The 1,153,433-nt window shown below is 44.6% G+C and overlaps 1 protein-coding gene across 3 annotated transcripts; it reads left to right on the forward strand.

The window, feature by feature from the left end:
• Positions 1-71,556: 71,556 nt before the first annotated feature.
• On the forward strand, positions 71,557-903,932 carry HSPBAP1 (HSPB1 associated protein 1). 3 transcript variants are annotated; one of them, XM_069224670.1, is made up of 10 exons: positions 71,557-71,645; positions 85,442-85,563; positions 233,994-234,068; positions 398,102-398,290; positions 445,946-446,127; positions 493,703-493,839; positions 562,049-562,220; positions 749,364-749,447; positions 874,975-875,085; positions 901,859-903,931. In XM_069224670.1, exons 3-10 carry the CDS (start codon positions 234,020-234,022, stop codon positions 902,375-902,377), a joined length of 1,443 nt encoding a protein of 480 aa, XP_069080771.1. In that variant the 5' UTR covers positions 71,557-71,645; positions 85,442-85,563; positions 233,994-234,019; the 3' UTR covers positions 902,378-903,931. The 3 variants fall into 3 exon arrangements, with proteins under 3 accessions (XP_069080771.1, XP_069080772.1, XP_069080773.1); XM_069224671.1 differs by lacking the exon at positions 85,442-85,563 and having other exon boundaries at positions 71,565-71,645; positions 901,859-903,932; XM_069224672.1 differs by lacking the exons at positions 71,557-71,645; positions 85,442-85,563 and adding an exon at positions 213,090-213,159 and having other exon boundaries at positions 901,859-903,932.
• The last annotated feature ends 249,501 nt before the right edge of the window (positions 903,933-1,153,433 follow it).

Genomic DNA, 1,153,433 nt, shown 5'->3' on the forward strand with positions numbered 1-1,153,433 from the left:
AACATCTGTAGCTTGGGTATTGATAAGATCAAAAAGTTCTGCTACAATTCTCGTAAAAGCTATGAAATCAAACAGTTCATCAACTGTAAAACGAGATATGCTGTTTACATTGTAGGATGTGGATGTGGTAAAATCTATGTTGGCAGCACTGTAAGGCCTCTCAAACTCTGTATACAAGAACATGTCCGTGCAATTAAGAATAAAGACATTAGATATCCTCTGTCACTGCATATGTTGGAACAACATACAGATGACAATAATATCTGGTTTTCTGGGATTGATACGTACCATCAAACAAAAGAGGGGGTGACAGAGAATTGACCCTGCGGCGCAGAGAGGCAGAATGGATATGCCACCTACGCGCCGTGAGTATGGGCCACAATACAGATGAAGAATTCCATTAGTTCCTTTAAATAGGCATCGTTTGTCAGGTCTTTGTTCTCTTTTTTTCCCCTGTTGGCTAAATTCTATTTAGAATTTCACAATGTTAGGTTTTTTTTAATTGGATACTCACCCTCAATTGATGGTGGTCCATAATTGTCATATAACCTACATAGATTTAGTATAGCTGACACCAGTTCAAAATGTCCGACGCCTTTATCCAATATGGCGAATAATTTCAATGATGCTATGGTCGCTATAGTGACGGGTATGTTTCCTGTGTTCTATTCATCACAGATTATCTTTCTCTTCTTACTTTGTAGGGCTTTATTAAAATCTTTTTCAAGCCCCAACAATGTTTTATCAATAGTCTTCCTTGTTTTGTCACCTTCTACGTTAGTGATTACATCTTTTTAAGATGGCTTACACTCCATTTTAAAATGATCAGTTTTTTGTGGCTCTTCCTATGTCATGTTAATATAACATGGCATAGTTTGTAAGCTTTACACTATAGGGCTTTATTGTAAGAATGTCTTAGGCTCCGTTGGATCTCAATATAGTTGACACCAGTTCAAAATGGCCGACGTATTTATGCGATATGAAGAGTAATTTTATTGTATAATAGTCGCTATAGCAAATTATATGCCTCTTGGGTCCTGTTTAGTATAGAGTATCAGTTTCTTTTGACTTTTTAGGGCTTTATCAAAATTTCTGTTAAGCCCGTATAACGCTATATGGATCCTATACATCTGTTTATAGAATGGATGACACCATTCAAAAATGGCCGATCTGTTTACCTAAGATGGCGACTATTCTCATTACAGAACGGTCGCCATAGCAATGAGTATGCCACCTGTGTCAAATAATCTCCTTACCAAGATTGCTAGGGTTTAAAAGCGGATGTCAAGCTGGGCTCGGTTTACTTCCTTTGCCGACAGGGACGGACATGGTTGATCCCTTACTTTATGGGGTAAGCAGCTACTAATTGATTGCAATTTCACGTGCTTCACGGACCTTTCAGGCAGTATTATCGATGACTAGGCATTTAATTTTAAATATACCGCAAATGCCTTATCTTTGTAAATGTCATCCTGTGGAACATTGTTTTGTATTATGTTTATTAATTCCCTCTCCCATTGGGACTGTTTTGTAGTGATAACACAAATTAATAGCATATTAGTATATGTGGGGTGTTAGAATTTATAAATATATGTTTTTGTCCAAGCACTTGTAGGTTTGTGGGGTTATGGTTTATGAGTTGTGATTTTTTGTAAAATAGAAATAGTTATATTTATATATTTATTCATATAATCTTTGGTTATTATCTTTAGATCGTAATTTCTCGTGTCTTTTTGAAATTATATTATGGGTTCTTTTGATAGTCTTTCTTTGTGGCATTTTTGGCCATTTATGTAGGGCTATTTGTTTTTGGAGTTTGTTGACTTCTTTTTAAATTCTCCATCTTTTGAAAATTTCGAAAATATTAAATTTATGTGTGGGTAGTCTATAATTTTTGGCTGTTCCTCGTTTTTCAATCCGTGGGATATTACATAGTGTTGTCATTCTTTTTAGTAATAATAGGTTGGACATTTAATTCCAATAATATGGAAAGACAATCAATTTAAAGACCATGCAAATATAAGGTATGACGTGTTTGATATCATATTTATTTCTTTACATATAAAAAATTTATTTTTTCTTTTCAATAAATATATTGTTAAAAATCACAGAATGATGGCGATATTATAAAAATCTTTAGAACTATGTAGACTATATCCTTTTTTTAAAAAAAACTGGTGTTTTGTATTTTGTTTTTTGTATTTTGTCTTTGTAAATATTAGCAATATGTGTCATGTGGTATATCAATATATATGTCTCTATCGATTGTATGTGTGAATAACATTCCTGGTAGCATGTTTCCCTTGTCTCTTATGATTATGAGTTCTTTTTGATTATAAGTATGTGCATTAGAGGTGATTTTTTGTTTTTGTATGCTCTAGTACATTTTTTGGTTGTTTAACTATTTTTGTATTTACTGTGTCTTATCTGTCCTGGTGTGATATATACATTCTTTTTGTGTTACATTTCAGCCCTGAAGAAGTCCTTTTGTGTAGGACGAAACGCGTTGGCTGATTGCTTGTGTGTTCAAGAAAAAGCAATAATAAAAACCGAAGATGTTTAAAAGACAACGTTGTGTTACTGGACTTTACTGACTTTGCGAAGTGGTGCACTATTCATATCTTTTTGTATGTAATCCTTTCAGGATTGCCCCTTTGGTGGCAGGTGCAGTGATTTGTGCACAGGTATAGCCATAGATATTGGGCGACAATATAGTTCACAGAGTTTTAATATTTATGGTAGTCTAAGACAGGTGCATTCTAAGGTTTAACCCGCCACCAATTCAGTAGCAGTTGAAGGTTTAGGGGAGACTTTATTTCAGGAGGTCTGGGAACTGCCTTTCAATTACAAGTGTATGAGTGGGGAAAAGGAAGTCTTTCCTAGCGATCGCAATGGTGAAATTTCTGTAAGCCACTCAATGATTCGTAAACAGGTACCATTGCATGACGTATATAATGTATCTGCAGCTAATTTAGCCTGCTACATGAAGGGTATTCACGTTCCTGTGATTTGTCCAGTGTTTCAGCTACTTTCAAATGGTAGTTACTTGATGCTGAGTGAACAAGACTGTTGTGGGATGACAGCATGTGTCCCATATGTGATCTCTTTTCCCAAATAGTGACCTACTGTGAAAATGTGTATCCCCCAAAGCATGAGATTAGAGTAGCAAACTTGTGGCCTTCTATTGCTATGTTCAATGTCAACCTCTACAAGCTGAGCAGGCTGAAAGCATTACTGTTTCAAAAACAAGTGGCACATCTGCCCCTGAAACCTACGACCTACAAGTAGCAAAATCGTCAGCGGAGATACAGTTCCTCTTAAATAAAGCCAAAGGGTGATGGAGATGCCACCAACCCAACTGTGCTGTGAATGCATTATGCAGTACTTTGAAGTACTGCGGTTGAAGGAACTAAACAAAGACTGTTCATTGTCTTTTTAACCAGTATTCTATTGTGTGAAGCCAGTGTTCCACTGCCTGAGGTACCCTTTTGAGAGTGCACTGGAAGCGTGTCTTGCTAGCAACAGGTATTTCCTACAGACATGAATCTGCTGATGTTCCCGTTGAGGGTTAATTCATGGAGTTGTTCTATGAGATTACAGTTCCTTCTTGATGCCTTCTATGAGCCACCTTACAGGAGAAAGGATGCTGTGGCTCCAGGAGTTCTTTCTACTGGTTTGTTCACTGTGGTCATGGCACGTAATGCTGCCTCATCAACTGCAGCTGAGGCCTCGGATCACATTTGTTCCTTTGACCTTCTGGATGAGGCTTTAGTGGTAATATCATCTGCAGATGTGGGGTCCATTTTGGATTCCATCTTGACTGATGTTTTTGATTACCTCATGCTGAACTCCAATGACTTTTAAATTGGTCCTGTTTTAAATTCTGATGTTTTAATTGGCTGCCTTTTTGATCGGTATGCTCTGGTTATCGATGTAAACATTTTTAAGGCATTTTAAATTTATAATGATTACTATTTTAGATGGGTTTTAGAATCTGTACTCCATTACTGGCCAGGAGAGGGTGTATTGAGGACCCTTTTAGGACCCGGGTTGGTCAACCCTGTTTTAGCTTAGTTTTACCAATTTGTGTTTTTATATACACATTTCATTCATGTTAGCAAGACTGTTTTTAGGAAGGACCTTTATACGTTTATTAGTTTGCTTTATTCTAGGAAAGCAAGGAGCTCATTTAATCAGCTTTTGCACCATATACAATCAGTACATTCTGTCCAAGGCTATAGAGAGTGGTACACAATATGCTAGTTGGGGTGCCCACAAGGAGACAGCTTCTATCACCAAGACACAGTATTCCTTCAGAACTGTAGTCCCAATGTAGTATGGGCTATTATATAAACTGCACACTGTTCCCAAGGAGGGCAGAAAGCATTCCTGCCATAACCATACTGGGACTCATACTGCATGACATGCAGCTTGACTGGCACTGATCTGTCAGCCCTCTGAAAGGATTGCCATCTACACAACAGACTAATTCCTGATACTCTATCTACGTATAGGGCTGGGGCTAATTTCTAAGATCTGGACAGGCAGAGGGTTACAAACACTATGGTCTCAGATATGGACATGGGGTTAGGTAGGAATTTCTAGAACCACAAGATATAATATACTATATATTTTACGTTCATGCCACTTGCACGAAGGAGGCACCCGTCGTAACAGAGTTTGGCAGTTTAAGTGGTGTTTGGAGGACTATTGACATATACTGCCAGAACCACCATAGCCGGGGAAGCACTGTTTATCTGCCAACGATTGGGACGTGACAGCACGGAAGGGCATTAATCACCAGATGAGTGCCCTCAGGTAACTGGGAGCTTCCTTTCGGCACTATATGGAAACGAAAGGGAGGTAAAATGAGAGAATCTTTTGTTACAACATGACACACTTAAATAAAGGGAACATTGGAAAATTGGTGAACAATGAGCGCAGCATATGCAAAGACACTATGATTGAAATAATTGCTACTTTAGTCACAATATAAAACTGAAAGTAGCATACAATGATGGCGGTGCTCGAATCAAACAGAAATATGGAGAGACTGAAGTCCGTTCTCTTTGGTGACTACACAACTAATTTGAGTAAACTATTTATGGATGTGTGCTTTTACTTTGTAGGAGCGTCACTTTGTAGCCAGCATTTGAAAAAGGAAATGTCCGAAACGCGTCATGCTTGGTGATTGGAATAAAATAATGAAACCAAACCCGGAGAGTGCTTCTTGGTTTCTTTGAGGAGAGCCATTTGTTATTTATATATATATATATATATATATATATATATATACACACACACACACACACACAAACACACATACAGCACACACATATACAGATATAGATATATCTTTTATTGTTGCTTTCTGGAGTTTTGGTGGTGTCGCTACCATAATGTCATTATTAGGGTCAAAAAGTAGGTTGATTCCACTTCCTGTGATGTCATTAGAGGCTGAACGTTTGTCAAGTCCACTACCTCTATAATGTTGGTGAATTGACACCAATGTCTGTATCCTCCAAATTTGTCCACAGACCTATCTCCCCCACCCAACCTCTTTACTTGCTATGGACCTCAGGATTTTTCTGTTTCAATTTGAATTATTTTAAAGCTCTACATTATCTGTATTTGGAGTGTGTCTTGCTGGAAAGCGTCTGGCCTAATTTATCTTTAGGGACATATGATAGTCCTTAGTCCTTCTACATTGTCTAGTGATGGTAAGGCTAGACACTGGAAGCGCTATGTCCCCGCTGTAATCTAGCTATGGGCTTGTAACCACATCCATGTCAAGCCCATCAGTTTGGTTGGTTCCTGGGCTTGCCTTTTAAAATGAGCTTGATTTAATTAGTGAAAGGCATGCATACGTCATGCCTTTTCCGGTGTTTAGCCAGCCTCGAGTGCACTGGTCAACTACTGAAAACATACGAGGCTCCAGTATGGTTTCTGCACAATTTTTTCTCTTTATTTCGTAGGCAGCTCGATCTTGCTGGGCAGTAGTAGAGCGCTTTGCATTAAGCACGGTCAGAAAGTAATTATGCATATAAGGTTGTGTAACTTGCAGGACACTGTCCCAATACCGTCACGACTGACTCTAAATTTCGTTCGCTCAGATGGGTTATATGAGAATTGCTGATCTGATTAATATTAGTAATCATTTTTTAAACATGATTCCATTTGTGGTGCATACTTTAAAAAGGTCACTGTAAAACACGAGCCCCGACTTTATGCGAGTTGTGCAAGTTTGATTTTCTTCAAGATGGCTTGCCCGTAAATGATTTTACGCGCTCTCAGCTTTGAGTTTTCTATTTTTTTACAGCTCAGATTGATCCGGCGACTGGTCATGGTGGTCCTTTTATAGCAGCGAGATTATAGTTAGCGTTATTCAATGCGTAATGCAAACGCTGTGACGATCCATCCTTCAAAAGCTCCAAGGTTGCTCGGAAATCTACAAAAGCAAAGCTAATACATTCCTTCATCGTGAGCGCTGATTGTGTCTCTCTGTTTAGCTGATAACGTTTTAATTAGTTCGCCTGTGTTTTCATATATTTTCATGTAGCATTCTTAGTTTGACAGGGGGTCCTGTGTTGCTGTGTCGCATTCATCTGTTTGGCTACTTACACCACCCAGTCCTCACCTGTCCACTCTTCGCGATTTATAATATGTATACTCCTTGTTATGTACATATAACCCCTTGCACTGATCTCACCGTCTTCCTAACCCCACCGCAGTATTGGAAGTGAAGGGCCCTCGGGCTAAAGAGATAGTATTTGCCAAGAATAACACAGTTAGATTAATTGGTGATGCCTGGTTAGAACTCCAGGCTTCACGGCTGCTGGAGACCACATTCACGTCTCTTAAAAAACAGTGGCAGAATTACATTTACATGGGACTCACTGCAACAGATATGTATTTGAGGGGATAAAAAAAAAATAAGCAAGTGTTAATACTGTCAGCTCTGTTCACAAAGCCGAAGGGTCGAGTTATCTCTTATTTGCAAGTTGCCCATAGATGTTAACCAGTAATTAATTGATCCACTAACCATTCTCACCTGCAATACGAACATGTCCCATTGGCGGATGCAGAGCAGGGTATTTTACTTAGTTAGGAACAGTTTTCCCAAAAGAGGCAGCTTGTGATCTTAAGATGAGAGCCCGAATTCCACTGTATAAAAATATAATTCTGCTGTCGAGGCGCTAGATAGTGGACTGTAGCGGTGGGACACTAACTTGTGTGTCCTCTAAGTCTTTAAATGTGATTTGTAATGAAGAAAAACACTAAAAGACCTTGGCATAGTGTTTTGACTAGTATTGTGATCAATTACCTACCTGTAATACACTGAAAAGTATGATGACAGAGCTAGTGAACGCCCGGGAGTAAGCAGGACATTTTTCATTTTGCAAACGCACACAAACTTTCGTACACTTCCATCACAACAGTCTTACACTCCCATATGTGGCTCCCAGCCTCTCCCCGCATGATCACTGTTGGACCTGGCCCTTTTACAGGGTCATTCCCCAGACTTTTTGCTTTTTGCCTCTTATTTTTCTGACTTTGTTGGCTGACATTTTGACTCTGAGCACTTTTCCACTGCTAACCAGTGCTAAAGTGCATGTGCGCTCCCTTACAAAATTGGTATGATTGGATTATACCCAATTGGCATATTTAATCTACCTATAAGTCCCTTGTAAAGTGGTATCCCTATACCCAGGGCCTGTAAATTAAATGCTACTAGTGGGACTGCAGCGCTGCTTGCGCCACCCACTGAAGTAGCCTGTCAAACCTATCTAAGGCCTGCTAGCGCAGAGCTGTGTGTGCAGTTTTCTGCCACAGGGACCTGGCGTCTAAATTTACTTGTCAGGCCCAGAACTCCCCTTTTACTACATGTAAGTCACCCAAAGGTACGCCCTAGCTGGCCCTTTGGGCAGTGTGCCATGTATGTAGAAGGCAGGACATGTGCCATGTTGCGTGCCCTTTCTTGGTAGTGACAAACAGCCTAACTTGGTGTCTCACGGCTGTGAGTGCTGCCTCCTCATAGGATTGCATTGAAAATGCCCTGCCTTATGTGTAAAGGGTGTTGTCTGATTTATGAGGGGTAGCGTAGGCATGTTTGGTATGGCTGTGATAGTGGTGAGAAATGCTGCTCGCTGGTGTAGGTGTATTTTTTATTACTATCACAGAAATGCCACTTCTAGAAAGTGCGCATTTATCCGTGCTTATGACTTTGGTGTTTTGCAGCTTGCCTCCAATCCACGTCTGGGCAGACTGACAGTTGGGGCTTTGTGAATACTTCTCAGACAGCCTGAACACAGGGAGGGTGGAGGTGTCACAGAGGTGCATCTACATTTTGAAAAGCCTTCCTGGGCTGAGAGAAGGGAGAGGCGGGCGCACCTGCATTTGTAAAGACTGTGCCCTGGCCTCACACAATAGGGTTGTTTACCCCCCACTGATGTTTGGAGCCTGTGCTGAAAGGAGAGAGGGGCACTCCCAGAACCAGTTGTAACTCGCTGGAACCTCCTCTCCCTACCATTGTACGACATACTGTAAACGCAGTATAAGTACAGGGGAATTTTCCCCACAATCTGAACACTCTTGGAACTTGAAACTGGACACTGAACGCTGATGAATGGACTCACCAGGAAACCACCTTGGACTGCTGCTGCTGTGCTGACCTGTGACCTGCCTGGTCACTAGGAGGAACTGCCACCATCTGCACCCCTTGTGCTGGCCTGTAGCTGGGCCCACCAGCCCTGTGTTTCTTCTTGTTTTGTTGTTCCCAGGGGCATGGTGCTGTGGCCCCTGACCCCTGCCACGATCTTGACAGCTTTGCCTGTAGCGCTGTGAGAGCGCTCCTTGGTGCCCAGGTGCACTTTGAGGCACCTTCTTTGTCTGCAGAAGATCACCGCCGCAGCCCGGGCTTGTAAACGAGCCCACGCGCTTTCAAAAGCGCTCTTTTGCCTGAAATCACCGCCGCGACCCGGGCTTTTAACTCTTTTCTTTAGCGCGGGGTCCGCGCTGTGTCTTGTGCCCTCAGGGCACGTAAACAAGTGAAACGGAGCAAGCGTGCTCCTCATGGCGCCCCCGAGGCACATCCCGCTTTTGGGAGCGCCCCTGGGGCACAAGCCGCCTTCAGTTCCTTTAAAGAAGCCTCCCGGCGGCCCGGGAGCAGCTTCCTGCACTCGCGCACCACATAGGGTGCGGGTGAGTGCCTCCTCGGGCCCCCGGATGGGTCCGAGCTGCAAAGAGCATCCCAGCAGGACTCGGGGAAGGCGCGGGGATCGCCCCTTCCTCGGCTCTGCAGTTGGAGCGGGATGCTCCGGTTTCTGCATCTTATTCTGGCCTTTTAGGCAGCCACGCCGTGGACGAGGGCGGCTGCCTATTCCCAAGCAGGACACGGGGAGAGAAGGGAATTCCCTTTCCCCCGGTCACTGCACTAGGGGCGCAATCGCCCCTAGTACTCGCATCTTTTGTGTATTGGGCCCCCCCCTTTGGAGAAGGCCATTAGAGGCCATGGGGGCCCCACAAGGATCACGGGTCCCCGGAGAGGCCCGTTCTTTTAATTGTAGAGGGGGTGCAGACCGCCCCTCTCTCCCAAGAGACCTCAGAGGCCCCCGTTTTGCGCATAGGAGTGCCGGGGGCCCCATTGTTCGTCTCTTCATTACAACCAGGTACTTTTTAGGGAATATGGGCTCTAGGAGCCTAGTATAGACCTTACCTGCTTTCATAATAGTACATATATGTGCTGATGTGTCTTTTATGAGCGTGACAAGCTGATATGTATTTTTATGACTTGTGATCTGTTTTCTAATGTTCCTTTTATGGGTATTTAGGGGCTATTCATGACAAGTGCATATAACTCTTATTGTAATTCCTGACTACTGGTTATGTTGCAGAATCCTGAGTACTTACGTGTTCTAATGTGACAACTGCATATTCTTGCAGAGTATTAGTAACTTGTGTAACGATCTGACAGCTGCTAAGGTAGCAGGGTATTACTTACGTGTAATGTTGGTCTAATTATGTTTTGTGCAATACAGATTATTTTTACATAGCTCAGTGTTGTGTTTACTTTGTGGTGTACATTTTGCGTCACGTGTTGTGCAAACGCTTTGCACATTGCCTCTGGGATAGGCGTGACTGCTCATGCCAAGCTACCAAGGGGGTGAGCAGGGGTTATCTTGGATGTGTAACTCCATGGCCTGACTAGAGTGGGTAGGTTCTGCCAGGCCGAGGTGCATACCCTAGCCAACCGGAAGCCCCATTTTTAACAATCACCAACTGCAAAATTCTGTGTCAGGACCGGAGGCTCCTATTATGCTTTTTTTACCTTTACTGTAAAATTGAGCAGCCAATCACATTTAATTAAACAAAGCTACATTTCCATATAAACCTTATGCCTCACATATCACATGTCCCAGTCACTATAGAGCAACCCCTAAAAGTACAGTCAACTCCATTTTGTGCTCTTTTCTTTTGTTGCTTTGCAGGCAGATAAGTAGTTCTATGAGCTTACTTTATTCATGTTCTCATATATTCCATTGTTTTACCACTGTTTAATTCATGGGTACTGAACTCAGCAATGATTTCCAGGGATTAGTGGTGATAAGAAGTTAGTGCAGCTATGTACTCAGCCACTTTAATGTTCATTGGCGCTGTCATCTGATGCCAAATTTGCTTCTGTGGAGTGGGAGCGGCCTATGCCCGTCCTTGTGACGGACGTAGTCCTATTTTTAGGGTTGATCGCAAAGCGGTCTGTCCCTGGTGTAATCTCTCTATGGGCTTGTTGGGTCGAGCGCAAAGCACCCTTCCCTGGTGTAAGCTCTTTATGGGCTTGTAACCACGCTCATGTCAAGTCCATCAGTTTGGTTGTTTTGTGGGCTTGCCTTTTAAAATTAGCTTTATTTAATTAGTGAGAGGCATGCATACGTCATGCCTTTTCCGGTGTTTACCTCCCTCAAGTGTACTGGCCAACTACTGAAAACATACAAGTCTCCATGTTTTCTGTATGATTTCTGCACTATTTTTTCTTTTTATTTCGTAGGTAGCGAGATCTCGCTGGGCAGTAGTAGAGCACTTTGCATGACATCAACCCTGTTACATGGATATTTGCACTTTTGTCGGTTACATAGATAATTGCACTTTTGCCGATACGTTTCACCCCGAGTGAACGTCTGTGTCCTTTTGTGTGTTTGCTTTGCGCTCATGGCGGCTGTAGGCTCACTTATGTGAAACTGTTTTACTTTTTAGTTTATGTGGCAAGAAAAGTCCAGCTAGGAGTTTACAACGCTAATAGCTTTAACTCGAGTAAACGCGAGACCCATTGCATTGCAAATGCTTGTTTATTTTGCAGTTTTATATGGCGTGAACTCATGACTAGGGCGTTGGAGTGCTTTAGACGGGCGCCAAATATATTACACACCGTCAAAGTAATTTTTTTAAGCACACGAACACCGAGATTAAATGATTTATCCAGAATCACAGGATGTAGAGCTGACTCCAGGGCTCAAACCTGTTTACTCAATTCCAAACTCAGCAGCACCGTCGTATTGTCACATACTCTCCTATAATACATTGAATGAGAAAAACTGATAGTTTTGCCAAGTAGAATAAATACGCCTTTTATTTCATAATAATTTGTTTGGTAAGCAATATGTTTTCAGATATTTCAGAAACATGTTTACCTGCCTCTGATCAATTGTCTGGGGTGGGTGACAGCTGGATTTTGGAGATTCCACCTAGATAGCCACACACAATGGGAGCTTAGGTGTCACTTGATGGGCTATCCTGGCACAATGGGAGGGAGGAGTTGGACCCAGCTTCACTTACACCTGAATAGGGTGTGTCCTGTCTCCATACAAAAGGCTACATATCTCCCCCCATGAGTGAGTCTGGAGCTATTGCAGGAAGGGCAGTGAGACTGTGCACTTCAAAAGCCTTGCTTTAAAGCCTCCCCCACTTCATAGGCACCACAGGGTATGAGTGCTAAACCTCAGACACCATCACTTCAGTGCACTTCTTGACCTGTGGATACTCCGCCAGGAAGAAGAACTGCTGTGCTGCCGAAAGGATTGCCATATGGTTGTATGACGGAACCGCGCATGCCAGTACCATGCATAACTTTACAATGCATTCATTACAATGCATGCATCTTTACCACACATGCCTTCACCACGCAAACAGTTACCATGCACATGCATTTACTACGTAATGCTTTTACAATGAAAATGTAAGTATTGTGCAGGTAAATATAAACCATATATATATATACATACACACATATTTGTACTTTTTTTTCACTTAAAAAAACCAAAAGGTTGCAGGGACAATATAGTTAGGTTCACATTTTACTCACACAAAACCATAGAAATTCAGCAGTTATAGTTATGGTTATCTCAAGTAACTATAGCTCATGTCCTAGGGCAACTATAACTTGCCCCCCCCGCCATGCACAGTTTTCTCATCAATTATTTTACTGCAAATGTTGCAGTAATATTATCAATGATGTCATAGAAGATGTTATGAGTGATATTATATGTGGGGTAATTAGCAACGCATAGCGAGGGCGCGAGTTATAGTTCCCTTAGGGCACGAGTTATAGTTACTTGAGATAACCATAACTATAACTGCTGAATTTCTAATGTTTTGTGCAAGTAAAGTGTGAACCTAATTATAATAACACTGTAACCTTTCGTTGTTTAAGCAAATTTCTATCCTTTTTTAAATTATACTTCTTAACTGTAACATCCTTGTCACCTTTGTTTTTTTCAGTGAATTCCGATGTTTTTTTAACATATTATTAATATTTACTTACTTTACATTAATCCAATCACTGCTGCACACAGCATTCGGTCGTGCACGTTGGGAATGTCGGCCAGGCCCTGCAACCACCTTCCTATAAGCCCCTAACCCCGCCTGGCCATGTGCCACATAGGGCCCCCTCTCGGCCACCCTCTCTACCCGATTTGGGCCCCAGAGCCCCTATCCCCTAGGGCCTGGCCAATTATTGAAAGATGGAGGAGAGCTGCTTGCCCCCCCTGGCTCATTTTGTCCCCAGAGACCCCATTCCCCAGGGTCTGGCTAGCTAATAGATGGGGAGGGGGCCGTGTGGACCCCTCCCTGGGTCGATTTTCACCCTAGGGAACCCCAACCCTTGTTGCCCGGCCAATTAATAGAAGTGGAGGGAGGCTGTGTGGACTCCCTCCCATGGCCTATTATGGCCCTGGAATCCAGCTAACAGGAGGGGGCACACGCAGCCCCATCCCTGGGCCAATATCGGCCCCATGGACCCCATCCGCCCTCGGGCCCAGCCACTTGTACCTGGGTGGGCACCCAGTGTGTATTGATAGTGCGTGAGCTGGCAATGCTCCTGCACCAGGAAGCGGCCCCAAATGCAGCTCCCTAAGTGTGGGAGCAATCCTTTCATTTGTTACCCTGCCCGCATGACAGTGGGCAGGGAAACAGATGAGAGCTCTGCTCTCAATGAACAGGAGCAGTTTTCCTGCTCCTGCTTTCTGGAGCGGAGTTAGTGTTTGCTCTCACATGGAGCTGTCACAGCTCCTGCCAAACAAAAGCAAATTGCTATCTCTTGAGGGTGGACACCATGGAGATAGCAGGAGCCGGCCAGGTGGTGGTCCCAAGGGCTACTAATAACTGCAGGAGGGGGGGGCACATGGCCCCCCACCTTTGATCTCACAGGGCCTGCCCCAGGGAGGTGGTGGTCCCCGGTGCTGTATATGGCCACCCTCCCACTTCTATTTTACTTTCAGGCCCTGGGAAGGTGGTGTGCACCAGGGCCCAGGGGGTCCTTGTGATCCCCCTCCAAATACTGTTATCACACCCCGAGGAGGTGGTGGTCCCCAAGGCTCACAACAGCCCATGGTGGGGCTCCAAATAGCCATAGCAGGAGGGCCCCATGGACCCCCTCCTTTTTTTATATCCCCCTGTGCCCCCAGGACCTGGCAAACACAGGAGGTAAAGTATAAACAAGCATGGTTTAATTGTTCAGCAGATTTGCAGATGGTCTGTAAATTCTGGTGATTTCTTTAAAAAAAATGCTTTTTTGCCTTGGCGGGATCCCTGGGGGACCCTAGCACCAGAGCTAGGGGGTCAGGGTATTCCTACCCTGCCCCTTTTCTTTTTTTTTCAATTTGTTTTAGGACTCTGCTGAGTCTGAGTCCCAAAATGGCTGCCAACACTTCTTTGTTGAAGTGTTGGCAGCCAATCAGATCTCAGCATGAGATCTCTAAAATCCGCAAAGGCTCAGTGTCCCTAGATATGCACATTTGGCTTTCCTTTAATTACTCAAAAATGACAGAATGGATTTACACCAAATCATAAAAAGAATGCTTCCCGGAGCAAGAGCTAGCTTTCTGCTAAATTTGGTGCAATACCATCTAGCAGTTCGGGCTGTAGTCGTGTCCAAAATCCCTTTAGGAAATTGCATGGGTTAAACATGTTTTAGGACCTCCTCTTTTTCTAGTCCCCCACTTGATAAATCACCTCAATGGAACAAACATGGTGCAGCGATGGCCATCTGTTTTGCCCCCAGCTATGCCAACTTGTTGATAGGCTGGTGGGAGGAATAGGTGTCCACCACTCCTGAATTTCAGACTGACAAGAGTTGTCAGTACATTTGGATTAACATTGAAAACTACATTGTATAATATTTACAAGGCCCTTTGTCTGTAAAAAGTCAATGGTTTTAATGTGATTTTAACTTCTTTTTCTTATGTATTTTTCCTTAGGGGGAGCAGAAGGGACACTCTGAACCTTGATAGAGAAGAGAGGCTGTATTGGCTGAGGAACTTTGCCAAGCTCTTCTTTGGATATTTTCTACTGGGCGGTCTGTTTATCTTTGTTATTGATGCATTGAACATTATTGGTTGAACTTTGGTTTTGAGCACTGATTCGACCATATCTTTCAAACTCTATTCTAAGCCCACTGGAGCGTTATGCCATTATACTTTATGTAGGTTAGAACTCAGTACCCAAGGGTTATAATAACCCTTTTATTTGGTTCATCCTGCCCACTGAATTCAAAACTGTAAGTGGCCCCTTGAGGAGATAGGATGTACTTTTATATATTTTATATATTGTTTATTCTTAATATGAATAGAGTATAACTGGAGTTTGCTCTCTGGGGGCGGTATACTAAGTAAGAGGAGGAGTGGAGTCATTTCAAAATAGGATACCTTACTTAAATAGCCCACCTGAAGTAAGTCACTGAGTAGATTCTACTATGATTGAAAATGCATCTAACTGTATGCTTTCTCAATGTAACATTTTAGGAAGATGTAATGAACAATTAGTATCATTGCAACATGATGAAAAATATGACATTTCCTGTTTATTGATGTGAGATGTTTTATATTATACATTTCATGTTGGTAGTCTTATTTAGTGTTATACACAGTCCACTTCAATATGGCTGACATGATTGGTGCTCCAGAGATATCCTTTCAATATAAGTCTGTTTTTTTATGTTTATCACTATTACGTTTGCTTTAAAAGATGTCTCTCAGTGAATATTTGTACAAGCGTGATCAAGGCTGTTGTGCCAAAACACATTGCTTGTGTTGGATACCTATTAAAAAACTTTGAATGCAGAGCCCTGAGTGTGCGTGTTTCCTCGTTAGACTAAAGACAACAAGAGTGTTGATAATAATTGCTTCGGATCTGCCAGTGAATCCACGCAACACACCTGAGAGAAGGCAGCGTCTATCAGTGGATTGGTAATGGATATATCTATATTTATATATCTCTCTCTATATATATATACATGTATATATATATATATATATATATATATATATATATACATAGAGAGAGAGAGAGAGAGAGAGAGATATGTAGCAAACTGTATACAATTATTTATTATGCATTATTTATCATTATCTGGCCATTAAGCATTTGCATCACAATGATGGTAATGATTATAAATAACTCAGAGCGAATGTTAAGTAAGCATCAATCATATTTCCTCACACACCTCTAAACTAACAGTTTTTTCACTGTCACAAAATCTCTAAATACTGTCACAATTTTTATTAGAATGGCTGTATTGGTTTATTGAGCTTTAGTTATGCCAAGTCCTGTGTAGTTTCCCTGCATAGCTTATGCTGTCCTGATGTGAGCAGTCTTTTTTCAGTCATTTACCATCTTTTTTCAGCAATGGATCCATGTTCCTAACCACACTCCTATAATAGTGCTTTATGTACCTGTATCCCTACTGATGTCTTAAGTAGCTACCAGAGAATTACTCATGCTCGACTCCAGCTTTGCTACAAAAATGTACAAACAATGAACCTTTGAAGAAGCATATAGAAGCTCTGGAAGTTAATGATATTTCTCTTGCTTCAATCCAAGCCAACTCTTTACATGGTCATTGTAAGTAATTGAGTTATTGGTTGAGAGGGGTGACAACTGTACTCAAGTAACAGCAACAATTCTTGTCAGGGTGAACCATAAAAGTCACTAAATTAACTTGTGCTTAACCCTTTGGTAGTATCGCGTAAACTGAGCCTGGCACAGCTCTGCATGGTTTATTTTCCCTTCCAAGGGTGACACGGGTGAACATAGTCCAATGCATCAGCGCTGAATGTGAAAGGCAGGTTATTGTAGTCCCGCAAAACCCCACCCAATATATAAATGAGGTGGTGTTAATGTTTTGGGGTTACTAACAGGGAGGTAGTAATCCAAACAATTGTTCATTAATGATTTAAACATTCAAGGTCTCTAGAAGCCTAATAGAGGAATATGTATTTCAACATATTTATTTTGAAATTGTTGTTTTAAAATGCAAGGATCTAGTGCACATAATATTGGTAACATCTCGAAAGTTAATAAAAAGCAGCTAAGCTTTTCAGTAACAGTGAAAACACGGAAAAATCATAGTATCAAAATTTATAGCCCACACACCCTCACTGTGCTAGCTCTAAACACTATGCTAGTTCTAGCAGATGAATAAATAATAAGTCTGAGTTTTGGAGGTGGTGCGCATAGCTGGACAACAGGGCTTGTTTTCTGTTTGGAATAGCTTGTCAGCTATTTCGAGCACAAGGCTAAGAGTTAGGAGATTGTATCTATGTGAGAACACAAACCTGGCACATTGTGAAGGCAGAATTAAGTGCTTTGTAGAGCTTCGGGAGTCTTGTTTGAGGATCGTTCAGTCGGCATGGAATCTGGTGCTGTGCTCATCTGGATCTGTGACCTGCATGAAGTTTCTCTCCTAATTAAGTGGTCAAGTGACAGTCCTTATATTCTGAATCCTATCAGAGATTGGAATTTCTGAAATAAATTGAGGAATTTCTGGCATGCATCAAGGAGTGCATCCATGACATTTCCTTATGGACATATAAGGTGAGAGGACGTCAATTCAGACTACACTATTTTACCTGTGAACTGTATATGACCTTGAAAAAGGCACTTGACCCAGACTCATGTAACACTGGGTTTTTTCCGATTTCTATATCTGAATGACTTGACACTTTCACAATTCTTGGAAAGATAGACACAGATGGCATCTGTGCTAAAGGCAGACATGTTGTTGATTCTGCATAATTTGAGGAAGAATGACAGCCTCCATTGTCAAAGATGGCATCCTTCATTACCTAGGATGGATTTGGGATGAAAGGTAAACAAGCTGGACAGGCTAACTAAAATGAAAACTATAACTAAAATTGAACTTCTCTTGTATATGTTTCAGAGCCTAAAGATAAATTATAGTGATTAAAATAATAGCATTATGGAGTGAAACAGTCATAAAATGTATGACATTGCTTGAATCATTTCTAAGCTAAATAGTTACTAAATTATCACTGACTGTGTTTTTGATTGAGCTTGTTTATCAGTTATTCATTATACATTTACAGCATAAAAAGCACATGCATTTGATGATGTAGCAATTCATCACTTGTTACATGTTCAATAACACATCTTCAGCTTGAAATGAGAAAGGGGTCTCTGCTCTGGAAGACATGATCCCTACAACATTCCCCTTGATAAAAAAAGATGCATTAAAAAACATTCACTACAATGTGCAACATTGTATGTGAAGAATATAAACAAGGGGTTTATGCGCAATGAAAAATAAAAGGGGACTAGACAAATGTTTTCATTTTCAGATTATTATGGCTGGGTCCAAAATGAGAAAGAAAAATATAAAGCAGGCAAAAAGTTTAACTAGACTCATCAAAACTCCATTTAAAATAATTGTTTCAGTTGCTTTTGTACATAGGGATGCAATCTGGTCACCTTTTTCTCTTTCCACTAATAATGTGGATCTGAGCTTTCTACTGAATTCAAAGGTTGAATTTTGTTTTAGTCTTTGGTGATGGTTTGTGAAAACAACACAGTGGTGCAAATAGAACAGCAGTTGTTGGATTAGATAGCACAGCTCTCGATTTGAATGTGTTGTATAGCTATTTTAGACACGTTATTTTAGCAAATTAGGCCTGCCGTTGTGCACCTTAGACCAGTTACATTTTATTCAACATTGTTTTATTTTTCTAGCATTAGCCACATTTGCAGTTTTGTTTATTTTCTCTATCTAGTTGTTCTTTCTTTTGGGAAAGCATCACATTCTTAGCAATGCATTAATTTTACTTTGTGCTTTCCTCAAGGTAGCAGTCAGATAGGATTGCCGGCAAATGTGGTACGCTGTGTCTCCAACATTCACAGAAACATTCACATCCTTACATGGGGACATTTTCCTAGAACATCAATAGTTTTATTATGAAAACACTTCTCTGTTCCCTACACGTTAGAGGGAGATTCCGGCCAGATGACCACAACTGCATGCTTATTGCTGAATGTCTTCGCTACAGCTGCTTGCCTAGACTGCCCAATTCCTGATGGTGTCTTTCTAAACAACAGGCTTTCATGTTTAGGTATGGGGGAGGATGTCATCCTGGGGGGAAACCTGAAGTGCGGATTAGGGCTTATCACGCTGTGCTATAACATAGGTTAGTTAGAAAACAACTATACCATTCCTAGTAACAATATGGTGGGACTGTTTTTGTCTTTCACTCTCCTTGTCTCAATTTTGCTTCTAGTGTGTTTTATCATCCTAGTTACTGCAATGCATGCCATTTTATCCAACAGGCAGTTACTTCAATAAACCTTATCGAACTATACTCTGTTTCTGTTCTTCTTTGCATGTGTTAGTCTAATAAAACTAGGAGAAAGGGATGAGATCTGATAGATCACGATTCCCCTGACGAGTCCTCTCTGTCATGCGCCGGGTTGCCACAATCACCCCTGCTCTGGGATGGAGATGAGGCACTGCCAGTTGGCTGGAAAAACACAGATTGGGCCGACAGGTGTCACATGGTGTGAGATTGCACTCCGTACCCTACACTTCAGGTGATTCCGCCGCCCAAATCCACTAGTCTCATTAGGATAATGAGAACCTATGCGACAAATGGAGCAGAGAAAGCACATCATTTTCCAATTTTGCTGGAGCAGAAGAAGCACATCCTTGCTGTTGACAGAATCTGATGAAGAAGAGATGTCTTGTGACCTTATTCTGGCAAGAGCAGGTTTTGGAACTGCTGGTGGATTCGTATTTGGTGATTTTGATGACCCAACAACTTTTGCATGCTTCAGGATGGGCCACTGCAGTGCAACAGTTTAGTGCAAGATATGTGTTTGAAATTGTTCCTTTGCTTGTAGATTGGCAAAAGTCAAACACTCTCTGAAACTAGAATGCCACAATAATGGCACTGCTTCTCTGTAGGTAACTGTATTCCATGTTGCTTGTTTAAAAAAACAAATTGTTGTACAACAGGGCACACAAATCAACAGGAAATCCAGTCTTTGAAAGTATTAAACTCTCAGATGGAAAATAAGATCTTTGCAACAAAAAAAACGTTTTCTTGGCACTTGAGGTTAAAATAGCTTTCTTGGAATTTAGGTGGTGGCACAAAAGCAGTCAGGCTTAGCTTGGATGCAATTGTAAAGTATTTACACAGCACACAAACGGTGATAAGGCAATAACACAACACATGAAAAAACCCAAACCAATATAAAGAAACAGAGGAAAGGTTAATAAATAAAATAAGACCAGAATAACAACAATCCAATCAGTAGAATAGGAGTTATGAATTTTTTAAGTTTTAGTGAAATCTAGCTCTTAAAAGATCAAAGTGGCAAACACAAGTATCTGGCTGTGCAAGACCATGGCAATGTCAAAAGTGAAGGCTGACCCCAATGGTCTCAGTTTACCTTCGAACTTAGAAAAGTAATTGAAGAGAAGTCCAGCGGGGCAAGGCAGCAGTTTTGAGGAGTCATTGTTGCTGGAGGTCACTGTGAAGGCTTTTACCTTTGGACTTAGACAACTGTTTGGGAGTCTAAAATCTCCAGAGGGATGAATCTGCAGACTGTAGCCAAAGTGGGCAACACAAGGCTGTTTACCTTCCCAGCGCGGTCCTGCTAAACTGGATCTGCTGCTGCTACGAAGAACCTAACAGGAGCTACTGCAGAGTCAGGCCAACCAACGACGCATTTCAGATGCATCGGCTGGCAAGTAGGTCACAGTCCCCTGTCAGTTCTCCTGGAAGTTTTTCTTGAAAATGTTTCAAGTCCCAGCTTTTAGGGGTGGGCAGGAGCAATACCACCATTACCACTACCATGGGCCCAGGACCTCTGACAGGAATCCGCTTGTGGGGGAGGGATATCAGGACTCGCACCAGCACAGTCCAGTGCAGGATGTAAGGTCTAAGGACTTGCTCTGTTCTTGTAATTCACACAGAAGCTACAGCCACTAGCCACTGGAGTCACTTCTCATAGTCCTGGGTTCAAGGAGATTTTCTAGTCCTCCTTCAAGCAGCAAGGCATTGCTTTAAACAGCAGGTCAGTACTCTTGTGGCTGGGCAGTCCTTCTGTAGAATTACACGGTATTTCACAGGTCCAGGAGTGTACTGAAGAGGTGATCTGGGGGTTCAATGTTTATGCCTGGTGTCAACTTTGAAGTTGGTGGATTCCCTATTATACCAGCACAGTTGGTTCTGAAAAGTGTGTTCCTTCTCCTTCCAAGGCTCCTATATGTCTGGGGTGACAAAAGACTAATCCAGGTTCCTTTGTGTGTGTGCTGGAGGCAAGCCCTTTGAAGTATAACTGGGGCAGGGAACAGTTCTGTCACCAGCCATCCTGGCAGGATGGCCCAACCAGCCAAAACGTAGTACCCTTCTGTCTCACTATCTGGAAGGAATACGCAAAGCCCAACAGCAGACCCAAGACACTGGCAGAGACACAAATTGTTAGGACAGAACAATGCCAACTTTCTAAAGGTAGCATTCCAGAATTGTGACTTAAAGTCAAGCTCTACCACTAAAGAGGACTTTAAATTACAATTACTTGCAGTCTAAACATGATATCTCGACCTGCTCTCAATCAAAAGCTAGCATTTAATACATGTAATCAGGTAACCCAATATTATCCTATTGGAGAGCTAGGCCTTGCAGTAGGAAAAACAGATTTGAGGTGTTTTTTACAACTACACACGTCCTACTTTTTAAATACAATTCACCCTGCCCTATGGGCCCTTAGTGCTTACCTTAGGAGTGACTTGGCAGTTGAAAATTGCACTATAGGATGTAGTGGCAGGCTGGAGACATGTTGTAAAAGGCTATTTTAGTGGGTGGCACAATGAATGCTGCTGCTCAACAGTAGCATTTAATTTACATTCAAAGGGGTATCCCTAGTGACCTGTACTAGGGACGGACATGTAAATTAAATGTACCAGTCAAACGTAGGCCAATTGTACCACATAGTAGGGATAGTGCACATGCACTTCAGCACTGGTTAAGAGTGGTGAAGTGCACAGAGTCCTAAAAGACAACAAAAACAGGTTCAGCAAAAGGAGTGAAGGCAAATGTTTTGTTCCGACAAGGAAATCAGCAGCATGGAGTACACATATTCAGCTGAAACAAAATGTAGGGAGACTCTAGCACTCTACTCGGACATGCTTGGCTATCTGAACTCAGCAAGCACTAGATGCTCACATTTCACAAATGTGATGCTACACAAGTGCAACCAGTGTTCTGGTGCATAAACTGTCCTGAAATCATTTTGGACGTACATGTGGAGCAGCCCGCAGTGACTTATCTCGACATGGAAGCAGTTGTTCAACCAATTCACGAGCACAAGAAATAATGCAAAGCAATGCATCTGTCCCTTGTACAGGATGCTACCTAGGATAGATCAATATCACCGGTGGTGCTTTTTTGACGCAGCTCAGGATGAGTGGCTTGACTTGCTGCTCCCCTTCAAACCCTCTGGAGAGAAGCTGCAAATACCATTGAGTGCTCAAGATGAGCAACCAATTGCTGGTGCAACAAACACACCTATTGTCAAATATTAACATTTGTTGTATGGTTTTCATAAAGATCACACATAGGCTGTGTGTGCACCTGAGGACGTTGACATGTCCACTGACGAGGAATTAACTCAACAAGTTAGTTGACTGACAAGATTTAAAATAATATACCACAGAAGTTTGAATGAACTATATTCTTTTTTTATAAGACTTTTTTAACTTTTTTCAGTTTTAACATATATTTTTAATCTGGCCTATTCATATCATCACTGGTATGTTTTTAATTCCCAACATGTATACAGCATTCTAGATTGATTACAAAATAGATCAATTGAAAATATATTTTTCCATTTATTTTTATAATGTATTAATTGCCTATATTTTATGCTTCATTTTACATATTTGATGTGGAATGGTTTCTATTTTACGCACATAGCTTGGTTAAGTATATATTTTATCTTAGGTATTTTATATCTCTGAAATATTAGAGCATGGACTTTCCTATATAATATGTCCATCCTTGTTTGTTAGACGTGTCCCCTATAATGTCACATTCAGACATACATGCCAGGGATGACGTAAATTCCAAAAGGCCGATTCCATTTTATGCAGATCTTGACTCCATTTGACTAATGGAGTTCACCATCTTTCCCGTTTATGCAGAATCATTGTCATGTCTGCTATTAGATGGAGATATTGCCTGACTTTAACCTTTCTAAGAACTGATCAGGCTTCAAGTCATTCAATTGATTACACAGATACAACCATTAATACAACTTTTGTCTGGGTCAAATGTCTACTTTCTACAATGTCAAGGTTAATTAATAAGACATATAGGGGGTTATTACAACTTTGGAGGAGGTGTTAATCCGTCTCAAAAGTGACGGTAAAGTGACGGATATACCACCAGCCGTATTACGAGTCCATTATATCCTATGGAACTCGTAATACGGCTGGTGGTATATCCGTCACTTTACCGTCACTTTTGGGACGGATTAACACCTCCTCCAAAGTTGCAATAACCCCCATAGACATATAACCAAAACAGTGTAGTCTGAATTAACGTCCTTTTACCTTATATGTTCATAAGGAAGCATTGAAGACGCATACATTTATGCACATAATCTATGTCAGACATTCTAAATCTTATGTCACACTTTCCTATTTCTGATAAGATTTGGTATATAGGGACGACCAATTGAACACTTCAGGAGAAGTCCTTCTCCCAAATTATTGCTCGAGATTCTGCCACAGATGGCTTTGCCTACTGACAGTGCACTTTGCGGATGCTACACCTCGCCTGAAGCCAATAAAACTAAATCCAGTGGAGGAAGACTGCAGCGTGTTTGCCCTTCACTGGGAACACTGTCTTCACGTCTCCGCTGATAAGAACAGCCTTTGCTGTCAACAAAGTATGCAATGCGTCTCTCCTCCCTAAGAAACTCCAGACTGCAAGTTGCTCTGCCTTCCATGCTCTTAGTGTAGCGCATAGAAGTAGGCATAGGGGTGTCAGGTTTTGGATGACATTTTAAAACATGCTAGAAATATTCATTTTATTCTTGTTATTTATAACATGCCTTCTTGCTGTTTTTATGAAATACTGTCTTGTGGTGTTAAATGTACGGAGAAACAGATTGTTCCTGTAGTAATAAATGCTTTTTTACTTAAGAGTGTTCATTCTTAGTACAGTGTGTGTGATACCGTGAATAATGAAATAAGGTTTATTAATGTTTCCATGGTGCCCCTGAACCCTTTATGGGATTGTTAGTAATCCAAAAGCAACAATTCTATCTCAATTACATACTGGACATTTTGCAGGGCTAACAATAACCTGTCTTTCACATTCACCTGTTGGTGCATTGAACCAAGTTCACCCCTGTCACCTGTGGAAAATGACTCCTTGAAGAGTGACTCCAAAGTCATGACGTACACAACAGAGGTGACCAGGTAGAGAGAGCAATATCCAACAGTTATATTTACCTGTAGCCACAGTTACAGCATGCCCCCCAGAGAAGTAAGAAGTTTTCCCTCTCTTTTAGTTAGCTTGGATGGTGTGATCATGATGTTTTAACAATAGGGTGGTCAAACACATATAATGCATTACCAATAAACCAGTCCATCATTCTAATCCCTACGTCTATTGCATGTATCCCAGAATTTTAAGGAGAGTTATGGTTTAATGCAATCAGTCATGTCTGAATGCAGCATGCATTATTATCATACAAAAGCCTTGCATAATCAAACCCTCAACACTTAAACTGACAAAGTGGTCCTGGTGCACTCTAGATCCATGCTCTTCTCTCTATGGTTCCTTCCGGAGTGAAAACAATACCTCCCACATGAACCTTCTTCTGAATAGAACAGGCCTTAACTCCAGCAGCCCAACTGCCTTCAAACCAGTTGCCAATGGACTCTTCTATAGCAAACTGGTCAAAACTTGTCCTGATTCAAGTTTCAACATTTCTCGATTTCAGATCACTAAACTGGGTTGTATTGGAATGGAGTTCATAATCCACCTTCATCAAAATATGGGGTGACCACAGTCTGTCAATCTCAGAGGAGACTGCTGTCTTCCTTATTAATATCTCAGTGACATTTGTCACAGTACACTACCCGGTTCTACTACAAAAGTTTTAGCAACTCAGAATTCAAGGGACATTTGGAGAAATTTGTATCTTCAAAGATTACATTTATCCTCCCTCCCACTTTTCAAGAGTGAATGAGGCAAACCACAAGGCTCCCCATCTCACTACGCCTCCTCTTTATTCCTGATCTGAGTCCTCTGGTGGACAGTATCAAATTTCACAGCCTCACCTGCTAAACAGAGGCTGAGAACAGGCCGATCTAAAGCTGAAGAAATCTTAAGTTAGACTCATGTGCCCTAGACTGCTGTTTGCACCCAGTGGCCCCAGGAACATGCTAAAGATCCAACCGCTTAGTTAGAAATCTCAGAACATACCTGAATTCTGATCTCTTCCTTGTCCCACACATCACCCTTCCTCTTACCATACCTCCAGGATCATAATAGATATTTTCCCCTATCACAAATTCCAGATTGCCATTTCCCCATGTCTGCCCTCTCTAGATCCTGCAAGGACACTTTACTTTGTGGGCATCAACTTTCCTACCACATAGACTACAATGGATCCAAAACTCTTTTGCCTGACCTACTCTAAATACAGACCAGAAATTACACATCTCTATTGCTTGGAGCTCTACATTGGCTGCAAGTGACCAAGCCTTCTCACTTAGTGATATCAGCATAAAATACCAGTTTGGACACTGGTGGAGCATACTGTTCTGTACAGATCAGGAAATTCTAGAATTGCCTCCCTATTTGGACAGGAGTACTCTTCAACCACCTAAAAATTGCAATAAGCCTTAAAACTCGGGTGTCCACTCCTCATGTGTAAACTCTTTTCTACTTCTTCAAGAACCAGTAGTCTGTTCTTTAAGCAGGCTCCTGTCCTACACATGACACCAAACACATCGCACTTAGGATACGCTATATCATACACTCCACCAACCCTTTGCCTGGTATTCTGGAAAATTTCATCAAAGTGGTTTAGAAACACCACTATATTTCTGAAGCTCTGCAAAATGCTACATACAATGCAACATAGCATGAGTCCTTCCAATGATATTAAACAGGGTAAAGAAACAACCCTCAAAAGCTCCTACAAATTGTTTGTGTACAATGGAAAGTGACTTACAGTTAATGTGCTCATTATCAGTACACCAAGGGAATTGTTTCAAAACAAGTTAACATATACACTGGCATGTGGTACTGGTCACGAGCTAGACACATTTTGAATTAGATGGAGTAATTTCATGGAAATCTGAAGTTACCTAGGATACACACTGTTACGGTAATGCAGCTTTAAGCAACAGCACAAAAGAGATGGGGGGTGGTATCTCTAGAAGAAAAGAGCTTTTGTAAAACAAATGTGCTTAGAGGCATTCCTAACCATTTTGGGGGTTTGCAGGCATGCACTAATTACTGGACCAGAACCAAGGTGTTTGCAGCCTTTTATCACTGATGTCCCAGACCTGCCCTAGTTTGGCTGCTGCAGAATGAGCACCAAATACTCCTTCTTACTTAATGATTGGGGACACCTGTTATAACACAAATGAATTTCCATAAGGAAACACTGGGTTCTGACAAGGCACTACAGGTAAGGAAACAGTTATCTGTAAAGTCAAACCACAGGTGCAGACTCACATTTAGACGTGCAAGTACTTTACTGTGTCTATGACCCCAGAGGCCAGAGTCTTAATGGCACCTGGGTTCTTAATGGTTAGAAATTAGGTTCACAATCAAAATCTTAACCCCACATGTCTTTGAAACAGATTTAGTTAGCCTTTACCTGCTCCTGGGCGATGGGTCCGTGGTGAAGTCCTCATTGCATACGATGCATGTGTTCCCACCTTCTCCTTCGATGCTGCTGGTGGAGCCAACTGGTGAGCCCTAATAAGGATGAAACTTGCCTTGGGTTGCTTGTATTCTGGTTCAGGGAAGACCAGGCCTGGCAGCTTGGGCTGGGCTGTTTTCAATGGAAGAGGGCCATGCCTGATTTGCATATAGCCGGGTCCAAACTGCGGGGGCATGCTGTAAAAAATAACAGTGGGCTGCGATGTGGCCTCATGTAACTACCAGTGGCCGATATTAATTTTAGCAGTTCATCCATCATTCATTTGTCTACTTCAAATTAGGCTTTTAAGCACTGCAATTTGATAGGTGTGAGGGGGGAGATTGTAAACTCTGTTGTTAAAATGTGAAAATGTCTCTAAATAAGGACTATCTCTTTTTCCGTCCCCAATTACTCCTTCAATTTGGCTTATGAGGGTCAGCTGCAGAAACCTCACACCTCTTTGTGCCTTTGTAGTGGGATGAAGACAGTCCCAGTATTATCTGCTGTGAGAAGCATCAGTCTACTCAAAGTTTGTCTGACGAACCGTCTGGAGATGACTCTTGAAAGGAGAACCACCCCATACTGGTTCTTTAATTGCAGACAGAGGATCTATTTAAGAAATTGGGTTATTATTTGAGGAGGTAGGTGCCTTGTCAAACTGAACCACTAAAGTCACTAAGTAAACAAGACCTCAACCCCCTGGTAACTATGGCTCAGTAAAGAGAGGCTTAACTTACAGCCAATGAGTAAACTTTTTACGCAGTACTCATACAGTAATATAGTATAAAAACAACACAAGAAAAGCCCCAAAACAATTTAGGACAAGAGAGAATATTGTAATAAATAAAATGACACCAAAACGACAAAAAGGCAATCAGTAGAACTAGAGCTATAAAATGCTCAAATTTAAAGTAAAACATAGTGCCAAAAGTGTTCAAAGCAAACCTGGAAGGTGGGGGCAGAGATCTGGTTGCGTTAGATCGAGAAAAGGGTAAATATTAACCCACAAAAGCTGATGGTAGGTATGCTTGTAATTTGTCTAACCATTGGCAATCGTTCAGGGTAGCATCCCAACCATTCTTTTGCTCACCATGGCACCTCAGTTTGGACCCAGCCATATGCAAATCAGTCTTGACCCTGCTCCCCATGGGAACAGTGCAGCCTGAACTGCCAGGCCCGAACCGCCAGGCCAGGTCCTCCCTGAACCAAACACAAGCAACCCAGGACCAGTTTCACCCTAGTTATGGCATCATTAGCAGGGTACACCTTGGTTCCAGTGACAGTGCACATGGCCAGACGTGGATCATGCCAGACTCTTTTTTCAAACACAGACGATACTCAAATTGTTTTTTCGTTATCATCGGCACAGAACCAAGGTCCCTTCAATCTTAACTGTGGCTTGAGGTTAATCACCACTTGGATGAGTAACAACTTGCTCAGGCTGAACGGAGATAAGACGGAGGTGATGATCTTGGGTAAGAATCCCCAATTTTGGTGTTCCCAACAGTGGTCCGGGCCCCCTCCTACTCCGTCTCCCAAAGTTAAGAACTTGGGTTTCTTACTGGATGTAAATCTTTCCATGAAACCTAATGTGGTGAAGGTGACCTCCACTTGTTTTAACATCCTCAAACGGATGAAGAAAATTATTTGGATTCTCCCTCTGCCATCTTAAAAAACAGTAATACAAGCCTTAATCCTGTGTAGATTGGATTAGTGTAATATTCCTTACGTAGGCATCGACCAAGCTTCCATTTGCCACCTGTAGACTGTTCAGAATGCTGCTGCAAGTCTTCTGTTTCATCTCTTGAAGTTTGCTTCGACTACCCATCTCCCTCAAGAGCTTCATTGGCTCACAATCTGGAAACGTATTCAGTTTAAGTCATTGTAATATGTCTTTAAAGCTAGAATGGGAGCCTTCCCTCACAACATTCAGCAGCTGATACTGCCCTATTTGCTGTCCCGCCCCTAAAATCCCAGCGCTTGGCTCTAAGTATATGCCCTAGGTTACACTTAGTCTGTATATGCGGCCGTCCGTTTTGGGTCCCAAGCTTTGGAACTCCCTTCCAGTTACCTTTAGGAATTGTTTCACACTCCTTGCTTTTCACAAGAACCTGAAGACATGGTTATTTCAATATGGGAGTTGACGTCCACTGTTGGAATGGCCTAGCACCGGGAAACCCTTTTTTTGGTAGCTGTGCGCTTTACAAAAGTACAATAATAATAATAATAATATGACAGGGTAGGCATCCTTTTAAGTTAGTCACGTTCCAGGGCAGAGCCCCCAAGCCATCTTGCCAAAGAAAGGACAATACCTCCCCACTGCCAAAGCTCATTGTCCCTGCCCTGGAAGCAGTTTGACCCTCATAGCAGGGAAGCCAGCAGCAGCAAGGTTGAATGCTGGCAAAAGGCTCTCTAGATGCTTTAGCAGGAAAAATGTAACTTCTGCTTCTGAGAAGGTAGGCCTTTTTTTAAGTTAATCAAGTTCCGGGCCACAGGCCATCCTGTCAAGTGCACAAGAACACTTCCCACACCCAAGACCTTTTTTCCCTATCCTGGGAGCAAGTTCACACCTCATTCATGCCTATTCAAATGTTAATTACTGGCTGACAGAAGTGGGAAAGTGAAATGCAGGTTTAGCTTCTATGTACTTTAGGCAGAGAAAAGGTAAGAGGTAACTTTCTAAGAGAACCTTTTCCCTAATAGTAATGAAAAATTCAATTTTAAAAATTAAATTGAATAAAAAATAATTACTTAAAAGAGCCCTTACAATACTGCCAAAGAAAGACAAATCTCAAGCTATGTAGTAGCTATTACACACCACCCATTAGGAGGACCCACATTTATCACGGCCATTTCCAGCTAAGTCTAGTATGTAAAATAATAACTCTACAGAAATATGGTTCACCTACACTTGCCCCCTGAGTTCACTCCCATTTTTATAGTTCGAAATGCGGTCCCACCCTTGGCTTCTCACAACTAGCTTGATTTAAAACCTACCGTAGTCCACTGGTTAAAGAAAAATGCAGTAAAATTATTTTAGTTAGGATTGAAAGGGTTGGACTTGATCCAAACCATCCCAAGGATGACTGTGTGGTTATATGTTTCAAGAACCCAAGGTTTTTAAGAACTCTGCTGCAATGCCTGAACCACCTGGTCAATTCATCTGCTAGTGTCCATGCCCATTCTGTGGGGTATTTTTACAGGCCAAACCCTGAGAGTTCCTAATCGTGTGCCAATTCTGTACCCGGTCCAAGTATGGAAACTCGGACAGATATAACATTGAAAAAAAATGCTTTCTGGCTTTCAATTTCATTGAAGAAAGAGTTTGTTTCTTCTAAAGTCAGAAATAACTGCCTTGAGGACTTTGAGTGCCAATAATGTAAAAGCAGATCATTCAGACTCTAGATTCACCGGCCACTCCCAGACAACCCCTTGTACTTGGGGTGGGGGGGGGGGATCTTAGATTTCTTTCATGGAACTTAGCAGAAGTTCGCATCAAATTCTCCAATTCAGACTGGCTGATGTTTATTATGAGTATGAATTAATATGTTTTCAAGAGACCTAGATGACAGAACTTTTTTTGCATTGATGGTTATCACACCTACTGTAACCTGGTAACTCCCTCACCAGCCCGGCAGGCGTAGGGGTGTGTGGTTTTCCTTGTTTCTGTTAAACTGTCTGCTATTAAGGCCGAAGTAGTTAATGCACTGCTTGGTTTCAAATTTATTTTTGAGTCTACCGGGAACTTTTGACCTGATGCTTTTACATTTTATTATATTATTTTTGGTCAGAGATCCATTGAGTTGGCTGATGAACTAGATTCTTGTACTATGGGTTATGTCCTGGGAACTAGCCCTCAGTTTTAACTGTTTGGGCAGACGATTTTTATATTTCCATTAGTACACTAAGTGGTTACAAAAGATAACAACATAACACATTTTACAAATACCCTCTATGTGGAAGCAATAAACAGGTTAGGAGTTAAAAATCAACCGCTGTTTGCAAGTGAAATGAGTGTTATGCTGGGCCATTTGCCTTCATAATTTAACTACCACAGGAGCGAGGACCATCTGTCCGATCCCTGTTGAAACAAACTCAGCACACGAAAGCAGAAGTTGAGCTTCTTCTACGCAACTGCAACTAAAGTCATTGGCTGTGTCCCCTCCTGGCATACAAGGGTTGCAACCCACTATCGCACATGGGCTACAGCTTTTACTGCACAGGAGACATCTCAGGGATGCACATGGCTTATTTCACGGTGGTTCTTCTTTGGCCTATGAGTGTCTTCAACTTTGTTCGCACACATTAAGAACCTGATCAGTGCAGCAGTCGATCCCTCGCAGAGGGAGTCCACACGACAGGGCTCCTGAGTGGACATCACTCCCCCAAACACTCGCCTCTTCCTCACAGAGCACCCTGGTCTTGGAGAGCAGGAAGGCACTCATGGTTTCCCTTTGTGATGTCCCCTCCACACAACAAGGAGACTAGTAGGCTAGTCCTAGTCACAGGCACAAGTCTTTCAGAGATTCCCCTCCTCACAACCGGTCTGGCTGCTTGACAATATTTAGAGTCTCAAGCACCACTTCCTATAGTTCATTTCCAGACACCAAGCCTTGAGAAATTTACTAGCTCACTGGTGAGTCGGATTTTATTAGGGTGAGCTATTTTTATGGCCTTTTGGCTTGTTCTAGAGAGCTGAGAAAGAACATGTGCCCTAACAAAGTGATTGAACAATAAAGATGGCTTTACATTTTGTGCGCTGTTCAGGCCAGATAGGGGCTTTACATTTTGTTTATATCTTGTCACATTTGCTCTGCACATAAGTCAAATGTCTGCTTGTTTCTTCATACAACCTGCTGCTTATTTTATGCTGGATGTTGGTGTTTACGTTTCTTTTTCCAGCTGCAATCTGCACACTTGGTGATGTGTAAGTGAAACATATTTTTGATGAAATCCAATTTCCACACATTTTTGTCCATGTGCTATAAAGGTTTATGAGCAAAACTGCATGTTATTGGGAATGTTTGTGGCCATTTCAATGGAAAATGAACAGTCTGCAAATGACAGTGCACTATTCCATTGTACTTTATTAATATATGTATTCAACGTTTTTATACATGAACTGAGAAACCTTTCTTCCCTAGCCCTGTTTACAATACTATTGGTGAACTGAAAGGCAAGTCAGGGGTCATGTGTACCAAATAAGTGGGCAAGATTAATTTTAAACATGGAGCAAACGTTCAGCCTACCTAATCAAATGAAATTTTTTTGAACAGTAGTAATGCTTAACTCACATACTTGAAAGTGCTCTCATGTGATAAGGAAGAAAAAGGCAACTTTGTAAAATAAAATATTTGCCAAGGATCACACAATTTGAGACCAGTTTACAGATCAAGTACATTACAGTTTGGTTGACTAGATTATTCTAGTCAATAGACCTGCAAGACTGGTAACTTTCTAATGATTTTTCGAGGCCTAATGTGGCTGTGTTAAAGCTCACTACATGCCTGAGGTCCATCCTGTGCAAACCCTTCATCTCCTTGCTTGGCAAGGGTGATGAATAAAAGGTAGGCAAGAATATAGACTAGAAGGATTGGGGTCACCACCTTAGGTAGGAAAAATGTGACAGTTTAGAGGACTAGTTTATCTGGGGTGAAGCACATGAAAGTAGGCTGGACTCTGAAAGCCTGAAGTTTTTTGATTCTGCTGACTGACGATATAGCAACCAAAATACAGTCTTCAATTTGAACATAAGTCAACTGGAAAATATGCAGGGGCTCAAATGTCGTGTCCACCAAAAAGGTCAAAATTGAATTCAAGTTCCATTGTGGCATAATAATTGGATTGGCATAAACAGGCTCATCAACCCTTTCAAACATTTTACAACCAATGGTGACTTGAACAAGGAAGGTCTATCTGGGAGACATACAAAGGTTGAATTGTATCAATGAGAGGGCCTCAATGATTCCTTTGACCTTGTCAACTGCACAGCCTCGCTGTGCCAAAGGTACAGCAAATTGCAAATTATTTACCAGTGTCGCTGTCAAGGGATCAATACACCCACTGACGAACCTGTTCCATCTCCCTACATAGACTGATTCAATAAAGTGGGAACATGCAGAAAGGATCACATCAACCACCTCCTGTAGAAGTAAAAACTAACTCAGATGGCAAGCTCAGTCCCCATCCATCACAGTGTAGAATCTGAAAATTAGGGTGCAGGATTTCCCCCCTCCCAGACTGGAATTAGAGGTATAACTCTGAGTGGGAGATGAACAGGAGTGCACACTGAAAGGTGCCATAGGTCTGTGTATAATAAACTCATCAGTCGACCAGAGGCAAAGAGAATGACTTGGACTTTGTCCTAGCGAATCTTCCAGTGAACCAGAGGAATCAAGGGTATGGGAGGAAAGGCTTAGTGAAGCAGAAAACTCCCTGTCAACTGAAACGCATCCCCTAAGGCTCCTTGCAACGGATGCTGGAAAGCACAGAACTTCAAGCAATGGGCATTCTCACAAGTAGCAAAATGGAACAGCTGAGGCATGCCGCAAAGGGCAAATAGATCTCAAAGCAACTGCAAATGTAAAAACCACTTGAGATTGAAGAGATGACATCCTTTAATCTCCTTTAGTTTTTTCTCCGACCATCATGGACATCCAGTGGTGGGCAGGATACACCAACACCCGCACCACTAGAGGTCAATAATATCTGACAGCTGGGTTCTCCAGATTACCCAAAGGGGCTATTTCATCTCCTTTGAGACCACCCCTTTCCTCACACTTGTCTATTTACCTAATTAAATATGAACTGCATGCAGTATGATATGTAATTGCACGCAGGATGTTTGATGGATTGTGGGCTTTATTGAGTTATTTTCATTCTGTCTTCCTTTTTATATTTATGATCCACCCAGCTACATAGATATTGGTGTTGCGATTTTGGTTTGCAAGATGGAAAATTTGACAACCTTTGGGTTTAGCGATGACCAGTTTACCAAACTAATAGGACAAGAAATATCAGGAGATAAGTCCATTGTGGTCTTGAAAGTGAAAGATGATGAGTGGACGAAGCTAATGAATCTCAAGAAGAAAGCAAAGCGGACTGATTCTTGTTCATGAGTATTTAAAATTGTGCATTATTCCTATGGGTCCAGGAGTTGGGAATGTCCTAAGTTTGTTTGTTGAGATGTAAAAATTCTTGGAGAAATGGTCACTCATCTCAAGCACATGTTCGAGGCACGGGATGATTCTAATAGTGGAGACAGCAAGGGAGCTGATTATTATCTTAAACTAAGAAATAGGAGAGTTAGAATAAAAATTGAAAAGATCACACATATTGGAAGAGGCAAAAAAGAAGTTGGAGACAGTCAATGCAGAAATAGACTTGTTAAATGATTACATCCTGAAGAGTACAGGAAATCTTATAAAGGACATAAAGTTCTTTTCTCAGGACCAAGTATATCCATACCCACTGGAAGTCTGTTATACTGTGAGCAGTCCCAAATAAAGTACAGGGAACTACAGTTGGAGAATGAGGCAAGTAGTCACATTTTCAGATTCATCTGAGTCAGATGGAGGAAGGGGGTTAATTCTTTTTAATCATTATGGGAATAGGCAACTGCAGCAATCCTCCAACAGAGTTTTTTCAGAAAACAAAAGGGGAGGATTTTGGGGATGGTCCCAGAATCTTATGATGGGCAGGTACCACAATATGGACCTGTTACACCATTATCTACAGACATGTCAAAAACATTACTGGCAACCATAGAAAAACTACCCGAATTCAACCTATCGAAAGTAGAAGTGGAGCCCTGTGCTACTGAAATTTTGACTAAAGGTTTAACATTTGTTCCAAGCCACAGGGTACACAAATTTGAACTGATGAAATAACTTCAAGCTTTCTTTTGGCAAGTTCATTTTAAAACAAATCTGCTAATATAGATTACTCTCTAGAGGTCAATGTGTCAGGGTGCAAACCTGCATCAGAGGTTATTCCTAGCCTGGACAAATTAGACCCTGAAGAAGAGATACCTGAGAAGATTGTGATTAACAAGATTAAAAAGATTCTGGACCAGAACATAATTTGTCAAAGGAAGAATATTGAGTCGTCACCAAATTACAACAAAATGGGCAAATCATTATCAACCCCAGTAACAACGGTGAGGGAGCGGGCATTAGTCTGTTTTACACTAATAAGTACAAGGAAAAGATGAAAAAGATGAGAACTATGCTTTCTGTCCCAAGCATTATAAAAAATCAGGGGAGACCCTGTTCAAAATGTTATCCATTGAATCAATAGGATAAACATATGAACTTTGGAAGAGGACATCACCGGTCGCAGGAATTTGCTTTCCTCAATGTGAGCCATTCTAGAACCCTTGTCATTTATGGGGTACCCAATATACATACGAACAGTTAACCCCCTGCTTTGTCCAATAGTATCCACTATTGGTTTGGCCATGGAGCTCCAAATACATAGATATCTTTATGAAACCTCTGATGACTACTCATATCCTGCGTGAAGGACAAGGGCCATATGATCTCCAAAGTGGAAGGTATACAATTTAATCTGAATAGGAAACTCTTGATCATGATGGACAATGAGACACTCTATACAAACATACTGCAACAGGAGATCGTGATAGCTGTTAGTACCATATTCACATGTGAGACCCCAGATGGCTCTGTGACATTTATTTTATAATGCCTGGAAATAGTACTGGGACAGAACTATTTTAGGTTTGACGGAGAGTTATCCAAACAAATAAGGGATGTCAGTATGGGAGTCTCTTGTGCTCCTAGTGCGGCCAATATTTAGCTTCCAAATTCGGTGTAATTCAGTCCAGTGGTTCGAGCTGTAGTCGTGTTCAATTCTCCTTTGGAAATTAACATGGGAAACACATGTTTTTTTACCTTCTTTTTTCTTGGCTCCCGCTTGAAAGATCACCCCGTCACTTTCCGTGTGCAATAAAAATCACTGGGGCCCCGAAGAACCTAATCCCACACAAACCATGGTCATTCTGCTAGCAATGGCAGAAGGATGTCATCTTATAACAGACATATACCGCGCCCTTCACTCTAATAGACAATTGCCGCCATTGCGGATTGAATCGGTCTGGCAGCAACGTAGTGAAGAACTTATCACCCCACTGGAGTGGACAAGAATACATGAGGCGGTAAAGAGCACAGCCATTTGTGCACGGTTCAAGCAAATACAATACAATATACACATGCAATATCTCTCACCACACCGCCTCCACCACATATATCCTTTTAGGAAGTAAACTTGTCCTAAATGTTGGACACTGGAGGCAGACTTCTTACATATTGTATGGCACTGCCCTAGAATGAGGGACTTTTGGGGGACGGCTTTGGGGGTCCTCAGGGTGGTGACCAGCTGGGAGGTTCCACAATCGATTGAGACTTGTCTTTTGGAGATACTCCCAGAGAATGCCAAATAAAAAATGAAGCTGGCGTTATGAGATTCTGTGTCTCATAGTAGCCAAAAGACATGTAGCCATACACTGGATGAGCCCTCACCCACCAACAAAACTAAGTTTGACAAGGGATTTAATAGAGTGGGCAAGAGCAGAAGAAGCTCATATGCAAAAAACAAGATGAGATACAAATGCGCAAGAGAGCCTCCTGGAGCGGGTATCAATGACATACCATAATAGAAGAGACTACCTCTAGTCAGGGTGATGAGTTCAAGCCTGGAAGGATCCAGGCAACACATGGTAGAATACATCTCGGCTTCGACATCAGGCTGCAAAGCACCTAATTACGCACTTAAATAGTCAGCAGCAAAGGATGGGTATGATAAGAGAGATGATCGCCAATGCATAGGCTATGCCAGGGGATGAGACGAAAAGAAGTTAGAGGAGGTGATATGCCGATTGTACCAGGTTGATGTATAGAGTGCATACCTCGTAGATTGCAGATGGACAAAGAATTGTGCATATAAATGATCGATGGACTGTATTGTGTTATTATATGTTAAAAAAAATTAAAAATACAAATAAAACCCGAATCACCAGTGCACATTTAAAAAAAAATGTCATGAAGATTCGTCAAGCAGTGCCAAAGATATAGGCAAGTCAAAAAAACGTTTTTTCTATGGAAACATGGTCCTAACTATAACTACGTTCTGACGACCACCAGTAGGTTTATATATATATATAAATACATATATACTATGTTTCTTTGGTGCAGTTCATTGATTTAGAGTAACCAAGGCTACTCTCGTTGTGTGTACCCTGACAAAGGAGGATCCCTTTGTTTCCAGGACTAGACCACCAGAAGCCCGGATGGCCTTAGTTGAAACGAAGACAGGAGATTTAGAGATGAGTTGCATGTGGTGCAAGGTTATACAGCATAAGGAAGGTATTTTCGGACACTGAGGCTGTGAGGAGGCTTGTCTCCCCGATTAGGTGGCATAGTTACAATTTTCAAGGTGGCTGTGGTCTATTGTACTGTGTATGTTATTTCTTCTATAGTGTGCTGGTTTTTCATTAACTTTTGTATACTTGGTGTTTCATATTTTGAGGTGCTTACACTAGCGGCTACGGGAATGTTAAGATGTGTATTGTGTCAATTCCATCCCTTTTTTATATATTCTGTAGTATTTCTTAGTATTTCTTACATTTGTCACTGCCCTAGCCATTCTCTGATTTCATACTGGCCGTTCTGTGCCCTGAATAAGGTGTACAGCGTTTGCCCTGCAATACCTAAACACACGGCAGCACATCATGATTATTATTATTATGTAAATGACTACATGAAATCAACGAAACGTCACAACAATCTTACGATATGGATGTGTACATAATTGGGGGACAATAAAGAAATGAGATTTTTTTTGTTAATACATTTTTATTTTTTTGCAAAAACTGAAAGGAAAGTCCACAATAAAGTTCAACGTGCGCAGATATCGGTGGGAACTCAATGGGAGCACACAACATTGCCCATATCAAGACATACAGTCTGTGAAGCACCAATTGTGTAACAGTAAGAAAAGAATAACATACTGTTCGCAGACCATCACTCCTTAGTTCATCAGGGCCCATGCAATCTCCGAGCTGGAAGCAAGTTTCGGGCCACCCTCCACTGACCCCGTCCCATAATACTCCATCCAAAACCCCAATATCCTGTGAAATTTGCAGGGGCAGCCCCTGCTGCGGTAGGTGATCTTTTCTGCTGCCATATAGAGATCCATGCCCCTCCTCCATTCTCGGATAGTTGGTACATCTGGTGCGCCCTACAGTCTGGCTACATCCCTCTTAACCACCACCAGGCCCAGAGCACTAAATAGGAGCTGAAAGCACAGGACGTCTACACCGTTTGGGATCCGCAACAGGATAAATTTCAGATCAAATGGAGGGCAACCTCCAAAATAGCTATGAGTTCTGAGATTATCTCAGTCTGGTATGCCTGTCTGCAGGGACACCCCCAAAGTCTATGTAGAAAGTCCCTTATGCCCGCATTGCAGCGCAGGCAGGTCGGTGTAGTAGCCCTTCCTATATTGTGTAGCCTGCACTGATCTGATATACCCGGTGTAATATGTTGAACTGGATCAGAGTCAGTTGCAACTTTATGGCCACTTCCCTAGGGTGCCACAGCCCAGCCTCCTAACGTATGTCTTCTTGCTCCCCTATGTCCCGCTCCCATCTCCCTTTAAGTGGACCCAGAGAATCCGGCATGTTGTTATTTAGCATCTTTTAAGTGGGGTTGTTGCTCCTCTCCCCATCTCTTCCATAAGTAACTGCCCTTCTAATGGGGCATACTTTGGATTCTCCGTCCCTGTCAGCCCCTCAGCCTGCCAGGCATGTCACAACTGTGAGTATTTTAGAAACTGGGTCAGGTGCAGATGGTAGTCCCATCGACAGACTTTAGGTCTCCATTCTCCAGGATATCACTTATTGTAGAAATACCAGTTGTGTCCCAGGCCCTAATTTCCTGGAGTTTTCCCTATTTTATCAAGCCATGTTCCTGTCCAAAGTGGTGCCTCCTGCATTTTAAGTGACACCCTAGTGTGACCCTCCCTGCCAGATCAGGGACCTCAACTCCCCTTCCAGTCTGGTGAATACCTCCTGTGCAATATGGCAGTATGTGTTCTGGAGAACATACGGCATCTTAGGGAGTGTTATCATCTTAAAGAGGGCTGAAAAACCAGAAAGGGAGCACCCTGCTCACACTCAAGCATACAGTCAGCCCCAGTGCATCATGGTAAATGCAGTACAAGTTTGTTTTTAATCCATAAAGTAAACTAAAGTTTTTCACCTTAGTAGGTCCTTCTCAACCATGCTAGCAGTTTTCCCACTTTATCTCCTGTCTCATATAGGCGGTACAGTGTGGTGTGCATTTGTTTCTTCGCCCCATCCTGTGCTAAATCTCAGTATTCAGTTTGTTTCACAGTGAGCTGTTGTGGACCCTGGAGCCCCTCCCAAATGTAGGATCTAATGCTCCAGATCCTCAAGTTCTGGTAACTCCTGTTTCTTCTTCTGTGCAATCAAATTTTGCACCCTATTGCGAAGCACGTTCTTGCATGCCTCCCATAGTGTCACCTTGCAAGAAACGGTTCCCTCATTTTTAGTGACGTATACCTCAGTGTCAACTCTAAGGCACAGGGCCACTACACATTCTTTCAGGTCCCACACATTCTTTCAGGTCCCACGCATTCAGCTTCCACCCAGCAGTCCTCCATCCCCGCAACTGCCCAACCTGACTAGCAAGGGGGAATAGTCCGACATTCGGCTTGTCAAGTAGTAAGCCTGTACGATATTCCCAGCCTCTTCTGCGGGGGTAAACCCTGTGAGCCCCAGAAAAGTAGGAGTACCATCTATCCACAGGGTGTTTGTGTTACCACAAACCAGACAGACCCAATGTGTCAGTAAACTGAGCCAATGCTGTGGCCTGGGAGCAGTGCAGCAGGGTTCCCAGAGCGGTCAAGTTCTGTGGCTATGACATTGTTAAAGTCCCCACCCAATATATGTAATGTAGAGGTCGCCTCTAATAGGATGTTAGTGAGCTTTGCTAGAGTAGATGCTTGCCGTCGATGTGGGGCATAAACACTAAGGAGAGTCATTTCAGTCCATCCCCACTGGCTGTGCACTCCCACAAATCTGCCATCAGAATCCATCCAGGGCTTAGTCACCTGGAACGGTAGGGTCTTTCTAATAAGTGTGGCCACCCCCATAGACCCCGATGTATAACTTCCATGTGCTAGTGTAGTGGAGGCCCCTCGACCCGGGAATCAACAGTGTCTCCCCAGCAAGCGCCTCTTCTGGAGGAAGACCCCGTTGGGTTGAAACCTTTTAAGTTATTGGGCCTCTAGGCGGCGCTTGACAAAATAACAAGAAGATCCCCCATCAATACCCCCCCCCCCACACACACACCACTGTCTCCCAGCGCAAAACCCCATTACCATGGTAAACTGTGCACAAAGAGAGTATGAAAGGTCAGTAGCCCACCACCAGCCTGAACTCAAAACCCAACAGTAAGAACACTCAAAATTATCAAAGGATCACTTTCAGCACCACCTGAGGGCTTAGTAATATTCAGGTAGTTTCTGTCACCTCTGACTTCAGCTTGCTTTGCCTTCTCAGCTGCAATGTTCCCCTGGATTAGGCACCTGTTCTCACACAGGAGAAGACTGTCTCTCACTATTGTGTTCTAGGATGGCAATCGCCGCAGCAAGTGAGTGAGTACCTTCCGAGTTCGACGTCACCTCCCCCTCTGCGGAATCATGAGAGATGTCCCCCGGAGTTTTGTGTCTTTTATGCTTGTTTGATGTCAGTCTGAGGCCCTCGTCCATGTCGGAAAACACACCAATTCGTTGGTCCTGCAGTGTCACCGGCAGCAGTTACTGCTGCCCCGTAACGTTTGCCACCCCTTTTCCTCCTCACCAACGCTCCATTCTTTGCCTGGCTCCCTCATCACAAGTGGGATGTAAGCCGGTCCACCCCCCAACCCCCACTGTCAGACATGGACGCTTCTTCAGCCATGCCCAAGCCTCCTCTGGTAAGTAGAAGAAGACTGATTTCCACTGATAAAGGACTTTTAGTTTTGCTCAGAACAGCATATATTGTAGCTAGATGCCCATAAATTGGTCTTCACAGAGTCCAAGGTGCGGTGCTGTTTTTGGATCTCACAGGTGTAATCTGAGAACACCAGGATTTTGGAGTTCTCATGGCGAGCTTCACCTTTGCGCTGGACCTCCCGTGGAATCACATCGCGGTCCAGAAAGTTTAAGAATCCAGTAATCACAGGCTGTGGAGTGCTTGGGGGTGGGGGGAAGGGTCTCACACCCGGGGTGGGGGGAAGGGTCTCCCACCCAACGCTTTGTGCACCTTTTCAATTATAAAGCAGGAAAAGAACTCTTCAGGAGGGAGAGTTTCCCTCAGCCATTGTTAAAAAAATGCTCCCATAGTGGTGCCCTCTACCCACTTAGGGAAGCCCACAAAGCTAAAGTTACTGAGTCTTCCAACCTCGATATTGCATCCTTAGCCGTGGCACGGACACCCGCTACCTCCGTCTGGGGGCTCTGGACCACATCCTCCACTTCCAAGATCCCGGAGGAGACACTTCAGATTGTGCCTCCCCTATCTTTCCCTCCAATGCCTCCCGGGATGACTGGAGGGCCAGGAGTAGCGCTGGCATTGTGGGTAGCTCCGCTGGGGGAGCCACTACTTTAGTATAACAATCCATTTTCCCCCATCTCGGGTGCTTATGGTCTTTATCCTTAGCCATCGCTCTTCATCAGTCCCACCACACTGGTGAGAAAGTCAACCAATAGGGCCCATTACCCCCAAGGCTGGGTTATCGAGCCCAGGGCAGGCGCACAACACTACCTCTGTAACTCCAACAAACACTGACCAGTCTCAATGGTAGCTGCCAGGAATTCAGTGTTGCCCTGCCAGGCCATTGAACAAGGTGCTCCACAGAGGTAGTTGCCATATTGGACCCAAGTACACACCATCAAGCAAAGAGAGGAGGGAGGAGGGGTGAAAATGGTTGAATGTTCCAATGGGAGAGGGGAGAAGACTGCTGGGAAAGTGTACCATCCCTGCCGTCCAGAAATTCACCATCAGGTCAGCCCACAGGCTCCTAGCCAGTGCCCTGCTCTCCTGTTGTTCTAATCAATGCTGTAGGCCCACAACACCATACCTCTCAAGAATATCTTGCCTCAATACATGTAAGGAGAGGACAATGCTTGGCCTGCACAACCTGCAGGGAATTCCCCTTACCACCATGTTCTGGGATGGGGGTACCCCCTCACCTGTAAGCAGGGGTAGGCTTGACTGTCTTTCTGCCTGCCAGTTGGGCCCCAGACCCCAAACGTCAGGCCCAAGTCTGCTGTCACTGATGTCCATGGCTGGGCATCTGGGGAGATCCTGTCCCCGCTCAGCAAAAGGAAGGTAAAACACAGCAAAGCGTATTGGTCCTGCAGGGGGCCTCCCACCACAGCTCCCGAGAGAGCCCCACCAGCCTGCAAGACGCTCTGGGTCCTAGCCCCCTGGATAGCTTCTCCAATCTGGGGCACCACACGACAGCCTTGGCTCCTCTGTCAGCTCATACCGCAGGCCCGCTCTCCTTTGCTGCCGACTGCTCCTCCCAAACGAAGCGTCGTCCCTTCAGAAGAGGCACGGCAGTAAAATCAATCGGGGGAGGGGCTCCAAACAATGTGCCACCCAGGAATGGGGGAGAATCTGCCAGTCGTTTGTGCAGGTAGGGTCTGGCTACACTGCCTCCTGTATTCAGGGCCTCAACTAGACCACATGGCTGGCTCACCAGTGCGGCTCCGAGAGAGTCCACAGTGGCCTCCTTCCTCAAGGTCAGATATCAAAATGAAGTGGGGTTGGGAGAAGGAGAAGAAAGGGCTGCCAAGCTGGTGTGGCCCCGGGATCTTGAGGGCACCACACGTTCCGCCTTGGCAGCACCACAGCTGCTCAGTGTCGGCCCGCAGAAGGGCTCACCGTCCGGTTGGCACCATCTTTATGGGAGTCGATGCTTCAGCGGCCTGAGAGTCAATTGCCACAGCAGGTCAGTTATGGAGCAAAAAATGTATTTCCAGTCACTTTCCAGAGTGTCAGGGACAGAACTGGCGTATTGTTGGCCAATGGAAAGGCAGGCTATGTAATGGATGCCCACTGGGCTGCCGGAGCTCACTGAGAATGCAGCTAAGTGGCCATTTGCTGGCCACACCCTGAAATCAGTTGCTGTTGGTTATCAATGAGAAGAGGTCAATATGTATACCTAGATATAACATCTAGACACAGGACCTGGATGTAAACACAATATGTTTTTGACAATCTAAACAGAAAAATAGATTTCTCTTGGACACTGTTAATGTACATGAGATTCAATGACTGTTTTATTGATATGGTGTAAGTACTTTTGTGTGTGGTATGAATTTATTGGGTTTTTAATGGGATAGCAGGGTGTAATACAGTGAGACAGTGATAAATGTTGTATTTGTTTTATAAAAAATTTATGAAATGAGTTGAAGTACTTTTGACGAGGTGGGATGTTGTTTGGCTCTTTTTTCACCCCTCCACCCATGCCACCCATATACAATCGGTTGACGGAGAACCACATCTCATTACTCTGCCAGGATGTGCAGGCTCTCTTGGGCAAGGAAGCTGAGGTTGCCAGCATCAGAAGTAGGTCATGGTTGTTATTTGTGATACTTTCTTGTTCCCAATAAAGACAAAGGCATTTGTCTTATTCTAGAATTGTGCTCCCTCAATTTCTTCCTGAGAAAGGAGAAATTCAAAATGCTCACACTCGCTCAAGTACTGTCTGCCCTGGAACCAGGAGACTGGATGGTTGCATTAGACTTGCCGGAGGCATACTTTTACATTCCAGTCCTGCCAGCCCTCAGACCTCACCTGCGGTCCTTGGTCGGCGACAAGCACTTTCAATTTTCCGTGCTCCCTTGGCCTTACCAGAGCCTGACAAGTATTCACCAAGGTGATGGCAAGGGTTGCAGCTCATCTATGGAGATCAGAGGGCCAGTCTTCCCCTATCTCAATGATTGGCTGTTGCATGCAGGTATTTGTCTCCCACCACAAGATGATAGCTACCTCCTGCACCTGCTAGGTTTCACTATCAATGTGCCGAAGTCACATCTGACACTTTCTCATTAGAGTTGTTATGGCCACAGTGCAGAGGAATCTCTCCAACTTTGTTCAGTTATCGGAGGGCATGCAAAAGATCTGCAGTGGTGGCTGTCGAACCACGATTGGGTCAGCCGCAGACCCCTCTTCCTTCTCCAACCAGATACGACAGTAGTGACAGATTTGTCACTCCAGGGCTGGGGCAGCCATCTGGAAGTGGTGGAGGTCAGAGGACTCTGGGCTCTAGCTGAATCAGGACTCCAAGTCAACCTGTTGGAGCTCTGAGTGATCCAGTTGCCACTGAAGGCCTTTATACAATCCAACAAGGGAAGGCTAGTGCACGTGTTCACGGACAACACCACCGCCAAGTGGTATTGCCACAAAAAGGGTGGAGTCCAGGACCCTTTGCCAAGAAGCTCTACGCCTCTGGACATAGCTGGAACATCAGGGCATTTCCCTGGTGGTTCAACACCTGGCAGGCTCATTGAGTGCCAGGATGGACAAACTGAGCGGTTGATGCCTAGAAGTTCACAAGTGGCATCTCCATTCAGAGGTAGTGCAAAGTCTCTTCCAAGAATGAGGAGAGCCTTGGTTAGATTTGTGTGCCACCACCAAGAAGGTTCAATGTCTGTTGTTCTGTGCGCTGGAGTTTCCAGGGCAGATGCTTTTCATCTAGAGTTGAGTTCAGGCCTCCTGTATGCCTTTCCGCCAATATCATTCCTGCCCAGAGTTCTCAAGACGATCAGGAACGATCAGGCTCAAGTCATTCTTGTGGCTCTGGAATGGGCAGAGAATATGGTATCCCAAGCTGCTGAGCATGTCCATCGGTCCTCCAATCAGGCTGCCTCTTCGGGAGGATCTTCTGTCGCAACAGCAGAGGAGGGTGCAGCACCCAAACCGATCAATGCTCCTCCTTCATGTGTGTAAATTGAGCGTCGACAGTTGACATCCATCGACCTTCCACCCAAAGTCTGTAATGTGTTTTTTGGCAGCCAGGTACCCCTCCACCAAGACAGTATGGCCCTCATTCTGACCTTGGCGGGCGGCTGAGGCCGCCCGCCAAAGTCCCGCCGTCAGATTACCGTTCCGCGGTCGAAAGACCGCGGCGGTAATTCTGACTTTCCCGCTGGGCTGGCGGGCGGTCGCCTTCAGACCGCCCGCCAGCCCAGCGGGAAAGAGGCTTCCACGATGAAGCCGGCTCGGAATCGAGCCGGCGGAGTGGAAGCTGTGCGACGGGTGCAGTTGCACCCGTCGCGTATTTCACTGTCTGCGCAGCAGACAGTGAAATACATGTAGGGGCCCTCTTACGGGGGCCCCTGCAATGCCCATGCCAGTGGCATGGGCACTGCAGGGGCCCCCAGGGGCCCCGCGACCCCCCCTACCGCCATCCGGATCCCAGCGGTCGGACCGCCGGGATCTGGACGGCGGTAGGGGGGGTCGGAATCCCCGCGGCGGTGCAGCAACCTGTGCCGCCGTGGAGGATTCAATGGGGCGGCGGTACACTGGCGGGAGCCCGCCAGTGGTGCCGGTCCGACCGCGGCTTTACCGCCGCGGTCGGAATCCCCATTGGAGCACCGCCGGCCTGTCGGCGGTGCTCCCGCGGTCCTCCGCCCTGGCGGTCAAAGACCGCCAGGGTCAGAATGAGGGCCTATATGTCTGCTGTAGGAGCAAGTTGGTGGCATGGTGTGCAGAAAAACAAGTTGACCCCCTCTCTGCTCCTCTTTCACAAGTTCTCTTGTTTATTCTCACCTTAGCCTAGCAGGGCTCTGCTTTAAACACCTTAAAAAGCTATCTTTCTGCCATCTTGGCATTTCTGCGGTTGGCAGATCAGCCATCCCTGTTCCAGTCACCTATTAGATATAGGCTTTTAAAAGGTCTCCAACACATTCCCACCTTCTCCATTGATTATGGCTCAGTGGGACTTCGTCCTGGTTATCACCCATCTGATGTGCGCTCCCTTTGAGTCACTCCTTAACTGTCCTATAAGACTATTTACCAATAAGGCAGCCTCTCTTGTGGCATAGCATCAGCCAGGAGGGTTAACGCGTTTCAGGCGCTATTGCCACAGCCACCTTATATTACATTCTATCCGGGCAGCTAGCCCTTCAGTCTTGAGCGTCTTTCTTACTGGAGCTGGTTACTCCCTTCCATGTAAGCCAGTCTATCACCCTGCATAGATTTACGGTCTGCCTCATCCCTCTAATAAAGAGGAGCTACTCCACCGGCTAGACCCAAAAAGAGCACTGTTGTTCTACCTTGACCACACAAAAAAATTCAGAGTCGATGACCAAATGTTCATGGGGCATGTCTGAGTCCAGAAAGGGAAGGTGGTGCAGAAATGGACCATTTCACAATTTATCGTGCTCTGTTTCAAAATCTGCTGCACACTGGCCAAAAAGCAACCTCCTGAGGTTGTGCATGCTCATTCCACCAGAGTCAAAGTTGCGACCTCTGCTTTAACACGCAGAGATCTGGTCCTGGACATTGACCAGGCAGCAATGTTGGCGTCTCTGCACGTTTACCAAGCACTACTGCCTGGCAAGTAAGGGCTACAGGGACAGGCATTTTGCCCGTTCGTTCCTGCAGGACTTTTTAGTGTGAAATAGTTCTGCAGACCCACCTCCGGAAAGGTATGGCTTGGATATACTATTCTAAGGTATTGAATCTGTGTGTAGAAGTCTCTATCAGATGAACAAGTTACTTACCTTCGGCAACACCTTATCTGGTAGAGACTATCTAGCTGCAGATTCCTCACTGACCCACCCATCCTTCCTGCTCTCCAAATGGATTTATAGAGTCCGGGCTGTTCTCCTTTCAGGGTCCTAGTTTCACACATCAGTGGCCAGTATTCTTTGTGGCTCCACGCTTCTGGCATAGAAAATTGTACAAAGAAATTGACTGAGCGCTGTGGTGGTGCCTATACAGGCACCAGGCATGCCAATTCAGGCGTGGACGATGCAAAAAAATTTCAGATCCAGTCTGACACCTGGGGATAATTCTAAGGTAGGGAATCTGCGGCTAGATATTCTCTACCAGATAAGTTGTTCTTTAGCACTTTTGTGACTATTTGAAAGAGGAATCTGTGGTTGCTGATCCTCTGCGCTTATTGTATAGTCTGGGTGTCTGCACCGCAATAAGAGTCTTGGAAGGGGTCTAAGTATCTTGATCATCAGGGTGAGAGTGAGATCTAGATAGACCTCTTATGGGAGCCAGCCAGGATGGCAGCCACAAGTTTTTTTTTAAATATCCAGTGTGGGGCATATTAAGACTTACTTTTCGACTTGGTGTGAGGAGGTTTAAAGGGCAGCACCCAGTCCACAGGATCCCTGTTTAATGAGCTGTTCCTTTCCCTCCTAGGAAGGGTGGAAACGGCACAATATCTGAAATAGCCTATTAGGCTCCAAGGCTGCTGAAAGTGCCCTGCTCTCTGAGTCTACCGAGTGGCCTTGATCCAAGATTCCAAAACCATTTCCTTTTGAATTATGTCACAGTGGAAAATAAGGGACCCTTGGGTGCTACAATGGAAAGGGGTCAATATAAATTTATAATCAACTATCAGAGTACTTAAGATCTGCCTTTTTTGAGTGAAGGTTAGTGATAAAACCGTCAGAAGGGGCATCAGGGGCGGCTTCTTTGCAATGACGAAGGACCATCGCCTTCCTGGCTAAGCCAGGAGCTGAAAGATAAAACTATTTTTAATTATTGTTTCATCTATTAGCTGCTGGCTCAGCCAGAAGCATATTTAGGGAGGGGGGGTTGGGCCACTGGAGGCTGGATGAAGAGAGGGTGCACCTAAGTGCGCATGTGTGTTTGGCCAGCTGTCTTAGGCTGGACAAACACACATGCGCATTTAGGTTTCTCCAGCCTGGCTGTGTAGCACAGCCGGGCAGGAGAAACTAAACAGACCCCAGGGTTGTGTCTGAGCGGCAGTCCAAGCCGCTCAGACCAATCGTGACGCTGCTTTCATGCGCGTTTTAGCAAAAAAGAAGCACCAGGATTGCTAGGAGCCTGAGCTTGTGTCCAAGTGAATGCTGGGGCACCACATCAACGGAAAGAAGAGGAGCAACGCGGCAGGAGGCAATGGTGATGGCAAAAGGTACCTTTTTATATTTTTTTATGACCCCCCTGACCCTGTCCCTCCCCCCCATCCCTCCCCTTGAGATTTGTGGCCTTTGCCGCTGAGTGGGATGTCAGTATAGAAAAGGAAGAACAATCCTCTTGAATTATAATCTGACTCTGTTAATACAGGCAGTACTTTGCACTGATGCCTGAGAGCTTTATGGAAAGCAACGCTAGACGAACAGCTCAACTTGAAAATATGCAGAACTGTCAGACGCTTGCTCAGCAAAGCTGGATTCTTTAATGTTACTGTTCATCAGCAATATCTATAGGACTTTTATGGGTAATGTAGCGGGAGAAGTCTGCAGGGAAATATCAGCCTGGTAGTCAGTATGGTATGTGAACATAAGGAGGCAACAGTGACAGAGGTGGGCACGAATAATATGTGGTGTGCACCACAGAAGCGGGTGTTTGCTTTGAGCTGTTGTTTGAAACAGTGGCTGGGTGGCAAGGTAAAAATGGGACTCCGCTGCTTGATTAAGACTTTCACTGTGGTGAAGTGGTGGAATGTAATTTAGGTGGGGGAGATGGATGTGGTGTCACCAGGGGACAGACATGCGCACTCGATAGCACTGGGCCTAGGCCCAATGACAGGCAGCACACACGAGAGACACTAGTTGTGTGCCAAGCCTCAGGAGGGATTTTAAGAATCCCATCCCCCCGAGTCACAGCCTTTATTGCCTCCACCACATGACCCTGGTACAAAACACCTGGAGTCACGATTACAGGGAGGGGGAGCTATACACCCCTGCGGGATGGATACAGGTAGGCTTCCCCTCAGTCGAGCACTTGTTACGTCACAAGCGCACCATCCCCAGGACCACATTACATTCCTCCTTTATTTCAGAACAATCAAAACAACTTGGAACATACTCACAACTCAGTTCCCCTTGTTATGGTCAGGAGGGGGGTTTCACTGATGCACTACATAGTCTTTTAGTCATAGAGACGGGGCAAGATTGCACCATAGGTGGTAGCGAGTACGATCGCTTTTTCCTTCGGGCAGGACGGGGTCCACGTCTGGCTAACTCCCGGGGGTGCTGCCCAGGCAATCCTGAGTCTAGTTCCCTTCACCCTCCCCCTCTCAACTCAGTCAGATGTGGACGGAACCGGCCAGTCACTGTCTGCCTCCGCCAGTGCCGTCTCCCAGGTCTGTCGAGTTGCAGGGAATCAACGGTGAACGAAATTTCTTGAAGTGTGAAACAGTTGTCGACACCACTTCCGCTCCCCATTGAACAGTCACTTTGGTACACAGCACGTGTGTAATCATCCAAGGGGATGTTTCAAACGGCAGTCGAAACTTGTTCCCTGAGTATCGATCTTTGAGGAGCACGTAGTGTTCTACTCTGAGGGTCAATGGCCGCGCTCGGCGATGTTGGCTGGCACTGGCATTGGACTTTTTGTGTTTGGCGAGGACCCGTTGGTCATCCAGAGGAGCTGGGGTTCATTTTGGGTGATGAGGAATGGAGTCTTGTACCACTTGACCCATTAAGAGGTGTCCAGGGGCTCTCCTGTTGTGGAGGAAGGTGTCTGGCGATAGTCTCTCAGGAATAAATATATAACCCAGTCGTAGGGCGGTGGGTGATCTTCCAAGATTTGAGATACTCTGCCATCTCGTGACTTTGGAATGGGGGGCCATTGTCAGTGCGCAGTTCATTGAACAGGCCATAGGTGGCCATTATCTTCTCCAGCTTGGGGACTATCTCCTGAGCTCCTTGGGATGATAGAATTTCCACTTCTGGCTATTTGGAGTAGTCATCGATGACTACTATTGTGTACCTCCCATCAGACAGGCTGCCAAAATCCAAACTGCACAGATCCAGGGTTGTTGTGGTCCCGCTTCGGTGATGACGGGTGCTGGGGCTGAAGTTGCACTAGTGGCTTGACACCAGGGACAGGATCTCACCAACGTCTCCACTTGTTCCTCCATGAGCAGAAATCATACTTTCATGCGCAGCCTGCTCTTTGTCTTGACCATCCCTTGATGTCCGGCATGGGCAAGTTGAATCACTTGGCCATGAAGGCTGGCTGCCACGACAAGTTGGTGTCCTTGAAGCAGACATCCGTCCAGTTCAGCCACCAGCTTGTGGTGTATGTGTTACTGGCTTTCCATGATGCTTCATGCCTCAGTGGACTTCTGGGTCCATTTCTCCTTGAAACAGTGCCACTGATTGGTTCTAGCAGCTTCTAAAGCCTCTTGGAGGCACTCATCATGGGTGGTGGCTTGTTTGACTTGGTCCACAGAGATGAGCCGGGGACGGGACAGTCACCCCATATCGGATCTACTCCTCCGTCTCCCTGGCTTTCCCTTCTTCACCAGGGGTCGTAGTCCTAGGATGCTTGGAAAGGTAATCCGCCGGGTTGGTGGAGCCAGGCTGATACTCCACTTGACAATCAAATTCTTGCAACGTAGCATCCATTTTTCGATTCTCAGGGGTGGTTTTGATGCTGTTCCCCAAAACAAGGGTGATGAGGCGCTTGTGGTCAGTGGTAACTACAAATGGCCGGCCACAGACATACAGGGGAATGTATCGCCACCACCAGTGGACAGCAATGGCTTCCTTCTCTATCGAGGAGTACCGCTGCTCTGTTTCAGTCAGGGATTGGTTTGCAAATGCACTGGTGCCCATTCTCCTCCTGTTGGTCTCTGCATCAGGACTGCTCCAAGTCCTTTTGGGCCGGCATCTACAGCGATGGTGGCTTCAGGGGGGTCATAGTACAGGAGGGTGGTGTCAGCAGAGAGGGCTTCTTTAGTTGCTGGAAAGGCATGTCCTGCGCTTCCTCCCAATGCCAAGGAGTGGACAACTTTAGTAATTCCCTAAGAGGTTGTGTCAGTGTGGTCAGATCAGGGATGATTCTTCCACAGTATTTCACCATCCCCAGAAAGCTACAGACTTTTGATACTGTGGTGGGGGAAGGTAGCTTCTTTGATGGTGTGTACCTTTTCGGGGTCAGGAGCGATTCCATCTGACAAGAACGTGTATCTGAAGAAGCTGATCTTTTGGGTGAGGAACTCGCATTTGTCGTGTTGAAGAGTGAGCCCAGAGACCCTGATTCTCTGGAGGAATCCACAGAGGTGGTGTCAAGACCATGTCCAATCACCTGAACTCCAGGTTCCGCGGGAGCTAAGAGAATAAAACCCTCACCCCTAAACACTATTCTCTCGTATCTGCAATGAACAGGGAACAATCAAATAGCCTCCGAGGGAAAGGGATAGGGAACAGGGATTTGGGAAGGGAAGAGAAACAAAAGACTGGTTCACAAAGGAGCATCACTGTTGTTCCAAGAATGTTGCTTCAGGGTTTGGTGCAGGAATTCTAAGACCAAAAACAAATCAAAAACAAAAGAACTACAAATATCACAGAGTCTTTCAGCAAAATAATAATTATTATCATTCGATTGGGCAATCACCTAGTCTTTCAGCAAAGTCAAAATAATTATTAGTGCTCGATTGTTTAACTATTAAGCACGCTTTTGTAACTCACAACAATATTGTTATAAAATCAAACTTCTGAATTTGTCTTTTGTTGTTTGTTTTCACACAATCGACTTGCTCCAAAACAATCAGAATAAATGTTTAAGTTTGCATAGATATCGAGCAATGATTTCAGGAGTTCACAGCACTTAACTTCAATGCTGCTTTAAAAAATACTTCTCAAGCTGTCTTTGGAAAATAGTCTTGTATCACAGGTTTCTAAGCATCGACCAATGTCTTTCATAATGCACCAAAAGGTCACTAACCTCAAGAAGGCTGAAAACAGGGAGATAAGAGGGGAATTACTCATGAACCGACTTCTCCTGGAATGTTTTGATTATTTGAGGAAGATGGAATACTGCTTGTAAATTCTCCAGCCGCTGTGAAAGTAATCCGCTCCAGAGAGGGAAGCTTCGATAAAACCTTGCACTGAAAAGACGACTCTTAAAAAGAATCACAGAACTCCAGCTGAACCGGGAACACCTGCGAGCGAAGGAAGACTCAAAGCCAAGCACAAGAAACACCTTGGAAGTTCTATTTGTAGACAGGTGTGCTGGTGATGAGTCATCAGTCATGAGGGTTGTGGATGCTGTGCTGGTGATGAGTCATCAGACACATGCTGGTGATGAATCATCAAACACTTCTGATGATTCATATGAAGGAATTTGATGTCGCCATAAACCACTTGGCACACAGTTCACATATGGGACAACACTTGCTTTTATCAATATAAACAAACATGCAATGTAATATTCGGTCTTCAGACGGAAGATCATTTTCCTCACAAGTTACAGGGAAGTGCTGTGCTGTAAACACATTCATGACACATTTAATCTTTTTTCATACATGCTGATTTATTTTGTGAGGGAGCAGCAAGAAGCGTGCATGTGTGAGTGAGAGACAGGTGGCTTTTGTTCTCAGGTATGGATTTTGCGTATATTAGAATGTCACCACTGCCATTTATAACTCCTCAGAGGCCACCAAGGATCTCTCAGATAGTGTTCTGAAAGACTTCAGTGGCACCTGGAATGCTGAAATTAAGTCTGAGAGACCACCTGAGGCCAACATGGGTCAAAAAGGTGGTTATATACCTCAATGTTTCGGCTAAGGTGAGTCGGTGGTACCCTGATCTCAGGTCAACTTTGGAGAACCAGCATGCTCCACTTAGTTCTGCCAGCAAATCATCCCCGGTGGGACTGAGATGGCGTTCCCTTCGGATTGCCACGTTGGGCAGCCGCATGTCCACACATATGGGTACCTCTCCAGGTTGCTTTGGCTTTCTCGTTACCACAATCTGGGACACACACAGGGTGGGTCCGGACACCTTTTCGAAGTGCCTTCTGAGTCTAGTTCTCTATCCACTTGAGGTCTTAGGTGGAATGCGATTCTCCAATGTCTCAATGCTACCGGTTCTACAGTCTAGTCGATATGGAGTGTCACTTGTCTCCCTTTGAGGCATCCGATTCCTTGGAGCACTTCATGAAATTCATCAACAATGTGGGTCACTCCTTCCTGGTGTACTCCAAAGGCGAAGGTCACGATCTTAAGGACTTCGGCTGTTTTGCATCCGAGCAGCATGCCATTGCCTTCTTCTGTGACATAGACAACTGAGTTGTAGGACTCTGTTCCATGTGAGATGGGGGTGTGCAATTTCCCTTTGCTGGCCAGCAGCCAGTGTAGTCCGTACGCCAAGACTCTGACTTACGTCTTCTGAAGGCACAGTGGTGGCTGGAGTTACTGGAACATTTCACGGAATAGCAAATTGATAGATGCTCCAGTGTCTACGGTGGCTAGTACTGAATGGGTGCCTACGCGTATGCAACATTGGGGAAGGTGATGTTAGGTTTGCGTTGTTGTCTCTACAGTGAATACTGCATGGACCGTGTGTTCAGCCTCCTCGTCATCATCCATGTCACTGTGGAGGTCCACTAGTGTGTTGACACTCTGCGGGGATGCCCCTTTTTTGCTGGAGTGGCATACCTTTGCAAAGTGGCTGTTCTTTCCACAGGTTGCGCATCTCTTTCCTTTCGCTGGGCAGGCGGCGGGGCGATGAGTGGGGCCGCTGCAGTATTCACACAACTTGGGTGCTGACCCTTGTCTTGACGGTTTCTTAAGAGGAGACGTTGACATGACAGCGCTGACGGGTTTCATCTTTATGGTTGAAGGGCTGCTTCCATTTGAGATACTTGAGCTTTGGATAGCTCTTTGTTTCTTCCCATTGTGAGGATGTCTGCTAGGGATTTCCCCAGTTCTTCCAGGAGGCGCTCTCTGAGTTTTGCGGACACGCAGCCCTGAATGATTTGACCTCAAATTTCATCACCTTCATCGGCGAAGCTGCAGGTGCTTGCCAGCTGTGAGTCTTGTGTAGAACACATCAAGGGATTCGGTTTCTTGCTGTGTGGCTTGCCTGAAGATAAAGCGTTTGTAGTCCTTGTTGACCATGTGTCAGGAGATTACCCATTAAATCAAATTTCCACAGGAGCAGATGCCTTTTACCTAACTCCCTCCAACAGATGCGTGCTCAGACTTTAACTGATTATCTGAACCCTGCATCCATTAGGGGGGAATGGGAATGGGAATAGAGAAAGAGAGACCGCCTCCAGTTCCAGTTCCAGCCTGTGTTTCCCACTTGAAGATAGGATATTCGGTGTGTGCTTCTGTAACCTGCACCCTTCCTCTTATTGGGATTTCTTTAAAGGAAGGACCTGCAGTAAGGTGAGAACAGCATAGATAAATACATTCCTACTGTGAATTCAACTGTTCAGCCATTCACATTCACTCAATTCTATTGTTCTCCTAACCTAGATCTTTTGAGAGACTAGCCCCTCTCTAAGAGAACTATGTTAACTTAATATCTTCTTTTCTCCAGGAGTCAGAGGTATCCAAAGTTCTCTGGAGAACATTTAAAAGGTTCACAAATATGCACTCTAATAATGTCTTTTACAGTAAATGAAAACTCCTTCTCAGGGTTCAGTTTTCTCAATCACAGTCTCTAGGAATTTGTCTGAGCACTGAGGTTTGTCTCCAAGACTGGCAAGTCTGCAAGGCGAAGAGTTTTTGAATATATATGTACATATATATATTGGCAAGTCTGGAAATCATACAAAAGGATTCCTTACTGCAGTTGCTTGAAGTTCTGTTAAACCAAAACAAATTCTCCTCAGAAGATGATAGCCAGTTGTTGGAAGAGATTCAGCTTCTCCAGAAGGGAAAAAGTAGCTGGTGTGCACACCGTAACAAGAAAAAGAATGAATTACTCAAAACTGGAAGAATTCTCTATGAAACGAAGCGCCTCAGGAACACTGCTCATTCTCCTCAGGATGACAGTTGAAGTGCACAGCTCCCAGAGAGAAACAGCTGGAGGGTAGCTTCAGCAAGAGACTAAGGTAGAAACACTAGAGCGCTGACCTCACAAAGATTTGCGGCCACCATCTTGAGTGGCAGTCAAACTCGAAGAAGCTAGTTCTAAGAACAGCCTCTGCAAGAGTCAGCGGGACTGAGGATGCCACTGCAACCAACGTGGGTACAAGGAAAAGGGGAATCGTTTTTGCTGAGGAAAGAACTTAACAACACTGGCAATAGTTTTCCTGACACCATTGGTGAAAAGTACACGTTGAGTGCCGTTACGAGGGTTGCGTGTGTTTCAGGGGTCGCTTCTGGTAGCGTCTTGGATATGCGGTGCAACTCTTTACCTCCTAAGTGAAGGACCATTACACATTTGCTCTCATCCGCGATCTGCATAGAATCAAAGTAGAGGGTCACCCGTTCCACCCAATCTCTCCATCTGGACGCTTGAGCAGACGGGGCACCGTCCATGATGAAGGGCTCTACGGGAGGTATGTTGGCCATTTTCGGGTTTCCCTTTTGGCGCATGCGTTGCAGTGCGCAATATCAGTCCCTCAGCATGCGCACCATCTCCTTACCCTGGGTATCTTGGATCCTGGTTCTGTGTAGTCTTGGGGTCGCTGTGTGATGTTAGACCATGCAGTGTGCCGGTGTAGCACTGAAGTAAAGGTGCTGGCTTTATTGTGCTTCCTGAGGTGCCTGTGCAGGGTTACAGTGGGGTTGTGTTGGCGGGTAGTTGAGGCTGTGGTCTTTGTGGCACTGTATTGTGGAAGAGGCTCAGTACAAGATATATTGCGGTCGTCAAATGATGCCTCATTGAAAGGTGCTATTGAAACGGCAAGCAGTATAGAGTTATCAGAAAAGTATGTATGGGAGGTTTGTGGAGAGATGCTGAGAGTATGCAGGTAAGAACAAAAAAGAAAAAAAGAAAAGTGATTCCATTGAGGGTAGTAGGAATGATCAAAGGAAGGACAGTTGTTAGTGTCAGTGGCTGATGCTACTGCATTTTTCACTATCGACCTTACAAGGGCTTATCACTATGTAGGGTAGAACAAGAAATCTAAACACTGTACAGCACTTATCACCCCAGAAGGAGCATTCCAGTACTAAAAGAATGCCATCTGGTTTAACCAGTGCCTCTGTTGTCTTTTAAAGGATAATGAATAATATCTTGAAGGAGACAGTGGGTGCAAGGGTGTTCCAAAATGACATACTAGTTTTGGCAAAGATATAGAAGGCCATGATATGATTTTAGGAAAAATATTGTTGATTTTTCAAGATTCTGGTCTTACAGTCAAATGGTAAAAGTGTAAGTTGGGATGGTGAAGTTCTCTATTTGGGGCATAAAATATCAAAGGATAGTGTGATGCCCAAAACTGACCATGTGAATGTTATTGTGAGTTCACTTGTGCCTGTGAATCAAGAGCAATTTTTGGGCTGCACTGAGTTTTACTCAAAGTTCATTCGAAATTACTTGAGTCAAGTGGAACCTTCACCAAGATTGTTAAATTTTAAAAAATATACAAGATTTGTGTGGGGAATGGAGAAGAGTGAGTGTTTGGAAAGAGTCAAACTGAAATGGTCAACGATCCGTGTCTAAAACCTTTTATTGATGCATGGGGCATGGATTGGGTGCTGTGCTGGTCCAAAGAAATGATACAGACAAAATGGATTGTTGCATATGAATGTTGTTCATTACTTCCGGACAAAGAGCTGTTGAACATTTCTAAACATACTTGTGGGGAAAGACGTTCTTAGTGAGAACCGATCATAAGCCTTTGGTGGAATTTATTGGCACCTGGTGGAGGAAAGTCAATGACACCATGGTGGTTAGTGTGTTCAGCGCCTAAGCTGCAAGCATTTCATTATGCTATGGAGTGTTTGCAAGGAAAATTAAATGTGCAGGCTGATGGATTATTTAAGCTTCCTTTAATTGCTGATGAAGGAATAGACTTGGAAGTTGAAGAGCAGTATGAGGTAGCTGTGACTTATGAGGATGTTGAAGTAAGTGTAACGAGGCAAGGTGGTATCTTAACAGAAGCAGTTTGGAGGGGGTTTATGTTAGTCAATGAAGACATGGAGTTATTGATGAAGTATATGAGGGATGGTTGGCCACAAGAAAGAAAGGTGAATGTATTGCTTGCAGCAAAATCAGAGATGAGTTGATGGTGAAGAGTAATGTGATGAGTGACAAGTTGGTGTCTCCTGTAAGCATAAGAAATCAAATAAGCAGTATGGTACATGACGAACATTGTGGTATGTCTGGAATAAAAAAGAAAGGGAGGGAACATTTTTGGTGGTATGGTTGCGAAGATTGTCAGTTTGGCTAAGAGTTATCAAGTTTGTGGCTGTAGTGATGCTCAGGCTAAGGCATGTCATTATGCCACTGTGTCCGGTGGAATGGCCTGAAAGACCATGCAGGAAAGTGGCAGTTGATATAATGGGTCACATTCGCTTTTACTCCAGAAGGAGTTGTTTGCTGTGATTGATTATCACTGAAGATGGCCCAAGGTTCGTATGGTGGATTATTATAACAACTGAAGCTGTGCTACTTTTTTTGGAAGATGTGTTTTGCCACAAGGACATAACAGAACAGTTAGTGTCAGACACCGTTATTCAGTTTACAGCAGAACAAATGTAGCAGTTTCTAAAGAATAGTTGTATAAGACACCTGTGTGTGGCTTTAGCTTAACCAGAAGCCAGTGGTTAAGTTGAGACATTCAACTGTGTAGTAAAGGAGTAATTTCAGGCGGCACTGAGCTCTGGATTGTGCTGGAAGAAGACTCTGGGGTTCATTACAACATTGGCGGGTGGCTACCGCCGCCCGCCAAGCTGTAACCGCTGTGCGGCCGCCAATGCGGCCGCACTCCCGCGGTGCCCATTTTGACATCCCCGCTGGGCAGGCAGGCGGAAACCAACTTTCCACCCGCCGGCCCAGCGGGGATGTGGGCCGCAACATGGGAGCCGGCTCCAAATGGAGCCGGCGGTGTTGCGGCCGTGCGACGGGTGCAGTTGCACTCGTCGCGCTTTTCACTGTCTGCTATGCAGACAGTGAAAAGCCGCACGGGGCCCTGTCAGAAGGCCCCTGCACTGCCCATGCCAGTGGCATGGGCAGTGCAGGGGCCCCCAGGGGCCCCGCGACTCCCCTTACCGCCAGCCTTTTCCTGGCGGTTCAAACCGCCAGAAAAAGGCTGGCGGTCGGGGACTCGTAATCCCCTGGGCAGCGCTACCCTGGCGGATTACAACCGCCGGGGACATTGTGGCGGAAAACCGCCGGCCCCGGCGGTGCGACCGCAGCGCTACCGCCCCGGTCGTAATATGCCAGGAAGCACCGCCAGCCTGTTGGCGGTGCTTCCGTCGAAACAGCCCTGGCGGTCTTGGACCGCCAGGGTTGTAATGACCCCCTCTGTGTCAGGATACTTCAATTCGATTTCCTCAGAAGCAGAAGATAACTCCTCTGTCCCGACCCGAGCTACTCACAACGAATTGTAATCCTTCGTGCTGAGTACCCCGGAGGGGGAAAGGGGAGTGGGATTGTAGAGAGACTGCCACAGAGATGATGAACGTCAGTACTCAGTCTGCCTCTTCACGTCTAAGATTGGATGCAGCACCTGCAAGAGTCACAGTCGCAATTACTAGGGACATACAACATCAGTTTTACACTTTCTACTCTTAACACTTAATTCTCTTTAATTCTATTATTTCTTCACTCACCCTGAGTTCTCTGTAGCCTTGCTTCTCTCTATGAATGATAAGCTCTTCTTAAAAATGCTTATTACTGATTTTGGAAGAACTTCTCAACCTTTGTTAGAGATTGGTTTTATGTTGCTATATGTATATATATATATATATAGTTGGTGATAACGCGTTCTCCAAATCAGCTGATGTTAGTTGGTTTCTACTTTACATTAGAGAGTTCAATTATGTGTATTGCATTGGTAATTCTTGCTTGTGAAAGTTTGTTTCTCCTGTCTTATTTTGACTTGTGTCAATACTTGTATTTGTAAATGCTTGTTTATTAAAGTTCGTTTCTTCTTTCGTACTTCGACATCTGTTGATAACTTGTATTTGTAAATGCTTGTTTATTAAAGTTAGTTTCTCCTTTCTTACTTCGACATCTGTCGATAACTTGTATTTGTAAATGCTTGTTTATTAAAGTTAGTTTCTCCTTTAAACTCTACTTTGGTTTATTACCGTCGCATTTGTAAATGCTTACTTGTTAACATTCATTTCTCCGTTAAACTCGGCCTTCGTTTATAACCTTGGTATTTGTAAATACTTGCTTGTTAAAGTTCGTTTTTCTTTTGACTTTGGTATCTTAAACAGGAACCTTGTAAACATAAGGTTTATTCATACATTAAACTCTGTAGCCTTGCCAAACCTCCACTGGAACGGTCTACTATCAAACTCCTCGAATAAACCTTGACAATATTTATCACGTTTTCTGTAAAATAGTCTTCAAGGGTAATTTTTCCTCATAGGAGTTTCTGCTCTGAAGCACGCTCTCTCTCCACACAGCTGATTCCTGTCAGACCTCAGTTGAAGTGCGGAGCTTCCAGCTGGTGAGCTCGTAACCTAGCAATCAACCGATTGCAAGACTAGAACTGTAACTAACCTTCAGGACTCACGACGGCCATCTTGAATCTTCTCTTCTTGATTCTTCCTTTGAAATAAGCGCAAGATTACTCTGCAAACCTTCTTCCAGTTTGGGCTTTGCTGTCTCCACTGTGGATATCTCTTTGCTTTTCTCAAGCATTTCTTTGATTTGATTTGGCAAGTTTGTGTGGTCATGACACTCTGCAAGCAACATGGTTGTCCTATTGTGCAACTCCTAATGCAATGACTGGTAAGTCGGCAATTTAAATAAAGAGAAGAAGGAAACAGTTGACCGTGGTAGTTGATCCACAGTGAGGAGGGTGAAAAGAGTATGTTAGTAATGTGGATTTGAGGGAGAAGGTGAAGAGTTAAAAGGAAAGAATCAAACTGCGTTTGATGGCAGAAGAGAGTCTCCAATTGTGTTTATCAGGCAGAGGGTTAGGATGAAGAAAGATGGCATTGTAGCAAAGGGATGTGCAAGTTCCTCTAGTCCTCAACGATTAACTGAGTGATGGAATCAGCTGTCAGAGATAAACATGGTTTTGTCTGGCATTTGTCTAGAGTTTCAGTGTGTCAAGGAAAGGAGGTGCTATCGACAGAAGTGATGAGCAGGAATTTTCCTGCTTGTTGATGATCAGGAGGTAGGTTTGATGAAGGGAACTCAGATGAGAATCAGTGGCAGTGCTCCTGCAAGTGGTTTAAAAATGTGTTAAGCTAATTTGGTTGGTGTGGAAAGGAAATGTATGCAGTTTGTACTTTATTATTTTGTTGTTAAGGGAGAAGATGTGTTGAATGCTGGCATGTAAAATGGGGCTGTGTATAGGGAATACAGAGCTTACTGTTGTGTGTGGAACGTATAATCTTGGAACATGGAATCTTGAGGGTAAATGTATAATTGAATGGGATGCCAGTTAGACGGTACGGAGTTGCGACTGTACAAGTTGTATTACCTGTTGCTTTGTCACTTGGAACAAATAAACAGTACTTAGCTGTACCAAGTAGCAGGAGCATTTCCTATGTTGCCACAACCTGCCACGCCCCAGGACATCTTAGCCAGAACTCAGAACATTCAAACCAGACCTTAAGACACATCTGCCAGGCCTCTGAAACCACCAGCTACTTCTATGGACACACCAGCCATTCCTCTTAATCCACCATCCAGGCCTCTGAACACACTAGAATTCTTCAGATCTTGGTTCTCAGATTGCTGAATCCACCAGACTGACCTCACAGTCTGTAAGCCAGGGCTCAGGACACACCAGACTGGCTTAGAGACCCAATTACCAGTACTCTGGACACAGCATCAAGATACTGAGCCTCATCTTTAACCCTCTGGACACAAATGCCAGTCCTCTGCACACACAAGCCAGGCACTGGAACCCACACTGGGATCTAGCCACCCACCAGTCAGTTTCCAGGAAACACCTATGAGGCATAAGTACTAACAGCTAGCCCTCAGGGCACACTAGTGCAACATGAGGAGACACCATGGACACCGGGTCTATGGAAATATCAGCCAGACCTCAACTTACACCACCCATATCTCACCACTTTACAGCTACATCTCACCACTGAGGAACCATAGATCATCACCCACCAGCCAGGCCTCTGGATGCATCAATCAGGACTCATACCTGTAGCCAGATCTTGCCAAACACTAGCGAGACCCAGGAACACACCATCACCACCCAAGCCAAAGGACACATTAGCCAGTACTCCAAGCACACCAGACAGAACCTCGAACACAGAAACCAGTCCTTTGGGCACACAAATTGTGCTTCAACTTCCACCAGCCAGATCTAACCAATCAGCTGCCAGTTGTCACTACTCATTGTCACACAATGCTACCCATGAGCAAGACCCAAGTACTCACCAGCCGTGCCTCAGTAAATACCAGTCAGGCCTCCAAACAGAAAAGCCAGGCATCAGGCATCCATACCTGATTCCTGCCACGCACCTGTTGATTCTCAAGACACACCAGCGAGGCTTAAGGATAAACCATCCCGATCCAACCCTGAGGAACATGGGCCAGTCCAGTGGACACACAAACCAGACCTCAGCATCCTCCATCAAGTATGAACCACTAGTCAGCCAGACTGTACAACCCAGCAGTGACAGACATCGCTCCCTGCCACAAAGAACTTGCATCATCCTACCCACAAGGCCTTGCAAGGTGCCAGAAAAGTCTCAACAGCCGCCATCCAGGTCCATGGATCCACCAGCCAACCGTAACCATTCACAAGCCACAAGCCAGGCGTAGGAACTCACCAGCAAGGCCTCAGAATCCACTAGCCAGGAATCGTCACTCATCAACCAGCCCTTTGGGACACACAAATTAGGTTTAGGGCCTCAGCAGCCAGGCTGCAGGACACATCACTCAGGCTTCTGAACCCCCATCCCCAATGTCAGGCATCAGAACCCACCAGTCAATTCTGAGGACACACCATCTAGGCCTAAGTACATATCATCACCATCCAGGTTTATGGACACTTCAGACAGGCTCTAGACAGACAAGCCAGGCATCAGGACCTCAAGTTATTGTCACCTACCAGCCAGTTTTCAGTGCCAGGCCTATGGATGCAACAGGCAAACCCCTAAAAAACACCAGGGTAGCTGTAGGACACCCAAACCGGGCCTCAGCTTTCTCCAACCAAAACTCACCACTCGACAACCAGATCTTGCCTCCCAGCAATGAGATGGATCTCCCCCCCCCCAGCAGCCATACTTTGCCTGCCCAACACACATGGCATTGCAATCTAGTAGCAAAATCTTAATACTCATTCACCGTCTAAGTCTATGAACCCACCTGCCAGACACTGCTACCGACAAACAAGGCTTAGGTACTCGTTTGCCAGGCCTGTTGGCACACCAAAAAGAGCTTGGCACGTAGTGGCTGGGCCTGGAAACACACCGCCGGGACTCAGGATATAATATATAGACCTCTGGACATCTCAGGTCTCTGAACAGTTGACATGGGTCTCTGAACAAACTACTTGGGCTTAAAATAGCCAGGCATGAGAACTGCTGCTCCTCACCCCAGCCAGCTCTTAAGGCACACCATCCAGGCCCAAGGATAAAACAGGCTTCAGTACTCCTGCAGCCAGACAACAGAACCCACCAGTCGATCCTCTGGACACACAAGGCAGGCATTCAGGCCTATTATGGACACCTCTGCCAGGCCTCTGGACACAAAGCACAGGCATTAGAACACATATCTAGAGCTTGGCAACCACCAGTTAGTTCTCTGGATTCATGAGCTACGCCAAAGAAAAAACATCACCATTGAGGCCTACGGACACAACAGCCAGGCCTCTGAAAACATCAGGAAAGCCCCAGGACACACAAACTGGGCCTCAGCTTCCACAGCCCAAATCGCACCACTAGTCAGCCAGACTTTAGACCCATCAATGAGGCAGACCTTGTTCCCCACCAATCAAACCTTGCCCTCCCAATGCACAAGATGTTGCAATCTACTAGCAAAACCTCTACTTGCACCACCCATACACACCAGCAAGACATTGTCGCCAACCAACCAGGCCTAGGGACTCACAGGTTGGGCCTGGAGACACACAAACTATAGCTTGGAAAACTGGCTGGCCCCCTGGAAAACCAGCTAGGCCTCAGGGCCTCTGAACATACTACCCCAGCTTCAAGACCTATCAGCCAGGCATGAAAACCCATTCTTGGACTTCCCTACCCACTAGCCGTATCTCAGGATACACCAGTTAGGCATCAACACACATCACCCAGTCCCAGCGACTCACCAGCTTGGCACTCACCAATCAGACCCCGAAACACTCCAGCTAGGCCTTGTGATACACCAGCCAAGCTCAGGCCTCTAGAAGCATCACTCAAGGCTCTGAACAAACTACTCAAGACTCAAGACACCCTTGCCAGGCCTAATGCTTCAAAGAACACACTGGGCAAATCTCAGGACAATTGGGCAAATCTCTGGACACACCAGACAGTTGTCTACACACCATCCAAGCATCAGAACCTAAAGCTGGATAGCCAGATGTTAGAACCTATAAGCAGGCCTCATGAAATACCAGCCTGACCTAAGGGAACACCTGCCATGACTCACCTGCCCATCACCTTCCAGGCCTAAGGACACTCCAACCAGCCCTAAGAATACACAAGCCAGACTTTGGGATATATCAGCTAGTCCTATGGACACAATAGCCAGTCCTCTGGACGTATCACACCAGCCTGTCCTTTAAACAGACAATCCAGGGCACACCAGACAATCCTCTTGGAACACCACCCAGGCCTCAGGGCTCAAAAGCCAAGCCCTTGGACAGACATATCAGCCAAACACTTGAACCTACTGGCTAGACTTTGCCCTCTACCAGTCCAGCTTCAGGAAACATCAGCCAGACATTAGGACCCACGAGCCATGCTTCAGTATCTGCTAGCCTGATGTCAGAACTCATCAGCTAGATCTTGACACCTACTATTCGGATTTCAGGGCCAAGCACACTGACTTCACGATCCACAGGTCGAATCTCAGTTCCCAGTAGCAGGACATCAGCTTCTCGAAGTTCAACATGATTACCAATCTGCCAACCCTCACCTCCAAGAAGCCAAAACATTTCTCCAACCTGGGACCAACAGCCTCACTTCATGACCCACCAGTGACTATTCCTAAAACATTGGAGGAAACACAGATATAGCATTTTTTGTTATTTTTAGCATAAAATGCATCCTTGAGCTCATTTTTGGAAGCAGGAACGCATTATGAGCTGAAAAAGTTGAGAAAAATTACACACAACAGTCACTTGCGTTATTATTAGCCTGTGTCGTTCCTGTACTCTTGCAATTGGATTTTTACTCAAACATAATCTCATTTACACAAAGTGGTGTAATTTCTGGTATTTGTGCAACAAATGTAATGTGAAATGCCAGAAAGTCAGTGAGATTACACCATAGTAAACATATTTGCCTGGACCTGCTTGTCATCCGACAAACACCCTGCATCCCAACAGACCAGCTTGTGATCCACCAACCACACTCAGAAGTCTACCATTCACACATTTGGATTTTCATTGCACACCCCCATCATATCATCCAGACTTCAACATTCAGACCCCATCATTAAGTAGCCAGACCTCCTCATCCACCAACTGGACCTCATCAACCAGACCTTGCCTCTCTACAAGCTATGCCACAGAATACACCAGCCAGACTTCAGCACCAATTAGCCAGACATCAGGAATTACAAGGTGGATGCTATGACACACTAGTCGGATGTGGGAAGCTACCAACCAGAAAAGAGCTCCCATTAGTCAGACCTTGTGTCAACATGCCCCAGTCAGGCTCATAACCCATAATTCTGACAGATCTCTCTGCCACCCACCTGACCTTGTAACAAGGCGGACAGGCCTCACTAGCAAGCCCAATGGCTTACCAATCAGGCCTCAGAGTATCCAAGACAGGTCTTGAACTTGTAACCCATCAGTCAAAACTCAGGGCTCAAGAATCGAATTCCAGAACCACAAGCTTGATCACCACTGACAGTAGTTTGGCATCAGCTCTCAGCAGGAAGATCACAGCATCCACCAAGATCCATGAACAGAAGGTCAGGTCACAAGAGTTACATATTTTGACACCCAACAACCAAATCTCTGGCCTTCTGCCTGGCCTTGTCTCTCACCAGCAGGACCTCACTGCCATCACCCAAACTTGATCCAAGTCCTCTTAGTCTTGGCCCTTCTGTCCCAGACCGTCCTTCCCTCCTCCTAATGATCCTCTTAGTCCATTTCTTTTTGGTTTACCTTTTCTTAATCATCCAAGTCCTGATCCTCTTACGTATATTCTTCGGCCTCATAGTGGTCATCCTCCAGGAACCAATCCCTCTTAGGAGCTTAGTACTCCTAAACCTGTTGCTCCTAGTCCTTACCATCATCCTACTGCTCAACTACCTCCTGGGGCCCCAGTAGTTCTACCCATGTGCTTGACATACATCCACATTCCGCCTTGAAGTCAGCCAGGTATCGCCTCCAAGCTTATCACTTAGGTTTTGTTAGCTGTTTTCTTGGTTCTTATGCTGAGGGAAAGTGTTGAGGTCAGAAAAAGAGAGCTCAGTAGAGCATTATTTAAATAATTTCCTTCTTTTTGTTTTGCTTTGCCAGTTCTGAGGAACATGTCTATATCAACCAACTGGGCCCATTTTTCCTCAGCACCTTACCCTTTCTATTAAGAGCCATGGATAACCCCTTCACATGATTTTGTCATCACCCTTCCATGGGACCCTAAGCACTCATTTCTACTATGGCCCCATCCCCCTTCCCCAACCCCAAACTAGACCCCCTCCCCTATCTTTAAGGCCATTTCCGCAGCCCTAAATTCTTGTTCCCTTATATGTTCTCATGTGGGACCTAGGAGCCACCTCTCTTATTTCACTCATCTACTGCTTTTGTAACACTGACAATACGTTTAGTTCTAAGGGCCATCTGGTGGAGGTGGGTTGATCCTCACAATCCTCGCTTGCTTTCTTCATCCCTCTCTTTTTCAGGACCTCAGCAGCTCTGTCTTTTGAGGGGGCTCAAAGCTCCTTACCATGGAAAACATCAAGAGTTTTCAAGTTTTTCAGACCCCTATGCAAGGAGCTCACCTAGACCATTTGTTTTTAGAATTCAGGCACTGTTATGTAATGTGTATTTGTAATGTGCGCATATCACCCAGAGGGTATCCTGGTACCTAGAGAACAGGGTTTTGCCCTGGATGGGGGCCTATTAAAAGAGTCACAATTTCTGTTTTTTTTTTATTTTTATTGTAGGACTGAGCTGGCAACTCTACTTTGCAAGGGGAGGCTGTTAAAGGCTTTAGAAGCTAAGTCCAAGAAAGAATGGCTGTAAGCGTCTTCTCTTCAGATCCAGGAGACATGGGCGAGCCGAAGGCTCGTGAACAGATGATGTCTGGTGGGGGGGCGGAAGCTGATGTGGCTGTTCAGGAAGGCAGGTCCTTGGTTGTGTAATGCTTTGTATATGAATGAGAGCCATTTGTGATAGGAAGCCAGGGGAGGTCTTTGAGGTGTGAAGGTATGTGGGTGAGATCTCCCACAGATTAAGTAGGAGTCTGGTTGCCTCACTGTGGTAGACCTAAAGTTTCCTGGTGAGGTGTGGAGCAATTCCAACATAAAGGCCCTCATTATAACCCTGGCGGTCGGTGCTGAAAAGGCGGTAATACTGCCAACAGGCCGGCGAAGAAAAAAAATGGGATTTTGAGCTTGGCGGTTACCGCCATGCAAAACCGCCACTTTCACACACCGCCTGCCAGGGTGCTAACGACCGCTGGGCTGGAGACTTCGGTCTCCAGCTCGGCGGCCGTCACTAGACTGCCGGCGGTATCAGGACCCCGCATACCACCATGGATTTCGTGGCGGTACAAAACACCACTTGTTCCCTGGCACAGATTGGGGTCTCCACCCTCCCCTGAGTCATCCCCCAACACCCACGACCCCCCTACAACCCCCCCAAAGGTGGTAGGACCCCCCCCACACCCACTGAAACCCCCACACACACCCCGCACCCCCCCTACATGCACGCTCACACCACTCACACACATACACGCAGACATACATGCACACATACATACACGTCACATTTCCCATACACACTTTATACCCCTGCATGCGTACACACACTCACACACACCCTCTACACACTCACACGCACACCCCCATGCACGCACACACCACACAACACCCCTATACCCCCGTCCCCTAACGGACGATCACCTTACCTGTTCTGGTGATCCTCCGGGAGGGAACGGGTTCCATGGGGGATGCTCTGCTGCCAGCACCCCGTCACCAGAACACCGCCACGCAGAATACTGGGACGTTATTTGGTGGGTGGTGTTCTGATGACGTGGCGGTGACGGTGGAGCAGCCTCCACTTCACCGCTGACCGCCAGTATGGCTGCTGGCGGCTCTCCATCCGGAAAAGGGAGGAGGGCTGCCAGCAGTCATGATATGGTTGGCGGAAGACCACCACCACTGGCGGTCTTCGGCCCGGAGGTACCTCGGTGGTCTTGGAAAAAAAACACTGAGGTTAAAATGAGGGCCAAAGTGTGTTGCCGTAGTCCAGTTTACTGGTGACTGGGGCCTGAGTGATGGTTTAATGTGTGTTGAGCAAAGCCATTTGAAAAGTCTCCTGAGGAGTTTGAGGATGTGTAGGAAAATATCAAGTTGATGGCTGGACATCCATATTTGGTTGTTAATCACAATCCCTAGGTCGTGGCTTAGCTCGATTGAGTGGGTGTGGTCCTAAATATGAGGGCCACAAAGTGGAGGATGGATGCTGTTAGTGGCAGCAATGAGGGCAGTCCAAGTGCAGTGATTCTGTCTGAATCCAGATTGAGATGAGTCCAGGAGGTGGACGATGTGGAGGTGGTTGAATAGTAATTTTATGCTATGTTTTTTCCAAGGCTTTTGCTGGGTAGGGTAGCAGGGACATGAGCATATGGTTTGCTGAAGCCCTCAGATCTGCTGAAGTTTTTTTTTGCAAAGATTGGTAGTTTGTTTCCAGCTGTATGAAAGGGTGGTGATGGTAAAAGAGCCGTTGCGTGATGGTGAGAGGACAGTATAGATGATTGTGAATCCTTTGGTGAAGTGAAGTGTAGGTAGGGGGTCCAAACGTGCTCCCGAGTTGATAGGAAGCATGTGGCTGGGTTTCCAGAGAGATGATGGAGGGGCAACAGGTCAGGGAGGTTTCCAGTGTTTTCTCCTCATTGTGTTGGAAGGCTGTGAAAGTGGAGGGGTCAGGTTAGGGTTAAAGTTATCATACATTGTGCTGAAGTAGTGAGCAAGCTGGGAGCAAACTTCCAGTGAAGGGGTGATGGTTGTGGAGTAGGTGTTGGTGAATATACATTGCCTTATGAAGAAGACTTCCTTCAAGGTATTAGTGCTCTTGTGAATCAATTGAGTAAGGGCTGAACACTTGGTGGACATGAGCTGATGATGGAAGTGCCAGAGGTCTAATTTGTGGGTCAGCTTGCCATTGCCATCTCGGGTGTGTCTGTAATGGCAATGCAGCTGTTTGAAATGGCATTCAGGGAGTCGAAGGTCATCAGTTTACCAGCTGGCTAGGGATCTGCTCCATGAAGTGGTGGTGGTTTTGATAGGAGCCATGAGGTAATCCAATTCTTGAAGTTGGGGACTGATCGGGAGAGGTCGTCTTCTTGGTGGCTCAGGTGGTGGGTATGGAATTTGCCAATCAGGTTCCTCGGAGACCACGTTCCAGTTGCCTCAGGAGGTCCTGGTGGGTGCGATTCTCTGTTGGTGTGTTGGGTGTAGGTTAAAACGAAGGAGGGAGAGGTTGGTCCACGTGAGGTGTGTGGGCTTGTCTACTGTGATAACGGAGAAGTTGGCAAAGACAGGGTGATGGAAATGTCCAGACGTAAGTGGGGGTCCTTCACTTGTTCACTAAGTCTAAGAGTGTTAAGGTTTTTCAGCAGGTTTTTGGTTTCTGGTCAGAGTGGCCCTCCAGGTGGAAAATGATGTCCACAATGGTGTTTTATGAAGTTGAACTTTGAGCCAACGCACCAGAAAAGTAGGTCTCCTTCTAGGGAGCCGTTGCTCGCAATGCTGAGATTAAAAGCCAGGTGTTCAAGTTGCTTGCAGGAGTTTGCTGAGGGAGCAGTTGATGTTTTCCTTGTAGATGACTGAGATTCTTCCTCCGGATTTGATGGTTCTGGTCTTGTGATCTTGTAGCCGGGAAGGGTGGCTGTTGTGATGTCTGTCGCAGAAGTAGGTGTGAGCATGGTCTAAGTGAATAAAGGTAGGTCCGAGGATAATTCATGCTGGATGTTCCAGACTTCAATGTAGTGTTTGGAGGGAGCAGGCCAGAGTGGTTAAAGTTTGGCAGTGTCATGTGAGGAGGGTGTGCAGAGGAAGGGACGGAGTGCAACAAGGGGTGTGCGCTGGGAGAAATGTAGGTGAAATGGCAAGTGGCTCAAGCTAACGCATTTTAGTACCGAGGAGGCCAGGCTGCAGAGCATGGATGTCCCAGGTTCAAGGCGTGGAGGGCTGCAGCAGTGTAAGATTTTGGGCTGCGGTTGGCAGGTGGAGGACCAGGGTTCCTGGCTCTGGACGCGGACTGGCTTGCTTTGATACCCCCCCACTAAGATGTTCTGGGAGGTGAGGAGAACCTGGGCATGGTCAGAGATTCTGGGCAGAGCAGAACAAGGGAGGGAGATAAAAAGCAGGTGAGTGTGGGTCGCTAGAAGCAAAAAACTGCAACAGGACAGGGAATAATGGAGAACAAAGCAGCAAGTGAGGCTAAATCTGAAAGAGGCAGAAGCAAAAAAAGTAGGAAAAATGTAGGCAGAGTGCAAAAGTGAAATCGGGTAACAGTGACATCTAGAGAGTAAGGGAAAGCAGTTCAAGTGGAAGGAGTGCTGAAAAAAGAGGAAAAAGTGTCACCAGAAGAGCAAACGCACAAAGAGGCAAAGGTGGAAAGCGGCAAAAAAGAGCATGCGCTCAAAGATGCAAAAGATGGAAGTCTGCAAAAAAAAGTACATAGAGGGAGGGAGTGGTAGAGTAAGGTGAAAAAACAAAAAACAAAGGGGCAAAAAGAAGGAGCAAATGGAACAAAAAAGCAAAAAACGAGGAATAGCAAGCCGGGCGGTGGGGAGGGGATGCTGTGGGGACCGAGGATTGATGCAGCAGATCAGAAGGGGGGTCTGAAAGAGCTGGGCCAGTGGGCCAAGGCATCGGTTAAGCGATCAGGCAGCACCTTCTCAAACGGAATGTTTAATGGGATAAAATGTACTATAGGCCCCAATACAAAGACAAATATTGACTAGGTGATTACGTTGGTAGCTCACAAAACATAAATATGAATCTCTAGGGAATCGTCCACACTTGTTTCCCCAGCAAACCCCTGCTTAGCAGTTCTTAGCACCCCATTTCTTCTGCTACCTGTACCCAACATGAGATAGGTGGGTGGCTGGGAAAATGGCTGCTGCAGGTCTAACTGGGCCCTCAGGTTGGTCCTCAGTTCCTCCTCTAGGGTCCAGAATAGATTTAGGTCGAAAACCTCTTCTGTAAAAAAAAACAAAAAAACAATTAGGCTGCATTTCCCCATTTTATTTCTAAATGCCCCTTTACTGTTTCTCTAGCGCACTCAAAGTGTTCAAAATTCTTTATTGCTTTTATAGCTAAAAAAAAAAAACACTTCTCTTTTTACGCTAGCTATAAATACGTATTCGGGGAAACACATTATTTTCCTCATGATATAGAACTAATCCAATAATTATGCATGTAAAAGAATACAACTCTACAACTATATTTGTCATTTTATACAGGCAAATCCCTCTTAAAAGCTATACACGATCATTCTATCCTCTGTATTCATGATTCTGCTGGGCCCTCCAAACAGAACCTAAGATAGTGTAAATCACCAAAGGTTTATTAACAATCATATTTTAAAAGGCAACATCGCGAATTAACCACAATCAGGCAAATGCACATAAAAGGTTAGAGACTTGTTTTATATTGCGTGCCAGTGTGCTGTTAATATTGCTGGATCCAAGTGAGGACCATTAAATTGTAAATTAACTGAGCATAAGACACCTAACCAAACAGAAAAATAACAAATTGAACACTTGGGCTCCGTCTCCACCCCGTTGCCTTTTGCTAATCCCGTAGGTCCCCTCAATAAACTGAATTGCTACAGAACCGAGGCCACTTATTTTTTAGACCGTATGTGGCTCTGTGGACCTCTTCAGCCCTATGAGCCCACATGCTTCAAACTTGACCATTAAGGAGCTGCAGTAATACCTTATATTTTTTTGCGAGAAGCGCCAGTATCACTGAGCGCTTCATACCCCCTAAAACACCTGTTACTGAGTTCACCACGCCACCTAATAAAAGCCTAGGCTGGCTGAGACCCGGACAAGAGCCTACACGATGTTCAGCTAATCGGTGAAGGATTTATAAATGCATTCACAGCCTACAACGTGCCACCTTCTCCCTAGACATGCTTCAAGTGAAGGCAAAAAATACAAGAATAATAACCAGCGAACTACGATTGACAACTGACTGCAGAAGCACAGTGGTCTCCTCATCCAATCAATGCTTTGGATTTCTGTGCAGTCCACAAGGATTGGATGAGTTTATGTGAATGTCCCAATCCTTCTTCTCCTTACACATCGGGAGTCCCGCCCACTCCCAGAATATAACCGGTGGTGGGATTGGCTGCCGTGGCACCCGGAACGAACACATCATCTTTTTAAAGCTTTAGACTGCTCTCACGGACGATCCGTGTAAGTAGTGGACAAATGGATACCTTATCTGCGAAATAATTGTTATATAAATAAGCGAAAGTTAATTTCCTTCGCATTTGAAAGTGTTTCAGAAAGAAAATCACCGAAACTTTGCAAGAGAAATCCAAGTGACAATTTGCTGGGCTGTGTATTTTAAGTAGGGAGTGAGACTTGTATTTTGGTTCTTGCCTAGCTTTCTGTTGTGGTTAGAGCCATTGCTACCGTGTGTACTAGAACGTAAAGTGCGCTTTGTGCCAGACCAGAGGTTGCCGTTGTAGCTTGTTTCATTTACTAGCTTCTTATTTGATGGTTTTCCTGCTTCTTTTTGTGTCTGCCCCTCCCCTGGAGAATTACTTCTTTATCATGTTACTCATTGGTTGACTTGTATCCTTTCACTGTTCACATTCAAGAAATACTTTGTTCTTTAGTCAACGAGTGGGTATTGGTTTTTTCTTGGTCGTACCTGGGTTTTTATTTTCCGCCTCACATTCATTCCTCCGCATTCTCCTGTTGTGCCTCACACCCTTCCTGACAAGGTTGACTTTATTGTGTTGCTTTTGATTTATTTTTTCAATTTAAACACCCTTCCCCCACCCATCTCCCCCCAAAACTAACTGCTCGTTGATCTTTACCACCCCGTTCTTGTTTAATAATTCGATGTCAGGCTCTAGGCAAACTATCTCGCAAGCTCTGATTCATCTGCACCGTTTTGTGTTAACCAGGGCTTTAATAAGACCAGAATGCCCAATATGTTTGTTTTGGTGACTAAGGAATATTTTTTTATTGTCTCACATCTTGGTAGGCAGCAGCCCTCTTTACCTTTGTGTGATTTCCTTGGCGGTGGATTTTAAAGCCCATTTTTCTACTTCGTTATGCTTGGTAACTTTGTCTTGGACCGAGGGAACTAGGCCGTCCACCTTCTTGAAGTGTGGACAAGGCTGTGGATGGCCCTGTGCGCGCACACACTCACTCACCTTCCCCCTCTTGGAACACACTCTACCCTCCTCAAACATCCCCATCCTGCATCCAGCCTGGACCCCAGTGACCTTAAGGGGCAGTTTATGTGGATTAGGGATTTACCCAATAAGAAGTGTACTAGGCTTGTTTTTTTTCTAATCTACATTCTGTCCTTTTCCTTCACTAACATTTTTTTTTACCCATTAAATCCTTGCTAGAATTGAAAGCCTTCCAGCCTTTCATGAGACAAAATAAACGCCCAGACCTCCAAATGCTGCCAGACTGCTCTGTCTCTGTGAGCATACACTGGTCTATAGGAGACAATGTTTACTCAATCACTGAGGGCTCTCTTAGTTGTAAAGAAAACATAAGTGCACATAAGGACGCCATCATAGAGGAATTTGGACTACAATTCAACTTGGTGATTGGTGAGCTTTGTGGGAGATGTGCTCTGCCTCTTGTTACTGACGTTGTTTATATAGCTCTTTGCAAAAAAAAAATTTAAACAAACTTTATTGAGTTTTTTTCTTGCATGTAAAGTAAATTAGCACTTGTATAGCGCACTACTCACCCGTTAGGGTCTCAAGGCGCTGTACTCATACCGCTATGGAACCCCTCCTGGCTTTTCCCTGTGAGGCGCCCACTCCTGAGCACCCCCAGGGTGAAGCCAGGCATCCAAGCGCTGTTGGGGCCGTTGTGGAGATTAAGCAAGCTATTGCCCAGAGTTGCAGAGTGGGACCCATGAATTAGATTAGGCACCGAGGCGAGAATTATCTGGTCAAGGGGAATTGAGCCCAAGACCTGCCGAAGCGGGACTTGAACCCTGGTCTTGAGCCAGATCTCTGCTTCAGGGTCTGCCGCTCTAACCATTGAGCCACACTTCTCCACAATAACATGACACATAAGCATCCGTTACAACACGTTCAGTTTTAGCCCTCAAGGGCACATTTAGCATTATCCAATACCCCAAGAATTGGGGTGACAGAGCACACAGTACATATTAGCAAAGGTACTTGAGGCATACATAGACTATGTATCATCATAACACCAAGACTATAACAGCTAGAACTTAATACTATCTGTATCTAACCCCCCTACTCCCCATCCTAACCCCCAAAAAACCACCTGCTACATAGCAATGACGGTCGATTTAAGTATGTAACTTGGATATTTATTCTTGGCTCCTCCTCAGTAGCTTCTCACACCACTGTTTTCATCTCCAACTGTCACCCCCTTCAATTCCCCACGTCAGCATACAACTCTCCTACCTCATAGCTGGCCATGAGAGTTCCATGCTAAAGCTTATCTTTCACCCTAACACTACACTTCTTTTCCCTTTACCAACATTTTGTTTAAAAAAAAAAAACCTTAACTAACCAGGAATTTAATCTCACTGCTATGACCAACAGAACATATTGTATAATTATACATTACAACTTTGTATTACTTATTACATATTAGTTTCTTTACCAAACAAAATGATATATAACATTTCCTACAGAACTCAACTATTGTAATGAGCTAAACAGACAAAATTTATCCGTAAGAAAATAATCTCTGAATTTAACAGGTGGATGTATGGATCTTCTGTTTCTTTTAACCCTCAAAGGATTTCCACGTCCAATATTTCCATTATTCAAAATTTCTCGCACATTTTCCAAATGTCTTTGATCCAACAAACCTGAATGAACTTTATGCAACACATTCCGATCCTCTCCAATACTTTCCTCAGACTTCAATTCCCACCACTGTGCATCACTGAATCAACACTCTAGATCTTTCTGATCCGACACTTTATCATTTCCTTGACATTTTGCTAATCGACGTAAATGGCAGACTCGTCCATCACTAAGTTTTGCTAATTGTGTAAGCATTCCACCACCTGCAGAGGTTCTGTAAAAAGTTTTTCACCTTTTGAAGCCATACCCACCTTCTTAGACTTCACTCAATCATCTTCATTCAATTAAAAATTCCTTACTTCATGTTTGGAATCCTATTACTTCTTGTTTACTTGTAGAGCCTTCTGGATCTTCTCATTTACCTTCTCAGGGGACCGCTACACTTTTTTTTTTTTTTTTTTTTAGTTGAACTTATCCAACCATCATTACCCTTAATAAAAGGCCCCCTACTTCTCATCCAAACAAACTGACTATATCCAGGAAGGGGTGGCGTCAAACAATACAACCATAACATTTTCTGTAGCTCTTGTTTCCAGTCATTCTAGTAATTTGAATGGCATCCTTCACCACTCCATTAAAACGCTCCACTGCTCCATTAAATGCTGGATGGTACACAGAAGTATTAGGATGTTTTATGCCATTCCTCCTTAAATAATCTTCAACCAATGTACATTTGAATTGTAGTCCATTATCACTCGACGCATTCTTTGGTAGTCCTTCTCTTAAAAACATTCCATCAAAAAACTTAACTGATTCAGCGTCAGCCCTCTGCACAACATACAATTGCCCCATTTACTGAAATAATCAAAACAATGATATCAACATTTTCAGACAGTTGCACTAGTCCCATAAAATGAACAGCCACCATGTCCCAGGCCATGTTGGGACACTCAATAGGAATCAATTGAGGTCTCATAGTATTCAAACTTCTTTTCGAATCAGAACACTTTACACACTCATGCATGATCCTCTCAATATCCTTATCAACACCAGGTCACCAATACATATTCTTTACCCTTCTTTCAGTTCTCACAATTCCAAAGTGTCCTAAACTGATAATCTTTTCTCTCAAACTACTGGGTGGTACTAGTGATTTCCCTCTTTCTACAAAATTTCTATCACAACCCAACTCATTCCTCACCTCCCAAATTCCCGACACTCTTTAACCACAGCACCTAGTATTTATAAACTTTTTGACAGATTGTAAAATGTCATCCTGCTCAAAGTCTTTAGACAACTCTTCCTTAGCAGTCAGTTTCATCTCATCATCTTCTACCCATGCTACTTAAGAATCGTTCCAATCACTGGATGCTACTTCCACCATAGGCTGGGATAACTGGCTTAGGCAATCCACCACCCTTTTTTGTATATCTGGAACTTAAGTTCCTTGATAGTTAAAATCCTGCAATCTTATCAACATTTTTATTCTTCCACTCTTTTTTTTAACTTTACTGTTACTCTAGTTTTCAAATAACATCTTTCAAGCTTCACCATTCGCCCATAGTCTCTCTTGCACCATCTTATTACTGGTGTGCATAATAATTTGATCAAATTAATTAATCATGTAACACCCCAAATCTACAGTATCTAGCCATTTTCTTTAATACCGTTACATAGTCATCGCTTTTTCCTTTAGGTTCTTGTTTCCTGTGGAAAAACCTATACTTATCTGTGGCAATACAAATATTAGGTGCATAATAGGTTTCCAAATCGTCCAACGCATTAAATTATAGCTCAGTTGCTTCCTCATCTCTAATTTTTTTCTGTCCTCTCCAATCTGGCAACTTCATTTGTGGCTAACCTGGACTTGGCAGAAATGGTACTGGTAGGGTTAGTGTAAATGTTTGTGCTGCACACATAGCTTTAATCAATGAAGATTTGCTCTTTGGCTGGGTATCGGCGTCACTTCTCATTCCAGTCCTGTAAACAGCCTTCAGATTGCTTCAATAGTAAATTGTTTTTCTTTTCTTTCTACTTTTCCTGAGACCAATTGAATGCTGCAAAACTTATCAATGATATATTATTTTCACCTTCCAAAGGCGAAAGAATTACTTCGTGCTTTTGTTGTTATGCAATGGCATGTATTCCAGCTATTTAAAATGCCGGAGTCACCCAACTTCTTAAAATGATGTCCTAACCAACTGTTCTCCCATTTTCCAGTGGCAGTTGTGCACACATTCACATCTATCACTGCGCTCTGCCCTATTTTCTGCAAGCAATTGTGCACACGTTCACGCTTTTTAATTTTTAAAAAAAAGTATTCAGCCTCAAATCTCTTGTAAAGGTGCACATGCTGCGCTCACCTTTTTAAGTCAATCGTCTTACACAGGGGTGTGGAATTTAATAAAATATATACTTCTCCATGTAACAGGTTGCTTCATAAATCTACTTGCCCTGTAAAAAAAAAACCAAAAAAAAAACACTTGTCCCTTTGGTGCTACATAGTACGGCAACAAATTATAGCAGCAGTTTAATTATACATCATGATTATAGCATCTCTGAAGCTCATACTATAGTAGGATTTGAATAGTAGCAATTTACTTATATTGCCACTATTCTGCTGATATACATATTGAGGCTGGAGGTAGCAGTAACTAATAGTTTCAGGGTCTGACTGCCCTGTTGAGTCTGTGCAAACCTACTAACTTGCATGCTTTATGTTTTTTCACCATCTCTTGTCTATTAACCTTTCTCATGCTGAGAAAGGTTGAAATTTTACTCCTAGTAAAGAGAGAAGTAACATTTCTTTCAGGCTTGGGGGAAAAAGTGGTTGGAGGGAAAGTGATCTTGTAAACGCTCCACAGATTCATATGAGCGAATCTACAGTTGCATATTTGCTTGTGCTGAAATGCAACTCACAAATATTTTGTAAGAGTATGATTTCCTGGCCTACTTCTGTAAATTCTTGTGACTTCATGAACGCTGTAAATCTGCACTAATGCAAGATCATAGACCATGGGTGCACTTTTCTGACTTTCTTTAAGAATTGGGCGCCTAATTAGGTTTGGCATTAACCAAGACCTTTTGTTTTTTATTAAAATTCTGTCCCTTTCTTTATTTCGCTATTGACTGGCTTCACTGTGAGTGACAGCATTCTGCTCTTTCACAACGAGAATTTCACCACTTAGAGTAGTTTTATTCAGTGGAAGAATGTTGTGGCAATGTGTACTCTTTGATAAAACATATATTTCTTTTACTTTTCCCATGGCAAGGGTCCGGCAGCTCCCAGAACTAAAAGGTTCTACAAAAACCATGTCAAAACAAGGCACACTTTGAGAACACCAAAAGGGTGACCACCGATGTTAGACCTTTTGGATTTGCCAATGCTTGTTTATTTCCATGTTTCCCATAATCCTTTTGAAATCAGCTACCCTGATTTTCAGTTTTATGAATATTTTTTGTAAGTACTAGCATGCATCAACATCTTTTACTAAATAATGCTTCAAAGATAGGATACCTACAATTTCTCAGTAGTTCAGCAAAACGATTTTTTTTCCAGTTGCATTTTTTGTGAATAATTCATTTGAAAGCAAAGAATTATCAGTGTTGATTTCAAGATTCTGCAAATATTTGCATCTAATCAGAGAGCATCATGGGGGCATTATGCGTAGCCTCGTATTGTTAAGCTTTGTAAATGTGTATACAATTGTATACTGGAACCACTGTCAGTAGTGCAGTTTGAGGCTTACATTTTACTTGGAACACTCATCCCAAAACTAAAGGCTTTACATTAATGAACCATAAATACAAGTTCAAACAGCATTAACATATGAACACAAATATTACGTTAATTGCAGACTTATCCATAATGTACTGTAAACTGGCAGTCAAAGGGTTTGTGCCCCAGGGGGTTGGGCCTACTTTTCCCAAGGATAAACTAGACATGAAAACTTGTTGTCCTTCACCCCAAACAATAGATTCTCGGCGTCAAGCTATAGTAATTCCTCATCCCTGTTATAGCATTTGTGAGCTTCCATATACTTGAGTAAGAGGTTAGCAAGACCTCCTCCCAATCTTCTTCCTTTAAATCACCCTGCAGCACTCGGTCGAAGCATCCTTGCTTCCAACCTTGGAGATTCCGCTATGGAAACATAAAATTGGATGTGTGCAATTCTGGGATTTTGCTGTAATGAATTTTGAGGAAACTTTGAGGTTGGTGCATCTGTAGTCTGTGATCACACATTGGAAAATACATACAATTCATAATATACAATTTTTTATTTTTTGATAATGTTCTTATTTTCTGTCCCAGTTTTGCGTTTTTTGGAAATATGATGGATGTTGAAATGGAAACAAGGTACACTCGGTATGTAGGACTTCTCCTGCATGGTCTATAGGGTCTTTCAACTATTGCATGTTTAGCTCCTATATAATGATTTGTGGTCTATGGACTTTGACTATCACAGGGCTTTTCTCTTTGAGGCCTATCTCTATGTTTTGCATGGATTTATGGTTGTTGGAGCACACTTTCCATAAACTTTTGTCTTACAGTTGTTGGAAAAATGATGTTCTGTGGGACACCAGGTATTTATTTTTTAGATAATTCTTGTAGTGTGCCTTTTGTCATTTGGTGTTTTGAGGATCAAAATTCTTAATTATTTGTGATTTAATAGAAGAGGTTATTTAATACTATTTTTTCGTGTTACCATTCTATCAGCCTTGAAAAAGTCCTGAGACCGGACGAAACACATTTCGGCTGAAGCTTACATCCATTGGCTGCGAATTTTCAAAGTGTGAACATTTTAGATCTGTTCTCACTTAGGAATCAAATTGGACATGAATGGCTATGTTTTTCACAAATTGTTTATATTTTTGTATTTGTATGTGATTATGTATTTGTAAATATGTATATTTAACAAGATATGTTATATATGGTATAACTGAATATGAACTAGTAAAGACAATAACTACTTCTAAAATATACACCCAGGTGCCTTTATCATTGACTTCTTATTGTATTTCCTTTTATATCGATACATTCTATGTAAGGATTTACTTGACCTTATTAGTTATTAGTTATTATTTTTTATAATTAGATGTTTAACATTTGAGGTATGTTGTGCTTCACTATTGTTTTGTGATTAACTGGTTTTGCCGTTTGATTCCAATGTATACATGTTGGCAACAGATGTATTATACTGTATGAGCACCACAAACACTTACAATCTGAACTGAGAATTTGAGGAATGTGCAGCTAAATAATCACTATTGCCTTTTGTATTTTCATGTTATATAAATTACAGTTTGTACTTTCTGATAGAAGACTATATTGTTGATTTAATTTTCCTTGGAAAGGCTATCAAGTCAGAACATAATGGACATATCTGGGGATGAAAGAGATAAGATATTCCAAGACATGTTTTCACAATAAATTAGAAGGGAGGAATGTAGCCCAATCAGGTGTGAAACAACCAGAAGACCTGAAGAAGAAATACATTCAGTTAGAAAAGCTTTGTAAACAAGAATTATCACGTTGGTGGGATTTCAACAGTACTAAAAAATATATAACAGATAAGTAAGTCCCACTGGGATTGAGAGTAGTGATTTTACCTTCATTTGATGACTTATCGCCCAAACATATGCTAGACTGGAAACAATTACTCTTTGAGGCATCTAAAGGTATGATGGTAATTTTGATAGAACATGCAGAAGAAAAAAGAGTTTACTGAAAGAAATACAAGAATTGGAATTAGAGATTTTAACTCTATTTTTACCCGAGGTGAAAATAAAAAATGATAAGATTTTAAAAGAAGTTCTGGATAAACACCAAACATACATAAATAGTACAACAATGACAAAGATACAGAGGGATGACAAGGATTATGAGAATGGACGGGTCTATACATTTGCAAGAAAATTTGATGGTATTATCACCAAACCTTATAATAACAATTTACATGATGCTAAAGAGATTTTGGGGAGTGAGTGAGATTTTTCCATTACATCAGAGGAGTCTGAGGCAAATAAGCAAACAAGTGACAATGCAAGTGTAACCTCGAATAGTGACCAAGTGGCCTCTACAAGTTTTTTTACGTGAAGCCAAAAGGTATCGGCTGGGAAACAAAATAACATTTTCCCATCAGATTGCTCCAAAACAAAAAAGGGAACATGCAGGGGAAAAGGAGACACAGAGGGAAATCTAGCTACATCGGTACAGACCAGGGCTGCCAAGAACAAATCTCAAAACAACTGACAACAATATGCCTTCAGGATGGAAATGCAACTGGAAACTGTACTCAAGAGAACAATATTTCCATTGTAAATATATCTGACTGTGTATTAACAGAGAAACAAATGACACAAGTCCAGATAGACCTGTTCAAATTCTTGCAACAGCTAAGCTTAAATATTTTTCTGAAAGGGGTAACACACAATATATGGACTTAATGGAGTCATTACCTAGTAGTTACTAGCCAGGGGCGCCGCACACAGTTTGGGAACCCACTGGCTGTAGTTTTATCGTGTCCGAACTAGACATAGCTAAGTGGTTCCCAAACTGTGTGCGGTGCCCCTGGCTAGTTTTGATGGTGCACCAGGGAGCCGCGGCTCCCAGTTTGGGAACCACTGAGTTACACAATAAAAGATATTGAGGACATGCAGATTTTACTTTCCTTGGATGATGTGGATAACAACGATTTTGATCGGCAGCAACTGTTTGAAGATTTAAGAATTAGACAAGATCTTACCCTTGATAGTGGACTAAAACCTAAATCTACTTTTACACCTATTCTGTCCACTGATAATGTCATTGATAGTTTTGGTAGGTTGGTTAAGGAGGATCTTAACAAACTAGATGTAAAGATCAAAAAGGGTAGACCTTATATGTCACACATTGTAACCCAAAGGAGAAATTGGCTTTAAAAGAACTATGTGACAACCAGAGGTTAGTTGTCATGGAAGCAGACAAAGGGAGCAACATAGTGATCCTGAATAGATCCGACTATATCAAAGAAATCAATCGACCATTGGCAGATATGACATCGTATGTAAAATTGAAAGGAAATTCGATGATCCATATTGTCCAAAAATTGGGGACCCTATTACAAATGTGGCAGGAACAGTGTTTAATTTCTGATCTAGAATGTAGATATATATATTAAATGCATATCCTAGAGCACCATGTCTATATGTCTTATCAAAAATACATAAGAATAATACATCACCTCCTGGTAGACCTATTAAATCAGGGATAGGTGCACCCACTGAAAGACTCTGAGTATATTGACAGCTACTTACAGCCAATTGTCAAAAATGTCCCCTCTTGTTTGCAGGACACGAAGGATGTCCTCTTGAAATTGGAGGACATAATATGGGTGAAAGAGATGACTTGGATCACAATGGTTGTGACATCTTTATATACATGTATACCCAAAACCATAGGTTTCAGCATCACATCTAGAACACACAGACATGCTGCTACAGATGATCGATTTCACATTGGAAAATAACGTATTTACACATGAGGGTGAATGGTTTCGGCAAGCCCAAGGAGTAGCAATGGGTTTGCAATTTTCACCATCTTATGCAAATTTGTATATGGGCCGATTTGAAGAAACACATTTGGCAAAAGGGTCCTCCCCATATGACTGAGCATATTTTCTTCCTGGGGGAGATACATTGATGATATATTGTTGATTTGGACAGGATCAGAATCGTTGTATTTTGTAATTACATCAGTATTAATCATTTCAATATACAGATGACTCATGAGTATAGCAAAAACATATACATTTTCTGGATTTGGAAATATTTATTAAAGGAAATACAGTTCAAACAAAACTTCACTGTAAACAGACTGCATTCAATGCATTATTACATGCAAATAGCTCTCATCCTAAGACCCAAATATCAGCCATTCTGTTTGGCGAAATGATCAGAATGAAAAGGAACTGTAGTGAAGTGGAAACATGTGAGACTGAGTTGGACCTTCTGGAAAATAGGTTCTTGCAAAGAGGATATTCAAAACATACTATAGTGGCAGCCAGAAAAAAGATTAATACAATACCTAGGACATCTCTATTGAAAAAACAAAACCGGCTTAAAACTAAATCATTATGGAAATATGTATTGTTTTGCACCCCTTTTAGTAATAACAGCCAAGATAATGATAAAAATCTATGCAAACATTGGAGTATTTTACGAACAGATTGTACCCAATCGCACGTAATATCCTCTAAACCCAAAATGATTCACAAGAGGGGAAAACAATCAGAAATCTGGTTTGTAATACTTATCTGCCTCCGATCAAGGAAAGGACGGAAACTTGGCTCTCGGAAAAAACAAGTAGATTCTACATAATAAGTCACTGTAACATGTGCAATATAGCTTTACACAGAACTCTGAATTTAGTTTTAATGGAAGCCATACATATAAAATTGAGACGTTCATAAATTGCAACACTTAATATGTTGTATATTTACTACTAGGCGAATGTGGTCAAATATTTGTGGGCAGCACATAAAGAGAGAATCGAGGAACACATGCGCTCATTGAGAAATAATGACCCCTCCTCCCCTATAATACGGCACATAAACAAGATACATCCCACTTCGGAGATTCCAGTGATTAAATATGTAGGTATTAGTTAAACTCCTGTGCATCCTAAAGGTGGGAACAAGATGATGGAATTGAGAAAAAATGAGGCAAGATGGATAATTAGATTAAAAACTACAGAATTGGGGATGAACATAGATGATGAGAGGCATCACTTTCTGTAAATGTTTAGACAATATATGGTGAGCAATACAAAGGTATATGGTGGACACATTTGATGTGACTTATGATTCATGAATAGAGATATCTATGGAGGGATTGACATCTGACACCAATTTAGAAACTCAAAATCCTTTGTATAATCCTATTGCCTACGATAACAAGAGGTAATGAGAAATAATATCAACTAACAGTACTAATCCCTTATATCTAACAATTAGGAATTTCAATATGTGACTAATACACAGATGATTATGACTTAGACATAATATAGTCCCTTTCTGTTTTTTCTCAAAAGGTGACATTGTGACCATAAGATATGAGGCACAATGAATCACTTGTGTGTCTAATAAATAAGAATTTCTATATGTGAATAACATATAGGTGGAAATTTCTAATGCATTTTTTTCTCTTTATTTTACTTTATGACTTGGACATATTATTAATATATATATATATATATATATATATATATATATATATATATATAATGTTTTTTTTTTTTTTTTTTGCGCTTTCTTGAAAGGTGCCAATGTGACCATAGGATATGAGGTGCAATGGATCATCTTGTGTGTATATTAAATAGGAATGTCTATATGTGATTAACACACAGTTGCACATTTCTAATGCATTTTTTCTTTTTACTCAGTTGTGACTAGGACCAAATATAATTTAATTTTGTAGACAAAAAACAAAAAGGTAGTAAATGGCAAAAATCACACGTCTGAGTGGTGTCCGCAGTGGTAAGTATGCAACGTGGTATGATATGAATAGGTGCGCACGGCCAAATGCCCTACTACGTGAAGGCACAGTATAGTGTATAAAAAAATACACAGCATATAATGAACAAAAATGACCACAGCACTCAACAATGTACAATTTAAGAAAGTACAAGTGAAAGCTTGTATGTAGCAGTTTAATTTTGTGTCAATTGTGATTTGGTGGTTATCAGGAGTAGGTTGACCATGACACTGTGACCACTAATAAGATGGTGCCTTTCCAAAAATGGGGATGGGTTCCCTGTTAGAACAGATTCAACGGTACTAGAAGTTTTTTGGGGATGCGTTGCACAGAGGATTTGATGATAAGACTAATGTGGAGGTCCCGCGCTCTTCTGTTCTTATTAGAGAGTGAGGGACATGTGTAACAAATTGTTCCTACATAATCGATTGAGCGTTCTTAAATCTGAAATAGGGATTGCAGTATACATAGTATAAAATGTTTGTCACATCAAGTCTTTTCGCTATAAAAGAGATGAATGAAGAAATGGATAATTCTTATATGATCCTTGCATGTTCAAATATTGTCACCACATTTACGACTGATTATTTGAACTTTCCACCGAATTGAGAACGTAGGAGCTGTGTCTTGATTGGACACTGTCTTTGAAATGGACGCAACATAATTGCTTTAGGATTGCTCATATGCACGAAGTATGCTGTGTGGGGTCATTATTAGAGGTCTAGATTAATAGGTAACCACGCTTGAGAGTGCTTTTATTTCTATTGAAGATTGTTGATTAAAGCACGAGTGTATAAATATGTGGGAAACAGATTTAATAACAAGGTTTAGCGCGCGTATGATTAACGTGTAGGCTCTGCGCTCTTCCGCTTTCGATAGTTACGGAGGGTGATGCACATGTGCGATAAATTGTTCCTATATAACCGATTGAGTGCTTTTTTAAATTTAGATTGTAACATATATAGTATGAAATGCTGGCTATATCAATTGTTTCTGCTACAAAATAGAGGGATGAAGAGATGGATACATTTGATATGATCCTTGCCTGTTCCAACATGGCGACCACATTTATAATTGGTAATGTTTGAATTTTCTGCTACAAGGAGAACGTAGAATTTGTGTCCTGATTGGACACTTTGTCCTTTAAATGGACGCGCGGCAAATGCTTTAGGTTTGCTCATATCCACGGAGAATGCCAAGTGGGGTCGCAAGCAGAGGCTCGGACACATAGGCAATAACGCATGAAAGCACTTATACTTTTCGTTGAAGACTACTGGTCAAAGCGCGATGTGCGAGATTTCTTCTTAAGCATTCTAGATTTTGAGTATAGTAGGAGGATGTATGGTCTTTGTCTATTCTTAGGAGTTGTGAGTTGGGGTTGATATACTTAATACTATTTTCTCGTTAGCGGAGATGGTTAGTTGATGTGAGGTTCTGCATATAGGGAACATTCTCATGGTTAGGAACAATGTCACAGAGGTTAAAGGACAATGCATTTATAGGACATAGTGGAAATGGAGATATGATTGACACGTAAACATTCCTGAAATTATGTGTCTGGAGATTTTAATTTTTTATATGACTAATATGTTTTGATATATAGTTTGGTGGGTCAAAAATAAATTAATTTGTTAGAAAGAACTATTGTAAATTTTAACAGTTTACCTTAAAGCTGACTTTCATTCTTCTGTTGTTCGCTTTGTTTAGATGTGTGCCAGCAAAACACTTATCGTGTACATTCCAACCTTGGAGACTCCAGTATGAAAACATAAAATTGGATGTGTGCCATTCTGGGATCTTGCTGTAATAACTTTTGAGGAAACTTTGAGGTTGGTGCATCTGTAGTCTGTGGTCACACATCGGACAATACATACAATTGATAATATGCATTTTGTTTTGTGGATATTTTTCTTATTTTCTGTCCCAGTTTTGTGTTTTTTGGAACTATGATGGATATTGAAATGGAAACAAGGTACACTCGGTATATAGGCCTTTTACTGCATGGGTCTTTAGGGTCTTAACTGTTGCATGTTTCGCTCCTATATAATGAATTGTGGTCTATGGATGTTGACTATCACAGGGCTTTTCTCTTTGAGGCCTATCTTTCGGTTTAGCATGCATTTATGGATGTTGGAGCACACTTTCCGTAAACGTTTGTCTTACAATTGTTGGAATAATGATGTTCTGTGGGACACCAGGTGTTTGTTTTTTAGATAATTCTTGTAGTGTGATGTTTGTCATTTGGTGTTTTGAGGATCAAAATTCTTAATTATTTGTGATTTAATAGAAGAAGTTATTTAATACTATTCTTTCATGTTACCATTCTATCAGCCTTGAAAAAGTCCTGAAACAAGACAAAACACGTGTCGGCTGAAGCTTACATCCATTGTCTTGGAATTTTCGAAGTGTGAACATTTGAGATCTGTTATCACTTTGGAATCAAATTGGACATGAATGGCTATGTTTTTCACATTGTTTATATTTTTGTATGAGATTATGTATTTGTAAATATGTATATTTAACAAAAGATATGTTATATGTTATAACTGTGAATATGAACTAGTAAAGACAATAAGTACTTCTAAAATATACACCCAGGTGCCTTTATCATTGACTTCTTATTGTATTCCCTTTTATATCAATGCATTTTATATAAAGATTTACTTGACCTTATTAATTATTATTCTTTATAATTAGATGTTTAACATATGAGGTATGGTGTGCTCCACTATTTTGTTTTGTGATTAACTGGTTTTGCCTTTTGATTCCAGTGTATACATGTTGGCAACAGATGTATTAGTGTATGAGCACCACAAACACTTACAATCTGAACTGAGAATTTGAGGAATGTGCAGCTAAATAGCCACAGTTGCCTTTTGTATTTTCAGTTTACAACTAGACGTGATCTTGCTGCTTCTTTTCGCCCAAAGATTTTGGAATCTTCGATGTAACTTTACACTGACATGCACACTCACATACACCCGCACATGCACAGTACACACACTGTCACCACACCCACACGTCAAAAACACACACAGAAACACAGCACCGGCCCAGTCACACACAATACACACAACATCACAACAAGACCAAAACCACACTATCAATACATTGGCAAGCACTCACAATAGACACTACCCAGGAGCGCATCACACATACAACACAACATGCAACCAACTGGGAACTAACACCCAATCACACAACTTACCAGTCTATCATACCGTGCACTAAACAGGCACATGCACACAGAAACCCATCACAGCAACAAACACTTGTCACCACAAACACCACTCAATACCATGACAACAACATTTTACATGCCCATCACCCAACACACACCTATTACTGGGTGACAAAAGCTCTGCACACAACCTCACTTACTGCCCAAACAATGCAGGTACCACAAGCACCACACACAGATAAATAGTGACACACAACCAATGTCAGCCAGGAACATCTACCCTAGGAAAAGAAATGTATGACAAAGATGTAAACTCAACACCAACAACGGGTTGGTTATAATATATTTAGAAAAAACTAATGTAAAAGTCAAAGGCCATAAGCCTTTGTACCATAGGTGCAAGTTTTTGTTCACACAATGCACATATGGGTACCTCAAACTTGACTCCTGAATGCCGTGTAACCTCCACAGGTAGGGGCATCAAGGGGGCAGGCAGACACCTCAGGTATTATCTTGTGGGAGAGATGAGGGGGGTGGGGGCATTGGGGCTTAGGCTTGGGAGGGGGGTCCTTTGGGATTTGGCCTTGGAGGGGGTTGTTTAGGCTTAGGGGAGGGTTGGGTTTTCTTGGGAGGGGTAGGCTTCTTGGTGGGGGGGAGGGGCATGGATACTTGCTGGGCAGATAGGTGAGGCCTTGGAGGTGGAAGGACTGGACCTGGGGAGGGAAACCGGATGTTTAGGAGTCTCACAAGGGTGAAGGTGGGGTAAGGGCAAACTCTGAAAGGAGAGCTTTCTTACACTGGGATGGTCATAGCAAAAAGGTTTGGGTGTAGAGGGAGTCGTTGTCTGAGGTGTTTGTGTGGATGTCTTGGGTGCATGTTTGTGGGAAGTATGCTTGTGGGTGTCCATTGGGTGGGTGAGTGAGGGTGTTTATGTTTGGAATGAGGGGGGTTGGTGGTGGGCGAGTGACTCTGGGGTTGTGACTGCAGGCATTGTGGATGTGCTTCATGTAGGAGAGTCACTGGTTGTGGTGTCTGCAGGTGTGGTGACGGGTGGATGTCTGAAGGTGTGCTGTGGTGGTGTCTGTGGGTAGGATAGGTGTAGTGGCTGGATCTGTGAATGTTGGTGTGGTGTCTGCAGGTGTGCGGGCTGTGATGGTGGGGGTGTCAGGGCAGGTTGTCACTGTTGCTGTGTGTGCATCTGAATTTTGCTTGTGTGCATGCCGGTGGTGTCTCTTCTGGTGCTTATGTTTGTCTGAGCTAACCCTGGATGTTGAGGTGTGTCCATACCTGTCTGTGTGCTTTGGCTGGAAGAGGGGTTTGGAATCGGTAAGAGGGGGGATGGTAGACAAAGGGTGACTGGCTGCCTTCAGTGTAGAGGCCAGAGCCTGAAAGGATCTCTGTAGGCCGGCCAGTGCACCGTGAATGCTCTCCATGAATGCATCACTCTGTTGTATCTGAGTTGCCAGTCCCTGGATGGCTTTTGCGATGGTCGACTGACCCACAGAGATGGACCTCAGGATGTCAATAGCCTCCTCACTGATGGCAGCAGTGCTAACAGGGGCTGGGCAGAGGTGCCTGTGGCATGGAGACGCCCACCCACTTGTGTGAGCGGGCATGGCCAACTAGGTGGGGAGCTACAGGGAGGGTGGTGGTGGAAAGGGGGGTTGTGGACGGAGATGGTGTTGGGGTGCTCCCAGATGGGTCCGCCACTGCCAGGGAAAGTCCACTGTAGGAGGATTCTGAAGATGATGACGTCAGGACTGGAGGCCCCGTGGCCAGCAGCTTCCTCATTCGGCTGTGCCCCTGTCTCCTTTGCTGCCGAAGCTGGAAAACAGAGCGAGAGGTAGGGTCATCACATTCTTTTCATACACTTACATCAACCTATACACATCATGATCATTACATCTAGGTGTACTACACCCCCAAGTAGAACTAGGTTGGTGCCAACATCATGGCACAACATACAATCCACACCCCTATATAGCAACTTTCACACACCACATAAGTCACCTATTTTACAACAATGCCATCCCATCAGTACAGCTATCACACTAACCACTCCATCTCAAACTGACATGGCAACTTGATTTTGGGTCCCTATCCACAGCATCATTGTACAACAACAATCAAGCTATGGGAAATAGTGGTAACATTAATTTCCACATAGCACAGACACCAAATCTACACATGATCATAACATGACCTGATGTCATGTTCCCGGAAAGGAACCTCATCAAATTCTAAACACAAGACCGCATGTAGCATACAAGCCAAGAACATTTCATGTCGGTGTTTACAACCTTCAAAATTGAAATGTCTCACATGCACTTCTCTATTTGGCATATCCAAATTTGGAGTATGAAGGAGTCTAAATCCATGATACCAACACATTTGTTGTAGAAAAGGATTATATAGACTTTGTGGACCTACTCGTCTTAGTCATTCTCCACCTGAAAACAGTCATGTACACTTATAGGGGCCTACTTTGCCCAGAGGATTTACCCACAGACAACCGCAGGTAGCATACCAACACCTTTAATACAATGGACACCTGTCATGTGCATGAAGGCAACATACCGTTCAACTAATCATGATGAGTTGTAACATCAATAGCCCATTATTTAAGTGGGAGCATCGCTCTCCACACTTTTTAGACATGAGTAATCTTATATCCTTATACGAAAATTTCAATGCCATAAACCACTTCTGAGGTTACCATGATGAAGACGTACACCTTGAGGCAAGCCAAATGACTGACTACACATACCATTCCACCAACATGTGAATGTGAACTACCACACCTGCAACACAATTAAGCCAGTACAAACAAAAGGATTCCACACAAGCCTTCAAAACATATAGCAAAAGTAAATATGTTTAAGTTGCATCACAATGTTGATATATGGCAGAACCTAACAATGTACACATCATCTTGGCAAAAAACAGTGTAGATTGTACCTATTAATAAGATGCCTTGGCATATTTTGGATGCCCACAACACATTGGATTAGGAAATTGCTGTGTAGCTACTTACAATCCAAAGAACATGTATGTGGTACTAATATTCTGAGCTCTTATATCAAGGAAATGAGTTGCACTAGGAGACTAGTTATACCACCATGGTTTCCAACGTGCATGATGTCCATTCTGATGAAACATTACAGGTACCAATGTATAGTCCTCACTTACCAATCGGGACACCTTACAGAGTAAGTGTAGCAAGTGTGGCATATGAAATGTCAGATTAAGATCACAGCTTCACAATACGTTGACACTCATTTGAAACCTCAGGAATAGTAGGACTGTTTTTAACTTGTCATACTCTATGTTGCACTTGGAGTGGATCAAGTGGCATTGGAATGGATAGAGGGCAAAGACCAGGACAACTTACCATCGGGATATTGGAAGGATCTGTAGGTGGCAAGGATCAACCAGCAGGGTTAAGCAGAGCAGTATAGTGGTACACATATGACACAGTCACATGTGCATCATCATATGCTTATGTACAGAAGGGATAACCTAGGTGAATAATATGTCCCTATACACAATACTATGTGCGCACCTGTGTACCAAGGTTGAGGACTGTACATCTGGGTGTTCCTAGGAGACATTTTACCTTTTGCACTTACCACATTGTCACAGCTTGGAGTCTTTCATATCTTACTCCTACCTGGCAGAGGGATGTAAATGAGTATAGTCAGTACTTACCCCCTTGTGGCTGCTGTGCTACCCACAAATGCCAATCCAACTCGTGTTAGGCCATTAGGGGGGAGTCAAGGGCCAACCAGCACCCCTTCCTCCTTGAGAGGACATCCCCAGCTGGGCCTTTGCTGTCTTCTGGGTCCAGCATCTCCGGTCCTCCCACCCCTTCCTACAGTGAGTGCTCCATTGGCTCTGGATCCCAAGGGTCAGCACTTTCTTGGCAGTGGCACACCAGATCCCCTTTTTCTGATGGGCGTTGACCTGAATGGATGACACAGACGAGGAGAAAGTCATGTCCACATGCTTAATTCCAAAACAAATAGGCTGAAAACTTGTTAGCGCAAGTAGCCAAATATACCCTTCCCCACACTTTAAACTCTTTTTCAAATTACCATCTGCAGTCAGGCCATATGTGTAGTGGAGTCAGGCATACACCATGCATTACCAGTACCAGGTGTTGGCTAGAAACATATGACTAGACCACAAGAATGTCCTTAAAATGATATATCTCAGCAACTATTTGTCACACCAACATTATTGTTAATGCTGTAATGTCTATTTGTAGAGCAGGGTACATACATCACACACCACCTACTATGTATCAGGGGTAATAATCTTTCTATGCACATGTGCACATGTCCTTCTACCCACACATAATAGCTCATTCCTTCATTGCTGCACATTTCATCTACATCATCATACACTCTACCTTTCACCCATTGGTATCGCATTGGGCTCGCCTGGTCCTCTGGTGCACCATATAGCGGTCTATACATGGGTAGGACTTCTTGTACAAGCTTGCCCAGCTCTTCTGGAGAGAAGACAGGGGCTCTATGACCTGCAGAACATGGCATGATTGCTCCCATAGGCAGTACACAGCAGCTCAGGTCGTGGAGGTCTTGCTGTTGCAGTGTCAGGAGTCAAGTGAGGGATTCTGCAGAAGATAGCGGTCGTGCCTGCCACACACAGGACCGTCACCGCCGGTGGACGTCACCATTGGCCCAAGTCTGCCAAAGGCAGCAATGTGTTCCAATGGCAGTGTCCACTGCAGTTGTAACCGCCTACCGCCATGATGACATCTGCGGGCGGAGTCGGGTCACTTCCTGATGTCCAGTACAGTAGGTCAGGCAGCTGCCATTTTAGGGCTCATATATGTACAATGAAGTAAAGAAAGGTGCGTAATTTCTTTTAAAAATCGTATATACGATAATGTGTTAAGTGCTGGCTTTCTGTCTACAAGTATCAATGTGCATGTCATTAGCAGAAGTGAAAGGTATTTTGGGTTATGTACATGAAACAGTGTTGTCACTTTACTAATGACAATTTGAACATAGTATAGGTGCAACAAATGTGTTACTTATCGACTAGGTTGATGTAACTTTTAATGTCAGTGACCTGTATCTCCGCTTAAAGAACATGCAAGGGTTTAGGGGATCTGAATACAGTAAACTTTCATATTTTGCCTAGCTATGTGCTGAATACCACATATTCACTGTTTCATGTGACTTGATTTAGAAATATTTGTCATGTTGGTGTGATCATACTTCTGTATAGATTGAGTCATTCACATACGTTCTGGTGTTGCCCACATAGTTACCCTGGCCTGAGGAGAGAAAGACAACACCCAGTTTACCGTCCACTAGCAGACCTGCAGATTATGGAGGAGTGACATATTATCCAAATATATTGTCTGGATAGGCATACAACTATGGATCTATATAGTCAGTTGGAGCCAGATCTAATGCCTGTCATTCGGAATCCCAGTAGCATACTTCACATTATTCAAGTCATGTCAGTGCTGCACTTCCTGGCCACTGGGTCCTTTCAAACTACAGTGGTCCTAACTGCAGGGATGTCTCAGCCCATGTTCAGTCTGGTTTTAAAGGCTGTATTGTCTGCATTGTTAAAACACCTGGACAACTACAGTAGATTTTCCCTACATGAGGATGTGGCCCATGTAAAGGCAGGTTTTTATACTTTGGGACACATTCCACATGTGGTTGGAGCCATAAGTGGCACCTATTTAGCCTTGGCCCCCCAAGTGCTAATGAACAGATATACAGAAACAGGAAAAACGTTCTCTCTATGAACGTCCAAGTGGTTTGTTTGGCTGACCTCGACGTTTTACAAGTATGTGCAAAGTATCCTGGATCAGTCCATGATTCCTTCACTATGCCGAACAGCAATATGCCACTGCTGATGACACAACTATACACAGAGAGGGCCTGGCTGGTTGGTAAGTCATATGTTGTGTGTAACTTTTTCCTACTACCATATATGTAGATGTCCAAGATTAAAGTTTGGATTGGTGTAACTATACCTTACAGGGGACTCTGGCTATCCAAACCATCCGGGTTATTGACACCAGTGAGGTACCCAACCACGCCAGGGGAAGTCTGCTTCAGTGAGGACAAGGTGTGTCATGGAGTGGACTTTAGGGCTCCTGAAGGCAAGAATTTGCAGCATAAACAAGTCTGGAGGAGCCCTCCTCTTCTCGCCCTACAAGGTATGTCAAATAATTGTTGCCTGCTGCATGCTCCACAACCTTGCCCTGAGATGTCTGATACCATTCATACCAGATGAGGGCGAGCCAGCAGAGCTTGTGGATTGAAATGCAGATTTGTCAAGTGAGGATGAGCATGATGATAATGAAGCTGGAGACATCCGGGCAGATGTCATCAATCAGTACTTCAACTGACTCAAGGTATGTGATGTTACAATAGAGATTCCATGGGGTATTGTTGAGGTTACGCGTGCCACGTAGTGTTCTTTTTACCACCATCAGTTAGGTCTTAAGTGCCTCCAAAGCCCATGACTCAGATACGCATGCAGATTGTTACTTGGAGTTGTTTACAGAACTGTTATGTGTATAGTCTATTGTTTCAAAAATGCGCAATCAAAGTCACATTTGTAGTTTTGAACTGGCAATGTGATGTATGTGTTCCACTCTGGCCTATACCTTATCTTTGTCCATCACAGTTTTGCAGAGTGGCTGTTTGGCTCATCCTCATTTGGCAATCTCAGACAGTGAGGAATTGCTGACTGAAATGAGAAGTGGACATGGATTAAACCAGGTAAAGTCTAGCATGATATTTGTGGTGCGTGAGTTTTATGCCCAGACTGTCAAAATTGGATTGAAGTGTCCTAATCCACAATCCGGTTTGGTATTGGAGGTGGCTCGAATGGTGCCATGTGTGTGTCCATTTGTGTCTAACACATGTCATAATGTGGTATCCAGATCCCCTGCAATCATTATGCTTATGTGTTTCCTCATTGCAGACCAATGTGCATGTGTCTGAAGACTGACATTGGTGAGTGGCAAATTTACAGATACCTGTCCATGGTAATTGGAAGGTTCGGTGACTGGGGAGATTAGTACTGACCTCTGTCTGTTTCATGGGGTATGGTCATTTGGAAGCTAAGCTTTGTGTATGTGATAAGGCTTTAGCTGGTGATACATTGAACCAATCTGTCTGCCTCCTTGGATGGTGAAAGACAGACATGTCCCTAACATCTGTATTCTGTGGATTGGTAGTGAATAACACCTAAGCTGAAACACTGAAGTTCACAGCAGTACTTCACTATGTGCTGATTGCCATTCTCCAAATAAGTATATGGAGATGTACAATACCAGTGATTTGTGTCATGTCTATCTTACAATCCCAATGCTATATGTATCCAGGTTATCTAGTACGTGTGTGATGACCATAACAAAGGTTTAACATTGGAGAAGAACGTTTTGCTACAATAGGTGTCACACATGGAAGTTGTATAGGGTTGCTGCATCACACTTTCACAGGATTTGTGGTTAACTGGTATTTATTGGGGACTGCACAACATAATGAGTGATTTGAAACAAAAATAACACAAAGTTAATAGTGAAGGGTTCAATCATGGTGGATGAAATCATCAGGGTAGCTGCTACACCATTTGGCAACGCAAGTTCAGTGCCCTTGCACCCTAGGAAAATGGAGTTATGTTTCAAGGGGAACCAATCAGGAGAAGTTCACTTCCTGGTAGTGGGTTTGGTCTTGACATCTGCTCCTGGATGTCTGGGTGGATGTCCACGGTTGCAGGGGGGGGGGGGGGGTTCTTCTGCTACAAATCCAAAACTTGAAGAAGCCTTTTCGCTTGACATGGACTGCTTGTAGTCCTTTTTTTTTTTTTTTTTTTTTTTTACATCTCCATGTTATTAAACAACTCTGCATTTGTTTTTGCTCAGTTTTATAGCCACCTATATGTTAATTATTATTGCCATTAGGACTCCATGTTTTATGATGGACTGCATTTGCATTGGGATGGAGTCGGGTCACATTATTGGCACTTCTGTAGTACACTAACTACACTAGTGTCATTTTGGTACTTAACTGTAACTAGTACAGTGTTATATGTGTATGTTGTCTCATTGATATAAAAGTGATTTAAATCATTGAAACACATATCCTAATTAGGTTCGCAGGGGCCATACTTGTGCTAGATTTTTCAGATTGGCTCATTACATAAGGTGAATTTGTAAACACATTCAACCAAAGGGGTATTGTGGCCATGAGTAACGGCTATTTGTTACTCCCCACAATGGAATATATAAGTTATCACGCAATGAATATAAATAAAACATATTTACCCAGTACACAGTTTGCCCAAAATGTGGCATGAATTTAACCCTTCTTACTTTGGGCACCTTGCGTTACTGGGAGCTCAAGTATAGTTGCTCAGATAAAGAGGAAGTGTCTAAGCCTTGAGTTATTTTTTAGGACAATTTTTTGCAAGAATAGATGCTGTTTGTATATGTGTCTATATTTTCTTATTTCGAAATTGAAAAAAGTAATAATGGAAACTACATTTTTAGCTGATGGATAAGTTGTTTCATTTTTTGGTCTCACCTAAAGACCTCTTTAAATTCGTTGTTGCCGAAGACCTATTGTCGGGCTAGTGGCATTATCCTTTTTTGTGGGAGTGCTGTTTACTGCATAGTTATAATGGATTTGTCACAAACATACCTCCTTAAGTGGCATGGAGATGCCCAGACGTGTGTCCCATGCTCACTGTGTCACTGGAACCAGGCTGTACCTAGCTGATGAGACCATAACTAGTGTGAAACTCGTCTTGGGTTGCTTGTGTTTCGGTTTAGGGAGGACCAGTCCTGGCAGTTCAGGCTGCACTGTTCCCATGAGGAGAGTAGGGTCAAGTCTGATTTGCATATGGCTGGGTTCAAACTGAGGTGGAATGGTGAGCCAAAAAACTATGGGTTGGGATGGTACCTTGAATGATCGCCAGTGGTTAGACAAATTGTAAGCATTCCTCCCATCAATTTTTGGATGTTTCATTTACCATCCTAAGTGGCAGGAGTATGCCCAGGCGAGGGTCCCATGCTCACTGTGTGACTGGAACCAAGCTGTACCCAGCAGAGGAGCCAATAACTAGGGTAAAACCGGTCCTGGATTGCTTTTGCTCTGTTTCAGGGAGGACCTGGCAATTTGGGCTGGACTGTTCCCATCTGGAGCATGGTCAAGGCTGATTTGCATATTGCTGGGTCCAAACTGAGGTCACATGTTGAGCCAAAGAACAATGGGTTGGGATGCTACCCGGAGCGATGACCAGAGGTTCGACAAAATTGCAAGCATTCCTCCTATCGCTTTTTGTGTTTTTTCAAAATCCGCACATGGCCTAATTTTGAATGTTACCTGGGAAGAATAGCAGGTACCAGGGGAGTACTATTCACCTGTGGAACGGAGTCCATTTATCCATTTTACGATTGACAATGCTGTTAACTTTATTGCTAGGTGTATGCCCCTACCACATCCAGCTTCAAGTATTTTCATGGCGTGCTTAGGAGCCCCACTTCCCCTTTGTATCTGATCCCATTTCCATTTTTAGGTTGAGTGTAAGCGTACAACCTCTTGTATACTTTTAAGTATACTTCTTCTGTGGGCTTCCAGCTATTTCATGTGTTAGTTTCAGTGTCATTTAGAAATCCTTGCTTGCTAGTGGACAGTCATGCCTCTTTGTCCCTCCTTCTGTGTGGGAGCAGGGACCAACTACTCTATAATTACGGTTTGTCATGTTTATCTAGTCTGTAGAGGATTATTATTATTTTTTTTTAAACTTTGCTTCCTGCTCCTGTCCAGGGAAGCTTCCCTTTTCATTTGCAGAGCATTCTTGCTCTGAGGTTATCTGTAAACAAGGCTATAAATCAGACTTTTATCCTGATCACATTTGGTCTTTATGGGCTCTCTTCACCCTCTCTCAGCTGCCTGGCTCCAGCCCTTCTTTGGCTTGGATTTTCTTTACCACCTCTACCAGAGCTCCGCAATCCTTAGAGACAGTGCCCACTTCTGCTCTATACTGGGAATCCCACTCGCAGCTCCATCAGTGCACCTCAGTTCACACACTCCAAGCCCTCAGCAGTGCCACTGCCAGGAACACCACACACGCCATCTGCAAGAGCACTTCAGATTTTCCAGTCAGTACACTCTGCTGCTCCAGTACTATGACATCAGGCCCAGCTCCATCAGTGCACCTCAATTCACACGCTCCAAGCCCCTCAGCCGTACCAGAATCCCACACACTCTGTCTGCCAGAGCACCTCAGTTCTTAGTCAGTACACACTGCTGTTCCAGGACCGGTACCTCGGGGGGAGGTCCATCGGTGCACCTCAGTTCACACACTCCAGGCCCCCAGCCATGTCAGTGCTAGGAACCCCAGATACCCTGTCTGCCAGAGCACCTCAGTTATTCCAGTCAGTACTCTCGGCTGCTCCAGTAATCTATTCTTAGCTGCCATCTTTATTTTGGAGGGTCTGTTTCCCCTATCTCACTCCTTTCTTTCCTTTACTCTGTTTACTCTCAATGGCTTCTTTCTCCCCCACTTTTCTCTTTGCAGCTCCTAAAATCCACATGTTAACCATTTTGCTCATTCTTCCAACTGTTTATTTCTACTCTTCTCCCTTTTTTATTTCCCTCTTTCTCTTGCTACCTTCTTTTTCAAACTTGCAACAACTTGGTTATTTCTTTCCTGTTTTGTTCCTCTTTTTTTTCTTCATCAGGCGTCCCGTCTTTGACTTTTTTTCTCTCATCTTCATTCTTTCTTTGTCTTTTTTGCTCTGTGTTCCTACCAAAATTCCAGCCAACCATTTTCATTTTACTCCACTGCCCATGACACCATTACGAGTCCTCTCTATCTTTACTCCTGACTCCCTCTTTCTTTTCACCTTCCAGTGGTTCCCAAATGATATTTTTGTAATGGTGTTTTGAGAGTTACACTTTAATGCCAAAAGTTTATTTCTGATAAAGGTTTATACGATTATTGTATATGTTTTAAGATAAAAGAAAAAGGTAATTGGAAGTGATTTAGTCAAATGCTGGGCCACTGGAATTATATGGCAGGAAAAGTGAAATTATGTGAGTCAGGGTTGACCAATTTATGTGGCAAGAAAAGTCAGTTATGAATTTACAATGCCAATAGCAGTAACTCAAGAAATTGCGAGACCTATTGCATTGTAAATGCTTGTTTTAAAAACAATTGCCATCCATTTCCCTCGTATATCATGAATTACCTCCTGGAGACCATTGCCAGAATTTTGGGAAGGATGTTTCCTATAAGTCAAAAAATATCTCCAGTTGACCAGGGCCAGCATTTTGTCATGGGTGCCCCCTTAAGCCAAAAGTTCAGTGCAGTATCCCAGGGCCAATCAATCAGTATTTGTAAAGCGCGGCTACTCACCCATGAGGGTCTCAAGGTGGGTTTTGTCTGAGGTACAGGGGGAGGTTGTTCTAGCTCTTTGCTGCGGTGTAGGTTAAGGATCGTCCTCCGGCGGTGGTTTTGCAGATGTGAGAGAGGTTGGCCTGGGCCATCTGGGCGGAACAGAGGGATCTGGTGGGGGTGTGGAAGGAGGCGCAGTGTTTCAGGTAGGCTGGTCCTGCGTTGTGTATGGCCTTGTATGTGTGGGTGAGAAGCTTGAGGGTGATTCGCTTCTCGACCGGTAGCCAGTGGAGGGTCCTCAGGTGTTGGGAGATGTGTTCTCGGCAAGGGAGCTCCAGAATGAGTCTGGCGGCAGCGTTCTGGATGAGTTGTAGTTTTTTGATGTTCCTGGTTGAGGTGCCGGCATAGAGTGCATTGCAGTAGTCAAGCTTGCTAGTGACTAAGGTGTGGGTGACTGTCCTGCAACAGTCTGCTGGAATACATATGAAGATCTTCTGAAGTTTGCAAAGTGTGTGCCAGCAGGAGGAGGCGACCGAGTTTGCCTGGCTGGTCATGGATAGGAAGGAGTCGAGGATGATTCCTAAGTTGCAGGCGTGCTCAGTTGGTGCGGGGGGGGCGCTGACTGATGTGGGCCACCAGGAGTAGTCCCAAGCGGAGTTGGCGTTTCCAAAGATGATGAGCTCAGTCTTGTCGGAGTTGAGCTTGAGGCAGCTTTCTCTCATCCAGGTGGCGACGGCTTACATTCCTGAGTGTAAGTTCCTTTTGGCCGTGTCCGGGTCTTCAGTGAGGGAAATTAGTTGTGTGTCATCGGCATATGACACAATGTTCATACCGTGGCTTCTGATGGCAGCAAGAGGGGCCATGTGAATGTTGAACAGTGTGGGACTCAGTGAGGATCCTTCGGGACTCTGCAGTTGACTCCTGTGGGTCTGGAAGTGTAGGGCGTGGGTCTGACCGTCTGTGTGCCCCTGGAGAGGAAGGAGTGGATCCATTCCAAGGCTGTTTTGCGGATTCCTATGTCATGAAGTCTAGTGCGCAGAGTTCTGTGGGAGACAATGTCAAATGCTGTTGAGAGGTCGAGGAGTATGAGTGCTGTGGTGTGGCTGCGGTCTACAAGTAATGTGATGTCATCTGTGGCTGCCAGGAGGGCTGTCTCTGTGCTGTGGTTGCCGGACTGGGAGATGTCCAGGGAGTTGTTGGCCTCGATGAAATTCCGTAGTTGTGCATTGATTACTTTCTCCAGTATTTTGTCGGGGTAGGGTAGGACCGGAAATTCTTTCGTTCTGATGGGTTGGCCATAGCTTTCTTCAGGAGAGGACTGATTTCAATGTGTTTCCAGTCCTCAGGGAAGGTGCCCATGTTGATGGAGCAGTTGAGTGTGTTCCGTAGCTCGGGGACGATGGATGCGCTGGCCCTGATGTATATGTGGTGTGGGCAGGGATCCGAGGGGGCTCCGGAGTGGGTGCTGTTCAAAATGTTGACTGTTTCTTCTGTGGTGAGCACTGACCAGCTGTAGATGGTCTGGGAGGGTTCTGGGGGGGGTGGGTTGGTCACAGGTTCCGTTGCCAGGATTTTACGGGAGGAAGCTGTTGTAGATGTTCTGGATCTTGTTGTGGAAAAAGGAGGGGAGTGTCGCAGAGGTCCTGTGACAGGGGGCCAGAATTTTTTTTTTTTTTTGCTATGAATGTCCCCATATACTAAGAATTACTTTAAGCATGCAAGGGTATGCATTTTGGATGTTCCCAAATGCCAAGAATTACCTTTAGTCTGCTAGGGTATGCATTTTGCCATGGGTGACAACACCGGCCATATGCCATGAGTGCCCTTCCCTATAAGGTAAGGCTTACTACCTGAGTGCCCAGGCCAGGAACGCACTTGCAGTCATAACAACAACTGCATGGTCTTATTTCGACCTCATTTTCTCGTTTGACACTGTTCCATGCAGCAAGAGAGATATCATTGTATAATCCTAAATTATGGCATGAAAGTTCATAAAGATTTCAGCAACTGCTGAAACCAGTGAGCACTGTTAATCAAAAATCGTTGTTTTATCCCACCTATAAAAAGGACTTGCTTATGAGATTCTTCTCTGATATATATGGCTGAAATGCTTTAGAATTTTCATGTTTCTGTGTGTGGATGCAGTGGGGATTATCGCAGGCCATTTATTAATTAGCTGTAGTAGGTCATGTTTTGGGTGGAGTCCGGGACCTCGTGGCTGGCACCAGCAGTAGAAAGGGTTATCAGTAAGTATGGTACAAGAGGTTCAGCACTGAAGATCTGTTCAAAGAAGCCCCAAAGCTGAAGGGCAAGCATCTGGAACAGTCTTTAGAAATGGGGCAACCTCAAACTATTGGGGTTGCCCTTTCTTTGTGTGAGGAAAGATGTGGTTGAGTGGGAAGAATTACCCGCGCTACAGTCACTCCTCTCCCAATAATAGGGAAAAGGAACTAAAGAAGGTTAAGAGGGCCAGATATTCAGGGAGGAAGATACAAATTGGGAATACTAGCAGAATGGAAGAAATGTAAAGAATGTTGGTCTGTACTATCTTTAACTAGATCCAACATCAAATAGTAACATCTTCGTGCTCCCTTTTGATGAGAAAGCGTGGCTGCAATTATTTTTTGTTTTTTTTATTCTGTTAACTATTGTTTCTTTGCTTGTATTTTATGGCTTCTTTTTACTGTTGCCTGTTTTTCTTCCTGGGAAAAGGGGTGGGGGGAGTTGGTGAGGTGTCTTACTTCTTCCTCCCTTAGCACCTGAAGCCTGTTTATTGACAGCCATGGCATGGATGTGCCATTGGCCTGCCAAAGGCGAGCCTAATTGTGACCATCCGCAGCTGACCAAGGCAGAATATGTTGCCATACGAAATGGAATTTGAGAGATTTTTATGCTTATTCTCCTCCAAATATTCTCTGCGTGGCTATATTATTAACACTTATAATTGTAACACAAGTTCACTCAAGGTGTAAGATAGCAAATATTGTCCATTCTAGGTGTTATGATTGTGGCAAAATGTAGGGTCCTTTAAATGTCTTGTTGTTAACATAAAACCAATGGACTGACTATTGTGCTTCACTAATAGAGGATTTGGTCCCTTTGAATTGTGCAATAAGTAGGACTGCAACAGGAAAAGGGGTGGGAATAGTATTCATATTTTAGCATGCTGTTGTTTAACAAATCAGTAGTGAACATCATAAACTATTTGCTTCTGACTGAAACTAAGATAATATAAAGGAATGTCTTAAACTGCAAATGGTTCTTATTCTTTCTGACATAGTAGAAAATGATACTCAAGAATTTGCAAAAAGGGAATCAAACAAAGAATGCATTAATATTGCCAGCTGCTTTCCACATGGTAAAAATCACCACTTGCATAGGTTTCTATTAGGATTTCAATAGCTCGAGTTTTGGATCACACTGGTTTCAAAAAAACTGTGGAAATGTTTGCACATTAGTAAGCACCATTTAAGGATATGCTTCCTTCACAAACTCTCGTAAATTCTTTCTCTAAATATTTTTTATAACGAAGAGTTCAGGATTAGAAATTTAATTGTAAAGTAACATATCTCAACTCCAATAGGTACACACAACCATAGACCTTATCTCACTGAGAATAGACTGCCCTGTGACTCATTTACAGTGTTATCGGAAGCAGACTGTCTGAAATTTATGTTGAGCAGTAGACTGGACTGATCCTGAGGACTCATGCCCATGTAAAATTATTCTAAAAGACAAAGAGGAAAACTGTACTTGTCTAAGTTACTACATAGCTCTTTATCACAAGGAGTGGTTATGACAGCAGGGGAGTGAAATTCCTATTCCCAATGCCCAGGACATATTGTTTGTGGTCAAGGAGAACAAGTTTTCATATTTATTTTGCCCTTGGGACAAGTAGGCCCAACCCCTGCAGCACAAACCCTTTGGCTGCCAGTTTACCTTACCACATTATGGATCAGAGAAGGGTGTTGTCTATAGTAAAGGTAACATTTGTGTCCATATGTTAATGCTGTTGGAACTTGTATTTTTAGTTCATTAATGCAAAGCCTTTATTATTAGGGTGAGCGCACACTAAGGAAAACTTGTAGACTCGACAGCATTATTGATAGTAGTTCCAGGATACAAATGTGTACGCATGTTTGCAACGTTGAACAATATGAGGCTACGTATTATGTTCGTAGAATGCTCTCTGATTAGATGCAGAGATTTGCAGACGCTTGAAAGTAATATTGAGGATACTTCGATTTTTAAATCCAAACGTTCGTTAAAACAATGCAATGAGGGGAAAAAGGTTTTGCTAAGCTGCTGTGAAAGTTTAGGTTCCATTTCTTTGAAGCATCATTTAGTAAAAATGTGTTGATGCATGATAGTCTTTCTAAAAAAAAAAAAAAAAAAAAATATACCCATAAAAAGAAACATCAGTGCAACCAGTTTTAACAAGATTATAGGAAACATGAAAATAAACAAGCATTGTCAAAGTCATTAGGTTCATCATTGGTCGTCAGCCTTTTGGTTTTGTCAAAGAGTGTCTTGTTTTGAAATGGTTTTTGTAAAGCTTTATTGTTGTGGGAACTGCTGGGCCCTCACTGTTATAACAAACATTGGCAAAAACAAAAATATTTTTTGGTCTCAAAATGCAGCCATTGCCACAGTAGTTCCTAGCATTGGAAAAAAAAAAAACGAGTTTGTGTGCTGATATGCTCCTTGTGAGAGGCCACAATGCTGTCACTCATAGTGAAGCCAGCAATAGTGAGAAAGACAGAACAGTAACAAAAACAAAAGGTCTTGGTTAACACTAGACCTAATTAGGGGCCCAATTCTTAAAGGAAGTCACAAAAGTGCACTCATGATATAAGTCCTTACATTAGTGCAGATTTACGGCTCTGATTTAGCAAGAATTTACAGAAGTAGTTCAGGAAGTGATACTCCTACAAAATATCTTTGAAATACGTTTTAGCTCAAGCAAATGTGTATCTAGATTTGCTCATGCGCAAAACATGTTGAGCATTTCAAAGTTCACTTCCCCCCAATTACATGTTTCCCCCAACTGTTAGGAATACATTCCTGAACTTTCTCAGTATGAAAAACAATAAAAGAAGAGCTGATTAAAAACCCCTAAAACATAAACGTTCTTAGCCATGCACAGCCTCAAAAAGGCATTCCAAACCTGAAACTATTGCTTACTGCTACCTACAGCCTGTGGAAGGGTGGAAAAAAGGGATTTGCTAGTATTTAAACCCTACTATAGCATGAGCCTTGACATAATCAGAGAGGCCATTATCAGAGCCCTTATATAATGAGATTGCTGCCATAATTTGTCGCCACACTATGTGACATCAAAGGGACAAGTGGATTTTGTTGCAGGACAAGTAGATTTATGAAGCAACCTGTCCCAGGGACAAGTAGATATTTTATTAAATGTATCAAGCCTGTGACAGACTATCAGGAATTTATAGTGCACCGTTACTTTGAAAAGCCATATTTAAGTCTTTCTGATCCAGGGAATGTTTTACCCAATTGCCACTTCTTTATTGTGCCAGACTCTTTAAAAGAGCGGTAACTTGGAAGAAATTCCCTTTTTGGTCACTATTCAGCCTACGTATGTCTTGGTTAGGTCAGGGAACAGCTAGTGTGGATGAGTTGTGGTGGATGAAAGACCATTGTCAGAGCACTAATCTTATTGGATCTAAGTGCGTGGATACCAGCAACCATTGTCTATTCATCCAGGGACTAGAAGAGCTACAAATTGGAAATTCACTTCCAAACTGTATTTGTTTCTTTCTCTCAGACTGCAAGCTAGCGAATCATGTCTTCTTTTATTTTTCTTTTTTTCTTTTTTTAAAGGCAGTGTCCACAAGGATCCTTTCTCTTCTTGTTGTTAAATATTTACATGCTACCTCTTGCTCATCTGCCTCTTCCAGCAGATTTTATCATATTATTGCATAATAAGTTTGTTAGACATATATGCAGATCGATATTCAGATTACCACTTGTAGGATAAGGTAGATATGAAACAGTCTGTGCAGCGAGCATCCAGGTTATGTTCCATTCCAGAATCATTCTATTGGAGGATACACAGGAATTTTCTTAAATTCATTCCTAAACAGATTGAGATTTTTTGGCCCTAAATGAGCCTTTGTTGTCAAACCTTTTAAGCCTTGGCCCAGTACCCTGGACATTGCAACATGACTGCAATAGACAGAGTTTGTGAGCCTAGGCTCCTCCTTTGCCTCCTAAATTGTTCCCTGTGGAATGCTAGCAGGACATTGTTTATAGCACCACTTGACTGCATTGGGGTGAATGTTTTGCTCAACAAATGTACTTTCAGATAGATAGATGCACCCTCCCTATTTTTTCTCCACTAGAGTCTATTTGTTACGGCCTGCAGAAAGTTTCATGTCCTCCCACAAAGCAGCCTTAGTGTAGTTTTAGCATTGAGTTGCCCATCTGATCCTGAAAGCAATGGTAATTTCACTTTGGGAGATTGACATTGACTGGAATGCTGGGGAACACTTAGGTAGTCCGAGTGGAAATGTTAAAGGCAAGAAACAAAGACAAGAGATAAATGTCAATGAGAATTGTAATTTATTCACACACAAAAATAGTGGGGGATACGTCTAATATCTTTGGTTCCAAACTTCTCACTGAAATCTTTGAAAAGAGTTAAACGCTCATCTGACTAATGGCGCAAGACAGCAGATTAGATCTACAGAAGAGGAAATCTTGCAGGAGATGATCTGGTGTAGCCTTTTTCTGGAATTGTTTCTTCTTCATTCACTGGAAAAAAAGACTCCCTAGATGGACACAGAAACATATTTGAAGAGGTGGTGCAGATTGGGGTGATATGTAGAAACAAATGCCAAAGAAGTTGATGGAGACGTAGACAGAAGGAAATCAGACATTAAATGGATTTTTTTTAATAAAGTCTCTGCGACCACAAATAAGATTGAAGGACTTTCTTACGGTATGATCTGCTTGTACCATTCTCTGGTATACAAAGTCTAAAAAAAAATTAAAAAAACAATACATGTGTTCCTTTCTTGCAGAATGACGCTTAACATGCAGTACCAATGCCTTCTCAATGCCAAAAGCTTGTATAGAACGGGTACATTCACAGCTGGACTATGGCATTTTCTCCAAAGCAAACGATCCCACCTAAGATACAAGAAAATAAACAGATACTAAACGTGATGGTCACAGAATTGAAGCTGTGGCTTTTCTAATTCGAGAATAGTAGTACCTTGAAATCCTAAGGAAAAACTGAATTCTTGATCTGACACCAACTTAAACGTCTAACATCCCCTAAGCATCAAGACTCGAGCCCTAGTTGGCCTTACTCACTATTATGTTACCATGACTTAAGAACAAGGTTGGACAATGGGTAGGCTGATGCTATAGTTTGAAAGTCCTAATAATAGTTTTTTTTTTATAGCCAGCAAGTTTTTGAAGAACTGAGTCATTGTTCCTTGTGCAAAGCACAAATTTCTTAAAAATTCTCTGAACCTGAACTAGTAACACCCTCAAAAGGAACTCCTTTAACTCCACTGTACGGATGAGAGTGGACAGGGGTCAGTCGAGAGCCCTGATTATGTTGGACTTGTCGTTGCCTTCAACATGGTGAACCATAAAATTCTTCTGGACAGATTAGCTGAAATTGGAGTGGGAGGAACAGTACTGAAGTGGATGGAATCCTGTCTGTCGACTGATGTCTGGCTGTTGCTTTACCCCCCTTACTGCTCTGACTTTAGAAGTTTGCATCAAAGAGTGCCACAGTGCTCTGCGCTTAATCCAGTTCTGTTTTATGCCTACATGAACCCACTGAATTCTCTGATAAAGGCTCATGACATTACACTGGCCAATTATGCGGACGACACACAGCTAATCTTGTCCCATAAAAATGGCCAGCAAAACTTGGTGGTGGCTTTTCAAAAATGCATACTGGACATAATTAACTAGATTAATTTAAATTCTCTTATATCAAATGGGGATAAAACTGAATTTTTATGCTGTTCGGCAAGCAGAACCCCTATGGAATTTCTCCCTAACTTCTGGCCTTTTCTAACAGATGAGGAACTGCAACCATCTAGTGCAGTGTGTAATCGTGGGGTTCTATTTGACACACTATCTTTGGAAATGCACGTCACCAAAGTTGCAGGCATTAGCTTTGTACTCTTACGGAGTCTTAGGAAAGTGCTACCTCTCCTAATCACTCATGCTAAATCCACCATTATGCATAGTGTTATATTTGGCAGGCAGGACTTTTTTAATGTTCTATTAATCGAAGCCCCAGACTGCACAGAGTTCAGCTAAACTGGCCCTAAATAGACCCCGCAGATCTTTGGCGTCCAGTGCTCTGAGACACTTGCACTGGCTCCCACTGTGGCTGAGGATCACTTTCAAAGCCATGTGTATTGTGTTCAAAACCCTACACGGCAAAGGTTCTGTGCAACTACGACAGAGGCTGAAAATCCTCTCCTCCGGAGTACTGCTAATCCTGGAATGCATAAACAAATTTCATAAGAGCAGACAAGGAGGCCCTGCTTTTGCAGTCAAAGCAGCCCAGATTTGGAACACAATGCCTCCCAATCTGAGATCAGCAACCAAATTGTAGCATTTCAGGAAAACTCTAATGACCTGGCTCTTTCCTAAATAATACTGTAATCTAAGAAAGCGTACTCTTTTAATTGCATATATGTCTATCTCCTTTGTCAGCAGTCTGTGTCTCTAAAGCCCTTAAGGCCAAGATGCCAGTTTTGGCGACAGCTGCCCTTTATAAATGTAATAAATAAGTAATCCTCTGTTAGTACCCAGGTCATGAGGTAGCCAATGAAGGCATAAATGGGCCAATTCAGTGACCTGAAAAACTGTTACCTTTCTTTCGACCTTTCCTCTTTGTTGTTTTGCCTATTAAACAATGACTGCAAACGTTCTTTTCAACTACTCGACAGCCCCAATAGATATACCTGTTTTTTTCAGTTTGTTAATTTGATGGTTTTTTCCACTGTAAAGAGGCTATGTTAAGTATAGACAGTGCTAGTGTCCCTGTATTGGATGTAATCATTAAGTAACCCCCCCCCACTGGTTGTATGGACCTTTGCTCGTCTACAATGAGAATTTAAAAGGAGCAGTCATTTACCTCAAACCTTCATAAACAATAAAAGCCAATTGTACTTTATACTAGGCAATACACAGAAGTGGTGTGAGTGAAAGGGTTTTAGTAACAATTCTAGTTAATCAGTGGTCTTCTAACTTTTTAATGTTGCGCCCCCCACCCCTCTTCCTAGCATATAAAAAACATAATTGGGGTCTCCCCAGAATTTTTCACAATTATTTTGTTAAATAGGCAAATTTTAAATATGTCTACACTTATTTTAACATTCCAGTTAAGTCCAGTCACGCCTTTTTAAAAATGCAGTCAAATACATGATTGCCACACATACTGTTCTAGTTAGCTGTGCCTTACTAATGTGCACAAGTATCCGCAGTGTGATTATCAGAAAATTGGAGGATGCATTCAGGAATATTTGGAGTCCCTTCCCTTTTGACCCAACCAGATAGAAATGACAAAAGAGGTTACTGATGGCCCAATTATTATGGGAGAGTTATTTTGCATAAACCTTTGCACTTTATATTTGAAGGTGTTTTATTTTCAAATAAGATTTGCTCCAACGGTATTGAATTATTTTTCTTTTCTTCGGTACCTACATTTTTTAATACATGTTTTATGTTCCGTTGTGCACCGAAGACTAACAAGCTGAAGAATGCTAAATAAAAAAGATTACTTGCTCATAGGGAAATCAACAAGAAGTTTGACTGTTACAAAATTGTTGGTCTGCTCCATAAAAAGTGTACCTCTCTTGTGACAAATATGCCACCGCTCTTCATGGGCTAACCGAAAGGGAAACCAGGCGTTAACCCTAAATTGCAATGCAGCTAAACGGTTCAGTTGAAAGGCATGGATACATTTGACTGATTCTTTTGGAACCTTAACAACTTGAAAAAGAACAAGCATGTTGCAAAGAGAAGGTTTCCAACCAAACCAGGTCACCTGAACCCGTCAGTTGGACTGGGGAAATGTCATTTAAATCACCAAATGATCGACATTCATCCAGTAGGATGGAGCGTGGTGTAGCTTAGCCCTATCAGGTTGTTTCAAGTCAGCGCTGTCAGTGTCATTCAGTTAAGCCTTTGTGTGGGCCAAGCCATTACGGGTATCCCGGAGGACACCAGCATGTTGGAGATACGGATTCCTCATATATACGACTTGAAGACATCCCATAAGTCAGTGGTTCCCAACCTTTTGACTTCTATGGACCCCCACTTTGTCATTATTGGAATCCGGGGACCCTCCACTAAGTCATTACTGAAAGCTGGGGACCTAATCTATTAATATTATTTAATTTTCTAAGCAGTCGCAGACCCCCTGAGGAGGCTTTGCGGACCCCCCGGGGTCCCTGGACCAAAGGTTGGGAACCACAGCCATAAGGTATCCAGATTGCATGACGGAGCTTGTGTTAAGCTCAAAATATTTAAGTAAAGAGTCATGGAATTCAGAGTGGTAAACGGCATCTAGGAGAGCAGTGCTGGAGAAGTACCATCGCCTCTCCAGTCCACCCCATACAGTATCTTCAGCACCGTCTTCACTGGAGAATGGTCCAACATAGTCAATCCACAGGGTGGCCTTCGCATGTATGAGCCAGTAATCTGTGCATGTCCATATTGCATGGGATGCTGAATAGAATGTGTATCCAGTCATGGTAGAATGTTTGAGGGGCCATCGCTCGCTGAGGGCACAAGTGTCGGTAATATTTTGAAGGACTTGCAAAGCTTGCGGTTTGCCGCCTATGTGGATGCTGGTGGAGTCCAGCACTGGATTGCGTACCATCTAAGATCCCCTCCAAGCAGCACAGTGTCCGCGTCAAAGGGCCCCATCAGGTATGAGAGTTCCTGAAAAAAGGCCAGGTCATCTATGTTTGAGGTGTAGACATGAATGAGGAGGAGATGCTGCCCCACCAGCGTGCTTGCAGTGATGATGTATTGCCCACCTCTGTCAATAAAATAGGCTTGATGGCTAAAAGGGAGGGAACATGTGCTGTAACAAGAGAAATATCTATGGTTTCCCCAGTGAGTTGCAAAGGTGGGTGTAGCTTGAGTAGGGAGGTGTCTCTTGTAAGTAAGCGATTTTCACACCGTGCCTAGTGAGATATGATAGGACTTGTCTTCCTTTGCATGGATTGTTGAGGCCACCTATGTTCCACGTCATAAATGTAAGCTCAGCCAGACGGTCCCGGCTCATTAAAGTCGTAGTCATGGAGGAAGTTGTGAGTATGGCGTTGTATACATGTAATTGACCATATCCCCTTACTGACAACTAGTAGAATAAAAAAGAAGAAACAGTACTCAACTAAAGTCCTTTTCAGCTACCCCCTCCCCCCCACAGCCTAACCAGCGAGTCCCAGTACAACTCAAGAAACAAACATAAATCCCAGCATTTGCAAGAGAATGTAAGTGTACAGGTTACAGGAGAATTGTCCCAAAAAGAATCAAGTCAGGAGACATAGGAAAGGAGATACTGTCCAAAACACATAATGCAATACTCAGGCAGACAACTGCTAGAACAGCCCAGTCTGGAGGAAGTGGGTCGGTGCTCACCAAAGCATCTAGATCAGGGGGAGGTAGCGCTCTAGGGTGGCACGGGGGGAGGGGAGTTACACTTGTTAGGGCCCTGTTGTTTGCAGTAGGTCATCGCCTCAGCTAGTGTATCACAAAACTGAGCCTGGCCATTGGCAACCACACGCAGTGTGGTGGGTACAGCATGCCATATTTCAGTCCCTGCTTGCAGAGTGGAGATTTAACATCATTAAACCTGTGTCGTGCCTCTTGCACAGTTAGTGTAAAGTCAGATTAGAATCAGGTGGCAGAACCTTGATATTGCAACAGGCCTTATTCCCAGGCCAACCAAAGCAGTGTGTCCCTATTTCTGTAGTTAACCGGGTGTGTGACAATAGGGCGAAGAGGGGCCTCGGGTGGAGGCCTAGTTTCTATGGGCTCTCTACCACAAAAGTGGATGTGAAGGTTTGGTGGTCAAAGAGTTCCATAAGTAGACGTTCAACAAAATGGTCAGGGCATCCCATGTCGGTAGACTTGGCTATTCCCATTATACGAATGTTATTTCTGCGTGATCTCACTCTGAGGTTCTCATTTTTAATAGAGCATCTCCTCAAAGAAGTTGCTGTATTTCCAAACATTTAATAAGGGACAAGGCACCATCCACCTAGCCGGATATACGTTCCTCTGCGTTTTTACCTCAGAAGGATTCATATGTTATTGCTATGCGTGACTCTTTTCTAAACGCCCAACGTTGAATATGGTGATGGGTTTAATGTGGTAGAGATTAAACGCTAGAAGATTGCTCTTGCCATTCTTGATGTTGACCTTATTTTGTTGGAAATTAATCTTCATGCAAATGCTATTTTTGTTTGAATTTTGGAAAAAAACAGCAACATAATAGAGACTTTTTGACTTGGGTGCGGAGTTAGCCAGTGGTTATTGGGTAGGATCCGATGTAGGCTCTCTGGCACCATTTTGTATTTCTTTTTTCAGTTGAATAACCAGTATCCCACCTTTTGTAGGCTTTGCTATCCATGGATAGCAAACTGAAGCAGTTTGCACCTGAGGTTGTTGTAGGTTGTACAGTATAACACATTAATCCTATTGAGTAATCTCAACATCCAATAAGATCTTTTTCTTTTCAAATAAATACTTCTTTATTTATAGTATTATCTTAAAATGATGAACAATAAAACAGTGCACCTCCATAAGCAGAGATCAGTTCTCTAGCCATTTTGTACTGCTCTTGTGTAAAACACTACAGTTAAGTTACATGAGGATCAGTGGACAGTGTTGGACTCTGGGGACACGTTTGTGAGCCCATGCCTATCCTTTAAAACCTTTTCAAACCTGTTCTCATAATACGGCTATGTTTATGGTCCGTAGTTAACAGAACTGAGTGGCAAACAGTAACTTACAATCATCTCCTCTATGTCTAAGTTTCTCAGTGTCATACCAGCATTGGGAAAGGGGTCAGGGCTGAATAGGGAAGATGGGTGGGTGATGGAGCATTTTAATGGGTTTGAGTCAGGCTGCTGAGAATCTGTACGAAATGTGACAAAGCATAAATTGATTTTAAACTCCAAAAATGCAACACTCAAATGTAAGGATTTCCAGCCACAGAAAAATGGTTTAATTGTGCCAATGCCCTGGATGACATGGTCAGAATTCAGTTTCTTATTAACATGATGGTTGTAGTAGTAGTGGTGACGGCCAGAAGGGCAAGAGTGAGCCTGAAGGAGAAAAAGAAAGAGCAGAATGTTTAAAGAATGCATGGAAAGAGACATTGAAAGGGGGAGGATAGGGGCGTGACAAAGGAGCAGCGATCAAGTTGAGGCAAGAGAAGAGCAGGTATTGGGACTAGCGGAGGACATGAGGTTGGAGGTGAAAGTGGCGAAAGAAAGAGGGTGAAGCAAGGGAGGAGGAGGAGCAGAGGTGGAGGGGAACCAAGGAGCCAGGACCCAGGCTAAAGGAACCCAGCAACAAACGCAGGAGGGCTATTGGGTCTTATACAGTAAAAGAGATTGGTCCTAGGCAGAAGGACTAATGGGTAGATTTGGCGAACATGTCAAGGGGAGGAGATAAACGGAGGAGGTGAAAAGTGGCAAGGAGAACAGGGAGTGGAGACTGGGGTTAATGGGGAGGGATGTGATGGGTACTGGGACAGGGAAGAAAGGGCCAAAGATGTTACTAGGTGGGACATGGGCCAAATGTGGGTCGGAGACATCAGGAGAAAGACACAGGTAGGAGAAGGAGAGGCCATACAGAGTGTGGGAGACGATAAGGCAAAAGGGTAAGCATATAGGGGATAATGAGGTAGGTGACTGGGTGGCATGTCGGGTGGGACAGGGGCCATGTTAGGGGTAACGGGAGGGAGCAGCTGAAGGTGCAGCGAGAGAGCTAGGAGGGTGGACAGAAAGGTAGGACTGGGAGTGCAGAGGGAGAGGAAAGTGGGTGCCCAATTGGTGGGGGCTGGCAGGGTTCATGGAGGTGGGGTAAAGACCAGATTAGACAGATAGGTGGAACACGATGAAGATGAGAGAGTGAAATAGAGGTGGATGGTGTCAAGCACTAACCTGTTCGTCCCATTGAGACAGTGTTGACCAAGCTCCATGTTCCCAATTCCACCTAAACATTGCATGCCTTCCACTTAAATACACGTTTAAATTACACTGAAAACATAGGGTTAATATCAAGGATTACGGTTCATGTTGCATTACTATGAAAATATAGGGTTAATCAATAGCGTTACACTTAATGAACAACCGGCTTATCACTGTTATATCACAGCGTAATTTTGAGCATGGCCAAGATAAGCTTCAGGTTCGTTTAAGCGCCAAGCACAGAATGTTCTGCATCACCAGCAACAATGTGAAATACTGCAAATGCCACTTTAAACTCAGTGATAATAGCTGTATTCACAGTACATCGTATCGCTAACAACAATAGTAATGCCACATTAAACTTGGCGATAATACACGTATTCAGTTTATTGTTTTCATCATAATTGTTCAATAGCAACTCCTTTCTGTGGTATAATGCAAGCAACTACAATAAGCGTTATAGCATGACAAGTGGCGAACATACCAATGAACTGGAAAAAAAACCAAAGATGTGCCCTTTTAGGCGCATCACATCCTGGCACATTCGCTTATCAATTTCAAGTCCGCAAGTATCAAGTTTTAGCAATAAAAGTTCTTAAAGCACGCAACACATTACTGCCTTTTTTTAAGGGTTAATTCGCTTGGTCTCTTCTTCCAGAAGTGGCCTCCAAGATATTGGACGGAACAGAATGTGAAGATCAAAAGTAGAGATTCCTTTTCTGCAGCCGATGACCTTTACAGCAATCAATTCACTCAGTCTGGGCATAGTTTAAATGGCTGCTGCACCTAGCCACACCCAGTCTGAGTCGTAGGGATGCTGGAGGATTGTGCAACACGTATTCCCAAACCGGCATTGGGCCCTGCAAACAAGCATCGGTCACTACAAAGGCAAATGAGTAACTCAGATGTTTTTTTTTTTTTTTTACTGGGGCATATCCGGGTTTGCAGGCCCGACAGACGAATGGGGAGCAAGAAGGGGAGCATTTTAGAAGGACGTGGATTGGGGAGGAGGTTGGTTGTTTGAAGGGGAACATCTGAAAATGGTGAGGCACAGAGAAATAAAAGGGATAGGATGATGGAACGAAAGGGATCAAGCAGGAGAGAGAGGAGGGAATGGGTGGGAAAGAGGTGTCAGAATGGTCTGAAGTTGGTGATAGAACAAGTGGAGAAAGAGCATAAGTAGAGAAGCAACCACATGCAGTTGTCATTGGGTTAGATACAGTCTGAAGAGGTGAGTCCTTAGGCGGTAGCGAAGGAATAAGCTGTAGGTTTGTCCTGATTTCTGCAGGGAGAGGAATCTAGAAGAGAGTGGCTGCTCCAGGAAATCACTGATTCCGCGCATGGGAGGTTTTGTAATTGAAAATTCCCAGAAGAAAAGGTAGTTTTTGCTTCTCAGGTCTCTCGTGCCCTCAGATAGCTTGAGAAGCATAGCAAGTTAAGAAGTGATGCTTGAGTGGACTAAATTATAGATTAGAACATCCAAGCTTAAATGGCTAGTTTACAGAAGTTTGAGTCTGGAGACACAACTGTTATAAGAAAGGTGTCAAGGGCCTTGGAGTTTGGTGAGAACAATAATGTTCATATCAAGAAGGTTAAAAGGTTTTGAAGTGGACCCAACAACCTGGGGTTATTAATGTTGTATATAAGTACAAGCATGAAATTGTAGTTAGTCAACATCTCTTCTTTTAAGGTGTTTAAAAAAAAAAAAGATTTTTTTTAATGCTCACTGACTTAGTAAACATTTTGAGCTTCCAAGTCAATAATAAATGTTCTACGATTCTATGTTTGCAAATAACAATCTTGATCAAAATTGTACCCTTCTTTTCTTTGTGGGCCTGTGCCACTAGACGAGAACAGCCCAAATACACCATACCAAAAAGAATATTTTCTCATTTGACTTTGATTGATTTTTGGTATGGGTGTAGTTTCTGTATTTGGGCCTCGAGTTGACTGGCACCCAAAGTCACCTACCAAAACCAGACATTTCTGAAAACTAAAAACCCAGTGAAGGCCTGGGTGATGTGGATTGCCCTATGTTTTCCAACTCATGATGCTCTGGAAATTTAAAAATGTGTCTAAAATCGCAGTTCACCTCTATGTAACGTAGAGTTCCAGAATGTGTGAGGATCAACAAATGTCTACCACTCAGCATCCCACACCTCTCCTAATAAAAATGGTATCCCACTTCTGTGAGTGGACCTTTTGTGTGCAACATAAAAGCCCCCCAAAACACACTGTGGAAAGAGATTTTTCTTCTGAATTCAATCATTTCAATCATTTTGTGGTCGGGTTTAGTTGCACTGTTTGGGCCTGGGTCGGCTGATATCCAGGGAAAGCTACCAACCCCAGGCATTGCTGAAAACTAGGTACTCGGGAGTCTATGGTGGTGTAACTTGTGTGGTTCCCTTTACATTTCCCTACCCAGAAAGCCATGCAATGTAAAAGTAATGGGGGTAAAATTTAAATGTGTCATTTATATGACAGAAAACTGTGGAACTTCCAGTCAACAGAAAAATTCCCACTATTCTGGGTTACTCTCAATCATTACATTGACTAGAACACCACACTGCCCATTAAACAATGAGGGGAAAAAGGAAATCCACTTACCATTGAAGACTGTTTGGCACAGTGTATAACAAGAAATTAGAGAAAGGCCAGCTTGGAGGGACATTCAGGACCGTAATAATGGCTCTCCCTTCATACTCCACTTTGGTATTTGCTGCATCTTCGAGTTTGAAATTCCCTGTAGGCATTGGAGAAATGTAATCGGCAATGTGATCATCATATAATCTAAGAACTTTCTCTGACACCTAATGTTTGGGTCAACCACTAGCGCCTCAACTGCTGTTTGTCTCAAACATTTCAAAATCCAGGAAACTCGATGTGTTCACTGGAAAAGTGGCTTGGTACATATTAGAAATTGGGTCTCTAGTAGTCAGAGGTGTGCACCCTGTCCAAGTAGGGACCACAATCCTTGTCAGGGTAAGTCATTACACACCAAATATTAACCTGTGCTTTCTCTGGTAGCTTGGCACAAAGCAGGCAGGCAATGTGTAGAGTATTTGTGCAACACCTAAAACAATAAAACTCTACACAAAAGGATACCACACATAGTAGAAAAATGGAGCTTAATTTGAAGAACAAAACGGCAAAAATCTAGTAAGTAGAAACCGAGATAATAATTTGTAAGGTTAAAATGCAATATAGTGCCTAATACACCAACTAATGCTATCTGGTCGAGCTAGACCAGGTGAGTTCTAAAAAGTCAGGCTGACAGCCTTGGAGCACGGGTCAAATCCAGGGATCAACCTTGTCTTGCTGAAAAAATACCTTGTTGTGCCATCGACTGTGCCTGGTGCGTGGAGCAGAGAAGGTGATGCGTTTATCCTGTTGGATGTAGGCAATATGTTAGTTCTGAGCCACAATCCAAGATGTGTCGTCAGTGGTTCCTTAGCGATATAGGCAATGTGGTGTTGGCAATCTTCGTAGCTGGCAATGTGATATCATTGTCTGAGTGGCTGCCCCGATGCATCAGTGTCGAAAGGAGATGCTTTGATTCCAACCAGTGCATCAACGGTGATGCAAGGATTTTGCAGTTGCAGCACTTTATACCCACATCCAAGGGACCAGGACTGGATTGGCACAATTTGGCACTGCACGACTTTTAGCAAGCAAAGTCCTTTGCGTTTGTCGGATGAAGGGAAGTCTTTAGTGTCCCTGAAACTTCAAAACAGGAGGCATGCCCTTAGAGTCACTTTGGTTCTGGGGATGTAGATATGCAGATCCAGTCCTTCTCACTCCCAGGCAAAGAGGACAGCAAACAGCATGGCAGGCATAGCAGAGAAGGAGTCCAGCAAAGTGATAGTCCCTTCAGCAACACTGCAGTCCTCCTTCCTGACAGAATGTCCTCTGGTCCAGAAGTATACTGATTTGGTGGGATGAGAAGTCCAGTTCCTATACCCAGTGGTGCCTTTGAAATGGAGGAGACTTCAAAGAGAGGCCTCTGAAGTGCACAGAGTCCCGACCCTGCCTGTTCTGGCTCTAGACTCACTACAGGGGGTTATGCAGCTCCTTGTGTGGGATCAGGACTCTGCTGATTCAGGTGTAGGTGTCAGCTCCTCCCTCCCATCCTTCCCAGTATGGGCCATTGGGATGTTGATGGTAAATCATTCACACCTAAGCACCCTTGTATGCGGCTGTCTGGAGGGGATGCACAAGAGCCCAACTGTTACCCACCCAGACGTGTATTCAGAGGCAGGCAGAAGGCAAGGTAAGAAAATGCTAACTTTCAAATAGGTAAACAGCAAGGACCCCTTAGGAACCAATTGAACCCACCTATTGCTTTACTTCATACCACAACATACAGCATAGACCCCAACTTTAACAAAGAATCCTTTATTCTGTATCCAAAATAGATTAATTACTTCTCTGTGTCAACATTTACAATCCCTCGTCGTAACAACACAAAAAAGGACAGAAAAAGAGTATCAGGTGACAGAGAGAGACCGGAGAGAAACAATACCGTTTACCGGTAGATGAAGACATTGAATTTAATCGATGTCACATAGAAAGTTTCTGATGTGAACTGGCCTGGAGAAGAAGACTGGGAGTACTAACTATTGCTATTTGGGAATGGAGCTGTGGTTGCATAAGATTGATGGAGATGGATGTGGTAATTCAGTATGGAGTTATATGGATGACCCTTGTCGTTTAGTCCTGAGGAAGACCCGTTGTGGAGCTGGGAGTGGGCCAAAGAGCTAGAGGGGGTCGAAACGTTGACGATGATGCTTCAGCCTGGATTTGTTTTTTTTCTTTAGAAGGACTAAAATTGAAGATTGAATCCTATTCAAAATATTGTAGTGATTCAGAGTGATAAAAGAAACAACCAACAGGCTGACACACATAGTTTTAACCTTACCTTTTGAATTATATTGTGGGAGATTGATTATTCTTTGTCTTTTCTAATATTCACGAGCACTTGATCCAATTGCACTCTTTTTCTGTCCTACTTTTTGTGTTGTTACGATGGGGTGTTGTAAATGTTGTACATAGAGAAAGTATTAATATATTTTGGATACAGAATAAAGGATTGTTTGAAGTTGGGGTCTATGCTGTATGTTGTGGTATGAAGTAAAGCAATAGGTGGGTTCAATTGGTTCCTAAGGGGTCCTCGTTGTTTGGTAATAAGGTTTCACCCAGACCCCTTTGGGTTTTATGGGTTACCCGCTGTGGTTTGTAATATAAACTTTCAAATAGGTGACATTTTCAGAATTACACTTCAAAATCCGACTTCACCATTAGTTGTGGTTTTAAATTGGGATTCTATAGACACCTAACTTGGGGGGGGGGGGGTGTCCCATCTCTTCCCATTTGGACATTACACTTATAAAATGTAATGAGGCAATCCCAATGTTAACCTATGGACAGAAAGGCCTTGCAGTAGTGAAAAACGAATTGAGCAATGTTTCACTACCTGGACATGTAAAACTTAAGTACATGTCCAACTTTTTAAATACACTGCACTCTGACCTGGGGGCTGTCCCGGGCCTACCTTAGTGGTGACTAATATGTATTTGATCCTAGCATGAGGTTAACTTGCCAGGTTGAGATAAAGATTAAAACTTCACACACATGCTCTGCAATGGCAGGCCTGAGCCATGTTTAAAGGGCTGCTGAAGTGGGTGGCACAATCAGTGCTGCAGGCCCATCAATAGCATTTAATTTACAGGCCCTGGGCAGAGGTAGCACACTAGGGACTTATAAGTACATTAAATATGGCAATTGTGGCTAAGCCTATGTTACCATGTTTTAAGCAGCGAGCATCTGCACTTTAGCACTGGTTAGCAGAGGTAAAGTGCCCAGGGTCCTAAAGCCCACAAAAACGGGGTTAGCAAAACAGGAGAGTCGGAGTTGAAAAAGTTAGGGGAAACCACCCAAAGGATGCCAGGTCTAATCGAACACCACAAATGCATAAAGAGTTTTTAACTGTTCTATATGCACGGCCAACTTCTTGTACCACACAGTAGCCTTACCTGCAGCAATGAAAGGCTGCAGCCTTTGGTCCACCTCGTCCAAACCAACGGGTTGTAGTTAAGATGCAGGTTGATTTGTGGACTTCCTCAACTTTACACTAAGCTGTAATAGGTAAAGAGTCTCTCAGTATATATGCTGATGAACATATGGTCATCTCATCTGTCCTAATATTTGAGAGCAAGTAGATTGTTACACCGCAAGGCGCTTTATTGATTTTTTTGTATGTTTCTTTTAAATAGGTGTAATGTTGTTTGAGTATTGGCCACTGATGTCATGTCACACTGCTTTGCACCTGTCTTAGCTGCTTATTGTCACTTTAGTGGTCACTGGTTACAGATTCCATTTTGTGTTCAGCTTAGCTTTGCCTCCACGGTAAAGTATTTTTCCGTGAAAACATGTTATGCAATGTGTTTTTCTACTTCTACGTGTTTTTCTTCTCACCGAAGAGCTAGGGCTGGTACATGACATGTAGGAGGTGAGCAGTTAGTACGATAAGGCCGTAACAAGCTAGTGTTTATCATAGGCAAGAGAACAGTTTGACTTTGAAAGGCATGTCTCAGGACGATGACCAGCTCCCGACACATTCCTGTCAAGGTTTACCTAAACAAGCCAGCATTTTTTAATATTGCCATCTGAGAGAGAGGGCTTTCTAGAAGGTTCTCTCATGATTGTTTAAGATATAAAAAGATGGCTCTGCTCAGTAGCGGTGAATTCCGAGACCTCTGTCAGGATTGGACTTCAAAGGCCTGACATTTTGAGGATCTCTTTCTCGCAGTTGAACAGGGGTCATCTTCTTGCTGGCATGAGAAAGATGAAGCGTCTGGCAGGCCCTACGGTGCTTTGCATTGCATATGAATATATATCAATATATGTGTTTGGATCTTTGCCTGTATATATTTGCTGTTTATAGATTGAAGACTTTTTATTCATAGTCTCACGTTGTTGTTGCACATTTTGGAAGTATACTTTTTACTATTCAAACCTTCCTTCACGAACCTTGCAAAAAGCTATAATAAATGTCTTCATCAGATTAAGAAGTGCATTCCAGAGAATCTTTTCGACTCCTTTCAGTGTGTATATCTTGGCTCAGTCGAAAGTGAAGCAAAACAAAAGGTTGCTTGAGAAATCCTTTGTGCGCTGCAAAAGTGGTCTCTAATCATAATGCAGGTGAAATTAGAGGTTGCCATTTTGGGAATAGTTGACCAGTAAGATGCAACTGACCGCTTCTTCACTACTCCTATCATCAAAGTGAGATCCCAGTATATTTTGAGCTTGCCAGCATTGGTTGGAATCCACAGAGGAGCTCAGGAATGGGACTTACAACTTGCCTTGGAATCCCACAAGAAATGTTCAGCAAGTAGATTTGTCTGTTCAAAACTTTCTTCCATGAAAAGGTCATCCAGGAACCGCTCAAAAAATGGATGGGCAAAAAGATGGCCATGCTTACTGTTCATTCAGTAAGACCAATAAATACTGGCAGGACAAGATAGAACATAATGAAGCAAACCCACCTTTGTCTGCTGCTAGGTATACTAGAAGTACATGAACAGCTGTTATTTCAGCTCCGAGACCCAAGTGGTGAACATATGCTTTTGGAATACACATTTTGTTATCAGAGCACCTTCTCCATGCTGATCATCTAATGGAGACACCTACTGCAGCTGAACCTTTTCATCTGCATCTGAACTGGATTCATCCTCAGTAGATTAAATATTTATAGAATCGTGACTGCTTGAATCTTTGGCAAGATCATCTACTTCAGATGCACGCTATTTGTCTCTCCTAGGCCTTCAGGTGAATTCCATTGATATGCTGGCCTCCTCTGATTCTATCCTACAGTGGCAGAAAACCGTAGTGAGGAATTTTCCAAAGAAGAGCAAACTCTAAAAACAGCAGAAAAACTTAACAAAAGTTTTTCAGCCAAAATAAAACTGGAAACCGAAACAACCACAAACTCCATCCACAACGGTTGGACCCTGTAAATGTACAGAGGGCCGGCTTTAGGGTGGTGCGAGCGGTGCCACTGCAATGGGTGCTGACCTCAGGGGGGCGCTGTGTTAAGCAATAAACTTATGAAACTTGTGATTTAAAAGCACCTGCTGAAAATGTTCTTGTGTCTAACCTTCAGGAAGCAATTAAAATGTCAAGCTAACTCATGTGAATAATGTTCTTGCAAGGAAGAGAGATGGGAGCTTTGTCCAGTGGCAGTGTTGACTTGTCATGAAGTAGCATAGAGGGTTAATGTGCCTGAAGCAAAGAACATAACTATATTTTATGTGGGTAGCTGAGTGGATTAGTAAAGCCAGCCTTTATCAGTGCTTTAAAACAAATGAAATGTATGTGAGAGAGGGGAAATGGAGAGATGAGGGGCACTTTAGCCAGTTGGTAGTGAGGGATTCTGAGGAGGTAGTCATGGGGCGGGGTGGATTGGGGGGGGTGGTGCCAAAACAGATGGTCGCACAGGGCGCCACCAGTGCTGAAACGGGCCCTGAGTGTACAGATACTAAAGGCTGCACCTTACTTTTGTATCTTCCCTCATCCAAATCAATGTCCATGGCTGTTACACCTTGTGCATTGACATTCATATTTAAAAACTGAGACGGATGCAAAAGCGGGGATTTCCACCTCACAGACATCACTGTCCAGGCCTGAATAGCATTTTACAAAGTCACAACATCAGCCAGAGATACTGGCCCAATATTAAGGTAAACCATGTGGGAGAAATTCCCACCCAAGCCTTCACACCCTCTAAACATCGGCCCAGCAAGATCCCAAGTGAAATATCAGCAACACAAGTTGCTTAAACACACATTCAGAAGTTTTAATCTGCGTTTTTACCATTGTGCACACTGTTTCAAATCCAATTGAAGTATAACTATATAACCATATAAATATAACATACCACTGAAGAAGATAGGAAAAAAACACCTTATGTGCCACAAAAGACAAGTTCGCAGTAGCGAACAGTTTCTGCCAACAAACAGCACTTGCAGTGACAATGTTGAAAACCACAATGCAGAGAGAAAAAATGATGTTCAAGTACAGGCACAGCAGGCAATGGATTGAAAAAAACGTCACAAATTCAAATACAGGGTACATAATGGTAGGGAAAAAAAAACGAACAGCAATATGCACCCAAGGTAGTCAAAAGGAGAAACATGAATAAAAATAATGAGTCACACAACATACCGGTGGGAGTGAGGCCCCCACGGGTAGTCTGCCCTTAAAGTAACAATTATGCCACAAAGGCGTTTGACTCGCTGGCGTGGAAGTATTTATTTGCGCTGCTTGGTAGGGTGGGCCTGAGTGCGCAATTCGTTAAATTGATTTGATTGCTGTACACAGATCCTGTTGCTCGACTGCGGCTGAATGGCAGTATCTCTGACCCGTCAGGGTTGCCCCCTGTCCCCGCTACTTTTTGCAATAGCAATGGAGCCGCTTGCAGCCTTTCTGCGACACCATAATAACAGAGGGATGCCGTTCCGGCAGCGGCCTATATTAATCTCGATGTACACTGATGATATTACGTTGTATGTTCGCGAGCCGAGCAAGAACCTAGACGTTCTGCTTAACGAGATTGTTCGATTTGGCACCTTTTCTGGCATAATAATCAACTGGTTTAAATCGGTTGTGCTGCCTCTTACTGCGGGGACGGCAAGCTTCTTGTCCCAATATCCTATTGAGTGGGCTAGCGGTCCAGTCAGTTACTTGGGAATCTGGCTGAGCTGTGATGTTGAAACACTTTGGTTGTCTAATTATGGCAGGCTAGTAGCTTGGCTGGAAGACAGGATCGAGGTGTGGCGCTCACTGCCGTTGTCGCTTATAGGGCACATTGCTATTGCAAAGATGGTTGTGCTGCCAAAATTTCTGTATTTATTTGTGAACCTTCCTCTGGCACTTTTTGCTGGTTTCCTGCGGCGCCTCCGTTCGGCCCTGATACGACTGGTCTGGGCAGGTGGGCAGCCCAGGATTGCTTGGGAGAAGCTGATGCTGCCGTTTGAACTGGGTGGCCTTGCTGCCCCTGATTTGGAGCTCTATTATTATTGTGCGCAGGCCCACTTTGCGTACTATTGGAGGCGCCCCGTGCGCTACCTACCGCATCTTGCGCCTCAGAGCGATGCGGTGTGGCTCAATAGGCTGCCGCGGGTCCTTGGGTGTTTGTCTCGGCCCCAGTCCCGTGGTGTGGATACAGTGGCGTGCACCTCCAGGGCCTGGGTGGCTTTGTTGCACCGGTCTGAGACATGTGAGCCCTTTGCTCCTGCGATGCCGGTGCTGGATGTCCCAGGATGTGCAGCTGCGGGACTTCCTTAACGGCTTGGGTCTGTCTTCTTTGGGAGATTGGTTTGAAAGGGGGGCGGTTGATCTCTCTGGAGGCGGTGCTTGGAGAGGGAGCTGATAATGCGCTGCATCGGTTATATGTCCTGCGAGTTTATGCGATGCTCTGTGCGCGATTTGCGGGTCTCCCGACGACTCTGAGGACCTGCCAGGCGCTGGAGATGTTGTGGTGTTGAGTCACCGCGCAAACTCATTACTAAGCTGTATGGCTGTCTGCAGGAACAGCAGAGGGACATTGCCAAATCTGCTAAAGCCAGATTGGAAATGGACTTTGGAGAGTGCATTTCTGAAGAAGTGTGGAAGAAATGCTGTGCACACATGAGAGCACTATCGCTGAATTATCGGCTGCGGCTTATTCATTTGAAATTTCTACATTGTTTATATTACACCCCTCGAAGTCTCTACGCTATGGGGCTGCGCGCGGATGCGAATTGTGAAAGTTGTCGCGCCCCTGATGCTGATTTTCTACACTTGGTGTGGAATTGTGGGGAGGTGCGCACCTTTTGGCTGGAAGTGATGCATGCGATTGCGGAGAAGACTGGCTTGGATTTGCCCCTCTCCCCGGTGCTGGTGCTGCTTGGACTGGTGGACGGGGTCCCGTCGTCTTCGCGGAGACTGGTGGGACTATTGCTGCTTTTGGTTAAGCGCAGAGTGGAGATGTGTTGGGGGAGAGGCCGGGCTCCTCACGGGGCTGACTGGCTGCAAGATGCGGCGTTGTCAGAAGCAGTTAACAATCTTTTAGGAACTGGTCCCTGAGGGCTCCCGCCCGAGGGACATTTGGGCACCCCGGCGCTCCTTTTTGGAGTCTCATAAATGAAATGCTGTGGGCTTTTTTGGTCGGCCACGCACATGGAGGATCAGCTTTGCGTTGCCGCTTGTCTGCACCATGTTAGTTTGCTGGGATGGATGGCTGTGCTGCCCTTGTCCCTCTCTGCCGCACTTCATTTCTCTTGTTGGCTGCTGACCTGTTTATTTCTGCCCTGGGAGCATGGTAGCATTTAGCCTATATCCTTGAGGTGTGTTTCTAATGTTAATCCCAACGGCTAGCACACGTTGTGTTGGATGGACCCTGATGTATTGAGAATGATGGGAATATTTCCCTTACTACATCTTATCATTGACTGGCTACAAACAATTGACGCTTGGACACTGCCGGGATTGTCTGTCTGTATTTGCCCTGCTCCTGGGCTTGTTATAAGTTTATCAAACTAAATAAATAAGTACATTTTTTTTATTTTTTTAAGTAACATTTATAATCATGACTCGGGTGAGAGGAATGTCCTGATTGGGCCCCTACCCCTGCCATTAATAAAAAAAATAGCTACTTGAGGTCTGGTCGCCATTTTCACTCCCCGGGGACCCAGATCTGTGACAAATATTGCAAATCAAACCTTGGGGAGTAGAAAACAAAACTACTGGGCTACACGGCAGGTAGGAGAAAGGCATGAGACATGGGGTGCCCTGGCCACCTGCCCCAAAAATCACTTAGCAACTGTACAAATAAAAACCCTGGCAGTCTAGTAGCTATTTTGACTCACTGTGGGTTAGATCAGAGGCAAATCTGGTCGATCTGCCCACAGAGAAGCTGGGACAATAAATACACAATGGATATGATATGGCAAGTGAGAGTAAGGCAATGTGACTGGGCCTCCCACCTACCTGTCATCAATCAAAAGAATTATCCATTTTCGGGGCAAATTAAGGGCAAACCTTGCAAATCAATCCTTAGAGAAGTAGAAATATAAACTGCTATGCTCCCATGGCAGGTAGAAGAAATGCCTGTGCTTGAGGCCCCTTTCACCTCTGCCTAAAAAGAAAGAGCACTTTTCGGACAAAAAAGTTTGATGGCCTTCCAGTCCTTGGGCTACAGGTTGTGGACAGATCATGCCTGTGTGCCACCAGGGAAGCCAAAATACTAGTATTATATTGAAGGTGGGAATAAAGCCATGTAGCCACTGGCCTCTCCCACCTGTAAGTACACAAATCTAAATTGATCCCTGGTGTCTAGTGGTTTCTTTCAAGTCACCGGGAAGCAGATCTCATCGATTGCTAAACAGCTTTTTCCATAAGACCGCACACTGTATGCTGACATCATGCAATCCCAGCGGTAGGGCCCTGAATGGTAGCGTAGGTCTCTTCCAGTGCTAACCCAGGGTGGCAAGCAAAGGGGACTTGCTTTTGGTTTGCGCATATCAGCAACCTAGCAGAAGACCTCAATAACTACAGTGGCTAGTAACCACCTGTGCCAACACCCTGTACCCTTGCAAACAGAAGCAAAACATCAAGAACACAAACTCATGCCTGCTGGTACGCGGAAGAACTCAGGATGAGCAAACACTACGTAGAATTGGAATGCAAGTGTAGTGAGCCAGAAAGCCACAAAGAGGTCTTCAAATTAGCCTTGAGGTGCAGCCAAAAACACATCTTGAACACCAAGCAGGTGACCCTAGCAAACAGCATCAATGTCAGCACCAACAGCAGTAAAGATATCTCCTGCTTCATCAGATTTCACCACACCCAAAGCCACTACCAGCAAAGTTACCCCAACACAAAAGCTTTGCAACTATGCAACTCAGACTTTTTCAGGAACAAAATCACAACCATATAAAACAACTTTGACCCTCAACCTGACCCCCTTAGTCGTGCCGCTGATCTGACAGTCAGAAGGAGAATGCACTCTGACTACTTGGAACCCCATTACCACAAACCTGCCAGCCACAACTATGAAGCCCATCGACTCTGTAGCCCCATAGACCCCATGCCCCCTACGAAGGACTTAATCCCATCAGTGAAGCCCTCACTCTCATCCTCATTGCCTCCATAGACACAGCCACATTCCAGGAAGCTGGGAAGCAAGCAGTGGTCAACCCCATGCTAACAAAGTCCTCAGCAGACCCAGCCAAGCTCTCAAATTACTGGTCGCTCTCCCTACTATGTTACTCAGCTAAGGTCTTGGAAAAAAAAAAACACCTATCAGCTCCTTCACACCACACACTTTGGATTTAGACCAAACCACAGCACAGAGACTACGTTCATCGCAGCATCAGACAACATTCATATGATTCTGGACAGAGGAGAAACTGCAGCCCTCATCCTGTTAGACCTCTCAACAGAGTTTAATGGGGTCCGCCACCCCATCCTCAACAGAACACTACTAGAGGTTGGCTTTCAGGGACTGATCCTCCAAAGGAACAGAAGAAAATGATAGAGCTACTATTGAATACCACTATATAAATATATATAGAAAAACATCAAGATATGAATATAATAGGAAAATATACTGTATGTCAAACTCTTATTATCATTTATGTCCCAACTGAGGGAAACTAATACAGTACAACAAATGGGGCTCTCCATATAGGGGGTAGTAGCTAGTCAATAGAAGGTAACGATTAATTTTCCACGTTTTAACTATGTTACCACTTTGATACATGGGTGTAATAGTTCTATTATATAGAGTGGAGGTATATATACATCTCCAGATACTATGCAGACAGTAATTACCTACATTTTGATATCATGTAGATAGCTATTACTTTCTGTCTATTGTTTTCACAGTGGACATACTTGTTACCATGATGACAGTATACGATAAAATAATGGAGCCTGCTATGTGAAGAAGTGGAACTCTTATATCAACTTTTAACCTTTGGAGGTAATGCTAAGTATAAATACAAGGGAAAACTGTATAGATATATAGATAGCAGGTGGCCCTCTCCTCTGTATAAGTAATTATCTTACATACTTGCCTTATAGATGACTGAGCGCTACAAGTAGTGGTAATCCTAACAAGCTGTGGAATTTGGACATACCACCTATGAGAATTAATTGATTTTCACCTGAGATATTTGTATATATTGGTTTGGAAGGTAATGGCTTATAGTAATGAAACAATGGGATACTTGGGAGTTAGGCATTATAGCTCACTCTTTGAGGGAGAACACTGTGGTCTCTTTTTGGGTGTTTCATGTTTGCGGTATGTGTCCTTAGGCACTGTTGGTGGTTATTTATGTTTTATTGCACCACATATTCTTTTTTTTCTTCTTTTGTTTTCTTCCCTTTCGTACTTTTTAATATTTCTCTGCATGGTGTATGTGTATTCTTGGGTCATGACTTGTATTTATATCTACACGTATATTTACATGTTTTTAGTGTTTCACGCTTGTGGGGTAAATTATGTAGTATCTTTCGATGTGTGGATTACTTGTCTCAAGGACCTTTTTTTGCGTTTTTGTGTCTTTTTTTGTATTAGACATCCTCCATTGATATGGTGGCATCCTAAAGAATTGGTGTATTGCTCTGTGCGCCTGTCCCTGCTGTGGTTTCTGTTCCCACACAAAAACTTTAGGCTTGGAACCGCCCTGATGAAGGTGGCCTCCAAATGGGAGGAATACCGAAATGCGCGTAGGCTCTAGATTCCTACGGTTCTTTGGACTGATTTGCATTAGTATAGTGCTTCATATTTTATATCTTATTATATGTGAATTAGCAAATTTATTGTTATAATCTTTTTGTTTTTGTGCCAATATGTATTTGATGTGAGATGTTTCATGTATTTAATTTTTCCTTCTGTATAGGTCTTTAGGAACTGTGGGCATGAGGTTTATGACTTTGTATAATTGAGTTTGTTGTTGGGTTTGTTTTCTGTCTGTGGGTGGGAGCATTGAGGATCTTTTTGTATTTAGTCTTTATTTGGACAGTATTGTTTCATTTCTTGTTTTGTTTTTTGTATATTTGTAATGAAATATTGATGATATAAGGTTTTGATCTTATGATATATGATTTTTTTTCTCTAAAAAATAGATTTCTAGTATTGTATTGGTTGCCCTCAGTTGGGACATAAATGATAATAAGAGTTTGACATACAGTATATTTTGCTATTATATTTATATCTTGATGTTTTTCTATCTATATTTATATAGTGGTATTCGATAGTAGCTCTATAATTTTCTTCTGTTTCAATTATTATTTCCCTGGATGAGCTACGCCATTCAATCAGGGACCCTCTATAGCTTTTTCTCTTACTGACCCTCCAAAGGGTCTGCTGATTTCAGCGGTCCGAGATCTCATCTGCAGAGTACCTCAAGGCTCTTTAGTCAGCCCCACCATCTTCAGCATTACATGACCCAATTGACTAAAGTTATCCTGGCCCACGACATCAGCATCCTCTCCCATAATGATGACACGCAACTCCCAGACAAATTTCCTAACGGAAAGAACAAATTCACATCTTGCATGTCCGAAGCAGCCACCTGGATAAAGTCAACTGTCTCAAACTTATCACTGACTAGAGAGAAGTGGTGATCTTCAGAAAGGGTGCCTCCCCAGGTGACTTCAACTGCTGCCTACTGATCTCAGACCCACTCCCAACATAGGTCGCATACCAGAAACCTAGGGATCTTCATCAATAAGAAGCAGAACATGGGTCCCCAGGTCCATGCCATAACCGGATCCTCCTTCCACAATCTGAAGGTGTTAAGAGAGATATTCAAATGGCTACCAAACAGCACTGTAGGGTGGTCTTCCAAGCCCTTTTCACCAGCAGGCTTGACTATGGGACCTCGCTTAATGCACGAATCACCAAACACCTAATGAGAAGAATACAAACTTCCCAGAATGCAGCAACCAGATTTGTCCCTTTCACTCAGGACACGTCGTCACATCTGAGGGAACTCCACTGGCTCCCGATACACATGCACAAGCTATTCAAGCTCCTCACCCACACATACTAGGCACTACACAACACAGATCCAGCCCACCTGAATAGCTGATTACACTTCCACCAACCATCTAGACACATCCTGTCAGCTGGACTTCTACTAGAACACATCTCCACATTCAAAGAAGCAGAACCGGAAGTTGAGCCTTCTCCTACAGTGCTCTTAAAGCATGGATCTACCCCCCCACTATATGTTAGAGCCTCCTCTTTTCTTGGATTTTGCAAGAAGCGTAAGACTTGATGTTTCGAGAAATCCTTCTCCTGGGGCTAGTATTACACACCTGCACAGCGCCACAGTACCCCATGGATGATAATGCACTATACAAATACACATAGCATGCTCTAGGTACCGGGAAAATATCATCTTGTCTTTAAAGATCTAGTGGTTACTTGTTACTCAGATGGGAAGAAGTGGATGCTGTAAGTTACATATTCAAAGATTATTGAAGCATGGTTGCTGAGTTGCTTAATGGGAAGCTTCATAATTGCTTAGAATTTGCACTTTGTGATTTCAGCATGAGCAGTGTTAGAGCAGAGCGATCTGACTGGATACTCTGACCGCAATGTTTGAGAGTTGGTTGGGAAGGTGACAAAATCCTTAGTGAGCATCAGAACAAGAAGACCAAGTTGTTTGCAAGTATGTGTAGTGGTAAGTGATGGGACTGTTGCTGAATAATAGTTTTTAAGAAAGGGAAGCGTGTTCTACTTTGACCCTCTGTTGTGTGTTGCATGTGTAAGAAAAACCAAAGAAAGAACATTTTAAGCCAGCTGCTGACCGAACCTCATTTCATTAGGCTAACCATAGACCGGATATCTCAGGGTTGACTTTTCAAGGCAGATTGACTTGGGTCATTTTAGGGTACTAAGAGTAGTAACCTCCTAGCTCCCTTTCGCAGGGGAAATTTGGTGCCAGTGCTTTATGAGACCTAAAAAGTATGACAGTCAGATCGTAAAGTAACAACTTTGAGTGGATTCGTGGGTGCCTACATTTTGGGTAATATGGAGAAATCTCTCCTAGACTGGTTAAAGGTAAGGACAGGTCACAGTGGTGATGTGGGGATAAATGTGGATTTCCAATCCTAGGACTGTACAGAGGCTTTTCTGAAAGAAAATATGGACCTTTAGGTTTTTAAGTGGCGTTCAAAATGAAACCCCAGAAGTAGTAGCACCAGGTTGTAAAACCTAAGGGAATGCTTGTCATTTTTACCCTAGTACAGGAGTAAAGCATACAAGCAGGTCTAAGTAGTGTACATCTCTGTTTTACTTCACTAATGACCAAGCTGAAGCACTCATGCACTGACAAAAATCTCTGGTCCAAAGAAGACATTTATTATTTCACTACGCAAGGTTCCTAAAAGGAGTTTAGCATGCTGAAAGCACACGTTTAAAAATGGTCTCAGCAATGAAATCAAAACATGCACCAATGATTCTCCAAATATACACAGCAAATATATGTATCTATATTATAATGCAAAGCAAATAATGAATTAAAAAATATGCATCACCATGAGGCAAGGGCAAAACTGCTTCATCTCTCTACTATTAAGCATCAGATCGCCAGATCCTAGACTCGATCAAGGAGAGAGAGATCAATTATCCTCACGGGAAGGATGACACTCCAGCATCCTGGATATGCCTGAGATCTGCAAACACTCTCTGTCCCCGGTCCATCTGGTCTCAGCGTCTTATACTTTGAACAAATGAGAGGAACATTCTAGACCTTCCTCTCACTGCAGATGTTTATTTAAAAAAATGCTGATTGCTTTAGGCCAGCTTTAAAAATAACACGTCGGGATTTGGCCACAATCCCAAGGTGCCAATTCAAAACAAGACCATTCCCTGTCATCTTAGTACACTCTTATCAGCCTAAGCCCTTGGTGGGAAAGAACACAAATAAATACACGTGTGCATTGTACAATGTGGAAAACTACTTGCAGCTTTTAACGTGGCAGTGGCGAATGCTAAAATAAAGTCAATAGGCAAAATGAAGTAGGTGGTCACTAATGTGAAGGTGTGCTGCTAGGCTAAGAGCAACATGGAGTCAGTGGTCAAAACTCACATATCATCACAATCTCTTAGTACAATGTGCTATGTTAATTCCTTTCCCCCAGAAGAGTTGGAGGCAGGGTGGGGTGGTTCTACATATGATCTGGTGCGTACAATGATGTAAGGGTTGATTTTTAAGGAGTCAATATAACCTCAGCAGCTCCTTTGTATATAGGATATTGAGGGTTAAGGAGGCACACATTAGGGGTTAACTTAACCCTATAGTAGTGAATAAAAGTATATTGCTTAGTTGCATACAGAAGGGTTTCATCATTATGTAGGAGGGTCTTTTGATCCCACCTTTATGAATACTTAGGAACTGGAAAATGTTGATGTATTTTATTGTGGTCTGACATGTTTCTTGCCCAGTACAGTAGATTCTGGAGATGGTGGCTGAAGAGATGTTAAACTTAAAGTGTCATTGTGTTAACTGCTATAATGTTATATTTATATACTCTGTGAGCCTGGAGACTTAAAAGTTCCAAATTGTGTATTTGAGTGGTAACATTTTTAGCAGAGACCATTTACAAGAAATTATCATATTTGGACCTTGAATTTTAGGGCTGTAACCATAATATATTATCGGAGTGAGGCTCAACAGGGGTAGTCAAAAATGAACCAGGGGAAAAAATGATCAACTTTAAGTCGGTGAGTGAATGGTTGTCTACTATGCCTAGAACAAAAGTGAACCAGGAGGTCTCAGGGAGTTATGAGACTCTAAGCATATATTGTGATGACCAGGGAGTAGTGAGGTTTTTCTCAGGTTTAAGAATTGAGCCATTGGTAGGTGCTATTACAAGCAATTCTGTATTTAGTAGATTATTTCAGATTGTGGCCTGTCATTCAGGTCTGAATCCTGTTAAGAAGCCACAACAGTGCTTCAGTATCTTTTTGGGAGGTGGCTTTTAGGTACATTTGGATGTCATTAGCATAGACGTTTTGAGAGATGTGTGAGTGATTTAGATGAGAAGCCCAAAGTTCAATATACAAGTTAAACAGCATCAGTGAAAGTATAGAGCCTTGTGGGACTCATTGATGAAGGCTTAGCTCATGGAAATGAGAGTTGGCTATTTTAATGCACTGACCACTGTTTCCTAGGATCGGCAAGATCCATTTGAGGACCTTTCCATCCATAAAAATCCTTTGTTTTGCGAGTTGTTATAAATAGGAGTAGTTCAGTGTCCAAAGATGCTGACAACCCAAAAGAATGAGAAAGCTTGTGTCTTTTTTGTCCAGAATGTGTAAGGCGTCTTTATTTTTATTTTTTTATTTTTTTGTGGATTCAATCAAAAGTGTGCTCTCAGCTACTTGTGACTTTAAGCTCTCAATAATTTAAACAAACATCATACTCGTCTGCGCACTGATTCATTCGCCCCACTGACTCATTCTTGCATTTACCCGCTAACCCATTGACAATAAATTGTATGCACAAACTCACTAAGCTCCTGCAAGATAAATTAAAAGGAAACCTGTATGAGAGACGTTTGCTTGCAATAAATAAATACTAGAATATTAAATATAACCATGGGTGCTAAGTTGGAATTTGAATTGTATTGTGTATAGTATATCATGTTTTTGAAGGCTCAACACAGCTGCCATGTTGAAAAGCATTGTGCAGAGCATCTTCTAAGGGAAAAACAATAGTCCACTTTGCCAGTTTTCTACTGACAGATGGATTACCGTCACCAGACCCCTTGCCTCCTGTAGTACACTGAGATTTTGTGTAGCACAATCCAAGTCTTCTGACCTTAATACGATGTAATAACAAGCCACTCTATGCTTTAACATACAATTTTCACAATAAATAAGTCAGGCCTGTAGGCTTTAAAACTAACTTTCAACATGATCAACACAAGCATACCTGATTCTGCTTATACTTTTCTACAGTGCATCCATCAGTAAAAAGCAAATTACAAATATGTACAAAATGTACGTTTAGCAAAACAATATAGAGCACCTTCTGATCGGCCCCCAAAAGCATAACACAATGTAAATATTCTACATGCATGGTTTGCAATAGGGTGAACTGTTATAATGGTTTGTTTATGTACTTTGTAAGCATGGAATCTTTATAAGGTTCTAAATGATTAGTCTTAGTGGTAACATTTCAAGCTGGGAGAATACCCCCTGGCTAGCTGGGAATGAAAAATGCTTGTGTTGTAGCTTGAAATAAAGACGTTATCTGGTAAAGGAGATGAACCTTGATCGTTTTACAACAATTTTGGCAACAAACTGGTGATCGAGGAAGATCCACGCTGATGAGGAGAGTGACCTGTGATGAATGCGTCACACAGTGAACCGGTGTTTCTTGTTTACTAGACGTTACCCTGTGAAGGTTTATCATTTGTTTCAAGTCCCGTGACAAACTCTGGTGAGGTTTATTGACATTTTCGGTGGATTTGTGATTGATTCATGACAGCACTGAGAGCAAGGATATAGCACACATGCTCTCGCTATTTTACATTCAGCTCACTTGCTGAGCATCATGATCCTGCGTCAAGTGACATGCGTTTCAGTGCACAACCACTTGTGCGTTCCAGGGTGACACACAAGTAGCAGCTGTTAGACCTGGCATCCTTGGTGTCTTTTTGCTGCTGCTTCCTGTATTTTTGACTGTGTGGTTGACTTCGTTTTTGCCGGTTTTGGTGCTCTGGGTACTTTCCACTGCTGACCAGTGCTAGGGTGCAAGTGCTCTCTGGGTAAATTGTATTGGTGATTGGCTTTTCCATGATTGCCATATTTGGTTTACTAGGAAGTCCCTAGTAAAGTGCACTAGAGGTGCCCAGGGCCTGTAAATCAAATGCTACTAGTGGGCCTGCAGCACTGATTGTGCCACCCAGATGAGTAGCCCTGTAAACCTGTCTTAGACCTGCCACTGCTGTGTCTGTGGGTGCAGTTTTGCACTGCCAGTTCGACCTGGCAAGTGTACCCACTTGTACTTGCCAGGCCCAAACCTTCCCTTTTACTACATATGTCACCCAAAAGTTAGGCCGTAGATAATCCCACAGGCAGGGTACAGTGCATTTAAAAGGTAGGACACGTACTGGTGTGTTTTACATGTCCTGACAGTGAAATACTGTCAAATTCGGTTTTCACTATTGCAAGGCCTGCCTTTCCCATAGGTTAACATGGGGACTGCCTTTAAATACCTTTTAAGTTCAGTTTCCCATTGGGAGCAGATAATGATGTGGAGTTTGGGGTCTCTTAACTCACAATTTAAAAATATACCTTTTGGTAAAGTTGGTTTTTAGATTGTCAGTTTGAAAATGCCACTTTTAGAAAGTTGGCATTTTCTTGCTTAACCATTCTGTGCCTCTGCCTGCCAGTGGAATCCACGTCTGGGTCAGGCTGACAGTTGGGCTGTTTGTGAATTCCCTCTAGACAGTGACACAAAGGGCGCTGGGGAGTGTCCTGCATATCCTGATGAGTCTCCTGGGCTAGAGTGGTGAGGGACACCTTAAAGGGCTGTGCCTGTCCTCACACAATGCAGACTCCGACCCTCTGGTGTGTCTGGAGCCAGTCCTGGGCAAGGCAGGGTCTTAACAACAGAGACTTTCCTTTGTCAACAACAGAGACTTTCCTTTGAACTTTGCCTACTTCAAAGGCTGAAATGGGTATAACTAGAGGACCCCCAAACCCCAGATTTTTGGAATACTTCTGGATCAAGAGGAGCTTCTGCTAAGGAGAAGCTGGAGGAGGAGTACTGCAGCTTTGCTGTGTGTGCTTTGCTGGGTTGTCCTGCAGTTGTTGTTTCTGCCTTGAAGAGGACAAAAACTGGACTTTGCTGTGTATCCTGCTTGTGTCGTATCTCCAAGGGCTTGGAATGAGTTTGCCTCCTGTTAAGAAGTCTCAGGGACAGCAAAGGGGGTCACCTACCAGCCTCTGGGTTCACTTGCTGTGGACCCTAACTAGCCAGGTGGTGCCTATTCCAGATTCTGGGCCGTTAGGAGTGAAAGCTGGTGAAAAACCAAGTGCACCGACGCCGGACGTTGCTCTGACTGATGCCACGGCCTGACTCCACGACACCGCCTGCAACCGAAGCCATGGTCCCCGCTGGAGTGCACTGACCCCGACTGACATCACAGGCCTGACGCTTCCACAGCCCCGCCGACGTCCCGTGACTTTGTGAGTCCCGAGTGCCGTGTCACCAGCGTCCGTGACATCAGACTCTGCGGCGGTGCCTGCAGCTCTGTGGCGTGACCACAGCCCCGGTGGTCATCCCACCGTGTCTTGACTCGCTGGACATCGACCCCGCCGGAGCGTAAGGAACCAACGATTCGCCCTGACATCGCCTCATCTGCACTGCTTCGCAGCAAGGAGCCAACGCTTTGCACTGATGCCTCAGCTCCACTATTTTGTAGCACCCGAACCGACGCCGCACCAGATCCAGTGACTCCACGCTTCCCCAACTCCATTCACCGGATTGGTTCCTCACTTTCGAAAGGTACTGTACCTGGGAGTCGGTGCGACTCTGTGACCGGTGCCATTGGTGTCAGATTGTTAGGAGCGACTCCGTCACAACGCCGTGATAAGACCGCGATAACACCAATTTGAAGCATTTGTGTTTCTAAGTGCTATATTGAAGCTTAGTCTTGGAAAATTCAAAACTCTGCTTGTGTATTTTGGATTTGTCATTTTCATCTTGTTGTGCTCAGATAAATATTGGTTATTGTTCTAAACTGGTGTTGAGTGCCCTGTGTTACTGTGCGTGATGGTACAAATACTTTACACATTGCCTTTGAGATAAGCCTGACCTCGTGTTCCAAGCTACCAAAGGGGTGAGCAGGGGTTATCCTAGGTGTGTAGCCCCCTTACCCTGACTAGAGTGAGGGTCCCTGCTTGGTCAGAGTGCAAACTGACTGCCAACCACAGGCCCTATTTCTAACAGTGGCTATTTTGGATTTGGCCAAATGCATACACCGTGATGTGCACACTGCTTTTACCACATGGTTTTCTGCATGGAGGGAGTGAACAGGGAGGTGATGTGCACACCTTAAAATTCTTTCAATACATAAAGTAACATGTCTCTTCAGTGCTTATAGTGACATGCACACATGTTTATTGATTCCTGGTGGAGAACGAGGGTATACAGCGATGTCCACACATTATAACTCTTAAACTGATGGGTGTATCTTCAGTGCACATGTGAAAGAGGGATGACGCATTATACCAAGTGCTGTGCTTTTTGTAATCATTGCTCATACCTGTACCATTGTTCTCAACTGGTCTATTACATATTTATTTGTGGCACTTGCTATACAATGGAATATTTTAATTCATCTATTAATCTAAGCCTTCTATAATTACTCCGGCATGCTTTCTCTCTTGGGTAGGTCCGCTCCCTATTGAATCAGAAAATTGGTTGGCCATGTTCATGGACTATTTAGAGGCTTTAGCTAGTCAGGGCTTTTAATCTTCAAGAAAAAACACACCGTAATTAAGTGCCTTAGGTAAAGAGAGACACTGCATTTTTAAGTACTTAACCTGTGCCATTGGAACAGGATGGCCAGCCCATCCAGCATGAATTTAAAGAGTCCTATCAAAGATTGGAGATTCGATTTGCCAAGGAGATAAATTTAGCTATGTTGAGGTGTATGTTTTATACTCAACTACAGAATGTGGATGAATCTATTGATCAGTTTGTTGCAAGGCTGAGAGAACTTTCAAAGACATGTCAATTTGCTGTCATGACAGATGAGCTGATCCGTGATCAACTTAATGTACAGTGTAAAAGTAAGCAAATGCAGGAGAGACTGTGCAGCAAATAGCCTATCTGTTAAAGATGCTACAAAATTGCTAAAGTCCTAGAACAATCAGACACATGTATACAGGAAATGTTGAAGAAAGACGGGCATAGTTCTGAAGTTTCAGAAGTTGATGATACTACAGAAGCCGGTGTTGTGATAGGAGCAGTAAAGAAATCATCTACTGTTCTTTCAAGGGCAAAGTGCCTGCTAAATAATTTAACAAATGTTAAAAGGCGTGGAAGTGCATATCAAGGATCAGACTCAAAATCTTGCTTTGAACAAAGAATGTAGGAGATGTGGTCATCTTGGCCATTTTGCTGGGATGTGCAAAGGATGAGTTAGGAATAAGGGGGCTGTGGTGTCAGAAGATTTATCTCCTGTTAATGTATCAGTAGAAAGGGTTTTAAGAGTGAGGAGTGGGGAAAGTGAAGCAGGGGAAGAAAGGAGGGAAAATAGGCCAAATTTATAACAACCAATCATGAATTCTAAATTATGGTGGATTCATAATCTATGAATACCATTATGCCAAAAGAAATGTTTGAGCATGAGTGGCCAGGTATGCCTTTAGAACCTAAAAATAGGTCTAGTTAATTTTCATGGTGAAACTATTGATATTTTTAGTTATATGCAAGCTCTTGTTTGTTTTTGAAAAGTGACCGTGTGGGGAAGGTGTAGGCAGTGGAACATGGGCCCCCAATACTTTGGTGAATGCATCAAAATGACTTGTATGTCATCATCATCATCAACCCAAGAGCCCCATATCAAATAATGGTGGTGAAGGATGCTTCTGTTGAGGAAATTGTGAACGAGTGAAAGGTGTGTTTTATGGTAAACAGTTAAGAAGGTATGTACATAAGAGCATACTCCAGCCTCACACAGTACCTGTCCAACATAAGGTGATTGTGGTTCACAGTGATGTAAACAAAAGTGTTGGAGGAGATGCTAGAAGAAGGAATTATTGAACCAGTAGAAGCATCTAGCTGGATTTGTTCTATGGTTCTCAAAGAGGAGGCTGGTGGATATTTGAAGCTTTGGTGAGCTCTCAGATCATTGAACCAGAATATTGTGGTAGACCCTTTTCCTTTACCCACTGTTACTGAATTGGTGTTATTGCATAAAAGAAGAAAGTACTTTAGTTGAATTTGAAAAGTGGCTATCATCAACTCAAACTTCACAAAGACTCCTAATCTCTTACAGCGACATTACCGTAAAAGGACCTTTCGATTTTTCTTGTATGCCATTTGATTTGACTTTGGCAGCAAGTGTTTTTCAACGTTAGATAAGTGAAGTTTTTAAAGGGTTAAAAAATATTGTTTATTTACAAGATGATATTTTTATTTTTGGTGAAACCGTTGAACAGCACAATTTAGAGCTTAAGCAGGTGCTACACAGGATTCTGATGTGGTCTTATGTTAAAAAAAAAACAAATGTAAGTTCTTGGAAGAAACGATTGAGTATTTAGGGTATACCATTTTCGGAGAAGGTGTTAAGCTAAAACTGGATTTGATAGAACCTATTAACTTAGCCTCTAATCCTTGGAAAAGGATCAGTTGGGATCTTTTATGGGGTTGGTTGAGTATTATTTGAAATTTGCTGACGAAACTGAGTCTTGGAGCGTCATTTAGGAAAGGGTGTAATTTGTCATTGGACTATGATCATCAAAATTGTGTTGATTCAATAAAAAGATTTGTAGTGCTGGAATGTTAGTACACTTTGATTCCAAGTTAAAGTCTGTTCATACAGTGGATGCTTGTGTAACTGGTATAGGAGCTATTTTATCTCAGCTTCACGTAAAGGCTGAAAAAACATGTGGTGTTTGCTTCTGGGACACTGACTAATTCAGCTGCACGGGGATCTGAATATTATCAGACCTAACAGTTGGAGATGCAATTTGTGTTGCATACTGAACATAAGTCATTGGTGAAGATGTTGCTTACGAATGGGGCAGGTAGAGGTTCGGCCAGACTTGCTGCCAGGTTATTACAGAAATATCAATACGAGGTTGCGTACATTCAAGGTCGAAGAATGTTTAAGAACATTTTTTGTCAAGGTTTTCTGTGGATTGGTGTTTAGTGAATGGTCCAGCTGTTTTAGATAAGAGAGTGAGGGGCAGTAGCCTCTATTCAGAATGCTATTGTAGGAAGTGAAGGTGTGTTTATGGTTGAGGTTCATGAAATGAATGCAGGTGCCACTTTAAAGGAGGTTTTCCTTTTAGTGGCTTCTGATAATAGAAGGGCGAATTGTGCATCACTTTAGGTAAGACCTTTAATTAGGATTTTATATGCACTGAACATGTGTGTAGAAAATGTGCTCATGAGGTGACCGGCGTGTGCCACCTTTGGTATAGAAGAATAAACTTATTTCCTTAGCTCATGAAGGTAATCTGGGACAAAGTTGAACACAACAAAGACTTAGGTGATGTTTTGCTTCACTAATGAGCAAGCTGAAACACTTATGCACTGACAAAAATCTCTGGAATGCTGTTCTTAGTCTAAAGAAGACATTTATTATTTCACTTCGCAAGGTTCGTAAAAGGAGATTAGCATGCTGAAATCACACGTTTAAAAATGGTCATAGCAATGAAATCAAAACATGTACAAATGATTCTCCAAATATATGTATCTATATTATAATGCAAAGCAAATAACGAATCAAAAAATATGCATCACCATGAGGCAAGGGCACAACAGCTTCATCTCCCTCCTATTCAGCATCAGATTGTCAGATCCCAGAATCGATTGCGGAGAGAGAGAGATCAATTATCCTCACGGGAAGGATGACACACCCCAGCGTCCTGGGCATGTCTGAGATATTAATTACTCTCAGTCCCCAGTTTATCTGGTCTCGGCCTCTTATACCTTTGACAAACAAGAGAGAAATTCTAGAACCTCCCTCTCACTGCAGAAGTTTATTTATTCAAAAAATGCTGATGGCTTTAAGCCAGCTTTAAAAATAACACGTCAGGATTTGGCCACGATCCCAAGGTGCCAATTCAAAACAAGACCGTTCCCAGCTGTCTTAGTACATTCTTATCAGCCTAAGCCCTTGGCAAAGAACACAAAAAATAAAAACATGAGCACATTCTACAACGTGGAATACTACTTTCAGCTATTAACGTGGCAGTGGCTAATGTTAAAATAGTCAATAGGCAAAATGAAGTTGGTGGTCACCAATGTGACGGTGTGCTGCTAGGCTAAGTGCAACAGTCAGTGGTCAAAACATAAATATCATTATAGGTGGTGGCCAAGTTTAGACAAGCAGGTGACTTATTGGGTTGAAATATGTGAGATTGGTATGGGAGAGACAAGACTTACGGTAGGAATTAAATCTTCAGCAGGTCACATTACTAATTGGGGCAAACGTTGGCACTGTGTGTGTGTTTGGATTTTATTGGCCCGATGAATGAGCTCAGAGGAAGAGTATGAGTTTGTGTTGGTTATTATTGATGTTTATTTTTAGTGAATATTCATTAAATATTTGAGGGAAATTACCACAAGAATCACTGTTCAGAGTTTAAATCCTTCATACTTATAGTAGATTATAGCCTCCAGTTTACTTCCAATGAAATGCACACTTTTCTCTCCTTTTGGAATTATGCACCATCGCACCTCTTTGTACAAACCACAAGCCAATGGTAGAGCAGAGAGAGCTAATCGACTGGTAAAGGGTACTGTCCAAGTGACATTGGCCAGTGGTCATGACCTTGGAGAATCTGCTCTTGCCCTGGTCTGGGCTTATTGTACCACTGCACATGAAGCTACTAAAAAATTGCCCTTTAAAATAATGAGGGGAAGCATTATGAGTACCAAACTAATTCCCTCTTGGTTGAAGGAATGGTAATTGAACAGTGGTACAATAGATGAGCCTTCAGAATGTAGTAAAGCAAGGGGGAGGAGTGCTGTAAAAATTGTCAATTGGATGAAGATTAATTGTCAGATTTAAATATTTGTGGATGGAGTATTTTCTTTTGGCCTGGCAGAGAACTTAACTTCGGCCAGGCCGAGACTACTCCGCTCACCAAATGTAGAAATGACTGCCAAGCTGGCGGTCATTTCAAAAGCATTGGCAGGAACTGCTGTCACAGAGGTTGCTGTCAGCGCTTTTTTATTTTTTTTTATTTCATGCACAGCTCCATCAACGTGATGGAGCTGTCCGTCAACTGTTTGTTTATTTTCAAAAAGAAGATCCTGAAGTGGGGTTCTTTTTTTTGGGGGGGGGAAATAAAAAAAGGTCCCCTTGCCATGGGAGTTATCCCCTGTGGTGAGGGCGGCATTAGACAGTTTTCACTGCCAATTACCGCTGGGAGTTTTCCTGGCGGTGATGGGCAGTGAAAACTGACCTCCAAGCCCGCCCATTTAAATTAGGTCGGTGGACATAGAGGTCTGCCTCTGATGGCCCTTACTCCATTGGGCAGTTGGAGGGGTGTACACATGGCGGAGACTGAGTAGTCTCTGCTATGTTTACACTAATGGTCCATCCGCATATTAATCAAGTGGACGGACCATTATTTTGGTGGTAAGGATAATCTGTCATCATTGAAGCAGAGTATCATTACCACCACCACCACCATATAAATCTGGCCCAAAGTCTGGTAGAATGAGAAAAGGATTATCAAAATGTAGGGTTCCTTTCGAAGTTAAAGATATTTATCAAAACTATGTGGTACTGTATAATGGAGAAGGGAGGAATCAAAGGAGAGCTGCCTTGTATCAAAGGAGTGGTGAGTGTAAAGAAAGATGTAGGGGATTTATGATGATGAAAGAGGAAGATTTGGTTTTGAGTGAGAATTTATTGAATTCATCTTAAGTGGTGGTGGGGAGAAATTTTTATGTCAGGAATAGACAGGACCGTGTTCTTCTCAATGTATTGTGGAGGAAAGATGTAGTAATCGTAGACGATCCAGCTATTTGCAAGATTATTAGTTGAAATATTTAAAAATGTTAGTGTGTAAAATGCCAATTTTGTTTTTGACCATCATCGCTGCCATCTGGGGGCCACAGCAGGTCTGCAAGTCCCAGATTTCTCTTCTTCCGGGACGCTTCTCCTGCAGCTGGAGGCACTTCCTACGTCATGCTCATATAGTGCTTGCCTGCACCCACACCACGGGCCGTCATAGCTGCCATCCGATGGCCACAGGGGGACTGCAAGTCCAAGACTGCTCTTCACCTGTGATGCTGCTCCTGCTCCCTACATCACGCTCAAATCACGCTTGCCTACACCCATAAGCGAGGGACCATCACTGCTATCTGTCCCAAACTGCTCTTCTTCCATGACACTGCTCTTGTGCCTGGAGGCGCTCCCCATATTGCGCTCAAATAGCGCTTGCCTGCACACGCAAAGGAATGTCCCCAGGTCAAGACCGGGGCCGTCCTCACCCGCATGAGGCCTGGCTGGGTACCCTCTCTTTATGTTTGCACATCCTGAAATGAGTGACTGACTCGTAAGTTGAATATTCCTTATACTTATAATGTGGACCTTATACTTATAATGTGGAGTTCACTTTAAATACTTTCAGCACAAGATCGGTCTAGTGAATTGTGTGTGGTTAAGAATGGGGAAGCATAAGTCATATTTAGTGAAAGCAAATGCCAAGAAACCAGCTGATGTGGCCATTCTACAACTGGGAATAATTCTACCCTGGAACATATTGATCATTTAATTAGCGACAATAATAAGCACCGACCTTGCTAAAGGGGGGTAATCCTGCTATAAAAACTAAAGCAAAAGTCCCAGCAATGTTCAACAAGAGAACATGGGAAAATGTAACCGAGGAAGGTTTACTGGTTGCTAATCAAAGAGAACCTATAGGTAGAGCCAAAATGGCTTTACCAACCACTTTACCATTTACTCCTAAGGTTACCATTGTTGTGAATGTTCCATGCACAAATAGATTTACAGCTCTAATGAAGGAGGCTACATCAAGCCCATATTTAAAGACCGGGAAAGGAGCTGCGTGGAGATCCCAGTCATGCTCCCGTAACAGAGGCGGAGCCTGTGGGAGGGACGCCCAACATGGCGGCGGAGGCTCCAACAGCAAGACATGAGGCAGCAGCAAGATGGGATGTCTGCGGCCAGTGGCCCAAAAGATCAGCGGTGCAAGCATGTGGTATTACAGTGGTGTGGTACAGGTGAGCGGGGAAACAGTCCTGCGATAAGATGGCACGACGTTACGCCGCTGGATACATAACCCTGATACATCATGGATGTCAACCAGCGAGACTACTTGTGATAACAGCGCGCCATGCACATCACCGGGAGCATATTATACATGTTATAAGGAGCAGTGAAGTGCTGAGGGGACTGTCTGACTGTGGAGGTATTGTACTGACTTAAATGCCCTAACCTCCACTAGCAGTACGGTGCCGGAAAGAGATATAGTTATCGATAGAAGACAATTAATGAGAGACAACAAAAGCAACAAAAAAAAGAGCACCACAATCTAGCTTGTTGGCGTATGAAGGCTGGTCACTGAAAGCTTTTGGTCTGCTCTGTCTGTGTAAACAAAATTCAGCAGACGTTTTAACAACAGTCTCCTGGGTCCCAGCATGTTTCTCTACCTCCAGCAAAGTAACACAAAACACAGTTTTAATCTTAGCACAATGTCAGCACATCTCGGGTCAGTTGGAGCACGCTCCTTCAGTAAATTTCAGCACCTATTCCTATTTTATTTAAGGCGCACAGCGCTTCCTACTGTCAAGGCACTACTTGTAACTATCAGCAGACATGGATGAAGAGACTTTCAAGGGACGTGTCATTACAAGCGTGAGCGGTTAGTAAGACGTCTAAACCTCCAAAGGCCCTTAAGGCTTGTGACCCGCTAATGCTTAAGAGCAGAAGAATGAGTCTGCACCCAAAGCATGCAGGCAGTGGAGCTGACTCAGGGGGCCTGTCAGACCAAAATTCAGATGTGACAGTGTCTTTATAACCAGCATCTCCCTCTCTGCTAAATTTAAATTTGGAAGGAAATATCGCCACTAGTAATAACTCCTCCAAAGAAACATCACTGCTATATATAACCACTAGGCATCATGAACTCAACATAATAGATAAGGCAGCCACCAAAATAATTGATGCCTCCTATACAACTGAAGCAACCACCAACCAGATAGCCATCGCAGAGGGGACTTGTTTCTCAGTAGACCTCGCAGCAGCCAAGACAGCCAGAGCTATCCTATATTTGGGGGCAACATTTTGAGCTAGAGCTTGAGGCCTACACAGGCCCAGTCACCCAGACACCAACATCAACATTCACCAAATCTGTCCAGGGGGGGTTTGGATAACTGGATACAAGTAGCTGGCGTTCCACCGTAGAGTCGGAGCCAGAACAGAATAGGAGGTTCAGAACAAGGTCCAAAAAGAGAGATGGTGAACTCTACAGTACAGGCTCTAGGGGCACTTCTGACTTGATCGAGGCCTCAGGACAAGAAATGGGACTAATACTTCCCTCAGCGTCTTCAGTTGAGACCTTATGACAGCAGATACTAAGCGAGATCTGTGCAATGAAGCATTCTCAGGAGGAAGCCAACAGAAAGACTAATGGGCAGATGAATGATTTTGACTACCAACCTTCAGAATTTGAATACTAGAATGGTTTATGTGGAACAGAGAGTCTCCGAAGTCGAAGATTATAAGGTCAAGCTGGATCCTGCTTTTGCCAAACTACTGCTCCAGCACTAGGACCTATGTGGCAAATTCGGTGATTTGGAGAACAGGTCATGGCGTTCAAATCTTCGCTTCATTGTCATACCAGAGGGGCTTGAAAACAGGACTTCAGATGTAGCAGTAGTAACTGAATTGATAAGCAAGTATATTACCCCAGACACACCTTCCAAGGATTCAGGCTTCACCATTATGCATGCACATTGTGCACCTTTCACCCAGAATCCGAACTTACAACATACAAGAACTATTTTTGTTAACTTTGGCGACGACAGAATAAAAGAAAAGTTACTGTCTGAGGCTATTTAGGATAAAGGTTATCACACAACTGATAATTTCTCATTCAGGGTGTTTTCAGATATGTCTATTATGGCAGCTGGCAGATGACGCAAATTATACTGCCAATATGTTGGGATTCGCTTTCCAACCCCGTAAGCCCCCTGCCTCGGTGCCAAGACAGTACACCATCAACTAGGCATTTGAAGGGATGGGGAGTGGTTGGCTGTCTCCCCTTGAGGCTCTGAACCGGTGGGGGGGGAGGAGAGGGGGCTGCTGGGAAGGGGGGAGTGGGGGCAGGTTTAAGGTTTGGGTTGAAGGCAGCACTTGTGGGGTAGTTGGGGAATAGTATGGAAAAAAACTGAGGTACAGACAAGAAATAGCTGTGACTAAGATCAGCTGGTTCAGTAATACTGGTTGTACTAGCACTGTAGTGGAGGTCAATGTTCACAGGGGCTGAAGCAAGACGATGATGGTAGGCAACAGACTGACTAAGAGAATGCAATGCTAAAACTTAAGGTTATGTCCTTTAATGCTAATGGAATGTCAAATTGGCGGAAAGATGGCAGGATGTTAAAGTGGCTATGTCATTAAATTAAAATGTCAATACTGTAATTCTTCCTTTTTTTATTCAATAATGTTCTGATCAGAATCAATAGCTCCTCTTTAGGGAACTGGATTCCATTGTCTGGGGCTTTAAATGGAGGAATATAACCCAGAGGCTGAGGTTCTCAACCCTACAGCTCGATAGAACCCAAGGGGGTTTGGCATGCCCCAATTTTCAAATCTATTGCCAGGCCCATTGCAGCATGTTTGCACACTTTTTGGATGGTAGAGAAAGCTTGGAAATGTTTCTATTAGATAGGATGATTGTGAAATCGCAATAAATCTTCCAGCATTTATTAAAACTATGAAATTGCAACAAAAAAAAACTTGCTAGAAGTACATCAATGCACTCAAGAAGAGGATAGAACTTTTTTGTAGAATGTATCCAGGACCACCTGGTTATACCTTTCTTAAACAGGAGGGTAATTTTTTTGGTCTCAACCCTTCAAGTTCTGTAATAGGATTGTGGAATAGTATAGGTTTCAGAGAGCTGAGTGATTTCCTAGTCAGAGACCGAGAATTTACATGGGAGGAGGTCTCAATATGTCTGGAGGGTCTGGGATCTAGATATTTTTGATTAATATACCAATAACTAGTATACAAGAACACCCAGCATGGAGGGCCCTAATTATGACTAAACTAGTCTGTGTAGGAAACTGGTTTGGATTACTAGGTGACCGCTCAGCTTGTGAATTCATTACGGATTTTCGGGAAACATTTGCGAGCGAACACAATGCAATAGCCAGAAAGAGGATTGGCAGCTAATCTCTGAATTAGGACATAAATCTTTAAGGGCAGCTAACTACAAAAGACTGTCATTCCTGTCCTGATGGGTGGCATATCACACTCTCGAGGTTCTACATGCAACGTTCCCATCAATTTCAGAGCAATGTTTTCATTGTCATCAGGAGTGGAATATTGGCTCCATATATTTTTGGATTTTCCCAAATTGACCCCGTTTTGGTGGGAGATAAATAAGGCAATAAACAGTAGCTTAAACTCCGGGATTGAGGTTGAGGCAGGCCAAGTCTTGTTTGGTGTTTCTAAAAAATCACGGGAACTAAGTAAATATGAGCAATACTTTATCACTATCGCTTTCACAGTAGCCCGATTGTTGATATTCCAAAACTGGCTGACTAAAATAGTTCCAGTGTTTCAAAATTGGTGGAATAAGATGTTAAGAACTAAGAAGTTTGAGGAGGCATATGCAAAAAGAATAGGGAGTAACAAATGGTCTACAGCCATATGGCAGCTTTTTGGAGTATCTTAAGCACCTCGGTTCTGGTTAAGTTAAGGGTAGCTATAGTACAAGCATTTGAATATGTGGTCAATACATGTTCAATATACTATCTGAATTACATAATATGATTAAGTAAATTTCGTAATTCTCTTGGATTGACTTGGGTGATGGGATGAAGACATAGTACATGACCTGCTAAATTAGATGAACGATTTCTAATTATGTTGCACTATATAATGCTATCTATTTACATGTCATGATTGTAATGTTTATACCTGAAATTAATAGAAAATAATTTAAAGTAAGGCTGTATTTAAATTCTGTTTCAACCGAGCCCTGTGATTACCCTATATCTTGGGGGTGTTTTGTTACCAAAGGAACCTCTGATACTACAGCGGGGACTGATTTGCGGGCGGCTTTGGCAGGCAATAGCTTCCCTGAATTACTTTGTAAGCTTGATTAACTTAAGCTTCTGATATCTCGGCTGCTAGACCAAATTGCCAAGATAAATGCATTTGATAACCATTGTGGTCATACTTGCTGTTTTTAATTCTGCAATTCCTTGCAAAAAGGACACCGCAATTAAGCCTACTATCAGAGAAATTTAAGTAAATGTGCTGGTTGAAAGTAAAACTATAACTCCTCATATACCTCAGCATGTTCATTCTTGTGGATTCAAGATGTTTAGTGTGGTCACTGAGCACAAGATTAAGCAATGGACTAGTGGTTTACACCAGAGGAAACCCCAAGTAAATTATATTTCCTATTTGCATGAGACTAACTTGCCTGGGCTTGCACAAGTTTTTAGACCGCCTCCAATTCATCCACGAGTATCTAGGCCATATTTAAATTCAAATTTTTCCAGTCAACAGGTTCAAAGTCATTTAGTGCGGCAGCATCCCATAGATCTTTTATCAAGCAAGAAGGCACTGTTTATTTAATTTCAGTACCCAAGCTTGGGTGCCTTTGAGGATGCAGTTTCTCTAGTAAATAAAATGATTTATTGGTTCTGGTTTAAACTTGGTTCTCTCTCTTGTGCAGCCTGATATAATATTTGCCAGAAGAAACAGTGATGAATCTTCACACATGGATTATGTTAAAGTGATATTAAACAGCAAAATATTGGTAGACAACTTGATAAACTTTGAACTACGCACCTGCCAACTGTTAACACAAATGTCTTAATTAGAAATTTTAATTAATGTTTGTGTTCTGAATAATAAATTTGGTAGAAAATGAATAACATAGAAAGTAAATGTGCACGTTTGAAATTGTGACCTCGGAGAATGGCCACCCGTATTTACGAATTGTATTAAATGAGTGATTAACATACATGAAATATTGAAAAAGTTATTAGATTAATGTAGATATGCCATATTAAGAGTCCTAATCTATGTTCTGTATAATTGTAGGCCTTAATTTAGAGAGTGTCTTGGCCTAGTCTTGCCAGGCCTCATGCAGAAAGCTGAATTTTTAACATCTAATGGAAAAATGCTGACAAAATGAACTGACCGTGAACTGCTCATTGTTTTAATAAAATGCTTAATTGGAGCTTCTGTGAGAACCAACGGACAGGAGATGATGTCTCTAGTAATGTAACTAATAAAATGTAACGTGCATGAGATGTACTTTCCCAGGACTCGAACAATGAAGACACACACTGGAGAAGAAGATGCAACGTTTTTGATACCTGACAAGCCGGATGATGAGAACATCGTAAAGCGGACCAATCAACAACATGTGAACTGTGAAATATTAGAATTCATAGATATAGTACATAGACGCTATTGGTTAAGATAATAACGGATGACTAATTGACCAATTGGAAATTGGGGGATAGTCTGGGTGACTTTGATATAACAACGTGACCGAGAGAAGAGCGTTCAGATGTTATGGGAGCGAGACTGCGAGGTCGTAGAGGTGATTCGAGATTCTGTCATTGTGCTCATACTCTCTTTACTGAGAGCCTGATGTGATGGTTATCGACTGATGACCTGAGGACGAAGACTGACTCTGTTGCTGATCCATTCCGTGGATAGGTAGATATGAAAATGTGACTGAAATGCATTATTGTGCCTTTCCTTTCTAGGTACCAGGTGCGCTGTCTAAATAGTGATCTTAGCTAGATGGTTTTCTAAATTCTTGTTTTCTAAATTGTTTTGCATGAAGCCCCACATGCTGATGCTAATCTGGGTTAGATCAGGGTTTCCTTACATGACGTTGACAGATTATTGAGATAAATGGTTGACGGACTGCTTTGCTGAACTTCATGACCAGGAATGACTTATCGTCTTTGGTATTTTTATTATTGACCTGTGTCAATGCTTTAAGATGTACTCTGATGCAAGCTTTGATTAGTTCATGTTTTTGGTGTCTTCTAACAAATTGATGCTGGGTTTTTATTTGAATTGAATTGTGTTTGAATTAATCTCATGACTTAGTATTGTAATCAATAGGGAAATAAAATTACTAAAACGTATACTGAGGTGTGGTTATTCATGGCTGAAAGGTCATGGTATGATTATTACTTTTATTGACTACTGAATGATGATTTGATTCATGGTCCTAAATATTGTGCATTGATTACTAAGAACATTGGTCACATCATAGCTAGGATACTCAATGCAAAGCAAAAGGTTCATCGACCTATACGCGTCACCTTGTAAGTTTACTTATTAAGGACTGACACGCTACCACTACTTACGGACTCTGACATCGAAATAAGGAAGCACCAGACTCTATTACCGGTCTACAACCCATCTTAGACAATCTTATTGTGTCCCTCTCAACCCTGTTTTAAAGGCCGGTATCTCACTGATCTCTTGGAATGTGGCTGGTGTCAAGTCAACTTACTAAGTAAGAATGGTTAGCCTTTATAGGGGCTTTGATGTTTGCTTATTCCAGGAGACCTGGGCAACGGAAGAGGTTTTTATACATGGATTTGCTACCTATAATGTAAGAGCTACCCCGCCTAAGAATTCAGGGCAGACGGTAGGAGCCATGATGATTTTGGTTAAAACTGATGTGGCCTTCACTCACCAGTTTTTGAATATTAATTCTTTTGATCTGATGGGTATAGTGCTTACATTTCCAACTGGTTTCAATTTGATGGTATTGAATATGTATGCCAGGACCAAGCCAGTCTGTAGTGATTCACCAACTGTGGCTCTGTTGGATGAGCTGATTGTGCAGTTCCCACAAAAAGCCAAAATACTAGTAGCTGGTGATTTTAATGTCTCATTCAAACCCTCACAATTTATTGGTATGATAATTGAGAAGGAAGATGAGTAATGGGGTATTCCTAGTCTTACTGGAAAACTGTATCATCGGTTCTCCAATGTTGCTTTGAAAATTGCATCTTTAGTTCTGGGGGGGGAGTTTGAGTGCTTGTAATGTGAGGACTTGCCCTGACCCAGGAGCTTTAGGAGATGGAGGTAATCAATTGCACCAACAGTGACTGTAACCCTCTGAACGTTGTCTTAGTGGGAAACGATTTTAAAAGACTTTCACATACTCATTTTACTGTTGTACCCGAAACTCTTGTGGCCAACAATCGCAGGAGAGTTTCCTGTCCTAGTGTCTTGGCAAATGTGAAACTTCATGCTGAGATTTATAATTTGTTTGTACATTATTTGTCCAATTATGAAGATATTTCAGCTGAGGATGTACCTATATTAGATCTTCATGCCAACTTATTTAAAGTCTTAGAGTATATTTTACAGACTCGCAAGAAGTTAATAACCTCCTCTAAGGTTCCTCAATGGTTTTTAGCGGATTGTGGATTGGTTAGACCAGTGGCGGCTCCTCCATTGGGGCCGAGAAGCGCCCTCTGCCCCTGCCAGCAGTGCGTGCTGCAAAACCTTTAAACGAAAACAATAATAAACTTTGTTTATTATCGTTTTCTTTTAAACGGGCGGGGCCATAGGGGTGACGAGCAATGAGTGCACTCCCCCTCACTGCTCATGTATGTTTGATTGTCCCTCTCTGACCGGCCAAACATACATGCACAGTGTTCTCTCCCGGGCGGGAGAGAGCTGTTCTGAGCAGCATCAGGATTGGCCTAAGGGCTGGCTGAGAGCCTGTGCCTGCCTGCAGCAGAGGAGCAGCGTGGGAGTGGAGAAGCTAAGTGTTTTCTCCTTTTTTTTATTTTTATGTTTATTTCCTGTAAACCCAACCCCTTGCGTGCTGTCCCACCCCTTCTGAGCTGCTCCTGGGTTAGACAAGTATTGAAAAAACACTATCGGAGGGAGTAATCGTTTGGATATTTGTGCAGCATGCACCCCATTGCCGACGCCAGTCTGGACTGGAAGGATAAAAATTGGCAACATTTGCGCCAGGCTTTTAAAATAAACGATGGAAGGACCTTTTGGTACACGATTGCTCATGGTTTACTCGGAATACTAATCCCAGACGTAACTTTCAACCTGAGAAGCGGGTAGAACATTTTGGAAAACTGTATGCCTCAGATCCTGCAATTAAACAGTCTTGCAGTGAGGTGAACAACTGCTCGTACAGCAACAAGCTAGAATGGGGAGATGATCAGTATACGAAAGCATTCTGTACCTAACATTGTTTCTGCCATTGATAGTTTGAAGCCCTCAAAGGCACCTGGTCCTGATCGTGTTCCGGGTGATCTGTATAAATCAGAACCTTGGATGTGGGCTTTTTATGCAAACATGTTATCAAATTCTGTAGCAGATAGATTCCAAAAACATAGAGGGGTGAAGAATTTCCATTTTTAAAAAGGGTGATTCGGGCTGCCCTAACTACAGGCTGATCAGTCTAACAGATTATTTTTGTCAGACAGATATTGAATAAATTACAACATACGACGGATAGTAAACCGATATTGTCCCCACTCCAGGCAGGTTTTCGTGCTAAGAAAGTCACTTTAGCCCAATTTTCCCTTTTATATTGGAAATATGCACCACTTAGTAGCCAAACATGATTTGTGGCATTCGTTGATCTGCATGCAGCATTTGATTTGTCCCCACAAGAACATTTTTGGAGAGTGTTAGTAAGCAGGAGGGTTTCAAAAGGTTTAATTGAGTTATTAATTAGAGTGCATAAAAGAAATTATGCATAGGTCAGAGTGGGTGACAATGGGGAATTGACAAAGTGCATTTCAATCTCCCTGGGGGTTCTCCAAGGGTGTGTTTTGGCACCCACCCTGTTTAATTGATACATCAATGATGTACTTAAGGAATTATTAAGGTGTGTTAATGACTCCCCTACTTTAAATGGGATTAAAATACCCATTCTGATGTTTGCAGATGATTCCTTATCAATATATAAAACCTTGCAGGGTTTACAAAATCTGTTAGATACATTTTTGCAGTTTTGTGTGGACAGAGGACTGGAACTCAATATATCCGTATAATTGTGATTTTGCGCCATCCTTTTGTTGATACTATTTCTGTATCATTTTGCACCAAGTACTTTATTGCCATTTGTCCTCTCAATGATAGTGTGAACAAAGCAGTTATGACTTAAGTCAATTGCTCACTTTTCTTGCTTCTAGACTGTTCGTTCGTTTTAGTCTAATTGTTTTAGCCAGTTTGACTTGATCCCTGTGGGAGTTTTAGGGCAAAATGATTATGCAGTAAAAATCCTTAGAGATTATATTGATGTGTGAGACGTTTTGCACTATTGTACTTATGTTTGCATTTCTGTGATTATTACAAAATTAGAGATTGTTCTATGTGTAATATTTGTAGATGTGTTTTAATCAGATGTTTTTCTTTTTTGTCTTTTATTACTCATCTATAACCGAAGATATTTTAATTTTTGTAGTACTACATTTTTGCCATGTATATTTGTCAACTTTGATGGTCAAGAACCCGAATAAAGTATGATTGATTGAATTTGTTTTTTGATAGTGTTTTTTATTTTATTTTATATTTCATATTATTGTCCTTAAACTTTTCTGTGTGTAGGAGGATGTGTTATGAGTTGAAATTCATGTAGTCTTTAAGCATGGAATCTTTGTAATGTTTCATATGATATGTTACAGTGGTAACATTCCGAGGTGGAACACTTAACTCCTGGTCAGCTCGAAAGGTTGTGTTGTAGCTTGAAATAAAGACGTTATTTAGTGAAGAAGTTGTAAATGGATCGTCTTACGATATTAATCAACCCCAGCATTTTTGCTTACGATGTTAATCTGTGATATTCCATGCTTTAACATATTATATCAACCCATGCTCAAAGGTCTACACTGAAAGGTTTATTGCCTTCAAGGTATGTTTTCACAGTAAGTGAGCCAAGCTCTACTGCTTCTTTCGTAACTGTTGATAAAATCTGATCAGAACTGGGACTTCTGTCATAACATTTCCCAACGAACCATACAGGCTTATATCCTTGACCTTTAACATGTTGCCATACCAACGCAGGTCTAGTGGAGCATAGGCTTTCCCAAAATCCAAACCATGCGCTCTTTCTCATTGCAAGGAGTCACTTTCTCCCTGGTCCAAGTTTGTAGAGAAAGTGATCGTTTCGTGGGCGGAGCCCAAATCTCTCCCTCAGGACTTTCTCTTAAAGCCGTTACCCTTTTTCTTGGGCTCTCATATGATATTGGGACAGCTGTGCTGTTAAACCAGATCTAAAATCAGTGAAGCTTTACTGGTTAAAAGAATACCACCGGAAAACTACACAACAATAACGTGTTACACATTGTGAGTCAATGTGTTCTCAACTGCATCGAGGCAATCTCAATGTTCGCATGAGGACTGTTTTAAAATGAAGGTTTCCTTCATTTCCCAAAGTGTGTCCTAAGAAGTAAGGTATGGACTTATGCCCATTTTCGGTTTTCTAAATGTATTACACATTTTTATTTACAGCTAGATCTTTGTACTGCAGCAGTTTTGAGCTTGAAAACTCAGCATATGCTTAATGGGCAGTCGAGTGTGTAATTTATGGTGTGTTCTCTAATTAAGCTGCACTGTGTTCCAATCTCTACAACTCGCACAATTATTCAACACAAATATTTCTGCCAAACAGATGGCCACTTGTTTTGAAAGTATGTATTGTTACATTTATTCACATGGGATTATGTTGAAAAACATCAGAATGTAGATGTTGTAAATCATGCTGCTGAGATTAATTTGCTTGCTCTAAAATACAAATGCAGAAGTTCAAAATGTTGAACAATTATGGCTCTAGTGAGATTTCTGTAAGTGAATGAGCGTTACTGGGTTTTCTATACTACTGTATTTGATATGCATGAGACATGCGTTTTAAGCAGATGTTTTCTTTGTGTGGTATTTAATTAATATTTAATTGATGTCAAGAATGTTCCCAAATAAGAACTTGTGTTGTTGGGAAAGAAGTCCCAAGTGTAATTTTTGAGACTATCAAAATTAGGCTTCATTCATAGACAATACAGTTGGAATATGTACTCATAGTATTTTTGGACAATATTTCTTATGTTAATTGGTTCCTGTGGTTATCCGCCTGCTTCTGCTCCTACCGCATAGTTAGTAATTGCTCATGTAGTTGTTTATCTCACGGTGATGGATTTGGCATGTTGCTCAGGAAAGAATCAGACTTTGACTCCCAGAGTCTTTTATGGCATCATTGCTTGTTATATAATAGAATGCTACGGATTGCCCAGGAAATGCACCATGTGCCTTCTTAAAGCAGTGTGCATTAGGCCCAATTGCCTTTGCACAATACTTCAAACACCAGCATAGTACGTTTTACTTGCAGAATTTAATATGAACCCCATTGTTCATGATTATACCATGTGCTGCAGGCAAGGGCAAATAATTACACCAGCTGCTCTCCTAACTAAATTGCCACTCTTTTCCCAGCATTATCGTCTCCTCTTTCTCTTCCGTGCTCTCACCAAGCATAGTTTACCTTGGTCTCGCAGCAGGTTTTTTTCACTTTCTCAAGGCCAACCATTCCATAGTGCATCAAATCCTTTTTCATCCATATCCTGAAAGTTAAAATGCACCTCATCAGTAGAGTCTAGTAAAGGTGGTCTAGTGCTTGTTTTTTATGGTTTCTTTAAATAGTTTCTTATCCAAATGTGTGAGTCCTGTGTTCTTAGCCTGTCGCACGTAGTTCAGCTTCTACCCATTTGTCACCTCAGTGACCCAGACCTGGACAGAGGGAGCCTTGGTCGGTTGCCACATCATTGCTGTCTGCTTCTTCCCTGCTGACAGTGAGGGTTACATATCTATTCTACATTTTCCTTTTTTTTTTTGCCTCGGCATCAGAACCAACAGACATATCTAACATGTATAAAACCTTTCTAATAACTAGTGATGATACCCCTTACCTTACATTTCCAGCAATGTTTTAGCTTTCCTTACTCCCACACCAAATAATAAAAACTAACTGTGGCATCAATGTGTGGCATTCAGATTTTACGTTTAGAAATATCCCAATCAAGTGCTTTGGTGTCAAGTATGTCTGATGCGAATAATGAAATCATGTATATTTATAATAGACTTTCTTTAATATTTTAGTTGTGTGGGGCACGGCGGCTGCCCATTCTACATCGGTTAGCTCTTTTCCTGTATCCCCTATCCTTTTCACCAGAGGTCATCTAATTGCGTTTTAGTCGTTTCTCTTGTTGCTACTAGGTCCAGTCATGCTAAGTGTGGCATGATGACATGTTTCTTGCCTACACCCACTGCCAATACACTGTATTTCCTGCCTTTCCTTGCTCCACGTCGGTCCAACTGCTTGTGTTAACGACCCTTGTACTGTACACTGGCCCACTGGAATGTCACACGTTTGACAAAGACTGTCATATTTGTATAATTTGACTGGGTTGTAAAAGTTCCTTATTACTAACGTACTGGTCTTTGCACAAACATTTGTCACTTCTGTGGGTGATCACCTGGGACTTGCTGTGATTCCTTAGTGGCAGACGAGGTGTGAAAACAGTAGTTGTGCCATCTGAAATTAGAAACAAGTCAGATTACAGACTAGATTCTGTGGTGTGGGTCTCTTCAGAGTTCAATACCAACAGCTAGCAGTCTACCCCCTGTAATCAAGATTGCAAAGTTCAACAGCAGGAACATGCAGCCCTCCTTCACACATGTAGTTGAAGCTTCTAGAACATCACCTTCTCCATCGTCCTCCCTTTTCAGATTTGTCGACAGGGAATAGATTTCTTTGAATAAACTGCATGGGATTATTAAGGGATAGTAGCCAAAAAAAGGAGTAGCAGGAGCTTTACCTCTGTGATAGTGCCATCCTTCCGATCATCAACGGTGGTACATGTTGCCAAAATACTATTATCCCCACAGGTAGTGCTTCTCTGGTATTGAAAGTGTATCCTTTTATGATATCTTTTTGATTGGTATATGTGGCTACCCATATACCTAATTGTAGTGATCTTCCGTTTCAGCCCAGGTAAACAATCTTGCTTCCAGTGCACCAGATGCAAGATCGGGACAACAAAACAGTGTCTGACCATTTTTACAGTGAGATTCAGGTTGTGGTCCAGATCCCTGAGGTAAAGTAACAAGCCATCCTCTTATAACAGAACACTAACTGCTTCCAAGCCAAACAGATTCTCCTATGAGTCCCTCCTTATCCCATTGGCCAGTGGCTTTATTGCCAGTATAAAAAGTATGGGAGAAACAGGATGTTGCTGTCGTGTTCCCCTTCCCATTTACCTCTGAACAGATGTCAACTAACCAGCATGTACCCTTGCTGTGGAACTTCATGTACAACTATTTTAGCCAACTCATGAGCTCTGTCCCAAATCTCACGCCATCAAGCATTGTAAATAGATATTCTTAGAGGAGGGTTTCAAATGCTTTTTCCATATCAAAGGAAACCACTACTGATTGCATGTTATCCTCAGGAATATTAGTTATCAGATTGAAAAGCCTTTGCAAATTCAGGGAATTATTGCAACCTGTTACAGATTGTAGGAAAGTACCATCTTGCCTGGCATGTTACCCCCATATTTCACTGTATATATGTTGTTTTAGTGTATGTGTCACTGGGACCCTGCCAGCCAGGGCCCCAGTGCTCATAAGTGTGCCCTGTATGTGTTCCCTGTGTGATGACTAACTGTCTCACTGAGGCTCTGCTAACCAGAGCCTCAGTGGTTATGCTCTCTCTGCTTTCTAAATTGTCACTAACAGGCTATTGACCAATTTCACCAATTCACATTGGCATACTGGAACACCCTTATAATTCCCTAGTATATGGTACTGAGGTACCCAGGGTATTGGGGTTCCAGGAGATCCATATGGGCTGCAGCATTTCTTTTGCCACCCATAGGGAGCTCTGACAATTCTTACACAGGCCTGCCACTGCAGCCTGAGTGAAATAACATCCACGTTATTTCACAGCCACTTACCACTGCACTTAAGTAACTTATAAGCCACCTATATGTCTAACCTTCACCTGGTGAAGGTTGGGTGCTAAGTTACTTAGTGTGTGGGCACCCTGGCACTAGCCAAGGTGTCCCCACATCGTTCAGGGCAAATTCCCCGGACTTTGTGAGTGCGGGGACACCATTTCACGCGTGCACTATACATAGGTCACTACCTATGTATAGCACCACACTGGTAACTCCGAACATGGCCATGTAACATGTCTAAGATCATGGAATTGTCACCCCAATGCCATTCTGGCATTGGGGAGACAATTCCATGATCCCCCGTGTCTCTAGCACAGACCCGGGTGCTGCCAAACTGCCTTTCCCGGGGTTTCACTGCAGCTGCTGCCAACCCCTCAGACAGGTTTCTGCCCTCCTGGGGTCCAGCCAGGCTTGGCCCAGGAAGGCAGAACAAAGGACTTCCTCAGAGAGAGGGTGTTACACCCTCTCCTTTGGAAAAAGGTGTCAGGGCTGGGGAGGAGTAGCCTCCCCCAGCCTCTGGAAAAGCTTTGATGGGCACAGATGGTGCCCATCTCTGCAAAAGCCAGTCTACACCGGTTCAGGGATCCCCCAGCCCTGCTCTGGCACGAAACTGGACAAAGGAAAGGGGAGTGACCACTCCCCTGACCTGCACCTCCCAGGGGAGGTGCCCAGAGCTCCTCCAGCATGCCCAGACCTCTGCCATCTTGGATTCAGAGGTGTGCTGGCACACTGGACTGCTCTGAGTGGCCAGGGCCAGCAGGTGACATCAGAGACTCCTTCTGATAGGCTCTTACCTGTGTTACTAGCCTATCCTCCTTCCTAAGTAGCCAAACCTCCTTTTCTGGCTATTTAGGGTCTCTGCTTTGGGGAATTCTTTAGATACCGAATGCAAGAGCTCACCAGAGTTCCTCTGCACTTCTCTCTTCACCTTCTGCCAAAGGATCGACCGCTGACTGCTCAGGACGCCTGCAAAACCGCAACAAAGTAGCAAAGACGACTACTGCAACCTTGTATCACTTCATCCTGCCGGCTTTCTCGCCTGTTTCCTGGTGGTGCATGCTCTGGGGGTAGCCTGCCTCCTTCTTGCACCAGGAGCTCTGAAGAAATCTCCCGTGGGTCGACGGAATCTTCCCCCTGCAACCGCAGGCAACAAAAGACCACATCACCGGTCCTCTGGGTCCCCTCTCAGCACGACAAGCGTGGTCCCTGGAACTCAGCAACTCTGTCCAAGTGACTCCCACAGTCCAGTGACTCTTCAGTCCAAGTTTGGTGGAGGTAAGTCCTTGCCTCCCCACGCTAGACTGCATTGCTGGGTACCGCGTGATTTGCAGCTGCTCCGGCTCCTGTGCACTCTTCCAGGATTTCCTTCGTGCACAAAAACCCTAACCGCGACCCTTGCAGCTAGCAAGGCTTGTTTGCGGTCTTTCTGCGTGGGAACACCTCTGCAAGTTTCTTCACGACGTGGGACCTCCATTCTCCAAAGGGGAAGTTTCTAGCCCTCTTCGTTCTTGCAGAATCCACAGCTTCTACAATCCGGTGGCAGCTTCTTTGCACCCTCAGCTGGCATTTCCTGGGCATCTGCCCACTCTCGACATTGTCGCGACTCTTGGACTTGGTCCCCTTGTTTCACAGGTACTCAGGTCTGGAAATCCACTGTTGTTGCATTGCTGGTGTTGGTCTTCCTTGCAGAAACCCCCTATCACGACTTCTGTGCACTTTACACCTACTTTTCAGGGTCTTGGGGTGGGCTATTTTTCTAACCCTCACTGTTTTCTTACAGTCCCAGCGACCCTCTACAAGCTCACATAGGTTTGGGGTCCATTCGTGGTTCGCATTCCACTTTTGGAGTGTATGGTTTGTGTTGCCCCTATACCTATGTGCTCCTATTGCAACTTTACACTGCTTGAATTACTTCCTTTTGCTATTACTGCATATTTTTGGTATTGTGTACATATATCTTGTGTATATTTGGCATCCTCATACTGAGGGTACTCACTGAGATACTTTTGGCATATTGTCATAAAAATAAAGAACCTTTTATTTTTAGTATATCTGTGTATTGTGTTTTCTTATGATATTGTGCATATGACACCAGTGGTATAGTAGGAGCTTTGCATGTCTCCTAGTTCAGCCTAAGCTGCTCCGCTATATCTACCTTCTATCAGCCTAAGCTGCTAGAAAAACCTCTTCTACACTAATAAGGGATAACTGGACCTGGTACAGAGTGTAAGTACCCCTTGGTACCCACTACAAGCCAGGCCAGCCTCCTACACAGATCCGCTCTGATCCTTTTGAACCTGCGTCGGCAAAATACTCAATCTGGTTGCTTTATCCGGTATTTTGCAATCCATGTTTAAGATGAACAAACATCTGTTGATCTTTTGTCCAGTGGATCTTCCCCTGGTGTGGACAGTATCACCAGCTGCCTGACTGCTTTGCCACCATTTAGAGGCCTAAACAACAATTAGTGAATATACAGCTGAACTTATCATGAGCTTCTGTTGGCAGACCACCTAAATCAGACAATTTGCCATTCATCAAACTGTTTATAGCAGCCCATTTTTCAGCAATGCTAGAGTAGGCCTCCATGTTTTTTTTACTGTGATGTTTTCGGTGTATGCTTTCCTACATCCTGCATGCAGTGCTCCAGTTAGTCAGTTATACTTGCCTGATGCACAGTGTAAAGATCAGTATAATAAATCACAAGAAGGTGTTTTTTTTTTTTTGTGAGCATGCGCTGGTGCAGTCTTCCTTTCCTTGTACCTTAGTTCAAAGGCACAACCCAAAAGGACAAGAGAATGGAGTCCCTCAAGAACCAGCTCCAACTGGATCAATATGAGACCTGCACTCAGGCAACCTATCTCAAAGGGGCCCCCGAGGGCACAAGCGAGCAGTTTGGTGACCTCACTTATGTGGGGTCTATATCTTGGGCCCCAAGACTAATGTGGCCCCACGCAAACCCTTCAGCTTGTCAGCTGTGTATGTATGTCATGAACCAAGCACTCATCGTGGCAGAACAAAAGGCAACCACAGACGCCGCAATTATGTCAACCCTTCACATCACTAAAGGCGAAAGGTCAGCATAGAAGCATTTACTGCCCTCAAAAGTTGGGGGTGGGCGGTGTCGACACCCTAATTTTGATGCCCAGGGCCCCTGGGACATCCTCAATGAGGCAACCTCATGAGAATCTGCAGCGCCATTCAAGGTTTGTAACTAATAATCATTAAAGACCTAGAATATGTAGCCTTCTTAGCAGCAAGAAAGGCCAACATAAGCGAGTGCACTGAAGTTTACTCCAGCAGCACAGAGATAGTGCAGTTAGTGTTGTCCAACTCAGAAGTACTGGAAGACTGGGGCATAGAGCTAAAAACGCTAACAGAGTAAAATATCCAACCTTTCTCATTCCTCTAAGAGAAAACAATAAAAATGCCGACATCTTGATGACAAACTCCCGGGCAGGCAACCAGAGATCAGTTCTGCAATGCGCTAAGGTGGCATCCCCCACCTTCACAATGGGGCCAGGAGAGTTCACAATCCCCACTGCCAGGGCCACCCATAGCCCAGGCATTGTAAGGAAGGGGGCCTGCAAAACGAGGAAGCCAGCAGAAATACACTCACCCTTCGATTCCGACAAAACTTTGCATTGCAGGGATAGATCTGGAACCCGCTTTGTCAAAATAATCCCAACCACACAAACTCTGTCCAAAAGCAAGTTGGGTACAGTGCCTGATTTGTAAATAAAAATGTGCCAGTGCCCAAAGCCCTCCTCTTAAACATGCGGCTGCTGCAATTAAGTGTGCGAACGCGGAATACTGAGGCAGCGTAATCCTGAAGCAATCTTGGGTCTCTTCAATCCATTTAAACCCACTCTCTGCCCCTTCAGCTCACTCTTGCAGCTTTCTGCTTTCTCCCATTGTGACGCTTTTTCGTTTTTCTCTTCCTTCAACTTTCCTATGTGTCTTTTGCTCGCAGTCAATGCTTGAGGCAGAAAAATAAGTGCAGGCCCTAAAAAATAAGTGCTGGTGCTCCATACCGGAAACAACAAGCACAAATTAAGCCCTGGTTGGGTAACAAACATAAAATCCTGGAATATTGTGGGGCAGGTAAAATCGCTCAATATCCTAACTTGGAATCCTTTTTGAGGGACTTCAGCGTCATCTGCCTACAGGAAACCTGGAAAGTAGCCAAAAATCTGTTAACTGGGTTTCAAAAATTCCTAAGTCCAGCTGCAAAAGCAAAGCCCAAAGGGCACCCAGAAGGAGACTTCTCAAACTACATAACCACATGCAAATCCTTCAATGCTAGAAACATTGACCTGCAATCAACCCACATGTTACCAATCATTATTAAAACTGGTTGCTGGAACAACCATCCGTGGCCGTCAAAATAATAAGCATTTACATCAACCCAAATACAGCACATAAACCGCACCTGCTAGACAAAACGGAAAACAAACTGTTATCCTTAAGAGACTTCTACGAGAACGCCTCCTGGATCAACACAGGCTACTTTAACCTAAACATGGCCAACCACAGTAAAAGAAGTTTCAGAGTCTGGTTATCCCACCACAAGAATTGCTTTTTAGGGACATGGACAAATGTGACCACTCTCTTGTAAGATTCCTTTGCGGTACTAGGGCTGAGATTGTAGATTCCCCAAAGACACCCCAATGAATCCCAGTGACATATCAAGGAAATCTGCTTCTACCCTAGACTACACATTTACTTCAATGACCATCTTCAAGTACTTCCTAGACTTTAGTCTCGAGGTGGGATGCAAAACCATCATATACAAATTATGACAATAGTGAATAACAATTATCGCACGACGCTGTTACAGAAGATAGGCGAACAGGACCCTGGAAGCCATTTACATCGCGCAAGATGGTCCTACATATGTATGAAGAAATATGAGGCATGGAAAGCTAACTCCCCATCCGATCAAATGATCCAGGTGGACATAATCACTAAGTGGGAGGCCATGCTGACATCACTAAGGAACCAGCCAGATCCCAATCGACTGTCAGGGCTGGCCCACTACCAACCAAAAAATGTTGGTTCACACAGGCCTTAAGGCAAAAAAGACAACAGCTTAACAAAACAGCCAGATTCCTAAAGAGACAACCGATGGGTAACAGCCCTATGTGCACTTTTTATGAACTAAGAAATTAATATAAGAAAGTGGCATGGGAAGAAAAGCATGCGTACTCAGACCAGGAATGGATCAAAATCATGGAGGCTAGTAAAGAAGGGAACAGCCGCCCCCTGTGGTCCATCATCAGTCAAGTGGAGCGCGGGGCACTGGGATCCAAAGTAACACAGTGCTGAAGGGAAAGTGGACCAAGCACATCTTGAACCTCTACCTCAGCCCTGATGCACCGAAACCCATTCCTCCAAGTTGCAAGTCAACCCCATTCTCCTTTGAAGTACAAAAGATTGAGGAACAACTCCAACATTGCAGACAAAGTGGTGCTCCCAGACAAAACAGCCTCCCTGCAGGAGTACTAAGAGACAACCCCGTCTTTTGGTCTGGCCTGCTCTGCAATCTATTTAATGCCAGCCTCATAAAAATCAAAATCTCCGAGTCCTTGAAAGGGGCAATTTTTCATCCAGTCTACCAGAAGGACCCCTACAGGAACCCTGACAGCTATCAGTTAATCACACTGTTCAACATTGCTGCAAAAATATTTGCGGGTCTCCTGCTAGAGGAACTGAAAGACTGTAATACCCCTGAATCAAACTGGCCTTCGGTGAGCACTTTGGACAACCTGATAGTATATTTTTCCGCTAGCATAGCTAGTGCTAACAAGAAAATGGTCTTATACACCTGCTTTGTGGACCTATCCAAAGCTTTTGACTCAGTGGATCGAGACAGGTTGTGGGGGAAGCTAGTCCCTCAATATCCTGCCAGATCGGTTAAAAGGAATACAGCTTCTATATTCAGATAACTGGGCAAGGGTGAAAGTAGGCGGCAATGGAAGAGTGTCTGCCAAAATTCAGATATACAGAGGTGTCAAGCAAGGTTGTGTGCTAGCCTTGATGCTTTTAAACCTTTACCTGACAGACTTGTGCACACAACTGAACACTGCTAGCTCCCATCCTCACAAACTGGGTAATTATCCCCTGACAGCATAATTATATGCAGATGATATTGTCCTATTGAATCTTTCAGGCACAGGACTTCAAAAAGTGCTAAACATCTTCGATCAGTGTTGTAAGACTAATGAGCTGTTGGTAACCCTGGAATAAACCAAGGTAGTGATCTCTGGCAAGCGTGAATCAAGAAAAGGAAATGGCTCTGTGGGGATCAACCAGTGGACAGAAGCGGTAGCTATAAATATCTTGGTGTCTAGCTCCTGGACCGCTGGTCGCACCGCCTGCACCTAAAACACCCTGAAAGCTAGAATGGGCCCCAACTTGCATCAGTACAAGCCCTGTCTACGAAACTGCAAAGTCCAACCTGGTGTCCACTCCTCACAGTGATCACGGCAAAGTTCCTGCCTGCCTTGGCATACAGCCTGGAAATATTTCCCAGTAAGTTCAACGACTTCATGAACATTGCCCAGAACAAAGTTTTTTGCCTTCTCGTCCACCTTCCACACAGCTCCTCTCCAGTGCAAATCAGGCTGGAATTTGGGTTACAAGACCAAGCATTAGCACAAGTTGGGGCTTTGCTCAAATATGCCTCCATGCTAAAAGAGGTGCAACCAAATTCACAAAAGGCACTGATTTGGGAAGAAATAGGCACTACTGCACAAACTCTTCAAGAAATTACTAAACAAACAAGTCAAGCTGCTCTCGTGGAGCAAGGACAAAGACAAGTTCAGAAAGCGATCTCGCACATGGATCACAATCAACACTTATAAGGCTCCAACAAACAGCACAGTCTTACATAGCAGAAATATTAAAGACGGTAAAAATAAAGGTGCTCCACGTCATACTCTGCCTACTACCTTCATTGGATGCTGCTCCAAAATGGCTTACACCTTCAAATAGTGGAAGATGCAGACTTTATGCACATTACTAGGAAGACCTCCTACACATTCTTTGTATATGCCCCGCACTGTTGCCTTGGCGAATGTTGTATCTTAAAAATATCTTCAACTCCAATGGTATTAGATTGTGCCGGCAGGCAATTTTGTTTAGTCTTAAAGCGTTGACACCTCAATGCATGGGTTGTTTGCCTAAATATATTTTAAAAACCGAACACCTCTTAAAACATGCAACAAAAACCAAGATGGGTGACCAAGCCACCTGCTCTGAAATAAACACCGTCAGCTCCGGTCACACGAGTAATGGACACAGCTTTTCTTCCAACTGAACTTTTATTACCCAGTCACTGGACAGGACAAACTATATTTTAACAGCCCTTTTTATACAAGTAATTAACTCAGCGTCTTTTTGGATGTTTGTCACCTACCTCCCCCTGAGCTGGTATAATACACCTTTAAGTAGCTTGATGTTGATTCGTATGTATTACAGTATGCCAACAGGTGTTCAATATGTCAATATGGATTACTTCGTCTAACAATAATACCAATTTATTTGATGTTTTATGGCGCTCTAACGCTTTTTATGCGGTGATTGCAATAACTGTTATTAATTGTGCAAATAAAGTATAAATTCAAATTCTTGTACCTTAAATGGATGTGTTTGGATACCTGTCGAGGGCAGTCACTCTAGTACCTGTCCTGCTTCCTCCCACTTGTTCCGTTGGTTGGTGAGCTAGCCCCTATAGTTGCATTTGTTCATGGGAGCACAGTAATTGGCTCTACGTTTTAATAAGTTAGCATTCATTTCTTCAGAGGAGGTTTTTGTTTGAATTTCTAATGATCATATTTCATGGTCCAACTGTGTAGTCTCTCTAATAAGTACCATTTTTACAGAAGATATTTTGATTAATTTTCCCCAGTGCACCACCTTCTTATTTTTTTTTATTTTTTTTTTTTATTGAGTTTTCAGAGATACAAAGAAATACATCACTGCATGTATAATAGCATTTCAGTGTACAATTGCCAATCCCACGAGCTAACAATGAGGTGCATCTCTGCAGTACCATGTGACATATGAAGCATGGTATTTCGCAGTATGGCAACATGCTGACACTAATGTCTTAATCGGGTGTATAGGGGACAATAAAACTTTATATTAAATATAGAGCCGATCCAGTCCATAAGGTCAATTGCGAGGCGTCACAGGCTCCAATACCCTCTTGTCATGTTGTGCTGTCATTGTGTCAGGGGCGTCCTGTAAGTTGTTGGCACAGCATCTGAGCACAGGTATTTGTGCTGTGGTAATTCCCTTATACTATGCCTCTTGAGTGTGGGGCGAGCGCAGAGCATCCTGTATCTGGTGCATGGAAGGCTATCTGTACCTCCAGCCTTGGTCTACCAGGGGGACTGTATGGAGGCCTCTCTCCTCTTCCAAATTAAGTATTGCTTCCTCAGTTGTCGCCCAGCACACAACCACCACCTTCTGTGTGGCGGGCCCTCCGGGGACTTCCAATGTCTTGCTGTGTTTCTGCAGGCAATACCTAGGGCAAGGTCGACTAACCTATTTCCGACCTTCCTCTCCTGCCACCTAGAGTAAAAGACAATGAGGCAAATACCCTCTAACCCTTATGACCAGGGTAATAAATGTGTTTTAAATAAAGGTCAAGGCAAGGGGGAAGTAGCCTAGATTTCCACGGTAAATAGATAACTAAAGAAATTCTCTGCGTACCAGTAATGTAACATCACAAGACATTTATTACATCATATATTTCTTTGGTACGCAGAGAATTTCTTTAATTTCTTTAGTTATCTATTTACCATGGAAATCTAGGTTACTTCCCCCTTGCCTTGACCTTTATTTAAACACACACCTAGAGTAAAGGCCCAGCAGGCAGATCTCATCAGTGCACATGTCCAATCTGTCTAGTGTCCTTTCCAGGTCCTCTGCCACCTCCTGCCTGAAGCGGCCAACCACTGGGCAATTCCATACCATATGTGCAAAGGTGGCATCGGTCACGGTGCACCTGGGGCAGTAGTGGGACTGGGTCATCAACATCACATTCGGCCTATGTGTTGGGAGGTATGTAGTTAAACTGAGTGCATTTAAACCTTGTGTTTCTCCATACCTTATGGATGTTGGTTCAGTGTTCGTGTCCACTCTCCATCTCTGACAGGTCTACCCAGGAGTCCTTACCACCTGGTAGGCCATCTGAGGTCTCTAGGATCAGCATTTGGTAGAGCCAGCTGATTAGTTGTCATCCGTCCCTAATGGTGACCAGAGTCTGCAGTGCGTAATTTATTGTAAGCTCATGGCCTACCTCTCCCATTAGATTTTGCAAAGTGTGTGTAAGCACCCCATATATAAAACTGCGTGCCTGGTAGCTCACTATCACCAAATTTTCAAGGCTGCTAAGGTTGCCCTTGTCATATCTCTCCCAGGGTGTCAACACCTGCCTCCAGCCAGTCTCATATTCCTTGTCTCGTGAAATATCCACCTCAAAGTGTAAGCAGCTCCACAAGGGGCAGCACTTGCGTGTAAAGCTTATTCCCCTTACTCCTGTACAGCGCCCTGCAGTGCAGGCCAATAGAAAATAGTTTGTGCTTCTGGGCCAGGTCCAGTTTGACCCTCATGAGCAACACCATGAGGGCTTCCTGCTTACAGGGCTCACCAAACTTACCTAGTTTGTGAATATTCCGGCCCTCCAGCCACCTGGCTTGCCATTGCAACTTTGCTGCCAGATAGTATGTTTCATAACTGGGTACCCATAGTCCTCCATATTGGGTTAGCAGCTATAGGCTGTGAGGCGCCGCCCGATGTCTTCCTCCATCCCATATCGGCTATTGTAATACCAAATTGACGTACTTAAGTCCAGTCTGCTGAATCTATATCGGGAGACTGGCAAAATAATATATTTTGGCAAGCTAACCATCTTAGACAGGGCAATCCTGGACATGATAGGCAGCCTCAGGGTGCATCACACTGCCACGCAGCTCACATAAATCTGCCCACAGGTTACCTTCCAGGAGATCTGCGTCTGTATGGTAGGTACAGACCCCCAGATATCTAGGAACCCTGGGTTCCCATCTAAACCCCTCGTGGCAGATGGCTACTGGGGCTTCTTGTTGGTCACGCCCCTCTGGGAACGAATGTGTCTAATGCCACTTGGTTCACAGATCAAGGACTCTGCCCAGTTCCTCCAGATACTGCATGCTCCAAGGCACCCCTGTATCTGCGTTTCTGAGATAAAACAGCATGTCATCTGCATAGAAGGAGACCACAAGTTCGCTGTCCCAGAGCTATGCCCATGCCATCATTTTGGAGTACGCAGGCGAAAGGCTGTACTGCCAGAGCAAGTTGCAGCAGATATAATGGGCGCCCCTGCCTAGTGTACAGATGGAACACTAACACCTTCGATATGGGCTTAGACAACACTCACTCTGGCTCTCACTCCTGTGTACAGAAGTGCTACCCATCTGTCGCAGCCAGCTCCAAGTCCCATTTTCTTCATGACCGCTATCAAGTAATCCCAGTGTAGGGTATTGTAGGCCTTACATATAGCAATTGACAGGACTACTGCCGTAATGTAGCGAGAATGCTCTGTCCTTCCCAGGATGCTATACATTTTCCTAGTATTGAGCGAAGTATTGTGTTTGGGGGAGGAAGCCATTTTGGTCAGGGTGCACTAGATGATGTAGGTGCAGTAATAATCAGTTAGCCAGTACCTTGCTCAGGATTTTATAATTCAGGTTTAGCATGGAGAGGGATTTTAAGGCTGATACCTCATGCAGGTCCCTGGGTGTTTTGGGCACTGATACTATTAAGGCATCTCTGGAGGATTCCGGGAGGCAACCTCCATCTAGCTCTGTAGTGTTATTCTCTACCAGTTTCAAGGGTCAGCAAGGTTTCATAAATCTGGTAGTACTCCTCCAGTAAGCCGCCTGTGTCTGGGCTTTTCCTCCACGCAAGTTTCTTTATCGTAACCCATTTTTCGGATTCCATCACTAGGCCTCCTAGGGATTTGCCATCAGCTGGAGTCTCCTGCTGGAGCTGTGCATGTGCCAGGAAGGCCTCTATCACCTCTGTCAAGTCTGGGCTTATCGCCCAATAAAGCTCCTGATAATATTGGGTGAACACCCTGTGGATCACTCTTTGGGTGAAGAAAAGTGTGCTCGTCGGCCCTGTTATACCTGTAATAGGGCTCCCCAGTTTCAGTGACTTGGTCAGCTAGGAGAGTAGCCTGCCAGCTTTGCCGCCTTCAGAGTCTGTGGTAACTAAATACTCCTGTCTATCTCAAGATCATAACCTTTCCAGAATGGCAGTGTGATTTTATTTTTGTTCCCAGCAGTCTGTGTCGGAAAGATGGGTCCGCCACAAACGCCCTCTCTAGCTGTCTCATTTCCTCCTTCAGCTTAGCCAGGTCCCCTTCCAGTGATTGCCTTTCACTTACTGCCAGCCCAATGCAGCACCCCCATGTCACTGGCTTGAAGGCGTTCCATTCTACATTAGTGTGTGTTGCTGTGTGCCAGTTATGGTGGAAGTAGTCTGAGTCTATAAGCGGGTCCGGGAACATGGGTTCCTGGGAGTGAGACACTCTTAGACCCATATGTACAGAGATTCCCATTTGTGATTCATAAATTGCTAATCATCAGAAATCGCAATTTGGGAATCTCAAATGGGAAGGAACTAAAATTGAGATTCCCTAATCCTGATTCCTATGAAAATTCTGCCTCCTGGTGCACACATATGGTGTGTCCTGAAATTACACCATCCCATGTGAAACCCATGGCCACGGAGGATGGGAGCAAGGAATCATGCTCCAGAAAACGCAAAGTGAGGTTTACAGAGAAGGACCTGGAGTGCCTGACAGAGGAATGTGTGGCCCATATGGATCAGCTGTTTTGGAAAGGCCTCCTCTGTGCCAGAGAGCTAAAAGGTCTAGATATGGACCACCATCCTGGAAAAGGTGAACTCTCTAGGAGTCAAGCAGAGGACCATCCCTGAGATATGCAAGCACTGGTACAACCTTTGGTTGCATACAAAGGAGAAGCTGGCTGTGGGACGTAGAATTGGTGGTAAACCCCCACAACAGCCCCCTTCAACTCCCATGGAGACACTGATAGAGAGGACCCTGTAACAAGAGAGTGGGAGTAGATGACATCGACTGCTCCAATACAGCAGGCACCAACCACAGTAAGTCCACTCTATTTCCCTTCACTTACCTAACAAAACAGAATATTAATAAATCAATGTAACATACACACAGCATGATTCAGTCCATTGAGATGTTTGCTGCACGTTGGGAGTTGTAGTACACATCACCTACTTGCTGCACTGTATGCTGAATAATATCCCAAACATATGCCTGCCACATTAACAAGTCACAAACACATGTAACGGAGGCACAACATCATTGTTGCCAATATACCAAAATGTATTTACAATAACTATTTACATCCATTTACACCGATCACAGCCCAGACATGCCAATATCCAGTGTAGCTGAAGGACCGACCGACCGACACTGATGTGGTCTTGCAGCATACAACACCACCAATCCATCCATCACTCCAACTCCAAATGTCTGGAAGGCAACCATCTCACAATTGCCAGCTTTTGAGAACAGTGAGGGTCAATCACAGAGCAGGACCTCTACAACATCAGAGGCAGGACACACTCACAGGGCAGAGGTCAAAGAATAGCTGTCTGTACAGATAACCTGTCAGATAACATGTAGGGTAGTGCTTGTGTGTCTGATGGGTTTGAGAGGTTCATCAGTATAGCGGCTGCAGACAGAACAGATAAGGACAGTTAGTGGACAGTTGCAATGTATGTCTACATCGCTGCAAAACCTGGAGAAAGGTCAGGACCGTTTGGTGGTAGCAATGGAGAAGGAGCACCGTGTGAAGAAACAGTGGCACAGGCAGTACCTAGCAAGGTTTGATTCTTTCACCTGTTCCCTCAACCACCTGGCAGTAACCACAACAGTGGTAGCAAGCCGTACTGTAAAAATACAGACTGACATGGAGCACTGCTGTCAGGACGTTGTACGTGGACTTTTGCAAGTGACCACAGCCCTACAGAAAATCCAGAGTCACAACCTCTTTTTTTCCTCAACATCCTGCCCCCACCTGAAAGCAAAGAGGGCTCTAGCCTCAGTACCACATCCAGTTAGGAGGCATGCAGTGCCAGGCGGTCACACAGGTCCACTACTGGGACTGACATATTACCAGTTCCACCACCTAATGTTACAGACAAAGCACCAAAACTCAGAAAAAACGGAAGAACTGTGCACTCAGAGGAATGAGTCGCCTTTGTTTTGTTTTACATTTGCTACTTTTATTGTACATATACTATCTTACATTTGTTACTTACACTTATGCATTATCGGTGTCACGGTTATGCACCAAGCATTGGCATCATGTGTGATGTCTCATTATTTGAAAATCTAAATCATCTTACCTCAGAAATAGTTGTTTGTGATCTCTGTGAATCATACATTACTCTCTGCTGCCCGTGTACCCTCCTGTTGAAACTGTAGCGGTGATAACTCTTCATCAGACTCACTTTCTGGCTCAATGGGGGTGTTGTACAGTCCTTTCCGCAGTCCATTATTGTGCAGTATGGCACAGGTGGCTACGAATTTGAAACATGTTTCTGGTTTGAGCAAGAGGGCCCCACCGATTTTGTGGAGGCACTGGAAGCCGGACTTCAGGATCCCAAAGGTCCGCTCAATGATGGTGTGCGTTGTGTGTGCAGTTGTTGTGCCTCTCACTTCTTCTCCTTGGAATGAGATTTGGTGTGATTTACCAGGACTGTAAGGGATATGAAATGTCACCTAAGGAGCATGATAAATAGCGCTAGCTCACATTAAACACACAGTGGTGCTTAATGTATTCGTAAAGTGTGTAAATATCTTACCAAGTAGGAAACCATAGCCATATTCCCCCTGTGCTAGTCAGTTGTGAATTCCACTGTGGTGGAACATGAAGGAGTCATGGGTGCTACCTAGGAATCTGGCCACAAGGTCTGCAATTATACAGAAGGCATAAAACACTACCTGCACATTAAGTGAGTATGTGCTTTTCCTGTTCATGTAGATGTATTCTGCTGCTGAGGTGGGACATATGGCAATTTGTGTGCCATCTACACAGCCAATACATTGGGGAACTGTGCTACCGTGTAGAACATGAGTTTGGGGTGCTGCAATGATTGGGGGGTATTCGGGAAAGTGATGTATTGATTGATCTTGCTTACCATGAGTTCAAGGAACCAGTGGAAGAACCTGAAGAAGTCACTTTGCGACACCCCCTGGCCACTGCTATGACCCCCTGGCAACTGGCCAACACCAATAGGTGTAGGCAACACAGTACCTGCACATGTGATTGTATTGCGTTACTTCAGTGCGTTGGGGCCTGTAGCTGAGGGCTTAACTCCGCTATTAGATAAAGTATTACCTGCCTATACCTATCAATAATCTCCTTCTCAAACAGGATGACTGTCACCCTAAATGTCCTCTCCTGTCTCCGCCTCCTCCTGCCTCACCGCCAAAACACATTCTCATCGCCAACAATATATGGCCGCCATTGTGAGGAAGCCTGGTGCATTTTAGGTGCCTTCTTATAGTTTACCTCTGGTTACCACCTGATCCACTCCAGTGGTAATTGCATTTCCTAAATGCCCAATTAGCATTTAGGAAATGCTCTGTACATGTGGTTAGGAAATTGCAAATGGGAAATCCTTATTTGTGATTTCCTATTTTGCAGATCTCAAATTGCAATTTCTACTGGGTAGAATTAGCAGATTCCGATGCCACAGAGCCTTTTTGTACTTTTGGAAAGGGAGTTTCATAATTCTTATTGGGCCGAAATTATGATTCAGCCTGTTAAGAAATTCAAAATCCTTTTGTACGCCTCCATGTTGGAACAGGAGGCACATGTCTATTCCAGTTAGCACATATGGTTATGGTCTGAGATCCTGTGGACTAAATGATGTCCATGACGCACTCGTCCGGGCCTCAGGATCACACCAGTTTATCCTGGCGGACATGTAAGGTATGCAGTGCTGAAAAGTAGGAGTACTCCTTCCTCTTCACATTTCTTTGCTGCCAACTTTTGTCCAAGCCCCAATGTTGCAGCCAGTCTCAAAAGTGCCTGGTTGTCTGTACTCTAGGGGAATCCAAAAGTGGTGACACGGACCTGTCCAGGTCTATATCTAGCACAAATAGTCCCTCCCCTGATCATCTGGCTATGCACATCTAGGGACATCACTGGGACCAGGAACTCTAAGATCTGAATTTGTCCTGTGTTTGGGTCATAGATGCTCCCTCTTGTCAGTTGCAGGCCATCAGGTCTCCCCCTCCCAATCACATACCTGCCCTTCTTGTCAATATTGACCCCGAGCAGTTTGAATGGTGTCCCCAGTCATACCCATATCTGGGCCGCCCTGGCAAAGGAGTAGCCTGTGGCATATGTTTAGCCTCTCCATTGTCTTAGCAATTTGGGTATTTCCCCGTCCATCAGGTAAATCTCCTGCAGGAAGGCCACGTCTACCCCTCCGCACTTCAGGAACGCCAATATCTTGTACTTGTTCCTGGTTGAGCCATTCCGTGCACATTTTATGTGAGGAAAGCGTATCTAGTCTCTCTCTTTCATCTGTATGGGTCACCACATGGGGGCTATAGGCTCCTACCTCCACGGTGAGCTGAGAGCCATGTCCACTGTTGCCAACCCTTGACCTGTTAAGTGTATGGGCCCTTATCGGAGAAGCATGTAGTACTACAGCTGTCCCTAACTCCCTAATCCCAGGTCTGAATGACAAAAGTCATCTGTCCAACAGTCCTATGTGCAGTAACCAACACAAACCAAATCCCTGCATCATCCTTGCGGGTGTTGAGCTGGGGAGGTGGCAGCTAATAGATAGTGCAGGGTGCCTTCTCCACCTCCAGTCCCTCACTGTAGGAATGCCATAAGATATACCTTTTTGATTCTTTGGGCTCATTACAATCCATCATGTCCTGGACTTGTAATGGAGCGCAGCGTACTGCTTCCCAGCAGTCGCTGGAGGAAGATCGCTGAAGAGCAGCAAAAGAGGGCTGTTTCCACCGCTGTTGCCTGTTTCAGTTCTACGTGGCGCCTCCTCCCCTCCCCCCCCACTGCAAATGACATTTTGAGCAACCTCTGATACACCACCTTGATCACCTCTCATTCTGTTTGTGACCTCCCCCCAATTCCCGGGCCCCCTTTTACGTTAAAATATTCAACTATAGATTCTGTAGTCATAGTCCTATAGGCAGTGAGGCAAAGGACTGCCAGTTACATATACTAGTTGGCCATACATGTGAAGGGAATACACCATTCTACTGTCAACAACGGAACACTGTGGTCCGAAATCTTTATAACAAAAGTAAAATTTTACTTCATGTAACCGTTTTGTGCTGTATATAAAGAAGGTGTTCAATTGAGTGTGGATGTCCTACAATATAAAGAGTACTCCCTGCCCAGGAAATGTTTCACCTTCCAATATCTGTCAGATTCCAGTGCAATTCTTAAGGTCGATTTTTTTATGAATGGAGTTATGAACTGTCCAGTTATACATTAAATATACAATTATTACATGTTTCCCGGAGAAAATCTAAATTCTAGGTGTTTAGGGCATACAAAAGGACCATCATGATTGGTTACCCCGAGGCGGAACTCTACCACCAGTTACTGGCCTTCCCTTTAATCCAATCATAGCCAAATCAGTGCACTATTTGCATATTTTAAGAATGAGGTGTGAAGTAGTTGCCCTTCCATTTCTTTCTTTTTTAAACGTTTACTGTAATTTGAGTAACAAGAGAGCAACGTCAGTAATCATTACAGTAAATGCAGTTACACCTTGCTGGTTATTTACATCAATGACGAAGTACTTCAAATTATGATTCGTGGGGCAGCAATTCAAATCGGCCTACTCGACCATAAGGTAGGCATATACGCATTATGAAAACATTGCAGATTGAAGTACAAAATACAACTACAGTACATACTAGCCTATAATATCCATTTGCCAGTGTATTGATACCTCTGATAGCAATGTCTTCTATAATTATAGTGAGGGCTATTAAAATTATGGGCTAAATTAGAGTTGAGTAAACTACGGGGCAAGAAAACGTATTTTTGCAGCCTTACGCGGCACATATTGTGATACGATAACCTCATTATTTTGTCTTGTTTTACAATTGTTAACTCTGTCCAGGCATTGGTTGCACCTCAATTGTACAAATTTAACAGCCAAATATAGCAATAAGCAACAGAAAGGTGACCAGTCAACCTCTGCAGAAGGCCTTCCACTGTGTGTCAACACATGTTGATGTGTTTTTAGTAACTTTTGAACCATTGAGCTACATAACAAAACATTTGGCCCTCACTACGACCCTGGCGAAAGGCAGTATTTTGGAGAAAGGTACTGCCAACAGGCTGGCGGTACCTTTTCCCAAAATATGACATTGGCGGTTTGGCTCAAGTGTGCACTCTGCATAGGTTGAACTCCATGGGGGGTGGGTGGGGTCCTCCTCGATACGGGGCTGTTAGTGGGACTGGTGGGGGCCCCACTGCCCTCTCTACCTACCTCTCGACTGCTGGGACCCCACCAGATAAATCATGGAGGAAGACAGGCTACCCGAGGCCCAGCCCACTCAAAGCCACATAGACAAGTAGACAAGTACACAAGCCCTGTAGGAGTTGTTGACAGAGTTCCCATCGGTGGTCACACCGGTCCCCGCTGACCACTCAGCGTTCATTCTACATGCGATCCAGGACTTACGATCCTCCCTGGAGGGGAAAATGGGTGTATTAAAAGGGGATGTCTTGCTGTTGCGGCAGGACCTGCTCAATAAGACTGCAAGATTCAAGGATAGCAGATACAAATTACTATTTCAGGACTCTAGAAAATCGTTCCTCACCTTGAATCACAGGTGGAATACTCAGAGGGTCGCTCGAGACCGAATAACATACCAGTAGTGAGGGTCCCAATTTATGACTAACTGGTTGAAAACCTGATTGAATACCTGGGTGCCCAGGGAGGAGCTGTCTCCTTGTTTTGCTGTGGAGAGGGTGCAAATAGCCCTAGTGCATAAGCTACCACTCAGGGGGCCTTGCCTCATAATTTCCTGCATCTTTAACTTTTCTGACTGCGATAAGATCCTTAGGGCCTCTCGGCTACAGGAGAATCTGACATGTGAGTCTGAGCAAGTAGTCAGGGAAGAATTATGAGCGCTCCAGATCCAATTTATGCTGCTCTTTCCAGCACAGCTGAAAGTAATTTATCAGAATAAGGGGCCAGGCTGGGGGTGGGAGCAGTTGTCCGCATTGATCACGACACACGTGGAGGAGGCACCATTCTGCAACTGGCTTGTCGGACACTCCGGAGCCCTGTCGTTCAGATCCCTCGACCCAGACTTAGGAGGTGGGGGGGACTGCTCTCCTCCCAGCTGCAGTGGAAGCTCAGACGCTCTGACATTCTTTCAATACTTGGGCCTATCCTGGAACTATAATCTCGCCCTTAGAGTAGATGGGCATATGGGTGACCACGTGGATCCTCCTCTCCCCTATAGTTCTCTTTTCTCGTTACCGATAGTTGGTTGGGGAATGGCACGAAGGAACAGTGGGTTTGGTTGCCCAGATGGTGACAGTTTCTAGTTTATTCCATGAGAGGTACTTCATGTTAGAGGGGTATGGAAAGGCGGGGAGGAAGGATTTGGTTACTATTTTGTTTTCTTGTTTTGCTTACACCTACACCAGACTTTGAGCTCAAACTCCGATCCTTCCATGTATGTCAGACTCTTTCCATCCAACCATAAACACAGCCTTGTGAGACGCAATGACGGCGCAGGCTAACACCGATACACCAGGCATTGTTTGTCTTTTGTCCTGGAATGTTAACAGGATTCTAGAGCCCGTCAAGTATGGTGTGATACTGAGACGGGCCAAACACTACACAGGCGATGTGCTCCTTCTGCAAGAGACCCACCTCCTGCTCACTACATGCCCTTTTCTCGCCCGTATGGGGTACATGCAGGTGTTCCATCCGGACTTTGTTTCAGGGTCAGAGAGAACAGCCATAATGATCCATCAGCGTTGTTCTTTGGTAGTTGATAGGATATGGCATGATATCTAAAGCCAGTAAATAGAGTTATCTACCCTTCTCCAATTAATCCCATCCACCAGCTAGCATCTATGTCCCCCACTGCTCACAGACAAGTTTTTACATATTTTGGGGGCCCTAGTGATGCAATTCCTGACAGGGTGCTGGATTCTTGGGGGAGATGTCATTGGGGTGGCGGACTGGGGAATGGCCCAACCTTCAGAACAGGGGCCCCTGACCGGCAGCCGGCCCCTGTTGCTCGATTTATCGAGGCCATGGGCCTGGTAGATAAGTGGTGAATTGTGCACCCAGCGGAATGTAGCTATACCTTTTACTCCAGAGCCCACAAAGTCCTCTCCCAGCTTGACTACTTCCTAATACTTGCTACAGAATCCAACAGGGTGCAGGCCACCCACGTACAGACTTGTGGTCTTTCAGACCATTCGCCCTTGGAGCTGCATATTGGTCTATGGCACTAACGTTTGGGCTGGCGCCTGAATGCTTGTTGGCTTCAAGACGCCAGTGCCTAGACTCACATCCATTGCGTGGTGAAGAGATATCTAGATACCAAAATTGGTACAGTTGAGTCCCCGGAGACCCTTTGGAAGGCTTTAAAGGCCACTGTCAGGGGTGATATTATTGTCTTTGTCTCAAAGGCACAAGAAGCACAGGCAGATAATGACTGACTTGGAGAACTGCATAGCCAAGTAAGAGATAGCTCATGTGGCGTCCGGTTCCCCTACTGTTGTGAGGGGCTCCCTATAACAGCAAGATGTACTTTGAGGACTTCATATGGATTATGCCAGAATGGCTTGGCTTACTACACAGAGTATCTCTGGTATCCCCCTATTAGTGGGGAGACAAGACCAGCAAGATCCTGCACTGGCTTTGCACTAACACTGTACGTACCTATTGCATATATAACAGACGAAATGGGAGTCGGGCACATGAGGACACAGTTGTTGTCCAGTGCCATGGTACCTACTACACATCATTATATGATCGACCACTAAAATGGAATCTTGCGGCCCTCCAAGACTTTGTGAGAGACTTGCCCATGTGCCCCCTATCATATCAAAACAGGGATTTACTGGATGAAGACATTACATATGAGGAGTTGAGGAAGGCCGAAGCTCAGCTCCACTCAGGCAAAACCCCATGGCCCTAATGGGCTACTGGTGGAGTACTTTAAATTATACAAGAGATTACTTTTGGACCCTGATGGAATATGTTCAAGCAGGCCTAAGAGACAGGCACACTTGCCTCTGACCGCTGTCAATCCAATATAGTCACCATACCTAAGCAGGGACACCCACCAGATGACTGATCATTTTACTGCCCTATTTCTTTATTAAATACAGAGGTTAAAAGTTCGGCAAAACCCCTGACTAATAGGCTACATTTCGTGACCCCCACCTTAATCCATGCTGATCAGTCTGGCTTTTTGGCTAAAAGAGTCACACGGCACAGTATTCAACGGGTACATAATGCACTGACACTAGCCCATAGGAGATCACACGCTCCTGCTGGCTAATTTCTAAAAGACATTCAATTCTGTCCGATGAGACTACCTGTTTTGCCTGTTGCAGAAGCTTAACTTTGGACCTGCATTTATATCCTGGATGTAACTGTTGCACACTGACCTCTGAGCAAGAGAGAGAGTGGGAGGTTTACTCTTCCAATTGCCATTGCACAGAGGGACGATGCAGGGCTGTCTCCTATTGCCCTTGTTGTTGTGATTATGATAAAGCCCCCAGCGGTGTGGTAGAGGGTGAATGCCTTGGCGAGGGACGCCAGAAGTCTCTGATAGGATCACGTTATACGCCAATGATGTCCTCATTTTCTTGGACGACCCTCCCTAACTAGGGTCCTCAAGATCTTCATATTCTGGGAATATTTGTTGTTTATTCTGGGCTCATTATTTACAAATCCAAGTCCTCAGTGTAACCCATGGCGTGTACCTTGGGGGTATTGAATTGGGCTGCAGACTTATGGGTCCTTCTGGAGGGCTTGCCGGTGCCTAGGAGTGTACATGACCAACACAGGCCTGGGAATGGACTATCCAACCCCATCTTAATGGGCCTATCCAGGATCTGGGGATTACGAGTCCACATCCGCCAGCCTGTCCATGGCAGTAAACACCACCATGGAAAGGCTGACGGTATGGGAGACTCGGGGGGGGGGGGGGCCTGCAGTGCCCATGCACTTGGCATGGGCACCTCAGGGGCCCCCATGCACAGCCCCATTGCGCATTCCACTGCCCAAATTATGGGCAGTGGAATGCGCGGCGGGTGCTGCCGCACCCGACGCACCTCAACATTGCCACTGGCTTGATTACAAGCCAGCTTCAATGTTTTGGTGACTTTTCCGCTGGGCCGGCGGGCGAAAACGTTGTTTCCGTCTGCTGGCACAGCGGAAATGTCATAATAGGCCGCCAAACATATCGCCAGCACTGGCGGTATGTTGGCACCCGTGGCTTCGGCGGTCTTTTAAAAAGACCGCTGAAGTCGTAATGAGGGCCATAGTTTGGGGTCAAGGACAATGTTTTTTCATGTTTATTTTGTCCTTAGGACAAATAGTCCCAATTTCCTCCAGCACAAAGCCTTTGGCTGCCAGTTTACAGTACGTCATTAGGGATCAGGGAAGGGCATTTTCTGCAGTTAAGATGAGATTTGTCTATATGTCAATTCTGTTCAAACTTTTATTTGTGATTCATTAATGCAAAGCTTTTATTATTAGGATCAGTGCTCTAAAGAAATGTAAGCTAGGACTGCACTCCTGAAAGTAGTTCCATTATAAAAATGTGTACAGAGGTTTGGAAAGCTTAACAATATGTTGCATAAGCAATAATAAGCAATAATATGCTTAAGCTATGTGTAATGCTCCAGAATGCTCTCTAGTGAAATTCAAATATTTCAAGAAGCTTGAAAGCAAGTTTGATTCTTTATTTTCGAAATAAAATGTTCACAAATAAATGCAACTAAGAAATAAAGTTTTGCTAAACAACTGTGAAATTTTAGGTACCATTTATTTGAAGGGTCATTTATTAAAATGTTGTGATGAATGCTAAATAATTCATAATTGAAAATCAGTGTAACCATTTTTAAAAAGATTAAGGGAAACTTGAAAATAAATAAGCATTGACAAAGCCAATACATCTGACATTGGTGGTCAGCCTTTTTTTTTTTTTTTAATGTGCGTCTTGTTTTAACATGTTTTTTGTAAAACTTTGTTGTGAAAGCGCCCTTCGCCATTATAACAAACATTAGCAAAAAGAAAAACAATATATTGGTCTAAAAAAGCAGAGTGCTCAGAAGTCACTGGCACTGAACAAAACTACTTTGTGTGCAGATATTCTCCTTGTGAAAGAGCGGAATGCTGTCACTCACAGTGAAGCCAACCAATCGAAAGATAGATAGATAGATAGACAGACAGATTTCCAACCTTTCTCAGTATGCGAAAAGATCAGAGAAGAGCTGATGAAAACCCCTAATACATGCAAGTTGGTAGGTTTGCACAGATTCAAAAGAGCATTCCATCCCTGGAACTATTGCTCACCACAACTTCTAGGCCCAGTGTGTGATCTGAGGAATTGTGGCAAAAGAAAGAAATTACTAGTGCTGAAACCGTACTATAGTATGAGCCCTGGCATAATCAGGCTGTTATCAGAGCTCTTATGTAATTAAAATGCTGTCATCATTTGTCGCCTCACTAATTGGCACCAAGGGGACAAGAGGATTTTTGTATTTCATGACACATGGATTTATGACGCAGCCTGTTCAACATCACAGACGATTTCCCTCCCCCCTTTGCAACTGAATGGTGGTGTAATGTGGGAAACCTCTCATCAGCATCTTTTAAACAGAAGGACCCCCCGGCACATCACCCAGCAGGCACAAAAATGGCACTCCAGATTTAGCAGGACTCTTACCAAGTCCTGGCTGGAAGGAACGCCTGACAAAAGAAACCCCGTTATGGTATGGGACCCGACTGTCACAGGTTACAGCTTTAGAGGGCTTTAACTCCTGGAATGTCATAGTAGTCACAAGGTTGGGAGATGTCCTTTCAGGATCTGCAAAACAAAATCCTTTCTGGAGCTGCAGGCAGAATATGATCTACACCGTTAACAATTTTTCAGATATCTGCAATTAGGACAAGCTCTCACTGAACCTATCAAAGGACTCTCACACAAACCGGAATACAATCACATAGAGACCAAAATACTTAGAGAAGATCTAACCAACCACAAAATCTCACAGATAAATCGAACACTAGTGATTAATACCGCAGACACATTTGATCAGTTGAGGCCTGGGCGGGGGACCTGGTACAGCTCACAGACTACGAATGGATAGCCCTGTGCCTCTCCCAGAGAGACATCGATTTGCTCGCAGTTCCACTTCATACAGTGAAAATATCTACACAGGGTTTACTACAGCCAGGAGGGTTTGTGGAAGATGGGGGAGGTGGATATATCGACTTGCCTATGATTGCAGTCTGAAAGGGAAGACTTTGTCTGCATGATCTGGAAAATTGCTTGACTGGGCCCGTTCTGGGAGGGCGTATTGGCGTGCCTGGAAAGCGTGTTGGGATGAGTGTTTGCCTCGAGACCCTAAGTTGGTTGTCCTACACATAAGAGAAGAACTAGATTGTGACAGATACCGCACTACCTTGCTGTGGCTGGGGCTGGTGATAACGAAAAGGGATATCACCAGGGCCTTCAAGGATAGCAACCCCCCACCATTGGAATGGTGGAAGAAGGGGCTGGACCATTTTGTGAACATTGAAATATCCACATACAAGTCCAGGTGTTGCCCTCTTAAACATAATAAAGTATGGGTAGCATGGTGCCAATACAGAGCCATCGTACTGCAGAGTACCAAGAATCCTGGTTACTCCCTGGAGAAGGAGATTCAATCTTACAGGGCTTCTGAGGGCAGGAACTGATTCAAGGCCCTAAAGGACAGGAAAGAAGACAGTGGTGTTATGGCGTCTGAGGATGGATGGTCTTGAGGAGGGATAGATCATGTATTTGTTCCTATTCTTCTCCTCACTAAAATGCAAGGTTAAACGGGGAGCGCAACTGTTTACTTCTTTATGTACTATCCTGCACGTGGCGTCTGGTGTATTGATGATGCAAAAATCTGTAAAATATTGTCATTAAAAAATCTGCTCCAAATCTTTGACGTACAGCAGGATGGCATCTGCATATTAAGATAAGACAACTCCCTATTAAATAACAGACTGCTGTTAAAGATACTCTCTCTGAAGATGCATGCCAGAGGCTCCAATGTAATAGCAAACAAAAACCACGTAAGAAGCTCCTTGACATGGATCTCTAAAGATTGTGAAACAGAAAGATAGGTGGGCATTTACTCTGACACCGGCCTGTGGTTCAGAATACTGAAACGACCTACAATACACATTATTTTCGTCTAAGCAGATGTCCAGACTACTGAGACCATAAAATTCTACTCCAGAGAGTCAAATGCCTTTTATGCATCCAGGAAAACTGCACCAACTTTAAGATAAAGGCATAAAAAAGCAATTAAGCAAAGATTGAGCATAAGTTTTGCCCTGTTGTTTTGGTAGAACTGAGCCCGAACTATGTGAAACTAGCCTTGCCATGACAGTCTTCGATAATATTTTGGTATTCATGTTCATTAGTGTGTGTGGTCGATTGAGATGCATCTTTTCCTGAAAAGCAGAGCAATATAATTGCCTTGCGCAAAGTCCGAGGAAGCATACTGACCTTCAGTTGCATGAGCAGTAGATGAAGGGCAGTATTTCCGAGTATTGGTTGCTAAAAGTTTCTTGTCCAACTGTCACTGCCTTACCAGTGCTAGATTGTTGTTCGGGGTTTCTGTTTTGTGCACTAATAATAATAATGATTTATTTTATATATGAATACATATGTAGGTTAAATTAACACTTATGCATTTGAAACAAACTTCCTATGATGTTTGGACGTATGTTTGTTGTTGTGTTTTGCTTATGCCACATTTTCATATAAAATCTATTTTTTAGACCAGATGGATGCTGTCTATGCCACACAGTCCCTTTTCCCACCTTGCATACAGCTTCTCCCCAAAGATACTGCAGAGCACTGTCAAGCTGATGTGTTGGAAATAAACTACACTGCTATGTTTACAAAGCTTTTGATTAACCCCTTCGCTGCCAGGCCTTTTCCTCCTCAGGTGGCAGGCCTTTGTTTGGCTATTTGGGGCAGTTCGCGTTTAGACCCTTAACTTTTTGTCCACATAAGCTACCCACGTCAAATTTGTGTCCTTTTTTCCCCCAACATCCTAGGTATTCTAGAGGTACCCAGAGTTTGTGGGTTCCCCTAAAGGAGACCAAGAAATTACCCAAAATATAACAAGATTTGTGTTTTGTTTTTTTCAAAAACATGGGAAAAAGGGCTGCAGAAGAAGGCTTGTGTTTTTTTTCCCCTGAAAATGGCATCAACATAGGGTTTGCGGTGCTAAAATCACCACCTTCCCAGCTTTCAGGGACAGGCAGACTTGAATTAGAAAATTCAATTTTTCAACACAATTTATGGCATGTTACTGGGACATACCCCGTTTTTACTATTTTTTTTTGCTTTCAGCCTCCTTCCAGTTAGTGACAGACGTGGATGTGAAACCAATGCTGGATCCCAGACAGCTAAACATTTCTGAAAAGTAGACAAAATTCTGAATTCAGCAAGGGGTAATTTGTGTAGATCCTACAAGGTTTTCCTGCAGAAAATAAAAGCTGAAATAAAACAAATATTGAAATTGAGGTGAAAAATACAGCCTTTTTTCTCCACGTTTTACTCTAACTTTTTCCTGCGATGTCAGACTTTTGAAAGCAATATACTGTTACATCTGCTGGACTCTTCTGGCTGCGGGAATATATAGGGCTTGTAGGTTCATCAAGAACCCTAGGTACCGAGAGCCAATAAATGAGCTGCACCTCGCAAAGGGTTTTCATTCTGTAGTGGGTATACAGCAATTCATTTGCTGAAATATAAAGAGTGAGAAATAGGTATCAAGTAAACTTTTGTATTTCCAAAATGGGCACAAGATAAGGTGTTGAGAAACAGTGGTTATTTGCACATCTCTGAATTCCGGGGTGCCCATACTAGCATGTGAATTACAGGGCATTTCTCAAATAGATGTCTTTTTTTACACACTGTCTTATATTTGGAAGGAAAAAATGTAGAGAAAGAAAAGGGGCAATAACACTTTTACTATTGTGTTCCCCCAAGTGTCCCGATAAAATTGGTACCTTACTTGCATAGGTAGGCCTAATGCTCGTGACAGGAAACGCAACATTGACACATCACATTTTTACATTTAAATCTGTTGTGTTTTTTGGAAAGTGCGTAGCTGTGGATTTTTGCCTCTAGCTCAGCCGGCACCTAAGGAAACCTACCAAACCTGTGCATTTCTGAAAACTAGACACCTAGATGAATCCAGGATGGGGTGACTTGTGTGGCTCTCACCAGGTTCTGTTACGCAGAATCCTTTGTAGACCTCAAAATTGGGCCAAAAAACACTTTTTCATCACATTTCGGTGACAGAAAGTTCTGGAATCTGAGAGGAGCCACAAATTAGTGCTCGCGAAAGGAAATGCCCAAAAACACTATCTGGACGCATCAAAATGATAAAATATAAAAACTACTTGTTTTTGCGGGTGGAGGGGGGGGGGCACCTGCGTTTTTGGTCCTGGGCTCAGCAGACATACAGGGAAACCTACCAAACCCAGACATTTCTGAAAACTAGACACCTGAGGGAGTCCAGGGAGGTGTGACTTGCGTGGATCCCCCCAGTGTTTTCTTAACCAGAATCCTCTGCAAACCTCAAATTTAGTTTAAAAATCTAATTTTTACCACATTTCAGTGTAGGATCACTGCACCAGGACACATTTCCTACCACTCAACGTTCTCCTCAGTCTCCCGGTAAAAATTATACCTCACTTGTGTAGGTGGGCCCAAGTGCCTGTGACCGGGAAGAGCTAAAAACATGTCGAAATTGAGGGGGAACCAAAACGGGTACAAAAGGGCAGTTTGGAAAAAAAAAATTTAGGCTGACAAGTGGGGCAGAATTTTTATCGGTGAGACAATGCTGGGTGGTAGGAATTTTGTGGATTCCTGCAGATTCCGGAAGGTCCCATCACAAAAATGTGGAAAACAATTTTGATTTCCAGCAAAGTTGGAGGTTTGCAGGGCATTGTGGGTAACAAAATGGTGCGGGTGCATGTGAAGCACACCGCCCTAGACTCACCTAGATGTTTAGTTTTCAGATGTGTCTAGGTCTTGTGGATTTTTTTTTACATAGCAGCGTCCCAAAGTCCAAAAGGTGCAGCACTCACCATTCTAAGTGGGACGATTTTGAGAGTTAGCCAAGCTCTCATGGCCCAAATGTAAAACTAAAAACCCCAAATAATCAAATGTCCTCTTGCTTGCTGTGGGATAAGATGTTTTAGTGTGCGGGGGAGAGCTGAAGGTCTGTTGCCCCCTTCAGTTGGGGTGGGGGCATAACCATGCAATACTGATTGGAAGCCACCACCACACTTTTTTTTTCTTTTCTTTTTTTAATTCCCTGGCATCTTGTAGACTTTCTGCCACCCCCCGCCCCCGGGGTGTGGATCGGGGGTAATTGCCCCATCTGGTGGGCAGAACAACTTTGGCCCCCTTTATTTGGGGTGGGGGTATGGCCATACCCCAACCCTCTTATTTTGGAGAAAAAAAAATATTCCCTGACCTGGTGGGCTTCAGATGAGCCTTCCAAAAATAGGCCAATAGTGATGTGCCCCCATGGGGAGTGACCCTTGCCCAAGAGGCTGCCCCCCAAACCAAATACACACAAATCCCTGGTGCCTAAGTGGTTTCTGTCCCCAAGGGGAGAGACCCTTGCCTAAGGGGTCGCTACCCTTATGCCAATTTCATAACTTAAAAAAAAAAATCCCTGAGGTCCAGTGGCTTCTCCCGCCCCCCCTGTGGGGGGCAGATCGGCCTAATCAATGTAGGTCGATCTGCCCCGGGGGGAGGGAGGGCAGAATAGGCCTAATAAAAATGTTGCTTCCCCGGAGAGCTCCCCTTATGACTCAAAACCAAAAAAAAAAAACACAAAAAATAATCCCTGGTGTCTAGTGGATTCTGCCCCCTGGGGGCAGATCGGCCTAATCAATATAGGTCGATCTGCCCCTGGGGGTGCAAAAAAGGCCTAATTATTATTGGCCCCCTGGGGAGCAGCTCCCCTTATCACACAAATAAAAAAATACAAAAAAATCCCTGGTGTCTAGTGGGCATTTTGATGCGAAAGGCTTTCCTTTCTTTTGATGTCCCTGCCTGCCCCCTCCTCCCGAGCGGAAGAGAAATGCTTAACATTTCTCTTCCCCATCATGCTTCCAGCGCGATGGGAGGTGACTTCTGATGAGGTCAGCACACGATTGCGTGCTGACGTCATCAGACGTCACTGGGGGGGTATGGGGAAGGAGGGGTTAGGGGTGGAAAGGAAGGAAGGGGAAATGATTCCCCTTCCATCCCTGCCTATGGGAGGGGGTGGGAGGCCCACAGGGGAGCACTAGGACGAGGTGGTTACGTCTGTGGCACCTGAGCGCCGCACCACTGGACGTAACCACCTCATCCTTGGCACCCAAGGGGTTAACCTTTACTGTTCCTATGATTTTCAGCGTTTAACAAAGTCCCTTCTGCAGCCTTCTGTTGTGATCATTAGTCTATTCATTCGCTGAAATTTTCATTTTTCAAATGTTTCCTGTCATTTAGAACATCTCCAGAAGGCATTAGCATAGGGGGTGTTGAATACGTTTTTTGAAATGGGATGTGCTTGTGCATTAAGGTAATAACATGTATTTTAGCTTGTGTTTGATTTGCTAAAGAAATATTTTTTGCTCGCACTACAGTGGTTTTGCAGTTTCTCTAAAAAGTTATTGAAGAATAGTGTATAAAAAAACCTCGATTTTATGAATGAGCCAGATTTTTTTAGAAGAATTTCCTATGCTGCCAGGGATGCTATCCGATTTTGTTCTAATTGTGCTTCTCATTTGGGACCAAATTTTGTTTTTGATTTTTACATACTCATCTCCATTGTCCATTTCAGCAGCATCTTCTCACACTCATTGTGCCATTTTCCTGCTGGGGGCCCTGCCCCCAGAGAATGATCCGACCTTGTGTTCAGTAGAGTACCCGCTTCCACCTACCAAATGCATAAATTATGAGTGTAGCTAATAATGCATTATAAATTGTTAAATAACTCATGCCGCTGCACACTCTGACACAGAGCTCAGGCAGCAAAGGACATGAACTGCATAGTAGACAAACTTATCTAGCAAGAAATCAGGAACTGCATTAATGAATACTCCCCAAGTATAGGTTGGGAGTCAACTCTATTAGGAACATGCGTCTTGATAATTGTGATATACGAGTCACATAAAAATCCCAGAACTATCAGACACAACGCTTTGCATCTGTGAGTGGCTGTGTGTGCCGGAATGGCAACCCATTACAGATCAGTATTGACACATCACAAAAGTATATGTTGTAGTAGGAGAAATTCTGGTGCATCCTCCAACTTTTACTTAAATTCATGTTGCTTAATTGAATAACTGATTTTCTTGTAGAAGCGCAACATAAATCTCAGGCCCATTTAACTAGGCCAAGACCTTCCTACATTCTATGTGTCAGTGAAACCCCTAATGTTCCAGGATGTTAGCCAGAATACTAGCTTCCAAGCGATGTTCACTGCAGTCATTTCATAGTGATTTTGTCTTGCTGACTACCACCTGTCTGAGCAAAGAACATAGTAAATACCTGGACTGCAAATGCACCTGAATCAGCAATTAATGCCACAGTGCTGCAGTATTCCAAATACCATACCATCCCCGTCCCACACTGAGATCCTCAACCTCATGTTACCAAACAATAGTATAGTTGAACAGAAAGCATAAGGATGATGATACACACAAAGAACATCTAGAGCCAGTAATCTGTTCTGCACACCAAAGCAGAGAAAAGGCTCAGCACCTTCAGACGTAGGATTACAGCTCCATTCCCTTCACTACCACTGAACCAGATGTATTCTGTTTTGGGCCAGTGACCGCTATTAAGCAGTAGTCATCCAGACCTTGCTGTCACAATGCGTAGGTGATCCAGCTAAACAGTATGGTGCCCATAGAGCAGTCAGTTACCTCAGCATCAACCACGTGTTTAAGCCCTCTTTATTACTATGCACCACGACAAATGTTATAGCAAAAGTCCAACTTTCATCTAGACATATATGCCTGTGACACCTAATGCGGGGGTCTACTCCAAAGAGGGTGATACACCACAGGACCCACATTATCTCTGTAAAGGACGACCAACCCTTATAAGACTGTAAATAGCATTGGGGTGTCAACCCAATACCCATTTGGGCTCACCTAAGAGGGGATTATATGGTGTGGTAAATTTGTGTGTCTGAGGTGCTTATGGGAGGTGTAGTCTGTATAATGAGCCCAGCACCTATGGGGCCTGCAGTAAAGAGTACAGTCATGTGAAAATACAGCCTCAAATGGAGCCTGGATTTATCATTATTAGTTGGCCTACGTGGGTGTCGGGTAAAGAAGGCCATGTGGGTCAAGGCACGTCCAGTGACAGAAGCGATAAGCATTTAACCGTAGATACAAAAATTACTACTTGATCAGTGACCATGCACAGTGTTGTTGTCAGTGATGTCCTTTCAGATGTTTTAGTTATGTTATCAGTGATGTCATAGAACATGTGATGAGTGATGTGATATGGGAGGTAATTAACAGTGTGTATGGCTAGGGCTCAAGTTATAGTTACTTTAGTGCAAGAGATATAGTTACTTGAGCGAACTGTAACTGGTGAATTTCAGTGCTTATCTTAGTTTAAAATGGTATGTTTTAACTGCCATTTTCACCTAATCAGAACGTCCCTTTAACCTTTGTTTTTTTCAGTTAATTTCAAAGATTCTTTTAATGTAAAGTAACATATTACAGTTCCTAAGTTGAATTCCACTTCAGCCTTTGCATTAAAAAATAGGAATTCACTGGAAAAAAGCAAAGTAAGAAGTCCAGATTTCCTTTGCCATGTGTGGCCTGGCCCAGTCCCCAAGCCCCGCGGTCGCCCATCTTCGTGCCGAGCATGGCTGAGTACTTCATTTAACAATATAAAGAGTGTCATTTTAAGTAAGGCAGACTTCCTGGCTTTTTTCAAGGGCTCAAAATTCCAAAATATAAATGTAGCTGGATAATGGATGGATAGATGGTTGGATAGATAGATAGATAGATAGAGGTTAAAGTGTCATAGTCGGATGTTGTAACAAAGTAAAAACTAATGTTTAAATACCAAAAACCCTCTCAAATTGACCAGTTATAGCTAGTCAATTGACCAGTTATAGCCAGTATGAGCTAACTATAACTTGCACCCCACCATGCAGTGCTTATGTGTTACATCACTCATGAAATGTAAAGTGACATCACTGATGATATCTCACATGACAATACTGACGGCATCATACAAATATTGTGACACTACACCTCTGAATAATATTAAATTCCTTTTAATGAGATTCCCTCTTAGAGACTTCACATGACCCGCAATCTTAAGTCAAGAGGTTGAAAGGGATACATTTGCCACTGTAAAGCCACCTTCTTCCAGGCTCCAGGGACAAAGATCTGTAATTTAATAAAATACACTACATACACTCCTGGGACGGGCCTAATGGCATACAACCTTAGGAGTTCACTTGTTGCTTCTGGGGCACTGGCCTTCCCTAGGAGTAGTTTAAAAATTGCCAAGCGCAGAGGCAACCACATGCTGCTTCTGAGGCACTGGCCTGGGGGGCTAAAAAACAAAAATGCAGACCGTGCAGGGATGCTCGCTTGCTGCTCCTGAGATAGTAACCGTGAGCCTTATTCCTTGTATTCCTTGTAAAGAGTGATGACGCTCACAGTCCTCAGGGTGTTGGGGATCACCTGGGACATGTTAAAAAATTAAAAAAGGAAAGGGCATTCTTTATATGTTTTTACTCCTCTTCAAACGTGCGAGTTAAGAATGACTCGGGACTTCCGAGATGACGTGAAAATAATACTGCACCTCCACTAAAGCCACTAATGTTTTGATAAATATATATATATATATATATATATAGTTAGCCTGGTACATTTCTTTTAAATGCAGTGATCTCAAAATCTACTTGATGGCTTTACATCAAATAAAAAACAATTTCTGTTTAAGTTCTACATTTATGCCAAGTTTAGTTTGAATCCATTCAGTGGTGTTTGCTTTATATATCAGCAACATTTCCTATAGGAGCTAAAATGAGAAATTATGCACTTTTTTTATGTCCCCTTAGCTTTTTTCTCCCCCCGTGGACGGATCCTCACAAAACGTACCATACTGAAACTGAGTCATAGATTGAAACGTTTTTGTGCAAATCCATCGTCATGGTCCAAAGTTATACACAAAAAAAGCCTTTTCAATGTAAACCATGGGTGAATCACAACCACACAGAGGCGATTGCCACTGTATAAAATATATATTATATACAAGCATCTGCACAGAGTATAATGTACTATTTATTACCATTGTTGAGTTGAGGGAGGGGCCATGACTCGAAGGTGAGGCCTGTATATCCGTTTTATTCCATGGCATTTTTTATGTAAATTGGTTTTATCAAAATATATGTACCAAACCCAACATGCAAAGGGTTTAATTTGTTCAACAGGATAAAATTCTGAAGAGATATATGAACACTGGGAGAATGTTCCCTATGTCAGGTACTTGATACATACAATCTGTGAGGCAATAAAAAGTGTTTTCCCCATGACAGTTTTGCTAAACTGAGGTAATTAACTTAAATTTGACATCTGCACTGTAATAATAAAAGTGTGAGTGTGGTTATTAGTACAATTGCTCTACAACATACTATTGGTCCACATTCATTTTCATTGCCATAACAGAAATATATATGGTAGAATCTTGTCGATGTGTAAGGGAAGGGCATAATGTTGCATCTGAATTAATTAAAGCAATAGACCTATAAGAGGCTCATCATTCCATGCCGTTACGTCTTTCGTGCAGCATAGGGATCATGACATCTGCTCTTTTTTAGCACAACTCCTGTATCCAAAAATGAATTGAATAGTTTTTTTTTTTTTTAAACTGTGTGGCCTATTAATGTCTTGTAAAACATTAGTGTCCTGGAGCTTTATGAATCTTCTGCACTTTGGCTGGTGAATCTTTACTTTGTGACAGGACCCTCATTTCGTGTGTATTGTGTGTGTGTGTGTGTGTGTGTGTGTGTGTGTGTGTATATATATATAATATATAAATATTATTTTTTTCACTGATAAAACCTAAGGTTACAGGGACGTTATAATTAGGTTCTGAATTTAGTCGTACAAAACCATAGAAATTCAGCAGCTATAGTTAGTTATTTCAAGTAACTATAACTCACACCCTCGCCATGCATAGTTTTCTTATCAAATGAATACTTTTATTGCAAATGTTGCAAGGAAAATAACAGATGCCATAAAAGATGTCATCAGTGTTATAATATGTGGAGTAATTAGCTATGCATGGCGAAGGCGTGAGTTATAGTTACCTTAGAGTGTGAGTTATATAGTTATTTGAAATACCTCTGACTATAACTGCTGAATTTCTATGGTTTTGTATGAGTAAATTCAGAACCTAACTATAATGCGCCTGTAACCTTTGTTTTCTTCTGTGAAATTCTATGTTTTTTTAACGAAATTTTAATTTTAATTACTATGTTAATCCAACCCTTATAAATACCCAACCCCTGCGCCACGCATGGCCTTTGGCTGTGTGCAGCAAAGGTTGGCCACAGGGCCTGTCTCTATTAGTGGATCTGTGAGTGGTTGCGTGAGTGTCTGAGTGGGTCTGAAAGTGTGTGTGTGTAAGTCTTATGAGTGGGTCTGAGTCGGCGAATGAGTATCGGAGTGGGAGTGGGAGTGGGTGTATGAGTCTCTGAATGCATGTATGAGTGAAGGAATGAGTGTTTGAATGGGTCTGTGATTTTTTTTTTTTTTTTTTGCATCGCCTTGAATAATCTGGAATAGTCAAGAATATCCTCGCATATTTAAGGTTATTGGAGAATATTCGCTAACATCATGCATGATGAAGAAAAATCATTTTGAACCCATAATTTGACTCTAAAGCGCTCCTATATCCACACCCCGAGGTTCAGGGTATCTCCACCCTGACCTCTTATACCACTTATCATTTCTATTTCCATCCCCCAGGACCCTCTCCCATAACATAAAATGCCAGCAGCAACTTTCTAGTCAGGTTGTGGCCAGCAATTTACAGCGCTTCTATTAACGCGCACATTTGCAAATATTCGTGATTTATTTGAGGCCAGAGATATACAAATTTGGATTTTCCTTAATTTCTCGTAAACTAATGAATGGATGTACACCAAATATCTGAAAGGATAATCTGCGTACTGAAAGCTACTCTGTTGCCTAATTTGGTGTAATTTTGTCCAGCGATTCGGGCTGCAGTTGTGTTCAAAATTCCTTTGGGAATTAACATGGGAAACACATGCTTTTTTTACCCCAACCTTTTTTTTTCTCAGTCCCCGCTTGGCGGATCACGGCGAAACTTTCCATGCACAACAAAAATCACGGCACACTTTTTTTTGTTAATTTTTGTGAAGATTCATCAAATGGTGCCAAAGATATAGGAAAGACAAAAAACGCTTTTTCTATGGAAGAGTGGTCCTAACTATTACTGCTTACTGGCGAGGTAATACATATATATGGATTTCTGGTATGATTACTTCCCTTAAGAAGGCAAGTCCATTTTTTACCCACTCGGACTGCAAGGGATGGATAAAATTGTCTGAAAAGAGTCTTTCTTTTTTTTTCCTTCTCTTTCACTGGATAACTCTGATCACGTCTCCTGATCCTTCAGTATGAAAGGCACTATCTTGATGTCATAAAGTTGTATGTTTTGTTACTCGTTCAATACAATAGTTGTCTATTGTTTAAAACCTTTTTTTCTGCTATGGCTGTTAAAAGCTGGGCTTTCGGTGCTTTCATTCAAAGCAAATGTATTGCCCTCCCTGTTTGCTTTCCAAGTTAATTTTTCATCTGACAATTTATTAAAGTTCCATATACCTTTTATTTGAGCTGTTTTTACTTGAACACGTCCTGAATCACAGCTTTATATGCCTCCCATACCCCCCAATAGCAACTTGTCAATTATTGTTGCAGTTGAAGTATTGCTTGGCCACCTGTCTCAGATCCCAGGATCTTTACGTATGACATTAAGTTTCTAGCATCCTTGTTTTTGTTGTGTCCTCCATATGTTTATCTCTACTGCAATAGATATGTGATTTAAAACTGTTATGTTGTTGTCCGTTTATGCTCCCTTAAGTTTTCTAGCTGCATCTGCGAGTCCATAATGTATCTGTTTGTGTATGTTCTATGGACAAAGAAAGAGTAATCCCATCCCACTCTTGACCCTGTCCAGTGTTCTGCTGCTTTGTTGGCTTGGTTAGCACTAGAGGAATACTACACATGTACATACATAATCTTCTGTGTGTATCACACACAACTATTGAGTAAGCCATGTCCTTATTCTACAAGATGCTGTACAGCACGCTGTTTCATTTTCACTCCCAGGGTCGGCTCCCCTGAATCATATTTAAAAAAAATAAAAAAATAAAAAAAAAATAAAGGGCACAGTGAAGTACGAGATCCCGGCATGTGGCTTTTATCAGTCTTCCTGAAGCAGTAATAAGGAACAGACTAAAACAAAAATCCTGTCTGGAGACTTCCACCCCATGAACAACAGAAATTGCAGTCGCAGACCTCACCCCTATCATATCCCAAATGTCGGTGCTCAGGAAGAGCTAATCAGCAACCCTTTCCTAACAGGGCCCTCACTGAATTTCTAGCAGTGGTTTGTCTCCTACCCTCTTCACGTCAGTGTTTTGGTCTCCAGAGTCCAGCCACATTAATGTGGTCCATACACTTCCTGGGGAAGTTCTAATCCACCCTCCATCTTGTTTCTTGCTAAGCTAGGGGCCATCAGAAATGGATCCCACTCGACCCAATACCTAGACTATCATCACACACAGAGTTCTAAATCTGTACAGGTGCCACATATCTCATGGCACATACATACACACAGATTGTCAGTGCAAAGATCTAAGGCTCACCTAACAGCCGAAATTCACATGAGACTGCACCATGCTTTCCTTAATACAGAGAAAAAACTGTCTTGTCACCCTATAAATTCGTACACTGAAGGTATAATGACCCCACTGTTTTATGTGACTCACCATGGACATGTACAGTGGTCCTATGCAAACTATGAGGTACACTGTTTGCCCCACTAGATCACACAAGATTCTAGACCTCTCCTTACCAGAGACAGGCCTAGGCCTTTGCGTATATGCTAGATTAGAGTGGGCCAATCACCTAACAAAAAGTCAGGATACCAGTTTCACATTATTTAGTTGGCCACTCAGGACAGGCGTACACACCTATTTACCATTCAACAGATATGCCTGTACAAACACCATGCAATCCTATAGTATGCACAGCCATGAAATCTTGATAGTACTAAAGGATAAGAAAATGTGTTCACAGATGAGAGAGAGAAAGAAAGGGAGAGAGAGCATGGTGGAAGGGAGGTGACACAAATGTGCAGGCAGAAGTACTAAGTAAGATGGCAGTAATGAAGAGGATGGGCTCTGTAAGATATGCTGATGTAGGATTTCAGGAAGATTTGGGGACTAAAGCGGTGTAACTGTCTAACAGAGTAAGGGATTGCAAAGAAAATGTTATAACTCAGGCCACTGCCATGTACAGTTTTCTCATCAATAATTCAATTACAAATGTTGCAGTGATATTATCCATAATGTCATAGGAGAGGTCATGAGTGATGTAATACATGCGGTAATTAGCAGTGCATGGCGAGGTCACACATTATACTTACCTTAGGGCACAAGTTCTAGTTACTTAAGATAACTATAAGTGGTGAAGTTCTATAATTTTTACTGAATAGTTCACGTAACTATTATGTTACGTTAACCTTTGGAATTTTCAGTGAATTTCTAAGGTTCTTTTTTTAAGTAATATTTTATCACCATACCTAAATCCAATCTTGTCGCACACGGCCAAAGGGTTGGCCACGGGACCTGGCCTGCAGCTCGCAGACAGGGAAACAGACCGTTTACCGTGGGTTGGGAACAGGACGACATCACCGAACTAGCCCCAGGGGATGGGGGACCCTGGGCCAATTTATGGCTCTGGTAGGTGGACCCTGCGGCCCCTCCCCTTTAATTGAAAGATGGCCCTGGGGGTTTGGATCCCCGGGGTCTCCTGGTGGCTTTGGGTAGGGGCTTGCGGCCCCCTCTTCTTTATGGAATTAACAGTCTTGTGGTGGCTCGGGAGGAGGGTGCCCCCCCCCCCCCCTCACCTTTATGAAATTATCAGCCCTGGGGGATAGGGTCCCCAGTGTCTCAAGGAGGCTTGGGGAGGGGGGCCATGCGCCCCTTTCTTCTTAAGTAAATGCTGTGCCTCCTCACACCCCCACCCCCCCGCTACCAGCGGCACAGGTCCAAGGGGGGATTTAAATGTGCTGGAAAATTAATTTAAAAAAAAATACTTTTTTGGCCCCAGGCAGGTTCCAAGAGGTACCCCACCACTAGATCTTAGCGAGTCAGGGTATCTGAACCCTGCCCTCTTATGTCTTTTTTTTTTTTGCATTTTTCTTTACACCCTGGACCAAAATGGCTGCCACCACTTCCTTGTTGAGGTGGTGGCAGCCAATCTGATTGCAGGATAAGATCTGTCGACTCCATAAATCCTCTGCAGTGTGATGTATACAGGTTTTTTTTTTACTTACATTTTTACAAAACTACTGAATGGATAATCTTTCTGAACCAAATTTGGTGTAAATCGGTTCAGCAGTTTAAGCTGTAGCTGTGTCTAAAGCACCTATGGAAAAATGAATGGGGGGAAAAAGCGTTTAGGTACCCTCTCTTTTTCTCGTCCTCTGCTTGACGGATCACCTCAAACCTTTCCATGCACAAACTAGTCAAAAAGTAGCACTTTCTTGGAAAGTTTCATGGAGATTTGTCAAACGGCACCAAAGTTATTACAACACAAAAAAGCATTTCCTATGGAAACACGATCCTAACTATAACTACCCAGTGGCGATTGTTACTGGGATAGATAGATAGATAGATAGATAGATAGATAGATAGATAGATAGATAGATAGATAGATAGATATTAGGCCCACCCCTGATTCTTCATAGCCCTCTGAGATCCTGGAGACAGGCCTAATGTCCTGGACACTGACCTTAGTCCATGTCCTAAGGCGGCACATTTGGTGTGTCCCTCCAGACCAAAGAACCATGCTCTGGGTCTCAGAACCTTTCACACAGCGTAGTGTACGGTGCTCGGAGACATGCCTGTCCTTACATGGGGCATAGTACCACGAGTAACCTGTCAATTTTGCATCTCTCAGGGACATGCGCTGTGTACCTTCCCTTTGTTGTTCACACTCCTCAGTAACTTTTGAAGTGCTAAACAGACGAGTAGGGCATACGGTTTTCTAATTGAACATGGCTCAAAAATATTGCAGTGTGAAAATTCTAGATAGTTTTAAGTAAACTAGTTCAGTTGATTGGGAATCAATTCTCTGTTTTATTCTGCCATTCTGTTTTTTTGTCTTGTACTAGCCTGCTGATGTGCCGCAGGAACTTTGTCGCTATTTTAGCCACTTGTAACTGTACAAGCTGTTTTCCCCTCCGGTACAGAGTACATTTGAACTGCTGGGTACGATGGTAGAGCTTTGCGGTAGAGTCAGTGAATGTTACAAGGAAACCAATTAACAGGGACCTAGATTGAAACGCCTGCCACACTGAGAATTATTAATGTTCTCTTTCTTTTTGTCTATGAGCCACTCCATGTTTTTCAAACTGGTCGTGTTCTTTTTTGGCTCAATAAAATGAAATGCTTTTCGGTTAATAGTCTGAGCCACCGTGCAGGAGGGCTGCAGGAAAATAAAACTGTGAGAAATGTTTATTTTTTTATTTTTTTAATAACATATTTTACTGAATTTCTATAAGCCACACAGAAGGTAAAATAAACAAGCATTTGCAATGCAATGGGTCTCGCATTTGTTCAAGTTGCCATTTGCGTTGTAAATTCTTAACTGGACTTTTCTTGCCGCATAAATTGAAAATAAAGTCTAAAACATTAGTTGACATTAGAGAGCCTATTCAAAGCCCTGCAGCTGCCATGCGCGAATGTGATCGTTTATCCGTGTAACAAGAGCAGTCTGCAAGGCGGCAACAAAACTGCCCAAAGGTGGGACAAACGTAAATCATTTACCAGTGATAACAATTTATGTTTGACAGGCAACCCCACAAATCCGTGAAAGTGCTGGGTGTGAGGTGGGCGTGGTTAAAAGCCCACATTTCTTACAACAGGTCAAAGTGCTTGCACGCTCGATCTAAAAATGAAGGACATTTAAAAAACATGCACTGTGCATGTAACTGAATCTGATATAAAGGGGAATCTTAACCCAGCTGCAGTCAGTGAAAACTCGGGTTTGACACATTTCTGGTGCTGAGCCACTTTAGCAACTGCACAGCAGAGAGCTGTGCAAACTAGCTAACCACTGCACTGTGAATGTGTGCAAGCAAGCCACCTCCTTCTGAGGATGGGTGCAATCTTTGATCTCACTCATCCCTATGAAAGCTCCCATATTCTCCTCAAAAGAGAGGTGCACAGTTCCCTGGTGCAAAGAGAAGCTGTATAGGCTGTGATTGGTGATAGGGAAGCACTGAAAGCTCAAGCCAGGCTTGATCTAGGAGCCTAGCTCCTGCTCAGCTCGGAGTTCTCTTGGAACCTTGAGCCAGAACGAGCTGAGCTTTAAGGGAAGCAATGTAGCTTAGGGTTACAGCTACCAACCGTGTATCATGGAGAACGGAGTTCAATTCGCCAGCACGGGATCAACAAACGGGAACATCTGCCATCAATCCCAGCATCTCTGCTTGACCAAATTGTGTGATTCTAGGTAAATACTTTATTTCACCAAGACTCCTTTTTGTTCATTATCACATATTGGAGCACCTTAAAATACATATGTGCTTCACAGAAACCCTCTCTTGTGTTTGATTTACTGGCCTGTAAAGTTGGCCTATCTATAATAGGAATCTAGGCAACATTTAAGATATACCTGACAACTGACATGCCTCTTAATTCATTGATAGCTTTGTTGTCAGGGCATGAGAAAAATGTGTCTCAGCTCATGGATAAAATTCTCACTTTTAACAAATACTTTTAAAATATTTTAATGTATTAAGGTAACATGCTTCCACATGTTGAAAAATATACACTCTTGAATTTTGAAGACACATTATTATAATCTAACGTGAAGTTTGGTGGATGATTTACATACCAAATATTTGCAGAGCTCAGCTCGTGGACAGACGTTTTTGGCCAGCACTGATCCTTGACTTGGCTTTGGCTCATTTCGCGGTTAATTTTTTGGCTCGTCCACTTCTAATCCTGATGCACTGCCAGAAATTTACCAAGAAATCCTTGCTCCTACTTTTATGGGTGGCTAAAGCCCCTCCTGGGAGTAGGCTGTGTGTAAATATATCTATTTAACTGGAGACCCCTAGAGTTCATTGCGACCCTTTTTAATCCCTTCTAAAATGCCCTCATTTGTGTGGAGTGAAAAAATTAGACCAAATATTGAGTGGATGGTGGCTTGGCCTTGGTATGCTGCCTTGCAAAACTGGTTATTCCGAGTTTGCAAAGGGCGCAGAGCAGAAATGGGTGCCAAAGTCAGTCCTTTGAAGAAAAAAAAATCTGGACATCTCTGGTCTGTGTAACCGAGCTAAGCGGCGAAGCCTAAGGGTTTATGCTCCCCACCAAACCCACACTCTCTCCTGTTGGCTTAAGAAGGATGCTCCCTAAAAATAAATTCTTAGAAAAATCAGTCCAAACAGTGCATTGTACAGCGCATTTCTTCAAATATATTGGCTAAGCACTTTCAAACCTAGGTCACCCGTGGCCAAAACAGCCCTAAAAGAAGATTCTTAGCTTGCAGTCCACTACAAAAAGACACAATGTCCATATGGTTAGTTCGGTTCTGAATGCACAACCTCTAAAACAGGGGCATTGATTGTATTCAAGGCCTTGGGATTCTAAAGAAACAGGTTAGGTGTCCTTCTGTGAATTTTAGCTCCCCCACACTTTCTGATTTGTTAATTATTAGGAAGCCAAAAACTCTTGTTGAAAGTCTGCAAAGAGTGTTTGAGTGTCTTATATAGAAGTAGATAGTTTGTCAATTCTACTTTTAGTTGCGGAGAGCATATACTCCTCATAGAGGAGATGTAGCCTTGTGGCTAGAGCTCATGACGTCGGAACCTGGAGATCCTGGATCGAATTCCATGCTCCAATATTGCCTTAACATCATGTGAATCTGGACAAGTTCTCGACCTGTAAGATGTATTTGCGTAATCCCCACTTGATATACATGAGTTTATAGATTGTCTCCCTGCCCCCTCAATGTAACATACAGTGCTCCACTGCTTCAGAGCTCTGTTTGCACTATATAAATACCCATACATACATTTCTCTTCAATCTCATGAGAATGTAGACTGTAACAAATAAAATTATTGCACAGCGAGTGCATTGGTACTCATCAAGTAAACGCATTGATTATTTGACTCCAGTCCTTGTCTGTGGTAGAAATGCGTTCGTCAAAATGGTTCCATTCTCTGTCATCATTTATTTTCTTCCAGACATGCCTTAAATTATTAGAATGGCAATAAAGTTCACACTAATGAAATCCAAGTTCAGAGTAATAGGAAACAGAATGTGTCAGTGCTCTGGAGATTTGCTGAATAAAGTTTAAAATGGTCTTTGTTTTAATCTGTACCTTGTGTTTGAGGGGTTCATTCAAAATGTGCAATCTTATACAGAAAAAAAAAATAGGCCAGCAAGTAACTATGCCTTATGTTTCCTGAAAGCCTGGTAATATTTGTAACACCAAAGTGGCCTTTGTTGTCAACGGATGAATTGTTTGTCACACTCATCTTCAGAAACCCCATCACCACGTTCACCCTTCCTGAGCCTGGAAACATGCCACTATTCTTTCCCTCTTGAAGAAACCCTCAGCAGACCCGAAAAAACTGGCAAAACACTGACCTATCTCTCTGCTTCCTTACCCAGTGAAATTCCTAGAAAGATTTGTCAACAGACCACTATTGGACCACCTCAAAGAGAACCTCCTCCTTGACCCCTCCTAGTCAGGGTTCAGGCCCAAAACTATAACACCATCCTGCTGTTCAATAAAATACAACTTCTTCTAATAAACAACAGATTAAAAAGTTATGATGGTCCTTCTCTACAAATACGTCGCACAAAACTCTAAAACTGGCTTCCCAACAATGCCCCAGCTAGGTTCCACAATGTCTACAGCTGCAGGTGCCAGGATACTTTCTCAGGTGTTATGCACACCATGCAAATACATGTAAAATAGTGTGTATTTCCCATTTAACCAGTTATAGCTAGTTTCTACAGGCTCCAGATGGGCAGTAAAGATTTTAGAGGTGAATGAATTGTAGAGGAACACTGGTGATTCTGTATGTACATCACAGATGCTTTGGGACTGCTAAGCAGAAGAGGCCTCACACATGCAAGAACAGAGATGGGATGTGCCATCCACATCTTATGATTTATGACAGAAAATGTGTATTGTGCAGCAGAGGCCAATGCATTTTAAAGGTAGTGGGGCAGGTGGAGTAGGTGTGGGGGGAGCGAGCAGGGGGTTAAAAATAAAAATAGAAATAAAACTTACCTGGTGCTGATGGCCGCCTCGCACTGGACCCAGCAGCTTCAGACTCCCTGTGCAATCACTGAGCTGCTCTCGTGCTATTACCAAGCATGAGAGCAGTGCGGGGATTGGCCTAGGCGGGCTGTTTACCGCTTACTCAGGCACAGGGAGTCTGTGCTGTTTCTCCAATCCAGCTGTCAAACCGGGTTGGAGAAACCTAACTGCGCATGTCTGATTGGCCTGCCTAAGACGGCCTGCCAAACAGAGATGCACAGTTAAGTGCACCGCACTTCCCCCTCCCGTGTCCCAGCCCTGCCCCTACCTGCACAGGCTGGCTCAGCCAGCAGCTGAAAATTAAAACAATAGTAAAATATTTTTATTTTTCAGCTTTTGGCTCTGAGCCAGCGGTGCGACACTCCTCTGCCATTGCGGAGGAGCCGCAGCTGTTATTGTGTTTGAGGCTTGTCAGTGTGACTCACTGTACACAGTGGGGGCCTTTGTGGGTTCCTAGAGGATTATCACAGTATAGGGACATTCTTCCTCTCTTGCAAATTGTAATGGTGTGCTTTGTAACCGCTCCTGCTTTTTCAAAGCACTGAGTGTTCATCAATTGAGGAGTGCAGGCTGTAATCATCCTTCACGTCAGACTCCTCTTTTTTGGACTTCCTTTATTTCCATTGCGTATGCAAGATGGTGGCATTGAAGGATGAGTAACTACATGCTATTCCTGATGTACCTTTCACAATCTATTACTTTTTGAGGGGTTGGGACCAGAGCCAATGGAACTATACGGTTCTGCAGCTATGGCGTTTTCACCACAATTATGGATTTGCCTCATTTTCCACATAATCCATCACCTGCTGCACAATTTGCAGATATTAATCAAAAACACATTTTGTTTCTAGCTCAAACAGATCAAAAATTACTAAAAAAGCAGTGATGTGTGTTGCCACACAGTGGAAGGCCCTTCACAAATGTTAATGGGTCATCTTTTCATAGCTTATTGCTGTTTTGGGTGTTAAACTGAAATTAATGATGTGAAAGGTTTGCTATTATGGCCTTGTTAACATGGGTAGAAATTACTAAATAATAATGCAGTTGGAAGCCAGAATGCGTAAAGTGGGACGAAGGAGTGAGTATGTTTATTTTTTAATATGCAGCTGAAAAGGGGCTACTTGTTTGAGACGGTGACCAGGCAAATCTCCTCAAAAGTAAGGATTTTTTGAAACCGTCTTTATTGAGTTTAAATCATTACTGTCATTCATAGTCTGCAATTGCCATACAATTTATATTTGGAGCACACAATATGTTACTAAGCTCATTAAATTTCAGTGATATTTACTTCGACAATATGGTATGAATAAAAGATCCATATAATTCATAAAAGAAAGAATGATATATAAACATCAAAAATAAGGATGAGGAGGGGAATTCAAAGAAATGAAGATGACCGTTATATATTCTGAGCATTTGGTGATACTGGTGCTGGACTGGTCCACACTTAAAAATACTACATATAAATTCATGAACAAAGAAAGAAATTGGGACATGAGGCCTGGAACTAACTTTACTTCATAGGACTGAAAAGACCTTCCCATATAGACATCGGCTGTTATCAAGGCACGTACTTGATGGCCACAAGGCCATAGATATGGAGCCAAAATCACAAAGCTATTTGCCTGGACAACTCTAGAGGAAATATCCTTTTTACAAGTGCAAAATCGCTTACTGAATTCTAAAAAACTGCTTTACACTTGTAAAAGGATTAACTCCCATGAAAATATTCGAGTGCATAAATCTGCTCACAAGGGCCTGTAGTGGGCGTTCCAGGGCTGGATTACCCTGTGACTTAGTGCACACTCACAAACATCACTAACTCATCTCCGACCCGTTACTACACTGGAAAAGGTTGGAAATTTACAACTAACACGAGCAGGAGTAAATCTTTTTCAAAGGTGAGAAGGGGTTAAATCACCCAATATTTGGTGATGATGTCGAGAGAAAGATTCTCCATCGGAAAACATTTTCCCCAAGGGAAAATAGAAAAGAAAGTGCTCAACAGACTTTCCTTGGGCAGATATGAATGATATTTGCAATGGAATTCACAAAAGTTTTCCAGGAATAGAAACCTTGGATTGTTGCAGGTTTTCAGGAGTACTTGTGTTGAAACTTTGCGGAACATCATAAATCTGAACCCATGCAAAATCTGGCTTGTGATTTTCCCAAAGAGAGATATTCATGGGGACAGACAAAGCAAGTTTCAGTACAAACGAGACGATGGCTGCCATGAGCGTGAAGAAGACACGCAAAAGGAAACAGAAGTTTGCTTGCGGTGAAACGTATCGGCAAAAGTGCAATAATCCATGTAACCTGCAAAAGTGCAATTAACCATGTAACAGGGTCGATGTCATTCAAAGCGCTCGACTACTGCCCAGCGAGATCGCACTGCGTAGAAAATAAAAATCAAAAGTAGTCCAGAAGCCATGCGGAAAACAAGGAGCCTTGTATGTTTTAAGTAGTTTACTGGTACTCTTGAGGAGGTCTAAACACCAGAAAAGGCATGACGTGCACATGCCTTTCACTAATAAAATCGAGCAAATTTTAAAAGTCAAGACCACGAACAAACCAAACTGTGGTTCAAAGCCCACAGAGAGATTACAACAGGGGCCAGAGCACGCGCTCGACCCTAAAAAAGCTGTCAAAATAGAGAGAAGAACAGAAATACCTTATATTCATCTTTAAAGTTTCAGGGCTCTTAATTGCAGCTAAGCAATACCTTGAAACCTCTCTGTAAAGCACTCACAGACAAGGTCACGATGAGGTTCAGGTTGTGATCTCTGGACGAATCCTAAACTGTATTTCCCACGTGTTTGCCATTTGCATCTTTGAGTTAAAGACTGCCGCCCACCAACGCCCCCCCCACCCCCCCCCCCCCCCAACACCCCCCCCCCCACCCCCACCTTTCCAACCCGGACGCTCCCCGTCCTTCGTCCAACCACATCTCGCATATATCAGTTTTACAACGTCCCTCCATTGGTGGCCTTCGTTCAAGCTGACATATTTTACTCTATGGGCCTTGGTGATATTTTTTATTTGTTTGCAGAATGCGGCAGCGGATACATGCAATTACTTTTTTTTTGCAGTTTTCGTATCTGCAAAGTATCTCGCTGAATTCCTAGCGAAAGTTGAAATTTCGCTATCAGTTTACTGTTATTTTTGGAATGTACTTCAGTCTACTCAAGAATCTCAAACTCATGAACACCGTGGAATTTTGCAAAGCATAACAGATCTGCGACAAACATGGCATTTCCAACGCTGCTTGACATTTCTTGATAGGCGAACTTTGCATCTTGCACGCTTTGGCAACCACTATTTCTCAGTCTCTTCTGGATTTCTTTTTTTTTTTTTGTGTGTTCCAGGTGTTCTCGTGCTAGTTTAACAACATGAAGTCCTCAGGCTCTTGGCCGTTTAAATGTCACCGTCTTTGACTACCATTTTAAAATTCAGTGGGACCGAGCTTCAACTTCGTGTTCTGTCTGGTAGAAACGTGCCTGGGATCCATGTTTTTTTTTTTTGTTGTGGCTCTGGGGCACATTTTGAGCGTAAAACCAATTCCCATTTGATTGCCATCAGGACCTTTGTTTTACCTTAGAAAAATACCAGCGATGCAATAAAACTAATACACAATTAAGTGGATTTCTAAATGCCATGATTTCTGAATCCCGTCTTCCCAGTACAGAAGTCTAGAGTGTGCGGTTCAGTGCTTTACTAACACTGACATTTGACATTCATTACCGCTAGTGTACAAATTTCTTTTTTCCAAAAATATTTTTAACTGTACTTTCAGCAGCTCATGGGGAAAAAATAAGTATTAGTTCCCTTAAAAACCCAGATTGACCCCATACAGACATGTCCAGCTTATTTATCTTTGGCATACCTTGTCTTTAATCTTTCACTGAACTAAAAGGAAGCCGTGGGAGAGTTTGGGAAGCGTAGGTGAATATCCCTGAACAGCTCATTTAGTGTCTGTGGATACTAGCAGGCGACGTTTAGGCATTTCACGTTTTCTGAGGTGGCAAGCACATTCATCTGTTGGGCTACCAGAGTATTGGATGTATCTGTGTAAGGCTGGTGGCCGAAGTTCCCACTCACTGGCTTCTTGATGCTTCCTGCTGAGCAGGTCTGCAAAGTCATTGTCCTCCTCCGGGAGATTCTTATACGAAAGGTGAATGTTGTGACGGACTGCCCAGTGCCTAAATACCTTGTGCTAAGTGAGACAGCTGACGGGAGTGTGTGCCACCTTGCCTGTTCATGTAGTAAATGTCGGTTTTGATGAGGACTACTTTGTCTCGAAAGACTTATAAAAAGGCTTTGAGAGCTACTTGAATGGTTAGCAGCTCCAAGTAGTTAATGTGGTGATCCTGTTGTTGAGAGACCCACATTCCCTGGACAATCATGTTGGTGAGATGCACACTACACCCTGTGAGAGATGTTTTTGGTGATGGCCACTTGCAACAGTGGTTCAGCAAAAGGCCTGCATTGCAACACGTAGCTGCTGTTCCACCTCTGTAGAAAGGAAAGGACCATGGCATGTACCAGCACTAGATCTCCCCAGTGACCCTCTGCTTGGGACCATTAAACTGTGAGACACTCTTGGAGGGGAAGCATATGAAACCTTGCGTGTGGAACAGTGGCGATGCATGAAACCATCATCCCTAGAAGGCACATGACAGCCCACACCGTGAGCTGACAATTGGGCTGAAATAGAAGTAGCAGCTGCTCAAAGGCTGTGACTGTCTGCTGGTTTGGGCAAGCTTGTCCCCTTACTACAAAGCAAAGGTATCGTTGATGAGCAGGATGTGTAGGTTTGTGGAATTAGGTGGTTCTCGATCTTAAGGACATCATGAAATTGCTCTGATAAAGGTGGGAGATGACATCCTGCAGAATTAAGGGGCCTTAGATGTAGGATGGGCCGGAAAAGAGCCATCCTTCTGGGGGATGAGAAACTGGAGAAAGTAGACACTGATCCCTTGGTGTTTGCTTGGGGACCCTCTTTATGGCACCCTTGTGTAAAAGGGCATACACTGCTTACTGAAGGAAGGTGAGTTGTTCTTTGCTGAGAATGTGTGTATGGGGTGGGATGCTGATAGGAGTTATGTGTAGTTCGAGGTAATTGATGTGTCATATCGTGACTGGAATGGCAACAAATTGGCTGTATGTCACTGGGTTGCAACTCTGACTGCCACCGTCTTGGCCATTGTGTCATTGCTTTTGCTCTCCTTGTCTGGAGGAGGTGCATCCCTGGTGGTCTGGACAGAGGCACCCTTGCAGACTGTATGGAGGACCCCGCACCTTGATATGTGCTGGATCTCTAGTAGAGGACTTAATTCAACCCTCAAGGTCACTATTCTTGAGAAGTCCCTTAAAGTTATCGGGAACAGATTTTAACATGTTGTTCAACATGGGGAGGAATTAGATGATGGTTTTGGATTAGGAGAGTGTCTCCACAAGGAATTTGGCATTATTCTGAGTGACAAATGTCTACATGGTGAATGGCTGCAACTCTCTGAATCACCTCATGATTGGCCTTAGTGTCATCGGGAGAGGGTGGGGCTTCACTGGGTAGTGGTCTAGATCATGGTCACATGGATTCACATTATAGTTGCCCCATGGTTCATTAGTGCGCCCGTGACCTGAGGTACAGTCGTAAGGGTCAAATGGGCTATAGGTGCTCCTGGCTGCCAATATAAAGACTGGACACCTTTGGTGACTCAAGTGGAGGCAATGGGGTGATGTGCAGTGGTGGTGGGAGAGGCATGTGGTAATGGAGGTAGAGGTGGGCTCTGCAGCAGAGGAAGAGGACTGGTAGCTCTGTCCTTACCTTCTTTTTGATGCTGGCTTGTGGAGAGAAAGGCTTGGAAGAACGTTCCCCTCGAAAGCAAGTCTCCTCTTTTGGGGAAGAGCTTCCAGAGGTGGAGGTGGTTTCCCTGTCTCTGTTACTAAGTGGATAAACAGGCACTTCTGCCTGACATCCAGTTCTTGTAGAAACCGCTTGAAGATTAGGTCCTGGATGTCCCTATCTCAAGACATTGACGTATCTTTTCTTAGCAAACGTGCTCTGGGCCTGACACCTGACTAGGCTTACTCTGCCTTGGCCTGGGACTTCTTTTGGGCCCTGACTTAGTGATATGGGCCTCAGGGACCAAAGGTATACTTGTGACCGTGGGCATGATCTTTGGTGAGAGGGGTGGTCTTTAGCGCCGGCTCAACGCTCTCCATTTCCTTGTATCTAGATTCGCTATATGACACTGGCACCATAGTGGCTGCTGTTTCCTTGACCAGGAAACTAGATGGGCTGGTGTCTTCCTGTTCTTTGGTGCCAGGGAATATTCTTCTTTAAAGAAGTCCAGGGTGTCTCCTAGGTGGTCTGCTGGTACTTCCTCTGGTGTGCCCATTGCCAAGTCACTTTTATTTGATCCTTTTGGATTTGAAGGTGAGGCACGAGGACAGGAGAAGTCATTGTGGTTTAGGGACTGGCACAAAATTCATTCCTCATGTTGGTTCCCCCCCCAACACACACATGTTTCGAATGACAGCATGGGCAATTTCGAAAGGATGTTGGTTTCATTACCCACACAGCATTCTCTGGTGAATGATGGCTGGAGGCAGTTCTCGGCGCCCGAGGGCCATGAGACCCTTGAGGCGTCAACAGTGGTGTTCGGTGCTGCCTAATGTGTTCACTCGTTGGGTATTCAGAAGTGGAAGGGCTTGTTCAAATCCCGCGCAGTGGCCTAAAAAATTAACCAAACCGGGCTGATGAAGACATGTTCAGAGGAAGACAAACTCAGAGTTCACTCGGTGCACACCAAAACCTGATGGAAGAAAAACAACAATCTAACATGGAGTTGGTGCTCATGCGTAGTGTGCAACTACATTAGTCACACCATATCTCGTTACTGACAGACTTCTGTGAAGCAAAACAACTTGCTAATGTCTGAGCCCAACACTAGACGACGGGACTATGCTGAGCATGTGCATCTACAGCCACACGTTATGTACAGACTGTTGTATAAAATGTCTATATACTGTAAGTTCATTAATGAAAAGGCTGTAGTCTGCTAAATTCCAGTCGATTCTGTAAACATTTTTTTCCTTCCATGAAATTATAAGAGGAAATTAAGTAATTCGCAACAATGTTTCATCTCTTCCACTGCCTTTATTTTGCCTTTTTGAAAGACGGTCCCTGCCTCTTTTTAGCTTTTATGTTCCCCCTTGTTTTTTTTTTAGAAAAATGTGAAGATCTTTGTCTGAGAAAGCTCAGTGAGATGAGTGACAAGTGCTGACACTTGTATGTTATCCTCTAGCCATATGTTCAAATATTGATAGTGGCGACTCCATCTGTAATTCTTTTTAGATCAATAAACAAAGCTCCTTTGAGCTATGAAAGCTCTGCAAAACTTGTAGGTAGCAGTGTAGTGTAAAAATCCAAAGCATAATAAATATTATAAATGCCATATAGTTCTGCCATTAAAACATGGAACCTAGGAAGCAAGCACACGAGCCTAAAATAATTTATATAACAAATGAAAAACATTAAATAGCTCTTTTTTTCCTCAGATACTTCATAATTCAATATTTGGCATCCTCCGTAGCACGTTAGAAGCCATGTAGCCTACTGCAGGCAGTATATCTATCATTACAGGCCCTCAGGGGGAACTATTTGTTGTTGCCAGCTCCCTGCTTCTCTGGATTGCCTTGTTCTGGGGGTCATCACCCCACTGCCAACTTACCACTGGTACAAGGTGCCGATGTACCCCCAAATGTTGTAGGTCTTTCAGCAGAAGCCGCTTTTGATTTAATTGTGTGGTGGTACCTCCCCTTCTTTGTTAAGGGGAAAAGGTAAGCCCAAACAAACTCATAAAAGTGAAAAATAAACTAGAATGTTTGTTTCTTTTTTCTAGTGTTATGATGCATTTGAGCTTATTTGTCCACCTTGAGAAAGACAGGGAGGGGCCAATGCATTGTGGCAAACAGAGGATATGAAGGTAGCCATGTTACTCTGATCTGCAGGGCAATAAAGTTAAATATTGTCCTCATAGTCCCGTGGCTCAGACCTATAACCGCAAGCTAGAGTGCAGGCAATAATGTTTAATTGAGGCAAGCTCATTAAAATAGGGAAAATTATTTTGCACCTGACAGTGAAGTGGGGTTTGCACAGAAGCTTGGATGGTGTGCTGGAGCATAATTGCAAACACACCCAATTCAAACGGGAGACTCATGTTTTTGGCTCTATTGTAGCTGTCTCCTGCCAGAAACTGCATTGACTTCAATGGAAGTCATTGGGGAAGAGACCAAAACAGAAGAATCTGAGCATGATGACCACAAGCTAGGAGAGAACAGTGGACAGCTGTTTCGTTGGTTGTTCTGGCAGGCCAATGCTTTGCGTGATGGCATTGAAGGGTGTGAGGTCGGAAGGTGATGGCTCCTGCAAAGGCTTTAAGTCGGGCAGCTCCCAGAGCAAAGGCGACTCGCTGGACTGCTTTTGTTGTTCCTGCTGAGGTAGAGATGGCGCCTGACTCCATGATGTTAGAATCTCAGTGGTTGCAGCTCAAGACCGCTCTGATTTTCCATCTACTGGCTCCAGCAATGGCACCGATTTCCCTCTGCCGAAACAGGCTTCTCCAGCACAGGAGAGCAAGTGCCCTCTGCTGGCACCCAATAGTATAGTGTTCTGAGCCTCATTGCAACAGGAAAATTCACAGATGGTACAGGCTTGATGGTCGCTGGTTCTTCTGAGTCTGGCAATACGGCAGAAGTTAATGCCAAGGAGCTGATTATCATGGCTGAAGTCAGAGTTGGAGGATCGCCTGCGAGTAATAATCCTTACACTTTGATGGAAACACTGGATACTCATACTAAATGCCTCTTCACCCCCAACCTAGTTTCTGATCCTGGAATGGTGTCAGGTACTTCCACAATAAGTGCAGCAATCTCCTATCCCAGCCCTCAAAAATCTTTGCGCCCTAATACACTAGCACACAACTGCATGTTTGTGGTGCTGTGGAACGGTCTGAATGGCTGCGGCAATAGTGGAAACACCCAACGTGGCAGTGAAGTTGGAGGAACTGGCTCAGGGGGCAAGAAGCTGGATGAGCAGATTGGGACACTGGGAAATCCAAAATCCGGCAGGTTGGAGGACAATACTGAACCTGATAAGACTTTGTTAATTGGAACTGTAGTGCACCACACTACAGGATAATCTTGACTTTTTTTTCTCTGATAAATTATTAAATTATTCAGATGATGACTTTTCAGACCCTAAAATGGATAAATATATGGGTAAGCAAAAAGCAGAAACCGAGAGACTCTCAGGGACCTGTTCAAAATATGCCATTGAGACCAGCTTCTAATTATGGCAGCTGGATAATGACTGGGCGTATTGTGAGAGTGGCACCAATGAGCTGGAACAGAAATTGCATTGGGATCTGTTGACTGATTTCGCACTTTCAGTCTTTGAACTCTCAAGTATTTTTGCAAGAGCCGGGAAAACGTAAGAAAATTAATAAGTAACAGGTTTAATTTTTTCCTAACTCAATCTCATGCCAACGATCTCTTGGAACAGTTGTTCAAGTCCTCATTTGTAGACACTGACAAAAATAATGACTCTAGGGAAGGGCAGTGAATGAAAATCTTATCTGGGATATCAGTTGGGGAAAGTTTTGTAAGGAGATGGGGAGCAGTATGGGCTTACAAGGGTAAGTCGCAGGCTGGGGCAGGTGGTGGGGCAAGTCTCTTGCCTCAAAACTAGGGGGGGTGGGATTGTTTCAGGACTGGCTTGCGGGTGGCTTTTGGTTTGGCGATGGATTGAGTTTCTTCAGTATTTCTTTTTTTATATCTGTTGGAAGGTACTCAGAGTGGTTGCTATTTATATTATCTTTCTTTGGAACAAGCAAATTAAATAATATATTGGGCCTGATTCACAAAGGTAAATCTAGACCAAAAGTTTAAGTTTAGACCAAAAGTCTAACTTTTCTTCTAGTAAAGGTAGACTTTTGGTCTAAACTTAGACTTTTGGTCTAAGTTTACTTTTGTGAATCGGGCACTCTATCTGTACAAGAGTTGTGGCTATTAAGCTGGAATGTCAATGGATTACCATCTTCCTCAAAGATTCAAAAGATTAGGCATGGATTGAGAATGATTGGTTAATTGCTGGTTTGCTCTCAGGAAACTCATTTGACTAGGACATAATCATGTAACTTTGAGGGATTAGGATACCAGATAATGGGATGTCTGAATATGAGAAGCCAATTAGAGCTGTAGCTATTTTAGCAAGAGGTACCTCCTGCACATGTACAAAAGTACAAATGGACAATTCTGGGCAGTGGGTCATTATGAGTCTCAGCGGGCAAGAGTATGAGCGTGTTGTGTTTACGGTCAGAATGAGGATGACCCAAAACCGCTGCAACAGCTTTTTGTTGAGTTGCCCATGTAGGGGGATCTGTTAATTCTTTGTGGTGACATCAACATGACTATGCTTTCTAAGATTAATGGCTCAAATAGGAGTAGTGAGTCCCTGGAAAGTGCAAACACGACCAGCTTTGCATCATGTGGTAAGCTCATATGGATTAATTTATAGCTGGCACTATACATATGCTGCACCACCTGTCTGTACATATTATTCTGTCATAAGGACTCTCGTTTAATAGCAAGACTGCTGGATTTGGGGTGGCAGCACCTCTGCTTGTAGGCGACTGAGTCACTCCCACACCAGTTAGACAGCCGGGAGGGTTGGGCCGACAGCTGCCAACTGCAACTCACCCAAATGCAAAAGGTAATTTGTGGCAGCCTTGTTCATGGAACTCTGAAAACCCCTCAGGGAAATCGTGGTAAACAAGCCTTACCCTTTTCTCTCCTCGTACAAGTCTCTTACACACATAGGCACGAAAAGAGATGCAGAACAGTTTTCAATATGTTTATTGAAAAGACTGCAATCTATGATCAAATGTATGAGCTGCAATGGTTAGGATAATGAGGAATAGCAAAATCCGGATTGTGAAAATCAGAGATGTAAATATGAACAACCCCAACATACTGCAATGCCATGGTTAAACATTTCCTACCTAGACTCTAATCTCTATCTCTTAGTGAGAGCATGGTAATGTAAGCCAAATCTATCCATGCTGTGTCCATGAGAAGCCCACCCCTGTTACCTTGGTACAAGGTCAGGCATTCAGTCTCCAGATCAGGCTCCACAGAGACACAAAGGCTGAGGTCAGCTGTAAACCGGCAAGCAGCATGGATGGAAAATCCAGGATGGAACCCCCACTGATACCCTTTGTCCTACAAGATGTTTTACAGAGGACATCTTTGTTTTTGCACAGAAGCCTAATGCGGGTATCTACCTAAGTGCTGGACTGTTTATGTAGTCCTGTAGCAGCAATACAAAATATTATTGTGTGTGCCTTGCATTCTGTTTTTGTGAATCTGGGGTAAAACAACACAATGCAAAGTATGTCATCCATATCACTGATAGTGACACACTCGCATAATAGTGACGTATTATGAAAATAAAAACATTGCCACTAAAACAAGCTTAACTAAAATGAATAAAAATGAAAACAGAGCAAAATATCTGGGTAAAAGGGCACAGGCTGCAAGCCTTACCTAAGCCACCATTGAGCCCAGGCAGGGAACTACAAATGGACCTACAACAATTCGATTCCTTATCAGTGCCATTCTTGGATCGGCAAATGCTTAGCGCTATTTTAACTTGCCTTTTTTCATGCATATTGCCTGCTCATAATCAGTTTCAGACCACAGTTGCACTTTTAGTGGCAGATAGAATGGATAAGTCCAAAAGATTAACATTTGATAGCTCTCTGTTGACTGATGATGCCTAGCCTCCTTATATGATGGAGACTTTGATCACTTTTTTTTTTTTTAAGAGAATCAAGTTTCCACATCCCCAGTTGTCATTTGAGATACTATGAAAGATGTAGTGCATGGTGCCACAATAAGCAATGTCTCATCAGAATAAGTAGCAGATCGAGAAGATACATTTTTACATCAGGAGCTTCTTCATTTGAAGTATATGCATTAAGTTAAAAAAAACAGGTTGTGATTAAGGAGATATATCACAGACCCCATAATGTTAAAGCTAAGATCCATATGTTAGTGTAGGATAAGGTAGTGAGGGCATCTCAAGCCACAAAACCTACCACCTATAAAAATAGTGAGGGTATGGGGTGCATATTAGCATTACAGGTTCAGGAGAAAGCAAATAAGAATGCTATAGCTGCTATTAGACTCAATATATTGCAAAGGGATTCCAAGTGAATTTTGTGTCTTTCAGGCATATTATGGCGAGTTATATGAGGAAACGACTGTGACTTCCCATAGAGATATTAATCAATTTATATATCTATATCAATATAGATATATATATAAAACAACCGTTAACCAGGGTTAGTACCTGAGGCTGATCGTATGGCTATGGAATCTGCAATCATGGGGATATAAATTCTCTGGACTATTAAGCTCCCTACAGGGAAGGCGGTGAGCCGGACGCAGTACCTTCAGAGTTTTATAAAGCCTTCTTGAATATCCTTCTGAATCATTTTTGCAGCTTGCTAAATATGTTGAGGAAACAGGAGAAGTATCCCAGTCTTGGTGACAGACTTGTGTAGCCATATTTCTGAAGAAGGGGAAGAATCCACAGACTTGTTCCTCTTATCGGCAAATCTCTTTATTTACATGTGATGCAAAAATGTTTGCTACAATATTGGCAAATTGTATTGCTCCTAGATTTGTGGGGTGTGTGGGCTTGTTCCACATCGAAATATGACTCCACATACTAAACTTGCAGTAGCAATATTTGACAAGGCTAGTGTGCTGGATATTCTGGCTGGGATGATTGTGCTAAATGCTGAAAAGGTGTTTGATCGGATATCCTTCAACACTTGCCACTATTGAAGTTGGTGGTCAAATGTTAACTAAAATCCAAGCTTTTTATTCCAACCTATCAGCTCGGGGGTTTGTCTGTGGTGCCATGTCTTTCAAAGTGGCCTTTAAAACAGGAATGTGTCTGGGGTGCCCCCTGATCCTGTTAATATTTACGCTTTACCTTGAAGCATATTTGTGCCATTTAAGTAACTTAGTTGCAGCATTGATGCCAAGAGGTACCAATTGCACCAACAGCATAGCAGCATATGAAGACGACATGGCAATTTTCACATCCGATCCATCTACATCCACTCTGGCAATTGAACATGAAGCTTCAACATTTGTGGTGTTGTCTGGCTACAAATTTAATATGTCTAAGACACAAGCAAGGTCAGAGGGCAACAAGCGTTATTTAGAGTCTACTCGGTATCTGGGAGTTCGGTTCTCCTTGTGGTTAAGGATATTGTATTGCTAAATTATGTGATATTGGTAGAGAAGTCAAAGTGCATTTTTGAATACTGGAATAGGCTACCTCTAGGTCTTATTGGGTGCTGAAATCTGATTAAAATGGTGATTCTCCTTTAATTTTTATATTTATTTAGAGCTATACCTTTTTACTTAACAGCACCTTTTGTTTCCTCAGGTGGAGGAATCACAGAGTCAGTTTATCTGGCAATGCAAACACCCATGGTGTTCAACTCGGATTTTACAACTATCAGAGTATAAAGGTAGTTGGTCCCTCCCGAATTTGATGTTTTACTTCTGGTTATCTTTTTCGAATCGATTGTCCCAGGTGATGAATTTTCATTAATCATGGTACTTATGGTTTTATGTTTAGAATCTGGCCCCGGGGTACGGTTTCATGATCCTTCATAATCTAAGCAAACACATTGTCTGTTCAGGTACTCGCACAGGTCTGGAAAAAACTCAGATAAGTTGACAACTGCTTCTGTTACACGTTCTACATCCTTATTGTTCAGTCTGGAATTTCCCACCTTTCCTCATGATCTCCATATGAGAGACTGGTCTAGGTCACGTTTGTAATCTCATGGTCAACTGTTTGGCAGTTTCCAGGTCTTCTCATTCTCAGACCCAGTTTGTGGTTTCTAGTACAGGTTTCTTTGAATATCTGCAGATTAAAACATTTTGTTATAATCAAGGACACGAGGATGCTGAATAGCATACCTTGTGTTGAACTTTTGTTTGGCATTTGCTGCAAAGGGAGGATCTATACATTTTATAAGTTACTAATTATGAATCCACCAGATAATCTAGTGGTTTTAGCTTAAATGTTCTCGCAAATTGTCTACACAAATTGATGTTCATATGATTAGTGCACCTATTCTTTGAATAACTGGTTTGTTAAAACATCCAGGCTGAATATTTTCGTTGTAGAGAGTCAGGTGCAGATATAGTGCATATCTTCTGTTGTAGGGTGATATTTCAATACTGGAGAGGCTTTTTGATGAGATCTCCCGGGTTATTTGAAGTCCTGTTTACCCCTGTGCCCAGCTGATTATCCTTGTTACCGCTGATGTAGTTCCCTCAGAACTGAACGATATTACGTTCTTTATGATTGTAACTGCTAAGGTTACCGTAGCCTGGCAATAGCTCAAACCAAATCCACCATTGGCAGTCAGTTTTTATAAGCAGTTCGTAGATATTTGTGAGCTAGAGTTGTCCCTTGCTCTGAAAAATCTGGAAAGAAAATATTTACAGCAAATGTAGGACTTCGTTGAGATGGATAGGGCTGTTGGCTTGTGAGAGGATTTTTGATTTTTGATTTCTGTTTTTAGCAGATGATATAGGATCTGACTGTGGGGTCACCTCTTTCTGTTATTTTCTTTTTAAGCAGTTGCCTATTATGTGTTATGGTGCTATCACTCTGTTTCATTATTTTTGTAGAGATATGCCGAAAATCCACAAAAATAAAGTCAGTGGGAAAATTTGTGTCCCGATATATTTTTTTTTCTTCCCCAAAAGCTCCCTCTTCTAAATGTTGGCAAGTATGCTGGAGCTGCATAAAAGGGACCTCTTTTGTTGCCTTTCCCACTGCAGGGCAGATAGAGAAAATAGAGAAACATAGCAGCAAACTGATAGTTAAATCTCTAGACCAGAATTTAATAGGGAGATTTGCTATGACTCTTAAGGGTTTTTGGTGGCCATCTATGATAAACATAGTGGATCTGACTAGAAGGGTGGGGTAAGGCGAGCTGCTTCCCATTCCTCGTTTGTAGTGTGGTTCGTAAGCTGTCCCATCCAGCTCTGTGCTTGGAGAAGAGTAAAAATCTGAGACAGGTGCCTTCGACTAGGGTGATGGACGTTTTTTCCCTGAGCGCTAGCGGTTTATACCTGTAGTTAGTGTTGTGGTCCAACAGGCTCTACAATGCCGTACATTATTTCCAGAGAACAAGAAACATGTGGCTCCACAGGCTCTCTAGAGCAAGATGTCCATTGCAGATTGTGCTTTCGAAAAGGGTCTGGACAGTGGTTAACCAAAGGCATTGATACCAAAGAGCCAGATGCTGAATCCCTTTCTGAGCACAAGGAGGAGCGGACGGGCTTGATCACCTATGCGAGCAAAGCCTGACTTTGCGATAACTGAATGAAGAATATAAAATGTCCTTTCTAACGTGAAGGAAAGTTTCAATTTTGTTAAGGACACTGAGGCTTGGTTTATGCATTTCTCCTTTAATTTAAGCCCAGCAGCCCAATAGAATAATAATAGCCAAAAAAACGAAAGACTACAATTCCCTTGAGTCTTTCAGATCCAATGTCCAAGTCCACCAATGGCCTTGCTGCACCTCGTATATAGACATCATCAAGGAAAGGCACTTCCTCTTTTTTTTCTTCCTGTGATCAAAAATCTTGTTCCTGTTCCGCTACTAATCAACAAAGGAAAATTAAAGTGTAACTTACAGATGCTAAGGCTTCTGTACAAGCATCACAGTGCTCAATGTTTTAACACATCTCACAATACTTCAGGTTATTCTGAAAGAATAAAATATTCAAAATATACTTAGCCACACAGAGTATCAGCCTTGAGTGGGTAAGTGGAGATACAGAAGTAATGGAGGGGCGGATAATCCTCACCTCTGTGCCCTTAATGGAATTGAACCTTTCCTTCTCGGTAGCCTGGAGATTTTGCATTCTTTGTCAGGAAAGGAGGTTCAGATTAAGCAAGTTTAAAGTTGATTAATTTCCAGTGAAACCACACTCAAAACAGAGTTGAAATACAACTCCTTAAAAGCAGAGTCAGGGACCCAGTTGGCTGCATTCAAAATATCCTCCAGACAAACACCTACTGGAAAAGCTTTTGAGGCTATAGCCTCCCTGATGGAGTGAGCTCCGAAAACAGAAGTGTTTATACCTGCTTCTTGCATGACCCACTTCACCCAGCATGTGATGGTTGGAGTGGAAAATGCCTTAAAACGCTTTTTCAAAGCAATGGGAAGCTGAGACATTCTGGAGGGCAAAACACCTGCGTCACAACTTCATCCACCCTTAGGTATCATACCACACATAACTTTGGATGCAAGGGAAGAGCTGGGTTTTGAACTACTCTAGTATTAGATTTAGTTATCTGTGAAATGGAACCCCTTCTGGGGAAAAGATTCTGGCTGAAATATCTAGAGCCTTGACACCTGAAACACGTTTGAAGGATATAAGACATAGCAAGATTGACAAATTACCTGTAAACCTTTTCCTCGAAAGGAATTAATTGTCCTGCCCGGATTCTAGAACTTTAAGGACTGCATCAACATCCCATAAAGATGAATATCTGGGGATAGGCTGTCTGTATAACCTGATCCATCTCATCACTCTACACACTAGAGAGTGTTCCCCTGCTGGAATATCCTGAAAGGAAAGTGGAATGCGGATATGGTTGAGCTGCATGCATTGATGGTCCTGTAAGCCAAATCTTTCTCAGCTAACTTCGATAAGAAATTAACTATTGCAGCTACATCTGACCCCACAGGATCAAGACTCCTTCGCACACACCAATGTGACCACCTGTGCCACGTGGATTTGTACTTCTTGACCTTCGCATCTGCCCACACTCTTCTGATTGCGATAATCCAGGACCTGCCATAGTGACCTGTAATCTTCTACACTGTCAGTAGGAGAGTCCCTGCTTGTACCAAGTGGTGCAAGTTGTCATGGGCATCCTTCAGCAGGTTCAGCATCTGGGGCAGGGGGAATGGAGAATCCATAGAAAGTTCCAGAAGAACTGGATACCAGAAATGCAGTCTTCAAAGTGACATCACCAACACCATCTCTGCTCATTGTCTCCTGACTTAGACAGTCTGCCTGCTGACCATCGAGAAAGGTGGAAAGGCATATTGCATCATTTGACTCCAATCCTGTAGAACCGCATCCATGGCTTCTGCTGAGGGGGTCTGGACCCCAGCTAAAGAAGTGCTGGAGTTGATGATACAGACGCGGGGCAAAAATGCTGATCTGGCATGGCTCCTATCTGTTCATCAGAACCTGGAAGAGAGACAGGTCCAACTGGCAGCAACTCGAGTCTTTCAGATGTCTGGAATGCCAGTGCACTGTCTGATTCACCTTCCCCGGAAGATACTCCATCATCACTAAGAGCTTGTTGTGCAGGCAATATTGCTAAAAGTCTTTTGCCAGGTTCACCAGTACCTTGGAATGTGTTTCTCCCAGGCGTATTATATACTGCACTGCTGACACAATGTCCATTTTCCAAAGAATGGAGGAGGACATTTTGTTCAGTACTAGACTCCTTACTGTGAAGGAACCAGCCAGCAGTTCCAGGCAGTTGATATGTAAAGTTTTTATTCTTCGTCTGACCAGGGACACCTGTTATCTCCACATTGGGCCCCGCATCCTAGACAGCTTGCATCTGATTCTATGATAAGATCTGGGATAGATTCAAATATGGCCCAGTTAGGTTGCTCCTGAGATACATTGCCTTTAGTCTCTGCAGGGTCCTGTAATGTAAGAGTGTCGTTGAGATTCTGTGGCTTCATGGATCTGATGCTTCAATTTGAACTGAAGAAAACGACAATGTGGAGGAGAAATCAGGAGTGTTGGATATGCATCCTTGAGGTCTAGTCATGCCAACCAGTTGTTCGGCTAGAGGATATTCCTGATTAGGTGCATACCTTCCATTTTGAGCCATTTGTTGAATTGCCTCAGGAATTATGACAGGACAAACCATTTGTCCTTCTCCACCAGAAATAAGGTGCTGAGGCAACTCCTGGGATGAAGATATGCTGTGGTTATAGCTCATTTCTCTAGAAGACTACTCATCTCCTCTATCAATTGGTCAGCCTCTTGTGAGAAGGTCAGAGGTAAGGGATGAAGCCTTTGGTGTGGAGTTCAAAAGAACTCTATATGGAACCCCTGCACTGTTTGAAGAACCCATGTAGGGCCTGTCAGGGCCCTCCAATTGTGTAGGAAGAAGCGTAGCCTGCTCCCCACCTTTGCTGGGAAAGAAAGGGTACTGCTTACTGTAATCACCTCATGGGGCGTTGGCGGCCCCTCTGAAGGCACCTTTGCCAATTCTTCCTCATCTGGTATCATGAGTGGCGAAGAATCTGCCAAGTCTCTTCTGGTCCTGCCACTGCATTGGGTGTTTGGTTTACAGTTTGTCGTGGGCTGTGTTGCAGAAACTGCTGGGTGAGTGCGCCCTGCCTTTCCCAGCCCCTCCAAAAATCTTTTGGCCAGAAACCTTCCACATCGATTGTTGCACCCTGCCAAGGGAGGAAAACGTAGTGACAAACTTGGAAAGCTCTTTGATGAATGGGTTTACGAATAGGCCGTCTTCCATCACTTGGCGTGCCTCCGAGGTGGCCAACTCTCTCAGTTTAGGGTTGATTTTTATTAAATGTGTCTTTCTGCGCTCTGTGAAGAGGGCACAGTTTGCATTCCCCAGAAAGCACAGGGCATGGTGAGCCGAACCTGAGAGAATATCTGAATCTATGAGATTGCCAGTTTCACAGGCTCTTCAGCCTTATCCAGAGTCTTTGTGAGAGGCCCCAAGACATAGTGCCTTGTCCTGGCAGGACTTCCAAGAGCGATGAAGGCCTTTCTTCGGGTCCTTGGTAAATTGTGTTATAAAAATGGCCATTTTTGAGGGGCGTGGCTTGAGCGTCAAGATGGCGGCCGCACCTTAAAGGTGCTCCGGACCCCTCCGTCAGCCGCTCGAGAAACGCGCACAAATCAGCCCTCCCCGGAGGAGGGAGAGACGGAGGAAGATCAGGGCAGCCCCCGGGGCAAAAGACTTGTAGTCCGGAGTTCGCAGACTCAGGGGGAGCAGAGAACAGACGGAGCGTCCCGCACTAAATGGCGGGCGCTCCGAGCGCATAAATGCTGCTGGTGAAGTGACGATGATCGGGATCACGAGTGACCGGCCTGGAAGAGAAAGAGAACCATAATGACGGCGCGCAAGTCCGACGATACTTGGCAATCTGAGGGGGAGAGAGGAGACCCTCGGCATACGATGTCTCACGCCCAAATGGCAGGAGCGCAGAAGACGGGAAGCGACAGAGCTTAGAGACCTCGGCTGGGTGAGGCCCGTACCTCTGTGAACGGCGGGGGCAGCACCGTATCGGAGGGACTGGGACGAACCTGAGGACCCGGAGAGTGCTGGAAGCGCCCCGAAAGACGAAGGCAGGTAGTGGTGGCCTTCTCGCTGCTTCCTCCTCTTCCCCTCTGCGCTGGTGAGCGGCTGCTAACCCGCCCCTCTCCCCCCCCCCCCCCCCCCCCCCCTTTCGGGACATACTGGGTAAGACGCCGGGGGCCTTGAAGGAAGGGGGGAGCGACTTGTCTTTCCCCCGTGACTAATAATCCTCGGTCATTGGGAGATCAAGATCAGGGGGTGTGAGGTGGACGAGGTGAAGAACGGATCCTATCGGCAAGGCTGGCATGAAGAAAGACTAAGGCCCTTGTGACCAAAGGACGAATTAAGACACACCAGCGGAAGTGAGCACAATGGTAGAAATGGGCACTCCAGCAGAAATTGAGGAGTAAGCGGCATGGAAATAACCCACAAGCAGGCCCAACAAGGTAGTTAAAATGGGCAAAGATAGGCAAACCCGCCCCGCCGCGGCGCAGACACGTATCGACCAATTCGCCACGGGGCCCAGTGGAGCCTCGAAAGATGACAGAAAATGGCGAAAGAAAACAAACCGGGAACAGTGACCTGGCAGCCATTCTTCAAGCAATACAGTCCTCCCAAGAGGCGGTGGAAGGCAAAATTGGAGAGGTAAGGGTGGACGTGGCCCTGGTACGCCAAGACCTTCGCAACGCTACAGCGAGGATTGCAGAAACGGAGTCCAGGATCTCCACGGTGGAAGACGATCTGGCGGCCCTCAAAACACAGGTATCAACACTAACAACTCGGACAGCGGAACTATACCGAAGGGCAGAAGATGCTGAAAATTAGATCCCGCCGCAACAACCTCAGAATTGTGGGTCTGCCCGAAAACACCGCTGCATCCTCCCTGGCCATATTCCTGGAGGACTGGTTCCGGTCCTGGCTGCCCCCGGGATCTTTTGACACCCTGGTTTGCGATGGAACGCGCCCATTGGGCCCTGCAGGCCAGACCCCCCCCAGTCTCTCCACCAAGGCCAGTGATCCTTAGACTTTTCAACTTCAGAGACAGAGATGCGATACTCCAAGCGGCAAGATCAAAAGGAGACCTGCATTGTGACGGGACCAAAGTTATGGTGTTTCCAGATTACACCAAAGATGTTCAAATGCAACGCCGCTCGTTTATAGAAATTAAACAAAAACTAAGGGCGATGGAGGTGCTGTACCGTCTTCTCTTCCCGGCCAAGCTAAGGGTGGTTCACAGGAACAAGACCCACTTCTTTGAATCCCCCGATCAGGCCCGGAAGTGGCTAACCGAAGAGGTCCCGATGGGTCTTAATGAGGGAGAGCGGCGGCTGGCAATCTCCGGTCAGCAAAGGAGCAACCAGCCGCGACAGCCCCGGGGGTCTCGCCGGAGAACTCGTTCCAGGAGGCGCAGGGAAGGGGGAGAGTCGATCTCGGGTTCCCCCTGAGGCTCCGCAGAAGATTCAACCCAATGGCCTGGGGTAGAAGTGAGACCGAGAGACAAGGAAGTGAACCGGAGCCCCCTGGATCCTGGAGAGCAGCTCCCCGGAATAGTAGATGACCCTGATCTCTCACAGAGTCCAGTGATGTGAGTCCTCCTCCGGAGAGAGGAAAACTGGAACAGAAAGGCCAAAGACCAGGAGATGGTCATGGAACTTGGGTTCAAGCATTACAAAACTTAACACTTCTTAATCTGCAAAAATGGAGGGGTCCACCATAGCTCAGACACTAACAGTTATCAGCTCGTTAAGTTTGGGAATGGGCTGTTGGTATTGGGCGACAGATGCTTCTGGGGGGAAGTATGGGGTGGGATGGGAGTTGGGGGACTTGTTTGGTTCTATCCAGCCAACAGGCTGTTGTTATTGTTCTGTATAGTCATAGGTCTATGGTCTCCACTACCGGCCGGGAACAATAGTAATAGGACATCCAGACACAGAAACACTAGGAAAGAACCAAGGGAGAAATCACTGGGGTCAGGGTACGGATGGGTGAGAGGGGAGGAATGGGGATGACTCACATAATATCATGGAACGTCAACGGGCTCCTTGACAAGATTAAGAGATCAGCAGTACTCACTTACATTCATAGACATAAACCTAACATACTCCTGATGCAGGAAACACATCTCATGGAGAGTCACTGCCCCTTCTTAGCCCGCAAGGGATTTGACAGGGTATTCCATGCAGGGTTTACGAGAGGCTCAAGGGGGGTTGCTGTACTGCTGCATCACTCCCTACCTTTAGTGGTGAGACAAGAATGGAGAGACCCGCTAGGGAGGTACGTGGCAGTCTCAGGCATGGTAGAGGGCCAGACAATGAATATTGTGAGTGCTTACGCTCCCCCAAACATGGTGCGTAAAACCCTAGAAGATCTGACAAGGTTATTAGCAGAACTACCCCCTGGGAAAACGGTAATAGGGGATGACTTCAATGCAGTCCCAAACCCAGGACTAGATACCAGAAGGGGACCCTCAGCTCATAGACAGGCATTGGCCACTAGTCTGGAAGGATGGATGGCATCAACAGGGCTCTGCGATGCATGGAGGGCGTGGCACCCGAGAAGCAAACAATTCACACATAGGTCGGCAGCCCACAGCACACAGTCCAGAATAGACCTGGTGTTGGTGTCAGCCAGGGAATGTGGACACCTCTCCCACATCGAGATCCTGCCGCAGGGGATCTCGGACCACGCACCGGTTCAGCTCAGGATGGGCCTTGCCGACCCGCTGATTCGCCCCATATGGAGACTAAATGCATGGCACTTGCAAGACGAGGAAGTTGTAGATAGCTTAAGGGTGTCGTTGCGCGATTACTTCAACACTAATGAGGGCTCAGTGAAATCGCCGGGAACCCTATGGGCTGCAAGTAAGGTAGTAATGAGAGGGATAGCCAAGGGCCTGATCCGTGCTCGGGAGCGCACTCGCGACTCCCGAATCACTCAACTGGAAGCTCTTGCCACTCTTCTTGAGATAGAACAGGAATCACACTCAGACGAATAAATAACCAGAAACCTCTTGCTGATTCAGGAGGAAATACGTAGTCTATCCCTAGAAACGGCAAAACACATGTGGCGCGCCTCCACAGCTAGAGTATATGGTTGGGGTAATAAAACAGAGAAACTATTGTATTGGTTGATCTCCCAAGAACAGGCTCCCCGAATCGTCCCTGAGATATGCAATGAAGGAGGAGAACGAGTGGTGGAGCTCCAAGAGGTGGCCGAAACATTCGCCGAATTCTATAAGGCCCTATACCGAGCAACAAGTCCAGAAGTTAGGGACTCCCCAGACGGGTTCCTGGCGGACTCTTCACTCCCGGTTCTGCCCACTGTGGATGTACGGCCTCTGGAGGAACAGTTCACGGAGGCGGAGATAAGCGAGGCCATATCGGCAATGGGGGTGGGGAAAACTCCCGGACCCGATGGGTTTCCCCCAGAATACTATAAAAGACTCAAAGGGGAACTGGTTCCCCACCTAATGAATCTCTATACTGAGGTGGACCAAAAGGGCTTCTTTCCAGACGGACTAGACATTGCCACCATTATTATACTGCCTAAGACCCAACCCCCCCCCCTCTCCTGCGCTGACTACAGACCCATATCTCTCATCAACAGTGAAGTAAAGATCTATGCCACAATGCTGGCCTCCCGCCTAAAAAGGGTGATGCCCTTACTGGTGCACCCAGATCAGTGCGGCTTCATGACCGGACATAGCACACGCCACTGTATACGAAGGCTCCAGGTGGCTCTTGCAGGGCGGCACCGTTTGCCCCAGCAACTGGCTCTCCTATTCATCGACTTTGAAAAGGCATTTGACTCAGTTGACTGGGAATTCCTCTTCGCGGTGCTCCGGCGGGCCGGCTTTGGGCCACGGTTTCGTAGACTGGTTCAGGCCTTGTATGCCAGACCCATGGCGCGGGTCAATGGAGTCTTGTCCTCGGCCTTTCCGATACATCGGGGAACACGACGGGGTTGCCCCCTCTCCCCTCTCCTCTTTGCTCTGGCCATTGAGCCATTGGCGGGAATGTTGAGAGAAGATCCGATTTATCAGGGTTGGAGATGGGGCCCCTCTTGTGAAGACCGAGTGGCCTTATACGCGGATGATGTCCTGATATATATATGGCGGATCCGGGAGTGACCGGACCCCGAAGCTTCCAATTACTGCGACACTTCGGGGAGACCTCGGGGCTCAAAATGAACCCGTCCAAATCGGTGCTGGTCCCTCTGGCGCAGTCAAGAGATTGCTTTGACTGGCAGAGGGCGGTTCCACTGCGTCGGCTAAGTTTTAAATACTTAGGGATATGGGTCGTGCTGCTCCCTGAGCTGTCCTGGTCCCTGAATCTAAACCCACTGGTGTCTCGTATACGGGAAGACCTTAAGCATTGGCATTCACTGCCTCTGAATATTCTGGGCCGTATAGCCCTGTACAAGATGATGATCCTACCACGCCTCTTATATGTGGTCCAGAACTTACCATTTAATATCCCACGCTCGTGGTTTAGAAAGCTGGATGGAATCACCACCTCCTTTATGTGGGGAGGGGTGAGACATAGAGTAGCAGCCCGGAACTGCCGAAGAGAAGTTTATGACTGGGATTGGGCATGGCTGACCCCTACCTGTACTATCTGGCGACACAACTCCTGGTGGTGCATGATTGGTTCAACAGAGGTTGGTCAGACCCAGCATATCAGGTTGAATTAGACGCTTTAGGATATCCCCATATCCTAGATATGTTATATGGGGCTCCGATCCCCAAGGGTCTAGAGGCCATCACCAGAGCGGTATTCTTGGCATGGAGAGCGGCTCTAAGGCATACTGGTTGGAGCAAAGTGATTACCCGGCAAACACCGCTATGGCATGGCAGTTGGCTGAGAGAGACGGCCAGGTTGGAGGGATTCGGGAATTGGGACACACTGGGAATATCCTTGGTTGGGGATGTATGGAAAGGAAGTTTGATGAAGTCCTTTCAAGAAATGCAGCAAGAGTTCCAGCTATCCCCGAAACAATTCTTTAAATACCTCCAGCTCCGACATGCCCTTACTAGGCACTTGAAAGAAACATCCCAAATACCGGAGTTCAACCCGGTTGAAGCCAAAACACTAATGGGCAGCCTGGGGAGGAAGGGGGTCTCCCAAATCTATAAAATGCTGACCACAAACGCACCCGGGGACCTAGACCACCTTAAGAAGGGTTGGGAGAAATGGGTGGGACCACTTGAAGAGGAAGACTGGGTGGAGGCACTGATGGCCCCCCGGACGCTGGTGGTGTCGACGAGGTTGAGAATGACACAATTCTACTTCTTACACAAAGCATATCTGACTCCAGATAGAATGTACAAGATGGGTGCCCTCGGTTCTAGTCGATGCCCAAGATGCAAAGAGGACAAAGCTGACTTCTATCATATGATATGGTCCTGCCCCGTGATTCAGAGGTTCTTGAAGGGAATAAATCAAGAGCTGAATAATGCCTTGGGATCATCACAGGTACTGACCCCCAAAACGATACTATTGGGGATGATGAGTGACATGGAGGGGTCTAGAACAGATAAAACATTGGTTGGAACGGCGACTGCGGTTGCAAAGAGAGATATAGCAGCCGCTTGGAAGAGTACCAAAGTTCCCTCCATTCAGAAATGGAAAAGGGGGTGGACTGGTGTGCAGCCCAAGAAAAAGTGGTGTATGAATCAAGGGGATGCCCTCATAAGTATGAAAGAATATGGGGGAAATGGGTTGGACTCCTAAGCTAAGTAAAAGGGGCTCAGACCAAGTGTATACACATGCTCCTCTCTTTTCTATCTTTGTCTTGGCAAACTGTAATGAAGTGACTTTTTATGGATGCCTCGAGTATTTAATTGCTAGATCAGAATTAACTGTCCAGTCGGTGTATAATAGACCAAGGTTTGTAAGTTATTTGTATATTTTATTTGTACCCTTTTCTAAAACAATAAAATTTGGTTATAAAAAAAAATAAAAAAATGGGCATTTTTGGGTCAATTTTAGGGGTAGTTGCTGCCTTCCCCACCAGATATGGTCTATGGCATTCTGCTTTGAGCCTTCTCCGAACCTCCTTATCCAAAGGTTTTCTAATGCAGGTGCTCGCTTATTAAGCTACCTTCACCACAAGGTAACACGGGTAACCCAGTAACACAAGTTGAAAATGACATCAGGGTTGAACATGTCAGAAATCAGCCAACTCTATAGGCTTGGCATCATCAGTAGAATCAGTCCTGGGACGTTTGGGGCTCTCTTGTGGCCTCCACTGTCTGCTGGGGCCTGTTTCATCCCCAGATTCAGAGTTGTCAGAATCTATTCTGGCATAATCTCCGTAAAGGAGAAAAATGTCATCATCAGGGGTAAACCGAGGAGTTTCGGCTTCCCGACTAGCTTGGGCCATCCGCTTCCTTCCTTCAGGAAGGCTAGAAGCATCCTCTCAAAAGCATCAAATGGTGGAGGGTTTTGCTACCCCTTAGGAGCCAACTGCTTTCCACCGAATGCACCCCAGAGTTTCTTTGGCCCCTGTGGGGGTGAAGTGGACAGTCTCCTATCCTTCTTTGTTTAAGGTAGGAAATTGGCTTTGTCCGCCAGCAACAGTAGTTGTCTATTAATAGGCACTGATGCAGAAGAGATGGCTCGCTGGAAAGAAGCATCTAGTACCTCAAGTAGTCTTTCATTGAGAGTTAATAAGACCTGCTCCTCCTCCACCGTTTCTAGAGCCTGCTTTTGGGAATGTACCATTGCATTTGTTTATTTAGGCAGGAAAGACCGGGTGTAATTTGCTAAGGCTTGATGTAGAGCGCAGCCCAGAAGAAAATTAGAACGACCTTAGGAAACCTAATAAGGGAAACTCCACGGCCACAGTAGCCGTCAACTGGAGTTTGCATCAGAAAAAAAGGTAAGAAAATAACCTGAGGCCCTGCAAGCTTAGAGGCAAAAAGCTCTCACCACTGCATCAATCAATTGGCCAAAGAGCAGACCTGCAAGACCCGCAAGATGCCTGACAGGAACTTGTTCACCCTCTATTGGTGCCGAACAGTCACTAACCCTTGGAATGGATGTGGTAGAGATCCCCACCCCTGTGGCCACTGGGAGCTCAGACACTGCACGATTAGGCCACAGACATCCGAGGCAGCACTTAAAGTGAAAACAGAAGTGGTCGGGGGAATGGGGCGATCGTGAACGGAAAGGGGAAATGAGAAGTCGGCAAGGGAGGAGGGAAAAGATTTTTATTGCTCAATCACGATATCACACAGTGCACCAACGCCCCCCCCCCCCCGACCCCCCCCAACTGCGATCCCAAACTATAAGAAAGCTTGACAATAATAACAATTCCTCAAAACATTAGACAGTCAGAAAGGAAAGGCACTTACCTGGCTGTTGCACAGCGAAGAAAGAGGAAGTGTCTTGCCTTGATGATTTCTATATATGAAGTGGAGCAAGGCCATTGGTGGACATGGACATTGGACTTTAAAGACTCATAGAAAATTTAGTCTTTGTTGGTTATTATTATTCTGTAGGGCTGCTGAGCTAAAATAAAAGAAGGAAAAATGCATAATCTGAGCCTCCGGTCTTGACATATAATTAGAATACATTGCATCAGAGGATATGGGTAAGCCTCTGGAGTCACCTATTTGAGGAACTATAGCAAATAACAGTGTTCTTTAGCTATTTTAGCCATGTTTTAGACATGTTGGTTTTAAGTTAAATAGGCCTGCCACTGTGCACTTTAACCCTGTTACACTTTGTTCAGCATGGCTTTGTTTTCTAGCAATAGCAATATTTGCGGTGCTGTTTTCTTTTCTTTATCTCATTGTACTTTCGACTAGGAAAGCGTCACATTCTTAGTAGGGCAGCATTTATTTCACTTTGTGCTTTCCCCAAGGATACAGTCAGCTAGGGTTGCAAACAAACATGGTATGCTGTGTCGCCAACATTCACAGAAGACACACACTCATATGTGGGGACATTTCTTAGAATGCCAACTGTTCTATTTTAAAAACACCCCTTTGTCCCAGACACGTTCGAGGGAGATTTCAGCCAGGTGACTACGACTGTATGCTGATTGCTTCGGTGCAGGTACTTGCCTAGACACCCGGACCCCTGATCCACATGGGGATGGTGTCTCTGTAGACTACATGCTTCATCCTCCAGGTATGAGGGATGGTGTACCCCCATAGGCTTATTACGCTGTGCTCAGACAGTGAAGGTAGGAGAAATATATACATCACTCCTAGTGACAGTATGGTAGGATTATTCTTGTGTTTTACTCTGTTAGTTACTTGTTTGCTTTTATTGTGTTTCATCATCCTAGTTACTGCAATACATTTCTTTTGATCTAAGATGCAGTTCCTTCAATAAATCCTTATTGAACTATATTCTGCCTCTGTCTTCTTTGCCTGCATGAGACTCTTGGTAACTGAGAGAAAGGGATGAGATCTGATTGACCACGATTCCACTGAGGAGTCATCTTGTCATGTGCCCGGTTGCCCCAATTATCTCGGCTCGAGAGAAGGCGCTGCTAGTTAGCTGGGAGAACCCGGATTCGGCCAGCAGGCATCATGTGGTGTGGAATTCTACTTAGTAGCCACAATCCATGTGATCCTGTCTCCCAACTCAAGTAGCCTCATTAGCATAATGAGAACCTACGCGACAATAGAGGTTGAATTGTTTATTGCTGCAAAAGTAAAATTAAAGTAAAATTAGTGTGATTGGAAGCTCTTTTTTGTGCACTGCTCCCATTACATTCATTTGAGCCTCTATTACATACCTCGGTTCGATCATAACAATCAGCTCATGTTCTAAATGCATGCATTCCATGCTGGAATACCCCTAATTCATCAGGAGGCATTACTTCACAGGCCCTACTTCGGAAGTCACTACATTGGAGTTTCATCTGGAGGCATTATATCTCACATAAGTAATAAATATGTTATTATAAGTCGCAGTTGGTAATGTGTAGTTAGGTCAAAGTTTCCATATCAAGAGTGTTTTCGTTTCACTAAGTCCTTTGGTGCTGTTTCAAGAGTGTGCACAAAACTTTTTTTTTAAAATAGTTATTCCACCTTGGCTCTTTCATGGAAAGGTTTGCACTGATCCGCAAGTGGGGACCCAAGAACAAATGTTAGTAAACATATTACTGAACGTTAACAAAAAAAACACTACATATTCACTGGAAAAAAACCTCACATATGACCTCACATATTACATCACACATGACATGTTCTATGATATAACTGTAACTGGTGAATGTCAGTGTTTTAACTTACATTTTCACCTAATTATATATATATTATTGTTTTCATTGAAAAAAACAAAGGTTAAAGTGACATATTTATGTGTTGGAATTAGGCACCAGCTAAGGTTAAAAAACTCCAGTTATAATTTAACGAACTAACTATAACTTGTACCCAATCTTTGAATGCTAATGACATCACATATTACATCACCAATTCGGTCACAAAAGAATTTAGTGCTTACACATTCCTAATTTTATTGAATTCTGTTGTGAGTAGAAACCTTCCCCAAATAGATTATCATCTGCTTGCAACTGGACCCTTCTGATTGATTACCTGCTCTCTTATTAGCTGCACTGTGTATTTGAACACAATTTGGCTAGCTTAATACTCTGACTTTGTGAAATTTGTTGAGATGTGAGGCAACACTATACATTTCTAATTCATGGGTCTGTGTAGTAGTACTGTAATCAACAGTCAAATATCAACTTGCAGACTGCAAGATATTGATGTGTACACTATCTTCTACATAGGGAAATGTGTAGTTAAAATAGTAAATTTACTTTCCACTGTGTTTGCTTACCATGGCAATAGTGTGCAAGTTGACAGCTTGTACTCTATATTGCTGCAGATGGATAGAATAATAAATGTAATAAATGATAAATTGCTCCAAAATACAGGGTCAGCATGTTGCAATGCTATAAATCGGAAAAAATGACATTTCAAATGCATATAAATTGGTGATCCAACCACAAACTCTCGACACGCATATAGTTCAGGCGGTCTCACATTTTTGCAGTCCGAACTTTGTCACCATGTAAATCTACCCCTCGATATATTGAGACATGTTTAGATACATACGCCAGTTTTACTTAGGTTCCAGTAGTGCAAACCTTAATTGACAGCCAAATCACAGGCGCATCATTTTATGGGCACTCCCACCTCCCTTTAGAGCAACACTCAATCAGCCATATTTGTACATGCAAGAGAACAAACACATCTGGAAAGCAGGACCAATGTTATGAGCCATGGTTCCCCAACAGAACCTTGGGAAGGCCAGGAAACCTACTTGCTAAGACGTACAGCGGTTCAATCATCCCCAGCTATTAGAAAAATAGGATACTACTATCCTTATTCATCATCTAATGTGGCTTAGCGTTAACATCATCTGCAGTTTTGAAACCACCTCACAGAGGATGTACGTACAAGCCTTAATAAAAGTTAGCTAGTCTCCAGCACAGTTAAGAAACTGCCAACACTTGGTATCTACTCCATATACCCTGATCTGGCTTATGTTGTATGGGTACATGGCATGCTTTGTTGACACCAGCAGTGCATAAGCAAGAGAAACCGGAATACCTGATGTCAATCAATCAGTCTTTTTAAAGTGCATCACTGTCACATCTGTGTCCAAAAGCCAGATCTTTAGTTGCTTTCTGAAGACTGCCAGGGAAGGTGCTGTTCGGAGATGGATGAGGAGGTCATTCCAAGCCCTGGTGGCGACGTTGGGAAAAGCGCAGCCCCCACTACGGGAGTGATAGATGTGAGGGACATGCGCATGGGTGAATGAAGTGGGGTGCAAGTGTCTTGAGGGAAGATGGAAGTTCAGATGGTGATTGATGTAAGAAATTCCTTATTTGTGGAGTGCCTTGTAGGTATATGTGAGTGTCTTGAACTGACAGATTTTCTGGACAGGGAGCCAATGGAGTTTCTTGAGGTGCAGAGTGATGGGGGTGTGCTTGGGGAGATTCAGAATGAGTCTGGCTGTCACGTTTTGTAAGTCGAGGTGGCTAGTGATGAGAGTTTGTTCTACGGTCTTTCTGTGGTTTTCTGGAATCCATCTGAAGATCATTCAGAGCATGTGGAGGGTGTGGAAACCGTAGGAGGCGACTGCGTTTACTTGTTGTTTCATGGTCAGTTGGCTGTCCATGGCTATGCCGAGGTTGCGTGCGTGATTGATCAGTGTGGGAGAGGATCAGAGTTCTTCGGACCACCAGCTGTGGTCCCAAGCGGAGGTGTTCCTTTTGAAGATCAGTACCTTTTGTCGGAGTTCAGTTTGAGGCAGCTATCTCTCATTTAGTCAACTACATTGATCATGGTATTGCAAAAGTTGGTTTTGGAGTTAGAAGGGTCTTTGGTGAGCGAGAGGACAAGCTGAGTGTTGTCAGCATAGGAGATGATATTCAGTCCATGGGACTTGATGTTGTCTGCAAGAGGGTTCATGTAGATATTAAACAGGGTCGGACTGAGGTATGATCCTTGGGGGACGCTGCATATGATGTTCTTGGGAGCAGAGGTGAAGGAAGGAAGATGGATGCTCTGGGTGCGTCCTGAGAGGAATGAGATGATCCACATGAGGGTGTGTTGTTGGATGCCGATGTTATGGAGTCTATTAATGAGGATGTGGTGGGTGACGGTCTTGAATGCTGCAGACAGGTCGAGAAGAATTGGGGCTACTGTTTCCCCTTGGTCAAGGAGGGTTCTGATGTCGTCTGTTGCGGTGATGTGCGCAGTCTCGATGTTGTGGTTGGCCCAGAAACCGGATTGTGATGACCTGGTTTCGTTCTAGTTGGTCGGTGAGCTGTTGTTTGATGGACTTATCAATTACTTTGGCTGGATATGTGAGCAGGGAGATCGGCCAGTAGTTCTTGAGGTCGTTGGGTTCAGCAGAGGGCTGCTTTAGGACGGGTCTGTCCTGTGTGCTTCCAATCGTGTGTGAAGGATGCTGTCAAGATGGCAGCGTTGAGGAGGTTGGTGAGTTCAGTGCTGATTATGTTGGATCCAAGGTTAAAGAGATGGTGGGGGCAGGGGTCTGTGGGTGCCCTGGAGTGGATAGAGGACATGATGGTTGTGGCGGTCTGGATGTCGATTGTGGACCAGGTGGTTATAGCTGGGCTGGAGTTTGTTGGTAGGATGAGGTTGTAGAGGCTGAACAAGTTGGGTTGAGAGTTGAAGTTGTCTGGCAATCTTGCTGTGAAAGTAGTCGGATAGTGAGTCACAGAGTTGGTGGGAGGGGTGTACTGTATTTTCTGTGGCAGTCGGGTTGGAGAATTCTTTGATTTTGAAGAGTTCATTTTTGTGGTTGACTGCTGTGTCAATGCGGACTGCGATGGCTGCTCTTTCAGTCTCCTTGATGCTTCTGTGAAAGCTGTTGAATACTGTTTGGTGTGCTGTTTTGTCAGAGGGGTCCTTGGAGATGCGCTGTCCCTTTTTGAGTAGAAGGCAGTTGTGCTTGGTGGTTCTGAGCTCTGGGGTGTGCCAGCTGGCTTGTCTTGATGTTCTGTTGGCTTTTGCCAGTTTCAGAGGGGCAACTTTGTTAGTGTATTTTCTGATACAGGTGGAGAAGTTGTGGACTGCCTGGTCGAGGTTGGCTGATGTCGGGTGGGGTGGTGCTGAGAGCCTTCGTCCATTTGCTCTCTGTTACTTTTCCCCATCTTTGGTGGGTGGTCCTTGGTGATGGTGTGCTGGGTCTTGGAGATGGTGAAATGGACGATAGAGTGTTCGGTCCAGGAGAGTTCCATAGTGTGGGTGAATTTGATTCTGACACTGGAGGAAAAGATGGTGTTGAGGGTGTGTCCGGCTTTGTGGGTGAGTTTGGAGACCAGTTAGGCAAGTCCGATATTGTTAAGGTTCTCCAGTGGGGATATGGCGTTGGCGTCCTTGGGGTTCTCGATGTGGAAGTTGAGGTCTCTAAGCAGCATGTAGTGGAGGGAGTTGATGGTGAGGGAGGAGATGATGTTGCTGATAGTGTCACAGAATGCTGGCCTGGGTCCTAGTGGTCTGTATGTGAGGGTAACTCTTATGGTTGTCTTGGCGTCTGAGTGTAGTAGGAAGTTGAGGTGTTGGGTCGTCGTCCCTGGCGGAGCATTGGATGGTGTCCTTGAATACTATGGCGATTCCTCTGCTGTGCTTGTTGGGGCGATCCCTGTGTATCATCCTCTAACGGTCGGGGGTGACAGTGATGATGTCAGGGTTGAAGCCAGGGTTGAGCCATGTTTCGGTGATGAAGGTGATGTCTAGAGTGAGGGTGGTGATAGTGTCTCAGATTTCCGTGGCGTGTTGCTGAGGGAGCGGGCGTTGAGAGGGATTCAGTGTAGTGGTTCTGGGTTGATGGTGGTCTTCTGTGTGGTAGTGGTGTTAGGTCCTGGGTGGGTAGGTGGTCCAGTGAGGCAGGAGAAGCGGCAGTAGGGGCATGTGAAAAGTCCTTTAGAGGAGCTGAGGGAGGACGTGCAGCCACTGGAATCTTGGCGTCCGGTGTTGAGGACCAGGAGCTTGCCTGTAGAGTGGTGGCAGGTGGTGGGAGGACTAGGTGCTGGGCACAGTCCAGGCGTGTACAGACACAGACAGGCTTATCTTTGCGGCGCAGCCTTTATTAAATAGGCCTCAGGGAGGGATGCTGGGGAGGCGGGAGCCAGGCAGAGCGGGAAAGAGCAGAGTGGGAGGTGGGAAAAAGAGGGCATGGGTAGAGAAGCGAGGGGCCTAGGGGTAGGAAGCCTGGGGGAGGTCTGCTGGTGCTTGTGGCAGGCACAGCGGCCTGCTACCAGGATCAACTGGCTGTTGGCTGTTACTGGCTGCTTGCCCTCTCAGGGCAGGAGCAGCTCGGGCAGGTGGCAGAGGGGAAGGCAGGAGGCTTAATGTCCATAAATCATAGTTCTGTTGATACACATGATGACAAGTGTTGGACTATGTCAGCTACTGACATCCACATCCCTACCAGTGACGAGGATTAACAAATTACCCTAACGCTTCCAGCTCACCATCTCTGTCTGCACAGACTCGCGTGGTGTGCAACTTTGCAAAAGGCAGAAGAAAGCTGTAACATGTCTGGTTTCACAAAATCTCACGTGGTTATTCTTGTGAAAGAAGCCCACCCACACATACAATTGCCACACCAAAGTGAGGAGTAGTACATCAGAAATGAGCGTATATCGGCATTTGATTAAACAAACCAATCCAAACACACCAGTACTGTAACACAGCTTAGTATTATCAGATGCCCTTGTACAGAAGGACATGGTCAAACAGAAAGGACCTCACCGGCATGTGTATGTTGTCCAATGATCTCCCGAATAGAAACATTTGAGCTGACCAGTGATCTTCCATAAGAGGACCATTAGATCGCATTGTGGATGATTAGTCAAAAGCCTCAGAGGTATGCCTTTCGCATTTTAAGGCTGACACACAGAGAGTCCACGCTGTTGTAGAAAGAGTGGCTCCATTATAGGAAGGGTCCGAGGTTACAGAGTCAAACATGGGTAAACATAAATCTATAAGTTTGACTTCTTGCTTCTTTTTTTAACAAAGTTGAAGACCAGTGAGATGGTCAAATATTCTACATTTAACAAGGGCCAATATGGGTGAGTTAGAATGTGGCTGATCAAGGAACATCATATGCCCAACAATATTGTATTGGCTTCCGAAACGGAAGACCATGTGTAAGGTAGGATGAGGTAGGCTGTTGCTGAAGATAAATGTATGCATATTGGCCTCCTATTTATGAAGCATAGCAGCCAGCACAGTCTCAGCAACTCGTAATACCTCTTCATGCAGCAGACCAAAAGAACTGCTGACCAGTCACACTTGTTTATGCCAATAGCACAAAGAATATACAAATGTAAGTGGTGAATACAATGTCTGTTCTAACAATCTTAGTAAAATCTGTCCATTAATGATGTTTCTTAATAATGTCTTTATCTGACGTTCAGTAATCCGCTGCTGCCTTCTCAACCACATCTATTCCGTTTCAGTGCCATAGTCTAACATAATCAGGAGCATGCAGACTGATGACACTTTCAACATGAACCAGCCTTCCTTGGACACAGGTAAGTGATTGCATGATTCTGCCTGCTTTTCCTGGAGTGCCATTGTGCAAAACGTTACAAACGTGCCTAAGTAAACATCAACAAAAATACATATCTTTGCTGGATTGTAGCGACGTAATGTTGGCATAAACGTTTTCATAGGGTACAATAATCAATCCGGATGTATACGTACATTTAATATGACAGTTGTGTCTTTAACGGTATAAGTGTAGAGTTCAAATTTCTTCTTCATATTCACAGGTGTCCATCGGTCAAACGTAAAATCATTGGACCCTTTTACTCATGGGGTTATAATTGACTGTGTGCACAGATGTGAAATCTGATTGCTTCACCTTCAGAAACATAAAACTACGCCAGAGACTCATGTGACAAAAGCCTTTAAATTAGGGAGAAATTGATTGAAACACATGAGCGAGCGGAGTATGGCTTAATATAAAACGAAAAACATAAAGACTTTGGGCAGGGGCCCAAAGTTCTGTGAGGAGTGCCTAGAGTTTAGAGAGCAGCCCGCCATCAGCACTACCGGGGTTATGGAACATTAAGGCTGCCTAGTATTGGTTCCACTCAGTGCTTAATTTGAAAATTAAAAGGTGCCGGTGCTCAAAGCTCTCCTCTTAAACACGTGGCTGCTGCAATTAAAAGTGCAAGCACATACTACTGAGGCAGTGTAATCCTGAAGCCACCTCAGGCCTCTTTAATCCATTTACAGCCACTCCCTGCCCGTTCAGCCCACTCTTGCAGCTTCCTGCTTTTCCCCTTTCTGACGCTTTTTCGTTTATCTCTTCCTCCGTCTTTCCCACGTGTCTCTTACTCGCAGGAAATGCTTGAAAGCTTAGCGACGGCCCTAAAAAATAAGTGCTGGTGCTCTGCACCGGAAACAACAAGCACAAATTAAGCACTGATTCCACCACATTCCGATTTCTTCCTTCATCCTACACCTCTGGATTTCTGTATTTCAATCTTGAAAGTTTCCTTTCTTCTTTCGCCCTTTATCTTTGATGGTCTGGGTCTAAATGTGATGGTGAAAAATAAGTTCCAGTACCCTGGTAACATGGTACAATTTGAACATTGCTTAAGCCCTGAATTTTAATCCAACTCGGGTGCTGGGAGCATTCACAGATATCTGTGCATCTGTTAAAGTTTATTTAACTTCACTAAATCAGCATGATCGAAATAAACCAGTTAGATGGTTTGATAAAAGATGCACTGGTGCCCATGCTGAACTTATACAGCCTTAAAGGCCACTCCAAAGAGTCAGATCGAAGTTAAGAAGTGCAGAGCCCAGTATAAAGAGGCAATTGCACTGAGGAAAAAGATGAATAGAGAAGAGGTGTGGGAGAAGTTAGTGGACGCCTCAGTTGCGAATGACGGGGCACAGCTTTGCAAAGTAGTTAATACTCCATTCTTTGCTCCAAATACAAACAAGGGCATTGAGGCTGTTATTCTGAAACATAGTTGGATCACTCACTTAACAAAGATGTAGTCATGCAGTGGGGATGACTGTGAAAGATGTGACACAGGTGTCAGAGAAGCCTAACTACAAGGAAGTGGTTATACATCTGAGTGAGGTGATGTGATATTGGCAATCAACAGTTCACTCCCAAGTAAGGCCGCAGGGCCAGATAGCGTCCCAGCTGATATTTTTAAGAGCAATGTGGATCTTTGGGCACCAATTCTGGTTGATGTTTTTAGAGCTGCTGTAACCACCTCTCCTCCTCTAGCTTGGTCTAAAGCTACTATTGTCCCAATTTTCAAAAAAGGCGATTGGAAAGATCCTGCATGCTACTGTCCTATCTCTTTGATTGACACTACAGCTAAATGTTTAGGCAGGATTCTTCTAGGTCGTATGGAATCATGGGCACATGACTACAGTATTCTTTCTCAGGTGCAGTATGGTTTTCAGAGAGCAGTGGAGACGGTTGACTAATGCCTGAACCTCCGTTTGTTAGGAAAAATGTATGTAGGGGCTAGGCAAGGATGCTTATATCTGGCGTTCATGGATCTAACTGCAGCATTTGATAATGTCGTCAGGAGTAAATTATGGGCAAAAGCTGATTAAACGAGGAGCAAATCCTAAGATCATGCGCTTCTTGGCACAACTTCATTTGGTTGTGGAAGTGAAGGTCAGATATGGGCTGGAGGGAGAATGTTTTATGTTAGTGGCCTAAAGGAAGCCCTAGCAGGAGTAAAGGTGTACTTCCCGAGATCGGTGGTAGACCACAATCTGCATTAATGTGTGCTGATGACTATATTCATATGGCCAGAACAGGGAGGGGGCTCCAAAAGCTGCTAAATACATTTGTGGAGTTTATGACATCATTGGTTCTGACCACCAGTAGAACAAAATCTTAAACTATGGTGTGCGGCTGCCATAGAAGTAGGGTCCCCTGGTTCTATATCGAAGATACCCATCTGAATTGTGTAACCACATTCACCTACTTGGGAGTCCCCTTTGACGGTGAATGTAAGTTGAACCATCTCAAAGAAATTAAGGTCACGCAATATAATCAGGTGGTGGTAGCGCTGCACAACTTTATCACCAAACTGGGTTGTGCTCCACTTAAACCAATTATTACAATTTACAAAGCAAGGCTTACATCAATTGCTATATATGGCGCAGGTGCTGTGAAATATACAGGTGCACTTACTCTGCAAATAAGGGAAAATAAATTCCTGAGGAGCCTGTTCTCACTTCCCACCAGTGTACCTGCTTTTATTCCAGGTGAGGAACTGGGAATTCCTTTTATAGAGGACATGATCAAGTTAGCCCTAGTATTTCTATGGTTGTCCTTATGGACTAGACTGGAAGTGGCCCTTACCCAGTCACTGATTTTGGACTGTATAAAATTGGAACGGTTGCAGAGGTGCACATGGTTAATGTTTATTAAGGAAACGTTGGGCAGCATTAAGAGATTAGACCTATTTACCAATCCCAGGTCCATAACTAAACAGGTTGTTGTACTGATTAAAAATGAGTTGCATGTAAAAATCTCTGAGGATAGATGGAGGTATAATTTGGGTAAAGGTATGGTGGCAGCATATCTCCCTTTATGTACTACTCCGAAAATGAAGCCTTAGCTACTAAATGTTCCTCGTCATTATAGATTTTACTTGATGAGGTTTTGGTTGGGTATGGCTCTCTTTTAGGTTGCTTATCCTTCGAAGCTATATCCCACTGGGGGTTTATTACACTGCTCATGTGATTGTCGGACAGCGCAAATGCAATTGCATATGTTTCTATTCTGTGAATTACACAATGACCAAAGAAGGGCCTTATATAATCCCATTATTTATGTTCCTACACATCAGGACGTTTAAGGGAGCAATCCATTATTTACAGCTACTACAATCCAATATGATCTGTGTTGCTAGCTATCGTTTAATTTTTTTGGTTGTAAAAGAAGAGAAAAAGTGGGGAAATTATTTATAAACGTATGGAACTGTTTGTTAGCAAATTGCAATTTTTTTTGCCGTACATTGTTAAATTCAATATAATTGTAATGGACAGTCTCAGTTAGTAATGTCATGTGATTTTAATTCATAAGCCTTTTAACCTTTTAATCCACCTGAGGATTTTAATTGGATTTTAATTTGCCTAATTAAGTTATGTATTTAATGTAATTTTTTGTATGTGTACTCTTTTATGGATTTTTATCAAAATCCGAATAACGATTTCTTTGACTAACAAGTACAGAGTGACGAGACAAACCCATGAATAGACCCACGCAGCACAAGGAGTCCTAAAGTACTCCAACCAGGCAAACCTTTCAAGACAGGCATTCCCCAAAGAGAAAGACTTCTTTGTGAAGGTGGATAATCCGAATGGCAGTCGTGATAGGGGGTCAGTGCCGGCACCTACAGCCTGTTATCCATGGTTCTCAAGTTTTGTTTTTGTATAGACCAACACCTCTTTGTTTCCTGTAGTACAGTGATTGGGAGATCTCTGGCGGTCTTAGTCCTGCTACTGAAACTTTTGCTTGAATTTGATAACATTGACAACTACATTTTTGGGGGTGTATCAGGCAAAATCATTAATTAGCTTACCTTTGAATGTAATTTCAACAACTAAAACTTCTTTTTTGTACCCCATTGTAGAAGTGCCTGTTAGAAATGAGGTCTCTCGTTGGCAGTCGGTTTGCCCCCTGTCCAAGTAGGGACCCTCACTCTAGTCAGTATAAGGGGAATACCCACTCACATAACCCCTGCTCCCCCCCCTTGATAGCTTGGCATGAGCAGTTAGGCTTATCTCAGAAGCGATGTGTAAAGCACTTTCACATAAAACACAGTAACACAGTAAAAACAGTACAAAAGGACACCACACCAGTCTTAGAAAAATAGCCAATAAATATCTATATAAAATAAGACCAAATAAGATAAAAATCCAACATACAGTAATAAAGATATGAATTTTGCAAGAATTACTTAAAAGTACAGTTCCTTGAAGTCGATATCTCCACCTGGGGCTATCACGGCGTTGTGATCAACAAAACCAATAGTTACGGCCGGCTGTGGCATTGCGTGCCAGCTATGGTGTTGGGAAGACCCGCAAACAGTACCTTTGGATTTGCAGGGCGTCGTGATTCTCGCAGTGAGCTCCAGAGAGTGGCATCGCTGGTGTTGCAGTGTCGGTTCCGGAGTCGGTGCAGGGGTCGTCGGCGCCTTGAAGTCACACGTGTTGCGGATCGAACTCCAGGCTGATAAACTCAGGAGCACTGGTGTGGATGGCGTCTGGGCTGTGGTGCGAAGCGGGACAATGCGACATGTGGTGCCTACAGGTCACAGTGCAGGCAGAGGCTCGGTGACAGCTTCCAGCGGCGTCAGTGAGACCAGGGCTGTGGTGTGAATGCGGGGCGGTACGACGTGCGGTGTAACCAGGTCACAGTGCAGGCATTGGCGTCGTCGTTGCTGAAGTGCTGTCATCTGTAGGCCCAAGTCGACGGTGCGGGGCGGGGCGGGCTCCGTGCAGCATTTATGGATCGCGGTGCAGACGGGGACATCTGTTGAGGACACTGGAGTCAATGGTGAATGTGTTGGTGGACAAGGGCTGTGGTGCGGAACGTGCTTTGTGTTCCTCACAAGCAGTGTCCACAGGCCAGGGTGCAGGCAGCAGCACCGGTGTCAGCAGGAGCGTCGTCAGTGTGGATGCCCAGGCTGCAGTGTGAGCAAAGTGATGCCGGAGTGCAGGGCCCACAGGACACGGTGCAAGCAGCAGCCTGGTGGGGCCATCAAATGGCGGCATTAGTGAGACCAGGGTTGCGGTGCGAAGTGGGACAGTGCAGCTCCGTGTGGCGTCGGCAAGTCACGGTGCAGGCCAGCATCATCTGACGGAGTTGCAGTGGATTTTCTTCTTGAACAGCACAAAAAAGAGTTTCCAGTGCTGTAGGCAGATGAAACTGAAGTCTTTGAGATCCCTGAGACTTCCAACAGGAGGTAAGCTCTACTCCAAGCCCTTGGAGAACTTTCTCAAGCAGGATACACAGCAAAGTTTGCCTTTTGCTCTCTTTTAAGGCAGAAACAGGAACTGCAGGCCAACCCAGCAAAGCAACACAGCAAAGGGGCAGTACTCCTCCTCCAGCTCTTCAGCTCTTTTCCTTGGCAGAGGTTCCTCTTGATTCCAGAAAAATTCTAAAAGTCTTGGGTTTGGGGTCCAATACTTATACCCCTTTCTGCCTCTGAAGCTGGCAAACTTCAAAGGAAAGTCTCAGTTGTTTGCAAGATCCTTTATTGTCCAGGCCAGGTCCCAGACACATACCAGGGGGTTGGAGACTGCATTGTGTGAGGACAGGCACAGTCCTTTCAGGTGTAAGTGACCATTCCTTCCTCCACTCTAGCTCAGATGGCTCATCAGGATATGCAGGCTACACCCCAGCTCCCTTTGTGTCACTGTCTAGAGGAGAGGTGTAAGCAGCCCCACTGTCAAACTGACCAAGACTGGGAATCCACAAACAGGCAGAGTCACAGAATGGTTTAAGCAAGAACATGCCTACTTTCTAAAAGTGGAATTTTCAAACTTACAATCTAAAAACCAACTTCACTAAAAGAGGGATTTTTAAATTGTGATTTCAGAGACCCCAAACTCTAAATTTCTATCTGCCCTCAAAGGGAATTTGCACTTTAGGGATAATTAAAGGCAGCCCCAATGTTAACATATGAGAGAGATAGGCCTTGCAACAGTGAAAAACAAATTTAACACTGTTAGGACATGTAACACACACCAGTATATGTCCCACCTTTAACATACATTGCCCCCTGCCCAAGGGGCTACTTAGGGCCTACCTTAGGGTTGCCTTACATGTAGTAAAAGGGAAGGTTTGGACATGGCAAGTGGGTACACTTGCCAGGTCGAATTGACAGTTTAAAAACTGCACACACAGACAGTACAGTGGCAGGTCTGAGACCTGTTCACAGGGCTACTCATGTGGGTGGCACAATCAGTGCTGAAGGTCATTTAGTAGCATTTGAGTTACAGGCCCTAGGCACCTCTAGTGCACTTTACTAGGGACTTACTAGAAAATCAAATGTGCCAATCAGGGATAAATCAATCACCAATACAATTTATATAGGGAGCACTTGCACTTTAGCACTGATTAACAGTGGTAAAGTGCACACAGACAATAAACCAGCAAAAACAGCATACAGTGTACCATAACAGGAGGTCAGAAAGCAAAAAGAGAGGGGAGACGTGCCAAAAAGCTGTCGGGTCTAACAGTGCCATATATTCTCTCACAGTGCGTCAACCTCTGCCCTTTCTCCCTCTCAGCATCCACTTGGATATCTCCTCCTGCTGTTTATCATCTGGGATTTTCACCTTTATTTACAGAGGAGTGCAGGCAACAGACAGCTGGTCATGAAGTTGGTAAGAGATTCTGACTATCCCATTTACTTCTGCCTGCAAGACGTTTATGCGTGTATGAAAAAAACTGCCTATTTTTAAACGAAATTCCCACCCAAACACCTTTGGTTCTCCCAACCTGATGTTCCGGGGAATGCCTCACTTAGCCTGAGACTGTCCAACTTTTGGTGGTGTTTTGACAAAAAAGCTCCTGTTTAAGAGCCTTATCTGCAACGTTGCAAGACCTACAGCTTTCACCTTCACATCAATAAAACATGATGCATTTGTCTCATGAAACAATGATAAGCTCCTATAATTATCAACATTCTGATTATCCCAGATTTACCACTGCCTTTACTTCGGACTCACAAAGCTACAGACTGACCAAAAACAACCAATAACAAAAATATGCCTCCCATTCTGGTTTTCAGTTTGAAAAATATAAATTACATTTATCAAACCTCACTTTTAGCAAACTCCGAAGTGCCTGCATTACCTCGGGTGTAGCCCACATCTAATTCAGGATTTATTACAAAAAATATTGGAATGAGGACCCATACTACCTCTGTGTGCACTTTAAAGAAAAAAGTACCATCCGGCCAAGACCCTTCGATCCAGCCAGGCCAATCTCTTTGTTGTCACATCATCTAGAAGACAGTAATTTGATGAAGAAGAATGCTGGGCTAGACTGAAAGGTATGAAGCCAATGGTATCACATACACTGACGACCGTTCCAAAATTAGGAAGAATGTCAAGAACCTCCTTTTTGAACGATCCTTTTCCCACCAAAAAAGTGATTCTCTTTTCTCCGCTTCCTCTTTCTTATTCCTGCTGTCTCTGCATTTTCCTTGTTTCTTTCAGTAAGAAGATATTTACCCCAAACCTCGCAATTGGACCTAGCTAACGACCCTTACAAAATTGAGGGAAATTTGGACTGTTGCCCCAAAATGGGGGTTGATCTAATTTCCCGGTAGTTTTGTCCTCATTTCCTACTATCAATTCCAACTATCTGTGCAGTATTGCTAACTCAAGTTGTGGATCTCAGTAGGATGGTTATGACAGTGCTAGCTTTATACTTGTCTATGTTTATCACTCCTTTTCTCTTACTTGGCTTGGCTTTTATGACAGCAGGGCACCCCCAACGTCGCCAATTAAGCACATCTTTATAAAGTCAGGCCTTGCTCACAGCATAATCTTCATCAGCTCTTATAGTATGCCAGTAGATGACAGTTTGATGTTTGAAAATTATTTTGATGAGGGACTGAAGTAGTTCATATTATTTCCTTCTGATTGCCTTGCTTATTTCTTATCTGAATTGGGAGAGGAATGAGATACGCTAGATTGGCATAAATGTTTCCCGCTTGTCAATGTATAATTTCTGTTTTCTGACTTCAAATAACCATATTTAAGTTTTTGTGTAAAATGAATGAGTTTTTACTCCAATTATCATTCCTAGAATTTTGCAGTGTTAGCTTTTACATACTGCTCACATGAAAACAGCTGGTAAACTGGAAGCTAAAAATATTCTCAGTGCTGCTCTTTTTAGCATAGAAAAATACCACGACTTTGTGTCCAAGAAACCCTAGTTAGAGTAGAAAACTATTTATTCATTTTTTTCAGTCCTCTCATATGATTGATTACAAATAAAATTGTAACTTTTATGCTTTTCTTCATTATTGAAGGTCTAGGTGCTTGGCCGCACAGTCATGTATTATTCGCAGGAATAAATGTCTATTATGTTTATTTAGAAAGTTGGGGAAAAATGATCGTAGATTGGTATTGTACACCCACGAATTCCATCCCTCACAGCGAGTCTCAAACTAATACACTTTACAAAATAGAATTACTAATGTACCTCACTTGAAAAGAAATATGAGGAGAGGCAGAGCAAATTCTGCCTGCATTTGAGACAAAGGACCAGTGTGCAAAGATTATATTCACAATAAGTGACCTCAAATTGCGCATCAATTTTTTCAGAATGCTATCGATTTTGCGAACCGACCTAAGTAGAAAAAGGTCAGTTAACAAAATACCGAATTGCCCCGTGGTGGTGGGGGGGACATATGCAGAAAGGGCTGCGTAAGTAATATTAGTTATGCAGGTCCCTGGGATGGTGGATTGCATATCATCCCTATAACTGCTTTTCAAAATGGAAACTGTTTTTTTAAGTAGCTTGTGTTTCTTAAAGTAACCAGCGCTGCTTTAAAAAAAATCGTTTTTGGAAGACGTAAGATGGAGCGGGCAGCGGTTCCCATAGGGGCAAGGGGTCCTTGGGGGAGCGCATAGGGGGTCATAAACCACTGATACAATTCCTTTTTCACTCGGAAACAGGCAGTGTAGACCCCTTTCACGTCCCGATTTGCGGTTCGGAAAGGATAGCAAAAACCCTTCAGACTTGTAAATTGACTTTTTTTTAAAATAATTAAAATCCCATGGCGGTCGCAAAGCCTAGAAATGTGTGAATCGGAGGGTTTGCTATTGCAAAAGGACTTTGTACATCAGCTTACATAGTTGATACCTTAACTCTGAATGTTCTTATGGGCAACAAAACAACAGTGTAAGAACTCTGGGGAAAAAAACACTCCTTATGGTGAGATATGGAGAGCCAAAAGCGTTTCATTAAGCATTTTCATTTTTCCCTTTTATTATACTTTCTGAATACTTTTGAAACCTTGTGAAACTAAGAAAAAAGGTCCCAAGAAATGTGAAGCATGAAGTTGGAGGCCAAATAACACACCGCGCTGGCATTCTTAGCCCACGTCCATTGAGTTGCCTTCTTTCCTTTTCTCAGATTGAAATGCATGTCTTCATCCTTTCTTTTGCATACCAAAGCAAATTTGCTCTTCATGCCCCTGTTTGTTAATCACATTGGGGTTTGTCCCCATCATATTGGCATTTCTTCTTCTCTCATTCCCTTTTTACACTCCAGAGGTTAGGAGTGGATGCAGAATGCAGACTTAGAACGTAAGAAGATTGCCACAAGTAAGTAGGTATTTCAGCAAGTTTCAGTTCTTCCTAAATTTTCCGTTGTGATTCTGGATACTTCAGAACAGTGTTAACTGGAAGCCCAGGGTCTGACCTTTTGGTTCTGTTTTGATGATTTTTGACCGAATAAATGTTTCTTTATTTTAACCTTTGCTGTTTTTCCTGAGGGGAAGAAAACTAGCCAAAAAATCAACAGGTTTTCAGCACAGTCTGCTCTGTTATATCACAAGGGATTGATTGAAATGCATGTCCTATGGATGTCTCCTCTGTTCCCCATAGTCTCCCTTTTCAATTTGGACCAAAATTGTCTCTCAAGGTTCTTTTTACACCGTTGTCTTAGGAATGTGCAATTCCCCATCTTACTGGTGTAGATATACCTGATTCCTTCACAGGCAGTTGACACTGTCCAGGTATTGGAGCACTGTACATGTTATGCATGTACGTGCAGTATATCTGAATTGTAGTGGGGGAAAGTAGTGAGATACTAACTTTGTAACTATTGTGGGTGTAGGGGACCCCTAAAGATTTATGCCCCAAAACACACGGGTTGATGAATCAGAGACAGTGTTAAAACTCAATATGAGGCAATGTGCCCCCGAGGTAAGGCACCCACAGCACATCAAAAATAGTCATTTTAATAAGGGGTCTACTCAATGATTGAGTTTTGGATCTGATTAATAGGTTTCATTTAAAAATACAATATTTGTGGTATAGAGTTGATACAAAGTAATTGCCATAAAGGCTCTCAGCAAATAGAGCATTACAGCGTAGAGCACAATTAGAAATATCCTAAGTCGTAAGTGAGGAGCATAATCAAAAATGAAATGGACTGCATCCCTAGGAGCATAAGAAAATTCTTAATCTCTCATCTCCAGAATCAAGGGTATGTATATACACTTTTCACATGTTAAATTGTTAAAGCTGCTAAATCATCATGGCAGGATCAAAAATGTAACACTGTCGGGAAGTCCGAGCATAGTTTTATTAAATGTCACATTGCCTTAGCACTTAAGCACTATCTCAGCACATGAACATTGATTCTTCCCACTCTATGCTAATGTCATCCGGCGATGTCAGGACAAACTAGTTACATGAACTACACAAACTATTTAGACTGAATAGAGAACGGTGATCTAGTAGAAGGTAATTGAGAAAAGATACTGTTTCGTAATCCAGCTAGGAAAATGTAACAGAATACAGCAGAACAATGTTAATGGAAATAAACAGGACTCTGCTTGACTGTATGCTGCACAAATAAAGAACTGTGAAATTTGGAGAAAACAACCACTGTGAAAAAGATGGAGTTTATTACCAAATTGCGACCTAGTTAACATAAGCTACAAAAATACACTTATACAAATCGTAGGAAATTAGTTTTACATATAAAAGTTCAAAATCAGTGTCTACATGTATAATCAAGAGTAAAATCACACTTTACACATTGTTAATAACGGACAATAATATAAATGCACTAAAAGAGTTTAACGTTATTACAACAAAAGTATCGCAAATCAATTATATACTTGTTTTCACAAACAAGAAAGAAGAATCTCAACAATTTAATTATTAGGCTCAGGGGTATTTAAAATGGTACCATTTGAGCATAAGCCATATAGTTTCCTGGCTTGGGTATAGTTTATGCCTAATTTACAGTGTGTATGAAAACTTAATGTGCAGTGAATATCAAGTAACCTTGGCAATATATGCAGGTTCTTCAGGTCATACTGCTATTTATCTTTTTGTCTACCTCTCATCAAGTGATCTCTCAATCTCTCTATCTTTTAGAAGAACTGAAGTTGGAAGAAAGTTGTTTGACTGATTTGTTATTGGTGGCTTCTCCATAAATATAAAAATTTATGTTTCAGTTTCTAATTAACTTATTTTCATAAATGAATAACAGGGTGTTTAATAATGTAAATGCATTATTAGAGTGATTCTGAAGACCACTGGTAAAAGGTTGTGTGGGTGCATGATAGGCATATGTTGATGTACTAGGGTTTATGTGTGGCTGGATGTTGGTGCTTGTGAAATTTGTACTTGCTAAATGTGTTCATGTAACAAGGTAGGTGTGTTGTCCTGTGGTTTGTCCTGGATGTTTTTGTGTACTATATTGGTTGTGGAATTATGATGGTGGGTATGTTGTCATTCAATGTTGTTGGTTGTGTGGATGCATGATCTTGGATTGGTTGGTGTAGAATGCTGGTTGCATGGATTTCTGGCGATACATACGTCATTGGATGATATTAGATGTGTTGCTAGCTGATGGATCGCTTAATGGTTGGTGTATGATTTGGCCCCTGCCCTGTCTGCTGCCCTTCTCGATGCCCCTCTCCCTCCTACAGCTGCCAAGTGCTTGCCCCTGTGGAATCCTTTTGTGCTCCCTCTGTTGCCCTTGCTAGCCATCAGTGTCACCCCCAGCCAACCCTGCAGCCCCACAATGTGTTCACACCTGACCTGCAACCACTATGTGCCCCTGCTTCTTATCCCTGCCCCCCTTTCAGCCCCTCTGTGTGTCTCCATATTTGGCCATTACAACACTTCCATGTGTCCGTCCTACACTGCATCCCGTCTCTGTGCTCCTTTATATTCTCTATTTGCACCCAGTCTTCTCAACCCTAACCATATACTAATGCCTCTCCTGCAGCCCCTTTCCGCTGGCCTTCCCTAGAATTGTAGCACTTCTGTGAGCTTCCATTCTGCAGCATGGGCAAAGACTGCAGGGCTACCTTGTAACATAAATTGCAAGCCAAACCTATTGATTTTGCCTCTATTGTCCTTTCTAATTCTACCCTGATATTTGCAAACATTGGGAGGGATTTTTACAAAAACTTAGCCTGAGGATCTGCTGGTTGCTTCTATAGAAACCTGTATTTTTAGGGTTCAGTTAAAAAATATATATCTTTCTTGATGACAGTGAGCATTTGTGAAAACAATTTATTTATTTGAAGATGCTGCTGCGACATCAACTGGAGTTCAATATAACTCCCCATCCTAGCAAGGATGACACCTTCTCCCTGCCCTAGAGTGAGGGTAGAGCTTTTAACAATTCCGACCCCTGTCTCGCCCAAAGTCTGGGGATTTTGTATGCCATCTTGCACCCCACCCTTTCCATGCTTAAAGTTGATGAGACTTAACACCAACATTCATATTTCTCGGGGGAGGCTTGGAATGACACCCCTCATCTTCAACAGTGGTAATAAATAGCATATTACAGTCTGCACATCTGGATATATACTTTATATATAAACAAGGTTTGTCTGGTAATTGTACAGTGTGTTGTGTTGTATTCAGACAGGTGTTGGGTAAAATTATGTGATAGAATAATACATTTTTATAATAGTGCTATAATCAGAAGAAACACACATATATGTTTGGTACTATAGTCACCTCTAGGACAATGATATGGTGTAGGTAGTTTCTGATAGCTGTTCAAGCCAAATAAAAAAAAACTACTACAGCTGATACATGGTTTGTCACAAAGGACTTTTTCAAGGCTAATAATGTTTTGAAGGTAAAAAGAACTGTCCAAGTCTTATGTGAGCATAAACAAATTTATATTGTACTAAACCTATTATGTGAAGATTTATCTAGAATCCAATCAAATGAAATTGTAGTGGAGGGAGTGTTGTAGGTGGAACCAGTCAAGAACATTTTTATGATAGTCTGTATTCCTGTCTGTTATAGCGGTTGTGATGCAGAGACAAGGTCTGAGTAGCAATATAATTTGTAGTCTGGTGAAGTAATATGCGTGGTACTTAGCAATGCATGGGGAAAGTGCTAGCTAAAGTTACTTTAAGGCACAAGGCCTAGTTACTTGAGATAACCACAACCGTTGAATTTCAGAGGTTTTGCTTGTTTAAAATAATATCTTTTAACTGACATTTTCACTTAACCAGAACGTTCCTTTAACCTTTGTTTATTTTCAGAGAATTACTAAGCTTTAAAAAAAAAAAGTAAAGTAACATATTACAATTCCTATCTATAATGTAATAATTTAACCTTTGTTTTTTCAGTGAATTTCTGTTTTTTTTTAAATGTAAAGTAAAATGTGGATTGCAGTGGGTGGTGTGGGGTTGAGCGCAGGGCCTGGTCCAACCCCCCAGCTCTGCATGGCCTTTGGCCACAAGTCCGGCCAGGCCCTGCCTCTAACCCTTTTAAGCACCTTACCCCGCCAGGCCCGCACTTCCATAGTGCACAGCCCCCACAGGCTGACCATGTGATGTTACAATGTAAGGGGTGTTATTTTAAGTAAGGCACATTTAATGACTTTGCCAAATAGTCAGAACACCAAAATATAAAAAGTAAGCCTATTGGCTTCATCATGGGGTCAGCATATCAACATATGTAAAGCAAATCTATTATCTTTGACAAAAAATGACCAGTAATTCTAATCAAATATATATTTCATTAATTCACACACTGCGGGGAGTCCAATTTCATTAATTCAACGTCCGGGGAGTCCATTGTACGTCTTACGGGCACAAGAGTGGGCGCACCACTCCTTCGAGCATCAGGAACGCACATGTCTTCCTTCTGTTGAGTTGTGAGCCCGAGTATCTATTGAAATCCTCCAGCATCTGGAGCACCTGGGGTAGCACGGTATTCCCATTTTGTACATAAATAAAGAGATCCTCTGCATAAAGGGAGAAGAGGTGTGGAACCTTTCCTCTATATACTCCCTACTCCTGTCCCTTGGCCCTGAAACTCTCTGCTAGTGGCTCTATGGCCTTAGCAAACAGCAAGGGGGAGAGTGGGAAGCATTGTCTGGTCCCCCTGTAAATATCTTAACTGGTGGAAATCGTGTGTTCAGTCTTTACCCTTGCTGTAGGGTGGGTGTAAAGTAATTTAACCCATCCCCCCCAATCCGGTCCAAGGCCCATGTGCAACATCACAGCCTCCAGATAGTCCCATCGTACTCTGTACTTTTCCAGGTCCACTGACACTATCATTGCTGCTGGGTCAGGCAGGTGTGTTTGGTTATACAGTAGCATGTAGAGCCGTTGCAGACTGTTTGACGTGTTCTGCGCAGGGATAAACCCACTCTGGTCCTCATGTCTGAGGTCCCTCATATGTGGGAGCAATTGGTTCGCTAGCACTTTGCTAAGTACCTTAAAGTCAGTGTTTAGCATTGAGAGTGGGTGATAGTCGGCAACCGTCGCCTTGCCCTGTTTCCCTTTGGGCAGGTGTATCACCAGTGCCTCACCTATTGGAGGGAGGCAATTGTCCCTTCGCGTAGGCCTCCATGTACATTTTTACAAGTTGTGGTGTCGGTGCTCCTACAAATCTTTGGTAAAATTCTGGGGGGATGCTGTCAGTCCCAGGGGTTTTCCCCGTCGCCAGATCTCTCATAGAAGTCTGCACCTCTTGCATGTCTTCCAGTGCCCCTAGTTGTTAGCTCTCCTGTATAGAAAGTGTTCTCAGATGTAGGCCCTCCAGGTAGTCTTATAGTACGCCCACCTCTGGCAGCGGTGGCTTGCTGTATAGAGTCATTTAGTAAGATTTAAACTAGTCATTAATATGTATCTGTGAGTACAGCATAGGCCCATCCCTAGCCCTCAGGTGTGTGATTGGCGTGCCTCTGCTTTCTGGTTTAATCAGCCAGAACAGCAGCCTCCCTGCCCTCCCCTCCTCTTCGTGTATCCGGTTCGTGTGCGTTTTGTAATCATGACATCTAAAGCGTTCAGTTGCCTCATTGTGTGCTTCCTGTGTTTCTGAGAGCTGTCGAGGAGCCTCCGGATTGGGACCTAACTCCGATCCCCACCTGAGTAAGGCTTTTTCTAAACGAAGGATGTCAGCCTTCAGCTCCCTCCTGATCCCTACCGTTTGTACCATGTAGTGGCCTCAGACCACCACTTTCAATGCCTCCCATTCCACCCTCTGAGTTGATGCCGTCCCGGCATTGAGTATAAGGTATTCTGTCAGCTTGGCTGTTAAGGTGCCCCTGAAGACCTAGTCTTCCATGGCTCTAGGGTACAGGCGCCATGTCGGGATCAGTGGAAGTTTCTCAAGTGTCTGCATTGTTATTAGTAACGGACTGTGATTGGACACTGTGCGCCCAAATATTCTGATTGTATGAAGGTACTGCTGATGCCAGCTGTGCAAAACATATGGTTAATCCTCGTGTGTGTTTGATAGGTGTGGTAGTAGTGAATTCCCTACAGAGGGGGTGCTGAGTCCATCAAATATCCTCCATGTCCCACCTAGAATTCCACATCATCAAGCCCTTTGCCACTCTAATTGTTGCTGCCCCTTGCACATGAGGAGTAGAGCGGTCCAAGACTGGGTCAGAGACGCTATTGAAGTCTCCCCCCAGAGATGTGGGCAATCAGTGTATCTAGCCAGCTGGGCTGACAGGGTGTGGAGAAAGGTGACCTGGTCTTGATTGGGGGCATATATGCTCCCCAGCACTATTAATCTTCCGTACAGGCAGCCCGCTACTAATGCATACCAGCCCTCCTTGTCTGTGTCTACCGGGATAAGCTCAGAGAGTACTCCACCTGCACCCACACCAATGCTCCCTGAGAGTATGCGGAGTAAGTAGTGGCAAACAGTTGTCCCCGCCAACATTTATGGAGGCGGTCAGCTTCCACCTTAGTGAGATGTGACTCCTGAAACATAGCAATGTGGGCTCCTCTGCTCTTCATGTATGTCAGGATGCTATGGCGCTTTGATGCGGTGCCCATCCCCTACATATTCCAGGACATCAATTTAAGAGTAGTATCAGCATGCATCATGGTTCTATTATGTCCCCTGGCCCAGGTCCCCCATCCACCTCCTCCCCCGATCCCAACCCCACACACCAGTTATATATTTGGGCATCAACAATAACAATAACAACAGGACTATTCCATCCCCAACTCCCCGTCCCCAGGGCAGTGCTGCAACGGCCAACCGCCCAAACCAGTGATGTCGGTCTGTGACAAGCCATCTTCTTCACTCTGCTGGAGTAATCCAAGAGCGAATGGGGGGTGTTCTCGCCATGTGACATCTCAATAGTGTTGATTTTCAATGGTGTCCGGATCAGCCCAAGCCCATATGTGGGTTTCTGCTCCCTTAGTAGGAGGTCTTTACAATGTTGAAGATAACATCTGCTAAAGAATGTGTTCTGCTGTCTGACATGTCACGTGTGGGAGAGAGTGGGAGATTGTCAAGTAGGCTTGCAACCGATTCATGGTCAGATGAGTCCTCCATCTCACGGGCATCTGTGTGGGCATTTTTGTCTTTGTCTGATGTGGGCGACTCTGTCAAGGGCGCAGCTGCCCTAATCGCCGCATGTTTTCCCTGACTTGCTTGCATTTGTGTTGGCCAAACTACTCTGTTGTTTCGGGGCTGATCCCTGGACCAGTGTCTTTCTCCGGCGTCAAGGTGTCGTGGATTCATGCAGTCCCAGGTCATCCTTTCCGGCTTTATACGTTTTGAGCCAGGTCCAGGCTTCTGGACTCAGGCAGAAATGGGTGTGGCTGTCCAATTTTATCTTTAATTTTGAGGGAAATAACAGGGAATAGCGAAGTCCTTCTGTTCTTAAGGCCTTCTTCACTTTCATGTAGGACACCTTTTCTGCCTGCACTGCTGCTGTGTAGTCCGGGAACATATTGACTCTGCTGTTCTCCACCTCTAAAGGGCCTGTTTCGTGTGCTCTCTGAAGTAGTAAGTGCCGATCCTTGTAGTACAGCAGCTTGGCCACAGCCAATCTGGAAGGTCTTCCTGGCGCGGGAGGTCTGGCCGGGACTTTGTATGCTCTTTCCAAGGCAAAGAATGGTGTGAATTGTTGCTTTCCCATAAGCTCTTTCATCCATGGCTCCCGGTAGGCCACCATGTCAGTGCCCTCTAAACCTTCTGGAAGGCCTATGATACGTAGGATATTACACCAGCTTCGGCCCTCTGCGTCTTCTGCCCTGTGCCCCAGTCTCTATACTCTGTCTGTGTGGTGGGCAAGTTGAGCTTGCTGCGCCTGATGCGAAGTGCCCAGCTCGGTCAGTTCTTCCTCTGTGTTTTCTACCCTATCTGTCAATTTCCGGTGATCAGTTCTCAGTAGGCCCAACTCGGCTGACACTTTCTCCATCCCCTGCCGGAGGGTGTTCTTAGAGTCCTCAATCGCCTCTAAGATCTTCTGTTAGGTGTCTTGCATTTGGGTGGCTGGGTTGCCATCTGTGGCGTCATTGTTCTGGCACTTTGCCTGTACTCTGGTCTAACCGCACTTGACTCCTGCAGTTTAGGGCGTTGTTTCCCCATTAGGATCCCTCTACAGCGTTTGACTGGTTCTAGCCTGCATATCCCCGCACTGGTTGTGTGGGGTACCTCTTGCCACCAATTTTGGTCCCCTCTCTGCTGTTAGGGACTCCTGGCTTCCCAGCGGTTCTTTCAGTTCCCCTACAGCGTGAGGCCTCTGGGGTTCCGACATGTCCGCTCGCACGTCTTCCCAACTGCCTCTGGTTGCTGTTTTTAGCCTCGCAGTTTCCTGGTCAGGTGGGTAGCCCCTGCATCCCTGAATGCCCTCGCCACTCTGTCTCACTTGGGTCCGCGGGGGTGCTGTTCCTAGTTATGCCAGTACTGGCCCTGTCTGTCGCTCACCTTGAAACTCTGGCCAGCATCCAGTTGAGCCCTGGTGAGATAGGGACCCTCATCTTCGTGATTCCAGCTCAGGGTGTTTGAATGGCAGCTGAAGTGACAGCACGGAGCCACACCCCTCCATGAGGTATCAGAAGCTTCAAGCCCCTTAAATTGTGGTATTGAGGCACAGCATTGCTATGGTTTCAGTGGGTAGGTGCGTCTGCCGGCCCCTGCCTTCACTGCGAGTAGGGCGCTTTCTCAGCATGCAGCCCCCTCACCCTCTGCTGCCTCTCCCCTACCCCACAGATCTGAGGGGTGAGCTCGCTGCCATCAACCACTCTGCTCAATAGGGCCATTCCCAGAAAGCCCCATCGATCGCGCACCACCCCCGACATGCCTCACCTCCCGTGTGATGAGTGTCCCTTGCCCCATGCGGTTCGCTTTCGGCTCGGTGCTGCTGGGGATGAGGGGTGGGAGGTGCGCTGTTCCGGAGGCCCGCTCCGGTCCCTTCAGTGGATGTCGATGTCACACTTCTTCTCCGGAGGGTCCCAGGAGCCTGATACCTTCTTCTCTCCCTGGGGCTGGAAGCGTTGGGGCGCCAGCAACGCGGCTGCGTCCGCCGCTTGTGTCCGGCGCCCATGGCTGTTTATTTAGCACTGCCTCACACCCGCCATCTTGGGCAGCGGCATCGACATGGCTCACCGTGTCTTTAGTGTGGCTGTACGCCTGGCGGGGCGGGAAGGGGTCGTCACCAACCCTCCCTGGTTGGCTCTGGCCTCCGGCGTCTGTGGACGCTCCTGCTGCGTTGTTCTACTGGGAGCGGCACCGGAGTTTGCTGGATTCTCAGAGGGCCGGTCCGGAGCTACTCCTGTATGCTGCCGCCATCTTTGGCAGTTACCTACCCCCTTTGCCCCCCCGCTAGCCTCCCACCACCACAGGCTGAGTTATTGTAAAAGTAATGCCCTGCAAAGCATTATGGGACAGGTTTCCATGCCACAAACATTTTAATATGTTGAAATGACTGTAATGCTTAGAACAGCCCCTAGAAGACCCCAAAATGAAAATAGCATTTGTAAGAAACATCATGTAACTGTACAGTTAGCCCCTAGAGGACATAACCACACAAAAAATGGAAGAGAATAATGCAGTGCAACCATATATTTAGCCCCTAGAGGGCATAGTACATATTCGGGGCTAACAGACCTATAGCAATGATATTACACACAAGGCCCTTAAAACACAGGCTACTTCCAGCTGTAAAACAAAAGTTCCAGCCATGAGAAAGGTTAAACAGACACTGAATGGTGGGAGGAGTTATTATTTTGGGGTCCCCACTAACCCAAAGATGAGATGATGTAGACAGAAAGAAAACATTGTTGTGAATGTTTTGGTGGTGATCCCATTGTCCTAGGACCACCACAGGCTGAGTTAGGAACAAAAGTGTTGTGAAAAAGAATTCTTGCACAGCATTATGGGGTGAGTTTTCGCGAGTGCAGTGAATATTGTAGTATCTGCTTTCTTGCTGTGCTGGGAGAGCCACTTTCACTTCGATGATTTCTGTTTTATGTAAAGCATTGACGATTTTCAAGAGTTTTAACGCACGAGCCACAAGAAACAACTCTTATTAGGCAACTGTGAACAATATGACCAGCACTCGAGTTCACACTGTTGTGCCTGTTCGTGCTGTGAGTGCCATGGGCGCCATGCAGCACGAAGGGGAGAGAGAAAAGAAAAAAGTTCGCAATCTGAAGTATGTGAGCAGTCATGCAATAATCCATATACCAGGAACAGTCTGCAAGGCGTGACAAAAATAGAATCAAGGCAAAACAAATGTAAAGCAATTACCAGTGACATCAAGTGAATTTAGAAAGGCAAGACCACTAATGAGTGAAAGTGATGCACGTGAAGTGGGTGTGGTTAAAAGCCCACAATACTTACAACAGGTCAAAGTGCTTGCGTGCTCCCCCTAAAAATGAACTCTGACTGTGCTTGTTACACAACATCTTATCCTCGGTCAGATGTGCTTCTGTCTTCTTGGTTTAGGATTCTCCAGTTCTCGTTTGTGGCAAATTCACATATGGTCCTTTAAAGTGATTCTGTGGCCACAGAATGATTTCAGGACCCTTTTAGGAACATTACAGAGAGCAGCATGTAAAGGAGTTTAAAAACATCGTAATTTAAATAGCAAGCTAGTGTTTGTTAACCTCACTGAGCGAATACATTGTCACCAGCAAAAAAGATTGAACAATACCGTCCAAAGCTTTAAGGCTCTGCACCGGAGGTAAATGGAGTTCGTGGGTGAAACCCTAGCCCAGAAACATGGAAAGTGCTAGCCAACACAAAAACACCAAAGTCATGAGTCCGACTAATTTGGTTTGGAATACTCAAGGAAACTCGTGTGAAACCTCATGCCTGTGATTTATGTGTAGGGCCGAGAAAGTAACACATCTTTATTAAAAGCAACCCCGCCAACCATTGCCGAAAAACACTACCTTTTTTATATAGAGAAAAAATTCTTCTTCAGCAAGACATAAGGAATAGGTACCACATGTGGAAGCTTCGCGCACACACATGCATTTTGTTCAGTGTGGGCAAAAGCTGTGCGGAAACACTGCTCCACACTGTATGCTGTAGTTGGCAGAAGAAAATGTGAATGGCAATGATACAATGGGTGGAGAGAACAGGATGAAAGCCCCTCAAAATAAGTACATTATATATAATTTTAGTAAAACCAAAGTTTTTGGTTAACATCCGACGTAAAGTGATGCTTTTTTAGCATCCATTTTGCAGATGCTTTTGTCAACTCTCGCTCACCGGGTCATTGTGACTGAAGGACACACCCAAAGAGCAAATGAAAAAAATGTGAGCCAATGTTCCTGTGAGTCATCCGAGGTGTAATTGTCACTTTCCAAGGCTGCTAAGAAAAATAAGCTAATAGCTCAGTGCAAAAAGTGTGTGGAGTGATTCTGAGTTGTCCAAGTACGCAAAGAGTACAACTTAGTTTTAGCATGTATTTACTTTCAAGTGGCATTTAGAACACTGCATTATTTTTAAAGTGCTACTTTTCATATGACTTCTTAACCTGAAAGATAACTACATTGTCTTTATTTTATGACGCCTGCTTTGCTCATTGTGCTTTACATAGACACTGAGATCTATTTATCTACATTCACGCTACTGTAAAACTGAAACAAGAACATCAGGTTTTCCCTGGCAAACACATTATCAAATAGATTAAAAACCATGAAAAACGAACTATATGATAGGTGACCCACAGGGGCTTTAAAACTGACTAGTGTCTTTCTTTGATGGCATGTTCATATCATGGATAAAACTTTTATGTTGTACTCATGGGAGTGGGTTCCTGAGGTAGAGGGTCTACAGTGAAATGACAACACTTTATGGTGCCTCTTTAAGAGTGTCTGGCCTTATTTGGTCTTTGATAATTTATTATAAGGGGACACATTAGAGGTTCGATAGACCTTTTGACTCCGCTGAGAGTGTTCCACCATGGACAGAAAATGTACTCATGACCTAACCAACAAACATACAACTGGTTCGATAAACCATTACCAGAAAACTTTGAGTCAGTAAACTTTACACACCATGACCCATGTGGCAATGAATAACCGCACCTTTTGGTAAACTTGGAAAGTTTATTTCCCTAGATTAACAATGCTAATATCATGTAAAGTAATCTTAGTACCAAATGATAAACACATACAAACAATACAGACTGACCAAAGCGGCGGAAAAATCTTAATCTTATCAAAGCATTTATCATTAAACATTCAAGAGTTTGCGTACAAATTAATAACATCAATAATTGAACAGTAGAAATGGCATACATCTAGACCCGACAGGTGAATAAAGTTAAATCTTTGTTAATAACATTTGTTAAACATGGACACTCTAACCCTCTAATTCGAATAGCATTTTTGGGCTTCGTGCAAAAGGAATAATTGGACAAAAGTTAATTTGGAAAACATCTAACTAGGGCTCTAACAAAATAGTGGTTGGTACCTACAAGAAGAGAATAAAAATCTATAACAAAGACAATTGCGTTTTGTTATACCTCTCCTGAATGGATCAGCAAGCTGTGACTTCTTCGTCAGTTGGACATCCGTCTGGTCAGCGTTGGAGGGGCAAGTGAAGGGGATTGGCTCAGCTACAGTTGGGCTCTAAGTTAACCAAACCAACTTAGAAAGGGCATCATGCTAAGGAAACAGCATCAATATCAATAACAAAATTACACAATGGGGCTAAGGGTTAGGAAGAAAAGACATCTGGAACTGCGCTGCTCCTTGTAAGTGCAGTCAGGCTAGGTTAAAACCACAAAGGCAGTTTCTCGAGTCGTCATTGGTCAGAGCATCATCTGTTCACAATAGAAACAATAAACATTAATTATTAAATCTATGATATAGTTAGACAGTTTGATGTATAGTATAGTTTGATGATTGGCTCCTCTTCTCCCGTTCCCATCACCAGTTTCGTCACATAACTTTTTAATTACAATCATAACTCCAGTCAGAGAAGCCATTGTCACGTCCTGGGAACTTCAGCTTCTCACGCACCAAAGATACAAATGTATCCGTAGGTAGTACTTCGCCTTACAGCAGACAGTTCTCACAAGAAAGTTTAAAACATCAACTAGTTTAACGTTGCAACATTACAAATCTATTAGGTCAGCTCTGTGTGAACAATGGACAAGTAATTTCTAATGAGACAAAACATTTGCAAACATTTATTTATGACATGAAGCTTAACATGAGGCCTTGTCGAGTAGGCCCTAATTTCACAATCACTCTATGCCTAGTATGTTTAAGCAAATACACTTCATTAATACATTAATATGGTCCACTAAATACATCTAGTTCTGCATTTGCTTATTAATCCTAAACAGTTAATATTATTTCTTTATTAATGCCGTACATGATATGGTTGCCACCTGCCACCTAGGTGGGCACAATTTTAAAACGCTTGATTTCTCTATATTAGCGTAATTCATGTCAATTCTTAAGTACTAATCAGTAGAGATTTGTTACTAATAAATTCAGCTTTCAAATCCCTCTTCTGATGACTAAGTGTGTCAGACACATTTTTGTTCATCTAAAATGTTGTTTCTTCATAACATCTGACGTTTTCCCTCCTTTTCTAATTCTCATCAAAATCTGCTTTTTTACTTTTCCAATTTAATTTCTTCCCTCCTGTGGTCATTTTTTGTTCTTTGTGTATACAATTTGTAAGCTCCCATTATATAAATGACACAAATTATAATAAACACTGGTTTCAATATTATCCCTAGGATACAATTTCCCAGGTTGCCCAGCCAATTTCCCACAGATGAAAAACTCTTGCCAACCTTTTCCCAAACTGCAGGATCTTTTAGAACTTCTAAGTCAGACTTGATGTTAGTCAGATTGTTAATAAAACTTTTAACTCCTCTACTATTATCAGGCATATACGTGCAACATTGTGGCGATTTCAGTATTTTACAGACTCTGCCCTCTTTTGCTAAAAGGATGTCTAACGCAAGGTGGGTCTGAAGAGTCATAGAACGTACTGCAGCCATTTCAGTGTCCATTAAGACCATGGCTCCAGAAAAACTAGTCAGCATGTTATCTATAATAGTAGATAACTTTTGAATTTTCATGGAATTTAGAATATCTCCCACTGAGGGAATAATTGCCCCAAATGTGCCAGAATAAGATTCTCTCTTTGGTCTAGCATGGTGTAATTCATTTAGTTTAGGTGTTTCGTTCACTTTCTCAAGTTGATAAATCTTTGGAAAGACAATTCCCAAAAAACATGTGCCATACCATCCTCTTGGAAGACGGTAAAAGGCATTTGGTCCACAGCTGTAATAAACCCCAGGAATCGCTGGGTCTTGTCCATTTAGCATGAAAGTCCATTTACTCTGGAAAAGAAATACACGTCTGCATTCACTCGTTCCCACAAATAAGGTGTCTGTTCTGGATTGTGGTCTGTATACACAAAGCTTTCCTACATATTGTGCATCTAAAGCTAGCTTCCCCTGTGTTTTAGTTTCACTAAATGTTTGGTCATTTCGAAGTGTCCTTTTCACTAAGCCATTATCTATTTTCTTCTTCAATACCTATCTCCTGTCATCAGCTTGATCTAAGAAACTCTTTTCTACAGGTGAAAGCAACCATGTGAGGTTGTTCCTGTGTGCGTAAGCTGTGCCAGAGGTTAGTGTAGGTTCAAAGAAGCCTTTCACTAATTCTATATTCTTTTCCCTGGCTAGACTACTCAAGTATTTGATAATAGGAACAAAAGAAAACACTAAGGTGGTCATTTTGACCCTGGGCGTTCTCACCACCAACAGGCTGGCGGTGCAGACCGCCACATCTTCAATCATACTGCCACGGCGGTCGGAACTGCCGGGCCGGAGATGATCATCTCTGACCTGGCAGTCCATAGAAGACCGCCGCCGGTATTAGGAGCCGGCCCTCCGACATGGATTCTGCAGCGGTACCACCGCCACGAAAACCATGGCGAAAAGGCTACCAGTGACATGGAATTCCTTCCCTTTTACTGGTAGATGGCTCCCCCCCCCCCCCCAGCAAGCACTAGACCTCCCTTTCCCCCACCCTCCCCCTTCAGCCACATCGCCCCCCAAATACATGCACACAGACACCCGCACACATCACGCATACACCCATTCACCAACACTTACAGGCACTCACACACATCCATACACGCATTCTCAACTACATTAATACACGCATTCAAGCATGCATAATCACACCCATCCAAACATGCATACTCGCGTGCTGTAGGAGGCTGGCCTGGCTTATAGTGGGTACCAATGGTACTTACACCTTGTGCCAGGTCCAGTTATCCCTTATTAGTAGATTAGTAGTGTTCTAGCAGCTTAGGCTGATAGAGGTAGCTATAGTAGAGCAGCTTAGGCTGTACTAGGAGACATGCAAAGCTCCTACTATACCACTTAAATCATATAGGTACTATATCACAAGAAAGACATTACTCAGAGTTACTAAATATAAAGGTACTTTATTTTAGTGACAATGTGCCAAAAATATCTCAGAGGATATACTCCCTTAGGAGATAAGTAAAATACACAAAATATACACACAAACCAAAATCAGGTAAGTAAATACACTCAGAAAGTAGTGCAAACACTGTAGAATACAATAGGATGCAATAGGCCTAGGGATAACACAAACCATATACTAAGAAAGTGGAATGCGAACCACGAATGGACCCCTAGGCTAGTGTAGTGTGTAGAGGGTCACTGGGAGTGTAAGAAAACACTAAGGGTGTCCAAGATACTTTACCCAAAGACACTGTGGAGAAGTGTGGCACAATGGTTAGAGCGGCAGCCCCTGATGCAGAGATCTGGCCTGGGACCAGGGTTCAATTCCCACCTTGGCGGCTCTTGGGCTCAATTCCCTTGAACCAGATAATTCTCACCTCGGTGCCTAATCTAATTAATGGGTCCCAATCTGCAACTCTGGGCAATAGCTTGCTTAATCTCCACAACGGCCCTCACAGCGTTTGGATGCCTGGCTTCACCCTGGGGCTGTCAAGGAGTGGGCGCCTCACAGGGAAAAGCCAGGAGGGGTTCCACAGCGGTATGCGTACAGCGCCTTGAGACCCTAACAGGTGAGTAGTGCGCTATACAAGTGCAAAGTTTACAGTTTACCCTGGAAAGTAGGAGTAAAGTACTACTATTTCCCCAGAAACACACTAGAGTTGTGATAGAGGATTTTGCAAAGACCATAACAGACTGCAAAGCACTGAAGATGGATTCCTGGACCTGAGGACCTGCAAAGGAAGGGGACCAAGTCCAAGAGTCACGAAAGTGTCCAGGGGAGACAGGAGCCCACTAAACCCCGGATGAAGGTGCAAAATGGCTGCCTCCAGGTGGAAGAAGCTGAAGATTCTGCAACAACGAAAGGTGCTAGGATTTCTCCTTTGTGCAGAAGATGTCCCACGGCGTGCTGGAGGATGCAGAGTTATTTCTTTGGCAAAATACCGCAAAGAAGCCTTGCTAGCTACAAGAGTCGTGGTTGAAGAAAGAGGTTGCTGCCCGGGCCCAGGAAGGACCAGGATGTCGCCACTTGGAAGAGGAGACCAAGGGGGCCCTCAGCAACGTAGAGAGCCCACGCACAAGAAGGTAGCACCCACAGAAGTACTTGAACACGGGTTCAAGAAGTCTGAACACGGCGGTCGTCTCAACACTGCAAAAGAGGGTCCCACAAAGCCGGAGACCAAATCAGGGAGGTGAGCATCGCAGGACAGAGTGCTGGGGACCTAGGCTTGGCTGTGCATGAAGGATTTTGTGGAAATTTGCACAGAAGCCCTTGTAGCCGCAGTTCACGCGGTGCACAGGATTACTGTCTGGAGAGGGGAGGCAAGGGCTTACCTCCTCCAAATTTGGACAGTTGGACCACTGGCCAGTCTGGGTCACTTGGGTCCACTACCTGTGTTCCAGGGGCCACGCTCGTCAGGATGAGAGGGGTCCCAGAGTACGGGTGATGCTGAAGTTTGGTGCCTGCTGGAGCAGGGGGAAGATTCCGTCGACCCATGGGAGATTTCTTCATGGCTTCTAGTGCAGGATGAAGGCAGGCAACCCCCAAAGCATGCTCCACCAGGAAACAGTCGAGAAAGCTGGCAGGATGAGGCACTACAATGTCTGTGGTAGTCTTCTTGCTACTGTGTTGCAGTTTTGCAGGCACTCTGGATCCAAGATGGCAGAGGTCAGGGACACACTGAAGGAGCTCTGGGCACTACCCCTGGGGTGGTGATGGACAGGGGAGTGGCCACTCCTCTTTCCTTTGTCCAGTTTCATGCCAGAGCAGGGACTGGGGGTTCCTAAACTGGTGTAGACTGGCTTATGCAAGGAGGGAACCATCTGTGCCCTTCAAAGCATTTCCAGAGGCTGGGAGGGGCTACCCCTCCCCAGCCTTTGACACCTATTTCCAAAGGGAGAGGGTGTAACACCCTCTCTCAGAGGAAATTCTTTGTTCTGCCTTCCTGGGACTGGGCTGCCCTCCCAGGAGGGCAGAACCCTGTCTGTGGGGTGGCAGCAGCGGTAGCTGCAGAGAAAACCCCAGAGAGCTGGTTTGGCAGTACCTGGGGTCCATGGTGGAGCCCTGGGGATGCATGGGATTAGCACCCCAATACCAGCTTTGGCATGGGGGGACAATTCCATGATCTTAGACATGTTACATGGCCATATTCAGAGTTACCATTGTGAAGCTACATATAGGTATTGACCTATATGTAGTGCATGCGTGTAATAGTGTCCCCGTACTCATAAAGTCCAGGGACTATGTGGGGGCACCTTTGCTAGTGCAAGGGTGCCCTCACACTTAGTAACTTTGCACCTAACCTTCAGCAAGTGAAGGCTAGACATATAGGTGACTTATAAGTTACTTAAGTGCAGTGAAAATGGCTGTGAAATAATGTGTGCGTTATTTCACTCAGGCTGCAGTGGCAGTCCTGTGTAAAAGTTTGTCTGAGCTCCCTATGGGTGGCAAAAGAAATTCTGCAGCCATAGGGATCTCCTGGAACCCCAATACCCTGGGTACCTAGGTAACATATACTAGGGAATTATAAGGGTGTTCTGGTGTGCCAATTGAAATTTGTAAAAGTGGTCACTAGCCTATAGTGACAAATTTAAAGGCAGAGAGAGCATAAGAACTTACATGCAGACACGCACTCACTTCAACATTCTGACACTCATACAGCCACACATTCATGCACACACGCAGACACCACACACTCATACATGCACACACAACACCCCTGCCGTCCCACCCCCCTCCCCTTCGGACAGTCACCTTACCTGTTCCGGGGAGGAGGTCGTCCAGCAGGGAAGGGGCGCTTCCACTGCTGGCAGTGCCCCACCAGCATGACACCACCAGGCAATATTATGGCCCATAATATGGTGGGCGGTGTCCTACTGGCGGGGCAGGGCCGGTAGTGGAACCGCCAGCGAGCCTCCGCCCGCCAGCACAACTACGGCTGGATTTCCTCCCAAAGTGTGGCGGAAATCAGGGAGTACCTGTGATATTGTGGGCGCGAGACCGCCAGCACTGGCAGTCTTCTGGCTCCCGCGGCTTTGGCAGTCTTCATGGAAGACCTCCAAAGTCATAATGAGGGCCTAAGTCATGATTTGAGTAAAAATACTGTATGTCTTCTTGGTTATAAAACCTTGTAAATAAAATACTGCAACTAATTCCATACATTAGTGGCAGGCTATGATAGGCTATTCCTTCTTCCACTGATCAAGTAAGTTGCGTGCAAACATAACTCTCTCACATTCATTGTCTCGACATATTCATAGAGCAAGCATAGAAAACATTAGAGGAAAGATTCCTTGTGAGTTATCTACATGCAAATATATCTCATCCTGTTTAAAACCTGTCTAATTCTGTAAGTGTAGTAGTCGTTTCTAAAGAAGGTGTGTGATTAGTTTCAGCTTTATTAAGAAAGCTCATGCTCGCAATCAATAGCAAGCATGCTATCCTGCAAACAATTGCTAAGCCAATACCTATGTATTTACAGCACCTATTGTTTCTAACCTGCTTGTTGTGGTTACTCATGATCTGTAAAGAATCAGAAAGTAGAAGGAAAAATTGCAACTATGCAGCAAAACCGAAAAAAAATCTTCGGTCTTCTTTGCAGTTATTTACAGCTTTTAGTCTCTTTTCCAGAACTTCTGTCAAAAATCAGTAACTATTGTCAAAATCGGTTTAGCAGCAATGTGAAATCAGTTTTCAAAGTCCTTTGACATTGTTTTAATGTCTCTTTCCTTCCACAGTTTTACAGAATTTTCTCAAAGTTCCTTTCATGGACCAACTTCACGTGCCAAAGTATTGGCCTGGAACCTCACAATCAAAACAAAATGACAGATATTTGCTTTGCCAATCACTAGTTGTTGTATACGCCTGCGTAGCTCCGATTTGCAATTCGTTTTCCTTTCAGTCTTCAATTTCCTCTTAATTCTCCATCACTCAAATCTTCTCTTCTTATGGTGTCTACCTCTTCTCCGGTTGTTGACAATGTGACTGAGTCTTTTCTCTTAACTTGCGACCTTGTCTACTTGTCTTCTTTCAATGTTCCCTTTGTCAAACCTCTTTTCAGTGCTGGGTTTACACTCCTCCTTGTTCTGCAGGATTTTGACTTGATGTACCTGCAATTGCTTCCGTAGGAGTCAGATCTGTTTGACTCTGATCCAACTCAACCCCTTCCACCAGGTCGGTGGGCTGCTCTGTCTGATTTTCAAGATCATCTGCTTCCGGGAGAGCCCTCCTATGACTAGACTCTCCTGTTGCCTCAGTTTAGAGTGGTTCAGTGCTAATTTCCAGTAAGTCCTCCAGCTCATCTCTTACAGGGATATCTGGATTTTACTCTGTCTGCTCAGTCTGTTTCTGATTCGCCAGTTTCCTTGTCTGCTTCTGGAGTTTCTCTGGATGATGTTGTTACTTTCAACAACTCTTCTTCCTAATTCAAAGGACAGGTTACTTTTTGAGTTTGACCGGCATGTACCCGGTTTGGCACTCCTGCACACTTCACAGCAGTAGTAGTAACTAGTACTACTTGGTGATGACCTTTCCACCAGGGCTCCAAGCAAGTCTTCCTCACGTGTTTTCGGATCACAACCCAGTCTCCAGCTCTCAGGTTGTGACTCTGATCTTGGGATGGCTGCACAGTTGTGACCGCCACCTGATGAGAAAAAAGAATGAACCACATCAGCCAGACCCTGCAGTAATCCAACACCATATCATCTGTTATGTTTACAAGAGCATTGTCAGGAACCGCTGGCAACCTCATTGCTCTGCGCATGAGGATTTCATGTGGAGACTGTCCAGTTTTTCTGTTGGGTGTATTTCTCATACTCATCAGAACAGCATGGCATCTGGCCACTTCAGATTCGTAGACGCACACATCTTTGCAATACGTGACTTCAGGGTACCAGTTATTTGTTCTACAAGCCCTAATGCTTCAGGGGCATAGCAGGCTGCTTAAGGTTTAAGGTTGAACATAGTCATTTCATTACTTCATTAATGAAGTGACTTCCTCAATCTGATTCTAAAGAAACCAGAAAACCAAAACGTGGTATCAGCTCCCTAAGCAATAATTTAGCTACAGTAAGGCTGTCATTCCTACGCGTGGGGGATGCTTCAATCCAGTGACTAAAAATGCAAACAAACACCAACACATATCTCAATACTCCATACACAGGCATTTCGATGAAATCCATTTGCTTTCTGCTGAAAGGACCTCCAGCTCTCCCAATATGGCTCATGTTAACAACTGTTCCTTTACCTACTTTCATCTGTTGACTGATGAAACAACGGTGGCAAACTGCTTCGGCAACCTGTCTAAATGTTGGATCTTCTCTTTGTACTCATTTCAATTTAACACACAATTTATTTTCTTCTTTGTTAACATTTTCTTGCAAACTCTTTAATTCTTCTAGGTATCCACAACAGTCAATGCGTAACTTGTACCAACTTCTTCTGGCAACAGTTCCCATTTATCTTTCGAACACATCCAATTCAATGTGCAAAACTTTGCGACTTGATCTGCAGAGCCATTTCCCATTGAACCAAAATCTTGCGATCTCTGATGTGCACTGCATTTCACCACAGCAATCTTCTCAGCCATTTGTAAAACCTGTAACAAATCATGGATTCCGTCACCATTTCTAATTGGTGAACCAGAAGAGGTCCTGAAACATCTCTGTGAACTTAGCTGGACAAAGTTGTGCACTATTCCAAATCCATACTGGCTGTCTGTAGAAATGGGAAATTTAAGCTGTGCAGAAACATGGCATGCCCTAGTAAGAGCCACCAACCCAACTACTTGTGCAGAAAATTATCCCCGAAGCCAGGAAGCTTTGAGTATACCAGAAATTGTACACACAGCATATCCTGCTTTTAATGTTCTCATGTTATCTCTTAAACAGGAACCATCAACAAAAATGATTTGATCATTTTCTTCCAGTTGGTTATCTCAAATGTCAGGTCTAGGTTTTGTTCACAATTCAGTAACCTCCAGACAGTCATGTTCGACATCTTTCAATTTGTGAATTTCAATATTTTCTTTTGGAAGCAATGGTGCTGGGTTGAGCATTGTACACCTTTTCAGAGTAACATTTGGGGACCCCAAAATTACAGTTTTGTATCTGGTCAATCTAGCATTTAAGTGCTGTGTTTTTATTCGGGTAAGCATAACTTCCATGGAGTGAGGAACCAAAACAGTTAAGGGATGTCCCATCACAAAGCTCTCACTCTGAGTGAGTCTCAATCCAACCACTTCCACAGTTGGCAAACGTCCCGGCAAAGCTGCTGTGACTGGGTCCAAAATAGCAGAAAAATATGCTACGGGCAGTTTACACCACCATATACCTGTGTCAAAACAGAAAGAGAACATGCATCACGTTCATGACAAAACAACATGAATGGTTTTGTGTAGTCAGGCATTCCCAAAGCCGGAGCTTTACACAGACTTTCTGATGGATACAACTACCTGTGGATTCCTCACCTCATGAATACTCCCATGGCGCCAGCATTCGACGGAAATCTTCTTACTAGTCTCTGCACGTCGACGAGGACGTCACTGTCTCGCACGCGACGCCGTCTGACTTCATACAGGCAATAAGAGGTCCTCGACGACGTGCGGACGTCAGTTCCCTTTTTTCCGTGCATTCGAAACGGTTATCTTCGAGGGAGCAACTGTTACTCTTGCGGTTACAGTGTATATCTTGCTGCGTACTCTTTCTCTGTGGAAATAATGTCGCAGAGAAAGTCTGGATTTAAGCCTTGTCGTGAGTGTGGAGGCAAGATGTCGGTGACGGATCCTCATTCCGATTGCCTTTGGTGTTTGAGCTCCGACCACGACGTCTCGACTTGTGATTCGTGTCAGCACATGAATCCGAAGGCCATTAAAGAACGCGAGGCGAAGCTGTTTATGGCCAAGTCAAAGGAGAAGCATCACAAGAAAAAGTCTTCTCCAAGACATCGGCGTCATCGAGACTCCCGGCGCCGTAGAGAATCTCGGCGTCATTCAAGGGAGGCTCGTTCCAGGTCTCCGGATCGGCGCCGGAGGACATGGGAGGTCAGCCCCACGGTGACGCCGCATCCTTCGACGCCGTTGCTCTCTCCGACGTCTCCAACTTCGCCTGGACAGGCGTCGGTGATTGAGGTATTGGAGCCTCAGGTGTTTTCTCCGGCGCAGACGCCGAGGCCGGCGTCGGGGTCGCCTCCGAGTCAGGCACCCCAGTATCCGGCTTTTCCCACCCCTGGAGCCGATAGTTCCGCATTCTTGAATGCGATGTATGCCATCTTCCAACAGATGGCTCCAGGGGGTGCTCCGGCTGGGCCTTTGGCCTTTTCTTTGGGTGATCCTGCGCCTCTTCGGCCGGCACCCTTTATGCCCTTTCTCCCGTTTGGGAACGTGGGCTCGGCGCCAGTGTCGGCGCCGGTGGCCGCTCCGATGGCTTCGGAGGGATTGGCCCCAGGGATTTCCATCCCGTCGACGTCGAGATTTTGGCCTGTGACTCCGGTGGGTCCATCCGTTTCATCTGCTCTTCAGTCGGCGCCGAAGTTACCTGTGGCGCCGGATGCGGCGTCGGTGGCTTCGGAAGATCGGCGCCGATCTCCGACTTCGGCGGAGGTGTTGTCGACTCCGCGGATTGAGCAACGACTGCATTCAAGGAGGCGTGCTCTCCGGGTACTAGAGGAGCAGGAGTACCAACGAGCCCTAGAGGAAGGAGAGCTAGAGGACTCGGGTGATGGGCTGCGTGGACTGGAGTCGGCCAGTGGGCTGGACACTTCCCCTGAGTGGGACCTTTCGTCCCCGGGGGAATATACCGAGGAAGCTGCTTCCTTTCATACAGTGGTACGGAAGGCAGCTAGTTTTTTGGACCTGCCTTTGCCGGTGGTGGGGGCGAAACAAAACCTTTTGACAGAGGTGTTGCATCCGGCCTCAGCCGCGGCGGAGCCTCTATTACCTTTTAATGACGCTCTGCTGGATCCGGTTTTAGAGGTGTGGAAGAAGCCGGCATCTTCCCCAGCAGTTCACAGAGCCGTGGCCAGGAGGTATCGGACGGCTCCAACTGATCCTGGTTTCCTATCTAGGCACCCTACGCCGGAGAGCTTGGTTGTGCAGGCCTCCTGTTTGTCCAAGTCAGCGCCTGGTTCTTTCCCGACGGTGCCTGGGGACAGAGACTCAAAAAAGCTAGAGGCGCAGTCGAAGAAGATTTTTTCGTCCTGCAGTCTGGCGTTAAAAGCCACTAATGCGACCTGTATCCTGGGGAGGTATATTCATGCTCTGATGGATGACATCTCCTCTTCGTTTACAGAGCTTCCCCAGGGTCTTTTGGATCTTGTCTCTGATGCCCAGGCTGCTGCGACCCAAATTATCCAGACGGGACTGGATACCACCGACTCGGTAGCCAGAGCAATGGGCACAACTGTGGTGGAAAGGAGACAGGCCTGGCTCCGTAACTCGGGCTTTTCGGCAGATGTACAGTCCACATTGTTGGATCTCCCGTTTGATGGGGACAAACTGTTTGGGGCTAAGGCTGATTCGGCCTTGGAACGTTTTAAGGAGAGCAGGGCCACGGCTAAGTCGTTGGGACTCCAAGCTCCTTCTTCCACGGCCTCTTCCAGATTCTTCAGGAGGTTTCGTGGATTTGGGCGTGGCTCTTCCTCCTCTTCCTTTCGGGGAAGATATCAGCAACCTGCCTCTTCCCATCCCTATAGATCTTTTAGGGGGAGGGGTAGGGTCCGCACCAGGGGAGCCTCTCAGCAGCACTCTGCCTCTTCCTCATCCTCTGGCGGGGTGCAGCAGGGGAAGCAGCCTTAGGCTTCCACCATTTCCCACTCACTCCTCTCCTGTAGGGGGAAGATTACAGCATTTTCTCACCAAATGGGAGACTGTTACGTCGGACACTTGGGTTCTCAGTGTTGTGGGAAAAGGCTACACCCTTCCCTTTCGGGAGTTTCCGCCCCTCATCCCGCCCCGCCCTTCGTATTGTTCACAAGAATACCTCCTGTTGCTAGAACAGGAGGTAGAAGTCCTCCTTTTAAAGGGCGCGGTGGAGTTGGTCCCGGAGCAGGAAAGGGGTCAAGGAGTTTACTCAAGGTATTTCCTGATTCCCAAGAAGGATGGTCGTTTGAGACCAATTCTGGACCTGAGGATCTTGAATTGGTTCCTCAAGCAGGAAAAGTTCAAGATGCTGACCCTAGCACAGGTGCTTTTGGCGTTGAACATGGAAGACTGGATGGTGTCTGTCGACTTGCAGGATGCTTACTTTCATATCCCGATACTCAAGTCACACAGGAAGTATCTCCGGTTTGTGGTGGGATCGCAACACTACCAGTTTGCGGTCCTTCCGTTTGGTCTTACTTCAGCACCTCGAGTCTTCACGAAGGTGATGTCGGTGGTTGCGGCAGAGCTCAGAAGGAAGGGGATAGCAGTATTCCCTTACTTGGACGATTGGTTGATCAAAGCCAAGTCCCCGGAGCTTGTGTTGCGTCATCTGCAGTCAACAACCCAGTTGTTGTTCGACCTGGGCTTTTCGGTGAACGAGCCCAAATCTCACCTGGAGCCCTCTCAGCGCCTCCTGTTCATAGGGGCAGTACTGGATACGACATTGGGTCGGGCCTTTCCTCCGCCTCAGCGGATTCAAGATATTCAGGATTTGGTTCCAATGTTTCGAAATGGAGCGGTAGTTCCAGTCCTCAAGGTCCTTCGTCTGCTCGGTCTTTTTGCCTCCTGCATTCTGTTGGTCACGCATGCTCGCTGGCACATGAGGGCTCTTCAGTGGTGCCTCCGAAGGCAGTGGTCTCAACACAGAGGGGATCTAGAGGGTACTGTCAAGATCTCCAGAGATGCTGCTGTGGATTTGAAGTGGTGGATTGCAAGCAACAATCTTTCACAAGGAAAACCGTTCCAGCAGTCGCCACCAGTGGCCACAGTCATAACGGATGCTTCCACTCTAGGGTGGGGAGCTCATCTGGGGGATCTGGAGATCAAAGGTCTTTGGTCTCCAGAGGAACAGATTTTTCACATCAATCTGTTAGAGTTACGGGCTGTACGTCTGGCTCTCAAGGCCTTCCTCCCTTCCCTTCGTGGTCAGTCGGTACAGGTCCTAACGGACAATACTACCACGATGTGGTACATAAACAAGCAGGGAGGAGTGGGGTCGTACCTTCTCTGCAGAGAAGCTCTTCGACTATGGTCCTGGGCAAAGGACCATCGGATTTGCTTGATAGCAAACCATCTGGCCGGAGTCTTGAACGTGCGTGCGGACAGTCTCAGTCGCCACTTCTCGGCAGACCACGAGTGGCGTCTCCATCCAGATCAAGTCCGTTTAATCTTCCAGAAGTGGGGGTTTCCTCGGGTAGATCTGTTCGCCACTCGAGAGAACGCGCATTGTCCGTTGTTCTGCAGCCTTCAGTATCCGATGCAGGAAGCGTTGGGGGACGCGTTTCAAATGACCTGGTGCGGCCAGTTGCTTTACGCGTTTCCTCCCATACCCTTGATTCCTCGAGTATTGAGGAAGATTCGCCAAGACCGGGCTCTAGTATTCTTAATAGCTCCGGATTGGCCAAGGAGGGTGTGGTACTCCGACCTTCTCCAACTCTCAACGTGCCCGCCGCTCCGTCTCCCTTTCAGGGCAGACCTCCTCTCGCAGTCGCAGGGGCAGGTTCTACACCCCAACCTCCAGAGTCTGCACCTACATGCCTGGAGATTGAACGGGGCAACCTGAGTTCCTTCTCTCTCCCGCCTGAGGTAGTGGATGTTATATTAGCGGCCAGGCGACACTCCACTAAATCTATCTACGCTAATAGGTGGTCTAAATTTGTTGCGTGGTGTGGAGAGAGGCAGATTGATCCTTTACAAGCTCATCTATCGGACGTTTTGTCTTTTGCTCTATCTCTGGCGCAGAAAGGTTGTGCAGTGGCTACCATTAAAGGTTATTTATCGGCCTTGTCAGCCTTCATATGTCTTCCAGACCAACCATCTTTATTTAAATCCCCTATTGTTATCAGATTCTTGAAAGGTCTTCTAAATCAATATCCTCCAAAGCCATTCGTTATGCCGCAATGGGATTTGTCCTTAGTCCTGACTTTCCTTATGGGGTCCCCTTTTGAACCTATGCATTCTTGCCCCTTGAGGTATTTGGTTTTAAAAACAGTCTTCCTGATAGCTATAACATCAGCAAGGAGAGTGAGTGAGTTGCAGGCCTTATCAGTAAAACCCCCTTATACAACTTTTTATGGGGATAAGGTGGTGTTGAGGACCAAGGCTGCTTTCCTCCCGAAGGTTGTTTCACCCTTCCATTTGGCTCAGGCAATTACTTTGTCCACGTTCTATCCTCCGCCTCATCCTTCCAAAGAGGAAGAAAGACTGCACCGTTTGGACCCAAAGAGAGCGTTGAGCTTCTTTATATATAGAACAAAGGATTTCAGGCTGGAGGATCAGCTGTTTATTGGATACGTGGGCAAGAGGAGAGGAAAGGCAGTCCACAAGAGAACACTATCCAGGTGGGTTGTTCTTTGCATTAAAATATGTTACTCTTTGGCAAAGAAGGATCCTCCTGAGGGCATTAGAGCTCATTCCACCAGAGCTAAGTCGGCCACTTCGGCCTTAGCCAGAGGTGTTCCTGTGGTCGACATCTGCAAGGCCGCAACTTGGTCGTCCCTTCACACTTTTGCAAAACATTACTGTTTAGATTCTGAGGTTAGAAGGGACGGCCATTTTGCACGGTCAGTGCTGCAGGATTTCTTGGTTTGACCATTTAGGCACCCACCGCCGGGCGTGGTACTGCTTTGGGACTCTATTCATGAGGTGAGGAATCCACAGGTAGTTGTATCCATCAGAAGAACGAGTTACTTACCTTCGGTAACGACTTTTCTGGTGGATACATTAGCTACCTGTGGATTCCTCACGGTCCCACCCGCCTCCCCGTTGCCTTTATGGTCTTGCCAAGTAATCCTTGAGTGCGCTCCTCTTGATCTTTGAGGGTGCAATAGATGTATATATATAATATATTTATATATATATATAGGTATATGTGTATATATCTTTATGTATATACTTGGTGTGTGTATATATTTTAAAAGAGAGAGTTTTATATATATATATATATGTACATAAAAAGATTTACAGTTATTCATACAATGTGGTGTATTTTTACAATATAATGGATGTTGCTTTGTTCTTTCATTGCATTGCCTGGTTGTTCTCATGCACGTAAAAAATGATTGGTACTGACGTCCGCACGTCGTCGAGGACCTCTTATTGCCTGTATGACGTCAGACGGCGTCGCGTGCGAGACAGTGACGTCCTCGTCGACGTGCAGAGACTAGTAAGAAGATTTCCGTTGAATGCTGGCGCCATGGGAGTATTCATGAGGTGAGGAATCCACAGGTAGCTAATGTATCCACCAGGAAAGTCGTTACCGAAGGTAAGTAACTCGTTCTTCTCTCAACTCAGTAAAGGCTTTCATACAAGCTTGGTCTAACTCTAGGGGGGTCAGTAACCTTTTTGTGAGTCAGTTTCTGCAGTGGTTTGGAAATGATTGAGAAATTGGGAATCCACTGGTGACAATAGTTCACAATTCCCAAAAACATTCTGAGGTCTTTGTGTACCTGGGGAATTCATCTGTAGTATGGCAATGACTCTTTCTCTAGCTCCCTTTTCAAGTTGATGTCCCAAATATTTTACTTCTTTCTGACTGTACTGCAATTTTGCTGGGGACACTTTATGTCCGTAAGACAATAGTATCTTCTCTGCATGCTTCCTTCATTTTTGAAGTGGCCAATAAATCATCAATGCACACACAAACATTGACTGGAAAGGCATTTCCAATGTCTCTAGGTTCTTCTTCGGTACCTGATTAAAGATGGACGGGGACTCTGAGAAACCTTGTAGAATTATGCACCACCAACATACACAATCAAGGAATTTAAAACAGAAAAGAAAATGGCTATCCTCATGAAGAAGTTCAGAAAAGAATGCTTGAGAAGTCCACTACCGTGAACCAATCAGCATCACATGGGATCTGAAGTAATATCACTGCTGGATTTGGCACCACTGGACAACATTTAATCACAATATCATTGATTTTCCTTAAATCCTGAACAATTTGAAATTTTCCACAGGGTTTTCACAATCCCATGATAGGAAAGTTACATGGGCTGCTCAATACTTCTCTTAAAGCACCTTGTCTTACAAATTCTGCAATTATAGGTGCAGTCCCTTCAATAGTGTCTTGTGTCATATGGTATTTAGGAATCTGGAGAAAATCTGCATTTGGCTAGACTGGGACTTTAACTAGCTCAACTCCTCTGATTAGACCAGTGTTCTTCCCTGAAAAATCCTAAACTTTAATCTTAACTGTTCCTTGTAGGATGGAAGGAAGATCTCGTACTGTAAACTGATCAATGGGTATTCATTTATTGATTTACATTCTGTTTCCTCAGGCTGATCGTCTTTATCATTACTATTTGTTTGAATGGCAATCCCATCATTTGAACAGGTAATTGAACATATTGTTTTGCACAGCAAGTCCCTTTCTAGTAAATAAACCGGACTACAGTCACAAACTACAAATTTGTGTAAGCCTTTGAAATTTGCACTTTTAACTGAAACTGGTTCTGTAATCCGGTTCATCAAATACTTATTTGCAACTCCCACGATTTGCACTGTATTCCCTGAAAAGGGTACGTTAGGGACTTCTGCATATCTTACAGTGGAACGTGTAGCTCCTGTATCGACTAAGAATGAGACTTTTTGAACCATTACCTTTCCCTTCACATATGGAACCTTTTGGTCTACTTCTAATGAAGCTGCTAACACACATTATTCTTCTTCATCTGAAATCTCACCCCTAAACTTAACATTCGATTCATCCTCACTGAGTAATGGATTTTGGTGTTATTACTGGTTTTAAACCATTGACCTGTGCCCTGCTGAGGAAGCATCCTCTGTTGCTGTTCCATTGGGTCTTTAGGTATCTGAATTTGTTGCCTAGGTACCTTTGAACTTGGGGTTTTATTTGGTGTGACTGTGGCATCTGTAAGCCTGGCATTTGCATGTGTTTCCTGGGCTGAGGACCTCGCACTTGATCCACATTATTCTGGAAATAAAAATGTTGACCTCTCATTCTTGGTCCTCTTATTTTTGAAAAAGGATTGTTTTCATTCGTCTGTGCGACAACACCTTCCTGTCCTATCATCGGACACTCCCACTTCCAAAGTCCGAGGCCAACGCAAGCGTGGCAAGGTAATGTCCCTTTCAATGTCTGCATATCATTCTGAGTAACTACAGTGTTCAAGTCGACACCATAGTTCACATTTCCACCACAACCTCTACATTGCACGTTATTCTGAAAGAACATGTTTCCCTGCTGCTGCTGCGGAAACATTCCCTGCATGCCTGATTGTGTAGCATTAATCTGCATCTCCGTTGCCTTCTCTTTCAACTTTCTCTGCTTCAATTCAATCTCATCACTACAGTACTTGGCATATTGCAATACTTCATCAATCAGCATTACTTGCCAGCAAATCAAATGACTCTTAATCATCGAGCTAATTTCAGGTCTCAATCCTTCAACAAATCTGAACACAAAATTAATCATGTATTTCGGCTCAATTGTTTCTGTATCACTATAATGTTTGAATGCCTGCAACAATCTCTCGAAGTATGCATGTATGGACTCCTTTCCTTCTTGAGCTGTCCTATCTATTCTCTGCCAATCGATATTCTTGGGAGAAATTCTTGTTTTCAAAAACTCAATCACCTTGTAATAGTACTTCATTACATCATGAGATGGTGCACCTGTAAACGGATCTCATTGGGGGCTCTCTCGTTAGCCAGTCTACACTCCTTTTGCATTCATCCCACAAATCAGCTGGAACCACTATTTCTAACAGGGTATTCAAATCTTCCCACATCCATTTTGCAAGCTTTACAAACCTGTCTTATTTTTTTTTTTTTTTACCATTTCACTGGCTTCTCTCTCAATCTCGGGTAGTCATTTGTAAATGACAGAATGTCACTTCTACTCCAAGAGACATGTACAAAATTCCCTCCATGAATTTCTCTCATTGGTAATATTTTTACTGGATTGTCAGTCTGCTGCACACTAACAGTTAAATTCAGACTCCTTTTTCTTCTTGTCCCGTTTCTTTATCCATCTGCTTTCCCATTTATCTAATGCTCCCCATGTCTGAATGCTCTGGATTAATTCCCTAGTGTGAATTTTCATTCCTGGTATTCTCATGTTCTCAATATCTTTTGCGTCAAATTCTAACCTGTAACTTCTTCTCAAATGCTTTGTTTTCTCAATCTCTGTTGTATTCCTCTGTCAGGTCTGCTATTCTCTAGTGTACAAGTCCTGCTTTATTGGTAAATATTTAGCACAAGAAGTGCAATTCATCTTCTCTGTATGAGTCAAGTCTGTTTAGCTCAGCTGTTCCCTCAGTTAATTTCACTACTTCTAATTTAAGGCTGGTCGCATTTAATAGACTTCCTCCATTTGAATCTCCTGGAGTGCTATTCAGTCTTTCCATCCATTTGTTTAATTGCTGGGCTGTCAAAGCTTGTAATGAGATATTGTTATTACTTAGATTGAGCACTTGCTGTAACGTTAGACATTGAGCCGCTGGGGTAATCAAAAATGGGTTAGGACCCATGTCTGGTCTCCCCGGATTATTCGGTGGAGTCCTGGAATAATTCAAGTCAATTACTGGACCTGTCATGTCAAAAGTTTGCCTCATCGGAGACATAACTTGTGTATTTACATTGAATCGCTCCATTTCTATACTTGAATTCAAAATGTTCTGCTCATTGCTTTTATTTCCCTAAGCAAACAGTGGTATGATGGGACCAATTGTAACAGGTACTGACAAGGCATCTGGACTCGTTTGGACGTTTTGATATCTGGAGTACAATACTCCTGTTTTTTGACTTGTCAAAGCAGATTTATTAGTCTGTGACACTGTTATAGGGGTGTTTCTCAGGATTGTCTGGACTTGCATTGGGGATATCAAATTAGTTGCTGATTCTATTTGAATCAATTTCAGTTTCTGATAAACCGGTCTCATTTGGGAATAATGTTCTGTCTGCATCATTAAACTTGTTGCAGTATTTACAATGGGTACATCTGGATAAATCCTAGGTATATCAACCTGCGGCGTAGGGGCCTGAACTCTGGAAATGGTAGGGATAGTACGGTTAATCAGTACTTGGCTTTGTGTCACTTTAGCTGGTACTGGAGCAGTAGGATCGGCACTAGTACTTGGACCTGTCTCATGTGCTGCATATGGTGGGGGGGCGACTTCTCAATAATTGCAAAATAAACTCATCATCATCTGATTCTTCATCATAGGTCAAAGACTTTCTTGACTCTCCTTTGATTGCTGTTCCTTTACCTCAGAAGGATACGAAACCTTTTTGGCTTTCTGTTTGGCATTGCTCTTATTTTCTTGTGTAATTGCAGGAAACATTTTAATTCCCTGTAAAGTCTCAGTTCTCCATAATTTCTGCTCACTATCCCATCTCACTTCTAAGCCTTTCTCATTCTCCTCTCATATTTCTGTTGCTGTCTGGCCACTAACTCCCAAATAGCTAATGCTTCAAATTGTGCAGGTCTCAGAGGGTTTTTTGAATCATACAGTACTCATATCAAGTTCGCTAAAATTCTCAGATTAAAGGTTCCATTGGCAGGAAACGCTAAGCTCCCTTCCTTTTCTGTATCTTTGCACCCTTGTTTTACCCAAAGACATGGCACAGCTCCTTGTTCTTCAAATACTATATATGCATGGGTGTGCATTCTGGCAGTGTAATGTCTCCTATTGTAACTGGAATGGACGCCTCTCCCCTTAAGGCACTTTTTAATGCTTTGAAAATTGTCATTTTCGAATTTAAGCTACCCTTCAATCAAACCAGGAAGTAGATTTCAATCCCCAAATCCTTTTTGTTTGCCTTTCTCAACCAATAACTCTTCACGTTGTCCACCAATCCGTTTGCAGCTTTTCTCACCAACCAACCTATCCCAGCGCGGACCTAGTGACGTGACCTTCAAACGTACAGCGGCTGACAAAGCCCTCAGGATTATCTTCCTCAAACCAGATCCACACCAAACTAAACGCAAATATCACGAGCACTAAAGAAAAATTAATACACCAAACTTGTCTATTTACTATAGGTAGGAAACACAATCGCTTCAGAAACCTTTCTGAATTTCCAACTGCGACTTTTAGCTCTAACAAATACTCCTTCGATCTCAGTTTCCCTGACTTGCAAGCAATATTCGACCAGCAAATTCTACCCTCTAATGATCATCAGATGCTCCTAGTGCACTTAGGAATCAACAAATCTCCGTCAAAACTAACTCTCCTCGAACACACAATCTGAGTTTGTTAATCACGCCTGATTGACCTATTAAACAGACAAATTACAACATCAACCAAGTGTCTTCAACACTTGTTACTCAATACTTCAAAGTCTTAGACCACGCAGGGTCTGTATACCAACAACCACATGGGCAATTTTCTCGAGCATAGAGCGCTACACACAAATGAAGTTCGATGACTTCCCTACATACACCCTTTGGAGTATGCACACTCCCTAAACAACTGCATTAGAGTATGCAAACTCCCTATTACTCACAAACATAACAATTCACCTGCGATTCGCTTAAGCAGTGCAAGCGCAAAACGTATTCCATTCACAGTCACACTAGGAGCGCTGAGAACATCTTCAACCAGCATTGGCAGAACCCAGGGCTTCAAAAAAGCCATCCTAGAACTGAAAAAACATTGCAGTCTCTTATGGAGACGTAACCATCCATCTGTTACCAAAAACTACCAATAACTGGGGACCGCTACAACTGGGAAACCATGGTGTCTTAAGGAGACGTAAGCATCAGTTTCTACCAAAAACTGTGTGACTATTTACTTTATCTACGACTGGGAAACCACTGTGGCCTCATAGGGAGGTGTAACCATCCGTTTCTACAAAAAAAATCTGTTATATACACAGAATGTACTTGTGACCTAACCAACAACAATACAACTGGTTTGACAAATCATTAGCAGAAAACTTTGAGTCCGTAAACTTTACACACCGTGAACCATGTGGCCATCACACCTTTTTGGTAAACTTGTAAAGTTTATTTCTGTAGATTAACAATGCTAATATCACGTAAAGTAATCTTAGTACCAAATGGTAAAGATATACAAACAACGCAGACTGACCAAAGTGGCTGAAAAATCTTAATCTTACCAAAGCATTTATCATTAAACATTCAAGAGTTAACGTGCAAATTAATAACATCAGTAAATTAACAGAAGAAATGGCATACATCTAGACTCGACAAGTGAATAAAACCAATCCAGTCAAAAGTTAATTTGGAAAACATCTAACTAGGGCTCTAACAAAATAGCGGTTGGTACCTACAAGAAAAGAATAAAAATCTATAACAAATTTATAACAAAGAAAATTGCATTTTGTTATACCTCTCCTGAATGGATCAGCAAGGTGTGATTTCTTCTTCAGTTGGACATCCGTCTGGTCAGCGTTGACAGGGGAAAGTGAAGGGGATTGTCTCAGCCACGATTGGGCTCTAAGTTAACTGAACCAACTTAGAAAGGGCATCATACTAAGGAAACAGCATCAATAGCATTAAAAAATTAGAAATAGGGGGCTAAAGGCTAGGAAGAAAAGACATCTGGAACTACGCTGATCCATGTAAGTGCAGTCGGGCTAAGTTAAAACCACACAGGCAGATTCTTGAGTCGTCAATGGTCAGAGCATCGGCTGTAAACAGTAGAACCAATAAACATTAATTCTTAAATCTATGATGTAGTTAGACAGTCTTTCACATGTCGATGATTGACTCCTCTTCTCCCGTTCCCATCACCAGTTTCTTCAGGTAACTTTTTAGTTGCAATCATAACTCCAGTCAGTGAAGCCATTGTCACGTCCTGGGAACTTCAGCTTTGCACGTAGTACATTGCATTACCGCAGACAGTTCTCACAAGAAAGTTTAAAACATCAACTAGTTTAAAGTTGCAACATTACAAATCTATTTGGTCAGCTCTGTGTGAACAATGGACAAGTAATTTCTAATGAGACAAAACATTTGCAAACATTTATTTATGACATGAAGCTTAACATGAGGCCTTGTCGAGTAGGCCCTAATTTCACACTCTATGCCTAGTATGTTTAAGCAAATACATTTCATTTATATGTTCCACTGATAAATCTGGTTCTGCATTTGCGTATTAATTCTAAACAGTATTATTTCTTTATTAATGTCATACATGTTATGGTTGCCACCTAGGTGGCACAATTTCAAAACCCTTGATTTCTTTATATTAGCTTAATTGCTGTCAATTCTTAATTACTAATCAATAATGATTTGTTATTAATAAATTCAGCTTTCACAACTCTGAACTGCTGATCAAGATGAGCAGCGTCAACTGCAAGTCAGGCACAACTCACAATCGCTTAGAGAGCTGTTTCCAGTTTGATGCCATCAAAAATAGTGGTAGCACCACTAGGGTAAAACACATGTCTGCCCTCATCCAAATGCATGGCCACTAGACGTATGTGGCAACAGAGGGCCAAATTAAGTGGCATAGTTCACTAAATCATGCAGCAAGACAAGGGATACTGTGCAGCACAAACTGCAGAAGTGTTGTTTTATTTTCCCTTCTTAACAACGAGTAATGCTTACTGAACAAAGACATACCTCAGTAACACCAGTTAACACCTGAATACAGCAGTCAGCAGTCAAAGGTGGCGAGCCAGCCATTGCAAAAGATCTACTGCTGCATGGAACAACTTTTAGGCACATTTAGTAAGTAGTGTTTTAGAAGTCTGAGCTAGAAGCACATCTTTTGTGAAAGCTGCACATCAGACAGCAGAAGGTGGATTGTGTGTTAAATTCTTAATTATAAACAGGGAATTATGCAATTTTGTGGTCTTAGCGTTTTCCACATTGTTTTGCCACATTTGCCAATTAATTCATCATGTGCTGCTTAATCTGCAGATTTTACCAAAAAACGTTGATTCTGGCTGAATGGATCAAAAGTGTTTCTTTTAAAGCACAGCACAGCGTGTTGCCACACAGTGGAAGGCCATTTGCAAAGATTGACATGTCACTTTTTTGTTGCTTAGTGCTGTATTTGGGTGTCAAACTGGTGCTAATGTGGTGAAGCCTTTGCCCAGATAGTGTTAACATGTATGTAAATGCCAAAATGGGACAATACTTTTAAAAAAAAAAGAGGCTGCACTGTTTGCCTCTTCTTGCCACTTGAGCAATATAGTTCCTTCTCTTCCGCATAATTCCTGTGGCCCTCTATAAGGAAAACATTGCAGATGTGTATAATTGCAGTGCCCCCTGCCCTTAAAGTAATTCGCACAGTACAAAACATGCAAATGGAAAAATATACTCTAAAAACATGTAATTTAATAAATTTGCTCTGAAAATAGCACATGAATGGGCTGAAGTGGTCCTACACGTGCTTGTGTCCATCGTGTGAGATGGCAGAAAACAGTACAAATGTATGAGGAGCGAGAAATGAACAGCGCTGAGTCCATAAAAAGAGCATAACAGAGAGGGAAGTGATCTGCCACCCCAGTGTGCTCCTGGGTTAAAGTGATCCCACGATGAATGGCGCCATAATCCGAATTTACCTGCCCAGGTACAACACCAGTCCTGCAGATGGCTTCTTATTTCAGTTCTACTGTATTAGGCTGCTGCAAACTGGAGCAGTTGCTCACTTTTTAAGCCTGTTGTACTTTTATCGAATGTTTCTGTTTATTTCTCCTAAAACTAACAAAAATGAAAATACTATTAACATTGCGTACCCTCTGGTGTCAAAACTACCACCTTCCGTCCATTTTAGATAAAGCAATTCAACTCCTGGCATAATTGTTTCCAACAATTATCCGCGTTTGTGAAGAGCTCTGCTCTAGACTCCAAGAGAATTGGCGGACGTATACAAAAGTTAACTTGTCTAAAGTTTGTGCTCAGGCAGCCAGTCGTGATTGCTCTCTCACTCCTCCTGCCTGTTGTGTATGTATTCAGCACTAGGCATTATCCCCATCAATGAGTACATACATGCCTAATTGAAAAAACAAAACAAAATGTTACATGACTACTGGTTATGTCACTAATTCTCTTTCTTGCCCATTTGGTATACTGTTGCTCACTCTCACTGCCTTTGCCAGGGGTGTGTCACTATATATATTGCTAAGACTTCTCCAGTTGCCCACGGTTTTGGTGGACGTGCCCGCAGCATCCTGCTGGCCCATAACTGAGCTGGTTAGTCCTTATTATAATGTACACGTCTGTCTCACACATACACGTACCCTTTACGCTACCAGACCCTGCATCCCATAACCCCCAAGTAAACCTCGTGGACACCACACACGACATGAAAACAACTAAATATACGTAATTGAACTTCAGCAAAAACGTTGTTCTACCGAGATCGACTGGGTCACGTCTGGAGCAGGGCTTCTGGCGTCAGGTGTGTCACCGAATATTTCCCACATGATCCGCGCTAATAAACACTCAGCCACGCATAAATAGACGAGTTGCACGCTCATCCAACCAGAAAGCGCAAAGAAGTGGTATCAACAGGAGGGGAAGCGCTACACACACACTATACAATGCAGTAGGTGCGTACCTTTTTTTTTTTAAACACTTCCCGAAAAAAAAAAAAATCTATAGGTTCTAACTTTTGCGAAGTTTACTTCAAAACTTACTTGAACTTTTCAAAGATAGTACACGGCAGATTACCGGCCTCAAAAAATCATGATTGCAACAGGATTAACAAGCATTCAAGGAAGGGGAATACAGGGAGGAGTTAGGTGGTGGGAATGACGGGCAAGTCACGAAAAGGAATGCAACGCAGGAACAAAAAATGTTCGCAGCATCTATTAAACTTCAAAGCAGTATGGTCGTCCCAGAGCGCTGAGAGGCAAAATAAACGATTTCACTACCTGGTCGTCATGCAAAGCGCTCCAGTATCACTGTTCAAGTTCGCGCTGCATTAAACTTGTAAACTCCACGTCCGCCATGATCATGAGCGCGAATGAGAAAGACAAAATACAACAAGCATTTGCAATGCAACGGGTCTCATCTTAGAGCTGATCGCGTTGTAAACTCCTAACCCGACTTTTCACCTATCGGGCAAAAGTGCATTATGTAGATAACCCGAAAAAGTGAAATTAATTATGTAAAGCGCTAGACTTCTGCCAAGCGAGATCGCGCTCGTAAATGAGAGAAAAAGAAGTCCATGAGCACGATGGAAAACAGCGAGCCTCGCATGTTTTCTATACTTGGTCGCTGCGCTGGAGGAGAAAAGGCATGACTTATGCGTGCCTTCCACTAATGAAAGCAAGCAGATTTTATTAGGCAAGCCCACTAGGGAAGGAACTCCGAACATGAAGAGGTTTTTGAACAAAATACACAATTATTTCAACTCAGGAAGCAAAGAACGGTTTAATGTGTCTGTTCTGAAGTTATTGTAAACAGAGGGCCAGTTAGTGAAGCATTAGCTGTGGGCTTAATCATTTATCAATAAAATAAAAGCCCTCATCAGGTGGATTGTATCTGAAAAGTTGAGAAAGGAAAAGACTTGTTGTTGAGAAAGGAAAAGACTTGTTGTAGACAAAGGAAAGACTTGTTGTAGACAAAGGGAGGAAGCCTTTGTTAAACACCATTACGAGCTGGAGGGCCAGGTTTAACTTGCTAGAAATGAAACATCTGGATTCTTGGCTGGATTCTGGATTGCATTAGCTTTTGGAACAGATTGACTCACCAAGAATTTGAAGGCCTAAAATAAATACCAGCTTTTAATAAGTCCCCTGACAGTTGTAGAGATGCTAAAATCACCAGAAGGCTGCCCTGCTGTAGAACTGATGTTGCATTCAGATAGTGTTTTCATAACTCAAAACACATAGGGAGAAACACTGGATGGAAAGAATTTGTTTTCTCCAGATGAGACACCAAGTCAAGCCACTGTCAGTCAAGGCTCTTGCTAATTCATTAGCGGGCCCCATTTTAAAAATGCACAGCAATTGGAAGACTATCCAAACACTACAAAACAGCAAGCTGCTTTAAATAGCGACTGCCTGCACTCCTGTACTTCCATTTAAAGCACTGTCAGTAGCCGATGATCTGTTCAGTGTCTTTATAAATGCAGTGTGAAAAACGAGCTTATTAGATACTCATTCAGCGTGCGTTCCCCACCTTATGCCATGTTTTTGCTTCAGATTTCTGAAGGCAAGTTATTCGAGTCGTGCTTGGTCCTGAACATGGTGAAATGCAAATGTGATTGTTAAATTGTCTTGCCACCCATCTTGTTCATTGACTGAAACGGGACAGTTTTTAAACCAGTGCTGTCATCGAACGCGGCGGAATTCTGAAGAGTGGTTTTGAAGCAAAAGCCTGGTCCTCAGGAGGCGTCCCCGTCAGCTATTTGTTAGGTAATATTTGTTTTTCAAATTGGCGTGATGAAGTGTGACTCGAGCATAATAATGAAAACAAACTAGTATTCTCGACTCCCTGGCAACCCTTTTTCTTGATTTTAGTGATAGGGTAGCATATGTGTAGCGTAGAAGACAGATCCCAGACGATATCACGTATCATTTTCATCAGTTGATAGTCCACTGAATTCAATTAAAGTAAGTGGACTCATTTGAAACCTCTGTCTCTTCTGTTAACTAGCGATAATGTTTATCTCAAAGCTGTTCCCAATCTGGATTCTGGGCCAACCACAGCACGGAAACCGCCCTCATCGCAGTCACCGACGACATCCGAACTCTGCTGGACAACGGAGAAACAGCCGCCCTCATCCTCCTCCTCCTCCTCGACCTCTCGGCTGCCTTCGACACCGTCTGCCACCGCACCCTAATATCCCACCTCCGCTCCACCGGTATCCAAGGACAGGCCCTGGACTGGATCGCCTTTTTTCTCTCCGACCGCTCCCAAAGAGTCTACCTCCCGCCGTTCCGCTCGGATCCCACCGAGATCATCTGCGGCGTCCCACAGGGCTCCTCGCTCAGCTCGACTTTCTTCAATGTCTACATAAGCCCCCTCGCCGACATCGCACGCAAACACAACATCAACATCATCTCCTACGCCGACGACACCCAGCTGATACTTTCCCTCACCAAAGACCCAGCCACCGCCAAAACCAACCTGCAGGATGGAATGAGACGTCGTAGAATGGATGAAACTCAGCCGCCTGAAGCTGAACTCAGGCAAATCGGAAATCCTCATCCTCGGAAACACCCCGTCCGCCTGGGACGATTCCTGGTGGCCCACGGCCCTGGGCACCGCACCGACCCCCTCAGACCACGCACGCAACCTCGGATTCATCCTGGACCCCCTTCTCACCATGACCAAACAAGTCAACGCCGTCTCGTCTTCTTGCTTCCTCACACTCCGCATGCTCCAAAAGATCTTCCGCTGGATCCCCGCCGACACCAGAAAAACTGCGACCCACGCCCTCGTCACGAGCCGCCTAGACTACGGAAACACCCTTTTATACGCAGGAATCACCGCAAAACTTCAGAAACGTCTTCAGCGAATACAAAACGCCTCTGCACGCCTCATCCTTGACGTACCCCGCCACATCTCCGCCCACCTGAGACACCTGCACTGGCTACCCGTCAACAAAAGGATCACCTTCAGGCTCCTCACCCACGCACACAAAGCCCTCTACAACAAGGGCCCCGAATACCTCAACCGTCGCCTCACCTTCTACACGCCCACCCGTCAACTTCATTCCACTAGCCTCGCACTCGTTGCCGTCCCTCGCATCCGCCGAACCACTGCAGGTGGGAAATCCTTCTCCTACCTTGCAGCCAAGACGTGGAACACCCTCCCCGCCCACCTCAGGGCCACCCAGGACCACCTCGCCTTCCGGAGGCAGCTCAAGACCTGGCTCTTCGAGCAGCAGTGACCCCCACCCCCTAGCGCCTTGAGACCCTCACGGGTGAGTAGCGCGCTGTATAAATATAATTGATTGATTGATTGTTCCCATTTGGACCGCTAGAGCTCCTCACTCGCTTCTGCCTCCCCCCGTAGGCCTCAAACAAGAAGGAAAAAATAAATACCTAAGCTATAACCCTAGTTACACGAAGCACAGAAATAACAAAGCGACCCCAGTGTATCTCTGTTAATGCAAGAGTAAAGATAACGCAGCACAAGTCTCGGCGTGGTACCATGAACGATTAAAAGCTGCTAAGTGATAAATAAACACTGGCAATGCCAATAGTCTTGTTTATGATTCAAAGTGCCTTTTGTGCCACTGATAGTTTTAGCCACTCAATAAATCATCATACATGCACTCTGTCACTTATCTTTGCACTCATCCATCCATTTATGCATCCTCTGATTCATTCTAGCGTTCACCCTCAGACACAGCCACAAAAAACACACAAAAACCTCGACAAGCCATCTAAACACATCAAAAGGTTTGCCCAGATGTGGGTCCCTTGCTCACTGTGCCACTGGACCAAGCTACACCCAACCAGAAACCACAATCAGGGTGACAGTGGTCTTGGGTTGCTTGTATTCCAGTTCATGGAAGACATGGCCTGGTAGTTCATGCTGGACTGTGTCTGTTGGTGCAGAGTCAAGACTGATTTGCATATGGTTGATCCAAACTGGGGTGGCGTAGTGGGCAAAAGAGTGATGGGCTTGAATGCCACCACAAACAGTTGCCAGTAATTAAACTTATCACAAGCATTCCTCCAATCACCTGTTTGGGTTCTTACTATGCTTAAAACCACCCGCTTGGGCATTCAATCTTCGCAGGCATAGATCTCCAAAGCATCAGACAGGCAATGACGCATAACTTAGACAAAGCACCTCTTATATTTTCAAAGGGTTGCTGCAACATCTCTCGCCTAGTTGCCTCACTGTGTTTAACCAGATTCAATATCAGTGTCTAGGGTGTGACTGGGAGGAGGCTGATGAGTACCGCTCAGACCCTGTAGCACACCTCCCTCCATGCGACCAGGTCCTGCAAGAACGAAGGAGAACCTTCTGTATATCCTACTGCCCGTGTCCAGTTGTGATCCCTTGCACATGCTCAGAAAGCTGACACAGACTCCTGGTTTTTCCAAACATGTTTAAGCAGACCAGAGGGAGGCTACAAATGGAAAATAAAGCCCTCTTATTCCCTTGGCCACAGTTTGTGCTGATAAAACTGCAAACATAAGACACAGGTAACAGCTAGAAGAAGGAAACATCTGCCTAATCAAATAATGTATACATAGTTTCCAGCATGTGGGTGGAGCCAAAGCCCCTCTTTCGTGGTGAGTATCATATATTTGTCTGGCAACAGCGGCACTGTCAAGCCAGACCATAAAAACTGAGTTTATCCAGTATTGGCTCTTTCATGGATTCACATGCTTGAATCTTTCCTGTCGTCGAAGTGGGAGTCCCGTGGTATCCTATAAAGCGCTACATAACGATAACCATAATAACCATAGAGTTGACAATGCAAACAGGCCTAAATTTGCTAATCTGTCCATGTCATTTTTTTAAATGGACCAAACTTGAACCATAGCCAATCAGGCGACAGCACCCTCTAGAACACTCCAAAGAGAAGCTCACTTCCTTAGATTTTCACTGCACGTCAAGTGTGAAGGGAGTCTTTCTGAGCTCTGTTCAGTTCTTTCCACAGTTTTCTTCAGAGAAGGTTTGGACTGTCTTTGTTTCCAAATTATGTCTGATTCTAAACGCCTCTTTTGTCCACCTGTGGGGAAAAAGAGTTCATGTGGATGATACACATAAAAACTGTATCTATTGCATTCACCCTACTCGTAAGGCAAAATAACGCAAAATCTGTCGTACCTTCCCACCAAAAACTCTGAGACACAGAGAAAGAAGATTGTTGCTGTGGCTATAGAAAACTAAAGCCCAGAAAAATCATCTGATGACTCTGTTCCTAAATCTCACAAGAGGGCTAGATCTCTTGAGGGAACTGAGGAGAGCAGGAAATGCCTCAAAATCCATCATCACTCTAAGGAGTCAAAAAAGAGAGAAAAAGAAAAACAACCCTCTTCAGAGGTAGCTTCATCTGCTCCAGCTACCCCCTGTAAGCCACTAAAACAAAATGGCAAACATTTACTGCTGTTTTGCCATAGACGACGAAGCCACCGTCGATTGCAACATCGTCGACGACCACTGTCACCACTGTATCGTCAACGAGACCATCCATGTCGACGACAACAACATTTTCCACGCTGGTTCCAATTTCATCTGCGAGAACCTCAGAGACGTCTAAGACTTCGCTGGTGGCGCCGGCGACAGCATCACCACTGGTGACGCTTCCCCCATCGACGACTCTCTCATCGACGACGCTCCCACCATCGACGATTTCATCGTCGACAGCCTCACCGTCTACGGTCCCGCCATCGTCGGTACGACCATCAATGCTGCCATTGACGAAGATGCCGTCGACGAGGATCAAGATGAAAACTTGCCATAAACCCACCATGGCATATGCAGCAAACATTTTCACCTCTTTTTCCAAGTCACCTTTTAGACATGGAGGACTCGGATGATGAAGGACCTTTTGGACAGGCTCATAGTCCTTCAGAACTCCATGTGAAATATCAGGAAGAGTAATATTATGAGGATGATCAAGGTCAACAAGTTGAGGGATACTATCGAACACCCTCTACTCAGAAATATGCTGAGCACCACTATAATCCGGACTAGTATCGCCTGCAGGAGCAGGCATTTATGCCTCATTCACTTACAGAGGATCTTCAGGACATGTTGGCGGATTACAGTTAGCGTTTTCCTCCACAGATAGAGGTACCACTATCTACTCTGCCAAGTACAGCTTCTGTTCCGCCACCAGAGATTCCACCTCCAATAACACCCAGAATGATGCTGCCACCACACGCTGTTCCTCCGCCTAGGGACGATCCTTCAACATCTGAGGATGAAGCAAGGGAAGAAGGTGAATTACCATGTCAGCATGACGAATGGCAGAGTTATGTTATTCCTACTTCGTCTCCTCCTCAATACGCCACAGCTGATTCCCCTCCTCAAGACATTGGGGGGTTTCATTCTATTATGGAAAGGGCAGCAGAGAGATTTCATCTACCCATCACAGAGAAGCATTGCGATTGCTTCTTGTATGATTTCAAAGATCAAGCGCAAAAATCAGAAAGGTCTATTCCTATCATTGACCACCTATGGCAGGATGGCATCAGGATTATGAAGAACCACGCTACGGTGCCAGCGGTCCTGCCACAGATTGAGAAGAAATACAGGGCTCTGGATGATGCCCCTGCATGTCTCCCAGGGCACCCTCGGCTGGACTCTGTGATATCACAGGCTGCACTGAGACGATCTAAAAATCCAGCAGCCCCTATCTCAGTGCCACCAGATAGAGATGGTTGATGCCTTGACATGATAGGCGAAAGGTTTTCTCTCGTCTGCCGTTACAGTAAGAACTGCTAATGCTTTGGCTATCCCAGCACGCTGTGATAGGCAGATGTGGTCTGATATCAAGCCTATGATTGATCTCATCCCTGAAGAGCAGAGGCAGGAAGCAAAGAAGATCTTTTAGGAAGGAGAGCGAGCCTCTTCTGAAATTATTGACAATGCCATGGACATAGCCTCAACTGGGATTCGGCAATTTGCAGGCGCTGCTGTTCTGAGGCATCTGGGCTGGCTGAAAGCCACTTCATTTCGACCTGAAGTGCTAACAAAGGTTTTGGATATGGCATATGACGGGGATATACTTTTTGGCAAGCATATAGATGAGGCCCTTCTTGTCATTAAAAAGGACACTGACACTGCTAAGTCCCTTGGCTATTTACAGTGTAGAAGGCTACCTTTCCAAGGGACAAGGGGACGTGGCTCTTCCTCCTTTAGAGGATCTTACTTCCGTTCCCAGCTGTTTCAGCCTTACCGGCAATACAGACCATCACAGTAGTATCGCCAACCAACTATGGCTGGTTTCTCAAGACAAGGAGCCCGTCGGAAGCCTTCGCATCACCCCAGAGACACAGTTCGCAAGCAATGACCCAGTAGAAGTACCAGCTACTCACCTGTTCCAGCATCAAGTAGGGGCAAATATATCCAGATATCTCCACAATTGGAAAACTATCACCTCGGATCAATGGGTGTTGGACATAGTGGCTTATGGCCACATCCTAGAATTCACTATCAAGCCGCCAACCACTCCCCCAAAAGGGGCGCACCCTCATCTTCACTTTTTGGAAAAAGAGATCAAATTAATGCTTCTCAAAGGAGCAATAGAAAAAGTGCCAATGGCTCAGAGGGGGAAAGGATTCTATTCCTTTTTTTTCCTTGTGCAAAAGAAAACAGGGGAATGGAGACCTATTGTAGATCTTCGGCATCTCAACAAGTACCTCCTCAACCAAACTTTCAGAATGATCACTCTTTCAGACATATTAAATCTCCTGAACAGCAGAGAGTATATGACATCTCTAGACTTGGACGCTTATTTTCTTATCCCCATCCATCCCAAACATCGCAGATATCTTCGATTCACAGTGGCTTGTACTCACTGTCAGTTTCGAGTCCTTCCCCTCGAGCTCAGATCCGCTCCTCGCATATTCACCAAGTATCTGGCCCCAGTACCAGCTGCTCTCAGGAAGCAGGGTCACCAGGTCTCTCCATACCTAGACGAATGGCTTCTGAAGGTGTCAACTACGCAAGGAACTTTAGCAGTGACAAAAGATTGCATTAGTCTTTTTCAAAGACTAGGTCTCATGCTCAATGTCAAAAAATCTTGCACAATACCCACTCAGAGGATGACTTTTCTTGGAGCTATCCTGGACACGCAGCTGAACAACGTTTTTCTTACAGAGGAACGACAGGATCAGCTAGCATATCTGGCCCAAATAATATAAAAAATAAAGTTCATTTCAGTGAGGTCATACAAATCGCTCTTAGGTATGATAGCTTCCACCATCAACCTGGTACTAAATGCACGTCTCAAAATGAGACCGTTGCAGGAAGAATTGCAAGTTCAGTGGAACCAATTGCAAGGTTCGAGGATCGTATTCTTGTTACGCCAAAAACGATAAAGGCATTGGGCTGGTGGGCTCACCAGTCTCATCTTTCTAAAGGCCTCACATTCATTCCCTTAGTCCCACAATTTATAATGACCACAGACGCTTCCATGGAATGATGGGGAGGGCATCTCTAAGATCTTCAAATCCAGGGTAAATGGTCAAGCCACCAAAGGCTGATGCATATCACCATTCTGGAACTCAAAGCCATCTTCTTCACGTTGTAAGCATTCATCCTGAGGATAAAAGGGTCTTGAGTGTTGGTGCGGACAGACAACACAACCAGCATGTATTATATAAACAAGCAGAGAGGCACAAGGTCTTTAACACTTTCACAGGAAGCTCAGGTACTATGGCACTGGCTCACAAAACACAATATCTCTCTGAGAACCGAGCATGTTCCAGGGGTGCGCAACACGCTGGTGGACGCACTCAGCAGGACCAACAACGATTGTCACGAATGGGAACTGAATCGAGCCCAACTAGACAAAATTTTTGCAACATTGGGGAAGCCAACTCTAGACCTATTTGCAACGAACGGCAATAACAAATGCTGATTTTACGCAAGTCTGTATCCCTTCCCAGAGTCTTGGGGGAATGCCCTTTCGATACGATGGTCCGGGATCTATGAGTACGCTTCCCCCCCCCCCCCCCATCCCATTGATTCCCAAGGTCATAGCCGAGATGAAGAGGGAACCTTGTTGCCTAATACTAATCGCTCCCGACAATGCTGGTACACGGAGAATAACTCCAGAATGTAGAAGTATACTTTCTAAAGTGAGAACAGACAGCACAAACAAAACGTATTGATTTAAATGGAAACAGTTCTGTTGTTGGTGTCAGCAGCACAGCGTACACCCTTATGAGGCCTCTCCGGAGCAAATTTTACCCTACCTGTTAATTCTGGCAAAATCTGGGCTCGTGCATTCCTCAGTGAAAGTGCATTTGGCAGCAATTTTCACATACAGACATTCTTCAGACACGGCCTCGCTTTGCTCGTCACGTCTTATTAAACAGTTCATGAGAGGTTTATTCAGAGCTTTTCCTCCAGTAATGTTGCCTCCCCCTGAATGGCACCTTAATGTTGTACTCTCACAACTAATGAAACCTCTGTTTGAACCCATACATAAAGCAGATCTAAGTTCCTTACATGGAAGGTAGCTTTCCTTCTAGCGATCACTTCCACCAGAAGTGTCAGTGAAATTCAAGCTTTTACCACACAACAACCTTTTCTGTGTTTTACTGACGATTTTGTTATTCTCAAGACAAATCCAAAGTTCATTCCTAAAGTTCCTTCTCAATTTCAGATTAATCAAACAGTTATTCTCCGGACATATTTTCCTAATCCGACATCTCCAGCGCTAATCTTAGCACTTATTACTTTCCTATGGACCTTGGCGTCCGGGTTCTTCAGTAAAAAAGACAACGGTCACAAGGTGGCTATCGGCAACTATTCAGTTCTGCCATTCTGCAGCAGGAAAACCTCTACAAAGACAGCCTTGAGCGCATTCAACAAGGGCAGTTTATACCTCTGTGGCTCTGGTTGCTGGGGTTCTGCTAGATCAGATATGCTGTGCTGCTACTTGGAAGAGTACCCACTCCTGTGCAAAGCAAGGTTGCCTTCAGGCCTCACATAGGACGGATGCGGCCGTGGGCCAAGCAGTTTTACGACCCCTGTTCCAGAGGTGAGCCTCTTGGCAATGCAGAATTTTGTTTTCTATTGCTATTTTTTATATCTGTTGTTCTCGTATTTTCTGATTACTGTTACAAGTTCAGCATCTCTACATACAGTATGGTCTTACTATGATTGGTATATATACTTGATTATATGAAATAAAAAAATAAAAAGAGAGAGAGAAAAGAGAAACAAAATACTTTCATTCCTTCCATCCGCTTCAATTTTACTATACTGCTTGTTATATGGATTCAAACATGTGAATCTATGAAAGATCTAATACTGGATAACAAATTAGTTACTTACCTGTAACTGCAGTTATCTTTCATAGATTCACATGCGACCCACCCTCCTCCGCTTAGAGGCTCCCTTTTACTGACTCAGGTAACATAGTTCACTCTCACGCTTAAAATCTGAGGAAGGGAGCTTCTCTTGGGAGTGTTCTAGAGGGAGCTGTTGCCTGATTGGATATGGTTCAAGTTTGGTCCATTTAAAAAATTTACACGGACAGACTAGCAAATTTAGTCCTGTTTGCATTGTAAACTCTATGGTTATTGTTATGTACTGCTTTATAGGATATTGTGGGACTCCCACTTAGATGACGGGAAAGATTCAAGCATGTGAATCTATGAAAGATACCAATACTGGATAACTGCAGTTACAGGTAAGTAACTAATTTCTTATCCTACAATGTAACTCTTCATAATCATTTACTAATCTGTACACAAGAAAAAAATCAAGCAGGTTTTTTTTGTCATTATTCCTTTACGTTATCAGTACATGTGACTTAACTATAAAAAAAATTATGATATGTTGTTGGATTGCTTCATAAACAAAAAGCCTACAAGAATTCATGGACCTGTTCCCTACCATTTGCATACATTCTTTACAGCCATGCACATGTTGTAAATCCAGTTAATGCAAGCCACAACAATGTGTATCGCAAAAATCATTCTTAACTTGTTTCAGCCAGGGGAAACACTTGAGGGAGTGCTTCCTCAGAACTGGTGTACATTTGGCATATATACTTTTTCCTGGGGTACAGAACCTGCTGTGACAGTGGTAGTTATTTCTGTACTAATTCACTGTAGGGTTTACAAAGTGACCTGGTTTTTCTTAATTCTATATTTGATCGCAGTGAAATGTTACCACGACATAAGCAGGAATAAGCTGGAGTTCTACTTCTTTCTTCAGTCTTAAAAGCATGGGACTATTTTGCCACATTTTGAGTTACCATAAGTTACTTAGAAAGATAAATGGAGCAGTAACAGTGAATTTTAGTTTTAAAACATTTTTAATAACTTTTGGTATTCCTGAGCGCTCAGAGGGTGAATTTCTCATGCTATTTTTCACAGAGCAAACATTATTAATAAAAATGAGTAACCAAAACGTAAAACATAACGTGTTCTAAAAGGCCTAAATAGAGAAACGTGTGTTCGAAAAATAAAACATGTATGTTTAAATGTGGTTGACATGGTGTCATTCACCTCGAGTTTAATGTGAAGTAATAAATGAGTTTGAAAATGTATTTTGATGAATTATAACCACATGTATTGCAAACTAATGATTTTAAATTATTATTGAGAAATAATGTATTAAACGCGGTTTGATTGTTTGTTTTATTCTTCATGTATTAGCATTAGTAAAAGGCCTACGTTTAGTATTCTTCCAGAAGCACAGTGCTGAAATGGTATGCTGACTTTACTGAAACACTTTTGAAAACATTGTTTATTAGACATCATATTTAAAATGAACTTTAGTTTGTGAAAGGAAGCAACCTTAGCTAAATGTTGTGTTCTGTGCTGCTGTTTTTAACAATGTAATTATTACACGGAAATTGCAGTCAGGAGAGGAGTGTGAACATGACCCTATATTGGAGAGAAAACACAGAGAGATACAATTGAAGCCCAGATTAAATGTTTTGGCTGCATACTATCCCACCTCATAATCTTGTCCAACAGAAGCACAGCTGGTAACTTTTGGGACTTTAATTTAGCAAGTTTCAGATGATGTAAGTCAGTTTCTGTTTAGCTTTCGGTTCAGTCAGATTCTGTTTAGCTTCTGTTCAGTTCATTTCTGATATTCAGCTGTTCTGTCCAGCTACTTATGATTTTAACAGTTCAGATACATCAGGCCCATATTACTGAACTGTTTTCCCTTTTCATGTTCCTGATGCTAACCGCTGAAGACCTGCTGTTCCTGTGCTCAGCTGATGAAGACTCTAGAAGCTGCTGTCTCATTTAGGAGAAGTATAATCAATGTGCATTTTTTTATTTTTTTTCGTTTGCAGGTTTTTCCCTTTCGAAATCAAACCACATTTCTGTTAGCTCCATAGCTAGATGTTTTTCAAATACATTATTTTTCTTATTTTCAATTTTTGCATGTGACAAATCCCAGCCCACATAGGCTTTTCAAATTAAAGGTTGTAGCTAGAATGTTTGACCCAATATTTGATTAAATGTTTATTAATTGATTGTGATTAATTCAACTGCACAACTCATGAATTCTGTTACTATTTTCCCAAAACTTCTGATGTTATTTTGCATAATTCTTTTGGAGTGTTTAATGGTAATTGTACTTACAAGATTGAGATTCTTCAAACATTTTGGACAGCCTGTGTTATTTCTTTATTGCTTTCATTTGATTTTGCGCATCATTTACGTGACCTTAGCATTGTCAATTTAAGGGCAATCAATCAAATCATTTGTAAAGTGCACTACTCACCCATGAGGGTTTTAAGGTGCTGATGGGGGAGGGGGGCTGATACTGATCGAACAGCCAGGTCTTGAGCTGTCTCCTGAAGGTAAGTAGGTCCTGTGTCTGACGTAGGTGGGTGGGAAGAGTGTTCCATGTCTTGACGGCGAGGTGGGAGAATGATCTGCTACTGGCGGTCGTTCTGTGGATGCGTGAGACGTTGGCGAGGGCAAGGTCAGCGGAGCGCAGCTGTCTGGTTGGGGTGCACAAGGAGAGCTGTCTGAGGTATTCTAGTCCGGTGTCATGTAGTGCCTTGTGAGCATGGGTGAGGAGTTTGAACGTGATTCTCTTGTTGACAGGGAGCCAGTGCAGGTCTCTCAGGTGGGCTGTGATGTGGCTGTGGCGGGGGATGTCCAGGATGAGTCGTGGGAATGCGTTCTGTATGCGTTGCAGTCTTTTCTGGAGCTTGGCTGTGGTTCCTGCGTAGAGGGTGTTGCCGTTGTCGTGTTTGCTGCTTACTAGGACCTGGGTCACCATCCTTCTGGTTTCAGTGGGGATCCATTTGTAGATCTTCAGAAGCATGCAGAGGGTGTAGAAGCAGGAGGAAGACACGGCGTTGATTTTCTGGGTCATTGATAGTGATGAGTCCAGGATGAATCCCAGGTTGTGTGCGTGGTCGGTGGGTGTCGGTGCGGTTCCCAGTGTGGCAGGCCACCAGGAGTCGTCCCATGCAGAGGGGATGGAGCAGAGGCTGAGGACCTCAGTTTTGTCAAAATTCATTTTCAGGCAGATGTTCTTCATGCATTCGGTGACGGCCTTCAATCCTTTGTGGAGGTTGGTTATGGCGGTGCCGGGGTCCTTGGTGAGGGAGAGGATCAGCTGGGTGTCATCGGCGTATGAGACGATGTTGAGGTTGTGGGATCCAGCAAGTTTAAATGTTTAAACTTTACTAAATTGGTGTGGTGATTCATGACCACATAGGTCATGGTGTGTATAAATTACTGACTCGTATATTATTATTGTTGATGACTATTGGTTCTCATTGTTTGATTTGATGATCTCATTACTCCTCTCTGAGTCAAGATTTGAGCCCGACCTCTGAGGGTAGTAGATATCACTGCCGTATTATGTTCCACCTTAGCCTAATATTAGGAGGTCACACGCCCACACTATAAGGGAAATTTACAGGTATAACGGCTAGCAGTTTCCATGCTACCCATAGGCCCTCATTACGAGTTTGGCAGTCTTTTGGCCATACTGCCGTGGTGGCGTCCGCCAAAAGACCACCAGTGTTGGTGGTATCCTGTCCGTTGTATTAAGAGGCCCCAATGAAGTCTGCCAATAAACAGCCACAAATCTGACACCGCCAAGAAACGCAGACGGGAAAGAGGTGGTTCCATCCCCAGCACCGCTATGCCGACAACTTTCTGCCCACCATATTACGATCCACAAATCAGCACAGCGTCTTTCCATGGTGGAAAACCATTGGTGGTCTGAGCCACTTTGGACAGAACACACTCCTGTCAGGACACACCACCACATTGGACAGTTCGAAGACCCCACACCTGACACACATACAGATACCAGACACACCCACTCACAGCACCATATAACACACCCTACACAACCCACAAGCCTTTGCATCTAAAACCACGGATCTAGAGCAACCACAATCACAAATCTAGCATCTACACACTAGCGGCACATATACACTTCACACTCACCACACAACTACACCACCAACACTTTACACACATCACAACTACACACAAACATCGCAACCTACCAGCACTCACGACCAAACACCCCCACCCATCAAGCACCCTACACTGCACCCTAAACACACACACCACCCCCCACCCACAACACAACCACCATGTCATGTCAAAAGCACCCACGCTTCAGTGACGATGAGTTGAGGGTCATGGTCAATGAAATCATCAGGGTAGACCCACAACTCTTAGGAGCACAGGTACAGGAAACCTCCATAGCCAGGAAAATGGAGTTATGGCAGAAAATAGTGGACCGGTTCAACTCGGTGGTCACCAATCCACGCACAAGGGAGGGCATCAGGAAGAGGTGGAACCACCTATAGGGGATGGTGCATTCCATGGCGTCCAGTCAGTAGTTAGCGATACTGAAGACTGGCAGTGGGCCCCCACCTCCACCCCAGAGTTCACATCGTGGGAGGAGAAGGTCTTGGACATCCTACATCCTGAGGGCCTGACTGGAATACCTGGAGGACTGGACTCAAGTGCAATCACTACGACTCCCACAATGACTCCCACAATGCACTAGCCCATCCACATCCATACCTGCAGTGTGCATGTCACATCACACTTCTTGCATGTATGACTATTGCACTAGCTACAACAACTGGATGCTTCGACTGAGGACCACTACATGGCAATGACAGCAATACAATGGCACTACACAATGCCAGAATAGCCCAGACACAGCACGGTCACCAATCCTAAGCGCCACAAAACCAGGCCTAATACACAGAAATTGACTAATCCTGGCCTTGGAAGTAAGAAGGTATACTCCCTGCACAACAAGCACAGACAAAACAAAAAAACCTTGCAAACACACATACCCCCCTCACATTTGGACACCATGTTGCAATGTACAGCCATTCCCACTCACATATACCAAGCCAGAATGCCCACCAGCTTACAGGGCAAACCACTCATGTGAACCATCACACAGGAACCGAACCCACCAACCCAGCAAATGTGACCAAGCCTGATTCACAACAACCCCCAAGGAGCATGGTGCACATGTCACTATCCACTATCCACAAACAGTGTTAGCTGTGCTGCACCTGTCAGTGCCATTGCTGGAAATCAAGACAAGCCACTGTATGTATCAGACTGACAGACAACCATACACACCTCCAACATTTAACTCTCTCACACTCCATCCACAGGTACCCTTGCCACAACCACCACGGAGAGGTTACCAGAGACGGCCAGCCCTCCTCAGGATGAAGGCCCCAGTGAGGACAATGCAGCTGGATGTCTGTACACTGACAACCTACCTGGCCCTCCGGGACCCCTCGCAGGTTCCACCACTCCCTACCTCACCCTGCCCACATCAACCCCCCCACCCTGTGGCAATAACATCTCCGCCAACCCTTTGTCCCCAAAGCTATGCCTCAAGGAATGTTCATGCAACTGTGTGCCCCACAGTACAGGGACATGGGTCCACCCCTCACACCCAAGACAATGAAGGTCCTGGTGAAACTGGGAGTGGGCACACCATGCCAGGGGGTGCAGGCACATGGGGATAGGGAACCTAAGAGGGAACCTGTAGGCCAGAGGACAGGTCAGCTAAGAGGGGCCAGGAAGCCATCTCCCAAGTCCTGGGAGCATATCAACTATCCTAGGACAAGATGGGCCAGATCATATCCATGTTGGGGAAAACCCAAGGTTGCAGTGGATATACCACCAGGAGGTCATGCAGCAGTGAGAGCCCCACAATGCCACCATGGCCTCCATTGCAGGGGTGCTCAGGGACCTCACCACCATCATGAGTGCCTCTCCCACTCACCAGCAGGCCCCTTCCACTAGCCACAGCACACCTGAGCCTTCTACATCTGTGGCTGCTAGTGGGATGGAGGCCCTGCCAGAGGAAGCACAGGCCTCAGGCACCCCTGCAAATGTGGATATCCATCCAGGCATCCGGCTGGAGCAGATGCCAAGACCAAACCCAGTGCCAGGAAGTGACCCTCTCTTGATCACTCTCCCTTGTGTGCCACTGAGACATCCTGTTGACTGTTCAATTACATTACTCAATTTTCCTTTGCCCATGGACACTGGACCTGTGCTACCTACAGCTGTGCCACCTACTCGGAGGATTTAATCTCCCATGACCCCACTCACCTGTTTGCCACTCTATTCACAATAAACACTGTAGATCACAGCTACTGCATATGTGTCTTTATTTGTATGGATACAATTGTATGTTTACCAAATTGTCAATGTGGTATGGGCCACAATCCAACAGGCAGTGAAATGGACTGCACAGGGAGGCATCATCTGCAGCAGACACTGTACAACAGATATGTGCCAGGGCGGATATAAGGGAGTCATTAGTCTTGCCACATACCACAGTAAATCCACTCATCAAACCTGCAAAAATACCATAACAGAGACTACCATCAGGGTAGTAGGCATGGTGCCACACAAAGCACATATATAGCCCATAGGTGACATGCCAAGTGTAGTAGGCAACAAAACAGGGCACAACGGATAATACTTCATTACCAGTTGCTGGACATACATCACAAAAGACTGCAGATGGCACCTCTTATGTGCAAAATCCCACTCAGTGAACAGTAATCAAAGGATACTGAACATGAATGGCTCAAGCAATAGGTAGGAGAGACAGAGATCAACAGTGCACAGTCAGTTGCTGGAATGACATGAGAACAGGAGAATGCAGGGCACATAGCACAATGCAGGCCTGTCAATAGGAGATGTGAGTCTTGCAACCTGCATAGAGTACACATATTAGAGTTGAGACATTTCAACTCGGCACCTTACATGCAGTCACTCACCTCCCACAACACACACATAGGGTTGGGAACACATTACACCACTACTGATATTTGAAATCAGGAGGACCATTGATGCCAAAGTATGTTGAAATGCCAGACATGCAGATACACAGAAAACATACCTGTCTGTTACTGGAATTGCTGATTGAGCTCAGCCCTTGAGTCAGCTGCACCTTCCTCAAATGCCTCAGCTTCCATTTCCATTCCTGCATCACCATCCACTGGTCCAGCTGCCTCCTAATCAGCTAGTAAGGTTATCTGTCGTCTAAGGGCTAGATTGTGAAGCCTGCAGCAGGCCACCATGATCTGGCACACCTTTTGGGGACTGCAGAGGAGGGTACCTCCAGAGACGTACAGGCACCTGAATCTGGCTGTCAGGAGGCCAAATGTCCTTTCTATTACACGCCATGTCCTGACGTGGGCCTCAGTGAAACGGTGTTCCCCTTCAGTGGCAGGGTACCTCACTGATGTCAACAGCCTGGTAAGGTTAGGATAACCAGAGTCACCTGTGTGCACAGAGATAGGACCTGTTACAGGACAGGTACATCCACAGGGAATATTGAGATTACAGGTGCCATAACAGGGACACACATCCAAATGCTTACATACCAATGAGCCAAGCCCTCTCCCTCTGTAGCGGTTCCATCATGTGTGGGACATTGCTGTACCGCAGAACGTAGGTGTCATGCACAGATCCAGGAAACTTGGCTATAACTTGGGAGATGTACTGGTCTGCCACACACTCCACCTGAACATTGATGGAGTGGTAGTTTTTTTGGTTCCTATACACCTGTTCATTGGCACTGGGAGGGACCAAGGGTGTATGGGTGCCATCTATGGCCCCTGTCACATGAGGGATGTGTCCCACATCCTAGAAGTCTGCCTTCACATAGGCCAAATCCCCTTGTTGGAAGAACCTGATGTAACTGCCCTGCTGTTTCAAAAAAGCACACAGTGCATCCTTCAACACAAAACTGAACATGGGCTGTGACATCCCTGCTGCCAAGCCCACTGTAACCTGAAAGGATCCTGTGGCAAGAAAGTGTAGCACTGACAGAACTTGAACTGTGGAGGGATGGTATAGGGATTATGTATGGCAGGCAGCTGATCTGGCTCCAACTTGGTAAATAGATCCATGATGGTCTGACGATTCAGACGATAGGTATGTATTACATGCCTCTTCTCCAGGGTTGCAAGGTCCACTAGCGGACGGTACACTGGTGCATGTCTCAATCTCCTCATGACAGGGTATCTAGAATGGAGAGGAGAGATTGTACAATGTGATATGCACACCACACATGTTAGCAGAACATATTAATTTAGCACACTCCTAACAATGTAGACATGCCACACACTGCTGACACATACTATTTTGGGCATGCTGAAGCGGCATGAACTCCACCCTTGAAGCACATTGCTGCCCCGATCTATAGTTTTACGTACATCCCATGTGTCATGTTCCATATGTGGTACACTGACCTGTCCTGCACTGAGCATGTATGCAGTCATGCCATATACCTTTACAGTGATAGCACCAATCAACCAATGAGTATCTGGACATGCTGGTCATTAGACAACCAGCCACATAAGGTCACTGTGTCATACATGTATGTGCCAAACCATGATGGCACAACCGAGGCCTACTCTGCATACTGCTGAAAAAGGTGTATGACACTCTTAACTTGCTGCATCAAGGCATGATCTGTGCATAAAATGGCAGCCCCCGTCCTGCAGCACTGGACAGGTGAAAGTGACCTAAGTCCACCAGCGTATGTCATCATGGCGGTAGGCAAATGCAACCGCAGTGCAACTTCTCATTGGGTAACATTGCTGCCTATGGGGGACTGGGGCCAATGCCGATCACCGCCGGCGGTGACGGTGCTGTATGCAGTGGCCCTGACTGCCATTTTCTGCCGCCTTGCTCACTTGGTTCCTGACACTCAAGCTAGCAAGCAAGACCTCCACAGGCTGATCAGCTGTCTACTGTCTCTGAGAGCCATCATGCCACGTCCTACAGGTGACAGGGCCCCGGTCTTTACCCAAGAAGAGCTGGAGAAGCTGGTAGAAGAGGTCCTACCCCTGTATGGACAGCTGTATGGGGCACCAGAGGAGCAGGTGAGCCCAATGCAGTCAGGTTTGATAGGGGTGGGTGTGAGGGTGAATGGCATAAGTGTGGCAGTCTGGGAGTTATGGCATGCAAACCTTTAAGATTGGTATGTGTGGGCATTTGGTGAGTCTGCAGTTAATAGTCCACTGCTGTTGGTATGGTGCCAGTATACATGACTTTCTCCTTCTGTCTGTGTCATCTATGCAGGTAAACGCCCATCAGAAAAAGGGGATCTGGCGTGCCATCGCCAAGCAAGTGCAGACCCTGTGGAGCACCCATTGTCGCAATCGGTGGGAGGATCTGAGACACTGGGCCTGGAAGACCATGGAGGCCCAGATGGGGATGTCCTCCCTGTCGGACCCTGACCCCCCTAATGGCCCGCATTTTGGCAGTGGCCTACCCTGAGATGGATGGACGTTTGAAGGCAGCACAGCAGCCACAAGGGTTGAGTACTGACTGTATCCTGGGACGTAGCTATCCTTAATTGGGGTTGGGTGCTGTGACAGACCGAACAGTATAAAGGCAACGGAGAGGTGTGGAATTGATTAGGTAAGTGGTTTATTCTAATTAATTGGTGAACATAAAGTGTTTATAACACAGGTGGGGTTGGATTTTCCCGGACTTGTTGCCTTGTTCGTCTGCTTCCCCGGATTGGTGATTTCTTCTATTTTTCTTGTTGTCTCTTTCAGGTTGAATGCTGGCTTGCCCTCTCGGATGAATCCAGGACGACACCGGAAATAGAAGGACAAAACGCTCGGGTAAGTATGAGGCCTATAACAGGGTTCTCCCTCTCTCTCTCTATCACTGACTGGGGAAAAGGTAAGAACACAAGGAGGGGGTTGGTGCCAGTGAGGAGTTGGGGAAATGATGTGACCATAAACTAAGATTGGTGGGGAAAAGTGTCTCACACGTGCTGGTCGAGGTGCCCCTTTATTACTCCTCCCTTTCCACCCCTCCTCTATATCCCCTCCCCAGTCCTTTTATTATTGGTGCCCCTTTTCTGAGTCCACAAGGACCGTACCTTGGTTAGCCACGACCCTCCGGGGTCGTGGCTGGTGTTGTGGCGGTCCTCCTGTTGCTCTCTCCTTCCAGGGTTGTCCAGCTCGAGCTCCTCGTGATCTTCAGGAGTTGCTCGTCCTTCCGTCCTCGTTAGTTTTTCCTTCAGGTGTTCCTCTTCGCTGGCTGTCTCCTCCGGTCTCCTGCTCTCCTGCTCTCCTCTCTCCTCACGGGACGCTCTCCCTGTTGCGGCGCGTTCCCCTTTTCTCCTTTGCCGTGCCGGGAAACCCTAATGGTTTCCCCGGCAACGGCATTCTGCCAGCCTCGCTCTCGTCGCGTTTCCCCGACAACGGGGAGACGCGGAAGTGACGTATCGGCACCGTCCGATACGTCACTGGTATCGCTCTGTGCCGGGAACACCCGGTCACAGGTGCCTAAATGTATATTTTGTAGATATGCCCCCATGCTTTACTGTCAGTGGATTTACATTTCCCTGTTCCATACCTCCCCAAATCTGTAATGTGGAGATGCACTAATGAAATAGGCACATGTCTGATTCCATCCTGGCCATACAATGGATGTGAGTGTCAGTAGCACCCTAAGCATTGTGTATAAGCAGCTCCATACATCTGCATTAGTGCCTCTGAGGTGCCAGTCCACTGCTGTCTATGCAGGCTACCTGTATATGTGACTGTGTGTCTCTCCTTCCATCACTGGGACTATGTAAATCATGTACTGTCTGGTATAGACAGATTGTGGGGCTGGCATTACAGTTTAACCACAACACTGCCAGTCATGGGACAGGAGTACTGGTCTGAGAACTGAGTAGGCATATATAGTTGATCTGCTGACTGTAGGGCATGTGTGGTTAGGCAGCTTGGAATACTCATACATGTAGATTTGATGAGGTCGGATTGCACACATGTTGCATACCTAGGAGCAATACTTGTGGGGGTGTGGGCTTCCAAACTATAGGTTGGTACTGTTGGTGGTAAGTGCCCTGGGAGATCCCTGATGTGTCACCATGGTGTGCATATGGTATGTATTACAAAGCCCTAGCTTGTCCTCTGCTGCACTGCGGACTGACTGCCTACATCATGTCGACATGGATAGTTGGGGGCACTTCTGATGGCTTGTGACTCTTACAGCTTAGCTTGACTATTAGGTTGTGGCAGATTAGGAGTGGTTTGGGTATTGCATGACACATGGCGTGTTGATGTGGAGAAATATTGCAATCAGTCTTCTCAGGCTGCTTATGTGGAAATGGGATGTCTCTTAAGTGTACTGGCAGTGGTGTTTGTCCATGTGTGCCTAATGCAAGCACATATTTACCATCTGAGTTGTGTGTCGTCTGGCCTCAGTGACAGGTTTAGCCAGTTGTTGTATGGTGTGTGTGTGAGGGTGGAGCTGTCATGGTGTCTAGTCCAACTGGTGTAACAGCACGTGTGGTTGCATCGGAAGTGTTCCATGATGTGGTATGTCTGTTCCAGAGGCACATCTGTTGTGACACTGCACTCAGTATTAGTATGTTTTACATGTGGTACCATGGCCTATTGTAGATGCACTTAGCAGTATGCTGAGTAGTGATATGTGTTTTGTGTCAGCAGCTCTGGCTCTGTGATGGAGTCTAACTACTCACATGAATAAACCACACATTCACAAAGTACACGTCTGATGTGAAGTGTTTGGGTGTCTGACTGGTAGTAGCTAAATCTTAGCTGTCCTCCATTATGGAATCATTATAATGAGTGGCCAGCGATGTGTAAGGACGGGTAGGTGGTGTGTGCTCAGTGAGTGGAGTTGTCTTCACTGTAAAGGACAGAGAACATGGACTAATCAAGTGTTGTCACTGTAGAGGCCTGCAGTGTTTTGTTGTAACAGCTGCACATACAAGGGGTGATAGGGGAATGGAGAGGTAAGATGTGTATTCAGGCATAGTATTGATAGTGCATTCAGGGCATGCTATGGCAGCTTAAGAGGGCATTGGTTGGCATCATGGGGATGAGTCTAGTGGTGCAGTCCTACATAGGTACTGCCGTATGTGTGGGGGTTGCAGACAGGTGTGGGTAGTAGTGACATGTCATGACATCATGTAGGTAATGTGTCTTTGCAAATGAGATTGCCTAGCCATGATATGTAATGTGACAGATGTACATGTTGAGCTGTGTCAATGGGAGGTGTACGGTAACCATTTTGCCCCCTATGTCTCTCTCTCCCTCCCTCTCTCTCTATTTGTGGGCATTAGCATCATCTGGCAAAGAAGGGGCACCCCGGTACCAAGGAAGGTGGCTCCACCGACACCGAGAGACCCAGTGGAACAGAGGGTGAGTGGAGTGCCTCGGTAGACCGGATCCAACACCTCATCTTTGGAACCCTACTCCAGTAGACACTCCGTGGCGATGGCGGACCCATCTGGTACCACCCCAGCACCTCTGCCGTCTCTGTAGCTCCCCACCTAGTTGCCTGTGCCCATTCACCCAGGAGTGTGGGCGTCTCCTTCGTCGCAGGCACCCCTGCCCCTGCCCCACTCAGCCCTGCTGCCCTCAGTGAGGAGGCTATTGACCTCCTTACGTCCATCTCTGTGGGTCAGTCAACCATTATGAATGCCATCCAGGGACTGGCAGCTCAAGTACAACAGAGCAATGTGTTCCTGGAGGGCATTCACATTGCCGTGGATGGCCCCCAGAGATCCTTTCAGGCTCTGGCCTCCTCTCTGACAGCAGCCAGTGTCACCTTTGTCTACTGTCCCCCCCCCCCCCCCCCCCAACTACCTCTTCCCAACCCCAAACCCCTCTCCCCATCCCTATCCAAAGCACACGTACACACAAGCATGCATCCACTTCAACAGACAAAAGTTCCACAGACAAACATAAGCACCACAAAACCCACCACCGGCATGCACACAAACAGCCACCTGTGGACACACCAATAACCACTCCCTGCACTGACTCCCCTGCCTCCCCTCCCTCACAGACACTACACCAGAAACACCTGCATTCACCAGACCACCACAATTGTCGGATCCAGCCACCAGTCCCATCTTACCCACAGCCAGCACAATATCAGAGCTGCAGACATCCACCCCAGTCACCACATCTGCACCCACCACAAGCACCGACACCCCAACATGCAGCACATGTACCATACCTGCAGACACCACTCCAATAGACACTCACCCATCCACCATGGCATCTCCCAGCACCTCCTCCCCCCTCCTCCCAAAACACCTGCACTCACCCACCCAACATACACCCAGTACCCACAAGCATTCCACGCACGCACTTGGACCCATAACATCCAGATCAACACATCTGACAACCACTCCCTCTCCCTCCAATCCCATACACTTTTGCCATGCCCACGCCTGTGTGCCTAAAAAGATGTTTCTCTCAGAACTGTGTGGAAGTGTTGACTGGTTCTGTGGTGTTGTAATGTTTTTTTGTATATTTGTGTTGTCATGTGGAGGTGTGCAGTGAGCGTGGTTGGCGAAGCGGTTGTGTAGTAGGGGTTGTGATGTCGTCATGTGAGTGGGTGTTGTGTATGATTGTGTTAGTGGCGGTGCTGTGTTGTGCGGGTTGGTGTGTGCATGGCACGTGTGTAGTTTGTGTGTGTAGTATGTGTGTGTGTATTTGGGTGTGTGTGTTCATATGTGTGTGTGGTGTGGGTGTGTGTGTGTGTCCATCACAAGGCATCCAGGCTGTGTGTGTTGTATGTGGGTGTGTGCTAATGCCTTTCCCTCCAGTGTGTGCCAGATGGGTGTACTTACGGTTGTTGTCTTTGTCACCGTCACTGGTTCCGGAGTCGTTCGAGCAGGAGCAGTGGAAGGACTTCGAGTTCAGGTTCCATGGTGGCTCCAGGCAACTCTGTGTTCCAGAAGGTGGGTGTTTCCTTTTATAGAGTTCGGTTCTACCAGAGTTTCGGTAGTGGTGCAACCTCGGCAGAAACCCTGGCGGTGTGCAGCCTCGTAATATGTCTGGTGAAACATGCTCCCTACTGGTCTGAAGGTGCTTACCGCCATCCGCGGCGGCCTGACCGCACTGGTGGTACTGGTGGTGTATTAGCTGTAAACTGTTGGGAAGACGGCCATTGTCATAATTTGGCAGACTTCACCACAGGGCCGTCGACGGTATGACCACCACTGCCAACATGGCCGTCCGGGCACTGCCAAACTCGTATTGACGACTACAGTCTTTTAAGTGCCGTTGGGCAAGACTGTTTCCAGAGCACAGCTGTTGTCTGGCACCATGTCATGATGTAGACTTCAGTGGTTTTTGGTCAACATCACTAAGAATGACTGCACTAATAGTTCGCTTTTCCCCAGAGTGCATTCTGCTACTGGCTGAAAAACCAGGACTAGTCTTTCTTGTGAGATAGACACAGATCATTACTATATGGCTAGATTGTGGGGGATGAATATGAATGCAGACAGAATTAGAAACCTTATAGAATTTGTTGCAAAGGCTTAGGACATTTTCATGCAATGAGCTTGTAATAAATTGACAAAGTAATCGTAATGACAAAATGATACTGTTTATGAAATTAACTGATGTTTTAAAGAGCGTTAGTGCAGAATGAGAGACGTTATTCAAATGATTATTAGATTAATCGTCCTTAATTATCGGTGATTAAATGTAATAGGCAATGAAAACCATCATTGGTAAAGCTAATAGAACTGGCTCTCGCACGCAGAAATGATGCTTTCATTTCGTTTTTTTATGAGACAAGCAATTGACAAAAAGTAGAAAAAAAGAATAGCGTGTCACCCCTTAAACGTTGCGAAGTTTGCAATAACAATTGTAATTTTAAGAATGAATTAACCATTAAGTCACTGTAATAGAACAGTACAGCTTCATTCCAGCAGATCACTGTACTTAGAACAGGCGTAGAAAAACGTTTTAGTTCACATGCGCATCACAGAAGCATGCTATTCGTACTAGTGCAAAGAAAAGGTACAATTCGGTTTTGAATTGGTGTAACCTGAAGACTTTGAGCCTGTTTTACATTTTGGCGGACTTGCACAGACCAGTAGGTGAAGAGGGCTTAACCAAAGTGTGTGTGTGTGTTTGTATCTGTGCTTGTTTATATGTATGTATTTAATCCATGTGTGTGTATCTTAATAAATATATATATATATATATATGTGTATTTTATTTATTACATAAATAAAATATACGTGTTTGTTTATATGTATGGATTTTATTCATTGCATGAGGCTGGCCTAGAGACTGCTGAAGCGGTCTCAAAAGCAGATTGAGAAAAGAGTCCTGCAGTTCTAAATAAACAATCTCTATTTTAATGCTAATGATACTTATCTATTTATTATTACAACCCCCTTATATACAGAGAAACAGGATTATGGCAACAGCCATGGGACAGGTAATGAATTTTGGAAACCTCACACACATCGATTTAACAACATTGATTATAATAACACTCATTCCTAAATTTTTATTCATTTTAAAAGTCATAAAAATATCACATGCAAATCAAATGCGGTGCACAAACAAGTAGTCATTGCCGGGGGAAATAGTTTACAGTGTTATGTTTGCACTGAACAACTCAGGAGCTATTGCTAAACATGTAAAATTCCTTCTGGACTGTGCAGTGCTGCACCATTAGCTCTAGGCCACAGATGTTCTTACTGTAATACCTTCCCCTTCACATCATTTTGTCCTACCTTGATATTTACCAGCTCCGCCAAGGATGAAAATCTGGTTAAGGTGACGAGGTGGCAAAGCAGACTGCCACTGACAAGGAGGGCACTTCCCATTGCTGAATTTATACAGGAGGTTGTGCGTTGTGGGCCTGCACTCAAATTTGGGTTCAAGATCTCATTTTTCATCTTCAGATGATGGCCCTACACAAGAGGGAATGGCAGTAAAGGAGAAAAGAAAACGGTGACAACAGGGAAACGAGCATTGACAAAGACAATAGGTCTGACGTTAACTGCCAGCATTTTGGTAATTCTTGTTTTGTTTTGTCGTAGTTTTTTGCAAAACTTTGGGAAGCTGCTGGCCCCTCACCAGTCTAAAAACAAACAGTAGCTCAAGTCAGAAATGTTTTTTTGATCTTGAAAATTATGCGTTACCATAGTATTCACTAGCACAGAAGGGAAGTAGTTTGTGTGTGGAAATGCTCGCTGTGAAAAGGAGGCATGCCCATAACTTGTACGGAAGGTAGCCAGTGTTGAAGTAGGCTGACACATTGCCCCTTGATGCACGCTGGAGTAAATGTAAAAAAAAATGTGAATGAGTATCCTTTGGCTCCACGGATTCCGCGGCGGCACCCCCGCCATGAAATCCCTGGTGGAAAGGATACTGGCGACAGGAATACTAATTCCTGTCTCCATAACAGGACTCCCCACCACCCCCTCCATGTAGGAGGCACCCCACCCGACCCTATCAGAAGCCCCCCACACCCCCAAGCAGCGACACCCGATCCCCATACTTACCCCCACACCATTCACGCACATGCCACACTTACATACATACACACACACACCCACGCTCATTCACACACACACACACACACACACACACACACACACACGGCCACAACACCCCTCCCACCCCTGCATAGAGGCATTCACACAAGCACACAGACACACACACACATGCACACAAACACTCACAACACACCCCCACCACTCCCATCCATTCACCCCACTGCCATTCATGCACATATAACTCAACCCATCGGAAGATCACCTTACCTGGTGGTCGCGGTGGTTGGCTGGGAGGGAATGGGGTCCACGGCACTTGGTCTGCCGCCAGCACCCCACCAACACAACACCCCCGCCATATTACAACATTGTAAACGGCGTGGCAGTGTTATGGTGCCGTGGCGGTGGTGACAGAGCAAGCTCCACTAAACCGCCAACCCCCAGTATGGCTAAGGGCGGCTTCCCCGCCAGATAGTGGCAGAGAGCAGCCAGCAGTCATAATATGGCGGTCTTCAGACCGCCAACATGGGCGGTCATATGACGGCGGTGACCGGCAGTTTACGGAATAGACTGCCAAAGTTATAATGAGGGCCTTAGTCCCTTGTAATTAAAAAAATAATAATATAAAGGGACAGGGTAGGGATACCCTGCCCCAAGGTCCTGTAAGGGGATCCCTCCGACAAAAAAGTAAAAATATATATTTTTTTTGAATGGCTGCTTTTGCAGTTATCCTGCGGGGTCACAGCAAAAAATAGAAAAAGGCCTCCTGCCATTTTTTAAAATAAATTAATTGAAGAGAAGGGCATGAGTGGTGCCCCTCTCCCTGTGCTGATTTTGGGCACCAGGGAGTCCATCCACCGCAGCTGGGTATCTTAATTAAGGTAAGGAGGGGGGGCAGGTTGGCCTTCTTCCTGAGCCGATGGCGCCTCAGGGGACTCCTGTCCCTGGTGCCAACTGCAATAATTAAGGGGAGGGGTGAGTGGCCCGCTCTCCACAGGCCTTATTAGACCCCGTGAATCCTGTCCCACAGGGCAAAATTCACTTAAAGGCCTCTGGGTTTCCATCCCCCAGGACCAAACTAAACTTTAAAGAGAGTAGTGTCTTGCAGTCCCCCTCTCCCTCCCTAAGCTTGTTAAGGTCTCTGGAATCCCCACCTCCTGGCTGCTTCAATTACAGTATCCCTGGAGTCCACCTCAGGGACACAGTTTCCCTGTCTGCAAGATTGCGGGCAAACAAATGTATGTGTACTTAGCAGGAGCATTTTTAACTTTCCCACTGGGTGGGAGAAAACATGCCTTCCCTCCCCACAGGAGTGTGGGCAGAGAAGGCATATCTGCTCTCACCTGGTTGGAGATGAAAAAAAATGCTCCTGCTAAGTGGGGCAAACTTTTGTTTCACTGCCAGCGCTCCTGCTGGAAGGGAAACACAGATTGCTCTCACCCAGGAGGAGCATGCAGAAAAAGAAATTCATGCCGGACGGGAGCAATGCCAGCTCCTGCAGTATGTGGGGAGCCGGCTGGAGCCTCAGGGTCCCTCGGGGACTCCCCTCCAGTCACTAACATGCTGCTTGGTGGGTCCCCTGAGTGGACACTGGGGCACCCACCTAAAAATAAAACAGGCCACAGGGAATTGGGTCCCCAGGGCAAAAAGAAGCTTGAGAGGGGGCCTCCCATTTTGAAAGGAATTCTGTCCCAGGGTTGGGGTCCCTCTGAGTTAGTAGTATTTGGGTACGGAGGATGCAACCCCCCTCATCTTATCATAATTGTTTTGGCCCCAGGGGATTGGGATCCTGTTGACTTGGGTAGAGGGGCTGTACACCCTCTTTCCCTTAATAAAAAAAAAAATGCCCTAGGAAATGGAGTCTGTGGGGGCCACTAGTGACTCTTGGAGGCAGACTACTCCCCTCCCTCATCGATAATTAGACTTTGACCCCTGGAAATGGGGCACCTGGGCTCATTTGGGCTCGTGGATGGGGGTTATGCGCCCCTCCCATAAAATGAATGTTTTTAGCTCCAGGTGATGGGGTCACCCAGGCCTTTTCAGACTTCAAGTGGTGGCTGTGCGCCCTCTCTCCTAATATATTTGTTGGCCCCGGCAGATGGGGTCCCTGGGACAAATAGTAGCTTGAAGCACAAACCCTACTCCTAGCAGTTTTGAGTTGGCCAGGTCCTGCTGCCAACCATTCTCACCCCTACCTTAACACAGCGGAAGGCCATGTGCGGCATGGGGTGGTTGCCTGTGAGGATCTGGTCGCAAGCCAGGCCCTGTGGCCAACCCCCTGAGGCACACAGCCTTTCACTGTGCGCGGCAGGGGCCGGCTTTACATATGGCATAATACTTACCTTTATGATAAAATAAAACAAAAACAAACTAGAAATTCACTGAACAACCCAAAGGTCAAAATAACTTTATAGTTAGGTAAACATTTCAGTGACAACATAATGTTTTAAACTGAAAAACAAACACTGAAATTCACCAGTTATAGTAAAAATTATCTCAAGTAACTATAGCTCATGCCCAAAGGTAACTTTATCTCGCACCCTTGCCATACTCATCTAATTACCCTACATAGTACATCATTCATCACATCTTCTATGACATAATTGATATCACTGCAACATTTGCAATAACATTTTTTTTTTTTGCAAACATATTTATTGATTTTTAAAAAAAAAAACATAATCAAACAACACTCAGAAAACAAAAAGGTGCAATAATGTCCACCTACACCCCAAATCCGGCTTCCAACTATGACAGGAAAAACACTTAATACCACGCATTATGAATTAAGTCTCCCACCATAGGACACCATGTTAAGGCAGTTCCTTTGCGTTGTCGGAAATTCCAACTCCATTATAGTTTCCCATGACCTTCGTCCATTCGTTTTTAGAGTCTACACCCGATCCTGCGGCTGCTCTCTTACTCCCCCGCAGTCCTTTCCCCCACACCTGCTTGAATTTCCTTGGGAAACCTCGCCCTTTGTAGACCAATTTTTCTGGTTATGGCACACATCTCTCTCTCAAGCCCAGTCTTGTAATCTTGGATTACCGCACCCTCCGATTTCCCAGCGATATCTTGCTTTCCTAGGAGAAACCTCAAGTTCCCAAGGGTCTCTGATATGAGTTGAGATCTGAAGTCCACTACACCCCCAATATTGTCAACTGAGCTTGAATGTGATTGGCTCCCTGATCGTCATCACCAACCGAACTTTTATGCCCTCTCAAAACAAGTGGATTTTGGGACACACTCATATTGTATGTAGGAAGGACCCTCTCAAGCCACAGGCATGCGTCACTCACCACCCTATCCATCTTGTACAGGAGTGCCCTAATGTAGTATATTCTGTGAAGGATTTTAAGTTGAATTAAACAAAATCATGGCTGAATGGACACATCCCCTGGAAACTGTGGTGCCTCCTGCCACTTGTCATCCTCCAAATTGCCCATGTCCTCATGCCACATTAATCGCAAATGTATTTGTTCCCCCGTTTGTTAGTCATGAGGGTCTTACAGGTTAATGAGATTGCTTTAACCCTTATATGATCATGTAGGAGCCCTCTCTCTGTTGGAGACTCCACCACTGTTTCTTCATCTGGTGCAATCCTTCCCCTCAGGGCATGCTTTAATTGGCAGAGTTCGCCTCCCTCCTTTCCGGTCTACAGCCACCAAGGCCATCTGTGGGGTCCCCAAGGATCCTCCCTCAGCCCCACCCTTTTCAATATCTACATGGCTCCTCTTGCCAACATCATCCGCCTCCAAGGCCTCACCATCATTTCATATGCTGACAACACCCAGCTCATCATCTCCCTCACGAGGAACCCATCTACTGCCAAGAATAACATAAATGCTGGACTCCTCGCCATCGCTAACTGGATGTCAGTAAGCAACCTCAAATTGAACTCGGAAAAAACCGAGATCATCATCTTCGGTCCCAACAAAACAGCATGGAACGACTCTTGGTGGCCCAACACCCACCACCCACGCACGCAATCTCTGCATCATACTGGACTCATCTCTCTCCATGACTCAGCAAATCAACGCCATATCATCCTCCTGCTTCAACACCCTTTGCATGCTACTCAAGACTTTCAAATGGATTCCTTTAGAAACCAGAACGGTCACCCACGCCCTCATAAGCAGCAGACTGGACTATGGGAACGCCATCTACACAGGGACCACAGCCAAGTTTCAGAGAAAACTCCAGCGAATCCAGAACGCAGCTGCACGTCTCATCCTCAACCTCCCTCGCCATGAACACATCTCCACCCACCTCCGATCCCTACACTGGCTGCCCATCAACAAAAGGATAATTTTCAAAATCCTTGTCCATTCTCACAAGGCCTTCCACGACACCGGACCGGCCTACCTCAACAAACGAATCAACTTCCACAAACCAACTCGACAGCTCCACTCCGCCGCCCTCGCTACAGTCCCCCGCAACCAACGCACCACCTCCGGCGGCAGATCCTTCTCCCACCTCGCTGCCAAAACCTGGAACTCCCTCCCCACCAACCTACGCAAGACCCAGGACCACCTAACCTTCAGAAAGCACCTCAAAACATGGCTTTTCGAGCAGTTACCGCTCCCCCCCAAGCGCCTTGAGACCCTACCGGGTGAGTAGTGCACTTAAGAAATTTGTTGGATTGATTGAGTATTTATGAAATTGGGAGGGAGCCACATCATATTTTTTTTTAAGATGTGTGAACAGCACCATACTGTTCACATCCCATACATCTCAGAGCAATGAGAGGCCAATGAGGTCCCATACTCTAAACCCTTGCAGGATTGATATCGCCTCAAGTTTTGTGCCCACCCATAATGTGATTTTGGGGTTCAGCCTCTTCCCCAGCCCATGTCCTACACACCGTCTTGGTTGAGATCCGGGGTATCGGGTTGATTTTGCCACCATAAAGAACATGAAGATATCCCTTCACTCCCAGGATATCTCGGCTGCAAATACCCACTCTTTCACAGTGCTGACCTGAGCGGCATCTAAATGTTTGTAAACATCCGGTAGGTCTATCTGGCCATCACACGTAGACCTTTGAAGGATGCGGAGTGCAACTCATGGTGGTCCGTCCAGCCCGAACAGTGTCCTCACACCTTGTGAAAGAAGGTCTCTAGTATCCGATAGGGGCTGTTTTGTAGGAAATAATTGAGTTTAGGCAAAGTAATTACGTTTATCAGTGCCGCTGTACCCAACAGGAAGAGTGGGAGTGCCCTCCAGTGCTTGGTATTAGTTTTAAGTCTGTGCAGGAGTTGCGCCAAATTGTTCTTGTAATGAGTGGGTCCGTCCCTTGAAATCCAGAGACCCAGGTATCGGAAACAGTCACATACCACTCTGAGAGACATTGGGAGAGTTTCTCAAGCTTCCCGTGACCTCAGGGGGAACAGGAATGATTTCTCCCAATTGCTACCTAGCCTTGCTTATCTTCCATATATCCTAAATATTTCTCCCACTCGTGCTAGTGACTGTTCCAGTTATGCTAAGTATAAAAGGACATCGTCAACATACATCTTGGTTGACAAGACGGTAGTTGGTATCACTTCCGTTCGAGCCAGGCCCAGACTTCCAATACAGAGGTAAAAAAGGATGTGCCATCTTTGTCAATGATCCTCAGTTTCACTGGGGAACAGCAAGGCATAACAGATGTCAAGGCTTCTCAGATGTTTTTTGACCCACAAATAGGACCCTCTGTCTTTGATCTAGCACAGTATAGTCTGGAGAGATGTTAACTTGTCCCCCTTCCATTCACGGGCCCTGTGTGTGTGCTATCTTGAGGATAGTATCTTGATCCCAGAAGTTACGTAATCTGGCTACAGTCACTCTTGAAGGCTCCCCTGGAGATGGTGGTCGGCCTGGTGCCATATGAGCATGTTCCATGATAAACCATTTTGACGTTTTCCCTTTCAGCACCACCAAGACCAGACATTCCTCCAGAAGGAGGTCCATATTCAGGCCTTCTGCCCTTTCTGGCCTCCCACTAGGAAAATATTGTTGTGGCAGGAGGAACTCTCAACATCCTCCACCCTCTCCTGCAAGCGAGCCACTTAGCTCTTCAGCTTTTGTAGTTGGATGGTATATAATGACACTGCTGGGCAGGTAAGGCTAGTGTAGATTCTGTCTCTGCCATGTGGTCCACCAATTTCCTATGATCAGTCTGGAGGAGGTTTAAATCTTGAGTGACTGCATCTATTTGAATTCCATGGTGGTCTTTGTATCTTTTATAGCTGCTAGAATGGTGGTTGTGTGGGGTTCCAGATCTCGGTCTGGTGTATTCACAATTGAGTGGAGGCACTCTAAGCCTGAAAAGGTATTGTTTTGACTTGTTTTGGGTGCTCCTTTGTGTCTGGAGAAAGCTAAACCTCTCTGAAGAGCTGTAATTCCAGTGAAACACAGTGAAACACGCCAGGAGTTGCTTTTATTTATTCCAGGTTGGCGTGGATGGTATTTTACCAATCCAAAGCTGAAATTGTGCCTGGCGTGGTAAAAGGCTTTTGTCATTTGACAGCTCGGCATGGATAGCACTGGCTAATCACATGCTTAAAGACTTTACTGTATAAAAGGGCAAAAGACTTTATCCCTTTCTAGGTTGGCATGGATGGCACTGTGCTAATCCTTTGCTTAACAGCTTTGCTAGAAAACCAGACATTTGGGGTGAGCAAATTTAATTTCACTGAAGTTGTAGGGTGCGCTATATAGGAGCTACTTTCCCCCTAAACGTGAGAACTACCTGGAGTACCTAGTTTCCATAGAAAAAGTGTTTTTATTTTGCTAATAACTTTGTGCCCTTTGACGAATCTTCACGAAATTTGCAAAACTAGTTCACACCTGAGTTCAGCTGCTTTCTTGAAAGTTTTGTGCTGATTCTTCAAGTTGGGCCATGAAAAATTGGGGGGGAGGGGCACCCAAACACATTTTTCCCATGCAATTTCCCTTAGGGGTTTTAGACACAACTACATTCTGAACCACTGGATGGAATTACACCAAATTTGGCAGAAAACTAGCTGTTGGTCTAGAAAGAGCCATTTTGGGGATTTGGTGTAAATCTGAGCCTCCCCCCACCCCCCAAAAAAAAAAAAGAAAAGAGGGCAGGATAGGAATACCCTGACCCCCTATGATCAGGGTCCTCACCTGGGCTAAAAAGCATTTAAAAAAAAAATGATTTTGCTCTGAAACTACGGAAGATCTGTGGATCCCCGTAAATAAATAAAAAAAAACAAGTGCAGTCGCACGCACTTGCATAAACTTGGCTCCTGAATGGGCCAGGTCCAGAGGGCAAAAACTACTGTTTATATTTGGGAGGAAGGCGCATGCGGCCCCCTTCTCAATGGCCAGTCTTGGCCGTGGGCACCTCCACCTCCCAGGGCTTGGCCTATATATAAGTGGGGGGCACGTTATGCCCCCTCTTGTTTCCATTAGGGCCCCCTCCCGGGACCATTTACGGCCCCTGGGACCACCACCTTCCTGGATCTTGGCCATAATTAGAATTCAGCCATATTCGGCCCAGGAGACCCCCTCCTCCCCGGGGTAGACCCTGCAAGTATAAAGGACGGAACGCCCTCTTGGAGCCATTAATGGCCCTGGGACTGCCACTCCCCCAGGGCCACCTTCCTATGTCCTGAGGAGCCCACCCTCAGGACACGATTGTTTGCTGTAGCTTAGTGGGATCTTTGACAGCTCCCACCTAGCAAGAGGAAAAATAGTAAGTCTGCTCCGAGCGGGCGGGAGCAAGACAACTGCTCCCGCTTTCAGGGAGCAGACTTCATCTGTTTTCATGCCTGCTGTCAACCGGGCCGGAAAACAGCTGAAACAATTGCTCCTGGAGTTAGGAAGCAGCATTTGCCATTTGTTAATTTGCTTATAGATTCGGCACAGTTTGATGAATTTGCCTGAAAGATGGCATACACTTAGTACATTAAGATTACTATTGGCATTTTCAAATTTGGCATATCCATAGGAGAGGGGCTAAAAATGTTTATTTGAAAATATGTTTGGCACTGTGTGATAAGTAAGCACAAAATATGATAGAAGCTAGGATAGATAATTTTTCTATTTGTATGTCAAGTTTTGTGCTAATCTATAAAGGGTGGCATGATTGAAGGGGAGGTCAATAAAATTTTAATTTCATTATAACTTTGGTGTTGTTTAGTCAATTTATGCCAAGTGTAGCAAGCCGTTAGCAAGCAATAACCAGTGAACATTTATTTGATTTTGTCAGGACCCAATGAAGATGCAAAATTAAAGGCGATGGGGTGGTGATGGTGTAAAAATACTTGCAATCTAATAATAACTGTGGCAATGTTTAATGGATCTGCAGGAAATCTGTCTACGATTTTGCATGCTTAACATTCTTTTAGGTAAAAAACAAAACATCCATTTAATAAAATCGGCACTGTGTGATGACTCCGCACAGAATTTAGCAGTTAGTTAAAAAGGTTTTTTATTGGTATGTCCAGTTTTGGTCTAATCTATCAAGCGTGGGGGAGGTATTAACATTTTGTTTATAACTTTAGCATTGTTTGAATCTGAAATGGATGTGACCTGCTTTTGGTAAATTGGTCCCAGAACAGGAATATCAGATTCTGTGCAGATCTAATGGGGGTGGGGTCCGGTTGGGGTGGCGGGGAGGGGGAAGGGGGGGGGGGGGTGAGTTAAACAGGGTGTTTAAAAAGTTTGATTTATTAATAACTTTGGCACCAACTGATAGATTTGCAAGACATTTGTCAGAGATTTAGCATATTTAGACTACCCTTTGTTTTCTCAGTTTTGTGCAGGCCCCTCATTTGGAAAGGGAATATTATAAGGGAAGGAGTAAAAAAAAAAAAAAAGTGTTTATCTGCTAATAAATGTGTCATGATTTGATCAATCCATAAAAATGTTGGCAGTTGTTTAGCAGGTTTATCTTACTGTTGATTGTGCCAAGTTTTGAACAGATCCAAGGGGTGACAAAGATAAACGGGAGGACAATAAGTATTTCATTCAGTAATCTGTATGACATTGTTCAGTTAATCTCCATGAAATTTGGCAGGTAGGTAATTAAACTCGGTGCAAGGACAGGCAAGCCATGCAACATGTAACCAACCCCAGCTGCACACACTTGAAGGTGGCTGTGATGTGCACAGCGCAGTATGGGTACATGGCAGGTCCGTGTGCAGTGTGGTTTGTACATCCACGGCAGGTTGGGCAGAGTGCAAGGCACTGCGAACAAGCCCCGCAGCACACAACCAGAGGCAGTGCAAATAGTGGATTTGGCAGCCAGCACTGAGTTGAAAGTTTAGTGTGTCATAAAAAATCAGTTATAAAACACAATTAATAACTGAGTTATGTTTGCGGCTTAAATTTGTAAAACCACTAAAATTCACCAGTAATCTTTAAGTATGCACATATCATAACCCATGATTGTCCCACATATTGTTATCCTGTTCGATTTATTGTTCATGGCAGATCGGGTACAGGGCCTTGGCCACCTGTGAACAACTTCTGCTGCGCATGAATGAAGTGTGTTTGCAAAAGAGGTTGGCTTCCTACAGAAGGTTATGTGTGAGGCTTGGCTACAGGCCGCTACCCATACAAAGAAAATACTTTTTCAGCCTTATTTTTCAATTTCTGTTCAGACCTTTACACAACGCAAGGTAGTGCAGCCATCTCGTCTCTCCTCGAGCGCTTGTGATTTCTGATGCTCTAGCGGCCTTTTACACCACCGTTTGTTGCAAATTTAGCAAAACGGTACTTACATTTTAAATGGTTGATTCTGCTTCAGTATGTTCCAAATTATATTTATGGTGCCTTGTTGCTAGCTGGCCTTCTGTGCACATGTCCTGCTCCATTTTTTATTACTAAGCCCAGGTTGATTTTAATATTAAACACACACTTGCACCTATAGAATTGGTTTTACATGGGATTTATATGATTTATATTCTATTACATTTATGTGCCTTGTGGACATTCAGTAATAGCAGATTCTTATATATAACTGGCAGAAATACTATCCTTGCTTACATTTCACTCATTTTGACTTGCTTTACTAGCCCTTGTCAAACACAACACCACACAATACCACACCACTCAACATAATTCTGGTCCACACAATTCCACTTCACTCCACATAATTCCAGGCCAAACCACATAATTCCACTCCACGACACACAATTCTACTACACGCCACATACATTCAGTGCACACCACAAAATTCCACATCATTCCACACATAACTCATTGCCACGCCACATAAATCCCTTTCACACCACTCGACAACACATACCACTTCATATAATTACACTCCTTGACAATTCCTATCCACATAATTCCAATACACATTGCGCCACTCAACGCCACACAATACAAGCACACACAATTCAAAGCCAAACAATTCCATGCCACACAATTCCACTCAAACCCACACGATTCCACTCCACACCCCATAATTGCAATCCACACAATATAATTCAACATCATTACACATAGTTCCAATCCAAGCCACTCCACATAAATCCATACCATACAACATAATTACACTCCAGCGCTATTAAATGTAAACTCTCCAAATAGCAAGGTTGCATACTCTTGAATCCACCCCTGACCTCTTTGATACACTGCCAGACATTCTATGCCCCTTTAGCTCTCTTTTGTGGGTTCCTGCTTTCTTCCTTTGTGTTTTTTCCATCTTTCACTTCCTTCGTCTTTCCCCTTTGTGTGTTTTTCCCTCTCTTGCTTGCAGAAAAATGTCTTCTCACTGGCAACCACTGGATCAAATTAAGCACTGGGTGCTGCCCCTCGTTCACCAGGTCTTTGCATCCCCAGTGTCTTAAGATCTCACTCTGATGAGTTGATTAGTTGTGTGTGTGTGTATATATTTGTTTGTGGTTATGTATATCCCACCATTCAATGTCTTTTTAAGCTCTCTAATAACTGGAACTTGTGTTTTACAACTGAGAGTAGTTTGTGTTTTAAGGGCCTTGTTTGTAATAGTATTGCAGTAGGCCTGCTAGGCCTAAAAAGGTCTAAAGCACTACACCCTGTAGGGTGTACATATATGGTTATACTGCATTACTTTCTGCCATTCTGTGTTCATGTCCCTATGCCCTCTAGGGTCTGACTGTATGGTTGCCTGAACATGTTTCTTATAAATGCTATTTTCATTATGGTGTCCTCTAGAGGCTGTTCTGAGCATTACTGACGAGAAACTACAATATTTGCGCTCAGAACTTTGCCCCATAATGCTTTGTGGAGCATTCCTTTTACAAAATCTTTTTACCCATAACTCACTGTATGGTGGGCCTAGGACAGTGGGACCACCATCAACATTGTGAGCATGACATACTCTGTCTAGGGCATCTCTGGGTCACCACACTAGGTTGGGAGGGGCACAAAATAATAACCCCCTCCCCTACCAGTCAATGTCTCTTTTTTTAGTTAACTCATGTCTGGAACTTTAGTTTTGCAGCTGGGCATAGTTTGTGTTTTAAGGGCCTTGTTTGTAAAATTATTGTAGTACTCCTTCTAGGCCTGAAAATGTGTAATGCACTACTCCCTCTGGGGCTAAATATATGGTTTCACTGCATTACGTTCTGCCATTCTGTTTTCCTGTGGTTATGCCCTTTCGGGTCTGACTATATGGTTACATGACAATGTTTCTTACAAATTGTATTTTTATAGGGGTGCCCTCTCGTGGCTGTTCTGAGCATTACTTTCAAGACACTACAAATATGCTGCACTTGGAAACTCGCCCCATAATCCTTTGTGGGGCATTCCTTTTACAAAACATTTTTGCTTTTTCTGTGTAGGTCATTTCTGGATCCCCAGACTAGATTGGGGGCACCCCAAAATAATAATATAAAAATATAATACATACTTGCAATAGTTTCATTTATTTTGCTGAAGATTGAGAAAAAATGTAAATAGAAGTGCTTTAGTTATATGCAGGGCCACTGGTATTATGTGGCAGAGAGGACCAAATTATGTGGTAGGGTTGACCAATTTATGTGACAAGAAAAGTCGTTATGCATTTACAACACCAGTAGCTCTAACACGAGCAAATGCAAGACCTTTTGTATTGCAAATGCATGTTGGTTAGCATGATCATTGCAGGTGTCTGTGTGTGTGGAATAGTGTTGTGTATTTGTACTGCTGTCAGGTCACAGCCTGTATCAGAAAGCACTGTGAATATTTAAGTTATTATTTTAAAGTGCATTACACACAGCATAAGATGGTCTGCTGTGGAAAGTGCAAAAAATGTAGGTTTAAGTTAAAAGTGCTTTCAGATTTTATGTTGTAGTAATACACAGTCGGACTGTCGCATGTAGCCTTAAAAAAACAGACATTCCAGATCTGAACTAGTAACACCCTTACATTAGCTTTCAAAACGAATAAATCTTTATCACCATGAAGCTTCAAGTAACTCCATCAATTAAAGTCAGAACTGGCCTCTAAGCAGCCTTTTAATTCCCAAATTAACCAGTTGAACAGGTTTACTTTTCCTTCACGTAGAGTGCATCCTGACAAGAAAGATTTTTTTTATATATTTTATTTTTTTATGTTTTTTAGCTCTCTGCCCCTCCCTCTGCTCCACAGCATGCAAGTCATCCCCCACCCCTTTCCCTTTCAGTCGAGGCCTCTTAACTTTCGGAATTAACCATCCTGGGACAGTTATCTTTTAACAAAAAGAGTATGGTGACTGCTTTTGTTAAATTAAAAAAGTGTGGGCATATCCTTACCCCTACAAATTCTGTCCACTTTGAACTCAGCATGTTAGAAAACAACAACACATGCACGTATATAACCGAAGGTTAAAGTGGAACAATAATTTATTGTTTTCTTTGGTTATAACACAATAACATATGTTTAAAATAAAGTAGAAAATCACTGTAAAAACACAGTTAAACTCGAATTATTGTTCCAAATTGAAACTGATAAACCACTAAAATACACAAGTTGTGGTTAGGAGCGCAATCAGTAACTCACAGGCCAAACGCCCTGCTTATGACCTCAAGCTTGCACAATTCTAAATGTGGACAATGTCATATGCTAGCACCCAGCAGGTTTCTCATCACCAATCTTGATGCAGCCCTATACCAATTGCAAATCCCGCTATACTCTTAATGCTGAGCAACCTTCAGTTAAATATGATGAACTGACAACACAGCCCCCTCTTTGCCCAACTATGTTTGAAAAAATCTTAGTGCCAAAATGGTTTTATTCCCATGCACTTAAACTTCAAACCATTGGTCTTCATTTTCATTTTGGCGCCAATCCACCATGACTTTGTCGCACCTCCTGATTCAGCATAATGTAACTTTCATTGGCTCAGACTATGCCCTCAGCACCTTCTGCTCCTTCTGGTATTAGCCACAAGGCCCAGATCACTCCCATCATCTGCTTTCTCGAGTCCGCCCATTGCTGCAAATGAACTGTATCCCGGATCACTAAGCAAGTGGGAGCTTAAGGCTCCAAAATGGCTTTATGTGACACTGAACCAATATTTTATAAAGAAATCATAGCCTCTCCAAAACCCATTCTCATTCTAGTCCTTACTCTCGCTTTCTCTCAATCTCTCTCACTCTTAACACAGTAAACAGAGTACTCCTACTGGTGGCTTTGCCTCATAATTTTCCTCCCACATAATAAGCCTCGTTAGAAACACACTCCATGTGCCCTTGCCCACAATGATGCCCACCCATTCTGCTTAGCCTGTTGCCTTCCCTTTGACAGTTCCTTTGGAGCTCATCGCTTTTCTTAAAACTGCCAACATCCTGCGTATCTTTCTTATCTGTCAACCGACTAGGCACTGGCCACATCCAAAGTCCTGTCTTTCCTCACCACACTTTTAGTCTACCCCCTGTACTACCTACCAACAGTCTTTTCAGCAGTTGTATAACTTCTTAAAAAAAAACAACCAACTGACTTCCCTCGCCTTCTGGCTACACCCTCCACTCTCAATGTCGGATTCTTTTCCAGAACTCTGCAGTTTCCAGTGTGCATTAGGCTTATGCGCAGTCTCTTTATAGGCAACATACTTAATCCCTTACAAGCCAACATTATGACAATGTTTTCGAGGCTGCCCGCCCACATATCCAACAATTCCCTTTGATCTCTATCTTCCTTAACATCTCTTAAAACTGTCCTTCACACTGCCTTGCTAGCACCCTCACCTCACTATTGGCATCTCTAGCATAGTGGTGACTTGGTCTCATCTGCTTCTCAGATCACTGTTTCTCTGCTCATCTTGCTAATCGCACCCTCCCTTGCATGCACTACTGCCAGCAGATGTTCCCAAAGGCTTTTTCTCGGTCACTCTTTTCTCAGTAAATATATTCTCCCATAGATATTACCCCTCCTTTGTTAGGGGCGAGTCTGTGTATCGCTTGCGCTGTAGTAGTTAGAAAAGGGCTCGGAGCCCCACCCATGTCACGTCAGTGTCTTTCATTGGTTCGTGGGCTTGCCTTTTAAAATCTGCTTGCTTTCATTACTGGAAGGCATGCATACGTCATGCCTTTTCTGGTGGTTAGCCCTCCTCGAGTGCAGCGACCAAGTACTGAAAACATACGAGGCTCGCTGTTTTCCTTCCGGTTTGTGGACTACTTTTTCTCTTTTTTTCGCAGCGCGATCTCGCTTGTTTAGCAGCGCAATCGTGCTTGTTTTTTTCCATTTAATGAGGCAAGAAAAGTCTTGTTGGGAGTGTACAACAGCTAATAGCTCTAACTCGGAGAAATGTGAGACCCTTTGCATTGCAAATGCTTTGTTTTTTTCCTGTCATCCTGTATGCTAATGAGGCACAAATCTTATGTTGACCTCCATTTTCTCCTCCTGCCTTCAAAGCTGTATTTCTGACAACATGATAGCCATTTGACACAGTGTGGCCCTTCATTATATGTTCACCCTCTCCAATATTTAGATAATAGGAAAGCTTGCATCTGCTTCCTGCCACTGCCATTCTTTTCCCGTCTAATGCCCCAACTCTTTCCCCTATGATCGTAAACTCTAACACGTGCTGGTGGTGTTCATCTCTGTACTTGGAAGTCCAGTATCAGTTGCTTAATATTGGGAAGATCCATCTACTTCTACTCTTCCTGACAGGCAACTGGCCTAACTCCCTGGTTGTTAGAAAATTAGACTATTAAAAATAGGCTCCTGTTTAGACTGCCACACACTAATCAGTTTATGTGAATTTTCTTTTCTTTACACGTTCATTGTTGTAGTCTTCAAGGTGGCCTACTCCTCTTCTCCTTCGTTCCTAATAATCTCTCTCACCACTCCCGCAATAAACATTTTGTTTCTTTACATTTCATCTACGCTGACCCCCTCCCCTGGCAAGTACGGCCTGTCAATCTGCAGTCAGTTTAGTCTCTTTAAATCAGTGCTTAATTTGTGCTTGTTTCCAGTGCAGAACACTGGCACTTATTTTTTGAGGGCCTGCGCTTATTTTTTTGTCTCCAGCATTTACTGCAAGCAAAATACACATATGGGAAAGACAGAGGAAGAGAACGATAAAGCGTCACAATTGGAGAAAGCAGAAAGCTGCAAGAGTGAGCTCGGGGGGGGGGGGGGGGGGGCAGCTAGTGGCTTTAAATGGATTGAAGAAGCCCGAGATGGTTTCAGGATTACTGTACATTTAATTGCAGCCGCCCCTTGTTTAAGAGGAGGGGTTTGAGCACCAGCACATTTTTATTTACAAAGTAAGCACTGCTTTAGACGCAACAACCTCCCTTTTGGGCTACAGGGCATAGACCGCAGACAACCCACTCCACCACTTAGTTACTCCGGTTTATGCCAGCCCTTTCCCCCGTGTAAATATGTAATTTGTCTGTTCACTTATAGTTTGTTGAACAAGTCATCAACCCTCAGGTCTCATTAGCCCTCTGACCAGCGTTTCCCTGAACAATTGTCATTCTTACAAGTAAAGATTTGAGGCAGAAAGTTCTTATTTTCTTCAGTTTATTTTATAATTAGATAACTATTGCTTAAGAGAAGCAGAAGCAGTCTGGAAACAGTTGTCTTTCAGGAAAAGTGCATTTGCAGATAATATTGCTGTCACTTTGAGAGAAAGTGTAGCAGCTCGTTAAGGCATGTTGACACAGACCTCTTCTGGATGAATGCCGAGTGTCATCTTGAGTCATTTTGTCTATGGTATGTTCCCATCTCATCCATAGCCAGAGGGGACAGACAACCTAATTAAGGAGTGTAGGCGTTGAGGTGTTGAAGGACAGGTCCTACCTTTATATCCTGTGCTGTCTGTACTCTGTCAGCAGTTCAAAATCAGCTGCTTCTGAGTGACAATTGGTGTTGTATGTTAGAAAACTAGTTCCAACTGTCAGTCATAGGCACTGATATCCATTCGATGTCCCTGCTGCATAATGATACATTCGTACATAAGGATAAATATACATTTTTTGTTTGAAAAATCTTTAGTTACAGTGAGTTTATGGTTATGATTAGTTATAACACCTTAACATTTGTTTAAGCAGGTACAGTTATTTATGGGTGTGAATGAAAAACAGGAATTTGTCAGTTTTCCGGAGCCTTTCAATCCATAAGTCACAAAACGGGCATGCAAACTATAACTCGCACATTTCAAATGCAGTGCTCCGTCTGACCCACTTGATGTGACAGATGGCACACATGACATAGACTTTGCTTAGGTTAGATGACTTATCTCTACTTATCACATTAACACTGTTAATGAAATGACTATGACTGTATTATTTAATGGTTGGAGTAGGTCATGTTATTTCATGAGCCTTTGCTTTTAGGTATTGTTACTTATTGGTATAAATATTGTGAGACTACAAACATTGCATTTTGTGTATGAGTTATGGTTAGCATAACTGTTTTGCGAGTAATTGGTCTTGAAATTAAGAATAAATTAGACATTTCAGTGCCTTTTTGAGGTTAATTCAAGGACATTTGCCGTGGTTTTTTAAAAGTAATTTTTAGAGTTTTTACAAACTTACGTTAAGTGCTCTAAAATAATCTTAATCATAACTTCACTTTAACTGTAGTTTTTTTTCAGTGAATGTCTGGGGGTTATAAAGACATGCTACATCCAGCATTCAAAATTGTATTCCCTAGTCCACTTTGCACAGCCTCCTATCCTGTGCAGTATCAGTAGTCTGCAGGTCTTGATCTTAAGCCTTCGAAAAGGCCCTAAACCCACATCCATATGATAATTATTGTGCATGACCTTTGGCAGCAAAGATTTGGCTGTGTTGCCTGGACTTCGACCAGGCCCAGTTTCCAACTCACAACAAGGGTTAGACCACAAGGCTAGGTCTTTGGCCAGGCCCTGTGCTGAATCTGCTGCAAGGAGCTTTGCAAGGCTTAGGAGTTAAAAGACAAGTTCTTTCATTGATCATTGTGGGTGTTTCTCAGAAGAACCTTTTTTTACTTGCATTTTTGGTGCTTTTTATTCTGAACTGTGCTAGAGCCCAAGTGGTAAATAGCCAGTTGGGAACATGAGACCATTTTTTTACCTCATGAATTTGTTTAACTGCTCTTTCATTTTCTCATTTTCAATATTGAGACTTTGTTAGCTGCACCAAATGTTGATTTTTACACTGCGTAGAATACAATACAAAGATACTGAGGACATGGTTTTGATCCTCAATTGCTTCATAACCTCTGCAGGGCAGGGACAGCTTCTTTTGTTCCTGTGTCTTCTCTTGACATTGTTCATATACGGTTTTGCACACTTCTCTTGTTTTGGTTTGAGGTAACTTCTCATGGTTGGGGTTCTAAAATAGTGTGTGCCCCATTTTCCTTTATTGAGCGTTATTTCACAAAGTTTTCTCATCACCCTTCACACATTAATATTTTACTCTCCAGTGACATGGGTGAAGACCTTCCAGGCTGCAGTCTTTAATAGTCTCTTTTACTTTCCTCAGCTTCCAGTGTACAGATGACTTTTTTCTCTTCTTGCTTAAAAACAGATGACATGTCTGCAACCTCTTTGTCAGCTGAGTTAGACATGGTGGTAAAGTCTACACCAACAATATCCCTGAGTAGTAAAAGCCCCCGTAAAATGTATTCTTATTCCAGCTCACACCTAATAGGACACATTTAAGGGGACGTAATTTAGTTTTCGAATTTTAAACAATGACGAATAGGTTACAGACTTTATTTTGAGTTGGTTGACTCAACAAACCAAAAATGTGCCCATAGTTCTTTAATGTGGGAATTACTGAGACCACAGACTATAGAAGGGTTTATGAGTTCAGTGTTTGTAGTCTAGCAAGACTATGTAATGTGAATGCAGATGTCCTTTGTTTGTCTGGATCTGCAAACCTTGGTAGGAGTTCAGACCCTATTTTACAGACTAACGGTCCAACACACCACTCTACGATACTACACTCCACAATACAACACACCACTCCACTGTTTAACAGTTTACTCCTCTGTACGCTTCATCACTTCACTCTACTCGACTACACTCTATTCCAGTCTACCATACTACTCTCTATGACCCTATCATACGCTCCTTCAGTGTACTGTACTACACTCCACTTTGACACTTCATTGAGTGACACTCCACACTGCAATTTGAAACACATTTTTATTAAAAAATAAAAACCATTAACATACAATGAAAAACACAAAGGTTAAGGATAACTTAAAGTTAGAAATGCCTTATGTATTTTTTCTAGACACGCCGAACTTAAAATACACAAACATGAAAAGTTATAATTATAAGTTAAATTCATAATTTATGCACCACCTTCGAATTACTATAAGCCACACACCTTTGAACAAAGTCTTGTCACCTCACTCGCCATACTACATTAACTATAACACAGGCATTTTCTATTCACTCCTTATACCTACATTACTTGTAGCATGTGAAATCATAGCATTCATAACAACACTTATAACTTCTCAAATGACATTATTTGTCACAACACACTGCATAATAGCGTGCCGAGTTATAGTTAGTGTTTGGTTAGCGAGCTGAAAAGTGTTTGTAACAAGGTCCTCTACTTATAATAATTTGAAGGTGGTGAATGAATTGTAAATGAAAGTTATAGCTATAACTTTCAAATTTTTAAGGTTTCTGTAATTTAAACTTGGTTTGTATTGGGGAAAATATGTTTTCCTAACTATAACTAAGCTAAAAGGCTTTAATAAAAATGTTTTCAATTCAGAGTCCAGTGTCTAAAGTAGAGAGGTGTTAGGAGGAGTGTCGTACAGTACGGTAGAGGAGAGTGTTGTAATGTCTGTCATAGACTGGAACATTGTAGATTGGGATTGAGTGGTGTGGAGTGTAGTAGCGGATCATACAGTGTATTGGGTGATGTCTCATATAGTGGCGTCTAGTAACATAGACTGGAGCAGCAGGTTATACAGTGGAATTGGAATGGTCTGTCAAAAAGTAGAGTAGGGTGTCATAGACTGTCATAAAGTGAAGTAGAGTGTTTTAGAGTGAAGTAGGGTAAAATAGAGTGTCATAGAGTGAAGTATCATCAAGTGGAGTGTGAGTGGACAGTGGAGGACAGTGTTGTTGAGTGGAGTGCCATGTCATGTAGTGGAGAGGCGTATCATAGAGAGATGTTGGGTGGCATGTCGTCAAGTGTAATACAGCGTAGTTTGGATGTGAATGACCGTAGAGTGGATAAGCATAGAGTGGAATAGGGTGTAGTACAGTGTTGTAGAGTTGGGTTGCAAACAGTGAAGTGGAATATCAGACAGTGGAGTGTAGTACACTGGGTAGAGTGGAATAAGGTGTAGTAGAGTGAAGTATAGTGGAGTACACTCAATTGGGTAGTGTATAGTGGAGTTAAATGTAAGAGTGGAGTGGCATGTTGTGGACTAGTAGCATGGAGTACAGTGGAGAGGCGTAGTATACGGTAGAGTACAGAGTCGTAAATTGCAGTACTGTTGTAGGGTACTGGAAAGTGATGTAGAGTCCACTAGAGCAGGGTGGCATGCAGTCTAATTGATTTTAGTAGAGTGGAATGGTGTACAGTACAGTGCACTACGGTGTGGTACAGTGGATTGGCATACAGTGTTATAGAGTACAACGGCATTGAGTGGCGTGGAGTGGCATACAGTAGAGTGGAGAACTGTGTCAGTGGAGTAAAGGGGGGTGCAGTGGCATACAAAGAGTTTGCTCATGGTGTTGTATAGTGAAATCGTGGAGTAGAAAGGAGGACAGTGGCATACAGTGCTGTACAGTTGAGTGAAGGGGTACAGACAGGAGTAAAGTGTCAGAGAGTGGCATACAGTGTAGTAGAGTGAAGTTGTATTGAGTACAGTAGTGTGTGAAACAGTGGAGCTTCGTAGAGTGTATTGTTGTATAGTAGCATAATGAGAAGTATTGTACAGTGGAGCAGAGTTGAGTGGAGTGGTGTAATGTAGTGTGGAGCACAGTACAAAATAGTGTATTGGTGTGTTGTAGAGTAGAGTGGCATTGAGTGGAGTATACTAGTGTTGCATAGGCTGTAACAGTTATAAATTGGAGTGGGGTCGTGTACAGTAGAGTGCTATGACGTATAGAAAAGTGGTGTATAGTTGAATAAAGTGTTGTACTTGTATGGGCATAGAGTGGAGTATAGAGTTGGACAGGGGAGTGTACGGGGATACAGTGGAGTAGAATGTTGTTGAGTGCCATGAAGTGTGGTAGAGGTTTATAGTGTGGAATTATATAGAGTGGAGGAGAGTGTCATACAATGGAGCGGCTTAGAGTAGAGTGGCATAAACTGTAGTGGCACAGAGTGGATTACCTTAAATTGGAGTAGCATACAGTGAACTAGCATACAGTGGAATACTGTACAGTGGAGTGTATAAGAGTGGAGTGGTGTACAGTGGAGTGGCATAGAGTGGAGTAGGGTACAGTGGATTACCGTAGAGTGGGGTTGCATACATTGAAGCAGCATAGAGTCTAGGAAACTGTTACAAACTGGAGCACTCCTCATTTGGTATAGTGGAGTGCTGTGTCGTACAGTGTTGCAAACTGTCATAGAGTGGACTAGAGTGTTGTACCATAGAGTGCATGGGCATGGAGTTGCGTGCAAATTTGGACAGCGGAGTGTACGGGAAGAATCTAAATAAAGTGGTACAGAGTGTAGTAGATTTTTGCCGAGTGGAATCAGTGGTGAAGAGTACATTGGGGTAGTGTAGTGTAGAGTGGAGTTGCATAAAGTGGAATACCGTAGAGTTTAGCAGTGTAGACTGGAGTGGCATACAGCGGAGTGGCACAGAGTGTAATAGCATATAGTGTAGTGGATTGCAGTAGACTGGCGTAAAGTGTAATATCGTATAGTGTAGTAGCGTACAGTTGATTGGCATAGAATGAAGTGGTTTAGACTGGAGTGCTGTATTGTGGGGTAGGGTAGAGTGTAATAGGGTACGGTGGAGTGGGGTAAAGTGGAACACCAGACAGTAAAGGGGCAAAGATTGAAGTTAAGCACAGTGTAATACCCTAAAATGAAGTGGCGTACAGTGGAATAACGTAGAGGGTAGTACAGAGAAGTGTGGTAGAGTATAATAGTAAAGAGTGGAATAGCGTAGAGTAGACTGGTGTACAATTGAATGGTGTAGACTGGAGTAGTGTACAGTGGAGTGGTGTAGAGTGAAGTAGCATATAGTGGAGTGACACAGCGTGGAGTGCCGTCCACGGGACTAGTGTAAAGTGGAGTGGTGTACACTTGAGTGGCGTAGAGTGAAGTAGCGTATACCTGAGTGGCATTCACTGGAAAAGTGTAGTGTGGTGTACAGTAGAGTGTCATAGAATTGAATAGTGCATAGCGGAGTAACATACAGTGCAATGACGTACAGTGAAGTGGTGTAGACTGGAGTGGTGGACACTGGAATGGGATAGAGTGTAATAGCATACAGTGGAGTTACGTCCAATGGAATAGCATTGAATGGAGTGGGGTAGAGTGGAGTTGCATACACTGGAGTGGCAAAGAGTGAAGTTGTACACAGTGGAGTGACATTCAGTGGAGTAACAGAGTGAAATAGTGTAGAATGGACTGGCATACAGTGTATGGCGTAAAGTGGGGTAGCATATACTAGAGTAGTGTATAGTGGAGTGGCACACAGTGGATTGGCATACACTGAAGAGGTATAGAGTGGAGTGGCATACAGTCTAATACAGTAGAGTAAATTGGCCTATAGTGGGTTTGTATACAGTGTAATTGTGTAGAGTGGATTGGTGTAGAGGGGAGTGATATAGCACAGAGCTGCGTAGAGTATAATAGTGTATAGTGGAGTAGAGTACAGTGGTGTGGGGCATTATGGAGTAGTGTAGACTGGAGTGGCATACAGTGGCATGCAGTAGGGTGTAGTAGCAACAGCGGAGTGGCGAACATTGGAGTGGGGTCCATTCAAATAGCGTAGAATGAAGTAGCATAGAGTGCCATACACTGGAGTGGCGTGGGTTGGAGTATCGTACAGTATATTGACATACAGTGTAATAGCATACAGTGGAGTGTTCTAGAGAGGAGTGGCATGCAGTGGATTAGAGGGGAGTGATGTACAGTGCAATAGGGTTGAGTGGAATTGTGTATAGTGGCGTAGCATCCAGTGGAGTGACGTAGACTGGAGGGGCGTACAGTGGCATTGTATACAGCAGTGGTTCCCAAACTTTTTTGACCCGTGGCTCCCTTGACCTTTTGGCCATTGGCTGCGGCTCCCTGTTATGGCACTTTTTTTGACGTGTGGGGGGATGTAAGCCAGGATTCGGGAGCACTTCCATTTTTCGTCCTAAAAAATAATTGGGATGAAGCCGATAAAGGGCTTCTGCGATAGGGACTTGTCTTTAGTGACTTGGAGTATGCACTGCCAGTAATCTGCTGCTGCAGGCCAGTGCACAACATTTTTGTCACGCTCTTTCTGCCTGCCATAGCGCTTTCTCCTCGTTCCTGGCAAGTTAAAATAAAAAAAGCATATTAGCATTTTTGATCTCAGATCCTCCAGCACCACACTTGGAAGTCCCATATATGACAATAGACCTGATTCATGCCTAAAGGGGAGAAATACATTCTCCTGATTCTTTTTATTTAATCTCCTGCTTTCCTCTTAAATGTTGACATTTTTGTAATTTCATGATTACCCTCTTTTCTTGGGTAGCTGCAGAACAAGGACGGAAGTAACACTCTATCATTGTCCTGATTGGGCCTGACCCTGCCTAAATGGACATGCTCTTTATTTATTAGGCAAGACATCATGTGCTGGTCCAAACCACTCCAGACGCTGACAGCTGTGGCTTCCATTACATCCCCACATGGCATTCCCACATGGGTTACTCAGGGCTGCAAATGCGCATTACAAAACCCTTTTTGCACTGTGATTCTTTCTTTTTCATACTACCGTACAGCTCTGTTTCAAGCATAACATCTTCAGAATGGAGCCGTATGGTAATATGAAAGAGAATGAATCGCAATGCTAACAGTTCTTAATTTGAGCCAGTGCCTTCCGCAGGACTTAATTTGAGCAGGTGGTTTCCGTTTTTCTGCATCAGACATTTAGTAAGAGCAAAAGATACATATGGGAAACAAGGAGGAAGATAAAAGCTAAAAAGCATCACAAAGGGAGAAAGTAGAAAGCTGCATGAGTGAGCTGAAGGAGGAGGGAGTGTCTGTAAATGGATTAAAGAGGCCCGAGAAGGCTCGCACATTTAAATTCAGCATCCGCTTGTTTCAAAAGAGAGCTTTGAGCACCATCACATTTTTATCTACCAATTAAGCACTGGGTTTCCAGTGGGGGGCACGGCACTTATTTTTAAGGACTGGCACTTAGGCCCATATTTATGAAAAGTTTGTGCCACATTTGCATTATTTTGTGACGCAAAAGCAGCACAAACTCACAAAATATAATTATATTTTGTGAGTTTGAGCTGCTTTTGCATAAAAAAATGACGCATATGCAGCACAAACTTTTCTTAAATATGGGCCTTAGTTTTCTGCATCAGGCATTTACTGTGAGCAAAGGCACATATGGGAAAGATGAAGGAAGAGAAGGACGGAAAAGCTCCACATTGGGAGAAAGATGCAAGAGTGAACTGAAGGGACAGGGAGAGGCGGTAAATAGATTGAAGCGGCCCAAGATGGCTTTAGGATTACTGCTGCCTCAATGTTCTGTGCATGCATTTTTAACTGCAGCAGCCACGTGTTTCAGAGGAGAGCTTTCAGGTACGTTTTTATTTATAAATAATTAAACACTAAGTGGAAACAAATCAAACTTGAATGGCTTTACAATTTACTATGTAATACTGCAAAACCCTAACAAGTTTGATTTATTTCCACTGTGATTCTCTCTTTTTAGGGTCGAGCCATCGTTGCATGCGCTAGCGCATGCGTATCGCAGTGAGACGCTTTTGTATTTAGAAAAGGGCTCGGAGCCCTGTCAACTTCACGTCAGTGTTTTTTATTGGTTCGTGGGCTTGCCTAATAAAATCTGCTTGCTTTCATTAGTCGAAGGCACGCATACGTCATGCCTTTTCCGGTGGCTAGCCCTCCGCGAGCGCAGCGACCAAGTACAGAAAACATGCAAGGCTCGCTGTTTTCCATCGGGCTCGTGGACTTCTTTTTCTCTAATTTACGAGCGCGATCTTGCTTGGCAGACGTCGAGCGCTTTACATAGTTAATTTCACTTTTTCGGGTTGTGTACATAAATGCACTTTTGCCCGATAGGTGAAAAGTCTGGTTAGGAGTTTACAACGCGATCAGCTCTAATATGAGCAAACGCAAGACCCGTTGCATTGTAAATGCTTGTTCATACTACTGTTGGGCTCCATTCTAAACGTAACTTGTCTTTAGAATGTACAGTGGTATGAAACAGAAAGAATTGCAGTGCAGATAAATCAAACTTGTTAGGTTTTTGCAATGTTATGATGTCTATTGTAAAATCCATCAAGTTTGGTTTGTTTCCACTGCAAGTCTTTCTCTGTCATACTACCATGCAGCTTTGTTAGCTGTACCGTAGTATGAAAGAGAGACTCGCAGTGGAAACAAATCAAACTTGATGGGTTTTATAACTTACAACATAACATTGCAAAACCCTAACAAGTTCGATTTATTTCCACTGTGATTCTTCCGTTTTCATACTGCTGTAAAGCTCCATTCTAAATGTGATGTATTTTTAGAATGGGGCCCTACGGTAGTATGAAAATGAAAGCATTTCAGTGTTCCCTAGAAGTGTGCAGCGCTCCTGGTGAGTTCTGATGGCGCACCAGGGAGCCACGGCGCACACTTTGGGAAACACTGGTACACAGTGTAATAGAGTGGAGTCTCGAACAGTAAAGAGGCGTAGAGTGCAGTTCCTTAGAGTGGAATAGTGTATAGTGGAATGACTACAATGACTTGGCATACAGATATGTGTGAAATTTAACACAAATGTAGATTATGGTGAGCAGAGTAATACAAAACTGAGAATTGCGCTGCCTCACATTTCTCCATATTTATCAATCAACGTAGGGTCATGCATGGTGGCATTGCGTTCCTATATAAAACTGACCTAAGTATTGCATTGCCAATGTGACAACATGAATGACACAAGGGTACCACAATACAGAAATACAGCTAGGCCTTAGATATATTTTGGGCTCTGGTATACCATGATAACTGTGCAGTATACAGTGGTATATGACGCTGAACAAGCCAGTCTATAATTTGGCAATGGCTTTTCCTTAGAGAATGAAAAGGCAGCCATATTGTTTTTACTACAATTTGGCAGTGTTCAGTGTTAGGGCCTTAGACATAGGTAAGTAGCAGGCCCCTACCTATGGCCGCTTTATTTAAGTGGTAATAGTGAAATTTATTTTAAAGTTTACAGTTGTGTTCTGCGGTAGTTTCATACAATTTCGTTAAATTTTGAGAAAGTACCGCACTGACAGAGATCACTAAGTTTAAATGCATTATAACTAGGGCAACTGGAATTATTTGATTGTGCGGCCCCCAAATTTTCCCATAAGTATAGACTTGCCGCATTTGACACATAATCCATCATCAGCTGCATAATCTGCAGATTTTAACAAAAAAATATTTTATTTCTAGCTCAAACAGTTCAAAAGTTACTAAAAATGTGACAACACGTGCTGCTGTACATATTAAGACTCTTTGCAAAGATGGACTTGTCACCTTTCTGCTGCTTATTGCTTTATTTGCATGATAAATTGGTACCAATGAGGTGCAACCAATGCTAGAAAGTGTTACCAAGTTTAAAAACGATGAAACAATCAAGGAATACTATTACAAATGTGCTGCATTAAGCTGCATAATTTGCCTTTTCTTGCTGCATAATTTACTCATCCCTGCCGCATAGTTTGGCCCCCTCCTGCCACATAATTCCAGTGTCTCTGATTATATCTTACAAAATACTTACCCTACTTACCTACAGTGTCCACAAAAAGTATCTGGGCACCATACTGTATAAACCTGCCGGATTTCATGTAAATCCATTCAGCCATTTTCAGGCTACACCAAATAAATAGTTTATGGAAAATTCATTGGGGGAAAAAACACATTTTGGGGCCCCCTTTTATCTTTGCACTGGCTTAAAGATGTACCCAAAAACAATTACATCATCTCAAAATTTAGAAAATGCTATAGGTCTGGAAAGTTTTGTGGTGATTGGTCAAACAAGTGGAGAGTTATTATGGAGAAAAGATCCGAGGAATTCCTATGTCTGGGAATTCGAACTATAACAACAAAGTAGCATTTGGATTTAATGTGTTTTCTTTCTTTTCATCTATTGTATTGGTTATGTATTTGCTTATTGGTTTACATAATCACATACCATAAATGTGTCTTTCAATTGTTCATGATGTAGTAATTCTTAAACTTTACAAATGCAGTCTATTATATTTTTGGGCATCCTTGCTACTTGTAGGATTGTGTTACATAAGAAAGCCAAGTTAACAAAAGTCAATCATTGTTATTGTTATGAAAACTGATTTTATTTTTTACTACTGGCCAATGATCATGCCGGCCAAATAATAGTTTGTGTGGCTCCCTGCTAGGTCACTTCTTAATTTTGTTGCACAGGATGCATAAATAACATCATTTTGTGAGCCAGAGAGCATGCAAAGAAAACTTGTGTAGATTAGGATGTATTTGATTTGTTATGTATTTATTTCTAGGTTTCAATTAGCAAGTGACCATAAATGGGTGTTTCAGTTGTTCATGTAGTAAATCTGAAACTTTACACATGTAGTCTAGTTTATTTTGTGGGGTTCCTTGCTACATTTACCAGTAGTCTGCCTCAACATATAACACTAAGTTGAAAAGCCTTATAACTAACGCTCCCAGGTTTCTGTTTTTACTGATTTTTACATATAAATACAGACATAATTTTGTATTTATTTTTAAAAGTGAAAAAATAATGAAAATTGTGCTTCTTGTGAGAGACTTTTCAAGCTGTCTTTCATGAATTGCAGGCACAAACTGAGCAAATGGGCATGGGGAGTTGAACACAGGATGAGGTTTCCTTAAATACATGCATATGTTAACATATACCTGTAGTTCAACACTAATTTGTACCTCAGGTTGTAGGGTTTTTCTTATGGGTGGTGCTCAATTTGCTAAAACGTGACAGGCATTCATGCACAAGCAAAGTTATATAAGAAATATGCCATTGTACGATTTCATTTATCCTCAGAACGCAAAAAAAAGAATAAATACCAAAAAGATGGCCACAACATAAATATGGATAGATACAGATGGAAATCTTTAAAAAAAAAACACCATAAAACCGGGAGCACTACTTATAACCTAAGAAAAACATATAATACTTACATGCAGTACACAAAAGAATCATCTGAGCACCCTAATATCTAATGCTGCCAAATATCAGCAAAATCCGACTGACTGCTTTCACACTACACAAAATAAAAAAGTCTATGTAAATTGCATTGGATTTCAAGCCTGTTTTGGGCCCCCCCTTTTTTCTTTGTACCCCCTTGACCAAACGCCGCAAACTCTGACAGTGAAACTCTGACAATGAAACGGGAACAGTGGGTCTGCAAAGTTTTGCAGACATTTGTCAAACATTTGTCTCTGGTCACTCTAAGTTTAACTACAGAGTGGCTACTGCCACTCAGTAATGTGTGTGTATATGTATGTACATGTATGTATATACATATATATGCGTCTCTCCTTCTCTATATATGTGTGTGTGTGTGTGTATATATATATATATATATATATACTGTATATATATATGTATAATTTTATTTTTTCTTCTTCACCAAACAACCTAGAGGGAAGTTATAGTTAGGTTCTAGTTAGGTTCACACAAGACCATAGAAGTTCAACAGTTATAGTTAAACTTATCTCAAGAAACTCTAACTCATTGTGGTACTGAAAATTCTGGACCCGTGTTATAAACATCGTCGTATCACAACGATGTTGGTATCAGCAGACCGAGAATGATCAGAATAGTATGCACAAGCATTGTATTCATATTCGGGTAACAAAATCACCCGAATATCAGAGTTTCCGTCTTGAACCCTCGTGTTCCATTTAAACGACAGCCATTTATTGATTGCCCTCACATAGGCCAATGTCTAATGCTGAAAACGAGTCTGAAGGACACGTACACCTTTGCTGACTCCTCTGTGACCTGGGTAAGCTGACTCCACTGCCTGAAGCCAAACCTGTTCGGCCAGTTTCTTTCCCAGTGGCCGAATGAGATTAGTATCAAGGCACAACACATCATAAAACCTTTCATCACACACAAACCATGCCTAATCTTACACACACCTGTCTCTCTTTTTTTCTTTATGACTTGCTTTACAAGGAGGAGGTGCCCATTTATATTGGGGGTCCGTCGATATCTGATGAAAGTACTAAGCCTTTCTGGTTAATTGATTGAGGGCTGGACAAACTGAAATATGGGCTTGTCATCATAAACCTGCTATTTCTTTGTAGTGAAAATATGTGAATGGTCAACTGTAAAATAAGAAATGTTTGCCTAAAGCATAATATTTTGTATAAAAGAGAAGGTTAGCTTTGCAAAGGGAGCAGTCTCCTGAGAATATACACTGTGTTGTACTTCTAGGATACCTGTTACTGGCTGCAGCCAATAAACAAGATCTTTGACTTCACCAAGAAGACTCTGTGTTTCTGTAGTCTGAAACAGGAAGGACTCAAAGTCTTAGGGTGTGTTCCCTGGCACCGCTGGGTTCTAAAAACCCAGTACTTCATTTGGCGCCCAACGTGGGGCGATTTCAGCGGTACCAGTCCAAGCCAGAGGTTCGTGAGGAGCTTCGTGTGAAAATTCTGGAGGAAGGCCGCCACTTCATCGACCCCTGTATGTCGACGTGGTCCGAAAGTCTTTGCTGCGAGGTTCCCCGCTTCCTGACGGCTACGAAGGACTGCTGCCCTGACTATCGCCCTGTTTTGGACCCTTGATGATTTGGTATAGCGAAACGATAAACAAGGCTTCTGGTGACATCATCGATACCTCAGTTAAGTATAAGTGGAGCGTCTCCCAGTCCTTAGTTTGGTTCTTAGTTTGGTATCCCCTTGGGATCTTTGATTTGGAACTTGCAAGTACCAAAGCCGAGGGATTCGTGTATTCACGAGACTATCGTATTCGATAATCCTTTGAAGTTTGAAGCTAGACTAGAGAGCGAAGATGCCTGGTCTTAGCAGATATGGAAATTTGTTTTGTCTTGGTTATAATAGGGATTCCCGATTGGAGGACTCGTGTCCGGTTCCTCCGATTGGAACTCCAACCTATGAACTATATGTGAAACATGGCATAGGCCCCATCATATATAATGAAGTATGGATCCGATACACCAGGAAAGATGGAGTTTTGAAATGGGCCCAATATGGTAGTTTTGACACAGAGATTCTGAATAATCTGGAGGTTAAACTTTTTAAGTAGAAAGCCCGGCCGGCGATGTTTGACTCTTTCCGCCTATGGCGTAAGGAAGCCAAACAGAAGGAAATTAAATTAGCAAAGAGAAATAAGAGGGAAGAGGGTATCTCGATAATGCAAGCTGCCATGCAGTTTAAAGATGATGAAGAAGAACAGATGAATGAGCAGTTGCACAGGCAACGTAAATTAGTGACCGATAAATGTTATCCAGTTCTTCCGCTTCTTCAGCAAGATGCAGCAAAAGAACTTGAGAAAGATCCTTTAATGTCACACTTGTTGAGTTCGCCACCCCCTTATGCGCAGAATGCTACAGCACCTCCGCAACCTTTAGCTGTGCTACCTCCGGTTATTGTGCCTCAGGTTCTTCCACAGCCGCCAGCTCCTTTTCAGTTGGCTTCTACTACTATGGCGCAGCCCCTTCAAGGGCCGCCGACTTCGCTACCTGCTCCATCTGTACCTCCTACGACTTTATGTACTACATCGACTGCCTCTTCTGGTGTTCTTCCTGATACTGCCTCTGCGTCTGCTTCTGCGTCTGCCTTGCCTCCCTCTGTTTTTCCTCCTGTTCTTTCATCAACTTCTCCTTCTGTCCGACAGAGAGTGACAGATACTGTTGCCAGCCTTATATTTCCTCTCCTTGGGTCGTCTGGTGTGACCCCAGATTCGGAGCGTAAACAGTCGCGTAGTCAACTGCCTAATTCTCAAGAGAAAGAAATGTTGGACCGTATGGCGCGTAAATGGGTTGTTTACCCTTTAAGATACGATGCAGAGTCTGTTATGGATGTCTTCCGTCAATGGGGAGCACCAAAACAAAGATACGTTTTTGAGAAAATGTGTGTTTTCCTTTGTGAGGAATTGGAAGATAATGATTTGGAAACAAATCCGCCTGATTTGTGCCGTGTACGGTTTGAGTTTACAAAGGGCACGATTGTGGGTCCCGATGTTGACAGCAGTTGCGACGTTGTTGTCCTTTAGGAATAAGGATCCTTCTCAGTCATTGTTCCAACATGACTCCTCCGTTAAAAAAAAAGGTGCGACAGTACCCAATGAGAGAAGTCCCTCCGGTATGGAAGGACGCTGTTGAGGCTGATGATGCTAATCACATTGATGCTGTCCCAGCTCATTTTCAGCGTGTTTGGGTACATGTTCCGTGGAAGCGAGCTGAAGTTTTAGCCCTTAAGCAGACTTTGCCTGATCCCCGTAAGAACCCTGCAGGGTATTATAAGGAATTATCACAGACTGCAGACTCATGCATTATGAATTTAGCCGACATAGACATGTTATTTGGGAATGTTGTTCCACAGCCTTTGTGGGGATTGATTCGCCATACAGATCATGCGCAAGAGTTAGCTGACTCATGGGTTAATATTAGTGCTGCAAATGATAGACAAGTTGGTGGTGCCAAGCCTGAGCCTTTGGTAGCAGAACTACCTGCTATGATCATTACTTACATGAAGACTTTAATGCCTGCGATGCGTGTGAATTGGGATAAATTGTCTGCGTGTAAACAGAAGAAAGATGAAACAGTGTCTGATTTCTTCACCAGGTTTGAAGAAACGTTTATCGACCACAGTGGTCAAGATATGAGTACAGAAGGTGGTCAACGGTTGTTCGTCGACAAGTTTGTGCACAACTTGCTTGCAGAGCTGTGTAAGAAATTGAAGGATTCAGAGAGTTCTTGGGCCGTTTCCTCTTCAGCACAAATATTGGCTACTGCACAGTACTACGAAAATAGGGATAAAGATGAGAAGGATAGAGCAGACAAGAAAACTAAAGAATTAAAGACGAAGGTTCTTTTTCAACAGGCGTATCCGCCACGTGGTGGTCAGAGTAACTATCAGCAACCTCAACAGTTCCAGAGAAACTCGCAAAGGTTCGAGTTTTCTCAACCACGTGTTCCTGTAGGTCCCAATCAGTGTTCATATTGTAAAGAAGAGGGTCATTTCAAGTATAGTTGTCCTATTTTGTTACAGCGTACGAATGGTGCTTCTGGCGCAAGAGGTCGAGGTGTTCAACAAGCTCCTAGAGGTAGAGGACGTGGAAGTTTCCCCCAGAACACGTGTTCCTTTCCGTCTCAAAACTCAATGAATAGTTTTGACCAGCAACATAACGCGTCTGGTAGGATGGCTCAGTACTATGCTGACGACTACTATGCAGAAGATGAGAATCTGGAAGGTAATAATTGCTAGGACAGCCATAGACGAAGAGAGGGAGTTTTTTTAGTTCTAGTGGATCAGAATGGACCTTATGTTAAGGTGATTACATCAGGTGTGTCGGAGCCTTTTCTGTTAGATACTGGTGCTACAAAGAGTTCTATTATGCACTCAAAACTCCCTGGCGCACCTTTGTCTGGCGAGATGAATGTTTCAGTAGGTTTTTCTGGCGCCCTGGTTAGAAACCCGATTTCTAGTCCTATGTCCCTTTCTGTTGGACCTTGTGAATTGGAAGCACCCCTTATTCTGACGACAGGTTGTGGTGAAAACTTGTTAGGATTGGATTTGTTGAAAAGATTGTATGAGACATTATACTGTTCTCCTTCGGGAGTACAACTTACACTGGGTAGGAAAGTGGTCTCTCCAATGTATTTGTCGAAGGATAAACATCCGACCGAATTGTCGTTTCTTCCTGATACCATTTGGGCTACTGGTCCTAATGACGTGGGTCTGTTGGAAATACCGCCTTATGTTGTGACATTGAAAGCCAATGTTAAATTACCACGCATTCAACAATACAAGATCTCTAGTGAAGGTGAAAAGGCGTTGCTAGCGATCATTTATGATTTAATTGAAAAAGATGTAATTGAAGAGACAAGAGGCAACGTTTGTAATAGTCCTGTTCTGCCTGTTTTGAAACGTACTGACCCCTCTAAGCCACCTGTTTACAGGCTCGTGATTGATCTTAGAGAGGTAAATAAAATAGTTGTGACACAGTTTCCAGTTGTTCCTAATATCACTGCCCTATTGACTATGATTCCAGCTTCCGCCACCTGGTTCTCGGTGATTGACTTAAAGAATGCTTTCTTCAGCATCCCGATTGCAGAGGAGAGCAGGGATATTTTTGGATTCAGTTTAGGAGGCCGACGTTTCCGCTTCAAACGCGCTCCTCAAGGCTACTGTGAAAGTCCATCAATATATAGTCAGGCTTTAAAAACACAGCTTGATGCAATTGTTTTACCTGACGGCGCTACCCTTATTCAGTACATTGATGATTTGCTAGTCGCTACAGATACTGAAGAGATTTGTAAAGAAGCCACCTTGTTGTTGCGTCATTTGTCTGATTTACATCACAAAGTGTCCCTTTCAAAACTGCAATATTGTCGACAAGAAGTGACCTACTTAGGTCATCTCTTATCGAAGGAGGGAAGGAAACTGACCTCAGAAAGAATTCAGGCAATTGCAAAATTGAGTGTGCCAAGGACACAGAGAGAAGTACGTGCTTTCTTGGGCATTACATCATACCGCAGACCATGGATACCAAATTTTTCTTTGCTGGCCAAACCTTTGGTAGCATTGACCTATAAAGATACACCAAACCCCGTTCCGTGGTCTGAAGATTGTCAGAAAAGTTTTTCCGAATTGCGTAATGCATTGTGTTCGGCTCCTGTGTTGGGTACCCCCGACTACAGTAAGCCTTTTACACTGTATGTCCATGAGAAAGAGGGTTGTGCATTGTCAGTGCTGACACAGTCTTTTGGAGACAAGAAGCGCCCATGTGCATATTTTTCGTCAACTTTGGATCCGGTAGCTAAAGCATTGCCGAGTTGCTTGAGAGCCACAGCGGCAGCAGCTGTTTCTATTCGACAGTTTGCTGGGTTAGTGATGAATAATATGTTGATTGTGATGGTTCCACATGCAGTGGACACGTTGTTAAACAGGACCAAGACACAGAATTTAACTAGTGCTCGATTGTCAGGTTACGAGTTGACACTGTTAGCGAGTCATGTGCACATAAAGAGGTGCAATACGTTGAATCCAGCCACGTTATTGCCAATTTCAGTAGAGACAGATGATGTTGAACAACATGATTGTTTTCTTAGGACAGAAGAAGAAACGAAAGGGAGAGTAGATCTTAAAGATACTCCTCTTGTAGAGTGTGATGGTACCTTATGGGTGGATGGTTCATGCTTCAGGCTTCCGAATGGTGATACGACTGCAGCATATGCTGTCACAACTTTGCATTCGATTGTTGAAGCTGCACGTATACCACATAATTCAGCTCAAGCAGCAGAGCTGATTGCACTTACTAGAGCGTGTGTGTTATCGAAAGGAATGAAAGTGACCATATATACCGACAGCCAGTATGCGTTTGGTGTGGCCCATAGTTTTGGACGATTGTGGAAAGAACGTGGGTTCCTGACTTCACATGGAGCTAAAATTCAGCATGGTCAGTTGGTGAATGAGCTTCTTGAGTCACTGACCTTGCCATTACAAGTTGCGATTGTGAAATGCAGTGCCCACAAGAAGGTTACTGATGATGTCGGTCGTGGCAATGCATTTGCTGACGAAATCGCAAAAGAAACAGCAAAAGATGTGATGAATCGAATGTATGTTGCAGGCCCCGCAAGATGGGTTGGTGACGTTGGAATATGTGAAGATACGATAGAGGGTGTGAAGTCTATTCAAGCTGAAGCTTCAGAGAAAGAGTTGAGTGTGTGGAAAGAAAGTACGAGTAAATTGGATGAAAATGGTTGTTGGGTTGACTTGTCAGAACATCAGCGATGGTTGTTACCCGATGCGTATGTGCTTGCAGTGGTGACAATGGCTCATGGAATGGCCCATATCAGTGTGAAAGGGATTTGTAAGTTGTTGGCTCCAGTATGGCAAAATGCTGGAATTCCTAAATGTGCAGAGAATGTGGTCAAGAATTGCATGGTGTGTCTGAAATACAATCCTGGTAGGGGAACCCCAACTCCAGCTGGTCATTTTGCGCCTCCAACGTATCCGTTTGAGGTTTTGCAGCTAGATTTCATCCTCATGGAAAGGTGCAACAATCTGAAATACGTACTCGTTGTTGTTTGTGCCTTTTCAAGATGGGTAGAAGCATATCCCTTAAAAGACAACACTGCCTTATCCACAGCTAAAGCCCTTGTCAAAGAATTCTTCCCTAGGTTTGGAATGCCGAGAATGGTCTGGAGTGATAATGGGAGTGAATTTGTGGGTCGAGTGATGAAAAAAGTATGTGAAGGGCTAGGTATCCAGCAAAAATTCCACGCTGCAAATCACCCCCAATCAGCTGGACTAGTAGAGTGCTATAATGGCACGCTAAAACTGAAGTTGGCAAAGATACAAGTGAGCTCTGGTCTTAAATGGCCTGATGCTCTGTCTCTAGCACTCCTATCAACAAGAATGACTGTGCATTCGCGAGTGGGACTTAGTCCCTATGAAATCGTGTTTGGCTGCCCGGCCAACATATGGGGAGTGCCAAGACCAACAAAATTCAGTGAGATCGAACACCCAGTACTGCTTGATTATTTGTATGAATTGATGGCTAAATTGCGTGTTCTACACCAACAGGTTCACGATACTCTGCCTCAGGTCTCTGAAGCTCCAGGACATCTTATCGATCCTGGATCATGGGTGCTGGTCAAACACTTCCAGCGGACAAAGAATGACCAGCCCCGTTGGACCAGCCCCTACCTCGTCCTTCTCTCAACAAGATCGGCTGTTCGAGTGGAAGGGAAAAAGAACTGGATCCACGGCGTACATTGCAAGAGAGTCCCTTTTCCTCTACCGTACGACCGGTGGGTCCAGGAGGGGATCGCTGACTCTGAGACTGAGCCTCGTTTTTTGCCATTTAGCGATGCACGTGTAAAAGGAAAAATTTCTGAACAAGAAAGTGACAATAATTTGCAAGAAGCTGTGCCACCGTCAATTCGATTCAACACTACAGAGCCTGAACTCTTGTTCCAGAACCAGACAGTTCCTGGAAAAAGACGTTATAATTTGAGACCAAGAACTAAGGACAAATAATTTTTTCCCGTTCCTTTGCTATTTTTCTTTTAAAGTGCAGCTCTCTCATCTGAGAAACTTTCTTAATTTTTTTTTTTTTTTCTTTTCGAACCGCCATCCGGGTTCAGCTGTAGGGTCGTGGTTGCCCAAGTCTTTGGAGTGCAGCTGAAGACGTTAGGTCGACAGTTCTGGTCGGTCTAAGGGAGTTGCCCTGGACTGACAGAAGCATTCCCTAGCATAGAACACCCTACCACCACGAGCAGCATTTAGAGAGGATGGAGTTTTTCAAGAATGAGAGACCTGCCAGACAGATGGACTTTAAAGCCAGAATGGGTATAATAATGACAAAGAAACGATTTTTGATATTATGTATTTTCATGTTGCTTGGTGTAATGACGTTTTTAATAGGATATGTTTTATTCTCTTTTCAAGTGACATTTGCACCCATTACTCAGCCCATACCTCCTTCTACTGTTTTCTCGCATTCTTTTCACCCCCTGCCTGAACACGAGTCTGCCAGAAGATTAGAGTTTGCCAACAATTCATTCATTCAGCTTCTACACCAACACCAATTAGTAGTGAACACAACTAACTGTTGGGTGTGTGGTCTTATGCCTCATACTACTGATAAAGGTATCCCTTATCTGGTCCTGCCTTTCAGCCATAATGGTTCTGTATGAGCATATAGAACAGTGTTCATATACGCGTATGAAGCCAACCCCCTACGTTCTGTGAAAGATAATCCTAAGAATAGTGCTCTAGCTAAGGGTATAGTAGATATGATTAGGGAAAATATTTCCTATGAGACTATCCCGAGAGATGAGACACTAGCATATATTGGATGCAACATAACAGGATATGGAGTTACTCTGAGTGGGAACCAGCGAGCAAAGAGATCCTCCCCGATTTGGATTGTACCCCATCAGGGTCACCTATGTCTGCAAGGTAATGGCAAGAATCCCAGAGCTCAGTTAGGGAAAAGTATCTGCACTGAAACCTATGTTTTTGCATCTCAGACTTCTCCTTCGTTCTTAGCAGCTAAGGGTACCTATTTCATCTGCCATAATAGAGCCTATACATGGTTGCCTCCTGACTTCTCAGGCACATGTTTTGTTTCGTTCCTGTTACCTCCCACCTACACGGCCGCAGCAGATTACCATAAGACAAGGATAGTTAGAGGTGTCATAAGTAAAGAAGACACTACAGGATAAGAATTTGGAGATTTCGTAAAGGGTTTTCTGCCGTTTTGGGGCCCTATGGTTAACAGCAGGAACATAAGGCAATTGACAAAGGTGGTTGAATCCACGGTAGTTGAAACCGCAGGTGCCCTTGGTAATTTGACTGCTGAGCTCCAGTCGGATCGCCTTATGACTCTTCAGAACAGGGTCGCATTAGACGTCATACTTGCAGACCGAGGTGGGGTATGTAAAGTGATCCAATCAAGTTGTTGTGTTTTCATCCCAGATAACGCTCCGACAGTCTACCAGGCCATTTCCAAACTGCATAAGATCTCCGAGTCTATTCACGTGGATAAAGGAGATTGGTCATTGATGGGGTGGTTCTGGGAGCTGATATCCGCCTGGGGATGGAAGACTCTGGTAGTCATTGGGATGATCTTAGCCATTCTTTTCCTGTCCTGTCTGTGTGTATAGTGTGCTCCTGCAATATGTGGCCTCTGTGCTACATCGTGTGTAAGGAAACCTGTATCAAGGGACGAGCTAAGTAATAGGATGATGCTACAGCAACATCTCAACGACTTTATGAATATAGACCTGGACTCAGATTAGCGCGAGTATAGGTTATTGCCTATGTAAGGGCAAAAGGAGGGTCTGTGGTACTGAAAATTCTGGACCCGTGTTATAAACATCGTCGTATCACAACGATGTTGGTATCAGCAGACCGAGAATGATCAGAATAGTATGCACAAGCATTGTATTCATATTCGGGTAACAAAATCACCCGAATATCAGAGTTTCCGTCTTGAACCCTCGTGTTCCATTTAAACGACAGCCATTTATTTATTGCCCTCACATAGGCCAATGTCTAATGCTGAAAACGAGTCTGAAGGACACGTACACCTTTGCTGACTCCTCTGTGACCTGGGCAAGCCGACTCCACTGCCTGAAGCCAAACCTGTTCGGCCAGTTTCTTTCCCAGTGGCCGAATGAGATTAGTATCAAGGCACAACACATCATAAAACCTTTCATCACACACAAACCATGCCTAATCTTACACACACCTGTCTCTCTTTCTTTCTTTATGACTTGCTTTACAAGGAGGAGGTGCCCGTTTATATTGGGGGTCCGTCGATATCTGATGAAAGTACTAAGCCTTTCCGGGTAATTGATTGAGGGCTGGACAAACTGAAATATGGGCTTGTCATCATAAACCTGCTATTTCTTTGTAGTGAAAATATGTGAATGGTCAACTGTAAAATAAGAAATGTTTGCCTAAAGCATAATATTTTGTATAAAAGAGAAGGTTAGCTTTGCAAAGGGAGCAGTCTCCTGAGAATATACACTGTGTTGTACTTCTAGGATACCTGTTACTGGCTGCAGCCAATAAACAAGATCTTTGACTTCACCAAGAAGATTCTGTGTTTCTGTAGTCTGAAACAGGAAGGACTCGAAGTCTTAGGGTGTGTTCCCTGGCACCGCTGGGTTCTAAAAACCCAGTACTTCATCATGCCCTAAAGTAACTATACCTCGCTCCCCCGCCATGCACAATTTTCTCATCAATAATTTTATTGCAAATGTTGCAGTTATATTATTAATTATGTCATAGAAGATGCTGTTACTGATGTAGCATGTGGGTTATAGTTACCTTATGGCATGAGTTACAGTTTCTTGAGATAAGTTAAACTAGAACTGTTGAATTCCTTTGGTTCTGTGAGTGTAAAATCTAAACCCAACTATAATGTCATTCTAAAGCTTTAGGTTTTTAATGAGTTTCTAATGTTTTTTAATGCCATTGCCTAACTATAACATCCCTCTAACCTTAGTTTTTTTCCAGTAAATTTCTATTTTTTTTAATGTTAAGTAGTGAGGATGCTGTGCATGAGGTACCTTTAGGAGTAAGGCACCAAGAGTAGGAATTTATTGACGTCAGCGGCAAGAGCAACCACCAACTACCATCATCCTATAACACACAGAAGGAGTCTAGAGGAGATGCCATCTATAGACACATAATATAATAGGTAGCCATTATCAACACAGAACGCAAATTTATTGTAACCAATGCAAAAGCAAGGATCATCAACCAATAGTGACAGTGAAAGAGATGCCCACTTTCCATGTGCATTATTGCCAAATTGTACCAAAGCTGAGGTATTTACCCTAGCCTATGATGTGAGGGCATATGTTGCATTCTTGTTCCATTCTGGCAAATTAAAGGAAGCTCAACTCAAAATAACACGTAACAGAATCCACTAAAGATTATATGCACAGGGTCAGTACAGGAGACCAGTTGTGAAACTGAAGGTCAAAGGCTATGAGGTGCAATGTTTAGTTAAGTGATGATTCATACAAAGATGGGATTGCAAGAGTGCTGCCTGAACTTCGCTACAGACATCAAATGACAGGAAAAGGTAGAAAATGTAGTGAGTGACTCCTGCTCAAACAGAGGGTGAATTCAAATGCAACAAGTGACTGACGTTATAATTGAAGAACAGTCACTGGCTGCATTACATAGGATGTATGCAACTCTGAGAGTCCGCTTGTTTAAGTGCCCTGGAACATTTGGTGATACCATGGCAGCTACAATGTTCCAGTGACATGGTGTACCTATCAAGCAAACATATAGCATGTGAAGCCAGAAGGACCTCAGTGTCGAACTACAGACAGCGGAATAATCTTCAGCATGTTCTGTGGGGCGGTAGCACACAACTAGCATGTAATGCAATATAGCAAAAAGTGGGTATTCTGCTGACCTTCTAGCACTGTGTCCAAAGCGGGATCAGCCCAATGAGCGTCGGCGACATGGAGAGAGGACTGGGGCAGAAGTTGATATGTTTGATAAGTATGTCAGTTATAAGCATGCTTATGTGATATACATATGCTGTTACGTTATTACATATGATGTAATGTTTTTCGGCATGAAAGATTAGACTTATTACCTAAAGCTAACAAATATTTAACTGATCTGCTTAGCTCTATGAATGTTCTTTTAGCAGAGTGTGAGATCTACATTGAAAACACTGCCAATTCTTCTTGCAAGAGAAAGAAGCATGGACAAGTGCAAGAGGTTTTATCTTCAACCATCTCGCCATCCCCATGAGCATCAGCAAAGTCATATCTGTCTATTATTGAAAGGATTATTGTATTGTAGAACAATTGCAAATCTTTTTGACTAGTGTTACTATTCATAATGTATTCTCCACTGTAGCATGTGTGACTACGTCCACCCCAACTCGACCTTCAGACTTCTTCAAATGGACATGCTCTTTGTATGCAGTATTTGTAAAGGCCATTTTGGAGTTGGTGTTTTACTCCTTCTAGCTGAAGCATAATTCCATGTTGCTAATGGGTAGGGACAGGTCGGGCGGGTAGATCAAGACTGGCATTCCCTGGATATGTGAGGGAAGCAGCAAGCAGGTTTGCTGTGCTGTTTGACCTCTATTAGGGTCGGGGAAGAATGCAAGTGGTTCTGTGGGTGTTCTCTCTGTGCAGAGGGGAGGTTGGGAGTGAGGGTCTGATTTGTTGTGCATTTGGGCCTCTTTGGGGGCCATGTGAAAGGGCACACAGGCGAGACAACAGGCACACGATGGCTACTCTTTCATGCAGGAGGAGTGTGGAAGTAGGCGGGTGCCATTATGCACTGTCTAGGGGTCAGATCAAGTGAGTCAGCAGGAGCTTTCTGGAGGGATGGTCAGTGGTGCAGGTCTGTGCTTCCAGTAAATCTCTGGAGTTTTTCTCCCATGCTGCAGTGCTAGCAGAGGAGCTCCTTTTCCTTTGCAATGCAGGTGGAAGGTTTTTTTGCCATCCCCTTCACGTGCTCCTGGGACCTGGCCTACCTGGGGGCTAAGGTTTAAACTAGTGCAGGAGGTTTTTTTTGGCTGAGATTTGGGGATTCTCTCTGATGTTTTCACAGTAAACATTTTTTAGAAATGCTTTTTGGCCCGTGCAGGGTCTCTGGGGGATCCCACCACCAGGCATTATGGGGTCAGGGTATTCCTTCCCTCCCCTTCTAATTTTATTTGCATTTTTCTTTGGGTCTCTGTTGAGTCGGAGTCCTAAAATGATTACCAACACTTCCTGGTTGAAGTATTGGCAGTCAAGCAGATTTCTGCATTACTTTTTTGGGATCCACGAGCTATCCACATGCCTAGATATAAAAATTAGTTTTTTTCTTTAAAAACATCAAAACTACTGAATGGATTTACACCAAATCACAAAAAGAGCCCTTTAGGGTCCAAGAGCTAACTTTCTGACAAATTTGGTGTAATTCTGTCAGCGGTTCAGGATGTAGTCATGTCTAAAATCCCTATGGGACATTGAATTGAAAAAATGCATTTTGGGACCCTCGCCCTTTTTTTCCTCAGCCTCTGCTTGACGAAATATCCTGAAACTTTCAACACAGCAGTTGAAGTGATTGGCAAACTAGTTTTGACAATTTTGTGAGGATTCGTCAAACGGCACCACTGTGTTGTGAAAGTTACGTCAGAGTTTCCATAGGAAGCGCATTTCTGTGTTTTGCTAATAACTTTGGCATTGTTTGACAAATCTGCATGAAACGTTCCAGAACAAAACTTAATCCACCTCTGTTTATCGGTTAGACGTGGCAGCCAAGAAAAAGAAGGGGATACAAACTGTGTATTTCTCATGTTAATTCGCATACGAAACTTTGCTCTCTTGTACAGGAAACAATGGCTAAAAGGAATTACATCAGAGGTTTTAAAAATGTTTTTCTATGAGCCTCCTGTAAGCAAAATGTTTTGAGGTTGGGCCCCAACCTCCAAAACTTTATATCAAGGTTTGATGGAGCATGAAGGACAGGGCTGAGTGCAAGGGGGAGAGGCTCATTAGATCATTTCAGATGTACTTTTTATATAGCTCATAAACTACACTAACAATGCAAATGCATCAAACAAAAATAGTTGTCGCACCAGAAATGTTGTTTCCCATAAGTGAGGTGCTGTAAACATCTCCCAGTCTTGGGCCTTAGTGCAACTGTACCTGCTGCACATGATAACTGAGACCAGAGGTGCAGGCTATCTCCTCTGTCTCTTTCACGCCTTCCCCACCATGCCTGACCATCATGCCAATCTTCAAACGGGCTCTCTGTACCTTTCAGAAAAAATGAGGTCCTCCATGTTGTCTCCCTGTTTTCTGCAAGGGTGCTGCTCGTCCTAATGGTAGAATGGACAATAAGTTCCCATGCTCCTTTTTTTAAAGTTAGACATAATTGTGATGAGGGCCCTTCAGACCCCTGGCCCCACAGGCTTCTCTGATAGCTTCTGACCTGCATAGAGGGGAGTCTCCTCTGCCCTTTGTTAAAAACACTGGACTTCCAACTTGCCGCATTCCCCTCTCTGCTATCTCTCTGAGACCAAACAAAAGTATCTCTTATGCTTCAATTTTCCCCTCCAGTGGGCCCTAATGCAAGCAAGGAAGCACAGTAAAACAACCATAATTGGGATTTAGTTGGCTTCTCATACCACTGGGCAATGGTGCCACTATACCTGTGGCACCAATTATACTTTCTGCCCCTCTGTGGTAAAAAGCAGCAAGGGTGACGTGGTCTCTAGTGCTAGCAAGAAAAATTCCACCTAGCATGCTTTTCCATGATAAAACAGCCATAACTTGCACACCTGGCATCAGTACCTACCTGCTGCACTAATGGATTGCCCATTTGGCCCTTCTTTAAAAAAAAAAAAAACTAACATATATCGTCTCGGAACTATAAATGCTTACTTTTAGGTGCTCTGTCTGAAAGCATAGGGAAGGGTGGTGGTGCAAAGAGCTAAAGAAGAAACTAGCTTTCTCACCATTGGTTAATTGATTGGTTTGCATAAAGAAAGGGCCGCTGGAATGGTGATATTCAGCTGCAGCAGCATTTTCAGTGTAGCTGTGAGTTTGCCACATTTGCTACATTACCCATCATCTGCTGCATAATCTGCAGATTTTAACAAAACAATTTGATTCTAGCTCAAACTGATCAACAGTTACGAAAAACGTGGCTCCGTGCTCGGGAGCAGTGGAAGACCCTTTGCAAAGACTGACTGGTCATCTTTCAGCTGCTTATTGCTATATTTGGGTGTTCAGCTGGTCCTAATGAGGCAAATGTTTCCCCTGCATGTGCATAATTAATTTTACCCCAAAATATTGGCTCACGTTCTCTAAATAATAACTGTTATGTTTCAGTATCAAACACATAGTGAAAATAGATAGGTAGTCTAATTGACAAATTTGCTCACTGTATAGTTCGATGTTTTTATGACATAATATGTAGCGTTTGAATCATGTAGTGTCTGTTATTCTGAATGAGGGTGAATGCATGTGTACTACAGTGACACAATGGTCAGCTTGTTCGCTATTGCTTCACCATCAATAGGATTAAGACAACATGTCGGTTCCCACTGCGGATACATTGGTACTTGCCCAACTGAGTGCTGAACAAGTGCCTTACTTGTTATCACGTGGTGCTGGGCCCTTCTCAATGCAATGCATTCTGTTACCACCTCCCGGATTGCAGTCCGACTAAATAGTGTACATGTGAGTTTTTTCGTGTTACAGAATCAAAGCTGTGAAATAGTTCGTAAACAGGTGCAGTGGGAGTTGTCATGCCGAGGTAGATTGATTTTAACCCTCGGTAGGTCCGTCGGGGATCCATTTCGAAGTATCTCAGGCCTAGCCAACTGGCACAGTATTGAACAGTGTGACTGCATGTGTAGTTATTTTTATCCTTTCTTAGCTAAATAACGAGCTCCTCTTCATATTGGAGCCTCATATACAGGACAGGTTAGTTTAAGAACTTTATTTTGGACGTATACTTAGAAAATGTGCGTATTAAATAGCGTATTGATTTATTGATAGCAGTCTGCAAAGATGTACAATCCTTTTCTAGTGAAGCACTGCCAAAGGGAACAATGATATTTATAAACTCGGAATTACAGTACAGTTGAATGTACAATTATTATAATGGTAAGGAGAACAGACTTGCCAATTCATCTCCCATGCCTCTGATCTATTTTAATTACTAAAATCTCTGCGCTTGACCGCATGAGTTGGCTTTGAAACAAGATGCCAGCTAATAATTATTCAGCCGTTTTAAAATATTCCTTGTATAAATATATGCACTAAATCCTCGGTGAAAAATTAAGACTTATATATAGGATGGATGTATAAAACATGATGGTTTTACTGACTACTTTGAAGAAAAAAAATTGCCAAAAGAGAAGGCCCAGAACTCGTGAATAGAGGCAGTGCAAATCTTTGGAAAACATGTCAGAATCTGCAGAAATGTTTTCATATTTCTGTGACAGTAGTTAAAATATGCAGGTAAACTTCAGAAAGTCTTCCATTAAAGTATTTATTACAACTTAACGATCTGTTGACAAAAACATTGAACTACAGTACATCATATTATTTTTGGCATTCCTGGATGTTTTGTAAGCAAGCTATTTGATTTGAATTATGTCCGGCTTTTCCAACATAAATCTCCTAAACCGCCGTCCTGAGGTTGAGATCTCTGCTTTCCTCTTGTATATCTCTTATCAGCCTCACTGACACGATGTTACATTCTCTACCGCCTCACACTACTCAGACATTCAGCTGTTTGAAATTGACCTTATTGATATGGCATAATCTTGATGGGGCAGAATACAGGTTGCTTTATTGAAGGCATTGCCTGGTGAAGGTTCTACTCTGTCCATCGATTTATATTGAGAAAATAAGTTATATAGCGCCTCATGCGTCCATGTCAAGGGCTGGTACTGCTGGTTATGGCCACATGGTTCTGATGGGTATTTTAATTGTGTAAATGGATCATTCCGAAGGGTATGCTCTTTCATCTGGTGGGCATCCGATTTCCTGTAGTTGGTACGCTTTCTTTCAGCTGGCACACGGATGCTTAGGTGCAACACCATTCAGTGCAGTGGGCACGAGTTTTTGGCTAAAGTTTCTGATGGCTGGAAGCTTCTGCCCACTGTGGTGTGCACGTTTCCATCAATTGTATCCATTCAGCATACACTTCACTGGCCTTTGTAAGATACTGGTAGCCCCAATATACGCTTGGTACACTATCGGGTGGGTGGTTTGTCTGATCTTAAATGTTGATGGTCTTATGTGGACACATCACTGTTGAAATGAAGTGAAGATATACCAACTTGAATTGTTTTGTTTTTAATTAATTGTCTGCTCGCATGTGTGAGTACGAACCTTTGGATCCAGCTTTTAAACATGTTCAGTTGTCAGCAAACAGTTTGTATAAGACATATATCCCATTCTGTGGTTGGTCTGAGTACAATATTTGCTGCGTTTTACACCTCACCTTAGATATTTGTTAAAATAATTGGTTCAGAAAAACCATGATGATTTATGTGCTCCACCAATTTTGCTAGTCGCACAATAATGTTTTGAGGTTGTAATGTACTCGTAGCTGATAAACAAATTGTATCTGTGGCTGATGAAAGATAGATATTGTCTGCGAAAAACCTAAAATAGTGATCTGCTGTTGGGTTAGGCTGTGTGCTCGGACTGAAACTTCAGGACAATGCACTGCTGTTATCGATGCATGCAAGTGCCTTATTTTAAGTTCACTTCGTTTAATGTTAGCCACAAATGAAAGTGTTTCTAAAGCATTTCACTCGGGTGATGCATGATACTGTCAGTCACCGACACTCAAATACATGTTTCTAGTCCCAGTGGTCTACCCCTACCTGTCAATGCATCATAATGTTTCCACTATAACAAAAAAGGACCTGCAATGGTCCCCTTAAAAGTTTGTACCAACATCTGGACCTATTGGCCAATGTAATTGTAATTTCTGAACTAGTCATTCGGTTTATTTTTATCAGGTGTGGAGAAAATCCTCAAACAAGGCCAACCCCATGTCACTGGCACTAGGTGAAAAATCGATTGTGTCTAACATATCTATAGAGAAGAGGCACATTAAAAACATTCACATTGTATCCTTCCTCAGGGTGTCTAGAGAGCATTCGAAAAATTCCACACTGGGCAGAAAACACCCACACACAGAACACGCATTGGAAATGCCAGTGAGGCTGGCTTTAGCAGCCAGCCTTTCTGGCAATTATTGTTTTATTCTGTTTTGGTTTTTGGCAAAACTTTATTGTTCGGGAAGCTGCCAGGTATCAGTCAGTCTAATTCCCACTGGACTAGAGGTAAAAGACCTAGAGATCGATATTTTTCTTCTTGTTACTGTCGTATTCCTCTGATCATATTTCACTTGGCCTCACAGTCGATTCTGGGCCTGCTCCTGGCTGCACCTTCCATCCCTGGTAAATAGGCTCAGTGGGCTTCTTCAATGCTATCAAGTAGTCTATTATTAACCGATCTCTAGGACTCCGACCTCCAGCCATTGGACATCGTCTTTGCTTAGCAATGATGAGCGCAACACCCACGCTTGCTTTTTTAACTTCAAATGTGCCGCTCAGTTTATGCCTATAGTTAAAAGCAACTATGGTCCAGTGGGGTTCACATTCCAGGAGAGATCCAATGTATCACACATGAATCCTCCTTTAGAATCAAGCTTTTCTATGAACGGTCGTCAACTTCTCAAATTATAGGAATACAGTTGTTTCTGCTCTGTTCATAATACGTTACATTTTACTTTAGGGAAGGCATTTGCTTTTTTGAACTTTGCTATACCCGTCTATAATATGAAAAGCATCTTATGAGCTACTATTCAATGATTATGCACAAAATAGAATAAAGTGGTTAGGGGATTTTTGGTTGCCCTAGGAGGTCCTTTTAACATTAGGTGCTGTGCGGAAGGATGGAAAAATCTTTAACATTTTGAAGAATTTTCCGATTTCTTACAATAGCAGTGATTGATAGCAAGACAACACCAAATAGGTGTGAGGTCTCCTGCAGGAAAATTTTAGTTATTGTGAATGTATACTTGCCACCAAATTAGAACATTGTCAACAAGCATTTGCAATGCAATAGGTCTCGCATTTTCTTGAGTTAGAGCTATTGGCATTGCAAATTCAGAACTGGACTTTTCTTGCCACATAAATTGGTCAACCCTGCCTCATAATTTATTCTTTTCCTGCCATATAATTCCAGTGGCCCTGTATATACCTAAGCACTTCCATTTACCTTATTCCTCTATCTTAAAACATAAACAATTATCATATAAACCATTATCAGAAATAATCTTTTGGCATTAGACTGTGATGCACAAAACACCATAACGAAAATATAATTTGGGACAGATTGGCGAGTGAAAGGAAAGAGGGAGTCGGGAGTAAAGATGGAGAGGACAAGTGGTGTAGTAACGGTTTCATGTGCCCTGGAGTAAGAAATGGAAATGGTTGACTGCAATTTCGGCAGAAAGATACAGCAGTAATTAGAGTTGAGTGAGCTCTGTAGGTCTCTGGGCCCCTGTGCCACTGCACCTGTTGCTCCATTGATAAATAGGCCTCAAAAGAGAAAGCGGATGGGACAGAAAAAGAGAAGCGAAAGGAATACAACAGACATAACTAAGAAAGAGAAGGCGTCGCAAAGAAATAAAAGAAATAAGGGAAGGAAAGAACGAGAAAATGAAAAAACAACTAAGAGAAGTAAACATGTCAGACAAAAGAAAATAGGGAAGGCGCTAGCAAATGAAAGACAAAGAGGGAAAAATAATGAAAGAAGTGTGAAAAATAAAAACATTAACATTAGAGAAAAAAAGAGATGGTGAGAGAAATAAGCAGTGAAAGAACCAGGGCATGTATGTACTGACACATTTCCCGCAGACACAGAATGGAAAAAACACTTTGACACTTTAGGCCCTGACAAGTAATTTGTGGCTTCCACACACAGATGTGAAAAAGAGGGATTTATAGTAAAATGTAAATTGACAGATAAACATAAGAAAAACACCATAGAATAGACACATAGAGTGAAAGGAAAGGGCATATAAAAAGGCAAAGAAAGAATGAAGGGAAGAGAGAAAAATAGTGAAAGAATGAACACTTGATGAAGAAAAAAGAGAGGAACGGAACAAAGAAAGAAATAACCAAGTTTTTTCAAGTTAGAAAGAGGAGGTAGCAAGAGGAAGAGGGAAATAAAAAAAACAAAGGGAGAGGAGTAGAAATAAACAGTTGAAAGAAAGAGCAAAACTGTTAACGTGAGGGTAGATAAAGAAAACATTCAGAGTGAACAGAGTAAAGGAAAGAACGGAGTGACATAGGTGAAACAGACCCTCCCAAATAAAGATGGCAGCTAAGAATAGATTTAATTAGCTCCCCCACGTCCTCAAACAGAAGTCCGAGTGTGGAACAGCAGAGGGAGCTGCAGAACAGCAGGAGGTGCATCAGCAGAGTTGTAGGTGAACCCCAATACAGCAGTATTGGGGCACCTTAGACCAGGATTGGGGGTATAGACAGAGCTGTGTCCCAGACCATTGCTGGAATACCAGGAAGGCAGCGGGTCAGGAAGGAGAAATGGAGTGCTGTGTAATTCCTGGTATTGGAATAATGGGGCGCTGCAGGTTAGGGTTGAGGTGCACGGACAGTTGTTTGTGGGCTGCAGTACTGGAATAGTAACAGACACACAAGGTTAGAAGTGATATTTCTTAACCCCTTATTTATTTATTTATTTTTTTGCCCCAGGGAGACACGGAAGCTCTTCCGTGTCTTCCCCCCGCCCCCCACCCGTCCCTTTGTGACGTCAGCGTGTGATATATATATATATATATATATATATATATATATATATATATATATATATATATATATATATATGTATATATATATATATATGATTTGCCACCAGTTGTCTTGCAGTTGCAGCTTGCGTCTTCAAAGCAATGCACATACTTCAACTGACGCTTTTCAACTGTAGCTTTTAGGCAGCAATAAAAAAGTCAAGTAAGTATTGTGACTATGTTTCTGCTACAAAAGGGTCAGACTTGTCTAGTGGCAGTTTTAGTGCCATAAAGAAGCGCAGAAGGTTTATATGCCTACTGCAAAGAGCAAATCTGTATTTTATGTAAATAGCTGAGTACATTAGTAAAGTCAGCCATTACCTGCGCTATAATACAAATGAAATGTATGTGCGGAGTGGAGGGCGGCTATGGAGAGATGAAGGGCACTTTTGCTGGTTGGTAATGAGGGAATCCGAGGAGGGGGGAGTGGGAGCACCAATAATGATTGTTGGACTGGGCGCAGGAGGTGCTAAAGACTGTGACGAATGGTATGTGACAAGGTGTTTTTTTGAGTGTCTTGAAAGAACGTGCTGATTGAGGGAAGAAGCGCAGGTAAGGTGGCCTCTACTGTTGCACGTATCTCACACACACCATCGATTTTGTGACTGTCTACGTAGGCTAGTGTTTTAGAGCAACAGTTTAGCCAATAGCAGAGATGGCATCTTGATGGATGACTGCTGCCGGCACTCGGGTTATAGAGGACAGCTCTGACATAGGATCAGAGACTGAGACATCAGATACTGAGACAGAATCTGAGGGATAGGACAATGGCGCAGACTCTGGGAGTGATTTTTCAGTCGGGGGAGTCCCATTCGATAACTCCTCTTCCAGTACATTATGAGGGAGGTGAGGAGGACAGTCCTGCTGCCCCTTCGCAAGCAGTCTGTGCAACGGGGTAATAGTGGGTTAGCCCAACCCAGAGAGCAGGTGAATGCAGCAACAAGCAGAGAGAGAGTGCTCTCTTGGGAGCTCCCCAATTTAGTTCAGCCCCAAATTCCACCGCCCAAATCGTATTGTGGAGACATCAAAATTATCTATCGCAAAACAAACTGGTTTTCTAAGGCAGGCACCTGTATTTTTGGTCCTGGGTTCGGCGGCCATATAGAGAAACACACTACACCCAAACATTTCTGGAAACTAGACATTCGGGGGAGTCCACAGAGGTGTGACTTGTGTGGATTCCCCAACGTTTTCTTACCCAGAATACCCTGCAAAGCTGAAATGTTGAATAAAAACTACAGGAATATGCTGGGATCCACAAAATTCCTACCTCCCAGTGATTCCTCACCTGTCCTGATAAAAACACTACCCCACTTGAGTGCCTACACCTAGTGCCTGCGTCAGGAATGGATCACCCCAGGGTCAACAGCTGCCTCATGTAAGGACCAACATTGACCGTTGTGTGATCTATTCCTGTCCTACCACACAAGTGAGGTACCATTTTTATCGGGAGACTTGGGGGAACGCTGGGTGGAATGAAATTAGTGGCTCCTCTCAGATTCCAGAACTTTCTGTCACTGAAATCTGAGGAAAACGTGTTTTTTTTTTAGCCACGTTTTGAGGTTTGCAAAGGATTCTGGGTAACAGAACCTGGTCAGAGCCCCACAAGTCACCCCATCTTGGATTCCCCTAGGTCTCTAGTTTTAAAAAATGCACAGGTTTGGTAGGTTTCCCTTGGTGCCGGCTGAGCTAGAGGCCAAAATCTACAGGTAGGCACTTTGCAAAAAACAGCTCTGTTTTCTGTTAAAAAATGGGATGTGTCCACGTTGTGTTTTGGGGCGTTTCCTGTCGCGGGCGCTAGGCGTACCCACATAAGTGAGGTATTATTTTTATCGGGAGACTTGGGGGAACGCTGGGTGGAAGGAAATTTGTGGCTCCTCTCAGATTCCAGAACTTTCTGTCACTGAAATGTGAGGAAAACTTGTTTTTTTTAGCCATGTTTTAAGGTTTGCAAAGGATTCTGGGTAACAGAACCTGGTCAGAGCCCCACAAGTCACCCCATCGTGGATTCCCCTAGGTCTCTAGTTTTAAAAAATGCACAGGGTTGGTAGGTTTCCCTAGGTGCCGGCTGAGCTAGAGGCCAAAATCAACAGCTAGGCACTTTGCAAAAAACAGCTCTGTTTTCTGTCAAAAAAATGGGATATGTCCACGTTGTGTTTTGGGGCATTTCCTGTCGCGGGCGCTAGGCCTACCCACACAAGTGAGGTATCATTTTTATCGGGAGACTTGGGGGAACATAGAATAGCAAAACAAGTGTTATTGCACCTTATCTTTCTCTACATTTTTTCCTTCCAAATATAAGAGAGTGTGTAAAATAGACGTCTATTTGAGAAATGCCCTGCAATTCACATGCTATTATGGGCACCCCGGAATTCAGAGATGTGCAAATAACCACTGCTCCTCAAAATCTTATCTTGAGCCCATTTTGGAATTGCAAAGGTTTTCTTGATACCTATTTTTCACTCTTCATATTTCAGCAAATGTATTGCTGTATACCCAGTATAGAATGAAAACCAACTGCAGGGTGCAGCTCATTTATTGGCTCTGGGTACCTACGGTTCTTGATGAACCTACAAGCCCTTTATATCCCCGCAACCAGAAGAGACCAGCAGACATAACAGTATATTGCTTTAAAAAATCTGACATCGCAGGAAAAAACATAAAGAAAAATGGCTGCTGTTTTCAGCTCAATTTCAATATTTTTTTATTTCAGCTGTTATTTTCTGTAGGAAAACCTTGTAGGATCTACACAAATGACCCCTTGCTGAATTCAGAATTTTGTCTAGTTTTGAAAAATGTTTAGCTTTCCGGGATCCAGCATTGGTTTCACACCCATTCCTGTCACTAACTGGAAGGAGGCTGAAAGCACCAAAAATAGTAAAAATGGGGTGTGTCCCAGTAAAATGCCAAATTTGTGTTGAAAAATGTGGTTTTCTGATTCAAGTCTGCCCGTTCCTGAAAGGTGGGAAGATGGTGATTTTAGCACCAGAAACCCTTTGTTGATGGCATTTTCAGGGAAAAAACCACAAGCCTTCTTCGGCAGCCCTTTTTTCACATTTTTTTGAAAAAACGAAATTTTCACTGTATTTTGGGTAATTTCTTGGTCTCCTCCAGGGGAAACCACAAACTCTGGGTACCATTAGAATCCCTAGGATGTTGGAATAAAAGGACGCAAATTTGGCGTGCCAGTGTTGCCGAGTGTTAGCATGGAGGTGCTCTGATGAAGCTGTGAGTGGGGCCCATTATGGGAGTGCCATTGCTTCTGAACTACAGAACTGAGGAGTCCTGAAGGGCAAGAGAGAGAGGGAGAGAGAGAAAAAAAATAAAAAAATAAAAAAACGCACAGGCACAGCTGAGGACTTGGAATGTGTGAACTGAGGTGCACTGATGGAGCTGTACCCGAGGTCCCAGTACTTGAAAAGCAGTGTGTGTGTACTGAGTGGAAGAACTGAGGTGCTCTGGCAGACAGCTTGTGTGGGGTCCTGGCACTAGTACAGCTGAGGGCTTGGAGTGTGTGAACTGAGGTGCACTGATGGAGCTGCCCGCAAGGGATCCTATGCCCTTGCTCTCACCACAGGGAGGCACACTCCATAAAGAAATTCCAAGCCAAGGAAGGGCGGGAGCCAGGCAGCTGAGAGAGGGTGTAGAGAGCCCACAAAGACCAAATGTAACCGGGATAACAGCTAACAGCCTAATTTATAGCCTTGTTTACAGCTAAGCTAAACTTAGAGCAAGAATACTCTGCAAATGAAAAGGGAAGTTTCCCTGGACAGCAGCAGGAAACGAGAATAAAAAAAAAAAAGTCCTCTACCGACCAGACAAACAAGACAAAACGTAATTATACAGTAGTTGGTCCTTGCTCCCACACAGATAAAGTGGGAACAAAGAGGCATGACTGGCCTCTAGCAAGCAAGGATTTTTAAATTACACAAACTCACAAATGAAATACCTGGAAGCCCATAAAAGAAGTATACTTAAAAGTATTCAAAATGTCATGCCTTATGCTGGACCTAAAAATTAACTAATTTATATGCTTAGTCCTGGGAATTGGATACAGATATCCAGCAGCCCCTATATTATTATTAAGAGATTTTATTATAAAAATGTCACTTTCAGCTAACACTAACAGTAAGCAGATTGAAAGTGAGAGAGCCTTGGGTGTCGCTGGGCAAGTTTTGGCTCAAGTGAAGAGCTCCCTCATAGTAAAGAAAGTAGGATGTACCTTATCCAGACTCAACTAGTCTGTCATAAATGGTAATTCGATTAGCAAATGCCACGCTAAGAGTATATTTGATAATGAGAGAAGAACCTCACTGATTGATTATGCAATCATATCCTCTGAATATTTTTTCTATAGTAATAGATTTGGTGGTGAGGAACAAGGAGGTTAGTGACCATAAACTGCTTCAGTTAAAAAATCACTATGATTTAAGGAATAGGGATACATGGGTCACTAGCAAAGAAATTTAAATTAAGAATCAAAGATGATCATGTGGTCTCCTAAGCTGATACAAGAAGCCGAAAAATCAGTATCCGGTTTATCAGTCGAATATGGGCCTCATAACCATAAGGAGATTCTTCAAGGCTATGGCAATCTGATAAAACATATAAAAATCTGTTTGGATGCATTCCAAGCCCATAATAAATCGTCATTCAGGAAATCATATTGTAGCAAAGCTTAAGGTGTTTTAAATAAGAGAATAGGGAAGGCTTGAAAACTTGCCCCATTTAAGAGAGATGTAACAATCAAGTTAGTGAGAAAACAACATTAAAAATCCATGCAGCTTGAAATGGGAAAAGATGTGCAGAAGTTATTGTAGCCTTCAAGAGACCAAGAATCAGATCTTTTGGAACCTGATAGGGAAAGCATTGAGTACCACTAAAAAGACTATTGCTAGTCCCATTGGGTAAGAAATAGGAGTGAAATATATAACCACATTGTATAAGCTGAAAAAGGGTGGGTGGGGATGACTTTGTTTCAAAAGGATTTAGGGAATTGTAATGCTTTCACCTTATATTCAGATCTGGCACCATCAGTTAAGGAGGTTTAGAAATTAATTAATAGTTTAAGGAAATCAAGTGCACAGGGCCCTGATGGGTTGTTGGCACTGATGCTACAGACAAACCCTTCATTATGAGCCCAAGTCCGTACACCTCTATACAAATCTGTAATAAAAAAAAATGAAATCCCAAAGTCCTGGTGTGGAAGGATTAGAGTACCAGTACATAAAAAGGGCCCAATATATCTCTCTCAAAATTATAAAATGATCACATTGCTAGCAATACCTACTAAGAACTATGCTAAATTGCTGCTGAAGCATCTAGAGGATTGGGTTGAGGAGAAAAATATATTTCACAGATTGGTTTTAGGAGGGCTCACTTAACAAATGATGGATGCCTTACACTAAGGTTGCTTGCAGAGCAGCATTCTCTATATAAGCATCAGGGGCAGTATGTCACATATATTGATTTGTCGCTGATCGTTTTGACACCTTTGACCAACAAGGGTTGTGGAAATAGATGGTAGGTTGGTTGATTCCGGCACAGTTTATTTGCTTCAATAGTGAAAGTACATAACAATTCAGGGACACAAATATAGCTGGGGAGTAATGGAGCCCTCTCTCATAAAAAAAAAAAAAAAGAAACTCCAGACTGTTTACGGCAATGCTGCATGCTGGCCCCCCTCTTGTTTTCTATTACTATAGCAGATATACCAGGCTTTCTGACGAAAGTGAGGTCCTTCCTGCCAAGGCTGAGGCATGCTGAAATGCCATATTTATTTTATACAGATTATATGATTATTATGGATCGTACAATAGTGGGCATATACAGACTGTTGAGGGCCTTTGCTGATTACAGTGCTGAGGGTGACCTGATAATCAGTGTGTCAATAACTAAAGCTATGTATTTTGCCTTGAAACAGCCCAAAACATGTAAGTATAAGCTGTGGCTGAATGGGAAAAGGGTGAGTTTGTATCAGAGTATACATATGTAGGCATGAGTTTAAGCAAGAATCACAGTTTTAAGGACCACCTTAAATTGATGCAAGAAAAGGTGAGTTAATAAGTACCAGGTGCACTGGGCAGAATGTATAGGGAATTGGGGCATAACTCAGTGGGGATGTTGAGATTTGAAGAGTTGAAAATTACAAATGTATTGCTTCATGGGTCAGAAATGTTGGTAGAGAAATATATGCGACATTTGAAAGTAATCAAAAGGAATAATTTCTCAAGGGGGTCAGTCAACTCAGCATTATGCCTGGAGTTGGGTCTTCGAAATATAAAATTTAAATATTATCAAAGACTCCTAAATTGTTGGAGAATTGCAAAAGCAGTAAATGGTATGGTTAGGTTCATATTGAAGTCCTACTTTGAGGGAGGGTCCCCAGCACCATGGATGGTAAACCTAAGAAAATCATAAAGCATGTGGAGTCAAAGGGGGGAGTTTAGATCAAGATTAATGTCTGAAAGCTGATAGGAAGAAAAAAAATATTATCCTGGTTAAAAAATCAGCCACTTTAAGTGATTACATGGATTGTGGTCAACATCCACAACTTGCACATATGTTGGACTCTGCGGTTATAGGTTGAATGCACCAATATTTAAAAGACAGAAAAGCAAGGGGGACCAGAATATGGTTGATGAAGCTAAGATTGGGCAAGTGCCACAAATTATAATGCATTAATATATGTCCTGCAGTGCATGTTAAAAACCGCCCATTTTGTACAGCTGGAACCTGGTCATTGAGTCACTTACTGGTTGCATATCGCTTGCGAGACGCTGTTGTAGTCAGAAAAGAGCTTGTATTTAGAAAAGAGCTAGTTACAAAAGAGCTTGTTGCTTATAATTTGTTGGATTGTGTGGCACTCTTCTTTACAGCCTTGTAATTGGTGATGGCTGGCATTTAATCATTTCTATTCCTGTCCATGGCGCAGGGACTAAGTACTGATTGATGCATCTTAATCAGTGCACGTCCGCTGCTCCCGTTGTGATTGAGGTACTATTTTGTTCTTTTAAGGTCGAGCAGTGCTTTGACTGTTGTGAATATTGTGGGCTTTTAACCATGCCCACCTCACACTCATCACTTCCACTCATTTGTGGGCTTGCCTTTCAAAAATCCCTTGATGTCATTGGTAATTGCTTAACGTTTGACTTGCATTGTGGTGGTTTTGTTACTGCCTTGCAGACTGACCCTGTTACATAGATAATTGCACGATTGCCGATATACTTCAGTGTCGGTGAACTATTTTTTTCTTTTGTCTTTCCCCTTCATGCTCCATGGCAGCCATGGCTCTCACAGTGCAAACTCTATTGAAGGTATTGGAGCGCTGGTCACATTGTTCACATTGTTACTTAATCAGAGGCATTTATTTTGGCTCTCCCCTACACGTTCCATAGCTTTCCCAAAAAACACTTCTAATTGATAAATGCTTTCTATAAAACATAGAAATCGCAATGCAGCTCTCCCGGCACTGCAGGAGAGCCGATATTATAGTAGTCACTGCACTCAGGAAAAGTTGCCCCATAATGCTTTGTAAGCATTCTCTTGCAAAACATTTTTGCCCACAACTCAGCCTGTGGTGGTCCTTGGACAATGGGACCCCCACCAAAATGTTCAGCATGACACACACTTCCTGTTTAGGTAATCTCTGGGACCTCCTACGTGGTTAATGGGGACCCCAAAATAATAACCCCTCTCGCCATTCAGTGTCTTTTTAACCTCTCTCATGGCTGGAACTTTTGTTTTACAGCTGAGAGTAGTTTGTGTTTTAAGGGTCTTGTTTGTAATGTGATTGCAGTAGGCCTGCCAGTCCTGAAAATGTGTAATGCAGTATGCCCTCTAAGGGCTAAAATGTATGGTTACACTGCAATACTTAGTCATTTTTTTCATGTGGTTATGCTCTCTAGGGGCTAACTATATGGTAACATAACCATTTTCCTAACAAACACTATTTTCATAGTGGTGTCCTCCAGGGGCTGTTCTGAGCGTTAGTCTAATGCCAAAAGTTTATTTCTGATAAAGGTTTTTATTTGGTTTATATGATAATTGTATATGTTTTATTAATCTGTTCTTATTTGTTTTTGGAATTGAGCCAGCAACAGGGTTTTGGAATTCATATGACCAGACACATAGGACATATTGTTTGGGTTCAAGGGCAACAGGTTTTCATGTTTATTTTGTCCTTGGGACAAGTAGGCCCAACCCCTTGCAGTACAAACCCTTTGTCTGCTAATTTGCAGTCCCACATTATGGATCAGGGAAGGGCATTGCCCGCAGTTAAGGTGATTTTTGTGTCCACATACTAGTGCTATTTGAAATTGTGTTTATGGTTCATTAATGCAAAGCCTTTATTACTAGGGTGAGCACTCTAAATAAACATTGTAAGCTAGGGCTGCACTGCTGACAGTGCCCCCAATATGAAAATGTGTACACACATTTGCAAGGTTTAACAATAAGAGGCTTTATATAATGCACCCAGAATGCTCTCTGATAAAATGCAATTATTTGCACAAGCTTGAAAGCAAGACTACTGATTCTTTTCTTTCAAAATAAAATGTTCACAAAAAATGCAACTAGGAAAACACTGTGTTGCTAAACTATTGTGAAATTTTAGGTGCAATTTGTTTAATGCAAAATTTAGTAAAACTTGTTGATGCATGCTAGTATTCCCCCCACCCAAAAAAAAAAACAGAATGGAAACATCAATGTAACCAGTTTCTGCAAAATTATAGGAAACATGAAAATGAACAAGCATTGGCAAAGCCAATAGGTCTAACATTGGTGGTCAGCCTTTTGGCTTTGTCAGTGCGTATCTTGTTTTGACGTTTATTCATGTGGTACCATCATAACAAACATTGGCAAAAAGCAAAAATATTTTTGTCCTCAAAAAGCACACATTGCCACAGTAGTTTCTGGCCTACTACTTTTTGCCAGTATGCTCCTGGTGAAAGAGCAGATCACTGTCACTTACAGTGCAGCCAGTCGATAAATAGAGACAAAGAACTTCAATAAAAACAAACAGTCTTGGATAACAAATTAGGGGCACAGGTCTTAAAGAAAATTACAAAGTGCACCCATGGTATATGTCCTTGCATTAGTTCAAATTTACGTCTTTCATGAATTCACAAGAGTTTACAGAAGTAAACCAGGTAATTGTACTCCTAGAAAATAAATATTTGTAAACATTTTAGCAGGTGAAAATATGCATGTGTAGATCTGTTGAGGTTCTACATGTTCAGTTTCCCCCCAACCACTTTTATCCAGCCCTGGAATAAGTTTTACTTCTGCCTTTGACAGGAGTACATTTCCAAACTTTCTCAGTATGGGTAAAGATTAGAGAAGAGCTGATGAAAAGCCCTAAAACATATGTTAGTGGGTTTGCATGGACACAAAAGGGCTTTACAACTGTGCAACTATTGCTTTCCCCTTTTGCCAGCCCTAGTATTTAGATCTGCTGAAAGATGGAAAAATAAGGGAATTGCAAGTTTTCAAATCCTACAGTAGCATGAGCCCTGGCTTAATCAGAGAGGCTATTATCAGAGCTCAAAGGGACAAGTGGACTTTTGTTACGGGACAAGTAGATTTATGATGCAACCTGTCCCATGGGCAAGTGGATATTTTCTAAAATTCCACACCCCGACCCGCCAGCAACTCTGATGGTGGGGTGGTGAAAGTGGTATTCTGTTGGAATTACCATGGCAGATTTAAATTAGGATGCTAAATGGCAACGTTTTCATTTTGGGCTACAGACGGAGGAAGAAGGTCAATGGAAGTGCTTTAGTTATATGCAGGGCCACTGGAATTATGTGGCAGGAAAAGATCAAATCATGAGGCAGGGTTGACCAATTTATGTGGCAAGAAAAGTCCAGTAATGAATTTACAGTGCCACTAGCTTTAACTCAAGCAAATGCGAGACGGATTGCATTGCAAATGCTTGTTAACTTCTCCTGCCCTGCAAGCAGAAGGTGCCTAACTGACAAAAATGTGCTCACCAGGACAAATAAAATTGCAAAGTTTTATTTTTTTACAGTCTTCTTTTCTCACTTTCCACTCAGGTTTTGTTTTGTTTTTGCTCATGGGGGCTGTTGTCAAAAGATGACAATGATCTTGTTCTAAATATTGCAAAGCAATATAGTTTTTTTCTTATGTGTAATTTTCGTATGTGTAATTTTCAAAATTATGCTTTAACACATAATCATGCAGCCACCCAAGTCCACCCCACTCCAATCCAATCCGCCCCACTCCAATTCAAAACGCTCCCCCCAATCCACACCAATTCACCGTGCTCCATTTCTCTCAACCCACCCCATTCCAATCTGCTCTAATCCAACACAATCTGCCCTACTCCAGTAAAAAACATTCTGCCACACTCCAATAAAAAACAATCTGCCCCACTCCAGTCTGCTCGATTCCAGACCGCTTGCCCCAATCCAATCAACGGCAGTTTATCTCAATTCAACCTTCTCCTTCCCAATTCACCCTGCTTCAATCCACCTCACACCAATCCATCCCGACCCAGACCAATCCAGTTCACCCCAATCCAGCCCAGTCCAGTCTACCCCACTCAGATCCAATCTACCCCTCTTTAATCCTCCACAGTCCAACACACTCCCATCTAATCCACCACAGTCCAACCCACCCCACCCCACTACAGTCCAACCCAACACACCCCACTCCAATGCACCGCATTCCAATACAGCCCACCCGACTCCAGTCCAACCCACTCCACTCCAGCCCACCCAAATCCAATCTAACCCAATCATCCCCATTCCAGTCTACCCACCTTTCCAATCCAATACAATCCACCTTAATTCTCCAGAGTCCAATTCAGTTCACCTTAGTCCACCTCACTTAAAAGCAATACATGCCACACCACCTTAATCTATTCCACTCCAATCCATCCCACTCTACACCACTCCAATCCACCACACTCCACACCAATTGAATCCACTCATTCTAATCCAATTCATTCTACTCCATCACAGTCCACCCAATCCAGTCCATCCCTCCACAATCCAAATCACCCCACCCAATCCAATCCATACCATTCAGTCCAATCCACCTCACTCCATTCCTGTCCACCCCACTCACCCACTCAATTCAGCTCACCCCACTCCAATCCACCCCACCTCAATTTATTCCCCCTCTCCATCCACCCTACTACACCCACACCAATCCAACCCACTGCGCCCCACTCTACTCTAACCTACCCCACTCTACTCTAACCCACCCCACTCTAACCCACCCCACCGCACTCTAACCCACCCCACTCTAACCCACCCCACCCCACCCCACTCTAACCCACCCCACTCTAACCCACCCCACTCTAACCCACCCCACTCTACTCTAACCCACCCCACTCTACTCTAACCCACCCCACTCTACTCTAATCCACCCCACTGTACTCCAATTAAACCCACTCTACTACAATCCACCCCATTCTACCCAAGTCCACTGCACTCTACCCCAATCCAGTCCGTACCACCCCAGGTCAGTCCACCCCACCCCAATCCATTCCATTCCACTCCAATTCAATTCATCTTAACCCACCTCACTCCAGTCCAGTACAGCTCACCTTCATCCACCCCACTCCTATTCAATGCACCCCAATCAACTCCACACTATCTTAATCCAACCCATCACAACCTACACTGATCTAATCCACCCCACACCAATCCAATCTACAGACACCAATTACATCCACCCCACCCCAATCCAATCCACCCAACTCCAATCTAATCCACCCCACTCCAGAACATCCATTCTACCTCAATACAATCATCCCCACCCAATCCAGTCCATCCCAATCCAGTCCACCTCAATCCAGTCCACCCCAATTCAATCCACTCCAATCCAATCCACCCCAACCCAAACGACCCCAACCCAGTACCCCTCAATAGAGTCCACCACACTTCATTCCATCCCACTCAATTCCATTCCAATACAGCTCACTCCAGTCAAATCCAATCCACCCTTCACCATCCAATTTAACCCACCCCAGTCCAGTTCACCCCACTTCAGTCCAATTCACCCCAATCCAATACACCCCACCGCAGTGCAATCCACCCCACTCCAGTCCATCCCACCTCTGTGCAATTCACCCCACCCTATTCCAACTCACCCCAGTCCAATCCATCCCACTGCAATCTAGTCCATTCCACCTCATCCCAATTCAATCCAGTCAACCTTACAATGGGCAGTGCAAGGGCCCCCATGGACAGCCCCGTCGTACTTTTCACTGTCTGCTTAGCAGACAGTGAAAAGTACGACGGGTGGTGTTGCACCCGACGCACCACAACATTGTCGCTGTCTCATTTACGAGCCGGCGCCAATGTTGTGGGCTGTTTCCCGCTGGGCCAGCGGACGGAAACTCTGTTTCGCCAGCTGGCCCAGTGGGAAACTCGTAATAGGGGCTGTGGGTGGACTGCCTCATAGGCTGTTACCCGACCACAGGAGATTGACGGACAGGCTTTTCCACCCACCAAACTCATAATCAGGGCCTTAGTGGCAATTTTGTGCTCAGTGCTCAGAACGTATGAGCTCACTTGCCACTCCACCTTAGGCTTTTAAGCTACATGTTGATATTCAGTCTGAATTTACGCTTCACGTGTATGAGGAACATCTGTCTGGTTTGTTTGAGCTATGCTGTTGCGAAAACCCGAAACTAATTTCAGAAACAGAGGTGCTAGTTACATGGATCTACTGTTACATCCTATTACTATTTGCATGTTCAAAAATTAAAAGTGCAGATACATTGCATAAAATGTTTTAAACTATTTTGTGATAATCTGGTTTAAAGTTGTATGCACTGTCCCTCTTGAGACATTGTTTTCTTGCCGTGCTCCACTCCCCTTGTTCATCATCCTTGATATAGGAATTACTTGTAAGGTCTGGTCACACCTAACGGAGGCACTTTCTGTATGTAACCTTAATAGTTTCCCCTTTAATTCTTCTTCATGCCAATAGGCTAATCCTAGCCGGGACCTTTGAGGGGATTGGAAACAACCCTTTCTTCAATAAAGGCTACCACAGCCAAAATCTCATCACCCTACAGGTTGTGAGTTTTGCGAGTCCTGCAAGGAAGCAGAGAAAACTGGATTTAATGGTTTTAAAGTAGGCAAACACATAAAAGAGAAAGCATTGCCAAAACGGTTCCCAAATAGACAGCTTCGCTTATTCAGTCAGTGCTTGCCTCGAGCTCTTACTTGGGACCCATTGTGAAGGCAGCCACACACACACACTTGAAGTCCATCATTACCAAAGAAGATGTTTTCTTTGCCCCAACATGTGGGCATTTAGTCTAAATGGTAAGTGTTGGCTCATTTAAAAAAACAACATGCTTATTCATAGAAATACATACTCTATGCGTGGTAAGGACTGCACATCATTTTGTGTCAGTGAGATATTGTATTTCTTTCTTCTGATGTGTAGAACGTTTTTTGGGACTTGTATGGGGAGGTCATTGACTGAAGAGGTGTATCTGCATAATCAAAGTCCTTTTGTTAGAGTAGAAAGCCTTTCTTGCCAATTATGGTCTGAAATGGGTGGAAAATGACAACCTTGTATATCACAAAGTGATAGATTTCCTTCTGAATGCGTATGGAATTTTGACACAGCCGCACTTGCAAGTACTGCTACTTGGGCGACACAGCAGGGTCCATACATCATTTCTTTGGACTTAGACGTATTTCCTCCAAATTGTGCATCAAATTCTCATGTTGCAATTAAGAGTTATGATACCTGGTTGGTTCCTGTCACTATGATATGTGCAAAACTAGGGTCAAGTCCTTCAGATGTCTTTAAGAAGGAAGCAGGCAGTAACTATATGTTGGCGATGCCCCTGGAATGAAAATAGTATTTAGCTCTTGCTATTTCCTGACAAGTCTGATAACACCTGTTGACCATGTACCTTTGTTTTGAATACAGATGGTTTGGTGCACTGTTTGTTAAAATAATTCCAGTATGTTGATGATTCCATTGTGATGCTAACTAGAGTTGGCTATCTGACCTTCTATTCTATTTTGTAACAAACTGACGTTTTAGTTGAGGGAGGTGATAACCCACCTCAAATAGTGTTCTTGTCAGGATGAGGGATTAAAGTCACTAAATAAACCAGTGTTTAAACACAACACAAGAAAAACCCAAACTAATTTATAAAAATAAAGAATTTTTCAATAAATAAGACCATGATGCATCTCAGTCTTCGGCAGAGCAAACTGCAACCTTGATCCGTAGCGGGGTTTGATGAAGTGGATTGCTGAAGACCAGGGTCCCTGTGCAGTTGTTTTAATTTAAAAAATACGGTGTATTAATAAGGGAAAAAAATGGCACTTAGGATACACCTTAGCCAAAATTCATTCAACTATGAGGCACCCTCACAAGGGAAAACACCCATCCCTCAAAAGGTTTATAAATAAACCCAACAAAATATAGAAAATAACATGAGGCACCACACAATAATTACAATTTCAATAATCCAGATGTATAATAACTAAAGTGAGTAATGTTGTAGAAAACCAGTCCATTGACAGTTAAACACAGTTCCGTAGTATCCGGTCCAATCCAATGATTTATTACATCAAATCATCCAATATCTTAATACTTCATCCATGGAAAAAACATTTCAAGCCAACACTTGTTTCGTCATGGGAAATTATTTCATCCCAAACGACTTCTTCAGGGCTAGAAATTGTAAGCAAATTATTAGAGTTAAAAACCAAAATGCTCAAACATCAAACGTGAGTGTTGTGCAAGAAAACCCCAAATTTAAAAACCAACATTTCTAAACACCCGAAAAAAGTGAGAGGAAAGAAATTCAATGTATTTTCAACCAAAATTGAACTTCACTCAGAAGAAATTCAACCATAATTGAGACTTATACTCATTAAATATAAATTCTAGTTATCCAAATGATCTCATAACCGTATTGTACCTCAAAAACACCACTTAAGCACACTATTCGAGTTAGTGGTAGAGAGCAAAAATAGGTGTCTAGCGAACATGATATCACCTACAAACGTACATGCACCCAAATCAGTGAATTAGTCATGCTAACCCCATGGTTATACCTTAATAACCCCTGACAATACCTTCATTCACAATCGAAATCCAGTGTCAACAGTAAATCCTGCCCGTCTATTCAACGTTGCCAACCCAAATCAACAACGAATAAAATAGTCCAAATCTATTCCAAAAGAAACCAAAAAAATGAAATTGAATATATTTGGGTTACTTGGAAAACGTGCAAAATGTATGAACAATCCACATCCCAACATATCGCCACTAAAATAAAATAACAACCTTCAAGATACCTTATATTATATAGCCCAGTAGTGGAAAAAAGTCATACACAAATCATATAGTGGTCCGTAGCCAGTCTTAGTCCACTAACTGTAAAATAAAAAACAAGTATTCCACAACGAAAATCCCCTTAACGCCCAAACTTGCTTAATACATATCTTGATCCAAATCAATCAAAGGAACCCACTACAGAAAAGCTCTTAACCTCAGCTACTCACCCACATTTATCGAAGAAACCGGCGTCCTTCCATTCACACGCCGTGGTCACGAGTACGCTCTTCGTGCTCGTATATCCCGGAAATTATAAAGAAGGCTACTGGTGCCGCCAACACTGAAAAGGGACTCTCATCCATGGTCATAGAAAAAGGACAAAGGATTCCATACAGATTGTAAGAAATAACGTCTAGATGCCCACAGTCCGATTCGACTCATAAACAAATGGGTGCCGGCCTCCAATGTTCAGATATAAAGACTATCTCATTTTAATGTTTTAATACCAACTAAAATATACTCTTAGTAAACAGTACAAAACCAATGATGCAAATGGTCAAATCTGCCAACCGAAAATATGCAAATACCCACCGCCATTACTCAAATTGAGAACCTACAAATTCAGTTTGACAATTATGTCACATAGAAAATCACAACCCACTAAATCGAACAACTCATATGGCTAAAAAAGCAATGACCTATTCCATATTCAGCATCAAATTTAGGAAGTAAAAATCCAAAATTTCTTACAAAATGCTACATACATCACATGCCCAAAGTCTCATTAAGCAAACATCAAAATTAACAAATTTAAAACTATACCCCAAATAAAATATTGAAGATATATCATCCCACTGTCAAAAATTGCATAATTTGTGTTTGAGAATTTTAGTTGGTAGCTCCAGTGGTTCAAAACATCTCTAGGTCGTTCAAATGATAATCGCTAGACATAAAAACAATCACACATTAATACAGTATGAAATAAATCTGGTACATCAAAATACAAATTTGTGCATAAATAAAAATTATACATTTTTCAATCTCCCAAAAAGAACTCCAATTCCCTATCAGAATTGAGACCTGATTCCACAGCCCTCAGTTTCATGATCCATAGTGCCTCTTTCTTACGTAAGGACAATTCCCTACTGCCTCCCCTCGGATCTCTAGGTACATGTTCAATTTCGTAAAATTCGAAACCTTTGTGAGCTAATTGTGCATCACAAGTTGCAATGTGTGCCACTATTGGATATCTTACGTCATAGTTTTTAAGCACTCTGACATGTTCCCCAATTCTGACCTTAAGTGGCCGTATGGTACTCCCCACATATATTCGAGTACATTTGCAACGTATTATGTGTATAACATGGGTGGTGTTACAGTCAATTGTCGAATTAATTATAAAAGTTCTCCCACCAATAGAAATAGCATGCCCAACGACATACTCCACAACAGCCACACTTGAAAAAACCTGTTCCTCGGGAAGATAGCCAGGTGTTCTTGGAGAAAGTAGTGGTAAAACTAGGACTCAAAATATTCTTCAAAGTCCTACCTTTCCGATACGATGTAAGCACTCTTTATAATATTACGTCTTTTAATGATTCATCTTGCAGTAATACATTCCAATGTTTCATCATGATTCTTTTTAGGATCATAGAGGCACCATTATAGTCTGTTATGAAACGTACCTTACTACATTGTTGTACCACATTACTATGATCTTTAGTTTTCAAAGTATCAATCCTTGCCAATTGTTTAGCTCGATATTGTGCTCTTTTAACTACCTTATTCGAGTAACCTCATGCTTTAAATCTTCTACCCATATCCTTAACATGATCTAAAAATTCATTGTCCAAACTACAGTTACGTCGTGCCCTTACAAGTTCTCCAAAAGGTATTGATACCACCTGGTGTCTGGGGTGTGCACTTTTTGCATGAAGAATAGAGTTGCATGCTGTAGCTTTACGAAAGAGTCTGCTCTGAATTTTCCCATCATCAATAAAAAAAAGCTCTACATCCAAAAATTCAATACTCACAGGGCTAAAATGATAAGTAAATTTCACATTCATGGAGTTTGAGTTTAAAAAGGTACAAAATTCCACCAATTTAACCTCCCCACCAGTCCAAATCGGAAAACAATTGTCTATATAGCGACCCCAAAATAATATGTAGGGTTGCCATTGAGTAGACTCAGGACCACAAACCCATTTATGTTCAAACCACCCCATGGAGATATTCGCATAGGATGGAGAGAATTTGGAGCCCATCGCTACACCCCGTTTTTGTCGATACCACTCTTTATTGAACAGAAAAAAATTATTGGTAAGAATCAGATTAATCATCTCAATTAACATTGTAGTGTGTTGCCAAAGACTTGCTGATCTTTTATTGAGGTAATATCGTATAGCCTCTAGTCCTAATTCATGGTTGATGCAGGTATATAAAGATACCACATCCAATGTAACTGATAGCATGTCGTTCTCCCAGTCTATATCACTCAAAATACTAAGAATATGTGTAGTGTTTTTGATGTGCAGTTGTTGCCTATGGCAAGAAAGTTCTGAGTGAGCGAAGTCTGTGCCCAGGAAGACCTTCACGTTTATCGTATGTTGCTAAGTGTTGATCCTAGTGAAGTACTCTACATTCAGATGTAGAAACTTTTTTGGAGGTCTGATCTCCTTTAGCAGGGCAAGCTGGCAAGTCATGTCTGACTGGTAATTTGACAACTGTGGCTTCAATGGCAACCGTGGTCTCTGTTGACTCGCCAGGCAGAAAGTTGACAAAAAGTCTCTGTGCCCCTCTTCTTGCAGCTTAGAGACAGGATAAGTGCCATATAACGCTTGCTAAGGGTCCAGGCTTCACTCCATCAGATGTCAGCAGCTGGGTCCAGGCCACGTCCAGATGAAAGTGGGGAGCTGCTCAATTGCTAGGAGAGAGGGCTCTGAAAGCTTGTGTGTCCCTGTAGCTCAAACAGGGGGTCAGCCAATTGACCCTTGCATTCATTTAAGGGGTGCCTGGTTCAAGGTAAGCTGGTCCAGTCTTCTTTTATGTTCTTCAGACAGCAGGGCTGTCCTTCTGATTCACCACAGGTCCAGAAATGCTCTAGGACAGGTCTGTGGGAGCCACTTTCATGTCCAGTGCTAGTCTGTCGGGTGGGGTGGGGGGGCAAAGTCTTGTCCACCCTCTGAACTAGTTTAGATCAGTTTCTCCCCTCCCACTGGGCTTGATGCCAGCCTAACTAGAGAGAAGCAAGGGTGGCAGGCCTAGGAGTGTGCTTCATCTGCCAGAGACAAGGTAGGAATCCTTTGAAGTTCAGGAAGGGGCTGGTCACAGCTGCCACTCCATCTAGTCACAGGCCCTTTGTCCACTGTCTGGGAGGAATATACATCTCACCACAGTGGTGTCATCAGGTGACAACTGTACACTGATGGGACGGGAAAGCTTTTTGGTTTTATGCATCTCCATTTTCGGGCTGATTCGAGCCCAAAGAAGGAATCTGGCACTCAGCCTCGAGACCCAGACCACACTAGTGCTTCCTACAGTGAGTTCATTGGAGCCCCCTATGGGTATCCAGGAAGTTTCCAGCTGAGATCAGTTCCTCTCATACTACTGCACACGCTCTCCTTCACCATTGGTACTCATTTTGAGGGTTTTAAGCAGCTCCTCTTTCCATTGCTTTTTATTTAGGTGTTTCCCACCCACTTTATTCACGAGGCATGATGATCTCTCCATTTTTATAGGGATTGAAATATTGTCGACTTTAAAAACACTGATCCTATATGGTTGTTGAGAATTTGCTGTACTGGGCTGTACTGTTCGTATGTTTGTTGATATTTGTTGATCACGATTTATCACTTGAGTGTATCACATCTAAAGAGAGGACCAGCACGGTTGTTTTGACCCATATTTATTACGTTGTTTTGTGCCTTGAAATAGTTTTTTATAACCTCCTTTGGATGCATTTTACCATTTGACTTATTGCATCTGAAGTTTTGTTAGTAGGGAACAGTGTGTTTTGCTAGTTATTACACCAGCTTCTTGGTGATCATTGGGTCTCCCTTGTAGAAATATTATTACTATGGGAAGTTAAGGCTTACTTTCGAGGAGAGTTATGAATATTACAAAGGAAGATTTAGGCCTGGCAAAAGATTTATTTTGCCCTTGTAGTGTTATCATATCATATTTTCCACCACCCTCTTCTTTTCCAGACTACATAGATAGGGCCATGTATACATGTCTCTACTTGTGACTGTCAGTTAAATTTCTCTGGACTATTTCCAGAGCAACTTCGTGCTTCTGAAAATGTGTGACCCTTGGGCTAAAATACAACTCTTAATCTTAGTGATATGTTGTGAGCATAGACCAAATTGTTAACTTCAGTATTTGCACATCTTAGCTGACTAGTATTTCATGTGTATACATTAGTTGAAGAAGAATATAAGAAATAACAGCTTATTTGCTATAGCTTATCTTTGCAAAGTGTCAGCTGCACCCAAACCCCTTAAACTGCACGTAAGCTCCATAGGTGTTTTGTACATAAGTTCTGATGGATGCTTTCGCCTACATTTTATTTACAGTGTCTTCACTCTAAGAATATTTCCCCAGGCACATCTGGAATAGACTTTCCCTAACCGGAGCACTCCAACTCCACCAGGTGGTGCCATCCTGCTCCAGCATAAACTTCGTCCATCAGTCATACATCAGCAGGATGTAACATACTCCAACCTGGGTGTTGGCACCATTTCCTGCCTTCCTGCACCTCATTGATGCTTTCTGGAGCTCACTTTCTGTACTTTGAATACATTTTCTTGAGCATGGACAGCGACTAGACCAAATGTCTTCTCCAAAAGTATCAGTGGTAAAGACCTGCCGTAAGAGGAAGAATCGAATATCTTTATCGGATTCTTATGTCATCTATCTGTGGTATCTTGTATCTGACCATGACACTACAGCCTGCTTTTGTGTGCTCGCTGATTCACCTGAAGGCTACTTGGAGCTGGAAGGTCAAGTTAATCTTGGCCAAGGACCAAGGGCACAACAAAGCATACCTATTCTCCTACAGGTATATCTCCTCTGGAGGAACAATCTCATGAAAGTTCTTCTCATAAAAAGCACAAAAAATATTGTAGAAAAGGAAAATCCTCTTTCTCATGGAAACAGTACTGTTCTTAGGAGAATTAGGAGTCACAGCACCATTCCCTGACAGAAGACTCTTCTCGTCCTGTGATCTTATCCCGATGCTGTAGTAGACTCTTTTAGAATTTCCTAGCTTGTATGCCAACCGTGTGCAGATCAAGGCCTTCAGGTAGGCCATGTTGAACATCTTTGTCAGCGCCACTGTCCTCTAGGATACTCCCTAAGTGCAGCCCTGCTCCATCGGGCTTGGTGACTCTCACCTCGATTCTTTCCAACTCCACAGGCTCTGACCTTGCCACTGAAACAGAAGTCACTGACCGTGACGCCATCCCCTGTGAATTCAGGCATCCATTCATCACTTTGTTATTTTTGCATTTGCCACCCTAAGTGCTCCAGATATGCTCAGATGTGGGTCCCAAGCTCACTGTGCCACTGATTCAATCTAGTGTGGCTGATAATGGGTGATACCCTGAAACCGGCCCCGGGATGCATGTTTCCAGTGCAGGGAGGACCTGGCCTGGCAGACAGGCTGGACTGTTCCCATGGGGAGCAGGGTCAAGACTGATTTGCATATTGCTGGGTCCAAACTGGGGTGGCATGGTGGGCAAAAAAAGACTATGGACTGGGATGCAGCCCTGGGCGATTACCAGCAGCTGAGATTAATTTAAACATTCCATCCATTACCTTGTTGTTTTCCCTGTCTGTCCACCACCATTCACAATGTCTCCACTGGGTTGTTAACAGCGCCTCCCTGAGAGATGGCTGAAATTATCTGGGTGGCATAAGAAAAGGTTAGAACGTGCTTTGACGAACACCCTCTTCATAGGGCCAGACATTTGCTTGGAAGGAGGAGCCATGGTGCTCCGATTCTGAATCTTGATAAGGGAAGATAGATGATAATTTTGAGAGACAATCAACTTCCTCCTTCATACTCCAATGCTGTCATTTATCCAGCCTTACAAATGGCAGTGGCCTAGTTACCTCTCTAGAAGGGGACACTTTCGGTACCGCTGTGATGCATAAAGCTGCAGAAACCCTAGACCTAGCTTTACCCTCCAAGGTTCCAATATCTAACATTTTGATGGGAATCTTGGAACATACTTTTTACAAAAAATATTGTTCTTAAAGTATTCCAACCAATACCAATAGATCATCAAAATTGAAAAACATACCTAACACATGACTTCATACATAAAAAAATACAATGTTGGTGAGAGTGGGTAGCCTTGTCAGGCATCGCACGTAATTGGAATGAATGAAGTGATTTCTTGTTGTATGCATATTCGAGCCTAGGTGTTTGGTATTCTACTTTAGTGTCCAATTTAGGAAAATCAATATTCCTTATAGAGTCATAAATATCAATCATACGACTATTTGCATCCTCTTGTCATAATTCTGAGTAGTAGATTAAAAAAATTTAAAGACTTCCAGAGGATGTCATAGATCCAGAGTTCGGGACACTTTGTCACACAGATTATTAAGGTCACACAAGAAGCGACGTCGATGACATGAGTCACGGCACCGTTCGTCCAGAGATCAGTCGGTACCTCAGACTTCGAAATCACGGCGCTGCACGACTTGTCAGTCCCACCTCGTCTCCCCAACCGTAGTCAGCTGAGGCGTCACCGACTTTGATAGAGATTTAGTCGTCGTCTACGAGTCCTACGGCTCATTTTTCCCCTGCCTCCTCCTAAGTCCAAGAGTTTGGGGCTCAGGTGCCAGATCCAGCCCAGCCACCTCAAGTGGAACAAGAGTATCCTGCCTGTCCGGCACAGGAGCGGATCCATCTGTGCTCCTAAATGCTATGTTTAGCATTTTTAATAGGGCAATGGTCCCCTCTGGTGCGCCTGCTGGCACCACGGGTCGGTTGACTTTTACGCTGGAGATCCAGTGCCATATAAGCAGGCTCCATTTATTCCTTTTTTACTAGCAACCCCTTCGGATTCTACTGGCACGGTGTTGAGGATATCGACACTCTACCCCAGATGACTGCGGTTGGCTCTGTCTACTCCGTCGAGGAGTTTGGATCTAGCTCCTCCTCCTCCATTCTCGCTTTCCCCTTTAGGGGCGTCGTCGACGTCAGTGAACTCCTTATCAATGCTGCGTTTGTAGTCTAGGCTAAGTTCGAGATGGAAGGCCTTAAGACTGCTGGAAGAGCAGCAGCATCTAGAAGAACAGCAACAGCTGGAAGAAAGGGAAATTCCTCTGTCTTAGGATGAATACCAGGTGCTAGGTACTGCTAGTGGGTTGGATACATCCCGTGAGTGGGAGCTTTTATCCCCTGGATGTGAGCTCTCATCAGAAGTGACAACCTACCATGGGGTGATTAGGAAGGCGGCAGAATTTTTGGAATTGCCTCTTCCTGCATCAGGTATGAAGTTGCTACAGGTGACCAGCAAATTTTGACCCAATACTCAACACCAGAAAGATTGGTAATGCAAGCTTCTTGGTCTTCAAGATCGGCTCTAGGGTCATTCCCTACATCACTGCCGGATAGGGAGTCAAAGCTTATGGAGCAGTCAGCAAAGAAGTGCATTTCCTCAGGGAGCATGGCTTTAAAATCATTAAATGGGACTTGTGTACTGGGGAGATACATTTATGTCTTAATGGATATGGCAAAGGAGATGGTCCCTAAGCTACCAGACAAAGTGCAGGGACATTTTGCTGAACTGCTACAAGACAGTCAAGCAGCAGCCAAAGAAGTGATTCAGTCAGGCCCGGACACTGCAGACTCACTTGCTAGAGCCATGGGGACTTTGATTGCAACTAGGAGGAATGCTTGGCTCAGAGGTTCTGGTTTTTCCTCGGATGTGCAAACTACATCGATGGACCTCCCTTTTGATGGTGCTGGGGTGTTTGAATCTTTCCAGGGCCGAGTCCGCCTTTGCACCAAAGATAGTAGACCCACTGCGAAATCTTTGGGTCTTAAGGCATCATCTACGATCTTCAGACTGTTCTGTAGGTTCAGAGGGCCTTCCTTTTGTGGAAGGCAGCATTTCCACGTCCAGCAGCCTGCCAATCCCCTCTACAGGTCCTAAGTGGGTCGTTGAAGAGTTGGAATGCGAGAAGCCGCTCAGCAGCCTTCCTCCTCCTCTTCATCCTCTTGGGGAATCCAGCCAGGGAAGTAGCCTTGCTTCTCACTCCATTCACGAGCTTGTGCTGCTCGTAGGTGGAAGGTTGTTACATTTTCTCCACAAGATGGGGTAATAACATAGGACTCCTGGGTGTTGAGCGTAGTGAGAAAAGGTTGTGCCTTCTCTTTCAGGAGGCCCCCATTCCCTCCTGATCATTCATTTTGCTTAGAAGAGCATTTTCTGTTGCTTCAACAGGAAGTGCAGAGTCTTCTATTAAAGGGTGCAGTGGAGTTGGTTCCGGATTGCTGATCCTAGCACAGGTGCTTCTTGCGTTGGACAAGGTAGACTGGTGGTGTCTATCGACTTGCAGGATGCTTATTTTCACATCCCTATTCTGAAGTCGAACAGGAAGTATCTCCGGTACATGGTGTGTTTGCGGTCCTTCCTTTTGGTCTTACTTCCACACCTCAAGTCTTCACGAAGGTGATGGCAGTGGTGGCGGTGCACCTCGGAAGGAAGGTAATATCTCTATTCACTTACCTGTATGATTGGCTGATCCAAGCCAAGTCCCCAGAGTTGGTGCTTCACGATTTGTGGGTGACAACCCAGTTTTTGTTCAACTTGGGCTTTTCGGTAAACATGTCCAAGTCTCACCTGGAGCCCTCTCAATGCCTCCTTTTCATAGGGGCAGTACTAGACACAACATTGAATCAGGCCTTCCCTCCTCCTCAGAGTATTCAGGACATTCAGGCTATGATTCCAATGTTTCAAGGGGGAGTGGCTATTTCAGTCCTAAAGGTCCTATGTCTGCTCGGTCTGTTCGCTTCAAGCATTCTGTTGGTCACTCACGCATTTTGGCACATAAGGGCTCTCCTGTGGTGCCTCCGAAAGCAGTGGTTTTAACACAAAGGTGTTCTTGAGGAGTCGATAATGATCTCCAGAGATGCTGCGGTGGATCTGCGATGGAGTGTGGACGCAACCTCTCTCGAGGAAGGCCATTTTATCTGCCACCTCTGGTGACCACAGTCATAACGGATGCTTCCACTCCAGGGTGGGGAGCACATCTGGAGGATCTGGAGATCAAAGATCCTTTAAAGGCCCATTTGTCTAATGTTTTACAATTTGCACTTCCTTTAGCGCTGAGAGATTGCACAGTTGCAACAGTGAAGGGTATTTATCGGCACTGTCGGCTTTTATTTGTTTACCTGATCAACCCTCTTTATCTGAGTCCCAGGACTTAGGTTCCTTAAGGGTTTAACAAAGAAATTTCCTCCCACTCTGTTCGTAATGCCTCAGTGGGATTTTAATTTAGTTTCAACTTTTTTGATGGGTTCACCGTTTGAACCAATGCATAGTTGCCCTTTGAGGCTCCTAGTTATTAAAACAGTTTTTCTAACAGCCATCACATTGGCTAGGCATGTTAGTGAGCTTTAGGCTCTTAGTGTGAAACCCCCTTATACTACCTTTCATGCTAATAAGGTGGTTTTGAGAACCAGGGCGGCTTTCCTTCCTAAGGTAGTCACTCCCTTCCATCTAGGACAGATTATAACTTTTCTGTCCTTTTACCCTCCTCCCCAACCATCAAAGGAGGAGGAAATGCTGCATTGCTTGCATCCAAAAAGGGCCTACATAGAAAGAACGAAGGACTTCAGAACTGACAATCAGCTCTTCATTGGCTATGTGGGCTCTGAGTAGCTCCTGAGAAACGCATCTCCTACTCTCTGAGATGAGAATCTCTCCAGTGAGCATCTGCCGGTACTGAGCAGCTAGAACCGCTGCGAGGAGATGCTTGAGAGACCATGGCTGAAACAAGAGGACTTGCTTAGCCATGGCCCTTGGGAGAACGAGTGTTTTTTGCTCCGCAATCATCACTGGGACTCCTTTCTGACTGCTGACCTTTCATCATGGTACAGCCCGTTCTCGAGCCTGTGATGCGGAATAGCAGCGTACTGGGGCTTTAGGTTTGAGTTTGACTGTGGAACAGTACTGCAGATTCACTCTGTGAATGAGCCTTGAACTCTGGCTGATTGCTGTTACTCGATACTCACTTCTTCCGTGGGGGAGGAGGAGGGTGATTAGTTCACGGCCTGAGTGATTTCATTTATTGTCAGCATTTTTTGAATATTCATGCTGCTGGCTCCTCGATGTGGGTGGGAAATGGTTTGTTGAACCAGAGACTAATTGCTGAGCCATTCTGTACCACTGGTCCCCTACTTTTGGAACATCATGCATGTCCATAGATATTCAACAGAGTGGGGCAAAGGGAAATCTGGTACTTCGCTTGGACTGCCCTGTAGAGTGACTGTCGGATCTCAGGCCTGACTGACTCAGGTCTTTCCTATCATCACAATATGTCTGCTACTTGAAGGTATACCCCAGGACACAAATTCACTCATGCATATTAGCTGACTAATCGTAACAAGAAGGTGGACAAAGCTGCCTTGTTGGATGGTATCCTGGCTGCTTTTTAGAAACGGTTTGCTATCGGACCATCCCAGTACTTAGTAGACGTGTTTTCTAAGTTTATAAGGAACGTGATAATAGATATTAAGTCTACAGATGCAATGATCCTTCCAAAAGTGGACACTGATCTATCGAAAGTAGCCAACTGTAGGTCCACTATCCTCATCAATCAAAGTTGTAAAATGTATGCAGGGATTTTCCATGAAAGATTTGCTGGTGTCATCAAAACACTTTGGGCCTTATTGCGGCCTTGACAGAGGGATTTCCTCCATCACAAATGTGGTGGCAATCCCATCCGCCGTATTATGATTCCATTATATTCAATGGAGATCGTAAAACGGTGGATGAGATATCTGTCACATTTGTGATGGAGGAAACCCCTCCATCAAGGTCGTATACAGGCCCTTAGTCATCCTAACCAGTCCTGATTTTTGAAAAGCTGCTATGTTGCTTATAATTCAGACCTTTTGTTTAGTTTTACTACTTCGCATGTCCAATGCAGTTTGATTGTTGGCCTTCTGTGCATAAAAAGACCATTGACAAAGTGTTGTAGGCCTTTCTTTTTCAAATCATTCATTTTATAAGTTTAGGGAAAATCTTCAATAATTTAGTGGAATTCTTGTATCCGTGCAAATGGAACTATTTCACCAATCTTGTGGTTGTGTTTCAAGACAAGGGTGTTTTCTATTGCTGTTCCTCTTTAATAGCCTTCAAACCCCATTTTGTTAACATGAGGTGCATGCTCATGACCCAGAGTTGCTAAATTATCAGCTTATGCAGGTGATGTTATGACTTCTGTAGCAACCCAGACAGCTTTCTAACAGCAATTAGTAATCCAGTTAGTATAACTTCATGGGTTTCAGTTACTCACTATACAAAGTTAAGTCAGTGTTTCCTTAAACTTCCTGTGATCCCTGTTCAAAACCAATAACTTAGGTGTGACATGTGTGGTTTACCGCCTCTGAACTGATTGGCCAAACCCCTACAGTTGGGGACAACTTAGACATAATGCTGGAGGCAATCAAGAAAATCTATATTTCTCTAGATGACACCAGGACCCGTCTAGAAAAGAAAATTGACCACATAGCCTCTGACCTTAGGCTACTGCATGCTGATCACCGCAAACATGTGGACAATGTCCACACCGTGGAAGAAGTATTCGCTGAATTGCAACCATGGTCCTGTGACATGGAATGCCCTCTGAAGACACTCGTGGAAAGGGTAGCCACTTTCGAGGCTTGTGCAAAGGATGTGGAAGGCCGTTCCAGGCAGAACAACATTTGCATCATTCCAAAAGGAGTTGAGGGCACTGTTGCAGTGACCTATGATGAGAATTGGTTGCAAAATGTACTCTAAGTGTCCACGTTTTTGCAGTTTTTCCTCTATCGAGAGGGTGCATCTGTCCCAAAGTGAAAGCCTCCTCCGGGCTCCAACCCCCGACTGCTACTGTTCAGCGACAGCGACTCTATATTACGTGAAATCCGCTAACTCAAAGAAGTTTCAGTAGATAACTCCTGAGTCATGTTTTTTCTAGACTATACCATAGCGGTGCACCATCAAAGGAATTCATTTTTAGCGGTGAAATGCTGCATCCAAGACCTCGATCTTCTGCACCTGGCCCAGGGTGATAGCAAATGATCAACACACTTCTTTCATTCTTCTGAAGATACTTGGGACTGGCTTAAATCAACTGATCTGTCCTCCACGGAACATCCTCAGACAGGTACACTGCAACTACAGAAGGACACTGGCAATCACCAATGGAAAGGACAACGCCAGAGGAAAAACACACCCCAAACCAGAGCCCTTTCAGACCTGGAACAAATAATACTGGAAAGACAATGTGCCTTGCAGACTGCTGCTTCCATTCGGATGACCCTCACAATTCTGACTTAGACAGTGACTCTGCCAAATCGTCCAGCGATTATGGTTTTAATTCTGCTTTGCCTCCTGGGATGTATATTATGACCCACCTTGGTCACTTCACAAACATCCAACAACATCATATGAACAGTGACTCACCTCTGTGTTATCACCCCATTACCATATCATCTGCTGGTCAGTTCTGTTGTCTGCCATGCCATAGGCCCCTTGACCGTTTCGATATTCTGTCATACGGTTATACTGTATTTTGATAAATGCACCCTCCGCTTTATTGCCCAACCACTTTAACCATTGAGCCTTCTCACTTAAGCTCCTTTTCACTAACACCTTGGTTGCCGACATGTAGTTGGTGCCCACTCGCTTTTGCGTTACATGGGGTAATACACAACTTGGTTACTGCACACACCTTTCACCTACACATCTTCCCCCCCGCCCCCAATCTGCTTCGCTTCCCGTTTACCTGATTTTCACTTGTTGATAAGTTTGGGCAGAGTCATGTTGGACATCTGCTCTAATAACATTATTAGTTTTTCTTTGTTCTTAGTCTTAGTTTTATTTTTGTGCACTGGGGCACCTGACCTCCTTACACCTGCTACATCCATACTAAATATGTACTCACTCAAAACACCGAAAGTGGCGATTTCACCCCCTCTCATACTGCCCCAATATGGCAACACACACTAGTATTATCACTTGGAATAAATGTGGAATGCCCAGTCCCTATCGATGCTTTGTGGTCTATGCTTACCTAAATGCCACTCAACCCATATTGGAATGCTACAGGAAACGCACTTAGCACCCACAGAGGCTACCAAGTTACAATGCTGTTGGTGTGGTCAGGTCTGTGCCACCAGCTATTCCTCTTCTGCCACATGTACTTTAATTTTGATATGGCATAGGGTTCCTTTTGCAAAAGAGGAGGTGGTGGTAGACCCGAATGGCGTTATGTGTTTCTGAAAGGACATCTAGATGGCCGTTATGTTCTCATGTGAAACATATATGCCTCAAATTCAGAACAAGCTTGACTCCTACATAATCTAACTGGGGTTCTGTTCTGGTAGAATGATCTTCAGTGGCTTATAGGGTGTGACTTTACCTGTGTGTTAGGCACTACCTTACATTTCTCCCTCCAACATCTGCCCTGTACGCTGCTACCACAGATGCCCACGCCCTACATAATTGGCTACAACACTTAAGCTTATTTGATGTCTGGCGGCAACGTAACACAAACACCAGGGTGTACTCCTTTTATTCCTCACTTTATCGCCTCCATGTGCGAATCCACTGGTTGGTCGCCACACGGGATCATCTACCATTGATCACTCTAACAGATTCCCTAGGCCGCACCCACTCTGATCACAACCTTCAATACCCGCTAATAGTTTGGGAGGCAGGCTTCCCCTGAAATCTAAATGGCATTTACAAACAGTAGCACTAGAGGACCCTTCCTCTCGCTTAGCTCCCTAGTATGGCAATAGGGGATCAAAACTGACATGGCAACCACCAAAATGATAGAGTGAGATGTGTTTAAAGACAACATAAGGGGACACTGCCAAGGAGTCATTTGGCGCATGTGTAAGCAGTTGATAAAGACATATCGCGTATTGAGCGTCTGCTCTTAGAGCGCGAAACCCGGGCAAAACCTTACCCAGCACACATCTTTCTCCTGAAAGAGGCGCAGCATGAACACACTTTGTTGCTCAACCAGCTACTCTGCCTTAATTATGTGGCACACTCAGTCAGATCCCACTGTTCAGCAAACCATTCCGGCTGTCTAATAGCATGCTTGGTACAGCAAGATGAACCTTGACAACCCATCATATCACTGCACCCTAAGCCCAGTCAGTTGCTATATAACCCAGCGTGACATACGCGATGCGTTGACACAACATTATTCTGTTCTATACCGATCCACCACACATGTCACTCCGGACGAAATCATCCCCTTTCTTTCAAACACATCTCTGACCCACCTCACCCCTGATCAATGGACAGAATTTAAAGACCCTATAACTCTACTTGAAATACAAGAAGCTATTGAGGCCTTAGCCACCAGTAAAACCACCAGGGCCTGATGACCTACCCGCTGAATTTTATAAGATATATTCCCCTCTCCTAGCACCCTGGTTACAAGTACTGTACAATGATGCCCTACAATCAGCTTCCCTTCCCACCTCCCTTCAGGAAACACTACTTATCTCTCTTCCTAAACCGGGCAGGAACCCCATGGAACTGGGCTCCTATAGGCCCTTGGCCCTCCTGAGTACAGACAATAAAATATTGACCAAGATCCTAGTGGATTGCCTAGCACCCCTGAGCCCCTCCCTGATCCATCCAGACCAGTACAGGCTTGTGCCAGCCCGCAACACCTCCCTTAACCTTTGGCATTTTCTTTGCATTATGAAATATGCTTCAGCTTGTTGGCTGAATGCCGGATGCTTGATATTAGACCAAGAAAAGCTTTTGACTCTTTAGAGTGGTCATTCCTGTTTGCGGCATTATCATAGTATGCCATTGGACCCCACTTCATAAGCCTGATCTGCTTGTTATATACTATATACTAGCCGGTAACCAGGGTCAAAACAGGCTCCTTTATCTGAGACCCTATATGGATACACAGAGGCATCCGTCATGGGTGCCCTCTCTCCCCACTGCTCTTTACCCTGGCAAGAGAACCATTGGCCCCACCTCTCCGAGAACAGGGGCACAGCTGTGGAATCCCCTTAAGAAAAGGCACCCACATTGTCTTGCTTTATGCGAATGACTTCCTCCTCTATATTTGAGATATACATATGTTCCTGTCTTCCACTGCCCAGATACTTAATCACTATGCTGTCCTCTCTGGCATGTTAGTGACCTAGTCCAAAACTGGTTTATTCCCTTTCAAGGCCACGTTGTCCAACCTGGACCTCACCCTCAGTGGCACTTGGGTGCCTTGGCAATCTACCATGTTCAGGTACCTAGGGATCCGGGTGTACTATTCACTCCTCAATCTTTTCAAGGGCAACCTCACCTGGGCTGTCGCATCACTCAGATCACAAATGTCTTTCTGGTGTATGTTACCTCTATCAATAGCAGGACGTATCTCCCTCCTTAAAATGTTAACACGCTCCAGACTCCTGTATTATTTTGCGAATCTCCCCCTTTATGTCTCCCCATCCATTTTTGACTCTCTTGAGTGTCTCCTTAGGGAGTTTATCAGGAATAAGTCTTCCTGAAGAATAGCCCTTTCCAAACGTTATCTGCTGATGGACCAGTGTAGATTAGCAGTCTCTAATTTCGAACACTATTACCTTGCATCCCAACTTCAGTCGGTGGCCAAATGGTTAGCGGTGCTGCAGATGACTGACACCGCTATATTATTACCCACCTGGACCTACATTTGCGTCCTCTAACTGTTCCACCCTTGCTCTAACTTTCTATCACAGACCCAATCCTCCTACAGTTAGCCACCTGATGTTTCCGCAGTAGTCTATTCCTAACACACTTTTCTACCCTCTGTGCTCCAGCGATCCCCTTACATGTTACACCCCAAGGCAATGGTTTTATTTCCCTGCTGGAACTGACTAACTGATATTCTGCTGGTAAACATATCCTAGGCAACCTCTACTGCGATGGGTCTTTTTGCTCATATGACACCCTGGTCACAGAGGATGGTTTATCCTCTGGCCACTTCCTATTGTATAATTCCCTGATTGTTATATTATAAAACGAATGGGGAGACCTGGCACATGAGAAACAGACACACCTCGCTATGCAGTACCTCAACCTCATGGGACTAGGCAGATGCCTAATTCACTGGTTTTCTGATTCCCTCTGCGTGCATGCTGAAAAATTGCTCGCTCAACTTCGCCGCTCGGAAGGTGACCTCTCCTGTCAATCACAGACAAGGAGTGGTCCACCGTGTTAGAGATTCCAACATGCATTCCCTGACATGAATCCCCAGTAGTTCATCGAGCCTACCTTACCCCATGTAACATTAACCACATCTTTAACCGTTTTTGATGCAGCATGCCCCTGCTGTTCCTTAACACTGACCTGCTCCATATGCAGTGGTCCTGTCTTTTCCTCCATCAGTACAGGGAGGGTGTATTATATCCCCTTTCTACCTGCACAAGACGCACTATAGCTCAAACATGGAAGGTGTGCATCCTCAATCAATCAATCAAGGACTTGTAAAGCGCAGCTAATCACCCATAGGGTCTCAAGGCGCCGGGGCCTTATCACAGGACTAAGCAAAATAGGACCTAGTCCCGCTTCTTAGACTTGGTCCTCCTGACCCCTAAACGCCTCATCACCAGGAGATGGAAGGCACACAACTCTCCCACCCTTGCAGCTTGGGTATCTTCCTTGACCATGTGGGCCAAATCAGAATGTGTGGCCTTGCTCAGGGAGGACAACCTAGACCTCCACAAACTTCCAATGGCTACTGGCTAGGATGCTATTCTGACGGGCTTTCAAGAATATTTAATGATATTGCAGACTCACCCAGGTCGGAGAGCGTGGGCCTGAGGGAGGCTACACATCCCTGGAATTGAAATCCTCCATAACTGTCTCTCTATCAGATCTGTCCCTTGCCATGCACATTGGCCTAATGATTAACCTTTCTGTCATATGTGTGATTTAGGGATGTTCTACATTTACACCCATGAGAGCTTGAGCTCTTGGTGGAAACACTTCCATGTGCTGTGGGAGAGTTGAGCTACTGGGTTACACATGAGTGTTTAATTCCAGTTCAAGTTGGACTTATTACCTTAACGGAAAGATGTATCTTTATTTTCTTCAACATACTGTGACACCTTATATTGACAACTGTTTGTTGAGCTGTCCCCACTTACTGGTGTACACGGTTGTAATTGGAAAGCAAATCCGTACTTCCAGTATGTTAACCCCTCTGCACGTGCTAAATGCTCTGATCTATGTATTCAAACCTTGTCGCATTGTGATTTGTCATCCTATGTACCTGCGTCTCAACTCACAGCTGTCACTGATGTATGTTCTAAAATAAAAACCAGTAAAAAAAATTTTTTTTAAATGAATAGACCTAGTCAGGAAGCAATGACAGCAAGCTTCTTTTCACAGTCACCTATTGCAAGTGACTAGTTGTGAGTTGTTTCCTCTCAGGTTGACGGAGAGTTCGATCCTTGGATGAAACCCTGTGGCATATCAATGGAGTTCCCAGCTTCTATTCTTTATTCACAGTCTCCATTGCAAGGTCAGGCAAATGAAAAAGGGACAAAAGGAAGTTCCCTCGAATGGGATGAGTCTAGCAATATATATGATTGGGACTGGGAGGAAGTTGAGAGATAGTATTTGGGACACAGTTCCTTTAAATCAGATAAGGGGGCAATGCAGAGGTGTGAGGAGAAGAGCGGAAGGAGACCAGCACAGTGATCTAGAAGCCGTCAGGGAGCCACAAGGAGGTGAAGCATGCCTGAGGGACTGAATCCCAGTAGGATCATTCAGGAAATGGAAAGAAACCCCTGAGGAGCCACGAGGGACTGAAGCACGCCTGGGAGACAGAGTCCCAGGAGTACCAGTCACGAGAGAATAGAAAGCCGGAGAGAAGCCAGGCGGCCACTGGCACAGCGAAACGCCCAGGCTTGCTCCTGAAGGAGTGATGCTCTCTTGTACGGACTCGCTTCCTAAACCAATACAGGAGGCGAGATGGAACTGGGCATTAGTGGTTCTCGTTAGTAGCCATGATTTCACAAAGGGGGAGGTTTGATTCCAAAAGCAGTGCAAGGTTGCGGAGTCCCTAAACTAATTACTGGAACGAATATTCTGTGGGGGGGTTTTCTCTGTTTTTTCCCTTTTTTGTTTTTGTTTTTAATTCCCCCCCCCCATGTTAAATATCTGAATTAATCCAGCGCAAGGAACTGGATGTACTGGATGGCAAAAGAAAGTCTCTGAACTCACAACATCATGCACATACGGCTGTCGGACTCACTTGGTAAAGGGACAGGCTCATAAGAAATTAAGCAATGGGTGTTGATTTCCACACTCACACCATTTGCAACTACTTGCAAATCTTATTAAAGTGAACACTTACCGGTATCGGTTCTACTTTTTTCGAGAGGCGCCCTCCATCCCAGTGGTCCCGACTTCCCAGCACCTAGAAGGAAGAAGAGACAAAAGAAGATGAAAGACATCTATGAATCATAGTGTATTCTAAACCTGGAAATAAACCAAAATATACGCAAAACGAATAGTAGTCTGCATTATGAATCCTGTATAATTTAACATTTCCAGACAAGGCTTTCATACCATTAAAGGGCTCTCAAAGGACAAGGAGGTCTTGTAGCCATTCCAATATCAGTGCTCTAAAACTATCTATTCACCTAACCCAAAAACCTTTTCGTCCAACGTACCATTGTGGCATAACATTGTAACTTGCAACAATAGATCCTAATGGCCTACCTCTGGACTTCTTCCTGATGTGTCTAATCATAAAACAAAAAGAGAAAATTGAAATACCGAAACCATATTCACAGCCAAGTCTAATCAGTCCAGCCTCCGTTCCCAAGCCTGTCTTTCCCGATAATGATGCAAAACACTGCACGGCAAGTAAGGCTCTGCTACCCTAGTTCTGTCTGTGCCTATTTGTTTTTGGTGACTGAGAGAGCCTCAGAAGTGTCAGCCGACCTATTCTTTAGCATCTATCCACTTCTTAATCCACTGTAACTAAGTTCTCCTGGGTTTGGTTGTTTGGTGGTTATGTTTGGCCCTTGAATGACAATTTAGCAGGGGCGGCTCCTCCATTAGGGCGGAGAAGCGTTGCCCCCTGCCAGCAGCGGCAGTTGCAAAACCTTTACAAGAAAACGATAATGAACTGTGGGACCTCTGGGTTGACAAGCAGTAAAGCGCATGTGTGTTTGGCCGCCCATTTCAGCATGTGCAGGAGGCTCTCTCCAGTCCAGCTACACAGTTGCCGGGCTGTAGAGAGCATGCACAGGCTCCAAGTCTGCCTGGGAGCGCTTCCAGCCAATTATGACGCTGCTCCGAGCAGCTGCAGGGCAGGCTGGGAGATTGTGCCTGCAGCGAAGAAGCAGAGGAGACGTAGGAGCAGAGCGGCGTGCGGCGTTCAGGTAAGTGTTTTTTTTATTTAAATGATTTAATGTTTATTCAACCCCTCCTCTGCGTGCCACTTCGCGGGCCACAACTGCAATTTAGCTTGGTTCCGAATCGTATATTAATTATCCTCTCATGATGGCAGTAGACTTCTGTCTCACAAATGTACATACTTTTCTTGATAGACATGATATAAGTCTTCATAATCCTCTTTTGACCTACCACTGCCTGGCCAGGGGTAGTAAAATTCTCCTTCCATAACCATCTCTAATAACCATAACCGCCTCATCCATGGACGCCAATATTCTTTTTTGGGACCCAGGTTAGTTAATAATAAAGGTTCCTGGTTTTATGGCATTTATTGTTTGTTATATATCCACCAATATCCATATTTTTCTCCTTTATCAGCATTTATTTACTTTGCCATGTGAAGGGGTAGGGAACCTTGCAGCTGGTATTTTTTCATGTTTTACGTTCTGGCAAATGTACGCTACCATTCAAAAAATATACCACGTTACATATAATAATAACGCTTAAGGATAGATATTCAATAGCTATATTTTCTGTTTTCTCATAGCGACTTGCAAATGGCTGCTTTCTGAACCACAATGGGTCAGTCGTGTAAACATACTTTTTGCTTGCAGAGTGGCATGTATACATCCTTGTTTCTCTTGATCATTTCCTTTTACTGTTTTAAGCTAATGGAGCTATTTGTTTTACTGCATGTGCGGCACATTAAGCCTGTCCGTTTGATTGCTATGGTGTTTCATTTCCAGGTTCACCGCAATCCTTTTGAACTTTGTTTTATTTTTTCCAAATTAGAATTAAAGAGGGTATTTCTAGCATACAGGTCTTTCCACCCCACAGGCTACACCTATCCATCATTGCATAGGGGTTAATGAGGCTGCCATGGTGCGCCTTCCCTTGAGGTGATGCCAGAAGGCTGAAAAGACATTCTTTCATTCTAAATTGTACCTAATTCACGCTCTTTCTTAACACTCCTGTACAGCTCTTGCAATAGAGAGTTAAAATACTGAATCCACATGGAGACAGTGAAAGGCCTGCTCAACGTGTTCTTCTGCATGCATCTGTATTTAAACATAAATACAGACTCAAATAATATTTTTCCTTCTGTAATTATATGTAAAATTCAGAATAAATGGAAATCCGGAATCAAGTTTTATGGGATTTGTTTTTGAAATTTCCGTCTGTATTTATCCAGATTTATTTTTTGCTAAGCTAATTGGATCTGGATGTATCCATATTTATTTTGTGCTTAGTGTATAGAATGAATTTGGAATGGGTATATGTCTACATTTATGAATGTCTCCTCGTGTTTGAAACTTTGAATGTCCAGTTGGTTTTAGCCATATCAAGTGCAATAAAGTAATCTGAAACCATTAGCATTGTACAGCAATATATGCAGTTGTACTGCTTCAGTTATGTAAGCTTCATTATGAAATCGTTTGATGTTGTTAACCTCCTCTTGTTGTCAATCTGCCAAGCTGGTAACCTAGCACTCATGATTGACAGTACTGAGGGGCTCCAACAGAAAACGTATGTTCCCTCGCGATCTATATTTAAACACAAATACAGGCAGGAAAATTAATGTTTTTTTGTCTGTATTTTTCTGTAAGAATCAATAAAAACTGAGTGGCCTTATAAATAATGTAGTATTAATATATTACTAATTGCTGCTGATGGTATACCCCAACCACACACTTTCACTCGCCTGGGCCCATCACCTGAGATTATTTTGTATTCCAGTAATGCTGGTGTCCCCTCCCTTGCCCATCTTTACATCCTCTACTTACATTTCTTAATACCAGTGTGATGAAACACTGTTGCAGGAATTGGGTTATACAAATGAACAAAAGCATGGGCCACTACGATTCCTTTTACCCGATGCACCCTGTTACGTTTAAGTTCCAATTTACATTGATTCAACAACTCTGAGCTAGCTCCATTTTACAAATCCTGACTTTAGTCAAATCGTACCTATAAAGTGTGCCCCTCATGAAAAGAAGTCTGCACGCTTGGCCAGAAGCCCGGACTGGCATACGTCAAGGAGGTTACATTTCTGAGATGTGTTGAGCATTTGAGTAGTAGATCATGTACTCGAAATGAATGAAAAACTTCAATTTTAGAACTATTTTTGTTACAGTATGATACACCGTGGGCAGACGTATTTTGGGCACTTTATTGCTGCCTTACAGAAAGAGACGGTACTTATTAGATTGTGACCAAAGTGAGCCACTTTAACTCATTTTTGTATCCACTACAGCACTCTTAGAGTCTCTTTGTGCAATTTATTCCTTTTTAGTATTACAATCTGAGTATTTATTTGTATTTTCTAAAAAAAATTACATATAAAGTAAAAAGCTAACAATTGAGTGGATTCATAAACCAAATTGCTATGGAAGATTTTCATGCTGTCTTACATAGCTAACAATAGATTAGTCTATGCAATCATATTCAGAATCTACTTTTACTGTGACACCAGAATTACTTTCATACATGTAGGGTATGATGTTGGGCCTCAAATGTTTAAACCACTGGAATCTATTAAATTATTGAAAACCAATGTGTCGTTTTATGTGCAAGTTCTGTGATAAGCAATTAATCCAGTTGTTATTGTTAAGATTCCTAGTATGTTCACTATGTAGGATGGCACCTAAGGATATATGGAGTTTGCGATAAGTTTTGTTGATTTTGCGCTGGGACATTGTTGCCAGATGTGGGAATGGCTATATTAACACTGTGTAGATGGTGTGGCCAAGCAAGTAGTAAAGCAGACATCTTCTCTGCAGCTATGTGTGGTGTTGTCCTTCTGTCTGATTTTCAGTCATTCTGGGATGGGGTTCCTTCTCCTGTAGCTGTGTACCTGGATGGGAAAGGAAGGCGGTGTTGGTATGATTAGATATATGACTGAGCTCCTATCGCTGAAATGTCTCCTTGAAAGGTGTTCTCCATCTGTCTCAATGAATTCAAGATAACAGCTATGACAGATGGAGCAGTTCCTTACCTAATTCAGTGAGCTTGCAGACATATAGTTACTGGACACCGTGAAGACATGCTCCTGACTGAATCAGAGATTATTTAGTTAGTGTAACCTGGTGCACAATTGGGACCATGTGTGTGTTGTAGACACGGGCTTAGCATCAGTCCCTTGCTTCTCTCAGGGGAGGAACCTCCCCACCAACCTATTTGCGCATGTGCGACACCTTGAACTTCGACTATCCGGCCACGTGTGCTGTTTGATTGAAGGAATATTTATGGAAAATTTGTGTAGCGGGTAGAGGGCAGAGTGCACCATGGCTAAACCACACACTAAATGACCCCCAGGGACAACAATGACACCAGCCAACAAATCTCAGGGTGCCTCTTGCTGGTGAGTTCTTCCTGCCATGTCTCCCACCTCCCAAAGAAGGAGGTGACAGTCGACTTTTAACTAATGGTGACCTTGTGGATGCACCCATTAAAAAACATTAATGGCTTCTCTGAAATACTTGGACAAGAATATTGATAGCTTTGGAGCAAGATTTGTAGCGCTGGCATAACAGAGGTGTTTCTGTGTTTGCTACTTCATCTTAGGTAGTAGAACAGAAGACTAAGCTAGTGGAATCATTTGTTATTCAACAACAAGAATTGGTGTAGTAGTAAATCCATTTTCTATCCAGTACCTTGTGGTCTAAATCTTCTCTGTAGAGCCAGCTAGAGAAATTGGAAAATTGTGAAAGACCTGCAGCCCAGAGGGTAGTTGGCTGATGAGTGACTGACTAGGATCACAGCCAATAGAATTTTTTCTAGGAAGAGGCTTTGCCTTGTCATCCTCACTAATGTGGGGCTTGGAAGTGGCACTACCTTGCCCAGGGCCTGTAAATTAAATACTACTAGTGGGCTTGGAGCACTGACTGTATCACCCTCTTAAGTAGCCCTATAATGTCTCAGGTCTGCCATTGCAGCCTGTGTGTGCAGTTTCAACTGCCATATCGGCCTTGCAAAATAAACCTTTTGCCCAGCCCAAACCTTCCTTTTTAATACATATGTTAACCCTAAGTAGGTCCTGGACAACCCAGTGACTCTAAACAGTTGGACATGCAAATGTTGTACATGTCCTGCTTGAGAAAAAATGTTTTCATTCATTTTTCAGTACTGCAATGCCTACCTCTCCCATAGGATAACACTGGAGTTACTCTATTACATTTTATAAGCTATAACATCCAAATGGGAATAGGTAACCATTTCATATTTGATATCTTTGGCGTTGTAATGAACAATCCTGTTTTGTGGTAAAGTCAGATTTTAAATTACACCTGTGAAAATGCCACTTTTAGAAAGATGACATTTTCCTTATGTAGCCATTTAGTGCCTACAGTCTGTTACTGGATCACATGACTGGGTGTAGCTGGCAGTGTGGCTTTGTGCATTCCTCTTAGACAGCCACACACACTAGAGAACCCATGTATGCGTGGATGGGCCATCACTTATAGGACAGAAGGGCGTAGCAGGGCACAGCCCTAATTACAGTTGGATAGGCTGTGTCCTGCCTCCACAGAAAAGGGCTACATGCCCCCTGTAGATAGTCTGTGTAGCCAGGGCAGAGGAGACCTCTAGAAGCTTCTCTCACTTAAAAGGAGGCACCTGGTATAAATAGTGGACCTGAGACATCAACTGTTCAGTATACTTTTAGACCTTTGGAGACCCTGTCATGAATAAGGATGGACTGCTGTGCTCCTGAAAGGATTGCCACTCTGCTGGACTGCTACCCTGATGGACTACTGCCTTGCTTGTCTGCTGCCCTGCTGGATTGCTGTCCTGCTGTCCCTCTGCCTAAGACAGAGGGATTGGACCTGCATCTGAACTCAGCATTCCCAGAGTGACTCAAAGGGTTAGTGTGCTAGCCTCCTGCTCTGTGCCACAGGGACATAAGAGGCTCCCAACCACCTAAACCAGCACCCAGATTCAGCTGGAGCAAGCTCCTGACCCCCAAAGTGGTGCCCCTCTGGTCCTGGATCAATGGTGTGGCCTCAGTGGAACTGAAGGGACGTTTTTGGGCTCTTCATGACCGCAAACAGGCCCATTGGGGACAAAACCTTGTCGCTCGCACTGCCCATCAACATGAAGTTTGGCCAGTCCGACCATTCGCGCTACAGCATTGACCACTCATGGGGAGCTCCACCGCAAAGCTATGGCCCAACCATTTGCAATGACAACAGGATCTTTAAGCTACAGCAATGACTGTCTGCTACGCCAGACTTGCTCTTTGTGCTACATTGACAGACGCCCAGAATGCTTCCCTACTCCTCGCAGGCCTTAACCATGAATGGGACTCTCTATGCAGGACAGAGAAGTTAACATTTCTGCAGGACTATCTAGGTCCCTGTATCTGACCAGTGCTTTGTCGCGGTTGGCCTGAACTTGTGACTTTTTTCCGGTCTCACACAACCAGTTAGCTGCAGGTGGCGCTTTGGGCTTTTTTTTGCACAATTTTCACCTATATCTTTTAAATTGCACATCTCAAATTCTATTAAATTTTCTCTATTTTTGTAAATTGCTGTAGGATTTTTCTTGTGTTGTGTTTTAACTTTATTATTGTTTGAATTGCTGCATGAATACTTTACACAATGCCTCTAAGTTAAGCCAGACAGCTCTGTACCAAGCTACCAGAGGGGTTGAGCAAAGGTTAATTGGGGGTTTGCTTGTGCCTCACCCTGAGGAGGATTATGGTTTCTGCCCGAATAGAATTTCACCCTCCCTCAAGAAGTCGCCCAGTGAAAGGTTATTCTGAGAAGGGCAACAAGAAATAAGAAGCCCAACACATGAGACCTACCCTTTTTAATACTTAATGTTCGCAGCACTCGTGAAGTAGAAGACTCTTCAACAGCCGAGAAAGTTCTTTAATGTACACGAGGTACTAGCTACCTTTCATTACCGATGAGCTAAGAGTATCGACTGAGAGGGAGGTCTCGGTTTTCACCTAGAGGAATGCAGCCCTGTCCTATTTGGGCAGTCATAGGTGCTATATGGGGACTAATAACACGTCTTATTGGACTTTGAACTCTGGTGGATACTTGTTTGTCTTCTTCAGTTTCTAAAAGTCTAGCCTTGTCTCGTTCCCTAATTATCACCTGGCTTGTGATGCCATACGACTGATCCCTGGCTCTAGTGCTGGATTTCTTTGAGAGAAAGAAATTACAGACAAATGGTGTGTTTTATGAATGGATTAGGTGTACTTGTTTCCCCTCCCGTATATGTTCGTAAGTGGTCCTGCAATGAACGACTTGAAGTTTTAACGTGTTTAATATAGTTTTTCGTGTGAGTAGGACTAATGCTTTGTTTTCTCTTGCCTATTGTATCTATGCTCCTGTTTTGTAGTACTCGATGTTTTCTGCGTACAGAGTACAATTGCTTAATAAATGAAATGCTTACAAAATGGCAAGCAAACATCTCTTAATCCTGAATCTGAGACGGTATACTAAAGTGGAATGTTAACAAGTTGTTCTATTTATTTTATTTTTCAGTAGGTAAGATGGCCAAGCCATTTACACCAGAAGAGGCCAACAACATTGTGATGTCTCTAGATCGCCCTGCTGTTTTCAGTAACATGGTCTATGATTGGCCCGCGCGACACTGGAATGCTAAATATCTATCTGAAAAATTGATAGGAAAAAAGATACGTTTCCGGATGGGCAAGAAGAAGGCAGACACAGGTAGAGTGTCCTTAAAATGTATTTTAATTTACGTTATCAGTAAAATATAGATACAGAACATATCTGACTTCATGCTCTTAAGCCAACAATCAATATTAAACTTTTGTAATTTCAAATCAGTTAGATTTCTGAAGTTTCATTTTTAAAGAATTTTGTGGCTATGATCTGGTCTTCCTCTTTTGATCAGTCTGTACAATTGTAAACGTTTGTCAAGCCCCTCCCCCCATACAAACCGTTTTACCTCAATTCTTTGTCCTCAATTACGAGTGCTGTAGTTTTTTTTTTACCATCCCTGAGCAAACACATGATTGTGCCGGGATCGCAGTCAGAGGTGGTAGAGTTTGTCACATCTGCTAATTACATGGTGCACTAAAGTCAGCATCCCGGATTATACCTCAGTATGTCTAATCTGCCAGAATCTAATTCTAAAAAGGTCCAGTAAATGCTAGGTCAAACCCATTTATGTACTGAAATCCCATACTACTCCAGTTTTGCTCTGTTGGGTAGAAATGTTTTAGGTGCTATTTATCTCCCCCAATAAATTCTAAACTCTGGGGTACTAGATTTTATGAGGATGTAGGGGATGGCAACTTTTTTGCATATTCAAACCCCCCCCCCCCCCAATATTTGGACTAATGCTGCTGGTGTATTGTTTTTTTTAAACGCTGGGGCGCTTCCATCCAGCACTCAGTGTATGTGCTCTGAGCATAAACACATGTAGAATTGGCTAATCCCTGCTTGGTGTATTTCAATTACCTCTAAATCCCTGGTACATGGTACTCTGTTACCGGGACCTGTAAGTTAAATGTCACTAGTGAACTGCAGCACCTATTGTACCACTACTAAAGTGACGAAGCAAAACATGTCCTCTGGCATGCCTCCCCAAGCCTGAGTGTGCAGTTTTAAAATTATAACTTTGACTTGGCAAAATAAACCTTTTGACAGGCCTAAACCATTCTTTTTAATGCGGATATATCACCCCTAAAGTAGATCCTAAATGGTTATAGTGCAGTGTGCATGATATTTAAAGAGTAGGACATCGGTACATGTACTGTCAGAAAAAATCTCCAAAGTAGTTTTTCACTTCAGCATAGCTGTCTCTCCCATAGAAGAGCATTGGATTACATTAGAACACCTTTCAATCTATAACTTTGGTTTGGGACTATGTAGAACCATGATTCAAGGATTTAGATTATTAGGAATTACCAATCTGATAGTAAAGTCAGATTTCAAATTTCTATTCTGAAAATGCCACATTTAGAAAGTTGGCATTTTCCTCGCCAAAAGCCTTTAGTAGTCCGTGCATAGTTAATAACCAAATGTCCCCTGGCAACCTGCTGCTGGGAGGTGTGAATTGTTTTTCAGAAAGGGAACAAAAGGGCCCTGGCTGCGAGGAGCTGTGACTTATCCTGACAGGATGGCCTGAGCGATGTGGCTAATAACTGTACGAGCTTCAAAGGGGCCAGCCCCTGTCACATGCTAATGCAGTTGTAACTCACATCTAGACCTACGCATGTTAGTGGTGCAGTAGCCAGAGTGGTACTAGTCCCATTGAATTAGAAAACCTGCCCAAAACTGGTTTCATGGGTGTGCCCAGAGCACTGACAAAGGGAAGAAAGATTCTGCCATGTTGGAGTTTGGCAGACCACTGGTAGATTGTTAAGGGTCAAACCCCCAGCCCCAGGACATTTTTTTATAGTGGGTTGGGTGGCCCCTGGGAACTTTTACCCTATTGGCTAGGGAGTCACCACCACTCACAGGCTAGTGCTAGGCATAAAAGTGACACCTCTGGATACCCTTTTCTGAACACTGCTAGAGGAGAGAAAGACAGTAGAACTACTTTGCGTGCTGAATCCTGACTAAGAGGCTGCACCTAGTGTAAGCTGTGGAGAGAGATGCCCAAGGAGGCTGGACCTGCTCCCATTTGAGCTTGGGGCAGAAAAGTGGAATCCAAGGGTTAGTTGGCTAGCCACCTGTTAAACTACGTGGTTACAAAAAGCTGCAAGAAGTTCACCTTCCTGAAGAGCCCAGTAGACAAGTTGCAACTGGATTTGCCCTGGACCCTGCTGATGTATTCCCCCCAGGTCCCTAAGCTCTTGGGGTCATTGGATAAGTGTCCAGGTTTACTTTTATTGCCTAACATAATAGCTGGAACATAAAACCTTTTACAAGGATTCTCCCGAAAAGGACCAGAGGTTACCACCAGACTGCTGCCAACTTTGCATTGACAATTAGATTCAAATGGGTTGTTTGCCCAGCTGAAAGAAGTTTGACTTCCCAAAAAGTTTTTAAGTTTGAAAGTAGAGATCTTCACCAGGAGAAGACAAAGCAAGTATCTGGCTGGTGAGGGTCCTTCCCTGGGTGCAAAGTTTGAATTTCTCCCACTCAGAACTTTCCTATGACTTTGCCAGGACTTTGTTCTACGACTATCTGGCCTATCTATCCTTGAATCCATCTCGGTAACAACCTGCAGCCTTTCGACCGTGAGTAACATTCCTAAAGTCCGAATTTAAAACTGATTATTTCCACTGGTTTCCATCCACAGACTGAATGATATTGCTAATTCTGCATGAAAATTTGACCTTGAATTAAACTTGTACTTTTTCCTCCCTTATTCATTTTTAGTACACCTCGGCTTCCATTCTACCTTCTGCATGCATCATTTGTGTATAGACAACTCTAAATCTGTCTGCATTAGGCTCTTCTTTGGAAACCATAACAAAATGTATTAATTCCTTCAAACATTGCTTCTCACATAGTCTCTTCTAAGGATCACATCTAAGTTACTAATGCACCACAAAGAAACTAGAGTAAATGCATGGAATGTTTTCCTTTAGCATGCACAAAGAACAATGAACTGACCACTAACTTTGCACTAGCATGTAGAGTGCTACTTACCATTAATCAATTCATTGTCTAGTTAAGGATATTAGGCAAAACATAAAATCAATATCAATTTCAGTCTAGTAATCACAGCCATAGTAGGGTATTCCAGACTCTCTGAAATAGAACCAATATTGTTTCTGCCTTTCTATTCATACTACTCGCTCTAAGCAAACAGTATTTTCAGAACGATCTGCTTATGCCAGATAACAAATTCCTTCATAATCTAATATAAACTCCTTATTTTCTTTGTTGTGTCTTTTATCAGGCAGTGGGGAAAGGTAACGTCTGGCACCCATTCTTTTCTAGTGTTTTCCTTCTTTGTTGTCTGCATTCTTTTCTAATCAATATGACAATTACTGTTGGCCCGCCATCTTTTTTTTACAAACGAGTTTGCCATCCTAGATTTGATTCTTTATATCCTTGCATGTAGAGTGGTTTCTCCTTCATGTTCAGCATTTGAAGTAGCGGTATTTAAGAATGTCGCAACAACAGTAGATGGCATCTTGATAGCACTTTTCATAATTTGAAAAAGCATTCTTCAGTTCCAGTGGAAACTTTGATAAACAAGAAGATTGCTTTTAAGTGCCTTCACTGCCTCCAATTGCTGTGACATACCCAGATACCACTGAATTTACCTGGTGCTGATTAGATTTTCCTAGTGTTCTAGAAAAATAAATGTGTTTCTTGACTATCGCCATTCCCCTTACTTTTACTGTTTCCTGGTTCTAGTTTCCATACCAAGACCCAGTGCCTCAAGCTATTATCACAACAGATGCTTTCATGGTTGGGTGGGGAGCACACCTCAACAATCACAGCATACAGGGTCAATGGGACAATCAACAAAAACTACTTCACATAAATCACTTGGAACTGCTAGCGGTATTTCTAGCATTAAAAGCGTTTCAACCACTAGTAGCCCACAAACACATTCTTGTCAAGACAGATAACATGACAACAATGTACTATCTCAACAAACAAGGGGGGGACACTCGTCACAACTGTGTCTCTTAGCACAAAGGATTTGGCATTGGGCAATTCACAACCACATTCGCCTACTAGCACAATACACACCAGGCATTCAGAATCAGTTAGCCGACAATCTCAGTCGAGATCACCAACAAACTCACGAATGGGAAATACATCCCCAGATCCTACAGGATCACTTCCACTGCTGGGGAACACCAACCATAGACCTATTCGGAACAAAAGACAACGCAAAATGCCAAAACTTTGCGTCCAGGTACCCACACCCTCAGTCCAAGGGCAATGCTCTATGAATCAGCTGGTCAGGGATATTTGCTTACGCTTTTCCCCCTCTCCCACTCATTCCTTATCTGGTCAACAAACTAAGTAAAAACAAACTCAAACTAATACTCATAGCACCAACCTGGGCTCGCCAACCATGGTACACAACACTGTTGGACTTATCAGTAGTACCCCACATCAAACTACCAAACAAACAACAGATCAGACACCCGAATCCAGCATCGCTCAATCTAGCAATCTGGCTCCTGAAGTCTTAGAATTCGGACATTTAAATCTTACACAAGAGTGTATGGAGGTCATTAAACAAGCGAGAAAACATACAACAAGACATTGTTACGCAAACAAATCGAAAAGATTTGTTTGCTACTGCCACACTAATCAAATTCAACCACTACATGCCTCCACAAAGGACATTGTAAGCTATTTATTACACTTACAAAAGTCTAATCTAGCATTCTCTTCCATTAAAATCCATCTCAATGCAATATCTGCCTATCTGCAGATTACACATACAACATCACTTTTTAGAATCCCAGTCATTAAAGCATTTATGGAGGGACTAAAAAGAATCATACCCCCAAGGACACCACCAGTACCTTCGTGGAACCTTAATATTGTACTAACACGACTCATGGGCCCACCATTCGAACCCATGCATTCTTGTCAAATCCAATATCTGACTTGGAAAGTAGCCTTTCTAATAGCTATCACATCACTTAGAAGAGTGAGTGAAATACAAGCATTTACTATTCAAGAACCCTTTATACAAATACATAAACATAAAGTGGTTCTCCGTACAAATCCAAAGTTCTTACCAAAGGTCATATCACCATTCCATTTAAACCAAACTGTGGAACTCCCTGTCTTCTTTCCACAACCAGACTCAGTAGCTGAAAGGGCCTTGCATACATTAGACATAAAAAGAGCACTAATGTATTACAATGACAGAACGAAACAATTTCATAAAACAAAACAATTGTTTGTGGCTTAACCTATATCCAAATAAGGCATTGCCAGATGGATAGTTAAATGCATTCAAACTTGCTACATTAAAGCAAAAAGAGAATTACCTATTACACCAAGAGCACATTCCACTAGAAAGAAAGGCACCACAATGGCGTTTCTTGGGAATATACCAATGACAGTAATTTGTAAGGCAGCCACCTGGTCTACGCCTCATACATTTACGAAGCACTACTTTGTAGCTTAATACAACTGATTTGGGCATAAAAAGAAGCCCACATCACATGAAGAAAGCCACCTCAGAGGGCCGTCGACACAGCAACACCCCCTCTACTGCTCCAACTAATGCCGGCTCTGGCAGAACTCCAGCATGATGGTGCACATCAGCGACTGGCTAATCATCCTGTGTGCAGGCAAGCAGGGAACAGTAGAATGATTTGCAGCATGTCAGAGAATCCTCAAGAACTCTTCAGAACCTACGGCATAAGTGACGTAATATAACCTTGTAAATTACATCACTTGTACCATGTGAAATTGTAGCATTGATAAAAATACTTACATCTCAGATGACATGATTTGTGAGAACACAGTACATGGTGGAGTGGCAAAATATTCATATCTCTCTCTCTCATATATATGAAAAATGTCACTTACCCAGTGTACATCTGTTCGTGGCATGAGACGCTGCAGATTCACATGCTGTGCATTATCCTGCCATCTAATGTTGGGCTCGGAGTGTTACAAGTTGTTTTTCTTCGAAGAAGTCTTTTCGAGTCACGGGACCGAGTGACCCCTCCCTTTCGGCTCCACTGCGCATGGGCGTCGACTCCATCTTAGATTGTTTTCCCCACAGAGGGTGAGGTAGGAGTTGTGAGTATACTAGAGGTGCCCATGCAATGGAGTAGTAATATATGTACCTAATGTGTATTAAAATAATATTTATTTACGTATTTACACTTTTTATGCAACTAAAAACGGCTACCGGGGAGGTGGGAGGGTGCATGTGAATCTGCAGCGTCTCATGCCACAAACAGATGTACACTGGGTAAGTGACATTTTCCATTTGGTGGCATGTGTAGCTGCAGATACACATGCTGTGCATAGACAACAAAGCAGTAATCTCCCCAAAAAGCGGATGTTTAGCCTGTAGGAGTTGAAGTTGTCTGAAATAATGTTCTTAATACAGCTTGTCCTACTGTGGCTTGTTGTGTTGCTAACACGTCTACAAAGTAGTGCTTCTCCTGCCTGAAATCTCATCTTCTTCATTGTAAATGAATGGAGAAAATCAATTCCCCAGTTTTATTTTTTCAAAACCTCTTTCTTACCAAGTTCAAAATGTTGGCAAGTTTGGTACATTGGATCACGGAGGGCAGGAGGAATGGGGTAGGGACATGGACTGGGATAACGGAGAGCAGGAGCTAGGTGGGCAGGGGAACCAAACTGACCTTACAGGGCAAGGGTTGCAGCAGCACAATACACCACACAAGGTAAGCGGGACGGCAGTGCAGCACAACAGATCATGGAAAACAATAGATAGGGGACAGGGCAGTGCACATGGACAACAAAGAGCAGAGGGAAAACAGACAATGGCGGCAAGCTGACCATACCAGACAGACAGAGGGAAAGTTGCAGCATAACAGCCCATGAAGGGCAGGAGAGAAGGTGCAGGGGCATGACAATAGACCAGACAAGGCAGGAGATAGTGCATGGGGCCTACACATGGAAAACAGAGGGCAGGAGGGAAGGGTGCAAGGCAAGAACAGCAAGCTAACCATGGAGGGCAGGCGTGATGGGCACTGAAGCACAACACACCATGGAGGGCAACAGTGAGACAATAATGCCATACACATAGACAATGGAGGGAAGGTAGGAGGAGGCCAGGGGCAGCAAGCTGACCACACAGGGCAGGTGAGAGGGGGCTATGGCAGCACAGAATACCCATGCATGGCAAACCAGAAGGTTGTGGCAGCACAACAGGCATGGCGGGCAGAGGGAGTGTGCAAGGGAATGCACCAGGGACCATGGAGGGCAGAAAGGGGTAGCGGGGGATGGACATCAACAAGAAAGGGCGGGGAAAGGGGCTTCACAACAAATCACGCAGGGCAGGCAAAAGAGCAGTTACAGCACAGCAGCACATGGAGGGCATAAGGGAGTGGCAGCAAAATGGATCACAGTGGTCAGGAGGGAGGGGATGGGAGCATGGAACATGGACAAGCAGGATGGAGGTGGTAGGGACAGGCGGCAACCATCTGACCACACTAGGGAGGTGGGAGGGGCAGTGGCAGCTCAACAGAGCATTCGGGGTAGGTGAGGGGCAGTGGCAGATCCATGGAAGATAGTAGACAATAAGGAGGGAGCAGGGGCATGCACACAGACATCGGAGGGTAGGAGGAAGGAGGGTGGGGGCAGCAAGCTATGCACAGAGGCTAAGCAGGAGTGCAATGATGGGGCATAGAATTGGTCAACGGAGGGTAGGAGGAGTGGGCAGGGATATCAAGCTAAATGCAGGGCAGTGGCAGGCCATCAGACTATGCAGGGCAGGAGGGAGGGGGCTGGTGCATGGACTTGGACAACAGAGGGTGGGGAGGGGATGGATGGGTCAGGAGGCTAGCTGTTCAGTGCAGGCGGGAAAGGCAGTGGCAGAATAGTGGCCACATAGGACTGTAATGAGGGAGCAGGGGTATGGACTTGGACAACGGGTTGGCAAGGAGGAGGCGGGGTAGGAGCTGCAATCTTGGGGGTGGGGGAGGGGGCAGTCCAGTGCCAGGGCAGGCCCTGTGTCCAATCCATCACCACCGTGCATTGCGGTGGGGGTCTTACTAAACGCTAAAAATATCCTAGAAATTCACTAAAAAAAACAAAGGTTTCAGGGATGTTATAGTTAGGAAATAGATTACAAAAACTTAGAAATTCACTAAAAAAATCAAAGATTTTCAGGGACGTTACAGTTAGGTTTATATTTTACACGCATAAAGCCATAGAAATTCAGCTGTTATAGTTTGAATTATTTCAAGTAACTATACCTTGTGCCCTAAGGTAACTATAACTCACCCCCACCCCATTCACTTCTTATTACCTCAGACATCACATCACTCATGCCATCTTCCATGACATCACTGATAATATCACTGTAACATTTGCAGTAAAATTACTGGTGCGAAAACTGTACATGGTGAGGACGCAAATTATAGTTACCTCAGAGCACAAGTTATAGTTACTTCAGAGAACTCCAACAGCTGAATTTCTTTGGTTTGGTGCATGTAAAATCTAAACCTAACTATAACATTCCTGTAACCTTTGTTTTTTTTTAGTGAAAAAAAAAAAATATATATATATATGTGTCTGTGTGTATATATATATGTGTGTGTGTGTGTATATATATATATATATATATATATATATATATATATATATATATATATATATATATACACACATGTATAAATTAGGGTTTAGAGGTGGGTAGGAATATAGGGAGGTAAGTGTATTTTTACATTTTAAGGGTGGATGGGAGTATAGAGTGTTAATGGTATTTTTAGGGTTTAGAGGTGAGTAGGGGTATAGGGCAGTAAGAGCATTTTTAGGGTTTAGGGGTGGGTAGGGGTGGTAAGGGCATTTTTAGGGTTGGGTAGGGGTATTGGGTGGTAAGGGTATTTGTAAGGTCATGGGAGGGTAGGGGTATAGGTTGGTTAGGGCATTTGTAGGGGTTAGCAGTGAGTAAAGGTAGGAAGGGTATTTTTAGGGGTTAGGGTTGGGTAGAGGTATAGGGTAGTAAGGGTATTTTTAGGGTTTAGGGTGGGTGGCAGTATAGGATGATAATTTTGTTTTTATTTATTTTTTAGAGTTTAGGGGTGGGTAGGGGTATTGGATGGCAACTGTATTTTCAGAGTTTAGTATTGCGTAGGGGTATAGGATGGTAAGGCTATTTTAGGATTGAGTAGGGGTATAGAACGTTAAGGCCATTTTAGGGTTTACGTGTGGGTAGTGGTACAGGGTGGTAAAAGGATTTTCTAGGGTTCAGGGTTGGCTAGAGGTAAAGGATGGTAAGGCTATTTTAGGGTTTACAGGTCGGCAGGGGTATATGGTGGTAGGGAGATTTTGTAGGGTTTAGGGTGGGTAGAGGTATAAGTTATTAAGGTTAAAAAATGGGGAATAAAATAATATAAAAAATCAGGGTTGAGGGGTTTCCGCCAATAAAGTAAAAATGTAAAATCATTTAAAAAACAAAGAGGGGGGTTACAATTACTAACATAAAATCTCTCTCTCTCTCTTATATATATATATATATATACACTCCAGTTGCCTAGTGTGGAGTACCCTACAGTGAAAAAGCATACAGTACAGTACAGTACAGTGCAGTGGCATACATTGGAATAGCTTATAGTGGAGAGGCATACAGTCAAATAGCATGGAGTGGCATACAGTGGAGTAGGGTAGAGTGGCATAGAGTCGAATAGCATATATTTGAGTGTTGTACAGTATAGTTGCATACAGTGAAATAACATATAATTAAGTGGCAAAGAGTGGAATAGCTTTCAGTGGAGTGGTATAGAGTTGGATACCATAGAGAGGAGTGGAGTGTTGTAGTATGGCACAGGATAGAGTGTAGTGGGGTAGACTGTAGTGGTGTAGCCTAGTGTAACGGCTTACAGTGGAGTGCAGTAGACTGGAATAACACTGGGTGTAGTGATGGACAGTGAAGTGGTATAGACTGGAGTGCCATATAGTGTTTTAGTGTAGAGTGAAGTGTCGTACAGTGGAACAATGTAGAATGTAGTACTGTGGAGTGTGGTGGTGTAGAGTGGAGTGGTGTACAGCCAAGTGTCATACAGTGGTGTGGCAGAGAGTGGAGTGACATAAAGTGGAATAATGTACAGTGGATGGTGTAGAGTAAAGTGGGATAGAGTGGATTAGCATAGAAGGTAGTGTCGCAGTTTGGAGGGGCATACAATGGAGTAGCACTGATTGGAGTGTCATTGAATGGAGTGGCTTAGAGTGAAATAGGGTACAGTGGAGTGGTTATATGCTGTGCTGTAGTATACAGTGGTATCTTTGTGGGATACCGTGGTAAATACCTATGAGAAAATGTGAAAGGCAGCCATGGAGTTTTTAGTACACTTTCGCTGTGTTCTGGGATGGAGCCTTAGTTACAGGCAAGTAGTAGGATATTATTGTTCCCTGTCTATTACCACTTCATGTACTTAAATTTTTCTATATATTTTTACAGCACTTTAGGGAGAACCATTTTGTTTTTTAGGTAAGGTGGTAATTTGTACATACTACCACAGGACTCTGTTTTTTTAAAGAATTAAATATATGTAAAAAATTGAAAATATACTTTAGTATGGTATATTTGTGAAATATAGTGAAGAACAGTTTTTTTTTATTTTTTTTATTTAATGTACTACAGTACTTTCTCTGACGTACCATTGGTACCTTGTATATCTTTCCCAAAATATATAGAAACTTGGATATAATTTTTCCTACCTATTATCATTTTAATACACTGTTACAAGGTACGGGGAACTATAAAACCTAATTCTTACTGCATAACACACCCAAAGTGTACCTAAAACAACATGGCTGCCTGTAATTTTTATAAAGGCAGTCGTTAGGCAATTACATGTTCCCTTGTCATCACTATGTACAGCAGTAGTTACGCAAAATTTGGCAAAACTACAGGGACAACAGATATCACTAAGTTAAAATGCCTTATAACTTAAAGTAATTCTTACTCTACTTAACTGTAGTACACAAAAGAATCATCTGCACACCTTAATGTTTAATCCTGCCAATTACAAAGGAAATCTGTTAAGCCGTTTTTTTTGCAAAATCTATAAAAAATGCATTGTGAAAAATCTGTTTGGGGAGCCTCCTTTTATTTTTTCAGCCCCTTGACCAATCACCGCAAATCGTTCCAATCTCCACCAATGTTGAAAAAGCTATAGCTCTGGAAAGTTTCATGGAGATCCGTCAAATTTAATAGTGAGCAAAGTTCTGAGGAATTGCTATACTTATGAATCTTAACTATACTTTGAGTGGCTACCCCCACTCTGTAATACTTAATATATATTTACTGAAAAAAACCAAAGGTTAAAGAACATTGTAGTTGGGTCAAATATTCAGTAACAACGTAACATTTTAATCTATAAAACCCCACAGAAATTTACCAGTTATACTTACCTCAAGTAACTATAACTTGTACTCCAAGGTGATTATAACGCCCGCCACAGAATTGAGTTGGTGGAACTGCCTTCTCCTTTGCAGTGTTAATACCTTGAAGCTGTCCTCTGGTGAAGACCAAAAACATCCAAGGCCACCTATAGTTCACTAAGCCAATGCTTCCTTTCAAACCTAGAAAGAGAGTCATCTAGCAAGTGGACTGACCCACTGGTAGGTAATGGACGAGAGAGACTCAAGATCATAGCCACCAGAATCTGAAATAAATCATTCCTAGGTTGGCAGGGAACAATCACATGCTCAGCAATCCCTCCCTTTCTTTTACTCTGATCCATGCGCAGCTACAGGTCAGGCAGTGACACAGTATGTGTGGCCTCTAATAAGATTAAAAAAAAAAATCCCATATATATATATATATATGTTTTGCCAAGCTGTACATTGGCATGTTTGTAAGCCAAGCATCCTAACTCGTACTTTTTACGTTTCATTACATGTCAAGACGCAACAAAATCACAATAAAGTACAACTGTGGTAATCACACTAGAGAATAGAACAGGTCATATATATACAACATGTGAGAATCAGTCATCCATCCAAGCAACCCCACTGAGTAGCATGCAACCCATCAACAAATGTGCCCTAGTGCCTCTTCGGAGATTTGAAGCACTATATAAATGCAACTACACTACAATATCATGTATTATTCATGTATAGTTAGTGCTTTATATAGTTCTCTGTTGCCATTTAGGCTTTATCTTAATACTTATTTAAATGTTTGTAAAGCAGTTTCTGGAGTATTTTACAATTCCACAGCACCTTATTATTTTTTACATTGGGCATCATGACTGATTTACCTGTTTGGCATAGCATATTGGTTAGTGACCAGACTGTAACTAAGGAGGTTACTGTATTCTATTGTATTTTAATATTTTTATATTGCTTACTACCTATATGTGGAGTGCTGCAGTGCACTGTGAGGGGGTGTTGTGGGAAGGTTATTGGTGTTTTTTTCATCCTAGGTAGTACAGGTTTTCATGTCGTACTTGACGGCTGTTGTGGTGCAGTATTTGTACTATGAGACACATAGCTTAGCAGTGTGATGAAGAAGTCTGAGATATGTGAATGCGGTTTATGGTTTTCAGTAAGATGACATTCTGAGTTTTTTCTTTGTTTATGTTCCTGAGCAGCAGCATACAATGCCCTTTGCACTAGAGTGATGGGGGAAGGAGAGAGTAATTACCGGGGTACACATTTGCACTCTCCCTTAAAAAGTCACAGCACACAAAAAACAACCATGCCCTTAATAGGTTCTTGCATGTGAGAGCCACGTGTCCCACTTTCTGGGTAACTACTCAGTCCAGGATGTTTTCAAAATTCTAATTCCTTTGGGCCGGACCTAAAGGTATATTGTTAAATATATGGAATAGCCTCACACACCCACTGGGTGTGATGCGTCATCATCGGCCATCAAGCGATCGCCAGAGAATCCTCTAGTGGCGGGCGTGCCTTCGTGAAACACTGAGGGGAAAGTGGAGGGATACTCCAAAAGGAAGGGTAAAGGAATCCAGATATCAAAATCCAGGTCACCTACCTGGGGTTGTATTTACACTTTATTAGAGGGCTTGTGAGGCTAAACAGTCATACGTTGTGGAGAGAGAGGAGATCTGCTCAGATGTGCTTTTTTTTACATTCACCCTATATAGGATTGTCATTGTGAGGAGGCGTGGCTTTTGTAACCAAGATGGCGGACACACTTTGAAGAGGCTCTGCTGAGCAACCCCGCGTATCTGACTAATATCCTGCCATTTGCCTGCTGTCGGAACATAACATTTTACTCATCCCCTTCTCTGCCCCATCTGTTATCGATTGAACCGTCTGTTCCCTTCTCACACAACGCAGCAGCAGCCAGAGACAAGGGAAGACACCACCACCTCGTGAGGTCTGACATCAGGGTGAAGGCCCTGCGTAGCGCAGATCCTGCAGCAGAGGCCCTGATACGCCACCAGCAAATTGCACCTCGGCGCGTTGCCTACCTTTCTGCTGCCTGTGTCAGGGAGTCCCCGACCTGGCAATGGGCGGTGAAAAGTGCTGAGCTCCTGCCCCAAATTGAGCAACCCTGAGAGATCCCAGGAAGATCTGTTGCTGGTGGGGGTTCTGACAACATAGACACAACTCGCACATGGGTACTGCTGCAGAGCGCTGTTCCCCTGCCAAGCAAATTGACCCTTCTTGGTCTGACAGAGCCTCTCTGGTCCAGGGCTGATCGCAGGACTGGTGAGGCCGGCTGCCTGTCCTGCTACCTGTCAAGACTTGATCTCCCGTCCCTGAATTGCAGGCCTACCAGTCGGGGGTGCTATTGGCTAAGCTGCTCTTCTGTAACCCACACCCCACCTTCCTCTCCCCCTCCTCCCCTGAAACCACATAAAAAACCAATGCTGAAGTTCTGGGGATGACTGCGCAGGCACGTAGGAACTAATTATGTGGGGCTGCACCAGTGACACAATGCTGCTCCTTCGGGTGAGTTCAGAGTCAGGAGAAAACTGATTTGCCATACACTCCCCACGCGGCCCCCATCACTTATATGCTGACCCTGTACACCTGGGAAATACCTATAAGAGTGGCCCCTACTGAGCCGACCGAAGAGTGATGTGTCCTTTGGAGTCTTTCCTGATTGCTTTCTCCCCCCCCCGCCCGCCCACCTGAACATGAATTGCCAACACAGTTGCTCCTTTTATTTGGCACATAGGTTACATTGTTAGTATTTATGACTCTGATCCCTTGCCTCACATTTCCTCTTACACCTTTACTATGATTTAAAATAAGCTACAGATGCAAAGCTGCACTGGGCTGCTCGTGCTCCTGCACCACCCTGCATTCTACAGCGAAATCAAGCAGGCTTTTTGCCTGCTGATATACAGTGGAAGTCTTGACTTGCCATAACCGCACATTTATTGTGGTACATCGACACAGGCTCGATGCCTCCAGACTTAACAAATTCTATCTGGCCGCCTATCCACCAGACTGCACACCTGTCTGTGCCCGCTTCCTTGCCCTCCTCATTGCTCCCAGCACCGACATCATTTCAGTAGCCTGATACCACTTGGCCATTCTTCAACACATGGGGCTGCTCGTTCTGCTGTGCCCACAGGGATTGGTAGATGTTGCCAAGCGGGCCCCTTGCAATTTGAACTGGTACCATTCCCCTAGAATACGTGCGCACAACAACCCATCATGGGTCACCTAAGTTCCGGTTCCCACAGCACATCTTCACGCCCATCTGCTGCCACAGACCAGTCAGCTAGTGGCCCTGACATATTGGACACCCCAGGCACTCTCTTGTCTATCGCAGACAAGTTGGACACCATCTTAGATGCTGTTGAAAGAATTGGGGCCTCACTGGAGAATACTTGTGCATCCCTAGAAAGCAAGATCGATAATGTGATGACAGATCTTTCATTGCTACATACAGACCACTGCAAACTGACTGACAAGTTTCACTCTGCGAAGCAAGCTTACTGAACTCCCAACAGAAGTCCCTGTTCTGCTTTGCTTCTGACAGAGGTAACAAATCACAAGGAATGCAAAGAATGTAGCACTCTTTGTCTGAGAAATGAATTTATTAAGGCACTTCCTAGGTTACACAAAGATAATTGTGTGAGCACTTAATGTGAATGCAGCAACACACGTCAACTTTTAAAATAATCACAGCAGTGGAATAATTATAATCAAAGAAAACGCAGTACATCAACAATGAATATAAATATAGTGACTACGTATATTTATGCACACACACAGTAAAGCTAGATATTTAGAATTAAAAATGTATCACCATAGGGCTTGAATCAAACATCATCCTTTGTCTGCTAACGTCAAGCTGTTGAACCTGTGATAACCGAGACAAAAGAGAACAACCCCAATAGGATTACTCTGAGCAATGCGTCCACCCTCAGAGCTGAGTTTCTTCTCTCTTAGTGTCAAGCTTCCCCACCTTATATACTTTTAAAAAAACATAAGGGGAAGGTTCTAGAAACTACCCTCCTGCTGAATAAGTTGTGAAATTCATCTCTGGCCGTACTAGGTCAGTGTTGAAAAAATACGCTAGAGACTGGCCAAACCCCAAGGTGTATTTCCGAGACCAAGCTGTGCCCTTCTCTACCATAAACATTCTCAGCCTTGCAGTCTTATCATGGTTTCATCCCCCATATTGTGTTTGCAAGCTGTGCGTGAAAAAATAAATGTGCCACCAATGTGACTGCATTTGAAGCTAATCTAAGCACAAAATGGAATCAGTAGTCTAGATGGAGTATTTAGTTAAATACAGATAGGATCACACTCCAACCTTTGGCCAGTGACTCTCATAACATACTGGTCTAAAATTAACCCTTTTTGGTTTAAACATTGTAAGTAGATTAGGTACGCATTGTACACAACAACATAGCATTATTATCATACAAATCACTACAAGTATTCCGCCTAAAATATTGCGTAATTGCCCAAAATCGGGCAACCAACTAAATAACCAGTCCCACCGCCCTTTGTCCACATCTTGTTTTACTCCTTTCACCAATTCATGTAAAGTGTCAATCTGGGACTGAATGGATTTAGAGTGGGCTGATAGTTTAAAACAACACAGGCCTTCAAATTCTGAGGAACCATGATCGTGCTTTAACAGTAAATAGTCAATAGTGGCCCTGTTTTGCAATGCATCTTTTCTAGTACCTCTTATATGTAGCAATAATTCAGCTAAAGCGATGGAGGTATAATTGATATTCTTATCCATTAAACGTGCTAACTTGTTAATAACTTTAATATTATAAACAGCTTATCCGGGAACTCGTACTATAGAAAGGCTTAGACTTTTATATTCTGATTTATTTAGATAATAGTTGAATTTCAGAGTTAGTCTTCGCATAATTGAACCGTTTACCTTGGATAACGAGTATGTACAGAATGAAATGGAAACATCATGAGTCCTAATAGTGTAAAGGTACACGGTACACAGTTATATTAGCAGGAATGTATGTAAAAGTGAATTTCCACAAGAGAGCAACCATCCCACTGGTGGTTTGACATGCTTGATGTGACTAGTAGCATTCAAAACGTGGAGACAGGACAGGCTGTGTTCATAATTTTACTCTGTTTATAACTTCTAAGCTGACACTTTGTTCCCAAAATATCTCTTGAGGAGACCCCGTTGTTGCTTCTAGGTGCATTTGAGTACATCTTACGATTTTGTAAGAACAACACATCAGTTTATAGCAGACATCGCCTGTGGTAATATTGTAAGTTATCACCTGGGTCAAATTGTCCCATTTTTCTTCCGTTACCTCTTGGCAAAATCTACAATATTCATAGAGACTTAAATGGGATAACATATACATATGTTGATAAAACGTTTGCAGAAGTAGGAATTGCCACCAAACAGGTGGAGATGACATCCACAGTACTTTGATTGGCAGCCATGCAAAAGTCCGACCTATTGAGAATGACTCCTGCCAAATGAATCTAAACATTTTCAGTCAGGTGCAGTAAAGGTGTTGATCGGCGTGGTCGGTCAATCATTTTGGACCAGGGTGCTTTTGGTCCTTCCCAAACGCACACGCCCAAAGGGAGATCACGTAGCACAGCTAACACACAGACATCCCCTAGTATGATCTGTTAAAGAGACAAGTATGATAATTCTCGCAAATAACATTTATCAGCTGGTGCATATTCCCATCTGTCCTCCCCTGGTTTCATGATCAATAAAACATTATCAATGCATTTTGCTATGATTTCTGCTGGTTATGGAGGATCATTTGGGGATCCTACCTACACTTCAGCACCAGGGCTTTTGTCAGTTGAGCCAAAACCTCCCTTCCCCACGCACTGTAAGAAGGGCTGGAGCAGTCCCCTTTTTTTTTTTACTATTCCTCCATACACTTGGATAATTACAATCTGCGCAATTCTGTCTCCAGATTGTATTATTATGTCAGTGTCTCCACTAATAAGGAGAATACTTTTGATTTCTCCTTGGTAGCCTGCATAGATCACTCCCCCCCACGACCTGAATACCTTTGTGTGCGAACCTAGATCTGGGAGCAGTCAATCCAAAATGTCCCAGGGGAATCTGTATTCCGACACCTGTTTCACAGAGTGCCGTGTCTCTGGGTTTCAATGTGTAAGCCTTTAAGACATGTAGATCAAGACCTACAGATTCTGGCGTGACTTGGTAAGGAGCTAAAGCCTCTGGTTTTATTTCCCAATAGATGATGGTGTTAGTCACTACATGGGCTCTGTAAGGCTGGAGTTTGCATTCGCATCAGAGGACTGTATGCATTTGTCAGTGGTCTGTTATTTCAAAATTTAGAGGGTTTCACTTAAATGCTTTCACCAGTTTTTCAAGGTTCCATCTGATAGTTTTCGTAATTGGGCTTTCAGCAAGCCGTTCATTCTCTCAATCAGTCCTGCAGTTTGTGGATGATATGGAACGTGATAAAACCACTCAATAGTGTGTTGTGAACAATAATCTTGTTCCAGTTTTCCTTTGAAATGTGACTCGTCACTCTGGACATGGAGTGGGACTCATAATATAACATTAATAAGTCCAGAGCATTGATGATGTTGTACTGGGCGGTACGTTTGCAATGGAAGGCAATTGGGTAAACAGAATAAGTGTCCACTACTGTGCAAGCGTATTGACACCTGCGAATAGTTGGTAGTGGCCCAGTGTAATCAATTTGCCATATCTGCCCCATCAACTTCCCTCTCCCAATCTGACCTTTGACTGTTTGCTGGACAGATCTCTGTTGTGTGTGTTGACAAATAGGACACTGCATGATCACAGTTTTTATCAAGTCTAAGGAAATGTGCATCCTTCCTATCTCTGCCCACCGGTAAGCGGCTTTCTCTTACAGATGTCCACATTTTTGGTGCGCCCACTTAGCCATCCCCACCAAGTCAGAATCATGTGTCACCACTTCTGCCTCTGAGATTTTGGCTTTGCCATCCACAAGAAAATTGAACCATTGTTCTAGTGAATCAGTGGGACAGTAGGCATCTACATGATACACACTAACAGTACTCTTGCTCTGTGATTTCCCAAATGTCTTGCCACTCTTTGCCCCACACCTCCTTAGAATGTATTTGCCAGTTGTGCATGCCATATGGGAAGTCAGGTGGTAACCCATTGGCAATAGACAAAAAATCAGTATAGATGTGAAAAGTCCCAGGCAATTTGTGTTTCAGTGCCTGATACACAGGGTACGCTTCTGGATATTCACTACTCTTCTCTTCTCCTGTAATAGAGTAGATAACTTCTTGATAACTGGGTTAATGACACTGTCTTCCAATGTCTGCTGCCCCCCACCTACTTGGCTGAACCATCGGTAAACCATACATGCTTCCTATCCTCAGGGGACAAGGATTCTAATCGCTCACCCCATCTTACTGGTGACTCTTTTATCTGTGGCACCTCCTGCACCCTCTCATCATCCTGTATTGGGGCTTCTGACACATGTTCATGTAGAGCTGCTGTCCCTGCTGGTCCCGCTCGGGCCCTGTCCTGTATCTACCATTTCCACCAGATAATACCAGCCTCCGGTGCATGTCGTATGCGGTGAGTTTTAGGTGAACTTATCACCCACTGCATTATTGGAATCTCGGGTCTTGGAATCACATTATGACCTACGGCCATTTGCTGAGTATCCACTACAGCCCAGTAACAAGCAAGTAACTATTTCTCAAAGGGAGTATATCGCTCTCCAGCATCAGGTAACTTTTTAGTCCAGAAACCCAGGGGCACCCTCGTTCTTCTCTGTTTTTGCCACATGCTTCAATTTGCATATTGCCCCTGAACGGTTACATGCAACTCAGTGTTTCCTTCCTGTACTGGCCATAAGTCTAAAGCCTGTTGAATCACTTCCTTTGCCAATTCAAACGCACACTGCTGCTGCCTTCCCCATTCAAACTCAAGTTTCTTTCTTGTCACTTTGTACAAAGGACCCAAAATTTGACTCAAGTGAGGGATATACTGTCTCCAAAAAACAAACAATCCAATGAATAGCTGAGTCTTCTTCTTAGTGTGGGGAGTGGCAAATTCTAAGATATTTTGTTTTGCCTGCTGCAACACCTCTCTGTCCCTAATTCCACTTAATTCCTAGAAACTTCACATTTTGAGAGGGTTCCTGTGTCTTTTTTGTATTAATCATCCACCATTTGCTCTGCAAAAGATCCATAACCCGATCCAACTGAGTCTGCACTTGTTCTAGTGTCTTCCCTTGAATCATTATATCAATGTAATTGGGCAGTTGTACCTCTGGTATTACAGATAGTTAATTCAGATGTTCTGCACCAGCCGATGATAGATGGTGAGGCTATGACAAATCCCATAGGCAAATATAACATCTTAAATTGTCTGCTACCGTGTTAAAAACTGAATTGCTCTGGACTCTTGCGGGCCGATGGTATAAGAAACAAAAGCATTAGCAATATCAATATTTGCATGACAGGTTCCTTTATGTTTTTATGTTCTTTCAATCAAAATGATGGTGTCAGGGACCGCAGCAGTCAAAGGGGGTGTATATTTATTCAATTTGCTGTAATCAACAGTCATTCTATAGCGCCCATCTGTTTTGCGCATGGGCCAAAGAGGATTATTCCAGTCAGTGGTGACTGGAGCCATCACACCAGCCTCAGTCAACTCCTATAGAGTCTCACTTATTTCCTTATGCTGTCCCGGAAATCGGTGTTGCTTTAAATGAATCACCTTGGTTGCTGGGGGCACCTTCACTGGGGGTATCTTCAGGTGACCCACCCTCATTGCTGCCACTGAAATGTATCTCTTTGATCCAAATTGATGACAACCATCATCCAAGTACAAAGTCATCCCTTTTAGAATGTCCGTTCCCAGTATACATTCTAGGAAGGGCATAATTAAAACAGTATATTCTCTTTTTGGTGTTCTTCCTATTTTCATTTGAACAGTAGTCTGCATGGCATGGGGTTTGTTTTCCACCCAGCCCGGTGATGGTGTAGAGCTGATGGGTAAACTTTTTTGGATTTCCAAAAATTAAAGAGGGCTCTGATCCGGTGTTGACTAATGCTCGGACCCTTTGAACATTTTTGTGCTTCCAGTATATTTCTAAATCAATATGGGGTCTGTTATCTTTACAAGCCCATCCGTGTACCGGAGCTTGGCCTCTTTTCTAATCTGATTTAAACCTCTCAAACTTTGCCCAAGTCAGGTCTGGATATATGTTTTCATATCTGCAAGCAGATTCCTCTCATTCCCTGTTCTCAGCAGTTAACTATTTGCTATCCAAATCTTCCTCCTCTTTCCCTCGTGAAGAAACATTTCTCTCTTTTCTGTCCTCCTGTTTCTGTGGCTGGCCCGGATTCACTCATTTATTATCTTGCTTGTTAACTTTCCTGCTGCCTTCCTTTCTGTTCAGCCCTCTCTTACGGTACATCTCCCACAAGCTTTTGGATCCATCTCATCAATCTGCTCCTTGTTGATACCATCCTTCAGTAATGCCATAAACATGTCTCTCCTAGATACTCTGTTATTATCTGTGCCACCCTCAGACCTCGAGGCTCTCTCAGGTTTTGTCCAGTCTGCAAGCTCTCCTAACTCACGAACTGCCTCCAGCACATCTTTCATTGCCTGCCGTGTGTGGTTAATTAACAGAGTCATTATTACTTGCTTGTAAGCTGGAGAAGCAAGGCAAATTATTTTATTTCACACTGATACAGAGAGCAGTCCGTCTAACAGACCGTGAGCATCACCCAGGAAAATAGCAGTTTTCATTCCCTCCTCTTAATTCTCTTCAGTGCGTCTCTTAAGGTGTACCAGGGCGTGTCATTTTGTGGCCAATCTGATTTCTTAGGATACTTCTGGTTACATCCCATGACTGCTAACTGCAGTAGGGTGATTTGTTGATTACTCTGATAACCCCTGAACTGCTCCTGTATTATGGGTTCCGTGCTAAGAGTACATAACTTAGGATCGTCTCCTTTATCTAACATTACTCCAGAGGCACCTATGCCAAATAATTGCACCATTCATGTGTGTAATGTTTTCCCAGATCTCTGCTGCAATCTGTCTGTAATACCATTAACTTCTTGCTGTGTGTAATCTTCTTGGGAATGCATCTCAATTCCTGCTCAATTCTGTAGTGTGCCCTGTATCTTTTGTCTAAATAGTGGCTGCTTGTGAACCGCTTTCTGACTGTGACTCAAACTGGCCCCCACCTTTTTTAACTGTATCACTGGAATTTGAAAAGTCAGTGGATTCCCAGATATTTGAATCCCATACTCTGCAATAGCTAAATGAACTTTCTTTTGATTGATTTTACCCCTCTGTTTCCGATACCTGCATTGAGCGACTACTACAGCTGCCTTCTCGGCTACAGACTGATAAGTATCTTCCTTATCTTGCAGTAACTTATTCTGACAAGACAGCATGGTTACATTATTTTCAGCTTCAACTAGCTGCCTTTCTAATTGCTGGTTTTCTTGTCCCAGCTGCCTACATTTTTCATGCATTTTTCTATAAGCAGATAACAGGATCCAGCCCCTTCTGCCTAAAATAGATAGATCACATCCCTGTTTCAGTGGTACTCTCTGAAACACAGTAAAACTTTTTTTGGCTCGCTATCGCTAAGACATCCGTCCCACCTTTCACATAAACCAGCACCAGAAGTCCATTAGTTCACAAGGACATTATAAGGTTCTTTGTCCCACACTGGAATCTCACGTGAAACCTGGGAAACTGCTTTTGACTTCTTGCCAAATACTTTTCACTTTTCAACCCACCACCTTGTATTGCTGCCTACGCCAATTTGTCCTGCTTTGCTTCAGACTGAGAGGGAACGAAACAAAAGGAATCCAAATAATTTAACACTCTTAGTCTGAGTAATTAATTTATTAAGGCACTTCCCAGGTTACACAAAGATAATAACGTGAGCACTTAATGTGTATGCAGCAACACATGTCAACTCTTAAAATAATCACAGCAGTGAAATAATTATAATCAAAGAAAACGCAATACATCAACAATGAGTATATATAGTGAATACTTATATATATGCATGCACACAGTGAAGCTAGATATTAAGAATGAAAAATGCATCACCACGGGGCTTGAATCCAACATCATCCTTTGTCTGCCAACGTCAAGATGTGGAACCCATGACAACGGAGACAAAAGAAAAGGACCCCAACTGGATTACCCTGAGCAATGTGCCCACACTCAGAGATGAATTCCTTCTCTCTTAATGTCAAGCTTCCCCACCTTATATACTTTAAACAACCTTAAGAATAAAGTTCTAGAAACTCCCCTTCCAGTCGAGTAGGTTGTGAAATTCAAGCACTGGCCATACCCGATTAGTGTAGAAAAAACAAGCTAGAGACTGGGCAAATCCCAAGGTGTATTTCCAAGACCTAGATTTACCCTTCTCTACCATAAATATTCTTGGCCTTTCACAGTCTTACCATGGTTTCATCCCCCATATTATGTTCCCTTCCCTAGTAAGAAAAGCGCAAACACGTTAACTAGCTGTGCATGGAAAAATACCAGCGCCACCAATGTGACGGCATATGAAGCTAAGCTAAGCACGAAATGGAGTCAGTAATCAAGATGGAGTTAGTGGTTAAATACAGATAGCATCACAGTCCCGAGAGATGACATTACTGCAGGTGCTAGTGGATTGAGTACACATCCTGGAATGCGTGTGGAAGATGCAGAGAGCCGCTCTAGGAAAAACAATGTCCGTGTTGTTTGCCTCCCGGAGGCCGTTAAGGGGCACAATGCAGTCCCGTATGTGTAGAGCTGGTTACATGACCTGCTCCATCCAACAGCGCTCTCGCAGTTTTTCTCCATTGAGAGAGCCTGTCGCGTCCTGATGCGTAAACCTCCACCTGGTTTTAACCCTAGGCCACTACTGTTCCGTTTACTTCATTATGATGCCAGAGGTTCTGTTCTACGAGACACGCAGAAACTCTGGGACATTACTATTGACAATTCCCTTGTCATGGTCTTTCCAGACTACATTGTTGTGGTACTGTGACAGAGAACCTCCTTTCTAACTGCCAAACACCACAAATGTGATCTAGACTTCCGTTATTCACTCATTTTCCCTGCACACCTGCGGGTTATCGCAGAGGGGTCAACGCATTACTTCAACTCCCCTGAGGCCGCCTCGGACTGGCTGGATTTAACTGGGCTAGCGTGTTCAAGTTAATCCACACAGGGGATGAAATTGTCACAACACCCAGCTGTGAATCACCACTGTGGACGCCGATGCCGCTCAAACTGCTCCCCACAATCTAACGCTGTCCCTGTCCTGGAGCATGTTATGTGGGAGAGACACTGGGCTCCACAAATAGCAGCCACAATTCATGGAGCCACACAAAGCTCAGAACCGGAGGAGGATTCTACCAAATCCATCAGAGATGATGGGTCTTCATCTTCCTGACTTTCTAGGATGGACTCAATTGTCCCCCCTGATGTGACACTATGGACAGCTGATGACATTATCTGAGATGTACTCCGTATGATTCATTGTGGCTAGCCAATTGGACTGACAACAATTGATATATAATATTGACTGATCTCTAATCATTCTTCCTTTGCAGCTGGCATGAGACAGACATTACTTTTTTACTTTGTTATACATTGCTGCTGAGCTGAAGTAAACTTGTGCTCCGCTGCAATACTCTGATTGGTGATAGATTACTTATCTAAGCTGATGCACGCCCATCCTTAATGTGCAGTACGCCCCGTCTTTGGTTGCTGTGCCTTCCCCCCTTAGTTCCTTTTCCTTGCTGTATTGCTGTTGCCGACCTACATATTTAGGCAGTTTGGGTGGATACATGTTGTCACTCGGCTCTGCTAGTGTTGATTGTTCCTTTTTCTTGCTTTTTCCTTGTTCTATGTTATAGTTATATGAAGTCCGACCCTGCTGCTTATGCCCATGTTCAATTAATGCCCCCCGTAGGCTGTCTCTCCGACTAGTATGTAGCGAACGACCATTGCAATATCCTCCAGTAAACACATGGCCCACACTAATGTTACCACCTGGAACGTGCGGGGAAGGCACACCCCCTCGCATCCCTATACTGTCTACTCATATCTTAAACGATGTTCCACACACATAGCGCTGCTGCAAGAAACACATTTAATACACACAGAAGCCACTAGACTCCAGAGGCGTTGGCAAGGCCAAGTGTTTGCCACTAGTTTCTCCTCCTGTGCCAGTGCGTATTGATATGAGTCAAACCGGGGACTACCCTTTGTAGCGGATGATATTAGTGTAGACATAAAAGACCAGTACATGTTTGTGAAAGTCTGTCTCTTCGGTCGTCAAATCCTCATAGGCTTTGTCTACACCCCTAACTCAGAACAGGACTTATTCCTTCACAGACTGGCCGAGACATTATCCCGCTGGAGTGGGGCCCCATGGCTCATAGCAGAAGATTTCAATTGCATCCTCAGTACTGATCTTGACCGTTCTTTCCCCCCACTGCCTTGCACCCTTGTGACTTTCAGTGCCCAGGCATTACAGGACTGGCTCATGGACTGGGAGCTGGTTGACATTTGGCACCTGTGCAGTGCAAACACCAGTGCACTCCTTTTTCTCTTTACTGCACCACTTGCATGCTCGGCTTGACAGGCCGACAGGCACAGCCAACTTGCTCCTCTCTGCTCTCCACACCAATTATGTAGGGCAGACCCACTCCAATGACTTCAATCCCCAATACCTACAACTTGTGTGGGACACAAACCACCCCCACTGTTCCTACTTGGCGCTTGCAGACAGTGACGTTGGAGGGCTCCTAGTTGTGCACCTCTCTCAGCATGGCCATTGTAGACTACTTTGAACAAAACAACACAGCCTCCACCAGACTTATCAAGTGGGATGCATTTAATGTAACAGTCCAAGGCCGATGCCTAGGGACACAGTGGAATATGCGCAGACAACTCAACAGCAACATCTCTCTGATTGAATGTACACTTCTAGATTGCAAAACCCAGGTAGTGCACAACCCAGCAAACTCTCACCAACTGACCGCTGCGAATAAAAAACACATTTCATTATTGGAGATATTGTGTTGTCTTAATTATGCTGCCCATTCAGCTTGCACACATGCTGCGGCTCACTGATCTGGGTGGCTACTGGCATGGCTTATGGACCAAGAACATCTGAGACGTATCATCATGGCATTACACTCTGCTGCTGGTGCCTTGCTCTACACCCAGTACGAAATACATGATGAGGTAACATGCCACTATGCATTACTATACCAGTCAGTATCCAGTGCAGACCCTAATGTACTTGGTTACTTCTTCTCTATGGTATCATTACACTGCATCACATCGGATGAGCGGGTGGCGAAGGAGGATACCATCACACTGTTTGAAATGCAAGAAACAAATTGAGTCCTTGCCACTGGCATTTCCCCTAATCCAGCTTGCCGGCTGAATTCTACAAATCTCATGCCCCTCACCTGCAAACACTGTACGAGGAAGCACTTTCAGCCTCCTTGCCACCCAGCTTGAGGCACTGCTCATTTCCCTCCTTGAGCCAAAATAAGACCATACCATGCTGGCCTCATACAGACCTTTGGCTTTGCTTAACACAGACTACAAAGTTCTGGCCAAAGTCCTCGCAGACTGACTAGCGTCCCTTGTCCCGGCACTATTCACCTCGACAAGAATGGGTTTGTCCCAGCCTGTAACACTTCCTTGAACTTGCAACGCTGCTTCTGTGTTCTGAAATACTCTCTGCAGTGCTGGCCTTGTGCCTGGTATTAGACCCTGAGAAGGCCTTTGACTTCCTGGAGTGGGCCTTCTTGTTTGATATGCTGCCATCCTATGGTATTTGTATGAAAGTACCCTCTTTTTAGCAAGGCTACCCCCACTTTTTGCCTTCTGTCAGTGTGGTTTGACTGTGTTCTCTGGGATCCTGCTAACCAGGACCTCAGTGACAGTGCTCTCTCCTTGTAAATTTGGTTGTTTAGAACTTTGCACATCCCACAATTGGCATCCTGATACCCCCATATAAGGCCCTAGCATATGGTAGATACCCAGGGTATTGTGGCACCGGGGGTTTCCCATGGGCTGCAGCATGTATTGTCCCACCCATGGGAGCCCATGTAAAATGTGTCTGTCGACTTGCCATTGCAGCCTGCATGAAAAGGTGCATGCACCCTTACGCTATGGGTCACTGCACCAGGTCACTGTAAGTCACCCCTATGATAGGCCCTCCTAGCCCAGAGGGCAGGGTTCAGGTACCTGTGTGTGAGGGCACCCCTGCATGAGCAAAGGTGCCCCTACGAACTCCAGCTCCATTACACTGGACTTTGTAAGTGCAGGGAAGTCATTTTACCCTTGTACTGGACACAGGTCACACTACCTGTGTCCAGCTACATAATGGTAAATCCGACCCTGGGCATGTTTGGTATCAAACATGTCAATCATACCCCAGTACTGTTGCCAGTATTGGCTGTATGATTCCATGAACTCTGGGGGCTCCTTAGAGGACCCCCAGCATTGCTTCTACTAGTCTTCTGGGGGTTTCTGGACAGCCCACGGTGCTGCCACCCCATCATACAGGTTTCTGCTCTCCTGCTGGTTGACCTGTTCAGGTAGAGGAAGGCAGAACAAAGGATTTCCTGTGGAAGAGGGAGGTAACACCCTGTTCCTTGGAAATAGGTGTTACATGGCTTGGGAGGGGTATCCTCCCCAAGCCACTGGTATGCTTTGAAGGGCACATTTGGTGCTCTCCTTGCATAAACCGGTTTGCACCAGTCAAGGGACCCCCATTCCCTGCTCTGGCACAAAACTGGAAAACGGAAAGGGGAGCGAGCACTCATCTGTCCATCACCACCCCAGAGCTGGTGTCCAGAGCTCCTCCAGGTGGCCAGTTGATTCTGCCATTGTGAATTCAAGGTGGGCAGAGGCCCCTGGGAGCATCTGAATGGCCAGGTCAGGCAGGTAACGTCACAGCCCCCTCCTGATAGGTGGTCACCATGCTAGGTGACCAATCCACCTTCCTGGGCTTTTTAGGGTCCCCCTCTCAGGAGGGTCCTCAGATTCGACGTGCAAGATTCCATCAGGATTCCTCTGCATCGTTTACTTCATCTTCTGACCACTGGGACTGCAATTGGACCCTACAGGAAATGACAATCTGCAACTCCAGCGACGACTCCGCTTTACAACATTTCCTCCTGCTCCTTCCAGCAACTGCAACATTTCCTTGGCTGTGCATCCTCTAATGGTGACGAATCTTCAGCCTGCACAAGACGTAAGGGGAATCTCCCTTGGAGTGAAGGGGTCACTCCCCTACATCTGCAGGCATCAACTGCAACAACAGACTGCATGAATCCTCTCTCCTCTAGAACTGCGTGGATCCTGCATCACAGGTGATGGTCTGTAGTGGCCTCCTTGGTCCTCTCTACCAGCTGTAAAACTTGGGAGCCGGTAAGTCCTTGCATTTCCCTGCAAGACAGTACACCTGTCCACCCCCACTCGTGCAGCTACCAAGGCTTGTTTGGTTCCTCCTGCAAGGGATCTTCAAGCTCCATGTAGCCCGGCCCCCAGCACTTCTTCCTGCAAAGCACAGTCTCCTACCTCGTGCTCCAGCAACGTGGGATGCTGGTGTGCTGAGTGGGCCTCGCTGTGACTTCTGTGCCTGCTGCCCGTGGGTCACCTGTGGGGGCTGCCTCCTCCTCTTCTTGTGACTTCAGTGCCAGCTGCTGAGGGTCACCTCGGACTCCCCTCCTTGGATCAAGTCCCCTGGGCTGCGCTGATCCTTTTCAGCCTTTCAAAACCTTCTTCTCCCACTCTTGCATTTGCCAAGGATTGTTGGTGGTTTTCCAGCACAACTGACTGTCTGCATCACGACCGCCAATGTGGGACTTCACTTGCATCAATTCTGGAACTCCTCTTTTGTTCCTGTGCTGCACTGCTGACTTTCTTCATCCACTGTCAACCTGGTCCTACATCCACAGAAGGGTGGGTAGTGGCTTCTGCCACAACTGGACATTCCAACTTGAACTGGACTTGGTCTCCTTCCTTTGCAGGTCCTGGTCTGTCAGAATCCACCTTTGGTTTCTTCCAGTCTTGTCTGGGTGTTGCACAATCCTTTTCCAAAGTCCTCTTGTTGGTTTTTGGGAAAACCAGGTACTTACCTCTTCTCTCGTGGTCACTGGGGGGCACCCTGGTACTTACCTTTTGGTGTTCCTAGTTCCCTCCGCTCCCCTCTACTGATTCTACTTCCTTGGGTGGGAGACTACCTTTCACATTATACTTTTTTATTATATGGCTTGGCCCTCCCCAAGGGTCTTCACTGTTTGCTATTGCTTTTACCAATACCTATTGCTTTCTATCCACGCACCTGAGCAAAAACACGCTATTTTTGCTACTCGAAATGGCATATCGCTGCTATTGCCGATGCCTCTACATTACAAGGTTATCAATTCTTTATGCACCAGCACTGGCCCTACTTGGTACCCCTAGAGGCTGCAACCTCACCTCATTAGCTTGGCACTCATTTGGTCTGCACACCTTGGGAGATCTGTATCGGGATGCTACCCTTGTCCAGCATGAAATATTGATAGAGGATGAGGACGATATGGCTCAAGAGCATTCCGACCCACCTCACTGAACCTTCATGTGATGGGGGCGGGTCAACACTTAATACACTGGTTTGAAGAGAAGTTGTGGATTCATACTGCACTGCATCTTATGGCCCTGCTCTGTCTTTGGGTGGGCAACTTGGCCCGCCCCATACAGATAAGAAATGGGCCTCCTTATTGGAAAGCCCAACACATATTCCACTTAACCCCTGATTCTGCATCATCTAATTTTACATCATACCAAGAGCCTACCTCACCCCTGCCAAAATAAATTGCTGTTTCCACCGTACATACGCTGCTTGCCCTTGCTGCCACCTGGTTTATACAGACCTGCTCCACATGCTATGGGCCTTCCCATCTCTCCAGCACTACTGATAAGGTGTCACGTTTCAGTTTTCTACCTGCACAGAGCAGAGCCGTCTCTAGGGCGGTGCGACTGGTGCCACCGCACCAGGTGCTGACTTCAGGTGGGGGCGTCATGTTTGCAAGTATATTATGATTTTAAAAGCACCTGCTACAGCATTCCTTGCCTCCAGCAAGTTTCAGACAACAATGAAAATATCAAGATAACTGGTGAATAATGTTCAGCCTGGAGAGAGATCGGAGTTTTGAATGGCACTGTTAAAGGATGGTAGCGAGGCAATCTGTGGCAGAGATGTCACTGGTGGGCGCCAACAAACATTGTCACACAGGGTGCCACAAGGCCAAGGCCTGCCCTGGCACAGAGTGTCCAGAGCTTGCCAAATGGGAAACATGCTTCTTGTGTCTCTATTTCAGAGGCAAGAAGTGCAGTTACTTCTCGCTTTCTCCCGTTATCGAACTGGGATTGCTGACAGTCAAACACCTCATTACTTGGTGGTGGAAATCACCTGAACCCCCAATACTAGTAGCCTGGGCGCAATCTCTCCTAACATGGGCACTGGCAGAAAGCGTTGTATTGCAAAGGGAGGACAGCCTAGGACTGTGCAAATATCCTGTGGCCACTGACTGGGACACCATCCTGACCTACTTCCAGGCAAACACACAGCAAGATGCTGATACTCGAGTAGACCCACTGGAAGGTGGAGAAGAAATACACGTAGTGCTTAATTTGTGCTTGTTGTTTCCGGTGCTGAGCACCGGCAGTTATTTTTGAGGGCCGGGGCTTACTGTTCTGCCCCAAGCATTTGCTGCGAGCAAAAGACACATATGGGAAAGACGGAGGAAGGGAAAAACGAAAAAGCGTCACAAAGGGAGAAATTAGAAAGCTGCAGGAGTGAGCTGAAGGGGCAGAGAGTGATTTTATACGTATTGAAGAGGCCCTAAATGGCTTCAGGATTACGCCGCCTCAGTATTCCGTGTTCACACATTTAATTGCAGCAGCCGCGTGTTTAAGAGGAGGCCTCTGGGCAGCGGCACCTTTTTATCTACAAATTAAGCACTGCGAAATAGCAATTGGCCATATCGCTAATTAATCACATGATATTCGCGGAGGTCTGACCCTCCCCAGTTGACGTTATTCCAGGTCCCTAAATTTGTATATGGACTGGTGAAGTCATGTGTCCTGATTGAATAGGTTGGGTGTGAGGAGCGGGGGAAGTATATGATCGGGTTTTCTTAGTATCTTTAATTGTATTTTTTCGTAAAAATTGAACTGTTTGTCTACTCCTGGGTAAATATGTGACCGGTCCTCTAACAGTCACTGTACTCGTATTACATCTTTGGTCCCAGAACGCGGCGTTCAACCTAGCAAGACACCTATAAGCTGATGAGTGGCTTCTTGCTCTCAGTACTATCTATTTAATGTCAAACATACTATGTATTCCAAAACTCCCCTCGGCAACTGATGTTAGTTACACTGCATTTGTCTTTTTTTTTTTTTTACTGATTTGTTATCACTCTGAAACCAATAAATAGATTTAAACAAAAAAAGATTGTCATTGTGAAATGTCACGAAGAGGTAATTTTATGTAGTTAGTTGGTTCCTGCAGTAGTGGAAGGCCGACGGTGGCCAGCGATTTTGGGCAGTTCTCGTCAGTTATACCATGCCTCTTCAACTGATAATGGGTGGTTTGTTGCTGTGGACTGGTCGGTAAGGGACAGGAGATATGACCTCTAGCTGTTCTGTCTTATGTGAATATAACAGGACCAAGCTGTATAAGAAAGATTTATGCAGCTTGTTCGTCAGCAGAGCCACTGAATAATATGGTATTAGTGATGGCAATGAGGGTTTTTAAATGAATTTGTATTCTATATAACACCCAGATTAGACCCAGGGCAGCTCTTCATAACTTATCTTGACATAGAAAGGTGTTACGCTGTTTGTGAATATCAGGAGAGTGTACCAATTAGGTTGTTCATATCCGTGTGATGCAGATTGTACCTGAACGAGCATCTATTATTACGCGTTCTGTCTCCGGGTTATAGGTTGGTGTAATTATCTTGGAAACAGCCTCGTTTACATCTCAATTCTGAACTGTAAATACTCCTCAATGCAATACATTTTGGCTTCTAGTGTGTTCCAAAGGTTGGCAATCTTTACTGAGAAAGTGGTTCTTCCCATGGATTACTTATAGTAAAGCATTATAGTGATCTGTGGTGCAGGCCTGGAGCTCAGTGCCCCATTTTCTTTCTATTGCTTGAATGTCATTTGTCGTGGGCTTTTTATTGGCAGGCTTTGTTGATGCAAAGCGGCTTGAACATTGCTTGTCTAGCTGCAGACAGCATGTTGAGTATTTGAAGCAGTAATGTCATATGGTTTCAGGGGTGAAAGTGGAAAAGGAGTCTTCCAATGGCATTTTAGATTAGTTGTGTTTTCTTATGATCAAACTGTGAGGGGAAAGGTGTACACTGTTGATATAGTCGAGCTTGGCGATTGAGTGTTAGGATAGATTGTAGCTTTTTTGGTATCCAAGGTATAACAAGAGTCGTTGTAGTGTTGTCATTGTGATGAAGGTGCTGTGTAACCTTGTTGACATGGGATATCAAGGATAGGTTTGCATGTATGATTACTGCTAGTTTCTTACGTCCGCTTATATAGTTGAAGGAGCATTAACTTCCTTGGGCCAGGTAGGGGGAGGCAGATTTTGTTTTTTTTATCGTTGTCTACAAATCATGATCTCTGTCTTTGCAGTGTTGCGCTTTCGATGGTTACTCTTCATCCAGGCATTGAGAGCACTGAGGCAGTCTTCAAGTCTTAACTTGTAGCAGCGTCTTTTAGTCCATCCATTTGTAGAATGAACTGCATAATTGTAACAAGGGCAGTTGAATGATGTAATCAGGTCGGGGAACGGGGGTGTTTGGTAGATGTTTAATAAGAGAGAAGATTTAATGGAAGCCTCGTGGGTACCACAGTCTTAGGTGAGGGGCTGATAGGAAGATTACTAAGCATGCTGAGCTTTATTTGTCTTTGCAGTATGAGGCAATACATTTCGGAGTATTTTAATCTATTCCAAAATGACAAAGTATTTGAATTAGTGTGTGGTGGTGGACAATGCCAAATTTCAGGAGCCTTAACGCCATAGCTTTGTTCTTGTCGTTGTAGATCATCGAGGGCTGACTGTATGTCTGTACCTGGTCTGATATTACGTCATATGAAAGCTCTGAAAGTTGCGTAAAACTGCTCTCTTCAATATTTCCCTTTCAAACATTTCTCTTTCAAATAGTTTACATAGCAATGGGCCATTAGATATTGGTCTGTAGTTCACTGGGTCGGATGCGTGGAGGTTCTTCTTGTCCAGAATTGGTCTAAATTACAAAAAATTTAAGTTTGGCAGGAAATAACCTAGTTTCAGGGACTTGTTCAGGATGTTCTAGCTTCTTCCCCTGTGCAAGTTATCGGAAGGAAATCTTTAAAGACTTTTGGAAGTGCTGGGTCCAAAACCTATCCTGAGGGTCTGCTTTGAATGATAATGTTATGATGTCATGGATTATTTTTCTGAAAGGCTATTGAAAGGATTGAGTGACAGAAGATTGGTGTTGTCCCTCTTTGAGGTGCTTCAGTCATGTACACGGACAGTATTAGCTGTGTTTTAATTAGGGTAAGTTTTTTGTCTCCAATATTTTGAGTTAAGCAACATGGAAATTGTATCATAGAAGGCTCTCAATTATGGTGTTTCTGAGTTTGTGCACTCTTTGCCTGCCGAATTGTGCTGGAGTGTTAAGGCGTTCCTTAGATGAGCAGTCCATTTCATTCAGTTATGCGTATGAAGTAGTGTTTTATGTGCTTCTATTGGATGTTTTCAAGGCTATTTTATATTTGTATAGTAGCATTTTGTGTTTTTCATCCATTGATTTCTTTCACTTGCATTTTAGGATGGCAAGTTGGGTTTTCTTTTGTTTGATATTGTTTGTAATCCATGTGTTTTTTTTCTCGTTAACCCTGCATGTGGTTTTTATTCATTTCTGGTGGTCTGATTTAGTGATGATTCACTTGTAGAAGATGTGTATGTCTTGAGGTCACATATTTATTAATGTGACAAAATCATTTTTTCTATTATGTAGTTAGTAATTTTTGTTGGTGGTTGTTGCGGTCTTTCAAATGTCTTTATTGAGGGGTAAGTTAGTTCTGAAAGTAATGATGTTGTTGTCACTCCAGATTACTGGGGAGTTGTCAGTCACTTTGTTCTGTCCCAGGATGCAATTATGATATCCAGCATGGCAGGTGGTTTTTGCCTTTTGTCTCTTTTTGTGCTGTTTTTGCCCTGATGCCTCGCTGTGTGCCATTTTTCTCTGCTCTCAACCTTCTGCAACCCCTCCTATACCACTGCTCCTTACCTGCTTCCTTGCCATGTGCCTCTTCCCCTCTCTCTCACCCCAGCGCTCTAGCTTCCCCAGACCCACGCACACTCCCTTTAATTAGCTCCTGAGGGGGGAGCGAGCAAAGGCAGTTGCATCGCGAACAAGCTATTAAGCAGGTGGTGGTGCAAGCCTTCTAGGACTCTTTCATCTCTCTCTCTCTCTCTCTCTCACACACACACACACACACATCTTTTTTTCAAGGTTTTGTGCCTGTGTTGCCATTTTTTCTCTTGTTGGTGTTTCACATTCATTTCACCTGTCTTTATCTTGCCTATTTGTCAATGTGTTGGCCATCTCTTGTTTAGTACCAGTGTTTTCAGATTACAATTCACCCGTTTTGCAGATTTTTCTCATTTTGTGCTTTGCCCTGCAGTCTGTGTTTCTCTGCTCCCACCCTTCATCCCCCTTCCTCCCTCCTGAATGCTCCTTTCCTGCTTCTTCACCCCTCCCTGTCCCGCCCACCACTCCTGCGCTCCTTCCTCCCTCCACCTCCAACCCTCCCCCTTCCCTAGCACCTACTTATTGGCAGCTGCAGCAGGGACATGTGCATCAGATGTGCTACCGGTCACCAAACGTTTGCCAAAGGCAAGCCTATCTCTCCCAGTCTGTGTCTGGACTGGGCCCAGCACCAGAAACTCTGGTCTGCCCCAACCCACCAATACTTCTCCACGTTCTCAACCCTGCCAGCCACTCGCCATGTTGCACTGCACTTCACTTCACAACATGGAAGGAGCTTGCACCTCCTGCTGTTTCACCTGCACCACCACACCTACTTCCCCAACACTCCCAGCAACCACACGACAGCACCCAATACCCTACCCACGAAGCAACACACATTTTCCCCCCACTCCTACATATCATGCATGATCAGCAACACCTGCTAACACAGCAAATCGTCCAGAGATCTACTGAACAACGCCTCCCGGGACCTCCTCCTGAGACAGGATCGCAGCATCAACACCCGACATCACCACAGCAGTTCCCACAGTCTACAAGATTGTCAAATAGGACCGCCAACACAGACCTAGAGGAGGGATCAACCATAATTTTCAGACATTGCCAACTCAGAAGTTTGCAAAAACAATGTCAAAACAAGATACGCATTGATAAAACCAAAAGGCTGACCACTAATGTTAGACCTTTTAGTCTTTTCTAATGCTTGTTTATTGTCATGGTTTTCATAATCCTGTTGGAAATTTGTATCCTGATTTTAAATAATGAATATTTTTGGGAAATACTAGCATGCATTAACACATTTTTAGTATGCCCTGGTCCCTTGACCTCGCTGCAGTCTCTCGCCCAGCACAGTCTGGCATCCGCCAGCACCTGCCCAGTTGGGAATTCATCACGAAGGACAGATGGGTTTTGCAAATAGTCAGAAGGTGCTATTCCCTCCTCTCCGATACTACACTTCTGCCCATGCCACCATACCACCAACTTACAACTGTTTATCGGAGGATCATTTGGCACTTCACCACGAGGATGTCGCGTCTCTTTTGGCCAAGGGAGCCATAGAGAGGGTCCCTGTGCCAGAAGTAGGTTGTGTTTTTTATTCCCAGTGCTTTCTGGTGCCCAAAAAAGGACAAGAGCCTTCGCCGCATCCTAGACCTCCCGGACCTCAATCTCTTCCTCAAGAAGGAGAAGTTCAAAATGGTCACCCTGGCTCAGGTCCTGTCTGAGTTTGATACAAAAGAGGGAGAGGGCCCTCCTACACCTATCACCCCAGGGGGACAGGGCACCGTAATACAGTGAAATAAAAAAATCCCTAAGGGGAACAAAAACCATTCACTATACATTTCACTAGATCACCCACTCCTTCACTCCAATGATCAATCTCGAATAAAGAAATCTAAAAAAAATATATTTATTAGCTAATACCTTAAAATGGCAAAGTGAAATCACCCTTAAAAACCAACATACGACTAATAAAAACCATACATATAAGAGTCAAACAAGAGGGAGACAAAACAAAAGGCATCCATCATAGTCCGATATATTGTTGCTGTCCCAATTTTGGTATCTTCAGGCCAATAGATTTGTGCACACTATCCCTGTTCAATTTTAAGTCCGTTCCAATGAGTCCAGCATTACAATTTGTGTTGACGCATTTCAGCGGGCTTTAAAAATTCTTCTACCACCTTATTCAGGACAAATCAATACACTCCCAACATATATATTTTGCAAATCTATACAAAAACTATACAAAAACAAACAAAAATGCATAAATTCCCAAATATATTTGCAACCCCCCTTTTTAGATAAGATACCAGAAAACAAAAAGAATATCCTGATACCTTTATAGTGAATGTCACATGGAGGGATTCACAATGCATAATCAATAGTCTCCATATGTACTGAAAGCATTTATTTTGCACATACTCCTGTCCCGCCATCTATTCTTTACACTCACCTGCATCCAATATCAGTCAAACAGATATCTGCTCATCATTCATCACAAATCCTTAGCCACAAATTGTATTTTGCTTCTCAATAGTCCAACAATTGGATAATTTCTGTAAGGGCAAGACACAATAAATTAATCACCTATTATCAGCCTGCCTGTTAATAACTTTCAGTTATTTCATTGTGTCATGTGTGACTGAACCACCGCATGCACAGCCCATTTTGTTCCAACCGAAAGTAGTGCATGAAAATCTAGAGTGAGGGAAAAGATTTAATCATAATTCAAATTCATTATTTAATAGTAATAGAAATATTGTCTACAGGACTTACCATGGAGTTCACTTTTATTTGCAACTTATCATACTCAGGAAGAGCACTGTACCGTCAAATTGGCTCTCAATCTCTAATCTATAGATAGAGGGCATGAATAAAGGCCTTTCATTCTTTGATCATAAATCACTACAAAAATTATTATATTCTTTAATCCTCCTTCTAAAACATGATAATCCACCTCCACTTTCTATATTTCACTAAAATATATTAAACAACAAACTTACACCGGTTTAAAAATAATTTTGTTAAAAAAAAGAACGATAATGACTCATTATCTAAAAACCGTCCAGTAAACGTAATCACTCTCACCACCCTACTATGGAGTAGTGGGTTCCAAATACCGGGGATTATCACATATCCAATAACAATCTTCCCATATTACAGCATAAAGTGTCCCCATAGTTTCCTCGATTGTTACCTACCGAATTGCAGGACAGCGTTCTTGTTTTTTTTAATTCCATACATTCAACCCATTAGCTATACCACCTTCCTTTATGTTTAGTGGTGGGTTTGTCCTTACCCAACCTACCACCAATCAACAAGGCCCTTCGTGCCTTACCTAACTTCCTCCTATAAAATACCAACTTCCTGTAACATAAAACATTGAACCACTAACCCCAATTCGTCGGTTCCAATCTACATCCGATCTTTTGTTGCCTCATTTCGTATAGACTTCCTGATGTAACACACTCACTTCCTGTTTTACAAAACACTGAACCGCTCGCATCTGATCGGCGGTTCCAATGTATACACCAATCTATTCCTGATGTAACGCACTCACTTCCTGTTTCACAAGACACAGAACCGCTCGCATCCAGTCGGCGTATGTATGCACCATATTGAATTTCCTCATTCAATATGACCTACTCACTCCTTTTAATCTAGGGGGGCTACCGAATCCATAAAACTCTCCTTTACTCAATATAATGTATCCGTTTATCACCCAAGTCGAAAAGATGCAAATAGCAACTTTCGACTAAACATATAATGACGCTCCCCTGTTTAACCACACACTAATTTCCATTCCATCATTATGGGGTCATAAGTTATAATTCAAACAACAACTAACAAAACGACCCCTCATTCATTAAAAAAAAAAAAATGTCATGTTAAAAACAAACCCACTTATTCCAGTCCTCCTTACTACTCAACCCATTCTTTACTGTGTCCAATCCAATAATGTACCAAAGTTCTCGCCTCTCTCTAAATATTTCACAATTACCCCCTCTCTTTCTTGGACAGATTTTCTCCAGAATAAACCATTGTATATCTTTTTCAGAATGTCTCCTATTGTGAAAATGGTCCACCAATAGTGCATTGATCTTACCTGTTTTGATTGTTGATCTATGTTCACATTGACGAGTCCTCAGTTCTCTTCCTGATTCTCCCACATATCCCTTACCACATGGGCAGAGTATTAAATACACTACATTTTTGCTGCAGCAATTATTCATACTTGTTGGCAATATTGTAAAGCCCTGATATTCTATAGACTTCTCTTCTATACCTAAATAACAGCAGCTGCAATTACCACATCTATAATTACCTCTTACTTCACTGCTAGTCATACTCAGCTGTCTAGAAGGACGTTCCTCTCTGTAAGTCTGAACCAACCTATTTCTCAAATTTTTATTGCATCTAAACGCCTAGAGGGGTTTGTTTAGGGGAATTTCCTCTCCATTGTTTAAAACACGGCAACTCCTATTAATGATGTTCTTTATCTTGTTGCTAATTCCCTTAAATTGGCGAAGTTCTTTGTTCCTACATTCACTATCAAGCATACTCTCTCTGTTATAAAACGAGCTCTCTTAATGGAGTGGCTAATCAATTTATGTGGATAACCTCTGTTCTTCAATTTTTGTTTCAAAACCATAGTGTCTATAAAAATCATCAAGGGTAGTGCAGCTCCTCCTGAGTCTCAGAACTTGCCCTAGATGAATACACTCCATTTGGGCTTTGGGATGAAAGCTTGAGTAATGGAGAGTATTTTTATCAGTGGGTTTTGTAAATAACTCCACCTCTAAAAACCCTCCATTGTCCTTGATCGAAATATCAAGGAAATCTACTGTAGTGTCACTCACATGGGCTGTGAATTTTAAATTCATATCACCCAAATTTAGCCACAACAAAAATTATTGTAATTCTTGATGGGATTCTTCCCATATGAAAAAGATATAATCAATGAAGCGATGCCAAGTCAAGATGTTTTTAAACAAAAGGGGGGCTGCCTCATTATAAATGTGTTTTATTCTCAAATTCATCTACATAGAGGCAAGCTAAACTAGTAGCACAGGTAGCTCCCATGCTGGTCCCTTTAAGTTGTAAATAAAGTTCATTTTTTAATAAGAAAAGATTGCTTTTAAGGACCAAGGTAACACAATTTATAATTAACTCCTTATTCGCCCCTCTCAGATCCGTCATATCTAGACAGCTCCTAATCACTTCAATCGTATTGTCCTGTGGAATGTTTGTATAGAGCGCTTCTATATCTAATGTCACAAGGAATTGCCTATTCCTATTGAACTCCATACCTTCAACCTTAGATATTATGTGAGCTTAGTCTCTAATGTAAGATCTCTGTTGTAAAACCAAAGGTTTTAGAAACCTCTCTACATATTTGCTAAGGGGTTCCATTAGGGACCCTATACATGATAATATTGGTCTCAGGGGTAGATTCAACAGATTCTTATGAATTTTAGGTAGACCATAAAAGGCCGGGGTAATGGGGTTCTCATTCATAAGAAATCATCCCTCCTCTTCACAAATCCAGCCCTCCGATAAACCATTGCAGATGACTCTTCCAATTTCCTTCTTTAATGCCTCAAGTCTAAAAATTATAACACCACCCCCTTTATCTGCAGGTTTTATCATGATGTTAACATCATCTTGAAGGCCACTAAGGGCATCTTGTTTTCCCCTAGTTAAGTTATCCCTAGGTTTAAAAGGGTCCCGCAAAATTCTCTGGATCTCCATCTCCACAAGGGTCTCAAATAGCTCCACTTCTTTACCTACTTGTGTACGAGAGTGGGGTAAACGTCGTTTTAGGTCTTAACCCCGAGACATTCCGCTCATCTCTAAGGAACTCACATCCTGCAAAAAACTTTCGGAATCTGACTTTTCTAAAGAAGGCCATTAGATCCCTTTGCAACTCTAACCTATCAACCCTTCCTGTGGGGGCGAAACTAAGCCCCTTTTCCAACATTTCTATCTCCCTACTAGTCCAGGATCTTTGGGATAAATTCACTGCAGGGGCTTTATCTACCTCCAATATCTTTGGTTCCTTGTTCTCATATATTCCTGTTCGGGTTGATTTCTCTGTGATGAACACCTCCCTCTAATGGACCTGACTCTCCGGTGTGGGCGTGATTCTAAAAAAACATTGGTACTCTGTTCTCCAATATCTGAATTGTCATGCGTGCGTTCCTCTTCCTCAGTCCCGAACCCGAAGATTCAGAGAATGTGACATACTTCTTTCCCCCAATTTTCGGGGCCATCCATCTCCCATTTGGGGTCATATCTGCAACCTGATCTTTTTTCCAAGATAGTAATCTTTCTGAAGGAAAAAGGGTATTTCAAATCACAATTGAATTTATTAATATCCCTCCTCAGCTTTACAGATTTATTTGTGAGGTAGTCTCTATATCCATCTACCTCCTGATTTAATTCTTCCAAACATTTCTTTGCATTATCTAAAGCCATACTGTTGTTCCAGACTTTCTCTAATTCTTCAATTTCTTGTCTTTCAACAATAACCATCCGTTGAGCTGTCTCAATGATTAATAACATCCAATCACAACTAAATCGATTGGCTATAAGGGTCCATATTTCCAAGAATTTCCTATTCTCACTAAATAGGCCCGGTTCATTCCTAACCTGATGTCCAACTGGAATCACTCCTGACTTGACATATTCAATTAGATAATCAGCATGTAGTTCTGTTCTAATCATTTTTTTCTTTAAATTTAAAATCTTATTTCTCTTTTCATTATCTGAGGAAGCTCACATTACTTTCCCATCCACTTTTCCATTTGCTCCAATAATTCTGTTAAATTGGTCTTCACTAAAACCAAATGTTTTAAAAACATCCATGGAAAGGTCCAATGGACAAGCGATCTCTCCAACCAACAGGTTGTACTCAGTATTACACAAAAGAGAGAGAGGACAGGGCACCGTAATACAGTGAAATGAAAAAATCCCCAAGGGGAACAAAAACCATTCCCTACACAATTCACTAGCTCACCCACTCCTTCACTCCAATGATCAATCTTGAATAAAGGAGTCTAAAAAAATATATATTTATTAGCTAATACCTTAAAACGGCAAAGTGAAATTAACCCTAAAAACCAACATACGCCGAATAAAAACCATACATATAAGAGTCAAACAAGAGCGAGACAAAACAAGACATCCATCATAGTCCATTATATTGTTGTTGTCCCAATTTTGGTATCATCAGGCCAATTGATTTGTGCACACAATCCCTGTTAAATTTTAAGTCTGTTCCAATGAGTCCAGCAGTCCAATTTGCGTTGACGCGTTTCGGCGGTCTTTAAAAATTCCTCTACCACCTTCTTCATGACAAATCAATACGCTCCCAACATATATATTTTGAAAATCTATACAAAAACAAACAAACAAAAATGCATAAATTCCCAAATATATTTGCAACCCCTCTTTTTTTTTTTTTTTTTTTAACATTTTCAATGTATTATACTTAATTACTCCCTCTCATCCATTGTCTAGACCTCTAGATAAGATACCAAAAACAAAGAGAATATCCTGATTCCTTTATAGAGGATGTCACATGGAGGGATTCACAATGCATAATCAATAGGCTCCATATGTTCTGAAAACATTTATTTTGCACATACTCCTGTCCTGCCATCCAATATCAGTCAAACAGATACCTGCTCATCATTCATCACAGAACCTTAGCCACAAATTGTATTTTGCTTCACAGTAGTCCAACAATTGGATAATTTCTATAAGGGCAAGACACAATAGATGAATCACCTATTATCATCCTGTCTGTTAATAACTTTTAGTTATTTCATTGTGTCATGTGTGACTGAACCAACGCATGCATGAGTTTGACCCTGGAGACTGGATGGTAGCGTTGGACTTGCAGGACACCTACTTCCATACACCCATCCTCCCTGCCCACAGACATTACTTGCGGTTCATGGTAGGTCACGAGGACTTTCAATTTACCGTGCCCCCCTTCAGCCTTACCAGCGCCCTTCGGGTGTTCACAAAAGTGATGGCGGTGGTCGCAGCTTATGTTCACAGGTTAGGGGTTTCAGTCTTTCCTTATCTTGACGACTGGTTGTTGAAGGTGAGCCTGCCCTAGACTGTCGTCTCCCACCTTCAGACTACTGGGAACCTTCTGCATTCACTGGTGTTCACTATCAATGTGCCGAAGTCACACCTGACTCCCTCTCAAATGCTCCCCTTCATCGGAGCTGTTCTGGACACAGTGAAGATTCAGGCTTATACTCCCCTGAAAAGCGAGTTCAGGATATTCAGGCTATGATACTGATGTATCCGCCTCTATCCTGGATTTTGGTGAGAATGACTCTGAGGCTGCTGGGCCTCATGGCCTCCTGCATCCTGCTAGTGACACATGCCAGATGGCATATGCGGGCTCTACAGTGGGACCTGAAGTTCTATTGGGCGCTGCACCAGGGGACTCTTTCCGACATGGTCCAGATCTCGAAGGGAACTTCGCAAGATCTGCAGTGGTGGCTTCCGAATCAGCATTGGGTCTATGGCAGATCCTTCTCCCTTTCCCATCCATGTCTCACTGTAGTTACAGATGTGTTGCTCCTAGGATGGGAAGGCCACATGGGAGAGGTAGATATCAGAGGCCTCTGGTCTCCAGCGGAGTCCGGCCTCCACAATAATTGGAACTTAATAAATATTGGAGCTCTGAGCAATCAGGCTTGCATTGTAAACATTCATTCCCATTCCCAAAGGGAAAGTGGTGCAAATGTTCAGTCAAAACAACAGCCATGTGGTACTGCAACAAGGGTGGAGTGAGATTGTGGACTCTTTGTCAAAAGGCTCTGCACCTCTGGATGTGGCAGAAACACCAGGGCATAACCCTGATGGTTCAACCTCTGGTGGTCTCTCGCAACGCCAGAGTAGATTAACTCAGCCGTCAATGCATGGTCGATCATAAATGGTGTCTCCATCCGGCGCAAGGCCTCTTTCAGCAGGGGGGAGAACCTTAGTTAGATCTGATTGCCTCCATAGAGAGTAGACATTGTCAGCTGGTTTGCGCGTTGGAGTTTCCTTCCTTCCTACGATTGTTATGCATTTTCATGTAGGCCAACCAACCACTTTACCTCCTTTTTACATCCCCTCCCCACATCCCTTTCATGCAGAGGAGAGACTCTACCATCTGGATCTAAAAAGAGTGTTTGCAATCAACTCTTATTAGGAGTGAAGAAAGAACGGGCAGTGCAGAAGGGTACCATCTCGCGATGTGTTGTGCTCTGCATCAAATTGTGTTACGCTTTGGCAAAGAAGCAACAAGGCTTGCGTGCTCACTCCACCAGAGCAACTGCTTCCACCACGGCATTAGCATGCGGAGTCCTGGACATCTGCCAGGCAGCAACATAGACATCCCTGCACACGTTCGCAAGACATTACTGCCTGGACAGTCAGATACGCAGAGATGACTACTTTGGTTGTACGGCCCTCCTGGACTTTCTAGTATGATCTTGGTTCGCAGTCCACCACAGAGGATGGTATTGCTTGGGTTTCTTTTCTAAGGTAAGGAATGTGCAAATAGAAGTCCCTATCAGATGAAAATGTTACTTACCTTCGGTAACCATTTATCTGGTTGAGACATATTCTAGTTGCAGATTTCTTACCGACCCATCCATCCTCCCCTCACTGCGAACTGATTTCTAGGGCCCTAGTCCTGGCCCACCATTCTCGGTGTGCTTCATAGTTCTGTCCTACCTGTGAAGAAAGTTGTGAAAAGAAACTGACATCAGCGTGCTGGGGTGGCGCATATATACGACCACAATGTCATCACGGTGATCACAAAGCCAGTGACACACGTGGAGTCGACCGACTCCACCTTATGGCACACAATTAAAATCTCTGGATCGAGTCTGATGCATGGGGAAATTCTAAGGTAAGGAATTCTACAACTAGAATATGTATTAACTTGTTCTTCTTAACATTTAAATTTAATTTTGTTTCTCCTCTAAACTATCATCAAAAATCATCATCAAAAATCATCAAAAATGTTATACTATTTGCGTTGTCACAGAGGAGTTATATGAAAAATGATTCTTTAACGATCTCTGGATAGCATCTACAAATAAGTCTGTGTAGAAATTGTCACCAAAAGTACTTTTTCGAAAACGTGGGCTTTGTTTTGAAGATCGCTAAAAGCCTTCTCTCACACAATTCTCAATATGATAATGTTTCTAAAGAAAGTATAACTGCTCTTGCAAAAGGTATCTATGAAAAACATCTCTATGCTCTAATGAAATTGCAGATGTTCCCATTACTTCCTAGTGAAGAGAATATCATGGCATTTGGAAAGCCGGCTAGAAACTTTTGGCATGACAATAAAAATGCCTTTTCACAGGATGGCGGAGCAGAGCGTAATTCTCATTTCTTTTGCTTCATGTAATGGTCTTGTAGGATACATCATTGTGCAGTCAGCTCAAGTTTCTTCTTAAAGTGCCTTCTTACTTAAGATGAGAATTACATTATGCAGATCTATACTTAAGGGAGGGCAGTATGTGTGTCCTTAATAAGGTGGCTCGCCATTTTCACAGTCCAAGCAGAACACTCATTCACTGGGTGGCTAACTTGACTTTCAGGTTTGATTTCTCAGCAAGTCAGAGAACATCCTCTCTTACACCTTTAAACCATCTGCAATGACCGAGCGCAAACATTGATGCATGGTAAGAATTGCCAAAGTTCTCTACCCCAAGATTCTTTTAAATCTTGAAGGTACACATTTTTTCAGCTGTGCACATTTGCGCAGTGACCAGCATAAAAAAAAACTTTTGGCTTGATGTCCACATCTAGTATTCAGACTTTGAGCATGTTCTGTACAAAGGATTCTAGCAACTGGAATCAAGATTTTGGTAACTGGGAGAACACACAGTATCTGAACTAATGTTGCCCTATCCTAATAGGAGAGTCTAAAAAAACACAATTATCAGTGTTGAAGGCTGCTTCCCTCTCTTTGTTATGAGCAGGGTCTTTATGAGGACCAGATGGGCCACTTTTTTGCGCCTTTTTCTTTCCCCTCGCTCTGTCCCTGGCGTTGCTTCCTCTGCGACCCTGCTCCCTTCCCTGAGAAGCGGTTTCCCGCCCTCTCAGCTGACCGGACCCTCCCATCTACGTCCCCTTCTTAATGGCAGCTGCTTTGCACAGTGGGTGCACAACAGGTGTGCTGAAGGTATGCCAAAGGCAAGCCCAACTGCGCCTGGACTGCGCCTAGCACCACGAACCCTGGTCCTCTAACCATCCATTGTTCCAACGCAAAGACCCTCCATGCACTGAACACCGGGCGCTCCACTGCCTGCCATCATTCATCACCTAGAGACACCCATAGGTCTTTCTCCTGCTTCAGCTGCCACCGCATCTTCACCCTACACCAAACAGACCCTCCCGCAACAGGACCATCAGCCACCCACTCTGGGCGCCTCAACTGCATCCTCCTCAACATACACTCCCTCCAGAAACACGTCGTAGAACTCTGGGACCTGCAAGACTCGACCTGCCCGGGAATCGCCTTTCTCTGCGAATCATGGGCAAACCCAATGTCAGTCCCAGACATCGCCACCGCCATCCTCAGCGACTAAAAACTACTCCACATGGACTGGCAATCACACACAAATCCACCCTCCGCCTGACAACCAACTCAGAAGAACACTCCCCCATCAGATCCACATCAACCCAAACTCCACCTTCCACAGCACCCTCAACTACAGGTCACCCAGCCCCCGCCGAGCCTTCAGCGACGCCATCGACGACATAATAGCACTCCATGCACTTGCCTCCACGAACTACCTCCTCCTCGGTGACCTCAACTATGACATTAACAACTGCAATGACCACAACACCGCTTGCCTGCTCGAGAACCTTACCACCATCGACTTCAAGCAGCTGGTCACCACGCCTACACACATCGCGGGACACACACTCGATCCCATTTTCTCCACCAGCAGCATCACCTTTGGCAACCCCTCCACACTACACTAGACTGACCACCACGGCATACACTTCCCAAAAGCTTCCAAACCCACCTACAACCTTCCAGCCCAGATCCCCCAAACCTCTGCAGATTCTGCACTGCTGTGCCACCCTCACCATGGACGAGACCTACTCCATCAACATCCCTACTAGAATAGGAAAGTCTTCTGGCTCGCCCCAAAATCAAGGGGTTCTCATGTACAATTCTTACATAGGAAATTAGCAATAATGCAAACTTATTGTGGTGTAAGAAAAAGTATGTCTTTCGTAAATAGGAAGACAAGAATAATAAACATCATTACCTTAAAACATAAGTACCATCCCAGTTGTTTGAATAATTATTCAACACCCTCTGTACTAATATCCTCCGGGGATGTTCAAACAAATATGAAACATTTAACATAAAGACTTTGAATGAATGTAACCAGTAAAGGAACAGAAAATATGGATACTTGTTGCGATCCTACATCTGCTCTATAGAAAATTCAACACTAGCTACACAACTATTACAGTAGTATTTAAGTATAATGACATAAGCTCGACCGTGCTCTGCAAAGCCTGTGGGGAGAGGACATTTGCAGGAGGGCGTAAGCAGGACTTGCGCAGGAGGGGGAAGCAGGAGTAAATGACGGAGATGACATCCACATTGTCCAAAATGGCATTTTACGCAGAAATGCTCCCTAATTCAAACTCATTAATAAACACACTTCTATTCGTCATAAGAAGTTTGCTTCAATTGCAATTATTAATTCAGTTTATATGTGTAAAATAATTTGTAAAGTTTCATAGTAGTCATCATTATTTAATACACAAGATAAAAACCTGAAAATCTTTTCCACGATGCTTGTGGAATAGTGTGATAAGCGTATTTCATTAAGAAAGTATGCCACCATATTGGCTTCCTGGGCAAACGTTGCTCGATTTCAAAAGCATATGCATGTATGAAAGATCAATGCTATAGAGAGTAAAGTTACTCACTCTGCTGTGCGATCTTTCATACATGTACATGTGCCCACCACCTTCTATGCTGAGGCTCGTAAATACGTGTGCAAACACTACATGTTTAAGAATCTAACAGGGCAAGTGATGGGTTTTAACCCTGCCCATTTATTAGTCAGAGCAGAGAGCACAAATTAAGGGGCCGAAATGCAATCATTATGTTGTGTTTTGTACTTCCATGGTGGCAGTTCTCAGCCTGAAGACGGGGGATATCCTCAAAGGTGATTAGATATATGTTCCAGTCCTCCACATAAGAGTGAGGTGTCTCAATGATTTCCAAATGTTTTTCTTCTGTTTAGACTTTGTATGCGCCCATGCATACACTGCCCTTGCAGCATTACCCTGTCCCACTGGTTGGAAACACTGAGAACATTAAATACAATACCACCATCCCTTGCCTGAATGATGTGCCACAGTAACTTACCATGCACTTCCTGTGGAGCATGATGTTTGTTGTATGTCGTAGAACCGTTGGCATCAGGCTGAGTCTTATTTCCATGCAACAATCCTACAGATAAAATCATTGAGTAGAAGGGAACCCCGTTCACCTTCTTTTGGCACCACTGGAAGTCCCTCAATCCCAACTATTAAGAGTTTATCCCAAGTAAAGAACTTTCCGTTTGCTAAAATCTAAGTATACCTGTGGCTCTTCTGCATCAAATAGTGTCAGTAGCCTTAAGTAAATCCAGTCCGTATGTGCCACTCATGTCTTATTTAAGCAGCGGCTTTCTCGGCCAAACAAATGGAAAACATTCTAGGACTCACAATAATTCTGTAGTTTGGGTGAACAATAGAAATTATTTGGGGAAATTAGCCTCATAGCATGTGGGGAGAGGGGTGTAGTCTGCTAACCTCCAGACTCACTTCACATGCAGAGCATCTCCCGAACTAAGGCATGTGGCACAATCATAGTCAGTAATTGCCTGAATGGTGTTTACTTCAAGCACGTTTTGTTTTTGTTTCTTACACTTATGACTCCTGTTATCTCTTCTATAGGTATTCAATTTGAAACTCAGTGCTGTTATGTAGATGCCACATTGGAGCAATTTCTGGATTGGAGCTGTAAGAAGCCGGTCTTCCCATCACCATTTGCACCTTTTGATTCTTGTGAATACTGGGCATATGCGGATTATAAATACATCGCCATGTTGATGAGCGAAAATACAGAAATGTTTCAGGTAAGCTCTTGTTATGCACAGTTGACTAAAATTGTATTCGTTGTGAACTTAATTATCACCTTGTCCATCAACTTGATAAGAGTTGTATAATTTTTTCTCATTTTTGGATTGTTGCCTCTTTACCCTGCATGTGGCCTTTGAGCATAGAGTGATTCCTAATGTAGCGGTACCTAATGTAGCTTAGGCCTAGCTGCTGCTCCAACGTTCTGGTGACTATGGAGATCCTTTCATCATGTGATGGACGTACTCATAAAAAAATAAGGTTCCATTTTGTCTACTACTGGAATGACAAACACTTGCAGGTTACTAAAAATAAAGCCTTCTTAACGCTGTCCAATTTCAAGTTATAGTAATTGGTGCAGCAAGCTAGGTTTTACTACATTTGTTGTGAGCTGAGCTCTCAGGGTCCGTGAATTCTTAAGATCCTTCAGAAGGATGCTTAATGCTATTAAGCATTATTTTGAATTAACGTAAATTGAAAATTATGTTTTTGAACAATGGATTAAAAATAGTGCTCCTGGCGGCCTTTTTATATGAGGAACTTACTTATTGTGCACATATGACCGTAGATATAATAGATATGCAGCTCAGCAAATATTATCTTGGGTACGATAGTTATAGGGCCTGCTTTGTTTTGCTACATAAAAACACTTCAAATAAATTGACTCTGGTATATTAAAAAGATTGCAATGTTCAATGTCAAATCCTGCTCCTTCATGAAGTGTGGAAGTTCTCATGATAGTGAAAATGTTTCTAGCTTTTGTAACAGAAAGTTTCAGTTCTACTAAGGCCATGGAGGCAAGGATTACGCTTTCACTTTCTTCACTTTTATTAACAGCAGCCAAGCAGTCCATAGACACTTGGGAAAGGATAACAGTTAACATCAGTAACAAATCAACAGTCTCGAGTCCCATAATAGTTCATCATCAGTGTTGCTGTTTCCTCTTTCTTTGCTGCTGTCACAGCCAAGATAAGTGCCTCTGGCCCCTGGTCCTATTTCCTTCCTTATTTATTAGTAATTGACGGATTCCCCATCTGGCTCGGATGGGGCCCAGGATGCGGGGTCCTGTCCTTGGCCCTCCTCTCCCCAGGCTTATACCTTTGAGTCCCCAGCCAATGATAACCCCCAGGGGACATCTGATATACTCATACCAGAGCGGAGTGGACCCATGTGAACAAAGTCGCAACTTCGCTCCCGGCAGAGGCTATGGTCAGAAGCGAGGCCAGAATGCATCCAAATTTGGATCCTTCTATCCTATTAGGCCATACCCCAGGCATGAGGGACCAAGAGGTGGACATAGAGGCAGTGGCACCTACAATTCCTCTCAAGGTGAGTGTCCAGTCATCGTTCCATCACCAGCTGGGGGCCAGGCTACCAATGCTTCTTCCCAAATGGGAGTCTTTCACCTCCAATGCATCGGTGCTCCAAACTGTACAGGGGTTCCATGTCGCGTTTTTTGGCTCACCTTCCCAAAGAAAGCCTCCTTTTCCACTGATCCTCTCGGATGCAGACAGGGAGCTGGCAGATTCGGAGGTGCCTGAATTTCTGCGCTAAGGCACAATTGTAAAGACCTCTCCCCATCAAGCGCGGTTTCTTTGCAATATATTCCTCATCGACAAAAAGGACGGTGGCCAACGGCCAGTTATCAACCAGAAGGAGTTAAACAAGTGGCTGGTTTACTGCCACTTCAAGATGGAAGGGATCCATATTCTACGGGACCTCCTTCAACTCAATGACTGGATCGTACATCTCAACCTCAAGGATGCCTACCTAACTTTCCCAGTTTTTCCCCCACACCATTGGGTCCTTCAATTCCAGTGCAGGGACAGACGTTTGAGTTCATGACCCTACCAGTCGGCCTCTCGTCTGCCACCTGGTGCTTTACCTGGGTAATGCAGTGAGTGGTAGAATTCCTCAGGGCTCGGGGCATCCGCCCTATTGTTGTGCAAAATGCAAAAAAATCTTAAAAATGCACAATTTCAATTGTTTTATATTTCCGACAAACAACATACGTTTCAAGCCGGGCATTGTGAGGGCTCGCGCTCTGGTGCAGGTTTGACTTCCAGCTCGTGACCTGTGTTGGGCATGTGTGCTCATTCTGCCGGGAGCACGTGGTTTCTCATAGAGCTCTAGATTGACCTGTGGTGGATGCAGAAGATTGGCAGTCTTTTGTTTCAACTGCATGTGTCATCGCAGATTAGAGGAAAGTGATTATGGGCCACTAAATGAAAATCATCAGGCTATTTGGCCACCATATTTGTTTGGGGAGTTTTTCATAGGCGTAAACTCGATAAATTGAAGTGTTTTAACACGCATTTGTTTATTTGACAGTTGGATCAGTTACAAATACCCTTTATGATGACAATTATGTTGGATGGGTTAGGACTCAGGCGAGTGAATATAAATTGATATAGTGTGCAATTCAAACCAGAAAGTTTTCATTTAGATAAGTAAAGAGGATGGCTGATTCTGGGGAAGGTGCTATGAACATTCCCGAGGGAAAAATGAGTGAAGAGATTATAAGGAATTTAATTCAACATGCAATGAAAATTTGTTTACAAGACTATCTTCACGGGGTCCTTGGAAAAAAGAGTAAATCAGAATCCGATAATGAACTTTGGTCTCTTTCTGACGGTGAGTCAGAGAATAATAAAATCCAAGGTAAGAGAAAGACTAAACATACGAATGAAGGGTCTAAGGACAGGAAAACGTTGGTTGAGCCATGCACCAAAAAGAGTACAGGTGTCTTAGGCGACACAGAGAAGCGCGAGAAAGATGTCTTTAGGGGCATGCATATAAAAGGCAACCTAAGCGGCGCAAAAAATTTAACAGAGTATAGATGTTGATGATATGAGAACTTTGGTGAAGGAAGTAAGGAAACTCAGAATGAACATACCCTTGATTTGGATGATGATAATGAGTCCACCGAGGAATATATGCATGATGAGGAATTACCCTCTACTTCTAAAGATGCAATAATGAATCCTTTGGGGGAGGAGATGTGTCTCCTTACAATATTCACCACCCCAAAAGTGCTGATTGGTAGCCTCTGGATCATGTGGCTCAATTTTTGTTTTTTTTAAATGGATACGAAATCCTTTAGACAAGGAAGTAAGAAACCGTTTGCGTGCAGAATGCTCAGGCCAGTAATAGAGGAGAAAATCTGTCTCACTCCAAATTTAGACTCTGAGCTGATTACATTTCTTTTTAAGATGAGCAGAGATCCTGGTAAGGGTCGAGAATGCTCTCTGAAGCAGTGTCAGGTAAATTATTAGATGTTATTGGAACACTGGCAAGTATACTGGATATGGCAGAGGAAGCCTACATTAATGAAACTCCTATAAGTCTGGAGTTACTGAGGGGATGGAGCCAAAGAGCTATAATCCTTTTAGGAAACGCTAATGCAGGATTGAATGCTGAAAAAAAGAGAGCAATTTTATTTAAAATAAATCCATAATTGGATAACCTTGCTGTCAAGGAAACATGCCAGAACCCAAAAGGGTAACTACTAGGGTAGATTATGATTAAAAACCTAAGTAAATATGTGTCAACCTTTACAGCCTTAGGCACAGTTCAACATAAAACGTATGTTTAGCAGTAGTGTTTTTGGAAGGCCTGGCAAAAGGGGACTTTCTGCTGGCCGAGAAGTACAAAGGTCTCACTATGCAAACAGAGGAGGTAGAGGATATTATGCTGGAACCACAACCTCCTTTTTCCCTCAGAGAAGGAGATCCCAAAGAGGAAGAGGAGTTTGAGGCCGAGGTCAAGGATCTTCGGGTGATTACAGTGATTATTTCTGTTTTTTTCCGAAGAAAAGCAGAAGGACGTTTGATGTATTTCATAAAAGAATGGGACAGAATAACGCAAGATCCTTGGCTACTGAAAACTATTCAGGGTTATGAAATAGAATTCTTAGAGATGTCTTTTCAAATCAAGGTACCAAGAGAATGGGTGTTGAGCAAGGACCACGCTATTGTTGTCAAGGAAGAGATCACACACATGTTGGAGAAAAGGGTGATTGTGCGAGTGAATGTAGAGAGCAAAGTTTTTGTAAGTACTTTGTTTTTTGTGGAAAAATGGACAAAGGTTTGAGACTTGCAATTAATTTGAGGGAAATCAACCAGTTTTTGGTTTACAGGCATTTCAAGATGAGGGAATCCATCTCTTGAGAGATATGCTGTTAATGGACGATTGGTTATTGAAGCTAGATCTGCAGGATGCCTATTTTTATAATTCCAATGTCGGTACACAGTCAACCGTATCTCCAATTTGTTTGTTAGGGTCAGGTATATCTATTTTGTTGCCTTCCTTTTGGTCTGTCTTAAGCACCATGGTGTTTTACCAAGGTGATGAGAGCAATGGTGTATTTTCTAAGAGAGAGGGGTACGAATCATCGTTTGTGTGGACAACATACTTTTGATGTCTCAAAGTGTGGATCAACTTCTCAAAGATTTGCAGAAGATGAGGAATCTTTTAGCAGGTTTGGATTTCATGATAAGTGAAGAAAAGTCAGTTCTGTTACCTTCTCAAAAGTTGGAATTTCTGAGATTTACGATAGACACATTGAATGTTGTGTTGAGTTTGCCACAGAAAAAGGTAGATAAGATAAAGATTATACTTCCCACGTATCTTAACCCACAATGGCATTCCGGTACATACCCACAATAGTGAGTTGTACATGTAAGAAAATTATTGATTTTACATTACAGACCAGTCAGCAATTTGTATTGGTTCTCTTCCTGTTAAGTCTACAAACTTTACATTTTTCACAGTGTTCTACTGGCCAACTTGCTTGAGTTTGAGGTGTAAATTGACTGTGTACTTAGATGTCCCCTAATAATTGTGGTTTCCTATAGATAATTGCCGGGTGGGCTGAAACAGATTTACCTGTAATAGGGTCCGTTTTAATCATCTTCCAATGCCAAGACCTGATCCGGGTGATGGACTACGGTTCTGCATTGTATGTTGTAATCTTCTTGACAGTGTTGATAACTTTATGTGGCTTGATTGCAGGTAAAGTTCTTCGATTTTTGAAGTTATGCTTTAGCCTTAGCTAGTCTCAACATTTGCCTAGGGTAACCTCTTGCAATAAATATATGTATTATTCTCTTTTCCTTTTAAGTGAATAGGGTTCAGTTTTATAATTTATTGCAAAATGGATAAGCACATGGATAGTGTTTTATACAGCAAGCTATAATAGGGTATCGTAAGCGTGTTGTATTCTGTGTGGGGGCATCTTATGATCTTTGGAATGTAGAATGCAGAATGTGGATTGCCTGTGGATGTCAAGATCTGAGCATTCAACCTTTGGCAGTTGCTGAGAGTGAGAGATCTGTACAGCTTCCTCTTCGTGGGTTTTGTATATTGGAATAAAAGAAGAGCTAGTCCAAAGAGTACTCGCCTTGCAAAACTATTACCCAATGTGGTTTATTTACGAAATAACTATTGGAACAAAACAATTAAAGGGAGTAGTAGTAGTATATTTGCATTGATACATTAGTCATACATATCAAGAGAAAATCACATTTCCTTTACAAAATTCATAATTATATTAGGCTCCTCAGTTGCATTCCTCAATAACAGCCTAGGCTCTTTTATCAAATTGGTATTATGTTTGCAGCCATCCACCTCCAGAGTGTCCTGACTCCAAATTATAGCTGTACATTTTTATCTTATAAAAATATTTCCTGTTTCTCATCTGTATTCAGACACTGTGTGTGATGCGCTGGTCAGTCTAACAACTTCACCCTTTGCAGCTGCAGGAGATGCTCACCTCCCCTTATATGCTTGTGGCCTCGATCCACCCCAAAGCAAGTCGATAGGCTTCCTACAACAGATTTTGGTACCGTATGCTACCAAAGTACAAATCCATTACTACGAATATCACGCAGTTCTGAGGACATAGTTTACATCCTGGAATTTCCTTTCAGCAAAAACATGTGAGTGGCACATTTATGGTCCAGAACACATTTGTGCTGTCAAAAATAAAGACAGTTTGCCCTGTACCGTGACATGTTAGGAGAACTACACTTTTAGAGTTATTGTGAATGACTCCTTTGGACTGTGCTGGTACTTACTAACTGTTGGCTCTACTCTTGTTCCCGAAGGTATCCAGACCCCGACGGTGCCTAACTTCTGGTATTCCTGGCATCTCATCTTCGCTGCTCCTCATAGTCTGTCACCACCTTCCTCTGCTGCGTATTAAGGTCCCTTTATCCAGACGTTTGTCTCAGAAGAAACTGTGCTAAAGACTCTCCAAGTTTACTCTGAGGACTGCTCCGTGCCAGATTCAATAGGTTTATGCTAGGATGTAAGGCGGATAGCAGGTGTTATGACGTAACAGGTGTTACGACGTACAACTGGGGAATTTTCAAGTGAGAAGTTTAGATCTTGTCTCATGCTGGATGTTATGTTTGGGCTGCACCATTAGAAGGGGTACCTGCCCTCTCCGAAATGGCGAGTTTCCCTGCAAATACACAACACATAGTAAGCCCCTGATGTTAGTGGCCATGTTAATAAAATGGCCAGTAGTTTTGCGCCACCAGCAGTGATTTTCACTGATACACTGTGTGTGTGTGTGTGTCTGTTATGTGCCTGACTTACATGTGAGGTGGGCCCTACACATTAAACTCCCAATGACACTAATGAACCTGCATTTACAACTGCCATGCGACGGAGTTTCTCACCTTATGGCAGGCTGCTGCCATCTGGCTGATTTCAAGGCCAGCGCACCCGAAAAGTGTGCGGGGCTCTGCGCTGGCCAAGGTGCAATGATGCCCCCATTGATCTCGCCCTATGAGACGGTGCCGGCTGGCCTTTCACCGGCTGCCTCCTCTGCTCGCGGGCGCGTGTACTTGCAGATCCCACCTACCGCATATGTCTGCACATCTCCCAGGAGGGAGCATGCTGTAGCCTGCTGTTTTCGTTGGGTCCCCGGCGGGGCTTGTCACACTTTGCTCTGATATACCAGTGGGCGTGTGAGCCTGCAGGCCCCGCCCACCACGTTTTGCTGTGTGTCTTTCAGGAGAAAGCGCGCTCGAGCCTGCTGTAAGTTTTGGGCCCCCTTTGGCCCTCCACCCGCTGGTCAGCATGGAGGCCGGATGAAGAGTTGCTAGTCTGGAGCCAGGCATATCATGGCTGACAGAAAATAAGAAAGTAACTACCTTGACAACCGGGACAACACACAAGTAAGCAGATGTTACAGATGTCTTCTGACAGGAGACACACACTGAACACCCTATGCACCTAAAAGGGACAAGAATCAAGGCAGCCATAGCTGCCCTCTGTCCATAGTAGAGTACAGGACAACATCTCAAGGCAGCCCGACAGTCACACCAGATAGCTTCTGAGCCAATCTTGCCAATGCTTCCATGCCCCCTCTAAACTTTTGTGGCAAATGGGCCACCATCTGCGCTGGCCGCTCGGTGGAAGGAGTGGTTTGAAAGTCTGGAAACCTACTTTGTAGTAAAAGTGATTGACAATGATCAACTTCGTCCCATGCTCTTACATCTGGGAGGTGTGCCATGATCCACAAAAATAGCAAATCTACTGCAGAGGAAGGTCCGCCCTTCACATTTCAGACCCTGAAACGGGCTCTCACTGCACATTTTGAGCCTCTCGCAGACCCTTATTATGAGAGGTTCCTTCTTCGATGAGCCCGTCAACTGGCTGAGTAATCAGTGGACACATTCTATGCAAGACTCAGAGAATTGGTCTGCGCCCCCCCCCCCTCCCCCAATGCAGACAACGAGATAAGGACGCAGTTCATTCAAGGGTGCCACTCCATTAAGTTGAGGGAGGGCATCCTGCAGGTCCCCTGCATGACAATGGCAGATACTCACCATGGGTCGGTCCACATCCCGAGGATGACAGAGCTATGGATGATGATGATGATGACGAAGACATTGAGGGAACTGTCAATCAATCAATCATAACATTTGTAAAGCGCACTATGTACCCGTCAGGGTTTCGAGGCGCTGGTGGGGGGAGGGGGGGGGGGGGGGTGAGCTGTTAGCGGTCGAAGAGCCAGGTCTTGAGGAGTCTCCTGAAGGCGAGGAGGTCCTGGGTTTTGCGCAGTGAGGTGGGGAGAGAGTTCCAGGTCTTGGCGGCGAGGAAGGAGAAGGATCTGCCGCCGGCGGTCTTGCGCTGGATCCTGGGGACGATGGCGAGGGCGAGATTGGCAGAGCGGAGTTGACGAGTGGGGTCGTAAAAGTTGAGTCTGGAGTTGAGGTAGGTAGGTCCGGTGTTGTGTAGAGCCTTGTGAGCGTGGGTGAGGAGTTTAAAGGTGATCCTCTTGTCCACGGGGAGCCAGTGGAGGTCCTTCAGGTGAGGGGAGATGTGACATCGGCGGGGTATGTCAAGGATCAGGCGGGCGGATGCATTTTGGTCGTTTGATGTCTTTTGTTGGGATGCCTGTGTAGAGTGCGTTGCCGTAGTCAAGTCTGCTACTGACGAGGGCTTGGGTCACCGTCTTTCTGGTTCCTGTTGGGATCCACTTGAAAATTCTGCGGAGCATTCGAAGGGTGTTGAAGCAGGAAGAGGAGACGGCACTGACCTGTTTGGACATGGTGAGGGCTGAGTCCAGGATGAAGCCGAGGTTTCTTGCGTGGCTGGCTGGGGTGGGTGGGGGTCCGAAATCGATGGGCCACCAGGAGTCGTTCCAGGCCGAAGGGGTGCGCCCGAGGATGAGGACTTCCTTCTTGTCGGAGTTGAGCTTCAGTCGGCTGTCGTTCATCCACTCGGCGATGGTTTTCAGTCCCTCGTGGAGGTTGGTTTTGGCGGTGAGTGGGTCTTTGGTCAGGGAGAGGACGAGCTGGGTGTCGTCGGCGTAGGAGATGATGCTGAGGTGATGTTGGCGGGCCAGATTGGCGAGGGGGGTCATGTAGACGTTGAACAACGTAGGGCTGAGGGAGGATCCTTGGGGGACGCCGCAGATGAGGTTGGTGGCTTTGGAGCGGAAAGAGGAGAGTCGGACTCTCTGGGTTCTGTCGGTGAGGAAGGATGAGATCCAGTTGAGGGCTTTATCCTGGATGCCGGCTCCATGGAGGCGGGTCAGTAGGGTGCGGTGGCAGACTGTGTCAAAAGCGGCTGATAGGTCGAGGAGGATGAGGGCCGAGGTTTCGCTGTTGTCCATTTGGGTTCTGATGTCATCTGTGGCGGCGAGGAGAGCAGTCTCGGTGCTGTGGTTTCGTCTGAAACCGGATTGAGAGGGGTCTAGGATGGAGTTGTCTTCGAGGAAGTGGGCGAGCTGTGTGTTGACGATCTTCTCGATGACTTTTGCTGGAAAAGGGAGGAAAGAGATCGGTCGGAAGTTTTTGAGGTCGTTGGGGTCAGCCTTGGGTTTCTTGAGGAGGGGTTGGATTTCTGCGTGTTTCCAGCTGTCTGGGAAGGTGGCGGAGTCGAAGGAGAGGTTGATGATCTCGCGGAGTTTGGGGGCGATGATGGCGTTGGCTTTGTTGAACACGTGATGAGGGCATGGGTCCGTGGGGGAGCCTGAGTGGATGGTGTTCATGGTTGTTATTGTTTCGGTGTCGTCCACTTGGGTCCAGGCGGTGAGGCGGCAGGCGTCTGTGGAGATGTCAGGGGTGGGGTCTGGCGGCGGAGTGGCGTTGAAGCTGTTGTGGATGGTTGTGATTTTCTGGTGGAAGAAGGTGGAGAGGTCGTCGCAGAGTTTCTGGGAGGGCGGGATGTCGTTGGAGTTGGCGTTGGGGTTTGAGAGTTCCTTCACGATGCCGAAGAGTTCTTTGCAGTCGTGGGCGTTGTTGTTGATGCGTTCAGTGAAGTGGGCGCGCTTGGCGACTCGGATCCGTTGGTGGTGTTCACGGTTGGCGTTTTTGAGGGAGGCGAGGTTGTCGGGTGTGCGCTCTAAGATCCACTTCTTCTTGAGCTTCTGGCAGAGGCTTTTGGAGGCGGTCAGTTCGTCTGTGAACCAGGCTGGTTTTTTCTTTCCTTGGTTGGCGGTGGGTTTCTTGAGTGGGGCTAAGGTGTTGGCGCAGTCGAGGATCCATTGATGGAGGTTGATGGCGGCAGTACTTGGGTCGGTTGAGCCGGGTGGAGGGTCTTTGACGAGGGTGCTGGTTAGTTGGTCTTGGGTGATTTTTCCCCAGCGGCGGTGAGGAGGTCGAGGGATGCGGTGGTGTTCGGTGATTTTCGTATAAGAGAAGTGGACGCAGTGATGGTCAGTCCAGTGGAGTTCGGAGGTGTGGCTGAAAGAGATGTGGTTGCTAGAGGTGAAGAGGGGGTCAAGAGTGTGTCCGGCGATGTGGGTGGGAGTGTTAACCAGTTGACGGAGTCCGAGGTTGAGGAGGTTGGAGGTCAGAGATGCGGTGTTGACGTCGTTGTTATTTTCCAGGTGGTAGTTTAGATCTCCCAGGAGGATGTAGTCTGGGGACGCGAGGGCGTGGGTGCTCGCGAGGTCGGCGACGGTGTCGCTGAAGGGGGCTCTTGGTCCTGGAGGGCGGTATGAGGGTTCCTCTGAGGGTCGTGTTGGGGTCCGTGTGGATCTGGATCTGGAAGTGGAGGTGTTCGGCTGTCTTGAGGGTGTCGTCCGTGTGGGTGTGGATTTTGAGTGTAGATTTGTGGGCGATGGCTATTCCGCCGCCGATTCCGTTGGTTCGATCTCTTCTGGTGATTTTGTATCCCTCCGGTATGGCGATTGCGATGTCCGGGGCCGAGGAGTCGTTCCACCAGGTTTCGGTCAGGAAGGCCACGTCAGGGGCGGTGGTGTCGAGTAAGTCCCAGAGTTCGATGGCGTGTTTTCGTGCGGAGCGTGTGTTGATGAGGATGCAGTTCAGGTGGTTGGTGTTGGGAGTTCTTGTTGTTGGCTTCGCCGTTCTGTCGCAGGAGAAGTTGCAGGTGCGGCAGGAGAAAGGTCCTTTTGTGTGCTTCGGGGTTGCAAGGAAGCACTCTGCGGAGGGGCCGGGGTTGAGTGCGCGAAGTTCGTTGGTTGAGTAGCGGACGCGGGTGATGCGGGGGGCGTGAGGACCAGGGGGGGTGGCGCTGGGCGCGGTCCAGGCGCGGACGGGCGCAGACGCGCAGCGCCAGCCATTAAGAAGGGAGGGGGGAGGGAGGAGCAGCTAGGAGGCGGGAGGCGGGAGGGAGCGGCGAATGGGGGCGCGAGGGGGGCGGGGCCGCAGGGAGGCAGCGGCAGGGATCGGAACGCTTGGGGGAGCGCACAAGGGGCAAAAAGCACAAAAAACGAGCAAAATTAAAGGCAATCACAATAGAAAAACACACACTATGAAATACAGTAATGGCACAGTACACGATCGGGGAGACAGCAATCAGGGGGGCACAACGGGGGCAGAAGCGCCGGCGGCGAGGCGCAGAAAAATCGGAAAAACAATCAGAAAAACAACTTACAGGACGTCGGAAGCGGCACACGGGTCAAGTGGAGCTAGGCAGAGCCCACTAGACACCAGGGATGAGGCGCAGGAGGATGCCTGCGGGTGGAGGAGGGCCTCGAACACGCAAACAGCAGCGTGGTCGGGGGACAGAGGCAGGAGGCAGGAGGCAGCAGGTTGGTGCTGCGGTCGTGGGGGGCGAGCTCAGGACCTGAAACAGGTCAGAGGTCGCTCACTCGCGACGCGCAGCGCCAGCCATTAAGAAGGAAGGGGGGAGGGAGTAGCAGCTTGGAGGCGGGCGGGAGCGGCAAATGGGGGTGCGAGGGGGGCGGGGCCGCAGGGAGGCAGCGGCAGGGATCGGAAAGCTTGGGGGAGCGCACAAGGGGCAAAAAGCACAAAAAACGAGCAAAATTAAAGGCAATCACAATAGAAAAACATACAGTATGAAATACAGTAATGGCACAGTACACGATCGGGGAGACAGCAATCAGGGGGGCACAACGGGGGCAGAAGCGCCGGCGGCGAGGCGCAGAAAAATCGGAAAAACAATCAGAAAAACAACTTACAGGACGTCGGAAGCGGCACATGGGTCAAGTGGAGCTAGGCAGAGCCCACTAGACACCAGGGATGAGGCGCAGGAGGATGCCTGCGGGTGGAGGAGGGCCTCGAACACGCAAACAGCAGCGTGGTCGGGGGACAGAGGCAGGAGGCAGCAGGTTGGTGCTGCGGTCGTGGGGGGCGAGCTCAGGACCTGAAACAGGTCAGAGGTCGCACTGTGCACGTTATCCGTGCAATGCAACCTGGGGGACAACCCCGCAGACAGATCCCGAGATGCAGCATTCTAGTTGCTGGTCAACAGGTGTCTGTCCTCATTGACACGGGAGCGTCAAACATCGTGGCCTAATCCGTCCTCAAGACCTTACCTATCCACCTGTAACAAGGAAGCGACTCCTGTTACTGCAGAAAACAGAGTGGAGAGCTCCAAACTGCCTGGCCAGCGCCCCAAGGGGATGATTGAAAGGGTTGTGTTGGTATGCATAGGGAATTGTACCGACGTCTGGGAGGAGGCAGATGCCCAGGAAGAAAAATGGAGGAGGGAGAAGGACGCCGGCGGGGGACCCCAGCGACCCACACTGCGGATCAGAGGAGAAACCCAAGAGCAGCCGTACTGAGAGGGGAGTATTCTGACGGCAAACAGGACTGCAAAACCGACTCACAAGAACAGCGGAGCCAAGGGAGAACACCGCAATGGACGGGGGAACCGCCAAGAGAAGCGAAGAAGCCCGCCACGTCCTCCGAGGGACGTGACTTTTCAAGGTACAAGACCGCTTATGCAGTTGGATTAACACAATAATACAAAGAGCAGGGGAGGTAAGGGGAAGGTGTGGGGAACAAAGGGTACAACTAACACCCACTCACGGGTCCCCAACAAAGGTAATTTTTTGTGAAGAACACTGACTGAATTGTTGGACAAGAAAGGCATTGATCCTATTAATACTCAGTGGTGTTGCCTACCAACATTCCGATGCACAAAAAACCCTCACACAACCCCCCTGTTCCTTGGCGTGCATAAAAGAATATAGAAAAGACCACTTACCTAATCCTGGCCTTTGTTTCTTCCCCATGAACACTTGGTGACTAGAAATTCCAAGGACACGAGAAGATCCGGGAAGAGAGAAGATAGCAAGGCGTAAAAAGGACTAAACCAAGGAAAGACTACAGAACAAACAGACCACTGGCCTTTATTTCGATTTTTTTTTTTTAAACTGTGAAACTAACAGAATAAATAGGTTCCTTATGACTACCACCTCCCTGACTGGTCTGGGTGTGTTGGAAAAAAAAAAAAAGGGACATGAGTATTATGGCCCTCCCAACATCGTACCCTCTGTGGCAACCCTATCACACCACCCAACACTCCGTCCCACCTCCACTCATGTATACCCATTTGGGTCATCAACTCCACTTCCTCTGGTGGGAGCCTTCACAATAGACATTGCATATAGTCAGCAGAAAACAAGTGCCAAGGTGTATGTCACCAAGTCTGGATCCGGCATGCTGCTCAGATGCAAGACAGTGGAGAATCTCCATCTGGTTTCATTCACTTTAAGTGTGCACCTCTGGATGATCTGCGATCTTGTCTCAGAGTTCACCCAGCTCTTCAAAGGCATTGGGTGCCGAAAAAGGGAGGATGTCCTACCTCCACATCGATGAATCCATCCAGCCCTTGGCTCTGAAGAATCAATGAGTTGCACTGCATTTGCGCTCTAAAGTAGAGGAGGAGCTGAGGAAGTTAGAGCAAACTGATATCATTGAATGGGTGGAAGGACCAACGCCATGGGTCTCACCCATTGTGGTCACTCACAAATCAAGACAGCCAAGACACAAAAATGTGTTGATATCAGAATGCCCAACATGGCTATCCGAAGAGAACGTCACTCTGCAACAGAGGCTTTCCAGGATACCATCAGCAGAGTGCTGGCAGGGCTGGAAGGGGTCATTAATGACAGTGATGACATTCTGGTACATGCCTGCACCATCGAGGAGCATCTTTAGCGGCTACGGTTAGTGTGACAACGGTTCGACACTTCATTGAGAAAAGTTAGCATTCCTACAACCGGAGATTGTATTCTTTGGGTGTCGTTTCTCAGCTAAGTGAGTCATGCCAGACCCCGACAAAGTCAAGAAAGATCCAGTCTGTGCCAGGCCCAACCTCTGTCACTGGAGTCTCCTGGGTATGGTTACATACTGCAGGAGATTCATTCAGAACCTTACCTCCCTCATGACCCCTCTCTGGGAGCTGACCAAATCCAACGTAAGCTGGGAGTGGGGACCTGTGCAAGAGGTGGAGTTTCAAGCCAGCAAACAGGCGCTGTCATCCCACACCACAATTGTTTACTTCGACCCATCCAAAGACTCCGAGCTCTCTGTTGATGCCAGTCCTAAAGGCCTTGGTGCAGTGCTGTCTCAAAAGAGGAGTGATGGAGAGCGGGCCACTGTGGCCTATGCCAGTCAGGCGCTGATGGACACTGAACAACGATAATCGCACATTGAGAAGGAGGCCATTTCTGTCCATTGGGGCTGCCATCACTTCCACCAGTACTTATATGGGCAACCCTTTGTTGCTCACACTGACCCACACACCTCTTATACCGCTGTTCACCGGTCATCCAAGCCCACTACCTGTATCGAGAAATGGATTCTCAAACTTCAGGAGTACCCGTTCTTGGTGGTTTATCGGCCAGGGGCGCATAATCCTGCTGACTGTCTATCTCGACATGCCTAGCCCATTACAGCAAGTGAACAAGCAGATGTGGAGGCAGTTGAAGAGTACGTGCAAATGCTAGTGGAATTATACAGGCCCCTACCCATTTGGCTGGAGGAAATCAAAATGGCAAGCCAGACTGGCGAGTGCCTGAAATTGGCCATCTCTGCCATCATCACAGGGAAGTGGCACACTGTGATGCACCACCTATCCAGAAGGACAGGAGAGGTGAGGGTGATGCTGGCATCACTGCGTTTAGTCCGGCAAGAACTGGTGCTATCCCCTGACGGATGTTAACTACAGGGACCATGTTTGGTGATCCAGTCGGTACTGCAGCAGAGAGTGGTGGATCTTGCTCATTTAGCACACCAAGGGATTGTGAGGACCAAAGCACAGCTCTGGTGTAAAGTGTGGTTCCCTGGCCTTGACGAACAAGTGGAGCGTAATGTGAGACACTGTCACATCTGCCAAACAGTTGGCCCTACTGATTTCCCCTGCACCCATCATCCCTGAGCCCATCCCTTCAGCGCCAATGCACCGGACAAGTATGGACCTCGGGAGCCTACCTGACGGGCGACACATGTTGGTCGTCATTGACGATTTTTTAAAGTATCCTGAAGTGGAAATCCTTGACTCCATCACCAGTGCCCATACTGTGCCCCGCCTGGAGAAAATCATGGCCACACATGGCCTCATCAAAGAACTCCGTACGGACAATGGTCCGCCTTTCCAAGTCAAGACTTTGCTAGTTACTTAGCCTCCAGGAGCCCTCGCCACATTAAGAAGACTCATTGCTGGCCGCAAGCGAATGGAAAGACAGAATGTTTCATGAGAACCCTTATTAAGGTATTGAGTGACCAAGGACACAACATTGAATGCGCGCTGTATACTTTTCTAAGGGAGTATCGAATCACTCTCCATACCACCACTAGCCCCTAGTGTCTTATGCATGGACGGCTGGTGAATGACACGATTCCCCACTATAAATGCCCCTCGGTGGTGCACGATCTAGTGGCTGACATTCTGCGGAGACGTGCTCGCAATGACCACATGTCCAGGAAGAGACATGCTTGAGATCAGGACATTCAAGTAGGGGATTTTGTGTTAGTCAAGAATCGACATCCCCGGGGAAGTTCCGGCTGTCTTTTTAACCTGTCCCGTGGACAGTGGTTCGAGTCAGAGGAACCATGGTCACGGCTCAGCAAGGAAATTAGTCCTTAACGAGGAATGTATAATTTTTTAAACGGTACCTAGTCATGGGGTTAGCCGCTGAAGGTGATGTCGGTGAGGCTCCTGATTTTCCCGTGAGACCTTGTGAAGTAAGACTTTCTAGTCCCTCAGTGGGAGGTAGACAGGACCATGTCACTGATGACCGACATGCCGAAGTACCAGGTCTTGTGACGAATAACTCAAAACGTCTGGGTTTGTGAAGAAAAATACATTTTGCGATCACATTTGATGCCATCAGCTGATGATGCTGCCACCCAAAGTCAAGGAACTGTTAGATACCATCTACGACTCAGGCCGGAGGCGTCCACCAAACTGAGAGATTTTGTTCTGATATAAATGGTGTATGGCCCTTTTGCCATACAATGTGTTTTCTGTTCCTGCTGGGTTGCAAGTTTTGGGGGAATACCTTCTTAATGTTTTACGTCTGGTATATGGATTTTTAAAAAATATATTTCTGTTTTTAGAGTTGTGGGTATAGGAGGAATGTTAAGTTCAAGCTGCACCATTAGGAGGTTTATCTCCTCTCTCCGAGATGGCGAGTTTCCCTGCAAATACAAAACACATGGTATGCCCCTGACGGAAGTGGCCAAGTTAATAAAATGGCCAGTGGTTTCACGCCAATGGCAGTGATTAGCACCCTGATACAGTGTGCGTGTCTTATGTGCCCGACTCACATGTGAGGTGGGCCCCACACAGTAAGCTCCAAATGACACAACAGATATCAAGCAAATCTATAACTGCAGGCAAGACGATTTCTGTCTTTAAAGCACCGTTAAGAGTAGCCGACTGGTGTCAGCAGAGGTGTTGTAGGCTGGTGAGAAACGAACGAATTCTACATCCTGTTCTGTTTTTTCAGTTGTTCCGCTTCTCTTACGCTTTTTTCTTTTGTCTGAGGTAGTTTGAAATTTATACGAGAAGGCTAGTCACGTTGCTGATATTGGTGTGATTAATGCAACCACTAAGCAGTTGTTTGAAATTTAGATTGCACTGTTTATCATTTACAGTTGTGTGGGTTAGGATAATGATTCCATTACTCTAGTCTCTGCATTTTGCTGTTATTTTTTTCATTTACATTTTTGGTTCAATTGATATTGCATTACTGTACTTGGGGCATAAATCAGTAAGGAAGATTCACTCACAGAGATTACATGGGAATGAGACCTTTTATAGTAGCTGGCTGGTATAGATTAACTTGACTGTAGCCAGAAAAAATAGTTTAATTTCTAAGTAACGTTCCGTTTGCCATGTGCATTGAACTTTTTAAAGTGCATTTTTACTGTAATCTACAAAATAAACCACACTATACGATTGATTGTTGCAATTCTAGGCATTTGTTCACATTTCACTGACTAAAATCTATTTATTTCCCCTGCGATTGCTTCATGTACATATTGCGGGCATATCTGCACATGTAATTTCTTAGTGCATTTTAGTCGTGAATATCGTTTTCATTTACTTGTAACCGATTCCCGCACTTCGCGGGTCTTTGGTTACAGTCTTCAGGCATATAAATGCACATTTAGAAATGTACAAATTACCAACATAAGATCTATTTGAAATAATTAGGGATTTTGGAATTTCCAGAGATCGATAGTGTTGTATACACAAATATGGGCATTACAAGTACACAGCCAGCGTAGGTATGGGGTTGTTATTTCCTTATTTTCAGAAAGATCAGTGACCACTGAATATTTTAGCTTCATCATTCGGGTACACCAAGAGTACCATCATAGAAGCGGTAGCAACATTACACTGCATGGCACCTCGCTGCCTAATGTTGAGCTCATCCAAATTCTTTCACGCCCCTCCTCAAATGCTCCTACCTTTCACCAGTCTTACATCCACACTTGATGACGTCCTTACTACTTTTCCCAGAGGCAGAAACCGTACTTTTGATCTCAACCATTCAGCTTGAATCCTTCAACTCATCTTCACTACTGAGGCCTGATCGCAACTATTAAATATTCGAAACATAATTTATTGGTAATGAGAAAGCTGGGTTGCTGCAAACCATCTCCTCACGAGTCTCTTCGTTTATGTGTGTTTACCTTGGAAATAAATTATAAAATTATTCTTCCAAACAAATGTGACCTGACAAAAACTCCATCTAACTCATTCTGGTGACATAAAGCACGTTGGCAGGAAATGAGCACAGGGTAAAACGTGTACACTGCGTTGCAAAGCTGTGACCCATTCACTCATTATCTTTACAAACTGATCTCATACCTTATTCCATCATGCCGAGTGTTCTTCCAATTGCTATTTGTTGGTTGTACCAGAACACCTTTGTGAACTCTGGAAAATCTGAGTGTTAAGCTGCAAGGAATGAGGATAGTCTTGAGGAGAGGTGTGACTGAGTTCCTAAAAAGGCCACGCAGCCTTATCCATAGGGGTTTACTGGTCCTCTGTGAGGAAGCACTGTCTCTAGCACTCTTCCTCAGAGAAAACAAATATGGAATATATTCACGACAGGCCCAACCACAATGTAATGATTAAATAAAGAACATAAAAATCCCCAACAAACCAAACCATAATGCAGATGTTAAAAAAAGAAGGTAGCAGTTGTTAAAAAAACAGAACTTAAAAGATCCAAACCAAGCTAGTTAAAGGCAAAAAAATAATGAAAATGTCAAACAATGAAAAACATTGTCTGAAATAGGGCTCAAAAGGCATAAACACAACTAAGCAATTGGTGGAGAAGACATAATATGTTTGCTTCCTAGGCAAGTCATTTCAGTTGTGCTGCACCATAAGAAAATCAACTATCACTTTACATACCTGCCTACCGGCTTTAGAACAGTGTAATACCAGTCCACCCTAAAAAGGATTGCGTTTAATACAGGTTTTTCACAAAAACTTGTTTTGTCATAAGTTTTCATTCTAAACAGATCGCTCCTAAGTTATTTGACATAACTTTTCCCATTGAACCAATAATGCTCTAGCCTTTACCAGTGGCTTGACACCATGTACAAAACAGGCTTACTGAAGTGCGCATAAGTTGGCAACTGCATGGGATAAGTTTATAAAATTATCAATATGTACAAAATTACAGTTGGCAAACCAATGTGCAACTCCGTGAAATAGGGCCTAACAAGAAATCACAATGAACAATCCATTCTTAAAAGCCTATTGTTTTGTTTTTAACTCATGCGTTCAATGTAAATTAGGTTAGATCTACTGCATTGTTCATGATGTTCAAGATCAAACCTATGAAAGTCAGGCATTACATTTTCCAATAAAAAAGCTAAGACTTTATCCCTTACTATTGGCTTTACACCTCCCTTAATCTGGCCTATTCAAGTGCACATACAATGGCAGCCATGATTGGTATGGTTATTAAATTACAAATATATAGAGAAATACAGTTTATAAAATGATATATAACCTGTCTAACTAGAACCATTACAGTGAAAACCTCCAGGCTTTGTCAGAGCGAGAGGGCCATGGTCTACTGCTGTAATGTCTGCAATTGGACGTAATATTATGTGATAGAAACCATCCGTTAAAGACATACTGGCTTTAATAAATGCTTTTCAAAATTAACAAAATAGACCAATTGCTTTTGTAATGATGTTTCGTACTAAGCTGACCAGCCCTGTGGCATCTGCCATCATGTTCCCCAGGGCACCAGTCACAAGAGTAAATTGTCACCCTACGCAACTCAGGCCTACAGATTTTAGCACATGCTTTTCCGCATAGTCATAAAAGTAGAATGGTATACAAAATTAAGTTGTTTAAGCAAAATGCACAAGCATTCTCATGGAGCAAACCTTCTATAACCACGACTTGTCACATGGAATATTCCACACCAGAATCATTTCCTACCATCAAAATCTGTGAAAATACCTATATGTAGAGTTTCATATACGTTATAACAATCTGCTCTTTAATGCCCATTGATTTTAACATATGGTTTTCACAATAAATACATCAGGCGTAGAGCCTTTATCATAATGTTTTATAATAAATAGACTAGGCCCATAGCTATGATCATTAGCTTGCCACCATAACCAACTAAGTTCCACTGAATTGAGTACAAGCTTTGCCACAAGCTAAAAAGCACACAATACAAGCTTTTTTAGTGGAAGCACACGAATATGAATCAGTAAAATCCTTTACTCAGGAGAACCAACATGTGGGTGGAACCTAAACCCTTCTCTCACTAGTGCTTACTTAAGGTTAAACGACAGTTGCACTGACAGAAAAGAAACACCTTAAATGATCTAGTAATGTCAGACACTTTAACAGTGTTACAGTGCCATGTGTGTGCCCTTGAAAGTTCAAGCTCAGGCAACCAATAGGCTTCTTGATCTGGCAGCTGGATAAATAAACAAAATAACCACAGCTGTGTTGCGGGGAAGCACATTTTTTTCTGGTGGAAGCACACATCTGCCCCAATAAAACACATGCTCCTGGTTACCAGCATATGGGTAGAGAACGAAAGACCCTCCCTGTAGTACACGTGAATGCTCTTTTTTAGAATGATCACACTACAGCTGGCAACAGCTGTGCTGTATATACAGACTTAACAGTTATCTAAAATATGCTGAATAGACATTATTTTGAACAATCTTCAGGTGTGTCTGATTTTGCTTTTGTCTTTCCTCTGGCGCCCACATTTCTCAGACTATCACTTCTCTGCGGTTCTCATGCCTACTGTATTTTCAGCGTGTCCTTGGCTTTAAGCACTACTATTATGTTTCTTTGTGGCGAGGTCAACTATGACTCTGGGTCTGCAATCTCTAGTCCTCTGCTGTCTGGAGAGAGTGCGGCAAAATCTCAGGGGAAATGTGACAAGATGAAAGCAGGGAGCAGACAGGGAGTCACAGGAATGCTATAGGTTGATACAAGCGTACCTCATAAAAGAAGGAGAGAACAAGAATCAACAAATGCCTAGCGAGGTGATTCAAGGAGAAAGGGTCAATTGTAGGAGGTTGACTGGGTAGCAAAAAGGCAAATGTCTTAAATGAAAAATGCTTTATTACTGTTAGAGGATGTTACCATATTTTCTAAGGTAGGGCTGAAGGTCATCAAATCAAATGAAGATGTTGGCATGTGGGCGTGCCCTATGCGTAAGTCAATAGTACATTATGAAAGTGTAAGAAAGGTTAACAAGGAAGTAAATATGTTAGGAGACATCTATATTTGAAATGCCCGTAATTATGTGGTGTGCTGTTCTACTGTATCGGAGCATTTATTTTAAGGCGACCACTTCGATCTTGTTCCAGAAATAAACGTCTTACACATCCCTTTGTCAGTGAGCCTTCTTCATGATAACTGGATTGCCTGTGAAGCCCTCTTCACTTTTAACATTGTATATTATTTCCTTTGCTTTGAGTAATGTTATGTACGAATCCCAAGAGTGAGCAATGGTGCTCATCTCCTTTTTTCCCAAGGTTCGATCCACCAGCTAATTAGTATTTGTGTTGCTAACTCATTGCTTTTTTATTTATGAGTTAAGATCACAAAAATGAACATTCTGGCGTTACTGTGAGGCAATGTGTCCAAAATAAGTAGACAAATACAATCTCTCTTACATATAAGCTAAATGTTTATCTCAATGATCAAGGTGGGGGGGGGAATCTATGCCTGTTCCAAGTTCACACACAGAAAATGTTGTTGTTTAGAACTTTTTCCCATTTTATAAAGTTAATGCTGTATTTCTCTGCCTTTTCTATTGCCCGGTGCTGGCATAAGGCATAAAACAGGGCCTTATTTTCAGTCTAGAGCAGGCTTCTCCAACGAGTAGCTCGTGATCGACTGATAGCTCTCTAGCTACCTCTAAGTAGCTCTACTGAGTGCAGGCCAGCTTATTAATTTAGAAGCTTTTGCTTAGTTGAATTAATATACATATACCACAATTTAGATTATTTGAGATGAAAATGTGTTTATTTTCAGAACTCATAATCTGGTTTTATTTTTTTATTTTTTTGCAAATTTGTTTATTCACATTTAGGATAAGCAGTTCAAACAGTACAGGAAGCCCCACTGGGTCAGAACAATAGTCAACACCAACAGTGTGGCAGATTTTGGCAGTGCACCATCTCGCAAATCCAACAGCAGGGCAGAGCATCTTTGAACTTTCATCAGTCTAAGCAGCGAGGGGGGTAGAGGGAGGCGGGGGTGGCAGAGATGAGAGCAAGGAATCATCAACAATCTTATGAGTCAAGGCGTTCAGAGGGGGGAGTCGGGGCAGTTAACCAACAACAGCCACCACCTTGCCTCATCCATTCATCCCGCACCCAGGAGTCAGTCATCACACACAATCGCAACTGCTGCCTTCTTCCTCCCATGCAATCGCACTAATCTGAGCCCTCAGAGTATTGATCATTGTCAGAGTTGCCTGGATACTCAGCCAGTGACCCAACAGCCACTTCATCTTCAGCTCCCTTCTCAAGCGTTCAATCATACAGCCCCAGACCTCCAAATCGCGTTCTACATAGCTGTCCGTACGGACCCTTTGGAGCCTGCATTTCTCAACCGTTCACATTCCAAAAGATCAGTCAGCCATTTGTCTCGGTTTGGGGGGTTCGGGCTGGCCCAATGTATAGAGATGCGTTGCCTCACAAGTATTAACCCCAACTGTGCAAACCGGTATGCCATTTTACGATCCTTCCTGGGAAGGGGTAGCAGTCCCAACAAACAATGTCAAAGTAGTTGAATTCACTTTACCTGCTGTTATTCTTTTCAACAAATATGCTATCTCATGCCAAGAGGGCTGCAGAGACCTGCAGATCCATGAAACATGTCCAAATGTAGCCAGAGATACGCAGCAGCATGCACAAATGCAGGCACAACTCCTACTTTATGGCGGAGGAGCATTGCCCCCACCGCCAGCAGCAGCAGTTAGGTTTATTATCGTTTTGTAGTAAAAGGGGTGTGGCCATGGGCTATGATTGAGGGGGAGTGCTTAGCACTCCCCCTCAGTGTGCATGTATTTTTGGCCGGCTGTCTCAGGCCTGCCAAACACACATGCGCAATGTGCTGTCTCCAGACTGGCACTGTGTTGTCAGGCAGGAGAAAGCAGGCACAGGCTCCCAGTCTGCCTGGGAGCAGCCTGGCTGGGCACTCAAGCCAATCTGAACGCTGCGGTCATGCTGCTCAGTGTTCAGATTGGCTGCAGGGCAGGCTTGGAGCCTGTGGTGCAGCAGAGGAGCGGCGCATTGGTGGTGGCAGCTGCATACAGGTAAGTGTTTTTTTCCCCAAATCAAATATACTAGTAGTTTATCATTTTGGCAAAATAAGAATAATTGCAACTCGCAGAATTAATTCTGCATGACATAGACAGCGAGGGAGCAGGATCATCTAGCTTAGAGCGACCATGCCCATAACAGAGAGCGGGAGCAAAGTCCAGAATTGAATGCAAGCTTTGAGACCATTCTTCACCCTGCCCATATTTCTATCATACTAGAGCTGAGGGGAATGCGTCCCCTGCATCCCTAGATATTGGAATGCAGAGGTCTCCTGTGCCAGGCCCACTCGCGGGAGACCGGGTGCCTCTAGTCCAATTAGTGATGCCATGGGGTAGGGCACAGTCTTATGCCGATTCATGCAAAGGCCTGAAACAGCACCAAATTCATCCATAAGGCACATGAGGATGGGGACCGACTTCTCCAGGTCAGACACATACACCATGGCATCATCCGCATACAAGGACACAATATGAGTCCCAGTACCCACCTTTATACCCCATTCCCGAAGGCCCGTCCTGAGATGTATTGCAAATGGCTTAATGGCAAGCGCAAACAGGAGCAGGGACAACAGGCATCACTGTCGCGTACCATGTTCAATGCAATAGGGGTCAGATACCACAGACCCCATGCATATCCTCGTTCTGAGTGCCATATAAAATAGACGCATCAACAATAAAAAGCCCGGCCCAAACCCCATTCGAACCATCACTTCCACAAGTATTCCCAGGATAAAGTGTTGAATGCCTTTTCAACGTCTAGGTCAGTCAGTGCAGCCCGCACTGCCAAACCCTGGGATTTGTGCATCACATGTGAGAACCTTCTCAAGGTCATATGGGTGCCCCTCCCATACCTTTGCAAGTAGTTTTACTTCTACTTTGAGCATACAGTGGCCCATAAGAGCCAGGCACAGCTGGGTCCTTAACCAGCTTTGGTATCATATCGATCAAAGATTCCTGCATATGTATTGGCAGCGCACCCTCCCCACGTGCCTCATAAAGTGTCTCCAATATGCCAGGGAGGAGAGAGGCCAAATACACCTTAAAAAATTGGCTGGATGTCCATTTGGTCCTGGAGATTTACCAGGGGGCATTGCTCAAAGCGCCGCCTGTAGCACCTCCAACTGTATGTCCCGCTCAAGGCATTCATTCTGTGCCCCAGTCAACCTGGGAATCAAAAGTCCATTAAGAAACTTGCCGACAACTAAGCTATGTGCGCATGCCCAGGATGTATACACTCCCATCAGGTGATCTCGAAACAGCGAGTTGACCAGCATTTGCCCCACAACCATCCACTCAGTCGGTCCTCGGAGTGACAGATTCAACATGGGGGGGGTCTCTCACGCTTAACCAACCAGGCGAACATGTGCCTGACGGGTCACTGTCCTGTGCAGCCTTTGCCTATAATCCTTACGCACATTGTAATCAAGCCTATTCCAGATGACCTCAACTTGCCTGCGCGCCTTTAGGAGCCCCGCATCACCAGTGGTACTATAACCTCTCTGACTCTACAGGTGGGCAAGGGCATCCTCCTGCAGTGTAGGCTCTTGCTCCAATTTGCTCCTAATACCGTAGGTCTTACCAAGGCTCACGACTTGTGGAACCACATTGAGGGCCCCCCACTCAGTACCCTGTGGTGTGTGGGTGGTGTTCCAATTCGCACCAAAATAACCCTGTAGTGCTGTCAACACGTCTGTTCTATATTTAGGGTCCCTGAGCATCTCAGGTGCCATAGAGCGATTGCAGGCCTATGGGTGTGGATCTCACACTCCAGCAATAAGGGGGCATGACCTGACAGGAATCGCACCCGATATGCTGCCCTCCTGACATTTAAAGTACCACGGTCTGCCAACAGACAATGGTCCAGTCTGCTCCGGTAGCCCCTTGAGTGGGTGTGAAACATAAGTACACCCTAGATATAGGGTGGAACTCTTACCACACATCCACAAAGTGCAGTCTGTCCATGGTCTCTTGGAGTCTAGCTGCCATGTGGGGCTTGTTGCCCTGCTTGAGCGGGCTTCTATCCAGACAGCCATCGAGGACGCAATTAAAGTCCCCGGCCCAAATAATGGGGATCCCAACGTAGGGCAGAAGCTCTTGTTCTAGGTCACTATGGAACCTATGCACCAGTTGGGGGCATAAATGTTTAATATACATAGCTCTTGTCCATAAAAAATCCCATGAAGGAGCACATAGCAGCCTGTCACGTCTGCCACCTGTCCTCTTAATTGCAGTGGGTTAATTACAGGGGCGATCAAGACAGAACCCCCCCCCAGTGTAAGAGGAATATGTGTCGGAGTAGAGTTGTCCTTGCAATTTTCTTTCCAATTTTTGGGCTTCAGCATCTAAGGCGTGCATCTCCTGTAGAAGGGCAATGTGTGCTCCGACTCACCTGAGATATGTGTGTACTCTATAGCGCTGACAAAGGAATTCAGTCCCCTCACATTCCACGTGAGAACGTATTGAGTCACCCATCCGTGTATGTTGCAGTCTGCGGCAGCAGTCACCTACCTTGTCAGCTCCCCAACTTGTATATGAAACCATCCAACCCACCTAGACACTAGCCTAAAAGATAAGTTGCGTATCAGATTATCCCTCACCTTTTATCAGAAATTGAGGTGTCGCAGGGTAGTGTGCAGACGAAGCTCTCCAGATGGGGAGCAGTCACTACATGAAGCCACTGCCCTGACTGTGGAGCAGTCCCGGAGCTCCGCGACCCCCAAGGTGAAACAAAACAGTCAGAGAGAGGGAGGAGAAAGAGGAAAGCAAAGAGGCTCCCAAACCCAACAGGACGTCAAACAAGCAAGGCAACCCTCCCCGAGAGTGGGGGCGGGGAGTGTAAGACCCAATAAACAGAACATTATAGTTCATCATTTTAAGTATTGCTTAGTCGTTGAGACTCCCGGGTGCACCAGCGGTCCACCTCCACAACCACGGCAGGGCACAATAAGAACATCATACATCACGTCTGGGCATCATCCTGCTCCGAAGCTGGTCCATCTTCTCCTTGAGGCGACCCAGAGCGTGAGGACGCTGCAGGGGTCACAGTCCCCACCAAGCAGCCTGGCCTCCTCTCGCTCCTGCCTCAGCTGTTCCAAACTCATGGAGGCATCAGGGTGGACTATCACTTAGGCATCAGAACTGGTGCGATGCCAGCACATGCCTTTTCTCTGTGCAGTAGCCAGTGCACCCTTGGCCCTCCGGGCCTCTCGGCAGACCCTCCCAGAGGGGGTCACGGAACACACTCGCCTCTTCTGAGTTCCAGCCAGTCCCATGCAGCCTCTGGCGTTTGAAAAATAAATGCGAGCGGCTGGCATTGAGCACCTTCAGTTTAGCAGGGTACAACAGCATATACGCAAGTCCTAGCGTTTTCAGCTTCTGTTTATCTCCACTAAAAAATTGTCTTTGGAGCTGGTCAGACCTAACGTAATCCGGGAAAATGTGTATGGCATGGTTCCCATAGACCGGGTCCCCATGCTTGTGTACTTCCTGCAGTATAATATCTGGATCTCTGTAGTTGAGAATCTTAGCGATAATCGCCCTCAAGGGGGCACCAGGTGGTGGCGGAGTGGCCAGAGCCCTGCGCCCACTCTACTACAAACACCGGTGACAATTGTGCCATAGGGAGCGACCTCGTGATCCAGTCTTCCAGGAATGATTCCGGGGTGTTCCCTCTATTGCCTTAGGAACCCCTACAAGTTTCAAATTGCACCCAGGGGACCTCCCTTCCGCATCTTCCACTCTCGCCTCCAGCCTGCGCGACCTAATCTCAAGGGTAGGCACAGTAGCTTTCAAGGCGTCCAGGTCTGTCTGCATTGTAGTCACCTGTTGTTCAGTAACTATGGATCTTTCTGCCACTCTATGCAGATCTGTCCTCTATAAATTTACATCCACAGCCATGGTTGCAATCTGCTCCTGTACTGCCTATCCAGAGGCCTCGTTTGCTGCCAGGATCTGGGCCCCGGAGAGTTCACAGGCATCCCCCGCTGCCCTGCTAGGCCCAGACTGCGAGCCCTCACTTGTGCTCGGTGTAGTGAACTGGTCCATTCTAGTCTGTTGAGCACCTCTGGCCGTCCTTTCCTTACCCATAGCGCACAGAGGTGCAATAGATCAATGACAATTGCTCTCCCAGGCGGTGCACGGGGTGGGGAATATTCCGGTGGAGGGGAGCTCCCCTCTCCACTAACCCCGCTGCGCCACATGCAGTGGGATCCTATAGAGGAGCAGGAACAGTTTTGTAGCATCACAGTCTGCCAGTACACCTTAGTGTAGCGTCCAGTGGTCCCCTTCAGCACAGCAAGGCATCCAGCATGCAACCATGGGGAGGAGGGTCCCCATTTGATTCATTTGTCATACATGCAAAGTCATAGCAGCCGTCGCCAGTGCAGGCTACTGCCTCGCTCTTCCACAGCATCCAACTGAAGCACGAAGCGGTGAGCAAAAACCAGCTCATAGTGGCAATACAATTCTCTTCAGGTATTCCTCTATGTTCTGCGGGTTTTGCCCCTCACCACCAGTCCCTTTGAGCGAGCCAAGTCTCCCAAATCTGCAAACTGGGAGGATGGGCACCCACCGCAGCCCCGTGTCAGCAGGCCACCTTCAGCGCCACAGCTGCACAGTACACCAATCAACCAGTACAGCTATTGCCTGAGGGGGGGAGAATGGGCAACAGACAGCCACACACGGGCAACCCAGCGGCAGGCCAGCTGTCTATCTGCCCAAGGGGGTCACCAGGAGCTGACAAAGGCCTCTGTAGTATCAGCTCCAAGAGTGGCGACTAGGCAGGGGCAAGTAAGCGGGACCGCCCCCGGAACTGTCCAGCTCACTTGAGCCTCCCCGTAGTAAGATGGCGCACCTCTCGTGGCCCAATGTGTGGGCCCAGGCAGCTCGCTCTCTCATCGGGCCACAAGGGAGGTTCCACCGCAAAGGTCTCGCTCCATCGAAGCATTCGTCACGCAGCCGCCAGGTCAGACTCCAAACAGCAGCAGAGGGACCAATATGCCAGATAATGCTGCTCCCACGTCACTTAATAGGGAGGGCGATGCCACTCCAGATACGTAGGGCCACCACCAACATGCAGCAGGCCCCTTGATCGCGACTCTCCAAGCGGCCAGATCTGGTCAGGCCTAGGACAGCACCATATATCCTCTCCACATTCGGGGGCAAGGCGCGTCCAGCGGCAGGTCGGAACCAGCAGCGCACAGTCGGCCCAGCAACGTGACCAACCAACCAGTCGCAAGCAGCCAGCCCAAGGCGGCCCGAGCCAGGCCCAGGCGCCTCCGATGCCCTCTGCGCGGGCCCCTCTCAGCATCAAGAAGGCCACAGGTACTGGCTCACCTCTCAGCTCCAGCTGGGTCCCTCTCCGTACGGCAGCAACGGTGCACAGGGCCCGCAACCGCCTACAGTGAGCAGCCTGCCGCGTTCACCACCTTGGGGCTGAGGCCTGATTCTCCAGTCCGCATCAGGTCGCCGCGGAGGAGGCCCCGGCCCGATCAGCTCTCAGTGCAGCCTGTCTCCATTCCTGCACCCCTCCCCCACCCACATAAGAGGATTGCGGGGTTTGCAAGGCTCCGGCACTGTAGGATGTTGTATGATTCTGCAGTCGACCCCTGAAGCGCTCTCTCAGTGCAACCGGTTGGCCATCTTGTTGGCCACGCCCCCTCATAATCTGATATTTTAATTAAAATGACTGAATTTCCAAAATATATGTTAAGCTGATATGTACAAATGTCACCTTGGTACCAGAGGCATTGCAGCTTTGGCTGTTATGAATTACCCATGTAGAGGCATTTCAGAGGCAGAAAGCTTGTATTATATAACTGCTGGCAACCATGCATGATGCACTGAGGTGATCGCTGGTAGTAACCTTGAATACTGTGGTCATTAATGTAATCTTGTCTGATATGAACTCTATTACAACACTTACAACATTAGTAGCTCTGGATGAGTTTCACTGAAATTAAGCAGCTCTCATTACAGAAAAGGTTCTAGAACTCTGTTCCAGAGGAAATCGCCGTCTGTTGTAAATCGGTTTTCGCATCCGATTCAACAGTGTGAGTTCTGACCAAGTACAGATCAACATTTTTCCGCAGTCACATTCGTCCAGGCCATGCCAGCCAAAGTGTATGGAGGAGTAAAGTCTGTACTTCGAGTTTGTAGCTCCTGAAATCGGAACTCATGGTTTAACTAGCCGATGAAATTAAAGTAACATGCTAGGCCCTCCAACACGGAAAGCTCGTAGCGGGGATAATAATTTGCCTCAAAGCAAAACCACAAGTTATTAAAACGGGTTTTTCCTTGGCAATTTTATCTTCTGATATTTTTAAGTAAGTGAGGACCATACTATATACCATTAATACATTGAACCTAATATAATTTCACAACAGTTTACAAAATAAACTGATTTGTTAGCTCCACTAAAAGCGAAAAAGTCTATGAAAAAGCTATTATAAAATGTGAATGATTTTAACCCAGTCTGCATCACACAAAGTAGACGTATCTTGTTTCTTTCCAATCCTGTTAACTAAAAATATGTTCCTTCCGTGCTTATATATGAAATGCCTTTTTTGTGCTTTCATTGAAGCTTATACATATAAAATATTTGTAAAGGGAGACGTTTATGTTTCACATCCGTGTATTTCAAAGAAACCTCTTGTGAAATTGTCTGCTTTCACTGGGTTCCCATACTGTCATTAGTTTCAGTTGCAAAACGTTCACACTTAGCGTTCCTATGCAAGTAAACGCTGTATGCATAAAGACTAAAACATTAGGATAGTTTGTTTTTACTTTAATGTAATTGGCTGCTAAAGTTTTCAAGTAAAGAAAAGAAAAGAGAAGCATAATCTGAGCCTCTGGTCCTGACACAGAATTGAATTTGAAAAATAACCAGTGCTGGGTTTAGGTAAGATGCTTTTTAACTGTTTTCCTCCTTTCCAATTAAGGTATCCTATGCTTGAAAATTGATTTGATGTTCTCTATTAAGACTGATGATTCATTCACATTAAAGGGAGTATCAGTCAGGATTGTGGTATTGATCTGCATGGATTGCACCTTGTTAGACCTGACAGCCTTAGGGTGGTCATCCCCCAGCTTTTGGCATGCCTTCCTCCCCCTTTCTGACACTGTTTTTGCTGGTTTTAGGACTCTGGGCACTTTACCATTGCCTACCACTGCCAAAGTGCATATGCTCTCTCCCTTAAACATGGGAACATTGGTTTATCCCTATTTGGCATATTTGATTTACTTATAAGTCCCTAGTAAAGTGCACTACATGTGCCTAGGGCCTGTAAAATAAATGCTACTAGTGGCTGCAGCACTGATTGTGCTACCCACATATGTAGCCCCTTAACCATGTCTCAGGCCTGCTAATGCAAGGCCTGTGGGTGCAGTTCTACTGCCACTTCGACTTGGCATTTAAAAATACTTGCCAAGCCTTAAACTCCTCTCTTTCTACATATAGCTCACCCCTAAGGTAGGCCCTGGTAACCCATAGGGCAGGGTGCTATGTATGTAAATGGTAGGACATGTACATATGTGTTTTATATGTCCTGGTAGTGGAAACTGCTAAATTCGTTTTCCACTACTGTGAGGCCTGCTCCTTTCATAGACTAGCATTAGGACTGCCCTCATAGACTTTTTGAGTGGTAGATTCTGATCTGGAAGGGGGTAACCAGGTCATATTTAGTACGCACAAAATGGTAATAGAAAATCCTTTTTATTGGTGAGGCTGGATTTTATATTACTATTTTAGAAATGACGCATTACTCTGCACTTAAAACGATATGTGCCTTACAGCCTGTCTCCAATCAACGTATGGTCTGTGCTGGTTGCCAGCTCCCTTGTGCATTTCACCCAGACAACCATAAACACAGGGCACTCAGTCACATCTGCATTCCTCTGCATATTGAATGGGTCTTCCTGGGCTGGAAGGGTGTAGGGCCTGACACATTTCAAAGGCCAGTGGCCTGCTCTCACACAATGGATTGATAAATCCCACTACTGGGACTCTGGCAGACAGTACTGGGCTGAAAGGGGAACTTGTGCACTTCAAAACCACTCTTTGAAGTCTCGCCACTTCAAAGGAATTCTTAGGTATCTAAACTGAGTTTCTGACCCCACCAAGTCAGACACTTCTGGACCTACACCTGCACCCTGTCAGAGGAACTGCCTGGCTGCCCAAAAGACTCATCTGGACTGCTTTGCTGAGAAGGACTGCTGCCCTTCTGTTGCCCTGCTGGCCTCTGACTTTTCTTAGAGGACCCTACTTTCCCCAAAAAGTGCTCTTTAAGGGCTTTGATTGAGCTTCCCTTCTGTATGCTGAAGTCTCAGGGCCAACAAAGACTTCACCTCTCCAAGAACTTCCTTATGCATCGCAAAATCGACGCAATGCCTGGCGACGCAAAGCCTGCATTGCGACCAAGAAATTGCCACACAGCAGACTGGAACAACGCAGCCCTGACTTCACGACTGGAAATTCGGTGCGGCGCCTGCCTTGCGACTGAAAATTCGGCGTATCGCCTACCAGATCAACACAGCACCTTCCCTTCTTCCAGCGCGTCAAGGATTTTAAACACATCCCTTCCCTGGGGGTCAAAATATCCCTTCATCGCAGTGAGGTACCAAGACTGTGCACCAAAAAACGGCGCAAACCCCTTGCAGCGTGGAAAGAAAACTCATTTTCTGTGCTGCGTTGGAACATTTGACGCAACACCTTATTTTTTCATGCATATCCCCCTCTGCTGTCTCCGTGCATCATTATTTTTGATGCATACTAGTTACTGTGTATTACAAAGAGACAACTGTTTATTTCTAAGGATTGATACTCTTTTAAACCTTTTAAAAGTGATATTTCAACTTATGCTTATTGGACCTTTGTCGTTCCAACCTTGTTTTATTCAGATAAACATTATCTATTTTTTTAAATCTGTGTGGTGTATTTTTGTGGTGTTTTCACTGTGTTCCTCTATGGTTTATTGCACAAATACTTTACACATTGCCTTCTAAGTTAAGCCTGACTGCTCAGTGCCAAGCTACCAGAGGGTGGGCACATGATATTTGGATTGTGTGTGACTTAACCTGACTAGGATTGTGGTCCCTGCTTGAACAGGGGTGTTTACCTCTGTCAACTAGAGACCCCATTTCTAACACACCTTGTGTGTTTTTTTTCAATTGAGTTTTGTTACATTGTTTTCATGACCTTATGGGGTGTCATATTCGAACTTAACAGGAAACTAAATTTCTTAGAGTGTCTATTGAATTGTGTGGGTCTGTAAGTGTCACCATTTAAAAACACTTTATGCTCTTCCCTTCCTAAATTCAATGCTTATTATTTGTATGTTGTCTCTTACTTTTTCTGCAAGGAGCATAGTAGAGAAAGCAAAAAGCAGCATTGACGAGGAGCAACTATGTTTGATGCCCATCTGGAGTTTCTGTTAGCCCATCATTTGCTAATTCGCCTATTGTGAGCAAATGTGTATGTGTATCATATAGTGTGATTGTGCTACCTCACCAAGTAATACACTACTAATCCCTTTAGGAACAGTAGGTTTCATTTTTCAAACCCTTAGCTCAACCCTGGGCAGCAGTGGCTCTGAGCAGTCAGGCTTACACAAAGGAACAAGTTAAAAGCATTTAAACATCACCAAAACAAGTGTAGAAGAAATCCACAAGACACTCAAGAAATCTGACACCAATTTATTAAAAAAGATTCTATTTTTATGTATTTTTAGACACCAAAATGAAAAAGATCCACTGTAGTATTCCAGAGACACTGCATTTACAAAGTAATGTAAATATGCATTTTTCACTTAACTGCGAATAAGCGTTGGCAAATTCAACAAATTTAACATTAAAAGATTTTCAAGAAAAACTTGAGTAAGTATCAGTCCCGTTACTTAGAGTTACTTTGGGTGACAAACTCAGGCAGGGAGCCAGTCAGGGGGATCAACAAGGCCCTCTGAAACAGTTACCTCAAGCAAAGAAACAGTCTTTGGTTAGTTTGTCATTTTTGTCTCCTTACCATGGACTCCTCTGGAAGTGGTACTGATGCAAGGGATACAGGATGCTGAAGATGCTGGGTTTACGATACATTTGACAGGGGTCTTTCTGTGGTTACTCTTTGGTCCTCTGGCTTGGTGAGGCAGTCCTTGCCGCAGGGGTTGATGTCCCTCAAAGCCCTTTTGAGCTTGGCAGAAGGCCGGTCGCCAATGGGCTACCACTCACCTGGTATCATGGTCACAGTGAAATACTTCCTTCCAAGCTGCACTCCAACAACTTTCCCAGGTCCAGCAGACTCTAGGGCAACTTTTGAGCATTGGATCCTGGTCCCTGGTGCTGCACAGCAGCGAGGTGCGGCAATGAGAAGTTTTGGGCTACCAGCTCACCCTAGAAAGCTTCCTAATCTATTGTGGGCCTGTGCTGCAAACAGGTGGTAAGCCACTGACCATTGGAGACTCTTGCTTTGGTTGGGCTTAGGAGTCATCTCCTACACAAGCAGGACATCGCAGACCCAGTCCCTTCTCGTTTGCTAGCCAGTATGTTCAGCAGGATAAGTCCACCTCTGTGCAGCTTCTGTCCACCGGGTCCTTGGGGCAGCAGGGCAATCCTCCTTTGGAGTCCGTAGAGATCCGAGTTCTGGGTGCCAAGGGTGCACTATTTATACCCAGAAAATGCTCTCATGGTAGGTCAGGGGAGGATGTGGTCAATAGCCAAAAGGCTACTAGCTTCCCTGCATCCTAATGACAACATTTGACCATGTGTAACATTTGGGTATCCCAGAGTTCTCCATTCTGCCCACCTTCAAGATGGCAGAACCCCTTTCTTCTTGTGTAGAGCTTCCTAGCCTAACACACAGGTGTGGCTACCAACGTTCCTGAAAAAGCGGATTGACAAATGGTTTCGTTCTCCTTCCCAAATGCCAGCTTGTCTCCCTAAACAATAGAGCAACCCCTCCCCCAAGTGTTAACCATTTGCACTTCAAAGGTCACTTCTCCTTTGAAGCTCGTCTTCTGGGGCAACACCCTTGTGACTTCCTGTCACATAGAAGTAACACCTCTTCCCTACAAGACTTCTATTGTGTCCTTTCCAGGGAGGTGTTTGCACAGCTCCCCTGGAGGGCTGAAATCTGGCTCAGGGACAGAGACCCCATGTGCAACTGTAAACAAGCACAGGAGACCTTAAGCATCAAAGGGACAACTTTGTAAAAGTTGCACACTGCAACAAGTTACATTAATTTCAACTTGGGCATCAAGTCGGGCTCAATGTAACAAGTTATTTGGTATCTTACATTATCAACTTTAGTTGCCCTAGTCAGAGGTGAGCGGAGCTGCAATAGCAGCCTGCAACTGTGCGCTCGCCAATGGGTCTTCTAGCCTTTATTCCTCTGTATAAAAGACAATTGCGTGTTTTTACTGTTGAACTTGCTAAAATAAATGTTCCTCTTAATACACATCACCCTGTCTTAGAGCTTGATAGACCTATCTTAAGGGTGACACACATATATTTAATAGGGAGGGCATTGGTTTGCCATTACTTTAAATGACAAAGTTGAGTTAGCAGTTTAAAACTGCCCTTCCAGTCTTCAGTGGCAGACTAGGATCCATGATTTACCTTTGCATACCCAGGGTGGCACAACTAGTGCTGCAGTCCCTGGGTTGACCCTCTAGCTTACCGGCCCTGGGTACCATATACTAGGGAAGTAAGTAAGCTTAAGCCAATTGGGTATAGCCAATCCAACATATACACTTTAAGATCAAGGCACTGACAGGCGCTGAGGTCTGGTTAGCAGTCCTCTATGCAGTCTGAGTCGAAAATCAGCAGCATCAGGCCAAACCTTTGGGCCTGACCATGCAAAATGAGGCATTTTCCTACCCCTATATATGTGATTTATAATTAGAGCTGGGAACTCCTGCATGATTCCCACTTCCCTTGACCTCCACGTGCATTGACCTGCTCTTCCTGTTGAAGGCCTTTCCACTGGGTAATGTAATCTATGCTTTCAGATCTCTTTTGCCTGAAACCTTTTTTTAGAAGATGGGCTGGTCAAGTCACATTGTCAGATGTCTGGTGCCCTGAAATGAATCCCAATTTGAATGTGTAGTCCTCCTTTTCATATATAAGCCATTTGTAAAACATCTGCAGTTTTTCTCTATTATCTACTTCGATTTAACTGTAATTGTCGTTCTCGTTATTGATCTCCAGTTCCATATGAGGTTCTTGCCCTCACTCTGGCTGCTGATAATTTACTTGCCTTTTTACCACTTGAGGGAAATCTTACTTTAACTTCAGATCTATCTTCAGACATTGTTCATGTGCTAGCATGTATGTTGTGCCCCTCTATCTCAAATTTTTATCTTAAGTACTTACCTTTTGATAACCGCTATGAACATTTTATAAGTGACCATATGAATATAGATTGTGTATTCTTTGGTTAGTCTTTCTATTTCCTAAAACAAATCTTCAAGTGTACTAATACAGCATCATGTTTTCAATTGTTTTTAAAAATTAACAAGAATATAAAGCAAAGGGTGTATATTTTGCACAGTAAATGGAGTGTACTTTGTAGCATTAGATGCTTGTGAAAATTGAAAAGACAATAAAATTTGTTTAGGAATATTGAAAATGTGTGAATTGGGCAGTATTGAAGATTTTCATCATAAGCAATTGCCTTGTGTCTGTTTATTTAATCCAAGCCAGCCATTCTCAAGAAAAATCGCACCTAATTTCAATAAAGTAAATGTGAATACCAAAGTTGAAGGAAGAGATGTTCTCTTTATGCTTTCAGTTTTTCAATTTAAAGGTCTTTTGTCTTCCACGATTCACCAAAGAGGGATTATTGCTCAGCCTTTTTCTAACCTTGAAAGGATATTTTTTGGCTCTTCGTGCTTTCCCGAAATTGCTACTGCCTAACCTTTCCTGAGGGTCCTGAACAGACGGGGGTTGGAACTGTGTTTTTCTTGCTCAGTCCTCTCAGTGGGCTTGCATCCAAAACAAGCTTTTGCAATTGAATAGGGTCTCGCATTTCTCAGAGTTACAGCTATTAGCCGTTGTAAACTCCCAACCGGATTTTTCTTGCCAAATTGAATGGAAAAAAACTGCGCGATAGCGCTGCTACAGTTCACTCGTAGTGAAACCTATCAGCAAAAGTGCAATTATCTATGTAACCAGCAAAAGTGCAATTAACTATTTAACAGGGTCGATGTTATGCAAAGTGCTCGACTTCTGCCAAGCGAGATCGCGCTGCGAACAAAAGATAAAAAGTAGTCCACAAACCTGACAGGAAACAGCGAGCCTCGCATGTTTTCAGTACTTGGTCACTACGCTCGAGGAGGGCTAACCACCGGAAAAGGCATGACGTATGCGTGCCTTCCACTAATGAAAGCAAGCAGATTTTAACAGGCAAGCCCACGAACCAATGAAACACACTGACGTGATGTGGACGAGGCTCCGAGCCCTTTTCTAAGTCCTAGAGCGTCTTGCAAGCAAAACCCATGCGCAAGCGCATGCGACGCAGGCTCAACCCTAAAAATATGTTGTAGGCTTTGATCCCTGTCAGAGGGGCCAAGAAAATCTGCCACAGAAAATCTCCCTTGAGAACAGGTAAACTTAGCCACGAAATTCCCAAAATTTACTTAGAGTTAATAATAATGTTATATTCACTCTACAAGAATAATTAAGAGATTTCTTTTAGCACTTTGGTTCAAGGGATATTGGAGTCAATGCTAATACCAAAGCATTGTAATTAGAATATGGACAGATCCGAACTCGGAATTTGGTGACTCATGAATTAGATTAAATTGAATGTATTCATTTGATAAAAATAGGACTTTTGTGTATACGGGGCCTGCTCCTTATACACTATGCTTGTTTAAACCTTGGTGCCTGCGGAACTCACCCGGAGAAGATGATGACTAGTGCTATTTCGATATGCATATGTTAATAAGCCTAATTTGTTTAATCGTCCTACTACAGACCATATTGTGAGGTATACTAAACTTAAATCCAAGTTAGAAACACACACTCACTGCTAACAAGGTTTCATAGTATTAGCGCACCCGTTCCATTTAAATAAGTACCTGATATGCATTGTTGTTGATAACAGATATTCATGGTGTAAGATGGCATTGAAACATGCTTAAGTTGAAAATCACAAAAGCACTGAAAATAGTTTAAAACAAATTTAATTTGCTTTTGTACATCATTCATTTATAATGGTTATTGTATGTTTCACAGATGAAGATTTTATTTAAATATCAAAAAGATTGTACATGCATAAAAGTTGCAATGAGTGCAACTTTCCACAGATTCCTCACCTTATTCACAGTCCTTCCGGGTAGGACTGTTTCTAAAATGCTTTTCCTTAACAGTGAGTCTCCAGTGCTGCTATGTGGCGCAACTCTGCTGCAGCCACAACTCCAATTCTGGACAGGTCTCTGGAGTATATTTTACACTAACCAGCCTGCTTAAGTTACTATTTTTGACCCCTCATCTGTGGTACATGGCGCTTTCACCTAATGTCCCCGTCCCCATAACAGATTTCTCCATTTTCAACAGTGACTAGGTTAAATGTCTCCTCGAAGGGCCAGAGCCAGTAAGCCTTGCCGATGGCATTGCAAGGTGATGTCTCGCTAAAATGTACACAATGAGTCTTTGTGGTGTCTCAGGTCGGGATATGATGCTGTGACCTGCGGTTTTTGTGCCTCTATGCACCTGAAGGACACCAGTGAGGGGGAGGTCAACTTTTGTCTGAACCCCTTCAGAGGGTCACGGGGCACACGGGCTGCTGGGCCCAACCATGGAGCTTGAGGCCTTTTACTCCTGTTGTCCCGGGCATAGCTTACTATGGATTCTAACTAAATGGGCTAAGTACCCCTTCTGCACTTGACTTAGGGTTGCATGATCTGAGCAGTCCCAGGCTCCCTGGGGGAGAGGTGTGGATACAAAATAGGGAACACAGTCCAACAATTCAAAATGCGCACAGCAGCAATAAATCATTGCCCAGCCAAATACTCACTTTTATGAAGCAAAAATATTTTATTTTTTACTGATACCCACACAAGGGAAAAATATGACGTTCACAAACAATCACACAGTTCTCCTTGATGATGGGACTCTGTTGTTCCTTTGGCTGTTCTCTGTCTCACTTTCACTGCTTGTTAGTCATAGTGGTTATTTCTCGTTCACCACTGGTAATCTCGAGGGTATGCCCTACTAGCAGTCTGTCTCAAGAGTCCACTTTGAATCTCAGTTAAAGTCAACAGTGTTCTAGTAATGCAGCGCTACTAGCAGCAGTTCCCTGAGGGTCGACATACCCAAAACCAGTATTACCCACACTGGCAGGTGTGAAGCGTTTGAAGTTTCCGAGTGCACCCCGTCCGCAGGCAGTCGCAGCGGCTGCACTCAATGGGTGCACAATCTCTCACTCATAGTTGGGCTCCTGAAGCAACTGGAGGCTTTCTGTGGCTCCTCGTGTGAAATAAGTGTTTGTTCAGCTTCCAATGGGGTGGCTGTGACGATTTGTCCTGGGACCTTTCCATGGGTGACGGCGCTCCCAAGGTATCCTCATTTCTCTAGGGGTACAGAATAAATTGCAGTCCTTGGTGCTCCCAGAGACCCCCTCTGGCATATGGGGTGACTGCCAGTCACTCAATCCACTGGCTTTGGCCCAATCAGAACGATGATACTCTCCATCTGGCCCCTCCTGGCATACGGGGTTGCTGCCTCTCTACCGCACATGGGTTCCGGCCTGATCAGTGCAGCACAAGACATTGATAAATTTGTGGCTGCCCGCTCCTGCCATATGGGGGGTGGGGGCAGGTTTACCAGCTTTGTCCTGCACACTGGCAGTGACCCAATAGGTACAGAAGTGGTTTCCTCACATCTTGGACAGCAAGTCCAATCAACAGGGCTCCCCACTGCACTTCGCTTCCTTAAATGCTCTCTTCTTCTTCACAGGACACAATGATCTTTGCAAGCAGGCAGGCTCTGGTGCGCCAGACTCTAGGGCAGGAGGTCTTGGATTCCCTGGGCGATGTCCTCTCACCCAGCAGGGAGACTAGCCTTGGCCCCTAATCCTCATCACTTGCAGAAGTCTTGCAGAGCTTCCCCTCATCACACTGTTCATATGGCTGCTTGGCAGACGGCAATTTTTGGTATCTCAGGTTCCTCTTCTTATGGTCTATTTGCAGACTCAAAATATGATTTAGGGACAAAGGGCCTGAATTAGAGTTTGAGGGATGGGGTTACTCTTTCACAAACCTGATGGATGTCCCGTCCACCGTATTACAATTCCATTATATCCTAAGTTTTATGTTGGGGTTCTGCTTCTTTTGAGCTTTCCACTCCTCTGCTCCCTCTTCCTTTTGAAAAACAGTCTCTCACAACAGGAGTGTCTCCAAAGCTGATAGTCCCACAACACAGGCCGTAGAGGTGACTGGAGTTCACACATGGATGTCAGCTACAGTGATACATGCACCAGAAAGTTATCCCAGGGCCCCCCCAGCCCTACTCTAGTTGATTCTCTTATTAGCCCCATCCCCTTACTGAAATATGCCCATGCCCCTTCCTTGTGACATCTCAGTGAATCAAAGACCACCCTTTCAGGTGTACAGGTGAAGCCTGGGCCTCCCCTCCCCAGTGTGTGTCCCACCCAGGTTACAGCAATGCAGCAACACACAAATCTCTCTGAGGGGTTGGATCTCTCTACCTCCTCTCTGTGTGTCATGATCCAGGCCTGGGTCTCCCAAGATGGATCATTTGGCACTCCATGTATTGTATCATTCACAGGCACACAAATACTCAGTGCATGTTTACAGCAAACACACTGCGTAGCATTGAATCCCCCATGTACCGCACATCTCACATACATCCACCACTTGTACTGAACATACACGCACTGTACCCCACATGCACTGCACCACTCACATGCACACATACACCAAGCACTTGTATTTATTCTGCACGCACTGCACAGCACTGAATTCTTCAGGCACTGTATCACTCCGAGGCACATGTACATCCAGCACTATCATACACCATGATGCACTGCTCAGTAGTGAACCAACCCTGTATTGCACCCTCCTCAGGCAGACATACACCAATCGTAGATTCATCACGTCTGGGCTGTGCAGCACTTAACACCAATCTGATGTATGGCAAGTGTCAGATAAGCACTCAACAGTGGAACTTTAAAAGTGAATGAGCCCCTAATCCTTCAGTGACACAGGGTATAAAGGACATGTTCATTCCTACTGATCACTACACGGTGTGCTGCCACCACAGCACTCCTACTGCTTAACTCCTTTTGAAAGATGTAGCTTTCCTCCACTGAGGGTAGTGCTTTGGGTGACCCTCCCTTTCCAGCAAGGCCTCAATCTGTGACACAGGTTTATGTCATGGCACATATACATAATCCGTGTTTAGCTATGACAACACAAATCAGCATTAGGGATCCAGATATCAGTACAGTTGGGCACTCCGTGCAGGGGAGCACATTTGTTACAATGCAGAGCACCTTTCCATCCCAACCTTGTTTTTTGCTAAGAGCCTCTCGGACTGCCTCCAACGGACTCTCTCTCCCACAGGTAAATCTCTCTCAAAAAGCATCATAGGAAGGAAAAGTTTTTTTCTTGAACAAGCGGTCTCATCCTTGGACCAATTGGACTCTCAACAGTGTTTCCAGTCGCCAGACTCTTACTCAATGTGGGGCTACCCCTCCTCTTCCCCTGCACTTAAAAGAGGTCACTGGAGTTTTCCTGTCTTTCAGCTGACCAAGTGCAGGTCGAGGCCTTCTAGCAAGCGATGCTGTATCTTTTTAGTTTGCTCCACAATCCTTTTGGCTACTCCCCAAAAGGGATCCATTCCTGGGGACTTCGTGACTCAGGCAGCTACAATACTGTTGCTTCATGACACTGTACTTATAACAGGCTTTGGCCTTGGAGTCCATTGGAAAGGCAAAAACTTACGCGCTTCTTCAGTGCTGATTTTGAAGTTAAAGGTGACCGCACTCACCGACTTGACTCTGGTGAAGGCCAAAACGTCAGAAGTATCATCTGATCTTCTGGAGGAGGTCAGGTCAAATTTTAGCGATGAACCCCATTGTGAACACCTCCCGCAGGGCCCAAAGGTTCATACGCTCGGAGATTTTCAGTTTGGATTATTATGGGGGTTATTCTAACTTTGGAGGAGTGTTAATCCGTCCCAAAAGTGACGGTTAAAGTGACGGATATACCACCAGCCGTATTACGAGTTCCATAGGATATAATGGACTCGTAATACGGCTGGTGGTAAATCCGTCACTTTTCCGTCACTTTTGGAACGGATTAACACCTCCTCCAAAGTTAGAATAACCCCCTATGTCTTAGCTACAATGGAGGATAAGGACTATGGCTGGACACAGGATGATTACTCAGAAGCTCCTCTGATATGCTACAATAATACAGTATTGAGGTTCCTCTCTACTTGAATTTACAAAATGCCTGTGGCCTAGATACTTTGCCAGCTTCAGGGGAGGTTTAATCTTTTGTGATTGTCATTCGGAAGATGTAGAAAGCTTTATCATTGATTGTATCTTCGGCAAAATTAAGATCTAATATTGTGAAGGAAATCCTTTAACATTTGTGGCAGCAGTGGAACCCTTGCTTCCATTTAATGAGACACCTCAAACGAGATCCAGCAATGTGCAAATTATCCATGCTCCTGCTCCAACAGCAATAGTCCAGCCTGAACTTCCTGGCCAGGTCGCTTTCTAACAGGAAAACTGTCAACCCCAGCCCAGAACACCTTGGTCAGAGCTCTTATGGTACGCTGACATGGAGCAAACCTATCAGTACAATTCTAGTAACTGCAATGCCTAGCTGGCATTTCATGCAGGTAATGGGGTCTCACGCTCATTTAGCTCAGATATGCATGTTATGAACCTGCATTGCTACAGGGAACTACTTTGTAGGGATTAATTGCTACTGTTCCTACAAATTCTTATGTAGGTGGCTCATTGCTCGCACATGGCCTCTTCCCCAATCTAGGTGGACCCCATTGAGCCATCTAAGGTGCCAAGAATCAGCCATGAGGGTCACATTGCAGCTTTTTGAGCTCTAAACTGTCAGGCTGTCCAAGACAGATATCTGCCACTGGTAGTACGAAACATGTTGCTTTGCCCTCTAGCTCTTCATGTGTGCATTAGACCTGGTGACCACAGTACCCTGACATCCAAGGATCGATGGCCTCAGTTTGTTAATCACTTTATAGAGTCTAATCCGTATCATTTGGGCTTAATATATGTATGTCCATGTCGCCTTCTACCCCCTGCTCCCCACACATTTACCATCTTAGTAGTGAAACGTTGATTCCCATTCTTGTTAATATTAACAATGCCTCCTTCACAATGGCCACAGTGTCGGCTAAATGGAAGTAGTTTTGCTCCTCAAAGTGTTTTAGGAAATTTGGCCTGTTGTACTGGGATTGCCTCCATTTCACTTCCGGTGGAAAAATGTTTCAGGGGTCAAAACTGGTTTTTACCTTACTATGGCTGAGGAGGCGTCAACCACTATCTTCTTGTGCTTTAATCAACTGTGTTGCTGAGGAAAATATCCTCTTACTTCGATTTCGACAGCAAGCTATAAGTCTCCCAAGCCTTGGTAGAGTACAGACTAGACTGTATCCACTCAGTCTACTTTGTTTCACCCTCTTTTTTTTTATTCAAAGACTACATACTACCAATTATACAAAATTAAGCAGCTCTTTTTCTCACTGGGGTCTCCAAATATAGTCACATTTATCCCATTTTGGAACAACTACATTGCTGTAGTTAGTCATTCGCTGTGTCGTTCTCAATAGGTTAACTGCTTGGGCTGATGAGAATCACATTCTTGCGGACTTGCAGTATGGGTTTAGACCGGGTCGGAGCACAAATGAGCAGTGCTTAAATATGTATTTTTTTGTTAACAAATATATACTGTTAAAACAGGCTCAATCCATATGGCCTTTATGGATCTTTCCTTGATGTTTGACAAACTGTGGACAGTGGTAAACTTTGGAATATAAATTGTGGACAGAGATAAACCGTGTATATATCCTTTTGACCTTGGGAGTGGACCAGGACTTTGTGTACTTCTTTCGAGATCTTTGTGTGAATATACTCTTGGTAGTATGCTGCAATAGTGAGGGCTCTAATAGAGACTCTTTTCAGGTCAGGAAGGTGGTTTGCAAAGGATGTATCTTGGCCTCTTTACCGTTTACCTTTTATATAAATAATTTTGAAAAACCTTGCTCATAAAGGGATCTGATTTCCCAAAACTTGGCAGTCATCCTCTTTCTGCATTACTGTATGCAGATGACGTGGTCTTGCTCACAAGAACTGTGTTAAGGCTTCAAAGCCTTTTGGAATCTGTAGTGGCCTTTATGGACAATCTGAACCTGACAACCGCATACAGAAAGGCCTATGTCATGGTAGTTTGACTGGAGTCAACCATGTCCAGGATTTTTCACATCCGTGGTCAGGAATTAACCAGAGTAAATTATTTGACCTATCTTAGAGTCCTGTTGAATTCGGAAGATGCCTGGTCTCCTCTGCTAAAAGCCAAGAACCACCTATTTTTACGTATAAATGGATCTGTTTTTGACTTTGCTTCTAGACTCAAGGAAGCAATCACTTATGACATTATTGGCAATTTATCAGGCTAAAAGTGTTTTTGCCGTGGACTTCGGTAGTGGCATTTAGGGCTATTCTGATTGTTGCTTGTTACAGTTAGCAGAAAACAAATTTATCAGAGCTTACTGAATGTTCCTCAGTTAACCCCTGTGTATATTGTCCATCAAGAGCTGGGACTTAGCTCTTTATATGACATGCTGGCTTTAGTCTCCTTTTTTAAGATGGGTAACCATCTGGTTGAGGAAAGGGACAAAACTGAACCAAGACATGCTGCATAATTGTCTCTCTCTTGACAAGGCCAAGTTTATTCCCTAGTTAAAATATATTGATAAAATGTTTACACAAATGTGTTATAGAGATTTATCTGCTAACCCTCAAAAATTGCATAATCCGATTTGTTTTAGTCTAGGGAAACTTTATTGTGTAGCTATCAAGAAGAAAAGAAGGCCATGATTTTCCTAAGTCCCTGGTAACAGCCTGTATACTTCCGAAAACTATACTGTGTGCTCTGAGCCCTATCTTTATTGGTCACTGGTACAAGACATCGATTTTATGGTCATGTTTCGACCATTTGTCCTCACAAGCCCTGATGCACCATTTTAAGTTTTGTGGTTTTTGCATCAAGGCTCATAGTGTTTTTATCACCCCCACTTGTTAAAAGGATCAATTTTAAACCGGTACGCCCAGCCATGATGTTTTTACAATGTTAAACGATGAGCTAATTTATTCGTTTGTCTGCTTCCTATAAACTGCTTTGTCATTAGATGGTTGTTTGATACCTGATTTTATGAGATAGTGTTAATGCACATTTGTATTTTTATGGATTTTAAATTAAATCTGACTTAGGGCCCGAGTTAGATTTCAGCAGTTTGGTTACTCTGTCACAACGGTGACAAATAGCCCATCCGCCAAAATATAAATACCATATGGTATTATGGGATTTATATTTTGGCGGACAGGCTATCCGTCACCGTTGTAATGGAGTAACCCATCCACCGAAATATAAATCAGGCCCATAGTTTTAAAATATGTCACTGTGAATTTTATTATGTCTTGTCTGATTTTAGTTATGGAAAAGGGTTTACTAATCACCCTACTGGTGGGAAATCATTTTAACTAGGCCAGCTATATCGTAATATGTCCATAGTTATTCTTTGACCTTCGCATTTGACTCTATGTAGTCTCTGTATTTTTTTCTTTTCTCTTCTTTAGTGGTAGCTGTAAATATATAGTTTTGTGATGTATTTTTTTTATATTGTCTTTTATGGTTTTGCATTGTTAAAACCAAATAAAGATTTAAGATAATAGTCACAGTCATCCCATTTTAGACAGCTAAGTTGGCTGCCAATCAAACAAAGAATACAGTTTAAGATTCTTTGCATTTTTCATAAATCTTTTTGGCAATGCTCGGATGTTTCGTAAATACTCAATCACGAGCTACATACTTTCAATTCATCTGCTTTATATTGGCTGGTCTCGCAGGGCCCACAACGGCGGGCGCATGTTTCAGTTATTGCTTCAAATTTAACCGAACCTTCTTCAATTGCTATCAAAACCTGGTTGCTTATACAGGCTTACGTTTAACTTGTCTCACTAAACTCACTCGTGAAGAAATGCTTGCCTGAACTGAATATTTTGATTTTGGTTCCTGTTCCTACCCTAGATTTACGCACTGCAATAGTAGTATCTATGTTGTTCATGAGATAAATACTCAACAAAAACTACAAGAGCTGTAACGATGACAACACCTTTTTTCATTTCTTGTACTCTTTTTGGCAAGGACTCTTTGTTAGCCATGCTGGACTGATTCCGAGTAGCAGATTGGCAGTTGAGTTTTGGATTCAATGGAGCTGATTGATCTTGTACGACTGGAGACAGATCTGTGCTTTTAAACGGCTATAGCAAGTGTATTGCGGTCTTAATGTTTCAGAGCTTATTGACAGTTCAAAATAATGTAATCATCATATATTATACAAGTCAATAAAACAGGTTAATAAAATGAAGATAACAAACAATATACCAAAAAAAAGTTTGCTAAAATCAGTAAAGTGCAGTATTTGATTCTAGAGCAGCATAGTTAATCATCCAACACAATTTGAACCCAGACAAATCTATTGCTGTCCTGGGGTTAAGACAACCAGAGTGCCCAAGTCCAGTTTATTTTGGTGCTGAAAGTTCTTTCTGTCTGATAGACCATGCCGCAAATATACATTTAGAGACAGCTATTACTGTCACGAATGACGAGTTACTCTTACATATTCTAAAAGCATTTGCTCAATAAAAAACATTGAAATATTTTTTCAAAAAGGCATAATCCATCTTCTAGGTACTAGCCAGGGCGCTCCCAGGCAGACTGGGAGACTCTGCCCGCTCTCCAACCTGGCACTGCGTTGCCGAGTTGGACAGAGCTTAGTGCGCATGTATGTTTGGCTGGCCTGAGGCGGCTGGCCAAACACACATGCGCACAGAGGGGGGAGTGCTGAGCACTCCCCCCCCCCCCCCCCCCCACCCCCGTGCTCCTCACAGCCCATGGCCCCGCCCCTTCTACAATACAACAATAATAAAGGTAATTTACTGTAGAAGTTTGGCTACTGCCGCTGCTGGCAGGGGGGAGGGGGGCGGGCAACGCTCCTCCACCTTAAAGGAGGAGCCGCCCCTGGTAGTATACTATATTCAGATTGCTAGCTCTTCCACTGTTCTGTACAAATATTCATTTAGGTAGCTTGTGCCTAAAATTTTGAGTTGTGCAAAATGTGGCTACTGCTCTGGTTTTAAAAAAGAAGAGTGGCCGTGGTCAAGTACTCTTTATTTTAATTTAGGTAAGTGATACACATATTATTATAGTGCTATACTTCAAACTCAGAGCAAATAGGAATGCCAACAAGGGACTTTTTTTTACAGTTAGTTGCTTGTATAGGTAATTGTAATGGAATTTTCAGATGTCTAAAAGTAACTTCACAAATAAATTAAACAAATCAAATTTGTTCAGTGCAGGATTGTTTAACTGATGCCAGCTGAGACGGAGTTGGACGCTCAGCACTATTGTGAGTCTTTTCGCAGCCGTTAACTTATGACCCGATTTCATAGTTGGAACCCTTTGAATTGAAGTTGTTGGGTCTGGTACTACTGTCCAGCGTTTTGCTGTATGTATAGATTTTGAATGTATTGTTGATATAAGTTTACACCTGTCCTTTTCATATTACTACATTTTAGGGGTCCTGTTTCTTCTTTTGAATTTCAAGTCCTGAAGATGGTATCATTACACATTGCCTAAGTATGCTTGAGATCCAAATTGTGAATCCCTGTAACCTAATTTAATATTGTCAAAACAGAAATATGTTTTGAATGTTTACACCTGATGCTTTGATTGTTTGAATAATACCGTATTCATTGATTTGTTCAGTTTATTTGTTTTGTTAATTTTGGACATCTGAAAATTCCTTTACAAGTAGCTGTACCAGTAACTGTAAAAAAGTCCCTTGTAGACATTCCTACTTGCGCTATATTTGTACTGAAGCATACAAGGGCATATTGGGCTGTCCTTTTGTGTGTATTGCACATCAAACTCAGTTCACAGAATTACAGTCAGGTAAGACTTGCCCGACCCAGGAGCTTTAGAAATGTGATTTTGTTTAAGTTTCCCATATATGTATTTTAATTATCATCGTTAGGTATTATTTGTTTCCATATCTATTTAGTTAAATAATATTATTGGTACAAATATAGACTAAAAAGAAGTCTAGGAAAAGACTAGCAGACCAAGGCAGGAAAGTATGAATATAACACTTTTTTAGAATTCGCTGTCTATATCAAAATGCAAGTTGTTATCTGATGGACACAGATCTTATAGAACCGTCTTCAGTATTTTATAACCATGAGTGTATCTGTTTTGTGTTTTTTGCCACAGGATGTGGTTTGGGCTGATTTTGGTTTCCCAGACAGAAACGGGCGTGAGAGCACGCTGTGGATAGGCACCCACGGAGCCAACACACCCTGCCACGTGGACGCGTACGGCTGCAATTTAGTGGTGCAAGTACAAGGAAGGTAAATTACTAATGCAGACCATTGTAATCAGAGAAACGTGCACTACATAACTTTAAATAGCGCTCGCTCCAAATCATCGATGAGATCTGCCCCAGGCAAACTTGAAGTCGCAATATTTGCTGTTTTATAGAACACAGATGATTTTTTGGCTTGGCATCAAGCGTATAATTTATGTCTTATTGAGTTAATGATAAGAAATGTGTTCCAAATCTACAGAATACTTAACTAGTATATCGGAGAGGTATGCATACCTCTGTAAACTTTAACTTTTAGCTTTCTATTTGTTAAAGCGTTTTTGTTTTCTTACACAGAATGTTTAATGTCTGCACTCAGTTTCTGAATTTTGCCTGAACCATCCAGGCGTGTAAATAGTAACTTTTCTGTGACTTTTTGTTAGATAATGTTAGTTGATACTTGTCAGGATTTTCTGGCCAAAAAGATGAGGATTTTTCGGGTTTCCAAGCCACTAATTAGCCACCTGGTGAGCTCCCCAGAGATCACATCACAGAGCTGTTCCCCCGACAATCGTATGATCAGAAAGTGGGTTCCTGATTAAAAGACTTGGGGGGTCATTACAACCCTGGCGGACGGTGTTAAAGGTGCGGTAATAACACAAACAGGCCGGCGGACAAAAAAAGGGAATCATGACTGTGGCGGAAACCTACCAACATAGACAGCCACTTTAACACTCCAACCACCATGGCGGTACAGACAAGCAACGCGGCGGTCACCGCCAACAGACAGGCGGGAGACAATGTACCGCCCACAGTATCACAACCCACAAATCCGCCACCGTTTCTGGGGCGGATTCACCGTGGATAAAAACACGGCGGAAACTGCTTTTGCAACGGAAAAATGCTCACCTTCTACACATCCCACGAGGAAGGAGGACACCATGGAGCCGGAATTAGAAATCCTACCTGCACTTGTCTTCCTGCTCATTTACAAACACCATCAACGGCAGCGGCGAAGACAACGGTGAGTACTGCACCTACGACATAGGGGAGGCAAAAGTCAGGGACACACACGCAACACCCCCACCCCCACCCTCACCCTCGCACATTACAACACACACACCAATGCATTTCCAAACATCACAGGAACAACCCACAACCCCCCCGGAAGAATGCAAACACCAAAGGAAATCAGTTCAAAAATAGTAATGTATCAAAATACAGTTACCAAATATATACAGATATATATACACATTCCAGATTTTATACATTACGAGAAGTAGTGCAGGTATGCACATATCAATGTCCGTGCACCACTAGGCCAAAAATGCATGGGCGATGCCCACATTAAATACCTGTCCACAAACGGAGAGAACACTGCTGGGGCATCAGATAGAAATACAACAGGCACCTCAGGGGGAAGGAAAGGGGGGGGGGCACCTCAGCCGGATGACAGCACCACGACAGGGCTCCATGCCCACTGTTCCATCCTGGGGAGTGCAAAGCCACAGTCTCTCAAGACTCTCAGTGGGTGGTTTGCCCACTGTTCCATCCTGGGGAGTGCAAAGCCACAGTCTCAAGTCTCTACAGTGGGTGGTATGCTCACTGTTCCATCCTGGGGAGTGCAAAGCCACAGTCTCTCAAGTCTCTACAGTGGGTGGTTTGCCCACTGTTCCATCCTGGGGAGTGCAAAGCCACAGTCTCTCAAGTGGATAACAGTCTCCACTGGTTCTGGAGGGGGACTGGTGCCCAGAGTGCTTCATCCTGTTAAGGACAGACGGAGTGGATGCATGTCTCCACTGGTTCTGGAGGGGGAATGGTGCCCACACTGCATTAGGCTCCCCGTGACGGTTCCTGTTCCGTCACTGTCCCAGCTGTACATGGGATAACGATGCTTGATGTGGCGGTGTTTTCCTTCTTCAGCGGTGCTCTGCCCTGTTCAGAGGTGCTTTGCCCTATTCAGCGGTCTTCACCATGGCAGTGAGTTCCTTGTTCAGCGGTGCTTTGCCATGGCTGTCTCTGACCTGTGCATTGGTGTGTAGCATGACGGTCCCTCATTGCCCAGCGGGGCTGTGGCAGCCGGGGCCCTCCTGGGCACTGACTCCGGCGGTGGTCTCCTGACCAGTGACGATACTCCTGACCTCCTGGGCACTGACTCCGGCGGTGGTCTCCTGACCAGTGACGATACTCCTGCCCTCCTGGGCAATGACTCAGACCGTGGTCTCCTGACCAGTGACGACGGTGCTGGCGGTGGCGTCCCGGCCGCCGGGGAGGATGGCGCCCTTCTCTGCCGTGCTGCTCTTACCAGGCTGTGCAGACTTCTTCTGGCACTTCACCACCTTTGGAGGAGTCACAGCTGACTCTGCAATCCCCCTGGAACCCTTGTGAGCAGTTTTACCGCCAGGAGTCTTCACCCTGTCCCGTCGGCCACTTTCCAACTTGAGATGCTTTACAGGGGGTGGACTGGCAGTGCTTTGGCTCCGTGTCACACTGCCTGCCCTGGTGGCTGGTGCACTCCACACACCTGTAACATGCACCACTGATACTGGAGTCTTTTTGGCTGAGGCGCTACTACGGGACTTATGAATTGGAGGGGTGGGGGCAAAGAGGTCAACGTTGCTGAGGGAGAGTTTCTGACGAACACTGGGTTGGGTAGCTGGAGGGGGTCTGGGAGTGGAGGAAGAGGAGGTGGTTGTAGGAGGTGTCACTTTAGGTGTTTTGGGTGCAGGTGCAGGTACTGGAGGCTGTCGTGAGGTGGATGGATGTTGGGTGTGTGGGTGCCCGCGTTTGTGTACTTTGGGAGGGGGTGTCACAGACACACTGGGAGAGGACACAGGGGACGTGTAAATGGTAGTGGGGGTGGTGAGTGCAGGTGAGTGGGTGTGGTGCTGAGTGTTCTGGTGCGAGTCCTAGTGCCTGTAGATGTACTGCATGCAGGTGAGTGTGTAGACGAGACTGGGAGGGAGGAGGGAGACGACAAGGAGGGGGACACAGTGGAGGCAGTGGATGTTGGTGGGTCTGTATGTATGGGATGCTTGTGTGAGTGCCTGTGGGATGTGTGGTGCCTATGTTTGCCTGAGCTACTTTTGTGTGTTGAGGTGTATGCATGCTTGTCTGATGGTGTGCTTGGGATAGGCTGGGGTACAGGGGATTGGGTCTGGGTGGAGGAAGTTGGAGGGGGGAGGCTAGACACATGGACAATGGCTGCCATCAGTGCTGAGGCCAGAGATTGCAGGGTTCGATGATGGGCAGCCTGACCAGAATGAATGCCCTCCAGGAATGCATTAGTTTGTTGCAACTCCCTTTCTACACCATGGATGGCATTCACAATGGTAGACTGCCCAACAGTGAGTGACCTGAGGAGGTCAATGGCCTCCTCACTGAGGGCAGCCGGGGTGACAGGGGCAGGGCCTGAGGTGCCTGGGGCGAAGGTGATGCCCACCCTCCTGGGTGAGCGGGCACGGGGCGAACGCTGAGGGGCTGCTAGGAGGACGGTGCTGGTAGGGGAGGAGGCGGCTGTACCTGTAGAAGTGGGGGGCACAGATGGTGCCAGCACCACAAGGGAGCTCCCATCGGCGGACGAGTCCGTGTCGTTGGTTGGTGATCCGGTGACCAACGTGTAGCTCCCCTCGCCCTCCGTCCCACTGGTGCATTCTGAGTCCATGGTGTGGCCCTCCATGGCCATGTGGGATGCAGCTCCCTCGTGCTCCGGTGCCATTGTACCTCCGCCTGCTGATGCACAAAAGAATAGGGAGAGCACAAAAGGGGGGGGGGGGACAGAAGAAAAAGAGGTTGAGTGCATGGCTTACCGCTACCGTTGGCAGACAATACAGACACAGCAGCCCCCTGCACTACGCCGCGCTCTTGGCCTCTACATATGCAATTCCTGGGATCTGGCCTACATCGCTATGGTGGACATCTGCACACATGGATGCCACAGGGGCATGTATACCTGTACTTGGCACTCTACTGAGGTGGGGTGGAGTGGCACAAGGCCTGCAGTACGAAGGGGCCTAGCCTCCGGAAGTCGCCCTGGCCTAGGGAAACCCACAGCCCTCCTCCCACACCCAGACCCCTCAACTGCGCGCAAAGTCCCCAGAATGAGGGTGTACTCACCCCCTTGTGTCTGCTGTGATGCCCTCAAGGTCCCATCCAACTCCGGGTAGGCCACAGCCAGGATCTGGAACATCAGGGGGGTCATGGGGCGACGGGCACCCCTCCCATGTTGGGAGGCCATCCCCAGCTGAGCCTCCGCCGTCTTCTTGCTCAGCGGCGAATGTCCTCCCATCTTTTCCGGCAGTGGGTGCCCCATCTCTGGTGGACCCCCAGGGTCCGTACATCCTTGACGATGGCACGCCAAATGTCCTTCTTCTGGTGGGCGCTGACCTACATGACATGCACAGGGGAAGAAGAGAAGTCATTACCAACTGCACCGTCGAAGTGAGTGGCCCACATCATGTGGCACATGCATTCACACTCATTCATGTTCCCTGAACTCTGCCCCCTTCCCTCGGACAACCAGCCCTCTCCACCCAGGCATAGCCATACAACGTGCTCCCTGTGTACTTACCTGTTGGTCTGGAGGACCGTAGAGTAGCGGGTACTGGGGGAGGACCCCCGTCTACTAGCTTCTCCAACTCCTGAGCAGTGAAGGCATGGGCCCTTTCCCCAGACGCAGCAGCCATTTTCTCTTCCAGACCGAGATCACAGCAGCACTTGCAGTGTAGGTCCTCTCCTGTCGAAGATCAGGTATAGAGTGATTGAACAGATAGAAAATGGCGGTCACGTCCGAGGCGGTGACGTCTGCGGCGGTGCGTATCACCGCCGGCGCACATCATCATTGGCTCCTGGGACCCATAGGGTCCAATGTTAACCAATGCAGCATTGCGCCGCGGTCTACGACCGCCTACAGCGACGGTGTACAACGCCAGCGCAGATACCTCACATCCCCATTGTCCAAGTTTAGAGGTCAGGCAGCCGCCATTTCAGGGGCCCACATGGCTTCATTTACTACTGCGTCACACATACCTAGGCCTACACTCGACACACATACAGGAAGATTTTTGTCTTTGGCGTTGTGTTCTGTGTATCTGTGGGTACATACCTGGGATTTTGTTGAGTCTGTGTTCGCTGTTGTCCTTCCTAGGCACCGTCAGCTGGGACATTTGAGAAGATGGTGGAATCCTCCGGTGTAACGACCGCTGGTGGACCTGTTGACAATGGAGGAGCGACATTTAATCATCACCTACAGGTTTGACCGTGCCACTATCCAGGAACTATGTACCCAGTTGGAGCCAGACCTGATGTCACCAATCCGCCATCCCACAGGAATCCCCCCTGACGTGCAGGTGCTGTCAGTGCTCCATTTCCTTGCAAGTGGGTCTTTTCAGACAACACTGGCCATGGCATCAGGGATGTCCCAGCCTATGTTTTCCAACGTGTTGTCCAGAGTGTTGTCTGCCCTGCTGAAACACGTAAGGAGCTACATCGTTTTCCCTCAGGTGGAGGATTTGGCTACAGTGAAAGGTGACTTCTATGCCCTTGGACATATCCCCAACATCATCATAGGTGCTATTGATGGGACCCATGTAGCTCTGCCCCCCCCCCCCCACAGGAGTGAACAGGTGTACAGGAACAGTAAGAGTTATCATTCGATGAATGTACAGATGGTATGTTTGGCAGACCAGTACATCTCGCAGGTAAATGCTATGTTCCCTGGCTCAGTGCATGACACCTACATCCTGGGCAATAGCAGCATCCCTTATATGATGGGTCAACTCCAGATGCAGTGTGTGTGGCTATTAGGGGACTCTGGTTACCCCAACCTGTCCTGGCTATTGACCCCAGTGAGGAATCCCAGGACCAGGGCAGAGGAACGCTACAATGAGGCCCATGGGCGGACTAGGAGGGTGATCGAACGCACCTTCGGCCTCCTGAAGGCCAGGTTCAGGTGCCTCCATATGACAGGTGGTTCCCTATTCTACTCACCGAAGAAGGTGTGCCAGATCATCATTGCCTGCTCGATGCTTCACAATCTTGCTTTGCGACGCCACGTGCCTTTTCTGCAGGAGGATGGTCCAGATGGCGGTGTTGTGGCAGCTCTGGAGCTTGTGGAACCTGTGGACAGTGATGAGGAGGACGCTGAGGAAGAAGACATAGACAACAGGGAGTCAGTCATACAGCAATATTTCCAGTGACACACAGGTGAGAACAGTTTTCTTTTTACCATTACATTCACTTTCACACTTCTACCTCTATCCTGTCTGTCATTTCATAGCAGTATTTGGTCATTGAGTTGTACCTTTCCATTACGGTTTCACAGGTGTGGTTAGCAACGTGTGTCATCTGCTTGCATCCTTCAAGGACTTGTGATGTGTGACATAGGTATGTTGGCTTTACAATTGGAAACGCATTTTGACACTGTCATTGATAATACATATTTACCAAATCACAGACTGACTCTAGATTGTTTTGTGGTTCAAGGGTGTTTATTTAAGTGCCCAAAAATGGAGGGGGTAGTAATATGGTGATGGGGGACGGTGGAGGAATGTCCATGGCAGAGTTCAGTCCATTGGTCACACAGGTGCACTGCCCATATGGGCATAGGAAGTGGAGCTGGGGCAGTTTCGGTATGGACAGGGTAACAAAGTGGGACAGTGGGAGGACAATCAGGGTGGTCTCATTTCCTGGTGGGGGTCTTGCCATCTTGCTCTGTCCTGTTCCTGGATCTCAGGGACCGCTTGCGTGGTGGTTGTCCGTCTGCAGGGGGTGGGGTGCTGGTGTGGTGGTCCTGTGGCGGGGCGTCCTGTCCACTAGCGCCGGCGGAGGTGGGGGGCAGTTCATCGTCCTGGCTAGTGTCAGGGGCCCCTTGGAGTGCCACGGTGTCCCTCATGGTCTTTTGTATGTCCTTCAGGGGCGGGATGTGGCATGCATTTCAGTGAAACAGAGGGAAAGTGTGATTAATGGGTGGATGCTGTTGGGCACAGACTGATATGAATCTCTTCATTTAAAGACTCAAACTAAACAAATTTGGATTCTTCCGTTTTCTTAAGGCCGAATTTTTTTTCTCTGGATTTTGTTGCGTTCCTGAAATAACGCGACATCTTGGCACAGAAGTAAAATATGTGGGTTCTGACTTCAAGGGCAAAACTTGGTAATACTAGGCGTATAAATGATCAGCTGCTGATGGCCTTGTGCCTTACGGGGTTACTTGACTTCTCCTTTTTACAGGGGCTCGTGGTGACAATGGATCACACTAGATGACACTGTAGAAAGACCACTGTTATGTGAACCTTTTCCCTGCTCGAGTTATTGGTCACACGGGTGTTTTTGAAAAAGACAAATTCATCTTTCTAATCTAATTATTTTCAATGGGTAATCCCAGTCTTATGTTTTTTGAAGCAAATAAAAAATGGCTTTCATATCAAATGCCAAATGTTAAAGTGTATTCGACTTGAGAGAATTTCCTTCATTACGCCTGCTTTCCTTAAGGTATTGCTACTGCCAAGGACACCAGCCGTCTAGCTTCTGACTGTGAGTTACTGCCAAACTGCAACAACCTCCACTGGATTGTTTGCAAGCCATTAGGTGGGTAAATGTGGTTAGTAACATTGTTAACGTTGGCATAGTTTTCTATCTCCTTTTGAGATTTCCTAACATACCCTAATCTAGAGTGTGTGTGGGTGTGCGTATATATATATATATATATATATATATATATATATATATATATATATATATATATTCCCTTAAAAAAAAGTTACAGGGGCGTTATAGTTAAGCTCACATTTCAAATGTACAAAACCATAGAAGCTAACCTGTTAAAGTTAGTTATCTCAAGTAACTATAACTCCTGCTCTAGTAACTATAACTTGCAATGCAAGGTTTTCTCGTAATTTTTTTTTACTGCAAATTTTACATTGATATTATCAATGATGTTATCAAAGATGTCATGAGTGCCGTAAATTGTGGGATAATTAGCAGTGCAGGGTGAGGGCTCGAGTTATAATACCTTAGGGCATGAGGTGTTACTTGAGATAACTCTAACAGATGAATTTCTATGGTTTTGTACTTTTAAAACCCTACCCCTCTAGCAACCCTACCGTATGCTGCGCATGGCCTGTGGCCAGGCCCTGCAATTGACCCCTATAACCACCCAAGCTTGTGCTGCACATGGCCTTCGGCTGTGTGCAGCGGGTGTTGGTCGCAGGGCCTAGCCTGTGGCCAGTCCCTTTGGCTAAACCCTATACCAACTAAACCCTGCATGCCCCCCACCCCTGCCCCAGTCCGATCTCGGCCCCGGTGACCCCAACCCCCGGGCTCAGCCTAAATTGTATTTTTTTTTATGAGGAGAGGGGCTTTGTAACACCCCCCCCCCCCCCCCCCCCCACCCCCGACGTCTGGGACCCCAGCCCAAGACCTAAGTGGTCTCTGTGACTCTACCCTGGCCCCTTTCTTTTCTTTTTTTTCTTTGTTTTTTTTCTGAGATTCAGAAGCTGAATCCCAAGATGGCTGCCAACACTTCCTGGTTTGAAGTGTTGGCAACCAATCATTTGCCGATACGTAATACAGCATGGTGGACCCTGAACGGTGGTGCGGGGCTGGCGGTGGAACAGCTGATACCCATCCCCTCCCTGACGACCACCTCACCCAGACAGATAGGTGGACTGACTGAAAGGGGTGGGGTGGTGTGTATGTGTAATGGAATGGGTGTGTGTGTATGGGGTGGGGGGGTGTGTATGGATACTGAGTGGGGATGGTGGTGCGTATGGATGCAGAGTGGGGGTGGGTATGGATGCGGGGTGCGGGTGTGTATGGATGCAGAGTGGGGGGTGTGGAGTGTGGGTGGGGTTGTGTATGGATGCAGAGTGGGGGTGTGTATGGATACGGAGTGGGGGTGTGTATGGATACGGAGTGGGGGTGTGTATGGATACGGAGTGGGGGTGTGTATGGATGCGGAGTGGGGGTTGAGGAGTGGGGGGTTGTGCATGGATGCAGAGTAGGGGTGTGTATGGATGCGGAGTGGGGATGTGTATGGATGTGGGGTGGGGGTGTGTATGGATGTGGAGTGGGAGTTGCAGAGTGGGGGTGGGGTTGTGGATACAGAGTTGGGGGTGTGTATGGATGTGGGGTGCAGGTGTGTATGGATGCGGAGTGGGGGTTGCGAAGTGGGAGTGGGGTTGTGTATGGATGCTGAGTGGGGGTTGCGGAGTGGGGGTGGGGTTGTGTATGGATGCAGAGTGGGGGTGTGTATGGATACGGAGTGGAGATGTGTATGGATGCGGAGTGGGGGTGGGGGGGTGTATGGATGCAGAGTGGGGGGGTGTATGGATGCAGAGTGGGGGGTGTATGGATGCAGAGTGGGGGGGTGTATGGAAGCGGAGTGGGGGTGGGGTTGTGTATGGAAACGGAGTGGGGGTGGGGTTGTGTATGGAAGCGGAGTGGGGGTGGGGTTGTGTATGGAAGCGGAGTGGGGGTGGGGTTGTGTATGGATGCGGAGTGGGGGATGTGTATGGATGCGGAGTGGGGGATGTGTATGGATGCGGAGTGGGGGATGTGTATGGATGCGGAGTGGGGGATGTGTATGGATGCGGAGTGGGGGTGGGTTGTGCATGGATGCAGAGTGGGGGTTGCGAAGTGGGAGTGGGGGTTGTGTATGGATGCCGAGTGGGGGTTGTGTATGGATGCCGAGTGGGGGTTGTGTATGGATGCCGAGTGGGGGTTGTGTATGGATGCCGAGTGGGGGTTGTGTATGGATGCCGAGCGGGGGTTGTGTATGGATGCCGAGCGGGGGTTGTGTATGGATGCCGAGCGGGGGTTGTGTATGGATGCCGAGCGGGGGTTGTGTATGGATGCCGAGCGGGGGTTGTGTATGGATGCCGAGTGGGGGTTGTGTATGGATGCTGAGTGGGGGTGTGTATGGATGCGGAGTGGGGATGTGTATGGATACGGAGTGGGGATGAGGGGGTGTATGGATGCGGAGTGGGGGTTGAGGAGTGGGGGGTTGTGCATGGATGCAGAGTAGGGGTTTGTATGGATGCAAAGTAGGGGTGTGTATGGATGTGGGGTGGGGGATGCAGAGTGGGGGTGGGGTTGTGGATGCAGAGTTGGGGGTGTGTATGGATGTGGGGTGCAGGTGTGTATGGATGTGGAGTGGGGGTTGCGAAGTGGGAGTGGGGTTGTGTATGGATGCTGAGTGGGGGTTGCAGAGTGGGGATGGGGTTGTGTATGGATGCAGAGTGGGGGTGTGTATGGATACGGAGTGGAGATGTGTATGGATGCGGAGTGGGGGTGGGGGCATGTATGGATGCAGAGTGGAGGGGTGTATGGAAGCGGAGGGGGGGTGGGGTTGTGTATGGAAGCGGAGTGGGGGTGGGGTTGTGTATGGAAGCGGAGTGGGGGTGGGGGTGTGTATGGATGTGGAGTGGGAGTTGCAGAGTGGGGGTGGGGTTGTGGATACTGAATTGGGGGTGTGTTTGGATGTGGGGTGCAGGTGTGTATGGATGCGGAGTGGGGGTTGCGAAGTGGGAGTGGGGTTGTGTATGGATGCTGAGTGGGGGTTGCGGAGTGGGGGTGGGGTTGTGTATGGATGCAGAGTGGGGGTGTGTATGGATGCGGAGTGGGGGTGGGGGCATGTATGGATGCAGAGTGGGGGGGTGTATGGAAGCGGAGTGGGGGTGGGGTTGTGTATGGAAGCGGAGTGGGGGTGGGGTTGTGTATGGAAGCGGAGTGGGGGTGGGGTTGTGTATGGAAGCGGAGTGGGGGTGGGGTTGTGTATGGAAGCGGAGTGGGGGTGGGGTTGTGTATGGAAGCGGAGTGGGGGATGTGTATGGATGCGGAGTGGGGGATGTGTATGGATGCGGAGTGGGGGATGTGTATGGATGCGGAGTGGGGGTGGGTTGTGCATGGATGCAGAGTGGGGGTTGCGAAGTGGGAGTGGGGTTGTGTATGGATGCTGAGTGGGGGTTGTGTATGGATGCTGAGTGGGGGTTGTGTATGGATGCTGAGTGGGGGTTGTGTATGGATGCTGAGTGGGGGTTGTGTATGGATGCTGAGTGGGGGTTGTGTATGGATGCTGAGTGGGGGTTGTGTATGGATGCTGAGTGGGGGTTGTGTATGGATGCCGAGTGGGGGTTGTGTATGGATGCCGAGTGGGGGTTGTGTATGGATGCCGAGTGGGGGTTGTGTATGGATGCCGAGTGGGGGTTGTGTATGGATGCCGAGTGGGGGTTGTGTATGGATGCCGAGTGGGGGTTGTGTATGGATGCCGAGTGGGGGTTGTGTATGGATGCCGAGTGGGGGTTGTGTACGGATGCCGAGTGGGGGTTGTGTACGGATGCCGAGTGGGGGTTGTGTACGGATGCCGAGTGGGGGTTGTGTACGGATGCCGAGTGGGGGTTGTGTACGGATGCCGAGTGGGGGGGTGTATGGATGCAGAGTGGGGATGAGGGGGTGTATGGATGCGGAGTGGGGGTTGAGGAGTGGGGGGTTGTGCATGGATGCAGAGTAGGGGTTTGTATGGATGCAAAGTAGGGGTGTGTATGGATGTGGGGTGGGGGATGCAGAGTGGGGGTGGGGTTGTGGATGCAGAGTTGGGGGTGTGTATGGATGTGGGGTGCAGGTGTGTATGGATGTGGAGTGGGGGTTGCAAAGTGGGAGTGGGGTTGTGTATGGATGCTGAGTGGGGGTTGCAGAGTGGGGATGGGGTTGTGTATGGATGCAGAGTGGGGGTGTGTATGGATGCGGAGTGGAGATGTGTATGGATGCGGAGTGGGGGGGTGTATGGATGCGGAGTGGGGGGGTGTATGGATGCGGAGTGGGGGGGTGTATGGATGCGGAGTGGGGGGGTGTATGGATGCGGAGTGGGGGGGTGTATGGATGCGGAGTGGGGGAGTGTATGGATACAGAGTGGGGATGAGGGGGTGTATGGATGCGGAGTGGGGGTTGAGGAGTGGGGGGTTGTGCATGGATGCAGAGTAGGGGTTTGTATGGATGCAAAGTAGGGGTGTGTATGGATGTGGGGTGGGGGATGCAGAGTGGGGGTGGGGTTGTGGATGCAGAGTTGGGGGTGTGTATGGATGTGGGGTGCAGGTGTGTATGGATGTGGAGTGGGGGTTGCAAAGTGGGAGTGGGGTTGTGTATGGATGCTGAGTGGGGGTTGCAGAGTGGGGATGGGGTTGTGTATGGATGCAGAGTGGGGGTGTGTATGGATACAGAGTGGAGATGTGTATGGATGCGGAGTGGGGGTGGGGGCATGTATGGATGCAGAGTGGAGGGGTGTATGGAAGCGGAGTGGGGGTGGGGTTGTGTATGGATGCGGAGTGGGGTTGTGTATGGATGCGGAGTGGGGGATGTGTATGGATACGGAGTGGGGGATGTGTATGGATGCGGGGTGGGGGTGTGTATGGATGCGGGGTGGGGGTGTGTATGGATGCGGAGTGGGGGTGGGTTGTGCATGGATGCAGAGTAGGGGTGTGTATGGATGCGGAGTGGGGGTTGCGAAGTGGGAGTGGGGTTGTGTATGGATGCTGAGTGGGGGTTGCGGAGTGGGGGTGGGGTTGTGTATGGATGCAGAGTGGGGGTGTGTATGGATACGGAGTGGAGATGTGTATGGATGCTGAGTGGGGGCATGTATGGATGCAGAGTGGGGGGTGTATGGAAGCGGAGTGGGGGTGGGGTTGTGTATGGCTGCGAAGTGGAGGTGTGTATGGATGCGGAGTGGGGATGTGTATGGATGCGGAGTGGGGTGTGTGTATGGATGCAGGGTGGGGGTGTGTATGGATGCGGAGTGGGGGTTGCAGAGTGGGGGTGGGTTGTGCATGGATGCAGAGTAGGGGTGTGTATGGATGTGGGGTGCAGGTGTGTATGGATGCAGAGTGGGGGTTGCGAAGTGGGAGAGGGGGTTGTGTATGGATGCTGAGTGAGGGTTGTGTATGGATGCTGAGTGAGGGTTGTGTATGGATGCAGACTGGGGGTTGTGTATGGATACGGAGTGGGGGTGTGTATGGATACGGAGTGGAGATGTGTATGGATGCAGAGTGGGGGGGGTGTATGGAAGCGGAGTGGGGGTGGGGTTGTGTATGGATGCGGAGTGGGGGGTGTGTATGGATGCGGAGTGGGGGGTGTGTATGGATGCGGAGTGGGGTGTGTGTATGGATGCGGGGTGGGGGGTGTGTATGGATGCGGAGTGGGGGTTGCAGAGTGGGGGTGGGTTGTATATGGATGCAGAGTTTGGGGTGTGTATGAATGCGAAGTGGGGGTGGGGATTGTGTATGAATGCAGAGTGGGGGTTGCGGAGTGGGGGTGGGGTTGTGTATGGATGCAGAGTGGGGGGTGTATGGATACGGAGTGGAGATGTGTATGGATGCAGAGTGGGGGTAGGGGTGTGTATGGATGCAGAGTGAGGGTTGCGGTGTGGGGGTGGAGTTGTGTATGGATGCAGAGTGGGGGGTGTATGGATGCAGAGTGGGGGGTGTATGGATGCGGAGTGGGGATGTGTATGGATGCGGAGTGGGGATGTGTATGGATGCGGAGTGGGGATGTGTATGGATGCGGAGTGGGGATGTGTATGGATGCGGAGTGGGGATGTGTATGGATGCGGAGTGGGGATGTGTATGGATGCGGAGTGGGGATGTGTATGGATGCGGAGTGGGGATGTGTATGGATGCGGAGTGGGGATGTGTATGGATGCGGAGTGGGGATGTGTATGGATGCGGAGTGGGGATGTGTATGGATGCGGAGTGGGGATGTGGATGCGGAGTGCGGGTTTGCATGGATGCAGAGTGCGGGTTTGCATGGATGCAGAGTGCGGGTTTGCATGGATGCAGAGTGCGGGTTTGCATGGATGCAGAGTGCGGGTTTGCATGGATGCAGAGTGCGGGTTTGCATGGATGCAGAGTGCGGGTTTGCATGGATGCAGAGTGGGGGTGGGGATGTGTATGGATGCAGAGTGGGGGTGGGGATGTGTATGGATGCAGAGTGGGGGTGGGGATGTGTATGGATGCAGAGTGGGGGTGGGGGTGTGTGTGGATGCGGAGTGGGGGTGTGTATGGATGCGGAGTGGGGGTGTGTATGGTTGCGAAGTGGGGGTGTGTATGGATGCGGACTGGGGGTTGTGGAGTTGGGATGGGGTTGTGTATGGATGCAGAGTAGGGGATGTGTATGGATGCAGAGTAGGGGATGTGTATGGATGCAGAGTGGGGGATGTGTATGGATGCAGAGTGGGGGATGTGTATGGATGCAGAGTGGGGGATGTGTATGGATGCAGAGTGGGGGATGTGTATGGATGCAGAGTGGGGGATGTGTATGGATGCAGAGTGGGGGATGTGTATGGATGCAGAGTGGGGATGTGTATGGATGCAGAGTGGGGATGTGTATGGATGCACAGTGGGGGTGTATGGATGCAGAGTGGGGGTGGGGTTCTGTAAGGATGCAGAGTGCGGGTTTGTATGGATGCAGAGTGGGGGTGGGGATGTGTATGGATGCAGAGTGGGGGTGGGGATGTGTATGGATGCAGAGTGGGGGTGGGGATGTGTATGGATGCAGAGTGGGGGTGGGGATGTGTATGGATGCAGAGTGGGGGTGGGGATGTGTATGGATGCAGAGTGGGGGTGGGGATGTGTATGGATGCAGAGTGCGGGTGGGGTTGTGTGTGGATGCGGAGTGGGGGTGTGTATGGATGCGGAGTGGGGGTGTGTATGGATGCGGAGTGGGGTGTGTATGGATGCGAAGTGGGGGTAGAGTTGTGCTTGGATGCGGAGTGAGGGTGTGTATGGATGCGGACTGGGGATGTGTATGGATGCGGACTGGGGATGTGTATGGATGCGGACTGGGGATGTGTATGGATGCAGAGCGGGGGTTGTGGAGTGGGGATGGGGTTGTGTATGGATGCAGAGTAGGGGTTGCGGAGTGGGGGTGGGGTTGTGTATGGATGCGGAGTGGGGGCATGTATGGATGCGGAGTGGGGGCATGTATGGATGCGGAGTGGGGTGGTGTATGGAGGCGGAGTGGGGGGTGTGTATGGAGGCGGAGTGGGGGGTGTGTATGGATGTGGGGTGCAGGTGTGTATGGATGTGGAGTGAGGGTTGCGAAGTGGGAGTGGGGTTGTGTATGGATGCTGAGTGGGGGTTGCGGAGTGGGGGTGGGGTTGTGTATGGATGCAGAGTGGGGGGGTGTATGGAAGCGGAGTGGGGGGGTGTATGGAGGCGGAGTGGGGGGGTGTATGGAGGCGGAGTGGGGGGTGTGTATGGATGCGGAGTGAGGGTGTGTATGGATGCGGACTGGGGATGTGTATGGATGCGGACTGGGGATGTGTATGGATGCAGAGCGGGGGTTGTGGAGTGGGGATGGGGTTGTGTATGGATGCAGAGTAGGGGTTGCGGAGTGGGGGTGGGGTTGTGTATGGATGCAGAGTGGGGTTGTGTATGGATGCGGAGTGGGGTTGTGTATGGATGCGGAGTGGGGGCATGTATGGATGCGGAGTGGGGGCATGTATGGATGCGGAGTGGGGGCATGTGTATGGATGCGGAGTGGGGGCATGTGTATGGATGCGGAGTGGGGGCATGTATGGATGCGGAGTGGGGATGTGTATGGATGCGGAGTGGGGATGTGTATGGATGCGGAGTGGGGATGTGTATGGATGCGGAGTGGGGATGTGTATGGATGCGGAGTGCGGGTTTGCATGGATGCGGAGTGCGGGTTTGCATGAATGCGGAGTGCGGGTTTGCATGGATGCGGAGTGCGGGTTTGCATGGATGCAGAGTGCGGGTTTGCATGGATGCAGAGTGCGGGTTTGCATGGATGCAGAGTGCGGGTTTGCATGGATGCAGAGTGCGGGTTTGCATGGATGCAGAGTGCGGGTTTGCATGGATGCGGAGTGGGGATGTGTATGGATGCGGAGTGGGGATGTGTATGGATGCAGAGTGCGGGTTTGCATGGATGCGGAGTGCGGGTTTGCATGGATGCGGAGTGCGGGTTTGCATGGATGCGGAGTGGGGATGTGTATGGATGCAGGGTGAGGGTGTGTATGGATGCAGAGTGGGGGTGGGGTTCTGTAAGGATGCAGAGTGCGGGTTTGTATGGATGCAGAGTGGGGGTGGGGATGTGTATGGATGCAGAGTGGGGGTGGGGATGTGTATGGATGCAGAGTGGGGGTGGGGATGTGTATGGATGCAGAGTGGGGGTGGGGATGTGTATGGATGCAGAGTGGGGGTGGGGATGTGTATGGATGCAGAGTGCGGGTGGGGTTGTGTGTGGATGCGGAGTGGGGGTGTGTATGGATGCGGAGTGGGGGTGTGTATGGATGCGGAGTGGGGTGTGTATGGATGCGAAGTGGGGGTAGAGTTGTGCTTGGATGCGGAGTGAGGGTGTGTATGGATGCGGAGTGAGGGTGTGTATGGATGCGGACTGGGGATGTGTATGGATGCGGACTGGGGATGTGTATGGATGCAGAGCGGGGGTTGTGGAGTGGGGATGGGGTTGTGTATGGATGCAGAGTAGGGGTTGCGGAGTGGGGGTGGGGTTGTGTATGGATGCAGAGTGGGGGCATGTATGGATGCGGAGTGGGGGCATGTATGGATGCGGAGTGGGGGCATGTATGGATGCGGAGTGGGGGCGTGTGTATGGATGCGGAGTGGGGGCGTGTGTATGGATGCGGAGTGGGGGCGTGTGTATGGATGCGGAGTGGGGGCGTGTGTATGGATGCGGAGTGGGGGCGTGTGTATGGATGCGGAGTGGGGGCGTGTGTATGGATGCGGAGTGGGGGCGTGTGTATGGATGCGGAGTGGGGGCGTGTGTATGGATGCGGAGTGGGGGCGTGTGTGTGGATGCGGAGTGGGGGCGTGTGTGTGGATGCGGAGTGGGGGCGTGTGTGTGGATGCGGGGTGGGGGCGTGTGTGTGGATGCGGGGTGGGGGCGTGTGTGTGGATGCGGGGTGGGGGCGTGTGTGTGGATGCGGGGTGGGGGCGTGTGTGTGGATGCGGGGTGGGGGCGTGTGTGTGGATGCGGGGTGGGGGCGTGTGTGTGGATGCGGGGTGGGGGCGTGTGTGTGGATGCGGGGTGGGGGCGTGTGTGTGGATGCGGGGTGGGGGCGTGTGTGTGGATGCGGGGTGGGGGCGTGTGTGTGGATGCGGGGTGGGGGCGTGTGTGTGGATGCGGGGTGGGGGCGTGTGTGGATGCGGGGTGGGGGCGTGTGTGGATGCGGGGTGGGGGCGTGTGTGTGGATGCGGGTGGGGGCGTGTGTGTGGATGCGGGGTGGGGCGTGTGTGTGGATGCGGGGTGGGGGCGTGTGTGTGGATGCGGGGTGGAGATGTGTATGGATGCAGAGTGGGGGTGGGGTTGTGCGTGGATGCGGAGTGGGGGTTGTGTATGGATGCGGAGTGGGGGTTGTGTATGGATGCGGAGTGGGGGTTGTGTATGGATGCGGAGTGGGGGTTGTGTATGGATGCGGAGTGGGGGTTGTGTATGGATGCGGAGTGGGGGTTGTGTATGGATGCGGAGTGGGGGTGAGGGAGTGTATGGATGCGGAGTGGGGGTTGAGGAGTGGGGGGTTGTGCATGGATGCGGAGTAGGGGATGTGTATGGATGCGGAGTAGGGGATGTGTATGGATGCGGAGTAGGGGATGTGTATGGATGTAGAGTGGGGGTTGCAGAGTGGGGGTGGGGTTGTGGATGCAGAGTTGGGGGTGTGTATGGATGTGGGGTGCAGGTGTGTATGGATGTGGAGTGAGGGTTGCGAAGTGGGAGTGGGGTTGTGTATGGATGCTGAGTGGGGGTTGCGGAGTGGGGGTGGGGTTGTGTATGGATGCAGAGTGGGGGGGTGTATGGAAGCGGAGTGGGGGTGGGGTTGTGTATGGATGCGGAGTGGGGGGTGTGTATGAATGCGGAGTGGGGGTGGGGATTGTGTATGAATGCAGAGTGGGGGTGGGGTTGTGTGTGGATGCAGAGTGGGGGGTGTATGGATACGGAGTGGAGATGTGTATGGATGCGGAGTGGGGGTAGGGGTGTGTATGGATGCAGAGTGAGGGTTGCAGTGTGGGGGTGGAGTTGTGTATGGATGCGGAGTGGGGATGTGTATGGATGCGGAGTGGGGATGTGTATGGATGCAGAGTGGGGATGTGTATGGATGCAGAGTGGGGATGTGTATGGATGCAGAGTGGGGATGTGTATGGATGCAGAGTGGGGATTGCAGAGTGGGAGTGGGGTTGTATATGGATGCAGAGTTGGGGGTGTGTATGGATAAGGAGTGGGGGTGTGTATGGATAAGGAGTGGGGGTGTGTATGGATAAGGAGTGGGGGTGTGTATGGATAAGGAGTGGGGGTGTGTATGGATAAGGAGTGGGGATGTGTATGGATAAGGAGTGGGGATGTGTATGGATAAGGAGTGGGGATGTGTATGGTTGCAGAGTGGGGGTGTATGGATTCGGAGTGGGGGTTGCGGAGTGGGGTTGTGTATGGATGCAGAGTGGGGGTGTATGGATGCGGAGTGGGGATGTGTATGGATGTAGAGTCGGGGTTGCGGAGTGGGGGTGGGGTTGTGCGTGGATGCGGAGTGGGGATGTGTATGGCTGCGGAGTGGGGATGTGTATGGCTGCGGAGTGGGGATGTGTATGGCTGCGGAGTGGGGATGTGTATGGCTGCGGAGTGGGGATGTGTATGGCTGCGGAGTGGGGATGTGTATGGCTGCGGAGTGGGGATGTGTATAGCTGCGGAGTGGGGATGTGTATGGCTGCGGAGTGGGGATGTGTATGGCTGCAGAGTGCGGGTTTGCATGGATGCAGAGTGCGGGTTTGCATGGATGCAGAGTGCGGGTTTGCATGGATGCAGAGTGCGGGTTTGCATGGATGCAGAGTGCGGGTTTGCATGGATGCAGAGTGCGGGTTTGCATGGATGCAGAGTGGGGATGTGTATGGATGCAGAGTGGGGATGTGTATGGATGCAGAGTGGGGATGTGTATGGATGCAGAGTGGGGATGTGTATGGATGCGGAGTGGGGATGTGTATGGATGCGGAGTGGGGATGTGTATGGATGCGGAGTGGGGATGTGTATGGATGCGGAGTGGGGGTGAGGGTGTGTATGGATGCACAGTGGGGGTGTATGGATGCAGAGTGGGGGTGGGGTTCTGTAAGGATGCAGAGTGGGGGTGTGTATGGATGCGGAGTGGGTGTTTGTATGGATGCGGAGTGGGTGTTTGTATGGATGCGGAGTGGGGGTGTGTATGGATGCGAAGTGGGGGTAGAGTTGTGCTTGGATGCGGAGTGAGGGTGTGTATGGATGCGGACTGGGGATGTGTATGGATGCGGACTGGGGATGTGTATGGATGCGGACTGGGGATGTGTATGGATGCAGAGCGGGGGTTGTGGAGTGGGGATGGGGTTGTGTATGGATGCAGAGTAGGGGTTGCGGAGTGGGGGTGGGGTTGTGTATGGATGCGGAGTGGGGGCATGTATGGATGCGGAGTGGAGGCATGTATGGATGCGGAGTGGGGGCATGTATGGATGCGGAGTGGGGGCATGTATGGATGCGGAGTGGGGGCGTGTGTATGGATGCGGAGTGGGGGCGTGTGTATGGATGCGGAGTGGGGGCGTGTGTATGGATGCGGAGTGGGGGCGTGTGTATGGATGCGGAGTGGGGGCGTGTGTATGGATGCGGAGTGGGGGCGTGTGTATGGATGCGGGGTGGGGGCGTGTGTATGGATGCGGGGTGGGGGCGTGTGTATGGATGCGGGGTGGGGGCGTGTGTATGGATGCGGGGTGGGGGCGTGTGTATGGATGCGGGGTGGGGGCGTGTGTATGGATGCGGGGTGGGGGCGTGTGGATGGATGCGGGGTGGGGGCGTGTGGATGGATGCGGGGTGGGGGCGTGTGGATGGATGCGGGGTGGGGGCGTGTGGGTGGATGCGGGGTGGGGGCGTGTGGGTGGATGCGGGGTGGGGGCGTGTGGGTGGATGCGGGGTGGGGGCGTGTGTGTGGATGCGGGGTGGGGGCGTGTGTGTGGATGCGGGGTGGGGGGGGTGTGTGGATGCGGGGTGGGGGTGTGTGTGTGGGTGCGGGGTGGAGATGTGTATGGATGCAGAGTGGGGGTGGGGATGTGTGTGGATGCGGAGTGGGGGTTGTGTATGGATGCGGAGTGGGGGTTGTGTATGGATGCGGAGTGGGGGTTGTGTATGGATGCGGAGTGGGGGTTGTGTATGGATGCAGAGTGGGGGTGAGGGAGTGTATGGATGCGGAGTGGGGGTTGAGGAGTGGGGGGATGTGTATGGATGCGGAGTAGGGGATGTGTATGGATGCGGAGTAGGGGATGTGTATGGATGCGGAGTAGGGGATGTGTATGGATGCGGAGTAGGGGATGTGTATGGATGCGGAGTAGGGGATGTGTATGGATGCGGAGTAGGGGATGTGTATGGATGCGGAGTAGGGGTGTGTATGGATGCGGAGTAGGGGATGTGTATGGATGCGGGGTGGGGGTGTGTATGGATGTAGAGTGGGGGTTGCAGAGTGGGGGTGGGGTTGTGGATGCAGAGTTGGGGGTGTGTATGGATGTGGGGTGCAGGTGTGTATGGATGTGGAGTGAGGGTTGCGAAGTGGGAGTGGGGTTGTGTATGGATGCTGAGTGGGGGTTGCGGAGTGGGGGTGGGGTTGTGTATGGATGCAGAGTGGGGGTGTGTATGGATACGGAGTGGAGATGTGTATGGAGGCGGAGTGGGGGGGTGTATGGAGGCGGAGTGGGGGGGGTGTATGGAGGCGGAGTGGGGGGGTGTATGGAGGCGGAGTGGGGGGGGTGTATGGAGGCGGAGTGGGGGGTGTGTATGGATGCAGGGTGGGGTGTGTGTATGGATGCGGGGTGGGGGTGTGTATGGATGCGGAGTGGGGGTTGCAGAGTGGGGGTGGGTTGTATATGGATGCAGAGTTGGGGGTGTGTATGAATGCGGAGTGGGGGTGGGGATTGTGTATGAATGCAGAATGGGGGTGGGGTTGTGTATGGATGCAGAGTGGGGGGTGTATGGATACGGAGTGGAGATGTGTATGGATGCGGAGTGGGGGTAGGGGTGTGTATGGATGCAGAGTGAGGGGTGTGGGGGTGGAGTTGTGTATGGATGCAGAGTGGGGGGTGTATGGATGCGGAGTGGGGATGTGTATGGATGCGGAGTGGGGATGTGTATGGATGCGGAGTGGGGATGTGTATGGATGCAGAGTGGGGATGTGTATGGATGCAGAGTGGGGATGTGTATGGATGCAGAGTGGGGATGTGTATGGATGCAGAGTGGGGATGTGTATGGATGCAGAGTGGGAATGTGTATGGATGCAGAGTGGGGATGTGTATGGATGCAGAGTGGGGATTGCAGAGTGGGAGTGGGGTTGTATATGGATGCAGAGTTGGGGGTGTGTATGGATAAGGAGTGGGGATGTGTATGGATTAGGAGTGGGGATGTGTATGGATTAGGAGTGGGGATGTGTATGGATTAGGAGTGGGGATGTGTATGGATTAGGAGTGGGGATGTGTATGGATTAGGAGTGGGGATGTGTATGATTAGGAGTGGGGATGTGTATGGATGCGGAGTGGGGGTTGCGGAGTGGGGTTGTGTATGGATGCAGAGTGGGGATGTGTATGGATGTAGAGTGGGGGTGGGGTTGTGCGTGGATGCGGAGTGGGTGTGTGTAAGAATGCAGAGTGGGGCTGTGTATGGATGCGGGGTGGGGTGTGTAAGGATGCGGAGTATGGGTTGCAGAGTGGGGGTGGGGTTGTGTATGGATGCAGATTTGGGGCGTGTATGGGTGCGGGTGTGTATGGATGCAGAGTGGGGGTTGTGGAGGTGGGGCTGTGTATGGGTGCAGAGTGGGGGTGTGTATGGGTACCGAGTGGGGATGTGTATGGATGCGGAGTGGTGGTGCGTATGGATGCAGAGTGGAGGTTGCGGGGTGGGGTTGTGCATGGATGCGTAGTGGGGATTTGTATGGATGCCGAGTCCGTGTGGGGTGTGTATGGATGCGGAGTGGGGGAGGGGATGTGTAAGGATGCGGAGTGGGGTTGGGTGTGTCAAGAGTATGGAATTTTTGGGAAAAAATACTTGTCTAAAGGACAATGTTCCACAGTAGTTTTCTAGCCCTGTAAAGAAATCCACTTGTCCCAGCTATCGTACAAATCGACTAGAAGGGCTTGCATGGATACATTATTACAACTTCCAAAGTAAACCTGTCCATCTCAGCCTCTTGGCTCCCTGCCCTCCATTAGTTTGTTTTCTTGCCATAGGCATAAACCACTTACCCTTTACTCCCTGACTTCTGAGCCCATATCTCTTCCACTGACACTGAGATCCATCATACTTTCTTGCTTTCTCACAACAGAGGTTTAATAATTTTCCTGTTAGCATACAGCACTTTCTTTACGGATAGGATATATATATATATATATAATATATATATATATATATATACAGGAAGAAATAAGAAATACAGAAATATGTATACAACCTTCCCCACCTTTCTCACAACAGATTTAATTCCCCTTTTTGCCAGTCCTCTCCCCCCCCCCCCCCCCAAACAGCTGCATGCCCTATGTCCAATCTTACTACAGGTTCTGCAATTGTCCTCTTTTTCACCACTCTCACAATAGGTTTCATTACCCCTCCTCCATTCCCACCACAGGCTTCAAGTATCTTTCTTTCACCTCGACTTAAAAATCCCTTCCTCTGTGCTTATCAACAGCTTTAACTCTCTTGCCTTCCACTCTTTCACCACAGATTGCACGCTTTTGTTTCCCCATTGGTATTTGTGCTTATCTAATAGAAGGTCTTTCCAGCAACCCCTTTACCCTAACTCTCCCACTTTGCTTCAAGTCCTCCAGCAGCCCTGCAACCTGCCCCACAGTAACACCGGTCTTGGAGGTGTGTTGTAAAGAGCTACGCAGGTCTAGTCAGGGAAATATAAAAGCTAATTAATGTGTCCTGTGTAGTGAAGACAAGATGATAAAAAAAATTAAAATGTGAGCTAAAATATCGATTTCAAGCTCTGAGTGAGGCACACACACTTGCAAATAAGATAGTAAAGATGTCACTATTAATTGGATGTGAATCGAGTGCAAGTGGGAAAAAAAAACATGGCAACAGGTTCAGACAAGGCAACTTTTATTAGGGGCGATGTGGACTATTGGCTACAGCTGCTGACCATGCAATATGTGGAACCAGGTTCAAATTCAGACTACGCTTCGCATTCTGTGAATCCCAGCAAATCTCTCTGGGATTAAAAAAGGTGTAGCATAGTCTGTGTGTTGTGAACAAATGTTGTTTCATTGGGTTAGAGTTGCGCTGTGTCAAACAGTGAAAAATAAAACATTGATTGTTCCCGTCGGACGCTCTAATCTCCTTCTCTAAGAATTGAGGACAAACATTACCTGTTGATAGGAGAAAATAATAGTTAGTTGTTGAATTGTACAATGGGAAACTGTGAATCCGAGATCAATTGTGACTTTCATGCTTTACCAAATTGTGTGATCCTAGGCAAATACTTTATTTCACCAAGCCTCCTTCTATCCACAAAAACTTCCAGTTCTTGATTCAGTAGCCTATAATGGTGCTGTAAGTATAATAAGAATCAAGGCCACATGTATGGTGCACAAGATTACTGACTTGCATCTGAGTTCACAAATAGCATTGTCATAAGGGCGGAGCCTGGAATTTTTTCGCTGTGCATATTTGAAAACTCGCAAATTAATAAATGCCTCTCAATTAAGTGATATTTGATGCACTATGATGAAAATCTTCCTTGTGTTAAGAATATACAATTTTTTGAGTTGTGAATACAGTGTCAAACTCTGGCATGTTTTTTGCATGATGGACATGACAAATATTTTTAAGGTCTGGCTCATGGAAGGCTCTTAGAGCCAGAGTCAACCCTTGACAGTAAAAGGACTCAAACATTTGACAGCAAGCCCCACTCATGGTGGCTTCCCCTTGTTTGCCTGGGTGACAAATGTGGTATTTTTGACACCATGATGGTTTGAACAGCGAATCCGAACACATTGTCTGAACTAGTTAGTACTTGACATCCACCTGTTACATCTTGTTTGCCTATTCCACTCTCAACAAGTGACAGCATTCTGGAGCTCCTGCTGCGCAGCAGGCATACCACACTCGGGAACTCATGCTTTCTTGACCTTTGGTTCCCTGACAAGGAGAGCTACCCTGCCCCTGTAACCTACTTCACAATTCCTTCTTCATCATACCCCTTATCAACAAACCAGGCCACTCCCGAAAACTCTTGACATCCATGGTGATGCCTTACTGTTCAGCAGTCTACTCACTGTCAGCTGGCGAGCCTGTCAGTCACTGTGATCACAGGCTTCTTGTGCTCTCGTTTTTCTTCCATTTGTAGATGCCATGCAGCAAGTAATTCACCTAGATTTGCCACAGTGTTTCAAACACTGAGGGACCAGACAGCTGATACTTCCCTCTTTAGTCCTACCTCTGGGGAAAGCAACAGGGTATTGTTTGCCTCTCTGGAGGCATTTTTACAGCATGTAATTTTTAGTGTGTAGGCCCACAACCAATAAGTAGGCTGGATCTGTTTTAACCTCGCTTAAAAGCTGTGAGCAGGAGTGCTCAAAGCTCTCTCCCTTCTTATTATGGTTACCATATTTACCTATGAAAATTAGCACTTAGGACATTTTCAGCATGCAATTTGAAATAACTGACTTAGTGCTTGTATACTTGCAGGAGAGCAGAGCTGAATGTCTGTTTGTCCTGCAGACTAAGTACAGATTAAACCTTCTTGTCTGCAGCAGGAATCACCATGTCTCGGGCCTCGGGCGATACAAATTCCCCACCCCTGGTGGTGTGTATGTGTGTATGGATGCGGAGTGGGGGTGGTGGTGTGGATGCGAAGTGGGGGTGCGCTTGTGATTGTGTTCAGGCATTTGGGGGTGTTTGTTCATATGCATGCAGTTGGGTGGGTGTGTATGTCAGAGAGTGTGTGGGCGAATGTGGGGTATGCAAGTGTGTGGATGTCTGGGGGGGTGTGTGCCGGCGACAGGAATGGGGATTCCTGTCTCCTGGTGTGTTACCACCAGGGTTTTTGTGGCGAGGTGACAGCAGTGAACAACCTGGAGATTTTCAGCCTCGAAATACTGCCAGCGGCATTAGGCATGCCGCTGGCCCAGAGGGGCTCACCGCTGGCCACGCCGGTCCGACCGCACCAGCGGGACGGGCGGCGTTGTGGCAGTTTGGCTTTGGCCAAACTGCCGAACATGTAATGCGGTGGTCTTTACCGGCAGGACCACGGCGGCAAGACCGCCACACTCGTAATGAGGGCCTAAGTGTCCTTTTGTGTCTGGTGTGTTGAAAAATTATTTCTTTCTAAAAACGATTCCCTTGTCAATCCTTTTTTTCATTGCTTTTCTTCTGTCATCTACCTGATTAATTAACTCCTTTTATACCTGTGTAAGAAAACATGTTAAATTATTCCAGTGTGCATAAGGTGTGCCAAATTCAGTGTAGGTTCAAAGAATCCTCCTGCTATGTCAGTGTTTTTAGTCTTTGAGATACTGCTCAAATGCTGAATAATGGGAACAAAAGAGAAAACGAGATCAAAGTTTGAGTGAAAATACTGAATGTACTCCTGGTTGTACAAACATGGTAATAATAGCCAGCATCTAATTCCATAAGTTAGTGATAAGCTATGATATGGGATCCCTTCCTTCATTGATGAAGGATTTTGTGTACACACAACAATTGCGTGCATTCATTGTGTCCACATATTTATACAGCAAAGTATAATACACATTGGAAAATAAATATCCCTCTGTGTCATCTAAATGAAGCAATCCCTCATCCTTATAAAACTTATCCTGCTTAGAAGTTGTCATTCTCTGCACTGGAGTTGTGCTTAAAATCTCTTCTTTCACTGAAACACTCATTCCTGCAATTATTAAAATGCACACAGTCATGCACACTACAATCAAACCAATACACACATATTTACATTTACTGTGTTTACCTTGTCCAGGATTCATGGCTTCTGTAACATCAGACAAGAAATGAAAAAGAAAAATATAAAAGGCAAAAGCAAGCAAAAATCTAAAGCAAAAAATGTATTTTCAAAGTCTCTTTGCACTATTTATAACAGTTATCGATCATAAAGAAACTTCTTGAGTTTAGTCAAAAATGTGTAAAAATTCAGTTCAAATGGTCATTTTCAATAGAACACAGTCCGTTGATTGCTATTGGTTACTTCCAGAATGTAACGGCCTTTTTGATCAACTGGCAAGGGTATTTCAAAACTCAGTTCAAATGCGATTTCCAGTTCCAGAACGTTCAAATGAATTCTCGTGGTCAAAACAGGTGGTCATGAACTCGCTCTCCCATTCATTGTGACAAGGTAGATCTATTCAGGTGAAGAATATCTGCGGCTTGGCACTCTTTTCCTTTTCGTTCTCCTTACAATGCCATCTTTATCTTCACTCTGATTTGACTCTTGTCAACTGCTTCTGTTATTGATGGGAGTTTATTAGCAACCAGTTCATGTGCAGCTGCAGGCCATTTATCTTTTCATATGCAACTATATTCACAACATTTGTCTCTGCTCTCCTGCACTTTTGTCTGTTTGCCCACTGCTTGTGCCTTCACCACTTTGCAGGTTTTCAGCTTCAGCCACTGGTTCCGTCCTCACAACTTGGTCAAGCCAAACACCTTCTTTATCAGCATTTGCTCTTGCAGGATCGGACTCTGTATTTTCAAGAGGACATGGAACTTTGCGCTTGTGGCTTGCATGTATCCAGTTTGCAAGACCAGCATACTTCACAGCTGTTGTCGTCACCAAGATGGTTTGAAATGGACCTTTCCACTTTGGCTCTAGGCAAGTCTTCCGCGTATGTTTCTTAGCCAGCTCCCATTCACCAGCGTTCAGGTTGTGGCACTGTCCTTGAGCTGTTTGAACTGTTGCTGCTTCAACCTTATGAGACAAAGAGCAAACCACATTAGCTAGACCTTTGCAATAATCCAGCACTAAGTCATCTGTTATGTTCCCAAGTGCATTTTCAGGTACTGCTGGTAGTCTCATTGCACGACCCATCAAGATTTCATGAAAAGACAGTCTTGTCTTCCTGTCAGGGGTGCAGCACATGCACATCAGGACAAGTGGCAATGCATCCTGCCATTTCAAGGCTGTGGAGGCACATTAATTTGCTCCACCAATCCGGATGCCTCTGGTCTGTAACTGCAGTGCAATTTTTGCTCAGTTCAATGCAGCACACAACAACTTTACAATCTCATTATTATAATGAGTTCCTCGATCTGATTCCAAAGAAGTTGGGAATCCATACCTAGGTATTAGTTCCCGGAGCAGCAGCTTAGCTACAGTGAGACTATAATTTCTATGTGTTGGATAAGCTTCAATCCACTTAGAAAATACACACACTATGACCAACACATACTTCAAACCATTGCATGCAGCTATTTCAATGAAGTCAAGTTGCATTCTGATAAATGAACCTCCCGATCTGCCTATATGGCTCAGATTAACCACTATGCTTTTCCCTACATCCATTTGTTGGCATGTAACACATCTGTGACAAACTGCTTCTACAACCAATCTGAATCTAGGATTGTACCATGTCTGCTTAAAAGTGTGAATCATTGCATCTCTGCCAAGGTTATTCTGACCATGGTAATACCTAGCCATCAAGTACAACAAGCAATCTTGCAACACATCTTTCCCTTCATTTGAAATCCAGACACTAGCTCCCTCTATTTGAGCAGAACCTGTTTTTATCCAGCCTCTGTTTTCGTCCTCTGTAGCTTCTTCATGCAATCTCTTAATCTCATCCCAGGTATCAACCACTATCAGCAAGAAATTTTGATTTGTCTCACTGGTTTCACTTTCATTACTCCACTCTTCATGCAATGGTATGCATAATATCTGGCAATTTTGTGAACACAGGCATTACCCAATGATACATAGTCATTTCGTCTTACATGTGCGGTACATTTTACAACCGCAATCTTCTCAGGTAATTGTAGAGAATTTAGCAAGTTAAGAATTCTTTCACCATTTCGAATGGGTGATCCAGACAAGGTCATAAAACCCTGCTGGTGCCATAACTGCCCAAAGTCATGGACAACACCAAATCCACTTTGACTCTGAGTATTATTACTTTGAGCTGCTCTAATACGCAGCATGCTCTTGTAAGAGCTACCAATTTGTCTAGATGGGCAGAAACGACTTCTTGAAGCCATGGAACTCTAACTACTCCTGAGATGTGCAAACTGCATAACCAGCTCTCAGAATACCTTCACTGTCTCTTAAAGCTATCAACAAAAACAATTGGGTCATTCTTGTCTAAAGCAGTATCCTGAATATCAGGTCTGGGTTTGGTGCACAGTTCAGTGACATCACGGCATTCAAGTTCCATTTCATTAACATCAGTTGAATCATCAACATTTACAGGCATTAATGTGGTGGGGTTCAAAGTGGAACATCTCTTGATCACAACATTTGGGGATCCAAGAATCAATAACTCATAACTGATAAGGTGAGCGTTAGTCAAATACTCGGTTTTAGAAATTGGGCAAAATAGTTTCAACTTGGTGTGGGACATAAACAAATAAAGGGTGTCCCATCACAATGCCTTTGCATTGACTGATACTTACACCAGCCGAAGCCACGGCAAAGTAGCGGCGACAGGATCCAATATGGCGGCAAAATATGCCACTGGCCTGTTCGTTCCTCCATGTGACTGTGTCAAAACCGAAAGAGTACAACCATCATGTTCATGACAAAACAGTGCAAAACCTTTCGCATAGTCAGGCATTCCCAAAGCTGGAGCTCTGCACAAACTTTCTCTCAACTTAGTGAAAGCTTTAATGCATTCTCTGTTGAAGGAGACTGGGTCTGTGACTTCCTTGTGTGTCAACTTCTGCAGCAGTTTAGAAGTTACTGAAAAATTTGGGATCCTTTGGCGACAATAGCTCACCATGCCCAAAACATTCTGACATCTCTGTGTGACTGGGGATTAATTTGCATAATTGCTGCAACTCTCTCACAGGACAGTTTTCTCGCACCTTTTCTCAATTTGGTGACCCAAATACTTCACTTCTTTGTGACAGTACTGTAATTTTGCAGGAGAAACCTTGTGTCCGTTTTCACCCAAATGATTTGAAAATGCTGTGATATCTTATCTACGAGCTTCACATGTATTGGACGTAACCATCAGGTAATTAATGTACTGCACTAAAGCAGATTGAAATGGCATGTTCAAAGACTCCAAATTACTTTTCAGGATCTGATTAAAAATGAATGGTGATTCCAAAATAACTCATATGGAGTACAGCACCAGGAGTACAGACAGTTGCCGAATCTGAAACCGAAGAAGAATTGACTATCTTTGTGCAGTGGCACTAAGAAAAATGCTTGTGACAAATCGATCACAGAAAACCACTCTGCTTCACATGGAATCTGAAATAAAATCACTGCTGGATTTGGCACTACAGGAGAACAGGGTACCACAATTCCATTCACTTTTTCTCAAATCCTAAACTATGCAATATTTCCCACTTGGCTTTCGCAGACCCATAATTTGTGAATTACATAGGCTGCTCATCATTTCTTTCAGTACTCCCTGCTCAACAAAATCAGCAATTACTGGGGTAATACCTTCAGTGACTTCTGGGGTCATGTTATACTAAGGTGTTCTGGGGAAAACTGCATTTGTTTTAACGGTTACTTTGACTGGTTCAACACCTCGAATAAGTCCGAGATCTTTTCCTGAGAGATCCTAAACTCTGTGTTACTATCTCTTGCAGTTCCTCAGACAAGTCTTTAACTGTCATGGTGGGAAACAACATAATAAGAGGGTACCTCTCATCAGTTTGACTGGCAGTCTTATCATCACTATTAGCTTGAATTTCTATTCCTTCTTGTGTACAAGTAATGGAACATTTCAACTTGCATAGTAAGTCTTTTCCTAACAGACTCACAGGACTTAAATCACAAACTGCAAATCGGCGCAGACCTTCAAAGGGATCTATCTTAACTGGAATGGGCTCTGTAATGGGGTTTACCAAATGCTGATTCACTACTCCTACAACCTGAACTGTTCTTCTTGAAAAGGTCATGTTGGAGATCTGGCAGTGGAATGTATTGCTCAAGTATCAACCAGGAATGAAACATCATGACCCATTACACTTGCATTCATATATGAACCACGTTGATCCACTTCCAATGAGGCAGCGAACACACACTCCTCCTTTACTGGACTCTTGCTCATGCATTTTTCACTCACTTCATCACTGAAATCAATCAATGGGTTTTGTATTAACTGATTTGCATTTACTCTTTGGATCACATTCTGCTGAGGAACCATAACCTGTTGCTGTGCCATCGGAGCATGTGGTATCTGTTGTGGGACATGAATTTGCAGTTGGGGAAACTGTACTTGTTGCTGGGGAACCTGCATTTGGACTGCTCATGTTTCAACTTTCATGTTTTGATTTCGAGATCTTTGAACTCTTTGATTTTGAAATTGACTGTTGTCAACCATTAGCACACCACCACCACCTTACACCAAATTATTTCCATTATTAAAGGGACACTCCCACTTCCAATGTCTGCTGCCGCACGCATGACAAAGCAGCATTTTCTTCAAGTTCTGAACATCAGCCACATTCGCATTCGGATCTACTTGAACTCTGCGATCTCTACCTCTGAACTGAGGCACCATATTGCCCTGCTGTTGCATTCCTCCTGCATTCACTGCTCCTTTCAATCCCTGCACACTTGCTGCTGGGCAGACTTAACCTGCATCACCATTTCCGTTTCCCTCAACCTTTACCGCTTCAGACCAATCTCATCACTGCAGTATTTTGCGTATTGCAACACCTCATCAATGGTCTTTCCTTGCCATCAAATCAAATGATTCTTAATCATATTACCAGTTTGAAGCTTCAATCCTTGAACAAACCTAAGCACAAAATGTCTCTTGGCTCAATAATTTCTGTGGCACTGTATTGTTTGAATGCTTTCAGCGGTCTCTCATAATAAGCGTTAACAGACTCTTCTGCCTCCTGAGATGTTTTGGCAATCCTTTGCCAATCAATATCTTTAAGGGAAACTCTACTCTTCAAAAACTCTATCACCTTGTAATAGTTTTTCATCACTTCTTCAGACGGCGCACCTGTTACTGTGTCTCTCGGCAGCTCACGTGTTGGACAGTCAACACTCCGCTTACACTCAACCCACAGATCTGCTGGAACCACAATCTCAAATTATTCAAATCTTCCCATAGGCACTTTGCAAGCTTGACAAACATCTCCATATGCTGGTACCACTCCACTGGTTTCTCTCTCAACCTTGGGTAATCATTTGTAAATGACAGTATGTCACTTCTGCTCCAAAGGACATGAACAAAATTCCGGGAATTTCTCTCACTGGCATAATTTGTACGCCTCCCTCAGCCTGCTGTACATAATTTGAAGATATAGTCAGCCTTTTCTTCTGATCTTTTTTCTTTGCCCATCTGCCTTCCCATGTATCTAATGCTCCCTATGTTTGAATGATTTTGAATCAACTCCTTAATGTGAATTTTCATTCCAGGTGATCTCATGTTTGCAATATCTCTCGAGTCAAATTCTAATCTGTAACTCTTCTTCAGATGTTTGGACCTATTAATTTCAATTTCATATTTCACAGCCAAATTAGCTTGTTTCTCATACACCTGTCCTGCACGGAGAGTAGCATCTTTGCACATGAAGCGCAATTCATTTTTATTATAAGAATCTTATCTGTCTAATTCAAGGGTTCCCTCAATCATTTTAATTTAATTCAAATTTTAATCTGGCAATGTTCAATGTCTTTTCTCCCTCTGGTGTGTTTCCTGGAACTGATGCTCCTTCATTCAGTCAATTGATGGGCTGTCAACCCTTGCAACCTGATGTTATTTCCCCTATCTCAGGACATACACTGTGGCATACTACCTGGGGCTCTCATTACTTACTCTTGAGCCATCACAGATGATCCCATTGAGCATGGGGGACATGTTACATCAATCAGTGGACCAACCCCGTTATGTGTGTGGTTCGAACCAAAAGAATTCATAGAGGTAGTGGCTGGTACTGTATTGCTGTCTCTCCATTTCTGTATTAGTTCCAAAAGATGAATTTATTGCTGATATTGAATTCGAAATCTGGGGACCACTCATTATTACCCTGGGCATAAAACGGGTTTACTGGACCTATGGTTACAGGAACTGTTAATGCTTCTGGACGTGACAAATTCAACTGACTTTGTGGAAACATAAACCCTTTACTTTGGCCAGTCAACACTGTACCAAAAGCTTGAGTTGACTGATTCTGGGCAATATGGTGCATGGTGCGGTGTCTTTACTGGGGAATACATAGGCATGGTCTGTCTCTGGTTCACAATTTGCCCAAGTGTCCATACATTAGGTGTGGACTCAAATTGAGTCATTCCTGCATTCTGAATGGGCTGTGGCATAACTGGAGCTGGAGCTTTCTGAACTGTTAACATTTGGAACTGTTGGATACATCACTGGCACCTGTGCAACATTGGCAGTAGGCACATTTGTAACTATCTGAACTTGGCTTTGGAAAACTGGGGCTGTGGCACTCCTCAAGGCTACATTCTGATTCGACTGCATTGTATTGTGGAGGGACAATTCTGCAACAATTGGGTTATAAACTCATTCTCTGAATCACTCTCAACATCTACTACTCTTTTATTTTCATCGAATTTATGTTCTGCATCTTCCTCACATTTCTTTTTGTCTTTGGGCTTAACACTCCCATCACCTTCCTGAGTAATTGCTGGGAATAATTCTACTGCATGCAATTTATCTGCTCTCCACATTCTCTGCTTTGCATCCCACCTAGCGTCTTCTCTGCTTTCTTCATTCTCCTTTCAAATTTCTGAGCCTCTTTATGTCTTGCAACTAATTCCCAAATAGGAAGTGCTTCAGATTGTGCAGGTATAGGAAGGCGTTTATTCATATAGTACCCTCCGCAGATTCTTTAAATTATGAAATTTAAAGTTCAATAATTAGGGAAAGCTAAGGTGCCTTCCTTCTCAGTTATTTTGTACCATTGATTTACCCAAAGACATGCTGTAACTCCTCTCTTCGATTATTTCGTATGCTGGTGTGCCGTCAGGTGAGTAGGCTCACCTTCCCTAACTGGAATAAAAACATCTCCTCTAACACACTTCTTAAAGCTTTGAAAAATGTCATTTTTACACAAATGTAATTCACAAACACAAAATCTACGAAACCAAGACATAATTTTCATTCTGTTCTCAACCTATAGCGGCGCAGTCCTCTCCACTAATCCGTGTGCAGCTTTTCTCACCGACCGACCTATCCTAGAGCAGAACAAATGACATCACATTCACTCCGTTCAACAGCTGCAACTCACTTCAGAGCCATCTCACATACCTCTCATACACCCCTAAATTCAAAATATTGTGAGTACAAAAACTCTTCGAAAGCTGTACAGAACGTTTGACTGTGGCCTTTCGCACAAACAGCTACTCTTCCGACTGTGGCTTCCTCACAAACTGATTGATACGTATCATGCATGTGCACTCAGGATTCACCTAATAGCAACCAACAACACACTCACTCAAGGGAAATACTACTAGTATTGTTGACAGCCCTCAATCAACCAACACCTTTACTTGCAGACAATACATTCACCAAGTGTCTCCATACACTTGTACAATACTACTCTGGACTCTTCGGCCATTCAGGACCCATTAACAACAACAGCCATGTGGGCAATTTTTTAGCACAAAGCACCACATTCACTTGGAGTACACCAACTTCCCACTCTCACACCTGGAGTACTCAAACTCCCTATTCAGTTACCTTGGGGTACGCAAACTCCCTACTTCACTTCATACATCACAATACACTGTGATTTAGTCAAAGCCCTGCAAGCGCACACCCTAGTCAAACACATACCGTACGCTGGGAACACACTGTTGAAATGTCATAAACCCTTACTCCACACCAAAGAACAACTCAGTGTGGACAAATTCTGACTCTTCTCCTCACAAGACATAATCATAGCTCTGCTACTAAAAACTGCTGGTGCACCCGCAGAAATCCTCTTCCCTGTTCGGGTTCCGAAACCACAGGCGCGCTGGTGAGACACCATCACAAAGCTCACCCTCAGAGGTTGACTAGATATTTGGACTTGGTGACGGAGGCATAGTCAGAATAATTCAATCACAAATCAATAATATGAAACCATAAACAATAGTAAACACCATGAACAATTCAACACTAAATCAAAACTCCAGACTTAATAACATTTTAAAGCTTTATTACAATCTAAAAATCAATGTCACATAAATGGTGCACAAAACTAAATTATAGGCATACATGAAAACCTTGAGCTGACCAAAATGTCTGAAAATATTAAACTTACTAAACAATAACAACAACACCACATGAACATTATTATCAGATTTCAAAGCAGATGATGGTGACATCAGTAAATCATCAAAATACAGTTTTAACAATCAATTTCAGAGCTGGGCCATCCTTATCTCTAACCAAAATTGGGACTAGCATGTGTGGGAATGGGCTAACACATGCTGGCAGATCTAAAATATAAGACAGACAGAAATAATTTGGAAAACATCTAAGTAGAGCATTTACCTCTAAAAATGTGCCTGCGTAAGTGACTAAGCTAAAAAGGAAACAAGAAACCACATTTAGTAATACCTCTCCTCAAGGGACAGCATACAGGATGATTCCACAGGAACGGCCACCTTCTTCCAGCATCAGTTGATAACAGCATCAGGATGGTGCAGAACACGGGCTGCGCATAGGACAGATCAACAGTTCAGAGTTAGTGGGGCATATTAGTACTGAAACCACATTGGGCAAATTGAGACTATGATGAGACAAACTCAACAGGGAACTTACAGAAGAGAATGTGATAGCAGACTTAAAGCTTCTTCAGGTGGGCACATTTTGGGTGTTGATTTCAGAATCCAATAGCAAACAGTGGTGCCACCAAGTTCTGATACTTTTATGAATCTTCTCAGTAAAAGTGCATTGTCATCTGGTGACCTAACATGTGACTAACAAAATATGCCATTCTCTAGTTATTTGTTACTTACAGTTCCTTTCTCACAACACACAAAAAAGTAAACTACTGTTCTTTCACATGAGCACTGTAGTTTCCTGTCCGGTTCGAGAGCTAGAAAGAATACTGATACATTAACTAAACTTAAAACATGCTGTTCTCAAGCAATACAATAGAACATTCAACATTACGTTAACAGCCTAGGAAAATAATTCAGGTCAGAGGGGACAGAATAACAAAGTGTTTTCCATTGCTGCTAACAGAATGAACCTTCAGGCCTAGTCAAGTTAAGAAGCCTAAATACACATTAATACAATTATTACATTAATAAACCCATTGCACACCTATAATCAAATCAATTATGCAAAGCAAATTATTTATTTTAAACATTATTCATTTTGTGCCCAGACAATTTTAAATATCTATTTATTTTTCTCTGTATGTGTATAAATGAAATCTATTTAATTCAATGTGTTTAATTTGTTAATTTAATACTCCTAATACATTTTATTTCTACAGTTTTTACCTAAAAAATAATAAGTTCATATTAATTCTCATTAATAATTCACACATTTATGAATGCACAATATTTCCATATCAAATGTGATGTAAAAATATGAATGGTAGGCACAAATGTCCACCACAATTTAAACATGCATGTTTTCATTACTACATTATTTCTCTGTTAGGCTTTTGAAACTGCAGATGTATTAGTTGTCATATTGGACTTCTGTGACACTAATTTATTAATAAATGTTGCTCTCTCTCAATCCCAGCCATGATAAAGGCAGTTACATCAAGTCTACAAAAGAATTATATACTGCCTCAACAAGGCCTGAATTCCCATGGTAAATCCTAAACCAGACTTGATCAGTGTTAGAAAAGTCATAAGGCAGAAACATGCATCAACTTCAGAGTTGTCTGAACCCCAGAGTTGGCTGAAGGAGAAAGCAAGAGACTTGATTCCATTAGAAAAAAGATGTGTGGCGTCTTAAGAACACAAGCAAGACAGTGCTGTTTGGGAGATACCACAGGAGATCTGAGAAGGGATGCAATCCTTTATGGCAGATTTTCTGAAACACTTGGAACAGGATTTTTTGGAGATGGTTAATGAAGGTTTTGTGGTCTCTAATCAGATTAGTAGCTCTGCTGTGTCCTCTGAAGCAACTCTTTGGATGGCATACAGAGGAAGAGATGCTTCATATGAAACACAATGCACAAACCCTGAAGGGAGTGGGACTGCAGGAACCAAAATCATTCTTCATGCAGTGTAATCCCAGAGCATGTTGCTTTTTCCAGGACGGTTCAAAATATGAGGTCGACCTATTGTAGGAGGCTGGCCTGGCTTGTAGTGGGTACCAGAGGTACTTACATCTTATGCTAGGTCCAGTTATCCCTTATTAGTGTAGAAGAGGTGTTCCTAGCAGCTTAGGCTGATAGAAGGTAGCTATGGCAAAGCAGCTTAGGCTGAAATAGGAGACATGTAAAGCTCATACTATACCACTGGTGTCATATGCACAGTATCATTAGAAAACACAATACACAAAAGTACTAAAAATAAAGGTACTTTATTTTTATGACAATATGCCAAAAGTATCTCAGTGAGTACCCTCAGTATGAGGATAAGATATATACACAAGATATATGTACACAAACCAAAATTATGCAGGTAATAGCAAGAAAAGTAATGCAAGCAGGGTAAAGTTACAATAGATTGCAATAGGAGCACATAGGTATAGGGGCAACACAAACCATATACTCCAAAAGTGGAATGCGAACCACGAATGGACATCAAACCTATGTGAGCTTGTAGAGGGTCGCTGGAACTGTAAGAAAATAGTGAGCTTTAGAAAAATAGCCCACCCCAAGACCCTGTAAGGTAGGTGTAAAGTGCACCAACTACCCCCAGAGAGCACAGAAGTCGTGATAGGGGGTTTCTGTAGGAAGAACAAACACCAGCAATGCAACAACAGTGGATTTCCGGACCTGAGTACCTGTAAGACAAGGGGACCAAGTCCAATAGTCGCGACAGTGTCGAGAGTGGGCAGGAGCCCAGGAAATGCCAGCTGAGGGTGCAAGGAAGCTGCCACCTGTTGGAAGAAGCTTGGAGTTCTGCAAGAAAGAAGAGGACTAGGAACTTCTCCTTTGGAGGATGGATGTCCCACGTCGCGATGAAGCTTGCAGAAAGACCGCAAACAAGCCTTGCTAGCTGCAAGGGTCGCGGTAGAGGTTTTTGGGTGCTGCTGTGGCCCAGGAGGGACCAGGATGTCGCCACTTGGAGGAGGAGACAGAGGGGGCGCCCAGCAAGTCAGGGAGCCCTCACTGAAGCAGGCAGAAGTACCTGAACAGGTACTTGGAAGAAGAGTGACCCGGAGTCCACGCGAAGTCACAAAAGGGAGTCCCACGACGCCGGAGGACAACTCAGAAGGTTGTGCACTGCAGGTTAGAGTGTCGGGGACCCAGGCTTGGGTGTGCACGAAGGAAATCCTGAAAGAGTGCACAGGAGCCGGAGCAGCTGCAAATCACGCGGTACCCAGCAATGCAGTCTAGCGTGGGGAGGCAAGGACTTACCTCCACCAAACTTGGACTGAAGAGTCACTGGACTGTGGGAGTCACTTGGACAGAGTTGCTGAGTTCCAGGGACCACGCTCGTCGTGCTGAGAGGGGACCCGGAGGACCAGTGATGCAGTCTTGTGGTGCCTGGGGTTGCAGGGGAAGATTCCGTCGACCCACAGGAGATTTCTTCAGAGCTCCTGGTGCAGAGAGGAGGCAGGCTACCCCCAGAGCATGCACCACCTGGAAACAGTCGAGAAAGCCGGCAGGATGAAGCGATACAAGGTTGCTAGTAGTCGTCTTGTTACTTTGTTGCGGTTTTGCAGGCGTCCTGCACAGTCAGCGGTTGATCCTTTGGCAGAAGGTGAAGAGGGAGATGCAGAGGAACTCTGATGAGCTCTTGCATTCGTTATCTGGTGAGATGCCCAAAGCAGAGACCCTAAATAGCCAGAAAAGGAGGTTTGGCTACCTAGGATGGAGGATTGGCTACCAAGAGAGGTAAGAGCCTATCAGAAGGAGCCTCTGACGTCACCTGCTGGCACTGGCCACTCAGAGCAGTCCAGTGTGCCACAAACACCTCTGTTTCCAAGATGGCAGAGGTCTGGGACACACTGGAGGAGCTCTGGGCACATCCCCTGGGAGGTGCAGGTCACGGGAGTGGTCACTCCCCTTTCCTTTGTCCAGTTTCGCGCCAGAGCAGGGCTGGGGGATCCCTGAACTGGTGTAGACTGTCTTATGCAGAGATGGGCACCATCTGTGCCCATCAAAGCATTTCCAGAGGCTGGGGGAGGCTACTCCTCCCCAGCCCTCACACCTATTTCCAAAGGGAGAGGGTGTTACACCCTCTCTCAGAGGAAGTCCTTTTTTCTGCCTTCCTGGGCCAGGGCTGCCTGGACCCCAGGAGGGCAGAAACCTGTCTGAGGGGATGGCAGCAGCAGCAGCTGCAGTGGAGACCCCGGAAAGGCAGTTTGGCAGTACCCGGTTTCTGTGGTAGAGACCCGGGGGATCATGGAATTGTCTCCCGAATGCCAGAATGGCATTGGGGTGACAATTCCATGATCTTAGACATGTTACATGGCCATGTTTGGAGTTACCATTGTGACGCTGTACATAGGTAGTGACCTATGTACAGTGCACGCGTGTAATGGTGTCCCCGCACTCACCAAGTCCGGGGAATTTGCCCTGAACGATGAGGGGCACCTTGGCTAGTGCCAGGGTGCCCACACACTAAGTAACTTTGCACCCAACCTTCACCAGGTGAAGGTTACACGTATAGGTGACTTATAAGTTACTTAAGTGCAGTGGTAAATGGCTCTGAAATAACGTGGGCGTTATTTCACTCAGGCTGCACTGGCAGGCCTGTGTAAGAATTGTCAGAGCTCCCTATGGGTGGCAAAAGAAATTCTGCAGCCCATAGGGATCTCCTGGAACCCCAGTACCCTGGGTACCTCAGTACCATATACTAGGGAATTATATGGGTGTACCTGTATGCCAATGTGAATTGGTAAAATTTGTCACTAGCCTGTTAGTGACAAATTTGGAAAGCAGAGAGAGCATAACCACTGAGGTTGTGGTTAGCAGAGCCTCAGTGAGACAGTTAGGCATCACACAGGGAACGCATACATGGCACATACTTATGAGCACTGGGGCCCTGCCTGGCAGGGTCCCAGTGACACATAGACTAAAACAACATATATACAGTGAAATATGGGGGTAACATGCCAGGCAAGATGGTACTTTCCTACACAACCCCCCCCTCCCCCCCCCCCCCAACGAAGAACAATAAGACTAGCCATGACATGATGAGTCTTCATTGTCTAAGTGGAAATATCTGGAGAGTCCATCTGCATTGGAGTGGGTACTCCCAGGTCTATGTTCCACTGTATAGTCCATTCCCTGTAGAGATATGGACCACCTCAACAATTTAGGGTTTTCACCTTTCATTTGTTTTAGCCAAAGTAGAGGTTTGTGGTCTGTCTGAACAATAAAGTGAGTGCCAAACAGGTATGGCCTCAACTTTTTCAGTGCCTAGACCACAGCAAATGCCTCCCTCTCAATGGCAGACCAACGCTTTTCTCTAGGGGTCAACCTTCTGCTGATAAAAGCAACTGGTTGATCTTGGCCCTCAGAATTCGGTTGTGATAAGACTGCCCCTACCCCTAATTCAGATGCATCAGTTTGAACTATGAATTTCTTGGAGTAACATGGGCTTTTTAGGACAGGTGCAGGGCACGTGGCCTGTTTGAGCTCCTCAAAAGCTTTCTGACAGCTAGCTGTCCACAATACCTTTTTAGCCATCTTTTTACTGGTGAGATCATTAAGTGGGGCTGCTATGGAGCCATAGTTTTTAATGAATCTCCTGTAATACCCAGTGAGGCCTAGGAAGGCACTCATCTGGATCTGAGTTGTAGGGGGAACCCAATCCATGATTGTCTGGATTTTCCCCTGAAGTGGTGCAATCTGTTCTCCACCTACCAGGTGTCCCAGATAAACCACCTTTCCCTGCCCTATCTGGCACTTTGAGGCCTTGATAGTGAGGCCTGCCTTTTGCAGGGCCTCCAAAACTTTCCAAAGGTGGACCAGGTGTTCATCCCAGGTGGAGCTAAAGACAGCTATATCATCAAGATATGCTGCACTAAAAGCCTCCAACCCTTGCAGGACTGGGTTCACCAACTTCTGAAAAGTGGCAGGTGCATTTTTCAAACCAAAGGGCATCACTGTAAATTGGTAGTGCCCTCCTATAGTTGAAAATGCAGTTTTAGGTTTAGCATCCTCAGCCAATTTGATCTGCCAATACCCTGCAGTTACCTGATTGAGACCTCTGTAATCAACACAAAACCTCATCTCACTTTTTCCATCTTTTGAGTGAGGCTTTGGTACAAGCACCACAGGGCTCGCCCATGGGCTTCAGAAGGTTCAACCACTCCTATATCAACCATTTTCTGAACCTCTTGTTTTATGCAGTCCCTGACATGGTCAGGCTGCCTGTAGATTTTACTTTTGACAGGCAAGCTGTCTCCAGTATCAATTGTGTGTTCACACCAAGATGCGGTGCCTGGCACAGTTGAAAAGAGTTCAGAAAATTGTCCAAGGACATTTATGCAGTTGTCTTTCTGTTCTGCAGTCAGAAAATCTGCTAAAACTACTCCCTCCACTAAAGCATCCTCTGGAGGAGAAGAGATCAGGGAGAGGGTCACTCTCTTCTTCCTGTCCTTCATCTGTTGCCATGAGCAGGGTGAGATCATCCCTGTCATAGTAGGGTTTTAGGCGGTTGACATGAATCACCCTAAGGGGACTCCTGGCAGTGCCCAGGTCTACCAGATAGGTAACCTCACCCTTTTTCTCAACAATGAGATGGGGTCCACTCCATTTGTCCTGGAGTGCACTTGGGGCCACAGGCTCCAATACCCACACCTTCTGTCCTGTCCTTGGTACTGGATCAGAACAGCCTTCTGGTCATGCCATTGCTTCTGGAGCTCTTGGCTGGCCAGAAGGTTTTTACTGGCCTTGTTCATGTACTCAGCCATTCTGGATCTTAGGCCCAGTACATAGTCCACTATGTCCTGTTTGGGAGCTTTTAAAGGTTGTTCCCAACCTTCCTTCACAAGTGTTAGTGGACCTCTTACAGGGTGTCCAAAGAGGAGTTCAAAGGGGCTGAAGCCCACTCCTTCCCGGGGTACCTCCCTGTAAGCAAAAAGGAGGCAAGGTAACAGGACATCCCTTCTCCTCCTGAGTTTTTCAGGGAGTCCCATTATCATACCTTTGAGAGTTTTATTAAACCTCTCTACCAGTCCATTAGTCTGTGGATGAAAAGGTGTGGTGAATTTGTATGTTACACCACATTCCTTCCACATAGCTTTCAAGTATGCAGACATAAAGTTGCTACCCCTGTTTGATACAACCTCTTTTGGGAAACCCACCCTGGAAAAGATTCCCAGGAGGGCTTTTGCCACTGCAGGTGCTGTAGTGGTCCTTAGAGGAATTGCTTCAGGATATCTTGTGTCATGGTCCACAACCACCAAGATAAACCTATTGCCTGAAGCAGTAGGAGGGTCAAGGTGGCCTACTATGTCAACCCCTACCCTTTCAAAGGGGACCCCAACCACAGGTAGTGGAATAAGGGGAGCCTTCGGTGTGCCACCATCCTTGCCACTGGCTTGGCAGGTCACAAAAGACTTGCAAAAATCTTTAGTGTCCTATGACATCCTAGGCCAGTGAAACAGGGGGACAAGCGTGTCCCATGTTTTGATCTAGCCCAAATGCCCAGCCAAAGGGATGTCATGTGCCAGAGTTAGGAGGAACTCTCTGTACTGCAGGGGAATGACCAATCTCCTGGCTGCTCCAGGTTTTGGGTCCCTTGCCTCTGTGTACAAGAGGTTGTCCTCCCAGTAAACTCTATGTGAGTCACTGACATCATCATTTTGCTGCTTGACAGCTTGCTGTCTGAGACCCTCTAATGTGGGACAGGATTGCTGTGCCACACTCAGCTCTTCCCTGGCAGGCCCCCCTCCACCCAAAAGCTCAGCAGTGTCTGCTGCCAGCTCATCTGGTAAAGGTTCTGCACAGGGAGGAAATTCTTCTTCCTCAGAAGGAGAATCATCTGTAGAGGGAGGGATAGTGGGTGGGGATTTACCCTTGCTACCCCTAGCTTTAGGGAACACTTGGTCCATTGTTCCAGGATCCAAGTTACTCTATCCTTTTTGCTTTTTGGCCTGAGCCCTTGTCAAAGCAAAAATATAAAATATGCCCAGGAATGCCCAGCATTGCTGCATGAGCCTCCAACTCCACTTCTGCCCAAGCTGATGTCTCTAAATCGTTCCCTAGTAGACAGCCTACAGGTAAATCTGAGGCAACCACAACTTTCTTTGGACCAGTAACCCCCCCCCCCCCCCCAGTTGAGATTCACAACAGCCATGGGGTGGCTAAGAGTGTTGTTATGAGCGTCTGTCACTTGGTACTGCTGACCAAGTAGGTGTTGTTCAGGGTGCACCAGTTTCTCTATTACCATGGTAACAATGGCACCTGTGTCCCTGTAGGCCTGAACCTCAACACCATTTATTAGGGGAAGTTGCTTGTGCTTATCCATATTAAGGGGACAAGCAACCAAGGTGGCTAAATCAATTGCACCTTCAGAGACTAACACAGCCTCTGTGGACCAACCCCAACTAAATTACCAAAAGTGAGCCCAGCTACTCCCTTGGATTGGCTATTAGTAGGTTTGCTCCCACCACCACTGCTATTACTAGGGGCACTAGAATTTGCAGTAGGGGTTGTGGTAGTGGGAGGTTTGGTGTTTTTCTTTGGACAACTGGCATCAGTTGTCGAATGGCCTTTCTTTTTACGCAAATAACACCAAGGCTTTTTAACTTGATTATTGGAAGAGGATTTGGACCCACCACCCCCACCAGAGGATTTTTGTGGGCCTGATGAAGACTCATTTTTAGATTTGTCCCCACCCTTGTCTGAAGACTTACCATCCTTCTTCTTGCCATCCTTGTCACCCCCTGTATGAACTTTTCTGTTCACTCTTGTTCTGACCCATTTGTCTGCCTTCTTTCCCAATTCTTGGGGAGAGGTCAGATCTGAGTCCACTAGATATTGGTGTAACAAGTCAGACACACAGTTATTCAGAATATGCTCTCTCAGAATAAGATTATACAGGCTTTCATAGTTAGAAAGTTTACTGCCATGTAACCACCCCTCCAAGGCCTTCACTGAACAGTCAATAAAGTCTATCCAGTCTTGTGAGGACTCTTTTTTTCTGGTGTCTCTGAACTTAATCCTGTATTGTTCAGTGGTTAAGCCAAATCCATCCAAGAGTGCATCCTTCAAAACTGCAGAATTGTTAGCATCACTTTCTCTAACAGTAAGGAGCCCTATCCTTTCCATTAAAAGATAGCCACAATATAGCAGCCCACTGCCTTTGAGGGACCCCCTGTACCATGCAGGCCCTCTCAAGTGCAGCAAACCACTTGTTGATGTCATCCCCCTCCTTGTAAGGGGGGACTATCTTGTGCAGATTCCTGAAATCATGCTCTCTAACAGGATTACTATCAGGAATACTGCTGCTGCCACCATGGGGTCCAAACCCCAATCTCTGTCTCTCCTTCTCCAGGTCTAGGGATTCCTTATCTAAGGCCAGCTGTTGTGGTTTAAGCTTCAGTCTGGTCTCTTCCACTCTCAACTTTTTGAGTTCCCTTTCTAACATGTTGTCTTCAGGGTGGGTGGGTTGGGAATGCTTAGACACAGAAGATAAATTGGAAACAACAGAGGGAGATCTGTCCCTAACTGTCTGGACTCTAATAACCTGGCCTCCAGGAATAAAGACACCCCTACTATAATGGGAACCTCCATTACTACCAGCATTACTAGGTGGCCTGCTAAGGGGCAGATTTGGAACAGAACCTTCCCCACCTCCCTCAAGGAGGAGATCCCCCGAGTCAGAATGGGAGTCATCTATTAACTTCTCATTTGAAGTGCCTCCTAGAGACTCATCATTCACAATAAGCATGTTATATAGAAACTCTTTTGTGGGGTTCTTTCCTATCACTAAACCTCTATCTAAGCAGAGACTCCTTAGGCTCTTGTAATTCAAATAGTCATAGGTAGTATTGACCATTTTAAGAGCAGACTCTACATCAGACATGATAGAAGAAGGTTTAGAGACAGTGAGAAGAAAGAAAAAGTTTCAGAACTTTTTAAGGAACAGAGAAAAAAACTTTTTCTAACTTTTTAGAAACTTTTAGAAGTTTTAGAGTACTTTTCAGAACTTAGTAAAAAGTTTAAGAGGAGAAAAGGAAAACTTTTTGGTTAGGTGTACATACACTGAACTTGTTTTGTATATTATTCTCATATGAAAAGTACACAATGACAAAGTGGTAAGTAGTTACAAGTACTTATCCCACCGCTGCACAACCAATGTAGGAGGCTGGCCTGGCTTGTAGTGGGTACCAGAGGTACTTATACCTTGTGCCAGGTCCAGTTATCCCTTATTAGTGTAGAATCAAATCAAATCATTAACATTTATAAAGCGCGCTACTCACCCGTGCGGGTCTCAAGGCGCTAGGAGGGAAAGGGGGGGTTATCGCTGCTCGAACAGCCAAGTCTTTAGGAGTCTCCGGAAAGCGGAGTGGTCCTGGGTGGTCCTGAGGCTGGTGGGGAGGGAGTTCCAGGTCTTGGCCGCCAGGAAGGAGAAAGATCTCCCACCCGCCGTGGAGCGGCGGGTGCGAGGGACGGCAGCAAGTGCGAGGCCAGCGGAGCGGAGGGGGCGGGTGGGGACGTAGAAGCTGAGGCGTCTGTTGAGGTATTCCGGTCCCTTGTTGTGGAGGGCTTTGTGTGCGTGGGTGAGAAGACGGAAGGTGATCCTTTTGCTGACTGGGAGCCAATGCAGGTGTCTCAGGTGTGCGGAGATGTGGCTGTTGCGGGGTACGTCGAGGATGAGGCGGGCCGAGGCGTTTTGGATGCGTTGCAGGCGGTTTTGGAGTTTGGCGGTGGTCCCGGCGTAGAGGGTGTTGCCGTAGTCCAGGCGACTCGTGACAAGGGCGTGGGTCACGGTTTTTCTGGTGTCGGCGGGGATCCAGCGGAAGATCTTGCGGAGCATGCGGAGAGTGAGGAAGCAGGCGGAGGACACGGCGTTGACTTGTTTGGTCATGGTGAGAAGAGGGTCCAAGATGAAGCCGAGGTTGCGGGCGTGGTCTGCGGGGGTCGGTGCGGTGCCGAGGGCCGTGGGCCACCAGGAGTCGTCCCAGGCGGACGGGGTGTTGCCGAGGATGAGGACTTCCGTTTTTTCAGAGTTCAGCTTTAGGCGGCTGAGCCTCATCCAATCTGCGACGTCCTTCATACCCTCTTGTAGGTTGGTCTTGGCGCTGGCGGGGTCCTTGGTGAGGGAGAGTACAAGTTGGGTGTCGTCGGCGTAGGAGGTGATGATGATGTCGTGCTTGCGTACGATGTCGGCGAGGGGGCTCATGTAGACATTGAAGAGTGTCGGGCTGAGCGATGAGCCTTGAGGTACGCCGCAGATGATCTTGGTGGGTTCTGAGCGAAACGGAGGGAGGTAAACTCTTTGGGAGCGGTTAGCGAGGAAGGAGGCGATCCAGTCCAGGGCCTGGCCTTGGATCCCGGTGGAGCGTAGGCGGGTGATTAGGGTGCGGTGACAGACGGTGTCAAAGGCAGCCGAGAGGTCGAGGAGAATGAGGGCGACTGTTTCACCGTTGTCCATCAGGGTTCTGATGTCGTCTGTGACTGAGATGAGGGCGGTTTCCGTGCTGTGGTTGGTTCGGAATCCGGTTTGTGAAGGGTCGAGCAGGTTGTTGTCTTCCAGGAAGGTGGTCAGCTGTTTGTTGACGGTCTTTTCTATTACCTTGGCTGGGAAAGGTAGAAGAGAGATGGGGCGGAAGTTTTTCAGGTCGCTTGGGTCAGCCGTAGGTTTCTTTAGTAGGGCGTTGACTTCAGCGTGCTTCCAGCATTCGGGGAAGGTAGCAGAAGAAAAAGAAGAGTTGATGACGGTCTGGAGGTGCGGGGCGATGATGTCGTCGGCTTTGTTAAAGATGAAGTGCGGGCAGGGGTCCGAAGGGGCGCCGGAGTGGATAGAGTTCATGATGGATTTGGTTTCTTCCGTGTTGATGTGGGTCCAGTTGTTGAGGGTGATGTCCGGGGAAGCGGGTTCAGTGGTGTATGGTTGGGTCTGGTGCCCGAAGCTGTCGTGGAGGTCGCTGATCTTGCGATGGAAGAAAGTGGCGAGGGATTCGCACAAATCCTGTGAGGGCGTGATGGCGTTGGCGCTGGCGCTGGGGTTGGAGAACTCTTTGACGATGCTGAAGAGTTCTCTGCTGTTGTGGCTGTTTTTGTCTAGTCTGTCGGTGAAAAAGTTCCTTTTGGCAGTGCGGATCAGGTGGTGGTGTTCGCGTGTAGCGTTCTTGAGGGCGGTCATGTTGTCAGCGGTGTGGTCCTTGCGCCAGGCCTTCTCAAGGGCACGACAAGTTTTCTTAGATTCTTTGAGGGTGTCAGAGAACCAGAGAGGTTTTTTGGTGTTGGTCTGTCGATGCGTGCGTTTGAGGGGAGCAAGGTTGTCAGCGCAGTTGGAGATCCAGTTTGTGAGGTTGAGAGCTGCGTCGTTGGGGTCGGTGGTGAGGGTGGGTTGGTTGGCGGCGAGAGCGGAGAAGAGTTGCTCTTCAGGGATCTTGTTCCACTGTCGATGAGGGATGGGTTGAGTGCGGAGGTGGGAGGTCTCGCGTCGGAATGTGAAGTGGACGCAGCTGTGGTCGGTCCAGTGTAGGGCAGAGGTGTGGCTGAAGAAGACGTGTTTGCTGGCGGAGAAGATAGGGTCGAGCGTGTGTCCGGCGATGTGGGTGGCGGTGTTCACCAGTTGTTTGAGGCCGAGGTTGGCGAGGTTGTCGAGCAGGGTGGTGGTGTTGGGGTCGTTGTTTTGTTCCAGATGGAAGTTGAGGTCGCCTAGGAGGATGTAGTCCGGTGAGGCGAGGGCGTGCGGGGAGATGAAGTCGGCGATGGCGTCGCTGAAAGAGGCGCGAGGTCCGGGAGGACGGTAGACGAGGGATCCTCTGAGGGTGGTCCTTGGGTCGGTGCGAATCTGAAAATGCAGGTGTTCAGCGGCGAGGGGGGGGTCTTCGGTGGAGGTGGTGACGCTGATGGAGTCTTTGAAGATGATGGCGACACCTCCTCCTACTTGGTTGGTGCGGTCTTTTCTGGAGATCTTGTAGCCTTCGGGGATGGCGGGTAGCGATGTCTGGAGCAGAGGAGGCGTTCATCCATGTCTCCGTGATGAAGGCGACGTCCGGGGCTGTGGAGTCCAGGAGGTCCCAAAGTTCAACGGCGTGCTTGTGGACGGAACGAGCGTTGATCAGGATGCACTTGAGGTGGTTGATGGCGCGTGGGCTTGTGGTCGTGGTAGTTGCGTGGTGGAAGATGCGTTTGCAGGAGTTGCAGGCGAAGGGTCCATGGGTGCGTTTGGGGTGAGCTAGGAAGCAGGTTTTGGAGCGCCCTGGGTTGAGGGCGTGGAGGGTGGTGGGGTCGTAGCGGATCAGCGGGGCTTGGGGGAGCTGGGGACCAGGGGTCGTGGCGCTGGGCGCGGGCCAGGCGCGGACGGGCGCAGACGGGCTTGCCTCTGGCGCGCCTCTGGCGCGCCAGCGGCGTGCCCGCTGCGTGCGCCCGCTGCGCAGTCGCGCAGCGGCCGCCATAAGAGGTAGGAGGGGGGGGAGGGGTCAGCTGGGGGCGAATGGGAGCTGGGGGGTGGGGGCGTGCAGGAGGTCGCGGCGGGAAAGCGCGAGGGAGGGGGGGGGGACAGGTAGAGTGAGAGGAGCTGGGGGAGGGGGTTTAGGGTGGAGGAGGGTGAGTGTTAGGAGGTTTGGAGATTAGGGAGAGAGATAGGAGTAGGGTTGTGAAGATAGGGGAGGGGGGGTTGTAGAGGTGGGTGAGGGAGAGAGGTAGAGTGAGAGGATAGGGAGATAGGTAGTAGAGGGGGTGGCGGGAGGGGGGGAGAGATAGAGAAATAGATAGAGAAAATAGATAGAGAAGTCGATAGATAGGGAAATAGATAGATAGACAGATAGGTAGGTAGGAGGAGGTGGAGAGTGGGGGAGTTAGATAGTGAGATAGGGAGCTAGAGAGATAGGAAGATAGGAGGAGTGAGGGAGGTAGATAGCGAACGGGTTAGCTAGGGGTGAGAGAGGGGGAGGCGAGTGAGGGAGGGGGATGAGGAAGGAGCAGGAGGGCAGGCTCGGGGGAAGAAGACGGAGGAGGTAGAAGAGCCGAAGACAGGAAAACCGAAGACAGAAGACCGGAAGAACAGAAGACAGAAGAACAGAAGACAGAAGAACAGAAGACAGAAGAACAGAAGACCGGAAGAGCAGAAGACAGAAGAACAGAAGACCGGAAGAGCAGAAGACAGAAGAACAGAAGAACAGAAGACAGAAAGAGCAGAAGAACAGAGAAGAACAGAGAAGAACAGAGAAGAACAGAGAAGAAGAACACAGAAGCACCGAGAAGAACAGAGAAGAAGAACACAGAAGACCGGAAGAACACAGAAGAACAGAAGGGAAGAACAGAAGAACAGAAGAGAAGAACAGAAGAACACAGAAGAAGATTGCAGAGGGGGAGCGAGGAGGAAGAGACAGAGAGGAGGAAAAGAAGCAGGAGCAGGAGAGAAGGTGAGTGGCGCGGGGCAGGGCGAGGGGCTGGGAGGAGGGGGGTACTTACAGTTAGGTGGGTCTCAGGAACACAGGAACTCGGGAACTTGGAGGAGCTGCAGCGGCAGGGGGAGCGACCTACCCTTGGGTCAAGGGTCGCTACCACTGTCGCGCAGCGGCCGCCATAAGAGGTAGGAGGGGGGGAGAGGGGTCAGCTGGGGGCGAATGGGAGCTGGGGGGTGGGGGCGTGCAGGAGGTCGCGGCGGGAAAGCGCGAGGGAGGGGGGGGGACAGGTAGAGTGAGAGGAGCTGGGGGAGGGGGTTTAGGGTGGAGGAGGGTGAGTGTTAGGAGGTTTGGAGATTAGGGAGAGAGATAGGAGTAGGGTTGTGAAGATAGGGGAGGGGGGGTTGTAGAGGTGGGTGAGGGAGAGAGGTAGAGTGAGAGGATAGGGAGATAGGTAGTAGAGGGGGTGGCGGGAGGGGGGGAGAGATAGAGAAATAGATAGAGAAAATAGATAGAGAAGTCGATAGATAGGGAAATAGATAGATAGACAGATAGGTAGGTAGGAGGAGGTGGAGAGTGGGGGAGTTAGATAGTGAGATAGGGAGCTAGAGAGATAGGAAGATAGGAGGAGTGAGGGAGGTAGATAGCGAACGGGTTAGCTAGGGGTGAGAGAGGGGGAGGCGAGTGAGGGAGGGGGATGAGGAAGGAGCAGGAGGGCAGGCTCGGGGGAAGAAGACGGAGGAGGTAGAAGAGCCGAAGACAGGAAAACAGAAGACAGAAGAACAGAAGAACAGAAGAACAGAAGACCGGAAGAGCAGAAGACAGAAGAACAGAAGACCGGAAGAGCAGAAGACAGAAGAACAGAAGACAGAAAGAGCAGAAGAACAGAGAAGAACAGAGAAGAACAGAGAAGAACCGAGAAGAACCGAGAAGAAGAACACAGAAGCACCGAGAAGAACAGAGAAGAAGAACACAGAAGACCGGAAGAACACAGAAGAACAGAAGGGAAGAACAGAAGAACAGAAGAACAGAAGAGAAGAACAGAAGAACACAGAAGAAGATTGCAGAGGGGGAGCGAGGAGGAAGAGACAGAGAGGAGGAAAAGAAGCAGGAGCAGGAGAGAAGGTGAGTGGCGCGGGGCAGGGCGAGGGGCTGGGAGGAGGGGGGTACTTACAGTTAGGTGGGTCTCAGGAACACAGGAACTCGGGAACTTGGAGGAGCTGCAGCGGCAGGGGGAGCGACCTACCCTTGAAGAGGTGTTTCTAGCAGCTTAGGCTGATAGAAGGTAGCTATGGCAAAGCAGCTTAGGCTGAACTAGGAGACATGTAAAGCTCCTACTATACCACTGGTGTCATATGCACAATATTATAAGAAAACACAATACACAGATATACTAAAAATAAAGGTACTTTATTTTTATGACAATATGCCAAAAGTATCTCAGTGAGTACCCTCAGTATGAGGATAAGATATATACACAAGATATATGTACACAAGCCAAAAGTATGCAGGTAATAGCAAGAAAAGTAATGCAAGCAGTGTAAAGTTACAATAGATTGCAATAGGAGCACATAGTTATAGGGGCAACACAAACCATACACTCCAAAAGTGGAATGCGAACCACGAATGGACCCCAAACCTATGTGAGCTTGTAGAGGGTCGCTGGGACTGTAAGAAAACAGTGAGGGTTAGAAAAATAGCCCACCCCAAGACCCTGTAAGGTAGGTGTAAACTGCACCTACTACCCCCAGAGAGCACAGAAGTCGTGATAGGGGGTTTCTGCAGGAAGAACAAACACTAGCAATGCAACAACAGTGGATTTCCGGACCTGAGTACCTGTAAGACAAGGGGACCAAGTCCAATAGTTGCGACATTGTCGAGAGTGGGCAGGAGCCCAGGAAATGCCAGCTGAGGGTGCAAGGAAGCTGCCACCTGTTGGAAGAAGCTTGGAGTTCTGCAAGAAAGAAAAGGACTAGGAACTTCTCCTTTGGAGGATGGATGTCCCACGTTGCGATGAAGCTTGCAGAGGTGTTCCCACGCAGAAAGACGCAAACAAGCTTTGCTAGCTGCAAGGGTTGCAGTAGAGGTTTTTGGGTGCTGCTGTGGCCCCGGATTGACCAGGCTGTCGCCACTTGGAGGAGGAGACAGAGGGGGCGCCCAGCAAGTCAGGGAGCCCTCACAGAAGCAGGCAGCACCCGCAGAAGTACCTGAACAGGCACTTGGAAGAAGAGTGAACCAGAGTCCACGCAAAGTCACAGAAGGGAGTCCCACGACGCCGGAGGACAACTCAGAAGGTTGTGCACTGCAGGTTAGAGTGTCGGGGACCCAGGCTTGGCTGTGCACGAAGGAAATCCTGGAAGAGTGCACAGGAGCCGGAGCAGCTGCAAATCACGCGGTACCCAGCAATGCAGTCTAGCGTGGGGAGGCAAGGACTTACCTCCACCAAACTTGGACTGAAGAGTCACTGGACTGTGGGAGTCACTTGGACAGAGTTGCTGAGTTCCAGGGACCACGCTCGTCGTGCTGAGAGGGGACCCAGAGGACCAGTGGTGCAGTGTTTTGGTGCCTGGAGTTGCAGGGGGAAGATTCCGTCGACCCACGGGAGATTTCTTCAGAGCTCCTGGTGCAGAGAGGAGGCAGGCTACCCCCGGAGCATGCACCACCTGGAAACAGTCGAGAAAGCTGGCAGGATGAAGTGATACAAGGTTGCTAGTAGTCGTCTTGCTACTTTGTTGCGGTTTTGCAGGCGTCCTGAGCAGTCAGCGGTCGATCCTTTGGCAGAAGGTGAAGAGAGAGATGCAGAGGAACTCTGATGAGCTCTTGCATTCGTTATCTGGTGAGATCCCCAAAGCAGAGACCCTAAATAGCCAGAAAAGGAGGTTTGGCTACCTAGGAAGGAGGATTGGCTACCAAGAGAGGTAAGAGCCTATCAGAAGGAGCCTCTGACGTCACCTGCTGGCACTGGCCACTCAGAGCAGTCCAGTGTGCCACAAACACCTCTGTTTCCAAGATGGCAGAGGTCTGGGACACACTGGAGGAGCTCTGGGCACCTCCCCTTGGAGGTGCAGGTCAGGGGAGTGGTCACTCCCCTTTCCTTTGTCCAGTTTTGCGCCAGAGCAGGGGGATCCCTGAACCGGTGTAGACTGGCTTATGCAGAGATGGGCACCATCTGTGCCCATCAAAGCATTTTCAGTGGCTGGGGGAGGCTACTCCTCCCCAGCCCTCACACCTATTTCCAAAGGGGAGAGGGTGTTACACCCTCTCTCAGAGGAAGTCCTTTGTTCTGCCTTCCTGGGCCAGGGCTGCCTGGACCCCAGGAGGGCAGAAACCTGTCTGAGGGGTTGGCAGCAGCTGCAGTGGAGACCCCGGAAAGGCAGTTTGGCAGTACCCGGTTTCTGTGCTAGAGACCCGGGGGATCATGGAATTGTCTCCCCAATGCCAGAATGGCATTGGGGCGACAATTCCATGATCTTAGACATGTTACATGGCTATGTTCGGAGTTACCATTGTGACGCTGTACATAGGTAGTGACCTATGTACAGTGCACGCGTGTAATGGTGTCCCCTCACTCACCAAGTCTGGGGAATTTGCCCTGAACGATGTGGGGGCACCTTGGCTAGTGCCATGGTGCCCACACACTAAGTAACTTTGCACCCAACCTTCACCAGGTGAAGGTTAGACATATAGGTGACTTATAAGTTACTTAAGTGCAGTGGTAAATGGCTGGGAAATAACGTGGACGTTATTTCACTCAGGCTGCACTGGTAGGCCTGTGTAAGAATTGTCAGAGCTCCCTATGGGTGGCAAAAGAAATGCTGCAGCCCATAGGGATCTCCTGGAACCCCAATACCCTGGGTACCTCAGTACCATATACTAGGGAATGATATGGGTGTACCAGTATGCCAATGTGAATTGGTAAAATTAGTCACTAGCCTGTTAGTGACAATTTGGAAAGCAGAGAGAGCATAACCACTGAGGTTCTGGTTAGCAGAGCCTCAGTGAGGCAGTTAGGCATCACACAGGGAACACATACAGGGCACATACTTATGAGTACTGGGGCCCTGCCTGGCAGGGTCCCAGTGACACATAGACTAAAACAACATATATACAGTGAAATATGGGGGTAACATGCCAGGCAAGATGGTACTTTCCTACACCTATCAAATACATTATCAACAGAAACATGACCAGAAACATCAATTCCACCGGGGGTACAAAAAAACAAGACTGAAGACTGTGCATTCCAGAGAAAGGAATTTCTGCTGCAAATGCTATACCCTGCACCCCTCTCCCTCTTCAGTTACTTACATCTGTAGGGAGAGTAGTGATGTCTCTTCTGGAAAACTTGACATCTACACCCACAGATAGATGGGTAATGAACAACATAAAATGGGGCTACCTCATTCACTTCAAGGCAATTTCATCACCTATTCTACAAAATAAAAATGTTAATCATCAGCTCTCTGCGCGAACAGAGAAATCTCACCTCCTATTGTCAAAAAGAGCAATACAAAAAATTCCATGGCAGCGCAAATAAAACAAGTGTGCTACAGATGCTTCCTAGTGCCCAAAAAAGGGTCAATCTATCAATCAAACCAATATGATCCAATATTAGGTCTCTGATTTGTCAACAAATATATTCACAGAGAAATGTTCTGAATTGTTGGCCTTTCACCAAATTGTTCCTCAAATGTAAAGGAATGATTGGCTATGTTCTGTAGCGCTGCAGGTTGCTTATTTCTACATTACAATTGCAGATCAACTTAGAAAATATGTGAGATTCCTCCATCCTTCCACTTGGACCAAATAATCTGCCCTTGAACATTCTCAAAGTGCATGGCAATTGTTAGTTCAACTGAGACAGAACAATATATTTGTTTACCCATACATAGACAACTGGCTTGTAAAAGCAGACTCTCAACAAAAGGCAGCTCAAGACTTCCAATGTATGGTAAAGTGGCACCCCCAACCAATGATGTCCTTAATATTGGACTAATAGTCTAGGACCGAATAGTCACATGGAAAAGTCAATCCCAAACCCAGTCTAAAGTCGTATGTACTTAGGGGCAAAAATCAACACAAAAAAATAATAATTGTATCCTTTGAAGGAGAGAGCTTCATGTATCCAAAATAAATGTGTGGATTTGAAAGAGAACACCAATCCCACTGCCTGTCGAGTTGCCTCTCTCCTAGGCTTCATGGTATTCTGCATATTCATAGCCCCTAAAGCAGACTTTTTACAGCAGTCCTTCAACAGTGTCCCAATGATCAATAGTCTTGGAAGAGAGACAATAGGAAGACCATTTAACCCTAACCATCCGGGCAACACAATGGCTGACCTGGTCGTGCAACAATCAGAATCTCCTAAAAAAAAAAAAAAAAGAGTAATCTTCCAAAAGAACATCAAAATAGATGATGCTTTTTATAAAATATTTTCAAATCTTTCATTCCGTGAATGTCCTCCTGCTACACTTGCAATGCCATCAAGGCTTTAAGGCATGAAATGTCCTCAATATTCACATTAAACATTTTGCTTATTTTTCTCTAGTTCCCTCATCCTCTGAGGAACAAGCCTCGGAGCTTTCTTCTGTTTCCACATTACTTGTTTTTGAACTTCTTGCCTTTCTTTAGAGAATCTCCTTTTTATATTTATCCAATCCTTCTTACATTGCAGATAATGCTTCCTTTATTTCTTCTGTTTCTTTGTTTATCTAATGATTTCTGTAATTTCACTGTTGTCTCCATGGCGTCTTTCTCTCTGCATGTGTAATTAAGGTTTGCACCAGTTTCACTGAAAACTCTCTTGGGTTAGCTTGCCATTTTTCTATTAAGTCCTCATCCATGTTTTTTAATGCTGGCATCAATAATATTTGTAGGCCTCTTAGTATTATTTTATATTCCAGGTATTTTGTAAGGGTGGCTTGTTTCCACCACTTATGTGCCTCAATTATTCTTGCTTTTTGCATAGCCTAATTATTTTTTTGTGGGGTCCAATTGGTCTCCATTGGCCTTCCCATTTCTTCCCATTTTTATATATTAGATAGTGGCAGTTGCAGCTGTAGTCCGTTAGGTCAGAGCTTTCGGTAAGTAATTTTTGGTATTGCTAATAACTTTGGCAGATGAATTGTTATGAAGCTTTCCAGCAAGAAAGTTCAAACACCTCAGTCCGTTCTTGGAATTATTTTGGATGACTTGGGAAGTGGGGCCAAGAAAAAGGGGTGAGGTGTGTCTCAAAATGTTGATTTTATATGTTAATTCCTATACAAAAATGTCTGTTACGGCTAAAAAAAAAAGCTGAACGGAATTAGGTAACATTTGGTAGAAAGTTAGAAATTTTATGAGAAAGTTTGCTTTATATAATTTGGTGTAAATAGAGAAAATAGTGTTTAAAGAGTTGCTCAGGTGGTTATTAAGGGGTTATAAAAATGGTTATATCTGTACACCAACAATCCGGATACATCTATTTTCACACTATATTCCTCAGTCATGTGAGAATAAATCCCGATATTCTGAGTAAAATATAAACTTCCAACAGCAGCAGCCTATCATTTGGTTCCCCAGTGTTCTTCTGCAGCTTCCCATAGTGTTCTAATGAACAACTATAGCATTAACATTATGTATTTATGACAAAACTGTGGTGCACCTGAAACCATCTTGATAAAATCTGAGCTGTAAATTGTGAAGCATTTCCTTTAGAAATGAACACAATTAGGGGGTTGTTTTGTAATAGAAATAATGGTTACAGCTCGGGAATGCTGAAATGAGGATACATTTTCCATGAGATCTCAAATATATTCCGTATCAATTTCAACAAAACACTCTGACATATAGAGTGAAGTGTGCTTCCAACACCAGCAATCTGCCAGTTAACTCCCTCGTAATCAACTGCAGTTTTCCAGTGTTCTGTTGTGTTCTCTTTAGCAACTAGAGTGCTTACATTTTGTATTTATAACAAAGCGTGGTACACCTCAATCAATCTTGATGAAATCAGAGTATTACAACTAAAAGTATATCCTACACAGGATTAATCCATCCCTGCATCCATGTCTCCCTGCTCCAGTGCCCACATCTGCATCTCTCAGCCCCATTGCTTGTAACCACTTTGGAGTCACTCATTGCCAACATAGGTGTTCACTTCAGGTTTGACTGTGGAAGAGCAGGTATTTAAAACCTTCAGTGTTATAGTAAGGCACCTAGCACTGATTTGCATAACTGCCTGCTCTATTTGCCAACTAGCTTGCCCTCCAGCCCTGTTCGCCTTATTTTATTATCCTCACTTTGACTCCCTCAGGTCCCCCAGTTAGACAGTCAATTTGCATCTCTCTAATTTATTGTATGTGTGTATCCTTCAGTTACATTATGCCTCTCCCTTACTGGTCCTAGGTGTCCTGATGTGCACCACCACTTCCCAAATAGTACAAAGGATCATCAGCACTTCATTCACCTTGGAGTGTTGGGGGTGTTGCAAATCATATTTTATTAACTGTGTACTCACCAATATTAATAGTTAACATTAGGCTCCATTTTCCCCCTGCATTCAACGTCGGACTGAAAAAACTTGCGTCCCCACAAATCTTGTAGGTGAACTAGATCATCTTACGATCCGTTTCTATGTCTGTTTCTCTCTTTGTTCCCCCTTTTTCTACCTCTTTTCCTTTCACCTCTCTTAAGTTGGGGTATTTTTGGTAATAGCGAGGAGAATGAATAGGAAAACCAGGATTCTCAGTAAATCCATGTCTTTTGGCCAAGCTTGACATTCATGAACAGTAGAGCTTGACATTCATGAACAGTAGAACTGGGAGGCAGCAAGCCCCAGTAGACATTGTCACTGGTGCTGGGAGACACCGATAGAAAGAGAAACAGGGATGTTGACTTGAGAGATACATATGATGAAATCAAGAGTGAACTACTCTGTGACCGGAAGAGACAGCCGGTAAGACTAGAAGTCTCGCCACTGGGACCTTGAGGCCCAACCACTAGGGCCCAGAGACCCAGTCACTTGAACCCAGATACATAGACCCTGGGGCTGGGAGAATCAGACTCTCGTGCTGAAAAAAGCAGAGAATGGGACCAGGAGATGCCGACATAGACATTGCTTCAGAGAGACTTGAACACTGGGGTTGGGGGATGCATACACTGAAGCAGGAGACCCAGCCACTGGGACCAGGAGACATAAACATTGACGCAGGAAGACAGAGACACCTAGCCATTAGTGATGGAGCTGGAAAACCGAGACAGTGGAACCACGAACACACATAGACACTGGTGCTGGGAGCCTTGAGCACTTGGTGGATTGACAAGAACACTGGTGCTGGGAGACTTTGGCATGGACAATGACATTGTGGGTGGGAAATCTGAACAGAGCCCTCGAGAATCCTGGATAATCAGACATGGACATTGGTTAGGGAGAGACCGGCAAAAGGCCAGAAGACACATACACTTGCAAATACGCAGGTTAACAAAGAGCGCACAAGTTGAAAACATTTGATATAGCCATTCTTCTATGTTTGGGCTCTACGCAAAACTGTCATGCTAGGAGTGTGCCCTCATACATCAAAGTGAACCAGGAACATGAAGCAAACTGTACATCGCTAAACACTGGTAGAAACTGTGCAAGTCCCACTCTCAGTCGAAGTCAAGAGCTCAGACTCGCCCCTGATCCTGGGGTTCTTCCTGCGACAGATCATTGTCACTGTTAAAGTCTTCTGGTGAGACAAACTTGATGTCGGAGAGGAAACACAAGGTGGCAATATGGGATTAATCTCTATCCAGCCGCTCTCCATCTCCAGAAAAGTATCACAGGCATCAACTCCTTATCCACTGAGGAGCAAATTTCACAGTTGTTCTTGATGTACCCCGAGTTCCCTGATATCATTAACAATACTGCAACAAATCCAGGCCTTTAGGGAAACCATGTTGCGGGTCTTTAGCACCCGAATGGTTCCCTTTGGGCTACCTTTAGGTCCAAGGATCCACAGGGCCTCCATTGACGTTCCACCAGCAGATTGACCTTGGCACAGTCTGTGCCTTTGTTATGCATTGGGTTTTGCACTGCCTTCAGTGCTGACATCTATTATGAAGCCAAAATCTGAGCTGATCACTACAGTGCAATCGCCAGTGCAGCAGTGGTGTCCGACTCAGAGCCAAACTCATATCAGTTTTGACCAATGTCACACTCGAATTCAATTTTATGCACGTATTCTCCATACAACCGGATTCAGATCGAACAATTCCTCTGCAACGAAGTCACCCTCAGGTGCTCGACCGACGTTTTGGCTCTGATCCTGATCAGAATTAGCCAGCCTTCATGGATGACTTGTTCCCTTCTTATTGAGGATGACAATCTCTACATGGACTGACAGGAGGAAAATAGGCTGGATACTTTCAATGATACTGGTTTGATCTCTCCCCATCCCCCCAACATCCCTCCCTACCCCACCAAACCACTAGCAGCAGAAAGGCTCCTTTTGCTGTGGTGATTACACATGCAGTTGAGATTTTGGTCCTGCAACTTCATTCTATGGAGATGAAGATGAACTTGCAGGCCTCCCTGGCTCAAAGCATTCATGATGTGGCCAAGAATATCATTAGGTCTGGCCTGGGTACAACTAATTGTTTGGGTTTGGCAATCTTCACCAGTGAGGTGCTCTGTCGTCACACTTTAATGATATCTATGGTATTATCTTGGGATGTCCACGTGTCTCTTATGAATAAGCTTTTGACTAGTCTCGCCTGTTTTGTGAGAAGGCAGATTTGGGCCTGAAATGCTTTTAAGAGAGCTGAGCCACAGTGCGTTCCTTGGGCTGTTCAGTATCTTCCAGGGAGTTTCCATAACAATTTTGTATCTTTCGAGGATACTGTGGAGCATTGGTGTACAGCATCTCCAGGTACCTCTTCACGTCGTAGGCACCTCAGTTCTTTCAGGTCAGAGTTCAGACAGACCATGTCCAGGTTGCCACAAACAGCAATTACCCCAGTCCCTTTGGCTTTAGTGTACCCTTAGTGGCACACAATCGGACTGTGGGAGGCTGAATTCAACACTTTCTCCAATGGTGGCAAAACATTACATCCAACAGAAGGGTCCTCCAGACCCTTAAATGGGGCTTTGCTTTTACATTCCTTTCCAATCCAGTGAGTCTTGCACCTACATGAGAGTGGTAGCAGAGGGGCACCTGGTCATTTGGTTGCAGGATGTGCAGTCTCTCTTGTCCAAAAGTGCATTAGCGAGGGTACTGATATCGGAAATAGTGACTGGTTGTTACTCTGCTAGTTCCCCATGCCAGAGGACAGAGACATTCATCTTATTTGTTTTTATCTCAGCCCTCTGAATGCCTTTGAGAGAAAGGCAAATTCAAGATGATAATGCTGGCCCAAGTTCTGTCTGCCCTTGATCTGGCCAACTGGGTAGGAGACTTTTCGGTTTGCTATGTTTCCCTTCAGCCTTATCATTGTCCCCAGGTTTTCACGAAAATGATGGTGGTGGTAGCTACCCATCTTTGGAGGTTTAGAATACTAGCCTTCCACTACCACGATGTCTGGATGTTGAAGACTGGCCCAGCAAGTCAGTCATAGACCACCTCTACACGATGGGGATCCTCTTTACATTGTTGTGGTTCACAGACTACATGACTCCTTTGCAGAGGCTCCATTTCTTTGGAGCCATATTGTTCTGTATCAGATTCTAAAGATGCTTATGAACAACCAAGCCCCAGTCAAACTAGTGGTGCTGGCTTCGGCCAGGAGATTGTGGTACCTGAAACTTATGGGCATGAGCATATGTCTCCCGATCAGGCTTTGCTTTGGGAGGATCAGGTTTGCAGCAGCATGGGCCTGCACAATCTACAACTGAGCATCAAACATTGACTGTCTTCAGCCTCCTTTCTGAGATTGTGGTGGTTATCCTGGCTGCATGCTGCCCCTCTTCAAAATCTGTTTTTGCCAGGCGCTGGAACAGATTTGTGATCTAGTATGGTGTCCACATCATGAACATGTTACAAGACAAACTGTTTGCTGTCTTATTGTTGGTTGTGTCCTTGGCCCAACAGTGACTAGCAGTGGGCATCATTAAGGTTTATTTGCTGGCTGTTTTGGCCTTTTTGCGTCTCCCAGAAAGCCATCCATGTTTATATCACCTGTTGTGATAAGTGTGAAACGGGTCCGAAGCCCCCCTACTTACTTTGCATGATACCTCAGGAACTCCTGCAGTATTAAAAGAGAAGAGATTAAAGCAGGAAAAACACAGAAATAAACAACACCAACAACAGTCTACCATATTTTCGAACAGCAGAGCGGAGCTTCCGACAACCAGGACCAATCCTGCAAGAGTGAAGGAGGAAAAAAGAACACCACAGCTAAACAGGAGGGAGGCAAGGAGGAGATCGGGAAAGGAGTGGCTCTAGGAAGCGAGACAAGAGTTGGAAGGATCCTGTCTGAAGCAGACGTGCCAGAGGGAAGCGTCTGACTCCTGGAGCCCAGTGGAACACACCCACGGAAGACACTGGAGAGCTGCCGCAAATCAGAATTCCGGCATAGTGTGTGAGTCTTGAAAGGAAGGGCGCTTGTGTATTTGGGGGTTGGGGAGGTCACGGTGAGGATTGGTGTCACAAGTTTTTTTTTCTTCTTTTCTTTTGTTGTTTACTATATCAAGCTAATTAACAAGGACTTGACTTAGCGCTAATAGGCCAGCTCTTGTGTTTCAAGGAGCATGACATCTCTGATCCTGTTAAAAGGGTAATCCTTGACACATGGTGAGTTTAACCGGATGCATGGCGGAAACCCTGTGACCCACCAACAGGGGAGAAGTGAGAATGGGGGAGTGGAGAGGAACCTAAAAGGAACCTTGCCCAGAGGGCTTTTCTGAAGCTCATTATTTGCATGCTCTTGTCTTATTCTTTTCTCTTCTTGTGGCTAGCATGACCCTATTCTATAAAAGGACCATACTCTTTATATAGAGAGACACACACACACACACACACCCATATATATATGTGTATATACATATTTATTTATTTATATATAATATAAAACACACAACAGGTTTGGTGACAAATAAAATGGACAGAGATATTTCTCCTGTTATCATGCCTAATGCTGTTTCTCTTTCTTTGAGAATCCTAGGTGGCGCATCTGGACGGAAGACCCTGAAAAACCAAAAGGAAGACCAGTACTAGTGGATCCATCATAAACATCCTTACAATTGCTGTTTCCTCATACCAATTACACAAATAAATACCACCATTCTGAATCCCATCCGGCCTCTGCGTTTACATATCCTCCCATGCCCTTCCACAATGAGATTTCTCAAACGTTTACACTTTTCCCCTTAAACCTTTTGTGATAACGCAATGGGATCTGAATTTGCTCCTGACTTTCCTCTTGTGTACTCCATTTGAACTGATGCACAGCGGCTCATTGTGTCTTCTGTGTTTCTTGTCGCGGTTGCTTCGCGTGGGTGAGCTTCAGGCTCTCTCAGTGCAACCACCCTATTCTAACCTTTTTTCCCCAGACAAACTGATGTTGAGGACCAATGGGGTCTCTTTGCCAGAAGTAATTACTTGTTTTCATGTTGGGCAATCCACCCTTACAATGTTCTTTGCTCTGTCTCATCCCTCGAAAGAGGAAGAGAGACTCCATCAGGTCTACCTCAAAAGAGCCTGCTTTTCTGGGCATTAAAAGGCAAGGTAGTTCAGAAAAGAACTTTGTGAAGGTGGTCAGTTCTCTGGGTCACGATCTGCTATGCATTGACCAAGAAGCAACCTTTGAAAGGAGTGAGGGATCATTACTGGAGGGCCAAGACTCCTTCCACCTTGTCAGATGGAGTTCCTGTTCTTGACATCTGAGGTGCAACATGAGCGGCCAAACACATGTTCACAAAGCTTTACTGTTCTGAAGGCCAGTCCCACAGGAAGGGCATTTTACCATTTTTGACCATGCAGGACTCTTTGGTCTGAACCCATTCCCCAGACCGCACTCCTTGGAAGGTACTGCTTTGGTATCTATTTTGAGGATGAGGAATCTATGGTTAGAAGTATCCATCAGGAGAATTAGTTTCTTACCTTCAATAGTGCTCTTACTAATGGATACTCTATCTAACTGCAGCTTTCTCATTGCCTCTCTCACCCCCCGTTCTGAGAAGTGATCTCTTTTTGCCTAAAAAGATCTCAAGGTGGAGATCTGCATACTAGTACTCATTAGTTTTTGTGCTCCATGTCCGGGGGTGCTGACAGAGTCAAGAAAATAACTGATAGTGCACAAGACTGTGCTTATATGTGGCTCAGTTTCTCAATTTCGGACTGAACAAAATCTGCATGGATCTGCATGGTATCATCTTCCCACGTGTGGAGGCACTGCTGTATAAAAGTTTCCAGATCCAGGCTTGCACCTGGGAATATTTAAAGGTGGGGAACTTGCAGCTAGTTAGACTATCCACTAGAAGGAGCATTACCAAAGGTGCATAACTTGTTTATTAGTACATCATTCATTTTAGAATATCCTTATCGCATATCTATTAATCTCCTCCATGACCGTTCTTAGACTTTCATCACCCTTCACCCCTCATCCATCATTACTCATCTTAAGCTGGCATTCCTAACCCAACATCCCCATCTCTCATCCATCATGCCTCATTTCTCATCTATCATTTCTCATTCTCGACCCCAGATCCCACTTACATCATTCTGTCATCCGCAAATCCACATCCATCATTTATCTTTTATCATTCCTCATCACTTCCACCACATACATCATCCCTTAGCCATTATTCCAAATTGCTTATCCTTCGCCTCTGATCCATCATTACTTATCCCTTATCCAGCCCACATCATCCATCATGTATCACTCCACAACACTCACTCCACATCCCTCGTTCTTCTCCCTTCATTGCTCAGCCCTCCTTTTCACTTAAATACTGATAAATACAGTGGAGAACAATGATGCCTTAAAATGGACGCTTAGCTGTTCTTCTTAGGAAATCATCATTCCTCGCACCTCCTCCACTTTTCTACCTCCACTGGTGATGAGCGAAAGGGACTATTTTATGTCCAACATAGGCAAGCATTCCTTGCTGGAAATTATTTGAATAATCAGGAAAGTGGAAGACGTGCTTTATATTATTTATTTTGATGCAGTGATTTCATAACATACACCCAGACAGCAAATAAAATATTTTGCAAATCCTGTACAGTCAGGAGATGAGATCTTAGTGGAACAAATTTGACACACAAACAATGTCTTGGTGTGGGAATATCGGATACCGAGAGAACTTTGCACCGTATAGCACTTCATTTCTTATTCCAAAATGAATAAACATATACTTGTGCTTCTGGAAGCTTATATCTTACATATGCAGCAGTACTATTCCGTAGCAGCTCTCAGTGAGCGGAAGGGGCAGGGCAGCGCACGTTGGGGGAGGTAAAAAAAATTACATTAAATATAAAAAAAATAACACCTCCATCGCCACCCCGCTCCACTCCATCTGCTCCTCTGCTGGCTGCAGGCATAGGCTCCCGGCCTGCCCTGCGGCCAAGGATTGCCTGGGAGCACCTATCCAAGGTGCTCCCAGGCAGACTGGGAGCCTGTGCAAGCCCTCCCCAGCCTGGCAACTGTGTTGCTGGACTGGAGAGAGCCTACTGTGCATGTGTATTTGGCCAGCCTGAGACGGCTGGCCAAACATACATGTGCACTGAGAGGAAGTGCTGTGCACTCCCCTTCAGTGCTCATCACTCCTGTGGCCCCGCCCCTTTTACTAAAAAAACAATAATAAACAGTTTGTTTAAATTTTTTGGTAAAAGGTTTGCATCTGTTGCTGCTGGCGGGGGAGACACTTCTCTGCCCTAATTGAGTAGCCGCCCCTATTAATATCTTAAAACGTTCAGAACACCTCTTCGGGGTTAAAAATGCTTTATTGGTTTTACTTACAAGCAAGGAAGGATTGAAAAGAAAGGGTACATGATAAAGCTGTACAGCAGACACGTTTGTTTTCAGTTCAGTATGTTTTTTTAAATGTTAATTTATGGGCTTTCAAACACTCCGTATTGTAAACTACGTACACCTCTCATTCTAAAAGCATGTTATGAAAACATTTGTAAATAACAAAGTAAACCGATTAATCACTGTGGCGTTTATGCAAATCATTTCTAATATCGAACACTTGTGTATTCTCGGCGCAACTAATAATATAAGCACTTTCATTCATCTCTAGAGATGTAAGAATGAGGAGTGAAGAATGACATGAGGAGCAAGGAACAAGGGGTAAAGAAAGATGAATGATGAGATGGATGAGAGATGATGAATGACTGGTGAAGTATGAGATGTGATGGATACGAAATGATGGGTTATGGGCGAGGAACGGTGGATGAGGGACGACGGATGGTGATGAGGGATACAGAATGAACGATATTGGATGAGGAGTGATGGATGGAGAATGGTGGATGGTGGTGATGTATGATGGATTAGGGCTGTTGGATCAGAAAGTGAGGGACGAGGAATAATGGGTAATGGATAAGGGATGAGAGATGGGGATTTTTTTTTTATGTATTCTGTCAGTTGAAGACACAACAGGGCTTTGCCTAGCAGGGCCTTTCATCTAAAGCAGGCATACTGGAGCCAGATTTATTTAGGCCATTCATCATCGTCATTAGCAAGCACTGATTGACCGGCAGGAATCTCAGCAAGCTATGCAGTTGCAAGGGCCCAGACGGTTAAGATTTCATTAGACTTTCTCGACAGGGGAAAATAATATTTAGAAGCATAGTGTTTAGCCATAGGGTTCAGATTAAAAAGCAGTTTCTCGTATCTCGGCCTCCTTCCTCTTTTAAAGAGGTTATTAATGGGTAGGGTAGGCAGACCGAAATTTGTTTAGCTCGGCTGGCGCCCACCGACCGAAATAGGGTCACCCAACTTCTGATGACTTTGGCATCACTCAAATTGTTTTACACCATAATTTGACAGTAAATAACACGTCCTTAATAGATCTGTGACATCGGGTCACAAAAAATGTTTTGTTAGTGGGATCATGGATGTCATTAGGCAATTATTCAACGAAAGTTAATAGACCATAACACATTCCAGAAAGGGTTAAACTCAGTAACAATATTAACCACTGTCTATAACAGACACAGGGTTTTTACAACAGGCAATCAGTGGTCCAAAAGATACCTGTATGTCATTCAGCTCGTGGCGCTGCACATATACTATTTGCAGGCTAGGAAAAAGCGCCTTTCCTGAGCGGCCAGACGCAGGTTGTTTCATACTACATGATTGTTTGAGTGGAGAAATTAACGCCCTCCCCTGCCTCTTCTTTTCCCTTGAGGGAACAGGGTAGGAGCCTCATTTTAAAGCAGATCAGGCTTAAGGGCCTGAGTTGAATGCTAGCGCCACTCTAAGAGAAAAAGCAACTGGTGGAGGTAGTGTCAGTAACCTCTGGGACGAGTTCTCGTTGGGACTGCCCTGAGGTGGAGGGGTTACAGCCTCTGAGTATAGAAGGAAAAGACAAATAAAACACCAAAAAGAGTGTAAATGGTGGTGTCAAGCCTCCCAGACCACCTGAGAGAACTTTACAAAAGTAGTCAGTGACGGACAGTGTGTGACCAAGAAGAACTTAGAGTCGTTCTGGAAACCTTAGATTAAATGGCCAGGGTCGTTGAGTCTTCTGTGGCAGTCAGGAGGAATCCCTGGCTGCTTTTTGGATGATGTCCAAGCAAACTTAATGGACGTGATGGGCTTTCCTCTTTGGCGACAGCACTGATGTGACCATTGAGAGGGCGAGCTACAGTGCATTTTTTTGAGTTGGGTGTCTCCGGCTTGAGTCTTCCATTGACAATATAGCAAGTTTCATGGTTACGCTAAAGGTCTTAACTTTCTCCAGTGCCAACCCTCTCAGCCCAACCAGTTTGTTTGGCAGCACCGAGGATGCACCAAATCTAAAGGCAGACAGGTGTGGCAGCCCTCTTCTTCCTCCTTCTGGAACCACCTGGGATGCCGATACTCTCCTCCTTCATATTTCCATACTTGAACAAATGGCTGCTCATGCAGGCTCGGCACAGCTAGTGTCAAACCACCAATACACCGCTTCATCTTTGCTGTCCAACTCCTGTTCATATGGATAGGACTAGTCATAACATCTTGTAGAAGCCTTCCTCCCCCCCCAGGACATTCAGGATATGATTCTGATGTCTCAAGAGGCAGGAGGAAGCTCAGAGTCCAGTCCTGAAATTTCTCTGCCTGTTGGGTCTGATGGCTCCCTGCATACTACTAGTCATCCATTCATGCTGATGTATGAGGACTCGCAGTGTTGCCTTCATCCTCAATGGTTCCACCATGTGGCGACCTGGTGGACATCATCAGGATCCTCTCACAAACCACAATGGATTTCCAATGGTGCTCAGTAGAGGTAAATCTATCCTACAGGAAGTGGCCACAGTGGTGTTGATGCCTTCATCATAGGTCAGGTATCCGTAAGGAGTAGTTTGAGATCAGAGGACCCTGGTCTCCTGAGGAGCAAGCAGTACGCATCAACATGCTCAAACTGAAGATAATTCCCCTGGTCCTAAAAGCTTTTCTACCCTTCCTTCACAGACGATATATTCGGATTCTGATGGACAACATAACCGCAATGTGGTATGTGAACTAGCAGAGTGGTGTAGGTTCTTATCTTCTCTTCTGAGAAGTATTCAGCTGTGGGAATGGGATCATTTGAACCAGATCAGGCAGGTCGCCAATTATGCAGCAGACTCCCTGAATATGAGAGCGAACAGCCTGAGTCGGAATCATCTCAGAGACCAGTTGCTGTATCTCAACCCTGAGGTGGTACATACTATCTTTTCCCTAGGATGTCACCCCCTCAGGTGGATGTCTTTAGTAGGTGTGAAAATGCATGTTGCTCGCAGTTCTATGCCCTCCAGTTTCTGTTGCAAACATCCCTGGGGGAAGCGTTTTGGTTTACATGTATTTTTCCACTACACTATGCATTTCCCCATACCTTTGATCCCCAGGGGCACTGTGGAAGCTGTGCCAAGACCAGGCATAAGGTTATTCTGAGTACCAATAGGCTGACAGGGGTGTTGTCTGTAGACCTTCTGAGACTCGCCTTGTGTTTCTCTACTTCAGTTCTGGTTCAGAGAGGACCTTCTCTCAGTTGGAGAGGCTGATTCTACATGCCACCATGCAGAGCTTCTGCCATCATGCCTGGAGATGGGCGCAACTGAGCTTGTTTCCTCTGCCACCAGAACTGGTCACCGTAACGCTGCACCACCATGTCAGTTTGTCAGACAATGGAATTGTTGGGTCTGTAGAGGAGAGAATTGACCCTCTCAAGGCGCAACCTGTAAAGCGCTTTCATTGGCCCAGTGTTGGTGTGCAGTGGTTACTGTTAAGGGTTAGATTGTAGTCTTATTATTGTTTAACAGTTTGCCAGACCAACCTTGTCACTCACCAGTGGCTGGCCATAGACTCGCACCTCTATCTACAGACTGGTTTTCAGTGGCAGCTCCATGTGGCAAGCCCATGCCCTCAGCAGGCTGCTGGTCGGAGTCTGTTTGCTCCTCCCTCTTGATGCTCATAGGAAGCCCCATCAGCACTGCTGTTGCCACTCATCCATCGCTGTTTTGTTCTCCTGGTCTGCAAGTCGCAACCAATGTGAGGCAGGATCCACTGTCTTCATGCCAGGGGCAAGCACGCCATACAGTTGCCCAACAATCAGAGTTCCTGTACCATCAGGATCGTTTGAGGATTGGGCTGAAGGTCGGAGCTTTGCCAAGCATGGTCCTACCACATCTTGTGTCAGGTCACACCTCTTTCATTCAACACTGATTGTGATATACTAAATATCTTACCTGATTTGCTCATGGTTTTCTTTAAATTGGTTGGACATTGTTTTTATATTAAAACAGATCAAAATAGCCAGGACCTTAGTCATTGAGGCCCTCTTAAAGGCGGACATCATAAAGCCCTGCTATTACAGGTAAGTATGGCAAGGCTTCTGGGCCTAAAACCTGAAGATTGCATCCTGCCAATAAATATCAGCCAGATTTTTGTTGAATATTCATTGGAGCTCAAACTATCAAATATACTTTTTTAAAGTTGGATTGATTTTGTTTATGCAGACGTTTGGTGTGTAATTTCGCTCCGTGCCCATATCTTCTTCCCTGCCTCCTTTCCCTATATTTGTTGTCTTCTCCATTTATCTGTAAATTGCATTTTATCACGCTGCTATTAATATATTTACTTTTTTTTAAATCAATTTTACAAATTTGGATTGAAATTTTTGCAGGTCATCTTAACTATATTTTAGGTATTCATGAACTGCTTCTATAATAGTAAAATGTAATAAGAATATTAAACACAATAAAAGAACATAGTTCAGGGTCATATTAAAAGTCAATGAATGACAATCGTGCATGACACATGACGTGCAAAAAAGCGGAGATGAAATGTTTGTAAAGTATGTAATGTTTTATCACTTTATTGTAGGAAACAATGGTTTATGTTTCCTCCGGAAGATACTCCTTTCATGTATCCTACAAGAATCCCATATGAAGAATCAAGTATATTCAGCAAAGTCAATGTGGTCAACCCGGATTGGAAGTCCTTTCCTCAATTTAGGAATGTACAAGCCCATGTGGTCACCCTTCAACCTGGAGAGGTACAGTAGACAGTGCTTGCCCGATAGTATCCTGGTTCAGATACCTCACAAAATTGATCTAAATTGTACGTTTTTTAGAGTGCTCTGTTTGAGATCCTTAAAGGTATAAGATCATGCTGTCTGTGACAGGTTGGGGTTTTTTGTTGGGAATGCCTGTTACATTAATTAGACACAGCCTCCATAACAAGTTTTCTTTTGATTGCTGGTTTTCTATTCCATGTTGTACTTTTCTCTCTGTATGTTTTTCTTCAACTTAAAGATGGACATCGATGACACCCCCATGGACTACTGTGTATGTGTGATTTAATTACACAGAGGGCAGTACTGAGGGTATCTTTATGGTTAAGTTATGGTTCGATTGAGAAGTATTTTTGGTTTGCTTAAAATTTTAGTCATTTGCCAAATTTGCATGAAGTTTCGCCCTCACGTGGTTCATATGGGTAAATATTGCCATGCCAGGTCTTGTTCAGACCCATCTGGAAAGTGGGAGAATGTGTGGGGGAGCTACCAGAGGGGAACCAGTAGTTGTTTTTGCCATTCAAACTCTCAAAGGAATTTTGGATCACCTCGGCAGTAAAAGCAGCTGAATGGAATTAAATGGCATGAAACCAGAGCTTTACTTGGATGGTGACTTTGTGTGTTGGTATAAATGCATTCAGTAGATTTTGAGATATTTGCGTTAAAGAAGGGTTTCGTTTTCGTTGGAATTAATGTATATTTCGACTATTAATTTGTGGATGCTTTGCAATTGTAGCTCCAATGGTTATTTGGGACGCCAAAATTTGAAATAATGAAGAGAACCGATTGTTTTAGGGAGTCTTCCCTTTTTATTCCTTGCAAGACCACAGATACGTAAGAGATTCTTGACTCTTAATTGGCGAGTCAAAACAGGAAAACATATTGCAGTGGCCATTACATAATGCCAAGAACTGAAGCCTGTGTCCTGAAAAAAGGGAGGTACATCCCCTCACGTTTAAAAGCACAATGAGGGTTCAAAAGGAGAAGAGCCTGCCGCTCAAAATGTTTAAAAAAAAACATATTCCCAATTATTCTTGTGAGCTACAGATCAACCTCCACCTTCGTGGATGTGAACAGTGGTGGTCATTTTGTATTCCCCAACCTCCACTGTGCATTGTCCTGTGAAGTGTGCCTTAGGTGCTCGTGAGTTGGGAGCTGGACCTGGGTGCAATCCAAGACCTGTGGGCTAAATTCTACCATGCCTGACAAGTGACTATGTGCAGTGGGGTTGGGCTGCACTGGAGGTTGGGTACAGCGCTACCCACATTGCGTTCTGATGATTGCAAACTGGTGCTGCCAGTGCTGTGTATTTCTAGACACGTGTTCCGGGCTATTTGTCCTTCTTAAGTAGAGAGTAACAATTTATGTTTGAGAATGCTGGCAATGCTGCTCACAGTCTTCCCAGGTTTCTGTTCCACTCCCAGAAGCGGAGGTACATGCCAATGATCTCGTCTGTCTAATAATTCAACGGAGCTAGTCACAAAAGGAGAAAGGGCGCACACTGTCGGGTATCCCGCACAATTCGCCCACATGCATTGTGTACGTTTCAGGTTTTATTTTATAATTGATTTTGACTTCATCTGAGGTATACAATCTTCAACGACAAAAGGCAAAAACAACTCTATTTTACATATAAGTATTTTTCCTTTAAAATACATTAAATTTTTTTTTTGAAATGTATATATTTTAAAGCAAATCGTTTCGTTAGTATGGTTACTAAACAAGTGCATCAGGTCTTGATGTGTCTGTGTTAGATCTGTTTTATTGAAGTTAAATATCTTAATCTACCCTCTGTTAATGCTGGAACATATGTTGAGTGTCTTTTTGACAAAGAGCTCAGAGAGGAGATGTTTGAGAGTTGTTGCTTCATTTCCCAATATCAGTATTGAAAGAAATGTTCCCTTTTGGCAGGCACATAAGTCGCATCACACTGTGAGCAAATCGAAAGGAAAGATACAGCTGTACCGGGTCAAAAAAAATATCAAACTATTGAGTTATACAAATTCAGCAATGTACCATGCCTAATATGCAGTGAGTGGCTTAACCGCACAGACTGGGACCTATAAAATAGTCAATGTTCAGGCGACCATACACTGAACATCCCATATTGTACTCAAAACACTCCAACACTCTGTTAAAATTTCTCTTTAAGATCATATCATATTGCTGGAATCTTGAGTAGGATCTTCCTAAATGAGTGACCTCAAAGGTGAATTAGGAGCATGGAGCAATGCATACCCCTAATGAATTTCTTTGGCAGAGGCCTGAACAAAGACTCAGATCAAACTGAGTTCCAATTGAAGTAATTGTACTGGAATTGCAGAGATTAAAGTGCAAAATGTTCCTGAAATGTTTCCTTCACAGACGTTTAAAAATGATCAAGACATAATTAGGGCATACACTAGGACATAACTTTATTTAGAGGAAATTTTAATTTTCATGAATTTGAATTAAATGATTGAAATGCCTTCTCGTCCTGGAATTTTAAAAGTGCTGCAATGAGCTTGCATGGAGTTTATTGTTCAGATTTATAAAGTGTGAATTGTCCTTTCTCCAGAATTGGATCTTTCATAGATTCACATGCTTGAATCATTCTCCGTCGTCGAGATGGGAGCCCCCGGTAATTCAATAAAGCAGTACATATATCACTATCATAGGCTATAATGGCAATGAAAAGGTCAGTTTAATAACCTAGCCATGTCCTTTTTCAAAAAAGGACCAAACTTGAACTATAACCAGTCAGGCGACAGCACCCTCTAGAACACTCCCAACAGAGTCTGAGTCCCTCAGATTTTCTACCACACGCCGTGTGAAGTGAGTCTCCCTGAGCTCTGCTCAGTTCTTCAGCTTTTACTTCTTTTTTTGGATCATCCAAGATTATATTTCCTGTTTCATTTCTCTAATTCTGGCACTAATATGTTGAAGTAGCAGTAAACAAGGTAAATGACTACATAAATATGTCTAACCTTTTCCTCAAAAACTCTCACGTTCTGAGAGATGAGGCTATTACTGGCTGTGATTATAAAATCTTAAATCTGTCACTAATAATGAGGACAGTGAGGGTTCCTTCACCTCACAGGAGAGGTCAGAGGGAGACGTTGCGCCAGGCTCTCTGGAAGGCACGCAGAAAAAGCCATAAAAAGACTTACCATGAGTCTTCATAAGGCACTTCTCACCCCCAAAAAAATATGGAAAAAGACCCTCAACTCCCTCTTCAACTCTGACAATACATCAGAGAGACCCTCATAATCTTACAATGGGGCGTCTGAAAACCGACTGTAAAATCATCATTCACAGGAATTACTTTGAAGTGGTTGATGACAATGTTGACTATTATTACCTCGTCTACAAAGGGCCTTGTCTATGATGGCCTCATCTACGATGGTCATCTATGACTGCCTCATCTATGATGGTCGTTTACGACAGTCATCTACAGTGATCGTCTACAACGGTCATCTACAGTGATCATCTATGACAGTCATCTACAGTGGTCTGTGATGGCCTGATCTTCGAAGGGCCTTATCTACGATGGTCATCTTCTATGTCCTCATCTATGACGGTCGTCTACGACAGTCATCTACAGTGGTCGTCTACGACGGTCATCTACGGTGGTCTGTGATGGCCTCATCTACGAAGGGCCTCATCTACAGTGGCACCATCTATGATGGTCATTTACTATGGCCATATCTACAGTGGTCATCTACGACAGTCATCTACAGTGGTCATCTACGACAGTCATCTACAGTGGTCATCTACGACAGTCATCTACAGTGGTCATCTACGACAGTCATCTACAGTGGTCGTCTACAACGGTCATCTACAATGGTCGTCTATGGTGCTCGTCGTCGTCGACATTCGTCTTTGGTGCTCGTCGACGACGGTCGTCTTTGGTGCTCGTCGACGACGGTCGTCTATGGTGCTCGTCGACGACGGTCGTCTATGGTGCTCGCCGACGACGGTCATCTACACCGGTCGTCTACAGTGGTCTTTGACGACAGTCATCTACGTGGTCTTTGACGATAGTCATCTACGGTGGTCGTCGACTAGGGCCTCATCTACTATGGCTGTCTACGACGGCCTCATCTACGATGGCTGTCTACGACGGCCTCATCTACGATGCTCATCTATGACGGCCTCATCTACGATGCTTATCTACAACGGCCTCATCTACGATGCTCATCTACGACGGCCTCATCTACGATGCTCATCCACGACGGCCTCATCTACGATGCTCATCCACGACGGCCTCATCTACGATGCTCATCTACGACATTCATCCACAACAGCCTCGTTTATGACGGTTGTCTATGACATCCTCATCTATGATGCTACTACATGGCAGTATCATCTATGACGGTCGTCTACGACAGCCTGATCTACGATGATAGTCTACGACGGTCATACACAATTGCCTATTCTATGATAAACCGACACAAAAAAGTACACTGTTCCTAACTCTAGGGGAACAATTTAAGTTTCAGGAGCTAGAGCCCTCACACACCCAGGCGGGTGTCATGCTTCATCATCGGGAAGCTCCTCGTCAGACCGGCGGTGCAATATCTGACGGGCTCCCCTTTCGGGGGCTCTTTACCGGAGATCTTTTTATAATACACAGGCTAATGACCTCCAAACTAAATTGTTGGCACGCAACTATCCTCAGGACGTTGTCAATCGAGCCCGAAAAAGAGCGAGGAATAATAATCGTGAAGCATTACTTGCACCAAACATCAGGGACAGTAACAAATTGTTGACATGTGTGACCACTTTCACTCCTCTATCTAATAAGATCAAGAGCCTTCTCATGAAAAGATGGTCAATACTCGGCAGCAGTGGCTGCACAATCCCTAGACCTTTATTTGCATTCAAACGATCCCAGAATATCAAAGACTTGATAATACACACACGTCCTAGAAACATCACCCAGACACAGTCGACACTATGGAATCTCCCTCCAGTGTCAGGACACTATCCCTGTGGCCAATGCAATGTTTGCTCCTTGACATACCAGACCAAGACACTTGATTTGGTTCCCATCGGCCGATGGAACCTGACGAAACATACTAATTGCAATACCAAGAATTGTGTCTACATGATAACATGTCCATGTGGTCTCCGATATATCGGAATGACCTCCAGACCCGTCAAGATACGGATCAATGAGCATAGGAATAACATCAGATGTGGGCGTGTTACTACGAAACTATGTGCCCACTTCTTGGAGACACCTCACAGACCAGATGACTTACGCTGGGTTATTTTGGAGTCCCCCAACTTCACTAATGATTCCTCCCAATCATTATTCAGGCTTGAACAACGATGGGTATTCAAATTACACACTAATACTATTGGTTTGAACGATGACATCCCTTGGGTGTCCTTATCCCGGTAACTCTTTCCACGATATTACTGTTATACTTCCATCATGTCCGGATAATTTTCCTTTTTTCTTTCTATTTGTTTTAATTTTTCTTTGCTGTGGTCCCTTAATTATGGGCCCATTCCCGATCGTTTTTTGTCTGTAGACAAGGTTGCAATGATTTTCTCCACCTTCCATACTCATAGTCTAGCCTGCCCATGAAATAGACCATCAGTTGATACAATTCCGGGCCGTTTCATTGAATTTTTGATCACCTTACAACATTCTATTTTAAGTGTGACGAAGGCAAAGCACCTTTTTCTTATTAGAAGTCTCCTCTTGACCTCTTAACTCTACACTATTGACCAGCATAATAACCACCTTTAAGATGGCCGCCGCGTAACTAGCGGGAGATCCGGCCTCCGAAATGAGCTTGGGCATTCTCCCATAGTCCGTTTTCTGCTTCCATGACGATGCTTCTACGCAACGCGGAAGCAATCAGCTCCTGCGACGCGTTTTAAATGGCCCAAGTTCATCTCAGCACTTTGATTCCGGGGCCAGCACGCCGCGGGTAGGTGACTCAAATTGAGGACGCCTATTCTCAAGTAAGTGATAGGAAGCTTCAACACGATATGTACATGTCGGCTTGAGATTATCCCCGTGTTTTTACTGTGAGAGACTTCTTCACCGATAATTTACTTTATCAACTAACGGTTGAGTGCACGTGCAGAGCTATGGATTCACTTATTATGTTGATATAGCTATTCTACCAGACTATTGACGAAGAAAACGAGAGACTCGTACTTCTTAACACGCATAGATGTTATCTGTTTATCCATATACATGGGACTTACTAGGTTATGTTGCTAATATAAATGAATAGTTTAGGATTTTGGATATTAAGAATTTTGCTGTATAACGATGATGTCTGCTTGCATTAGTATCTTTTGCTACAGGGGTTACCCTACTGTATACCTTGATTCCCACATAAGACACACAGTATTAATTTGACGAATGACGTGTAATTCCCGTTAGAAGCAATAGGCTGGATCGTGCTACTCCCCAAGGGGCCCCCCCACATGAAGAGGGATGGTAAGCAGATGTTTTCTACTTGTTTAAACATCACTTTATGCACAGATTCACTTTGGGTGTGATGGTCATTTATCCGTGTTTTTTTAGATTCCACTGTACCTATTATTTTCTAGGGTGACCTTTTTTGATTCAGATTCTTGACGAGACAGTTTACACAAATGTAATTGACTGTTACCTATTTTTCACACACATAATTAGATAGTGTCTTTTTTTCTTTTATATATAGCCAGGAGAAGTCTAGTTTAATGTAGGTCCTGATGAAGCGTTAGAGGATCTTTCATGACCAAATTACGCGAAACATGTTGACCAGACCTTAGGGGTCAGGTGACAATTTCCCAGAACTCCAGGCTTTTCCAAAGTGGTTGAGCATTATTCTCATTTTCCACTTTCGTATGTTTTTAATCTTGATCGCAACCCCTTGTGGATAACCAGTAAACAGATCAGTTTAGGGGTTCCTAATCAATCTTAAATTCCTTTCACTCTCCTGCCATTATGAGTGTCTGACCTCTATGAACTTAACGGCAGCCACCCTTACTTATAAAAAGATCTCCAGTAAAGAGCCCCCGAAAGGGGAGCCCGTCAGATATTGCACCACCGGTCTGACGAGGAGCTTCCCGATGATGAAGCATGACACCCGCCTGGGTGTGTGAGGGCTCTAGCTCCTGAAACTTAAATTGTTCCCCTAGAGTTAGGAACAGTGTACTTTTTTGTGTCGGTTAATCGTATTGGGAGTACGTACACTGGACCTTCAATTCTCCCGATCCCTCTCTTTGTTGACTCTTCTATGATAGTCATCTGTGACAGTCTCATCTACAATGTTCATATGCGACAGCCTTTTCTGATGGTTGTCTACTACTATAGCCTTGCCTACTATGACCTAGTCTACGGAACCCGATCTACAATGGCCTTGTCTCTGTATGCTTTTCGACGATGGCCTTGTCTATGACTGCATCCTCTACGAAGGCCTCGTCTGCGGTGAAGGCCTCATCAGCAACGACAAACATGGTCTACATGAGCCTAGTTGTTTACATCCACCTCGTCGAGCTTGATCACAATACAAATCGAAAACACGTAATTGTCAACAAGAGCAAAACACACATAATCCAGAATAATTTAGTGTCAAGCATGGAGGTACCATTATGAACATGTCTTCAACACTCAATATATTGATGCAGAGCATGGACAGGTCCGTGTATCTCATACTAGAACTTCAGAGCATATTACAGCCGCAACTGGTGGATTTCCCCACCAGATTTATTTTGGGGATTTCCATACCCTTCGGAGCGAGCGACCAAACACTTCCAGTTTCCTATAGTTGTTTTTCTCCTTTATGAATTTAAATTGGAAAGATGTAAAACCTGTTCCAATTGTTCATATATCCAGGAGGAAGTACAATCATGGAAAACCCTATTATTCATAGTTCCGCCTAACCAACAAGGACACGTTCTCATCTAGGTCCAAAGTACTGTACGGGCTGCCAATTCACTGGTAGTATGGGGCAGGTATAACCACCGGATGCGGTCAGACATGACCACATAAATAAAATGTTTGCCGGAAGATGAAAAAAAATAAAAAATGCTACTCTAATGGAGTGAGATGTCAGCATAGACTGTGCTATAGATAAAGCTTCAATAGTATTCCCACAACTGGCAGGTTCAGTGGTCCTTGGATATTACGGATCAAGGCAACAACATTTAAAAATTCGAGATACAAATATATCTAATATTTTATAGTACCATGATGATGTTCTGTATGCCATGCATGTGGACCACTACTTGCAAGCAGTCAACAGTGATTCTTGACACTGCATGATCTTTTGGGGCATTACAATTTCAAATGAAAGAATCTCTTGAGGGACCCAAAAAAAAAAAAAAAAAAAATTATCCATTGATACGTATCTGACTTAACAACCCTCTCAGTAGCACTTAGGCTAGCTTACCTACAGTGACAACGTTCTGGTGCTGATTACACCATCCAGTGGGAAAAAACTTCCCAAAAATGTTGTCTTCTGTGGCAGAAAATAGCATCGGACTAATAAGTCCTGGATCTCCTCACATATATGTTGTAGTTCATCCAGATTCCGCCATCTACCTTCGCAATGAAGTGCTAGCTACTCTGCCCAAGGGGTCCATAGAGAGAAACCCACATTCTCAGCAGGAAAGAGACTTCTGTTCTTGGTTTTGCCTCATAAACCAGAAAACTGAGGAGTGTCCATCCATTATACACCTCCAGAAATTAATAAGTATTTCCAAAAACAATCCTTTTATATTGTCTCCTTCAGCACAGGATATATATATTTTAGTTTCTGCATTCCCACTCCTCAGAGTTCTTCCATTTGACTTCCGATCAGCTTTTTCAAGAAGGGTTTCCCCAACTTCAACTACTCGTTGATATAAGCACCAACGACATTTCAAGCGTCCAAGGCCACAGAGGCTTGCCTAAAGTTGTTGCACAGGCTTTCTCCTTGTGAATTATCAGAGATAATCAACTCCTCCATCAAAGAAGATACTTTATGTTCAATTAGCTTTTAGGCATCAGGTCCTCAGCGATCAATAGGATCCCTCTTGTACGCCTGAAAATGAATGCCTTACAGGAGCAGCTACAAAAACAATAGACTCAATCAAACAAATCATTTCAGGGCCTGATGAATGTTCACATAGGTAATGGAAGCTCTAGTCTGCTAGTCTCAGACTACAAACACTTCCCTGGGAAGCTGGGGCAGTCAGCTACAGAACCTCTAATTCGAGGAAAAAGGTCTCTGCTCCAGAACAGCATACATATCATTCACCTAGATCTCAAAGCCAACTTCTCGGTCTCCAAATTTTCCTGCCAATGTAGCAGAGTCTTCAGTGTTAGTTCACAAGGACAGTACTACCAGCATGCAATAAGTGAATAAACGAAGCAGCAAGATCCTTGGCACTGTCCAACGAAGACCAGGAAATGTGATGTCAACTAATGACACACAGGATAACTCTTCGGGCTGAACATAGTCTCTGGACTAGAAATGTCATACCAGACATGCTAAACAAAACTGGAAACAGCCTCCAAGAAGTACAATTTGATAATTCGGCTCTAAGCATAATCTTCTTGTTCTGGGCAAACTGACTCTACATCCCTTTGCAACAAACGAAACCGGCAAATGCCAGTCCTATGCAGTTGGCATCCACATCCAGGATCTTGGTGGAATGCCTTTCAACAGATGCTCCAGGATCTATATCTATCTTTTTCCCCAATACCTTTAATACCAAAGATTCTCACCAAGAGGAAAGCAAAGGAGTGTTCTCTTGTCCTCATAGCCCCCAGGTAGCTAGTTCAGCATTGGTTCACTGAGCTTCTCCTGCTATCAGAACACAACCACATTCACCTACCAACATTCTGTAAACCTTTGATAATAAACTACGTCCAGGCCCTTCATCCTGACCTAACTTCTCTCCTCTTAAGCGCACAGCTCCTAAATTCCAACAATCCAAAGATCTCAGTATTCCTCCGGACTGCAGGTGGATTCTCTCCAAGTCAAGGAGGAGACCATGATAAGTGCATGTAAACGTTAATGGGAAAGTTCCTGCATGTGGCGCCAGAAAATCAAACCTACATCCTCTAAACTAGCATAATCGGGCAAATAACTATCCTATCTCCTTTCACTGGCTCAGTCACAGTTGGTACATGCGTCTGTTAAGGTACAGCTTACAGCATTATCAAGATATAGCTGTTCATCACATTTTTACTTTCTACTCTTGCAGAATCATCAAACAATTAATAAAATAATTATTCAGTGTTTTCCTACAGAAAGGGCTGCTTCCTCGGATTTGGCACCTGAACATACTTCTATTTCAACTCATGAAGAGTTAATTCGAACCCCCTCTCAGCGCACACCTCATATTTTTTGCATGGAAGGTCGGCTTGTTACTGACGCTCACCTCGAAAGGTACGGTAGAGAAGATGCAGGCTTTCTCAACTCAAGAGCCTTCTTGCGCCTCACAGGGAATGTAGTTCTTCTCTGAACCAATCCACAGACTTATTCCCATGGTTCCTTCAGATTTTGCCTCAATGAGCCTATAATATTTCAGACTTTTCTCCTGAATTCAGCATCACCAGCTGAGAGGTCTATTCATACCCTAGGTATCGAGTGATATCTAAAATTTATACTTACATCGCACTAAACAACTCATGTGAACTGACCAATTGTTTGACTCAGATAGTCACACTCGTAAGGGTGCTCCAGTCACCATGGCAACCATCGCTGAATGAATTTCAGCTGCAGTCCAGACCTGCCACTCAGACTCAATCCCCTCACAGAGAAAAGTAGGGTGCATTCAACTGGGACCGTTCCACTTTAACTACTTTGTACCTCTGGAGAAGATGTGTTGTGATGCGACTTAGAAGAGTGTGCATTTTGTTCATGCAGTATTATTACCTGAAATCGGCGCAGCACAATCATACAGAGGTTGGATTAGTTTTACTATACCACTTATTTCATTAAGGGGAGCCTCTTTTGGTTCCATGTGTTTATGTATTCATGCAGATTTTAATGTAGGATGTGTATAAATGAATATATATGTATTTATATATGTGTATATATATATATATATATATATATATATATATATATGTACACATTTATTATGTTGCATATGAATGGTATGTATATATTTTCTACCCACCATCCACTATTTGCGCTAATACTATAAGATATACAAATAAAGTAACTGCTTACTATTCTGATTCAAGCATGTGAATCTATGAAAGATCCAATACTGGAGAAGAAAAATAGTTAATTACCTGCAACTGCAGTTCTCCAGTATTGGTATCTTTCATACATTCACATGCGACCCACCCTCCTCCCCATGGAGGCTCCCCTTATAGCTCGGTATTATCTATTCCCACTTGTGCTTGAAAATCTGAGGGACTCAGCCTCTGTTGGGAGTGTTATAGAGGGTGCTGTCGCCTTATTGGTTATAGTTCAAGTTTGGTCCTTTTTTGAAAAAGGACATGGCTAGGTTATTAAACTGACCTTTTCATTGCCATTATAGCCTATGATAGTGATATATGTACTGCTTTATTGAATTACCGAGGGCTCCCATCTCGACAACGGGGAATGATTCAAGCGTATGAATCTATGAAAGATACCAATACTGGAGAACTGCAGTTACAGGTAAGTAACTTATTTTCTTACATTACTAGCGAAAGTTCTACCTAAGTAGGAATTTTTGTTTACCATTTCCAACATTTCATTACTCAGATACCAGTTGTATTTTAGTTATTTTTTTCTCCACTACAAATTATGTTATTCTTCTTAAAGCTCATAGCTATATAATCCCTAATGCTTTACTTGAAGGCCTATACGAGCCTGGTAGAACAACAGTATATCCTCTGCATAAATGAGGGTGTGCAGCTGCTTTGATCCTAGTCTTAGGGAAAGTTTTTTTCAGTGTAGGAATTGCTCTGGAAAATCTGAGGGGCAGAGCAAAAATAACAATGGTGCTAGCACACAATCCAGCTTTAAAGCATTTTGATTAAGGATATGGCTAGAAAGGCCTTTAGTACCTCCCAATAAACTCTTGCACCATGTTGAGGAGTAAAGAGAAACAAGTAGCCGGAAAACTTGGAATACCCAGTGATGATCGCTTTAACCATAAGAACGCTTTCTCCACAATGTCGAGTGCAGTAGAAACGTCAATAAAAGCAGCATACAAAAAAGACTTATTGCTTACTACATATTTTTCTAATAAGACTGCAAACTGCAATGTTATCTGTATCCAACCCTTGTGTTCTAAAACCAATTTGTTCTTATGGAATAATATTTTCTTCCTGGGCACAATTCTCCAGGTGGCCCAAAATACTCCTGGCAAACATCTAATAATGCAATTTGAATATAATTCCCCAGAACATTTGAAGAAGGACAACAACACTCCCTTTTGAAAAATTTGAAAGCTTACCAGAGACAAAACAGGACTCAAATAAGGGTACCAGCAATTTGGCCCACACTTAGGATTACTTTTAATTATCAAAGTCGAAATTTCATTTGGTTTGTTTGTTGTTCCCAATTATCTGCTCGCAGGAAGAAAGATAATTACACTTAGATTCTAAAGAAGATATCTCAAAGATTCTGCTGTTTGACTCATAAAGATCCTTAATAAACTCAGCCCACGTTTCAACTGAGATCTCGTTAGCTGTTGTGCCGTTTCTCAAACCAGAATTAAGGGCTGTTGTACACCAGGAATACTAGGGGCCTGATTTAGAGTTTGGCAGAGGGGTTACTCAGTCAAAAACATGTCGGCTATCCCGTCCTACGAATTACAAGTTCCTTACGGTGGCGGGATATCCGTCACATTTGTGACGGTGTAACCCCTCCACCAAACTCTAAATCAGGTCCCATGTTTTTCTCTGATGCCGCTTGATGCAAGGAGGACCAAGTAGGTTTTGTTGTCTCTCTATTAGTGATCTTCATTGGCGTAGAGTGGCGTGTCATGCTGTTTCATTAAGTGTAGTAGTGGTGTGGAGTAGAGTGGAGTAGTGTGCCGTAAAATAGAGTGGACTAAAATGGCATAGAGGGAGTTGCGTAGAGTGTTGTGGAGTACTGTTGTAGAGTCGAACAGAGTGTTGTTGAGTGGTGTGGTGTCAAGAGGAGTAGAATTTCATGGAGTAAAACATCATAGAGTGGAGTGTCGCAGAGTGGGGTAGAGTGTCCTAGATTGAAGTGGCGTAAGTACAGTGGTGCAGAGTAGATTGCAGTGGTGAAGAGTAGAGTGCTGGAGAGTATAGTAGCGTAGAGGGATGTGATGCAGAGGAGAGTGGCATAGAGTATAGTGACATAAGTACATTGGCCAAGAGTGCAGTAGTGTGGCTTAGAGTTGAGTGGTGCAGAATAGAGTGTAATGGCATACAGTGCAGTGTCTCAGTGCGCAGTGGTGGAGAGTAGAGTGGCGTCGAGATCAGTGGCATCGAGTTCAGTGTTGTAGGGTGCAGTGTTGTAGAGTGCATTGGCATACAGTGAATGGCTTAGAGTAGTGCAGAGTAGAATAGAGTAGGTACTATATTTTAGTGACACAAGGCCAAAAACTTTACTTTGGAGACTATACTCCCTTAGGAGGTAAGTAAATCACAAAATATATACACTAGTAACCAAAAACAGGTAAGAAGACAGTAGGAAAACAGTGCAAATAGTGAAAATCACAATAGGTTGCAATGGGGCCAGGGAAGAACACAAACCATATACTAAAATAGTGGAATACGAAAGTCGGTATCCCACTTAGGCATGTGTAGTATGTAGAGGGGCGCTGGGAGTATAAGAAAACACCAAAGGTAAGTAAAATACCCCACCCCAGAGCCCAGGAAAGCAGGAGTAAAACACAGCAAGTTTCCTAAAACACACTAGAAGTCGTGATAGAAGATAATGCAAGTGCCAGAAGAGACTGCAAGACACCAGCGATGGATTCCTGGACCTGAAGACCTGTGAAAGAAGGGGACCAAGTCCAAGAAGCACTGAAGAGTCCAAGGAGTACAGGGGCCTCTGCTAACCGGATGAAGGTGCAAAAGTGGAACCACTGGTGAGAAGACAAAGTCATTATTGCACCAAAAAGACAGATGCGGGTTCCTGGTTGGTGCAGATGTCCCACACCGGGTAGATGAATGCAGTCTGGTTTGCGTCGCTGGATTCCGCCAACAAGTATTGGTAAACACAAAGCTCATGGTTTAACGGAAAATGGCAGTACCCGGGACCAGGAGGGACCGGGTGGCCTCTACCCAGGAGGGGGAAAACAGAGGGGGCTCCAAGCAACTCAGAGAGCCCTCAGAAAACCAGGCAACACACACAGGAGTCCCACAGCACGTGGACAAAGAAGGTGCAAATAGGGGCCCACACAACACAACACAAAGGATTCCCATGCCGCCGGAGAACCACTCAGGGAGCTGTGCGTCGCAGGATGGAGTGCTGGGGTCCTAAGCTGTGCATGAAGAACTTCTGGGAAGGTCGCACACAAGCCTTGGCAACTGCAAGTCATGCGGTGCACGGGGTACTGTCTTGTATGGGGATGCAAGCTCTTACCTCCACCAAAATTGGACAGCTGGACGTTGGGACTGCCAGGGTCACTTTAGTCCACCACCCGTGTTGCTGGATCCATGCCTGTCATCTGGAGAGGGGACCCAAGACACTGGTCATCGCTGCAGAGAGGTGGCTGCTGAAGCAGGGAAGTGACTCTGTCACTCCACAGGAGATTCCTTTGGTTCTTCTGGTGCAGGCTGAAGACAGGCAGTCCTCAGAGGATGCATGACCTGGAAACTGTTGCAGTTGCTGGCAGGAGCTGAAGATACAATGTTGCAGAAGTTGTCTATGCTTCTTTGTTGCAGTTTTGTAGAGTTCCTGGAGCAGTCAGCGGTTAATCCATCGGTAAAGATGAAGTAAAGTAGTGCTTCCCCCCTCCTCAGTGTGTCCACGACTACTTAAAGAAATGAAAGAATACTAACAGATTAGCTCCACAGCTTTAAGTAATGACTGTGGAGGGGGGGTCCCCAGATTCCAATAGTGATTCACTGGGGGTCCCCGAGTTCCAGTAATGATAAGGTGGGGGACCACAGAAGTCAAAAGGTTGGGATCCAGTGAAGTAAAGGATGCAGAGGATTTCTGCTGGAGTCTTGCAAGCCAGATCTGAAGAAACACCCAGAGGAGAGACCTTAAATAGGCCAGAGAGGGGGCTTGGTCATCTAACCAGGTAAGCACCTATCAGGGGGGGGGGGGGTCTCTGATGTCACCTGCTGGCACTGGCCACTCAGATACTCCCAGAGTTCCCGGACCATCCTGAAAAAAAGATGGCAGAACCCAGGAACACTGTGGAGGAGCTCTGGGCACCCCCCTGGGGTGGTGATGGACAGGGGAGGGGTCGCTTCCCTTTCCTTTGTCCAGTTTCATGCCAGAGCAGGGACTGGGGGTCCCTGAACCGGTGTAGACTGGACTATGCAAGGAGGGCACCATCTGTGCCCTTCAAAGCATTTCCAGAGGCTCTGGGGCATACCCCTCCCATGCCTATAACACCTATTTGCAAAGGGAGAGGGTAGAACACCCCTCTCCTAAAGGAAATGCATTGTTCTGCCCGTGGGATTGAGATGCTCAAGCCCCAGGAGTGCAGAAGCCTGTCTGTGAGGTGGCAGCAGCTGGGGCTGAAGTGAAAACCTTATAAGACGGATATGGCAGTACTGGGGGTCCATGGTGGAGCCCCCAGGATGGCTGTAATTGTAAAAACCAATACTGAAATCAGTATTGGGGTATAATTCCCAGTTGTTGGACACCTTACATGGCCATATTCAGAGTTACCATTGTGAAGCTGTACATAGGTATTGACCTCTGTGCAGTGCACTCTTAAAATGGCATCCCCGCACTCACGAAGTCTGGGAAAATGGGCCTGGACAACATGGGGGCACCTTTGCTAGTGCAGGGGTGCCCTCACTCATAGGTACTATGCACCTAGCCTTCAGGGTCTGAAGTTAGATATAGAGGTGACTTATAAGTGACCTGGTGGAGTGAAAATGGCTGTGGAATAGTGCATACGCTATTTCACTCAGGCTGTGATGGCAGTCCTGAAGAAGTGTTTTTATGGGCTCCCTATGAGTGGCAAAAGAAACACTTCAAACCCATATGGATCCCCTGGAACCCCAATTCCCTGGGTACCTAGGTATCATATACTAGGGTCTTATAAGGGGTGTCCAGTGTGCCAGTTTGGAGTGGAATACTGGGTTACCAGTATGCAAGTACAGATTTGGAACCAGAGAGAGCATAAGCACTGGAGCTCTGATTAGCAGGACTCCAGTGACACAGTCAAACATACTGACAAAAACAGTGAAACAGACTGACGTGTGGGCCACAAACCAAAACCACTGAGGTCCTGGCTAGCAGGATACCAGTGACACAATTAAAACACACTGACAAATATTGACAAACAGGCCAAAAATATCCATGCTAGAAAGAGGCTACTTTTTCACGTAACCCCCACTTCAAACGAAGGACAATAAGGATAACCTTGGCCAGTTGATACTTAATTGTGTAAGTGGAGAGTAGATCTGCAATAGAGTGGTTACTTCTTTTATCATCCACTGTATGGTTACTTCCCTGTGGGGAAGTAAACCGCCCTGTTTGGAGATTTTTACCTAGAAAACAATGCAAGTGCATACTCTGAGATTCTCTATTTGTAAGATTTAAGAGGTTTCAAGTGTGGCAGTGTGACTGTCCCTCTGATCCTATGTCATGACAGGGCTGCTGTCCTAAGGATTGCAATGCTAGACAGGGGTGCTGCCTCAGCAAGGCCAGAGCTGGTCAAATAGTTTGTCCATATGGCTGTATGAGAGAACAGGGTTTCTGTTTCTCTTGGGTTGGAGCAGGACAGGGCTGCTGTACAAAAGGCTCCACAGAAGAATAGGGCTGCTGTCCTATGTGTTTAGAGGTAGTGCAGGGCTGTGGCACTAACGTTTCTCTGGGAGGGCTGGAGGGTTGCTCCAAATTTACTAAAATAGTGCAGTTTTGCTTATCTGTTTTAGTGTTGTCACAGAGAGGGACTTTTACCTCTGAGAGTTTAGCTGTGGCAGCTGTGGGCTCCCTTGGTACAAGCTCCACCCCAGGAGATGTCTTTTCCACCACAGGAATGGTATCCTTAGTGGAAGACTGGGGAAGGGATGCTTTGATACCCTTTTTACCTGATGGGCGAGGAGGATCCTGAGGCTTCAGGTCTCCTTCTCTACGTTGCTTTTTCATTTCACTTGAAATGAGAGGACGCAATTTCTCAGGGATACCCAGCATGGATGCATAGGTCCTAAACTCTACCTCAGACCAACCTGAGGCCTTTAGGTCATTACCTATGAGACAAGTATACAGGTAAGCTAGGCAATACCACCACCTGCTTTGGACCAGTAACTCCAACCCAACTAAGCTGCACTACAGCTAAGGGGGGAGATTGCGTGGAGTTGTTGACATCAGTAACCTGGTAACTCTGTCCAAGGAGGTGTTGTGCAGGTGACACCAGGTTTTCAGTCACCAAAGTGATACTGGCACCTGTGCCCCTGTAGGCCTGAGCCTCAACACCATTTATTAGAATTGTCTGCTTGTACTTGTCCATGTTAAGGGGACAAGCAGCTAAGGTGGCATGGCCAATGCCACCAGGTGTGACAGAAACTGTCTTGGGGGTTTCTACACTTGCCCCAGTTTCTATAATGGACCCAAAAGTGAACACAACTACACCTTTTGTTTGACTATTGCCAGTAGTCCCACCACTATTACTATTACTACTAGGGGCACTAAAAGTGTAAGTGCATGTATTAGTGGTGGTAGGCACTGTCAGGAAAACTATTGCCAGTGTTGTTAAGTTCTTCCCTCAGCAAAAACAATTCCCATTTTCCTTGCACCCACGTTGGTTGCAGTGGTGTCCTCAATCCCAGTGGCTCTTGTGGAGGCTGTTCTTAGAACTAGCTTCTTCAGGTTTAACTGCCACTCAAGATGGTGGCCACAAATCCTTGTGGGGTGAGCGCTCTAGTGTTTCTACCTTAGTCTTGTGCTGAAGCTTACCTCCAGCTGTTTCTCTCTACGAGCACTGCACTTCAACTGTCATCCTGAGGAGAATGAGCAGTGTTCCTTAGGTGCTTCGTTTCGTAGAGACTTCTTCCAGTTTTGAGTAATTAATTATTTTTCTTGTTACGGTGTGCACACCAGCTACTTTTTCCCTTTTGAAGAATCTACTTTTTCCCTTTTGATGAAGCTGAATTTTGTTCCCTTCTTCCAACAACTGGCTATCGGCTTTTTAAGGAGAATTTGTTTTGGCTTAACAGAACTTCAAGCAACTGCAGTAAGGAATCATTTTGTATGATTTCCAGACTTGCCAATATATATATGTACATATATATTCAAGAACCCTTGCTTTGCAGACATGTCAGTCTTATAGACAAACCTCAGTACTCAGACTAATTCCTAGAGACTATGATTGAGAAAACTGAACCTTGAGAAGGAGTTTTCGTTTCCTGTAAAAGACATTAGTAGTTTGTGTATTTGTGAACTTTTGAACTGTTCTCCAGAGAACCTTGAAAATCTCTGACTCCTGCAGAAAAGAAGATATTAAGTTAACATTGTTCCCTTAGAGAAAGGCTAGTCGCTCAAAAGATCCAGGTTAGGAGAACTATAGAATTGGGTGATTGTGAATGGCTGAACAGTTGAATGCGCAGTAGGAATGTACTTATCTATGCTTTTATCACCTGACTGCAGGTCCTTCCTTTAAAGAAATCCCAATAAGAAGAAAGGGGCAGGTTTTCAGAGACATACACTGAATATCCTATCTTCAGTTGGGAAACACAGGCTGGAACTGGAACTGGATCTGGAGGCGGTCTCTCTTTTTCTATTCCCATTCCCCTTTCCCCCTAGCGGATGCAGGGTTCAGATAATCAGTTAGTCTGAGCATGCATCTGTTGGAGGGATGTGGTTAAAAGGCATCTGCTCTTGTGGAATTTTGATTTAATGGGTAATCTTCTGACAGATTGAAGTGCCTAAAAGTACTTACTTCCACCGAGCAGAATGGCTGAAGGTTTAGATTGTAATGCCTTGGCGGCACTTATAGACGAAATGTAAAAACAGTTAACCCTTACCCTAAATGAAAACAAAAACTTGAGTGAGGAAATAAAAAGATCCCATGTTGAGACCAAACAGCTCATAGACAAATTAAATAACTTCACTTCTCGGAATCCTGCAGGGACTAGTGGGGCTTCAGGTAAAACCTTCCCTACCTCTACCTCAGAAATATCCACACAAGTCACTCATTCCATTCCCCCTATCATTCCCCTGACCCCACCTGAACATTTTAGTGGCGATCCTTACAAGGTGCAGATATTTTTAACCCAGTACTCCTTACACTTCCTTTGTCGTCCCGTTATTTTTACTGAGGATCAGTCAAAAACAGCATTTATTTTGTCGTATGTGGAGATGCGGCTTCATGGTCCATGCCTTTGGTGTCACGAAATGACCCTATATTATATCATTTTGAAGTCTTTAAAACTGAATTCCTTCGAATCTTTGACCACAGAACAATTTCCCAAGCCATAGATAATGAATTACTAGACTTAAAACAAGGTAGTAGGGATTTAGGGCCAGATGTAGAGGATGCAGGATGGTGTCCCTGACACCATCTGTGACCCCCTTGAGACTCGCAGCACTTACAGGGATGGTGGCCTGTTGGAGACAGCATACCACCATGTCTGTGACTGCTTTTAAATAAAGCAGTTTTTTTTTTTGTAATGCATCCCGTTTTCCTTAAAGGAAAATGAGATGCATTACAAAATGAAATAAATGAAACGTTTCGGTTTCTGCAGTGGTCCATAGAACCACTGCCTGCTCTGAAAAAAATTTTTCCAGGCCATTCACACCCATGAGGACTCCTTCCCTTTTGCGAATGGGTTACCACCAGTGTGACACTGGTAATAACTGCGATTGCTTTGCAACCGTGTTTGCGCTGCGACTCGCAATTGGGAAGGGAAGTCCCGTTTTGCGAGTCGGTAACCAGGTTACCGACTCACAAAACAGGAATTGGGCATCGCGATGTGGGTTTTGCACATCGCAAACAGCGAAATTCGCAGTTTGCGACGTGAAAAACCTTTCCCACATCTGGCCCTTGATCTCTTATCTGGCCCAATTCAACAAATTAAGTGAGGAGACTGGCTGGCCTGAGAGCAAAAGGGCTGCTGTTTTTTACTGAGGTTTACGAGAAGAACTAAAAGATGTGCTAGCCCAAATTCCAGATCGACTTACTGATGTGTCAAAATTAATTGATCTAGTTTTACAGATTGATCAGCGTCTGTTTGAAAGGAAAGCTGAACACAAGAGAATTTGTTCTATCCCACCACGTTTCAATAGGTGTAAAGTGGAAAGTATCAAGACCTCCAAGACACACCCTTCGGAACAGCCAATGCATATTGCCATTGTTAGAGGTCTCCTGTCTAAAGAGGAAAAGGACAAGCGAAGATCTAAGAATCTATGTCTCTATTTTGGGTTGTCTGGGCATTTTGTAAGAGAATGCCCCAACAAGCCTAAACAAGATAACTCAAGAAAAGAGAAAACTCATTCTACCAAGAGAGTAGCCCTGGTTGACTTACAACACCAATTAGCCCCTGAATCTCAATTAGTGGCAAACACCTTACAGTCTGCTTCTCCTCATCTTGCCATCTCTTTTGACCTCATCTTCAGAGAAAAGAAGCTGCAGGAGGTTTCAGTGATGATTGGCTCAGGAGCTACGGGAAATTTCTGCGACATCCAGTATGCCACAAAAATAGGAATACATTTTGTAAAAAAAAAAAAAAGAGAGCATAGCGGAGCCTGTTCATGCGGTGGATGGAACAAACTTGTCTTCAGGTCCTATCACAGATGAAACTGAACCTATAGTTCTGAAAAATCATCTAAGACACCAAGAAAAAATATCTTTCAATCTCATAGGTGCTCCTCAATTTCAGCTGATCTTGGGCTTACCGTGGCTTATGGAACACAACCCTGAAATTAATTGGGAAAAGAGAACTGTCCAATTAAATTCAAGTTACTGTCGGAAGCATTGTTATGGCCTCAAGAGATAAGTAGTGCTCCATCTCTCGCTCAAGTTTTAGCTATTAAATCCAATGTGGTGTGTGCTCTAGAAAAGATTGTCATTCCCCCAGAATATAAAGAATTGGCTGCAGTGTTTGACCAAGCAAAGGCAGAGAAGCTACCTCCCCACAGATCTTATGATTGCAGGATCAAACTTGAGCCCGGTGCAAATCTACCTTGCAGTAGAATCTGTACCCTTACTGAAAAGGAGAACAAGTTCCTAAAAGAATATTTGGAAAAATATTTGGCAAACGGTTTTATTCGTCCCTCTCAAACAGCAGTCTCTTCCCCTCTTCTTTTCTTCCCAAAGAAGAAGAATGAAGAGTTAAGAACTTGCATCGATTATAGAGCATTAAATCAAGTTATGGTGAAGAATCGATATCCCCTGCCCTTGATTTCAGTGCTGCTAGATCAGGTAAAAGATGCAAAAATCTACACCAAACTAGATCTTCATGGAGCTTACGATTTAATTGGAGTTGCTAAGGAAGACGAATGGAAAACGGCCTTCCGCAGCCGGTTTGCTCTATTCAAGTACCAAGTGATGCCTTATGGGCTATGTAATGCGCTGGCCGCTTTCCAGCACTTTGTGAATTATATTCTGAGAGAGTTTTTAGATCAATTTGTAGTAGTCTACTTTGATGATATTTTTATCTTCTCCCAGAATTTGCAAGAGAGTGTAGATCACGTGAGAGCAGTTCTAAAGAAATTGTCGGAAAATAACCTATATGTGAAGTTGGAAAAGTATGCCTTTCATGCAAAGGAAGTAGAATTCTTGGGATTCATCTTATCGTAAAATGGAGTTTCCATGGGTCCTGCTAAAATTCCAATAAACCTGGATTGGCCTTCTGCTAAAACGGTGAAGGAGGTGCAGAGTTTTATTGACTTTGACAATTTCTACCGCTGATTTATAAAAGAGTTTTCTAAAAAGGTGGTCCCCATTACAAAACTTTTGAAAAAAGGAGTACCCTTCCATTGGTCTACTGATGCTGAAGAATCTTTTGAGTTCCTCAAAAGAGCCTTTACGACAGCCCTGATCCTTCTCCATCCTAACCCTGAGGAGCCATTTTTGTGGAAGCTGACGCTTCTGACCAAGCGATTGGTGATGTATTGTCTCAGAGGCACAATGAAGCAGGTCAACTTCACCCAGTGGCATTTTGATCCAGGAAATTAAGTCCTCCTGAAAGAAATAATCCAATTGGTGACAAAGAGCTATTGGCAGTGAAGGATTCCTTTCAGTAATGGTGGCATTATTTATTAGGGGCTCATCATGTAGTCACTGTGTTCACCGATCATTAAAATCTTCAGTTTTTAAAGTCTGCTAAGACATTAACTCCAAGACAATTGAGATGGTCCTTGTACTTTGCAGATTTTAATTTTACCATTACCTATCGACCTGGTTCTGCCAATGGCAAGTCAGATGCATTATCAAGAATGAAGAACATACCTGGAGCCGGAGAAGCTGAAAAGATTCCACTTATTCCAGCAGACAAGTTTGTTTGTACCTTACAATTTTCCAAAATAAAAAGGAAGGTTTGAGAATCCATGTCTGACCAAGAAATTTCAGATTGGGGCAACAAAAAAGAAGGAAGAAGGGTTTTAGAAAATCTTCCTTTTGTTGAAAATGCTTTATATTTGCCAACTCATGAGTGGCAAGAACTAGCGCTACAAGCGTGTCATGATGTTCCTTTAGCTGGCCATAAAGGAATTAAGAGGTATTTCTGGTGGCCTGCCATGTTCCCTCAAATAAGACAATATGTTCAAACCTGTGATAAATGCATTCGGGGAAAGAGAACACGATGAGCTCCTGAAGTTGAGCTTCAGCCTCTTCCCATTGCACCATATCCCTGGCACACCATTACTATGGATTTCATTGTAGATTTACCTTCAAGTCAAGATTTTGACACAATCCTAGTTTTTGTAGACACTTTTCCTAAAATGAGTCATTTCATCCCTCTGAAGAAGGTTCCTACAGCCTTTCAGTTAGCACAGTTATTTTCACAGCACATAGTGAGTGCTCATGGCATTCCGGTGGTTGTAATCTCAGATCAAGGGCCCCAATTTGTTTCCCAATTCTGGAGGGCCTTTATGAAACAACTTGGAATAGAATCACGTTATTCTACCAGTTATCATGCGGGAATTGGATGGACAGACAGAGAGTTAACCAGGAGATAGAGCAGTACCTACGCTTATATCTCCTGGACCAAGATAATGATTGGCCAGATTTAATTTGGATAGCAGAATTAGCATACAACAATGCTATTCTTGCCTCCACTGGTTATTCTTCTTTCTATTTGAACTCTGGTAGGCACCCAAACATTATCTTAAGAAGGTCAGGAGGCTCGGTCCCAGCTGCGAATGAATTCATTAAGAAAATTCAAAAGACCTACCAATCCGCTAGAGAACACTTAACCAAGGCGAAAGTCTCTTACAAGAAACATGCTGACAAACATAGGAGAGGCAACCCTGGTTATTGCGAGGGTGAGAAGGTCTGGCTATCCTCTCGACATTTATATTTAAGAGGGAACAAAACATTCCAGCCTAGATTTGTACAACCCTTTAAAATAATGAAAATTGTAAGTCCAGTAACAGTCAAACTCGTCTTGCCCCCTCAGATTAAGGTTCATCCAGAATTCCATGTCTCACTACTTAAAAGAAGCCCTCCCAAAGTTAGGATCGCCAACCCTCCAGTTCCTATCCAAGTAGATTCACATTAAGAATATGAAGGGAATAGAATTTTAGACTCAAAGTTTAAAAAAGGAACATTATATTACCTCATTGATTGGAATGGTTTTGGCCCAAAAGAAAGGTCCTGGGAAGTCTTACAAAATGTGCACGCTCCAAGATTGATAAAGCAATTTCAGGACACTTTCCCCAACAAACCTTCTGTGGGAGGGAGTTCTTTGGAGGGGGGTACTGTCAGGAAAACTATTGCTAGCGTTGTTAAGTTCTTCCCTCAGCAAAAACGATTCCCCTTTTCCTTTTACCCATGTTAAATGCAGCAGCGTCCACACTCCTGGTGGCTCTTGCGGAGGCTTTTCTTAGAACTAGCTTCTTCAGGTTTAACTGCCACTCAAGATGGTGGCCACAAATCATTGTGACATCAGCGCTTTAGTGTTTCTACCTTAGTCTCGTGCTGAAGCTTCCCACCAGCTGTTTCTCTCTACGAGCCCTGCAATTCAACTGTCATCCTGGGAAGAATGATCAGTTTTCCTGAGGCGCTTTGTTTCATATAGAATTCTTCCAGTTTTGAGTAATTAATTATTTTTCTTGTTACGGTGTGCACACCAGCTACTTTTTCCCTTTTGAAGAATCTACTTTTTCCCTTTTGAAGAAGCTGAATTTTTTTCCTTCTTCCAGCAACTGGCCGTCTGCTTTCTGAGGAGAATTCGTTTTGGCTTAACAGAACTTCAAGCAACTGCAGTAAGGAATCCTTTTGTATGATTTCCAGACTTGCCAATATAAATATGTAAATATATGTTCAAGAACTCTTTGCTTTGTAGACTTGTCAGTCTTCGAGACAAACCTCAGTGCTCAGACTAATTCCTAGAGACTGTGATTGAGAAAACTGAACCTTGAGAAGGAGTTTTCGTTTCCTGTAAAAGACATTAGTAGTTCGTAGATTTGTGAACTTTTGAACTGTTCTCCAGAGAACCTTGGAAACCTCTGACTCCTAGAGAAAAGAAGATATTAAGTTAACATTTATCTCTTAGAGAGAGGCTAGTCTCTCAAAAGATCCAGGTTAGGAGAACTATAGAATTGGGTGAATGGCTGAACAGTTGAATGCACAGTAGGAATGTATTTATCTATGCTCCTATCACCTACTGCAGGTCCTTCCTTTAAAGAAATCCCAATAAGAAGAAAGGTGCAGGTTTTCAGAGACACACACTGAATATCCTGTCTTCAAGTGGGAAACGCAGGCTGGAACTGGATCTGGAGGCGGTCTCCCTTTTTCTATTCCATTCCCTTTTCCCCTAGCGGATGCAGGATTCAGATAATCAGTTAAAGTCTGAGCACGCATCTGTTGGAGGAGTTGGGTAAAAGGGGTCTGCTCCTGTGGAAATTTGATTTAATGGGTAATCTTCTGACAGGCTCAGAGGCTTTAACTGGACAGGACTTTTCCCCTGGCCTATGGCCTTTATTTTTGCACACATAACACCAAGGCTTTTTGGTGTGTGCAAAAGAGGAAGATGATGTGTGTTTATCCCCAACTTCCTTGGAGTGTTGTGGACCTGAAGAGGAATCTTTGTTTATGTTTGTCCCCATGCTTGTCCTGAGATCTGTCACCATCTTTCTTCTTTTCTTTGTCACCCACTGTATGAGCTTTTCTGCTCACCCTTGTTCTGACCCATTTGTCTGCCTTCTTACCCACTTCTTCGGGAGAGGTCAGATCAGAGTCCACTATGTACTGGCGTAACAAATCAGACACACAACTATTCAATATATGCTCTCTCAAAATCAGATTATACAAATACTTTACTGCCATGTAATCAACCTTCTAAAGCTTTGACAGAACAGTCCACAAAGTCAATCCAATCTTGTGAAGATTCTTTCTTGGTTTCTCTGAACGTCATTCTGTATAGCTCTGTGGTGAGCCCAAAACCATCAATGAGTGCATTTTGACAATGTTGTAATTGTCTGAATCCTCCTCCTTAACAGTGAGGAGTATGTCCTTCCCTTTGCCAGAGAAGGACTACCAAAGAATAGCAGCCCTCTGCCCATGAGAGACCCTCTGAACTTTGCATGCCCTCTCAAGTGCAGCAAACCACTTTTAGATATCATCCCCCTCCTTGTAAGGGGGAACAATCTTGTGCAAGCTTCTGGAATTAATGTTGTCCTCCCTGACCTAATAACCTTTGAAACTATTATTGCTGCTGCCACCGTGGGGAACTAACCCCAACTCCTGTCTTTCCCTTTCTACAGCTGAGGCTTCCCTATCTGGGGCCAGCTGCTGCTGTTTCAGCCTCAGTCTGGACCCTTCCAATCTCAGCTTTCTGAGTTCCCTATCTAGGGAGTTATCCTCAGGACTAGATGTGTGAGATCCTTTAGAGACTGAGGTAGTATGGGAATGAGCAGAAGTAGATCTTTCCCTAACTGGTGTAACCCTAGTGACCTGGCAACTAGGTGTGAAGGGAACTCTACTTGTGTGTGACCCCCTCCCTCTACCAGCTACACTAGATGGTCAATTAGTGGAGAGATTGTGGTAATGACCCTCTCCTGAATCCTCAGCCTCATCTCCTGATGCTAAAGGACTAGAATCCCCCTCCCTTTCCCCTACCTGGTTACCATACTGACCCTGGTTATCCTGGAGAAGGAGATTTAAAAGGAAATCCTTATTAGGGTTCTTCCCAATTCCTAGGCTTCTCTCTAAGCATAGCCCCCTCAATCTTTGAAGGTTTAGGTTCTCATAAGTGGTTTTGATACCCCTAGGGGTGGCCTGAGAGGAAGACATAGGGATAGAACGGTTAGAGTGAAGGGAAAGGAAAGACCTACTTTATCTAACTTTTAGATTTTTAGAATGCAAGTATAAATACTAGGTTTACTTTTTGTATAGCCCGAAGTACAGAGTACACTTTCCTGTGGAAAGCACCCATGACAGAGTGGAGGCAATTGCAAGTACTTATCCCACACTGCACCACCAATGTAGGAGGCTGGCCTAGTTTGTAGTGGGTACCAAAGGTACTTACACCTTACTTACACCTTATACCAGGTCCAGTTATCCCTTATTAGTGAAATGTAGTCAGTGTCTAGAAGCCAGGCTGTCTAGAGGTAGCTGTAGGCAGAGCAGCCAAGGCTGAACTAGGAGACATGCAAAGCTCTTGCAATACCACTGTAGTCACACAATACTTACACACATGAAAGACAATACTCAGTGTTACAAAAATAAAGGTACTTTATTTTAGTGACACAAGGCCAAAAATACTTTGGAGACTATACTTCCTATAGGAGGTAAGTAAATCACACAATATATACACTAGTAACCAAAAACAGGTAAGTACACAGTAAGAAAACGGTGCAAATAGTGAAAATCACAATAGGTTGCAATGGGCCTAGAGGAAACACAAACCATATACTACAGTAGTGGAATGCGAAAGTCGGTTTCCCACCTAGCCAAGAGTAGTGTGTAGAGGGGCGCTGAGAGTGTAAGAAAACACCAAAGGGAAGTAAAATACCCCACCCCAGAGCCCCGGAAAGCAGCAGTAAAACACAGCAAGTTTCCTAAAACACACTAGAAGTCGTGATAGAAGATAATGCAAGAACCAAAGGAGACTGCAAGACACCAACAATGGATTCCTGGACCTGAAGACCTGTGGAAGAAGGGGACCAAGTCCAAGAAGCACTGAAGGGTCCAGGGAGAACAGGAGCCCCTGCTAACCAGGAGGAAGGTGCAAAAGTGGAACCACCAGTGAGAAGACAAAGTCAGTATTGCACAAAAGAAGACAGATGCGGGTTCCTGGTTGCTGCAGAAGATGTCCCACGCTGGATTTATGAATGCAGTCTGGTTTGCGTCGCTGGATTCTGCCAACAAGCCTTGGTAAACGCAAAGCTCGCGGCTAGCCGAAAATGGCGCTGCCCGTGACCAGGAGGGACCTGGTGGCCTCTACCCAGGAGGTGGAGACAGAGCGGGCTCTCAGCAACTCAGAGAGCCCTCAGAAGATCAGGCAGCACATACAGGAGTCCCATAGCACGGGGACAAAGAAGGTGCAAATGGAGGCCCATGCAGCACAACACAAAGGACTCCCACGCCGCCGGAGAACCACTCAGGAAACTGTGCATTGCAGGATGGAGTGCGGGGGGCCTAAGCTGTGCTGTGCACGATGAACTTCTGGGAAGGTCGCACACAAGCCTTGGCAACTGCAAGTCATGCAGTGCAGTGGGGTACTGTCTTGCGTGGGGAGGCAAGCTCTTACCTCCACCAAAATTGGACAGCTGGATGTTGGGACTGCCAGTGTCACTTTACTCCACCACCCCACTCCTGTCGTCTGGAGAGGGGACCCAAGCCACCAGTCGTCGCTGCAGAGAGGTGACTGCTGAAGCAGGGAAGTGACTGTCACTCCATGGGAGATTCCTTTGGTTCTTCTGGTGCTGGCTGTAGACAGGCAGTCCTCGGAAGATGCATGACCTAGAAACTGTTGTAGTTGCTGGCAGGAGCTGAAGATACAATGTTTCAGAAGTCATCTTAGCTTCTTTGTTGAAGTTTTGTAGTGTTCCTGGAGCAGTCAGCAGTTGATCTGTCGGTAGAAGATGAAGTAAAGGATGCAGAGGATTCCTGCTGGAGTCTTGCAATCCAAATCTGAAGAAACACCCAGCGAGGAGACCCTAAATAGCCCTGAGAAGGGGATTGGTCACCTAACCAGGTAAGCACCTTTCAGGAGGGGTCTCTGACGTCACCTTCTGACACTGGCCACTCAGATTCTCCCAGAGTTCCCTGACTATCCTGAAAACAAGATGGCAGAAACCAGGGACACTGGAGGAGCTCTGGGCACCACCCTTGGGGTGGTGATTGACAGGGGAGTGGTCACTCCCCTTTCCTTTGTCCAGTTTCGTGCCAGAGCAGGGACTGGGGGTCCCTGAACTGGTGTTGACTGGATTATGCAAGGAAGGCATCAATTGTGCCCTTCAAAACATTTCCAGAGGCTCTGGGAGGATACCCCTCCCATGCCTGTAACGCCTATTTCCAAAGGGAGAGGGTAGAACACCCCTCTCCTAAAGGAAATGCATTGTTCTGCCTTCCTGGGATTGAGCTGCTTAAGCCCCAGGAGTGCAGAAGCCTGTATGTGAGGTGGCAGCAGCTGGGGCTGCAGTGAAAACCTCAGAAGACTGGTATGGCAGTACAGGGATTCATGGTGGAGCCCCCAGGGTGGCTGGAATTGTAAAACCAATACTGGAATCAGTATTGGGGTAAAATTCCCAGTTGTTGGACACCTTATATGGCCATATTCTGAGTTACCATTGTGAAGCTGTACAAAGGTATTGAGCTATGTGCAGTGCACACTTAAAATGGCGTCCCTGCACTGACGAAGTCCGGGAAAATGGGCCTGGACAACGTGGTGCCACCTCTGCTACAGCAGGGGTGCCCTCGCACACAGGTACTATGCACCTAGCCTTCAGGGTCTGAAGGTTAGACATATAGGTGAGTTATAAGTGACGTGGTGGAGTGAAAATGGCTGTGAAATAGTGCATACACTATTCTACTCAGGCGGTAATGGCAGTCCTGAAGAAGTGTTTGTATGGGCTCCCTATGGGTGGCAAAAGAAATGCTTCAACCCATATGGATCCACTGGAACCCCAATGCCCTGGGTACCTAGGTACCATATACTAGGGACTTATAAGGGGGGGGGGGGGTCCAGCATGCCACTTTGGAGTGGAAAACTGGGTTACCAGTATGTAAGTACAAGTTTGGAACCAGAGTGAGCATAAGCACTGGAGTTCTGATTAGCAGGACTCCAGTGACACAATCAAGCATACTGACAAAAACAGTGAAACAGACAGACATGTAGGCCACAAACCATTACCACTGGGGTCCTGGCTAGCTGGATTCCAGGCACACAGTTAACACACTGACAAACAGGACAAAAATGGGGATAACTATGCTAGAAACAGGCTACTTTCTCACACTATTGTTCACCTCTTCACTCATCTCCATAACCCACAAGACAAGATAAAACAGTGTTTAGTTGTTTTATGAAGCCTGAGATGTTACAACCTTTATGGGTAGTTAGCAATATGTCCTTCTTCCTCCATTTTGGTCATGCCTATAAAGGTGATTTGCTAACACGGAGGAGTTGCGCACTCACAGTAGCTATCATTGTTAAGCAGACTAGCTCATATCAGGAAATGTTGGAGCATCATTGTAGTTACCTTATATAGTATAAGCTGCGCAAAACAATTGGTTGTGATTTACTTTATACACTTCACACAAATACCTCCCATATATGGCACTCTACGACCATCACTGTTTTCAACCATGAACACAGAAAGGGTGCAGAGGAACCCTGGGCCTATCTGAGTAGTTCACAACCACATCAGAGGTGTGACAAGCTATATAAACGAATTTCGATCCCAGTTCCCCAGTTCCACAGCTCGGACTGTAATGACACATCAGGTGCGGCCTGCCCTTTATGGTGGAGAGGCCACACACCCCCACCTTTTGCCCCTCATGAAGAGTGTCTGTCAGGCTGAACAAAGGTCAGCCTGACAGACACTCTTCATTTCCAGCTCAGACAGCTAGGAGTGAGACATGCACGACTTGTGCAGACTCCTGGCTGCCTGAGCTGAACTTTGCTGGGCTGAGGAGGTCAAAGCTCCTATGGATGTGACCTCCTCGGCTCAGCGAAGGTGCCTCGAGGCCCTCCCCTGGGTGACGAGGAAAGCGTCACCCATTGACTTCGACCTTGGTGCTTCAGGTTTAAGCCCTGAAGCGCCCAGAGCAAGTGTCAATCAGTGACACTTCGGCACAGAGTGGGGTGTGGTCAGCAGTCTCACTAACCCCATCCCACTCTGTGACAAGGCTGTGACTGCTGCCTTCCCTCATTGGCTGACCTAAGGTCAGCCAATGAGGGAAGGCAGCAGTCCCTACCCTCCTGGGACCTCGAGGCTGAAGGTAAGTGTGTGTGTGTGTGTGTGTGTGTGATGTTTTAAAATGAATGTTTCGTGCATGCATGCATGTTTGAATGTTATGAATGCTGTTAATGGATGTGCGTGCATGTCTGTGTATGTAAGAATGTGTGTGTGTGTGTGTGTGCTTCCCACCCACCACCCTCCCTCCTAAAGCTGCCGGCCGTCACTGTGACACATCATACTGGGTAGAAGGAGGGAGGCATGAAGAAGCTACATAAGTTTGGCTCGGTATGAGCTCAAGGTTCCAGCAGGACTTCGAGCTGAGCCAGACCCATGCTTCAGGCCCGAGCCTGGCCAGGCTTTCAGTGCTCGCCCACCTTTAAGCAATATGTGTCTGATTCATGAACATACCAATGGACAAAGAAAGCTGACTCAAATCCCCTGTAAGTTTTTAAAGATTTCTATTTCTATTATGCTCAGCGAGTTTGGAGAAAGCTCTGACTGAATCTGTTCTAGACAAAAGCGAACTGGACATTCTGCCACGCTGAAATTTTCCTGGGGGACAAATGGCTATGCTATCCTTTTACAGCAGAATTATCCGCCATGAACCAATACAGAGAATCTCGTCTGAACTTTTTTTTGTTTTTTTTTTGTTCTGATTTTGATTCTCAATCCAGACCTGTCCTTAAGGCAGACGTAAAAATTATTGAAAATAATAAAACCGCATGGTTTCATTTCCAAGGTTTGACCCCTCAGAGAAGAGGGTGCTAGCACACTATCGCTTCTTCAGGCATATCTGAACATGCTGTGATCAGCACTGAGCATGCCCGAGTGGGCCGCACGCAGACGGGAGCGTAAATCACGGTTTTATCACTACCAACAGCCTGTGTCTTGTAGGTCAACGAACGGCTCTGTGGTATGCGAGAGAACATGCCGAAGAAAAACACAAGCAAAATAGGTGTCCTTGGAAGGCGCAAGGAACTTTGGGCTGATTTCATGTACTTCTGATCTCGAGGTCCTTAAGGCGAACGTAATTTTAAGGAGGGTGTGCCTACATACATACTGCAGAAATGAATTAAACAACGATTTGCATCGCAGTCATTAATCCTGAAAGAAATTAGTTTTTCAGGTAATAATGCAGTCAAGTTGCGTTGCTCTCCCATTTCTGTGTTTTGCATGTGGGAGTGTTTTTCTCTTAATGAAGAAAGATAGACCTCACAGAATAAGACCTACTAAAGTTAAAAAGCAAATACGCAGCTATGGAAAAGCCAAAAGCACGAAGTAAGTCGGTACATGAATTTGAAATTGGGCAATTCCCTGCCAATTACTATCTACTAAACTTCAATGACTCGGGTCACCTGTGAGTCTTCTAGTCATGAACGGTTTTAGTCTATGATGTTTGTGGTACTGATTACATTTTATATAGGTTCATGACAATAGTTTTCTTGGACAAGGTTAGTGCTGACCTACAGTGTAATCTATACCAGTGGTTCCCAACCTGTGGGCCGGCGGCCCCTGGGGGTCCGCGAAGCCTCCTCAGGGGGTCCGCGGCTGCTTAAAAAATTTAATAATATTAGGTCCCATCTATCAGTAATGACTCCTTGGGGGTCCCCGTGTTCCAATAATGATTCAGTGGGGGTCCCCGGGCTCCAGTATTGATAAAATGGGGTTCCACAGAAGTTAAAAGGTTGGGAACCACTGATCTATACAACTTAATGCTAAATTCTGAAATGTACTCAATAGTTGATGTCCGAAAACCTCTTACCAGAGGTGACACTGAGCGAACAAACCAGTTCTCTGACAGCACAACAGTTGCTATTTCAACTTGTAATAAAAGGGAGAACTCTAGAAATCCCTTTTATATCAACTTTCTCTAACAGTTTAGGTTTAGGTCTTTTTATTCAAAGAAAAGAAACAAAGGACAATGATGAAAGCATAGTGTGACAGGCTGTAGCCGACATCTACTGGGCTCACTGCTTTTACAGCTTGTCTAAAAAAAGCCATGCCCTTTCTTGTCAAGGCACCATAATAATGCAGAGGTCTTACGACTAATACAGGGAAAGAAGATGAAGGTAAAAACTAAAAGGCAATTGCATAGTCCCACTCATGTTGAATAGAAGAGGAAGTCCTAATTCCCCATCTCTCACCCGCTTTCTGAGTGGAGTTTTGGAGCAACATTGGTGCATTTAACTCTTTGCTCGCTACCCCGCCATTTGCGTGAATATAGAGGATGCACATTCTCTTTGGCTGTCATTGAGTCGCCCAGATTTGGTGTTAAGCCCCCTCACAAGGCCTTCGTAGGTTGCATATGCAAGAAGACAAAATGTTTCCCACATGTTCACTTCTTAGTCCCACTGGGAGGACACAGAAACCAACAATCATTTCCCGCCCCCCTTTTATCTTCTTTTTCATGAGGTCCTTCTTCCTCTGCAGACCCGGAAACGACAAGAGGCAATCCCTTCATCACTTTTCCCAGCTGAGTTGCTGCACTCCAACTCTTTTTCCTCTAAATGTGTACATTTAGAATCACCATCACAGTGTGTCTTTGTAGGAGGCTGGCCTGGCTTATAGTGGGTAGCTTGTGGTACTTACACCCTGTGCCAAGTCCAGTTATCCCTTACTAGTAGAATAGAGGTGTTTCTAGCAGCTTAGGTTGATAGAAGGTAGCTATGGCAAAGCAGCTTAGGCTGAACCTGGAGACATCCAAAGCTCCTACTATACCACTTATATTATATAGCACAATATCATAAGAAAACACAATACTCAGAGTTACTAAAAATAAAGGTACTTTATTTTACTGACAATATGCCAAAAGTATCTCAGAGAAAACCCTCACTTAGGAGGTAAGTAATATACACAAGTTATATGTACACAAACCCAAAACAGGTAAGTAACAGGAAGAAAAGTAGTGCAAACAATGTAGAATCACAATAGTATGCAATAGGTAAACATAGGTTTAGGGGCAACACTAACCATATACTCCAAAAGTGCAATGCGAATCATGAATAGACCCCAGACCTATGGGAGATTGTAGAGGGTCGCTGGGACTGTAAGAAAACAGTAAGGGTGTCCAAAATACCCCACCCCAAAACCCTAGAAAGTAGGAGTAAAGTTACTCTACTAACCCAGAAAGACACAATAGTCGTGATAGGGGGATTCTGCAAGAACCACAAGCACCAGCAAAATACTGAAGATGGATTCCTGTACCTGAGGACCTGAAAAGGAAGGGTACCAAGTCCAAGAGTCGCAATAGTGTCCGGGGGGGCAGGAGCCCAGGAAACCCCGGATGAAGGTGCAAAAGGGCTGCCTCCAGGTGGAAGAAGCCGAAGATTCTGCAACAACGAAAAGGGCTAGGAACTTCTCCTCTGGATGGAAGATGTTCCACGGCGTGCTAGATGTTGCAGAAGTGTTTCCACGCAGAAATACAGCAAACAAGCCTTGCTAGCTGCAAGGGTCACGGTAGAGGTTTTTGGGTGCTGCTGGGGACCAGGAAGGACCAGGATGTCGCCCCTTGGAGGAGACGGGGGCGCTCAGCAACTCAGAGAGCCCCCGCAAAAGCAGGCAGCATCCGCAGCAGTACCGGAGCAGGCACTTGGAAGTTCTGTGAACTCAGAGTCACAAAATGAGGGTCCCACGACGTCGGAGTCCAACTCAGCGGGTTGAGCACTGCAGGACGGAGTGCTGGGGACCCAGGCTAGGCTGTGGCCAAAGGAATCGTTGGAGAAGTGCACAGAAGCCGGAGCAGCTGCAAATCACGTAGTACACAGGTTTGCTGTCTGGCGTGGGGAGGCAAGGACTTACCTCCACCAAATTTGGACGGAAGGGCCACTGGACTGTGTGAGACACTTGGACCAAGCTCCTGTGTTCCAGGGACCACTCTCGTCAGGATGAGAGGGGACCCAGAGGACCGGTGATGCAGTCTTTTGGTGCCTGCGTTAGCGGGGGGAAGATTCAGTCTACCCACAGGAGATTTCTTCTTGGCTTCCAGTGCAGGGTGACGGCAGACAGCCCTCAGAGCATGCACCGCCAGGAAACAGTAGAGAAAGCCGGCCGGATGAGGTGCTACAATGTTGCTGGTAGTCGTCTTGCTACTTTGTTGCGGTTCTGCAGGCGTCCTGGAGCAGTCAGCGGTCGATCCTTGGCAGAAGTCGAAGAGGGAAGTGCAGAGGAACTCTGGTGAGCTCTCGCATTCGTTATCTGAGGAATAGCCCAGAGGAGAGACCCTAAATAGCCAGAAAAGGAGGTTTGGCTACTAAGAAAGGAGGCTTGGCTACCAAAAAGAGGTAAGCACCTATCAGGAGGGGTCTCTGATGTCACCTGCTGGCACTGGCCACTCAGAGCAGTCCATTGTGCCCCAACACCTCTGAATCCACGATGGCAGAGGTCTGGGACACACTGGAGGAGCTCTGGGCACCACCCCTGGGAGGTACTGGTCAGGGAGTGGTCATCCCCCTTTCCTTTGTCCAGTTTCTTGCCAGAGCAGGGCTGGGGGATCCCTGAACCAGTGTAGACTGGCTTATGCAGAGATGGGCACCATCTGTGCCCATCAAAGCATTTCCAGAGGCTGGGGGAGGCTGCTCCTCCCCAGCCCTTCACACCTATTTTCAAAGGGAGAGGGCTGCCCAGTCCCCAGGGGGGCAGAAACCTGTCTGAGGGGTTGGCAGCAGCAGCATCTGCATTGGAAACCCTTGAAAGGCAGTTTGGCAGTACCCAGGTTCTGTGCTAGAGACCCGGGGGATCATGGAATTGTCCCCCCAATACCAGATTGGTATTGGGGGGACAATTCCATGATCTTAGACATGTTACATGGCCATGTTCGGAGTTAACCATTGTGACGCTACACATAGGAAGTGACCTATGTGTAGTGCACGCATGTAATGGTGTCCCCGCACTCACAAAGTCCGGGGAATTTGCCCTGAACAATGTGGGGGCACCTTGGCTAGTGCCAGGGTGCCCACACACTAAGTAACTTGGCACCTAACCTTCAGCAAGTGAGGGTTAGACATATAGGTTACTTATAAGTTACTTATGTGCAGTGAAAAATGGCTGTGAAATAACGTGGATGTTATTTCACTCAAGCTGCAGTGGCAGTCCTGTGTACAAATTGTCTGAGCTCCCTATGGGTGGCAAAAGAAATGCTGCAGCCCATAGGGATCTCCAGGAACCCCAATACCCTGGGTACCTAGGTACCATATACAAGGGAAGTATAAGGGTGTTCCAGTGTGCCAATGAGAATTGGTAAAATTAGTCACTAGCCTGCAGTGACAATTTTAAAAGTAGAGAGAGCATAAACACTGAGTTTCTGGTTAGCAGAGCCTCAGTGATACAGTTAGGTACCACACAGGGAACACATATAGGCCACAAACTTATGAGCACTGGGGCCCTGGCTAGCAGGATCCCAGTGAGACAGTAAAAACACCCTGACATATACTCACAAACAGGCCAAAAGTGGGGGTAACAAGGCTAGAGAGAGGCTACCTTCCTACACTCTTGCAGAGCTCCGAGACACATTGGCCCTCATTACAACTTTGGCGGGCGGCAACCGCCGCCCACCAAGTTGTAACCACCGCGTGGCCGCCAATGCAGCCGCACTTCCGCGGTGGCCATTTCAACATCCCCGCTGGGCCGGTGGGCGTAAATTTGCGGATGTCGGCCGCAACACAGGAGCTGGCTCCAAATGGTATGCTATGCTATGCTATGCAGACAGTGAAAAGCTCCATGGGGCCGTGGCAGGGGGCCCCTGCACTGCCCAGGCCGAAGGCATGGGCAGTACTTCGGCCCCCAGGAGCCCCGCGGCCACCAGGAGCCCCACAACTCCCCTTTCCGCCAGCCTTTTCATGGCGGTTCCTACCGCCATGAAAAGGCTGGCGGGAGGGGGACTCGTAATCCCCTGGGCAGCGCTGCCCTGGAGGATTACAACCACCAGGGCCAACGTGGCGGTAAACCGCTGGTCCCGGTTGTGTGACCGCGGCGCTTCCACCGCAGTCGTAATTCCATGGATTGCACCGCCAGCCTGTTTACCAGTGCACTGTAGGTCTGTCTCCCTGCTGCCCTCCAATACCCTGCAGCCATAAGGCCTACTACTCCTACAAGGTCTCTAATTTGCATATGCCATTCGCAGGATTGCAGGCAAAACAGACAGATGAACCATTACTTCCCTACAGGCCACAGTCAGTACAATATACCCAGGTGCACATGCTATTTACACATCACCTCTGGTCCTTGTGTGTAACCAATGCTTGCTAGTCGTCCTTCACCTCGCATCTCAGAGGCGATGAAGCAGATGCGTTGCTTCCAACTCCTCTAACCTATGAACTTAGAGTGCAACAAAATGGTGGCCCAAGGGCCATTTGGCAACCTCTACTACCATCCTAGTCAAGTTGAACTCTGATATTCTCACACCATTCGATGTCCCATCTCTCCAGTTACAGATGAACTCCTCCAGTGAGCTCCAGGGGACCAAGTAGGCCGCTACAGGGGGGCTCTAATGCGACTCCTATCGACTCACCCCTCTGAGTTCAAATCTGAAAAGGAACAAGTGAACTATGACTACCTCTTGTATTCCTCCTCTATCCATTGGTGATGTGCAGTCTCACCAGGACCCAGGGGCTCTATCGGCCCCTATTGCCCAAATCTGGCTGTCATTTATTATCTGCCCAATGGATGGAAGTCGAATCTTCTTTGCTTGCACTGGGGCCCATGACACCCTTGCTACTCCACTGGACCTCTCAAGGGAACAGTGGCAGCAAGTGGTGTAGTGAAAGGCATGGAGAAGCCATCACACTGGTGCAGTTTGCTATTTAATAAATAGCATCTTATTCTATGTAATGTGGTCCATTGTTGCCGTTAAAGGATTCTGGTGGCTTCAAAACCCACACGGATGAAGGGCCTGTGGTTTGTATGTATCACCAGAACATCTGCAAGGCAATATAGGTCCATATTACACATGGTACCAGTAATGGTATAGGAGGCATGAAAAAACGGTTTTCCTTAGGCTGCAGCTAACAATGGGTGCTGGTTGAAATTAAAATGTTCGATTTGTTCACCTTCCTCGAATAAATTAATAAAACAATGTTGATTGTCAGTGAATTTAGGCAATTCCTTGGCTGCAGCATCAACTATATAATTATGCAACCGAAATTTGTCAGCTGTTATTGCCCCGCCATTAAATGAATTGGCAATTCTGACTTCTTGAGTGCTCATTGTTATTTCTCCCTCCACGGGGATTTGCTGTGGATGTGAAGCTGGGACTTGTGCTCCTCAGTCATTCTCTCAGAGGTCATAGTCATGGATCATACTCAATAATTTATTACCTGGTTAAGAATCAGGGAATGTTTAGCTGAGACAGACCTGTAACTGACGATTGTAAGTGTTGGCAGTCATTCTCCAAACAACTAATATGGCAAAGACATTAGCTCCATAACACCTGAAGTGGGAGGAGACCTATATGTTGGCGGTGTGGCTTTTTCCCCTGAAGTGGATGTTTCATAGGAGAACTGCTTGAACCAGAAGGCTCACCATGCCATACTGGCATGATGGAACTGCAGTCACGCTTTGTAGATACTAGTAGTGACATTGAACTTGTCCTTTACGCACAGGAAGTTTTCAACATGCACATCAGGTATAATTTTGAGTTTTCTGCACAAAAAGATCATAGTGGTTTGCTTGGCCGTCGTACACAGAAGGGTGGTGGGAGGGCTACCATAAATTGATTGATTGAATAATAATTTCAGGTGTCCCCATGGGTGCCTAAAAAGGCGTCCTCATGGTTGAGCTGGCAGTGGCATCGGTATGGAGAACGCAGACTTCAAATTTCCTCAAAATGAGGTAGGGAACTTATTGAGGAGGGGCAGGACTGTCATTGAATTTTGGTAGAAGGCGGTTTATGTTCAAGTAACTTTCCTTCTTTGATTAGAGAGATTTATTTATGTTTTTAACCATTTCTTTGACATAATCTTGCACCACTGTAACCCTCTAAGTTTCCTAAGGGAGGTTTAGTGGTTAATATCAGTTTTTAGAATTGATGATACGAGTTGTTACCAAAAATTAAGTTTCAGTAATGTCTAGTGATTTTACCTGGATGATTCCGTTTTTGATGGGCCTTTCAATACATTGGAAATCAAGACCTTCATGATTGGTTCACAGTTATTGTTGTTCCTTTCGCTGTCTATTGGAAGGCAAAATAAATTAAGCTGTTCCCTTTCGATTCTATTTCTAATTCAACAAGAACCTTTTTTATGTGCTTGAATTCTCTTTGTCAATAAAATATTACGATTTTGTTGTGCTGTACTGACATTCTCAGAATGACTAGCATGCTTCTCTGTTTCAAGCACTCTTAAGTGGAAAGCATGAAAGGTTTTGAATATCCTGATATTAGTGGTGTGAAGCAGCTGCAGACTTATTGTTTAGTTTTTTAGTTATTGCAAATTCTTTCATGAACGTTTTCTCATACAAACCTAGATCCTGTTTCATGGAGATGGGTTCTGGTCAATATGCATTTGTGTATTCAGGGCTGCTGACTTTAGTTCCTTTGGTAAAGGCAATGCATACAATTATGATGAAAGGTGTGTCTTGAAAATACAAGGAAACCAGTAAAGCGTTCATCGAATCTAAGTTTGTATCCCACAATCAGGAGACACATGGTTGCTTACTTAAATGATGCCCGCCTGATAGAGACAGTAGCTTGGGTTTGATTGGACTGATATATAATGTAATATAACTTTCTGATGGATACAACTACCTGTGGATTCCTCACCTTATGAATTCATCTTTGCGCCAGCATCCAACGGAAAGTCTTCTTCCTAGCTGTCCACGTCGACGAGGACGTCATAATGGCACGGCTCTGCGTGACTCCGTCTGACGTCAACGTACCAATAAGAGGTCCTCGTCGGTGTACTGATGTCAGTTTTCCTTTTTTCCGTGCCTTCGACGCCAACGGTTTTTCTTCCTGGCTCGTTGATTACTGTTGCATTTTTTGGTGGTTACAATGTCGCCTCCAAAGAAGTCCGGGTTTAAGCCATGTAGAGAATGTGGGGGTCGGATGTTAGTGACCGATCCACATTCGGATTGTATTTGGTGCCTTAGTTCTGAGCATGATGTTGAAGGATGCTCGTCGTGCCAGAGTATGAACCCTAAGGCTCTTAAAGAGCATGAGGCGAAGCTTTTTCTGGCGAAAGCAAAGAAGAAGGGCCATAAAAGAGATTCCTCCCATGCTTCACCGAAGAAGCATAAGAAGCGGTGTTGTCATGATTCACGGCGCCGTCATGACTCTCGGCGCCGGTCTGAACGGAGCCGATCGAGGTCGAGGTCTCGGTCTTCTCGACACCAGAAGACATGGGAGATGAGCCCTACTTGGACGCCTCAGCCCAGGAGTCCGGAGTTATCGCCGGCGCCGTCGGTCTTTGAAGTGGTACATCATAGTCCTCAGTTTTCGCCGGCGTCGAGGGAGCCTGATGTACAGCAGCCCTCTTCTCGGCAGTATCCTGCTTTCCCGGCTCCAGGGGCGGATCCGGCTGCATTTTTTTATGCAATGTATGCCGTGTTTCAGTCCATGGCCCCTGCTGGTGCACCGGTGGGTCCCACGGGCCATTAGCATTTGATTTGGGATCTCCGGCGCCGTATAAGGTGGCTCCATTCCTGCCCTTTTGTCCGACGGAGAGTGTTGGATCGGCGCAGAGGATATCTCCTTGTGGGAGTTCACTACCTGTGACGGTGGCTCCACCATTGCGTCAGCCGACGCCATCGTCGCGCCATTCGACGTCGATGATGTCTCCTTCCAGGCCGGCTCCATCACCTTCCTGCCAGCCGACTCCGCGGAGGTCATCGTTGGACTCCGTGTCGGTGCCGGGTGATGCTAGGAGTCACCCATCTCTTCCTGGGCCACTTCGGGACTCTTAGTCTTCGGCGTCGATGGATTCATTATCGACGCCGGCTTTGGAGACACATCTTCAGTCTCGTAGGAAGGCTTTGCGACTTTTGGAGGAGGAAGAGTACAGACAGTTGGAGGAAGGTGAGATTGAGCCTTCGGACGAATTCCAAGGTCTGGCCACTGCAAGTGGGCTGGATACTTCCCCGGAGTGGGACATTGCGTCTCCGGGGGAGTTTACAGAAGAGGCTGCATCCTTCCATACAGTGGTCAGGAAGGCAGCAGAGTTTCTTAACTTGCCTTTGTCTGTCGCGAGGCCACGTGCGTCTCGAGCCGAACATTCGGCTCGGGACGCGGAACGCGGCCACAAGACGTGCCGCGCCCCCAGACTACATTTCATTCTCAGAGGCACCAGAATTGGCATGGGGCCTCATTCCTTTTCTGCACCACGCATACAGGCAGGTCTGAACCCCCCCACTCACCTGTTCTGTTCTTTTCTTTTCTTTTCTTCTCTGCTTTTCCCAGGCTATCTGGTTGTGCCTTCCTTTATGTTTTTTCTCCTTTCCCACATCTCCCTTCTTTTCCCAACATTCCTTGTTCCCTGCTCTCTATGGTTCCTATCCTAGTTCATTCTATTCTATGTATCTTTTCCCTATCTAAGATGGTGTCTTTGTACTTCCTGTCGGTCGCTTCCTGTTTTTTGGTATTTAAGGACTGGTATTCTTTCTCTCCTTGCGCTGCAACACTTTCAGTTGGATGGTGTCTTCGCTCCTGTTCCTTTGCCTTTCTGTGCTGGTTCTCGTCGATTCAGTGTATATCCTGTATTTTGCCTCTGTTGATTCCTGTTCTTTTGTTCCTGTTTCAGGAATCTATCTGTTTGGAGGTTTTTTCCCCTTTTCAGAGTTTTTTTTCCCTCTGGCGCTATTTCTGAAGGGCACGGTCTGTTCTTGGCGTTTCCATTGCCTACAGCACCGTGGCTTCCAGAAAGAGTCGCCCCTATCTGGGCCAAAGCCGAACATTTAAGACCCACTCCACTCGATCTGCAGATTCCAGGCGTAAGCAGCACGTGAGTCGTGACAGATTGCAGCGCCCAATTCTCCCGACGTCTTCTAACACCATGGATGATACAGTGGTGGCTGCTGCAGATCCTGATCAATCTCTTCTGGCAACTATTCAGCAACAGGCTGAGGAACTGCAACAATTACGCAATGAGAATGCTGCGTTACAACAGGCTTTGGCTTTCCGCAGTGGCGATGTTCCGACTGTCTCCGCCTCTACTCCTCGTTTCTCCGGTGAACCAACTAAACTGCGTGAATTCCTTGATGCATTAACTGTGTATTTCGCCTTCCGACCTACCCAATTCTCCCATGACAGGACAAAGGTGGGATATCTTATCAGTGCGTTATCCGGTCCTGCCTTGGCCTGGGCAACCTCAATGGTATCATCCAACGACCCGGTATTGTTGGACTATTCCGCCTTCGTGAATCGGTTTAAACAAATGTTTAGTCGTCCAGGATTGGAGGCCTCCGCGGAAGAAGCCTTATGTGACATCCAACAAGGCTCACAAGATGTCCTTCAATATATTACGCGCTTTCGACAGCTAGTGGCGGAGACCACCTGGGTGGAACGAACTCTGGTGACTTTATTTCGCAGAGGACTTAAAGAAGAAATAAAAGATGAGTTAGTACACTCCACCCGAGTTGAAGATCTTCGTGGTCTGATGGATCAAGCACTATCCATCGAATACCGTCTCCAAGAACGACGATTGGAGAAGAGAAAGAGTAGAGGATCTTCTCAGCCAAGCACTTCACAGGTTTATCTGCATCGTTCCGAGGAACCTCGCCCTCCTGCTAGAGACATAGAGGGAGAACCTATGCAAGTGGATACCACCCAAGGCCCACTTTCCGTTAGCGATCGGGAAGACAGACGTAAGAAAGGATTGTGCCTGTACTGTGGTGCTGCTGGCCACATGCTTCGTACCTGTCCCGTGCGTCCTCAAAGGCCATCGTGAAACGCCACTTCCCGTCCTCTGTAAGAAGGGAGGGGACGGGATCATCTGCTATACCTTCCATCAGTTCATTTAAGGACAATGCCACGACCTTGTTCATGTTACCTGTCATGTTACAGCTACCTGACGGCCGTCAAGAAAGAACAATGGCTTTACTAGATTGTGTTGCTAGTGGTATATACATGGATAAGACTTGGGCCACTACTCAACAAATTCCAACACGACCCAAAGAAATTCCAGAACAAGTGCACACAGTGGATGGATCCTTAATATCCTCTGGTCCAGTCGATACTACCACCCTGACATTAAGTTTACAATTTGGTAACCATCAAGAACACATCTCCTTTGATCTCATATCATCCCCCAACCATACCATAATTTTAGGAATTCCGTGGTTCATAAGACATAATCCGTATGTGAACTGGGAAACCCCGACTATTTCCTTGTCTTCACAGTTTTGTCATGAGAACTGTTTTGCTTCTGACACATATTGGTCACCTAAGAGATTCACACCTACTGAAATTACTACCAGATGTTCCATCAATACTGTCCAAGGAGTCCCTGAACACTATTTAGAATTTCAAAATGTGTTCCAAAAACCATCCAGACCTGTGTTACCCCCACATCGAGATTACGACTGTGCTATTCCCCTGGAACTGTTGTTCCCTTTGGGAGGATGTATTCACTCACGGAACCTGAAAGGGAAGTCCTAAAGGAGTATCTGGAGGAAAACTTACAGAGTGGTCTTATTGTACCATTGTCCTCTCCGGCAGGGGCTCCCCTCTTTTTTGTACCCAAGAAGACGAAGGATCTTCGTCCTTGCCTGGATTTTCGAGGCCTGAATAAAATAACTATAAAGGACCGTTATCCTTTGCCCCTCATCAAGGATATACTAGAGGCAGTCCGAGGGGCTCAACGCTTTACCAAACTGGATCTACGGGGAGCCTACCACCTTTTACGTATTAAAGAAGGAGACGAGTGGAAAACAGCTTTCCGGACCCTATTTGGTCACTATGAGTACAGAGTTATGCCTTTTGGTCTCACAAATGCCCCCTCCATTTTCCAAAGATTTATGGACTCTGTGTTTTCTGATCTTTTGAACCAAACGGTTGTCATCTACTTAGACGATATTCTTATTTATTCTAGACGTCCTGAACTGCATTCCTCTCACGTGAAACAAGTCCTTCAAAGACTCTGGGAACATCAACTATCTTGTAAACCAGAAAAGTGTGAGTTTGACATGATGGAAGTCAAATATTTGGGTTATCAATTAAGTCCCACTGGCATAGCTATGGACCGAGAAAAGGTACAAGCCATCCTAGATTGGCCTTCTTCTTCTTCTATTAAGGAAACACAATGTTTTCTAGGATTAGCTAATTTTTATCGGCAGTTTATCTTAGACTTTGCAAAACAAACCAGCCACATAACTCAAACTTTAAAGAAGGACAATTTAACGAAAGGTTTTGTCTGGACTAAGGCGACTGAAACAGCTTTTCAAGGTCTAAAGAAGGCTTTCACTCAAGCTCCCATCTTGAAACACCCAGATACCAACAAACAATTTATTGTTGTTACTGATGCTTCCAAAAGAGCCATCAGAGCTGTCTTACTCCAACAACAAGAAGATGACGGTCTTGAACATCCTGTTTTCTATTTGTCCCATGTACTCTCTACGTCGGAACAACTTTACTCCGTAATAGAAAGGGAGTTATTAGCTCTGAAAACAGCCTGCCTAGAGTGGAGACAGTTTCTTATGGGTTCCAAGGAGCCTTTCGAGGTGAGAACAGACCATCGTAATCTACAATGTTTATGTAATTTTGTATGGCAGAATAGTCGCCAGGCTCGTTGGGCCTTTTTCTTCAGTCAGTATGATTTTTACATCACCTATATTCTTGGATCCCAAAACATTCTGGCTGATGCTCTGTCTCGCCGTTATCCAGATTGTACTCCTACCCCATCAGAGTATCTACTTGAGCCTAGTAAGATCATCGGAGTAGCTCAGTCTTTCCTGGATGAGGTACAACTGGAATACTCCAACCTGTCTGATCACGAAGCAAAGAAATTAAACCCCTTTATATGTAAAAGGCAAGGATATTATTATTATCAGAACCTGTTGTTCCTCCCTACTAATAGAGTAAGAGAAAAAGCACTACAAATGTGCCATGATTCGCTGGTTGCTGGTCATAGAGGCATCAAGGCCACGCAAGAACATCTCTCACGATCTTTCTGGTGGCCTACCTGGAAGTCAGATGTCGAACGATACGTTCAGGCTTGTCCCATATCTGCTCAAGTAAAGATTATCAGTACCAGACCTGCAGGATTACTACAACCATTGCCTGTTCTACCAGCTCCCTGGTACACCATTTCTACTGATTTCATGTGTTCGTTCCCTCCATCAGCAGGAAACCGGGTTACCATGGTCACAATCGATTCTTTTACTAAGATGGCTCACTTCACTGCCCTGAAAAAGTTACCTATGCCCCAAGAACTAAGTCAGATATTTATCCATCATATTTTCCATCTCTATGGACTTCCACATACTATTATATCTGACAGAGGACCTCAGTACATTTCCCGGTTTTGGAAACATTTTTGTAGGACACTGAATATCAATATAGCACTATCATCGGGTTTCCATCCTCAAACCAATGGACAGACTGAGCGTCTTAACAAAGGATTAGAGCAATACCTTAGCTGTTTTTGTAATTCTACCCAGAGCAACTGTAACACTTACCTCCCTATTGCTGAATTCTCCTACAATAATACTGTCCGTAGTGCCTCCAAGGTCACTCCTTTTTTCTGTTCTTATGGCTATCATCCTACCTCTTTGCCTACTTCTCCTCAGTCTACCTCTCCTCTGCCTGCTGTTACTTCCCTTTCCAGACGACTTCTACAGATCCATAGATTAATTCGATCTAACTTGTTGAACACCAAGAGATATATGAAGAAAATAGCAGACAAGAAACGTAGGGACATTCCAGACTATCACCTTCAGGATAAAGTCTGTCTTTCATCAAGATTCTTGCCTTTACGCCTTTCTCAGAATAAGTTCACACCCCGCTACTACGGTCCTTTCCGTATCCTTCAGCTGATTAATCCTGTCACTGTCCGTCTTCACTTGCCTCGTACATGGAAAATTCATCCGGTCTTTCATGTTTCCCAGCTCAAACCTTACGTACCTGATCCTTACTCTCATCAGTTTCCTTGTCCTCCTCCTGTGTTAGTGGATGATGTACCTGAATATGAGGTACAAGAAATTTGTGATTCTCATATCTTTCACAAACGTCTTCAGTATCTGATTCATTGGAAGGGTTATCTTCTCAGTGAATGCTCTTGGGAAGATGCATCTTCTGTTCACGCACCTCTTCTGATTCGCCATTTTCACCGCTTGTTTCCCCACAAACCTGGATCTTCGGGGGGGGGAACTACTGTTGTGCCGCTGCGTGTGTCTCGAGCCGAACATTCGGCTCGGAACGCGGCCACAAGACGCGCCAGGCCCCCAGACCACTTTGCATTCTCCGAGGCCCCAGAATTGGCATGGGGCCTCATTTTCCTTTTCTGCACCACACGTACAGGCAGGTCTGAACCCCCCCACTCACCTGTTCTGTTCTTTTCTTTTCTTCTCTGCTTTTCCCTGGCTATCTGGTTGTGCCTTCCTTTATGTTTTTTCTCCTTTCCCATATCTCCCTTCTTTTCCCAACATTCCTTGTTCCCTGCTCTCTATGGTTCCTAGTTCATTCTATTCTATGTATCTTTTCCCTATCTAAGATGGTGTCTTTGTACTTCCTGTCGGTCGCTTCCTGTTTTTTGGTATTTAAGGACTGTGATTCTTCCTCTCCTTGCGCTGCAACACTTTCTGTTTGGATGGTGTCTTCGCTCCTGTTTCTTTGCCTTTCTGTGCTGGTTCTCGTCGATTCAGTGTATTTCCTGTATTTTGCCTCTCTTGATTCCTGTTCTTTTGTTCCTGTTTCAGGAATCTATCTGTTTGGAGGTTTTTTCCCCTTTTCAGGTTTTTTTCTCCCTCTGGCGCTATTTCTGAAGGGCACACGGTCTGTTCTTGGCGTTTCCATTGCCTACAGCACCGTGGCTACCAGAAAGAGTCGCCCCTATCTGGGCCAAAGCCGAACATTTAAGACCCACGCCACTCAATCTGCGGATTCCAGGCGTAAGCAGCACGTGAGTCGTGACATTGTCTGTGGTGGAAGTGAAAACCAACCTGCTCACGGAGGTTTTGCATCCTTCTGCGTCCAGTGCTGATCCTTTGCTGCCCTTCAATGAGGCTTTAACAGAGCCTATTTTGGATTTATGGAGGAAGCCAGTTTCGACTCCTGCAGTGAACAGGGCAGTAGTGAGGAGGCATAGAGGCGCACCAGGAGATCCAATTTTCCTGTCACGTCATCCGACTCCTGAAAGTTTGGTAGTCCAGGCGTCTTGCTCCACGAAGTCTGCTCCTGGAACATTCCCTGGAGTCCCAACTGATAGGGAGTCCAAGAGGATGGAGCAGTCTTCGAAGAAGATCTTTTCATCCTGTAGCATGGCGCTCAAGGCTACTAATTCTACCTGTGTGCTTGGCAGGTATGTCCACGCCCTTATGGACTCCGCTAAAGAGATGCCCAAAGATCTGCCACAGGAGGTACAGAAGATCTTTGGGTCTCTTTTTACGGATGCGCAGGCGGCTGCACAACAAATTATACAGTCTTGCCTGGACACGTCTGATTCGGTAGCCAGGGCCATGGGAACATCTTTAGCTACTAGGAGGCATGCCTGGTTAAGGTCTTCTGGATTTTCATCGGATGTTCAATCCACCTTATTTGATCTGCCGTTTGATGGGGAAAAGCTGTTTGGAGAGAAGGCGGATTCTGCCCTGGAAAGGTTTAAGGACAGTCGGGCAACAGCTAAGTCCTTGGGCTTACAGACTACTACTACTGCATCTTATAGACCTTTTTGCAGGTTCAGGGGATTTACACGTGGTTCTGCCTTTCGGAGGTCCCAGTACTTGGCCCAGCAACCTGCCAATCCGCCCTGTCGTGCCTTTAGAGGGCGGGGTAGGGGTAGAGCTAGAGGGCCAGTCCAGCAGCCTTCATCTTCATCCTCCTCCTCCGGTGGACAACAGCAGAAGCAGCCCTAGTTTTCCCCACTTTATCGTCCATACTTCTCCTGTAGGGGGAAGATTAAGTTCTTTTCTCCGCAAGTGGGAGTCGATTACAACAGACTCGTGGGTGTTAAGAATTGTGGAGAAAGGTTATGCTCTCCCCTTTCAGGAGTACCCTCCTCCCTTTCCCCGCCCCTCATTTTGTTCAGAAGACCATCTTCTGTTGTTGCAACAGGAGGTTATGACCATGTTGTCATAGGGCGCAATAGAGTTGGTGCAGTTGCAGGAAAGGGTTCAGGGATGTTATTCAAGATATTTCCTGATTCCCAAAGCGGAAGGTCGTCTAAGACCGATCCTAGACTTGAGGATTTTGAATTTCTTCCTTAAACAGGAAAAATTCAAAATGCTGACCCTAGCGCAGGTACTATTGGCGTTGAACGAAGGAAACTGGATGGTGTCTGTCGACTTGCAGGATGGGTACTTTCATATTCCAATAATCAAGTCGCACAGGAAGTATCTCCAGTTTGTGGTCGGGACGCAACACTACCAGTTTGCGGTCCTTCCGTTTGGACTTACATCAGCACCTCGAGTTTTTACGAAGGTGATGGCAGTTGTTGCAGCACATCTCAGAAGGAGGGAAGTGGCGTTTTTTCCCTACCTGGACGATTGGTTGATCAAAGCCAAGACTCCAGAGCTTGTGTTGTCTCACCTGCGGATGACAACCCAGTTGTTGTTCGATCTGGGTTTTTCAGTAAATGTACCCAAATCTCACCTGGAGCCCTCTCAACGCCTCCTGTTCATAGGGGCAATTCTGGACACAACATTGTGTCGGGCCTTCCCCCCGCCTCAGCGGGTTTGGGACATTCAGGCGCTGATTCCAATGTTTCAAATTGGAGCGGCAGTTCCAGTCCTCAAGGTCTTACACCTGCTAGGTCTGTTTGCTTCTTGCATTCTGTTGGTCACTCACGCACGCTGGCATATGAGGGCTCTTCAGTGGTGCCTCCGCAGACAATGGTTCCAGCACAAAGGAGATCTCGGGTATTCGATAAAGATCTCCAGAGACACTGTAGCGGATCTTCATTGGTGGACGGCAACCTTTCCCAAGGAAAACCGTTTTCACTACCACCTCCTGTGGCCACAGTAATATCGGATGCTTCCACTCTAGGGTGGGGAGCTCATCTGGGGGACCTGGAGATCAAGGGTCATTGGTCTCCAGCGGAACAGATGTTGCATATCAATCTGTTGGAGTTGCGGGCGGTACGTTTGGCGCTCAAGACCTTCCTCCCTTCCCTTCGCGGTCGGTCGGTTCAAGTCCTGACGGACAACACAACCGCGATGTGGTATATAAACAAACAGGGAGGAGTGGGGTCGTACCTTCTCTGCAGAGATGCTCTGCGGCTCTGGCCCATCAGATTTGCTTAATAGCGAATCATTTGGCCAGAGCACTGAATGTACGTGCGGACGGTCTCAGTCGTCTCTTCTCAGTAGATCACGAGTGGCGTCTCGATCCGGACCTGGTCCTCTACATCTTCGAGATGTGGGGTACGCCTCAGGTGGATCTATTCGCCACTCGGGAGAACGCACACTGTCCGCTGTTCTGCAGCCTCCAGTATCCGTTGCAAGGGGCGTTGGGGGGCGCGTTTCAGATGTCCTGGAACGGCCAGTTGCTTTGCGCGTTTCCCCCCATACCCTTGAATCCTCGGGTTCTGAGGAAGGTTCGCCAAGACCAGGCCCAAGTCATCTTGGTGGCACCGGACTGGCTGAGAAGGGTATGGTATACAAACCTGCTTCAACTCTCTCAATGCCCTCCGCTCCTTCTCCCGCTCGGGGCAGACCTCCTCTCACAGTCGCAGGGGCAGGTTCTACACCCCCACCTCCAGAGCCTGCACCTTCATGCCCGGTCTCTCCCACCGGATGTAGTGGATGGTATTCTATCGTCCAGGCGACACTCCACTAAATCCATTTATGCCGGTAGGTGGGCAAAATTTGTGGTTTGGTGTGGAGAGAATCACAAAGATCCCTTAAAGGCCCACCTTTCAGATGTTCTTTCGTTTGCTCTTGATTTAGCGAAGAAAGGCTGTACTGTAGCTACGGTTAAAGGTTATTTGGCGGATCTGTCGGCTTTTCTATGCATTCCGGACCAGCCTTCTTTACTTAGGTCTCCGATTGTGAATAGGTTCATTAAAGGTTTAGTTAATAGGTTTCCTCCCACGCCCTTTCATATGCCTCAGTGGGACCTGAATCTGGTGCTGACATTTCTGATGGGTTCGCCTTTCGAGCCTATGCATTCATGTCCGTTGAGATATTTAGTCCTTAAAACTGTTTTCTTAATTGCGATTACTTCTGCTAGAAGGGTTGGGGAATTTCAAGCCCTTTCTGTTAAACCTCCATTTACCATGTTTTTCCCTGATAAAGTGGTGTTGAAAACCAGGGCAGCTTTTCTGCCAAAAGTTGTCACTCCTTTTCATATGGGTCAGACTATTACCCTTCCCTCGTTCTACCCTCCTCCCCCCCCCTCTAAGGATGAAGAGAGGCTCCATAGGTTGGACCCTAAGAGGGCTCTGAGTTTCCACCTGGAGAGAACAAAAGACTTTCACCTGGATGATCAGCTGTTCGTAGGGTATGTTGGACAGCGGAAGGGCAGAGCGGTCCAGAAACGCACGATCTCCAGGTGGGTCATCCTGTGTATAAAAGTTTGTTACTCTCTGGCGAAGAAAGTTCTCCTTGAAGGTATCAGGGCCCATTCTACTAGGGCTAATTCCGTCTCTTCGGCCCTAGCGAGAGGAGTTCCATTGGTGGATATTTGTAAAGCGGCGACTTGGGCGTCCCTCCATACCTTCGTAAAACATTATTGTTTGGACTCTGAAGTGAGGAGGGACGGTCATTTTGCTCGCTCGGTATTACAGGATTTCTTGGTGTAATCAGGCAGGCACCCACCACCGAGTGCGGTACGGCTTTGGGACTCTTTTCATAAGGTGAGGAATCCACAGGTAGTTGTATCCATCAGAAGAACAAGTTACTTACCTTCGGTAACGCTTTTTCTGGTGGATACACTAGCTTCCTGTGGATTTCTCACAGTCCTTCCGCCTCCCCGTTGCCAGCCTGATTTCACGGTAGTCTTGTAAATGGTTGATTTTTGTTTATCTATATATGTGTATATATATATATATATATATATATATATATGTATTTATATATTTATGTGAATATATGCGTTAATGGGAAAGGTTCTTGTGTATATATATTTTTCTTTACGATTCTTGTTTGGGTCGGTTCTCACCTGTTCGCCTCAAAGGCACTAAAAAAATGAGGTGAAACTGACGTCAGTACGCCGACGAGGACCTCTTATTGGCACGTTGGCGTCAGATGGAGTCACACGGAGCCGTGCCATTATGACGTCCTCGTCGACGTGGACAGCTAGGAAGAAGACTTTCCGTCGGATGCTGGCGCAAGGATGAATTCATAAGGTGAGGAATCCACAGGTAGCTAGTGTATCCACCAGAAAAAGCGTTACCGAAGGTAAGTAACTTGTTCTTTTGGGTTAGCGGTATGCTGCACAGGATGACCACCACAGTAGCAGTAATGTAGCCCAACCTGTTTATAATTTAATGGCTCAATCCGGCACCTTCCATACTAAACATTTCTTTTAAGCTATTTCTGTAACTCTGTAGTCTCAACTAGTGGCAGGGTGCCACCACCAACTCTGTAGAAATAACACCTGAGTTATTAACAAGGAACAGTGCATGGCAACTTGTATCTGTCAACAATGGAACCCGAAAACATGAATTGGGTATATTGAGTTTACCCGTTGCCTTTTTACTTGTTTTTTGTGCTACAGTGTAGCATTCCGGAGTTATTTATTGGTCAGTATAGTCCGCTTGCATCACATATGCGACTGTTCCACCTGGCACTACAGCTGAGAGCCTTGTTGATGATGTGCCTCAGTTTGGGATAGCTCCACCGATCCCTTTACTTCCACTCTTAAATAATTGGCATTGGTGTATTTTCATGCCCTCATGACAATCTCATATCGCTCAAAACGTATGCACTATTTGGACGTTTCACTTTTCAATCAGGCTTTGTAAAGCAGCGTTGCCTTTCTAAGCAACATGGTGCTGTTGCATTACAGTTTTTACACTACTTAATTCTTCCAGGTCATAATTTCATGTCCCTCTTAGAATTCCTCCTACTGAGCTGAAATTTTCCTAAGTACCATGAAGAATCATTGTTTTAATCAAGTAAAGTGTAGGTGGTAGCAGAGCAGAGTGACCAGCCATCTGTCTAGCAGGCTGCTAGATTGCTCCTCTAAAAACAGTTAATCTTAATGGATTACTTCTGGAGGTTTGTTGTCCTGAGAAGAAAGAATGCCTTTCTTCCATATACTGTGCTGTGTTCGCAAGAAGGTACTGTAATTCTTTACATGCGCCACCAAACTGTTCCTTAAGGCAGGCCATTAATGTGGAATATGATTTTTTTCTGTGTAATTTTTCAGAAAGCTAACTGCAGGCTGTTCTTACTGCCCTGAGTATATGACCATTTAGGTCTCGGTTGCGGTTTCGGTTTGCCCCAATTACTCACTTCACATTTTTACCTCTAACCTTTCCCTTTATTATGTATTTCTGTAGCACTAGTTTATGCAGAAAACTATAACTAGCAAGTCTCAGAAGGGATTTTGGTTTTGATGTTGATGCATAACGCCACTTTGTGTGGCTTTTTCATTGCATTTCTAAGGTTTATTCTCCAGTATGAATGTGCCATTGCTAGCACTATCTGAACCGTGACTTTTTCAACTTCTTTATTTTCTTATTTTTATGAGCTTCCTTTTTTTATTTTTTTTATATGAAGCATCTCACAATCTGGACCCGGCTGTTTAAGATATTAGAAGTATATGGAGAGGCCCCTGGCCTAGAGGTAAATTGAAAAAGTTGCCTCTCGTCCCCATCAGAGGTGATCACCTTTCTTAGGCTTACATAGAGCCTAAACCTCTCCCTTTTGCTTACCTGACCACCTAAAGACTTGAGCAGATTAGCCAGTCTTCTACTCAATATATTACGGAGAACAGCCAAGCCAAGTGTTGGTTTTATCAAGCTTTTTATGTGTATTCTACAGAACTTTCCCTTGATAATCCCTCAGACCTGGTTCACAGACCCGCAAGCTGAAGCGTTCTCCTTTCACATTTGATAAATGTACCCAATCCACTTAGGATGGGGGCATGGTGGCTTCCCAGCTCTATTACTGGACCTCACAGATCCTAGGTTTGAATGACTGGGTGTACGTAGGACGTGTAGGTATATATATATACAGGGAGTGCAGAATTATTAGGCAAATGAGTATTTTGACCACATCATCCTCTTTATGCATGTTGTCTTACTCCAAGCTGTATAGGCTCGAAAGCCTACTACCAATTAAGCATATTATGTGATGTGCATCTCTGTAATGAGAAGGGGTGTGGTCTAATGACATCAACACCCTATATCAGGTGTGCATAATTATTAGGCAACTTCCTTTCCTTTGGCAAAATGGGTCAAAAGAAGGACTTGACAGGCTCAGAAAAGTCAAAAATAGTGAGATATCCTGCAGAGGGATGCAGCACTCTTAAAATTGCAAAGCTTCTGAAGCGTGATCATCGAACAATCAAGCGTTTCATTAAAAATAGTCAACAGGGTCGCAAGAAGCGTGTGGAAAAACAAAGGCGCAAAATAACTGCCCATGAACTGAGAAAAGTCAAGCGTGCAGCTGCCACGATGCCACTTGCCACCAGTTTGGCCATATTTCAGAGCTGCAACATCACTGGAGTGCCCAAAAGCACAAGGTGTGCAATACTCAGAGACATGGCCAAGGTAAGAAAGGCTGAAAGACGACCACCACTGAACAAGACACACAAGCTGAAACGTCAAGACTGGGCCAAGAAATATCTCAAGACTGATTTTTCTAAGGTTTTATGGACTGATGAAATGAGAGTGAGTCTTGATGGGCCAGATGGATGGGCCCGTGGCTGGATTGGTAAAGGGCAGAGAGCTCCAGTCCGACTCAGACACCAGCAAGGTGGAGGTGGAGTACTGGTTTGGGCTGGTATCATCAAAGATGAGCTTGTGGGGCCTTTCGGGTTGAGGATGGAGTCAAGCTCAACTCCCAGTCCTACTGCCAGTTCCTGGAAGACACCTTCTTCAAGCAGTGGTACAGGAAGAAGTCTGCATCCTTCAAGAAAAACATGATTTTCATGCAGGACAATGCTCCATCACACGCGTCCAAGTACTCCACAGCGTGGCTGGCAAGAAAGGGTATAAAAGAAGGAAATCTAATGACATGGCCTCCTTGTTCACCTGATCTGAACCCCATTGAGAACCTGTGGTCCATCATCAAATGTGAGATTTACAAGGAGGGAAAACAGTACACCTCTCTGAACAGTGTCTGGGAGGCTGTGGTTGCTGCTGCACGCAATGTTGATGGTGAACAGATCAAAACACTGACAGAATCCATGGATGGCAGACTTTTGAGTGTCCTTGCAAAGAAAGGTGGCTATATTGGTCACTGATTTGTTTTTGTTTTGTTTTTGAATGTCAGAAATGTATATTTGTGAATGTTGAGATGTTATATTGGTTTCACTGGTAATGAAAAATAATTGAAATGGGTATATATTTTTTTTTGTTAAGTTGCCTAATAATTATGCACAGTGATAGTCACCTGCACACACAGATATCCCCCTAACATAGCTAAAACTAAAAACAAACTAAAAACTACTTCCAAAAATATTCAGTTTTCATATTAATGAGTTTTTTGGGTTCATTGAGAACATGGTTGTTGTTCAATAATAAAATTAATCCTCAAAAATACAACTTGCCTAATAATTCTGCACTCCCTGTATATATATATATATATATCTCCTCTCCCTTGTTCACTTCCTGAAGTAACTAAGGTAGTTATCATAAGCTGGTGATTGGACCTCCAGTGAATAAGATGGTATTAAAGGCCCACACTGGACAGGGAAGACAGCTTCTTCACTGCACCATCCTGGAGTGCTGTGCACGTTGTGATCTCATTGGAATGTCCAGGCTGGGGGCAGGGTACACGCATGGCCTCATAACCCTTCAAGTCTAATTTGACCTCCAAAAAACACAGTTCTATCAATACCTGACTTTTTCCGGCACTGTCCTACCACCACATTTTCTTGACTACTCCTCTTCCCCTTGAATATAGCCCGCTAGAAGCCAATATTACACAAGTTCCACTTGGAAAAGGCAGAGTTTCACATGTATATAAATCCGTAGATATAAATGTTCTATAACTTCAAGGCTCTCAAAGATCTTTGGGAAGCCTGAGTCACCTTGGTTGAAATGACTGGAGAGATGCTAAAATGGCCTCATGTGAGCTTGCTATTTCGTCAAGGTTGCACCTGCTACATCTAAATTACTCACATGCCTTCTATTTTATCGACAGTAAGCTATGGAGGGCTGGCAAGATTCCATTGCTCTCATTCTTTTGTTGTTATGACATGGATTGTGATATTTTATTTCATATTATTTGTAAATGCCCTGTCAAAGCACAATATTGGTCTAAGATATATAGAACACAAAAAGAGAGTACTGGGAGTATCGATATCCCACACCACCTCCCAATAGAAAACTATATAATCACTAAGGGTGTAGGATAGTAGAAGTTGAGGGTAGAACTGAGTCAGTGTTCCCTTGGTCGGCGGTGTCAGTTAGGTCGCCTTGTGCTGTGAAATGGGGAAGGAATGGGTGAAGAGTGTCCCAGCGGTGGGGCTCTGTGTTGTCCTACAGGGGAAGGGGGGGGGGGGAAGTTCCCTTACGGACTAGGTGGTCTCACACACATAATAGTGTCTTGCTTCATCATTTGACCACCTAGCCCCACCCAAGTAAGAATGATACTACTTGGGCGGACTCAACCTCTTGGTTAAAAGAACCAGAGGGAGTGCTGAAATTTAACTGACTGGATAATTACAGAGATCCAGATGGGGTGGAGATAAAACTACCATACATGTCACTGGTTATTCCTAGTTAGTTTTAATGGGGGTGCATGTTGGTAGGGTTAAGAACAGGGGAGGAGGCTCTTTCGAGGATAATGTCTCTTAGAGTCTAAAAGCAAATACGTATGACCAACATGTTTCTGCCCTCACAACGTGCTGGTAGGTCAGGGGCATTTGTCAGGGTCGGAGCACTAGCAGTAGGTGAAGTGCTCAAAGTGAATCATGAATGGCCTACCTGAACAGGTAGTTCATGGTGTGGTAGGTCTGTAATAGCTGATAGATAAATCACAAATTAATATGAGTGGGAAGTGGCACACCACTGCACACAACACAGCAAAAAGTGACAGTGCATGGAAAAAGGAACTCACACACACATGCATTAGTGACTTACCCCGGAGTTGGGGGCGGGTGGCCTCTGGTCTGGCTGGTGCCGGGGGGGTTTTCCCTTATAGTCACACTCTGAGGAGATTGAGGGTTAAAGGGGGGGAAAAAAAGATAGGAGATAAAAAGAAAAAAGGGGAGAAAGGTAAAAAGGGGAAAAAAAGGAGAGAGAGGGAGACGGAAGGGAAAAGTGAAAATAAAGAGGAAAAGAAAAACGGGGGAGGGCAACAGAGGGAACAAGAGAAGGCGAAGAAAAGAAGAAAGAAAGGGAAAATTAGCAAAAAGACAAAAAGAAAAAAGGGAAGAAAAGAAAGAAAGAAAAAAAAGAAAGAAGAAGAAAGAAAATAAAAAAATGTTCGCAGATGCGTGTGCCCACTCTTCTTGTTGTCCTCCCAATGTATCTATGACCACAGGGGCATGTGATCATATACACAACATTTTTGCTATTGCAATTTGTTAGTTGTCTGAGTTCCCAAGGTGTTCGTAGGCCCAGGTCTACTGTGAGTTTTTTTTTGGTGAAGGCACATACACTGCAGTTGCCGCATGGGAAGTGTCCCTTGGCGGGAGGGAGATCCCAGAGAGTCTTTTGTCTGTTCATGGCGGGGATCACCCGTGGGCGGGTATGTATGATCATATCCCGAATACTCTTAGCCTTTCTGTAGGCATTCATAGGAAGCTGAAAACCTAAAACCTTTGGTATTAGATGAGAACGTGCAACAGGGCACTCCTAAAGACGAGGGTTGCAATGTTACAGTCTTTCAAGAGGATCTTTCCCATCGGCTTGAAAAGCTCAGCCTCAAGGATTTACCGCAGCTGATATCCCTATTAAGTGTGGCAGCAGCGGCAATGCGACAAGTTAAATGTTTGAAAAAAAATTCACCAACGTTGGTGATGTCAAAGAATCTATAGCACCTCCTAACTCCCTTGTCTATGAAGTTATGGGGTTTCTTGAGGAAAATGCATCGGACCCCTTTATTGCACAACAGCCGCGCCTAAACACCGCCGACGGTTACTCATCGAGGGGTCTGTGTTACTCTCAAGATTTCAGAGCTGCTGCTGAGTGTCAAGAAAATGAAGAGGTTAGTAAAAAAATACAATATAGACACTTAACGTATATATATGTGTATATTTTGTTACCTTTAACCCCTTCGTTGCCAGGCCTTTTCCCCTCATGAGCTGAGCCTTTTTTTGACTATTTGGGGCTGTACAAGCTTAGGCCCTCATAACCTTTCGTCCACATAAGCTACCCATGCCAAATTTGCGTCCTTTTTTTCCAACATCCGAGGGACTCTAGAGGTACCCAGACCTTGAGGGTTACCCTGAAGGAGCCCAAGAAATTAGCCAAAATACAGCAACAATTTCGTTTTTTTAAAAACAAAATGGGAAAATAGGGCTGCAGGAGGCTTGTGGTTTTCCCCCTGAAAATGGCATCAACAAAGGGTTTGTGGTACCACAATCACCATCTTCCCAGCTTTCAGAAACAGGCAGACTTGAATCAGAAAACCCAATTTTTCAACACAGTTTTGTCATTTTACAGGGACATACCCCATTTTTACTATTTTTGTGCTTTCAGCCTTCTTCCAGTTAGTGACAGAAATGTGTGTGAAACCAATGCTGGATCCCAGAAAGCTAAACATTTCTGAAAAGTAGACAAAATTCGGAATTTTTTGTAGATCCTGCTAGTGTTTTTCTACAGAAAATAGGTGAAATAAAAAAATATTGAAATTGAGGTAAAAAACAGTCATTTTTCTCCACATTTTATCCTGTAACTTTTTCCTGCGATATCAGATTGTTGGAAGCAATATACCGCTACGTCTGCTGGACTCCCCTGTTGTGGCAATATATAGGACTTGTAGGTTCATCAAGAACCGTAGGTACCCAGAGCCAACAAATGAGCTGCACCCTGCAGTGGGTTTTCATTCTATAACGGGTATACAGCAATTCATTTGCTGAAATATAAAGAGAGAAAAATAGATATCAAGAAAACCTTTGTATTTCCAAAATGGGCACAAGAAAAGGTGTTGAGAGGCAGTGGTTAATTGCCCATCTCTGAATTCCGGGGTACCCATACTACCATGTGAATTACAGGGCATTTCTCAAATAGACATTTTTTTACACACTGTCTTACATTTGGAAAGAGAAAATGTAGAGAAAGACAAGGGACAATAACACTTGTTTTGCTATTCTGTGTTTCCCCCAAGTCTCCCGATAAAAATGGTACCTCACTTGTGTGGGTAGGCCTGGCACCTGTGACAGGAAATGCCCCAAAACACAACGTGGACACATCACATTTTCCCAAAGAAAACAGAGCTGTTTTTTGCAAAGGGCCTAGCTGTGGATTTTGGCATCTAGCTCAGCCGGCACCTAGGGAAACCTACCAAACCTGTGCATTTTTTAAAGCTAGACACCTAGGGGAATCCAAGATAGGGTGACTTGTGGTGCTCTCACCAGGTTCTGTTACCCAGAATCCTTTGCAAAACTCAAAATTTGGCCAAAAAACACTTTTTCCTCACATTTCGGTGACAGAAAGTTCTGGACTCTGAGAGGAGCCACAAATTTCTTTCCACCCAGCGTCCCCCCAAGTCTCCTGATAAAACTGGTACCTCACTTGTGTGGGTAGGCCTAGAGCTCGCAACAGGAAACGCCCCAAAACACTATCTGGACTCATCAAAATGATCAACTACAAAACTACCTGTTTTTGCGAGGGGTTTGGGGCATCTGCATTTTTGGTCCTGGGCTCAGCAGCCATCTACGGAAACCTACCAAACCCAGGCATTTCTGGAAACTAGACACCCGAGGGAGTCCAGGGAGGTGTGACTTGCGTGGATTCCCCAATGTTTTCTTACCCAGAATCCTCAACAAACCTCAAATTTAGCTAAAAAAATCACATTTTCCCCACATTTCTGTGTGGGATCACCAGACCGGGACAAATTTCCTACCACCCAGCGTTCCCCTCAGTCTCCCGGTAAAAATGATACTTCACTTGTGTAGGTGGGCCAAGTGCCTGTGACAGGGAAGAGCCAAAAACATGTCGAAATTGAGGGGGAACCATAGCGGGTCCAAAGGTCAGTTTGAAAAAAAAAAACATTTTTAGGCTGACAAGTGCAGCAGAATTTTTATCGTTATAGATGAAACAATATTGGGTGGTAGGAATTTTGTGGATTCCGGAAGGTTCCATCACAAAAATGTGGGAAAAATGTGTGATTTCCGCAAAGTTGGAGGTTTGCAGGGCATTGTGGTTAAGAAAATGGTGCGAGGTGCATGTGAAGCACACCATCCTGGAATCAACCAGATGTTTAGTTGTTAGATGTGTCTCGGTCTTGTGGATTTTTCTACATGGCAGCATCCCAAAATCTGAAAAGCTCACTGCTCACCATTCCAAGTGGGACGATTTTGAGAGTAACCAAGCTCTCATGGCCCAAATGTAAAACCAAAACCCAAAATAATCAAATGTCCTCTTGCTTGCTGTGGGATAAGATGTTTTAGTGTGTAGGGGAGAGCTGAAAGACTGTTACCCCCTTCAGTTGGGGTGGGGGCAAGGTTATACTGGTTGGTAGCCACCACCCCACTATATATATATATATTTTTTTTTAATTCCTTGGCATCTGGTAGACTTTCTGCCCCCCCGGGGTGTGGATCCATTGGGGGCAGAAAAGGCCTACAAATATTTTGCCCCCCCCCCCCCCCAGTGGAGCAGCCCTTGCACCAGGGGGCCGCTCCCCTTATGCGTAAGTATAAAAAAAACTGGTGTCTAGTGGCTTCTGCCGCCGGGGGGGGGTGGAAGAAATGGCCTAAAAATTATTTGGCCGCCCGGGTAGCGACCCTTGCTTAATGGGTCGCTCCCCACATTTAAAAAAAAAACATTACTCCCGGGTGTCTAGGGGTTTCTGCCCCCAGGGGTGGCAGAAATGGCCTAAATATATTTTGCCTTCCCCCGGGGAGCGGCCCTTGCCCAAGGGGCCGCTCCCTTTATGTGTAAGTATGAAAAGAAAAATCCCTGGTGTCAAGTGGTTTGGCCTCCCGGGGAGCGACCGTTGCCTAAGGGGTCGCTCGCCACACATAAAAAAAAATTTAAAAAAATGTATCCCCGGTGTCTAGGGGTTTTCTGCCCCCCATGGCCTAAAAATGATTTGGCTCCCCTGTTGACAATTCCCTAAAGATAAAAATTCCCTGGTGTCTAGTGGGCAGCAGAAATACTTGCAGAGACATGAAAGGAAAGGAAAGGCCTTTCCTTTCCTTTCATGCCTCTGCCGGCCCCCTCCTCCCGAACGGCAGCATGCTTCCAGTGCGGTGGGAGGTGACCTCTGATGAGGTCGGCACACAATGGCATGCTTGTGTCATCAGACATCACGGGGGGTCGGGGTGGAAGGGGAAGCGTTTTCCCCTTCCAGCCCTGCCATCGGGGGGGAAGCCCACGGACCGAGCGCTAGCGCTCTCTTTGAGCTCAGGTGCCGGGACGTAATGATTACGTCCCCGGCACAGGATCACTGTGTCGCGGGACGTAACATTACGTCCCTGGCACAGAACGGGTTAACTAATAGTATGTCTTTGTTTCTGTTTGAACCATAGAAAACAGCAACAAAAAGAGCCGTGGGAGAATGGTCATCATCAAAGGTTAACAATGTACATTTTTACTGCTTATGTTGTTGAAAACAGTCTGAAAGTTGCACGAGCCAGAAGAGAGAGTTGCGTAGCAATGGGTTTGTACCTATAATGGCTGTGTTTTTTAAAAGGAAAATATGGGTTTCCCTCAAGACGCCATATGGCCTGTGAAAGGTTTTGCAGTGACAGTTGAAAACACATGTGTGAAATAAGACTATTCTAATCTTTGTTATGGTCATAAAATTAACAAACTGCAGCAGGAGGCTCACGAGTGCTTATATGAATTGTACATACCAAGAACAATTCGACATGTAGCAGGCTTGACCTGTACAAGGCGTATAAAATGTGAAGAGTTGTGTACGGGGTGTCTGAGTAAAAGAAACATGTACACCCCATATGGTTAAGATTGTAGCAGCAGCGCTCAGAGATCCAATACTCGAATGAACCATCTTCAAAACTCGAGCGTATGTAGAGGTTGTGTATGTATTTTGATAGAAAGATAATAGAAAGGATTACAGGAAGACGTACGTGTGATGTTTATTTTAAAAATAGAAGAATCGGTTCATTAGCCAAGGGAAGACTGTTAAAAAGAAAAAAATGCAGTGTCCTGGGTAGTGAGTCATTATGTTGTTATTTAACTGACATACTTACTCACTTTTAGGACGTGCATCAGATTGTCGAGGTGCAAGATGTCTGACACCCCGGATACATATGCATTGGCAGAATGGTATATGTGCTGATTAAAGAAAGAATAGCTGAAATACACCCTGTAACTCTGCATTATTTGAACATTTCTGAGGCGCTGCTTGGATGATGTTCGACAGTTCTGAATGTATAACCAAATGGTGTATTAACCTGTAGATGACCACAGCTGATAAATATTGGAACGTGTACAAAAGGCGCATGCGCGAGTTAAGACTTTTGCTGACGACTGCGTTACGCACAGCCTTGGAGCTTCTGACAGATGATTATTTCATAAAGAAGGGTTTAGAACTGTTTGAGCTTGAACTGTACGAACGTATGAATGCTGTCAGTATCTTGTATGTACAAAGTTGTAGAAGGGGTGAGAGGGAAGTTGTGTCTAGAGCTATTGAGTGTATATCTATAAAAATAGCAAAACATGTGACGCTGAGGTCGACTAGCGGCATGGTACCTAGTAACATATGTAGAGAGTGTAGCAGTATGTACAAGTAGTCAAAAGACAACCTAATGTCCAACAATACCCCTCCATGAGATCTGTGTCTAGAAATGTAAAATATATCATTTTCTTCTGGACTAATATTTTTTATTTTTTATAAAATGTCATTACACAAAACCAGTGTCTTTCGTTTTATGGTTTGTAACAGATGACAGCATGTCATGTGATGGATTAAGGAAGCTTTATTCCAATATACGCAGTGTTGGTAGCTTTGGGGGCGCCAAAGCACGGTTTAGAAGGGCTCTAGTTGAAAATGAGCCAGTAAACAGAGCACTGCTGAAGACATGGTTATCTGGGAAAGTAGCGTATTCACTCCATAAGCCCTCCAGGAAACATTTTAAGAGAAGACCTACCGTCGTTAATGCGCAAGTAGATTATTAATGGCAGGCGGACATAATCAGTCTTCAAGGTTTAGCAAAGCATAATAATGGTGCTCGATACATATTAACGGTTATAGATGTATTGTCCAACTACGCCTATGCAGAAGCGCTATACAATAAAAGTGGTTCTGGTGTAACTGAAGCAGTTAAAGCAATCTTCAGGAAAGGACGAACGCCTCAAACTACAAACAGACGCAGGAAAATAATTTTTAAACAAAGCATTTCAGAAATTATTAAAGCAGCATAATGCTAAACATTTTGTAATGCACTCAGAGGTAAAAGCTTCTCTTATAGAGCGTTTTAACAAGACTCTAAAGTCTAAGATGTGGAGATATTTCACGGCTCATAACACCTAACAGTACGTGGATGTTCTACAGGCTTTTATAGACGTTTATAACGCCAATTACCACAGAACCATCCAAATGGCACCCGTAAACGTAACAGCTGATAATTCATTAAAGGTATGGCGAACTGTGTTTGGGAGTTGGATCATTGCAAATGTAAATAAGTCACTTTTAAAAGTAGGTGACTATGTTAGGGTTTAAAAATTGAAAAGGGTCTTTTTGAACGGCTACCAACAGACTTCTAGTGCCAAGATATTTATAGTGGAAAGTGTGGAGCTTCAAGAGGATGATATTTACAGGCTAAAGGACTATGATGGGTAAAAGGTATCAGTGTGTTTTACAAGAAGGAGCTACAGAAGGTACCTAATGATCCGCACAGGATGTACAGAGTTGAAAAGATTCTGAAAGGGAAAGATAGGAGAGCTAACTGTCAGGTTTTTGTCAAATGGCCTGGGCGGCTGAGAAATTTAACAGTCGGCGCTGGCCAGTTCCGTGAGGGTTGTATGAGTACGACGGGTGCTCGTTGTAGATGCTAAGATGGATACAGCGCCATTTTGTCCTCAAAGGACATGTTCCCTGACAATAGAATTTCTAATTATACAGTGAAATTGGCTAAACCTGTAGACCTGAAAGGGGATTGGGAGGTAGCCCTAACAGAAATCCAGTACCCGAGAACATGGAATACGTTTTCAATGTACAATGCCATATTTAATGTGAAGCGTGTTCAGGATGCTTTGAGCATCCACGCCGGGTTTCCTCACGGTTATTGCCCATCTGTGCCTCGGTGGTCGAATCCATCAACAAATCCATAGCCAGCATTGAGACGTATGCGAATATTCAGTTAGTGTTAGATAACGTTAGACGGAAGGCGTTTCTTAACGATCCAAATCTCGATACGGTGTTTAACTGTTTGGGTAAATTAAAAAGGGTTTTAGGAACAGTGCAGCACATCAAAAGTCAGGTAGAACTGGACCATTTGTTCCCCGATATTAACGGAGGTTTCAATACACTCTACGTGTATAGTGACATCGTAGAGCGCAGAGGATAGGGGATAGTTATTCACTGTTGCTAAGATGGGTCCAGGTGAAGGGTGAAAATAACACAATGGTTAATATACAATACAACAAACCCGACTACGTATTAATTTCTAAAAAACATTTTGACATCATTAGGATCATGATCTACGACAATCAAGCTGAGCCGGTGTCCTTACAAATACTGGGAAGTTATTGTTAAGCTTCATTTATGACTGCGACTATTAACGAGTCATCATGGTGTTTATGAAAACATACGGCGACCCCTCTATGTAGTGGGATTATTACAGAAATGCAACTTGATATGGAGCCAAGCTGCTGTACTTTCAAGGAGCCCCGGTTATGTACGGGCCGGTTTGTGGGGCTTGTTCCGTAGTTTGTTTAGAAGAGCTATGGCGTTCTTGAGAAGGGGCTACGAAATTGCAAAAGCGCACGTTAAAGCGGCTGCTACGAACATTGCGCAGGATGTGGTGAGTCTGTGACATCTGTGGTTGTTGAACGTATGAATAAGTAACCTCAAGAAGGAGCGGGGCTGGTGTACAAGTCTCGCACACCTGTTAAAAGGAAGCACAAGGCTACAAATCACAGCAGCCTGGCAGCCCCCTGTAAAAAAAAAAAAAAAAAAAAGACAGATTTTCAAAAAGCGCTCACAAAGATCCATAAGTCGGAAGAGAGCTTCAAAGAAGACGAGAGGGGTCGCTAACGTAAATATTTTTTTAAAAGCCGATCAACCTGCAAACATGACCTTCGTACATTGCGCATCGGGTGAATGCGCTAAAGCACAGTTAGACCTGTTTTCTCTAAAATCGACGCAGACTAGCATCGAAAACAGTTCTTTCATGGAGGTATCGCCGCTAGCCGCTTTAACACCTTTTGCCTCAATAGAGTTTTATTTGCCAGGGTCCACGGATATGTATTTGGATCTCAACAACACACTGCAGCACCTCATCTGTAAAATTGTAAAAGCTGATGGCTCCAATTTAGCGAACGATGCTAAAGTGGCGACGATCGCTTACTCCATTGCAACCATGTTTAATCAGGTGATCGCCTTATCACGCAAAGTGATTACATGTAAGCGTATAGGGCATACACTGAGAGTATTCTTAATTACAGCACGATGTCCTGGACACACAGCTTTCAGCTGGGCTCTTCTACAAAGATACGATCATTTTGAAGCTATTGCTCTGGATGGTCGCAATCAGGGTTTTGTAAAAAGAGCAAGCTTCGCTGCCGGCAGTAGACAGTTTGACCTCCTAGGCGGCATACACTCCGACTTTATCTACCAAGATAAACTACTAGCCAACTGCATTAATCTTAAGATCAAAAAAACGGAAATCTAAAAGCTGAAATACGTTTTAGTAAACCCTTGGCTACCAATGTGAACATGATTGTATTTTCATTGTTAGACAGCATCATCCAGGTCAACCACGCCCGCCAAATTATGTTTGACTATCTTTAAAATATTGTACAATGGACACTGCAGATATGTGAGTTCTTAAGGAGGCATAAATACGCAAGGAAATACTTTTTAGATGTTTTTCCGAGCAACAGGCTACCCCAGGAAGCAGGTGTAAAAAGACCATGCTCACTAGTCTTTACAACAGATCCGCATTAAAGGGTGGACACAGTGTGGGAATGTTTTGGGATATTGACAAGGTTACAGTGTTTGATAGTTCAGCAGGGTTCCCCGAGCATAGTATCTATAAAAAACCCATATTCAAGTACATAAAAAAGTTGCTGTTAGGGCAGAGTATACCAAGATGCGGGTGCAGAGTTCTTTATCAGTCACATGTGGGGGATACTGTATATATTTTGTTAAAATGTCTGCGGGGTCTACGGCGACCATTGTTAAAACAGAATATGATGTTTGTCAAAAGTGTAAGGCCGTGTAATGCTTGTATACGTGCAACTTTAATTGTCTACAATAAAATAATTTAAACTCGAAATCAGACCATACAATTTCATTTTTCCGGAGGGGCACACGTTAAAGATGACAGAAGAGTGGTGAAACAGTTAAAAATTGTTTATTATACATAATTTTAGTACAAGCATTAAGCAACCAAACATGCTAAAGAAAATAAATGATGAAGAAATCAATAAATACATTAGTCGGTGTCAAACTATACACACAGACAATGTAAAACATATACATAGGTTCAAAAAGTAGAAATACAAACATTTAACCAAGTGTTCCTTTTGGATGATGCCTTTTTGGGCTCCAAAGGCAGAGGTGATGTGTTGCATGAGGGGGATAGCTGGGGGGATAAGCGGGGCTGCGGGCACCGCAGGGATGGATTTAAAAACAGTCGCTGAAGTACTTGGAGGGCTGTAAGTAGGATCTTTCAAACTTTCATGCAGCTGTCTGTGTTCAGCATTACTAACGATCGTAGAAGGAATGTTGAGGTCTGCAGTGGCCTGTAGAAACTGGTCCCTACCTCTAGGCACTTTCTGGAGTGATAGGGCTTCGGGGTGTGTGAAACCTTTGACAAGGTCGTACATATGAGACCCAACAATCGGCTGTCCTTTGTAGAGGAATTCACCCTGATCGTTCCCCAAGGTTAGATCTTTAGAAGGAGCCATTTCACTTAGCAACATTTGTGCTGCACCTCTGACTTATATTTTTTAAAAGTTCTTCAACAAAGACGTCTGTGGGCAGTGGTGGTGGGACCACCTGATGTGGGGGCTGTTGAGCCTGAGGCGCAGCGTGGGATGGTGGTGGTGGATCAGAGTCGGGGTATATAGAGTCAGTGTATGACTGCCATTGCTTGTAATAATGTAGAAAGTTTAGAAAAACTCTGGAGTAAAGATCGACTTTGTCGTAAGGTTTTCAATCAGTCTTGTTCCAAATGTTTTTTAATTTTGGCATCAAGGCATAGTGTTTCATTTTTTCGTTTATACCAAGCTTCGTCCGTAGACTGGCCCAACTGTTCCATCTGTTGGTGTGGTACCAAGTACATCTTTTGGGCGTAATCAATTAGTTCCTGGTAAGGAGGTTTGTAATTAAAGGAATCGCTATGCCCAGAATTGCTTCTATAAAGCCACCCAATTGTTTTACAAGTTTTTTCTCAGAAACGAGGGACGCCCTTTTATTACTAAGCTTTTTGATAAGGTTACGCTTCATCTTCAGCACGCGGAACTGACTCTCTTCTCTAGGGACATTGCCTTTTAGGATGTTAAGGGCGATTTCTGAAATAGCAGCCACTAATCATCCAAAGCCGAGCAAAGGATGGCTTTTCTTTGTTGGGGGCTATCTGTGATCAGCATTTTTAGGAGGGCTAAATTACGAACGCGCAGACCTGGTCAGCACCTTTTATTATAAGGCTTAGAATGTAAATGTTACAAAAGTCTTGTTAACGATTCTTTTTATACGATTTGGGTCTGGTTTTAGGTATGTAAGCGACGGGGAGGTCGAGCGGAAAAATATCAGCACATAGTCTCTAGTCTTTAAGAGTGTTGGGTTTCAAGTCTACCAGCAGGTAGCCGTTAGGTTTAGTCGTAGCGTTGTTAAAGGCTTCCAAGAAAAACTGGATGTTTAGGGGTATATCTGTTTAGCATTAATAGATATCTGCTGTTTTTCATTTTTTTTTTTTTTTTAAATAGAACGAGTTATGAGGCGTTTAGAGCTATAGAACGCCTACTCTTACCCTTGTAAAACAAGTTCTGCAACTGTAACATATGCTGAGATTACGATGCTGTGAATACTGGGTAAAAGCTTTTTCTATTTCTAGATAGTTACGTATGAAGATAAAGCCAGCATGAATAAAGCCATACAATGTTGTTTGGGGGCTGGGATAAAACCCCCGGAGTGTTTTCTAACAACTTCTATATAAAATAACTTAATTTCAAACTGCTTTTTGGACCGCACTATGCCAGGCTGTTGTACAACAATGGTTTTATTATTTTTCGCCATCTTTCGATATAGCGTTTTGGTTCACCAAATCCTTTAAACTGTCAAAATTGATTTTGACTGTGTTATTAACATTTAAGATGATACCTTTCACTTTCATACACACAGCGTTGTTTGCTGTATTGTAGGAATAGGTCTTGGGTACCGATGAAGTGAATTGTACAATGTAGTCGTCCTTATCTAATTCGCTGGTTAAATCTCCTAGATAATTAGTTAGGGGTGGGTCTTCATCACCATCCTTACTCACAAATGATACAGACATCACTCCTGAAGTTTATCCAGCACAGCTGTAAACGAGCGTAAGCCGTTGTGAAACAGGCTATGAACATACTTATATCGTTATAGGTTGTGGGGTACTCTTTTGGTACTTCCAGAACAGAGCGGCGGTCTCATCATCGATAATCTCGCAGCTGGAAACATCATAACTAGGTGAAAAAAGGTACTTAAACAACTTGTCAGGATCTGTTATAGTAGTGTTTGGCAGGTTTGTACGTTGGGCAAATTTTCCCCATAAGGAGTATAGGCACAGCTTGGCTAACTGTTGCGTTGCAGGGTTGACTTAGATAAACTCGGGTCTCAATCTTATGCCTTTGTGAGCATAGTACTTATTGATGTACTTTTGCTTAGAGTACGGATCGACACACCATTCAGGAAAGCATGAACTCTCCTGTTTGTCTCTCAGAAACAAGTTGATATACTTAGAAAAGAGTTATGTTGAAGTTCTTTCAAAGTGCCATACCTCCACTATTTTACAAAGTCTGTAGCCTTTCTTGAGGGCCATTTCTACCTCAATGCTACACCAGGTACCAGTGAGCATCCTTTGCTCATTGCTGTGTCTACACTCATTAGTTTCTTTACTTTTGGTGCAGGTTCGACACAACAGGAACATGAGCTTGCTGTTGACTCTATATGGTAGCACCGGGAAGTAAAGCAGCGGTGGCGGGTGATATGGCACTTAATGAGTCCAAAATATTCTCCTGCGGGCTTAAAGTCCCTATAGATGATGGTGGGGTGGCCTACAAGGTATAACTTCTGTTTGTTTACAAACGGATACAGGCTTGTGAAGTCATAATAGTATATTTTTCCCCCTCCGCCACAGCCCTATACAACTGTACAGCGTTTGTACGACTGCCAAAAAAGGCGTTGCAGTGTTCCAAAGGTTCGGGTAAATGTCGCCTCTTAATAAAAGATGTGAGTTCTGCATCAGGCGCTAGCATGTCTAACCACTCATGTTCCCATAGGGTTCTCATTACAAAGCCATGGTTTTCAACATATTCAGCCTTCATCAGAGTACGGTGGTGTAAGTGTTCAAACTTGGTGCCGAACAGCCTGTTAATCTCGTGGGCCTTGTAACAGCGGGGGCAACCATGGGAAAAAAAATCATTGTACTCGCAAGCCGTACGTACACCGTTAGCGTAGCCGTCTAGATAATAAGGCCCCACTTTGTATTCACCTCCCTGTAAGGTGCGCTGAATGAAGATGTTTTCCTTGTCAGAGATGTACATAAGCCATTAGATGGAGGGGGTTGAATAGCACTTCTGTTTGCCGGCATAGAGGTCAGGCGGTACTAGAGCTATGGTGTAGGGCTTCAGAAAAATGTGTTTGTAGATGGACATACACATGGAAGCCAGCGTGATATTTTGGAAAGGGTCTATGTAGTGCACGGTCTTTTTCACCGTTTGGGTATTGCGCTTCAAAACCTTAACCCTTTTGGTCATTTCCACCACCATGTCTATGAAAAGGTTCCAAGCTTTTCGTAAGATCATTACATCTGCCTGACAGAACGCTTTCAACTTTGTGTGAAAATGAAAGCGATTTTTACTGTTTTTATCATACCACTGTAGAAAGCCTTACTTCTCATCTGGCATCATATACTCGACACCGTAGCTGCCGGGTGGTGGCATGGGACCTTCATAATTCTGATTGGCCCAGGTGTTGAAAAAATGGGGGAAATAACCTTTGCACCCTGGGAAACCAAAGGCTTTTGATAATTTGCTCAATTTCATGGGTAGAAAATGTAGGGTGTCAATGAAGTTTATTTGAACTGGCACCGTCTTTAACAACATCCGTTTGGATCTCTGGGTGATGAGTTCTACAGACATTTTTTCACTAATCATGGTCTGCAACATAAAGGAGTAGTCATGCGCTTTCGAGTTATGAGCCAGCATAATGTAGCCATAGAATTTTGGCTGCATGAAAGTAGTCAGGAAATCGTTCACACATGTATGCCCTTCAAACTCTCAGCTGTCATCGGAAGTTAGATGATGAGCATAAATATAATTAGGTTGATGTACACCGGTCTCCTGTGTATACTCTATATCGAACACTATGTAATCTTCGGTTTTGGTCTGAGGGAACCCTTTAACCATTTAACACTTGTGTTCTGTCCCCGTGTGACAATATACCTTACACATGGGACATTTCACACCTGTGCATTAATACTCATAGGCGACGTACCATCCGCATCTCATGCAGTCTGCTTTAGAGACACAGCGAACAAGTCTGGTATGTATGCTCAAGCAGTTTTGCAAGCAACAAAACATATTACACGTTCAGCACTGTACCTTCTGCCCGGCGATCTCAATACGCCCATCTCTGACACATTTTACAGTGCATTTCACATTGGTGAGCTGCCTGTGTGCTATGGTCGTAATGGGTGCACACATACTTGGCTCCTAGAAAACGCCTTGGGTTCAAAATACAACAAAAGTAATTTTCATGATGGAGAACATACGCTCTGGTTTTAGTCCACTTCCCGGTCGTGAAGTACTTCCAGGAACTGTTGTGGTAAATAACTTTTACCATAATGGCAAAATAGTTCTAAAAAAAAAACTAGGTCCCCAAAACTGACAATTCTGTCTTGTGGTATTTCAAGCACCCTGTGGGCTTCAGCCGCTCTAGACATAATGTAAGAATCGGGTGTACTGCAATCCATGAGTAACCCCACTATGCTAGCAGCCAGACACGTGTTGGAAGCCCTGTGTTAAATTTGAGCAACCATCTTTGTTTCTTACCAATGATCTTACTATACAAGATACTCTTTAACGGTCTGGAAACACCACCCTCACGACCCCTGACAACAAGGGTGATGACTCTGAAGGTGCCCTCTGCTACTATTTTAGCCTTAGTCTGTAGTAGGCTAGAGAGGTTTTCTAGAAATTCTAGAGTCAAAGACATCGCTAGGTGTTCGGGTGAACAAGGGATTGTCAATGCCCTGCTCGTGGAAGCGCAGTTGGAAGAAATCGTTAGGGCCCACATCATGTAACAGCCTTTCTGTGAGCGTTTGTACAGCTTAATGGATAGCTATAATGCCATGATCAGAAGAATTTATACAATCCAGGTTAACAAAACGGAATCCCTCATAATGCTCTGTAGCGTTAAACCTCTCTGCAGTACAACTGTCCCTTCTAACACTTCCTAAAAACACCAGTTCTGAATCCTCGACTTGAGCATCGCCGGAGGATGGTGGACTGCCTGGGTTATAATTCATGAGTAGTTGACTATGGCTCAGTGCTGGCGTATTTTTATACCTCCTTGTAACACTTAGTCTGGCTTTCTTTAATTTCCTTATTAAACGCTCACGATTTCTAGCACTACTAGACCGCTTCTGTTTCTTACAAGCCCAGCTGTTTTTAGGTAACCATCCGCAGTCTATTTGAACAATAGTTTGTGTATTTACGAGCTGTGTCCTTGCCACTTCACCTACTATGACCTGGGGTCTTGCAAGATTTTTTTAGGGTAACCTGGCTCTGGACTCTACCCCCTGAGGTCTTAAAAAATAAATGCGATTCTTACACTCCTCAGGTGACTCTACATGCCTAGTCACGCCTGTATATTACTTATGTCTACAGCGGCTGATTCACAAGATTGGACCACCCCCCTCCTACACAACGCCAACCTCTGGTTTAAAGCCCTCTGGACGGCTCTGGAGGAACCTGTATCGCGCACCCTCGCCCAAGTTTTAAAGTCTTGAGGCTCAGTCTGAATTTTAGCTTTCTAACAGATTGTTGAAATTCTTTCATATATGTCTCCAGGACCCTAGTGTGGTCCAAAATGCCATGTTCTGGGTCATTACTTGAGGCATTAGATGTGGGGGTTTATATTTCCCTGAGCCACACCAGCTGCAGTTTCTTTGTTAACAGCAATACTCGCTTTCTGAATGGCTGGATCAGGACGGTTTGAAACAACAGGACCCCAATGTGAACACCTGGTTGCTTCGGAGGACTGTTCCCCGCTAAACGGGGTCCCAAAACTTAGAGTTTGTGACCAGCTACCGCCCTTACTACTATCAGGGTATGTTGAGGAGGGAGAAGACTGAGGAATGTAAACACTTGATGGGGGACTGGTGGGATCGTACGCTCCTGTAGATGTGATTGGGGATATCAGAATCAGATATGGGGAACTTAAATGGTGATCGTAATAGCTCAGGGCCACAGATGCGTGGGATGCGCAGGGGCTAAAATCGGTTGATTGTTGACCTGGAGATTGCTGCACCTCTGGGTCTACGCTAGAAGGCCGATTGAGCTTGGTGGCAGCTATTGTTTCAGAACCCGCTGCCCCACCCGTCAGTGCCCTGATAAGCCCTATACAGGCAGTATAAGGGTCCTGTACGAGGTGATCATTTGGAGTCCAAAATAGTGATAGGAGTTTTTGGGACCGATCTGTTGGGAACCGCCTCTACATTACCCGTCTCAGCTGTAAAACACTTAGGGCCATATGTACGAACACATTTTCCCATAGACATAGAATGGGTAAAACCCTTTGCTACATCTGGCCCTGTGACCCCTATGGATAGGGTTCCTGCCAGAGGCGTAACTGTTTTTAACTGAGAGATCTCGAGGAACTGTTTGTAGCTCAGGAATCAGTTGCTTCTTCTTTCAGTTCTTTAAGAAAAGACAGTGCACTGTTTGGGAGCCCCTTCAGGGGTTTTACACAGTACTTGATGTTGGGTGTCTGCTGGTGTAACGGCTCCATCGCCTGTGTGTCCCAGTCCTTGCAGAATTGTACTTTCTGTAGAAGTGCGCGATGTACCGGTGGCGTTGTTTGTTTTGTAAGGCGGTGCAGTGGTTAAGGGTTGTACCTGGTCTATGGCAACTATCTGTAGAGCCAGGTTGTTGTTTGTTCTGAAGCCCTACATGATCTCCGCAGCTGTTGACGACTTTGCGTTTTGTAATACTCCTGTGACGTCCTTTAAGGGTGACGCGGACAGCTTGGCCTTGCGGCGGACACCTTCTGACATCTTTTGTGATGGTTCTGCGATGTGGAAGGTAAAAAAAAAATACATTTTAGGTATTGCTAGAACCGCTATATCCTAGAGGGGAAAAGAAAATGTAGCTAGAGACAGAGAGAGAGAGGTTAGGATTCTTTTGGCTCTACATTTTTTAAAACACACCTAATGTATTGCGAAGGTTGACACCTTTCTTTAGAGAGGGTCCTTGTTTAGGCGATTTAGACTTCCTTTTCCGACCAGCCTTTTTAACGCCTCCTTCTACCTTTTGTGCCTATGACGTATGGCACGTGTGCACCCCCAGGGGCTCTGTATGGAAGAAAAAAATAACAAAAAATGTCACACTTACAATATAACACTGTGATTATGAGTGCTCTCTGAGGCATTGGATAATTTTATGTACCCGTAAAAGTTGTATCTTGTGGCGCTGAACACTTTGCATCTTGAGCCTCTAGGATCCACTGTAGAGCTTTGACAGCCGTCTGTACTTCAGCATCATATCCTGTATAAAGAAAGAAAAGTATCAGAAAACATTATTAGAAATAAAGCAAAATAATAAAATAAGACTAGTTTGTTGACAAGGTTCTCCAACTATAACACTATACATAGCTGTACCTTTCTGAAAGGCATCTGTTTCCTCACGGGTCGACGTTTGCTCTTGGGGATCCTATGTACAAAAAGACAGAATTAACTTTAGACCGTCACTCATTTTTATGGTGCAATCATAAAGCATTAATAATTATACCATAAGACTACAAAAACGCTTACTTGAATAATTGAAAGTTGAAACATTATCCCAGCCTAACGACTGTAATCTTTATTAAATAGAAGGGTATGCGTACTTTCAGAGGTATGTGCTAAGACAAGTGTCAAATTTCAACATTAATTTTTACATACACAATTAAACAATCTCACTCAGGGCTTAGCTATTAAGTGCAGTATCAGCCCCTACAGAGTTCTGAAGGTACAATACACAAAGCCTCTCGTTAACATTTCTGAAAAACTATACACTATTTTTTTGAAAGTCCACAGGGTGGCGCTGCTGCACAACTCAAGATCTAGGAATATCTCAATAAGGCATTATTTTACTCATATTACAATGCCGCCTCTAGTCCTCATAATGTCACATAAATACACTAATTATAAAAATATGTAACTCCAAAAATTTGAAACATTACAGTTTATTGTATATATACATGTAGAATAGAATGGAAGCCTAATCCTGGGATCCAGTTCCGTGTTTTTGCTCTAGTTGTCCGTGCTCTTGACCATGTGTAGGGAAAGGAGCTCACTCTAAGCTCCAGGCTAGAAGGGCCCCTTGGGTCCTGAGCCGTGTGCTCGGGGCCCAATGGCCCCTGCTGTTTTGGGGGCCATAGGATATTATGAAGGGCCTGAGGGCCCAAGCCCGTGAGGCTAGGGCACTCAGGCCTGTACTTCACGCCATGCATGTCCCCCTCCATAGGGTGGCAGGGGGGGTTGCGCGCCTCGTACTAAACACCCTCTAACCCCGAGAGGCTAGGGAGTGTCTAGCACGATGTCTGCGGCCTCCACCACTAACTTAACAGGCCTGCTCTCAGGGGCTGCAGGCTCACTCCACACGGTTCTTAGAGCAGGCCTGTTAGGTTAATAACGGAGTTCACCTTGCCACAAAGCCCTCGGTGACCCAGCCATTAACTTAACAGACCAGCTCTCCGGGGGCTTAAGGCTCACGCCGCGCGGCCTATAAGAACAGGTTTGTTAGGCTAATAACTGAGGTCGCCAAGCTGCAAAGCTCTTGGCGAACCGCATTATTAACTTAACAGGTCGGTTCTCAGAAGCCTCGCCGTGTGATCCTGCGTCCTCAGAGCCACATTCTTAGGCTAATAATGTTAACACACGCTTGGCGACCCACACCCCTTCACTACAGCTCACTAGTAGGCACATTAATTATAAGCGTATATTGACAATTTTATTGTTTCCTAAAGGCTGCATGCACTAGGAACTTTTCAGCATGTGCTTTTAAATAGTAAGCTTCCTCAGTTAGCACCCCTATCCAGGGTTGCAGATGGTGTGACCAGAACGACGGACACCCCTATGCCCCACCTTTAGGGTAATGGCCTCTTGGGGTGGGAGCGCTCGGTTCGGGTGCTGAGGGTTGGCAAGGGTTCGGTATGGGCACCTAAAGCACATCTTATCATGTTCATAACACATTATGCGTGCCATATAGATAGAATAGAATAATAATAAATAAATGAAATAGAAAACATGCCCTTTGATAATATGTACCATGTACTTTGAACACTATTATGCTCTGTGTGTCCTAGGGAAAGGGGCTAGAGACAACAACAGGTTGGAATTACATTACAAAAATATACAAACAGGCCATAGTTATTAACCTTAAGTAGAAGCTGCTTTCCATTACCAGTTTGCGCTCTGCCCTTCATATTTGTCTCCTTGATGGTCAGGGAAAGCCCTGCTCACCGCAAACTTCAATACGCCGCTCATAAAAAAAAGTCTTGTGAGATGCTTGTGTGTATGATACCTTTGGGGGCTTTTATACTTGCTACGACAGGCTAATTATGCATAGGCATTGTTGAGGGGTGGGCTCAGAAACATTATGTTTTATGGTTACAATTTTATAACATGTCACCTGGGGGGGCCACTACTTTCTACGCTGACATCTGTAAGCATGTATGGGTCAGTCTGACTTGCAAAAACAGAGGTTGAAAGTTCATTGCTTGATATAAACCATAACAAGCAGGCCAGATAAGACAATAGGGGCGGTGGGCAGCAGCTCCTCTAGAAACTACTTATCGGCCTGACGACCTCCATGTGGCTTGTTACGCCTCACTTATCTTCCCCTTACACACAGCTACCCTCCTGAGGTAATTATGACCTGTGTTTTTAAAGGTCATGTTCCTTATCCATATAGGACCTGCTCGTCTTTTTCTGTGCCTGTGGGCTGGAAGATTTTATTTTAGGTTAGGCAGCGCTCAGGGAGAGTGGGTGTGGGACTCTGTAGTTCCACAGCACCTCCCTCTGAGGAGCCACACTGCAGTCCAACAACCCGGATGGCATGTACATGCCCAGGCTTGTCCTCTTGGGCACAGAAACACGGCGCACACCTGCGTGGCCCCCATTTTGCACAACACATACACCTACACACTTGGGACAGCAACAGGGCACTGACTAACACGTCATCACACCATGTCACAAAAGACGTGACTCATCTCCACCTATGTCAGTTCCGGGGCAGGCTCCCAGGGGTCACCGGAAGTCCCGGTAATGGATGTAACGTCACTTCGAGGGGGCGGGACAACTGTGATTTTTTTTTTTAATGATGAGGAATGGTATCCCCAAATACTACTAGTGTCATCTGAACACAGATGTCTAAAATGTACGTTACGTTTGTTGTGCATTGATACTATAAAGTATGTTGAAAAAGACATCTCTTAAGAAAGAAAACAAAGTGCAGTGTTGAACAATGTAACTGTTTTCTGAGAAGCCAGTTTAGAATATGATTAAAAAACATCACTGACAAAAACAAAAGTAAAAGTGAAGGTTATAGTTAGATGTTGAAATGAGAAAATAACTAACATTAAAAAGCCCAAAAGCCACTGAAATAGGCCCGTTATAGTTTAGACAGCTCACTACAACCCAGTCATATACTTGTGTCTCTGACAGATAATGTTATATTCCTAACAGAGACTCCCTGTAGGTACTTTCAATGCAGATTTATGGGACACAACCTGTCTGTTTTCAGTGCTGCAAATGGTAAGTTAGTAAACTTGTACATCTATTGGCCTGATCAGGGTAAACTCAGTCACGTAACAAAAAGAGGTATTTCACAAACGCAGTTAATCTGGAACTATTATTGTATGGGGAGCCATAAACAAAGAAGGTCGCACCAGTATGTGACATAAATCAACTGTATTGATTACTCTGATTGTAAAATATTCAAATATCGGTTGAGTTACAGAGGCTTGTGAGTTTATCCAAATGACATTATTTATCAAGCAGCAAATGCTAGGCAGGCCACTGGTAAGAATTTGGGGCCAATCCACCTTTTATGAATGGCCACCCCTAATTTGCCTCCTTTTATCTAAACCCTATTTTTGTTAGTGCCAGGTCTTTGACACCTCTATTTAGTGCTACAGTGCATGTCCTCTGACCCTAAAGTGGTATTGGCAAAGTCAGTTTTACCTGCTTGAGCATGTAGCTTTCTGGCAACTTCATGGTAGATGACACACAAAAGTTGCCAATGGGATGAAGGTTAAATGGCATATGTGGCTTCAGTGTGTAATTATATCACCCACATATATGACAAAACTATTTGGCTGCCAGTTGCACCACTGTACTACAGTTCAAGAGCACTGCAGTGACACATGGCAAGGAAAAGTACCTTTGCTCTATGGAAAAATCTGTTTGTATAAAGTAACACACCACCTCTAAAAAGTGTGCGTTGTAAGCCCACAGGGCTATAACAAAGTATCACAGCATATATCTGGAAAAGTGTGCCCTCACAGTGACTGCATGCCTAAATGTTATTTCCATTGTATAGGTTCACCTACATTGTCCATGAGACAGGACTGGGTGTAATTAAAACATTTATTTTACATCCCCATTTGGTAAACTGCTAATTAAATAATTCAATCAAAGTTACTTTGCACCTAGTTTTGAAAATCGAATTTAATGGTGAAATCCGTTTTTTTGCCAACTTAAAAAAATATCTTCGTGCAGGCCAACCAAAAACTGGCTTAGACCCAGTTTTGGCACTCATTTCACTTTCAGAGGTTGAATGCACATTCCTGGCTGGAGTTAATGACTGCTCTCCAGGGAACAATGGCTTGGCTTCTGGCTCCAGGAAGGCAGCTGTGTTGTGAACAGCCAGCCAAGTAGCAGGGTTGTGCCATCTGGGAAGGAACAGGAGCAGCACAAAGGACAGTCTCTTTTGACTTTAATATTCCACATAGCTTCTCCATTTCATTCACAGAACCCTTCTGGACCCTTTTGCCCCAACCCCAGCAGGAGGGAGTACAAATAATCACCTTGACAGAAGGAGGCAGGAATAGTCACCTAAAATAGGAGAGTGTCTTAGAGCGAGCCAGAGACCATCCTGGGCGGGACTTGGTATGGATCATTCTCCAATCACTTGATACTACACAGGATAAGAATGTTACAGATATGATGTACACTTAATTGACATCTTATTAGGAGTCTGTCTAGGGAAATATTTAGTAATTATTTGCTGCTTGTGGCATTGTTATTTCCTGTGTTCTTATCTCAAAGACTGATGAGCTCGCAGCATGTTGTCTGCTTAGGCTTGGTCATTAGCAGGTCTAATTGCCAAAAGGTTAAAGTAGTCAAATCAGCAAACTATGGCCATCATTACAACATTGGTGGTATTGACCACCTACCACCACGGCGATGGGCACCAACATACCGCCGCCATTGCTACCAGCCGGCAACACGTATTATGACCGCCGACGGTATCCGCCAGAAATCTGGCAGAACACCGCCGACGGTCATGGCGGCGGACGGCAGTAACTTTCAGAGCACTGGAGACTTCAAGAGATCATCCCTGGGTATCAAGTTTGATAAGTTGTATGTGAAAGGGTGAGTTTCTAAGAACTACACCAAAGGACCCTTTTGAGAAACCCGAGCGATGAACATTAGCGAACTTAAAACTGTTGAGGAAGAGAACAAGTGAGCCGCCATGTGGGCCTCCTTGAAGAGTAGTATGTCAGGCCAGTAGTGTTTAACTACCTTTAGGTCAGCCCCTCTTTTGATTTTGTTGTGAAGGCCTTTAACATTCCATTATAAAATACAGGGGAATTGCAGGTTCATTACCTCAGGTGTCATCTGTACAGAAAGTAGTCTATAATGCGAAGTTGCATGTAAGAGCATGAGAAAATGTGCCATCCAACAAAGAAAGTGTAGAAAAAGACATAGAATTTCTAACAGTAAAGCCATAACACCTCCACCCTACACTTCTAACATGAAGCATTTATCCCAACCTGAGAGTGCCTTATTATACCAATTAAATAATATACACTGCACTCAATCCCATCCACTTTAGTGAAGTGACAAGGGAGGGATGTAACCAACACCAATAACTGAGCAACCAAGGAGAAAGTAAACTCATGAATACAAATGAACATTGTTGATAACTCCCAATTAGGGCTTTAGTCCTGGGACAGAGAGCTGTTTGCACCACCAAGGTCCAGGAACAAAAAAAGGATTTTTTTTGGCTAGAATCACTTTAGCCTCCCTCTTGGATTAGGAGCACACATTAAGGCCAAGGTAGTACCATAGTGCCCTCAGGAGCTATAAGTCAGTTCATAATAGACTATACTCATCTCAGACAACTGCTTTCGTGGCAGTTGGATGGTACCAGAGTCACATTTACAAGGTAAATCTGAATTGATTCATGGGCACCTAGGCAAAGTATTTAGAGACAAAGTATTGGAAGTCTCTAGAAAGGAAGACTTGGATTGTAATATCCCCTTACGTTTTGCTGGATATTTGAGCAAATACCAAACATCATTTGCTTCTAATTTGTGGTTGACTTCTTTTAAGGATTTTTTTCTATGTGTGTACTTGCAGAATGTAGTCCAGATACACCATCATGGGATGAGGCACAAAGGCATTTGATGCAAGGTGCCCTTGAAGTTTCATCCTGTTACTTGAAGTTGAGTATTTTTGCAATCATTGGTTTGCATGAAGCACTGAGAGGAGTGCTTTGTGTAAGGCCCAGGGGTGCCTGATCCTCCATAAAACATGAGTAGAGTTTTTCAGCAGACATGGTGTAGCCTAGCCAGTGTTCAGAAAAGCACCCTGGTTTCCTCTGTGAGTGCTACAAAATGCAGATTGTTCTTTTGGGTCCAGCCCTCCACATTCTTTGCTTGATCTTCCAGTGACTTGCATACAGGCAGGAAATGAATTCCTGCAGTATTTTGACATTGTCTTCAAGTTGAGAAATTCAGCTTCTTCCTCAATGTCCATAGCGGAGGTCTTGAAGGAGAAGAAATATATTCAAGCTCATCTACCCAGTCTTTATCTTGAGACAGGAGGCCTGGATTGCTTTCAGGATGGCATCCTTAGAAGATGTTGGGTTAGTCGAAGTCTGTCTGGACCTGTACAGGGCACTCAACAGATGTTGGGCTGGTGACAGTACCTTTAGGGAATGTGTTGACTTTCTCAAATGGCGTATTTTATTCAGCTTGTCCTTGGCCATGCTGATATCCTGTGGTGTTGACAGTGAGTATTGTCTCCGCAAAGACCACTGAGAGAAAGAAGCTACCATGTTGACAGACCCCAGCCCAAGCAAACGGTACATCAAAAAGCGCAAGGGTGGCTAGTGAGGATCAGCTCCTATTATATGCAACCAGGAGGGCTTTTCTGTGGATCAGCATGTGTCAGCTGGCGGTATTGCTGTTGAGTAACATCCACATATGGACCACTGAGATAGGGACAGCGCTATATTCACCCACTGGGGGATCAATACTTTGATACTAATAGTGATTGAGTATTAAGGAGGAATTGCAGATTTCCCAGGCACAGGCAAGGTATTATGTAAAGTTTAAACCATGCAGTTTGGTCCCTTTATATACCTCAGACCTCCAAGGCACTCATGGGAGACTGCTTTGTATGATGTATAGCACCTGTGTTCCTCTCTTAGAGGCAGTTACAATTCCACAAAAGGTGTGTGTCCCTAAATTGGATAGCTCTACTTTCAGGATAGTTAATTAACACTTAGGGCCAGATGTCGTGTACCGACTCGCAAAATGGGAATGCGACTCGCAAATAGGAAGGGGTGTTCCCCTTCCTAGTTGCGATTTGCATCGCGATGTAGAATTGCTCGCGGTCACAAAGCAATTAGCAGTTAACACCCATTTCAAATGGGTGCTAACTCATTTGCAAAAAGGAAGGGGTCCCCATGGGTCCCCTTCCCCTTTGTGAATGGCCCTGAAAAAAAAAATCAGAGCAGGCAGTGGTCCTATGGACCACTGCCTGCTCTGAAAAAATGAAACACAAACGTTTCATTTTTTATTTGTGTTGCAACTCGTTTTCCTTTAAGGAAAACGGGCTGCAATACAAAAAAACTGCTTTATTAAAAAGCAGTCACAGACATGGTGGTCTGATGTCTCCAGCAGGCCACCATCCCTGTGAGTGCTGCGAATCGGAAGGGGGTCGCAAATTGCGACCCACCTCATTAATATTAATGGGGTGGGTCTTTGCGAACCGCTTTCGATTCACAGTTGGTGTCAGGGACACCATCCGGGTTTGCGGCTCTCAAATTGCGAGTTGCTCAGACTCGCAATTTGAGAGTCTCAAATTCGGATTTTGCTACATCAGGCCCTTAGTCCCATGATTAGGGTTCCAAGTTTTCAGTTAAGATTATAACTGATAAAACCCCACCAAATCAAATATTTGCTTTTTTATTGAAAACCAGAAAGAAATCAATTGGGTTTCACTTATATTACTTTGGCACTCTGTGAACTCAAGGTAGAGTAAATACAGACCCTATCTTTATTCTCTTCTGTGATTGATACTGCACTGCCGCCCCTGGTAAACCAACCAGAGTGGCCCTGGGACCATTGTCAAGGTCTGTGGGTCTCTAGAACGTTCTTACAACTCCCCATCCCTGCAATGTAGGGATCATGACCCACCCTATCGGGCTTCAGCTAAATACCAATTGCTGTGGTACATTTAATGACTGCATTTCTAGCAGTGCTTGTACTTTCCGCAGAAGACAAGTCCATGCTGGACAAGTGCTGCATAGAATTCAAGGGAACATTGCTTGTTCAAATTTTACCCATACTCTAAAGGGTTACAGCAGTCTCACCGCTGTCTCTAGTTAAACATAAACAATATGCCATGCGGTTGTCATTGCTTACTAGTCCCCACGCTGACTTACAAATAACCAAAAGATCTAGTAGACACAGCCAAACAATATAAAAAACAGAATGAGAAGGATGGATTCACGGTATCTTGTAGCACGGTCTTGCCACATTTAGCAGATCACTTCCTATGTCTCACTGTTTACTTAATTCACAGTGTGCCTTACATCGGCTAACAACCAAAGGCCTCCTCCATGTCAAGGTATGTCCTTACTAACTCAGTTGGTTTTCATACAGCAACACAGTTCGCTGTCATCAAAGGTTATATAGCAAAAAACATGCATAATAATTCATTAGCAGAAGTTTCCCCTATGACCAAGAAGTACAGAAAAATAACCTAACCAGATCAGATATTGGAATATACTTTTTAGCTCATTTTTTTTCTTGATATCTTGAGAAAAAGAGCACTAAACTGTAACGCTGGAGCTGGATCGTAATATTGGAGCATGGATCACCTAACAACATATAGCTCATGACGTTAGTAGACAATAATCATTCTGCTGATGACTGCCATTTGACTAAAGCAAAGAGCAGCAAGAAGGTATGTTAAATGCCCACTGTTAACCTTTGATCCACTGCAATTAATCTTTGTATCTTAGGTTATGTAATTCCTAGACATTGGGTGGGAATAGCCTGCTATGGAGGGGAGGTTTAGTGTTGGAGACCCGGACAAACATGGAATGGAGAGAAATAATGAGAAGCTACATGAAAGAGGAACATTAATGAAGGAATAGAAGGAAATCAGTAAGGAGGAGGAAGAAAGATCTGCCAATAGGAATTAACTAAGCATTCCTATAAACTTTTATCTCTGTGATTTTATTTTATGGTACCACAAAGAAAGACTGATTAACAACTGATTTGTATACATTATGAAAATACAGGGAAACACTGAATCCGCTCCACCGGAAATCTCAACAAATATAAACTGAAAACAGGAAAGCCTAGTTGTGATCTACTCTGGGGCCAAACTTCTTTTTGACACTTTTCCCAAGGACATAATGTTATTCCTTAAGTACGGGGTACCCAAGCAGTTGGGAGTGTCAGAACTTGGACTTCCTCCATCTCAGTGGAGTAAAGACCATCTATTTCTACCATATATGCAGCAGTCTAACCCAGAATGGTTCAGGAGGTGTCAGTTTGGTCACCTCCCTGTCCTTCAGTTGGTAGGGGTCAAGGGTAATAATCCACCATGGCCCCTTTCGAATAATTCTTTCCTGGCAGAATTGCATTCTAGGTAGAAAATACAAATTCTATGAAATTCCCTACATAAATGCTTAATCATTGAAATGCTAAGAAGCCCTTCTCCATTTTGAGGGAGAACAATCTTTTCAAAGATGCAGTTTATTATATATCTATGGTTTTGTATGTGGCTACCGTGACCACACAGACCAACAACTTGAAATGGAGATATCCTCTTGTGGTGTTAGTCTTTCACTTAGTTACACAGATTACAGCCTTGGGTTCCTACAATCTACAAGCTACAGAGAGCCAAATATGATGACTACTCAGTGGTTTCATAGGTTCATTCTTGTTCTCATTAATGTGCTAATTGTACATTTGATGTAATGTGCAATCAAGTGTGCATTTAAGAGTTTCAAATGTATAACTCATTATGTATGAGGATGCTCATAAAATGATTTCATTGTAACATCGATTTACTTCTGTTTTGCACCTTTCTGTTAATCCTTTCAACGCATTTGTGGTGGTTCGCTCCCAAAATCATTTATCTAATTTCCTTCATGTTTTTGAACATGTCATTATGTTTCATGTGTTATGTGATTCAGTACATTACAATACACTTTCTACATTAAGTCTAAAAATGTTTTCATTGTAATGCTATACAATGTGTGCACCCTTGAAAAAAATCCTATAATACCTGTTTCTTTGACTTCCAGTTTCTGTATGTCTTTCAAATAGGGTTATTTGTGCTGCCTCCCATAAATTATTTTAGTGTACTCCTGCAGGCTATAAGTTTTGTCTTTTCTGTGTTGAATGCAGTGAATGTTGTTTCTGTTTTTCAGGGGAGATGCACGGATTATATCAGCAATTGATAATTCTTTGAACATTGCGTATGCATCAAGGCATGGCTGCTTACTCACAATAGAGGCACCTATGACATATACATTGAATTTTGTTTTGTTAACTCCACATTAGCTGTATCAGCACTAAAAGCTACTTCCCTTGTCCTCATGTTAACAAGATGTTCATACTCTTCCTGGGTAAGTTCATATACAGGATCTCACTTTGTAATACAAAAATGTGAAATTTATTCTAGAAAAGGTATCAAATGATGTCTTGTGGGAGAGTACCTCAAAGTCGAAATCTCAGTACTTATTTCATATATTTGTATCTGTGTGTCCTAGCGCAGATTGTCTCGGACAGTAGAATAGCTGGAGGCCTACCAAGAATGATATCCTTGTTAAGCCTGATGAGCGACATTATTTAAAATTCACATTCATTTAGATTGCTTTAATTGAAACCACTAAGTTTCTTAATTGTTTTACACAAACAGTTGGTGCCTCTTAACTTAAATCAGATAGTCAGATTTAGATCTACATGCAATTAGAACATTGGAATGCTGGGGGCTCCATTGAAAACAATGGAGTGCTGCAGGCTTTTACTGGCCGGTAAAAGCCCGTAGCGCCAACATTCCAATGTTCGATTTGTTCACAGCAACAGCTGTGAACAAAGCCTCACGGAGCCCGAGGAGATTTTAATCCCCTCGGGCTCCCTGAACATTTTTTTTTTTTAATAGAACATTCTGCCCTGTGTGGCAGAATGTTCTAATAGCCTTAGAACCCACCGTAGCGGGCTCTACCAGCTATTAGTCCCTCTCCCTAGTTAAAAGCCCTCGCCTTCGGCTCGGGCATTTAACGCGGGGAGCGGGCCTTTAATAGCCGGTAGAGCCCGCTACGGTGGGTTCTAAGGCTATATTAAGGCCTGTCCAATGGCACAACTTTCATAACAATTTGAAAATAACTGAAAGTCGCCTATTAACACCAGACACCTTTGTTCTGCTTCCCCTAAATGCTTCTCAGATTTAAATTGGAATCTAACAGGACACCAAATTATTAAATAACCTACCTGTTATATTCTCTGTGATTGAGTTGCTACCTGGTTAGTTTGCTTCCTGAAAGGCTGACTTTTATTGTTGACTTTTCAACATTCAACATATTTCTTGATTGTAGTTGTGTAGGCTACTGATCAGTCTTTGCAGGTAAATCGGTTTAGCTGCAGAGAAAGAAAAGTGCATTGGCAGAGGTCAGACTATTGATGACTCTTATTCCAAATTAGATGAGGTGGTAGTTTACTGAGTTTAGAATGGCTAATAGATCTGCTCTTTATAGTCAGAGTAACATAGTCCAGATCTACAACTTTTCTAACAGCCACCTACTGTCCATGCTTGGCTACTGTTATCAGAGCACACAAAAGCTTTTAATTTAAATTGCTTTCTCCTATAAAACATCACTGTAAACGCCACTATATTACCCAGTGTGAAACAGTATGCTTGTAAGCTTTTCTTCAGCAAGGTTCAACATGTTCTGTTCTGTGGCCCAGGTTTTGAGTCTGCGCAATTTGAAATTAGCAAAGACTTTTCCTTTGGCATCTAATAAAGCAGTCAACTGATAAATTGAAGAATCTCCTGATTCCACCAGTCAGGTGTCCCATACTCCGGCCTCTCCAGGTGCATATAGGAGTTGAAGATGATACTTCATGCCTCAAATTAAATAAATAATTTGATACTTTATGGTGTGATCCCATCCTGTAGCCTAAAAAAGGCCTAACAGACTTTTCTTAGTGGTCATGGCTTAAAATAAATGTCTCCAGGCCTATTTTTTCTGGCCCTAGTGAGATTAAACATCTCCTTCCTGTAATGCCTTTTTTGCAGTAGTTTTTGTTAAATGTCTATCCTTTTCCTATCTTATTTTTAGATACCAACTTACTTGTATTCAACATGTCTTCTGAAGGTGATAGATTTTCTGGCCTTAACGTTCTCCGTTACTTTTTATTGTAAAAACTGTTTTTCATAATATAATTACTCACTATACCAAACAGAGCTTCTTGACATATTGTGAAAGTTCAGCAAAATATTGCCCCTAGTTTCCCAATTGATCATTAAAGAAACTATTTTTATTAGTCTAGTATCATCTCAGAGAACCGCCACTCTGTGTTAATAATATCCAACTTGGTATAATGTTCGGCCTTGTGCAAGGGTACTGTTTCCTCAAGGAATGTTGAATTACTTTTAGGTTTTTCTTTTGTCCAAGGTACCACTGTTAAAGTGGCCATAGCCTTACATTTAGCAATGCTGAGATAAAATAACTCACTTATAATACAATACACAATACTTGCAATATTGTTTTCAAGGTCCTCTGTTACATAATAACTCACCATTACAAGATATGCTATGATCACTGTTAGACCTGTCAGCTCTTGGTGTGTTTTCCCCTGTCATTTTGCTTCTGACCTCCTGTATTTGATCCTGTGCTGAATTTCGCTTTTGCTGGCTTTAGGACTTTGGGCACTCTACCACTGCTGACCAGTGCTAGAGTGAAAGTGCTCTCTGTCTAAATTGTATTAGTAATTGGTTTATCCATGATTTGCATATAGTATAGTGCACCATATGTGCCCAGGGCCTGTAAGTCAAATGCCACGAGTGGGCCTGCAGCACTGATTCCACCACCCACATGAGTAGACCTGTAAACTTGTCTCAGGCCTGCCACTGGAGTGTCTGTAAGGCCAGTTTTAAACTGTCATTTCGACTTGGCAAGTGCCCACACTTTTACTACATATATTTCACCCCTAAATTAGACCCAAAGTAGCCCCTTGGTCAAAGTGCAGTGTATTTGAAAGGTAGGACATGTGTTGGTGTGTTTTACGTGTCCTGAGAGTTTTTCACTATTGCAAGACCTGTCTCTCCTATAGGGTAATATGGGGATTGCCTTGAACTACTTTTTAAGTGAATTTTCCCATTTGGAGCATATTGAGATGTCGAGTTTGGGGTCTCTGAACTCACAATTTTAAAAAACGTCTTTTGGTAAAGTTGGTTTTTGGATTGTAAGTTTAAAAATGCCACTTTTAGAAAGTGGGCATTTTCTTACTTAACAGTTCTGTGCCTCTGCCTGCCTGTGGAAAACACATCTGGGTCAGGATGACAGTTGGGTTGTTTGTGCATTCACTCTAGGTACACAAAGGGAGCTGAGGTGTGCCTTGTATATCATGATGACCTATCACCAGACTAATGGGTCTTCCTGTGCTGGAGTGGTGAGGAGCTTCCACTTGCACCTTAATAGGGCTGTGCCTGTCCTTACACAAAGCACTTTCCAAACCCCCTCGAATGTGCCAGCGCAGGGAAGGCAAGGATCTTGTGCACTACGACGACTTCGGTGCTTAATTTGTAAATAAAAACATGCCAGTGCCCAAAGCTCTCCTCTGAAACACGTGGCTGGTACATTTAAATGTGGAAGCACAGAATACTAAGACAGTGTAATCCTAAAGCCATCTCGGCCCCTTTAATTCATTTACAACCACTCCCTGCCCCTTTAGCTCACTTTTACAGCTTTCTCCCTTTCTGACGCTTTTCCGTCTTTCTCTTCCCCGTCTTTCCCATATGCTTCCTTTGCTCACAGTAATCGCCAGATGCAGAGAAATAAGTGTCAACCCACAAAAAATAAGTGCTGTAGGCCAAATGATGACTCAGATTGTACACTGAAAGACTTCTATTTGAAGTTTGCTTACTTCAAAGACAGAAATGGTTATAAGTACTGGATCTCTGACACCACAGAGATGCTGTAGGAGGGGCTGCCACTCTGCCTGCTGCTTTGCTATGTTGGCCTGCTGCTTCTGTCCTGAAAGTGAAAGGACTGGAGTTGTCTATCTACATCCTGCTTTCCAAGGGCTACAACTGAGCTTGCCTCCTGTTATGAAGTTTCAGGGCCATCAAAACTTCACCTACCAGCGCCTGGGCTCCCTTGCTGAGAGCCTTGACTTGCCAAGTGGTGCCAAATCCAGTTCCTGGGCCCTTGGAAGTGAGCTCTGGTGCTAACAAGGAGAAACTAAGCTCGTTGAGTCCAGAGTGACTTCGGAAGCGGCACCGCTCTCAGAGGCCACCTGAACCAGAGCCATGGTCCCTGCTGAGTGCAATGACCTTGACCTGCAACACAGGCCCGAAGTAGCCACACCGTCTCTGAAGTCACACCAAAGCATGAGTCCCAAGAACCATGTCACGACATCAGCAACATTTGGCTCCGCTGCAGCACCTGTGTTCCATGATGTGATTGACACTGCAAAGTCTACGTCTTGCTGGATCCATCGACCCCTGCCTTGCCGATGTCTTGCCACCAATGCTGCATCACCTCCCCTGCAACTGTAAGAAACCAACGCCTCACCTCCCCTGCCTAGCAGTAAGGTACCGACACCTCACCTCCCCAATAACAGTAAGGAACCAACACAGCACCAGAGCCAGCTACTCCTCGACTCTGTGCAATGTCTTTGTTTCCCCATTTTCCAAGGTACTGTACCCTGGGTTGGTGTGACTCCATGACTGGTCCGCATGTGATATTGGATTGTTGCAAGTGTCTCTGTCAAGACGCTGCAATAGCTCCAGCTGGAGCTATTGTACTCTGTGCAATGTCTTTGTTTCCCCATTTTCCAAGGTACTGTACCCTGGGTTGGTGCGACTTCATGGGTGCGACTCCATGACTGGTCCGCATGTGATATTGGATTGTTGCAAGTGTCTCTGTCAAGACGCTGCAATAGCTCCAGCTGGAGCTGTTGTGTTTCTAAGCGCTATACTAAGATTTAGGCGGTCATTCTGACCGCGGCGGGCGGCGGTCGCCGCCCACCATGCGGTTACCACCGAATGGCCGCTCCGCGGTCAGGAAACCGCGGCGGCCATTCTGGCTTTCCCGCTGGGCCGGCGGGCGACAGCCAAAAGGCTGCCCGCCGGCCCAGCGGGAAAGCCCCTGCAACGAGGAAGCCGGCTCCGAATGGAGCCGGAGGAGTTGCAGGGGTGCGACGGGTGCAGTGGTACCCGTCGTGATTTTCGCAGACAGTGAAAATCTGTATGGGGCCCTGTTAGGGGGCCCCTGCACTGCCCATGCCAGGGGCCCCACGACACCCGTTCCCGCCATCCTGGTTCTGGCGGTGAAAAGGAGGATTCCCTGGGCCAGGGGAAAACCGGCGGTTTCCCGCCGGTTCCCCTTTTCTGACCGCGGCTTTACCGCCGCGGTCAGAATAGCCCTGGAAGCACCACCAGCCTGTTGGCGGTGCTTCCGCTGCCCTCCGCCCTGGCGGTCAGAGACCGCCAGGGTTGGAATGAGGGCCTTAGTCTTTGAAAATTTGTATCTTTACTTGTGCATTTGAAATTTTTGTCATTTTGGTCTTGTTTTACTCAGATAAATATTGTCTATTTTTCTAAAATGGTGTGAAGTACTTTTGTGGTGTTCTCACTGTTACTCTGTGTGTGTGTGTGTGTGTGTGTGTACACATACTTTACACATTGCCTCTTAGATAAGCCAGACTGCTTGTGCTGAGCAAACAAAGGGGTGAGCAGGGGTTATCTTTGACAGGCCTCTTCCCTGCTTGGCTGTGATGGGTGCACACCCACTGCGTTCTCTTTGCACTCCTCGAAGGGGCCGCCTTATCCACGGCCGTCTATCATCACCACCTGCTTGAACCAAGAAACGTTGAGGATGATGTATCTTCTGCTCCTTTGAGCAGTTATCATGGTTCCGCCCACTCGTTCTACCCTCCATTCTTCAGGTTCATAAGGTTTCGGAACTTCCACCCCTGATGGCGGTCCTTCAGGATGAACAAATCCCCTATTCTTAGGTTGGGGCGATTCACTCGTCGTTTCTCACTGCTTTCAAGTTGGTCTGCTGTCTTTTCTCCTGGGTCGCCTCTATGTCCAGGACCGCTGGCTGCCAGTGCATGTCAGCCGGAAGGCAGTCGCGTGGGCCTCCTGAATAGCAGGGACGCTGAGGCACAGACGGTTGTGCTATGAGGTTTCTGCCTGTATGACTGCAGGAACCTGTGAAGACACCACTCAGCATCCTCTCCTCTGTCCACTCCAATCTGTAAGGCACGGTTGAGTGTTCGCATAAACCATTCAACATCCCCATTTGCGTGGGGCCAGTGCGGGTGATCTTGCGATGCCTTATGGCATGCGAGGCCAGATACTCTCGGAATTCCTACCTATGAAAGGGTGGGCAGTTGTCAGTTCGGACTTTGGTGGGGAGGCCCAACAGTGTGCTTCTTTTCTAGCACCGTCTTGATGTGCTAAAATGACGTGAATGTCACCAGTTTGACCACAGAGAACTGGGTGCAGAAATTGATCATCACTGCTGTTATCCAGCCATCAGGGAAACTCCCAAAAGTCCATGCTCAGCCTGGACCAGAGCTGAGTACTAAGCGTTTTAGTTATCACAGGAGCAGGAGCAGGGAGCTGATCCTGGGGAGTTATTGTGCATGGGTGGCATCTTCTCACTTGCTCGTTGACCACTGTGTCCATCCCTGTGAACCACACCTTGCTCCAGAGGGGAGCCTTGGTTTTAGCTGCTCCCCTGATGAGACACTGTGGTATTACTATCTTTTTTCTCGAGAGCAAGAGGCCCTTGTTGCTTTCCGACAGTTTGTTCCTCACTCTCCACATAAGCTGCATGGCCATACGCTCCTCATGGTTGAATACCTTCACTCTGTCCGGGAAATGATTTCACTGCCGCTTTGCCAGCGCTTCCTTGACCTTGCGTATGATGGTAGTCGTCCCCCCTGCCCTCTCCCCCCCGCCCCGGGCTGACTCTGTAATCTCGGGTCATGTCAAGGGTGTGGGGCACGCCGCTTAAAACACCATGCTAACAAAACTCTTCACCCATTCTTCTTCTCCCTCGCCGTGCTCACACAGAAGTTGCTGCAGGGGATGTCGCGATAGGTAGCCCGCCGGGTTGTTGACTTCAGGGCAGTAGATGTCTTGGAACTGGTACGGTTGGAGAAGTAATGCCAGCGCTCGATTTGAGGGGGAGCAAGTCGGGCAGTGCCAGCGACGAAGTACACCAGAGGTTTGTGGTCCGTGACCACCGGGAACTCCTGCCCACACAGGTACAAGTGGAAGAGCTGGCATGCCCATCGAATGGCGAGAGCCCCTCTCTCTCTATATGGGCATATCAGGTTTCTGTCACGGAGAGGGCCATGCTCGCATAAGCCACCGGTGGTCATTCCTGGTTTGGTTGCATCTGCAGTAGGACAGCACCCAGTCCGACGAGGCTGGCATTGACTACCACTTCCGTTTCCTTCTGAGGGTGGAAATATGCCATTGTAACCTTGTCCAACAGTTCTCCCTTGATGGCGAGGAATGCCTTGTCAGCCTCGGGCCCCATTCACACTTGGAGTCGGTTCGTGTGAGCTGCGGGAGGGGTTCTGCCATGGTGGCTAGACAGAGATTAAATCTACGTAGTATGTTGCCAATCCCAGGAAGCTCCTTACTCCTGTGGGGTTTTGCAATGACAGATACCTTCCTAATGGCGTCCACTTTTCTTGGATTGACCTGCAGCCCCTCCCAAGAGAATATGTAGCCATAGAAGTCGACAGAATTGCGGTAGAAGGCAGGCTTGTGCAGGGTGAGGCCAGTCTCCGAGAATCATTGCCGCGTAGCATGCAGCCATTTATGGTGATCCTCAGGGGTGTCAGATGATGAGGATGTCGTTGCTGAGGTTGATAGCACCTACCAGGCCAGACAACATTTCACGAATCACGTTCTGAAATGCTTCTACAGCTGAAGAGACCCCGAAGCTGAGCGGCCTGTGAGCAGGAGCCCCACATGCGTGGAGAATGTGGTGATGTTGCGGCTCTGAGAGACCAACTCCAGCTGATGATAGCCAGAGTTCAGGTCCAACTTGGAGAACCACTGGGCTTCATTGAGGTCCGTGATGATGTCGTCCATGGGGAGGTAATGTGTCGCTCCCACTTGAGGGCACTGTTAGGCAGGTACATATCCACACCACGCCTTGTTGCTTTGGTTTTGGGGGAAGTACAAGGGGTGATACCCAGGGAGTGGGTCCTGTAGGCTTCTCAATAACTTCCTGCTCTGAGTCTGCAGCCCCCATTCCACCAGGGGGTCTTAGGTGAAACAGCACTCACCTGTGTCCTTGGGCTGTTGGTCTCACTGCACTATCAATGTGAAGCTGGAATTGTTTCCCCTTCAGTTTGCCCAGTCCTTGGAAAAGCTGCGGAAACTAACACAGCCTCAGCATGTGAGTTGTGGATTTGCCTTGCAAAGAACACAAGCTTGAGATCCTCTGTAGTGTGGCATCCAAACAAGGTTCCTTTGTTCCCCCAGCAACGTGGAACTTCACTTTAATTGAGTGTTTTGTGGTGGCAACAGTCACTTTGATCGCTCTTCGGAATGGCACTGGGTCTCGGCCTCCAAAAGTATATATTTTGGTGTTGCAGAGGACGTTGGGGTGACAGTTTGTCATACTGTTCGGTGTCTATGATATTGACGGAGGCGCCGGTGTCAATGAGTGCCGTCACCTGGGCACCATTGATGATCACCGTGCACATGGGTGGTGGTCGCCTCTTCTGCTCTAGCTTTCCAGCAAAAAAGATGACGAAGATGTCTTCGTCCTCGTACTGGGCTCCTCCCAAACAGGTCTCCACGGCTGTCGCTTCAGCGCTATCGTCTGACACAATCTGCCTTACAGCTGCCTTCATGGCTGGTGTAGTCTCAGACCTAGGTCAATCCCCCTCTGCAAACTTTGGCGAAGTGGTTCGGCTTCCTGCATCTCGAGCAGGTTTTCCTTTTGCCAGACAGGCCCCTGCTGTCCTGTGTTCGAGACTGCAGGTCCCACACCCCTTTTCATCCAGTTTCTAGGGGGGTGGCGAGCGCAAAGGGTTCTGCTGCCCCTGAAGGGTGCCGACTTGCTCTTGTTTTACTTTTACCGTGGCCTCTTTCACTGTTCCAGGTGCCGGAGAGGTCCATCCTAGGGCGGTGGTCATGTCTTCTGCACGGCTGTTAGAGAGCTCATGTGACCCAGCCAAGATCAGGATTTCATTGAGCAAGATGTCCAGCAGGTTCAGGATGATCTTATGCAGCAGGTTGGAGCGACTCCCCTGAATGGTCTGGGCTCTTATTTCTTCACGCTGATTGAGACGTACGCAGGTGCTCGCAAGCTTTCTGAGCCTTGCATAGAACATGTCCACAGATTCTGTGTCCATTTGTTTTGCCTGGCGTAGTTTGAATCGCTTGTAATCCAGGTTGAGCTGGGGATTGAAATAATGGTTGAGGGCAGCCACTGCCATATCAAAGTCATTGTAATTGCCATTGTTTGGCAACATCTTGTACAGCTCATAGAGCTCATCGCTCCCAAAGTGCATTATGAGGGACCTTTGGACGGTGCCAACTGTCTCCTTTGTGGTGCAAAAGTAGTGACTCAGCCTGCTGAGCCAGTGACACCAGTATGGCACAGCTGTGGTGGGGTCTGCCGTTTGGCTGAATGGGGGTAATGCAGTGACTGAAGAGTGGACCCCTGGGTTAGGTGCCTGGCGTGGTTGGTTGTGCTGGTGCGAGGAGCTCATCTGGAATGTCTGTTTTAATGACCTTTACCTGTTCCCCAGTCCACTTCTCTCTGTATCCCCTTTACCTGTAGGTTTCAGTTTCTGTCTTCTCTCTCCTTTTATTTATTTATTTTCTTTTGTGGGAATGGTCTGATCGGCAGTCTCCAGACCGTGTCCCTGGCAGTCACAGCAGAGGGCAGCATAGGGGGTGCTTTGAGGCTGGAGGCAGATACTGACGGTGCATGCAGCAGGTGGTACGCACAGGGAGGTCTGAGCAGTGGGACACCATCACAGTGCAGTTCCTCAGACCCACGGAGGCCACACGAGGTGAGTTCTAGGACTCACGGGCCAAACAATGGAGTGGAGTAGTGATTCCAGAGGATTGGACTGTTCTGGTAGTGGCTCGAGAGGAGGTAGCCTTGGGTGCATGGCCCGCTCTGCAGAGCTCAGGCAGGTGGCAGCGCGTACGGCTCTGGAGCCATTGCTGACGTACCTCGGACCAGATGGTGGCAGGATCCGCATGTCACACCTTCAGTAAGGCTACAGGTGCGAGCGCGGTGATGCAGGGGTCGGTTCGACCTGGGTGTGTGCACCAGGTGACTGCAGAAAGACGAGGGGCGTAGCGGGTGCTCCGTCCTCATCGGCATTGTCGAGAGACATGGGCCCTTGCCGTGTAAGCCACGTGTCGCGCTGGAGCACTGCGGAAAATACTGGACACCATACCAGGCTATGTTTGAGCCGCTAAAAGCCTTGAGCAGCTCTGTACTCCTTTATTTATAATCTGGGGCCGGGCCTAGGTCCCAGCGTGAAAAGGAGCAACATTGTGTGGGTTGCTCTCTACAGGTGTCCTGGCATTCAGAAGGTTAAGAGCCACTGTGCTAGACAGTTAATTGTGATACAGAAGCAATGAGGTTCATTTGCAAAGGCTGTAAAGATACTTTTGTTTTGTTTACACTCCTACCGTACCCCAGCATATAAGGAATGGGATACCACATGAAAGGTTGGTGGTGGGTACCATTTTACATAATCTAAGATGTAGGCTGGAAGCAAAGTAGAAGCTTTTTTCCGTGTCATTACTCTGTCAATGGACAGATTAAGAAGATGGAACAGATAGCAATGGGTAGAGATTGTATTTCCTAGCTGATGATGAGGTGATTTGTTTCGAAATTCTGCAGAGAATTTTTGGAAAAATGAGAACTGCTCTTATTTCAGTGCCCACAGGCGAACGTTGTTCCCTCATTGACCTAAATGAAAAAGATATGGTCCTCATTACTTCTTTAGAAATGTCTTTCTGTATCTGTAAGGAAATGCCTCCTTGGCATGGTTGCCCCCTGACTTTTTGCCTTTGCTGATGCTATGTTTACAATTGAAAGTGTGCTGAGGCCTGCTAACCAGGCCCCAGCACCAGTGTTCTTTCCCTAACCTGTACTTTTGTATCCACAATTGGCAGACCCTGGCATCCAGATAAGTCCCTTGTAACTGGTACTTCTAGTACCAAGGGCCCTGATGCCAAGGAAGGTCTCTAAGGGCTGCAGCATGTCTTATGCCACCCTGGAGACCTCTCACTCAGCACAGACACACTGCTTACCAGCTTGTGTGTGCTAGTGAGGACAAAACGAGTAAGTCGACATGGCACTCTCCTCAGGGTGCCATGCCAGCCTCTCACTGCCTATGCAGTATAGGTAAGACACCCCTCTAGCAGGCCTTACAGCCCTAAGGCAGGGTGCACTATACCATAGGTGAGGGTACCAGTGCATGAGCATGGTACCCCTACAGTGTCTAAACAAAACATTAGACATTGTAAGTGCAGGGTAGCCATAAGAGTATATGGTCTGGGAGTCTGTCAAACACGAACTCCACAGCACCATAATGGCTACACTGAAAACTGGGAAGTTTGGTATCAAACTTCTCAGCACAATAAATGCACACTGATGCCAGTGTACATTTTATTGTAAAATACACCACAGAGGGCACCTTAGAGGTGCCCCCTGAAACTTAACCGACTATCTGTGTAGGCTGACTAGTTCCAGCAGCCTGCCACACTAGAGACATGTTGCTGGCCCCATGGGGAGAGTGCCTTTGTCACTCTGAGGCCAGTAACAAAGCCTGCACTGGGTGGAGATGCTAACACCTCCCCCAGGCAGGAGCTGTAACACCTGGCGGTGAGCCTCAAAGGCTCACCCCTTTGTCACAGCCCAGCAGGGCACTCCAGCTTAGTGGAGTTGCCCGCCCCCTCCGGCCACGGCCCCCACTTTTGGCGGCAAGGCTGGAGGGAACAAAGAAAGCAACAAGGAGGAGTCACTGGCCAGTCAGGACAGCCCCTAAGGTGTCCTGAGCTGAGGTGACTCTGACTTTTAGAAATCCTCCATCTTGCAGATGGAGGATTCCCCCAATAGGGTTAGGATTGTGACCCCCTCCCCTTGGGAGGAGGCACAAAGAGGGTGTACCCACCCTCAGGGCTAGTAGCCATTGGCTACTAACCCCCCAGACCTAAACACGCCCTTAAATTTAGTATTTAAGGGCTACCCTGAACCCTAGAAAATTAGATTCCTGCAACTACAAGAAGAAGGACTGCCTAGCTGAAAAACCCCTGCAGAGGAAGACCAGAAGACGACAACTGCCTTGGCTCCAGAAACTCACCGGCCTGTCTCCTGCCTTCCAAAGATCCTGCTCCAGCGACGCCTTCCAAAGGGACCAGCGACCTCGACATCCTCTGAGGACTGCCCCTGCTTCAAAAAGACAAGAAACTCCCGAGGACAGCGGACCTGCTCCAAGAAAAGCTGCAACTTTGTTTCCAGCAGCTTTAAAGAACCCTGCAAGCTCCCCGCAAAAGGCGTGAGACTTGCAACACTGCACCCGGCGACCCCGACTCGGCTGGTGGCGATCCAACACCTCAGGAGGGACCCCAGGACTACTCTAAGACTGTGAGTACAAAAACCTGTCCCCCCTGAGCCCCCACAGCGCCGCCTGCAGAGGGAATCCCGAGGCTTCCCCTGACCGCGACTCTTTGAGTCCCAAGTCCCGACACCTGGGAGAGACCCTGCACCCGCAGCCCCCAGGACCTGAAGGACCGGACTTTCACTGGAGGAGTGTCCCCCAGGAGTCCCTCTCCCTTGACCAAGTGGAGGTTTCCCCGAGGAACCCCCCCCTTGCCTACCTGCAGCGCTGAAGAGATCCCGAGATCTCTCATAGACTAACATTGCGAACCCGACGCTTGTCTCTACACTGCACCCGGCCGCCCCGCGCCGCTGAGGGTGAAATTTCTGTGTGGGCTTGTGTCCCCCCCGGTGCCCTACAAAACCCCCCTGGTCTGCCCTCCGAAGACGCGGGTACTTACCTGCAAGCAGACCGAAACCGGGGCACCCCCTTCTCTCCATTCTAGCCTATGCGTTTTGGGCACCACTTTGAACTCTGCACCTGACCGGCCCTGAGCTGCTGGTGTGGTGACTTTGGGGTTGCTCTGAACCCCCAACGGTGGGCTACCTTGGACCAAGAACTAAGCCCTGTAAGTGCCTTACTTACCTGGTAAAACTAACAAAAACTTACCTCCCCCAGGAACTGTGAAAATTGCACTGTGTCCACTTTTAAAACAGCTATTTGTGAATAACTTGAAAAGTATACATGCAATTTTGATGATTTGAAGTTCCTAAAGTACTTACCTGCAATACCTTTCGAATGAGATATTACATGTAGAATTTGAACCTGTGGTTCTTAAAATAAACTAAGAAAAGATATTTTTCTATATAAAAACCTATTGGCTGGATTTGTCTTTGAGTGTGTGTACCTCATTTATTGTCTATGTGTATGTACAACAAATGCTTAACACTACTCCTTGGATAAGCCTACTGCTCGACCACACTACCACAAAATAGAGCATTAGTATTATCTCTTTTTGCCACTATCTTACCTCTAAGGGGAACCCTTGGACTCTGTGCATGCTATTCCTTACTTTGAAATAGCACATACAGAGCCAACTTCCTACAGTATCTGACTGTTGATGTTTGAGGCCCCTTTTTAATTCGCAGTTACCCTCGAACATCTCATATAGTTAACTATACTGGGTCTTCAGTCACAGCAAAGAATAGTTTTGATCTTATTTCAACATTTTAATATATGTGGAAACATGTTTGTGAACGCAGAATATTCGAAAGAAAGGAACATGTTATTTGCTATAGAGTATTTAAGCTTGGTGTGTGTCTAGTGACAGTGTTTGCCTTAATAGTTGTGGTTTTAAACAGAAATAAAGGCACAAGGGGCATTCACGTACCCTCTCAATTAACCTTTATGCAGAAATTGGCTCTCTGACAGAACAATCTCGTACTTTCGGCCCATAAATGGAATTGAAAGACAATTGATGCTTTATCAAAAGCACTGTGCACCGAAATGACCTGAAAGAAGCCAAATTAGGCCTTTTGCAGCACTTCATTAAAAATAACATTACTGCATACATACTCGGCGAAGTAGTTTGAATGAGCTCAGCATTCCTTTATGAAAGGCACTATTATAAGTGTGCCCAGCGACTGTCCGCCTGTACTTGCAGCTCTCTCCGTGGTCCTTGGCAGAGTTCTTGCAGTGACAGGATATTGTGTTTGCTAGTGCCACTGGGTTTGATGCCTAAGGTATTTTTGCAGCCTCTTCCAAAATGTTCTTTAGGCAAGAATGTTAAGTGATGTACAAACACAACACAGCCATTGTTGCATGAGAAGTTATTGGCTCGAATTTGCTGGCTCATGCCTGCTAGTTTAAGAGTATTAGTTTTCTAAATTAGCGTTATATTTTTGTGCAAAAATGCTTCCTTCATCATTTTATAATTCTTCATGTACAAAAAGGATAAGAGTTGGAAAACGTAGTAGCAAATTGTACACCGACTTTTTGTGACCTGTCTTTGATTCTACAGTGCTATTGTACTAATAAAAAGGTTGTTTTGCAAAATTTCCAGTTTCATTGTATCACAGAACGGCCTGCCTTTCTGCCTTTTGAATAATAGAGAGGTTGCTTTGTGACACCCTTTGATTGGCTACAAACACAGTAATCATTATCTGCAAGAACCCAAGAAACAGTATTTTTATTTTATTTTTTAAGTATTGTTATTTAACCCCTTCGCAGCCAGGCCTTTCCCCCCACCCCTCAGGTGGCAGGCCTTTTTTTGGCTATTTGGGGCAGTTCGCGCTTAGGCCCTCATAACTTTTGTCCACATAAGCTACCCACGTCAAATTTGTGTCCCTTTTTTCCAATATCCTAAGGATTCTAGAGGTACCCAGAGTTTTTTGGGTTCCCCTGGAGGAGACCAAGAAATTAGCTAAAATACAGCAAAAATGTTTTTTTTTTTTTTTTTTTTAAAGGGGAAAAAACGGGCTGCAGAAGGCGGCTTGTGTTTCCCTGAAAATGGCATCAACAAAAGGGTTTGCGGTGCTAAAATCACCATCTTCCCATCTTTCAGGAACAGGCAGACGTGAATCAGAAAACAACATTATTCAACACAATTTTGGCATTTTACTGTGAAATACCCCATTTTTACTATATTTTGTGCTTTTAACCTCCTTCCAGTTAGTGACAGAAATGGGTGGGAAACCAATGTGGGATCCTGGAAACCTAAACATTTCTGAAAGGTAGACAAAATTCTGAATTCAGCAAGGGGTATAGATCCTACAAGGGTTTCCTACAGAAATTAACAGCTGAAATAAACAAATATTAAAATTTGAGGCTTTCTTCTCCATGTTTTACTCTGTAACTTTTTCCTGCGATGTCAGATATTTGAAAGCAATATATTGTTACGTCTGCCGGACTCTTCTGGTTGCAGGAATATATAGGGCTTGTAGGTTCATCAAGCACCCAAGGTGCCCAGAGCGAATAAATGAGCTGCACCTTGCAATGGGAAAAAATGAAGAGAAAGATAAGGGGTAATAACACTTGTTCTGCTATTCTGTGTTCCCCCAAGTCTCCTGATAAAAATGGTACCTCACTTGTGTGGGTAGGCCTAGTGCCCACAACAGGAAACAGAACATGGAAACATCACATTTTTACATATGATGTGTTTTTTGGAAAAGTGCTTAGCTGTGGATTTTGGCCTCTAGCTCAGCCGGCACTTAGGGAAACCTACCAAACCTGTACATTTTTTAAAACTAGACACCTAGGGGAATCCAAGATGGCATGACTTGTGGGGCTCTCACCAGGTTCTCTTACCCAGAATCCTCTGCAAACCTCAAACATTGGCCAAAAAAACACTTTTTTCTCACAGTTTGGTGACAGAAAGTTCTGGAATCTGAGAGGAGCTACGAATTTACTTCCACCCAGCGTTCCCCAAAGTCTCCCGATAAAAATGGTACCTCAGGCCTAGTGCCCGCGAAAGGAAATGCCCTAAAACACAACATGGGCACATCAAAATTATCAAATACAAAATTAACTGTTTTTTCAAAGGGGGGCACCTGCGTTTTTGGTCCTGGCCTCAGCAGCCATATAGGGAAACCTACCAAACCCAAACATTTCTGAAACTAGACACCTGAAGGAGTCCAGAGAGGTGTGACTTGCGTGGATCCCCCAGTGTTTTCTTACCCAGAATCCTCAGCAAGCCTCAAATTTAGCAAACAAAAATCACATTTTCCCCCATTTCTGTGCGGATCACCGCACTGGGACACATTTCCTACCACCCAACGTTCCCCTCAGTCTCCAGGTAAAAATAATACCTCACTTGTGTAGGTGGGCCAAGTGCCTGTGACAGTGAAGAGACAAAAACATGTTGAAATTGAGGGGGAACCAAAGCGGGTCCAAAAGGGCAGTTTGAAAACAAACATTTTTAGGCTGACAAGTGGGCCAGAATTCGTATTGGTATAGATGAGACAAATGCTGGGTGGTCGAAATGGTGTGGATTCCTGAAGATTCCTGAAGGTTCCATCACAAAAATGTTTGATTTCCAGCAAAGTTGGAGGTTTGCAGGGTATTGTGGTTAAGAGAATGGTGAGGGGTGCATGTGAAGCACAGCACCCTGGACTCTCCCAGATGTTTAGTGCCCCTTGGGGGCAAAAGGGCCTTCCAAAAATAAGCTGATCTGCCAAGGGGGGAAGATATGGCCAACAGTAATATGCCCCCAAGGGTCTGCTCCCACAAACAAAATACACACATACACACACACCAATCCCTGGTACCTAAGTAGTTTCTGCCCCCCCGGGGCAGATCGGCCTAATAGAAATAGGCCGCTCTGCCCCCAAGGGGGGCAGAAATAGCCTAAAATAAAAGTGCCCCACCAGGGGAGGGACCCTTGCCTAAGAGGTCGCTCTGCTTGTGTGAAATAGGTTAAAAAAAAAAAAACCCTGGTGCCGGCCTAATAAAAATAGAAATGGCCTAAAATAAATATGCCACCCAGGGGAAAGACCCTTGCCTATGGGGTTGCTCCCCTTGCAGGAAATTGACGCAAGAAAATTTAAATCCCTGTTGTCTAGTGGGCATGAATGGCCTAAAATAAATTCCCCCCCCAGGGGAATGACCCTTGCCTAAGGGGTCACTCTCCTTGAGTGTAACTGACACCCCCGCCACCTGGGGAGCAACCCTTGCCTAAGGGGTCGCTCCTCACATGTAAACGATAAAAATAAAAAGATCCCTGGCGTCTAGCGGTTTCTGCCCCCCTGGGGTAGAGCAGCCTAATTACAATAGGCCAATCTGCCAACGGGGGGCAGAAAAGGCCTAAAAATAATTTGCCCGCCTGGGGTGCCTCAGCACCGCGCCACCAGACGTAACCATTACGTCCTTGGCACCCAAGGGGTTAAAACCGTTGCACATGTAACCATGAAAACAGTATTAAAATGCGGGACTTTACAATATAAATGAATCTAGTACACAATTAATCAAATAGTCTACGCTTTGAAGATTTGGAGCTTACCCTCAAGCATATCTAAATATTTCACCAAACTGCAGCTGAGTTGTATGTCCTCCACGTTAAAAGAGACCATAATAGCAGGTGTGCACTTACGTAGACCTCCCTGAACCCTGATTGGTCGGAGGATAGTTTTACAATCGCCGATGCTACCTTTACAAATACAAATCTGGGGTGGAGTAACGACTTTAGGACTAGTCCGCAAAGCCTGCATAGTCTTGTCATGTCCCTTTGTTTCCATGGGGGGAGGTGCTTGAATGTAGGTGACTTCCCATTTGGTACTTAAGGAAGGCTGCTTTAACTCGTGGTAGAAAGTCTACTCCCAGGTACGACTGCAGGACAAGCTTGATGTACGATAGGAGAGTAAGCCAAGCATGCTTTTTCCCTGCAAATGTCCCTTTGTCCTCCAGCAATGAGTAAACCTTAACACTTTTATTAAATAACAGCTTGGCCTGGATATATGAACTAAGGTGCTCCCATTGGTCTGTCAGACCTAGTGATTCCAAGGAGGACTGTAGATAGAGCCTGGTTAAGGAGTTAGGCTGGCCGTTCATTTCCAAACAGAAGAGGGAGCTTAGTGTAGCTGGACTTGCCGCTTTAAGTTTGTAACACAGCTTGATGTATGCTCCACTTCTTGCTAGTGACTGCCTCATTAGGCCAAACTCAAGGCACAACTGTGCAGGTGAGGTACAACTTGATAGATAAAATATGGATTTGAAAAGTCTGGTGACTCCATCTTTTCCTTTCAGGGCTTCACTGCCATACACTATAGTGGGAACTAATTTTGCCTGGATCTATTTTAGCAGAGTAAGTAAGTTGAACTACCTGTGGCGATACAGCCATAAGATCGGCTGTCATGCCTATCCCTTTAGAAAAGCCTGTTTGATTAAACCGATGGGTCTCCCAAAGAGTTGATCTTTAAAAAGCACTGCAGTAATTCCGTTGGGACCTGTAGCTCCCTCCCTCCAGCTTTTTGTTACTCGCCACTCAACTGCATCTGGTTAAATAAGTAGACACTTTGGGCTCTGGGCCTCCAGTTGGATGGTCGTAGCTATTGGGCTAGCTGTATCTTGTCCATGGGTTGACTTATGAACTGAAGAGCCAAGCGCTTCCAGAATTTTGCATTCCTGTTTGTTTTGAGCGCATACAAAAGCATGGTTGCTAAGCTTGATACTGCGTCTCATGGACATTCCTAGAAATGTTTTCTGTATGCAAACCTGGATTTGGACACGAGTCTTCAAGGCAGCATCACTAGAGTGCTGTTGGCATAAGGGGTAACCTCTGTTTAAATTCTGTTTTAGTGCCCTGGTTTCATAATTTGGTGGTGCCACCCTAACGCAATTGTTATGTCTGAATGATCCTGGCTTATGCGGGCAGGAAGCTACAAACTCTTCAGCAAACTGATTCCAGGCTGCTAGTGCAGACGGTGCCGTCAGATATTGTGATCCGCTTTTGTTTGGCCTTTTCTGATAGATCAGAGATGGTGTCTAATGACCATTGGAGCTTTTTGCCGTTATTTGTATATGTTATCCACCACAATGCATCTGTTGGATCATGGTGGTCTGTAGTAGTGTTAAAGAACAGTTCGAGTGCTAGGTGATTGCTTTCACGTCTAGCTGTGATCTGGAAATTTGAGGCTTGATGGAACAAGGAGAATGAAAGAATCGTAAACACCTGACTGTGAAAATTAAAGAAGGGCGGCTGATCTGTGTTAAAGCGACTGTTCGCTGCTTGTAAGTTCATAAATTCCCAATCATTTATTAGCGATCCAGGGGTGTGGAATTTCCTATAACCTGACATACAGGACATATTGATTGGGGTCAAGGGCAACAAGTTTGCATGTTTATTTTGTACCTGAGACAAATAGGCCCAACCATCTGCAGCACAAACCCTTTAGCTGCCAGTTTACATTACCACACTGTGGATCGGGGTAGGGCATTGTTTGCTGTTAATGTGACATTTGTGTCCATATGTCAATGCTGTTAAAACTTGTATTTATGGTTCATTAATGCAAAGTCTTTATTATCAGGGTAGGCACCCTAAAGAAATGTTGTCAGCTTAGACTGTACTACTGACAGTGGTTCCAGTATATAAATGTGAAAACACATTTGCAAGGTTAAACAATGAGGCTACATATAATGCTCCTAGAATGCTCTCTGGTTTGATGCATATATTTGCATACGTTTGAAAGAAAGATTGTTGATTCTTTGCTTTTAGAATAAGATGTTCACAAAAAATGCATGTCAGGAAAACAACATTTTGCTAAAGTACTATCAATTTTAGGAACAATTTCTTCGTACCATCATTCAATAAAATGTGTTGATGCATGCCAGTATTTCCCAAAAAAATCATAATGAAAAAATCAGTGTAACAGCTCCAACAAGATTATGGGAAACATGAAGATAACCAAGTCATGGCAAAGCCAATGGATCATACATTGATGGTCAGCATTTTGGTTTTGTCAAAGCAGACATGTTTTTATAAAACGTTGTTGTTGTGGGGGCTGATGGACCCTCAGCATCATAACAAACATTTGCAAAAAGGCACACCTTGCCACTATAGTGCAGGGCACTGAACAAAACTACTTCATGTGCCAATATGCTCCTTGTAAAAGAGTAGAATGCTGTCACGCACAGTGAAGCCAACAGGTAAAGAGAGAGAGAGAGAATTTTACTACAAGCAAAAGATCTTGGATAACCAATTAGAGGCCCAATTCTTTAAGAAAATCACAAAAATGCACACATAATATATGCCATTGCATTAGTGCAGATTTACGGTTTTCATGAATTCGCAATCATTTACAGAAGTAGGCCAGTAAATCGTACTCCAAGAAAATATTTGTGTACTGTATTTTAGCATGAGCAAATATGCTTGTGTAGATTTGCTCATGCAAACATCTGTTGAGCGTTTACAAGTTCAATATCCCTCCAACCACTTTTTCCCAACCCTGGAGGAAGTTTTTCTTCTGCCCTCGTCAGGAGTAAATTTCCGACCTTTCTCTGGATGGGAAAAAATTTGAGAAGAGCTGGTGAAAACCCCTAAAATATGCAAGTTAGTATGTTCGCCCAGACTCAAAAGGGCATTCAAACCCTTGAACTATTGCTTACTCCTATCTCCAGACTCACAATGTAGATCTGCTGAAGGGTGCCAAAATAAGGACATTACTAGTATTTAGGTGTTAGTATAGTATGAGCCCTGGCATAATCAGAGAGTCTAATATCAGAGCTCTTATTATAATGAGATTGCTTCCATAAGTTGTTGCCGCACTACATGGCACCAAAGGGGCAAATATATATTTTTTTACAGGACAAGTAGATTTATGAAGCAACCTGTTTCATGGACAAGTAGATATTTTATAAAATTCTACAAACCCTGGCAATCTCCCCAATTTGTCTGTCTTAAAGGCCCCACTTGAGATTTGATCAGGAACCTGCCAGGAAGCATTCTGAGCCACAATTACTTCCTAAGAGCATTCTATTCCCAGAAAGTTCATATTAGAATATCCTTAGAGGATTAATTTAAAGCAAAAGGGGCTATCCTGCAGCTCCACTATTTCCCTGATCAGATGTTATTTGATCGCCAATATATGGTCTTTTTTCCAAAAGATGTAGATATTCATAAGAGCTAGATTGACGTTTAGACAGCCTTGATTCAAAGAAAGTAGGAAAGATTGTACATTTTGGATGCTTATGGTGGCTACCTTGTATGGCAGAGTGGATGTAAATAGCTTGACCTCCGCTTGGACGGCCATAACAGGCACTTTTTGTGGCTGGTACATGATAGTTCATGTATCCTGGGATCGCTGGAGCGACTTCAGACCAAGTCTTTTGCAGCATGATTATTTGGAAGGAGGTTAAATAATTAAATGTCTCTTTGTCACCTAGCTTGTCAAGTAGGACACTGATCTCCCAGGAGCATAGATTGAGTTCCTCTTTTGACTCTAGAGCACAGGAAGTTGGTCTGCCTACTCATAATTGCCTTGCTGTTGAAGTCAGTGTGCCTGGGAGCCAGCTTCACTCTTGACGATCGGTATCAGCTTTAAGAGGTTGCGATGTAGAAGAAGCACCTTGCAGAGCAGAGACGATGGTAACTTACTTTGTACGCTTCTAAGAAACCACCCAGGACATTTTTTGTTATTATAAAGACTGGTTGTCTGTTCCCTCAAGTAAAAGATGCGGGTATGCTAATTCGGTAGCCGGAGTAACCTGAATGCTCCAGATCCTGAAATGTTCTGCTGCCCCCAAAACCAGGTTAGTGGCTTTGCTGGAGGACCAAGTGACCTTGGTGGTTTCATTTCTTTGGGTTGGGCAGGGTGGTGAAAATTCCATGGATACCATGTCAGCAGTAGTTAAGTTCACAATGTCAGATATTTGGCTCAACAGTTGAAGGATGTTGCTCTGGTTAAGCAGATCAAATGCTCTGCTTGACTTGTGTTCAGGATACAGAAGGATTGCTCCTGTGCTTGCACAGCTCTGAGAAAACACTAGCAGTTGTAATAGAGGAGGTTCCTGAGCTTTGTACTTCGTGTTATCAGTGACTGGGTGAAGTTGAGTCTGAGTGGACGCTTGAATCACTAATATGGGCAGAGGGTAGCTACTGGAGGCCTGAGACCTACAATCAGCAGTTCTGGTGTGGAGCAAGCTTTTGGCCACCTTGACTGTGCATGTTTTTCTTGTGTAGTCAGTGACCTCAATAAGTGATGTGCACCCACTGACTGTGGGAGAGGTGACAGAAAGTACTCTTTCCTGTTGAGAAGGACTTTTTGTTATAGGGCCTATGCTTGGCTGGATCGCTGCTCTTGCGGAGCCAGATGACCCCCTTTGGAGGGTCATCGATGCCTGTTTTGCCAGACACAATAGAATGACATCCTGAGGCTGTATGAGGCTGCTGCTTAAATGGACCCAAGAACAACCCGGGGAAATAATGCTCCACACCTCTGGACCACCCTCCTACTCCACTCCGTAGGATCTAGAGTATGAGTTGGGTCAATCTATTTGACTACTGAGAAGGAGCATATGGTTTTCCTCCCTGTGGCCTTCATTCTGTGTTTTTGCCCTTTACCCCGGTTTTTCTTTAATGGCTCTGGCGGCGGATGGGCTGCGGTTAGAACATTTCCTGAACCTGTCACGGTGTCCTTTCCTCGGGATCTGCATGTCGCTGAACAAAAGGCCCACCTTCTGGCGTCACCAACTCAGAAAGCTATTATAGCACAGAGTTATGATGAAGCCAGTTGGGGGGGAAGGGAATTAGGGGAGGGAACAGCAGGCAGAGAGATCTGAAAAGTAAAGATTAGAACAAATATGCATTTACTCATTCATAGAAATGCAACTCATCAATAGACTGTTGACTAAATGTGTCTCCGAGATATCAGATGGAGACCCCTTTTGAAATGAGGGCAAAGCCCCTTCTTTGAAACATGGAACAAGGGTAAACTACGACCTCCGAATCAAGAGATGGCAAGAAGTTTGGACTACGATTATGCTCAGAATATCAATCCTGTAACATCTATGCCTTCACAACATAAACCTTTGAATAAGACTTAGAAAATCTCAAAGAATTAAATATTCTTTTCACATCTTAAGCTTTTCTAAGAACAATGAAAACTATGATTTGCTCATCTCCAGAAATACTTTCACATTCACAACAATAAACGCCAAAAAGTTTTACTCATTGAACTTGAAGCGCTTTACTTAATACCAGGAAGCGCTTTTACTCAAGTAGCCTGAATCACTTAGATTGTTGTGCCAAGAACCTTTTACTCCTGTGAATTGAAGCGATTTGATTGTCGTGCCCAGATCCCTTTAAACCTGAGGACTGAAGTGCTTGAATTACTGTGCCAAGAGCGTTTTACATCTGTGAACTGAAGCGCCTGAATTGTCGTGCCAAGATCGCTTTACCTCTGAACTGAAGCGTTTTAATTGCTGTGCCAAGAGTGCTTTGCATCTGTGAACTGAAGTGCTTGAATTGCCGTGCCAAGAGCGCTTTACATCTGTGAACTGAAGCACTTGAATTGTTGTGCCAATAACGCTTTACATCTGTGAACGGAAACGCTTTGAATTGCTGTGCACAAAAGCGCTTTACATCTGTGAACTGAAACGCTTTAAATTGCTGGCAAAAGAGCGCTTTACATCTGTGCTCTGAAATGCCTTTGATCGTTGCACCAAGAAACTGAAAACGCTTTGCTCGTTATGCTAAGGTGCAATTTACCTTTTGGAAGTAATGACTTCCACCAAACTTGAATTCAGCAAGGCCTTATCACTACGAGTACGACCTACTCGTTTTTCAATGCACCATGGAAACAAGGATACTTTGGTTGGACAACACTCTGCCATTTAGGAACTCTGCTGTTCTCCAGAGAAACCCCCACGAGGTCTGGCTGCATCGAAGTCTTCAAAATAGTGAGCAACGTGTTTGGGTGTGGCTGGGCTTTATAGGCCTGCCACACCCCAAGATGGCTACTGCCTCTAAGAACATGGGAATTGTAGTCCCTTCATGGAATAGCACTGACAAGTGCATCGTGTCCACCAATGTCCAGAACCTGCAGCTCTATGAGCTTTGCCACAGGGCAGAAGACGCTGATGGCCACCTTTGGAACAAGCGGGGATGACAAGTGGTGCGCATAAAGCGCCGCAGAGCCGCGCCGCAGAGTTTCTGGCGAGGCCTGGACCGCGCATGGCCTTATTCCTGACAGAACCTGGAGATTTGCTGTTGGAATCAACATCTAAGTGTAGGTGCTGACTGTCCTGTGGGCAATTTGGTTGTGGCCCTACCTCAATTAGTTCTGTCTGGTCGCTGCCCACCTTGTTGCTTGTATTGCCTGCTTGAAGGGCACCTGGTGTACTCCTTGAGAGGGTATGAGAGGAGAGGGCTTGGCACAAGATGTTGATATGGGTGGGCTACTAGCAGCTTCAGTAGCCTTAGTATTTGCCAAGGTGCGCTGCGTCAGGTGCATTTCAGATCCTCAACTAGGCTACTTAATATTCCTGGAAGAGTCACTTGCTTATCCAGAATTGGTGAATGGGCACAAGGACCACCTGGTGTCCAAGCCTCATCTGTCTTTTGGGCTTTAGTAATTAGTTTATTACGTTTAGCGATTTTTGCGTCTACCCCGATGTAAAGAATGCCAGCATGTTCAGTAGTTTAATTTGAGTGTCCCTCTTTGCAGACTGATAAGTAAGGGCTTCTGCAGTCAACTGAAGGGTATTTTGTACAGCTCCCAAGACGTCCTCTAGATTAGTCATTGCAGGAATGTTAAAGTGCCTTCGGGCCCCTTCCTTAGAGTCCCCAAAGACTACCTCAGGTGAGCACAGGGTAGAGTTGGTAAGATTCTGCTTGCCCTCACCTTACGCTGCTATCATGACTTCCCATTCTATGGAAGTAAGCAAGGAGGAATTGTGATGGACTCTGTTCTCAGAGATTTCCTGGGTTACTGGACTGCCAAGGTGAGTTCTATCTTAAGCGTGGCATTGTTGCAAGATCCTGTGGAGGCAACTGACAATGCTCAGGGCTAATGTGTCTTTGACCAGTACAGTTGCTGTTAAAGTTGGCGCCTAGTGAGTAACAAGGGACAGCTGCATGGGCCAAAGAACTGACTAAATTTGAGTTTGTTCACTGCGCAAATGATTGATCCAGAGCTCAGGGATCGGGGGCTTCTGTTAGTGACACAGATTTGTCCACCAAGTCTCTGGCTCCGCTTTCGGGGGCTACAGATTGAGATGCTGCAACATAAGCGTATGAGTGAACTTGCAGTAGTAAAGGAAGCGCTTGGAGGAAGGTTGCTGCTTCCATGGAATTTTCATGATTGCACAGAAGGGAGTATAGAAAGAGAACTCCAAGCCATCATGGGATCCTGGTCTTGTTGAGTACGTAGGGCAACCTCATTCTGCCTGGCATTCTCACTAACGCAGACGATGGATCTATCAAGCTCCTTACTATCAGTAGCCGAGGTGGAGAATGCCTCTAAGCTGTGTGCCTCTTGAGAGTCCTGAGTTAAACCTTTCACTGTGGAATGTAGTGATGCATTTTGGGCTAGACGAAAAGCAGCTATCTGATTAATAATTGTTGATTACAGTGGGGATAGTAAACCATTGATGTTCGGATTAGCAGCATAGATTGCAGACACCAGGTCCTTTGGGGGGTAGGGGGGAGACCTTGGTGTTGATTTTAGACTGATATTTGTTCGTTGACAGGACCTCACAAGTAGGCATAGTGAATGCTGAGTCAGCCTTTGCCTGAGGTATCTGGACTGCCACTTTGTCCAGAAGGAGCAAAATTGGATCAGTGGCGTTGGCAAGATCTTCCAATGCCACAGTTCCTCTGGTCAGGGCTGTTTTTTTTTTTTCAGTTGATTCGTGGGAGTGCCTCTGGTCTTACCAGACTGCATAGTGGACAAGTTAAGGCGCTTGAGGTACTTGAGAAATTGAAGATGCCAGACAAACTAAGTAAGTCTGGGTAAGCCTAGTACAGCTCCAGGAGAGGTTGTGCAAGATCGTGCAAGTTTGTTCTGACGGGCAGGGCAAAGCTGGGCTGGTAAGGGCAGGGGTACAATTGCCAATAAGATCAATAAGTCAATAGGTCAGTAGTGCCCTTAGCAGCTTTCCTTAGCAGTCGTATTCTGGCGATGGTGCCGGTTTGGTTGTGCTTGAAATCGAGCCAGGAGCTTTTCTTGATGATACCTAGTACATAAGCGAACCTGGGGGAGGGGCGGGAGCATGCTTTGGTTGCAAGTCGCTATCCACCTAGCCGAGCTGCTTCTGCGGTCAAAGGGCTCAACCAGATGAGGAGGAACTAACCTCCTCTCTTCCTCCGTGCAATCCATTGCTCAAGTTCACTTCTATGTCATCCTCTAAGCGTCGCCCTTTGGGAACCGTAGGTCCGAGACTGTGGATGTCTGGCTAGGCTTCTGATGGCGGGATAGGCGTCCAGGAATTGCTGTGGGTGGGCTGGGTGCTGGATGCCTGATGTTAAGGCACTTTGCAGGCCTGGAAGTTCAACCATGTGTCTCTCTTCCTCACTTACACACCCACAACCCCTGCTGTAATTGGCGTCGCGAGCTCTCTCGCAACTGCAGGTGGCTGGTAGCTGGCAGAAGATGGCTGGGTGCAACTGACTGGGTTACTATGACTGGCTGTGGGTAACTGAAGGCTAAGGGCGAACAGAGAGAGGCCAGGACAGGTCGAGGGCGGGCTGGGTGTGGGTACGGGAGCAGGAGCTGAGGGCCAAGGGTGCTTTGGAACTTCTGCTCACCATATTTACCATGCTTCATGACGGGTACCTTGAATTACTGCCCCGCTCACCATGATCCTTCCAGTGTAGTGTAGATTTTCACCTTCTGCACCCTCTGCTCACACGTTGCTACCGCTCACCGCCTGGCTGGCTTGTCTGCCGCTCGACTGCACGATTGGCACAACTATGCAGGTAGTAGCTAAAAACAGTAGACCACCATTTATGTTTTTGCATATCAACCTGGAATCTAATGGCGATTTGTAATTGGTTAACCAAACCCAAGTAAGGCTTTAATGACTCACTAAATGGTTTTATTTAATAGAAAAAAGTCATGTTACAGTTGCAAACCCTGTGGTTTCGTGTATCGCAGTACGAGCAACTGCAAAATTGCATTGTACATCAGACTCGGATTGGTATGAGATGGGTTTCTCATGTTAAAAAAATTTCTCATTATGGGGACTTCCTGTACACATTATAACGTTTTTTGCACAAGGGCCACTTTTCTTGTTGCCAAATTCAACAGTGATTTTTTTCACGTTTCTCCTTTTCCTCACTATAATAGTAATCAATCTTTGTTTTCACATCATTTTGTTAGTATTTTTGGCTTGACTGCACATCTTCAATTACTTCGTCCTTGAACACTTTGGTTGAGAACCTGGCTGTGGTTGAGAGTTTGCCTCTGTGGCAGGGGCTCTATGGGAGACATATTTGTCCATGGACATGTCCTGTTGCATGGTGCAGAAAGTATGATATGGGGTGACTGTAGAATTTTTCACATTGATAGGAACCACTTGGGTGATTTGGGTCTTGACATCTGCCATACAAACCAGTGTAGAATTATATATGTTTGCGTTGTTTTTGTAAAGTGGGTTGCTTGACACTTTCGCCAACCCAAGTATCTTGTAAGGGGTAGCTCATAGCTTGGGGTCTCACAAATACCATGCTTCATGAGTTGGTTTCTGCAGTGTGTTGGTGGGTTATTCGGTAGACAAAAGCTGTTGACAGCCTTTGTGTAGTTGTACAGCAACTGAGACTTGAGCTATCTTATTATGAGTGGCCTAATCTTTTACTTAGATAGAAATAGCTACATCTTAACCGATTCACTTACTTTAAACTTTCTTGGGGCTATGAACAATATTCTGACTTTTTCTATCTCCCTGTTTACTATGTTTTCATTTGCTAATTTTCCCTTTGCAATATTGGACTGAAATTTCAGACAGTCTGGTAGCTTAAAAAAGCAGGTGTGTGGGCTTTGTTTTTGGCATCGTCCCATGCCCCTAAGCCTGCCTCAGTCGTTGGGGCATATAAGTTAGATATGGCCACCCATTGTCTGCCTGTGCCCCGTATGAGAGCAATCAGTTGAGATTGCCAGTATGGTGCTTCCTCAGTTAACTACAATGTAGGAATTGCTTAGAAAAAATACAAGCGTGGAAGCACCAACATCGTAGAGACAGCAATAGGGGACAACGGCAGCTTGCACCAGAAGGTGGTCAAGCTCCTCGTGGCAGACAAAGCTCCCCCAAGGTTTCCAGCTGTCACATCGGCTTCTGTATGTTAAATACGGTCACCCAGGCATCTAATGGTCTCGAATTGCGATTGAAGAGGCTTCGCGGTAGCACCATGTGTAAGGCCTCAGTCAAGGGAGTCAGGGTAAAAAGGTGCAGCTTATTCAAGTTAATTTATAGACCCAAAACCCTGCCATAGTCTTGCAAAAGGGTGATCATTTGGTTTACAGTATCTTTGCCCTCTCATAGATAAAGTGCATTGTCAGTGTACAAAGACACTATGTGGCACCGTCCATCGATCCCTATCTGCCAGTCTGGCCCCCGGGCTCACAGTGCACACCTCATAGGTTCTACGGCAAGGGTGAATATGCTTGGTGAGAAAGGACAGCTCTGACGTGTGCCCCTCCCAATAGGAAATGATCTGAGATTACTTGTCCATTTTCACTCTAGCAGTTGGATCAGAATAAAGTAGCCTATCCCAGGAGAGGAACGCCTCAACTACTACGCAGAACTTGCGGGGTACTTCCATGAGGTATGCCCAGCCCAGATTGTCGAAACCCTTCTCAGTATCGAGAGACACCACCCATGTGGAGGTGCCAGAGGAGTGCACCCATCAATGACCATAAACAGACGGCGTAGGTTCAGGAAGGTGCTTCTACTCGGGATAAAGGGATTCTGGTCTGAGTGCACCAAGGACTTTGCTACAAGTACTTGTCTGTTGACCATTACCTTGTCCAGTATTTTATAGTCCATATTCAGGAGGGACAGTGGTCAATAGCACCAACAGCAGATCTCTAACAGATTTTAGAAGGACAGCAATTATGGCCTTGCTCATAGAGCCTTTGAGTTGTCCTTGCACTCGCGATATCTCATATATCTGTAGCAACGTGAGTGGCAGTTGTTGCGCAAAGGTTGCATTCAATTTAATGGGAAATCCATCCATTCCCTGGGTTTTCCATATTTTCCATCTTTTTAAATGGCTTCATATATTTCTTCTACTGTCGATGGTGCCTCCAAATCCACCTGCTCGGGGAGGGGGGGGTTGCATTTATCATGGGAGAACATCTAAATAGTGTTCAGTCAAGGATACATCGATCAATGTTGGTGTGGTATGTAACCTTCCATAATAAGTGGCAAATGTCTTATTAATCTCCACCTGTGTATTCACTAAAGACCTTTTCTTATTGCTACTATTGGGACTTTAGGGACCTCGGATCACTAAAGCAATACAAGTTGCCTTCTGCTTTATCTCCCTCCTACTGTCGTCAGCCAACATATATCTCATAGTTGAGCTTGCATTGATGAGACATGACAGCACCGTAGTTTCGTCCAGCTTGCATCAAGCAAGGGAAGGCATCAACCCTTGTGTAATACTGAGTTCATGGGTGTGTAACTTAGTGTCTAATGTTGTGAATTCCTGACGCACCATCAGTCAAGTACCCTAAATGGTCTTTACACATACCCCCTTTAATACAAATTTAAATGACTCTTCTTCCACAAGGTCATCTGATGCAGTATCCGCATTCCCTAAAGATCAGCTACCGAAATATGGAATGCAGTATCCCACAATGCCACCGTGTGGAGGCGCCGTGTAAGGATAACCGGCCAACCACCCCCTCACTTCAGGGACAATTTGAGGAGATTATGGTCAGAGAGTTGCAGTCCAAATATTTCACCGCCGCCACCGTATGGGCTACCTCACGTGTGCAAAAAAGAGGTCTATGCATATATGGAGGTCATGCACCCCTGAGTAATGGGAGTACTCTCTCAGTAGAAACAGGTGCCAAATATCTACCACCTGTGTATGTGTTGCCCATGCTGAAGGTGGTTTGTCATGGTGATGAAGGGTGCACCCTGAACAAGCAAGGTAACTATCCCAATTCGAGTCCAGGGCTCTGTTAAAATCACCACCCCAGATGCAGGTGGAAAGCAGGTTTTAAGGAGGAAGGCGGGAGAAAGTCTATCAACAGTGCCTAACTGGGGGCATACAGGGCAATCAATGACAATGGTGTCCAATCGAAAAGCTTTCCAGAACCACATATTCATGCTGAGGTTTCATGGAAGAAGTCTGCACTGTATAAGGAACTCCTGGAGCTATCCAAATTAATACGCCCCTGTAGTATGCAGTGCTACCACTATGCCTTTCCACCATTTGCTGAGTTTTGATACCTTTCATGGTTGAGGGAGTCTTTAAAAAAAGTGATGTGTATGTCTACGCTTTAGGAATGAGAGGATTTTGTATCTTATGATTTAATTGGCCATACCCCTGACATTCCACATAAAGATGTTACATCTTAGACTGGGGGAATCAGTTATTCCTCCCATTGTTCACATGGAATGAATCCACCCTCGGTACTCTACCTCTATCCTGGGGGTGGAGGGAGGAGTAGCAGTGTCCCCTCCCAGTGTGCAGTATAATGCTACAACAAATGGGCAATCATTGGAAACAATAAGAAACAACATAAAACTTGTGAGCAAATCCCCAACTCCCCTGCCCAGGTTGACACACCAACATGGGCTTGCCCATTTGTACTGCACTGTTCCGTTGATGATCTCCTACAAGCATGTGAAAGATGGCAGGGGGGCATGGTATAATTGCATCCACCACAGGTATTCAGCACAAATCCCTCTCAACATACAGATTTACTCAATTCCTGCCATGTTTTAGTGGTCTTACAGCCTCTATCAAAAGCTCTCCAAACCCTCAAGCAACAGAGATAACTCCATTGCTGTCATGAGTTAGGTCCAGACCTCCCCGAGGCATGTGTCCACCAGAGCCAGATCATGAGCTGCACATTCCTTCTCATTCGCCTGCAGAGAAGCAGAACCACCCTGAGTTAGGGGATCCCAAAGTAGATCCAGTTCAGTGTTCTACCTCAGACACCACCAGAACTCTTTCCCTAGTAACCTGTTCTCTTGGTGGGCCAGCCTTGTGGCGCCCTCGGAGCCAAAGCAGATTTCGCACTGTAGACCAGCCTGCCACATCCTCTTCCCTGTCCCTCAAAGAGGCCTCCAGTGTCTCTCCGGCCGGTCCTACTCCTTGCCCGTAGAGGCACAGAATGTAGTGGCGTCACCAGTGCATGACCTTAAGCTTAGCAGATAATAGCAGAACATATTGAATGTTCAACTCCCAAAGGTGTTTTTTCACCTTATACTAGGATTCTAACTTTTTCTGTACCTCCAAGATATAGTCGGGAATCATGGTGGCTTTACTATTCTCTATTTGCCATGACTACTTTGAGCGCGTGACCCGTAATATATGATCGTTGTCTCAGTAATTGAATGGTCTTGCTACCACTGCACGTGGTGAAGTGCCCAGTGGGGATGGGGGGTTGGGTGGGAACCATGTGTACACGTTTACCAGGAAAAAAAACTTGAACAGTTTGCCCCCAACACAGTATTGACCAGCCAGTCGTCCAGAAAGAATTCCATGCTGGGGCATTCCACCCTCTCGAAGAGCCCCACAATACGGATGTTGTTTTGGCATGAGCGATCCTCTGTCTCGTCCACCCTTATTCTCAGACATTAAGTTAACTCCTGGAGGGTTTTAATGTGACCCTGCACATCCACCACCAAGGGATGAGGGGAGGCCCCTGCAGACTTGGTCATGTCCACCCTCTTCTTCAGTTTCTTGTGAACTGCACGCAGGAGCCCCACTTCAATCATAAGGGCATCTTGTTTGGGTTGTAGTGTGGTCTTAGTATTGAGGATAGCTGCCAAGATCTCAGAACGTTCCTGTGTGTTCATGTAATGTCTTCCAGGGATCTGTTGCTGTGGGATCCTTCTGGCTTAAGGGAACTGGCTGCCCACCCTGGATTCTCAGTTGGGGCATCTTGTCCCCCTTAGCCTTCTCTATTGCATGGTGACTCGCTCCAGTGGTGTGGGGAGATGCCTGCCAAGATAGGGTCCAGGTCTTACCTCCCTCTGCAGACCAATGAGTGATCGCAAACAGTTGCCTCATTTATTATTCACTATCCATCTATATTAAAAGGTGGGAAGAGCTGGACTGTGTTGAAGTCAAAATTTCAAGCCGGCTGTGATGGACCTCATGTTGGATATAGTTTAGTCCCGCTGAAACTTTACCTTCTCAAGAATTGTGATAAGCATGCCATTTGTGGGGAAAAAGTTCACAGAGAGTGTCACTGGTGATGGTTGGGGAAGTGCAAGGAGCTGGTGGGGCATCGCTGACGGACTGGCTGGAGCCTCGCAGTGGCGATCCACGCGGACAGATGATGCTTTCTGTGCCAAGAGACAAACTTGTGGTGGCTGGTGCTGGATTACTGAGTGAGCGACATGGTTGTGGAGCAAACCAGCCCATTTGCATTCACAGAGAGCCCAAAAGCTTGACTTTAACTGTTAAAAAAAACACTTTCAAGGGCCTAGGACCTGAAAGGGTCCCCTTTTGGGGGTGAGGAGCTCAATTAAGACAGATCCAGGAGCTGTGGGGAGATTATGTCCCTGAGGTTCAGACCAGGAAGCCCGCAGACTAGCCGTTTGAGTCACTCTGGGCTCCTGGGTTCAAGATGTGTTCCAGGTCCTGTTCTTCCTCTCCAGGCAAGAAGGCAGCAGGCAGCAGTTCAGCACAGCAAGACAGCAGCTCCTTCAGAGTGGCAGTGCTTTTAGCAGCACAGTAGTCCTTCTTCCTGGCAGAGTATCCGTAGGTCCAGGAGTGTACTGAGGTGGTGGCAGTATTTATACTTTGATTCTGGAAGGTGGGAGAAGCATCTAGACAGTCACTTTGAAGTTCAAGGAATTCCATTCTTGCCCCGCACTGGCTCCAAGTTGTCTGGATTGAGAACACAGGGTCGTTAAGCCCTTTGTGCGTGAACTGGACACAGCCTACCAGGTGCAAGTAAGGCTGTGTAGGAGGCTGGACTGGCTTGTAGTGAGTACCAAGGGGTACTTGCACCTTGCACCAGGCCCAGTTATCCCTTATTAGTGTATAGGGTGTCTAGCAGCTTAGGCTGATAGATAATGGTAGCTTAGCAGAGCAGCTTAGGCTGAACTAGGAGACGTGTGAAGCTACTACACTACCACCTAGTGTCATATGCACAATATCATAAGAAAACACAATACACAGTTATACTAAAAATAAAGGTACTTTATTTTTATGACAATATGCCAAAGTATCTTAGAGTGTACCCTCAGTGAGAGGATAGGAAATATACACAAGATATATATACACAATAGCAAAAATATGCAGTATAGTCTTAGAAAACAGTGCAAACAATGTATAGTTACAATAGGATGCAATGGGGAAACATAGGGATAGGGGCAACACAAACCATATACTCCAAAAGTGGAATGCGAACCACGAATGGACCCCAAACCTATGTGACCTTGTAGAGGGTCGCTGGGACTATTAGAAAATAGTGAGAGTTAGAAAAATAACCCTCCCCAAGACCCTGAAAAGTGAGTGCAAAGTGCACTAAAGTTCCCCTAAGGACAAAAGAGTTGTGTTAGAGGAATAATGCAGGAAAGACACAAACCAGCAATGCAACAACTGTGGATTTCCAATCTAGGGTACCTGTGGAACAAGGGGACCAAGTCCAAAAGTCACAAGCAAGTCGGAGATGGGCAGATGCCCAGGAAATGCCAGCTGCGGGTGCAAAGAAGCTTCGACTGGACAGAAGAAGCTGAGGTTTCTGCAGGAACGAAAAGGGCTAGAGACTTCCCCTTTGGTGGACGGATCCCTCTCGCCTTGGAGAGTCGTGCAGAAGTGTTTTCCCGCCGGAAGGACGCCAACAAGCCTTGCTAGACGCAAATCGTGCGTTTGGCGTTTTTGGACGCTGCTGGGGCCCAGGAGGGACCAGGAGGTCGCAAATTGGACCTGAAGAGAGAGGGGACGTCGAGCAAGACAAAGAGCCCTCACTGAAGCAGGTAGCACCCGGAGAAGTGCCAGAAACAGGCACTACGAGGATGCGTGAAACGGTGCTCGCCGAAGTTGCACAAAGGAGTCCCACGTCGCCGGAGACCAACTTAGAAAGTCGTGCAATGCAGGTTAGAGTGCCGTGGACCCAGGCTTGGCTGTGCACAAAGGATTTCCGCCGGAAGTGCACAGGGGCCGGAGTAGCTGCAAAGTCGCGGTTCCCAGCAATGCAGCCCAGCGAGGTGAGGCAAGGACTTACCTCCACCAAACTTGGGCTGAAGAGTCACTGGACTGTGGGGGTCACTTGGACAGAGTCGCTGGATTCGAGGGACCTCGCTCGTCGTGCTGAGAGGAGACCCAAGGGACCGGTGATGCAGCTTTTTGGTGCCTGCGGTTGCAGGGGGAAGATTCCGTCGACCCACAGGAGATTTCTTCGGAGCTTCTGGTGCAGAGAGGAGGCAGGCTACCCCCACAGCATGCACAAGCAGGAAAACAGTCGAGAAGGCGGCAGGATCAGCGTTACAGAGTTGCAGTAGTCGTCTTTGCTACTATGTTGCAGGTTTGCAGGCTTCCAGCGCGGTCAGCGGTCGTTTCCTTATCAGAAGGTGAAGAGGGAGATGCAGAGGAACTCGGATGAGCTCTTGCATTCGTTATCTAAAGTTTCCCCAGAGACAGAGACCCTAAATAGCCAGAAAAGAGGGTTTGGCTACCTAGGAGAGAGGATAGGCTACTAACACCTGAAGGAGCCTATCAGCAGGAGTCTCTGACGTCACCTGGTGGCACTGGCCACTCAGAGCAGTCCAGTGTGCCAGCAGCACCTCTGTTTCCAAGATGGCAGAGGTCTGGAGCACACTGGAGGAGCTCTGGACACCTCCCAGGGGAGGTGCAGGTCAGGGGAGTGGTCACTCCCCTTTCCTTTGTCCAGTTTCGCGCCAGAGCAGGGGCTAAGGGGTCCCTGAACCGGTGTAGACTGGCTTATGCAGAATTGGGCACCTCTGTGCCCAACAAAGCATTTCCAGAGGCTGGGGGAGGCTACTCCTCCCCTGCCTTCACACCATTTTCCAAAGGGAGAGGGTGTCACACCCTCTCTCAGAGGAAGTTCTTTGTTCTGCCATCCTGGGCCAGGCCTGGCTGAACCCCAGGAGGGCAGATGCCTGTCTGAGGGGTTGGCAGCAGCAGCAGCTGCAGTGAAACCCCAGGAAGGGCAGTTTGGCAGTACCAGGGTCTGTGCTACAGACCACTGGGATCATGGAATTGTACCAACAATGCCAGGATGGCATAGAGGGGGCAATTCCATGATCATAGACATGTTACATGGCCATATTCGGAGTTACCATGGTGAAGCTACATATAGGTAGTGACCTATATGTAGTGCACGCGTGTAATGGTGTCCCCGCACTCACAAAGTTCAGGGAATTGGCTCTGAACAATGTGGGGGCACCTTGGCTAGTGCCAGGGTGCCCTCACACTAAGTAACTTTGCACCTAACCTTTACCAGGTAAAGGTTAGACATATAGGTGACTTATAAGTTACTTAAGTGCAGTGTAAAATGGCTGTGAAATAACGTGGACGTTATTTCACTCAGGCTTCAGTGGCAGGCCTGTGTAAGAATTGTCAGAGCTCCCTATGGGTGGCAAAAGAAATGCTGCAGCCCATAGGGATCTCCTGGAACCCCAATACCCTGGGTACCTCAGTACCATATACTAGGGAATTATAAGGGTGTTCCAGTAAGCCAATGTAAATTGGTAAAAATGGTCACTAGCCTGTCAGTGACAATTTGGAAAGAAATGAGAGAGCATAACCACTGAGGTTCTGATTAGCAGAGCCTCAGTGAGACAGTTAGTCACTACACAGGTAACACATTCAGGCACACTTATGAGCACTGGGGCCCTGGGTTACCAGGGTCCCAGTGACACATACAACTAAAACAACATATATACAGTGAAAAATGGGGGTAACATGCCAGGCAAGATGGTACTTTCCTACACAACCCCCCCCCCCCCCAAACGAAGGACAATAAGACTAGCCATGACCTGATGAGTCTTCATTGTCTAAGTGGAAATATCTGGAGAGTCCATCTGCATTGGAGTGGCTACTCCCAGGTCCATGTTCCACTGTATAGTCCATTCCCTGTAGGGATATGGACCACCTCAACAATTTAGGATTTTCACCTTTAATTTGTTTTAGCCAAAGTAGAGGTTTGTGGTCTGTCTGAACAATGAAGTGAGTGCCAAACAGGTATGGTCTCAACTTCTTCAGAGCCCAGACCACAGCAAAGGCCTCCCTCTCAATGGCAGACCAACGCTTTTCTCTAGGGGTCAACCTCCTACTAATAAAAGCAACAGGTTGATCCTGGCCCTCAGAATTAAGTTGTGATAGGACTGCCCCTACTCCTAATTCAGATGCATCAGTCTGGACATAGAATTTTTTAGAGTAACAAGGGCTTTTCAGGACAGGTGCAGAGCACATGGCCTGCTTCAGCTCCTCAAAAGCTTTCTGACAGCTTGCTGTCCATAATACCTTTTTAGGCATTTTCTTGGATGTGAGGTCATTAAGAGGGGCTGCAATGGAGCCATAGTTCTTAATGAACCTCCTGTAATACCCAGTGAGGCCTAGGAAGGCTCTCACCTGAGTCTGAGTGGTAGGGGGAACCCAATCAATAATAGTTTGGATTTTCCCCTGAAGTGGTGCAATCTGTTCCCCACCAACAAGGTGTCCCAGATAAACCACCTTACCCTGCCCTATCTGGCACTTTGAAGCCTTGATAGTGAGGCCTGCCTTTTGCAGGGCCTCCAAAACTTTCCATAGGTGGACCAGGTGATCATCCCAGCTGGAGCTAAAGACAGCTATATCGTCCAAATATGCTGCACTGAAAGCTTCCAGCCCTTGCAGGACTGTGTTCACCAACCTTTGAAAAGTGGCAGGTGCATTTTTCAAACCAAAAGGCATTACAGTAAACTGGTAATGTCCTCCAATGGTAGAAAATGCAGTCTTAGGTTTAGCATCTTCTGATAATTTGATCTGCCAATACCCTGCAGTCAAATCAAAAGTGCTTAGATACTTGGCAGATGCCAGTGTATCTATAAGCTCATCTGCCCTGGGTATAGGGTGAGCAGCAGTTTTGGTTACCAAGTTGAGACCTCTATAGTCTACACAAAACCGCATTTCTTTCTTTCCATATTTAGAATTGGGTTTTGGTACCAGTACCACAGGAGAAGCCCATGGACTGTCAGAGTGCTCAACCACTCCTAGTTCCAACATTTTCTGAACTTCTTGCTTTATGCAGTCCCTGACATGGTCAGGCTGCCTATAGATCTTACTTTTGACAGGTAAACTGTCTCCAGTATCTATAGTGTGCTCACACCAAGAAGTGGTGCCTGGCACAGTAGAGAAGAGTTCTGAAAATTGTCCTAGGAGATTTATGCAATTGTCTTTCTGCTCAGCAGTAAGACAATCAGCCAAAACTACACCTTCCACAAGAGCATCTTGATCTGTGGAAGAGAAGAGATCAGGTAGAGGATCACTATCTTCTTCCTGTCCCTCATCTGTTGCCATGAGCAGGGTGAGATCAGCCCTGTCATAGTAGGGTTTCAGGTGGTTGACATGGAGCACCCTAAGGGGACTTCTGGCAGTGCCTAAGTCAACTAAATAGGTGACTTCTCCCTTCTTTTCAACAATTGTGTGGGGACCACTCCATTTATCTTGGAGTGCTCTTGGGGCCACAGGCTCCAAGACCCACACTTTCTGCCCTGGTTGGTACTGAACCAAAACAGCCTTCTGATCATGCCATTGCTCCTGGAGCTCTTGGCTGGCCTGAAGGTTTTTACTGGCCTTTTTCATGTACTCAGCCATCCTTGATCTGAGGCCAAGTACATAGTCCACAATATCCTGCTTAGGAGCTTTTAAAGGTTGTTCCCAACCCTCCTTTACAATTGTGAGTGGACCCCTCACAGGGTGTCCAAAAAGAAGTTCAAAGGGGCTGAAGCCCACTCCTTTCTGGGGTACCTCCCTGTAGGCAAAAAGGAGGCATGGTAGAAGGATATCCCATCTCCTGCGGAGTTTTTCAGGGAGACCCATAATCATGCCTTTGAGAGTTTTATTAAATCTCTCCACCAGTCCATTTGTTTGTGGATGATAGGGTGTTGTGAACTTGTAAGTTACACCACACTCCTTCCACATGGCCTTTAAGTATGCAGACATGAAATTGCTCCCTCTGTCTGATACTACTTCCTTTGGGAAGCCCACCCTGTAAAATATTCCCAGGAGGGCCTTTGCCACTGCAGGTGCTGTAGTGGTCCTTAAAGGAATAGCTTCAGGATATCTTGTGGCATGGTCCACTACCACCAAGATAAACCTATTGCCTGAAGCAGTAGGAGGGTCAAGGGGGCCAACTATGTCAACCCCTACCCTTTCAAAGGGAACCCCAACCACAGGCAGTGGGATAAGGGATGCCTTTGGGGTGCCACCTGTCTTGCCACTGGCTTGACAGGTTTCACAGGACTTGCACAATTCTTTTGTGTCCTCAGACATCCTAGGCCAATGAAACAGGGGAACAAGTCTGTCCCAAGTTTTCATTTGTCCTAGATGCCCAGCTAAGGGAATGTCATGTGCCAGTGTTAGGATGAACTTTCTGTACTCCTGAGGAATCACTAATCTCCTGGCAGTTCCAGGTTTAGGATCCCTATGCTCAGTGTACAAGAGGTTGTCCTCCCAGTAAACTCTGTGAGAGTCACTGACATCCCCATTAGCCTGTTTGACAGCTTGCTGTCTGAGACCCTCTAATGTGGGACAGGTTTGCTGTGCCACACTCAGCTCCTCCCTGGCAGGCCCCCCTTCACCCAAAAGCTCAGCAGTGTCTGCTTCCAGCTCCTCTGGTGTAGGTTCTGCACAGGGAGGGAATTCTTCTTACTCAGAAGTAGAATCCACTGTAGAGGGAGGGATAGTAGGAAGTAGTTTGCTTCTACTAGCCCTAGCTTTAGGGAGCACTTGGTCCATTGTTCCAGGATCCAAGCTTCCCTGTCCTTTTTGCTTTTTGGCCTGGGCCCTTGTCAAAGCAAAAATATGCCCTGGGATGCCCAGCATTGCTGCATGGGCCTCCAACTCCACATCTGACCAAGCTGATGTCTCCAAATCATTCCCTAATAGACAGTCTACAGGTAAATCTGAAGCTACCACAACTTTCTTTGGACCAGTTACCCCCCCCCCCCAGTTGAGATTTACAACAGCCATGGGGTGGCTTTGTGTTATGTTGTGAGCATCGGTTACTTGGTACTGGTGTCCAAGTATGTGTTGTTCAGGGTGCACCAGTTTCTCAATCACCATTGTGACACTGGCACCTGTGTCCCTGTAGGCCTGGACCTCAACACCATTTATTAGGGTTAGTTGCTTGTACTTCTCCAAGTTATGGGGGCAAGCAACCAAAGTGGCTAAAGCAATAGCCCCTTCAGAGACTAAAGTAGCCTCTGTGGTCTCCCTAATCAGACCAACCCCAACTAAATTACCAAAAGTGAGCCCAGCTACTCCCTTGGATTGGCTATTAGTAGGTTTGCTCCCACCACCACTGCTATTAGTAGGGACACTAGGTGTAGCAGTAGGGGTTGTAGTGGTAGGAGCTGTGGTGCCTTTCTTTGGATAACTGGGATCTGTTGTCCAATGGCCTTTTATTTTACATAAATAGCACCATGGTTTCTTTTCCTTGTTCTGATTAAAGGAGGATTTGGACCCACCACCCCCACCAGAGTGTTTTTGTGGGCCTGATGAAGACTCATTTTTAGATTTGTCCCCACCCTTGTCAGAAGACTTACCATCCTTCTTTTTGTTGCCATCTTTGTCACCCCCTGTATGAACTTTTCTGTTCACTCTTGTTCTGACCCATTTGTCTGCCTTCTTTCCCAATTCTTGGGGAGAGGTCAGATCAGAGTCCACCAAGTACTGGTGCAACAAATCAGACACACAATTATTAAGAATATGCTCTCTCAGGATTAAGTTATACAGGCTGTCATAATCAGTAACTTTACTGCCATGTAACCACCCCTCCAAGGCCTTCACTGAATGGTCAATAAAATCAACCCAGTCTTGTGAAGACTCCTTTTTGGTCTCTCTGAACTTTATCCTGTACTGTTCAGTGGTTAAGCCATAACCATCCAGGAGTGCATTCTTAAGAACTTGGAAATTATTAGCATCATTTTCTTTTACAGTAAGGAGCCTATCCCTACCTTTTCCACTAAATGATAGCCATAGGATAGCAGCCCACTGCCTTTGAGGGACATCCTGTACAACACAGGCCCTCTCAAGTGCAGCAAACCACTTGTTAATGTCATCCCCCTCCTTATAAGGGGGAACTATCTTGTGCAGATTCCTGGAATCATGCTCTTTTGCAGGATGACTATGGGGAATACTGCTGCTGCCACCATGGGTATCTAAACCCAACTTCTGTCTTTCCTTCTTTAATTCAAAAGACTGTCTATCCAAATCCAGCTGTTGCTTTTTAAGCTTCAGTCTGGTTTGTTCCACCCTCAACTTATTGAGTTCCCTCTCTAACATTCTGTCATCAGGGTTGGTGGGAGGGACATTTCTAGAAACAGAGCTATGATGGGAATGAACAGAAGGAGACCTGTCCCTTACAGAAGCCAACTTAACAGCTTGGTTTACAGAAACATTACTACCAGTATGGTGAGAATATATGCTTTTGCTATGATGTGAGACAACACTATTTCTTTGGTGTGGCTCATCATCATTACCATCTATGCTAGATTGTCTAGTAATGGGCAGGCTAGGAAGTTTCTTTCCTGAATCTTTTCCTGGGGGAGTCCCTGAATCAGATTGGGAACTATTAGGTACTTTTTCAACAGATGGGGCACCTATGGCCTTATCCTGTTCTCTAAGCATGTTAAGTAACAGTTCCAAGGAAGGATTCTTCCCTACACTCAAACCTCTCTCTATACAGAGACTCCTTGCTCTTTTCCAGCTAAGGTTGTCATATGCAAGTTTGGACAGATCAACACTTTGGCCTGTGCCAGACATTTTTAGAGAGAGTTAAAGTGATAGAAAAAGAGAAAAAAGTTTTCAGAACTTTTTGGAAAGACAGAAAAAAACTTTTTAAACTTTTAAGAACTTTTTGAAAGTTTAGAGGTACTTTTCAGCACTTAGAAAAGAGTGAAAAGAGGAAATGCAAATCTTTTTGGCTATGTGTATATACACTGACCTTGTTTTGTATATTTTTCTCTTATGAAAAGTACAATGACAAGAGTGGTAAGTAGTCTCAAGCACTTATCCCACCACTGCACAACCAGTGTAGGAGGCTGGACTGGCTTGTAGTGAGTACCAAGGGGTACTTGCACCTTGCATCAGGCCCAGTTATCCCTTATTAGTGTATAGGGTGTCTAGCAGCTTAGGCTGATAGATAATGGTAGCTTAGCAGAGCAACTTAGGCTGAACTAGGAGACGTGTGAAGCTACTACACTACCACCTAGTGTCATATGCACAATATCATAGGAAAACACAATACACAGTTATACTAAAAATAAAGGTACTTTATTTTTATGACAATATGCCAAAGTATCTTAGAGTGTACCCTCAGTGAGAGGATAGGAAATATACACAAGATATATATACACAATAGCAAAAATATGCAGTATAGTCTTAGAAAACAGTGCAAACAATGTATAGTTACAATAGGATGCAATGGGGAAACATAGGGATAGGGGCAACACAAACCATATACTCCAAAAGTGGAATGCGAACCACGAATGGACCCCAAACCTATGTGACCTTGTAGAGGGTCGCTGGGACTATTAGAAAATAGTGAGAGTTAGAAAAATAACCCTCCCCAAGACCCTGAAAAGTGAGTGCAAAGTGCACTAAAGTTCCCCTAAGGACAAAAGAGTCGTGTTAGAGGAATAATGCAGGAAAGACACAAACCAGCAATGCAACAACTGTGGATTTCCAATCTAGGGTACCTGTGGAACAAGGGGACCAAGTCCAAAAGTCACAAGCAAGTCGGAGATGGGCAGATGCCCAGGAAATGCCAGCTGCGGGTGCAAAGAAGCTTCGACTGGACAGAAGAAGCTGAGGTTTCTGCAGGAACGAAAAGGGCTAGAGACTTCCCCTTTGGTGGACGGATCCCTCTCGCCTTGGAGAGTCGTGCAGAAGTGTTTTCCCGCCGGAAGGACGCCAACAATCCTTGCTAGACGCAAATCGTGCGTTTGGCGTTTTTGGACGCTGCTGGGGCCCAGGAGGTCGCAAATTGGACCTGAAGAGAGAGGGGACGTCGAGCAAGACAAAGAGCCCTCACTGAAGCAGGTAGCACCCGGAGAAGTGCCAGAAACAGGCACTACGAGGATGCGTGAAACGGTGCTCGCCGAAGTTGCACAAAGGAGTCCCACGTCGCCGGAGACCAACTTAGAAAGTCGTGCAATGCAGGTTAGAGTGCCGTGGACCCAGGCTTGGCTGTGCACAAAGGATTTCCGCCGGAAGTGCACAGGGGCCGGAGTAGCTGCAAAGTCGCGGTTCCCAGCAATGCAGCCCAGCGAGGTGAGGCAAGGACTTACCTCCACCAAACTTGGGCTGAAGAGTCACTGGACTGTGGGGGTCACTTGGACAGAGTCGCTGGATTCGAGGGACCTCGCTCGTCGTGCTGAGAGGAGACCCAAGGGACCGGTGATTCAGCTTTTTGGTGCCTGCGGTTGCAGGGGGAAGATTCCGTCGACCCACAGGAGATTTCTTCGGAGCTTCTGGTGCAGAGAGGAGGCAGGCTACCCCCACAGCATGCACAAGCAGGAAAACAGTCGAGAAGGCGGCAGGATCAGCGTTACAGAGTTGCAGTAGTCGTCTTTGCTACTATGTTGCAGGTTTGCAGGCTTCCAGCGCGGTCAGCGGTCGTTTCCTTATCAGAAGGTGAAGAGGGAGATGCAGAGGAACTCGGATGAGCTCTTGCATTCGTTATCTAAAGTTTCCCCAGAGACAGAGACCCTAAATAGCCAGAAAAGAGGGTTTGGCTACCTAGGAGAGAGGATAGGCTACTAACACCTGAAGGAGCCTATCAGCAGGAGTCTCTGACGTCACCTGGTGGCACTGGCCACTCAGAGCAGTCCAGTGTGCCAGCAGCACCTCTGTTTCCAAGATGGCAGAGGTCTGGAGCACACTGGAGGAGCTCTGGACACCTCCCAGGGGAGGTGCAGGTCAGGGGAGTGGTCACTCCCCTTTCCTTTGTCCAGTTTCGCGCCAGAGCAGGGGCTAAGGGGTCCCTGAACCGGTGTAGACTGGCTTATGCAGAATTGGGCACCTCTGTGCCCAACAAAGCATTTCCAGAGGCTGGGGGAGGCTACTCCTCCCCTGCCTTCACACCATTTTCCAAAGGGAGAGGGTGTCACACCCTCTCTCAGAGGAAGTTCTTTGTTCTGCCATCCTGGGCCAGGCCTGGCTGGACCCCAGGAGGGCAGATGCCTGTCTGAGGGGTTGGCAGCAGCAGCAGCTGCAGTGAAACCCCAGGAAGGGCAGTTTGGCAGTACCAGGGTCTGTGCTACAGACCACTGGGATCATGGAATTGTACCAACAATGCCAGGATGGCATAGAGGGGGCAATTCCATGATCATAGACATGTTACTTGGCCATATTCGGAGTTACCATGGTGAAGCTACATATAGGTAGTGACCTATATGTAGTGCACGCGTGTAATGGTGTCCCCGCACTCACAAAGTTCAGGGAATTGGCTCTGAACAATGTGGGGGCAACTTGGCTAGTGCCAGGGTGCCCTCACACTAAGTAACTTTGCACCTAACCTTTACCAGGTAAAGGTTAGACATATAGGTGACTTATAAGTTACTTAAGTGCAGTGTAAAATGGCTGTGAAATAACGTGGACGTTATTTCACTCAGGCTGCAGTGGCAGGCCTGTGTAAGAATTGTCAGAGCTCCCTATGGGTGGCAAAAGAAATGCTGCAGCCCATAGGGATCTCCTGGAACCCCAATACCCTGGGTACCTCAGTACCATATACTAGGGAATTATAAGGGTGTTCCAGTAAGCCAATGTAAATTGGTAAAAATGGTCACTAGCCTGTCAGTGACAATTTGGAAAGAAATGAGAGAGCATAACCACTGAGGTTCTGATTAGCAGAGCCTCAGTGAGACAGTTAGTCACTACACAGGTAACACATTCAGGCACACTTATGAGCACTGGGGCCCTGGGTTACCAGGGTCCCAGTGACACATACAACTAAAACAACATATATACAGTGAAAAATGGGGGTAACATGCCAGGCAAGATGGTACTTTCCTACAGGCTGTGCCCAGCTTTCCCTCCCATTCTGCGTAGGGTGACCCATTGAGTTACACCTAAGGTACCATTGTGTGTGACTGCCTATGAGAAATACACAAAGCCCAACTGCTGACTACACCCAGTCATGTGACCAGAAACAGCTTGCAGGCACCAAATGGTTAATGCAAGAAAATGCCAACTTTCTAAAAGCGTCATTTCCAGAATTGCAATGTAAAATCAGACTTCACCATGTTAGGATTTTAAATTGTGATTCCAGAGACCAGATGTGAAGCTACAATTATAAGATGTAACAAGGCAGCTCCAATGTCAATATGTGGGATAGACTGGCCTTGCAGTAGTGAAAAACTAATTTAAGAGTTTTTCACTCCCAGGATATGTAAAACTAAAAAGGACATGTCCTACTTTTTAAATACATCGCATACTGCCCTCTGTGCTGTCCAGGTTAAACCTATATGTATTAAAAAGGAAGGTTTGGGAAAGGCAAAAGGTTTATTTTGCCAGGCTGAAATAGCAGTATACACTGCACAGACACTCTGCAATGGAAGGCCTGAGACATGTTTAAAGGACTACTTAAGTGGGGGGCACAATCAAGTCTTTAAGCCCACTAGTAGCATTTAAATCAAAGGCCTTGGGCACATGTAGAGCACTTTAGTAGGGTAGGGACTGATAAGTAAACTAAATATGTCAGTTGGAGGATAAGCCAATATTACCATGTTTAGAGAAGAGAGCACGCACACTTTAGCACTGGTTAGCAGTGGTAAAGTGCTCAGAGTCCTAAGGCCAACAAAAACAAATTTAGCTAAAAGAGGAAGGCAAAAGGTTTGGGTTGGTGCTGCAGAAAGGGCTAGGTCTTACACCCTGCATGTAGGTACACAGACATGAGGGGTGGGAGTTCCCATTCTCCACCTTGTGAGCCACCTGGGGGCCCCTTCACTCCCTATCTATTGCACCCAGAGCGGGTCCTACCCACTTGCTGCAGGGAGGCCCATCAGTTTGAAATCCAGTCTGCTCGGTGAAATCAGCCAGGCCACCTCGTCATTAGGTTGTGAAGGTACAAACAGGGGCAAGGGGTGGGCACCCAATAGTGCGCGCCTCCTGGCAAATGTTTTGCAGCTCCTTCAGGCAGCATGTCCGGAAGGCCTCCTCCATGCCTCAGTCGCTTCAGGTTGTAGCTTGTGGATCCAGGACCAAAGGGCCCGCCTTGGCCTTTCACCCTGGCTGTCAGCCACAGGCAGAACTCAACTGATTGGACACCAAGGGTGTATGCTTGGTGTTCCCCGTCACCCTGGGGGGAGGGTTACAGGGTGAGTGGTTCTAGGGCGGATCACTGAACCTTCACATTTAAGCGTCCGGCCTGGCTGTCATCTTGGCCACACTCCCTCAATACTTTACACCTAATGCTGAACATAGTGATGGGGAGAAAGGCTGTGTCCGTGGTTTATAGATCACTCTTCTGCTCATCCCATGCAAAACTTAAGGAATTTAGAAATATGTGGAACTCTAACTTTGTAGGGGATGCACCAATACAAAGTGTTCTTCAGCTTTGGAATACACATCCAAGGTATCTAGAAAGTCATGATTTAAATTAATTCAAATTAAATTTCTGCACCAGACATTTTATCTCTTGTGTTGGCAGAATGTTTTGCAATGCAGAGACAGACCTTCCAGGTCTAAGGCAAGAGAGACTGATTTCCATGACATTGTCTGTGAATGCTTAAAGATAAAGGAATACTGGAAAATGTTGTTTCTACATTGATTGAACTTATGGGGAAGGATATAGGCTGCAAACTCAAGACTTGCTTACATGGTCAAATATCCAACACAAAAAAAAGATATTTAGAAGATTTGCTATTTTGTTTCCTTTCATTAGCGAAATGAAGAATGAGCTTGTTTGTGAATACACCCACTATGCCAATGGGGGCTTGGCGGGAGCAGAGGGCTTGCCTGGTCTCCCCCCGGAATTATCGGGCGACAGTGGAATGGTCCACACATCGAATGGTGATGTGGGAGGTGATGTCCGGATGGGGCGGTGATTAGGGCACGGGCATATAAGGCAGGGTGTGGGCGACCTCTTTGGCCGTTGTCACACTCAGTAGGCGTTGTTATCTTTGTAGTAGGAGTTGTTTAAGGCGTTTTTAGGGGCAGGTGTAGAGGCGGTTTTCAAAGTGTGGGAGGAGCTAGTGATAACGTTTTTTCTGTTGTGTGTTGCCATAGTAGTTGGTTACGGAGCCCAATAAAGTTGTGCAGGCGTTAAAAGTGTTGCAGGATGAGGGGAGGGAGGACCTCATTAAAGACGGTGTTTTAGAGGAAGCTTGGTGGGTCTTCGTAGGCCTAAAAGGCTTTCTGCTGAGGGCGTGACGGCTGCAGTTATTGCTTGCACGTTGCCACAAAAAACGTTAAAAAAATTCAAATCTAAAAGTGCTCTGGGGCGTAAAGTGACGCGCTCACCTGATGAAATGTCAGGGGTGGTTGAGGAGGTCTCTGGGTAATTGCCGTCGGTCGGGTTGCGGCGGCGAGGTGGGGGTCGGTTTTCCTGGTGTTCAGGCGCTTCATTAGCGCGGCGCGTGGCTGCTGGTGGGAGAGAGTCTGGCCCCATGAGTGTGGTGAGCGTAAGCAGCCGCATGGGGGAGCAGGCCTTCATAGAGCATGCGCGGTCGGATCCACGGTTGGGGAAAAGCAAAAGGCAAGCTCAACTGCCGCTCGAAAGAGGAGTTGAGCTTGCCGAAGGCCTGTGCGAGGAATGGACGTTAGGATGCGCGTCCAAGATGGCGGTGTCCTCCGATTCCGATAGGCTGAAAAGGAGTCAGTTAGAGGAAAGGAGGTTAAGTGAGTTGTGCAAGATGGCTGCGCCCGGTTTACACGTCGAAGATGAGGTTGTGGTGATTTCGGATGAAGAAGTTGAAGTGCAGGTGAGTCAGAGTAGGGTTGAGTGTAGGGGAACAGTTGATAGTGGAAGTGTTTCTAGGCAAAAGGCTGGTAGGATTGTCCAATGGGTACCTAGAGTAGTCAGTCCCATGCTCCATAGGGTACAGGCTTGGGAAGCGGAGAACCAGGCAGTGTTTAGGTTAGGTGAGCAGGTTGAGTTTGTTGATAGGAGTGGTTTGGTACTTAAAGGTACGGTTTGTGGGGAAGCTTGTTGCGATGGGTCAGTAGGTAGGGCTCATGTTATGCTGGATTTTTGGCAGTTGGCTCAAGGTGAGGGTCCTACTGGGTGTGACGCTCCTCAGGTTTTGGGCAGACATGGGGAGAGGACGGTGCATCAGCAGTTTGGGCGGCTGGCTGGTGTGCAGAGCTTGCCGGTGAAGGTCGGGGCACCTTTCAGACACCGGGACTGAAGGGAGGGTCAAACCCGGAGTGGTTTAACCGACATCGCGGGAGGGATCTGGAACTCTGGGTCAGTGTGATGACCCAGTTGTTGACGTGCGACCATCCACTAGCCGGGGCGCTGGTGCCAGCTTGGAATGCATAGATGAGGAATTGCTTGACTATGACGATGAAGTTGAAGAACATGTAACGTCTGTGCCGAGGGGTGATGCTATGAAGACGCCCAGAGTTGTCCCGAAGGTGGTCCAGGGCAATTACTTTGGGGTTCGTCACCGGGAGCTGGTGGCAGGCAATTTGCCGAGAGGTGAGTAAGGGGTATTTGTTTCGGTTGGTTTGGGAGCTGTGAGGGAGGGCGTTGGGGATGCCACACAAAAGGTGGGTAAGGATATATGTGGTGTGACCAATGAGCAAAGGAAGAGTAGGATGGTTGCATCCATACAGGTAGGTCTGGTCACAGATACTGGGACAGGTAAGTCGAAGGTGAGTTTGGGGACTGGTTCTGTGGGGGTACAAAAGGCGGATCTGGGTGAGGCTGAGGTGCAGGCTACCACAACTACAGTAGGGGGTGAGGGTTCGGGGGGCACGTCCAAAACCGAGAAGTTACCTTATGTGGGAGTGTCAAAGCATTTGGGGGCGCATCTCACTCAGGGTTTGAAGGAAAGAATATAGAAAGGGGAGTTTGTTGACGTTTTTAAGTTGTTCCAGGCGAAGGTTCGAAAGAAGAAGAATGTTAGTTAGCGAGGAGACTTTCTTGATTTATGATAGCGTGCATTGTGAGCGGCATCAAGATTATTGTGTGGCCATGTTTAAATTTATGGATAATGTGCGTCGAGCACAGATGGACTATGGAGGTTTTGGTTGGTTTAAATACGATGAGGAATCTAGAGCAAGGAAGGCCATGGATTCAAATAAAGTTTGGGGTGAAATTGACAACGAACTTTGGATGCAATGGCTACGGACGCCGAGGAATGCGGCTACGACGCATACGGCGAGTGGTCTACCGGTACAGTATAAGCCCTTTCAGGGGCATCCCACCCAAATTGGGGTGGGGTTCGGACATCAGGGACAGTTCCAGAGTAATGGGGTGTGTTGGTCGTTCACTAGCGGACTTTGTAGCAGGCAACAGTTTAAGTTTCGGCACGACTGCTCTAATTGTGGTGGCAGTCACCCGGCATACCAGTGTTATGGGGGGCTCCAATGGGGCTGTCATTGGCCACCGACAAGAGGTGTTGAGAGAGGTAGGGGGCAGATGCAACAATTGGCACGTAAAGGGCCCTACACCTATTAAGTGGGAGGTGGTTTCTTATTGGTTGCAGTTTTATCCATGTGTCCAGGAGGCGAAACTTCTGTTCAGTGGGTTTTTAGAGGGTTTCAGGTTGTGTTATCAGGGCCAATAATTTGAAATCTGCGAAGGATTATCCAGAAGTGGTGAGGTCTAAATTGAGGAAGGAATTAGATCTGGGCAGAATTGTGGGCCCATTTTCAGAGTGGTCTTTGCCGAACCTGACAATTTCACCCCTAGGCGTAGCGCCTAAGAAGCAGGCAGGTGAGTTTTGTTTGATTCATCACTTGTCATGGCGGGCTGGTGCTTTGGTTAATGATTTCATTGCATCAGAGGATACGGTTGTGCATTACGCTTCAGTGGATGAGGCAATTTCATTGGTGCGGAGGTGTGGTAAGGGTGCGGAAATGGCAAAATCTGATATACAGTCAGCTTTTAGACTTCTGCCGGTTCACCCAGAGGATTTTTCTTTATTGGGCATGCAGTTTGAGGATGCCATATACGTAGATCGGATTGCCGATGGGTTGTTCAGTCTCTTGTTCCCTGTTTGAGATGTTTAGCACTTTTTTGCAGTGGATTTTTCAGTTTCAGGGGGGCTTTAAGTTGGTGACACACTACTTGGACGATTTTTTCTTTGTTGGAAGGGCTAATTCGGGTGAGTGCGGTAGGTCCTTGTTTGAATTTGAGAGAATGATGTCTCTTTTTGGAGTTCCACTGGCGCAGGAGAAGACGGAAGGGCCGTCGACATGTCTCAATTGTTTGGGAATTGAGCTTGACTCTGAAAAAATGGAGGTGAGGCTACCTCAGGACAAAGTGCAGCTGTTGATTTCGATGTTGGAGGAGGTGGTAAAGAAACCTAAGTTGGAATTGCGTCAGGCTCTGTCATGGCTTGGACATTTAAATTTTGCTTGTAAAGTGGTGAGAGTGGGCAGAATGTTCTGTCGTAGGCTGGGTTTCGCCATGCGTGGCGCGGTTTTGTCGCATCATCATATTTGGCTTCGGGCCAGTGTCAAAGACGACTTGCAGATGTGGATTGGTTTTCTTCAGGATTTCAACGGGGTGACAATGTTGGTTGAGGAGTCTGATTGGTTTTGGTAAATTCACATTTTTTCAGATGCGTCGGATGCTAATGGTTTTGGTCTGTTTTGGGACGGTCATTTGGCGGCGGAGGCCTGGCCAGTGAGTTAGAAACAAGCGCAGCATAGCATTGCCTTTTTGGATTTTGTTTCCTTTGGTAGTTGCATTGGTCATTTGGGGTCCCTACTTGGCTAATAGGAATGTGGTTTTCAATGTGGACAATCAGACTGTGGTTTACTTGGTAAACTTGCAGAAGGCAAAGGATGAGAGGGTGCTCCGGCTGTTGAGAATTTCCTTGTTGAATTGTTTGAAGTTCAATATAATGTTCAAGGTTAGACACGTACCTGGCGTTAATAATGACATTGCTGATGCCCTAGCTCGTTTTCAGTGGCAGAGATTCTGTGGTTTGGCACTGGGAGCGGATGTGCAGAAGACTGTCATACCGGGTGAGCTGTGGGAGATAGGAGATTGAGGATGTTGGAGCTAGTACAGCAGTCCATAGCTCCGTCAACGAGGAAGAGCTATTTTCAGGCCTGGTCAGAGTTTCTGAATTCAGGTGTTGTACAACGGACGGGTGGGTTTGACGTTTTCTCAAGGAGGCAGGAGGATGCTGTTCGGTTTATCATGCAGCAGATTGAGGCTGGGTTGTTGGCAGTTACAATAGCGGGTACGTTTTCAGCGGTTTTATTTTATGGTAAGTATTTTTGGGGTTATGATCTGGCAGAGGGCGAAATTTGTAGGAGAATTTTGGCGGGCTGGGCTAGGTCGGGGGTGCATTGTGGGATCGCAGGTGCCCGATTATATCTCACCTTTTACGGGACTTATTGGGTGTTCTGGTGGAGGTTTGTTTTTTCAATTTGGGAAGTGCGTTTGATATCACTCTGCATGTCTTGGTTATTTCATGGTGCATTTCGTATTTCTGACCTACTGGGGTTGAGGGTGAAAGAAGGCATCGCCCGCGCGGATGTTCAGAGGCGGGGATATTTGTATTTGGTTGTGTTCATCTAAGGTGGATCAGTTGGGAAGGGGCCAAGAGGTCATTCTAAAAAGTAAGGACTCTTGTGATAATCCCGTTAGGCGTTGGATGTCTTTTGCCGGATTATTGCCAGAATCTTACAGGTTGGTATTTGTTCACCAAGATGGTTCCTGTTTATTAGCTTCACAATTGCTTGCGGTCTTAAAGATGGCTATTAAGAAGTTGGGTTTGGATCCGAATTGTTATGGTACACATTCATTTAGGATTGGCACTGCCACAGAAGCAAGAAAGCTGGGTAAACCTGATCAGGCCATTAAGGAGTTGGGTATGTGGAGATTGCAATGTTTTCAGCGCTATGTGAGGTTGTTTAAGTAAGGATGTGGTGTTTTAATTCCATTATGTTGCGCCTTCTTCCTGCTTTCGACCCCTCCTTCCCCCCCCTCCACCCCCCCCCACCTGATTTTCCCCTTACTTGCTGTACTGGGTTCCGTTATGCAAGTCATTTAAGATATGTTCTCTTGTAGGTTGCGTTGGTGGCCCGGACAGAGCCTGTGCTGTATGGATTGTTGGGCATTGATTTGTTCGTTGGGCTGAGAAGCAAGCTTCATCGCAGCATTTTGGTCGGCAACTGGGCTTAGATGGGGCAAGGATTAAAGTTAGCTGGGTGGGTAAAGGTGGCATGAGGTGGGGCGAATTGTTATATGTACTTTCGAAGAGACTGGAACAGGGGGTTTGCCCGGATTTATTGGTTATCCATTTGAGAGAGAATGATTTAGTGTCGCTATCTGGTATTGGCCTTTTGAAGGCTATGAAGTTGGATTTGGGAAGGATGAAGGAACATTGGGCAGGGACACATATTGTATGGACTAGTTTGGTGCCAAGGAGAGTTTGGAGGGGTGCTAATTCTTTTGTGGGAATAGAGAAGCAGCGTAGGAAGGTCAATAGGGAGATGAGGAATTTCTGTAGGTTGCAGTGTTTTTTGGTTTTGACTTATGGGAACATCATTGGTTCAGACAGGGAGCTATTTTGGCAGGATGGGGTACACTTATCCTTTCTGGGCAATGAACATTATCTGATGGAGCTTTGTCTGGTGATTGCAGATATGTTGGGTGATAAACTTTGGGATAGGTAGGTCGGGTTGGGTGGGGCAGGCAAACACCTATCAGGTTTTCCTGTGTGGCAGGGGTTCTGTTTATAGAAAGCCTTTCGGGGGGAAGGGGATTGATCATAAAAGATGAGAGGGCAGGGAGTTTTCACAGGCAAGGGTAACTGCAGAAGGTGGACAGCAGGACAGATGGGTAATGGGTTGGTAGGGTCAAGGTGGGGATGGGACAAGGGGTAGTGCTGAGGGGTAAGTTTAGAGGGAGGGAGAGGGACTAGGAGGTAAACTTTTGTATTAGTGAGGAATTTTGTAGTTTTGTGAGGCTTTTATGCCAAGGTTATGGTTTATTGCGAGACCTGTTCTATTGAAGCGGCCTTTTATCCCTAATAAAGAGTGTTGTGGTCTTTTCACTGTTCTGCCCGATCAGGGCTTGGGGGGGAGCAGAGGGCTAGCCCGGTCTCCCACCAGGATTATCGGGCGACATTGGAATGGTCCACACATCGAATTGTGATTGGAGGTGGTGTCCGGATGGGGCGGTGATTAGGGCACGGGCATATAAGGCAGGGGCAGGGTGTGGGCGGCCTCTTTGGCTGTTGTCACACCCAGTAGGCGTTGTCTTTGTGCCCTCCCTCTATTTTTCTTTCCTTCCTTTCTTCTTTATTTACGTGGGTTGTTTTGGTGATGTTTTCATTTTTCCTTAGGTTGGTTGGGCAGTTTATGGGGCCCCCCTTTTTATTGTTTGGTTTGATAGCTTTAACAGGGCAGGTCTGTGTTTTGATTTCATGTTGGGGTTCTTTCTCCCCCCTTCTGTAGTTGTGGGGTGGGGTAGGTAGTTATGCCGCTGGTAGTCAGGTCTGGCTAGGCGGGGGTTCTGTTCATAGAAAGCCTTTTGGGGGGGAAGGGGATCGATCATAAAAGATGAGAGGGCAGGGAGTTTTCACAGGCAAGGGTAACTGCAGAAGGTGGACAGCAGGGACAGATGGGTAATGGGTTGGTCGGGTCAAGGTGGGGATGGGACAAGGGGTAGTGCTGAGGGGTAAGTTTAGAGGGAGGGGAGGGGCTAGGAGGTAAAATTTTGTATTAGTGAGGAATTTTGTAGTTTTGTGAGGCTTTTATGCCAAGGTTATGGTTTATTGCCAGACCTGTTCCATTAAAGCGGCCTTTTACCCCTAATAAAGAGTGTTGTGGTCTTTTCACTGTTCCGCCCGAGTGTGTCAGTTTGGTTAAACTATCTTTAGAAACGGGCTGACGGTGAGAAAGAAACTACTGCCAAACAAAATCCAAATAACAACAGCAGGAGCAGCTCGCTGAAGGGGTGGGGTGGCGGCAGTGAGGGACGGGGAAATAAACATTACTTTAATTTTTTTTTTTAAACACTTAACTTCTCCGCTCCTGCGTCGCTTCTCTGCTGCAGGCAGGCACAGGCTCTCTGCCTGCCCTGCGGGCAATCCTGACACTGCTCAGAGCAGGGTCAGGATTACCTGGGAGCTCCCAGCCCTGGAGTGCCTAATTGTAGGAAAGTACCATCTTGCCTGGCATGTTACCCCCATATTTCACTGTATGTATGTTGTTTTAGTTGTATGTGTCACTGGGACCCTGACAGCCAGGGCCCCAGTGCTCATAAGTGTGCCCTGTATGTGTTACCTGTGTTATGACTAACTGTCTCACTGAGGCTCTGCTAATCAGATCCTCAGTGGTTCTGCTCTCTCATTTCTTTCCAAATTGTCACTAACAGGCTAGTGACCAATTTTACCAATTTACATTGGCATACTGGAACACCCTTATAATTCCCTAGTAGATGGTACTGAGGTACCCAGGGTATTGGGGTTCCAGGAGATCCCTATGGGCTGCAGCATTTCTTTTGCCACCCATAGGGAGCTCTGACAATTCTTACACGGGCCTGCCACGGCAGCCTGAGTGAAATAACGTCCACGTTATTTCACAGCCATTTTACACTGCACTTAAGTAACTTATAAGTCACCTATATGTCTAACCTTTACCTGGTAAAGGTTGGGTGCTAAGTTACTTAGTGTGTGGGCACCCTGGCACTAGCCAAGGTGCCCCCACATTGTTCAGGGCCAATTCCCCGGACTTTGTGAGTGCGGGGACACCATTATACGCGTGCACTACATATAGGTCACTACCTATGTGTAGCTTCACAATGGTAACTCCGAATATGGCCATGTAACATGTCTATGATCATGGAATTGCCCCCTCTATGCCATCCTGGCATTGTTGGTACAATCCCATGATCCCACGGGTCTGTAGCACAGACCCGGGTACTGCCAAACTGCCTTTTCAGGGGTTTCACTGCAGCTGCTGCTGCTGCCAACCCCTCAGACAGGTTTCTGCCCGCCTGGGGTCCAGCCAGGCTTGGCCTAGGAAGGCAGAGCAAAGGAATTCCTCAGAGAGAGGGTGTTACACCCTCTCCCTTTGGAATATGGTGTGAAGGCAGGGGAGGAGTAGCCTCCTCCAGCCTCTGGAAATGCTTTCATGGGCACACATGGTGCCCATTTCTGCATAAGCCAGTCTACACAGGTTCAGGGACCCCTCAACCCTGCTCTGGCGTGAAACTGGACAAAGGAAAGGGGAGTGAACACTCTCCTGACCTGCACCTCCCCTGGGAGGTGCCCAGAGATCCTCCAGTGTGCTCCAGACCTCTGCCATCTTGGAAACAGAGGTGCTGCTGGCACACCGGACTGCTCTGAGTGGCCAGTGCCAGCAGGTGACTTCAGAGACTCCTTCAGGTGTTGCTAGCCTATCTTCTCTCCTAAGTAGCCAAACCCTCTTTTCTGGCTATTTAGGGTCTCTGCTTTGGGGAATTCCTTAGATAACGAATGCAAGAGCTCATCAGAGTTCCTCTGCATCTCTCTCTTCACCTTCTGCCAAGAAATTGACTGCTGACCGTGCTGGAAGCCTGCAAAACTGCAACAAAGTAGCGAAGACGACTACTGCAACTCTGTAACGCTGATCCTGCCGCCTTCTCAACTGTTTTCCTGGTGGTGCATGCTGTGGGGGTAGTCTGCCTCCTCTCTGCACTAGAAGCTCCGAAGAAATCTCCCGTGGGTCGACGGAATCGTCCCCCTGCAACCGCAGGCACCAAAGAACTGCATCACCGGTCTCCTCTCAGCACGACGAGCGAGGTCCCTTGAATCCAGCAACTCTGTCCAACTGACTCCCACAGTCCAGTGACTCTTCAGTCCAAGTTTGGTGGAGGTAAGTCCTTGCCTCCCCAAGCCAGACTGCATTGCTGGGAACCGCGACTTTTGCAGCTACTCCGGCCTCTGTGCACTTCCGGCGGAAATCCTTTGTGCACAGCCAAGCCTGGGTCCACAGCACTCTAACCTGCATTGCACGACCTCCTGAGTTGTCCTCCGGCGACGTGGGACTCCTTTGTGTAACTTCGGGTGAGCACCGTTTCACTCCTCTTCGTAGTGCCTATTCTGGCACTTCTGCGGGTGCTGCCTGCTTCTGAGAGGGCTCCTCGTCCTGCTGGGCGCCCCCTCTGTCCCCTGACGCAATTGGTGACATCCTGGTCCTTCCTGGGCCACAGAAGCATCCAAAAACCCTAACTGCACGACTTGCAGCTAGCAAGGCTTGTTTGCGGTCTTTCTCCAGGAAAACACTTCTGCACAACTCTCCACGGCGTGGGGCATCCATCCTCCAAAGGGGAAGTTTCTAGCCCTTGTCGTTCCTGCAGAAACCTCAGCTTCTACTGTCCAGTAGCAGCTTCTTTGCACCCACAGCTGGCATTTCCTGGGCATCTGCCCATCTCCGACTTGCTTGTGACTTTTGGACTTGGTCCCCTTGTTCCACAGGTACCCTCGTTTGGAAATCCATCGTTGTTGCATTGCTGATTCGTGTCTTTCCTGCAGAATTCCCCTATCACGACTTCTGTGCTCTTTGGGGAACTTTGGTGCACTTTGCACTCACTTTTCAGGGTCTTGGGGTGGGCTATTTTTCTAACCCTAACTGTTTTCTTACAGTCCCAGCGACCCTCTACGAGGTCACATAGGTTTGGGGTCCATTCGTGGTTCGCATTCCACTTTTGGAGTATATGGTTTGTGTTGCCCCTATCCCTATTTGTCCCCATTGCATTCTATTGTAACTATACATTGTTTGCACTGTTTTCTAATACTATACTGCATATTTTTGGTATTGTGTACATATATCTTGTGTATATTTGCTATTCTCATACTGAGGGTACTCACTGAGATACTTTTGGCATATTGTCATAAAAATAAAGTACCTTTATTTTTAGTATATCTGTGTATTGTGTTTTCTTATGATATTGTGCATATGACACTAGTGGTACTGTAGGAGCTTCACTCGTCTCCTAGTTCAGCCTAAGCTGCTCTGCTAAGCTACCATTATCTATCAGCCTAAGCTGCTAGACACCCTATACACTAATAAGGGATAACTGGGCCTGGTGCAAGGTTTAAGTACCCCTTGGTACTCACTACAAGCCAGTCCAGCCTCCTACACTAATAAACAAGAAGAAATAGCATGTACACCTATTGACAGAAACTGGAAATGTATCTGAATGTATGTACAAGGTCACAGGGTCAGGCTACACTAGAATATGGAGTTAATACATTTACATAGCGGCGCATGCAGCACATCCTGAAGTGTCCATAGTAACGTTATGTTTTGTCATTAGTAGATGCTCAATTAAAACATATAACAACAATGTACTCAAAGACTGTCCCATGAGTCAGTGGTTCTTCTACTCAGGGGGTCTGCATCTGTTCCTAAAATTGAATAATGTTTGCAACATAATAAGGTATTTATACACAAAAAGAAAACAATGACAGTTTTCAAACGTTTTGTCTATGTGGAAAAACTTGAAATTCGAATCTAAAAATTAAGTTGCTATTTTTATCTTCATTTATGGGAAAAATGCAGGTACACCAGAAGGAATATAGTACGGATTATTGTTGGCCTGAAGTGAAGTAGCAATGGCATGCCCAGACAAAAAGAAAGTATGCGTTACGAGCAAAAAAGACAGAGGTTATGCTAGAGTCTAACATATTGTTCAGTATATCAGAAATAAGATTGGATTGTCAGAGCTCCAACGTTCCCATTAAAATGTCGATTTTCACCTATTTTTGTGCTTGTGGATGAATAACTTCCATAGTTTCTGTATCTGTTTAATGTATAGATGTTTATGTGTATTGTTTTGAGGTTCAAATAATACAATTCTTAGGCGGGAGCTCTGGCTTCCAGTAGTGATTCATTGGAGTGCTGCAGAAGTTTAACTATATATGCACGTTATGTTTGTAATACCTTATGTGCTTTAGTGACATGAAAGAAGGCTGTACGTTGCAGCTGTAATTGTGTCAGAGCAGTGTTCTGTGCCAGTGATTTTTATAGTTGTATGTATGTCCCAATAATGTGCAATCGCGTTTCTTACCAAATACAAATGAATTTTCAAAGTTAAATATTGGCTACGGCGTTAAAATCCTCTCGGCATAGGGGCCCAGTCACCAAACATTTGTCATCTGAAATGTTCTTCTCTTAGGTTTACCCTTAAAATATGAGCCGATTTCGGACAGTGTTTGTAACTGATAAAACCTCCAAATGTTCCTGCACAATCTCTAGGATATGATCCTTTCCAATCCTTCAAATGTACGATTCCCTTTTGCTTTAGTGCATTTACCAGCTTTTCCATGGTGGGAATGATCCTGCAAAAGGTATGTCAGTGCTCACAAACCCTTATGTTTGTTGTCGTTTGGGGCGTTGGGTGCATCCACCCACACACCCTCTTTTGCCCCGAAGCATAAACCTATTAACCACAGAAAATCGGCCATACTTAACATATCCTTATTTTTTAATCGTCGTCTGTGGAATTATACCAGCAGCTTTTTGTTCCTTTTTTAGTCGCCTGCGTCCTACACATGTGTTCAAACCTTGTGTACAGTTTCACCCTTAGTTGTTCAGTTTATATTTCTGATGTTTTTTTATCTATTTTGTCTCCACCGTTCGTGGTCGAGCCTAACCCATACTTTAGTCGTTTAATCAGCCTTTACATGCTGCAGCATTCAACCAACTGTACCGCATAATTTGATCTATTACTGCATTGGTCTTGCGGCCGTGGCTATCTATGTGGCATCTATGAGCCTCTCCTCACATCACCAGTATTAATAATGTGTCCGTTGAAAAGTAATGGTCAGCGAACGTTTCCTTCTTCAGCCCTCTACGAACCTCCTTGTAACATGCAAAATCAATAAGTGGAAAGGGGGCAGCGGGGTTCTGATGCCCTCTAAATCTAAGTCGTTTTTCTTGATTTTCTCGGATGAAAGGCTGACTTTGATTGGTTCCCCACTAATAAACTCATCACTCGAGAGCACCTTTCTCTATAAATAGACCGGATGCACTAGGTTTCTGACACCCACCACTCAGCTTCGTTGCAAACTAGTGCAATAATTTGGCTCGTTTTAGGACACTTTTTTGGAACTTCATTGAAAGCTTTACTTAACTCAAAGCAGGTTATTTCAACTGCTGGGCAAGGAAAACAAGCATTTTCAATGCAACGGGTCTCGCATTTGTTCGAGTTAGATCTATTAGCGTTGTAAAGCAAAAAAAAAAGCAGCGCGATTGCGCTGCGTGGAAAATAAACAGATAAAGTAGTCTGGACTCCAGGCTGAAAATATCGAGCTGTGTAGGTGGGGCTAAACACCTGAAAAGGCATGACGTATGCATGCCTTTCACAAATGAAAGCAACCGGATTTTAAAAGGCAAGCCCACTGTAAGTGACTGACGTGGCATGGGAGTGGATTGAAGCTCAAAGAGAGATTACAGAATGGATGGAGCACTTTGTGCTGCCCCATAAAAAGGAAAACAGCCATAAATAGAGTGCACAGAGGCCTCTGTCTTTGTGCCCTACTGCTATGGATTGTCAAAGCAGACCTCAGCAGAAGGAACTTTAGTAACTCCAGAGGAGCAGAACAGCCCTATTTTTAAGGCATTGTGAAAAGCTAAGCGATGGATTGAATGTTAGTTCCAATATTCTTACAGTTAGGTATGAAAAGTTTGTCACGATAAATAGACCCTATCAATAAATAATGCCCAGCTATCCTTAAGAGGTCTAGAATATATGTAGGACTTAAAGGGAGCCTCTGGAAACAAAAAAAAGGTCCAGCATTGGCCTTATGGCAGTTGCATTAGGATTTAACAGGATTTAACCAGAATGCTTTTGCCAGTGGAGCACTCTTAAGATGACTCGAAATATTCTCTCTCATGCCACCATCAATTAAACCAATACGTTTAGCTAACCCAAAGAGAACAATCCCTTGTGCCTGTATTTCCTTTAAGTAGTACTTTGAGAACCAGACACCTACTCACCTGCCCAAGCACCTGGGTACCCTCTTGATGATTAGTGCGCTATACAAGTCAACATAACATACCTCTAAAGACAATTTAACTTGGTAATTCTGGAGTTGAGAACGGTGCTGAAATGCTGACTGACCTTGACAAATTAATAGAATAAACAGCATGACAATATGAAAGAAGTCACGTCCAGAAAATCTGAAGAGGTGAACAAGAGGTCAGTTATGCAGGTTAAACAGGGTAGGGCTTAAGAAAGAGCTTTGCTGGATCCCACAAGGCAGAGGATGATATCAGAGGGGAAGGTATAGCTTTCATCTGCTTATTCTTTGTCGTGTAGAAAAGACTTTAACCAATTCAAGGCACCGTCTTTTACTCCTAGCTTCAACAATTGCCTAAGTAGAAGATGGCAGTAGACGGTGTTGAAAACAGCCATGAGGTCCAGGAGAATCAGTGCTGCAGGCTCCTGAGTCGAAAGCTAACCTGGTGATGTCTGAAGTAGTAACCAGAACTGCGTCTGTTTCATAGAAGGCTGAGTACCTCCTTAGTTGGAGGGAAGTAGAGAATGAGTCTCCAAAACAATAAAAAAAAACTGTTCATTGGCCTCCAACTTCAATGAGAGCAAGGCCTATTTGGTCTGTATTGTTGGATCAGCATTTGCTTTTTTAAGCAACATGATGAGGGGGAACAGCGCTAATAACACGTTCAATGCAACGATGTGCATTGACCACGCTGTCGTTACCTTGCAAATGCGTTTACTATGCATATGCTGTTAACGGTAGAGAGAGCAGTCAGGCGGAAGGAAGGAAACAAGCAGGAAGGATCAGCGATCAGAGGAGAGAGGTAAGTGGAGCCTGGGTTGGGGAGGGAGGGTTGTGGTAGTTTGTAGGACAGGGTGGGGGATCGAGGTAGGTTTCAGGGCAGGGTAGGTTTTAGGGTTTAGGGCAGGGCAGTGGGATGGGGTAGTTTTTAGGACAGGATGGGGTAGGTTTTAGGACAGGGTAGGTTTTAGGATTTAGGGTGAAGGCGAGGGTTGGGGTCGTTTTTAGGACAGGGTGAGGTAGGTTTTAGTACAGGGTAGGTTTTAGGGTTTAGAGCAGGTGCAGATAGTTTTTAGGACAGAACGGGGTAGGTTTCAGGACAGGGCAGGGTAAGTTTTAGGGTGAAAGTGGGGGTTGGGGTATTGTTTAGGACGGGTGGGGTGGGTTTTAGGACAGGAGTAGGGTAGGTTTTAGGGTGAAGGCGGGTGTCAGTGTAGTTTTTAGGACAGGGTGGGGTTGGTTTTAGGACAGGGTAGGTTTTAGGGTTTAGAGCGGGGGTCGGGGTAGTTTTTAGGACAAAGCAGGTTATCTTTTAGTACAGGGGAAGGGTAGGGTTTAGGGCGGGCCGGTGGGATGGGTAGTTTTTAGGACAGGGCAGGGTAGGTTTTAGGACAGGGTAGGTTTTAGGATTTAGGGTGAAGGCGGGGGTCAGGGTAGGTTTTAGGAAAGGGTGGCATAGGTTTTAGGACCGGGTAGGTTTTAGGGTTTAGAGCAGAGGTAACGTAGTTTTTAGGACAGAGCGGGGTAGGTTTTAGGACAGGAGAAGGGTAGGTTTTAGAGTTTAGGGTGAATGCAGGAGTCGTGGTAGGTTTTAGGAAAGGGTGGGGTAGGTTTTAGGATTCAGGGTGGGGTGGGGGACAGGGTTGTTTTTAGGACAAGGTGGGTTTTAGGATTTAGAGCGGGGTCGGTTAGTTCTTAGGACAGAGCGGGTAGGTTTTAGGACAAGGGCAGGGTAGGTTTTAGGGTCGGGCGGTGTAGGAAAGTACCATCTTTCTTGGCATGTTACCCCCATTTGTACATGTATGTCAGTTTGTTTTTGCCTCTCTCACTGGGATCCTGCTAGCCTGGACCCCAGTGCTCATAGTTTGTAGCCTGAATGTGTGTACCTGTGTAGTGACTAACTGTGTCACTGAGGCTCTGCTAATCAGAACCTCAGTGCTTATGCTCTCTCTGCCTTTAAATCGGTCACTATAGTTCTAGTGACCACTTTTACCAATTTCAATTGGCATACTGGAACACCCTTATAGTTCCCTAGTATATGGTACTTAGGTACCCAGGGTATTGGGGTTCCAGGAGATCCCTATGGGCTGCAGCATTTCTTTTGCCACCCACAGGGAGCTCAGACAAACCTTTATACAGGACTTTCATTGCAGCCTGAGTGAAATAACGCACATGTTATTTCAGAGCCATTTTCACTGCACTTACGTAACTTATAAGTCACCTATATCTCTAACCTTTACTTGCTGAAGTTTAGGTGCAAAGTTACTAAGTGTGAGGGCACCCTTGCACTAACAAAGGTGCCCCCACATCGTTCAGGGCCATTTTCCCAAACTTAGTGATTGCGGGGACACCATTACAGGTGTGCACTACATATAGGTCAATACCTATATGTAGCTTCACAATGGTAACTCGAATATGGCCATGTAACATGTCTAAGATCATGGAATTGTCCCCCCATTCCAAATCTGGTATTGGGTAGTCAATTTCATGCATCCTGGGGGCTCCACTATGGACCCCCAGTACTGCCAAACCAGCTCTCTGGGGTTCTCTCTGCAGCTACCACTGCTGCCAACCCACAGACAGGGTTCTGCCCTCCTAGGATCTGGGCAGCCCAGTCCCAGGAAGGCAGAACAAAGAATTTCCTCTGAGAGAGGGTGTTACACCCTCCCCTTTTGGAAATAGGTGTTAAAGGAGTAGCCTCTCCCAGCATCTGGAAATGCTTTGAAGGGCACAGATGGTGCCCTCCTTGCATAAGCCAGTCTACACCGGCGCAAAACTGGACAAAGCACTCCCCTGTCCATCACCACCCCCGGGGTGGTGCCCAGAGGTCCTCCAGTGTGTCCCAGACCTCTGCCATCTTGTTTCCAGAGGTTTGAGGGCACTCTGGAGGCCTCTGAGTGGCCAGTGCCCGTAGGTGACATCAGACCTCTGAGGGCTATTTAGGGTCTCTCCAGTGGGCTTTTCCTCAGATTATGACTTGCAAGAATTCATCAGTGTTTCTCTGCACTTCTCTCTTCGACTTCTGCCAAGGATCGACCGCTGACTGCTCCAGGACGCCTGCAAATCTGCAACAAAGTAGCCAGCGACATTATAGCACCTAATCCTGCCGGCTTTCTTGACTGTTTCCTGGTGGTGCATGCTCTGGGGGTTGCCTGCCTTCACCCTGCACTGGAAGCCACAAAGAAATCTCCAGTGGATCGACAAAATCTTCCCCCTGCTTCAGCAGGCACCAAACTTCAGCTTCACCGGTACTCTGGGTCCCCTCTCATCCTGACGGGCGTGGCCCCTCGAACACAGGTGGTTGACCCAACTGACCCAGACTGTCCAGTGGTTCAACTGTCCGAATTTGGAGGAGGTAAGTCCTTGCCTCCCCAGACAGTAATCCTGTGCACCGCATGTTCTGCAGCTACAAGGGCTTCTGTGCACATTTCCAAGAAATCCTGCACGCACAGCCGAGTCTAGGTCCCCAGCACTCCGTCCTGTGATGCTCAGCTCCCTGAGTTGATCTCCGGTGTCGTGGGACCCTTCTTTGCAGTGTTGAGACGACCGCCGTGTCCAGACTTCTTGAACCCATGTTCAAGGACTTCTGTGGGTGCCTCCTACCTGTGCCTGGGCTCTCTATGTTTCTGAGGGCCCCCTGTGTCTCCTCTTCAAAGTGGCAACATCCTGGTCCTTCCTGGGCAGCACCCTTTTTCTCCAACCTTGACTCTTGCAGCTATCAAGGCTTGTTTGTGGTATTTTGCCGACTTTGTTGTGTGTGGAAAGAAACAGACACATGTGAGTGGTGAGAGGGGGCAGAGTCAGTCCCGCTCTGATTATTATTATTTTTTTTAGAATTATCAGACAATATAGATAGTGGTGAAGAATGGCCTTGCAAGCAGCTTTGGTGGCTCCTGGAGCAGCAACAGGTAGGGAACTGCTCTTATAGTGGTCTCAGCCGGAAATCTTTTTATGCTTGACAACATAAAATTTGGCCTTTGGGTTCACTGACATGCAATCACTGCAGGCCTTGGAGTTGTGGCTCGACCCTAGACACCACATGCACATGTGATGAGGATCTGTCACAGACATTTTCTTGCGACAGTCCCTACATGGCTTAAACCTGTTGTTTCAAGGGGGAGACAACCCTTGCGCACTGCAGTAATTTGGAGAAAAATCTCGAGGTAAAGTGTCTTGAGAAACTAAAGAGAGCTCTGGATCCACATCGGTGGGAGGACAAAGAAAGGAACGGGCATCAGAACGCTAGAAAGGCATCTTTATAGGTTTTCCACATCATTTCCGTTGTTGCAAATCTTGCAGCTTCTTCCAACCGGAAGCAGCCACTTTGCACCTTCTTCTGGGGTTTAGTGTGCTCCTCCCCCACCGGACACTTTAGCGACTCTTGGAGTTGGTTCCCTTCCTTTGCAGGTCTTCAGGTTCAGGAATCCGTCTTCAGTGCTTTGCAGTCTGTTGTGGCCCTTGCTAAATCGTTTAGCACAACTTTAGTGTGTTTCTGGGGAAATAGTAGTACTTTACTCCTACTTTCCAGGGTCTTGGGGTGGGGTATTCTTTACCCCCTTAGTGCTTTCATACACTCCAAGCAACCCTCTACACACTACACTAGCCTGGGGGTCCATTCGTGGTTTGCATTCCACTTTTTTAGTATATGGTTTGTGTTGCCCCTAGGCCTATTGCATCCTATTGTATTCTACAGTGTTTGCACTACTTTCTGACTGTTTTACTTACCTGATTTGGTTTGTTGTGTATATTTTGTGTATGTTACTTACCTCCTCAGGGAGTATATCCCCTGAGATATTTTTGGCACATTGTCACTAAAATAAAGTACCTTTATTTTTAGTAACACTGAGTATTGCCTTTTTTATGATATAGTACCTATATGATATAAGTGGTATTGCATGAGCTTTGCATGTCTCCTAGTTCAGCCTTGGCTGCTCTGCTATAGCTACCTCTATCAGCCTAAGCTGCTAGAACACTACTACACTCTACTAATAAGGGATAACTAGACCTGGCACAAGGTGTAAGTACCATTGGTACCCACTACAAGTCAAGCCAGCCTCCTAAAGGCGGGGGTCAGGGTCGTTTTTAGGATAGGACAGTGTAGGTTTTAGGGTTTACGGAAGGGGGTCGGGTAGTTTTTAGGACAGGGTGGTGTAGGTTTGAGAACATGGTAGGTTTTAGGGCAGGGGGTCAGGGTAGTTTTTAGGACAGCACAGGACAGATTTTAGGACAGGAGTAGGCTAGGTTTTAGGGTTAAGGTGTTGATTGGTTTAGTTTTTAGGACAGGGTGTGGTAGGTTTTAGGACAGGGTAGGTTTTAGGATTCAGAGCAGTGGTCGGGTAGTTTTTAGGGCAGAGAGGGGTAGGGTTTAGGGCACGGGAAGGGTAGGTTTTAGGGTGAAGGCTGGGGTCGGGTAGTTTTAGGACAGGGTGGGATAGGTTTTAGGGTGGGGTCGTTTTTTGGACAGGACAGTGTAGGTTTGGGGGTTTAGGGCAGGGGGTTGGCTAGCTTTTAGGACAGGGAGGGGTAGGTTTTGAGACAGGGCAGGGTAGCTTTTAGGGTTTAGGCCCAAGGCAAGGAATTGGGGTAGTTTTTAGGACAGGGTAGGTTTTAGGGTACAGGATGGGGGCGTGGGTAGTTTTTAGGAAGCGTGGGGTAGCTTTTAGGACAGGGTAGGTTTTAGGGCTTGGGGTGGCGGTGGCCAGGTCGTTTTTAGGACAGGGCGGGGTAGGTTTTAGGACAGAGTAGCTTTTAGGGTTTGGGGCGGGGGAGGTGTAGTTTTTAGGACAGGGCAGGTTAGGTTTTAGGGTTTAGGGCAGAGGGTCTGGTAGTTTTTAGGAGAGGGCGGGGTAGGTTTTAGGACAGGGAAGATTTTAAGGTTTAGGGCAGGGGGTTGGGGTACTTTTTAGGGGTGGGCGGGGTAGGTTTTAGGTTTCGGGCGAGGGTGGAAGTAGTTTTTAGGGCAGCGAATGGCAGTTGTTAGGCCAGGGTAGGTTCTACGGTTTAGCGTGGGAGTCGGGTAGTTTTTAGGACAGGTGGGGCCGTTTTTAGGCCAGGGTAGGTTTTAGAGTTTAGGGTAGGGTGAGGGGTTGTGATAGGTTTTTAGAAAAAGTTGGGAAAGGTTTTAGGACAGGGCATGGTAGGCCGGGGGGTTAGGGCTCTGGGCAGGGGTTGGAAGGGGCAGTTTTAAGGGCGTGGGCAGGTGTAGTATTATGTCAGGTTTAGGGGGCAGGGGAGAATTTACAATGCATGTTAGTTTACCAAACATGCTTTTACAACTAAATTCTTTGTAAAGGCATGCGTGGCAAAGGCATGCATGGCAAAGATGCGATCGTTGTAAAGACCGCGTTGTAAAGGCATGCGTTGTTAATGCATTCGTTTTCCATCATACATCCGATGATGACTATTGTCCTTTTCCAGAATGAGGCATCATTGAATGGGAAAGACGTCATTTAGGGGCCACTGTAAGAATGGGAAATGGGAATAATGGTATCAGGACATAATTTAACATTTATTGTAGACTGGTATCGAAAGGAATGAAGATCTAGTAGTAAGAAACATGGAACAAAAAGTCAAAAAATTAAGCTAACACAGATAAAAGGTGAGATAGAAAGAATGCCCAGGTCTTGATGATCCAGAGAGTTATCTAAAAAGAGGGCACGTATTTTTTCAGTTTTAGTACAGAAGAAGCTTGAAGTTGAGATAAGTGACCTTACAGAAGTTTTGCAGCCTGGGCCTGCATGATCAGAGCCCTTGGTTGTGTTCTTGCCAGCTGTCCTGGAAGATTTCCCTGGCTCAAACAACTCAAGATGTCCAAGATGTAGCCAAATTTGTAATCTGTGCTGGCCTCAAAATGTCTGGGGTGAGCGATCCACACTGGTGCGCTGTCACCATGCGTGGATAAGATCCACAGGGTTCTTGTGGTAGGGGGCGTATAGTCATCCCTTATGGATGCGCCTTTGGAATACTCACATCTATTCAGCACAAATGCTGACTCAGCCTCAGAACACTTTGAGGAGAGTCAGGCTATGGCACGCTCCCTGAGCCTTTCAACTCCTGCCAGACAATTTCCTGTCTGGTTTAGGAGATTCTGAGGCTACTTCAGAGGGTTTGTCTTACAGGCACCACTGGTCCCCCCAGCTCCCACTGCAGTCACCTCAGGCTCTTTGAGACAAGGGACATGGATCTGACAGGCAACACGCAGGTCCCCATGGGCTTTGGGCCTACCATTCTCCCTCCCATGCGGCAAAAGCTTTCAGGCAGCGTTAGTTTGCCTTTGGTGATGCACATCCACCCCGAGAGAGGCTGGGTACAGGAATTTATCCCAGGGTGGGGATCCATTGCATTGGATAGATCACTTTCCTCCTACATTAGAGCAGCTTTCAGAGGAGTAGCTGTCCATTCTGATGCAAGAGGCGCAAGCTTTACTCCCCAAAGGAGCCATTGAGAGGGTCCTTGACTTGGAAATATGGACAGGTTGTTACTTTCAATATTTCCTTTGCTGAGGAAGAATGGAGGGCTTTGGTCTATCTTCGATCTTTGCTCTCTGAATGCCTTCCTGCGGAAGGACAAATTCAAAATGCTCACGCTGGCCCAGGTTCTGTCTACCCTGGATCCTTGCGATTTGATGGTGGCCTTGGACCAAAGGATGCACTCTTTGATCTCATAGGATTTTACCTGTGCTTCAGTGTTGGCTAGGAGCATTTCCTGCTTTCCCTGCTCCTCTTCAACCTCACCAGTGCCCCTTAGGTGTTCACAAAGTGATGACATTGGTTGGCGCCCCTCTTCGGAGGGTTGATATACTTGATTAACCCTGGATGTCATCTTTGTTGCCATATGTCCATCTATGAAGTCTGTTTGCAATTGGTGCCAGGATACATTTGTGGTCTTATGTGGAGTCCTTAAGATGGAGCCTTATAAGCCTAACTGATGAATATATAATTGTTTGTTTTGCCTTGCGCCCAGCAAGGTCTTCCAGTAGGCACTATTAAAATTTATTTTCAGCCCTTGCGGCATTTTTAGGTTTACCAGACCTATTGTCTTTCTTTTATACCAGTTGTGATGTGATTTATTAAAGGCTAGACACACATGTACCCTCTCAATCCATTTGCTATGCCACCATAGGACCCTAACTTAGTTATAGCGATCCTCTTGTGTATGTCTTTTGTGCTGATGCAGAGCTGCTTTTTGTTTCTTCTGACTCTAAAGACTGTCTTCCACATTGAGATAGCTTTCCCTCATTGGGTTAGTGAACTCCAGTCTGTTGGTGCAACTGCCCTATGCACCCCTTTTTATGAAGAAACTGGTGCTGGCGATTTTAGCAGCATTCTTGGCAAAAGTTGTGACTCTTTTCACAATGAGCAGGCCATCGCCCTCCCAGCATACTTTGCCTCGCCTCACCCCCTCAAAGGACCTTTTAACAGTTGAACCCCAAAAGAGCTTTAATTTTATATCAATCACACCAAGGACCATCAGGTGAATAATCAACATTTTATTGGGTCCTCTCTTCAAACTAAGGGATGACGGTGCAGAAATGGCCTTTTTTCAAAGTGGATAGATCTCTGCATTACGATCTGCTAGTGACTGGCCAAAAAACGGCCGCCAGAAGATCTGAAAGCCCATTCTGCCAGGGGTAAGGCTTCCACCTCTCTTTTGACATGTGGGCCACCAGTTATAGAAATCTCCCAATCCACAGCACGGGCAGCAGTGCACAAATTCATGAAGCACTATTGCATTGGCACCACATCCAGCAGGAAAGGCATTTCATCCGTTCTGTTTTGCAAGACTTTTTTTTTATCCCTATGGGTACTGCTTTGGTATCTTTTCCAAAGGTGAGGACTCAGTGGTTACTAGTATCCATCAGAAGAACTAGTTGCGTATCATTGGTAACTCTTTTTCTAACTGCAGATGTCATGTCTAACTGCAGATTCCAGACTGACCTCTCATCACCCCAATAAATAGAATGGTCTCGTTTTTCATCTAAAAAGGTTTCCTTTTAGAGATCTGCACACTGGTACAATCAAGTTTCATTTGTGCTCTGTATGAGTGGGTGTGGAAAGAGTCAAGCAAGAAACTGAAGTCAAAGTGCAGGTGTGGGGCATAAATGTACGTCTCTGCTCTGTCACTTCTGGGGTAGAATTAAACCACTGCAAGCCGTGTGGGAGCACTGCCATAAAAACAAATCTGGTACCAGTCTGGCGACATGGGAATATTTTATAGGGGAGGAATCTCAGGTTAGATACAGTATGTACTAGGAAGAGCGTTACTGAAGGTAAATAACTTGTTCTTTAGATCAAATACAAATACCGCATGGTCAGATCAGCGGGGGAAAACTATACTTTTGTAATATGATTAATGTGATCACGCATGTGGCCACCTGTGGTTGTGCCAGAGACACTCTAAATGAAATCAAAAGTAGCTCTAGCTTTATTGAGGGAGAAAGTGTTAGAATTGCATTTGCAATTTGCCCAAATGCTCACATCTAACAGTGCAAAATTAGAGGCTTTAAAAACAAAAGACAGATAATGAGATCTGCAGGTAGAGAAAGTAGCTGATGAGCCTGGATAACTAGATAACACAACATGTAAATGTGCCAGAAAAGTAAGATTAGTTTTTCTCTAGTACCCATTCACCAAGGTGGACAAAACCAGATAAGATTGACTAATTACCACCTAGCCACCTCGTGCCAGACCCAGATGGTCCACGTAAAGATCATGTAGCTATCAGGGATGGCCAGTCTAAGATCATGGGCTGAGGCACAGAGTAATACATCAATGGATCACCTTTTAATATTTTTTCTGATAGAGACTTCTAGCCACAGATTTCTCACATTTTGAACTTTACCCAGGCGTCAAACTGGATCCGTAAACGCTTCAGCAGTACCTCTGTGCACCAGTAGGTGGCACAGTGCAGCTGTGCACCGAAGCATTTCACCTCCGAAAATTATGTGGAAAACCTATAAAGATGCCTTTCTAGCGTTCTGATGCCCGTTCCTTTCTTTGTCCTCCCACCGATGTGGATCCAGAGCTCTCTGTAGTTTCTCAAGACACTTTACCTCGAGATTTTTCTCCAAATTACTGCAGTGCGCAAGGGTTGTCTCCCCCTTGAAACAACAGGTTTAAGCCATGTAGGGACTGTCGAAAGAAAATGTCTGGGACAGATCCTCATCACATGTGCATGTGGTGTCTAGGGTCGAGCCACAACTCCGAGACCTGCAGTGATTGCATGTCAGTGAACCCAAAGGCCAAATTTTATGTTGTCAAGCATAAAAAGATTTCCGGCTGAGACCACTATAAGAGCAGTTCCCTATCTGTTGCTGCTCCAGGAGCCACCAAAGCTGCTTGCAAGGCCATTCTTCACCACTATCTAAATTGTCTGATAATTCTAAAAAAAAAAAAAACAATCAGAGCGGGACTGACTCTGCCCCCTCTCACCACTCACATTTGTCTGTTTCTTTCCACACACAACAAAGTCGGACATATTACAGTGATGTGCACACCATTTTCTTCCTAGAACTACTGTGACTACTTTCATTATTTTAACTTATTGTTTTGTTTTAGTAAATATTCCCTGCTTATTATTAGCTTGGCCATTTGTTATCCCTGTATTTGCAATAATGTCAAGTATTGTACCACCTTCTTCATTGCTTCTGTTTCCTGGTGTACCTCCCATGGATTGGGAAACATGGGAAGCTGTATTTCTAGCCTATGTTAAAGTATAAGAGGGGTGATTGTGGACCAGAAAGGAAGTCATCACTAAACATTGTTAAGGGGGTTTTGGTTTAATGGTGTATTAGAATGTACCTGCCACCCTGGCAATTTAGATGTTTATCAATGTGCCTCTACATGATTGTGCATAAGATATGGTACTAAAAACAATGTGGTTATGGAGAGATTTATATTTTACCTTTGGAAACAAGTTGTGGATTAACCCATTGAGAAGTATGTATCGAAATTAAGATCATTAGCATTGGCTTGTGACTTTGACATAGAAATTATGAACAGGTATTACAGGCTCATATACATTTTAATGAAGACAAATAATAAGAAGGTCGAAGAAAGGCTTTGGACAACTGTTGACATGTCATTTAATAAAGCTATTGAAATTGACAAAGCAACTGAACATTGAGAAAAAAACATTCAGAAAAAAGTGTCCAAGAAATAAGAGGTGTTTTGGAAAGTGAGGTCCATGTTGTAACTAGAAATTTTATTGACAAGTTTAAGAATACATCTTCCTAGTGTCATAGATGTCATAGCTTTTCTCATTTTGTTAAGTCCAAGTTTTGCCCTGCCATGGATAAAATGCGTTCAAACTGTAACTAAAAAAAAGGACATATTAATAAAGAATGAAAGGGCTAATACCAGGAAGGTGAACCTGGTTAATGTAAATGATGAGCAATCAATTAACTCTGAAGGTATTGACTGGCTGGAGCGTACCATTAAGTCAAGTTAGAAGACAAATCTAAGATTTTAACATCATTTGTCACACCGTAAGGGTTATTCCGCTATTATAGGATGCCATTTGGATTAGCCAGCACTTTCAGAGGCTGTTGAAGGAGACACATTTGAGGAGTGTAAGAAGAGTGCTAGCTTTCCAAGACGACATTTTGGTATTTGAGTGTGATATAGAAGAACATGACAAGAATCTCAATTGTGTCCTGTGGGCATTATCTGACAAGGGTTTGACTTTGAAGATAGCAAAATGCAAATTTCAAAGGATTGAAGGGGAATCTCTTGGACACCTGATGAGTGGGTCTGGCATTAGGCCTAAACGCAGTCATGTGAAAAATATTTTGAAAGCTCCTGTTCGCGGTTCTAAAGAACAATTGTTTGCCTTTCTAGGATTACGCCAAATTTATCCAAACTTATGCCACCAATGTTCAACAATTTACATGTTTACTAAACATGAATACCAGATTTGTCTGGAATGCAGTCATTCAATGAGATGAAGGGCTTAATAGTCAATACACCCTGTCTTAAACCGTTTGTGGTGTGTATGGAATGTGTTGTGGTGGTGGGTTCAAGCAATTGTGGGTTGGATGGAGTTCTTATGCAAAGGGAGAATGTAAAGGTGCGAATTGTTGCTTATGCATTCAGAACAATTTGTGAGGCATAGAGGAATTATTCAGTAATAGTAAGAGAATTCTATTGTGTGTGAGCGATGGAGTGGATGTTTCGGTATGTTTTGTGATAGACAGAACATAAACCTTTAATACATATGCTGTTGCCAGGAGGTGGATGCATCATGACAGATAGGTTGGCCAGATTAGCATCTAGGTTGTAAGCATTTCAGTATTGGATAGAGTACATTCCTGGCAAAAATAGTATTCGTGCAGATTGCAAGTCAACTGCCTCTGTCAGAAGGTATTTTGACTGAAGAAGAGTGAGGTAGCTTTCACAATTGCTGATGACAATTTAATTGGCGTTGGCAACCCAGTTAATCCTCAGTCTAAATGGAGTGAAGAAATAAGATTAGATTCTACTTTGAGTAATGTCGCCTAGTTTGAATGTAGTTGACCCAGGTAATTTTTTTTTTTTTTTTTTTTTTTTTAAGTACACAAAGAAGTCCCCATTGAGAATAAGATAAGAGTAAGAGGAGGTAAGGTTGATCTGTTTATGGTACATATGAAAGGCATGTGGGAATCTTGGGCACTAGAAACATTGTCTGAGAGAGGTTTTAGTGGTGAGGTATAGACGTCATGGTGGAATATTGTTAGATCTTGCCATGATTATGCTTCTAGCTACAAATCTGCCAAGTTATTGATTTCTGATTTCTGTCGTAGTAGATATTATTGGTTCATTTGTAGTTTTGCCTGAGCAAGACTTGTTCGGCATAGTTGTTGTGGATTATTTTTCACAGTGGCCTGAAATCAAAATGGTCAAGGAAATCACTCTGGAAAGTGTTGAGGAGTTTTTGGATGAATTGTTTTGTAGAAAGGGAATTCCACAAGACATTTTTTCAGACAATAGTCTTCAGTTTGTTAGCAAGCGACTCAGCTTTTTTGCTAAATGTGTTATTATTAATTATAGAATTTCAGTATTCCATCCTGAATCCGGTGATCAAGTTCAGAGATTCAAAAGAGTGGTGAAGGATGCCATTCAGCTGGCTGTCAAAGGAGGGTTAGATTGGAGGAAAGACTTGCAATCTATGTTAAGTTATTCAGTGGGCATAAGCTGAATATTAATTTTGTGCCGTAGAGGTTGAAGAACAAAAAGGGGGTGATGTTGGGATTGATTTTCAAAAATGTGGGAAGGGTTGTGGAAGTTTATCAGTACAGAATGAAACTCAACATGGGTAAGAGGAGGGGCGTTGTAGTAAGCAGGGTGTGAAGGTTGGTGATTTGGTATGACTCAAGAAAAAGAAGATTATGGGTAAAGGGTTAGCGTGTTGATATGAAAGGTTATTTAAGTGTTTAAGAAGGATGTGCGTATGGCTGGTGGAAGTGTATAGAACCTTAATCGTACCCCTTTGCTTAAGGGAGGGAGAGTGGAATAGATTAACAAGATTGAGGACAAAAGTAATGTTTTCTTGGATGTGCCTGATGTTAAATGTGGAAGAGGAACACAGATTTTCCATCATTAGCAGAAGCAACTAGTGATGCTCATGTTGTCCAAGTGAACCTGTGTCAAACTGAATTTGCTCAAGGGGCGTGTTATTAGTGACTGACTACGCAGATTACCTGTTAAATTGAATGATTGTTTTAGAGTGAATCTTATTTGTGGAAGAACATGTTCTTGGGATTTTTGTTTTAAGGAGTGGAAAATGTGTTACATATATTGTTATTCAGGAATGCATTTGTGTTTCATGTTTGTGTTGGAATAAGGAGAGTGTGCATTAGAAAGTGATAGAGTAATGAAGGGAGTGGGGGAGTAAGTTGTGCAGCATCAGTTGCTGGGACAGGACTTGCCGACTGGTCTGTGTACCGCCTCATCGTTGATTTATTAAACTACTTTATGGATCATTCGAAATAAAGGTGGATTGCACACCGATAGTAGCATTGTGATTTATGTCACATAGTGGTTCACTATAAAACTTTTCTTACTGAAAAGGCAGGCTGAAAGGTTGTTGCAATGGTAGTTATAATTCTGCAGTGAATTAACTTTTAAAATACCCTTTTTTAGGTCAAAGCTACCAGACAGAGCAAACTGTCTGGTTGCAAAGGCTGCAAAAGCCCTATTGTGGGCTTACCAAGAACTTACACAGGCTTACATCCTGCCCATTACTTACCATTAGTTGGTGTTAGTGTCACTCTCATTTGCTTTCTTCTTATTCAATGGCTTTCTTTATCCATCTTGTGTTTGTTGCCCCCCCCTGCAGCATAGCTTCTTTACCATCCTGTTGGCAGGCTGATTTGTGTTCTTCCATTCCTCACTTCTTGTGAACTACTTTTTCCTTTTTCGTTGAGCTCTCCATCATAGTGCATGTGTTTTCCAGCTCTCGCCTTCTTGTGTTTCTCTTTCCCCTGCCAAACACCCCAGTGTTTGCTGTCTTGCTTACAGATGCTTGCTGTCTCGTCAGTGTGATTCTCCCTCCAGTTCCATTGACAATTGGCATTGATTTATTTTGATCATATTAAAAGTTTTGTTACCTCTGCACTTCTGAATTACAAAAAAAGGTCTTCATTTGTGCTTTCCCTCATTCTGATATGTTCTAAAACATATGTACAGTTCATTTACAGGTGCTTCTGTGTTGTTGTGTGCTATTAAAAGAAAAGAAAAAAAAAAAAGAACCTCTAAGACTTTTCCCACTCCGGATACCCAGCATGATTGTCATAAAGATCACTTCATCCTACACAGCTTGAGTTGATACCGGCTCCGCTTCCGAGATCAGTCTGCATCTTCAGGATGCTCTGTATACCAGAACATGGCTGGGCTTCACCTGGGCTCTTTTTCCTTCTGCACGGTTAGCTACTTTCTTTCCACTGTGCACCAGCAGATATTCTCCAAGGTGCTAGAAAGAACTACAGCTCTTCCAGCAAGTTGTTCAGACTTCAAACAACGTCCCCTCATTTCTGGCAGACTTGCTTTCATGCAGATACAACTCCTAGTCTTTCAGCAGCTCTTAAAGTACACTTAGGAGCACTCCTTGGTCAAGAACAACCTGGAGATGGAATGGTGGGATAGAGAGGATCCTTCTTTATACTCATTTATTTTTCAGACAGGAGGATATGGATTCATTGGATGGCCCTGGAGACAATTTGGGGTGGTTCCATTTAAAAATGTAATTTTCAACCTGTAGTGCAGATGCAGTCTTTGTTCAAGGTGATGACTGTCAGAGTAGGTAACAATGATGCTGTCTGGAAGCAGGAGAATCCTAAACATGAGAACAATTATGTGAAGTCCTGCAACTGGCTGTCATCAGCCTTCCTGTGTTAGCAACCAGTGAGAGACAAAATGGCAGACTGCACTTAGAAATGTACTCATCTTTAACAGCAGAATCTGCTGACTCACCCACTTACCTTTACCATCTACTAAAGCACAAAGCTCAGGTAGGACTAATCCATAGTCCCTTTCTAAAAGGTCATCATAGAATTTCTCCAGTCTCCATCACTTCGGTGTCTGGGTCTTTACCCACCATTTTTAAGAAAGCAGGCAATACACTTCCACTGTTTACGGAAGCTTTGTCTACCCTCATCTTGTGTCGTAAGGGCATTCCAAAATGCATTCTACTGGTCTATGCAATTGCATACCAACATCAAATGGAGTCTTTTTTCATACATGTGCCACATCCACCATGCAGACATGCACACAGAACGTCAGCTCAAGGGACAGGATTTTACATCAAGCAGAACATTTCATGAGTGGGGCCGACAGACTGCACACCCATGTGGAGCAAGATAAAGGCCAGCTCAGGACTAGCAATTCACAAAAAATGGTATATTTCCACAAATGCTGAATTTCAGTAACCCTAGGTATGGACAGTAGCCCCATGTCGATAGATGGCATGCGTGGTGCACCCCTCCAGATCACAGAACAGGTTCTGGACCTTTGCCTTACGATGGTCAGACCCTCCGCGCACACACTGGATTAGTATTTTAGCTGGACCAACAAAAAGTCAGGATACCAGTTTCACATGCAGTCACATCATTCGGTGCAAGGGTACATACCCACTTAACATGCAGGGGATATTATTTTAAGTAAAGATTTTATGGGCTCTAAGGCAAACAGTGAAAATGGCACCCTCTACCATCCCTTCACCCTGTTTGGTAGCGAATATCCACCATAATTAGCCACAGTGAGCCCCTCATACACCGGGGCATTGATGCCACTGCACATGCTGCACCAGTGATAATGTGAGCGCGTCTGACCTTATTTAGCCTTTGATGATTTATATGTAAGGGGACACGTTAGAGGTTCGATGGACCTTTTGACTCCGCTAAGAGAGATCCACAAGGGATATCCATTTTACTCAAGGCCTAACCCGCAACAGTACCATATGTTTAAGAAATCATTATCAGTAGTAAAGAGTCAGTAATTTTAACATGCCATGACCCATGTGACCATGAATAACCACACCTTTCAATAAAGTTAGAGTTTTATTTCACTAGATTAGCAAAGCTAATATCACATAAATTAGTTTTAACACTAAGATCTCCTTGTGAGTGCTCTGTGTGCAAATATTTCTCATCCTGTTTAAACTTGTCTAATTCTGTAAGTTTAGTAGTAGTTTCTAAAGAAGAGGTGTGATTAGTTGGAGCTTTATTGAAAAAGCTCATGCTCACAACCAATAGCAAACATACGTTCATGCATACATTTGCTAAGCCAATACCTATGTATTTACAACACCTATTGTTTCTAACCTGCTTGTTGTGATTACTAATTATCTGTAAAGAATCAGAACGTAGGAGGAAAAATTCAACTATGCAGCAAAACCCCCAAAAATCTCCAATCTCCTTTCCATATATTTACAGCTTTCAGTTTCTTCTCCAGAACGTCTGTCAGAAATCAGTAACAGAAATTGGTTTAAGCAGCTTGTCAAATCATTTTTTTTATATTTACAGTTTCACAGAAGTTTTCTCAAAGTTTAGTTCATGGACCAACTTCATGTGTTAAAGTATTGACCTGGAATCTCACAATGAAACTGAAAAATTACAAAAAGTTGCTTTGCCAATCACTGGTTGTAGCATATGCCCATTCAGGACCTGAACATCTTCAATTTGCAACTCGTTTTCTTTTAAGTCTTCGCTCGCCACTTGATTCTCCATCACTCAAATCTTCTTCTTTTGTGGTATAAACTTCTTCTTCGATTGCTGACAATGTGACTGAGTCTTTTCTCTTAACTTGTGATCTTGGCCACTTGTCTTCTTTGAGTGTTTCCTTTGTCAGTCCTCTTTTCAGCACTGGACTTACAGCTTCTCCTTGTTCTGCAGGATTGTGACTTGATGTACCTGCAACCTGCTCTGAAGGAGTCAGATCTGTTTGATTCTGATCCAGCTCAACCCCTTCCACCAGGTTGGTAGGCTGCTCTTTCTGATTCTTGAATTTGTCTGCTTCTGGGAGAGCCCTCCTCTGACTAGACTCTCCTGCTGCCTCAGTTGAGACTGGTTCAAAGTCAGTTTCCTGTAAGTCCTCTGTCTTGTCTCTTACAGGGGTATCTGGATTCTCCTCTGTCAGCTCAGAGTCTGTTATCGACTCTCCAGTTTCCGTCTCTGGTTCTGGAGTTTTATCTGGATGCTGTTGGTAGTCTCAACAACTTTTCTTCATTGTCCAAAGGACAGGTTACCTTTCGAGTGTGACTGGCATGTACCCAGTGTGGCACACCAGCACACTTTACAGCAGTAATAGTAACTAGTACTACTTGATGGGGACCCTTCCACCTGGGCTCCAGACAAGTTTTTCTCACATGTTTTCAGATTACAACCCAATCTCCAGCCCTCAGACTGTGGCTCTGATCTTGAGATGGCAGCACAGCTGTGGCTTCCACCTGATGAGAAAGAGCAAACCACATCAGCCAGACCCTTGCAGTAATCTAGCACCATTTTATCTGTTATGTTCACAAGAGCATTTGCAGGAACCGCTGGCGACCTCATTGTTCTGCCCATGAGGATTTCTTGCGGGGACAGGCCAGTCTTTCTGTTAGGTGTATTTCTCATGCTCATCAGAAATAAAGGTAGTGCATCTGGCCATTTCAGATTCGTAGAAACACACATCTTTGCAAGTCGTGACTTCAGGGAGCCATTCATTTGCTTATTGAATCCTAAGGTTTCATGGTGATAGCTACAGTGCAACTTCTGCTCAGTGTTTAAGGTTGAACATAGTAATTTGATTACTTGAAGTGACTTCCTCTATCTGATTTTAAATAGAGTGGAAAACCAAAACGTGGAATCAGCTCCCTAAGCAATGATTTTGCTATGGTAAGGCTGTCATTCTTACAGGAGTGGTATGCCTTAATCCAGTGACTAAAAATGCAAACAATCACCAACACGTATCTCAACCCACTACACAAATGGCATCTCAATTAAATCCATTTGCATTCTGCTCAATGGACTTCCGGCTCTTCCAGTGTGGCTCATGTTAACAACTGTTCTTTTACCCACATTCATCTGCTAACAGATGATACAGCTGTGGCAAACTGCTTCGGCAGCCTGTCTAAATTTTGGATTAAACCAAAATTGCCTGAAGGTTCATATCGTTGCATCCCTCCCAACATGTGCTTGACCATGATAATATCTAGCCATTTGAGTCTGCAAACAATTTGGTAAAACCACTTGTCCCTCCCTGGACACCCAGATATCATCTTCTCTTTGTACACATTTCAATTTCACCCTTGTTTTTCTTTCTTTTTTGTCAACTCCATCCTGCGAGCACTTTAGCTCTTCCCAGGTATCATCAGCAGTCAATGCATAACTTGCCAGAAGAAGAAGTCGGTGCAACAGTTCCCATTTGTCTTCGAAGCATATATAATTTAATGTGCAAAACTTGCGACTTGCTCTGCATATGCATTTCCCATCAAAACATTGTGATTTCTGGTGTGCACTGCATTTCACCACAGCAATCTTTTCAGGCATTCGTAAATCTTGTAACAATTCATGGATTCTGTTGCCATTTCTAACTGGAGAACCAGAAGAGGTCATAAAACCTCTTTGTGACCATAGCTGGCCAAAGTCATGCACTGTTCCAAATCCATACTGACTGACTGTCTGTATAAATGGTAACTTTAAGCTATGCAGAAACATGGCGTGTTCTAGTAAGAGCCACCAACTCGGCTACTTGTGCAGAAAATACTCCTCGAAGCCAGGAAGCTTCAAGTATACCAGAAATTGTGCACACATAATATCCTGCTTTTAATGCTCCCATGTTATCCCTTAAACGGGAACTACCAACAAAAATAACCTGGACATTTTTTTCTAATTGGGTATTCCGAATGTCAGGTCTAGGTTTTGTGCACAATTGGGTAACTTCCAGACAGTCATGTTAGACATCTTTCAATTTGTCAATTTCCACATTTTCTTTTGGGAGCAAAGCTGCTGGGTTAAGCAATTTACACCTTTTCAGAGTAACATTTGGGGATCCTCAAATTATAGTTTCGTATCTTGTCAATCTAGCATTTGTGAGATGCTGTGTTGTCATCTGTATGAGCAAAACTTCAATGGATTGAGGGACCAAAACATTTAAGGGATGTCCCATCACAGTGCTCTCGTTGCTGCGACCCATGGGTCCAAAGTTGCTGAGAAATATGCTACAGGCGGTTTACACCACCATGTACCTGTGTCAAAATGGAAATAGAACATGCATCGTGTTCATTACAAAACAACATGAATGGTTTCATGTAGTAAGGCATTCCCAAATACGGAGCTTTGCACAGACTTTCTCAACTCAGTGAAGGCTTTCATGCAAACTTGGTCTAACTCTAGAGGGTCAGTAACCTCTTTGTGAGTCAGCCTTTGCAGTGTTTTGGAAGTGATTGATGAGAAATTGGGGATCCAATGGCGAAAATAGCTCACCAATCCCAAAAACATTCTGACATCTCTTTGTGTGGCTGGGGGGATTCATCTGCAGTATGGCACTGACTTTTTCTCTAGAAATCTTTCTAGCTCCCTTTTCAATCTGGTGTCTCAAATATGTCACTTCTTTCTGACATTACTGTAATTTTGCTGGTGACACCTTCTGTCTGTTTTTTCCCAAATTATTTAGTCGGGCAATAGTATCTTGCCTGCATGCTTTCTTTGTTTTCGAAGCGACCTACAGATCATCAATGTACTGAAACAAGGTCGATTGGAAAGACATTTCCAATGTCTCCAGGTTCTTCTTCAGTATCTGATTAAAGATGGACGGGGACTCTGAAAAGCCTTGTGTGATTCTGCACCAACTATATACGCAATCGAGGAATTTAAAGCAGAAAATTAAATGGCTATCCTCATGAAGAGGTTCAGAAAAGAATGCATGAGATAGGTCACTACGGTGAACCATTTAGTGTCACATGGGAACTGAAATAATATCGCTGCTGGATTTGGCTCCTCTGGACAAAATGTAATCACAATATCTTTGATTTTCCTCATGTCATGAACGATCCGAAATTTTCCACAGGGTTTTTGCAGTCCCATGTAGGAAAATTACACTGGATGCTCAGTATTTCTTTTAAGACACCTTGTCTTATGAATTATGCATTGCTAGGTGTAATCCTTTCAATAATGTCTTGTGTCATATGGTATTGGGGAATCTGGGGAAAAACTGCATTTGGCTTGACTGGAACTTTAACTGGCTCCATTCCTATGATTAGACCGATATCTGTCCCTGAAAAATCCCACACTTTCATCTTAAGTGTTCCCTGTAAGTGGGAGGGAGGTCTCATACTGTAAAGACAGGAAAGAACCTGATCAATGGGTAAACTTAATTTACTCAGTTGCCCCAGACTGGTTGTCTTCATCATCACTATTTGTTTGAATGACAATCCCATCATCTGAACAGGTAATCTCGTTTTGCATAGCAAGTCCTTCCCCAGTAAGGAAACCAGACTCGAGTCACAACCTACAAATTTGTGCAAGCCTTTGAAATTTCCAATTCTAACTGAACCTGGTTCTGTAATCGGGTTAGTCAAATACTGATTTGCAGCTCCCACAATTTGCACTGTATTCCCTGAAAGGGGTACGTTAAGGACTTCTGCAGTTCTTTCTGTGGAACGTGTAGCTCCTGTATCGACTAAGAATGAAACTTTGTGACCCATTACCTTTCCCTTCACAAATGGACCCTTTTGGTCTACTTCTAATGAAGCTGCCAACACGCATTCTTCTTCAGCTGAACTGTCACTCATTAACTCATCATTCGATTCATCCTCACTGTGTCATGGGTATTGGTGTATTGTGTTATTACTGGTGTTAAACCGTTGACCTGTGCCCTGCTGAGGAAGCATCATCTGCTGCTGCTCCATTGGAGCTTGAGTTATCTGAATTTGTTGCTTAGGTACGATTTGAACTTGGGGTGGCATCTGAAAACATGGCATTTGCATTTGTTGCATGGGCTGAGGACCTTGCACTCGATTCACATTATTCTGAAAATTAAAATTTTGACCTCTCATTCTTGGTCCTCTCATGTTTGGAAAAGGATTGTTTTAGTTTGTCTGTGTGACAACACATTCCTATGCTAGCATCGGACATTCCTGCTTCCAATGTCTGAGGCCACCGCAAGCATGACAAGGTAACGTCCTTTTCATTGCCTGCATATCATTCTAAGTAACTACAGTGCTCAAATCAACGCCACAGTTCACATTTCCATTTCCACCACAACTTCTACCTTTCGCCTGATTATGAAACATGTTTCCCTGCTCCTGCTGTGGAAAAATTCCCTGCATTCCTGATTGTGCCGCTTCAATCTGCATCACCATTGCCTTCTCTTTCAAATCTCTCTGCTTCAATTCAATCTCATCACTACTGTACTTGGCATATTACAATACTTAATCAATCGGCTTTGCTTGCTAGCTGATAAAATAACTCTCAATCATCTGGCTACTTTCAGGTCTCAATCCTTCAACAAATCAGAAGACAAAATGAATCATGTTTTTCAGCTCAATTGTTTCTGTACCGCTGTAATTTTGAATGCTTTTGTAGTACGCATATTTGGACTCCTTTCCTTCTTGAGCTGTCCTATCCATCCCCTGCCAATTAATATTTTTGGGAGAAATTCTTGTTTTCAAAAATTCAATCACCGTGTAACAGTACTTCTTTACATCAAGAGATGGTGTACCTGCGGACGGATATCATGGGGGTTCTCTCGTTGGCCAATCTACACTCCTTTTGCATTCAACCCACAAATCAGCTGGATCCACTATTTCTAACAGGATATTCAAATCTTCCCACATACATCTTGGAAGCTTCACAAACCTGTCTGATTGTTGGTACCTTCCCACAGGCTTCTCTCTCAATCTTGGATATTCATTTGTAAATGACAGAATGTCTCTTCTGCTCCAAGGGACATGTACAGAATTTCCCCCAGGAATTTCTCTCATTGGTAATATGTTTACTGTATTGTCAATCTGTTGTACATTAGCAATTACATTTGCAGACTCTTTATTTTTCCTTGTTTAGTTTCCTTACCCATCTGCCTTCCCATTTATCTAATGCTCCTGATGTCTGAATGCTCTGGATTAATTCCCTAATATGAATGTTCATTCCTGGTATTCTCATGTTCTCAGTATCATTTGAGTCAGATTCTAACCTGCAACCTCTTCTCAAATGCTTAATTTTCTCAATATCTGTGTCGTATTTTTCTGCCAGGTCTACTAAACTCTGGTGTACTAATCCCGCTTTGTTGGTAATTATTTTGCACAAGAAATGCAATTCATCTTCACTATATGAGTCAATTCTGTGTAATTTAATTGTTCCCTCAATTAATTCCTCGGCTTTTAATTTAAGCCTGGTCAAATGTAATAGACTCCATCCATTTGACTCTCCTTGGTGTGCTATTCAGCCTTTCCAGCCATTCGGTTAATTCTTGGGTTGTCAAACCTTGTAATGAGATATTATTATTACTTAGATTGGGCACTTGTTTTAACGTTAGACTTGGAGTCACTGGGTTCATCAAAAATGGATTAGGACCTATGTCTGGTCTCCCTGAATTATTCGGTTGAGTCCTGGAATAATTCGAGTCCATTAATGGACCTGTCATGTCAAATGTTTGATTCATCTGAGACATGGCTCCTGTATTTACATTTAATTTCTCCATTTGTACACTCGATTTCAAACTTTTCTGTTCACTGCTGTTATTATTTCCCTGAGCAAACAATGGTATCATTAGAACTAATAGAAACAGGGACTGACACCGCATCTGGACTCAGTTGGACGTTTTGATCTCTTGACTACGTTATTTCTGTATTCTGACTTGTCAATGCAGATGTATTTGTCTGTGACAATGTTAACAGGGTGTATCTCTGGATTGTCTGGGCCTGCATTTGGGATATTAAATTAGGTGTAAATTCTATTTGAATCAATGTCGACTTCTGATAAACTTGTCTCATTTGGGAAGCTTGACCTTTCGGCACCATAATACTTGGTGCAGAATTTACAGTAGGAACGTCTTGATAAGTCCTAGGTATAGCAACCTGCGGCACAGGGCCTGAATTGTGGAAGTGATAGGGATAGTACGGCTAACCTGTACTTGGCTATTTGTTGCTTCAGTGGGTGCTGGAGCAGTAGGATCGGCACTAGTACTTAGACTAGTCATATGTGCTGCATATGGTGGGGGACAACTTCTTAATTGCAAAATAAACTCATTATCTGAGTCTTCATCATAGGTCAAAGACTTTCTAGACTCTTGATTTCTGCTCCTTTTCCTCAAAATGATACCAACCCTTCTTCTTGGCATTCTGTTTGGCATTGCTCTCGTTCTCTTGTGGAATTGCAGGAAACATCCTAATTCCCTTTAGAGTCTCAGTTCACCATAATTTCTACTCACTATCTCATCTCACCTCAGCTAATGTTTTCTCAGCTTTTCTCATTCTCCTCTCAAATTTCTGTTGCTGTCTGGACACTAACTCCCAAACAGCTAAAGCTTCAAATTGTGCAGGTCTTGGAGTAGGTTTTGAATCGTACAATACTCTCCTCAAGTTCTCTAAGATTCTCAAATTAAAGGTTCCATAGGCCGGAAATGCTAAGCTCTCTCCTTTCTCTTTCTCTTTATCTTTACACCATTGTTTTAACCAAAGACGATAAATGCAGGTGTGCCTTCTGGCGGGGTAATTTCTCCTATTCTGACTGGAATGAATGCGTCTCCCCTTAGGGCACTTTTTAATGCTTTGAAAAATTTCATTTTCAGGTTTAAGCTATGCTTCAATGAAATCAGGAAGTAAATTTCAATCCCAAAATCCTTTTCGTTTGCCTTTCTCAACCAGTAACGCTTCACTGTTGTCCTCCAATCCGTTTGCGGCTTTTCTCACCAACCAACCTACCCCAGCGCGGACCTAGTGACATCACACTCCCATGTACAGAGGCTAACAAAGCCCTTCGGCTTGTCTTTCTCAAATCAGATCCACGCCAAACTAAATGCAAATATCGTGAGCACTAAAGAAAAATCAACACCCCAAACTCTGTGTACTACAGGTAGGAAACACAATCACTTCGGAAGCCTTACTGAATTTTCAACTGCGGCTTTTAGCTCTAACAGATACTCGTTCGATCTCCGTTTCCCTGACTTGCATGCAAAATTCGACCAGCAAATTGTACCCTTGACTGCTCATTAGATCCTCCTGGTTCACTTAGGAATCACCAAATCTCTGTCAAAACTAACACTCCTTTTTAACCCACACCCTGAGTTTGTCAACCACGTCCAATAGACCTATTAAACAGACAAATTACAACATCAACCAAGTGTCTTCTACACATGTTCAATAACCAATACTCCAGAGCCTTAAACCACGCAGGGTCCCTATACCAACAACCATGTTGGCAATTTTTGAGCACAAAGGACCACACACACAAGTGAAGTTCGACGACTTCCTTACATACACCCTTTGGAGTACGTACACTCCCTAAACAACTACATTGGAGGACTCAAACTCCCCATTACTCACAAATTCACCTGCGATTCGCTTAAGCAGTAGTAGCGCAAAACCTATTTCTCTCACAAATCGCACTAGGAACGCTGAGAACATCTTCAAACAAGCATTGGCAAAACCCAAGTTTCAGTGAAAGTCATCAAATGGTATCTGTCCATTAAAGACATGGTAATCTCTTTAGGGGACATAACCTTTCGTTTCTGCTACTAGAACTAAAGACTACTTAAGGAGACAGAACCTCCAATTTTGTCAGTTAACCTGAGACCCTGGCACTTTCTCAAGGACTGGAACACCATGGCAGCCCATTTAAAGAAACCCAACCATTTACTTTATTATCTACAACTGGGAAGACATGGCGGCCTCCTGAGGAGACATAACAATCCGTTTCTGCTACCAAAAACTGTGAGCGTTTCTTATTTGGTCTTTGATCATTTCTTTATAAGGGGACGAGTTAAAGGTTCGATGGACCTTTTGACTCCGCTAAGAGAGATCCACCATGGACAGTACCATACATTCAATAAATCATCATCAGTCATTGAGTCAGTAAACTTGAACACACCATGGCCATGTGGCCATGAATAACCACACCTTTTAATAAAGTTAGAAATGTATTTCACTACATTACAATGCTAGTTTCATGTTACTCAATCTCAGCACTAAGTGATAAGCATATACAAAAATACAGGCTGACCAAACCTGAAGAAGAATCTCAATTTAGACAACATGTTTATCATTAAACATTTAAGGGTTACTGTACAGATCAACAACAACAATAACTGAGTGAAGGAAATAGCATACATTTGTTAACAGATTAATAAAAGCAATGCTTTGTTTTTAACAATTATTGTAACAGGGACACACTAACTCACCCTCTAATTAGAATAGGATGTAAAGGCTTTGTGCAAAAAAGAAAATTGACAAAAACATATTTTGGAAAACTTCTGGCTAGGGCTCTAACAAAATAGTGGTTGGTACCTAAAAGGAAAGAACAAAAAACTGTGATTAGGACCAATGCATTTTATCATACCTCCCCTTAATGGATCAGTTGGCAGAGATGTCTTCGTCAATGGGACATCAGTCCGGTCTTCCTTGCGCAAGGAATGAAGGGCGTTAGTTCAGTCAAAATGGGCTTTAAGCTAACCAAACCAATTAAGCAAGGGTAATAAGACTAAGGGAGACTGAAGGATAGCAATAATGGCAATAACGATAGCAACAGCAATAAATGGCGGTAAGAGAGAGAGAAAGAAAAGCCAGCCCTCCCCAGTGGCAGTCTAGATTTCAAATCCCAAAAGTAGCTTCTAAACTTTACATTGGTCAGTTCCTCAAGGTTTCATAACAGAACGAATAGGATTTAGTTTTTAAAGTGAGATAGAAGTTGACAGTCTTTCACACGTTTCTCTCGCTCCCATCTCCAGTTTTGTCCGGTGACAATTTGTTGCAAATCATAACTTCAGTAGTAGGACCATTGTCATGTCCTGTGAACAGTAGTTTCTCATGCATGAAAGATACAATTGTATCAAAAGTTAGAGCATAACATTACAGCAGCAGGTTCTCACAAGAAAGTTTGAGGAATCAGTTTGTTTAACATCGCAATGCACCGGGTGAACGAAGAACAAACGTGAATTCTGTTGAGACAGAAGAATATTCACGAACATTTTTTAATACGTGAAACTTGACATGAGACCTTCTCAAATAGCCCCTTCCTTTCTTCTTTGTTTATGCCCATTTGGTTTTAGAAGTAAAAATTTCATTAATTCTAGTTAATATACATCACAAATACACATTGATGATGTATGTGCACACTATTTCTTTATGCAGTTAATTTTCATTAATATGTTGTACACATTATGGCTGTCACAAACATGGGCACATTTTGCCAAAACTGTCGATTTCACTTTTATGAGCATAATACATGTTAATTTGGCATGGTTAATCATTGCAATATTTATTAGTACTTTATTAGGCTTTCGCAATAGCTGCAACTCAGTCAGTGCATACCTTTTCTCATCCTTCACTAATTAAAAGGCTCTCAGTAATGACGGATGTGGCGTCGCACTGATTGTTCAGTTGCATGTACCCTAAAGGTCGCAATATACTTTATGAGTTTGCCTTTTTCTTCTACTGTTTTATTTCCAGTAATGTGTCCCATTGTGCAAACTGACCTATTTCTGGTGCATCCGAGATCCCATAGTGCGTATGAGTCATTGCTGTGTTTCTTCAGCAGTTGTACAACAAGGTTAAAAGTAAAGAGTACAGCGCCTTGTCGCATAGCAGATTGTAAGGTTATTTCATTTCACGCACAAATGTGCATTGCTTTCTTTCTTGAGTGCCTCAGAGGCTTTAATCTGGAGCAGATTTCATTCTGAGTGAGCCTGTTTGAGTGCAATTTTATTATTTTTCGGTTATACGTTAATACTTTGGAAGGCTAGAAAGAATAGGAACGCAGACTATTGTTCCCTGTGTATATGAGTAATTTCTTCAACCCACTAATGACACACAAAGGACCTAGAGGGAGTAACTGGAAATGTATTTATATGAACTGCAGGGACAGAGTAAACCAGGTAAAACAAATTCACTAATGTGAAGGTTTTATGTCAATGTAACTGTTAGAAATGGGGTCTCTAGTTGGCAGAGGAATACACCCTTGTCCAGATAGGGACTACAATCCTAGTCAGCGTAAGTCACAACACAATCCAAATTATCCTGTGCCCATCCTCTGGTAGCTAGGCACTGAGCAGTCAGGCTTAACTTAGAAGGGAATGTGTAGAGTATTTGTGAAACAGTGAAACACCACAAAAATACATCACATAGGTTTAGAAAAATAGATAATATTTATCTGAATAAAATAAGGTAAAAACGACAAAGATCCAATAAGCACAAGATGAAATATCACTTTTAAAAGTTCAGAGACTGCAAAGGAGAAGCATGGAAAAATAAGGTGTTGCATTGGATTTACTGGTGCGGCACGGACTACGCTTTGTTTTTTTCACGGTGCAAGGGGTTGTGTCGTTTTTCAGGCACGCAGTCTCGGTTCCTCACTGCGATGCAGGAGTATTTTGATGCTCAGGGACGATGTGTTGAAAATCCTTGATGTGCTGGGAGAAAGAGCAGGCGCTGCATCAATCCAGTAGGCGATGCATCAAAATTTCTGTTGCAAGGCAGGAGCTGCGTCAAAGTCTACTTTAGGAAGATGGTGCTGCGTTGTTCCAGTTGGCAGTGCAGCAATTTCCCAGCTGCCATGCATGCTTTGCACCGATTTCTGCAGACGTTGCACTGATTTTTGACGCACAAGGATTTTCTTGAAGAGGTAAAGTCTTTGTTGGCCCTGAGACTTCAGAAACAGGAGGCAAACTCAAACCAGGCCCTTGGAGAGCACTTAAGGAGGAAGGCAGAGTCCTTCCAACAAAGTCAGAGTAAAGCAGGGCAGCAGGGCAGCAGAGCAACAAACAGGGCAGCAGACCTTCTCAGCAAAGCAGTACAGATGAGTCATTTGGGCAGCCAGGCAGCTCCTGACAGGGTGCAGGTATAAGTCCAGAAGGGTCTGATTTAGTGGGGTCAGAAACCCAGTTTATATATACAAAAATGCCTTTGAAGTGGGATTAAACTTCAAAGAGTGGTTTTGAATTGCACACATTCCCCTTTCAGCCCACTCCTGCCTGCCAGGATCCCTGTGGGCGGTTATCAGTCCTTTGTGTGAGGGCAGGCCACTGGCCTCTGAAAGGTAAGTGTGAGCCCCTCCACCCTTCCTTCCCAGGAAGACCCATTCAGTATGCAGATAAATGCAGATGTGACTGAGTGTCCTGTGTTTATGGCTGTCTGGATGTAGTGCACAAGGGGAGCTGTCAACCAGCACAGACCAGATGTGGATTGGAGACAGGCTGTAAGGCACAGATGGCAGTAAGTGCAGAGAAATGCCCACTTTCTAAAAGTGGCATTTCTAAGATAGTAATATTAAATCCAACTTTACCAGTAAGCAAGATTTTCTATTACTATTCTGACAATAATAGACATGACATGGCTACTTCTTCCAGATCCGAATCTAGCACTTAAAAGTGTATAATAGGGCGTTCTAATGCTTGTCTGTGAGAGGATCAGGCCTCACAGTAGTGGGAAAGCACCCTGCTCTATGGCTTACCTAGGGCCTATGTTAGGGGTGACTTATATGTAGACTTATGTGTAGAAAAATGGGAGTTTAAGGCTTGGCAAGTAGTTTTAGATTCCAAGTCGAAGTGACAGTGAAACTGCACACACAGGCCTTGCAATGGCAGGTCTGAGACATGGTTAAGGGGCTACTTATGTGGGGGGGGGGACACAATCAATGCTGCATGTCCATTAATAGCATTTAGTTTACAGGACCTGGACACATGTAGTGCACTTTACTAGGACTTGCAAGTAAAATTGCATATGCCAATTGGGTAGGAACCGATGTTACCATGTTCAGGGGAGAGAACATATGTACTTAATCCATGGACAGCAGTGGTAAGGGGTGCAGAGTCCTAAAACCAGCAAAAACAGTGCCAGAAAAATGGAGGAAGGCAATCAGTTGGGGGTTGAGCACCCTAAGGCTGTCAGGACTAACTTGTGTCTCCCTAGCTGAAAGTGGGGAGAGCTACCCAACCCCTTGAAAGCTCTCTTCACTAAGGCGGAATAATCTGGGGAGAACATCAGCACTGGCGTGGTCAGTCTCCGGGTAATGGTCCACCGTAAAGTCCACTCCCTGTCAAGAGTTTAGGATTTTCAGCCTCATCTGCATGAGCCATCTGAGGGGCCTGTTGTCTATCTGAACTCAGAAGTGAGTCCCAAACAGGTATGTTCTCAGATTCTTCAGTGCCCAGACTACAGCAAATGATTCTCTTTCAATGGCACTCCACTTCTGTTCCCGTGGAAGTCACCTGTGGCTAATGAAGGCTATCGGTTGGTTTAGGCCCTCCTCATTCAGCTGTGCTGACTGCCCCTGTGCCATGCTCTGAAGCGTTGGTCTGCACTATGAATTCCTTGGAGTAATCAGGGGTCCTGAACAGAGATACAGTGCGCATGGCTTTCTTGAGAGAATCAAAAGCTTTCTGACAAGCTTCTGTCCAGATCACCAACCTGGGCTGCGTTTTGGAAGTCGTCTCAGTTAAGGGGGCCACCATGGTGCCATATCCCTTAACAAATCTGTGGTAGGAACCAGTGAGGCCTAGGAAGGCCCTCACTTCAGTTTGAGATTTAGTTTTAGTTTTCCAGGCCATGATTGTTTCAATCTTGGCCTGGAGGGGCTGCACCTTGCCACCTTCTACTGGGTGTCCTAAGTACACTACGGAACCCTGCCCAATCTGGCACTTATTGGTCTTGATTGTCAGTCCTGCCTGTTGCAGGGCCTGGAGCACCTCTTGGAGGTAAAACAGGTGTTCCTCTCAGCTGGCACTGTAGACTGCAATGTCGTCCAAGTAGGCAGCACAGAATGCCTCATTACAAGCCAGGACCCTGTTAACCAACCATTGGTAGGTAGGAGGGGCATTCTTCAAGCCAAAGGGCAACACCATGGACTTGTAATGTCCCTCAGGGGTTGAACATGCTGACCTCTCTTTTGCCCCCTCAGGCAAGGCAAACTGCCAGTACCCTGATGTTAAATCAAAGGTGCTGAGAAATTTGGCATCGCCTAGTCTGTCAATTAACTCATCAGCTCAGGATGGGGTGCGTGTGAGTCTTTCTTATGGAATTGAGACCTTGGTAGTCCTCACTGAACCTAAGTTCTGATTTGGTGCCCGGTGGGACAGCCTTTGGTACCAATACCACTGGTCTGGCACAGGGACTATTAGAGGTTTCAATCGCCCCTAAAGCTAGCATCTTGGCAACTTCATCCTTAATGCTGGCCTTTACCTTGTCTGAAAACTTGTAAATCTTGTTCTTTACAGGGGGACTGTCTCCTGTGTCAATATTATGGACACACAGGTGTATGAGTTCAGGGGTGAGGAAAAACAGGGAGGAAAACTGCTCCAGTAACTGGTAACAGTTACCTTGCTGATCTAGGGTCAGAGAGTCAGAGAAGTTGACACCCTCCACAGACCCATCACTTTCCTGTTTGGAGAGGAGATCAGGGAGAAGTTCACTCTCCTCCTCCATACCTTCATCTGTCACAAGGAACATGCTGACTTCAGACCTCTCACAGTGAAGCTTCAGTCTGTTTAAATGGAGCACCCTTATGAGGTCCCTAAGGGTCTGGAGGTCCACCAGGTAAGTGGCCCCTTATGCTCCTTTATCTCACATGGGTCAATCCAGCATTCCTGAAGAGCTCTAGGCTTTACTGGTTCCATGACTAATACTTTGTCTCCAGGTTGAAAGTCCATCAGAGTGGCCTTCTGGTCGTACCAGCATTTCATTACCTCTTGACTGGCCTCAAGGTTGCTTTTGGCTTTCTTCCAGAAGGAGTGCATCTGGTTGCAGAGAGCCAACATGTAGCTGACCACATCCTGGTGGGGTTTCTTTGGAGCTTTCTCCCACCCCTCCTTGGCAGTGCTTAAGGGCTCCTGTCAGAGTAGCCATACAGAAGCTCAAAGGGACTAAAGCCTACCCCTGTCTTGGGCACCACTCTGTAAGCAAAGGGAAGGCATGGCAAGAGGACGTCCCACTTATGCCCCCTGGCCTCAGGTAGGCCTGCAATCATGCCCTTCAAGGTCTTGTTGAACCTCTCAACTAGACCATTGGATTGAGGGCTATAGTGTGTGGTGAACCTATAGGTTGCATCACACACATTACACATGGACTTCGCATATGCAGACATGAATTTAGTGCCTCTGTCAGGCACTGTCTTTTGGGGAGCCCCACATGGGTAAAGATCCCCAACAAGGTTTTGGACTCCACCGGTTCAGTCACCATCCTCAGAGGAATTGCCTCTGGGTAGCGGTGGCATGGTCCATAATTACCAGGAAGAACCTTTTGCCTAGGGCTGTCTTGGTGTCCAATGGACAAATGACATCAACACCCACCCTTTTAAAGGGGGGTACCAAATACGGTAAGTGGGATCAGGGGAATCTTCAGCTTTTCCCCTGACTTCCCACTGGCCTGGAAGGGGGCACAGGACCTGTAGAATGTATCTGAGGCTGTCCTTATTTGGGGCCAGTAAAAGTGGGTGACAAGCCTGGCAAAGGTCTTTTCTTGCCCTAAATGTCCTGACAGGGGTATGTCATGAGCCAAACCCAGTAGGAAGGCCCGCTACCACTGAGGGACCACCAGCCATGGACCGTGTGGTCATACAGACCCACTCAGGCAACCTATCATCTCCAAGTGATACCTGAGCTGTACCTCCCTCCAGGTAGTGTGCTCTAGGTCGTTGCCTAACAGACAGTCTACAGGCACGGCAGGACTCACAGCTACTTTCAGAGTACCAGAGCGCCCCCACTCATTCAAAGGGAACCAGAGCCACTGGTAGATGGCGCTCTCAATTGTCAGCGACTATGACTTGGTGGAATGTGTTCGGTAGGACCTGCTCTGCTGACACCAGCTGACCCTTGATAGTAGTCATTCTAGCTCCTGTGTCACACAGAGCCTCCATCCATTAATGGTGGCCCATTAATACCCATTAATGGTGACCTACTGCCCATACTTAGAAGTATTGGCAGGCATGTGGGCTTTTGGCACCATATCTGCAGCCCCCAGGGACACTAGCGTTTCCACTGTCTACTCCCCAAAACTAATTGGGACTCTCTCCTTCACAACCGCTATACCAGCCAGCCCAGGTGTGTGCCCAATAGTGAGTGCTATGCCCTCTTTGGACATTTTGAGTCACCCTTAGAGTGGCCATACGTGGAGCACTCTGTACATTGATGTACAAACCTCCCTGTCTTATGATCAAAGAACCCTTTCTTCTTAGGATCAGACTGGTACTGGTTACCACTATTCCCTTGGGAATTATTTTGGGGGCCTTTAGAGAACTACTTATTTTTAAGTTTTTCTCCCCCTCTTTCTTCTGTTGGGAACCTCGACCACCTTTGTGGGTGCCCCCCAGATACTTTTTTAGACACTCTGGTGCTTGCCTGGAGGTCCGCATTCTCAGCATGCTTCCCGAGATCAGTCAGCTTACTGTCAGCTAGGTGCTGGTGCAACTCTGTCAAGCAAATACAGAGCATATGCTCTCGGGATTAAATTGCACAACCCAACATAATCACTGACTTTGTTGCCCCACACCCAGCCATTCAGTGCCTTACTGGAAAAATCAATAGTTTACCCAGGTTTGGTTGGGGAGCTTGCTACTGTCCCTGAACCTTTGGCAATATACCTTTCAGGGGTCAGTCCAAATTTGGCAATCAAAATGGCTTTCATGGGAGTGTACCTGTTCTGGTACCAAACATCTAATGTCAGAAGTGTGTCCCTCCCAAGTAGGCACATGTTCCCACAGACCCGCCCCCAGTTCTCTACAGGAATCCCATGTGTCCTCAGTGCAACTTCATAAGCAGAAAACCACTTCTCAATGTCATCTCTCACCACATAACAGGGCATCACATCCTTCGGTATATGAACCTTCTTGTCTCTATCAGGTACTGTATGCATGCTGCCACTATCACTGCTGGATTCAGACTGCCTAGCCTTGAGCTCCAGCTCTTTCAGACTTAGCTCATGAGCCAAGATTAGTTTCATCTCAGCTAAGGCTCCTTCAGCCTCCCTTTCAGCTCTCCTCTCCACAGCCTCTATTTTTAATCTTGCCAACTGCAGCAGGAATGGTCTCTCCTCCCTCCTTTCCTCTGCGGTCAGACCGTGACTTGAGACACTCCTCCCTGGTTTAGCAGAGGGCACAATTCCATGGGTAACACCCCCCACTGCTATTGGCAGCTCCTCAGGAGAGCCATCTACTTCCTCCCCTCAGCTCATCATGCTCTTGTGAGCAGGCTTCTGCCCAGGCCCTCAGCGCCTTTTGGTGGTACTCCTTCTTGGAGGCTTCACTGGCAATCCCTCCTGCTTAGCCAGGTCAAACTCCCCAGCTCCACTTTTGGACCCAGCCAGAGACATGATGTATAGGATTGATCAAATAATGTCCAGCAGGGAAATTGCAGCAGAAAGAAAACAAATCAGATTGACCTTTAACTGTGGGTAGGTAGTGTACATGTAGCTATTGTATGACATTGCACAAACACAAGTCCTATCCTAACCGCTGATCACCAGTGTTATAAATGGGGTCTGTAGTTGGCAGAGGTATACACCCTTGTCTAAATAGGGACCACAGTGCTAGTCAGGGAAAGTCACAAAACAATCCAAATTATTCTGTGCCTACCCTCTGGTAGCTTGGCACTGAGTAGTCAGGCTTAACTTAGAACGCAATGTGTAAAGTATTTGTGCAATAAATCATAGTCACACAGTGAAAACACAACAAACATAGATAACACAGGCATAGAAAAATAGATATTTATCTGAATAAAATAAGGTAAAAACAACAAAGATCTAATAAGCTCAAGTTGAAATACAACTTTTAAATGGTTTAAAAGTGTCTCAATCCTTAGAAATCAATAGTTGTTTCTTTGTAACACACAGTACCTCGGATGCTTAAAAAATAATAGCACACGGAGACCGCAGAGGAGGAGATGTGTGGAAAAGAAGGTGTTGCGTTGGATTTTCTGTTGCAGTGAGGTACAGACGATGCGTCATTTCTTTCCATGCTGCAAGGGGTTGCCTCATTTTTCAGGCACGCAGTCTTGGTTCCTTATTGTGATGCGGGGATATTTTGATGCCCAGGGATAATGTCTTGAAAATCCTTAACATGCTGGTAGAAGTAGCAGGCGCTGAGTCAATGTGGTAGGTGATGAGTCGCAAGGTTGGCGCTGCGTCGACTTTTAAGTCGGGAAGTCAGTGCTGCTTCGTTCTGGTCAGCGTTGCGGCAATTTCTTAGCCACAATACAGACTTTGCGTCAATTTCTGCAGACGTGACATTGATTTGCGATTCACAAGAATTTTCTTGAAGAGGTGAAGTCTTTGTTGGCCCTGAGACTTCAGAAACAGAAAGCAAGCTCAATCCAAGCCCTTTGAGAGCACTTCAGGAGGAAGGCGGAGTCCTTCCAGCAGAGACAGAGGGCAGCGGGGCAGCTGTCCTTCTCAGCAAAGCAGTCCAGATGAGTCCTTTGGGCAGCAGGCCAGTTCTTCTGACAGAGTGCAGGCGTAGGTCCAGAAGTGTCTGAGACCCAGTTTATATACCCAAAAATGTCTTTAAAGTGGGGGAAACTTCAAAGAGTGGTTTTGAAGTGCACAAGTTCCCCTTTCAGCCCAGTCCTATCTGCCAGGGTCCCTGTGGGGGGGGTTATCAGTCCTTTGTGTGAGGGCAGGCCACTGGCCTCTGAAATGTAAGTGTGAGCCCCTCCATCCTTCCTGCCCAGGAAAACCCATTCAGTATGTACATGAATGCAGGTGTGACTGAGTGTCCTGTGTTTATGGCTGTCTGGGTGGAATTCACAAGGGGACTTGTCAACCAGCACAGACCAGTCGTGGATTGAAGACAGGGTGTAAGGCGCAGAAGGCAGTAAGAGCAGAGAAATGCCCACTTTCTAAAAGAGGCATTTTAAAAATATTAATATTAAAACCAACTCCACCAGTAAGCAGGATTTTCTATTAACAGTCTGGCAATTCCAAACAACACAGGGCCACTCCTTCCAGATCAGAATCTACCACTTAAATGTATATTAGGGCAGTTCTAATGCTAGTCTATGACATGAGCAGGCTTCATAGTAGTGCAGAAGGCACTTACGAGTTTTTCACTACCAGGACATGTAAAACACATAAGTACAGTCCTAACTTTTACCAACATAGCACCCTGCCCTATGGCTTACCTAGGGCCTACTTTAGGGGTGACATATGAAGACAAATGGGAGTTTAAGGCTTGGCAAGTCGTTTTAGATGCCATATCAAAGTGGCAGTGAAGTTGCACACACCCACGCCTTGCAATGGCAGGCCTGAGACATGGTTTAGGGGCTAATTATGTGGATAGCACAATCAGTGATGCAGGCCCTGTAGTAGCATTTCATTTACAGGCCCTGGGCAAATGTAGTGCACTTTACTAGGGACTTGCAGGTTAATTAAATATGCCAATTGAGTAGGAACCAATGTTACCATGTTTAGGGGAGAGAGCATATGCACTTTAGCACTGGACAGCAGTGGTAAAGTGCGTAGAGTCCTAAATCCAGTAAAAAGTGTCAGAAAAGGGAGGCAGGCAAAAAGTTGGGGGATAACCACTATAAGGTGGTCAGTTCTAACAGTCCCAGTGTCAACAGTGCACATGAACACATTTCTTGCACCTCATTTACAGGCCTTTTTTGGACCACCCCTATTATTTAATGAAGACTGATCCCTTGACTAGAAACTAATAATTTTCAAAGCGCGCAGTTCATGGGCTGATAAAATGCACATTTCCTAGAGGCTGCTGATGTATGCTATTGCAATTACTAGTACGTTTGAGTCCCAATTAAAATGTATGTATTAGCTTGTCCGAAGATGGTCGGTACTGCAAACACAAATCCACTGGTGGGAAGGGGAGGTTTTTATCCTAACCACTAGAAAGCCTTACAGCAGGACAAAAAGCCAGCTCAGTCACTCCGGAGTCCAACCCAGTCAATGGCATCCTACCAAGTGGCTTATTACGTACCATGCTGAAGTTTAGCTTTCTGACCCGGTATCCGTTTACTGGACCCAACCCTTTCAGTAATGTGTCATCTGACCAGCTCAATAAATACAAATACTTTTTTACTAATGCTTTGTGGTTAGATGAGAATTCTAGGTGTTTAGTTTAGTAGAAGTGTCTTAAGCAGTGAACCTACCACCAAACTCACTGCACCCCTGTTTTTCCTTTTTTTTTTTTTTGTGCCGCAGATGGGGCACCCTCAGTACCATTTGGGGCTCTTCCTGAATGTGCCACATGTCTTTTGCTGAACCATTTCCATCTTCTTTTACTTACAGTACCCCATGACCGTTCCTGTGCTCCTCACTCCTTCCAGCTAATTTAAAGGCAGAGCTTTTACTGCATTTCCATTGTATTTAGGGGCTTCAAAGCTTTCTGCATGTAGAGAGCTATTGGATGAGAAAAACCGTGTGGCCTGCAGATGACACATGAGATCGGGTCACTTGGCAACCATGAAAATTAGAACGCCTAATTTCTAGTTGGGAATAAAAGGTGCTCTTGTTTTATTCCCCAAAACATTGACAATTTGGATGACAAACCAAACATTTTGGGGGAAAATACCACTACAAAGAACGACTACAAAGAGATTGGCTCACATATTAGTGCAGAATAGTTCGTCGGAGAAGTGACAGTCCTACAAGTTAAACAAAGCAGTTACCTCTGGTTTGCCTGTGGGCCCTATTCGGAGATCATTCCTGGTAGCTACTGAGCGTTTAAGGGAGATTATAGACTGTGTGGGCAGATGGGAGGCCCTGTTCAGTCTAGCTGCTCCACTGTCAGCTGGGATTGTTACTTCTACAGCTCTCCTGAATTTTGCTCTCTACAGTCCCAGTGCCCTGACCCCATCAGTGCTGTCGTATGAATTGCAAGAACAACGTTTGAGAGGAAGCTGAAGTTCAGCTGTCACTCCAGCTAGCACCTGGAAGAGGTGGTAACATAGTGTACCGGCCTCACACTTCGCCCATCCTTCAGGCACCGCCTGCCCTCCATTCAATGCGCAAAAGTAGTTCTTAGCTTCCATGCAGCAGCTCCCAGTTCTGACTGTGTGGAGAAAAGGGATCCCCCATGTGGAACCTGGTATCAGCTTTGTCTTGTGTCAGCCTGCCAATGGCTGCCCCGCTCAGAAGCATTCCCCAGGTAGGGAACGGCAGCTCGGCTGTCAAACACTGGCTGTTGTTTCCTGGAAACCGCGTCAGCGCAGACTGCCTCCAAGGTTGCCTATCCTTGTGAAAGGTGTCACTGATTCTACTCCTTGCTGTTACTGGTGCATAAGGCATAAGATATCATCCAGTATTGGGTCTGAAAAATGTCAACAAGTTAATAAAGCATATCACTTTCGAAATGACAACTTTCCAAACAGTGATTAGATTGATCTCAGAAGGGGATTTTCTAATGACACTGGGCTGACACATCAAATGAAATTCATTGTTGTTTAATTAGGCATGGCGAAAGCAAGGGATTTTCTTTCAGAGAAGAGAAGACTGAATCTATAATTACATGTGCAACTCTTTCTTCAGTCACACTCTGCTCCCGATCAACAGTGGCCGAAAGTTCAGGGTCTGATTTAATCTTGCACAATGGTGGTACTTTGGCCTCGACTTCTTCTGAAGCCTCTGGTTCAGCATGTTTTAGCCCACGGCTTGCCAGCCTCTCTAGACTACAATGAAGAAATTCCTATCTCCTAGGAGATTGTCCAAGACTTTCAAAGGAGGCTTTAGTCTGAAGAACCTTCAGAAGGGTGTTCAGATGTAGAACCTCTTCTGCATGTCTGGACAACAGCTGCAAGTCAGTGGGGTTGGAGTACATTGTTCGGGACCAGAAGACTCAGGGAAGAATCCTCAAATCATCAAATTGGCAAGAGCTGGCATTAATTGGCAGATCTCTTCAGAGCTTTGCAGCCTCTATTATCAACAAATCAATGGTTTTGAAGACAGGCAGTCAGGTTGCAAAGTTGTATATTAACAGGCAGGGAACCACAAAATTTCAATCCCTAGCCAGTTTGACCAACAAAATCTTATCTTGGGCAGACGTCAATCTGTTGTCGATTACAGCCTTGTATATTCTGGGTATGATCAGTCTCCAGCCAGACAGCGTCAGTCGAAATATGCCCTCTTCAATAGATTTTCAATTTAGCCTTCAAAAATTCCAGATTGTTACAGGCCATTTCAGTCATCCCACAATCAATCTTTTTGCATCAACAACAAATGCTCTTCTAACATTCATCTGTACAGAAAAGGGAATGTCAAGAATCTTGGGGAGGAGATGTATTAGCAGTCCCAGCCCCTCAAAAGACCCTGAAAGCCTTTCCTCTGATTCCCCTACTCCCGACGGACCTTCAGAGGATTCGGAGGGCTTAAAAAAGTTCCACTCTTCAGGAATATACCAAACATTTGAGTCACTTCTTGGTGTTCAGATATGGGATGTAATTTGTTGACTGAGGATCCTTTTAAGATTTTAAATTTCTTAAGGGACTGATTATCTAACGGTTTAGCACCCTCGACTTGTCCTCACATTGCAAAGCTATCAAATCTTTTAGGGAGCCCAGAGGGGATCTGTCTGTTAATCTTCGTATAGCAAAAAATCTCATTAAATGTTTTCAGTTGAGGAAAGTGGTTATATCCTCTCCATTTGCTTCTGTGGATCTTTCTAGGGTTTTGGAGGGTTTACAAAAACATTTGTTTGACCTTTAGACCAGGCCAACATTTCCTGAGTCGTGAAAAAATTTGAATTTCTTGGTGGCAATAACCTCTGCAAGAAAGTCAGAGGAACTACCATCCTTCTTAATTTTCTTTCTGTACATGAGGTTTTCCCAGACAGTACAGTCCAGTAGATAATTCTACTAGTTTTACTGTCTGCAAATAACTTTTCTTTGACTTTTGATGTAAGAATATCCTTCTAATTTATTTGGAGCAAACAAAATCTTTGTGTTTCCTAACTGCGTTTTGTCTTCTACCCGGCGGCATGCAAGAGGAAAAAAGCCTCTTTTACCATAATGGGTTAGTGGGTGAGGCAAGCAATATCTCAGGCTTATACATCTATGGAGCTAAAATTACCAGGTAAGATCAATCAAAGAGATAGCCACATCATAGCCTGAGGCAGGGGGTGCATCACTATAAGAGGTTTTAGGTTGACTACATGGGCAAACCCTACTACCTTTCTGTTGGAAAAGGCCGTTTTTGCAGGGTTAGCGCCAAACTTTTTTGCCTTCTTCCTCCTATTTTTTTCAGATTCGTTTTTGCTGGTTTATTGTCTCTCTGCAATTTCCCACTGCTGATCAGTGCTAAAGTGCAAGTGATCCCTATGTAAATTGTATTGATGATTGGTTTATCCATGATTGGCATATTTGATTTACTAGTGTGTCTACAGTAAAGTTCACTAAAGGTGCCTAGGACCTATAAATCAAATGCTACTAGTGGGCCTGCAGCACTGATTGTGCCACACACACGTAGCCCTGTAAACATGGCTCAGACCTGCCACTGCAGTGTCTGTGTGTGCAGTTTTAAACTGCCAATTCGACCTGGCAAGTGTACCCACTTGCTAGGCCCAAACCTTCCCTTTTACTACATGTAAGGCACCCCTAGCGTATGCCCTAGGTATCCCCAAGGGCAGGGTGCAGTGTATGTTAAAGGTGGGACATGTACTGGTGTGTTTCACATGTCCTAGCAGTGAAATACTGCCAAATTTGGTTTCACTTTTGCAAGGCCTATCTCTCTCATAGGTTAACATGGGGGCTGCCTTTAATTATCCTTAAAGTGCAGTGTCCCTTTGAGAGCAGTTAGAAATCTGGAGTTTAAGGTCTCTGAATTCACAATTTAAAAATACATCTTTTGGTAAAGTTGGTTTTTGAATTGTTTGTTTGAAAATGCCACTTTTAGAAAGTGGGCATTTTCTTGCTTAAACCATTCTGTGTCTCTGCCTGCTTGTAAATTCCACGTCTGGGTCAGACTGACAGTTGGACTGTTGTGAATTCCCTCAAGACAGTGTCACAAAGGGAGCTGGGGTGTAGCCTGCATATCCTGATGAGCCATCTGGGCTAGAGTGAAGGGAGGAGTGGTCCCTTACACCTGAAAGGGCTGTGCCTGCCCTCACACAAAGCAGTCTCCGACCTCCTGGTGTGTGTTAAGGCCAGGCCTGGGCAAGGCAGGATCTTGTCAACAACAGAGACTTTCCTTTGGAGTTTGCCAACTTCAAGGGCAGAAAGGGGTATAAGTAGTGGACCCAAAACCCCAGACTTTTAGAATCTTTCTGGATCAAGAGGAACCTCTGCCAAGGAAAAGAGCTGAAGAGCTGGAGGAGGAGTACTGGCCCTTTGCTGTGTGTGATTTGCTGGGTTGGCTTGCAGTTGCTACTTCTGCCTTAAAAGAGAGCAAAGGGTGAACTTTGCTGTGTGTCCTGCATTAGAAAGTTCTCCAAGGGCTTGGAGTAGAGCTTGCCTCCTGTTGGAAGTCTCAGGGATACCAAAGACTTCAGTTTCATCTGTCTACAGCATTGGAAACTGTGTGTTTTGTACTGTTCAAGAAGAAAAACCACTGCGCTGCCGCCATCAACACCGCTGGACTGCACCGTGACCTACTGACGCCGCACAGAGCCACACCACCCTGCTTCACACCGCAACCCTGTTCTCACCTACGCCGCCACGGTGCAAGCAACAGATGTTGCTTGCATCGATACCTGTGAGGCCTGCACTCGGACATCGCCTTGCTCACACCGCAGCCTGAGCATCCCAATGCTGCAGCTCCTGCTGACACTGGTGCTGCTCCCTGCACCGTGGCCTGTGATACATGAAGCACCGTCCTGCACCGCAGCCCCGTTCCACTGACACCAGCACCATCGACTCCAGTGTTGTCACCAGGCATCCCTGTCTGCACGTGACCTGTGGACGCTGCACGAAGCTGTTCCGCACCGCTGACCTGGGCCCACTGATGATAGTGCTTCAGCAGCACCTGCACCATGACCTGATGACACTGCATGTCGCTCCGTTCCGCTTCACACCGCAGCCTTGATCTCACTGATGCCGTCACTGAGCCACTGCCTGCACCATGAACTGTGGGCACCGCACGTCGCATCGTCCCCTTTGCATTACAGCCCCGACACCATCCACGCCAGCGCTCCTGACTTCATCAACCCAGAGTTCAATCTGCAACTTGTGTGACTTCAGGGGCCCGATGACTCCCGCTCCGACCTCCGAAACCTACCCCACAGCGCTGCTCTCCGGACCTCATTGCAAGGATCTCGATGCCCTGCATTTCCAAGGTACTGTTTGCTGGTCTTCCCGACACCGTAGCTGGCCTGCGATGCTGCGGATGGCCTGAACTGTTAGATTTGTTGTTCACGACACCGTGATAGCCCCAGACGGAGCTATTGACTTAAAAGAACTGTATTTTTAAGTAATTATTGCTAAATTCATATATTTATTACTGTACTGTATCGTATTTTGGTCTTATTTTAGATAGATAAATATTGGCTGTTTTTCTAAAACCGATGTGGTGTCCGTTTGTAGTGTTTTCACTGTGTTACTGTGTGTTATGTGGAAATGCTTTACACATTGCTTCTGAGATAAGGCTGACTGCTTGTGCCAAGCTACCAAGGGGGTGAGCAGAGGTTATCTGATTGGGTGTCTCCCTAATCCTGACTAGAGTGACGGTCCCTACTTGGACAGGGTGCAAACTGACTGCCAACTAGAGACCCCATTTCTAACACTTTCCCTTACACTGTGAGTTAGATTGGTTTTCAAATGATGAAGACAATTTTGGTGCATCTGTGTTGAAAACAGAAATTAATTATTTTAAATATATTTGTTCAGAGCAGCATATATTTGTGTCTGTGCATTATTGCTTGGCTACATCCTCACAAGTAAGTACTATACCAATGACGATATACGTGGGGGTAATGAACCAATTAATGTTCATTAGCGTTCCTGGAACTCAGTCGTATTAGCTAGCAGCGGTGGCTCCTCCACTAAGGTGGAGGAGTGTCGACCCACTGCTTTATGTAGTGAAGGAAAGGGAAAAATAAAATAATAATAGGGAAACGTTATCATTTTATTTTTCCTCTGGAGCATGGTTAGGGCGGGTCTGGGCTGGAGGAGGGCTGTGTGCACATAAGTGCACATGATGCTTTGGCTGGCCGTGTTGGGCCGGCCAAACAGTCATGCGCACTTTGCATTTCTCCCCCAGCTGTATTGAACAGCCGGGAGGAGAAAATGCACAGGGCTCTACTCCCTGTCTGAGATACGAAGCAGGGCGCTCAGACTAATCACAATGCTCCTGTCATGCTGTTGATAGCAGCATTGTGATTGGAGGGGAGCCTGGAAGCCTGTGTGCTTCTGGGAGTCCGAGGAGGAAGGAGACACAGAACCGTCTCTTCCAAATTAAAGGTAAGTTATTTTTATTTTTATTTTTTAAATTATCAATACCCCTGCCACCCTGGTTGACAAGTGGCCACTACTGTTAGCTAGATGCTCCAGAGCCAACCTCTCTTAAATATTGACTTGATCTACAGGACTGGAGCATGCACGTGGTGCAGACCTTTATTCTACACAACAAACTGTTATCCTGGGCACATGAGCTGCAGATCAAACCCCTCTGTCGTGCACTTCCTTCAAGTAATTGTGCGTGCTCCAGAAGCAACCCCCTACACGTGCTGCAGAAACACCACCTGATCCTCTGAGAAGAGGTTAGAATCAGTCCTTTTCACGTGTGCTAATGGTGCATGTTTTCTGAATTAACCTCTTGACCTCTGCGTATGAACTACGTATGTTGTGTGTTGAGGTTTTGTACAGCACACAAACACACTGTTTAGCAGTTCGTTGGTCTCATGCTGCTTTATGTATTTTTGGGGAGTCAGCTGTCTGTTAATGTAGCATTTACCGATCAGAGGGTCATTTTTAAGGCGTGGGGATGGGGTGGGGTGGGAGAGTGTGGCAGGTCAAACAGTACTTCCTGCGCCATACAAGTGAGTAAAATATGTTGCAGTTTTGAGGTTTCGGGGGCAAGGAGAGTTGTATCTTCACACATTCCAGATAAACCCATGTGAGTGTTAACTGTGCTTGGATTATCCCTGTGGAGTGCTGTGAAGGTGGAGGGGATTTTGCACTTACTGCTCTCCACACAACCTATGCTAGCTGTAGTATTTGACTGTCACTTGTGGGGTCCTGGCAGACGGGCAATGGGCCTTGTGTTGTGCAGATACCTATGTGCTGCATGGCAGTCTTCTTAACGTAGTGTTTATGGTGCGTTTATTTCGAGGTGCTTGCTCCTGATTTTTATTCTTACAGCGCTAATGCGACTGAGCCTACAGGCAGCTAGGTTACAGCAGTCATTTTTTCACCGTTTCTTTTGTTTCCTAGTCCCTGTGTGTTTTTAACTCTTTGGCATTTCCCAACCTGCCATTGCAATGTTCAGTTTCTTTAAATATTATTATTTTATATAAACGATTTGCACATTGTTGAGCACGAACGCTGACATTTACAGGTAAAATAGTTAGGAACGTTTTGCCAGATATTCCCAACTAAAACAGTGCGCTTCAGAATACTTTTTGTTTTGTGACTTTACCACCTAATTAACTAACTGTTTCTTATTTCCTCAGGTCCTGTTTGTTCCAAGGCACTGGTGGCACTACGTAGAATCCATTGATCCACTCACCGTGAGCGTGAATTCCTGGATTGAGCTGGTAATTGCATGGTACTTTACACTACAGTCTGTGTCCGTGGACTCGGCTGCCAGGTGCGAGTAGAGTATGTGCGCACAGGCATCCTAATCACCCACAATGTAATAAGTGTTTACGTGAATATGCATGTGTGGCATTCTGTAGTATAATCCGGCAACTAGTGCACCAAGTTTAGGCCTTCGCAAATATTACGGCCATCTCTCTTTTTGTTTAAGAGCGAAACTGCTGCCTTAATGTGGAAGTTTGCCAACTCCCTGGCATTGAAAGACCTCGAGTTAATGTGCCATGACAATATAAGTATTGTTCTCAGGGAAGTGGCTAGTGTACCAGAGAGCTGCTTGGGGGATCTGCACACGCTGACGTGCTTCATTAGCGCGCTCTCCCATAAACCGTGCCTAGTTACGGCGGTTGGTGGAACAAAGAGAAGGGCTGCTTGCTTACTTTGCCCACCTAGTTAGCTTTGTTGTCCCTCACGCCGTACAGTTTGGAGCAGACATTTTTCTAATGCTAGACATTCTTTCTACACATTGCTCCCCTATTACTACACAATGAAAAGTCTGATCGCCACAGTTTGTATGCGCTTTCCCATTACACAGCATGTCCTAAAATGACCCATCATGGAAATAGCGAGGTTGGGATTAAGAAAACAATGGTTTAAACATTTTCCTTTTTAGGTCGAAGCCTAGCAGAAAGCACAGATCTCTGGTTTTCTAACAACTTCTTGTGGCCATTCTGAAAGTGTCCCTGAAAATGCAGCCTGCCCATTGCTTACCATTGCCTTTTTAGTTTTTAGCTTTTTGCTGGCTTTATTTGTGTTAGGCTGTCCAGCTTCAGTTATCTCCCATGGAGCATTGCCTGTTTACTGTATTCTTCTGAGTGCTGGCTTTCTGTAAACAGGCCTTTAAATCTTGTTCTTATCTTGTCACATTTGCTGTGCATTGAAACACAGAGGTCAAATGGCAGGCTGTCTCTTCCAAGGATGCTTGGTGTTTACTGTTCTTTCTCTAACTTCAAAGTGAGAGAATTTATGTGACAATCGTTTTGTGAAAGTAAAGGCTCTTTTTCTAGTATACAACACAAAAATAACATTTCTGTAAACGAACTGTGCTGATGTTTTAGAATATATCAGAATTAGGAGAGTACAATTGAATGACATTTTTTGTAATTTGGAAGTGTGGTGGTAATAGATATTTGAAAATGATCACAATACATTCATACACTAGGTGATGACATTTCCACACATCGTTTATGTGCAATAAAATTGTATGTCTGTGTAGTAGTGTCGCGCCGCGTGGTGCGGCGCGAGCCGAATGTTCGGCACAAGCCGGGCGTTCGGCTGGGGCCGCACAGCACGTTTCTAAAACGCGGCGCGCCCCCAGCCTTTCATGCACTTTTCGAGGCCCCAGGCATTGCATGGGGCCTCGCTCTGTCGTTTTCCACCGCCTTGCTGGGGTCTCCTGACCCCCCTTACCTGTTCTTCTTTCTTCTTTCTTGTCCTCTTTCTTTTCTTCTTTCTGGGGTCTTTTTGTTGTACTTTTTTTATGTCTTCTTCCCTTCCCAGGTTACCTTTCTCTTCCCAGCATTCATTGTTCCCTATTCTCTATGGTTTCTATTCTGTTTTGTTCTATGTACTTCTCCCTGTCTAATATGGTGTCCTTTTACTTCCTGTGGGTCACTTCCTGTCTTTTGGTATATAAGGGCTGTGTTTTCTTCATTTCCTTGCGCTGCAACACTTTCTGCTCAGTTAGTGTCTTCGCTCCTGATTTCCTCCCCTTTTGGTTCTGGATTTCAGCATTCTGTGTTTCCTGACTTTTGCTCCTTTTGGATTCCTGTTTGTTTGTTCTTGTTTTTTTCCAGGAATCTTCCTGTTTGGAGGTTTTTCCCCTTTTTCTAAGGGTTTTTTTCCCTCTGGCGCTATTTTCTGAAGGGCACGGTCTGTTCTTGGCGTCTCCATTGCCTACAGCACCGTGGCTACCAGAAAGAGTCGCCCCTTTCTGGGCCAAAGTCGAACATTGAAGATCCACGCCACCAGATCTGCAAATTCCAGGCGCAAGCAGCACGTGAGTCGTGACAGATTGCAGCGCCCAACCATTCCGACGTCCTCAAACACCATGGATGACTCAGTGGCGGCTGCTGCAGATCCGGAACAATCTCTTTTGACCACGATTCAGCAACAAGCTCAGGAATTGCAACAACTACGCAATGAAAATGCTGCGTTACGACAGGCTTTGGCTCTCCGCACCAGTGATGTTCCAACTATCTCCGCTTCCACCCCTTGTTTCTCTGGTGAACCAACCAAGCTTCGCGAGTTCCTGGATGCATTAACAGTGTACTTCGCCTTCCGACCTACCCAATTCTCCCACGACAGGACCAAGGTGGGTTATCTTATCAGTGCCTTATCCGGTCCAGCCTTGGCCTGGGCAACCCCGATGGTGTCCTCCAACAACCCTGTATTGTCGGACTATTCCACCTTTGTGAGTCGCTTCAAACAGATGTTTAGCCGTCCTGGATTGGAAGCCTCTGCTGAAGAAGCCCTATGTGACATCCAACAAGGCTCGCAAGACGTCCTGCAATATATAACCCGTTTTCGTCAGCTGGCGGCAGAGACCACTTGGGTGGAACGTACTCTGGTAACTTTATTTCGTAGAGGACTCAAAGAAGAAATAAAGGATGAACTAGTACATTCTACCAGAGCGGAAGAGCTTCGTGGCCTGATGGATCAAGCACTGTCCATCGAATATCGTCTTCAGGAACGGAGATCGGAAAAGAAAAGGAGTAGAGGGTTTTCCCAGCCAAGTAGCTCACGAGCTTGCCTGCAGCGTTCCGAGGAACCTCGCACTCCTGCTAGAGACATCGAAGGGGAACCCATGCAGGTGGATACTACCCGAGGTCCGCTCTCTGCTAGTGAACGAGAAGACAGACGCAAGAGAGGGTTGTGCCTGTACTGTGGTTCTGCTGGTCACATGCTTCGTACCTGTCCTGTATGTCTGACCAGGCCTTCGGGAAACACCACCTCCCGTCCTCTGTAAGAAGGGAGGGGACGGGATCTACAGCTATACCTTCCATCAGCTCCTTTAATGACAATACAACCGCCTTGTTCATTTTTCCTGTCCTGTTACAACTTCCTGACGGTCGTCAAGAAAAGACTATGGCATTACTAGATTGTGGTGCTAGTGGTATATACATGGACAAGACGTGGGCTGCTGCTCACCAAGTTCCTACACAAGCAAAAGAAGTACCCGAACAGGTACACACCGTGGATGGATCCTTGATATCCTCGGGTCCTGTAGACACCACTACCCTGATGTTAAGTCTACAGGTGGGAAACCATCAAGAAAACATTTCCTTCGATCTTATCACGTCCCCCAACCATACCATCATTCTTGGAATTCCGTGGTTCATCAGACATAACCCGTATATAAATTGGGTAACCCGGACAGTTTCTTTGTCTTCGCAATTTTGTCATGAGAACTGTTTTACTTCCGACAAGTATTGGTCTCCGAAAAGATCCTTAGATACTGAAGGTGCCACTGGTATGTCCATTAATACGGTCCAAGGGGTCCCAGACCACTATTTGGAGTTTCAGGATGTTTTCCAAAAACCGTCGAAACCTGTGCTACCTCCACATCCAGAATATGATTGTGCTATTCCATTGGAACCCGGCACAATTGTTCCTTTTGGGAGGATGTACTCTCTCACGGAACCCGAAAGGGAAGTTCTAAAAGAGTATCTGGACGAAAATATACAGAGTGGTCTTATTGTTCCATCGTCGTCTCCGGCTGGGGCTCCTCTCTTTTTTGTGCCGAAGAAGACAAAGGATCTTCGTCCTTGCCTGGATTTTCGAGGTCTGAATAAAATAACAATTAAAGATCGTTATCCTTTGCCTCTCATCAGGGACATACTAGAAGCTATCAGAGGGGCTCAACGTTTTACTAAATTAGATTTACGAGGAGCTTACCACCTTTTACGCATAAAAGAAGGCGACGAATGGAAGACAGCTTTCAGGACTCCATTTGGCCATTTTGAATATAGGGTTATGCCGTTTGGTCTCACTAACGCCCCCGCAATCTTCCAGAGATTTATGGACTCAGTGTTTTCAGACCTTCTGAATCAGACAGTCGTGATCTACCTAGATGATATTCTTATTTATTCTAGAAATCCTGAACTCCATTCTTCCCATGTGAAACAAGTTCTTCAAAGACTTCGTGCTCATCAACTATTTTGCAAACCAGAAAAATGTGAGTCCGACATGACGGAAGTCAAATATCTGGGCTATCATTTAAGTCCCACCGGCATAGCTATGGATCAAGAAAAGGTACAAGCTATCCTAGAGTGGCCTTCTCCTTCTTCCATAAAAGAAACACAATGTTTCCTAGGGTTAGCAAACTTCTATCGACAATTCATTCTAGACTTTGCCAGACTGACTAGCCACATAACTCACACCTTAAAAAAGGAAAATTTAAAGAAAGGGTTTGTCTGGACTGAGGCGGCTGAAGCAGCCTTTCAAGAATTAAAGAGAGTCTTCACCCAAGCCCCCATCTTGAGACATCCAGATACCACCAAACAATTTATAGTCGTAACTGATGCTTCTGAGAGAGCCATCGGAGCTGTCTTACTCCAACGACAAGAGGATGATGGTCTTGAACATCCTGTTTTCTTCTTGTCTCATATCCTTTCCACAGCTGAACAACACTATTCTGTACTGGAAAGGGAATTATTGGCTCTGAAAACAGCCTGCCTTGAGTGGAGACAGTTTCTGATGGGTTCCAAGGAACCATTTGAGGTGAGGACAGACCACCGTAACCTACAATGTTTACGAAATTTTGTATGCCAGAATAGTCGTCAGGCCCGCTGGGCCTTTTTCTTCAGTCAGTACGATTTTTTTATCACATATATTCCTGGATCTCAAAACATTCTGGCTGATGCTCTGTCTCGCCGATATCCAGAGTGTACTCCTTCCTCATCTCAGTATCTTCTGGAACCCCGTAAGATCATTGGAGTGGCTCAGTCTTTCCTGGAAGAAGTACAACTGGAATACGCTAACCTATCGGACCACGACATTGAAGAACTAAGACCATTAATACATAAGAAACAAGGATATTTTTATTATCAAAACCTGATATTCCTCCCCACTAACAAGGTGCAAGAAAAGGCATTACAAATGTGCCATGATTCACCTGTAGCTGGTCATAGAGGCATCAAGGCCACACAAGAACTTCTTTCACGATTTTTCTGGTGGCCTACCTGGAAGCTGGATGTGGAAAGATACGTTCAGGCCTGTCCCATATGTGCCCAAATCAAGATACCCCATACCAGACCGGCAGGATTACTACAGCCTTTGCCTGTTCCACCGGCCCCATGGCATACCATCTCTACTGATTTTATGTGTTCACTCCCACCATCAGCAGGAAACCGGGTCATCATGGTCACGGTGGATTCTTTCACGAAGATGGCTCATTTCACTGCCCTGAAAAGGCTACCTACTTCTCAAGAACTAAGTCAAATATTCATTGATCATATCTTCCGTCTCCATGGACTTCCACATACCATAATATCTGATAGAGGACCTCAGTACATTTCCCGATTTTGGAGGCATTTTTGTAAAACTCTAAATATTAATAGAGCCCTGTCTTCAGGATTCCATCCTCAGACCAACGGCCAGACCGAGCGTCTGAACCAAGGACTAGAGCAATATCTTCGATGCTTTTGCAATTCTACCCAAAGTAACTGGAACACTTACCTCTCTATAGCTGAATTTTCCTACAATAACTCAGTCCATAGTGCCTCCAAGGTCACTCCCTTTTTCTGTTCATATGGTTTTCATCCTACCTCTTTTCCTACTTCTCCACAATCCAACTCTCCTCTACCCACTATTACCTATTTCTCCAAACGCCTTCTCCAAATCCATAGACTAATTCGATCTAATTTGTTACATACCAAGAGATATATGAAGAAGGCTGCAGACAAGAGACGTGCTACCAATCCAGACTATCATCCGCAAGATAAAGTCTGGCTCTCCTCCAAATTCTTACCCTCACGTCTTTCTCAAAATAAGTTCACACCTCGTTACTATGGGCCTTTCCGTATTCTTCAGTTGGTCAATCCTGTCACTGTCCGTCTTCACTTACCTCATACATGGATGATTCATCCGGTCTTTCATGTTTCTCAGCTTAAACCTTATGTGCCTGACCCTTACTCACGTCAGTTTCCTTGTCCACCTCCTGTACTCGTGGATGATGTTCCTGAATATGAAGTACAGGAAATTTGTGACTCTCGTCTTTTTCACAAACGCCTTCAGTATCTGATTCATTGGAAGGGTTATCCTCTCAGTGAATGCTCTTGGGAAGATGCATCTTCTGTTCACGCTCCTCGCCTGATTCAACGCTTTCACCGTTTATTTCCTCTCAAACCTGGACCTTCGGGAGGGGGACCTACTGTCGCGCCGCGTGGTGCGGCGCGAGCCGAATGTTCGGCACAAGCCGGGCGTTCGGCTGGGGCCGCACAGCGCGTTTCTAAAACGCGGCGCGCCCCCAGCCTTTCATGCACTTTTCGAGGCCCCAGGCATTGCATGGGGCCTCGCTCTGTCGTTTTCCACCGCCTTGCTGGGGTCTCCTGACCCCCCTTACCTGTTCTTCTTTCTTCTTTCTTGTCCTCTTTCTTTTCTTCTTTCTGGGGTCTTTTTGTTGTACTTTTTTTATGTCTTCTTCCCTTCCCAGGTTACCTTTCTCTTCCCAGCATTCATTGTTCCCTATTCTCTATGGTTTCTATTCTGTTTTGTTCTATGTACTTCTCCCTGTCTAATATGGTGTCCTTTTACTTCCTGTGGGTCACTTCCTGTCTTTTGGTATATAAGGGCTGTGTTTTCTTCATTTCCTTGCGCTGCAACACTTTCTGCTCAGTTAGTGTCTTCGCTCCTGATTTCCTCCCCTTTTGGTTCTGGATTTCAGCATTCTGTGTTTCCTGACTTTTGCTCCTTTTGGATTCCTGTTTGTTTGTTCTTGTTTTTTTCCAGGAATCTTCCTGTTTGGAGGTTTTTCCCCTTTTTCTAAGGGGTTTTTTCCCTCTGGCGCTATTTTCTGAAGGGCACGGTCTGTTCTTGGCGTCTCCATTGCCTACAGCACCGTGGCTACCAGAAAGAGTCGCCCCTTTCTGGGCCAAAGTCGAACATTGAAGATCCACGCCACCAGATCTGCAAATTCCAGGCGCAAGCAGCACGTGAGTCGTGACAAGTAGTGGTTTCAGTTAAAACTGTCTTCTCTCTTCAATTAAAACTGTGTTGTCTGTAATGGCAGTGTGCTACCACATCATTAATACGTGATACTGTGCCACTCCACTCTAGACAACTGCTCTCTACAACACACTAGTTCAGCTATGCCCCTCCACTCTACGTCATGCCACTACATGACATGTCCCTCAACTCCAGACCTCTCATCTGCTCTTGACTCCCTTCACTCTGACTCTCTACAGCACTCCACTCTGCGACATGCCATTCCACCCTATGCACTCTGGTCCGCACCCTTCCACTCTGCGTGCCTCCACTCCATATCCCTCACGCCACTCCGAATTACCAAGTACACACTACTTCAATTTACCACAATTCACTCCAGTGTACCACAGTCTGCCTCACTCTACTCAATTTTACCCTACCCAGTCCAATCTGCCCCACTCCAATCTACCCTACCCCACTTCACTCCAATCTTCTCCACTGTCTACCCCAATCCACTCCAGTCTACCCAAAACTACCCCACTCCTATACAGTCTACCCCACACTATTCTAGTTTACCCCACTCCAGTCTGCCCTACTCTACCCCAATCTACCCACTTCAATCTACCAGTGTTCTCCACTCTACTCCAGTCTACCTCAATCCACCCTACCCCACATCAACCCCAATCTACCCCCCACTCCACTCAAATCTACTCTGTTCCACTCCATTCTACCCCACTCTACCCCCTAGTCTCCACACCAAGCCACCCCCCTCTACCCTACCGTACTCTACCCCAATCTACCCCATTCCAATCTATCCCAATCAACCCCACTCTAATCTACCACAGTCTACCCCACTCCTCCCCAATCTACACCACCCCAGTCCAATCTATCCCACTCCATTCTACCATACTCCAATCTACCCCACTCCAGTCCAGTCTACCCTAGGCCACACCAAACTACCTACTCGGATCTGCCCCGTTCCACTCCTGTCCACCCCATTCTACTCTACTCTGCCTCAATCTACCCCACTCCACTCTACCCTGATATGCCCCACTCCCCTCTACCCCACTCTAATATACCCTAATCCACCCAATCCACCCCACCCTGCCCCACTCCACTGAAGTCTATCCCAATCTGCCCGACTGCTCCACTCCAATCAACCCCACTTCACTCCAACCCACACCACTCTACCCCACTCCAATTTGCCCTGCTTCACTCCAGTCTGCCCCCACCCTTCTGCACTTCAGTCACTAATCCAGTCTGCCCCACCCTTCTCCACTCCAGTCCCCACTCCAATCAGTTCCACCCCACTCTGATCTAGCCCACTGCACTCCACCCAATTTACTGCACTCCAATCTAATCTATCTAGCTCCAAACTACCACAGTCTACCCCACTCAAATCTAGCCTACTCTTCTCCACTCCAATCTTCCCCACCCCACCATAATCTACCTCATTCTAATCCACCCAGTCTACCCCACTAGACCCCAATCTACCCCACTCTACTCCAATCGCCCCAATGTATCCTACTCCACTCCAGTCTATCACACTCCTATCTACCCCAATCCGATCTTCCTCACTCCAGTCTACTCCACCCCACTCCAATCTACCCTCTCCAGTCTGCCCCACACCACCCCAGTGTGATACACCCTCCACTCCATTCTAACACACCCAACTCCACCCCACTCTACCCCACCCAAATCTCACCCACTCCAGTCTACCCCTCTCCACCCCAATCCACCCTTCTCCATCCAAAACCATCCCACTTCACCCCAATATAATCTACCTCACCTCACTCCACTCTAGTGTACCCCACTCAATTCTACCAAATCTACCCTACTCCACTCCCATCTACCCCACCTCACTCTACCACAATCCACACCACTAACTCTTCACCAAAGCACTGTACTCCAGTCTACCCCACTTCACTCTAATCTCCCACACTCATATCTATCCTATTCTACTCCACACCCACCCCACTCTTCACCGCTCCAATCTACCCCACTCCACGCTGCCCCAGTCTACCCCACCCCACTCCAGTCTACCGCACTTCACTCAAATCTAGCAACTCCATTCTACTCCAGTGTACCCTGCTCTATTGCAGTCTACCCTATCTACTCCACTGCATTTACCCAGCCCACGCCAATCTACCCCAATCCATTCCACCCAAATCTGTCCCAGTCCACCTCATTCCATTCCACTCCACTCCAATCTACCTTACTCATATCTACTCCAGTTTACCCCATTCTAATGTACTCTGCATCTACCTACCCCATGCACCTGCAATCTACCCCACTCTAATCCACTCCAATCTACCACAGTTAACCCGACTCCGTTGTATACCAACCTACCCCATATTACCCATCCTCACTCCACTAACCTTTAACCATGCTGAACAGCAGACACACTGGGTAGAACATGGTTAAACCACATTGCCAAAGCCATTAGCTGTTACTTAAGCAAGACCTATTGGCTTTGCCAATGCTTGTTTGTTAATAGCTAGCCACAGTGGAGAGAGTGTTGTGTGCCAACAGCTAGAGGTCGTATGTAAATTAGAGAAAAACACAAAAGTTGCTCGATTTTGGGCGAGAGACAAAAAAATTGTTGGGAGCACCAGCTGATTTACGTAGAAGGCTTAAATGATGGGTAATACTACATGTTCTAGTCTCATTTTCCTTTGCAGCCATAGGAACTCAGTGAATACTTTATTGAATCTGTAAACTAGAACAAGTCCAATAGGTCCTGTGTGTTTGCCAGTACACCAGATGATCACAGTGGCATAACAACACTTGAGCTCCCCTGCAAAGTAAATAAAGGGGCCCCTCTCCCCTTACCCAGTCAGGAGCTCTCAGGCCGCCAGGGGCCTGCCCCCAGTGCACAGCGTACTGTGCTGAGAAGGCCCCCTGGAGCTCGAGGCCCACCCACATCGCAAGGGCTAATATTACACTAGTGGATGATCATCTTAACGAATAGCCGTTGGCACCTTTCTTTGTGTTGGAGGAAATGCAGATGGCTTGCAGTAATTCCTGTACAAGACAATTTGGGTCCATTGCAAATGTTTTTTTTTTTAATGTTTTTGTAACGCTTTATTTCAAAAACCTTAAAAATGGCTCCTTATGCAAGCGTAAACATGGACATTCTGACATCCTTGAATTTTATGTAATAGAATTATACAAGAAAATTCAACAAAGGCTGTGTAGCGTTGTAGGAGGCTGGCCTGGCTTATAGTGGATACCTGATCGTGCTTACACCTTGTGCCAGGTCCAGTTATCCCTTATTAGTAGATTAGTAGTGTTCTAGCAGCTTAGGCTGATAGAGGTAGCTATAGCAGAGCAGCTGCGGCTGAACTAGGAGACATGCAAAGCTCCTACTATACCAATTATATCATATAGGCACTATATCATAGGAAACACAATACTCAGAATTACTAAAAATATAGGTACTTTATTTTAGTGACAATGTGCCAAAAATATCTCAGAGGATATACTCCCTTGGGAGGTACGTAAAATACATAAAATATACACACAAACCAAAATCAGGTAAGTAAAACAGTCAGAAAGTAGTGCAAACACTGTAGAATAGAATAGGATGCAATAGGCCTAGGGGCAACACAAACCATATACTCTGAAAGTGGAATGCGAACCACAAATGGACCCCTAGGCTAGTGTAGTGTGTAGAGGGTCGCTGGGAGTGTAAGAAAACACTAAGGGTGTCCAAGATACCCCACCCTAAGACCCTGAAAAGTAGGAGTAGAGTGATACTACTTTCCCAGAAACACACTAAACTTGTGATAGAGGATTCTGCAAAGACCACAACAGACTGCAAAGCACTGAAAACGGATTCCTGGACCTGAGGACCTGCAAAGGAAGGGTACCAAGTCCAAGAGTCGTGAAAGTGTCCAGGGGGGGCAGGAGCCCACTAAACCCCAGATGAAGGTGCAAAATGTCTGCCTCCGGATGGAAGAAGCTGAAGATTCTGCAACAACGAAAGGTGCTAGGAACTTCTCCTTTGTGCAGAAGATGTCCCATGGAGTGCTGGAGGATGCAGCGTTGTTTCCTTTGAGAAAGACCGGAAATAAGTCTTGCTAGCTGCAAAGGTCGCGGTTGAAGAAAAAGGGTGCTGCCCGGGCCCAGGAAGGACCAGGATGTTGCCACTTGGGAAAGGAGACAGAGGTGGGCCCTCAGCAACACATAGAGCCCACACACAAGAAGGCATCACCTGCAGAAGTCCTTGAACACGGGTTCAAGAAGACTGAGCACAGAGGTCGTCTCAACACTACAAAAGAGGGTCCCACGAAGCCAGAGGTCATCTCAGCGAGTTGAGCAATGCAGGACTCCTTGCAAAAGGATTCCTTGCAAAAGTTCACAGAAGCCCTAGCAGCTGCAGTTCACGTGGTGCACAGGATTACTGTCTGGAGATGAGAGGCAAGGACTTACCTCCTCCAAATTTAGACAGTTGGACCACTGGACAGTCTGGGTCACTTGGGTCCACCACCTGTGTTCCAGGTGCCACGCTCGTCAGGACGAGAGGGGTCCCAGAGTACCGGTGACGCTGAAGTTTGGTGCCTGCTGGAGCAGGGGGAAGACTCAGTCAACCGACGGGAGATTTCTTCGTGGCTTCCAGTGCAGGTTGAAGGCAGACAGCCCTCATAGCATGCACCACCAGGAAACAGTTGTGAAAGCCGGCAGGATTAGGCGCTACAATGTTCCTGGTAGTCTTCTTGCTACTTTGTTGCAGTTTTGCAGGCGTCCTGGAGCTGTCAGCGGTCGATCCTTGGCAGAAGTCGAAAAGGGAGATGCAGAGGAACTCTGGTGAATTCTTGCAAGTCGTTATCTGAGGAAAAGCCTGCAGGAGAGACCCTAAATAGCCCTCAGAGGAGGATTGGCCACCTAGTCAGGTAAGCACCTATCAGGAGGGGTCTCTGACATTACCTGCTGGCACTGGCCACTCGGAGGCCTCCATTGTGCCCTCACACCTCTGGATTCAAGATGGCAGAGGTCTGGGACACACTGGAGGAGCTCTGGGCACCACCCCTGGGGTGGTGATGGACAGGGGAGTGGTCACTCCCCTTTCCTTTGTCCAGTTTCGCGCCAGAGCAGGGACTGGGGGTTCCCTGAACCGTTGTAGACTGGCGTATGCAAGGAGGGCACCATTTGTGCCCTTCAAAGCATTTCCAGAGGCTGGGGGAGGCTACTCCTCCCCAGCCCTTAACACCTATTTCCAAAGGGAGAGGGTGTGACACCCTCTCTCAGAGCAAATCCTTTGTTCTGCCTTCCTGGGACTGGGCTGCCCATACCCCAGGAGGGCAGAACCCTGTCTGTGGGGTGGCAGCAGTAGTAGCTGCAGAGAAAACCCCAGAGAGCTGGTTTGGCAGTACCCAGGGTCCATAGTGGAGCCCCAGGGATGCATGGGATTGGCACCTCAATACCAGATTTGGCATGGGGGGACAATTCCATGATCTTAGACATGTTACATGGCCATATTCGGAGTTACCATTGTGAAGCTACATATAGGTATTGACCTATTTGTAGTGCAAGCGTGTAATGGTGTTCCCGCACTCACAAAGTCCGGGGAAATTGCCCTGAACTATGTGGGGGGCACCTTGGCTGGTGACAGGGTGTCCTCACGCTTAGTAACTTTGCACCTAACCTTCCCTAAATGAAGGTTAGACATATAGGTGACTTATAAGTTACTTAAGTGCAGTGTAAAATGGCTGTGAAATAACATGTGCGTTATTTCACTCAGGCTGCAGTGGCAGACCCGTGTACGATTTGTCTGAGCTCCTTATGGGTGGCAAAAGAAATGCTGCAGCCCATAGGGATCTCCTGGAACCACAATACCCTGGGTACCTAGGTACCATATACCAGGGAATTATAAGGGTGTTCCAGTGTGCCAATTAGAATTGGTGAAAATGGTCACTAGCCTATAGTGACAATTTTAAAGGCAGAGAGAGCATAAGCAGCAAGGTTCTGATCAGCAGAGCCTCAGTAGCAAAGGCGATACCCAGGTATACACATTTAGGCCACAAACTATGAGCATTGGGGTTCTGGCTAGCAGGGTCCCAGTGAGACATATAAAACACACTGACAAATAGGGTTTTCACTATGAGCACTGCGGTCCTAGCTAGCAGGATCCCAGTGAGACAGTAAAAACACTCTGACATATACTCACAAACTGGCCAAAAGTGGGGGTACCAATGCTAGAAAGAGGCTACCTTCCTACAAGGGTGCACACACGTATACACCCACAAACGAGTTAATATTGGAATGGGTAAAAAGCTCATTTGAAAATATGAGAGCTTAACATACTTAAAATAGTAGCTAGTTATAGTTTGGGGATCAGCCATCTTAAACTTGAAAATAAGTTAAATAAAGATGTATATCTTTGGGGAACTGGTGTTGCTGTGAAAATTGTATTCTTCATAACTCACTGCAAGAGCCTAGGAGAGGGGCTCTCAAGTCGGGCACTTGTAAGCACACAGGGAAGCCCGCGGCACAGTTGCCACGAGTCAACTGTATTCCCCATAACTCACTGCAGGAGCTCAGGAGTAGGGGCTCCAACGTCTGGCGCCTTTAAATGCAGGGAGAAGCCTGTGGCATGGTTCACCATCACTGCTGTTGCAGCCCTGCCAAGTTCCATCCATCTCGATTTAAAGTAATGCTTTTTCAGTAATTTTTCCACATTACCACAATGCCTGAGATTATCATGCAAAAAAACATGTCCTGAAGTGCAATAAAACTGTGTAGTTCTAGTTTTCTCTCTTTGCTGAGACGCATAAAAGCTAAGATCCAAGTACTGGTCATCAAAGGCCACAAGGTGGTTCTGGTATTGAACGGGAGGTATAGGATTCTCAATATATTGCGAGAAATATCCCACTACCACAGAAACTCATATCTGAGCCAAGCAAACTGCAGAGATGTGAAGACCCAAACAGAAAACCACATACTAGCCTTATAAATGTACAAAAGCACCTGCTCCTCAAAAAATGGTATCAAACAGATTTGGATGTCCAACACAACCGCAAAACGAACTTCTAAATATGTGCTAAAACTTGCTCAGTCTAAACTGGTAAGATAGGGGCCTAATTGGAGAACTGTACAGGGAGAAGAAAGTTGAGACAGGATCAGAACTGTCCACTCTTGAACCGCAGAAGAGGACTTAAATACCAGCGATGGCTCAACATTCTAAGTAAACCATCTAACTTACACGTGCTAAATAAAGACATATCTGATTCTCATGTGAAGTGTCCCCGGGGCCAATTCATGCATTAAGGACAGTCACATAGGAGAAAAGGGCTTCATTTCTAAAAATGATCTCTTGACATGGATTCAGCTGTCTTACTTAACTCGTAATAAAGTGTCACCCATAAGGCTTGAAGTGTGATACATAAATGCATTACACATATGGGAATGTCACACATAAGCAAACTGAAAGCTTGGCAGCTATGCTGTTGCCCAGAGGGAACTCTGTTCCCCGTAACTCACTGCAAGTGTCCAGGAGGAGGGGCTCAGTCAGGTGCTATTAGGTACAGGGGGAAGCCTGCGTCAGGGGACGCACCTGGGCACAAGCCCTGGCAAACACCAAACCAAAAATGGGTGCATTTGTGCCTGTCTGACCCCTCTAACGCTTGTGCTTCTCACATTTGAGGCTGGTTTCCTCTCTTTTCAATTCGGACCTCAACAATATCCATGGTCATTGGTTAGCGTAAACTAGAAGCTGTGACAAAAGAGGGTTGTGTGGGGACCCCTGTAACAAGCTTTTTAATGCTATGGGCATCATTAATTCAGAAATCTAATCAGTTGAGGGGCAACTAATTTTATCTAAACCTATAGGACCTGATTTAGGAGTCAGCAGAGAGAAATACTCTGTCACAAATTTGACGGATATCCCGTGTGCCGAATTATCACCCCATTCTCTCCTATGGGGGTCATAAAACGGAGGAGCAGAATATCTGTCATGTTTGTGACGGAGTATTCCATCCGCAGACATCTAAATTAGGCCCATAGTATTCAACAAGCCTTTGGTTGTACAAAGTAAAGGTTGCGAGCCCACTATTAATCCACTACTGTCAAATGGGAATCCTTGTGTTTTATTAAAGGAAACTCGTAATAGCATTGATTCAAGTGCTGTCTCTACTGCTCCATTGAACCTCCAGCCCCCAACCCCAAAATAAAAGAGATAGAGAAGAAAAGATCCAAACCGGGTATGTCATCCCAGAGATACATGGACGGGTCTTTAGTTCAACCGACTGGCTTAATAAATAAAGTCTTGGATAATCCTGATATGACTGAAACCTTTTCAAATAGCTGTAAGCAACCACATAATTGGGATGATAGTCCTTTGAAGCTGGAACGTCTTATGAAGACAAACATTATTTTTTGTCTGGGCTAAAGTAAAATCCCTAGCAAGTGTCTTCTCCTCTGTGGCTGAGACAATAAGCACCCAAGGAACTCCAGTTTCTAAACTGTTGATCCTTCGGCCCCTAAGGATGTGTCCGAGGCTATTTCAGTTCCATATTCTCCTGTTTGCGATAGGTCTATGATGCCACCAACTTGTCCATCAGTACAAATGTCTCTCTGTGAAGGGGGAAGAGGGATTGGCCAGACAAATCTGTCTCAGGTCAATGATAGGCCACCGGGCAGCAATATCCGTAAGGGAACATTGGGGGTTATTCTAACTTTGGAGGAGTGTTAATCCGTCCCAAAAGTGACGGTAAAGTGACGGATATACCACCAGCCGTATTACGAGTTCCATAGGATATAATGGACTCGTAATACGGCTGGTGGTAAATCCGTCACTTTTCCGTCACTTTTGGGACGGATTAACACCTCCTCCAAAGTTAGAATAACCCCCATTGTGTTTTAGAAATATGACAATTACAGGGAACAAGACAGTGTTAATCAAGACAGAATCACAATAGGGCTTTTTTGACCTACAATCCCACCCTACATCTGCCCTCGCAGGCAGCCCCTTATATTTTAATATTGAAGAATGTTCAGTGCCTCCCTCGAAATTATGTTAAGACTTGTGTGGAGTTGAAGAACAAAACTGTCTATCGACTAGTGTGGGCAACATTGATTAGCTTTACAAAGAGATTTTGTCTGCACGAAGAGTAAATTGGGTTGTTAAATCAATAAAAACATGTGATGGGGACTGTATTGTTCATTTTAGGAATCTAGACTTTGTGAATTTTCTCTGAAAAACTCAGCATCATGTTTCACAATTTAGTGTATTTAGTGGATTACAGTTATCATTTTTTGCTATTTTTATAGACTCAACAATTTTAGTTCCTGTAGGGACCCATCAACACAGCATGGGGTTGAAGGGTTGAACGATGTTACATGTAATGTCAAAACCCATAACCGTTTGGATTGATTGAGGTCCATTGATAGTCTGGATTGACTTTATAGGTCATCCCTAGATCCCAGCGCCCTTACCCCTGACTCTTTGGCCAGGTACTGTAGGAGCACCAACCAGGCGTTGGGTGTGGTAGTCCTCAGGCCAAACCGGCTACAAAATGAACTGGAGAATAAACATAGGGGTGTTATTAATTTGGTGATTGGAATGTGGCAAGACTATCTAATAAACTAAGTAACCTGAATTGGTTGGCTGTAATTAAAAGATTTGATGTTATTTGTCTCCAGGAGAGGTGGGCCCTGGATACTTGTAAAGTGAATGGATTTGACTTGTATGTTACCCCTGCTCAACTTTCTAGAATTGGGCGAGGAAATAGGGACTAGCTACACTAGTCTCTTACCAGTGGTTTATTAACAATACTCCTTATTTCTATTTTCTCTGCCTAGGAATTACTACAGTGATTCACCAAGAATTAAATAACTACTGTGACAACTGCTTTGACGCAAATAATATTGGTGTGCTAGATGCTTTACACTCAGCTCTCAGTAAAGGTATCATTCTGATTAAGTGCACACTATGTTTACCTTTTTTTGCATAGGAGACTTCAACTCCCACCTGTGAAGTTAGAATTCAATGGCAGTGGGTGGGTTTGAAGATGATATGGGGGAAGACCATACACATTTCTCACACTCACCATATGGGAATGCTTTAAAAGCTCTATTTTGTTAATAGATTCTGAGGTCTGGAAGTTATTTTTGCTCCAACTCTCACGAGATCTTTAGTACACATTCATATAGAGGAGGTGGTTAATGCGATTGTCGCACATCTGTTGCCAATCAAATTTAAAGTCGCGTAGCATGTATTTAAGCACGGTGCCAGCCTGGTCAGAAAAACCCAACCACCAAGGGTTTTGAAGATGCACAGATTTCACAAATGGAACCCCGAAAAGGACCACCTATGTACTGTGCTGTGAAATACAAATTGAAAGAGAGACAGGGACCAGGGCACTCAAATGTCTTTATAATGAAAATGCTGTCCAAAAACAGTAGAGTTGCAAAAGGTGTTTAATCCAAGATCAGAAAACAGCCAACACGTGTTTCGTCCTAGCGGACTTTTTCAAGGCTCATAAATTTAAGCTTGGATGAAGAGTAGTCCTACTAGGGCTGTTGTAGCCCCTAAAGTATAACATTGGCTCCACTATTTAAGAAAGGTATTGCCATAAATTCTGGCAAGTATTCCTGTCTTTGACACAATGCGGATTGCCGAGTTAGTGGATATCTTGCATCTGGTGTATCCGTAGTTGCATGTAAAAAATGGGGTCCCAATAGGCCCAAACTTTCTTTTAAGAGTCACTGTACGGTAGATCGAGTGTGCAAAAGTACAAGAAGTGTACAGGCAGCGCGTGATAACGCTGTCTAATTGCCCGTGAGATCTTGCCCACCTTTAAAGGAACAGAAGCTACTATTATCATTAACTATACATCAATTTCAGGTAATGTAGTATCATTTCTGGGGGGACATTAAGTTTACTCCAACATGTTAGAGCAATCATAAACCATAATATAGATAAAATAAAGCTCAAATTGGGGACCTTTGGAAAAGTTACCTCTCTATAGTAACCAATTTAAGTACTACAAGACCAAATGAGGTCCGTATCACATGGTCTGGGATCAAACCAATAAAAAATCTTTCCAATTTTAATTTCTCCAAATAAGGATAATTGTGGTATTTGTCTACCAAACGATTACACCCCACGTGAGGTAGTTAAATCATTTGAATCCATTTGTTCAGCTGTTAATGTGAAATTGACCAAAAATAATATACCAAAGTTAATCAGCGCTAAGGGATGGTTAGACAATAATTGCCGTAAGGCACGCTCAAAGCTAACAAAGTTGTTGAAAAGTCATTCTAAGGATTATATTGCAATTGCCCTTTCCCATTGTAGATGGGAGAATAAGAAAACTTCAAAAGCACATAAGTTTATCTTCCGGGAAGGAGCCCAGAGTAACTTGGTCAAAGCTAAGGCTTCAAATGACTCGTGTCTGTTTTTGTCTACTTATAACTTTGCATCTTTTAGGCAGGAAAACTACCTGTATTTAGATCAGCGCATTATGGAAGATCAGTGTATAGCCCATTATAGCAAAATATTATTGGACAAGATTGGTAAAGGAGTTGACATTGATCAAACCATTTTGGCTGCTACTAAGTTATTATAGCCTTCTGAACAAACAAAACCTAACTAGCAGTAAGTAGGAGTCCTTTGGTCAAAGCAGGAAGGCCTTATAGTAACATTTGATCTGTTTAAAAATAACTATGAACTTGTGTTCCACTATAAACTAACATGTTGAATGCAGTTAGCATTTCTGGGTTTCCATCCACTTAGTTTAGAACAATGGTTGCTCCTGTTTTTTAAGAGGAGAATGGGTGTCTGTAGGAAAGTACCATCTTGCCTGGCATGTTACCCCCATATTTCACTGTATATATGTTGTTTTATTCTATGTGTCACTGGGACCCTGCCAGGCAGGAGTAGCCTCCGCCAGCCTCTGGAAATGCTTTGATGGGCACAGATGGTGCCCATCTCTGCATAAGCCAGTCTACACCGGTTCAGGGATCCTTCAGCCCTGCTCTGGCGCGAAACTGGACACAGGAAAGGGGAGTGACCACTCCCCTGACCTGCACCTCCCAGGGGAGGTGCCCAGAGCTCCTCCAGTGTGTCCCAGACCTCTGCCATCTTGGAAACAGAGGTGTCTGTGGCACACTGGAGTGCTCTGAATGGCCAGTGCCAGCAGGTGACGTCAGAGGCTCCTTCTGATAGGCTCTTGCCTCTCTTGGTAGCCAATCCTCCTTCCTAGGTAGCCAAACCTCCTTTTCTGGCTATTTAGGGTCTCTGCTTTGGAGATCTCACCAGATAACGAATGCAAGAGCTCATCAGAGTTCCTCTGCATTTCCCTCTTCACCTTCTGCCAAAGGATCGACCGCTGACTGCTCAGGACGCCTGCAAAACCGCAACAAAGTAGCAAGACGACTACTAGCAACCTTGTATCGCTTCATACTGCCGGCTTTCTTTACTGTTTCCAGGTGGTGCATGCTCTGGGGGTAGCCTGCCTCCTCTTTGCACCAGGAGCTCTGAAGAAATCTCCTGTGGGTCGACGGAATCTTCCCCTTGCAACCGCAGGCACCAAAAGACTGCGTCACTGGTCCTCTAGGTCCCCTCTCAGGACAACAAGCATGGTCCCTGGAACTCAGCAACTCTGTCCAAGTGACTCCCACAGTCCAGTGACTCTTCAGTCCAAGTTTGGTGGAGGTAAGTCCTTGCCTCCCCACGCTAGACTGCATTGCTGGGTGCCACGTGATTTGCAGCTGCTCCGGCTCCTGTGCACTCTTCCAGGATTTCCTTTGTGCACAGCCAAGCCTGGGTCCCCGACACTCGTTCCTGCAGTGCACAACCTTCTGAGTTGTCCTCCGGCGTCGTGGGACTCCCTTTTGTGACTTCGGGTGGACTCCGGTTCACTTTTCTTCTAAGTGCCTGTTCAGGTACTTCTGTGGGTGCTGCCTGCTTCTGTGAGGGCTCCCTAAGTTGCTGGGCACCCCCTCTGTCTCCTCCTCCAAGTGGCAACATCCTGGTCCCTCCTGGGCCACAGCAGCACCCAAAAACCGTTACCGCGACCCTTGCAGCTAGCAAGGCTTGTTTGCGGTCTTTCTGCGTGGGAACACCTCTGCAAGTTTCATCGCGACGTGGGACATCCACCCTCCAAAGGAGAAGTTCCTAGTCCTCTTCTTTCTTGCAGAACTCCAACCTTCTTCCAACCGGTGGCAGCTTCCTTGCACCCTTAGCTGGCATTTCCTGGGCTCCTGCCCACTCTCGACACTGTCGCGACTATTGGACTTGGTCCCCTTGTCTTACAGGTACTCAGGTCTGGAAATCCACTGTTGTTGCATTGCTGGTGTTTGTTCTTCCTGCAGAATCCCCCTATCACGACTTCTGTGCTCTCTGGGGGTAGTAGGTGCACTTTACACCTACCTTTCAGGGTCCTGGGGTGGGCTATTTTTCTAGCCCTCACTGTTTTCTTACTGTCCCAGCGACCCTCTACAAGCTCCCATAGGTTTGGGGTCCATTCGTGGTTCGCATTCCACTTTTGGAGTATATGGTTTGTGTTGCCCCTATACCTATGTGCTCCTATTGCAATCTACTGTAACTTTACACTGCTTGCATTACTTTTCTTGCTATTACCTGCATAATTTTGGTTTGTGTATATATATCTTGTGTATATATCTTATCCTCATACTGAGGGTACTCACTGAGATACTTTTGGCATATTGTCATAAAAATAAAGTACCTTTATTTTTAGTACTTCTGTGTATTGTGTTTTCTTATGATATTGTGCATATGACACCAGTGGTATAGTAGGAGCTTTACATGTCTCCTAGTTCAGCCTAAGCTGCTTTGCCATAGCTACCTTCTATCAGCCTTAGCTGCTAGAAACACCTCTTCTACACTAATAAGGGATAACTGGACCTGGCACAAGGTGTAAGTACCTCTGGTACCCACTACAAACCAGGCCAGCCTCCTACAGTGTCAACATCAATGTTATCGCCCAATTTCTTTACTCAGTAGTTCAGTAAAGATTTTGGATAGGGTGCTACTGGAGCGGTTAAAAAACTGGGCTGCGGAACATGTTATTATCTCTGACCTGCAATATTTTTTAAGGAAGGGTTTGGGCAACCTAGAATAGTGTTTAAACCTGGACCTACTTGTGGGCAAGTACACAAAGGCTAAGAAAGGCTTTCTCTTCCTAGCTTTCATGGACCTAAGCAGTGCATTTTGATTGTGTTAACCACACTAAACTGTGGCAGAGTAAGTATTGAATGGGTGCCGATCCACAAATAATTCACATGTTGAATCATCCTTTAGCAGAATATAGCTGGTAGAGTTTGGTTCAGTCCTTTTCAAAAGAAGGGATACAGATGGGGAAGTTCTAGTCTCTTTCTTGTTTACGCAGTGTGTGAATGGCCTTAAACGAGCTCTTCTGTAGTCAACTACTGACTACCCAAGGTTGGCACCCGTTGACCCGCTCTACTATACACAGATGATGCAGAATGTTTTGGCTCGCACTGCAAATAGGCTCTAGTCATTGTTAGATTCATATACACTGCTTTACGGAAGAGTTGTATTTAAAAGTTAATTTACAAAAGAACTTTGTTATGATTTGTGGGAAGGGTAATTTTAAATCAAGGCAGTTTGTTTCGTTTCCAGAAGTATCTAGATTTTCTTATTTGGAGGTCTTATTTGATAACCAGGAAAATGAATTCCCCAAATACAGCGTAAGACTCAGCAAATAAAGAAGATGACCTCATCTGTCTTTCAGTTTGCCTCGAAATTAGGGATCAGACCAATTGAAGAGACTGTCTCAATCTACAATAGTAAAAGCACCTCGGCCACTTCCTGTGGTTGTAGCATCTGGGGTTATGCTGATTGTCAAGTATTTCAGCTCGTTGGGAAAATAATTCTTAGACGACTTTTAGTCATAGCCTGAGCTACCCCAGCGTTCTCCTATCCATAAGGAAATATGTCCCCCTTTTACTGAAGATACCACTAAATCACGGTCGAAGCAGCATTTGCACATAATTTGGGTGAAATCTGAACCCACTTTAAAAAGGTCTGTAATTGTTGATTGATTTTCAGACAAAATAACTTGATTAGAATGTAATAGATCGATTTAGGATTTTTCCACCCTGGGTACCACAGAAGAAAGTATTTTTCCTACAATTACAACTTTTATAAAACTTAAAGGTCTGCCAAGGGAGGTCAGGGAACAAAGAGAAAGGATAGAGATGTCAGTGGTAGCTCGTGCCCTAATTTCCTAAACTGTGACCACTGCTAGCTTGATCTTGTGGGCTCTGCACACTGTGTAGAAGTGGCCCAACACTAACCTGGAAGGTAAGATCAAATTCATGGTTCCCAGCACCCAACAACTATAAGGTTGACTGCAGTAGAGGACCAAACCACCTGTAAAACATTACCTGACTCTTCTTCCACCTAGTTAATCCGTTAATGTAGATTCAAGAAGATGAGGCACAGATGCAGAACCCTGGGATTACAAGCCCCAGGGCATGGGATGCCCTCAGTCACACCTTGAGCTCTGATCCCAACCATTTTCAGTTTAGGAAACTCTTGAAGGTTGAATTATTTACGTTTCATTTCTAATTGATTTCTAATCCCAGATCAACATTTATGATTGAGGAAGGAACCTATGATACAAGCTATTCCTTTCTGATTAGGCTCCTATCTCCTTTGTCTTCCTGTTATAAAAAAAAAACAAATCTTCCTAGGTTTGCTTAGAAAGTATACACTGTTCGACTATGTATTATGACATGCACAAAACTATTGCGATCCCACACCTTGAGTAATATGTCGAGTCTGCATGCAGAGAATCTGGGATTCTCCACAGAGATATTTATTTTCACTGCAACTACTTCATTTGATTTGGTTCTACTTTGACTTGCAGCCCTTCGATCACCTTTTATCTATATTCTCTCAACTGCCTCCTTCTTTATTTCCCTGAAAAACTCGCGGCACTTACAATTAATTTTAAAATGTAAAGGCTGTGAATTACTTGAATGTTATGAATGAAGGTGGATGGAAAATTGAATTAATAATATTCAAACCCGTTAGGGACTTTTTATCTCTTTTTCCTTTTTTATCTTTGGTCGCTATGAAGTGTTTAGCTCCTTGCGATGTGATTTTAGTAAGTTTTGTTCCAAAAGCCATCTCCTTCGCACTGTTGTAAAACAGAGTCACTGTCTGTCACCAAGGTGGCTACTAACATTATTTTGTCACTGTAACATTTATCATCTGCAAACATCTCGACCTTAAATACCTGCTTTTTAGAGGTAACAGGTACTCCCGTGAATCATTCTTAAGTCTCATGTTTTGGAAATTTGATATCAAGGCTGACTACAAGAGGAAGATCACCGACTACTAACATAATTTATTGATTTTAGAAGTGTCTGAGTAGGTGGTATTGCTAATAATATTGGACATGAGAAAAATTACTTTGCCTTATTTAACACTGTTGCAACATTTTTAACGGTAACGCGAGCATCTGTTGATTTCAAGGGGATTTTGAGCAGTTGTATCTGATATAGGTATATTTTTGCACGCATCAGCAATAGACACATGGTCAGCCAATCCACGGCTCTCCCACGGTAAAGACGATTCAGGTTAATTACACAGTGACCCGATTTGTAACAGGTTTCAGTCTTGCTGCTCCTCTGGCGTTACAATTGACATAACTGTCTGTACCACCAACCCAGTAATGTTCATGAAGTTCACACACGTTTTAGGAGGGTTGCAGTTATTTTTCACCAACGCGAGGTAGCTCCATAAAGTCTTTCCTTGTCTTATGGAGCTGCCATCCCCTTAACCTAATGTAAAACACTTCCCAACCATTACTGCAAAATAACCTTTCGATCGTTTTAACGAGGGCAATGGGATATAAAGGCAGGCTAAGAGGTCTGTGTGCCACGCATTGTGTTGCTGACCTAGAGGGAGCTATGTGGCAGCGTTCTAGTGAGTGCCCATGTACGGATTAATATATTTTCGGAGTACAGACAGAAATCCAGATAACCTTTTGTGAGAGGAAGCTCTATTCCTAAATTAAGAAGTCTTTCTACTTTTTTGGAAGTCGTGCTACTTTACTTTTTTAACGTTTTACGAGTAAATGTCTTCTACAACTCAAAATTAAAATCAATTGTGAGATTTGGTACTTCGCAGAAATCTTTTGCATTTAGAATTTAAATTTGCACTGCACCTCACAAGGTAGAACAGACATGGTAGACCTAAAAAAGGGATAGAATAGGGACCAACAAAGAGGAAAACCTAGATGTTAGGTATTAAAAAAACAGCTTTTGAACTCTGAATCTAAAAGTTCTGTGGTAAATACTATGAAATCCAGTGAAGTCTTTGACCTTCGAGCTCAGCTTTTTTGGAGGGATATTTCTAGACTTGAAATTTACCCAAAAAAGGCCTAAGTGGAAGGGTGGAGGTTGACCTTACTAAATTGCTGACAGACCACTTTTCTAAGAAACTCCTGACTGCCCCAATTTAAATACTTGAGGACCCTGATGTAATCCAAAACGAAATGGTACAGTTGCACCATGAATTAAATATTAAGAATTGTGGAATACATCCCTGCCTGATAGAAAGCTGGATGCCAACAGAAAGCAGCAGTAAAAAAGGAAGTGTATGTGTCATTTATCTTTGACGAGACAGAAAGGCCTGTGACTGCTGCAGTTTGGAGGAGGGGACTTGAATAGACCTTGTCGCACTGAAATATTGATGGTACGCAGGTCCCGTGGAGGTAGCAGATGACTGTGTCGCTGATGCAGGGAATCCAGAGAGTGTATGGGGAAGCGCTGCCCTACTGACCTGCAGAAGGGATACGATTGACAAGACAATGACTGCAGGGCGTGCCCAGTATTGTTTTACAGGAGAGCCGATGTTGTGAAATCCTCGGCTCCAGGCCTCACGGGTAGCAGCCTGCATTGAAGGTACAGAGTGATTAGGGGAAGGAGCTAACCTTTCCTACATGGAGGGATGGAGCGAGGGGTAGGGATGGATAAGGGCTGAGTGGATATCCCCCTGCTGAAGAAGCGGAAGTTCACAGGATCAAAAAAGGTACCTTTTACAGAATCGCTGTGAAGGCGTCAGGGCTGGAATTCTGCCAAACCAACAAGGATGCATAAAAAGAATGAATCATACAGCCATTAATTGGGGAGTTATTCAACAAGCACACTACAAAGACTTGCTGCAAAGAGCTAAATGAGGAAATAGAGTGTGCGCTTTCAAAAGGGGCTAGCCTGGCCTCCAGTGGCATTAACTAAAAAACTCAATAATGGCATATGACTAAAAACACTGGTGGCCCTCAACATTTTTAACCAGTGCAGCACTGAGGTGAGGATTGCACAACTCCTGGCACGTACACATTCAAAATGTTTCTGAAGAGGTTGGCACCAGTGTGCCTACTAAAAGCATAGTTATTTAGGGCCTGATTTAGATTTCAGAGGACAGGTTACTCTGTCACAACGTTGACGGATATCCCTTCCGCCGAAATATAAATCCCATTATTTCCTATGGGATTTATATTTCGGCGGACGGAATATCTGTCACTGTTGCGAAGGGGTAACTCATCCGCCAAAACCTAAATCAGACCCTTAGTCTGTGGCTTGATTGCCACAAATAAGAATGGCCTACTTGGAAACTGCTACTCTCAATGCGTGTCATACCAAATAATCAACTCGAACAGCAGGTCTCCAAGTAACAGCAGCAGGACTTTCAGGATGCTGACATGGAATAACGTCTAATTGTCAGTCCTCTCGTATTCACTCAGCTTTCCAGCTTATATATGGCTCTCAGTGAGTTACGCATCTGTTTCTGAGATCTGTCTATAACTAGATGCCACTGCTGGCTTAACATTAAATGTTCTCTGAGTGATAAAACTTGTACTAGTCTGCCCATCTGAACGCGTTCTTGCAGGGAATGAAAGATTACATTTGCTACCCTTTGTGAGAAAGGGAAGCTTGCTTTGCTATTGCCATGCTGTATCTGTTGTGTGAGAAAGCAAAGCTTGTATTGCTGTTGCCTGGTTTGTGTGTGTCCTGTGTTAGAGAAAGCCTGTACTGCTGCCTCTCTAATTGTATCTGTACTTTGAAAGAGGGAAGCTTACACTGTTTCTTCCCAAGGTGTACCTGTTCTATGGAGAAGGGGGATTTCCACTGCTGGTGCTCCAGCTTGTGAAAAAACAAAGGCTATATTAAATGCACTTGCAAAACATGCTTTTGAGCCAGTGTCTTGCGGTGTTTGATGTGAGAAAGTTGTAGCCCTGAGGAAGGTGCCTTACCTCAAAGGGATAATATTCGAGCACTGAAAAGTGGCAATAGAAAAGAGAAACAAAGCTCATTGCTCAACCCTTCTGTTTTTAGGTCTGGCGTTAGCCAAGGCCTTTTGATTTTACTAAAATTATTTATACAATATACTGTACTTAAAGGGGCTTTCAGGCAGCTCTCTTCATCTATTAGTCTGTCATTATGTTACTCACATGTTTCCTCTGGGCACAGCAGTATACAGCATGGGATAGTTGTTCAGCCCACTTCAGCTACTGGCTAATGAGATTGTGAGTAGCTGCATTCTGCCATTTCAAAAAGACCACATCTGCATACATAGTGCCAGGGACTAAGAAATGCATGCTTTTTGAGACTGAAATATCTAATGTTTGTTTTTCAGATTGGTGAGGCCATAGCAGTTTACCAAACAAAAATTGTCAAATGCCATAACAAAATAAGCAGGACAAAGCCAAAAGGCTGGTAGGCAACACCAGACCTGTTGACTTTGCCAATGCTTGTTTACATTGTGGTAGGGAGACACACCGCTAAAAACTGTTTATCTCACCTAAACACAGATATCGGTCTGCTAGTTTATTAAGGGGAGAAATCACCAGGTATCAAATGCTTCTTCGTTAAGGTTATGTCTCATATGATGACAACTATAACTAGAATACTGTAGAACGAGAGTGAACAGTAGTACTAGCGGGTGTCTCCCAGTGCTACATGAGAAACCCAGTGATGAATTGTAACACAAGGTAGTTCAGTGGTCATCTTCCTCTGTGAGTACATAAATGTATGGTAATCCCGGGCATGAGACAGGGCTGCCCTCTCTCATCGTTGCTATTCTCACTTGCTATAGAACCTCTAGCAGCGGCCTTGCACAAAGAACGAAGTAACTGGGGAATCCCTCTAGGGGATAATTTACACATAGTGTCGCTGTACGCTGATGACCTCTTATTATATTTTAAAGATGTCACGCAAATCCCACCAATGGCTGGCTCGCTCCTGCTACAATTTGCGTCGATTTCCGGCCTAAAGGTTAATTGGTCTAAATCGTGCCTCTTCCCATTTGATCTGGGAATCTCAGACCCGAGACTTAACTTAACGGGGAGCCCTAGTTCATATGGATATGTCAACCTGCAGATTCCTCACCTTTGACTATGCTAGGTAGCAGGCTGGATCTGGAAACTTCTGGCATAGCTCTGCAGTGTGGGTAGAAGGTTGCAGGCTGTGTCCCGACTCTGGAAGTGTAACCATAGTAATCTCAGTGGAGCCATACAGCACCCAACACAGCATCACAATCTCAGTTGTTTTATACATGCCTTTCAAAGCAGGTCCAGATCTTTTCTCCTTCACTCTCCTTAACCCACATACACTTTCACCAACCTTCCAGACAACCACGCTCTGCCTCACTCTCACACACGCTTCACATCCGCTAAAGCAAAACTGTCTTCTACATTGCACCCAAGACATTGAATGAGCTCCCTCAACACATCAGAGCTTCCTCCTCACATTGAATTTTGCAAGAAGCTGGAAAACTGGCTCTTCATATAAGCACCTTGAATCCACACACCTACATATCTTGCCCAAGTGCATGGATACCCTCTCAGATGATTAGTACACTATACAGTTCAACATAACATAACATAACTCTGAGTTAAAGAGATTTTTGCACTTCAAAGTTTTATTTGGTGTGGGGCTTCAGGCATGTCTCCGCCAAAGAAGTTTGGGTTCATACCTTGTTGCAGATTTGATGTACAAATGTTCATTACAGATCCACATTATGGTTGTCTATGGTGTCTCATTTCAAGATGTGATTCATCTTTGTGTGACTTGTGCCTCCAAATGAAACTGAAGACCATCAAGGAGTGCGGGCCATGACTATCGTCCGTCTTAGGGGAGTTGGAGGTAAAGGACAAGGATTAGAACCGGGATGAGTTTGGATCTACATCTCATTCTTCCCTGTCCTCAAAGTCATTGAAGAGAAAGAAGAGGTGTCAAAAGAAGAAAAAGAAGCACTCCTATTCTCTCAAAGGGCTGAAGTCTAGGGGTAAGTCTTCACCTTGTGCCTTGCCTTTGGCTCGCTCCTTTTCAGAGTTATTGATATTGACCCCTAAGATGTCTTTGCCGCCCTCATTATTGACACCAACACATCTGCCCCAGAGCCTATGATGATACTGGTGCTGGCATACTCAGAGTTCCCAGCACCAGGGGACAGGCCCAGCCTTCCTCCTTCAAGCAATGGTGAACATATTCCAGAGAGCCACAGTCTCCTCGGTGTGCCTGTTGGCCTCTTGGGACCATATAGAATTTTATTATGCCCCTTCCTCAGCACCAAGCATTTCCCTGCACTCTATGAGGTCATCCCAGTGCCATCTCGCTTCAACCCTATACTGGGACCCAGCACGGAGTTACCCCCTCTGATGTCGATTTTGATGCCAACAACTGCACCACTTCTGACGCAACCCCAGCTTAGCTACCAGCACCATTAAGGCATCCACCACCTCAGTAATCTCTCTTGCCACTGGTCAAGAGGATGAAAGCGAGAAGAGAGTCGCAGTTCCTCCTGGAGGAGGAGCAATATGAAGAGGCGCCCAGTGAACAAAGTCCATACTGGCATACCATCACAATCCTTTTGACTTCGATTCGGACCAGCACACCCAGATGTCCATGGGTATGCTGATTACACTGAACTGCCCCCCCCCCCCCTCCCCTTCTCTGACACATCCTTTTTTTTTTTGCTCCGCAGATTGCCAGTGGGCTTGACCTTGATCCGCTGCCCAGCACCGACATAAATGGCATCTTTTTAATCCGAACTTAAGGAGACTGTTGAAGTGCTTGTGCCACTTTTGGATGCCTCTTCTGTGGACCATCTCTTTCCTTTTAATGAGGCTGTTGGTGCACTACTCTCACACCCTTTGGGCTATGGCAGCAATGGTGGACCCCAACTTACCAGAGCATCTCAGGGGCCACTTAGGTGAGGTGGTCAGTAATAGCCATGATGCTTCCCACAATATGATTAGGGCAGGCCTGGATACAGTTGTCTGTATTGGCAGAGCCATGAGTTTTTCCATGGTGTTACGCCATCATGCCTGGCTGCGTTCTCAGCATATGTTCAGAACACACTCCTGGATATGCGTTTTGATGAGGAGTGCCTACTTGGTCAGAAAGGAGATACAGCACTGCTACAAGGAAGGTAGAGTCATTACAAGATCATTAGAGCTCTAGTCATCAATGTAGGAGTTTCATTTTTTTTTTTGCAGACCTAAACCCTTTGGCAGGTTTCAGTTCGAACAATGCCAGTCCAGCCCAGCTGGCAAGCAGCAGCGAAAAAACATTGTTTGGCATTCCACCAGGGTAATGTCTTCCACAGCTGCCTTGACTAGAGGAGGGTGTAAGTTGCTTATAAATCTAGCTCAATGGGGGTTAGTGTTGTGTGACAGAATATACTTAGTATCTTTATGTACCGATGATACGTTGGTGTACTTCAAAGAACTAACCCATTCAGTTTATCTTCTTTGCAGGGAACTTAAGAGTTTCAAGGAAGGATGAGGCTTACTTACTAACTGGGGAAAATCAACATTATTTTCAGTTGGTGTTCTTCAGAGTTTCGATGGGCATGCCCTGCTGATTTAGGAATATATTAGATAACAAGAACTTTTAGTTAATTATGCATAAAGTTATACATTGATAGGAGCAATACTAATTAAATATGAAAAGGGTTCTGGAGAGTCTAAGACACTTAGTGGAATTCTGGAAAGCCATTTAAAGGACCACCGTAGATATGATGATCTTTTACCACGATGCCTTTACATATTACAAAATTCTGTGTCCATTGCCAATTCAAGGAATTAGGCATGTTACTGGGTGCTCTATTAAGGGCGGGCAAATGCAGCCGGGTTAAACGAGCCACTCTGAAGGTTCCATGGACAAAAGGAGGACTAGGACTTCCTGACTTGTTCCTATACGATGCAGCAGGAAATGTATACCATGTGTGAACTGGTTGGATCAGATGCCCAATTGAGAGCAAGATTTCCAAAGGGGAGCTTACCTATCAGAAATGTTGAGAGGCATCCGTGATGGGACAGACCTTCCTCACAAATACCCATACATAATTCGACAAATGGCAGTAGTTTGGGTGAAAGTAGTAAACACAGTTTAAAACACCCACAGTTCATCCCAGATAGGCCCCGTGGTATAATAAGCCTTTCAGAGACATCATAAAAGCGATGTTCGTATGGAACTAATGAGGAGGCAGATGCGAACATATTGGTGACATACCTAAACAATAAATTCCTTATTTTTCAGAACTGCAAGAAATAGAATGAGTCCAAGTCACTTTCCCTCTTAATGGGAAGCTGGTGAGTATTGCCAGGGAGCTGTGGACTTCATTAACAAAAGCACCACCCATATCTAGCATGATGGCAATGGTTTTGAGCCTGACAGAGGATAGAACATTAATAACTAACTTGTATATTGCATTAGTACAGGATGGAGTTAGGGAAGGGGTGTACACAAAATTAACATGTGGATCAATTAAGATACCGATAGGAATTCTGAAACTGATTGATGACACTATCCATAGATACGTTTGGGACTCTGCCTTGCCTAGACTGGCAGCTGGCAAATTCTAGGCGGCCGCTATGCCAGGTGGACTACGTCCCCCTCACATCCATCTTGCTACAGGGTGCAACACCTCTCTCAAATGGCTTACCATCTGAACCCACATAGGGAAACGGCATTGGGGTCAACATTGAATGCCAACTCCATGGCAGAGTCCAAGGACTGTCGGTTGTTTACGCCAGATCTAGGTCTCCACAGACACACATAATCTATGCTCCTGGAATTACACAATGTTAGGATGACAACTCATGGTCTCTTCCACGAGGACAGTTTTACACATCGTGAGGCCCCATTATGGCCCCTTGATTTGGTGCTCCCCAGCCACATAATTCCAGTGGCCCCGGCCATATGTCCCCTATTTTAACAAAACTCTGGCATCGTATCCTAGTACTAATGTGCTCAAACATAAAATGAATGTGCTGTAATTTCTCAAATTGCTGTGCACACAGACCTACATGTCCCGGTGTAAAATCTTTTCTCAAAGGTATACAAGGTGCACATCTCATTGCTCTCAATATCTATATTTACAGAAGGACAACGCTTTGTGATTACAAGTAAAAGCTACCTCCTTCACATAATTGATACCAAGTGGACAGCACCAAAGCATGCTTGCCTTCCTCATATAACGGGTGCAACTCTGGCAGCAGCATTCCAAGCATCCATCTGTTAACAGCCTGTTCCACTCCCAGGGAGCAGCAGCGCAAGCTTTCCTCTCTCTTTCAGAACGGCTGCAGTATGACAGCAGCTAAACAAGCTTCCCTCTTTTGCAGGTGTCATCCACAGTGCAATATTGCCTTCCCTACAGAATAGATAACAACATGGCTGGAGAAGTACAAACCAGAGGGATACTGCTTTCTTGCGCTTACCGTCCTGACCGACCGAGGCAAGAGGTCTCACTATATGTGGGCCATTGGACAGCCTATTCTTGACCGCAGACCACTACCTAGTCCATCTTCGGGCCTGAGAGACATTGCTGCAGTAGAGTATTTTGTTGATATACTGCCTGCAGCCCATGATCCATTAAGGAGTGACCATCTACCTGAGAGTACATGGTGGAATGAGGGAAAGATGTGCTTGTGCTTTAGTGGACTGCCCTGAGATCCGGCAAGGGAAAATGTGTTGATCAACCATCTGATATAGCTTACAGCGAAATGATGACGAACAGGCCTTCCAACATTATTTCATCAACCTGCATAATTATTTGGGTAAAAAAAGTCTACTGTATTTGCATCTGTACAAAATATTGAGAAGTAATTGGATAATGTTTTTAGCAGGAGCACAAGCTGGAGTAAACAGATCAGAGCAAAAGCTCTGAATTTTCAGTTGTAGAGGCAGTTTCAAGTTCTAGCCGCAAGGTGGCAGCGTACCTAAAAATTGTTAACGGCAAATAACATATGAACCAGAAGTTAAGAAGATGTCATAAAGGCAGTGCTTAATTTGTGCTTGTTGTTTCCGGTGCTAAGCACCGGCACTTATTTTTGAGGGCCGGCGCTTATTATTCGTCCCCAAGCATTTGCTGTGAGCAAAAGACACATATGGGCAAGATGGAGGAAGAGAAAAACAAAAAAGTGTCACAATGGGAGAAAGCAGAAAGCTCCAAAAGTGAGCTGAAAGGGCAGGGAGTAGCTTTAAATTGATTAAAGTTGCCCAAGATGGCTTCAGGATTACGCTACCTCAATATTCCGTGTTCCCACATTTAATTGCAGCAAACGCGTGTTTAAGAGGAGAACTTTGAGCTCCGGCACCTTCTTATTTACAAATTAAGCACTGCATAAAGGTAACATTATCCTTTCGTTTTTTATCATTCAGTTTTCTCTGCTGACTGTGTGAATATCTCCTTAAATCAAGCATGCATTCAGTCCTACAATATTCTTGATAAATTGTAGTAAACTAGTGACTTTTAATTGTTCCTTATTTCCTATTTTTTTCAGTCGGTAGCGCATAGTATGTGGGTACTTGCATTTTTAGTTTTATCATAAATGTGCCTCAAAGGTCTTAGCTGAAAAACCTGCGTTATTTCCACCTGGAAACACATTTACACTGCCAAACATCAGAATATGACAATCTGCCCATTAACGATGCATGTGGCACAAAAAGACATGCGATCGCATAATTTATTATTTACTACTGGTCCTAATAAAATCCTGATCCTAATAAAAATAAATGCCGTGAAGGAAGTCGTATACACTTTGTATTTGACTTGCTTTAAGCCTCTTTCTCAATTCTGGGTAGAAAAGGCTGGCTGTTGGTAAAATTCATACTCCATAAGAACAGGTCTCTTGGCAAGGGATAATAAGTAGCAAAATCTATAAAAATCAAAGAATATGAAGCAAACCTGGTCTTTTCATTCTGAGCTCACACAGTGATGAAAGCCGTTTTAGGAAGTGCACTGCCTTTGACTCACGTAACGCTTTGAACAATTTAATCATCTGCATTTGCTGTTTTTAATCCCGCAAACAAGATTACTCCTTTTACAACAGTCATTTTTCTGAGAGCCCGTTTTATTAGCATAAAATGAAATTTTGGAGTAAATTATAATCCATCATCTGAGATTTTATTGATTCTTTTTGTGTACTGCATGATCCCATTTGCGTATGGCATGATAATAACTCATTTTTTCATTAACTCTGGTCCTCATTTTAAACCGCCTCTTAATGTCTGCACAGTAGCATGCTGCCTTCGGAAATGGTGCACAAGGACGCTGTTTTTCGATAGGTGATCGCTGATGTATTGTACAATATGTGTGAATGGTTGGCACAGTATTAAAAAAATTGCACACCTCATTAGTTTGATAAAATGCACAAGATAGCCTCTTCAATGTTCCGCTGCAGGAATTCATGCACCTGGGTGGCAAACGTATTTGTTTAATTGTAAGTATCACTGTTCTAAAGTATCCCAAGTCTGGGAGATGTTACTAGGGGTGTGCCTCTGCACGCCTGAGGGGCAAAGTTTGTCACGCCAAAATCACTGATGATTTGTATCTAGAAATAAATAAACAAAGCATGTTATTTCCGAGCCCTAGCCCGACCCCCGATTCAGAATTCCGGGTTGCTCTGGAAGTCCCGATGAGGCTCCATTTGAAGCTTCAAGCCAGGCCAGGGATCCATGAGGTCGTTTACAGTCCTTCAAATGCCCCCCTCTACCTCCCGGTGTGCACGTATTACAAGAAAGGCTATAGAGCTTGTACCAGATCAGGAGAGAGAGAGAGTATGGGTGACCTGCTTTTCATCTGGTTGCTCTTCCTAGACGGCGCTGGGGGTTTAACCACCACATACAAGTAACCAGATGGCCAACCTCTGCTCTTTGTGTAATAGAAAGCTCTGGCTAAGCCTTGTGTCACAGCTCAAGCAGGCCCTGGGACCCTATACACCATCTGACATGTACCAAAGTGACCAGGATGGGCCCCACCGGCCAAATGGTGCCTCAGCTGCTGATCAAATGACCACTGCCAATTGCCAGCCAGATCGCAAAGCCCCCACCACCTTTCTGAGTGTCCAGGAGCATGGGGGCCACCCACCAGTGTGACCAACCACACTGTGGGCAGCTCTCAGAAGACTTTCCCCCACTGCCCGAGGCTTTGAGGGAACAAAAAGTCAGGACTGGCCACAAATTCCCAATTGATTGCTGGCTCGACCATCTTCAAACAGGCCACTCTGCCTGCTCTCTCTGGGAAGTCAAGCTTGCAAAAGGACCGGTGGAGCAAGGATGGAAGGCAACAGGGGTCCCAGGCCCCTGAGCCTGTCAGGGCAATGGTAGTGCCAGAAGTATGACCAGATAATCAAAAAGTCCCTGGCACCCTGTCCCTACTAATCTGGGGTGAAGACTGCTGGTCTTTTCTTTTTTTAAAATCTTTGCACACAGAGTGGCAGTGTGTAGTGATAAATCGATCCAACCTCCTGGAGCCATGGCGCTGATCGAAGCTTCAAATAAGCCCCCATTGAGACTTCCAGGTCAATCCAGCAATAAAGGTGCACCGCATATTTCTTATGGCATGAGGCCAGATGTCTGGGCTCAGAGAGACTAAATGGCCAGGCTGCGAGGTTGGATTTGTGGTCGCATTGTCTTTAGAAAAGGTTCTGTGTACCCTAAGAAGGGCCATCCAGACGTGGAACAGCCATACAGGCCAATGGGACTGGAGACTGGGTTTGGCTCTAAGCAAGTTTTTGACCCTGATGAAGCAGGGGAGCCCTCCCTGGGCCTGTGGAACCCCATTCTGGACACTTTACTACTTGATGGGATTGTGAATGGAGCCTTGGCCCAGGGATCTACATTCCTGGCCAAAAAACACTAGTTAGTTTCCCCTGTCTATGCTGAGATTTGCCTCAGAAAAGACAACCTTCCAATACCCAAAAAAGTAACAAATATTTTTTATTTCGTTAGACCCTCATCCACTCTAGTAGTGGCATACTTCATCATCGGGTCTCATCCTGAGCACTAAAAACCAGGATGGGTGCGACCATATGTCAGGAAGCACTGTGAATATTTTTCACAGCCGGGGTACCCAAGAGGATAAATATACCTCAAACTAATCTTGGTAGCTCTCTATTAATAGGTGTTTGGGTATAATTAAAAGATATTTTATCCCTCTTCCTTTGTGTTAAAGTTCTCTGTCCCCTTTCTGGGGTAGGGCCCTCTTTGGACCCCACCTCAGGTTTTTTTGATTAAAGTCCACATCCCTGGGCATGTCAACTCTCTGACCAAGGGCCCAATCAGAGCTTTTAAACCTAGCAAATATGGGGATGCCAGACATAGGGCCTCATTATGGCCCTGGCAGTCACCAGACATCCGGGGTCACGGTCAGACTGCCGCCAAAGTGGCGGTCTGACTGCGACATTACAACCGTGGCGAATCTGCCACAGTCGGACCGCCAGTACTGCCAGGTTGCCGCCCGGCGGTCTCAATATGCCAGAGCCCTGGTGATTACAAGTCCTCTTTCTGCCAGCTTTTGAATGGCTGTAGCTCTGCCATGCAAAGGCTGGCGGAAAGGGAGTGCCAGGGGCCCCAGGGGAGCCCCTGCACTGCACAAGCACTTGGCTTAGGCAGTGCAGGGGCTCCCATTGACAGCCCTGTTGCGCTTTCCACTGCCTGAATTACTTTCATAATGGAAGGTATATCATTACGAATTTACATCCGGCCTCATATGGTACACTGCAAAATTATATGTTCAATAAGAACAGTGAGGAGGTTACATATAGAACAAAAGAACACATTAGACTTAAAAATAGATCATTTTAGGACCAGAAGTGAAATAATGTCAAATGACAGCCTTAGCAGCCAAGTAATTTCTCCTTTTTCTTCTTGGTTTATGAGTCACAGCTACACAGATTTCCAGATGATTCATGGGTATGATAGTACATCTCTACATCTGAAAATAGGCTAACAAAGTTTTTTGGTGTTAGTGTGTAAACCGCACAGTCTTGTGTTGATGGAGTTCAGTTGTTTTCCACCTTGCAACTACAAGGCTATCAGCTGCAACGATAACAGGATTCAGTTTGATGTATGTTGAAGCCCTCACTTTTACCTCGTACCTCTAATCACAAATTTTGAGAACAGAATAAGATGTACTCACAGTTGTATTCTTAGAGGCATGTCCAGGTTTTCTTAAACATGTAGTTGTATAACACAACGTCTATCCTGTGCTGGAAGGCTCATAGGTACAACTTTTAAACATGCATTTGTCTCTTACTTTGAATAGAGCACCGTTTTCAGGTTTCACCTGCATGTGCGCTTGCACGCTGCTTGTGAAATCTTTTGTTTAAAAAAAAAAAAAGTAAAAGGGGCTTAGAACTATCCCCTTACTTCCCTGAATTTACCATTAGCTTAGTCCAACCTCACTCTGATTTGCATGCTTCTTATTGGCCAGCACGTCGCCCTACTTCACTTCCTGACTTCCTGTTGTCTTCATCTTCTTCGCCGTTTTTTCCGTTGGGTTGCCTCTGGACCAAGTACTCCTTCCGGTCCCTTGCCATTGGACACTGGCCAGTGTTCTTCCTCTGGCTACGACGCTGAAGATACTTCTTTTTTCATTCTGCATGCCATTTTCTTTCTTTGCTGACAACTTCTTTCTTTGTTGCCATCTTCTCTGTCTTCTTTCTGCACAGCAGTCTTTTTCTTCTTCACTGCATGCCATCTTCTGTCTTCTTTCTTCACTGCCATCTTCTTTCTTCTTCACCGCATGCCATCTTCTTTCTTCATTGCTGCTGTCTTTGCTGCGTGCCGCCTTCTGTCTTCTTTCTTCACAACCATCTTCTTTCTTCTTTACCAAATGCTGTCTTCTTTCGTCACTGCCGTCTTCTTTATTCTTTACCGCATGCAGACTTTAGTCTTCTTTCTTTACTACTGTCTTCTTTCTTCTTTACCGCATGCCGCCTTCTGTCTTCATTCTTCACTGCCACCTTCTTTCTTCTTTACCTCATGCAGTCTTCTGTCTTCTTTCTTCACTGCTGTTTTCTTTCTTCTTCACTGCATTTCGTCTTCTTTCTTCACTGCCATCTTCTTTCTTCTTTACCGCATGACATCTTCTTTCTTCATTGCCATCTTCTTCCTTCTTCAATGCATGCCATCTTCTTTCTTCACAGCCTTCTTCTTTCTTCTTCACCGCATGCCGTCTTCTGTCTTCTTACTTCACTGCCGTCTTTTCTTCTTCTTAACCGCAAGCCGTCTTCTTCCTTCACTGCCGTCTTCTTTCTTCTTTACCACATGCTGTCTTCTTTTTCCACTGCCATCTTCTTTCTTGCTGTCTTCTTTCTTCACTGCCGTCTTTTTTCTTCTTTGCCACATGCCGTTGTGGCAATCCGTTTTTCCTTTGTTTCTTCTTTCTATCTAACTGGATTACGAATATTATCAAAATGGTATAATAATGTTGGTTTTAAATTTGATTAACCGGTAATAGTTGTTGTGTTGTTTATTAAATCAACATACATCACAACATAAACAACTGTTAATGATTTAATAAACATTCTTATAACATTTTTCTAATAATTCAGAATCCATTTAGATAGAAAGAAAAAGAAAGGCAAAACATATTGGCTTTGCCAATGCTGTTTAATTATGGCGATCAAAATCCGTTTTTTTGCACAGCCTGCAGACTCCATTTTAGACCAGATATACACTGTTTTGCAGACTTGCGGCATTAATAATCTGAACATCTTGTCCAATGATGACGCTGCTGCAACATTTTGATAAATACTGTTGTACATAAATGCCTAGGCTACCCACTTGTATCTTCTATGCAGCCACTTCTACACGTCACTAGTGAAAATCGTTACCCAAAAACAAAATATAATTGTCTCACGTTTATTACCAAGTAAATCAAGTTCATGAATTTTGTTGGTTGTGAAGGGTAATGAATCACATATCACCTAACAGGTATGTGGGATTAGGGGATGTGTTGAGTGATATTCTCCTCCTCCTCCGAAATAAAAGCAGCAAGGGTGACAAACAACATTAAAAAATAAATGTGGCAATAATTTCTTGAAAATGGAATCAAGGTGGTATGTTTATTTTCACATAGATCCTTCTATATAAAGAAGTGATGTGATTGGTAAGGATTTTTCCTCCAACATGATGTGATGTTTACCTTCCGCTGTGGCACTTATATTTTATTATACAGGAATATATTTTTTTCTTTTACGACTTACATACGAATATTATTTAACTTTAATTTGAAAGTTACACAAAGAAGTTCGACGAAATATCTAACAAGTGTATAATCAGTTCTTGTAACCTAGGACGTTCCTCATTGTTAAAGAAAATGTAGCACCAGCGTATCTGCATCCGCTAACTTGTCATCTCCCTCATCAGAGGGAACAACAAAATGATGTGCATGCAAAGTCTTGAGTTATTCACTGGTAATAAGTCAGAGTATCATTCCAGTTCATCCTTAGTTTTGGTGATCTGTGAAATTGGACACAGGAGCCAATTAAATGCAAATCAGTCTTGACCCCATTCCAAGATGAGTTGTGAGGCGTCAACAGCTAAGCTACATTTCTTCTGCATGGAATCACAAGCCACCTCCGATGACTTTCGGCATTAATGGGCCTCATAAACAAGCTGCAGTCTGTATTTAGCTCTTTACCACATAACCAAAGTATCTAATATTAATGACCAAATAAACAATAACCGTAAATTTGGGGAGGTGGACGTCAAGAAATGGACCACCCAAGACTGACACAAGTGTTTAGGGTTGAGGAGAAAGGAAAGTTTGCCATGGTTCTCTTCATTGCCAAAATAAAAACAGCAGTAGTGACAGGCCTCATTTAAAAAACGTTGTGTTATTGGTTTCTTGGGAATGGGGTGGAAATACTTGGCTTCTTTATATTAAAATAGCTCTCCTAATATAGTTAATTGGCATTTGCCTCAGCACCCAAAGTAATGTCTGTTTGCTACCAACCTGTTGTTTCACTTTACAACAATGTAATTTATGTTGAATGCATTATTCATACACTTTCAAAAGAATATTTTGTAATGTAATGTGAAAATTCCATAAAGTCCTGAGTCGACTTGTTGTCCTCCTTTATTCTTATCCTCACCTTTCTGGATCTAAAGAGACACAGCACGTCATTGAATGGGAAAAGTGAGCTTCTCATAAGTGAATAGTGAATCTATCTAGAGGCTAAGAGAGTCCTCAAATGTTAGTAGCACCAGTGTGCTAAACAAAGGGGGGAGAAGGAGGGTTAAAGGGGAGGGTCTATCCTCCTTGAAGCTTCAGTAAACGTATTAAGAGACCCAACCCAGAGGGGGAAAAACTTCCACAGACATGTTAAACTAGTAATATCATTCGGAGGGGGGGTATTTTTAATTTACCAAGACCCCACCAGTCCTATCCTTTTCTAGCATCCGCATCGCTGATACCAATAGTGCTCCCACCTATTCCGTCGGTCGCAGCACGCCTCGTTCTGCTGCAGAACGGGAAGAAACCCAATGATGATGCATGCCACCAATGGGTAACCCTGGTGCGTGAAGGTTTTTCTAACAAAAAAAACGTTTTTTCTGTGGAAGTCTTTTCCCCTCTAGGTTGGGTCTCTTAATACGCTTACAGTAGCACCAGTTTGCCACATCCTTAGTTTTGTTTCTGTGCCTTATAAACATGGACCAGTTACACACAAATTAGTCTTGAACCCTTTCCAAAAAAGAGCTGTCGGGCCTGAACAGCTAGGACACATCAGCACACCAAATGATGAGTAAAAGGCTTGAGTACATTGTAGTCCCTGATACAGTGTATAGAATGTCTCCGTTTTGTGGTAATTGTTCTCTGTTTTTTGTATCTCAATTCTTTTACATTTTCAAAAAGAGTAAAATAGCATACAATGAAAGGCATATAGATAAATAACTTATATACAAAATGTACATATTCTGCAAAAGAACAAAAGAAAATACAAATCAATGGTCAGAAATAGATAGAGGACGAAGATGATAATAAAAACATAGACAAATGAAAATAATAGTCAGATACCATATCTACATATAAAGATTGTGAAACAATTCAAGATGACTAACTAGAGCATTGATGGTCAATATTTATACATATAAATATCTTGAGAATGTAGAGAAAACTGTATAACATTGAGTAAATACATTCCAGATTATCGTACATCAAGAAAAGGACCCCAAATATGATTAAAGGTTTGTAAATAACATTACAAATTAAAGCATTTTCTCAAACTGAGCCACATCAAACATGTCTTTCAGCCAATAACTAAGCGTCCGCATTGTGGGGGTGATTCTAAGTCTGGCGGGCGGCGGAGGCCGCCCGCCAGACTTCCCCCCTCCAGAATACCGCACCGCGGTCGGAAGACCGCTGCGGCTATTCTGTTTTTTACACTGGGCTGGCGGGCGACCGCCAAAAGGCCGCCGGCCAGCCCAGTGTAAAACTACCTTCCCACGAGGACGCCGGCTCAGAATTGAGCCGGCGGAGTGGGAAGGTGCGACGGGTGCAGTTGCACCCGTCGCGAATTTCAGTGTCTGCAAAGCAGACACTGAAATTCATTTTGGTGCCCCCAGGGGCCCCGCGACACCCCATACCGCCATCTTGTTCCTGGCGGGAGAACCGCCAGGAACAGGATGGCGGTATGGGGTGTCAGAATCCTCCATGGCGGCGCAGCTTGCTGCGCCGCCATGGAGGATTCATTTGGGCAGCGGAAAACCGGCGGGAGACCGCCGGTTTTCCACTTCTGACCGCGGCCGAACCGCCGCGGTCAGAATGCCCAGCGGGGCACCGCCAGCCTGTTGGCGGTGCCCCCGTCATTTTACCCCCTGTATGTCTTCCAATAACACAAGATATTAATTTTGGCCAAACTAAGAGCTGTAAAAAGCCATTTAAAAGTATGAATGGAGACGGGGGAAGAATCCGATACATCATGCAACAGTGATAACCGGGGTGTGGGAGAAAGTGGAGTAGATTAGTATTTTCTCAAATAATTCTCAATCCGTTTGCATTCCCAAGCACATCTATGGAACAATGCATATATTATATTTAGGGGAAAGAACTTAAATGGCACATTTGGGCCCAACATAAACTATATCTCCGATATGTTTGCACAACAACATTCCTTAAAATCTTTTGGAACTCTACAAAGGGAATTTAATCTCCCATCATCACAATTTAATAATTATCAGTTTCGTCCATCGTGGCTATTATTTTCATTAACTGATACGCACCACCATAAGCCCCAATGCCAAATATGAGTGCCCACCAAACTGGTAGGTCCTCTCCTGTGCACTGGAACACACAAAGAGCAAACATACGGTTTACTTAAGATAGACTGTGTGTGAAAGATATTCAAAGGGCACGGGCCTCTTTTAGATGTCACATTTATCTCTATCTTATCTAAGGGTAATAAATTCATTTTTGTCACACAGCAGCCTCTACTTGCTGCTTCTTGTGCATTGTATCACTCATTTTAGACATCAACAAAGCTTAATTTCGCATATAGGAATGGTAAAAACACAATATATATTTCTGATTGGTTTAGAACTTGGAGAATTATCGACTCCAAAGTTGCTAGATGCCCCTTTTGCCTAAAGTGTGCTCTAGAAATATCTTGTAAGTGATTGAGAGTCACAGCTCTTATGAAAGGGCAAGAAGACATCATTACAGTTATCAGAGCTATAACTTACTTTTTTCAGTTGATGTGTAGTTTCATTTGTGAAAAATTAGATTAATGAGTGATGTTTACATCATGAACCGTCTCATTTTTTTTCCTTTCCTGACATGATACAAACTTTAAATGGGAATGGGTAATCCAATAGTATAGCTCTGTGGCAGGTTTTCATCTGCTAATCTACTGACGAAGAAAAAGATTGGTCAGGGGGTCTACAAATAAATCAACAGGTTGTATTAGAAATCTTGTTCTTGTTGAGAATTATTTAAGCCATATTGTCCAAGTGGGAAGGGTATTCTTAGGCAGTTACCCACCACAAGGAAGGAAGACGTTCTAAGGCGAAGGTGTTGCCTGTACTTCACCCCAGTCAATAGTAATCTGAGAGTGCTTGCCCCTCTGATAATATAGCTACTCTAAATCAGATCCTTACATTTTTAGATGGAATGTACAAAATAGTTAGTGTGTTTTCAATGGGGCTATTTACGTTGTTGACGCAGATATGCTAATTAGAAATTATTAATAAATGCTTATTTGTTATGATTTATAAAAGTTCATAGAGAAATTAATCATAGAGACAAATTAATGTGCATTTTTGAAAATGTGCCCATGGGGTCTGCCAGCCACTTATACGAACTTGTACTAAAAAAACTAAAAATGTGTGAAATAATGAAAATGTATAAGAATAATGTAGTAGTATCACATATTAAGATGTAAATAACCTATGTTTTATAGAGTTAACTTAGCCGGAGTTGTGGCTTCGTTTTGCCAGGCCTCATGCAGAAGCTGAATTATTAGAGCATGCTGGAGAGAAGTCGAGAGGATAGACTGACCTTGAACCACCCAGTGTTAAAGTTTGCTTAGCTAGAATTTTCTGCAGTGTAGCAACGGACAGGAGATGATGTAATCAAATTGAAACAATTATGTGAAGAGTAGTCGAGATGTACTTTCCCAGGACTTGAACAATAGAAGCACTGACTGGAGAAGAAGATGCAACATTTTCGATACCTGTTGAGCCGGATGATGAGGGCATCGTACAGCGAACCAATCAACTAATTGGGGATGGAGAAATATTAGAACTCCTAGATTTGTAAAAATTTATATTATAGGTTAGAGTCATATCTGCTGATTGACTGACCAATTAGGAATTAGGGGGATGGACTGAAAAACTCTAATAAAAAGTCATGACAAGGGACTAAAACTTCAGATGTGAGGGGAGAATTGATGACGTCAAGAGACGCAGTTCGAGATTCTGTCATTGGGCTTAAGCTCTTTAGAGCCTGATGCATTGCTGATCAATTGATGACCTGAGGATGAAGACTGACATTGTTGCTGATCCATTTTGTGGATAGGTAGCTATGACAATGTGACTGGTTAACTTTTATGCCTTGCTTTCTAGGTACCAACTGCGCTGTTTTATAGTTTTTCTCTTAGCTAGATGTTTTCCAAATTCACATTTTCTAAATTGTTTTTGCATGAAGTCCCATATGCTAAATGCTAATCTGCGTTAGGTAAGGGTCCTTGGGCAACATTGACAGTGACAAATGATTGACGGACTGATTGCTGAACTCTGCTATTAATGCCGTTATATTCATCTTTGTTGGCTTATGCTGAAGCATTCGAGCATATGTTTTCTCAAGTTCTGATTAGATTGTTATTGGTGGTCATTAATGAACTAATTCTGAGTTGATTGAATAAAGTTTGACCTAACCTGATGACTTTTAGTATTGTAACTAATAGGGAAATAAAATTGATAAAATGTATAATTGAGTTGCGGTTATTCATGAAATGTGGATTTATTGTCTCATGCTTAATGATTCTCTTAGTGGTTGCTGATTGATTACATTGATAATTGATGTACATCCATTATTACATAGCTAGGATACTCCATGCGATCCAAAATGTTCATCGACCTATACGCGTCCCCTTGTAATTTTTTTTTTTTTTACTAAGGACCAGGCGTGCTTGCAACGTGAAGGGTGTACATGAAGCATACTTGTATTTTTTTCTTTTGGTGACTAGCTCCAAAATTTTTTGGCCTATTGTAGGGAATGTCTGGCTTTGAAGGTCACAAAAAAGAAGCATATAGAAAGGGTAAAAGCAGGTTTTAGTCACAATACAAATTGTGTGTTGGCAGAGCAATTATACTTTTAGGAATTGTAATGAGTTCTAAGCTGATTTCATCCTGTGAAAAAATATATCTTATGCTGGGATCTGAAGAATCATGTTTTAGAGCAAACTGTTTTCTCTCATGCTATTCCTATGAAAAAGCACCCAAAGTTGAGACGAAGGCACACTTTTTAAATTTATAAGTATCTTCCTCCTACATATGAGAGGAAAGTTTGACATACTGAGTTAAACATCTGCTTACAAATGTAGCAGTAGCTTGTCAGTTTAGTCCTTAGTGTTGTACTGCAGCTTTGTCACAGAGTTCAAACAAGAAGTAGGATGCTAACATTCTGTATTTATGACAAATGTGAGGCACACCTGAGTGCCATGTTGCTGGAATAGGAACTGTAGAATTGTAATTGTTATATGGTCTGTTCTAACTATATCTATGAAAGATAAGGAATTATCAATCCAGATCCTTATATGTACTACTTGGTTGCCCAAGAGCACTACCTAAAATATTGACTTCTGTCATGTTCATGCATGCACGTATAGAGCACACACAAACGCTGTGCCACACCCTTACTTAGTATATATTAGTTTTCTGCTCCTGAGAGATGATGTTGACGCTGTTGACATGACATGCAGGGCAATGGGAGATTTGGCAAGGTGTGCTGGTTATGATTTACTTACTCCCCGCTGTTACCTGTTACTCCTCCTAACATTAGAGGCAAGTGCTGATAGAATTTTGAGACTGTAGAAATACTGGGGGACCTATTTCCTAGGGGATAATTCCTATCTCTCTGGAATACAGGACAAAAGGATTAGACACCCTCAATTCCTTACAGTACTACCATTGACTGGGCTCAGCAGCCAAGGCTGCCTTCCTAGACCCCCATAATAACTTCTGCTTTTAACCAAGTATAGCAGATGCTGGTAAGTCTAGCTCTTTTTTTGTGTTCAAAGGTCATAGCCGGCAGGATATACTCGCCGCTGGGGGCTAGTAGTGGTTGAGAGAAGGATCTGAACATATCAATACCTGATTAAACGTGGGCCTATTGCTGTGCTCAAGTTCAGCATATACCATTTAACTACAGACATAGGCTAATTCAATTTAACTTCTTGCTCTGTTTTTATTACACACCAGACCACATAGCTAGATTTACTAGCTAGATTACTAGATTGGTGTTGCATGTAGATGTGGTTGTCTTGAGGACCTCTAGGACCCAGGTTGGTCACCTCTGTTTTAGCTTGGTTTTTGTTTTATTAATATTTTATTCATTTTAGTAAGGCTGTTTTTTAGTGATGGCTTTTGCACATTTCATCAGTTTGCTTTTAATCCAGGAAAGCAAAGAATACGCTGCTCGTTTAGTTAGCCTTTGCGTAACATGCAATCAGTACTTTCTGTCCAAAGACATGGAACACGATACGCTAGCTTTTGTTGCCCATTGAGGAGACAGCTTCTAACACCTAGACACAGCGTTGCATCGGGACTGTATTTCCAATGTGGTACGGTTTATTATATAAACGATGCATTGACACAAGGAGAGCAGAGGAAATTCTGGCCCGATTATCCTGGAATGCACGCTCTGTGACATGCAGCTTGGCTGGCGCTGGTCCGCCAGGATCCTGAGAGAATTGCCATCTACACCACAGTCTGATTCCTGACACTTTTTCCAGGTAAGAGGCTGGGGCTAATCCCTTAAATCAGGCCAGGTAGAGGGTTACAACCGCTATGCTGTCAGAGTAGACATAGGATTTGGTAGGAGCCTCTAGTAAATCTAGAACTACATACATTGTGGTTGGATTGTTTATCTCCTTCACCATGTTCATAATGCTGATTACCTTGCTTTGTTTCATCTGCCTAATTATCGCAGCTCACTCTTTATATGCTAGATTGCAATTGTTTCAGTAAATGTATTGAAAACCTATTTTGCATCATCCTATCTGAAGGGTATGATCTGTTTCCACAGCTTCCCTGGGGAGTCAGTGTCATGTTCAGGTTGCATAATCTCCTTTTACCCCAGTGGTTATTGAAGCTTGGGTGAGGCACTGTGAGCTAGCCAGGAGTTAGGCCGAAAGTTACAAACTGTGTGGATAAACTCAGTCTCTCACACTTTGCTGTCCTAAACACACAGTTTTACTACCAAAGTAGGAACCGCACAACATGGCGCTAGCAACGTATCAGGTACTTATTTAATGGATCTCCCAAGTAGTTTTCTATTGTATGTCTAAGGTGCCCTATTCACCTTTATACGGAGATGTCCACGGTGGTAGGGAAATATCCTCCTCAGCTGTATAGGTAGCACCTACATTTAGTCTGTAGGTTGTTCAAGCTTGAACATTTAAAAGGATAACCCATTGGTGTTTCAATTTCTGAATTTTGTTTTCTACAATTGGTGAAGTCAGTAGTTATTCCAGTAAAGGCCACCTAATGGGGGTGAAGATGTGATAATTGTGGTTGAGGCACACAATGCGTAGAAAACAGAGACATTTTGCTCATGGGTCAATTTTCCTACAGTCAATACCATCTCAAATACATTTCAAACATACAGAGTGGCTAATCCACCAGCACAATATAGAGCATATAACTATTTAGAAATACCTGTACATATCAGGAACATCAAAATTGTTTCCAAAGCACCTTACACACGTTGTTGCACACACTAGATTGAGTCCCCTAAGCAAAGATGGGACCCCATGACCAGTTTTATCTGCCTATAATCCATATCCAAATACACAAAACTTACAGGCAGCAGATCTGCACCAATTATATAATAATTTAGTAAGCCTATATAGACGCTTAACACAGTTTGTAATGCAAACAATAAATACTGCCCCATCAAGGGCTGCTCCAGCTGCCCAACAATTGGCTACATGGTGAATTAACTCCAGTGACTACTAATGCTATTATCGGTAAGGTACCCATCAAACAGGAGGAATTTTCTTTCTGAATTGCACAAAAAACGAATCAATTGGAAGCAGTGTTTCCCCATACTGGACCCTGAGATAAACATACAATTGCCACAATCTGCTTGCCTCTTGGGATGGTACACTCAACAGATGATTGCGCTACTTGGGGCACAGTTGTTGCCGCAATATATACAATAGTGAATGGTGCACCATCTCTTGCGGTTTTACTGGAGGTGTTTAAACAAATTCAAAGCAAATATGGGGCTGCCCCTGTCCTGGACTTGGGGATGAAATTAATTGGCGATTTTGCCACAGTGTCGGCACTAATTTTAGGAAATATAAAAGGAGAAGCAGCACCATTGGCACTACGCCAATGCTTTGCACAAGTTCCTTCATAAGGTCATGAACACGAGGTACCAAATATAATTGCCAAGACGTATACATGTATAGGTCGGGATAATTTGGGGGCCAGACCAAACAAGCCACAGCTTAAAGGTAATCCTGAAAAGGATAATACCAAGCAAGCACGGAAGTCTTCTAAAAACACTGGGACAAGCAAAAATTGTATAAAGATAAAACAAAATCACAGGGAGAATCTCTGCAGCTGGAGAGCTCTGAGAAACACTGCAACCTGCATAACCATGATAATTTAAAACAGCCTGGCAGGTATCAGTATACTGATACAAGCCCTTCTTGTTCTTTTCAGGACTCATCAGACAAATGATCCAAGAGAACGATGCGTTCACAGTGCAGTCAAGAAGAGTATGTGAAACAGAAAAAGGACTCAGTGCTCAACGGACATTATAATAAATAAACTTCCTCAACAAAATGCCCAATTCAAAAAGAAGGTGGTAGCCGGAATTTCAGCAAAATATGCCACACATATTGATAACATTACTGCAGAATAGGATGTGAGCAATGACTCTGCTAGACATTGCAGCAGAGGTCACGATAGATGTTATAGTATTGTATGCACCTTGCTGTACAACATATAATACTAAAATATGTTAACACTTAGCTGTAATATATTTTTGTATTTTGATAAATATGCCTCGGAAACATGCTGAAAATATGCATGCCGCTGCTTAACAGTATGTCCTTGCTGTCATCACAAATAAAGCTGTATTCATATAATTAATAAAAGTTTAAAAAAAAGAATTGTAATAACTTCCTCTATATCAGACCACAGTAAATGAACAAAAGGGGAAGTTTCATTATGTTATACAAAATAAGGTACATGTAGTAGAAAGCTAAAATGAGGACACATTTTCTACAAATTCTCAAATATTTTCCTCATCTTGTAAAAAAAAAAAAAAAAAAAAAAGTTCTGGCATACTGAGCAAAACACAGGAGAGGTCTGTCACTGATTTCCTAGCGTCTGCTGTAGCTTCACCACAGTGTTCTAATGAACCATTACAGTGCTAACATTCTATATTCAACATAAAAGGAAGGCACACTTGAGTGCAATTTTGCTAGGAGCTGTTACACTTAATACCTTTCCATTAGAGCAGGCTTACCTAAATTATATAAAGGCATCAAAGCAGATATGAAAGCAGCTTGTTATAGAAAGTGGATTTTCAGTCATTTTTTTAAACAGCTAAAATAGTTAATGAGAAATATCCTTTTTTTTTATCAAACACCCCCTTTCACCATCTGTTTACTCAGGATTTCCCTTGTTTAAGACCACCTTAGTTCTTAAATAGTGATGTTTTGATAGACATCAAAGGTTTTTGTTACAATTTGCCATTTGAATGTAAGGGAGTAGATTTTTTAGAGGTGCAGAAAACTATTTACAGAAAGATATGATGTACTTTAAATAGATTTGTTCTCCAATTGGTAATGCAACTCTTCAATCACTTTCTGTATGGACATTTAATTTTTAGTTTGTACTTTTTCTGATTTGCTTTCATCAGTAATAACGTATCCCTTTATAAATGTGCACTGGCTTCAAAAATAATTTTAATTGGAAATAAATATAAGTAAATGTTAAGAAACATTTAACATATATATTTATAAAAATGCCACTCTTTAGCCTATGAACTTCTACATTCGAAAGTAGATATTTAAAACATTTTGAAATATATATTATTGTAAGTCAGACACAACAATGAGGCTACTAGTTTTGAACTCAGTCAAAAAGGTCACATACTACGTATTCTTACCAGACTTGTAACATTTTAATTATATAATGCAAATAAATAGGAATGTTTTTGGGATTCATTTAATTTAAGAATTCGAAGGGCCAGAAATAAGAACCATTTACTGATGTATAATTCAAGCCACAAATTCCTCACCTTGTGAATATCCCCAGGTGCCAAACTGGACCTGGAAAGTTCAATGCAGTGCTCCTGCATGCTTGCAGGAGGCACCAAGCAACGTAAACCTTGACGTCATTCTGCACGAGAAGCAATGAATGGAGCAGCATATAACAACAACTCATGTGCTTTGGCATCAGTTCCTTTCTTTCTGCATCTTCAGATCCAGATCCAGAGCCCCGCAGTTTCCCTTTTTTCTTTGCTTGTGAAGATTAGTTTTTTCTTCTGTTTTCCAGTGTGCAAGAAATGTCACCCCTAAAAGTTAGCTTTGCTCCCTTTCAGCCTCACCATTGCCCATTGGGTGTTCACAAAGAAGATGGCGGAAGTCGCTGCCCATCTGTGAAGGCAAGAGGTACCACTCTTTCCCTAACTTGACGATTTGCTGTTGAAGGCGGACTCGCCACAATCACTCATGGGTCACCTTTAGATGACCGTGAACCTTTTGACAAAATTGGGTTCTCTAGCAACCCAGTGATGTCACATCCGATTCTTTGTCAGAGGCTCCCCTTTATTGGGGCCATTCTTAATATGATGCTATTTTGATCCTTTACTCTTAACCAGTGAGTCCAGGACACATTGGTTATGATCCCAATTTTTCAACTTCTGTCTTGTCTCTCAATGAAGATGGCTCTGAGTCCACATTGGATGGCTTGTATTCCTTCTTTGACTTGGCCTTCTACCCCCATTCTATCCTGCTCGTAGACCAAGACATATGAAACTTGCAAGCTTTGGAGTGGAACCTGAAATGGAGGGCATCTGACAGAGGTGGAGATCAGAGGAGTGTAGTCTCCGGTGGAGGTCTTCCTTCACATCAATGTGCTGGAGTTTAGACTGGTTCACTTGGCATTACAGGCTTTCCTACTTATCAAAGAGAGTCTGGTGCATGTTCTCAGGGACAACATCACAGCCATGTGGTACTGCAACAAGCATTTTGGGGTGGGGTCCAGGAGGTTATGTTCCTCTAGAGATTGCTGGATCATAAAGATCCCACCCAGTGCTCCACTGGGTGGGATCGTTAAATGCCAGAGCTAATGAACTCAGTTGACGATATCTAGCATATTGATCCCAAGAGATCACTCAACGTTTACATTGATCAGACCGAGGAACATCAGGTGGCCGAACAGCTCTTTGTGGGATTCTCTAGGGCAAAGAAGGGTAAGGTGGTGTAGAAATGAACCATCCTTTAATAAATTGTCCTCTATATTAGAAGTTGCTACGCATTGGCTAGGAAGAAGACTCCAGAAGGCATATGGGCTCATTCCATCAGAGCCAAATGTGCTGCGTCTGCTTTGGCACATGGAATGTCTGTCCTGGATAGTTGTCAGACAGCTATGTGGGCATTGGTTTTCACGTTCATAAAGTACTACTGACTCGACAGTTAGGTTTATCAAGATGGGCATTTTGCCCACTCAGTCCTGAAGGACTATTTAGGTTGAACCATTCCACAGACCCACCATTTTGAGAGGCACTGCTTCAGTAATGTTCTTCCTGATGGATACTTTATTCCTTCATACATTCCTCACCGTCCTACCACCTCCCAATTCTATGGTACTGTCTCTTCCTTCTAAAAAGAAACCAATTAAGGATATGCACTTTGTCAGTTGGTCAGTAGGCTCTGCATCTGTGGGTGCAGACGCATTAATGAAAAATACTGACGTCCGAATGCATGAGTGGTGCTTATATGCGGTTCCATTTGTCATTTCCACAGTGGAATGGTGTCTAAGTGGAGTCACACAGTGCCACATGCCGGCGTGCAGGAGCACTGATTTGAATTTTCCAGATCCACTCTGGCAGCTTGGGATAACCACAGGGTGAGGAATCTGTGGTTAAATAGTGAATCCACCAGAAACATTGTTACAAAAGGTAAGTAACTTGTTCCTCATATGCTCATTTAGCCCACTGAACAGAAAGGTTAATGGTTTCAAAGCTGTCTGCTTCAGCAGCCTCCCTCCCAGGGCAGACACATTCTGTGAGCTAGATGAACAATCTTCCTCTTAATTAGAACTCAGTGATATTTACAGGCAGGTTTTATGAGAAAAAAGGTAGAGTGATATGTCTGTTGATACTGTATTGAGGATTACCTCATGTACTACCTATGACTCTCCTGGGTAGTTATCAACCATCAGGGAGCCAATCAAAATGCATCATTTCTGTAGTGTACAGCTGTTCGATTTACTCCAAGCCCTTCAGCGTACAACATCTCAGTAATTGAAATCTAAGGACATTATTGCCTAAAGCTCAGAAACCTTAAAACTGCATTTGCTCTGAATGCAATGAAAAACTGACTCAATTCCTTTCTGAACAATACTAATATTTTTCAGTTTTCTAATAGACAAATTGAAATCATTGCAAACTTCATCAGCCCCCTTTGCTAGTGGTACAGAGGTTGCATCAATTTATACCATTGTAGGTCTTGGTTAGGTGGACCTGTTGTTAACAGAACATAAGATACGCTTAGGTTGGGCTTTTGATCAGACCCTTTCTCATGAGTGGATGATTTTGTTGTCTGCTTTTGAATTCATGGCTTTCCTCCTTATTTTTGTGTTTATCCCACCCAGGATCATTTGGGTCTCACGGTGTTCTGATTGGATCAGTTGCATGCCTCTCGCCCCACTTGTAATTTGTTATTGAATGCTCCATGGGAGCGCATGTCTTTCCTTGCTCTCCCCCACTTTTGGCAAGATTGACAACCATATGTGCATGTGTCCTGACGCATGCGTTCGCATGCCATTGTCAATAAGTATTGGCAAAAGGAATGTGTTGGAAATAGATTTCTGGTTGAGGGGGTGTAACCCTACTCAAGCAGCAACTACAATTTCTGTCAGGCTGAAGTACAGGCAACCCGAAATTAATCTGTGCTTAACCATCTTGTAGCTTGGAACAAAAGCAATCAGGCGTAACTTAGAGGCAGTGTGTGAAGTGTTTATGCAGCACTCCAAACAGTGATAAAGTGAAAACACAACACATTAAAGCCCCCCTCACCAATATAGACAAATTGAGTAAAATGTAATAAATGTTTTGAAACCGAAACACTGAGTATCTAATCAGTATAACTGGAGGTATGCAAGTTTAAAGTTTTATGTGAGAATAGTGCCTAGAAGCACAAAGCGCCAACTGTGGTTTCCTAGTCGCAGAGGACCAGGACAAAGTCACAAGTTCAGGCTGACCACAATGAAACATGGGATGGATGCAGGAACCAAGTTAGGCCTGCTGAACAAAGTACCTTAAATCCATGGTTGCGGTGGTTTGCAAGATCCTGTGTCAAGAATATGATGCACAGCGGCAATTCCATAGAAGCTGCAGGGCTGTGATCCGTGGTCCTGCGTCATTATAGATGCTGTTAACAAGATGCCTGCGATGCGAAGGTCTGCGACACACGGGGGCTGGGTCAGAGGAGGCTGTGGGCTGCAATGCGAGGTCCTGCGACAGGGGTTGCATTGTGCAGTGTTGATTCCAAAGCAGATGTGAAGAGATGCATTGCACTCCATTGGTTCTGCTCACAGAATCACTGCTGGGCTGGCAGAGCACCTTCAGGCCAACTGCCGAGTGTCCGGGTCTCGGTTGCACCACTTGGGAGGCAAGATTCACCGCAGGTAGAGTCCAGGTGCTGTGTTCAAGGTGGTTGGAGCCTTTTCTTCCCCACCTTACTAGTACTTGGAGTCACTCTGGTGGTTCTGGGTTCAAGATGCAGGTCAGTCCATCTCTCTTAACCAGCAGGGCAGCAGGGCAATAATCATTCTTGTAGAGCAGCACAGCAGTCCTCCTGAGTCTTCTACAGGTCCAGAGGCGTACTGAAGAGTTGGGTCTGAGGGTTCACTATTAATACCTGGTGCCTGGTTTTATTTTCCCTGTGATGCTGACATGTTGTAGCTGATAAAGATTACACAATGAAGTCTTTAATTCCATATGCATAGTCTGATTCTGACTATGATAAATGTGAACCCTACCCTGACTATGGCACTGAGCATTAGGGGACACACTGATAGTAGCAAGAGCTGGGCAGATACAGCTTTCCTCACTTAACAATACATAGACAATTGTATATTTTTGGCTTTAGTTCACCATCTTTGGCCATCATGCCAATATGAATTAAAAAAGTAGATTTTACTTCATAATAATTATTCCTTAATAAAGAAAACTTAGGTTATGAATGTTGTGGGAGGTTGGGAGACCTTGCCTGCATTGTTGATTTCGCAGAGTGCTAACTTGCTGTTTACATTGGCCCATTTTATTAAGCAGCATGAAACATTTAAAAAAAAGAAATCAGACACAACATTTTAGTTCTGTGCCTTGGCAACCTTTTGGTGCAACACTGTGTACAACAGTTCAATAACAGGGATAACCCTTCCCAATAAATAATTTAATACTTAGGATAGTAGTTTCGTTAATTTCGTTATATAGCTCCAAATATCTAGGTAGCTAATCTAGAATCGCATATTATAGATTCATTCATTATATATGCTGTGTTGCCCCAAGCAGTTAAGGTGCCTTATAATAATAATTGATGGTTTCAGAGTTTTGAAATATAACATTAAGAATCTATGTAATAGTATCAATTCCTTGCCTGGATCCATTTTGAGAGGGCACATATGTTTATCAAGTGAGGTTCATTCCAACCTGCAAAGTACTAAAACAACTTGGATTAGGTGGAAGGAGTGCAGGTAGTTGACACCAGGAGGATACAGGTCTCTGAGTTTACTGAGTAATTCATCCTGCAAAATTGGGCTTGTGATATTTAGGGTATCAACCTGCACAGAATAGAGTAGCACTAAAGGTACTGTGGAGTTTACACTGTGTGTGGGTTAAAGGGGATTCTTTGAAGATATTTAAATATGGTTCCATAAAAACCTGTGAAATTATCAAGTGTGACTATGAAAGGGCAGATACAAGAATTTAAACAGTCAAGGTAAATTGTCAAGCTAATGTATATTAATTGTTATGTGCTCAAAATTATAAATAGAGTGTCTGAGGAAAGGTGCATTATACTCCTAAAATGTATTTGTACATGGTAGGTTTTATTGTCATCATCGTCAAATAAATTTTTATACAGTACACAAACAATATGACTATAAAGATGCAAGAAAGATAAAACCAGATAAAACCGTTAAAAAACAAGATCAAGACAGTTCAGAAATAAATCTATAATACAAGCACTAAACTCACAACCACCATATTTCCCCTCTATTTGTCTTAAACATACCACTCTAGAAATATATTTGTAGCTCATCAGACAAATGTACTCTGTATGTAGAAGCGGTTTGCTTCACTGCTGACCGAGCCAAAATACACTCACTGAAAAGAGTCAAAAAGAATCTCTGGAATGCACTTCTTAGTCTGAAGAAGACATTTATTAAATCACTCTACAAGGCTCGTAAAGGAAGGTCAGTACAACCGAAAGTGCACCTTTAAAATGTGCGCAACAATAAAGTGAGAACATGTACAAAGAATCTTCAATCTATAAACAGCAAAGATATACATGCAAAGATACAGATATGTGTATATATATATATTCATACACAATGCAAAGCAAATAATTAGTAAAAATTTGTCACCATGGGGACCAAGCTTCATGTTTCTCTCAGTAGCTTCAAACCGTAGACTCTGAGATCAGCTGTGGAAGAGATAGAGAGATCTGCCCTCATGGGGTGTCAGGCATTCGACGTCACAATCCTGACCGAAGTCTCTGAATCTCCCACTGTCAATCCTGGGTCTCTTATATACCTTTAACAAGCCAGAGAGAAGAGTTCTAGAAATCCTCCCCACACCCTGTTATTCAAAGCTACTTCAGGTCAGCTTTGAAGAAACACGTTGGAAATGGCCAGGTTCCCTAGGTGTCCCTCCCAAAACCAAACCGTTCCCTGCCGTACCATAAACATCATCCTAGTACATCCTTATCTTGCCGACTGACTCCTCCACATTATGTCCTAGCCCTTGGTGAGAAAGAACATGCAGACGTGCAGAATAAAAACATGAACAAGAAAACACGTTGCATAACATGTTTTGTACAGATAAATACTTGCACCTTTAACGTGGCGGTGAAGCTAAGGCTATGCTGAATACAAAATGGAGTCTGTAACTTGTGACCACTAATGTGATGGTGGACAGCTAAGCCAAGTGCAAAGTGGTGCGACACCGAGTCAATAGTCAAAACACAAATAACACTACACTCCATCCTTTGACCAATGACTTGCATACCCTATAGGTTTAAAATCAACTTTTTTCAGTCTAAACATTGCAAGCAAATTAGGAATACATTGTACACAGCAACATAATGATATAATAGGAGCTATTACCTCAAACATTCCACCCAAAACTTTGCGCAATTCCCCAAAATCAGGTAACCACTGAAACAACCAGTCCCACCATCCCTGATCCACATCCTGTATTACCCCTTTCACTAATGTATGCAGTGTATCCAGGTGGTCCTGGATAGATTTAGAGTGGTTTGACAGGTTAAAACAACACATGCCTTCAAATTCCCTACACCCGTAATTGTGTTTTAACAACAGATAGTCTATGGCAGTGCTGTTTTTCAATGCAGCTTTTCTAATACCACGCACATCTAATACAAATTCAGATAAAGCAACAGAAGTATGGTTAATGTTTTTAACTATTAGACAGGCTAACTTGTTGATCAGTCTGGTATTATATACAGCTAAGCCAGGCACGCCTACAATAGAAAGACTTAAGCTAATATATTCGGATTTGGATAATAATTGAATATCTGAATCACAGTCTTTACTTAATTGCATAGCGTCTCTAGGATAACTAGTATGTTTAGAGTTAGAAGGAAACATCATGAGTCCCTGGTGTGTAAAAGTACACGGTCCAACTGTTATGTTAGCTGGAATGTAGGTAAAAGTGAGTTTCCCACACAAGGACAGCCAGCCAACTGGCAACTTGACATGTTTAATGTAAATGGCAGCAGTCACCAGATGATGACAAGCCATGTGATTAGATACATTCTTACAATGTTGATCCATTCGGTAAAAACACAAAACGTTGTGGTCCCATGGTATGTCTTGAGAAGTTGATGTTTTCTTTTCTAAATGCAATTGAATGCATTTCCCAATATCACGAGAATTGCAGGACATGTAGTAACACACATCACTGGTAGTAATATTGTATGTAATTATCTGAGTGAGATTATCCCACCTCTCATCGGTTGCTCCCTGACAGTCCCTACAATACTCATAGGGAAAGAAGTAGGTTTCCACATCATGTTCCTGTACATCTTTATCCTGGTTAGTGGCATTGAACATTTCTAACAAGATGCTTGTTGGTGTTGGTATGGCGATTAAACAGGTTGACAAAACATTCACAGTGCTTCTCATGGCGCCCATGCAAAAGTCAGATCTGTTGAGCACTGTCTGCGCCAAATGAATCCATATATTGTCGTTCAGATGTAGTAAAGGTGTTGCGCGATGTGATCGATCAATCAGGTTGAAGTTGGGGGTGTTAGGTCCCTCCCGACCCCCCACTCACATGCCCGAACCGAGACCATACGGCACACTCACAGCAAAGGCAAGCTGTAGTATGATCTGTAAAAGAAACAAGTATGATCATTCTCACAAATAAAAAATTTCAGCTGGGATATGTTCCCATGTTTCCTTTCCTGGTTTCATGATCAGCAGGACATTATTGGAGCTGTTTGCTATAATTTCTGCAGGTTGTAGAGGGCCATTTGGGGATGCTACCCGCACTTTAGCACCAGGGTGTTTGTCAGTTGAACCAAAACCTCCCTCCCCACGTACAGTAAGAAGGGCTGGGGCAGTCCCCTTCCTCACCAATCCTCCATACACTGGAATTATGACAAGTTGGGCAATTCTGCCTCTGATCTGTATGAATAAATCATCTTCTCCACTATTCAGCAGAATAGCTTTGATTTCTCCTTGGTAATCTGCATCAGTCACTCCCCCTAAAACCTGAATATCTTTGAGTGCCAACCCAGATCTGGGAGCAGTCAATCCAAAATGCTCCGGGGGAATCTGTATGCCTTTACCTGTCTCACACAGTGCCATGTCTCGTGGTTTCATTCTATAAGCTTGTAAAGCATGTAAATCAAGACCTGCAGATTCGGGTGTGGCTCTATAAGGAGCTAAAGTTCCAGGTTTTATTTCCCAGTATGTGATGGTACTGGTGGCCACATGTGGTTGTATCTGCAAAGCTGGAGTTAGCATTCGCACCAAGGGTGTTTTGGCATTTGTTATTGGTCTGTTACTCAGAATCTGGAGGGCTTCATTTAAGTGCTCTCTCCAGTTTTTCAAAGTCCCATCAGATAATTTTCGCAACTGAGCTTTCAATAAGCCATTCATTATCTCAATCAGTCCTGAGGCTTAGGGGTAATAAGGGATATGATAAATCTACTCGATATTGTGCTGAGAACAGTAGTCCTGCATCAATTTTCCTTTGAAGTGTGACCCATTGTCACTCTGGATCTGGAGTGGTACTCCATAGTATAATATTAGCAAGTTCAAAGTTCTGATGGTGTTGTGCTGAGTGGCACATTTGCAAAGGACAGCAATCGGGTACCAAGAGTAAGTGTCTACTACGGTGCAGACGTATTGACACCCGCGACTGATCAGTAGTGGTCCAATGTAATCAATTTGCCATATCTGTCCTGGTAACTTTCCTCTCCCCAGTTGACCTTTGACTGTTTGCGGGACAGATCTCTGTTGTGGTGCTGACAAATAGGGCATTGCAAAATCAGTTTTTATCAAATCTAGGGGAATGTGCATCCGTCTAATCTCTGCCCACCTGTAAGTTGCTTTTTCTCCTGTGTGTCCACATTTTTGGTGTGCCCATTTAGCCATCCCCACCAAGTCAGAATCCTGTGTTAACACTTCTGCCTCTGAGATTTTGGCTTTGTCGTCTGCAAGCATTCTAGTGAGTCAATGGGACAATGAGCATCTACATGATATACGGTAACTCTATTTTGTTCTAACATTTCCCAAATTTCTTGCCACAACTATTTGCCCCATACCGCCTTTGAGTGGATAAATCAGTTATGTGCATGCCATGTGGGAAGCCAAGTGTTTAACCCGTTGGCAGTGGACCAAGAAAGTCCCAGGCAGCTCTTGCTTTAGAGCCTGATTCACAGCGTACAACTCTGTATATTGCCTACTTTTCCCTTCTCCTGTAATGGTCAACAACGTTTGGAAACTGGATTATATGACACCGCTTTCCAATGTCTTTTAGTACCCACGTATTTGGATGAAGCATACATGCTTACTGTCCTCAGGGGACAAGGATTCAGATGGCGTACCCCATTTCACTGGTGACTCTTTTACCTGTGGTACCTCCTGCACCCTCTCCTCATCCTGTACAGGCACTTGTGACACCTGTTCATGTAGGGCTGCAGTGCCTGCTTGTCCTACTCGAGCCCTGCCTTGTATGTACCATTTCCAGTGTATGATACTAGCCTCTTGTGCATGTCCTATACAGTGAGATTTAGGTGAACTCATCACCCACTGCATGATTGGTATTTCAGGTCTCAGAATTACTTTATGACCTAGTGTTATTTGTTCAGTATCCACTAGAGCCAATAGCAGGCCAAAAGCTGTTTTTCAAAAGGAATATAGCGCTCCCCAGAGTCAGGTAGTTTCCTAGTCCAGAACCCCAGGAGCACCCTCATCCTTCCTTGTTTTTGCCACATACTCCAATTTTCATATTGTCTCAGAACAGTTACATGTAACTCAATGTCTCCCTCCTGCACTGGCCACAAGTCTAAAGCCTGTTGAATTGCTTCTTTTGCCAAATCAAAAGCACACTGCTGCTCTTCACCGCATTCAAACTCATGTTTCTTCCTTGTCACTTCGTACAGAGGGGCCAAAATCTGACTCAAACGAGGGATGTGCTGGCTCCAAAAAACAACAATCCAATAAATCTCTGTCTCTCCTGCTTAGTGCAGGGACTGGCAAACTCATGAATCGCTTGCGGTAACACCTCCCTGATTTCAGTGAATCGCTAGAAGCATCACATTTTGAGATGGTCCTTGTGTCTTATCTGTGTTAATCATCCACCCCTTACTCTGCAAGAGTTCCACCACCCTCTCCAACTGAGTCTGCACCTTTTCTTCTGTCTCTCCCTGAATCATCACACCATCAATGTAATGGTTCAGTTGCACACCTGGAATGACATATACTTCATCCAGGTGCTCTGCCACCAGCCGGTGACAGATGGTGGGACTATGTAAATGCCCTTGTGGCAAAGATAGCTATCTACCACTGTGCGAAATGAGAATTGTTCTGGATATTCTGGCGCAAATGGTATAGAGAAGAACGCATTGGCAATATCAGTTGTGGCATACCATGTCCCTTTATGTTTCTGTATTCGTTCAATCAAAGTGATGGTATCTAGGACTGCGGCTGTCAAAGGGGGATGTATGTTTATTCAAGTTGCAGTAATCAATCATCATTCTGTACCGCCCATCAGGTCGTTTAACCGGCTAGAGGGGATTGTTCCATTCAGTAGTAGTTGGAGCTATCACATCAGCCTCAATCATGCCTTTTGTGGTTTCACTTATTTCACCATGCCCTCCAGGAATGCAATACTTTTTTAAACAAATTACTTTGGTTGCTGGGGGCACCTTCACTGGGGAATTTTTAAACGACCCGCTCTTATGGCTGCCACTGAAATGTATCTCTTTGTTCCAAATTGATGATAACCATCATCCAGATACAGTCATTCCTTTCAAACTGTCAATTCCCAGTATGTACTCTAAAAGATGCACAATCAACACAGTGGGGGTCATTCTGACCCTGGCGGTAGACTACCGCCAGGCCAACGACCGCGGATGCACCGCCAACAGGCTGGCGGTGCATCCATGGGCATTCTGACCGCGGCGGTACCGCCGCGGTCAGAAACGGAAAACCGGCGGTGTCCCGCCGGTTTCCCGCTGCCCTGGGGAATCCTCCATGGCGGCGCTGCAGGCAGCGCCGCCATGGGGATTCCGACCCCCTTACCGCCAGCCTGGCTCTGGCGGTTTTGACCGCCAGAACCTGGCTGGCGGTAACGGGTGTCGTGGGGCCCCTGGCATGGGCACTGCAGGGGCCCCCTAACAGGGCCCCACCAAGATTTTCAGTGTCTGCCAAGCAGACAGTGAAAATCGCAACGGGTGCAACTGCACCCGTCGCACCCCTTCCACTCGGCATCCTCATGGAAGGGGGTTTCCCGCTGGGCTGGCGGGCGGCCTTCTGGCGGTCGCCCGCCAGCCCAGCGGGAAACTCAGAATTACCGTGGCGGTCTTCTGACCGCGCAGCGGTATTCTGACGGCGGGACTTTGCCTCCGCCGCCCGCCAAAGTCAGAATGACCCCCAGTATATTCTATTTTTGGGGTTGTCCCTATTTTCATTTGTACTGTAGTTTGCACAGTGGGGGTCTGCTTTCCCCCCAACCCTGTGATGGTGTAATGCGGTCCGTTAACCTTCTTACGATTTCCATAAATCAAAGGGGCCTCTGCCCCGGTGTCAACTAAGGCTCAAACTTTTAGCACATTTTTATGTTTCCAATGTATTTCTAAATCAACATGAGGTTTGTTAACTCAACGAGCCCAGCTTTGTACCAGAGCTTGGCCAGTTTCCTAGTCTGATTTAAACCTGTCAACTTTTGCCCAAATGAGGTCTGGATATATGCTTTCATAGTTGCGAGCAGGCTCACCTCCGTCCCTGTTCTCAAGAGTTAACCAGTCACTGTCCATATTTTCCTCCCTCTCTTGTGCGGAAACATTTCTCTCCTTTTCTTTTCCTTCCTTTGGTAACGGCTCCGCGTTCCACATTTATTATCTTGCTTGTTTACCTTTCTGCTACTTTTCTTACGATCCAAACACCTTTTACGGTACATCTCCCACAAGCTTTTGGTATCTATCCCATCAAACTGTTATTTGCTGACACCATCCTTTAGCAATGCCATACACAGGTCTCTCCTGGACACTATTATCTGTGCGACCCACCGATTTTGACGATCTCTTGGGTTTTTCCCAAATACCTAATTCACCTAACTCTCTGACCGCCTCTAGTACATCTTTCAAAGCCTGCCCTGTCTCATTAATTAATAATCATAATTACTTGCTTATAGGCAGGTGGAGCAAGGCAAATAATTTTGTTTCTTATTGGTACAGTAAGCGGTCCGTCTAACAATTGGTGTGCATTACCCAAGAAAATGGCAGATTTCATTGCCTCCTCTTTATTTCTCTGCATTGCATCTCGTAAGGTATACCAGGGTTTCTCATTGGGAGGCCACTCTGAATCGGTGGGATATTTCAAATGACAGCCGTCAACCACTATTTGTAACAAAGTGGTCTGGTGTTGTCCTTGAAAACCCTTGAACTGTTCCTGTATTACTGGGTCAGAATTTAAAATACAGAACTTGTGAGAGTCTCCGATATCTAACATCACTCCAGAATCACCGGTTTCAAACAGCCTCACGACCCAAGCAAGCAGGGACTCCCCTCTTCTCTGTTTAAATTGATCCATAATGTAATTTACTTCTTGCTGAGCGTAATCTTCTATAACTTGTGGTGTGTGCTGCAATTTTCGTCTAAATATTGGCTGTGCATGCACTACACTCTGCTCCTCTAGCTCACCCTGGCCCCCACCTTCTTTACTCTCCTCATCACTAGAGTTTGAAAGGTCACTGCCAGTCCAAATGTTAGTCTCCCAATACGAACCTGGGCACCAGTCCAAGACAGCATTAGCAATGACTTTTTCTGATTTATCCTTCCTCTACGTTTAAAATATTTATTTTGAGCTACTTTGATTGCGGCACGTTCTGCGATGGTTTGATACGTGTCTGCCTTATCTTACAATCATTTATCTTGACAAGACAACATGGTTGCAGTATTTTTGTGTCAACAAGTTGCTTTTCTAATTGTTGGCTCTTTCTCTCTGTTTAAATTTTTCATGCATTTTCCTGTAGGCAGACAAAAGTATTCACCCCCGTCTGCCAAGAACTGAAAGATCATTCCCTTCAACAAGACAAACAAGACAAAAAAATTGATGGTTCTGCTTCATTCAAACATTCATCCCAACTCTCCGATAAACTAGCCAAATGTGAAAATTCATTAGCTAATACATCATAGGGTCCCCGGCACCATCCAAGAATTTGAGAAACACTCTTTTGACACGTTTTTAGAAGCAGATGCTTTAGGCTTTTTTCCAAACATATTTTCACTTTTAAACGTGCACTTTCAACTTATGAAAGCTTCATCCTGCTGACTACGCCAAAGTGTTTTGCTTCACTGCTGACTGAGCCAAAATACACACACTGAAAAGAGTCAAAAAGAATCTCTGGAATGCACTTCTTAGTCTAAAGAAGATATTTATGAAATAACTCTGCAAGGCTTGTAAAGGGAGGTCATTACAACCGAAAGTGCACCTTTAAAATGTGCGCAATAATGAAGTGAGAATATGTACAAAGAATCTTCATTCTATAAACGGGAAATATATACATGCAAAGATAAAGATATGTATATTTATATATGTGTTAGATTTGTATTGCAAGGAGGGCCACGCGTTGCCCTATGTTTCTGCTTTATGGATTTTTTTAATAAATGAAGGCCAAGATATTTTTGTAAGGAGTGCCAGACTTTGATTTACATTATGTTTTCTTTGGCGTTGATATATATATATATATATATATATTCATACACATTGCAAAGCATATAATTAGTAAAAATTCATCACCATGGGGCCCAGCTGAATCTTCATCTTTCTCTCAGTAGCTTCGAGCTATAGACTCCGAGATCGGCTGCGGAAATGAAAAAGAGCACTGCCCTCATGGGGTGTCAGGCATTCAATGTCACAATCCTGGCCGAAGTCTCAATCTCCCACTGTCAATCCTGTGCCTCTTACATACCTTAAACAAGTTAGAGGGGAGAGTTCTAGAAAACCTCCCCCTCTCCCTGTTATTCAAAGCTACTTCAGGTATGCTTTGAAAGAAACACATTGGAAATGGCTAGGTTCTCAAGGTGTCCCTCCCAAAACTTAACTGTTCCCTGCCGTACCATAAACAACATCCTAGTACATTCTTATCTTGCTGACTAACTGACTCCTCCAAGTTATGTCCTAGCCCTTGGTGAGAAAGAACACGCATTCATGCAGAGTAAAAACATGAACGAGAAAACATGTTCCATAACATGTTTTGTACGGAAAAATACTTGCACCTTTAACGTGGTAGTGAAGCTAAGGCTCAGCTGAATACAAAATGGAGTCCTTAACTTGTGACGGCTAAGATGACGGTGGACAGCTAAGCCAAGTGCAAAGTGGTGTGACACAGTCAGTGGTCAAAACACAAATATCACTACAAGTGGTAGGTAAAATAAGGCTGGCCTGCATTGTGGAATATGTAAAAACTTCAACAAAGGCAGTAGAAAACGTTTCCTCAGGTCCCATAGAGTTTACAAAAAAACATGAAATGTAACAGAGACTGAGTAGTTATTGAATCACATGGGGAGGGCTCCAAACAAGAATCATGAAATGTACGGCTGGGATAAGCTACCAGAAGGTGTGCAATATCAAATATGAACCTAAACAAATAAAAACGCTGAGTGTGACACAACGGAAACAAAAGATATGGCCCGATAGTTTTGGTAGTAACTAAAGGAAGATAGCCAGCCACTCTGTTTCCCTATTTCTTTAGCTCACCTAGTCTGTTCTCTCATGACAACGAAGTCTTCCCTTAGTTGTTTTTTGGAAATGTTAAACAGTAGCGAGGGATTGTGATAGTAATCATCTCGCCCCAACACCCCCCAACACCTTAACCCTACTCCTTAACCACTTCGCTGCCAGGCCTTTTCCCCCTCCTGTGCCAGGCCTTTTTTTGCCTATTTGGGGCAGTTTGCGCTTAGGCCCGCATAACTTTTTGTCCACATAAGCTAACCAAGCCAAATTTGCGTCCTTTTTTTCCAACATCCTAGGGATTCTGGAGGTACCCAGACTTTGTGGGTTCCCCTGAAAGAGGCCAAGAAATTGGCCAAAATACAGGGAAAATTTTGTTTTTTTTAAAAAAATTGGAAAAAGTGGCTGCAGAAGAAGGCTTGTGGTTTTTCCCCTGAAAATGGCATCAACAAAGGGTTTGCGGTGCTAAACTCAGCAGCTTCCCAGCTTTCAGGAACAGGCAGACTTGAATCAGAAAACCCAATTTTTCAACACAATTTTGGCATTTTTCTGGGACATACCCCATTTTTGCAATTTTTTGTGCTTTCAGCCTCCTTCCAGTCAGTGACAGAAATGGGCATGAAACCAATGCTGGATCCCAGAAACCTAAACATTTCTGAAACCTAGACAAAATTCTGAATTCAGCAAGGGTCATTTGTGTAGATCCTACAAGGGTTTCCTACAGAAAATAACAACTGAAAAAGAAAAATATTGAAATTTAGGTGAAAAAAACATAAATGTTTCTCTACGTTTTACTCTGTAACTTTTCCCTGCAATGTCAGATTATCGAAAGCAATATACCGTTACGTCTGCTGGACTCCTCTGGTTGCGGGGATATATAGGGCTTGTAGGTTCATCAAGAACCCGAGGAACCCAGAGCCAATAAATGAGCTGCACCCTGACGTGCGTTTTCATTCTATAACGGGTATACAGCAATTCATTTGCTGAAATATAAAGAGTAAAAAATTGCTATCAAGAAAACCTTTGTATTTCCAAAAAGGGCACAAGATAAGGTGTTGAGGAGCAGTGGTTATTTGCACATCTCTGAATTCCGGGGTGACCATACTAGCATGTGAATTACAGGGCTTTTCTCAAATAGATGTCTTTTTTACACACTCTCCTATATTTGGAAGGAAAAAATGTAGAGAAAGACAAGGGGCAATAACACTTGTTTTGCTAATCTATGTTCCCCCAAGTCTCCCGATAAAAATGATACCTCACTTGTGTGGGTAGGCCTAGCGCCCGCGACAGGAAACGCCCCAAAGCGCAACGTGGACACATCCAAATTTTTGGAAGACAACAGAGGTGTTTTTTGCGAAGTGCCTACCTGTAGATTTTGGCCTCTAGCTCAGCCGGCACCTAGGGAAACCTACCAAACCTGTGCATTTCTGAAAACTAGAGACCTAGGGGAATCCAAGGAGGGGTGACTTGCGGGGCTCGGACCAGGTTCTGTTACCCAGAATCCTTTGCAAACCTCAAAATTTGGCTAAAAAAAACACATGTTCCTCACATTTCTGCGGCAAAAAGATCTGGAATCTGAGAGGAGCCACAAATTTCCTTTCACCCAGCGTTCCCCCAAGTCTCCCGATAAAAATGATACCTCACTTGTGTGGGTAGGCCTAGGGCCCGCAACAGGAAACGCCCCAAAGCGCAACGTGGACACATCCACATTTTTGGAAGACAACAGAGGTGATTTTTGCGAAGTGCCTACCTGTAGATTTTGGCCTCTAGCTCAGCCGGCACCTAGGGAAACCTACCAAACCTGTGCATTTCTGAAAACTAGAGACCTAGGGGAATCCAAGGAGGGGTGACTTGCGGGGCTCGGACCAGGTTCTGTTACCCAGAATCCTTTGCAAACCTCAAAATTTGGCTAAAAAAACACATGTTCCTCACATTTCTGTGGCAGAAAGTTCTGGAATCTGAGAGGAGCTACAAATTTCTTTCCACCCAGCGTTCCCCCAAGTCTCCCGATAAAAATGATACCTCACTTGCGTGGGTAGGCCTAGCGCCGGCGACAGGAAACACCCCAAAGCGCAACTTGGACACATCCTAAATTTTGGAAAAAAACAGAGGTGTTTTTTGCGAAGTGCCTACCTATAGAGTTTGGCCTCTAGCTCAGCCGGCACCTAGGGAAACCTACCAAACCTGTGCATTTCTGAAAACTAGAGACCTAGGGGAATCCAAGGAGGGGTGACTTGCGGGGCTCGGACCAGGTTCTGTTACCCAGAATCCTTTGCAAACCTCAAGATTTGGCTAAAAAAAACACATGTTCCTCACATTTCGGTGACAGAAAGTTCTGGAATCTAAGAGGAGCCACAAATTTCCTTCCACCCAGCGTTCCCCCAAGTCTCCCGATAAAAATGATACCTCACTTGTGTGGGTAGGCCTAGCGCCCGCGACAGGAAATGGCCCAAAACATAACGTGGACACATCACATTTTTTCATAGAAAACAGTGCCTACCTGTGGATTTTGGCCTCTAGCTCCGCCGGGCCCAGGGGGGGCAGAAATGGCCTAAAATAAATTTGTCCCCCACCCCCCAACCCCTCTGCCCCCCCGGGAGCGACCCTTGCCTATGGGGTCGCCCCCCCTTGCGTGACATTGGTGCCAAAAAAAAAATCCCCGGTGCCTAGTGGTTTCTGCCCCCCTTGGGGCAGATTGACCTACAATCGGCCAATCTGCCCCCAAGGGGGGCAGAAATGGTCTAAATACAATTTGCCCCCAGGGGAGCGACCCTTGCCTAATGGGTCGCTCCCCATCTCTACAAAAACAAACAAACAAAAAAAAAACCACAAAAAAAACAATTTGCCCTGGTGCCTAGAGGTTTCTGCCCCCCACCCGGGGGCAGATCGGTCTAATACCAATAGGCCGATCTGCCCCCAGGGGGGGCAGAAATGGCCTAAAATAAATTTACCCCCCCCACCCCCCCCGGGGAGCGACCCTTGCCTGCAAGGTCGCTCCCCTTGCGTGACGGTGCAAAAAAAAGATCCCTGGTGCCTAGTGGTTTCTGCCCCCATTGGGGGCAGATTGACCTACAATCGGCCAATCTGCCCCCAAAGGGGGCAGAAATGGTCTAAATACAATTTGCCCCCCAGGGGAGCGGCCCTTGCCTAATGCGTCGCTCCCCATCTCTAAAAAAACAAACAAACAAACAAAAAAACACAAAAAAACTATTTGCCCAGGCGCCTAGAGGTTTCTGCCCCCCCTGTGGGCAGATCGGCCTAATACCAATAGGCCGATCTGCCCCCAGGGGGGGCAGAAATGGCCTAAAATAAATTTGCCCCCCTCACCCCCCCCCCCCCCCGGGGAGCGACCCTTGCCTACAAGGTCGCTCCCCTTGCTTGACGGCGCAAAAAACAGATCCCTGGTGCCTAGTGGTTTCTGCCCCCCTTGGGGGCAGATTGACCTACAATCGGCCAATCTGCCCCAAAGGGGGCAGAAATGGTCTAAATACAATTTGCCCCCCAGGGGAGCGGCCCTTGCCTAATGCGTCGCTCCCCATCTCTAAAAAAACAAACAAACAAAAAAAAAACACAAAAAAACTATTTGCCCAGGCGCCTAGAGGTTTCTGCCCCCCCTGTGGGCAGATCGGCCTAATACCAATAGGCCGATCTGCCCCCAGGGGGGGCAGAAATGGCCTAAAATAAATTTGCCCCCCTCACCCCCCCCCCCCCCCCCCCCGGGGAGCGACCCTTGCCTACAAGGTCGCTCCCCTTGTTTGACGGCGCAAAAAACAGATCCCTGGTGCCTAGTGGTTTCTGCCCCCCTTGGGGGCAGATTGACCTACAATCGGCCAATCTGCCCCAAAGGGGGCAGAAATGGTCTAAATACAATTTGCCCCCCAGGGGAGCGGCCCTTGCCTAATGCGTCGCTCCCCATCTCTAAAAAAACAAACAAACAAAAAAAAAAACACAAAAAAACTATTTGCCCAGGCGCCTAGAGGTTTCTGCCCCCCCTGTGGGCAGATCGGCCTAATACTAATAGGCCGATCTGCCCCCAGGGGGGGCAGAAATGGCCTAAAATAAATTTGCCCCCCTCACCCCCCCGGGCAGCGACCCTTGCCTACAAGGTCGCTCCCCTTGCGTGACGGTGCAAAAAAAAGATCCCTGGTGCCTAGTGGTTTCTGCCCCCCTTGGGGGCAGATTGACCTAAAATCTGCCGATCTGCCCCCAAAGCGGGCAGAAATGGCCTAAATACAATTTGCCCCTCCAGGGGAGCGACCCTTGCCTAAGGGGACGCTCCCCATCTGTAAAACACAACAACAACAAAAATCCCTGGTGCCTAGTGGTTTCTGCCCCCCGTGGGGGCAGATCGGCCTAATAAAAATAGGCTGATCTGCCCCCATGGGGGGCAGAAATGGCCTAAAATAAATTTGCCCCCCAAGGGAACGACCCTTGCCTAAGGGGTCGCTCCCCTTACGTGAAAAACAAACAAACAAAAAAAACTCCCTGGTGTCTAGTGGTTTCTGCCCCCCTTGGGGGCAGATTGGCCTCATAAAAATAAGCCAATCTGCCCCCAAAGGGGGCAGAAATGGCCTAAATATAATTTCCCCCTATGGGAGCGACCCTTGCCTAAGGGGTCGCATCCCACACCTAAAAAACAAAAGAAAACAAATAAAAAAACAAACCAAAAAAAAGTATCCCTGGTGTCTAGAGGTTTCTGCCCCCACTGGGGGCAGATCGGCCTAATAATAGGCCGATCTGCCCCCAGGGGCGGCAGAAAAGGCATTAAAAAAAAATGACCCCCTGGGAGCGACCCTTGCCCAAGGGGTCGCTCCCTTCTGTCAATTTCATAGAAAAAAAAAAATCCCTGGTGTCTAGTGGGGTTTCAAAAGCCGGATTGCAAGCAATCCGGCTTTTGAAACCCTCGGAGAGACTTCAAAGGGAAGGAAATACATTTCCTTCCCTTTGAAGCCCCTCCGGTCCTCCCCCACGTGATCGAAAGAGAAATGCTCAGCATTTCTCTTTCGATCGCGCTGGAAGCTCTGCTTCCAGCGCGATGGGGGAGGTTGTGTGATTGTCAGCGCGCGCTCGCGCGCTGATGTCACAGGGGGGGTGGGGGGGGGGTCGGGGGTTGAAGGGGAAGGGATTCCCCGGTCAGCCCTGACCTAGGGGGGTGGGGGGGGCGGCCCTCGGGAGGAGCGCTAGCGCTTCTCCCGAGGGCAGCATTCAGGACGTAATGGTTACGTCCATGGCGCCACATGGGGGCTGCCATGGACGTAACGATTACGTCCGTGGCGGGGAAGGGGTTAACATAGCTCAACCGTTTACGTTTGGAAGCCATATCTCAAAATGTAGAGTAGTTAGTGATAGATTGGTTGAGCAAAGCTTCCTACTTAACCCAAATTGCTCTCCACAACAAAAGGGGGCTAACTTAACATGTTCCTCTAACAGGACCAACCCCAATTCAGAGTGGTATAAAGTAATAAGGATGCTATTAGGAACTGAAAGAACCTTCCTTAAAAAAAATAATTCTGCCGATTGGAGGTATCACAATAGTCCCATACTCCAGCACCAAATGTTACCATTAAGAGGCATTGGACACAATAGATATTCACCATTGCACCCATTCGTTTTCCACCCAGTTTCCCAGCAAATCTAAAAAGGCCAGCAGTAACTTGCTCACATCTTAGCCTCCTGCACCTAATTAAATGAGCCCAAGAACTATTTTAATCAAGGGGGATGCCTAAGCACGTAAAAGTAGTAACATGTAATAGTTTTTCCCCCATTAAGGTGGGTATTTAGGCACTTTGGACGAGGACCCAATTACCATAACATGGGATGTGGAGATGTTAGCTTTTAAACCCAAACCATCCATAAACAAAAATAAGACATTTAACTGTTTTTGTAAACCTACACCTCTTCTGGATATTAAAACGCAATCATCAGCCTACAACAGAGCAGGTAGTTTCCTATGACCAAATCTTGGTGGGTCAGTCCTTACGATGTTAAGATGTTTTTCCAGGTCATTTATATAAAGACAAAATGAAAATGGTGCCAACACGCAGTAGGTTTAATTAATTTTAATGGAACTACTGTTATTTGGCTAGAACTGATTTTTCATAAAAGCATGTGAATGCATGGAAGATACATGTGTTGGCACTGTTGTTACACCTTTACAGTTCTTTTCTGCTTCGTAACTGCTCCCTAGAAGCTTATTAATAATTTGCTATCAGTCTAATTAAGCATGTAAAATGTTTTCTTATGCCTCCTCTAAAACTATTAATTTAATTGTATTGCTCAAGCCTGATATGTGCATATGCATGACTTCATTGTTTGAACAATTAGATTAGTTCATTAACCTTCAAATCTTGATTCGCATGACTTAAAACCGTAGCAACAGATTTGATGGTATTGAATCCCAGAACAAAGTCAATACTTCGCAGAGTCTAGTCATGATTTCAGATGCACGTTCACATCTCCTAAGGATGACAATTTGTTGTATGTTTGCAGATGTGTAAGAAATGTGACCGCTGGCACACTTGTTTATGAGATCTAATAATATGTAACTAATCTTCAATAGAAAACTCACAACAACACTAGTTCATTTTATCGTATTTTATTTTTGAAATTTTAGATGAAACTGGAGGTGTCTGAATGGCATACACAACTGCAAAAATCATTTTCCTTCTGAAAACGAGGACTATGAGCCATAGAGCAGAGTGCTGGTAGAAGGTTTAGTCAGTCTAAAGATAACTAAGATTAAATGTTCTCACTGTGGTCAGATACCTCCATTAAGCCAGATTTTAGCACTTTAAGTCTGTGCTTAAGAGAATGGGGTTATTTTATTTTACTCATTTTTGAAAGCAAGTATACTTGTTTAAAAATAATTAGTGTATTTGCGACATGTAATACAATCTACATTAACTTCTCACAAAGAAAATATGTTCAGTTACAAAGGATTATATTAATTCAGAGTGTGGTAGGTTTTAGAACTATTTTTAAACAGATGCTTCCTCATGGCAGGCACATTTACTATAGGAAATCCCATTATATGGTGCAATGCTGATGAGCTTTGCTAGTCTTGATGAACTATGCCAGAGCCAAATTAATGTTGGATAAATATAAATTAATGTTTAAAAATTAATTTAGTTGCAAGTGTGTTTAATCAGTGTGGATCTCTGATGGAAAGCAGAGGGCTTAAATGGGTCTTGTGTTCCATATTGTCTCACTCACTGACCCATTTACAACGTCTGTGCCTTTGCTATAAGTTCCCCCTCAAAGTAAATCCATATGCCTTAAATTACATATGTTATTTATTTGTGTTACACTTGACTAAATGTCTGTTTCATGTTTTCCTATGCAAAGGTTCCTACACACACAATTCAGATGAACGGTTACTGTCACAAATTAACAAAAGACAGACTTGTTATGTTTCTAGCGTTTGTAAGGCAGGAACAGCATTATAAAATGGTCTTGAATGATAGCCCGGGAACAGCTAATTAGGTTAGGGCATGGGTTGAGTTTTCAACCTTTTGCAAATGGGAAGGTATCATAAATTATTCCCACTTGCTTTGGTAGACCCTGTCCCATCTGGCATCTAGCAATGATTAAGGCACACTTGCCTGTCCTTTTTAGGTATATCTTGAGCACACAAGCATAGTCAGACCTTATTTGATCAACAGAAAGAGCTTTAAGAAGCACTACTGAGAACATGGATCTGCCTCAGCCATATGTCGATCATCTTGAGTACAGCATTCGATTGGGTTGTGTGCTTTTGCCAAAAGAGTGCTTCTGTTGCATTCCTGTTGGTTCCGTAGGCATTCCCCCTCACCTAACATGACGGGCGTGTTCAAATGTAATGAGTCAGTGGCCTGTTTTGTGGTCTATTAGGACACAGGCAGGTCTCCCATCACCTGCCATGACAACCATATTCAACCCTAAAGACTGGGTGCCTGTTTTGCAAGGGCTTCAAAGAGAGAGAGAGAGAGACAGAAAGTGAGAGGAGAGAGATCGATCCAGAGACCTTACCTGTACCATTTGGGAGCCCAGAAAGCTCATCACGTTTGTGAAATATTGATCTGAACATTGACTCTTGAGTAATCAATGTTTAACATTAATATTCTTGAAGTTTACACGAAATATTGCATTTTTTTTTTCATAACATCTGAACTTTGGTGCGGGCCTTAATTTGTGCCAAGTTTATGTATCCAACCCTGATATCAAGATCATCCTCCTGTGGCATCTATTAGGGCCCAGAAAGAGCCAAAGGGTAGCGTTACTGACTGTCAGCTAACAGCGTGTGCTCAAGAAATGTTAGCTTGGTGAATACCACCATAGCCTTGCCTCACAGACCATCAGTTGGGTGATATTCGCTACTCATAGGCTCCTTGAACAGGAATTCCTAAACAGGATGCAATAGTTTATTCCTAGAACTATCTTAAATGTCACTGCAACTTGGTTGAAACTACCAATCTTGGTTCATTGAAAGGAATGTGGCTAGCCTTTTCCCAATCTTCCACCAATACAGCATGAAGTTATGTATTTAGTGGTTTAACAGTGCCCCAGAGATCAGGCCTCTATTGCTCCTGTGTGAACTCTGACCTCCTTTTGTTTTAACAGTACTTCTAGGGGTCGTGTCCAAAGCCAAAAAAAAAAATATAAAACCCCCCACCTCCAAAAAAGGTTCTATATAAAGAATCCAAAACACAATCATAGAATCTTTAACAACTAATTTGATATAATTTTTATTGAACAAAATAATTTTTCACAAGGATTACCTATGTAATGACCGTATATTATAGCCACGCTCCTAATGATAAAATAACATCATTCATACTAACAGATTCATCCCAACAACATTATAACATATCTCCATATCAGCCTTACCTCATGTGACTACACCACTCAGTAAACTAAAATACCTATTCAGTTAAACAGCCCTCAAACCTAATTAACATAAAATATACAGAAACAGCCACCTACAGTATACTCCTAATACCATGATATCAGAATTGTATGTCATGTTGTTGTCAATATTTGTAAAATATATGATTTTTGTTTAAAAACATTAAAATACAATGAATACAGCAATTATCCCACATTCATTAATAAGAGTCCTTATGAACTGTCGCACCCAGACTGATAACAATCGGGCCATCTCGCCACTGGCCAACACCCAGAATGTGTACAGGGGCCTCAACTGGTAACTGCTGTTGCAATGTCCAGAAAACGTTTGATACAGTGTCGACACATGTTTCGGTGCCTAGTGGCTCAAAGGCCATGCACCTTCTTCAGGACACAATCAACAGAAACGTAAAAACCCACAAAGCCAAAACAGGGTGGGGGGGCAAATCCTTTGTTCAGTACTCTACTAAAATAAAGAAAATAATGTAAGGGGGGATAACCATATATTGAAAAAGCTTTATACTAGTGGTCTTACCTCATGCTAGCCCTTAGTGCACAAAAGTCTCAGGGTGGAGAGTGGACAAACCCAAAGAATGCTAAATTAGTATGAAAACCCTCCTAAAGAAACCAATACAAAATATTAACTACCACCAGTAATGCTAGGGTGGATAAGATAGATAGAGTTCGATTTGAACATGCACATTCATGCATATAGCATAAAGGTAGCACCATCTTGCTGATATTTTCTTTCTTGGTAACTGTTGTGTGTGTTGCAGGTTTTCTATAATTCTGTTTGTTTTTTCTTTTGAGTGGTTTTAATTGCATCGCTGAAAACATTTGGATTCTCTGATGATCAATTCTTGGCACTGAGTATCCCAAAAGGTTCAGGATAATGATTGCAACAAACTGTTGAATTTACAGAAGAAGGTAAAAAGAATAGAATCACACTTGTTATGTTAAAATATTTGAAAGCAGGGTTTATTCGTATGGGCCTACGAGTCAGAAACATACCAGGGCTATTTGTAGAGTTGAGGGAGTTTTTGTAGAAATGCTCTCTTATATCTAATCGTTGCTCTAGGGATTGGATGATCCTAATTCTTGAAACAGCTAGGGAAATGATTACCATTCTTATGAAAGAGATACAAGAATTGGAGGACAAACTTAACTAATCCAATACGATGGAAGAAACCAAGAGAAAGTTAGAGCAAATTAATTAAGGGATGGATTCTTATCATGAATATATTCTAAAATGAAAAACGGGAAAATTGAAGAAAGATATTAGGATGTTCTCACAGGAGAGGACATATCCTTATTTACGTTCACATGTTTATTCAGAGGATATGCCCTCAGAGAAAAATAGTGACTTTAATGTATTTAGGAGACAATGAGTTTCATTTTCAGACACGTCAGAATCTGATGGAGAGCGAAGGTGTAATAGACACGATTATTTTAATGACAGATAAAAGCAACCTCTGAACCAGAAGTTTTTTTTACACAGATGGTGGTGGGGGGATGGGCCAGTCCTCAGAGATGGCAGCAGAACAGAGGGAGAGGGAGAGGGAGATTTCATTACCATCCAGACCAATTTCATCAGTATCTTCAGACCCCCTCTGCAAAAATATTGGAGACCATAGTGTCCTCAGATGCTCCCCGCATTTTTAATTTTACCAAGTCAATGTTTGGACCAGCTACAAATGAACTTTTGGCTAAAGGGTTGACGTTTGTCCCCAGTCAAAGACTTAATAAATTAAATAATAATAAATTAAATTAATTGAAGACGTACATGCCTTTTTTCGGAAAGTTAGATTAAAATTGTTTTTTTCCATAGGACATTTTAAATGGAAACTAACCTTTCTGGCATCAAACCCCCTTCTGAGTTCATTCCAAGTTTAGATATGGTGTGTTCAGATCTTTGAAAGACAGTTCTCTCAAAAATAAAGAAAATGAGGTTTGTTCTAGAACCTCCATATTATCTTACTGTTGAACAAGTGGATGCCCTGTCAGAGTTGCAGTTCAATAATTCTGTCACCAGTAAACCCTGTGACAAAGCTGCAGGCATTGTATTTTTTTAATCAGATACACATAAAAGCCAGATGAAATGATTACTCTAGTACGAACCACTATATAGTTATCCAAAAAGACCATGTGAAGGTTTTGTGTTCTAAAATTCAGAGTATTTGTAATGAGGCGTTATGTAACAACATGATATCTAAACAGGAATATGAGTATCTTTAGGCAGATCATTCCAGACTTCCTGCTGTTTATGGGGTGCCTAAGACTCACAAGAATGTACAAGATCCACCCCTTAGACCTAAAGTGTCTACCATAGGTGCTACAACTGAACCTTTATCAAAATACATTGGTGTCCCTAAAACCCTTGATCCACAACTTCCCTTCTTTTGTTAAAGATACGACCCATATGATCTCCAGAATAGAAGGACTGCACTTCAATCCAGATTCTGGATTTCTGGTAGTGATGGATATAGAGGCCATCTATAATAATATCCCCCAAGACGCAGTCAGAATCACACTTTCGGAACAGGATTCCGGTCTACCTACTGTGTTTATTCTCCAGTGTCTGGCGATTGCCTTACAAGAAAACTGTTTCAAATTTGATGGAATCATCTATAAACAACTAAAGGAGTGAGCACCTAGTGTGGAGAATGTTTATCTGGGCCTATTTGAGAGGAGATGTATCCATAATGAGACTGCACCGTTCTTTGAGAATATCAGAGGTTGGGTCATATATATATATATATATATATATATATATATATATATATATATATATATTTTTTCATTTGGGAACGAAATATGGAAACTCTGCAGGAATTTATAAAGTGGATTAATGTATGTGATGACAACCTCAGATTTATTCCTAAAATTGACCACAAAAAAGTGAAGTTTCTTGATATTTTGATTTGCGAAGAGAATAAACAACTTCAGGTATCTTTGTACACCAAGCCTACTGCTTGTAACACTTTACTCCACTTCGAAAATTTCCACCCCTTGTAGCAAAAGCAAGGGATACTGTTCAGCCAATTCCTACGTATTCGGAGAAACTGCAGTACCTTAGCTGATCATGATTACAATGCAGCAAATCCTGAAAGGTAAGTTCCTGCATGGAGGATACCTGAGGAGAATGATACAAGACATATACAAGAGAGCTAGATTTTATGATCGTCAAAGTATATTCTCTTATAGAGTGAAGGAGAATCAAGATAAACTAATATGTATAATTAGACATTCTGATATAAATAATAAGATCAGGCACATAGTGATGATGGCCATCGCCTAACTCCCCCCGTGTTTTCGTTTAAGAGGAACAACAATCTCAGAGACAAACTAGTTAAAGCAAGCACATTCAACCAATCACGGTTTATACAAAATCTATTGTGGGAAAAACCCCTGAGGTTGGCAACCACCGATGTGGACAATGCCATGCTTGTGAACAGGCTATAGTTTCGGAGTTCCTGTGCTACAAAAAGAAAGAAAAACACTTTCAAACTATGATCAACTGCAGGAGCAGTATTATTATTTATTTCATCATCTGTCCCTGCATTGTGGGCTATGTGGGAGAGATGGGGAGACAATTTAGGACCAGGTTCAGTGAGCATAAGTCAGCCATATGTAACCTTAAGGCACAAGCCCCTTTGGTCAAACATTGTCTTGAAAAAGGGCATACAAAGAATGACCTTAAATGGACCATTCTGGAGAAAAGGATGCATGAATATATCAGTGAAGTATTGGCGCACCGCAAAAAGAGGGAGGTCTTTTGAATGTTCTGTTTAGACACAGTTACTGAAGGTCTTAATGATCATATCCCTTAGGAAAATGCTTTAGAATTTGACATTTTTGTGGGGCTACAGTATTCATTGGGCACCCTTTGGGGAACCCATAGTTTGTCCCACAGCTCCGCATTAGTTCTACTGAGCAGGCTTTTCTCAATGTCCACCTCAGCTTCTCCAATAGGAGTTATTATTAAGGGCTTAAACTGGGATGTATTTCAATCCCTTATAGCCATAGAGCGTGGGCTCAACATTCAGTGGTGTTTGATATGTGTATTATAGACAGATGCCTCCATGTGGTCTTTATTTAGACACCTATTTTATTTCGAGTCAATGTTGTGGATGTCTTCATTGCGGGGATTTGCTTGTGGGTATACATGTATTCATTGGTTTTGTTCCCCTCAATTATGGCTACCATGGGTTCTCTGTCGAGAGCCAGGTTTTCTGGTGCAGCAGAATGATATCATCACGCTCTATCATGCTGTGGATAGGCTGGTGAGGACGTTTGACGTATATAACTTGCTTGTTTCCTTGGATGATATGGATCTACGCAAGGACCACATGTTATAGTTTCCCATTGGCGTTGTTATTATGTTTGAGACTTCCAGGTAGGAGGGTTTAATGTAATGCAAAGTCTGTCCTTGGTAATTTTGGTATCTCGACTCCGCGGTTGGACTGCACTCATACGTTAGGTGTTCCTAAAGTTTCCTTTGTGTTTGTCAGTAACCAGTAAATCTCTGTAATTTTGGCAATCCTGTCGGTTTCTCACTCTGTGCAAGGGCAATTGCTTAGTAATTTTTTACTGTCTTTTTAGTTGAACTGTCATTAATATGTTAAACTTATCTAATGTTTGTCTTGTGTTTTTCAGTAGTCAGGTATCCACCATATTCCTGTGGACCCTGCCGAGTTCTCACTTTATACGAGTGAAAATGCTAAGTGCATCATTGCAGCCTGGGGGAAACTTATGAGATTAAGTACAACGGTATTTCCAGGGACATGTTTTGAGATTGTTTCAGTTAAAGGGATGTATTGTGTAGTTACTGTTTCTTTATTTCTCTTGATGGAGTGATCATGGGTAGAGTACTGGTCCATGGCTGTTCATGGTATGGTTGTGAGACATCTTGGGAGAGTTATAAGGATATAAAGATACATTGTTTGAAGTGCGAGAGCTTTCTTTGATTGTTTGGGCTTTTTTTCCTGGGTGATAAGTCATTTCTTATATGCATGGTCGTGTATTTTTTCTTTTCGCCCTTGACTGTGTGGTGGTTATATGACAAATGATCGTTTATATGCATGAATGTGCATGTTCACATTGAGCTCTATTCGTCTTCTCCACCCTAGCCTTACTGGTGGTAGTTAATATTTTGCATGGGTTTCTTTAGGAGGTTTTTCATACTAATTTAGCATTCTTTAGGTTTGTCCACTCTCCACCCTGAGCCTTTGATGCACCAATTGCCAGCATGAGGCATGACCACTAGTATAAAGCTTTTTCAATATATGGTTCTCCCCCCACCCCTTATATTATTTTCTTTATATTAGGGGAGTACTGAACAAAGGATTTGCAACCTCCCATTTTGGCTTTGTGGATTTTTAAGTTTCTGTTGATTGCGTACTGAAGAAGGTGCATTGCATTTGAGCCTCAGGCACCGAAAAGCGCGTCAACACTGTATCAACAGTTTTCTGGATATTGCTACAGCAGTTACCAGTTGGGGCCCATGTACATATTCTGGATGTTGCCCATTGGCTGAGAGGCCCACAATTATTTATCAGTCTGGGTGCAACGGTTCATAGAACTCTTATTACAGATTTTTTAGAAATTGCTGTAGTCATTGTATTTTAATGTTTTTAAACAAAAATCATATATGTGACACATTGACAACAACATGACATACAATTCTGATATCATCATATTATTAGGAGTATATTGTGGCTGTTTCTGCATATTTTTGTTAATTAGGATTGAGGGCTGGTTAATTGAATAGTTATTTTAGTTTAGTGAGTGGTGTAGTCACATGAGGTAAGGTTGATATGGTATGATGTTGTTCGGATGAATGTGTTATTGTGAATGATGTTTTATATGGTGGCTGTAATATTTTAGGACATTACATGGGTAATCCTTGTGAAAATGTATTTTGTTCAATAAAAATTATATCAATTTCAATGTTAAAGTTTCTATGATTGTATTTTGGATTCTTTATTTAAAACCTTGTTTGGAGGCGGGGGTTTTATATTGTTTTTTTTTTTAGATTTCTCCTGTCCCACTCTGATATCCTTTTAGTCAGGGGGGCGTTTTTCATTATTTTTCATTATAATGTTGTGTTTATTTTTCATTATAATGCTGTGTCCAAAGACAACACCTGTCAGGACATGTCCCTGCTGCATTCCGAGCATTAACTACCCACCATTAAAAAGTTTTCATTCAAATACCATTAATTTTCTAAATATTGAAATCTATTGATGGAAGGGGCACTGTGTTATTCAGTGGCTTGTTTGTGAGCTTTCTAGCATTGCTGGAAATAAATAATTTTAGCCTAAACCTTGCCTCTACCCACACTGTACCAAAAGAAACACAGCAGTCACAATGGCTACTGTGACCACAATGCACTACACGGTGCTTTCTAGCTTCTGCTTTCCTTTTCTTTACAGTAGTCCTGGAGCTAAGAATGCACCAACTCTGAGTAAACCTATCGGTGACTGGCAGCGGTGCCATTAACAATTGTACTTGGTGGCTCTCCTAAGATGGAGGAGACACCCAGAGAGAGGTGAGTATGTCTGCATCAAGCGGTTATGTCTTCCAAGCCTTACTCATAGGAGATAAGCAAGAAGAGCCAAGTGCATGGTAGTGAGACAGTGCAATGTTGCTTGTTGCTTGCTATGCTTTAGTTTACAAGGCTTCTCTACTGAAGAAATCGTAAAAAGATTATGATGGCTAAATTTTTGTTGCTCAAAAGAATAATAAATAAGTGCATGATGTTTATGGTTTCAAATATCTGAATTTGGCAGTGAATTGTAACCTAGTGGGATAAGGGATCACAGCATTTATAATGAAGCACCCATGCACCTGCAACACGCAACCTGTACTGCCATCATACATGTGGTATGCACCTTTCAAGAAGCAATATATAGACAGCCTTCTTCCTCCAGATTACTAAGCCAATAAAGTCATATAGAACATTCCTGAAACTGGCAACCCATTTTTAGGTTTCACCTGAGACAGGGACATGTGCTGTTGGCGAACTCCTTTATTTACCATAAAAAGCTTAAAATAGGATAAAAGCCCCCACTCATTACTTACCAATGCTTACCGTTGGTTGGCTTCCACGTCACTCTTGTTTCTTTGCATCTTATTGGCCACGCCTCCTGCTTCTACCCAGCAGCTCGGCTCCTCTTGCTTTCTTCTGGGATTCTGTCTCTTCCATGGAGCATGAACCTAGCACAGCTTACTGTTTGCAGCCAGTGTCCTGCAGTCCTCTAGGTATTTTTTTTTCTTACTTTTTGTCAGCACGCTTTGAGTGCATGGCACTGTATGGTCTCCCCTCTCCCACCTCCTGTCTGTTGTTGCTTTTTCCTTTCCCGCAGCTCCCTCGTTTTGCCTTCCTTTTGCTCTCTTTTGCTGTTCTCTCCCTCCTCCCACATACCTCCCTTGAGGTGTTCCCCCTCCAAATTCCTGTAAGTTGTTTCTTTTCTCTCTCTCCCCCTCAGCTCCCTCGCCCTCCCCTGGGCTACTTTAGACATATTGCAAAGCAGCCGTGGCTGCTGCCAAAATAGCGTAAAGAAAAAAAAAGCAATATGACATGATTGACGGGAGCATCATAGCACTTTTTTTCTTTACTTAAAGCCACGCTGCTGTGCAACATCTAAAAATATTGACAAAGGCAATAGATCTTGCATAGGCAAAATCTATTGGTTTTGCCAGTGCTTGTTCAGGAAAGCTACCCTGCACATAACAATAATATAAACCACACTCATGTCCATCACCTCCGAACTATACCATTATACCATCTGAATTTTAGTGAGAGAATTATGGCAGCAAACAAGCACAAACCCTCAAAAGCCCCCTAGGTAATAGATTTACTAGCACAGAATCCTGAGAGAAGAGATTTGCCCAGTTCACCAACAGCTTGACAAAATGCAGTGGTAGACTTACTCATTCCAAACATGAACGACGACATTCACTAGTTATTGTAGAATTAATTGCGTTTGCCAAGACTGCACCAAATCACTCTGAGAACGTGGCTACTCTTTGCAGATGCAAAGCCTCACATAGACAGTGTATAAATAAGGTTCGCAGAACAATGCTGCATGCATGACAGGAGACTGAGAAGGAGAGGGTCACGGTTGAAGAACTGTCTGAAGAAGGTTTATTCTTTTCATTATGGGAATCTTACCAGTCTCGAGGAACAATTCTATATCATGTTTTTCTGATTGACAAGATTAGTCTTATGTCAACAGTACAGTTGTAACATTAGACAAGACTTTGTTTAAATTGTTCTGAGTTGCCCTATGTTGTTCTTTCTCTCTCAACAATATCAGTAAGGCATTTATGAATTTTAATCATTCACAAGATTTCCAATTCTCCATACTTTTCCTAGTTTCGATACCGTTCGAGGATGTAGTTTTCCTGGACTTGACTTGTGCATACTATATTTAGTTGAACTTTTCTTCTTTGTAGTTAATGTTTTTCCTCTTGTTTATTCACAGACTTATTCATTAAACACAATAATGGGTAAAGAGTATGGGCCTTATGGTGTTAAGAGGGCTTGGTGTATAACTGTTTAGGGCAATTTTAGGGTGGGCCAGTTAGAACAAATGTTAAGACAAAAAAGATTAATGGTAGTTCGTCTTATAGCCTCAAGATCACTGAATGTTACTACCCTTAATGTGCAAGGCCTCAATTTATCTATGGAACTGAGGCAGCCCAGTGACATGAAGAAAAGCAAAACTAAGATCCCATCTGTTTAGAAGGACGCCAAGGTTTGAGCTAGAAACTCTATGTCAAGATAACAAAGGTAGGGTTTTAGGTAAAATCTGTAAACTGGGAGGCAGGCTCTTAACTAGTGTCTCAATATAGGGCCTCACTGAAGCTGAAGAACGTTTTTGTAGCAACCATTTCAAAGTTTACATAGGGCAAATTAATGTCACAATAAACTCAAACTCAGATCGATCTATTTTCAAACTATTCCATCAAGAATTACTACGTTAGACACGTGTTCCTGCACTTTACTCTAATATTCACAAATTTTATACCAGAATTACCTAGTATTTTTTTAGCGGGACGCTAGATCCTTCTGTTTTAGTTTCTGTAATCACTACTATAGTCATTCACAACACTCCCCAGCGAAAATGACATTTGATTTATCCTTAAACATTCCCAAAATAGAACATCAATTGCAAACAAAGGAAATTGCTTTTAGTGGCCATGCTATGTAGGAACTAATGAGCGATTCATTAGATCATTATTTAAAGGCAATTCAGATGTTGAGTGTTTTGGGATACAGTCTGGGGTGCTGCCAAGGTGGTGTTTAAGACAAGTTAATTTCTCACACTGCCACTTTTGTTAGATAAGTACAAAAAAGACAGATGACTTTGAAATCCTAATCAAGCATTTAGAGCACAGCATAAATTACTCTCAGAAAACATATAGACGGATCCTTTAGAGCAGGTAGGCGGTAATTTAAACACATCTTAATGTCAGAAACACTCCATCAAATGCTTTACATTAAGCACATTTATTATGAAAAAGTGGAAGCAAACTTATTATTTTCCCTTAAAATAAGAAATCACAAACTCAAAATTACATTAAAGGCATTAAAGATAGAGGGAGTTCTCCAAGAGGCGATACTCAAGATCAATAAAGTAGTTCATGCTTATTATACTACACTTTAGAAAATGCAAGAAAGCAATAAGCAATTGATGACTGATTTTTCAAGCTACATACGAGTGATCCCAGCACATTCTCTGAGGACAAGAGGTGCAGTTAGAGACATGCATCATAACAAACCACCAGGTCACGATGGCGTCACTGCTGCATTTTATAAAATATACCAAGATCTCCTAGTGGACCCTTTAACTAAAGTTTACTACTACCTTTTACAGTCTCACAAAGTTACCAGCACCATGATGAAGTCAACACTTATGTTACGTTTAAAACCTGAGAAAACCCAAATCACTGCATCTTATATAGGCCAGTAGCACTACTAAATATTGATGCTAAAATATTTTTCCAGAATACTGGTAGTATGCTTAGCTGTAATTTGGTCTAAAGTGAACATTTGTTGTCAGGGTTTTGTAAGAGACAGACAGCTCTGGGACATTAGTTGGCTAGCACAGGACATCATGGACATCACAAAGCAAGATAAAAAGCAAACAAAACCCCACTTACTAGACACCAAAAAAGCAACTGAATTACATATTCTGGAAACGGTGCAAGATAAAACAGGGTTGTACCAAAATGTAATAAATTATGACAAACTATGTAAAGCAGATGAACAAAATAAAGTTAAACGGACAATTTACTTCTATTATAAGACTAGCTACAGGCACTAGCTAGATACTGACTATCGACTGTACTTTTTACATTCAGGTTGGAACTCTTGATATTCAAAATCACTAGTAACCAAGACATAAGAAGAATAGATAAAAAATGGACACCACAAGCTTGCATTGTTCTTAGACAAACTTTTCTGCTGTAACCATTCCAGAGACTTAGGGCGAGATTACGACCTTGGCGGAGGGGATTACTCCGTCCCAAATGTGACGGATATCCCATCCACCGTGTTTCTGTCCTGGGGCTTGACCTATTATAACATTGCACACTAAACACCAAGTACACCCTTTCAGCGCTTGACCCTCAGGGTAGCCTGGACGATGAGGCTACCTGCTCAAGTAGGTAGTTGGGTAGGAGTAAAGACTCAGAGTTTAACAGTTACCAAAAACATGCATTAATGATTACCCAAACCAGTGCTTAGCATATACACGGAAAGTAATTTACTACACCAAAAAATACCACACAAAAGAAATAAATCTATGGGCACAGAGGTCTATATCAGATACTGCAGGAAACTAGGTAAAACGTATCAGTCTTTGAATAATCTCACAAATGCAGTCTCACTCTGAGTAGCATAAACAAACTTCTACATCAGTGGCCCATAGGCTTGTCCTTCAAATCCCTAGTAACTGACAAAACCCAATGTAGAATTAATTTTTTTTTCTAAGGCTAAAAAAAAATCCCAGTTCACTGTGTGTAAATTCAAAGGTAAGTGAGTTGCGTGAACATAGCTGCAAAACAGGTGTGTGTGTGTGTGTGTTTTTAGTGTGAGACAGTGTCTTCTCTGTGCAGATCGCAAATGGTCACAGCTGGAGCCTCCAGCAGGTGAACACGCCAAAACGAATCCCCTCCAAACAACCCTTACTCCAGTGCCATTTATTCTTCTGTTTCAGTAATCCTCCTCTCACTTGCAGAATCTGCACAGGAAGTTGTGTCACGTACAGCCTTTAAAAGCTGCAGATGCTGCCACCCACTTTTGGTTTCTTATAATCCTTGGTTCACTCATCATGGTGTTTATGGTTCAAGGAGTGACTCGAAGGCAGGGAGGACCTATTCCAGCACTCAGGTTGTGTCCTGCATAATTCTGTCTTAGGTGGAGCACATTGATGCAATGGTGATTTAACTGTGATTGTTGAAGCAGGGTGACTCAATCCAGCACTCAGATTAGCTCCTTCATTACTCCCTTGCTAGTCCACAATTCTGTGCAATCCCTTCTTTAGTGCACAGCGACTAGTCTTCTCTGGGTAGTCTTGTCCAGCCAGACTGCCTAGGCTCCAGGACTGACAGTCTCCTGCAGCTCCTAGCAGACTTTCTGGATAAATCCCACACTGCAGCAGGTAGTGACAAGGGGTGTCACAAACTTTAGTAGAGGGAAATGTGAGCACAATGATGCCTGAAGCACTTGCTGCTCACAACCATATGTTTTTGGAAGTAGCACCTCTAGGTGAGACAGAGGGGCAGGTCATGTATGTGTCATTCTACATGCACAACCAAGGAGACTACCTCCACCTCCCCATACCCTCCATTCGGCTGAACGGTGGCGCTCAGGAAGATAGAATTAGCAGGCTTCTGCTAAAGACGGTCACTGCTGCATAACTCAAAAAACCCTATGTATAACCTTTCACACTTTGCTAATACTAAATCCAAAGCTTAGGAATGCTAACACTATACTTTGCCAGTCTGAGGAGACCATCCCTCAGCTTCATCTTGTGTTGTTAATTAACATTAATTCCACTGACCTCACAATCACACACTTGAATTCATCTTGCAGTTGCATTCCCAGCCACCATGTATGCTCCATGTGCTGACACTTCTCACTCAGGTATGTCAGTGCACAGCCTGGGCTCTTGGTAGCTGAAATTTACTCAAGTGAGGCTGGTAGGTACCCTAATCTTCAAGAACAGGAAAAACGCCTGTCTTGTTCTACAGATCAGAAGAAGGATATGCTTCCTCTACATGATCATATCCCTTCTAGACCAAAGGACACACTCTGGGCTTCAGAACCTTTCACAAGTTCTATTCCTCAGCACACATGCTTTATTGCCGTGCCTGCTGGGCGTTGCAATATTACGCGAACTGAAAAGTTACTCTGACACATCAGGCTTCAAAGTTAACTACTCCAAATCAGTGAGACTTCAATAAGATGACCCTCATAATGTTAGTAAAACAATAAAACAACAGTGGTGTTAACTGGACAAATTGCCCTATATAAGAACTTGATACCTTTCTTATAAATTTGTAACCAAATTCATACATATTGAACAGTCGGCACATACTTGATAGACTGTACAAAGATTTTGAGATAAAGTGGCTCAGAGATATCGTGAAGCAGCAGATTTCAATGCTTCAAAGTGACTAATTCTGCACCTGCTCTACTTGGTTCAAACGTGGCCTCTTCTCATGCTCTATTTTAATGGTGGTTTCCAAAAGCTAACACCAATTCCATCTGCAACCTATTCTTTGATTGACCCAAAAATACAGTAAATCTTCAAATATTAGGTTGTCATCTACAAGTACATTATCGGAACATTGGACTTCAGGAGTCCAGAGAGAGAATGCACTGCCTATCCCGCCCCAATGACGTCAATTATCGCTAATCCAAATCCCCCCGTAGATAATTGAAGCAGCCTTTCAAAACTGAAGAAACAACAATCCTCCCCTATTCGGCGAAATGTTCACACAGGAAGAAGTAAAAACTGCTAAATTAGGCGCCAGTGATTTCAGCCTGTCTCCCAAAGACAACTTTGGACTAGTCCAGCTAATATACTGGTCCCACCCATATAGAGACCTGTATACAGGGTGATGCAAGAGGCAAGGCCCATTGTATTATTATTTTTACAACGTTCAATTTAAAAGGGAACCTCAAATCTGTATTTAGCGCAAAATCAAACTGCAGGTATTCATAATTATATGATGACATGGGAGTCGAAATGTAATCAAGATATTAATGAGAAACCTGGTCAGTCACATTGGCCAGACCATCGAAAACATTCACATGCTCACAGCATTAGAAAACGCGTATAAAATATGTATTATGTGTTATTTAATCGAAAACATTCACTTGCTCACAGCGTTAGAAAACGCGTATAAAATCCGTATGATGTGGTATTTCAGACCCATTTGACTCGGAGCTACGTTTGGCTCCTCAAGATACTGATGAAAAGGTTGTGAGGAGGTATGTATCATGTCTCACGAGTGTCAAGGGCACATTATACAGTGGTTATAAAGATCGAAAATTCAAAATACAAAATGAACTCACAGGTTTTACACTGACGTTTAATCCACTTGCAATCGTACGGTGTGGGGGTGGGCACAGGCTTTTTTAAAAGCTTTTTTTTCTTTTCAAATAAACATTTACAGCAAACTTTGCAGCGGTTGCATCACTTTCGGAGTCATTCCAGTACAGTGGCCAACCTTCCAGATCGCCAGTGCCCTCTAAAGCACTACCCCTTATGCATTGCAATATTGTATGACCTAAGCATTCGGTTTTGCAGCTCAGTCAGCCCTTCCTAACATGGCTGCTACACGTGGAATGGGGACTGGTGTGTGAGGGGTTCGCTAGGGATTAAGAGGTTTTCAGTCTATGCATCCCACTTTCCATGTTATCCTGCCATTATTCATATGACTATCCCTGCATGGGAAAGGTCCATTCTTGCTGGTCAGTTTCCATTGCAGCTACGAGCCATCCTAGGCTTTTACCTAGTCCACGTTCATCATCCCTCTTTTCATCTCTCTGTGCAGCAGAGACCCCTTTGCATCTGCCAATTTTTTTAACTCTCTCGACCACTTCCTGCGTGTTGGACCTATGGCTCTTTTCCAGTTCCTACCTATGTGCCTGTTTGCTAAAATCACAGCATGGTCTACGAACCTACTAGTTACCTGCTTCATTTTGGGTCTGGCATATATGCCTAACAAAAGAGCCTCAGAGGATCTCTTTGCGTTTCGATCAGTAATTGTCCAAATCTTATTCCCACTTCTTCTCAAAACACTTCTAGGCATGAGCAGGTCTTTATCAGTGTGGGCTCATCTGGGGCATTGTGCCAGTGCACCATGGGGAGATTTTGTTGATTCTCTGGAGTATTAAATATGCCCGGTGGGTATAGTGCAGTTAAATCAACCGGATCCAAGTGTTCCTAGAAGTTTTGAGGATATTCTGTAATGCCCTAGCCCACTCTTCCTCTGTGATGCCTTTTGTAGGTTGGCTGTCGACAACGCCCACAAATTGTCAGTTTGGCACTTGGATTGATGGATTAAGGCACTGTACATTACTGTTACTGCTTTGGCCTTCTTAGTAGTGGTGCATATAATCTGCAATTACTTCTGTTTTGCTGGTTCCATACCTCCTTGTTTCCATGCTCTATGTCCCCTTAATAGCACCATGCAAGGGGAAGAGCCCCCACTAGAATACCATACATTGCTTGTAAGTCTTCGAAGTGCTTAGGAACTCTGGCCTCATATAAAATTCCTACATTTTCAACTCCGAACCCTACGCGTCTGCGTAATGCTCCCCATACTCCCTGACTCTATAGGCAGCACATACTTTATACCTGGAGATCCTGAGTGTAAGGGGGTCCTAGTGTGCTTGTGCATTAGTGCTCTCCTCCAACAGTAGTCAAAAAGCTGCTGTAGTCTGTCCTCTCCTCGTTTCGGCCCCCAAGACTTTAGGAGTGTTGCCAATGTCTCTATGAGACCCATGTTCCCAGTCTTGCCTGTTTCCCTGTGTAGCACGCTCTCATTCAGCCACGTTGTGAATCACTGCAGCTGTTTGGCCAAGTAATGCTGCTGAAGGTCTGGGGCAGCTAGGCCGCCCTCCTCCATCAGCAGTTTTGCCTGCACAAGTCGCCTTCGCCCCTTTCCTCATATCTGATCCACCTGAGTGGAGTCCATCTCAGTAAACCATTTTTTCCGTATCCGGACTGGGAAGAAATAATGCAGCAATGTCGGCAAAGACACAGTTTTTGCTAGGGCTACTTTCTCTGCCACAGAGACAGGCTGTCCTTCACCATGCAACACACTATTTTTCATGGCTTGGATGGCAGGTCTTAGTGTTCCTTCCTGCAGGTCTACTTCAGTTCTGTAGATTTGGATTCCTAAGTATGTTATGGTAGTATCTTCCCACCTTAATCCCTCCATATTGGGCGCCACGGTGAAGAGGAAATATACCCAATCATGACAAGAATAGGGGCAATTTATTACATATATGTTCATTGGAACTAGACTGTCCATAGCACACTTCTGGAAGTCACCCAATCCCAGACCACCGAATGTATGGTGGACCAAGTTATGGAACGTATTTGCAGTGTGGAAATTGATGGTGTAAATCCATGATAGAATACATTTGAACGGATCTGTCTTCTTTCATTACAAGGCTAAGCGAAACTGTTATTGTGGGATCTGGCATAGCTAGATCATCACCAACACTTGATGGACATCAATAGCGAAATACTGGTGCACTCTTCAAAGTTCATATTTTGCTCCTTTTTAATATGCAGATGTAAAAGGTGTAAGACTGTGATATATGAAAGCTCAATATTATTATATGGCACCACAACCAATACCTTTCCTCAATCATGCACTGGAAGACTGCATTCTACCTAAACGCCCACTTGGAGAGCACTTTGAGATTTTGACACAATGTACAGAAAGTGCAATAAAAATGCAATACATAGTATGATTGTGAGTGCTTTGGTTGTCCTGGTGGCGACGTTGCATCACTCTAAGATGGCTGTGCTCTGTGTTTAGAGCTCTCAGAAAAACCAGATGGGATAAGGAGAGACACTATGCTTAAGGAGTAGGTACGTGATTGGGAGCTGGTCAAGCATAGCTTGCCCTTTAACCATTGGACCAGTGCAAGTATCAGTGGGCCTTTGTGGGTTCATTCTCACAGCTCAAGGATGGGGTTGCTTAATGCTTAAGCAAATGGGCACGACTTGCCCTGCTCTCAGGGCAGGGGTGGTTCCTCTTCGGGGGTGTAGGGGCATTGACCCTCTACTAAGTGCAGCAAGCCAGCCACAAGCATATTATTTTAAAATTCCCAATTCAGTTCAGTCTTTAAAGGACCAGGCTCGGCCTGACTGAAGGTGTGGGGCCAGGGCGGGGCCAGTCCTGATGATTGGCAATGGCATCCGGCTGCAGGCCAGTGCCCACATCGAGTTGGACAGGGTTCTGACTGTGTCCAACCCGACATGCACACCCTGGACCTCTCAAACCCACTCTTTTACGGAGTCTGGGAACCACAGCACAAGCCCCCAGTCTCCGTTGGAGCGCTGGTCTCGCCTGCTCACACCAATCTTGATATTGCTCTCATGCTTTTTCAACTTGAAGCTAAAGCTGCATGAGAGCAAACTCGGGATTGGCTGTTGTGGGGATAGCCTGTTCCCACGGTCTCGTACTTTGGAAGCAGCTGGATAATTAATGGACAAAACCAATCACAGTGTAGCTTGATTATCATGCTGCACAGTGGTTGGTTATGTTTCTTTAAGGGTGACACGATGCTTTCCACTCGTGCACAGCACCAGTGATGACATTATGCATGCTGGGCAACCGCATTTTGTCACGGGTTCTCCAGCAGCAGCAGGCATTATTTTGGGCCGTTCTTGCTACGCAACTCTAAGTAAAGTGTCTCACTGCTGAAAGAAGTTAGATCTTCGATCTAAATATATTCTTGAAATACGCAGACTTTTTTTCTTTTGTACCCGCGACACTTCAAGAAGGAACAGATGCCAGGCAAACAGGGTCATGTCACTATTAGTCTCTTGCGGTGAGTCTCAGTTTTGCCTGCGGCCTTTGACTCATCCTGTGATTCTAGGCGTTTTTTTCTAATGAATGATCGCCGACCCAGCCCGTGCGAAGCAGCATATGTAATTAATAGTGTACTTGAGCGAGTTTAAAGAAACACAGATCGGTTTAGTACCTTTCATGAAAGTGCTAGAAAAGTCACTTTCCGTTTACATTTGATGGACCTCACCGGCAGAGTTTGGTAACCTTACCTGAAAACAGCAACTTTCCTTACCCCCCGAAATGTGTGCAATTTGATACTTTTATTAGGCAACACTCTGGTTTTCACTTGAAGTGTAGGTGTAACAACATTACATTATTATATGGCAACTGAATCATGTGTCTGTTTGCCCATCCCAATTTCAGAAGAATTAAAGAGCAGTCATGCAGCGTGTCATTTTTAGGACTGCAACATAAATCACAGCAGGTGTTTTAAAGTGATGAGGCATGTAAAAACAGATTGTTCAAACTGGAAAAGGTTACTCTGAAAAACAAGTCATGCAGGCATCAGCTTCTTATTCAGATTGTGTAAAACTCTGGTGTAGCCTCTTTGTGATGTGTTCTTTGCAGAATGCGGTGTAGTTTCCTTGAAGTGTTCTGATTACACCATGAGACCGTGGGAAACAAATTAGATCTAATCATAGGCTGAGTTAATTGTAACTTTCAGTCTCTCCAACTCAATAAGGTGAAATCTCCTTTATTTGACCCTCTTTATGACCCCACTGTCATTTCAAAACTGCTACTTCCTTGCTGCAATTATGCTGTTTCCCCAAAGCTTGAAAATCAATTTCATCAGATGATATAAACTTCACTGTGCACCAAGGGAGGTCCGAAATTCAGTGGTGATTCACTGATTGACACTCGCCCTGGGCACTTCAGGGCTTAAACCTGATGCGCCCAGGGAGAGTGTCGATTGGTGACGCTTTCCTCGTCACCCAGGGGAGGGCCTCGAGGCACCTTTGCTGGGCTGAGGAGGTCACGCCCATAGCAGCTGTGATCTCCTCAGCCCAGCAAAGTTTAGCTCAGGCAGCCAGGAGTCTGCGCAAATCGCGCATGTCTGCTCCTGGCTGCCTGACCTGAACATGAAGAGTGTCTGTCAGGCTGACCTTTGTTCAGCCAGACAGACACTCTTCATGGGGGGAAAAAGGTGGGAGGGCGCGGCCCCTCCGCCCTAAAGGACGGGCCGCCACTGCCGAAATTTTCAATAATTCTTCTCATCCCTGTTTACTATTATCATTTGTTTTCCACTGTATGTTTAGAGATGCAAACTGTCAATAGATGCATTCAAAATGATGCAGCATACCTGGCAGAAGAGCCTTGTGTCAGCATTTTACCAGCAGTTTTAAATGAGGGGTGGGGAGACAGCCAACCAGTGACACAGTATGCAGGAAGCCAAAAATAGTACCTCAATCTGAGCACGATCCAGTGGAAGGACACTGGTTTTATGAACTTATTAGACATTGGCCCATGCTCCACTAGTAAGACAAACATAAGAAGACGAAATTAAGCCTACACACACAGGTCAATGAGAAGCAAGGAAATGAGAGTGATGATGGAGCCAACCAATAGTAAGTAATGGGTGGGCTCTAAGCCACCTGTAACTAAAAAAAGGGCTCCACTTTCTAATGGCAAAAAACAGTTTCAATAATGAGTGCTGTATGTGCCGCAGTACATTGTTATGCAATTTACATGCATAACAATGTACTTGACTAACTAGCTTTGAGGCCAGAGCTGACGAACGAGGTTTGAGTCTCTGCATCGGCTCAACATCCTGTGATTATGGGCAAAATTCAATCACTTACTCTCCCTGTGCATATAAAAAAATGACATGTGACCTTGTGTTATGTAACAAGTGTTCATGTAAAGCGCTATAATACCTTCTGGTTGGGGATAGATATTGTTTGTTTATGAAACATATTATTAATTTTCTTTAATAAATGGCTAGATGAACTGTATTTTTGCCCAGTTTATCGCAGAAATAGTGCTTAAAATTGCATTTTTGTACACCAGTTTAAAAATATTTTCGCAGGGTGGAACCCTCCCGATAAAATTCTGACTTGCTCTTGCACAAAAATTCACAGGACTTACACCCCACCACTTTCAAATTCTACCAGCCGCCACTAACTCCGATTTACAAACAGCAGGAGTCCATGGTGCGGCATGAAGAAGTTGAGAGAGTCACTCATATCCATCCGCGGATGTTTGACAGAGGAGAGTGCTTTGGTTTTGTTGGTGACATTTGAGTCCATGGAATCTGGACAGTTGTGGAACACCGTTGTGGGCATAGTCTGCGTTTAGCTAGGGTTGACGCCATTGCAGCCCCTTTTGATCAGATCCTTCTTGTTCAGCTTTTCCTCCCTGCCATTTGTCGGCTGAGAATGGGAGGGAATGGGGGGCAGACCTTGTGGTTACCCCAGACCTAAGTCTGTATGGCCAGCATCCTGAGCATCAGCTGCACTCCACGCAACCCGAACGGCCGAGGCAAGAACATGATTGATATCTTAAGTTCATGTTTTTCAACTCCTTTTTCCGGTCCGATGTCCCCATCCAATCTAACATGCTGATGGCGTCTTCTAAAGTTAATTTTCAAGTGAAAGCATTTTAAGTGAAAGTGCCGGGTTTCTTGCTGTGACGCAACAACCTTTCAAGGCCATTATATTTTCGCAAAACATTTTGCCGCCATTTTCACCATGACCTCTTGTAAGACCGTCAATATTACTGTTATTCGCCCTAGCTGGCTCTGATCCTCTCACCCCTGTACGTGTACACCCCTCATCCACCAAAAGTTTCTGTTTTTCTGTTACACGGCAGTTACGTGCACATCTTCATTCCTTGCCATCATTAGAATTTAGGTAATTCCGCAAGAAATTCGAGGTAGCCAATATTGTTTAACAGGGCAGAACACTTTTTCAGTTCTTGAAATAAAAATACACAACACCTGCATAGCGTCAACATTCACAGGAAAGGGTGCACTAAGCTATATGTTTAAAATTCTAAGTTAGAGTGGGGGCTGCAACATCATATCTCACCTCGATTGAAAAGAAGGCCAGATGGGCCTCTTCAGGAGGTAACAAGAATTCTTGAGCCAGCAGTAATACTGATACAGTTAAGTTTGTACCAATCCATTAAATGCTAGGTGAATATGTGGTGTTCATCCCATCTGTATTGCTTTGATACGTTTAACTATTTGATACTTGTTTACGTGCAACATATGTAAACTTAGTACCAATTCCCGTAGGGTTGAAACCATATATGTAGATCTCACTTTATGGAGGTTACTAAGAAAGGACTAGCTATACTATGTTTATGCATGACTAATTAATTAGGCTATACCCTTGCTAGGCATAGGCAAATATGTAATTTAATGATATTGTCCGGTTTGTGAGGAATGTAACATGATTTTTTTTTGTTTTGTAATGAAGGACTAATGTTAACATGAGACTATGGTTAGCAAGATGGGAAAATAAACTTTTCAATTTTACTAGATGTTCATCTGGAACTACCTCCCCACCCCTGCCGCCCCAGCCTTCTCTGGACAGAGCCACTGAAAGAGGGCAGAACGGACCACAGTAGACATACTCTACAGTGTAACCTACTCGGGGTTCTACATCTAACAAAATTGTGGTCCTGCTGAAAAAGATGATAGGACCCACCCTGTTAATGAACTAGCGATGCTGTAATTACCCTAGTTCTAGTGCCTAACAAGTTTATTTTTTTTAATTGGGGGACTGTGTTGAGTTTGCTGCATTTTCATTTTGTCTAGCTTCAGTATTGTGATTAAGGAAAACAAAAACGGATTACTTACTTGCATGTCCTACTTGGCACAAGTTTTCCCTCGGAAGCCTCTTGCTCACTCACAAGTTTTGCGTATGCGAAACATATTTTTAACTGATTATATTCCTGTTTTAGGTTATAGCCTGTGTCCACTTTTCACAGTGGGATGAACAAGAAAAATGCAAGAGTTGCTTGCTCTTGTGCTGAGTGCATAATAAGACTATGAACTACCTGAGTGTGAGGGATAAGCAGGGCACTCTAGGGAAGTTGCAGAAAAAAAGTAATGCAACAGTTGAAATTTATGTTGAAGCCTATACAGGCTTTCAGGTAATAGGCTCATTTCAGGTCATAGGATCATTAAATCTCAAGTGAGACCTGTTCCCTTGCAGCCACTGCTTCGAATCCTGGCAGCGGTCTTGTAATAGTACTGTGTACAGAGTATCATTGTTTTATTGTTACAGGATGAATACCATGTTTAGGAGCAGCATCACACCCATCTCTCCCTCTCCGAAAACCACGGCTCCCCTAGAGACAACTTCTGCAATGCCGTGACCCATGTCGTGGATTGGATGAAATCGAACTGTCTTAAGTTGAACACAGAGGTGATCATCTTCGGAAACAATTCATCCCCCAGGGATGACTCCTGGTGGCTTGCCATCCCCGACTGACCACACCTGCAATCTCAGCATCATCATAAACAGCTAGCTCACCTTCAAACGACAGATAAGTGCAGTGGCCGCCACCAGCTTTCACAACCTCTGAATGCTACAGAAGATTTTTAGAGGGATCCCCAGCTTGACTAGGAAAGCATGCTGGGGATCCATAATCACCAGCAGGCTAGATTATGGAAATGCTCCTGGCCCAACTTTTCCTCTGCCTCCAGACCATCTAAAACGCAGCCATAAGACTTATCCTGGACCTTCCCAGGCGGACCCACATCACCCCCACATCTCAGGAATCTCCACTGGCTGCCCGTGCACAAGAGATGCAAATTCAAGGTTCTAGCTTTTGCATGCAAAGCCCGCCACAACTTTGGACACAGTCTCATCAACCACAGACTCTGCTTCCACCAACCTGCAAGGAAGCGCTGATCAACATCGCTTTTACTCACTCATGTCCAGAGAGTTCAATATAGCCGCATCAGAGGACGTGCCATCTCCCATCTTGCTGCCAAGATCTGGAATGACCTCCCCCACACCTGCGGACCACGCACACCCTCACGGACTTCAGGAGAAAGCTCAAAGCCTGGCTCTTCGAGGAATAGTTACCAACTGCAGCAAGGTTCCCCCAGGTGCCTGGGTACCCCGGGGTGATAAGCCAAGCTTCATAAAACTAAGTATTGATTGAATCTCTGATCTGTGGACAGAATACTCTTTGCAAACGTCCTTCTAAGATGTCCGAACAGTGCAATGTATACTTGGTGGCCATCTTGGAATGGTATTTTGCTGAGTGTATCATTTCTTTATCATTCACCAGTGGCTGACAAGGTGCTTTGAAAGGTGACATCCATGATGGAACTTTAAAACAAAAACATTTAAGCAGTGACTTTTTTCTATTTTTATTCTTAATTTATCTTGTGTTTGCCTGTTGAGTTTGTGTGTGTGTTTTATTGTGGATGGGTGAGTGAATGATTGCTGGAATGATTCAGGGGGTAAACGATTGGATGTATGAATGCAAGGATGAGAAAAAGAGTGGCAGGGAATGCATTTTGTTTAAAAAATGTAATTTGTATTTTATTTTGAATGTAGCATTTCACAATATTAAAGACCGTGTCATCAATGTCAGCTCCTATCAAACAGAAAAAAGTAGTATTCAGTGATAAGAGTATTAATTCAACAGACTATCTGTTTGTCGAAAACAAAGAACAAACATTCAATCTTGTGGCAATGCCCATATTAATGCAACAAAAACAATATGTAACTGTTAGACTTTTCATCCTTGAAGTGGTCTCCCTTAACTTTTTGCCTCTGTTCCCCAGGTTGTTGATGTGTGCTGGACTCTGATTTTGCTGTTTTTTTTACTCTGGGCACTTTACCACTGCTTAAGTGCAAGTGCTCCTTTACAAAATGTGTATGTAATTGGCTTATCCATGATTGGAATATTTGATTTACTAGTAAGTCCCTAGTAAAGTGCACTAGAGGTGCCATGACCAGTAAATCAAATGCTACTAGTGGGCCTGCAGCACTGGCTGTGAAACCTACATAAGCAGCTCTGTAATCAGGTCTCAGACCTACCATTGCAGTGTCTGTGTGTGCAGTTTTAACTGTAAATTCGACTTGGCAAGTGTACTCACTTGCTAGGCCTAAACCTTCCCTTTTCTTACATGTCAGACACCCCTACCCCTAAGGTATGCCCTAGGTAGCCCCAATGGCAGGGTGCAGTGTATGGTTAAGGTAGGACATATAGTAATGTGTTTTATATGTCCTGACAGTGAAATATTGCTACATGTGTTTTTCACTGTTGCAAGGCCTGCCCCTCTCATAGGTTAACATGGGGGCTACCTTTAAATCTGATTAAAGTGTAGATTCCCTTTGGGAGCGGATGGACATGTGGAGCTTGGGGTCTCTGAGCTCACAATTTAACAATACATCTTTTCGTAAAGTTGATTTTAAGATTGTTTGTTTGAAAATGCCACTTTTAGAAAGTGGGCATTTTCTTGCTTATACCTTTTCTGTGACTCTGCCTGTTTGTGGATTCCATGTCTGGGTCGGTTTGACAGTTGGGCTGGTTGCACCTCACACTAGACAGTGACACAAAGGGAGCTGGGGTGTAGTCTGCATTTCCTGGTAAGCCATCTGTGCTAGGAGGGAGGGGAGGAGTGGTCACTTACACCTGAAAGGGCTGTGCCTGTCCTCACACAATGCAGTCTCCAACCCCCTGGTGAGTGTCTGGGGCCTGGCCAAGGCAGGATTTCACATTCAAAAGAGACTTTACTTTGAAGTAGGCCTACTTCAAAGGAGAAATTGGGTATAAGAAGGGCATCCAAAACCACAGACTTTAGAACCCTTCTGGAAAAAAGAGGAACCTCTGCCTGGAGAAGAGCTGAGGAAGAAGAGCTGCCCTGCCTGTGACTGTGCTTTGTGGAGCTATCCTGCAGTTGGTGCTTCTGCCAGGGTAAGAGGGCAAAGACTGGACTTTGTGTGCCTTCCATCTTGAGAAAATCTCCAAGGGCTTGATTTAGAGCTTGCTTCCTGTTGTTTGAAGTCTCAGGGACAGCAAAGACTTCTCTCTGCCAGCACCTGAAGTCTCTGGAGAGACTCCTACTCTGCCCCGTGGTGCCCATCCAGATCCTGGAATCCTGAAAGGAGAAGCTGGCAGCCTAAGAGGAGGAAATCCACGCACAGAGTGCTGTGCAGGCAAAAGATTGACGCGACTCCGATCTGCGGCTGAAGAAACGACGCGCCCCCAGCTCCGTGGCTGAAAATCAAAGCTCGCTGGAAACGCGACCGAAGAATCGATGCACGGAGCTGGAGAAACGACACGCACCATCGCTGATGGAGGCTGGGAGATCGCAACCTCGCTGCATGGTTTTCGGATCATCGTGTGGCTGGATTTCCGACGCAAGCACCGCTGGGTGTGTAAAAACAACGCAAGGCCTGCCCGGACCCGAGAGTGCTGACCAGATCGACGCATCTCTTTCCTGCGGAGAGAAGAAATGACACGCCCGACCCAACAAAAGGAGAAACGACGCAAGGACTCGCTCTTGAGTGAAATCGACGCATCGCAAGCCCTTTTTTACGCACACTCACCTGTGTGGGGTTATTTTGATGCACCCAAGGTACATTTTCACGCTAACAGTGTTAGTGTGTGTTTTAAACTACATAAAGAATCTTTTTGCTTTTTAATTGATAACTTGACTTGTGTATTGTGGATTTTTGTCGTTTTGGTCTTGTTTTGTTTAGATAAATATTTACTATTTATCTAAACCTGTGTTATGTCATTTTGTAGTGTTTTCCTTAAGTTACTGTGTGTTGGTACAAATACTTTACACCTAGCACTCTGAAGTTAAGCCTACTGCTCTGCCAAGCTACCAAGGGCGTAAGCAGGGGTTAGCTGAGGGTGATTCTCTTTTACCCTGACTAGAGTGAGGGTCCTTGCTTGAACAGGGGGTAACCTGACTGTCAACCAAAGACCCCATTTCTAACAGTAACAGTTTGATTTTACCCTTTTGATATGAAGTAATGACCTCAGAGGTGGATCAAAAGGATGTGCATTTACCAATGAATTGTCTAAATTAACAAATAAAAAAGAGAAAGGAAAAACTATAAACTAACTCATATTCCACTCTCATGTTTTAAAAATCTAGCCAGTTGAATAGGGAACAATATGGTCTGGGGATTGTACTCATATGATTGTGTGGAGATAGGGGGTGAATGATTTAGAGATGTTCAGCTAGTGACCATAATCTTTAGTTTAATTGCAAGAGAAACTTAACAAGGCAAGCCAAGACGATTACTTTTCATTATGTATGTATGTATTTGTAAAGCGCATTCCGGCTGTAGCGTCGAAGTGCTGAGGAGAGTCGGTGAGTTACGGGGATGCGAAGCACAGAGAGGACCATCGCTAAGGGCGTCCAAGAGTCCCAAGACTCCCTAAAGGGCGAACAGCCAGGTTTTCAATTGCTTTCTAAAACAAAAATAAGACTCTACCTGCCTAATCGCAAGAGGGAGTGCGTTCCAGAGTCTCGCTGCCCCTACCGAGAAGGCTTTGTCCCCCCATCTCACCCTATGGCAGCGCGGCACAGCGATGAGCTGCCGGATAGAGGATCTAAGCAGCCGGGCGGGCTGGTAGGGTTGCAAGGCTGACCTAAGATAATCGCAACCGACCTGATAAAGGGCTTTGTAAGTTAAGCAGAGTGTTTTAAACTTAATACGTTTTTCCACAGGAAGCCAGTGGAGATGTCTAAGACTCCAGATGGCGGATGAGAAGCGCAGCAGATCCAAGACCAAACGGGCCGCTGCGTTCTGAATTAGCTGTAGTCTATTGAGTGCGGACTTGCTGATGTTTAACATAAGGGTATTATGTTGTATTATGCCATAAGGGCGCCAGGACCACCACCATTTTCAGGTCTTCCTGGATAAAGGGAAAACATTTCTTAACCATTTTCAATGCCCAGTAACAACATTTAACTGTCTGGCTGACTTGTTGCTCAAATGATAGGGATTTGTCAAACACCATACCCAGGTTTCTGGCAGAAGGGCACGGGACTGGACGCTCCCTACAGGACTCTGGCCACCAGCGGGGTCCCCATAAGTTAGTGTCTACGCCGAAAAAAATGTATTTCTGTTTTTTCCCCATTCAGTGTAAGCCAATTGCGGTTCATCCAGCTGTTGTTCTTGCTCATGCATTGATGGAATCTGTCTGCCACCTCCTCCCAGTTATGAGAAACCGGAATGATCAACTGAGTGTCGTCTGCGTAAGACACCACTTGGAAGCCGAATGAACTTACCAATCTGGCCATTGGTGCCACGTAGAGGTTAAACAAGGTAGGGCTAAGTGAAGACCCTTGTGGAACCCCACAGGGTAATTGAAACGGCGTCGCTCTATAATCTCCGCATGACACTGTGATGGATCTGTTCGTGAGAAAAGACTTGAGAATATCAAGTGCCCTCTCTCTGACACCTGCCTGATGCAGGTCCTGGATCAGCAGTTGAGGGGATATGGTGTTGAATGCCGCGTAAAGATCCAATAGAACTAGGATAGCGCTCTCCCCCGGATCCACTCTTCCTCGAATGATATCGGCTGAAGATATAAAAGTGGATTCCATGCTATGAGCTTGTCGGAACCCGTGTTGAGTTATGGGTCTGAGCCCTCAGTAACCATATTTTCAAATTTCAAAAGGAGTGGTACCCAAGCTCTGGCATAATCAGGCATCCTCAAGCCACTCTGTGCTTCCATATGCAATAGTGTTCTCTTCTCCCCCATTCACTCTGGAGGTCCCCACCTCCCTCCAAGTATCCAGTTAATCCCAAAAAAGTTTGCCTTAGATAGGCCCTGTTTGGGAAGACGTGGGGGCATTTGAGGTCCTAGTTTTAGTTCTTTGTTAACAACTAACCCAACTATAATTTATTACCCGTGACCGGTTGCATTCCATCCTGTTGGTTCTCAGTAGAACCACCATTAACTCGAGATAGGAGGTGTCTCAGTAGCATCCAGCTTTCTCCTTGTCATTTGCCCATATATCCACATCATTGCCCACTGCAGCTGTGAATTGATCGCGCACAGGAGCATGATTTTACACTCTTGTCCGATGAACCTTTTTATGTTGGTTGACATACAAAGGAGCGTTACAATAATAAACAATTTTATTTTCCATGAAGCCCATTTGGCCCCACAGTAAGGACGATGAGTCAATGATTGTAGTTAAGTTGATTTATCCCCAATCAATAATCAATTGAATGTACATGCATGACATGAAAATATTGAAAAGATTCAGAATCACAGCTAGCAAGCTGAGATACCTCAATATGTTAAATCTCAATAGATTGAGATACAGAACAATTACAATCACAACAATACAGAAACTAAGAATTAGCAATAGGTGTTCCATTAAAACAAAAAACTCATGTTCTCTCTTTTAAACATAAAGGGCCTCATTTTGAGTTTGACAGATGGAAAAGCCCGTCCGCCAAACTCCTGGCAGGGTGACTGCCTCCTATGTGGTGACCTCCCCCCCAGAGTCATTACAAGTTTCCAGCTAGGTTGGCAGGCGGAAACCTGAGCTTCCGCCCGCTGGCCTAGTGAGAAACAGGCAACAGTATTGTCTGAGGCTCGTAACCGAGCCAGCAGGGTGCATCAGCACCCTTTCAATGTTCACTGTCTGCCAAGCAGACAGTGAACACTGCAAGGGTGCTGGGCAGGGGGGGGGGCACTGCCCATGCCAAGTGCAAGTGCAGTGCAGGGGCCCCCCTGTGGCCCCCTGCTCTCGGCCAGCCTTTTCATGGTTGTGTTACCACCATGAAAAGGATGGTGGAGAACAAGGTCACAATCCGGTAGGGCAGCACTGCATGCAGCTCTGCCCTGGCAGATTAGGATCCCCACCACCGCCAGACCACTGGGATCCAAAATCCTGGCACTTCCCTGGCGGTTGGACCACTAGGGTTGTTATGTGGGGTTGGACCACTGCATAGGTGGCTGTACACACTGCCACCGTGAGTGTGGCAGTCATATGACCTCCACATTCATAATGATGCCCAAAATGTTTCTAAATTCATCTAGTGAGAATTCTAAGTAAGGAAGAAGGATGGGTCAGAAATAAATCTTAAGAATGCCTGGAATAAATGCTCAAGGATGAGTGGAGATTTACTTAAGGCAGTTTAGGAATGTGAAAAGGTGTCAACATAGTGAAGACTTATGTAGAAGTCTCCCAATGAGGAATAAGTGTTTAACATAAAGCTTCACACTTTCAAGAATAAATTAATTAAAACAAACAGAACTTTCAACATGAATGTTATCTCTCCCTCACCTCCAGGGACCAATAATCTTTGAGTCAATCTTGTAAATTGTAACATCATCCAGGTTTCTTATCCCACAGAACTCCAACAGACTCTGCAACCTTGAAGGTCTTACATTACTGGTACACAATGAATAGGAGATTTCAGCTGCTCACTAAATCTTCATGTTTGATGGCAAGATTTTCTCAGGCCTTACTATCAGTCAAACTAATACACAAGTTATACTCCTTTTCTAGCTACCGAAGCTTTGAAATGCATCTGCAGGGAAGAACATGCTAACCAAACAAAGAATGCATTTCAAAATTAAGGCCTTTATTCAGTTAAGCTAACCTGACTTTACCTAAACATTTATTATGCATTTTGAATACCTGGTTATACATGGGCCTTTTCAACTTTTCGTCATACATGCAAACATGCATAAGAAAATACGTTACTTCAACTTATGCAACTTAAAGTGTAAATATAAAACATGAATAATGAATACATGTAAGCATTTTAAATGAACATTAGTGTACATGTTATAAAGCTTCAGTCTTTCAGTGGTTACTTTTAATTAATGCGTTCTATCATAAGTTATGATCAATGGCATTGCCAGTGCCTGTTTGTTGCCTATTGGCACCACCTATGGGTATTTGCTGATTATTTTGACATTCAAGGAGCATGGACTCCAACAAAATGAGTCTTCCTTCTACTCCCTTTGCAAAAGGGAGTGACATATTCACTAGAAGTTATAGCATTACCTACCCAAGAGCTTTGACCTCAATTAACGTCATGATCTTCTTGACATTTACAATAATCAGAACAATTAATGAGTTTCCATTCCTTTGCTTTAGAGTCTTGTGTTTTCTCATAATTAACATATAATATATTTTTTGAAGCGTTTTATGCCAAGACCGTGTTTTGTTTTGAAGTCATTACTTCAGTAGTTGTTCGTAACTAATACACTTTTTGTTCCCTTTTTGGAAAATCTTTGATAGAACAAAATGAAACATCATCTTTACAACGACAATAAAAAAATATCAGTTTAAGGTACCTCATAATCAAATTAGACTCTATCCCGAAACTAAACCTAAATGAGGGAGAACAATTAAGGTTTGCAGTACTTGTCACGATGGGTTTGAACCTTACAAATAGGCATGCACATTTTCAGATTGGGGAGGGACATATTTTTTAATGTATACTTGTCAGTAAGACATGACCAATGGGAGCACACAACACTATTATTTAGATGACATTTTTGCACTGCTGACCAAGGCACATTAGAGATTCAAATGCTTACATTTTAAAGATAAATTTAACCTTTTTAAATACAATATCCAATTCTTTCCATGAACACACAAAATCTCCCAAGACCATTTTGTAAAAATTGTGCAAGAATTTGAAGATTTGCAGCAGGCTGCTGCTGTAACCAATGTTCACCTTCAGGATTTCCCCCAGGCAACTGAGCAATACCTTTCACTTTAAAATGGGTGCCAGAATAAATTATGTCAGTGCCTCAGTCTTAACCACATTTGGTTATTATTGATGAGCTGTTTGATCCCCATTTGACACATAGCGTGCTCAAGATCCACACCTGGTCAAATGTATGGTATGCCAAAAAAATGTCCTCCTGTGGCACCTCCAGTAATGCAGATTAAAGGATCACATGAAGAGAGTGGCCAGAGTTGAATTATGGGTACCTTTAGAATCCTGCACTTTATCCTCGTCTTGAGACCACACAGACCAAACCCTATTTTAAAAATGTTCTTTCTTTTTTTTAAATGCCCCATAGACAGGTGGGCAGATTGGCTTTTTTCAATGACTCTTTATATATCCTTCGATGGGGCATTAATTCAGAGGAAAAGAATGCAAATGGTATTTCAGTAATGAGTGAATTGTGTACTATAGATATAGAAATATACTGTAGTTATAGATAGGTTGTATTCTATTTACCAGCTCAACGGAAGGTTTAGGAGTGACCAACCAGCCCGGAATAAGTATAATTCGTCTAGCCAAGCTCTAATTATCAATTGCTTCTTTGTTGAAACTAACAATTGGAATACATGTGATAACAAGAGACCTGAAAGGGACCATGTTTCCTTTTGCATGTTCTGTCCCTGTACACCTTCTGTTAACAATTGTTGCCAATATTTGCGAGGTCTGGAAAACGATTGATTTTAGGATTCTATAATGACGTCCCGAATAGAAAGTAATGATGGCTAAGACACCACACGGATCTCGGAGTTGTGAAACAGAAATGTAGAATATTTAAGAATTTAAAAGGCATTAAACTGATAACATATAAATAGTAACTTGGATACAAACTTAAAATCCTTAGTTGAACATATTTTTAATTCATTATGGCATTATTCATCCAGTCCATTTCAAGGCAGACTCTTTTGCTAGAGCCACGTGGAGACACGATGGCATATTTCCGATGTGATGTATAAGCGAAGGGTGAGTTTGTGGTGCTTAGACAGAAGCCTGTTCGTGAGGTAATGATGAGGAATAGAATGAAAACTACGTGTCTAGTAAAGTCTTTAAGATTATCCAAAGAATATTCATTGTGGGTACTGAGAAGACGAACAACGACGCTCTTACACGTGTGGGTGGTGCTGAGCACTTCACTGTGCTGAACAGTGTAACATATGTCTGTCAAGATAGCACGACTAAGATGGACTCTTCTCTGACGTATGTTTTTCATGGTGTGCTGAGGCGGTTTAGTTCACGGCCACACTCGCCAGGGCTTTATTATGGTCAACGTGATTAACATCGTCATTAAATACAGGTATTCGAGCACATTGGCACAGCTGGATGTAATGGCACAGTGTATACCAGATGGATATTGTTGCATTTGGAAGGTGAGGGAAGTGCCAATAACATACTAACGGAACTTGAGCAGGGATGTGTTGGTAACGATTGTATTTAAATTGCAAGTCTGTTGTGTTTTGCGGTCCAAGCTGTTGAAAAATGTGGCATGTGGACGCCTCTGAATAGTAATGTAAGTGGTACACCTGTCACCGACTCGAAAGTAAAAGGCAATTCTCAACGTGCTGTGACATAGAATTTCCCAAGTAATATTGCGAAGATATTAGAGTCTACCTCATGGACTTAGTAGAAGTGGCACTCAGGGGCAGAATGTTTCCACCTCAGTTAAAACAATTGCTTTTTGCGCAGCCGTCATATGCTACTGGCAGGAGGACCCTTTATGATCAACCACCTATTTACAAAGACACACAGTACCGTCCATACATGGAGATTGTCCCGCACTTATCAGATACAGTCATCACATGTTTTTTCAGTGTGAAAATCAAACTGCTCTTTGTGCGCTCACGAAGACTCTGATCTGACAGACAGTTGTTCCTACAAGCAAGTGTGCACGCGTGCACCTGATACATATCCAGACAGTAGCATGCGCGCCCTCTTTGCAAACACTTATATTTATGTTTTTTGTTATCCAATGCTTTGCCTCCAGTTTGCAGTGTTTGTGTCAGGAATGCAGGGCAGTTACTACAAGGTGAAAGTGTGAATCCAGGGTCACCTACTGGTAGTCCCGGCAGTAGGGTGCCCTATGCCCTTCAGTGTTTGTTGGTTGAGCTCCCCTTGAGGAAGACTATTTTTAGAGCCCTCTCGTAGATCGAAAGGCTTGGGGTGCATTGCGGATAGGAAACAAGGGGATCCCATGGTTGGTGGACAGACATGTTGATGGGATGTCACTGTACTTCTACCATTTCAGTTTGGTATAGACGTTAACCTGGTGCTTCCAGATCATGCACAGAGTGGTGCATCGTGCTTGTTTTTACCACCACTCCACACACAAAACAACAGGGGACATGTGTTTGCATATTTGTTGTCCAGCGGGCAACGGATGTGTGATGCGTAGTTTATCCCAGCTCCATACAGCTACACAACTAACTACTGGAGATATGTAGGGTAGGCATTCCTCTCACCTTACTTGTTAGTTAAGTGCCCACATAATCCCATGCCTCCCACAAGATCACACAATAGACAAATTGTACAGTGATGTCTGTGTATCCAAGTTGTTTCTCTGTATAAATCAACAGTGTACCTTTATCCAATACACTTTCACAGAGTAGAATCCCATATAATAATATGTGTTGTGTACTAGGGTTATATTTGGTTGTCCCTTTCAGAAGCTGTAATCACTTTCAAACAGCCACAGACAGATACCCTCACACAAATTGAGTGATGGAGAAATCCCCCTACAAACTCTAGTGCACGTACTTACATCCCAAGCACCCTCCAATTTACCATATCTGTAGATCTACGCACCAAAGTAAATGTGGAACCACTGATTACCTGTACGCAAACATTCTTACAGTCATTTCAACAAGCCTTTAATCATCCTGTTTAAAATCTGCACATGCAGGCTCAAAGTTTGCAGAGCTGTCACTTTTTTGGAACTTACACAACCAGAAAGAAAAGTGACCTCACCGCCTATATTTAAATAAATTCTTTAGCCAGGACTGAAATATATTTTTAGACTTCCTTTGGGTACAAGTCTGGCGTTTTTACCTAAAATAAGCAGTCCTGTGGGCTGCAAGGATCAGACATAAATCTTCCACACATGGAGCCTAAAACACCTATATAACCTACACAACTGGCTTCTCGGTACTCAAGGGATTTAGGCGATAAATACTTTGGGCCACCTTTCTTTTTAACTTTGTATGTGTGTGCTAGGTGTAAAACAAAAGTCATCTATTTTGGAATGTTGTAGAAAAACTCAAACTTCACTTTCAGCAAGGTATCGTGGCCAGCCCATGTAGTTAAGAGGATGCCACTTGGTAGGCTGTCCCTTTTTGCCCTAAACTGAACGAAACCCTTTCTGTGTTCGACACCCATTTTTTCAGAAAGCTCAGTTAAATAAGTATATGTATTCTTTTTCTCCTGTGAATGGGAGGGCAGAACTAGCCGGTCGGTCACCTTTAGAAAATGTCATACTTATTCAGCAAAATCTTACAGACACCCTCTCAAGACGAATAGGTTATCACTCTTAGTTCGATTATTATAGGTATGTGGAATCAAAGAAAATATATGTTGCTGTGATTGCCGACCCTCTAAGGTTTGAGCTCTCTTATTAAAACGAAAATACTCTGAAGCTAACCAGTCTACCATAATTTCTTGTGCAAGCTGCCGGTCGAAATCTTGTGCATTTTTCCTTTTTCTGCAGGGATTTTTCACAGAAATTAGTTCAGCCCACTCTATTAACAAAACCTGCATGCCTCCTTTTTATGTAATGGATACCCAAAATTTCTCACAATCTAGACGATATGCTTGATATTCAGTCTATAGTATTTTCTGAGGGTCAGTACAGTTAACCTAGCATTGTGTTTGTAGGGGGTACACTGAGTTTCATGTAGAGCTTAGCTAAATGGCACCTGTTCCTTACATTGGAGTAGTGCTGTTCTGCCATACTCATGCCCCCCTACACAGGGCCAAGGGTCAAAGTATATTGGAAGGCCTACCCTTATGCACCCCTTCTTATATTAATTTCTCCGATTGTTGGCCTATAGGAACAGTCCTGTGATCGAAAACAGGAAAAAAATAAAAACTCTTTTATTTGGTCAGAGCAGTTCGTTTTTCCATACCTTTGCTCCAGAAATCAAGTGTTAACGTTGCTAACTTAACATACAGATACCTCGCCTGCATATCCGGAAACACTGTACTGTCTCCTCTAGCTTGACTTCTGGGTTAACCCCTAGTCCCAATTTTATGTTCTCTGAAGTATCTTGACATTAAGGATTTTTTAGACTGCTTTCAACCTGGCTCCTTTGCAGGGCAAGGGTTAAGATGACAACTTTTATGCAGAACTTTTATTCTGACATGTAATTTTAGTGCACATAAAATTCAGAAAATACAGCTTTATCAGACATCAAATATTCCGATCCTTGATAGAGATATTTGTCACCTTTCCATCCTTCATCTTGAGGTAGTATCAGTTTGAAGCGTGATATAAACATGATTTACGGTGTGATGAAATGAAGAAAGAACAGATACATAAATCACTTCTTTGTACATCCTGATTCAAGCTGAAATTTTACAAGTTAACCCCGCAGGGTGGTGTAAGAGCTCAATTTGTATTTTCATTCTGGTGTCGTTCAAATGTTAGTATTATAAATTCATGACGACTGTGGTGAGAAACCCTCTGTCTTTAACGTAGCCCCCTATTCTTGAGATGTCCACTGTTTAGTATGTCGTGAGTCATTTGAAACTCTCAAAATATTCACAAAAGGATAATTTGCATGCATACATACAAATAGGGATCATTCACATAGTCAATGATTGGTTAAGCTGAAAATCTGCTAGGACTTGGCCCATTTTGAACCATCATGGGACAGTCCAGGACGAGATTGTTTATGAAATGTGACAAAACTTCACAAATCATGATTTCGTTGCACTACTGGCATAAAAACCCAGCCCACACTGGCATTACCTTACTGTTGGACAGTCATGACAGCTAAGCCTTAGGCTTCTTGGCTGGCGATGTAAATACAACTTGTAGATGCCTATCTGAAGAACCTTAGGGTTGGGTGGTTAGATGGGAGATGTTAGACTTGGCATCATTGGCATGATCTCCCCTAACTTTTTGCCTCTACTTCCCCAGTTGTTTCTGTGTGCTGGACTCTATTTTTGCTTTTTTGTTTGCTCTGGACACTTTACCATTGCTGACCAGTTTTAAAGTGTAAGTGTTCCCTGTATAAATTATATGTGTACGTTGGCTTATCCATGATTGGCATATTTGATTTACTAGTAAGTCCCTGGTAAAGTGCACTAGAGATTCCCAGGGCCTGTAAATCAAATGCTACTAGTGGGCCTGCAGAACTGGTTGTGCCACCCACATTAGTAGCTCTGTAAACAAGGTTTAGATCTGCCACTGCAGTGTCTGTGAGTGCAGTTGTACCTGCCAATTCGACTTGGGAAGTTGACCCACCTGCCAGGCCTAAACCTTCCCTTTTCTTACGTGTAAGACACCCATAAGGTAGGCCCTGGGTAGCCCCATGGGCAGGGTGCAGTGCATGTTTAAGGTAGGTCATAAACTAATGTTTTTTATATGTCATGACAGTGAAATACTGCCAAATTCAGTTTTCACTGTTGCAAGGCCTATCTCTCTCATAGGTTAAGATGTCGGCTGCTTTTAAATATGACTAAAGTGTAGATTCCCTTTGGGAGCAGATAGACATGTGGAGTTTGGGGTCTCTGAACTCACAATTTAAAAATACATCTTTTAGTGAAGTTGGTTTTTCGATTGTGTGTTTGAAAATGCCACTTTTAGAAACTAGGCATTTTCTTGCTTAAACCATTCTATGACACTGCTTGTTTATGGATTCCCTGTCTGGGTCAGTTTGACAGTTGGGCTGTTTGCACCTCTCCTCTAGACAGTGAGATAAAGTGAGCTGGGGTGTAGCCTGCATATCCTGATGAGTCATCTGGGCGGAGGGGAGGAGTGGTCACTTACACCTGAAAGGGCTGTGCCTGCCCTCACACAATGCAGTCTCCAACCCCCTGGTGTGTGTCTGGGGCCTGGCCTGGGCAAGGCAGGATCCTGAAAAAAACAGACCTCTCTTTGAAGTAGGCCTACTTCAAAGACAGAAATGGGTATAAGAAGAGCACCCAAACCCCTGGAAATTAGATTACTTCTGAAACCAAGAGGGGCCTCTGCCAAGGAGAAGAGCTGGAGAAGCTGGAGGAGTACTGTCCCTTTGCCTGTGATTGTGCTTTGCTGGGTTGGCCTGCAGTAGCTGCTTTTACCTTAGACAGGACAAAGACTGACTTTTGTGTGACTTCCCATTGGTGAAGAATCTCCAAGGGCTCGATTTAGAGCTTGCCTCCTGTTGTTGAAGTCTCGGGGACAGCAAAGACTTCTCTCTGCCAGCACTTAGGCTTTCTGCTGAGAGTCCTGCCTGCCAAGTGGTGCCCTAACCTGTCTCTGGGTCCTTGAAAGGTGCAGCTGGTGGAAAAGGACAGAAATCTATGCAAAGAACGCCGTGTGGGTAAACTTTCGACATACCACCCGCTTTGCGGCTGAAAAACGCCGCGCCGCCGGCCTTGCGGCTGAAATCAATGCTCCACCTGCATTGCGGCTGTGAGATCGATGCAGCGTGGCTGGAGAAATGACGTGCAACACCCGCAGCGGCTGCTATTAACAATGCAAGCTCCACGCAGGGCGGTTTCTTGACACTGTGCGACCAGATTTCTAGGTAACATCGCTGGGTGCGGAAAATCAACGCAAAACCTGCCCGGACCCAAGGTGCCTCTCCGGATCAATGCATCGCTTTCTTGCGGAGAGGAAGAACGACACATGCCAATCCAACCGGAGGAGGAACAACGCACGGTCTTGCTTGCAAGTGAGAAATTGACACACCTCTGGCCTTTTCGACGCACACTCGCCCTTGTGGTGTTATTTTGATGCAACCCGGTACTTTTTTCACTCTAACAGTGTTCTCACAATTTTTTCTAAAGGATTTAAGAATCTTATTCATTATAAATACATAACTTGACTTGTGTATGTTGGATTTTTGTTGTTTTGGTCTTGTTTTGTTTAGATAAATATTACCTATTTTTCTAAACCTGTGTTGTCATTGTGTAGTGTTTTCACTGAGTTACAGTGTGTTGGTACAAATACTTTACACATTGCTTCTGAAGTTAAGCTTGCCTGCTTGGGCTAAGCTACCAAGAGGGTGAGCGGGGATTAACTGAGGATGACTCTCCTTGTCCTGACTAGTGAGGGTCCTTGCTTGGACAGGGGGTAACCTGACTGCCAACCAAAGACCCCATTTCTAACAGGAGAATATTGCAGAGTCTGAGGGATGGCACCCCAAAGTATCTGTCATTAGTTGCAAAACGTTTTGATGACCTTGTTGTAAGGAAGAGGTTGGTGGAATGGAGTGGTGTGTGGGAAGGTCGAGGATGAGGCTGCTATATAAGTAACGAGCATCGGCAAAGCCAGGAGATCTGGCCTTGGCAGGCCAATGCCACAGGTATTTATTTTCTTCTTTCAGAATATATATTCAATAAAGACTAAAAGATATAGGCTACCAATTAAACATAGCCACCGTAAGCTTGCAATCACCTTTTTGGTGGCCAGTGCTTAATTTGTAAAAAAAATAAAAATAAGTGCGTAGAGTTGATTTCATTCATGCCTCTTTACTTTACCAACAGACGCTTCCTACCCCTTTATCTCACTCTTTCATGGTACTGCTTTCTCCCTTTGTCACGTTTTTTCCATCATTCCCATCCCACCTCGTTTCCCCTTGTGTGTTTTTCACTCTGTTTCTCTCGGTCACAGTCTGATGAGGAAAAATAAATGCTTTCCCCAAAAATGAGTCCCAGTGGGCCCCAGTTGTAATCACTGTCTCAGATTAAACACTATATGCGGCTGTTGTGCTAGCCATGTAAAAAAAAAAAGCCATTCAGTTGCACAATGCATTTTAGTATATTTATGTTTGAAGGAGTCAAGAATAAATCACCAGCATTCACTCAAATCGCAGGTACAGAGTTACTAAAACACTTTAGGACATAAACTTTAGAAAAGAGTGTAGGCAAAGTAAATAGGCAGTATTTAAACATAGAATAAAAATGCAAACGTTGAGTTAACTTTGTCACTGAAAAAAGGAATGTACAAAGGTATTGTGCAGTCACTCATAGTGAAAGTAGCCAATGGGGTAAGTGGGCTGATTCATTGCCTCATGCTGTATGATTAGGTCAACAGGAGTAAAATGTAAATGACAACGGACAATGAATAAAGCTTGCTAACCTAAAAACCCCACCTGTAAGTCTGTTATGTTTGATTGTTTTTTGGAAAAAAATAGACCTGAAATGGACTGTGCCTGCTATACACTTGTAAGTAAGGCAAACGTTTAATTTTACCTTGGTCCTTAGAGAACTATGCAGCCCTTCATGATAAGGGAATATAGCCTTTCTATTTGCAAGTCCTAAAAGTTGGCTTACAAAGCAATAACATAGCAAAGTTTGACATTGATTGCCATGCTCACCACCACAGCCTAGAGGTTTTTAGCTGTGGAGGGGAGAGTCTTGATAGCAGAGCTAGGAACCATGTGTCTCACCTATTTTCTCTCTTATCTTATATTACTAACAAAAAATGTCCTACGCCTCTGTAGACGTTGCGATGCATGTGCAACTATTTGTTGATATCAGATGTAGGTACGAGGGGAGATATTTTCCTGCACGAGGCTGAGATTCAGGCCCTCATTTAGGATTATTCGAGACATGAAGAGTTCGAGGGTCGACTTTCATTTTACTTTGACTATTGGTATTTGAGTGTGCCATATTTAGGTTTGATCCTATCGATGTCACAGTGTACCCATAATACATCCGTGAACAATGGGAAATAGCATGTGTTTTTCTGTCATTTGCCCATTTAATTTATTGACAAGTTTAATTTGTCCAAGTCGATGGACATTAGACAATATGTTTGAATGGTGTGGACTAGATAGCATGCTTCTTTGCACACTATTACTGATTCCTTCTTACAGCATATTGTTGAAGTTATTAATTAGCTGCCCTCTAGTGCTGTTAATCAACTTAATGACACGTAAAGAGCGACTATAATTTACAAGTGCTTTTCCAACTCCTACTTTTTCGGAAATCACAACTGTAATTTACAAATATCTCACTCCCTGGTAGTGACAAGAGCAACTGCAACCTGACATTGAATGACAGAAATGTCTTCGAGTTGGACAAAAAATTACCAGTGTCTATACTTTTCAATTTTTGTAAACAATATGTTGAAAAATTGTCAGCATGTAAAATTTAAGTCTGATACAAACCTGAACTGGCAGCATTTATGTAGATATGACTACACATACCATGAAAAACACGCATGTACTGTTTCCTAGTTGGATCGGAAAGCATGGACAGGGATTTTTCACAGTGGCAGGGATCATCTGCACCTGCCAGGCACGCGTATGTAAGGAAGGAGGCCTTTGGGTTTTATCTTGGGCTGAAAGAGTCAAAGTGAGTGGTTTTAGAACTATGGAAATGCAATTATGGAAAGGGCGCACAGTCGCTGTTTGCGCCATGGCAGGAACAGTGCACCCTGCTACAATGAATGCGCTGCATCTGGGCAGCCGCAAATTTGTGCCACCCCCAGGTCTGCGCATTCAATCAAATTTGCAGCTCCGTGTTTCACAGTGCAGGTGGCAAGCCGCCTGCACTTTAAAGAAGGGAGAAAAAGAATCCACCCCCTGCAGCCAGTGCAGAATGTCGGAGGGTCCCCGGAACACCCTTTCACCCCTCGAGAGGGCTGCCTTGAGGCAGCACACTGATAGTGCACCACTTTTTGTGGCACAGTGTCAGTGTGCCTCCTGTGGGCATGTTTGCTTCTGCACCAGTGTCAGTGATATGGCGCCAGCAAAGAGGCAAAGGGATTCCCTCATTTGCAGGGGGCCACAACCCATGCAAATGAGGGAACGCCCTCTGAAGTAAGCGCCGGAGCTACATGTGCACCAGTGATATCAATATTACTGAAGGAGCCGCACAGGCATCTGCGGTCCCTTCTGTGCTACCATAGTGCGCAGGGTGGAACAAACAACGTTCAGTACATGTTTTGCAGCACGTGGCTAATATTTTTAAGTGCGTATTTGATGTAGATCACCAAGTGTAAATTAGAGTTGAGGGTATCAGTGTGAAACAGGGATTATAACAGGTATAGCTCGATAATGTGCAAAAAGATGCAAATATTTGCCACAACATGCTTTTATGAAGAAGTTGTAAGCACACTTAACTTGTTCCATGGTGAAGGGAAACTGCCGGTCTACATACCACTCCATAAAGAGGAATCTTATCATGGATTCTTAATGATAACTGTGTCTTGTGGGTGTTCCTTGCACTAAACACCATTTCCCTTAGTATCTTCATTCTTGCTCACAATAATTCACCAGTGTCCACATTACATTCAGTGAATCACATGACCATTGCAATTCTAGATAAACTTTAAAGCTTAATATACCAAGGATAATAAAGGGGTGTTTACTTGCTGAATCGTTGCACCATACTCCATTAATTTTCTTGGAAGTGAAAGGTTTTCCTCAAATGTAAATTAAACTTATACAATCACAACAGTTACACACCACATTGTGATTTATATGATGGCATCAGTACTCAGATTTAGGTCCCTATCTCTTTTGTAATAAAAATGAGTGCAGTACCTCAATCTCAAATTATTTTTCTGCACTGCGTGTTTCTGCAGAACGTTATTTGCACCTTTGCAGAGTTGTGCTTTGGTGCACACTGTTGGGATGTTTCATCCAAGGTAATAGTTGGAGAACTTCATTCTTTAGTGGCTTTTGCTGACAATTTAAATCAAACAACATATTATATACTGTGTTCTTTTACTGCCAAAAGAAATTCTGAGTGAAAAGGCTGTGGGTAATGCATCTCTAGCAAGCTTTCCTCTACTTGACACAAGGTGATTTCCCGGGGGCAGCACCTTGGAATTGAAGCAATTCAGTTTCACTTTCTGGCACCCTGGAAAGCCTTCATCCCAAATGTCTGTACATTTGGGAAGAGGTTTAGCTGGATATCAATTTTAAGTTTGCATGTGGGAATGAAAGTTCTCAGAAACTTGGAAAGGATTGCCTTAACGTGAATACTTGTCCCTTGAGCTACTTTCTAGCATGATGGTGCGCCTCATCAATACACCTTTAGATCTTCTCCAGGTACTCCAGAGTGAAGAGTTAGGCCGAGGATGATTGCATATTCCCAATGTCACATGCCCTGGTTGCATTAGCAGTTTTCAGCTTCAGATCATTTATACTGCACTGATAACAGTGCGTCAACTTTCTTATAGATAGAAACAAAGAATTCATGGACACAGTGAATGAAAGAGTCACAAGAGGATTTATTGTAAACCTAAATCATTTCATCCAAGATTACATTAGGTCAGGTCGTTCTCATGATGGTAATATTCAAGTTCAGGTCATCGCTATGCCATGGTCTCTCACAGGGAGATTAATCTTTCCATACATGCATATTTACACACACACACACACAAATACAGGACCAACATGCATGGGGAAATACTTGTGACTCCCTCATACATGTGTTATAGGCAGACATGCATTAGTACCTGTCATATTGTAAACCTGGATCTCCCTTTTTCCAGGTAAATGAACAATTATCACCACCAAGTCATCCCATTTTTGACCACCGTCTATAGAAATAAGAAAAACCCATAATTGTGTGTCTAATTTGATTAAGAGGTAAATTCAGGAAGAATTCTTCAGGGAGACAAATTCAACTTACAAGCTGCAAGTTAGCCAACAGGTTCATTTTAAAGTTTTCACTGTGGTCCACAAGATTTACAACAGTACTAATGTATTCTAGTGTTGAAAGAAAATCCATAAATTAATGTTTGTATGTTACCTATGACCTGCCAATCCTCTCATACCTGTCATTCCAGCACCAAATAATACATAAAAAATCCAAGACCTTTTTTCCTCTGGCTATCAAATTTGCAACTCCTGGAACTCCTGAGCAAGTATGACAGAGACAAATGTACATTAATTTAAAATATTTATAAAATGGTCTATTTTTTCCTGAACGATTCCAATCACTAACTAGATTTACTTTGCTTAGAGTTGATCTTTGGGCCTCCCTTAGAGTTTGGGGAAACAGGCGGAGCCCCACCAATCTCTAAGTTTGCTTGCCTCATTTAAGGACGGGGAAAGCACCAAGTTTCCAATGGCCAAACCTCAACTGTCGGATGCACATAAGACCTTAGGATCCCCGCCTGCAGATATACCTAAGGTTTGAAGATCCCACACCTGGCTGTCGGGATCTCCTAATGGTGCTTCACCAGCATAGCTGAGGCCTTGGCCTCCTTTGACCTGGCAGTCTGCTGAAGATGTCTAAATGACTTTTCTAGTTAGAGAATTACACATTAGATACTACATTTTCAAATCAATTCATACTTTCCCTCACTTTTATGTGACTACAGAATGACTATTTGCAACAGTGCCCCACCAGTTTGGGTTAAAAAGGTGGACCCATTACTATTGTGTTACATGAATGTCTTTGAGTGGCAAAGTGTTTTTCAAGTAAGTGTCTGCCCTCTATCACTGATCTCCTGTTTTCTCCCAGTATTTTCAAATGTATTTTCTGTTTACGTTTTGGTGTCCTCTCACTGCTGATTAGGAACCAATAGCACATTTGATCTGCAGATATACCATTGACATCTAATAATGATTTGTAATGCAAACGCTTCACCATTTGTATTTCTCTGTCTTACATTCTTTAGTCAGATTTCAGTTCCAGAATCCCTTCAAATATTTCGATGAAATGCAAACTAGAGGCCTGTTAAAAATTGGGTCTTTGGTTGACAGTCAGGTTACCCCCTGTCTAAGCAAGGACCCTCCCTCTAATTAGGTTAAAGGAGAACCACACTCGCGTAACCCCCACTCACCACCTTGGTAGCTTGGCACGAGCAGGCAGGCTTAACTCCAGAAGCAATGTGTAAAGTATTTTTACCAACACACATAGTAATACAGTGAAAACACTCCAAAATGGACACCACACCAGTTTAGGAAAAAAGACAATATTTATCTAAATCAAACAAGACCAAAACAACAAAAATCCAACATCTACAAGTTAAAATATGAATTTTCAAAAGAATGGGAGTCTTGCTCCATAGAAAACAATGGAAACGACGATTTTGCACAATGTACCAGGTTAGCGTAAAAAATGAAGCCGCACGGATGAGCATGCATTGGAAAACGCAGCAATGCGTTGATTCCTTCCTCGCAAGGGAGGCCGTGCGTCATTTCTTCTCCCAGCCACGATGCAGGTGAAGTGTCGATTTTAGCCGCGAAGCCAGCGGCACATCGTTTATCAGCCACGTTGCAGATGGCGTGTCAAATATCCCTGCACGGCGTTCTGTGTGTGGAATTTCAACTCTTGTCTGCCAACTTCACCTTTCAAGGGCTCAGGGACTGGATAGGACACCACTTGGCAGGGCAGAAGTCTCAGCAGAGAGTCCAGATGTTAGCAGAGGAATACTTTGATGGCCCTGAGGCTTCAAAACAGGAGGCAAGCTCAATTCAAGCCCTTGGAGATTCTTTCCAAGCAGGACTATACCACAAAGTCCAGTCTTTGTCCCCTTTTTTGCAGTCAGAAGCAGCAACTGCAGGATAGCCCAACAAAGCATAGGCAGGGGCAGCACTTCTCCTCTGCTCTTCAGCTCTTCTCCTTGGCTGAGGTTCCTCTTGGTTCCAGAAGTGATCTTGAAGAAATCTAAAGTATTGGGTTTTGGGTCCACTACTTATACCCCTTTCTGCCTTTGGAGTAGGCAAACTTCAAAGGAAATTCCCTGTTTGCAAGATCCTGCCTTGCCCAGGCCAGGCCCCAGACACACACCAGGGGGGTTGGAGACTGCATTGTGAGAGGGCAGGCACAGCCCATTCAGGTGTAAGTAACCACTCCTCCTTCCACCCTAGCAGAGATGGCTCATCAGGATATGCAGGCTACACCCCAGCTCATTTTGCCTCATTGTCTAGAGGGGCTTCACAAACAGCCCAACTGTTAAACTGACCCAGACAGGGAATTCAAAAACTGGCAGAGTCACAGAATGGTTAGAGCAAAGTGGCATTTGCAAACTAACAATCTAAAAAACAACTTTACTAAAAGATGTATTTTTAAATTGTGAGTTCAGTGACTCCAGACTCCATATTCCTATCTGCATCTGCTCTCAAAGGGAATCTGAACTTTAAAGTTATTTACAACCACCCCCCCCCATGTTAACCTATGAGAGAGATAGACCTTTCAACAATGAAGCCTGCATTTAGAAGTATTATACTGTTAGGACATGTAACACACATCAGTGCATGCCCCACCTTTAACATACACTGCACCCTGCCCATGGGGCTACCTAGGGCCTACCTTAGGGTCCCTCACATGGATGAAAAGGGAAGGTTTAGGCCTGGCAAGTGGGTACACTTGTCAAGTGGAATTGACAGTTTAAAATGGCACATAGACACAGCAGTGGCACGTCTGAGCCATGTTTACAGGGCTACAAATGTGGGTGGCACAACCAGTGCTGCAGGCCCACTAGTAGCACTTGATTTACAAGACCAGGGCACCTCTAGTGCACTTCACTAGGAACTTACAAGTAAATCAAATATGCCAATCATGGATAAACCAGCGAACAATACAATGTACACATAGAGCATATGCACTTTAGCACTGGTTAGCAGTGGTAAAGTGCCCAGAGTCCTAAATCCCAACAAAAACAGGTTAGAAAACTAGGAGGAAGGAGGCAAAAAGTTTAAGGATGACCCTGCAAAAAGGACCATTTCCAACAACTCCCATTGTGAATTTTAAATAAAACATTGCAGATAAATATTTCATCCATTAAAAGCAAATAAGAAATTAAAATATTGGTGTAAATCCTGTCTATTGACCCTTATCAAAATAGTTTACTGTAGGGTCTGAAAAGCTAAAACTATGCTGTATTTGAAGGTTTTCCAGATAAGATACATTTCCACAAACTAACTTATGTATGTATGTCGTTTTTCTATAGCCTATAGATATATAGTGCACACCTAGCCAAAAGACAGTAGAGCGCTCTACAGGGACAGGGACAAGGACAAGCATAAAGTCAAGCGACTGTCAGGAGTTGTATCTGGGTTGTGGATGGTTAATGCATTGTGATGTTGTGTTCGACATTAAAACATAATAGTCGTAAAGTAAACCATGCGTAAGAGTAAACAGCCTGTCATAGTTAAAGCACTTTTCATTTTGTACCATGTGATGCTGCTGAACAAGACTTTAATAGAATTGGTGCTGTCGAAATGGTGACTCCGTATCCTTTTTTTAATGACACATTTTATTGGTTTTACATAAAAAGGAAGGACAATAGCATAAAACAACTTTCCATGGCAGGCTCAAGTACACAGCGAATCATACGTTGTGCATTCATGAGGTCAGCAATCACTGGTGAGCAACCCTGCACTCCACTCTTACACCCTCCAGTGATCCCCTCCCAGGAGCACTAGCATAAAAAAACTGATAGCTCGGGTGAATGATGGTGTATCAGGATAGCTCTGTATTGGCACCCGTCTTCCCAAATTTTTCCATGTTTTTGTGAACAGCCTCAGGAACGGGGGCTCAAGGGCCCTCTAAAGCTTAGCAATGTCATTTTTGTAATTAGTAAACTCAACCACAACAGCACTTTCATGGATCGTTTGGAGTCCAGATCTACATTTCTGTGGAGCGAGACCTTTATAGGGAACAAGAAGACATTTTCACAACCTGGCAGTGATAAGGTAGGTAAGGTGGCCTTGTTTCATCTGGATAAAACGCTACTGTGCTGTGATGAGCTACTCCCAACCATTCATCATCATGCAGTGCCCTAAGATCCACCTGCCACACCTGACGCAGTAGTTTGAGAGATCCGGGGAGTTGATAACTAGTGAGCGATATACTTGTGATACTTTGTTCCATCAGCTCCCCATCAGTAACTTTGCCTCCAGTGGACTGAGTTCAAGTTCTTCAAGATAAGTCAAGAGGAAAATGCATGGCGAAGCTGAAGGTAGCATAAGAGCTGGTCATATTCCTCCTGTGAGTCTGCAAAAGAACACATCACTGTGCAGACCATAATGTCCCCTACTGTGAAATCCCATTATTGTTCCACCCTGCAACTTGAAGATTTGACTGAGTCCTGACCCAAAGGGTTGTCTTCCTGTTCAGATTTTTTGTTTTCATCCTTCATCCTTGGTCATGTGATTCCATATTTTAAACACTACTTGAGTAGCTTCCCGGATCCCTATAAAGTAGTTGTAGAATCTGGATCTCCTCCATCGCCGTTTTTAAAATTCAAAGGTTGGGCCCTTATTTGCATTTGTATCATACTACCATTCATTGATAATAATTAAATGTGATGTCCTGTATCAAGAGGTGATGTCTGCGTTTTTAACACCACTGTCATATTGAGGCTTGAAACATTTACCTAGAGAGATTCTGGGAAACCCTTGGTTTCACAAAAACGGCTCAGGATAGAATTAATTAGAGTGAAAATTGCATTGGAAGTTCTGTGTCTGGTAGAGCAAGCATGTTAGTGCTGTCATTTTGGAAACTGCCACTCTATCTAGCAAAGACAATGGTATGGGAGTCTAGAACGTTCCTCCGTAGTTTGTCAGGGTGAGGTTGAATGTCTCTCAAGCGACTACCTCATCTTGGTGTTACATACACCCTAAGTATTTGAAACCCTCCCTATCAATAGGTCCTGGTGCTGCCATAGATCCTGTGATTTTATACTAACCAGGTATTCTACAGTTTTAGCTCTACTAATTTTCAGTCCTGAAAACTACTGAATGTGCAGAGGGTCTGGAATGTTCTGAGGTCGGACCATTCAGGGCACTTAGGAATAGCAATACATCATTGGCTTATAAGGACTTTCTGTCTGCAATACTCAGTGCCCATTTGAAGTCCCTAAACTAATGGTTTATCCTTACCCACTCCACCAGCAGCTAGATCACTATGGTACAAGCAAGGGGATTGTAGGCGGCCCTTTCTAATGCCCCTTTACTGAGGTATGGATGGGATGTTTCACTTCCCTCCCTCATTCTAGCCAGTGTATAACAGTCATACCTATTTAATGAGCGTAGGACCTATGTTAATTCTCTTCAGCAAAGTGAACAGTAGTCCCACTCAACTAAATCAAATGCCTTCTTGAAGCTGGCTATAAATAGTGCCTTTGAGCCTTCCAATCTAGCTACCAGAGCGTTGTAAAGTACTCATATATTATATCTAGTATCTATTCCCTGCATAAAGCAGGGCTGATCTAGCTGCACTAGGGACTGTAACATTTTCAGAAGTCAGTTTACTGGGGCTTTGGTCCAGATCTTAACCCCCACAAGCAAAAGGGAGATCAGGCGATATGAGGAAAAAGCTTCAGGGGACTGACCTGGCTTCTGGATTACCATCTCGGCCAGGTGGCTTTATTGCCCCAATGATAGATGCAGCTCTAGGGGCGAGCCATGCAGCCCTAGTTTCATCAGTCAGGGTTTGTTGGAGCACAGTCTTGGTGTGTGTAATGTTGGCAACAATGGCTGGAGACGCAGTCTCCAAGTATTCAGACACTATGCTCAGGAGTAATTTGTCTATATTTGTCACCTCTTACTGCAGAGAATGGAGTCTGGCTGTTACAAAACAGAAAAGGAAGCTTTATATTAAGACCTTAAAGGCTTCCCTGAGCATTCTGGGTAAATTGAATTCATTGAACCCCACTTTCACTCAGAATATTAATCAGTCTTTTCTGTGATATAGGCTCTGCAAATTGTTTTTACCTGCCACTGAGCACTTAAAAGCTATGCAGGCTTCCCACCTCCTTGCCCCACCTAACCATCAGCTGGACTGGTGAATGGTTTGACAATGAGCCGACCAGTCTGTGTGCATTAGAGAACCCGTGGAGGTCTGTGTTCTTCATTAGTCTCAGGAAGGTTTGTGAGTGCTTGAAATGAATGTATAAAACGCCCCCAGGGTGAAACATATGCCAGATGTCTGCCACACTAAGGGGGTCAAAGAATCTGGCAAGCATGGTAGAATCAACCTGGGGCGTCCCACTGGTCCTGTTCTGTTGAGTGCCCAGTCAGGTACACCATTCAAGTCAGCCCCCAGATGGAATTTGCAATGGTATTCGGCCTAAGTCAGACAGGAGGTTTGCAGTCAAGGGAGGGGGCATACATGCTTTTCAAGGATAGGAGCTTACTTTGCAGTGTCAGTGATTGCCAAGTAATTTTCTATGATGTCGCAACATACTCTTGATAACTGAAAGGGGACACAATTCCAGGTTAATGTGGTGGCGCAACTGGACCCACTGGTATCGTTTGAATGGAATCACTTCCTGAAAGTGTATTGGGCTGCAAAGGGACATTTATTACCACCTAAGTCAATTTCCGGTAACAGAGGTTTGTTGGGATTAAGTATTTTAGCAGTTTTAGGGACTGCTCTCCCTTTGATTTTTGTCAGGCAAACCATTGACATTTCACATGAGAATTTGCAGTCTGCTCTTAATGAGTTTTTTTTCTGGGGTCTCAAGATTGCAAGCCTTATAATGGGCTTTGTCCCACATTCTTCCATGATTGATTGTGAGTTGTCAATGTCCTAGCAGCAAAACTACTCCAATCAACCTCAACGGCTCCTCCCACCCTACACTTTGAGAATATAAAGCATCTGTTGCAGGATACAAATGAGGGAGTTGCCGACTGGGTAGAAAACCAGATTCATCTCTTTGTTTCATATCCCAATATCTCCCCATCCCAAACATGTGCATTTAGTGTGCAATACTAAAGACCACCAAGAGCCCAACATGTTCAGGGGAAAGACCGAACTGTTAATCCCCCATTCACATGCCACAGTACCAGTGCTTAATTTGTGAATAAAGAGGTGCCGGTGCACAAAGCCCTCCGGCTGCTGCAATTAAATTTGTGAACACGTAATACTGTGGCACCATCTCCGGCCTCTTTAATCCATACAAAGCCACTCCCTGCCCCTTCAGCTCACTCTTGCAGCTGTTTACTCCCTTTGTGACGCTTTTTCTTTTTCCCTTCCACCGTCTTTCCCATGTGTCTTTTGCTCGCAGCAAATGCTTGAGGCAGAAGAGCAAGCCCCGGCCCTCAAAAATAAGTGCCGGTGCTCAGCACCGGAAACAACAAGTACAAATTAAGCACTGCACAGTACCCTAGACACCGAACAGTTCCATCCCACCAGAACTCAGGTGTACCAGGATCACCCGTTTTGGGGTTTATATCTCACAGAGCAGTACCAGAGAAGATCAGCCTGTCACATCAACTGTGTAAGAACTCTATAGATTATCACATACAGTTTCTTTGGGTGCAGTACTCAGTGGGCATTGTTCTGTTCAGGAGGAGAGTGAAGGCCCTTCCAAATGATATATCTGGAATGGTTCCTCACATGCCGCTGATGATGCTGTTTCCTCAAGTGCAACAACAGCAAGGAGATAGATGCAATGCTTAATTAATCTCAGCAACTTGTCATCGCTCGGGCCAGTTCTTCAGTCTATCAGTTTCACCCCCATGCCACCTCAATTCGGACCCAGCCATATGAAATCACACTTGACCCTGCTGCAGTAAGAACAGTACATCCCAAACTGCCAGGCCAGGTCCTCTCAGAACTGCAACTCAAACAAACCAATTCCAGTTTTTCTATTATTGGGCACTTCAGTCGAGTGTAGATTGGTTCCAGTGGCACATTGAGCACGTCTGGGCACACCCTTCACAAATCAGATGGGCAGTCAAATGGCCAAACCTTAGATGGCCCTTACTCTGCCACAGGTGCATGTCAGAGATGGAGACAAAGTAGTCTCCTTCACTGACATACTGAAGTTTTACCCAAATCGAAATGACAAAGGACAGAGGTTCCCTGCCGGAGAGGTTTCAAGGCTAAACCTCTTAGGCAGAATAAAATATATATCAATCCAGAATCAATGAGTGCAGATTGAACAGCTCATTTAGTTCTGTATAGCAGGTCACGATACAGGTGATCTAAATATGACGCAGTGAAAGTGTGAAGGTGACAGCAGTGAAATAAATGTTACTGTTGTACACAAATATATATAATAAATATGTACAACATTCTCTAGGGGCTGATGAAGTCCATAAATCTTGACAAGACTCTCAGTGGAAGTACATAACGATTCTTGTGATCAGTCATATCAGTTCATTAGTACGCAATGCTGCTTGTAGCCTCTCCATCACGAACACCTAGATAGGGGAAACACCTGGAACAACGACTCCTAAACCACGAAGTCGTGGAAAACGAAAGCGAAACAACGGTTTCGTTTTTCACGACTTCCTGGTTTTAGGGCCTTAACCATGCATGTGTGAATGACGTACATGCGTGTTTAAGGCACAGAAGAAGGGAGTCGACGCGGTGAAGGAGGAGGTAAGTTGGGCTGGGATTGAGGCTGTTTCTTTGGGGGTGGGGGGTAGGGTGATTAGGGTTTGGAGGGGAGGGAGGGGTCAAGGTTTAGGTTTTAGGGGTGGGTTGGGGTGCTTTAGATTTTAGGGGTGGGGTGGGGACTCAGTATTTTTTGTTTTTGGGGGTGGGGGGCTTGGGGTGATTAGGGTTTAGGGGCAGGGGAGGGGGGGTCAGGGTTTAGGTTTTAGGGGTGGGTTGGGGGGGTTGGGGTGCTTTAGCTTTTAGGGGAGGGGGTTGGGTTGTGGTCATTTTGGGGGTGGGGAAGGGTGGTTGTGGGGGTGGGGAGGTTGCAGTAATTTTTAGGGGTAGGGGTAGGGGGGACGCATGCTGGAACCGTGCATGCTGATCACTAATGCCTTTACCAGGAATGCCTTTACAACGAAAAATCGTTGTGAAGGCATTCGTGGTAAAGGCATTAGTGATACCAACGAGGTTGTTGTTCCGAACTCGTTGGCGAGCTATGGGTGGTTGAAGCACTCGTGGTTTCAACATATAACCCCTAGATAGTAGAGTCCCAGGCACTGATCTTCGGAGGTTGCTGTACATTTACCGGAAGTGTCCATCTTCCCCTGGTGATTGTACCACATTGTTTTGATTTATCCTTTTAATTGTAGTATTGGTTCCTCACACTGGTTGCTCCCTTTGTTTTGTTGTCCTGATAATTTGTTCTTCACATGGTCGAAACGTCGACGAATTTACAAGTGGACTGATGTGATTGATCACAAGAATCATTATGTACCCCCACTGAGAATCTTGTCAAGATGTATTGACTTTATCAGACCCTAGAGGCTGTTGTATATGTTCATTGTGTATATTTTTGTACAGCACTAACGCACATTTATTTCACTGCTGTCACCTTCAACCATTCACTGTGTCATATTTGGAGCACCTGTATTGTGATATGATGCATTGAATTAAGTGAGCTGTTCAATCAGCACTACTTGATTCTGGATTGATATATACTTCATTCTGCCTAAGGGGTTTAGGCTTGAAACCTCTCCCTAGGGAACCACTGTCCTTTATTTGTATTTACTAGCCCAGGTTCCCAGGGTTACAGGGTTGCCCCATAATAGTTTGTTTTGAATCTAAATGAGGCAACAGAACACCCTCTCTGTCAAATTCTAAATCATTGCTAAAAGTAGTTTCTACTAAAGTTCTAATACAACATCCCAATTTTCGCGATTTGGCTAATTTTGTAATCAATCCCTTTAAGGATGCATTTTTTAAAAACTTTATTCAGGCCATAGATGTAGTAACAATTAGGAAAACATCTGATTCTCAAAATAAAATAGAAGAGTAATTTATGTGTTGATGTGTGTGTAGAGGATACTCTGGGATCACCCAGGAAGAAGGAATGCCTAGTGTACAATAAGAATTTAACAGAAATTAAACAAGAGCTGTACTATTGAAGTATGAGCGCGATCAGAACCACGAGGCATAGTTCATTGTGGTGCCATTAAAAAAAATATATATATAAACACAAATGATGTCAGGAATATGAAAGGTTGAGTCAGGCTTTGCGGGATTCCAGTTCGTGGCCTGCTGTTCGCTGCATAGTCCAGTGGCAAACATTCAACTCGCTGAGCCATCCTATAACGGTTCTTGAATTAACAACTGCCATTTCGCGGGAATGGTTTAGTTATTCTCAGTCCCATTCTTCCTGCGGACTCCCGAGTTATCCATGACTAAATTGCATTGAAAGAGGAGAAGACATCTGAGACTGGAGATCTGATTTGAGCAGTATTTACTTTGACAATACTCTCGGGTCCTACCATTTTATACGGTTTATGCTGCATTTACCACAGTAACAGTTTTATGGTGTTAAAAATCCTGCCTCTGGCTTATGAATCATGTAAGTAAAGCGATGTGGGGAAATTACAAATGCTATTACTCTCCGAAGCAAGTTAACATTATTGAACCTCACGTGCGTGGGTTCACGCTGCTGCCATGTCTTTCTCCCACCTAGTTCAGATTGCATTTGATTTGTAATTACTTTTAAAACTTTTGTGCAGACCTGAACATTCAGCCCAAGCAAACAGTATCCGAAGCAAATAGTGCTGTGTACAAAAGTCAAAATTTACATTTGTTAGGCATTAACAATGTTCCTGCGTTAAAACCATATTTGAATGATTGGTAAATGCTATTGGCTTGGTGAAGATTTGTAGAAATTGTGTCGAGTACACGTTACAGTAATGGATGTATTCAATGAATCTTTTTTCTGATTGGTGGTTAATAGGATGAAGACCATGAAGCTCGTGTTGAGGAGGCAATAACTAGGATGCTAGTGTGTGCCGTCAAATCATCACATGATCCCGGGAACACTGAAGCTTGGTTAAATCCCACCGAAGTAAGGTTGTCTGCCTGTGCAGTGTGCAGGATCAGTGGCATGAGTATGAGTATGTATTATGAGAGTGGTCTGTTTGTGTTTGATATGTGTCCAAAGTCTTTCTGCTAAGTTAACAGGGGCAAATGAATGACCAGTTTTCCCTATATTTATTGAAGTCCACAGCAGTATATGAGCACATCAGATGAATATTTGGCAATATGAACTGCCTGTGAAATGTGACAAATGGTGGAGGCGAATGTGGCAGATAGAGAGATGATGGGGCAGACCAGAATTTGCCCACGTAACTTTATCCTAAAGAGGCTACAGTTACTTAAAATAAAGTTATAGCATACGTTTCCTACTGTGATAAGGACACAAAAAGCACCCCATTGTCGTACTTTCATCTACCACCCAAACTATAATTATCCATACATAACATCAGATTGGCCTCCCAACAGAAAGAGGCTTCATCCCAAAGAAGTCTAATTTCACAAGAACATCAACCATGTGGATACCTTATTTATTTTGTATTTTGGAATTTTCTTAAAGTGCTTGCATACCACACAGAGTACCTGTAAACATTGTGCAACAAAAGAAAATAAACTCTGCAAATAAAAAAAGGCCATTATGTGGGAGGGATTAACGCCCTTTCTTACTCTTTTCCCTGGTAAGGGGCACCATCATTGGGAATGGGCTAAACTCCCGTGGAATGCCTGTCTGTTCTGGTTGGGGAAAGCAGTAAAGTACAGTTATTGTATCACTGACTCACAGACCTGCTACTTATAAGCTCTGGATAACATTGAAGGCTTGCTATCCGCCTCACTATATTCTGAAAATAGTGAGTTGTTCTCCAGAATACTTGCTCAGGGGTTTAGGGGAAGTTCATTTTGCAAAAGGTGTCTTTAAAATCTAAACGTTTAAACAATAGTGTGCCCGCTGTAGCTAGGTAAGCTTGTGGGGATTTTCTGTTATAGCTTTACCGCCCCTCTGGTGATTGCAGACATGCACAAGCACTTAGAATGCCTCCTCTGTATTTTACCCACATATTGTGCACAGCAAGCTGGTGCCATTATTCTACATCATAATCAGAATCATGATCTCCTGTTCCATTCAGTGGGAGTTGTTTGTGCTCAACTTTCACCTCGTGCTGGTGCTCAGAAATATGTAGCTGCTGATTTCAGGTCATATGTGCATTTAAGAAAGACTCCTTGTAAGAGCAAAAGAGGGTAACTGATCATTAGGGTTCCTTTATTACAGCTTTATTTGTAATGAAACGGAAGATGAATGTCATAAGATGTATTGTTCCTTTGTGCATTTGCAGTGGTGCCTGGTACCTGATCACCTCAGTTGCAGTAACCCCTTCTGCCCACCGCCAGCAGAGGCCATTGGAGTTAAAGATGTCTCCTTCCCCTTTTAGGAGTGGAGGGGTCATTGTGGTTTCCATCTGAGTATAGATTGCACACCTGTGTTTCATCGGCCCAAGTACTGATGGACAGTACAACCGCCTTGTGATATGCTGACAAGCACAGTGGCATGGGGCTGTGAACCCTATACCTGGAAACTCTGAAGCTATGGTCTTGGGATTAGGATCATGAGATCTGGCTGACTGTGAACCAACTGGTGGTCTCCCTCAACTTGCAGGCCAATGATCTGTCAGTGCTATCTTGCCTGTCCCAAATGACATCTTCACCCAGAGACGATTCAGTCCATCACACTATGGGGCATTCCTCTCATGGATCTTTTTGCCACTCACAAAACCATAAAAACACTCACTGCCCTCACTGACTATAGTTCTGCACCTGCATTTCTCAAAGCAGTCAGCCCTGGAAGGTGCTTTCTGCTTGAGGTGGGATTCCCATCTCCACTACACATTTCTTCCCATCCCTCTGATTCCTTGGGTTCTGAGAAAGATACTTCAGGATCAGCCGCAATTGATCTTAATAGCACAAGTCGCATCAGAGTTTGGGGTACTCCGATCTGCTTCACCTATCACTGCCCCCTCCTCTTCTGCTCAGGAAAGCTCTCTCTCAGTGAAAGGGGCAGGTTCTGTATCCAAATCTCCAGAACCACCAACTTCATGCATTGAGATTGAGCAGGGCAATTAGAGTTCCATTGATCTGCCTGCTGAGATGGTGCATGTGATTTTCTCAATCCCTCTCCCCTCTTCCACATCTGTTTGTTCTGAGATTTGGTCCCTTTTTGTATCTTTGCAGATCTGAGGCATAAGTTGACCCTTCAAGGCGGGGCTATCTTTGCACCTTCCTTAGCCTCGAGGCTTTGCAGTCAGCACTGTTAAAAACAAATATATATGTCAGCCATTGTTGCTTCCCAGATCAGCTATTGTTGTTTTCATCTCCATCGTCATGCGTATTCTGAAGTGGTTGGCTCATTTGTTCCTCCCTTCTCTCTTTGTTATGTATTAGTGAGACCTTGACATGGTGCTCAGTTTTTCATGGGTTTGCTCTTTGAGCTTATGCACAGTTGTCTTCAGCAGCTGCCCATTTTAAAGGCTGTGGGCCTGATGTACAAAATTTCCATTCACACAAATTGGTTGTAAATTGTGCAGTGCCTTTTTGCAAATAAAAAAGAATTTGAGGAACAAACCTATGTACTATTGTCGGGCATAGTGAAAATAAAAATAAAACTTAAAAAAAGGGGGGAAAGCTCTTACCAGTAGGGGACACGTATTATTGGAACAGTAGTAGGTTCACCTAAAAACAAAGGTACACAACTTCAAAACTTAAGTCGGTAGAGTGCAACGCCTAAGAAACGTACAGGCATAATTGGGTGCACGCAGAGATAGTCCCCATAAAAGAAATCAGGATGCTTGGCGTAAGTGTTGGGGCATTGATGAACAGGTTAGACTTCAACCATCTTCGTTGCCAATGTAAAGAAGCGCTGTTGCACAGTTTATCTGTTTTACTGTATTGATAATCCTGAAAATCCAGGTAAACACTTTATCCACATAACAACTCCACCCTCCTAGCTATAGCCCTTCAACTCTTCTCAATATTCCAACAGCTCTCCAAGAAAATTCCAAACCTCAACATTCCTTCGCCATCTTAGATACCTCAGTCGGTTCACAAACTTGCAAATTGTAGTGGGTCACAATCTGACCTACCTCATAAATATTCACAGGGCAGGTTGTTATTTGCAACTCACTATGATTGGATACCATTGCTGGGATGGGGACCTGCTGGCATCTAAGTTCACCTTTAAATAAAGTAATACTTTTTTATAGTATTTTCTCTAAAGGAACAGCAAACTCTTTTTTTGACATTCACATAGGTGCAAAAGTCTCCTCCCCATCCCTTGTTTGCGAATGTGTTACCATCCCAACACAGGAATTGATCATTTTTATAGATTATGGTTGCACAACATTGTTACATACCATAACTAATCACTATTTAGAAGGCACGCTCTAAATAAGCCCCTTTTAAATAGCAATTCATTATGCCTTTCTAAACCCATTATGCGATTCAATTAACAAACTGCAAAATTGATATAGCACATTTAAAAAAATAAAAATAAAATTGCGATCATAAACCCTGCGATTTTTCAAATCGCAGGCTTTGCAGCTGCAATATGGAGTTGTAGTTCAGGCTCTAGTTCTGCTGCTGCTCTACAGGTTGGGCAGGCTGAGGTTTTCTGTAAGATAGCCCCCTGGTGTAGGGCCAACATTTTCTGTACAGTTGGTCAGACTGCGTGGTAAGAGAAAAGAACCCAAAGGATCATGCTCTAGCTTGACTTTCTTTAAAAGTTTGTGCACAGAATCAGCCTTCTCATCAAACAATCTGAAGCCATTAAAAGGCATGTCCATGAAGGGTAATTGAACATGTCCTGAAAACATGGTTGACCTCATCCAGGTACACCTTCTAAGCACAACCCTGGTGCTAAAAACTCTGCCAATATTGTTGTGGTGTCCAAGCCAGAAAGCAAAGCATAATTTTCTGCATCCTGACTTTTGTGTATCCTTTGAGCTGGGTCATCAGACTACCTTGTCTCTGTCCTTAAAGGAAGTTGGACTGCATGTTTTATGACCGGATTATGATTGCAAAACATTGATACATCCCTCATCAAATAGTTATTTGGAAGGGACCTCCTGAACACACCCTTTCCAAATACCGATTTGTTATGGATTTGAAATCCCATTTAGTGATTCAGTAACCTGTTAATAAATTTCAAAATGAGTTTACTACATAACAAATATTCACTTCACTATTGTGAGCCCTTTGATTTTACAAATCTCATTCATTGTGACCTCAAAATGGCTTTGTACACCAGGACATCGGTTCCCAACTACCATTACCTCAGCTCAGTGTGTCAGTGATTTTCAACCTTTATCTAGTAGTTCTCCTTTTTCTCCCAGTCAAACTGGTACTTAGGACCAAAACTTCTTTTTTGGCAAAAGTAGTTACTCCATTTCACATAGGTCAGTGCATCACTCCATTTACATTTTAGCCCCCTCCTCATTCCATCAAAGAGAGGAAGAGACTGCACAGGGTAGATCCTCACAGGGCCTTCACTTTGAACACTGGGAGAACTGGCCAGTACTAGATTGATGATAAGCTTTTTCTTGGCTATGCTGGTTTCAAGCATGGCAAAGCAATTTAGGAGCTGAGCATTTTACACTTGATTGTGCTGCACTTCACATTCTTTTATGAACTTGCCAAGAATGAGCATCCTGAGCGCATCAGGGTCAATTCCACCATGGTGAAGGCCACTTTTCAGCATTGTCCAGTACGTTCTTGTCCTAGACGCCTGCAGGGCTGCAGTGTGGGCTTCCATCACTGTGAATTATTACCCTGGCTCTCACATCCTATGGGGTGGTAATTTTGCACTGACTCTGAAGTCCTCAGGGGTAGTCATTTTGCCAGATTTGTGTTGCAGGACTTTCTGATTTGAACATCTCCTCAGACCCATCCCCTTGGTGGTACTGCCTGGGTATTGAGTCAAGAGCTGAAGAATCTGCAAGTAGAAGTATCCATTAGAAAAACAAGTAATTTACCTTAGGTGCCAATCTTTATGGTGTATACTTGATCGACCTGCAGATTCCTTTCCCATCCTGCTCACTTCCACGACATGAGGAGTGTTCATGCAACTGCTAACAAGTTCTCAAGTTAGTCCTGGTACACTGCAATTTCTGTCAATCTTGCCAGCCTCATCTCTGCCTCTAAGGGAGTGGAAAAAAATGTGTGGAACAGTCATTAGTGCACCACAGTCTTGCTCTATACAAGTCTGTGAAGTCATGTCCAGGGTGGAGCCCAGAGCTGAGACAAAGCTGAGGGGCCACCTATTGGAGCAAGAGAGCTCCTTCCAAATTCCAGGTCCACTCTCAACCTTGAGCCGATTTAAGATGTGAGGAATCTGCAAGTAGAATGAGTATGCTCTAGAAAGATAATTACTGAAGGTAAGTAACTTGTTAGTTTCAAATAGATTAAAAATAAAGGTCTTAAACATTCATTGAAACAGTTTGAAATGACTAACTTTATCAAGGTTGCTTATAGAAGACTATCATGGTGAGATGTACATAAAGCTTAGCCCAGCAGAATCTGTGACTGGTGTGTTTTCATAGCCTGCTACAGTTTAAAATAAACAAAAGAAAGCTTTCCGATAAAAACTAAATGATGCAGATAATTCTTTACGCAGCATAATGATCACTTCATGATATTCAATGATTTCTTTATCTGCCTTGCATAGATAGGCAAATGACAGATTAAGCAAAGTAACAACTGTTTAGGCAAGGTGATGCTCTCACTATTTCCAAATCAGAACTATAACTTTTTAGTTTGAGTATCGTGAGCTGGTAGGGCTTTGATGTATTCACACATTTATATTACAATGAAGTTTTTATAGGGTTCAAGCTGATTTAACGTTTTAAATTGTGTGACTGGTTCAGGGGCGTAAAACCCTACTAAAGCAGCAACCACAGTTTCTGTCAGGCTGAAGTCCCAAGCAAACTCCAAAATAACAAATGCTTAACCCTCAGGTAGTTTGGCACAAAGCAGTCATGTTTAACTTAGATGCAATGTATAAAGTGTTCATAGAGCACTTCACACAGTAATAAAGTGAAAAAGGCAACACAAGAAAAATTCTACACCAATTTGAAAAAGTAGACAAAAACCCAATTAGTAGAACCAGGGGCTATGCAGTTTTAAAGATTTAAGTGAAAATAGTGCCTAGAAGCACAAAGTGCCAACTTTCGTTATCTGGTCGCACCAGACTGGGACAAAGTTACAAGTTCAGCCTGCCCGACCATGGTGGAGTGTGGGCTAGGTGCAGGGACCAAGTTAGGCCTTCTGACAAAGTACCTTAAATCCTGGTTTGCAGAGCGTTGCAAGATCCCATGTCAAGGTTGCATCGTGCAGCAGTGGTTCTGAGGAAACTGCAGGGCTGCAATGCATAGTCCTACGTCATCGCTGAGGATGCCATCAACATGGGGCTTGCAATGCAAAGGTCTGTATTGAGGATGTGTCTTGCAGCAGCAGTTTTGATAAAACTTTAGGATGTGATGCGAGGTTTGGTGTCCGAGATGTGACGCGCCTGTTGTTTCTGAAGCAGTGCTGCAAGGAAATGTGTTATGCTGCATTGGTTCTTCCTATAGGACCACACCTGGGCTGGCAGAGAACCTCCTGGCCCACTGTCAAGGGTCAAGGACTGAGTTGGCACCACTTGGGGGTAGGCCTCACAGCAGATTCCAGGTGATTGGATTCTTTTCTGTCCCTGAGGCAAAAAGCCCTTGGAGTCACTCTGGTAGTCCTGGGTTCAAAATACATGTCCAGCCCTTTTCACTCAGTCAGCAGGGCAGCAGAGTAGCAGTCCTTCTTGCAGAGCAGCACAGCAGTTTTTCTGAGTCTTCCACCGGTCCAGAGGTGTACTGAAGGATTGGGTCTCATGGTCCATAATTTATACTTGGTACCCACTTTGAAGGAGAAAAAGGTTTTGGAGGTTTCCACCACCAGAGGTTTTTGGAATTGTCTGCCTCCCTGCCCTGGCCCCAGTTTAGCAGAGGTCACAAATGACTAGTGTGAAAATCCTTCGTTAGTGTGCTGGGCAGAGCCTTTGTCATGTGCAAATGTGGTTTGTTACAGCTACTCCCCCTCATCAAGCCGGAGATGGCCCATCCTGCCAATACCTATTCCCACTGTCTGGGAGCAATACAGAAGGACCAAATGCCAGCTATACCTAATCATGTGACCCAGGATACAGGCTGCAGGCACCAAATGGTTGGGTCAAGAAAATGCAAACTTTCTAAAAGTGGCATTTTTAGACTTCAAATATGACTTTACCATTAAAGAGGGTTTTAAATTATAAATTCTTTAGACACCAAACTTGATATTCCAACATGCTCCTAATTGAACGTAACCACTAATTAAATGTAATCAGTCAACCCAATGTTATGCTATGGAAAAGGCAGGCCTTGCAATAGTGAAAAACAAATTTAAGAGTTTTTCAGTACCAGAACATGTAAAAGTTAAAAGTACTTGTCCAACTTTTTACATACACTGCACCCTTCCCTATGGGCTGTTAGGGCCTACCCTAGAGGTGATTTTTACATACTACAAAGGAAGGTATAGGTCTGGCAAAAGGTTTATTTTTACAGGTCAAAATGGCAGTAAAAACTGTAAATACAGGCTGCATTAGCAGACCTTAGATATGTTTAAAAGTCTTCTTAAGTGGGTGTCACACTGAGTGCTGCAGTCCCACAAGTAGCATTTCATTACAGGCCCTGAATACATGTAGTACCAGTTTACCAAGGCCTTACAAGTAAATTCATTGTGCCAATTGGGTGTAGGCTAATTTTACTATGTTTAAAGGAGAGATCACACACACTTTAACACTAGTTAGCAGTGGTAAAGTGTATAGAGTCCTAAGGCCAACACTAACAAGTTCAGCTGAGATGATGCATTTTCCTGCTTCAGAGCTACTAGGAGCTGCAGGGTGCTGGGCCAGTTGTCGGCATCGAGATTGGTTGAGCTGTATCAAGCCGCAAAGCTGTCGAGACAGTGCGTGGTCCTGCATTGAAAATAATTGGTGCAGAGGAGCCTGTTGTGTCCCTGTTGCTTGAGAACAGGAGGCCAGCTGACTAACCCTTGGAGAACTTGGAGTCCTAAGACACACAAGCAGGCTGGTTTCTGCAGGGCAGCTTGCAACAGAAGGGTTCTGGTGCAGCAGCAACAGTCCTTGGGCATCAGAGCAGTCCTCATAGGTCCAGACGTAATCAAAGAGTTGGTGTCTGAGGTCCAAAGTTAATACCGGGTGCCCTCTCTGAAGTGGGAGATGCTTCTAGAGGATTCCTTTATGAATGACAAAAGGCTCTTGGCTCCAGAATAACTACAGGGGTCATGCTTTTTTGTGTGAAGTCAGGACATGGCCTATTCATGGAAAAGTGGGACTTTGCCCAGCTCCGCCTGCCCATCCTACCAGTGAAGGCTCATCCAGGCACAACTAAGCCTTCTAGCCTATGTGGCTGTCTGGGAACAATACACAAAAACCCGCTGCCTACTACACCTAGCCATGTGACCCTGAGACAGGCTACAGGCACTAAGTGGCTAAAGTTGGAAAATGCCAACTTTCTAAAAGTCCCATTTTCAGAATTGTAATTTAAAATCCAACTTTACCATTAAAGAGGGGTTTTCGTTACAATTCCAAAGACACCAAACATGTACAGGTAACCCATTCTCATGTGGAAGTTATCACCTAATAAATCTAAAAAGGTAGCCCCAATGCTATCATTCGGGAGAGGTAGGCCTTGCAGTAGTGAAAAACGAATTTAAGAGTTTTTCCACTATCAGGGCGTGTACTTAAAAAGTGCATATCCATCTTTTACATAATCTGCACCCTGTACTCTGGGCCGTTCAGGTCCTACCCTTAGGGATCAGGGCTTACCCTAGGGGTGTCTTTTACTTATTAAAAAAGAAAGTTTTGGGCCTGGCGAAAGGTGTGCAGTTGGGCACACAGGGCAGTGGTATATGTCTTTACCATGCAGAGAAAATTTCCATCCCAACCATCCTTGGTCTTGGTCTTCAGGTCTTTCCATTTAAATGGCCCCAAATATCTATCAGACACTTTTGTTAATTACAGAATTCAAAGGGCTCTTAGATCTTCTGTTGCTAATTTATTACAAACTCCCATCCATATGTTGATGGTTCTCTCAGATTCATGAATAATGAAGCAGCTTTTAAGAAATGTCTAAAAGCATAGCTGTTTTTCGCCCCAGATGAACTGTGTAATTGTTTAATTTGTTTTCTCTTAGGGTTCTTGAGGTAATGAAGTACACCGTTCCTTTCCTTGTCACAACAAGTTTATTGAAGAATAGGTTCAGAGTAAAGAAGCCTCATCCTGTCAGCAAGACGTTCCTAGTCAACTGCCCCACCAGGAACCTAACTACAAGCTCCCATTCCACATTCTAAGTTCTTAGAACTGTCTTGCTCCCAAGAATGAGTGTTTCAAAAACAACAAGAGAATATACATAGTGCTTAACAAGAATTATCTAAAATAACAATAAGTGTACAGTAACAATAAGTTTACAATACTACAGTTCTCTCTCCTGATTCTTTTTACAAGGCACCGCAGTGGGTGGTGATGTCTGTGTCTGAGCTAGCTCCAGGATGCTCTGCTTTGAGTGACAGTGTGCTTTATAAGTACTTTCCTTTCATTCATTCAACATGTCCCAACATGTGAACTGAGTGCAAGTGTACCCAAACTGGTACATACATGGTACATACGGTACATACATTTTGGGAAGCCCAGGCCTGTCTGGTAAAGACAAGAGGAGTAGAGGAATTTCCCAGACACATTTCTGAATTGCTGCAGGCCTGTGAACTGGGTGGGACACACACTGGACCAAAGGAGGAGACTCCCCCTTTTCACTTCAGAAGGGTGCTCTATGATTCAGGGATGGATCACAAGGAAGGGGTCTGGACGCATCTCAGGAAGGAGGGAGGGCTGAAGAAGTAGCACCCCAGTGCAAAAACTCAAAGACTTGGACCCTAAATCACATTTGGTGTCTGGAAAACAACTACAAGAAGAGGGGGTTGAGACCGCAAAATTTGTCTTCTGCCACTCAGCCAGACGGACTTTGTGAGAAGGGGAAGCTCTGCAAGACTTGGTCAAAGGCCTTCTGGACTCCCTGCTGGTCAAGGGGGTATCCCCCATGGAAATCAAGATCCCCTGTCATTGAGCCCCGAGCAGCAGCGCCTGCCTGCTTGCCTAGACCAGTGTGACCTATAAGGAAGAGGAGAGTGGTAGAGGGAGTGACATCTAGTGTGGAGCCCTACCAAGAGGAGTCCCTGAATGAAGAGTGAGGGTGCCTCAGTGCACCAATCGGGTTGTTGCCCTTGTGCAGAAGTGATCCAGCAACCCCTGTATGCCAGGAGAGGGACGCCTGAGCTGTGTTTTGAGTCCTGTGCAGGAAAGAGCCATTGTTGAACTATGTTGCCAGATCGTCGAGGCTTGTTACTGCCTTAATCAGTGACGCCATATGCCATCATGGTGAGGGTGAATGTACCGAAGGATTCTGCACTTCATCAGAGAGTACCACAGGAACCCCATATGCCAGAATGGCTGCCAGTAACCACATTTCCAGACTTTCTCATGGGAGACAGCCTGTGCCCTCCGGGTGCTGTTGTGTGTACCATGGGCAGCCTGACTTCATTGAACAGGATCAGGACCCGTGAGCTCCCACGAACATTGGAACTGTGGGGCCTTGGGAGACCTGCTGCTACTGGTGCTGTGGCACCATAAAGACGTTTGACTAATTGCTAAAGAGTCAAAAGGGAACTCTTGCCTTTTAGTGAGCACTTACTGGATGGGGGCCATCAGTAAACAGGTAATAATGCCGACCACGTTTTAGGGAAGAGGGTGGGACATGGAACTGCTTGACAACTATTAGAGCCCTGACCTCCAGGGAACTGTGTTATTGCTCATGAATGTCATTGTTCTTTTGAATGTGTATAGTTAAAAATGAAATACTTTTTTACTTATAAAAGTAAGTATTAGACTTGGCATTGATTTATTGTTGTGCACTTGGAGTTACGAGTCATGTTCACTTTCTGTATCTGTACATTCCTCCTCAAGGGAGCCTTTGGCTACTCATCCACAGCGATCATTGAGAGTCAAGTCTTGAAGGGTTACATGGCCCAGTTGCTCAAAATCCATAGTAGGTTGGGTCCTGGGATATCAGGAGTAAAAGGCCTCACCCACCACGGTTGGGCCAGGTAGACCCTGCGTGCTCCATGGCTCCCCGAAAGGGGTTCTGACACGGTGTATATGTGATTTTGTCCCTACTCTGTAAATTTAACATTTTGTTCTGTCTTGCATTTTTTATAAATGCCTGCAGAAATTTTTATATCCCCGTTAGTGGCTGGTTAGCACTAATCAGGTGAGACCTGCTTTGCTGTATTTATAGTTATCATTTGATGAGTGCACTTGTCTCTGTGTGACACGAATTTTATCTGGTGCTGTTAAATTGAAGAATTTTTGCTTTTTATTATTATCTTTTTTGGTTTTATTTTGTTTGAAACCGAATTAAGAAAGAAAATTATTAAAGATTGTGCCTTGGTGTATCCCAAGGCCATTAAGAAGCAAAGCTCTTTGTCACGAAAGACTGCAAGGCTTCATGTCATGACTGGTGGATGATTAATGCCAAGTTACAGTCCTGTTCCAAGGCTGGTCCTGCGACAGATGGCAATCTAAATCCTAGAGTAAGGCCAAAAAAATGCAAAAGTCCAAACTGGACTCTCCCTATTCCATCATTCTCGATCTCCTGAGAAGGTGCAACAGAGTCATCATGCCTTGAGGACTCAATCCTGAAGTTCCTTTTCAGTCGATTCCACCCCTCATTATGAAACAACTGGAATTTCTGGGGCCATCAGCAAATCCTCAACAGATTGAGGAGCTCCTCAAGTCTCTATGGCACGTTATTGGTTCTCTCTGGTGCGCATGTGTGCCCCAAGGAGCGCAGAGGCATCCGACCTGGGACTCTGCAGGTGGTTTGCCCTTGTTACCAGCTGATCCCTCTGGGTTTACTTCATGGTCCGGACTGACCTGTGTGCTAGATCTCCTCTCTCATGGCATGACCCATGCAGGACTACAACCCAATGATGCGGACGCCATCAATTCTGGGTGAGGATGGTCAACCTGTAGTCCTGTCCAAGAAGGTGCTGCCCCAACCTCAACCAAGGCCGCACTTGAGTTTGGCTGTGTTGAAGCTGTTAAGCCAACCTGACTCTGTTGGTGTGCTTTTTCCCTTCAGCAGGGCTCATGTCCTACACAAATTGTTTGGCACAGACTCTGACAGCTGTAGCTTCAAGGTTGCGGATGAACTTGCACAAACATATAAGGAGGACAACTGGCATGAGGGCCTCTAGGATGCCTCTGGCCTGAATATCTCCACAGACACTGGCTTAGTTTCGCCTTCGGGTCCTGCCTTGGAAGAACGTGCCTCCTTTGCCATGGTCATGCAGAGGGCAGCAGTGGGCAGCACTGGTCTTAGATCTTTGACTCCTTGCACAGAAAGTGAAGACCAGTGTTTTGACAGTGATGCTTCAGCCGGCCAATTGAGTTCTGAGCAATGTTTCCTTTTAATGAGGTCTTTACAGACACACTTTTGTGGTCCTGAAAAACTCTGTTGAGGCCCCACTGTCAATCGAATGATTGCCAGACGTCATTGGCCTGCTCCAGGTAATTCAGATTTACTCATTTATCACCATGCCTAGGGGCACAGGCCTCGGCTGCCAAAATCTACCCAAATTAGTTCTTCACTACTCCCCTGAACAGAGGATTAAACCGATTAGAGCCCTTTGGAAAAATGTTTTTCTTCCACAAGCTTGGTTCTTTGTTCTGTTAGCATCAGCTGGCTTCTGTGCCGCTACTCTTATTCTTTATGGGTCTCATTGGGCCAGGTTTAACCCTTGGCTCCAGAGAAAGCCCTTGCTATCCTTTCACATGCTAGGCAGGACAATGGTGATGCAGCCACGTTCACATCCACTGCCAGTTGAACACAACGACTCACTCAGGTGAGGGATAGGCACCATAATGGCCCTTCCCAGGCACGTGCCTGGCTGCATTCAGCTGGATTTTCATAGGACATTTAGGCAAGCCTTATGGTTCGGCCATTTGACAGTTACGGTCTTTTGGGGCCTTTAAAAAAGCAGGTTTTCTCCCGGTTCCCCCCACATTGTGCCCCCTTTTGGACTACTTGCTGATGGTTTTTCAACTTGTGAGCCTGCTAACCAGACCTCAGTGCCAGTGTTTTAACCCCACACACATTACATGTCGAATTGGGTACACCCAATTGGCATGACCAAACTTACTTATAAGTCCCTAGTATATGCTACAGAAGGCATGTAAGACGAAGTGTCCACTCAGGACTGCAGCACTGTTTGTGCCACCCTTCATGTGACAAGGCACAAAATGGCTCCCAGCCTGCCACTGCAGACTGGAAGAACAGTGTTCTTACTGCCAGTTTGATTTATGCCATTTAAACCAATGGCAAAAGCACCCTATCCCTTACCTTTATTTGTAAGTCTCCCCTAAGGAAGGCCTATAGAGTCCCATGGCAGGGATCTGTATTTTGTTAAGTAAGACATATGTTTTTCAATGTGTCTTAACAGCATCACTTCCAAATTGTCTAAGAAAGAGTTGCTGGGTGGCATTCCCATCCAGCTTACGTTTGACTGAGACTACCAAACTGGGCCATGTATGGTATCAAATTACTCGTGGCATTCAATGCGACCTGATGGCTTGTCCAGCAGCCTCACAAAGGCATACACACATGAAAGCCTTCTGACTGCCCAGGAAGATGTGTGAATGACACCCAGGCTCAGCAATAAAGACAGTGCTGCAGCAGCGAGATGCCACCACCCCTGCCAGGATGGCCACTCAGGGGTTAGCCCAGAGGCGTGCTTCAAAGCGGAAGCTGACTTTGATGGGCCGTCCGGCCAACACCTCTGAGCAGGATGCCTTTTGTTACTGCAGACAGCCTGGAGACAGAGCCAGAAAGGGTAAACTTGCCCACAAACTGGTTTTACCATGGGCATGCTGCCCTCAGTTAGCCATACCTCTAAGGTGGACTTCCTTGCTCCTCATGACAGAGGAAGAGTTGTGCCATCTTGAAGGGGACAAGAATGTGGGTTTCTCAGATAGCCAAAAGGCACACATCACAGGAACTTCATCACTAGGTCGGAAGCGACCGAGTAGCCCATTGGCTAGTGACTGAGTGATCCCCTCAGGACACTTTCCTGGGATAAATAGGGCACCACTGGCACATTGACCCTAAGTACTCACTGGACTTGGGAGAAGGACGAGAAGAAGACCACTTTGAACCCGTTGGAAATGCACGTAGAGCGACTGCACTTCCTGTATTTTGTGCTAGCAGAAATGGGACCCTGTTCTGCATACCTGGCTTGGGGAAAAGCTGATTCCAGGCCCCAGTTTGAAGCAGAGACTCCAAGAGTCAGTTGACTGACCTCCCTAAACACTAAAGCTGAAAGAGCAAAAGCTGGATCCCTGGTTGCCACCACAGAGGTTTTGACGGTACGGATGCTGGGCACCCACAAGTACAATTTGGAGCCAAAAGGTGCACCCGTGTCTGCTTCGCACTTGAGTGTTGGTTGTGAATGGATTTGTTGTCCAGGAGGGACACCAGCCTCCACCAGAAATTTGCACCATGACGTGTGTTGCAGAAGCGCAAGGTCTACATCAGCAGCCCTTGGAACCCCGCAAAGAGGACTTCTTGGGACCCCGGGATCCATGGACATAGTCGCCCCCACTTACCTGTGGACCGAGGATTCGACCGGACTTCACCACTGTGAACTGCACAGCATCAGGAGCATCCTTGAGCATCTTTAAGCCTCCATCCCTCTGCATCAGGACTACTCCATTGATCTCGTTTGCGGTCATCATGTAAAGTTTGGACAGTTTCCTGGCCACCAGAGTGTTTTTAGAGCAAGATCCAGAGTGTTGTTTCTGGCCCCCTAGACCTCTGTCCTGCTGGAGTTCGTCGCTCAATGCGGACCATAGTTGTCTAAGTAACTTATACACACTTTTCAAACGTTTATAATCTTTTTGTTGGCCAATGCCTGTTTGCGATCGATATAAATGTTCTTTATTGCTTTCAAAAACTGTATCCCTGTAACACCTCAGTGGATTTTGATTCTTAAGGTTTTGATAATTTCATAAAAACATAATCTATTTTTGTAAATTGGTGTCCTGTTTCTTTATTGTTGTATGACTTTGTTATTCTGTTGTTTGGTGCTGTTAAATGCTTTACACATTGTTTCTTTGTTAAGTCTTATTGCTTCCAACCACAGCTACCCAGGGATTATCTTAAGGTTAAGTAAAAGTACCTGACTGGACCCAAGATGGAATTTGCGAGTGTACTGCACAGTGGGCTTCCCAACCATACCATATAGTACACCCAAATCCTCACATGGACAAAGCATATTTGGCCATGAAGCGCTTCTAAGATAGCAAGGACACAGCTGCAGTATCAGTTTCACCCCCCTCTGGTGTCACAGTAGGGGCTTTCAGTATCACCAGCATCTCCAACTAGAGCAGCACTCCCCCCAGTCTTTTCTTGATTGTGTCCACAGCAACCAAAGACAACTTGGACAATAAAGGTGGCATGCAGTCCAGACTCCTGCTTCTCCAGCTCCCTCAGTCCCCAAAACTCTTTAGCGTTCTATTGTCTGCACACAATCGCTCTGTCAGAGGCAGGATCCAACATTTTCTGCAAAGGTGGCAAGCGATAATTGTGAACAAATGGGTCCTGCAAATTGTGTTGTTGGGTTACTTCATACTATTCCTCGAGACCCTGCAGCAACTTCCACCATCCCCAGAACTGCTGACTGATGTGTCCTTGTTGCAGCAGAAAGTGCAGCTCTTTTGGGCAAAAAATCCAAAGAGGGGGTGTTGACACCAGCAGTGGGCCATGGCTGTTATGGCTGCCACTTCCTAGTGCAGAAGAAATACGGTGGCATTCATCCTATATTGGATCTCTGTTCTCTCAACGCCTTCCTATAGAAGGATAAATTCAAGATGCTCACACTCTCCAAGGTCTTGTCTGTCGTTGGCCCACGAAACCTGATGGTGATGTAGAACCTTGAGAAAGCCTATTTCCTTATCCCTGTTCTTCAGATCCACATGTGCTTCCTGTAGTTCACAGGGGAGCCAGGAGCATTTTGGCCTTAGCAGCACCCTTTGAGTGTTAACCTTCATCCGCTGAAGATGTGCTGTGGTGTTTGCGACACATCTTCAGAAGTTGGGGGTTCCAGTCTTCACCTACATCGACAACTGGCTGTTGAAGGCGATCTCGCCCCAGGCAGTCACCTATCTCCAGACTACAGTAAACCTCCTCACATTTTTAGCATTCACTATGACCGTGTCAAAGTCATACCTGACTCCTTTCCCGAACGCTCACTTTCATCTGAGCCATTCTGGACACAATGCATTTTTGCACCTTTCTTCTGGATTAGAGAGTCCAAGACATTAGGTCTATGATCCGTATGTTTCAACCTTTGTTCTGGATCTCAATGAGGATGCCCTCTGCATCCTGCTGGTCAGATACGCCAGATGGCATATGCAGGCTCTGCAGTGAGGTTGGAAGTCCTAGTGGGAGCAGCATAAAGGGGGATCTTTCTGATAGGACCCTGATTCAGAGGAAACTGCAGAAAGTTTGCCACTGGCACACCCTTCTGCATACCCAAGCCTAGAGCTCCCAGCTGTGACTGATGTTTTGCTTATAAGTTGAGCAGGCCATCTGAAAGAGGTGGAGAATAGAAGTGTCTGGTATCTGGCCTAGCTCTGCATCAACCTTCTGGAGCTGCAAGCCATCTTTTTGGTGTTGAAGGGTGTTTGTCTCTGAATGTGGCTAGATTACCATGGATTTTTTCTGGTGAGGCACCGCCCGTCAGGTTCCCTGAACGCCTAAGCGGATGAACTAAGGCGTTGCTGTCTAGATGACTGCCAATGGCAGTTACTTTCAGAAGTTGTGCAGGTTCTGTACTGTGAGCACGGAGAACCCTGATTCAGTCGTTTTGCCTCTGCAGAGAATATGCAATGTCAGCACTTTTATACTTTGGACTTTCCAACTCATCTCTCACTTGTAGATGCTTTCCCTGTAATTTGGAACTTGGGACTCCTGTATGTCTTCCCTGCCTCTCTCATCCTGACATCTGAAGAAGATCAGGAATGACGGGTTCCAGGTCATCCAAGTGGCCCTGGATTGGGCATGGAGGGTATGGTATTCTGAGCTCCTGGGCATAAGCATCTGTCCTCCGATCAGACTATTGCTTCAGGAGTACTTCCTGTCGCAGCAGGGCAGGGTTCTGCATCCGAACCTGCACAACCTCTACCTCCTTGCTTGGAGATTGAGCAAAGACAGTTGAGTGCCTTTGATCCCCCCTACATCCCTCCCCCCAAGTTGTTGACATCATCTCAGCAGCCAGGCATTCCTCAACCAAATCTGTAAAAGCCTGTCATTAAGGGAAAGAGTATTACCAAAGGTAAGTAAATTGTTCATTGGTACAGCCAGCTCATTAAGAGACACAGGATGAAATTACCTCCTCCCATTGCGGCATGTTACTGTTTGCTATCATTGTCATCATTAGTGAAGGATGCTGGCAATTTATAATAAAAACACCAGTATTTCCAGTTCGATTGAAGGCGATCGCTCAGGCTGAGGCATTTAGCTATTGCATTAGTGTGTTATCTGAAGGAGAGACCATTTGGATGACCAGGGCTATGAAGAGTGGGTCAGTGAATAGGAGGTGGGAATCCTGATCACATGTCTGCTTGGCTGATGCTTCAAAGTATGTGTGAGGCGTAATGAGGTGGTAGCCATTTGAAAACAAATCTAGAAATACTCTCTATTACATCACCATATTTAGGGTGCTACCAGTGTGAGGTGTCACATTGTTGCAATGTTTGCAGGTCTGTTGGAATTTGAGGCATATATTAGACTTTGGTCTGTCGATTGACCTTGAAAGTTAAATACAGCTTTTTTACAGACTCTGGACATACGGCTTGACAATACAAATTACACTTATTAAATCTCCTTTTACATTTGGCATCCTCAATATACCAATGTGAGCATGGGATCATGAATCAGCTTAATTTGATTTACTTTGAATGACCTACACTGGTATAATAATTACGAGCAGCTCTATGTGGAATCCTGATGAAATTTCGTACATAAACAAAACGTGTTGGCTTGCTGGGCTGAGATGATTTTAGACACTTTTAATGTTTTTGGACGTATGCAGAAAGATTATTTTTCTACAACGGAAATTTTATGAACTCTTTTCGATGATGCGGCAAACACCACTGCTTGATAAGAATCTCTCTGGCACATTGGCCTTTATTACAAGTTATTAAGGGCTTATATTAATTTGCTCTATCATTGAACTTAAGTGCTTTTCTCCTTGATTTTGGTATTTATAATTTGTGGTGATGTGCCAGGGATTGGTAGTGTTGAGTGCCTGCGGCTGTTGCTGCGTCCAAGCAAAGTGGCAACACCTCACTGCCTCAGCAGCATAAAAACATGTAAAATAAGAAGTTGATAAAGCAGCTTTATTATCATTTTATCTTACATGGCCGGTGCCAAGCCGAGTCTGGGGGGCGGGGCCAAGGCAAGCATGGAGGACACTTGCAGTGGTGGACACTGCAAGTGCGCATGACGGTTTGTCCAGCTGTCTTAGGAAGGCCAAACCATCATGCACACTTATATGTCTCCAGAGGCTCCTATTCCCTCTGGGAACGTGAAGCAGCCCGCTTCATCCAATCACAGCATTGCTCTCATGCTGGGTAATAGTATTGCCAACATGAGATCAGTGTCTGGATTGGCGCAGATTGGTCTGGAAGCCTGTGATCGGGAAAAGCACTGAGGCAGCAGGCTGCAGGACCGGCAGGTAAGTTTTATTTAAATTATAATTATTGTCCCCCATGCTGCCCCACCACTTCTCCCTCCTGGCAGCTCCCACTGTCGAGTGCCATTTATAGTGATGCTAAACAGGCTTTTTTCAAAGGCCTTCAACATAAATCCTCTTCTGACTATGAAGAAGCCATTCAAGAAGCCACTTCCTTAGGTAGTCCAAGCCAGACTTTGAATGATCTAAGCTGTAATTCTAATAACTATTGTGAAAGGTCATCTTAAATTAATTAAAGCGTTCTTAAGACTAGTTCCCCCTGAGACTGCGAGCAAGTATACTGTTATTTTACGGGACTGTGATATACAGAATGTAAAGCCCTGCAAGGACCTGTGCCTTTCCTATGGTCCTCTTGCTTTATTAGTCAGACCTCAAGACTGTAACTGTTCGATATTAACATTGCGCAGTGCCAGTTTTTGACTGAGTCGAGTTGAGACAAAGTTAAGGAATGGAAAGATATTGGGCTTTTCCACCAATAGGGCTTAAAATAATTTCATATGTACGTGCTGTGGCACCCGTTGACCTAGAGTAAGCTCCCTAATGTAAGGACTCCTATTTTATTAATGAGTATACCACTTTACATGTGCAAAAACACTCACTTACTTGAATTAATAATTATTTTGATATACACATAATAGACATGTCAAAAGATCTTGAATTCTTATTTTTTAGGTATCTAGTTTAATATTCACTCCCACAATCAAAATGCCCCTTTCATGTCAATGTTATAATAACACAAGTGATAATATGGATCAGTTCCTAACACTTTTCTTTCTTTTTTTCTTCTATAGTTATCCATATATACTTTACTATTATACTATGTACTTTTCACGTTTTAGTTTTATACTAATTAATTTTTATAACTTTAATTAACAACTTTGTTGTCATAGTACAAATAGGTGGGCGGTGTTATATTAATGTATTGTCTTATTTTAACATTTGATTGAATGGATATATAATTCATACCAGGGGTCTTATAGGATACTGTCATTAATTTATTTATAATTTTCCGGTTGTAAAGGAGAGGGAGGTATTATCCTTTACAATTATGAAATGATGGTGTAATAATCCATATTTCATCCTGTTGGAGTAGTGTTTAAATGGGCAGTTTTGCTGTTGTAGTCTTTTTTCTATGTCTAGCGAAATACCAGGAGAATGGCCCTTTTACTGTTTCGATGTAGGCGGAGTCTTTATGAGTAGATGAGGGAAACGCCGAACACGGCGGTTACATGTTTGTTTGGTAACAACTTATGAGGAACGATACCGGTGTGTGACCGGCGTTTCTGTTCTTTATTGGGGAACGAGAAAAGCGGCAAGCAAATTCAGAGGCGGCATCGTAGCAGGACAGCTCGAAGTACATGTCAGAGGTTTTTTGAGAAGGTACAAACAACCGAGGGGTTACTAGAATTACTTAGGCAGTAATAGGGCAACAGGAAGCCCATTTATGACCGCGGTTGTTAAATTTATCTTAGTGGTTGAGGAGTTGTGAATTTAATTATTATCTGCTGAATTAATACACTATCAGGAGTCTGTTAACGATGGGTAAATTAAAGAAGGTTTATAAAAAAAATTTTGTTACAGAATAATCTTTGGTGATTTATATATGGGCCGAGTGGAAAGAACAGCTATAGACTAACTGTGACAACGGAAGTGTTAGTCATTTGAAACTTTACTTAGCCTGTATTTTGGAATACTTTGAGGTAACTTTAGACCGGGCTTTTATTCCCGGGGTTAGGTTTGACTATCTAGGGGGCACTGGTCTGCTTATTTGTATTGAGACAACAAATGGGTTATAATTCATTTAACTGTTAATTCTAATTCTCTTCTCTTTTGTGTGGTCTTTTATCACAAAGATATTTTGAGTGCATGTATATCGTCTTTTCTTTCCACGGTTTAATAAGGTGACTTCTAGTGCATGACAAGGGTAGTCACATATTGGGTGCTTGTACAAATTAATATTGGAATACTCTCAGAGTGATCTGGGTCATTTGTTACTAATCTATTCACGAAATCCCACTTGGAGATGGGCTTTCACGTTGGCACCAAGGTTCTACGTATCCGTTAATGAATTCATTATTATTATACTTAATGTCTCTTTAATGGCTCTTGGGTTCTAGAATCACAAATTAAGAGAAGCGACTAAATTCCAGCCCTGAGGAAGTCAAGTGACGAAACACGTGTTGGCTGTGAGGTCGTTATAAAGAACTTGGACTTTTTTGATTCATTATGGATTTTTACTTGAACTTTAGGTATTGATCAGGATTACGGGAACAATTGAGGTCAAATTAAATGGACTTTGGAATCTGATGGAACAACTCTGATATATCCAGTTCATTTGGAAGGAGATGGACTGATGGAATTGGACTTGTGTTATTATAACATTGACATGAAAGGGGCATTTTGATTGTGGGAGTGAATATTAAACTGGATACCTAAAAAATAAGAATTCAAGATCTTTTGACATGTCTATTATGTGTATATCAAAATAATTATTAATTCAAGTAAGTGAGTGTTTTTGCACATGTAAAGTGGTATACTCATTAATAAAATAGGAGCCCTTACATTAGGCAGCTTACTCTAGGTCAACGGGTGCCACAGCATGTACATAGGCAGTCTGACTGTCTTCACAGTCAGCATTTGGGGTTGGGGTGTATTCCCCATAGTATTGCACTGTTGCATACAGTTTGGATAGTGTTTAAATTACGTTGAGAAATTTCCTTGGTGCACCATATCTCCCCTCTAAATACACCTCTCTAGTGTACAACTTAAAATAATTTCAACCTAAAATTATGTTTAAACTGCAGTCACACCCCAAGGACAAGTAGAGCAAAAGAATGCACCACCTCTTGTAAACATAAAAACTAAACTAAGAAGAGTTAAAATAACTTTTGAAGACCTATACTAAAGCACAAAATGCTTTACCCCCCCAGCACCCTCCCTGTACAGTCCTTCTCGTTCCCTGTACTGACCATGGAGGTCACCCCAAATCCAACAGGGATCGCTAAGCCAATCAGAATAGGTAAAAATATGATGCATGTATAATAATCCCTCCCACCCCACTCACTTCCTATTATTTGTTCTAGCCTCCTGACGTATTACTTTTGCATTGAGGAGAATTCTTCATTTTCAGGCAAGTCTCCTCTGCGGTCACCTTTAGCGGCCATGTATGGTGCCTTGTGGATTGTTCTCCTCACCCTGCCCAGGTGTGATAGCTTTGGCTCGGAGCTGTTGCTGGGGCAATCCATGCGGTGTACCGGTTGCTGAGACATGTGTACATGTGTACACCGCCACAATGGTGTCCGCTCTGCGACTGCTATGCGGCAGGCATGCATCACAGGGAGCTTTTTCTCTGGTATCGTGTATCACAAGATTTGAGTTACTAGGCAACCTTCTGTAAAAAAAATTAAAAAAAAAAGATGTGGGTGCTTCTAGCCTATCGTCACTGTTTGTAGAAATGGAGCCAGGACCCAGTATGTCCCACCAGCTCCCAGCTGGGGAAGAGGAGCTTGTCGAAGTTTCTGTCTGATTTACAGGCTTTAATTGATGAGGCAGCCCATTCTCCTTTATCCCAATGAGCTACTTAACATCAAAATAGGTTACCTGATGACGAGGATGTCTCTGAGCCCTCAACCAAAGGGAAATATGTACAGGAAGCTCAACTCTAGGAGTTGCTTAAGCTCATTAGAGAAGTGCTTTATTTATGTTCCTGAGAAGATGTCGCCCTCTGATGAGTTTTTTTCACAGTATAAATGCCCAGTACCAGATGACCTTCATATACATGGGTTGATTGAATCTCTTTTCTTAGAGTGGACGGAAATTGATAAAAACTTTATGGACAAGGTCCTGCAAATGTCAAAGGTCTATACTGTTTTGGCTAGCATGTCATCATTGTCCTCTTAACGTCAGAAGGGGCCTCTTTGTCAGACGCCACAGGTAAAAGGATAAAGGGTTCTATCAAGTGGTCCTATGTGGCATCTAATTTTTCTTTACAAGCTGCAACCTATGCATTTTTACAACTCAAACCCTGTTGAAGGAATTTTAACTGTGTTATGATTGACTTCAAGAACAAAAGGATCTGACGGAGAACTTGGCACACATGGAACTCCGTTCTTCATTCTTGATGGATGTTTCCGTCTGTTTTTTTTGTGGTCATTGGCTATGTCTTCTGATAAATCTATTGCAGCTTGATACCTTCTATTGTTGAACATGTGTAAATTGGAGCAGTCCCAGGAGGATCTGGTTCTTCAGTGTCATTTTCCAGGAGATAAGTTGTTTTCCTCCTAGCTAGACAAACTGGTGAAAAAAGCAGCAAAGAAAAGGGAAATTCTGCAACCCTTCAAATCTTTTCAACCAAATAATTCTTCAGTTCAAAAGAAGACAGCCCAGGCATTTCAGACAAACATCCCTTTCGAGGCCTGGCTCAGGGGTTGGAGAGCTGCGGAGGGAGGACAATCCTGGCCACAACAGCAGCTTTAGTCTCAGAAGCAATGACAGTCACCGTCTATCATGGAAGGAAGAATAGCACTCTTTTTTTAGACAAATTACAGAAGCGCAGAAGGGACAAATTAGTGCTAGAGATTGTGCATAATGGCCAGGCGATAGACTTTCAACTTCCTCCTGAACCTAATTTCCATCAGACTCCCTTTTCCAGTGACATCTTGAAAAGACAACCAATGCTTAAAGGGATTCCTGCTCTACAACAGAAAAGGGTAATTTGTCTAGTCCCAGAGTGCGAACAAGGACTAGGATTCAACTCAATTTTCTTTTTAGTGTTAAAAGCCGGTGGACCTGTCTGTCTTATTCTGGATCTGAAGGGTTTGAACTAGTTTATAACCGGTCTCTTATTCAAGATGGTCTCTCTTCAGCTTCTAATTATGTTAATATTGTAAGGGGACTTTCTGGTGATTCTAGAGTTGAAGGATGCATACAATGTTCCCATTCACCAGAAATCTCAGAGGTTTCTTCGATTTGTAGTGGGCAACTTTCATTTTCAATTTGCAGTTCTTCTCTTTAGTCTTTCTACATCTTCAATAATCTTCACCAAGGTACTTGCTCCTGTGGTGGCTCATCTTCATATGTTGGGTGTTCAGTTATAATCGTTTCTGGATGATTAATTAATTGTTGCAATTTTCTTTTCCCAAAGCAGAGGAACATGCAACCCTGATCTGCTCCACTCTGGAGTCTTTGGGCTTTCTTCTCAACCGGGAAAAATCACACCTTCTGACTTGCCAAAAGGTCTTCATAGGGGCCATACTGGCCACTGTACAAGTAAGAACTTTTCTTTCAGAGCAAAAATGACTAAAGTTTCAACTCTCCTCCAGCAATTGCTTCAGTTAAAATCAGCTCATGGCTCATTAATGGCTAAGGATTCAAGGACTCAAGACCCCTTGCTTAGCTGCAGTCCCATGATCTTGCTATCATCTCAAGCCTCTGTTTTTGCATGTCCTTTCTTACTGGTCCCCAAAGTCAGGAAATGATCAATCCCGGAGTCTGGAATCTGGGTTTGATAATATCTCAAGATCTTAAGTGGTGGGTAACCATGGAGAATCTGCAGAAAGAGATTTACATATTGGATCCACTTCCGCAGATTCATACTACAGAAGTGAGTCACTGGTGTTGGGGAGCTACTTTGGAGGATCAAGAGGCTCAGGGTAAATGGTCTCAATTTATTAAGTCAGAGCACTTTAAACTGGAGGGAATTCTCAGTGATAGCCAGTCTTCAGTTCTTCACTTCCATCCTGGTAAATATTCCTATGATGGCCAGGACAGGCAATCAAGTCACCAAGTCCTACATCAACAGACAGAGAGGAACGAGGGCTCCATCTCTCATCATTTTGGCTAACCAGATATTTGCATGGGCGGACACCAATCTGTTGTCTTTAGGAGTCGACGTACATTCTGGGAAAGACAACCTTCAGGCTGACTTCCTTAGCCGGAATCTTCCCTCCTCATCAATAGATTTCCATCTTGGTGTGTAAGCCTTCCAATATGTAACGTATGATCTGCGTCTTCCGAACTTGGATTGCTTTTGCTCTCAGGAGGATTGGGGGAGGGATGGCTTATCAATCCCCAGACCTCAGTAGCCCCTTTATGCTTTCCCTCCCATTCCCTTCCTGCAGAAGCCTCTTTAGACGATTCATTGGGAGTCGACGGAGGTGTGACGTCTGTGCTTTCCTCTTCTGAAAAGTTGGCAATTTTTCCCCATCTGCTATGACCTCTTTATCACACTCTCCTTCGGGTCCCATTGTTAACTCAAAAGCTGTTCTGTCAGTTGAGGTTGAAAACTTGGGAATTAAAAGGTCTGGCCTGCAACATGTAGGTTGTTCAAGGTAGGTGGCTCATGATATCCATTTGGCTAAGAAACCCTCTACTCTTAAGTGCTATGCAAAGCATTGGGCCCATTTTTAATCCTCGTGTAAGAAATCCAATATAGACCCTGTTTATGGTGAACCTTTTAAAATCTTGAATTTCCCATGGAAGGGTTTTTTCCAATGGAGCTATCCCCTTCCACTTTGGCAGCTCAGTGGTCAGTAATTCGGTCTTGCAGAGCTCTGTCAAGTGACCTATCGAGCATTTTGTCCCTGGACTATAAGCTCTTGAAATCTTTTGGACTTCAAAGGCCTAAAGTTGTTTGTCCAATTCCTTCTTGGGATTTATCTTTGGTTTTGGAGGGGCTTCAAAGGGAACCTTTTAAATCTATGGGCCAGGCTGATATTTCATGGATTTCCTCCAAGGCTGCTTTTTGTGTTTGCCTGTACTTCTGCTTGGAGGCTAGGGGATCTCTCATCTTTTGTTGTGTTTTATCCCTATCTTAGTTTTTTTCCGGGTAGGGTGGAACTCAGGTCTGATCCACTATTCAAACCTCCGGTATTCTCCAGGTTTCATACCTCACAGGAGACTGCCCTTTCTGTTTTTCAGAATTCAGCTAATGTTCTTTCTGCCCTTGATGTGAGGAGAGTCTTGTGATATATTTGAACAAAAGAGTTCAGAATTTTTTTTGCCATTTTTGTTTCCTTTGGCTCTCTAATAAGGGAAAAAGCAGCTATGGCTACAGTCAGCAAATGGGTTAAGCAAGCAATAATTTAAGCATATACTTTGGTTAGGGAATAGGGTCCGACTACTGTTTTAGCCAGATCAACTCGTGCCATGGCTGCCTCCTGGGCAGAGGCAGAGGGTGTGTTCTTAGAGGAAATATTTAGTGCGGCCACTTGGGCGACCCCTAACACTTTTCTGTCACATTATAGATTGCAATTATTTTTTCAAGATTCTGTTAACTATGGAGCTTCAACGCTGAAGACAGCAATGAAGTAATTGCTCAATAAGAGTTTGTTGAACACCATACAGTTGTCTGTCTTCATTGGCTTTGGCTTCATTGGCTCATCCCAGTTAGTACTCGGATGAGGAATACCATACATTGGAGTTGCAAAGTACCATTCAAAGGCAACTCATATTGAACGATTAAATCAACCTTTTACATACCAGTAATCTTCATTACCTGGAAGATTGTTCTCCCGGCCCCAGTAATTTCCCGCCCTCCCTTTTCTAGTCACACGATTATATCTGCTTGGTTATGAACTAGAAGTCAGCAGGGTGGGTCAGATTATTATGCACATGTCGTGCTTGTTTTTACTTATTTTGATTGGTTTGGCAATCCCTTTTGGAGGCGAGTGACCTCCCTGGTTAGAACGGGGAGGACCATCCTAAGGGTAATGCAATTTACCAGTAACTAAAAGGTTAATTTCACCTTTCAAAATGAGTTGCTTTTGAATTGTACTTCGCACTGATGTTCATGTAAATGTAAATTCTATTTCTTATAGAACTGATGAAAAAAGGCATTAATGATTCCACTATTTTATTTTCGCCAGGCTGAAGTCACATCACATGCAACCAATCTTCATTTTGTAAACCAAGCTGTATCTGCTTGCATGGAAAATCGAGGAAGAGCCAAAACAAAAGACAAGCAACACAGGCCATGTAACGAGCCAATCCCGAAGTTATCCATCAAGAAAAGGAAGCTGAGTGGCGGCGACTGTATTGATGGCGGTGCATCTTTACCTGCGGAGCACAATCGTTCAACTTTGGATCCGGGTCACCTGCTGAAAATGTCTCCAGGATTAAACCTTGTTCCAGCTTTGCCACGTTTGGATTCTGAAAATAAATGTGTATGTCAACTCGCCAAAACAGCAGAAGATACATCGCATAACACAGACAAACCATCAGGATCAATTGCAGAAGAGATGGTGCTGGTAGAGAACTCTGATTTTGAAGGAACCCCTAGTTATTCTCCAAGGGCCATAACTACAAATGAAGTGCTTGACTGTTTGGTTAATCCTCAAGTAGTTAGTTTAATGGCTCGTCTCTTGCTGGAAAGGCAAGGCTCCTAACTAGACACTCTTGATTTTTTTTCTGTACAAAGCTATTACTAGGAATGTAACTCTTAGTATTATTTCGTTTGAACTGACATTTTATTTTCGATGTAATTTTTTTTAAGAAAGTGAAAGGTATTCAATTAACCTTGAACCATAAGTGTAGTGAGAAGTTGCACAATCGAACATTGATGCCAGAAGAGACAATATTTGAAGGATCAAGAAGTGTTTTGCCTAATGCAATGGCATTGAGTAGACACACGTTCAGTAAGTTCTTACACCGAATGTAAATGAGACGTTTACAAAAACAGACCAAAAATTTACCAAGTAACATATAGTGGACCTACATTTTTCAAAAAGGACCTTGAAATAAGTGTTTTTTTTTGTTTAAGAGGCATTGTTTCTTTTCTTTTGGTGCAAAAAAAAAATGAGACCTATAGAAATTGTTTTCCTTCCCCCCGTGTCAATTATGGGCACGAAATATTTCTGTCTCTAAAAGATGGTAAGCTGAGAAATGCTTACCTAAACAGATGATATTGAATAGATACAATAAAATACGCATTGAAGAGATGTAGTTCTTCCTTCTATGTGTGCAGCTTTTATGTGTGCACTAATGTATGAAACAAAAGAGCTATCTCTTGACTTCTATGGGTGTGGTATAAACCACGGAACAACTATGTTTGTCCCCAAATCAGGAACTTCTGAAAAGTGATATGGGTTGAAAAAATATACATTGCAAGCCTACAAATCAGGAAACGAATTTAAAATGTTCACAGTAGTTTATTAATAAAAGTTTTTTTCTTAATAAGGCCATAAATTAAATGGAATCTCAGAATTGTTCCTCTATAATGGCTAAATTCTCATAGTCCATAAAACTACTGAGGCACATATGTTGTTACAAATACATCAGCGCATAATACTTTATATTATAATACATCCAGATTGAATTTTGCATTGTATAAAGAATGATCTTCAGAAAATTGATCAATGCAGTGTTTTGGTGGTTTTAGGCTATATCAGTCAAATTATTCAGGAAGTAGCAATTGCATGGATTAATGAGGGGAAGACTCCAGAGTAATTTCTAATGCGAGGATTGTAATGGCTGAAAGGGATAAGCTTAGTGATGTCGATAGTATTCATATTAAATTGAGTGCCCCAGTTCACCAGAAAATATTTCACAGATGCCAGTCTAAACGGGAGTGTATTCAAAATCGATTGTGATGCACATGTGTGTCATTTTGGTAACACTATACCGCAGGAGCTAGAAAGTGTATATATTTTGCACTGTATTCTCTGTTTATATGACTGATCAACAGCACAATGGTCCTTGAACATCTTTGTGAGAGATAAGGTTATTGGTTGAGGAGTGTGGAAGCTCCACTCATGCAACAAACCACAATCCTTGTCGGAGTGAACCACAAACGTCACTAAATTAACCTGTGCTTCCCCCTCCTGTAGCCTGGCATAAAGCAGTGTGGCTTAACTTAGAGATAAATTGTAAATTATACATGCAGTACACAAACAGTACAGTAATAAAGTGAAAGTACTATACAAGAAAAGGAAAGTGCATTTTAATAAATTAAATGATACCAGAATGACAACAATCCAATAAGTAGAACCAGAGGTATTCAGTTTCACATTTTTAAGTAGATACAACACCTAAAAACATAAAGAACCACTTGTGGTCATCTGCTCGTGCTAGAGCAGGGAATGCCACACATTTGGGTCATACGGGAAGGCGTTAGGGTCAGATAAAGTGACCAGGTTACTTCCGCTTAAAAAGTTACTTTCTCAAAATTCGACGCAAAGAATTCTATTTGTATGCCAGAGTAGCAAAATCCAATCAGGAGAACTGGAGATATTATATTTTCCAGGGGAAAGTCACAAGTTCGGGGCAACCACGATGAAGTGAGGGCCAGATACAGTGATCAGCTTCTTACCGTCTTAATGTGGCACGAAGAGTTCAGTTTGCGTGCAGGAGGCCACAAGGGGCAGGGAGAGTGTTATGTATGATTGTCGCTGTAGCACAAAGAGCAGGCAGGCTGCCGGGCTGTTTGCCACTTTTGCACAAAGGGCTGGCCGGTGCTACAGGCTGCCTTTGCTGGAGACTTGCGTATGCGGGCAATGCGGGCTGGCATTGTTATGGTGTGAAGTGCAGATCTTGCATTGCTGGTCGTCTGTGGCAGATGATGTGGTGCGATGAGTCTGGTTCAATGGAGGTTTGCACTGGAGTAGTCACGGGTGGCACAGTCCTGTGTGCACGGGGCAGGTTTTGAAAAGCCAAAACTTCAGGATTTCCTCTTTCTGCACAGGATGAGCTCAGCTGATGACAGTCAAGGTTCCACATGCTGGGGAGGCACCACCAGAGGATCAGGAACTTACCCCAGCAGAGCTGAGGCAGCTCCAGTAATAGGTCCAATGCAGCAGGTCAGTTAGGCAATAGCAAGGAGGCCTCTGGGCCTTGTTGTGTCCTTGGAGTTCAAACAAGAGATCACTCAGGTTATTTTGGAATAAAGAGAGCAGGTCCAGGCGTCCTTCTCGGAGAGCAAGGCAGTTTTCAAGCAGCAGGGCAGTCATCTGTAATGACTACAGATTCAGGAGGGTACTGAAGAGTGGCTCTGGGGGGTCCAATATTTATACCTGGTACTTGCCTTTGAAGTGAGGAGATTCCCTATACTACCACCACATCTAGTTCCAGAAAGCTGTCCCCTTCATCTGTCGAGGGTCTAAAATGTCCGGGGTGACAAAACACTAGTGTTGGGATTCTTTGTATGAGCTGGAGGCAAGCCCTTTGAAGTATAAGTGGGACACAGCAGAGCTGTGGCATTTTCAGAGTTAGGACTTAAAATCCAACTTTACGGGGGGCGTGGTCTGGCTGCCGATGGATATGGCCGCCTGATAAGAGTACTCTGCGTGCTGGACTGGGCTCAGGAACATGGAGTGGTTGTAAACAGCCTGGGGTGCTCCCCCGCTACGTTTTGCACACCAGCAAGGGCGGCGGGAGCCGACCAAGACCAGCCTCGCAACTCCAGTTGGCAGGAGAGCCACTAGGACGCTGCGGTCCACAGTTTACCCCTGGGACCCGCCCACGTTACTCGATCCTAGGCGGCACCAGTGGTGAGAGCAGTGAGAGTCAGCCTTTCCCCCTTGGACAGCGGGAGGGCCGCTGAGGCATAGCGGTCCACAGCAGTGTGTAAAGCCGTGGCCTACAGCTGCCATGAGGGCGGAGTGCTGCGGAGGTGAGGCCGGCATTCGCAAGAGATTGCACTTGGATGCGCGAGTCGCCCTGGTGCCTGCCCAAGTTCCCTGATTCTCGACGACAATACTACGGCGTTCCCCCCGGGTCCCGGAAGACGAGAGGGCCCAGGGAAGTGAGAAGGTTACATTGGCGCACAACTACTGGCCACTCCCCGTGCCGGGGCAGGCGCCACGCCCCAGTGCGAGAGAGTAGGGCATTCACAACACTACTGGTGATACGCTCCCCCCGGAGGATTACGAGGAGAGGGGTGCCCTTACCGCTGACGTGCTTGCCCCCTTAGCCATAGGGGGACCCTGGGACCATCCACTATTCTGGTAGCGATCTCCCCTAGAACAGTGGGGCCTGGAGGACAAGAGCCTGACCCCACGGAGTGACAGGCATCATCAGCAGGGTGTTGCTGAGGATGTGGTTCCGCCACCTGGACCCATTAGAGGAGCGACCTGGATTCAAGTCAGGCATGGCCTCAGGGTCAGTATAGTAAGCCCATACCAACAACAAAGTCATCCTAGCGCACTTCACCCCCTCCTTCACGGCCGGGACTGGAGACTCGCGTTGGGCCCAGGTTTAGCGATGACGGGGCCCAGATGGACTGTGAGTGAAGACTGCCGTTAACCAGACAGTCAGATGTCAGTGAGGAGAGTCCAGCCTCCCGTCTCTGAACGCCCCGGAGGCCACATGTCCCCTCTGCTGCAGGGGCCTTTTTATTGCAGAGCCTGACTTACTTCGCGGGACACGCATAAAGACCACAACGCGGAGTTCCTGGTAGTAGCGGAAAACGCCGTTGTTCACACAGCCGCAACATAACCCTGTTACAACGAGAATCCTCTACAGCTCTCCCAGGGTCCTCTATCCACGGAGGCGATGCCAAGCGGGAAATTATCAGGCAAACATTCCCATCAACTGCTATTCTCTGAGGCCATTGCACAACCGAAACCCATGGCTGTGCAGGCGGCACCTCCTTGCCCCGGAACCTCACCGGCTGATGCCCGCACTGCCGCTGTCATGGATCGCATACTACAGGAAATTACTTCGGTGGGGCGGCACTTGGAGGCAGTGGACTTAGAGATTTCGGACCTCTCTGCGGCCTCCACCTCCATACGGGCAGATATAGCCTGCTTCCAAGAGACGGTAACTGACCTGGATCAGAGCCTCACGACCGTCAAGGATCACATCGCGGCACTGCCAGAGCGAGACACAGAGCTGCAGTCCCTGCGGACAAAGATCACTGACTTGGAGTACAAGAGCCGGAGGGACAATGTCCGTTTTTTTTGGCATACCGGAACACAAGGAAGGCTCCGATAGCTAAGCCTTTCTTTAAAACTTCCTCCTGAGTTCACCGGCCTGAATTTCTCTCGGCCGCTGGAGTTTCAAAGGGCCCATGGGATTGGCCCTCTACATAAGGCAACCGCTGGACGGCCTCGTCCCATTATCGCATGCTTCCTCCGCCACGACCAGGCTCGTCAGGTTATCTCAACAGAAAGGTCTCAGGGTCCGTATTCCTTGGAGGGTCATGAGATAAGAGTGGCAGCAGACTTTTCCAGAGTAACAAATCTGAAGCCCAAAGCATTCCTGGCCCTCCGACCACAGCTCAGAAAATTGAATGTTAAATTTGGTCTTTTCAAGCCTGCCCGTATGTGGATTATGTACAATGGCAAATCAAGAGGCTTCATTGAACCGGCGAACCTTGGCTCCTTCTTGGACAGCCTCGCTCAACACCCCATGGACTATACCCCAGCACACTCGAGATCTGATTCCCCCCTCCTTGGGTGAGCCCCCCTCTGTATCTCCTTCCTTGTCTCAACCTCACCCGCTTCACAGAAGAGGGGTAGACCATACGATCGCTCGCTCAAATCACAGGAAGGACAAGAACATGCTCTTCAAGTGGTTGATCGCCCACACGCAAGACCAAGGCAGGGACAAATCCCGATCTCTACTGAAGCCACCGTCCACAGAACACCCGTAGTGCTGAAACTCCAGGCCTTTTGAGAATCTTTGTCCTGCAATCTGTGAAGAGTACCCCCTCGCTGGACAGCTAAGTGCCTTACTCACCTGCTTCTGCTATTATCCTCCTCTGATAGGGTGGGAGTGGACAGCATTGTGGTTCTCGATTCTGTGCTGGTGTTGGTGTTCTCTGCCACCACACATAGGACTGCTCCCTCGTTGGATTCACGGGGTGCACCCAGTCGTCCCGGGAGTTTCGCCATGGGCGGGGCTTCTGGGATGAGATGTGATCAACCCGACTCCTTTCTTTCTCCTATGTACACTGTTGCAGTACATTTCTGGTTCCTTTGTTTATTGTTAACAGTATTGTTAACAGTTAACAATACTTTGTCTTCCCTACATGATCTGTCTTGGGATGAGGGACATGGTCCTGCCTCTGGGCCCCTCTGGTACACCCCTCCCTTGTGAGGCTTCTATCCGTCTGGCCTATTGGTTCACGACCACTGCGGCCCACTGCAGGGCATGGACCCCGGGGGACCACAACTTACTGCCCAATTCGAGCATCTGCGAGGTCTGCCTTTATCCCTTCTCCCTCACCCCCACCCATCATCGCTTGTCATCCTGGGGGGCTACCCGGATGACGTACGGTATGAGCCTCCCTGCCTCCCGCCTCCCTGCCCCCGCAACCTAACCCGTTCTACCTTGCCCTGATTTACTCCGCCCAGCACGCCCCCCGCCATGTTGCCTACGCAATCCTCAGCAAGCAGATTTGGGGCCTTCTACCCATTTCCTTTGTACTCTTCGTAGGGCTGGCTAGCACTACACATGCAACAGCCCGAGGCCTCTCACCGGAGACGTCAGCCTTGGTATGGTAGTCGTCCTTTTTTTAACCTGTTGCACACATTTGTTTTGATTATTGGCCCTGTTACGGGTACCCTCCCTGTCCCCCCCTCTCTGTTTCGCCCCATTCCGCGATAATGCTCCTCCCCCACGCTTTATCTCTTACATATCCACCCATACCGCCTAGTGCTGCTCATCCCTGTCTGTTGGTAGACCCCTTGGGCTCCACACACTCTTCTTTCCCCTCCCACCCCCGTGAGGAACTGCCTCACCTACTGCAGACCCCAGGTCTGTGTCTCTTTTTTGTGTCCCTAGATTCTTATTCCTCCCTCTCTGCCTTCTCTATCTAACTCTTCCTCCACCTCCTATACCCCATCTCTTACCCTCTGAGCTTGCACCCTCCCCCCAACCTGCACGTACCCGTTCTGTCCTTCCTGGTTTTCTTTTTCTTCTCACCTCTTTTCTTGCCTGACCGATCCTTTTCTTTTCTCTGACCGAGGGTCCCCCCTACAGTCTCCCCCACTTACCCTCTGTCTGCACACGCGTGCTCTGAGCTTTGCTACTCTTGTAGTGCCCCCTCCTTAGGTGTATTAATATACGGGAGATCACACGCCCCCGAACCTTGCTCAATTCAGTCCGATAATCGCCCCGCTAACGGTCCTCTCTTGGAACGTCCATGGCATGACGCATTACATCAAATGGAAAAAAGTCCTATCCTATCTACGATCTAAAAGAACAGATGTTGCCCTCTTACAGGAAACACATCTCCCCCCCCATTAGAATCAGAGAAACTGCGTCGGGAATGGGTGGGCAGAGCGCTCTTCAGTGGAGCACCATCTGTGCACAGTGAGGCACGGGGCGGCGATGTGGGGTAGCTATTCTCATCCATAGATCCCTGCAGTTCAGGCTCCTCAAGACGTGGTGTGATCCAGAGGGACGTTATGTCCTCGCCAAGGTTATACTGGGCACCTCCACAGTTTATGTTGGTTCTATCGACGCTCCCAAGGGTTCCAAACATTTTTTTCCTCTATCTTAACCGGCTGCTGACAGTGATCGGAGCCTCTCAGTAGCTACTAGGTGGGGACTGGAACCTAGCGCAAGATGCCATTCTGGATTGATCGGGTGGCCTTGACGTGGGCAACAACGCTGACCGGTCCCCCCAGGTGACGTGCTGTCAGACCACGGTCTGCTAGACCACTAGCACCTTTCCCACCCATCTGACTGCAAATACACTTTTGTTTCCACAGTTCACGGGACCCAATCCAGACTAGACTACTTCCTGGTCACTCATCGACTGTTACATGCGATTAGAGAGTCTAAGATCCTACCGGCCGCATTGTCTGACCACTCCCCAGTTTTATTGGCCCTGGAGCTGGGGCTGGCATCTCCTGGGCGTAAGCCATGGTGCCTCCAAACCTTCAGATACCGGACTCCGAAGGGGAAAGAGCAGCTCAGGTCCCACGTTGCCACCTATCTCCTAAATAACAAGGGTTCGGTCTCTTCACCTCAATTGCTGTGGGCTGCGGTGAAGGCGACGATCAGAGGGCAGCTCATGAGACGCTGCCATTGCCAATACCCAGAGACGCGACAAACAGAGAGCTCTGGAAGACTGTATAGCCCAGACTACCCGAGAATACACCCTACCCCCCTCTCTGTCCATCCGCAGTCGCCTGTAACAGGCCAAAATGGAGCTCAACACCCTCTTTACATCACACGTGAAATATGCATCACAGCGACTGAGAGGTCGCCACTACGAGCACGGAGAGGAAGTGGGACGCTTGCTGTCGCCCAACTCCGACAACAAGAGGCGGCATTGGCCATACCGGCCTTGCACAGCGCTGACGGCACACTTATTACACATCCCCAGGCGCTCGCGGATGAGTTTGGTCGCTTCTACCAGACTCTCTACACTCCAGACACAGTAGTAGACCAGGACAGGTTAACCACCTTCTTTGAGAAGGCGAATGTACCCTGCCTCTTGGAGGCAGGCAGGGCCCTTCTGGAGGGAGACGTCTGTAAGGAGGAGATCCAACAGGCAATCGCCAACCTCCCATACCATAAAGCCCCTCGAGAGGATGGCTACCTGACAGAATTCTTTAAATGGACAGGGGCGGATACAGTGGATGCCCTATATAAGGCCTTCTGCAGGGCAGACCAAACAGGTTCTTTACATCCCCTCTCCAATAAAGCACCTAAAATAGTATTACCCAAACCTGGTAAGGATCCTCTCCTTTGTGGTAGTTACTGTCCCATATCCCTCCTTAAAGGAGATGTCAAAATTCTAGCGGGGATTCGCCTCAAAAAGGTCATACCGTCTCTGATTCATCATACGCAAGTCGGCTTTATACCTGTCCGTTCTTCTCAGAACCACCTACGTACGCTGCTCCACGCTCTTTGAGCTGTGCGGGACTCCCGGGATGAGGCCCTTTCCCTCTCCCTGGACGCCCAGAAGGCCTTAGATCGAATAGAGTGGTGGTACCTCTTTGAAACACCAAAATGCTTTGGTCTCTGGACTAGTTTTATTAATAGGGTGTGTTTGTTGTATGACTCACCGACTGCACAGGTCAATTGCGGTGAATTCCTTTACAATACCTTTTCTGTTGGTAGGGGGACCCGTCAGGGCTGTCCCTTATCGTCGTTACTATTCCTGTTGGCTGTTGAACCCTTAGCGGCAGTGATCTGTAGTTCCAATCTCATTATCGGAATATCCGTCCCTGGTGTCAGTTCGACCATTTATTTATATGCCGATGATATCCTGCTCACCCTCACCGACCTGACTAAATCCTTACCGGCTCTCCGTGCCATTTTGTCTGAATTTGAACTTATCTTGGGCTACCGGATCAACTGGGATAAGAGCGAGGCATTGTCCCTATCCCCTGTGACAGTAAGTGCATCCGTACAGGGCTTCCCGGTGAAATGGAAGCAGTCATGTCTTCACTACCTGGACATCTACATTAACAGAGGATTGGGAAAAATGGTGGCTGACAACCTAGACCCACTGATAGCCAGTATGAAATGGGATTTTGATAAATGGACCCATTTAGGCATCTCTATGTGGGGCAGAGCACAGGCGGTATGCATGGTGACCCTGCAGAAATTCCTGTATGTTCTGGGTATGCTGCCTCTGCAGATACCCCTGCCCCTTCTCCAAGAAATAGACCGTCGCATCAGGGCCTTCGTTTGGGGGTTGTCACGCCCACGATTGCCTAAAGCTGCCTTACTCGCCTGACGTGAATACGGAAGGACTAGGACTCCCCTCGGTGGAACCCTACACCCTAGCATTACATCTCCTGCAGCTGGTCTTCCTCCTTCTGGGAGTGAGGGACCCGCCACTTTGGGAGGATGTGGAACGGACACTCTCACATTCCCCAACGGGACTTCAAGTGCTCTATAATACAGGACCTGTCCCCCTCCGAATGACCAATCCCTTGATCAGAGCCATGTGAAACTCTTGGCGACAAGCTCACCGCTTATTGAAAGTGGATCCCCTGATTCATGACAGAGCCCCACTCTGGGGCAATGGGGGTTTCCTAATCGGAGGGAAGGCTATCTTTTGTGAGGAGTGGCATTCTAAGGGCCTCTTACGGTTCGATCAACTTCTAACCGGGGGCAGATTGATGTCCTTTGCGGAACTCCGGGATGAATTCGACCTGCCAGCACACCACTCGTGGCATTTTGTACAGCTCAAACACTGTCTGGGGAGCTCCCCATGGAGACTCCCTCAATCCCCGGTTCTCCACTATTTGAAAACCAAGGGGCCCCCTTCGGGGAGTCATATCCAGAATGCACGCAGTGTTGAACCACCATCTCTTTTCCCTCTCCCTCTTACTACCACCCAAAACTAAGTGGCAGGCACGCTTCCAGACCGAATATGAATTAGAGGACTGGGCAGAATTGATTGAGGCGAGGGGACCGCAGAGCTCGAGAAGCTTGCTTGAAATTCAGTCTCTTCAAGACTCTACACGATTGGTACTGGACCCCCCAGAAATTGGGCTCTGCAGGGTTGTTGCCTCCTGTTGGCGATGCCCCCACGCCCGCTGTGATTTGCCTCACATCTTACATGAATACGCAGCCATCCAACCCTTCTGGCGATCGGTGGGGGGTACCCTTAGGGAAGTCCTGCCCCTGCCACCTTCTCTCACCCACTCTCTCTTACTGCTGCACGGCACCAGGCAATTATACGACCTCTCCCGACCACAGCAATGTTTATTACACACAGCACTGGCTACTGCCAAAGTGTGTATCCTCAGGCGCTGGTGCTCAGAAACCGTCCCCTCCCATGGGGAATGGATCACTGCAATGTATCAGGCTGCCTCCCATGAACGGCTCATATATAGCCTCCAGGACAAGATGGGGGGTGTTCCTCCAGACGTGGGCTCCCTTCCTCTCTGCACCGGAGGGCTATGTACTCCCGCTGGTGTCCTGTTCCGAAATACACTGTGGTGACTCCTCTGTCCGGGAGCCGCATACCCACACTCCAGCACACTATCCGCCCCCCCGCTCGGCTTTAGTTGCATGTAGGCACGCACATGCACCTGGGTTTCCCTCCATTCTCTCAAGGGTAGGTCTTCCTCTCTTCTTCCCTTTCTCCCCCATCCCCTCCACTACTTTTCTTCCCACTATGTCCACTACATTTCCTTCAAACATCCCCTCTTGACCCTACCCTCCCTTGGTCAATACTGCTCCCACGTGCATTTCCACTTCCACTTCCGCTGTCACTCTTCTCTTTTACCTTTACTCTCACTCTCCCTTTTACTCTCACTCTCACTCTCACCATTGTTATCACCCTACTATTGTATTCCTCTCTCTCTTCCTACTGATCACACATATTTGAGCCCTGTGTTGCCCGCTGTTAATTACCTATGACACATGCTGTGGCAGATGCAGCCCCTATCCCTCGCTTAGCCTATACCTTTCTCTCCACAGGTATTCATTTCAGCTGCCCTGCGTCCTGATCCCTTCTGTTGCCCATTTGCACCTCCTTCTCCCACTGCTATATTGTGTGCACCTCATAATTTCTTCCTTTCCCTCCCCACCTCCCCACATTCTTTTCTTTCCCTCTTCTCTGGATCATACGTCACCCACCCCTCTCCACCGTCCTGGTCCTTCCTTCCCGTTACCAGCTCATGTCCTCCACCCCCATGGACCCGCAGTATTGCCCCTTCTTCCTTGTACAAGCCACCCAAACGGGATACCCCCATGCTCCTTTCTCCGCATGCAATCCAGACGACAGATACTGGAATTTAGAGAGACTTGGGGGAGGGGCGATTGGCGGCACCACGCCAGGACTCCCAGGATTGCTACACCCCCTACTGCTTGGGTATGTGTTGGGACGTGGATAGGGCTTCACATTGTCATTAGTCCACCTATTTCAACTTCAATTACTGCATTGAGCTTCAGATATGTATCAGGTTTGGTTTGGCCCTCTTGGTTACCCACGTATGTCAGACTGTCTCCTCCTCTCTGTATATTTGACACCTCCTGCACTGTAATGCTGGAATTCACAATATGTCATGTACCCTTTCTCATTAGATGGATTTGTGTAATGTTTCGTTGGTTTTGAATAAAGAATTATAACACACACAAAAAATCTAACTTTACCATTAAAAAGGATTTTGAAAACAATTCAAGCATACAATTCATTCAAGCATATTGCTAACTGCTCCCAATCAAATGTTATCACTTATTAAACATAGTAAGGTAACCCAGTGTTAATCAATGTGAGAGGTAGGCTTTGCAGCAGCAAAAACATAATTTGAGTTTTTCGCTACCAGGTCATGTCAAATTTAAATTCACATGTCCTACTTTATAAATACAGTGCACCCTGCTCTATGATCCTTGAGGGCCTACTTTAGCAGTGATATGTAAGTACTAAAAAGAACGGTTTCGGCCTGGCGAGATGTTTATTTTGCCAGGTCGAAATGGCAGTTTAAAACTACACTACAGGCTGCCTGAGAGGTTTAAAAATTCTTTTTTAGTGGGTGGCACAATGAATGGTGCAGGCTCACAAGTAGCATTTAATTTACAGGACCAGAGTACATTAAGTACTGACTACTAGGGACTTACAAGTAAATTTGCCAATTAGGTGTAAGAGAATTTTATCAAGTTTGAAGGAGAGAGCACAAGCACTTTAGCCCTGGTTAGCAGTGATAGTCCACAGAGCCCTAAAGTCAACCAAAACGAATTCAGCAAGCAGGAGATGTGAAGGCAAGAGGTTTGGGGGAATACCACACCAGGGATGTCAGGTCTAACAATCTTCATTTATTTAAGCACAGAGTGTTGAAGAAACCTGAAAAGATGCACATTCTAACTGCAGCATGACCAATGTTTTTCACTCAGATTACAGGTTTCACATTCCATCTTTGTCCATGCTTTCTTTTCTTGATTACCAGAATTCTCTCTCAGAATTCACAACTTTCTTGGTTAGTGCCATGCACAAATGACAATAGTTGGAGGCACACATTTATCCCCTTTCAGTAACATAGCATTTTGCTCCTACAGTTGCATATTCCTTCCCCTTAGCCAACCATAATAAAGATTACATTCTAATAAAGATAAAATGGTAAGCAAAAGAGAAAAACATTCTACAGTTCATTAGAATGACACTTTCAGAGACAAACACCCTACATCTCCAGTTTTTGTTATAATAACAGCAAGAGCATAAAATATAGCAATACCAGTAGAGGATAAGGAACAAATGCAGTACATACATAAATGCATAGATCAAGTCCTTAAATGCTTTGGCACTTCCCATGCCCTCGAAGTCAATCCCTTGCATTATTTTCACTGCTTTCATACTCACTTTGTCTTTAAGACCCACAGCATGCTTACATTCTACTCTTTAACATCTCAGTTTCTTAGACTTCGACTAAACATTCCACAATGTTGTGCGACCCCCACTCTTTTGGGTATCATGCGTGGTATGGCGCCCTAGTTCTCTATGGTAACTTCTGCCTTTAGAGAGAAAAGGAAAACAAACTACAATGTCTCAAACTATTTTGCACTTACAAGACTAACGAGGTGTTAAAGCATCCGGGAGTCTAGTCAGAGAATTTCTTGGTCCTACGTGGTAGATAAGAGTCCTAAGCTAAACCTATCCCTTGCCCTCCCTCCCAAAAAATCACTACACATTCAGTCCTTGGTATTTTATAATTATTAATTGTATTTATTTACTGCTACTTTTATTTTATGTAAATAACAAATAAGAAATATTATCATAATAAATCAATGACAAACGAATTATATCGTAAAATAAATTTAGATTCCACACATTGTTTGTCACGCATCCTAACTAGTTAGTCCAGGCTCTGTATTTGCCTTACACCATCATGTTATCATTCGATTGTTTGCAGCCGTGTAACACCCCTGGAGGCCAGAGGGTTCATAGTTAAGTGCTGTAAACAGTTGCTCTTTCTGTCCCTCCCACCTTGGGAACGTTAAGTACCTTTCTTTTAATATTACTGTGGAGAAGATGTGGGCCTGTCCACTCATAATCCTTTCTTTGCAACACCAAGCTGAAAACAATGCTTTCATTTGAAGCATTCACAAGCACGGAGGCGTTACCTCAGGTCTCATTTGAACTCATTTAGTACAGAAACCGAAGCCAAGGCTGTTTTGCAGAAATGCTTTACCTCGCAGCTACAGCCTCTGCTAGCATCCAGTAAGAACGAGGACAATTATTATCTAAGGCAAGGTAGAACAGAATACTTGCAATAATTGTGTGCACCCAAAACTTTGTCTGCTTGCATAAAATGAAGGACAAATTTAACATTTAATCTGACACCGAGTACCCAGGCCCAGTGTGCTTATGCGAAGACAACACACCTAATACGCCAACTATGCTCAAACAAGGACCTTGTTAACATGAAAACATGCCTATACTGCATACTAACACTGCTAGAATTCTTTGCAGCAGACCCCACAATGCGGACAGTAGGATTGGTGCATAGCATTTCTCAGTCCACCTTCAGCAAAATAATTTGCAAAGTGATGGATGTTTTGCAGAGAGCGAGAGTAGGCAGCGTATACAGTTCCCCTTGGACACATTTATTCTACATCAGTATTTTCTGATATCCAACTGTAAACTGACTGCACTCGTGCACCTGATAGCCTCACGTAGATAGGAACAAGTGTGCTGCAACTGTAAAATGAAGCTACTATTGCACAAAGGCTGTGCGATGTGAGCCCGTGCATACTAAGCTGCTTTAATTGATTGGGATCAACCCACACTGCCACGATCCTGGAGCGTTAGTCATAATGGATCACTTGTATCTGCAGTTGACAACAGGAATGAAGGTTATTATACACTGGCGGGCTGTGCATGTAGGATTTGGAGTGCATTTGAGGATCTCCAAGCAATGTCTTTCACCAAACATGAGGATAGCATGTGACTAAGTCTGTTTTTTGTGACAAGGTATTTTACCTTTGTATTCTGTGCAGCGTCCACAGTTATAGTGTATTTTCCATCTTAGAGGAAAGAACAAATGCAGCTCAATGTGTTTCCATTAACTGCAGTCACAGTGTCTTGCATAGGTGATGTTGCCAAGTGTCAAGCCTTGTTTTGACCCTATAAGTTTCAGGCTTTCTTTTTTTGACATGGAGGCAGTATGAATGAAAGATGAATTTGCTGATCCTGGAACTGCATCTACATCAGTGTGCAGCCTCAGAATGGTCCATGCACATGTTTTTGCTTAAACTGAACTGCCTGCTGAATATATTAGGTGCCAACAGTACTGTCTGCAGCTTCTGCACAAACTCATACATTTTCTGAGTTAATGTATGCAGAAATTGAATACCAAACCAATGGACCTCATTGCATAAAACATGGCCACTTAACATGTTGATGATATGACCCCCTAATTCCTCTTTGTGAAGGGATGCAGCTCCTATTGGCATGCATTTTAAAACATCACAACGTGAACCAAAGGGACAGGGTTTTTGGGTGTTGTATTTTATAGGAAGACATTGATTCTGGAAGCATCCATATGTACAATAATATTCTGATGGATACAACTACCTGTGGATTCCTCACCTTATGAATTCGTCCTTGCGTCAGCATCCGACGGAAAGTCTTCTTCCTAGCTGTCCACGTTGACGAGGACGTCATAATGGCACGGCTCCACGTGACTCCGCCTGACGTCAACGTGCCAATAAGAGGTCCTCGTCGGCGTACTGACGTCAGTTTTCCTTTTTTCCGTGCCTTCGACGACAATGTTTTTTCTTCCTGGCTTGTTGATAACTGTAGCGCTTTTTGGTGGTTACAATGTCGCCTCCAAAAAAGTCCAGTTTCAAGCCGTATAGAGAATGTGGGGGTCGGATGTCAGTGACCGACCCCCATTCGGATTGTATTTGGTGCCTTAGTGCAGAGCATGATGTGGAAGGATGCTCTTCGTGCCAGAGCATGAATCCAAAAGCTCTGAAAGAGCGTGAGGCGAAGCTTTTCCTAGCAAAAGCGAAGAAGAAGGGCCATAAAAAGGATTCCTCCCATGCTTCACCCAAGAAGCATAAGAAGCAGCGTCATCATGACTCTCGGCACCGTCATGACTCTCGCCGACAGTCGGAGCGGAGCCGATCGAGGTCTTCTCGACGCCAGAAGACATGGGAGATGAGCCCTACTGTGACGCCTCAGCCCAGGAGTCCGGAGTTGTCGCCGGCGCCATCTGTCTTTGAGGTCGTTCATCGTAGCCCTCAATTTTCGCCGGCGTCGAGGGAGCCTGATGTACAGCAGACTTCTGCTCAACAATACCTGGCTTTCCCAGCTCCAGGGACGGATCCGGCTGCATTTTTTAATGCAATGTATGCTGTGTTTCAATCCATGGCCCCTGCTGGTGCACCGGCGGGTCCCACGGGGCCATTGGTGTTTGATTTGGGCTCCCCGGCACGGTACAAGGCGGCTCCATTCATGCCCTTTTGCACTGCGGAGACTGTCGGTTCGGCGCCGAAGTTATCCCCTAGCGGGAGTTCACCACTTGTGACAGTGGATCCTCCATCACGTCAGCCGACTCCATCACCGCGCCATCCAACGTTGATGATGTCTCCTTCCAGACCGGCTCCATCGCCTTCCTGCCAACCGACTCCGCGGAGGTCTTCGTTGGACTCCGTGTCGGCGCCGGCACCGGCGCAGGGTGAGACTAGGAGTCATCCATCTCTTCCTGGGCCTGTTCGAGGTTCGAAGTCGTCGGCGTCGATGGACTCTTTATCGACGCCGGCCCTTGAGACACATCTTCAATCTCGTAGGAAGGCATTAAGACTTTTGGAGGAGGAGGAATATAGACAGCTGGAGGAAGGAGAGATTGAGCCTTTGGATGAGTTCCAGGATCTAGCCACTGCAAGTGGTCTGGATACTTCCCCAGTGTGGGACATTGCGTCTCCGGGGGAGTTTACAGAAGAGGCCGCTTCCTTCCATACAGTGGTAAGGAAGGCAGCAGAGTTCCTGGACTTGCCTTTGTCTGTGGCGGAGGTGAAAACTAACCTGCTCACAGAGGTACTGCATCCCTCTTCGTCCAGTGCTGACCCTTTGCTGCCTTTCAATGAGGCTTTAACTGAGCCTATATTGGACTTATGGAAGAAGTCAGTAACAACTCCTGCAGTGAACAGGGCAGTGGCGAGGAGACATAGGGGTGCACCAGGAGATCCGTTTTTTCTATCACGACACCCAACTCCAGAGAGCTTAGTAGTCCAGGCGTCATGTTCCGCAAAGTCTGCTCCTGGAACATTCCCTGGAGTCCCAACTGATAGGGAGTCCAAGAGGATGGAGCAGTCTTCGAAGAAGATCTTTTCATCATGCAGTATGGCGCTTAAGGCTACTAATTCTACCTGTGTGCTGGGCAGATACGTCCACGCCCTTATGGACTCCGCTAAAGAGATGGCAAAGGATCTGCCACAGGAGGTGCAAAGGTCGTTTGGATCCCTTTTTTGTGGATGCGCAGGCGGCTGCTCAACAAATTATACAATCTGGCCTGGACACTTCGGATTCGATAGCCAGGGCCATGGGAACATCTGTGGTTACTAGGAGGCATGCCTGGTTAAGGTCAACTGGTTTTTCTTCGGATGTTCAATCCACCTTAATGGATCTACCATTTGATGGGGAAAAGCTGTTTGGGGACAAGGCGGACTCTGCCCTTGAACGGTTTAAGGACTGTCGGGCGACAGCTAAGTCCTTAGGCTTACAGACCTCTGTTGCAACTTCTTATAGACCTTTTCGCAGGTTTCAGGGGTTCACTCGTGGCTCTGCCTTTCGGAGGTCGCAGTCCTTCGCCCAGCAGCCTGCCAATCCGCCCTATCGTGCCTTTAGAGGGCGGGGTAGGGGTAGAGCTAGAGGGCCAGCCCAGCAGCTGTCATCTTCATCATCCTCCTCTGGTGGACAACAGCAGAAGCAGCCCTAGTTTTCCCCACTTTATCATCCATACTTCTCCTGTAGGTGGAAGATTGAGTCTTTTTCTGCAGAAATTGAAGTCGATTACAACAGACTCGTGGGTGCAAAGAATTGTGGAAAAAGGTTATGCTCTCCCCTTTCAGGTATTCCCTCCTCCCTTTCCCCCTGTCCCTCCTTTTGTTCAGAAGACCATCTTCTGTTGTTGCAACAGGAGGTTGCAACCATGTTGGCAAAGGGCGCTATAGAGTTGGTGCCGTTGCAGGAAAGGGGTCAGGGGTGTTATTCAAGATATTTCCTGATTCCCAAAGTGGACGGTCGTTTAAGGCCGATCCTAGACTTGAGGATTTTGAATTTGTTCCTCAAGCAGGAAAAATTCAAAATGCTGACCCTAGCGCAGGTGCTAGTGGCATTGAACAAAGGAGACTGGACGGTGTCTGTCGACTTGCAGGATGCGTACTTTCATGTTCCGATAATCAAGTCGCACAGGAAGTATCTCCGGTTTGTGGTCGGAACGCAACACTACCAGTTTGCGGTCCTTCCGTTTGGACTTACTTCAGCACCTCGGGTTTTTACGAAGGTGATGGCGGTTGTTGCAGCACATCTCAGAAGGAGGGAAGTAGCGGTTTTCCCTACCTGGACGATTGGTTGATCAAAGCCAAGTCTCCAGAGCTTGTGTTGTCTCATCTGCGAATGACAACCCAATTGTTGTTCGATCTGGGTTTTTCTGTAAATGTGCCCAAATCTCCCCTGGAGCCTTCTCAACGCCTCCTGTTCATAGGGGCAGTACTGGACACAACAATGTTTCGGGCCTACCCCCCGCCTCAGCGGGTTCAGGACAGTCAAACGCTGATTCCATTGTTTCAAGTTGGAGCGGCAGTTCCAGTCCTCAAGGTCTTACGCCTGCTAGGTCTGTTTGCTTCTTGCATTCTGTTGGTCACTCACGCTCGCTGGCATATGAGGGCTCTTCAGTGGTGCCTCCTCAGGCAGTGGTTCCAGCACAAAGTAGACCTCAGGGATTCAATAAAGATCTCCAAGGACGCTGTAGCGGATCTTCATTGGTGGACAGTGGACGGCAACCTTTCCCAAGGAAAACCATTTTCACTGCCACCTCCGGTGGCCACAGTGATATCAGATGCTTCCACTCTAGGGTGGGGAGCTCATCTGGGGGACCTGGAGATCAAGGGTCTCCAGCGGAACAGATGTTGCATATCAATCTGTTGGAATTGTGTTTGGCGCTCAAGGCCTTCCTCCCTTCCCTTCGCGGTCGATCAGTTCAGATCTTAACAGAGAACACTACCGCGATGTGGTATATAAACAAGCAGGGAGGAGTAGGGTCGTACCTTCTTTGCAGAGAAGCCCTGCGACTCTGGCCCTGGGCTCAGGACCATCAGATTTGCTTAATAGCAAATCATTTGGCCGGAGTTCTGAATGTACGTGCGGACGGTCTGTCGTCACCTCTCGATAGATCACGAGTGGCGTCTCCATCCAGACCTGGTCCTCCACATCTTCGGGATGTGGGGTACTCCTCATGTGGATTTATTCGCCACTCGAAAGAATGCGCATTGCCCGTTGTTCTGCAGCCTCCAGTATCCGTTGCAAGGAGCATTGGGGGATGTGTTTCAGATGTCCTGGAGCGGCCAGTTGATTTACGCGTTTCCCTCCATACCCTTGATTCCTCGGGTTCTGAGGAAGGTTCGTCAAGACCGGGCCCAAGTCATCTTGGTGGCATCGGACTGGCCGAGAAGGGTATGGTATACAGACCTGCTTCAACTCTCTCAGTGCCCTCCGCTCCGTCTCCCGCTCAGGGCAGACCTCCTCTCACAGTCGCAGGGGCAGGTTCTACACCCCCACCTCCAGAGCCTGCACCTTCATGCCTAGAGATTGAACGGGGCAACCTGAGTTAGTTTTCTCTCCCACCGGATGTAGTGGATGGTATTCTATCATCCAGGCGACACTCCACTAAATCCATTTATGCCGGCAGGTGGGCAAAATTTGTGGTTTGGTGTGGGGAGAATCAAAAAGATCCCTTGAAGGCCCACCTTTCTGATATTCTTTTGTTTGCTCTTAGTTTAGCAAAGAAAGGCTGTACGGTAGCTACGGTTAAAGGTTATTTGGCGGCTCTGTCGGCTTTTCTTTGCCTTCCGGACCAACCTTCTTTGTTTAAATCTCCAATTGTGAATAGGTTTATTAAAGGTTTAGTCAATAAGTTTCCTCCCACGCCCTTTCACATGCCTCAGTGGGACTTGAATCTGGTATTAACGTTTTTGATGGGTTCGCCTTTCGAGCCCATGCATTCATGTCCGTTGAGATACTTGGTCTTAAAGACTGTTTTCTTAATTGCGATCACATCTGCTAGGAGGGTTGGGGAGCTTCAAGCCCTTTCTGTTAAACCTCCTTTTACCACGTTTTTGCCTGATAAAGTGGTGCTGAACACCAGGGCGGCTTTTCTGCCAAAAGTTGTCACTCCTTTTCATATAGGGCAGTCTTACCCTTCCCTCGTTCTACCCTCCTGCCCACCCTTCTAAAGATGAAGAGAGGCTCCATAGGCTGGACCCTAAGAGGGCGCTGAGTTTCTACCTGGAGAGGACTAAAGACTTTTGCTTGGATGATCAGCTGTTCGTAGGGTATGTTGGACAGCGAAAGGGCAGAGCGGTCCAGAAACGAACACTCTCCAGGGGGGTCATCTTGTGAATAAAAATTTGTTACTCTCTGGCGAAGAAAGTCCCTCCTGAAGGTATCAGGGCCCATTCTACTAGCGCTAAGTCTGCTTCCTTGGCCCTAGCGCGAGGAGTTCCATTAGTAGATATATGCAAAGCGGCAACTTGGGCGTCCCTCCATACCTTCGTAAAACATTATTGTTTGGACTCTGAAGTGAGGAGGGACGGTCATTTTGCTTGTTCAGTATTGCAAGTTTCTTGGTGTAATCAGGCGGGCACCCACCACCGAGAGCGGTACAGCTTTGGGACTCTATTCATAAGGTGAGGAATCCACAGGTAGTTGTATCCATCAGAAGAACAAGTTGCTTACCTTCGGTAACGCTTTTTCCGGTGGATACACTAGCTACCTGTGGATTCCTCACAGTCCCCTCCCGCCTCCCCGTTGCCTGCCTGATTTCACAGTTATCTTGCAGTGGTTGATTTTTGCTTATCTCGAGATATATTTATTTGTATATATTTATATATATATATGTATTTTTATGTATCTTTGTAAATATATGAGCTCAATGGAAAATGTTATTGTGTGTGTACATATATCTTTCTTTACGGTTTTTGATGGATCGGTTCTCACCTGTTCGCCTCAAAGGCACGTAAAAAATGAGGTGAAACTGACGTCAGTACGCTGACGAGGACCTCTTATTGGCACGTTGACGTCAGACGGAGTCACGTGGAGCCGTGCCATTATGACGTCCTCGTCAACGTGGACAGCTAGGAAGAAGACTTTCCGTCGGATGCTGACGCAAGGACGAATTCATAAGGTGAGGAATCCACAGGTAGCTAGTGTATCCACCAGAAAAAGCGTTACCGAAGGTAAGTAACTTGTTCTTTGTTGCCACAATCCTCTTACATGAGATTTCAGAAGTCAAATCGCTGTCCAAATGTCAATGAAGGAATTTGGAATCATGCAGGGGCTCCTTGCCTTGGACTGAGACACTGCTCAAAATTCAGCAGTGAATCTAATGGCCCCCACACAGCCACATGCAGTGAACAATGAGATGAAGCCATATGATGTGAGCCTTGTTTCTAAATCGGGAGTAGAGGTACGTCCTAGGGGTTAAGGGACATTGCAGATGTCCAGAAGTGCATATAAAGTGGCTTAGAATGGCCCACGTGCATCATATGCTCCATCACAGAAAAGTGCTTAGAATTAAGGCTGCATTTATACTGTTTGACACCAGAGGGTTCTAAAGCAGTAAAAATACAGTAACATCCAGTGTTTCCGCTTTCTCTGGAAAAATAAATATCCCTCTTTGTGGTGATTTATTGGTTATAATCAGTTTTACCTCAATACCGAAATCCCAATTACAGTGTATTACGGTTATTGTAGGCCAATCTCAATATATGTCAGCAGTTCTATAAGAGAGATGTGAGCCCTTATGGCAGCACATACATAATTTCATGTGAATGATGCAGAACAAATTACATCGGTCACTCGTGACAACAATTATGATTCTTGACTAAGTCAACATATACTTCCATTACAGCACTCCTGTCTCTTCACTTGGACTCCTCCGACTTCAAGACCCTCTTTCATATCTTCCACTCCAGACATTTTGAGGAGAGAAATAATTTTTCTTCCCGTGGCTTGAATAGAACTGATATGAAGACCTGCCACCAGTTGCCAAGCTTTAGTTCTTCTGTTTGGCAACTCTCTTATGTGCCTAGCCTTTCAAGGTTTGGAACCTTTATTTAGTGTTCTCACCATCATGTGCATATGTTGATACATATTGATATGTCTGTTATTTCCTTCCACAAACATGTTTTTGATTGTTTTTCATGTAATCTTCAGCATGAGCTGGTATATTAGATAGTGATTGTGTCTTTCCACCCCATTTGCCAGGACCGCCAGCTCAGGATCCAGATCAGAATACTTACTTTCTCTGCAGGGCATCCATGATGGAAGAGACTTGCAAGTTTCTGCTTGTGATGACTGAGTGATATCAGCGGATCTGTAGGAGGCTGGCCCTTCATGTTTTGTGCAAAACTAGGCACACTGTGCAGAGGTTCCGGCGAACCACATATTAATTAACAGAGGTAAAAACTAAACCACCTAATGCCAGTGGCGGCCGGCAGCTTTAGGAGGGAGGGGGGCGGGCAGGACACACACACATATACTCTCATTCTTTCACACACAGACACGCACATCCATTAACAACACTCATACCATTCAAACATGCACGCACGCACCAAACATTAATTTTAAAAGATCACACACACTCATTCTTTCACACACACATGCACGCACATCCATTAACAACACTCATAACACTCAAACATGCACGTGCGCACCAAACATTCAATTTAAAACATCACACACATACATACACACACTTACCTTCAGCCTCCAGGTCCCAGGAGGGTTGGGACTGCTGCCTTCCCTCATTGGCTGACCTTAGGTCAGCCAATGAGGGAAGGCAGCAGTCCCAGCCTTGTCACAGAGTGGGATGGGTCAGTGAGACTGCTGACCCCACCCCACCCCACTCTGTGACGAAGTGTCACTGATTGACACTCGCCATGGGCACTTCAGGGCTTAAACTGAAGCGCCCAGGGAGAGTGTCAATTGGTGACACTTTCCTCGTCACCCAGGGGAGGGCCTTGAGGCACCTTTGCTGAGCCGAGGAGGTCACGCCCATAGGAGCTGTGACCTCCTCAGCCCAGCAAAGTTCAGCTCAGGCAGCCAGGAGTGTGCGCAAATCGCGCATGTCTGCTCCTGGCTGCCTGAGCTGAACATGGAGAGTGTCTGTCAGGCTGACCTTTGTTCAGCCTGACAGACACTCTTCATGAGGGGCAAAAGGTGGGGGGGTGTGGCCCCTCCGCCCTAAAGGACGAGCCGCCACTGCCTAATGCACTAATTTTTATGGTAGCTTTGTTAAGCAAGTAGGCTACTCTTGGAGAAGTGCAAAGCATTTGTTGTACTCACAGTACCAATAAATGAGACCACACACTCAAAAGAATAACTCAAGACCAATTTACAAAAAATACTTCAGATTTTTATAAAAATTAAGACCAAGATCATCAAAATCAGGTAAGAACTTTTTAAGATATGAATTTTGAAGTTTAAATAAAAATAGTGTTTCTGTGTGTAATTATGCACCATAGGAATCAATGGAGAAAATATTTAGAAAATGCATATAAATTCAGGCAGCGCGTTTACCAATGTTTCCTTTTGCAGGTATGTCAAGGTCATTGGTAGGCACTATGGACCAGCTGGTGAAGTTTGGGCGGCTCCCGGTTCCAGTGGGAGCAGCTGCAGAAAGTCCTTGGAGCTGGTGCCAGGCCATTGCGGGGGACCACTTGGAAAATCACTGCACAGGTGGGCTTAAGGTAAGCATGGTGGGTAACTTTGGAGTGTCTAGGTCGCAAGGGGTGGGGGACCCCTAGTGCACAGCTGGATCTTCAGTGCAGGGCACACGGTGGCCAGGTGCAGAGCGAATCAGTGAGCCAGAAGCTGTGCGCAAAGGTGCCCTTGGAAGCATGAGGTAGGGCTCTTGGAGGGTCCCTTGCAGGCCAGCAGTGGCATTCTGGTGGGAGTTCCGAGTGGTACCTGAAGTCCCTCTACTAGGGCTTCCTCCTGGTCCATTTTCAGTCCAGAATTGACTGGCCTTCTGGTGTCCATTGTGAGGTGACCAGTACCTAGCACTTTTGCACAGTCTGGTCACTTGAGGGTGCAGTGCCATTAAACTTAACACACTGGCATGGTTTGTCCTCATGGTATGACAGGTGAGGATTGGTCTGGCTGTGACGTCCAGTTCATTGGTCAGCAGCCAGTCAGTGAAGTGGCCATCACTGGGTCTTTGGTTCCTTGATGTTGTAAAGTGATGCCTTCACTCTGGAGGGAGATCTTTGGTGATTTTTGAGGAGTGGAGGTCCTTTGGGGTTTTGTAGAGTCTGTCTAATGTCCAACCAACCCCTCAGCAGTGATTGTCGAGTCTTGGGTGGAGCAGGCAGGTTTTGGTGCCTTTTCTTGGTGCGGCAGGACTTCAGTTCTCGAGCCAAGGGTCTTCTTTGTTTTTGGTGATCTTTTGTCCTTCAAATCTGATTTCTTGTTCTAAGGATGCCCACTACATTATGTATTTAGTGGGCATTTTAGGGGGTACCTAGTAGTGACCAATGGGTCATCTACCTTAGGGTGGCTACACCCGCTAAGTGAGCACTTCCTGTTGGCAGAGTTCACTTCCCTACACCTGATCGACTATTTTCCTCCCATGCAAGATGTTGGAAAATGAAATGGAGGGGTCACCATGCATGCAACACCTTGGTGGTGGTGCAAGCCAGGACTTACCACTCCTCCTGTCCTTTTTCTGGTTTCCTGCCGTTGCTCCTGCCAAAAGTGGGAGTTAGCAACGGGAACGGCCATCTGCTGCTAGCAGCGGGCCTGGGGGTACAGTTTTAAGGGCGGTATGCCCTTTAAACTCTCTAGCAGGGCAGTGCACATTCCTGAGGGAGGGGATGTTAGCACCTCCACCCAGGAAGGGCCTTGTTCTTCGTCCCAGAGAGCAGGATCTCTCAACCCAGGGGCTCAGAATTTTGTCTGGTGGTGGCAGGCTGGTTGCCAGCAACCGTAGTTAGCTTTTGCGGGGGACACCTCTAAGGTGTCCCCAAAGTACATTTTGTAATAACTCCAATAGTGGTACCAGCTTGGATTTATCATTCTGAGTTATTTGATACCAAACAACCCAGGGTTCAGGGTAGCCATCATGTAGCTGTGAAACTCGTACTGACTAGTGTCCAGCACATGCATTAAAATGGCTGCCTTGTTCACTTACTATGTCACATGTTTGGTAAGGACACAGTAGTGGCATATTGTTCATGCATCTATGCCCACACACACAATATATTGCACCCTGCCTTAGGGCTGGAAGGCCTGCAAGAAGGGTGACTTACCTATAGTGAGTGCAGTATATAATGGATAGGGCACACAGGCTGCGTGCCATGTCGAGTTTGTCTTTTAGGGTTGTTTCAGAACACTCAGCCTCCAATGGCAGTGCTGGGTGCCTCTGGATGCATGGCCCCAGAGGGTGTGCGGTTGCCCTCAGGGGCCTACCCTTATTACCCCATGCCTGGGGTACCTAAGTACCACTTACTAGGGACTTACAGTGGCAGCTAAATGTGTTGCCAATTGTGCCAATACATCACAACAGTTTTAGGGAAAGAGAGCTGGCCCAGGGAACCTGGTTAGCAGGGGCCCTGCGTACTAACAACTTTGAGACTACATCAAATACCAGGCAAAAAGTGGGGGCTATCCATGACAAAAGAGGCCTTTTCTCACAGGATGGCAGTGGGTTCTGTTTGATCTGTTTCAAGGTTCTTTGTTCATACAATATTATTGCCTGCACACTCCTACACAGGAAGACGTTTTGGTGTACTTTTGGAGTGTCCTTGGGTCGTTTTATGTGTTGGTCTGGCTGTTTCTGCTCTTTAGGGATTACTTTTCTCGTTCAGAGAAAGTCCAATACCTGAAAATGGGCACTTCCTGATGTTTTATGCATGTGCTATTTATCAGGTGCAGTGTTTACCACATGCGGCAAACAGCATACACTTGGTAATCATCATATACTGTAAATAGCAATTCTGCAGTACACAATAAAAACTCATAATCATTGTTAACACGTTATTCGCTGAGGCCCGTGGAATTGGTTTTTACTCAATGTGCAAGTTTGACGTTTTTTACCATCAAACTCGTAGTTGAGGGCAATATAAAAATCATTTTAACCCAAAAACATAAAAATAGAATCAAGTACCATAACCATAAAATTGTCTTCTACCTTTTTCATGGGTATGAGGTAGCGGTCTGAGTGCCCATAAGACCAATAAAATAGCCAAGGGACAACCCCTTGGTAGCCATGCCTACACCTAGATAACTGCTTTACATTGAAGCAGGGTGGGTACTCCATTCTGTCGCAATTTCATAGCAGCTTCGCTATGTGGCCACTTCATATCTTCACCAACACATGTTCGACAGAATATATTTTCTACCTTTGGCAGCTACATTAATCCCAGAACCCAACACACATTTTCAACACATAGTAGATGCACTAAAACAAAGCAAGCAATCACCGTTCCCAGAGAGCTGGTTTGTGGTGTCACAATGGCGTTGGCAATCATTGGTGTAATGCTCAGGACCCCTTATATGTTAGAACCTGAAAGCTCATGTTACGAGGGTGTAAGTTTTGCTTCCCTTCCCTTGCTGCCTTTGCTGTGACTCTGACTTTCCAGGTGCTGGGATCCTCTTTCACAATCAAGATCTGAGTTAAGATGGGTTGTTGTCTGTTCTTACCCTCTTCCTCCGTCTCCCCTTATGTTATGTTTCAGGCGTGTTCTTAATGCGCCCACCTCAGACTCGACTGCCATACCAAAGAATCTTTTGGGTCAATGAAAAAATGTGTTTCCCACTGTGATATAACTTTGCAGGCAGAATTAGCATTTAGCAGTCTGAGCCTGCGCTTGAATTTGGTGAAAGAGTTCCATGAGCCTCTATAGCTGCTGTAAAATCTGCGAACATGAGTAACTTAATGATTTTAACCTGAAAGGGACCATATTGTCTCTCTCTCTGTAGTTGGAGGTCAATTTTCCCGTTCTTTAACTTTCAAAGGGTTACTGGGTTAGTTTGTGCACCAGCTGGGTGAGGTGCTGCAATATTCTCATGAGCCCTGTCCGATGTTAAAATCTGGAGAGCCCCTGAGGTGCTTCTTTTGCGCCAACCAGACCTCTAGCTATAGTTCCATCTTTGCTCCTTTATTTTTCTCCAGTACACAGATTATTTTTATGTTATACGTCCACAACCTTGCTTCAGAGTCCTCCACTCTGTATTTTAAATATCTAACACACTATTACCTGCTCCTGCAGCTCATTTACTGTGGACCTCACTGATGCAAAGCAATATTCAACCTCAGCCACTTTGCCTCATAGCAGGTTTTGTCCATCTCTAATTAGACCTAAATATAATACCACTGTGTCGACATTGTCTTTTACAGCAAACAGAATATGGCCAAGTTATTCAGTTATCTTTCCTTATCTGTATGTGGCGATGGAACGGTCATGTCTGCACCACCCTCCTGTTCTGTGTATCACAATCAGGATCTGACCCATGCGGAGAGAAGCAGAGATCAGGACCCAAGACACTGCAATCTCTGATGTTTGCTTCCTAATCCCCCTAAATAGTAATCCCAGGCAGGGGCCTCTTCATGTGTTGTCCAATAGCTGCCAGCTTAGTTTGTGTCACAGGTTTGGGTAAGCACCTCTGTGCTGGCTCAAGCGTGATCTGGCTTACAGGGCCCCGCACAGCACTGGCACCGTAACACGTCTGTTTTTAGAAATCTCATGTCTCCCTAATCGCAGTACTGCCCCCTGCAGAACAGTCACCTTCAAACAGGCTTTGGCCCCACAGAAAGGGGGTCTACCTAACAAGTATGTCTGCTGCCGCGTCACCAAGAGAAAGCCCACAGACCTTCACCCTTGTTTTCACCACACTACCCAACTTGACTCTTGATATGGGTCACAGCTCCTCTCCAACTGATCAGCCTCTAAGGGCACCTTTTCTAGAGACTAAAGGAATGAGGCCCATCTTTCCATTTCAAACTCTCCAAGTTCAAGTTTGCAATGTACTCGTTTGTAGTTGCTTTCCCTACCATTGTTATTCACCAGCGTTGCAGGGTCTCACCTCTACTACTGTTCCCTTTCAGCAAGCAGGACCTCCATCTTCTTTGAGATACAGCTCTCCGTCGTGTGGGCTTCAAATCTACTCACACTATCTGTTCAGGACTTGTCACGGTATCGGTGGGCACTGTGAGCTGCCAGAAGCCTCTTGCCATTGGCAAAGCTTTAAATGCAGCCTGTATGGTGGCTGAAAAGACTGGGCAAGGGGCTTTCTCAAACTGCCACCACGGTTTTAGCAGCTGGCTATGGCCCGACTCAACTCCTCTTTGTTCTTCTGTATGAGTGTGTGAAGCTGAGCTGCTGCTTCTGTGACACACACACACATCCTTAGTCGCCAAACCGCTAAAGACTGAAACCGCTTTCCTGCAATAATTAGTTAATGCCAATAATGATGAGCAACGCATAAACGCATAACCTGCGACAAGCGGCAAGCAGAACAAGTCAAATTCGAGAATGTCAGCGCAAAGTGAATATCACTAAATATAGAACTTCTGTGTGTGCTACAATGTCAGAGAACGACATTGCAGCCACACAAGTTTATCAAAATAATGCATTATACTTCTTATTAATCAGAAATGGCATTTTAAGGAAATAAAAAAATAGGCTGGTTGAAACTTGTTGGAGAAAATAACAGAATTACGGTGATTTGCTTAAGGAAGGTGGGCAAGAGGACAGGCCAGATTGACACAAAGAGGATTTTGGGTGCATTTAGAGTAAATGATTAGAAGCAGTAATGCAACTGTGCCGCAATAAGTGAAAGAATGGAATGACAGATAGATTAAAAAAGGGTTGGGAAGAAATACAACTCTGATGATAATGTTTTTTTTAGAGCGATAAGTGTAAATTGAAAAGGATGGTGGCCCATGATTGCTCCCAGTAGTAAACTGTAAACATGAAACAGGAGTATTCCGCCCATACAGTTAACTTCAATCTTTTAAACTCAAAGTGGATCACTTTTTTTATGTTGCAGGGACCCATTAGCAACTTAGGAGGCTGTATAGTCCCAATCGTTTTGATACAACTGCGGTAGCTTTTTACAATATCAAGAAAGCAATGTAAATTTATAACATGCATAAGTAATGAGTAGGCTTCAATGAGAACATAAATGCATTTAAATGCAAAAATTATAGTAGGCAAACATATTAACTCGTACTAGGCCTAAACCGTTATATCAATGCTGTTTTACAAGTTGACTTAACTGAAGAGGTCTAACTTATCACAAAATGTTTATTTGTTGACCTTCCGATGAACATGTTTTCATGGTGAACAGTGGCTGTATAAAATGTTTTCTTTCTGCTTCAGATGTTTCTACTTACACTAAAAAAAACTCTGTTAGCTAATGAATGGATTTGTTATTTAGAAAGATAGATATTACAAGTTCAAACATAGAATTGTAGTTTTGAACAAGAAAATGAATCATGAGAAGAAACCATGTCAGCAACTAGTTAATAACACATTGTAGCAGTATTGACTGCTGCCATCTGAATTTATTGTGTTCCTGTGAGAAGATGAAAGCTTATTTGCTGACTGAAGAAAGGAGATACTGCAAACTGCAACAATGAAAATATGTGCTGTTATAATCGTTCATGTTCCTAGAGTAGGTTGCATGTCCACTTGCCACTTTTCTCTTCTCATTCACAAAGCTTGCTGCTCATGCTGAGCCTCTACTGAGTTTCTTGAACCTCTCTCCATGAGACGTTCTGCTTTTTGAATCTATGAGCTGATATTTTATGCTGAAGCTTTATGCTTATTGATCTCACTCTCTGGAATCGGAGCTCTTTATGGGTTCTGACTGATACCTTTCCAGGCCCATTCTTACAGTAGGGATAATTTCCTATATGGAACATGCTTAATGCAATGTACTATGATTTATGGATTACTTATATTGATTATTGATATCATATTTATAATAATGACCTCTCTGGCAGGGATATCCAGAACTTTGAGTTATTGTCCCTAGTAGAAAATCTAGCTGAGAAGCATGCACTATTGCTGGCAGGTGACCTTAATGCTAAAGTGGGTACCCTGCCCTCTTTCTCAGCTGCAGCCTTTTTCTCCAGGATGGGATGGCCCTAGCTGTACGGACCAGGGCGTTATGGACTCAAGGGGACCCCTATTGCATGCCTTTTAGCTATCCCATGATTTGGAGAGTACCATCTCTGCCTTGGTGACCTCAATTACACCAACATATATTGGGAGGGAATGTGACTCAGTAATTGACTATGCTTTCGTATCCCGACTCATGCACTCTCTTTTCCTTGACGAGATGGTTCTCCCCACAGTATATAGTGATCCCATCCCTTTAGCCCTCACTGTTAGCGTTTTCAGAAAGACCACGATAACGTGCATGGGAAGTTGACAGATATCACAAAAGATGCTGGATGCAAGCTAGTTTGGCAGACTGCAGACATTAATTTGGTATTGGATGAGCTTATTGAGTGTGCAGATTTAGTGAGATTTTGTACTTCAGAGGTCCCTGAACCCACTGCTATTATATGTAGCTTTACAGATTTAGCACTGCACATTAGGGATATGTTGTTGAGGCGAATACATAGTAAAACAAGACACAGCAAGTCATGGTTCGGCAAAACTTGCAGGTCTGCCAATGTCAAGTTGCACTTGACACTGAAGCAATCCCCCAGGGACCAGGGGATACTCTGTGCCTGTAGAAAGGCTTACAACCAGGCCCTATAAAAAGGAAGGAAGAGCTCAGGGATGGGGAAAGCCTTATAGCTGCCTCCCAGACTAAGCATACGGAGGCATTTTATAAGACAGTACTTGTGGGTTTCTCCCCGGGAATCTCCCAGGCAAAGCAAGCACCTTATTGTCCCTGAAAGCTGGATTGAGCACTTCAGTTTAATTTATCAGTCCAGACCCCAAAGCTTAGAGGAAGGTCTGCTAGATGTCCTGCTTCCCTTGTGCATTTCCTTTTCTGTGGAGGAGGTGTCTTAAGCCATCCTTGATAGTCCTTCTAAAAAGGCTCCTGGGCTCGACGGGGTTCCCATGGACATATACAAGGTAAACCCAAGGTTATGGTAATCTTTCCTCATAAAGTCATCAACTCTGCCTATAAAGTTGGTGTCCCATCCTCCTAGCATAAGTCCACAATAGTCCCAGTTTTCACAAAGAGAAGGTTTCACGACCCCAAGTTCTCCCGCCCAATCTCGCTTCTTGACTCCACTACTAAAATCACTAAGCGAATCACAATGTACTGATTACTCCAGTGGACATCTGAGCGAAATCCCATCTCCCTAGTGCAATATGTATTCAGGAAAGGCCTTGGCACCATTGAACAGTGCCTAAATCTCCATCTTCTTGTCTCCAATTACAAGGCTGCCACAGGGAGTTCCCTACAGTTGGTATTCATGAATCTAACAAGCACCTTTGATTGTGTAAATCGTTCCAAACTGTAGGACATTTTAACCACCATGGGTTTGGAGGAATACCTGGTCACTCTCTTACGACATATTCAGTGGGACATAATAGCGTCTGTAAGAGATGGGGATAATGGAGAGTGTTCTTCCATATTCTCTGCTGAGTCCTTGCCCCAATATTATTTTTGTTATGTACAAATGATTAAGAGTTTGTTATGGGGAATGTAAGGGCGGATGTCCCTTAGGTCAGCAAAACCCTATGCCAGCACTTTTATATACAGATGATTCCCTATTACTTGCGAGGAATGCTAATGGTCTGAAGTTGATGATCTCTAACTTTGTGGCCTTTATGAAAAAACTTGATCGGGTATGTGGCCAAAAGAACACAAAGACATGCTCTATATGTATTGAGGAAAGATCAATCGAGAAAGTTAGTGAGTTTCCCAATATAGGCATGGTGTTTCATGATGCATGTACCTGGATGCCATGTGTTGGGATTAGGATAAATCATTTTTTTATTAGCTGCCTCCATAGGGGGGAAAACAATTGTACATACCCTTGAGATCTATAGGAGGCAATGTCTTCTTATCCTGCCCTATGGCTCTGGTATTATAGGGACACCAGCAGACTATAAGCAGAGGAAAGTAGAGTTTGTAGGTGCGTACAGGGAGGCCCCTGGGAGCTAGGCCTGGATTATGTGGAGACCCAAATAAAACTTGCCTCACTGATGCTAAGGTGCTCAATCTAGATAAATGAAAAGGCTGGTGTAAATTGCACTTTAATCTTAGATTGCCTCTGCTGCTCACATGGCAAAAAATATTTCCTGGCTGAAATACATCAGAGAGACCACTCTTGCCCTAGGTTGCTCCAACATTTATGAGAAGCCAGAGAATATCAGAAAGAGGGACAAAAGGTGGATCAAGGAATGTTTTACAGCAGAAAGACGGGTCCAAAGGGAGGGCAGAAAAGTAATGAATCCTGTCTTCAAACTACTGAAGGGGCAGCTCCTTATCTAACCTTTGTGAAGAACACGTGAGAACGGACGCTATTGGCTCGATACCTAGTAGGATCTATCAGATGGCTTCTGTGCTTCCCACAAGGAATGTTTGACTGTCAGATATACTTATTTGCCCTTGTGATGAGTTGTCCCCCCAGACCCTCCTTCACTTTGTCTTTTTCTGCAAGTATTACCTTTTCTAAGTGGTTTTTACTACTGTTATTAAATAAATACAAGTTCAGCACGCGCAGAGTAGCACTGGTGTTTTTTTACAACTAGAAGGTCACCACACATCTAAAGCAGTTGGTTCCTTTCTTTAAAAAAAACCCACTATATATGTACTAATATTTGTGCTCACAGCTTATTTTAACTTTGGACATTTTATCTTGCTTATGGTGTTGCTGGTTGCTTTGTTGTGCATTTTTACTGGCAAAGTGTCTTGTCATTTAATCTTAAGAATATTGGTTATGGTCTCTTTGTTATCCACATTTAATAAGCGACAAACATACTTGTTGGTTTTTATCATGTTTGTTTACGATCGAAAGCCCTATGCAGGAATTTTATATTTTTTTATGCTTAATGTATTGTGTGGTATAATAATGTGTCTTTTATGATCTTTCATGTGAGATCGATTAAAGAACATTTTGATTGATTGATTTAATTGATTGATAAACCTAGTTATCAGTATTGATCAATTTTTATGATGTCTCTAATAAAGATAAAATACTGAAAGATTTGATCAATATAACACTTTACTTCAATTTATTTTAATGTACACCTCCTGGTAAATCCAAACTAATGACAAAGAACCAGCACCATTCAGATGGGGTTTTTTATTGGCATTGTTTGGTAGGTATGTCCTCCAAGAGAACATACCCGTGTGCATGAGTGACTTTGTGAGAATGAGATACTATTAAAAAAGATATGCCTTCATGTCTGTTCCTTAATGGATATGTGAGGTGAAAAGGAGGGAATTATAGTTGTAGCCTAATTTGTGTCTTTGAATGGAGAGATGTTGAGGAAAATCACTTCAGGTTTAAATAAATAATTATTTGCTTTTCTCCAAGTACAAACACATGGTGGGACAAAAAAGGTCTCAATATAGGTATTTCCACAAAACCTGTTCTGAACCTATCTGACCAAACTTCAGAAGTCAATAATGTTCCCAGAATGTAATCTATGCATAAACCATTGAAGAAATATAGTTGGAACTGGAAGTCTATGCTAGGGAGGCTGAGTGGAAAAAGGCTTCGCATCATCCTGCTTTGATATTTAGAGTTAAGATGGAGGGAGGAGGAGACGGTGCGTGGGTCCAAACAAGATGGCCCTAGCTAGCGACCTCCCTAGGACACAGAGGAAACTTTTCTGTGGAGGAGCGGATATTTGACAGCTGACAAGTACAAATCAAACGGCAAACGCAGGCAAACCAGCGGGGAGCCATACTGTAAGTTTATGTTTTCATAACTCTGGTTTTTAACAGAGTTTTATTACTTTTGCCTGCTGCTCCCGTCTACACACAATTGTGGCGGCCATTTTGGATCTTGTTCAGCACATCAGTTATTTCTCTTCCTTCTATTTCTCAAAAATATCGAAATACAATGAACAATTGGAAAATTTGGTACCATTCACACTTATGTTGATGCTTAAAATTGCTCTGGGTACTACTTGTTTCGAAATCCCTAAGGCATATCCTTACATAGAGGTACTAGACAGGGATGTCCACTGTCAACTCTTTTATTTTTATTAGCCGTAAAACCCTTTTTAGAAAAAATAGGTAGATCTAATTTTTTCTGGTTTCAAGCATAAAGATTTGTAGATTAAATTCACAGCATATGCCGATGACATTTTGCTTTTTGTCTCAAATCCTAAAAATACTATACCCAAATTCTTTCATCTGTTACAAGAATACTCAGATGTCTCAGGCTATAAACTCAATGTAGATAAATCAGAGGTTATGCCATTAAACGTTTATTTTCTGGCTGATGTTTAAAGATACTGGTTTTATGTGGAATCCTAAAAGTAGCAAGTGTTTAGGCATTTTATACTCTAAATCCATTAAAGACACTATCCAAATTATTCTTAAAGAAGTTAAGTCAAAGATTTTTAAAATGGCTGATAGATGATACCCCTTATATTTATCCTGGTGGAGAAGACTAGCCACAATCAAAATTATGATGTTGCCCATAGTAACTTTTTATTTGTCCATGCTTCCAGTTACACTCCCTTTTGTTTTTTTAAACTATAAATACATTATTTGACAAATATTTATGGAACAAACTGAAATCATGTATTTCATTATCCAAACTACAGAAATCTACAGATAATGGAGGAATCAATTTTCCAAATTGCAAGCAATATCATTCCACTTTTACTTTTAAACAAATCTGGAAATCCCTTTCTTCCACTTCCCAGGAGCATACCACCTTATGGAGCCAATTAGAACATTCACAGATCACACCTTTTTTATTTAGAGATGCAATTAGTTTTTTGAAATTTACTAAATCGTTCCTTTCACCAATAGTTACTCACTCTATCTCTGTAGCCATGCCTCTACTAATCAGTTCCAAATCTCCACAAGAGAATCTTAAACAAACCCCTATATGGTACAATAACGATATCAAATTAAATAATCATGTTCTGTCCTGGAAATAATGGATATATAAAGGTATTATAACCTTGGATCATTTAGTTCCAGAAAAAGACCCTCTTTACTTTCAAGATATGCATTCTCCATCAAATGTTCTCCCAACCTTCACCCTCACCTTCCTTTAGAGGAGCTTTCTTTCAATCTCACAACTTTTCCTCAATGGTAAAGGCATCCTTCGCATACAAAATTTTCGTTAATTCCCACATTGAGAGACCAAACTCTTAAGTAGAATTAACATGTGAACATGATGTGAAGTGTTTCCTTTGGACACATGGAAGAAAAGTATGGTCAAAATTCCATACAACATCATGATCAGCAAGTACAACCCAATCATTAATTTATTTTTATAATAGTCTGTATTACACCCCTAAAGATCTTCATAGATTCAAAATAACTGCAGACAATAAATGTTGGTCATGTTCCCAAGAAAACAGTAATTGTATGCACATGTTTTTGATTGTCCTTTAGTTGAAACCTTTTGGTTACAAGTCTGGGAAAAAATAACAAGATTTTGTCTACCAACATACCTTTTAATAACCTAAATATTTTCCTGGGTAGTTCCTCTTCTTTATGGCCGTCCAAGATTATGACTCGTCAATTTATCAACTTACTTATTGCTAATGCACTGCAAATTATAACAGCAAATTGAAAAGATCCCACAAAAATTTCAGTGGTTGGTTGGTAGAACTTAATTTGCTATAATCATGGAATGGAACGTGCAAATGCTAACACTAATCAACTGATAATTAAAAGAGATAAACTATGGCTACCTCTCACTTCTTTCCTTTCAAAAGAAAAGATCTTTCCCTCCACTATTAAAACACTTTTTGAATGTCCTTGAATTCCTTACAGAACATATGGTCGCTATAATGCAAATTTGTGATTCTCACTTTTGTATTATATAATATATATTCTTTCTCTTACCTCTCTCTCTTTCTTTCTACAATACTTATTAAAAATGCTACTACTTTTATAGTACAATATTCCAATAATGTTCATTACTCAAAATGTTTTAGAAAGAATGTAGATCAATATTTATCTCTAGTTCAAATGTAACACTTCTACTGTCCAGAAATGTGTACTGCCATATTAAAGTATTTCTTATTGTACTATTGAAAGTTATTTATTTACTTCAATAAACATTATTAAACAAAAAAAAAAATGGGGGGAGTACTACTGACCATCACAAATCTGTAGTGCCTGTGAAATCTGTGATAGCAATTGACATTGGTCAGAGGTTGTTGAGCTGAATGAAAGTGCACCCAAACCAGGAAAGTGGGCATAGCAGAAACAAAGTGGAGGTTCAGTCATATAGGCGATTAGGAGGTGCTGATAGTTGACTAGAGTGTGTGAACCACACACAGGTTAAACCTAATGGCAAATGTGGGAGGGACAAGGGGGAATGGTGGCAAAATGGGAATTATCACTAAATGGGAGGGGTTAAGGGAGACCTATGAAGTAGTGTAAGGAGAGACAAGCGAACACAAAATATACTTTTAAATTTACTGCAGTGTAATAGTGTAAATCCAAGCTTAAATATAACCCAGCACAGCCTTGGAGTAAGTAAAGCACCACATATGACCAACCACTAGTACTGCAACCCATTCCCATAGAAAGCAATTGAGACAAGGAATTAAGCCAAGGACCCTATAGTAATTAATGTTAAATTAATTATAAATGTAAATTTTGTGTCTATCTATCTATTTATTTATCTAAGTCTATTCACTGAAAAAACAAAGGTTACAGGGACGTTATAGTTAGGAAATAGAATGTAAAAAACATAGAAATTCACTTAAAAACCAAAGGTTATAGGGATGTTATAGTTAGATTCTGAATTTACTTGCACAAAACCATGGGAATTTAACAGTTATATTTAGTTATTTCAAGTGAATATAATTCACGCCCTAAGGTAACTATAACTCGTGCCTCTGCCATGCACAGTTTTTTCTTAAATAAATTGACTGCTAATTTTTCATTTATATTTTTGTTGACGTTGCAAAAAGTTGTCATGAGTGCTGTAATATCTGAGGTAATTAGCAGTGCATGGCAAGGGTGCGAGTTATAGTTCGCTTAGGGGGCGATGTACAGGTACTTGAAATAACTATAACTACGGAATTTCTATGGATTTGTGGGAGTAAATTCAGAACCTAACTATAACGTCCCTGTAACCTTTGGGTTTTTTAGTGAATTTCTATGTTTTTTATTCTATTTCCTAAATATACTGTCCCTGTAACCTTTGTAATTTTCATTGAATTTCTATGATTTTTTCAACATAAAGTAATTTTAATTACTATACATTATTCCAACCATGACCCGAAGGTCCTGCAGCCAACCCCTATAACCACCCAACTCAGGGCCACACAAAACCCTTGGCTATGCGCAGCAGGGGTTGGCCTATAGCCAGGCCCTGCGGCCAACCCCCATAACAACCTCACCCTGTGCAGGGGTTGACCGCAGGGCCTGTCTCTCTGGGTGTGACAATAGGTGTCAGAGGATGCCCTTGGGTGTCTAGCTGGATGTGAGAGGGTCTATGTGGGTATGAGAGTGGGTGTAAGAGTGTCTGGGTATGAGAGTAGGTGTGAGAAAGTGTATCTGAGTGTGAGTGTGTCTTTGTGAATGGGTATGAGTGTGTGGGTCTGTGAGTGGGTGTGGAAGAGTGAGTGGTTGTCTGAGTGGGTCTGTGAGCGGGTGCATAAGTTGCTGAGTGTGTCTGTGAGTGGGTCTGTGAGTGTCTGAGTGGGTCTGTTAGTGTCTGAGTGGGTCTGTGAGTGCATGCATTAGTGTGGGAATATATAAATTGTTTACATTTTTTTCAACAGTCTTTGCGACTCCGTCACACTTTTATGTGTGTGGCCGCACAGAGCATCACATGAAAAAAAACAGTTTGGGGCATTTTAAAACTCAAAATGGGCCCCTCAGAGACCCCTACAATGCACCCTTGGGGTCAGTGTACCCCAACCCAGACCGCTTCGATAGTTTCCAATCTTTTTCATCCCCAGGGACCATGTCCTGTTTTATAAAATGGCAAGCGCAACTTTCTACACAGGTTGTGATTAGCCAATCACAGTACTGTTCCTGGTCCATGGGCTCGTGATGCTCTGCGCAGGAGTCATGAAGGATCCACGTCCCTACATATACACATTTGGATTTCCTTTAATTTTCCCTAAACTACTGAATGGATTTACACCAAACAAGAAAAAGGCTCATCTGCGTACCTTTCAGCCAAATGTGGTGTAATTCCTTCCAGTGGTTCAAGCTGCAACTGTGTCTAAAGAGTCATTGGGAATTAACATGGCAAGAACGGGCTTGGCAGATTCAATTATTATACTATAATAATAAAGAATAACCCATTGCTTCCCGAAATATTTAAAGATAGCTGTATGGCAAAGTGGGCGTCCCTAGGTATAGAAAGGTTAGGGGTTTTCTTCGATAATCTTGCGGTTAAGGCGTTTAGTGATCTTCAAGAGCAGTATGGTTTAGAGCGAAGGGACTTCTTCAAATACCTACAGATACAAGACTTCTTGGGTAAAAAACGGGGGGAGGCACTTCGATTTAGAAGCAATCCACTGTTTAACAACATCTTGGTAAAATCCAAGATAACAATTAGGTCAATCTACTCATCATTGATGGCGGGGCAACCTGACGACCTGGACAAAATTAGCGAGAGATGGAAGGACAAGCTGGTCAATGGGACCAGTAATTTTTTTAAATTATTGGAACTGGGACATACTATTTTACTCTCCTCTTCGCTGCAAGCACAACATTATAAGACCGTGTTCGACCTGTATTATACACCAGCACATCTTGCCAAGTGGTGGGCTCATTAGGAACAAATTGTCCGAGATGTGGGATCTACGGTACGGATATTGTGCATATGTTTGCCACTTGTGGGGAACTAAGGGCTCTGAGAGATGGCATCCAATCTGTCCTAAAAGGGGTTCTGGGATACAATCTGGATCTTACCCCCGAGATCATGGTGTTAGGGGTCGCCAAGGGAATAAGGGGATGCCATAGAGCATTTATCTTTCTTGCCATGGCGGTTTGTCGAATATGTATTGCTTCTGCATGGTTGAACCTACGACCACCGACATGGCAACAATGGATGGGCAAACTATTGTCTGTATAATATTTGGAAATGGCATTATATGAACGCAAGGGGAGGCGGGCTAGGAATAAAGGGAAGGCAATATGGGGGCAATTCCAGGATTGGATTTTGGCCATTAATATTTAACTAACCCAAGCCCCCTCCAATTCATAATAATGAACACCTCCCCCTCTAGGCCAATGGGGCTATGTAATAATCTGTTTTTTTGTTTTTGTTTTGAACTCTTATGTCTTGAGCGAAATGATGTATGATCATAATTATGTATCCTTCCTTTCCAAATAAAAAAAAAAAAAAAAAGGGAATTAACATGGCAAATGCTTTTTTTTTCCACCCCCCTTTTTCTTGGCCCCTGCTTGAAAAATCACCACAAAACTTTCCATGCACAACAAGATTGTAGAAGGCATTTTTTTGTAATATTGTGTGAAGATTCGTCAAGTGGTGTCAGAGATATAGGCAAGTAAAAACGCTTTTGCTATGGAAACTAGGAGCCTCATTACGAGTTATGTGGTCCAGCCGCCAGACCACCATGTTGGCTGTCCCAAAAAGACTGCCATGTTGGCAGTCTCACAGACCACCCTACTACTAGTTATACAGACAAGACTGCCGTCCGCTAGCTAAAAAAGGCAGCTGCCAGTGGCGTGGAGGTCGGAAATAAGCAGTTCAAACTCCAGCACTGACAGCAAAGCGACCAACCACTGATCGTATTACAAGTCCAACGTCGCATTGGTGGGCACACATGGAGTTCAGCCAATGGTTCTGAACCATGGTGGTTTGCAGTGACCAAAGTAATACACAACAGCACATTGGATGGATTTCAAAACAACACAGCTGACACACATTGCCACAATCGACACACCTGCAAAGTTCACCATAAAACACACCCCTTCATACACCACAATCCTTTGCATTTACAATGGCAAACAGAAACCAGAGTGAAGTCTTCACCATACAGCACCTATACTAGGCACCACTTTTACCTCACCTCCTCTTTTCACACCTAGCACATACTTTTCTCCAGTCACACCCTTTTGCACTACCTTCCTTCAGTAAGTCATTGTCACCCGTTTTGTTCCCACCATGGCATGTATTAAAAATCCATGTTTCACTGATGAAGAGTTAAGAGTTGTGGTGGATGGAATCATGAGAGTAGAGCCACAATTGTTCGGAGCACAAGTCCAGTACACTCCTCTTAGAAGGAAAATGGAAATGTGGGACAGGATAGTCAACAGAGTGAATGCTGTAGGCACCACCTTGTGCACAAAAGAGGACATCAGGAAGAGGTGGAACGACCTCAGGGGCAAGGTCCATTGCCTGGTCTCCAGGCACCAGCTGCAGGCCAAGAATACTGGCGGTGGCACTCCCACTCCTCGCTTACAACTCTATCTCTTGGAGGAGAAGGCCTTAGCCATCCTGCATCCTGAGGGCTAGACAGGAACACCTGGGGGAGTGGAGTCTGGTAAGTCGCAACACTAATGTTACAAAAATGCTATGTCATGCATGCTCACAGATCAGCTTTTGCCACTTTTCCTGTCACTCCACTCACCAGCACAGTGTTCACCTGTCCAAAGACCTCCTTTTGATAACTCACATCTGTAGTGTGCTCACTTGGGTATATGATATTTGTAAAGTGTGTGTAGCACAGGGACAGACACAACCAAAACTCCCAGCAGGCACTGTTCTAGAACTCCAAACATCAGACCATTGGTCACTTCTCCAAATACCCTTGTATGTCAACTCCAAATTGTAGTGTATTCACCTGGGAGGATATAATTTGTCAATTGTGTATAGTACAGGGACTGATATGACTGCCAATGCCAGGATGCACTGTTACTGTTACTCCACTCAGCCAGACCAGTGTCCTCTTCGCAAAAGACCCTTGTTTGTTAACTCCTAAATGTAGTGTACCCACCTGGGAGGATAACATTTGTATAGTGTGTGTAGTACGGGGGGTGACAGGCACTATTACTTTTATTCAAACCACCAGCAGTGTTTCCTTCTCCAAATACCCTTGTTTGATAACTCCTAATTGAAGTATACTCACCTGGGAGGATCCCATTTGAATAGTGTGTGTAGTAGGAGACTGACGTGACTGCTAAGGCATGGAGGCTCTGTTACTGTTTCTCCACTGAGCCAGCCCTGTGACTTCTTCTCCAAAGATCCATGTCTGTGAACTCACACATGAAGTGTACTCACCTGGGAGTATAACATGTGTAGTGTGTGTACTAGAGTGAGTGACATGACTGCAACTCCCAGCAGGCCCAGTTTCTGTAACTCCAAACACCAGCACAGTGTTTTCTTCTCCAAATACCCATGTTTGTAAACTCACAAGTGAAGTTTACTCACCTGAGAGGATACCATTTGTCAAGTGTAGGGAAGTAGAGGGAGTGACATGACTGCAACTTACTGCAGGCCCCGTTGCTCTAATTCCAACCACCAGCACGGTGTTCACTTGCCCAAATATGTCTGTCAATGAACTCTCAATTGAAGTTTACTTACCAGGGGGAAGAACATTGGTCAAGTGGGTGTACTAGAGAGAGTGACATGACTGCAACTCACAGAAAGCCCTGTATCTGTAACTCCAAACACCAGCACAGTGTTCTTTTCTCCGAAGACAACTGTTTGTCAATTCCCTCAATAAAGTTTACTCACCTGGGGGGATAACGTTTGTCAAGTATTGGGGAGTGGTGAGAATGACAGGGTTGCAACTCCCAGGAGGCACTGTCACAGTAACTCCAGCCACCAACTCAGTGTTCTCTCCTCAAAAGACCCCTGGGTCTTACCTCTCTATTAAAGTGCACTCACCTGGGAGGAAACCATTTGTATAGTGTATGTAGTACAGGGAGTTACATGACGGCAACTCCCAGGAGGATCTCTCACTGTCAATCCAACCACCAGTCCAGTTCCCTCTCCTTCAAAGACTCATATTTGGGAAATCACACATGAAGTGTACTCACCTGGGAGGATGGCATTTATCAAGTGCATGAAGCAAAGGGAGTGACATGACTGCCAAGGCCAGGAGGCCTTGTCTCTCCAAATCCAAACACAATCCCAGTGTTCACTTGTCCAAATACCCTTGTTAATTGACTCGCAGTAGAAGTGTACTCATTTGGGAGGATAACTTTTGTATACTGTGTGTGGTACAGGAAGTAACATGACTTCAACACCCAGGAGGGCCTATCCCCCAATCACCAGCCCAGGGTAGACTTGCCCCAATGCATCTGTCAGTGAACTCTCAAATGAAGTGTACTCACCTGGGAGGATCACTTTTGTTTATTGTTGGGAAGTAAAGGCAGTGACCTAAAGGTAAAGCCTAATAGGCCGTGCGTCACTAACTCCAACCACAAAATAATGTTTAATTGCCCAACACCGTCTACTTTTGAACTCTCAATTGAAGTCTACTCACCTGGGAGGATAACATTTGACAAGTTTTGTGAACTAGAGGGACTGACCAGAATGCAACTCCCATGAGGCCCTGTTCAAGTGACTACATGTAACATAACAGCAGTCACTGATCCATTGCCTGCTCACTCTCAAATAATGTTTACCCACCTGGGAGGGACCAAGATCCAGATCATGCTCAACTCAGAGATGTGTCTGGCCACCTAGCCCCATCTTTGATTGCTAAGCCAAGATGAAACCATTGAGGACAGGAAGGACAGCTCACCAAGTATGCAACACAAGTGATCACTAAGGCCTCAAGATGCATCACCAGAATGGTATTGGCAGCAGACACAGTCAAAATGCACTGACCACATGATGACTTCATTCACATATACAACACAGCCCTGGTTCAGCCTACATCACAATCAACTACGCCTCAAAATGGTGAACACTACATCTTGCCCAGCCACTGGTTTACCTGAACTAGTGGCAAGATGTAAATCACTGCCCATCCTCCCAAGTGCTAATGACCTACTAAATTCAGCAGCTGCTTGCCTTACATATAAATTGGCGTGCTTCACAAATGTCAGGTCAATACAACCAATAGAAATGGTACCTGTCACAATAGTATAACCTACAAATCAACTATGTACATAGGCTTTGCAAAATGTCACTGTAAACTTTTGGAGGTAGATGTTGCAATATAACCTGTAACATTGTACCTTTCACATCAACAGGTCGAGCTGCCACTTCTCACATAGAGGCCACAGGCGAGACTGCTACTACCCCCATGGATGAAGCCCTGAGTGAAAAAGACACTCCTGGTTGTCTGGATGTGGAGGTCTGTTCTGGCCCATCTGGAAAACTTGTCAGACCCCAACAGTGTGTCTCTCTGTGGCCACAGCAACATCTCCCAGCCAGGTTGCCTCAACATCACAGGCAGCCATTCGCCACCCCAACCTGAGTCTCAAGGACAGTGGCAATCACCTTGTGCCCCCCAGTCCAGGATCCTGAGTTGCAGCACAACACCTCGGACAGTGATGGTCCTGGAACCAGTAGGAGAGGGTACCCTGTGGCAAGGGCACAGGCCCGTCGGGGTAGGGTGCATGTGAAGGGTGTTATGGGCTGGTGGGGTGAGGCCAATGGGAATGCTCATAGCCAATAGCCAATACAGCATCAGCCATGTCTTGGGGATCTATCAGTAGTACTGTGGTGTAATGGGCCAGGTACTTGCAGAACTCTGGGAGATCAAGTAGGGACATGCTTCAACAGTGGAAGGCCACCAATACCAGCCGAACATCCCTAACAGGGGTGTTGAGGGACATTAACAGGACCCTGGCCAGGGATCGTCACCAACAATCCACCCCTTCCTTTTGCACAGCAACACCAGATCCTTCATCGGTGCCAGCCACTAGAAGGGAGGCCCTGCCAGGGAAAAAAAAACACCAAAGACACCCCTGCCTCTGTAGCAGCAGAGCACCTCCCACCCTAGCGGGGCCATCCAGCAAAGAATCCAGGATGTGCAGATGTCAAGACAGCCACTACTGCCAGCAAGTGACCTCTTTCTAAATTAACCTGTGTGACACATATTAACTCTGTTGACTGTTCTTCAACTACCTTCCATCTCCTATGGGAGAAAAACTCTGGACTTTAGACTGAAAATGGTTTGCCTTCCACTCCAATGATTTCATCCACCATAATTGAATCCTTCACTGTTTTTTCAACCATGCTCCAAATCACTTTTATGGCACAATATTACAACAAATTCACCTATCACGAAGTCAATGTCTGCTTGCTTTCTTTCCACATTTTGCTATGTAAAGATGTAAGACCATGGAAAGAAAATGAGGAATACACAAGATACCAATGCACAGAGGGATATGTAACATGTACAGTGTCCTGCTAAGGATTACTAGCAACACATGCCAACACATTGCTACAAGTTTCTGGTCAGACAAAACATTTTATTTCACTGTACAGTACATAGATTGTCCATATGTCTGGACTATCTGAGCCAAGAATGGCTGACTCATACTGTGTCCAGGAAGATATCCCAAGATACAGCCCCCCAGACCACAGAAGGAAAGGCCTTGTCAGTCATTGTCCTGTAGAATAAGTAAACAGAAAAGCAGATGGCGTCACCAAAGTGAGCCTTATCACATACTAAACCAAAGAAATCCAACATCACATAGTACAAGATACAGACAGAGGGCAGATCAACAGTCCCTGATCACAGGTCCATCATAGTCCAATGATCATGCCTCTTGTGGTATGACACAAACAAATGTCTGTCTTGTGGCACAGGCCCTGTGTCCTGCAATGATAAAACACATCAACAGCTACACACAAGTCACACAAGGAGCGTGCTTAGCCTATGTGAAGGGTGAAAGCATGTCTTGCACTTAATAACGACATATTTCATGACCACACGATCACACACATGATGCAATCAGCCCAACACAGCACACAAAAACAAGTATGTGCACTTCAGACCTTCTACCCAAATACTGTTTAAGCTGCCTTGGCAGTGGTCTCATATACCCCAAATCTCTGACCTACATTGCCTGGAACAATCTATGTCCACTTCATATGTTGGAATAGCATCAGATACCTGCCAGTGTCCCAACTCAGAAATGCATATGTGAGAATGTCATAGTTAAGGTTCCTGGACAAAGATAAATCAAGAAGTATAGGCTTGAAAACATACTTATTACACAAATCACATAGCCAGCATCTGAAAAGGAAATCACATTGCAATGAGACAGAAACAAACAAAGTAGTTACATCAACACTGAAGATATGTCAAATTCTAATTCTTCAAGCACCCTTTGGCTGAATAGTGAAGAACATTAGCTCACCAGTGGTTTGTCAAAACACTCTACTCCACACATTCTGACAACTACAGTTCTTCATACAGTCACAGACAATACATCACATGACATACACCCAGGAAAAGTAGCTTCTCGCAAATCAGCTCCTTCCTCTTCATCACTGTCATCCTCATTTGGCATTTCAGGAGGCTCACCCAGTGGCACTGCAGGCTCCTCCTTCTCTGGGATGTATGGGATATTCGTCCGCAGGGCAATGTTGTGGAGCATGCAGCATGCCACAATGATCTGACACACTTTTTCGGGTGAGTAGAGGAGGCCTCCACCAGTCCAGACACCTAAATATGGCCTTCAGGAGCCCAGAACCCTGCCTCACTATCCGCCTTGTTCTTTCATGGGCCTCATTGGAGCGGACTTCCCCTGACATAGTTGGATTCCTTAGTGGGGACAACAGCCAGGGATGGTGTGGATGTGCAGAGTCTCCTGTTAAGAAATGGGACATATGTGCAACAATGAGTCCCTCATCAGAATTGTGGCACCAGACATGGTGCACAAACAAACAGGACTGATGGGTACAGTTGTGAATTCAGATGGGGGATAGTGCTGTTCTGCATTATGAAGGAATCATGGAATGATCCAGGGAAATAGGCACAGACCTGTGATATGTATATACCCGCCAAACATACAACTTGGACGTTGATGGAATAGAAGTTCTTTCTGTTGCGGTGTCTTTGTTCATTGGCATGCAGTGGGACCGAACCAAAATATGTGCCATCAATGGCTCCTACCACATGTGGTATGCGTCCAAAACCATAAAAGTCAGCCTTCACATGGGCTGAATCCTCACATCAGGGAAACTGTATGTAGCTCTCAATGTGTTTGAACATTGTTGAGAGGACATCCTTTAACACCAGACTGAACTTAGGTTGGGACATACCAGCAGCTAGGACCACTGTATGTTGGAAGGACCCTGTGGTAAGGAAGTGCATGATACTGACATGACTTGTACAATAGATAGTATACTGGTTGGATTACTAATAGCTGGCATCAGATCTGGCTCCAACTGATGACACGTGCACTATTGTTTACTGATTCAGATGGTAAAGGATGGTGATGTGGCATTCTTCCTTCGTTTGTAGGCCTGGCAGTGGACAGTAGATAGGTGGTTGTTGCAGCTTCCCTCTCTCTGGGTACCTTTGCAAGACAAGAAATGAGCTCTGACATTAGTCATTGTGTCTCCCACTACATACATGATGCATGTCAATGATTACATGTAACAAGACAATTAAGAAGGGATGGACATGGCAAACAGTACACATCACAGCTGCTAATGACACAAGGGCCATATGATACCCCCTTGGTTTCCCACACATGTGTAAACATCATGTATCCGGACCTGAATCAAAAATGTGCATCATAAATGCCCCTTGGAATGTGTCTGGATGACCCGACTGCAAAAATTACCTTTGACAGGGATGGACTGTGCCCCACTGTAAATTGCCACCTGTGTCCTGCAACATACTACAATGGTGTTTGAGTTTAGGACCTACATGACAAGACAGGATAAGCATGTTTGTGTGCTCAAAACAACATTTTCGGAGGTGTGACACAGTTTACCAAGCCCAATACCTCTAAAATAGTGGCTGCCTGACCTACTCCACTGGAAATTAGGAACCACCAAGCGACTACCTACAGAAGTCGTCATGGCAGTAGGCGGTTGCAACTGCAGCAGACACAGCCATAGGTTAATGCTGTTGCCAGTGGCGGTTACGGGCCAATGGCTGGGTCCACTGGCAGTGACGACCGTGGATGTGACCAACATGTTCTGCAGATTGACTCACTTGACTCCTGACACTGCTGCTACCAAGACCTCCACAACCGAACTGTTGTGTACCGCCTCTGGGAGCAAGCATGCCACGCCCAGCAGGTGATAAAGCCCCAGCCTTCTCTCCAGAGGAGCTGGAGAGGATAGTTAACTAGGTCCTGCCCCCTAATGGACACCTCTGTGGTGCACCAGAGGAGATGGTAAGTGCCTCATGTGCACAGTTTTCTCTGTACTTCACCATCCTTTCCCTCCTCACAGGCTAGATTGTGCCCAGATGTGCCAGAATGACTACTCATGTACCTGTAGGTACAGTCTGTGTGGCTTCAATGGGAGGGTCAATATGAAGGTATTGGTGGCCAGTGCCGTATGTTGAGTTGAATCACAGTGTGGTGTGTGTGTAGATCCACCTTGTGTTGGATGCACATAACTCAGTGAGGTGACATTACAGCCATACACTGACATCTCTTTCCTCATGATTGTTGTATATGTGAGACAACATGTATGTGCATGGCAACGTGGGCTTATTATGCATGATGTATTTGTCAGTTGTCAGTTGTGAGTAATGTGAGATATGTGTATGTTGCCACAGAGATTTCTTCACACATTTACCCTTGCTAGATTGTGGTTTGTAAGGCATATCATCATTCTCTCTGCCCTTCAGGCTGCCACACACACCACATGGCAATTAGCTGTTGGCTACATGATGTACTGTCATGCATGGAAATGATGGGAATGTAGTGGCATGTAGGTTCCCTCTGCTCAGCCTGCAGAGACCATGGCCTGTCACATGTAGCCCCCAGTATGGGTCCTAGTCTTGGCTGGGGTGGAGTCACTGTGGCTATGCAACTGTGGCACTGTGTCCACTCCCTATACCCCAGCAGATCCTGTCCTGTGGCAATATGAGGCTCTGGTGTAGTATGCTGCCAAGAATACCTCATTCCTTTTATCAGATTAGGAATGGCTACAGGGTGAGTTACTGATATATTACACATGTGTACTTAGCATCATTGTTAGTGTGTGTCTCTGACTCATGAAATGTCCCTTACTCCCACAGCCCTGTTGTCACCTTTACACAGGTCATATTTGTCCTGTGCAGGCTTATTGCATAACTGACATTTCCACAGTGCAGACAGTTTGCCGATTCCTCTAAGACCATGATGTGACTCTGTAGCTTGGTCACATAGCAGAAAATAGACAATGCATGCCTTTGTTAGTTGGATGTCATCTCAGTAGGATGTCCAACAGCATGTTCTGTAGTAAAGATACATGACACAGAACCCCACCCCCTGAAGTGGCATGAGTCTGCCTTTGCCATTGCAAATGTCCATACATGGACAGGCTAGACACTTTCTGTACTCATCACGCCAGTCCCTTCATTGTTACCCATGTGTAATGTTGAAGTTTGTACTCTGGCAGTAGCCTGTAGGGACTGTATGCAGAGTTATTTTCACAGAGTGTGAATGTGTTAGTCCCTTCATGCCTTAGGAGTTTACCTTTCAGAAACCAAAGAGGTGTGATGTGAATCATAGTGCATCATATATCAGTCAGGTTGCTAGAGCATGTCCCGCATGATGTCAGTAAGCTTGCTTAGTCATTGTAGGGCCTGAGCTGGGTAAAGGGTTGTTATACAGATTGCAAAATGTATGTTTGTATCCATGGCACTGTACTCATTGGCTTCTATGTGTCACACTTGGGGAGTATTGACAAATAGGAAAGTACTAGCTTGATGTTACTGACATGCATGCGACTTGTGAGCATGATCTCTTGATTTGTCTTTTGCATTTATGCAGGTCAACGCCCACCAAAAGAAGGGAATATGGAGAGCCATCACCAAGAAGGTGTGGACCCTGAGGGTCCACAGCCGGCAGAGTGACCACTGCAGAAGAAGTTGGGAGGACGTTAGACGCTGGGCCCAGAATATCGGGGAGGTCCAGCTGAGGATGTCCTCCCAAAGTAGGTGGGGTGCCCATCAGACAATGACCCCCCAAATGGCCTGAATTCTGGTGGTGGCCTACATCTGGACCTTGATGGGCATTTGAGGGCAGCACAGCAGCCGCAAGGGGGTGAGTACAGGGCCTATTCCTGCCTGTCACATTGCCAAGTGATTGGGTGAGGTTCTGACAACTTCTCCTGACAAAAAGGAGATGAGCCATGTGTCACACAGTAGATGAGAGATTATTTGTGTTGACATTTCATGTATTTTATACCTATGTGACTTGCCTATTGGACCAGGGACCTAGTACAAAACTCTGTGGAATCGTCAAACCACTTGCCCTGCCCGGGGCCACGTGTGGCTGGGTACATTGATCAGTCATGTACTATTTGCAACAGGCCACTAGTCCTCAGTGTTCCAGACCAAAGGTAAGTAGGTGATGAAACACTATCCTCTGCCATGTGTCTGAGTGAATGTGTATGTCGGCACCTGCCACCCAGAGGCCACTTGTCTTCAGTGTATGATGAGTGCTAGTGCCTTACTGCAGTCTTTAAGTGAAGGTGTCCAACATACATGTCACAGGGCTTACATTGTTCTTTAGATACAGCTATAGATCACTATTTTCCCTTGATAAGGGGGAATGTCCAGTGACATGATTCATGTGCCATCACTGTTGCCAACATTCCTTGTGCCTTTATGTCAACATGTGTTCCTTTATCTTTAGAAAACATTTGTAAGCTGCAGTTTCATGCATGGTGTGCCTATGTTGACTGGAGGATGTGTGTATTCCCTTACATATATGTGCATTGCAAACTGTGGATTAGTACATTTACAATGGGGCTATATTTCATGTTGTGCGGCATACAGAAGTGTGTCGCCATAGTTTGTCTGACACATTCCCTCATGCATCATGGCAAATCATTTGGCATGCACAACTGCAGTATCAATGAAGGACATGACAGGTAGGCCTAGAGTTTTGAGCCACAATGTGAATATGTATGCACTTGATGTGGCATCAGGTGGAAAAGTGCATTGAACATGTGTTATGGTTAAGGTTTGTGCCATGACTGTTGGCATGCATCACGGAGTTACTTGCAGTTATGTTCAAAACACGTGTTTGGGTACAAACATTCATCCAGAGAAAGATATCTGGGTTTGCATGAGCAAAATGGGGACAGTGATATAGCTTCCTATCGGGTAACCTGCTGAGGGCCTTCTACAAGTCCTTGCAATTTCTGTGTCTCTCCTACATGCAAAGGACTAACAGCTTCTACTAAAGCACTCAGAGTATGTCATTGTAAGGGATTCAGGACATAAGTGGTGATCACCCTGGGGCTTGCTGAATCATTGTGTTGTGTATTTTGGGGACATCTCTCCCTGACATCTTGTACATGATGCCTACAGTGTTCATTTTCATGCCACATGTGTGGCCTACCTGAGCAACATCAATACTGCCTCTTTGACTCCATTGGGATAAATGTCACTTGTTGAAGTGTACATTGTTGATATGTTGCCAGTGTGACATGAATATTTCCATGTCACCTTCTCCAGGCTCTTGCACTTTTGTCATCAATATGGCAGGATTTAGGAGCATCATTTCCTATTGTAGGGTCATTATGTGTGTGACAAATAGATGTGTGCATGACCTTATGTGGGATCTGTGGGAATGCAGTTGGCATTAGCCCACTATTGTATGACAACAGGTAACTGAGGTCTGCTCCATGGGGCAAAGCTTTGTGGGTGATGAGGTCTCCTACTTGTTAACTGGTTATTGTGATTGCACAACTTCAGCCATGCAATTGTGGTTTTGTGAGAGTCTGATTTTCATGTGGGCAACTGTTGACAGTTCAGATGGCATGCATGCATATGGCATAACACATATATGGGCCACTTAGGTGGAGTTCGTTGCTGGAGCCTACTTGACATCATGGTAATGTTAACTAGTCAGAGCTGTTATTTAAGTGTGATCATGGACATGTGATGACCTTATTCCTCTTTGTCTTTGCAGCATCTGCACCAGCAAGCATAGCAGACAGGGTACAGCTGAGTGGGGAAGCATCTCGCCACCTGACCTAGGGTCAAGACACAATTGACACAGACGGACCCAGAGGCCTGGAGGGCGAGGGGACTTCCACGGGGAGACTGGAACATCATCATCATCAAATTTGTTGTCCACTGGAAAATCCCAAGTGGTGGCAGACCCATCAGGGCATCCTCCTGTACCATCCTTGTCCACCACCCCCTTTCTAACACTGCCCTCTCTGTTGCTCCCTACCTAGTTGGCCGTGCCCGCTCACCCAAGAGAGTGGACATCTCCTTCGCCGCAGGCTCCTCTTCCCCAGCCTCTGTTACCCCTGCTGCCCTCCTGAGAGGTATCTATCTGGGTCAGTCAGCCATTGCGAATGCCCTCCAGGGATTGGCAACCCAACTACAACAAACCAATGCATTCCTAGAAAGCATAAATGGTACAATGTCTGGCCTACAGAGATCTTTTCAGGCTCTGGCCTCCACACTGACAGCAGCCAGTCACCCTCCACCTTCCGTACCCCCTTCAACTCCCTCTTCCCAATCCCAATCCCACCTTCCCCTACCTACCCAAAGCACACAGATAGATCTGCATGCATCCACCTCAACACACAAGAGCGGCACACACAAACACAAGCACCACAAAACACATCGGCATGCACAAAAACAGACACCCACACACACAACAGTCACAACTTCCCTGGATACCCCGACCATTCCCAGCATCACACACACAACATCCAGCATACCCACAGGCACCACTCCAATAGTCACTGACATACCCACCACACCCATCATACCCACAGACATCCACCACAAGCACCACACCTGCAGATACCACAACTTCAGACACACAGACATCCACTACATCCAGCCAACCCGCAGTCATCACCCCAAAAGCCATACATACATACATCCACCACTCCATCCCCCAGCACCTCAACCTCTCCTACCCCTAAGACACACAAACGCACTCACTCACCCACCCAACAGACACCCACCACTCACAAGCATACCTCTCATAAGCATGCACCCAAGACATCCACACCAACATGGTATACAACCACTCACTCAACCTCCAAATCCCAAACCCCTTCTGATGACCGTCCCCTTGGCCTTTTTTGTTTTGTTTGTTAGACCTTGACCTTACCCCTGTGAGTCTCTATCCCCATCCCAAACCCAAGAGGCCAGCTCCCAGCCCTTCCCTTCCACCTCCCAGGCCTCCCCTGCTAGTACCCATACTGCCCCCCCCAAGAAAAAGCCCACCCTCCCATGAAGAATCTGCCCCCTCCCAAGCCCAAACCCCTGCTCCTAAATCTGTCCCTCCCTTCCGGATAATCCCTGAGGTGCCTGCCTGTCCCCTTGATGCCCCTTCCTGTTGAGGTTACATGGCAGTTGGGAGTCAAGTTCAGACACAAAACTGTACTACATTTGGACTATGTATATATGGACTGGCCAAGGGCCTTTGGACTTTACAGTATTTTAAAGTTAATAAACCTAACAGTTGTTTTTATGGTTATATATTTGTCCTGCAATTCCTTTCCTACCTTTCTGTTGTTCCTGAGTAACTTGTGTTGTCTGCCTGGAGTTGTGTGTGTTTTAGCCTGCTTGCTGCTCCATTTGCTGTTGTTAACATTATTTGACTTTGTGGGCTGTGCTGGTGCCTCCCCCAAGAAAAATGTATATGTTGAGTGTATGGATATGTGGGTGTTCATGCGATGGTAGTGTCATGGCATTGTGTGATGTTTGTTATGGTGAGTATTTAATCTTGTGTTGTCCAGTGTGAACATGTATGGTATTAGATTTGTCCTCCTGATATGGCTTATGTATTCATCTGATGTTGGTCAGCTTGAGTTTTAGACCTTGACCTTACCCCTGTTCCCTCCACCCCGTCCCAAAACCCAAGAGGTCCCCACCCAGCTTCCATCTCCCAGCCCCTCCCTTCAACCTCCCAGGCTTCCCCTGCCCCCCTGCAAGCACCCACACCTCCCCCCCAAAAAGAAGCCAACCCCTCCCAAGAAGAAGCTGACCCATCCCAAGCCCAAACCCCGCTCCTAAATCCAACACCTCCCTGCCCCCAGATAATCCCTGATGTGCCTGCTTGCTCCCTTGATGCCCCTTCCTGTGGAGGTTCCATGGCAGTTGGGAGTCAAGTTTAGGCACAACACTGTCCTACATTTGGACAATGTGTGTATGGACTGGCCAAGGGCCTTTGGACTTTACAGTATTTTAAGGTTAATAAACCAAACAGTTGTTTTTTCTGGGTATACATTTGTCCTGCATATCCTTTTCTACCTTTATGTTGTTCCTGAGTAACTTCTGTTGTCTGCCTGGAGTTTTGTGTGTTTTAGCCTGCGTGCCGCTCCATTTGCTGTTGTTTGCCTCCCAAGAAGAATGTGTATGTTGAGTTTATGGATATATGGGTGATCATGCATTGGTGGTGTCATGGTATTGTGTGGAGTTTCTTATGGTATTTTATCCTGTGTTGTCCTGTGTTACCATGTATGGTGTTAGACTTGTCCCCCTGACATGGCGTATGTATTCATCTGATGTGTGTCAGCTTGAGTTTTGTTTGTGCAGACATGAGTGTGTTCAGTTGTGCTAGCTTTGTTTGCATTCAACTGTGCATGTGTCCATTTAGGTGTGTTCCAAGCAGATAGTCCCTGTAGAGATATGTCCCATGCAGTTGGAGTTGTATGTGCTTGTTGACTTGCACTTCCACATTATGCAGATGGGCATGGCATTTGTGTCTAGTACTGTTTGTCCCTGAGACACACGCAGGGCCCTTTCCTGTGCACATGTTGTTTTAGGAGTATGTGCAAAGTGATTTGAGTCCCATGCAGACTCCTTCCCTGAGTGGTCCTGATGCCCCATCCCAATTGTGCAGGGATTGTTAGCATAGTGCGTGTGTCTGTTTGTCTCCCTGTCTATTATGGATGTCATTGTCCTTTTATTGTGCAGTGATGTGTGTGTTCATTGCAGGGCTGTTTACTGGGAGTGTTGTTTGTGTTCCATGCCACATCTATACGTATGTGTGTTCTATGTGACAGTCCCTAGCCTGTGTGGAATGTGAGTGTGTGAGTTGTATTGGTAGATGTGATTTTGTGTGTTGTTGGTGATGTGTGAGCCAATGTTGTGTAGCCTTCACTGTCCCAGTGCCTGAGATGTGTGGCTGTGTGTTTCTGTGTAGTGTTGCTGTGCAGTGTGAGTGACCTGCCCAAAGTGGGCTCATTGTGACAGTGAATGTGTCCATCTTCATGTATGATTTGGACTGTGTACAGGATGAGACGTGCACGTGGGGCTACGATCTGTTTTTAAGGTTTATGGTACAGATTGGTGTATGTACTTATTGTTGGTGGCATACACATCACGGTTAATTTTGTACACCTTCAATGATCATCAGCAGCAGCCAAAGGTTACAGGGACGTTATAGTTAAGTTCTGAATTTACTCGTACAAAACTCATAGAAATTCAGCAGTTAGAGTTCTTTTAAGTAACTATAACTCTCACCCTAAGGTAACTATAACTCGCTCCCTTGACATGCACAGTTTTCTTATCAATAATTTTATTGCAAACGTTGCAGTGATAATATCAAAGATGCCATACAAGATCTCATCAAAGATATAATATGTGTAGTAATTAGCTGTGCATGGCATAGACGTGAGTTATAGTTACCTTGGGGCGCAAGTTATAGTTACTTAAAAGAACTATAATTGGTGAATTTCTATGGTTTTGTACGAGTAAATTCAAGCACTCACCCCCAGTCACAGATCTGGTTTTAATCCATTGTTCTTTTGCTGACCATGCCACCCCAGTTTGGACCCAGTCATATTCAAATCAGTCTTGACCCTGTTCCCCATGGGAACAGTCCAGCCCGAACTGTCAGGCCAGGTCCTCCCTGGGCTGGAAACAAGCATCCTGGGACTGGTTTCAGGGTATCACCCCTCATCAACCATTCTAGCTTGAATCCAGTGGCACAGTGAGCAAGGGACACACATCTGGGCATACCCTGGCCACTTAGGGCGACCTTAGCAACACAAAAAGATGATGGACAGAGTGCTGAAACTTTTCAAACACTCATCCCCAGTCACATATCCAAATATTGGTACAATCTTTCATCATAACATTGTTACAAGTGGACAAACCTAATATGACTACACCAAAGTTCGTTTCCTCTTAAACAAGGGGGAGAAAAAATACACACAGACACAACTCATTCAGGCAGAAATCACTAAATGACAGAAAATTTTATCATGGACTTCATTCTTGCAGCATACAACCTCTCAAACTGCTTCACCCGTTTGATTTTATTTAGCAATTGACTAAAGTAAGGCACCTCAATCGATCTCCAGCTTTGGAGTGTTATTGACCTGGCAATCAACAAGGCAACAAACACAAATTGCTGGTGCCGTATTGTGCTATTGCTGGGTTGCAAAATCATACCAAACAAAGCCCCATTGGTATGTGCTTGTGAAGTCAGCTGTAACTTTTGACTAATAAATCCAAATATTTTATCCCACAAACAATGAAGAGGGAATCATATTAAACATATAAGCAACCAGTCACCTTTAGTTTTGCCACATCTAAAGCATGCAGCTGAAAGTGCGGGATACATCTTATGGACAGTGTAATTTAACATCCACTTAATGAAAAAGGACACCCTCCTGTAGTTTGCCGCACTAATGCCATTGTGGGCATTTTTTATACAATACCCCAAAGTGTTGATTAATGTTACAGTTTGTGGAGGCTGCAATGGTATCTAGAAAGGGAGGTATCACATCATCTTCTAGTTTCTGATGCAACAGACAATACCAATTGCCTATGCCTTGGAGATGGGTTTCAAAATAGACTTTACTAATGCCCTCTGAAAGCTTACCAAATACCTGTCCGCTCTCTGGAACAAAATGTCGACTTTGTTAATAGGTGAACACCACATTAGGAGCAGTTTCGGGGTGATTATTAACTAGTTGTTGCCACGGTATTACTGAACCGGCTAAAGTGGTCTTCAAGTTTAGAGCACCCCATCCTTTCCTACTCGGATATGGCAGCTGCCTTTAACTGTTGACCTAATGCACGACAATCTCTTAAATGTAGGGTAAATGAAGCCAGGAAACATGAACCTCCTGCCATACCTAATCATGTCTGCCGGCCACAGCGTGGGGTATCTTATAGCAAGTTCATTTCGGCAACCTAGCTATGTTTAGAAATGTACAGCGCTTAATATCTGCCTCTCTTAACATCATGTCGAGATAAAATTGGTGTGAATGGACATTGGCGGTTGTAGCTCAAACTGTCCAATCTAACAGAGGAGCCTGATAATATATTTTAATTCTCCTGTCAGTCGTCCCTCTTCCACATCAATTTGTAGTCTCTTTAGATTGGTGTGGGGTTTTCAGCCTATCACAAAATGTGATACACCATTTGGTCAACTTCATCAAAGAAGGATTGATGGAGTTTTATCACCGCATTTGAGAAGATAAATATAATCAGAGGAAGAATGACCGTTTTGATTAATCCAATCCGACCAATAAGGGTGAGAGCCAATGGCTGCCATTGACTCAATAATCCACGTACTTTAGTCAAAGTAGTGGTATAATTTAAACAAAATTGGTTGTGGAGTGAATCCCCAAATATCTAACGGGATGGTCAGTAGAGTAACGTACCCGTATTTCGGCAGGTAAGGCAGAAGGAGAGCTATTGAATAACAGGGTTTCCTTTTTGGAGTGGTTGATTTTGTACCCACCTATGCGTGTGAACTCAATTCTGGCGAACATGTTTTGGAATTTTTTTATGTGCAGCAAGATACAGGCGTAGGTTACCAAACATTTTGTGCTGGATTTGCATCACAAAAGTGATGCAAATCAGCACAAAATGTTTTTTTTTTCTAATTTACTTTTCATTGCCTAAAAGTAACGCAAAGCAGCACGAAGCACTGCTTTCAATTACTTCGCGCTAAGGGTGCGTTACATGGGTGGGAAATGGGCATTTCTGTGCAACCACCCATGCTTGTTGACACAAAATCCTACCTACTAAAAACGTGAGACAGGGTTTTGCATCAAATAATAAGGGCAATCAATGGTGATTACGCTGTAGTATATTTTTGCATCCCGCACATAAAAACATCTTAATAAAGAAAAGGGAACTTGCTCGGAGTTATTTCCTGTGCAATCCAGTAGCACAAGTATAGCAGCAATGTGTCAAAGATTGCCATGGTGGGTGCGATTCATGGATAGTTTTTAAGATCAATTAACAGTTTTTAACCCTTTTAGTGTTGAAGTGTTACATTCACCGCAGCAGTGTGACTTTATAAATATATATTGAAAATATATAAATAAGGTTTTTGCGTACATATATATGAATGATTCTGTTACCAGATGTGTAATGCCAGGAGGAAAGCAGTAAGGGAGAGGTGTTTTGGGGCCTCAGTTACTTATAAGGGAAGGCAGGGGACAATCTGGTTAATTTGATTGATAGCATAGTGTATGTATTTGAAGTGCTGTAACCCTTGGGGCCAGATGTATCAAACATTTTTGTGATCGCAAAAATGCATTTTTGTACGTAACAAGTCCATTTTGCGATTCAGTAACTTGTTACCGAATCGCAGATTGGATTTGCGACTACATACCGATTTGGTATTAGGAAGGGGAGCGTCAAGGGCATCCCTTCCTAATAGCGAATCGCAGAGATATGTATGATTGTTTTGTGACCGTGAATGCGGTCGCAAAACAATCGCAATTACCACCAATTTCAAATTGGTGGTAACCCATTCGCAAAGAGGAAGGGGTCCCCAATGCATGCAAAAACGTTTTTTAAGAGCAGGCAGTGGTCCTACAGACCACTGCCTGCTCTTAAAAAATGTAACAAGTTTTTTTTCATTTTTAAATTTTAAACACACCCTTGAAGGAAAACAGGCTGCATTTTAAAAAAAATTGCTTTATTGAAAAGCAATCACAGACATGATGGTCTGTGATTTTAGCCATTCGCAATGGTCCGCAAATTGCGACCTACCTCATGAATATTAATGAGGTAGGTCCATTTACGAGCCCTTGCGAATCACAGTGTGAAACTCCTGGAGTTTCATACATTTCAATACCGATTACTTAATTGCGATTCGCTAAAAATTGCAATTAGGTAATTGCTATTGTGAAGAATTATACATCTGGCCCTTGATCTTTTGAAAGTCATTTGTTTGCTGCAAATTTCTTGCTTCAGGATCAACAGTGCCCTCAGACATAGTTTCAAAAGTATTAGGCTTTTTAAGCGGAAGTACACCTCTCTTTTATAAAGCACCCATCTTTCATCTCCAATGACTGCTACTTAATGCCTGGAGAGCTGCCATTAGCTTGGACTCTGAAAAATCACTGTGCAACCGAGGTTATGTATGCATGCTTATACCTGAAAAGGTATTGAAGACATCAGAGTTTTGTCCCTGAGGACATATCTATCTATCTATCTATCTATCTATCTATCTATCTATCTATCTATCTATCTATCTCTCTCTCTCTCTCTCTCTCTATATATATATATATATATATATATATAATAGAACAAAAAAGCCGCAGCGTCTTTGCCTCACCGCGGCAGACAGAGATTGGGTCACGACCCCAATATTTAAAAAACCAAACATCTACAACGCTTTGGCCTAAAATATCAGCGCCTTGAGCGTAAACAGACGAGTCTCCATCACTCCAGAGAGTTGAAATGCAACCGTTTATTTGGCGATGTCCCAACGCGTTTTGGAAATGTACATTTCCTTGTTCACGGGTAACTGACCCGTTTCTCTCACCAAATTCAAATACACCAAATACAAAGTGCCATGTACAAACAATATCGAAATAGGACTAACATATAACGTCTCCCGATTTTAAGCCCGAAACGTGTCGCCCATTTTAAAGTGACTAAAACAAATATGAATATATATACATCAATTTCTGGACAAAGAGAAAAAATATTAATTAACAATTTACAACCAACAATTATATATTTCAATTTATATTCTCCTCGCAAATACCTTATTGTTACTCAACCAATATCGTTATAACCCTATTTTAAAAAATATTGAAATAATTATAAATATTTGTACTATCAAAATGGGGAATTTGATACAAAATATATACGGTTGAAATAAAGATAAATACACAATAAAAATATTTAAGATGTTACAGATTAAACAAAGAATGATTGGTTCATTTTCAATATATATCATATACCCTCAATCTACGAAAGTCCTATTAAAAAAAGCCTTATCATAAATGTGGTATATTTATGGTCCTAATGAAAACATTCACTTTTAATGCTAAGTAGAATATAAATATATGACTAAATCTATAGATGAAAATATATAAAAGAGGATATAATAGCTCTTTTGTTTTTGTTGATAATGTAATCAAACATTGATGATACTCCCTATTAAATATATTCATATAAAAGCCACCTAGAAAAAGGGGGGAGATAATAATATAATTAGAATAACAATAACAATTACTATACTCTATAAAAATACTTGAAAAATTAAAAAGTTACAGAGATATTTAAAAAAAAATAAGGGTGAAGGGGAGAAATGACGCATAGACAATGAAAAATTGTTATATAAAATTATTATACCAAAGACAAATAGTAAACAACATTAATTCCCAATATGTATTGACAATTCCTCATCCATATTAAGTCCAGTTGGATGTGAAGTGTTCATACCAATTATGAGTCTAGATTCCAATCTCCTCAATTCTAGTACTCTGTTTCCACCTCTCTCTCTTATTGGAACCTGATCTACAACAACAAATTTCAACAGATCAACCCTCTGATTGTGAAAATCTCTGTGTCTACCTACTGGATAGCTTTTGTCTATGCGATCTATAGCTCTCATATGTTCTAGAATTCGTTTTTTAGCAGGATGAATGGTACTACCTATGTAAAATTTATTGCAGGGACCGATTAAAGTGTAAACACAATGATCTGACATGCATGACACATGTTTACGAATTACAAAGAGAATGGAGATGGTGGGAAATTGAATACTTTTCATGTTTGTGCTGTTTTTACAAGCTTTACACCTACCACATATAAAGAATCCTTGAACAGGATTCTTAACTTTGGGTTGTGGGATTAAATTATTGCAAAGTGGATCATTTAAAGATTTGTTTTTTCTGAAAGTGAAGCATGGAAATTCACCTAAAACATTCTAAAAGGTTTCATCAGTTTTCAATACAGGCCAAAATTTGGTAAATATTTTTCTTATTTCATTACTACCACTACTATATGTGATGATAAATCTGATCGGCTGTTGCTGTTGTGAATCTGGGTTTCCCTTTTTGATCAGTAAACTAGATCCGTTTGTTCAGGAAACTCTAGCAACTGCTCGATCAATCACACATTTTTATAGCCTCTTTGGAGAAATCTCTCAGTCATGACTTCAATTTCACTGAAAAAAGCATCATCAGAACTGCAATTCCGGTGAGCACGTAACATTTCCCCAAATGGGATACTTTGTATTAATTTCTTTGGGTGACTGCTGCTTGCATGAAGCAAACTGTTCCCTGCAGTCTCCTTGGGATATAGAGTGCTTGTCAATTTATTATTGTCTTTGCTGATCCAAACATCCAAAAAATCAATGGAATTGGAATCGATTTGGCTAGAGAATTTCAGATTCAATGTATTGTCATTCAGTATGTTTACAAATTTATGTGCTGTATTCACATCTCCTTGCCAGATACAAAAATATTATCAATGTATCTGATCCATAAAATCACATGAGTCTCAAATAAATCAATGTTACCCACTATTTGTTCTTCTCTCCAGCCCAAAAATAGGCCTGCATAGCTGGGAGCGCGGCAAGTACCCATTGCTGTCCCTTGTTTTTGTTTATAAATAACTTTATCAAAAATGAAAAAGTTATTGGTGAGGCAGATGAAAATCATGTCCAACAACATTTCAGTGTGGAGGAGATGGGATAAAGATCTTGCTCTCAAAAAATGTCTTACAGCTTTAATTCCCAAATCATGGGGAATACAGATATAAAGGCTGTTGACATCTAGACACAAAAATAAATAATTCTCTTCCCAAGGAGTCTCATCAGTAATACTCAAGAAATCAGTAGTATCCTTGATGTATGAAGGAAGTGCAGTGACAAAAGGTTGCAAAAAGAAAGCAGCATATTTGGAGGTATTTTCTAGGAGACTACCATTGGAGGAAACAATAGGTCGACTTGGAGGAATGGTTGGATGTTTTGTGTAACTTGGGGAGGAAATACATAGCTGGTAATCTGGGGAAATCTACTCTTAAGAATTTGTATTCTTCCAATTCCAATAACCCCCTATCTCTCCATTCTTCTAATTGCATCCAGTACATTTTGTTAGCTGTTTAATAGCTTTTCTGTTAGATACTATGTAACTGCTAGTATCATTCAATTGTCGCAACCCTTCTTGTAAATATTGGGTCACCGGCAGAATTACTACATTGCCTCCTTTATCAGATTTTTTAATTACTATATTGGTGTTGCTATGCAAAGTTTTAATAGCCTCTCTACGTTTAGGATCCAAATTGTTCCATTTCATGTTTTTTTTTTTTTCTGTCTTAGCATGAGCATTTCTTTTTTCAAATACATCATTGGTGATGGGAGGAAGAAATATAGATTTAGGTCTAAAACCACTCTGACAATTTAAATCAATATCAATACCGATATCAGATAAATTGAGAAATGGATCAGGCTCAGGTGTGGATTCACTGTCTATTTCACACAGAGTGTGTAACATTCCTATATCATTAATCAACAAATTTGAAGGTTTAGCTACATCACTCACTTGACCATTTGTATTTTTTGTTTTAGTGGCATGCCATTTCAACAATTTCAACTTTTTCACAAAATGAAATAAGTCAATCCTACTTTGAGTATAATTTAAATTAGTTGTAGGACAAAATTATAGTCCTAAAGATAATACCTGATTTTCAGACTCAGTAAGCTCGATGTCAGAGAGATTAACTACTGTTAATTTTTGATTCATTTCGTTGTTTTGTCCCCTTGTAAGAACTCCCATGGGGCTTTGCTGGTTTTCTTTTCTCTTTGCGTTTCTTCTGAATGAACCTCTTCCTCCGTGACCTCCTCGATTGCCCTTTCCCGCCTGGCCAACCTGCCTGCTGTAGGAGGCTGGACTGGCTTGTAGTGAGTACCAAGGGGTACTTACACCTTGCACCAGGCCCAGTTATCCCTTATTAGTGTATAGGGTGTCTAGCAGCTTAGGCTGATAGATAATGGTAGCTTAGCAGAGCAGCTTAGGCTGAACTAGGAGACGAGTGAAGCTCCTACAGTACCCCTAGTGTCATATGCACAATATCATAAGAAAACACAATACACAGATATACTAAAAATAAAGGTACTTTATTTTTATGACAATATGCCAAAGTATCTCAGAGTGTACCCTCAGTATGAGGATAGCAAATATACACAAGATATATGTACACAATACCAAAAGTTCAGTCTGGAGGAGGGAGTTTGAGCGCGGACTTTGTTTTCGCCAGGGTTGCGCACGGGGAACGTTCAAACTCCCGCACGGGGAGGAGGGAATTCCGAGAGCGTTCCCCGCCAACTGGAGACCCGCCAACCGCCGCCGGCAACGAGAGGAGGAAGGCAGCGAAGGCAGCGAGCGGCAGACATTAGGGTGCCGCTGGATGAGAGGTCCGGCTGCACGGATGACAAGTAAGGGGGTGCAAAGGGTCTAGCGGATTAGAAACAGGGGTGCCCCATCCGAGTGGAAATCTTCCAGACAGGCTTTTCCACAAGGGAGCCCGTCCCGACGAGCTACCAAGGACCACCTCAGCCGCCATATAATCGAGAGGGAGCTGCACCTCGGTGAGAGCGGGTCTTCTGCACCGATACGGCTCGTACTTCAGTTCGTGGAACCAGCTTCCTGGGTTAAGAACACTCGGAGCCACCCGTGATTGGAATGGAGTTCGTATTGGGGTAGAGGCTGTTTGGCCTAGGAGGTGGAGCTCTTGTTCACTGGCTCTGCTGGCTCTGCTGTCTTCCTGCCTGTAAGTCAGTCACAAGACGCTACCATACCATCGCAAACCAGCAACAACAAACTGCAGCACGTTAGCCAATTGTCAGCAATTGTCAGCAACATCAGGCTGCACTTTTGGTACTGGACAAACTCTGTTGTTTGAATCGGCTGCTTCTGCTGTTCAGTTAACTGTCTGCTGATGGTTCGTAGCTTAAAGCTAAACTCTGCCTCTCTTTTCGGAATCCACCAAATCACATGAATATTTTCTCTTCAGTGATACAGATGGTGCAGCAGTTTGTCTGAATTGCCTCATTTCTTGCTGGTCTTGCTCCACCGAATGCATTGACGGAAGCAGCTGGAATCACTTACCTTGCCCATCTTCTTAGAGCGTGAGCCCCTGCCTGAGAAGGACTCGCAACTCTGGTCATTTTTTTTGCTTACCTTGCTACAGGACACAGGGCTGCCGGCTCGGTCCACCGCAACTTCGCTGCCGTTGTAGGCTGCCTGCTAAATCACGCTGGGAGAACTACAATACCCAGAATCCTCTGGGTTTCCTGTGCGCCAAGTGGCGTGAAAGTGCTGTTACGCCCCCCGGGCCCTTAAATTGCAACAAGGTACACCGCACCGCGGGACGCGCGCGGGCGGGGCCGGGCTAAGTCCGGGCAAAGGGCGGGCCCTCTGTGGCCCTCTAAGGCCTGAAGAGACTGGACTGGGCACGGGACTCTGCCTAAACTGTAAATTAGCTGTATTACACCTTAATTACGCGGTTTTGTGTTTTGTATTGCTGAATTATAGCTAGTGGTACTTACTGCAACCAACCTATGATGGCTAACTGTAATAACTCCGCCAAAAATCTAGGGGCTACTATGCTTGATAACTACCTGGTTAAGGTGGTTAAAAAGATTAATAGCGATCGCAGAGTCTCCCTAGGGAAAGGAGATTCCCCCGTTCAGACACACCCTAGTTCCTCCCCACATATTGTGTCTACTTTTGAGGATCTGGGCGCCAACACTGATAAGGATATGATACTAACTGAGGCACAGATACATTCTAATCCCTTAGACTCAACGGGTATAATTGGCGTGAGCCCATTTAGCCCCGTGGTTATGGCAGTGACTCCCCCCCAACCAGCAAGAGCAGTTAGGGCTTGTAGAAAGTCGTTGGGCAAAAGAGGAGTGGGGAAGGTCAGCAATTCTCGAAAGCCCCTCGAAGCAAAAACCCATACTATTAAAACAAAAGGATTAGACGGGGGATCTGATAAGCCAGTGGGTTGCTGTCATAACAGGCAGTATATAGAAAATATACTGGCAACAGTAGAGGACAAGTTAGCGACAAAAATGGCTGGAATTTTTAGCACATTATTGCTGAAAATTGAAGTACTTACCCAAGAGGTTCATAGTCTGAGGGTACAAGCAACATCGACATCAGCAGATGTACTAACGGTACCTCTAGATTTACCATCTGGAAATTGTGTTGAGCAGGCAATACTCGCGGGCAGCAGTTTAAGACATAAAGCCCCATGTAACGAAACAAGTTTGGAGGCGGAGCCCACTATACCTAGGGAACCCGAAGTGATTCGAGGGTCCCTAGAGGGTAGGCCTCAACTAACTCGAGTCCATAAGGAAGCAAGAGAGCACAACAATAATTATAATGTTAGGATTGATCTCCCACCGGAGGCCGCTCCATTTGTATGTATATTGTCAGGAGTCCCAGAACTTAGTTCAGGTAAAAAAGAAGGTTACAATGACTTAAAAAACAAAGTAGCCTTCTGGCTTTCTAAGAATAGACCCCTCCCCCCTACCATTGATGGTAAAATCTTAAATGTGAGAAGGGTGGGTTGGCTTGGCCACATGATTAAAGATATCCCAGGTGATCTGGTAATAGTTAATTTCAGGAGTACTAATGTGGTCCCTTTTTTGAGAGGCTGGTGCCCGCAACTTGCAGATGGTCCAATAGTCACGTGGGAACTATCAGATTTTTATCCTACGGTGTATCCCGAGGTGACCGTGCCTTCCCAGATTAACAAAAATGTCATCAACCCTCCTAGGGGTTGGTTCGCACCAGAAAGCATTGAACCCTTGATTACTACCGGGAGATATGGGCCGTTATCCTGCCTAGATGAGAATGATTGACTCATCGGTAGAGAAGAAATAGTTAATTTAACTTTATTGAAATCCCCCCACATAGAAGATATAAGTTGGAAGGCTATTGCCACAGATCAAAGTAATAATCCTGACACTACCCCTGTTGGTACATTGTCTGCATTACCCAATTTTAGTACGGACTCACCCTCTGCTTTAGCTGAGCCTGTTGATATGTTATCAAGGTATATATCCTGGAATATAGCCGGTCTGGAGTCCAGCCAGTGTATTCCTGATTGGAGGGACTTCATAGATCAGGGCGATATAATTGCATTCCAGGAAACATGGGCTATCACACCGATATTTCGGGTGGGGTATCTGAACTTTAGCAAGCCAGCAATTAGAGGCCAGAAACGGCATCCTGTTGGAGGTCTTACAATTTAGGTCCGCCAAAGTGCGGGTGTAAGAGTTGAAGAAGTGACAATTGATAGTCCAGACATAATTGCCTTAAAGATAAAGTCTAACCAAGGTACAAACATCCTGTTGGTTAATATTTATGTCAGGGGCCTCCAGGGAGGAAGGGTTTCTCTGACCCTCCTCCTGTTGGATGACATACTATCAGGAACAACGACCGATGGCCACAAGATTGTGATGGGGGATTTTAATACTTGTTTTGAGCCTTTCGGTATTGAGGACGGCCCGCTCACCGAGGATGAGGATCTATCCTGGGGTATTCCCCAACTCGAGATACCTCCGATTGCTAAGTGGTCGAGCTCAGCCACCTATATCAAGGGGCTATGCCTGGATATGGGTCTAAGAGCTGTTAATGGAAGGGTCAAGTCAGATAGGAAGGGCAGGCATACGTTCAACAACGGCAGACACAGTAGTCGTATCGACTATATTTTGGTCGATGTGAGGCAGTGGTTTGAAGTTGTTGATATGCTAGTTACGGAACGCCCAGAGAGTGATCATGACCCGCTGGTTTTGACCTTAAGGGATTCCAGCTTTCAGAGGTCTGAGGGCAGCGGTCCTAATACAACAGAAAAAGAGGTCATTGTGAGCAATGGCACGCGCAGGGTACGCTGGCCCAAAATAGCTGTGGACGCTGGGGCCCGCAGAGCGATAAGACCCTTAGTGTCTAGTTCTGTGGAGCTTTTAAACAATTGTGGCTCACAGGACGAGATTAACAGCGAACTTATACGTACCCATTCTGACTTGTTTCAGGAACTTAAAAAGTTGTTCATCAAATTTATCCCTAAACAATCTAGGACCAAGAAATACTCATTCACTACCTGGTTTGATAAAGAGTGTAGCAAGACAAAAAGAGTTCTCTTTGAGGCTATTAAAAACCAAAATCATAGCCAGATTAGATCTTGTAGAAAACACTATAATGAGGCAAAACACAAAGCAAAACAAAAGTGGGACGAGGAACGCTGGCTTATGCTGTCAGAAGCCTGTGGTAAACGCAATATGCAACAGTTTTGGTACCTAATAAAATGGGGTATCTCGCAGGACGCCCACTATAGTCCAGCATCTGTCTCTAATCATCAGTGGGTAAAAAAATGTGAGGATCAGTTTAAGTGTCATACAGTAGAAGTGACTATACCCTACTGTCTTGAGCCCGTCGAGCCGTTAATATTCTCAGTTACTGAAGTTATCAATTGCCTGCAAAACATTCCCAAAGGGAGGGCCCCTGGCCCAGATGGTATTCCAGCTGACATTTTTTTGGAAGACCAGGACCTGTGGGTACCTTATATACTCCACCTGGTGAATGCAGTTGCAGCAGGCGCTAAAATTCCTGACTCATGGTATGGGACAGAAATCCTTCCTATATACAAGAAAGGCGATCGCTCAGTACCCTCAAATTACCGGCCTATCAGCCTTATTGATGCGATCCAAAAAATCATAGCGCGCCTCATTTTAGGGAGGATACAGGAATGGATAACAGACTCAGATATTTTGACTCCGTTGCAGGTGGGTTTTAGACCTCATGTAAGCACCCTTGATCAAGCCTTTCGTTTTGCCCTTTTATATTGGAAAACAGTCTTTTTGGGTAAGGGCAAGTTGTATGCAGCTTTTGTGGATCTAAGATCTGCATTCGACTTGGTCCCTAGGACTAAATTATGGGATTGCATACTGGAACAGGGAATGCCCAGGGCTCTAGTGCGACTCTTAATGAATCTTCATGCATACACTTATGCCCAAGACAGCTGGGTTAAGCCTGGCGAGGTTACGGACAGGTTCCATGTTTTGAAAGGTGTTAGACAAGGATGTGTCCTGGCTCCCACTTTGTTTTCCCTGTTTATTAACGGGGTTACCAAATATTTTGCAACACATCCCACGGATGCTCCCCAGATAGCGGGAATGAAAGTACCATTGCTCATGTTCGCAGATGATACCTTGTTATTATCAAAGACAAGGCAAGGGCTCCAGCAGGCCCTACTCAGATTTGAGTTATTTTGTGACGAGCACGAGCTAGAAGTAAATGTTTTTAAAACAAAATTCATGGTACTAAGAGGTCGAACACAAACTGTGGCAAGGGTTAAAATGGGTGGTGCTATTCTTGAGCAAACTAATGAATTTACATATTTGGGTGTGCATTTTAGTGATAATTTTAGTTGGAAACCCCAGATTGATATCCAAGCACTTAAACATGTTCAATTAGGCGGTGCCCTTCTTAAGGAATATAAAAGATCATTTACCCGCCCGATGTCCCCACTTATGGAAATCTATGGGTCAAAAATTCTTCCCTCAGTCTTGTATGGGGCAGAGCTTTGGGGTTATAGCAATCTGGACCGACTGATGCTGGCCCAAAATAGATTTACAAGAGGGGCGGTTGATCTTCCGAGGTCATCCCCATGCATTCCGCTCCTTTATGACCTTGGGCTCCAACCGGTGGAAGATCAAGCCAGATTCCGGCCCTTGGCCTTCTGGCGGAGGTTGTGGTCTACCCCAGAGCTGTCATTATATGCGAAAGCATGCCTCGAGGTAAGGGACACCCTAGGATCCGATAAGATTGGTTTGTTTAAGGGTGTTAGAACCACCCTTTGTGCCATGGGTCTAGGTGCCCTTTGGCACAACCCAGACTCAGCTACTTTTCCTTCAAAAAAAGAGTTGAAACAACTATATTGGGAATGGGTGGTAGGCACAAGACACTCATCCCTTATAGGTAGTTCCCTTACAACAACATTTGTACACATGAAAGATGTCTCTGCAATTGAAAAGTACTGGGATGTTATTACAAAACCTATGGACCGCATATTATATCACCAAGTTAGAGTGGGCTCAATACCATTAAGGTGTTTAACCTCAACCTGGGGCATTGGAGGCCCAGATAAATGCCCATTGTGTACTGAAATGCGGGAAAATGTGAGCCACTTGTTCTTTGTTTGTCCATTATATGCTGCCCCAAGGAAGAAGTGGTTGGTACCCCTATGCAAAAGTCTGGGCACACAATCGGCCGAGACTGCTTGTAGGATCCTTAAAACTGATCTTTCACCTACTATAGCAATAGGGGTGGCCAAATTCCTGGGGTGGGCATGGATAATTTGCTCTGAACTACTAAAACAGCTACATGTTTTAGATAAGTAAATTATCTTGAACTTTAGAACTAAGTTTTTAAAGTAATGTACTTCTTTTTTTAATATGTTAAAATATTTAACAAATGAAGCATTAGATAGATTTAATACGTTCTTAGTAGCTTTTATGAAATATTGTATTTATTGTTTAAATCATTAGCACTGATAATTTTATAAGTATTATGACGTGTAGCATGTCTTTTATGATGAAATATCGAATAAAGACTTCATGGAAATGAAAAATGAAATGAAATACCAAAATATGCAGTAATAGTATTAGAAAACAGTGCAAACAATGTATAGTTACAATAGGATGCAATGGGGACACATAGGGATAGGGGCAACACAAACCATATACTCCAAAAGTGGAATGCGAACCACGAATGGACCCCAAACCTATGTGACCTTGTAGAGGGTCGCTGGGACTATTAGAAAATAGTAAGGGTTAGAAAAATAGCCCACCCCAAGACCCTGAAAAGTGAGTGCAAAGTGCACTAAAGTTCCCCAAAGGACATAGAAGTCGTGATAGGGGAATTCTGCAGGAAAGACGCAAACCAGCAATGCAACAACAATGGATTTCCAGTCGAGGGTACCTGTGGAACAAGGGTACCAAGTCCAAAAGTCACAAGCAAGTCGGAGATGGGCAGATGCCCAGGAAATGCCAGCTGTGGATGCAAAGAAGCTGCTACTGGACAGTAGAAGCTGAAGGTTCTGCAGGAACGACAAGGGCTAGAGACTTCCCCTTTGGAGGATGGATCCTCCACGCCGTGGAGAGTCGTGCAGAAGTGTTTTCCTGAAAAAAAGACTGCCAACAAGCCTTGCTAGCTGCAAATCATGCAGTTAGGGTTTTTGGATGCTGCTGTGGCCCAGGAGGGACCAGGATGTTGCCAATTGCGTCTGGGGACAGAGGGTGCGTCAAGCAAGACAAGGAGCCCTCTCAGAAGCAGGCAGCACCTACAGAAGTGCTGGAACAGGCACTACAAAGTGGAGAGAAACGGTGCTCACCCGAAGTCGCACAAAGTAGTCCCACGTCGCCGGAGGATAACTTAGGAGGTCGTGCAATGCAGGTTAGAGTGCCATGGACCCAGGCTGGACTGTGCACAAAGGATTTCCGCCGGAAGTGCACGGAGGCCGGAGTAGCTGCAAAAGTCGCGGTTCCCAGCAATGCAGTCTGGCGTGGGGAGGCAAGGACTTACCTCCACCAAACTTGGACTGAAAAGTCACTGGACTGTGGGAGTCACTTGGACAGAGTTGCTGGATTCAAGGGACCTCGCTCGTCGTGCTGAGAGGAGACCCAGGGTACCGGTGATGCAGTTCTTTGGTGCCTGCGGTTGCAGGGGGACGATTCCGTCGACCCACGGGAGATTTCCTCGGAGCTTCTAGTGCAGAGAGGAGGCAGACTACCCCCACAGCATGCACCACCAGGAAAGCAGTCGAGAAGGCGGCAGGATCAGAGTTACAGGGTTGCAGTAGTCGTCTTTGCTACTTTGTTGCAGTTTTGCAGGCTTCCAGCGCGGTCAGCAGTCGATTCCTTGGCAGAAGGTGAAGAGAGAGATGCAGAGGAACTCGGATGAGCTCTTGCATTCGTTATCTAAGGAATCCCCAAAGACAGAGACCCTAAATAGCCAGAAAAGAGGGTTTGGCTACTTAGGAGAGAGGATAGGCTAGCAACACCTGAAGGAGCCTATCAGAAGGAGTCTCTGACGTCACCTGCTGGCACTGGCCACTCAGAGCAGTCCAGTGTGCCAGCAGCACCTCTGTTTCCAAGATGGCAGAGGTCTGGAGCACACAGGAGGAGCTCTGGGCACCTCCCAGGGGAGGTGCAGGTCAGGGGAGTGGTCACTCCCCTTTCCTTTGTCCAGTTTCGCGCCAGAGCAGGGCTAAGGGGTCCCTGAACCGGTGTAGACTGGCTTATGCAGAAATGGGCACCATGTGTGCCCATGAAAGCATTTCCAGAGGCTGGGGGAGGCTACTCCTCCCCTGCCTTCACACCATTTTCCAAAGGGAGAGGGTGTAACACCCTCTCTCAGAGGAAGTCCTTTGTTCTGCCATCCTGGGCCAAGCCTGGCTGGACCCCAGGAGGGCAGAAACCTGTCTGAGGGGTTGGCAGCAGCAGCAGCAGCTGCAGTGAAACCCCGGGAAAGGCAGTTTGGCAGTACCAGGGTCTGTGCTACAGACCACTGGGATCATGGGATTGTGCCAACTATGCCAGGATGGCATAGAGGGGGCAATTCCATGATCATAGACATGTTACATGGCCATATTCGGAGTTACCATTGTGAAGCTACATATAGGTAGTGACCTATATGTAGTGCACGCGTGTAATGGTGTCCCAGCACTCACAAAGTCCGGGGAATTGGCCCTGAACAATGTGGGGGCACCTTGGCTAGTGCCAGGGTGCCCACACACTAAGTAACTTTGCACCTAACCTTTACCAGGTAAAGGTTAGACATATAGGTGACTTATAAGTTACTTAAGTGCAGTGAAAAATGGCTGTGAAATAATGTGTGCATTATTTCACTCAGGCTGCAGTGGCAGGCCTGTGTAGTATTTGTCAGAGCTCCCTGTGGGTGGCAAAAGAAATGCTGCAGCCCATAGGGATCTCCTGGAACCCCAGTACCCTGGGTACCTTAGTACCATATACTAGGGAATTATAAGGGTGTTCCAGTATGCCAATGTAAATTGGTAAAATTGGTCACTAGCCTGTTAGTGACAATTTGTAAAGAGAGAGCATAACCACTGAGGTTCTGGTTAGCAGAGCCTCAGTGAGACAGTTAGGCATCACACAGGGAACACATACCTATAGGTCACAAACTTATGAGCACTGGGGTCCTGACTAGCAGGGTCCCAGTGACACATAACAAACATACTGAAAACATAGGGTTTTCACTATGAGCACTGGGCCCTGGCTGGCAGGACCCCAGTGAGACAGTGAAAGCACCCTGACATACACTCACAAACAGGCCTAAAGTGGGGGTAACAAGGCTAGAAAGGGGCTACTTTCTCACACCTGCCTTGGGCCAGGAGATCAAATTCCTTTAAAATATTGATTTTTACTCCTTCAGATAATGATTGGACTGAAATATCACTCTCACTTGTATCACTCCCAGGGTCTGTTAAATTCACAGCAGTATCTACATTATCTTCATTAATTGTTACAGCTGCTTGTTGTTTTTTTTGTGATAATACTTGTATTGAAGGTTGTTTCACACGCATCTGGTCATATTTTTTAGCGAAGGTAAGGATTTGTCCCTTCTTGTAATCCCTTTGATCCCTATATATTTATATCCATCCATTGTTCAGGGGGCATGACTCGCTCGCCCCTGTAAAAGGAATAAAAAGGATTTATCCTAAAATAATGACTACAGAGGTGAGAAAGGGCGAAGTGAGGGACTCACCTCATCTTCACGTTCCTGTTTTCCACTTGTAAAAGAGAATATTTATCTGAAGGGCAGCAAGAAAATAAGAAATGTGAGTTGCTAAGAACTTTGAAAAATACAGTGTATGTGGCCACTTTATATTTTGAAATATTATGCGCCTTTCAACATGACACTGGGAAATAGTGGTGAAATTACGCTATTTGAGCAATATTGAAAGATTAAACCACTGTGCCAAGGATTATGAAAATATTAGGATGCATTATGGATATTGAAGTGTTATATGTTAATGGCACGTGACTGAAAGATATTTAAGGATTTGTTTTAACTCGCATCACCTGTGAACAAGGCACTAATGCCGAAACGTGTCAGGAAGGAAAAGTTTTTCTCAGCTGCCAGTATGATTGAAAAATAAACGTGTGGCTTTCAGTGAATCGAGGTTCCAGTATTCTTTTTGTTGGATGGATTTATTTCACAGGACCTCCGTCCCCGTGTTTTGGAGCCGCCCTGCAGAGTCGGAGGCCGGAGATTTCAAGGTGGACATATATATTACTGATTGTGGACAAGAAGATAATGAATTGTGTGGCACAGTGCTCTTGATCAAAGGGTGTCTCCTCGTGTGGCTGTAGCCTGCACATGAAGTAACTTTCTGCACGCGTGGCTCTGAGAGGTATAATTGCGAATAGTTTTTATGAAAAATTTTGAAATGTACCTTTTTGTTTATTAACTTTAAGAAGAAAAATATTCGGCAGCGCACAACATTCAAACGACTTTGTGATGTGTCTGTGCTTCAGGAGTCATGATAATTTCAGTGACAAAAATCAATATTTTATAAATATAATTATGTGGAAGCCACCATGCACAAAAATTTCTTACCTTTGTCACAAGAGATTGGTCTTCGCTGAGGGTCTTTGGCATGTTCGTCAGTCAGTTGTGGCCTGGTGGTGCTTCCCTAACCTGGAGAGACAAGGTGTGGTTGTTCCATGGACTACAAGGGACATGCCCCTATGACTCCACCACTATTCAGCAAAGTCCCAGTCTGGAAGTGGTACGCTCTTACAGTATGATAAGGATGAGCTTTCAGTTGTATTCAGTGTCCATCAACAGCAATGAAGATCCCATGTTGGTGAAAGATAATGAATCCGAGTTCTACATCGTGGGAATCTTCCTTGAATTCATGACAATCACTCTGTCTTCCAAGGAAATCACAGAGAGGACTAGATGATCAGTTTATAAGGTTCTGCTGCTTATCCAGAGCTCCAAAATTAATAGTCTCTCTTCTACCAAAGCAAGGCCTTATGGGAGGGAAGTTGGTGGCTTAAAGAGATGTTGATGAATATAGACTTGTACTGTGTACAGCTACTCAATAGAGTATCCTGGCGCACAAGCCAACAGGTCAGGAGGAACAACAACAGTTACTGAATGAAAAGCCACATTGTCAACTGTTTCTCTTAAACTGATTGGCAAGAGACATCCCCCATCCTAGCAGGAGTTTATTCCAGGGCATCGCCCCAAGGAACGCAACCGATCTGCCGCCAGTTCTAGGCTACCGCACTTTAGGAATAACTGCCAGCAATTTATTAGTTGATTTCAAGTTGCGTAAGGGGCAGTGAAAGCTGAATCTGGATCTCAGATGTTCGGCCCCAGATAGATAGAGGGCCTCATGTGTCAGCACCAGCGCTTTGAACATGATTCTTTTCCTAACCAGCAGCCAATGCAAATGACACAGGCATGGAGAGATGTGCAGTCTCACCGGCAGGTGGAGAAGGAGGCAAGCTGCCGCATTTTGCACATCTGAAGTTTCTCTAAGAGATACTCCGGCATGCTGAAATGAAGTACATTGCTGTAGTCTAATCTTGATGTTGTCAAAGCCTGGGTGTTTGATTTTTTGGGCCAAGGACAGAAGATGTCAAAACGTTTTTTAGAGGGCACAAACTCCCAAGCACATGCCTACCACAGCTTTAATTTGTGGCTTAAAGGATAACTGGCCATCAAACGTCATCCCTAGGTTATTCACAATACCATCCTGAGGGCTGGGGAGGAGGGGATCATTGTTGGGCCAAAAGGATTGCCAGCAATCAGATGGTAGATCACTGAACATAGGAATTTCTGTCTTCTCTGCATTACACTTGAGTTGATGTTCTGACTTCCAGTGAAATTCTGCTGTCCGGCATATTTTGATCAGGTTTGTAAGGAGAACACTGCTCTTAATACAAGAGAACAAAATCCGAGTGTCATCAGCATAGGCTATAACTTTGCCACCTAGAGGTCCCCCAAGCCAGTCAAGAGGGGTTAGATTTATATTGAAATAGGGTAGGGCTCAATGCCGAACCCTGGGGGACCCCGATGACAGATTTCGAGTCTCAGATGAAGTAAGATGGAATCCAAATCTGCTCGCTGTGTCCATCTAAGAATGTGGACTGCCATTTCACGGCCTGACCTGTTTTATTTTCACTGACAGCAGACGGTCAAGGAGGCAGGCATTGGGGACTGTACCTAAGGCTGCTGATAGGTCTGGTGTTATCAATACAGTCTTTCCTCCCACATCAAGTGTGTCTTTGATGTATTCGCTGACCTCCAGGAGTGCTGTCTCGGTGCTGCACCCTTACTGACTGGGGTGTAGCAGTTTATGAGGTTAAAGATAACTGGTAGCTGTAGATTAACATGTTTTTACAGAATCTTGTTAAAAGCTGGAAGCAGAGAAATTGGTCTATAGTTTGACGGGGCATCTAGATCTGAAGAAGGTTTCTTTAAAAGAGGTAGAATTTTATCTCGTTTCCAGATACTAGGAACCTTAGCTGAGTCAAGTGAGAAATGTAGTACCTTATTTTCTAAGGGGTTAATTACAGGCGCTGCTAACACAAACACTCTGCTTGGACACAGGTCCAACGGGGAGGCTGATTTCAGAGTGCTAACGCCTTTAAAGAGTTGTCCAATTAGAATGATTAAAAAATAGAAAGAGATGCCTCACAAGGCAGTGGCCTAGTACGCTGAATAACGTCCAACATTCTCCCATTCAGTGGAGAAACCAAGGGAAGACTTGCTTGAATGGTTTACATTTTTTACTGAAAAAAGGAGGCAAGCTGCTCACACCAAGCTGTGGAAGGCTTGCGGGAATTGGAGGCCGCAGTGGGCACAAGAAACTTTTTGACTATATCAAAAATTTCCCTTGAATTATTCCCAAATTAAATTACTTTTGCCTCAAATAACTCTAGCTTTGCCGTTTTAATGTTAGCATGAAATTCTTTCAGCGGCAGTTTATAGTTTTCTTTGTCTTTCACATACATCCATTTCTCCACTTCCTTTCCAAAACTTTGCATTTTTGATTCTCCCTGGACAAACTACTCAAGAACCAAGGGCTGGCCGGCTTGGTTCTTTTTTATTCTGGACGAGGGGAGGGGGGCTGATTTATTCACTGCCTTCTTGATCTAGTTCTAGTAGGAAAGTAGCCTCTTGCTAGCATGGTTAGCCCCACTTTTCGCCTGTTTGTCAATGTGTTTGACTGTGTTCACTGGGATCCTGCTAACCAGGACCCCAGTGATGATGCCCTCTCCCCTTCTAAATTGGTAACTGTACCTTTTTCTCCTCACAATTGGCATACTGGTCCCCCCATGTAAGATCCTAGTATATGGTACCTAGGTACCCAGGGAATCCCTATGGGCTACAGCAGTTATTCTGCCACCCATAGGGAGCCCAGGCAAAGGGTTCTGCAGCCCTGCCATTTTAGTCTGCATGAAATGGGTGCATACACCCATTTTCACTACAGGTCACTGCACCAGGTCACTGTAATTCACCCCTATGGTAGGCCCTCTCAGCCCAGAGGGCAGGGTGCAGGTACCTGTGTGTGAGGGCACCTCTGCCCTGGCAGAGGTGACTCCACAAACTCCAGGCCCATTTTTCTGGACTTTGTAAGTACAGGGACGCAATTTTACACATGTACTGGACATAGGACATTACCTATGTCAGGCTACATAATGGTAACTCCGAACCTGGGCATGTTTGGTATCAAACATGTCGGAATCATACCCCAATACTATTGCAAGTATTGGAAGTATGATTCAATGCACTCTAGGGGCTCCTTAGAGGACCCCCCGAAGTGTTACCACAAGTATTACAGGGTTTTCCAGACAGCCCAAGCTGCTGCCATCCCTCAGAAATGTTTCTGCCCTTCTACTGCTTGATCTGATCAGGCCCGGAAGGGAGAACAAAGGATTTCCTTTGGGAGAGGGAGGTAAAACCCTCTCTCTTTGGAAATAGGTATGACTGGCTTGGCAGGGGTAGCCTCCCAAAGCCACTGGTATGCTTTGAAGGGCACATTTAGTGCCCTCCATGCATAAACCAGTCCACACCAGTTCAAGGACCCCCAGTCCTTGCTCTGGCCTGAAACTGGACAATAGAAAGGGGAGTGACTACTCCCCTGTCAATCACCACCCCAGAGGTGGTACCCAGAGCTCCACCAGAGGTTCCCTGGGTTCTGCCATCTTGTTTCCAAGGTTGGCAGGGAACTCTGGGAGCATCTGAATGGCCAGGCCAGGCAGGTGACATCAGAGCCCCCTCCTGATAGGTGCTTACTTGGTAAGGTGGCCAATCCTGCTTTCAGGGCTATTTAAGGTCTCTCTTTTGGGTGGGTCCTCAGTTTCGGCTTGCAAGACTCCAGCAGGATTCCTCTGCAATATTCACTTTGACATCTGGCCACTGGAACTGCAAATAGACCCTCCAGGAACCGATCATTGCAATCAATGAAGAAAACTCTTCTGCAACTTTGTTTCCATGGCTGCTGCCAGCTTTGCAACATTTCCCCGGCTGTGCACCCTCAGAAGAAAGCAGCTCCTCAGCCTGCACAAGAAGAAGAAGAAGAAGGAATCTCCCTTGGAGTGAAGGAGTCACACCCCTGCATCCGCAGGCACCTACTGCAACAATGACCGGCTGTGTGGATATCTTCTCATCCTGAGCTGCGTGGATCCTGCATCACGAGTGGTGGTCTGGAGTAGTCCTCTTGCTCCTCTCAGTCAGCTGTCCAACTTTGGTGAAGGTAAGCCCTGCCTTCCAATGCAGGACAGTACCCCCGTGCACCAGGTCTCTAGCAGATGCCAAGGCTTGTTTACATCTCCTCCAAGGGATCTTCAGGCGACGTGTAGCTCCAGTCCCCAGTATTTCTTCCTGCGACGCACAGCCCTCTGCATGGTTCTCCTGCAGCGTGGGATCCCTTCTTGTAGTGCTGGATAGACCCCTTCTATGACTTCTGTGTCCCCATCCTGTTGGACTTCTGTGGGTGCTGCCTCTGCTCCTGTGGACTCTCCGTGACGCTGAGGGTCCCCTGTGACTTGCCCTCCTGGGTTGAGTCCTCCTGGGCCTTGCTGGTCCCTGGCAGCACCACTTTTCCAGTAACCCCAAGATTGCCTTTGCCAAGACTTTTTGGGGGAATTCCTGCAACAACACCCATCTGAAATCTTCACTCCAACGTGGGACATCTTCTGTATGCATCAGGAACCCTTCTCCTGCTCCAGGGCTGCAGTGCTGACCTGTTCTTCTTCACCTTTGACCAACTCCTGCAAGTGCAGCTGGGTGGGTAGTAGCTCCTACTCCTCCTGGATTCCACTGTGACTTTTGGACTTGGTCCCCTCTCTCCACAGGTCTTTTTCTCAAGGAATCCACCGCTGGTTTCTTGCAGTCTTGTCTGGGTATCTTCTTTTCTTCTTTTTCCTCCTTTTGGGTGATTTTGGGAAATTCCAGTGATTTACTCCTGCATTCCTGGTCTCTGGGGGTTACAGTGTTACTTACCTCTGTGGTTTGCTAGTACTCCCACCTCCCCTCTACACATTCCACTTACTTAGGTGGGGGTCCCGTGTTCACATTTCATTTTTTTAATATATGGTTTGGGATCCCCCTAGGGTCACTGTTGGGTATTGCTATTTGCATTGCTTTCTAACCTTTTCTATGCCTATTACTGTTTACTAGTGTATATATTTAGTGTATTACTTACCTCCTATTCGAGAGTTGCCCTTTCAGTATTTTGTGGTATTGTGTTTCCAAAATAAAGTACCTTTTTTGTACAACTGAGTGTTTTCTTTCATGTGTGTAAGTGCTGTGTGACTACAGTGGTATTGCATGAATTTTTCATTTCTCCTAGATAAGCCTTGGCTGCTCATCCACAGCTACTTCTAGAGAGCCTGGCTTCCAGACACTGCCTACACTTCACTAAGAGGGATACCTGGACCTGGTATAGGGTGTAAGTACCTTGGGTGCCCACCACACACCAGGCCAGCTTCCTACAGTTCTCTAATGCAGAAACGTCAGCCTCAATATGGCCAACTAAGGCGGGGGCACCCTGTCCCAAGATCTGGAAGAGTTCCTCCCAATTAATTTTATGGACGCCTCTCCTGGTAGAAAGATGATTCAGAGAAAAGGAAGAGGCACTGCTGCACTATACACTGAACCTTTTCTGTCCATCTACTTCCTGGAGTTGTGTCTTTTCTAAAAAGGAACATTAAAAAGTTTCGGATGCAGCTGCCTCCTATATGTTCTGGTTAATCTTTAACCCCTTCAATGCGGGCGTCGGCCACTGGCCGACGCCCGCACTACCTCCCTGGTGCGGGTCACGACCAGTAGCCGACACCAGGGAGGGTGTTAATAAATCCTCAGTGCGATTTATTTTATTTTTTTTTGGTCCCAGGGAGACACGGAAGCTCTTCCGTGTCTCCCCCCCACCCCCCACCTGCCCCTTTGTGACGTCAGCGTGCCGGGACCTTGCGGCCGCTTCCTGCTCCGATGGGGAAAACGGCCTTCCTCACGTTCGGGAAGGCCTCGTAAGAAAGGGGAGACTCTCCCCTTTCTTACGCGGCTTTCTGAAACTGTTTCCTGGCCCCCGATCGCAGCTGTGAAAACAGGCCCCCCCCTCCCCCGGGGGCATATATATATTTTTTTTAAAGGTAGGTGCCCCCTGTAGATATATATATATATCTCACTTTTGTCAATATGTGTGTGGTTTCCCTGGGGCTGCGATCGGCCCCCAGGAAAACCAGACCCACATATAAAAGTGATCTATATATATATATATATATATATATAGAGAGAGAGAGATTTGCCACCAGTTGTCTTGCAGTTGCAGCTTGCGTCTTCAAAGCAATGCACATACTTCAACTGACGCTTTTCAACTGTAGCTTTTAGGCAGCAATAAAAAAGTCAAGTAAGTATTGTGATTATGTTTCTGCTACAAAAGGGTCAGACTTGTCTAGTGGCAGTTTTAGTGCCATAAAGAAGCGCAGAAGGTTTATATGCCTACTGCAAAGAGCAAATCTGTATTTTATGTAAATAGCTGAGTACATTAGTAAAGTCAGCCATTACCTGCGCTATAATACAAATGAAATGTATGTGCGGGGTGGAGGGCGGCTATGGAGAGATGAAGGGCACTTTTGCTGGGTGGTAATGAGGGAATCCGAGGAGGAGGGAGTGGGAGCACCAATAATGATTGTTGGACTGGGTGCAGGAGGTGCTAAAGACTGTGACGAATGGTATGTGACAAGGTGTTTTTTGAGTGTCTTGAAAGAACGTGCTGGTTGAGGTAAGAAGCGCAGGTAAGGTGGCCTCTATTGTTGCACGTATCTCACACACACCATCGATTTTGTGACTGTCTACGTAGGCTAGTGTTTTAGAGCAACAGTTTAGCCAATAGCAGAGATGGCATCTTGATGGATGACTACTGCCGGCACTCGGGTTATAGAGGACAGCTCTGACATAGGATCAGAGACTGAGACATCAGATACTGAGACATCATCTGAGGGATAGGACAATGGCGCAGACTTTGGGAGTGATTTTTCAGTCGGAGGAGTCCCATTCGATAACTCCTTTTCCAGTACATTATGAGGGAGGTGATGAGGACAGACCTGCTGTCCCTTCGCAAGCAGTCTGTGCAACTGGGTAATAGTGGGTTAGCCCAACCCAGAGAGCAGGTGAATGCGGCGGCAAGCAGAGAGAGAGAGAGAGTGCTCTCTTGGGAGCTCCCCAATTTAGTTCAGCCCCAAATTCCACCGCCCAAATCGTATTATGGAGACATCAAAATTATCTATCGCAAAACAAACTGGTTTTCTAAGGCAGGCACCTGTGTCTTTGGTCCTGGGTTCGGCGGCCATATAGAGAAACACACTAAACCCAAACATTTCTGGAAACTAGACATTCGGGGGAGTCCACAGAGGTGTGACTTGTGTGGATTCCCCAAAGTTTTCTTACCCAGAATACCCTGCAAAGCTGAAATGTTGAATAAAAACTCCATTTTTCTCGCATTTCTGTCACACAAACTACAGGAATATGCTGGGATCCACAAAATTCCTACCACCCAGTGATTCCTCACCTGTCCTGATAAAAACACTGCCCCACTTGAGTGCCTACACTTAGTGCCTGCGTCAGGAATGGATCACCCCAGGGTCAAATGCTGCCTCATGTAAGGACCAACCTTGACCGTTGTGTGATCTATTCCTGTCGCGGGCACCAGGCCTACCCACACAAGTGAGGTACCATTTTTATCGGGAGACTTGGGGGAATGCTGCGTGGAAAGGAAATTTGTGGCTCCTCTCAGATTCCAGAACGTTCTGTCACCGAAATGTGAGGAAAACTTGTTATTTTAGCCACATTTTGAGGTTTGCAAAGGATTCGGGGTAACAGAACCTGGTCCGAGCCCCACAAGTCACCCGATCTTGGATTCCCCTAGGTATCTAGTTTTAAAAAATGCACAGGTTTGGTAGGTTTCCCTATGTGCCAGCTGAGCTAGAGGCCAAAATCTACAGGTAGGCACTTTGCAAAAAACAGCTCTGTTTTCTGTAAAAAAATGGGATGTGTCCACGTTGTGTTTTGGGGCATTTCCTGTCGCGGGCGCTAGGCCTACCCACACAAGTGAGGTACCATTTTTATCGGGAGACTTGGGGAAACGCTGGGTGGAAGGAAATTTGTGGCTCCTCTCAGATTCCAGAACTTTCTGTCATAGAAATGTGAGGAAAACGTGTTTTTTAGCCACGTTTTGAGGTTTGCAAAGGATTCTGGGTAACAGAACCTGGTCAGAGCACCACAAGTCACCCCATCTTGGATTCCCCTAGGTCTCTAGTTTTCAAAAATGCACAGGTGTGGTAGGTTTCCCTATGTGCCGGCTGAGCTAGAGGCCAAAATCTACAGGTGGGCACTTTGCAAAAAACAGCTCTGTTTTCTGTCAAAAAATGGGATGTGTCCACATTGCGTTTTGGGGCAGTTCCTGTTGCGGGCGCTAAGCCTACCCACACAAGTGAGGTATCATTTTTATTGGGAGACTTGGGGGAACGCTGGGTGGAAGGAAATTTGTGGCTCCTCTCAGATTCCAGAACTTTCTGTCACTGAAATGTGAGGAAAACGTGTTTTTTTAGCCACGTTTTGAGGTTTGCAAAGGATTCTGGGTAAAAGAACCTGGTCAGAGCCCCACAAGTCACCCCATCTTGGATTCCCCTAGGTCTCTAGTTTTCAAAAATGCACAGGTTTGGTAGGTTTATCTATGTGCCGGCTGAGCTAGAGGCCAAAATCTACAGGTAGGCACTTTGCAAAAAACAGCTCTGTTTTCTGTCAAAAAATGGATGTGTCCATGTTGTGTTTTGGGGCATTTCCTGTCGCGGGCGCTAGGCCTACCCACACAAGTGAGGTATCATTTTTATCGGGTGACTTGGGGGAACATACAATAGCAAAACAAGTGTTATTGCCCCTTATCTTTCTCTATATTTTTTCCTTCCAAATATAAGAGAGTGTGTAAAAATGACGTCTACTTGAGAAATGCCCTGCAATTCACATGCTACTATGGGCACCCTGGAATTCAGAGATGTGCAAATAACCACTGCTCCTCAAAACCTTATCTTGAGCCCATTTTGGAAATGCAAACGTTTTCTTGATACCTATTTTTCACTCTTCATATTTCAGCAAATGAATTGCTGTATACCCAGTATGGAATGAAAACCAACTGCAGGGTGCAGCTCATTTATTGGCTCTGGGTACCTAGGCTTCTTGATGAACCTACAAGCCCTTTATATCCCTGCAACCAGAAGAGTCCAGCAGACATAATGGTATATTGCTTTAAAAAATCTGACATCACAGGAAAAAGTTACAGAGTAAAACATAAAGAAAAAAGGCTGTTGTTTTCAGCTCAGTTTCAATATTTTTTTTTATTTCAGCTGTTATTTTCTGTAGGAAAACCTTGTAGGATCTACACAAATGACCCCTTCCTGAATTCAGAATTTTGTCTAGTTTTCAGAAATGTTTAGCTTTCCGGGATCCAGCATTGGTTTCACACCCATTCCTGTCACTAACTGGAAGGAGGCTGAAAGCACCACAAATAGTAAAAATGGGGTATGTCCCAGTAAAATGCCAAATTTGTGTTGACAAATTTGGTTTTCTGATTCAAGTCTGCCCGTTCCTGAAAGGTGGGAAGATGGTGATTTTAGCACCTTAAACTCTTTGTTGATGCTATTTGTAGGGGAAAAACAGACACTTTCTTCCAATTTTTCCCAAAAACCCAAATTGTGGCTGTATTTGGCTAATTTTTCAGTCCAGTTCGGGGGTTAAAAAAAACAGCTACTTGTGTGTACGTTTTCATTTGTAACTTCTAACTGTAGTAGATTTTCAAAAGCAATATACTGTTGTGTCCGCTTGACCCTCCTGGTTGCAGGGATATATAGGGCTTGTAGGTTCAACTAGAATCCTATATTCCTTGAGCTAATAACTGAGCTACACCTTGCAATGGTTTTTCATTGTGTACCGGGCATACAGCAATTAATTTGCTGAAATAGGTAGAGTGAAAAATAGGTATCAAGAAAACCTATGTATTTCTGAAATGGGCACAAGATATGGAGTTTAGAAGCAGTGGTTATTGCACATCTCTGAATTTGGGGGTACCCATACTAGCATGTGAATTACAGGATATTTCTAAAAATGACTTTTTTCTTACACACTGTCTTACATTGGGAAAGCGCAAATTTAGACAAAGACAGTTGGTAATAACACTTGTTCGGCTATTCTGTATTCCCCCAAGTCTCCTTGTTTGGGTAGGCCTAGTGCCCATGACAGGAACAGCCCCAAAAGGCAACGTGGACACATCACAAGCTCTAGAAACTGTGAGGAGCCACAAAATTCTTTCCACCAGGCTTTCCTCCATGTCTCCCGATAAAAATTGTACCTCACTTTTGTGGGTAGACCTAGTGCTCGCAACAGGAAATGGGCAAAAACACAACATATATGCCAGTGATACGATTTTAAATTAATTATATTTTCCATTATGAAATGTGTAGATCCGTAGGGAGACAGAGGGGGTTATTACAACTTTGGAGGAGGTGTTAATCCGTCCCAAATGTGACGGATATACCACCTGCCGTATTACGAGTTCCATAGGATATAATGGACTCGTAATACGGCTGGTGGTATATCCGTCACTTTACCGTCACTTTTGGGACGGATTAACACCTCCTCCAAAGTTGTAATAACCCCCAGAATGTTTTAGCCTATTGTTTTTAAGTTTTTTAATACATTTAATATATTCTATATATCATGATGATTGTTTTATATTTTAAATGCTTAACTATTTATGCTTTTATGGCTATGAGCTGCAATAAAGCTTTTTTGACTGACTGACAACATAAATGTGTCTAGCTCTAGATTCTGGACTCTACCTTAGCCAGCACCTAAGGAAACCTAGCCGACCTGTACATTTTTGAAAAGTAGACATCGTGGGGAATCCAGGACTGTGTGACTTGCATAGATCCCGTTAGGCTTTCTTACCCACAATGCCCTGAAAACCTCACAATTTTCCTGAAATCACTCATTTTCCTTACATTTCTGTGATGGAAGCTTCAGGAGTCTGATGGAATCCACAAAATTCCTACCACCCAACATTGCCCCAACTGTGCCAATAAAAATGCCTAGAGCCGCAACAGGAACAGATCAAACCAAGGACCATGGGAGTGCATGCATGGAGACACCTATTGTCGCTAGCACTAGGCCCAGCCACACAAGTGGGGCAGAGTTTTTATCAAAACTGGTGGGACAATGCTGGTTGGTAGAAATTTTGTGGATTCCTGCAGATTCTGGAAGTTTCCATCACAGAAATGTAGGGAAATGCATGACTGGAGATTCGCAGGGCAATGTGGGTAAGAAAATGGTGTGGGAGTGCATTTGAAACACACCACCCTGGACTTCCCCAGATGTCTACTTTTCAGAAATGACTGGGTCTGGTAGGTTTTTCCAGGTAGCAGCCTACCCAAGCCCAAACAGTACAGCCACTCACAATTCGAAGCCGGGCGATATTGGGAGTTAGCTAAGCTCTGCTGGCTCATATGTGAAATCAACACCCAAGAGTCAAATCTCCTTTTCCTTGCCATTGGGATGAGCTGCTTTAGTCATCAGGATGGTCAGAAAGATTGTGCCCATTTTGAGGGGTGGGTGGCGTTGCCATGCCCATTCTGGGCAGCCCACTCCCCTAATTGTCCCTGGTGCCTAGTAGATTTTCGTCATCCCCGAGTGGAGGATCAGGGGCTATTGCCTGCATCTGCCCCCCATGGGGGGACAGAAAGACTGCACTAATTTGTTTGGGGGGGGGGTGGAGGCATTGATAGGGCCATCATTGCCTGCCCCCACCCCTAAACTGAATAAGTGAAAAAAATCACTGGGTATCTAGTGGGCTTTCTGCCCCCGTGGAGGGGAAGAAAGACTGACTATGCCCAAATTTATTTTCGGGGGGAGGGAACGCCCTTGCCCAAGGGGCTGCTCCCCCCACTCTGGTGCCTCTTGGGTGGATTTCTGCTTGGGGGTCACCCTCCTTGGGCAAACCCCAAGCAGGGATCCACCTGGGAGCAGTAGCATTGAAATTCTCCCCTTTCCAACTATACCCCTCCCGCCTGCCTCGGTTCTCAGGGTGCTGACATAACCCCAGGAGCACTGAGGCAGGGAAAGTGAAATGAGCCGATTGGCTCATTACACCGTCCGTTTCAGTGAAATTATGTCAGCATGGCGTGTGCGCTGCTCATCATTTCACTGAAAACCCAAAACAGCCCAGGGAGGTGAGGATCTTGTTCCCCACCCCCTGAGGCTGTTTCGGCAGAAAGGATAATTCCTCTGGTGCCCCCACCAGAGGGATTTCCTGCTCGTGCTCCTGCTCATGTGCAGAGGATGGCTGGGGGCCATCCTCAGAACACGTGCACTGTAGCTGATTACGTCCGGAGGCATTGTAGGGATTAACATCTGAGATATAGATATATACACAGCCCAAAGGAAGGAGTGGGAAGTGCTTGTCTGCTATCCATTTCTCTGCAAGATTTAAGCTGCATATCTGTCTGGGGGACATAGAATATCTAACCAGGTGCAACCCCCACACACACAAAATAAAGGGCTGTATGTTACTCCTGTTGGGTGCAGACATTCAGAATATACTCATCTCACTGCAGTGTGTAATCTCTAATCCTAACAACACATCAGATGTTGAGCTAGTGCCCTATGATTGATCATATCAAAGGCTATCATTGAATTCAAAATATTGAGATTTGAAACAGCCAAAACTCCCCAGTTGGGAGTAATCACCAGCATCACAGGTTTGCATCAAGTGTTAAATCCAGAATGGTGAAAGTCAAGGAAACCAGCCAATTAAAGGATTTTTATAAAAACTAGCCGTATCAGAGCCCATGCGTCTCCACGGTCTTTTAGTGGCACCAAAGGCCATTAAACATCCTGAGAAGGCAGTAGCCTAGAAATAAGCTTGATTTCATACAGGGAGTTAAGAACAATGTTTATGAGGCAACACTTTCCCCATTATCAGTGGATAAAAAGAGGATCACTATCTGATGTCTCATAGAGCTAATGCTTTGAAGTTATGCCATATGAAAAGAACATAAGCTCTTCATCTGTTTACTTCTGGGTTGATTTCAGGGAGACGGTGAATTAACTCTGGTAACTTTTACTGAAAACAGCGTTAGACCTTTTCATGTGATTGACATATTTTGTAACTGCCTTCGTTGTGTGGTGACTTGTCTAGAATTTGAATAATTGATTACAACATGGTGCATGTGAAAATCCTAAGGCGCAGTCAATCAAATGGCTGTGTTCCTGGTGGGCTATCCTAACCTCTGTGTTTCTATAGGACCATATGCGTAGTTGCAGCCATATTCTGATGAGTTCAATAGATCATTAAATCAATTCCTCAACGGGGCCCAGGAGTCAAAATTGGGTAAAAGCTATGATGCAGGATTGACTGTATTATCAATCTTCAAGACCTCTGTGGATTGGGTTGATTTAGACCTCAAGGCCCTCTTTCTCTTTTTCGCTACTGGGCCAGAGTCAGGAGAGCAAATTGGAACAGATGAACAATCAATAACATCCGGACCTTCCTCTACCACAAGATCGTCAGCAACAGCTCCACCCACCTCAGAGGTGCAAGTTTGACTGAAAGACACCAATATAGAGTTGTCTAAAGGTGCACTGCCAATAGAATCAGAATTACACTGAGCAACAGGGGTTAATGCCTGAAGGAGAGACATAGTTTTGAAGTTTTCCACTACTAGAGAAAGTCATTGCTTTGCTAGTTTGATTTAGTTGGATACCATGTCTATGGCCCGCACTAAGAAATTGTCAATTTAGGACCGTGAGTGGGTTTGCGGGGCCAAGTAGAGCCAGTAATTGCATTTCTTTTACCCATATTGAAAAAGCTTCCCATTGGGGGGTGAGGCGGCACAAGGAATACACTCAAAAAGATAAACAACCTTACACCAGGCACTTATGGAGTGAAAAAAAACTTTGCCTGAGGATAGGCCCAGCCCAGCCTCTACCGATCTGTGACGGGCTAAGATAGCTCTCAAAAACAAAGCTATTTTTTGGTTAAATTCAAATGTATGCTGTAAGTGTGATTTATTTTAAGCGATTTTGGTGGGAGGTATAGGTCCCTTGGTGAGGCACGCTCTTGGCGACTTTGTGATTAATGATTTCCATGATCCTGATGTCACCAGGGAAGTGCTTACATTAACCAAAGGTGGCAGGGTGAGATCTAAGCAGATCAGAATATTACCCCTTGGCTTATTTTATAAACATTTAGCTCCTGCTTACCTTGCTGGTACTTTGGAAATCAAAATCCCCAACATGCCCCTGTAATGGTTATAGGGAATCATCCTCCACCCACTTCCAACCCACTCAGTAATAGTTATTCAGCCTTATCAGGGCTGGAAGATAGTGATTGACAATCACATACAATTCTTACTAAGGGGTCTAGCGGACCTGTCTGCAAGGGTAAGTCGGCATTGGGGGGGCACTGTCAATGTGTCGCCTGAGGTTAGTTTCCACTTACCAGCCCCATGTGTAATAGTGCATCAGGTCCTAGATCTTTCAGTTACAGATTCACCTGGAAAGGCTGCATTTTTGACGGCTCATAAACATTTTGCTACTCCCTCAACCTCAGGTCGTGCCAAAGGGGATTTGGTCACCTGGTTTAAGGTTAATATTGGGTGCAAAATTCTTCCGGTAGTAACAGATATGAGGGGGGTACAAGTGTTTGAGGTTTGTTGGGGTGTTAAGTTCAGAGTTTTTATAGTAAAGTATTACAATAATGATTTTGCATTTAAAAATAATTACATTTTTCTAGGCCTCTCTGCAGTAATTAATTCCCTAGCTGATAGAGCTCAGGCTAGAGATGGGTAATTTAATCTCTTATTGGCAGGAGATTTCAATGCTAAGTTGGGGGTTGAGTGGATGCTCCTTTTGATCCAGTTAGCCGTGAAACAGATCAGGACGATATGTATTTGAAGGGTCGGCATTTATAAGCACTTTTGTTGACACATGACTTAGCTAGCCCTGTTTTTAACTCAGTGGCATTGTGGTTCCTACATTTATTGGGCAAGGCTGTAGCTCAATCATCGATTGTGTTTGCCTCTTGGAGTCTTCTAGCATTGATTTATGAGGCTGAAGTGATACCATCTGTCTATAGTGACCACAACCCCCTAGCCGTAGTTCTTGAAGTTTCTTCGCAGGCTGAGATGAGTGTGGTCGGCCGTAGGCAGATACTAAGGACTAAGGATCATGGTTGGACCCAGGTCCAAAATGATTGTTCTAACCTGACAAGATTGTGTTCAGTGGAATGCGGTGATGCCGAGAACACATTATCAGTCTTTGTGGAGCTTTTGTCTTGTATTAGGGTCATGCTGTGTAGACCTAAAAAGAAAGTTCTGTCAGTTGATAGTTCATGGTTCGACGAAGAGTGTAGGAAGGCAAATGCCACCTTAAGTTAGGCTCTTAGGCAAACTCCTAGGGAACAGGCCGCCGTAGCTGCCTGTAGAAAGGCTTATGCCATGGCCCTGAAGAAGCGGAACGCAAAAATCAAATAAGAGTAGTAGGAAGCAATTGTGGCTGCCTGCCAAAAAAAAAAGCATACTTTGACCTTTTGGCAGGTGGTTCAGGCGGGCCTATCTAATGGCAATTACCTCCCGTCCCTCCCTCGCCTTCCTTTTAACCAATGAGGCCTCCCGCCTCCCCCCTAGACCCTCCCTTCCCCTTTCAAAACCCCCCCCCCACCCTTATCCCCTCCTGTTCTTTTGTCTAGCCCACGCTAGACGTATCTCTTTCCCTTTTCTTACCTGCACGGCGGGGCCTGGAGGTCGTCGAAGGAGGCGCTCCTCGGGACGCGGAGCTCCGCGAGGAGTGCTACGGCTGGGTCGCGTCTTGAACGAGCAGCATGGCTGCTGGAGAGGCGTGTACTGGGGGCGGGCTGACGGGGTCAGCCGGTCCTCTGTGGCTGGGGCGTTGGTTTCCGGGTTTCCGTGCCGCGGAGCCGCGAGGAACCGAGGAACTTCAATTCTTGTGTTGCTTCCAGGTAGGACGGGCGTTCGGCCCGTGGTTTTTATGAAATGTTACAAGAGGTTGACCTTTTTAAGGATTGGTGGAGCCCTGTTGGGGGAGGACCGGGGTCCTTTATATAGGGTAGTTTTTTGGGATGGAAGTCAGCGTTTTTTGATGGTTTACCATGCCTAAAGCTCCAGCAAAGAGACGTAGGATTGTCTCTTCTTCCTCCTCGGAGGAGGGAGGTGAGGATAGCATTGCTCTTCCTGAGAACCCACAGGTACCTGACAGGGGTACTCCCCTCATGCCTAGAGAGGAAGTGCAGGATATGATTGAGGTAGCTGTTACCAGGGCACTGCAAGCTGGCGTGGCCAGGTCTGGTCAGCCTAAGCGTGCGCACTCATCGGTAGCAGCAAGGAAATCCTCATCAGAGAGTGAGGATGAGGCCCCATCAACGTCATCTGGGGGGAAATATGTTTCCAGAGAAGAAATGTGGGAAGTGATGGCACATGTTCGGGACAATTTGGGTTTCCCAGTGTTTCAACCTACAACCTCGGATTCTCATTTATTTCCTCAATATCAGACACCTTCAAAGTTTGCCATGCCTTTCCAGGGACCTGTGAAGGATATGGTGTTTCGTGAGTGGAAGGATGTGGAGAAGGCTCAAGTTCCACGATTCCTTCAGAAACTTTACTTACTTGAGGGTGAGGAGGTTTTGCCTCCTTCAATACGCCTGGACTCTATTTTGGCTACTCTAATTGGCAAAACGGCAGTCAATCTGGAGGATTGTGTGTCTACGGATGCCACAGACCGTAAAGTGGATTTGGGTCTTAAGAGGGCTTTTGCTGCGGAGAATCTGGCGCTGAAGGCAGGGATTTATTCTGCTTATGCGTCACAGTCATTGGTTCAAGACTTTGATAAACTGGCGGTAGCTGTACAGGAAGGGGCGGAATGTTCAGAGCTCCTGGCTGGTATGGAGCAGCAGGCCAGATTGTTGGCTGATGTGTCTTCTGATGTGGTCCGTACTTCGGCTCTGGCTTCTGGGTCTTTGATTGGGGCTCGTAGGTCTCTCTGGTTGCGTTCCTGGAAGGCTGATCCAGGGGAGAAGGCGGCCTTGTTGAGACTGCCGTTTGAAGGCCGTAACCTGTTTGGAGAGCAATTGCCGTCCATGCTTTCCAAGGCATTTAAGGAGAGGAAGCATGCCTTACCTTATAAAGGGGGTTCTTCTTCGAGTAAAGGGTGGAAGAAGCATTCCAGATCTTCTCCTACTAGGGATGCTAAATCCTTTTCATTTAGGAAACGACGTTTTCAGCCGCGTTTTTCGCCTAAGAAGTCTGCTCCTGTGACCCGGGGTGGTTTCAAGAAGGGGTCCTGACAATCACTGTGGGCCTGGCAGAGGGCCGGTTGGGGGAAGACTGAGTCACTTTCTTTCAGCTTGGGAGGACAGTGTAAACGATCATTGGGTAATAGACATTGTGACCAATGGTTATGTCATAGATTTTGTTGTGGTTCCTCCAGATTCAGGGGTACGTCCCACACCTCTGCCTTCAAGGGGGTCACGGAGAAGAGCATTGTTGAACGGAGTGCGAGACTTACTGGTCAAAGGGGCCATTTCCCGCGTTCCGCTAGACGAACGGGGTCAGGGCACTTATTCGGTCTTGTTTCTTGTACAGAAAGTTCCAGGGGGATTTCGGCCTGTGCTCAATCTAAAGGAGGTGAATACCTGGATCAGGACAGTGCATTTCCGCATGCTGTCCATTCAGACTATTTTTCCATTGGTCAGACAAGGGGACTTTCTGGTGTCACTGGATCTGCAGGATGCTTACCTACACGTGCCTGTGGCAAGATCCTCTCAAAAGTTCCTGAGGTTTGCTGTGGGTCAGGACCATTTTCAGTTTTGCGTTCTGCCTTTCGGTCTAAAATCTTCTCCTCGGATTTTCACAAAAGTGCTGGCTCCTCTAGTGGCTTTGCTTCATTCAGAAGGGGTGTTTCTGCATCCTTATCTAGACGACATTTTGATTCATGCCCATTCACGAGACCTTTTGCAGAGGCAGGTGGCCCAAGTTCTGGGGGTCCTGCAAAACCACGGGTTTTTGATCTATTGGGAGAAATCAGACTTAGTGCCGTCCCAGGATCTGGTTTTTCTAGGGGCTCGGTTTCAGACTATTCTAGGGTTGGTGACTGTGTCCGAAAAAAGGTTGGATGCACTCCAGGCTTTGGTAAAGAAGGTATTGTTACTGTCTGCTCCCCGAGCTCTTCTATGGTTGCGACTGCAGGGTCATTTGGCGTCAGTGATATTTCTGGTTCCTTGGGCACGTTTCCATCTCCTGTGCTTGATGACGTGGTTCTTGAGAAGGTGGGCTCCAGGGTCCGGTTCTCTGAAGGACAGGGTTCCAGGGTCCGGATTGATTCACAGAGAGTTGCAATGGTGGTTGGATGCAGACCACCTGAGGGTAGGGGTGTCTTTATCGCCTCTGAGACCCGTGGTGGTGACGACGGATGCCAGCCTCTCCGGTTGGGGGGCATGGATGGGGTCAGCTCAGATTCAGGGGTTTTGGTCCCCTCGGGAGGCGAGTCGGTCATCAAATTGGCACGAATTGCGGGCAATATTCCTGGCTCTGGTCCATTTCCAGGATTCCCTGAGGGGGTTGGCGGTTCTGGTTCGCACAGACAACTTAGTGGCCAAGGCTTATGTCAATCGGCAAGGGGGGACCAGATCGAGGGCTCTGTTCAATCTAGTCAGGGAGATTTTTGTGTGGGCTCAGGAGTGGGTTCCTTCTCTCAGGGCTACGTACATTCGGGGGGTGGTAAATGTTCGGGCGGATCTACTGAGCAGAGTGATTCCTTCCTCTCAACTTTTCTCTCTCCGGAAGTCTCTGTTTCAGCATCTGGTTCGGCTTTGGGGTCTTCCAGTGCTGGATGTGTTTGCGTCAGTAGGGAATGCGAAAGTGGAGCGCTTCTGCTCCCGGTTTCGGTGTCCCCAAGCATGGGAGGTGGACGGGATGTCATGTCCTTGGCCGCAGGGCCTTTTATATGCGTTCCCTCCGTTTCAACTACTCAGGGCGTTTCTGTTACGAGTGAGGGATCTGGGGTCCTGGGTTATCCTGATTGCGCCACTTTGGCCGAGGGCGAATTGGTTCCCATTGTTGAGGCTGATGGCGGAGGAGGGGATGTGGCCTCTGCCTCTTTGTCCTTCTCCCCTGGAGTTTCCCTGCCTCCCATTGGGGTCATTGAGGAGGTTACACTTGACGGCTTGGAAGTTGAACGGAGGGGGTTGACAGGTCTAGGGGTGCCAGTGGCTTTGAGTTCTACCTTGCTGGCTTCAAGGAGACGTTCAACTTTGCTTTCTTATGGTAGACAGTGGAAGGTGTTTTCGTCTTGGTGCTTAAGTCGTGAATTGGATCCTACCTGCGCTTCTCTCTTTGAGGTGATGCAGTTCCTGCAGGACGGTGATCATTTAGGGTTGTCAGTGGCATCTCTTCGGGTACAGTGGGCGGCTATTCAGGCATTTAGAGGACCGTGGCGTAATCTTCAGGATGAAGGGCGATTGATGCCTAGATTTTTTCAGGGGCTTATTAATTTATTTCCTCGCCCGGTACGTTCTTTTCCTTCATGGGATCTGTCCTTGGTTTTGGATGTGTTGACGGAGGCCCCTTTTGAACCATTGGGGGACTGTGATTTGCGACATCTATCTTTGAAGACGTTCTTTTTGGTCGCCATTACTTCGGCTCGTCGGTTGGGGGAATTGGGGGCATTGGCATGTTCCTTTCCTTTTTGTAAAATTTTTCCCGATAGGGTGGTTCTGGTTCCGGTGCCTTCCTTTATTCCAAAAGTCAATTCTTCGTTCCATTCCAGGCAGGAGGTCATCCTTCCTTCATTTTGTCCGAATCCCTCATCAAGGGAGGAGGTCCGTTTGCATTTGTTGGATGTACGTAGGGTTTTGTTGGAATATCTGCGGGTGGTGGCTCCTTTTCGTAAAGGGGATTCACTGTTTGTTAATTTTGGTCCGGCGCGCAAACGTGAGAAACCTTCCACGGCTTCCTTGAGTCGGTGGGTTCGATCTTTAATTCTGTTGGCCTATTCCTTGAAAGAGGTGGTTCCTCCTCTAGGGATTCAGGGGAGATCTACCAGAGGCATGGCGGCGACGGTGGCAGAGCTTCAGGGGACTTCGGTGGTGGAGATTTGCAGGGCCGCCACTTGGGCTTCTCCTTCGACGTTTGTGCGTCATTATAGGCTGTCGGACTTGGGTAGTTTGGAGTCGGTGTTAGGTCACCGGGTCTTATCCTCTATGAGATAATGTTTGGGGATGTTCTTGGTGCAGGATATTAAATAAAGGTCTTGCAACTCGATGTCCGTCTCCTGTGTGTTTTTCTTGCTATGTCTCATTGGTTAAAAGGAAGGCGAGGGAGGGACGGGAGGTAATGCTTCCATTTTCTTACGATAATGGCATTACTCCTAGTCCTACTCCCTCGCCTTCCTTTTCCGTTCCCTCCCACCCTCCCGGTACGGACTGTCCGAGTTGCAGCTTGGGCTTGGTTTTTGTACAGGAGGGGATAAGGGTGGGGGGGGTTTTTGAAAGGGGAAGGGAGGGTCTAGGGGGGAGGCGGGAGGCCTCATTGGTTAAAAGGAAGGCGAGGGAGTAGGACTAGGAGTAATGCCATTATCGTAAGAAAATGGAAGCATTCACCGGATGTCGTTACATCAAGCAGTACCCCTGAAGCTTGGATTGGCAATTTTTCCATTATCTATGAGTCAGACTTTGTAAGAATTGAAGACCCTCAGGTGAATCTGCCTTTGAATTTTACCCCCCCTTCTTTGTTAATAGAGGTGTCAAAGGCTATTCATGACAGGCTTCCCAATAAGGCCCCAGTGCCGGACGGGATCCCGCTGTAGCTGTTAATAAAGGAATAGAGTTTTCGTCACCACTTTTAACTAACATTTTTTATTTTGTGTGTAGGATAGGGCCCCCAATGTCTTGGCAAACATCGGTTATGGTAACAGTTTTAAAAAAAGGGTAACATCCACGAGCCTAGGTGTTATCGCCCAATTTCCTTGTTAGACTCTCCCTCTAAAAAAATAGGTTGGGTCGTGTTGGAGCCCTTGATTTCTTGGGTGCAAGAAAATAAAAATTCTCTCTCAGGTCCAATTTGGCTTTGGGAAGGGCTTGGGAAGAATAGAATAGTGCCTTAATCTTCACCTTCTTATGGCTAAGTTCAAATTTTTTAAGGACGCCCCAATTCATTTGGCATTCATGGATTTGTCAAGCGTGTTCAACTGTGTGAACAGGCAGAAATTGTGGGAAATTTTACTGTCAATGAGCCTTGATGCTGGGTTGGTTAAACTTTTGAGACTTTTACACCAGGACCGTAGGACAAAAGTTAGGTATGGATCAAATGGTGACTCCACTTTATCGTTTAGAGTTAATCGTGGCGTGCGCCAAGGGTGTGTAGTCGCCCCCATTTTATTTTTCTTGTACATTAATGGCCTTGAGAGAACCTTGGCTTTTATAGGAGCTGATGTACCGTGTAGGAGGCTGGCCTGGCTTGTAGTGGGTAACAGAGGTACTTACACCTTGTGCCAGGTCCAGTTATCCCTTATTAGTGTAGAAGAGGTGTTTCTAGCAGCTTAGGCTGATAGAAGGTAGCTATGGCAAAGAAGCTTAGGCTGAACTAGGAGACATGTAAAGCTCCTACTATACCACTGGTGTCATATGCACAATATCATAAGAAAACACAATACACAGAAGTACTAAAATTAAAGGTACTTTATTTTTATGACAATATGCCAAAAGTATCTCAGTGAATACCCTCAGTATGAGGATAGCAAATATACACAAGATATATGTACACAAACCAAAATTATGCAGGTAATAGCAAGAAAAGTAATGCAAGCAGTGTAAAGTTACAGTAGATTGCAATAGGAGCACATAGGTATAGGGGCAACACAAACCATATACTCCAAAAGTGGAATGCGAACCACGAATGGACCCCAAACCTATGTGAGCTTGTAGAGGGTCGCTGGGACTGTAAGAAAACAGTGAGGGTTAGAAAAATAGCCCACCCCAAGACCCTGAAAGGTAGGTGTAAAGTGCACCTACTACCCCAGAGAGTACAGAAGTCGTGATAGGGTGTTTCTGCAGGAAGAACAAACACCAGCAATGCAACAACAGTGGACTTCCGGACCTGAGTACCTGTAAGACAAGGGGACCAAGTCCAATAGTCGCGACAGTGTCGAGAGTGGGCAGGAGCCCAGGAAAGGCCAGCTGAGGGTGCAAGGAAGCTGCCACCTGTTGGAAGAAGCTTGGAGTTCTGCAAGAAAGAAGAGAGCTAGGGACTTCTCCTTTGGAAGACGGATGTCGCACGTCGCGATGAAGCTTGCAGAGGTGTTCCCACGCAGAAAGACCACAAGCAAGCCTTGCAAGCTGCAAGGGTCACGGTAGAGGTTTTTGGGTGCTGCTGTGGCCCAGGAGGGACCAGGATGTCGCCACTTGGAGGCGGAGACAGAGGGGGCAGCCAGCAAGTCAGGGAGCCCTCACAGAAGCAGGCAGCACCCGCAGAAGTACCTGATCAGGCACTTGGAAGAAGAGTGAACCGGAGTCCACGCGAAGTCACAAAAGGGAGTCCCACGACGCCGGAGGACAACTCAGAAGGTTGTGCACTGCAGGATAGAGTGTCGGGGACCCAGGCTTGGCTGTGCATGGAGGAAATCCTAGAAGAGTGCACAGGAGCCGGAGCAGCTGCAAATCACGCGATACCCAGCAATGCAGTCCAGCGTGGGGAGGCAAGGACTTACCTCCACCAAACTTGGACTGAAGAGTCACTGGACTGTGGGAGTCACTTGGACAGAGTTGCTGAGTTCCAGGGACCATGCTTGTCGTGCTGAGAGGGGACCCAGAGGACCAGTGATGCAGTCTTTGCAGGGGGAAGATTCCGTCAACCCACGGGAGATTTCTTCAGAGCTCCTGGTGCAGAGAGGAGGCAGGCTACCCCCAGAGCATGCACCACCTGGAAACAAATGAGAAAGCCGGCAGGATGAAGCAATACAAGGTTGTTAGTGGTCGTCTTTCTACTTTGTTGCGGTTTTGCAGGCGTCCTGAGCAGTCAGCGGTCGATCCTTTGGCAGAAGGTGAAGAGGGAGATGCAGAGGAACTCTGATGAGCTCTTGCATTCGTTATCTGAAGAATTCCCCAAAGCAGAGACTCTAAATAGCCAGAAAAGGAGGTTTGGCTACCTAGGAAGGAGGATTGGCTACCAAGGGAGGTAAGAGCCTATCAGAAGGAGCCTCTGACGTCACCTGCTGGCACTGGCCACTCAGATTAGTCCAGTGTGCCACAAACACCTCTGTTTCCAAGATGGCAGAGGTCTGGGACACACTGGAGGAGCTCTGGGCACCTCCCCTGGGAGGTGCAGGTCACTTCCCTTTCCTTTGTCCAGTTTCGCGCCAGAGCAGGGCTGGGGGATCCCCAAACCAGTGTAGACTGGCTTATGCAGAGATGGGCACCATCTGTGCCCATCAAAGCATTTCCAGAGGCCTTCACACCTATTTCCAAAGGGAGAGGGTGTTACACCCTCTCTCAGAGGAAGTCCTTTGTTCTGCCTTCCTGGGCCAGGGCTGCCTGGACCCCAGGAGGGCAGAAACCTGTCTGAGGGGTTGGCAGCAGCAGCTGCAGTGGAGACCCCGGAAAGGCAGTTTGGCAGTCCCCGGGTGCTATGCTAGAGACCCAGGGGATCATGGAATTGTCCCCCCAATGCCAGAATGGCATTGGGGTGACAATTCCATGATCTTAGACATGTTACATGGCCATGTTTGGAGTTACCATTTTGACGCTGTACATAGGAAGTGACCTATGTACAGTGCACACGTGTAATGGTGTCCCCGCACTCACAAAGTCTGGGGAATTTGCCCTGAACGATGTGGGGGCACCTTGGCTAGTGCCATGGTGCCCACACACTAAGTAACTTTGCACCCAACCTTCACCAGGTAAAGGTTAGACATATAGGTGACTTATAAGTTACTTAAGTGCAGTGGTAAATGGCTGTGGAATAACGTGGACGTTATTTCACGCAGGCTGCAATGGCAGGCCTGTGTAAGAATTGTCAGAGCTCCCTATGGGTGGCAAAAGAAATGCTGCAGCCCATAGGGATCTCCTGGAACCCCAATACCCTGGGTACCTCAGTACCATATACTAGGGAATTATATGGGTGTGCCAGTATGCCAATGTGAATTGGTAAATTTAGTCACTAGCCTGTTAGTGACAAATTTGGAAAGCAGAGAGAGCATAAGCACTGAGGTTCTGGTTAGCAGAGCCTCAGTGAGACAGTGAGGCATCACACAGGGAACCCATACAGGGCACATACTTATGAGCACTGGGGCCCTGCCTGGCAGGGTCCCAGTGACACATAGACTAAAACAACATATATACAGTGAAATATGGGGTTAACATGCCAGGCAAGATGGTACTTTCCTACACACCGCATGTTTGTAACAACTCCATTCCCGCTTTACTGTATGCAGACAATGCAGTCTTGCTGGCGAGGACGGCCAGTGGGCTCAAGCAGTTGATAGCTAGCTTTGCTGAATTCATGAATGGTCTGAACCTTGAAACTAATTGTATGAAAACTTTTGTAATGGTTTGTGGACCTAAGAATACTAAGACCTGTCTAGTGCACATGTGAGGGCATGTGCTGGCTAAAGTAAGCTCCTTTCAATATCTAGGACTGGAGTTTGATGAGGTCTATAGTTGGCTTTTCTGTTTAAAAGGCAGGATCTCCCGTTTTTTGTGCACAGTGGAAATTACCTTCTCCCTAGCTGCTAATATAGGGAGAAAGCCGCTTGCCCCAATACTAGAGGTTTACAAGTGGAAGTGCCTACCTGCTGTGACTTATGGTATGGGGTTATAAAGAGGTTGGGAGTACCCAGGTGGAAGAAAACCGATTTTGCTGCCTGTTGCTGGATGTTCCGCCATCTACACTGCACTTTTCCATATATCAGGAGTTGGGTTTAGACTATTTACAGGATAGTATCAATGTTGATCCCATGGAGCTCTGCAGTGCTATTTGGGCCAATAAGGAGGCTGTTCTTAACCAGTGGGTTATTGAGGACTGCCTCGCTAGTGATTCTGCCTGTTTGGTCCCATGGCTGAGATACATCCAGGTTACCATGACAGCCCTAGGCTGCCCTCATTTGTTAGATAATCGACATTTAACCTCTAATAAGGATAAAGCCTGGGTTCAGGATTGCTTTTTCAAACATAGGCAGCTCGGGAGGCTAATGAGGTAATGAAGCTGACGGTTAGAGAGTATTGTTTGGTGCAAGTGTCAATGGGGCCTGCGCCTTACTTCTTGTATGTTCACAATGTGTACGACCTGATGGTATTGACCCGTTTCAGGTTGTGGTCCCTCCGTTGGATGCTGTCTTTTCCTCAAGGGCAGTTCTGTTCTTGAGATATTGGTGTCTGCCTTTGTAATAAACAATCCCCAAAGATACTGTTGCACTTTGTATTTTCTGTAAATTGTGTATGTTTTCTTACAAAATGTTATTTGGTACCCCTGTTACGAAAAAGGAATTTTTCCAATTGCAGTGTGGCATTGCTTTTTCTCCAACAGTTGAATGACTATGATGTTTGTTGCTCTGTTGGTTGTGGCTTGGTGCAAGACTTTGCTATTTTAACGGTCCTTGCAATTTGATGATTTGTTCTGTATAGTTGGGATTTGTTAAAGGACTTTTAAATGAAAGTTTTCTTTTTATATACGCTTGGTTTTTAATGTATTGTTTTGTATTTGTATTCTTTTATGATCTATATTTACACGATTGAATAAAGAGTTATTGATGATGATGAGTTACTAAAACATTTGTACCAGAATGATCCAAGAATTACTACATTATACAGAAAATACATTTGGCAAATCTGGTTGCTCAAGTTTATTGACAATTAGGACAAATTTAAAATCTAGGTTGAACCATCCTTACAAAATCCAAGACTATGGTAAACCAACCTTAGTTAGTTAATAATGACTAAATTTTGCAGTTATTATTTTACTAGGTCCAAATGGCTTGACATAAACTATAACTTAAATCAATGCAGCAAACTTGGCCCCTTTATTTCCTGCATGAACAACTGGGCCAAGGGTGTGTGGAAGACCTCACAAAACTGGTGGCAATGCTAATGGCTGTGCATTTCATTAAACCAAAGCCACACTTAACAGCAAGATCATAGAAGATTGCCTAGCATGCGATTCAGGCCATAAAATCCCCTGGCTTAAGGATATCAAACACAATGCTAGCACACTTGGTAGGTCAGGATTATATACCAATCCACTATGATCACAAAGAATGAAATCCCCTAGGTTAAGAAAGGTTAAGGTTAGCGTACGACTTCCATTAGAGAGGGGTAGGAATTTTAAAAAAATCATGCAGGACTACATGATCATCCAGACTATAGGGCAAATGGAACCATATTTGAACTGGGTAAAAAGTCCCCCTGGAGAAGAACTCTCATAACAAGATTTTTATTGGGTTCCATTCATAGTGTTCTTCGCTTCCCAGAGAGCAATATGAATCAGCAACTGTTTTTGCCTGCCCTTGTGATGAACGATCCTCACAAACTTTGTTGCATTTTGTATTTTTCTTTAAAAATTACTAACCTTTTATGTGTCGATGTTTAATGCAGGTTCTTAAAAACGATCACTTTGTCAAATACTAACAAGCACTTTATTTTTTAGGGACACTGAACAAACCACCCAGTATGCAACTCTGTGGGTTATTTCTTGAAATTGGCTCTCAGACATCTTAGAGCTATGTTGTTTTAAGCTGAGAACCTCTAAACCATCGTCATGATCTTTATTTCGGCATATCAGCCATAAAAGAACAGTTCAAAATATCCAATTTCAATAAATGTTGTAATACAATAAATACATGAAAACCTCAGTAATACAATAGATTGTAAGATACTACAAAATCAATGCTAAAAAAGGAAATTACAATATAACAAAAAAACATATCAAACAGTAGTGCCAATCCCCGTAAGTAAAAACACTGTTGAAAGTTAATCAGGGGATTAAAAGTTTTTTTTAGTTTTTTTTTAATAACTCTACTTTATTGAGTTTATCATATAAACAACGTAAAAACGAAGCAGTGCATATCATTGCGAGATACCACAATATCTATTGATCTCCTGAACGTAGGGAGATGACATATACAGACAGAAACATGGAGCATATCCAGTCATTACAATAGTAGATACCCCCACATCATTTACCCAAGGAGCTCCCATGTAACCAATTCATTCGGATGCAATGGTTACCAGCGTTACCATCTCACCACGGTTGGTTGTCACCCTGCATGAACAACAGAACATTCCACTGTCAAAAATCATCATCAGTGCTCCAAATCCGAGCTGGACTTCTCTACCCATGCAAAGCGTTCTAATAATGTACTCCAAGCCGTTATGTCAGTCAGTGCCCTCTCCTCCCTGTGTGTCATCCTCATGCTTTGTTCTTCGGCAAAACATCACGGTCCAGAAATGAAAGGATGGGCTCCTTGTACTCATCCAGCCTATAGCTACCCTATGCTTATCCAGCACCAGAGCAAGCTGTCCAAATCTATATGGAATGCGCCTACCTCATAGTCTCCGTAGTATACCTAGTAGACAAGTCGAAGGCCCCAAACCGGTGACCCTGTCTACCTTTCGAACCACCACCCACCAAAATTGCTGCACCTCCCTATAGGGCCAAGCTAAATGGAGAAAGGAGGCACCAATTTCCCTACATCTAAGACACCCAGTGTCTGTTGACGGGTCCATCTTGTTAAGATGAGCAGGCGTAAGATATACATGATGAACAAAATTAATATGCAACAGCTTAAATCTGTTGTTACAAGAAACCGTGCGCACCAAAGACAGTGCCATATGCCAATCCACATCCTTCAGAGGATCCCCCAGATCTCGATCCAAGGCCCTGCACGCAGCACACACCACCCCACACGGTCCCCACGCAGTGCTCTATAAAACAGGGTAACCAAGTGGGAATCCTCGCCCCAATTTATCAACCCATTCAACACCTTTAATGTCGGGGAGGCCACCGGGAATCCATGCCAGACTTCTCGAGCCACACTCTCAATCTTGGCATACTGCGAGAACTGACCAGCACTCAATCCAAACGTATCTCGTGCCTCCTGAAAGGAGATAAACTCCCCATTAGGGTATAAATCACCTGCCACCAAACAGCCTCCCACTCTCCAAGCATCCACTGACATTAGAGTATCCATATTCCTAAAGGGGGCTAAACTCCAAATCTTTAGTTTCCTATCAAATGGGGTTCATCAAAGCACTTTCTTAATGGCCTGCTCCCAAATCCCTGCAGTAGTTTTGACCAAATAGGGAATAGCAGTCTACGACCGACCGCCCATCATCAATACATGCACCAACGCCTCTCCTCCCAACATGCCCGCGAACAGTCACTTCTCCCAATTATCCGACTGAGTCATCCACTTTGCAGCACGTTGTAAATGCGCTGCATAATAGAGTCTAACATTAGTGAGTGCCAAGCCTCCATCTTCCATATCCCTTTGTAATGTGGATAACGCCACCCTGCTACAACGGTCAGCCCGGACCAAGGAAATCAACAAACTGTCCAGACGATTGAAAAGCTGAGCTTCCGACAGAAACAGAGAATTCTGCATAATATAAAGACAACGTGGCAAGAACACCATCTTGGCCACAGCCACCCTTCCCATCACGGAGAGAGTCAGCTTATTCCAGAACGAGACAGAGCGTTCCAGACCATTCACCACCTGCTCAACATTGTGCGTCGCATGTGCCGTCGCCGTATGAGTGACCCATATGCCCAGATATCAAAAACTTTTGAGCTCCCACCTGAGCCCCACCACCGGCAAATCCTCCAGCGGGGCACCACATAATGACCCTACAGGAAACAGGAGGGACTTTTTCCTATTCACCCGGAGACCTGACACAGCCCCAAATTCTTTCAACAAGTGTAACAACAAAGGGACCGAAATGCGTGGCTCTCGGAGGTATATCAACGCATTGTCAGCGTGTAGGGAGACAATATGAGTAACCCGTCCCACCTGAACACCCTAGGACCCCAATTCCTCACGAAGCCAGACCGCCAGTTGTTCCACCGCTAAAGCAAAAAGGAGCGGTGACAGTGGGCATCTCTGCCTGGTTCCCCTGCCAATCACCCAGGATTCCGAGAGCTCACCGCTCACCCAAACTCATGCAGTGGGAGCAGTGTACAACAATCGAACCCAAGCACAAAAATGGGGGCCAAATCCCATTCCCTGCAGCACTGCCAGTAGGTGGTCCCACTCCACTGTATCAAAAGCCTTCTCTAGATCCAGTGATACTAAAACCAATTAATCCACCACCCCCAAAGTTTGATGCATAACGTGTGCGACGTAAGTTGTAAGTCGTACTACGACCAGGAATAAAACCAGATTGATCCTCGTGTACCAAACCCCGAATCAGTCCATGCAGGCGAGTAACCAAAATTTTACACAGAATCCTGACATCACTATTGAGCATAGTGAGCGGGCGATAGGAGGAAGGGTCATCAGAATCCCCACCAGGCTTAAGCATTAAACAGACAACGCCTTGACGCATGGTCTCCGGGAGAATACCCCGTTTCTGGGCTTCCTCAAACACCACCAACAACCTCTCTCTCAACTGTAGAGAAAATGTTTGGTACAACTCAATCAGGAAACCATCCCCACCAGGCGATTTAGATTTCGACAACGCCTCCACAGCCGCACCCACTTCCTCAACTGTTATCTCAGCCTCTAGATTTTTCATAGTCTCCGGCTCCAACCGCTGAAGTCGCATCCGCTGCAGAAACTCTCCTAAACCAACATTCGGGACTGGTGCACCAGCCCTGGACACAGCCTGCAAATGCTCTGCTAAGACCCGAAAGATATCTCTGTGATTAGTAACCTGCACACCTTCAGCATTTTTAATGCGTAGGATGGGAGGTGACTCAACTTCCTGCTTGAGAACCCATGCTAGCAATTTACTAGACTTGTCTCCCTCCCTATGGAGTCACTGTCTATACGATATAAGGGTGACCTTATCTAGCGTGTCCCAGTTGCTACTGACCTTCTTAAACAGTCGGAGCTGCCCTTGCTCGATCTGTCGGGTTGTCGGCGTCAGGTGCAGATCCACACATACGAGTCTGACGCTGCGGCAGCGGGGTAGTCGTAGCCGTGCCACCAACTCAGGCCCCACACGGGTCAAGTGTGCTCAGTGTGTGCAAGGTCGTTGGTCCCAGACCTCCACACATTAACACAACTCCAAGGTTGCAGAAGACACCCCACCGGCTCAGCGCAGACACATGTCAAGTCCCAGAATGGTGACCTCCGTTGTCTCACACAGGAAGGCGCTACAGTTGTGCCACCCCAAGGCCACTCCTCCGCATCCCAGATTGAGCCATGCGCCGCTTCCACCATGGCCCCCGCTCCTCACCGTCTAAGCGCAGGGCCAATCATTGCTCCCCGGGGGAGATACATCTGGCCCCAATACACTATAGGTGATCTGGAAATGTGGCTGAGGTGCTTCCCCTGCCTTCTCCTCGTCAACATTGTGCCACAGGCAAGTCGAGACCACAAGGCTGCCCCGGTATCCATATCAGCCTTGTTCAAACTGGTGGGGGGGGTGAGGAAGACCTCCCCGCCCAAAAAAAACGGAATCACCAGGTGCCCGCTCCAGGCCTGGTTAAGCGGAGGAGCCCACCAGAGATGGCCGCTATAGGCCCACTGCACTCAGCGCAAGGCCGCACTCGCCCGGGAACAGGCCCGACCCCCGCACTCAGGCCGACCGGTGCTCCAATGGGCTCCAACAGTGGGATGACAACCCGCTACAGCAGTCGGGGTACTGCCGCTCAATATTGGGGGATGCCGCACCAGTCAGGCACCTCAGGATACCTTTAGGATGAATTTGGGATGTCGGAGCGCACTAGAGACGCGTCCCGCCGGCCATCTTGGTTGGACACTCCCCTCGATTAAGAGGATTATTAATGCAAATTTGTGATGTAGTTTTATGATTATCATTAATAATTAAATGAAGACTAATTGGATTGAAAGTGCAGCTAACATACCACTTTCCCAAACAAAAAGAAGAAAACCAAATACAGTATAAGAGGGTACTGTAATGAAAATTAGAGTCATCGCTGATCAATAACAACATTTTATGGCTTCCATATAGGATTTCATTCCACAGTTTTAAGATAATTTTAGGGGCCATTTTAGCTGCACATTCAAACTTTGTTAAAAAATGCAGCGAGGACAATATCTTGTCTTTCTCTCGAATGTCACAGAATCATAATATCACATTTTGCTTGGTATTGTCTGGTCGGGACAACACCTAATCTGAATTTGATATATAAATTGTGGCATAGTCCTGGTTGTATCAGATTCAGTTAGGATTCAAACCCAGCATTTTATTTACTTTACTGGTAAGTAGCTGCCAATATATCAGTCTGGACATTGTTCTTTAGTTTGTAATCCCAACATTTTTCTGTTATCAGGTCCAGTTGTGTTAGTGGTACTGCAGAGAAAGCCAAGGTTCAAGTCACCAATCATATTCTTGATTTGCATTGCTCAGCAGTTTGCAACGGTTCCTCCATTGGTTGATACCTCTTATACTAATTGCAAATATGGCATTGCATATGGCTTTCTATTCACGCATATCCAGTATAGTAGGGGGCACAAAGCAATAATATTAAAAATTTGCCTTATTCCCAGCTCTAGGTACAATGACATTAGTGGTATACTAGAGTCATATGTTAACTATCTCAAAACATTGTTCTCATCATCTGTGTACTACACTCATTTCTCACACATTGTTCCTTCATATTGTCCCCTGAAACAATACAATTCAAATATTCAAAGCTTTGTGGATTTAGGTTACCTTGGTGTTCTGAGACTGTCACAACATTTTTCCAGTGCCTTTCGCTATCTCTGAAAAGTCATTGCTAACATTTCCTGAATGGCTCCAACACAGAGTGTGGGAGCCAGGTATTTGGTGTGGTGTGGGGAGAAGTACGGGAGGGAGAGAGTTGGCAAACTCATGCCCTGTCATGGAGTGCTTAAGGAAAAAGAAAAACAAAGTTGCCTAAAACTGAGCTATAGAAGAATAAGAGCAAGGGAGCCAGAGGGATGGTCAAGAGCCTAGGCTTCAGGGGAGGATCATACACAAGACGGATAATACTGAGACAAGAAAAGGCATTGAATAAGAAGTAAGCAAATTAGAGTGGGCAATCAGATGAACCAATGGTAAGCAATGGGTGGGCTGTAAATCCATGTAAGTTCTTGGTAAGCGCACAACAGATCTTTTACAATCAGACAGCATGTCAACCTAAAAGGAACACACTGGTAAAACTTTGCTTGCGCATCATGTTCAACAATTATTAAGCTGTATGGTAAGTGTCCACCCAGACTCACTACACAGATGTCCATCACAGATGATTGAGGGTGACGCTGTCATATACTGGCATCACATGCGATGCTTCTTGCTGCCCTGTTCTCTGCTCCTTGATGTACCTGAGAGGTCTAGTCCATATTCTCACAGCCTTAATATGGTCCTCATTGCTAACCGTCAAAGCCTGTAGAGCCTCAAGGAGGGCATTTGAATAACCTGGCAGAATGTGATGCAGCAACAGAACTCTTCCTCCTGTAAGCAAGATTAAAAAAAAAATTTGAAAAAGCAGTGTGCTACATTCTGGTGTGCCTCTGATCCTTCCTATAAACTCATGTGGTCTGGTACCAGGATATCTTTTTAACAGGAAAAAGGTAGAAAATTGAGTGGTGACAGGGGAACAATGAAAAGTGTAGTCTGATTCTGGCCCCTCACTAGCGGCTGATTCGGCCTGTCGGATTTGTCGTTGGCTCGACTTGGGATGGGCTCTTTTAGAAGGCCGACAGGATATAGAGAGCGAGAGAGAAAACCCCATCTAGTGTGACCTACTCTACAAGCTGATGCAAACACAATGGATCAGTGTTTGGAATTGAGAGTTTTATGTAGGCTGAGTCCAGATGTGACAGAGAAGCTCTCAACCGACTGCCTGGACCTTCTACAACCAATGAAACCCCTTTAGAACAAAAAAATTATATACAAGCTATTTGTCTATGTCACTTAATCATGGTGCTAGACCAACGAATGCTTTGCTTATTCATCACAATCATTTAAACAATGCCATTCTAGAAAAGTATCTCAAAGTAATATCTGCACGCTTTCCTTGTGCCTGGAACATCCTATACAGTTTGTATTCAGTGACACGATTCTTGCCCATAAACGTGGCTCGTTGTTACGTGGCAAGTGGTAGTGCCTGGGTAAAATGGATAGAAAAGGAGACAAGAATTGCTCACTATAATGAATTCAGTGTACATATCTGTTAGTCCTTTGTTTTAAGGGCTAGTAGAGTGACAATTCCACGCAATATATAATTATTAATTAAATATAAAATTTCAGATTTGTAAGCAGACCTGCCCTGCACCACACTGTATTGAGCTCAGACTAGTTGGCACCTGAAGCCAAATGCTACTTATGCACATGGAGAGGCCCTGCCCCTTTTAAGTACCTTTTGTCTTCTACACCTCAGTGCTTCTAATCAACATAAGGTAATTGAATATCTTTATTAAAAGTGTGCAGTGCCACAGTAGCCCAAAAGCACAGTAGCCCAACAGTATAGAGACCTCGAACTAGACTTCCGGTTCCTGACAGCACCTTTATAACTATCATCATGCTGTCCATCACCCAGGCGTCCATCAAAGGGCATCTTTTGAGGGCACTGTTTGTGTTTTGATAGACGTGAGTCCAGACACTCTCTAAGACTTACAATGTGGTCCAAATGATTGTATGTACTGAGAGTATTATTGTGTTGGGTCAAACTGCGGAAGCAGGTGCTGCAGTAGATAACTCGGTCAAAAGTCAATGCCAGATCTGCTTAAAGACATGCCTATCATCTAGCAGAGTTCAGAAATCCAAAGAGGTGCCCTAAAGATGCGTGTAACCAAGACCTCTGTTTTTTTATTATCCGCAAGTAATTTTTAATGCTGTTTTCTCAAATGTTTTTTAATATTTTAGTATTAGATTGTTAACATTAGCTAAGTGAACATTATTGCAAATGATTTTGATATTAGGATTGAGGAGGAACACACATTAGCTACAGACGTTTTAAATCTATCAGATATGCTAGGTTTAATTCGTAGCACAAAATGCGCTTCCCAAGCAGCAGGTCGTCTTCTGGATTTCATTTTAGTTTTTAATTGTAATTCTATGAATATTCTATTATTCCTCTCACTGTGACAAATCACACTTTGATTACATTATCTTTGCTTACGCTGAAGTCAAATCAATTAAAATCACACCGAGATCAATTTGTAGAACGCAAACAAGAAATATCTAGACATAGCTAGTGATCAGTTAGGTCTTGTGTTTTTTCTGGTTGGTAGGCCTTTTGACTTAAAAACCCACCTGCCTGCTTTTATGCTAAATGTGAAGAACGTTGGATATTTTCACGCCAATAAAAATAAAATACATACGTCCCTCTTGACACCATAATCCTTAGTTTTAAGCAAAACTATTTTTTAGCTTTAAAGGTAATGGGATAGCTCTAAAATACATTAAGCTAGGTTAGTTTGTAAAAAAACAAAAAAACAGTACTATGTCTACAATAAGGCTAAGTGAGAGACATCCATAGACATTGTATTGTATGAATTGATTGGCTTATTATTGCAATTGCAAGCATTACAAAAATCTACTCCACCCTACTAATTGTTTTGTCCTCGGATATAATTACTCAGATATTTTTTGAAGGCTTAAGCTCCCTTCTCCATCAAAAATTGAGAATCCGATCAAGGCAATTCCAGTTAGTTAAGGAATACCGTCTTCTAATTTGAATAAGGCAGACCCTTGTTCACCCCCATTTTAAACTTTCAATGACTAGAAATGTTATTTTCCAGGCACTATGTATCAAAAAAATATTCACCTTCATTCTTAAGTTTTACCAAATCTTTTTGCAACTTGAATCTATCCTGGCAGTTTAAAGCGTAGCAGTAGAACAACTGCATAATTTGTTTAAAAGACAAAAACAATGTTCCCTGTTTTTATAGAGTATGGACTCAGTGAAAGAGTAAGTGTGAGAGCCTGTTGTGATGATCTGTGGCAGAGCTCTAGAGTGAACCTGCTCAATTTTTAACTGACCGAGTACAGTGTTTCTAGTTAGGTCACTCCTGTTATGCTACCTGTGATTTTGTGTTGACCGTCATGGGTTGGCTTTCTTACATATTATTTAATATCTGCACACCCCCCTCGCTGGTATGATCACACCACCCAGCCTTAGGTATCAAATGAGTGCACATGACACACAAATGTTAGTGGACCTGCATGCAGAGTCTTTTAATACCTTAGTTGTGATGGCTTTAACATAGTGCGTGACGAGTCACGTTTGTTTGATCAAGACAGTAACTCTCATATCTCACACTTTTTAAAGTCGTACTTAATTCTGCCCAGAATTTGGCAAAATTATACAACCATATCCGGCTGTCTGGACACTAGTGGTTGTATTAGATGTGCCTTTATTCTTTGACAGCTAGGTCACAGCTTCCACTAAGGCTGTACACTTTCATCTACAAATTTACTTCCTCAGGCTTCTCATCTTTCAGATATACTTCCTGTGTGGGATAAGGTGGAGGCAAAAGCAGCGTGGTTTGTGGAGCGGCAGGTCTTAAGCCAATTAGTTTTACGAGGCACGAGTGATTGAGGTCATAGAGTGGGGTGGGGCAGTAGCGGTTCGAGGGGCGCTGAAGGGGTGGCGTGGTGCGCAAGGGGGGGAGATTGGGAGGGAGGGAATAAACAGTTATTTTATTTTATAAAAAAATAAAACACTTACCTTTCCTCGCCGCTGCGCTGCTCCTCTCCGTCTCCGGATGCTGCTCAGAGCAGCTTCAGGATTGGCTGGGAGCACCTACCCAGGGCGCTCCCAGGCAGACGGGGAGCCTGTACAGGCTCTCTCAAGCCTGGCAACTGTGTTGCCAGACTTAGGAGAGCCTACTGCGCATGTGTGTTTGGCCGGCACAAGACGGCCAGCCAAACATACATGCACAGTGAGGGGGAGTGCTGAGCACTCCCCCTCGCTGCACTTCAACCCGTGCCCCCCCCCTTACCAGAAAATAATCATAAGCAAAGTTTATAATTGTTTTCTGGTAAAGATTCTGCAGCTGGAGCTGCTGGTGGGGAGTGGGGTAACGCTCCTTCGCCCAAACGGAGGGGCCGCCACTGGGGTGGGGCTATGTGCATAACTGAACCTGGACCTGCCTCCACCTCAGAACAAATGCTTACAAAACTGCTGTTGATGTCACTGGGGTTTGAAAAACCTCCCACTGACATCAACGGTGCCCAGCCTCCAAACATGAGTTGGGAAATTATACTACAGAGGAATTTCCACCGAATGTTATCTCCTACTGTTTAACATTGGCTCCTTACCGGGAGACCGTGTGAGCAGTGTAGGAAACTACCATCTTGCCTGGCATGTTACCCCCATTTTGACTGTATGTATGTTTGTTTCTGCCTATGTGTCACTGGGATCCTGCTAGTCAGGACCCCAGTGCTCATAAAGTATGCCCTGAATGTGTTCCCTGTGTGGTGCTTAACTGTATCACTGAGGCTCTGCTAACCAGAACCTCAGTGTTTATGCTCTCTCTGCTTTTAAAATTGTCACTGCAGGCTAGTGACTAATTTTACCAATTCTCGTTATTCACGTTATTTCACAGCCATTTTACACTGCACTTAAGTAACTTATAAGTCACCTATATGTCTAACCCTCACTTGGTGAAGGTTAGGTGCAAAGGTACTTAGTGTTTGGGCACTCTGGCACTAGCCAAGGTGCCCCCACATTGTTCAGGGTAAATTTCCCTGACTTTGTGAGTGCGGGGAGCGCGGTTACACATGGTAACTCCAAACATGGCCATGTAACATGTCTAGGATCATGAAATTGTCACCCCAATACCATTCTGGTATTGGGAGGACAATTACATGCATCCCGGGTCTCCAGCACAGAGCCCGGGTACTGCCGAACTAACTTTCCGGGGTCTCCACTGCAGGTACTGCTGCTGCCAACCCCTCAGACAGGTTTCTGCCCCCCTGGGGCCTGGCCAGCCTGGTCCCAGGAAGGCAGAACAAAGGATTTCCTCTGAGAGAGGGTGTTACACCCTCTCCCTTTGGAAATAGGTGTGAAGGGCCTGGGAGGAGTAGCTTCTCCTGGCCTCTGAAAATGCTTTGAAGGGCACAGATGGTGCCCTCTCTGCATAAGCCAGTCTACACCGGTTCAGGGATCCCCCAGCCGTGCTCTGGCGCGAAACTGGACAAAGGAAAGGGGAGTAACCACCCCCCTGACCAGCACCTCCCAGGGGAGGTGCCCAGAGCTCCTCCAGTGTGTCCCAGACCTCTGCCATCTTGGATGCAGAGGTGTGAGGGCACAATGGACAGCTCTGAGTGGCCAGTGCCAGCAGGGGACGTCAGAGAACCCTCCTGATAGGTGCTTACCTTTCTCAGTAGCCAATCCTCCTCTGTGGGCTATTTAGGGTCTCTCCTGTGGGCATCTCACCAGATAACGAATGCAATTCCCTCTTCGACTTCTGCCAAGGATCGACCACTGACTGCTCCAGGACGCCTGCATAACCGCAACAAAGTAGCAAGAAGACTACCAGCAACATTGTAGCACCTCATCCTTTGCTTTCTCTACTGTTTCCTGGTGGTGCATGCTCTGAGGGCTGTCTGCCTTCACCTTGCACTGGAAGCCAAGAAGAAATCTCCCGTGGGTCGACAGAATCTTCCCCCTGCTAACGCAGGCACCAAACTTCTGCATCACCGGTCCTCTGGGTCCCCTCTCATCCTGACAAGCGTGGTCCTTGGAACACAGGAGCTGGGTCCAAGTGTCTTTGACAGTCCAGTGGCCCTCCTGTCCAAATTTGGTGGCGGTAAGTCCTTGCCTCCCCACGCCAGACAGTAATCCTGTGTACTGCATGAACTGCAGCTGCTCGGTCTTCTGTGCACTGTTGAAAGACTTCCTTCATGCACAGCCTAGCCCAGGTCCCCAGCACTCCATCCTGCATTGCCCAACTCGCTGAGTTGGACTCCGACGTCGTGGGACCCTCTTTTGTGACTCTGAGTCGACCACTGTCCTCAGATCTTCTAAGTGCCTGTTCAGGTACTTCTGCGGGTGCTGCCTGCTTTTGCGTGGGCTCTCTGTGTTGCTGAGTGCCCCCTCTGTATCTTCCTCCAAGGGGCGACCTTCTGGTCCTTCCTGGGCCCTAGCAGCACCCAAAATCCTCAACCGCGACTCTTGCAGCTAGCAAGGCTTGTTTGCGGTCTTTCTGCCTGGAAACAACTCTGCATCCTCCAGCATGCAGTGGGACATCTTCTGACCTAAGGAGAAGTTCCTGGCGCCTTCCGTTGTAGCAGAATCGTCAGCTTCTTCCACCCGGAGGCAGCCCTTTTGCAACTTCATCCAGGGTTTAGTGGGCTCCTGCCCCCCCCTGGACCCTTGCGTGACTCTTGGACTTGGTCCCCTTCCTTTACAGGTCATCAGGTCCAGGAATCCGTCTTCAGTGTTTTGCAGTCAATTGTTGTCCTTGCAGAATCCCCTATTGCGGCTTTACTGTCTTTCTGGGGTAGTAGGGTAACTTTACCCCCTACTTTTCAGGGTCTTGGGATGAGGTATCTTGGACACCCTTAGTGTTTTCTTACACTCCCAGCAATCCCCTACACACTACACTAGGCCTGGGGTCCATTCGTGGTTTCCATTCCACTTTTGGAGTATATGATTTGTGTTGCCCCTAGGCCTATTTCTCCCTATTGCATTCTATTGTGATTCTACATTGTTTGCACTACTTTTCTAACTGTTACTTACCTGTTTTTGATTTGTGATCATATAATTTGTGTATATTACCTCCTAAGGGAGTGTATCCTCTGAGATACTTTTGGCATATTGTCACTAAAATAAAGTACCTTTATTTTTAGTAACTCTGAGTATTGTGTTTTCTTATGATATAATGCTATAAGATATAAGTGGTATAGTAGGAGCTTTGCATGTCTCCTAGTTCAGCCTAAGCTGCTCGGCTATAGCTACCTCTATCAGCCTAAGCTGCTAGAACACCTCTATTCTACTAATAAGGGATAACTGGACCTGGCACAAGGTGTAAGTACCACAAGGTACCCACTATAAGCTAGGCCAGCCTCCTACATTGGTGGTGCAGCGGTGGGATAAGTACTTGTAACTGCTTTACCACTTTGTCATTGGTACTGTTCATGAGAAAAACATATACCAAATATTTCAATATATACACATTGAACCAAAACAGTTTACTGTTCTGCTCTAAAGCTTTCTACAAAGTTTCTGAAAAGTTCTGAAAACTTTTCAAAAAGTTTGAAAGTTTTTTCTCTGTGCTTTCAAAAGTTCTAAAACTTTTTCTCTCTCTGTCTTAAACCTTTTCCATCATGTCTGCAGTGGAGCTCACTCCCAAAATTGTTCAAGCAACCTATGAGAGTTTAAACTTTAAAAGTGTGAGGCGTCTCTGCATAGAAAGAGGTCTAAGCATTGGTAAGAATCCTACCAAAGACTTTCTCTTTAACCTTCTCCTAGAAAGTGACCAAAACCAGTCTGGCCCATCTCAGGAACAGGAGGTAGGATGGGAAGGTGCCCAGTCAGACTCGGAGGAGTTCCCTGAAGAGATTGGGGAGGGTTATTACAAAGACCTGTCATCTAGCAGGCCACCTAGTGACACTGGCAGTGGGAGAGGGTCACAGATTAGTAGGGCATCTTTCACTCATAAAGGCCAGGTTACTAGGGTCCAGCCAGTTAGGGACAGGTCTCTCACTGCCAATTCCCAAGTTGCCTCTGTATTTACACATTCCCAAGCCTCCCACCCTGAGGATAACTTAATGGAAAGGGAACTCAGAAAGCTGAGGTTGGAAGAGACCAGGCTGAAGCTTAAACAGCAGCAGCTGGCCTTAGACAGGGAATCCGTGGATGTAGAGAGGGAAAGACAGAGATTGGGGTTAGTTCCCCCTGGTGGCGGCAGCAGTGTTTCTGATAGCAATCCTGTTAGAGAGCAAGATTCCAGAAACCTGCATAAGATAGTCCCCCCTTACAAGAAGGGGGATGCCATTAACAAGTGGTTTGCTGCACTTGAGAGGGCCTGTATGGTACAGTTGGTCCCTCAAAGGCAGTGGGCTGCTATCTTGTGGCTATCTTTCACTGGTAAGGGTAGGGATAGGCTCCTTACTGTCAGAGAAAGTGATGCTAATAATTGAAAAGTTTTGAAGGATGCACTCTTGGATGGATTTGGCCTAACCACTGAACAATACAGGATTAAGTTTAGAGACACCAGAAAAGAGTCCTCTCAAGACTGGACAGACTTTGTAGACTGTTCAGTGAAGGCCTTGGAGGTCTGGTTACATGGCAGTAAGGTGACTGACTATGAAAGCCTGTATAATCTGATCCCGAGAGAGCATATTCTTAACAATTGTGCGTCTGATTTGTTGCACCAGTCCTTGGTGGACTCAGATCTGACCTCTCCCCAAGAATTGGGAAAGAAGGCAGATAGATGGGTCAGAACAAGAGTGAACAGAAAAGTTCATACAGGGGGTGACAAGGATGGCAAGAAGAATGATGGTAAGTCTTCTGACAAGGGTGGGGACAAAGATAAAAAACATTCTGAGTCTTCATCAGGCCCACACTAATCCTCTGGGGGTGGTGGGTCCAAATCCTCTTCTAACAATCAGAAAAAGCCTTGGTGTTATTTATGTAAAGTAAAAGGCCATTGGGCAAGTGATTCCACCTGTCCGAAGAAAAACACCAAACCTCCCACCACCACAACCCCAACTGTAACCTCTAGTGCCCCTAGTAATAGCAGTGGTGGTGGGAAGTCTACTACAAATAGCCAATCCAAGGTTGCAGCTGGGCTCACTATTGGCAGTGTAGTTGGGGTTGGTCTTGTTAGGGAGACCACAGAGGCTGTTTTAGTCTCTGATGGTGGCATTGACTTTGCCACCTTGGTTGCTTGTCCCCTTATTATGAGTAAGTACAAGCAACTACCCCTAATCAACGGTGTTGAGGTTGAGGCCTACAGGGACACAGGAGCCAGTGTAACTATGGTGATAGAGAAACTGGTTCACCCTGATCAACACCTACTTGGTCAGCAGTACCAAGTGACCGATGCTCATAATTACACACTTAGCCACCCCATGGCTGTTGTGAATCTCAACTGGGGGGAGGTTACTGGTCCAAACAAAGTTGTGGTAGCCACTGAATTACCTGTAGATTTCTTACTAGGCAATGATTTGGAGACGTCAGCTTGGGCTGAAGTGGAGTTGGAGGCTCATGCAGCAATGCTGGGCATTCCTGGGCATATTTGTGCTTTGACAAGGGCTCAGGCCAGAAAGCAAAAAGGACAGGGAAACTTGGATCCTAGAACAATGGACCAAGTGCTCCCAAAAGCTAGGGGTAGGAAGGGTAAATCCTTGCCCACTATCCCTCCCTCTCCAGAAGATTCCCCTTTTGAGGAAGAGGAATCCTCTCCCTGTGCAGAACCTACACCAGAGGAGCTGGCAGCAGGCACTGCTGAGCTTTTGGGTGCAGGGGGCCCTGCTAGGGAAGAGCTGAGTGTGGCGCAGCAGACCTGTCCCACACTAGAGGGTTTAAGACAGCAAGCTGTCAAGCAGCAGAATGGGGATGTCAGTGATAGCATAAGGTGTATTGGGAAGACAACCTCTTGTACACTGAGTCAAGGGACCCTAAACCTGGAGCTGCCAGGAGATTGGTTATTCCCTTGCAGTACAGAGATTTTCTTCTTACCTTGGCACATGACATTCCTTTGGCTGGGAATTTGGGTCAGGTGAAAACATGGGACAGGCTTGTTCCCCTGTTTCACTGGCCTCATATGTCAGAGGACACTAAAGAGTTTTGTCGCTCTTGTGTGACCTGCCAAGCCAGTGGCAAGACTGGTGGCACTCCAAAGGCCCCCTTAATTCCACTTCCTGTGGTTGGGGTGCCCTTTGAAAGGGTAGGGGTTGACATAGTTGGCCCCCTTGACCCTCCAACAGCTTCAGGCAATAGATTTATCCTGGTGGTAGTGGACCATGCTACTAGGTACCCTGAAGCCATCCCCTTAAGGACCACTACAGCTCCTGCAGTAGCAAAGGCCCTCCTGGGAATCTTTTCCAGAGTGGGTTTCCCTACGGAAGTGGTGTCAGACAGTGTTAGTAACTTCTTGTCTGCATACCTCAAAGCAATGTGGAAAGAGTGTGGTGTACCTTATAAGTTCACAACTCCTTACCATCCACAAACAAATGGTCTGGTTGAGAGGTTTAATAAAACTCTCAAAGGTATGATAATGGGACTCCCTGAAAAACTCAGGAGGAGATGGGATGTCCTGTTACCTTGCCTACTTTTTGCTTACAGGGAGGTACCCCAAAAAGGAGTGGGCTTTAGCTCCTTTGAACTCCTCTTTGGGCACCCTGTGAGAGGTCCTCTTGCTCTTGTTAAGTAGGGTTGGAAACAACCTTTAAAAGCTCCTAAACAGGACATTGTGTACTATGTACTTGGCCTAAGATCAAGAATGGCTGAGTATATGAAAAAGGCCAGTAAAAACCTTCAGGCCAGCCAGGAGCTGCAAAAGCAATGGCATGGCCAGAAGGCTGTCCTGACTCAGTACCACCCAGGACAGAAGGTGTGGGTATTGGAGCCTGTGGCCCAAAGAGCACTCCAGGACAAATGGAGTGGACCCCATCTAATTGTTGAGAAAAAGTGTGAGTTTACCTATTTGTTAGACCTTGGCACTGCCAGGAGTCCCCTTAGGGTGCTCCATGTCAACCGGCTGAAACCCTACAATGACAGGGCTGATCTCACCCTGTTCATGGCAACTGATGAGGGACAGGAAGAAGAGAGTGACCCTCTCCCTGATCTCTTCTCCACCACTGAAGCTGATGGCTTAGTGGAGGGCGTGGTCTTAGCAGATTGTCTTACTGCTGAACAGAAAGACAACTGTGTTAATCTCTTAAGTCAGTTTTCTGAACTCTTTTCACTGATACCAGGTACTACTACTTGGTATGAACACACTATCAATACTAGAGACAGTTTACCTGTCAAAAGTAAGATATATAGGCAAGCCTGACCATGTCAGGGACTGAATTAAACAAGAGGTGCAGAAAATGTTAGACTTAGGGGTGATTGAGCCTTCAGAAAGCCCCTGGGCTAGCCCAGTTGTGCTTGTCCCAAAACCTCACACTAAAGATGGAAAAAGAGAGATGAGATTTTGTGTGAACTATAGAGGGCTCAACCAAGTAACCAAGACAGATGCTCACCCTATACCCAGGGCAGATGAGCTCATAGATACACTGGCTTCTGCCAAGTATCTAAGGACTTTTGATCTAACTGTAGGGTATGGGCATATTAGATTATCAGAAGATGCTAAACCAAAGACTGCATTTTCAACCATTGGAGGGCACTATCAATTCACAGTAATGCCCTTTGGTCTGAAAAATGCACCTGCCACTTTTCAAAGGTTGGTGAACACAGTCCTGCAAGGGTTAGAAGCTTTTAGTGCAGCATATCTAGATGATATAGCTGTCTTTAGCTCAACCTTGGATGATCACCTGGTCCACCTATGGAAAGTTTTGGAGGCCCTGCAAAAGGCAGGCCTCACTATCAAGGCCTCAAAGTGCCAGATAGGGCAGGGGGAAGTGGTTTATCTGGGACACCTGGTAGATGGGGAACAGATTGCACCACTGCAGGGGAAGATCCAGACCATTATGCAATGGAATCCCCCTACCACTCAAACCCAGGTGAGAACCTTTTTAGGCCTCACAGGGTACTATAGGAGATTGATCAAGAATTATGGCCCCATAGCAGCCCCTCTTAATGATCTCACTAGCAAAAAGATGCCTAAAAAGGTATTGTGGACAACTAGCTGTCAAAAAGCTTTTGATGAGCTCAAACAGGCCATGTGCCCTGCACCTGTCATAAAAAGTCCTTGCTACTCCTAGACATTCATAGTCCAGACTGATGCTTCTGAATTAGGGGTTGGGGCAGTGCTATCAAAGCTGAATACTGAGGGCCAGGATCAACCAGTTGCTTTTATCAGCAGGAGGTTGACCCCTAGAGAAAAGCGTTGGTCTGCCATAGGGAGGGAGGCCTTTGCTGTGGTCTGGGCACTGAAAATGTTGAGACCGAACCTGTTTGGTACTCACTTTATAGTTCAGACAGAGCACAAACCTCTACTTTGGCTAAAACAAATGAAAGGTGAAAACCCTAAGTCGTTGAGGTGGTCCATATCCCTACAGGGAATGGACTATACAGTGGAACATAGACCTGGGAGTACCCACTCCAATGCAGATGGACTCTCCAGATATTTCCACTTAGACAATGAAGACTCATCTGGGCAAGGTTAGCCTTATTGTCCCTCGTTTGGGGGGGAGTGGTTGTGTAGGAAAGTACCATCTTGCCTGGCATGTTACCCCCATTTTCACTGTATGTATGTTTGTTTCTGCCTATGTGTCACTGGGATCCTGCTAGTCAGGACCCCAGTGTTCATAAAGTATGCCCTGTATGTGTTCCCTGTGTGGTGCCTAACTGTATCACTGAGGCTCTGCTAACCAGAACCTCAGTGTTTATGCTCTCTCTGCTTTTAAAATTGTCACTGCAGACTAGTGACTAATTTTGCCAATTCTCATTGGCACACTGGAACACCCTTATAATTCCCTAGTATATGGTACCTAGGTACCCAGGGTATTGGGGTTCCAGGAGATCCCTATGGGCTGCAGCATTTCTTTTGCCACCCATAGGGAGCTCAGACAATTCTTACACAGGAATGCCACTGCAGCCTGAGTGAAATAACGTCCACGTTATTTCACAGCCATTTTACACTGCACTTAAGAAACTTATAAGTCACCTATATGTCTAACCCACACTTGGTGAAGGTTAGGTGCAAAGTTACTTAGTGTGTGGGCACCCTGGCACTGGTCAAGGTGCCCCCACATTGTTCAGGGCAAATTCCTCGGACTTTGTGAGTGCGGGGACACCATTTCACACGTGCACTACATATAGGTCAATACCTATATGTAGCGTCACCATGGTAACTCCGAACATGGCCATGTAACATGTCTAGGATCATGGAATTGTCCCCCCAATACCATTCTGGTATTGGAGGGACAATCCCATGCATCCCCGGGTCTCCAGCACAGAGCCCGGGTACTGCCAAACTAACTTTCCGGGGTCTCCACTGCAGGTACTGCTGCTGCCAACCCCTCAGACAGGTTTCCGCCCCCCTGGGGCCTGGGCAGACTGGTCCCAGGAAGGCAGAACAAAGGATTCCCTCTGAGAGAGGGTGTTACACCCTCTCCCTTTGGAAATACGTGTGCAGGGCCTGGGAGGAGTAGCTTTTCCTGGCCTCTGGAAATGCTTTGAAGGGCACAGATGGTGCCCTCTCTGCATAAGACAGTCTACACCGGTTCAGGGATCCCCCAGCCGTGCTCTGGCGCGAAACTGGACAAAGGAAAGGGGAGTGACCACTCCCCTGACCAGCACCTCCCAGGGGAGGTGCCCAGAGCTCCCCCAGTGTGTCCCAGACCTCTGCCATCTTGGATGCAGAGGTGTGAGGGCACAATGGACAGCTCTGAGTAGCCAGTGCCAGCAGGTGACGTCAGAGACCCCTCCTGATAGGTGCTTACCTTTCTCAGTAGCCAATCCTCCTCTGTGGGCTATTTAGGGTCTCTCCTGTGGGCATCTCACCAGATAACGAATGCAAGAGCTCACCAGAGTTCCTCTGCACTTCCCTCTTCGACTTCTGCCAAGGATCGACCGCTGACTGCTCCAGGATGCCTGCATAACCGCAACAAAGTAGCAAGAAGACTACCAGCAACATTGTAGCGCCTCATCCTGCCGGCTTTCTCGACTGTTTCCTGGTGGTGCATGCTCTGAGGGCTGTCTGCCTTCACCCTGCACTGGAAGCCAAGAAGAAATCTCCTGTGGGTTGACGGAATCTTCCCCCTGCTAATGCAGGCACCAAACTTCTGCATCACCGGTCCTCTGGGTCGCCTCTCATCCTGAAGAGCCTGGTCCCTGGAACACAGGAGCTGGGTCCAAGTGTCCTTGACAGTCCAGTGGCCCTCCAGTCCAAATTTGGTGGAGGTAAATCCTTGCCTCCCCAAGCCAGGCAGTAATTCTGTGTACTGCTTGAACTGCAGCTGCTCGGGCTTCTGTGCACTTTTGCAAGACTTCCTTCGTGCACAGCCTAGCCCAGGTCCCCAGCACTCCGTCCTGCATTGCCAAACTCGCTGAGTTGGACTCCAACGTCGTGGGACCCTCTTTTGTGACCCTGAGTTGACTGCTGTCCTCAGATCTTCTAAGTGCCTGTTCAGGTACCTCTGCAGGCGCTGCCTGCTTCTGCGTGGCCTCTCTGTGTTGCTGAGCATCCCCTCTGTCTCCTCCTCCAAGAGGTGACGTCCTGGTCCTTCCTGGGCCCTAGCAGCACCAAAATCCTCAACTGCGACTCTTACAGCTAGCAAGGCTTGTTTGCGGTCTTTCTGCGTGGAAACAACTCTGGATCCTCCAGCACGTCGTGGGACATCTTTTGACCAAAGGAGAAGTTCCTGGCACCTTCCGTTGTTGCAGAATCTTTGGCTTCCTCTACCCGGAGGCAGACCTTTTGCACCTTCATCCGGGTTTTAGTGTGCTCCTGCCCCCCCGGACCCTTGCGTGACTCTTGGACTTGGTCCCCTTCCTTTACAGGTCCTCAGGTCCAGGAATCCATCTTCAGTGTTTTGCAGTCAGTTGTTGTCCTTGCAGAATCCCCTATCTCGACTTTACTGTCTTTCTGGGGTAGTAGGGTAACTTTACCCCTACTTTTCAGGGTCTTGGGGTGGGGTATCTTGGACATTCTTACACTCCCAGCGACCCTCTACACACTACACTAGGCCTGGGGTCCATTCGTGGTTCGCATTCCACTTTTGGAGTATATGGTTTGTGTTGCCCCTAGGCCTATTTCTCCGTATTGCATATTGTGATTCTACATTGTTTGCACTACTTTTCTAACTGTTACTCACCTGTTTCTGGTTTTTGTGCATATAATTTGTGTATATTAGTTACCTCCTAAGGGAGTGTATCCTCTGAGATACTTTTGGCATATTGTCACTAAAATAAAGTACCTTTATTTTTAATAACTCTGAGTATTGTGTTTTCTTATGATATAATGCTATATGATATAAGTGGTATAGTAGGAGCTTTGCATGTCTCCTAGTTCAGCCTAAGCTGCTCTGCTATAGCTACCTCTATCAGCCTCAGCTGCTAGAACACCTCTATTCTACTATTAAGGGATAACTGGACCTGGCACAAGGTGTAAGTACCACAAGGTACCCACTATAAGCCAGGCCAGCCTCCTACAAGCAGAGACATGCAGTATCTTGTGACATAACCGTGGAACCGTGTGTTGACACATCTGCAACCTGTCAAAAGTGGCTCCTTTATTATAATACTTTCTTTTGATTTTGCTAAACAATGATCTAGTCTTTTTTCAGAGTTGCCCTATCTCGCCGCCATTTATTTAAGTACAACAAAACACAATGTTAATAAGGTGAAGGCTGTCTAAAATCACGCCAGTAGAATTGTAGGTGGACTGAGAACACCAGAAACATCTGTCTGAGCATAGTACATCTGTGGGGTGGATGCTCATCAATTAGGTGGCATATTGTAGAGTGTGGGTTCTCAATTGAAAATCCATTGGTACGTACCAGGGATGTAATGCAGTCCCTGCGGCACAGGGGGCCCACAACCAGTTAGAGGGCCCTATCCTTCAGGGGGCACCTGCTCAGCCCAAGGTCAATGAATATATGGGAGATATGGGGGACTCAAGGGCCTCTCATCACATTCTGCAGGGACCCCATCATTTTGTGTTACACCACTGGTGCATACGTCCTATACATCTTACTTCTTAAAAAGCATGTTAGGGAGCTGTGCTCTCTATCTGACCCTAAGTAGGATTCTCCTAAATGGGAGGGTAAAACAGTTGGGGGCAAACTTTTGAGCATAGATGATGCAGCACTGGGGAATGCCTTGCCGTACTCTCCTTGATTTAGTCCAGTACCCATTTCCTTTAAACCTCGGTTGAAAGCATACCTGTGAAGCAATATTTTATATTAATCTGTCTGTCATGCATGGTTTCGTTATGTATTGTTCAGGAGAATTGTAATTTAACTGAATTGCAATTTTTGTGTATTTTTATTTGTTATTTCTAATGTGTTTCTATGTTTTTATCTGTATGTAAAAGTACCTTAAAGCTCTGTCTCTGGTATTTGTCCCCAATATATAAATTAAATAAACTGACATTCTACTAAAAGCTGTTATGCATTCACCTGAAAATCTAATTTAGTGAACGATTCCTGAAACACCGAGCGAGTGAGTGCAGCCAACTCACTACCCGCTTTTCCAATTTGGGGCAGCTTTCTCAAGCGTTTGACTAAGAAATCAAGGGTGTTAGATACTGGTCTGGTGGTGACCTCAAGAAACAATGCAAAAATTCATTATTGGACTTGACCCATATTTTCAACGGCTTTGCACTGCAGTTGCGTCACATTTTGTGACGTACCAGCAGTGTAAACCACTAAATCATGTTTATGAATTTGGGTGGCTTTGAGTGGACTCATAAACATGAAGTAGGGCAAGGCAGCGCAAATCGCTGTGTTGCCTTACTCTGCGGCAGGGAGGCATTCCATGGCCGTTAGGATGGGTGTTCCAACCAAACACCCATGGATTTTGACGCATCCCCTGATTTACAATATCTTGTAAACCTGGGGATGTGCCTAAATCTTACACCTCCCCAGGCAACGAGGAGAAATATCTTTAATTCTTATCATTTTTTCCTTTCCATGAGTGCTGCATTCTGCAGCACACGTAGAAAGAGAAAAATGAGTCCCAGGAATGTTTTTGTGCAGGAAGATAACTATTCCTGCACAAAAACAATCCTGCATGCAACACAGACAACCTTGCACCATGGCACAAGGGTGCATGCATAGGTGTTAGACTGCCAAAGTGGTGCCAATGCAGGAAGAAAAGGACAGGAATGTACGATATTGCTTAAATACGGCACACTCCTGTCCTTTCCCTTTGATATATAGCAGTACAGCAAGGTGATTTACTGCGCTGCCCTGTGCCAACATACAAATTTGGGCCTTTGTACCTATTGCTGTGCAGCTGTAAAAGTATGTGTGCCCCAAAAGAAAATGTTCCACCCGATAGATCCAATGGACGCAGAGTGGACAAAGAGAAGCTATATAACAGATTTGGCTCCCTTGAAACATATTTCATTACAAATCAGGTGCAATGAGAAGAGTTTTAAATACCATTCCCGCCCTAATCCTCATTCCTGTTCTAGTGCCATTGAGTATACCATCAACATTTTTATTAACAGAATTTCTGTTAATCCCTGTTGTCCCTGTTTCTGTTGTCCCTATATATTCGTGATTTGCCCTCTTCCTGCATGTAGCAAGCAGTTTTTGCTGTCTCTATGCTTCTCATTCTACCTCATCTTTCAAGCTGTTCTTGCATAATCTACATTTTCTTCTCTTTTGCGTCCCCCTTGGATTTCCAAACTTCCCCTCCCTGCTTTATGAACCCTTCTGAGAGAGAAAGTATTTGAAATCACTTTGCGCATTTTGGCAGGTCTTTTTTTGGGTTGTGGTCTCATGATGTAATTACATAATTAATCTTTTTCTAATAAAATATGGCTAGCTAAAAATGGTCATATTTATGACCCTGTTTGCGTCACTCTTGCACCACTCAACATGGTGCAAGAGGGACGCAAACCTTAAGTGAGACTTATGAAGCCACACAAGGTCAACTTGTGTGGCCCTAAGTGGCTTTTAAATTTCGAGCAATGTAACACAGTGCAAATCGCTGTGTTACATTACTCTGTGCTAGGGAGGCATTTCCATGGGTGTTGCGTGGGTATTCCCACGTAACATACATGGATGTTGACGCATTCCCAGATTTACAAGAACCTGTAAACCTGGGTATGTGCCAAACAGATACACCTCCCCAGGAGAGGTGTAATGAGGAGAAATATGTTTATTTCTCTTTGTTTTTTCCTCTTTGTAAGCATCCTGCATTCTGCAGCGCACATAGATTGAGGCACTAGGCTGCCAAAAGGGTCCCAGCACAGGGGAAGGGACAGGAATGTGGGGTATTCTTTTGAATACTGCACCCTCCTGCCCTTTCCCCGTGACACAGGGCAGCACAGCAATGTGATTTGCTGCCCTTTGCCACAAAGCCCATAAGTATGGACCAAAGTAATGGCGTTTGTAAAAAAGGGAACTTGGAATGCCAGCTGTTTGGATTTGTTTCTGGTTCGGCTACCAAAATCTGTGATGTGGTATAGCATATATTATGGAATCATTCAGGAATGTATCATATTCTATGCACCTGCAGCAGACTTTTGTGCACTTAATAATACGATGTTAAAACATCAGCTGCATGGCATGCTCTAAGGATATGCTATAGGGGTATCTAAACCATGAGGTTTGTCAAAAGGACCCAAAAGATTGAGTGCAGTTCTATGTCTTCCCCGCACACACTGGCATCCTGACACACTCTTTGAAGACCAGGTTACAAGATGTGCCCCTGCTACGTCGACGTGTGTGAGTGTAGATCACAGTTTCAATGAAAGCCACCATTCCCCTTTACAAAGGAGCACTGTTATGGGTGGTATATTAAGAGCTTTCCCTTGGGGCCAGTGTGCCTGCCCATGATGCTTTGCTGTAACTTAGATATGGCTGGTGAGGAGGCATTTACTTCCTGATCTTCCACTCTGGATATTTCTGGCAATGGCTCCAAATCTGACTTACAGCTTTGCCAATATAATTGTAAACATAAGTACTAGACTGTTGCCCAGTGCTTAACTTGTAAAGGAATGAGTGCCAGTGCCCCTGCTTAGAGGCCCATAGCCGGTGCTATTCAATGCACAAACACCAGGGCTGTTTATGTCTAAATCCACCTTATACCTCTTTGATCCACAACCAGACAATCCCTCCTGCCCTGTTATCTCATTCCTGTAGGTTCCTGCTTTCTCCCTTTGTGACAGTCACAAAGCAATTCACCATGGTTGAGAGAGTTTGTGAGAAACAAACAGACCAAAAATCATGCAGCAGTCTTTGCCTCACATCAAAACTTTACCTGCCAGTCACCAGCCCCGTTCCAGTCACTTCTAATTTCTTCAAATTACAATGAAGATATCTTGTGCCTTCTACAGGAGACTGCAAACCTCCTCTCTTGGGGAAGATAAGAGATTAGATAGGCCAGAGACTTCCACCTTTGGGTTGCACCTGGCCAAGGTTTGTGTTTGTTTACCAAATGTAGAGGGAGGGATTTTGGTAGGCCTGATTGCAAATGCAATCCAACATTATGGCCTTTGCAACAGAATGGGTTCCTGTGGAAGATGGCTTTTTATCCCTATTTAAGAGGCAGTTGCACAAACGAATTAACTTGGATGAGTAGCAGGACAAAGAGTCTTTTCTGGAAGAGGGCTTTGTTAATTTTTTATAAATTTATTCACCTTAGTCGAAGATTGACAGTTTCATCAGATCTCAGTGGCCTCCTTCATTAAGGCTAAACAAGTCTAAGACAATATATAGTGCAAATTTTTGCAATAATTCTGTAAATTTCCTGAAGGGCTTTGAATCAGATTCTCCATAGTACTGGCAGCCAGTCTTAAGATTTAAGACATGAAGAGATCCTAAGTCATCTAGGAGGTTTAAGGACCACTCTTGGAGCTTCATAGTGCACTGTATGCTATCAAGATGAGTGTTTGAATTATAGTTTTTCTAGCAGTAAGTGGGAGGAAGTTTATGACTTTTTTGAGTGATTTGCGGAACCAAAGACAGGTGCCTTCTACCATGGCAACTTGGGATTTAAGGGAGAGTGTTCGTGATTTAAGTTAATGGCAAGATTTTTACCAGTTTTGGCTGGGATAGGGGGAGATCAGATTGCATTGTCCACTAGGCTGACTTTGCCAAAGATCAGGAGCTCCATTCTTTTGAGATCTGAGGTTTAGCAGCTATTGTACATTCAAGAGGCTGCTGCCCCGAAACATGTTGTGAGGTTGAGTTTGGTCTTGGCTATGTTGCCTCTAATTTTGACAATTAACTAGTGGGGGCCATCTGCGTAGGATAAGTTGGAAAAGTTGTGAGACCAAACAAGTTCAGTCAACAGGCCATATACATTTTAAACAGTGTGGGGCTGATCAATGAGGCCCTGTAGGACCCTGCAGGTGACATAATAGGAAGCAGATTGAAAGTGCAAAAGCAGAATACACTGTGTTCTAGTTGTCAAACAGGAGGCCATCCAACTTAGTTCATAATTCTGGCAACCCAAGCTCCAGAGCCAATGACCCCCTGCATTTAACATAGCTCAAATGTGTTCTGTGCAAGCTAAGAGAGTAGTTTCTGTACTGTTGATCTGAAGTCTGAGTGGTGATGGTCCAGAAGTGAGTTAGCTTGGGAGAATTTCGAAAATTGAGAATTGACTATTCTTTGTAGTGCTTTGGAGGCCATGGTGGTGGTCAGAGAAGGGCTGAACGACTGTCCTTTGCCAGTTTATAAGTGTGTGAAGGTCAGGGATCATCTGGGGAGTCCGAATGGCACACTGAAAGTGCTGCAGAAGTCTTTATGGTGGAGATCGATAAGGATTGACCAAAAGTGGGGTCCTGAGAGAGGATGGAGGGATTATTCGAGAAAGAAAATGGGAATTGAGGAGATTGCAACAAAACCAGACATATAGAGTTGTCTTCCAAATAAGGACCTTCAAAATGCCACCGCTGTGGGCAGTTCTAACTGCCTCCTTTATTAAGGTGGTTCACATTTGTATAGGCAGTGGTCACAGCATCCAACATAAATGTCAAATTTAGATTCTGTGTTGCTTTTCCTCAAACTAAGAGGAAACAATGCCAAAGAATGCACCACTGTTAGTCTGAGTAATGAATTTATTAAGGCACTTCCCAGATCTCAAATAAAAGGCTAATCACAGCAGTTAGGCATGCATCAACAGCAGTGAGTGTATATATATATATATATTGATCGAAGAGATCCTGGGCAGCGCATCTGCTCTACAGGTGAGTTCCTGTCTTGGTGCCAAGTCTCTCCATCTTTCATAACTTAAAGCAAGCTCAAGATGAGATTTCTAGAACCCTCCTCCCGCTGTTATGAAATTAAACACTGGCCGTACTTTCCGTTGAATACATGCATGAGAGATGGCCAGACTCCCCATTCGTAGTTCTGAGGCAGAGCAGTAAATTCCTCTAATGAAAACATTCTCAGCCATGTGCACTTGTATCTAGTCTGCATCCCACATAATATGTTCCAGCACGGTATGAGAAGAGAGAAACAAGTTCTGTGTGGAAAACAAATTCTGTGTGAAAGAACATCTGCGCTGCCCCTACAACCGTAGCAGGGCACAAAATGAAATCACTCACACAGCATGGAGTCGATGACCAAATATGAAGTAGGCGGTTAATGCACATTGCATTGCAGACTCTTAATCAGCAAATGAACAGTTCATCTCCCTTGTAAGGTATATATAAGGGATAAAGTACTGTCTGCTATACATTATAAGGATAATGCTCATCATTGAGGAGTTCTGTAACTAAATAGTTGAACAAGGCTGAAGGCTCAGTTCCTTTATAAGGTCAGTGAACTCCAAGGTGACCTGCAGTATCCTTTTACTGTATGACAGAAGGTATTTTATTCCTTATGATACATTGTCACACCATCACCCTTCCCATAATCTATTTAAATTGCTGGTGTCTTGCTCTTTCATATGCAGTGCAGACATCAGGTCCTGACTGGGAGACCAAAAGCAGTGTGGCAAAATGCTTAAATCATCCCTGTACCCTTTGTTTACACTCCCTCCCTCTCTCTCTTTCCATCCATCCATCCATCCATTTTGTCTGTTCTCTCTACTGCATCTCTAATCACTATTTCCTTCTGCCTTCCTTTCTTGAGCCCCCACCCTGCCTACTGCAGTTAAACTCAGGGGGATGGGAAAAGTGACAAGAGGTACCAGGAGTGGCCCTGGACTCTTGCAACCAGCCCCCAGTGGATCCACAACAATGGGAAATTACCAGGTGGAACAAAAGACCTGTCTAGCCCTGGCAGACATGAACAGTAAAAGGAGAATCTGTTCTGTGAAATTATACGCACCAAAAACGTTTAGCAATGTTTGCAATAAGGTATTAGAATCAGAGTACTGTAAGGCAGATTAAGCAAATGCTGTACTAATCTTGTGTAAAACATACACATTCTATGTTTTCTGTAATGACCTACAGTATGAAAAAATAAACATGTTGCAGTAAAAATCTTCTCTTTGCTCATTACTATTTCTTTTTAGAAAAACATATCCAAAGAAGTAAAAAGTTAATATTTTCTGTGTTTAAACTGCAGCTGTAAATATGCTGTGCGTCCTGCCTTTGACCCTGACTGCTGCCTCTGACTGTAGGCATTGGGATGTCAGAACTCAACTGTAATAACTTAATACAGTTGAGTAGCTACATAATTTCTTGATTACAGGTGACTAGATGTCACAAGCTACATGTAATAAGGTGCTTATATAGCACAGACCTAGCTAACAATTGATCAAAGGACACAGCCTTATTTGTCACTGTTGTGATGCATTAAAAGGATATTTTATTTAAACTGATTCAAAGACCATTTTTTAACACTTGTCTCCGTTTTCTCACCTTTGCTGTAGCAAGCCTCACTTACCAACAATAAGATTATGAGAAGCTCTAAAATTGCTAATTTAAAAAAAAAAAAACTACGGATAAATTGCTATCCAGAGTTTAAACAAATCATGGAGGCTGCCCAAAGCAACAGGAGGACTGGTATAGCTCTACAACCGTCCACCCCATCAGTTCTATGGACTCCTTGCCTGCCTGCATTCACTTTTAATGGAAAAAGCAGTTTGCCCTTCCTGCATAAATCAGCAAAAGGTGGTTCATGGCTGGAAGGCAGACTAATGACAGACTACCTTCCCTACATGGAGACATTCATACACTTCTCAAGAAAACTCCTCGAGTCTCTCACGGTTGCCATGCCCTCAGTGGCATCTACAGATGGTTTGTCCCTCCTCCCAACCACCATTTCTTTGTCTTAGATGTCCCTATGTGGGACATCAAATAAATGAGAGAGCAAGTGATAAGGAGGCTTCATCCTTACACAGTAACACTCCACTAAATATATTAGTTTGCTGTTTTTACAGACAGTCATTTCTCAACTTCCTATACTAAACTGCAAACATCATCCCACAAATTCTGAACACAGTTGGTTTGGACAGAGTTAGACTTACTAAATAGGAAATTGAGATACCTGGAAAGAAGATGATGATGGTGGCAAGGAAATGACAAAGATAATATTTAGGTAAAAAATCAATGCTAAAGGCTACCACGAAACAACCATCAAGCAGCAGAGCCCTACTACTCAAACACAGTAGCTAAACACAAAATCTATGATCATTTAAAAATCGAATTTCTCTGTTAACAAATCCAGTATTAACCTGACCTCATTAAAAAGTAGTAATGAACTGACCATGAGTAGCTAGTTTCATTCCCAATAATCACAAAGTGGTATAACACCTGTTGTCAAAAAACAGTCCAAAACAATAATGGCCCTTGAGCTGTTCATCAACATCAACACAAGCTTTATTCGGTCACATTTAACCATCAAAGCAAATAAAATCACAGCAAATAAAATACTAGTGTACATCATGAATACACAAGTAAAAAATTTTAAGAGAAATGACAACAATCATAAATAAATAAAAAAAAATATTAAAAGACCAAAAATACATGTATTCTTTGACATGCTGCCACTAGAGACTGCCTAACCACCTTCATAAAAGAGGGAGCCTGTCTCTCATCAACATCCTTGGTACAGCTTACAATATCTCAAATTACTTGTACCATCAGCTGGGGGAAGGTCACGACAGTCAGAAGACTTGTATGTAAGGTAAATAAATAAATACGTTAAAAACAATAACCGATTGGGGGTAAATCGTTTTTTTTTTTTTTAAACGAGTACGTATTTACCATGCGGCCTCAAGGAACTTGCTGACCGCACATATTAAAAATGGAGAGCTGTATCTCATCAGCATCCTTAGAGCAACTTTGCAGTGTCTCAGGCCCACCTTCCTGCAAAATGGACGAATCCACTACTGCCATGCAATCCCATAAGCTCGGCAAATAAACATAAAATGTACTATAGTTTCCGGAGTACAATTGCAACTGAGGCATAGATCTGTTGTCAAAGCAGGCTGCCAGGTACTAGTAAAGGACATCAGTGGTAAACACCCATACCTAAACCGGCGTACAGACTTTTGGATAATAGATCAGAAATTAGATCCAGAAAAGGTTTGAAGTAAGGATACCACTTGAAGTCAAGAAATTGTGATGTCAGTCGACCATGTGATGTGCATAACAAGTGATTTTTCCTAACATAGGACCAGTAGACTGATTTCAGTTGTTGCTTCTGGGCCTCCCTAAGTTATGAGGGTGTCTCCAGAAATCCCCAAGACCCAAAATATGGAACCACCTTGAGACATGCTTGAGCCAGGGGATAGAAAGTGCATTTGGTCTGCCTAAAATGTCTTGTAAGGATTCCTTATATAAGGCTAACTCAGGGGTAGTCCAGATGCGCACCCAGAAGAGTAAAGGTCTTAAGGCTATTACATCAGAAATGCGGGGGAACCCAAGATCCAGAAAAACTGGGATCAATGGAGTGTTACGAGGGCACGCAAGAAGAGTTCTTGTAAAGTTGTTTTCCCCTACAGATAATTTGCTAACATTGGACAAACCCCAGACCTCGGCACCATAAGACGCCGCACCCTGGGCCTTTGCTAAAAAGATCTTAATAGCTGGAGAAACAGCTTTCGCATGGGTAGATTTATAAAAACACAGGATAGCCCCAGATCTGTGCTGGAGAAGTGCAGTACTCTTATCAATCTGGGCCTCCCATTGCATGTTGTTAGTAATTCTTACCCCCAAATAATCAATAGAAGATACCTTACTTAAGGGAACCTCACTGAGTGAAATAGTGCATCTTCTGGTGGGGTCCCTACTGAAGATCATAAATTTGGTTTTGCTGGAATTGAGCTCCAATCCATGGTCTGCACAAAAAGCACTGAACCTATCCACCAGAACCTGGAGGCCCATAGGGTTTTGGAGATCAGAAGTGAATCATCAGCAAATAATAGGATCGGAATTTTTTGATCATTCAAAGAAGGGGCTTTGTTTTGGCAGGCAGACACAACTTGCACCACTTCATTAATGAACAAGGAAAAGAGAGTAGAAGCAAGGACACAGCCCTGGCGCACCCCCGTCTAATATCTATTCGATCGGTAAGTTCACCTGGTTGCCCCATCTCACTCGTGCATAGGTGTTCTCGTGCATCCTTTAAATTAGATGTACTTAGTTCTCTGGGATGCCAATTTTGTGCAAGACTTCCCATAACTTCCCTCTAGGGACCAGATCGAAGGCAGATCTCAAATCCACAAAGGCAACATACAAGGTTTGTTTTGCTAGAATAACATATTTCCAGAATAAAAAGGAGAGCCTGAAGACCTGGTCCATTATACTAATCCTGTAATGAAAACCAGCCTGAAGTAGGGATAATACCTGATTGTCCTGAACCCATTCCATAAGCCTGTCTAAGACTTGCTTGGCAATTTTTTTTTTTTTTTTTTACAAATTGTCGATGAGACTAATTGGTCTGTATTTAGCGGGTAAGCCCACATCGCCCTTTTTATATATGGGAATTATTTCCGCCCGAACCACGTTTCCGGGATAGGACCACCTGCTGCTATAGCATTTGATAATGTGTTTATATACCACGCCCAAATGAAGGGTTCAGATTTAAACAAGCCCTCCGGTATCTTGTCGGGACCGATTGCCTTAGCCGGTCTTAAGGAATTGATGGCAGCTGTAGTTTCAGCCATTGAAAAGACAATGTCCTCTGCGCAACCATCAACAGATATTCTACAGTCATCTACCCCATAGCACAATTCATCCTGAGATGGGGGCATGAGGTCCTGTTGTACAGATAAGGCATAATGCTCGGAGAAGTGGGCCACCCATCTTTCGAGCTGGATATGCATACTAATAGTATCATTGCCCCCTAAATGCCTACCAGCCAACAGCCTCCAAAAAGACCCATTATCTTGGTTCTTGATTGCATCCAGCATCCTCTGCCAAGTATCATGTTCCCAATCTTTCTTGGCTAGTTCCAAGGCCTTATTGTACCTAAGTCTAGCATTTCTAATCACCCCCCTGAGAATGCGTTTCAAGGGCAGATTTTAGATCAAGCTTTGCATAAATACAGTCCTTATTAAACCATTCCCTTGATTGAGTATTATCGGGGGAATGCCTAGACGTGATATCCTTATAAAAAATGCCCCGTAGGATGCTTGCCATTTCTGCGTGGATACTTAAGATTGGAATGTTACCAACCTCTTGCTCATCAAAACTGGAAACAAGTTTTAAAAAGGATGAGTAGAGTTCCTTAACCAAGTATGGATTTGACATTACTTTTGGCCAGCTAACACAAGTTTGTCTATGATTCAGAAGGGGACTCGGAACATCTGTGGTCTCAGAGTTCTGAACTCTCCTAAACGCGTGACTGGTTAAAGTAAGACATAGAGGGTTGTGATCACAGTCATGACGGGGTTCTACCTTCATATCTAGGGTACTGGACCAAAGCCTAAGATCCACTAGGAAATAGTCAATGGTGCTGGAAGAAGGTCCTCGCTTAAAGGTGGGGGCAAGATTTGAATCGGATCTGGTACGGCCATTGCATGCTCTTAGTCCAAGTCTAAGGCAGAGTGAAGTCAACTGTGAAGCAGCACATGAACCCATGCAGTTAGCATTCTCTTTCAGTTGGGGAATACCCCAAAGTTCATCCTCTTCAATTGTCAAATTGCTATTAAAGGTATTAGGTTCAAAAGTGCAGTTCATGTCTCCTGCAACCACCAGAAATACTGATGGAGGCAGGTGCTCCATATATTCAGCTAACTGAGCAAGTACTTTGGACTCTACACCTCGAGAAACAGACCTTGCATACACATTGATTATGGTCAATTTAAAGCCAGGTTGGAATGTAAGTTGGACACCCAATAGGTTGTACGAATTAAAACATAATACTGAATGATCACATTTTAGTTTCTTACTCAACAAAATCGTAAGACCCCCTTTCGATCTGCCAAATCCTCCAGATGCAAGTTGCGCCGCAGAGAAATATGTCGTGAACCCATCTAAATAGATCGGCCCAGGTTTCTTGGAGTAAGCATATATCCTGCTTATTGATGAAACTAACCCACTCTGGATCTCCCAACTTTTTCCCAATCCCTACCACATTCCAAGACATAATGGTGAGTTCTGAACATGGCGTCTCAATCCTGGCTCTAGATCGTGGGACATTCTCTATGTTACCGATCCACTCTTCCCGACTGACCCCGGTGACTGCAATGGGAATCCCTGCAAGAGCAGCAGAATTTAGTCAATCCAGGTCAGATAAAGAAGGGGAGAGATTCTCTGTCGTGATTGGAGGACAGCTCCTATATGGATCGTGGGCCCTTCCCATATGGCCATCTCATGAAATCAATCAAAAAACATTTATAAAGCGCGCTACTCACCCGTGAGGGTCTCAAGGCGCTAGGGGGAGGGGGTTACTGCTGCTCGAAGAGCCAGGTCTTGAGTTGCCTCTGGAATGCAAGGTGGTCCTGGGTGGTCCTGAGGTTGGTGGGGAGGGAATTCCATGTCTTGGCCACCAGGTAGGTGAAGGATTTCCCACCTGCCGTGGTGCGGCGGATGCGAGGGACGGCGGCGAGTGCGAGGTTGGCGGAGCGAAGTTGACAGGTGGGCGTGTAGAAGCTGAGGCGACGGTTGAGGTATTCAGGTCCCTTGTTGTGGAGGGCTTTGTGTGCGTGTGTGAGGAGCCGGAAGGTGATCCTTTTGTTGACGGGAAGCCAGTGCAGGTGTCTCAGGTGGGCGGAGATGTGGCTGTTGCGGGGTATGTCGAGGACGAGGCGGGCGGAGGCGTTTTGTATTCGCTGCAGACGTTTCTGGAGTTTAGCGGTGGTTCCTGCGTATAGGGTGTTACCGTAGTCCAGGCGGCTCGTGACAAGGGCGAGGGTCACAGTCTTTCTGGTGTTTGCGGGGATCCAACGGAAGATCTTTCGGAGCATGCGGAGCAACCTCCAGGCGACTTTTTTGTGCCTTGTTTTTCGTGTTTTCGCCCCTTGGGCGCTCCCCCTTGCAGTTCTCTCCCTGCCGCTGCCTCCCTGCGGCCCCGCCCCCCTCGCGCCCCCATTCACCGCTCCCTCCCACCTCCCGCCTCCCAGCTGCTCCTCCCTCCCTCCTTAATGGCTGGCGCTGCGCGTCGCGAGTGAGCGACCTCTGACCTGTTTTGGTCCAGAGCTCGCCCCCACATCCGCAGCACCAACCTGCTGTCTCCTGCCTCTGACCCCCTTCCACGCTGCTGCTAGCGTGTTCGAGGCCCTGGTAAGCCTCACTTGACCCGTGTGCCGCTTTTCGCCGTCTTGTAAGTGTTTTTCCGATTTTTCAGCGCCTTGCCTCCTTGCGCTTCTGCCCCCGTTGTGCCCCTCTGATTGCTGTGCCCCGATTGTATTTTGTGCCATTAGTGTATTTTGTGACTGTTTTTCTAATTGTGCCCGACTTTTTTGTGCCTTGTTTTTCGTGTTTTCGCCCCTTGGGCGCTCCCCCTTGCAGTTCTCTCCCTGCAAAACTCCCAGCGAACTCCTCGCCCTCAACCCTGGCCCCTCCTCAGAGTGCTTCCTGGCCACCCCGAAGCACACCAAAGGACCTTTTTCCTGCCGCACCTGCAACTTCACCTGCAACAAAACAACGAAACCAGCAACAACCAACACCAACCACCTGCACTGCATCCTCCTCAACACACGCTCCGCACGAAAGCACATCATCGAACTCTGGGACCTGCTCGACACCACCGCCCCAGACGTAGCCTTCCTGACCGAAACCTGGTGGAATGACTCCTCGGCCCCTGACATCGCCATCCCTGACGGCTACAAGATCACTAGAAGAGATCGCACCAAAGGAATCGGCGGAGGAATAGCCATCGCCCACAAATCTACCCTTAAGATCCACACCCACACGGACAACACCCTCAAGACAGCCGAGCACCTCCACTTCCAGATTCACACAGACCCCAACACTACCCTCAGAGGAACCCTCATTTACCGCCCTCCAGGACCTAGAGCCCTCTTCAGCGACGCCGTCTCCGACCTTGCAAGTACCCACGCCCTCGCCTCTTCAGACTACATCCTCCTGGGAGATCTAAACTTCCACCTGGAAAACAAGAATGACGTCAATATCGCATCACTGACCACCAACCTCTCCAACCTCGGACTCCGTCAGCTGGTCAACACTCCCACCCACATCGCCGGCCACACCCTTGACCCATTCTTCACTTCAAGCAATCACATCTCTTTCAGCCACACCTCTGAACTCCACTGGACCGACCATCACTGTGTCCATTTTTCCTTCCAGAAAAACACCGAACACCACCACACTCCTCTACCGCCGCACCGCCGCTGGGGAAAAGTAACCGAAGATCAACTTACCAACACCCTCGCCAAAAACCCACCACCCGACCCCACCGACCCGGACTCCGCCGCCACCAACCTCCAACAATGGATCCTCGACTGCGCCAACATCCTAGCCCCACTTAAGAGACCCACCGCCAACCAAGAAAAAACCAGCCTGGTTCACAGACGAACTGACCACCTCCAAACGCACCTGCCAGAAACTCAAGAAAAAATGGATCCTCGATCGCACACCCGAGAACCTTGCTACCCTCAAGGAAGCCAGCGGTGAACACCACCAACGGGGGTTCCTCATCCTCGGGCGCACCCCCTCGGCCTGGAACGACTCGTGGTGGCCCACCGCCCTGGGCCCCCCACCCACCCCAGCCAGCCACGCACGAAATCTCGGCTTCATCCTCGACTCCACCCTCACCATGTCCAAACAGGTCAACGCAGTCTCAATCCTCCTGTTTTAACACCCTCTGAATGCTCCGCAGGATCTTCAAGTGGATTCCAACAGGAACCAGAAAGACAGTGACCCAAGCCCTCGTCAGTAGCAGACTCGACTACGGCAACGCACTCTACACAGGCATCCCAACAAAAGACATCAAACGACTCCAACGCATCCAGAACGCATCTGCCCGCCTGATCCTCGACATACCCCGCTGATGTCACATCTCCCCTCACCTGAAGGACCTCCACTGGCTCCCCGTGGACAAGAGGATCACCTTTAAACTCCTCACCCACGCACACAAGGCTCTACACGACACCGGACCCGCCTACCTGAACACCAAACTCAACTTCTACGTTCCCTCACGACAACTACGCTCTGCCAACCTTGCCCTCGCCATCGTCCCCCGAATCCAGCGCAAGACCTCTGGCGGCAGATCCTTCTCCTACCTCGCCGCCAAAACCTGGAACTCACTCCCGACCTCACTGCGCCAGACCCAGGACCTCCTCACCTTCAGGAAACTCCTCAAGACATGGCTCTTCGAACGATAGCAGCACCCCCCCCCCCAGCGCCTCGAAACCCTAACGGGTACATAGCGCGCTTTATAAATTATTGATTGATTGATATTGATTGATTGATTGAGGAAGCAGGAGGATGATACGGCGTTGACTTGTTTGGTCATGGTGAGAAGAGGGTCCAGGATGAATCCGAGGTTGTGTGCGTGGTCTGAGGGGGTTGGTGCGGTGCCAAGGGCCGTGGGCCACCAGGAGTCGTCCCAGGCGGACGGGGTGTTTCCGAGGATGAGGACTTCCGTTTTGTCTGAGTTCAGTTTCAGACGGCTGAGTTTCATCCATTCTGCGACGTCTTTCATTCCATCTTGCAGGTTGGTCTTGGCGCTGGTGGGGTCCTTGGTGAGGGAAAGTATCAGCTGAGTGTCGTCGGCATAGGAGGTGATGTTGATGTTGTGTTCGTGTACGATGTCGACGAGGGGGCTCATGTAGACATTGAAGAGAGTCGGGCTGAGCGAGGAGCCTTGAGGGACGCCGCAGATGATCTCGGTGGGGTCTGAGCGGAACGGTGGGAGGTAGACTCTTTGGGAGCGGTTGGAGAGGAAGGAGGAGATCCAGTCCAGGGCCTGTCCTTGGATACCGGTGGAGCGGAGGCGGGATATTAGGGTTCGGTGGCAGACGGTGTCGAAGGCAGCCGAGAGGTCGAGGAGGATGAGGGCGACTGTTTCTCCGTTGTCCATCAGGGTTCTGATGTTGTCTGTGACTGAGATGAGGGCGGTTTCTGTGCTGTGATTGGCTCGGAATCCGGACTGAGGGGTCGAGTAGGTTGTTGTCTTCAAGGAAGTTGGTAAGTTGCTTGTTGACGGTCTTCTCTATGACTTTGGCAGGGAAGGGGAGGTACGAGATGGGGCGGAAGTTCTTCAGGTTGCTGGGGTCTGCCGTAAGTTTCTTCAGTGGGGCGTTGACTTCTGCGTGTTTCCAGCTCTCGGGGAAGGTGGCAGAAGCAAACAAGCTGTTGATGATGGTCTGGAGATGCGGGGCGATGATGTCGTCGGCTTTGATGAAGATGAAGTGTGGGCAGGGGTTCAAGGGGGCAACGGAGTGGATGGAGTTCATGGTAGCTTTGGTCTATTTCTTTGCTGATGTGAGTCCAGGCGTTGAGGGTGATGGCTGGGGTTGTGGGTTCTGTGGTGGTTGGCTGGGTCTGGTGTCCGAAGCTGTCGTGTAGGTCGGTGATCTTACGATGGAAGAAGGTGGCGAGGGAGTTGCAGAGGTCTTGTGAGGGCGTGATGACGTTGGGATTGGAGAGCTCTTTGACAATGTTGAAGAGTTCTTTGCTGTTGTGAGTGTTCTTGTCCAGTCTGTCTGTGAAGGAAGTTCTTTTGGTGGCACGGATCAGATGGTGGTGTTCGCGGGTGGCGTTTTTGAGGGCAGACATGTTTTCTGCGGTGTGGTCCTTGCGCCAGGCTTTCTCGAGGGTGCAGCAGGTTTTTTAAAATTCTTTGAGGGTGTCTGTGAACCAAAGAGGTTTCCTGGTGTTGGTCTGTCTTGGGAGGCGTCTGAGGGGTGCGAGGTTGTCTGCGCAGTTGGTGATCCAATGCGTGAGGCGGAGGGCTGCGTCATTGGGGTCGGTGGAGAAGGTGGGTTGGTTGTCGCTGAGAGTGGAGAGAAGCTGTTCCGCAGGGATTTTGTTCCAATGTCTGCGTGGGATGGATTGTGTGCGGAGGTGGCGAGTCTTGCGTCGGAAGGTGAAGTGGACACATCTGTGGTCGGTCCAGTGTATTACAGAGGAGTGGCTGAAGGCTACATGGTTGCTGGCGGAGAAGATGGAGTCGAGCGTGTGTCCGGCGATGTGGGTGGGGGTGTTCACCAGTTGCTTGAGACCGAGGTTGGCGAGGTTGTCGAGCAGGGCGGTGGTGTTGGGGTCGTTGTTCTGTTCCAGGTGGAAGTTGAGGTCGCCAAGGAGGATGTAGTCCGGCGAGGCAAGGGCGTGCGGGGAGGTGAAGTCAGTGATAGAGTCGCTGAAGAGGGCGCGTGGTCCAGGGGGTCTGTAGATGAGAGTTCCTCTGAGGGTGGTCCTGGGGTCGGTGTGGATCTGGAAGTGCAGGTGTTCGGCGGCGAGGGGGGTGTCTTCGGTGGAGGTGGTGACGTTGATGGAGTCCTTGAAGACGATGGCGATTCCTCCACCGACATGGTTGGTGCGGTCTCTCCTGGAGATCTTGTAGCCGCCGGGGATGGCTATGGCGATGTCGGGGGCCCAAGAGGCGTTCATCCAGGTCTCAGTGATGAAGGCGACGTCCGGTGCGGTGGAGTCCAGGAGGTCCCATAGTTCAATGGCGTGCTTGTGGACAGATCGTGCGTTGATCAGGATGCATTTGAGGTGGTTGTTGGCGCGTTGGCTGGCGGGAGGGGTGGTTACGCGGTGGAAGGTGAGTTTGCAGGAGAGGCATGCGAAGGGTCCATGGGTGCGTTTAGGGTTGGCTTGGAAGCAGGTACGGGAGCGCCCCGGGTTGAGGGCGTGGAGGGTGTTGGGGTCGTAGCAGTGCTGAGGGGTTTAGGAGTGCTGGGGGCCAGGGGTCGTGGCGCTGGGCGCGGTCCAGGCGCAGACGGGCTTGCCCAGCGGCGCGCCCGCTGCGCGCCTCTGGAATAGAGCGACTACTAACATTGCCACAAGGTGGATACGTGTGGAGACTAATACCAGTTCTTGTACCAACCCTCAAGGAGCTAGTCCGTGTATCAAAAGCAATAAGATTGTCCACCAAAATATTATCCACGAGGAGAATTGAGATAAAATCAAACTCCGATCCCGGTTGACCATGTCTGCACACCTCCAGGATGTCAGACCTTATGACAGAGAGACAGTTCCTCTGTGTCCGTAACCAATGGATGACCTTATTAGTGAGGGAATCCTGAGTCTCTTTGCAACCAGACGACAACCTGGGGACCCCTGTCATATATATATGTAACCACATTTCCTCCTCCAACCATGTGCCTCCTTCACATCATACACCTGAGTTAATCTTGGGTGGCCAGATAAGGGGGGTCTAGATGGTCTGACGGACACCTGCGCTCCTGTAACTCCCCGTGAACCCTTAATAATGTCAAAGTGATGGGGTATAATCTGCTTCCCTAGACCATATATACTCCCATTTGTATTTGGGGCTGAATTAAGCATTTGCCCAGTTGGAACTGGCACATATCGGCAGCTCGCTTTGCCGTTTACCACCATGCTTCCGGGACTTGCATGGGGCAATGGGATTTACTAAATACCAACCAACAACTCACACTTATTCAAGGAAAACTACTAGCACTGTCTTATGACAAGTACATCACTGCAGACAATAAATTAATCAAGTGTCTTCTACACTTGTGCATTATCCCAGGATCTTAGGCCACAATGAACCTGTCAACAACTACAACAACACCCGCAGACATTTTTGAGCAAACAACCACAATCACTTCAAATACATTGATTCTACAAAACAATTCACAACATCACACTTGATTGCAATATTCAATCCAAAGCAGCGCAAGCTGAAAAACCCTATTTACATTCACGCTCCCATCACTTGTAGGTACAACGCTGGAACTTCATCAATCTCCAGAATGAACCATGGGACAAGATTTGAGTTGGGCAATCTTTAGACTGGGCAATCGCATGGGGTCAATCCTATCCCCTTAACACTAAACAGAAATGGTTCTCCCCTCCTTATGAAATAAAACAATTATTCTGCTACCAGAACTGAAGTAGCATTTTCATCGTTCACAGAAATCTATGCTATTCAAGGTGGATGAACCTTTGAACTCAGTAAGTAGTGTGGTAGAACCATCAACAGAATTTTAATACCACCCCAAGCAATTTAGAGATCATGACTAATGCAGCCACGGAAGGAAAACGCTAATCAGGAAATAAAATTAAGAATTTATTACAAACACAAGCTCAAAGATATGAAGACAATGCACAAATCCAAATTGTAAAGGTAGATAATCACTAAGGGTTGCCAAAGGCATTTAAATAGATGTAGGCGAACTAACAATAATAAAACTAAGTATTCAAGAAGCATAATGCATATCATCAACAAGAATATCTGAGTCACAGAGATAAGTTGCTCAGAATTACCAATCATCATTCAAGTCGAATTAGCAGAATCAAACATCTTTGGCTGGGCAGAGGTCAACCCTACAATTAACCACATCTGGGTGAGATGTGTGGGGGAGAAACTCATACGGGGAAAATACAAAAAGCATAAAAAGGACAAATATAATTTGGCAAAAGATAATCTCAGACTACAGATCACTTTCTGAGCTAGCCAAAGATAAGAAAAAAGGAAAAGTGTCAGCATATCAGAAGCTCAGTCAAGAGTCTTCTGAAGGGGTAAATAAAAGGATTTCTAAGTCTGAAAGGGCATTTCAAAGGCAATGGTGGAGAAGAAAATACCTCTCCAAGGGTGCAGCATTCAGGAAATCTTCAGCAGCAAAGCATCGGAATCAGCAACTATCAGGACAGCATTTGATAACTTGAAGAATCTGTCAGGGACTGCTCAAAGTTCAAATGTCCATCAGTATTTTTAAATTCACAAAGCATTCTCATTTGTTCACGGTATCAGTTCATGTCATGTTGGAGGGGCATCATCCAATAGAAATCGATCACCAGACTCCAAATTGAAACAGTCCAATTCTTTCCCAGGTCTGTCTTGGGAACATCTTCCATCTGTATGACTCCACACATGTTTGAAACAATTGCATATGATACCAGTTTGTGTATTACAATGTTCTTCCGTCAAGTACTCTATGTAACATTCTCACTATACTTAAACAATAGAGCCTATTATCAACTAGCTGGGCTTCTCATAAGAACATAAACCAAAAGAAAGATCGCACTAGGAAATGAATCAGCAATTTTAGCACGGTCACAAATCACAAGCTTCAACAGGCCTTGCTCATGCTAACACAAATAATCATAATAATGCATTTAGTTAATTCATTTTAGTAATACACATGTAATAGGCAAACTTATAAATTCAGCATTAAAAATATTTCATTTAATAAGAATAATACATTTCATTATTAAACGGGAAAGCTCTGTTACTGCATTTCATTAAGTACATCAGAGAATTATATTTTGCTTGCTTTTGCACATATTTTTCAAATCCTTAATCATTTACTAATAATGAGAAATACAAGATTGTTTCTACATACACTGTTAGTCTAGATTCTAAATTACTGAACACATCAATTATATCCTTCTAACATGTTTTAATTCAAATGCTACCGGGGTCGAACTCTGAAATGCAAGCAAGTGCACATTTAAATTTCAGGTCAGTGCAGTTTTTTTCATTTAACCATCAAAACTGCGATTAATACGAAACATAAACTGTCACATTCTGATGATCTTTGTGACACGAGGGGCTCTACTAAAGGTTAGACTCCTTTACCAACGTCCAATACATGCCAAAAGTATGAGAGTTCATAGCTGTGAGACAACTTCAGACATGTTAACTCAAACAGTTGATCATCCCTAAGACATTTTGGGGCATATTTAAGTAAAGTGGTGCTGCACCTATTGCAGGGCCACTTTCCTAGCTCCCTGTAATGCCACCTACCACCACCACCATAGAGCAGGGTAGGGGGCAATGGCATAATTTTTATTGATGCTACTGATGTACTGGCGAAATGAACATATTGGCGCTACTCCTGCAGAATACATAGGGGCCAATTATGAATAATGGAAGCCCCCTTTTAATGCCTGCTTTGTTAGATTTCCTTGCACCATTTTCTCGGCCCTCCTAATGGGGGAACACCCCCCTGTGCATACATTATACCTGGTTCAGGCATAATGTAGCGCAAAGGGTTAAAAAGTGATGCAATTCATGCATTGCGCCACTGTGTAAATATGGTGCAAGAATTTTGGCCTCCGTGGGCCACATTAGCGTAAATAAATTACGCTGATGTGGCGGGAGGTGGAGCTAGGGGCTTATAAACATGTCCCTTTATCTTCTGTCCTCCTCACAGTACAGACACAATACAGAGATATGCTCAGAAAGCCCAACAAAATATGCCTTACCAAAGCCTGGTAATAACTTGCCTTGTATCATGTGATATACATATGTTCAAACTTCATGATACAGGATCCTTGTGCACTCACACAGGAGAATAGCTTCAATTACGATTACACAGACTTACCCAAAACTTGTACACTGATATTCAAAATGCAGTCTTCCTTTCACAACTACTCTTGTTAACTGGTGAGACAGCTAAAGAAGATTTTTACATTTGTGCTCTTAGAGTTAACCTGCATACAAATCTGAAATGTTGAATATATTTGGAAAGAGAAACTTTTATATACCTTCCAAACCTAAATCATCTGTAACAACAGTGACAATATTTCTTAGGTGTTAATTTGATATAAGGACTGCCATTTTCTAAAAATCTGGCAACATTTAAGAAATGAAGAGCATCACTAAAAAAAACCTCTAGGAACCCTAGGACCTACAGTAGATCAAAATTCAGAACCCAATATTTCTGTTTTCGCTAGCAGGCTACCTAAATACACTATGCTTTCACTTAACTGCCAGGATCAACTGAAATAAACACATGTTGCTCCATTTCGATATTGCTGCCACCATTTTCTTCCATCACTTTTGACAAACACCAGCACTGCCGTAATACACAAACACAACTCTTCATAATACACACCATTACTACTTTCTGCACTGTCACTCACTTCTAACAACATATTAGAGAGCTGTAGGGGCTGATGACACAGGAAGTCGGCTTTCCTGAAACAGGGGTTTTTCCTAATCCCTGAAAACACACAGGCCCTCATTATGACCTGCCAAGATCTGACCGCTAGGCGGCCCCCAATGTGGCCGCACTCCCACTGCGGTCATTTTGAGATCCCCGCTGGGCCGGAGGGCGGAAACTTGGTTTCGTACCGCCGGCCCAGCGGGGAACTCAGCCACAACACAGGAGGCGGCTCCAAATAGAGCCGGCGGTGTTGCGGCAGTGCGACGGGTGCAGTTGGCTGGCGGTCGGGGACTCGTAATCCCCTGGGCAGCGCTGCAAGCAGCGCTGCCCAGGCGGATTATCACCGCCGGGGCAAATGTGGCGGGAAACTGCTGGCCCCAGCGGTGTGACCGTGGCGCTTCAGACTGGGTGACATGGTGAGCAAAAGAACAATGGAATTAACCCAGATCTGTGACTGGGAGTTTGTGTTGGAAAAGTTTCCGCAATCCGTTCAACATACTTTTGTGTTGCTAAAGTTGCCCTAAGATTCCAGGATATGCCCAGGCGTGGGTCCCTTGCTCCCTGTGCCACTGGATTCAAGCTAGCCTGGCTGATGAGGGGTGATACCCCAAACCGGTCCCAGGATGCTTGTTTCCGGTCCAGGGAGGATCTGACCTGGCAGTTCGGGCTGGACTATTCCCATGAGGAGCAGGGTCAAGAGTGAGGAAAAGAACAATGGATTTAACCCAGATCTGTGACTGGGGTGAGTGTTTAAAAAGTTTCAGCACTATGTCCATCATCGTTTTGTGTTGCTAAAGTCACAACCACACTCTAAATTCACCTGTGCTCACTCTGTGGTAGCTGGGCACAGGGCAGTTAGGCTTAACTTAGGATGCAATGTGTAAAGTATTGGTGCAACACTTCAAAGAGTAAAACAGTGAAAACACCACACAAATATATACCACACCTGGTTAGAAAAATAGAACTTAATTTAATAAATAAAACAAGACCAAAACAACAACAATCCAATAGTAAAACTTGAGATATTAATTTTTAATGATTAAACTGTAAAATAGCACTTAGAAACAAGAAGCACCAATCAGGGATATCTAGTCACGTTGGACTGGGACAAAGTCAAAAGTTCATCCTGAGTCCAATGGAGCACAGGCTGGCTACAGGGACACCATTGGGCCTGCTGAACAAAAGTGCTGTAACCCTGGCTGGGTGGAAGATGCAGGATGCAGTTTTAGGTGATCTGTCGGTGCCAATTCGCACAGTGGCGGTGATGTGTTGATCCTTCCCCAGCAGTAGCAGAGATTAGTTGATTTTCTCTCCTCAACAGTGGCAAAGCTTGTGATCTCAGATGCAGTGGTTTTGAAAGCGATTCGCTGAGGTCGATCTGTGCTGGAGAGGACATGCGTCAATTCTGAGCCATGTGATGGGGCCTATGTGCTGGTTCTGATCCAGGCACCAGGGGCATTGCAATAGTTCTGATCTGTGCAGTGGTGGCGATGCATCATTTCAGCTGCAACAAACACCTTAATCCGACTTTCAAGAGTCCAGGACTAAGATGGCACCACTCGGTGGGGGTAGACTCATAGATGGCATATTCCAGGTTTAGATGTAGGTGGGTTGGAAGTATTTTATCTCCTTGGGACTTCAATCAGGAGACCAGTTAGATGGCCCTTTGAATCACTCTGGGTTGCGGCTTCAGAGAGGTGCAGGTCCAGTCCTTCTAACTCTCAGGCAAGAAGACAGCAGGTCACCACAGCAAGGCAGGAGTCCAGCAGCATAGCAGTCCAGCAAAAGTAGCAGGCCTTGTAGCAGTACAGCAATCCTTCTTGGCAGAGTATTCACAGGTTCAGAAGTGTACTGTTTTGGAGATGTAAGAGGTCCAGTACTTATACCCAGTTTGGGCTTTGAAGTGGGGGAGACTTAAAAGACAGGCCTTTGAAGTGCACAGAGGTCCTGCCCTTCCTGCCATGGCTTCAGATTCACTACAGAGGGTTATCCAGCCCTGTGTGTGGGAAAAGGACACAGCCTATCCCAGTGTGTGAGGCTGTGCCCAGCTCCTCCCTCCCATCCTGCTCAGGATGGCCCATCAGAATCTGGATGACCCATCAAGTCACACCTAAGCTTCCTTTGTGTGTGGCTGTCTAAGGGGAATATATAAAGCTCAGCTGTCACTCACCCCAGACAGCAGCCACCAAATTGCTAAAGTAAGAAAATGCCAAATTTTTTAAAGTGGCATTTTCCGAATTACAATTTAAAGTCTGACTTCGCCATAAGTTGTGATTTTGAATTGTGATTCCCGAGACATCAAACTTGAAAAACCCATCTCCTCCAGATTGTGAATTACACTTATAAAATGTAATAAGGTTATACCGATGTTATCATATAGGAGAGATAGGCCTTGCTGTAGTGAAAAACAACTTTGGGTGATTTTCGCTACCAGAACATGTAAAACGTACATGCACATGTGCTGCCTTTTAAATACATTGCACCCTGCCCTCTGGTTTGTCCAGGGTCTACCTGAAGGCTGAACTATATGTATAAAAGGGGAAGGTTTGGGCCTGGTAACAGGGTTATTGTGCCATGTCGACATGGCAATGTTAACTGCACATACAGGTTCTGCAATAGCAGGCCTGAGTCATGGTTAGGGGGCTGCTTAAGTGGGTGACAATCAGTGCTACAGGCCCACAAGTAGAATTTAATTTATAGGCCCTGGGCACATGTAGTGCACTGTACTAGGGACCTATTTGTAAATTAAGTATGTCAATTGTGGATTAGTCAATATTACCATGTTTAGGGGAGAGAGCACAAGCACCTTAGCAGTGGTTAGCAGTGGTAGGCTGCACCTAGTCCACATGCCAGCTAAAAGCGAGGTCAAAGAAGTAGAGGAGTTAGGCAAAAGGTTGTGGGGAAGACCACCCTAAGGCTGTCAGGTCTAACACATGCTATCCAAGCAGGTGCTTCTTCTGCATCCTGTCCAACACAGGGTAAGTGGAAGCATCCAACCACCTCCAGCTTAACAGATAGTTCTTTTTAGAATGACTTCTCCCATGGTTCTTTCATTTCCCATATTCTTACAACAGTGGATCTTGAAAAAATAAACCCTTTTAAGACCCTTTGGAAGGTAAGATTTTCTTCAAAATAAAACTGTGTGACTCTTAGCACTTTTTAGTCAACATCACTTGACTACATACTAGTCCCATAGTTAAAGGTGCTACAAGTGATCCCAAATGTTGCTCATTTCGTTTCTACAAATACATTAAAGGGATCATCTACTAATTTTAGCCAACTGTTTTACGTATTTAACTTCTACTCACTCACTTTTAGAGTTTGAAGTTTCACAGGTTGTTGTGATATCCGTCGTGTATGAACACACCTAGCCTGTTTAGGGTGATTTATTTTCAATCTGGTACTTGATGAATGGGTACGAGCATTATTTTCATCCTTGATAAAGCTATAAGCAAATTGCATCTCAAGGAGTGAGAGGTGTCCGTTGATACACCCTCGTTATACAAGAACAAAATGTAACTCCACTATACAAGATGAAAAACTTAAAAAAGAGAAATACAGCTGTTCAACAACAGAATGTTTCTTAGAATTATTACCACACTTCTGGGCTCTTTCCATGAATATTCGGGTAGATTCCATCCTGCGTATTCCTTCTACACCCCCAAAAAAAGTCCACCAAGACCTGTTTTGAGCACTGTATGACAATGCACCGACAGTTGTCACATTGCTGGAACTAAGTGCAGCCTTTGCCTTCAAAAAGCTCACTACTAATACCTTTTCTCCAACAAGGCAAAGGTGTCTGACATTCAGCATTATCATGTATGAAATATTTATTATGCTTTTTTCTTTAAACCATTGAATAAAATGAAGTCTTACACATGTTTTAATGAAAAGTACAACAACAATTTCTACTTCTATTTAATACGTTTCTGTACTTTCTGCAGGTTTCAAAGACCTTAAGTAAGAGACAGGTGTCAAAAAACAAGAGCAATCAATATGAATCGTAAAAAAACACAATTAGTTGTTACTTGTTGTATACACCATATTAGTTTTGTTTATTGAAACATTAGACATGAGAGGCCCTCAACTAATGTTTCAAAATAACAGATAATAATTATATGAATTGTAGTTGAAAACTACTTACACAAATAGTACAATTTTGGACCATTAATGAACAGATGTAGGATATTTTAAACATTTAACAATGTATTATAAAGACCTAGTATTATCCTTGTTTGAAGCAAGCAAAGTAGTGCTTGCTGGCCTAGTTGATTGAGGTTTTGGTTGTTTGCATTGGTATTAAGAAGAGAGTGGGGAATGCAATCTATCAAGCATGACCCTGGACGTATTTGTCACAGTATGGCATATCCTCTACAGCCAATTGCGGTTGTTTATTAGTCCCTAAAAGAAAACAAAAGATTTGGTGTAAACTCTGATTTGAACATGCGGTACTCAGCCTTCTGCTTGATGACAAAACCCCAGGATATATAATGGAGGGGGAGTGTGAGTAGTTTTTTGGATAAAAGGTAATCATTTAGCTTAATAATGATAAATAGTACATGGATTTAGAATTTAATGGAGTAATTATTCTAACGTTTATCTATTATTTAGATTCATACATTATAGTGAGAGTTTCATAAATTCCTGAAGAAAGTAATTTTCCAGAAACGTGTAAAAATACATCATTACTGTGGAACAACTGATGCACTAATGCATTGTTAATAATTCAACAGCAGTGTAGATGTATTTACAAATTAAATGTATGCACCTATAAGTGCTGTATTTAATATTTTCAATTAAACGAATAGTTGATTCCATATCTTATTCGTTGTAAAAGCATCGAAGGACAGCTACTTTCATAGGTATAACTACAGTGTTACTTAGTCAGGGCTGCTGCAGCTGGTAAGTTTGAAATTTTTGCTTAATTTTTGTTAGTGCAAGGTCACAGTTTCTGTAACGCTCTTCAAGCCAGTCTGCAGAAGGTAAAAAACAGGTAAAAAACACTGCAGCTATTTGAAAAGTCAGATTTAGTTACCTTCCAGATGAACAAAAACTAATTAATTGATTCAATGTTATCAAAAATAATCCTACACTGATCCACACAGAAAACTGTCATGGATACAAATTGTGAGCAGTATCTCCATGCAAGGCTTTCCATTTCTATAATTTTGCCCCTCTAACCTTGTCTTCTAACGTTTGCCCTCCTTGTCCCGCTCTCTGGCTGTAGCGCTGCGATGTTTGGTTATCTTTAAAATACTCCATACTTTGCTACTGCACAAGATACACACGTCTTCTAGTTCGGAGCTACACAAGAGTGAAGAAAAAGCTTTACACATATAACCCCAATGCTTCAAATGCAAGCTTTGGCAACTCCAATAGATCTTGTCCATGACACCTATTGGATTTTCAATTCTTTTCGTTTCGTAGTAGAACGTCGCCAAAACCTATACGCATCCACATATCCATTTTAAAACTGGACTTATAGAATTAAAATAAAATGCAGTGACTATCTTTTTAAACTTTCCTACACTTTAAGCATATTTTATTTTTGCAAATCCCATTCAAAGGTGGATAGTGTAGGAAAGTAGCCTCTTCCTAGCTTGGTTACCTCAATTTTTGGCCTGTTTGTAAGTGTGTTTGACTGTGTCTACTGGGATCCTGCTCATCAGGACCCCAGTAGTTATGCTCTCTCCCTTAAATTATGGTTGTTGCATACTGGTCACCCAGTATTTTGCCCACAATTGGCATACTTGTGCCCCCTTTTAAGTCCCTAGTATATGGATCTTAGATACCCAGGGCATTGGGGTTTCAGGCGATCTCTATGGGCTGCAGCATATCTTTTGCCACTCATAGGGAGCCCATGCAAAGGCTTATATAGGAAGGCCATTGCAGCCTGTGTGAAAAGGTGCATGCACCCTTTCACTGCCAGTTACAGTGCACTAGGTCACTTATAGGTCACCCCTATAGCAGGCCCTCCAGCCCTGAGGGCAGGGTGCAGAGTACCTGTGTGTGAGGACACCCCTGCACTAGCAGAGGTGCCCCCACAACCTCCAGGACCATTTTCCCAGACTTTGTGAGTGCGGGGATGCCATTTTACACATGTACTGGACAATGGTCACTACCTATGTCCAGCTACATAATGATAACTCAGAACATAGGCATTTTTGGTATCAAACATGTTGGAATCATACCCCAAGGCTTTTGCAAGCATTGGTAGTATGATTCCATGCACTCTGGGGGCTCTTTAGAGCACCCCCAGTATTGCCATTCCAGCCTTCTGAGGTTTTACAGGCAGCCCCAGCTGCTGCCACCTTGTAGACAGGTTTCTTCCCTCCTGTTGCTCAAGCAGCTTGAGCCCAGGAAAGCAGAACAAAGGATTTCCTTTGGGAGCAGTGTGTTACACTCTCTTCCTTTGGAAATAGGTGTTAGAGGCTTGGGAGGGGTAGCCTCCCTAAGCTACTGGAAAAGCTTAGAAGGGCACATTTGGTGCCCTCCTTGCATAATCCAGTCTACACTAGTTCAGGGACCCCCTGTCCCTCCTCTGGTGTGAAAGTGGACAAAGGAAAGGGGAGTGACCACTCCCCTGTCCATCCTCACCCCAGGGGTGGTGCTCAGAGCTCCTCCAGAGGGTCCCTGGGTTATACAATCTTGGATTCCAAGTTGACAGAGAACTCTGGAAGCATCTGAGTGAACAGTGCCAGCAGGTAGTGTCAGAGCCTTCCCCTGATAGGTGCTTACCTGTTTAGCTGACGAATCTCCCTTTCAGGGCTATTTAGGGTCTCTCTCTTGGTTGGTTCTTCAGATACGGATTGCAAGACTCTAGCAGGAATCCTCTGCATCCTTTACTTCAACTTCTCACTGATGAAACTGCATCTGGACCCTCCAAGAGCTCTACAAAATGCAACAAAAAAGCAAAGATGACTTCTGCAACATTGTAGCTTCAGGTCCTGCCAGCAACTGCAACTGTTTCCCGGTTGTGCATCCTCAGAGGACAGCCTTTCTTCGGCCTGTGTGGAATTGCATTTTACTGCGATCCATTCTGGGCCTGTTGGGCCCTATGATACCCCAAGACATCTAGGCCTGTTTCTCTTGAACAACTAATGACCTACATGAACTGCAATTTCCTTGTCTATGCTTTATTTTACTATATATGATGCGTTAGGAAGAATTATTGGTAGCATCTTTTGCAATGTTAAAGAAATGATCATACGTCAATGTCAAGCACCAATGAAATGTACAACCTTCTTTGTGGTTTGATAGCAGAAAAGATCATGTGTTACTTCCTTCTTTAGACTGTTAGGGCTTGATCTCCCAGGCTGTTCAGTCTCTGTGTGTACGTAATAAATTACTTTATCTCTTGACTCAAGAGAAGGCTGGTCTTTGGTTTCTGAGTTGAGCTGATTTCGATGTTCGGATTGATAGTCTCCCCGGCCCGGCTCTGTGTGGGAGGGTACCCGCATCCGTAGCTTTCCCAACGTGCGCCGGAGAGGCCCCTCCTGGACAGGGAGCCGGGGTGTTGTGAGTATCGATCACTTCTTCACCTCTTTGGTCGCCTCTTGTTTTGCCCTTCTTGGCACCCTTTTTGTGGGTTGTGTGGTGTATTTTCAACAGGGGGGATGGTGGTAGAGCAAGGTGGAGCATCATAATGGAGCTGGGTTCTTTTGATATTGATGGTTTCTGTTCCATTGAGCCTGCTCTTCTTTCTTGTTTTGTTTTTAATTTGCCTTCACTGGCATGCTGATAGCTCTACCTCCACTCCAGTGGCTGCTCCGGATTTCCTGTTGGTGGCCACTCATCAGATTCTGGGATTCTGTATTAATGTCATTATTTTTTTCTCACAAGAGTATTTCCTCCCCCCTTTCCTTTTCAGTGCTTAGTTCCTTTTTTCTTTGTAATATAGTATTTGGTATGGACGTCCTTTGCGGTTAACACCAGCCGGTGGGGCTGCGTGTTCTAAGACAGCTGGAGGAGCTGTTTTGGGTCAAACTGGAGGAGCTGTACCACCTGTGTCCCCAACCAGCGGGTTGGGGTGCAAGGCACTGGTGTCCCCAGCCAGAGGGGTGGGGAAGGAATACTCTGGCCAGAAGGGGTGGTAGTTCTCCACCCTAGTTTAGTGGGCAGGAGGTGCCCAGGTGTTGTTGAGTGGTAGTTCTCCAATCCAGCGGAGTGGGCAGGAGGTGCCCGGCTCTTTGATAATTTTTGTTTTATCGATTGTATTGAAGTTCTGTGATTATCGTTTGTTCTATACAGATTTGTGTCTATTTGCGTGCCACCACTGGATTGTGCATTATTTTGAATGGCGTGTGAGTATGCGTGACTCTTGATTGTATTAGATATGGTGTGGTGTGCTGTATTGTTGACCATCACCACTGTTTTATGATATGGATGAGTTGAACATGTATGCCTAAGGGTGAATGTGAGTGGGTTCCTGGTAGATGAGGATGTTGAAATAAAATGCGGTATATTGGTACACTGTAGAAACTGACGGATCTAGTCTGCTATGATACCAGGACAAACGTTTATTTTTATGTTTATCATTGACATCTCTGTAGAGACTGCAGCGCAGGGAATACTCCAGACATGACATTAGATATATTTTGCCATCTTGTAATTGTAATAACGAATTGTTTGATTATTTCCCTAACATTGTGGCTCCTGTCTAAGGTACTCCACTGTTAGGAATTCCGAGTGCATAGGGTAGGAGGCAATGTCATGGTTCAGGGCTAACTCTGCTTCTGTGTTATGTTGGCCTGATTGTAATTGTGTGTAGAGTTCCCCACCTATGACTCACCTGTGTGTTCCTACCCATGGATTTGGGCCAGGGTTAAATTCCATACAGCCGTAAACTGCTTTAGGGCAGGATAGCAAGGGTGTGGAATTCTGAACTTCTTTCCTTACCTCTCTGTCATCTATCTCCCTGGCCATACAAGGACGCTGGTAAGACAGCACCTTTGGCCTCTACCTATTTCCAACTTGTGGATGCTTGTGGTGAACAAGAATACCGTGAAGTGTGGTAAAATTGAAATGCGCTCTCTGCTTCACTAATAACAAACGCTGCTGGCAGGTGACTGTCTGTTTGCTTGAGACACCCATTGTCTGCTCCCTCATGTTTTACTGGGAATGAGTGGCAAGGACAGCCTGCCAAAATCCTTTTGTTTTCCCTCGCCAAGTACAGCTAGATTGTTTGTGTAGCGCCATAAGGGACAGTTGCGGACAAGTAATGGGGAACCCTCTTAGTAAGGAGTATTTGGATACCCAAAAACCCAGCCCCCCCTAAAGATTCCCCAATGCATCAACAACGAAGCGCTGTTAAATAAGGGCTTCAGACATTACTGTTTCTTGACAAGTGGCATAAGATGACGGACAGGAGACCAGACTTGCAGTTTCCTTAGACCAGCACCTATGACATGAATAAGTTGTCCTATTTGCAACAGATGCTGAATCTTAAAGGGAGGAAAATAAGAAGCTTACAGTGGGACGCATTCTGGATGTGGGACGCAGTGTTACCTGATTTGCTTGCGACTAGCAATGTGAAGGAGAAAGTGCATAAAGAGTTGTTGGAATTGAAAAAAGGATTTTAATCAGAGAAAAAGAGAAAGAAACATTGGAGGGATAGAGAGAAAAAAACACTTGAAGTATTGGGGACATTCCCCTCTCTTCTGTGGTAAATGCACAATCACAGAAACAAGATGCACAGGGGATGCAAGAGGAGGACTCGGTGGACCCACTTATAGAAGACATACTGATGGGGAGACTAGGGAAAAGCAACAAGATGGTTGCTACTGACAAAAATGAACAGCTTGAGTGCTCAGCGACAGGGACACAACCTCCTTAGCTGTCTTCAGCTGAGAAGGCGGTAGCCTATGCCTTGGCACAGCGCCTGGTAAAAGAGGAAGCACGAAGAACAGAACTCGAAGCTGTAACAGACCGTCTGTCACTACAGGAAATAAAAGAGGAAGCAGCCCGTGTTGCACGAAAAATTAGCAAGATTAGCAAACAATTACTAGGAGACAGTGAGGGAAAGGGAGGCAAAGAGCCACCCCTGTTAAAACCTCTGCATCGGTCCCAGGGAGGTCTGGGCCCAGGGACCAAATCATGTGGGGAGGATATTGGACTACCCCCCCCCCCCCAGTGTGGATGGCACTGCGCACTGACTGCATTTACCATGATGCATTGTGGTCATACTGTGTTGCTGGAATGTAGGCTGTGTACTGCCTTTCTTTGAAACTGTCTTATTGACTGCTCCCTTTAGCCACGGCTGATGAGTCTTGGGGGACACCTGTGCGCCATGAGTGGCACTTAAACCCGAGAAGACATTTGGCGGCATTTGAAGCAAGCCCCTATACCATGCTGCTCCCTGCTGATGACGGGCTAAACCCAGAAACACATGTACAGGGATACACAGCACTTGCTGCATTGAGGTGAGAGACTTTATTACTTTTTGAATGGACTACGAATTTGACTGCATTTACCATGATGCATTGGGGTCATATGTTGTTGCTAGAGTGTAGGCAGTGTGCTTCCTTTCTTTGAAACAGTCTTTTTTACGGCTCCCTTGAGCCACGGCTGACGAGCCTCGGGAGGCACCTGTGCACCATGAGTGGTACTTAAACCCGAGAAGACATTTGGCGGCATTTCAAGCAAGCCCTATACCATGCTCCTCCCTGCTGATGATGGGCTAAACCCAGAAACACGTGTACAGGGATATACAACTCTTGCTACACCTACGGAGGTGAAAGACTGTATTACTTTTTGAATGGACTACAAATTGGATTGCATTTACCATGATGCATTGGGGTTATACTTTGTTGCTGGAGTGTTGGCAGTGTACTCCCTTTCTTTGAAACTGTCTTATTGACGGCTCCCTTGAGCCACGGTTGACGAGCCTTTGGAGGCACCTGTGCGCCATGAGTGGTACTTAAACCCGAGAAGACATTTGGCGGCATTTCAAGCAAGCCCCAATACCATGCTGCTCCCTGCTGATGAGGGGGTAAACCCAGAAACACATGTACAGAGATAAAAGCACTTGCTGCAACCTACGGAGGAGTATTACTTTATTAATTTTTGAATGGACTACGAATTCAACTGCATTTACCATGATGCATCGGGGTCATACTTTTTTGCTGGAGTGTAGGCAGTGTGCTCCCTTTCTTTGAAACTACATTTAAGTAACAAGGGATAACTGGATCTGGAATAAGGTGTAAGTACCTTAGGTACCCACTACAAAGCAAGCCAGCCTCCTACAGATATCCACTATGGATTGCACAACCATAGGAAGTGGTATAGACAACAAAGCCATCCTTTCATGAGCAGTGGTCTGACCCAAAGCCCACTCAATGTATATGTAATGTACTGGGAGCAATGGGTCTGGCAAACAAGACATAAAGCCGTTTGTCGCAGAGACCTAAAAAGGAGCCACGGACATTTGTTTTCGCCTGCCGACCTTTCTGTATACATTAAACCTCTTTGTACGTTACTGTTGAAAAATTTCACTGCTGTCCATTTTTGAGCTAATTAATTATTCTCAGTTCTTAGGGCAACATTTGTTTGGCGGAGCTGTCTGAGCGTCCACTTAGCGTCTGTGTTCCTTTTATTGTAAAACGTGCTGGATCGAAGGAGCTCTAGTTTATGCTGCAAAAGGCTAAATTATTAGGTAATGAATTTGACATATTAAAGGGATGGTCTGAATTGTTGCAAAGCTCTAATTGTGCTTTTAGATTAAATTTAAGTTTTCATGCCAGTTCTCTAGGTTACTAATAAAGTACTGTGCTCCATTATGTACTAATATGTTTCAATTAGAATAATACATTTTGCCCAGCTGTTTTTGTTATTTCTCTAACAGTTTTCGGACAGTGTTCTTACAACTGGAAAGGAAACAAGTGGGTGAGCTTAGGTGAGGCAGAAGTTTTATGTTCACATCTAAGCTGTAGCACTCAGTTTAGTTCAGTTCATAATCTTTATTCAGCTATCCCAACAGTAAGCCATAAAAGCACATAAACAGTAAAAGAACAAAATAATTAATTAGGACCACATCCGCCATATTCTTATACTTAAGCCACAACAATTGGAAGTAAGCAGACTCCAGGTAAGTCTTTTTGACTGCTACAGGGAGTTTATAAGAGATAAGCACCTGGAGCCCACCCATAGCCCTCCCAGATTGTGATGGTATAACTGGCAGGAGGTGTGAGGTAAATCCGTGCACATAGACTGGTAAAACACACCATGTTTCTTGGACGCAAACCACATCTAACTTGCTAATTATTGAGCCCCACTCTTCTGTCTCAATTTTACCACATAAACCCTGTACATTCCATGTTGCAAAATAGTGGCGTCCATTAGTAGTATTAACAAACGCCTGAGTCCCCGAACCTTCCTTTCCGAGGGTGACTGTTTTTTTAGCTACTTCTATCGGTTCCCCATCCCAGTTGTTGATAGTAACCACAGAGTCCATATCATGTGTGCCCTGCTGTACTAAGAGTGCCTTGGTGCGGCTCATGACCATCTTACGTTTGACAGTTCCTGCAGTACTAGACCTCATTGTCTCGCTGTCTACAAGAACCTTGTATGGCAGTCAGTCATTATTTGCCAGTGAGCCTAATGCCTCATATTTATTACTTAGAAGTAACGGGGAGGGAAAATGTAAACTATTAATACGTTCGGAGCCTGGATGTGCAGAGATAATCCATGACTGCATATGATGCGAGTGTCTATGTCCTGGCTATACTAGTTGCAAGTGTCTACAGAATACACCCAGAGGGAGCAATTTGGGGGTGTTACTATCTTGGCGGTGAGAAGAGGCCCTGGACAGGATATCCCTCACCAGCCGAGGAATTCTAAAATTGATAATTATACAATCAACCCCACTGTCTTTTACTAGGGGGTCCACACAACCTACTCTCCGAGTTAGAATTATCTGGTGGGCATAGTCCATTGAGAATAAATTGTTCTGCACTAACCAATGCATAACCTTATTCTTCAAGGCCCCCTGGTGTTCACTCTGATCAGGCCGGGGAACATTGGCCATAATAATGACATAAGGGCAACACTCTGGTGATAGATTAACAGTAGGCAGTTCTTCTCTCATATGTTGGTGGGCAGACCCGATCTTCTGGGGGTTCAGGGCGAACTGTTCAGATGCTTCAGGATTTTGTATAGGTCGTAGGCCATCTGAAACGAGTCCCGGTGGTCTCTTCTTAGTGACTGTATGCCACCCACTAGGTTGGTCTATTTTTTGGGCCTCCCTTACTTGCCCTTGTATAGGGGCCCTATATCCAGTGCTCAATACAGTTCCTGTCAGATCTATTGTGTTTGTGCCCTGTGATATATTTGTAGGCCCTATCTCGTTATGGGTAGTATTCTGTGCCACAGAAATCTGGGGGTTGGAGGACACCATTGGCAGAGACAGCTTCTGACAAATTGCCAGTATTTTCCCCATCCCCACTCCAATTTGTCCAATTTATCATTGATTGGCTTAAGCAAGTTATCAAGGAGGGATGTGAAATCTTTCCAATCTGTAGATACCGTATCTTCAAACGTAATAGGGCCCAGGTTACTATCAGCCCCCCTCCTCGACCGTGTTTTCCTTTTTACAATAGGTGACTGGCTTGCTGGTGTAAGGTTTACGCTGGGTGGGGTCCTAGGCTTTATCTGGGCATCCCCATTCCTCATGAAAGCTGTATCAGTAGTGTGATGAATATCGGGTACAGATTCAGGGGGTATGAGGGTACCCTCTAATTCTTCTCCCAGTCCTGCTACCCCCAAGGATAAATGTCTTTCGGCGAGATCAATTTCCTTTGAGATGACTCCTACCGCTTTAACTAAAAAGGAATCAATTGTGGTACGGCAGAGTTCCATATCTGCCTTCTAACCCCCGCCTTCCCCTTGCCCATAATTTTGTGTTACCACCTACTTGGATAGGCAACTTCTATCTGGGGGGGGGGGGAGATTTCCCAATAATCTTGGTTGATGGGGCCGAAACTCCCCAGATTTCAGACCTATATTTGTTAAAACTTATCAAAAACTTCCAGATAGGTGACTGAAAATATCTCTAAAAAGTCAGGGTGGCCTCCTCCCTCAGGTCTCCTGGGAGGTGTGGTTTGGCCCAGACTTCTGCCCCTGTGTCAAGAGCAGAGTGTTGAACTAATTCCTCTTCTCAGACACCCAATCACTCACACTCTCGCACACACATATACATACAGAACTTCTTTTCACTCCTTAAGTCTACACACTTTAAATATTGCGACCAGTTAACCCTGAAGAATACATTCAGAAAAGACACACTGCTTGCAGTCATTTTGGCCACCCTGTGAGTCCCCCAACATTGCATTTTATATTGTTAACTGTCGAATCAATTCAATTCTGCTTTGGTTTCGGGTGGAAACTTTTGATAGCATTAATTGTTTATTTTGTGTTTCCAAAACATGACGCTGTTTATTATTTGTTGGTTGTTACATATGTTTGTAAGGATTCAAACAAATCTTTGGTGTTTGGGGTGGTGATCTTGATTTCGAGACTCAGAAGTTATTCAGGTAGATGTCCCTTGAGTATTGAAGGGGGAAAGGCGAAAGTTTTTATTCTATGGTTTAATAGCTCTTTCTTGTTTACTTTGGGCAGGATTATATTAATAGCAGATTCCCTGCAGCGCTGGCAGTTGACAACCAACCCTTGATGAATTACAAGGCCATTATGCACATCTATTCTTTTCTAATTCCTGTGCGAGCTGATTTGGTAGTTGCGTTTTATCGTGATTTATGTGGTCGCAGCCATCCATCTAAAGGATAGAGAGAGGTGTTTTTCTCTTTATGTTCGCTACTTATGCTTCAAGTGAACTCCTCTATACATGCCCTATGTTCTGGTTCAGTGACTTCAGTGTTCCATCTCTCAGCTCCACCTTAGAAAAGATCAGATTAAAAAAACAAGGAGGGGCGGTCCAAAATATCAGTCGGTCTTAGAAGACATGGCCACCAAGAAAAATAATTAATTGAATTGCACACCAATTCAAATAATATACAAAGGCAAAGTATTTTTGAGAATATTTTCAGTTGTCTGCAAGTATGAACAAATTAAGGGAACATCAATTGGGAGGGTGATTACTGAATAATAGGCGCTCCACTCTAGAATCCGTATAGTTAAACCTCAATATAATGCACGGTGCAAAAGACTGGGGTTACACCCTCAATATCCCCCAAAATGACAACATGATGTTATCTCAATTACGAATTTACACAATTGCACACGTGAATAGTAACAGAACAGATCTAGTTACATAGAGTATTCGAAATACATTAAGTTTATATCCAGTATTAACAGATAAATTAAAATTGTGTGGTTCACTCTCAAAACAGATGCCTCTTTATACAAAATATTGGTAAACAAAAATTAAATCATGTGTTTCACTCTTGATCAAATTCCTCCTGCAAAATAGATTCCAAAAGATTCGGTCCAATTCTTTTATAGTTCAATGTTCATTTTAAATTTTCTTCCACAGTCCGAAAATAATATCCACAAATCAAAAATGCACATTCCGCGTGATTGATCCCAAAGTTACCAATTCAGTCCAGCCTCTTCGTCAACACGTGTTTCATCCGGGGATTACCCCTGGATTTCATCAGGACCTCCTACAATAACATTTCCATAAATAGTATTACATAGTATACATGTTACGTGTTAATACCTTTTCCATATTTGTTGTATAATGACATAGTGAGATACTTGGTAGTGGGAACCCATAAAACCTATTATCCCTAATTGTGACATATCCAAACTGACATTCAGAATCCAAAACAGACTTTTACATGTGGAATATGTGACTGGTTCCTACTAATAGACATGCACATCCCCTGTTCACACCACCGTGCTCCTAATGTGTTTACGAAAGACATTCTTCAAACAAATCCAAAATATGTAATCTATAATCAAACTAATCATACCTCCAACATGTACTTGATAGCTAAATACGCTCCATAGTATTCTCTATAAAAGCCCAGTTATATTGTTAATTCCAGCTGAAACACAAGTAAAATGTCGCAAATATTTGATGATAGTTTCCATCGTAAAGACTATCTTACAATATTCTGACTATAGTTTCAACGTGTGTTCCACTCACCCCATACGTGTGTATCCTCTTTTAGCCTCCAAATATTATAACAGTATTCTATGTGGTCCTGTAAAATTGCAAAAACATACAGTATTCAGGATTCTTTGATCCCAATATCGAATCATCCACACTATAAGGAACTCAAAATGTAACCGTATCCCGTAATTACACGCTTACCGGCTGGTATTCGTTCACCCAAGCGAGTACGCTGCGGTTTATCCAAGCCACGGCTCTGTAACCTCCGACCATTTCAGCGTTTCTCTCCGTAGTGGAAAGAGAAAACAGACTACACCAAATACCATCCCTATTTCCGGGATGGTAAAAATCAACAACGGACTTCATTTCTATAGCTATACCCCAGCCAGTACATTTCTCTATTATAGTTGATTGAGGCTGTATAGCTCCGATCCATTCTAACATCTCTCTTCATAGTATAAATGAGAGAAATGAATGTCAGCGTCACCTACTGTAATTACAAAAGTAATGTGAACAAAAAGCGAATTAGAACTCTAAATATCGGAATTCCTAAGTTTATGAATCCACAATTATCTAAGCATATGTCATTAACTCCAATAAGTACCCAAAATAGGGACAGGCCAAATCGGTCCCTAATACTGTGCAGTGTCATATTAGTGAGAAACATACGGAATATATCCACATAAGTATGTTAGACTATTCAAATATTCCTGAGTATCATATAAAGTCAGGTTAAATCCCCAACTTCACTACCCTAACTATCCATTGCTATACACTGGGCTGCTATTCTCCTAAAAAGTATTCCATTTCGTAATCCGTATTTAAACCCTGCTCCACCGCTCCAAATCTCATAATCCATCTAGATTCTCTTCTCCGTAGGGCCAACTCTCTATTGCCCCCTCGTGGATTTATCTCACAGTGATCAAAACCTATAAATTTAAACATTCTATGGACACCCTGTGCTGTACACATTTTCATGTGGGATGCTATGGGATAGCGTTCATCCTCTTGATTGATCGCCCTCCAGTGTTCTGAAATCCTTACTTTCAAAGGACGAATAGTACTACCTATATATATTTTATCACATGTGCAAATAAGCATGTAGATAACAAATTTTGTATTACAGTCTATGTGTGATCTTATAGGCACTTTATTACCTCTTATGTCTTCCAATTCCTTTTTGGGTTGCCAAGCCCATTTCCATACTGTGCATGATCCACACTTATAGAAACCTATATTCCGCTTGGTAAGCCAATTCTTTTCAGTCTAATCACCAGATAACTTGGACTGAGAATATTATTAAGGGTATTACCTCTTCTATATGCCACTTCTGGTCTTTTGCCTATGAATTTCTTGAGTACTTCATCCCGACTCAGTATGGACCAGTGCTTCCTCATGATATTAATTAGTTCTTTCGAATTTTCCGTATAGTCTAAGATGATTCTAATTTTGTGGTCCTTATTCCGCTTGTTATCTTTCCTCTTACATATATTAGGATCTAATGTCTGCATACGAGGCATATTCCACACCTTATGAAGAGATTTCCGTACAACTGTCTCTGAATATCCTCTAGCTATAAATCTCTGTCCCATATCTTTAATTTGTTCATGGAATTCTCCATTCTTACTACAATTTCTCCTAGCTCTTATCATCTCTCCTAATGGTATAGCCTCAATCTGGTGTTGAGGGTGAGCGCTTGTAGCGTGCAACAAAGTGTTGCAAGCAGTTGGTTTACGATACAATCTACTTTCAATTTTATCATCCTCAACATATAATTCCACATCAAGAAATTCCAAATGTGTCTCACTGAATTTATATGTGAACTTAATATTCACTTCATTTGCATTGAGATACTTGCAAAATTCATGTAATGTTAATTCATCTCCCGTCCACAGCATAAAGCAATCATCAATGTATCGTCCCCAGTACAGGATATGAGTATGCCATCTCGCTGCACCCGGGCCCCATAGCCATGTTTCTTCCAACCACCCCATAAACATATTAGCGTACGAGGGGGAAAATTTAGACCCCATCGCCACGCCCTGTTTCTGTTTGAACCAATCACCTTTAAAAAGAAAATAGTTATTGTTTAGTATAAAATCTATCATATTTAGAATCATCTGAGTATGTTCTAAATATTGTGCTGATCTTCTATTCAAGAAATGTTCTATCGCTATCATTCCAGATTCATGTTGTATAGAGGTATATAGTGCCACTACATCTATAGAGAATACTATGGAGCGTATTTAGCTATCAAGTACATGTTGGAGGTATGATTAGTTTGATTATAGATTACATATTTTGGATTTGTTTGAAGAAAAAACAAATTAAGGGCTTTGACTTGGAACTGGGGCAGAGCCTGTTCGGTCTAAGGAGTACAGCAAAACAAGAGACCAAAGTCTAGCTTTAATGTGTTAATGCATACAAACACAGGTCTGCACAAATGCTGTTTGCATCTGCTACATGCACAAATGCTGTTTAGTATGTCGATGTCAAATCTACTGGTGTTGCCAATGCTGGGGAAAAGTACCAGAAAAGAATTGCTTGCTACATAGATCTGTGATGGCGGTAGAGTATTGAATAAGACAAACATTGTAATGATTGATTGTACTTTTCTGATGTAAACGAGTCTAGTGTGTGTTCCAGTGGAAGCAGTTCTTGGAAGGTGGAATAATACACCACAAAGCCAATTGCATGGAATGGGAGAAAATTACTCCTCTACTCCTCTAGGTCAAGCCAAAGCCAGCTCTACAAATATTTGAAAGAATTGGTATCAACAGGTCATACAGATAGCTGCACTGTCAAGCCAGGCCTAGCAAGCGAGAAGCCAGCAGCCCTTACTTTTACAGGTGTTGCATTCACCAATCTTTACTTACCCCTTTACTTGGGATTTTACTTGCAGAGGTAACCGTAGAGCTTTGGTACGTGCATAAGATTAGGATATCAAATATATAATATGCAGTCACTGTAGTATATTATTACGCAAAATGTTTCTGTGTTTATGTTGTGATGTAATGAAATCCTTTTGGGAATTGACACTGTTTTGAAAAGTCTAATGTAAAAAGTAAATGTGCATTCACGAGGCCCTTTACTGTTTATGAATTTCTCGCATTATTTTGAGTGTGCTCATTTGCAAAACGTGTGAACTTCACACAAAATCTTACATTAGCACAGGGACTCCGTCTGATCCTGTTATGAAGCAAAATGTATAAAATACCTCCGAGAAGGTATATTTTTACCTTCTGATTTCTGTATTTGCTCATGCCTTACACCTGATTAGATTCAGAATTGGAAAGGGTACTTTGTGCGTTTCTTCCCTACGACCAGTAAATATAAACGTTGGGTTTTAGTTATTTGAAAGAGGTCACATAATGCAAGCGGAATCTATGCTGCTTTGAACGTACCACAGTAATGGATAATGTATGCTGCTAAAATAGCACATAAGAGAGAGGAATTGTATGGTGGGTTAGACTATTTCCTCTAAAGCAGATAGTACAATGCTTCTCATTCGTAATACTTCACAGTTTTTACTATTTTATAACTATTTTTATTTTCATGTGATATTATTTATGTTTCTTGTTAACCTGTAATCTGTGATGTAGCCAAACTTTTCTGTAAAAAGAGCTACTTGTGCTCAATGGAAATCATCCTGAGCTACTAATATTTTTAGTATTGTAATAATGACATCAGACAGGATGATATTAGTGGCTACCATATGCAAGATTACTAACATTGCAATATTTCTACATAGGCAATACATAACAACCATACCTCCAATGCCCTGCAACCAAGGTAATATTAGTAATATGTCTCCCCAACAAGACACAATGTATCACTGAAACATAAGATTTAATTATATTTTGGAAATTCATGCATCAGCTTATGCGTTCTGAAAATGCACACGTTTTCGTCTCAAACACACCCTATTTAATTTTGGTTTACATATATGAATTCAACCAATCAAAAGCTTCCAATTTAGCAGGCCAAGCTGCACAAAGGAGAGCTACTTATGGGTTGCTGGAGAGCTCATGAGCTGCTCGTTGACGAAGCCCGCTGCACAGAACTGGTGACATCCCTGTCTATTTTCTCAATCATATGGACATACAAGATTATCTAAACAGTCTCGAGGGCCACATAGATTTTAGCCAAGAGTGGCTAAGGATAGAAACTTGTACCTGCAAGACTTGTATTGTTAAGAGGAAAGAACCAGAGCCGGATTGGCCATTTATATCATTGCACACTATTCAGGTAGACTAGAGTCTTTGAAGGTCTTTTTTTGAAGCTTTGTGGCTGGTACTGTCGCCAATGTCACTTTTTTCCAGTTCTCTTAGAATAATTACAGCAGGCAGAGGAGAAAGAGTGGAGATAATGAGACTGGAGATAATGAGACTGGAGAAAGTGTAGAGTGAAGAAATGATGAAGAAGCACAGAAGGAATGGACAGAAAGTGAGCAAAAGACGGGTGGAAGGGAGGGTGGTTGGCTTGAAATTTTTGCCACGGTTGCTTTTGATAGCTAGTCAGGCCCTGAATGTGAAGTTTTGCTGCCCTACATCTCTCAATTCTCTTGGCTCAGCTGGGGGTCACTTAAAGGCCTCCTAAACCATACATTTTGCTTCTCCTTATTAAAACAATTCTATTTCCTTCAGTAGAAATCCAGCTTGACTGCCTGGAAAACGTTAGTGGTCTTTGCTTGGCAACTTTTCTTAGATCAACTTTGAAAATACCTGAATGAGCCATAGGGTCTTACATTGATAATAGAAGGAAATAGTAGACCTTTACCAGTTTTTGGACTAAGACAATATAAGGCATGGGCAAAATGGGCAATTACCCAGAGCCAGTGGCGGCCGGCAGCTTTCCTACCAACACTCATAACATTCAAACATGCACGCACGCCCCAAACATTCATTTTAAAAGTTCACACACACTCATTCTTTCACACACACATGCACGCACGCACATCCATTAACAACACTCATAACATTCAAACATGCACACACGCACCAAACATTCATTTTAAAACATCACACACACACTCATTCTTTCACACACGCACCCACATCCATTAACACTCATAAAATTCAAACATGCACGCACGCACGCACCAAACATTCATTTTAAAAGATCACACTCACTCATTCTTTCACACACACAAACATGCGCATCCATTAACACTCATAACATTCAAACATGCACTCACGCACCAAACATTCATTTTAAAACATCACACACACACACACTTACCTTCAGCCTCGAGGTCCCAGGAGGATTGGTACTGCTGCCTTCCCTCATTGGCTGACCTCAGGTCAGCCAATGACAGAAGGCAGCAGTCCCAGCCTCGTCACAGAGTGGGATGGGGTCAGTGAGACTGTAAAACTGTAAACTTCGCACTTGTATAGCGCACTACTCACCCGTTAGTGTCTCAAGGCGCTGTACACATACAGCTGTGGAACTCCTCCAGGCTTTTCCCTATGAGGTGCCCACTCCTGGACAGCCCCAGGGTGAAGTCAGGCATCCATGCGCTGTGAGGGGTGTTGTGGAAATTAGGCAAGCTATTGCCCAGAGTTACAGAGTGGGACCCATTAATTAGATTAGGCACCAAGGCGAGAATTATCTGGTCCAAGGGAATTGAGCCCAAGATCCGCCGAGGTGGGAATTGAACCCTGGTCCCGGACCAGATCTCTGCATCAGGGTCTGCTGCTCTAACCATTGTGCCACACTTCTCCACTGCTGACCCCACCCCACTCTGTGATGAAGTGTCACTGATTGACACTCGCCCTGGGCGCTTCAGGGCTTAAACCGGAAGCACCCAGGTCGAAGTCAATGGGTGACGCTTTCCTCGTCACCCAGGGGAGGGCCTTGAGGCACCTTTGCTGAGCCGAGGAGGTCACGCCCATAGGAGCTGTGACCTCCTCAGCCCAGCAAAGTTCAGCTCAGGCAGCCAGGAGTCTGTGCAAATCCTGCATGTCTCACTCCTGACTCTCTGAGCAGAAAATTAAGAGTGTCTGTCAGGCTGACCTTTGTTCAGCCTGACAGACACTCTTCATGAGGGGCAAATGGTGGGGGGGGGGTGGCCCCTCCGCCCTAAAGGATGGGCCGCACCTGCCCAGAGCCCCCGCACGCCATGGTGAGGTGATCGGTACAGTCCAAAATTCCAATAACGGTATGCTAAAAAAGTGTTTTTTTCATTTAGCAACTAGACATCTGCTTTAGAGAGGATTGGTGTTCATACTTGCCCTGGTGAACCTTAGCCCTCATGCTCTTATGTAGTTGATGGCAATTAAATAAAAAATAATCTTTTTGCCTCATGTTTCTCTCCTTACTTCACCTCACCTTTTCTACCGCTACCCCTCTCATTTCCTATCTCTCTATCTGCATCTGCACAAGCATGCTCTTTCCCCCCTTGGATCTCAGCTCATTCAATCTCAACTATGTTTATCTCACCTCCCAATGCACCTCTCTGTACCCCACCTCACTCTACCTGTTTTTTCATGAGCTTCTGCTGACTGACAGCAGGGGAGGAGGAGTGGTGTGCACTCCAGCCTAAAGTGCGCATGTCACTTTGGGCACCTGTCTTACGATGGCCAGCCTGACATGCGCACTTTAAACCTCTTTAACTGGAGCTGTCTTGGACAACTTGGTGAAGCGCAGACACAGGCCCCCCGTGCCTGCGAAGAGCATTAAGGCAGCGAGCGACAATCAATTCTGGTGCTTCTCTCATGCTGATTAACACTATCAGACTCATAAGAGCAGCATCTGGATTGATCGATAGAAGTTGACTGAGGTGCCAGGAGGACTTGCACTCGGATTGCAATTCAGATGAAGACACAGGGGTAAGTAAATATTTTATGATCTTTATTTTATTCTTTTTGACCCTGTGACAGGCACTGGCAGAAACTTGCATTGCCTTCAGCCTCAACTCCAGAGCTCTCAATCATGGCTCATTATAAACAAAGCACTGTTAATGGGACATGATTAGGATCTTTGGCATTGAGCCTAAAGGTGTTTTTAGTTTATTGGTTTATCACAGTACTTGTCTCTGGATGTAAAATTCAGTTCGCTCTCCAGCGCTCCTCCACTATTAAACATCGCCCCCTACTTCTGCATGCTCTGTGCATACCTATATATCTATACTCTCTAACTCAACTTTCTCTCTTCCTCACCTTTCCCTCTATCTCTCCATCTCAGTATGGCTCACCACTCTCCATCTCTCTTCTTTCTCTACTTCAAGTCAATGCACTGTTTCTATCTCACTTAAACTCTCCTCTACCTACTACATCTCTCCCAGTGAATCTCTTGCTTAACCTTACCTCTATATCTCCCTGTCCATCTCTCTATATTTCACCTCTCTTTATCTCTTCTCAGCTCTCACCTGCCTCTTCTGTGTGACCCCATTAACCCAGAAACAAGGGTGCTCTGCTTACAGCTCTGTTCTTCCGCTGGTGCGGTGGTACATTCTGTGGGAAATTAGTTTACTGTCAACCGTTTTCTGGATTCACATTACCAGGGACCAAGTTAAATAAACTTTGCCTGGATGCAAAAAGATGGTAAACACATTTGTAACACTTTTGATGCTTGTGTAAGACAGAATGGGGTAAACATATTTTGCACCATTATTTAACCCTAGAAAGTGAAGGTCCAGATTTCCTTCCTGTGTAAATACCCTATAAATGTTTTGGAATTTGGTGGTGGAAACTCAAACAGGGGGTATGGACCGGATTCCCCCTCAGAGAGTAAGAGTCCACAACTGATTGAGAATGAGCACTCACATGAGTTATGCTATGAAGAGAATATTTCTTAATGCAGTCTTTTCAGTAGTCAAGTAATCGTATAGTCCATAAATTATATTGTAGAAGATTGTTTTTGAATTTTAAGAAGAGATTTGACAAGTTACAGACTGAACACAGCCTTTATTCATTGGTTTGAAGATATTAGAAGAAAATTGGAGATTATAGACCAAAACACAGCCGACACGCGTTTCGCCCTCTATGGTGAGTCCACCTAGGGCTTTCTCAAGGCTGTAATTAATCAACAATAAGCAAATCAATTGTTGAAGTGGACCTTATAAATATCGGTGAGTTAGGGACATGTGACAAGGCATGCAGAGCTCTTACCAGTCAGTGCCATTCTTCCTAAAGCTATGTGAGGAAGGTGAAGGTTAGAGGTGAGAGAAACGATCTGAGAATACCCAAAGGAACCCTGATTTGAAGCAACGTATTGAGAGTTGAGAGAAACGATCTAAGAATACCCAAAGGAACCCCGATTTGAAGCAACATATTAAGTGAGACAATTAAAAGGGGAACCAAAGAGACGTTGACTCCCTATTGACCATGTCTAGTTAATCAGTGTATTACCAGAACTAAATTATGCAGAAAGAAAGCAAGCTCGTGAATTTAGAACGTTAGTTTAGGTGCTGGCACATCGAGCCAAAATATGAAGTGAGGTTTAGTAGTTACAACGTGTTAAGAAAGCTCACAAAGATAATTAATCATGCATTCTAATACATATAAAACCAAAATAACACCGAACAGGGGAAGGTCATACCATTGCAATATTCATATAGAGCAGCACATCATGTAGTATATGGTCTAAATGTTAAAAGAAAAATATCTCTCATCAATAACCAGAGTACATGAAATAATCACAGATTGTAATATCAGAGATGAAATAAAAGGTCATCTTCAAAATGATAAATAATAGGGCTGAGTAGGATCAAGAAACTGTTAAAGACGTTATTCAGCAAGGAACTATTTAGATAAGGTAAGGTAAGTAACATTATTAAGTTGTGCTTAGTCCTAATGAAGAGGTATCACCTATGCACGGTATCAAAATCTCCAATCAAAGTATAAAGTCGAAGAGACTAAAGGCTCTGAGCCTAGTTAGATATAGTTAAGACAAAGAAGTTTAGGGTTGAAGACTCACCCAAATACCAGTTTTTAATCAGAAGAAAGAAAAACGGCACTCGTTTGCCGTATCCGCGTCTTAGTAAGGCACCATCTTGGAAAAGTATCTAGAAGCGTGTGCGTGCATTTATGTGTGGAGCGTTTGTTGCCCAGTCCTACGTTTCTTTTTAGTGCCTTTATAATAAATAAAGAACGGACTAGTTATTGGGCGCCGTGTTTGACCGGACGAAGAATCCTGTACACCAATGAGGCTAAATACAATTAAGGTTAAATATGCTAATATTTACTATGCCAAAAATCGGTCAAACAAAAAGTATAATACAAACGTTAAATATAATTGAAAAAGGACTACCCGATAACCAATCGTTTTTAAATTGTTGAGTATCAAGTTACGTGGATAGGTGCTTCAAACTCCCGTATTCAGAAAGACAAAAGGAGGGAAGTTGCAATATATGGTGAGCGCCATCTTGAAAAGTCATGAAATGTAATAAATCACTAAGTCCAGTATGTGAATTGATGTAATAACACCATCCTGTATATGTTTCACTAAAAAAAGTATTTGGAACATGACCTGATACCACGTGGTCTAAGAATTTTAATCTTTCCTCCGACAAACACTACGTCCCAAGAAAGACTCCAACAATGGGAAGTTAACTTACAGATGGCCTCCAACAATATGATTTGACAGCTAATAGATATAGCCCAGGAACAATATGAGAAATATCGACAGGAGGTTGACACGCTCAACAACGAATTGAGAAAGCCAACTGGGGTGAAAAATTATTACATTCTCAACAACATCATAGAACATTATGAAGAAGACATTATCCAGAGAAAAAATAGAAAATGTAGGCGTGATTTAACTGACTATCAACTTGGAAGAGTCTATACTTTTGGAAAACAATATGATAATATCAAGGATTCCAACTCCACCACAGAACTACCAAGCTGCTCAGAAACTCTACCCTCTTCAGATGTTGAATCATCAGAAGAAGGTGAAAAACGCCAACCCAGCAAACCAATAATACATTTTTCCGAGGAAATCAGAAGACATCGCCTTGGTACAACGCTAGACAACCGTACAAGACCACCAGGTACTATAACGGAAGAACCAAAATCGACAGGTATACAGACAAGAGCCCGAAGCAAGGAAGCGAGACACCGAGATCAGACAAAAATTTAATTGTCAATCTACCTTATATAAACCTATCGTCCTCCTAAGTTGAAATTCTCAACAGGGGATTATCATTTTGCCCAACAAACCGTTGGGATCTTGTCCAAACGAAAATTTACCTTTTTAAGTTTACTCATAAACTTAAACTCAAATCGTTTTTTTCCACCTCAGCACCTAAACCCCCTTAATTTCAACCATTACAGTTTTCTAGTGATCTCACAGCCAAAGATCTAAAAGTAATATGCTTACTAAGTAACCTCTCTAACGTTGAAGAACAAGATCTATCAATCACTGAAATAGCCCCAGAGCTAGATATTGAGACTACATCGCACTAACCCTTTGAACTCCCTATCAAATCCACCTTTACTCCAGTTTTGCCTGCAGGCAATTCCATTGATCTTTTTCTTACAGCTGTAACTCAAGATCTTGACCAGGAATATCGCAAATATATTAAGAAACAACAATACCTGCCATCAAACATCAGTACTAAATATAAAACAGCAATTAATCAATTGAAAAAGAACAATACGGTTGTCATTAAAGAAGCTGATAAGGGAGGGAATATTATTATTCTCAATAAAAACGACTACCTACATGAAATTCATAGACAAATCAATTATACAACTTGCTATAAAAAGCTTTCCTCAAATTCCACACGTGAGATCCAAAAGAAATTGAAGAACCTGTTAGATCATTGGTATTCTAAACAAATAATTTCTTCTGAGGAAAGAAACTTTCTTTTCATACAAAATCCGACTATCCCTACTCTATAAGTACTGCCGAAAATACATAAAGGAGGTAATCCCCCTAAAGGCAGATCAATTATTTCAGGAATTAATTCTATCTGCTATAATCTAGGCACTCTCATCGACTCTGAGCTACAACCCTTCATGCAAAATTTACCTTCTTTCATAAAAGATACTAAGGATATATTACAAAAACTGCAGAACATTGATTGGCAATCAGACTACATCCTTGCCACCATAGATGTGGTTAGTCTATATACCTTTATCAGACATCAAGATGTGATTGAAGCAGTTAGCAGCTGTCTCTCCACAAGATCAGCTTCACCATACTGAACGTAATAAGATGATAATAGAAATGCTATTGTTCTTCAAAATATTTTTTTTCCTTTTTGAAGGACAATTTTATCTCCAACTTCAAGCGACAGCGATGGGAGCCAAATTTGCGCCGCCATATGCATGCATCCTCATGGGAGCCATAGAAAGATTTTGGCTCTGGAATGACAATTTTGAACACTTTTCCCAGTATATAATCTTTTGGGGCTGCTATATAGAAGACATTTTGTTAATTTGGCAGGGTCAGGAATCCTTACTTCAACTTTTTCTTGAATCACTTACACCCAATAGATGGGACATTGAGATCACGTACCAATTTTCGAGAATCACAGTGGAATATCTAGACCTCACACTGTATATCAAAAATGACAAATTACATACTCGTCTTCATGGAAAGAGCACTGCAGCAAATTCCATCTTACATGCTTCCAGTTGTCATCCGTCTAGCATAGTCTGCAACATCCCGGCAGGAGAATTTAGGAGAGCTAGATTGAATTGCAGCAATATATCTGAATATGAGGCAGCTTCTTCTGAAATTATTCAACATCTGTCTACCAGAGGTTATAACACCTCAATCCTAAAAAAGACTATGGAACATTTTGCTAAACTAGACCGCAACATGATGCTCAATAAATCTAAAACTACAAATAAGAACTCTGTTATTCGCTTTTTCACAGATTTCCATAATGGTCATCACTTGATCCGTAAACTACTTCACACGCACTGGTACCTACTTCAAAACAATTCATCCATTAATCAATACATTTCATTGTATCCTCAAATAGGTTTCAGAAGAACTCCAAACCTTAAAGATAAACTCTGTTCATCGTTCTACTCTGACCAACCTTCCAACCAAAGTATTATACAACGACCCAAAGGTTTTCACACCTGCGCAACGTGCTCAATTTGCAATCTTGGTCTCTCAAAATCGAAATCTATTTTGATTAATGATCAACCATTTATGATACGAGATTTCATCAATTGTGACAGTATCAATACAGTCAAAGTGATTATTTGTCCCTGTAAAAAAATGTATATTGGAAGCACAATCCGAGCATTGAAGACTCGGATATAAGAACATTATCGCAACATACAAAAAAAGATACCAAATTGCCCTTGGTGGAACACTTTATTGAACATCATCCAAATGCCCGTACCACACCCTAGAGGTGGCAATCTGGAACTACAGCTACGCCAAAATGAAAGCCGTCTTATCATTCGACATGATACCGTACGGCGAGTTCTCAAAGATCCAGAATGGCATTATTGGCTACATTAATAAATACCTGAAGTTTGTTGTATCAAGGGGTCCAATTATAAAGGAAGACCTAGCTTACTACAAGACTGATAATATGACAAAACTTATTGTATCAATTATTTGTTATCTATGTCACCTTAAATTGCCATCATGGACCTTGATTCAATCAGATTTATCACACATAACAATTTTATTTTACTCACTAGTATTTTATAAGCAATCATGAATGTATTTCTTTCCTAATTACTAGCATTTGCTTAAATCTTCACCCGTCTCAGATTTTCAGGTAGTGGTCTTGAACACTAAAAACTACACTTCATGTTAGCGTGCACTGAATTTACCCTATTACACTAATATTCATCTTCTCCTTTTCAACATACCGCCTTGTTTATTAGTGCCTTAATAACATATATAAGATGGTGTTATTACATCAATTCACATACTGGACTTAGTGATTTATTACTTTTCATGACTTTTCAAGATGGCGCTCACCATATATTGCAACTTCCCTCCTTTTGTCTTTCTGAATATGGGAGTTTGAAGCACCTATCCACGTAACTTGATACTCGACAATTGGTTATCAGGTAGTCCTTTTTCAATTATATTTAACGTTTGTATTAAACTTTTTGTTTGACCGAATTTTGGCATAGTAAATATTAGCATATTTAACCTTCATTGAATTTAGCCTCATTAATGTACAGGATTCTTTGTCCGGTCAAACATGGCGCCCAATAACTAGTCCGTTCTTTATTTATTGTAAGGGCACTAAAAAGAAACGTAGGACTGGGCAACAAACGCTCCACACATAAATGCATGCACACGCTTCTAGTTACTTTCCCAAGATGGCGCCTTACTAAGACACGGACACGGCAAACGAGTGCCATTTTTTCTTTCTTCTGATTAAAAACTGGTATTTGGGTGAGTCTTCAACCCTAAACTTCGATGCCTTAACTATATCTAACTAGGCTCAGAGACTTTAGTCTCTTCGACTTTATACTTTGATTGGATTTTGATACCGTGCAAAGGTGATACCTCTTAATTAGAACTCAGCACCACTTACTACTGTTTACATATTAGTTACATCCCTTATCTAAATAGTTCCTTGCTGAATAACATCTTTAACAGTTTCTTGATCCTACTCAGCCCTATTATTTCTCATTTTGAAGATGACCTTATATTTCATCTCTGATATTACAATCTGTAATTATTTCATGTACTCTAGTTATTGATGAGAGATATTTTTCTTTTAACATTTAGACCATATACTACATGATGTGCTGCTCTATATGAATATTGCAATGGCATGACCTTCCCTTGTTCGGTGTTATTTTGGTTTTATATGTATTAGAATGCGTGAGCTTTCTAAACATGTTGTAACTACTAAACCTCACTTCATATTTTAGCTCGATGTGCCAGCACCTAAACTAACGTTCTAAATTCACGAGCTTGCTTTCTTTCTGCATAATTTAGTTCTGGTAATATACACTGATTAACCAGACATGGCCGATAGGGAGTCAACGTCTCTTTGGTTCCCCTTTTAATTGTCTCACTTAATATGTTGCTTCAAATCAGGGTTCCTTTGGGTATTCTTAGATCGTTTCTCTCACCTCTTAATATGTTGCTTCAAATCAGGGTTCCTTTGGCTATTCTCAGATCGTTTCTCTCACCTCTAACCTTCACCTTCCTCACGTAGCTTTAGGAAGAATGGCACTGACTGGTAAGAGCTCTGCATGCCTTATCACATGTCCCTAACTCACCGATACTTATAAGGTCCACTTCAACAATTGATTTGCTTATTTTTGATTAATTACATCCTTGAGAAAGCCCTAGGTGGACTCACCATAGAGGGCGAAACACGTGTCGGCTGTGTTTTGGTCACAATCTCCAATTTTCTTCGAATATTTTCGAACCAATGAATAAAAGCTGTGTTCAGTCTGTAACTTGTCAAGTCTCTTCTTAAACTTCAAAAACAGTCTTCTACAATATAATTTATGGACTATACGATTACTTGACTACTGAAAAGTCTGCATTAAGAAATATTCCCTTCATAGCATAACTCATGTGGGTTCTCATTCTCAATCAGTTGTGGACTCATATTTTGCACCATATTTACTACCTGTATTCTAATATATGGTAAAACTGATTTTGCCTCAAACATTATCCTATATTTCATGCACGGAAAGAGGGGCCAACACCACCGGGCGATACACTATCAGTACTTGCAGGCAGCCTGTGTCCTTCAACACCTGAAAAGATAGGTTTGGTCTTATTATGAGCTAAAAATAGTTCTGGAAGGTGTGTTGTTTGTCATTCAGTAGTAACTTGGCCATCGCACTGCATTACCATTTTTTTCACAAGGTTCACTATTTGTTAGCATTTGCCCTTTATCTTTAATTATGGATGACTAAAATGTTTTTAGTTCAGACATCCTTTTTGTGTGCATTCACAACCTTTTTTGGGATGACTGTCATGTTTTGTGGCCATTTACATTTCAAACCTTTTTGGATGTGGCAAATTTGTTCCATAGGTACACATTTCTGTTAGAACTGAAAACACATAGGGCCAGATAATGATCTTGGCGTTGGGGATTACACTGTCCCAAATGTGACAGATACCCCGTCTGCCATGTTACAAGTTCCATATAATATGATGGAGTTTGCAATATGGCAGGCGGGATATCCGTTACATTTGGAATGGAGTAATCCCCTCCACCAAGGTTGTAATCAGGCCCATAGTATTGGGAGCCTAGTTTGTGATTTGTTGTACACCATTTTTCATTGTGTACTGGTGATGCTATTACTATACACATAGGCCTAGATTTTCTAACATTTTGCTTCAGGGTTGCATCACTTTCTAGGCAGTCCCAACACAAACTGTATTTTGGAATTTACTAAGCCACGCAAAGACCAATTTGCATGGCTTTGCATGGGTTAGTTAAAGATATTAACACAGGGCAGCGTATAGCACTACCTTGCATTACCTTTTGTCTGGGAAGCATTCAATGGGTGGAGCATGGGTATTCTAATGCATGAACTCATGGATCTTGGTGCAAAACTAGATTTGCTGCTGTCAGTAAACCAGGGTTTATACCAAAATGGTGCACCTACCCAATAAAGGCATAACACGGGGAAATATGTTCATTTCTCCTCATTCATGTGTGCTGCTCTCAGCAGATTAAATAGAAAGAGGAATACGCCTTTAAGAATTGTTTTGGTGCAGGAAGGTATCCATTCATGCACAAAAACAGTCCTTCCCATAACATAGACACCTTTGTGCCATAGAGAAAGGGTTCCTGCGTTACTGGGTTTCATTTAAAGATGGATATCAGCCAATTGTACCTATATGTAACGATCTAAATTCAAAACCATCATTAATGTAACAAAAATAATTACTAGACCACTCGTTTCATGTATCTCAAATGTATTATCATAAAAAAAGAATCAGTAAAGGGCAGACGGCACAGTGCTCCTGGTGATGACATACATTGCCATAAAAAACACAATAGTATCATCAGGTGTAATGTCACTAGGTAGAAGCATGCCTCGAAAATTAAAATGGCATGCTATTTATTCTTGGATAATCGGAGGACTCTCTTTTCTTTTCCATATTAAAGAATACACCTGATGGGACCCACACATTGATGTACTGGTCGAAATTTCGACAGAGATCATCGGTTGTAAAAGGATTAATTTAACACTGAGAGACCTTATGAACATTCTGGTGTCCCATTTGTTGAAACAAGATTACACCTCATGATGCAGTTGTCTTTATATGGCAATGTATAAGTATTTTCAAGACCACGGGCATTGTGCTGCTTCCACTTTGTTGATTCTTTTTTATGATAATACACTTACGGTACATGAATAGAGTGGCCTTGTACATTTTTTTCCTTACATCAATTGCGATTTTGAATTTAGATTGCTACAGAGAGGTACAATCGGGTGAGGTCCATCTATAACTGAAACTCACTAGACAACTTGTGTAAAGCATAAATGGGTTACCTTAGTTTGGGTCGGATCTGAAACGTTTTACAGCCCAAGTGTATGGGAATGTCGTTGTCACTAGTGCACCAGTGTTGCGAGAGAGTTGAGCTGCACCATATCTTTGTAAACATGAGGCAGTTCAGTTCTCTTCCTTTCACACAAAGCCAGCAACTTCCCTTGCTATACTGCTTTGTGTGAATTGTTACTAAATATGCCCAATGATGTTTCGGTTCATCCATTGATAGTAGCATACATAAAAGTCTGAGCTGCATCACCCGGGACTGTGACATCGAATATCCTTGGTGTTAGTTTAAAAAAACATGCATGAGCTACCTTTTCACAAAAAGCACCTCCAGCAGTAGACTTAGAGTCATAGAAAATAATGGTAAAAATGGGCCGGTTGGCCCATATTGTCTGCCTGTATCCCCACCTACTAGTACATATAGTAACTCTTCTTGGTCTTTGGTTTTACTGTGAGAAAATCAAAGAATAATTTTGCCTGGTTGCTTTCATCCTGAATCTGGGTGCCAAAATTCAGGGATTTTTCAGGCTTTGATTCCATGCCTGGTGGTGTCACACTGGAAGTTTACTGATCCTTTAACCATGTCGGCTTTTGATGTCTGTCATGTCCCTTTAGCTGCCAATATTCTCATTTATGTGGTGTGCACACTGTTTGAGCAGATGTTATTTGAAAAGATCTGTGCTTTAGTTTTAAATTGAAAGATATCCATTCTGAGATTTTGGAGGTCAACAGAAAGGGGGTTGTAGGTACAGTGAAGGCAAGAACACCACAACCTGAGTCTCACAAAACTGTTGGCAAATTTCTTTGATTAGTCTGTAATGGAAATGTATTCCCTGAGTTTGGGTTTAGAACCTGCAAAAATGCAATAATTTGCTTTAAATTTGATTTCTGATGGTAATGGAAAGCATGCTAATTTTTTCAGTAGGCTTTTAAGAGTATTGTTAAATCTACAGCTCTTGTGTATTATTGGATTTTTATTAGGAAATGACTTCATGAATGGTTTTAATTTTAAAGGTCATTTTGTTTGATGTTTAGCAGTCTGCAATGGAGCGTTGTATCTTTTGCACTGAGTACAGAAATATTTTAAGTGGCTATGCATACATGATCTGTAGTCTCTAGCTTGATGACTTCCACAGTCCCCTCAAATGCATTTCCTTCCATACAAAAATTACTAGCGTAATTATCAGTAACCTCTAAATGCACAACCTTTAACTATTGAATAGAGTTAACCACAAACGTTTTGAGAATATGTTAGTCATTACAGTTTAGGAATCACCAGTGTGCATTTTGTTGTGATGTTTTTCTGCTATTGATTCTAAATTGGATGCGATTTCGAGAATTTTAAATGAAAAAAACACGAAGAACTCACGAGTTTTCAAGTCATCTTTAATTGTAAAACAAAATGTCATCCTGACGTGGGGCAGAAATTCTAGGATACCACTCATAACATTTCTTATAATTTGAGGTCGGAGAGAGGGACAGAACTTCTCTTCTCCAAAAGACGGGAACCGCCTTTTTCCGGTGGGCTTTGGTCTGAAATGATAGTTAAAATTACTGAAAATGTCCATCTCGATGCTTTTCATTTCTTCCTACCAAAAAAACGCTATGCGGAATCGCGAACACTCTTGCCGTAGACTAACAGTGGCAGGCAGTACATCTATCCAGATTTACTCCTCTTGAGAAGAAGCAGCCTCCAGAATTCCTTTCACAGTTATAGGTACTGAGAAGAACTCGATTATTTCCCCCTTTGCGTCAGATCATAAAAACCAATTGATTCTCCCACGGTGAAGACACGGTATAGAGTTCTACTATGTTGAATGCTTCGAGTGCACAAAAGTAACGATCTGCCAAAATAGTAGTTTAAAAAAACATAAACATGAGCTTATTTATTAGCTACGTTTTCCCTCTGAAAAGCTGTTAATTCTCTCTAAATCATAATTACCCTAAAACCTAAATCTAGGCAATTAGTCCCCTCCTGACAGAAAACTTAAAGGAACCAAAACAAATGAAGATTAGGGTAATTAGTAAATATTCAATTTACTATCACAACAGGTAAAATAAAGTTGTTTCACTTAAGGAAAATGAGTATGACATCAAAAAGAGCCTATGGGAAATAAATCGCAGAAGCTGAATACTTCTGGATGAATGTTTGTTTGATATGTTTGATATGCCCCTTTATTAATTTATTTTCCACCCTTATGCTCCACACATTGAGAGGAATTGTGACCTCATAACCACGCTGTAAGCACATTATTATACCCCTTTCACCTACTGTGATCCATATATTCCCCACGAGAAATGTAATGTTCCAGATATGAGCTAGGAATGGCATGTAAGCAGAATTTTTTTTTAAACTTTATACTATTGGACTACCGTTTTTTTTACAAAGTGTCCATTATAAATTGGGTAGCTAGCATACATTTCTAACTAGTGCTTAATTTGTACATAAAAACGTGCCGGTGCCCAAAGCTCTCCTCTGAAATGTGCTGCTGCAATTAAATGTGCTAGCACAGAATACTAAGGCAGCTAATCCTAAAGCCATCTGGGGCCTCTTTAATCCATTTACAGACACTCCCTGCCCCCTCAGCTCACTCTAGCAGCTGTCTGCTTTCTCCCTTTGTAATGCTTTTTCGTTATTCTCTTCCTCCATCTTTCCCATATGTGTCTTTTGCTTGCAGTAAATGCTTGAGGCAGAAAATAAGTGCCGGCCCTAAAAATTTAGTGGCAGTGCTCCGCACCGGAAGCCCCCCGCTCAAATTAAGCACTGTTATAAGCAGAAGTATAACTTGAAGTTGATTACATTAAACAATTAGAACTGTCGCCAACATCCTTTAAGTTCGCCGCAACAAGATCATATAATAGAGTTGGGGATGGCCAACTGGAAAACGAGGAAGATCTGGAACCACAGAGATCTGCCATAGTCAGCAAAATACCAGAAAACTTACAACAGTTTTTGCAAATATGAAACTCTGTTGTGGAAAGTGATACGATAGTGGGATGTTTCGAGAGAAGGGCAATGGAAGCTATGAAGTTGCTTCCTATCAAAGAACTTGTTGCTATGGGGAGATGCTCCTTTGGATATCAGAGCAACAGCATGTCACTGCCATTAGGCCGTACACTGGCAGCGGTTATACTGGAAGGAAAATGGAAACCTAAGTGGCAAAGTAATTCCCGTAGCCCCTGCAAGGCCAAAAGCGCAGTTCTGAACGAAGACTGTAAGACTAGTTTTGCTTCCCTTGGACGACTAAAAAAATGGATAATCGGTCACCCCAGTGTGGAACAAGGCAATTGATGTGTGCCCATGAGGAATAGGCATAAATTGCAACTTAGAGGCACAGGGCCCATTATTGTGTTCATGACTTGTATAGTACCAGGAAACAGAGACTAGGAGGATCGACTCAGATAGGCGATAGAAAGGGAACACAAAAATACAGGAAAAAAGGACTAGGAAGACCACTGAAGAGCATACTCCCTTGTAGGTGAAAAATATAAAAAAAACACAAAGCTTCCCCATACCCACTAAGCAATGTGCCAGTGATCGGACAAGGCAAATTAAGAGATTGCCGGTGAAAGAATGCCATGGTGCTAAAAATACAGTGGAAATTCCATGGAGATGCCAATCTCCACCGCACTTTATATCGGATTTGACCATTTCATAAAGACTTCAGGGAAAATATATAGTTTAATTAAAATAAAAAAGCAAACGAAGCATACGGCAACGTCCCAACAGATAAGACTGCATTATGTGCTATTCTGGCTGACCCTACCAATGACATTAGTGAGAAAAAACACCCACAGTTATCTTTATGCAATGAAATGTGTGCCCTTTTTCTTGCAACCTGCTCAGTCATTGCACGTGTAGAAGAACTGGTGTTTAGGTCGCGCTGCTCAGGAGGTTTGGCAGCATGCTGCTGTAGCCATTGATCACCAATGTTGGTGGAGTCTTGAGGTGTCAGAGAACTACTAGAGGTCTAAGCACTGCTCCTGTGGCCCCTGGGCACCTGCCTACAACAAAGATGTGGTCATACCACAAAAGCCACAAAAGGAGGTCACTAGGAAGAGAGCCCACGGTGAAGCTGGCATGTGTGGCAGGATCAAATACGGAAATTCTGACATTGCTCTGCAATTTTACTCCTGCAGTGGTGAACAGGGACATCCCCTGCATGGTAAATGTGCATGTACCCCTGCCCAACTGCATGTGAAACTGGCATTTTGACTTTTTATTTAGCCCTGTCATGATGTTAATCTAGCATTTGCACAGAAGCCTGAGCCTGTGCCTGATAATGCGAGGTCCAGATTGTGCTCCGTACCGTGAAGGTGAGCACAAAGTGTGCTTTTATGGCATGGGTAGGTCTATTCTCCATGCCTTGGGTAATTGACATAAAGTGGTGGTGGCAGCTTACAGAGTATTTGTGAATTTTTAGTATGACCAGACATTTTTCTCTGTGTTAGGAGAGGGCACAGTCTACTGACTTCTCTCATGTAAAGTTCCACTTTAATATGAACCTAGACATTCTGCTGATATTACATGTGTATCTCGAGTTTGAGAATGTGTAATTGGAAAGAGTGGGTGAGAGGGATGAACTCTGATGATTGTGATAGCTTGATCAGTTAATGGTGGCAGAATGACTCCAGCAAATATCTGTCTGACTTGACAGAGAAGGATCCAGAGAAACTTGCACTTTTGGCTGACAACTGGTGCATGGCTCTAAGTCAAAGACAAAGATGAACTGTCAACTAAATTGTTCCAAACTGGAGGAAATGGCCACATCTCTTCCCAAAGATCCAAGAGAAGACAAAGTAAGGAAGGACATTTTGATCACAGTTAGGAACACAAGGATAAGGACGACAGGAAAGTTCTTCCAAGACCAAAATGATTACTTGTTATGGGTGTCACAAGGAAGGTCATTAGAAAAGGGACTGTCAGGTTAAAGAGCCTGTAACAGCTGCACCTATTATAGCAAGTATGTTGAGGGAGCTCAAAAGGTTTCCATGGCACTCAACCTAGTAGCAATAGATATCTGGGAAAGAAACCTAGATCCTTTGAAGCATAGCCATCTAAATACCTTTGGATTTGTTTTGGAAGCAGGTCTCAATAGGAATATTGTTCCTGTCCTGAGGAATGCAAGCGCTGACAGGACGGAATTATCTCAAACCTGGGGAGCTTCTCGATGGTGCCAATAGACTAAGACATCTAATACCAGATTGCCTGGTTTGAGGGTGAAATGAATTGCAAGTTGACCATGGTCAATGTAGGGGTGAGAGAAAGGAAAGATGTTCGATGCCTCTTAGACAATGATCTGAGTGCCCCTGGTTTAGTGTCAGAAACATACATGAATTTGATCGTCAGCTATGTTGACCAGAGCACAGATTGCACAACAGTCTCAAGAACAGATTGGGATTAGCACAGAGTTTGCAAGGACCAGAGAAGGGTAGTTAGCTGATCAGGGCAGATGCTGAGAAGGCACTGGCTGTCATGTCCACCGTTCCTGTTCTAGAGCAGACCAGGTGTTGGAGTCTGGGTCACTACCAGAGGTGCAGAGGTTGAGAACTGCTGGAGGCTCTAACTAGGAGGAGTTCTGCCATGTTCAAGCTGAGTGTCCCATTCTTGTGGGATTTCAGAAGGAAGCCCAGGAACAGGTAAGCAAAAGACTGAGTGGAAAACAATATGTTGGGTGGTAGGATGGACTGATATAGCTAGTAATTCCCCGCACATGAATTCCTTTTGTCACTGACCCTAAATAGCCTTTAGCAGATTACTTGGGCATTGAAAAGACCCAGGATAGGTTGAAGGATTTGTTCTGTTGTGCACAAATGCACCAAAACACAGCAAAACTGTCCTACTTCCCAATTCAGTGGTATGTCAGGAGGTAAGACCAAAGCATTGTTAATCTCACTACCAGTCGTATATGTTCCATCTGAATCTGTACGTATGACATTGTTGGTCCATTTGTCACTGCCTCCCCACCTCAGCATCACAAAACAAATCCATTTTGGTTGAGGTGGGTCATGTCACCAAGTATCAAAGGCTAAAACTAGGGAACAGGACTGGTGGGGTAGTTGCCAGGACACTTCTGGGATCTTTTCAAGGATGGATTTCTTAACACTACGATTTCTGAACAGGGAACAAACTTTATCAACTTTTATATGACAGAGATGTGAGAGCATACTGGTTTGACCTACTACTTCTTGAAAGCAAACCACTTGCAAACAAACGGGTTGGTGGAAAAGTTTAAAAACACCCATAACAACTTGATGGGAACTCTGCCAGATGACCTCAGAAGGAAGGGGTGGGTCTTATCCTTCCACATCTCTTGTTTGCCTATAGAGAAAGTCCACAGAAATGAGTTGGGTTCCATCCATTCAAACTTCTGTTTGGGCACCTAGGGGGTTATTCTAACTTTGGAGGAGGTGTTAATCCGTCCCAAAAGTGACGGAAAAGTGACGGATTTACCACCAGCCGTATTACGACTCCATTATATCCTATGGAACTCGTAATACGGCTGGTGGTATATCCGTCACTTTACCGTCACTTTTGGGACGGATTAACACTCCTCCAAAGTTAGAATAACCCCCTTAGTGTGCAGCCATCTCTCCTTAGTCAGAGGAGGGTAGGAATAAACTTGGGAGTCACCCCAGAAATGGATTAAAACATGAGTAAGGGAAAGCAAAACCTTCAGGCAAGTCAAGAGCTGCTGAACGAATGGGGTAATAGCCTGTTCTGTTTTCAGTGTTTATTTTCTGTAGATTTCGGTTGTGTTTTCTCAATTTTCAATACCTTATAAAATCAGTGTTTGTTCAGCTGCCTAACCCCCAAAATAGACAAAAACTGTGCTTTACCAGTATTTACTAAAAGTTGTTTTATGCAGTGTTGTTAAAAAGCGTATACATAATTTAAAAGGGACATCATGCAGGGTTTGTAGCGTCTTTCAATTGTCAGTGTGTCCAATGGACTTGTGTTACACTCTTTTAAGCACAGAAAATCTGTGTATCGCACTCTCACTCACATCTCAATAACCTCCTTAATTAGCTCTCACACTCACTCTGTCAGGTCTCTCTGTGGTTTACAGAACCATTAACGGATTAAAAAGTCAAAGTGCTATATTCCAATGTTTTGATAAACTTATTCTTAGACACATTTAGGGGTCATTTACTTACTCTTCGCTGAATGTTATCACATTGTTGGAGTGGTCATCTCTGCCAATAGCATAGTAAATTGTGAAACCTTTACAATTTTGAATTACACCAGTTTATTTGTAGCCCTCCATTATAAGGCACATAAAACCTGTACTTGAAGCATGCTTGCTACTGTTTTACTGCACTTTGTCTGACTACAGTAAATTGGTTCTGCTTTTTTCTGGACATTGATAGCTGCTAAATGTTCCCATGGCAAAAGTCTCACTCTAAGTCAATCCTAAATATTTAACTGACATCACATTGTATTTCTGGACATTAAGTTCTCCTGTTAACACTGTATATGGGGGCTCAAAAATCCCAGCAGTATAATGCAGTTGCGTAAAAATCCGGGATTTGCTGCAAATATCACACACAATAAGGCGACATCTTGCAGCTATGAGTTTTGTTGTTCCATGAAAGTCTGGTGTCATGCTTTCACCACTATCCCATGTGCGTGGTGACAGCACTCTTTTCACAGGTACCTGTCACTTCACCTTGCATTGAATGTTTAAAGCTTGGGGTGTTTAGCATTTGGCCTTGTAACAATACTGACTTGTTAAAAAAGGGGACAGATGTGTCAAAGGGTTTTACACATTCTGTGGGTAAATCTGATAGAACATATTGGCCAAAATGCTTATGAACCAGCCATTTCACCAGTGAATTAATTAAACACTGCCACAAGATCAAATTATTGTAATATTCCCAGATTCTCTATAATGCATAAAATAACTGGATAAGACCTAAAGATGTTTCTAAATCCCACAACTTTCATCCAAGCATACAAAACTGAAACAAATGGAAAAAACAATATTTTAGTAATGGCATCCGCAAACAACGAAGGATAATCTTAGACCAGTGTTTCATGCTGCTATTTTTTTTATTAAAAAGTTATTATTGCGTTGGCCCCTTCAGGAAGAAATAAAAATGACTCATTCTGTCTTACTTTACTTTCTTCGAGTGACATTTTAGTTTGTGGTTGTGAAGGTGATTATCAATGTTTATGTTTACATATAGTGTGATTTTAATCATTTACTATTGGTTAAACTTAAAACAGGGGAGCCTAGGTATTAACAGAAAGCAATGCTGATTGGGTACCAGGAAGGTCAGGAGATTTTGGTGCTGAAGCCCGTTTGCTCTAGAGCTTAGGAGGATAAATGGTGTTGGTCAAACAATGTAGTGCAGGAAGTATCTGAAGTAAGCTAGTTGGACACGTGCCATATAGTGGGCAAAAAGGGTGTTGGATGTTAACCAGCTGAACCCATGCTTCTCAAAAGATTTTAGAGTGACCATCCTGGCAATGACAGAGAGTGAGGAGTCATGACTCATGACCATTAAAAAGAGCCTTGCAAGGTGCTTAGCCAATTTCCCCATTATTTTCGAGGCCCCTAGTGTTGCCAGCTGCCTGTATGCATGAGATGATGATAGCGTGACAGTGAAGACCAAGATTTATAGGATATTGACTGAGTCCAGGAGTGCATTAAAGCAAAGATTGCTAAGATGCAGTTCTTGGGAATAAATAAGTGTTACCATAGTTTTTAGGCCTGTCTAGTATTATTACACAGATTTGCCCTATTGTGTGGACTACCAGGCCCCAAATGGGGTGACCAAGATGGATACACGCCCAACTCCCTGAGCTGATGAGCTAGTGGACTGGCTGGAACTGGGAGATCACATTAGCATCTAGCACCAAGGACAAGACTGCCTTCTCCACACCAGAAGGATTGTATTAGTTTAGGGTCATTCCTTTTGGTGTTAAGAATGCTTCTGCCACTTTTCATCACCTAGTGAACTATGGAGGTCATTTAGGCTCTGGAATGCTTTCATTCATTGCACAGGGGAAGCCGAGTGATATACTCCACTGCCCGGTCAGACATACAGCCCACCATGTTTAGAAATCTCTGCCTGCTCTGCAGAGAACTCAATACCTTCAGAGGAGTTACTACCAGGTACTACTTTGAAGCGACTGAAAGTTTATTGAGCTGCCACCATCTTTCAGGTGGTCACTCAGTGAACATGTTTATTTTTCAAAAACAAACTACCAAAACAACCTCCTGCTAGAGGCAACCAAAGATAAGATTTCTATTGCACTTCTTGTGTTAGAGAGTGTCAGGCTTTTACCTTTTCGGAGGAGTGAAATGGGCATGAGGAGGGTTCCCTGAGTCTCTGCACGTCCGGCAAACTGAGAATGAATGCTGAAGTCTGACTCACTGAGGCAAAGGGAAGAAGGCTGAATAATGCAAACAGCAGACTGTTACCTGACAACTTTGGATCCTTGCCTTCTCAGTTTCTACAAGTTTAATGATACAAAAATTAGAGTAGCTAGCAAAACGTGACCCAATTCCCAAATCACCTAATGTCCCTTCCTCCTTAGTTCGATGAGCTGGTTATCACAGGGTGTTAGTTTGCTATATCTACAAGACAGAACTTAGAATTGTTAATTTGAGAAGTCTTTCAATATGAAGACATTGTATTATGTTTCAATGTGGTATTACCTCTCTATCACCTACCTATGTCTTCTAATGGTGTGAACATTCTACAATTTCTGGTTTTTAAGTCAACAACAAATCCTACTGGAATGCATAAGAATTAACTGTATTACTCATTGTATAGTACCACATAATATTCAGGTTTTTTTTTTCTTGTTTTTTTGTTTGACCAAATAATCGTACTTATTTAGCATTTTTTTGTTAAGTCAATTATGCCCTCGTATTAATGATTGTTATTTCTTGTTGCTTTCTGGTTACCAATAACCAACTATATCAATAAAGTTATTTCAAAGTTCACACAGTTCATGCCACAGTTAAAATATTTGTATCCAGTAATACATGAGATCTCAGTTTAAATATTTAAGCACAGCACCTTCAGCGCGTTACCCAGGGTAAAAGATTGCTGCTTACAAGTTGTCCTTTGTATTGGCCGGTACCCGAGACTTCACCAAACACACCACACAAAAACGAGAAGCCTGACAAACTTGATGCCAAAGGACTAACCTGCTACGATGCCAGGAAGAACTTGCTAAGTGCCGGGACCGCAGAGGGCTGAAGACAGATGCCGGAGCAGGACGCCAACAGGACCAGAAAGATGTTGTCACAGATGCCGAAAACAGGTAAACAGGAGTACAGGATTCCAGAATGTGTGAGTATGCGGCAGACTTTCAGAACGTCGAGCAGTCGTTCGCGGTGCAGCACGCAGCCTCAAAGGATACGCCATCACCCTTTCAAGTGGGAGGCTGTACATGCAGCACACTCGACAGTACACCCCCCTTAAAGTTCTCCCCACAGGCTTGGGTTTATCAGATTACCGGCGATTAAAAGAATGTACAAGGTGGGTGGTGTGTATGTGACACATAGGTTCCCAAGTGCGGTCTTCAGGTCCATAACCTTTCCAATGAATCAGATAATACAGTCTGTGACATATTCATTTAGAGTCCAAAATTGCCTCCACTTCAAATTCATGTGCATTATCCACAACAGTAACTGTGGGATTTTGAGGGAGTACAGTTCCAGGGGCAACTGGTTTCAGCAAAGACACATGAAACACTGGGTGAACTCGTTTATGAGGAGGTAATTCCAGTTTCATGGCGACATCATTGATTTTCTTGTCAATCAAGTCAGGGCCTATATACCATGGTTGAAATTTTCATGTCCCCTTCAAATTAAGATGTTGCGTGGATAACCATACTTGGTCACCAATTTGGTATTTAGGACTCCCTCTTCGATGTTCATCTGCATTTTGTTTATACATTAGTTTTGCTTGCTCCAAATTAGTTTGTGCTGTTTGCTGAAAAACCTTTAAACTTTCAAAGGACGCTCCGGGCACTTAACTTTATTTGTGGTAGATGCTTTATTTTCATCTCAAAGAATTTTCATCATTCATACTTGACCAAGCCTCTGCATATATTGAGTGCAGAAACACATGTTTCACCAATTGCTGTATGTGTAGCAGCTGACTTCATAAGGGCCGGAAAAGATTGTAAACACAGTTTTGCATGAATATTATCTTTTCAAATCGGATGTCATCACCATTGTGATGTAAAGAAAGGTAGGGGCTGTAAGTGCCAAAAGTGACTCACACTGGAAAAACCTCTCATGCTACACACATAGTGATCCATACACCCGTGTTTTGTTAGTCACTCACGTCTCGTGAGAGCATATCATCTCCTCAGTGGTACTGCAGTTGATTTCCAGATATTTTTGAGTATTCTACCCATAATAATTTGAACACGAAAGTGCAAGTGAGCATTCCCTTGTGCATCTTAGTATACTAACCCCTCAAGTATACTGCCCTTACATACCTAAGGGTTTTGTACTTTAATCTTCTGTATTTTACTAATCTATCTGTCAAGGTAACAAGAGGTCCCGTAGACCGCTACCGGTAAACCCAATTAAATATGCTATGGACAAGTTAAAAAGTACGTGCCCATGTTAAAGAGTAGGTGCCACTCGTCACATCTTACCTACTGGGGGACGCACTGTTTGTCGCTGGGACATTTGTTTGGCCACACTGCCTGGGGTGGGACCACATCCCCCAGGCTCCTTTGCTCCTCCAGGCGCTCTTGAGCGCGTTTGACTCGCGCAGTGCGGGACGTGCTGTTTGTCGCTGGGACATTTGTTTTCCCGCACTGCCTGGGGTGGGACCACATCCTCCAGGCTCCTTTGCTCCTCCAGGCGCTCTTAAGTGCATTTGACTCGCGCAGCGTGGGACGCCCTGTTTGTCGCTGGGCCATTTTTTGGGCTGCACTGCCTGGGGTGGCACCACATCCCACAGGCTCCTTTGCTCCTCCAGACACTCTTAAGCGCAATTGACTCGTGCAGCGCGGGATGCGCCCAGGCGTGCGTCCGGGCGAAGACCGGGCCACGACGGGCCTGTCTATGCCTGTCTTTGCCCGATAGAGGCTGGGTGCATTTCTCTGACCTCTGGGAAGTAAGTTTTTTGTTTCTGGAAGTTGTTTTTCTCATTGTTTTGTTTCTACCATCTATTGAGCAGAGACGGGGAAACGCAAAGCTGTGGACGTACCCGCACACCCTAGTGGAATAAAAAAACATAAAAAACGGTCAAGCAATAAAACGAGTTGCCTGTCTAACAAAGGAAGTAACCCCTTAGAAGACATTGATATATTGTTTGAAGAGGTGGAAGCCATTTTGAGAATTAATTCCAACTTACCATCCACAAAATGCGGTACTTCTGCTACTTCTGTTAAAAAGATTCCTGACATATTCAAGAAAAAGTCACAGCTGTCCAATCCCCCCATAGAGGATGAACCAAACATGGCCCCTCAAGCTTTAAGACCTAATTCTCCACCTGTGTTAAGCACTACCTTGCGCAGTGATTTGGTCATTACATCCTGTGCCACAGGTGGCTCTCCTATGGGGGACAAGACTCCCCGTCCTCCACTATGTCCTGAGGTCCTGGTGATTCCCAGTATTCCGTGTTTTAATCAGTATGGGCCTCTGGCGGAGAATGGGGAGTCCTATGACTGCAACACATATTTACATTCTGGAGCTTGTGTTGATGATAACGCTGTGGCCAATTTGCCCCTGGACATGGGCAGACTGTCACTGTCATGTGGGAAACCTGATTTGATCTAAATTCTTCAAAAATTGGAGGAAGTTAAGAGCTTTGTGCTGTTGATGATGAACAATCTTACGGGGGAAATGGCACAGAAGTGTGCGTGCAAATGTATGAGGGTAAACAGGGGTGGGATTTTGCCTGCTCCAGGGGGCTTGCCCACTGTTTTTACTGCCCCTAAATCCTGGCCTCGAGTGGACAATCATCTCCTGGGGCTTGTTACTATCTCCCCTCCTGAAAGTTTATTTGTACTCAGTGCTGAGGGACCTCAGGCTGTGCCTACAATTATAAGCCGAAAGTATAATACTGTTATCAAGGACAGGAATACATGTGGGCCAGAGAGGCCTGATAAAGTCCAGTCTGCTGACCATATTAAGGGCTTTAGGAGGGTTGCTGGCACCCAGGTGCCTGCTAGAACAGCTACCTCCACAACTCATTTCATAAAGTCCTCTGATGATGCTTTACATCTGGTTCGAATGAGTTGACCAGCTTTTAAGAAACAGGGTGGAGGTTTGTGGAGTAAAGGAGGCACTACTTATATGGTTGAGGTACCAAAGTTGCCCTCTGGCTCTCTGGAAACCCAGGATTCTTTGATAAATAAGGTTATCTATTGGTTACTAGTCCAGCGAAATTGCCTTTCTGTTATTCGTGCAGATATTCTTGAGGTGGGCAGGCACAATCAGTTTGGCTCAAACTTTGAATTAATTTCTATTAGTTTTGTAGATAGGTTACTGGTGGATAATCTTATTGATTTCAAACTATGTACTTGCTTTCTCAGGAATCCCAGAGGGGCAGGTATTAGACTCAAACTCTCCCCGCCCACTGGTAGTCCACCTATATTATGTGATGGTCCAGTTGGCGGGAAGTGCGACCCTAGCCAAAAGTGTGCTTTGGTTCCGACAGCAAATTACCTCCACACACAATCAGAAGTTGACTGACTACATGCTGATCCTCATTTAATATCCCCAACCGTGATTTCTGTGGCCAAATTTGGAGTGTTAGATGTGACTGAAAATCATAGAGAAGCCCAGTGCTCCAGGCCTGGCGTTTTGATAACTACTTTGGAACTCTCTATTATGTCTTGGAATTTGGCTGGGCTAGACAGGAAGCTGGCAGATCCCAAGTGGGTAAACTATATAAATAAGAAGGATGTATGCCTATTCCAGGAGACTTGGGTTGAGGACCCTGTTTTCTTGGATGGGTTTCTGTCATATTATGTTACAGCCCAGCCAGCAGAGGAGAGTACCGACCACGCCAAAGGGGGTTTACTGATATGGCTAAACAAGAAATTACAGTGTGATCATTTTGCATTAAAAATAGAATCCCCTGATATATTGGGTGTCCAGCTTCTATTTGACCACGATTTTAAGGTGATTATAATCAACGTATTTGCCAGGTCTGTTTCACGGGTATTAGAGTCTCACACCCTGGCTCAGCTGTCTGAATATACTGACACCCTGCGCTCTTTGACTAAACTAGTGGTTGCAGGGGATATGAATTGCACTTTTGAACCTCTCTGTTTAAGTAGTGATCTGACGGCCGAAGAGGACGAATTTGGGGGCATTCCACAACTGATGAACAAACCACAGTGTACTCGCTCATGGGCTGCCTTACAGTTGACATCCCTGTGTTTTAAATATGGATTTAGGGCTTGTAATGGCCGCACATGTTCTGACATGAACATCGCACCAACTTTTAAGTGAGGTCTGTCCTCCAGTGTTATTGACCATTTCTTAGTGGATGTCAGGCTATGGCCATTATTAAAAGACATGAAGGTGGATTTTCGTCATGAGAGTGATCATAATCCCCTGCTTCTCACCGTATATAGTGACGTATTCAGGAGATCGCAGAATATCCATCTCAATGTGGTTCCAGAGCCACTTTTGGATAATAGCTATACTCGTGTTAGTTGGCCAAAAGTTATGTCTAACCCTTATTTGATTAAGAAAATTTACCAACTGTTTACTGATGTCATGGCTGATTATGAGGAACGTGAGGTCAGTGACATTCCAATCCTCAGCATTCACCAAGAAATGATGAGGAAATTACAGGATTTTTTTTATAGGAAGACTACTACGAAGCAACTTGATGACAATTATACAACCAGGGAGTGGTTCAATAAGGACTGCTCCACTGCCAAATCAGTTCTAAAATCAGCTATTACGTCTCACTCACAGGGGGCGATTAGAACAGCTAGACTCGCCTATATTAATCCTTAACACAGGCAAAGAAAAGTTGGGAAGACATAACCTGGCAGAGATTGCTTGATGCAACTAAACACAATGACAGCGTGACATTTTGGAAGCTATTGTCCAATAGATGTAGAGGGGGTAAGGGCATAATCTGCGCTTATGTTCAACCAGAAAGTTGGGCAGAATATTTTTCTAAACTTTATGCTCTACCTAGTAATTTTGTGATGCATGGACCCCCCCCAGCAGCCGGCCAAAACATGCTTTCTGCCTGACGATCAAGAAATGGACACTTCCAGCAATGACAATCTTATTGTTTTCACGTCGGGGGAAACCACAGCTGCTATTAACTCCTTAAAATCTGCTAAAGCACCAGGCCCTGATAATATACCGGGGGATCTTTTTAAATCTGAACCAGTAATTTGGTCCTGGTATATAAACATGATCTCAAATGCCATAGCAGCAGGAGGCCCAATTCCCAGTACTTGGAAAGGGGCCGAAATAATTCCCATTCACAAAAAGGGTGATGTGAGCTCTCTTGTTAACTACAGACCAATTAGCCTTATCGACAACCTCCAGAAAATGTTTGCCAAACAGCTTTTGGATAGGCTATAGGACTGGGCACAAGATCACCAGGTGCTATCCCCACTCCAGGCGGGCTTTCGCCGGAAAACCAGTACAGTGGATCAGGTTTTTAGGCTGACCCTCCTATACTGAAAATATGTAGCCCTTGCGAAGCAAAACTTATATGTCATTTTTGTGGATCTTCAGTCTGCCTTTGACATAGTCCCCAGAGAAAAGGTATGGGATGTACTGCACAGAATGGGTACTCCTGCCAACATAATTTATTTACTACAACGGCTAGATGAGAACACATATGCCTAGGTGAGATGGGGTAATCAGGGAGAATTAACTGATCTTATAGCCATTCAGTGGGGGTTCATCAAGGATGTGTTCTGGCACCAACTCTTTTCACCTTATTTACAAATGAGGTGGTGCAAGCTGTGTCCTTTTGTCAAAATGACGTCCCCTCCCTAAATGCGCAGAAAATTCTTATATTACTTTTTGCAGATGACTCCCTCCTCATCTCTAAGACCCCAGTGGGTCTCTAGATTCTTGTTGACAGGTTGAAAGCTTTCTGTGTAGACTATGGCCTGGAACTAAATGCTAGTAAAACCAAATTGATGGTGCTTAGTTCAGGACCAGTTAGGAGATGTACCGTTACTTTAGACGGGCCCCCTTAAGCAAGGTTAGCTCAATAGACTATTTGGGAGTGAGGTTTGCAAATAACTTACATTGAGAGGACCAGATCAGTAAAAGTGTGTCACTTCTTCAACATAGGTCAGGCGCCATTCTGCACTTTTATAAAAGTATTGCCACGAAAGCCGTTTCTCCGGCTATTGTGGTCTATTTGGCAAAAGCGCAGAGTGCTGCTGCCTATGGTGCTGAGATGTGGGTATTTTGTAATACTAACAAATTGTCTGTGGGAGAAAATAATTTCACCAGAGCTTTACTTGCATGTCCACGTAGTACACCCCTGATTCTGTTTTTTTTGGACCTTGGTCTTAATCGCATTTCTGATGTGATAGCTTTGAGACCCTTACTGTGGGAAAGTAGCCTCTTTCTAGCCTTGTTACCCCCACTTTTGGCCTGTTTGTGAGTATATGTCAGGGTGTTTTCACTGTCTCACTGGGATCCTGCCAGCCATGGCCCAGTGCTCATAGTGACAACACTATGTTGTATGTGTGGTTGTTAGGTGTCACTGGGATCCTGCTAGCCAGGACCCCAGTGCTCATAAGTTTGTGGCCTACATGTATGTATTCCCTGTGTGATGCCTAACTGTCTCACTGAGGCTCTGCTAACCAGAACCTCAGTGGTTATGCTCTCTCTGCTTTACAAATTTGTCACTAACAGGCTAGTGGCTAAATTTACCAAATCACATTGGCATACTGGTACACCCATATAATTCCCTAGTATATGGTACTGAGGTACCCAGGGTATTGGGGTTCCAGGAGATCCCCATGGGCTGCAGCATTTCCTTTGCCACCCAGGGAGCTCTGACAATTCTTACACAGGCCTGCCAGTGCAGCCTGAGTGAAATAAAGTCCACGTTATTTCACAGCCATTTACCACTGCACTTAAGTAACTTATAAGTCACCTGTATGTCTAACCTTCACCTGGTGAAGGTTGGGTGCAAAGTTACTTAGTGTGTGGGCACCCTGGCACTAGCCGAGGTGCCCCCACATCGTTCAGAGCAAATTCCCCGGACTTTGTGAGTGTGGGGACACCATTACACACTTGCACTGTACATAGGTCACTACCTATGTACAGCATCACAATGGTAACTCCGAACATGGCCATGTAACATGTCTAAGATCATGGAATTGTCCCCCCAATGCCATTCTGGCATTGGGGGGACAATTCCATGATCCCCCGGGTCTCTAGCACAGAACCCGGGTACTGCCAAACTGCCTTTCCGGGGTTTCCACTGCAGCTGCTGCTACTGCCAACCCCTCAGACAGGTTTCTGCCCTCCTGGGGTCCAGGCAACCCTGGCCCAGGAAGGTAGAACAAAGGACTTCCTCTGAGAGAGGGTGTAACACCCTCTCCCTTTGGAAATAGGTGTGAAGGCTGGGGAGGAGTAGCCTCCCCCAGCCTCTGGAAATGCTTTGATGGGCACAGATGGTGCCCATCTCTGCATAAGCCAGTCCACACTGGTTCAGGGATCCCCCAGCCCTGCTCTGGCACGAAACTGGACAAAGGAAAGGGGAGTGACCTCTCCCCTGACCTGCACCTCCCAGGGGAGGTGCCCAGAGCTCCTCCAGTGTGCCCCAGACTTCTGCCATCTTGGATTCAGAGGTGTTGCTGGCCCACTGGACTGCTCTGAGTGGCCAGTGCCAGCAGGTGACGTAAAAGACTCCTTCTGATAGGCTCTTACCTCTGTTAGTAGCCAATCCTCCTTCCTAGGTAGCCAAACCTCCTTTTCTGGCTATTTAGGGTCTCTGTTTGGGGAATTCTTCAGATAACGAATGCAAGAGCTCACCAGAGTTCCTCTGCATCTCCCTCTTCACCTTCTGCCAAAGGATCGACTGCTGACTGCTCAGTACGCCTGCAAAACCGCAACAAAGTAGCCAGACGACTACTAGCAACCTTGTATCGCTTCATCCTGCCGGCTTTCTCGACTGTTTCCCGGTGGTGCATGCTCTGGGGGTAGCCTGCCTCCTTCTTGCACCAGGAGCTCTGAAGAAATCTCCTGTGGATCGACGAAATCTTCCCCCTGCAACCACAGGCAACAAAAGACTGCATCACCAGTCCTCTGGGTCCCCTCTCAGCACGACGAGCGTGGTCCCTGGAACTCAGCAACTCTGTCCAAGTGACTTCCACAGTCCAATGACTCTTCAGTCCAAGTTTGGTGGAGGTAAGTCCTTGCTTCCCCACGCTAGACTGCACTGCTGGGTACTGCGTGATTTGCAGCTGCTCCGGCTCCTGTGCACTCTTCCAGGATTTCCTTCATGCACAGCCAAGCCTAGGTCCCTGACACTCTAACCTGCAGTGCACAACCTTCTGAGTTGTCCTCTGGCGTCGTGGGACTCCCTTTTGTGACTTTGCATGGACTCCGGTTCACTCTTCTTCCAAGTGCCTGTTCAGGTACTTCTGCGGGTGCTGCCTGCTTCTGTGAGGGCTCCCTGACTTGCTGGGTGCCCCCTCTGTCTCCTCATCCAAGTGGCGACATCCTGGTCCCTCCTGAGCCACAGCAGCATCCAAAAACCCTTACCGTGACCCTTGCAGCTAGCAAGGCTTGTTTGCGGTCTTTCTGTGTGGGAACACCTCTGCAAACTTTTTCATGACGTGGGACATCTATCCTCCAAAGGGGAAGTTCCTAGTCCTCTTCGTTCTTGCAAAACACCAAGCTTCTTCCACCCAGTGGCAGCTTCCTTGCACCCTCAGCTGGCATTTCCTGGGCTCCTGTCCACTCTCAACACTGTCTTGGACTTGGTCCCCTTGTCTTACAGGTACTCAGGTCCGGAAATCCACTGTTGTTGCATTGTTGGTGTTGGTTTTCCCTTGCAGAATCCCCCTATCACGACTTCTGTGCTCTCTGTGGGTTGTAGGTGCACTTTACACCTACCTTACAGGGTCTTGGGGTGGGCTTGGGGTGGGCTTTTTTTCTAACCCTCACTGTTTTCTTACAGTCCCAGCGACCCTCTACAAGCTCACATAGGTTTGGGGTCCATTTGTGGTTCGCATTCCACTTTTGGAGTATATGGTTTGTGTTGCCCCTATACTTATGTGCTCCTATTGCAATCTACTGTAACTTTACATTGCTTGCATTACTTCCTTTTGCTATTACTTGCATAATTTTGGTTTGTGTACATATATCTTGTGTATATTTCTCATCCTCATACTGAGGGTACTCACTGAGATACTTTTGGCATATTGTCATAAAAATAAAGTACCTTTATTTTTAGTATATCTGTGTATTGTGTTTTCTTATGATATTGTGCATATGACACCAGTGGTATAGTAGGAGCTTTGCATGTCTCCTAGTTCAGCCTAAGCTGCTTTTCCATAGCTACCTTCTATCAGTCTAAGCTGCTAGAAACACCTCTTCTACACTAATAAGGGATAACTGGACCTGGCACAAGGTGTAAGTACCCCTGGTACCCACTACAAGCCAGGCCAGCCTCCTACACTTACTCTTCTGGGTGAGGATCTGGACCACACCAGAGCTCACCACTTATAGGGACTCCCTTCTCGACATTCTAAAAAGACCTAATGCAGCTTCCATTCCATGGCTCAGGTATGTGTCAAAATGGTTTCGCACCCTGGGACTTGGGAATTATTGGGAAAATCCACAGAAATTAGGAAAGGCCCAGAAGCAACTTCTGAAATATGCCTATTGGTCCTATGTTAGAAACAATTATCTCCTTTGTACATCATATGGACGAATTACTTTTGATTTTAAGTGGTATCCCCAGTTTGAATCTTACTTACATCTTATCCCTGATTTACTGGGTAAGAGCCTGTAAGCCCGTTTTCGTTTCATGTGTTTACCGTTAATGTCCTTAACTGGTAGCTGGAGACCACTATTAACATCCGATCCATGTTCTGGCTGTAATGATGTTCCTGAATCTGTCGAACATTTGATGTTTTTTTGTTCAGCGCATGCCCTTCCCTGGCGTAAATGGATTCATCCAGTTTGCCGGAATATGGGCTTAAGACAATGTGGTATTGCCTTAAGGATTTTGAAGAGCGACACTTCACCTGTCTTAATTTGTGCTGTTAGCAAGTTCCTTGTGGCCGCATGGCATACACGTACTCGTGTTTTAAAAATATAGGCGGTCATTAGCACCGCCAACAGGCCGGCGGTGCTTCCGGGGGCATTCTGACTGCGGCTGTAAAGCTGCGGTCAGAAAAGGGAAGCCGGCGGTTTCCCGCCGGCTTCCCGCTGCCCCAGGGAATCCTCCACGGCGGCGCTGCAAGCAGTGCCGCCATGGGGATTCCGTCCCCCTTCCCGCCAGCCTGGTTCTGGCGGTTCTCACTGCCAGAACCAGGCTGGCGGGAACGGGTGTCGTGGGGCCCCTGGGGGCCCCACATTGATTTTCAGTGTCTGCGTGGCAGACACTGAAAATCGCGACAGGTGCAACTGCACCCGTCGCACACCAGCAACTCCGCCGGCTCCATTCGGAGCCGGCTTCCTCGTTGCTTTCCCGCTGGGCGGGCGGGCGGCCTTTTGGCGGTCGCCCGCCAGCCCAGCGGGAAAGTCAGAATGACCGCCGCGGTCTTTTGACCGCGGTACGGTCTTCTGGCGGTTCCCGCCAGGCCGGCGGCTTCTGCCGCCGGCGGGGGTCAGAATGAACCCCATAGTCATTTGCAAATATGTATGCTCTAGGATATGAAATGAGAGTTTTAGCTTTTTTTAAATGATGATTGATGATTTTTAAGTCTTCTAATTTATTTTTTTACTCAATATGTAATTTTGGATTATCGTGGCTTTTACGTTTTGATGGTTATTTATGACTGAATAAAGCTTGTGTTGATTGATTGACATATAACGTGTCCCTTTCTATTCAGGGCATATCTGAATAGGCAATAATACCAAATAGTTTAATCAACTAGTCACTCAATTGAGTGTTTAACAGTATCATATTAGGGGACTAGCTTCTTCTTATTCGACTGTTGGTACTACTAACAAAGTATAGCAATCACATTCTAACTAGAGCACTGCTCAGTACTTGCAATAGATAAAGTTGATTGCCCCTACTACAAAATAATGACATCCGCTCGTATTCACAGTTTCATTGCACATTCCTATTTGTCTTACGTGCATTGTTTTAGTCTCATACAAGCATAAAGTCCAATATCATAATTAGAAAAAAGACATGGGTGGTCATTCTGACCCTGGCGGTCTTTGACCGCCAGGGCGGAGGACCGCGGGAGCACCGCCGACAGGCCGGCGGTGCTCCAATGGGGATTCCGACCGCGGCGGTAAAGCCGCGGTCGGACCGGCACCACTGGCGGGGTCCCGCCAGTGTACCGCGGCCCCATTGAATCCTCCGCGGCGGCGCAGCTTGCTGCACCGCCGCGGGGATTCCGACCCCCCCTACCGCCATCCAGATCCCGGCGGTCGGACCGCCGAGATCCGGATGGCGGTAGGGGGGGTCGCGGGGCCCCTGGGGGCCCCTGCAGTGCCCATGCCACTGGCATGGGCATTGCAGGGGCCCCCGTAAGAGGGCCCCTACATGTATTTCACTGTCTGCTGCGCAGACAGTGAAATACGCGACGGGTGCAACTGCACCCGTCGCACAGCTTCCACTCCGCCGGCTTCATCGTGGAAGCCTCTTTCCCGCTGGGCTGGCTGGCGGTCTGAAGGCGACCGCCCGCCAGCCCAGCGGGAAAGTCAGAATTACCGCCGCGGTCTTTCGACTGCGGAACGGTAACCTGACGGCGGGACTTTGGCGGGCGGCCTCCGCCGCCCGCCAAGGTCAGAATGAGGGCCATGGTCTTTCGGGTTCTGACCTTTGTAATGCATGGCATCTTAACATCTTATCTAAAGTCTATAAAACTTATATATCTCCTAAGAGAAAAACAATACTATCCGCTCAAGAATCCCTACCTGGGAGTGTGTTCCCATCAGATGCGTTTTTTTGACCTAAGTGGCGTGGTGCATCTGAGCCATCTTGAAGTTCCCATGTATAGTGAACACAATGTCAAAGTCAGTGAGATCGAAACTGGACCAGGCACAGTGCCCTGTTATCCAAAATGTAGGAGTAATCATAATAGAAAAAGGATTGAGCATCTGAAATTGGCAGCACCATCTTAGGCATCCCAAAGTAACTTTAAAAATATCTGTACTCGTAAGGCTACGCCACCGCCTACACTCCTTTCAAGCTAATCAATCAATCAATCAAATAATTTCTTAAGCGAACTACTCACCCAGTAGGGTCTCAAGGTGTTGGGAGTGGGAAAAGCCATGTTTTTAGGTGCTTTCTGAAGGTTAGGAGGTCCTGGGTCTTGCGTAGGTTGGGGGGCAGGGAGTTCCAGGTCTTGGCGGCGAGGTGGGAGAAGGATCTGCTGCCGGAGGTGGTGCGTTGGATGCAGGGGGATGTAGCAAAGGCGAGGTTGGCGGAGCAGAGCTGTCGCGTTGGTATGTAGAAGTTTACTCGTTCGTTGATGTAGACCAGTCCAGTGTCGTGGAGGGTTTTGTGAGCGTGGACGAGGACTTTGAAAATGATCATTTTGTTGATTGGCAACCAGTGTAGGGATCTGAGGTGGGTGGATATGTGTTTGTGGCGAGGGAGGTTGAGGATGAGACGTGAGGCTGCGTTCTGGATTCGCTGGAGTTTTCTTTGAAGTTTGGCTGTGGTCCCTGCGTAGAGTCAGTTGCCGTAGTCCAGTCTGCTGCTAATGAGGGCGTGGGTAACTGTTCTTCTTGTTTCTAAAGGAATCCATTTGAAGGTTTTGCGTAGCATGCAAAGGGTGTTGAAACAGGAGGATGATATGCCGTTGATTTGCTGGGTCATGGAGAGAGACGAGTCCAGTACGATGCCAAGGTTGCGTTCGTGGGTGGTGGGTGTTGGGGGTGGTCTGAGGGTGGTGGGCCACCAGGAGTCGTTCCATGCTGTCTTGTTGGGGCCGAAGATGATGATCTCTGTTTTGTTTGAGTTCAATTTGAGGTGGCCTGTTGTCATCCATTTGGCGATGTCGAGGAGTCCGGCGTGCAGGTTAATCTTGGCGGTGGCTGGGTTCCTGATGAGGGAGATGATGAGCTGGGTGTCGTCAGTCTATGAAATTATGGTGATGCCGTGGGGGCGGAGGATGTTGGCTAGAGGAGCCATGTAGATGTTGAAGAGGGTGTGGCTAAGGGAGGATACTTGGGGGACCCCACAGACGATCTTGGTAGCTGTAGACCGGAAAGGAGGGAGGCATACTCTTTGGGTTCTTTCGGAGAGGAAGGAGGTGAGCCAGTCCAGGGCCTTGTGGCGAATTACCATGTCGAAAAGGCGTGCGTGGAGGGTTTGGTGGCATACAGTGTCAAAAGCTGCAGAGAGGTCTAGGAGTCCACTCTGGTCCTGATGTTGTCTGTGCAGGCGATGAGGGCGGTCTCAGTGCTGTGATTCTTGTGGAATCCAGACTGGGAGGTGTCGAGTATGTTGTTTTCTTCTAGGAAGCGAGACAGTTGTGCGTTTACTATCTTCTCAGCGACCTTTGCAGGGAAGGGGAGAAGAGAAATGGGTAGGTAGTTTGTGAGGTCTTCATGGTCTGCTTTGGGTTTTTTGAGAAGAGCGTTGACTTCGGCGTGCTTCCAAATATATGGGAAGGTTGCGGTGTCGAAGGAACTGTTGATGGCGGCACAGAGCTTGGGAGCAATGATTTGGCTGGCCTTGTTGAAAATGTAGTGGGGAAAGAGTCTGTTGGGGAGCCTGAGTGGATGGAGTTCATGGTTTTGCCGATTTCTTTGTTGATTGTGGGGGTCTAGGTGTTCAGTGGGTTGGTGCGGCAGGGTGTAGTGGTGGTGATGGTGGTGGGTGCTGATGATGTGAAGCTGTCGTGTATGTCCGCGATTTTGCGGTGGAAGTAGTTGGAGAGGGAATTGCAGAGGTCTTAGGAGTGTGGAGGGTCGATGGTGCAGGATTTGGGTTTGGTGAGTTCTTTGATGATGGCAAAAAGTTCCTTGCTGTTGTGTGTGTTCTTGTCTATGTGTTCTTTGTAGGAGGACCGTTTGGTGGTCCGGATGAGTTGGTGGTGTTTGCGCATGGCTGTTTTGAGGGCGGAGAAGTTGCTCATTGAGGGTTCTTGGCGCCAGGCTTTCTCAATTTTTCGGCATTCTAGTTTGGTGTTGGGGTCGTTGGTGATGGGAGGTGGAGCTTGTGCGAGGCTGGAGATCAGGTGTTCTTTGGCGATCTTGTTCCACTTGCGGTAGGGTGTAGTGTGTTGTTGGTGGTGGCTGGTGGGTTTCATGAAGGAGAAGTGGACGCAGTGGTGGTCAGTCCAGTGGAGTTTGGTGGTGTGAATGAGTGATGTGGCTGCTGGAGATGAATATGGCGTCTAGCGTGTGTCCCGCTGAGTGAGTGGGTGAGGTGACCAGTTGCTTGAGGCCGAGGTTCGTGAGGATGTCCAGCAGGGCTGTGGAGTTGCAGTTGTGGGTGCTTTCCAGGTGAAAGTTGAGGTCACCAAGGAGTATGTAGTCTGTGGAGGTGAGGGCGTGGGAGCGGATAGTATCAGCGATGGTGTCACAGAATGGGGGGCGGGGTCCTGGTGGTCTGTAGATGAGGGTTCCTCCAAGGGTGATGTTGGCGTTGATGTGTATTTGAAAGTGTAGGTGTTCTGCGTTGTGTAGGGTGTCGTTGGTGTTGGTGGAAATTTTGATGGTGTTTTGTGTATTATGGCGACACCTCCTCCTGGTTTGTTGGTGCGGTCTCTACGGGTGATTTTGTAGCCTTCTGGGATGGCTATGCCGATGTCAGGTTCTAATGACGAATTCATCCATGTTTCAGTGAGGAAGGCGATGTCAGGCGAGTTTGTGGTGAGCAGGTCCCAAAGCTCGATGGCGTGCTTGTGGACGGAGCAGGTGTTAAGGAGGATGCAGTTAAGGTGATTGCGGGGTTTGGTGTTGTTGCAGTGCTTGTTGGTGTTGCTGGTGTTGGTGTGAGTGCAGTAGAAATGGCATGAGTGGCATGTGAAAGGTCTGTGTGTATGTTTGGGGTTGGCCTGGGCGCAGGTGGGGTGCTGGCCTGGGTTGAGAGCAAGGAGTTCTGTGGAGGAGTAGTGGTGTTTCGGGAGGTCGGAGAAGAGTGGACCAGGGGGACGGGCGCTGGGCGCGGTCCAGGCGCAGATGGGCTTGCCTCTGGTGCGCCAGCGGCGCGGCCACGCAGCGGCCGCCATTAAGAAGGGGAGGTGGGAGAGAGGAGCAGTTGGGAGGCGGGGCCGCAGGGGACGCAGCGGCTGGGTTTAAGGAAGCGGCGAGAGCCGGGAAAGAAAAACGGGCACAATTGAGGCGCAAATACGAAGCAGAGCATAAAATGGGCACCGTTTAGGTAAAAAACAGTTCTAAAATCGAAATACAGAAAACGAAATACAAGCTATGGAACGAAATACTAGACACGCCTACCACTAGGCACCAGGGATGAGGCGCAGGTGGGTGCCTGCGGATGGCAGAGGGCCTCGAACTTCTCTTGTAGCAAACAGCGGGGTCAGGGGCACGGGTGCAGGCTGGTGGAGCCGAAGTGTATTCCTGGCCCAAAGCAGGTCAGGGGGGTCACACTAGGCGCCGCGCAGCGGCCACCATTAAGAAGGCGAGGTGGAACGGAGGAGCAGCTGGGAGGCGGGTGGCAGGAGGGAGTGTCCAATTGGGGCGTGACGGGGGCAGGGCCGCAGGGGATGGAGCAGCTGGGTTTAAGGAACTGTTGAGAGCTGGGAGAGAAAAACGGCCACAATTGAGGCGCAAATACGAAGCGGAGTAAAAAATGGGCACAGTTAAGGTAAAAAACAGTTCTAAAAACGAAATACGAAATATAGAAAACGAAATACAAGCTATGGAACGAAATACTAGACACGCCTACCACTAGGCACCAGGGATGAGGCGCAGGTGGGTGCCTGTGGGTGGTGGAGGGCCTCGAACTCCTCTTGCAGCAAACGGCGGGGTCAGGGGCACGGTGGCACGCTGGTGGAGCCGAAGTGTACTCCTGGCCCAAAGCAGGTCAGGGGATCACACTAGGCGCTGCGCAGCAGCCGCCATTAAGAAGGGGAGTTGGGAGGGAGGAGCAGCTGGGAGGCAGGAGGGAGTGTCCAATAGGGGTGCGACGGTGGCAGGCCGCAGGGGACGTAGCTGCTGGGTTTAAGGAACCGGCGAGAGCCGGGAAAGAAAAACGGGCACAATTGAGGCGCAAATACGAAGCAGAGCACAAAATGGGCACCGTTTAATTAAAAAACAGTTCTAAAAACGAAAAACGAAATACAGAAAACAAAATACAAGCTATGGAACAAAATACTAGACACGCCTACCCCTAGGCACCAGAGATGAGGGCCTCGAACTTCTCTTGCAGCAAACAGCGGGGTCAGGGGCACGGAGGCAGGCTGGTGGAGCCGAAGTATACTCCTGGCCCAAAGCAGGTCAGGGGGTGTTTGTCCTCATAGTATTGTGTTGTGTATAATGGTAACTACTACTTTCTTAAAGTAGTATAATCACAATATTTCACCACAAGTGAGTTGAAGCAACCAGGGGAAACAAATCAGCAGAGAAAGTTAAAAAGAAAAGAAGGTGCCTCCCCAACGTGCTACTCAATATCTTGTAATTGTGAAGCTCAGAGCAAAGGTGCCCCATGCAAGTCACCCAGTTCTGTAAAATCACGCTGCACTGTGTGATACAGGAAAGTTATGCTATCTCAAATAAATACAACCTTCTCCAGCCGTTTACATCCAGTACTTGGAGTGTAACATTACACTGAAAAACTTTTATCTGTTCTATAAAATCCTGAACTGCCGGGACCTCTTTCTTAGGGGTATATTAGGGGTAGACGAAAATAATAGAAACGGGATGCAGACCATAATTACATTGAAATGACCTTCATAGAACTATGTTGTGCATTGCTGTAAGCAAACTCTGTGGCCCCAAAAGACTTATCCCAATCTACAGTATCACTCAATATCTGACCCCTGATTTACCCTTCCTGTTTCACCATCTGTTTGTGGGTGATGAGCAGTGGACAGATGAACCTCCATCTGTAAAACTCCACACAAGGGTGCCCAAAACTTGGAGGTAAACTGAGGATCAAGATCAGAGACAATTATTGATATTACACCACACAAACGTACTAGGGATTGCAAAAATGTGTCTGCAAGTGCACTGGAAGAAGGTAAACCTGGCAATGGTGTATAATGGGCCACTTTAGAAAACATATGTATAACAACCAGGATTGCAGTGTATAAGTGGTCTGTTTTAGGAAGGGTGGATATAAAATCTAGGAAAATAGAATGCTATGGGTGTAGAGGAGTGGGTAGGAGGTACGAAAAACCAGTAGGTATTTGATGTAAGTCTTTGTTTTGTGCACACACAGCTCATTTTTGTACAAACTGTTTTGTGTCAGCCACCAGTGTAGGCCTCCAAAAATGATGCCTGACCAACTCTTGCATATTCTTTTCACCAGGATACCCTGCTAGTGATTGGGGATGGCACCAGTAGTATTGGGAATGAGTAAACCATTCTGTACATAGTACTCAGTGTCTAAAAGCTTATTATCATGTTTATGTATGACCTCTTGTGTTTCTGTGGTTTGCTGTGCTGCAGCTACCTATGTTAGGAAGGACCTCTCAGAAATCAGAGCTCCTGGAATGCGATCTGGGGGTACTATTGGAGGGCGCTCTGTCTCCTGCTCTTCCACTCCATGTTCAAGTTATGATAATGCATCTGCTTTCCCCTGCTATCTGCCTGCTTGGAATTGAATTACAAAACCATAGAATTGGGTCCATCATAGTTGTCTCATGGACTGCGCCTTGACAGATTTCAAGAATTTTATATTTCGATGATCTGTCAGTATGGTAACGGTATGCAATGCGCCCATTAAATAATGCAGCCATTCTTGAAATGACTTTTTGATGGCCAATAGCTCTTCACCTACAGAATAATTTACTTTGGCTGAGTTTATGAGAGAAATAAGCTATGGTGTGAAGCTGGCCTGTTTCCTTGTTTCTCTGCAACAGGACTCCCCCTACAGCTACATGGGATGCATCTGCTTCCACTATGAATGTTTGTGTAGTATCAGGGTGTTGCAAAATGGGAGCATTGACAAAAGCCTTTTTCAATTGCTGAAAAGATTGTTCTGCTGCCCACGTCCATTTAAATACTACCCCTTTCTTTCATAATTGTGTTATGGGAGCTACCACAGTGGATAAGTGATCCATGAATCACCGATAATAGTTGACAAATCCTAGAAAATTGTATACGTCTTTCATTGTTTTAGGCAACTTCCATTGAAAGATAGTTGTGACTTTTCACGGGTCCATACTAACTTCATGTGAAGATAGAATATAGCCTAAAAAGGAAAAATTGGAAGTATAAAACTTGCATTTTTATAGTCTGATTAAGAGTTTGTTATCCCATAGTTATTGTAATATGGCTTTTACATGTTTCTTATGTTTTGTCATAGAGGGGGAGTACATCAAGATGTCATTGAGGCAAGCCACCACACACACATCCAAGAAATCCCTCAAGACTTCATTTATGAAGAATTGAAAGGCAGCAGGGACATTACACAACCTAAATGACATTACCAGGTATTCATACAAGCCATTTTCTACTCATCTCCCTCCCTCACTGGCACCAGATGTTAGGCCCCCCTCAGATCTAATTTAGTAAATGTTCGTGCATCCTTTAGTTGACCTAAAAAACTAGAAATAAGAACTAAAGAATAGCAGTTCTTAACAGTGACATCATTGAGAGCTCTATAGTCGATACAGGAACGTAATTCAGCCCCTTTTCTTGATTCAAAGAATAGAGGGGATGAAGCTGGGGAACGACATGACCTAATAAACACTGCATGCAGCATTTCATCTTTACATTCCCTGGGATGGATTTTTTCTTTCTCAGACAATGCATAGATTCTACTACATAGTATGCGGGCCCCAGGAATCAGATCGATTTGGCACTAATATGGACGATGCAGTGGGAGAGTAATATCCTTTTGTTTATCAAAGACGTCAGATAGATCTTTATAGCATGGAGGAATCTGAGGACCCTCTACTTCCGGAGATATTTCTGTAATTGTTCTGGATATAGACAAGAGGACCTTTTACAACAATGTTCTTGGCAATAGGAGGAACAAAGGGTAAGTCTTTGATTCTTCCAATCTATATTTGGGTTATGAGACTCAAGCCATGGTATTTCCAGAATAGCTTGGACCTTTGGGGCTTGGATCAAGTCAAACTTAATTTTCTCCATGTGCTTTCCATATATATTAAGCCATATAGCGGTAGTGGATTGTGTTATGGGACCTGACTTCTTGGCTTTCCCATTGATGGTTTTAACTTCATCCATCTGATCTTTTTTTTCACATGGAATACCATATAACGAACCAAGGGATTGATCCATAAAATTCCAGGTGGCCCCTGAGTCAACTAATAGTTGGAAACAATCTGAACCCCTATCCCAAGATGAGTGAGCTGTTACATATAGTTGACGATAATGTTGTATACAAGATATTTGAGCTAGGGTCCTTGAGGCTAGATCAGTCTGTACACCCGAAACAGTCACCTCTCTAGGTTCTGGGTGCCCTAGTTTCCTATTTCTCCTTTTCTCTTAGATTATACTGGACAGTCATGTAAAAAATGTCCTCTGATACCACAATACAGGAAAAGTTTCAATGCCCTGCGTCTTTGTCTTTTGTCATCGCTCAGATGTCCTCTGAGGCTCCTGGTCTGCATGGGCTATTTTTCATAGATATTTTTAAGGTCAGCTTTTTTCTCTTTATATACCACTATCTTAGACTCGGGCAGTCCTTTCTCTCACTGACGCTCCACCAAACGGTGATCTAAGTTTGGTACTAGGTCTATTAATTTGGTACAATTTTCTGGGGGTCGACCACTTGAGCCAATAGGTCTTTTAGTTCAACTTGTAATCCCTTATAGAACAAAGAACTCCTTTTTACTGGATTCTGCCACTAATATATTGAACAAGGTTATATACGTCAAGATATCCTTATTTCCTTGACATAAGTTCAGTAATTGAGTGTCCTTAGACTGGAAAAATGTGTGGCAGTCAAACAACCTTTTTTACTCAGCCTTAAAGACTTCATAATTATATAGCAATGGATCATCTCTTTCAACGAGTGGTGTGGACCATGTTCCCGCTGTACCCCCCCAAAAAGGACAATATAAAAGCCACCTTTCATTGATCATTAGGTAAGCAAGCAAGAACAGAAAGTCCATGTGACATTGGTTTATGAAAGTTGCAAATTTCGTAGAATCCCCAGAAAAAACACCCTGGCTAGTTCCAGCTGCAGCATACTGCACCAAATACCCCTCTGAGGACTCCACCTCTTGGCCTGGACTTGGGACGCCTTGCATTAGTTGCACCTTGTAAAGCATTGACTCTTTGTGCTAATGCCGAAGTCTCCTTTTTTTAAAAATTGCCAATCGTATGAGCTAGATCAGCCAAGGTAATATCACATGCCTCCATTTCACATTTCACATTATCATTTAACTTTATTTCAGTAAGTAAAAAACAAACCATTAAAGTACAATACACAACAAAGAGAAAAAGAGCTTCTTAAAAGCAGGGAGGTACTAAAAAATTAAAACACAGTTAAAAAGGACAAAACAAGTTAAAAAAAAAAAACAGTCAGATAAACATCACTTAATATAATGAAAGGCTGTACTCAATAAGGAAACTGGTTCCATAAAGCAGCACTAGTTAAAAATATAATACACCAATGTCTATATCCTGAGGAGCAATCACACATCCAATTTGATAAATATACATAATTAAATCTAAAAATTAATTCCCAATCTTACTCCTTAAAATTGCTAATCTCGAATGTCAGAATAATAAAAAAAATTTTTACCATTAAAAAAACTATCTGGGTGGATGAATCTCATTTTAAAATTCTCACGACATAAAATGAGGGATCAGTTCCATAGATCTATAAATAATCCATAATAAACCAAACCAAAGTCTATGTCCTATACAACAAAGACTACAATCATACATCCGAATTAAGTAAATATACATAGGTAAAACTAAACAGTAACTACACAGTTTTGTTCCTTAAAACTGCTAATCTCAACCGCCAGATTGACTCAAGAAATCTTGCCACTGGTAGAGCTATCTGGACGGACGGGTCGCATTTTAAAATTCTCTCAGCGTGGAGACAGGATCTAACCCCTAATTGTTTGCAAAGCGGAATGAGCCAAAGTGCTCTTTGTTTATGATACGCTTGACAGTGGAAGAAAACATGTGAAACAGTTTCTTCACATTTACAACCCATCGGGCAGTGTTTAGATCTATTATTTGAGCTGGACCATTTATACGTAAAACAGCACAGAGGGAGAGACCCGATCCTAAACCTAATAAAAAGGGCACGAGCAAATGGAGATAACTTTGCATCCAAAAAGGGCTCAAATTCGTAATGGCATTTAACAAGTAAAAAACTGTCGGACATAGACAATGGCATAGAACTAACAAATTGTCCAACCTGAACATTATGCCAAAAAGCATCCTTTACCAGCTGAGCAGCATTTTTAGGAATAGAAATACGATCATGCCAATAGGACCCTAAGCCAAGCCGAGAGAAAGATTGTTCAACAAAGACACACCATTTAGTTTTAATACTAGAATCGTGGCCCACCACGTTGAGAAGGCCACACCGAAAAGGGGTTAGGGCATCTGTTGTCCACAACCAAATCCAAAACAGCAGAGGCCTTAGGGCAGCAATCTGTGAAATTGAAAAAAGATTTAGGTCCAGGCGAATGGGGAAGGATGGGGTACTCGATGGAACCTTTAGCATCATTTTTAGAAACTGATTTTCCGCCCTAGCCAGATTCGCCAAATTACAATGGCCCCAAAGTTCAGCTCCATATAAGGTGGCCCCCCTAGCTTGAGCTTTGTATATTTCCAGTGCAGGGGATATTGCAAATTTTGGAGAACTAGAGGCAAATCTGACAATTCCACCCGCCCTCTGCTTCAGGCATAATAAAGATTTTTGGCGTTGGGCATGCCAAAGATGTGAATCTTCCACTTTGATGCCTAAGTAATCAAAGGTACCCACCCTTTCCAAGGGGACACCATCTAAATACACAGGCCTCTTCATTTTTTGCCTAATATCTCCAAAAACCATGTATTTTGTTTTTACTGAGTTAATTGATAACCCATGGTCAGTGCAAAACTCCAGAAATCTGGAGAGCAGCCTAGAAAGGCCCATGGCAGTACGTGATAACAATAGGGTATCATCTGCAAACAGAAGACAGGGAATCTTCTGCCCGCCCAGGTTAGGGGCATCACTTTGACAGTCTGAGAGGTATGGCAAACAGGCATTAATAAACAAGAGAAATAAGGTGGGTGCCAAGACACAGCCTTGCCTCACACCCCGTGCAGTTGGAAAAGCAGGAGTCAGATCGCCAGTAGCACCCCAACGGACTTTAGCACAGTTATCAGAATAAAGATCCTTGATGATGTTAATCATGGAACCCGGAACACCGGTGGTATTAAGGACCTCCATTTCACTCGGCTAAAAGTTCCAGGTGGGCTCATCATTCTGTCAAGTTCTTATTTGTTTGCAGTCGTGAAATGGGCAGGAGGAAGGTTCCCTGCAAATCCAACAGACCGCAAATTAACTATCAAGTCTGAATCACCAGGACGAAGGGACAAGGCTGACTAATGCGAACACCAGACTGTCACCTGATGACTTTGGATCCATGCCCTTCTCAGTTTCTACAAACAAATAACAAGTTTTAGCGCTCAATAATGCTAAAATGAGAGTAGCTACAAAACACAACCCAATTCCTGAATTACATAATGCCCCTTCCTCCTTAGTTCAGTGAGCTCAAGGCTGAGTTTGCTATATCTACAAGGCAGAACTTCGAAGTGTTAATTTGAGAAGTCTATCAATATGAACACACATACACTGTAATATGTTTCAATGTGGTATTAACTTTCTAGCACCTACCTATGTATTCTAATGATGTGAAAATCCTACAATTTCTGGTTCCTAAGTCATCAATAAATCGCAATGGAATGTATAAAAATTAACAATATTACTCATGATATATTTCAACATAATATTCAGGGGTTTTCTCTTGTTTTTTTCTTTTGCCAAATACTCATGTCCTTATGCATCATTTTTATGAGGTTAATTATGCCCTTGCATTAATGATTCTGTTATTTCTTGTTTCTTTCAAGGTAACAATAACTGGTTGTACTAATCAAGTTCTTTTACAGTTCACACAGTTTACACCACATTTCAATTATTCGTATCCAGTAATATACCAGATAAATCATTTAGGGCCAGATGTACGAAAGGAACTTACCCATTCTGTGTCTATGGGAAAATGTGTTCGTACATATGGCCCTTAATTATTTAAGCACAGCTCCTTCAGCGTGACACCCAGAGTGAAAAGATTGCTGTGTATGAGTTCTCCTTTGTATTGACAGGTAGGCAGGACTCCTCCGAAAACACCACAAAGAAACGAGAAGCCCAATGAACCTGGCGCCAAAGGATTAACCCATTACGACTCCAGGAAGAGCTTGCTGAGTACTGGGACTGTGGAGGGCTGAAGACGGACATCGGAGTGGGACGACGACAGGAGCAGAAAGAAGATGTTGTCACGGATGCCACAATCAGATACGCAGGATTCCAGAACGTGCATCTACATGTCAGACTCTTGGAACAGCGAGCAGTCATTCGCAGTGCAGCGCACATCCTTAAAGGCCACGCGCTCCACCCTCTTAAGGGGACTGCACAGTCAGGACGTTGTGCATGCAGCTCAACCAGCAGGGAGTCCCTGAGAAGAGCTCTGCTCCAACCTTTCACTGACCTTTTCATGATATTTTCTGGTCTACATTGGGACAAAGCAACCCCCATCCTCAGCTTTTAGTGTACTGTAATTTGTTTTAGGGTGATTTTCTGAGAAATCTATATTTTTATATACAGAGGAGATCTTTCCTCAGTCAGCAACTGTCAAAATGACTACCAGAGAGAAAAAAGTATCTTTTCAAATATTGCTCTACCTGTGTTCAGAAAAAGATATACAATGATGGCCCACTTGAGCAATATATTTATTCTCCTAATTCAGAGCACTAGGCTTCATGGTGAAACAATTCCAAAATCTTTCCTTCAAAGGCAGAATAACAGAGAGAGAAAATTGGCCCTCTATGTATCTAAGCGGAAGAAATACTGATGCTGATTCTGCCCAAGGGTCAAGTTCTGAGTGAGGTCACAACCGGGCATCTGGAATGCAAGAGATACCACTGCAGGAAATTAAGAATAAGCCAGCCCTTCACCCCCAGAACTTCACCAACTGTGAAGCAGTAAAAAGAGGGCCTAAGTATAGGGGAACAAGAGCCTGAAAGGTCAGAAGAATTCTGCTGTATGAATTTACAAGTTATAAAGCATTTTGTCGGTAGACAAATTTGTTTTTTTCTACATTAAAGACAAGCATTGGGCTGTACAATATGTTATTGTCTGTTGGTAAACCGACAATGAACCAAATAAAACCTGAGCTCTTGTCCTCCACAGTACCTCTATGATAAGTCTTTGACTTCTTGCCCTTGCAAGTGTGAAAAGGGTGATCATGGCTCAGTTTGCAGAGCAATAGTAGGATGACTTTAAGACACCAATGGCAAACAATCTCAGCTACCAAGGCTGGGACCCAGTCTTGCCTGTCTGCCTGTCTGCCCTGTGGTCCACTGAACAGAGTCTGACATACATGCTGTATATAATTCCTATATTTGCTGCCTATCTTTGCATATGTGCGAGCATATACTCACGGTGTCACCATATGTCTGTGAATATGGTAATGTACAGTGACCAGTGGCCCACAGTAGATAGATGGTCCCACGAGCTACAGAGATTGTTCCACTATGAACAATGGTAGATAGCAACAGACACAGGACCTCATTACAACCCTGGCGGTTGGTGTTAAAGTTGCGGTAATACTGTCAACAGGCCGGCGTTATTTACTGCCAAATTATGACGTGGCGGAAAGATCTCCAATAGACAGCCAATGTACCACACCGACTGCCAGGGCAGAAACAACAGGCACCTACAGCCAGGCAGAAGTCAATGTTCTGCCCACCATATTATGACCCAGGAAACCGCCACCTTTTCCGGGGCGGTACCAACGACATCAAAAGCCTGGCAGAAACAGACCTCAGAAGGGAAAGAATTCACCATTGGAGACACAGGAAACAACCACGCCACCATGGAGCCCGAGCTGCATGTCTTCCCCATGATCTTCTACGTGCTGCTCCACCACGAACACAAACGCCGGCAAAGACGACAACGGTGAGTACAGCCGCCTGGCACACAAGGGAGGGAGGGAGGAAAACAAGAGTGACACACACACACGCACCACCCCTCAACACCATACACACAATCAGCTGCATTACTAAAACATTTTTACCCCGTACCTCGGATGAATAATGCAAGGACAATACGATTTTGAAAAAGTTAATGTAATGAGAGCAACACATCAAGATAAGTAAGTGAGGCAAGATAATAGATATACACATATGTACATAAAAAGGGACACAGCCAAGACCACAATGTACGTTGTCCACATGGCCACAGGCCAAAGTCCAAGGCCAAACATGGCACCTGGCACGGAGGGAACACTGCCGGGGCATCAGTTGGGAAATAGGCAGGCACCTCAGGGGGAAGGGCGGGCACCTCAGCCGGCAGATGGAACAAGACCACTGGTTCTGGAGGGGGCAACATGCCCTGTGCTTGGTTCTGGGGAGTGCAAGGTCACAGTCTCTCAAGTGGGTGACTTGCTTACTTGCTCTGGAGGGGGCAACATGCCCTGCACTTGATCCTGGGGAGTGCAAGGCCACAGTCTCTCAAATGGGTGTCTTCCCCACTGGTTCTGGAGGGGGTAACATTCCCATTGCTAGGTCCTGGGGAGTGCAAAGCCACAGTCTCTCAAGTGGGTGACTTGCCCACTGATTCTGGAGGGGGCAACATGCCCATTGCCTGGTCCTGGGAAGTCCAAGGCCACAATCTCTCAAGTGGGTGACCTGTCCACTTGCTCTGGAGGGGGCAACATGCCCTGTGATTGGTCCTGGGGAGTGTAAGGCCACAGTCTCTCAAGTGGGTGTCTTACCCACTGGTTCTGGAGAGGGCATCGTGCCCTGTGCTCTTGATCCTGGGGAGTCTGGGGGAGGTGGGTGTCTTACCCACTGGTTCTGGAGGGGGCATCGTGCCCTGTGCTCTTGATCCTGGGGAGTGCAAGGTCACAGTCTCTCAGGTGGGTGTCATACCCACTGGATTTGCAGGGGGCAGATCGCACAGCAGCCCATGGAGGTAGGATTACATACCGTCTGCCGGCAGTGACAGCTTCTCAATGGAGGTGGTGGTGCTGCTGCTGGTGGGGGGAGGCTCCTGCCCATCCCCTGCAACCTCGGACGGCTGCTCACTGGTGGTGGTGGTGCTGCTGCTGGTTGGTGGAGGCTCTTGCCTATCCCCCGAAACCTCGGACGGCTGCTCACTGGTGGGGGTGGTGCTGCTGCTGGTGGGGGGAGGCACCTGTCCATCCCCTGCAACCTCGGACGGCTGCACAACCATGGTTGGTGGTGGGGGCTCCGTCACAGTTCCTGCCCTAGGCCCCGTGGTCTTCTTGCCTGCTGGTGCAGGCTCCTTGCTCTTCCTGGCAGCTGGGGCAGGCTTCTTAGTCTTCCTGGCAGCTGGGGCAGGCTCCTTAGTCTTCCTGGCAGCTGGGGCAGGCTCCTTTACCGTCTTAGCAGCAGCTGAGGCAGGCTCCTGTGTCTTCCTGGCAGCAGCTGGGGCAAGCTCCTTTATCTTCCTGGCAGCAGCTTGGGCAGGCTCCTTCCTCTTTCCGGCAGGTGTGGCAGGCTCCTTTCCCTTGAGGCTGCCTGGTGCAGGCTCCTTCACCATCAGGACATGTGCCCAGGAACCTTTTCCACCACGAGTGGGTGTGGTGACGACTGGGCCCATGGACTGGGTGGCTGAAGTGCTTGGCTGGGTTCTTCCCACCCTGATCATTCGTGCAGGATGGGGGGTTAGGGAAGAGGTCAATGGTGGATAGGAACAGTTTTTTAGGGACATTGGGGTGGAAGAGGGAGAAGGTTTGGGAGTGGAGGAAGAGGGAGTGGTTGTAGGAGGTGTCTGTCTGCTGAGTTTGGCTGCAGGTGCATGGTCTGGATGCTTTTGTGAGGTGGATGGCTGTTGGGTGTCTGAGTGCTTGTGTACCTTAGGGGGGGACAGACACAGTGGGACGTGTGCATGGCAGTTGTGGAGGTGTCTGCCAGTGCGGTGTGTGATCCGCTGGGTGTGGTGGTGATGCTAGTAGTGGATGATGATGTAGTGCATGCAGGTGTGAGTGTAAATGGAACTGGGAGGGAGGGGAAGACAGTCGAAATTGTGGATGTTGGTATGTCTGCATCTGGATGTTGTTCGTGTGAGTGTCTATGGGATGTGTGGTGCTTGTGTTTGCCTGTACCATTTTTGTGTGTTGTCCTGAGTGCATGCTCGTCTGCCTGTGTGCTTGGGATAGGACAGAACCTGGATTGATCTCTGTTGGGCCGCCAAGCCGGTGTGAATGCTCTCCAGAAATGCATTAGTCTGTTACATCTGGGCTGCCAGCCCTTGGATGGCATTCACAATGGTTGACTGCCCTACAGAGATGGATCTCAGGAGGTCAATAGGCTCCTCATTCAGGGCAGCAGGGCTCACTGGGGCAGGGCCTGAGGTGCCTGGTGCGAAGGAGATGCCCACCCTCCTGGGTGAACGGGCATAGGCAACTCGATGAGAGGCTGCTGGGAGGGCAGTGCTGGTACAGGGGTTGACGGCTGTACCAATAGCTGGGGTGGTCACAGAGGTGTCCTCCACCACCAGGGAGCTTCCGTCGGAGGAGGTATCTGTGTCAGAACTGTTCCCTCCAGTCTCCGCTGTGGTGCTCTCCTCGCCCTCTGTCCCACTGGCGCCCTCACCGTCGGTGGACTCTGCCTCCTTGGTCCTGTGGGATGCAGCTCTCTCCTTCACTGGTGCCTCTGCTCCTCCGCCAGATGATGCTAATGCACATAAGGACAGGGTGACAAAACAAGAAGTACACAGCACCCTCACACACAGGGAACAGGCCTACGCACCATGCATTACACTACCAGTGATATTGCTAGCCACCAAGGCATGGGGAGGGGCACACACCGGCAAATGCAGCACACCTGGGACCCACGCAGCCCTGACCAGTAGTGGATGCCTTCGAGCTAGGTTGCAGGATTTTTCCTTCTGAACCCTAGCCACCAGGGGGCCTACGCTACAATAGGAGAATAACTATAAGGGGGTTCCCTGATAGAATGCACGTAGCGCAGGCAGGGAAATAATCAATGTAGGAAAAACTATTATTAAACTGACCGGAAAATTTGGCTGCTAAAACTAGATTACTACTGAACAGTACCATTGGGAATGGCCCTGATGAAGGTGACCCATAATATCTAGGAACACCGAAACGCGCGTAGGCCTTTGGTCCCCACGGTACCTCTCCGACAGAGCAACGTTACCATTGTTTTCTTTTCTATATAGACTATTTTTGCATTAGAATATTCAATATTTGTATATCTTTATCATTGAGAACTTTTTTAGTCTTCCTGTGTCATTAGGATAAGCACAATATGTGCAGATTCTCACTTGTATATATTCTTTTTTTTGTCTCATTTCATTTAGTCTGAGTGTGGTTTGTCTGAGTTAGGTATTCTGTTGTCTTTTTTCCTTGATTGTTTTTTATAATCGGTATCTATGTATTCTAATGATTGTATAATTATTTAATACAAATGTACGAATTTGTAATAGAATTATTTTATCTGTGATTATTTATCAATGTTTAGCAGCTCTGTATCATCTACCATTAATAGGTTCTACTATATAGTGTTGCAACTATCAATACTTATAGTGATTTATTCTTGAAGATTATTATACCTTCATGTTTATTATTGTGGCCTACGCTACAATGTTAGGCCTGGCCTAGGGGCACCCACTGACACACATCCACCACCAGGATATCACCCTACCAGGCATAAGTAGTAATGATGGGCACTGTACTCAACCCCTTGTGGCCGATGTGATGCCCTCAAGCACCCATCGAGCTCTGGATAGGCCAACGCCAGTATGCAGGCCATCAGGGGGGTCAGGGTTCGACGGGCTCCCCTTCCTCGTTGGGAGGCCATCCCCAGCTGGCCTCTGCCATCTTCCGTGCCCAGCGTCTCAGGTCCTCCCACCGTTTGCGACAGTGGGCGCTCTGCCTTCCGTAGACCCCCAGGGTCCGCACACCCTTGGCGATGGCACGCCATGTAGCCTTGTTTTGATGGGCTCTGACCTGCAGAGGAAATACACACAGGAAAATAGTATTAGACAAACAGTCCTGCCTGTTACACTTATGGCCCACCATACCCCTTCACATCACCATTTGTACACACATGGCCCAGCACACAACCAACACGCCGCCCAGAGGCCATCCACCCACCCCCCTTACACAAGGCCTTCACACACACCACTCCATGCATTCATGCCACATGCATCGTGCCCACAGTGTACTCACCTGTTGGTCTGGAGGCCCATACAGCAGTATGTACTGGGGTAGGACCCCATCCACCAGTCTCTCCAACTCCACCGAACCGAAGGCTGGGGTCTTTCCCCAGTCACACGGGCCATGGTAGGTTCCAGACACAGGTCACATCAGCACATGCAGTGTAGGTCCTCTCCTGTTGAAGTTCAGATAGCAAGTGAGGAATCAGATAGAAAATGGTGGTCACGTGCCCAGCGGTGCATACCGTCACCGCCAGCGTAGATCACCATTGGCCACTGTACCCTGATGGGGCCCAATGTGCACCTATGAGGATTTGCACGGTGGTTCCCAACCGCCTCCCGCAATGGCACACAACGTCAGCGGAATCACCTCACTTCCACCTGTCCCTCCACACAGGACAGGCGGACGTCATTTCGGGGGGGAAGGCCCTGGATATTTGCTGTGCCACTGGTTAAATTTGGACATACTGTACAATTCACACTTACCCATTAGACGTTAACAGCATGCAAAGTTCTGTTGTAGCCCCATTGTTCAGTTTGTTACCGGCTCCTCACTCTTTTGCCCTATAGATTGCTACCGCTGCGGATAAATAGAAGATGGAGACATACACCCCTGTACAGACCCCTGGTGGACTTGGCAACAATGGAGGACAGGCACATCATCCTCATCCATCCTCACCTATAGACTTGACAGGGCCACAATCACAGAGCTGTGTGCCCAATTGAAGCCTGACCTGATATCTGCTGTCCATCACCCCACTGGGATCCCCCTCTTGTGCAAGTTCTATCAGTGCTCCATTTCCTGGCAACTGGTTCTTTCCAAGTGACAGTGGGCTTGGCAGCAGGGATGTCACTGCCCAATGTTCTCAAACGTGCTGACCAGAGTGTTGTTTGCCCTGATTAAACACAGGTGCAGCTACATTGTATTTCCCCAGTTTGAAGATTTGGCCACAGTGAAGGCCGAGTTCTATGCAATGGGACACATCCCCAACATAATTGGGGTGAATGATGGAACACATGTTGCATTTGTCCCCCCCTCAAAATGAACAGGTGTTCAGAAATCGTAAGAGTTTTCAGTCTTTGAATGTACAGATGGTGTGCTTGGCGGACCAGTACATCTCCCATGTCAATGCTAAGTATCCTGGATCGGTGCATGATGCCTTTGTCCTGAGGAATAGCAGCATCCTAAATGTGATGGCCCAACTACAGAGGCACAGGGTTTGCTAATAGGTGAGCCCTGGTCCCCACCCAGTATATGTTGGTGTATGGGTATGGTGTGGGCCATATGGGATAGTGTGTGGCTAAGTGTTGTCCCTCAATATTGCAGGTGACTCTGGTTACCCCAACCTATCATGGCTGCTAACCCCTGTGTGGAATGACAGGACAAGGGCAGAAGATCGTTATAATGAGGCACATGGCCGAACCAGAAGGATAATAGAAAGGACCTTTGGCCTCCTGAAGGCTAGGCTCAGGTGCCTCCATCTAACAGGTGGATCCCTGTGCTACTCACCCAAGAAGGTCTGCAAGATAATAGTGGCATGCTGCATATTTCACAACCTTGCCCTGAGACGCCATGTGCCTTTTCTGCAGGAAGAGGAGGCTGGAGATGCCCGTGTGGCAGCAGTGGACCCTGTGGACAGTGAGGATGAGGAGGCAGAGGATGAGGATGAGGACAACAGAACATCAGTCATCAGACAATACTTCCAATGACACATAGGTAAGACAGTGTTACTTCACATTTCAATTACATTATTTGGAATTTCTGTGGCACTGGCATGCTGTTATTTCCCACTTCTATACCCACTTATTGTACCCTTTGCCAATTCATTTTACAGATGTTGGTGACTTCACATATGCTCCTGGTGTGATCACTGCAGCCGGCTACAGGTCATTTACCTATGCTAATTTTCTGTACAGTTGAATTGCAATGTTTGTAACTGTTTGAATTAATACATACTTGAAAAACTTGACATACTCCATACTTCTTTTTTTTTTTTGCAAGGGTGTTTATTGAAGTGCTCAAATATTGAGGTGCATTGTCCAAGGGGACATAGGAAGGGGAGCAATGGCAGTTCAAGGTGGACAGGGTGACAGGGTGGGACACAAGGGTGACAATCAGGAGAGTCTAATTTCCTGGCAGGGGTCTTGGCAAGTGTCTCTGTCATCTGTCTGGATCGCAGGGAACGTTTGCCGGGTGGTTCACCTTCTTCAGGGGGAGGGGTGCTGGTGGCCTGTTGGTCCTGTGGTGGGGCCTCCTGGTCATTAGCGGCAGTGGAGGTGGGAGGCTGTTCAGATCTCTGGCTAGTGTCAGGGACCCGCTGTTGTGTAACTGCCTCCCTCATAATATTGGCCATGTCTGCCAGCACCCCTGCTATGGAGACCAGGGTAGGGTTAATGGCCTGCAAGTCCTCCCTGATCCCCTGGTACTATCCCTCCTGCAGCCGCCTGTTCTCCTGCACATTGTCCAGGATCTGGCCCATCGTGTCCTGGGAATGTTGATATGCTCCCAGGATCTCTGCAAGTGCCTACTGGAGAGTTGGTTCCCTGGGCCTGTTCTCCCTCTGGCACACAGCAGTCCTCTCAGTGTCCCTGTTGGCCTGTGCCTCTGTCCCCTGAACTCTGTGCCCACTGCCACTGACCCCAGGTCCCAGATTGTCTTGTGTGCGAGGTGTGGCCTGGGGTGGGCACACTGCTGATTGACCTGTCCTGGGGTCAGAGGTATGGGTACGCTGGGTGGGTGCTGCGGTGGTGTTTCCTGATGGGGAAGGCTCTGTGGTGGTGTGTAAGCCTGGGTAACCAGCTGTCCAGAGGTCACTGATGGGCCAGGTTGGTCATCCATATCCTGAAGACCAGAGTTGCTGTCATCACTGTGGGCCTCTTCTTTTGGGGGACTGGATAGTGCTGGCACCTCCTCTCCGGTGACATTGACTGGGGTACCTGTTGGTATGTAAATGATGCGTTATTGTTTCTGTGTCTGACATATTGTGGATCCGTGGCTTGCCTCCTTTGTTTGTATTTGCCCTGGCAGCTTTCACTTGTGTAAGTTGGTATATTGTGGGATAGCTGATTCTCTCTGGTGTGCATGCTTTAGTGATAGGTGTCCATGCAGGGCTTTGAGTGGTGTCCATGCATTTCTATGGCATGCAAGGCCTGACATTAGGATGAGTGAGATGTGATGGTGGGGTGTGTGGGACGTGGTGGAGTGATGGAAGTGAGGGTGAATGTGGGGGTATGTGATGGCATGCAGCTAGGGGGTTGATAGTAGTAATGAGTTGACTTACCAGAGTCCACTCCTCGTCCTACTCTGGCAAGGCCCTAAAGATGCATGATTGCCAAGACTTGCCCCTCCTATGCTGTTAGTTGTGGGAGAGGAGGTAGGGGTCCACCACCAGTCCTCTGTACAGTGAGTTGGATTATTGCTGCAGTAGAACGTACCTTCCCCCGTAGGTCGTTTCCAACTCTTCCTGATGTCATCCCTGTCCCACGGCATAGACCCTGTCCACGATTCTGTGCCATAGCTCCATCTTCCTACCTATCGATATCTGCTGCACCTGTGCTCCAAATAGCTGTGGCTCTATCCTGATGATTTCCTCCACCATGACCCTTAGCTCCTCCTCTGTGAATCGGGAGTGTCTTTGTGGTGCCATGGGTTAGGTGTGTAGGTGAGGATGTGTAGGGTAATGTGTTGGGGTGTGTGATGTGGGGTGCATGGGTGGTGTATAGGTGTAGGTAGTGTTTGGCTTTGGTTTTGTGTGTGGTCTTGGTGTCTGTCTTGTGCCAATGGTTTGTAGTCGTAAAGGGTTGTGGGTAATGTGGGTGTGTGTTTTATAGTGGTGTGGTATGGGTGTCAGGTGTGTGTTGTTTTGTTTGTGTGTGTGTATTTTGAGCACAGCGGTATGAACCGCTAATGGTTTACCGCCATTGAATGTCTGCCGTGGTGATTCGTGGGTCATAATGTGATGGGCGTTGTTCTGTTGGCGTAATGGTATGCGTTTTGATATTGCCACTTTATCACTGACCTTTGGTGTGGTGGAATTGTGTATGTGGCTGAATACTGACGAATTGGGGGGGGGTGTGTGTGTGTGTCATAATATGGTGAACGGATATCCGCCATGGCAGCGGTTAGTTGGCGGTAGTCAGTGTATTGTATTAGTGCTTGAGAAACAGATCTGAATAACAAGAATAGAAGTGGTGTACTAGTGAGTAACAGGAGAGGACTAGTCTTGTTGAGATGGTGTTAAGTGTGGGTGGTATCACTTCCTCCAGAGCTGTGCTGTTTCCTTGTCAGCACTGGCTCTATATACCAGACAAGGTCCTGTTGCCCAATTATAGATTTTCAGGACTCAGTTTGTATGCCTTGACTTCTAGACATCTGAAGCAGTTGCAAGGTGACAAGGTCATGTGCTCTGCAAATAGCACCTAGAGCATAGGCGGACCCCAAGCCCAACAGGGCCACCTAACCAACCCGAGGGCCTGCATTCAGCTGAAGACCAATGAATATCTTCGAGATATGAGAGACTCAGGGCCCCTTCTTCACAATGTGCAGGGAAGCCCCCTCATTTTGCGTTACACCACTGCCAAATAGTTGGTTAGAAGCTTCGACAAAGCTCTTGCAAGGAACATCCATAGAACCTCATGCTATATCTTCTATGCACAGTGTTCCAAAGACCTATTTGCACTATTGGGGCCACTAGCAGGCTACTTTTGGATTTTTAAGACTCTTCTAACATACCCTGCTGGCCTCTTCAGGACACCTTAGGCAACTTTGGGAGAAGCACAAGAGACAACTGAAATAAAAAGTCAAAATGTGTGCTTCGAACGTCTAATTGAAAAACTTTCATCCTGTTCCTGGATAGTTCTGTATTAGGGCACATCTGGCTTCCACTACTTTTCATTTCCCTTTTTTGCCACTTGTTCCTTTGAAGCCTGAACTTAGCAGGTGTGTTCCTTTAATAGTGACGCTTGGACATCCACTGTTCTATGCTGATAATTCAGTATATTCCAAGCTTTAAAAAAATCTTTTTATTTAGACACATGTAAAATCTATTCATCTTAAAGGCAATTATCAGTGCGACTGTATTTATTTCTACAGTAATTTATCATTTTCTCTAGAAAAACTTTGAACAGCATATGAGGAAATAAGAATAAGATGTAGCAGGATGTTTGCAAGTCATACACGTAAAAGTTTAAGTAAAATAATCTGTATGCCATTGAGGTTACTGTAAAGAAGAATTGACAGTATTCCATTCTCCCAGGTAGACTTTATTAGGAAGAGCCAAATCAGCTTAAAGACCAAAGTTAATACGTTGGTAGAAGCCTACATAAGAAAGAATCCCTGGAGGTACAGAAGAGGAAAAAGGACCAGATGCTCTTGAAATTAATTAACGTATTCCTAACACACCTCTTATGTTTTCCCTGGCTGCCAGCTGCTAGACTCTGACGCGCCATAAATCTACTAATGGTCTACCACTGCAGGCCTGTTCGTGGGGTGTCCTGATTTGAGCAGCCAGAAGCTGTTGGGAGGCATAAATATGATGAAGTCGCACGCCATGTCTACCGTCGAAGCACCCAGTGGGGCGCCAAAGAATCCAGCGCCAGTCGAATATTAGCGATTTACTCCTGGGACTGGTTTTAGGCGCCTGATCGGGAGGATTGGGTCAAAGCAGGAGCTATGACACGCACACTGGTACAGGTTTGGGCTTGGTTTTAGCGACATTCTGAATCTGAGGAACCAGTTTCCAGTCACGCCTGCAGCGGGAAGGAGTTCCACAGAGAATGTTGCACTATTAATATGTTCAAACTGCATTTACCAGCATGCAATACATTTGCATTATTTACAAGAGAGAATGTTAGTATCTGAGACGCTTCTTTTCCTGTCCGGGGGAGGGGGCGGGTTGTGGGAGATGCTTCTCGTCAATGCTGTATAAAACAACCTGTATGGAATCCGTGTCCCATGGTTCTATATGGTAACATTGAGTTTCAGCTCCCAATAAATATTCATGGCTATGATCTGCTTGGGCACTACCTAAGCCTGAAATGCAGGCCATGTTTGGATGGATGTTGGCTCTACAAAGGCAATGGAATCACAGAAAATGAACATAGAGCGTGATTACCCGTGGTACACACCACAACATAATCAGTACTGAAATTTAATTTTCAAAACACCCTGCACACTGTAGTAAAATACTAAACAGCAATACCACTGGTGGAAATATTTATCAACAGCACAAAAAGAAATGCTCCGTCTGTAGAATTTTCAAAGATGTCATAGCGAGAATATTCCAGAGAAATGGCACAAGGATTATGGACCATGGCTTCTTTTAAAAAATAACTCTGTAGCAGGGCAGAGAAGTTCTTGCAGAAAGAATGTGCATTTCTGTTTAAATCTCTCTTACCTCCATAAATGATCAGTGGTTTGTGGTTACATTATTATGGCTTATAGGTAGATACATAAAATCAAAAGAACACCGTTGGGCAACATATTTTTGGTTTATTTCACTGCTCTCTCTCTCTGGTCCTCTCTCGGTCTTGCTTTGTCGCTCTGGGTCCTTGTCTTTGTCTCCTCTCTCTTGCTCTTTCTTTCTCTCTGTCCCTCCAGGGATCTCCCTTACTCTGTGTTTTCTCACTTGCCTCATGTTATGTTATGTTATGCTTATTTGCATAGCATGCTCATCACCCTTGAGAGTATTTAGGCACTTTTCAGGTGGGTGGGCAGTGGACTCCCTGAAGAGTTTAGTCAAAGAGCCAGGTCTTCAGCTTCTTGCAGAACTCGAGGAGCAATGAGGAGGCTCTGATATTATGTGGGAGGTCCTTTCATGCTTTGGTGAAGATCTAGGAGAAGGCACAGTCTCCAGCTTTGGTTCTGTGGATGCGTAGTACATGAGCTAGTGAGAATCCGGGTCAGCGGAGGTGTCATGGGGGAGGTGGAAATGTACACACCTGTTGAGGTAGGCTCAGCCAAACTCACACCAGCTGACTTTGGTAGCAAGTGGTTGAAGCTCGATCATCCCTACATATACTGTAATTTTAAATCGATTTATGGCCATATGTAGGCAGTTGATCCAGGAATTATTTTGTATTTTAAGGTCAATGGATACTATAACCAAAGGAAATATTCTTTAAAAAACTTGCTGGGATTTTTCTCTTCATACTGACACCAGTGACTACCACGTTGATTAATATTTACCTGCCAACCCAGATTTTCTTACACATCACACATCTATCTCTGGCCTAACTTGAGTTGCTAAGGCAAAGGAAACAGCTGTCTCACTCAAACTCTCTTCTCATCTTGAACAAAGTGGTCTCCTCAGTGACCTAAGTTAGCTTTCAGATACTGTAGGAACACTTAATCAACACTACTAAATGTTAGGAGAAATACTTAACACCAAAGGCCATGGCATACCCTCTTCCCTGATTATGCATGACTTCTCGGTGACATATGACACACTGACCACTGTGTCCTCTGTAATATTCTAAAACACTCAGCAACCTTCAGTAGAACAGCCCTATCTTGGTTTTCCTCTGTGTTACAAAAGCTCCCTATCAGGTCAATTTGGGTCAATTCTTTTCAAGATCCCACAAATTACGTGTGGATTGCCTCATAGATCTGCCATGATCTAAATTATAACCAAATGTATTCAACATATTAATGTCTTATCAAGATACTGCATTCCTAAGTCTATGGACAGTACAAAAAGTTACACCTTAAGCTTAAAGTCAATTCTGGCAACTGATCCAATATATTGCAATGCCTTTTCCCATGTCCACTGCTGAATGAAGAAAAACACCTAGTTATGTATAATTGGTGAAAAACTGCAATCCTGTTATGGGGATGGTCTGTCCGGCACAGTTGTCTTTCTCTTCGCCCAGGTTCCTGGGCTCGCCTCGCAGCTATTTGCAAAAACCTGCATTCTAGGTATATTGTTTGGAAATAAACGTTCATTCATTCTCTAGATGAATGCTGTCTACAAATTTTGATTCCAGCACTTATGTCATCTAAGGCAACTCCTTCACCTCTTGCAAATGATTTCTACGATCATTGAAGGTTGATTTCCTGTCTTGTATAATGCATTAACCACTATATGGGCCTAGCTGTTTAGTTTGACCCAAGAGGCTGGGGATGGTAACTAGTAGATATAAAGTGCTTGCCGCCAATTCTTTTAATCAATTCAGTCCAAAAGAGGGATATGAACTGCATTGCTTTGTCTTTAATAATTACCTCAGGCAGACCATGAAGGTGGAATATGTGAACAATGAAAAATCAAGCCAATTCCACTACTGATAATAGTGTTTTTTAAATAGAATAAAATGTCTCATTTTCATAAAATAATTGATCACCTAAATGGTGTGGTTTCTTTTCTTTTCATGTTAATCAGTGTTTGGAGTCTACTGCCATTGGAGGGAGTTCATTAGTCTTAGGATTTTTTGTGATGATTCTGTCCTAATGGCAAATGATGAGACATCAGTTTCTTCTACGAGCTGAGTTAAGTTGTAGGGATGTCTGAAGACTGGTGCAAATGTAAAAGTTTCTTTCTGTTAGTTAAAGACATGTTCCTGGTCTTCTCCCTATGTTAACTTTACTCCTTTTCTTGTTAGCTTTGCAATGTGGTGAATGAATGTTAAAAATTCTGTATAATGTGTCTAATGGCAAAACCAGTGAATCTCTGTTCTCCATTTACATTAGGTGGATTGGGAAATTCTAACACTGCTCAGAGATTTCAAAGCTAAGAAAGGAGATTGTTGAGGGCCTGAAGAGACACTTCTTGACTGTGACATACAGGAAATGATTCCTTAATAGTGCCACCACATCTTGATTGAAATAGATGTTCTTTAAGAGTGGATGAGTAAATCAGAATATCATCAAGATGTACAACCCACGTACACATACAATATGTCTATAAATATGTTGTTTACAAAATGTGAGAAAGCTGTGAAGGAACTGTAGAGGCCAAAAGGCATCACCAGATATTCAAAATGTCCATACCGGGTGTTAAATTTCAATTTCCACTTATCCCCCTCTTGACCCTCTACTGAGTTATATACCCCTCTAAGAAATTCTTTGGCTAATTATACTTGGTCAAGAGGTATGAATATGAGGGGGAGAGGATGCTGGCCCCATATGCTAATTGCATTTATCTCTCTGTAGTCACTAAATGGTCTATATTCTCCATTTGCGTTTGTCACAGAGAAGATTTATTCCCCCCTCCCCGGTTAGAGTTGGAATGATGCATGAAGCTTTTCTCAAAATTCTCCTGTGAATACTATTGAGGAACTCCACTCTCCTTTACTGACAATGATTACATTTTGCAGTGAGTAATATGTTACCTCTGGCAACAGAGCAATACTCTAGATGTGGGGAAGAGAGTCCACCCCACTTCTTTCTGAACACAGCTGTGATTTCATGGTACTGTGGTGGAATAATTTCCTCTTCTTTCTTCTCCTTCTGAGGGAAGGCTGAGGAACTTGACAGCGGAGAGAAGCAAGTTAAAAACTAGATTTTCTCAGTTGCTGTTTTCTGAAATCATGTACTTCACATTAGGATAAATTAAAAGTTATCTCTTGTGTGTTACAGTCAGTTTGAGAGTTATGCTTCCTAAACCATGTGGTGTCAAGTACGAGGAAGAATTGCTTGAAGGAAAATGAGCTGCATTTCAAAAACAAAAATTAACAGTTTTCTTTTCATTTTTTAAAAGCAGGCAGTGGTCCCTGAGACCACTGCCTGCTCTTAAAAAATGTTTACACCCACATTCACAAAGTGGAAAGGGTCAAACCTCCTTCACGAAGTAGCTAAAATGTGAATGTTTTTTGGCCTCATTCCTTTTGCAAAACATTCACAAATACAACTGCAAGTTGGTAATATGATGGAATGCCCTTATTATGCCCCTTGCTAATACCAAATCGCAAACCCTATTTTGCAAATCAGTAATAGGTTATCAACTCGCAAAAAAGGTTAGAACATGTCAAATTGATATTGAGCTGTCGCAAACGTCCCGATTCTCTGTTTTCAACTTCTAAAAACCTTTGTAGATGTTGCGCCTTGTGCCCTTCTACTGTGATATTATTTTAAAAGTTTTTTTTAATAAACTCTGTGTGATGGTAGCTTAAGGCAGAAGTTAATAGAAAACAGTTTTATTCAAAAGTCATAGTCTCTTGTCTATATCAACTGATATGGTAGTGAAAGCCTGGATGCCATTCAGGCTGAATTGTAGTGCTTGGTTTTTCATTCATCATTAGAGTGATTGAGGGCAGAGATGGTAATGAGGAAGTTGCCGAGGGACAATTAGGACGTATGTACCTAGTAAAGGTGTCTATTTTCTTTTGTCTGAATGGGAATGCCTCTAAACATTGAGCAGAGCCGAATCTTGCATTCCCTGTAGGAGTAGGCTATGTATGTTTATGTGTGTTATGAGATGGCATACTCTGTATTGTTGGTTTATCAAAGAGCAAGTCCAATATGGAGTTGAAGTCACCTCAAAGTCTGTACAATTTCGATATAGTTGTGTACAAAATTTCATAAAAATATTTTCTCTTTTGACCGACTCCTATGAGGGTAGGATGGTGACTATCTCTGAAACGTTAAAAACTGCCCTCTCCATTTCTATGATTGTTGTGTAGTTTGATGTCTGTTGCGTGCCTCAGTATAAAACCACCACCCTGGCCTCACAGGAGAAAGATGAATGGTAGTGTAGGTGAAAGCACTATTAAGGGAGATTCAGGCTATCTACTCTCATAAGTGTCTCCTGTAGGACTGTAACGGCATCTTCAAGATTTTGCAGCTGTCAATGATTTAATGATATAAATTCTCAAATCTTGGGTGTTTATACAATGGCTTAAAGACGTGTTACAGTGTGGCCCCCATACAAGTGTGAGAAATTGTGGCTATCTCTATAAAATGCAACAGTAAAGCAATGATTGAGAAGTATGAAGGGGTTGGTAGTTGTCTCATGTAAGCCAAAATAATGCCAATTAACGTGCTGAGGTCTTAAATGAAAGAATAAATATAGTAAGCATGTATTAACTTTTAAATTTCGAAATGGAAATTTTGACCGTGATTTGCCTCCAGAATTAGTCACCCTGTTGTGAGAAACATTCCCTGGGGAGGCCAGGGTATCATTAGAAGCTTAGTTCTAGGACTTTAATAAATAACAATGCCAGCAACTCCTGCCACAGGTACTACATGTCCCAGATTTCCTTGGGCTCCAGGAGAAGGCCCTTAGAATCGCCGAAACCTGCTGCTTCTTTGTGTTATATAGCATGGACCTCACTTCCGCAGTGCAGAACCCTTTTAGGGACACCTGCGCTGACCACAGGGTCTATGTGGCCCAGGTTGCCTTGGGCCCTTGGAGAAGGCCCTTGGAATCGTCAACACCTGAGTGCTATATAGCGTGGACATCACTCCTGCAGCGCGGACATGCCTGGGCCAAGGACTAGCCCATCCTGCACCCATCAGTGCCAGGAAGAGACAGGGCAGGACTCCCCGCACACCAGGGCTCTTGCATCAGTCATCATGCCTCCTTCTGGTAAGCCCTTTTCAAGATGTTTGTTATTCTTCCGTCTGCCAACTACTTTCTGCTAGTTATGTTATTTGGGCCATACATACATTTTCATTTTGCCTCTGTTTGGCTGGATAATGGTTTACTTGTGCCTGGTATACAGAACTGGCTTCTGACCTGTTTCTCAAGTATTGTATTGCTTGTAACTAATAGTATGGTCATGCGAGGTGTTATTTAACTTACTTGGGATATTGTGGATGAAGGGAGCGAAGACCATTTGCTCGTAGCACGGCTGCATTCGGCTAGAACCTAATCTGGCAGGATAATGACCAAGTTAGGGCCACAGCCCACTGAGAGTCCGCTTCTCACTCCAGTACAGAGGGAACTATGCTGTTACCTGAAGCCCCTCCTTGGTATTGTGATTTTGTCCAGCCAGAGCTCCTAGAATCTGAAGTGGGCTGATGACTCATGTAGTCAGACATCTTGTTGCAAAATTTTGAGGGCTGCTAAAATGCCTTTTGACCGATCTAGCGAGGGAGCTCGCAACCAGAAATCACACTCATCCCTGGATATAATACCACTCTATTGGGTTTTTCTAAAGACTCCTATCTCAAACTACCTGTAAATAATGAGCAGGTTTTAAGTGGGTAGGACTTGGTTCAACCACAAACTTCACATACTCCGTTTTTGATAATCTTAGCTTTTATTATTTTTGTTTGGTTCTTGTAGATTGAGATTCAATCTTTGGTGCCAATCATGCTACATAGTGCCACAAGAGAGGTGCACTAAGATTTGGTTTACGGCACCATTACAATTTATACTTTGTACTTCAACTCAATTACACCCTATTTATTTGTTCTCAATATTACTGGGGGCACCAATCAAATTAAGGCACTACAATTGGGAAAAGGAAATGTAACGCAAAACACTTGGGTGAGCCCACCAATAAGGAACGCCTGGGTCTTCCCCAAAAAACAGTACTCTGAGAAAGATTGATGATCTTATTGAAGAAGTAGAACACATATACACCCTGATGTCTCTAAGGCAGCAAGTGCAAAACCCCAAAAAAACAAAGTAGTCACCTTATTCAGCAAGAGGGGACTCAAAATCAAATCTTCAGCTTCTAGCAAACCTCTAGCTCTTTCTGCCTAGGTATTACCCTCTGATGTCACCTTAGACTCATCCAATCAAGTCTGAGTCCAACCAAAGTCCCATATCCCCATAGCACCTATAATATCCAGTACAAATTGCTTCTCCCCTTTGGCCCTATGTGACCAATCCATTGTTGAGCCAAGTACGATCCCTGCCAGTAATGTACATCCCCCAAGGTCAGATAAGGCCATAACAAAAATAAAGGATCTTTGGGAAATAATTTCCATCGTGAGGGCAGGAATTACAGATTTAAGGTTAAAGGTCCACCCACTAACGGAGTCCCACCTTAGGGTGTCTGACTGTACCCAAAAAAAGCGCTCCTGAGTCCTTTTCATCCTGCCGGTAGAAAGAATTGAATTTGAATTTTCCAGCACAACCCCCCAGGCTATAGATGAGAGGTACCCCCATTGGTAAAAACAGACTTGCATTCTATTCCCACGCAAGGGTGAATCCCAAGCGAAAAATACATACTGCCTGACACAAAGCATCCCTAACCTCACCCAAGATCTTTTTCAGGTAGGATCAACACCTCACCTTCTACGAACATGCCGACAAAATAACTGAGAGGAAGTCCTGAATACTGGTACCTTTTCCCATATTAGGGCCATCTTCATGACAGGTGTTCCAAGACTGCAGATGCATGCTAGGGAAGATGAGGCCTCTCTGTCCAATAAAGTTATACACTGGATAAGAGATGTTCAGAAATGTTATAGTGTCATCCACTCAGACATAGTCAGAGCCGTACGACTTACTTCTGTAGATAATAACCTAAATTTCATCAAGCTGCAATTTGCTCATCCATTTATTGTGAATTGTTTGCTATCGTTAGAAGCACGTACTTTCCTCCCAGCCAACTAAAAGATTCAGTTTAAAACCCACATTTCACCTTTGCAGAGGATTGTTCAATACCAGTCCCCAACTTCTATGCCCTTAGTTGATTGACTGGAACAAGCAGGGAACCCTGCCCCAACCAGAACTACAAGTTTCAAATTATCTTTGCAGGGCTTCACTCGAGGATCCAGCACTATTCTAACACCTCATTTATTGAATTGCTTTGATTGAACACAGAGTCCTTATCCTGATTTAGGAGTATTTTCCACTCAAACCTCAGAGTATTTACGCACCAATGAGATAGCAACATCACTTCCCGAGATCCTCAGTCACATAACATAATATATCAAGTAATTTAACATTAATCTCTTGGACTATTGCAGGGTTTAAGAGCAAAAGGGCACAAGAGGACTGCGAGGTCGCTTCGCTTTGATACGGGGACATTATTATGTTTCATGAGACCCAGGAATTGGAGCCAATTTTGACCTCTTATTCGATGTCCACTGTGGTGTCGAGGGGAGTTGAAGGAGTTGGTCCACTGGCTCTCAGATACTTTGCTCCAGCTGCGATGAGAGATGCTTAGCAGTCTGGTGACGTGGCTGCATGCCATGGTGTAGGGGAAGTGGACGATGGTGTGGTCTGGCCAGGTGAGCTCAGTGGTGTGACTGTATTTGACTCTGTTGCTAGCTGTGAAGATGGGGTCTAGCGTGTGTCCTGAGATGTACATTCGGTCAGTTACTATCTGAGTTAGGCCGATGATGTTCATTCTGTCTAGAAGGTTGTTGGTGTTGGCATCATTTGGATCATTGAGGTTGAAATTGAGGTCCTCGAGGAAGATGTAATGTTCGGTGTTGATGGCTTGGGGGGAGATGAATTCAGGAGTATCGTTGCAGAAGCTGGGTCAGGGTCTTGGGTCTGTAGGTGAGGGTGCCTTTGATGGTAGATTTGTCGTCTACACTGAGCTGGAGTTTGAGGTGTTCCATGATCGGTGTGTAGTCGTCCATCGTGGTAGTGCAGTGGATGGATTCCTTGTGGATTATGGTGATTTCACCTGAGTTTGTCAATGTAGTCACAGTGGACTGTTTTGTATCCGCTGGGCATGGTTTTTGCGAAGTGGGGTGCGGAGGCAGCATTTAGCTAGGTCTCTGTGAGGAAGACAATGTCAGGGGCGAGGGTGGTGATGGTGTCCAATATCTCTGTTGAATGCTTGCAGAGGGAGCAGACGTTGAGTAGGATACAGTTAAGCTGGTGGGGAGTAGTCATTGCTGGAGGTGTGGTGGAGTCAGGGTGCGCTGGTGAGTTCATGTTAGAGGTGAACCAGGTGTGGTGGCAGGTGAGGGGACCAGCTGTGGAGCTGTGAGCAGGCTTCTAGCCAGGTTTAAACTGTTTGTGCACAGGCACTTTAGAGGGGTCAGTAGGTTGGAGGGTGAGGATTTCGAGAGAGTTTCAGATTTTGACTGCCTGGGAGACCGCTTTTCAGCAGTAATTCCTGGGTAAGCCTGATCGACAAGAGAACGCTTGTATTATAGAGCTTTTTAACCATCAAGTGACTTTTTTAGGATGATTGTATAGATGCTTTTACCATTGCACTTACTAAAGCACTTTTATATGTGTATTTATGTAAATGCACGTAAAATTGTTAACGTGTGTAAGTGATGTGTTGTTGAATTGATCTCAAACATAGGTTACAGTGTATATGTGTACAGTTTGGAATTGTAAATTGATTATGTCGCTTTTAAGGTCTCTGGCCGAAATAAAGTGCTTGAAATGAACAAAAGAAAACCATATTACTCTTTCATTTTTACCTAATTACTATAGATTTAATTGTAGGTCAAAGGAACGCGTGTACTGGCCTAGATATATGCCATTGTCAACGAGGGCTTTCTGGTGAGTGTCATTTCGCTGAAGCCTCTCATTTCTAAAAGCGTGTTCAGCTTCTGCCTACTGATAAAGAAATGTACACTCTTATTTTCATGTGATTTTGTTTAGGAGAGGAGATAGGGAGTTCACATCCATTTCCCCATTAGGTGCGGGCATCAAACCCCAAAAAGCAAAGAACATGGAGTTATGTGAAGCAAACACAAGATCATTACCAAAAAAAGTGTTTTTTTAATTGAAAAAGGTGCACATCGCTCACTAGAGTCTTCTTCCACCCCCCCCCCCCCCCCAAACAGTTTCTACACATCCAAATCTTGTGATAAAGGCTTCCTCAATAATGGCAGCTAATTTGGTCCCAAGGCCTCATTATCGGTGCAAGTGGTGAATATCCACGATATGTCAGGCAGGCTTTTAGGATTTTTTCTGAGTGTAGCTCACACTTACTTTTTTTTTAATCGTTCTAATATTTTATGCCTGTAGCTAAATGATCGACTGTCGCCACTGACTGAATCGTGTCTGCCTCAAGTTGCCACTATCACGTTGTCATCTGTAAACTCGTGCTACCAGAAAGGCGATAAAATGTAGTCACATCAACAGTTGCTCAACAATAATCTCGGTCTCCGTAAATTATCGTTCTTATAAATTAGGTTGTCTGTCTCTTTGGTGAGCCCGTTGCCTTTGCTTAAATTCATTTGCAGTTGGAAAGTGTGTATGTGTAAAAGTTATTTGTATCTTCTCCCCCTCCCACCCGGGGTGTCAATGTGATGCCCGCCGTGCAAAGTCACAAGCATCACACACTGCCCTCTGGCCGTGACTTTTAAACTGAAGCAGTTTTGTCTCCGGGTTCACTGGTTACATTTGAAGACGGGAAAGGATGTTTTGCAAAATATTTCTTCGTGTGTGACTGTAAGAGACGATCTTTCATTAGCAGGGGTGTGTGAGATTTTCGGAAAACAGAAGGTTGCCATGGGAGACGCATTCCTTGTATGGTTATCATCACTGACACCTGTCATTTCTCTTCAGTGATGTATCTCTGCTTCTATACACTTTTGAAGTGTGAAAACTACTTTTGGGGCGACTGAATGTTGCTAGACTTGCGATAATTACATGGGATAAATTCTATGGGTCCTTGTTCCGCCTGTAATAGAATTAATAATTAAATATGTCGGTGTAGAAAATAACCGTGAATATTAAGCAGGTCACGGCAATGGGCATTTGCATGCTGTGATTGATAGAGAGTAGAGATTTGGTTACTAATCTGATATTATCGAAGTACAGGCTGCTCTGCCTAGATGACATCTTTATTAATGATGAGCCTTTAATACGCTTAAACCTAAATTATACTCTTTAATGAATGCATTCGTGTATTGGTCTGATCGTTTGACCAATTACATGAATAACCTGGGAGTAAATAATCTTTAAAAGTAGACTAATTACTTTACCTTTGGGCTTTTAATTATTATACCATTCTTGTGTTTGAAACCTGTGAGCCTACATTTATTTTACTCCACTTCTGTGTTTAGAAGTCTGGTAACTGTCTCCTTCTTTTAAACCGAGATGGAGGGTCTCCGCTGCATAAACCCGACTGACGGGGTTATTTGTGCACCAAAACTGAATATACGTGATAAAATACTTCATTTTACAAGTATAAACAGGCTTGAAAATTGCAATCCACGAATTTACTCACATAACTAGGTTTACACATCAGTGTGGAGTAAATGTATGGTTAGCAAATCTGTGTCACTTTCCGTTGAAGAGGCATTTTTTGATTTCCACATACTTTTGACCTCATGGACGCATATGCCTGAAAATTCGAAATATTTGAAATTCAGTCAATTAAGTTTTGGTACGCTAGGTTTCATGACGATCCACCCACAAGAAAAAAGTTAAGGGCTGGGTAAAAAATAAATGATTTTCAATTTTCGTTCTCTCATCAACAGCCCAAATGGCTGAATAAATTTGCACCAAATTGCGAATGAAAGCAACTTTACTCGGAAAGTCTGATTTTTTTTTGGTCTGGTGTTGAGCTCCTCAGAAGTTTTTGATATTTTCGCATTTAAAAATGGCGACCGAAAGGGCTTTTTGAACATCCCATGTTAACAAAGACAAGTCAGTCCTTTCAATCACACTTTCAAATTTAAGATAATGGATTGCCCAGATTAGGGTTAAAAATGTTTTTTTATCAGTCATGTTTTAACCTGTGAGTTGGCTCCGACTTGTGAGTTTTGCATTGTGAAAACAAAAAATGTACGTAGCAATGGACAGCCAACCTAAAAAGGTGGCTAATCTTAGGGCAGTGGCCAGGGGTATCAACAGGATGCAAAATTTAAGCCAATCACCAAAAAACCTCTTGCAATCAGACATTTTAGGTGCTGGATACGCTGGCCATTTGGTGCCTGACTCACAAATCAGGAGTGACTTGTGAAGAAAAAAGAAGCGAAGCTAGAAAAACAATAAGTATCTGGCTTTGCTTAGAAGGGAGAAAGAAGGGCACAGCCCCTGACTGCAGGCCAGGCCCTGTGCCCAAGCCCTTGTGAGTAGCTGTCTCTGCAGGCTGGGTACAGGGCCTTGCCACAGACCCAAAACTCACTGCACACTGCTGAAGCCCAGGAGCAGTAGGTGCTGGGTGGCCATGGGTGTTGGAGCACAGGCCTGCATCCAACTCCTTCTATGCATTGGTTGTGCAGCATGGGTTGGACATGCACAATGGGCTAGGTGAAGGCCCTGCAGCCAACCCCCATTGTGCATGGCTGAAGGCCACGTGCAGCAATAATTGGGCAGCAACAGAAGGTCAGAACAAGCCCTGGTGGTCCCGTGGTACTCCAGGGGGACCAAGTGCTGCCCCTTGGCACCCTGTATGAGTGCCAAGGGACCAGCAAAAAAACAAAAAGAAAAGTGTGGGGAGCTGTTATTTCTTTAAATTATGTCATGAGAGCCAGGGGGTCGATGGTTCTTTCTTTTGCATGATTTAAAAAAAAATATTGTGGGAAGGGGGTGTACGTGAGGCCTCATCTCCTGGGGCACACGTCATAGCATGCCTCAGGGGACCCCATCACTCGGAATAAATAAGCAGAGTTGCCCATTGCCTGGCATGTTGCTCACCCCCATGCCACAGTACATGTTAGGGGTGCAAGTTATAGTTAGCCCAACAAAATATAACTAGCAAATTTCAGTGGTATTTTGGGGTGCAAATGTAACACTCTGACTGACATTGTCACCTAACTTTAGAGCCCTTTTAAACTTTGTTTTTTATTGAAATTCAAATGTAATTATTTTAATGTATCTTAATGTCTTTTTTCTGTACCTAACTATAACATCATTTTAACCTTTGTTTTTTCCCAGTGAATTTCTAGTTTCTTAAAAGTAAAGTAAGATCTTATTCTTAGTCAACGGGTCACTACATCAGTATATAAAGCAAGCCTGTGTTGGTCAAAGGATAATCACATTAAACTATGGCAGTCCTATTGGCTTTGTCAAGGCACATTAATAACAACTATAATCACATATTAAGAATCACCATTAAATCGAATTGAATCGATAATCATATTTAAATTAATTGATTATAAATATACAATTTGTTATGTTTACCAATAATCACTGTCAATAACATATTCAAATAAAGTATGCCCAGATACACTAAACATTTACAAAACACAAAGCAGGAAAGGAACTTGCTGCTCTTAGTTTCTGCAAAAGGAAAGAAGCAGAAATGTGCTATATCTACAAGATGTGACACACTTCTGCTCTCACTCCTTGCACTGGCACACTTATTACAGTGTAGAGACAATGCAGGCCCCCTTACTCCAGAGATGCCTGTGTCATGATCAGAATATTATCTGTACAGGGAGGGATAACTTCATGCACAAAAACTATTAGAGGCTTGTTCCTATTTCTATGTGTGCTGCAGAGTATAGCACACATTCAAAGAGAAAGTAACAATGAGAAATATAAATTGATAGAAATGGGGTCTCTGGTTGGCAGTGAGTTTGCACTCTGTCCAAGCAGGGACCCTCACTCTAGTCAGGGTAAGGGAGTTACACTCCTTAGACAACCTCTGCTCACCCCCTTGGTAGTTTGGCACAAGCGGTCAGGCTTATTCCAAAAGCAATGGTAAAGTATTTGTACCAATACACGCAGTAATACAGTGAAAACACCACAAAAGGAACACAACACCAGTTTAGACAAAGAGCCAATATTTATCTAAAACAAACAAGACCGAAACAACAAAAATCAAACATACACAAGCAAACTTATGAATTTTTAAAGTAAAAAAGAGTGTTAAACCATAGGAATCAATTGATGCTTTGTTTTTACACACAGTACCTGGTTTGTGTCAAAAATAAAGCTGCACAGTCGAGAGTGTGTCGGAAAAGTAAGCAATGCGTTGTTTCCTGACTCACAAGTGAGGTTGTGCGTTTGTTTTTTCCCTGGTCAGATAGGTGATGCGTCATTTTTCTCTCCTGCAGAAGAGCGATGCATCGATTTCAGGATGGGCAACCTCGGGTCCCCACAGGTTCACTGTGGTTTTGATGCCCAGTGATGATGTGTGCGAAATTCCAGCACACAGTGGTGAAGAGCCATGCTGCGTGGGTGATGCACTGATTTTTGCAGCCGCACACGGGTGTTGTGTCGATTTCCCAGCTGCAATGCAGGTGGTGCTTCAATTTTTCAGGTGCGAAGCAGGTGCTGTGTTGATTTTTCTCCCGCACGGCTCCTGTGTATGGATGTCAGTATCGGTTCCACCAGCTTCTCCTTTCAAGGACTCAGGGACTGGATTAGGCACAACTTGGCAGGGTAGGAATCTCAGCAAAACAGTCCAGGTGCTGGCAGAGGAAGTCTTTGATGGCCTGAGACTTCAGAATAGGGTTCAAGACCAGTCCAAGCCCTTGGAGACACTTCACAAGCAGGAAAACAGAGCAAAGTCTAGTCTTTGTCATCTCAAAGGCAGAAACAGCAACTGCAGGCTCTTCTTCTTGGCAGAGGTTCTCCTTGATCCAGAAATAATCTAAAAGCCTAGATATTTGGGTCCACTACTTATACACCTTTCTGCCTTTGAAGTAAGCAAACTTCAAAGGAAAGTCTCTGTTGTTCACAAGATCTTGTCTTTCCCAGGCCTGGCCCCGGACACACATCAGGGGGGTTTGGAGACTGTATTGTGTGAGGACAGGCACAGCCCTTTCAGATGTGTCAGCTCCTCCCTCCCCACTCCACACTCTAGCCCAGGAGACTCATCAGGATAGGCAGGCTACACCCCAACTCCCTTTATGTCACTGTCTAGATGGAATTTACAAACAGCCCAATTGTCATTCTGACCCAGATGTGGATTACACAAGCAGACAGAGGCACAGAATGGTTAAGCAAGAAAATACCCACTTTCTAAAAGTGGCATTTTCAAACTGACAAGATAAAAACCAACTTTACCAATGGATGTTTTTTTAAATTGTGAGTTCAGAGACCCCAAACTCCATATTTCCATCTGCTCCCAATGGGAAACTGCACCTAAAAGATATGAAAAAGCAGTCCCCATGATAACCTATAAGAGAAATAGGCCTTGCAACAGTGAACAATTAATTTGGCAGTATTTTACTGCCAGGAGATGTAAAATACATCAGTAGAGGTCCTACCTTTAACATACACTGTGCCCTGCCCATGGGGGGTACCTAGGGCCTACCTTAGGGGTGGCTTACATGCACAAAAAGGGAAGGTTTGGGCCTGGCAAGTGGGCAAAGTTGAGAGGTCAAATTGGCAGTTTAAAACTGCAAACACAGACACTGCAGTGACAGGTCTGAGCCATGTGGATAGGGCTACACACGTGGGTGGCACAATCATGGTAAATCAAATATGCCAATCATGGAAAAGCCAATTACACATACAGTTTACACAGAGAGCACTTACAGAGAGCACTTGCACTTTAGCACTTGTCAGCAGTGGTTAAGTGCCCAGAGTACCAAAACCAGCAAAAACAAAGTCCAGCACACAGTCAAAAATACAGGAAGCAGAGACAAAAGGAAAGGGGAAACCACCCCAAGAATGCCATGTCTAACACGTATCCCCACCAGCTGCAAGTGGGAAGACCTACCCAACCTCATGGGAGTTCTTATCACTAAGACGGAAGACTCTGGACAGACCATCAGCATTGGCGTGTTCTGTACCAGGGCAGTGTTCCACCATAAAGCCCATTCCGTGTAACAAGATGGACCACCTCTACAGTTTTGGGTTGTCACTCCTCATCTGCATTAACCATCTGAGGGGCCTATGGTCTGTCTGAACCTAGAAGTGAGTCCCAAACAAATAGGGACTCCACTTCTTCAGTGCCCAGACCACAGCAAAAGCGTCCCGCTCAATTACACTCCACTTCCGTTCCCAGGGAAGTAACCTCCTACCAATGAAGGCCACAGGCTAGTCTAGGCCCTACTCATTTAGCTGTGCTAGAACTGCCCCACACCATGCTCTGAAGCGTCAGTCTGCAGGACAAATTCCTTGGAAAAATTGAGTGCCTTCAGCACTGGTGCCATACATATGGCTGCCTTCAGGGCATCAAGAGCGGCCTGGCAAGCCTCAGTCCAGATCACTTTCGAGGGCTGCTTTCTGGAGGTCAACTCTCTTAAGGCGGAAGCGATTGTGCAATACCCCTTGACAAACCTCTTGTAGTAACGGGTGAGACTTAGAAAGGCTCTCAACTCTGTCTGGATCTTGGGGGCCCCCAAGCCAGAATAGTGTCAATGTTTGGTTACAGGTGTGCCACCTGGCCACTCTCCAACTGGTGTCCCAGGTGAACCACAGATCCCTGCCCTATTTGGCACTTACTGGCCTTAATAGTGAGGCCTGCCTTCTGCAGGGCCTATAACATTTCATAGAGGTGTTGCAGGTGTTCCTCCCAGCTGCAGCTGAACACTGCAAAGTCAACTAGGTAGGCTGCGCTGAAATCCTCCAGCCCAGCCAAAACCTGATTGACCAGCCTCTGAAAGGCGGCAGGGGCATTTTTCATCCCAAAGGGTATGCCCCGGAACTGGTACTGCCCCTCTGTGGTGGAAAAAGCTGACCTCTCCTTTGCCCCATCAGTTAAGGCAATCTGCCACTAGCCTGACATTAAGTCAAACATGCTGAGAAACCTGTCAGCTCCCAACCGATCTATGATCTCATCATCTCTCGGGATTGGGGTGTGCATCAGTTTTAGTGATGGTGTTGAGTCCATGGTAGTCCACACAGAACCTCAGTTCTGGGGTGGCAAAGGGGGCAGCAGCCTTTAGGACCAAGACCATTGGGCTGGCCCAAAGACTGCTGGAGAACTCATTTACCCCTAACACCAACATCTTAAAACTTCATCCCTGATGCTGGCCCTGACTTTGTCAGTCACCCTGTAAACCTTGTGTTTCTCAAGTGGACGGTCCCCAGTGTCCACATCATGGGTATACAGATAAGTGACCCCTGGGGTCAAGGAAAACAAGGGGGCAATCTGTCCCAGCAACTAGCGACAGCCCCTCTGTTGCTCTGGGGTCTGTGTTGGGGAGAGGCTCACACCCTCCACAGACCCATCTTTCTACTGAGCAGACAGGAGGTCAGGAAGATGCTAAATCTCCTCCTCCACCCCATCATCTGTTGCCAAGACCATAGTCAGTTCAGACGTTTCAAGGTGACATTTGAGGCAGTACACATGCAGGACCCTCAAAACCTGGGAGTCTGCAATCTCACCAGATAGGTGCCATCACTCTTGCGCTCCACCACTTCAAAAGGCCCAGTCTACTTGTCCTGGAGAGTACGAAGCTCCACTGGGGCCAGAACCCACACTTTCTGGCCAGACTGAAACTCAACCGGAGTGGCATTCTGGTCACACGAGCGTTTCATGTCCTGAGCGATTTTCCTGAAGGGGGCAATCTGATTTCTGAATACCAACACATACCTAAACACGTCTTGGGGGGCTTACTGGAGGTCTTCTCCAATCCCTCCTTTACCAGACTGAGAGGTCCCATCACAGGGTGGCCATACAGCAGCTCAAAGGGGCTAAAACCAAGTCCTTTCTTCTGTACCTCCCTGAAAGCAAAGAGAAGGTATTTCAAGAGGGTGTCCCACTTACACCTCAGGGGTTCTGACAGACCCATAATCATGCCCTTCAGTGTGTGGTTGAACTTTTCAATCAACCCATTTCCTTGGTGGTGATAAGGAGTAGTGAACTTGTAGGTTACCCCACACTACTTCCACAGAGACTTCATATATGTAGATATGAAGTTGGTACCCCTGTCAGATACCACCTCGTTGGGGAACCCCATGCAGGTAAAAATCCCCATCAGTACTCGGACCACAACAGGGGCTGTAATTGTCCTCAGAGGGATGGCTTCTGGGTACCAGGTGGCATGGTCTTGTAGACCAGGATAAACCTGTTGCCCATGGCTGTTTTGGGATCCAGAGGCCCTACAATGTCAATGCCCACCCACTCAAAAGGGGTGCGCATGACAGGAAAAGGTTGGATGGGAGCATTGCACTTCCCTCACTCTTGCCACTTGCCTGACACGTTTGGCAAGACCTGCAATGTGCGTCAGAGTGCCTGAGCATTTGGGGCCAGTAAGAGGGGGTGACAAGCCTCTCAAAGGTCTTGTCCTATCCCAAATGTCTGCTAAAGGCACAACATGACCCAGTAAGAAGGCTCTGAAGCACTAGGGTACCACCAGAACACATGATGCCTGAGGCTCAGCAACCTTAGGCTCACTATACAGGAGGCCACCCTCCCAATAGATCCACACTCCTTGACAGATGCCTGGTCTGCAGCCTGTTGCCACAGACCCTAAAGAGTAGGGCATGACTTCTGTCAGGAAAACTATTGCCAGCGTTGTTAAGTTCTTCCCTCAGCAAAAATGATTCCCCTTTTCCTTGTACCCACGTTGGTTGCAGCAGCGTCCTCACTACCAGTAGCTCTTGCTGAGGCTGTTCTTAGAACTAGCTTCTTCAGGTTTAACTGCCATTCAAGATGGTGCAAATTTGTGAGGTCAGCGCTCTAGTGTTTCTACCTTAGTCTCGTGCTGAAGCTTCCCTCCAGCTGTTTGTCTCTGGGAGCTGTGCGCTTCAACTGTCATCCTGAGGAGAATGAGCAGTGTTCCTGAGGCGCTTCGTTTCATAAAGAATTCATCCAGTTTTGAGTAATTAATTATTTTTCTTGTTATGGTGTGCACACCAGCTACTTTTTCCCTTTTGAAGAAGCTGAATTTTATTTCCTTCTTCCAACAACTGGCTATTGGCTTTCTGAGGTGAATTTGTTTTGGCTTAACAGAATTTCAAGCAACTGCAGTATGATTTCCAGAATTGCCAATATGTACATATCTATTCAAGAACACTTTGCAGACTTTTCAGTCTTAGAGACAAACCCCAGTGCTCAGACTAATTCCTCAAGACTGTGGCTGAGAAAACTGAACCTTGAAAAGGACTTTCCATTTCCTGTAAAAGACATTAGTAGTTTGTATAATTGTGAACTTTTGAATTGTTCTCCAGACAATCCTGGAAACCTCTGACTCCTGGAGAAAAGAAGATATTAAGTTAACATTGTTCTCTTAGAGAGAGGCTAGTCTCTCAAAAGATCCAGGTTAGGAGAACGATAAAATTGGGTGCCTGTGAATGGCTAAACAGTTGAATGCACAGTAGGAAGGTACTTATCTATGCTCTTATCACCCGACTGCTGGTCCTTCCTTTAAAGAAATCCCAATAAGAAGAAAGGTGCAGGTTTTCAGAGACACACACTGGATATCCTATCTTCAAGTGGGAAACACAGGCTGGAACTGGTTCTTGAGGTGGTCTCTCTTTTTCTATTCCCATTCCCCTTTTCCCCTAGCAGATGCAGGGTTCAGATAATCAGTTAAAGTCTGAGCACGCATCTATTGGAGGGACTTGGGTAAAAGGGATCTGCTCCTGTGGACGTTTGATTTAATGGGTATTCTTCTGATAGATTGAAGTGCCTAAAGATACTTCTTTCTACCCGAACAGAATGGCTGAAAGTTTAGATTTTAATGCCTTGGTGCCACTTATGGACAAAACGCAAAAACAGTTAACCCTTACCCTAGGTGAAAACAAAAACTTGACAGAGGAAATAAAAAGATCCCATGCTGAAACACAACAGCTCATGGACAAATTAAATAACTTCACTTCTGGGAATACCACAGGGACTGGTGGGATTTCAGGTAAAACCTTCCCTACCTCTACCTAAGAAATATCCACACAAACCATTCATTCCATCTCCCCTATCATTCCCCACCTGAACGTTTTAGTGGAGATCCTTACGAGGCGCAGATATATTTAACCCAGTGCTCCTTACACTTCCTTTGTCGTCCCGTTATTTTTTACAGAGGATTAGTCAAAAACAGCATTCATTTTGTCTCATTTGAGTGGAGATGCGGCTTCTTGGTCCACGCCTTTGGTGTCACGAAATGAGCCTATATTATATGATTTTGAAGTCTTTAAAACCGAATTCCTTCGAATCTTTGACCGCAGAACAATTTCCCAAACCACAGATAATGAATTACTAGAATTAAAACAAGGTAGTAGGGTTGTTATGGCCAGATGTAGCAAAAAGAAAATTTGCGAGTTGCAAATTGCGAGTCCATGCGACTCGCAATTTGCAACTCGCAAATTGGTATGCAGTACGGTGTCTCAGACACCGTCTGCGAGTCGCTATGGGGTCGCAATGACCCACCTCATTAATATTAAAGAGGTGGGTCGCAAATTGCGGCCCCATAGCGAGTCTAGGCACTCGCAAACATGGAGGCCTGCTGTCGTCAGCAGACCTCCATGTTCGTGACTGCTTTCTCAATAATTAATTAAAGGAAAACGAGCTGCACTTTAAAAAAAAACCGAAACCTTTAGGGCCAGATGTAGCAAATAAAATATTTGCGAGTTGCAAAGTGCGAGTCCATGCGACTCGCAATTTGCAACTCGCAAATTGGTATGCAGTACGGTGTCTCAGACACCGACTGCAACTCGCTATGGGGTCGCAATGACCCACCTCATCAATATTCATGAGGTGGGTCGCAAATTGCGGCCCCATAGCGAGTATAGGCACTCACAAACATGGAGGCCTGCTGTCGTCAGCAGACCTCCATGTTCGTGACTGCTTTCAATAAAGCAGTTTTTTTTTTTTTTTAAGTGTAGCCCGTTTTCCTTAAAGGAAAACGAGCTGCACTTAAAAAAAAAAACGAAACCTTTAGTTTCGGTTATTTTTCAGGGCAGGTAGTGGTCCCTTGGACCACTACCTACCCTGGAAAAATATTTTTGGGTCCATTCACAAAGTGGAAGGGGTCCCATGGGGACCCCTTCCAATTTGCGAGTGGGTTACCATCCACTTGAAGTGGATGGTAACTGCGACACCATTTGCGACCGCGTACGCGGTCGCAAATGGTATTGCATACCACTCAGACTCGCAAATAGGAAGGGAACACCCCTTCCTATTTGCGATTCCGAAATGCTACCGGTACCGACTCGCAATATGCATTTCTGCATTGGGAAACGAGTTTAGCGACTCGCAAACGGCAATTTTTGCCATTTGCGAGTCGCTAAACGTTTCCTACATCTGGCCCTTAGTTTCGGTATTTTTTCAGGGCAGGTAGTGGTCCCTTGGACCACTACCTGCCCTGAAAAAATAGTAATGGGTCCATTCGCAAAGGGGAAGGGGTCCCATGGGGACCCCTTCCAATTTGCGAGTGGGTTACCATCCACTTGAAGTGTATGGTAACTGCGACACCCTTTGCGACCGCATATGCGGTCGCAAATGGTATTGCATGCCACTCCGAATCGCAAATAGGAAGGGAACACCCCTTCCTATTTGCGATTCTGAAATGCATATTGCGAGTCAGTCCCGACTCGCAATATGCATTTCTGCATAGCAAAGAGGCATTTGCGCCAAATCGCCGTTTGCGACGCGCATATCCTTTGCTACATCTGGCCCTTGATCTCTTATCTGGCCCAATTCAACAAATTAATTGTGGAGACTGGTTGGCCAGAGAGCAAAAGGGCTGCGTGTTTTTACTGAGGTTTACGAGAAGAACTAAAAGATGTGCTAGCTCAAATTCCACATCGACCTACTGATGTGTCGAAATTAATTGGTCTAGTTTTCCAGATTTAAGAGTGTCGGTTTGAAAGAAAAGCTGAACGCAAGAGAGAATTTCATCCTATCCCACCATGTTTTGATAGGAGTAAAGTGGAAAGTATCAAAACCTCCGAGACGCACCCTTTGGAAGAGCCAGTGCAAATTGGCAGTGTTAGAGGTCCCCTGTCTAAGGAGGAAAAGGACAAGCGAAGATCTAAGAATCTATAGCCCTCATTACAACATTGGCGGTAAAAGCCGCTTACCGCCGTGCAGAAGACCGCCAACACACTGCCGCAGCCACTGACTTCCGCCACAGCTATTATGACCCACAGCTCGGAATCCGCCAAAATTCAAACACCCACACAAGTCCGCCACACAAAAGGTCAGTGATAAACTGGCTAAAACAAATCCTCCACCGTCACGCCAACAGAAATATGCCCACACTATCAAGACAGCACCCAAGAAATAGGGATGACATCAGGAAGAGGTGGAACAACCTAGGGAGGAAGGTGCGTTCTGTAGTCTCAAGACACCACCTTGTGGTTCAGCGGACTGGCGGCGGACCCCCACCTCCTCCCCCACAACTAACAACATGGGAGGAGCAGGTCTTGGCGATTCTGCATCCTGAGGGCCTCGCAGGAGTAGATGGAGGAATGGACTCTGGTAAGTCAAAGCTTTACTATTACATCCCCCACCCTACCTGCATGCCATCACATACCCCCACCCTCACCCCCATCACTCCTACTCCTCACAAATGTCCCACTATCACAACCCAACCATCCCAACACCAAGCCCTGCTAGCAACAACAAAGCATGGACACCCATCACCAAAGCATGGCCACTGCACATACCCATACACCCCCCTAAACCACCATCACACAAGGTCCCACACAGGAATGCAAGCACTGGGGTACACGGTCACCCACCTATTGCACACCATGGCACACACAGATATAATAAACATCCTTTTATACCCCTGCAGGACCTCTACCCAACGTCACCGGACAGGAGGGTCCACACATGTCCACACCACCAACAGAAGAGGCCCACAGTGATGACAGCAGCTCTGTCCAACTGGATCTAGATGACCAGCCCGGCCCATCGGGGACCTCGGGACAGTCAGTTCCCCCCACACAGTCACAGGCCACTACAGACCTTCCCCCCTCTGGAAACACCAGCACAGCACGCACCCAGCAGGCCCATACCTCTGTCCCCAGGACACGTCAATCAGCAGTGTGTCCACGACTACAGGGAACCCAGGCTAACCCACCACCCCAACAACAACAGGGATCTGGGGGCAGTGGTAGTGGGCACACGGTCCAGGGGACGAAGGCCCAGGAACACAAGGGAACTGGGAGCGCTGCTGTGCGACAGGGGGAGGACAGGCCAAGGGAACCCACTCTCCACGAGGCCCTCTCCTCCATCATGGGAGCCTACCACCACTCCCAGGAGACGATGCCAATGGTACTGGCCAAGTTTCAGGAGACCCAGCACCTGCAGGAGGAACAGTATTTGGGCTTCAGGGAGAGCTCAGAGCCATCAATTCCACCCTGGGCACCATCGTAGGGGTGCTGAAGGAAGTACTCAACACCAGGAGGGACACTGTGGCACAACAAGGGGCCCCTGACACTAGCATGGACGATGAACTGCCCACCACCTCCGCCAGTGCTAGTGGACAGGAGGCACCGCCACAGGACCACCACACCAGCACCCCACCCCCTGCAGAGGGAGAACCACCCCGCAAACGGTCCCTGAGATCCAGGACAAAGACAGAGAACGATGCCAAGACCCCCGCCAAGAAATGAGACCACCCTGAATGTCAGCTTACTGTCCCACTTTGTCACCCTGTCCATCCTCAAACTGCCCCAGCTCCACTTCCTATGCCCATTTGGGCAATGCACCTGTGAGACTAATAGACTGGACTCTGCCATGGACATTCCTCAACCAACACCCCTCACCATTTTACAACCCCCTCCAATATTGAGCACTTAAATAAACACCCTTGAAGCACAAAACAATCTGGAGTCAGTCTGTGATTTTGAAATAGTGTATTAGCAATTACAGTGGCAACATGTTCTTTCAATTGTAATGTCAACATACCTATGTAAGACAGCTCTAGTCCATGAGGAAACAAAGCAGATGTCACGCTGTGGGACACACATCTGTGAAATCATAAGGGAAAGTGACAAATCAGTGACCATACACTGGGTGAAAACGACAGACAGTAGAGAGGTAGTAGTGTTAAAGTACATGTAGTAGGGAGGTTTGTATTCTTACCTGTGTCTCACTGGAAATATTGCAGGATCACCGAGTTCCTGTTGTCCATGTCCTCTTCTTCTGCTTCCTCGTCTTCACTGTCCTCCGGCTCCACAGCTGCAACAACACTGCCATATGGACCATCCTCCTGCAGAAAATGCACCTGTTGTCGCAAAGCTAAGTTGTGAAGCATTCAGCAGGCCACGATGATCTGGCACACCTTCTTTGGTGAGTAGAATAGGGATCCACCTTTCATATGGAGGCACCTGAAACTGGCCTTCAGGAGGACGTAGGCCCGCTCTATTATCCGCCAAGTTCGCCCATGGGCCTAATTGTAGCGTTCCTCTGCCCTTGTCCTGGGATTCCTCACAGGGGTCAGTAGCCATGACAGGTTGGGGTAACCAGAGTCACCTGCAAATGGCGAGGGACAACTGTTAGACACACACTAACCTGTAGGGATAGCCCCAGACCCAGACAACCATCCCCACTGACTTGCTTCCAGGTGCCCACCTATTAGCCACACACGGTGCCTCTGGAGTTGACCCATCACATAAGGGATGCTGCTATTCCGCAGGATGTAGGCGTCATGCACTGAGCCAGGGAACTTGGCATTAACATGGGAGATGTACTGGTCTGCCAAACACACCATCTGCACATTCATGGAATGATAACTCTTACGGTTTCTGTACACCTGTTCACTCCTGCGGGGGTACCAAAGCCACATGGGTACCATCAGTGGCACCTAGGATGTTGGGGATATGTCCCAGGGCATAGAAGTCTCCTTTCACTGTAGGCAAATCCTCCACCTGAGGAAAAACGATGTAGAGCCGCATTTGTTTCAGCAGGGCAGACAACACTCTGGACAACACGTTGGAAAACATAGGCTGGGACATCCCTGATGCTATGGCTACTGTTGTTTGAAATGACCCACTTGCAAGGAAAGGAAGTACTGACAGCACCTGCACTTGAGGGGGGATTCCTGTGGGATGGGGGATAGCTGACATCAGGTCTGGCTCCAGCTGGGCACACAGTTCCTGGATTGTGGCACGGTCAAGCCTGTGGGTGATGATCACATGTCTTTCCTCCATTGTGGACAGGTCCACCAGTGGTCTGTACACCGGAGGATGCCGCCATCTCCTCACATGTCCCAGCGGACAGTGCCTATGAAGGACAACAGCGAGCACAGAGTCAAACAACTCAGAGGTACGTACCCACAGCTTACACAGAACACGAATCATAATCCGAAAATTGGCCTGAAGGTGTGTTGAGGCTAGGCCTAGGTATGTGTGACGCAGTTAAAAATTAAGCCATGTGGGCCCCTGAAATGGCGGCTGCCTGACCTGTAAAGTGGGACAGTGGGATGTGAGGTAACTGTGCTGGCGTTTACACGGTCGCGGTAGGCGGTCGAAGACCGCGGCGCAATGCTGCATTGGTTAACATTGGACCCTATGGGTCCTAGGAGCCAATGACGATGTACGCCGGCAGTGACGGTATGCACCGGCGCGCACTTGACCGCCATTTTCTGTCTGTTCAATCACTCGATACCTGATCTTCGACAGGAGAGAACCTACACTGCAAGTGCTGCTGTGACCTTGGTCTGGAAGAGACAATGGCTCGTGCGTCTGGGGAAAGGGCCCCTGCCTTCACATCGGAGGAGTTGGAGAAACTCGTGGATGGGGTCCTCCCCCAGTACACGCTACTCTACTGTCCTCCAGACAAACAGGTAAATACACTGGGAGCATGCTGTATGGGCTATGCCTGTGTGGAGTGGGGTGGATGAAAGATGGGGGGTCAGATTGAGGCGTGCATGAAACGACGGTGAGTGCATGTGCATCATGGCAAGAGTAGGGATGGGGGCCAATTACTGTGACGGTGCATTTGGTAATAACTTTCCTTTTCCCCCTGTACAATTCATGTAGGTCAGCACCCACCAGTAAAAAGATATTTGGCGTGCCATCGCCAAGGATGTCCGGACCCTGGGGGTCTACCACAGACAGAGCACCCACTGCCGTAAGAGATGGGAGGACTTTCGCCGCTGGAGCAAGAAGATGACGGAGGACCAACTGGGGATGGCCTCCCAACGTGGGAGGGGTGCCCGTCTCACCATGACCCCCCTGATGTTCAGGATCCTGGCGGTGGCGTACCCGGAGTTGGATGGGCGCTTGGGGGCATCATAGCAGCCACAAGGGGGTAAGTACACTCTCATTCTGCTGAGTTTGCGTGCAGTGGAGGTGTCTGGGTGGGTGAGGTGGGCTGTGGGTTTCCTTAGGCCAGGGCGCGTTTAGTAGGCAAGTTCCCCTTGTTCTGGAAGACCCTGTGGCACCCCACCCCACCTGTGTACAGTGCCAAGTACACCTAGTCAGGCTCCTGTGTCATCCATGTGTGCAGATGTCGTCCATAGCCTTGTAGGCCATGTCCCAGGGATTGAACAGTGGAGGCCAAGTGCGCGGCGTAGTGCAGGGGGCTTCTGTGTCTGTCGTGTCCGCCAACGGTAGCGGTAATGCATGCACTTAACATGTCTTTCTTCTGTCGTCCCCCCCTTTTTGTGGTCTCCCTGTTCTTGTGTGCATTAGCATCATCAGGCAGATCAGCAGTGGCTCCGGAGCAGTGGCACCGGAGCAGGAGGGAGCTGCATCCCACATGGCCCTGGAGGGTGAGACAACGGACTCGGAGTTCACCAGTGGGACGGGGGGAGCTCCACAGCGGGGACAGGAGCTGACACCAGTGACATGGACTCATCCTCTGATGGGAGCTCCCTTGTGGTGGCGGCAACATCTGTGCCCCCCGCATCTACAGGTACAGCCACCACTCCCCCTACCAGCACCGCCCTCCCAGCAGCCCCTCATCCTTTGCCTCGTGCCCGCTCACCCAGGAGGGTGGGCATCACCTTTGCCCCAGGCACCTCAGGCCCTGCCCCAGTCACCCCTGCTGCCCTCAGTGAGGAGGCCATTGACCTCCTCAGGTCCCTCACTGTTGGGCAGTCTACTATTTTGAATGTCATCCAGGGTGTAGAACGGCAGTTGCAACAAACAAATGCATTCCTGGAGGGCATTCATTCTGGTCAGGCGGCCCTTCAGTGAGCTTTTCAGACTCTGGCCTCAGCACTGATGGCAGCCATTGTCCCTGTCTCTAGCCTCCCACCTCCAACTTCCTCCACCCAGACCCAATCCCCTCTACCTCAGCCCATCCCAAGCACACCTTCATACCAGCATGCACACACTTCAACACAGAAGGGAAGCTCAGGCAAACATAAGCACCACACATCCCACAGGCACTCATGCAAGCATCACACACATGCAGACACACCAACATCCACTGCCTCCACTGTGTCCCCCTCCTCCTCGTCTCCCTCCTCCCTCCCAGTCTTGTCTACACTCACACCTGCATGCACCCCATCTACACCACTACTGCCATCACCAGCACACACACCACCACACCCCGCTCACGTGCAGTCACCACCCCCACTGCCATTCACACGTCCCCTGTGTCCTCTCCCAGTGTGTCTGTGACACCACCTCCCAAGATACACAAACCCAGGCACACACACACCCAACAGCCATTCACCTCACGACAGCCTCTAGCGCATGCACCTTCACCCAAAGTCACCCAACGAACACCTCCTACAACCACAACCTCTTCCTCCACTCTCAAACCGCCTCCAGCTACCCGTCCCAGTGTTTCCCAAAAACTTTTCCTGTCCAACCTTGACCTCTTTCCCACACCTCCCCCACCCCGTCCGTCTCCTAGGGCCCGACTCTCCAGGTCCCAACCTAGCACCTCAGCCACAACATCTCCGGGACCATTGGTGCCTGTAGTCACCGGAATCTGGAGTGCACGGCCACCAGGGCAGCCAGTGTGGCATGGAGCCACAGCATGGACAGTCCAGAGAGGACCACCAGCACCAGCCCCGTGGGCCAGAGAAGACCACCAGCACCAACCCCGCTGGGTCAGAGAGGACCGCCAGCACCAGCCCCACTGGGCCAGAGAGGACCGCCAGCACCAGCCCCTCTGGGCCAGAGAGGACTGCCAGCACCAGCCCCGCTGGGCCAGACAGGACCGCCAGCACCAGCCCCGCTGGGCCATGAAGGACCACCAGCAGCTGAGTCACTGCAAAGGACCCCGCCGCAACAAGCCCCGCATAACAGGTCACCGCCGCAACAAGCACCGCTGAACAGGTCACCGCCGCAACAAGCACCGCTGAACAGGTCACCACCGCCACAAGCACCGCTGAACAGGTCACCACCGCCACAAGCACCGCTGAACATGGCATCGCCGCCACAAGCACCGCTGAACATGTCATCGCTGCCACAAGCACCGCTGAAAAGGGCACCGCCGCAACAAACACCGCTGAACAGGGCACCGTCGCAACAAGCACCGCTGAACAGGGAACCGCCGTCACAAGCACCGCTGAACAGGGCACCGCCACCACATGCACCGCTTAACAGGGCACCGCCGCCACATGCACCGCTGTCCCATGAGCGCCAAGGGCACTGACGCTACTGAGTCCCTCACGACCAGGAGAAGCACTCTGGGCACCAAGCCCCCTCCAGAACCAGTGAGAGATACATCCACTACCTCAGTCCTTGGCAGGATGAAGCACTCTGGGCACCAAGCCCCCTCCAGAACCAGTGGAGACTGTCATCCACTTGAGAGACTGTGGCTTTGCATTCCCCAGGATTGAATAGTGGGCAACCCACCCACTGTAAAGACTTGAGAGACTGTGGCTTTGCTCTCCCCAGGATAAAGCAGTGGGCAAACCACCCACTGTAGAGACTTGAGAGACTGTGGCTTTGCACTCCCCAGGATTGATCAGTGGGCAAACCACCCACTGTAGAGACTTGAGAGACAGTGGCTTTGCACTCCTCAGGATAAAGCAGTGGGCAAACCACCCACTGTAGAGACTTGAGAGACTGTGGCTTTGTACTCCCCAGGATTGAACAGTGGGCAACCACCCACTGTAGAGACTTGAGAGACTGTGGCTTTGCACTCCCCAGGATGAAGCAGTGGGCAAACCACCCAGTGTAGAGACTTGAGGGACTGTGGCTTTGCACTCCCCAGGATAAAGCAGTGGGCAACCCAGTCACTGTAGAGACTTGAGAGACTGTGGCTTTGCACTCCCCAGGATTGAACAGTGGGCATGTGGCCCCCTTGTGGATTTGGCGTCGTGCACTCAACCGGCTGAGGTGCCCCCCCTTTCCCTCCCCCTGAGGTGCCTGTTTTATTGCTATTTAATGCCCCTGCAGTGTTCTCTCTGTCATGGTCGGGGATATTGTGTGGGCCTCGCCTATACCGTGTGGGCCCAGTGTTCCACGGACTTCAATGGAGCACTACCTGGACTACTATTCTTGGTGTATATTTTGTTTATAGTGTATATATGTATATTTTTGTGTACTGCATTTTAATATATTACAATGGTTACACTCATTTTCTTTGGTCTTTGCATTCTTCCGGAGGGGTTGGGGGTGTAACTATAATGTCTCATGATGTATTAGTGTGTGTGTTGTCGTGGGTGAGGGTGGGGGTGGGGGTGTTGCGTGTTGCGTGTGTGTGTCCCTGTTTTTTCCCTCCCCCTCAGCTGTGTCATAGGTGCAGTACTCACCGTGGTCTTCGCCGCCGGCATTCGTGCTCCTGGTAGAGGAGCAAGAAGATAAGGGCTGGCAGGATCTGCAGCTCTGGTTCCAATGGGTTCTGGTTCCTCGTGGGGTGTGTAGAGGTGAGCTTTTTCCCTTCGAAGTCCTGTTTCCGCCGTGTTTTTGTCTGCGGTGAATCCGCCCCAGAAAAGGTGGTGGATTGGTAGGTTGTAATACTGTGGATGGTACTTTGTCCTCCGCCTGTCTGTTGGCGGTGACTGCCAAGCTGTTTGTACCGCCGTGGCGGTCGGAGTGTTAAAGTGGCTGTCTTTGTCGGCGGTTTCCCCCACGGTCGTAATTCCAATTTTTTTACTGCCGGCCTGTTGGCGGTCTTACTGCCGCTTTAACACCGTCCGCTAGGGTTGTAATGACCCTCTATGTCTCTATTGAGGGTTGTCTGGGCATTTTATAAGAGAATGCCCAAAGAAGCCTGTACAGGAAAAGAGAAAACTCATTCTACCAAGAGAGTATCCCTGGTTGACTTACAACACCAACCAGCCCCTGAACCACAATTAGTGGCAAACACCTTACAGTCTGCTTCCCCTCATCTTACCATCTCTTTTGACCTCATCTTCAGAGAAAAGGCTTTGCAGGAGGTTTCAGTGTTGATTGACTCAGGTGCTACAGGAAATTTCTGCGACATCCAGTATGCCACAAAAATGGGAATACATTTTGTAAAAAAAACAAAAAAAAGAATAGCAGAGCCTGTTCGTGCGGTGGATGGAACAAACTTGTCTTCGGGTCCTATCACAGATGAAACTGTACCTATAGTTCTGGAAGATCATCTAGGACACCAAGAAAAGTTATCTTTCAATCTCATAGATGCTCCTCAATTTCAGCTGATCTTGTGTTTACCGTGGCTTACGGAACACAACCCTGAAATTAATTAGGAAAAGAGGACTGTCCAATTAAATTCAAGTTATTGTCGGAAGCATTGTTATGGTCCTCAAGAGATAAGTAGTGCACCATCTCCCGCTCAGGTTTTAGGTACTAAATCCAATGTGGTTTGTGCTATGGAAAAGGTTGTCATTCCCCCAGAATATAAAGAATTGTCTGCAGTGTTTGACCAAGCAGAGCCAGAGAAGCTACCTCCCCACAGATCTTATGATTGCATGATCGAACTTGAGCCAGGTGCGGATCTACCTGCAGTAGAATCTATGCCCTTACTGAAAAGGAGAACAAGTTCCTAAAAGAATATTTGGAAAAGTATTTGGCAAACGGTTTTATTCGTCCCTCTCAATCCCCAGTCTCTTCCCCCCTTTTTTCATCCCAAAGAAGAAGAATGAAGAGTTAAGAACTTGTATCGATTATAGAGTGTTAAATCAAGTTATGGTGAAGAATCAATATCCCCTACCCTTGATTTCAGTACTGCTAGATCAGGTAAAAGACGCAAAAACCTACACCAAACTAGATCTTCGCGGAGCGTACCATTTAATTTGAGTTGTTATGGGAGACGAATGGAAAACAGCCTACCGCACCCAGTTTGGTCTATACGAGTG

This window comes from Pleurodeles waltl, chromosome 3_1 (assembly GCF_031143425.1).
Source record: "Pleurodeles waltl isolate 20211129_DDA chromosome 3_1, aPleWal1.hap1.20221129, whole genome shotgun sequence".
NCBI lineage: Eukaryota > Metazoa > Chordata > Amphibia > Caudata > Salamandridae > Pleurodeles > Pleurodeles waltl.

Bases quoted from the DNA above. Each gene is read 5' to 3' on its own strand.
- HSPBAP1 (XM_069224670.1), top strand. From the start codon at position 234,020: ATGCAGACTGATGACACTTTCAACATGAACCAGCCTTCCTTGGACACA. The intron at 562,221-749,363 runs GTACAGTAGACA...TTATTTCCTCAG, and splicing joins TCACCCTTCAACCTGGAGAG to GTCCTGTTTGTTCCAAGGCA. The intron at 875,086-901,858 runs GTAAGGTTGTCT...TATTTTCGCCAG, and splicing joins CTTGGTTAAATCCCACCGAA to GCTGAAGTCACATCACATGC.